Consider the following 1,083,908-nt stretch of genomic DNA (forward strand, 5'->3'; position numbering starts at 1 on the left):
CGCTCTCTCACTCACTTTATTCCCATGAAGTTTAACTAATACCATTTTTTGTATTTACTTTTTCATAAGTCCCTTTCTTATTATAGATAACATATTCAACAGTCATATTATTCTATCTGCTCTAAAAATAAAAACGAATTTCATTAAACAAGACAGAAAAGTGAAGTACTGTTGTGTCTCTTTTATTTAAGCAGATCCTAACTGGAATGGAGATTTATAAACAGATCTTTCGTACATCCCTTAATTTACTAAACATCCACTAATACATTATTTTCTGTATGTACACCGACATATAATCACTCTCCCTTAGTATTTAGAGTATACACAGACATCCTGTAGTTCCCATTTTATGCATACTAATTCTTACAAAATCTCGTCCCATGACCACCTAACAAATGTGACACCCATTTTTATTTTCTCATATCTTACTACTAACACAGAATACCAATTAACTGTGGCAATTAAAAATTTCTTAAAAAACTCTAATGATCGATGATTTATGTAACACGTGTAAATTATGTTTCAGGAATTGACTTATCCAATTCTAAACCCCTAACCCAGTTGCCCAATTGTGTGTGTATGCGTGTGTGACATAGCGTGGTGGATCCACCCCTGAACACTATTCCAAACCTAATTCACCTCTGAATACATCCCAGACCTAATGCTCGTAGAACCACCGCTGGACTCTATCCCAAACCAGCCAGTCAAAATACCTAGGCAGATCAACTTTTAATACGGTGGCTATCGTGATATTAACACCTTCTTAGAAAAAAGTGAAGACGATTTTAGTCAGAGAAGAACCTCCACAAAACCATCGTTTGTCGGTGCAGACATTCTTCCTAAGGTTAAAAAACATCATTTTATTCCCTGTAGAGCACTATCGTTAGACTTTTAGGTTACTACTACACAATTCCATAACATCACTTTTACAAGTGCTTTGCGATGTGAAAATACTACATTCAGGAATCAATACATTCAGGATTCAATAAAGCGTATCAATAAGAAGTAATTTTAACACTCTGCTTACCTCATTACGACTCGAGGCGGCAATAGGATAAAAACCATGGAAATTATCTGTTGTCACATGAATCCTCCATAACATAATAATTATTATTCGTTACATACACTCATATCACTGAAATCTTTACGACTCCAACTATAGAAATATTGCACTGACTTGCCGATATAAGTAATTTACAACAGAAACTGTTGGGCCTTAATGTAAGCGCTAGGTGTAAGGGGGAAGTGATGTCAAAAATATGTACTTTAATAGGGAAAAGACGAAACATTCTGAGTTATACGCGGAACTATATTGTGCACGCATCGAATAAATGATGTAAGCACATGCTGCCAAATAAGATTATCCTACAGTGTGGGAGAGAGGTGACACCACATATCTATACTATAATAAATAAAACACTAAAAATGTCCTCCTCTGTGTTTTGTAAAAATATTCGACAGATTTTAATAGCGACAAACTGTTAAGGTAACAGAATAATGTGCTAAGAAAATCTTTTTCAAAGGACCAAGCTCCTACAGGTAGCAAGTGCTCGCGAACAAGTTGTTAACATTCCTGTACAGAAAACAACATGATTCAATGTTCTTTTTCCTTTTTTCTCGCTGTCACCCTGTTTTTTGGAGCCACAATCCAGATTAATATTTTCCTCCTGCACCTGACTTAGTCAACCACTTCAGAGATAATTCGCTCTTTGTTAAATGACATGCCGGCAGCCTACAGCCACTACAGTAAAAATCCAATGAAAATCTATTAAATACTCGTATCTTCTGATGGGTATGGCTGTGTCATCTCTGTTTTTTTCCGATTTGTCATATTACGTCCGTCGAAGATTTACTTCTCTCAGAGACAGTTTATCATATTTTTTTGTCATCTTACACCTACAGATAATCAATAGGGACACTTTAATAATAACGTTCCTGTGCAGGAGAAATGGTAGTTTCGCCCTAACACCATGTCTCACAGAGATGAACTTGGAGAACTTATCACGTTGATAATCGTTGAATTCACCGCCTATTTTCCTATGTAACATTACGGAGCTGTCCTCTAATCTCGGTAAAAAAAAACCGTCTTACTTCTGCTAAAACCTAAATCACAGTGTCATCATAGCGACCCTCCATGTAAGGGTAACTTCCGACGTTGACAGTTCGTTGGAGTTATTTTACTTTTTCGTTATGTAATAATAACGTAGAGTTACATCTCATGTATATAAAGTTAATACAGGATGCAGTAATATGTATAATTGGAAATTAACCAAGTGTAACTTTTTAAAACAATATTTATTTTATTACTGTAATATATACAAGCTTATTATTATATGGTTTTTCTTTATTCATCATAACTTTTCGCCATATTGGAACATTTTCCAAATATTGTCCACTGAACAATTCGACAGGTATGTGTTCATGTTCACATGCAGCTATGCAGTCATCCAATTTGATGCCCACATGAACTTCATGTCCCATTATACATTCCACAATGTTATTGAAATCATTTTTGATACAACTGGTTAACTGATATATTCTGTCTATGACAAATTACACTGATTTGTATACACTATGCATGTTTGTAACACTTCGTTTTTTAACTATATGCTATACATAGTATCTCAGTCCAATGTCCGCAGCTCGTGGTTTTCCGGTAGCGTTCTCGCTTCCTGCGCACTGGGTCCTGGGTTCGATTCCCGGCGGGGCCAGGGATTTTCCCTGCCTCGAGACGACTGGGTGATGTGTTGTGTTCATCATCATACTTCATCCCCATTACGGTCGGCAAACCAGCTTGCCTAGTTGGTGGTGCTGGTCTCCCGCATCGTTCCCTATCCTCCTCGGAGTATGGGACCTCATAATCATCGTCATCAGTCTAGTAGTTTCCAAGCAGTACCTAAAAACACTGTTACTGTTTAGACAGTAACATGACAGCTGTTGGTGTTGGTGTCAACCCTGATGTAGTAAACTTTGTTGCTGGCCACTTGTGGCCTGAATTTGGTGATGAGTTGGCTTTTGATGTATATCAGATTTCCACAGAGCATCTGCACTCTATTAGACTGAACCGAACATTTTTACAGTGCTGTATATTCTCCGGTTCGATTAAAATGGTAAAATCGACATCTGGAGCTTTTCCAACATCTATGCTTTCCGGCCAGCCGGTGTGGCCGAGCGGTTCTAGGCGCTACAGCCTGGAACCGCGCGACCGCTACGGTCGCAGGTTCGAATCCTGCCTCGGGCATGGATGTGTGTGATGTCCTTAGGTTAGTTAGTTTTAAGTAGTTCTAAGTTCTAGGGGACTGGTGACCTCAGATGTTAAGTCCCATAGTGCTCAGAGCCATTTGAACCATTACTGCTTTTATAAGCGATAGAATCAGTGGCAGGTACAATGCTCTGCAGCTCTTGATTGCTTATTGGTATGGTGTTCTGTAATACAGAATTGTTAGATATGTAATGTTCATTAGATGTGTTGAGAAACGATGAATTTTAAGCCAGAACATCACTCATTGTATGGAGAGCATGACCACATATCCTCACCAGAGCCAGCATAACCCTCTGATCATTTCATAGTGACAATACCTATGGAAGCATCTCGTAATGCTTTACTGCAGGACTGGGGTTTCAAGTGTCAGCAGTCACTGACATGTATCTGTCCCTAGTGTAGGGTGGGTTCATTAACGCGCTTAATCACTGCATAACAGTGCTTGTAGCAAGCGTAGTTGGCCCACAATGAGATATATGCGTCTGCCCTTGACGAGCTGGCTTCACGGGGAGTGTATGAGAGGCCCTCCTGTGTTTTATTTTTTTTTGAAAGAATGATTTAGTTGTTGTTTCAAAGAAATATGTAGTTGTCCCCTTCCTTCTTACACTGAGGCGTCAAAGAAACTGGTATAGGCATGCGTATTCAAATACAGAGATATGTAAACAGGCAAAATATGGTGCTGCGGTCGACAACGCCTACATAAGACAACAACTGTCTGGCGCAGTTGTTAGATCGGTTACTGCTGCTACAATGGCAGGTTATCAAGATTTAAGCGTATTTGAACGTGGTGCTATAGTCGGCGCACGAGCCACGGTACATGCATCTTCGAGGAAACGATGAAGTGGGTGTTTTCCCGTACGACTATTTCACGAGTGTACCGTCAATATCAGGAACCCGGTAAAACAACATATCTCCGACATCGCTGCAGTCGGAAAAAGTTCCTGCAAGAACGGGACCAACGACGTGACAGAAGTGCAACCCTTCCGCAAATTGCTGTAGATTTCAATGCTGGGCCATCAACAAGTGTCAGCGTGAGAACCATTCAATGAAACGTCATCAATATGGGCTTTTGGAGCCCAAGGGCCACTCGTGTCCCCTTCATGACTGCATGACACAAAGCTTTACCCCTTGTCTGGGCCTGCCAACACCGACAGTGGAATTTTGTTGACTGGAAACATGGTGCCTGGTCGGACGAGTCTCGTTTAAAATTGTATCGAGCAGATGGACGTATACGGGTATAGAGACAACCTCATGAATCCGTGGACCCTGCATGTCAGTAGGGGACTTTTCAAGTTGGTAGAGGTTCTGTAATAGTGTGGGACGTGTGCATTGGTGTAATATGTGACCCCTGATACGTTTAGGTACGACTCTGAAGGGTGACAGATACGTAACAATCCTGTCTGATCACCTGCATCCATTCATGTCCATTGTGCGTTCCGACGGACGTGGGCAATTCCAGCAGGAAATGCGACACCCCATGCTTCCAGAATTGCTACAAAGTGGCTACAGGAACACTCTTCTGAGTTTAAACACTTCCGATGATCAGCAAACTCCCCGGACATGAACATTATTGAACATATTTGGTATGCCTTGCAACGCGCTGTTCAGAAGAGGTCTCCACCCCATCGTATTCTTACGGATTTATGGACTGCTCTGCACGATTCGTGGTGTCAGTTCCCTCTAGCACTACTTCAGACATTAGTCGAGTCCATGCCAAGTCGTGTTGCGGCACTTCTTCACGCTCGCGGGGGCCCTACACGATATTAGGCATGATATTAGGCCGGTATGCCACTCTCTTTGGCTCTCCAGCGTACTACACCAAGGGGTACAGTGTGACTACATAAAAAAAACCTGAAGTTCGTGGTAGACATGGATCCATGGGCTATCAGCGTAATTTGTTTATACACCTCTTCAATGTAATTTAGCGATATCTTCTGCAATATGCACCGTATTTTTAACGTAATACTATTAGATACATCTCTGGAGGCCTGGAGGGCAGTTCCTAAGTAAATAGATCAAGCAATATACATGCCATCTCATTCGATATTTTTTTCATATCCTACCATTTTTGCACTGGGTTATGTCCACTGGAATGTTATAATATCAGACTTACGTCGGGCAGCAAAGTTTGATAGTGACATCATAGTTGATGGTTGTATGGAGTCATCAGTTATATAAGATAAGGCTATCTTGGAAAGATATGTGGCATCCATATTGCGTCATAAATGGTAGCAATAAAGAAAAGTGTGGAGTAAATACACAAGCAGCGATCTTGGGTAATAAATTATAACAGTATGGGTGCCAGATGAGAAGGGGAAATTTGACAACAACGCAAACTGTCCTTGTATGCATCACTCAGTAGGAGAAAAGCCCATCTCATATTTTGAATTTGCTGCCGTTGGTATGTTAGCGATTTGACCTAGAAGAGAGGGGAAAGTTGGAGGAGGAAGAAGGAGTGGGAGAAGGCGATCTGGCAATGATGCAGACTGCTCAGAAACTCATATGTCTGCAGTGCACTAGTTCTGACTTAAAATGTCACTGAGTTTGGACAAAGGCCCATGCCGATCCCGCTGCTTGTCCATGCGGCTGTGAGTGATGTGTCACAGAACTGCTGTACCTGCCTGCAGGTGGTGCGATGGCATCTGCAGCTGGCGCAGGCGGAGCTGGAGAAGCTGCGTACGGCGTACGCCAACCAGGAGAGACACATAGCAGCGGCGCGCAGTCTGCTGCAGCAGAGGGAGCAGAGTCTGGTGGCGGGCACGGACGGGCAGTCGCCGCAGCAGTCTTTCATCACGCTGCACATTGACACCAAGCGTGGGACCTCGCGCCTCGACATCAAATACGACAGCTAGGGCCCTGTCTTGAAAAGTCTCACTCTCACATTCCTAGCTCTCTTATTTAATGTGTGTCGTGACGCATCGTCATCAATAATAAATTTTTTTGAAAACTGTATGCTTAGTGAAATTTTCTTTTGGTCTACTTCACAAACTACTGCACAGTGCATTGTGGTGCGTATGTTGTATCAGTATGTACAATTTGTTTTACTTCCTTTCGAATATTCAGAGAGGAGAAAATGACTATCAACATGACTCTGTGGGTGCGCTAAACAATCTTATAAAAATTTCATGTATCTTAGGCGAGATGTACAATGTTGGCATCAGAATGGTCACGAAACTGCCATGAAACTCCTTCTTGATCATGGTCATCATCATCATCATCATCATCTTCTTCTTCTTCTTCTTCTTCTTCTTCTTCTTCTTCTTCTTCTCGTCTTATTCTCATTGCATTGTAACCTTGTGTGCGTTTTAGCCTCTTGAACATCTTTCTCCCATTCTGGCCTCTTCAGTGCAGTTCTTCACCATCCGCATAATTCTAATAATTTCTTTACCTCCTTCCATGTTGTCCATTTATCTCTTTCATAGATTTTCTCTCTGTCGTCTTCCATTTGCAGTTCATTCACAAACATTTTTGTCCTCCTTCCAGCAACTGTCCGAAGAATTTGTCCAAGTTAATCTATTCTGCCATTTTTTATGATTCTCAAACTATCAGCGGTTTTTATAAGGCAGTCCATGTCAATTATTATTCTACATTTTCAGGTACTATCATTATTCTTTCTATTATCGTTATTACGAACTGCACCATAGCCAAAGCGCAGGACTGAGCGTTCAAATATTCTGACCTACCACTCAGACATACACTCCTGGAAATGGAAAAAAGAACACATTGACACCGGTGTGTCAGACCCACCATACTTGCTCCGGACACTGCGAGAGGGCTGTACAAGCAATGATCACACGCACGGCACAGCGGACACACCAGGAACCGCGGTGTTGGCCGTCGAATGGCGCTAGCTGCGCAGCATTTGTGCACCGCCGCCGTCAGTGTCAGCCAGTTTGCCGTGGCATACGGAGCTCCATCGCAGTCTTTAACACTGGTAGCACGCCGCGACAGCGTGGACGTGAACCGTATGTGCAGCTGACGGACTTTGAGCGAGGGCGTATAGTGGGCATGCGGGAGGCCGGGTGGACGTACCGCCGAATTGCTCAACACGTGGGGCGTGAGGTCTCCACAGTACATCGATGTTGTCGCCAGTGGTCGGCGGAAGGTGCACGTGCCCGTCGACCTGGGACCGGACCGCAGCGACGCACGGATGCACGCCAAGACCGTAGGATCCTACGCAGTGCCGTAGGAGACCGCACCGCCACTTCCCAGCAAATTAGGGACACTGTTGCTCCTGGGGTGTCGGCGAGGACCATTCGCAACCGTCTCCATGAAGCTGGGCTACGGTCCCGCACACCGTTAGGCCGTCTTCCGCTCACGCCCCAACATCGTGCAGCCCGCCTCCAGTGGTGTCGCGACAGGCGTGAATGGAGGGACGAATGGAGACGTGTCGTCTTCAGCGATGAGAGTCGCTTCTGCCTTGGTGCCAATGATGGTCGTATGCGTGTTTGGCGCCGTGCAGGTGAGCGCCACAATCAGGACTGCATAGACCGAGGCACACAGGGCCAACACCCGGCATCATGGTGTGGGGAGCGATCTCCTACACTGGCCGTACACCACTGGTGATCGTCGAGGGGACACTGAATAGTGCACGGTACATCCAAACCGTCATCGAACCCATCGTTCTACCATTCCTAGACCGGCAAGGGAACTTGCTGTTCCAACAGGACAATGCACGTCCGCATGAATCCCGTGCCACCCAACGTGCTCTAGAAGGTGTAAGTCAACTACCCTGGCCAGCAAGATCTCCGGATCTGTCCCCCATTGAGCATGTTTGGGACTGGATGAAGCGTCGTCTCACGCGGTCTGCACAGCCAGCACGAACGCTGGTCCAACTGAGGCGCCAGGTGGAAATGGCATGGCAAGCCGTTCCACAGGACTACATCCAGCATCTCTACGATCGTCTCCATGGGAGAATAGCAGCCTGCATTGCTGCGAAAGGTGGATATACACTGTACTAGTGCCGACATTGTGCATGCTCTGTTGCCTGTGTCTATGTGCCTGTGGTTCTGTCAGTGTCATCATGTGATGTATCTGACCCCAGGAATGTGTCAATAAAGTTTCCCCTTCCTGGGACAATGAATTCACGGTGTTCTTATTTCAATTTCCAGGAGTGTATTATTTAATGCCCATGCTTCAAACCGATAGTGTATGATAGCCCTAACTGTAATCTTACATTGAGTTTTTAAGGAGGAGTGGTAAATATTTTGGCAGGTTCAACTTTGATTGTTCAAAGAGATGCCGCTGTTAGAAGGTAATCCGAATAAATACCCACAGATTGTCTTAAGCAAAGACAAATGATTTAAGTTCAAAATTGATTTTCGTAAATTCCAATCTTCACTGCACTCTCGAATTCTGTTCACAAGACAACGTGCAGCTCTTCTGAGCTCTTGATTGCCATCTTCCATAAGGGGAGCACTATTCATGCGCTGAAAGGTCAATTTGTCTCTTAGATTTACTTTTTCTATGTAGACTTCGCTTTTCAGTTATCCTCACAGGCAAAACTCTGAGGGGGGGGGGGGGGGGGGGGGGGGGTAATATCTGAAAACATTAATGTCCAAGAAACAAAATTATTTCTGCTGATACACCTCGGATATGCAGCGTCTGTATTACGAGTCACCTGTCGAGAATGTGCAGATACACAGCCTTTCATTCAAACCAACCTTTTGCAGTGATGCTTTAAGACTCTTTTTCTAGAAAAACTGGATAACATATCGTTCAGATTATAAATAGTGCTGCCCTCATAAAATATCGCCAGGACGACTTCAGAAGAACCACACATGGTGGTATGAATGGAATTCGAAAGTACATCTGCGTGTAATTCGCCTTCTCCGTTCTTTTTTAATCTTTCTGATTATTTCGCCAGCCCGTGCAGTAATTTGGAAAATGGGTTTAATTATAAAGTCGCGTAATAATTCTCGCCGTGAAGCAGCGTTGCGACAATAGCAGTATACATAAATGGAAACTATGACACAGAATATTAATAAAATATAAGCAATATTTAACACCGGACTGGCTGCAACGACGAGAAAAGGCGCGTACATTCGCGAATGAGTGGGCTGTCTACTAATTACTGCCTTTGGGGATGATGGTACAAAATTGTAATTATTGTAAAAGTCATTCACATATAACGCATGCATGTTAGAGGTAGATTCACGTATTTTCTTACATTTACCTTTCCTTGTGGCCTGGTTGTAAAGAAAATCGGTTTTGGTGGAAATAAGAATCAGATAAAAATTGTAACAAAAGGAATCGGACATCGTTAGAAAAAGGGAAATGATGAATATTGCAGGTATTAGTGTCGTGGCAAATGACCACATTAAGAAAATGAAAATGGCAGCCACAGAGGAAGAAAAGGGCATGTCCACCTACCTCCATTTTTGTCGCGAATATCGCTGCTGTCATCTGTATCCATCTCGTAGAAATAATAACAATATTGCTAAAGGAAAATGTGTTATTAGGCTTCCATAAATAGTGGTAAATGCGTAGATTTAGTTTTGACTTAAACTGGCGATTATTCAAACAAACTATCATAAATGTAGTACCAGGTTTCACGTATACGTCTTACTTTATGACGAACAAGAACGGTACAGAAGACTGCTAATAAAGCTAATAATGGAAGAGCGTAATTATGTCATTCTCTCTCAGAGTCTATAAATGCGCTTACTTATCGATATCTGACAAATATTTTACATTTTGGTTTATCAAGAAATATTAAAGAAATATCTCCACAGGCGTCAGTGGTGTAATTAATGAGAATATAAACATTTAAGTTAATCATTGGCTTTTAAACATGGCTGCGTGGTCAGCGACCCCTTACAAAGTAAAATTAAAGCAATTACAGCCCTCGTTCTCAAAAATTAAGTCTTTTGATCTGGTTTCGGCACTATCGGAAGTAAAACATTCAAACTGGCCCATAACATAAGTACAAAATTAATCAGAAAATTTTTTTTATGTAGGTACTGAATAACAGTACGAGAAAGGAACAATACTTACATGCCACATATAAAACAAATATCAAGCAATAAAGCTTTAGTCCCAAAATTTTTGAAGTAGAATACATGGAAGGCAAGCCACTATGGGCTGCTCAAACATGTCAAGCCACAGGTAGCAGCAGATTTTTCTTTCTAGGGTTGGCTGGTATCCTTGCTGACATTTTCATTAACTCTCTAGAAGAAACGTTTTTCAACTGTTGCTCAGCTACAGCACTAGGCATTCTTTCCTATTTGAGATATGTCGATGATATTTTAGTCGTCTGTAAAGGACCAGCTGATGCCATTGACCGTATTTTCAGTCTCTTTAATGAACTTCACTATAAAATATCCTTCACCAGTGAACTCGAATCGAAAACGAGATTCGTCAATTGACCTTTCTGGGCTTGACGCTTGCAATGGAAGAAAATAAAATCTCATTCAATGTTTTTCGTAAAAAAATATATACCGATCAGATCGTACCTGCGTCTTTCATGCACCCACAATCTCATAAAAACGCTTCCTTTCACTCTTCTATTCATAAAGATACTTCTATTCCACTCTCGAGAGAAAAATCCGATGAGGAAATTAATGTAATGAAAATGGTAGCAGTTAATAACGACGTCCTTAAAAAGAAAACTCTTAAAACAGTCACTACACTCGGCACCTCTATCATTGAATCCAACCTAAGGAAGTTTTTTTCTGTTCATTTCTTGGGGTCCATCTGCTATCAGATTCAACAGCTTCTTCGTAATAAACACAACTGTAATATCAACTTTTCAAACAATAATAGTTTGAAAAAAAAATTATTCATAATTTAAAATGGACTCGTTTCCCTTTGGAAAATTCTGGTTTCTATAAGATTATTACATAGGATGTGCTTTTACAATCAGATACAAAGAACATCTTTTAAGAAAGAGTGGCACCTAGCATCTAAAATTCGTTTTTGGCCGACCACCCTCTGATTACAGGTCACGCGCCTAAAACTGTTCACCATATCAACATTTTGCACACCGAGAAAAAAAGGACGTACATTAGATGTTCTCAAAAAATTAGAAATTTTTAATCATCTGTCTCAAAATGATGGCCTCATTCTTAATGTGCAGTTACAATTACGTAATAAAAACTTCTTGAACGGTGTAAAGCCGCTACTTGATATTTGATTTCGTTTTCCATCTTGCAGCTGAGTGGCGCCGGCACGGTAGCTCAGCGTGTTCGGTCAGAGAGTTAGCTGCCCTCTGTAATAAAAAAACTGAGTTAATCGATCAACAATGAACTTAAACGGATGTCTTACGACGTCCGCCCCGAGCAGACACAACGAACAAAAGCGAACAAAATGAGATTTAAAAAAAAAAAAAAAAAAAAAAAAAGTGGTCAGCGTGACAGACTGTCAATCCTAAGGGCCCGGGTTCGATTCCCGGCTGGGTCGGAAATTTTCTCCGCTCAGGGACTGGGTGTTGTGTTGTCCTAATCATCATTTCATCCCCATCGACGCGCAGGTCGCCGAAGTGGCGTTAAATCGAAAGACCTGCACCAGGCGAACGGTCTACCCGACGGGAGGCCCTAGCCACACGACATTTCCATTTTATCTTGCAGTTACCGGAATGTTTTTTCGATCTAAGTCGACTCACAATTTTTTATTTATTAAATGGTTTATATTGGCTGCATTTCGTGTTATATCGTTTTTCTACACTCGTAGTCATTCAGCCCCCTTTGTATTTCTCTAGTGGCGTTTCCAGCCTTTAAACTGTACCTCTAAGCTCTCTTATGTAGACAAAATGTTACTATGTCTGCTGCTGTCAGATAAAATTGCCTTTTACTTCACGTCAGGGATTTTCTCTGCCTCGTGATGACTGGGTGTTGTCCTTAGGTTAGTTAGGTTTAAGTAGTTCTAGGGGACTGATGACCATAGATGTTAAGTCCCATAGTGCTCAGAGCCATTTTTTTTACTTCACGTACTAAATAATGTTCATCACAATATTCGTCTGTCTGTATTTTGAATGTTAAGTAGTCAGTTTGTATTTGCGGCTACTAGATGGCACTTTGATGTAATGTTCACCTGCCCGCAATTGCCAACGCGGGTGCCAAAGTCTGATTTTACCTGTAGCTCGTCATGTGTGAGCAGCCCATACCGGCTTGCCTTCCTCGTATTCTACTTCAAAAATTTTCTGACTAAAACTTAATTGCTTGATATTTGTTTTATTCGTGACATGTAAGTACTGTTTCTTTCTTGTACTGTTAGTAAGTACTTACGTTTGTATATAAAAAAAATTCCCGTAATTTTTGTACTTATGCTATAGGCCAGTTTGAAAGTTTTACCTCTAATGAAGGCACTCATAGTAGTGCCAAAATCAGGTCAAAAGACTTAATTTTTGCGACCGAGGTTTGTTATTATTTTAATTATTGGCATTTGATTAACACCTTCTGTGAGGGTTTCGGTTATATTGTAACATGCTTATCTAACAAATAAAAGTTGCACACATTATGTGAAAACTTCAAAATGTGTCAGCCTTGGATATGATTGATACATTTCATCTTTCGTTCCACCAATTAGTGGAAATCTGTGTGACTGAACGATTTGTAGAAATCTGTTTGTTAGTATAACGGATCATGATAATAGTTAAGATGATCGACCCGCTGACAATCACATCATTACATCTTATCTATGGACATCCACGTTTCTGTATTGCATGAACAGCACGCCTCTGCAGAAGAAATGGATGAGCCACGCAATAGGCGGTGTGGAAAGTCACCTGCGGATGACAGGCATGTTCCTGGAGATGGAGTGAGCGCTAAAGGGAGGCAACCTGAGGAGAGGGCAGTGTCCTGACAGTTTACGAACTGGTAGTGTCTGTCGTCCATGCCGCTTTCTCACGGTGGCATCAGGCGGTCGCCCATGGCTGCAGGTCCTTAAGACTAGTCCAACCGGAACAGTCTTGTCCACACTACAAGAGCCACTTTTGCTCGGAATGTCTCGAAAACTAACCTACGTAGGTATACCCATTTCGCTTTTACTTCTGACAAGAAAAAGGTCCATATTGTGACTTGAGAACAGAGTCGAAGTATTTTTTTTTTTCAATTGCAAGGTGTTCTTCAGCAGTGTTGTGCTTGATATAGCTGGTTCTTGGATGTGGGGTGACAAGGAAGAATTTGTGACGACCAACTCTTTAAATATACAACGCTGATCACATTTACTGCCTAAGTGATGTACGCCGTGTTACTGAAAATGTCTGTGGAATATGAGCCGCGAATTTCTCCTGTAGCTCTACATCCCTGTAAAGTGGTGACAGCCGTTGTAGCAAGTGCCTATTTGCATAACTTTTTTTTACGATGCCATTCAGAAACAACTTACATTCCACCTGGAAGTTTTGACTAGGGCCGGCCACTGCTGCCGAGCAGTTCTAAGCGCTTCAGTCCGGAACCACACTGCTGCTACTGTCGCAAGTTCGAACCTTGCCTCGGGCATGGATGTGTGTGATGTCCTTAGGTTAGTTCGGTTTAAGTAGTTCTAAGTCTAGGGGACTGATGACCTCAGATGTTAAGTCCCATAGTGCTCAGAGCCATTTTGACAAGGAAAATTCTGATAGGAACTTTATAAATGGAGCACGCAGATGAAAACTACAGGACTGACAGCTTCTAGGGCTAGAAACTATACCTATCAAATCTTCAAATGAAGTGCAGGAAATCAGAAATGAATTTATAGATTTTGTCCCATCTGATGGTTCCGTGCGTTGACAAGCGAAAAGATTTGAAAAAATATATGTGAGCTACTTTTTCCTATCGTTCTGTATTTTTAAAAAAGTTAAAGTGATTTTAAGTTCATAACAGTTATGAATTTTGTATTATCTTACCTTATAGTGTTCTACATCACTGCTACAACTTCCTCTTTGTTGACTGGAAGGTACAAAAACATGAGACGTTTATATCCGAAAGATGAACATTTTTAAGAGAAGTCTCACTCTTCCCACTTCCTATCCACTTCCTATTTTTTGTGTCCCCGATGAAACTATCTTTTCAAAGTGTGTATTTTTAAAAAAAAAATATTTCCGCTATTAAAAGGTCAAACTTCTCCGACAAACATTTTAATGCTTGGCGTCGTTTTTCGTGGTTTCTGCATTCGATATGGGCAATGTCCCTCAAGCAGTTGTTCATTAGAAGGTTTTAAATGAAATACAACTGCACTAGATGATTATAGTAACACATATCTACGTGAGACACTGAGGCAAACTTCAACTGAATACGTCCACATTTGTATGTTGTGAAACGTTGTTTCAAAAAAATGCCGTTTCTATGGAATTCAAATTCTGTATTACTTTAGACTCGCAATAAACTCCTGGGACATGGGAAACTGTTGTGAGTCTGAATCGTAGCAGAGCCGACTGAGGCTGGATTCAGCGGCCCAACAAAGACGCACACTAGGACTAGGCTTTAGAGATGCGAATGTCGTCCGTCAGGGGCGGCTTTCTTAAAAGCTCAGTTCGGCAACAACGTTTTGTGGCCGGCCAGTACAAAATAAATTACTCTACGAGCCGATATCCCACTTAAAAATAAACTCTTGGTGATTCGTTTTTAAAGTCAGACCTTCCGAGAAAGCTGGAGGAAGCCTTCCCGGTCAAAAGGTAGCAATTTCGCAGTTTTCACATGGTAAAGCTATGTTGCAGTTACTGTTAAACTTTTTCTCCAGTTTGTGTGAGAGGAATAGCGGGTACAAAACCACCCGAACAGCAATGTCGCAATGTTGGAAAGTACCTCAATGAGTGGTTTAAAATATATCTGACAGATGGGATATTGAAGTTCAGTTTCTAGAATCTCATTGAACAATCTTTGATCAAGCCCGCCCTATGGCATCGTAGAGTTTGTACAAACCATAGAAAGAGACTTGTAGCACAGAGGAATATAACATTTTTAAGATGTACTTGTTAGGAGGTCGCAGGTGAGAGGCGTGGATTTGCATTCGAGAATGAACTCGTCACGCCGTCTCTGGTAAGTTATTGCTACCAGCTGACCGCAGTAGACGCAGGTCTTTTCGCTGAGAACCGTCGATCCTGGAGAGAATAGCTTGCAGCGTGGCCTATCATGGATGCAGAATAGTTAGGTGCTTTCGATTCGTTTCTTTTACATTTGATTAGACGGAAATTTTGTCTTGTAGCTGAGGGCTGATCCATGACTAAGAAGGTTTAGAGATTTGCATGTGGAATCAATACCTTGTTTCCTGCTAGGATCGGAGCAATCATCATGTACCCAACAGCGATTTGCGTGTCAGGGGGCCAACCTACTGAGATGATCGTCACTCTTATACATTCCTTGAGGGCCTGTGAAGCTCACATAAGACTCAGTTAAATTGTTCCGATGGTTACTACTTGTATTACTTTCGTTTTTCTGTTAATCGAACGAATGTGTACATGCATTTTGCGTGTGTGCACACAAAGAGTAAATAGAATTGGGATTAATTTGGACCAGTTATATCAATTGAATTTAAGGCTATACTGTTAATAGACTGTGATATGATCTTAACGTTACGTATTTTAGGAATATTGAATTGAAATTCGTGAAGAAATGTGAATTCTCAAATTCTATCATTTAACTTAGGATCTCATTATTCTTCTGTTGGCGAAGGATGAATATTTCCATTTCCACCAAGTTGCTCATTTTATAGCCCTTTTGTAATGTATGCAGTACCTTAAGATCGTTGTCTATTGCTACACTGCGTTCAGTTTTATTTACATGTTCTGCAATAGCTGTGTTTCTAGCGTTATACAGTCTCAAACGGTCAATGTGTTCTTTAAAACAATTTTTAAAATTATTACCAGTTTTGCCAATTTAGTACTTGATGCGATGGCTGCATGGAACGAGCATGTGAGGATTGTGGTAGAGAAGGCGAATGGTCGACTTCGGTTTATTGGGAGGATTTTAGGAAAGTGTGGTTTATACGTAAAGGAGGCCGGCTATAGGTCACTACTGCTACCTATTCTCCAGTACTGCTCGAGTGTTTGGGATCCGCATCAGGTCGGATTCGTAGAAGACATCGAAGCTATTTAAGAGGTGAGCTGCTGGATTTGTTTCTGGTAGGTTCGATCAGCATGCAACTGTTGCGGATATGCTTGACGAGCTCAGGTGGGAATCTCTGGAGGGAAGAAGACATTCATTTCGAAGAACACTAATGAGAAAGTTCACTGGCATTTGAAGCTGACTGCAGAACGATCCTACTGCCGCCACATACATTTCGCGTAGGGACCGCGAAGACAAGGTAGCAGAAATTGTAGCTCATTCGGAGACATATAGAGTCGTTTCTCTCCCGCTCTATCTGCGAGTGGAACAAGAAACAATATGACCAGTTGTGGTGAAGGGTACCCTCCACCACGCACAGTATGGTAGCTAGCGGAGTAGGTGTGTAGGCTTAGGTGTATCTACACTGTTGATCCGCTGAGTTTCTACGTTAGTTGTGAGATATCATGAACCAGTTCCTTTCTTAAGTTGTGAAGAATAGTTACCAAGTAACTGAAGGCATCATGGAGTTTCAGATCCCACTCAATGGAAAGCTTATTTTCCTACACATAGTAAACTTACACAACAGCATATCCATCAAAAGATTCATATATATAATTTAATTAAATTTATTAAAATTTCAAACTATGCCTGCAGCTGAAATAGTACCATTAATAGAAATACTAGATCTTGTCCTTTACCACAACCATTTCATGTTCAGTGGCAAAATGTGCAAATAGGGTGTAGACCTTGCAGTGACCAGCCAGTCGGATCATTGCAGGAATTTTCATTAATCATTTCAAAATTAAAATTATGAACAACAGATGAAACATTCACGGTGTACAATGTAACTGCAGAAGAAGTAAAAATTTCGCTAAACAGATTCAGTAACTTACACAAATACACCGCCTTTACCATCGAACTCCAGAAAGATAACAAATTAATTTTCATAGTCATCACAATAACCAATATAAACCAGGCCCTGAATATCAGTATGCACAGAAAACTAAAAAATACAGACACTGTCAATAATAAACTCTCAAGGGACCGATGATTGTAGCAGTCTGGTCTCTTCAATCCCACAAACCACCCAACCAACCAACCAATAATAATAATAAAGCCTCAAGGGACCGATGACCGTAGCAGTCTGGTCCCTTCAATCGCACAAACCAACCAACCAACCAATAAACCCTCAACACAAACTCATGTAAACAAGCTACATTCAGATCCTACTTAAATAGAGCAGACAACTTTTCACTTAATGGGCAGATTACGAGACAGACATAATCAATATTAAGTAAAATGCATATAATGATGGCTCTTATGATCATGAAATAGACGCACTTTCTCAATACATAACTGAAACATAAGCAAACAAATTAACACATCCATCGCTCCCAACATACAAAAACTACGTCATATTAGGATTCATTTCTGACAAAATAGCCAAGCTGTTCAAAAACACAGACATGAGATTACTTTCACCACCATCAATAACTTAAAAGAAATGGTTCAAATGGCTCTAAGCACTATGGGACTTAACACCTGAGGCCATCAGTCCGCTAGAACTACTTAAACCTAACTAACCTAAGGACATCACACACATCCATGCCCGAGGCAGGAGTCGAACCTGCTTCCCTAGCAGCAGCGCGGCTCCGGATTGGAGTGCCTAGAACCGCTCGGCTACAACGGCCGGCACAACAACTTAACACAGAAACGGGTTCACGACGCAAGCGAGAAGAAATTTTAAAACCCGTTAAAAAACGCATTCACTGTTTCAGACGATAAAGCTAACAATCCAGAAATTGTGAAACATCTAAACGATAGAGGATACTGTGTGGCAATAGACAACGACCTTAAAGTACTACATACTTCAGAAAAAGAGCTAGAAAATGGACATCTTGGAAAAAATGGATATATTTGTTCATGCCCAAAAGTGGAAAAATGAGATCTTAAATGGAATTTCAGAATTTACTCTTTGTCATGTAATATCTCTTTATATTCGATGAATTCTTCTGATACAATTCTACCATTGAATGACGTTCACTAATTTTCTATCTTCATACTCGCAGAATCCATGCGCAAAATAGTTTCATACAATAGCTGTGCCATGAGCGCATAATTATTCTTTGTAGTACTCTCTCTGGTGGTTGTTAGAAAAAAAAAACCTTCCGAGATTGTCTTCGTACCGATTAGCCTGAGCTTGGTTTGAAGAATTGTAATCTGAATATTGAGATTTATGACAAAAGATAACTGAGACGAAACTGTACGATTAAAAGGGAAATATACATATATATTGCTCCTTCATACAAAAGGTGTGTATTTGACATTTGAGAATTATTGATATTCATCGATATATTGCGTAGTTGTTAATCAGAAGGGAACTTCCGAAGGACTGGATACGAACCTGCATTTAATAATCACTTCTTCGGTAGGTTAAACTTCATCAAAGCCAAATATCCGCTTGATCTGAGGTTTCCCGACTGATTACACAACACTCCCAAAATTACGAGGAATTTTATTTGTACAGATTAGCAGACTGCCACAAAGCACGAGCCTCCAGAGAAGAAGAATCATCGCCTGATTTCATTCTAACAAGTAAAATTTCTGAATCATTTTGAGTGACTGAGCTATGACTGTGTTTCATATTATGAATGATTGATTGCTCGAACGAACTGAGAACTACATAATTATATAGAAAGGAGGAAAAATTACAGTGGCGCCAGTGTGACAGGACTCTCTTGGATTGTTATATAATACACTCCTGGAAATTGAAATAAGAACACCGTGAATTCATTGTCCCAGGAAGGGGAAACTTTATTGACACATTCCTGGGGTCAGATACATCACATGATCACACTGACAGAACCACAGGCACATAGACACAGGCAACAGAGCATGCACAATGTCGGCACTAGTACAGTGTACATCCACCTTTCGCAGCAATGCAGGCTGCTATTCTCCCATGGAGACGATCGTAGAGATGCTGGATGTAGTCCTGTGGAACGGCTTGCCATGCCATTTCCACCTGGCGCCTCAGTTGGACCAGCGTTCGTGCTGGACGTGAAGACCGCGTGAGACGACGCTTCATCCAGTCCCAAACATGCTCAATGGGGGACAGATCTGGAGATCTTGCTGGCCAGGGTAGTTGACTTACACCTTCTAGAGCACGTTGGGTGGCACGGGATACATGCGGACGTGCATTGTCCTGTTGGAACAGCAAGTTCCCTTGCCGGTCTAGGAATGGTAGAACGATGGGTTCGATGACGGTTTGGATGTACCGTGCACTATTCAGTGTCCCCTCGACGATCACCAGTGGTGTACGGCCAGTGTAGGAGATCGCTCCCCACACCATGATGCCGGGTGTTGGCCCTGTGTGCCTCGGTTTTGTGCAGTCCTGATCGTGGCGCTCACCTGCACGGCGCCAAACACGCATACGACCATCATTGGCACCAAGACAGAAGCGACTCTCATCGCTGAAGACGACACGTCTCCATTCGTCCCTCCATTCACGCCTGTCGCGACACCACTGGAGGCGGGCTGCACGATGTTGGGGCGTGAGCGGAAGACGGCCTAACGGTGTGCGGGACTGTAGCCCAGCTTCATGGAGACGGTTGCGAATGGTCCTCGCCGATACCCCAGGAGCAACAGTGTCCCTAATTTGCTGGGAAGTGGCGGTGCGGTCCCCTACGGCACTGCGTAGGATCCTACGGTCTTGGCGTGCATCCGTGCGTCGCTGCGGTCCGGTCCCAGGTCGACGGGCACGTGCACCTTCCGCCGACCACTGGCGACAACATCGATGTACTGTGGAGACCTCACGCCCCACGTGTTGAGCAATTCGGCGGTACGTCCACCCGGCCTCCCGCATGCCCTCTATACGCCCTCGCTCGAAGTCCGTCAACTGCACATACGGTTCACGTCCACGCTGTCACGGCATGCTACCAGTGTTAAAGACTGCGATGGAGCTCCGTATGCCACGGCAAACTGGCTGACACTGACGGCGGCGGTGCACAAATGCTGCGCAGCTAGCGCCATTCGACGGCCAACACCGCGGTTCCTGGTGTGTCCGCTGTGCCGTGCGTGTGATCATTGCTTGTACAGCCCTCTCGCAGTGTCCGGAGCAAGTATGGGTGTCAATGTGTTCTTTTTTTCCATTTCCAGGAGTGTATATGTATTTTTTGTTTCATGAAAACCAACGGGAACGAGAGGTAACTAATCTGAAGAGAGATTCGGTGCCAATGGTATAAGATTGCTGATACCAAGAAACGATTTCAACTATTGGACAACACCGAGACTACAGAACAAGGCCAGAGAAATCTAATTTTTTTACCCTGTAGTTAATATAGTTTGAAATCAATTTAGGAAGAACTTTTTTCCAGATAGTAGTTAGATTGTAGAACTGTTATTGTGTGATTTTCGTATCTGGACATTGAACTTTATACCATCTGTGAAGTAATTTGAAAGTTAAGTGTGTCTACGACAGTAAATTTGAAACTGTATTTAGTGATTAGAACCTGATATTGACAGTTATTTAATGGTATTGACTAGAGCGGCATTTAAAATGTCACTCAATCAGCAACGAGACGTGCAACAGCCTTCAGCTGTTTGCGCAGAAGCACAGGCCACGGATAGCAATTCTGAGACTGTTGTGGCTAGCGGTAGCAATATAAATAATCCCGCTGGTTCAGAAAACATTCATACAACAGCTGATCAGAGTGTTGTTGACACATTAGTTGTTATTATGCAACAGTTGTCTCTATTAGCCGAAGGCCAAGCGGAGGTAAAACGAGACTTATCCCTTATACAAAATGAACTCCAAAATAAATTAACTGAAAATCAAACAGAATTACAAAATTAATTAAGAGCAACCTTTACCGAATTAGATCAGAGATTAAATACCCAGACACAGGAAATAAAAGAACAGGCAGTAAGGACCGAACAGAATCTTATTGCTCGAATTGAGCAGGTCCGCCAACAATGCCAAGAAAACAATAGTAAATTAAAAGCGGAACTAACCGAATATCTATCCGTCAAAAGTGACACGATACGAAAACAAGTAGAATTGTTTCCTCAAGTAATGCAAGCTCAAGAGGACATACAATGTTCCGTAGCTATGATACCAGAAATTATAGAATCCCAAGATAATCTAAAGAAGCAATTTGACGAAGTGAAGGAAAAACAGACGACAGTAGAACATAGAATGAATGTACTTGCGGGAAAGTTTTCAGAAATGACATTAGAGCGGCAAAATTTTCCTTCGGAAACGATAGAAAAAACTGTGAAAGTAGCTTTACAGTCAATTTCGGACAGTTCCGAGGAGAATTTTTTCAACAAAGGGTTAAAGGAAGTTCGTGAACAACTTGGCGAAGAATTCTCGCGTTGGAAAGAAAATATAGAAAGATCACTAAATCTCTCGCAGGAGGATTTAGAAACAGCGAGAAGTAGGAAACAAAGTTCTCAATCTGCGCGTGACATTCCGTCCACGTCAAGATCCGATGTAGACAGAACTGGAACGTCACACGTTAGATTCGATATAACGGATAGCCACAGGGAAAAGTACGAACAGGATGATTTCTGGAATCGTAGTACCGTTGAGGAGAAGATGATTAAACAGAGACAATTTCAAATCTTTAACCCTGACAAAAAGAATGTTCATCTTGTAGTCTTTTTTCGAAGTTTCAGAGGTCTATTTCCACGATCTTGGACAGAATGGCAAAAGATTAGTTTTGTATCTGGATATATACAAGGATCAGGAGCATTGTGGGCATCCGAACAAACATCTTCTTGTAAATGTTATAAAGAATTTGAGCAGGCTTTTCTAGCAAAATACTGGTCTGCTGGAATACAAGAAAGACTTAGGCAGGAAGTATTATATCCTGAGCCTTTCTCATTTTCTAGAGGATCTCTAAAGAGACATTTTGAGAAATACATTAATAAATCTTTGTATTGGGATGTACCGATTCGTTTGCGGATATACTTAGGATACTCAAGTCCAGACTACCCACCAGTATAAGGAATCAGCTGTTATATATAAATGATAAGGATATAGACTCGTTTATGACTACGCTTGATCATATTGATATAATTGAGGAGGACAATAAAAGGTCAAGAGAAATGTCATATCAAAGAAGAGCAATAGAAGCGAATCCGAGCTGCAACTCGAATGGGAATGGCAGTAATGGTAGCAGTAACAATAATCATAACCAACTACACTCTCCGAGGAGACTTAGAAATGGACAAAATGCGAACAATAATTATTACCATAATGGATACTTTAGTAATGGTGCAGCGAGGGGCTATTTTAGGAACAGTAGGAATTTTAATCGGTATAATCCAATGTATGGCAACACGGGACAGTTCTACCAACACCAGCAGAACAAAAACAATAATTACACGAATCAAGCAAGACAACATCGACAGAATTCACCACAACAACCGATAATCACTGAAGTAGCTGAAGAGACAAATACCAATCGGACCAACAATCAGTCAAACTAAACATGACCGCATCGTGCCCCAGAGGAGCGGTCAGGGGATGTGTTAGGGGCGAAACAGTAAAATTACAATTGTTAAGATGTAATGATGGTGAGCTGTTGACTGAAGAGTTAACAAAGGATTTAATAAAGTGTCATAATGACAGATCGATTGTTCCGGTATCGGAAGTATTTGTTGAAATAGAGGAAGTTCCAACGAATGTGATATTAGACACCGCCGCTTCCGCCAGTGTCAGGCGCTCTTTTTCGGAGAATTATTAGGAAGAAGAAGGTACCAATTTTGCCGGTACAGAACTGCAAAATCATCGGAGCTGTTGGAGCACGCTCTCCCAATGTCAAAATACAAAAACAATTAGAGATGAAAATGGGAAATGTAGCAATAAAATGTACGTTCCTTGTAGTGGAGAAGTTATTAGTGGACTGTATTCTTGGTATTGGGAGTATGCAGGAGTACGATTGTCAGATTGATTTTTTGGAAGGAATAGTTAAATTTAGATTAAATGGAGAAGAGATAGCACTGGATTTAAATAGAAAGGAAACGGTGAATGAGAAATATTGTCGCGGTGCCATAGTTCAATTAATTGACACTACAAACGGTCGTTGGAAGGAGCTTTCAAAGGATTTGATACAACAGGAGGACTTTAACCAAACAACAATGATAAAAGCTAGTGAATCAAATCAGCTTACCGGAGAACAAAGGCAGCAGCTTCATTATTTGTTAGAGGCATATGAAGAGATTTTTGATGAGAAACCAGGAATTATTAAAGGGTATATTTGTCACCTACAAGTGAAGCCACATCAGACTTACTGTTACACGCACTATCCGATCCCCTGGCGTTTAAAACAATGTGTTAAAATGGAGATAAATAGAATGTTAGAATGGAGCTTGATTGAGCCATCAATTAGTCCATATTGTTCTCCGCTCTTAGTCGTTCCAAAACCTGGAGGTAACGTAAGATTAGTTCTGGACGCGAGAGAGATTACTAAAATAATAGTACCTGTAAGAACTCATCCGGAAAATATAGATGAATTAATTCAAAACTTCCAGGATGTTTCGTACTTAACTAGTGTTGATTTGAGAAGTTCGTACTGGCAGGTCCAAATGGATGAAGAATCTAGGAAATATACCGCATTTATCTATGCTGGGAGAAGCTACCAATTTAGAGTTGTCCCATTCGGACTTAATATTAGTGCCGGAATATTTATTTCAGCGTTGGATTATGTTCTTGGACCAGAATTGCGTAGTCGTATAACTGTGTTTGTTGACGACTTATTAATAGCCACGAAAACATGGGAAGAGCATTTGCTTATTTTGGAAATGATTTTTGCTGTTTTCAAGAAAACCGGAATTACAGTAAACTTACAAAAGTCTCATTTTGCTTTACCACAAATTAAGTTCTTAGGACATATGATAGATGCGAAAGGTATCCTGCCTACCGAGAAGAAGATAAGTGCAATTCGAAATTTTCCATCACCACGGAACAAAAGACAGCTGAAGAGATTTATAGGTATGGCATCGTTCTTCCGTCGTTTCATAAAGACTCAAGCCATGAATTCTGAGGCATTAAACCGGCTTCTACGGAAGGATGTGCCACGGCAATGGACTGAAGAATGTGAACTAGCTTTTCGAGACATTAAAGACCAACTCGTTAACGCATCCTTATTATATCACCCTGATATGAATTGTGAGTTCTGTCTGTCCACGGATTCATCGGATGTTGGATTAGGTGCTTGTCTCTTCCAAATAAGGAAAATAAAAGGGGTACCAACATTCTGCCCGATAGCATTTGCTAGTCGAGTGTTATCGCCCTGTGAAAGAGCCTATACGACCACAGAACTTGAAGCACTTGGGGTTATCTGGGCATTCAAGAAGTTTAACTATTATTTATATGGTTCGAAAACGATTGTGTATTGTGACCATCAATCACTAACCTTTTTACAAACATGTAAATTATTACATCCCAGATTGTCACGTTGGACAATGACACTATAACAGTACCAATTTAAAATTATTCATGTGTTTGGCAAAGAAAATATTATTGCGGGTGCACTGTCAAGATCCCCAGAAGGTTTAACGCCGGAAATAGAATCAGTAAATACTTCGGATTTTCCAGTATTACTGTTGCAGGACAATATCTACAAGATTTATTATGTACATCTTTGTAGAGATATGGGAAATTTACAACGAAAAGACCCTCGATGGAAGAAGATAATTCAGCTAAAGGAACAACAAAATTCAAGGGCTAGTTTAGATCATTATAAATTAGTAAATGGAGTATTATTCTTCAGATGTGGGAAGGACAACAATCCACGGTGGTGTGTATGTATCCCGAAGGCATATGAGGAAAAATTAATTTGGTTTACCCACTTATCATGGGGACATTTTGGTGTAATTAAATGTGCCAATAAAATAGGAGCATACTGTTATTTTCCGAATATTCGGAGAAAAGTGCACCAAACAATACAAAACTGTTTACTCTGTCAAAAGGCAAAACCGGATAATAGAAGTAGTAATAAGCATGTCCTGCATTCAATTATTCCACGAGAGACAAGGGTGTTAATTTCGTGTGATATTTGCGGCCCTCTCCCACGATCAAGAGGAGGAGTCAAATTGATTGTTGGATTCTTTGACGTGTTTACAAAATATGTAAAACTATATCCATTAAAGTGTGCTACTGCCAGAGCTGTTGTAGTGAGATTGGTGCGTGACTATCTTCCGCATGTAGGTTTACCGAAATCCATAATTACAGATAATGCCAGAATTTTTACTGGATTTAAATGGAAGCAAACATTAACACAGCTTGGTATTCGACCAATTTTGACATCATGTTACCATCCACAAGGTAGTCCAATAGAACGAGTTTTCCGAGAATTAAACCGATTTATGCGTACATACTGTCATAGTAAACAAACATCATGGGCTGATTATTTGTCAGAATTTGAACAAATATTTGATAATCTGACACATACCTCAACTAACTTTACTCCAACAGAGCTTATGTTTAGTCAGATTGAAAAGAACTTCTGGATAAACCATCTGTCAAAGTATGAAGACCAGAATTTAAAATGGGAGGAAAAGATTCGACTAGCACTTGTCAATTTAACTAAAAAGGCAATGCAACGGAAATTGACATATGATAAACGGATTCACCGGATTCAGACGTTTCATCTTGGAGAAAAGGTTTTATTGAGGCGACACATCCATTCCTCCAAACTGATGAAGAACATAAAGAAATGGAATCTTATTTATACTGGACCATATGTTATTGTAAATATACCAAATCCTGGATCATACTTGTTGGCATATCCCGAATCGAAAAGAATAAAGGGATAATTCCCGCATAATGATTTTAAGAAATTTCTTGAAGGATCGTAGATCTGTGATACCAAATATGGAGAAGAATTTAGAGTGTAATTTGACTATGAGTCGAATGTGTATATAAATATCAAGAAGTTTATGTTGTCTAGAGGGTAAGAGACAGTGAGATTGCTCCTGTGATAGGCTAAGAGACAGTGAGATTACTCCTGTGATAGGTTAAGAGACAGTGAGATTACTCCTGTGATAGGTTAAGAGACAGTGAGATTACTCCTGTGATAATTTAGCACAAAAATTTTAAGATAGGTAGAAGAAATTGTTAAATACTAGTGTTTTTAAGTGTGGACTATGAGCAGAAGCCATAGTGATATACAATGAAAGTGCATCTACATTTCCTCAAGATACGGCACTTATGTGAGAATTGCGTGTGAAACTTGAACAGTGTGGGATATGTAGGTAAATACGCTGTGTGTATGCTGCGCGCTGTTCGCGCAAGAAAACAAATGAACTGTGAAATGAAGCAACAGTCGATAACGTCACTATTGCAAACAATTGAAGAAACTCTCTGGTTGCGCGAGAGAAAATTATTATAATTTTTAGATTTTTCATTATGCCTTCTTTACCAGGAGAATTAATTTAAGAACTTTAATTAACATTTTAAGAATAGCAGTTTGTGTGTTTCAGATTATGGAGATAATTGTTGAAATATATTTCCATAAATGTTCTTGAGAGAATGAAGAAGATTCTGCGAGTGGATGATTTGTTAAATGAACATACGTCACCATTAATGATATTTACTTGCAGGTGGATCTGTAAATCAATTAATTATAAGAATAATGAAAATTTTTCAGAGAATTTTTCTAGAAATTATTCCTTTTGTGGAGTCGGTGTCATATGCCTACGTTTAAAATTTTTCATCAGGTGGAAACTTAAACTTTATCAATAATTTCGTAATTGAAAGCAAACCTCGGACAGATTCAATGCTCTACTTCCACCTGCACTATAACAAATCGAAGATTAGATCTAAAAAATTTTTTGAGAGGAATACATTCGATATGTGCTACAACAAAATTTAAATGCCCACAGTCTATTTGGCAATGTTTTGGACAATTAGCAGTTGTAATGCATAACAACTTTGGTATTGAGGACTACAAAAAAAAAAAATCGCGATTGTCAGGACTGATGGATGTTCCAGTCTAGTACAGATGGAAGAATATAAGAATCCACTCCGATTTTGAGTTCAACGATGAAATATGGACTTCGTTGCCTTAATCCACTCTCTTCCAGGGATTTATTCAGTCAGAACCTTTTCTTATTCCACTTTAAACCTGTTCCATGTTCACGTCCCTGACCATCTGTTCCTGAGATCATATTGCTGTTTCTACGGCATATTACCAGCTTCTGTCCTGTACTTTAAGCCATCGCCTGTCCTCCATGCCGCCTCTACCAAACGCTGTACGTCGCCTACCCACTGTCCGTACCCAGTGTTCCTGTTCCATCGACTTCGCAATGAGATCGCCGGCTACATCGTCGAAAGAAGAATTTTAAAATTTTTTTTAGCAATATTGTAAATTTTTTTGGCTATGAGGCACTTTTCCTTTGATCTAATCTATGGAGCTTCTATATATTTCAAAATTACTAGATTTAGGCTTTCCTATCTTCTTTAATACCTGAGCTGGGGTCTATTCTTCCGGGTTTTCCAGGATTTCCCTGTGAAGGCCAGTTCCCAAATGGGTAGACCTTTTTCGTAATTACACCAATTCCCTGGTTATGTACTCAGGATGCGGGTATACCCCGGTAGATGTAAAAGCTACAGCTTAGGTATTCTCGTAACTTACTGTCTTAACATGACACCCATATTCTCTATAGTAAAATTCTATTAATTCAAAATATTCCTCTTTTGAATAAACAACTCAACAAATTTTTTTCTGTTAGCTCACAAAGTGTATTATCATTAACTTTGCTCGCTGCGAGGGGCAATTGTAATATCTCTTTATATTCGATGAATTATTCTGATACAATTCTACCTTTGAATGACGTTTACTAATTTTCTATCTTCATACTCGCAGAATCCATGCGAAAAGTAGTTCATACAATAGCTATGCCATGAGCGCATAATTATTCTTTGTAGTACCGTCTCTGGTAGTTGTTAGAAAAAAAAAGCTTCCGAGATTGTCTTCGTGCCGATTAGTCTGAGCTTGGTTTGAAGAATTGTAATCTGAATATTGAGATTTATGACAAAAGATAACTGAGACGAAATTGTACGATTAAAAGGGAAATATACATACACTCCTGGAAATGGAAAAAAGAACACATTGACACCGGTGTGTCAGACCCACCATACTTGCTCCGGACACTGCGAGAGGGCTGTACAAGCAATGATCACACGCACGGCACAGCGGACACACCAGGAACCGCGGCGTTGGCCGTCGAATGGCGCTAGCTGCGCAGCATTTGTGCACCGCCGCCGTCAGTGTCAGCCAGTTTGCCGTGGCATACGGACCTCCATCGCAGTCTTTAACACTGGTAGCATGCCGCGACAGCGTGGACGTGAACCGTATGTGCAGTTGATGGACTTTGAGCGAGGGCGTATAGTGGGCATGCGGGAGGCCGGGTGGACGTACCGCCGAATTGCTCAACACGTGGGGCGTGAGGTCTCCACAGTACATCGATGTTGTCGCCAGTGGTCGGCGGAAGGTGCACGTGCCCGTCGACCTGGGACCGGACCGCAGCGACGCACGGATGCACGCCAAGACCGTAGGATCCTACGCAGTGCCGTAGGGGACCGCACCGCCACTTCCCAGCAAATTAGGGACACTGTTGCTCCTGGGGTATCGGCGAGGACCATTCGCAACCGTCTCCATGAAGCTGGGCTACGGTCCCGCACACCGTTAGGCCGTCTTCCGCTCACGCCCCAACATCGTGCAGCCCGCCTCCAGTGGTGTCGCGACAGGCGTGAATGGAGGGACGAATGGAGACGTGTCGTCTTCAGCGATGAGAGTCGCTTCTGCCTTGGTGCCAATGATGGTCGTATGCGTGTTTGGCGCCGTGCAGGAGAGCGCCACAATCAGGACTGCATGCGACCAAGGCACACAGGGCCAACACCCGGCATCATGGTGTGGGGAGCGATCTCCTACACTGGCCGTACACCACTGGTGATCGTCGAGGGGACACTGAATAGTGCACGGTACATCCAAACCGTCATCGAACCCATCGTTCTACCATTCCTAGACCGGCAAGGGAACTTGCTGTTCCAACAGGACAATGCACGTCCGCATGTATCCCATGCCACCCAACGTGCTCTAGAAGGTGTACGTCAACTACCCTGGCCAGCAAGATCTCCGGATCTGTCCCCCATTGAGCAAGTTTGGGACTGGATGAAGCGTCGTCTCACGCGGTCTGCACGTCCAGCACGAACGCTGGTCCAACTGAGGCGCCAGGTGGAAATGGCATGGCAAGCCGTTCCACAGGACTACATCCAGCATCTCTACGATCGTCTCCATGGGAGAATAGCAGCCTGCATTGCTGCGAAAGGTGGATATACACTGTACTAGTGCCGACATTGTGCATGCTCTGTTGCCTGTGTCTATGTGCTTGTGGTTCTGTCAGTGTGATCATGTGATGTATCTGACCCCAGGAATGTGTCAATAAAGTTTCCCCTTCCTGGGACAATGAATTCACGGTGTTCTTATTTCAATTTCCAGGAGTGTATATATTGCTCCTTCATACAAAAGGTGTGTATTTGACATTTGAGAATTAATTATATTCATCGATATATTGCGTAGTTGTTAATCAGAAGGGAACTTCCGAAGGACTGGATACGAACCTGCATTTAATAATCCAAGAGCTCCATCACTTCTTCGGTAGGTTAAACTTCATCAAAGCCAAATATCCGCTTGATCTGAGGTTTCCCGACTGATTACACTGTAAGTAGGCTGTTTAGGTTTTTTTATTGGTAACGCCACCTCTGTATGAAAATCACTGGCTGTGCTGTGTGCAGTCTGTGGCTGCTTTGCATTGTTGTAATACTCGCCATTGTAGTGTTAGGCAGCTGGCTGTGAACAGCACGTAGCGTTGCGCAGTTGGAGGTGAGCCGCCAGCAGTGGTGGATGTGGGGAGAGAGATGGCGGAGTTTTGTAATTTGTCATGAACTGCTATATATATTATGACTATCAAGGTAAATACATTGTTTGTTCTCTATTAATATCTTTCATTTGCTAACTATCCCTATCAGTAGTTAGTGCCTTCCGTAGTTTGAATCTTTTATTTAGCTGGCAGTAGTGGCGCTCGCTGTATTGCAGTAGTTCGAGTAATGAAGATTTTTGTGAGGTAAGTGATTTCTGAAAGGTATAGTTTAATGTTACTCAGGGCCATTCTTTTGCAGGGATCTTTGATAGTCAGATTGCGTTGCGCTAAAAATATTGTATGCCAGTTTAAGCACAGTCATGTATAATTTTTCTAAGGGGACGTTTCATATGGCGACCCTGCCATACCTCACTGGAATCTTCTGATTTTTTCCTTGTAGTTTGTGTAATTAGCGTAGATTTTGTTTATTGCTAGTGCGTAATTGTAGAGAGAATCTCCTTTGTAGTTGCAGTCTTTCATTGTTGTACAGTAAAACAGTTGTGACATGCATGTAGATTTGCACCAAGTATTTAAGTAGACATTATTTCCATTTCTATGTTAATGTGATATCTTATTTTGCTCTTCAAATTGTGTTTTTCTGTGTTATCGTGTGAAATATTGTGACAATAATGGCGTGTGAAAAACGTAACACTAGGCTCCAAAGTAAACTGAGAAATAATAGTGACGACGAGTGTAGCTTATCAGCACCACTGTGTAATGAAGTAACAGACATTCAAAGTAGTAATTTGGTAACTGTGCACAGGGAAATGGAGCGGGCGTCAAATAATGGTGCAGACCGTGAAACAGGTAGTGAACAGGAAAGCGTTATCGATCGATCGGTCGGCAACAGCTCGTCTCAGGAATCGGGAATGACAGAACACAATATTGCAAATACTGCAGACTCAGGTTTTGGGTTCTCACCGTTTTCTCAAATGAGCCAAGACATATTTTCCGCTTGTCAAAATGTGAATGTTGCCGATGCAAATTCACTGCCGAAAAGCACTGAGGAACATGTTTCAGACACCAGTGCATTGTTATTACAATTAATGCAACAAATGGGACAAAAGCTTCAAAAGTTAGACACAATGGAACAAAATCTTCAAAAGTTAGACACAATGGAACAAAATCTTCAAAAGTTAGACACAGTGGAACAAAATCTTATAAAGTTAGACACAATGGAACAAAATCAGAGTCAAACACAGCAACAGTTAGACACACTGGAACAAAATCAGAGACAAACACAGCAACAGCTTCAAAAGTTAGACTCATTGGAACAAACTCTTGAACAAACGCGTGAAGATTTAACTACTGAGTTACATAACATTGAATCGAAATGTCAAAAAGTCTGTAATGACGTAAAAACTCAAATTTGTGAGCATTTTCAACCTATTTTTCGTGGCATGAAAATGCATTACAGAATCACGAAGCAGCCATAAAAGAACTGCAAATTATTGTTCATGAAAATCATGAGACCTTGCAAGCTAAAATTGACTCAGTTGCGTCTACCAATTCGGTTACGGAACTTGCAAAAACTCAGGAAAACTTAAAGGACACAGTAGAAAGACACATGGAGGAAATTAGTACTTTATCAGAGAAAGTAGTTGAACTTTCGGATCAGCTAAATAATTTATCTACGAAGGTAGATGATAATCTGAATGACACAAAACCGGTAGTCTTTAATGACACAGAAGAGTGCGAACAAATTAGGAAATTCAAACAAAATCAGAATCAAATTAATACGCAACACCAAAGAGAAATCCGCGAAGTATAAGATCAGCTGACACAGGTAGTACAAGAATTACGTATTTCAGAGGACACTCGCGCCCCAATACGGGAAGAGGGACATAGAAGTACGGAACAGCCACAAAATAATAACACAGCGCATTTCGGAAATTATGAAAGAAATTGGCAAGGTGCACCGAATTTTGAAATGGAACCGCCGAAACGACGTAACAATGACCGATATGCGACTCGCCGACACGATGATTTTGACTATAAGCTGTTCATTACTACACGTAAATTCAAAACATTTAAGAATTCTGGCAACGACATTCATCCACAAGCATGGCTCCATCAATTCTCTCATTGTTTTCCTCCCAACTGGTCGTTAGAACACAGATTAGAATTTATGTGTGGCTATTTAGAGAATGAACCAGCTGTAAGAATGCGATCTGTCATTCACGATTGTCACAGTGAAGGAGAATTTTACCATGCCTTCCTCTCAGCATATTGGTCTCAAGCTACACAAGACCGAGTAAAACATAGCATCATGATGATGAAACACTTTGAACAATCTGAATTTTCCAGTCTTGTCAAATATTTTGAAGACATGTTGCATAAGAATCAGTATCTTTCAAACCCATACAGCCCCTCAGAACTCATCCGCATTTGCTTAATCAAATTGCCTGAACATTTACGACATATTATTTTAGCAGGACGTTGCAAAGATGACATTGAAGCTTTTCAGGGTCTGTTACAAGAATTGGAAATCGACACTGACAATCGGGGAACGCGGAAACAGGAGCACAGTAATTACAGGTCACATCTGTCACAATTCCGCGATGAAAGAAATAATAACTGGACACGACAAGGCTATTCTCACAACACATATCGTGACCAAAACAGACACCACCCGTATGACAACTGTTGGCAGAGTAGTAATAATTACAGGGAAAGATCACCTCTCCGTGGTAGTGACTATCACAGAGACAATCAGAGAAACAGACAATTTGGGAACCAAAATAATTATTACCAAGGGAGACAGAATAACTTTAGACGCAACGGTCCAGCGCGCAGTTACGATTCAGGGAGAAATTCTCCACCACTTAACCGACAAGAAAGGAACTACAGGAACTACCGACATGACGACAGACGATGTGATCGTAACGACAGACCTGAATTGCATCAGAACTGGCAGGATTCAAACAGAGGAGGGCCCTCTCGACTAAGTGAATTTGTAGAAGTTAGGGCTCTAAATCCCAATAACGACGCGCGCCAACAAAGAGACAATAGGCAATGACTCACACCGCTGGCAGCCACAAAACGTACTTATGAAACTGACGACGCAGCTGCCGTAGCTAGTAATTACGTAAAAATGGAAGACATTAGGGACATCTTACTCCAGGAACACGACATAAAACATAACAACATTGCATATCCTGTGATTCACATTACAGTAAATGATGTAAAATTTACGGCAGTACTTGACTCTGGCAGTCCCATTTCAGTAATTAGTGAAACAGCCTTTAGCAAATGCAACAAATCGAACGATTGTCCCACACTTCCGTTACGTAAGATTAAATTACAAGGTGCAATCTTTGGAAAAAGTGTAGATGTACGCCAACAAACCAACTCAGCACTCTTTTGTCAAAGCCACAGCTTCTCTATGAGCTTTCTTATTGTTCCATTATTGTCGACGGAAATTATATTGGGAGTAGACTTTTTGAATGAATACAAAGCGATCTTAAACTTTCACGATGCGGAAATAAGTTTAGAGAAGGAAGGTAAGTCAATAGCTTTGAAATTTGAAGATTGGCTCTCAAACCATGACGAGGAAATTAACCGGCTTTACCTTCTGTTAGACAACAGTTCGGAATTTTCTACGGAACTAGACACTAACAATCACTCTGCAAGTACTGACAGGGATGATATCGACGGCATATTTGAAATTAATGAGTTAATTAAGAATAAAATTCAAACAATTTAGAATTGTAATGACACTGATAGGCAGGACCTTTTTGAGATTTTACAAGCACATTCCACAGTTTTTACTCATAAAACAGGAACAATCAAGGGATTTCAATACCAATTTCGTGTTCGTGAGCATACTAAATTTTGTGTTAGACCATATGTAATTCCAGCACATTATAGGGACCGTGTTAGAACAGAAATACAATCTATGCTTGACGAGGGCATTATTGAGCCTGCAGTAAGCTCATACAACAATCCATTACATGTTGTTGAGAAGAAAAATGGATCGATCAGACTTGTCTTAGATTCGAGACAGATCAATACTATCATCATTCCTGAAACAGACAGGCCGCAAACGATGGAAGAACTTCTTCAAAATTTTAATGGCGTAAAAGTGTTGTCTTCTATTGGTCTCAGATCCAGCTTTTATCAGATCGAACTTCATTCAGAATGTAGAAAATACACAGCTTTTCTTTGTTTCGGCGTTTGTTATCAGTTTCGGAAACTTCCTTTTGGTTTGAACATTTCTTCGGCAGCATTCATTTGCGGACTAAATTCCATATTACCTGAGTTCTTAAAACGTCACATCATCTTATATGTGGACGATATTTTGATAGCAGAAGCCTCATGGGAACAACATAATCGCATCCTCAACAGTTTGTTACGTACTTTTGCAGAATCTGGAATTACAGTTAACTTGGAAAAGTCTGAATTCGGTAGGACAAAGGTGAAGTTTTTGGGACATATTATTTCTTCTGAAGGCATTCAGCTGGATCCTGAAAAGTTAGAAGCAATCAGAGCCATTCCAGTTCCATCCACAAAAAAACAAGTCCGCAGTTTTATAGGTCTCGTAAATTTTTACCGTCGTTTTCTGAATATGCAAATTCTAGTTACACCAAAACTTTGTTCTCTCACTGGAAAAAATACTATTTGGAACTGGGACGAACAAGCACAGTTGGAATTCAATTCTTTGAAAGAATCGCTACTTAATGCGCCAATACTAGCTCATCCAGATCTATCATAAGATTTCTGCCTTAGCACGGATTCTTCTAAAGTCGGTCTTGGTGCCCATTTATTTCAAGAAGCCATAGAAAATGACATTACTGTTCAGAAAACCATTGCTTTTGCTAGCCGAGTGCTAACAAAATCTGAAAAAAGTTATTCCGTTACTGAATTAGAAGCTTTAGCAATCGTTTGGGCATTTAACAAATTCCGTTCCTTTCTTTCTGGTAAGCACGTAAAAGTATACAGTGATCATCGTGCATTACAATTTCTTATGTCTTCAAAATTAAATCATGACAGGTTAAAACGTTGGGCATTGTTTCTGCAAGAATTCCGCTTCACAATAGTCTACATTCCTGGCAAGGAGAACATTGTTGCGGACGCACTGTCACGCGCACCGGCTGGGCTTGAGAAAAATATTATCCGCAAGACTCTTCAATGGTGATTGTGCACCTGCACAGTCACAACAGATGGCTGCTGGCCATCTCAACAAGGACCACAGTGGGTCTGCATCTTTGATGACCCACCAGTACCATTATCTCTACAAGGACTACAGTGAGTCTACATCTTTGATGATCCATCAATACCATCATCTCTACAAGGACTACAGTGGTTCTGCATCTTTGATGACCCACCAGTACCATTATCTCTACAAGGACTTCAGTGGGTCTACATCTTTGATGATCCATCAATACCACTATTTCTACAAGGACTGCAGTGGGTCTGCACCTCTGGTGGCCCACCAATACCGTAATCTGTACCAGGACTACAGTGGGTCTGCTCTGTGATGACCTACCTACCAATACTCTTCAAAACTTCGACTGACTCTGCTGTGGGTTTGCTCTGTTGTGGCCCATTACCTGTCTGCATGTCGAGAGTCAGCACTGTCTTTCCGTTGGAAGGACAACACTACTTCTTCAAGACTGCATGGAAATCCATTACTTCTGTGTGCAATTTCTTTTACTAATGAGACTTTGTGAAAAAAACTGTAATTACTATTATGATGAATGATCAGGACTATCTTTATGGACTGTGAGAAAATTTTAGCTTTTGACCAACATTGTATCAATAAGTGTGTGCATTTGATATCTTTGTTATTGTAATTATGAAAAATTTTATCAAATCATTATTGGCCACTGTCCAAAACAATTTGTATAATTTTTTGGGGGAGCATGGGGGCTATGTAAGCAGGCTGTTTAGGTTTTTTTATTGGTAACGCCACCTCTGTATGAAAATCACTGGCTGTGCTGTGTGCAGTCTGTGGCTGCTTTGTATTGTTGTAATACTCGCCATTGTAGTGTTAGGCAGCTGGCTGTGAACAGCACGTAGCGTTGCGCAGTTGGAGGTGAGCCGCCAGCAGTGGTGGATGTGGGGAGAGAGATGGCGGAGTTTTGTAATTTGTCATGAACTGCTATATATATTATGACTACCAAGGTAAATACATTGTTTGTTCTCTATTAATATCTTTCATTTGCTAACTATCCCTATCAGTAGTTAGTGCCTTCCGTAGTTTGAATCTTTTATTTAGCTGGCAGTAGTGGCGCTCGCTGTATTGCAGTAGTTCGAGTAACGAAGATTTTTGTGAGGTAAGTGATTTCTGAAAGGTATAGTTTAATGTTACTCAGGGCCATTCTTTTGCAGGGATCTTTGATAGTCAGATTGCGTTGCGCTAAAAATATTGTATGCCAGTTTAAGCACAGTCATGTATAATTTTTCTAAGGGGACGTTTCAACACAGCACTCCCGAAATTACGAGGCATTTTATTTGTACATATTAGCAGACTGCCGCAAAGCACGAGCCTCCAGAGAAGAAGAATCATCGCCTGATTTCATTCTAACAAGAAAAATTTCTGAATCATTTTGAGTGACTGAGCTATGACTGTATTTCATATTATGAATGATTGATTGCTCGAACGAATTGAGAACTACATAATTATATATAAAGGAGGAAAAATTACATTCACCAATTTCAGTTCAGTACTCTTAGAACAGAAAATACATTGCATTAACATCACATACGACTTAGACATAGCAACATCTTTGTAAATCTCAAAAGAAAATTTTTATACTGTCATTTTTAATGTAAAATTGTCGCAGTCGCTGATACTGTAATATGTATCCCCGACCAACATCAGTAATGTGCCAGCAACATATGCAGAAGACATTGCAGGTGACTGACAACACAAGAATCGACGTAACTATAATTAAATTGAAACAAGCTTTGCTTCAGCAGCCATTTTCTGCACTATTGATCTGTTTGTGATAACGTGTTTCAAGTTACCATTAGAAGTTTGTAAACAATGGCTAACAAATTGAGACGAGCTGTAGAAAAAGAGGTCTTATCACACCATAAGAACACCACCACGCAGCGAGGACAAAGTGAGAAATTATGTTAAAAATTGCGTGTGAACGATAGACTGACATTCAATGAGACACCCCCTCTTATTACATTATCGTTCTCTTTCTCAGCAGAATGACCACAGTATATGCCAAGACTACACAAAAAATTTATTACCTGTGTGCACTTGTGTTAAATGTTTTTATCACTGCCACTGTTGCCTGATGATGAAGTCTTACTTCGAAACATGTTGCTAATTAATTAGGTTAAGTAATCAACAAATTTTGTGACTGATGGAGGTACCTGTATTTGGTGTGCGTACTGTAAGACCTTTGGTACACACACCATCAGATTATTTGACTCGTCGCTCTAACGAAGTAGGCGAGTGTCAGCAATATGTCTCCTGGTCTTATAGTGGTGTGTTTACCTTCTGCCGTTAGGTCAGATGACGGTGACCAACTTTAAACAGAACTTGATTAATTTTCACACACATTTATTAAAATAATAACAACCATAAACCTTACTTAACTTGATTCTGGATGCTATTTACAATTGACACTCTGAAGTTCCTTTGGTCTTGGTGCGTTAATCTTATTCTCACATATCTCTGATACTTGACAATGTGTCTATACAGTTCTCTTCATGGCTATGTGCAGGAATATGATAATCTTATTAGGCGCAGACTGAAACTTGACTATAGACTGGTACAGACTAATGCAGACTGGTACAGTCTAATGCAGAGTGACTAATTGGAGGTCAGTACACTCGTTATAATACCTCACGTGTTCAGGTATCACTGCGCGAGTGTGATCCGCAAGGAGAAAAGGTTCTACGTTAGCAGCAATCTAATTGGCTGCGTTACATATTAATACGCGGATTGGCGGAAGCAGAATTTGGTCTGTCTCTTAGGTAGCTGCGCTGTTGTGTTTAGCGGGGCACCCTCTATTGGGAAAGTTGTGTACGCGCTGACTATGCGGAACTATGTACACAACACTGTAAAACCTTTTTTATTTGTGATTACAGTTCTCAGATAATCGGCGCGATTTGTTAATGAGTGATTTTGTAAGAGCAGTCAGCGTGAACTCAGTTATGAGTGCCTTTCTTTTGACATTATGCTGTCCATTGCGCGACAATTATAGTTACGTGCCTCGATTCATAGGGATCCTATCAGACCCTCCTTCGGTCCAACCGGAACAGATCACAAAAGTGGCCGAATACTTTGTTAGCTCCAGTGGTCATGTTGGAAGTTTTATTTGAATTAGTCTATGCTGCTATCACCTAAATTATTTACTTATCCCACTGCAACACCCTAAATATATTGTGCCATAATTAATAGCAGAAGATGACATGGTGGAAAGTATAACATAACATATGAAGAAACGAAACTTCCTGGCAGATTAAAACTGTGCGCCGGGCCGAGACTCGAACTCAGGACCAGAAACGTTTCAGTAAACATGAGCCTGCAAACGGGCTGCTTACAGGGCAGCTGCGAATGTGCCATTGAGTTTAATATGGTGCATGGTTGGGGAATGTTGTAGATGCAGTATGGGGAATCGGAAGATTCTGCTACTCATGTAACGCGTCATCTGAAGCAGCAGTATAGACCAAGTTAGATAGGTGGAGTAGGAACTGCATCCTGTCCTCAAATATCACTTGAGCTCCGTCCTCACAGATCAAGCCTCTTAGAAATGGAAAATCGCGGGCGTGCAAAGCGAGGTGCAGAGGGTGTTTGCATGGTGCATCGATCCAATTCGTTTTAATTCGCTTCAACTCGGCTTCCATGCTGCGCTGCCGAGCACTGTGATAGACGAACTTATTTAGCACTGAAATAGATAAGCACAAGACGGTTCCTAGAATAATGGAACAACCTGCTCCGAAAAAAGCAAAAATTTCCTAAAATCCATTTATAACGGGGTGGTAATTGTCCTTTTTTTTAATTATGGCAATAAAGTCAAATGCCTAATCTGCGAGACAATAATATGTGTGTAAAAGAAACGTCTATTGAAAGACTCTACACGAATAGCATTCAGACAAGCATAGTGAAATCTTAGGGGACGCCAGGCAGGAAGCAACATGGAAGTTGGGAACTCCTGTGGAAGAGAATTCTTTATTCACAAATGAGGTTTGCACCAATACTTTAGCATGTTTATTTTGGTTTAAGGTCCTGCAAAGCGAACTGAAGTTTGTTTACATCGTTCTCAAATATGGATCCGTTTCTGTTTTCGCTTGAATCATTCCTGGCACAATGTTTTTGATATTCCTTAGAGTGAAGAAGGTGAAGGACGCTGCGAAAGGACTCTTAGAGCTAGTTATAAACTTGCTCTACGTTTGCCAAGAGCTGGGAAGCCGTTTCTGGAAGGGCCATTAATCTTTGTGTATAAAAGTCAATGTCCCGATTGAGTGACTCCCTGGCTCAACATCGTCCAGGGGAAATCACTAAGGATAGAACCTTGAAACTTGCAGAGGGTGTTGATCTTATACTGTAGGCATCATTTAAAAAGGGTTGTTTGAAAATTCTACACTTAAGGCGATAAAACAGGGAATGAAAGTGTTTTAGAAAATATGTCGCTATTAAGGCAATTTTGAGGCGAGAATTACGAAAATTGTTATTTTGTTTCTCGATGAGCATTAAACAAACACGGGTTCCAGCATTTTAGGAAATCTAATCCCTATGATGGTGAAATAGTCGGTGAAAGTTTTTTGAAATAAATAATTATTAAAGAACACTGAAGTATTTTTACAGCTGCACCTATGAAAAAGGGAGAAATAGAGAATGAAAGGTTTTGTGAAAAATTTCATTCTGAAAGCATTTTAAAAGCTACATCTATGAATATTAGTATTTGAAATCTCAGTTAGAAATTTAGAGAACAGGTGTTTCAATGTTTTTCGAAATACGGGTAACCTAATGGAGTGAAACAGGGGATGAGGAGTTTAATGAAAATATTTCATTTTGAAAGTATTTTCAAAGCTAAATCTGTGGTGATTCGTATTTGCCATCTCTGTCGGAAATTTAAAAAATATGTGTCTCATTGTTTTGGGAATCTGAACGCTAATGTGAGTGAAATAGTGGATGAAAGTTTTTATGGAAATATTTCCTTATGTCAGTAATTTTGAATCTAAATATATAAAAATTTGTATTTGGCTTCTCTCTTAGAAACAAAAAGAAATACACATTCCACTATTTTTGGATACCCAAGCCCTTAAGGGGGTGAACTGTTTTATGAAAATACTTTATTGTGAAAGCATTTTCAGAGCTTTATCTATGGCAATTGGTAGTTGGCTTCTCATTTACAAGTGAAGTCATACGTGTGTCACTATTTTTGGAAATTCAACTGCTAAGGAGAGCCAGACTGGTTTACAGATTCATCATCGCACATCCCAAACTGCTGAAAACAAGCTTGAAATTTGTAGAGGGTGTGGATCTTTCACTGTGGACGTCGTTGAAGAAGGGAATGTTCGAAATTACGCTCCTAAGAAGGTAAAATATGACATAAAAGACTTTTTTAAAATATTTTGCTATTATGGCAGTTTTGAAGCTAGAACTACGAAAATTCTTGGTCAGAAACAAAAAGATATGTGTGCCAGGATTTTTGGGAATTCAGCCAATAAGGGGTAAAACAGGGAAGGAAATTTTATTTAGAAAATATTTCATCACATTAAAACAATGATACAGATTAATCTGTGAAAACTTATCTTTCGCTTCTTGATTAGATGTTGTCGTCGTGTGGTCTTCAGTCCTGAGACTGGTTTATGCAGCTCTCCATGCTACTCTATCCTGTGCAAGCTGCTTCATCTCCCAGTACGTACTGCAGCCTACATCCTTCTGAACCTGCTTAGTGTATTCATCTCTAGGTCTTCCTCTACGATTTTTACGATTAGATATGAAGAAATATGTGTCAGAGGATTAATTTGCTATTGGAAAACCACCACAAAAACGCAAATGGCATGATTAAACAAAACCTTGGACTCCAAATACCAGAATCGCTTTTTCGTCAGAAGTACCTTCCGCAAAGACCAAGCTTCTATGACCTTATGTAGCGTGAAAAGTTTAGAGGGTGTTGCAATTTGTGAACAACATAAAAACTGGATTTAAAGAAATCTGTGCAGACCATATAGTCTACACGAGCGAAGCAGTGGGTGCTGAGCTAGAAAAGAATAATTTGTTCGACGTAGCAGATACAATGACTCCACTTCATCTCCCACGTACACCAGAATACCACATTCCGGTGTGCCAATATCTAGGCGAATTAGCGATATTTGAGGCAATTTTCATGAATAATTGGCAGCCGGATGTGAAAATCTTCTACCGTACTTCTCACGTGCTCATTCATCGTCAGCACAAAGAATTTTTGATTTCATTTGAAGAGAAGTATCCCGATATCCCCGACCATTCTGAAGTACCCTGGTTGACGATAGGAAAAGTGATTTTCCGAGATTTCGACTACTGTGGCTCAGTTTTTGGAGGACATACGACGTCCAGAATCACTTTTGCACGACTCTGAATGGGTAGCTGATTTAGGATTTTTAACAGACATGATGGCTTTCCTAAATGACTTAAGCCTGAAATTCTGGCAATAAAATATCAATGATAGGGTCAGCAAATAAAAGCTTTCCAACGAAAACTTAAGCTCCTCAGACACAATTTTTGAGAGAAAATTACTCTACACTTTATTGAGCTAGGTAAGCGATGTATAAATTTTATGTTTAATAAGGCACCCGGAGTTCTGAAAGTGTGTTATTCAAAACGGTACTATGGTTTTGTTTGAGAGCATCTGTACGGGTAGGAGAGCGCTTTGAAAAACACGTCGCGGAGCTAAAAATCCCTTGAAAATGAGTTTAGCGACCGATTCCAGGTCATGTACTGGTATATCACTAACAGGAAAATATTGTCGATTTTGTTAAACGTACAAGTGTAACATTACTTTAAAGACAATAGTTCTTAGTACCCGTTTCTTACAACATATTCTTCTAGTACTTCATAGCGATTTTATACATTACTTTCATTTATTAACGTTTAGTTTTGTTTTTGCTAGAGGAAATTACTGACTCACAGCCAATACTTGATGTGCCTGTAAAGCTCTTTTCGACAGCAACTGAAAGTGCGCCTTCCGATTTACATTTGGAACTAAACGATTTGCAAACTCATTATCACAGAAAAGATTCACTTCACAATACAAAAGATTTACTAGAATTCTAGCAGGATTTGTCGAAGGATGAATTTCCTTGGCTGCACAGAGATGAAGCGAAGCTTATGTTTGTGTTTTATTCTACGTGCGTACATGAAAGTTTTTTCCTGTTTTCTGTTTAACGAAAACTACTTCATGTGCAAGCATTTCTGATTGCAGTTTAAAAACGTGCTCTAAGAATTGCTGACAGCCGATCGCTTGATCCAGGTCTTAGTAAGAAAAGGAGGAAATAGAAGAAATAACTTTCTGTTGAAACCAAATTTAAAATTATTATTCTGGTATCCCGGTCCGAGAATTCTGACAGCGCGTCATAGGGTATGGAGGCGGACGACAGCCGCGGCCCTATAATCTCAGAGCGCTGCTGTCACCGTAGTGCTATGCGCGGGCCGCGACGTGCTATCGGCGCTCACGGTGGTTCTGTGGGGTCGGGGCGGTGCGGTGATTCAGGCCGCACGGTTCGGCGCTGGGGGGAGGGGGGGGGGGGCGGGGGTGGCTGGGGCCCCCTCCGGCCCCACCGATGAGGAACCAACAGATGATAACGGACCCCGACACAGTTACTGAGTTGCTCTCGAGAAGTACTTATGCGACCGCGGCTTCGGCTGCGGGAACGAATGGTGTGGTGGATCATCGTTCAGCAGATCTTGCTCTGTTGGAGGCCTCATCCTTCCCACTATCTACGATGGATCGGCGCATGGATCGGATCGTCGTTAGGCGTACACGGCCTCGGCTGTGGAGGCGAGTGGTCCGGCATTTTTCCCGCCATCAACGACGTTATGACCCAGAAAGAAATGTGCAACACAGCAGAGATGGCGAGAGCATTCCGCCGATGGGGCTTTCCCTTGAACGCTATAGCGCGTACACTGGATGTAGTAGGACCATCTGGCTCCTGCCCCATCACTACGAGCAGCGCAGTGGACGAAGTTTCGACTTCGCAAGCAACGACTTCTGCCCCCTGCGACGAGCACTGACACCACTACAGAGACAGATGAGTTGCCTGTCCTACTGCTAGATATCATCATTCCAACGGCAAAACAAGCTGAAGGAATAGAAGTGGAGCAATCTTCGCTGAAGCACCCAGCAGCTGCGAACGATGACACAAACGTCAAAAGAACCGCCGCCAGCGCAATCAGAGGCGTACCCACAGTGCGCACAATGCAGAAGGCGTCGCGCACAGGCACCAAGCTGCAGCAGCAGCCGCCAGACGAAGACGGCTTCGCCCAGCCAAGACGCAACCACACTGCCAAAGGCAGTCGTGCTTGTCGCCACAGCGGTTCTCCAACATCAACGACGAAGTCGGAGAGGCCCAGGTGCAGGAAGAAGATGAGACGTCCGTCGCCATCACCACCAGTAGTCATCAAGTGGACCGGCGCTTCCAAGAAAATCAAAACTGCTGTGAAATGTACATTAACAATTCGCATGTCTGGACGCAGATTGTGTCATACTGTCGAGGATTACCGAAGGGTCATGGACCACGTGAAAAACACTACTTCCACTACTTCACTTATCCCTTGTAACCTGTAAAGAAGCCGAACGCTGTCGTCCACAAGTTGCCCTCCAGTATGGATCCAGCATATCTGAAGGAGCTACTGGTCGAGCTGGGCTTCGCCATAAGAACCACGTCACGAAATGATCTAAATAAAACGCAGACGCATACTGGTCATACTAGACGATAACGTCAGGATTAGGAAGAAATTTCAAATCGAGTGGATCGCGAACGTTGGAATAACGGTGAAAAAGGTCCGCAAGAGAATAGGGCCACCGCCATGTTTCAACCGCCAGGGCTGGACCATGTCACCAGGTTCTGCCAGATGCCCCCATGCTGCATTGGGAGAAAACCTCAGTAAGGAGTGCATCATTCTCAAGACGGAACCGCCAAGACGCTGCATCCGTAGCGAGAAGCACGTGGCAAACTACGGTGGCTGCATCGTATTTAAACAAGACAACAGGGACGACCGGCGCCTTCCGCACCAGTGACCGCCAGAAGGGGCTTCGCAGACGTCGCGAATAGAAGAGCAAGCGCCACACAGACCGCCCAGCACCGCCGTGCCTCCCCCCACCCCCCTCCCCCGCACCACGGCGTCCATTGGAACGGACAGCAAACTGTATGTGCCTACAATCATCACACGCACAGGGGAGCAGACAACCGATGGAGTGCCCAGAGCCAGCCAGGGCTGGCCGACAGCGCGGACGACGGGGCCAGCGCTAAGTTCAAGAGCCTACCGTTTCACCGCCATCTGTTCAAACCCATATGACAGCAAACACACCATACCAGGAAGAAATACCTGGCTGCGAATGCGGAACTGAAGACGCTGATGCAGGATATCAAACTCCTCATCCAACAGATGATTGTGTCTGCTGTGCAGATGGCCGTCCAGGCCGCCAATACACCAGCACCATCCCCTCACGACAGATGATACACCAATACCGGAGATGGCACGGTCTGTGTCTGGAATATAAACAGCATCCACACCCAGGAAGGAGAGTTCTGGCTGTTTCTGCATGAAGTGGCAGTGAACGTATGCCTACTCACGGGTATTCATCTAAAGTCTGGCGTTAACGTGCGCGCGCCATATACTGTACCTACTGCACAGACCGAGAAACTGCATAGTGAGAGATAGCTGTGTATGTTAAGTCATCACTGGGACACACCCTGACAACTTCTGGAGACGGCGATTGTGGAGGCGACTTGTGTCGCCGTTAGTGTGGTACCGGGGAAGATAACGTTCATTGCTGGATATCAGCTGAGAAAATGGACACTACAACATGCAGGCTTCGAGGCATTGCTGACAATGGGTGGCAACCTGTTCATCGGCGGCGACTTTTTCGCAAAGCACTCGGCGTGGAAGTCCCGAGTATCGAACAATAGCGGATGGTGGCTACTCCGAGATGCCACGAATCACGATGCAGTTGTGGTACGGCTCTATGACCCTACCATATATCCACGACACGGGCTCCCTGACGCCCTCCATGGCCGGCCGCGGTGGTCTAGCGGTTCTAGGCGCTCAGGCCGGAACCGCGGGACTGCTACGGACGCAGGTTCCAATCCTGCCTCGGGCATGGACGTGTGTGATGTCCTTAGGTTAGTTAGGTTTAAGTAGTTCTAAGTTCTCGGGGACTGATGACCACAGATGTTAAGTCCCATAGTGCTCAGAGCCATTTGAACCATTTTTGAACGCCCTCCATGTCTCCATCATCAAGGGGACTGCCAACAATGCAGTCGCGTCCATCTTCTGTGCCATGTCGTCGGATCACTTGTCAGTGATATTCGACTTGGACACAGACCTGGCAGCACCACCAGACAGCCATTCGACGCTGCGCAACGTCGACTGGGAGCACTTCTTGGTACACTTTGCACATATAGTCGCCGCCACGCCAGATCAGGACGTCATGGGAGCTGATGCGACCATCTCGGTGTTCACGCGTTACACACTATATGCAGAAGACGCGACCGAGCTACATGGACCAAGAAAACCAAGCGACCAGCTGCCTCCTGGCTTTAAGGACGCCAACCTGGAGAAGAACTGGCTCTTTTATGACTAGCAAGTCACGAGAAACCCCGCCGCGAAACGAGAGCTTAACCGACGTCACCGTCACATTGCGACCACCGCAGCAGATCACCGAAATCGAGACTGGACAGGCCCGATAGAACCGCTCAGGATTGACGAAGACAGCGGGTGGAAAACGAAGAGATTCCAAAGACATAGGCAACGCATTCCGCTGCTACAGGGGGGATGTGACGCCTTCGCAGAGCCCGACGCCACAGCCAGGGCGTTAGCAGACATGTTTTGCAGCTAAATTCACGCCAGTGGAAGACGTCCTCGACGACGACAACGTCCGCCTGGTCCCTCAGAGCAGAAGAAGATGTGATTGAAGAGATCACACAAGGAGTCGTTCAACAACATCTCGCCCTCCTGCCAATCAGGAAGGTAGGGGACTGTGATGAAGTCAACAAAAAAATGGTTCAAATGGCTCTGAGCGCTATGGGACTCAACATCTTAGGTCATAAGTCCCCTAGAACTTAGAACTGCTTAGACCTAACTAACCTAAGAACATCACACACACCCATGCCCGAGGCAGGATTCGAACCTGCGAGCGTAGCAGTCCCGCGGTTCCGGACTGCAGCGCCAGAACCGCACGGCCACCGCGGCCGGCGATGATGTCAACAACGCGTTACTGAAACGACTGCTGCCTGACGCAGTGCGCGTCCTGACGGCAATTTTCAGCTCCATCCTGAAGAGCTGCAGCCATCCCTCGGCGTGGAAACATGCTGAAGTGGTAGCCATACCATAGGTAGGGAAGGACACCAAGCTGTATCAGAACTACAGACAGCTCAGCCTGCTGCCGTCCACATCGAAGATTTTCGAGCGTCTTTAGGTGAGAAGGCTACGCCACCACGTCAGGGAAGAATGTCTGCTTCCTGACGAGCAGTTCTTGTTCCGCACAGGGGACTCAATGCAACAGCAACTGCTGCGGCTTGTGGAGTGGGCAGTAGGGGCGCTGGATTGTTGCGAGGTCCTATGGGCGTTGCTACTGGAGGTCGCTGGTGTCTTCGACTGCATGTGGCACGACGGCCTTCTGTACAAGTTGCTTGTACATGGGGTGCCAGTGTCGCACTTCTGCCGGCTCCAGTCATGTCTAGAGGAACGCACGTTCCACGTGCGAGCCGACGACAGTTCGTCAACAGCAACGTCCCATCCGTGCGGGAGTACTACAGGAGTCCATTCTTCGTCCCCTACTATACTGCCAAAGTTGGTGAGGGTCAACCTGGCGCTTTACGCGGACGACACCGCGTTGTTTACGAAGAGCATGAACGCACAACTGCTGCGACGCCTCCCGCAACTCGCCTGCGACGAGCTGGGAGCTTGGGCCATCATATAGCGGCTCAAATTCGACACACTCAATAACCATTTGGTAATATTCATGCAAAAGAATGTGCTGGCAGACATACCGCCGGTGCAAATCATGGGAGGCCCCTTGCCATGGTCACATGCTGGTCGGTCCCTCAGCGTTACACTGGACGGGTACCTGACATGGTGTACACTCCTGGAAATGGAAAAAAGAACACATTGACACCGGTGTGTCAGACCCACCATACTTGCTCCGGACACTGCGAGAGGGCTGTACAAGCAATGATCACACGTACGGCACAGAGGACACACCAGGAACCGCGGTGTTGGCCGTCGAATGGCGCTAGCTGCGCAGCATTTGTGCACCGCCGCCGTCAGTGTCAGCCAGTTTGCCGTGGCATACGGAGCTCCATCGCAGTCTTTAACACTGGTAGCATGCCGCGACAGCGTGGACGTGAACCGTATGTGCAGTTGACGGACTTTGAGCGAGGGCGTATAGTGGGCATGCGGGAGGCCGGGTGGACGTACCGCCGAATTGCTCAACACGTGGGGCGTGAGATCTCCACAGAACATCGATGTTGTCGCCAGTGGTCGGCGGAAGGTGCACGTGCCCGTCAACCTGGGACCGGACCGCAGCGACGCACGGATGCACGCCAAGACCGTAGGATCCTACGCAGTGCCGTAGGGGACCGCACCGCCACTTCCCAGCAAATTAGGGACACTGTTGCTCCTGGGGTATCGGCGAGGACCATTCGCAACCGTCTCCATGAAGCTGTGCTACTGTCCCGCACACCGTTAGGCCGTCTTCCGCTCACGCCCCAACATCGTGCAGCCCGCCTCCAGTGGTGTCGCGACAGGCGTGAATGGAGGTACGAATGGAGACGTGTCGTCTTCAGCGATGAGAGTCGCTTCTGCCTTGGTGCCAATGACGGCCGTATGCGTGTTTGGCGCCGTGCAGGTGAGCGCCACAATCAGGACTGCATACGACCGAGGCACACAGGGCCAACACCTGGCATCATGGTGTGGGGAGCGATCTCCTACACTGGCCGTACACCACTGGTGATCGTCGAGGGGACACTGAATAGTGCACGGTACATCCAAACCGTCATCGAACCCATCGTTCTACCATTCCTAGACCGGCAAGGGAACTTGCTGTTCCAACAGGACAATGCACTTCCGCATGTATCCCGTGCCACCCAACGTGCTCTAGAAGGTGTACGTCAACTACCCTGGCCAGCAAGATCTCCGGATCTGTCCCCCATTGAGCATGTTTGGGACTGGATGAAGCGTCGTCTCACGCGGTCTGCACGTCCAGCACGAACGCTGGTCCAACTGAGGCGCCAGGTGGAAATTGAATGGCAAGCTGTTCCACAGGACTACATCCAGCATCTCTACGATCGTCTCCATGGGAGAATAGCAGCCTGCATTGCTGCGAAAGGTGGATATACACTGTACTAGTGCCGACATTGTGCATGCTCTGTTGCCTGTGTCTATGTGCCTGTGGTTCTGTCAGTGTGATCATGTGATGTATCTGACCCCAGGAATGTGTCAATAAAGTTTCCCCTTTCTGGGAAAATGAATTCACGGTGTTCTTATTTCAATTTCCAGGAGTGTAAGATGGCAAGAATTATGCCCCTTACATGAAGTCATTAAAGATCAACTAATTCACGCTGAGCGAACAGTAGGGCTGAACAAAAATGACTGACAAGGCACAATGCATCTTGTAGGGGGTATAGTATGGACGTATTGGAATAATTAATGTCGGGTGATGGTTTTAAAGTAATTCGCATGACATGAAAACTTTGTGGAAACGCGTCGATCTACTGGAGGCTAGTTCATCCCAGGGAAGTATTCGAGTGACCGTGACAGCACCACGAGGTCGGCCGACGTCCGCATAGCGACGTCGCCCCGCCACGCCGAATTCGATGATATTGCGCCTGCTCCGGCCACTGATTAATTTGTTGGATCACGTCGGCAAAGTTTCCATGAGGGTTTCATGGACCGTGTATTGTAGAATTCTTTTCGCACTTCGCATTACGCCTGGGTCAGTCGATAGGAATTACTTTTGATTTATCGCGCTTTACTCCACGCAAACGCAATTTATTACCACTGCCTGTTAGGAGAGTCATGTAATTTGATGATTGAAGGTCGTGAGTTAAAATAAATCTGTGCTAATCGACTGCATCTGTTTTCAATCAAGTAGTTGAATTCCCAAGTCACTTTGTTAATTAATTTTGTGTTCAGCTTTTGCATTTGGTGTTCAATAGCTGAATATAACATCTACGTGCACCCCTTTTTAATTAAAAGGGATCAATTCTGAATCAATTAATGTCAACACTGCCACCGCAGTTCAATCAGGAGTCACAGGGCCTTATTACTTTCTTTGCGTTATCTGACATTGCGGAAGTTTTGCACTCTCTGCTGATCTGTTAGTCAATTACCTGGGGTGAACACACACCAAAACCAGATAAGTGACGGGTGGGGTGTTACGATGGAAGAATCACATCTGAGAGGTGGGGGGCAAAGGCTCTGGGTACGATATGCCTACCGTACCCGCTGGCTAATCCAGAGACGACCAAACCCCCAAACTGCGGCAGCTCGCTGTATATAATACTCATCAGGTCTGTGTTGGAGTACGCCACTGTAATCTGAGGAAACACTTTACGACACACCACTGAAGATGTTTCAAACCATGCAGAGCAAAGCCCTCAGGCTGGCACTTCGCCTGCCACGAGATTTCCCCACGAGGTATCTGCACCAACTTGCTGGAATACCGCCACTGAAACAGCACATCCGGCAAACAGAAGTGCGATTGTACACGACAATGCGGGAGTCAGAAAATGAACTCGTCAGTGGCCTGGGCAACCGGATGCACTGGCGGCCGACAACACATTGACCAGATTTGCTGTCCGAGTAGAAACCACACACCTGCAGCAAAAGAAGTGAACAAGACCAAAACAGTGACACAGAGACGAAAATCGAACCAAGAAGAAACAGAAACCATAGGCAGCAGTAGGAAGAGCCTCACAGGCTCTTTAACCTAAGTTTCACCGAGGCAGGAAGCGTTGTGTGGTCACACACCCCAGTTGTGTTCCGAGAGCTCCCGTGATCGTTTATCCATTCTTCGTTGCTCTGCTCGCTACGTCTTGGTATCCGATTTGGTTTAACTCGCTGATCTTGGTATTTTGCCATTTCATATATGTTGTCAGTCGTCCCTGTTCTGTGTGTCTGCGTTGTACCGGCCATTCCTCATTAACGCTGTCGGACCAGCCATCAGTACGCTCCGGTTTCGCTCGGTTCCAGTTACTAGAATTATTGTATGATTATATTATTACTTAAATCCCTTTTTCACCGGTAATCTTGTCACACCAAAACAGGCTCTCCGCTTGCTGCATACAAAAAGTTGATAATGACGGAAAAAGAGAGGTAAAGTTTTATAAAAGGTCTAAACAGGCGGAGCGAACGAGACAAGCGTAAACAAAGAGGGAGACAGCGCTACTGCATACTCGAGGAGTGAGAGATTGCAGTGTCGCCAACATGGCGAAGCCACCTTCTGCACGATGCGCTGGTGCAGACGCCCTTGGAAGCCTTGTTCTAGATTTTCTTGCGTGGGCTCATATCAAAAGTGAAGAGATTGGTACTCTATTCGATAACTCATAAGAAATAAAGCGGCGAAATATACAGACTTGTCAAAATTTACGTGGTGATCAGATAGTGTGCATGAGATCTCCTAACTGATTGAGGAGATGAGTGCAGAACTGTGTCCAGATGCGAGAATTACACTAGGAAGACCTCCTTTAACAAATACGAGAAGTCAGTATTTTTTTATTTTTTTTTTTAAATTCTTTAATCACAATAATGTTTATCATACAACACAAACTCACCACCTAAATGATTAGTGGGTCCTTTACTACAACTTCACATGCAGCACGATATACAGTAGTGAGAACTTTTAACATTGCAGCGCGTCAGCAATCGTGAATAATTTAATGACTATAAAGAATCCGCCTCGCTTGCAAATCGAGGCGTATTCTTTATAATCATATACAGTGGTGTTTCTTGGATCTAAAGGGCTAGCTGACTATGTTACTGCTCCACCAGAAACTACAAATTATTTCTATTATCTACTGTACTACACACTAGTGCAGCATTACAAATATAAACCTGCTGTTTTGGCCATGCCCATCGAAGTAACACCAGTTGGCGTGCCTCTGGCACTGGGCTGGCCCAACAAAATGTATTATCGCTGTAGGCTCCTGAAATGTTGGTCTCAAAAAATCTGTATTTTCTAAAACTGCATCTATTAGTAACTATCTTAACCTAGTGGAGTATTTCTTGGTGTAAGATGTACCTCCTTCCTAGTCCATGTCATGACGGATTCTGACCATGACGGCGGTTGGCCGGTCTACGCTGCAACAGTGTAGGATGAGTGCGTGACTATTATTTTCATTGGTTGTCTCTCAGGTATTCCCTTATTATCTTGGTGGAAATCTCATTCGCCAAGGTGTCAAGCATCTCAGAAGTATTTTACTGTCTCAATAGGGAATAGGTGTCATTGTTCAGTAATTGTCGCCACAAGGCAGCTGCCACATAATCATAAGCAGGCACTCATATACCACGTGGTCTGGCGTGCCGTCCAAGGATCCACAGTCGCGCAATGGCACTGCCCGCCTCCCTAACCGACAGAGGTATGCCAGGTAGGGTCCATGTCCTGTGAGGAAGTGCAACAGACCTCAGCTTGGTTGAAAATACATGAGTTTCAGTCACTACGAGATACTTGATGTAAAGTGAAAAGTCCTGTGTCACGCCCCATAAGTCTCCCATGTCTATTACCATAATTCCCTCCCTCATCATCTAATCGAGATTTTATCCCCTAGCTGAACCCCCTATAATTTCCCCCCTCTTTACCTAGTACCTGTCCATCTGTTCCCATATCTTAATGTCGAGTGGACAGAGTCCAATTATCAGCAGCAGGGCCCACCTGGACTTGTTCTATATGCCCCAATGGATCTCATCAGCATATTCCGCTGCACTCTCCACACAAACATGGCAGGCACGACTCTCATGAGCCTGTGCACCCAGACTCCGGAAACCTATGATTGAGGTGAGGATACTGTTGTAGTGCAATTGGATCAGACTGGCTGGAAGGTGAAATCTTTTATGCCCATTTCCAATAAGTCTGTTTAGCACATCGATGGACCTCTGAGTTACAGTCTCTATACGTCTGGCAAAGTTCCATCGCTAGTCAATGATGATGCCCAGATATCGGGACTCTCAACGCCAAAGAACTGGTGATCCATCGATTCTGAGAGTCGGATTTCTGAGTAGCTGGCCTTTTAACAGTAGATATGTGGACTTGCTTGTAGCAATCTTCATCCTGGCTCTCCAACACCACTTAGCTAACAAAGATAATGCGTGTCTATCTTTAGAGCCTCGCGGCTACAGCTGCCTACCAACAGGAGGTCATCTGCGAAGGCTATCGCCTCTAGCACATCTTCACTACGTTTTAATTCGTCCAACAGAGGCTCCATATTTATATCCCAGAAGAGTGGCCCCAGGAAGGAGCCCTGCAGACACCCCATGGTTATTCTTTTGCTGGCCCGTCCACTAGGGGACAATAGCCAGACCTCCCTTTCTTCACAATAGCTCCAAAGACAGACATAAAGCAGCCCTGGGAACTTCTTCTCCTGCAAGCAGGAGAAGAGCGAAGGCCACCACAGTTAGTCAAAGGTGCCAATGATGTCCACCATGATGCTGACAATATACTTATCCAGAGATAAGACACAGACCTTGGCTGCCAGGGCAATAGCACCAGAGGCAGATCCCCCCAGCCGAAAGCCAAACTGCCCGTCACTCATCCCACATAGCGCTCTGTGTGCAGCCAGTCTGTCAGATAACAGCTTTTCAAAAAATTTCCTGAGTGCATCTAACACACATATAGGCCTGTATGATTTTGCTAGTGTTGGATCCTTGCTGGCATCTTTTTTTTTTATTATTACTACATTTGCACTCTTCCAAATAGTCGGGAATTTACGTAGTCTCAGCCATTCATTGTAAGGTCTTGTTAAGGGCGTGACAAGTTGCGGGGCGAGTGATTGTACTACCTCCGCTGTGATGCCATCTGGCTCTGGGGCTTTACCTTCTTTTAGGAGTGTAATTTGGTTCAAATGGCTATGAGCACTATGGGACTTAACTTCTGAGGTCATCAGTCCCCTAGAACTTAGAACTACTTAAACCTAACTAACCTAAGGACATCACACACATCCATGCCCGAGGCAGGATTCGAACCAGCGACCATAACAGTCACGCGATTCCAGACTGTAACGCCTAGGTGTAATTTGCGTGGCCACTTCTTTTTCTTCAGAAAACGGGTATACCACGCCGGAGTTGACATATTCCGTTTGATTTTCTTTTCTGATACGACGTTGTTCGTCAGTATCTACATCTGTCGTCATGAGACAACAGGGACGAGAGCAGAACCTCAGCAGCTTCATGTCAGAACTTCGTTATCCGATCCCCGTCCATGATGGTGGACAACATCATGGGTCATTTGCTTTTTTCCCTCGCTAATAATGTAGGACACCTCGTTGGTCAATTGCCAGGTGGCCCGGCACATACTGCTCCCAGCTGTGGAGTCTAACAGCACTTAGTTCCTTTTAAGAAGCTCCTTGGTTACCTGGTATTACTGAAGCCAGTACTGTTTGTCTTCCCAGACGTCACTTCGCTGGTAGTACCTCCTCGTCCTTCTGACAAACTGACGCATATGGCCCAGTTCAGCAGACCACAGTGATGGAGAGGCCACCATGGCCCTCCTCCAGGTTGGCACAGCTGTTTTCACTGCTGTGATAAGCGCTCTAACCAGTTCTTTGGCGTACTCCTTCACGTTTTCGTCACCCTTCGGCAACGGCAGGATGTCACACACGCCTGCCAGACACTTCCAATCAGTTCGATTACGTCCCTTTCGCATTCTCTATCAGATTATGCACTAGACAGTTTTTAAAATTGTCCGCTACCCCAAGTGACGCCAAAGTTATGTCAATATCCGTATCTTCACCGCCTCCACCGTTGTAGGTGGGAGGGGGGGGGGGTGATTCTTCCGCCGTACCTCCGTTGGCATTACGAGTCCCACTGAACCAGATGGGGACTTCGCATTGATTCTGCCGCCACAATGACTTTCCACCCCTGGAACGCCGTAAGCACACTAGTAAAATGATCCAGGTACTCCAAAAATTACCTCCGTACTGGAAGTACATATTAGCTATATATAGCGTTCCTAGCGCGCACTAAAGCTCTACGACACTGCAGTGGCTATTTGACAACTGTGAAATAATTGTAGCTCTTAACGCTCTGTTAGTGATAAATAGTGCAGCTTTTGGTTCATCACTGAACCTTATAACCTGCCATGTGGCGACCCGAAGGCGTTGTGTCCGGCATGGGCGTATGGCTCCTGCAGACGGAGCACATCCAGTCTCTCTCCTCCACCACTTTATGCAGCTCTTGCGTTTAGCTGCCCTGCATTTACGTCCATTGCACATTGGCAAGTACTGGCCGCGCGGAGATCTCATCCAGGTCGAAGGTTTCCTTACGCCTTTCAAATATTTGCTTAACAAGATCCCTCATGGCTCCAAAGTCATTCAGGAGATTCATCGACTTCAGCCATATTCTATCTACAGCCTCCATCGTCGAGACGGTGACTTTTCTTCCGTACTTGTCTACTAACCAGACCACACGCCTCAACGTAGTGGGCGGGACAGCCAGCTCCTGCAGTCGGTCGTGTTGGGATACACCCTTACTGGGTCGGTTAACATCCCAGGCAGGTGCGGCTCGTAATTAAAGGCTCTGAGGCGGAGCCGCCCCAAAATATATGTTAAAGTAAATCTCGCAAGAACGTATTACATTATTTAAATTATCAGGACGAATTTCGCATAATTCCCATTCCGATTAAAATAACGACGGTCAACGTTTTTGGAACTGTTTGTATCGATAGATGTTTTCCGAACGGTTATTAGTGTTTAGGCTGCGCCTTGGAACGTCCGTAAGCTGCATGTAGTAGCGGTTTGGGGGCGGGGCTTCTAAATAGTACTGCTCTTTATGGGCGACCCGAAGGCTCAGAGCTTGCAGCCTAAGGGTATCATACCAACCACCACACGTTTTTCACGTTCCACTATCTATGTAACAAAGGAATGTAGAGTGGCCGAAACTTTGCTATCCAATCTCTGTCTCTGCACATCTCTACTACGCTTCGATGCGTCATTAATCGACGTTTAGTATTATTGTTTTGATAAAGTTTTACATAGTTGTTTTGTTTCAGCCATCGGCTATTTTATCCACATTTAGAATAAGTTTGCAAATATCCCGCCAGAGTGCACTAGACTACAGTAACATAACAGTACTGCCATCTAGCGAGAGTTTCATAAGTGATTAGAGGACAAAGCGCGCGAAATTTGTCCCATTACTTTACTTTCCTTGCTTGCTGATGCTGACTGCTTTTGTTGATATCGTGTGATATTAGCAAGTTTCTTTTTCGGAGTGTATTTTGCAAGATTTTAGTGAGTTTTACTTGCACAAGACCTGTAACGTCACCAGAAAATCACAGTATCGTCATGCGAACTCGTAAACTTAGAGCTTTGGAGGTAAACCACAATAAACGCCTTAAGTTTAGAACTGAAAACACTTAAAATATTAAGCAGCCGCAAATTTAACATTCATCGCATTAAAGATCTCTCCGAAACGCGTCTTTTCAAATAATTTGCTGCAAAGTGTCAGAAAATGTAATGATGACGTTTAAAAACACTAACCAAAGATTTTAACTCGAAGTTAGCTTCTAATGATATTTAATACCTGATTATAGAAGATACAGTACGTAAAATTAAGGGTAGAGAGTGATATGCCCACCCCCCTCTCCCTGAATCCTTAGTTGTTTATGTCAGACTAATCTGTAGCGTAACCCTAGGTCTATGTTGGCTCCGATCGATAAATACCGCAGGCTTCCCCAGTATAGAAACCACGAGCCGCGCCTGATCCCGGGGGTAACTTGAACTGGGGTTTTCGGGGTTGAACTACGAATCGTAGTGTCTTGTAATTGTCTGTTCTGCATTTCACTCCTTTGCATAACCACTTGTCGGCCTACCACTACAAGACGCTCTATTTGCCATTCCCAATCGTCGGTCGGCCTGTATCCTCAGCTATGGGAGGAGAAAGCTGAATCCAGAGTTTAGGAGCAGGTTTGAATACAGACATCCACAGCTTCTGTTCTACGACTTCGAGCTTCCGCAGTAAATCTGCGAAACTCCTTGAACTTTCTAGCCTGTGCAGCATTTCTCCTCCTTTTGCTCGGGGACTGTCTTTTGGGCATCCTAGGCCAGTTAGGGTATTCTGCCGTAATATATCCTGGACATTAATCGCTGCTCCAGCATCTTGTACATGGGGCATGTCCTACTCGCAGCACCGTATGGCTTTTTATCGCTCCTCGTGTAGGGGATAGATGTTCCCGTTTTGCTACGACTTTTCCTTACATGATCCTCTGCTCAGCACTTGGAGCAAGCCGGGTTCCTACTGCAATGGTTGTGTACTGAAACGTCCCCTTTGAAAAATTTATACATGACTGTGCTGAAACCAGACACAATATTTTCAGCGCAACGCAATCTAACTTTAAAAAATCCCTACAAAAGAATGGCCCTGACTAACATTAACCTATACCTTTCACAAATCACTTACCTCACAAAAATCTTCGTTACTCGAACTACTGCAGTACAGCGAGCGCCACTACTGCCAGCTAAATAAAAGATTCAAACTACGGAAGGCACTAACTGCTGATATGCATAGTTAGCAAATGAAATATTTAGATAGAGAACAAACAATGTATTTACCTTACTAGTGTTCAAAGGTCATAATATATACAGCAGTTCATGACAACCAGTGTTACAAATTTCAGAACTCCGCCATCTCTCTCCCCACATCCACCACTGCTGGCGGCTCACCTCCAACTGCGCAACGCTACGCGCTGTTAACATCCAGCTGCCGCTGCCCAACACTACAATGGCAGACAACAATGCAGACTAGCCACAGACTGTACATAGCACAGCTACGTAAAGTTGCCAATAAGAAAACATAAACAGCCTTCTTACATAGCCCCCATGCTCCCCACAAAAAATTTTACAAATTGTTTTGGGCAGTGGCCAATAATGATTTGATAAAATTTTTCATAATTACAATAACAAAGAAATCAAATGCACACACTTATTGATACAATGTTGGTCAAAAACTAAAATTTTCTGACAGTCGATAAAGACAGTCCTGATCGTTCATCACAGTACAATAGCAGTGTTTTTCTCAAAGTCTGAGCAGTAGAAGAAAATGCACACGGAAGTAGTGGATTTCCATGCAGTCTTGAAGAAGTAGCGTTGTCCTTCCAACGAAAAGACAGTGCTGACTCTTGACATGCAGACAGGTAATGGGCCACAACAGAGCAAACCCACAGCAGAGTCATTCGACGTCTTTAAGAATATTGGTAGGTAGGTCATCACAGAGCAGACCTAATGTAGTCCTGGTAGAGACTACGGTATTGGTGGGCCACCAGAGGTGCAGACCCACTGCAGTCCTTGTAGAAATAATGGTATTGGTGAGTCAGCAAAGGTGTAGACGCACTGTAGTCCTTGTGGAAATAATGGTATTGGTGGGTCATCAAAGATGCAGATCCACTGTAGTCCTTGTAGAGATGGCCAGCAGCCATCTGTTATGACTGTGCAGGTGCACAATCACCATTGAAGAGTCTTGCGGATAATATAGCAAGTCCATAACCACCACTTATGCACTCACAAAGTTTTTGGAATTGTCCTTAGAACCAGCAATGCTGTTATCCAGTCCCTTGCTGAATTACTAACACATGTGCAAACACTAACAGTCCCTACTTCTCACATATTGTCCATATACTGTGACCAACAGAAACGTGTGCAGTGAAATGTAACTTACAAGTTAATAATATGATGAATGGTGACAATTACAATTTTATAACATGAGAATACAATTGCAAAGATACAGAAAACATCATTAAACACATAATAATACAGATAACATTTGTAATAATGCAGGCTTTGCAGAAGAATCGAAATAACATATACATCAATGTTACAGGAATTATGAGATAAGTACATACATAAAAGATCAGAATAGTTATTGAAACATCAACTTCACACATGGGCATTAAAACAAAACAGAATAAATAACGTCTAAGCATATTTACAAGGTACATAACATATTATTAATGCCAATTATATTTGAAGATAACAGTATTCCTCATCATAGTGAATGTAGCTTAGTATTAGAAAAATTCTACAACATAAATCTTATCAGATAAACATATAAATACAGGAAAAACATAAATACACAAGGGTACACAAACATATAGCGGAATAATACAAGGAAAGGACAGGGTTTGTTTTACTGCAGTATTTTGCAAACAAAACTTTCTTTACTTCTCGGAGATCTCCCTTCATTCCTCATTATCTGCAAAAGTCCTATCTATACCTGCTTTCTGTACTTTTCTCGTATAGCCTCTCAGTGCATTTCTTCAAATTCATCGCAACTCATTCTCTTATAGGCTACCCCCTCTTAAGCTAACTTAAATCTACTGAGCTCAGATGCTAAACTAAGGGATGAGGCAATGCAGCAGCACAAAACAATTAACACAAACAGCAATGACAAAATATTCAAATGGCAAAGCAAGCTACAGTAATTACAACTAATATAAGGCAATGAGCAGCAAACAAGAAAAATAAATCAGTAGTAAAACTGGCTTAAAAGAATAATACAAAGTGAAATTTAGTAGCACTATGCCTGGCAAACAGCAGCAGCTAATGCAAAAACTTATATCTAAACATGACATAGCTCAAGCAGAAAAAATATTACACTAAAAATGGCCATGTCTAATACCTATGTCATATCTTAACACTAGAGTGATGCATCACGAGAACTTACACTAGCAGATAAGTTACCAAATCATAAAGAAATTATTTATGCAATTCCTGTGAAGGGAAATGTCTATTTATGTGCCCTTGTTTTCTTGGAAGTAGATCATAAATTTCTTATTGACTGGATCTGTAGGCATAAAATAACTATATTAGTACAATTATTAAAATTTATTTTAACCAATGCTGCAGTGCAGCTAGAAACTAGATATTTAAAAAAATGAGCAAATATGTACAAAGGACGGCATGAAACATCATTCATTAGCCATATGGCATTTCATAAGGCAGTAAAAATTCTCTCAGTTCTCGAGAAAGACGCTTGTCATAATCAGGTGTGCAGATATAAGTATCTTTCCAAGTAATGAGCGTGTCGTATTTGCGGTGCTTTCTACAAAGGAATGTCAATAGCGAGGATAATGGCCTCCCTTTTTTTTTCTACCTCTGCCTCTGAAAAGGCACGCACTAATGGCTTTTTTTTCCCAGGCGTCTGACACAGCTGGGTGCCCACGACGCATTACATGCAGGTGATCACTTAACTTTCTTACGGAAATATTTACGACAGCAGTTTCCGCTACAGTGACAGTCTCATATAAAAAATTTCAGAGGTTGAGAATTTGCGTTGCAAATGTGTAGATACAAAATCTTATGAATATAACAGTGCCCAAAAAATTTTCGCCGGCATTGTGATACATTCATGCATTTACACACATTTCATAACTCTTAAAGTACGATTTTTGGTTTCCAACAACCTTTTTCACAAACCAGAGTCCCTAACCACTACTCATTATTCCTTACCTTATTACACATATACATATTCATAGACAGTTCTTCAATATTTCACCATAATAAATACATAGCATAATCAATTTGATCATAAGCATATCTCAACAGCATAATACACATCGTCGTCATAATAATATCATAACATCTCAGTCAATTCTCAAAATCGTCTTAGCTTCGCCCAATAATTTCAAAACCTAAGAAAAATTCTCTGCTTATTTCAATAGTGTCATCTACCTCAAATGTACTTTAAAAATCATGATCTCATACCAAATACATCATTCAAAGCTTTCATAGTATCACAATGGCTCTGAAAAAATATGAACAGTTCACAAAGTACAAACAACATACTATTTAAGTGTGAAGTTATCCAACGGTGTAATTACGTAAACGTCTGTCACTGATGTAGTAAAATAAATGTTTGTCTCTCTCAGGTAAATAATCAGATATCTGTATAATTCTGTGTTAGAGAAGTATGGTACCGATCTGTAAAGTTGTATAAGCAAATACCATATTAGCTAGGGCTCCTTGTGCTTGCCAAACACATGGTACACGAAGTAAGCGTGTACCCCCCTGAGGATTAATGTAATTATACCCTCAGGTGTTACAAATTACAGCAATGGAATGAAATGTATCACGGAAAACTTTCTTTGTAATTCAAAAATCTTTAAAAATAAATGTTTTAAGTATAAGATTAATCACTCAAATACGTGTACTGTAGCGCTAAACTGTGCGTCTTGTCGCAACATAATCTCTGTGGAAGTGTTGTAGTTATCGTCCTCCGAAAGCTAAGTTCTGCAGAAGTCAATGTACTTCTCTCATCATAAACGAATGTGAAAATCTTTGCGTATAGATATCGTAGTTATTACGTACCTGACAGTGATCAAGAAAGTACTATAATGTAACGCATTGTTGTGCTACAGAAAAGGCTGTCTCATTGTAGCTATACCACAAAAGTTACTACTAAAACATGTTTTACTTTCCATAATAATTCAGAAAAACTGTGCAGATACAAAACAGAAACACCGCAAAAGCAACATTGTAAATTGTCACTCATTAGTAGCGTCGTGATAAAATCGTGTAGCTGTCACATAAACTAACCACTGTATCATCTGGTACCTCACAGAAAGTACTTTAAATCCAGAATGTATTTTCAAGTAAACCAAAATGTTGCATTAAAATCTCATTAGCAGTACCAGTATATGTTCTAAGTATGTAAGCTTTATAGTCGTAACGTAATCGTGCAACTAACAAGCAAGAATGTACACACACAATAACACTGTGACGTCTGTTCACTATAATAATGCATTCGTAATTTCTGTTTCAATAAGTTCTCTTGGTTCTTGACTGGATGTTTAACTTCAAACATTGTTGCATGTTAACAGATTCTAAGTCTGACAAGCATACTAGTAATGTAAAGTGAAAAGTTTTATAGCAAAGACTAAGTTAAAAAACAGATTACTTTACAATAAACGGTTTTACATGTGAAGTGTGGTGCTATCCTTTACTCTTCATAGTACTCACAGTTTGATTTGAATGCAATTATCATGTTGTATACGTCGGTAAGGAATGCTAAAATTTTTCTCAAGGTTAGCGTGTATGCTATTTTTCCCTGAGCCAGCCGGCGCAGGCGGCTGCCTGCGGTGCGAGTCATTGTCTGTTCCTTTATTGGCGCGCGTCGTTATTGGGATTAGAAGACCTAGCTTCTACAAATTCACGTTGTCGAAAGTGCCCTGCTCTGTTTGAATCCCGCCAGTTCTGATGAAATTCAGGTCTGTCGTTATGATTATCTCGTCTGTCGTCATGTCGGTAGATTCCATAGTTTCTTTCTTGTCGGTCACAAGGTGGAGAATTTCTCCCTGAATCGTAACTGCGCGCTGGGCCTTTGCGTCTAAAGTTATTCTGTCTCCCGTGATAATAATAGTTCTGGTTGCCAAATTGTCTGTTTCTATGATTGTCTCTGTGAAAGTCATTACCGCAGAGAGGTGATCTTTCCCTGTAATTATTACTACTCTGCCAACGGTTGTCATACGGGTGGTGTCTGTTTTGGTCACGATTTGTGTTGTGAGAATAGCCTTGTCGTGTCCAGTTATTATTTCTTTCATCGCGGAATTGCGACGGATGTGACCTGTAATTGTTGTACTCCTGTTTTCGCGTTCCTCGATTGTCAGTGTCGATTTCCAGTTCTTGTAACAGTCCCTGAAAAGCTTCAATGTCGTCTTTGGAACGTCCTGCTAAAATAATATGTCGTAAATGTTCAGGCAATTTGATTAAGCAAATGCGGATGAGTTCTGAGGGGCTGTATGGGTTTGAAAGATACTGATTCTTATGCAACATGTTTTCAAAATATTTGACAAGACTGGAAAATTCAGATTGTTCAAAGTGTTTCATCATCATGATGCTATGTTTTACTCGGTCTTGTGTAGCTTGAGACCAATATGCTGAAAGGAAGGCATGGTAAAATTCTCCTTCACTGTGACAATCGTGAATGACCGATCACATTCTTACAGCTGGTTCATTCTCTAAATAGCCACACATAAATTCTAATCTGTGTTCTAACGACCAGTTGGGAGGAAAACAATGAGAGAATTGATGGAGCCATGCTTGTGGATGGATGTCGTTGCCAGAATTCTTAAATGTTTTGAATTTACGTGTAGTAATGAACAGCTTATAGTCAAAGTCATCATGTCAGCAAGTCGCATATCGGTCATTGTTACGTCGTTTCGGCGGTTCCATTTCAAAATTCGGTGCACCTTGCCAATTTCTTTCATAATTTCCGAAATACGCTGTGTTATTATTTTGTGGCTGTTCCGTATTTCTATGTCCCTCTTCCCGTATCGGGGCGCGAGTGTCCTCTGAAATACGTAATTCTTGTATTACCTGTGTCAGCTGATCTTGTACTTCGCGGATTTCTCTTTGGTGTTGCGTGTTAATTTGATTCTGATTTTGTTTGAATTTCCTAATTTGTTCGCACTCTTCTGTGTCATTAAAGACTACCGGTTTTGTGTCATTCAGATTATCATCTACCTTCGTTGATAAATTATTTAGCTGATCCGAAAGTTCAACTACTTTCTCTGATAATGAACTAATTTCCTCCATGTGTCTTTCTACTGTGTCCTTTAACTTTTCCTGACTTTCTGCAAGTTGCGTAACCGAATCGGTAGATGCAACTGAGTCAATTTTAGCTTGCAGGGTCTCATGATTTTCATGAACAATAGTTTGCAGTTCTTTTATGACTGCTTCATGACTCTGTAATGCATTTTCATGACGCGAAAAGATAGGTTGGAAATGCTGACAAATTTGTGTTTTTACGTCATTACAGACTTTCTGACATTTCGATTCTATTTTATGTAACTCAGTAGTTAAATCTTCACGTGTTTGTTCAAGCGTGGTGTGAAGATTTTGTTCCATTGTGTCTAACTTTTTAAGATTTTGTTCCACTGTGTCTAACTTTTTAAGATTTTGTTCCACTGTGTCTAACTGTTGCTGTGTTTGTCTCTTGTGTTGTTCCATTGTGTCTAACTTTTGAAGCCTTTGTCCCATTTGTCTCTGATGTTGTTCCATTTGTTGCATTAATTGCAATAATAATGTATTAGTGTCTGGAATCTGTTTCTCTATGCTTTTTGGCAGTGCATTTTCATCGGCAACATTCACATTTTGACAAGCAGAAAATGTGTCTTGACTCATTTGAGAAAATGGTGCGGACCCAAAACCTGAATCTACAGTATCTGCGAGATTGTTTCCTGTCATTTCGGATTCCTGAGGCGAGCTGTTGCCGACCAATCGATCGATAATGCTTCCCTGTTCACTAATTGTTTCACTGTGTACACCATTATTTGCAACCCGCTCCATTTCACTATGCACAATTACCAAATTACTACTTTGAACATTAGTTAATTCATTACACGGTGGCGCTAACACACTGCTTTCGTCTTCACTGTCATGTCTCAGTTTACTTTGGAGCCTGGTATTACGTTTTTCACACGCCATTATTGTCACAATATTTCACACGATAACACAGAAAAGCACAATTTGAAGAGCAAAATAAAATAACATAGCAATGGAAATAATGTCTACTTAATTACAAGCGCAGCTGCGAAATACTTGGTGCAAATCTACATGCATGCCACAACTGTTTTACTGTACAACAATGAAAAACTACAACTACAAAGGAAATTCTCTCTATAATTACGCGCTAGCAATAAACAAAAGCTACACTAATTACACAAACTACAAGAAAAAAATCAGAAGATTCCAGTGAGGTATCCTCGGCTAAGGGTCGACATATGAAACGTCCCCTTTGAAAAATTTATACACGACTGTGCTGAAACCTGACACACAATATTTTCAGCGCAACGCAGTCTGACTTTCAAAAATCCCTACAAAAGAATGGCCCTGACTAACATTAACCTATACCTTTCACAAATCACTTACCTCACAAAAATCTTCGTTACTCGAACTACTGCAGTACAGCGAGCGCCACTACTGCCAGCTAAATAAAAGATTCAAACTACGGAAGGCACTAACTACTGATGCATAGTTAGCAAATGAAAGATTTAGATAGAGAACAATCAATGTATTTACCTTACTAGTGTTCAAAGGTCATAATATATACAGCAGTTCATGACAACCAGTGTTACAAATTTCAGAACTCCGCCATCTCTCTCCCCACATCCACCACTGCTGGCGGCTCACCTCCAACTGCGCAACGCTACGCGCTGTTAACATCGACCTGCCGCTGCCCAACACTACAATGGCAGACAACAATGCAAACTAGCCACAGACTGTACACAGCACAGCTACGTAAAGTTGCCAATAAGAAAACATAAACAGCCTTCTTACAGTATGTGATGTCCGAACAGCAGTAGCAACGAGGTACCACCAAGTAATCACTGACATTTACTGCATGAAAGCCCATGTACAGTTTGTACATTGCAGTCAGCTTTCTCCACATCTTTCCCGAGTCTTCGGCAACGTGGTGTACAACATCTCGTTCCCAAAGCTCAGTCTTAAATCGATGTTTAAACTCTTTTTTAAATGTCTTTATACCCATTTCGACAAAGTTTTGTTGATGTACAATGTCATAAATTTCGTCTTCTTTCATTCGAAATGGAACGTCATACATGACTATTAAAGGATTTCTCTTTTTGCCGGCTCGCACTTGACCGCCTTACACAGTTTTTCGTTACTCAATACTTTATTTTTCTCCTCTTCGGTAGCCACATCTACAATAATTACATTTTTGGTTGCAGTGACTTTGTTGATTCTGATTTTATCTCTAGCAGGGTTTACCGCCGTGGCGAAAATCTCCTGCATTTTCTTGACATCCTGAGCGGGTAGGGGCTTAAGCAGACAACCGTGTCCAGCCGTTGCTATACTCAAGCTATCGCCTGTTTGGTCGTCTTGAGTTTTGGATGCCACTTGCGCAGCCAACCCCAACTCAGGTCTTCACTGGTTGCCTCCTCAGTCTGTCACTTCCTTTTTCAAGCTCTTCCAGTCTCCCCTCCAGTTTAGCGTGTGCAATGGCCCAGGCAACCAACTCGTTTTTGATAGACTGCACAGCAGCCTGGCTTATTTTTCCATGTTTAACATTTTGGTCCAAGATATGAGCAACCCTGGAATGCATTTCCACGAAAGACCCTATGTCTCCTGTCTCTGGAGCCCTCTTGCAGGAAGGATCAGTCAGCGTCGAAGCAGGGGTGTACTCGAATCGCTTGTCCCTGTATCGTGATCAAACAAGCGAGAAAAGGTCGGGATCCGTCTCTTGCGCCAGCCCGACTTATCTGGCATGGGGAAGGTACTACTGGTAGCTCACCCACCGGCCTCGCCCCTAGGCCAAGGGCACCATCAAGCTGCAGGGTTCAGCGCGCTTTTACCTGCACACTGGTCCCCTTCAACGCCCGAGTCACCGACGATTTCTTCCAGCACTCACCGGCAAGTGCACCCCGCACTCCGGAGAGGCGGATGAACCTCTCGCCCTTTGCTGCCTACTCGCTCCAGCTTCTGTCTCTCAGCCATGGACCTATTATTACTCAGGTGGTGGGCCATTCATTCAGTTGTTCAGTTGTTCAGCGGTCTGGACCCAGGTGATCTGGCCCAGGCGATGTCACCATCTCCTGAGTTTGGCAGAACACGCCCCGGATGTCCAGAGGCGCGGCAAAGCATCATTGCCGACTCGCACCGAGATCCTACGCCGGCAAAGAGGGTCGCAGGTAGTGACACTCGCAGTCGAGCAGTCGACTTGAGGAGAACGCTGCTCTCTGCACCTGGCATAACTGCCCACTGATAGCTCTTCAGAGTTGTCTCTATCAATCTGCAACAGACGTAGCTGCCGGTGACGCTCTTCTGAGCGCCGCGAACCAGCGCAAGCCGTTTAACATTTCCGAGCGCTAAGCGGCAAGAGCTTCGGCTCAACTACCGCAACCTCGTTTGCAAACCCCCCAGCGGGACTCTCCCTTTCTTCGATAGGATTTTTCAGTGTCAGCGGCCCGTTCACGTCACATAACCCTGCACACTGTAGGCCGCTCTCTTCTATCCGCGCTCTCTTACCGCCGCACATTTCACTTCGCGCAGATAGGTCGTAGGGACTCCCCTCTTCCGTAGGTACACAATACACTGCACTCTCGCCGAAAAAACAAAAGTTGTCGTTTCGAAAAAGAACAAAATTGTCATGCCCCCCCTTGAACCTATCCAAATAAAATGTCCCTATGCAGGAAGGATGTCCGATCCTTCCTGCATATCCCCTCCAATAACCCACAGCAAAGCTGCGGCGCAAGAGGCAGGAATGCCGGCTGTTCCCGCCGGCATCTCCGTCCCACTCTCTGCGTACCAAAAAGGAGGTGCCTCGAAGGACCAGCAGATCGCAGGCGAGCAACAGCTGATCGAGCTGCTGACTGGGAGCCAACACTCACAAACACAGACACACGCTCCACACACACAAGCGCCTGCAGCAAACACGAGAGATATGCCCTCGCTCTCACCTCTGGTGGCTCAGGCTCCATCGGAATCGGAGCCAGAGCCGACAGAAGACACTAACAACTCTGAAGACGGACCGTGGCAGCAGGTCAGTCCAAGCGCAAATAGCCTACATACACATCACCATGAGAGTCCACAAACTCACGAGGCAACCGCAGAGAGCTGCTGCCAACTCCGACAACATCACAAATGAGCAACACCAGCAACACAGAGAACAATACGAACAACCCTCTAACTGCAGCACATCCAAACAGACAAGCAGCTACGCAGAACCTCAACAAAGTCTCAACTGGCTTCCCACCAGTAATTACACACAACTATGGAGGCCTTAGTCTCCTAAAGAAAGGATTTAATAAGAAACGCAACCCCACAACATTCTACTCAAAACTCACTAGGGACCATAACACACTGTACGTGGCGAACAAATGAGATTACTCGAATTTGCTGGACTTTCTGAAAGAAAGAAAGGTAGAACATTTCACGTACAGGACAGTGCGCCGGCCGGTGTGGCCGAGCGGTTCTAGGTGTCTTATTATTCATGCCTCGGGCATGGTTGTGTATGATGTCCTTAGGTTAGTTATGTTAAAGTAGTTCTAAGTCCTAAGAGATTGATTACATCAGATGTTAAGTCCCATAGTGCTCAGAGCCAATTTTTGAACCAGGACAGTGCTGGAAAAAACACAGCAGTACATGATCAAGGAGATAGACTCACATACCCCGATCGAGACAGTACATGATGAACTCACCACCCTCGGATGGGAGTGCGTTCGTGTAGACCGAATGACAGAGTTCGGCACAGCGAGACCATCTCACAGCTACATGGCGTTTCGGGGCTGGTGTGGTGTATTATCCATGTAGTGGTGTAAATAGTGGCGTGATAGTGGCTTGGATGCTAGTCCAGTTGAGCGAGCCTGACATGAACTGCGTGAAGAGTTGTGTGACACACCCTATAATCTTCATGACTACTTCAGTGGTCGTGAGTCTGTGGAATATTGTCTCCATTATTCTTCAGAATGTTGAGTTAATGTTGGGTGTGTTTGCCTGCGAGTTGCAGGTTGTGTTGGCGGTCGCTGGTACATGTGTTGGCGTCTGGTGAGAGCTGGCTCGTGTGTCACCTGTTTGAGCGACGGTTGTGGGCGCCTGTGTAGTCTCTGGGGTGAGTGGGTGTGTTGTGTGGATCGTCGTGTTGGTGTCCGAATTGTGTTCATATGGATTGGTGTCCTGTTGTCTGTTTGCTTGTTATAGTGTGGTCGTGTTCCTCCTGTTCTGGTTGTTTCTCCTTTGCCTTCTCTGGCGTTGTGGTTGTCCCTGTGATGGCGCATCTTCTGTAGCCTGTGGTGGGCTGCAGTTCGGGATCTCAGGGGGTAGGCGGGTGTTGTTATTTGTGTTTTGTGGTGTATCCGGTGCGGGTGCGGTGTTGCGTGTTTTGTGTATTGGTTGTGTGTCTGTTGCTGGGGGTGTTTGTTGTGCATGTGCTGAGCTCTGAGGTTCCTCTGACTGTCCTTCACTACTGTGGCTGCCAGTGACAACTCCAATGAAGGATATTTTACTCCTTCCTGGGCGCAGGGGCGGTTTTGGAGCTGTGATGGAGATAGTTTTGGTGTGTTTCGCTATTTTGCTCCTCAAAGCTTCTTTGTATGAAGTGCACCCCCTGTGGTTGGCCAGATGGGCCACACCACAGTTGGCGCATTTGCGTGGTGCTGTGTTGGGGAGTTTGCACTGCTGTGTTGTGTGACCACCAGTGCATTTGCGGCAGCGGGGAGTGAGACCTACGGATACCCATGTGCATAAAGCGTGGCATTGTTGGGGAGTGTGCGGCAGGTTGTAGACTTCTACATTGACGACCATGTGAAGAAATAATTTTAACTTCAGCAGGTCGCGGGACTTAGCTATCTCAGCCAGCTCCAAAATGCAGATGCTAACACAAACTCACACATCTTGTTTTGGAACGCCAACAGAGATATCCGCATCACCCTAGTGAACGAAACACTGCTTACACCTCACAAACAGGCTATTGCGTTCGACCAAGCAGATGGCAGGAGGGGAGGCGGCAGAGCAATCATTATACACAAAGACATGGGACACAAAAACATGGAGCTCTCTGCGCTTGAGAGACTAGAGGCCATCAGGGACTAGTTCAACTGAGCCAACACCGCACTGGTATCGCTGTACAATCCTCCTAGAGACATAGTAACATGCGATATCAGCACAGTTCTCAACATAGCACTGCAGGCAGTTGCCACTGGAGATGGAAACACAAAACACCTTGATTGGAACTCACGAATACGTACCTCCAACAGCAAGAAACTGTAAGTATTGGGGTAACTTATGTTCAACCCCACTCCCCATTGTTGGCAGATGTATCCAAGATGGCGGCTATGACGTCATCCAAGATGGCGGCGTGTAGACTTGGCAACAGCTCATGACGTCATTCAAGATGGTGGATTTTCGGGGAAGTTTGAATTTTGGCAGGAAGATGGGGCAACTGGGCTACCTCCACTAACCTAACCCCCCCTCCCCTCCCCCAGAAAAATGGCACGAAGTTCAAATTCCAACAGGATAATGCATCACACCATGGTTATCTCTACTAACCTAAGAAAATCACGGGTAGATAGGTCTCTTGGGCTACCTCCACTAACCTAAGTCATCCGACCACCACCTCTTCCTAGTATTCACGGATCTCTACTAAGCTAAGAAAATGGCATGAAAGAAAGGACACTTGGACTACCTCCTCTAACCTACGTCACCTGACCGCCACCTCCTCCTAGGGATTCGTGGGAAAAGGACTCTGCCTGCACTGGGCTGCTGGAGAGAGGAATGAGTGTACTTTACTTATTTTGGAACAATTTATTTAGGAATGCAGTATATTTATCACAGTGATACAGAACATACACTTTGACGTGCCACACAGCATACAGATCTGCAAACTACTCCTAAATAACTCATTTATAATGCTCTACACATAAACCTGCTAATTGTAAACTGTCAAAATAACGCATTGCATAGCCTACAGACATGCAAACCACTCGTAAATAATGCACTACATTTACGTCCAGAGAGCCAAACAACTGGTAAATTGGCAAAATAATAATCCATCTAAAAGACTCTGCAAACATGCTTGCTAATCGTCAACTGTCGAAATGATGCACCAGTCTTTATCTAAACAATTAGAGGTAGCACCACCATCCAGTGTGTTTGCCATGAGGTCTGCACTACAACTGACCTAGTACACAGTACCACCACCAGAGGGCGCTGTCGTCCATTCTGTGATGTAATCCAAGATGGTAGCCATGATGTCAGCTGATGATGCAAGTTCCGTTATCCAAGATGGCGGCAAACAGTGTGTTCACCATGAGGTCTGGACCTAGTTCACAGTACCACCACCAGAGAGCGCTGTCATTCATTTCGTGATGTAATCCAAGATGGTTGGGGGAAATGGTGGGAAAACGACTCTGCCTGTGCAGGACATAAGTTTTTATTTTGCATGCAGTGTCTCCACCATGAGATCTAGAGTCCAACTGACCTAGTGCACAATACTGCCACCAAAGGGTGCTGTCGTCCCTCATGTGACATAATCCAAGATGGTGGTCTGGAGGGGGGAGGGGAAATGGCGCGAAAATGATTTAGCCTGCACTGGGCTGCTGGAGAGAGTAAGGATGGAGTGTACTTTACTTATTTTGGAACAATTTGATTTGGGGATGGAGTATATTTATCACACTGATACAAAACACATGCTTGGGGTTATGCCACACAACCCAAAGACCTGTAAACTACTCCTAAATAATGCTTTGCAGACACGCAAACAGCTCCTAATTTACCGAAATAATTTCAGTACAGACATGCAGACTCCTCCTAAATAATGCAGTACACCGATGTCTAGACACGCTCAGTACTTGTGAAACGTCCAAATTCCTCTCAAAATACATGTTCACCAAGGCACCATTGCTGACAAGACCGGACGGGAGTGCAAACGCTCCAGAGGCGTGCATGCCGACACCACTGCGAGCCTCTACCAGATGCAAGCCAGAATGACCCATCGCTCTCATGCAGATGAGGGTTTATTTTACACAGATCGCCATATTTCAGTGGCAATTAAATCTTACAAACTAACATATATATTGTTGAATGTGGAAAGACTCTAACTCATTTACACTGCTCTCCCACCAAGGACAGGAGCTTGAATATTAGAATGTGAAGCCAAGCTGCGACCCATCGATATATCACAATGTATCCTACACAATGTCAAATACGGAAAGACTCCTACTCAATTACACTGCTCTCCCACTGAGGACTGGAACTTGAATATTGAATATCAGCACGCGAAACCAATCTCCAACCGAGCAATATATCATCGTGTACCGTGTCCACGTAGTAAACATACAGTTCGTAGCCAAACAAAATCATCCCTTTTACATCATTCATACATACACCGTGAAGACGGACATTACCAATTACTCACAGCACTAGATACTTTTCCCATAGCCGGCGATCACAAATCACCCCAATGCGTGACCAGAGCACCCTCAGTGGACCGAAGTCTCTCTCAGAACTGTTCTACAAGCTCGCTCTCATTTCCCCTCTGTAGAAACACGTCACTGTTTCTGCTCTAAACCTGCTTCCTTGCTTGCTCGCTTTTCTACACACATCTCCAGCTCGGGGATTACAAGGACACATGTATTTTCGCATGGTTCGCCATAATACTATACCATTTTTACGGTACTTCTCGGTATCAAGCACTAGGCAGCATCCTACCGATCGATAACGCAACTTAATTCCGAAGCTATAGATTGGGAATTATTTCTCTACAAACCCGAAACTTAGCTAGTTGGGGTGTGCTGTAAACCACTTCCTAACTAGGAACTTGTTGCGTCTGCGAAGACATTTACTCGGCAACTCGAAACAAATAGAGGAAACTGATATTTCCACTCTTGAATACCGATGTCAGTGATGTAGTAGATTCCAAATCATCCCTATAATTTACAAGGTCAACTAAAGCATTTCTCATGTCTAGAGCACCAGCAAACGTATCTTCCACATGCGAGATGCACACACCACAATCGATCTTCTCTCAACTAAATAAAGGCGCAAAATGTGCAGAAGCAGTCAACCAAACAAATTACATGGGGGGGGGGGGGGGGGGGGGAATGTCGATCCAGCGCAAACGCAACTCCCTATTCAATCTTCTCAAATTTCCACGCAATCACGAAAGCTATCCAACACATACTAAGTATTAGTTCGCAATTCGGTCGTCTAGAGGATGGCAAAGTTAACTCAGATACACTCCTACACTCCAACAGGCCTCTGCATTCAGACGGATGGTGCCGTTAACATGAAACATGAATCACCCCAGTACAGGTCACTGGCGCTGCAGATCGAGCACGCACAGGTAGAATGTCTATTGTAAGAAATTGGTCACATTTATATTTTATTCCTGTACTTACAACTAAATGTTACAATCGTGGTCTCAGTTGAACGACTTTCGACATTCGACACTCTGTTGACAGCTGTGGCTCTGGAACTAGAAATATCAGTACCATTCTTATGACTTGACATACTCTTCCCATGCTATCACAGCACTCCATGTCAAATCCATACCTCCCTTATGACTGGACATAGTCATTTCCTTTGCACATGTCGGATCACAAACACATACTTTACAAGCCTGATGCTCAAATACCAGTGCTACCACTGATCCTAGAAAGAGTGACATAATCGGCCAGATGTTAAAAAAACTCGATCCCAACAACTACTGCATGTTATAGTCACAAGCGGTCATGGTTCTACAGGTGCACACAAGTATCAAATTAAAAGCTATACTGGCTCTATAAATCGAGGTACGACATTACCTCAGAATGAGGTGGTTTTTCTATCCAGACAAATACCGACACGGTGATTGCTGGAGTGTACATTATCAGACCGGCACACCAGTTACATGTAGTCCATGATGCAACCTCGTTATAAAATCGAAGAATTTTGAAACTGATTCGGCTACGGGACGTGGTATTTATGTGGTATTTGCGACTCACTCACACCACCCCAGCTACATATTTCTATAGTACTTTTAACATATTCTGACTCGATAGCATATCAGAGGTTCTGCGATATATCCACTGAGTTATAGGTATGACTGATTGAGAAGGAACACAAACAGTAGTAGTAGATCCAGAATGAGATTTTCAATCTCCAGCGGAGTGTGCACTGATATGAAACTTCCTGGCAGATTGAAACTGTGTGCTGGACCGAGACTAAACTCGGGACCTTTGCCTTTCGCGGGCAAGTGCTCTACCAACTGAGGTACCCAAGCACGACCTGCACCGCGTCCTCACAGCTTTACTTCTGCCAGTACCTCGTCTCCTAGCTTCCAAACTTTACAGAAGCTCTCTAGCGAACCTTGCAGAACTAACACTCCTGAAAGAAAGGATATTGTGGAGACATGGCTTAGCCACAGTCTGGGGTATGTTTCCAGAATGAGATTTTCACACTGCAGCGGAGTGTGCGCTGATATGAAAATTCCTGGCAGATTAAAACTGTGTGCCGGACCGAGACTCGAACTCGGGAGCTTTGCCTTTCGCCGGCAAGTGCTCTACCAACTGAGCTACCGAAGCACGACTCACACCCCGTCCTCACAGCTTTACTTCTGCCAGTACCTCGTCTCCTACCTTCCAAACTTTACAGAAGCTCTCCTGCGAACCTTGCAGAACTAACACTCCTGAAAGAAAGGATATTGTGGAGACATGGCTTAGCCACAGTCTGGAGTATGTTCCCAGAATGAGATTTTCACTCTGCAGCGGAGTGTGCGCTGATATGAAACTTCCTGGCAGATTAAAACTGTGTGCCGGACCGAGACTCGAACCCGGGAGCTTTGCCTTTCGCCGGCAAGTGCTCTACCATCTGAGCTCCCGAAGCACGACTCACACCCCGTCCTCACAGCTTTACTTCTGCCAGTACCTCGTCTCCTACCTTCCAAACTTTACAGAAGCTCTCCTGCGAACCTTGCAGAACTAACACTCCTGAAAGAAAGGATATTGTGGAGACATGGCTTAGCCACAGTCTGGGGTATGTTTCCAGAATGAGATTTTCACTCTGCAGCGGAGTGTGCGCTGATATGAAACTTCCTGGCAGATTAAAACTGTGTGTCGGACCGAGACTCGAACTCAGGAGCTTTGCCTTTCGCCGGCAAGTGCTCTACCATCTGAGCTACCGAAGCACGACTCACACCCCGTCCTCACAGCTTTACTTCTGCCAGTACCTCGTCTCCTACCTTCCAAACTTTACAGAAGCTCTCCTGCGAACCTTGCAGAACTAGCACTCCTGAAAGAAAGGATACTGCGGAGACATGGCTTAGCCACAGTCTGGAGGATGTTTCCAGAATGAGATTTTCACTCTACAGCGGAGCGTGCGCTGCACTCAGCACTTCATGTGAATAAAGAGCTAGTTGTGTTTCACAGGAACGATGTTTTCTAAACCCATGTTGACTGTGTGTCAATAGATCGTTTCCTTCAAGGTAATTCATAATGTTCGAACACAATATTTGTTCTAAAATCCTGCTGCATATCGATGTTAACGATATGGGCCTGTAATTTAGTGGAGTACTCCTAATACCTTTCTTGAATATTGGTGTGACCTGTGCAACTTTCCAGTCTTCGGGTACGGATCTTTCGTCGAGTGAACGGTTGTATATGATTGTTAAGTATGGAGCTAATGCATCAGCATACTCGGAAAGTATGTTTTCGGCAAGATGAAAGAGGATCTCGGTGGACGACGATTTAGAAACGATGAGGAGGTTGGGTTTATTTGTATGGATCCTGAAGCGAAAAGTGGGCTACTCGTTCCGGGAAATGTTTACAGTCTCTTGAGGACGATGTGGGAAAGTGAACTAAACATTCTGTGTTGCCAGAGCCATGTTGCCTGTGTGTATGTGGTTTAATAAATGACCATAACTTCGACGTGTAACTTATTCGCTCTCGTACTTCCTATGAAAAAATTGATCGTAAATTAAATTACATTGGTCGAACTTAAAAATCCAGCAACAGCAACAAAATGTTTCATTTCACCTAGTAAAGTGGCCTTAGTGACGCGAGATGAAAAATACACAGTGAAATGGTAGTGTGAAGTACATGTCAAAAATGTCAACTCACATCCCTTTCAGCAAAGGATCAAACAAATGTACATATCATAAGTGAGTAGTACACTAAAGAACCTGTTAACTGCAGTAAATCCAGCATCAGCCAAGTAAGAATGTGTTGGATCAGTAATTCCCATTTCAGACGCCAAGCACTAATCAGAGACATATAACTTTTTGCCATAAGATGCTATCAAGCAATAATGGACACACGAAATACGTATTCAAGTGGAGAAGACTCTGATGGAGCCCTCGCTTAACTCGAAGCAAAGAGCGAAATAAGTCACTAAGCTAAAATATTCCTCGATGTTTCCTAAGACATTAGACAACTCAGCATAAAACTGAAGTCAGTAAGTGAATAGTAGAGTACAGATTCATACATTTCGTTTGAAACGATGGCCCTAAACTTGCGTTTTACATGACAAATTCGTTACATTACAGGTTCAGGATTTCTGAATCGAGTTCACTAATATCATTTCACGTCATGACGTCTGACTGATTTCAGTCAACAATGCTACCACACATTTCTTTTCATTGAAAGTAACTCAAATGGTAAGCTATGATATTTAACGAATCCATTCCTCCAGTGCTATTCTCACATACCCCCCGGGAGAATCTGTGGTTGTCGGAATACGAGTAATGTAACAGGAGGCAAAATCGGGGGCAATGAAAATTCGAGTCAAATGTGGAGGCATTCTCAGAGAGCCAAAAAGTTACGGTAACTGCTCAAGATCAGTAGGAGATCCAAATACAAGTAAGAGATCAGTGCGCAAAAAATTTTCATTACATTTCAGGCTGAGCAATTGTGAGTGGATAACAATGATATCATTTTATGTCATTTCATTTCAATTATTCCATTTCAGTTTACTTCATATTATTCGAGCGAATTTCATTCAACTGTCCTATATTAATTACTATGCAAATTATATAAGTATGAATATATTCTGGAACCATTGTGACACTATCGCCAACAGGAGCAAGTATTGAAGGTGACAACAGTGAAATAACGGAGATGACCCCTTTTTGGTGTAAATCCACTGAGCTGTGTTTCTGTTTGCGTTAGTGCCACTAATGGAAAAAAGAGACATGTAGTCAGTACGAGTTATGGGATTAATAACTACAATCCGTCTTTAGAAAGAAATACAAATTATGTTTCTGGTAGACTTGCTTACCTTTGTTTGGATTTTACTCATAGTTTGCATACTTTCAATCACACTTGCAATAATAAATCGTACTATAAGGAAATTCAGCAGAAAGAACGTATATTTCAAATTGTAGGTTACAATAGTCAAATTTCTACTGGAACTATATTTTAGAACGTCATACAGAAATTACTTCAAATTACTGAACATTTTTAGCACTCCGTCTTCAGGCCACGAGTGACCTACCTGATCATCCGGCCGCCGTGTCATCCTCAGTGGAGAATGCAGATAGGAGGGGCGTGGGGTCAGCACACCGCTCTCCCGGTCGTTACGATGGTATTCTTGGCCGAAGCCGCTACAATTCGGTCGAGTAGCTCCTCAATTGGCATCAAGAGGCTGAGTGAACTCCGAAAAATGGCAACAGCGCATGGCGGCCCGAATGATCACCCATCCAAGTGCCGACCACGCCCGACAGCGCTTAACTTCGGTGATCTCACGGGAACCGGTAAATCACTGAACATAGTCTATATATTTATAAATATTTAATTCATGGAAACACAAAACGAGAGAAGTATCATCGAAATGTGGTATGTAACACCAGAAGAGGTAAATTACTGGATCTGTCATGTACAAGATGAAAGTACAGAGTATATACTAAGTCCAATGAAAAGGTAAAGGTGAAACTTCTATCAGACGAAAGATTGGTTTCAATGCTACTGTATTTTAGTAGCCATGGTCCTGTTTGAAGTGGTATGCAGTTGCTATCCACTGACCTTACCCAGACAATTCTAAAGGAGCCTTGTGATTTTATATAGACTCTGAACCGCAGTGAAATTCGGTATTTTTAGCATAAACAAACACAGTCAGAGGTGAAAGACTTGATAAATGACAGATAAACATCATAGCATTCGCCCAGGATAATACCTGAGACTTTCGAATGCGTAGACCGTCCATTATTCGCTAAGTCATGGAGCCATATATTGAACATCTTTTAACTAGATGTGTAAAAGTATTAGGTATACTATACTTGTAATATAAAATAATAAGCATGTTTAGTATATTTCTGTTCTTGTCACACAAGCAAATATTTGACTGCCGTTGACATACGGCCAAACTTTCAGGAAACATTCCTCACACACAAATAAAGAAAAGATGTTATGTGGACATGTGTCCGGAAACGCTTAACTTCCATGTTAGAGCTCATTTTAGTTTCATGAGTATGTACTGTACTTCCTCGATTCACCGCCAGTTGGCCCAATTGAAGGAAGGTAATGTTGACTTCGGTGCTTGTGTTGACATGCGACTCATTGCTCTACAGTACTAGCATCAAGCACATCAGTACGCAGCATCAACAGGTTAGTGTTCATCACGCACGTGGTTTTGCAATCAGTGCAGTGTTTACAAATGCGGAGTTCGCAGATGCCCATTTGATGTATGGAGTAGCACGGGGCAATAGCCGTGGCGCGGTACGTTTGTATCGAGACAGATTTCCAGAACGAAGGTGTCCAGACAGGAAGACGTTCGCCGCAATTGATCGGCGTCTTAGGGAGTACGGAACATTCCAGCCTATGACTCGCGGCTGGGGAAGACCTAGAACGACGAGGACACCTGCAATGGACGAGACAATTCCTCGTGCAGTTGACGATAACCCTAATGTCAGCGTCAGAGAAGTTGCTGCTGTACAAGGTAACGTTGACCACGTCACTATATGGAGAGTGCTACGGGAGAACCAGTTGTTTCCGTACCATGTACAGCGTGTGCAGGCACTATCAGCAGCTGATTGGCCTCCACGGGTACACTTCTGCGAATGGTTCGTCCAACAATGTGTCAATCCTTATTTCAGTGCAGATGTTCTCTTTACGGATGAGGCTTCATTCCAACGTGATCAAATTGTAAATTTTCACAATCGACATGTGTGAGCTGACGAGAATCCGCACGCAATTGTGCAATCACGTCATCAACACAGATTTTCTGTGAACGTTTTGGCAGGCATTGTTGGTGATGTCTTGATTGGGCCCCATGTTCTTCCACCTACGCTCAATGGAGTACGTTATTATGATTTCATACGGGATACTCTACCTGTGCTGCTTGAACATGTGCCTTTACAAGTACGACACAACATGTGGTTCATGCACGATGGAGCTCCTGCACATTTCAGTCGAAGTGTTCGTACGCTTCTCAACAACAGATTCGGTGACCGATGGATTGGTAGAGGCGGACCAATTCCATGGCCTCCACGCTCTCCTGACCTCAATCCTCTTGAGTCATTTATGGGGGCATTTGAAAGCTCTTGTCTACGCAACCCCGGTACCAAATGTAGAGACTCTTCGTGCTCGTATTGTGGACGGCTGTGATACAATACGCCGTTCTCCAGTGCTGTATCAGCGCATCAGGGATTCCATGCGACGGAGGGTGGATGCATGCATCCTCGCTAACGGAGGACATTTTGAACATTTCCTGTAACAAAGTGTTGGAAATCATGCTGGTACGTTCTGTTGCTTTGTCTTTCCATTCCATGATTAATGTGATTTGAAGAGAAGTAATAAAATGATCTCTAACATGGAAAGTAAGCGTTTCCGGACACATGTCCACATAACATATTTTCTTTCTTTGTGTGTGAGGAATGTTTCCTGAAAGTTTGGCTGTACCTTTCTGTAACACCCTGTTTACAATACCTATCCAGAAAAGAGTGGATTATCTGTTTCACTCATTCATTGGTTGGTTATCTGACATGGGATATTTAGCACAATGTAAGTTTAATTCTATTCCCTAAGTTAGACTCCAACTTGAACTCTTCTCCACCTCATTTGGTACCTGGTACATATTGTGTTTCACAAACAGAATGTTGAATGTTATGCAAAATTGTTCAGCTGAAGGAAGCAGAATAACATGTTACAACTGAGGTGAAACTACTATTTTAATTCAAAATATATTTGGTATTAGGATGACTTACACAGCTGGTCCCGGACGAGAAAATAGTACTGATGTTTGAATTGAACAAATGCTGCTAAACTATCATTTACTACCTGAATGAGACTCACCGACAGACTAGAGATAAGTCGAAACAGTGTTGCCCATGTAGTAAAACATTCGTCGATATATTCTCTAAAGAGCATTATAACTATTTCTAAGAGCAGGTTCATCAAACCGAACGGTTAGTATTTTGAATGATTTCTACTCGAAGAAATGGAATAGTGCCCTACCAACTAACGTCTGCCCTTGTAATTCGCAGAAGGGTTGTATACTGTAATCCCCAAATCCTCCAAAAATAAGTGAAAAACATACCTATTCAAAAAAGAAGATAAAAAGTCACTTCATGCTTTCCTGACAGACAATCTTCATTCCATCCAAATTAGCAATGTAAGTGTAGAACAGATGTGGATTGAATTCAAAGATGTAATATCGACAGCAGTTGAGAAATCTATACGAAATAAATTAACAAACGACGGAGCTGATTCCCCTTGGTACCCAAAACGGACTAGAAAACTGTATGCAGCAACAATGAATAAAAGCACACAAAATTTAAAGGAACGCAAAATCTCCAAGAGGCGATCTTTTACAGAATCTCGAAATTTTGCGTCTACATCAATGCGAGATGCTTATAATACACTACTGGCCATTAAAATTGCTACACCAAGAAGAATACAGATGATAAACGGGTATTCATTGGACAAATATATTTTACTAGATCTGACATGTGATTACATTTTCACGCAATTTGAGTGCATAGATCCTGAGAAATCAGTACCCAGAACAACCACCTCTGCCCGTAATACTGGCATTGATACGCCTGGGAATTGAGTCAAACAGAACTTGGATAGCGTGTACAGGTACAGCTGTCCATGCAGCTTCAACACGATACCACAGTTCATCAAGAGTAGTGACTGGCCTATTGTGACGAGCCAGTTGCTGGGCTACCATTGATCAGGCGTTTTCAGTTGGTGAGAGATCTGGACAATGTGCTGGGCAGGGCAGCAGTCGAACATTTTCTGTATCCAGAAAGGCCCGTACAGGACCTGCAACATGCGGTCGTGCATTATCCTGCTGAAATGTAGGGTTTCGCAGGGACCGAATGAAAGGTAGAGCCACGGGTCATAACATATCTTAAATGTAACGTCCACTGTCCAAAGTGCCGTCAATGCGAACAATAGGTGACCGAGACGTGTAACCAATGGCACCCCTTAGCATCACGCCGGGTGATACGCCAGTATGGCGATGACTAATACACGCTTCCAATGTGCGTTCACCGCGATGTCGCCAAACACGGATGCGACCATCATGATGCTGTAAACAGAACCTGAATTCATCCGGAAAAATGATGTTTTACCATTCGCGCACCCAGATTCGTCGTTGAGTACACCAGCGCAGGTGCTCCTGTCTGTGATGCAGCGTCAAAGGTAAGCGCAGCCATGGTCTCCGAGCTGACAGTCCATGCTGCTGCAAACTTCGCCGAACTGTTCGTGCAGATGGTTGTTGTCTTGCAAACGTCCCCATATGTAGACTCAGGGATCGAACGTGGCTGCACGATCCATTACAGCCATGCGGATAAGATGCCTATCATCTCGACAGCTAGTGATACGAGGCCGTTGGGATCCAGCACGGCGTTCCGTATTATTCTCCTGAACCCACCGATTCCATATTCTGCTAACAGTCATTGGATCTCGACCAACGGTAGCAGCAATGTCGCGATTCGATAAACCGCAATCGTGATAGGCTACAATGCGACCGTTATCAAAGTCGGAAACGTGATGGTTCGCAATTCTCCTCCTTACACAAGGCATCACAACAACGTTTCAGCAGGCAACGCCGGTCAACTGCTGTTTGTGTATGAGAAATCGGTAGGAAACTTTCCTCATGTCATCACGTGGTAGGTGTCGCCACCGGCGCCAACCTTGTGTGAATGCTCTGAAAAGCTAATCATTTCCATATCACAGCATCTTCTTCCTGTCGGTTAAATTTCGAGTCTGTAGCACGTCATCTTCGTGGTGTAGCAATTTTAATGGCCAGTAGTGTAGTTTTCACAACGAAACCGTCTTTCGAAACCTTGCAGAAAACCCAAAGAGATTCTGTTCGTATGTAAAGTATGCTAGCTGAAAGACATAGTCAATGCCTTCTCCGCGCGATAGCAATGGAAATACTGTCGACGACAGTGCTACCAAAGCAGAGTTTCTAAACACAACGTTCCGAAATTTCGTCACCTAAGAAGGCGAAGTAAATGATCCGCTATTCGAATCAAGAACAATTGCCAATACGAGTAAATTAGAGGTACATATCCTCTGAGTAGTGAAGCAAGATAAATCACTTAGTAAAAGTCTTCTGGTTCAGCCTGTAAACCAGTTAGGTTGCTTTCAGAGTATACTTAACAATCATCGACACGTGCCCAAAGACTGGAAACCTGCACAGGTCACATCAATTTTCAAGAAAGGTAATAGTACTAATCCACAAAACTGCAGGCCCATATCATTAACATCGAGATGCAGCATGATTCTGGAACATATACTGTGTTCAAACATATGAACTACCTCGGTGAGAACCGTTTATTGACACACAGGCGACACGGATTTAGAAAACACCGTTCTTGTGAAACACAACTAGCTCTTTCACACACGAATTGTTAAGTACTAATGACAAGGGATTTTAAAGTAATTATGTATTTCTAGATTTCCAGAAGGCTTTTAACACTGTACCACACAAGTGGCTTGTGGGGAAACTACGTGTTTATGGAATAGCGTCTCAGTTATGCGACTGGATTCGTGATTTCCTGTCACTGAGATCACAGTTCGTATTAAATGACGGCAAGTCATCGAGTAAAACAGAAGCGATTTCTGGCGTTCTCCAAGGTAGCGCTATAGACCGTCTGCTGTTTCTTATCTATATAAACGATTTAGGACACAATCTGAGCAGGCGTTGACAAATACCGGGACGGTGATTGCTGGAGTGTACATTATCAGACCGGCACACCAGTTACATGTAACCCATGATGCAACCTCGTTATAAAATCGATGAATTTTGAAAAAAAACGGTTCAAATGGCTCTGAGCCCTATGGGACTTAACATCTATGGTCATCAGTCCTCTAGAACTTAGACCTACTTAAACCTAACTAACCTAAGGACAACACACAACACCCAGCCATCACGAGGCAGAGAAAATCCCTGACCCCGCCGGGAATCGAACCCGGGAAGATGAATTTTGAAACTGATTCGGCTACTGGACGTGGTATTTAAGTGGTATTTGCGACTCACTCACACCACCCCAGCTACATATTCTATAGTACTTTTAACATATTCTGACTCGATACCATATCATAAGTTCTGCGATATATCCACTGAGTTATAGGTATGACTGATTGAGAAGGAACACTAACAGTAGTAGGAGATCCAGAATGAGATTTTCAATCTCCAGCGGAGTGTGCACTGATATGAAACTTCCTGGCAGATTAAAACTGTGTGCCGGACCGAGACTAAACTCGGGACCTTTGCCTTTCACGGGCAAGTGCTCTACCAACTGAGGTACCCAAGAACGACTCACGGCCCGTCCTCACAGCTTTACTTCTGCCAGTACCTCGTCTCCTACCTTCCAGACTTTACAGAAGCTCTCCTGCGAACCTTGCAGAACTAGCACTCCTGAAAGAAAGGATATTACGGAGACATGGCTTAGCCACAGCCTGGGGTATGTTTCCAGAATGAGATTTTCACTCTGCAGCGGATTGTGCGCTCATATGAAACTTCCTGTCAGATTAAAACTGTGTGCCGGACCGAGACTCGAACTCGGGAGCTTTGCCTTTCGCCGGCAAGTGCTCTACCAATTGAGCTACCGAAGCACGACTCACACCCCGTCCTCACAGCTTTACTTCTGCTAGTACCTCGTCTCCTACCTTCCAAACTTTACAGAAGCTCTCCTGCGAACCTTGCAGAACAAGCACTCCTGAAAGAAAGGATATTGCGGAGACATGGCTTAGCCACAGCCTGGGGGATGTTTCCAGAATGAGATTTTCACTCTGCAGCGGATTGTGCGCTCATATGAAACTTCCTGTCAGATTAAAACTGTGTGCCGGACCGAGACTCGAACTCGGGAGCTTTGCCTTTCGCCGGCAAGTGCTCTACCAATTGAGCTACCGAAGCACGACTCACACCCCGTCCTCACAGCTTTACTTCTGCTAGTACCTCGTCTCCTACCTTCCAAACTTTACAGAAGCTCTCCTGCGAACCTTGCAGAACAAGCACTCCTGAAAGAAAGGATATTGCGGAGACATGGGTTAGCCACAGCCTGGGGGATGTTTCCAGAATGAGATTTTCACTCTGCAGCGGATTGTACGCTCATATGAAACTTCCTGTCAGATTAAAACTGTGTGCCGGACCGAGACTCGAACTCGGGACCTTTGCCTTTCGCGTGCAAGTGCTCTACCATCTGAGCTACCGAAGCACGACTCACGCCCGGTACTCACAGCTTTACTTCTGCCAGTATCTCGTCTCCTACCTTCCAGACTTTACAGAAGCTCTCCTGCGAACCTTGCAGAACTAGCACTCCTGAAAGAAGGATACTGCGGAGACATGGCTTAGCCACAGTCTGGGGTATGTTTCCAGAATGAGATTTTCACTCTGCAGTGGAGTGTGCGCTGATATGAAACTTCGTGGCAGATTAAAACTGTGTGCCCGACCGAGACTCGAACTCGGGACCTTTGCCTTTCACGGGCAAGTGCTCTACCAACTGAGCTACCCAAGCACGACTCACGGCCCGTCCTCACAGCTTTTCGTCTGCCAGTTCCTCGTCTCCTACCTTCCAAACTTTACAGAAGCTCTCCTGCGAACCTTGCAGAACAAGCACTCCTGAAAGAAAGGATATTGCGGAGACATGGGTTAGCCACAGCCTGGGGGATGTTTCCAGAATGAGATTTTCACTCTGCAGCGGATTGTGCGCTCATATGAAACTTCCTGTCAGATTAAAACTGTGTGCCGGACCATGACTCGAACTCGGGACCTTTGCCTTTCGCGGGCAAGTGCTCTACCATCTGAGCTACCGAAGCACGACTCACGCCCGGTACTCACAGCTTTACTTCTGCCGGTATCTCGTCTTCTACCTTCCAATCTTTACAGAAGCTCTCCTGCGAACCTTGCAGAACTAGCACTCCAGAAAGAAAGGATACTGCGGAGACATGGCTTAGCCACAGCCTGGGGGAGGTTTCCAGAATGAGTTTTTCACTTTGCCAGCGGAAGGCAAAGGTCCCGAGTTCGAGTCTCGGTCGGGCACACAGTTTTAATCTGCCAGGAAGTTTCATATGAGCGCACACTCCGCTGCAGAGTGAAAATCTCATTCTGGAAACCTTCCCCAGGCTGTGGCTGAGCCATGTCTCCGCAGTATCCTTTCTTTCAGGAGTGCTAGTTCTGCAAGGTTCGCAGGAGAGCTTCTGTAAAGTCTGGAAGGTAGGAGACGAGATACTGGCAGAAGTAAAGCTGTGAGTACCGGGCGTGAGTCGTGCTTCGGTAGCTCAGATGGTAGAGCACTTGTCCGCGAAAGGCAAAGGTCCCGAGTTCGAGTCTCGGTCGGGCACACAGTTTTAATCTGCCAGGAAGTTTCAGTTCAGTGAGTAATAATAAAGGATGGTGGATGACTAATTAATTTCGCCAACTCCAAACACTCCACTCGTTGCTCTTCGTCCAGCGACCCTGCGAGCAGCAATGCGCGAACAAACGGCATGATCTCAAAATAGTGGAGGTTTCACTACTGAATTAATGTACACTCAACTCAAACGTCCTGGGTCTGGTGGAGAACGAGGTTGTCGCCCTTGTAACTACAGCCCCTCGATCCGGAAGTGCCTGCGTGTCGCCAGCGGTCTCGGTATTTCCCCGCATTGTCGGACCTCAATGCTGCTCCGTCCCAACCGAACTACCCGACACACTCCAACCCAGAAAACACTTGACGTCCTTCCACGGTGCTAGGAATCGATAACCTCTGCTGCTGCCACTCACTCGCGGACAGACAACACTAGCAAACGTAGAGGCGCCGGTAAACGGAAGAACAAAACGAGACGTCACTATCCCTTTTACACGCTGCCAACCTACCACCGGCACCAACGCAAGCCCCAACACGGCTCAGTATACGCACCAGTTGCATAGCCACAAATAAACAGAATACCATAGAGAGGCAACAACGCGATTAGAGACAAGAAAATTGAACAACCCACCGCCATGCTTTATGTGCTCAAAATAAAGTGGCGTTATACCTGATAATGCGTAAGAAAATTACGAAATAACTTCCAACAGTGATTACCTCTGAATACAGTGCTTTAACACGTCAAGTATGTCGTCTCTCGAGTGTGTCAGTAGCGTTTATATCAATACCGTAGCCCCAGGCGATCAGTAGCCTGGCATTTAAAAGAGAAGTCACGGTCTGGAATATTTAGTTTAGGATCCATCCTTGTGTGTTTCAGTACACCTTTTGTACACAAAAAAATATATATGAGACAGTAAAACTTCGAAATGTTTTATCCACGAATTCCAAAGAATAACCACTCGTTCCGGAGACGAATTTCCTACAGAAAGCCTATGTTAATTTCAAATGCATTTATTTCGTTGAAAACAAAAACTGTGTTGGACGGGAAAAATCTGTAAACACCACACCTCGCAGTAGGTATATTACGATCTTATTAGGCCTTCTAGTCAGTCGAATATACAATGAATACAATGAAGGCTTCGATTGATCGACAGTTTATTAAAATAATATCCGATATATCACTTTGTCTTTCTCATGGTCATATTACACGCTTATATGTAGAGCCACATTTTGCAAAATGACTACCCATACACGTTTCGATTCCAAGACTGAGTGTCAAAGCAATCTGTACTTGGCGCATTTTCCTTTACGTACTCAATTATCTCAAACTTTTATAAATCGGTAGCTTCTTGTTGTCGGAAATAACCTGTCTGTAACCCATATGTTTTGTGTGTATATTTGATGTCTACATTTACCAGTAAGTTGTAAGAAAAAATATTGCTGTACCAGTATCAGAGATTCGCAAATGTTGCAATGAACCACTAACAGTTCATTCGTCTGTTTGGGAGAGAATGGGCGTGGTACCGAAATTAAACGAAATACGGCGCGTAACAATGGATGAATGTAGTGTGAGGTAAAATGAAAAATAGACAAACCGAACAATTTCTTGAAAACAAGAAATTAACTGAAATGTGATACAACAACTGTCACTAAAGAATATTAGTTGATGTTGTACATCTACTTCCATAGTGCAGTTAAATACGGGCAGGCCGTTGTGGCCGTGCGGTTCTAGGCGCTTCAGTTTGGAACCGCGTGACCGCTACGGTCGCAGGTTCGAATCCTGCCTCGAGCATGGATGTTTGTGATGTCCTTAGGTTAATTAGGTTTAAGTAGTTCTAAGCTCTAGGGGACTGATGACCACAGATGTTAAGTCCCATAGTGTTCAGAGCCATTTGAACCATTTTTTTAGTTAAATCCAGGAAAAACTAAAAATGACAATATAATGGTAATGGTGTAGGACAACAGTAGTAAATCAAGTGAAAAAGAACAAAGCAGCAACCATCTGGGCAATGAAAGAGGTCTAGGTATTCAGAGGCTAGTGTTTCAGTAGTACAATCAAGCATATGCACCTACTTTATTAGACAAGTAAACCAGCATACCAGTGCACACGAAAAAAAAAATAAAATAAAAACAGCGCATAGCGCAATATTTTGACTAGTCATCGCTAACTAACATATGTATCTATTGCCTTTTAAACAGAACAAGTTTCGCAAAAGTTTGTGTTTTCTCTTTTTCCCTCTCCTATGCAGATTATTTTTCTTTTTTTTTTTTGCTTGCTTTCTCTCTCTCTCTCTCTTTTTTCCCCGGGAGTAATTAAACCTGCAGGTGAAATTGTGCTTCAAAATGTCTTTCACGAATAACACATAATGTGACTCTTCATTTACTTCAGTAGCTGTAAACATATGATTATTATCACAAAAACAACACGCTTTAACACTGAAAACACTTCCATTTGTAACCTAAGCTGCCTCTTTTTTTCTTTTGTAACAGACTAGAATTGTTTTGGAAAACTTTTTGTGCTACTTTTGATGACGTTACAACGTCGCTGGAAGACTTGATTAAACCACATTTGTCTTTAATTTGACGATGTCAAGTCATCTGCTCAACAGCTGCACGTCTATTCGCCCGTACACATCTCGGCAGTCATCATTCACTTGTGTCATCTATGGATCTATGACCACAGTTGTCTCAGCGCCGGTCTTCTGTAGCGTCGTTGGGCCACGCACGGAACATGGTGCCACGTGAACAGTTTACAGATTTAGTCATTTCGTAAATGTTTCCATCCTTGGCCCAAAAGCCGATGATCATACACTTTTGTATGTCAGATAAACCGCTCCGTTCCCGCATTACGACAACGACTACACTGTTTTCCCACATTTCCCACGACATACTTTATTTATGCTCCACTGCTAGTGCTGTTTGCTACCTGCCGTCTGTGCGTGGCTATCGTGCGTTGATGTCAAACACAGATGAAGGGCAGAATAAGATGAATGAACCGTATAATTAAACCGTTGTTTTCCAAATTTGAATATAACCTGTCTAAAGATACACACAAGATTATTTTTTAATAACTGTCTATAGCGGTCTAAGGCGCTGCAGTCATGGACTGTGCGGCTGGTCCCGGCGGAGGTTCGAGTCCTCCCTCGGGCATGGTTGTGTGTGTGTGTCCTTAGGATAATTTAGGTTAAGTAGTATGTAAGCATAGGGACTGATGACCTTAGCAGTTAAGTCCCATAAAATTTCACACATTTGAACAATAACTGTCTCACCACAATGCCTGGAATGTATTCTACAACATTTTCGCTATCCAACGACAATGCAAAAATTATACGTGTAGTTATCAACCATGTAAGTACATGGTTATTTACATCATGTACTTGTTCCTCATCAGCATCCAATAGCAATGGCTAACAGTTGCCATTAACAATAAGGTCGCTATCCAACGACAATGCAAAAATCATACGTGTAGTTATCAACCATGTAAGCACATGGTTATTTACATCAGATACTTGTTCCTCATCAGCATCCAATAGCAATGGCTAACAGTTGCCATTAACAATAGGGTCTTTTTACTCAATCAAACACTTCGCGTAGACAGTTATTATTTCTGTAACAACCTTTCCCACAAATAGACGAGAGAAACAATTCAAATGATCTTGTGCTTGTGTACCCCTCTCAGCACGGCATCATAAACGAGTGCTACGATCTGTTAAACGTTCTCATAGAATTCTTAATTGTGGTGCCTTGGGATCTTCCCTCAGCTCGACGCCCCAAGCAGCAGCTTGTGTCGTTTGTTGTTGAAATGAACCCTGCACAGATGCCTTCGTTCTCTTTCCTAGTGGATGGCACGAACTGAGTAAATCGAGTAAGACAATGAGTTTTCTGAGGTTTGCTGTACTCTCAGAATCCTCAAAGCCTGCATAACACCAATTTCTTTGCAAAACACCGTTGCGTTGTATAAGACAAAACACTGTTATGTTTACGAAATACATATTAATACAATTTTCGCTCAGAAAGGTATCTTTGAAATTCAGAAATTCAGAGGTGAGAGAGACGATTTTACTTTTCGCTGCTGATGTTTTAACTAAATTTACAGATATTTTGGGCTTTGTTTTCAGTTTTTCCAGCGTAGGCCTCCAAGTGAACTACGAGAGGTGGCACACCACCGTCTCACTTTGACAACGTTGTTAGATTAACATTCATAGTGTAAGTCATGATCACAGTGTTCCCCAGTACTGCATATGCTTTGTGTGGTTTATGACTGTTTTACATGAGGAAACTGTGGGGAGAATTTTCGTATAACTCTATGTGTAATACGTAGACAACTTGTACCCAAGGGGCTGCAGTGGAGACGATGGAGAACAGGGAGAGAGATGACTTGGGGGCCATAAATGCTGAGTGCAGTGAACTGGCCGTGTGAGTGATTCTGGGAAGCAGCACTCAGTTTATCTTACCTGCAGAGGGACTTGTGGCCAGAGCTCTCTCCCCCTTAGGGTCGGACAGAAGGGCGCCAGGTTGCGCAACATTTTACCTGGGCGAGGCTCTCATTATAGCAGCTGGATGGCTGGAAGTGGGTGGAGGAGAGACTGCTGTAAACTGAAATTTTGCGCGAATGATGGGGAGGTCATAAGACTCCGTGCATTGTCTTGTTAGAAGCTGGGCCGATACGTGCAGAGTGGATGGTGTACGTGTTTAGTGGAGGCAGGACTGTAGCTTCCCGTGACGCCAGTAACTCGCCAGGTTCTTATAGCGGACGGAAAAAACAGATATTTCATGGGCATGACTGTCTGCAAAGCTTAACAGCCTTCTTTCAGAAACTGGAAATGGTTGGCCCGAAAAGATTAGATTACTCCGTAAATGAGGGACTGTGGTCCCATCTAGGTATATGCTTTTCGTCAAAACGTGGCCATGCTTACTGCGAGAACAACGCCTCGCTAGTATAAAATCTCCTTTTTCCAGACAAGAGAGATTTGGAGTCACTGATTGGCTCCTCTCAGAATACACAAAGTAGAGGCTTGCTCCACCTGCATAGGATTCCTGCTGCTGTGCCTGGATTGGCTACCAGGCTAACGGAACAGTCAAGACGAGATATTCAATGAGTAGAGGATAGTTCGATTGATTTGTGAAATGTGAGGGCGGTTTGCTAATTCGGCTCCCATACCGAGACTTGGTAGAGATTGTTTGTGAGTCGTACGCTTCTTCGTCTTCTGGTCCTCCTCTGGTGGAGAACTCCAGGTCTTTCGCTACTGAATGCGACCTGTGGTTTGTATCTTGTGATGGACTAAGAGCCAGTGGCAGTTTCCAGCTAAACTGACAGTGGAACTACATATCATCTTGGACATATCGTATGTCATGAGCGTGAACTTATTCGTCCTGAGTCGGCTGTCTGACGTTTGACAATTTCAGCATATACTGTGTGCCTGTGAGGCAAATTGGTTTCGCCAGACCAGCAAATGGGTGCACCTCGCAGTGAAATTTGCTGAGATTTTAGAGCTCTGATAGTGAAGTTTCCCGCGTTCTGATAATCAGAACACCAGGCCACGCAGTTTGCGTATTTTCATGGACACGTCAGACCATATAGCTGCCGCATCCACCGTTTTTTGCTGCCATCTGAATAAAAGTGAAAGGGTAAAGTATTGGTGCACCGGCGAAGAGTTGTTTAACGGCACTCACAGCTGTCACTTCTCATGTGAACCATAGTTTGTGGTAAACTTTTTCGTAGCTGATGCCATTTGAATAGAACTGGGCCTCACAGTGGATTCATGTAAACAGAGTCAGGTTGCGTTGTAAAAGGGATTAATTCTTGCGCGAATTGTTATAGCTTCCACCCTAATGTATGCTTAACCTATCAAACAGCATTCCATATCTGATTTGTGTTTGTCATTTCTGTGTAAGATGTAACAGCTGGTTCCGCAGATAGACGGAGTTACTAAGGGGTCAATGAAATTTTTCATTATTTTGTAAGCTTAAATATGCGACTGTTCTAGTTCATAACCCTCAATTATTCACTGTTTTTATGTTATTGTGGTGGTACATGGGTACGCCAGCAATTTACGGTTCAATCTTATTAAATTAGTTATTTGATTATTAATATGAGTTCCGAAAGTGATTACAGGCGTAGGGCACCGAAAGTCCCATGAGTAAATCCACTGATTCATTTAAAAAAATTAATTTTGTGTGGCACACGATTCAAAGGTTTTTTGCCAAAATAATATTTTTCTTCTTCAAGTGACGGCTTGCAACTACACGCAATTATCGACTGCTCTGAGTGGTGGTTCAAATGGTTCAAATGGCTCTGAACACTATGGGACTTAACATCTATGGTCATCAGTCCCCTAGAACTTAGAACTACTTAAACCTAACTAACCTAAGGAGAGCACACAACACCCAGCCATCACGAGGCAGAGAAAATCCTTGACCCCGCCGGGAATCGAACCCGTCTGAGTGGTGCTTGTTCGTGCACAGGCACTTCCATAATCTGTTACGATAAAGAGCAACTGAAGCAAGAAATACTAAGAAACGAGATAAACCTAATGTTTCTTCTTCAGGTGTTCAAAATGGTTCAAATGGCTGTGAGCATGGTTTATGGTACATTCTTCTTTGTCGAGAACACTGTTACAGGAAGCACCTATATCGATATGCTTGAGAACTTTCTTTTCACACAGTTGGAGATTGTATCGAACGACTTCATTTACCAACAGGATGGGGCACCGCCACACTGGCATCTGGAAGCGCGGGAATTTTTAAATGGCTTGGTTCAAATGACTTGGACCACTATGGGACTCAACTGCTGTTGTCATAAGTCCCCTAGAACTTAGAACTACTTAAACCTAACTAACCTAAGGACATCACACACATCCATGCCCGAGGCAGGATTCGAGCCTGCGACCATAGCGGTCGTGCGGTTCCAGACTGTAGCGCCTTTAACCGCTCGGCCACTCCGGCCGGATCTTCAGGTGTAGATTGATGCAATAATAAATGCCCTTTTTGTGTTGTAGTGAGGTTAAACTTAATTAAAATACTAGCTCACAAACACTGCAGTGCTCGGGTATTCATTTTGCCTGTTTTCTATTAGAGAAGAAAAAAATGAACTGTGTTTATAGTGTAATATCAAAAAAATTTCCTTTCTATGTATTCTTGACAACATCTTTGAAATTATGAAGCAGTTTATGTACGTTTGGCGTCGCTGGTTCTCGTCTCTACAACGCGATTTTGTAAATGCCTCTACAGCGACGCCTCTTCGTAGCTGTGTAGATGGCTACTGCTTTCGACCTCAGTAGTTTGCGCTCCGCACTTGACAGCTGTCAAAAGCACTGCCAGGTGTCAGTTGACTCGACTGTATGAATGTCTTAATGGTAAAGAATAAATGTGTTAAAACTTCATGCACAATTCCGCATTTTTTCACACATCTCTGTGTTTATGGCGTCATATCTCTTTAACTATTTGATGTACAATGATATATTTGAGTAGGTACATTCAGCGCATTTGTAGATAACGTATGCAAAATATGTTGCCAATAGAATTAGTAGCAAATAAGTAATGTATTTCAAAATCATGCATGATGTAGCAGCCTTTCACTCATTTCATTGTTTATGACGTCATATCATCTGAACCATGATAGCCTCTCCACAACAACTGTTACCTGACGGTAATGAATACATTTGACAAATTTAGCTTAAATAGGTCCAGTGGATTAGGAGCAAATGTGGAACATGTAGACATTGACACACACATTCGTACAATTTTTGTAATATGTAGGTATTTGTAGATGTCTGTGTATGATGTTGCTGCGAGAGAAGTCACTGACATTAAAGAAACCGTACTTTTTGGTTCATTGACTTTTATTACTGCACCTCACGCTACCACTCGCCTAGTGTGCAGATCACTCTGGCTGTTAATGTTACTACCATTGCATGGTTTGTAAAATGTTCGATCGTATGGTACAAGCATGGGTCATGTCCATGGGACGGGCCGACGTCAGCCGTTCGTGGCAAGAACCGCACATGTCCTTTATTTGCCTTGTCATTGTACCAAACAATAGTCATATTTTAGCATATGAAAGAAGTAGGAACATTACTCAAGCATTTCTTCAGTGTCATCTAATAACGTGCGTACTTCTCATTTCACCCAAAAAAGGTGTTTCGGTTTGTCATTAAGACCGCAGCTAATGAGAAATTTACTGTTTCAAAGTACAGGGTCATTGAGCACTCCACTGACCACAAGCTAGTAGTCAGTTGTAATGCTGCATTATCACAACTTTCGAAAAGCCTCAACTGCATTTACTTTTTCTGAGGAAAAGCTCTATAAAGTGACTATATCAGTTAAGACTTATCGAGGAGTAAGTGCCTAACACAGACATCCAATCTCATAACAAAATAGTCTGTGACAGAACTGTTACAGACGCTACATCCAGTACATCACAAGGAGAAGCACAATGAACTTTTTGTTAATCTTCCACAGCTATAAATTTCATTAGGATATCCATTTATTTGTAATTCTCTAACTCCTCATAATATTAAGTATAATATGAAGTGCAAATAGTTGTTGTTTCCTTAGTTACTTGTTTATTGATTTGGCGTAACATTCATAAAACAAAGTTGCTTAGTGCGAGAGTGAAGAGAACCAAATTTTAAAAAAAATCCATAAATAACATAATACTTCTTTCTTTGGTTAGATAATAAGTGATTAGGGTTTACTGGTGGCCTATGGAAAGAGACAAGACCAACTACAATTTCTTTCCAATTTGCTTTTTTTTTGTTTTACTCGAAAGTGCGTGTACTTGACTTGCCTGGTTATTGCACCAATGCCTTCAATTGTTCCCAGCACGGACCGACGCATAACGGCCTGTTGACATACATCTCAGCAATGAGCAGATAACATACTGTCTTGCTTGAAGTCCAGTCTCACAATATTAGCTTATAAAAACTGCAGTACTCTGAAATTCTGAAGATAACATGGGGAAAACATAGAGAAGGAAGAGATATGTACAGCTTGTACAGAAACCAGACGACAGTTATAAGAGTCGAGGGGCTGGAATGGAAGCAGTATTTGAGAAGGGAGTGAGACAGGGTAGTAGCCCATACCTGATGCTATTCAGTCTGTACAATGAGCAAGCAGTAAAGGAAACCAAAGAAAAATTTGAGGGAGGAATTAAAGGGCAGGGACAATAAATAAATGCTTTGAGATTAGATGATGACATTGTAATTCTGTCAGAGACAGGACTTGGAAGAACAGCTTAAAAAAGTGGGCTGTGTCGTGAAAGAAAGGTACAGGATGAACATCAACAAAAGCAAAACAAGAATAATGAAATGTAGTCGAATTAAATCAGGTGATACAGAAGCAATTAGATTATGAAATGAGACACTTACAGTAGTATATGAGCTTCGCTTTTTGGGCACCAAAATAACTGATGATGACCCAAGTAGAGAGGATATAAAATGTAGACTGGCAATGTCAAGAAAAGCATTTCTGAAGAGAGGAATTTATTAACATCGAGTATAGATTTAAGTGTTGGGAAGCATTTTGGAAAGTATTTGTATGGGGTGTAGGCAGGTATGAAAGTTAAACATGGACGATAAACGGTTCAGACAATAGTATAGAAGTTTTTGGAATGTGGTGCTATTGACGAATGCTGAAGGTTAGATGAGTAGACACTTTAACTAAGAAATTTGTGGCACAACTGGACTAAAAGAAGCGATCGGTTGATAGGTCACATTCTGAGACATCAAGGGATCACCAATTTATTACTGGAGGGTAGTGTGGAGGAGGGGGAAGGGGGTAAAAATCGTAGAGGGAGACCAAGAGATGAATACAGTAGACAGATTTAGATGAATATAGGTTCCAGTAGTTACTCAGAGGTTAAGAGGCATGCACAGGATAGATTAGCGTGGAGAGATACACCAAACAAGTCTTCAGACTGAAGACCACAACAATAACAACAACAAAAACTCGAAATCCACTGATTCTAAAGGCAGCTATACTATAGCGGCGTATCGTGTGCTATATAAATATGAAAGTCTCAGCTCACTCCTAAAATAGTTGTACACTACAACTGCCGCCAAAGAAACAACTAAGCACACCGGACAAAAATAAGTTTATCCCCGATAATGGCCTCAAGTCAGTGAGGGAGAGAGTCCCCAAGTAACATCTGTCAAGTACCAAGTATCAAGTATGCCATATCCAGTTAAAGGCATTCACTTATACTTAGATGACATATGGGACTAGCAAAATTCAGGGATGTTGACTGCCGTTGCACCCGGTGTTACAATTACGTCCAGAAATTTCTGAGGGATAAGATGGGGTAATTAGAGGCGAGTCCATGTGTGATATGATGGCCTGAGAACACGTCAAACCAGGAATGAATGCGTGCAGCCTTATGTATACGATTACAGTTATCTTGGATTATGGCAGTGTCGACAGCGTACTCATCGTGTGGACGTAGCACAAAAGCTAACAGGCCGGCCGAAGTGGCCGTGCGGTTAAAGGCGCTGCAGTCTGGAACCGCAAGACCGCTACGGTCGCAGGTTCGAATCCTGCCTCGGGCATGGATGTTTGTGATGTCCTTAGGTTAGTTGGGTTTAACTAGTTCTGAGTTCTAGGGGACTAATGACCTCAGCAGTTGAGTCCCATAGTGCTCAGAGCCATTTTTTGAAAAGCTAACACTTTGTCGCCAAGAACGATGAAATAACCATCCTGGTTCATATTTACAGTAACCTGAATGAGTGGGTCCAATTGATGGTACAAAAACACCGCCAAAAGGTCATAGAACCGCATCTGACCTCAGTTACAAGGGACAGTAAAATGAGAATGAGGCAGATAGAAAAATCAGCAAGTAAACTATGAGTTATTTCAAAAGTAATCGCTATAAAGTTTAATACATTTACGCCACTATGAGAGAAGTTGGTCAGTGCCTTCATGGAAATATATTTGTCGTTGTCTTTGGAACCACGATTATACACAGCGAGCACTCCTTCGTCCGAAGCGTATGAACGGTCATGAATGTCTTCCTTCAGGACTCCAAAAATTTGGAAATCGTATGGGGCGAGATCGTGACTGCACGGAGGACGTTTAAGGACGTCCCAGCGAAATTTCTGCAGCGTAGTCGAAATCACTTGCCAAGAAAATGCCCTTCACATGTTGCCAAGGTACGGCTGGGTACAGCCATGGTTCCGTACGCAACCACAAACATAATTCCAGGAAGCCATTGACCACCCTATCTCTCATTGGGATAAATATACTAACCGATTTGGCGGTTACTTTTGAAATAAAAGTTTACTTCCTTTTCGTCCAATACAGATTTTTTCGGTTAGAGCGTAACACTGTGAGTACAAAACACATGCAGTTATTTCGCCGTAACACATAAGTGTGATTACAAACCTCCGATCAAATTAAAATTGTCTGTATTATTTATCAAATTACGTAACATTTCGAGTACAAAGCGTCTGGGACTACTTTCCTAAGTTAATTGTTATATAGAAGTAAAAAAATTGCAAATGTCACATATTTGCAGTATTGATTATCAAGATAGGTAAACTTTTCTTCTATGACGTTACAAAACACGAGTGGTGGTACGGCTGATATAATTTACAGCTTAACGTCAATTTGTTGATGAGCATGGTTTGGTTCAAAAATGGTTCAAATGGCTCTGAGCACTATGCGATTTAACTTCTGAGGTCATCAGTCGCCTAGAACTTAGACCTAATTAAACCTAACTAACCTAAGGACATCACACACATCCATGCCCGAGGCAGGATTCGAACCTGCGACCGTAGCGGTCACTCCGCTCCAGACTGTAGCGCCCAGAACCGCACGGCCACTCTGGCCGGCTCATGATTATGAAGTGGGGTAGTGTGTTAGCCTGCAGCCATGTTGTTTTGTAGGGCTGAGACAGGCCTATCAGTGGCGAGAGCGTGATACGTACTCTCTTGCCCCAGAGTGATGGGAACACCTGTAGCGAGCGGATGTGCTGCAAGGGATGGCCGACGCCTTTAGCGTTCGCTGCCTCATGTAACAAGCCGAGTCTTGCACGACCAAGGCTGCCAGCCTGCTTGTTTATACGAAGCATCGCTGCTTCAGTGATAATTAAGCAAGACTGTGACATACTACTACACACATTTCTCGGGCTGGAAGGGGGGGGGGGGGGGGGAGGGCATGATAATTGTTACATCGTTGTCCATTGTTTCTAATACATGGACTGAGTGGGCTATCAGTGCAGTTTGTTTAAAAAATGAATCCGACTCCCCAATCGTGTAATTGTTAAGTATCAAGAGTATACTTCGTTTAGAAACTGATTTCCGCATGTATACATTGTAATTGTTATGCAGCGAGAGCCTTGCTGTTTCAGAGCGTGTGTGTCTTAATGAAACCCTATCGTCCACAATCTGAATTCACTGTCATTTAATACTTAGCTGATTGGGATGTGAGGGATTTTTGTGTGTAGTAGAAACACCATAATTGTTTATAAGTAGCGCTCTTCCTTCCTACTACCGCTGTTGGCGTAGTGTGACCGCATAAAAACACCAGAATAACGCCTCCTACGACTGATTCCATAACAGTAAGGACTTCTCTGGGTTACAACCAATTCCGCTGTCAGCCAGTAGTGTCCCATTGGTCTTTAATGTGAGTGTAACTACGCAGGCTGTGCTTACATTTCGAGGTCTACCATCTTATATCATGATCTTGGATTGGTTGATCTATACAGTACTTTAGACTGGGATCACATCCCCACGTCCGCCATCTTGGGCCCACCATCTTGTATTGTGACGTCATAGAGGCTGCCCTCTTGAATTCTCCACCTTGAACTGTTCAGTGATTCTTTGACCTTGGTGGGAGGGGGCGATAGGTATAAAGTCCTGGGGTTAGATAGGGTCTTTGCTACGAATTAATTGAGTCAGGTCTGCAGCCAGTGCAGCTGGCCTCTGGATTTTAGTACACAAGAACTCATCTTGGGCCATAATTAATTATGCTGTCCGTAAGGGAGATACGGATTTAGTTACAGCAGGAATAAATATTCCTGGACCCCATTTTATACTTTGTACTCAGAGGATGATGGGGTTCATAAATCAAGGGAGCCGGCCATAAATCAGAGAGAAGGTTGGAGGAGGGGGGGGACATGACACGATGAAGATGGTCTCAAAAAAGTCCTGAAATTTCAGAACCCTTTGCTGGGCAATAGTATTTTTGGTGAACAAGACGGACTTGGCTAGCATTAATTAATACCAATAAACTTCATTTCTTCCCACCTGTAGCTGAGAGTGATTTTTATGTTCTTCTTTCCCTGCTGACTTTCAGCAATATCCCTGTTTTGCTGAGATGATTATCAGCAAGAATTCATAATAGCCAGTAGAATGTGATTTACTGAACTTTTAATGGTGAATCTCTCCAGTCCAGCGGTCTGATTTCAGAATCTTAGCTGAAAGTAGTCAGGTAGCAACAGGGCTTTTAAACTGAATTTTAACTTGTGAAGTTGTGCCGTACCTCGCAGGTTAATGCGAGGCTGGCGTCTATTGTTTATTGATATTAATTTAGTTATCTAACAGTGCAGACAGCTAATCCTGGTCTCCCGAAAAACATTTCCAATTAAATATTTGGAGCAGTATATTGCGTCTTCGGCTTCCTATGCAGCACATCACAAAAAGAACTTGGATTCAAATCAAGGCCGCGAATGTGACTTTGAATGATTTGATGGAAGCTGTGAAAAACGTACGAGAGGAATGTTGCACTTGGCGACGTCTCTGGGCAGAGGAGAGCAGAGCTACGGAGAGTGGCCGGCATAACACGCAGACGGGGGTACCCGTGCGACTTGCTCAACTTTTGGAGTGGCTACAACGTACGCGATAAACGAAATGGCGATCGTGGCTCAAATAGGTTGCGAAGCACAGATGAACGTTGGGGCAAAAATTTCCATCGGTATAGGATCGAATGAGTAATTCCACTACGCCAAACGCTGAGCCCTCATGATCTCCTCAGCGATCTTGCTAAGTGCTGAATGTGCGCTGAATATGCAGTGTTGACAGGAAAGTGATAAATATGTAGCAAACGTCAGTGGCAAATGTTTAGTCAACAGAAAAAAGGACGGTCCCCTTGTAGACAAAATGGCAGAAACATTGGACTATTTGGCAATAGAGCATAAAAACTTGGATAGGGTATGAGGTCAGACAGAGGAAGCGGGTCATGATTTGGGGTATGTGAGACATCCGACGCTCACTCTGTATTAAGCTATGCCCCATGTGCTAATGACGACACAGATTGCGGATCTGACTGAATGTTTGAATTGTAGCGACAGCATCTGGATATCAACCAATATGTGGCACAGAGCCTACAAAAGTTTGCCGAACGCGCTTATAATTGCCCCTATCTTCCGTTCAAGCTTAACGAACAATGAAACCACAGATTTGCCTATTGTTTCTTTTCCTAAAATCATTCATGCTCGTCTTTTGCAAGATGAAACGATAAACGATTTAGAACGAAGATGAAAGCCACAAAAGACACTGCTCTGACGTCTGTCTCTCGTCGTGTAATGCTTAGAAGAGTTGAGTGGCAATCTAAACATGCAGAGTTCAGTGCTACATTTTCGATTTTTTTTAATGAAACCACTATAATGAAAAAGACGGCGTAGTTTGGGACACTGTTTACCAAAATTATGAAATCGACCATCGGAGGAACGAAGTAGCTGGTCTTACAGCGTATAGGCTTCGCTACAATTCAATCATTTTTCTTCAAGTAGCTAAAGCCACGAAAGATATGGAACCTTATATCAGAGGAATTATCCAACCACAAAAGCAATCTTTGGTGAGCAATTGTCAGAATATAGAACCGAAAATGAAATGATTATTAGTCCAACGTAAGGAACGTTACAGATTCGTACAGCTACACTTAATAGTTATTATCCCTAAGCATTTAGTAGCAGTGATTACGTTTTCCCAACAAACTGACGATAGAGTACTTCGGTCAGCTGCGAGTGAGTAAGGATGCCATTAACACCGTCGCGAAGAGCCAGTTTGATCAAATTAAAAACATAGCGTTACCGGATCACCTACTTGTCAGAAAAATTAACTGTAACCTACGAAGTTTGTTACGGACTTCCAGAAATAAATTAGGCCCATAATTCAAATCTTGACAGAAGTGCTTGAGCTCAGATATTCGCATCTCGAGTAACGAGCTAAGTAAAAGACTTTTAATCCGGTATAGTCAATTAAATACAAACCAGTCATCACGGTAAATTAATGAGAACACTAAAGATCGTCCAGAATGAAATTTTCACTCTGCAGCGGAGTGTGCGCTGATATGAAACTTTCTGGCAGATTAAAACTGTGTGTCGGACCGAGACTAAAAACTTGGGACCTTTACTTTTTGCGGCCAAGTGCTCCACCATCTGAGCTATCCAAGGACGACTGACTAGGTACTGGCGGAAATAAAGCTGTGAGGACATGTCGTGAGTCGTGCTTGGGTAGCTCAGATGGTAGAGCACTTGCCCGCGAAAAGCAAAGGTCCTGAGTTCGAGTCTAGGTCCGGCACACAGTTTTAATCTGCCAGGAAGCTTCAGTAAATATCGTGATTCGCTGTATTTTTCTGTCAGTAGTCTAGTTAATCAAAACTTTCCAGCATAATGCACCATTACATACCTCTCACATGGGTCGAACTATTATTTAACTTGCCATTTGCATGACTAAAATGCTTGTATAGTATCCAGTGCGATGTCGACACTGTGAAATGCAGTTTCACCAGCCCTTCTAAGACAAAAAAGTGTCCAATTTCTTCATGAGATTTATTATGTTTTTCAGGTTTTCGTAAAATACGACTGACGTCTCGGATGTGAATTTTTGGGTGCGCAGTATATCGTATGGATGCACCTGCGATTATCTGCAAACAAGTTATGAACAATCCAACTGCACCTAAAGGAAAAAAGAGTAGACGGGGAAGACGAGGAAGAAGATAGGGAGATAAGTGCAACTCACGTGAACCACCATGGCAACAATAGCACCGTGGAAGAAATTGGGAGAGGTATTTGAAAAACCGAGGAACACTAATTGCTGGTAAGAAACATAGGAATCAAACATATACCAACAAACGAATATACTGCTGGATGACGTTACTAATGTCGTGGGTTAAACTCGAACCCTTTACATACAGTTAATTGTATTATGCTCCTGCTGCTGATTGTGGATGGATGATTGTGTTGATGACCCATGTCAGACGTAGCATATTGATCCGATATTTACTAATCGCCTTTGTCATGCTTATGATGTCTAAGTCCTGTAACGAAGTTTTTTTCGACCACGTGGCCTTTCGTTCAAAGTGAGCCTAGCTGCAGCCGCACATGCTTCAACAGACACCTGCAGTATGCAAATAAAGTAACTTGCCATTCACGTATGTCACATATCTGGCATATTTATGAGTTTTTAGGTTTTAGAGTTAATTGTTTAGAGTTAATTGTCAGTAACGTTTATTGTCAAATGCTAAACAAGTTCACTTCAAGGATGAGTATAGAAATGGAAGTTGCCTGTGTATTGCGAACTGTGGATTAAATATCGGCCTGTGCTACTGTTGGAGCCTCAGAGTTTCAATTGTGATTTGCTAGACTCGAGCTCTAGACTAAATAAGTGAATGTTATTCAGGACAAAGCAACAGCAGCCTGACATTCATTACACAAGTGTCTGCTGTAGATACTTCGAGTACACATGAGTCTTTCTCCTTTTGTTTAGGAATTCGACGTTGCACACATGCGTGTTGTAACCTCTCAACAGTAAAAATAATTGTAGCATTCACATTCAGTGTGACCTCCCAACAGTTTATTTTTCCTCAACCTCGTAATAATAACGTGACTAACCTGCCAATAAAAAACTGTGGCTCATATATACCCTTTCAATAATTAACTGTTAATCTAAACTGGTAAATGTGGAGTGCTGCGTCATGGTCCTGAAAGATCAATCTGAGTAAACTGAAAATTCTTACCTCAATGAAGTCGCCGGATAACGCGTATATATCTGCTCCCATAAGAAATTTTTTTGGCACATCCCAGTGCAATGCTGGCCGCTAGATTTGTCATGTATAAAAAGAAACAACTGATTTTTCTTTACGATAATCGGGATGGCCATGGATTGCAGAAATTAGTAAATTCTTTAAATTCAGATGAATGATTGTCAAAAAGTTAACTATATAAAAAATTATTATTAAAAGATTTTTTTGAAAATGTTGCATGGAACTTGATGTAACAATAGTACAAATTTTGTTGTAACAAACTACTGCTTTTACCTTATATTACATTGCTCAGGCACCGCTATCCCTCCCCACGACCGGCCCCGCCAACTCCATACACCAGACTGCTGTTACTACTTACTTACTCCTACTGACACTGCTCTTACTGCAGCCAACACTGCTCTCTGGTCTGTGATTCTCTTATAGCTTACATGTCGCAGGCAGCGCGTGAGCAATCCATCGAAATTACATCTGCTCGAGTACGCTAGCAATAAATTCCTTAGTCATGGACCTCTTACAGTGTTAACACTGGTTCATATTCACGAAATTGGCACTCTGGAAAAGGCCAAACAATCATTCACTATGTTTTATTGTCATCGTTATTACTCTCTGACATGAGTACATAAAAAGGCATCACAAACACTATACAAAAATCTCCGTTCCTTGGAAGGCGCTTGAACCAGCAGTCTCTGTCTTACTGTCTTAGTTGCATCCACAATAGGAGGTGGACCAAATGGAGTGCTCTTCTATATTTAGACATATATTTCTTAAAGAAATTGTCCTCGGACACATTCATGTTATAGAGGCTAATTATTGGCGTTTAGCGAGTTTACATTGCAGCTATCAGTTATTTGTTATAAATTAAGACAAGTTTCTTCAGAACTTGTTTACAAATGTTTATTCAGGGGGACACACAAACACTCATGGACCAGCACAAACTCAAGATAGAATCGTCAATTTCACGTACGGGTTTCGAATCCACGATCTCCAAAGAAGCATACTAGTTTCTTGGCCCACTTGGTCTCCACGACAGACCTAAATCAGCAAGAATTTTTGAATAGGTCTTCCTCAGTCTGACACAACTACACCTCCTTTTGACGGAGATGTAGACGTTTACTTCCTCCCCAGACACAGCACCAGAGCGGGAAGCAGAAATCCCATCTCAGGCAGTCAGTATCCATGGCTCAGTGCGAGAGTTCGGTTCGAGACAGAGTCGTCGCTCTTATTGAAGCAGACGGATTTTCAGCTAAGGATTCTGGAAGGAGGTATGGTGTCTAACCTGCTACTGCAGAGAGATGATGAAGGAATTATTTTGAAAGAGGAACTCCCAACAGAGTTTCTGCCTCAGGCAGGAGGAGAGTGAAAACGCACCAGGAGGACAGACAGCTTGTGCGTAAGAGTCGACAACTTCCCTTCCTAAACGTGAAGTAGTTGTGTCAAGAGATCAGCTTCCTGGGCAACAAGAAGGTGGAAGGAAACTCGACTGCACGCATAAAGACCAGCTGTGAAACAGGAACTCAGAGAGGCTGCGATTCGTGGAGATTTACCTGAAAGTGGCATTGGAAAACTTAATTTTCATTGACGAAAAGGTGTTTTCGAAGAATAACGATCGTCCTAGAATGATTTAAAGGCAGCGAGAATTAAGACCTTGAAGATAAAAATGAGAAATTCGAGGCTGTCTGCCGCCGCTGTGGCCGAGCGGCTCTAGGCGCCTCAGTCCGAAACCGCGCTGCTGCTACGGTCGCAGGTTCGAATCCTGCCTCGAGCATGGATGTGTGTGATAGGTTAGTTAGGTTTAAGCAGGGGATTGATGACCTCAGATGTTAAGTCCCATAGTGCTTAGAGGCATTTGAGCCATTCGAGTCTGTCGGTTTCCTGCTGGAGTTAAATTTCTGCAAGAGAAGCAGGCATACATCACAGACATGAGGTAACTCTTGATAGCGGCAATACGCCAGTAAACTGAAAGTGTGATGCTTCCTTCAGTGCGAATGCTGCACACTGAAAGAATAAATGAAATGAGTACACTATGTGATCAAAAGTATCCGGACACCCCCAGAAACATACGTTTTTCATATTAGGTGCATTGTGCTGCCACCTACTGTCAGGTACTCCATATCAGCAACCTCAGTAGTCATTAGACATCGTGAGAGAGCAGAAAGGGGCGCTCCGCGGAACCCACGGACTTCGAACGTGGTCAGGTGGTTGGGTGTCGCTTGTGTCACACGTCTCTGCACCAGATTTCCACACACCTAAACATCCCTAGGTCCACTGTTTCCGATGTGGTAGTGAAGTGGAAACCTGAAGCGATACATACAACACAAAGGCCTACAGGCCGACCTCGTCTCTTGACTGACAAAGACCGCCGACAGTTGGAGAGGGTCGTAATGTGTAATAGGCAGACATCTATTCAGGCCATCACACAGGAATTGCAAACTACATCAGGATCCACTGTGACAGTTAGGTGGGGGTGAGAAAAGATTGATTTCATGATGGAGCGGCTGCTCATAAGCCACACAAACCGGTAAATACCTCGCTTGGTGTAAGAAGCGCAAACATTGGGCGATTGAACAGTGTAAAAACGTTTTGTGGAGTGACGGATCACGGTACACAATGTTGCGATCCTATGGCAGTGTGTGGGTATGGCGAATGCCCGGTGAACGTCATCTGCCAGCGTGTGTAGTGCTAACAGTAAAATTCGGAGGTGATGATGTTATTGTGTGATCGTGTTTTACAGGGAGGGGGCTTGCACCCCTTGTTGTTTCGCGTGAAACCATCACAGCAAAAGCCTACATTGACGTTTTAAGCACCTTCTTGCTTCTCAATGTTGATAAGCAGTTCGGGGATGGTGATTGCATCTTTCAACACGATCGAGCACCTGTTCATAATGCACAGCTTGTGGTTCGACGATAATAACATCCCTGTAATGGACTGGCCTGCACACAATCTTGACCTTTGGGATGTTTTGGAACGCCGACTTCGTGCAAGACCTCACCGACCGACATCGATACCTCTCCTCAGCGCAGCACTCTGTGAAGAAAGGGCTACAATTTCCTAAGAAATCTTCCACGCCCATGATTGAACGCATGCCTGTGAGAGTGGAAGCTGTCGTAAAGGCTGAGAGTGGGCTAACACCGTACTGAATTCCAGCATTACCGAGCGCCACGAACTCGTGAGTCGTTTTCAGCCAGGTGTCCGGATACTTTTCATCACATAGTGTATGTTAGTTGTAGCTTACGGAATGTCTCTGTAGATCAGTCCTTGCTGCAATCAACGCTCTCTTACTGTTGTCTCATTTATGTTTCTTTTTTTTTGGGCAGTGCCAATAACAGTGTTGTCAAGAAATATCTTTTTAAAGTTTGTTTAGATCAAAAGAAGTGTTAAGTACGCATAATGCTTACACTATAACCACAGTATACGCTCCAAAAAATGAATCACGTTTTATGAATGAGCTTTTCAGTTTTCAGTACTCTTAAGAAAGACCAAAAGGTAGTCATTGTGACAGCTACTGATTTATGATCTTCAGCCTTGAGTCACTGCATCTGATAGTTGTTAGTATCTACTCTCTAGCCCCCAAACGTAGTTACGGAAATGAGAGTCAAACTCATTGGTTAATACTGTTGATATATGAGTCAAACTCATTGGTTAATACAGTTGATATTTCGGCCGTTCGTCATCTCGACATTCCTTCCTTGAGATGCGGGGTATGTACTGCATTTTCAGTCTCGTTCAGGGTCACCATCTGTTATACAAACGAGCTATTCGTGAGGCTAGTAAAACTGGCAACATAGCATAATACGTTAGAAGAACAAAGATGTACAATATTAATAACCTTTGTTTTATTGAAAAATATTTAAGAGTTCTCACATAAAAAATTCGGAGGCATTACTTTTAGCACGCCCTCATATCATAGCTCCATTTTTTTAAAAAATGTGGTGTGTGCATCTCTGAATTTGGAACAACTCATTGCTGTTTGTTCCACGATCTGTTGTCCACTGTTCGCCAAGGTTCAAACAGATTATAAATGTCTTTAGTGGACCAGAAGTACTGTAATTTGAGGTTAAAAAGTTGGGCGCGTTACCTTGGCTTGAGGTACCATGTCTTGAGTTACAACTTCCAAAGCTGTTGTCATGTGATGTCTCAGTTCTTTCATTGTTGTAGGTAAGGGAGGCACACAAACGGAGTCTTTTATGAAGCACCAAAAATAATCACATACAGTCAGTTACGGTGACCTTGGAGGCCAGTAATGTAAGGCTGAATCATTTGGTCCAGTGCGACTGATCCATCGTTCAGTAATACTTTGATTTAAAAATTCGGCCGGCCATAGTGGCCGAGCGGTTCTAGGCGCTTCAGTCTGGAACCGCGCGACCGCTACGGTCGCAGGTTCGAATCGTGCTTCGGGCATGGATGTGTGTGATGTCCTTAGGTTAGTTAGGTTTAAGTAGTTCTAAGTTCTAGGGGACTGATGACCTCAGATGTTAAGTCCCATAGTGGCCCGAGCCATTTGAACCAAGCCATCTAAAAATTCCCGCACTTCCAGATGCCAGTGTGGCGGTGCCCCATCCTGTTGGTAAATGAAGTCGTTCGATACAATCTCCAACTGCGTGAAAAGAAAGTTCTCAAGCATATCCATATATGTGCTTCCTGTAACAGTGTTCTCGACAAAGAAGACTGTACCATAAACCATGCACATAACACATTACATTTTGGAGAGTCCCTCTCATGTTGTACAAGTTCATGCTGCTGTTCCGTACCCCATATTCTCACATTATGACGGTTCACCTTTCCATATAAGTGGAATGTTGCCTCGTCACTAAACACTAAGAGTGTAAGAAAACTGTCATCCTTCATCTTGCCAATAACGAAATTACAGAAGTCGACACGTTATTGTTTGCCACCTTCACGAAGAGCTTCCAGTAGCTGAATTTTGTACGGTTTCATGTGCAAACGTCGACGCAACACACGCCAGACAGACATTGGGGGCATGTTGAGCTGACGAGCTGCATGGCGAAAGGATTTCTACGAACTCGATGTGAAACTATAGCGGACGCATTCGACGTCTGTGTCAGGCACTCGGGAGGCACTCGGGGACGGCCTGGCGATTTGCCTTTACGCAAACAACCGGTTTCTCTAAAATGTTCATGCCATCGTCTAATGCTCTATTCTGTAGGAGGATCCACATCATACCTAGTGCGAAAGTCACGCTGAATAGTTATTTCTGACCCGTACTGCGCAAAACGTAGAACACAGAACGCCTTCTGTTGTCCCGATACCGTTTTTAAAAGAACTGAGGTGGCGCACATTGCTACTACACAGCGGGAATCATGTAAAACTCGAGAGTTTGCTCTTTCCAACAGTACATTGTTCAGGGGCATATCTCAAATAACATAAAAGTTACAATTTTTTAAATTAGACGATTCATTTTGATGTATTCTTGGCTATGCAAATGATTTTTCATTTCAGCGCAGTCGTACATAGTAAGTAAGAATAACGCTATCTGCATTCTGTCTGTTGAATACCGCCTATTCGTCGAATACGGGGTGTCTAGGATACCTGCTTTCTCGGATCGCTAGACAACATTCAAACAATTCGTATTCATGGGTTTTATTACAAAATGAGCAATTATAATATTTAACTTTGTGTTAAACAGATGTGTCGCAAACAAAGGCTGACAGACAAAATAAGCAAGCTTCTTCAGTATATACAATTCCTAGGGCGCTGCTATACTAGCACGTAATCTTGAAGCTTCTTGGTCGCAAGGAGTGGCCGCGCAGTTTGAGGCGCCATGTCATGGGCTCTGCGGCCCCTCCTGCCGGAGGTTCAAGTCCTTCTTCGGGCATGGGTGTGAGTGTGTTCTTGTTAGTTTAAGTTAGGTTAAACAGTGTGTAAGTCTAGGGAGTGATGACCTGAGCAACTTGGCCCCTTAGGAATTAACACACGTTTGAACATTTGAAGCTTCTCTTGGAGTGGGCCGCGACCAGTTTTTTTTTTCTGTATTGTGATTCCATTCCCCTGCCCCATATGGGCAGGGGAGGGCTGTCAGCGGCACAATCCCCCGCTCTTCAGCCGAGTGACACGACAACCAAAACATGAAGAAAATGATACATTGTAAGAGGTCCGAGCAGATGTAATTTTATGTAAGAGGTTCGAGCACATGTAATGCAGATGTAATTTTATGTAAGAGGTCCGAGCAGATGTAATTTCGATGTATTGCTCATGCGCTGCCTGTGATATGCAAGGTATAAGAGAATCGCTGACCAGAGAGCAGTGTTGACTGAGTAGGAACTGTGTATCTGTAGCAGTAAGTTGTTGCTAGTCTGCGCTAGTCTGGAGTCTGCTCTGGTCTTGTATGGTGTATCATGTTGGCTGGCCAGTCGCGGTGCAGCGATGCCGGAGCCTGAGTATTATTGTATAAGGTAAAAAGCAGCCTTGCGCATATCTAGTAATGTTATCTGAACTCCCATGTAAATGTTTTAAAAATGTCCTAATAATAATCTTTGTCATATAAAGTAATTTTTTTAATAAGCATTCATTTCAATTTAAAGAATTTACTAATTTCTCCAATCCATGATCATTCCGATTGTTGCAAAAGAAAAATCAGTTGCTTCCTTTCATAAATGACAAATCTATCGGCCAGCATTGCACAGAGCTGTGCTGGAAAAACTTATTAAGAGCAGATATATTGGTCGAGTTTATTGAGGTAAGAACTTTTCCTTTTTTTATTCAGAATGATCTTACAGGGCCATGACGCAGCACTGCTGTCGTCCAAAATTTACCAGGTTACTGAATTTATTTTTTATTACGAGGTTTAGGAATTTTTCTGTTTCAAGCTTACATTAGATGAGAAAAGAATTTTGTGGGCACATTAAATGGGAAACAAATTTTGTGTGGAGGATAAATGTGAATGAATTTCTGTAGGGATGTTATAAATGGGAACCAATTTTGTTCTGGGGTTACACTAAAATTAGAATCATACTCATATTATTATTATTTATTCAATTTTGTGGGGAGGTTACACTTGGCGACAACCGGCCAGGATCGTATTTCTTTGTGAATCTCTGAGAAGTAGTCATATATCTGCTCTTATTTACGTAAATGTACTTTGCATCTGGCGCAACGCATTTACTAATTTGTCACTCTTTCTTTCACAGATCATCGGCAATTTATTGCTCTTTGTTGTAATTGTGTTTGTTCCATTTTTGCTTCGTCTTTGTTTCATTTTGTGCTTAATTTTGATGTGTGAAAAATTCTGCGAAAAACTGTTAACAGTACATCGCGATGTGCAATGAGTGAAATAGTCGACTCGAATAATTTGACCGATAATACTTGCGACACTCAGTGTAATAATGATAATCTTTCATTTACAGACAATCAGTGCGTACCAATCACTAATATTGATTTTGATCCTAATGATGAGCAAACAAATGCAATTATATCCAGAGTAAATGTAACAATTGATGACGCGGCACGTTCCGTTACAATGAGCGCTGTCCAGTTTGACGTGCCTAATTTGCAAAATTTACGTAGTGAACAGATAACTGTTTTTAACGAAGGTGAACAATATTCACAAAACACGTCAAGTTTATTTGATTACGGTGTAGCGACCAACAGTGCACATTCAATTGGCAAACCTTTTCAAGAATTACAGAATGACCAAATGGTTACAGAAAACGTGACAAATGCAGATACATCAACACACAACACTGAGAATAGAGTAGGTAATGTTGGCATGGATCAAGTTATGGCATTATTACTAGAAATTAATCAATCTAACAAACAACTTAATGACAAACAAGACAACCTTAATGAAACTTTCAAACAGTTGAATGAAAAACACGACAACCTAAATGAACAGAACAAACAACTTAGTGAACATATTATAGTCGTTGCCGCGCAATGTCATGATACTAAAGAACAATTACCTGAGGAAATTAAGGCTTGAGCTAGGAGTAGTAGTGAAGAAATTAGATCTGTGGCACAAGAATTAAGTAATACACATGCAGCGACAACTAAATTACTTAGAGATGAAATTAGCGCAATCGCTAAACAATGTTCTGAAAACGCAACACAGTTACGCGACGAGTTTAAATTAATGTCAGCAGAACTTTCACGCACACTGGATGCGAAAGTAGACGCGAAATTTGACCAACAGAACAGCCAAATTGACGAATGTTTTAATCACCACCTACAAAACAGTGAAACGCGTTACTGTAAATTTATACAGGAACAGAATAAAGTAAAGCAACAAGTCATGGAAACAATTACTGCACAGAGACAGGAAGATAAGCGTAAATTGTTTACGAAAGCAAAAACATACGTAGACAACAATATTGCTACAGTATCAGACGAAATTAATACTATCAAACAGTTTAACACAGAATTACATGATGAAATCTCTGATCTTAAAACAAAAACAGTCACACACACAGTAGACTTTCAGACAGTGACCGACAGACTTGAACAATTAGAACTAATACAGGATCCCGATGCCATCAAAGCAGACGTTAAGAAATTAAACAAAACCACACGTAAAATACAAGAACAAATTAATGCTTGCGATACTGAAAACGATGATCAGGTAAAAGTACTGACTGAAAAATATGATGAATTGGCCAGTCGTATTGATGTTATCGAAAGTAATAATGACACCAAATCAGACGATACGTCACCAGTTTCGTTTAATCAAACACCCGAATTCCAAAATTTACAGCAGACAACCAGTGAGATAGGTTCGTCCAATAATACATTACGTAGAAAATTGTCAACTTTACAGCAAGAAGTGACAGAGATGAAAAATGTTTCAGCCTCTAACACGGCACAGCATACGCCACATTCCGAACATTTCTCACTCACACAGCATATATAATTTAGGTAATTTACAGAGAGTACGTGAGTTAGATTCCGAACAGTCACAGACAAACAGATTATCATACAATCCTGAACCTGTTCAGACATACAGAGACGATAATTTTGATTACAAGCACTTTCTATCCGTGAGACAATGTAAAGTATTTAAAAATGACAGAACACAGATCCACCCATTGGATTGGATACAGCGTTTTACTTATGCATTTTCACCGGCATTGCCTGTAACGCAGAAACTAAAATTTATTTGCAGCGCGTAATTGACCTCAGGGGATTCATTACGCTTCGATGAATATGTGCCGTAGCGTGCACAGGGCCCCGAGCCTTAGTAGTGCTATTTCATCTTTAGTTTCCTGCACTGCTGCCTTCTCTTCTACTATCCCTTATATCTATCAAAACAGGTCTTCAACTATCGACCTATCTAGGATTAGAAATGAGTAAAGAAAATCTAATATGACGAGTTTTACCGAAAGTGACAGTTTTCATTAGACACTCCTGAAATGACAAGAACTACCAGCATAATTTTAATAACAAACAAAATTTTAATCATCAGTATGTACAAAATTTTCAGCAGTCGCAAACACATTTTGGTAACAATACAGGTTTTTCTCCGCAACAGCATCAAAGCCAGCCGGTTAGCATACCTAACCAACAATGTAGTCTGCAAGGTCAACCAAGCTTTAATGTTTCGCCGCCTACACGTATAGCATCGGCTCCACCAAATAGTTACGCACAGCAACAAGGAAATAACTACGTGCAGAAAACACATCATTTTAACTCGTATCGCAACGCGCCGTGTAGAAATGACTATCATGACAGACATAAAAGTAATGAGCACAATTTTCAGCGTACATTTAATAACAGTCGGTCTTACCAACAGCAGAATCATCCGCAACAACAGATTATCATGAATGGACCAGACAGTAGGTATCATCCCGAACGTAATACGTCAGGAAGAAATAACAGAACAGTACAAATAGTCGAAATGCCACAGCATCCTCCCGCAAATAATAGCACGTCAGATAGAATTTGACTAGATACAGTACAGGTTGCGTCTTCCAGCAACGCAAGCAATACTTTTGACGCACAGAATCTTGTTCTCGAAAATGTTATTAGTTTTGACGACATTCTTATTGCAGAAGCTAACTGGTCTGAACATAATCTGATTCTTGAACAACTGTTACGAACATTTCGTGCACAAGGACTCACAGTTAATCTCAGTAAATCGCACTTTGGCAAAACTTCTATAATATTTCTTGGACATGTAATTTCAGCAGAAGGCATTGCGCCCGACCCGGAAAAACTTCAAGCTTACGTGACATTACTGTTCCTACGACGAAGAAACACCTACGCAGCTTTCCGGGATTAATTAACATTTTCCGTAAATTTATTCATTACTCTGCTTTAGACACCCCTAGATTATGTCAACTGACGGGTAAAAACACTATTTGGTCCTGGGATAGCCAAGCACATTCTTAATTTGTCAATCTGAAACAAGCTTTGTTGAATGCACCTCTTTTATCACATCCAAATCTTACTAGAAATTTCTCCATTGCCACCAACAGTTCTAACACAGCTTTAGGCATACACATTTTTCAGAAAATTGAAGAAGACGGTAATACAGTTGTAACCTCCCCACAAAATAATTGAATAAATAATAATAATGAATATGATTCTAATTTTAGTGTAACCTCAGAACAAAATTGGTTCCCACATTTAACCTCCCTACAGAAATTCATTCACATTTAACCTCCACACAAAATTTGTTTCCCATTTAATGTGCCCACAAAATTCTTTTCTCATTTAATGTAACCTCAAAACAGAAAAATACCTAAACTTCATAATAAAAAATAAATTCAGTAACCTGGTAAATTGTGGACGACATCAGTGCTGCGTCATGGCCTTGTAAGATCATTCTGAATATAAAAAGGAAAAATTCTTACCTCAATAAACTCGACCAATATATCTGCTCTTATAACAAATTTTTCTGGCACAGCTCTATGCAATGCTGGCCGATAGATTTGTCATTTATGAAAGGAAGCAACTGATTTTTTTTTTTGCAACAATCGGAGTGATCATGGATTGGAGAAATTAGTAAATTCTTTAAATTGAAATGAATGCTTATTAAAAAAAATTACTTTATATGACAAAGATTATTATTAGGACATTTTTAAAACTTTTACATGGGAGTTTAGATAACATTACTAGATATGCGCGAGGCTGCTTTTTACCTTATACAATAATACTCAGGCTCCGGCATCGCTGCACCGCGACTGACCAGCCTACATGATACACCATACCAGACCAGAGCAGACTCCAGACCAGACTAGCAACAGCTTACTGCTACAGCTACATAGTACCTACTGCAGTCAACACTGCTCTCTGGTCAGCGATTCTATTATACCTTGCATATTGCAGGCAGCGCATGAGAAATACATCGAAATTACATATGCTCAGACCTCTTACATAAAATTACATCTGTTTGGACCTCTTACATAATCATCCACTGGGGGGGCAAAAATTTGTCAGCGATGGTGAGTCAATTGGACTTGCCATGAGCAACAAATTTTTCTTAATTAACTAAGTTTACAGTCACAGAGTATATACATATAGATAAGTGCAGAACATAAAAATGAAATAGAGTGCACATGCACTGAGTACAGAATATATCAAGCAATGACAAAATGTATACTCAATGAGTACAAAACATATTAACAAATTCCATGAAATGCATACACACTGTAGTACAGAACATATCAAGCAATGACAAAATGTATATTGCTTTGGTTTTTGACTTATTGCTGCAAATAGGGATTAGTAACGTCATTCGTCATGAGTCAGCTGTAGCAAGGTTATGAAACAAGTAGCGTATATGTGATCACATTCATTAATGACACACACAAATGGGTAAAAAAATGCAAGTACTAGAACAGGTTTAATGACTAACTGCTTATAGCACATTAATCTCATGAATAACTTCTCCTAGAAAAAATACAAAATGGATTATTAAGCTGAAAGAAGAAACGCATATAAGCTGAAAAATAGTGAACTTCGAACTAACTGGTGATGATACGTGTATTCAATATGTATGTACTCTAGCTGTCCTATCCAAAACATTCAGTCATTGTACCATGCGATATAAGACATACTGTCAAAACGAACTGCAACAAATACTTAAATAACTACATAGCATCTCTTAACTAATAGTAAATATATAAACTTCATCATTATTCTCATCTGCAAGGAAAAACTTCATTATTCATATTACCATAACTTCATTACTATAATCACCTGCAAAGAAAAACTTCATTATTCATTAGCATATTCTCCATATAACTATTCATCACCATTCATTACCATCTGCAAAAAAAAGACACTTCATTATTCATATTACCATTTACTTCACACAACTATTCATAGTATAGAGTTTCTTATTTCTAGCATACTTCATCACTAAAACTAAGATGCGTAGTTCTGTCTGACAGCCTGCATCAATTGCCTCGTATTCTGAAAGAAAAATAATTAGTTAAGACTGCTATCATACGATGTGTATAGTATATTCTTGTTAATGCTTGTTAATTCTGATCCATTTACTCTTCATGACGAGGTATTACATCTTCTTTCGTTTATTCCGAAGGTGAAATTCCCATTTCGTAGTAATCCATAGTAATCGGAATGATCATGGATTGGAGAAGCTTCAGTATATATCGTGATTCGCTGTATTTTTCTGTCAGTAGTCTAGTTAATCAAAACTTTCCAGCATAATGCACCATTACATACCTCTCACATGGGTCGAACTATTATTTAACTTGCCATTTGCATGACTAAAATGCTTGTATAGTATCCAGTGCGATGTCGACACTGTGAAATGCAGTTTCACCAGCCCTTCCAAGACAAAAAAGTGTCCAATTTCTTCATGAGATTTATCAAGTTTTTCAGGTTTTCGTAAAATACGACTGACGTCTCGGATGTGAATTTTGGGGTGCGCAGTATATCGTATGGATGCACCTGCGATTATCTGCAAACAAGTTATGAACAATCCAACTGCACCTAAAGGAAAAAAGAGTAGACGGGGAAGACGAGGAAGAAGATAGGGAGATAAGTGCAACTCACGTGAACCACCATGGCAACAATAGCACCGTGGAAGAAATTGGGAGAGGCATTTGAAAAACCGCGGAACACTAATTGCTGGTAAGAAACATAGGAATCAAACATATACCAACAAACGAATATACTGCTGGATGACGTTACTAATGTCGTGGGTTAAACTCGAACCCTTTACATACAGTTAATTGTATTATGCTCCTGCTGCTGATTGTGGATGGATGATTGTGTTGATGACCCATGTCAGACGTAGCATATTGATCCGATATTTACTAATCGCCTTTGTCATGCTTATGATGTCTAAGTCCTGTAACGAAGTTTTTTTCGACCACGTGGCCTTTCGTTCAAAGTGAGCCTAGCTGCAGCCGCACATGCTTCAACAGACACCTGCAGTATGCAAATAAAGTAACTTGCCATTCACGTATGTCACATATCTGGCATATTTATGAGTTTTTAGGTTTTAGAGTTAATTGTTTAGAGTTAATTGTCAGTAACGTTTATTGTCAAATGCTAAACAAGTTCACTTCAAGGATGAGTATATAAATGGAAGTTGCCTGTGTATTGCGAACTGTGGATTAAATATCGGCCTGTGCTACTGTTGGAGCCTCAGAGTTTCAATTGTGATTTGCTAGACTCGAGCTCTAGACTAAATAAGTGAATGTTATTCAGGACAAAGCAACAACAGCCTGAAATTCATTACACAAGTGTCTACTGTAGATACTTCGAGTACACATGAGTCTTTCTCCTTTTGTTTAGGAATTCGACGTTGCACACATGCGTGTTGTAACCTCTCAACAGTAAAAATAATTGTAGCATTCAAATTCAGTGTGACCTCCCAACAGTTTATTTTTCCTCAACCTCGTAATAATAACGCGACTAACCTGCCAATAAAAAACTGTATCTCATATATACCCTTTCAATAATTAACTGTTAATCTAAATTGGTAAATGTGGACGTCAGCAGTGCTGCGTCATGGCCCTGAAAGATCATTCTGAATAAATTGAAAATTCTTACCTCAATGAAGTCGCCGGATAGCGCGTATATATCTGCTCCCATAAGAAATTTTTTTGGCACATCCCAGTGCAATGCTGGCCGCTAGATTTGTCATGTATAAAAAGAAACAACTGATTTTTCTTTACGATAATCGGGATGACCATGGATTGCAGAAATTAGTAAATTCTTTAAATTCAGATGAATGATTGTCAAAAAGTTAACTATATAAAAAATTATTATTAAAAGATTTTTTTGAAAATTTTACATGGAACTTGATATAACAATAGTATAAATTTTGTTGTAACAAACTACTGCTTTTACCTTATATTACATTGCTCAGGCACCGCCATCGCTCCCCACGACCGGCCCCGCCAACTCCATACACCAGACTGCTGTTACTACTTACTTACTCCTACTGACACTGCTCTTACTGCAGCCAACACTGCTCTCTGGTCTGTGATTCTCTTATAGCTTACATGTCGCAGGCAGCGCGTGAGCAATCCATCGAAATTACATCTGCTCGAGTACGCTAGCAATAAATTCCTTAGTCATGGACCTCTTACAGTGTTAACACTGGTTCATATTCACGAAATTGGCACTCTGGAAAAGGCCAAACAATCATTCACTATGTTTTATTGTCATCGTTATTACTCTCTGACATGAGTACATAAAAAGGCATCACAAACACTATACAAAAATCTCCGTTCCTAGGAAGGCGCTTGAACCAGCAGTCTCTGTCTTACTGTCTTAGTTGCATCCACAATAGGAGGTGGACCAAATGGAGTGCTCTTCTATATTTAGACATATATTTCTTAAAGAAATTGCCCTCGGACACATTCATGTTATAGAGGCTAATTATTGGCGTTTAGCGAGTTTACATTGCAGCTATCAGTTATTTGTTATAAATTAAGACAAGTTTCTTCAGAACTTGTTTACAAATATTTATTCAGGGACACACACAAACACTCATGGACCAGCACAAACTCAAGATAGAATCGTCAATTTCACATACGGGATTCGAATTCACGATCTCCAAAGAAGCATCAGAGTGGGAAGCAGAAATCCCATCGCAGGCAGTCAGTATCCATGGCTCAGTGCGAGAGTTCGGTTCGAGACAGAGTCGTCGCTCTTATTGAAGCAGACGGATTTTCAGCTAGAGATTCTGGAAGGAGGTATGGTGTCTAACCTGCTACTGCAGAGAGATGATGAAGGAATTATTTTGAAAGAGGAACTCCCAACAGAGTTTCTGCCTCAGGCAGGAGGAGAGTGAAAACGCACCAGGAGGACAGACAGCTTGTGCGTAAGAGTCGACAACTTCCCTTCCTAAACGTGAAGTAGTTGTGTCAAGAGATCAGCTTCCTGGGCAACAAGAAGGTGGAAGGAAACTCGACTGCACGCATAAAGACCAGCTGTGAAACAGGAACTCAGAGAGGCTGCGATTCGTGGAGATTTACCTGAAAGTGGCATTGGAAAACTTAATTTTCATTGACTAAAAGGTGTTTTCGAAGAATAACGATGGTCCTAGAATGATTTAAAGGCAGCGAGAATTAAGACCTTGAAGATAAAAATGAGAAATTCGAGGCTGTCTGCCGCCGCTGTGGCCGAGCGGATCTAGGCGCCTCAGTCCGAAACCGCGCTGCTGCTACGGTCGCAGGTTCGAATCCTGCCTCGAGCATGGATGTGTGTGATAGGTTAGTTAGGTTTAAGCAGGGGATTGATGACCTCAGATGTAAAGTCCCATAGTGCTTAGAGGCATTTGAGCCATTCGAGGCTGTCGGTTTCCTGCTGGAGTTAAATTTCTGCAAGAGAAGCAGGCATACATCACAGACATGAGGTAACTCTTGATAGCGGCAATACGCCAGTAAACTGAAAGTGTGATGCTTCCTTCAGTGCGAATGCTGCACACTGAAAGAATAAATGAAATGTGTACACTATGTGATCAAAAGTATCCGGACACCCCTGAAACATACGTTTTTCATATTAGGTGCATTGTGCTGTCACCTACTGTCAGGTACTCCATATCAGCAACCTCAGTAGTCATTAGACATCGTAAGAGAGCAGAAAGGGGCGCTCCGCGGAACCCACGGACTTCGAACGTGGTCAGGTGGTTGGGTGTCGCTTGTGTCACACGTCTCTGCACCAGATTTCCACACACCTAAACATCCCTAGGTCCACTGTTTCCGACGTGATAGTGAAGTGGAAACCTGAAGCGATACATACAACACAAAGGCCTACAGGCCGACCTCGTCTCTTGACTGACAAAGACCGCCGACAGTTGGAGAATAAAATGGTTCAAATGGCTCTGAGCACTATGCGACTTAACATCTGTGGTCATCAGTCCCCTAGAACTTAGAACTACTTAAACCTAATTAACCTAAGGACATCACACACATCCATGCCCGAGGCAGGATTCGAACCTGCGACCGTAGCAGTCGCGCGGTTCCGGACTGCGCGCCTAGAACCGCTAGACCACCGCGGCCGGCACAGTTGGAGAGGGTCGTAATGTGTAATAGGTAGACATCTATCCAGACCATCACACAGGAATTGCAAACTACATCAGGATCCACTGCAAGTACTGTGACAGTTAGGTGTCGGTGAGAAAAGATTGATTTCATGATGGAGCGGCTGCTCATAAGCCACACAAACCGGTAAATGCCAAACGACGCCTCGCTTGGTGTAAGAAGCGCAAACACTGGGCGATTGAACAGTGTAAAAACGTTTTGTGGAGTGACGGATCACGGTACACAATGTTGCGATCCTATGGCAGGGTGCGGGTATGGCGAATGCCCGATGAACGTCATCTGCCAGCGTGTGTAGTGCTAACAGTAAAATTCGGAGGCGGTGCTGTTATAGTGTGATCGTGTTTTACAGGGAGGGGGCTTGCACCCCTTGTTGTTTCGCGTGAAACCATCACAGCACAGGCCTACATTGACGTTTTAAGCACCTTCTTGCTTCTCAATGTTGATAAGCAGTTCGGGGATGGTGATTGCATCTTTCAACACGATCGTGCACCTGTTCATAATGCACAGCTTGTGGTTCGACGATAATAACATCCCTGTAATGGACTGGCCTGCACACAATCTTGACCTAAATCCTATGGAAACCTTTGGGATATTTTGGAACGCCGACTTCGTGCAAGACCTCACCGACCGACATCGATACCTCTCCTCAGCGCAGCACTCCGTGAAGAAAGGGCTACCATTTCCTAAGAAATCTTCCACGCCCATGATTGAACGCATGCCTGTGAGAGTGGAAGCTGTCATAAAGGCTAAGAGTGGCCTGATACCATACTGAATTCCAGCATTACCGATGGAGAGCGCCACGAACTTGTGAGTCATTTTCAGCCAGGTGTCCGGATACTTTTGATCACATAGTGTATGTATAGGGAACTTCGAATTAACAGGTGATGATACGTGTATTCAATATGTATGTACTCTAGCTGTCCTTTCCAAAACATTCAGTCTTTGTACCATGCGATATAAGACATAGTGTCAAATCGAACTGCAACAAATACTTAAATAACAACATAGCATCTCTTAACTAATAGTAAATATATAAATTTCATTATTATTCTCATCTGCAAGGAAAAACTTCATTATTCATATTACCATAACTTCATTATTATAATCACCTGCAAAGAAAAACTTCATTATTCATTAGCATATTCTCCACATAACTATTCATCACCATTCATTACCATCTGCAAAAAAAAGACACTTCATTATTCATATTACCATTTACTTCATACAACTATTCATAGTATAGAGTTTCTTATTTCTAGCATATTTCATCACTAAAACTAAGATGTGTAGTTCTGTCTGACAGCCTGCATCAATCGCCTCGTATTCTGAAAGAAAAATAATTAGTTAAGACTGCTATCATACGATGTGTATAGTATATTCCTGTTAATGCTTGTTAATTCTGATCCATTTACTCTTCATGACGAGGTATTACATCTTATTTCGTTTATTCCGAAGGTGAAATTCCCATTTCATAGTAATCCATTGTAATCGGAATGATCATGGATTGGAGACATTAGTAAATTCTTTAAATTGAAATGAATGCTTATTAAAAAAAATTACTTTATATGACAAAGATTATTATTAGGACATTTTTAAAACATTTACATGGGAGTTTAGATAACATTACTAGATATGCGCGAGGCTGCTTTTTACCTTATGCAATAATACTCAGGCTCCGGCATCGCTGCACCGCGACCGACCAGCCAACACGATACACCATACCAGACCAGAGCAGACTCCAGACTAGCGCAGACTAGCAACAACTTACTGCTACAGCTACACAGTACCTACTGCAGTCAACACTGCTCTCTGGTCAGCGATTCTCTTATACCTTGCATATAGCAGGCAGCGCATGAGCTGTACATCGAAATTACATCTGCTCGGACCTCTTACATAAAATTACATCTGCTCGGACCTCTTACGCAGTAATTAAAAACATCGCCTTTGCGAGTCGCATTCTGTCACCTGCTGAACGCGATTATTCTGTCACAGAACTTGAAACAGTATGTGTTGTATGGGCATTTACGAGATTTCGGCATTTTCTTTATGGAAGACCGTTTACACAGATCATAGAGCTGTACAGTTTTTACTTTCCGCAAAATTTACACACGACAGGTTAAGCAGATGGAAACTTTATTTACAGGAATTTAATTTTACAATTGTTCACATTCCCGGTACACAAAATATTGTAGCAGACGCACTATCCCGTTCTCTCAGCAACAATCAGCAAGACATCGCAACCAACTTCTACAAAGCAAATTTCAGCGTCATGTATATCCAACAAGTTGCGTTTGAAAATTTCATTTCGTCGTCATTACGAGACATAGCACAAGAGCAGAGTAAAGACAACGTATGGAAAGAAATTAAACACCTTTGGCAAGATAGGAATAATGTTACCATTAGAAACCATTACACTGTACGCAATAATATTATGTTTCGCCGCTCTCACCCTGACAGCAACAATTGGTTACTATGTATTCCCGACGAGCTTGTTAACAAATAATTTGGTATACTCATTTAAGTTACGCACATTATGGAGCCAGAAAATGTTTTTTTATACTGAGACAGAACTGTTATTTTGCCAATATGGAGAAACGTTTTCGACGAGTTTTAGCGTCATGTAAAATTTGCCAGAAAGCTAAGTCAGACACGACTTCACATGTTCCTCCGTTACATCCCATTGTACCTGTTAAATTGAGACACATGGCCGCTGTAGATATTTTTGGTCCACTTCCCAGAACTAATAGAGGTTTTTCCTACATCTTTGTCGCTGTTGAACTCACTTCGAAATTTGTTACCTTCACTCCGTTACGCAAAGCTACTGCTAAATCGGTTTCGAATGCATTTGTAAAACATTTTTTATTCCATGTAGGACATGTATTGAAAGTAATTTCCGTCAATGGATCACAGTTTCGATCTGCTATATGGAGACGTATGTTACGAGCAAGAAACATTTCTCCGATTTATATATCCAAGCATCACGCTTCTTCGAACCCTTGTGAACGACTAATGAAAGAAATTGGTAAACTATGTAGAATATACTGCCATAGAAAACATATTGACTGGGATACACACATACTCTCATTCCAGGATGTAATTAATTCCATACCAAATGAATCTACTATGCTATCTCCGACTGTTATAATGAAAAATGTTGAACCACCTAACAAAATTAAAGAATTAGTATCCTTTCCTACATCTCGTCGACTACGACACCATGAAATAACTGACATTGCGCTGAACAACATCAAACGTGCCGCAGAGCGCCGGAGAAGACAGCAAAAACAGGTTTGCATAGGCCGTGACTTTCACATTGGACAGAAGATATTAGTACGCACACACTATTTACCCAACAGAGGAAAACGTAGATACAGTAAATTTGAGCTTCTATACTCAGGTCCATATCGAATTCGCAACATTCCTCACCCCAATGTAGTACATGTCGAAACTGTGAGAACTAGAAAAAGTAAAGGCAAGCACCATGTCTCCTATATTAAACCCTTTATTGAATGAATATACTTTATGGTTTATCACACTCTAATGCCATTTTCTGATTTTTATATGACCACTTATGCAATTATATTTATATGAACACTTACTGATGATTATCATATTTTTTCTTGGCAAGTGCCCAGAAAGGCAAGGTATGCAGATCGCTTTTGTTGTCGTTACACATCAGACCGTCCACATTTTTTCGGATAAACTTACATATTTTATGACCAATTATGCGATTCTATCTAGTGACATATTAATTACATCAAATTCTTTCTCCAGTAAAGTCTTCAACTCTCGCCTCTATCAACTACACAACATACAAGCTGAACACAAAGAAAGTCATTTCTTGTCGTTATATATCAGACCGTGCACATTTTCCATTTTTCGTGTATGTATGATTGTTTTCCCGCTTTGTTTGTACGCACTACGAAATCTTTAAGATATAACAAACACTAGTTGACTTTGACAATTTGCCTTATGATATCTCAACATCGTGACTATTTTACATTTTTTTTTGCTGCTACATTATGATACTCTGTGCACATTTTTGCACCTGAACACTGTCTATGTTTTTGACATAATACGTTTTCTGTCATGCTATGCTGTATGCTTAACTATATCTCTAGAAAGCAGTTTTTATTTAATGGGTATATGATTTAAATGCAAGATATTAATCCTTATTCATCATTTTCATAAAGCAATAACGTGTAAAGGAATAAATTAAACAAACCACAGTGGATTACTATGAAATGGGACTTTCACCTTCGGAATGAACGAAAGAAGATGCAATACCTCGTCACGAAGAGTAAATGGATCAGAATTAACAAACATTAACAAGAATGATAGCAGTCTTAACTAATTATTTTTCTTTCAGAATACGAGGCGATTGATGCAGGCTGTCATACAGAACCACACATCTTAGTTTTAGTGATGAAATATGCTAGAAATAAGAAACTCTATACCATGAATAGTTGTATGAAGTAAATGGTAATATGAATAATGAATAATGAAGTGTCTTTTTGGCAGATGATAATGAATGGTGATGTGTAGTTATATGGAGAATATGCTAATGAATAATGAAGTTTTTCTTTGCAGGTGATTATAGTAATGAAGTTATGGTAATATGAATAATGAAGTTTTTCCTTGCAGATGAGAATAATGATGAAGTTTATATATTTACTGTTAGTTAAGAAATGCTATGTAGTTATTTAAGTATCTGTTGCAGTTCGTTTTGACAGTATGTCTTACGTCGCATGGTACAATGACTGAATGTTTTGGAAAGGACAGCTAGAGTACATACATATTGAGTACACGTTTCATTACCTGTTAATTCGAAGTTCACTACTTTTCAGCATAATATGCATTTCTTCTTTCAGCTTAATAATCCATTTTGTATTTTTTCTAGGAGAAGTTATTCATGAGATTAATGTGCTATAAGCAGTTCGTCATTAAACCTGTTCTAGTACTTGCATTTTTTTACCCATTTGTGTGTGTCATTAATGAATGTGATCACATATACGCTACTTGTTTCATAACCTTGCTACAGCTGACTCATGACGAATGACGTTACTAATCCTTATTTCCAGCAATAAGTCAAAAGCAAATATTTTCATGCCCCAGCAATTAATTATCGATCCCAACGCAATGCATTGCTAGCACAAAAAAATTTATTACCAGTCCCAAATAATGCTACCAGTTTAAGAGAGTTGTGAGTAATACTGAATGATGTTTTCTAACCACAGACCTTGAGTAATAGTTACAGTGTGCTACATTTTTATGTCCTATGTCACTTGAATGATGAGTTCTGAGTAATACTGAATGATGTTTTGTAATAATGCATAAATACTATGCCAATAATTATGTAAATAATATTTTTGTTATACTCTATAAATGCTGTGCCAATAATTAACTCTCATTTTGAATTATGACTTCTGAATAATACTGAATAATGTTTTATAAAACGATATGAATACTTTGTAACTGGCCAATGAGTGCCAATAATTATTTTAAATATGTCGTATGTCACTTGAATGATGAAAAATGTTTTGTAATATTCAATACTTGCTATATGTTTAGTAACTGACCAACTGTTTCTTATATTTTAAATTTGTCTTATGTCACTTACATGAGATCATATATGAATACCAGTAGCTTGATGCTGCACTCATTAGCTCCTGTTTTGAATGATGACTTCTGAATAATGCATTAAAATGGTTTATAACTGGCAATGAGTGCCAATTATTACCACAATCAGATGAGTTATGAATAGTGTTTTGTAATATTCAATACTTGCTACATGTTTAGTAACTGGCCAATGAATGCCAATGATTACTATAACCAGATGAATTATGTAAATGGTATGCCATTAATTAACTCTTGCTTTGAATGATCACTTTTGAATAATGCATAAAAATGGTTTGTAACTGGTCAATGAGTGCCAATGTTCACTGTAATTAGATGACTTATGAATAATATTCTGTAATACTTCATATATAGTACAGAAATGTTTTAGTAACTAGGCAATGAGTGCCACCAATTACTCAAATCGGTTGAGAGACTAGTGTAATTCTCAATGATGACTAGCATAAGACTTAATGTCCTTCACCTTCTGACCTAATTACCAGAAATTACTGCAATATCCGTTTGTCCTGTCCATCCTCATGATCATGGAGCACTATACTTGGTTTTTGCACTAATTCTACCTTGGTGTACCTTACAAGAGTGTGGTGTTGACACATCATGCTGTCCACCACCTTGAACAATGGAGACGTTATTATGGTTCCACTGTTTGGTGTACTTAATGTACTACCAAAATGATAGCATTGAATATTAACACAACATTTCAGTGTCTTAGCTACACTGATTAATACTTCAGGGAAGAGAACTTCAGATTGTCTCACTTGGTGTTGTGCTTCTGTAGAAAGATATGGACTTTCAATGCAGCTACGTGCAACCTACTGTGCTACAACCGTGATACAATCCTTCCCTTTCTTATCCTAGTTCTTGTAAAATGGTAAAAAATGTATACAGTGCGTGTGCACTCTATGTCATTTGTTAATATGTTTTGTACTCATTGCGTATACTAGTTCTTATAAAATGGTAGAAATATATACAGTGCGTGTGCACTTTATGTCATTTGTTAATATGTTTTGTACTCATTGCGTATACTAGTTCTTGTAAAATGGTAGAAATATATACAGTGCATGTGCACTTTATGTCATTTGTTAATATGTTTTGTACTCATTGCGTATACATTTTGTAATTTCTTGATATGTTCTGTACTCAGTGCATGTGCACTCTATTTCATTTCATGTTCTGCACTTATATATATGTATATACTCTGTGACTCTAAACTTAGTTAATTAAGAAAAATTTGTTGCTCATGGCAAGTCCAATTGACTCACCATCGCTGCCAAATTTTTGCCCCCCAGTGGATGGTTATGTAAGAGGTCCGAGCAGATGCAATTTTATGTAAGAGGTCCAAGCAGATGTAATTTCGATGTATTGCTCATGCGCTGCCTGCTATATGCAAGCTATAAGAGAATCGCTGACCAGAGAGCAGTGTTGACTGAGTAGGAACTGTGCAGCTGTAGCAGTAAGTTGTTGCTAGTCTGGTCTGGAGTCTGCTCTGGTCTTGTATGGCGTATCGTGTTGGCTGGCTGGTCGCGGTGCAGCAATGCCGGAGCCTGAGTATTATTGTATAAGGTAAAAAGCAGCCTCGCGCATATCTAGTAATGTTATCTGAACTCCCATGTAAATGTTTTAAAAATGTCCTAATAATAGTCTTTGTCATATAAAGTAATTTTTTTAATAAGCATTCATTTCAATTTAAAGAATTTACTAATTTCTCCAATCCATGATCATTCAGATTGTTGCAAAAGAAAAATCAGTTGCTTCCTTTCATAAATGACAAATCTATCGGCCAGCATTGCACAGAGCTGTGAAGGAAAAATTTATTAAGAGCAGATATATTGGTCGAGTTTATTGAGGTAAGAATTTCTCCGTTTTTTATTCAGAATGATCTTAAAGGGCCATGACGCAGCACTGCTGTCGTCCAAAATTTACCAGGTTACTGAATTTATTTTTTATTACGAGGTTTAGGAATTTCTCTGTTTCAAGCTTACATTAGATGAGAAAAGAATATTCTGGGTACATTAAATGGGAAACAAATTTTGTGTGGAGCTTAAATGTGAATGAATTTCTGTAGGGACATTATAAATGGGAACCAATTTTGTTCTGAGGTTACACTAAAATAGAATCATATTATTATTATTATTTATTCAAATTTTGTGGGGAGGTTACAACATACATAAGGAGATAAAAAAGGGGAAAATAAAACAGAGTAAGGGGAGAAAATGGAGGTATAAAAATGGAAATGTCGTGTGGCTAGGGCCTCCCCTCGGGTTGACCATTCGCCTGGTGCAGGTCTTTCGATTTGACGCCACTTCGGCGACCTGCGCGTCGATGGGGATGAAATGATGATGATTAGGACAACACAACACCCAGTCACTGAGCGGAGAAAATTTCCGACCCAGCCGGGAATCGAACCCGGGCCCTTAGGATTGACAGTCTGTCACGCTGACCACTCAGCTACCGGGGGAGGTAAAAATACATTGACATGTAGACGTTCATGGGGGACAGTTAAAAAAGTCACCAGAAAGTTAAAAAATACAGTTGGTGATTCTTAAAACACAGAGAAGACACTGAATGCGCATGCACAGGTTAAAATTTTGCCACGGTATTAAAAACACTCCCAAAAAACACACTTAAAACCCACTTGGAGCATACACGACGAAGAATAAAACTACCAGGTGGGACCTGCCGAGGGGAAGGTCAGGGAGGATGGAAAAGGAGGGGAGAGCGTGGAGCAGCTGGGGAAGGGGCGGAATGAAGAGAGGAGGGGCAACCGTGGGTTCACGAAGAGGCAGGAGACCCGTGGGGTGGGAGACGAAAAGGGAAGACAGGGCAGGAGGGAGCGCAGAGACACTGAAAAGAGGCACAAGAGATGGAGGGGGAGTAGGAGGGGAAAGCCGGTCAGAAGGAGGGAGGGAGAGGAGAGGGAGCCCTGAGGAGGAGGCAGGAAGAGGGGGTTAGAGTTGGTAGGAAGGGTAGCTGTCAGGGCGAAGCTCATCATCCGGGAGGGGTAGACGGTGGAAGTTGTGTTGGGAAAGGAGATGGAGGGTGTGGAGATGGAGAGAGGGAGGGACACAACGGTAAAGGCGCGGACACTGGTTGGGGGTAGAGAGGAAGGGAGACATCAGGGGGTGAGGGGGATCAAGGCGGCGGACGATATATAGCGTGCGGATGTGTTCAAGGATAAGGAGAAGGTGGGGGAAGGGGATGAGGTCGTAGAGGATACACGTGGGGGACCCACGACCAGTCGGGCGCGGTGCTTATATTGTCTTTGCATAGAGGCCTCTGCTGTTGCGTTGTCGTCCTGGAGAGGGGTCAGTCAGCGTGCAGTTGGCTGACGTCTTGTCACAGCCCTCTCTGCTCTCTTGTTCCCGACTGGCGCGCCGGCGCTTGACTTTACGCCGTAACACTGTCTATAAGGAAAGATTCGCAGCACGTTTCTCAAAATGTGTGTGAATGTTCATTGTCTCTAGGACACACCACAGCTCCTCTACAGTACGGAGCCTGCTCGCTCAGTCACTTGACATTTGACTCATGTGGGGGTAATGTAAGCAATACACGAAAATCTACTAATTAACCACAACAACAATATATAGCTGTGCTTAAGGTTTGGCAGTTTGGTGAAATTCAGCTGGTGATAGTTTTAAATCCTACCACCCTATAAATTAATGTTCTGTATGAAGGAATTTAAAGTAAGGAATGTTACACAGTAGGCATGGATACATAAACTTTTGTGCTGACTTTTAATTAAAGCTAACTATCAAAAGCGAAAATGTTACCCTTCAAAAATTATTGCTTTATTCCGAACCCAGCACAATACTTTATTTGGTTATTAGGGACTAATTATCTATGAAGTGACTTGCAAATGAGCAATTCCATCTCCATTCACATAGTACACTAACGGATAAAAAGGTTATCAGGTTTTAATTAGCTTGAAATTATGGTAACATTCAGATCAAACAAGGAAGAAATTCAACCAAGAAAAAAATGCGTAGAAAACGAAAACAATCGTGTTAAACAGACTGTAACTGTGTTCGCGACAATACATTACAGCAGCAACAAGCGGGACGAGCAAAAGTTCTAGAGTTGTATACATCATGACTGCAAATGATTCAAATGGCTCTGAGCTCTATGGGACTTAACTTCTGAAGTCATCAGTCCCCTAGAACTTACAACTACTTAAACCTAGCTAACCTAAGGACATCACACACATCCATGCCCGAGGCAGGATTCGAACCTGCAACAGTAGCGGTCGCGCGGTTCCAGACTAAAGCGCCTAGAACCACTCGGCCACCACGGCCGGCTCATGATTGCAAACTTTTATTGATTTGTTAGTTACTGCTGTTACATTTCATCTGCACCCTAGAAGAAATTTCAGTTAGTGTTTCACGGACGTTTATTTTTTATTAAAATCCATGGTACATTAAAAACATAGCACCTCGTCGTGGACATCGTACCAACGGAAGTTGTTAGATCTCAGGACGATACAGTAATAATACTGAAGATTCCTCGAACTGTGAAGCAAACTGCTCGAGCCGTGCTCCAGCACAGAACTAGTGAAAAGATCGTGTTATTCCTCGTGTAAAGGAGGCCACAAGCCACGTAACCTGATGCTCAACAAACACACATGGGGGGGGGGGGGGGGGGGGGGGAACCCGATGTGTGGAGTAAAGTGCAGTTAAAGCAACGACAATATTATTCTAATATTAAGTATTTTTCGCTCCAGTATGTCCCACATTATACTTATTTTTCTTCTTTCCCTCCATACAGGTTGGTCCATTGATAGTGACCGGACCAAATATCTCACGAAATAAGCATCAAACGAAAAAGCTACGAAGAACGAAACTTGCCCAGCTTGAAGGGGGAAACCAGATGACGCTATGGCTCCCCGCTAGATGGCGCTGCCATTGGTCAAACGGATATCAACTGCGTTATTTTTTTAAATAGGAACCCCTCATCTTTTATTACATATCCGTGTAGTACGTAAAGAAACATGAATGTTTTAGTTGGACCACTTTTTTCGCTTTGTTATAGATGGCGCTGTAATAGTCACAAACGTGTAAGTACGTGGTATTACGTAACAATCCGCCAGTGCGGACGGTATTTGCTTCGTGATACGTTACCCATGTTAAAATGTACCGTTTACCAATTGCAGAAAAGATCGATATCGTGTTGATGTATGGCTATTGTGATCAAAATGCCCAACGGGCGTGTGCTATGTATGCTGCTCGGCATCCTGGACGACATCATCCAAGTGTCCTGACCGTTCGCCGGGTAGTTACGTTATTTACGGGAACGGGAAGTGTTAAGCCACGTGTGAAACGTCAACCACGACCTGCAACAAATGATGATGCCCAAGTAGTTGTTTTAGCTGCTGTCGCGGCTAATCCGCACATCAGTAGGAAACAAGTTGCGCGAGAATCGGGTATCTCAAAAACGTCGGTGTTGAGAATGCTACATCAACATCGATTGCACCTGTACCATATTTGTATGCACCAGGAATTGCATGGCGACGACTTTGATCGTCGTGTACAGTTCTGCCACTGCGCACAAGAGAAATTATGGACGATGACAGGTTTTTTGCACGTATTCTATTTAGCGACGAAGCGTCATTCACCAACGGCGGTAACGTAAGCCGGCATAATATGCACTATTAGGCCACGGAAAATCCACGATGGTTGCGACAAGTGGAACATCAGCGACCTTGGCGGGTTAATGTATGGTGCGGCATTATGGGAGGAAGGATTATTGGCCCCATTTTATCGATGGCAATCAAAATGGTGCAATGTATGCTGATTTACTACGTAACGTTCTACCGATGTTACTACAAGATGTTTCACTGCATGACAGAATGGCGATGTACTTCCAATATGATGGATGTGCGGCACATAGCTCGTGTGCGCTTGAAGCGGTATTGAATAGCATATTTCATGACAGGTGGATTGGTCGTCGAAGCACCATATCATGTCCCGCACGTTCACCGGATCTGACGTCCCCGGATTTCTTTCTGTGGGGAAAGTTGAAGGATATTTGCTATCGTGATCCACCGACAACGCCTGACTACGTGCGTCGGTGCATTGTCAATGCATGTGCGAACATTACGGAAGGCGAACTACTCGCTGTTGAGAGGAATGTCGTTACACGTATTGCCAAATGCATTGAGGTTGACGGACATCATTTTGAGCATTTATTGCATTAATGTGGTATTTACAGGTAATCACTCGGTAAAAGCATGCGTTCTCAGAAACGATAAGTTCGCAAAGGTGCATGTATCACATTGGAACAACCGAAATAAAATGTTCAAACGTACCTACGTTCTGTATTTTAATTTAAAAAGCCTACCTGTTACCAACTGTTCGTCTAAAATTGTGAACCATATGTTTGTGACTATTACACAGCGCCATTTATCACAAATCGAAAAGCCGGCCGCGGTGGTCTAGCGGTTCTAGGCGCTCAGTCAGGAACCACGAGACGGCTACGGTCGCAGGTTCGAATCCTGCCTCGGGCATGGATGTGTGTGATGTCCTTAGGTTAGTTAGGTTTAAGTCGTTCTAAGTTCTAGCGGACTGATGACCACAGATGTTAAGTCCCATAGTGCTCAGAGCCATTTTTTGAAGAAATCGAAAAATGTGGTTAAAACTAAAACATTCGTATTTCTTTACGTACTACACGAATATGTAATAAAAAATGGGGTTTCCTATTTTAAAAAAAAGCAGTTGATATCCGTTTGACCTATGGCAGTGCCATATAGCGGGCCAATCATAGCGCGATCTGGTTTCACCCTTCAAGCTAGACGAGTTTCGTTCTTTGGAGTTTTTTCGTTTGATGCTTATTTCGTCAGATATTTGGCCCGTCACGATCAATGGACCACCCTGTATAACATTGCATACGTTGACTTGTCCTGCCTAACAGTTCGACCTTCGTACAGAATTTAACAGTACGAAATCAAAATTAAATCAAATCAGATCGCTGACGAATGCTTACACACGCATTCAAGCCTTCACACGTTTGAGCGCTGGCACAAGCATGCATAATGGAAATCATGCTTGCGCAAATTTTTCCTACACGCGCTCAAGCACTCTTGTTCATGCATACTTGTGAAGCACTCAGTTAAGTGAGTGGCCGCTTAAGGGAAAAAAAAAAAAAAAAAAAAAAAAAAAAACAGAATGCTGCCGTGGCAACGTCAATATAAACAGCTGTTGGCAACGTCAACATACGGAGCTGCGTGCATCGACTTGAGCTGTTGCTCTTAATTTCGATTCTTTTTCGAATTGTTTTCGGCAGTTTACTTCCAACGTGTGTATCGGAAACGTCAAGGGAAATACATATCCAGTTCGATTCCGGTGTTGATAGAGTACGAAAGACGAGTGCTGGCTTAGGTCGAGCATCTTGCTGTAACCTTTACAGTGCATTCCACGCTTTCGGCGGTAGAGTGCCACAGTCTTCTCGTGACATTCAAGTTGCAGTTCATCACAGAGGAGTAACGCACCTCTGCTGCCATGGACGCTGGAGACACCTCTGCCATGGACGCCGGAGACTTTCACGCAAGAGCAGGAGACTGTTCTACGGAACACTTAGAATCTGCCAAGACATTGGTAAGTGTCTAATTTGGAACCAGTGGCGTACATACGTATTCCATGTAGCAATGTTGTCAGCGCTCCTCATGAGATATGGAGATATGGTCATAGAGCAGCAAGCAGACGATGTGCTCTGGACGTAAGAGACGAAACCATACTGTCATCTTCTTCTCTCAATATAGATACGAAATCGTATTCGAGAAAGAAAACTGTGCTATTAGATCCTAACCTAAACACAGCCTTGGAAATCGCTACATATTCGGGAGAAACAGCCAAATATTTGTGACAGCTAAGACTGTAATTTCATTGTTGCTGCTTTCAGTTGCAGCAATTTTACCTGGACTGTTAGGTACCAACCCAGCCACAATCTTGGAAATCTGACATATTCGGGAAAAATAGGTAAATATTTGTGACATCCAAGATTACAAGTTTCACTGCTGCTTGTAGAAATTCATTGCTTATTGTCGTCTTTCATCGGTGACGTGAAACCATTGTCCGGCGGCGGCCGTAGTGTGCTGACGTTGGCAACGTCCGTTGAATTCTAGGAATTGACGACGACCAATCGCGACACAGATGCAGGCAGAAAATCAGGTTTCAGCCGGTAATTGGAAATTTATCTCCACAATACACATACTTATTTGGTAACATCGATCGGGAATTCTAGTTCCACGACGAAGGACAAACACTTGTAGCTGGTTTCAATTCAGAACTTCTCTAGTGAGCAAATTGTAATACGTATGTCTTTCACGCAAGTTCTGGGAGCTCCTGATATTGTTTAACCGATGGGAAAACCTCTCGTAAACTGCTTGACTGAAGTGTTCACAAATTTCATGTCTTGGGTAGAATTTTTAGGATAAATTCTAGTGTCCGACTCCACTCGTCGGGTTTGACCAATGACGTCGTACCTAAGGCAAAGATGTTGCATAGAGGCAATCTTTGAAGGGAACGGATCATACTCGTAAACAAACGAGTATAGCATGCGATAAAATTATACTCACATTTAACGCGGTCATTATTTACTCACGATTTACATGTAAACGAGTTGAAGATAACCGAAATAAATAAGAACGGGAGTGTAAAAAATTTGTGTCTAGTTAGAGTTATTATCATAATTTATGCGAGTGGAGGGGCACCAAGAACCATTAAACTATGTTACAGTATAGTGCATTGTAAAATCGCACTTTATTTCCACAAACACTGCACTTGCAAAATTCTGCAATAATGCCCAATGATTACAAAAATATTATAGTGTACGGTAAGCCATTTCATCAAGGAGAATTTTATGGTTTTACATTCGTTGGATTCGCCAACACACAAACAAACATTTGCATTCCAACCTAACCTAGACCTTGGGCTACTCTACAGATCGGTCTTTCACCACAGCCAGGTTTTTAGCTCTCGTATTCGTTGGCTTTGTCAACTAACAACCAAACCGTTTCATTCTAACCTAACGTAGACCTCTGGTTATGGTACAGATTAGTCTGACACCAAAATCAAATTTTTTGTTTTCATATTCGTTGGCTTCGCCAACTCACAATCGAACTGTTGCAATCCAACCTAACCTAGACCTCTGGCTACGCTGTAGATCAGTCTGTCACTACAATGAGGTTTTTGCTTTCACATCCGTTCGCTTCGCCAACTAACAACGGAACTTTTGGATTTCAACCTAACCTAGACGTCTGACTACGCTACAGATCAGTCTGTTATCACCACCAGGTTTTTTGTTCTCGCATTTGTTGGCTTCGCCAAGTCACAACCAAACTGTTCCATTCCAATTTTACCTAGACCTCTGTCTAGGCTATAGATCAGTCTGTCATCCAACCAGATTTTCTCTGCCAATTCCAGCTGTGGTCTTATGTTCCAGACTAACAACACCACAGGAAATCACGATACATTCGAAAATACAGCCGAAAACAGCTTAGCCGTACTTCTGGAAATCGCGACATGTTACTAGAATAATAGTCGAGTATTTGTAACAACAAAGCATATAAAAGTCATTGATCCATTCCGAGGAATTTAACACCAGATCACTAACCATCCTAAATTTACGATTGCAGCTAGTAAAAATTCGTGGTTCCCGCCAACGTTTCGAGCAGTTCACTTGTCAATATAAATTAAAATGGGACATTTTGTATGTGACATACCACTGGAAACCTTTTAACTAACTAGTGAATAAACTATAAATTGTGAGTTCCTTTGAATAAAATATGGAGTAGTAAAATTTACGATGGTTTAGTAACAATGTCACAATGTCCTTCTCTTTAATTTTCTGGGATTACGTTCTGTTGTTATGTCCAATCATACCATACCCTCGGAAATTTCTAATAGGAAACCACGACATATTCTGAATGAAACAGCCATATATTTTTCTCAAACAAGAGCCCGATGCCATTGCCATTGCTTCATCCGCATCAGTTTAAGATCTCGTCTTATATCCCAGCCTAACCACATCTTTGACGAAGAATAAGCAGAACCAGAACTATATATGTAGCCATAGATCTACTTATTTATATACTGTATGTATGTTAATTTGTGCGCGCGCGCGACGAAATAGTCACGTTAACGTTGGCTAAATAGATCACGTCTGCTATTCCCACGGTAACTGGCTAACTAGATCACTTGTCCTGTGTTCACACTGCGTAACAAAAGCACATCGTACAGTGCAATTTCAATTTTACAGTTTCCGAAGCTGTCGTGCCGTATTTGGTGGATTTCGTATTTATGGCTCAAATGGCTCTGAGCACTCTGGGACTTTGCATCCGAGGTCATCAGTCCCCTAGAACTTAGAACTACTTAAACCTAACTAACCTAAGGCTATAGATCCTGCCCGAGGCAGGATTCGAACCTGTGACCGTAGCGGTCGCGCGGTTCCAGACTGAAGCGCCTGGAACCGTTCGACCACACTGGCCGGTTTCGTATTTATACTGGCTCATTTCCCAAATTTGTAGTTCTAGTGCTACATCGCATTGAAGATCTATCCAAGGGACGTCCTTCTCTTCTCTATTTATTGTGCTACAGTGCCTGAAAGTGCAATACCGATATAAAAAATTAATATCAGGCGTCACACGCATTAACTCCAAGTCGGTAAGCAGAATGCCTACAATGTTTTAGTCAGACACGTTAGATTTGCCACAAAAATGATGTCTTTAATGTAGAAAGGTCGAACGGACTGCCCGTGTGGAAATCATCTCTGGAAATCTAACTACACAGGATCACGAGAGTAATCTTGTCTGTTTTCCATCAATAAAAGCAGTATTACGATTCATGCTATATAGTTGTGTGTAGTTTTGTCGCGATACAGAAGTAATTGTTTTTCGTAACCCGGGAGACATTAAGAAAAAACAGCGAAACGTTTGTAACAAGCAACTATATAGTCAACAAAACGCTGGAAATTCATTCCAATATATCAATACTCTTTGAAAACCTAACTATATAGAATGAGGGCAGTAGTGTTGTGTACGTCGCCTGTTTCCGGTTTACCTGTTGGATAACGGTATAGTGGAGTGTATAATAGATATAGCATGCTTCGTCCAAGTGGTTTACTGTGTTGGAACGTCACATGAGGATAACACAGTAGAAATTAATGTTACTGACTTATGGTCTTTGTTCAATACATTTCCGAGACGTCACCACGTGAACAAAGTACAGAATGTCACGTGAGGTTTATGACTGATTTGAAGAGTTGCTAGCATATTCCATGTTGTTGTTAATTCTCACGTCACTGCATGGCGTTAGATACATGTACCTATTATGTTAGTGCTGTGTGTGAAACAGTTCCGCACTGCCGTCATGTGAATAGAATAGAGGGTGTAAAATTAGATTTGTGGTTGGGTTGGGGAGTTAGTAGCAAATAGATTGTTGTTCTTCACATAGAGGGAAGTTTGAGCTTAAAAGTAGTTACATCCGTTCCTTTAGGCGCATTTCCTACAAATCTGTGTAGTTCTGTCTGGGTGATACTTTAAAACAGGGATTAGGAGTACTGCATATTGTTAAACTATCGTCGCAGTTATATGTTTTGTAAACTTTCACATTAATGATCTGTGAAAGGGACGTCTCTATTTCTCCCATAAATGGAGTAAGGCTTGAAGGTGTGCCTTCATGTGGTCCTATTGTCCCCAAACGTCTGAGAATAACTTCGTGGCGGTACAGCTCCGAGTGAGAGCGGGTGGACAGGGGGCCGTCCCGGTAGTAGATGACATCTGGCACACAGCACAGTGTGATGCCTTACAGTTCTTAAGTCTGAAAAAATGTAGTCAGCTGTGGTAGCGGTACACTATCTACACAGTACAATAAATTACAAGCAACTGACAGCAACGTAACTGTTGTTGTGGTGGTGACTGGTCCAGAGCAGTAGGTATAAACATCCTCTCTGTAACAGTGCACTGTGTGCTAAGGGCAGTTTGACGATAGCGGTGGAGTGTGGTCTCACGTTGTGCAGACGAGATGCCTTACGGAGAGTGTTGGTGCGACTTTACAGCAGTCCGGAGGGGCGGTGACTGCAGAAGTCCAGCTCAGTGCTGCCCGGTGTGGTATTTGTGTAAATTATATGCAAGTGCGTTCATTTCCCATTCCTGTCTACATGTACATCTACGTGATTACTTTGCCATTCACAATAAAGTGCCTGGCAGAGGGTTCAATGAACCACCTTCCAGCTGTCTCTCTACCGTTCCACTCTCATACGGCACGTGGGAAAAACGAGCACTTAAATTTTTCTGTGTGAGCCCTGATTTCTCTTATTTTATCGTATGATCATTTCTCCCTATGTAGGTGGGTGCCAACAGAATGTTTTCGCAATCTGAGGAGAAAACTGGTGATTGAAATTTCATGAGAAGATTCAGTCGCAACGAAAAACGCCATTTTTTTAATGATTGCCACTCCAATTCACGTATCATGTATGTGGTACTATCTCCCCTATTTCGCGATAATACAAAACGAGATGCCCTTCTTTGTACTTTTTCGATGTCATCCGTCAGTCCCACCTGATCCGGATCCCACACCGCACAGCGGCACTCCAAAATAGGGCGGACATGCGTGGTGTAAGCAGTCTATTTAGTAGAGCTGTTACACCTTCTAAGTGTTCTGCCAATGAACCGCAGTCTTTGATTTGCTCTACCCACAACATTATCTATGTAATCGTTCCAATTTAGGTTATCTGTAATTGTAATCCCTAAGTATTTAGTTGAATTTCCAGCCTTTAGATTTGTGTGACTTATCGCGTAATCGAAATCTAGCTGATTTCTTTTAGTACTCATGTGAATAACTCCACACTTTTCCTTATTCAGGGTCAATTGCCACTTTTCGCACCATACAGATATCTTATCTGAATCATTTTGCAATTCGTTTTGATAACCTGATAACTTTAGAAGACGGTAAATGACAGCATCATCTGCAAACAATCTAAGACGGCTACTCAGATTGTCTCTTATGTCGTTAATGTAGATCAGGAACAATAGAGGGCCTATAACACTTCCTTGGGGAACCGTGGATATTACTACTGATTTACTTCATGAATTTCCGTCTATTACTACGAACTGTGACCTTTCTGACAGGAAATCACGAATCCAGTCGCACAAGTAAGGCGATACTCCGTTGGCACGCAGTTTGGTTAGAAGACGCTTGTGAGGAACGGTGTCGAAAGCCTTCTGGAAATCTAAAAATACGGAATCAATTTGACACCCTCTGTCGATAGCACGACAGTCGTATGAGACTGGGCAGTGACGAGTGTTCGCCAACCAGTACTAGTAAACTGCACAGTTTTAAGATCTGGAAAGGTGGTCTACTGCAAACAACAAGAGAGTTTTCAAGCATTTTAAACATAGACTAAGAGAATTTCTCACTATTCTAAATTTAGGATGAGTTTATTTTTTTACTATTCTCTCCCAGCAATTGTAGTAGTTGTTTAAACATAATTGCACTTAACCTTAGGACATGTCAGATCCAAAGATAGGGTGACAATTGCCTAAACTGTGACGGTAATGGGTGGGGGGGGGGGGGGGGGGGGCAGAGAATTGTTTACGCCTGTGAACTTACGATAAATAGTATGCAGGAATTCCAGAAATGGCCTCACTGTTTTAAAAAATACCGATAAGCCTCCCAGTGAATTATAGTCTGCAGAAAATACGTTAACTGGGTTTTCATGTCTCTGAAAATAGGTCAGGAGAGTGGATACTACCTGCAAGATGAAAGACATCTTCAGGCTCAGATTGACAAGCTTTGTCTAATAGACAGGCCTGAAACTGCGTGGGAAACAAACAAACACCTTTTGTCCAAGATCTGACATGTCTGGAGACTTCCCAGACTTCGATGGGATACGAACCTGACTGTCGCCCATCATACGGCCCGACAACCAGGGCTGATGCTCTGGGGTGCCATTCCTTTTCATAGCTGGACCCCTTTGGTTGTCACCTGCGTTATACTTAACGGCACAGCGGTATGTCAACGATATTCTACGCCCGTTCTGTTGTCCTTGAGGACAAACTATCCCGGGCTAAGATTTCAGCAAGATAATGCACTCCCACATACGGCAAGAATTTCTACTGCTTGTCTTTGTGCTTGCAAAATCGTACGTTGGCCAGCAAGGTCACCGGATCTCTCACCAACTGAGAACGTTTGGAGCATTTTGGGTAGCGTCCTCCAACCATCTCACGATTTTGACGATGTAATGCGGCAACCGAGCAGAATTCCTCTGGAGGACGTCCACACAACTCCATCGATCACTGATCTATATATATGCAAACTGTTGTTGTTGTTGTATTCTTCAGTCCTGAGACTGGTTTGATGCAGCTCTCCATGCTACTCTATCCTGTGCAAGTTTCTTCATCTCCCAGTACCTACTGCAACCTACATCCTTCTGAATCTGCTTAGTGTATTCATCTCTTGGTCTCCCTCTACGATTTTTACCCTCCATGCTGCCCTCCAATGCTAAATTTGTGATCCCTTGATGCCTCATAACATGTCCTACCAACCGATCCCTCCTTCTAGTCAAGTTGTGCCACAAACTTCTCTTCTCCCCAATCCTATTCAGTACCTCCTCATTAGTTACGTGATCTACCCACCTTATCTTCAGCATTCTTCTGTAGCACCACATTTCGAAAGCTTCTATTCTCTTCTTGTCCAAACTAGTTATCGTCCATGTTTCACTTCCATACATGGCTACACTCCATACAAATACTTTCAGAAACGACTTCCTGACACTTAAATCTATACTCGATGTTAACAAATTTCTCTTCTTCAGAAACGATTTGCTTGCCATTGTCAGTCTACATTTTATATCCTCTCTACTTCGACCATCATGTTATTTTGCTCCCTAAATAGCAAAACTCCTTTACTACTTTAAGTGTCTCATTTCCTAATATAATTCCCTCAGCATCACCCGATTTAATTTGACTACGTTCCATTATCCTCGTTTTGCTTTTGGTGATGTTCATCTTATATCCTCCTTTCAAGACACTGTCCATTCCATTCAACTGCTCTTCCAAGTCCTTTGCTGTCTCTGACAGAATTACAATGTCATCGGCGAACCTCAAAGTTTTTATTTCTTCTCCGTGGATTTTAATACCTACTCCGAATTTTTCGTTTGTTTCCTTTACTGCTTGCTCAATATACAGATTGAATAACATCGGGGAGAGGCTACAACCCTGTCTCACTCCTTTCCCAACCACTGCGTCCCTTTCATGCCCTTCGACTCTTATAACTGCCATCTGATTTCTGTACAAATTGTAAATAGCCTTTCGCTCCCTGTATCTTATACCTGCCACCTTCAGAATTTGAAAGAGAGTATTCCAGTTAACATTGTCAAAAGCTTTCTCTAAGTCTACAAATGCTAGAAACGTAGGTTTGCCTTTCCTTAATCTTTCTTCTAAGATAAGTCGTAAGGTTAGTATTGCCTCACGTGTTCCAACATTTCAACGGAATCCAAACTGATCTTCCCCGAGGTCCGCTTCTACCAGTTTTTCCATTCGTCTGTAAAGAATTCGCGTTAGTATTTTGCAGCTGTGACTTATTAAACTGATAGTTCGGTAATTTTCACATCTGTCAACACCTGCTTTCTTTGGGATTGGAATTATTATATTCTTCTTGAAGTCTGAGGGTATTTCGCCTGTCTCATACGTCTTGCTCACCAGATGGTAGAGTTTTGTCATGACTGGCTCTCCCAAGGCCATCAGTAGTTCTAATGGAATGTTGTCTAAAACTGAAGCTGCAAATAAAAAATTGTGCTAAAGCATCTGCAATGCTGTCCTAGTTTAGGCAGAGTACCAAGTGGGCTCAGGTGTGAATGGGAATTTGGATTGAGGCGTGCTAGGCTAGTTCGTGGAGTTGTGCAGAGCCTCCGTACTAGGGTGGCCAAGTGGTTACATTTGCCAAGTGAGCAGGATACCTGGGTTCGAATCCCGACCTAGGTAAAAATTTTCATTCGTTGCTTCAGTCCCCATATACATCACAGATGGCTGAGACTTGCCCTATAACTGGTACAAGTTGAAGGGAGGGGTGTATACCTTGCCCATTGTTTCAGAACAGCAGACTTGGACCTACAGGAGAAACAAACATCCTTTGTCGCAGGGAAGAAATTTGATAACAATACAGTCTGGCCTCATGTTCTAGGTCATCCATCTTGGATTCTGACATCACAGAGCTGCACCAGTATTCCAGGTCAGCCATGTTGAATATTTTACCTAGCACAAATGACCAACTTCTACCAACATGACAATGAGCCATCTTGAATTTTTCAGTTTTCTGCCAATTTATACTTAGGATAACTGTCCTACTTACACAGCGACGTCACAGAAGTGGGGAAAAAACGCGCTAGCGCAATTGGGCTATTGTTTGAATTTCCAGCCAATTTTCGATTTTCTTGCCATTTTTTAAAAATTTTGCACCAAATTTTGAATTTCCTGTTATTTTATACATAAAACAATTGGCCCTTGTAAGAATTCTGGCAACAGTGCATCACAACGTAGGGGGTGGGCACGAAATCTGGCAAAATTGCATGCTGAGCTACTTCTCTCCCAATCTAGCTACGTCTGTCCATCTTCTCCTGCCCCTCTCTCTGTCCATTTGCTGCTCCTTTCTCTCCCTGTCCATCTGCTCGTCCCCCATCTTTTTTTTCATGTCCTCCTCCCGTGTCTGTCCATCTCCTTCTCCCCCTCTAGCTCCCCCTACAGTTTCTGTCTTCTCTTCAGGCCATCTACCTTCGACTCCGCCCTCTCCTTTCCCTCATTTGGTTCTTACCTCCACAGTATTTCTTTCCAAATAGTAAGTAATATTTGAACCAAGTTTGGCTGTAAGTTGATCCAGGGGTTTAGAAGGAGCTTATTACCCACAACTTTACCGGAATATGTACATATACGTTTCACATGTATCGTATTTCACACATATTTATACACAATTTCTACACCTGTATCTCTAGCGAACGTCTCCCTGCAGTTTCATTTTCAAGCAGCACAGTGTTTATGACGCTGTGTGTCTTGAACGATGTGTCGTACAATAATATATTTTTGCAGATACATTCAATGGCATATGTGACTATGTCTGTAAAATGGGTTGCAACAACAGTTATTAGTAGAGAAGAAATAAATTTAAAGATAATGTCTGATGTGGCAGTTGTACTGCATGGACAGCGAAGATGTAGTGAACGATAAGCATTTTTGCTTTCATCATTTCGTGGTAGGTGTGAGCCAAAAAAAGTCTTGTTAAGGTTTGAAATTAGCTGCGATGTTGCTGCAAGTCACTAACTACTACCGTTCTGAGATACTGGATGAATTTATTCTGGCTATTTGCGCGTCGTGAACTATGCCTCTTTTTGACTCTCAGCCTCCATCCCTTCGACGGGTAGGTAGATCTTACCTCCATCGTGATTCTTTCCAGACAGTAATTAATTTGTGTACCAAGTTTGGCTGGTATCGATCAAGTGGATTACAAGGATATGTGGACCATACATGCATCCAGTCTTATGGTATATATACCGGGTGATCAAAAAGTCAGTATAAATTTGAAAACTGAATAAATCACGGAATAATGTAGATAGATAGGTACAAATTGACACACATGCTTGGAATGACATAGGGTTTTATTAGAACCAAATGAATACAAACGTTCAAAAAATGTCCGACAGATGGCGCTTAATCTGATCTGAATAATTAGCATAACAAACTAAGACAAAGCGAAGATGATGGCCTTTACAGGAAATGCTCAATATGTCCACGATCATCCCTCAACAATAGCTGTAGTCGAGGAATAATGTTCTGAACAGCACTGTAAAGCATGTCCGGAGTTGTGGTGAGGCATTGGCGTCGGATGTTGTCCTTCAGTATCCATAGAGATGTCGGTCGATCTCGATACACTTGCGACTTCAGGTAACCCCAAAGCCAATAATCGCACGGACTGAGGTCTGGGGACCTGGGAGGCCAAGCATGATGAAAGTATCGGCTGAGCACACCATGATCACCAAAAGCGCGAGCAAGAGATCTTTCATGCGTCTAGCAATACTTTGTTTCTTTTTTCTGGTTCTAATAAAACCTCATGTCATTCTAAGCATGTGTGTCAATTTTTACCTCTCTATCTACATTATTCCGTGGTTTATTAAGTTTTCAAATTTATACTGAGTTTTTGATCACCCTGTATATTATTATTATTATTATTATTATTATTATAACGATTGTTTCCCTTTAGGAGAGCGATTGAACTTGAATTTATAATTTCATCTTCGGATGTTTTTCTTCTTTGCTTCCCAAAACCTCCTTATCCTCTCGGAATGCTCCTTCTTCCGCTCCTCTGTCCATTTTTTACCAGGCTGACGCGATGTTCTTTCCCCAAACTTCACGCTTGTGATTTTATCCCGGCACTCGGTGCGATATTCGATATTTTTTATGTTGATCTGCTGTAGATCCCTCTGGACCTCTTTCAGCCATTCTGTGCCACATTTACTCCTTGTTATAATATTGAATAATTTCTTTGCTGTTCTGGAGTCTTACATCCTGTAGATATGTGTATAAAATTTGGCAGGGCGCTGTCTGATTTCATCTGTTACTATGCTGATCTTTCTATAGAGTTCGTTTTGTGGTCTCTTCATCCAAATGCCATTTTTGTTGATTGGACCGTGAATCTTCCTGAGAATTTTTCGTTCCTGCTTTTTTATTTCCTTAATTTTTAAATGATCATCAATCACGGTTGTTTCAGCTGCATAGATTGCTTCTGGAAGAATCACTGTTGTATAGTGCCTTAATTTTGCGTCTGTCGAAATGCTCTTCTTGTTGTAATGCGTCCATGTTAGCTTGTAGGCCTTCTGGAGCTTGGTGATTCTTTGTTCATTGGCAATTCGGTTTAATCCTGAGGTCTGTATAGTTTCACCGAGGTATTTAAAATGGCAGACTTGTGCAAGTTTACTATATTTTGCTATTAAAGGGGATTTATTTTCTGGCTGCCTTTCCATATATTGGGTTTTTTCATAGGATATCTGTAGTCCGGTTTTTTGTGAAATTTCATGTAGTTTTTCCACTGCGTGAATCGCTTGTGTTCTGTTATTGGTGATAATTGCAATATCGTCAGCGAAAGCAAGGCACTTGACTTTAATTCGGATCTCTTTCTTGATACCAATTTGGATACCCTTTACGTGAGATCCCCATTCCCTGATTATCTTTTCTAGAACAATATTGAAAAGGATTGGAGATAGTCCGTCCCCCTGTCGGACTCCAGATTTGATTTCGAAGGGTTCTGATACTTCGCCCATGAATTTCACTTTGGCCGTTGTTCCTATAAGTGTCTGTTCTGTGATTTTTCGTGTCTTTCGGTCGATCCCAAATTCTTCCATGATTTTAAACAGGGTTCCACGATCCACTGAATCATATGCTTTCCTGAAGTCGATGAATGTAACTACTGTGTTTCTGCATTTCCTCATTTGTAATATTGTCTTTAAGCACCAGATCTGTTCCGCACATGAGCGTCCTTTTCTGAATCTGGCCTGGTATTCAGCAATTAGTGTTTCTGCTTGGGATTCTATCTTGGACGGCAACAATGTCAAAATTAGGGTCTGCATTCGAGATATCCCTGTTACCTTCTGCACAATGAGAAAGACGGCATGGACCCTGCCAAAAAATCCGTCTTTAGTTTCTGCTAGGTTTCGACCTACAACTTCATGCTGACGTTTAGTGGTAACTCCTTGCTGACCATGACCCAACAACCTATCAGCAAATTCTAATATGCAAACAGTTGTTAATGAGGCTCCTGCCCAGATGCCTCCAACTTTATTGGTCCTGGGCCGCTACAAACCCATGTCTTCACAGTTTTTTTTCCATTCAGTACCTTAAACAACCAGAAATAATTGTTTCCCTGTACTGGTTCATTATCTGAAAACATTCACTTTATGATCTTTATCTGTTGGTGTAAGTTTTCTTGGGGGTTAAGAACGCCCTCTTTACGCTACAGCAATAATTTTGGAGTGGCTCGCTCTGTTGTTAGGAAGAGCCTGTGTCTCCTGAGGGGAGCTTGGTGGAGGAGGCGGCAGAAGAGGAGGAGGCGGAGCCGGCGCCGGCGAACACGTGGGAGGCGCGGGTCAGGCAGCAGCGGCTGCTGCATCAGTTCGATGCAGTGCACGACGAGGCGCAGCGGCTGCGCGTCATGAACTTGCTGCTGCAGGCCAAGATGAGGCGCTACTTAAAGCGGCGCGCCAAGTCCATGGGCAGCCCTTCGTCCTCATTTTCCGTAAGTCCAACTCGTCACCTCTTCCCACTACACTCCATTGAACAGCAGTGTCTCTCAAAACCTGACGACTCACTGCTGTCCATTACACTCCTCGACAGAATTAGTTCACATCTGTTACCTCTGGGAGACTGAACTCTCAGTGCTAACCTCCACTCTCCACTGCATGGCAGAACCACATCAACTTCCTCTGTAAGACTGCCCCTCATTCCTACTAGGGTTTCACCAAAAGTAAGATTCCCAATGAGCTACAGCCTCGAGGGAAGGTGCTAGTCTAAATCCGACAACAGTACCACGCGCAGTGGCTCCCCCACTCTCGAGCTCGCCCATCCGCCATAAGGTTCGTATGAGCAGTTGCCAGCGGGTTCGTGCGCATGCGCAGAGCTGAATTCGCGTATGAGCAGTGCCTTCCTCCCGCTTCTGGCTACTTGAAGCGTGGCTGTTTGCTGTATGAGCAGTAGCAGCAAGTAGCCAGAAGCTACCCGGAAAAATTTTTCTGGCGCGCCCAAGCTGCCAGATTCGCGCATGCGCAGAGCAAGCTGAGTTATAGTGGGGGGTGGAGGGGTCCTTCCCACGTGACCTGTGTATACGTTTCGTGTCTTCGTTTACAGCTCCCACGTCAAATGAAATCAAAACAGGCTGTTAATTTATTTGAAACGAAGTGTTTCATTTCTTACTATTGACTACTTTCAACCTCGTTCAATTTAAAGTGCAAATTTTCATTTTCTGGGACGAATGATGTTATACCATAATAAAGAACAAACATGAGAATACAGCACTGAACCTCCAAGAAAATTGGTATAACGAAAACCACATGAAAAGCTGAATATCAGGTACTTCAGAGGGCATCTAGACATAGAAATGTGCAATTAGAGCGGTATGAAGCATTTTAGTATGGTTTATGAAATTCCGATGCTGATGGAGTAGTCTCTGATGTCCTATTCCTTTTACGACACTGTAAGATCTCTTAATGCTATATACGTACGAACATATGTAAACATTGACTTGAAGCTGACTAAGTAGGCTAATTTGGTCAGAAGTTTTGAACTAAATATTTTGTTTCAAATATAATGACAGCTGTAGCAGAATCTTACAAATCTGCCTTTTGTGGAAATGTTTTTCGAACACAAGGCACTTGTCTAGTACTTCCTCTAGGCCTGAAGTTATTTCTTAATTTGTGTTTACATCTTAAATTTACAGAATGCCATTCTATGTTAAATTTGAGACTGGCAGCGTACCGTATCTTATCGTTTTAACTCCCCACATGGATTCATATTTATTCATAGAGTAGAATATAAACTGTCAGTTGTACAGTTTCTTTGCCTCACAGACAACAATGTTAATTTTTTCACATTCTGAAATAGTCATGAAATTTATTGTCCTTTATTCCGGTGTAAGCTACACAAGAAACTGTCTCATTTTTTTGCAAGAAATTTGTGTTCCATCCTACTAGCTTATTGTCGTGCTGTGTAGATGTAAATCTGTTGGAAATGCTACATAACAGTATTGAAGAGTGCGAATTAAAAAGAAAATCTGACAAAGTCACCCATTAGCAAAATTTTATTGTACTTCGAGCTGTGGAGTCCACCGTTGAAATGATATTTTGCCAAGAACTGTTTCCTTATTTGCATCCTTTATCTGAGTAGGATATGATAAATCAATTGCTCTAAGTACAACTCAGTATGTCCTCTCAACAACATGCCGCAGGGCTCCACATGTCACGTGATGCCCTACCACGAATGAAATTCCTCCAGAAATACGATGAAATGCGTATGAGCAGAGCAAGCACCAAGCACGGGCTGCCTACGTCATCGTAGCTGCGCATGCGCAGTACAGCCTGTTGTCTGGCGCTTTCTGGTAACTGCTCAAACGAACCTATACGCTACGCGCTACAGATGGGTAGTTCGCGAACGAACGGGTGCAAAGGAACGGTTCACCAAGATGAACGAAAGGACCGAGGAACGAATTTCAAGGAACGATCGGTTCATAGTTCGCTTCGGTCGCGGCGGCCTACTTATAGTTCCAGGGAACGAGGAACGATCGGTTCATAGTTCACTTCGGTTGCGGCGGTCTACTTATAGTGCCCGGGAACGAGGAACGATCGGTTCGTTTCAGCGGTTCTAGGCGCTGTAGTCTGGAACCGCGCGACCGCTACGGTCGCAGGTTCGAATCCTGCCTCGGGCATGGATGTGTGTGATGTCCTTAGGTTAGTTAGGTTTAAGTAGTTCTACGTTCTAGGGGACTGATGACCTTAGAAGTTGAGTCCCATAGTGCTCAGAGCCATTTGAACCATTTTTGATCGGTTCATAGTTCGCTAGTTCACTTCGGTCGCGGCGGTCACTTCGGCAGCTCTCGTTCCAGCCTCGGTCGCGTGCTCGTCTCAGTCTCGGTCTCCCTCGGCCACACTCGTCGTTCTTCGCAAGACCACCTGTCTCAGTTCCACTGCCGACTACTCCTAGTTAGTTCAGTATCCAGTTCGTTTCGCTCACTGCGCTCGCCCGTTTTACATGTGTTCCAAACTGTTCTTGTACTTGGGTTGGCTATTCAGCGTCCACGACCGGTAATCAAAAAGTATTTTATAGTTACGTAAATTACATAAAAATCACGTTGTATGTAATAGGTACGTCTTTTCAGGTAACAAACGGGCATATCAGCTCACTTCATTATATCGATGAATAGCAAAAGACATACTTTTAACAAGGCAAATTTCTTTTGTTATTCATATATTTTTTGGTTTCATCGACTTGATTTAGCAACTAACTTTCAATAATTTGCTTAATTTTTAGTGTAAGAAAATTCATATAAATCGATTTTCGTGTATCTTTCATATACAAAACATCACATTTAGGAAGGGTCTAATTATTTTTAAGTTTTGTTGTTTCTAATTTGCATTACCTGCTAGTTTGGTTTCTTTGGAAAAAAAAGTGGGTTGAGGGTCATTTTGGCTCAGTAGCAAAAGCGGTGTTTCTCCATTGGAAATGACATAGATTGCCATAAAACTGTATTTTCTTATTATCTCAAAAACATTTGTTCAGAAGGACCTTTCAAACCAAAAACTTTACTACTGCTAACTTAATTATTATTATTATTGCTCCATTAACTTGAATAATGCAGCATAAAAACCTAATTTTTACTAAGCATTTGACGCAAGTATGATGAGAAAACCACATTTTATTTTATGCTTCCATTAAGTCTACTTCGCCTACGAACTCAGAGACAACGTGAAGTATATATAGGGTGTAAACGATTATTGTTTACAACGTAGCACAGCTATGTAGTGGAAGTCGAAACGAAGAATTTTATAGAAGACACTTGTGGTCTATTAAGTTGGGAAACAGCCACCAACAGGCTTACAAGACTACATGTGCTATAGCCCACGCGCGTCTCGTGAGATTTTCATGTTCTCTTCTCCAGCTCAGTGTCGATTGTTTCGCAATTCTTGCTTGCATTAGCTTGTTATTTCTTCACTGCCTAATTATTACATGTTTGTCTGTTTGTTATATCTGCTCGTAACGGGCAACACATCGTCTGTAATTGGCGAGCAGCCTGTACTCGGGGCCGGTTTTCCGTGCGCCACCCTATATTATTTCCCTGCGATCAGCCACACAACGCTACAGTAGGCTAAACGAGAGATTCTGCAGAATCACAGAAATTACTTCTAAAAGTGTGTAAGAATTCTGTAATGAATAAAAACTATATACTCCAGTGGGGAGGCAAGTGCCCCCTCTTGGTGCCCTCCATCCTTCAATCACCTACACTACTAGTTTTCAGTTTTTCACAAGAACCATATACCAAGCACAAATGAACGGTGAACGAGTAGAAATGAACGGTTCCCAAAAAAGAACTATCAGCAGTGAACTAGTTCCCAAGGATGAACGAGTTTGCCCATCCCTACTACGCGCTCAGAGTTGGCTTGGCAGCCGTCTGAGACAGAAGTGTTGATCACCGCTCCCGCCATGTGCGAGGTTCGAGCAGTAATCCGGTTTCTTCACGTAAGGAAGTTATCATCTGTTGAGATTCATCGGCAGCGGACTGAGGTTGATGGTGAAGAGTGCATACCATGTTCATTCAGAACGTCCGCAAATGGTGCAGGGCTTTTGTTGAGGGTCACACAGAAGTTCACAATAAAGAACGGAGTGGAAGGCCGCATGTTTCGGATGCGATTGTCCCGAAGATCAACACTTAGCTGCTCAAAGACTGGAGGGTCATTGTCCGTGAACTTGTTGAACGCATTCCTCAAGTTTCGCACCCCACTATTGAAAGAACTTTAACAGAAACTTCCAGGCAGATTAAAACTGTGTGCCGGACCGAGACTTGAACTCGGGAACGTTGCATTTCACGGGCAAGTGCTCTACCATCTGAGCTACCCAAGCGCGACTCACGCCCCGTCCTCACAGCTTTACTTCTGCCAGTATCTCGTCTCCTACCTTCCAAACTTCACAGAAGCTCTTCTGCGAACCTTGCAGAATTAGCACTCCTGAAAGAAAGGATATTGCGCAGACATGGCTTAGCCACAGCCTGAGGGATATTTCCAGAATGAGATTTTCACTCTGCAGCGGAGTGTGTGCTGATATGAAACTTCCTGGCAGATTAAAACTGTGTGCCGGAACGAGACTCGAACTCGGTACCTTTTCTTTGAACCTTTCAGCAACTGTATCGTCTGAATTGGGAAGTCGGTAAAAGGATCCAATTATTATTTTATTCCGGTTGCCAACAATGACCTCTGCCCATACCAACTCAAGGCCTTATGGTGCACGGTGCCATAGTTTGTGCTTGTCCAGGGTACTGTGACCAGCGTGACCTACATGAATGACATCCAGCGACCTGTAGTCATACCCTTTCTGCATAGCACACCAGACGCCATTTTTCAGCAAGACAATGCACAACCACATGTTGCTACAATAACACGTGCCTTCTTGGTGTCACAGGACCCAACCTTTTGCTCTGGCCCACCAGATCGCCAGTCTTGTCGACAATCGAAAATGTGTGGAACGTGGTGAAATGACAGGTGGAGCACTGTGACCCAATGCCAACCACCACAGATGAGCTTTGGAACCAGGTGAATGCAGCATAGACGGTTATATACAGGACACCATTGGCACCTTATAATCATTGGTGCCATTATGCATGGAACAAGTTATTAGGGCCCATGGGGGCTCTTTTTGCGCCTACTAGGCCACAGGACACTTGCTGACCAAGATGCCTGAAATGCTAATTTGAATGTCCTATTTCTAGTCCTTCAAAGTGATTTTTTTTCTGAACATGAGTGTGTAAAAAAGTATGCAGTTATTGTACAAGAGAGTCATCCTCTTAAAGTGGGTAGAGCTCTTTGCTAAGGATTAGTATGTCAGGGTGTTGGAATATTAATAATAATGTCTCATTTCTGGTAATATTCCAGACGATCAAGAGTGCAGTTGTAAAGTTATTAGAACATGTTTAAGACTGCCAGCTGCCACCTCCTGTATTGGCCTGTGTGGTGACTTGAAGAAATATTTATCTGTTCCCAGTGTGCGAGGGTAACGTAATTGTCCACTTACCCAAGTGCCCGGCAGTAGCATTCAGCCACTCCCAATCTGGCACAATGCAGCCAGCCACGCACGTAAAACCGTTCCACACTCCATTCTTGCTCAACCGGATGTGGCACCATGGCCATGGCACTGTGTGGAAGTCCTTGCACTGGTTGGATGAAGAGGGTTTGGGTTGGGTTGTTTGGGGAGAGAGACCAAACAGCGAGGTCATCGGTCTCATCAGATTAGGGAAGGACGTGGAAGGAAGTCGGACGTGCCCTTTCAATGGAACCATCCAAGCATTTGCCTGGAGCGATTTAGGGAAATCATGGAAAACCTAAATCAGGTTGGCACTGGTTGGCAAAGCCTTTAGTGCAGGGCAGTCATAGCACATGTTGGTCAGGCATACATAAGGAACACATGGCGTGGGTCATGGAAGATGAGCTCCTGCAGTTTTCTTGTTTATAGTGGATGTCGCTATTGTTTCCATCCTACCCCAGTGTTGTTGGTAGTGGTAACAGCACAAGTGGGCTAGGAACTAGTGGGGGAAATGATGAAAGATGGAACCCTGGGATTTCAGTGTAATTTAGTGATGTCTTGCGTGTGACATACAATGTGTATTGTCTTGTGACAGCCAGAGCGAGAGCACCAGCAGCAGCGAGTACTGTTTGTATAAAGCGTTTATTTTGCATTTTGTTTACGACCTTCCACTAAGGAAGGGATTCTATTTGTGTTTATCTGCTCTGCATAGTAACTAACAGTTCTTGATAAAACTTTACGTAGTTTTCGTGTTAGATTTCTTAGTGTTTTCTTGATCGTTTAGAACAGAAAGCGCCCTAAAACCGTCTTTTGTTTGTTTCGCGGCCGTTAGCCACTAGTCACTTGAATCAGCAGTTGTCTTGTGACAGCCAGAGCGAGAGCACCAGCAGCAGCGAGTACTGTTTGTATAAAGCGTTTTTGTACTTATTTGCTGCGCTTAGCTTTTAAATAGTTTTTCTGGGAAAACCTAGCGTAGTTTTCGCGTCTCGTATTTCAGTGAGTGTTTCTTGATTATCAGAGTAGCTCATCAGAAGATTATCTTGGGAATTTGTCACCGTATAGAGTAGGGTAAACATAGTCATGTGTAGGGACTGTGGTTGTTGTGAGCGGACGCAAGGAGAATTGGCCACTCTTCGGGGGCAGGTGGAGGCTTTGTCTGTTAGGCTCATCGAGCTCGAGGCGCAGGCGTCGGCTCGTAGTGGCGTTGGGGCAACTGTGGTGAGACCTATGCCTACTTCGGTGGCCTTGGAATCACATGGAACCCCTGATGTCGCTGCGTCTTCCGGCAGTGAGCATCTTACCGGTCAGCCATCACTCCAGGGTGAATGGCGGACAGTGGTGGGCTCGCGCGTGCCTGGCCGAAAGGCGAAGGTGGGATCTGGCCGCGTGGCAGCTGCCTTACCCCTTTCCAACAAGTACGGGGTGCTTCCTAGTGGTGATGACATCGTTTCCGAGCCACCACAGGATGCCTCGCCTGTTGGGCCAGTGGCCGATTCTCCGGCAAGGTCCCGACAGTCACAGAGGGCGGGCCTATTAGTTATAGGGAGCTCCAACGTTAGGCGGGTTATGGAGCCCCTCAGGAAAATAGCGGGTAGGTCGGGGAAGAATGCCAGTGTGCACTCGGTGTGCTTGCCGGGGGGTCTCGTCCGTAATGTGGAGGAGGCCCTTCCGGCAGCTATTGAACGTACTGGGTGTGACCGGCTGCAGATAGTAGCACATGTGGGAACGAATGACGCCTGCCGCTTGGGTTCTGAGGCCATCCTTGGTTCCTTCCGGCGGCTGGCTGATTTGGTGAAGACAGCCAGCATCGTACGCGGAGTGCAAGCTGAGCTTAATATCTGCAGCATAGTGCCCAGAGTCGATCGCGGTCCTCTGGTTTGGAGCCGTGTGGAGGGTCTAAACCAGAGGCTCAGACGACTCTGCGACTATAATGGTTGCAAATTCATCGACCTCCGTTATTGGGTGGAGAACTTTAGGGCCCCCCTAGACAGGTCAGGCGTGCACTACACACCGGAAGCAGCTACTAGGGTAGCAGAGTACGTGTGGCGTGCACACGGGGGTTTTTTAGGTTAGAGGGACCCCCCCTTGGGCGAAACGATAAAATACCTGACGGCTTACCAGAGAGGACATTATCATCGTTGATAAAGAACGTCCGTCCTCAGAGACCAAAAACAGGAAAAGTTAACGTAATATTGGTAAACTGCAGGAGTATCCAGGGCAAGGTTCCTGAATTAGTATCTCTTATTGAAGGAAGTAGTGCGCATATAGTATTAGGAACGGAAAGTTGGTTAAAACCGGAAGTGAACAGTAACGAAATCCTAGACACAGAATGGAATATATACCGCAAGGATAGGATAAACGCCAATGGTGGAGGAGTATTTATAGCAGTAAAGAATTCAATAATATCCAGTGAAGTTATTAGCGAATGCGAATGTGAAATAATCTGGGTTAAGTTAAGTATATTGAGCAAGCAAGTATATTGAGCAAGCAGTAAAGGAAACAACAGAAAAATTCGGAGTAGGTATTAAAATTCATGGAGAAGAAATAAAAACTTTGAGGTTCGCCGATGACATTGTAATTCTGTCAGAGACAGCAAAGGACTTGGAAGAGCAGTTGAATGGAATGGACAGTGTCTTGAAAGGAGGATATAAGATGAACATCAACAAAAGCAAAACAAGGATAATGGAATGTAGTCTAATTAAGTCGGGTGATGCTGAGGGAATTAGATTAGGAAATGAGGCACTTAAAGTAGTAAAGGAGTTTTGCTATTTGGGGAGCAAAATAACTGATGATGGTCGAAGTAGAGAGGATATAAAATGTAGGCTGGCAATGGCAAGGAAAGTGTTTCTGAAGAAGAGAAATTTGTTAACATCCAGTATTGATTTAAGTGTCAGGAAGTCGTTTCTGAAAGTATTTGTATGGAGTGTAGCCATGTATGGAAGTGAAACATGGACGATAAATAGTTTGGACAAGAAGAGAATAGAAGCTTTCGAAATGTGGTGCTACAGAAGAATGCTGAAGATTAGATGGGTAGATCACATAACTAATGAGGAAGTATTGAATAGGATTGGGGAGAAGAGAAGTTTGTGGCACAATTTGACCAGAAGAAGGGATCGGTTGGTAGGACATGTTCTGAGGCATCAAGGGATCACCAACTTAGTATTGGAGTGCAGCGTGGAGGGTAAAAATCGTAGAGGGAGACCAAGAGATGAATACACTAAGCAGATTCAGAAGGATGTAGGTTGCAGTAGGTACTGGGAGATGAAAAAGCTTGCACAGGATAGAGTAGCATGGAGAGCTGCATCAAACCAGTCTCAGGACTGAAGACCACAACAACAACAACAAAGTTAAGTATCAAAGGTGGGTCAGATATGATAGTCGGATGCTTCTATAGACCACCTGCATCAGCAACCGTAGTAGTTGAGCGCCTCAGAGAGAACCTGCAGAACGTCGTGAAGAAGTTTCGTGATCATACTATTGTAATAGGGGGAGACTTCAATCTACCAGGTATAGAATGGGATAGTCACACAATCAGAACTGGAGCCAGGGACAGAGACTCTTGTGACATTATCCTGACTGCCTTGTCCGAGAATTACTTCGAGCAGATAGTTAGAGAACCAACTCGTGAAGCTAACGTTTTAGACCTCATAGCAACAAATAGACCGGAACTTTTCGACTCCGTGAATGTAGAAGAGGGTATCAGTGATCATAAGTCAGTGGTTGCATCAATGACTACAAGTGTAATAAGAAATGCCAAGAAAGGAAGGAAAATATATTTGCTTAACAAGAGTGATAGGGCACAAATCGCAGAATATCTGAGTGACCACCATCAAACGTTCATTTCTGAGGAAGAGGATGTGGAACAAAAATGGAAAAAATTCAGAAACATCGTCCAGTACGCCTTAGATAAGTTCGTACCGACTAAGGTCCAAAGCGAGGGGAAAGATCCACCGTGGTATAACAATCATGTACGAAAGGTACTACGGAAACAAAGAAAGCTTCATCATAGGTTTAAGAGTAGTCGAATCATAGCTGATAAGGAAAAGCTGAACGAAGCGAAAAAGAGCGTAAAGAGAGCAATGAGAGAAGCATTCAACGAATTCGAACATAAAACATTGGCAAACAATCTAAGCAAGAACCCTAAAAAGTTTTGGTCATATGTAAAATCGGTAAGCGGATCTAAATCCCCTATTCAGTCACTCGTTGACCACGATGGCACCGAAACAGAGGACGACCGAAGAAAGGCAGAAATACTGAATTCAGTGTTCCGAAACTGTTTCACTGCGGAAAATCGTAACACGGTCCCTGACTTCAGCCGTCGCACGGACGCCAAAATGGAAAATATTGAAATAAACGATATCGGAATTGAAAAACAACTGCTATCACTTAGTAGCGGAAAAGCATCCGGACCAGACGAGATATTCTTAAGATTCTACAGTGATTATGCTAAAGAACTTGCCCCCTTTCTATCAGCAATTTATCGTAGATCCCTGGAAGAACGTAAAGTACCTAGCGACTGGAAGAAAGCGCAGGTCGTTCCCATTTTCAAGAAGGGTCATAAATCAGATGCGAATAATTATAGGCCTATTTCGCTTACGTCAATCTGTTGTAGAATGATGGAACATGTTTTGTGTTCTCGTATTATGACGTTCTTAGATAATACAAATCTCCTTCATCATAACCAACATGGATTCCGCAAACAGAGATCATGTGAAACTCAGCTCGCCCTATTTGCCCAAGAAATTCACAGTGCCGTAGACACTGGCGAGCAGATTGATGCCGTATTCCTGGACTTCAGGAAGGCATTTGATACGGTTCCGCACTTACGTTTAGTGAAAAAAATACGAGCTTACGGAATATCGGACCAGGTTTGTGATTGGATTCAGGATTTCCTAGAAGAAAGAACACAACATGTCATTCTTAACGGTTCAAAATCTGCAGATGTAGAGGTAATTTCGGGAGTACCGCAGGGAAGCGTGATAGGACCTTTATTGTTTACAATATACATAAATGACTTAGTTGACAACATCGGTAGCTCCGTGAGGCTATTTGCAGATGACACGGTTGTCTACAAGAAAGTAGCAACATCAGAAGACTCGTACGTACTCCAGGAGGACCTGCAGAGGATTAATGCATGGTGCGACAGCTGGCAGCTTTCCCTAAACGTAGATAAATGTAATATAATGCGCATACATAGGGGCAGAAATCCATTCCAGTACGATTATGCCATAGGTGGTAAATCATTGGAAGCGGTAACGACCGTAAAATACTTAGGAGTTACTATCAGGAGCGATCTGAAGTGGAATGATCACATAAAACAAATAGTGGGAAAAGCAGGCGCCAGGTTGAGATTCATAGGAAGAATTCTAAGAAAATGTGACTCATCGACGAAAGAAGTAGCTTACAAAACGCTTGTTCGTCCGATTCTTGAGTATTGCTCATCAGTATGGGACCCTTACCAGGTTGGATTAATAGAAGAGATAGACATGATCCAGCGAAAAGCAGCGCGATTCGTCATGGGGACATTTAGTCAGCGCGAGAGCGTTACGGAGATGCTGAACAAGCTCCAGTGGCGGACACTTCAAGAAAGGCGTTACGCAATACGGAGAGGTTTATTATCGAAATTACGAGAGAGCACATTCCGGGAAGAGATGGGCAACATATTACTACCGCCCACATATATCTCGCGTAATGATCACAACGAAAAGATCCGAGAAATTAGAGCAAATACGGAGACTTACAAGCAGTCGTTCTTCCCACGCACAATTCGTGAATGGAACAGGGAAGGGGGGATCAGATAGTGGTACAATAAGTACCCTCCGCCACACACCGTAAGGTGGCTCGCGGAGTATAGATGTAGATGTAGATGTATATTTTTTAACATACCTAAGTGTCTGGAGAAAAGTTACTACTTGGTTTTTTTTATCCCTTGCCAATTTTTTTACACATCTGATACTATGACACGTATCTAATTTGCAGTGGGCAGTCTGATAGTGAAGTCACAGTGTCTAGGCGATTTTTGGGTCATAAATTATAGTAATCAAAATACAGGTAGCTCAGATAAACATCCAACAGCCATTTCGAATCACAAATTATAAAAGTTAAGATATTGGTGGTACAACTATGTTTGCAGTTTTGTATCATACATTATAGTAATGGACATTAGGTTAACTACACATGCAGCCATCTAGAAGCCATTTTGGCTTATAAATTACAGTAAGTAAGATGAGATAGTCAAACATTTGACCTAAATAAATACTGGGTAATAGCACAAATGAACTACTGGGCTGCAGTTTGTTTATATAAAGGTCAAAATTTATAGCCATTACGAAAACTTTCAAACGGCACATGTACGAAACTTCTCTGATATGATCTACTTCTATGAAAAATTCCTATAGCCACAGGGTTTTTTAGTAACTGTCTTTAATTTTGTTACCTGCTTCCAACTAAAGTGTATAGATAGTGGATGATGTAACACCAATTTTATTTCAGCAAATAACTAAAATTTAATCATGTGACATTAAAAGCAATTTAAACCCTGGAACTGAAACCTTTGGTCGCCTTCAGAATTCAATGTTAGGCAATTTTGAATTTTCCATCTCACTATGTCATGAACATTCTATGTGTCAATCTACATTAAATAATAGATAAACTGCTAAACGGATTTTTCTCAAATTTGATAAATATGATTCCCTACGCTCATGATAGACGTGTATGCTTCATCAAAATGCGTGTAGAATGTAGGTTTAAAGATATGTCCATCCAAAACTTAAGCAGTCCAGGTTGGAAATTCTAAGTTTTCTGGTCCTAAATATTTCGAATCTCTACAGTTTTTAATCCTAAATAGAACAAACGTGCTTTATTTTCGATCAGAAAAGAGTCTACGTGTAATTCTAGATCAAAACCAAAACTGGACTCATTACATAGCTACAATGTGCAAGAAGGCATCAGCATCTCTCCATGACCATTAAAAATACGGAAACCTCTTCCCGCTTGACCAGAGAAAGAATATTGGACAAACGGTTGTTGTTCCGGTTCTTGATTACATCGTCATTACTCTAACGGTCTCTATCAGGAAAACTCACTTCACTTGGAACTGGCGGTGAACGCATATGTCAGACATATCTGTGACGTTCGACTCTTTTGCCATGTTTCACCATCTCGAGCACAACAAGCACAATTATGCTGGCTATGTGCAGACCAGTGCAGAGATTTCCATGCATGCTGTTACCTCTACCGTCTTATCGTCGTATGCAACCCCTCATTTCTCTCCTCGTCTGCTCAAGGCCGGAGAGGTACGAATCGAATCACCCATTGTACGCCATGTGAGTAAAATGTACGTGAACAACACAGCAGAGAAAATCGTTCTCAACAGAGCAAAATCCTTTCTGTCCATTCCACTATTCTTTTCTTGGCAGTACTGGGATGGTGAATTTAGTATGATCACCCTCTCTATTACAGAAAACTGAATAGCATCTTCAGCTTCAAAGGATAGTTAATGACAGATCTACAGGGCGTTTCAAAAATGACCGGTATATTTGAAACGGCAATAAAAATTAAACAAGCAGCGATAGAAATACACCGTTTGTTGCAATATGCTTGGGACAACAGTACATTTTCAGGCGGACAAACTTTCGAAATTACAGTAGTTACAATTTTCAACAACAGATGGCGCTGCAAGTGATGTGAAAGATATAGAAGACAACGCAGTCTGTGGGTGCGCCATTCTGTACGTCGTCTTTCTGCTGTAAGCGTGTGCTGTTCACAACGTGCAAGTGTGCTGTAGACAACATGGTTTATTCCTTAGAACAGAGGATTTTTCTGGTGTTGGAATTCCACCGCCTAGAACACAGTGTTGTTGCAACAAGACGAAGTTTTCAATGGAGGTTTAATGTAACCAAAGGACCGAAAAGCGATACAATAAAGGATCTGTTTGAAAAATTTCAACGGACTGGGAATGTGACGGATGAACGTGCTGGAAAGGTAGGGCGACCGCGTACGGCAACCACAGAGGGCAACGCGCAGCTAGTGCAGCAGGTGATCCAACAGCGGCCTCGGGTTTCCGTTCGACGTGTTGCAGCTGCGGTCCAAATGACGCCAACGTCCACGTATCGTCTCATGCGCCAGAGTTTACACCTCTATCCATACAAAATTCAAACGCGGTAACCCCTCAGCGCTGCTACCATTGCTGCACGAGAGACATTCGCTAACGATATAGTGCACAGGATTGATGACGACGATATGCATGTGGGCAGCATTTGGTTTACTGACGAAGCTTATTTTTACCTGGACGGCTTCGTCAATAAACAGAACTGGCGCATATGGGGAACCGAAAAGCCCCATGTTGCAGTCCCATCATCCCTGCATCCTCAAAAAGTACTGGTCTGGGCCGCCATTTCTTCCAAAGGAATCATTGGCCCATTTTTCAGATCCGAAACGATTTCTGCATCACGCTATCTGGACATTCTTAGTGAATTTGCGGCGGTACAAACTGCCTTAGACGACACTGCGAACACCTCGTGGTTTATGCAAGATGGTGCCCGGCCACATCGAACGGCCGACGTCTTTAATTTCCTGAATGAATATTTCGATGATCGTGTGATTGCTTTGGGCTATCCGAAACATACAGGAGGCGGCGTGGATTGGCCTCCCTATTCGCCAGACGTGAACCCCTGTGACTTCTTTCTGTGGGGACACTTGAAAGACCAGGTGTACCGCCAGAATCCAGAAACAATTGAACAGCTGAAGCAGTACATCTCATCTGCATGTGAAGCCATTCCGCCAGACACGTTGTCAAAGGTTTCGGGTAATTTCATTCAGAGACTACGCCATATTATTGCTACGCATGGTGGATATGTGGAAAATATCGTACTATAGAGTTTCCCAGACCGCAGCGCCATCTGTTGTTGAAAATTGTAACTACTGTAATTTCAAAAGTTTGTCTGCCTGAAAATGTACTGTTGTCCCAAGCATATTGCAACAAACGGTGTATTTCTATCGCTGCTCGTTTAGTTTTTATTGCCGTTTCAAATTTACCGGCCATTTTTTAAACACCCTGTATCAAAACAATGATAAAGTCAGCCTTGCTCTGCATGCGTCCCATACCACATTTCTGCTAAATAACTTTCTTCCACTCCAGATCTTTGCCATTTCCTAAGGCCCCTATCCAAGGTCATCCATACCAGAACAAGGGGAGGGGGCGCACCCACCCCCCTTGCTTTCAGGGAAAGAAAGAAAATAGTATAGTCAGGCGTTTATCTTTCAACAAAATGATTTAAAAGTAGGTATTAACGCAGGTTTTTAACGGGGTCGAAATTGGAACTTTTTTATGCCCACTTACAAGTTGCCATTCGTCTTTCAAAATATTAAAAATACTCCAACCCCCAAGTCTAGCCCACGCCCCACTCAACAAACAGTAGTATGGGCGTCCTTGTCTTATTTGGCGCAATCTATCTAAATTTCTCTTCCTCCCAACTCATCGTGTCAGAAAATATCACTTTTGTCAATCCATAAGTATATTTTGTATCTACTATTGTCGCTGTTATTATTATTATTATTGTTTAGTAGTATTTGTCGCAATACTGTTGGTATTGATGCTATTAGCTCTTAGTACTGTTATTCACATTGTGATTCGATAAATTAAGTTTCATTTCTATTACCATTTACCATATTAGAATTAACATCATTTCCTTAAGTGTATGATATAAAAAATACTGCATGTGTAAAAAAACTGGTCCACTGTAAGAGAGGGGCTTCAGAGGCCCAAGTCTAATCAGTTTAAATAAAAAAATATAGATAACAAAAATAATGAAATCGGATCTTTCAACCTTCTTCTGTAATTTTTCTTCATCTTTAACAGGGAAAAGTGCTTTCATTATGTTTATCTTTTGCACGCTAGCATAGTATACGTATATTTCTTGTGCAGATATCGTCAAGTCCATCACTATCGGTTGGAGGAGAGACAGAGCAACTCGCTGAATATCTTGAAAAGGAACTGCTCAAGGCCGGAGAGGTACGAATTACCCATTGCACACCATGTGAGTAAAATGTAGCTTCCTATTCTTTACCTCTGCTACCTTCAGAATTTCGCAAAGTCTATCCCAGTCGACACTGTCTAAGGAGATAAAAAGTCCACTGTTAAGATCGGTTCAAGATTTATATCAGTGATCTAATTTATTTACTCGAGTCAGTAGCATACACGTAGGATTCTATAAATTCACAATTTAAGGTAAGGAAATTGAAGGAATTTATATGTATACAAACATAAAAGAAAATTGAAATCAGTCTTTTTCCCAGAAACGAGCAACTGACACAGCGCTTTCTTGTGCCATGAACACCTCTGCATCGATTTGAGAACCAGCACAGAATAAACAATGACCCGAATTTTCATTGTCTGTACTTCTCTACATCACATAGTGTTGGCCCTTGTAGGTATCCCCATTTCATTAGGTTGTCCTTAGATTTGCTTATGCCCGTTCGTAACCTGCTCAGCACTCTCCATGTGGTCCAGTCCAAGTTGTGAACTGTCGCGTCCCAGCACAGTTTTGTAGTACAATAGGAACGTTGACGACAATCTGAGGGTTGTTGGGGTCTCCACCTTTGTTGTCGGAGATGAAAGGGAGAAAGCTCACCGAAACGGAACTTGGTGGTTATTGGTTGCAGTGGTAATGTTTTAGAATTAATGGCAGGATGGGTATGCTGAAGAGTTCAGTATTTATTTAAATAGTTCATTTATTATCTCTTTGACAACTTATAAAAGATGTGCCAGTTCCTAACTCCTTCTTTAATAAATGTCAGAATCAATTTATTCTTATCAACAGGCCACACGCCTAAGCTTACAAGAGACAATTACTATTCCGTAAAATGTTCTTGTTAATTACGAAACTGCAAATGTTATCTATTCTAGACAAAGACAGATCGTCTATGTTCAAAGCTATTGCCCAGAATAGGTAATGATTACTTATCTTGCAGTTGATGTGTGTGTCACCAGATCTGATCACCGACTTCTCGCTGAGAATATTACTTCTGGATACTTCTGCTGCTGCTGCCTGGCATATATACTGTTCTAAGTCGCGGCTAACCTATAATATCTATTCGGTATATTTCCATTAGCTGGCTCCTTCGACGCGTAAACATTTTAATGTTCGATTTCTCTTATAGATTTCCACTCGATGTTACTACTTACGTATACTGGAAAGCTTCCTTTAGCGTCAGGGCTTGTGCCTCTTGGCGTAGTGTCAGATAGATCCATCACGTGTTTAATCCGTGATCCGACTTGCTACTTGATGTCCCTACTTTACGTAAAATATGGTAAACTTCTGTTGACGTCTCACTGCGGCTCAAATCGTGTCTTAATGTGCGTATATTTCTCTTAGGCGTCTTACCTCTCTTCCCTTCACAAATATCCTCCTCTATGGTTTCCCAATTCTTAAACTCTGATACTTCTAATTTCATGAAGTTACAACTGTTCTCCTTCCATCTGATGTGACAAGTATTGCTTATTAAATTTTTTCTTTTTTTTTCTTGGGACTGGACAGAACAGCTAGTGAGCATTCTACTGGCTTTACCCCTGCTTGCAGTAGACTTATTTTGGCTTACCTCAGTTTTCCTCTGGCTTTCTTGGCTGATGTATTTAGTGTAGCTGTTGACTGTAAAAAGCTCTTCCTAGTTTTCCGTCAACATCATGGCGAAGCATATCCATGCAGCGGGTGTAACTCATTTTCTTAGACTTCCTTTCTTTAGACATTTGCTTCTACTTCTCAAGTTATGTCAGCAGGGGAATTCTTGCCCTTCAGTATAGTTTACCAACAGGACTTGTTTTCAGACATACATTATTTACCCTTGTAGTTTAATTAAGGACATCAACTTCTTTCGTGTGTCCGGCCATATACCACGCTGGAGAGGCATATTCATCAGGCCAGAGAGAGACTGCTATGGCAAAAGTACGTACCACCTGGCGTGGGCACTCCCATCACAGCAACAAGCTTCCGGATGATGTAGTTTCGAGCTAACACCTCATATTTGGTATTAAGACAGTGGCGCCATTAATTGAGTGATCTCTCTACGGTAACTCTGTGGTATATGGGCGTAAAACAATGCTTAAGCTCGCCACCTTCCCAAACCAGTTTCACTTTTCATCCAGCCTGTCTGTTTCGTTGGTAGAAAGAGCAGACCTGAGTTTTATGTGGGTTTGGCTTCAGCTGGTCTTTGTCATAGTAATTAGAATTTGTTCCCAGAATTCTTGTCAGCACTAGTTTCTCTTCTTCAGAATCGCCTATCTGTACTGGCAAAGCAAAGTCGTCGGCAAATATGAAGCCTTTGCTTGGGTTAGGTCTTGGCTGATCATTTGTGTAAACGTGAAAGAGCACAGGTCACAATACACTTCCTCGTGGTAGACCTTATCTTTGAATACTCCAACGGCTGTGCTTTCCTTAGAACACAAGAGAGACTCTTCGATTGTTCAGTAAGGTGGCAATTATTCTGGTGAAACCACAGTCCTGCGTCAGAGCGTAGATCTAGTGGAGAATTATGTGGTGTCACCACTCCAGTGATCTTCCCCCTTTCAAAAACATCCTCTGTGTGCTGCGTTGGATTAGTTATTGTAGTAATCAGCAATTACATAAGGGGTGATCAAAGAGTTCCATTCGAAGACCACACAATCCACAATCGGTTTGCCAATCTGGCAAAATCGCCATGACCATTGCGGTAAACATACCACCGACGCACCAAGTTGAAGATACCCTCATATTAAAACACTGTGTCCTGCACTGTGAAGAAATCCGTAGCTGGCAGCGACAGATCCTTGTCCGAAAGGAATCGTCGACCCTTCGAGGAATTGGTGTTTGTCTATATGCAGCATCGTTGACAGAACCGACTGCGGACCTTTGGTGCAGAGCCGGGTGGAGGGTCTGAATCAGAGGCTCAGACGGTTTTGCGACCGTGTTGGCTGCAGATTCCTTGACTTGCGCCATAGTGTGGTGGGGTTTCGGGTTCCGCTGAATAGGTCAGGAGTTCATTACACTCAGCTGGCGGCTACACGGGTAGCGGAGGCTGTGTGGCGAGGACTGGGCGGTTTTTTAGGTTAGAAGGCTTCGGGAAAGTACGGGGTGGGCTGCAATCTCAAAGGGTGCATGGCGAATACAGGATGTGCTTGGATCAAGGAACAGTCGGAATTGTAGTTGTAAATTGTTGTAGTTGTGCTGGGAAAGTCTCTGAACTTCAAGCGCTAATAGAAAGCACAGAAGCTGAAATCGTTATAGATGCAGAAAGCTGGCTAAAGCCTGAAATAAGTCCTGCGGAATTTTTTACGAAGTCTCAGACGGTGTTCAGGAACGACATCTTAGGCAGAATTGGTGGTGGAGTGTTTATGTCTGTCAGTAGTGGTTTATCTTGTAGTGAAGTCGAAGTAGATACTCCGTGCGAATTGCTATGGGTGGAGGTTATACTTAACAGCCGAATTAAGTTAATAATTGGCTCCTTCTACCGACCCCCAGACTCCGATGATATAGTTGCTGAACAGTTCAGAGAAAATTTGAGTCTCGTAACAAATAAATACCCCACTCATACGGTTATAGTTGGTGGGGACTTCAACCTTCCCTCGATATGTTGGCAAAAATACTTGTTCAAAACCGGTGGTAGGCAGAAAACAACTTCCGAGATTGTCGTAAATGCTTTCTCCGAAAATTATTTCGAGCAGTTAGTCCACGAAGCCACCCGAATTGTAAATGGTTGCGAAAACACACTTGACCTCTTAGCCACAAACAATCCAGAGCTAATAGAGAGCATCATGACTGATACAGGGATTAGTGATCACAAGGTCGTTGTAGCTAGCCTCAATACCGTTTCTTCCAAATCCACCAGAAACAAACGCAAAATAATTTTATTTAAAAAAGCGCATAAAGTGTCACTAGAAGCCTTCCTAAGAGACAATCTCCATTCCTTCCGAACTAACTATGCAAATGTAGACGAGATGTGGCTCAAATTCAAAGATATAGTAGCAACAGCAATTGAGAGATTCACACCTCATAAATTCGTAAGAGGTGGAACTGATCCCCCATGGTACACAAAACAGGTCCGAACGCTGTTGCAGAGGCAACGGAAAAAGCATGCGAAGTTCAGAAGAACGCGAAATCCCGAAGATTGGCTAAAATTTACAGACGTGCGAAATTTGGCACGGACTTCAATGCGAGATGCCTTTAATAGGTTCCACAACGAAACATTGTCTCGAAATTTGGTAGAAAATCCGAAGAAATTCTGGTAGTATGTAAAGTACACAAGCGGCAAGACGCAGTCAATACCTTCGCTGCGCAGTGCCGATGGTACTGTTACCGACGACTGTGCCGCTAAAGCGGAGTTACTGAACGCAGTTTTCCGAAATTCCTTCACCAGGGAAGACGAATGGAATATTCCAGAATTTGAAACACGAACAGCTGCTGGCGTGAGTTTCTTAGAAGTAGATACCTTAGGGGTTGCGAAGCAACTCAAATCGCTTGATACGGGCAAGTCTTCAGGTCCAGATTGTATACCGATTAGGTTCCTTTCAGATTACGCTGATACAATAGCTCCCTACTTAGCAATCATATACAACCGCTCGCTCACCGATAGGTCTGTGCCTACAGATGGGAAAATTGCGCAGGTCGCACCAGTGTTTAAGAAGGGTAGTAGGAGTAATCCATCGAACTACGGACCTATATCATTGACGTCGGTTTGCAGTAGGGTTTTGGAGCATATACTGTATTCAAACATTATGAATGACCTCGAAGGGAACGATCTATTGATACGTAACCAGCATGGTTTCAGAAAACATCGTTCTTGTGCAACGCAGCTAGCTCTTTATTCGCACGAAGTAATGGCCGCTATCGACAGGGGATCTCAAGTTGATTCCGTATTTCTAGATTTCCAGAAAGCTTTTGACACCGTTCCTCACAAGCGACTTCTAATCAAGCTGCGGGCCTATGGGGTATCATCTCAATTGTGTTACAGGATTCGTGATTTCCTGTCAGGAAGGTCGCAGTTAGTAGTAATAGACGGCAAATCATCGAGTAAAACTGAAGTGATATCAGGTGTTCCCCAGGGAAGCGCCCTAGGACCTCTGCTGTTCCTGATCTATATAAATGACCTGGGTGACAGTCTGAGCAGTTCTCTTAGGTTGTTCGCAGATGATGCTGTAATATACCGTATAGTAAGGTCATCCGAAGACCAGTATCAGTTGTAAAGCCATTTAGAAAAGATTGCTGTATGGTGTGGCAGGTGGCAGTTGACGCTAAATAACGAAAAGTGTGAGGTGATCCACATGAGTTCCAAAAGAAATCCGTTGGAATTCGGTTACTCGATAAATAGTACAATTCTCAAGGCTGTAAATTCAACTAAGTACCTGGGTGTTAAAATTACGAACAACTTCAGCTGGAAAGACCACAAGATAATATTGTGGGGAAGGCGAGCCAAAGGTTGCGTTTCATTGGCAGGACACTTAGAAGATGCAACAAGTCCACTAAAGAGACAGCTTACACTACACTCGTTCGTCCTCTGTTAGAATATTGCTGCGCGGTGTGGGATCCTTACCAGGTGGGATTGACGGAGGACATCGAAAGGGTGCAAAAAAGGGCAGCTCGTTTTGTATTATCACGTAATAGGGGAGAGAGTGTGGCAGATATGATACGCGAGTTGGGATGGAAGTCATTAAAGCAAAGACGTTTTTCGTCGCAGCGGGATCTATTTACGAAATATCAGTCACCAACTTTCTCTTCCGAATGTGAACATATTTTGTTGAGCCCAACCTACATAGGTAGGAATGATCATCAAAATAAAATAAGAGAAATCAGAGCTCGAACAGAAAGGTTCAGGTGTTCGTTTTTCCCGCGCGCTGTTCGGGAGTGGAATGGTAGAGATATAGTATGATTGTGGTTCGATGAACCCTCTGCCAAGCACTTAAATGTGAATTGCAGAGTAATCATGTAGATGTAGATGTAGACGTATCGGCAGCCAAGAAAAGAACAACAGCAGTCATTTGGTAATAACGTCGCCATAGGTGACGCTCATCGAAAGTACGCGAATGCCACAATAATCCGTCGTCTACATGTCGATGCTTATACACCCGCATCGGGGTCGCGCTACGTTGCATGTACGCTGCAGCAACGTCCTCAAATGGAAATTTTTTGATCGTCTCTTATAATGGTCTGATAACTATGTGGTCATGGACAAAGCCTAGAACTCTTGAGCACCACAATGGTCCTTCATTGTGATTACTATTCCATGGCTGCCTCTACGGCATAAGATGTTGATGCTACGGGAAAGGGGAAAAAGGACTGAAACCGTGCGGTAAAATTACTGGTCTGCTCCGAGTCGCTGAGTGCCCTGCAAGCTACTCAGCACACGTTTCCAAGCACCTGAAAAATTTATAAACCTCCTGCAGTCCGCTGTTTACATCCAAATGCTACGCTACGACCTGGTTCACGTGGGACTTCAAAGGAAAGAGCTCGCAGATGCAGTATGAAAGGATATCCTTGCGTGCTGCGCTGTGGCATTCTCAACGTGCGCTTCCTTACATGCCGCTGTTCCTGTGTCCATTCATTTAATGATATAGTTTTTTATTCCATAGACCACAATGTATTAGTTTCTCTATATGCTGATTCTCCAGCTTGACTTGGATACCCGTCCAGTGCCGCTAGTTTACGCTTTCATTAAATCAAAGAAGCTTTTTTGTTGTTTTATTTCTATAACATACAATTTGTAACTTCCGAATGTGTTAAAACAGAAACCTTCTTAAACCTAAAGAATACTTATCTCAATATACAGGGTGATTATAATGAACGTTATACTTTGAAAACGCTGTAGAAATAACACCATTGATCAGACTGAGGTTGAAATTGCAACGGAGTATTGTCGGAGAAGGGGGAAAACGTGTGACAGAGCAAAAAAATAGTGTGAAAATTGATCAATAGATGGCGTTCTATGTGTCAGAATATGTAAGTGAAAACAGCTGGCCGCGCGGGATTAGCCGAGCGGTCTTAGGCGCTGCAGTCATGGACTGTGCGGCTGGTCTCGACGGAGGTTCGAGTCCTCCCTCGGGCTTGGGTGTGTGTGTTTGTCCTTAGGATAATTTAGGTTAAGTAGTGAGTAAGCTTAAGGACTGATGACCTTAGCAGTTAAGTCCCATAAGATTTCACACACATTTGAACTTTTTTTTTTAAAGCATCTGTCATGCGCACGACCTATTGAAGTTGGTGCACGGTTTTTCCTTCTTCCACGTCTGCGACGTTCGCCATGACTGTCTCAACGTAGGATCGCGCTCTGCTTGTAAAGCTGTGTTACGAAATGATGACTGTGCACTCGTTGTTCTGCAGAAGGTCCGGATATTGAAGGGTTTGAAAGAAGGTGTTGGTCCGATGACTGCTATGGGTCTGGAAAAAATGATTCGGAAATTCGATAAGACCGGTTCTTTTGGTGTGCAACTTGGTACAGGGAGGAAACGAATTGATTCGACATCAGTGAAAGCAGTGGCCACAGCAATGCAGGAGGAGACGAGTGGTGGCGTGCAAACGTATAGTGCACGGAGAATTGCCCGAACATTGGACATACCCGTGACCACAGTGGGTAAAATCCTACGAAACATCCTTCTCTGCTATCCATTCAAAATTACCCATATGCTCGAGTACCTTCATGTTGACCTGCCAGCAAGAGAGACCTTTGCTTTAGAATTTCTTGCTCGCCTGGAAGTGGACAATGATCGGCCATTTTGTGGACAGCCGAAGCCCACTTCCATGTGACGAGATATGTCAATACACAGAATTGCCTAATATGGTCAACGGAAAATCCACACACAAATCAACCGGTACCACTTCATCCTGAAAAGCTCACTGTGTGGTGCTTGTTTATGGCATGATTTATCACAGAGCCCTATTCTTTCTAAGAGACAGGTGCTTCCGGTCCTGTTCCCAGTACCGTCGCTGGTAAGCACTATGAGTGTCTTTTGCGCCACCACGTCATTCCAGCTCTTCGACAGTGTGGATGTGTGGATGGGATCACTTTTATGAGAGATGGCACACCTCCGCACATTGCAAATCCAGTTAAGCACCTGCTGAAGAGCCATTTCGGACTGCTAGAATTACCAGCCGCCATTTCCCTAGAGCCTGGCCGTCCCGACCACCTGATCATAATCCGTGTGACTTCTGGCTGTGGGGATATCTGAAAGACGTTGTGTTCAGTATTCCGATTGCAAACTTAGTCGCACTGAAGGCGCGCATTGCGCAACACATTCTGAACGTGACCCCAGATACACTTCGATCAGTTGTGGAACATGCGCTTTCTCGATTTCAACTTGTTGCAAAAAACGGTGGAGAGCGTATTGAACATGATTTGCGCCAGTCACATGGAAATTAATCTACATCTACATCTACATGGTTACTCTGCAATTCACACTTAAGTGCCTAGCAGAGCGTTCATCGAAGCATTTTCATACTACTTCTCTACCATTCCACTCTCGAATGGTGCGTGGGAAAAGGAAACACCTAAATCTTTCCGTTCGAGCTCTGATTTCTTTTCTTTTATTATGATGATCATTTCTCCTTGCGTAGGTGGACGTCGACAAAACATTTTCGCCTTCGGAAGAGAAAGTTGGTGATTGAAATTTCGTAAATAGATCTCGCCGCAAAGCAAACCGCCTTTGTTTCAGTGACTGCGACCCCAACTCGCGTATCATATCAGTGACACTACACGCTATTGCGCGATAACACGAAACGAGCTGCCCTTCTTTGCATTTTTTCGGTGTCCTACGTCAATCCTACCTGGTAAAGATCCCATACCTCGCAGCAATATTCCAGCAGAGGACGGACAAGTGTAAAGGCTAGGCGCAAATTGAGACGCGTATAGCACGTGTGACGTGACACGACCCTACAGCGCGACACGCACGTGCCGCACGAGTCGCGCGGGTCCAGCGCATATTGCGACGCGTACACCATACTTCGCACGCGCCGACTGGCGACGCTCTGCGCTGACAGAACCGAAGCGCGCGCAACCTGTTATCTTTCTCAAACGATTTTACAGAAACTATTCACAGAAAACATGATTTTTGCCTTACTTGTAGCGTTATATGTCAGCTTCGTGACGAAGTGCCCATCAACTCGCTAATGACCATTCTTATTGTGATGTACACATTTTAGTAAGACACTACGCAAAACTCAAAAGGTTTGCAACGAAAATTAGGGGTCGCTATGATTTTGCGTTTGGTGCGTATTACACCATATGTTGCTGCGTATGAAATTTAGCTAACATGCTGAATTTTTGTTTAGATTTGGGAGGAGGTCTCTAGCTGCCTCCGATCTCGAGAAAATGGATGGCATGTAGCGCGCTCACTTCGATCTCACGCCCGCGAGAATGAAATACTCGCAACATCTCTCATATCTCCTAAGCCGCTCGAGACATCAAAACGAAAGTTTGGCGAATGATAGTACACAAGGAGGAGAGTGTTTTGTCAATTCTTAAACAAACGGAACTTTCTTATCTACGGCGATATATCAGTACTTATACTTCCCTTTTATTTATTTCACTCCAGTGACTGTAATTTTTTAAGAGTTATCAACAGCTAGCGAAACAAGAACTTCCTAGTATGAAAATAAACATGAAATTTCTTCTTTTACGTTACTGCAAACCGACACTATGAGAATTTTCGTAAGCTATTGAACTCTGTGATTGCCAATTACTTGTTTAATGAGGCACTCCGTTTCGGAATTCTGTCTCAATAGCTGCTGTGAGATGAGTTTGGAAAATTACACTGTAACAAAGGAAGTACAATTAAACCATTCACCAAGAGAAATGTTGCCGTTACTCACAAACGGTAATGCTTCTTCGAATGAGAAAAGATTGACAACTCACACAAAAATAGATTGCCAATTCCGTTGGAATTTTGGTAGAATCCACGTAACCCATCGTATTTTTAACACTGAGCGACTGGAATGGAAACTTACCAAAGGATTTTATTCCTTCTCTTGATATGAACAGTATTAAAATAATGACGAGCGTTCCTTCAGGCGGAATGATAGGCACATGCCAGATACTGGTTACTCACCTACGGCTTGCCAAACTGACAATGTGTGATCGCGAATAAAATAGTTGTTATTGAGAAAAATAAACAACTGATCTGTCGCACAACACAATGGTCAGTGTACTGTCAGCAGCGGATGATAATGCGCGCGACAGGAATGCACAAGCTAGCCATTTGTGCCTTGTGAGTTGGACTTCGAAAAGCATTGTCATGAAAGTAGATCTGCCTTTGTCAGCGGTACATTTCACCAAATTAAGTATATCTAAACATAACACTTTCTTAGGATATTCCTACTTTCGTAATAATACCGACCATTTTCTTCAAAAAATGTTCAAATGTGTGTGAAATCTTATGGGACTTAACTGCTAAGGTCATCAGTCCCTAAGCTTACACACTACTTAACCTAAATTATCCTAAGGACAAACACACACACACACACACACACACACACACACACACCTATGCCCGACGGAGGACTCGAACCTCCGCCGGGACCAGCTGCACAGTTCATTTTCTTCATTTGTGTAGCCTGTTGTATAATTAGTTTATTACTGCTGATAATGTGCATGCAACAATTGAAATTCTTTTTCTCATCACGGCGAACCAATTAAAAAAACAAAACAAAACAAAACAGATATAAATAACAGAAAAGTATAATGTACTAACGAAGAAAGCTGGAGCGTTTAAATGGCGAAAAACGAAACACTACCCAAAGGCAATAAAATTTAGTACACAATAAGGCAAAATTTATCGTATGCGCAATACTACCACTGCTCATATGCGCCGTTCCGATGTGAGCATATGGCTGGGCTACTTTTCCGCTCCCCGCCTCAAATTTCCCACGGTGCTAGGGAGGCACGCGCGACACGCGGCGCGAGAAATTGTGCCTCAACCACAACGCCGCGCGACCTGGCACTGGCGCGTGTCCCGTCCCAGTCGCGTTGCGTCCCAGTCGCGTCGCGTCCCAGTCGCGTCGCGTCGCGTCGCAGTTTGCGCGGTCCCATTTGAACCCTGTGAAGTTACAAAAACGCGCGCTGCGCTCCGTCGCGCCACACGCGCTATACGCGTCTCAATTTGCGTCTAGCCTTTATGTTGGCTGTCTCTTTGGTGGGTTTGTCGCGTCTTCTAAGTGTTCTGCCAACAGAGCGCAGTCTTTGTTTCGCCTTCCCCACAATATTACCTATGTGGTCTTTCAAATTTAAGTTAGCTCGTAATTGTAATTCCTAGGCATTTAGTCGAATTGACAGCCATTAGATTTGTGCGATTTATCGTATACCCAACATTTATCGGATTTTTTGTAGTACCCGTGTGGATGACCTCGCACTTTTCTTTGTTTAGTGCTCATTGCCACTTTTCGCACCATACATAAATTCTCTCTAGATCATTTTGTAATTGGAATTGATGCTCTGAAGATTTCACTAGATGGTAAACTACAGCGTCATCTGCAAACAATCTAAGGGGGCTGCTCAGATTATCACCTAGATCATTTATATAAATCAGGAACAGCAGAGGGCCTATGACACTACCTTGCCGAACGCCAGATATCACTTCTGTTCTACTCGATGATTTACCGTCTATCACTACAAACTGTGACCTCTCAGAGAGGAAATCACGAATCCAGTCACACAACTGAGACGATACTCCATATGCAAGCAATCTGATTAATAGTCGCTTGTGAGGAACGGTATCAAAAGACTTCTGGAAATCTAGGAATATGAAATCGATTTGAGATCCCTTGTCGACAGCACGCATTACTTCATGGGAATAAAGAACGATATTTTCTGAATCCATGTTGGTTATGTGTCAATAAGTCATTTTCTTCAAGGTGATTCATAATGTTTGAGTACAGTATATTCTCCAAAATCCTACTGCTAATTGAGGTCAGTGATATGGGTCTGTAATTCAGTGGGTTACTCCTATTTCCTTTCTTGAAGATTGGTGTGACCTGTGCTACTTTACAGTCTATAGGAACAGACCTTTCGTGAAGTGAGCGGTTGTATATGATTGCTAAGAAAGGCGCTATTGTGTCTGCATATTCTGAAAGGACCCTGATTGGTATACCATCTGGACAGGAAGATTTGCCTGTCTTAAGTGATTTGAGTTGTTTCGCAACACCTAAGATATCTACTTATATGTCACTCATGCTAACAGCTGTTCTGGTTTCGAATTCTGGAATATTTACTTCGTCTTCTTTCGTGAAGGAATTACGGTAAACTGTATTTAGTAACTCCGCTTTAGTGGCACCATCATCGGTAACATTTCCATCGCTATCGCGCAGTGACGGTATTGACTGCTTTTTGCCACTGGTGTACTTCACATACGACCAGGGTATCTTTGGGTTTTCTACTATATTCTGAGACAATATTTCATTGTGGAAACTATTAAAAGCATCTCGCATTGACGTCAGCACTAAATTTCGAGCTTTCGTGAAACTTAGCCAGTGTTGGGGATTTTGCGTTCTTCTGACTCTGGCATGCTTTTTTCGTTGCTTCTGCAACAGTGTTCGGACGTGTTTTGTGTACCATGGTGGATAATCCGATTTGATTTTGATTGATGCTTTTTATGCGGTTTTTGGACTCAGGACAATTAAGAACCTATGTGATTGAAGGGTTTTATGCGGTTTTTGGCCTCAGGACAATGAAAAACCGATTTTTCACATCCGATGGGATACGACCCGTCCGTGGTGGATGCGCTTACGTAACTAACAGTGTCAAACGTACACCTTAGGCATTGCTGTATGATTCATTTGTCATTTGTAGTCGACTACTATTAAATAATGATGCTTACAGCTCCATCTGTTGCTACATTCTGTAACTATTTATTTTTCTTCTGCCATACATTTTCCTCCTCCTCCGATAATATTCCGTGCAGTTTGACAACATTCTGACGATATAACCAGACAGTGGTGTTAATTCTACAGCGATTTGAAAGTTTAACTTTAATTATAATCACCTTGCATATGAAGTTATGTTCCGTGCTCACTTCTGTTTGTATGTAGGGCTAGTCTCATAAACGACTGTAGGGATTTTGATCTGGTTTTGACTAATAGATAGACTAGTCTACAACGAAGATTTGTGTATATATAATAGGCAGTCAAAAAGTTTCCGCCTCCTTCCAACTATAACCTGGCCTTGCCCCCCCCCCCCTCCCCAGGGCCCCCTTTTTTCCTCTCCTCTCCCCTCCCTCTCCCAGAGCGGATTTTCCTCCTACCCCTCCCCCTGAGACCCTGCACCCCATCCTTTCCTCTTTCCCTCCCACATCCCTCCCTCCCTGCCCCTCTTCGGCGCGGCCCCCGCCCATCTCCCCCCCTCTTTTCCTCTCCCTCGCTTCTTCCGGTCTCCCTCATCTCCTTGCGCCTGGCAGATCCTCTGTTTTGATCATTGTCAGTGTGCCACGTCAGTGTTGTGTTTAGTGCTGTTCCTCCTGTACGTCGAGAGGTGTGATTTTAATTGTGTACTGGCCTTGTACTTAGTGTTACTGTCAGTGTTTGTTACGTGCAACACCAACCGTCGATACTTTTATGCTCCGGTCGTACTGTGCCTTGTGTTCTTTTAATTGTCCCAGTGTGTGGTTTTTTGTGTGCGCTACTTTTTACGGTTTTTATCTCCATTTTACAGTCGTCCCTTTTTTGTCTATTGTGTTCCATGATGTTTCCCCTTTTTTATACCTATGTTCACGATGTTTTCTCCTTTGTTCTTTTTTTAAATGTCTTCTATTGTTTGTTCTGTGTCTTTCGGCTGAAGAGCAGCGCATATGCTGCTGCCAGCCCACCCCGATGGGGAATTGAAATACAATAAAGAAAAAAAAAGTTTCCGTTTGAGAGTGTTGCTACAGCATATATGCACTGTAGTGCAACTCTGGTGCGAATGTTTAAGCACCAAGGTTTAGACTAGAGATTAGTGTGGCATTCGTGTCTTTTCGACGTGCATGCGGTAAATGTGGAAACTTCAACTGTGGCGGCGTTATCACCAGATGCGTCCAAACAGGATAAACACCTTGTTATTTGTTTCTTGACTGCCAAAGGACGAACACCAGAACACGTCCATAAGGGAATGAAGAATTTGTAATAGACAGCATGTCCGTCCAAAACCACTGTTGTACAATGGTGTGCCAAGTTCCGTGCTCGTCGCACTTCCTGAACAAGGGGCCCATGTCGAAAATGTCGTAACGCAGATGTTGCGCCGACTCAAATGGGAGACACTCGAGCAACCGCACAATAGCCCTGATTTTCAAGCCTTCGGTCCCTTAAATAAGGCCTTGAAGGGTCGACGAGTACGTCCAGCAGGCAGTTACGGACTTCTGCTCACAGCAGGACATGGTGTTTCACCAACAGGGTGTCTTCAACCAGGTGCATTGGTGGGATGGTTGCCTCAATGTTCACGGTGATTGTGCCTGACCGGCAGTCCGATTCTGGACTGTACGGCCAACGAACAAGGAACTTTTTGATCCCCCCTTATAATTTATAAATATTTCGTTGAAAACGGCTGTACTGTGATCCATTAAATAACGCAGCCGCTGTGAAAGTGATGCCATTGCCATTTAGCAGAACAGTAACCGCAACTCCAGACAGGAGTGAAACTTCGGCATAACCCAAGTCGAACCTGATGATCTCGCACGTCCGTCAAAACTGAAAGGTCGCGGTATGGAATCCCGGATGGATGACGTGCTTTTCACCTTCTTTTGACCGATCATTCACCTCTCAATGATGTTGACTTTCGCCAGAAGTGAAATGTAATTTAGATTCCATGTTAAACTCTAGATTTCTGCGTTAGGCAGACAAGTGATCCGGTCGTAATACGAAGCCAGGTGGGAGGAAGGGGGCCGGGGAGGTGTGGAGAGGAGTCGCTAATACTGTAATAGATTATACAGTCTTTATAAACTTGACTCACCCATGTTTCTCACTATGTCGTTGGGTTCGTAACACTTGAAATCCCGCTGGCTTGTACTTTGTTTTTCTACAGCTTAATGTAAGTTTTAAACACTACCTGTAATTATGTAATACTATAGCAATACGCCAGCGCTTCGCAACGGAAGTTAAAAAAAGGCCATTGCATACCTCAAAATTGTAACGCAAGGATCACTTTGTTGATAAATTCGTTTTTCCTAGTCAATAAGTGAATCATGAATGAAGTCTAACAAAAGAAGCGAAGCAATTTCGTGAAGTTTTAACACAGAAAGTGAAATCAGTAAATTCGTATATCTTAGCCAAGCACATTCGATGTTAGTTCGTACATGTGAAGTAAGGCTATGGCGCTTCATTCTGTCACTGACAGAAACTTGCGAAAATAGTTCAGCCACTGAAATAAAAAAAGTGACAGCACAATCTATTGGTTCTTTGGTGTTCTACGCCGTCATTAAGGTAAACATCCGATTCGGAAGGACGACGGTTCAATCCCGTCTCCGGCCATCCTGATTTAGGTTTTCCGTGATTTCCCTAAATCGTTTCAGGCGAATGCCGGGATGGTTCCTTTGAAAGGGCACGGCCGATTTCCTTCCCAACCCTTCCCTAACCCGAGCTTGCGCTCCGTCTCTAATGACCTCGTTGTCGACGGGACGTTAAACGCTAACCACCACCACCGGTAAACATCCGAACAACTAAGCTGAACAGACTTCTAAAACTTTAAGCTACGATATCTTTTTTTCCGTGTATCGATTTTGATGAAATGAAACCTATCTGTTACGCCAAGCTATACTCAAGTCACCTGTGAAAACACCATGAAAAGTTGTCATGCAGTTCCGAAGATTAGCGTTTCAAACAGTCAGATACGACAGTTTTACTGTTTTATTGTTGGTGTATGTAATCGCACCGCACCAAGTACACTGACACATTTCAAAAATAGATTACATGACAAAAACTCGACTTAAAGAAATAATTCTATTAAACTCATACTGAAATAATGTAATCTTCCTTCAAATTTCAATTAAGTATTGTTGGCAGTAAATTCATTGCACTTTTTGTGCACTTTGGGGAACTCCATGTGCATCCATCAGCGAAAAAAATAAAAATTGCCGTTTTTCGACTTGTGTCACTTTTCTTGCCGGAGTTCAATGTGTAAGTCATGTTTTCTTATCTTCTATTACGAGGACTTGATGAAAAATAATGCCCCAGAAATAATGTGAAAATTCCTAAAGCTTTTTAAACAAGACAACCGTTATTAACTTTCTACATCTTTATTCTTCATATGCACAGACCTATTTCTCGACATAACCACCCAGGCGATTAACATCTTTGCCCGTTAACAGACGGTACCATAACTGTAGAATGCTTGACTTTGTTGTTAGAGCCACAACCTCACCTCTGCTTTCACCAGTTCACCACCGTCAAACTGAAGTCCTCGAAGGTATTCTTTAAGTTTCGAAAACAGATGAAAACCGGGTGAGGCCATTTCGGTACTGTGTAGAGGATGATCGATGAGAATGAACTGAAGGCGTCGGATTTCTGGAGATGTCGCAGCGGCCGTGCGTGGTCTGGCACTGCTGAAGGAGAGTGTGCTCTATGTGTGGACGGATTCTTTGAACTCGAAAATCGATTACAGCGCGCCCTTCCTCGTTCACTGATATAGTTACGTAACGCGACGACGAGCTACACGCTACAGTTCGAAACATTATAGTGGGAGAGAGCTACAAATATGTATACATGAAGAATAAAGATGTAGAATGTCAATAAAGTTTGTTTTATTTGAATAGTCTTCCGAATTTTCACATAAAAAACTCGAAGACATTATCTTCCTGCACGCCCTCGTATGTACATTGTCCATATTCCTGTCATGTTTATCGCAGTTTTCAGAATCTCTTGAAAATGGATGCGTTCCCATCACCGCAATCAGTTTCTACACTGCAACTGGTGACAGAGTAGAAAATTGTTCTCTTGGTATACACAACACGTTTCAGCTTTACTAGATTTCTTCACAGTTCCTATGAAACACGAGTAGTAATGATCTCTAATAGGCACAGTGTTGGACGATAAACGTGTAAAATCTTTTAAGCGACACATAGCCACGCTGTAGCCAGATAATCTTCAGCACGGCTGCGTGCATCTACAGGATGGGCGTTCTTTCCGAAGTGTTTCGGTTACACGTAACGATAAGGGCGCCGTGGAGCCCCTAGAGTTTTCAAATAGCCTACAGTCTGTTAATGTAGCCTGCGCTATTACTCATTTCAGATGGTTCTTGTTGCTTTGAAATTTATTCACTCCCTTGACCAGGTATTTGTAAATGCAAATCCCTCGAGATACAGGTCTGGATAAAATGTGGTGCACTTGAGTATATTTTATGGCACACACCTATTGCCTTTTGCCTTGTGCACGATAAACACTCGAGTAATTTGGGGAATACTAAATATATCTACATCTACATTTATACTCCGCAAGCCACCCAACGGTGTGTGGCGGAGGGCACTTTACGTGCCACTGTCATTACCTCCTTTTTCTGTTCCAGTCGTGTATGGTTCGCAGGAAGAACGACTGCCGGAAAGCCTCCGTGCGCGCTCGAATCTCTCTAATTTTACATTCGTGATCTCCTCGGGATGTATAAGTAGGGGGAATCAAGATATTCGATACCTCATTCAGAAACGCACCTTCTCGAAACCTGGACAGCAAGCTACACCGCGATGCAGAGCGCCTCTCTTGCAGAGTCTGCCACTTGAGTTTGCTAAACATCTTCGTAACGCTATCACGCTTACCAAATAACCCTGTGACGAAACGCGCCGCTCTTCTTTGGATCTTCTCTATCTCCTCCGTCAACCCGATCTGGTACGGATCCCACACTGATGAGCAATACTCAAGTATAGGTCGAACGAGTGTTTTGTAAGCCACCTCCTTTGTTGATGGGCTCCATTTTCTAAGCACTCTCCCAATGAATCTCAACCTGGTACCCACCTTACCAAGAATTAATTTTATATGATCATTCCACTTCAAATCGTTCCGCACGCATACTCCCAGATATTTTACAGAAGTAACTGCTACCAGCGTTTGTTCCGGTGTCATGTAATCATACAATAAAGGATCCTTCTTTCTATGTATTCGCAATACATTACATTTGTCTATGTTAAGGGTCAGTTGCCACTCCCTGCACCAAGTGCCTATCCGCTGCAGATCTTCCTACATTTCGCTACAATTTTCTAATGCTGCAACTCCTCTGTATACTACAGCATCATCCGCGAAAAACCGCATGGAACTTCCGACACTATCTACTAGGTCATTTATACATATCGTGAAAAGCAATGGTCCCATAACACTCCCCTGTGGCACGCCAGAGGTTACTTTAAAGTCTGTAGGCGTCTCTCCATTGAGAACAACATGCTGTGTTCTGTTTGCTAAAAACTCTTCTATCCAGCCACACAGCTGGTCTGATATTCCGTAGGCTCTTACTTTGTTTGTCTGGCGACAGTTACACCCAGAATGAATTATCACTCTGCAGCGGAGTGTGAGCTGATATGAAAGTTCCTTCCAGATCAAAATTGTGTGCGACACTGGGCCTCGAACCTGGGACTGAGTCGGGTTCGGATAGCTCAGTTGGTAAAGCAGTTGCCCACGCAAGGCAAAGGTGTTGATATCGAGTCTCAGTGTGGCACACAGATTTAATCCATCAGGAGATTTCAACGTATTTCATTTCAAGAAAACGATTTTATCAACACCATTCGAATCACCATGTGTTTCAGTATACACCAACTGACAAAGAAGTGAAGAATGCAGAAGGAGAGGAGAAACCAAAATGAAGCTTCATGTTTTGAGAGAATATGTGCTGTTATTTCAGTGATAATAAAAAAGCACTCCGTCTGCAGGCCACAAGTGGCCCATCGGGACCGTCCGACCGCCGCGTCATCCTCAGATGAGGATGCGGATAGGCGTGTGGTCAGCACACCGCTCTCCCGGTAGTTATGATGGTTTTCTTTGACCGGGGCCGCTACTGTTCGGTAGAGTAGCTCCTCAATTGGCATCACGAGGCTGAGTGCAGCCCGAAAAATGGCAACAGTGCATGGTGGCCCGGATGGTCACACATTCAAGTACTGGCCATGCCCGACAGTGCTTAAGTTCGGTGCTCTGACGGGAACCGGAATATCCACTGCGGCAAGGCCGTTGCCTAGGTGATAATACAATCAATAGAGATTTACAAACATTTCAGCACTCTGAGCTCACTTATCAGTATGATGTGACACTCCCTCTGGGCTGGATGCATTCACTGATTCCTTTCGGAAAGTGGATCATAAAACCTTTGCGTAGTCTCGTGAGGAATCTTGCCCACTACTGTCATAAGTGGTTCTTGACATACTGAATACTGACAGGTGAGTGAGTTGATGTCCAACCTGGCCCACATATGTTATGTTGAGAGATCTGGGGCTGCTGGTGGCTACTGCAGAACCAGTTCATAGACATAAGTGGCATGTGCAGACCAACATTGTCATGCTGTAAATGGCACCACGATGCAGTCAGGATGTGAGGACGCGCTACCTCCGTGACATACCATTCTGTCGTTCGAGTTCCCCTAATCTCTACCAGCTCTCACCGGAAGTCATACCTGAGGGCTCCCCACATCGTGATCCTAGGAGTGAAACCGATGTGTCTCTTGAAAACATGGGAAGAATGCGACCTCTCCCACGTCGTCACCATACTTGCCAATGATAGTCATCGGGATACTGCAGAACCCCGATTCTTCACAGAAAATAACGTGACGCCATTTATCACAAGCCTATGCTTTCACTCACGGAACCAAACTAAATACAGATATTTGGGTTGTAGTGTTAACAACAGCCTACACATTGGATGGAAATTACCTAGTATGGCTGCTGCTAGTCTCTGACCAGTTGTGTGGGATGACAGAATGTTGATGGGGTTTCATTACTTGTTCCCGGATGGCAGACAAAGCTGGGGAGGGCGATCGTTCAAACCCGCGTCCAGTAATCCTGATTCAGGGTTTCTGTGATTTCCCTCAATCGCTTCAGGCAAACCCTAAGATGGTTCCTTTGAAACGATACGGCTGACTCCCTACCCCCCCATTCCATAATCCAATGGGACTGATGACCTCACTGTTTGGTCCCCTCTCCCAAATCAACAAACCAACCAATCTACCTCTTATAAAAAATTACAAATCTGTAGCCATTTACATACCCGCCACTAAGTTACATTGCCAACCGACGATGTCTTCTGAATGCCTGCCTCATGTTTTTTGTCAGGATGTGTGCGTGTGTATATATCATACTTGAAACAAAAAAAAGATAAAGCACCCAGAAAACATGATTGGTTGCCAATGTAACTTCATACATGTGTACAAAGTAAAGTTGCCATCTGGCCGTGGGTGCTTCAAGTATATAGTGGTACCAGCACCTGACAGAGTTCGAACTGTGTGTCTGTATATAGTTCTGTGTTTAGCCTCGACCGACCGACGTGTACTTCTCTGCCTTTGGGCTCATTAGATGTGGTATGGAGCAGCATGTTGTCAACAACCGCTCTCCCGCTAGTTGTCGGATTTCTTGACCTTGAAACTGCCGCTAATCTGTCAAGTAGTTTCTCAATTGGTCTTACGAGGCTTAACGCACGTTGTACCAGTCCTCCACCAAGGAAAAACCCCTGTCAGTACAGGGAATCGAAGCTGGGTCCTCCGCATGGCAGTCAGCCGTGCTGACCACTCTGCTGAGGCAGACGAGTTACGTACAGGTGAGCAAAAATTCGCGCTCGCGGCCACGAAACGCGATTCCTTGCTTCATTTCCGGATTTCGACAATGATTGCACTGTTATCCACATGTGTACGACACGCTTAATATATCCTCCCTGTTATTGCTGCCTTCAGCTGCCTGTGAGTGGCTATTGCACGTTGAATTTGAGAATAGTGGGTGGTTACATTAGGACTGTGTGTGCTTTGCGGTGGAGAGGGGTAGCTTTGACAATATGTTATGAAGATTATCTACGTTTTGTGGAAGATATGCTGTCACTCAAAATGTATGTAACGCGTTACAACTGGCTGCTCTTCTCGAATTTAGGGCATACAATTACTTTTAACATCTCCACATCGATACGTTTTCTAGTTATTTCTGTCCTATTACAGGTAATTTATTTTTAACTGATTATTACTTTTCATTAATATTTCTTGCCATGTCTGACTAATAATTGGTATGTCATCGTTAAAAAACTGTAGTTATACCATGCTTTTTGGTAAGAGACAGTGTACATTACAACTTTAGTGGGAAGATCAAAATTATAAAATGAAAATATTGATACCTATACCTGGAATCAAACATGAGTATTCCTTCTCAAAACGCTGTCCACTGCACTAACTGGGTATATTCCTTTTTTAACGGATTTGACGCAGTTAATTTGAGGCGTGTCTAGATGCTTCTCCTGTCGCCATTGTGTTATTCCTCGGGGCAGAGTGTGTGCGCTCCAACACTTAGCGTGTGTGCTATAGGTAAGTGAGAAAGTTTTGTAAATAGTCGCGAATCGTGTAAATGAGACTTTAATAGCCTATCAGTACCGTGTTCACCTGGTGGGGTGTGGAGAACCATGCCCAGGCTGTGCGACACACTGACCCTCGCCATTAACCCAACAGGCAGATTCTATCCTGGGCTACACGCCTCCCCATCGAAGAAGGTGTGCTTTAACATGCATGGCTATCTGGTTGGGTTCATGGGACATTCTGGTTACTTACATGCGTAATACCTTGACAGTTTCTGATCCTTGTTGTGGACATGTAGTACCAATATGCATGGTCTTCAGTAACCTGCTATCTACAACAAATGTGTATTGTGTATGTCACACAATGCGTTCCACCCTTTACTACGATTCCAGTGCATCAGTGTTTCCATGAGATTAGTCTTTTTCCGTATTTGATGAAGAATATTAGTTGAAGCAAAACCGTTTTAGCTAGATAAGTAGCAGAAGACTGAGCAAAGTGTTTCATTGAGATTGGCCATGTGTAAATAAGAAGGTTTGGTTAAATAAGTAGAAGAAAAGGAGTTTCATCTAGATAAATGGCAAAACAAAATTCTTTGATCAACAATCTGTGCATTAGATGTATATTACGTCAGTAATTCACTAAGTAATGTACGACATTTATTTTTTTCAAAACACATGTATTCTTATGAGTTTGAATTTGGTGAGACAATCAACCAAAACTTCATTTACACCGCTAAGGAAGGAATGAATGAAGGAAGGAAGGAAGGAAGGAAGGAAGATTAGGTTTAATGTCCTCTAGACATAGAAGTCATTAGAGTCGAAGCACAAGCACGGATTATGTCAAGGGTGGGAAGGAATTCGCTCATTCGGCCGCGCCCTTTCGAAAGGAACCAACCCGCTTTTGCCACAGTGATTTAGGGAAATCATAGAAACCCTATATCTGGATGGCTGGACGCGGATTTGAGCCGTTTTCCTCCTGAATGCGAGTCCATGGTGCTAGCCAGTGCGCCACCTCGCTCAGTCTTACAAGTACTGTTTCTCTAGATAATCACCATCGCGTCCTAATGCCTAACGCCAGCGTCCGTCGTTTAGGAGCAGGTACTCCCTGTTGGCAAAAGCTCTTGTCCTGTACTGTTAGCCATGTTTTTATTGCATAGATCAGGCTCTTATCATCTTCAAAGAGTGGCCAATTTGGAGTAATCTTAAGTGTCCCAAATAGATCGATTCACCATTCTGAGAGCAGTGGCTGTGACAAAGGTTTCCCTAACTTGGCGATCATGCAGCTCAGTTTCTGCACCTCATGACGCTTCACATCTTTTGACCCTTCGTCCAACTATACTCCTGTCAACTGCATCTACATCTACATCTACATCCATACTCCGCAAGCCACCTGATGATGTGTGGCGGAGGGTACTTTGAGTACCTCTATCGGTTCTCCCTTCTACTCCAGTCTCGTATTGTTCCTGGAAAGAAAGATTGTCTGTATGTCTCTGTGTGGGCTCTAATCTCTCTGATTTTATTCTCATGGTCTCTTCGCGAGATATACGTAGGAGGGAGCGATATACTGCTTGACTCCTCGGTGAAGGTATGTTCTCGAAACTTCAACAAAAGCCCACACCACCGGTGAGCAGTATTCAAGCAGTGAGCGAAGAAGTGTACTGTAACCTACTTCCTTTGTTTATGGACTGCATTTCCTTAGGATTCTTCCAATGAATTTCAGTCTGGCACCTGCTTTACCGACGATCAACTTTATATGGTCACTCCATTTTAAATCACTCCTAATGCCTACTCCCAGATAATTTATGGAATTAACTGCTTCCAGTTGCTGACCTGCTATATTGTAGCTAAATGATAAAGTATCTTTCTTTCTATGTATTCGCAGCACATTACACTTGTCTACATTGAGATTCAATTGCCATTCCCTGCACCATGCGTCAATTCGTTGCAGATCCTCCTGCATTTCGGTACAATTTTCCATTGTTACAACCTCTCGATATACTACAGCATCATCCGCAAAAAGCCTCAGTGAACTTCCGATGTTATCATCATTACAGCACACTGCTCACAAACATATAAGCATGTCCCCATGTTTTCCGCAACCAAGAATCCAAGTAGACCACGTGTCTTGCATAGCCATTTTGATGCGGATTTGCTCGAAAATTTGCCTTCGCACACACGCAAAAGAAACATCAAATTTGAAGTCCCTGAAATATTAAAATACCGACACCAAGAAGGAGTTGTGCGAGATCAGCGAAGGAGAGGGGAGGAGTGTATCTACATCTGAAAGATAACAACCGTTGAAATTTCGTGCCAATAACGCTGGTAGCAAATAATGTTTGCTTTAAATGCGATCTGTATTAGTCGTGAGCATCAGCTACCCTTGGGATTTGACGTAGTGAGCTGACGTTACTCAAGAATGCTTCTAAGACGAAGGAGACGCCACTATCAATAGCTCACTGTGTTTGAGCGAGGTCTTGTAATAGGGCTACGAGAAGCTGGATGTTGCTTCCATTATTCTTCAGAAAGGCTTGGCAGGAATGTAGCCACTGTGCATAACTACCGGCAACGGTAGTTACAAGAAGGTACGGTCGCAGGAAGACCGGGCTCCAGACTGCCATGTGGCACTACCGAGAGGGAAGGCCGTCGTGTTCGACATATGACTGTGTCGCATCATACTGCGTCTGTAACAGCAGTTCGAGCACCAGTTAGTGCCACAGTAACACAACGAGCTATTACAAATCGGTTATTCCAAGGACAGCACTGAGCTAGACGCTCTGTAGCGTGCATTCCACTGACCCCAAACTACCGCCATTTGTGATATTAGTGGTGTCAAGCGATAGCTCGTTGGAGGGCTGAGCTGAGGTGTTTCGTGGTTTCTGATGAAAGCCAACTGTACAAGAGTGTTACATCTGCAGTCTTGAGAGAAATGCAGGTTGTGAGTCATGGCCTGCTCATTACTGAATCTTGCAGTGAAATGTCTCAGTAGTTTTTTGTTTTTTGTTTTGTTTTTATATATGTGTGTGTGTGTGTGTGTGTGTGTGTGTGTGTGTGTGTGTGTGTGTGTGTTCAACCCTGAAGTTGGTTTGCAGCAGAGCGACATTCTTCTCTTCTGTTTGCTTTCCTCTTCATTTCCACATATGTGTTACATCCAATGTCATTCATGACCTGTTGCATGTATGATACCCTTAGTCGCCCCTGCCGATTCCTTCCCTCAATAGCTCCTTCTGCTATTGCTACAGTGATGTTGTTGTGTCATAGAATGTGGCCTACAAGTTTGTCTCTTCTTGTTTGGATGTGCCTCATCAGGTGTAGCTGCCTGTTATTCTTTAATGTGATGATGTCTGCCAATCGTATGCCTTACTCTCTGTGATCATTTCAGCATTTGTTGTGTTATGATCTGACTTTATATTCTAATATTATTTCTGAGAGTAGATTTCTAAGCTTTTCTAAGCATGATTGATTGATAGTCCAATAGCAGCTTTCTGTCCAAGCTGATTCCATTTAGTGCACAACATGTTACTGACTGACTCAACTATAATCTTGAAGTGCTATGAACTGTAGTCCCATGGTCACTTGTTCCTTAAATTATTTTGTATTTCATTATTTACACCTCCTAGCTCCAATAGGAATGGGGTCATGGGAAAAAATGTGCTTCTCAACCCCTGACTAGTCGGTTGCCTGCACAGCAGGTGTGTTGTGTTGGAGTAGTATCAGTCTGCTCTGTAGACCTATTTTACTAGGATCATAGATACAGATGGGTATGGCTGGTGGAAGGTTGAGACAGGTAGAGAAAGGGATGGACAGAGGGAGGGGGCAGGAGGGACTGGAAAGGGAGAGAGGGAGCAGGAAAGGATGGAGACAGAGAGGGGGGAGGAGAGGAAGCACAGAGAGAGGTGGAGCAGTATGAGATGGATAGGCAGAGTGGGGAGAAGGAGAGGGATAGGGAGAGGTGGCTGGAGGAGATGGATAGTGGATGTGGGGAGGAGGAGGTGGATGTGGAAATAGAGGTATGAGGAAATGGTCAGAGAGAGAGGGGGAGGAGGAGATGATTAGAGAGAGGCTGGAGCAGAAGATGGACAGAGAGAGGGGGAGGGGAGGGACATGCAGTGGAAGGTGTAAAAGGGTAGTGAATAGGTGGAAAAGGAAGAGGGGATGTGTGTGTGTGTGTGTGTGTGTGTGTGTGTGTGTGTGTGTGTGTGTGTGTGAAGCTGGCCAGAGTGGCCGAGCGGTTCTAGGTGCTACAATCTGGAACCTCGTGACCACTATGGTTGCAGGTTCGAATCCTGCCTCGGGCATGGATGTGTGTGATGTCCTTAGGTTAGTTAGGTTTAAGTAGTTCTAAGTTCTTGGGGACTGATGACCTCAGAAGTTAAGTCCCATAGTGCTCAGAGCCATTTGTGTGTGTGTGTGTGTGTATTTATGTGTGTGCTTGTGCACACGCATGCGTGTGCATATGCTTCTCCTCCGCCACTGGACTGATTTCAACCAAACATTGTACACATACTCCTTGCTATTGAAAATGAGCACCTTGGAGGTTAGAACCTCATAGCATACATAGGGGTAGAAATACGGGAAAATGTGTTTCCTACTGCTGACATGTAGTCTGCCACCATTATAAGCATATTATGTGGGTACTTTTGGCATTCCTTTCAGTGGCTATATGTGTAACTTGACATGGCAGAAAAGAGACAGGGAGGAGAGATGGAAAATGCGACAGAGAAAAGTGGGAGAGGAGATGGACAGAGAGAGGGAGGGCAGGGGATGTACAGAGAGAGGGGGAGTATGGAATGAAAAGAGAGAGAGTGGGGCAGAAAAAATGGATAGGGAGAGAGGTGAGAAGATGTACAGAGAGTGTGTGGAGGAGGGGATGGACATAGAGAGGAGGAGGAGGAGGAGGAGGAGTGGATGATCACAATGTGAGGAGGAGAATGAGATCAACAGGGAGAGTGGGGAGGAAGAGATGGACAGAGAGAGAAGGGCAGGGAAGATGTCTAGTGAGAGGGGAGAGAGAGATGGTGGAGAGAGGGGGAGGAGATGGACAGAGAGATGGGGGAGGTGGAGGAGATGCAAGAGACTGGTATAATGTGCCAAGTGGTAGTGGGCAGGTGGAAAAGGAAGAGGGGGTGGGTCTACATGGACAGAGAGAGGAGGATAAGAATATGGACAGAGGGAGGAAGAGGAAGATATTATCAGAGTGAGGGGTGGAGGATATGGTCTAAAGAGATGGGGTATGAGATAAAGAGACAGAGTGTCAGGGAGGAGGTGATCGACAAATAGAGGTGGAGGATGTGTTGGACAGAGAGATGGGAGGCGGGGAGCAGAAAGAGAGTTGGACACAGAGGGTGAACGAGGAGACTTTTCAATATATGTGTCAAATGCGTATGTGGGTGAAGCTGTGGGGAAAAGTTTACCACATAAATAAAATATTGGTAGAAATAAAAAAGCTGAGTTTAATTTGTTAATGTGTGGGGCTTTCGCAATCTGTAACAATTTCTGCATGAATGATATCAATGCAGATGGCACTGTAGAGGAGTGATCTGATAAAGAGGATGTGATAAGTAATGAGAAGGATCATTTAATGAGATTTAGGTGTCATGAGGTGGTTAGGATTGTATCATGAAGAGAAGGGGTAGACTGGAGCCTTGACTTGGAATAGAAGAGCCAGAGTAAGCCATAATTGCTAGGTTAGATCAATCTCAACAATTATTTCATGGTACTGAGCGAGGGGTGAGGAAGTTTGAAATTACTGTGGGTAAGGGTGTGTGGAGATGCAAACAGGCATGTGGAAACTCCAGAATAATGGAAGGTCAGAATTTCTCATGATAACAAGTACAAAGAGGTGTTGATATCTGACTTTGTATGAGACATAGGGCAGACAAAGGCATTGCTGGTGTGGAGACTTTAGCAGTTAGTATAAGATGTGGATGGGGGTGGACTAACATATAAGGGCAGCAAGACAGAGTTCAATGATTTGAAAGTACTGGCAAATTCGCAGATCTTTGTCATATTTTCATAGGTGGGTATTGCTTAAAATCCAGCCACGCTGATGTTGGGATCTGGTTGGAGTCCATGTAGTGAGAATACAGCAGACCACTGCACGAAGCAGCTAAAGCCCACTAGTAGTTGGTTCACGGAAATATTGTGATCTGAATGAAACCGTCAAGCCGACTGTAAACCAAAAAATATGCCACCGACAGGTTTCAGTGTCGACTGTAGACTGACAGTGCTGTCGGCACAGGTGCGGCACCAGCTGGAGGCCGAGATGAACCGTGCCGCCCTGGAGGAGGAGGAGCTGCAGCAGCGCCTGGACGCTGCACGCCAGCTGGTGGCACAGAGGGAGGCACAGCTGCAGCAGCTGCAGGAGAGGGCCATGTCCAGGTTGCGTGCACCGCCCGGACGCAGGCAGGTAGGCTCAGCAGTCCACGAGACCAAAAGTCAGGGCATCGACTCTCGCTACATTACGGCCAACATGATAAGCCGTTCCAATAATTTACACTACTGGCCATTAAAATTGCTACACCACGAAGATGACGTGCTACAGACACGAAATTTAACCGACAGGAAGAAGATGCTGTGATATGCAAATGATTAGATTTTCAGAGCATTCACACAAGGTTGGCACCGGTGGCGCCACCTACAACGTGCTGACTTGAGGAAAGTCTCCAACCAGTTTCTCATACACAAACAGCTGTTGACCGGCGTTGCCTGGTGAAACGTCGTTGTTTTGGTGCCTCGTGTAAGGAAGAGAAATGCGTCCCATCACGTTTCCGACTTTGATAAAAGTCGTATTGCAGCCTATCGCTATTGCGGTTTATCATATCGTATCGCGACATTGCTGCTCGCGTTGGTCGAGATCCAATGACTGTTAGCATAATATGGAATCGAAGGGTTCAGGAGGGTAATATAACGCCGTGCGGGATCCCAATGGCCTCGTATCACTAGCAGTCCTCGTATCACTAGCAGTCGAGATGACAGGCATCTTATCCGCATGGCTGTAACGGATAGTGCAGCCACGTCTCGATCCCTGAGTCAACAGATGGGGACGTTTGCAAGACAACAACCATCTGCACGAACAGTTCGACGACGTTTGCAGCAGCATGGACTATCAGCTCGGAGACCATGGCTGCCAGACTGGCGTATCACCCGGCGTGATGGTATGGGGTGCTATTGGTTACACGTCTCGGTCATCTCTTGTTCGCGTTGATGGCACTTTGAACAGTTGACGTTACATTGCAGATGTGTTACGACTCGTGGCTCTACCCTTCATTCGATCCCTGCGAAATTCTACATTTCAGCAGGATAATGCACGACCGCATGCTGCAGGTCCTGTACGGGCCTTTCTGGATACAGGAAATGTTCGACTGCTGCCCTGGCCAGCACATTCTCCAGATCTCTCACCAACTGAAAACGTCTGGTCGATGGTGACCGAGCAACTGGCTCGTCACAATACTCCAGTCACTACTCTTGATGAACTGTGGTATCGTGTTGAAGCTGCATGGGCAGCTGTACCTGTACACGCCATCCAAGCTCTGTTTGACTCAATCCCCAGGCGTACCAAGGCCGGTTTTACGTCCAGAGGTGGTTGTTCTGGGTACTGATTTCTCAGGATCTATGCACCCAAAGCGCTTGAAAATGTAATGACATGTCAGTTCTAGCATATTATATTTGTCAAATTAATACCCGTTTATCATCTGCATTTCTTCTTGATGTAGCAATTTTAATGGCCAGTTGTTATTAATCAGTTTCTTGAACTCCCTGAGTAATCTTCAGCGTTCTTCTGTAGCACCACACTTCACAAGCTTCTATTTGCTTGTTGTTTATTATGATTATCATGCACATTTCACTTCCTCAGAAGGTCGCACTCTACACAAATGCCTTAAGAAAAAGTATTCTAACACTTACATTTATATCTGATGTTAAAACCGTCCTCTCTTTCAGAAACGCTTTTCTTGCTATCGCCAATCTGCAGTTTATACCCTTTCTTCTCCTGCCATCATCAGTTATTCTGATGCGCATGTACAAAGACTCCTCTACTATTTTAACGTATCATTTCCTAATATAATTCTCTCAAGGTAAACTGACTTCATACGACCACACTCGAACACGTCTGTCTTACTTTTGTTTTGTTCAACTTGTAACATTTGTCAAGTCGTTCTATTGCTCTATGAAGTCTTTCTTCATCTCTGGTGAAGTTACAATGCAACAGGAAATATTTAATTTTTAAATATTCTACCGAATAGTTTACACACTTTCCAAATTTCTCCTCTGTTTTCTTCAGTGCTTGCTCTGTATGCATACCATTGACAGTGGTGTGCCCAAGAAGATCCCAGCAGCAACGCTACGCACAGGGGTGGCACCACGTGCTCTTTTTGGACGACTCCTGGCTCCATGTACAGCATCATTATGCATGTCTCCACGTGGGGAGACTCGAAGGAAAATAAACATTGCCAGATTGCATTCCTCATCGTCATACTGACCCAGCGTTTGCCTCGACTGTAGGGAATGCCATTCAGTGTGCAACATGATCACCGCTGGTTCTCACAGCTGATAATCTGTACAGCAGACATTACATTTGTGTTGTACTAAGGTCAGTAATTGTACCGTATCTTCACATGAAGTTATGTTTCAATAAGACAACACTAGGCTTCAGACTGCCTGTGCTGTCCTGGCCTAGCCAAGCATGAGACAGAGGTTGTTGAACTGTTGCACTGGCCGAAACGATCACCAGAGCTACCAACCACAGAAAATATCTAATCATAGGTTGGCGGGAGACTGGCTCCTCACCACTCACCGTCACGACGACTCGGGAGCTGCGGCATAGCGGTGAAGCAGCGCAGGACAACGACCCATGTCTCATAAGCTGCGACACACTCGCTAGTGTAGAACAAATTTCTTTTATTATTTTCGTCTACAATCAGAAAACAGTTAGGTCCTTAGACTACCGGTTTCAATCAGAGGTGACCATCTTCAGAATTGCAATAAAACTTGTGAAAAAAACAATAAAATAGGTGATGATGAAAATTATTACTAACATACATGTAGAAAAGGCCCTCTAAAATATAACAAAGCACACCTGTTTTAAAACATGTCTTAACATAATGAAGTCCTAATACAATGAATCCACAGTCATGTAGTCAAAAGATACACACAAAATCGACATATCGTCGTCGCACATATTTAAAATGTGGTATATGCTAGCCTTCAGTATAGGCGGAATCATCTTGTTAACAGTGCTATTGTTCATAACAAAATACGCTACAGTAGTCACGAAATTTTTGTCTCACAAGCTCATCAGATGTCGCTATGGCCCACATGTATTCGTCGATATATAATTGTACAAAGTGCAATGAAAACAAGAATACAATAGATAAAGTCTAAGGTCGGCTTACCAGATATAGAAGTTATTACAGTGGTAAAATGCAATAAATTAAAACCAAGACTAAAGTTAAATTTAGATTGTTAAAAGAAAATAAACAATTGTTTAAGTGATGACACGTAATTCCGGGACGCTCTTGTGGCGATGTAAGACAAAAATTTAATGAAGTACATAAGGACAAACATACGGAGCTAAAAGAATAATATAAAAATGATAAAATAAGTAGGGGAAGAAGCCCAGGGGTTGAAACAACAGACCATAGTAAGCAATCAGGGCACTGTTTTGGCATCGCCGCCAGAATGTCACATTGACGAGAAGTCCTTGCGACACGCCGTTTCAAGAAAGGAACGACCAAACACCGTATCAGTCACTTAATAACATTACCTAGTTAATAAACTGTATTAAAAACTGAGAAGGGCGAAATCAACACATGAGTGTAGACTGGGACACTCAGATGTTTAGGACGGGTTGTAGGGACAGAGCATCGAGTGACATTATACTGAGTGCACTATCCGAAAATTACCTCGAGCAATTAAACAGAGAACCGACTCGTGGAGATAACATCTTGGACCTACTGATAACAAACAGACCCGAACTTTTCGACTCTGTATGTACAGAACAGAGAATCAGTGATCATAAGGCCGTTGCAGCATCCCTGAATATGGAAGTTAGTAGGAATATAAAAAAAGGGAGGAAGGTTTATCTGTTTAGCAAGAGTAATAAAAGGCAGATTTCAGACTACCTAACAGATCAAAACGAAAATTTCTGTTCCGACACTGACAATGTTGAGCGTTTATGGAAAAAGTTCAAGGCAATCGTAAAATGCGTTTTAGACAGGTACGGGAAAAACCCACCGTGGTACAACAACAAAGTTAGCAAACTACTGCGAAAGCAAAGAGAACTTCACTCTAAGTTTAAACGCAGCCAAAACCTCTCAGACAAACAGAAGCTAAACGATGCCAAAGTTAGCGTAAGGAGGGCTATGCGTGAAGCGTTCAGTGAATTCGAAAGTAAAATTCTATGTACCGACTTGACAGAAAATCCTAGGAAGTTCTGGTCGTACGTTAAATCAGTAAGTGGCTCGAAACAGCATATCCGGACACTCCGGGATGATGAAGGCATTGAAACAGAGGATGACACGCGTAAAGCTGAAATACTAAACACCTTTTTCCAAAGCTGTTTCACAGAGGAAGACCGCACTGCAGTTCCTTCTCTAAATCCTCGCACAAACGAAAAAATGGCTGACATCGAAATAAGTGTCCAAGGAATAGAAAAGCAACTGAAATCACTCAATAGAGGGAAGTCCACTGGACCTGACGGGATACCAATTCGATTCTACACAGAGTACGCGAAAGAACTTGCCCCCCTTCTAGCAGCCGTGTACCGCAAGTCTCTAGAGGAACGGAAGATTCCAAATGATTGGAAAAGAGCACAGGTAGTCCCAGTCTTCAAGAAGGGTCGTCGAGCAGATGCGCAAAACTATAGACCTATATCTCTGACGTCGATCTGTTGTAGAATTTTAGAACATGTTTTTTGCTCGAGTATCATGTCGTTTTTGGAAACCCAGAATCTACTCTGTAGGAATCAACATGGATTCCGGAAACAGTGATCGTGTGAGACCCAACTCGCTTTATTTGCTCATGAGACCCAGAAAATATTAGATACAGGCTCCCAGGTAGATGCTATTTTTCTTGACTTCCGGAAGGCGTTCGATACAGTTTCGCACTGTCGCCTGATAAACAAAGTTAGAGCCTACGGAATATCAGACCAGCTGTGTGGCTGGATTGAAGAGTTTTTAGCAAACAGGACACAGCATGTTGTTATCAATGGAGAGACGTCTACAGACGTTAAGGTAACCTCTAGCGTGCCACAGGGGAGTGTTATGGGACCATTGCTTTTCACAATATATATAAATGACCTAGTAGATAGTGTCGGAAGTTCCATGCGGCTTTTCGCGGATGATGCTGTAGTATACAGAGAAGTTGCAGCATTAGAAAATTGTAGCGAAATGCAGGAAGATCTGCAGCGGATAGGCACTTGGTGCAGGGAGTGGCAACTGACCCTTAACATAGACAAATGTAATGTATTGCGAATACATAGAAAGAAGGATCCTTTATTGTATGATTATATGATAGCGTAACAAACACTGGTAGCAGTTACGTCTGTAAAATATCTGGGAGTATGCGTGCGGAACGATTTGAAGTGGAATGATCATATAAAATTGATTGTTGGTAAGGCGGGTACCAGGTTGAGATTCATTGGGAGAGTGCTTAGAAAATGTAGCCCATCAACAAAGGAGGTGGCTTACAAAACACTCGTTCGACCTATACTTGAGTATTGCTCATCAGTGTGGGATCCGTACCAGATCGGGTTGACGGAGGAGATAGAGAAGATCCAAAGAAGAGCGGCGCGTTTCGTCACAGGGTTATTTGGTAACCGTGATAGCGTTACGGAGATGTTTAACAAACTCAAGTGGCAGACTCTGCAAGAGAGGCGCTCTGCATCGCGGTGTAGCTTGCTGTCCAGGTTTCGAGAGGGTGCGTTTCTGGATGAGGTATCGAATATATTGCTTCCCCCTACTTATACCTCCCGAGGAGATCACGAATGTAAAATTAGAGAGCTTAGAGCGCGCACGGAGGCTTTCAGACAGTCGTCCTTCCCGCGAACCATACGCGACTGGAACAGGAAAGGGAGGTAGTGATAATGGCACGTAAAGTGCCCTCCGCCACACACCGTTGGGTGGCTTGCGGAGTACAAATGTAAATGTGAATGTAAATGTAAATGAGTAATACGCTTACTGTAAGAACTTAAAAGCAATTACACTACTGGCCATTAAAATTGCTACACCAGGAAGTGTGACGTGCTACAGACGCGAAATGAAACCGACAGGAAGAAGATGCTGTGATATGCAAATGATTAGCTTTTCAGAGCATTTACACAAGGTTGGCGCCGGTGGCGACACCTACAACGTGCTGACATGAGAAAAGTTTCCAACCGATTTCTCACGTACAAACAGCATTTGACCGGCGTTGCCCGGTTAAACGTTGTTGTGATGCCTCGTGCAAGGAGGACAAATGCGTACCATCACGTTTCCGTCTTTGATAAAGGTCAGATTGTAGCCTATCGCGATTGCGGTTTATCGTATCGCTACATTGCTACTCGCATTGGTCGAGATCCAATGACTGTTAGCAGACTATGGAATCGGTGGGTTCAGGAGGGTAACACGGAACGCCGTGCTGGACCCCAACGGCCTCGAATCACTAACAGTCGAGATGACAGGCATCCTATCCGCATGGCTGTAACGGATCGTGGAGCCACGTCTCGATCCCTGAGTCAACAGATGGGGACGTTTGCAAGACAACAACCATCTGCACGAACAGTTCGACGACAGTTTGCAGCAGCATGGACTATCAGCTCGGAGACCATGGCTGCGGTTACCCTTGACGCTGCATCACAGACAGGAGCGCCTGTGATGGTGTACTCAACGACGAAACTGGGTGCACGAATGGCAAAACATCATTTTTCGGATGAATCCAGGTTCTGTTTACAGCATCATGATGGTCGCATCCGTGTTTGGCGACATCGCGGTGAACGCACATTGGAAGCGTGTATCCGTCATCGCCATGCTGTCGTATCACCCGGCGTGATGGTATGGGGTGCCATTGGTTACACGTCTCGGCCACCTCTTGTTCCCATTGACGGCACTTTGAACAGTGTACGCTACATTTCAGATGTGTTACAACCCGTGGCCTTACCCTTCATTCGATCCCTGCGAAACCCTACATTTCAGCAGGATAGTGCACGACCGCATGTTGCAGGTTCTTTACGGGCCTTTCTGGATACAGAAAATGTTCGACTGCTGCCCTGGCCAGCACATACTCCAGATCTCTCACCAGTTCAAAACATCTGGTCAATGGTGGCCGATCAGCTGGCTTGTCACAATATGCCAGTCACTACTCTTGATGAACTGTCGTATAGTGTTGATGCTGCATGGGCAGCTGTACCTGTACACAGCGTCCAAGCTCTGTTTGACTCAATGCCCAGGCGTATCAAGGCCGTTATTACGGCCAGAGGTGGTTGTTCTGGATACTGATTTCTCAGGATCTACGCACCCAAATTTCGTGAAAATGTAATCACATGTCAGTTCTAGTATAATATATTTGTCCAGTGAATACCCGTTTATCATCTGCATTTCTTCTTGGTGTAGCAATTTTAATGGCCAGTAGTGTATATCTGGTCTTTGTCTCTACCTAGTATAGAGTGGATTACAGATTAGCTTTTATTTTCTTACATTGAACGTACACCTACCGATTGCGACTGACAGGGCTGTGACCATTCTCGACGCGTCATTTGGCAGGAGGCGGAGCGGATGCTGAAGCGCGTGTGGCCACAGCTGCAGCGACTGTGCAAGGAGCGCCTGTTGCACTCGCGCGCCAAGCACGAAGTGGAAAGTGCCAGACAGCAGGTGGCCGAGCTGGACGTGTTCGGGCCGCAACGCACTCTAGCGGCCTACGAAGAGATGGAGGCCAATGCCGCTAAGCTAGCGGAGCGCGAACAGGAGCGCGCGGAACAGCTGTACACTCTGGGCAGCGTCGCAGAGCGGGACCTGCAGCAGGCGGCTCACCTGGAAGACACGCTCCTGGGCACTCGCCAGGACATACTCGAAGCGCGTCGCAGGGACGTGCAGGCCTCCGTGGTCCTGAGAATGGTGCGTAGCATACAGCTATAGCAAATACAGAGGGGTCCAAAAAAGTGTATCCACTTCTTAAAAGTCCATAACTTGCAAACTAATTGACGGAGTTGTCTCATTTTTGGTGAAAGTGTAGCTCAAAGTCCAACTTAAAGATATCACTGTAGGTGTTCGAAATGGTCGCCATTAACATCTGAGAGGTGGCGTACCTTTAGATGCACACAGTGACTTGTCCCCTCTCATATTTATATCTTACTCTAATTCGATTTGGGGAAGTATGGCTGAGTATTGTCATCACAAGGCTAGTATTGAGAACTCAGAGGATATGAATATCTTCCTCTCTAATTGCATATGGTGATAAGTTGCTATTGCTTCACACGTGGACTTCCCACGCAGCGTCTCTCATCATCCAGGTGGTCTGCTGACAGGCGGGTTCTGCTGATCTTGAAATGGTTATGCTGATAGGTGTGAGGGAGTCGAGTGGATGCTTCCCAGTCGCCAACATTGTCATAAGAGCAGGGGTGACACGCCCACAGGGGCCTGAAGGAGCGGCTGGAGCTAGAGATTCCGTTACTTAGTGAAGACACTTTCCGACGGGCTACCAGCAAGGCGTGATAAGACTTGTGTTCCCAGGCAGTCTTGGCGGGAAAATTCCCGCGTTTTCTGCAAAATCACAACTGTAATTGACTTGCTCAGGGGATAGGTCCATGACGTAGCAAAATTGGCGCAGAAATTACAGCCAAGTATCTCCATTGGTGGAACAGTAGTGCTTCGGCAATAGAGTGGAATTTTCCACCGGTTTTCGAGTTACTGATTGGCACGTTTTAACCACGGCCACTGTTGTGGGTGCGGGATGTTCTGTGTTCGGCTTGTACAGGTGCTCTTGGTAGTGTCGAGTCTCTCCTTTTCGTTGGAGTAGGTTACAAGACTGAGCTCTCGCTCCTCTGGACAGCCTGCCTTCCGTTGGCTGTCTAATATACTTTCATTTAATTGTAACTGTTTGACGAAGTTGCTGAAATTTCGATTTTAACGTAACTTTCCGGGCACAGTTGGCAATTGAGCGTTCTGCACACAAGCGGCCTATGTTGTCTGTCTTGAGTAGTTTTGGCTAAAGTTGACTGTATCGGAGTTACTGTGTGACTTCGCTTGTTACAAATCAATCACTGTACCATCAGTGATTGTGGAGCGAGCCTTCTTCGTTTCCCTCAGAGGTGCATTTGTGTTGCTAGGAAGTCTTTAGTTTGGAACAACCAGACCAGGATAATTTGTTTTGGGCTATACTCGCGACATTATCATCACCACGATGGAACGTCGAAGCAATCAGCCATCGCCTCTGGTATGCCAGATCGTGTCCTTACAGTTAAGAACACAGCTTGGTAATGTATGTCCGCAGCACCGGCAGATTAGGGAATTTTGCTATGTGACAATCAGAGCTCAGCAGAGCGCGCCTGTTCCCAGCTTTTCTAACGTGATTCTGTCTTTGGTGTTCATTGTCTGAGTTCTCACTACTGTAGCAGCAATTAATGTTGGGTTGGCTTGGTTTTTCTCTTAAGATTTGAGTTGCAAGGAATTGGCTTCACATACCACTTGGTCATAAGGGTCACAATCTAGTTTATGGACAACTTTACCTTCACAGCATTTATTTGAGTATCCAATTTGATGTATTGTAAATGTTCCATGTGTTTTGTTTATTATTTCGAGTTTAGTCACAATAAATCAAATTGTTATTTTGAACATAACTTTGATTCTGTTGATCGGTAGAGCAACCCTTTCATTTTTCACTACGTTAATGAAACTTTCCTTTATCAAATTAATTTCTATGAAATTAAAATATTGCAGGCGTCAAACTCTTTTCTACTCCACTTGCAGGGTCGATTACAGTCAGTTCGCGTTTCTTCTTAATCCATGTGCAACAGCAAAAGTCGGAGTTAGGAAAGAGGGGGCTTAGAGCATCATTTCCAATGAAGATACTAGAAGAATTTAGTGTTAAATACACTGCTAGCCCCGGCACCTCGCACATCCACACACAAACGATGCCGCCGAACTGCAGCATTAACTACTGACTGCAACGTGTTCAGTTGGATATTTGCACATGAATGTACGATGGATTCTCGAAGTTCATCCAATGTGCGTGGCTTTTATCGATAAACGACGTCCTTTAGTGTTCCCCACAGGTAAAGGTCCAGAGGAGTTAGGTCTGGGGAACGTGGTGGATACTCCACAGCACCACTATTGCCTATCGACCTTCCTGGTAGATTTTCGTCGAGATACGCCCTAACACAATTTTGGTAGTGGGCTGGGGCGCCATCTTGTTGAAAGTAAACTCTTCCGTCTCCATACAAGTCTCGCATGGCAGGTAAAATGGATGTCTGGAGCTTCTGAAGGTACACCTCACCAGTAACTGTGCCGTCAAAGAAGAATGACCCAATCAAACCCCGGTAAGACAACCCACACCACACATGTACTCCTCGCAAATTCACGGCTTTGTCTACATGGACGTTCGGATTTTCGACGGCCCAGTAGATGCAATTGTGGCGATTTACTGTACCATTGAGTTTGAACTGTGCCTCATCAGACCACACAATCATCTCTGCAAACTCTTCATCATTGTGCACTACGTTAGTAAACCACTTGCAGTACTCCATTCTACGATCTGGGTCGTCCTCGTTCACTGCGTGTAGCAATCGTGGGATGTAGTGCATCCACTTTGCTGTCTTCAAAATTCGCCGAACACTTCAGCGACTCACTCCAGTTTCACGGGCACACTGTCTTACAGACGTCTGTGGTGAGCGAGTGAATTGTAACACACGACGAGAGTTAGCTGGACTTGTTACTGTTACAGTTCGTCCAGATCGTCGTTTGTGTACATCTTTAACACAGCCTTCGGCTTCAAATTTGTCTCGAATGCGACGAACCGTTAAATGTGTCGGTGGCTCTGTTTGATACTCATTTCGCCATTGCCGTTGAACCTCATTAATGTTTTAGTACTTAAAATACCACTTCAAAACTGACTTCCTTTCATCGAATGTAAGCCTTGCGCCAGCCATGTTTACTCGCGTAACTAGGTGCAACTAAGAACAGAAGACTGACTATCTGGCGACTGTCATCTGACAAAACAAAACAACGCAATACAACGCTTGTGTGGCTATTGCCGGAACTACAAACTATTACACTACCAAAGATGAGACAACTCCGTCAATTAGTTTGCCAGTTATGGGCTTTTAAACAGTGGATACATTTTTTTGGACCCCTCTGTATGTTTACCAAATATTTGACCATGTACGGTGTTGTTTGACGTGCTTGTCAAACAGAGCGTGTTTGACTGAAATTTTGATTGACAGAAAATTTGACATGATGGCGGATATTGTTTGTGTTGATGTTTCGCCGCAAATGATTGGTGCTAAATACTTTTGTTACAGTTTATCTCACTGTATCATGAGTTTCCACAACTATGGTAACTACAATCAAGGATAAAAAATACAGTGTCAATTAGCAAACTTTGAATTCTTTTGAGTTTGGTAATGAACTACAGTTTCAAATACTGAAATATATTTCTGAAGCTCAATTTAACTGCAGTAGTTACAGATGAACTATTTAAAGCAACATATGAAAATTTGTGCTGGACCTGGACTCAGGTCCGGATTTCTGCTCTTCACGAACAGTCGCTTGTCACTTTTTTGTTATTGTCCGAAAAAGAGGGGTCAGGTGCAAAGTGGACAATGGATGCACCATGTCCCGCTACCGATCTCAGATTAAGAAGAGTGGAGGGCATAGGATCCAAGAGGGCAAAAATGCATCAAGTAAAAGGTGGAAAGATTATTTTCGTACCAGTACCAACTTGTTGCAAAAGTTCGTGCTACAGCATGCCTCAAAGAGCCGATGGGAAGGCAAATGAAACCGAGTCCTTGGCGGCTGCCAAACAGGAAGAAAATCAAAAGAGGTCATCTTGTTATGATGTGAGGACTCTCCATGGGGCTACTTTCTGGAGATTAACGATTCATGACTTCTCTTTTGCAATGTGGTCGTTGTTAGTACTTTGTTCCTAACACGAAGGGTTCATGGTTCAACTTCTATTCTTGTAGATAATCCAGCTGCGAGGTAGGTTATGGGACGTCCTCCAGAGAAATTCTGAGAAATATTGCTGGCGCTGGCGTTGTGTGCAGTCGCACAGTGTCGATCATTTAAATAATGCCAAAAATCAAGGACTGTCTTCTCACCATCATCGAATATATACTCTGTGGCGTGGCCTCATATCTATGTTACAGAGTTCGTTTATGCTCTCAAAAAGTACCCCACATCCAATTATCTGGTTTGAAGTGATGCGTGTGAGGAAAGCTAAAATATGGCATACTAAATGCCAAACATCCTTCTCCGATCTGCAGAGAAGGTGATGGTCATCCGTATCCATCATTCCACAGTCGATACTTTACAGAGAGCCTGTGAAGATAATTGAATGTAAGCAAGACTGGATACCTCCTTTCTGTTACCTGCTATGTATCAAGTGGACTTCAGCGCATGAGTGGAGGCGCTCAGTACCTGTGACACAACACCCCACCCTATATAGGAGTAAATCCTTTTAATCACATTCGATGTCATGCCCAGTTGCAGATTAGTGTGTAAAGTCCTCGGCAGTGTCAAGTGTGTGGACAATAGTGAGACGTTGATGAAAGTTATTTCAAGGAAGAATTGGCCAATGTAGAAGAAAGGGACTGGAATGTCTGACGACAGCACTGGGGCAGAGGGAGCAATCGGCACAAAGGCCTCCAGCAGTAGCCTTCTAAGGCAAGTAAGACCACGTCGCCACATCTTCATGTGAGAGCTTACCAACAGGGCCTTTGCTCTCTTCTGAAGATGAAAAAGTTCGGAGCTCCCTCTGTCTCTCGGGAGAGTGAGGAACATCTTTCAGATCTTAAACAGTATACCTGTGCTGACAGAAGATCCCAAAGCCACCAGCATGCGACAGGCCAGTGATGGAGGGATCAGAACCGTCTACTTAACATAGGGAATGCATGACGCCAAAAAGTGGTTGACGTATTGCATCCGTTGAAGGATGTCTAGAGACTTACGACTGTGATCAGTTAGCCTTTTTTTTTTCTTTATTGTGATTTCATTCCCCTGCCCCATATGGGCAGGGAAGGGCTGTCAGCGGCACAGTCCGCCACTCTTCAGCCGAGTGACATGACAACTAAAATAAGAATAAAATGTTACATACATTGGGTGATAAAAGAAGGGGAACATAAAACAGAGTAATGGGAGAAAATGGAGGTAAAATTAGACTGACATGGAGACATTCATGGGGGACAGTTAAAAAAGTCACCAGAAAGTTAAAAAACACAGTTGGCGATTCTTAAGGCACATAGAAGTCACTGAATGGAAGCACAGGTTAAAAGTCGGCCACAGTATTAAACACGCTACAGAACAACACACTTAAAACCCATGTGACGAAGAATAAAACTGCCAGGTGGGACCTGCCGAGGGAAAGGTCAGAGAGGATGGAAAAGCACGGGAAGCGCAGGGATGAAGAGTGTAGGGGCATCAGCGGGTACACGAAGAGGCAGGAGACATGTGTAGTGGGAGATGAAGAGGGAAGACAGGGCAGGAGGGAGTGCAGAGACACTGAAAGAGGGCACAAGAGAAGGAGGGGGAGTAGGAGGGGGAAGCCGCTCAGGAGGAGGGAGGGGGAGGAGAGGGAGCCCTGAGGAGGAGGCAGGAAGATGGGGTTAGAGTTGGTAGGAAGGGTAGATGTCAGGGCGAAGCTTATCATCTGGGAGGGGTAGATGGTGGAAGTTGGGTTGGGAATGGAGATTGAGGGTGTGGAGATGGAGAGAGGGTGGGACACAACGGTAAAGGCGCGGCAACTGATTGGGGGTGGAGAGGAAGGGAGATACCAGGGGGCGAGGAGGATCAATGCGGCGGACAATATATAGTGTGCGGATGTGTTCAAGGAAAAGGAGAAGGTGGGGGAATGGGATGAGGTCGTAGAGGATGTGCGTGGGGGACGGAAGGCAGATGCGGAAGGCGAGGCAGAGCTCATGGCGTTCGAGGATTTTGGAGGGCTTTATAGAACTGGGGAGGGGCAGAAATCCAAGCTACGCTGGCATAACAGAGGATGGGGCAGATCAAGGATTTGTAGGTGTGAAGGATGGTGGAAGGATGCAGACCCCACGTCCGGCGGGACAGGAGTTTCAGGAGGCGGAGGGGGTTGTGAGCTTTGTTTTGGATGGTAAGGAGATGGGGAGTCCAGGTGAGGTGGCGGTCGAGTGTGAGGCAAAGGTATTTGAGGGTAGAAGTGAGGTGAGTAGGACAGCCATAAATGATGAGATAGAAATCATGGAGGCGGAAGGAGTGGATGGTGCGGCCTATGATGATCGCCTGGGTCTTGGAGGGACTGATATGGAGGAACCACTGGTTGCACCAAACGGTGAATTGGTGAAGGTGGGTTTGGAGGGTACGTTGGGACCGTTGAAGGGTAGGATCATTGGCTAGGAAGGCGGTGTCTTTCAGTTAGCCCTGCTCTGATCTTGGTTAATAGACACCTGCGGATGAAGGCTATCGAGCACCAATGTCAGTTGTGAAGTCAATTCCCAAGCAATTGTATAAGCTACTCATAGCAGACGGTGACGCACCCATCGCGCGGCCTCTTACCTACAGGGTGGTCCATTGATAGTGACCAGCCAAATATCTCACGAAATAAGCATCAAACGAAAATACTACAAAGAACGAAAGTTGTCTAACTTGAAAGGGGAAACCAGATGGCGCTATGTTTGGCCCGCTAGATTGCGCCGCCATAGGTCAAACGGATATCAACTGCGTTTTTTTTAAAAAATAGGAACCCCCCATTTTTATTACATATTCGTCTAGTACGTAAAGAAATATTAATGTGTAGTTGGACCACTTTTTTCGCTTTGTGACAGATGGCGCTGTAATAGTCACAAACGTATAAGTGCGTGGTATCACGTAACATTCCGCAAGTGCGGACGGTATTTGCTTCGAGATACATTACCCGTGTTAAAGTGGACCGTTTACCAATTGCGGAAAAGGTCGATATCGTGTTGATGTATGGCTATTGTGATCAAAATGCCCAACGGGCGTGTGCTATGTATGCTGCTCCGTATCCTGGACGACATCATCCAAGTGTCCGGAACGTTCGCCGGTTAGTTACGTTATTTAAGGAAACAGGAAGTGTCCAGCCACATGTGAAACGTCAACCACGACCTGCAACAAATGATGATGCCCGAGTAGGTGTTTTAGCTTCTGTCGCGGCTAATCCGTACATCAGGAGCAGACAAATTGCGCGAGAATCGGGAATCTCAAAAACGTCGGTGTTGAGAATGCTACATCAACATCGATTGCACCCGTACCATATTTCTATGCAACAGGAATTACATGGCGACGACTTTGAACGTCATGTACAGTTCTACCACTGGGCACAAGAGAAATTACGCGACGATGACAGCGGTAACGTAAACCGGCATAATATGCACTATTGGGCAACGTAAAATCCACGATGGCTGCGACAAGTGGAATACCTTGGCGGGTTAATGTATGGTGCGACATTATGGGAGGAAGGATAAATGGCCCCCATTTTATCGATGGCAATCTAAATGGTGCAGTGTATGCTGATTTTCGACGTAATGTTCTACCGATGTTACGACAATATGTTTCACTGCATGACAGAATGACGATGTACTTCCAATATGATGGATGTGCGGCACATAGCTCGTGTGCGCTTGAAGCGGTATTGAATAGCATATTTCATGACAGGTGGATTGGTCATCGAAGGATCATACCGTGGCCCGAACGTTCACCGGATGTGACGTCCCCGGATTTCTTTCTTTGGGGAAAGTTGAAGGATATTTGCTATCGTGATCCACCGACAACACCTGACAACATGCGTCAGCGCATTGTCAATACCTGTGCGAACATTACGGAAGGCGAACCACTCGCTGTTGAGAGGAATGTCGTTACACGTATTGCCAAATGCATTGAGGTTGACGGACATAATTTTGAGCATTTATTGCATCAATGTGGTATTTATAGGTAATCACGCTGTAACAACATGCGTTCTCAGAAATTAAGTTCGCAAAAAGGTACATTTATCACATTGGAACAACCGAAATAAAATGTTCAAACGTACCTAGGTTCTGTATTTTAATTTAAAAACCCTACCTGTTAGTAACTGTTCGTCTAAAATTGTGATCCATATGTTCGTGACTATTACAGCGCCATCTGTCACTAAGCGAGAAAAGTGGTCCAACTAAAACGTTCATTTTTCTTTACGTACTACACGAATATGTAATAAAAAATGGGGGTTTCTGTTTAAAAAAAACCAGTTGATATCGGTTTGATCTATGGCAGCGCCATCTAGCGGGCCAACCATAGCACCATCTGGTTTCCCCCTTCAAGCTAGACAAGTTTCGTTCCTTGTAGTTTTTTCGTTTGACACTTATTTCGTGGGATATTTGGCCCGGTCACGATCAATGAACCACCCTGTCTAGACAGAACATGCGATTTTTGGACGTTGAGACTACTGCCCTATGCTGCGCTATAGGTCGTCATCCACGCCAATGCTGCACAGACATCATCACCGCCACGAAGGAGAAGTACCAGATCACTGGCATATGCAGTGCAGCAAAAAGTATGTCCGCCGAGTGTCATCCTTCCTAGGCGTTGTCGGAGGGCCGGAGGTCACACAGCAGTGGTTCCACAGTGAAGACATACATTATCGCTAAGATAGGACAGCACTGACTCACTGATGGTCGGACCAGGATCAGCAGTGTGATACAGCCGTTGTACAACACCCAGGGCGTCACGCTGCAAGGAAGAGGCATCTCTACATCTACAATGGTGTCCAGGTACGCCATATGTCGAAATGCTGTCGTCAGAAATGCCTGGTCAACGCTATGAAAGGCTTGAATGAAGCCGAGGGAGGTCGAGACCCAAGGCATTTGGCTAACATAGTGAATAGGACTTCCGGTCAGGTGAACATGAAATCTAATAGAGGTAATGCAGGAGTAGGTTTAATAATGAATAAGAAAACTGGAATGCGAGTAAGCTACTATGAACAGCATACTGAACGCATTATCGTACCGAAGACAGACACAAAGGCAACCACCACCACAGTAGTATGAGTTCATGCGCCAACTAGCTTAGCGCATGATGAACGAATTAAAGAAACGCATAATGAGATAATAGAAATTATTCAGATAGTTGAGGGAGACGAAGATTTAATTGTGATGGGGGACTGGGATTCTACAGGAGGAAAAGGAAGCGAAGGAAAAATTGTAGGTGTGTGTTGACTTGGGTAAAGGAATGAAATAGGAATCCGCTTGGTAGAATTTTGCACAGGGCATAATTAAATCGTCTCTAATACGTGGTTTAAGAATCATGAAAGCAGGTTATATACGTGGAACAGACTTGGACTCACCGGAAAGTTTCAGAGTGATTATATAATGGTAATACAGAGATTTCGGAACCACATTCCAATCTGTAAAGACATTAGCAGGAGCAGATGTACACCCTGTCCACGATTTATTGGTTACGAACTGTATATTAAAACTAAATAAATTGCGAAAATGTAGAAAACTTAGGATATGGGATGTGGATAAGTTAAAAGAACAGCAGCCTGTGTTTCAGAAAGATTATTAGGCAACGATTGACAAAAACAGGAAACGGAATACAGTAGAAGTCGAGAGAAGTTTTGAGAGATGAAATGGTGAAGTCAGAAGAGCATAAAATAGGTAAAGAAGAAACAAGTTATAGTAGAAATCCTTGGATAACACAGGAGATACTGAGATACTGAATTTAACTGATGAAAGGAGCAAATATAAAAATGCAGCAAATGAAGCAGGTGAAAGGGAATACAAACGTTCAAAAAATGAGACTGACTGGAAATGCAAAATGGGTAAGCGGAAATGGCTAGAGGACAAATGTAAGGATTTAGAAGCTTATTTCACTAGGGGAAAGTCAGATACTGCCAACGGGAAAATTAAAGAGTCGTTTGGAGAAAAGAGAAGCAGCTGTATGAATATCATGAGCTGAGACTGAAAACCAATCCTAAACAAAGAAGGGAAAGATGAAAGGTGGAAGGAGTGTATAGAGGGAGATGAACTTGAAGGCAATATTATAAAAAGGGAAGTGAATGTACATAAAGATGAGATGGGAGATACGATACTGCGAGAAGAATTTGACAGAGCTCTGAAAGACCTAAGTCAAAACAAGGCCCTGGGGTAAACGATGTCCGTCAGAACTTCTGATACCCTTGGGTGAACCAGCAACGACAAAGCTCTTCGACCTGGTGTGCAAGATGTATGAGACAGGCGAAATACCGTCAGACTTCAAGCAGATTGTAGTAATTCCAAAACGAAAGAAAGAAGCTGCTAACAGGTGTGAACATTAGCGAACTATCAGTTTAATAAGTTGTGATTGCAAAATACTAACACGAGTTCTTTACATAAGAATGCAAGAACCTATGGAGATGGACCTCGGGGATAATCAGTTTCGATTACATAGAAATGTAACGACACGCGAGGCAATACTGACCCTGCGATTTATCTTAGAAGATACGTCAAGGGAAGACAAAGCTATCCTTATAGCATCTGTAGACTTACAGAAAGGTTTTGATGATGTTTAGTGGAATACTCTCTTTGAAATTTTGAAGGTAGCAGTGGTAAAATACAGGAAACAGGAGACATTTTACAACTTGTACAGAAACTAGATGGCAGTTATAGGAGTCTAGGAGCATGAAATGGGAGTAGTGGTTGAGTAGGGAGTGAAATAGGGTGGAAGCATGTCACCGATGGTATTCAATTTGAACAGTGAGCAAGCAGTAAAGGAAACCAAAGGAAAAACTGGAGAAGGGATTAAATTTCAGGGAGAGGAAACAAAAACTTTGAGGGTTGCCACAGACACAGTAATTGTGTCAGACACGGTAAAGGCCTTGGAAGTGCAGTTGAATGGAATGAATAGTAGGAAACAAAAACTTTGAGGGTTGCCACAGACACAGTAATTGTGTCAGACACGGTAAAGGCCTTGGAAGTGCAGTTGAATGGAATGGATAGTGTTTTGAAAGAAGTATGTAAGAGGAACATCAAGAAAAGCAAAACAAGGATAATAGAATGTAATCGAATTAAATCAGGCGATGATGAGGGAATTAGGATACAAAATGAAACACTGAATGTACTAGATGAGGTTTGCTACTTGCGCTTTAAAATAACCGCGATGACAGAAGTAGACAGAATATAAAATGTAGACGGGCAAAGGCGATAAATTGTTTTTTGAAGAAGAGAAATTTGTTAACATTGAATATAGATTTAAGCGTAAGGAAGTCGTCTGTGAAAGTATTTGTATGAAGTGAAGGCATGTACGGAAGTGAAAAATTGATGATAAACGGCTTAAACAAGAAGAGAATAGAGGCTCCTGAAATGTGGTGCTTTAGAAGAATTCTCAATATTAGACAGGTAGATCGTATTACTAATAAGGAGGTACTAAACAGAATTGGAGAGACAAGAATGTTGTGGCATAACTTGACTGAAACAAGGGATCGGTTGAGAGGACACACTCTGACACATAAAGGGATCGTCAAGTTAGTGTTAGAGGGAAGTGTAGAGTAAAAATTGCAGATGGAGACCACGAGATGAGCACAGAAAGCAGCTTCAAAAGGCTGTGGATTTCAGTTGTTATTCGAAGATGAAGGAGTTTTCCCAGGATAGAGTGGCCTGGAGAGCTACATCATACCAGCCTTCTGACTGGGGACCAAACCAGCAACAATATACCTCGATACTGCAGTATCGTAGCTTATCGATACTGCCGGAGCCAGCGTCTCGAAGATTCCTCCGGGCGCCGCGAGCGGCGCTCTGAATGTCTTGGCCAGTAATGAACCTCCAGGCTGCCGACCAACGAAGACCGACAGAACGGAGTTATAAGCGGCAGCCACATGGCACCACGCTCTATTTCTACATCTACTTCTACTTGTAGTTTCGTGCTTCTGGTAAAAGTTCCATGTTGCTAGTTGGTGCCGAACATTGTATTGTATGTGAACCGGAGACCTACAAACGACGGAGCCTCTCCGTCCAGGGGTATTGTGCGGTTCGGCTCCTGGTGCCCCCCCCCCCCCCTCTCTCTCCCGGGAATGTCACACCAGACGAGTGTGTTGCGTGGTAGAGTAATGGTGGTGTACGCGTACGTGGAGAACTTGTTTGCGCAACAATCGCCAACATAGTGTAACTGAGGCGGAATAAGGGGACCCAGCTTGCATTCGCGGAGGCAGATGGAAAACCGCCTAAAAACAATCCACAGACTGGCCGGCTCACCGGACTTCGACACAAGTCCATCGGGCGGATTCGTGCCGGAGACCAGCGCTCCTTCCCACTCCGGAAAGCCGTGCGTTAGACCGATCGGCTAACCGGTCGGGCGTTGCGAACATTACTCCAAGCTGTTGATAGCTCCATTTGCAAACATCCAGTACATAGCTGCACGCCCAGTGTCAGGCCTCTGATTATAGCTGGTCACAGCTAGAACAAGTTGTCAATAGTACAGCAATTTTTCAGGATAAGTTGAGTACGATATATTTATTCAACCTGCATTTGTGTGAACAAACGTTTTGCTTGACTGACCAAATACCCGCGGCGGCAGTTTCTTTGACCAGCTTCCACGCACTTTTCATTAGCAAAGAGGCAAAATAAGAGGTGCCAACGTGCAACACATGAGATTATATATAGAGTGTTCCAGGAGGAATGGTCAATATTCATGCAGATGACAGGAACTACCATTTGAAGTAAAAGCTTCATATTGACATACCTCCTACTCCGAGTGATTTTCGAGATGGAACACATTTAATGTACATTGTTATTTATTTTCCGTATTCAAATGGTTCAAATGTCTCTGACCGCTATGGGACTTAACTTCTGAGGTCATCAGTCCCGTAGAACTTAGAACTACTTAAACCTAACTAACCTAAGGACATCACACACATCCATGCCCGAGGCATGATTCGAACCTGCGACCGTAGCGGTCGCGCGGTTCCAGGCTGTAGCGACTAGAACCGCTCGGCCGCTCTGGCCGGCTTTTCAGTATTATGCAATACATTGTCACAGTTACACATGTGGAACAGTAAACATTACAACATGCGATTTATAAAGTATCAACTGAAAAGAAACCATATTTCAAACAAATTGTCCTTTAAGCATTATAGTACACGTCACATTAAAGTTTACAAAAAATATTCGAATATCCCATGTTCAACTTAAGTATTTTTGTATAGTCTCGGGAGAATATGTTGCGTTCTTTGCTGTGCGCCTCTGCACATTCTGCCACGAGGGCAGCGGTGTCTATAATGTTAGCAACCAGTTCATCTTGGGTATTCGTCTTTCGTTTCTACATCCTAGACTTCGTCCGATCCCCCAGACGAAAGTGTAGTGGCGTATGGTCTGCGACCTTCGTAGCCGTTCACTGTACAAAGGGGGTTCAATAAGTAATGCAACACTGTATTTTTGGAAGCATGTTGCTTTTATTCATGATTCCAATACGCTATTTTATTCCCTACTCTTTTGGCTACAAAAATATATTTTTCAACATAAACTCCGTTCAGGGACGGCCTGTGCGCCCACATGGTACTACTCTAGGCTAAGTCGGATTACTTGGCTTGTCGCCGGCCGCTTGTCACCTTTCCATAGATGACAAGCTTCCAACACATTGATTTTTGTGCGCTTAAATTTTCCGGAAAGCCTGTATTTTGCCGTATCACTCCACAAACACTAATTTTCTTTTCAAGTAAATTCTTTGCAAGTTCTACACTGTTATAATAGTTATCCATGTAAAGGTGATGCCACTTTCCATCAGAAGGTTTCAATAGTTCCGTCACTGTTTTTGCTAAAGGGTGTCCAGCGCCGGAATATATCTTGAATGAGGAAATGTGTACCGTACTCGGATCCCGTAGCATCCGAATCAGTATGCTGTATTTCGTAATTTTCGACGAATTGTAAACTTTAAAATTTCACCGTCGACGCCACAGTATCATTCTTTCATCAGTTGAGATGTTTTGACTTAAATAAAAAAAAACCACTCCGTCTACAGGCCACAACTGGCCCATCGGGACCATCCATCCCCCGTGCCATCCTCAGAGGAAGATGCAGATAGGAGGGGCGTGGGGTCAGCACACCGCTCTCCCGGTCGTCATGATGCTATTCTTGACCGAAGCCGCTACTATTCGGTCGAGTAGCTCCTCAATTGGCATCATGAGGCTGAGTGCACCCCAAAAAATGGCAACTGCGCGTGGCGGCCAGGATGGTCACCCACCCAACAGCTGACCACGCCCGATAGCGCTTAACTTCCGTGACCGCACGGCAACCGGTGTATCCACTGCGGCAAGGCCGTTGCCGACTTATATTTAACGTTTCTTTAAATTTTTTGGAAAAATAATCAATTACGAATTGCACTTTGACAAGCCGTTCGGCATTATCCGGTTTATTGTTGCTGTGGTAAAAATGTAAAAATGATAATATTTGTCTGAATCGGCTGCGGGACATGGTTTTGCGAAATATCGGTGTTTCTGTCAAGGGATTCGTTGACCAATAATAATCGATCCTCGCTTTTTTTACAGTTCCCATAAGGATAGCAAGCCCAAACCATTTACTAAGTTCGGGTCCCGTAACGCTGACAAATTTTGCATTTTTTTAAATCCAGTTTCCTTCTATTGCAATTTTGACTGTAGTAGTTGTTGGTTTCGTTGCTAATATATCCAGATAGATCGTTCCCAATACATAATTTACGATATCCCCAACGCTCTGTGTATCTTTGGGAAATATGTTTGGACCCGGGGATCCTTCAGATTTATTATTGGTTCTCGGTAAATCAAAGTCTGACCACTGTGCACTGTCTTCTTCCTCTGATTCAGCCGAATCAGTTGGCAACCGTAGCGCTCGCCGAATTCTTCTTGGACGTATTTCACTATCTTCCTACGATTCTGCTTCACTTTCATTTTTTTATATCCAGTGTCTTCTTCCTAATCGGCCAAGTTGTCCGGAAAGTCAGACACGGCGTCCACGCATTCATCGTAAATAATCCTATTGTCTATTTCGTCCGCCATGATGAAAGAGCACAAATATTTATATAAACAAAGCACTTGTTGACATGTGTAACTTATTGTTACCTAAACGAAACACCAACAGAATGCAAAAGATACTAAAGTGCTGTCACCGACCACCGCGCGATACTATGCTCACAACACCACAGTGATGTCGCCTGCCACTGAGCGATACTCTGCAGACGACACCACTGTGGTGTCACCGGCCGTTGACTGCTATTTCGCGCACGACACTAGTGTGGTGTCGCCGGACGGCATAGTGTTAAGTGCGGTTAAAATGTCCCCCACACGTCTGGTAAAATGTGCAGGGATCTGTCATGATGGAAGTACATTGCAGACCGTGTGGCCAAAGGAACATCCTCGAGGTGTTCAACAAACGAATTTTCCTAAAAATGCGAGTTCTTTATTTCATCATTTACTCTTCTATGATAACTGGACCTGTCAACATGTTACCGATCACGCCACACCAAACATTATCTCGTCTGTTGATTCCGTTCCGCGTAAAAGTCACTTAATGAGTGAATAGTATTAATGAAAGCAGTTGACGACTGTCATTTAACCAGTGGCAAAATTCAAGTCGTGTGGCATTGTCCCCAATGTGAAGATTGTGGAGATGCTGTATTTGAAAAGGGCACACGTTTCCTCATGTAGTGTTCGCCATATGCGTATTAGTGGTACACTGAAACGTGCAGAAAGTCGCCATCCTCTGGTAGTTGGACTATGCTATGCCATTTCAACAATGTGTTGCTGTTCCTGCACAGGTCGCTGAGCAATACATTCAGAAGGAAGAGTGAAGCTTTGAAGGATACCTGTTTCACACAATGTACTGAAAACTCTGGAAAACACTACAGCCAGGAATTCGACGTATAGGAAAGCTCCGGTGGTACACCTCGTCAGCAGCAGGAGTACTGGCATATCAGAAGTCGTAAACACACTGTCTACATATAATGCATTAGTGTAGATGAGTAGCATTTTAGCCAGCTTACGTACAAACAAAGTTAACCGAAGCTTCTGTCACATTCGCTCTGTATCCCACGCACTTCTAAACTCACAACACATCATACGAGGTGCGACAATAAAGTAACGAGACTGATTTTCTTTGCAAGATGTGGCAACCCTGCAGGCTTGCGTAGGCACAATAACTTTAATTTGGTCTACAACCTGCTTCTAGTCCAAGTGGAACATCGATGCAACTACTTAGTCGTGAGTTATTCTGTTATAAGTTAACACGACTTTGTGTCTTCCGTCACGGAAATGGAACCGCATAATATTGCGCAACGGTATGCCATTTTCTTTTTGCGTTAAATAGGGTGAAAACGCGACGACATCTTACGATAAGCTTCAGAAGGGTTTTGGAGAAGAGGTTATGTGAAGAGCTCAAGTTTTTCGTTGGTGTAAAATGTTTAGTGAAGGCAAACGAATGTTGAAGATGAAGACCGCAGTGGACGACCATCAACCTCACGGACGGATGTCAACTTGGCCAAGGTGCGTGAACTCGTACGATCTGATCGAATATTATGCGTGAAAATGATTGTAGAAGAACTGAACATCAATCGAGAAGCAGTTCATCTAATAACTGAAGATCTTGGTATTAGAAAGATTTGTGCAAAAATGGTACCCAAAAATCTCCAACCACAATAGCGAGCAACACGGAAAAATTGGTTTTTTCAGTACGATCCAGAGACAAAACGCCAGAGTTCGCAATGGTGCTCAGAGGGATCACCCAGACCAAAAAAAGCTCGCATGTCGAAGTCAAAAGTGAAATGCATGCTTGTGTGCTTCTTTGATTCCAAGGGAATTATTCATAAAGACTGGGTGCCTCCTGGAGAAACAGTTAACCAATATTAATACAAAGAAATTTTAGAAAGACTTCGTTAAAGAGTTCTTTTTGTCCGTGCCAACATTGCTGATAATTGGATTCTGCATCATGATAATGCGCCAACACATTCTGCTCTGTCAGTACAGCAATTTTAACCTCAAAACGAATTTCAGTACTACCACAGCCACCTTATTCACCAGATAGCGCTCCGTGTGACTTTTTTCTATTTCCAAGAATCAATACGGCGGGCAAGGGACACCATTTTCAAACAATACAAGATGTCCAAAAAGCTCTGACGAGGGTCTTGGAGGATATAACAGAAGATGAGTTCCAGAAATGTTACCATCAATGGCAGAAGCGCTGGAAAAAGTGTGTGCAATCAGAAGGGAACTACTTTGAAGGAGACAACACTAAACTTGAACAAAACGGTAAGCAACATTTTTTTTCACATCAGTCTTATTACTTTATTCTCGCACCTCGTATATCATTGTGCATTCAATAGAGTAGTTTACTGGCAGGGAGACAGCAATGTATCAGATTGGGCTATAATAAAAGGTGAAAGAGGCTGAGTGGGTAAGACACGTACATGCATGCCACAAGCCCAATAAATAATTTACGTTAAACGTGATGTATCTTGGAAACTATTATCGAAATAGGGCATATGTCTATATGAAGTGTTTTTGCTTCAAATGAACATTCCTGTCATATTCCTGAATACTGACCATTCCTCCTGGTGCACCCTGTATACAAATATACAGTCTCTTTCATAAAAATAGCTGCCCTTGAAGGACCCAACAGATGCACTGCAGTCTAGATGGGTGTGTTGCACTCCATCAGTCATACCATTCAGAACTTTTCAGTCGGTCACGCACTTGGGGAGTACAGATGGGTTCGTCATGTCATGCACATTGCTTGATATAAGAGTGCCCCAAAGACCGTACTGGCCAGTACAACAGTAGGCAGCGTCACTAGAGCATCGCCTGGACATGTACTGTGGCCAGGGATCACGTTTTACAGTAGGTTGCCCAGCTGGACGATTTCGAAAGGGGCTGCATAGTGAGGCTGTGGCAATATCATTTTATTGTGCGCCACACTTCTCATATGGACACCACTATTGCCCTTGTTCTCATAAATGGGTGCAGGAAAGCATGATGTGTAGAATCCGAGGCGCGACACCACAAGGAGAGAACTCCAAAGGACTGTCCATCACACATGAGCAGATTAGACAACAATGATAAGGATCATTCAGTGGGCTGATCGGTCTTCTATATAACTTCCTGTAAGTGCTAGTACCACTGGCAACTGGCTTCGTGATGCAGGGTTCATCACACACCAACTGCTATAATGCCTACCACTCATGCCCCTATAGCGTCATGCCCGACTCTTCCTGGTGTCGGAAAAGACCCACTTCTAACTTGGAGGCCACAACCACTGGGTCTGTGTCTAGAGGCATAGTGGAGAGCACCACAAAGGCGAAGATATCGTCTCTCATGACATGTCCTGCCAGTTTCGTGTGACAGTATAAGAAGTGTTATTCTTTGACCAATCTCTATCCAGTAAAGAATGTATTGGATGCCATGGAGTGTGTCATTGCGACTCCACCTAGATCCACCAATCTGTAGGAGCTGCTCATCAATATGCAAGTGGTGCTGTGTGGAGTATCACAGGACTCATCTGAGACCTGCACGTGTCCATGCTGCACTCCTATATGTTTTGATCATGTAGCACACAACACATGTTCTTTCCTCAGAGATGAAAGTATGAGGTACCATCTGTCTGCCTGTCACAAATGATCACAATCTGCCATGTCTTTCTGTGTGCAGCTCCTTTATGGAGTGTAAATTGATGTATATGTTTATGTTCCACATCTCCTAAACAACTGTCTCCATTTCAATTAAATTTGGTACATATACTACTTATCGCTTGGAAAGATATCTGGAAGGAATTACTGTGGGGATAAATGCCACCTGTCTCCCTTGAAGGTGGAGATGTGCATTGGGGTGAAAAAGTGTTGGAAATGACTGAATTCGTGGTCGCGCTGAATGACTGGCATACTGTGTTGGTAGTATTGGACTGTGTTCCAGAGGGTGTACTTACAGAACGACATGACTGAGATTGGCAGAGAGAGGTGGAATGAGGGAGGAAGAGAGAGAGGGGGAGACGGAAAAGAGGAGGAGCTGGTGGACAGAAAGAGGTGGCAGGAGGAGGCAGACAGAGGGGTGGCGAGAGATGGGCACAGAAATAGAAGAAGAGGGGATGGACGGAGAGAAAGGGCGGTAAGAGATGGAGTGAGTGAGTGGATTAGACAGAGTGATGAGGAGGAGATGGATAAATGATAGGAGGAGAAAGTCGAAGAGAGGGGGGAGAAGGGAACAGAGAGAGGAGGAGGAGGAGGAGGAGGAGGAGGAGATGAACAGAGAGAGGGCGATGAGGAGATGGAAAGAGATGGGGAAGGAGGAAGTGGACAGAGAGAAGGGAAGAAACAGATGTGTGCAATATATGCAGCCTGTATGTATGTAGGGAACTGGAGATGGCTATGTTGGAGGCAAGTGGAAGACAGCACAGGGTAGTGAGCAGGTAGAAAAGGAAAAGGGGGACGAGGAGATGGACAGAAAGAGGGGTGAGGAGGAAATGGAAAGAGAGAGGGAGACGGAGGAAATATGCATAATGAGAATATAGAGGAGATGTGTGCTATGTATATGCTGTATGTGTATGCAACTGAAGCTGCAGGTAAAATCAGGTAATATGCTAGTATTCACAGTGTGATATGTGATGTTACAAGCTTCCAGAGATGTTAGAGAAGGATGAATGTATCAATTTGAAGTAAGGGGCCCTGGTCTGGAAACAACCTAGTCGAAAGTTGCAAGCGAAAATCCCTTTGATACCTCTGACAGTGCACCTACTCTAGTGCAAGCCCTTTGCTTTCCATATTTTGAGAGGTGGTAATAGGGACAAAAACACAAAGAAAATGTCTAGTAAACAAGGACTCTTAAAGTGTATACCTTAAGACCTATGATCACTTGTCCATATCTGATACTGACGAGCATATCTTTTCTAATGAACAAGTGCTCTTAACTCTTAACGTATTATAGAGCCCATGTTTACTAGAAAATTTTTTCACGGTGTGGTCAATACTAGCACTTCCAAAATAAAGGAAAACAAAGAGGTCCACCGTCACAGGTATCACAATGATTTTTCACTGATTACTTTCGACTCAGTCGTTACCAGACCAGTGTCCCTTACCTCAAACTGATACCGTTACCCATTTCCAACATCCCTGAAACTAAGTAACATATTCACGGAATCACCCGCTACACAATCTCGAAGGCTCCCTGACTTGAAAGTTGGTTCAGTCTTATAACAGCGCAGTAGGCTTCCACCCTTGATATAATGAAGCTGTAGTGTGAGACTTCACACGTGTGCAGAGGGAGAGACAGAGAAAGAGACAGAGACAAGAGACAGAGAAAGAGACCGAGACAACCGAGACAGAGACAGGGAGAGAGAGAGAGAGAGAGAGAGAGAGAGAGAGAATGGAAGGTGGGTACGTCTTGGAAAATAAGTTGTGATGAAACTGATTTCCAGCATAGTACCGGGTGTAAAAATCGCCCGTTCAGTTGTGACTTGGCTTATGTCCACCATTTTGATAAAGTCATGGGTCAGTGTATATGGGTGATACTGGTAGGTTCAGTACTTCCTAACTTACAGGCATGACTGTAGACGCTGGACAGACCAATTACAGAACTACGTTTCTGCTCACAGGCCCGACAGGAAGTGGTGAAGGCGAAGATGCACCGTGACGATTTGTTCAAGGAGAGAAACGAACTCACACGAAAGATGGAACTCATGGCGTACCCGGAGCTACTCCGTGACCACGAGGTGAGTGAAATGGCTCTGAGCACTATGGGACTCAACATCTGAGGTCATCAGTCCCCTAGAAATTAGAACTACTTAAACCTAACTAACCTAAGGACATCACAAACATCCATGCCCGAGGCAGGATTCGAACCTGCGACCGTAGCAGTCACGCGGTTCCAGACTGAAGTGCCTAGAACCGCACGGCCACCAAGGCCGGCGAGGTGAGTGAAGGTGCTCGCCCTGTACACGGGTAAGATCTGCCTATCGCTGTTGTTTGGATCGTTGTTAGCTTTTGACGCTGGGATGTGACAAATTGCAGCATTCTGTTACACAAGTTTATGAGCAATGCCATTACACTAGCTCAATTATTGTAAGTGCTGATCAATAAGTTTCCGTTTGTGGGCGTTGCTGCAGCATATATGCAACTTAGAGCGACTCTGATACTGCTATATAACAACCAATATGTAGACAACGATTTAGTATGTTTTTCCTGTATTTTCATCGCGTGTGCGGGAAATACGCAAACTTGAATTTTGGCGTCGTATTACCAAATGTGTCCAAAGGGGACCAACGTGCTGTTATTCTTTTCTTGCCTGCCGAAGGACAAACACTGATATACATCCCTCGGACAATGAAGAATGTATGTGAAGCAGGATGTCTGTCGGAAACCATCGTTGTGGTTCATGATAACGCAAATGTGGTAACGCAGAAGTTACTACAACTCAAATGGGAGACGCTTCAGCACCCCCTTGTAGTTATGATCTCTCCCCACGCGAATATCAGGTTTCGGTACGTCAAAAAAAGAATGCCTTGAAAGGTCTACGATACCTATCGGATGAGGATTGCAATAGGCTGTTATCGAGTCATTATACTGTCTTAATTCTGGATTTCAGATCGACCTATTATGGAAACCATTGTTTTTTATGTAAACGCCAAAACATGGGTTAGTACCTTTAGCGCCATGGTCAGTGGGCAGTTTTATCCAGTCCTTTAAAACGTAAAAATATTGAAAGTAATAATCATTCTAACAAAATCAGTTCTAAAAACAGTTTTTTCTGTCTTATAATTACCCTATTGTTTGTACATTTTGGTTATGTGAAAATTTCTTTACATTACCATATGTTGGAAGCTTGTCATCTGCAATTACATGAAGTTATTGTGAGTTTGGTTGGCGAGTTAACGTAGCCCAACAATGTAGAAAAGACTGGGGTAATTACAACAAACAAAAACTATTTTGGGCCTGATTTCGTTACAAAATTATTACTTAAAGTATGTTTACATTTAACGGACCTAAATAAATCTATCCATTGACAGTAGCACAAAGCTGTTGAAACATTTTTGAATGTTTATATCAAAGCAGTTGTTTGCGTAGCAGGTGGACTTGAAACCCAGTAATTTTGTCGGCAAACGCGGCTATGCTACTGCTTCAAAACCAAGTGATGAGTAATTATACTGTCCGTCTGAAAGGCTACCATACTCAGGATGGGCAAGTAGCTGTACCTCGGAGCATCTGATTGCGTTTAGATTGCAGAGAAGTACATGCATGGAGCAGAGGTTGGGTCCAAATTTGTATCTCTCTCGATCTGCCAGTGAACAGTGCAATTCTATGCAGCAACATTGCATCACTAAATAGTTGATACTAAAGTTATAAATATAATTAGACAACAACTGTTCGCCAGAACAGTGTCAACATACGTGTAGTACAATGATGATAAATACACGAAAAGCTCGATATTGTTTGGTTACACCACTGCTAGGCAGACCCTTAAACTAGTAATAACCATTAGATTATATGAGCTATCTACTGGAAGAGAGTATAGGCGGTAATGCCACATAAATATACTGATACGGATGTTACATGACAGATCCAGATTCAAAGGAAGAATTCTAAGACACTGCATTTCATCCACAGAGATCACCTACAAAACTCTAACCACACCGGTGTTTTACTAATATGAGTCAGTCTGAGATTCATATCAAGTTCAACTAATAGAAGTGATCGAGTATAACGAGAAAAGATGGCGCGATTTATCACGGAGTTTAGTCAATGTGTGAGTGTCCTAGAAATGCTCAGCTACTCGTAATGGGAAACGAGATAGGATAAAGTATTGTGCAAAACATTAAGGTTTACTCTTAAGTACTTGACTCGCCTTGGAACATACAGTCTCGGAAAGATAATGCTTCCTCTTGCGTTCATCTCATATAATCATTTCCGACGTTGTGTACGTAATGCGCTTTGCATAGCCCGCCGTGCCGAAAGATCCCTCTGGAAGCTGTCACAATGAACAGATGTTCCTGGGGTACCGATTGATATTTGTGACTGAACTCAGGATTTATGGTGAGAAGGGCACAGAGTGTTATCTTGGATGGAGAGTTAGTGACAGATATAGAATTAACATTAGGTGTGCGCCAGGGAAATGTGTGAGATCCCTGTTGTTCATGTTACAGACCTTTCAGACAATATTAATAGTAACCACAGTCTTTTCGTCAATGATGTACTTATGTATAATGAAGTATTATCTGAATAAAGCTGCATAAATATTTAGTCAGGTCTTAATAATTGTGGCAATTTTTGGTTAGTTCCTATGGGACCAGACTGTTGAGGTCATCGGTCCCTAGGCTTACACGCTACTTAATCTAACTTAAACTAACTTACGCTCAGGACAATACACACACCCATGCCGGACGGGGAGAGGCGCATGAACCGTGTCAAGGCGCCTGAGACCGCGCGGCTACCTCGAGCGGCACCTTAATAAGCTTTCAAAGTGGTGCAATGATAGGCAACTTTTCTTAATGTTCAGAAATATCAAATTGTGCACATCTCAAAACGGAAAAGCGTAGTATCCTGTGACTACAGTATCAACGAGTCACAACTGCAACTAGTCAACTCATATGTATACTTGGATGTAACGCTTCGCCGGCCGAGGTGACCGAGCGATTCTAGGCGCTACAGTCTGAAACCGCGCGACCGCTACAGTCTCAGGTTCGAATCCTGCCTCAGGCATGGGTGTGAGTGATGTCCTTAGGTTAGTTAGGTTTAAGTAGTACTAAGTTCTAGGGGACTAATGACCTCAGAAGTTACGTCCGATAGTGCTCAGAGCCATTTGAACCATTTTTGTAACGCTTCGTACGGATATGATGTGGAAAGATCACACTGGATCAGACGTAGCCAAAGCAGATGGCACACTTTGGCTTACTGGTACAATACTTGGGAAATGCAATCAGTCTACAAAAGTGACTGCGTACAGATCACTCGCGGGACTCATCCTAGAATATCCCTGAAGTGTGTGCGCCTGTTGAACATATATTGCGAAGGATAATAAGAATGATCACAAGTTTGCTGAGCAGCGGGAGATTGTCGTAGAGATGCTGAAGAAACTGAATTGGCAGACGCTTGCAAATAGATGCAAACTATACAGAGAAAGCCTACCTACAAAGTTTTTAGAGGCGCCTTTAAATCGTAAGTGTAGACAGACGGTGGTTATAATTAAACTTTCGCTATTTGAGAGAGTGTAGACGAAAAACTATTTACCGTATGGCTACCCAAATTTATAAGATTGGTGTTCAGACTGTTCGCTGCAGGATTTGCGTGTTAGTGTCATGACTTCCTGTTAGACACCACTACTTGCATGGGGAGTAGAGTTGAAACACAAGAGCAGTGTGCATTACATTTACAGACAGTAAACATTGGTCTGGGCAATATGAGGAGGGCTTTTATAAAAAAAAAAATGTTCAAATGAGTGTGAAATCTTATGGGGCTTAACTGCTAAGGTTATCAGTCCCTGAGCTTACACACTATTTAATCTAAATTATCCTAAGGACAAACACACACAGCCATGCCCGAGGGAGGACTCGAACCTCTGCCGGGACCAGTCGCACAGTCCATGACTGCAGTGCCAGAGACCGCTCGGATAATCCCGCGCGGCTTTTATCAAAACAATATCAACTTTTCGTGACTGTCGACGCATGAAAGGAATACGGAGACGTCCTCTTTGAGCACCGGGGTTGAAAAACATGATTCGCGATTTGGGAATTGCTCCTAGGAGAGACTGGCGGTCAGTAGCGCCACAAATTGTAGAAGTTACTGTTGCTATGGCAGAGAATGCTGGACGCAATATGCGATATTCAAGCAGTGGACAAGCTGTGTCACGACAGCTGAACATTTCATGTTCCACAGTTAGAAGAGTGCGGCGAACAATTGTGAAATAATATCAATACAAATTACACATTACTCGCCAACTTTCTACACGTGACTTTGCTCTTACGTTTCTTGGAAGGGTTGAAGTTGATGATCTGTGGCCTTGGAATATTTTGTGTAGCGGTGAAACATACACTGAGATGACGAAAGTCATCAAATACCTCTTAATATCGTGTTGGACCTCCTTTTGCCTGGTGTAGTGCAGCACCTCGACGTGGCATGGACTCAACAAGTCGTTGTAAGTCTCCTGAAGAAATATTCGGCCATGCTGCCTCTATAGCAGACCGTAATGGCGAAAGTGTTGCTGGTGCAGGATTTTGGCATGAACTGACCTCTCGATTCATGTCGGGCGACCTGGGTGACCAAAGTATTCGCTCAAATTGTCCAGAATGTTCTTCAGATCAGCAGTAAACAACCGTGGCCTGGTGACATGGCGCATTGTGTCGCATAAAAGTTCCAACATTGTTAGGGAACATGACATCCATGAATGGCTCCAAATGGTCTGCAAGTAGCCAAACATGCAGAAGACCCAGTCCTTTCCATGTAAAAACAGACAACACCATTGGAATCACCACAAATCTCATGCAGCATTGTTTGTCTGTTAGCACTGACAACTCTAGGCAAACGCCGCGCAGCGAGTGGTAGCCACGCGGTCTCAGGGGCCTTGCCAAGGTTCACGCAGCTCCACCCGTCGGAGGTTGGAGTCCTCCTCCGGGCATGGGTGTCTGTGTGTTTTCCTTAGCGTACCGGTAAGATAGTTTAAGTTGGATTAAGTAGTGTGTAAGCCCAGGGACCGATGACCTCAGCAGCTTGATCCCATAGGAACACCACAAATTTCCAATTTGCAACGCCGCTGCTCTCGGTCGTTAAGTGAAGGCCATCAGCCACTGCATTGTCCGTGCTGCGAGGTAATGCCTGAAAATTGGCGTTCTGGGCACACTTTTGACACTCTGGATCTCGGAATACTGACTTCTCTATCGATTTCCGAAATGGAGAGTCCCAAGCGTCTAGCTCCAACTATTGTTCCGCATTCAGCATCTATTAATTCCAGTAGTGCGATCACAATCACGTCGAAACCTATTCACATGAATCACCTGAGTACAACTGACAGCTCCGCCAATACACTGCTGTTTTATACCTTGTGTACGCAATACCACTGCCATGTCGATATGTCCATGTCGCTATCCCATATCTTTTGTCACCTCACTGTATTTTACACTCACTGCGGTAGTGAACACACACTTGGGGATCGTCACCGCCAACGAACTTTCATGACGTTCCCCTGTATAGTGAACACGTCACTATGTGGCGTGGCTTCATGCACATTTCAGGAATTGTCCAATTTCCTTTGAGGAACTCGGACCCCAAGGACCAAGGACATTCAACATGAACGGCACAAGTTAATGTGATCTGCTTCGCTAAAATGCGATCCTAGCTCTACGGAAGACAGGTGCTTTGGACTCAGCTATTTCCATGGACGATGTAGCTCCACGTCACACTACTCCTGAGGTCACTAGACTATTCCGCAATACATCTGGCGAAAACCGAATCACTGACTGGTCGTTCCAAACTGCGTGGCCACCAAAATCACCAGATTTGACTCCATGTGATTTCTGGTTGTGGATTTACTTCAAAGAGAGGATGTACCGACGGGACGCTAACACACGTTGGAGGTTGAAGATCAGCACAGTCAAGGAGGTTGCCAACATCCGACCTCAGACGCTTCAGGCAGCAGTAGAGCAGTCTCTAGTGCGGTACCAGGCTGTCGTAGATGCAGATCATCATCACAGAGAAGCGGCGTTTGTAGCATGGGAAGTAAACATGATAAGCAACTAACAACTGATCTTTAACATTTCATCAGGCGTGCGTTTTTTGCCAGAACCTGTATGTCTCTTTACATTCCAAACCTTAATCGCTTTAACATCTGGTGGGTTCCCTTGAAATCCACACTGGAAATTTCGTTACACAGTGAAACATCCCCTTTGAAAAATTAATGAATTACTGTGCTGATAAACCTCTACGTTATTTGATTTTAAAACAGCTGAGCAAAACTGAACGTACTCAGACATTACTCTCTTTACTTACTCTGATCAACACTAAACTGACACACAATCTTTTTAGCGCAACACAATCTGAGTTTCAAAAATCCCTACAATTGAATGGCCCTGACTAATAATAACCTATACCTTTCATGAATCACTTACCTCACAAAAATCTTCGTTACTCGAACTACTGCAATACAGCGAGCGCCACTACTGCCAGCTAAATAAAAGATTCAAACTACTGAAGGCACTAACTACTGATAGGCATAGTCAGCAAATGAAAGATTTTGATACAGAACAAACAATGTATTTACCTTAATAATGTTCAAAAGTCATAATATATATATCAGTTCATGATATCCAGTATTACAAAGTTTCTCTTTCTGGCGACCACACGTCCAGATCGTCCGCTCTTAAAACTCTGCCATCTCTCTCCCAACATCCACCACTGCTGGCAGCTCACTTCCAACTGCGCAACGCTACGCGCTATTCACATCCAACTGCCCAACACTATAATAGCGAATATTCCAACAATGTAAAACAGCCACAGACTGCACACAGCACAGTCAGTGATTTTCATACAGAGCGCTACGTGGCGTTACCAACATAAAAACCTAAACGGCCTACTTACAACAGAAAATGATTATTTCATTTACGCACGCCTCTCATTGGGCACTCCCTTGAGATGCAGTCATTTCTGGTAATTATATAGCAACTGAAGCAAAGCAAAATGAGTTTTTTAGAAAGTAATCCACATTTGCTTTACATGATGCTGCAAACCACAAGTGTCGGCTTCTCATAGATATTTTAACTGCATTTGGATATCACTGAGTTTCATGTTGACAGCCTGTATTTGCCATTTCTATGGTCTCAGCAGCAGTCTTCAATATGACCTGGCTGTCTGACCGTTGAATGTTAGCATTTCAGCCCAGCATGCTTCCATCACTTCAGTCACAACGTGACTCTGTGAGACTCTATGTACAAGGACTCAAATTGTCCTCTGCTGCAGTACCACAAGACCACGCCCACTCTCTCTAGCTGTACCATGCTGCTAGCGCACTGTACCCACGTGACAAAGCTGAGTGAGCGACACCTGGTCCCCACTACTCCTTACCTCGCTGATGAGCTTCACTCACACTAAAGAAGCAAGACCTTTTGCTACGTCACAGCACAACACGAGACGCAGTGGAGAGCAAAGGAAGCGCATCGTAACTGCACACATTGCAATTTTGAAGTCTGTGCGTAAGCGAGTGACTTACGCATTATCGTACATGGCAGGCCGTTGTCATACATGGCAGGTATGCGGCTATGACTAGCATGGAGATATAACAAGGGAGACGGGGCTACAGACGTACGTTGCATGTTGCGCTGAAGCCTGCCGTGGCTTGTGGAAAATAATTTGATGCTAAATCACAGTAAGACTCAGTTTTTACAGTTTCCAACTCCCAATTCAACAAGAACCGATATTTTGATCAGATAGAATGGGCATGTTATAAGCGAGACGGAACAGTTCAAGTTCCTAGGCGTTCAGATAGATAGTAAGCTATTGTCGAAAGCCCATGTTCAGGATCTTGTTCAGAAATTAACTGCTGCTTTATTTCCCATTAGAACAGTACCTAAAATAAGTGACAGTTCAACATGAAAAGTAGTCTACTTCGCAAATTTTCATACGCTTATGTCATATGGTACTATTTTTTGGGGTAATTCTTCTGATTCAAAAAGGGTATTTTTGGCTCAAAAACGGGATGTTCGAGCTATATGTGGTGTAAGTTCGATAACCTCTTGTCGACCCCTATTCAATAGTCTGAGAATTCTGACATTGCCCTCACAGTATATATTTTCTTTAATGTCGTTTGTTGTTAGCAATATTAGCTTATTCCCAAGAGTTAGCAGCTTTCACTCAGTTAATACTAGTCAGAAACCTCTTCATCAGCTCCATAAAGCACATGTATACCTGGCAAGATTGATGTGCTAACACTTCCACTTACACTTCTCCAATTACACTAGCATCAAAGGAAAAGCTTCCTAAGTAGATTAAAAATGTATGTTCTGGGACACTAGGAAAATTTTATAAAAAATAAAAAAACCTCTTGCAACTGCATCACTCACGATTTTCTTATTTTTCACAAAATTGTCCTAATCTCCCAGAAGAAACATTTTTAATCTACTGTCCCTTTTACTTAATAATAATATAATAAAATAAAATAATACTACCTATAATAAAAACCATTTATTTTACATATATTCCCCATAGGTGAATGTAATGTTATTAAATATATTAGAGAATTTTTAAAAATTATATTAATGAATAAGTATATAAAATTATTTACTTTCTACTTTAGCAGCCATAAGATTATTATGAGCTAATGTTTGTGAATGTTTCTTGAATGAAGATTTATTTACAGTTCTACCACATTCACAAGTAACTTTAATTTTCTTAGTCTTTACATACATGACAACGTCCACCTCTTCGATATTTATCTTTATAAAATTCTTTAATACGTTTTTTAATCATACATTCACTACACTGTCTTAATTGTGCCTTAGTGTTGTCCATTTTAATTAATGAGAAAAATAATATTACATTGTGAATATAAGCAAAATAAATTAAAATAACTTAGGCAATAAAGGTAAATTACATTAACATTTTTAGTTTTCATTTTTTCTATCTCTCCTAAAATGTTTCAGAAATGTATATAAACATGAAGTGAACACTTTTATAATTTTTTAAAGTTTTTCATTCATTTATATACACTCCTGGAAATTGAAATAAGAACACCGTGAATTCATTGTCCCAGGAAGGGGAAACTTTATTGACACATTCCTGGGGTCAGATACATCACATGATCACACTGACAGAACCACAGGCACATAGACACAGGCAACAGAGCATGCACAATGTCGGCACTAGTACAGTGTATATCCACCTTTCGCAGCAATGCAGGCTGCTATTCTCCCATGGAGACGATCGTAGAGATGCTGGATGTAGTCCTGTGGAACGGCTTGCCATGCCATTTCCACCTGGCGCCTCAGTTGGACCAGCGTTCGTGCTGGACGTGCAGACCGCGTGAGACGACGCTTCATCCAGTCCCAAACATGCTCAATGGGGGACAGATCCGGAGATCTTGCTGGCCAGGGTAGTTGACTTACACCTTCTAGAGCACGTTGGGTGGCACGGGATACATGCGGACGTGCATTGTCCTGTTGGAACAGCAAGTTCCCTTGCCGGTCTAGGAATGGCAGAACGATGGGTTCGATGACGGTTTGGATGTACCGTGCACTATTCAGTGTCCCCTCGACGATCACCAGTGGTGTACGGCCAGTGTAGGAGATCGCTCCCCACACCATGATGCCGGGTGTTGGCCCTGTGTGCCTCGGTCGTATGCAGTCCTGATTGTGGCGCTCACCTGCACAGCGCCAAACACGCATACGACCATCATTGGCACCAAGGCAGAAGCGACTCTCATCGCTGAAGACGACACGTCTCCATTCGCCCCTCCATTCACGCCTGTCGCGACACCACTGGAGGCGGGCTGCACGATGTTGGGGCGTGAGCGGAAGACGGCCTAGCGGTGTGCGGGACCGTAGCCCAGCTTCATGGAGACGGTTGCGAATGGTCCTCGCCGATACCCCAGGAGCAACAGTGTCCCTAATTTGCTGGGAAGTGGCGGTGCGGTCCCCTACGGCACTGCGTAGGATCCTACGGTCTTGGCGTGCATCCGTGCGTCGCTGCGGTCCGGTCCCAGGTCGACGGGCACGTGCACCTTCCGCCGACCACTGGCGACAACATCGATGTACTGTGGAGACCTCACGCCCCACGTGTTGAGCAATTCGGCGGTACGTCCACCTGGCCTCCCGCATGCCCACTATACGCCCTCGCTCAAAGTCCGTCAACTGCACATACGGATCACGTCCACGCTGTCGCGGCATGCTTCCAGTGTTAAAGACTGCGATGGAGCTCCGTATGCCACGGCAAACTGGCTGACACTGACGGCGGCGGTGCACAAATGCTGCGCAGCTAGCGCCATTCGACGGCCAACACCGCGGTTCCTGGTGTGTCCGCTGTGCCGTGCGTGTGATCATTGCTTGTACAGCCCTCTCGCAGTGTCCGGAGCAAGTATGGTGGGTCTGACACACCGGTGTCAATGTGTTCTTTTTTCCATTTCCAGGAGTGTAGAATCAAATGTTAATAATTAAAAATTTTCAGTAAGGATTCCATGTTGTGCATCATATGTAAGATTCTTTTAACCATACATAATTACATAAGCAAGAGTATCATTTGGAACTTGTTCATTAAAAGTTGCACAAAGTTTCACAGTTGTTTTCTGTGCAGTTACAATATTCTTTCTACGTGTCATATTATAAATTGGATGATTATTTACAAAGCTAAATGGATTAATATCAATATCTGATTTAAGTAAAGCAATTCGTTTAAAATCTAAAAGTGCATCATATGCTTTTAGAAAATTATTTGGCGGATTAATATTCCATATTTCTCGAAGAAAAACTTCATTTCTACCATTTTTTAAATATATGTTCTGTAGTTTAAAATGATCAAATAATGATGAATCAACTAACTGATTATTTTTACGATTTGTTATACAACAAATACAAAATATGGCATATCAAATTCTGTAGAGTTATCGTAATTTGTAATATCTAGTTCAAAATTATTTGTACCTGATAATCCAGCAACATCTTCTGTTTGAAGTTCATAAAAATAAATGGGAATTTTAGGATTTTTCAGAATATTATCATGTTGTTCAAGTTCATAATTTGGTTCATATTATCAACATGCACACGAATTTCCATAGATTCTATAACAATTTTACCTTCTTTAGGAAGAGTATCTTTTATTTCAACTCCAGCATCATTTTTATCAACCCAACGAAGAATTACATCTCCAGAAGATGAACTATGTGTAAAAATTACAATTAAATCTCCTTCCCACATAATTTCTTTATAATCTTTCAAAAATCTGCAAAGTAATGATAATGGATAAATCACTTCATTTTTTCTATTTATTTTTCCTGTATTAATTATATGTCCCTCTAAACTTATTTTATCAGTAACAGATGGAGTTAGATGTAGTAAAACAGATGAAGAAATATAAGGGTATTCAATTCTAGATAAAATATTATTTCCCTTTTTTACAAAGTCAAACAATTTAGTTACATAATTATCAATTAATTTTTTAATTGATTTTCCATCATATGTTGGATAATCTGTTCCATCATTTCCAACAATACTAAAATTCATGTATAATTGTGCATGATTTGGATGAAGCCAACCATTACCATTATTTATTTCAATTTCTGTATCTTTGTTAGGAACATCTAAATTATTTTTTGTTTTCTCATTCACAGGGAATGAGTAGAATTGATAACTTTCAATTTTATTCATGATGCAGTCTAAGATTGCTTTAGCTATCACTGATTTATTAGGGAAAAAATTTATTAAGATATTTCTAAAACAACTGTTACAGTAGCACCCTTGAGGTCAATTACATTATCATTTTCATCAGTTATAGTAACTTCTAAATCTTGAATTGTACTAAAATTTGGTACATTTACAGGATATTTTGGCTCACCAAATTCTGCATTATGTTTGAATGAAGCAAGAATATTAGTTTCTTTATGAAAATGATCATTATGTTTTAAACACATTCCATCAGCAACATTAAAATTTATATTTATTAATTCAAAAGGAATAATTTTAGGAACATCTTTAGCTACAGCTTTTTCATTAGGTAAAATAATGTGATAATTGAAACCAAGTAAAGTACCAATACTATTTTCCATATCCATATACAATTTTACATCATTTTCAATAACAATTCTATTAAAAATTTCATTTGTTTTAATATGTATATTTGGTGTTTTAGAATAAAAAATTTAAAAAAGTTTTCAAACTATATTGATCTACAGGAATCTGTATTGTTTCACCACCACAATAAAGTTTATTATTTTTTGTTGTAATATTTGTTGTTAAAAAAAGTTGAATTAAAACCGACTAGTGAAACATTAGTATAACTATCATGTATTGGAAGAGTTAATCTTTTTCTAAGTCTTGAAGATTTATCACTAAGTTGAAAAAGGTGGCTCATTTATTAATGAAAAAATTATTAATAAATCAATAAAACAGATTGGGAAACTAAAGTAAGAATTCCAGAAAATAAATTAAAAAACAAACATGGTAATCTTTCACCATATTCTATAAGGTGTGCAATACTTGGACCAAGTGGTTGTGGAAAAACAACGTTAATGATTGCTAATTTTAGCTCCAGGTTGGTTAAATTGGAATGAAATTAAAAGTTTATATAATTATTCAAAAAGTTTAGATCAAGCAAGATATCAAGAATTTATAAAACAACATAAAAAATTGAAGGTAAAATTAATAAAAAATTGTAAGTTTTAATGAAAATAATGAAGAAATTATTCTATTAGATGATTGAGTAAATAATTCTGTTGTCATAGTCAATGATTTTATTTTAGAAAATCAAGAAATTGTAAGAGAAAATTTTACTAGAGGAAGACACAAATGTATAGATTGTTTTTATTTAGCTCAAACAAATTCAAAAATACCAAAGCAGTTAGTTAGAGATAATTTAATTTTTTAAAATATATTTAGCCAGCATGATACAAATTAAATAATATTCATCATACAAATTAAATAATATATATCATTAGTTTGTTGTTGGAGATTTAAAATTTGATAATTTTAAACAGATGTGTAGTAAATGTTGGAATGATGAATTTGGATTTTTCGCAATAGACATGACTAGAAAACCAAATGAAGGTAAGTTTAGAAATAAAATACAACATTTCTTAACATCATGGACATTAAACATAGATATAAACTTTAACATAAACGTAAATGTTAAACATAGATGTTAAACATAAACATAAAAGTTAAACATAACTAAAGTTTTTTCTTCCTTAATAAATGATTCAAAGTATGATGATGAAGTTGTTCAAAAAATTAAACAATATAAAAAGAAATCTGAAGAACTGAAAGAACAATTTAAGCTTTGGAAAAAGCAACCAAGAACAGAATATGAAAAATATAAAAAGGAAGATCAACCTGTTATTGATGCTATTGAAAAAGTAAAACAAGGTATTGAAGGTTTAGGTCACAATGTTTTAAAAGCAATCCATATGGTCATCATATAGAAGATTTTGGAGAATTATCACCAATTAAACCATTAAAAGATTGGTCTGATGATATTCCTGGTAAATTTGATCATACATTAAGTGAATCAGAAATTCAGGACTTATGAAATAAATACCAAAGAGGAAATGAAAATAAAAAGATAAATGAAAGTAAAAAAGATAAATTATCTGTTGAATTTAATGGTGTTAAACTAAAAATTGGTGCTAAAAATATGAAGTTACAGATGGATTAATGAAAATCATACCTGAAAAACAAATCACTATGGAAGATTTAAAATTTAAGTTTGATGCTGTAGATTTATCAAATTATGCAGATATATTATTTAATTCAGAAGCATTATATTCTGATAACAATCCAAATAAAATAAGATCAAGTAAAGGTAATAAATATAATTACTTAATAAAAAAATGTTGATGTTTACTTTCCAAATTTAAGAAGACAAACTATAGATAATGCAGAACCAAGTTCACGTGAAAAACAACAAAAAAATTGGAGATGGCTTAATTAAAAAATATACAGATAAAGGAATTGAATATGTTGGGATGAATGATGTTAGACAATTAATTGATAGTTTAGCAGTTATTCATGGTGATGAACTTGCTGGAAATAAGAATTTTCTAATGAAAAAGTTAGTATTACATAAATTATAACAAATTAATTTAGTGATTTTATAATTGATAATCTGAAAGGAATTCCATATTTAATTATATTTTTGAATAATCTTCCACATACATTTTGGAAAAGTGACAAATATGGAAAATGTATGTAAACAATTTAATTAATAAATTACCATTTGAAATGCATCTTCCAGGTTATAATAATTGTGGTCCAGGTACAAAATTAGAAGACAGATAAGCTAAAGGCGATAAAGGTATAAATCCATTATATGAAGGTTGTAAAAATCTAGGTATTGCTAATAGAGATATTAAAGATTAAAAAAATACATATAGCTGATAAAGAACTTCAATTAGCTGTAAAAGAAACACTGTATGCAGATGATGCTTCATTTGGTGAAAAAGCTGCAGCAACAGCAGTTAGACGAATGATGTTTGGAATACGAGAATTACGTATGGTAATTAATGTTGATGAAAATGGTTGGGATTATAAATATTAAAAAATCTTTATTAAATTTTTAACTATATAAATGAATACTAAAATGTAGACTTTCACGGCCGGAAATATCATGTCCATTATAATTATCCAGGCTGTTATGCCGTGGTCGGTTGATGAATTCCGTGTCGATTCCCAATGTGTCGTCTCCGACTGCGGGAGATATCTTCAAGGGGGTCCGTAGCTCAATGGAAGGTCCAACACACCCACTGGCTCGCTACTGACTGCCGCTAAATTCCGTGTCCGCGCGCTCCCACGCCGCAGCGTGACGTCACATGTTCTGAAAACGTCAGTGCAATTGCCGCTGTTCGTCGCCGTCGATCGCCGTTGCCACCACCCAGTAGTGGGCGGGTGGTACACATCTTCTTTAACACTGGCATCCATATGCCGTTTAATTTCACACATATAAAGAATTCGACACATTTGATCAGCAGATTGAATGGCATATTGGTCCAGCCGGAGGACATATTGGTCAGCTTTGATGTGGCATCGCTGTTTACCATGGTTCCATTTAATGATGTATTGGAACAACTGGATCATATTTTTCCTGCCAATATTTCAGAACTGTTTAAGTGTTGTTTGACGACCACATACTTCAAGTGGAATGAACAGTTTTATGAGCAAATGGATGGCGTGGCTATGGGAAGCCCGCTAATTCCTGTGATTGCAAACTTCTTTATGGAGAAATTCGAAGAACAGGCCTTAGGTACTGCCAGCAAAAAACCAAATGTATGGTTCCGATACGTGGATGACACGTTTGTGCTGTGGAGACATGGTAGGGAGGAACTAAGCCAGTTCCACGAACAGCTGAACAGTATAAACTCGAGAATTCAGTTTACAATGGAGGAGGAGGTAGACGGCAAGTTACATTTCCTCGATGTGCTTGTTTTTAGAAACGAAGATGGTAGTTTGGGCCACTCAGTATACCGCAAACCCACGCACACGAACCGTTATTTGCACCGGGATTCGAACCACCACCCACAACAGAAGCGGGGTGTTATCAAGACGTTAGCGGACAGAGCTAGAAATATTTGTGAACCTGAGTTGCTCGACGCTGAGATGGAACATCTCCACAATGCACTAATGAAGAACGGATATTCGTCCGCCGAAATAAAACGTGTGTTGAGGCACCCACGCAGAAATCATACTGACGTACAGGCTACTGCAAAATCTAAGGTTTTCCTGGCGTATGTTAAAAATCTAACGGAAAGAATAGGGAGGATCTTGACGAAGCGGAATATTACCGTAATTTACAAGGCCACCAGGAAGATACAGGAATACCTTAAGCCTGCCAAGGACGCTCGCAAACCACTGGAAAAAGCTGGAGTGTATAGGATCCCATCCAGCTGTGGTGATGTTTATGTGGGTACCACTAAAAGAACTGTTTCTAAACGTTTGGAAGAGCATAAGGGAAATTGCCGAAGAGGAGAAACGGAACGATCAGCTGTTGCGGAGCATGCTTTCCAGCCAGGGCACCACAATATTCGCTTCGAGGAGACGCAAGTACTAGCGGCCACAAGCGGATATTACGAAAGGCTCTACAGGGAGGCAATCGAAAACGCTAAACACCCTAATAATTTCAACCATAAGGAGGAGGGTGTGAAATTAAACGGCATATGGATGCTGGTGTTAAAGAAGATGTGTACCACCCGCCCACTACAGAGTGATGGCAACGGCGATCGACGGCGATGGACAGCAGCCAATTGCACTGAAGTTTTCAAAACACGTGACGTCACACCGCGGCGTGGGAGCGGGCGGCCACGGAATTTAGTGGCAGTCAGTAGCGAGCCAGTGGGTGTGTTGTAGCTTCCATTGAGCTACAGACCCCCTTGAAGATAACTCCCACAGACGGAGACGAAACGTTGGGAATCGACACAGAATTCATCAACCGACCACAGCACAACAGCCCGGATAATTATAATGGCTAAATAATTAATAACTTTACAATTGATTATACTTTACTACATAGTGGTAAAACGAAGCCTAAGTCAGTTAAATTAAAGTTAAACATTGAGCAATTAAATGGAATTGAACCATTTTTAACAGATGTTCAAAAAAGGAAAAAAGAAAAGGAAGTTGGTGGAAATTTACTTGTTACATTAGCTGTTCCTTTTGCAAAAAAATTATTGAATATTTAACAAATAAGAAAGGTGGTAAAGGGCTAACAAAACATGAAAGAAGATTTTTACCATTATCATTAGCTGCATTACCTTATTTAGCAACAATTGGTTCATTGGCTGGTGGATCTAAGCAATTGCAATGCAGTTATAAATAAAAAGAAAACTTCGAAATGTAAACAAAAGCTGGTAATGGAATAAAGAAAACAAAAAAAATCCAATAAGTAATTGATAAATATCCTAATGCATTAAGTAATTTTCATATAGAAGAACTTACTAAACAATTAAAAATTAAAAACTTTCGTGGTTTATATATGATTGATGAATTAGGAAATAAGCCATTTAAAGTTGAATGTGGTGTAGTTAATTTAGATACATCTGATAATTTTGGTACACACTGGATTTGTTATCATAGAACCAAGTAATTTGTTTTGGATTCTTTTGGTGATAGTATACCACAATATTTAGTTAATTACTCAGGAAAAGATGATACCTATTAATTTTGATGAAGTAATTTGTAGTCATTTGTGTTTATTCGTTTTGAAACTGTTATGTGTAAATTGCAACTTTAATGATAAATTAGATTTAATAAATGGACATTTTTGGAAATAACATACATTGATTTAAACAAAATGAACAAAAAGTTAATACATCTACAACTTATCTACAAAAAATTGAAAATATCATTAAGCAATTTGATCCAAAGGTCACTAATGCAATTAAACTATTTCAAAAAGAAATTAATTTTTAAAGTAATTAAAGGTGATTAAATCCAAATGATTAAAAGATGTAGTTAACAAACGATGCTTAGAAAAAGAATGTTACAAAGCCAGAATACACAAGCATTTAAACACAATTTAATAAATGTTACCAATACTCAATTAAATGAAAAAATTAATCAGATTTATCAAGATAACTACAACACTTTCAAGAATTTCTTTACAAAAAAGGAAATAGAAAAAGCTTTTTCAGATTATTTTTCAAAAACTGATTTAACACTGTACTTAGAATAGTTAAGTAATCTTAAAGAAAAAGCAAATGATAAACAAATAATTGAATTTACTTTTATGATGGGTGATGAACAAAAAATTTAAAATTTTGAATATGGTTTCATACTTAAAAGGATTATTTTTGTTGGTAAAATCATAGACAGAGACTTAAAGTTCATTGATTGTGATTTAACAATAAGTGTAGTTGATAAGATATTTGAAATAAATAATAATAGTCAATCAATAATGGTACATAAATCAATTTTTTTAACTGTAGTACTGAAAGATTCTGTTAAAACTCTTCCTGTAGTGTAAATATAATTGTATTTGGTGAAATAATTTAAATTTTAATAAACTTATTACCTATATAAAAGGAAAATCATAGTTCACATATTTACAATTTTTATTGTTTAAAGTGCAAAAAATTTGCTCATACACATAATCCACATAGAGTAACAAATGAAAATGAAAGACAAACAATTGATGGTCTTTGTACAATTTGTAAATCTAAAAAGAGTAAATTTGTTAAAAAAGTTTTGGAAAAGCTGATGAAGGTTAAAATAATATTCTTGAAGAAATAATTAATGAATTACATAAATCAATGAGAAAGAATTTTAAAATAATAAATGTTATTACTTTTAATGTAGATGATTTATGACAAGCTTATTTACTTGAAATGGATTCTGGAAATTTAAAAGGAATTTCTAAAATAAATAAAGGATATAAATATTTATTGACTGTTATTGATGTCTTTTCGAAATTTGCTTGGCCTGTTCCTATTAAAGATAAACCAAGTAAGAATTTCGGTGGCGCTTTTCAAAAAAATTTTATAGATAGACGACCAAATAATTTACGAGCAGATAATAGTATAAAATTTTATAATAAAGAATTTTAAGAATTATTGAAGAATTATAACATTAATCATTATTCAACTAATTCACAATTAAAAGCATCTGTTGTTGAATGAATTAACAGAACACATAAAGAAAAAATGTGGAAGAAATTTGTATTACAAGGAAATTACAAATGGTTAAATTTACTTAAAGATCTAATTGTTGAATATAATATTACAAAATATTTTACAATAAGAATGAAACCAATAGAAGTTAATGAAAAAATTTAAAAATAACTAATATTATATCTACTTGTAGACTTACATTTGCTTAGCTGACGCTAATGAGCAAGCTAAATTCAAAAAAGGTGATAAAGTTAGAACTAGTAAACTGAATGGTCTTATTGAAAATGGATATACAGCTAATTGGTCAACAGAAATATTTTAAATTGAAGATGTCATTTATTCCAATCCAATTACATATAAATTGAAAGATATAAAAGGAAATTTTTGTGAACAAGAACAATAGTAAACGAAATACGCAGATGTATATTTAGTTGAAAAGGATTCAAAAAATATGTTAAATGGTTAGGTTTTGATAATTCACATAACATGTGAGTAAATAAAGGGGAAGTAATTTTATGAAAGTTCAGTTTGGTAAAGCTTTTTAATATCATTAATCTATTGTTCTTTGTATAGTTGTTCAAAATATTAAAATAGTACATATGACTGATAATCCTTAAATTTTCTTTCATTCTTTGATACAGATTTTTTCGAATTAAGATTATAGTTGAATCTTAACATTTCTTCACAATTTGAATGTCTATCTTCGATTTATATAATTGGTTCTGTAAGTAGGCTGTTTATGTTTTCTCTATGTAAGTAGGCTGTTTATGTTTTCTTATTGGCAACGTTACATAGCGCTCAATATGAAAATCACTGGCTGTGCTGTGTGCAGTCTGTGGCTGCTTTGCATTGTTGTAATTCTCGCCATTGTAGTGTTAGGCAGCTGGCTGTGAACAGCGCGTAGCGTTGCACAGTTGGAGGTGAGCCGCCAGCAGTGGTGGATGTGGGGAGAGAGATGGCGGAGTTTTGTAATTTGTCATGAACTGCTATATTTATATATGATGATATCAAGGTAAATACATTGTTTGTTCTCTATTAATATCTTTCATTTGCTAACTATCCCTATCAGTAGTTAGTGCCTTCCATAGTTTGAATCTTTTATTTAGCTGGCAGTAGTGGCGCTCGCTGTATTGCAGTAGCTTGAGCAGCGAAGATTTTTGTGAGGTAAGTGATTTGTGAAAGGTATAGTTTAATGTTAGTCAGGGCCATTCTTTTGTAGGGAATTTTGAAAGTCAGATTGCGTTGCGCTAAAAAATATTGTGTGTCAGTTTAAGCACAGTCATATGTATAATTGTTGAAAGGGGACGTTTCATATGTTGACCCTTAGCCGAGGATACCTCACTGGAATCTTCTGATTTTTTTGTTGTAGTTTGTGTAATTAGTGTAGATTTTGTTTATTGCTAGCGCGTAATTGTAGAGAAAATCTCCTTTGTAGTTGCAGACTTTCATTGTTGTACAGTAAAACAGTTGTGGCATGCATGTAGATTTGCACCAAGTATTTCGCAGCTGCAATTAACTAGATATTATTTTCAGTGCTATGTTAATGTGTTCTCTTATTTTTGATCTTCAAATTGTGTTTTTCTGTGTTGTCGTGTGAAATATTGTGACAATAATGGCGTGTGAAAAACGTAATACTAGGCTCCAAAGTAAACTGAGAAATGACAGTGAAAATGAAAGCAGTGTGTTAGCGCCGCAGAGTAATGAATTAACTAATGTTCAAAGTAGTAATTTGGTAATTGCGCATAGGGAAATGGAGCGGGCGGCAAACAATGGTGTAGACAGTGAAACAGGTAGTGAACAGGGAAGCGTTATCGATCGATTGGTCGGCAACAGCTCGCCTCAGGAATCGCGAATGACAGAACACAATATCGCAAATACTGTAGATTCAGGTTTTGGGTCATCACCGTTTTCTCAAATAAGTCAAGACACATTTTCTGCTTGTCAAAATGTGAATGTTGCCGGTGCAAATGCACTGCCGAAAAGTGTAGAGAAACAGATTCCAGACACTAATACATTATTATTGCAATTAATGCAACAAATGGAACAAAATCAGAGACAAATGGGACAAAATCTTAAAAAGTTAGACACAATGGAACAACACCAGAGACAAACACAGCAACAGTTAGACGCAATGGAACAAAATCTTCACACCACGCTTGAACAAACACGTGAAGATTTAACTACTGAGTTACATAACATTGAATCGAAGTGTCAAAAAGTCTGTAATGACGTAAAAACACAAATTTGTGAGCATTTTCAACCTATTTTTTCGCGGCATGAAAATGTATTACAGAATCACGAAGCAGCCATAAAACAACTGCAAACCATTGTTCATGAAAATCACGACACCTTGCAAGCTAAAATTGACTCAGTTGCATCTACCGATTCGGTTACGCAACTTGCAAAAACTCAGGAAAACTTAAAGGACACAGTAGATACTCTGAAACTTGGTTCAGAAAAACATACAGAGGAAATAATTTCACTATCGGATAAAGTAGCTGAACTTTCAGATCAGTTCACTAACTTGTCTACAAAGGTAGATGATGATCTGAATGACACAAGACCTGTAGCCTTCACTGACACTGAAGAGTGCGAACAAATTAGGAAATTCAAACAAAATCAGAATCAGATTAATACGCAACACCAAAGAGAAATCCGGGAAGTACAAGATCAGCTGACACAGTTAATACAAGAATTACGTATTTCAGAGGCCACTCGCGCTCCAATATGTGAGAAGTAGGGACTGATAGTGTTTGCACGTGTGTTAATGATTCAGCAAGGGACTGGATAACAGCATTGCTGGATCTAAGGACAATTCCAAAAACTTTGTGAGTGCACAAGTGGTGGTTTATGGACTTGCTATATTCTCCGCAAGACTCTTCAATGGTGAATGTGCACCTGCACAATCGCAACAGATGGCTGCTGGCCATCTCTACAAGGACTACAGTGGGTCTGCACCTCTGGTGGCCCACCAATACCATTATCTCTACAAGGACTACAGTGGGTCTGCACCTCTGGTGGCCCACCAATACCATTATCTATACAAGGACTACAGTGGGTCTACATCTTTGATGATCCATCAATACCATTATTTCTACAAGGACTGCAGTGGGTATGCACCTCTGGTGGCCCACCAAAATCGTAATCTCTACCAGTACTACAATGGGTCTGCTCTGTGATGACCTAACTACCAATATTCCTCAAAACGTCGACTGACTCTGCTGTGGGTTTACTCTGTTGTGGCCCATTACCTGTCTGCATGTCGAGTCAGCACTGTCTTTCCGTTGGAAGGACAACACTACTTCTTCAAGACTGCATGGAAATCCACTACGTCTGTGTGCATTGTCTTTTACTGGTCAGACTTTGAGAAAAACATTGCAATTTTACTGTGACGAATGATGAGGACTGTCTTTATGGACTGTGAGAAAATTTTAGCTTTTGACCAACATTGTATCAATAAGTGTGTACATTTGATTTCTTTGTTATTGTAATTATGAAAAATTTTATCAAATCATTATTGGCCACTGCCCAAAAAAAATTTTGTAAAATTTTTTGTGGGGAGCATGGGGGCTATGTAAGTAGGCTGTTTATGTTTTCTCTATGTAAGTAGGCTGTTTATGTTTTCTTATTGGCAACGTTACATAGCGCTCAATATGAAAATCACTGGCTGTGCTGTGTGCAGTCTGTGGCTGCTTTGCATTGTTGTAATTCTCGCCATTGTAGTGTTAGGCAGCTGGCTGTGAACAGCGCGTAGCGTTGCGCAGTTGGAGGTGAGCCGCCAGCAGTGGTGGATGTGGGGAGAGAGATGGCGGAGTTTTGTAATTTGTCATGAACTGCTATATTTATATATGATGATATCAAGGTAAATACATTGTTTGTTCTCTATTAATATCTTTCATTTGCTAACTATCCCTATCAGTAGTTAGTGCCTTCCATAGTTTGAATCTTTTATTTAGCTGGCAGTAGTGGCGCTCGCTGTATTGCAGTAGCTTGAGCAGCGAAGATTTTTGTGAGGTAAGTGATTTGTGAAAGGTATAGTTTAATGTTAGTCAGGGCCATTCTTTTGTAGGGAATTTTGAAAGTCAGATTGCGTTGCGCTAAAAAATATTGTGTGTCAGTTTAAGCACAGTCATATATAAAATTGTTCAAAGGGGACGTTTCAGTTCTGTAAATTTTTTCCCTCTGTTCTAATGATATATCACTTATATTCACATTCAACATCAAATAATTTTTAAGAAATGAATGTTGGTCATAAACTGTCATCAATTGTTTTAGGAAGTACATGTGGTAATAACCACTTATTTCTTCATTTCTTTTACATATTACTTCTGAAGTAATATTAACTGTTTCTCTCAAATTTTGAATATGAACATAATTCATTTTAATTCTATCATCTTTCATTTTAATTCTACCATCTTTTAATTGAGCTATTTCTGAGTTCAATTTATTCAATAATTGTAATTGTTGTATACTATTATTGTGTTTTATTTGATATTAATAATCATCAATCATCTCTTTTCTACTTTTATGGTAAAACTTCATGAGTAACCCATTTTTAATTGTTTAGCTTCTTCCTTTTTTGATTTTAAAATTAAAGAATATAATTCAGGTTCATTAATAAATATTGAAGATTTTTATTACTTTTAAACACCTTGGTTTAGATAAACGTCCAAATTTTACTTTATCATCAATATCAAAATGTTTTCTTATTGCACCATCAGTATCTTTACAATCTACTATCAGTGCAACATCTTTTGCTTCAAACCCTGGATTATTTTCTTCATCAATAATCATGAAAACTTGTTTATTGTGTAGGTAAGCTTTTTGTTAAACATATCTACAATCGATTCCATTTAAGAGAAGTATATTTTATTAGTTTTACAGAAATAAATATTATGTGAAATTTGTAGTTTGTATTTATGATTAACAACAATTAGAGAATTTAACTTGTTCATAAATCTAATAAAAATTATTTCTTATAAATGGAGAACCAAAACGAAATGCAAACCAAACTAAGAGAACCTTCTGTACTTATTCAGGTTTGTGAAAAAGATAGTTATTATCCTATTTGTTTGAGTGATGAAAATAATAATGAATTTGTCAAAACAAATTGCAAACATATTTTTCATAAAGAATATATTGATGAACGGTTAAAGGAAAAAGAAAATTGTCCACTTTGTAGAAGTATTATTAATAATAAAGAACCAAAATCAGATGACATAATAACAACACTTGATTCTTTACCAGTAAAACATAATTAGATCTTTTCATTCTTTACCAATAACTACAAGCTTTTTTGATCATTTATTTGATAGAAATCGGCAATTTAGAAATGAGTACTATGAATCTAATGATGATTCTTAAGATTCTGATGATTCTTATTTTTAAAACAATTTATATGAATAACTTAAAATTAAAATTTAAAAACTTATAAAAATTAATTAAAATTTAAAACATTAAAACAATTATTAAAATTCACTTTTTTATAATTCTAATAAATTTTTTTCTATTTAAATGGAGTACAAGATTGTTCTGCGAAAACTAAATTTTGTAAATATTGTAATACAGAGAAATCAATTGATAATTTCACTTTACAAAAGTTTACAAAAGATGGTTATAGAACTATATGTAGACCATGTTTAAATAAATATCATGTAGAAAATTACATTAAAAATCGAATACCTTATGTACATGGAAAAAGTATTGCTAAATATTACTTTAAAGAACATTTATGATGAAATCGAAGTGAAGATCATACAGTAATGGAAAATGAAAATACAATGAATAATGAAGAAGTCGTAAGTGAAGAAAAAAAGAAATGTAAAATTTGTCAAGAAATTAAAGATTCAAGTTGATTTTATATAAATCCAAGAAAATGAACATAATAATAAATGTAATAAATGTACTTTAGAACCTATTAAGAATAAGAAAACTATATGTTTACATAATAATCCTTTATGATTTAATATTTATCCATCTATTAAATAATTATCATTTTGAATTGATAAACATAAGTTTTACAAACCTAATGAATTTTGTTGTAATAAATAGAAGAGCAAAATGGAAGGAACATTGCTGCTCAACTAGAACAACTTGCTAATCAACTACAACTATTTCTTGTTGTAAGTCTTCGTGAATTTTGTTGTATAATTAATTTACATAAAGCTGATTTATTTTATTATTAGTAATCGTTCAATTATAATTAGTAATCATCCAAATATTGTTAGAAGTAATACACCTGTAGTAAGCGAAAATAATACATCTGAAAATAATAATACATCAGAAGTAAGTGAAAATCATTAAAATTATATAACTGAAGTAAGTAAAAAATATAAAAATATTATTAATATTTATGTACTTGGAGAAGTAAGTGAAAATCAAACAAATGTTGTTAAAAATAATAAAGCTGAACCTAGTGAAAATCTTTGGAAAAAGTTACCTTTTTATTATGTTTATGATGTTTTTCTAACTAAAGAAGATTTACCATTAAAAGGAGTTTTTCCATTTTCTACAAATCCTTTTCAGAAGCGAAGAGATAGAAAAACGATTAAAGATTACTTAGTTGAAAAAGCATTTGCAGACAGATTACAAGCAATAAATTTAGAAAATAATATGGATATACTTGATCCTAATCATTTCTTAAATGCAGTAAAAACAAAATTTTTTTAGATTGTTAAAGACTATTTGAAAGTACATCATCGTGTGAAGATAAATTTTAATTTATATTGTGAATATAACTACAAACAGATGAAACAAAGTTCAAGAATTTGGACAACAAACACCAAACTATACAATTTTAACAGAAAAAGATTTTTAAAAAATCGAATGTGGTAAAAGACATATTTTAGAAAAAATTTCTAATTTTCAACCATAATGATCAGGATGGAGATTAAATAGAATAATTAGTTTACAACTAGCAATTAATAAATATGACCCACTCAGAGGATCATCTTATATTGATTTACCACATAATATTAAAAATTAAAAAATGTGTTAATGTGAAAAATCATGATCAAAAGAGTTTTTATGGTCTATAAAAGCAGCTTTCTTTCCTTTGGTGAACATCCAGAAGAAATAACAAAATATAAAAATATTGGTCTTGATCTTGATAAAAAAAACTTGAAAATATTGAATTTCCTGTATTAGTTGATCATATCCCAAAAATAGAAAATATAATTAATGTATCTATTATGTTTATTCACTTGATGATGAAGATGAAAATTGTCAAGTGTATCCATTCAAAATAACAAAATCTAAAAAGGAAAAACAGGTAAATCTTCTTTATTTCAAGAAAGATAACAATTCACATTATTGTTATACAAAAAATTTATCTACCCTTGTAACAAGTCAAATGACTAAACTTACTAAAGTAAAATCTATTTGTGATTTATGTTTACTATATTTTACTGTATGGTTAAATGATGATGCCGGCCGCTTTTGTAAAATATTCTGGAGGTAAAATAGTCCCCCATTCAGATCTCCCGGTGAGGACTACTCAAGAGGACATCGTTATAAGGAGAAAGAAAACTGGCATTCTATGGATCGGAGCATGGAATGTCAGATCCCTTAATTGGGCAGGTAGGTTAGAAAATTTAGAAAGGGAAATGGACAGGTTAAAGTTAGATATAGTGGGAATTAGTGACGTTCGGTGGCACGAGGAACAAGACTTTTGGTTAGGTGAATACAGGGTTATAAATACAAAATCAAATAGGGTTAATGCAGGAGTAGGTTTAATAATGAATAACAAATAGGAGTGCTGGTAAGCTACTACAAACAGCATAGTGAACGCATTATTGTGGCCAAGATAGACATGAAGCCCACACCTACTACAGTAGTACAAGTTTATATGCCAACTAGCTCTGCAGATGATGAAGAAATTGATGAAATGTATGACGAGATAAAAGAAATAATTGAGGTAGTGAAGGGAGAGAAAAATTTAATAGTCATGGGTGACTGGAATTCGAGAGTAGGAAAAGGGAGAGAAGGAAACATAGCAGGTGAATATGAATTGGGGGTAAGAAATGAAAGAGGAAGCCCTCTGGTGGAATTTTGCAGAGAGCACAACTTAATCATCGCTAACACTCGGTTCAAGAATCATAAAAGAAGGTTGTATACACGGAAGAATCCTGGAGATACTAGAAGGTATCAGATAGGTTATCTAATGGTAAGACAGAGATTTAGGAACCAGGTTTTAAATTGTAAGACATTCCCAGGGTCAGATGTGGACTCTGGCCACAGTCTATTGGTTATGAACTATAGATCAAAACTGAAGAAACTGCAAAAAGGTGGGAATTTAAGGAGATGGGACCTGGATAAACTGACTAAACCAGAGGTTGTACAGAGTTTCAGGGAGAGCATAAGGGAACAATTGAAAGGAATGGGGGCAAGAAATACAATAGAAGAAAAATGGGTAGCTCTGAGGGATGAAGTAGTGAAGGCAGCAGAGGATCAAGTTGGTAAAAAGACGAGGGCTAATAGAAATACTTGGGTAACAGAAGAAATAATGAATTTAATTGGTGAAAGGAGAAAATATAAAAATGCAGTAAATGAAGCAGGCAAAAAGGAATACAAACGTCTCAAAAATGAGATCGACAGGAAGTGCAAAATGGCTAAGCAGCGATGGCTAGAGGACAAATGTAAGGATGTAGAGGGTTATCTCATGATGGGTAAAATAGATACTGCTTACAGGAAAATTAAAGAGACCTTTGGGGAAAAGAGAGCCACTTGTATGAGTATCATGAGCACAGATAGAAACCCAGTTCTAAGCAAAGAAGGAAAAGCAGAAAGCTGGAAGGAGTATATAGAGGGTCTATACAAGGGCGATGTACTTGAGGACAATATTATGGAAATGGAAGATTACGTACATGAAGATGAAATGGGAGATACGATACTGCGTGAAGAATTTGAGATGGCACTGAAAGACCTGTGTCAAAACAAGACCCCGGGAGTAGACAACATTCCATTGGAACTACTGACGGCCTTGGGAGAGCCAGTCCTGACAAAACTCTACCATCTGGTGATCAAGATGTATGAGACAGGTGAAATACCATCAAATAATAATTCCAATCCCAAAGAAAGCAGGTGTTGTCAGATGTGAAAATTACCAAACTATCAGTTTAATAAGTCATGGCTGCCAAATACTAACGCGAATTCTTTACAGGCGAGTGGAAAAACTGAAAGAATCCGACGTCGGGGAAGATCAGTTTGGATTCTGTAGAAACACTGGAACACGTGAGGCAATACTGACCTTATGACTTAACTTAGAAGAAAGATTAAGGAAAGGCAAACCTGCATTTGTAGCATTTGTAGACTTAGAGAAAGCTTTTGACAATGTTGACTGGAATACTCTGTTTGAAATCCTAAAGGTGGCAGGGCTAAAATACAGAGAGTGAAAGGCTATTTACAATCTGTACAGAAACCAGATGGCAGTTATAAGAGTCGTGGACATGAAAGGGAAGCAGTGGTTGGGAAGGGAGTGACACAGGGCTGTAGCCTCTCCCTGATGTTATTCAATCTGTATATTGAGCAAGCAGTAAAGGAAACAAAAGAAAAGTTCGGAGTAGGTATTAAAATCCATGGACAACAAATAAAAACTTTGAGGTTCACCGATAACATTGTAATTCTGTCAGAGACAGCAAAGGACTTGGAAGAGCAGTTGAACAGAATAGACAGTGTCTTGAAAGGAGGATATAAGATGAACATCAACAAAAGCAAAATGAGGATAATGGAATGTAGTCGAATTAAGTTGGGTGATGCTGAGGGAATTAGATTAGGAAATGAGATGCTTAAAGTAGTAAATGAGTTTTGCTATTTGGGGAGCAAAGTAACTCATGATGGTCGAAGTAGAGAGGATACTAAATGTGGACTGGCAATGGCAAGGAAAGCATTTCTGAAGAAGAGAAATTTGTTAACATCGAGTATATATTTAAGTGTCAGGAAGTCGTTTCTGAAAGTATTTGTATGGGGTGTAGCCATGTATGGAAGTGAAACATGGACAATAAATAGTTTGGACAAGAAGAGAACAGAGGCTTTCGAAATGTGGTGCTACAGAAGAATGCTGAAGATTAGATGGGTTGATCACATAACTAATGAGGAGGCATTGAATAGAATTGGAGAGAAGAGGAGTTTGTGGCACAACTTGACAAGAAGAAGGGACCGGTTGGTAGGACATATTCTGAGGCATCAAGGGGGCACCAATTTAGTACTGGAGGGTAGCGTGGAGGGTAAAAAGCGTAAAGGGAGGCCAAGAGGTGAATACACTAAGCAGATTCAGAAGGATGTAGGTTGCAGTAGGTACTGGGAGATGAAGAAACTTGCACAGGATAGAGTAGTGTGGAGAGCTGCATCAAACCAGTCTCTGGACTGAAGACCACAACAACAACACATTTTAATAGTAAAGAAAAATTAGATGAACAACCAAAAAATTGTTTAACTAATAAACCATTAAAAGTTGAAATGCCAGGTGAAGGAGAATTTATATATTTTTAAATTGTCGATTTACACACAAAGTTCCATTTGTTATTTATGCTGATTTTGAAAGTTTACTTTTAAAAATGGATAATTGTGAACCAAATCAAGAAACACCATACACAATGAAATATCAAAAACATGAATCAAGTGGTTTTTTTATTAAATATATATATGAAAATTATAAAGATCCTGTTGTTTATAGAGGACCAAATTGTCATAAAAAATCTATAGAATGTATAAAACAAGAAGTTGAAGAAATTGGAAGAAAATATTCCGTAATTGAAGAAAGGACACCACTTGATCTTGATGAATATAAAATGAATCCAAATCTACAATTTGTACACTATGCAAATGTCCTTATACAAAAAAGAATAGAAAAGTATGTCCTCATGATCATTTAACTGGTAAATATATTGCTCCATTATGTAATATGTATAATTTAACACTACAACAACAACCCGATTTTGTACCTATATATTTACATAATTTATCTGGTTATGATTCACATCTTTTTGTAAAAGAACTTGGTTATGATAATAAAGATATAGAATTAATACCGATCCATGAAAATAAATATGTTAGTTTTGGTAGACATACAAAAACTTTAAAAATGAGATTTGTTGACATTTAGATTTATAACTTCTTCACTTGATAAACTTTCATCAAATTTAAAGGAAAAGCAATTTAAAATATTAAAAAGTATTTTTCTCCAGAATTATTTAACTTAGTAATCAGAAAAGGTGTTTATCCATCTGATTACTTGAATTATTGGAAAAAAATTTGTAGAAACACAATTATCAACAAAAGATAAATTTTATAGTGAATTAAATGATTGTGACATAAGTGATGAAGATTATGAACAGGCAAAATTAGTTTGGTTAAGTTCAATACAAAAACTCTTGGTGAATATCATGATTTATACCTTAAAACTGATGTATTATTGTTAAGTGATGTTTTTGAAAATTTTTGTAAAACATCTGTAAATACATATAATTTGGATCCTTCTTGTTATTTTACAGCACCAGGTTTATCTAGGGATGCAATGTTAAAAATTACTACTCTAAAACTTGAATTATTATATGATTATGATATGCTTCTAATGGTTGGAAAAGGAATAAGAGGTGGAATTTCACAATGTTGTAAAAGATATGTAAAAGCAAATAATTAATATTTAAAACATTTTAATAATAAAGAAAAATCAAATTATATAATGTATCTAGATGCAAATAATTTATATGGTTATGCTATGAACTAATGTTTACCATATTGGGGATTTAAATGGAAAGAACCAAATAATTTTAATTGTACAAAAATAAGTAAAATGTCAAACAATAGTCAAGATGGATATATATTTGAAGTAGATCTAGAATATCCAAAGGAATTATATGATTTACATAAAGATATACCACTAGCTCCTGAATCAAAACTTAATCCAGCTGCAAATGAAAGTAAATTAATAACTACTTTAGATGAAAAGTGTAATTATGTTGTACATTATAGAAATCTTAAGTAATATTTGTAATATTTATCTTTAGGAATGAAAGTACGAACATCTGTTGAGCCAAAGACCGTACTACAACACGCTTGTAACTCAAGTTGAACGACAATATTGATATCTTGATACAGCCTGACAAAGAGGGTATACATTTTTCTGGCAGACTCTGTACATCAGACTAGAGCTATGCATCGGAATGGGAATTTTTGTCATTATCTACTCACATATGAAAGCACCAAGGTTCTTCCATGTAGAGGTTACACCACTGCATAAAAAGGGGTAAATAATCTGTTTATTAATTGGAAATGTTTCTATTTGAGTGAGTTCTGCATCCTTTCCTCTATGTGTAGGACTTCTACATCTAGTCTTTAATCTCCAGCTTCTGTGGTGTTCTGTGAGAGTAGTATAGACTGACATCCCCATGTGTCCAATATAACAAGACTGAGACTCTTCATAGATAATCTCACGAACCCCTTTCATCACGATGACTGGTTGTTAATCTTCCGAAATGGAAAAAAAATTATCTAATGTCTGTGGGATGTCGGGAAACACAGAGAACCACTTTGCCTATAAAATATATTATCCTATTTTAAGTTTTACATATAAAATATAAACTGCACCATTTTCTTTTCCCTGTATGTACATTGTTCATTGAGGACAGTAGGAACTTGGCTTGCTCTCTGTTTTTTATTGAGAATTTTGTGAATAATGTTGGTTAAATTCTTTATTTTTAACTGTAGGATCTTGAGAGGTAGCTGTGGTGTGTCTATCGGAAGAGGAGTTTTCTCACTAAAATTTAAATTTATGGTGTATCTCCTGTCTGCATGCTGATGTACAGGAAATTAATGGTGACCACATAATTGCGTTCTGACGTTTATGATTCTTATCTTCTGGTGTTGTCTACTGGAACTTTTCACATGCAGTGAATATCATCGAAAAATCTATACCAATACACAACGTGTTCTGTCAGTGGTTCACTCTTAAAAATGTCAGCCTCCCACTTGACCATGAACATTTCTGTTAGCAAGGTTGATGAAAGCCCAGCTGCTTGATTTTAACACCTCCCTTGAAATCAGAAATAATTTTGGTTTATAAATATTCAACTGTATTAATTATCCTCCACTTTTCTTCCAGATTAATGTTATGTACATGCAATAATACTGCCAATACACATACAGTCTTCCACAGGAATGCTCGAGAAGCTGTATACATCAAAAGAAAGTCATTTTGCATTTTCTGGGATATTAACATTTGTTAACTGTTTACTAAATCTAAACTTTCCTTTATTTTATATTTCTCTGTGAAGTTCCGTTTTTTTTGCCCTTGAAGATGTTGTTGATTCTAGCGACTACATACTGCACTGTTGTCTGTATTGCAGATACTACTGGTTTGTGGAGTTTGGCTGTAGAGCCCTAGAATTAATTTGAAGAATACGTTTACAAATGTATTCAGAAAAAATGTTGGAACACTTGTATACTAACTGCTTAAGCTCATCAAAGCATTTCTGTGGTTTTTGTAGCTGCCCTATCTGTAAAAATTCATGTACTTTGCCTGTGTAACACGTTTTCTTTAATGGCACTAAAGTCCCTACCTTATCATCTTTGGCCAAAATCACTGTTTCCAGTCCTAGTTTTAAGTTACTTCATGACTACAGAGCAAGGTGGCGCAGTGGTTAACACACTGGGCTCACATTCGAAAGGGCAACAGTTCAAACATGCGTCCGGTTATCCTGTTTTAGGTTTTCCATGATTTCTCTAAATGGCTACAGGCAAATGCCAGGACGGTTCCTTTGAAAGGGGGCAGCCGACTTCCATCCCCATCCTTCCCTAATCCGATGGGACCGATGACCTCGCTGTTTGGTCTCCTCCTCCATAACAACCAACCAATCCTTCATGACTAAGAATTAGGTTTTTTTCCTTATGCTACAGTGGTTTTGACTGGTTTAATTTCTTCTGCACACTGTAATTTCGTAGCTATATCTTTATGTAGGACTAATTCTAGATCTGCTTATTTGGTCTAACACGTGGCCTTTTGTCATGATGTTGCAGGAGTTTCTTCTTGTGCTGACAGGGCTAATCATGTTCTGACTGGACTGGCTGTTTTGTCATATTCGACGACAATAACTGTTCTAATTTATTCTTCTGACTGGAAAACATATTATAAATGATATCTGAAACTGTTTCTCTAACTGTGTTGTCCAATAAGATAAATTCACGTAGATACAGCATGTGAGGAAGTACTATATATATTTAATTTGCAGTGCATGCTCACATTGCCAGATACCTGACAACCAGCTCAACTTCTCATGCTTTCTCCATAATTCTTCTACTGTCTTCTTCACATATAACGCAGAAACACGGTGACCTTTGATGTTGATGGTAATGTATCTTGGGATTAGCTCGTAATCTAGGTAATCTAGATAATATTTATTAGCCAAATGTGTTGAGATTCTTTCGCTTTCTTGGTTAGGATTCGCCTACAAAGCACAGTTAACTTTGCTCGGCTTCCATTCTTAATCATTTTAATTGATTCAACAGTGGGTTCTTGGTGAAACATTGCATATTATATCAGTTAAACAAAACACTTTTCCAGCCTTGGTTAACATACATATTACTGTATGACTTAGGTTTTTGGTTATAATTCCATTCTTTAGTACACAACTAATCCCAAATATTAGAATCAAGCCAAAATGAATATGTTAACTTCTTAATTTATCAATTCGTGGCTTAAACCACAAAGTCCATCATTTTGTCATCGTTACATTGGCTTATATAGAATTCTTAAGATAGCTTTTACAATAACTGTGAATAAACATACTTTGGAGTAGAGCTATGGACACAAAAGCGAATTTTTTTGTCATTATCTACTTATGTATGAAGGCGTCGAGGTACTTCTCTTATGTAACGGTGTCTAAGAGTGTGAATCACGAAACTGAGTCTCTTCATTCAATAATAAATGTTTCTAAATTCCTAATATTCCTAAGTGAGTGAAATTTTCATAGCCATCTTAGGTTTAAATATATGTTTCCATAAACAAGAAGAGTCATATAATATGACAAGGCTGCTTCCACAATCCAGCCTTTCCCTTAATATGGACTGACAAAACTGCTGTTCGCTTTAAGTCCTCTTCCTCAAAATACTAAGACTGTAGTTTACTATGTTTCTTCGGTTTTCAATGTCTTCTTCTCATACCCAGAGATTTTCGAGTTGGACAGACTGGAAATCTAAAGTCAATTGAGACAAATGAAACCATTATAGTTAAATTAGAAAGTGCAAATAAAATTCATGCAAATAAAAAAGATCTTGCTTACACGAGTCCAGTTGCGAATGAAATGTGATTCCTGTACATTTTAAACTCTAATCGGATTGATTAACATAACTGTAGGTGACTCAAGCTGGCATTTTTTTATCAAAACATTTCCACGAATCGACAGTCAAAGAACTAATCTAATGTTTGGAGCAACTGACATGGCGGACGTCGGCTTTAAGTTTGTCATGTCATGAGTACTCACCTTATTTAATATACGTTCCGGCAAAGTATAAAAAATATATTCGCCTTCTCTCTCACAAACTACAGCCCCGTAAAGACACGAGCAACTGAAATACGTATGCTGCAGTGTCCTTCAGCTGAAATCATTCTCATGGCATGGGGGCTTAATTATAAAATAAATGCAATAATTTTAGTAGCTGTGTGTCTGGTTATGAAGTCTTGTAACCGGTTGGCCCTGACTAGTATTAGTACGCAATCTGACTGCATAAAATAACAATAAAGAATTAAGGGAAATTTCCGTTAACACAATTGATTAATTAAGTCCCCAGCAACTATAAAAGCTACGAAACAACAAAGCACAAGTGTAACTGTTCTGTGTTTGGTAGTGTGACTCAATATACATGTATCTGGCACAGTTCTTCCGCAATACGACAAGAAATTTTAAACACCATTTACAATGAACTAATTGAAAAACCACAAATACTAAAATTGCACATAGAAACCAGAATTACAAGTCTAATTCATGAACACGAGCCAGATGCTTTGTTGACTGAACCTGTGACCAAGAGGCAATATTATTAAGGAAATTTGTAATTAAAAAAAATTGTTACCTCTATATATATTGGCGAAAAATACACTGTGATCATTGCAACATCCTCAATATATACATTACACCAACTGAACAGCATCTACTCTCTCGCCCAGCACAACAATAACTCCACACGACATGCTCTCAACTAGTACTGCTCTCGACATCATCTCAACAAGCACTGCCTACGACAACCTCTGAACTACAACTGCCAGTAAAGGGGGCGGAATAATACTCTTTGGCGCAATCTCTGGCGCTGTGACTCAGTGTAGCCACCTTTCAACATGATGTACTCGATCAAGGTGTGGTGCAATCTTTGTCTTGACTGCTGAATTTACGAAAACATCATTAAGGATTCAATACAGCTTAAAGTTTGACTCTTAGGTTGCTGCCCAACCACCCCTCAAAAATTACGACGTAGTTGGAAAAAACGGACAAATGTCATTGCCGATCGTTTCACTGTCAGCAGAAAATCTTCCGCTTTTCAGTAGACTTAAGTTAGAAAACCGAAAAAAACTGTTTCCTGAGAGAGTGTGTTCTTATATGTAAATAACACCGAATATTGCAGAAAAACTTCTCTTACATTAATAAGAAAGCCGCGGAATCTGTAACAAATGTGAGCCGGGCGGAGTGGCCCAGCGGTTCTAGGCGCTACAGTCCGGAACCGCGCGACCGCTACGGTCAGGTTCGAATCCTGCCTCGGGCATGGATGTGTGTGATGTCCTTAGCTTAGTTAGGTTTAAGTAGTTCTAAGTTCTAGGGGACTGATGTCCTCAGAAGTTAAGTCCGATAGTGCTCAGAGCCATTTGAACCATTTTGTAATAAATGTGAAGATGGAAAAAAATAGTAGCATACTGTAGGGTGCGAACCTACTTCCTTCGACTCCTTAACTACACGTTTAAAATCAAGAGCGCACAGTGAGCACAAACGACTTTCAACAACGTTATCTTACATCTTCGATTCGCCTGAAGACTTACCACCAGTGTGTCATTACCTGGCACCTGGCACTTAATTGTAAAAAAGAGGGACGTGTTTTTTTAACTGAACATTCAACGTTATAGTGTTATTACACGTAAGTGTCAACGAAATACGAGGAGTGTTCCATAAGTAATGCAACACATTTTGTCTCGGCCAATTTCAGTTTAAAAAACGCTGAATTTGCTGTGGGACACCGTGGAATGTTGCCTCTTCAGCCCCTATAATTTCATATGGTTCTGATGCGTGGCATCACTATGTCTAACCTAGATCTCAAAACGGCAATTGCAACGGAGGTGCGCTCCAAGCATAGATCTGTCTTTGAGTTTCGTTTAGCAGAAAACCAGACCATCGCAGATATTCATAGACGCTTGAACAATGGTTAAGAAGACCTCTCAGTCAACAAAAGCACAACGAATCGTTGGGCGGGGCGTCTGTCATCAACTAATCAAGGTTGCGCCAACCTGTCCGATTTCCCGTGTGCTGTCCAGTTGCACACAGCTGTGATTCCCGCAAGCTTTGAAGGTCTGAATATTCTCATTCAAAGTGATCGACGATCAACTCTGAAGTGTGGCCCGCCCATTTAGCTGTGCGGTCTAACGCACGGCTTTCCGGGCGGGAAGGAGCGCCTGGTCCCCCGGCACTAATCTGCCCGGCGGACTTGTGTCGAGGTCCAGTGAGCCGGCCAGTCTGTGGATGGCTTTTGGGAGGTTTTCCATCTGCCACGGCGAATGCGGGCTGGTTCCCCTTATTCCACCTCAGCTACACTATGTCGGCTATTGCTGCGCAAACACCTTCTCTACGTACGCGTACGCCACCATTACTCTACCACACAAACATAGGGGTTACACTCGTCTGGTGTGAGACGTTCCCTGGGTGGGTCCACCGGGGGGCCGAACCGCATAATAACCCTGGGTTTGGTGTGGGGCGGCGGAGGGGTGAAGTGGACTGCGGTAGTCGTCGTGCGGTTGTGGACCACTGTGGCTGCGGTGGGGATGGAGTCTCTCCGTCGTTTCTAGGCCCCTGGTTAACATACAATACAATACAATACAATACAACTCTGAAGTGTACTGAACTCCATCAGGTCACTGAAGAAACGACGTCAGCGCGTTCGTCGCCAGAAAAACGCAAACTAACATCTTCCTCTCCATGACAACGGAAGGCCGCACACAAGTCTGAGCAGCTCACAAAATTTCATTGAGCTGTTCTTCCTTATCTAACCTACAGCCCGGATCTCACACTTTCTGAGTTGCATGTGCCTGGCCCAATGTAGGATGCAGTCCGCGGAAGCAGTTCGTGGACCATGTGGATGTAATTGATGCCGGAAGATGTAGGTTCCGAAGTCGACTGTGCGGGCACACTGTTCTTCCATGTAAGGCAGCGTAAGGTCGTCGCACTGAACAGAGCTTATGCTGAAAACAGGGTTTTGTAGCCAAAAGGGCGGGGAATAACATCGCGTATTGGAAACCTGAATAAAACCAGCCTGCTTGCAGGGAAAAAAATGTATTGCGTTACTTATTGTCCGCCCCTCGTACGATGAAATACAGTATTATCTAAAGAGAGAGTAATTTCTGATTTCAGCCAAAGGACTAGTGGAGATATTGTAGTGAACTCCTTTAGCTGCTTGTCGTGAAGATCACGCCGATCGGCAAAGTGGACAAAGAACCCTTGCTACTCCAGATACCACCACCATTGTCCCTACCAGCTAAGACAACGATCCTGTAGTGTTGCCGGGAATATGTCACTGAACTGCTGTACTTGCTTACAGGAGGTGCGCCAGCAACTGCAGGTGGCGAAGGATGAGCTGGACAAGGTGCGCAAGGCATACTACATTCAAGAGAAGCGCATAGCGACGGCGCTCAGGCTGCTGCAGCAGAGAGAGCAGAGTCTGCGCGAGGTAACACATGGACCGTCGTCGTACCAGCCCTTCACTGTGCTGCGCGTGGATGCCAAATGTGGGCCCTCGCTACACGATCTCAAACGCGACCGCTAGGCGCCTGTGTCTGAAAAGGCCCACCCCTCACCGTGCTTTCTTATTTACTGTGTATGATGAAGTATAGTCTTCGGTAACACTTTTTACACATGTAAAGGGCAAACTGTAAAATTCGTGCAATGACAGCTAGATCCCTGTCTGCAAAAAGCCCCACTCTCACACTCCTAGCTGTGTTGTGCGTCATGACATGTCGTCACAGATAGTAGATTTTACGTATGCACTGGGCAAGGTGTAAAATTTGTGCAGTGATGGCTAGGTCCCTGTCTGTAAAAAGTCCCAATCCCACATTCCTAGCTGTCTTGCGCATCGTGACACTTCGTCACTGGTAGTAGATTTTACATATTTATTGGGAAAGCTGTAAAATTCGTGCAGTGATGACTAGGTCCCTATCTGTAAAAAGTCCCACTCTCACACTCCTAGCTGTCTTGTGCGTCATGACACGTTATCATTGGTGGTAGATTTTACATGTTTATTGGGTAAACTGTAAAATTCGTGCAATGACAGCTAGATCCCTGTCTGTAAAAAGTCAAACTCTCACACTCCTAGCTGTCTTGTGCGTCATGACATGTCGTCACAGATAGTAGATTTTACTTATGTATTGGGCAAGGTGTAAAATTTGTGCAGTGATGGCTAGGTCTCTGTCTGTAAAAAGTCCCAGTCCACATTCCTAGCTGTCTTGTGCATCATGACACGTCGTCACTGGTAGTAGATTTTAGATATTTATTGGGAAACCTGTAAAATTCGTGCATTGATGACTAGGTCCCTATATGTAAAAAGTCCCACTCTCACACTCCTAGCTGTCTTGTGCACCTTGACATGTCGTCACAGGTAGTAGATTTTACGTATTTATTGGTTAAGCTGTAAAATTCGTGCAATGACAGCTAGACCCCTGTCTGTAAAAAGTCCAATTCTCACATTCCTAGCTGTCTTGTGCATCATGACATGACATCATTGGTAATAAATTTTACGTGTCTTTATTGAGAAAACTATACAGTTATTGTAATGTTTTCAGGTGGACTTCGCAAGCTACTGCAAAATGCATGGTGGAAAGTATTTTGTACCAATATTTGCAAAGTTTTGTCCTATTTATTCGGAAGCAGTCTTCAGGAAAGCTACATCTTAGAAATAAGTGCATAATTATGTGAAACACAGATTAATAACACACACTTTTCTTATGGAAAAAAGTTATCACAGCTACACACACTACTTGAAAAATGTAATAAAATCGTAAATGACTTTGGACTCAATGTGATTTCAGGAAAAGCAAATACATAATTATTAGCAAAACTACAAAGATCCCATAAGGTATTAATATTAGCCTAAAACCATACCTTGGAAGTAAGACTCCAAATGACTGAATGTCGTAACGGATGATTCCGTTATGATGTTACAAACGTATCATATTGAGGTAAGGGACCTGGAATTGACCGAGTCCAAAGCTATAAGTGAAAATCTTTCTGTTACCACTGACGATGAACCTCTTCTATTGCAAGCTCTTTGCTTTCCATACTTTAAGAGGTGGTAGTTTTGACCAAAGTAAGAAAAAAAAGTCCAGTAAATATGGGCTCTAAAGTACACACCATAACAGTTATGAGCACTTGTTCAAATTTGTTACTGTGAAACACGTCTCCTCGTTACTGAAGAAAAGCTCACAGCTCTTAAGGAGGGCATTTTAGAGTCCGTATTTACTGGACTTTTTTTATTGTTTTTGTTAATACTACTATCGCTGAAAATTTTCTACCCTACAATCTTAGCAACAACAGTACAGGTTCATGTCTTCCACTGTCAAAGGTATGAGAATGATTTTCGCTTGTAACTTCCTGTCTTTTCCGAACCTAGGGTTTCTTACCTCAAATTGATACATTTACTCTCATCCATCATCCCTGAGAGTTTGTAACATCATCTATGAATCACGCTGTATAATCCCAGTATACTCGTTTGCAATGGAGGCATGGCCAGTTAATGAAGCGACGAGGAAGAAGATCGAGGCACTATAAATGTGGCTGTCTCGACTAATGTTAAAAATATCCAGGTTACAAATAATTATCGATGAAGACGCTCTAAGGCGAATCAATGAGGACAAGGAGTTGGGAAACACGACCAAAACTAGAAAACTATCTGGCGATATCACGAGAGGAGAAAGACTGATAATGGAAGGAAAAGTTTTGTGGGAAAGGAAGAAGACGTACATCGTGGCTGCAGAAACAGAGAGTGGTTCCAATGCACTTCCATACAATTATTTATGTCTGTGAAGTTGAAAATAAAAGTATCCATAATGATAACCTTCGCAGATAGATGCACATTAGGAAGTAGTAGTCCTATCCCATTAGAGTATTCAGCGATGAAAAATGGACTATCTGTATACCTCTGTCTCAGTAAGCACCCTAATCTAGTCTTATGTCATTTGCATGTATATTGCGCAAGATACACAACGGTGACAACAGAATGGTCACACAGTTTCCGTGACTATTATTTCTTGTTCTCTCTCTTTCTTTCTCCAGTGGAATTACAAGTCTATGAAGCTTTAAGCCTCTTCAAGAAGTTTTACCAGTCCTGATCTTGCCAGTGCGGCTATTCATCAAACCCCTCAACACTAACAGTTGCTATATCTTCTTACATATCGTCCATTAATTGCTTTCATCTTCCCTTCTGTCGTTTTGCAGTTGGTGACCATTCATGAACCATTTTTTCCTTTCTACCAACATCCACCCTAATAATGTGATCATGTCAGTCTGTTCTCTAATTTTTGTTAATCTTAAAGTCCCCGTAAATGGACAAACTTGTTTATCTAATTAGCTGTGATCTAGCCACAGATTTGTCAAACAAACCCGTACAAATACAAACAAAGCTTGTCAATGTAACCTTACTTTTGAAGCAGACGTTTTGCGTGTATGCTGTATTTTGACATAGTGGGAATGGCTAGAGAAGCAGATAAGGCATTTGAAGCATTGACTCTGGCACTTTCTTTTTTATTAAAAAAAAAAAAAAGTGAAAAGAAGAGGCTAGTCCAGGAAAAGGTTTAAAATGGGAGAAAAATATATACACGAAAACCTGTTAATGGAAATGTTACGCTCACAGCCTGATGATTACATCCATTTTCTGTGGATGCACAGTGAAACTTTTAATAACTAGTTTAGATTTACTTAGATTTACTTCATCCTCTCATTGAAAAATTATACTGTTCTACATGGTCCTCTAGCGACAGTTCATTAAAATACCAAACATGGGAACATGCAATCCACATCATCCATGGAAGAACCAGTGAGCTTTGATTTTTTTTTTCATTTTAATGCACTCTCGCCTGTATATTATGCATAGAATATTGATTTTGTCCAGAACCTCTTTCGGTGCAATATATGGTTGGAAATGATGTGACATCTCTACCATTCTGGCAACGCCAGTGCTATTTTGTTTTTATCCTTGATCGTAGTTTCCATAGTTATGAAAACTCACGACTCAATGAGATAAACTATAATAAAAGTATTTTTCACTAAACGTTTGCGGCGAAGCGTCGACACAAACAACGTCCGCCATCTTGTCAAACTCTCCATCAATCAAAATTTATCGCAAACATGGCAAACACTACCTGTGCTTGACAAACTCGTCAAACAATACCGTAAATGGCCAAATATTTGACAACCATAGTAAAGTTCAACAGATTGTTTGATGAAACTTCCTGGCAGATTAAAACTGTGTGCCCGACCGAGACTCGTACTCGGGACCTTTGCCTTTTGCGGGCAAGTGCTCTACCAACTGAGCTACCGAAGCACGACTCACGCGCGGTACTCACAGCTTTACTTCTGCCAGTACCTCGTCTCCTACCTTCCAAACTTTACAGAAGCTCTCCTGCGAACCTTGCAGAACTAGCACTCCTGAAAGAAAGGATATTGCGGAGACATGGCTTAGCCACAGCCTGTGGGATGTTTCCAGAATGATATTTTCACTCTGCTGCAGAGTGAAAATCTCCTTCATCATAACCAACATGGATTCCGCAAACAGAGATCATGTGAAACTCAGCTCGCCCTATTTGCCCAAGAAATTCACAGTGCCGTAGACACTGGCGAGCAGATTGATGCCGTATTCCTGGACTTCAGGAAGGCATTTGATACGGTTCCGCACTTACGTTTAGTGAAAAAAATACGAGCTTACGGAATATCGGACCAGGTTTGTGATTGGATTCAGGATTTCCTAGAAGAAAGAACACAACATGTCATTCTTAACGGTTCAAAATCTGCAGATGTAGAGGTAATTTCGGGAGTACCGCAGGGAAGCGTGATAGGACCTTTATTGTTTACAATATACATAAATGACTTAGTTGACAACATCGGTAGCTCCGTGAGGCTATTTGCAGATGACACGGTTGTCTACAAGAAAGTGGCAACATCAGAAGACTCGTACGTACTCCAGGAGGACCTGCAGAGGATTAATGCATGGTGCGACAGCTGGCAGCTTTCCCTAAACGTAGATAAATGTAATATAATGCGCATACATAGGGGCAGAAATCCATTCCAGTACGATTATGCCATAGGTGGTAAATCATTGGAAGCGGTAACGACCGTAAAATACTTAGGAGTTACTATCAGGAGCGATCTGAAGTGGAATGATCACATAAAACAAATAGTGGGAAAAGCAGGCGCCAGGTTGAGATTCATAGGAAGAATTCTAAGAAAATGTGACTCATCGACGAAAGAAGTAGCTTACAAAACGCTTGTTCGTCCGATTCTTGAGTATTGCTCATCAGTATGGGACCCTTACCAGGTTGGATTAATAGAAGAGATAGACATGATCCAGCGAAAAGCAGCGCGATTCGTCATGGGGACATTTAGTCAGCGCGAGAGCGTTACGGAGATGCTGAACAAGCTCCAGTGGCGGACACTTCAAGAAAGGCGTTACGCAATACGGAGAGGTTTATTATCGAAATTACGAGAGAGCACATTCCGGGAAGAGATGGGCAACATATTACTACCGCCCACATATATCTCGCGTAATGATCACAACGAAAAGATCCGAGAAATTAGAGCAAATACGGAGACTTACAAGCAGTCGTTCTTCCCACGCACAATTCGTGAATGGAACAGGGAAGGGGGGATCAGATAGTGGTACAATAAGTACCCTCCGCCACACACCGTAGGGTGGCTCGCGGAGTATAGATGTAGATGTAGATGTAGAGTTGATTACCATAAATTACGCCCCCGACTTCAATGCACTTTCGAATTCTCTTCACACGATGTTTCCTGAGAACAGCACTGTTCATCATCCAAATCATCAAATCGCCTCTTGCGTTGCTTTTTCTTTGCAGCTTTCACTTATCAACCACACCCACGGTTTGGTAACTTCCGCGGCCAAGAGATATGACTATTTCTACCAGTCCATCTCCTCAGGAACATAAGGTTTATGTGATGTGTCATCTGACGACTAAAATGTGCTACTGCCCCTTCGTGCTGGGGGGACATAACCCATCATTGTAACCAAGAATCCTCTTCCAATAATGCCAGAAGATAGTTTTCCAGGATGTGCTGACCTCATTCAAAATAAGAAATAAAATAAAATAAAGCACCAAGGCGTCCTCAGAACAGAACACGTGGTGCTGCCAAGAGACTTCGAAAATATAACTTTAAATGTAATGACTTGCATTTTCTTAATGTCTCCTTTGTGAATTTGTTTGGGTTATATTCTAATAGACGTATCCTTCTAATTAATAAAAATTGGGCATATGGAAAACGCTCCAATCGTAGAACAAAAATGCCAATATGTCCTTGGCAGAGTTAGAGATGTCAAAGAAGAGAACTAGCTTTTCACTTGTCTGGCAGTTCACAGACATTTAAATCAAAATATCTGGATATATTCGCGCTGTTTTACTTGTTAGTATTACTACCCATATCATGTAATACAATGCATCATGTGAAATAAAGTAACATGCTACATGATGACGTCAGGTCGTATAACATGACACAAGCCATCATATCATGTTTACTGTCGCAGGCGAACTTCTGGATTTTGGACACAGGATCAGTGTCTTTAGCTCATAAATTGCAATATGCCAGTGTTCCAACACCTTGCAGCTAATCGAGGTCAGTGTGCCGGAGAAGCAGGCTTAACTCGTAAAAAAGCGCGAATATTTCAAGATGTTTTGATTCAAATGGCTTTGAAACTGCCCGATAAGTCGAAAAGCTACTTTTCTTCTTTTACATGCTTACCTCTGCCCAAGACATATTTGTCTTTTTGTGCTATTATAGGAGCATGTTTCATTCTGGTTCCCAATTTTACTGTACCATAATTTTGAGAGTAGACCGCCATAACTTGGCCATCGATGTGGATTTTGTTGACTCTGCCGACAACTGATGCGATGTGGGTATTTTATTGTTTTGAGGACCATATTGCTTAAATAGTGGCAACGGATAAAGCTTTCACAAAACGACGAGGCGACTATTAATTACATGTATTTGCCTACCTTCTTACAAAATGTGAAGTCTGAAATTTTTTGCACGTAAAATCAGAATGAGGCTAGATTTTTGAAAGCGAGTTTTCAGTTTTATTGTAAGAACGAATTTTTTATTCATTTGATTCACTTTAAACCGTTTCTGCGCATTCAACTCACGTAAGAATAAATTTTACGTAGTACGTTTAAATCGAATTTAAACCAACGAATCTCGATTCCGGGGAATGTTTACTGGAGTAAAAAAAATTCGTTTTGACTTCCTCCATTTATCTTACTTCGTGCAAACTTTGAACCGATTCGTACAAGTTCAAAGTATAGAAATAGTGCCCTTCAAAAACCTAGAAAATCATGAATGGACACCAACTGCAAAACGACAGAAGGGAAGATTACGAAAGCAATGAATGGACGATATGTAAGAAGATATAGCAACTGTTAGTGTTGGGGGGTTTGATGAATAGCCGCACTTGGAAGATCATGACTGGTAAAACTTCTTGAAGAGGCTTAAAGCTCCATAGACTTGTAATTCCACTGGAAAAAGAAAGAGAGAGAACAAGAAACAATAGTCACGGAAACTGTGTGACCATTCTGTTGTCACCGTTGTGTATCTTGCGTAATATACATGCAAATGACATAAGACTAGATTAGGGTGCTTACTGAGGTAGAGGTATACAGATAGTCCATTTTTCATCGCTGAATACTCTAATGGAATACTACTTCCTAATGTGCATCTATCTGCGAAGGTTATCATTATGGATACTCTTATTTTCAACTTCACAGACGTAATTCATTGTATGGAAGTGCATCGGAACCACTCTCTGTTTCTGCAGCCACGATGTACGTCTTCTTCCTTTCCCCCAAAACTTTTCCTTCCATTATCAGTCTTAGAATTTTGCGTCTTTCTCCTCTCATGAGATCGCCAGAGAGTTTTCTAGTTTTGGTCGTGTTTCCCAACTCCTTATCCTCATTGATTCGCCATAGAGAGTCTTCATCGGTAATTATTTGTGTTCTGGATATTTTTAACATTAGTCGAGACAGCCACATTCATAGTGCCTCGATCTTCTACCTCGTCGCTTCATTAACCGGCCATGCCTCCATTGCAAACGAGTATACTGGGATTATACAGCGTGATTCAGAGACGATGTTACAAACTCTCAGGGATGATGGATGAGAGTAAATGTATCAATTTGAGGTAAGAAACCCTAGGTTCGGAAAAGACAGGAAGTTACAAGCGAAAATCATTCTCATACCTTTGACAGTGGAAGACATGAACCTGTACTGTTGTTGCTAAGATTGTAGGGTAGAAAATTTTCAGCGATAGTAGTATTAACAAAAACAATAAAAAAAGTCCAGTAAATACGGACTCTAAAATGCCCTCCTTAAGAGCTGTGAGCTTTTCTTCAGTATCGAGGAGACGTGTTTCACAGTAACAAATTTGAACAAGTGCTCATAGCTGTTAAGGTGTGTACTTTAGAGCCCGTATTTACCGGATGTAAAATCCAAAATAGGTAAGATTTTTATTTATGGGTGAATTTTTTTGCACGTAAAATCCGAACGGTGGACTTGAAAAAGGTGCTATTAGCTGAGCATTAATTTGAGTCCACATAAAATCTTTTTCAAAAGAAATTAATCGATTTGCCTGGGTGCCAGCCCCAGTACACCGTTCAAACTTTCCATAATACACTGTAACATAAGTACAGTAAGGCAGATGCTTGAATGGCTGTACAAATGGCTGTTTGTGCCGTCTCAACCAAAAACATTGCACCTCTAGGCCAAATAGGAACCGAGCACCAAGACCACTCCGAACCGTGATTCTGCGCTTCCGCTCTGTAAACATGAAACGTTTTATTCGAACTACTCTTTACTGCTATCTCATAATATACGAGTATTTACTATTCCTCCTGAAGCAGCCTGTGTACGTCGTTACATAAATAATAGCAAAGACTGATATGAAGGTATGCTGTAAAAGAAGCAGAAACGTTCCACTAAATACGAACCTGCAAACAAACCGTTTCCGAGGCAATTTCGAACTTGTAGTTAACAGCCGCCACCGACTTTAGTATGGAATGGTCTGTGGTTGGGAAATGTCTTTTCAGGGTTATTGTAACTGAATGCTACTATCAGCTCATCCCAAACATCCAGTGTAGCAGAGAAAGTATTTCTACTGTAGTTACATGAAAGTTGCCAGTATGCAGACTGGTATATGTGATTAAATGTGTACTCGAGTGTGCGGCACTGGAACAGAAATAAGGGATGCAATAAGAAATGATAGCAGTTAATGATAGCTATGGCACAAAATTGTACTTAATTTTGATAACAGGTTGATATGTGACACTTGATTTCCTGTACCTAATGCAATGAAATTTAATAATTTTGCTGTCTCATGGCACTCTATGGTATGGACACTATGACTGAAAATACTACACTTTTAGCTGACTGTATTTATTACTCTATAAACACTATCTGTCAAGTCAAGTCTTTTCTCTTCAGAACAGAACTAGTGGAACTGTGCTCCATAGCGAAACTGGAGGAAAGTGTGCCCATGGCGTGTCGACTTTTGTGCCTGTAGGCAAAAGACTCTCCAACTACGCCAATACTAGGTACGATCAAAGTGGTCTACTGTTGACAGAGCTCCCTCTGGCAGCTGTTAACACTATAAGCAGATGAATACCACGCACTGATGGACGTGGCACGGAAGAACAGTGGAATCCCAATTAGCGAGCGCCATCTGCAGCGACTGCTCAGAACTGAAAAGGCAGTGGGTGAGTGATTGTGCCTGTGTGCTGGTAACTTCTCATGGCATTGCTTTGTACCACTTCTACATCTACATCCATACTCCGCAAGCCACCTGATGGTGTGTGGCGGAGGGTACCTTGAGTACCTCTATAGGTTCTCCGCTCTATTCCAGTCTCGTATTGTTCGTGGAAAGAAGGATTGTCGGTATGCTTCTGTGTGGGCCCTAATCTCTCTGATTTTATCCTCATGGTCTCGTCGCGAGATATACGTAGGAGGGAGCAATATACTGCTTGACTCTTCGGTGAAGCTATGTTCTCGAAACTTTAACAAAAGCCCGTACCGAGCTACTGATCGTCTCTCCTGCAGAGTCTTCCACTGGAGTTTATCTATCATCTCCGTAACGCTTTCGCGATTCGGGCAGCTGCTTTACCAACAATCAACTGTATATGATCATTCCATTTTAAATCACTCCTAATGCGTACTCCCAGATAATTTATGGAATTAACTGCTTCCAGTTGCTGACCTGCTATTTTGTAGCTAAACGACAAGGGATCTATCTTTCTATGTATTCACAGCACATTACACTTGTCTACATTGAGATTCAATTGCCATTCCCTGCACCATGCATTAATTCGCTGCAGATCCTCCTGCATTTCAGTACAGTTTTCCATTGTTACAACCTCTCGAGACACCACAGCATCATCTGCAAAAAGCCTCAGTGAACTTCCCATGTCATCCACAAGGTCATTTATGTATATTGTGAATAGTAACGGTCCTATGACACTCCCCTGCGGCACACCTGAAATCACTCTTACTTCGGAAGACTTCTCTCCATTGAGAATGACATGCTGCGTTCTGTTATCTTGGAACTCTTCAATCCAATCACACAATTGGTCTGATAGTACATATGCTCTTACTTTGTTCATCAAACGACTGTGGGGAACTGTATCGAACGCCTTGCGGAAGTCAAGAAACAAGGCATCTACGTGAGAACCCGTGTCTATGGCCCTCTGAGTCTCGTGGACGAATAGCGCCAGCTGGGTTTCACACGACCATCTTTTTCGAAACCCATGCTGATTCCTACAGAGTAGATTTCTAGTCTCCAGAAAAGTCATTATACTCGAACATAATACGTGTTCCAAAATTCTACAACTGATCAACGTTAGAGATATGGGTCTATAGTTCTGCACATCTGTTCGACGTCCCTTCTTGAAAACGGGGATGACCTGTGCCCTTTTCCAATCCTTGGGAACGCTATGCTCTTCTAGAGACCTACGGTACACCGCTGCAAGAAGGGGGGCAAGTTCCTTCGCGTACTCTGTGTAAAATCGAACTGGTATCCCATCAGGTCCAGCGCCCTTTCCTCTTTAGAGCGATTTTAATTGTTTCTCTATCCCTCTGTCGTCTATTTCGATATCTACCATTTTGTCATCTTTACTACAATCTAGAGAATGAACTACAATGCAGTCTTCCTCTGTGAAACAGCTTTGGAAGAAGACATTTAGTATTTCGGCCTTTAGTCTGTCATCCTCTGTTTCAGTACCATTTTGGTCACAGAGTGTCTGGACATTTTGTTTTGATCCACATACCGCTTTGACATAAGACCAAAATTTCTTAGGATTTTCTGCCAAGTCAGTACATAGGACTTTACTTTCGAATTCATTGAACGATCTCGCATAGCCCTCATCACACTACATTTCGCTTCGCGTAATTTTTGTTTGTCTGCAAGGCTTTGGCTATGTTTATGTTTGCTGTGAAGTTCCCTTTGCTTCCGCAGCAGTTTTTTAACTCGGTTGTTGTACCACGGTGGCTCTTTTCCATCTCTTACGATCTTGCTTGGCACATACTCATCTAACGCATATTGTACGATGGTTTTGAACTTTGTCCGCTGATCCTCAACACTATCTGTACTTGAGACAAAACTTTTGTGTTGAGCCGTCAGGTATTCTGTAATCTGCTTTTTGTCACTTTTGCTAAACAAAAAAATCTTTCTACCTTTTTTAATATTTCTGTTTACGGCTGAAATCATCGATGCAGTAACCGCTTTATGATCGCTGATTCCCTGTTCTGCGTTAACTGTTTCACATAGTTCGGGTCTTTTTGTCACCAGAAGGTCTAATATATTTTCGCCACGAGTCGGTTCTCTGTTTAGCTGCTCAAGGTACTTTTCAGATAAACCACTTAAAAAAATTTCACTGGGTTCTTTGTCCCTGCCACACGTTATGAACGTTTGAGTCTCCCAGTCTATATCCGGCAAATTAAAATCTCCACCCAGAACTATAACATGGTTGGGAAATCTACTCGAAATATTTTCCAAATTATCCTTCGGGTGCTCTGGCACAGCAGCTGCTGAGCCAGGGGGCCTATAGAGACATCCAATTATCATGTCTGAGCCTGCTTTACCGTGACCTTCACCCAAATTATTTCACATTTCGGATCTCCATCAATTTCCTTCGATACTATTGCACTTCTTATCGCTATAAACACGCCTCCCCCTTCACTGTCCAGCCTGTCTCTACGTATACATTCCAATCCGAGTTTAGGATTTCATTACTGTTGACGTCTGGTTTCAGCCAACTTTCTGTCCCTAGTACCATATGGGCATTGTGATCGTTTATTAATGAGAGCAGCTCTTGGACCTTTCTATAGACGCTCCTGCAGTTTACTATTAGTACATTAATATTGTTATTCCCTGTTGCATTTTGCCTACTCCTAACTTGCCGCGTTTCAGGAGGCGTCTTGTCGGGCCTAGGGAGGGAATTCTCTAACCTAAAAACCCCCATGTGCACTCCACACGTACTCCGCTACCCTTGTAGCTGCTTCCGGCGTGTAGTGCACGCCTGACCTATTCAGGGGAACCCTACATTTCTCCACCCGATAGCGGAGGTAGAGAAATTTGCACCCCAGATCTCCGCAGAATCGTCTGAGCCTCTGGTTTAAGCCTCCCACTCGGCTCCAAACCAGAGGACCGCGATCGGTTCTGGGAACGATACTACAAATAGTTAGCTCAGATTCCACCCAGCGAGCGAGGCTTTCCGCCTTCACCAATTCCGCCAACCGCCTGTACGAACTGACGATGACCTCTGAACCCAGACGGCAGGAGTCATTGGTGCCGACATGAGCAACAATTTGCAGTCGGGTGCACCCAGTGCTCTCTATCGCCGCCGGCAGGGCCTCCTCCACATCTCGGATGAGTCCCTCCGGCAAGCAGACAGAGTGAACACTGGCCTTCTTCCCCGACCTTCCCGCTATTTCTGTAAGGGGCTCCATCACCCGCCTAACGTTGGAGCTCCCAATAACTAATAAACCCCTCCCCCCGTGTGCCTGCTCGGACCTTGCTGAAGGAGCAGCCACATGTCCACTCACAGGCAGAGTGGGCGATGCCACACGGCCAGCCTCCACATTGACCCTCCGCCTCGTGCGCCGCGAACGCCGCTGAACCCGCCACTCCCCTTGGGGAGAGGGTGGCCCAACCGCGCCCGGTACCCGCGAAGATGTCTCGGCAGCAGGGACAGTGGGCGAAGCATGTAACACCTGGGGTGTACCATGCGACGCACCAGACTCCCCACTGCCGCTACACTCCGAGGCAGCAGCCTGAAGACGGCTGACCGCGGCCATGAACACGTTCAGCTGTTCGCGAACAGTGGCCAGCTCCTCCTGCGTCCGTACACAGCAGTCACACATCCTATCCATCCTAAGAAATCAATTTACTGTAGAGAGTTAATCAACTTTTAACTAGACTGCTAATTCACTAAAGGCGGCGGATTGTTGACTAAACTGTGGTTGCTAGACACTTCTTGTAGAAAACAATGAAAATAGCACTACCTGTCTCTGGACTGTATTGAAAACAAACACTAGCACTACTGGCACTATGGTTGACTAAAGGGACTCTCTCTGACTGCATTCTAAACAAACACGAAATCTATGGAACACTATTACTAGCACTCGACAATTAAAGCTTCCTAAAAGCAAAAACACACGGAAGAAGAAGTAACAAGTAAGAAAAATACAGTTAACACTTAAATTAACGTAGCTCGATGCACAGCAGACGTCAAGCAGACGGCAGAGAAACACCACTTCTCATGCACACAGCAGTGGTAGCTGCAATATGGGGCATCGGCACATTTTGTTGATGATGTGAAACACTTGACACGCCAATATGTGTCAAGACAAATAGGTGGAGTAGGGACTGTATACTGTGCTCAAAGATCTCCTGAGCTCAATATTCCGGATCCTCGTGTGTAGGCTTATCTAAAAAGTGAATTGTGTAGCATTGCCATAGACAAGTTAGAAGCACCGGAGCAGTGAACTGTAGATACTTGTCAGAGTATGACTGTTTGAAAGATTTCGTAACTCACCGCAGAGACAAGAGAATAACGACGACCAATTGTGAGAATGACACGTTGAATACCATCCTTAACAAATATGGGGGGGTATAGTAAATTATAGCCTCTACCATACTGAGAGGTATTGCATTCCCTGTTAAGTAGACCATGCGGGAAATACACACACAAAAAAAAGTTTTGCATCACCTCTGTTCCCAGAACTCCTGAATGTAGACGTTGACTGTGGATACTGTATCACAGACACAGTCCCTTTGACTGTTCAGATATGTCACTAAACCCGCCTAAAGATGCAGACAACCATGTATGAGCAGCGCCTATTAGACGGAGGGGTCCGTCAGCCGATCAGTTCCAGTCATTGCATCAGGAAGGAGGTACGTGGCTTGTGTTGTCTGTAGTTCAACCATGCCTAGACGGTCAATAACGTGGTTCAAATGGTTCAAATGGCTCTGAGCACTATGGGACTCAACTGCTGTGGTCATAAGTCCCCTAGAACTTAGAACTACTTAAACCTAACTAACCTAAGGACAGCACACAACACCCAGCCATCACGAGGCAGAGAAAATCCCTGACCCCGCCGGGAATCGAACCCGGGAACCCGGGCGTGGGAAGCGAGAACGCTACCGCACGACCACGAGATGCGGGCAATAACGTGGTTCAATGACACGCCTCGCTCAGGCCGCCTAAGGGCTACTACTGCAGTGGATGACCGCTACCTACGGATTATGGCTCGGAGGAACCGTGACAAAAAGCTACAATGTTGAATAATGCTGCTCGTGCAGCCACAGGACGTCGTGAGCCGGCCGGGGTGGACGAGCGGTTCTAGGCGCTACAGTCTGGAACCACGCGACCGCTACGGTCGCAGTTTCGAATCCCGCCTCCGGCCGGCCAGGATTGGCAACACGTTCTCGTCGCCGATAAGTGTCGCATATGCCTTCAACCAGACAATGGTCAGAGACGTGTTTGGAGGCAACCTGGTCAGGCTGAACGCCTTAGGCACACTGTCCAGCGAGTACAGCAAGGTGGAGGTTCCCTTCTGTTTTGGGGTGGCATTATGTGGGGCCGACGTACGCCTCTGGTGATCATGGAAGGCGCCATAACGGCTGTACAATACGTGTATGCCATCCTCCGACCGATAGTGCAACCACATCGGCAGCATATTGACGAGGGATTCGTCTTCATGGGCGACAATTCGCGCCCCAGGTTACCCATCTTGTGAATTGCTTCCTGCAGGATAACGACATCGCTCGACTAGAGTGGCCAACATGTTCTCCAGACATGAACCCTATCGATCATGCCTGGGATAGATTGAAAAGGACTGTTTACGGACGACGTGACGCACCAACCACTCTGAGGGATCTACGCCGAATCGCCGTTGAGGAGTGGGACAATCTGAACCAACAGTGCCTTGATGAACTTGTGGATAGTATGCCACGACCACTACAGGCATGCATCAATGCAAGAGGACGTGCTACAGGGTATTAGAGGTACCGGTTTGACAGAAATTTGGACCACCACCTCTGAATGTCTCGCTGTATCTTGGTACAACATGCAATGTGTGGTTTTCATAAGCAATAAAAAGTGCGGAAATGATTTTTATGTTGACCTCTGTCCCAATTTTCTGTACAGATTCCGGAACTCTCGCAACCGAGGTGATGCAAAACCTTTTTTGATGTGTTTACATGCTTAATTAAATGGGGATCTAATGGGGAGGTCTACGTTTCAAATGCATTTGTACCAACTAAGACGATATTTCGTACTGCATTCAGCTTAAGTTTTAACCACTCATTCACAGTTATTATCTTACAAGCAGTTTGTTGTCAGATTAACGTCTGTTGGCACGCTTTTCTTCCATTATCACGTACTTTCACCTGTGTCTGCTTTCACTGTTAGATATTCTACACCCTAATTATTATACACCCTAAACATACTTCTCAAGTCAATGCACAGTGCTTGGTATCACCATTATTCCATTCATGTATTATGCGCGGAAAAAACGATTGTCTATGTCCGTATATACACTGCCTCAATCTCCTTGTCTTACTTTCGTGAACCCTGAACGAGATATATGATAGTGACGGCAGAATCATCGTACAGTAGTCCTCGACTACAGGTCTCTAAATTTTCACAAAAAGAGATTCTCGACAACTCCATCGCTACCGAGCGAGGTGGCACACTGTACTCGCATTTTGGAGGACGACAGTTCAAATTTTGGTCCGACCATCCGGATTTAAGTTTTCCGTAATTTCCCTAAATTACTCCAGGCAAATGCCAGTATGGTTCCTTTGAACAGGTACAGCTGGTTTCCTTCCCTTCCTTGATTCATTCCGAGGTTGTGCTCCATCTCTAATGATCTCGATGTCGACGGGACCGTAATCTTCCTTCCTTCCTTCCTTCCTTCCTTCCTTCCTTCCTCTTGCACCACCTCTCTTCAAGGATTCGCATTTACTTCCTCAAGTATTTGTGTTACACTTTCGTATAGACTATACCTACCTCCGAATTCATTTTCTTTGTGTTGCCATTTACATTTTACCAGAAGTCCAAATGCTGAAAAAATACTGGAGAATTAGTCACACTAACGTTTCTATGCAATTCTAGGAAGTTGGATTGGAAGAGGAGCAGCAGAAGATGAACTTCATCGTCGGTGGGCTCCCAGGTCACCAGACTTTACACATTGTGTCTTATATCTGTGGGGTTACGTAAAAGACCCCTTTCTCATCCTCCCTATGCCTGATACTCTTGAAAGGCTACGACATCGCATTGTTGAAGCTGTAAATTCTGCAAAGGAAGACCAGCTTCTTCGTGTGTGGCCACTCTTTGGATACTTGTCGTGTGACACATGATGCTCACATTGACTTCATAAAATTTGAAGTTCTCTCTTTCCAGCAACGTTAGAATTGTGTTTCTATCTTTTGTAGTTTGGTAGCAATAAATGTTTCAGATCTGCTCCTTCTTGAATAGCCATGTATTTAATTTTCAAAATGCTTTCTGAAGAGTGTCCTCACTGTCGGCTGAAGTTGGTCATCAGCGAAGAATGTTGTAAGTAGATAATATCGTTGGTTAAAGCTACGTCTGTAAAATTCTTTTTCATCTCGAGATGTCATCAAGACAAATATTAAGGAATATCAGAGACACACTGCATCCTTGTTTCAGGCATAAAATTGTTTTAACTTTTAAATTCGCTTTTCTGGCAACGGTAATTTTGGAGTTTTTGCACGTTTGTTGAATTACTCGTCACAAGTGCTTCTGTCCAGTATTTCCCACAACATCCCTTATTTTCATTGTCAAATGATTTCATGTAATCAGTAACATGTACACGTGTTGCTTTGTTACATTCTATAAGCTTTTCAGTTGTCTAATTGCAAATATGTTGTCCGAACAGGATCTAGATTAGATTAGATTAGATTAGATTAGTTTTTCGTTCCATAGATCCGTGTTGAGGAGATCCTCGTGGATGTGGAACATGTCAATTTTTTTTAAAGCTGAAATAACAATACTAATACTATGAATATATACATCATTTGTTTCTATGAAAAAATTCATCAATGGAGTAGAAGGAGTTGGCCACTAGTAAGTCTTTCAAGCTCCTTTTAAACTGATCTTTATTTATAACTGAATTTTTTATGTTTGCTGGCAAATTATTGAAGATGAGTGTTCCTGAGTAGTGGACCCCTTTTTGAACTAAAGTAAGTGCTTTTAAGTCCTTGTGCAGATCATTTTTGTTTCTGGTATTGTATGTATGAACTGAGCTGTTTGTTGGAAAAGAGATATATTATTTAGGACAAATTTCATTAAGGAGTAAATATACTGAGAGGCAGTAGTTAGTATACCCAGTTCTTTGAAGAGGTTTCTACAGGACGTCGATGAATTTACTCCACAAATAATACGTATTACACGCTTTTGGACTCTGAAAACTTTTGTTTGACTTGAAGAGTTACCCCAAAATATTATACCATATGACATGGAATGAAAGTAGGCAAAGTATGCAAGCTTTTTCATTTTTATGCCGCTTATGTCTGCCAACACTCTAATTGCAAATACAGATTTGTTAAGGCGTTTCTGCAGATCTGTGGTGTGCTCCTCCCAACTGAATTTATTATCAAGTTGTAATCCCAGGAATTTAAGACTGTCAACCTATCTGCTCTTCTTCAAACTTTATGTTTATGCATATGCTGGGTGGAAACCTCTTACAGGTTCTGACTTGCATATAGCGAGTCTTTTCGAAGTTTAATGTCAGTGATTTGGCTTTAAACCATTTATTAATATCCATGAAAATATCATTAGCAGATCTTTCTAGAACTACAAACGACATACTATTTATTGCAATACTTGTGTCATCTGCAAACAAAACGAACTCTGCTTCTGGCAGTGTAACTGATGAGATATCATTAATGTACACAAGAAAAAGCAATTGCCCTAAGATGGATCCTTGTGGGACACCACATGTAATTTCTTCCCATTCTGATGATGACGTCCTGAACCAATTTCTTTCCCCCAAAGAGATGTTACCTAAAATTACTAGAAGTTTTTGTGTTATCATCTATCACAGAAAATATTTTATGTCCATTGTCGAGAATGGAAATCCATACATATTATAAAAATGTGAGTATGTATGTATGTATGTATGTATGTTCCACATCTCCTTCTAAAGTACAGGATTGACTTCGACCAAACTTGGTACGCACATCACTCACTGTCTGGTAAGAAGCGCTCTGCGAGTAAAACGACCTGCCTATCAAGGCTATGGGAGTTGGAGTGAAAAAGAAGTTTAGCCCGAGACGCCCAAATACCCAGACTTATTCATCCATTATTTGAGAATGAGAGCACTTAGCGACTTGCAATAAATTTAATACATAATTTCAAACCTTCACGAAACTATTTCTCACTGGCTGCCCCACGAATACGATGAAAAAGTTTATTGCTTAGTATATTTTCGTTGTTCGCACTGTAAAACTGCCGCACCAGGAATGACGCTTAATTTGATTTCTTCGCTACTATTAAGTCTATTCGCGGCACGTTTTGCAGACAATATTCACATATACTACTGAATGTACCTGCAAAATCGTGTCATTGTGCAACACGTACTTCAGGAGATATGACGTCATAAACACTGAGCTGCGTGAAAACTAAACTGCAGGGCGAAATTCGCTAGCGAAAATGGTGAAGTATGTGTACAAATATGTGCGAAATGTGTTACATATATGTGAAGCCATTGGTAAAAAAACTCCTCCTAAATCCCTGGATCGATTTCGAACCAACTTCGAATACATGTTACTTGCTACCTGAAAAGAAATACTATGAGTGTAAGAAACGCCATCCTCCTATTCGGGTGGGGCCGGTGGACAGAGAAGGATGGAGGAAAATGAGATGAAAATGAGAGGGGAGAGGAGGAGATGAACAGAGAGGTGGGGGGGGGGGGGGGGAGTAGGAGAAGATGGACGAAGAGAATGGGGAGGAGGAGTGCAAATAGATGGACTACTAGAAGACTGGATTAAATTCATATGTGAGCAATGCCAGGTACCCAGCTAGTACCACTATAATTCCCACAAGGATTTTTTTATCTTCTTTATCAAACACAGGCGTTAGTATGGCTCCTCTGGAAATTTTTTTTCTTGTCCAACATTTGTTGAAGAAGACAAGGAACCCAGATTCCACAGGAGGAGACGTTTAGAGTGATGTGTATGTTGTCGCTTCGTGATGTCTTCCTGTTTTCCATTTTTCGTCATTTATATTCCGTCTATACTTCATTGTCTTCAGATGTTTCAACTTTTTCTTTACCCTTTTCATTTACTTCATAATCCTTTCGTCCAAACCTTCTCATAGTAACCTAACCATGTAACTAATCACTTGATGTCCATAGTATATTGTGTAACTCTATTCAAGTATTAGAATATTTCACATGTAGATTCCTGTCTTCCATGAATATCACTTTCTACTTGTGAAGTGAATGCCTCTCAACTCTCGCTGTTGAACTAACCTGCAGAGCTGCTCCATTACCATTGCTGGTCTCTTCTCTTCATCTTTACTTTCTGATGCCTTGTTTTGGAGTCACTTAAGGCATGCAGTCTTTTTCTCTTTAATCACCCGACTCCGTTAGTTTAATTCGAATTTTTTCTTTGACTTGTGTGTCTACAGTTTCTGTAGTTGCTTTTCGTATTACAGTCCTGACGTTGTCCCATTCTTACTGCGAATCTTTAAAATAGCAACTGGCTGTTATGTTTATTCATAGATCCTCTTATAAGTTCGTAACTGAGGTTTCTTTGAGAAGGCTGTTTTTCACTGCTTTTGTGACTACTTTTATTCGATTATTTTCACGCATCTGTCTTCAGTGTTTTCTGTTGTCATTAGCATGTGCTGATCTGTGATTAGTTCTTCATCCCTGTTTCTTCTTACTTTTGTAACTGTCGAAATTGTTTCCTTATTGGTCTTAAAGTAATCCACTGCACACGCGAAATGACTCGGGAGTTTCTCGTTGTTTATATCGTTTCTCAATCATTCGCCACAGCGTTACCTATTGGGATATTTGTTTATAGCGTTTATTGTTACTTGCAACGTTTAATAGATTTTTTTTTGTGTTTTTCTTCCTCCCTTCCCTCTTCTGGGTAGTAGGAGCAAACTTCACAGAATGTGGACAAAAATATGGAAACACCGCCAGAAATTAATGCAGATGCTACCCAAGCCTCCATGTTGCACTCTTGTACTTCACCACGAATTGTGCGTGACCACAAACGGCTTCTGTGTAATGTGTTCAATGCTTTGCAAGTGCCAGTCGTGATAAGAACAGTGTCCTGTGACGTTGTGGGTTCATTACGCCGGAGCTAAGTGCACGAGGACTCATAAAAATGGTTGGTACTCGTACGGTGCATGTGAGCCATGGTCGCCTCGCGCTGATGCCGTTTTCTTTTTTTGGCATTTTGTCACCATCAAGTGATGTCTTATTGCTCCCTCAGTTACCAGAACGAGTTGCTCACTTGCCTCTGTCAGTGGCTGCAGTAGCTTCTATCGATACTAGTACTGCTGTACCTTCTTTGGTGTGGCCGCTATATTTCCGTGTCGTGGTGTGTGTGAGGCAGTTGGTCGGTTGCAATGGTGCTGCGAGGAAGTCTCTGTGGCCTGAGGTTAGACCGGGGCCACTGGAGGCGTGCAAGTGCGGTTGCAGTTGTGTTTGACTACTGGTGCAGCCGTTCTTACTCGTTTGCTGGATAGTATCCTTGGGGACTTGAAATTAGTGTGTGTGTATAATTATCTGGCCGACTTAGTTATTTATAGCCGTTCGCGTTCAGGATCATTTGGAGCATATCCAGCAAGTTTTTTTGAGATTACAGGGAGCCGGAATAACTGTTAAATCCAGTAAATTGACGCTAGCCAGTCAGCAGGTATCCCTCTTAAGTCACCTAGTGTCCGGTCAGAGTATTTGCATCGACTAGGAGCGAACTAAAGCATTGCGAGCTCTGCCTCCGCCCACTGATAAACGTGGAATTGCTAGGTTCATAGGCATGGACAACTATTTTAGGCATTTTGTCCTAATGTTGCTCAGTTGGCAGCCCCCTTAAATGAAGTGCGCCGGAAAGGAGTGCGTTTTCAATGGGGACCTGCCCAAGAGGCCGCGTTTGAGCACATTAAGGCAGCTATAGCAAACCCTCCCGATCTCCGAGTACCGGACGTTAATAAGAAGTTTATTGTCCAAACTGATGCATCTAATGCCGGTATTTCAGCTGTGCGCCTCCAGGAGTTCGAGGGCCAGAGGCAGCCATTAGCCTACGCGTTTTGTCGGTTAACTAGTGCCGAACTTAAATATTCTGTCTAGGAGTGCGAGGCGTTGGCCATTTTGTTCGCACTGGAGAAGTGCCGCTTCTACCTTGAACATCGGGGTTTTCAGCAAGAAACCGACAATCAGGCGTTGAGCTGGGTGTCAGACAGGCCACGTAAAACTAGCCCTATTTCAAGGTGGGCAGTACGCATTTCTGCATTTCATTTTGAAGTTAAACGCTTGAAAGGCACTGAAAATGTCCTTTCGGAGTCCTCAGCCGCATCTTCACTGAATCTACACCTAGTGAGCACACCCAGGAGACGGAGGCATGCAGTCTTAGTTGTAGGGTGTTAGGTGAGATCCCCCTTCTATTTGGTGATGTTGCCCAGAATCAGGATCAGGACCCTACTTGGGCACCTGTTAAGCAACGCCTCTTGGCTGGGAACAGTCGGATGAGTATGTTATCAATCATGTCATCTTGTGTAAAAGAGTGGGACGTGCTAAGAAATTCAAGATCGGTTTGCCAGTAGCTCTGATGCGCCCGGTTTTCCGTTATTTTCATGATTCATTGGTGGATGGCCACTAAGGAACCTATAAGACCTTGCAAAAGATTAAAGAGCATCTGACTTGGCCCTCCATGGACCGTGAAGTGAGAGAGATGGTTTCTCGGTGTCGCATGTGTAATGTAGCCAAACCTAAGATTGCTCTTCAACAGGGTCTGTTGAGTTCTGAGCGCCAATTCTGCCCTATGCACAAACTATACCGATTACGTAGGGCCCTTACCTCGTACTAACAGAGGTAATCGGACGTATTGGTTATTATCGATGCGTTTTCTAAATTTAACTGACTCCTTCCGAGCCGTAACGTGACTCATACCACTACTACTACCCATTTAACTAATGTTTTCAGTGTTTTTGGACCCCCCAAACAAATAGATAGTGATAATGCGCCTGCCTTCCTTTCAGCTCCCTTCAAGGCCTTCTGTTTTCAGAATGGTGTTAAGCATATCACTACTATGCTGTACTATCCTCAGGGAACTTTTGCGGAGAGGGTCAATCGAAATCTTAAATCAGCTTTGATTATTTACCATCAGAAGACGCCTAATAAGTGGGACTCTAGTTTGCATTGGCCTACTTTTGCTCTCAATACCGCCAACCATGAGGCCTTAAAAGCCACTCCAGCTTCCTTGATTCTTGCCTATCCTATTAATTCCCCTCTTTCGAACTTGTGGGGAATGAAAGATTTGACTCCGGCGGATATCACCCATCAAGTCGTCAGGAAAAACTGGAACCGTGTCAGACATAATATACTCAAGGCCCATAATAAACAAGCTGAGCATTATAATCGTAATCGGCGAGCTTTTAGGAGAAGGTCGGGAGTTTAGGTCTATGTCCGAGGTAGGTGCGTGTCGGAAATCTTAGTAAATTCACTCCCTGTTTTTCTGGGCCTTGCACCATTGTGCATGTTTTGGGCCAGTGAATCTGCTGTTTAAGGATAACCGCACTGGTAAGCAGTACAAGGTCCATCTTAGCCAAGTTAAATTTGGTTAGTCCTATTGTCAAGTTATCTCCCCCGCCCCCTTCCCGGGGTTGGTGTTTGAGGGGGGAGGGGGGGGGGGAGGTGAGGTTGAGCCATGATCGGCTCACGCTGCCGTTTTCCTCTTTTGGCATTTGTCACCATTGAGTGGTGTCTTATTGCTCCCTCAGTTACTACCTGAACGACTTGCTCAGTTGCCTCCATCAGTGGCAGCAGCAGCGTTTATTGATACTAGTACTGCTGTTCCTTCTTTGGTGTGGCCGCTATATTTCCGTGTCGTGATGTGTGTGAGGCAGTTGGTCAATTGCGATGGAGCAGTGAGGAAGTCTCCACAGCGTGAGGTCAGGCCGGGGCCACTGGCGGCATGCACACGCTGTTGGAGTTGTGTGGCACTAGCTGTGAGAACTGCTAAGTTCGTTGCCCACCGAGCCTGCATACTGGAGTTGAGTAATCTGTGAACGTGTTATGAAACCTCAACTGCTCTGACATCTCTTCATTGATTGCTGGTTGTTGCTTCCTTGGCTGTTCCTGTGACCAGCAACGTGATGGTGCACTGGAGTCGGCAAAATTTTGCAGCCGTCTTCCTGTTTGATGTTTAACTTTTGAAATGATTCTAATTTATTAGTAAAGTGCACCAGTGGCATCTTCTGCCTTGTGGCTGTTAACGTTCCAGTTACCTGCCCTGGTCGTTAGCATAGTTTTTCAGCAGTGTTTTCCTCGCCATGATGATCTGTCCAGCGCGGCGTGTAGTTAGACAGCTTGGTGTTGTTCTCCCTTTTTCTTTGAGTGGTTATTGTGCCTCGACTGTGTTTAGACGCCAATTATTAAGACATAGTCCTGTTGTGATCCTCGTCCTTGTTGATATTTTTGGTTGTCGTACCGTTGGTCGAGTGGAAGGGAATTGATTAGGTTGTTGGTTGGTTCTTCAGCTGTCCCTAGTTCACGCTGCCACCTCATTATTTAGTGTTACGCTTGGCTGCCTGTCTCACCTAAACTGTTGTTAGAGTTTCCTTGGAACACTTCTGAGCACTGTTCTGTTCTTTGTGATTGTGATATTCTTTGTCACAAGTACTGTGCCAGGCCTTTAGCCATGTATTAATTTTGTCTGTTCTATATTCAGTATATGACCGTAAGCCGAATCTTACGAGAAGTGTTTTAAGATTAGGCCTTCAGCCGTTTTCTGTCTTTAATTATTCTGACTAACTGTTTGGTCCTCCAGCTGTAAAGATATTTCAGGTATTCTCAAGATGGTTTTCTGTTTTACTGTGTAAATGCTTGTCTTTAAAGGATGCCTTTTACTATGTTAAAGAAATTATTGGGCTTTCAGCTGAGGAATTAATTCAAATTTTCCTTAATATGGCTTTTACCCGAGATTTGTAGATGCTTGCCTTTTAAAGAATTTCCTTTGCTGATCTGAAATATTATTTGGGCCTTTAGCCAAGAATATATTTCAATTTTACTTAAGTAAGGCCTTCAGTCGTTTGTCTAAATTCCTGTGCCTTAAAAGGAATTATTTAAGGATATTTTAATTTTACTTAAGTTAGACCTTCAGCAGTTTGTCTCAGTCCTTGTGTTTCAAAAGGAATTATTTAAACTTTGTTATTGAGAGGGTACTTGGGCCCTCAGCCGTGAATTGATCCTCGTTGTTTTAAAGAGAAAACTGTGCATTGGTTTTCGAGGAATAATGTTGTGTGTTGTTGTGTAATTAACAGTAACTGTTCTTGGCCCCTTTCCACAACCTGATCCGCTCTGTGCTGCGAAACCAGATTTCAGCGTCCTTCTGTAACCACAGTGGGCGAAATGTTTGGTGTCTGAAGAGACACCTTATGGAAGATTTCTATCGCATTGAGGGAAAGCCGGAAACCATCATCCGCTACGTCACAACGCAGACGAAAGTGGGTGGCAAGTGATCGTCACAGGCGGCCATTGCAGAAGACTGTGACGAAAAATGAGGAGGCGATAGTTGCAAAAGTCACTGCGGAAGTGAATGCCGAACTCGCGAACACTGTGAGCACCAAAACAACCAGAAGAGAACTCCAGAAGCATGAAATTGCAGGGCAATCAGCAATTCCAAAACCACTCATCAATGATGCAACTGCCCGCAGTGGCGGCTACAGAAAAACCTCAAGGAGGGGGCGCTTAAGATATCTTGAGCTACCTTTACTTTTACCGTTATGGTTGAAATGGCTCTGAGCACTATGGGACTTAACAACTCTGGTCATCAGTCCCCTAAAACTTAGAACTACTTAAACCTAACCAACCTAAGGACATCACACACATCCATGCCCGAGCCAGGATTCGAACCTGCGACCGTAGCAGTCGCGCGGTTCGGGACTGAGCGCCTGAACCGCTAGACCTTCGCGGCCGGCTTTTACCGTTATAAAAAATAATCAACTCACATGCAAAGTTTAAGGAAGTTTAAATGAAACTTATTTTTACACATACACAAGACAATGTCATCTTCCTATATAAAAAAGTTACATTGTGATGATGATGATGATGATGTTTTGGTTTGTAGGGCGCTCAACGGCGCGGTTATCAGCGCCCGTACAATGTCCCAACCTTTGCTCAGCCCAATTTCGCCACTTTCCTGGATGATGATGAAATGATGAGGACAACAAAAACACCCAGTCATCTCGAGGCAGGTGAAAATTCCTGACCCCGCCGGGAATCGAACCCGGGACCCCTTGCTCGGGAAGCGAGAACGCAACCGTGAGACCACGAGCGGCGGACAGTTACATTGTGGTTCTCTTCCTTAAATGATTAATGCTATGCACCTATTCTTCCTTGGAAATTGGTTAATGACGTCGTCAATGGGACAATCAATGCCAGGGTGAGCTAAGATATTAAGTCGATCCTCTTTCACTATCGATCTCAGCCATGTCTTTGTACGGCGCAGTGTTGAAAAACTTATTTCTGCTGTAGCAGTAGATGTAGGCAGACAAGCAAATATTTTGTACAGCGTGTGCAAAGTAGAATCGTCAGATATAGGACAAACAGACAACACTTGCATAAAAGAATCACGATCATTAAGGGCGTTTATGCTCGTTTGCTTGTATTGAAGAATCTCTCCCACAAGTCTCTTTTCAGTCACAAAGAGTGATTCTTCTTCAAAGAATGGTAGTTCAGTTTGGCACTGATTCATTTTATGTGCCAGGTCATTACCGCCATGTTTCAGTAGTTGAGAGAGCAAAAGCATGCTGAATTTTACATGATAAATGTTTTCTTTGGCAAAACGTCCTCTCATGTCACTAGTAACATGGTCCAGTGTGGGAATAACAACAGCTCTTTTCCATAAATGATAATTGATTGAAACCCTCAGCTGCCGACAGGTGTTGTCGATATACCTCGATGTGGACAGTTGAAAATGTGTGCCCCGACCGGGACTTGAACCCGGGATCTCCTGCTTACATGGCAGACGCTCTATCCATGTGAGCCACCGAAGATAGAGACGAATAGCACGACTGCAGGGACTTATCCCTTGCACGCTTCCCGTGAGACCCACATTCCCAACTGTCCACAATCTACATGCGCAATGTACCTAATAGATATTTGTCCATGAACTCATTACTCGCTCCCACTAAGGTGATGATTCCCGTAGGAGTTCGGGCAACCTGTGCGCATTCGCACAAACGAAGTTCAATGGCCGGGTAGCCTTTAACTATGTATGAAGATAGTAACTGTTCTCGAAAGAACAGATACCATTGATGACCACGCAGCAGTTACTATTGTCATATATACCTCTTTTCCAATATGTCGTACGGGCTGACTGGCGGGGGCGGCGTGGGGGGTAATGCGGGCGCCCCCCGTATGTATCCGCCACAGATTGCCCGTAATACGAGAACGTGGTGACGCAGCTATAAAACCTGGACTATGGTACAGTGAAAGAATAGCATTTGGTTGGAAGATCAGTTACCCACTTTTTCGAACTTCGAATTTACGTCCCAGGATCGAAAAGTGGCGGGGAGTATGATGGCTTGCGGAGTAGGATGTAGATGTAGATTTGGAAAACTATGTCCGGTAATCCATGGACTGCATGGTTATTATGCAAGGTTGCGTTACTGCCGAAGATTATGTGACCATTTTGGATGACCAGGTCCATACCATGCTACAGTATTTGTCACCCAGTGGTGACGCTGTGTTTCAAGACTACGGCACCCTGTTCACACAGCTCACATTATCCATGATTGGTTTTGTGAGCATGAGGGTGAACTGTCCTATGTCCCGTGGCCACCACAGTCACCAGATCTCAATGTTATTGTGCCTTTGTTGTCTACTTTGGAGAAAAGGGTGATCGCTGCCCACCTTCGTCATAAATACCTGAACTCGCCAGTATTTTGCAGGAAAAAGAGAATATGATTCCCTTTAGCACCATACAGGACATGTATTTATCCATTCCGAGAGGAATCGAAGCTGTTTTTAATACCAACAGTTTTCATACACTGCATTAGGTGCGGAAAAGTGTTGACTCTCTGTCCGTCCTCTTTCTACTTTTAATCGTATGGATACTACCCTCTCATTGTGTACAAGTGTATCATATTTTTCCATGTTTTGTTTATTAAGATTGCTAACATCTGCTGAGGCACTAACATCATGTGGAAACCCGCTGTATTTGATGGAATATTCTTCTAGGCCCCATTAGCCGATCAAGGTAAAAATTTGTGTCAACATCTATGATGAAATTGGCCCTCAGCAGTTGAGCAGAGCTTGGGCTCCGAACATTGGAAGTTGAAGTCTTCTTGCAGAATAGAGAACATCCAGTTAGTTGCAAATTAACAAGGTTTATTGAAACCTGAGTTAACAATGCGCGCGCACACACACACACACACACACACACACACACACACACACGTAAAATCATATTTCGTTACGAATACAGAGAAACATATTCGGACTTACTGGATTACATGTTGTGGTGGAGGTTAAAATACAGGGTGGTCCATTGATAATGACCGGGCCAAATATCTCATGAAATAAGCATCAAACGAAAAAACTACAAGGATCGAAATTCGTCTAGCTTGAAGGGGGAAACCAGATGGCGCTATGGTTGGCCCGCTAGATGGCGCTGCCGTAGGTCAAACGGATATCAACTGCGTTTTTTTAAATAGGAACTCCCATTTTTTATTAAATATTCGTGTAGTACATAAAGAAATATGAATGTTTTAGTTGGACCGATTTTTTCGCTTTGTGACAGATGGCGCTGTAATAGTCACAAACGTAGAAGTACGTGATACCACGTAACATTCCACCAGTGCGGACGGTATTTGCTTCGTGATACACTACCCCTGTTGAAATGGACCGTTTACCAATTGCGGAAAAGGTCGATATCGTGTTGATGTATGGCTTTTGTGATCAAAATGCCCAACGGGCGTGTGCTATGTATGCCGCTCCGTATCCTGGACGACATCATCCAAGTGTCCATACCGTTCGCCGGATAGTTACGTTATTTAAGGAAACAGGAAGTGTTCAGCCACATGTGAAACGTCAACCACGACCTGAAACAAATGATGCCCAAGTAGGTGTTTTAGCTGCTGTCGCGGCTAATCCGCACATCAGTAGCAGACAAACTGCGCGAGAATCGGGAATCTCAAATACGTCGGTGTTGAGAATGCTACATCAACATCGATTGCATCCGTACCATATTTCTATGCACCAGGAATTGCATGGCGTCGACTTTGAACGTCGTGTACAGTTCTGCCACTGCGCACAAGAGAAATTACGGACGATGACAGGTTTTTTGCACGCATTCTATTTAGCGACGAAGCGTCATTCACCAACGGCGGTAACGTAAGCCGGCATAATATCCACTATTAGGCAACGGAAAATCCACGATGGTTGCGACAAGTGGAACATCAGCGACCTTGGCGGGTTAATGTATGGTGCGGCATTATGGGAGGAAGGATAATTGGCCCCCATTTTATCGATGGCAATCTAAATGGTGTAATGTATGCTGATTTACTACGTAACGTTCTACCGATGTTACTACAAGATGTTTCACTGCATGACAGAATGGCGATGTACTTCCAACATGATGGATGTCCGGCACATAGCTCGCGTGCGGTTGAAGCGGTACTGAATAGCATATTTCATGACAGGTGGATTGGTCGTCGAACCACCATACCATGGTCCTCACGTTCACCGGATGTGACGTCACCGGATTTCTTTCTGTGGGGAAAGTTGAAGGATATTTGCTATCATGATCCACCGACAACGCCTGACTACGTGCGTCGGTGCATTGTCAATGCATGTGCGAACATTACGGAAGGTGAACTACTCGCTGTTGAGAGGAATGTCGTTAAACGTATTGCCAAATGCATTGAGGTTGACGGTCATCATTTTCAGCATTTAGTGCATAGATGTGGTATTTCACAGGTAATCATGCTGTAACAGCATGCGTTCTCAGAAATGATAAGTTCACAAAGGTACATGCATCACATTCGAACAACCGAAATAAAATGTTCGAACGTACCTACGTTCTGTATTTTAATTTAAAAAACCTACCTGTTACCAACTGTTCGTCTCAAATTGTGAGCCATCTGTTTGTGACTATTACAGCGCCCTTATCAGAAAGCGAAAAAAAGTGGTCCAACTAAAACATTCATATTTCTTTACGTACTACACGAATATGTAATAAAAAATGGGGGTTCCTATTTTGAAAAAAACGCAGTTGATATCTGTTTGACCCATGGCAGCGCCATCTAGCGGGCCAACCATAGCGCCATCTGGTTTGCCCCTTCAATAGGCGGCCGGTGTGGCCAAGCTTGTTCTAGGCGCTTCAGTCTGGAACCGCACGGTCGCTGGTTCGAATGCTGCCTCGGGCATGGATGTGTGCGATGTCCTTAGGTTAGTTAGGTTTAAGTAGTTCTAAGTTCTAGGGGACTGATGACCTCAGATGTTAAGTTCCAGGCAATGTTCTGCTATTGCAGATTTAGTTAACTGTCGTAGCCTGGTATGTCTCTGATGTTCTTTACATCTTATTTCAACTGTTCTGGTAGTTTGACCGTTGTAAGATATTCACAGGCTATATGGTAGACAAAAGGTTTCCTTAACCCCAAACCAGAACAGTTGAAGTAAGATGTAAAGAACACCATAGACATACCAGGCTATGACAGGTAACTAAATCTGCAATAGCAGAACATTACCTGGAACTTAAACATACCATGGATTATGAGAAAACCAGGCTCCTTGCTCAGACCCCCGCCCTTCTGGGCTGGTGTCATTAATGAACCGATTGAAATCAAAATGACTGAGAAGTTGATCAACTGGGAAGCAGGATATCGGCTTAGTACTGCGTGGAATCCTCCAGGAATGAACTACAGACATCCAAGGGCGTTAGTAACGGAAAAGAACAGCATACGCGATCCAGGCGGCAGCTAGCTCCTTGGAGGATGGGCACCCTAACATGCAGCTCCAACAGCAGCCGGACGCCGCAGGAAGCGCACCTCACAGGCGCATACCGGGTTCAGAAGCCCAGGAGGATAGCTAGGCCGCGAGAGAAACTCACTGCGGTCGCGGACAGCATAAGGAACTTCAACAGAGCCATGATAGTGCTAGGATCGCGTCCATCGGGCGCGGACCCAGTACGGAGCGCCTTGGGATGTGCGCTACCTCAGAAGAGAGCCGCAGCGGGCGCGGACCGAAGAGGAAGCGCCTAGAGCCTGATATCACCACAAGAAATGGCCACAACGGGCGCGAACGGCATAGGGAGCGCCACACACCGCCCAGGCATAAATATGGCGCTACGTCAGCTCGTCAACAGTCGAGTTGTGGCAGCCGTAGCGCGCAGGTCACTGTAGCACGCGGCGCTCAGCTACTGCGGGAGAGTCAGCGAGGAGATCGTACTGCGCGCGGGTGGCAAATTGTCGTGTTGCTGTTTTAACGGCAAAAAAGCAAATTGTCAAACCCTAGCGCGCAGTATGGTTAAGATGAGCAGCGTGGGACGTGATGTCGCGAGAGGCGGCAATTCGGCGACAGAAGAAGCAGTTTCCCCCGCTTCCGACCTGTACATCAAGTGCAGGGAGGTCGAGTGGGTGGAACTCTATGATGAGATGGGGCAGAGCTGCGACAAGGAGGTCGTCGTCGAGTCCGTCGACTCCGACGCCACCATCAAGCTCCAGGCCGCTGACTGGAACGACTACAGGGCCCTGAAGGCCCTTGTGGCCGCTCACACGGTGGACGCCCCGGAAAGAGGTGCGATGGGTCCAAAGACTCGTCGCAAAGAAGTCACCAAGGCGCTCCTGAGGGAACTGGCTTGGATCCTCACGGAGCGGGCGGTGAAAGAAGGACTGCGCCGCCAAGGTTTTGCTGAGGAACCCGTCAGGTTGCACAACAAAACCAATAGGAAGAAACCGCCTCTGTTGTCGCCACACCAGCGGCGGACAACGGCGGGGGCATTCTCGACATCCGGAAGCTCTTGGGCTTCCACGTGCAGCCGGAGACTCTTTTCCTTCCCCCCTCCCCCACCTGGACACGAAGCCACAGTGCTTCAAGTGCCAGGAGGAAGGGCATGTGGCAAAGCACTGCCGCAACGCCGCCAGGTGCGTCAAGTGCGGACGTCACCATGACACCCGCACCTGTACCAGCACCAAAGACGTCAAACCGACGTGCGCCCGCTGCGGCGGTGAGCACGTCGCCAACTGGCGCGGATGTCAGGCCTTCAACGGCCGAAATCCCGCCACTGCAAAGGAGACGCCGCCCCAGGCAAAGAGGCGAAGCCGCAGGAGAAGGAGGCGACAACGTTCTGCAGCCGCGGCGAACAACGGAGGGACAGAGGAAACAGCGAGAGGAGGAGGCAACGCCGCGAGAACAACGGCGGCACCCGGAGGAGATTCGACGACGGCCACCGCTCACGTGCGGACGCCTTCCCCCGCCGCCTGTGGCAAGGGCGGAGGAGGGGGGCGGCGGCACGACGCAGCGAGTGGGAAGACGGCGGCGACAGCTGGTCCCGACATCGAGTCGGCCCTCCGGGAGGCGGAAACACGATTCCGCATGGTTCTCCATGCAGAGATGGAGGCCGCCTGCCTCACCCTCCGTGAATTCCTTCGCCGCGACACCACCAAGGAGACGCAGGCGCTGCAGACGGATGAGCTGCATAAAGACGACCAGGCCACACAAACGGCCTGGCCGAAGAAGATGACGATAAGTCGGGCCACACAGGCCACATTAGAAGGCAAGGGAGCACGCCAGGACTCATGTGTCCAAACCAAAGAGTTCGTGAATCACAGCCACAATCTTGTGGACAGAGAGATCCTGGACGTAACCAACCCGGACATTGACGAACGCAGTGAGCATCAGACGAGCTACTTGGTAAGCAAGGAGCTCATAAAAAGCTATGTGCGAGAAGAAAAATACAGAAGAGAGCGAGAGGCGGAACGCGAAAGACAACGAGAAGCCGCCCTTGCCAACCGTGAACGCCAGCGCCAACGACGCTGGCAACTCGGTAAATAAAGAGAAGGAGAACATAACAAGCAGTTCTGGCCGGGTTTTGCAGGTTTTCCTTGGCCGCTAAGGTGAATACCGGAACTGTCCCCTACAAACTCCTGCAAATCAATTCCCAATTGGGAGAAATCCCCCCCCCCCTTCCTTGCACCCCAGCAAAAAATAATAAACAGTGCCAAAACAGAACAACTTCAACCCCATGGCTGAAAAGAGCCCAACGCACGCTCTATAACAGCCCGCCCTTCTCCATCTGAGAAGGGAATGAAAAGTGCAAAAAAAAAGTTCGTCAACCAATCTCAGGGAACACCCGATGAAGACGCCGAGATACGACGTCGAAATATCGTGTTGGGAAGACACGGACCACCGGCAGTACACCCGATTCTACGAGATGACAACAAATCGCCGGGAAAGTCTTACAAATTATAATCTTTGGTCTTGTCGTGACACTGTCTTTCTCTCTGCGCAGTCTGATACATTCTTAGTTGGAGTGTGGTAGGTGATGGACGTATTCAGTAGTGCTGTTTTGACTTGTGATGGTGTCTGCTGGATGAAGAAGATTGTGAAGCACAGCAAGGATGAGTAAGACGAATACATTAGAAACCAAAGAGATGTATATTTTGAGTAATATTATTTCTGAAGAGAGGTAGTTTGAGGTAAGACTGTAGCACTGCGCAGCTAGGAATGATTATTGTCAGCTTGTTAACTTGCTCAGAGCAGAGAGAAAGGCCACCCTACTTCCCTGATTCGTGCATTAACATATTAACTGATTAATCTGTTTGCTTTTTATAGAAATTCTCCGTTAACATTGTACCCTCTTTAAATCATTGTTCACTTTGTAAGGCATAGTACTGTTCAGACCTGTGTTATGTGTGAAGATCACGTGAAGTATTACTCTGTAGTTTTGAATATATACTTCATTCTAAAATTGTTGTCTTGAAATATCTTTTCATAGCAACAGCTACTCGCCCCATCCCAGTGTCATCATTACGCGTTATCACATCTCACAGTTTGAATATAGTTTGGAAATTTTATTTACAAATAGAAATCTAGCTTAGCTGCTGTCTGCTTGCTGTTGTGTTTTCGAGAAATCTGCAACAAAGTTGTCAAGACGCGAGGTAAGTGGAAATTTTGATTAAGGTCAGATAATTGTTTTACTTCAGTCACGCCTGTAATATAAAGACAAGTTACATTCAGATCAGTTACAGCTCAGTTAACGTAAGGTTCTGTTTTAGCACACGGGTTTAAGTAGGATCACAGTTTATGGGACATAGTTTTTGGCAATACACAGATTTTATAGAGTGCGAGGTGAAGTTGGGCTGAATTTCATAAAGAAACAAATGTAGCGGGGAGGTTACAGCCTACAACCTTTATTTTCTTTGAGCAATAGTTCTAAGTCTTCTAATCTCCGTAATGTGTGTTCGAAAAGAATCAGATGTTCAACAAAAGTAGAACTGTACACATTCTCTCCACCTTTGTTTAGCAGGTGCTCTTTATTTCTGTCATTAACTTTCTCCCCGTCTGTCCTGTGTAATAGTTGCGGCAGTCATTACATGTAATTTTTTTTTACAGAGAAAGCAACCTTGGAGCCATATTTATTGTTGAAGTCTACTTATTTCATGCAATACATTTCCCAGTGGAGGTACAGAAATAAAATTAGTCTCACTTCCTGTCCTCAAGCTGTTGTTGCCCAAACTTGAACACTTAACAGCTGTTTTTTTTTTCTTTACGATATGATCAACCAAACTAGACGTCGTAACCGTTGTTAATTGTAATGGATTTAATTACGGGTGTTTCTTTTTGGAAACAATGGAATTCCAAAGGAGTGCGCACTACGCGAAGTATTGCAGAGTGGAAAAAAGCGGTTTAATGGGTTTGTGCATGACGTAAGTCAGTTGGAATGATCTTATCTGCTAAAGGAGATTTACGGAGAATGTTGAAACTGCTTTTGTTGTTAAGTAATCTTAGTTACAATTCCAAAATATTAAGTCCTCCATTATCGTTCTGTATTTCTTTTGTGAAATTGATTTTCTCATGAAAGCTGTTAAAAGCACGGAATATTAGTAGTAGATCTTGGGCACTGCCATTAAACACTGCGAGTATGTAGACTATGTAACGAGCACAGAAAGGAATCATACTCTTCAAAACAAGATTACTCTTGAAAAAATTTTCTTCTAACGCATTTACAATATTATCTCATGAATAAGTCCGTCGGAATTCACAATGGACATGAATGGATGCAGGTGATCAAACAAGGTTCTGGCGTACGTATCACTTGTCGCTGAAGTATCTAGATACATGAAGGGTCCCATATCACTCCAACTGCACACGACACGGACTATTACAGTGCCGTCCGCTCGATACTACTTGAAACGAGACTCGTCCGACCAGGTAATATGTTTCCAGTCATCAACAGTCCAATGTCGCTGTTGACGGGCCCAGGCGATGCGTAAAGCTATGTGTCGTACAGTCGTCAAGGGTACACGACTGGGCCTCCGACTCCGAAAGCCCACACAGATGATGTTTCGTTGAATGGTTCGCACGCTGACACTTTTTGATGGCCCAGCATCGAAATCTGGGGAAGGCTTGCACTTCTGTCACGTTGAACGATTCTCTTCAGTCGTCGTTGGTCCCATTCCTGCAAGATCTTTTTCCGGCCGCAGCGATGTCTTACCGGATTCCTGATATTCACGGTACATTCGTGATATGGTCTACGGGAAAATCCACATTTCATGGCTACCTCGGAGATGCTTTGTCCCATCACTCGTGCGCCGACTATAACACCACGTTGAAACCCACTTCGATCTCGATAACCTGCCACTGTAGCAGCAGTAACCGATCTAACAACTGCGCCAGACACTTGTTATCGTATATAGGCGTTGCTGACCGTAGCGCCGTATTCTGCCTGTTTGCGTATCTCTGTGTTTCGATGTGCACGCCTATACCTGTTTTCTTTGCACTATCAGTGCATATCTCAACATTCTTTCGAGGTCACTAGCGTAAGTCACCTATATTTCCTTCTCGTGAAGACGATTTTATAAACTCTGAAACCATTATAAAGAGGTTTTAATAAACCATCCAATTTGCAACTGATTAGCTCTTGTATTTCTACAAGAAGATTTCATTCTACTCTTGCTGCTCCAGCCACGTACAAAATTTTAAAAATTGAAGTTGAAGTGAAGCCAGCGGGAGCGCAACGATAACATTACCTTAAACGGCCCCAGACTGGCAACAGTGGCGTCAGACACGGTGGCAAGAATAAATAAGGATGGCAGATGCAACCACAGCTGAGTCATCGGTTGAAAATGACCGAGAACAACTCGGTTGAAAGGTCATGGATACGGAACTACTTGACGCAGCTGGAAGAGCGAGAAAATTTTACGAAATTTATATTGCAATGAAATTGTGCATTCAAGCGCAAGATTATATAATGATAGGACAAAGATTCCGAAATCAGATGTTGAGCTATAAAACATTTCAGTGGCAGATGTGAACGCTGCAATTAAACTGCTGGTTAAAACTGATGAAATTTCAGAAAGGTAGAAAATTTGGTAAGTTGAAAGACCCGTGGGGAGTTTCGTAAAGAACATTAGTTAACGACTGACTGAAACAAAAGAAAGGGATGCAAGAGAAGCCAAATGGGTAGATTGGAGAAATGAAACAAGGAAGAGTGCAGGGCATCAAACAGGCAAAAAGTCAAGACCTAGTAGAAAGCTTTGGATAACACACGAGAGACTGAATTTCATTGAAGAAACGGAGAACATTAAATCGCAGCTAATGAGATGGTTAAAAGGCAATATACTCATCTAAATACCGACAGGAAGTGCAAAATTACAAAGCAGAAGTGACAAGATCAGAAACGCAAGGCTTTAGAAGCATGCGTAGCTAGGGGAAATAGAAATGCCACCTATAGGTAAAATTAAGGTGACCTTTGGAGAAACGAGGAGCAGCCGTAACGTTATGAATATCAAGAGCTCGGATGACAAGCCAATATTAAGCCTGAATGGAAAGGTGGAAGGTGAAAGGAGTATATGTAAGGGATATGTACGTGGAGAGAACATTATAGAAAGGGAAGAGGAAGTGGATGAAGATGAGGTGGGAGACATGAAACTGCTAGATGAATTTCACAGTACACCAAAACATGTGAGTCGTAATAAGGCGCCTGGAGTAGACATCTCCCTAGAATTATTGAGACCCTTGAAAGAACTAACCATGACAAAAATATTCCACTTAATATACAAAATACAGAAACAGGCAAAATACCCTCACACTTCAAAAAGAGCGTAATAATTCCAATTTCGAAAAAATGAAATGATAATTAAATGGACACCCTAGCTGCAGACAGGCGTTTATGTACTTCATTGGGGACATGTTGAAAATGTGTGCCCCGACCGGGACTCGAACCCGGGATCTCTTGCTTACATGGCAGACGCTCTATCCATCTGAGCCACCGCGGGCACAGAGGATAGTGCGTCTGCAGGGACTTATCCCTTGCACGCTCCTCGTGAGATCCACATTCCCAACATGTCCACACCACTACATTCGTAGTGCGCGTGCAAGGGATAAGTCCCTGCAGACGCACTATCCTCTGTGCCCGCGGTGGCTCAGATGGATAGAGCGTCTGCCATGCAAGCAGGAGACCCCTGGTTCGAGTCCCGGTCGGGGCACATATTTTTAACATGTCCCCAATGAAGTACATAAACGCCTGTCTGCAGCTAGGGTGTCCATTTAATTATCATTTCATTTCTAGCAAAGCTGCATGGTCATCCACGGTAACTGTTCTTTCGGGAACAGATACTACCGTCATATACAATTTCGAAAAAGGCGGACGTGGGCACACCCCATTACGGAACTACAAATTTAGTAAGATAAGGGTGCGAAAGAGTAACACAAAAAATAGAAATATTGATAGAAGCCGAATCGTGGAAGAGCAGTTAGAGTTTCAGACAAACGTAGGAACGCGCAAGGCAATATTGACATTACCACTTACACAGATGACAGGCTGAAGAAAGAAAAACCTGCATTTAATCTACTAGCTAGTTCCCCACCAGCGCACACTGCACTGCAGAATGAAAACTCATTCTGGAATCAGTCCCCCAGGTGGTGGCTAAACACTGTTTCCACAATATGCTTTCTTCCAGGAGTGACAGTCCCGCAAGTTTTGTAGGAGAGCTTCTTTGAAGTTTCGAAGGTAGGAGATGAAGTACTGGAGAAAGTGAAGCTGTGAAGATGGATTGGGAGCTGTACTTGGGTAGCGCAGCTGAGCTCCAGTCTGGGACACAGTTTTAATCTGCCAGGAAGTTTCCTGAGTTTATAGCCTCTTTATATATAAAGAAAACTTTAAAAATGTTGACTGTAATATATTAGCGGGAACTCACTAGGTATCAGGGATAGAATGTAGTGAGTGATAGCGTGTCTACAGCATGTACAGAACCTGAAGTGCAGTTCTAAGGGTCAGAGGACATCCAAAGGACACATGAATACGGAAGAGGGTGAGACAGGGTTACAGACAATCCACCGTGTTATCCAGTCTGTTCATGGCACAAGTAGTAAAGGAAATCAGAAATTTGGAAAGTGAACTAAAATTGAGGTAGAAGAAATTAAATTTGAGGTTTGCAGTTGACAATATCACTCTCCGAAAGAAGGCAAATTATGTGAATGATCCAGAGGAACGGAATGTGGTGTGTCTAGTAAAGGGGGTATAAGTGGAACACCAGCTGTGGTGAGTGATACATCCCATTCCTTGAATGAGATGTATCACGTCCTTAAATACATATGTCATAGAAAAGATGTCCAAGACAGACCAGTCGATGAGTAGTGAGCACCCCACTGTTGGGAGGTGTTTTAAATCGTAGGTGCTGATACCAGAGCTAATGATCCACTCACTGGTATAGAAGTGGGTCAGACAACACTGTCTGCTAAGGTGGTGACAGAGCTTCCATGGACTGAGAGGTGCGGAAGAAAGAGCTCCATAAAATGGAAATGTCGTGTGGCTAGGGCCTCCCGTCGGGTAGACCGTTCGCCTGGTGCAGGTCTTTCGATTTGAAATCTAAGGACGCGGAATTTCGAGGATAATAAATATATTGTAATTGTTAATTATCAAGTTCAGTACCAGATCTGTTGTGTACATAGTAAAGAGAGCCAGTATATGCGTTGGCAGTTGCCCTCATTAATCATGTATTAAGTTTTAATTTTGAAGATAATATACACTACTGGCCATTAAAATTGCTACACCACGAAGATGACGTGCTACAGACGCGAAATTTAACCGCCAGCAAGAAGATGCTGTGATATGCAAATGATTAACTTTTCGGAACATTCACACAAGGTTGGCGCCGGTGGCGACACCTACGACGTGCTGACATGAGGAAAGTTCCCAACCGATTTCTCATACACAAACAGCAGTTGACAGGCGTTGCCTAGTGAAACATTGTGATGCCTCATGTAAGGAGGAGAAACGCGTACCAACACGTTTCCGACTTTGACAAGGGTCTGATTGTAGCCTATGGTGATTGCGGTTTATCGTATCGCGACATTGCTGCTCGCGTTGGTCGAGATCCAATGACTGTTAGCAGAATATGGAATCGGTGGGTTCAGGAGGGTAATACGGAGCGCCGTGCTGGATCCCAATGGCCTCGTATCACTAGCAGTCGAGATGACAGGCATCTTATCCGCATGGCTGTAACGGATCTTGCAGCCACGTCTCGATCCCTGAGTCAACAGATGGGGACGTTTGCAAGACAACAACCATCTGCACGAACAGTTCGACGACGTTTGCTATAGCATGGACTATCAGCTCGGAGACCATGGCTGCGGTTATCATTGACGCTGCATCACAGACAGGAGCGCCTGCGATGGTGTACTCAACGACGAACCTGGGTGCACGAATGGCAAATCCTCCTTTTTTCGGATGAATCCAGGTTCTGTGTACACTATCAGGATGGTCGCATCCGTGTTCGGCCACATCGTGGTGAACGCACATTGGAAGCACGTATTCGTCATCGCCATACTGGCGTATCACCCGGCGTGATGGCATGGGGTGCCATTGGTTACACGTCTCTGTCACCTCTTATTCGCATTGACGGCACTTTGAACAGTGGATGTTACATTTCAGATGTGTCACGACCCGTGGCTCTACCCTTCGTTCGATCCCTGCAAAACCCTACATTTCAGCAGGATAATGCACGATAATGTTGCAGGTCCTCTACGGGCCTTTCTAGACACGGAAAATGTTCGACTGCTGCCCTAGCCAGCACATTCTCCAGATCTCTCACCAACTGAAAACGTCTGGTCAATGGTGGCCGAGCAACAGGCTCGTCACAATACGACAGTCACTACTCTTGATGAACTGTGGTATCGTGTTGAAGCTGCATGTACCTCTACACGCCATCCAAGCTCTGTTTGAATCAATACCCAGGCGTATCAGGTCCGTTATTACGGCCAGAAGTGGTTGTTCTGGGTATTGATTTCTCAGGATCTATGCACCAAAATTGCGTGAAAATGTAATCACATGTCAAATCTAGTATAATATATTTGTCTAATGAATACCCGTTTATCATCTGCATTTCTTCTTGGTGTAGCATTTTTAATGGTCAATAGTGTAAGAAAATGAATTCAATCTCACTTCTTATTGATGTGGTGGAGTGAATGAGAACTTAATTTACAGCTGCTTTATCTGCAGCCTGTAAGGGTGAAGAAGGCACACAGATTCAGGGCACAGACTAGCTGGACCCTGATTAATAAAATACTTAACAGCGGCTGAATATTCAGTAAGCATATTCATTGTATATAACAGGAGTGTTCAGGTGTCAACTTACTTGTTTGCTGCATGAGGTGCAGTATAGTGATTCACCATGTAGGGCAAGACAACTTGAAACACTTAACACCAAAAGCAAAATATAGGTAGTGTAGGAGATGAGATTTTCTGATTGGGCAGCAGAAAAAGTAACTATGACAGAAGTAGAAATGATACAGAATAAATAGTGCAATAATAAGAAAAGTATATCTATAAAAGAGAAATTTTGTTAACAGCAAATTCAAATTCAAATGTTAGAGAATCTTTTCTTAACATATTTTTTTCTGGAAGATAGCTGTGTACAGAAGTGACATGAATGATACACAGCTCAGGTGAGAAGAGAACAGAAGCTTTTTAAATGTGGTGCTACAGAATAATCTTGAAGATTAGATGTGTAGATTTACTAACTAATTAGGTGGCACTTACTTGAATTGGGGAAAAAAATAAATGTATGGCACAACAACTTGACTAAGAGAAGGGATCAACTGACAGAATTCACTGTGAGGCATTGATGAATTTGATAATGTATGGAAGAGTGGAAGGGGGGGGGGGGGGGAGACTGTAGAGGGAGATCAAGGCTTGAATAAATTAAGCAGATTGAAACGGATGCAGGTTGCAGTTGTAAAGAAATGAAGAGGGTTGAATGTCAGACTAGCATCGAGTGCTTCATTAAAACCAGTCTTAAGAATGCAGTGGGTTTGCTGCTGTCAGCACAAGCAAAAGCAGGGTGTTGCATTGTAGAGCATCACTACTAGAGCTTTAATTGTTTGCTAATAGAGTATGTGACTGTTAATGATGTTTCCATGAGAAATCACCCTGATGTCAACCTACTGCGTCAACTCAATCCTAACACCGTAGAGGTCTCTACACTTTGGTGTCACAATCATCAACAGTCACAACAGAGACATGTGTCTGCAGCCAGAGCCAGCATCTTCTTGCAGCTGCAGCTGTCAATACCAAGGACTATGGTGGGATTAGTGAACTAACTGATTTGTTTCTCTTCTCCTAGTTTCTTGTGCAGGGAAGAGGAATTCAAAGTGGGATTGCCATTGTAATTTGAAAGTGATATTTATTAAACCAGAGGAACGGGGTGGCTTGTCATAATTTCGTGGTAACACTCGGGAGCACTATCTGTGGCTGGTACAGTGCTCACAGAGCAATCTGTTCTGTCACAATACACAATGTGCTGAACTGGTTTCAGTGGAATGGCAAACAGTACTATACACAGATATGCAGAATTAGCCTGGGTCAAGATCCAGAGACTGGATCTACCAGATAGGGGAAGTGTGCAGCATAATCACTATTTTTTTCACTATTGAGCAAAATAGCAGCACTGCCCCAGTTGTCACAAGAGGTGTGCTAAGTCAGAGGCACTAATACCAGTGGATGGTTTCTCCATGGTGGGCCAGTCCAGGAACTAGCAATGCAATAAAATAAATGCAATAGGAAAGCAGGAGGACTACAGGACTGGCAGACCAGTTACTACACCTCCAATCTGAAGGCTTCTTTTGGTGTAAGAGATTTTGGAAGCAGTTTGTTGGCAAAATAAATAGACAGTGTACCCATATACCCATCTTTTTAACCAAGGTGATCTCAGTCTGGCAGCACCAGCTATGGGGGGGAGGACTATGTTAGTTGCCAGACAGACATGCTACTGCAAGTAGCCACCCCAGGACTTGGCCTCCAACAAAAAGGGCTACTACTGGTTCTCAGTTCATCACCATGGACTTAGTGCCTTCTAGCTGGTGGTCCACCTCTACCCTCATTACAGTTGCAACCAGTTTTGTGCCCTGAGTGGTCACCATTAGAACCCAGGGCAGTACTAGCTATGCCTGGATGTGCATGCTGCTTCTGTAAGGCCTCAATCCACCCTTATGAGTGGAGGCAGTCTTCCACTACAAGAATTATAGCAGGTCTCCAAGCATATTGGCGCATCCTGCCCAAAGCTGCAGGGCCATGCAGACACACCATACATACACCACAGACTCTGCATGTTAGCAGTCCTGTCCCACCACTTATATCAAGCCACTGGCCACCTACTGCATCAATGCTGCTGTGCTCACTGCTGTCAGCACATGCCCGAGAGGGAATTCCTTTTTTTTTGGGTGGGGGGGGGGGGGGGGGGCATTACTGTCACAGACCATCACTACTAAGTTGACGTTATTTTCTAATAATATTTATGCTTATTAAAGATATTTTCTTGACCAATCACTTTTCGTCATCCTCACATCAACCCACTGGCTCAAGTCAACCCCACCACTGTGGAGGTCATCCACCTCAGGCATTGGCACTACAGTGTATACACTAAAAGAAACTAAATTTTTGCTTATCTTACAGGGCAATTCACTTGAAATTAACTTTTATTACCAGAATATCCTATCCAATTTGTTTGTTTGTCATGCACTGATATGCAGTTTGATACTGAAAATTCTGATTCCACATACATCTCCAGGGTCTCCACAAAGACATTTCACTATCCATTGCCACCCCTGATAAAAATCGTTCAGCTAAGCTTTTTCGATTGATTTCCAAGCTGAGGAAAACAACAAATCATTTGAAAGTTCTTTCTGATGTGTTTACAGTACAGGAGGTGGAGTGTGCTCTCAAACAACTAAACATAAAAAAGGAACTGGAGATGTTTTGAAAAACCCTGAGAACAGGAAGTAGGGTACCCCAATTGTTTAGTCATGACCTCAGACAAAACACTCCAAGAAATCAGTGGAAGGTCAGCCAACAGTTAAGATAGCGTTAAACTAGTGGGATCAATGATGCACAATATCTTCACAACATTATATGCAGTCCAAACTTTATGCAGCTGGACTTGGTTGTTCTGTAGTTGAATACTCTGTGTCCACTTGGCTTAACAGCTACTATGTAAAGAAGGTTCTTGTTCAGTTAAATGACATGATGAGGCTGATAACAAGAACCATCAGTTCCATTCCACTCAGCCAGTTAAATCTCTTGGGAATACCATCCATCACATCTCAGATGGTGAAATAAATACTGAAGATATTTTCCAACTCAGAATTACTTTTGATGCTGTTATTCAAGGAACAATTCGTTGGTTGGGTGTTAAGGGACTAAACAGTGAGATCATCAGTCCCATAGTGGAGAGACTGTTCTTCTGGAATTAGTGACTTCAGCCAGAAATTTCATTAAATTATGAAAGTATGTACAAATGATAAATGCAGTATTGATGTCACAGTCGGGAAATAATGCATTAGGCCAAAGCTAATTGGTGGCAACAGAAAATCCACTCCCTTCAAATGCATCTTATCACCCTCCCCTCTCCAGTTACAGAGTAAAGAATACATTCTATCTGGGAGATTCATAATACTAAAAATGAGAAGAAAAAATATACAGGGTGATTCAAAAATGCATGTAAATATTTCAAGGGTGTATTTGTGAGGTAAATATAAGACAAAAATGTTCTATACAATTTTTTCCATACTTGGCTTATTACAGAGTTATGAACAAAACAGGATAATACATTCAATACAACGTAAGGTATTTAATTCCCAGAGTTCACAGTTTAATTACAGTGCATTTGGACTAACAACGCAAACTGATAAATAAACGTGACGTAACAAACTGAAACAATTCCTCGCGAACACTGTATTAATTTAGGTCCTGTTGATTGAACTACAGCAATGCACAATAACTAAGGAAAATTGAAGCATTTTACAGACTGTACTGTATTTGCACAAATCTTAATGCAATGCATGTTCAAAATGCTGTCCCTGAACTTGCAGACAGACCCGTGCTCGTCGCATCAATGATCTCTGCACATTACACAGTCCGTTCAACTCTCCACGAATAATTTCACAACCACCTTCAATTCTTTGTTGTAGCACTTCTCTGTTCGGTACTGCAGAAGAATACACCAATGTCTTTAGTCGGCCCCATAAATAAAAGTCTAAAGGGTTCAGGTCAGGTGATCTGGCTGGCCAAGCAATTGGTCCTCCGCGACCTATCCATCGATGTGGATACGCAGAATTGAGGTACGCCCTTACGTTGCGGCTGTAATGGGCGGGAGCACCACCTTGCATAAACCACATGGTGGCTCGTGTTGCAAGAGGGACATCCTGTAACAATCCAGGCAATTCTCCCTCCAAAAATTCGCAGTACGCGTGCCCATTCAGCCTTGGAAGCAGAACATGAGGTCCGAGTAAGTAATTCCCCACAATACCACACCAAATGTTTATGGAGAATTGATGTTGATATCCACGCACAATTCTCGCGCCAGGATTCTCGACAGCCCACTGGTGCATATTATGCGAATTGATTACACCCGCACGAGTAAACATGGCCTCATCTGTGAATAATATCCGCCGAATGAACATTGGATCATTCAAATGACGCTCTTGTAACCACTGGCAGAATTGCTGACGGCGAGGATAGTCTTCAGGTGTCAATTCGTGCACTTTTTGCAGGTGAAATGGATGCAACTGTTGTCTCCGAAGCAGCCGCCATACAGTAGATTGTGGAAGTCGTACAGCTGCACTAATTTGTCTCGTACTGATAGATGGATCTTGGTCTACCAGGTCCAAAACATGTTCCTCGACGTTCACTGCATGCTCAAGTGGTCGACCTGAATGTGGCCCAGGACGAATGCCTTACTCCCGCATACGTCTGTCCACAGATACAAACGTCTGATGACTTGGTAACCGTCTTCCTGGAAACAGCTCACTGTACCTTCGTCTTGCTGCAAGTGCATTTCCATCTGCTGCACCATACACAAGGTGCATATCAGCATACTCACTGTTTGAGTACATCATGTGCACGAAACCTTTAGCCTTCCGACGATGAATGAACGACAGGACGTACTTTTCCGTTACCAACAACATCAGCGCCATCTTCCGTACAGTAGGAGTAAACATCACGTGCAAACAAAAACAAACACTATTCATGCAGTTTCGAATCAACTGTTGGGAGATACGTATGTGAATTACGTACCAGAATATGGCATCCTGCTACTTGCACTGCCGTCGTTCTGATACGGACATGACTTTCGTATTTAACGATAACTCTGGAATTAAACGTTTATGGAAAAACATTTATAGAACATTTTTGTCTTATATTTACCTCACAAATACACCCTTAAAATATTTACATGCATTTTTGAATCACCCTGTATAATAGACATAAGTTGAACCAATAATAACAAAATGAAGTGAGAGAAATAATTAGACCAGTAGGTGAGTGTGGCCAGGCAAATATCTCCAAGGGCTTTGCATACAACTGGGGCCAGCCTTCCCATAGCCATACCACCACAGTCTGTTGTAGTCAGAGTGCTGCAGAGGAGAACAGCACTCACTAAACATCAGAGCACTACTTCTAAAATGGAAAATGGAGTGCAGAAGATAAAAGAAGCTAACCACACCTAAGAGCAATTAAAATTAACTAATAGGGATGACCCAGGCAGCTAGCAGTGTAAGTAGAGTCAAGGGTACCCAGATCCAGAAATTGGTGGGAGACATTCAAACTCCAGTCACCCCACCCTTGCCATGAAAGTACTTTGAAAAGTTATACGTGAAAATAAAAACTATTTTCATGAGGAAAACAGAGAACCACTTCAGCTGTTAATGAATCATCAGCCAGTGTTACAGGCAAAAAAAAAGAATCCAGAAGACTATACATAGCACCACAACCACAACATTGGGGGGGGGGGGGGGGGGGTTTGTAACATAAAATAAAACTGTGGGTTAATCTGGCATGACCACTGCAAGGGCAGCATAGGACAGCACATACCTTCTTGGAGGAACGGAGGGCCAAGTACCATGCAACAAAAGTCTCCTTAACTGTGCAGAGTTTTATCAGTGGGGACAGTAGTCTTAATAGAATAAGACATGTACAGCCAAAGCATCTATGCTGTAGCATGTAATCAGAAAAGAAATTGCTCATTCCTGATGATTTGACCTCCACTACTTTGGCATAAACAGAGTCCATACAACTAAAGATGCTGTGCTGTCTCAGCATCCAACACTCACTTGTCTGTGATTCTGCTATTGAAAAAAAAAGTCCTTACACTAATTACACACATGTATACATGGTGGTTGTTTTAACGTGATACAATTAAATACCTCAAAAATGATGCATCATGTGAAAGAAATATTTTATGTGTAAAGTTAAAATTACTAAAGGGGACATCTGCCTGTCCTACTACTTATCAACCTGTAACCACCCCTCCTGCATGGGCAGGGTCAACTTTCTATTTTCAAATGAGAACACCCCCATTTGTATTGTGTATTCTGATTCTACAGCAGAAAATACATGCTGTTGACCCAGGCCATTGTTTCCCATTCAAGGTATATTGTGCTGTGATCAACAAATATCAAGTGCACCCATATTTGCAATTAAGAACTGATGTATATGATTCTACTTTACATTTATGATGTAAATGTAAACCTTCAGGTTCTGACAGTTAATACCAATGTTCAAATGTTACTTGAGTGTTGAAAATGTGATTGTACAATACACATAATACAACTAGACATTAACATTTCTGGAAAATAAGCTACTTGTATGGTAATGTAGTTTTCTGTTCCCTACAAGGTTGATTGTGATCAGTCCAAAATTCATCAGAATGTTTCTTTCTGGCCGTGAACCCTGCCACCAGGGTGACTGATCTCAGTGTGCATTTTCATCCAACTGCCATAACTCTAATGTTGCATGTTATATGTTATGTGGCTACTGGCTAACTACAAACCACAACCATTGTAATAAGGTAAAAGGTCCATGAAGTGATAGTGACAGGCACACCTGCCACGTATACTCACTGAAATCAAGCACCCCATTGATGAGAGGCAAGGTGACTCACCAAAATCAAGCATCTCGATAAAAACAGGAAACTATTACCTCCACGTCACGATCCCTGGATCATGCTAAACATAGTTCCTAACCAGGCACTGAAATTACTAACGTTAATGTGCTGTATAATGAAATTTGCAACCATAAAGTAAATTTTGAACATAAATATCGACTGTTAGAACACAAATGTTCACATTTACATCATAAAATAAAGGTAGAATCAAATGTGTGCCATCTATTATGAATGGGAGAGAGTGGTTTGTGTAAGACATGTGAACTTTTTTTTAATGTAGGATCTGAATATGCAATAAAGATGGGGGGGAGTTCCATTTGAAGATACAAAGTTGAAGCCATTCCGGCAGGAGGGTTGGGTAGGACATTGCCAGTTGCAGCAGACAGATGCCCTCTTTACTAATGTTAACTTTTGAGCTAGAACACTACTTCGATCATTTTTGTGATAGATAGTTAAAACAGACACCTAGTTTATACATCATGTAATCATATTACTACATGAATGTTATGAAATATTGTCTGTGGTGTATCACATTAATGACGGAAACACCAAAAACCAGTTTAGTAAAAGAAAATACTACCAACAAGCAGCTTCCGTTGAAGAATTACTTTCTACTATGACATATTTAGAAAAATCAAACAGTAAAGCACATTGCCTCTCCATCTCTATTAAGGATACATGCAGGAAAGGAAAACTGTATCATTCTTGTTGCACTTTATGTCAAAAAATCTTAAGTATCAAAAGTGCAAACTATCTCCTCTATAAAAAACAACATGGATTCTGCAAATAGAGATCCTGCAAAACTCAGCTTGCTCTGTTCCTCCACAAGATCCACAGTGCAGTGAACAATAGTGCTCTGGTTGATTTTGTGTTCCTTGACTTCAGTAAGGGATTTGGCACTGTCCTGCATTGCCATTTAATGAAAAAGTATGAGCTTATGGAGTGTCAGAGCCTGCGATTGGATTCGAGACTTTCTTGCAGATAGAACTCAACACATCGCTCTTAACGAAACTAAATCGACAGTTGTGAAGGTAGTATCTGGAGTACCACACGAAAGCTTGATCAGACCGTTGCCGTTTACAATGTATATAAATGATCTAGTAGAAAGTGTTGGAGGCCCTTTAAGGCTATTTGCAGATGATGCAGTTGTCTATACCAAAGTACCGATGCCAGAAGATAGTAAAAATTTGCAGAACAACCTGCAGAGAATTGATGAATGGTGCAGGCTCTAGCAGTTGACACTGAACATAAATTAATGTAACATATTGCGCATGTATAGGAAAAGAAATCCACTACTGTACACCTACACTATTGATGACAAACAGCTGAAGACAGCTTCTGCCATAAAATATCGAGGCCCAACTATCCGGAGCAACCTTAAGTGGAATGACCATTTAAAACGGATAGTGGGAAAAGAAGACAAGACTCAGATTCATTGGAAGAATCTTAAGGAAATGTAACTCATCCACAAAAAAGTGGCTTATAACATGCTTGTTCACCTGGTTCTTGAGTACTGTTCATCTATCTGGGACTCGTATCAGGTAGGACTGATAGAGGAGACAGAAGATCCAACGAAGAGAGGCGTGTTTCATCACGGGATCGTTTCTCTAGCAAGAGAGCATTACAAAAATGCTAAGCAAACTCCCCTGGAAGACATTATAAGAGGGCCATTGTACATCACAGAGAGAATTACTACTGCAATTTCAGGACAACACTTTTCAGGAGAAGTTGGGCAACATATTACTTCCCCCTCCACATACATCTCGCATATTGACTACGAGGAGAAAATTCAGGAAATTAGAGCCAGCACAGAAACTTACTGACAATCATTCTTCCTACAACTATTCGCAAGTGGAACAGGGTTGCAGGGATCTGATAGTGGTACCAAAGTACCCTCCGCCACACATCATTAGGTGGCTTGCAGAGTATGATGTAGATGTAGATGTAATGAAGACTCATTGCTGCTTTTTCATAATTTTTGATTGAGCTGTATTAATGTAAGAGGTAAGCTGCTTGCACTACGGCAGGTCCAATGTTTCCTTACAAGGGAACCTCCCCATCGCACCCCCCTCAGATTTAGTTATAAGTTGGCACAGTGGATAGGCCTTGAAAAACTGAACACAGATCAATCGAGAAAACAGGAAGAAGTTGTGTGGAACTATGAAAAAAATAAGCAAAATTTACAAACTGAGTAGTACATGAGCAAGATAGGCAACATCAACGATATTGGGAACTCAGGAGCGCCGTGGTCCCGTGGTTTGCGTGAACAACTGCGGACCGAGAGGTCCTTGGTTCAATTCTTCCCTCAAGTGAGAAGTTTAATTATTTATTTTCAGACAATTATTATCTGTCCGTCCGTCTGTGCGATGCGATCACTTTTTTGGGAGTGATTATCACGTCCACAAGAAAACCTAAATCTGGTAAGGTAGAAGAATCTTTTTACCCATTCGCCAAGTGTACAAGTTAGGTGGGTCGACAACATATTCCTGTCATGTGACGTACATGCCGTCACCAGTGTCGTATAGAATATATCAGACGTGTTTTCCTGTGGAGGAATCGGTTGACCTATGACCTTGCGATCAAATGTTTTCAGTTCCCATTGGAAAGGCACGTCCTTTCATCTACTAATCGCACGGTTTTGCGGTGCGGTAGCAAAACACAGACACTAAACTTATTACAGTGAACAGAGACGTCAATGAACGAATGCACAGATCATAACTTTGTGAAAATAAAGAAAGTAAACTGTTCACTCAAGGGAAGAATGGAACCAAGGACCTCTCGCTGTGCAGCTGCTCACGCTAACCACAGGACCATGGTGCTCCTGAGCTTACGCTATCCTTGATGTTGTATATCTTGTGCATGGACTACTCAGTTTGTACATTTTGGTTATTTTTTCATAGTTCCACACAACCTATTCCTGGTTTCTCGATTGATCAGTGTTCAGTTTTTCAAAGCCTATCCACTGTGCCAACTTATAACTAAATCTGAGGGGGGTGCGATGGGGAGGTTCCCTTGTTAGAAGTGTGTGCAATGGTCAGATATTAGATGCCTGTTAGTGAGAGCAGTGTGTCACTAATGTCATAAGAACATCTTTTTTCTATTTACAAAGTATGTTGATGTTATGGTCTTCAGTCCTGAGACTGGTTTGATGCAGCTCTCCATGCTACTCTATCCTGTGCAAGCTTCTTCATCTCCCAGTACGTACTGCACCTACATCCTTCTGAATCTGCTTAGTGTATTCATCTCTTGGTCTCCCTCTATGATTTTTACCCTCCACTCTGCCCTCCAATACTAAATTGGTGATCCCTTGATGCCTCAGAACATGTCCTACCAACCGATCCCTTCTTCTAGTCAAGTTGTGCCACAAACTCCTCTTCTCCCCAATTCTATTCAATACCTCCTCATTAGTTATGTGATCTATCCATCTAATCTTCAGGATTCTTCTGTAGCACCACATTTCGAAAGCTTCTATTCTCTTCTTGTCCAAACTATTTATCGTCCATGTTTCTCTTCCGTACATGGCTACACTCCATACAAATACTTTCAGAAATGACTTCCTGATACTTAAATCTATACTTGAATTTACAAAGTAAGATCATAGAAAATGAGAGCAGGAAAGCTTTCAGCACCTTATGAAAACTAATTTTTTGATTGCAAGATTGAAATTCATTGTAGAAAAGCCTTAATGGAAAGCAAAATGAGGGGCTGTGTACAAATTATCAGTAGACTGTCTTATTTCATATGGTTTTTTTTCACAGAACCCTTGAAAAACTGGAGGACATACAATTTGAGAATAACCAGATGATATTTATCTCCACTTCCGAAGATGGAGAGCAGTAATGTATATTTACATCTTGTAGGAAGTATCCCTTGTGTCATTGGATGATTAGACATACAATGTGCATGTATGTCTTTCTGAAATACAACATCTGTTATGTTAATTGTGTGGAGTGGATAACTCAATCCACTTTTACCACGTCACTGCATATCATCCTTCTTCCACCCCGTCCTGTTATAATGAATCCAAATTCCTTGCAAAAAGAAATTTGGGATTATTATTTATAAACCAATAGAGTCTTGCATATGTTATTGTCTGAGTTGTAGTGTTGTAGAGTAATTCAAGAACCATCAATCTTGCAATTCAGCAAGCTACAAGCAAATTTCTTCCGTAAATTAATCAAGTTATATTAGAAAGCAATGGCCCTTCAAATATAAACTGATTTAGAAATCATTTTCCCTAATTTGATTTCGCCACAGTACAGCACAAAATAGAACATTTGTTGCATTCAAAGACATTTATTTCAAAATTCCTCAAATTGCTTTGTTGTCAATATATCATACTTTCAAAGTTTTGGTACAAAGAAGAACACATATTTTTGTAAAGTGTAAAACTGAATAAAATCTTTATTCTAAAGTATAATACATTGTGTATTATTTACATAATCTTATGTTGCACCACAAATAAACCATTTTGGAGTTACATCAAAATACTTTATTAATACACAGTTTATGGTGCTACTCTAATTGCTGAAATGTACACATATAGCTAACCTTACAACACTTCAACTAAAATATTTTACCAAGAAAAGATTGCAGAAGAAAGTTGACTTTGCTGTAACAAAGTCTCTTGTGGTTGCATGACCAATAGGTAGAATACCAGATTCGTGTGTTGCCACTGAATCAGATGATGTGCATTCAACATTTACTAATAAGCGTTTAGATCCAGTTAACTATGAGCATCAACAGAATGACTTTTTCCAAGTTGTTACTTTTCCTTGTTGGTTGTTGGAAGAAATATATTTAGACAACAAATGTTATTCTGAATTATTAACAACTGCTGTGAAACTGACAGTTGGCAACACACATTCTGAGAGAAATATAATACTACAAAATTACTTAACAACACAACCTTAAAAATCTCACAAAGAGAATAAGTTAGAGTGTGATCACAGATAAGAAAGACACTATTTTTCTAAGGCCAAGGAATGCCATTGCTGACACAGTAAGACACTATACACTGCATATATACAGTAGTTTCACCTATCCTTGGATAAAATAAAAAGTTTCAATAGACAAGTCATTAAATACTGATTCTTTTTCACTTTTAGAGCAATACCATTTACTTATAATACAACTCTGAAGTCTTAAAATTTGGCACCTTCTTCCGTAATCATGTAAACACTTTGGGAAACCAGTGCCTTGATCTCATTCACCGACAACAGTAATATACATCAAAACCATACAAAATAGCCACATGCCTTATATAACACCTCATTTGGTAATATCAATAGCTCTAAAAACATTAAAAATTGTTCATTCTCATTACTAAATCAGTCATTCTGTTCTTGTAAGGAAGTACTGCATTTGGAGCACCAGTGAAACACTAGACAGCCAAGCACGCACATATACACACACTCAAACACATACATATCATGTAACAGTGTACAACATCTACAGCACATTTTTTGTGATGACTTGCACACAGAAAATATGTTGAATGAAACAAAGTAAGATACAGTAATGTTTTCTGTAAAATATTTAACAAAAATATAAATAAGGGATCGCTAGCTTGCACACAGAAAATACATTGAATGAAATGAAGGAAGATGCTGTAATGGTCTCTGGAAAGCATTTAACAAAAACATAAATAAGAGGTTGCTAGGTCCATGCCAATCTCCACCCTCTTTAAAAGCGGTGCTGAGTTTTATAAACAAAATATTTCATTTCAAATATTTTACGTTCTTGTTTCTGTCATTGTCATTTATATGTATTATATTATTTTATCATATCAATCAATTATACAATTTATACTTGCTATATTGTTATTTTCCCACAATCGTCACCAAAGGTGAAAAAATACATGTCAGCTGCAAAGAACCATCTGTAATCATCACCCTTCTCCACCAACCATCATCATCAATTTGAGAACTACTTGATATTCAAGAGCACACAATATATTAAATAACGCAACTGCAGTTGTTCACAACAAATTGTATATACTAGGTAAAGCTTTCATTCAAATTAACATTTTAAATTAACTGCTTTTAGACTTAAAAACATTCATTAACATAAGTAATAAATAGTGTAAAATGGCTTCACAAAATTGATGATGGTTACAGTGTGTACACTGCTTATGTTTCTGAAGGTAGATAATTAAACCATATTCTATAAACAAGCACCACGAATTTCAGTTGTATACAGATGAATTAATAATTTAAAATTATCATATTTGGTGATGTTTGACATATTTACAACTTCCCATATGTTCTTTCCCTGATTAAACTCTCATTGTATAGTGGTAAATATGTTGCAACCAATTTTATGTTGTGTCATACAATTGCGTCAAATGAAGGGGCTCAACAAAAGACAGTAAATGCATAATTAAACATTGGATACAAGGAAGTGAAGTTTTATGAGTAAAACACTAAAAACACTAGAGGGAGAGAGGGGGGAGAGGGGGGAGAGGGGGGAGAGGGGGGGGGGAGAGAGAGAGAGAGAGAGAGAGAGAGAGAATCCTATATAGTGAAAGAGAAGTAAAAATGCAGATTAAATTAAATTATTGCAGGAATTTAAAAAATGTTTTTGCTAACAAGGATACAAGCAATTTCATCAGTACATTTAACTGTATTAGACTTAACATTTTGTGAAGTTCTTTCACTTACACATGTAGTCTTGTCCTTAAAAATTTTAATAACAACTATATTTCAATTGAAAAATATACTGGTGCTTGTAAAATCAGCAATAAACAAATGAGAAATACTATTGTCTTTGTGACATTCTAAATCATGAACTATGATTGTAAATAGCTAACATTGATTATAGCAAATACAAACAAGTTTATTTACAAATCTGTGTTTGCCATCTCTTTATCATCTTATGTCAAATGGTGTAGCAGAACATTAATAACAATGATTAAAGTTTGATAATTTTCTTAAGGCTCAGTACTCAGCTTTTTCACAGTCTTTCCTGACAGAATTAAAATTAGAGCTTTTTTAAAATTGTATTTAAATTCTACATATGATAAAACACGGTAAATGAGACAAAAGGAGCAAAAACTGACACTGTTCTGTGCAATGCACTAACAAAACTCCACACAATTCTCATATAATTCTAGTATGATATAAATTACATTCTTTGAAAGGAATTGGAATGACTGTCAGAGATGAACGACAGGCAAAGGAACACAAAACCTCAGTTTCCAGAAGAGAGCAGAATTCAAGTCACCTCTGAGTGCATTCTGCAGCATAGAAGAAAACAGCTTATTTTGAGATGACACTTGCATAGGTTGACATTGGCAGTGGATGGATACTACAAAAATAGTACCTATATGGATCGACATATACTGCTGACTTCATAACTGGAAAGCCTAGTTGGTGTAGCTAACAGTGCTTTTGATTTGATTTATGCTGGAGGAATCCATATGTATTTCAGAAAATAATTCTCACTTCATGTATGGAGGACACACACAATTTTTGGTTCCTGAAACCACTACACTATGAGAATGTGAGGCTCAGCAGCACCATATTGTGAAGTATATTTAGCCTCATTACTCGCTTATTGGCAGCAATCATAACTATCGGCCAGATTGTGGACTGTAATGTGTTCTCACAATGTGTGTGGGTTTTCTCCAGATTTGAGAGTCCCTTATAGGATTACAGTGTTTGGGATAGTTATTAAGTAAACTAAATTAAAAAAATTATCTCAGCAAGGAAAACATGTGAACTACATGAATTTTATCATATTAGCACACATCACTGTTTGAAATGTCCACACTACACAAACAGCAACTTAGTTATTTATTTAAACCCTTCAGACATAGTGTAAACTCTGGAAAATACTTGCTTCTGTACTGCCATAATCTTTCTGGTATGGGAATTCAGGTTACAGAGAAGGTACATATATTTGATTCTCATGTTTGTAAAACAGCACTGGCATTTTCATTTTTATATCTTTGAGTGTCTTACTTTAGAGCTAGAAAGCCATTGTTAATTGTTTTCTTTTACATGTTTCTGTGAGCCATGCACCAATCCTCTGTAGGTAAGTTTCTTCATTACCCTTATGTTACATACTTTTTGATCTGTGGATTTCCATCATTGTTACACACATTATCTTGTGTACTGTCTATACCTGTTAAATTAGCTTTTTCTCCCTGAACATAAAATTTGCTTAAGCTGTGGAAGACGCCTGCCTATCACATATTATGGCTACGAGACCTGCTGTATGTCTTACCAATGCTTAGAGTTGTCTTCTTAATTTTTTAGTAGATATGAGGAAGGCAACATCTGCATAAGCAAATGTCCTCAGTGCATTGCAGGATACACAAATACAGCATAATACTATGGGTACTTAAAAGGCAACTGGAGGATAAGTTTAACCACACAATATTTGTCACCTGCTTTGAAACAAGTGAAAGCAGAATAATTTAAAGCAGCTTAATGTTGGTTTATTAAAAACGTATAGGCTAGAAAGGTTGTTGGGTTGTTGAGACACCGAGATAAAAATAGCCTTAGTTATTAGCTGTTACAAATCAAACATGTCTTTACACATTACTCAATCTGCTACATACACAAAGCTTCATTTTCAAATAATTATCTTTCATACTGATCAATAGGATGGTGAACTCAGTAAGACCACAGCTGAATATTTTTCGGTCCTTATTCAAGTTTCTATCTTGCCTTTAATGAACATTAAGAGGAAAGTAAACACTTAGAATGTGCGCAGAGAGGGACTTTGTCTTTTTACTTATACCAACACTTACGACCGGATGATTTACGTACTCTCTATAGAACCAAGTGCTAACAAGACGTTCACAAAATACCTACATTTTATCACCATTATTGTTAAACATGTCTGCTCCAGACATCCATGAAGCAAGGGGAGAGAGGAAGTCATTGGGTGGAATTCAACTGTGACCAGACAACATAACTTAAAAGAGGATTTTGCTGTGATAGTGACAAGAGTAAAAACAAAATTTCAAATATATCACTGCAAAAAATCAGTAAATATGGTAAATTTGACTAATAGTATTTGCAGAGGTGTGTGTCCAATATAATCAGAAAAACTATACGGAATTTTAAAAAGGTGGATGACCTCTGAGAAACAGGTACTAGAGGATTTTTAGATCCATTATTTTAGTCTTCATTGCGTGTTTTGCCCTCTGCCGACCTTCAGATGACCGTTTTAAATGTATGTTAAATATAACTTTGAAAAGTAGGTAAAAAACCATGACGTTAAAGAAGGTAGCAGCAGTAACAAGATACTATGACATAACACAAACTTGAGTTCGGTCATTGTATCGTGCTACTGCTACGTTGCTTAATTTCGTGGATTTCTTGATGATTTTTGACATATTTGTAAAAGAGATATTTAACACTTACTTTAATTAGTCATATAAAGATGGTCAGATCCCTAAATGTATAAAGAGGAATAAAATAAATGTCAGCGATCATTCAGCGTTTTTAAATTCCTTGTAGTTTTTACAATCAGTAAATCACTTCTAATGAAAATATATTAAAAAGATGAAATTTTTACCGGCAGAAAAATGAAAAAAAATAGAAAACATAGCTGATCAACCACAGAGAAATGCACAGTGCTCACAAAGAATCGCCGTTTCATGCCTTTTTTTTTTTTTTTTTTTTTAAGTTTTCGGTTCAAAGATCACTATGTGTTTGGTGACTGTCCTGATTAAGTGACATATTAAAAATTAAAAAATGCAGCGTTTAATTCCCAACTGTAACTAGGAATTTACTGACACTGAACAACACTAAAGGTAGCTGCAGAGGATAAAAACTAAGAGAAGAACAGAGATAGGAATATACCAAAAAGTAATTAAGGACTTTCGATGCAATCATTACTCTGAGATGAAGAGGCCAGAATGGCAGAGGAGTTCGTGATAGACTATATCAATCCAATCAGAAGAAAAGAAGTGGTAGGTCTTTCCCATTCCTCCTCCGACACTGCTATTTGGAACATTGTTCTGGCTGAGTGCACCAGTTCTCAGCTTTGAGAAGGAAAAGGGCATCCTACATCCAACAGGACCATGCCTTCTAAAGTGCAGTGTCACTGAAACCAATCTTAAAACTAGGAACAGTTTTATTTCACTTTTCAAAGAAAATATATTCTTTATGGTGAAGGTTTTAATCAATTTAATTGTTACTGTGAACTGTTTATTGTGTAATACTGAGTTTTGATAAAATTCACTATTATTCCGTTTGGTATTTTAAATATTTATCAGGAAAAAATTTAAAAATTCGCTGATCTTTTTCGTAATATTCAGCCAGTGCTTACATCGAAGAGGAACTCTCAGACCATCCTCAGAAATTGTGTACAACTTCATATCAACTACAGTACGTTGCCCTCCATAAATAAACTGCTGTTCATGTGATGTGGACCATAAAAATGTATATAAACATACGTGCATAAGATTCACAGATAGCGAGCACTGGGGTGTAGTCAACAACATTCAACTGTTATTTGTAAATTATTTTTCATTTACGACTAAACCATTTTCCTTCACGATGATTTGCTCTACTGTTCTGATGCTAAGCCTCAGTTCCGTAAGAACCTGCGTGACCATAACAAGATGCTGCTCAATACGGCCGGTAAACGTATCAGTCCGCCGTAGCCGCGGGTGTGTCATCTGCGGCGACAGTTCTCACAATCGGATCGAGTCTTTGCCCGGCAGACAGGCTGGCGGCATCCGCCGGCCGCTACTCGCCGCCCCCGCCCCCGGCGTCGACCCCGCCTCCAGCACCCGCGCTCTCGCCACTGCCGCTGCCGCCCCCGGCGCCGCCTCCGCCCCTGGTGCAGCAGCAGAGCCGCCTCCAGAGCGGCCGCTGGCGGGGCTTCGGGGGCGTGGCCGGCCTCAGTAGCCCTCGCCGCCGCAGCGCACACACGATTGCCTGGTCGAACGCCTCCTTCAGGTCCCGCTGCGTCAGCGCCGAAGTCTCCACGTACGAGGCCGCACCGATTGTCCGCGCCGCCTGCAGAACGCGGGAGACAAACACAATCAGGAACACGTGTGGGACCTCTCCCTCTCTCACTCATTATACTACGTTCAGAATTACTTTAGGAGTGATAGTTAAGCAGGAGCATGTGGAGGAGTGGACGCAGATGACATATGCCCCAAGGAATGCCTATAAAATCTTACACTTCATTAAACTCGTTAAAACGTGAAAACTATAGTATAGTGCACCAAGATGGAACCGTGCAACTGGCACGAGTATTTTCTGGAAGAGAGCCACTATCAGGCACAGATCCAGGGTGAAGGGAAAGGGGGCAGAAGAGGTCATGGCGGTCATGACCACCAAAGAAAACTTTTTGGTAGGTTATATTTTATACATGTCATGTTCTAAATTTCACACCTAATTTTTGAAGAATAAAGAAGGACGAAAACTGAAGCGTTTCGAAAACCTCAAGAAATTACAATCTACGTTTAGGACGTGATACTTTTCACTTGCTTGCCCGAGGGCTTCCCCTTGGGGATGAGCTTGCAGCAAGATTGGCATCAAGTAAAGGTGCAAATTCACAGGATAATGGTATCTCCAAATTAAAAGTCCAACACTATTCCCGAGTCCATAGACAGAACCGGCAAGCCACAGCAACCTGACTAATTTAAGACAGAAAGGGCAATACCCTCAATTAAAATAATAATAATAATAATAATAATAATAATAATAATAATAATAATTGTTGTTCCCCGTGGAGGCCCGGGAAAAGAATAGGCCTCCGGTATGTTCTGCCAGTTGTAAAAGGCGACGAAAAGAACAAACCACTAATAGGGCTAACCCCCCTTTTAGTGTGATTAGTTGGTTCAGGACAGAACTAAAGAAGCCTCGGACAAGCGCCGTCACGGTCGGGGACGACGCTTGAACCCTATGCCCGCCCACAATGGTAACGACACTGCTAGCCAACTGGAACATGATTTAAATCCAAATAGAGGTGTTTTGCAGGATATGCTTCCTGCAACCACCCTAGAAGGAAAACAAAGACAGAGGATGAGATGGTCAGATGAAGTTAATCGACACCTCATGTTCTGTTATTACCAAGCAACAAACCTAGGAACCAACACAACTGGATACAGATCACAAGTATACACAACATTTATTACCAGATACCCAGAATTAAAATTTTTAACAGAGCAACGACTAGCTGATCAGATCCGTGTAATAATAAAAAATAACAGGATACCCCAGTCAGAATTAGAAAACATCAAACAACAAGTACAACAAATACTGGAACAAAATAATGTGCAATCAGAAGAAGAAGAAAACACAGTAATGGACTCAAACATCCCAGAGCAAACAAACAAAGAACAACACGCACCAATTAAACAATCAGAGGAAAACGAAATCTTAAGACAGCCACCAGAACAAGCACAAATAGAACACGAAGTGACACAGATGTTAGATATAGAAGAAAAATTTCAGCTAACATATATAGAATACAAAGACACAAATACAGACATTAGACCATTCTTGCATAGACCACCAAATAACCCACAAGTCGAAACAACAATAAAAACTATCAACACAATCATACACAACAAAATAAATGAAAACACAACTATGGAAGAGTTACAACTACTGGTTTATATAGGAGCACTCACTACACTAAATATACACACTAGGCAGAGATCAGAACCAACCAATACACAGAAGAAATCCACAAAATCAGCATGGCAACACAGGCTACAGATCCAAATAGAAAAACTGAGAAAAGACATCAGACAGCTAACACAATTTATAAGAAATGAAATCTCGGAAAAAAACGAAAAAGGTTAGGTAAAATCTCACAACAAGAAGCGACAGAGGAATTAGACGAAAAGAAGCAGAAATTACAAGCATTAGCCAAACGACTCAGAAGATACAAAAAAAGTGAAAATAGAAGGAAACAAAACCAAACATTCAACACAAACCAAAAGAAATTTTACCAGACAATAGATAACACACACATTAAAATAAACAATCTACCAAACATAACAGACATGGAACACTTCTGGAGCAACATATGGTCAAACCCGGTACAACATAACAGGCATGCACGGTGGATACAAGCAGAAACAGACACATACAAGATGATACCACAAATGACTGAAGTGATAATTTTGCAACATGAAGCCACCCAAGCAATTAATTCTACTCACAATTGGAAAGTCCCTGGAAATGATAAAATAGCAAATTTCTGGTTAAAGAAGTTCACCTCAACACATTCACATCTAACTAAATTATTTAACAGTTACATTGCAGACCCATACACATTCCCTGATAAACTTACACACGGAATAACATATCTGAAACCTAAAGATCAAGCAGACACAGCGAACCCAGCTAAATATCGCCCCATAACATGCCTACCAACAATATAAAAAATATTAACTTCAGTCATTAAACAGAAATTAATGACACATACAACACAGAACAAAATTATAAATGAAGAACAAAAAGGCTGTTGCAAAGAAGAACGAGGATGTAAAGAGCAACTGATAATAGATGCAGAAGTGACATATCAAGCTAAAACTAAACAAAGGTCGCTACACTACGCATACATTGATTACCAAAAAGCTTTTGATAGTGTACCCCACTCATGGTTACTACAAATATTGGAAATATACAAAGTAGATCCTAAATTGATACAGTTCCTAAACATAGTAATAAAAAATTGGAAAACCACACTTAATATCCAAACAAATTCAAATAATATCACATCACAGCCAATACAGATTAAGCGTGGAATATACCAAGGAGACTCATTAAGTCCTTTCTGGTTCTGCCTTGCTCTGAACCCACTATCCAACATGCTAAATAATACAAATTATGGATACAACATTACTGGAACATACCCACACAAAATCACACATTTGCTATACATGGATGATCTAAAACTACTGGCAGCAACAAATCAACAACTCAACCAATTACTAAAGATAACAGGAGGATTCAGCAATGATATAAGTATGGCTGTTGGAACAGACAAATGTAAGAAAAATAGCATAGTCAAGGGAAAACACACTAAACAAGAAGATTACATATTGAATAACCACAGCGACTGCATAGAAGCGATGGAAAAAACGGATGCCTATAAATATCTAGGATACAGACAAAAAATAGGAATAGATAATACAAATATTAAAGAAGAACTAAAAGAAAAATATAGACAAAGACTAACAAAAATACTGAAAACAGCATTGACAGCAAGAAACAAGACAAAAGCTATAAATACTTATGCCATACCAATATTGACCTACTCATTTGGAGTAGTGAAATGGAGTAACACAGACCTAGAAGCACTCAATACACTTACACGATCACAATGCCACAAATATAGAATACATCACATACATTCAGCAACAGAAAGATTCACATTAAGCAGAAAGGAAGGAGGAAGGGGATTTATCGACATAAAAAACCTACATTATGGACAGGTAGACAATTTAAGAAAATTCTTTCTAGAACGAGCAGAAACTAGCAAAATACACAAGGCAATCACTCATATAAATACATCGGCTACACCACTGCAATTTCATAACCACTTCTACAACCCTTTAGATCACGTAACATCAACAAATATGAAGAAAGTAAATTGGAAAAAGAAAACACTTCATGGCAAGCACCCGTATCATCTAACACAGCCACACATCGATCAAGACGCATCCAACACATGGCTAAGAAAAGGCAATGTATACAGTGAGACACAAGGATTCATGATTGCAATACAGGATCAAACAATAAACACCAGGTATTACAGCAAGCATATTATTAAAGATCCCAATACCACAACGGATAAATGCAGACTTTGTAAACAACAAATAGAAACAGTAGATCACATCACAAGCGGATGTACAATACTAGCAAATACAGAATACCCCAGAAGACATGACAATGTCGCAAAAATAATACATCAACAGCTTGCCTTACAACATAAACTTTTAAAACAACACGTTCCTACATACAAGTATACACCACAAAATGTACTGGAGAATGATGAATACAAATTATACTGGAACAGAACCATTACAACAGATAAAACAACGCCACATAACAAACCTGACATCATACTTACCAATAAAAAGAAGAAATTAACGCAACTAATCGAAATATCCATACCCAATACAACAAATATACAAAAGAAAACAGGAGAAAAAATTGAAAAAATACATCCAACTGGCTGAGGAAGTCGAAGACATGTGGCATCAGGATAAAGTTGACATCATACCAATTATGCTATCAACTACAGGAGTCATACCACACAATATCCACCAGTACATCAATGCAATACAGCTACATCCAAACATATATATACAACTACAGAAATCCGTAATTATTGATACATGTTCAATTACCCGAAAGTTCCTAAATGCAATATAACACATACCGTACAGTTAAAAGGAAGTGACGCTTGATCAAGGTCCGCGTCGCTCCATTTTTAACCGGACTTAACGTCTGAGAAAGTGAAGGAAATAATAATAATAATAATAATTGTTGTTGTTGTTGTTGTTGTGGTCTTTAGTCCTGAGACTGGTTTGATGCAGCTCTCCATGCTAATCTATCCTGTGCGAGCTCCTTTATCTCCCAGTACCTACTGCAATCTACATCCTTCTGAATCTGCTTAGTGTATTCATCTCTTGGTCTCCCTCTACGATTTTTACCTTCCACGCTGCCCTCCAATGCAAAATTTGTGATCCCTTGATGCCTCAGGACATGCCCTACCCACCGATCTCTTCTTCTAGTCAAGTTGTGCCACAAACTTCTCTTATCCCCAATCCTATTCAATACCTCCTCATTAGTTACGTGATCTACCCATCTAATCTTCAGCATTCTTCTGTAGCACCACATTTCGAAAGCTTCTATTCTCTTCTTGTCCAAACTATTTATTGTCCATGTTTCACTTCCATACATGGCTACACTCCATACAAATACTTTCAGGAACGACTTCCTGACATTGAAATCTATACTCGATGTTAACAAATTTCTCTTCTTCAGAAACGCTTTCCTTGCCATTGCCAGTCTACATTTTATATCCTCTCTACTTCGACCACCGTCAGTTATTTTGCTCCCCAAATAGCAAAACTCCTTTACTACTTTAAGTGTCTCATTTCCTAATCTAATTCCCTCAGCATCACCCAACTTAATTCGACTACATTCCATTATCCTCGTTTTGCTTTTGTTGTTGTTCATCTTATACCCTCCTTTCAGGACACTGTCCATTCCGTTCGACTGCTCTTCCAAGTCCTTTGCTGTCTCTGACAGAATTACAATGTCATCGGCGAACCTCAAAGTTTTTATTTCTTCTCCATGGATTTTAATACCTACTCCAAATTTTTCTTTTGTTTCCTTTACTGCTTGCTCAATATACAGATTGAATAACATCGGGGAGAGGCTAATACCCTATCTCACTCCCTTCCCAACCACTGTTTCCCTTTCATGCCCCTCGACTCTTCTAACTGCCATCTGGTTTCTGTAGAAATTATAAATAGCCTTTCGCTCCTTGTATTTTACCCCTGCCACCTTTAGAATTTGAAAGAGAGTATTCCAGTCAACATTCTCAAAAGCTTTCTCTAAGTCTACAAATGCTAGAAACGTAGGTTTTCCTTTCCTTAATCTTTCTTCTAAGATAAGTCGTAAGGTCAGTATTGCCTCACGTGTTCCAACATTTCTACGGAATCCAATAATAATAATAATAATAATAAATAAATAAATAAATAAGACTGACTTCTGAGTTATGCGCAGATGACAAAGTATTTAAGCACACTGAATTTCTCTCGTTTACACGCTCACGCAGACCTGTGTTCGTAACTGCAAAGCTTAGCGAAATGATAGATGGGGTACTGTGTGCTGACTTAAGCGGTCCTACTGTACAATGTCTGTACTGTAGTAGACTGCTGTCTGTGTTTCCAAGATGATGGTTGTGAGACCTGAGAAGCATTCAAACCTCGTAATTTTTCCTGCTAATCTTCCACCGAACAATCGTATGACAATTCTTTAATCGTCGTTGAAAGTCTTGGTAATGGCTCCATTTCTAGAAACACACTAAACGTATCTTTTGCACACTCCTGTAAGAAACAAGCTTCCTGAGTGGTCTGAGCTCTGTCACTTATGGTATTGTAACTAAGCTATCTGCAACTCAGCAGGTAACCCCATTTTACGAATAGGAGACGCAAGACAAATAACAGGGGTTGCAGTGCCTGAGAAGGCGGTAGAGCAAAGATAGGGTGCGATGGTCTCAACGCTAATTGGCACGTAACATGATAATTGTCTGTAGGCTGGTGTGATATGGACGAGAAAGCATACTTCGTAAATCCATCGTAAGTAAACATTCATCGCCAATTCTTTCGTATGAAAGTCCTTGGAGAACGGCATCGCCATAGTCAAGTACGGGGAGTACTAATGTCCCTACGAGCTTCTCTTCAAGCTAGAAAGGAATTACTGTTTTATATACCTATAGTGAGTAAAGTAACGCTCACACTTTTTTTCACAGACTGCGATTGTATTATCGGTACAGTCTAAATGATGGTCCGCAATTATCCCCAACTTTTTGCCGAAGAAGAAGAGGTTATTTCTGTGCTGTTTAGGGTTAATGGTGCCAGTCCTGTTTCAATCTTGGGACGTAAACTCTGCCAGAAGTTGGAAAAAGTTCGAAACAAGACTTACCCTATACATAACGCTCTTCCTTTGCTCCATAACCTAGGTTTTATGCCTCCGGCACTACATTTACTGTGAGGTGCACTTGCACTACTGATGAGTGTTTTTGAAATTATAGCTTGACCTTCAATTCCCTGCTTATGGAGTTCCCTTCGTGTCGTTTTGATGCTGACAGAGATCCCGAGTTCAACATGCAGTTCTGCGGTGACTTTTGCAGCTGTTTGCCTCTAATTTTTTGTGATAATCCTCTTCAATGAACGTCCGTCACGATAACTCTACCCTCTTTCGCCCGCGTTGGGACTTAGCGGATGAAGTTTTTCCACTTTTCCTGTATACGGTATAGATCTTCGATACGGTTTCTCTTGAAACTGTAAACACTTCAGACACCTTGTGTTACGTAGGCACGCACCATACGACTACAAAAATCTGCTCCTGTTAGGATTAAACGTACCTCAGACAAAATGCACTCAGAAGTACAAGGGACACTATTTTGGCCACGATTGATACTTACAACGTAATGAGGACGTTTCACATGTGCCGTTAGTGTTCAAATACAAGAGCGCAACCAGCAGGCGTGGCTAGCACATTCATGTATGTTCAAACATGCATTTCTCCCGGAGTTTCCACATCTTTGTCGAATCCTTTACTGGATGGTTATAGTTAAAGTTCACTTACCCACGGAGGTCCGGTTTGGACTGTAATTATCATACAGCAAAACTTGCTAAATATGGTAATGAGTTAACGCACAACCGATTTACGCTGAACAAAAAAAATAGTTCCAATTTTGACCACCACGTGCTGTGACACCATCTTGTCAAAGTCTCTGGTGCTCTTATCGACAATTTGTGTAAGCGGCCGTTAATAATAAAACCAACATTATACCTTTCTCAGTCGTCTAACCTTTTCTCCCCGCGTTCAGATCCTAAGCCATTACATATGGAAACACTTGCATTACGTCTTTCTTGCATTCACAGCGCCAGTTTTGCTCCTGGTGGCCGACACTACAACTATTTTTTTTCCCAGCGTAAACCGATTCCGCGTTAGCATACCTATCAAGTTTCGCTGCCCTACGATTACTAAAGCTAACATTGGACTTCTGTAAGCAAAAAGCACTCCGTCATCAGGCCACAAGTGGCCCACCGGGACCATCCGACCGCCATGTCATCCTCAGATGAGGATGAGAATAGGAGGGGCGTGTGGTCAGCACACCACTCTCCCGGTCGTTACGATGGTTTTCTTTGTCCGGAGCCGCTACTATTTGGTTGAGTAGCTCCTCAATCGGCATCACGAGGCTGAATGCACCCCGAAAAATGGCAACAACAATGGCGGCCCTGATGGTCACCCATGCAAGTGTCGGCCACGCCCGACAGCGCTTAACTTGGGTGATCTGACGGGAACCGGTGTATCCAACTTCTGTAAGTAGCTGCACTTTAATTATAACCACCTGCAATTATTGTTATATTGTGGGTAGCAGACGGCGCGCGCTTGTGTGTGTGTGTGTGTGTGTGTGTGTGTGTGTGTGTGTGTGTGTGTGTTACCTGGGCGGCGCGGGCGGCGGAGACGGGCGCCTGGCCCGCAGCGGCGAGTGTGGCCAGCAGGCGGGCGTCGCGACGCCGGTCCGCCTGGGCGCCGACCAGCACCAGCGGCGCGTCCGGGCAGTGGCGGCGCACCTCGGGAGCCCAGCGCCTCTCCACGGAGCGCAGCGTCGCCGGCGCCACCACGCTGAACACCACCAGGAAGACGTCCGCGTCGGGGTAGCACAGCGCCCGCAGCGGGTCCAGCGCGTCCTGCACACACAACACACCAGAGACCTTGTAGCCGGCGCGTACTTCCTCTCTACCCTCGAAAGCAAACTACACTACTCGCCATTAAAATTGCTACACCAACAAGAAATGCAGATGATAAACGGGTATTCATTGGACAAATATATTATACTAGAACTGACATGTGATTACATTTTCACGCAATTTCGGCGTATAGATCCTGAGCAATCAGTACCCAGAACAACCACCTCGATAAGCCTAGGCATTGAGTCAAACAGAGCTTGGCTGGCATGTACAGGTACTGCTGCCCGTGCAGCTTCAACACGATACCACAGTTCATCAAGAGTAGTGACTGGCGTATTGTGATGAGCCAGTTGTTCGGCCACCATTGACCAGACGTTTTTAATTGGTGAGAGATCTGGAGAATGTGCGGGTCAGAGCAGCAGTCGAACATTTTCTGTATCCAGAAAGGCCCGTACAGGACCTGCAACATGCGGTCGTGCATTATCCTGCTGAAACGTACGGTTTCGCAGGGATCGAATGAAGGGTAGAACCACGGGTCGTAACACATTTGAAATGTAACGTCCACTGTTCAAAGTGCCGTCAATGCGAACAAGAGGTGACGGAGACGTGTAACCAATGGCACACCATACCATCACGCCGGGTGATACACCAGTATGGCGATGACGAATACACGCTTCCCAAGTGAGTTCACCGCGATGTCGCCAAACACGGATGCGACCATCATGATGCTGTAAACAGAACCTGGAGTCATCTGGAAAACTGAAGTTTTGCCATTCGTGAACCCAGGTTCGTCGTTGAGTACACCATCGCAGGCGTTCCTGCCTGTGATGCAGCGTCGAGGGTAATCGCAGCCATGGTCTCCGAGCTGATACGCCATGCTGCTGCAAACGTCGTCTAATTGTTCGTGCAGATGGTTGTTGTCTTGCAAACGTCCCCATCTGTTGACTCAGGGATCAAGACGTGGTTGCACGATCCGTTACAGCCATGCGGATAAGATGCCTGTCATCTCGACTGCTAGTGATACGAGGCCGTTAGGATCCAGCACGGCGTTCCCTATTACCCTCCTGAACCCACCGATTCCATATTCTGCCAACAGTCATTGCATCTCGACCAACGCGAGCAGCAATGTCGCGATACGATAAACCGCAATCGCGATGGGCTACAATCCGATCTTTATCAAAGTCGGAAACGTGATGGTACGCATTTCTTCTCCTTACACGAGGCATCACAACAACGTTTCACCAGGCAACGCCGGTCAACTGCTGTTTGTGTATGAGAAATCGGGTGGAAACTTTCCTCATGTCAGCACGTTGTAGGTGTCGCCACCGGCGCCAACTTTGTTTGAATACTCCTAATAGCTAATCCTTTGCATATGACTGCGTCTTCTTCCTGTCGTTTAAATGTCGCGTCTGTAGCACGTCATCTTCGTGGTGTAGCAATTTTAATGGCCATTAGTGTAGATCCTGGCGAAACAAATTCTCATTCTCGCGACAGTCTTACAAATCCTGAGCAGAAGAATGCTGACCACCGTTGTAGACTCCAAAAAAAAAAGCATATGATTCAGTTGATAGATTTACCCTGTTTAATATACTGAAGGAGTTTGAAGAGGATAGAAAGGCAAAACATTTTCTTAAATAAGCGTTAACTGATTCAAGTTCAAAAGTTTAAATTCCAAACTGAGATGTCTGATCAGTTTGATATAAAAACGAGGGTCCACCAGGGAGACAGCCTACCCCATTTAATGTTCAGTCTAGTACTGAAAAAAGTAATTAAGAGTTGGCAAAAAGAAGTAAAAGGAATAACCATTGGCAGACAACGCGAAACTAAAGTTCACGTAAGACGTAGAGGATCTAGTGAGTAAAGAAAAGACAGAAAATAGGCGATGAGCTCCCTTGAAAAACTTCATGCATGCATGTCCGAACGGTTTTGTGTAGTACTATTCAGACACTGCGAAAAACAGGTATTCCAAACCTGTAAAACATACCCGACAAGGGAAACACCACGAGAATAACATTGTCTCTCCCTGTGCGGGAATTACAGGAAATGTGTGGGAGCATAGGACGTGACCACTGTGACATACAGAGGTTAGGGTCGGTGTGGGATGCGTGTGCGGCTAGCCGAATGGTTAAGGAGACCGCTCGTGACATGCGGAAAGTTGTGGTTCGCCTTTCGGTCCGCACGAAATTTCACATGTCACTAATCATTTGTAAAGCTGATGTATGAATTATTCGCAGATTGCAAATACCTTTCCCCAAAGGGAGAGTTATTACATTACAAAACGTTTATAGAATTACATGGAGTAGTTACAATCAAAAATCAATATCTCGTAAAGCAAATTTAAAATATTACATTACAGCAGTCAAACCTAAAAAGTTGTAAGCATCAGTGAATGTAATCGTTAGAGGTAGAGCACCGACTACAGACAGAGAAAAAGAAAAAAAAGGAAAATTTTTGTCCTGTTTGTGTTGAGGCAACCTGCATGAAACTTTAAGATATAGCGAGTTTATCAAAATTTGTAGAAAATCTTGGACACTTTCAGAAAAATAAAACTGAAATGATGTGTTCAAATGCTGAGAATGAATGATAGAGACTGACTAAAAAAATTCTCTGCCTTGCCCTGTCCTGGATACTTCAAATTGAAAAAAACGAGTTCAAGAAATTGGCATTACAAACTAAATTCTGAAGGGCAGAGCTGCATTCAAAACTTTAATTCACAAGATTGAGCTTAAAGCTAAACCAAGTGTCACCGCTAAGAGAACTTGGACAGAAGAACGTAAGAAAAGCTACAGAGAGAAAATGAAATTTTGGGAGAAGTAGAAAGTACACACATCAACGAAATAATTTCAACTGCACTCTATAGCTGGGCATAGCGATGTAAAAAAAAAAACCATGCAACTGGAACATTTAATTCGTATTTCAATGAAATAAGGAAATTAAACAGTTTCCAGGGCACCTCAGAGTAAGTTTGCTTGGGTGGCAGGTAGATACACATCCAAACTCTGCAAGCCGCGTTACTGTTGCAACAGTCCTAATGTTACTGCTCTACATGTAGTTTTATTTTTTTTCCAATGTTCCCCTTTTAAAGCAGTGGTGCTAGGTCGACGCCGTAAAGATACAGGCGGAGGAATGGAATCATAGTTGCACGAGACGGACAATCGGTGAATTAATTGCAGGACAGCGACGAAGTAACCAGTTCAGTATAGAGACAGCCAAAGCTGGAAGGTTCACTTTTTATTTAATTGATTGCTAGCTTCGGGTTACCTGAACCCATTTCCAAATCATCCAGATGGACAGACGGAACAGTATTGTCTGATATAGCATATAGACCATAGCAAGATTATATACATAAACATAACAGTCAAGTTTAACCATGAACAGTGACAGAACAAACAAGTCATGAATTAAATAAAAAATGAATCTTGCAACACTGATTAATATTTCTGGAAAAGTGTTTCATGTTGAACAACGAGCCATCATGCAGATTTTCAAGCCGCCAGGGGACGCACTATCTGGTCGGAAGCAGCGTCAGCGGTGACGCCAATACATGGCTCGTGTTGCACACAATTTGCAAAAGCCGTGTACGAGAAGAGCAAAAACTCAAACTCTCTAGCAACTTGCTACCGCCAGTCATTGTCTTACATTCATGTCTGACTGACGTAGTGTTTTTAATTGCGCCAGACAAAGATAACTGGTTGAATCATATTAATCGGGTCTCAGTTAAAGAAAGGATACCCAGATATTACGAGGAAGGCGCAATGAGTTCAGATGTGTTGTTCAAAACAGACAAGGTTTTTATTGCTCAGCAATTCACTGTTTTACATGTGAGCCGTATTTCAGTGACTCTAGTGTTGTATCCGCCTGATAGTCCTTTTCTCCAAATACCAGGCGGGCCGTGCGGGTAGCCACCCCGCCAGGCGGACGTGTGTAAACGGCCTCCGCCACACCGAGCTACCAGGTGTGACAATAAAGTAACGAGACGGATGTGAAAAAAATGTTGCTTACCGTTTTAGTCAAGTTCAGTGTTGTCTCCTTCAAAGTAGTTCCCTTCTGATTACACACACTATTTCCAGCGCTTCTGCCATTGATGGTAACATTTCTGGAACTCATCTTCTGTAACGTCCTCCAAGACCCTCGTCACAGCTTTTTGGACATGTTGTGTTGTTTGAAAATGGTGTCCCTTGACCGCCGTTTTGACTCTTGGAAATAGAAAAAAGTCGCACGGAGCGATATCTGGTGAATGAGGTGGCTGTGGTGGTTCTGAAATTTGTTTTGAGGTTAAAAATTGCGGTACTGACAGAAGTATGGGATGGAGCATTATCATGATGCAGAATACAAGTATCAGCAATGTTGGTACGGACAAAAAGAACTCTCTTACGATGTCTATCTAAAATTTCTTTGTAGTAATATTGGTTAATTGTTTGTGCAGGAGACACCCACTCTTTATGAACAATTCCCTAGCATACAAGCATGCATTTCACTTTTGACTTCGACATGCGAGCTTTTTTTGGTCTGGGTGATTCCTCTGAGCACCATTGCGAACTTTGGAGTTTTGTCTCAGGAACGTACTAAAAAAACCAACTTTCATCACCAGTGATAACACGGCTCAATAATTCTGGATTGATTTCCGTTTGCTCTAACAGATCGGCTGTCACATTTTTCCGTGTTTCTCGCTATTGTGGTGGGAGATTTTTGGGTACCATTTTTGCACAAATCTTTCTCATACCAATATCTTCAGTTATTAGATGAACTGCTTCTCGATTGATGTTCAGTTCTTCTGCAATCATTTTCACACATAATATTCGATCAGATCGTACGAGTTCACGCACCTTGGCCAAGTTGACATCCGTCCGTGAGGTTGATGGTCGTCCACTGCGGCCTTCATCTTCAACATTCGTTTGCCTTCACTAAACATTTTATACCAACGAAAAACTTGAGCTCTTCACATAACCTCTTCTCCAAAAGCCTTCTGAAGCTTATCGTGAGATGTCGTCGCGTTTTCACCCTATTTAACGCAAAAAGAAAATGGCATACCGTTGCGCAATATTATGCGGTTCCATTTCCGTGACGAGAGACACAAACATGTGTTAACTTATTACACGACTGAGCAGTTGCATTGATGAGCCGCTTGGACTAGAAGCAGCTTATACACCAAGGTCAAAGATATTGTGCCTACACAAGCCTGCAGGGTTGCCACATCTTGCAAAGAAAATCTCATTACTTCATTGTCGCACCTCGTATATTCTAGTGTGGCCGGTGTGTTTACTATGGAGTTATAAGTTGCCTCCACAACATCTGGTGGTACCAACCTCACTGACAGGCAGTGTGCCCGTTGCGGCAGAGAGCGCTGTCGGCAGGCACTGTTTTGCTATGCCAGGTCACGTGCTCCATAGCGCCACGCTGATACCCATTCGCTCCAGACTATTTAGGCGACCGTGCTACGCCCACGCCTCAAGTCGGCAGTATCAGCAGCTATGTCCAGCCCCATAAGCTATTCAGCTCCAGTGCTGCCAGTTGGCAGTACCGGAAATACCGGCAGTACCAGCATTTCGTCTCAGCTCTCCACGCCTGCAGATCCGACTCCGTTCGTTCAGGTCTGCACCAGCAGCACGTCAGCCGTCATACGCCTGACGACAACGAGAAAGACAGGCCGTGGCACTTAACGTAACAGCACGTGACACTGCAAGTCTCAGGAATGCCAGCGGCCGTCTCTGGCGGGGAGCGAGTAACTATTTCAGACGAGTTTAATAAATGCACGCACGTGACAAAGTTAACCCCTTCAATGGGTAAATTTTCAGTTACAGATTTATTTCCCGTGGACCCTGCACGGCCAAGCCGGCAAGTTCGTTGCGAAGCTCGTATTTCTCGTCGGCCCCGTCGTACACCGGCAGAGCCAGCCTAGTAATGTCCCAGGTTTTCACACCGGCAACTACCACAACTCTGGGGTTCATCATGTATGCACATCACAGACAATTTCGAGGGAGAGAGATTTCTGTTGTATCTAGTTGCGTGAACATTAATCCAAGGACATAAAACTGAGTTTCGCTTCCTTCATAAAGTTATTCTTTTAAAGTGTTTACGATCACTTCTCAATACGAGGATACGTTAGACAGGGATTTAATTTTGAATGTATTATATTACAATTTAATTCTTGGAGTGAGATTTGTTACACGGAGAAATAGTTATTCCTTTGAAATTCATATTCGCCTGAAGTATCGGAACTTTATTGTAGGAATTACGCGTCTGTAGGTCGCCAGATGCAAATTTAGGACCCTTAGAACACTTTAAACAATTGTCTTTTGCCCAATACCGAGAATTTGTGTGTTAGGCTCCTTTCTGAGGGACGCTACCTCCGAGCTACAGCTAGAAGGACTACCAAGGTGCTTCTGAAAAGTTCGGTCAGTGGTAACGGAAAATAAAGGAAACGAAAGTTAACGAACAAAGTACCTATAATGGCCTACAAAGAAATCACCACTCACTGCAACACACTTCTGACATCGGGTGTAAATCTGCTGGAAACTGTCAACTAATGCTTCTGTGGAATCGCCCCAAGCACAAATGACGCGCGCTGTTGGATACCAGCGCATCATTACAGGAGATGATATCTGGTGCTACTAACACGATCCGGAGACCAAGTAACAGTCCATGGCTCAGTGTTCACCGTTTCCCCTGCCTCCTGAAAAAACGTCGGCTGACTAAATCCAAGATTAATACATTGTTGGTAGTCTTTCGACAGCAAGGGCTTGATCCATCATTATTTTCTAGCCGAGGGAGCCTGGGAAGTCGATGAACAACATGCTGTTGATTGTCACTCCGTCTCTGCATCTTATCTGTAGCACCGGGTCTCCTCTCCTGTAATAATTCGGGCATCCAACAACGTGTGACCACAGTGCGTGGAGCGGCTCCACAAGATACCGCACTACTCGTAGCGGTGGGCGTGGAAGCTGAGAACAAGTAACATGTAAGTTCCAAAATGAGCTATTGGAACGTCTTCCCTGTATTTAGTTGACTTCTAAGCATTGGGAATGGGAAGCACAATGTGTCTAATTTTATTCAGGGAGTCAGTCGTGTTACGAGGAAGACCAGTGCAATGAGGCAATTAATTTAACATTGTATCTCTGTTCTAAAGATCATGCCACAATTCTAAATACAGTACTCCCGCTACATTAAACGTTCTATTATGTCTGACATCTGCGTACACTGGCAGAGATATGCAGGACGATTTCGCTGCCCCTGCCGATGTCATTTTATGCAACTCATTAGGTTACATGTGGCCTTCATAAAACACGAGCGAGATTTCCATATTTTCTCGCTTGTTACAGGCGCATTATTAGTCCCATGGGAAAAATGAACAGCACATTTTCTAGAAAATCTAATGTAAGTAAATTTTGTATTGTGATACGTTTTTGCTAGAGGCGACCATTTTTGTTTTCGTTTTTCTACCGCCTTAGTTGAGCAATAACAAATTGTAAAATTTGTCTTTCTAAATTTTACCAAACAATTTTGCGAATTTTAATAGCATAAAACAAACAGTTACATCGTTGCATTCGTCAGGTCTTTTGATTACGAAGGTGTTCTGTCCTTGTGCGGTTGAGTCTGGATCGAATGCTCAACGGAATTCGTTTTAGCGTAACGGTTACAAAAGTTTTCCTTTCATTGCCCTCACGGGCACGTTTAAATGAACAATGTGTGGGTGAAATCTTATGGGACCTAACTGCTAAGGTCATCAGTCCCTAAGCTTACACACTACTTAACCTAAATTATCCTAAGGACAAACACACACACCCATGCCCGAGGGAGGACTCGAACCTCCGCCGGGACCAGCCGCACAGTCCATGACTGCAGCGCCTAAGACCGCTCGGCAAATACCGCACGGCAAATAAACAATGTTAACCGAACAACTTTGTGCTGGTGACGTAACAACCTAATCGAGAGAGAATAAGACTGAATATCGAGAATAGTAGTTGTAGCCGCAAATTTTTGCACAGTGGTAGGAGGGAATGTCACGATAAACATACTAGAAATCTTGACTGGTGACGCATGAGTATGAGGCTGGAGGTGCATTTCAAGGTCACTTTTGAAACCGTGGCCTCCAGCGAAAACATACCCCAGTACAAAATTTAATTACATTATATTTTCTACAAATGGGTCCAATTAACTTTATATGTAGGACTAATAGTTTGTGCGTAGCGAGCGAGAGAATATGAAAGTCTCACACGTGGTTTGTGAAGGCCAGGTGCAGCATTCCAGGTTGCATAAAACGACAGCGGTAGGGGCCGCTGAATCACCCTCGCTCACAGTAGGCTCTGTCAGTTACTTTGAGATCCGAATTAGTGTCGGATGCGCAGCTGTGTTGCATAAGCGCCGACAGCCAGGGGGCTTCGCGTCAAGTGCGAGATGAGTGGAAGCCAGTTAACCACTCGGCTAAGGAGCCACAGGCTTCGCTACTGCGCCTTGGGTTGCCCTCCGTCATTTATAGCTCTGACACCCCAACACACAACGAGCGGCATTTATGTAGCAAACGCAACGAGCGAATGTTTCCATGTTCTATGTATCCGCCCAAGAAAGCAGTTCCCGTTTCGTGGAACATTGTCAGAATTCTTGATGTCGCTTCCAGTTATTCATTCGAGCACGTTGCAGGGATACAGTTACGCCGCAAACTAATATCACCAAAACAGGATGTGATCAGGTAGGGCGTTATCAGCTCAGTGAATGTAACAGGTGTAATTTGTTATCAACATGACGGCCTTGATCCATGCAAAACCAACTTTCATTGAAGTGTTGACTATTCTGAACTAAGAAAGCTGCAAAAATTTCAACATATAGAGCATCGCACGATACTTTTTTTTTTTTTTTTGTTAAAATTGACATATCCGTAACTACGCAGAAAAAGCGCAAAAAGCTTATTTGCTAGTTAATTAGAAATTACATTGCGCTGATAACATGTTGGATATGTAACACATTTACAACATTTTTTAACTCAAATTCACGTGCTATCTATTCAAATGGTTCAAATGGCTCTGAGCACTATGGGACTTAGCTTCTAAGGTCAGCAGTCCCCTAGAACTTAGAACTACTTAAACCTAACTAACCGAAGGACACCACACACACCCATGCCCGAGGGAGGATTCGAACCTGCGACCGTAGCGGTCGCGCGGTTCCAGACTGTAGCACCTAGAACCGCTCGGTCTTCCGGCCGGCTCTGTCTATTAAAAAACAAGGTAAAGAAGTGGTAGTCGACCACAATATTATTGCACTTGAGAGTCAGGTTGCTTCAGTCTCCTTATCGTGAGTTTCTGCCGTGGAACCTGACGAGCACAGTGTGAACCACTTGACAGTATATGCATACCTGTCTTTAAGTCATTCACACTACGATGTGTTTTGCTTAGTCAATACTGTACTTCTTTACTGCGACGTCACCGTGTGTTTCTAGAAACGGCCTCTGGAGGCCAAGTGCAACAATGTAGTGATCAGGTAGTACATATTTCATACAGAAACCAAATATCATTAAATAATACGTGTTGATTTACAACCTAATTTGTTGAGTATTACTTTTCAATGTCTGTTGTCACCTACTAATTTTATCAACAGCGCCATTTTATGAAGATAAAAGTACAAGTTGAGCTCTAAAATGCTGTTAGAAATTTCTAAGGGGCCACATCTGTGTCAGGAGAATAGTTATGAATCATTAAAAACGAACAATACCATTATGTGCTTCTCTGAGCTGCCATTAACGAACTGAAGTGGTGGTCCGTGTATCACGACACTTTTACTTTAACCGCATAAAAACGTACTCCAGAAGATAACATAGCATCGATAGATCTAGGTAAAATGTGTGTGTTTAATCATCATACATTTGAATTTGTTTTAAATTTCGTGAAACCCATGTGTTACAACCCACCCTCTCCCCCCTGTTAGTCTCCATCTGGGATCAATTAATGACTCGGGGCACCACTGGACTTGTTCGGCTAGCTGAAATTATTACATACAAAACAGTCGCCAGACTGATGTAGCTCTACAAGTACTCTGAAAGAGTAAACGCTCACATAAATAGAAATGAAATGCTCAGTGTCAAAGGCATTTGTTCGATTCTACTTGCAGGGTTGGAGAACAATATGTGACCGTGGATAGAGTGCAGAGCTTCAACACGTTGTCTGCTATTTGGACTGGTGATGTGAAAGACTCTATGGACATTAATCCTTGTAAAGAGCGCATTTATTCTTCAAGCATTTGAGTGCACTAACTGTAATGATAAATACGCATAGAAATTCGATGTGCATAGCAGCAAATAGGGACAACAGCGCGTGGGTTTGCAACGAATTGACTGTGTGCAGGCAGTGACCTAAGTGCCGCAGAAAACTGACGTTGGAAACAGATACCCACCCATCATGGATTCTCACAAAGAAGTATCCTCACTAACACTGTTCGTGTACTAATGGGTTCTTGTCCCACCTCGAAAAGCGTTGGCCTTCCTTTTCCGGCTGACTTCTGAGAATCTGCTGTACTGTCTGTTCTCAAGGTTGCCAACCTAAATGCTGCAGCAAGCACGCTCCTCGCACAACAAAAACAGAAGAAACTGTCTCTATTAAGTTTCCTCGTAAGACTGATTTTGCATGAGACCTGGGACTGGCGATACTTCTGTCTTCTTCGCCGAGTTTGAAATAAACTGCGTAGCTCCCACGTCCTCCCCAACAAGCAGCCGCAGTACAAAATTCCTCCCAGTACGCAACCAAGAGCCATCTATCGCCAAATATGCGCCATGTCGTTCGTATGACATCTCCCTCAGTCACGTCATTGACAGTATAAAGAAGATATCTGTAAGTACCTCAACGCACCAATATCGCATGCCCATTAACCGAGAAAGAAATAGACCAGCAGTCCTATGGAAAAACGTGCTTCGTCTTCGTGCAGGCAAAGTAAAATCTGCAGTTGATCCAGTCTTCACAGCTGAAGAACTGAACCGATACTTCACAGATACTGAGTCACAAACGAAAGAGACTTTTCTGCCTAACTCATGTTACTTGCAATACGGTCAAAAAAGCCATCGTGTGTATCAGATCAGCATCGACTGGACACGGTGACATCACAGTACGAATTATTAAACATATTTTTACCCACTACTGTGCACTATAAAAGATGTCTTCAACCACTCCTTAACCGCAAGTCTTTTCCCTGAGACCTGGAAAAAAGGACTTGGTAAGCCACTACCTAAAAAAGACGTTTTCACAGCACCCTCTAATTACCGATTTACTTGTATTCTCCCTGCATTGTCTAAGGCCTTAGAATATATAGTTCACGACCAGCTAACAAATACTGAAGTTTTATTCTTGTTTTGTTTTAGGGTTTTATGTAGCTACTCCTTCACTATCAAACTACAAACAACCTACTAAAAGAATATCAACCAGGTTCCCGTAAACATTGCAGAACAACATCTACCTTAATAAAGGTAACAGAAGACCTGAAGCTTGCCACGGATGTGCAAGTGGCGTCTGTCATGTGCTTCTTAGATTTCAGTAAAATATTTCAAATTTTCAACTTCGACATTTTACTTGCTAACCTTAGCGGCCTAATTTTCACACAAAGTGCAGTGCAAGGGTTTCGCTCACACCTGACGTCTCGCCAGCAATACGTCACGTCCAACATCATAAACTCACAATGGAGCCAATTAGTATTAGGCGTCCTGGTTTAGCTATTTGGTCCTACAGTCTTTTCATTTCACATAAATTATGTGTCGTCAGTTATGTCCTACTGCAAATAGCACATGTGCACTGATGACTTGCAGTTGTATCTAAGGGCAAAACCTACAAACCAAAGACAGCTATCGAGAATCTTAATACTGACCTGTGTATCCTATCAAAATGGGCGCTTGATGTAAGGTTAAAAACCCAACCTATTCAATACCTGAGAGAAACTAGTTGGCCGTTCTGGACTGATTATCCCCAAATACCGGGATTTCTTACGATCTTCATCCCTAAATGGGACAAATATCAACTTCTTTTCTCCAACAAAGAGTGTAGGAGCAGTAATAGATGAAAATCTAAATTGGACCGAGCACATTACTGCAGTGTGCAGGAAGGCATCAGCGTCTCTTCATACCCTACAAAAATGTAGAAAGCCATTCCCTCTTGAATTGAAAGAAACTTAAACACATATAGTTGCAATTACTGATTACAGCGATCTTATCCTGCAAGGCCATTCTCAGGCGATGTTCGACTCTTTGGTCACATTTCACCATCATATGCGTAGCTATCCTGGCTGCGTGCAGACAGGTGCACAGGTTTCCATACCGTATGTCTTCTCTGCTGTATTATCAACATATACTGTGCCTCACATCACACCTCGACGTTAACGCTGTTGTCTGAACAACAGGGCAGAAACACTCGTTCCTATTAGCGCAAAATCCTTTCTGGCCCACTCCATCCTTCAGCCACTTTCTCGAAATCCTTCTGAGTAGCAGGAACCCGATTCTGCTATATCCTCGAGCATTATATTAAAGAACTGAATAACATCTCCAGCTTCAAAATACAGTTAATAACGTATCTACTAAAGGAACAGCAATGATTACCATTGTCCCTGTATGCAATCATGACCCCTGTATATCCTTCTTCCCAACTAAAACCTCATTTCCTCCTATTCTTAGCTGGTGCAGTTTTCTTAAATTTCCTTCCCCAGAGATCGCTATGTCAGAAAACATCTATTTCGTACACTTATATTTTCTTTTTTTATTAGCCACTGTAATTTTGGTCACCACCATCACCACCACCACCACCACCACCACCACCACCACCACCACCATTAGCGCCGCACGGGGGTAGCCACGTGATCTGCAGCGCCTTGTACGGTTCGCGCGGCTCTCCTCATCGGAGGTTTGAGTCCTCCCTCGGGCATGGGTGGGTGTGTTGTCCTTAGCGTAAGTTAGTTTAAATTAGGTTAAGTAGTGACCGATGACCTCGGCAGTTTGGTCTCATAGGAACTTACCACAAATATCCATCACCACCATCGTTTTATTGGGTTTTTGCCCCACTTCAACGCGGGGACTGCCCTGTTACTATGGATTTGGAAATGTTAGCGTCAGAGGGTGGCCGGATGCCCTTCCAGTCGCCCCCCAGGGACGGAAGTAGTGTACCCCAGCTGTCTGCGTGTAAGCCATGAAATAGTGCTAACGTTTTTCAAATGTCTGCGAGTTGTGTAACTGAAGCGGGACATGGCGACCAGCCCAGTATTCACCTAGTGGGATGTGGAAAACGGCCTAAAAACCACATTCAGGCTGGCCGTACACCGGCCCTCGTTCGATCCGGGGCCGGCGCGCTTACCCGACTCCAGGAGGCAGCGCATTAGCGTTCTCGGCTAACCTGGCAGGTAACTTACCACAAATTTATAATCACTGTTATCATCATTAGGCGTGGCAGCAGCAGCAACAACAAGAGCAGATGTACTGTCAGTATTAACTTCGTTAGTTCATAGTCAGTACTATTTACTCTCATTATCTCTATAGACACTCAAATTCTTTTAATACTGTTAGTAATTTTAAAATTGTTATTTCTTATGTAATTACGATGCAGTAAAGGTACTGTATGTATGACACCCTGGTATGATTTAAGAGTGGGCCTGATGTCCCAGATTAGATGAGGTTAAATAAATATATAAAGAAATTTATGCTGATGAATCAGAGTATATTCATATCACTACAAGCAAGCTTGACTGCATCAACTGATTAAATATTTTTACTTCATTTTATTGCAATTTCATTCCGACAGTTGTACAATATGAAGTTTTTCAAGCCTAATAACATACAGAATTAAAACAAATGTAACAGAAATTAAAAAACAAATATTATTAGATGCGATTTAATTTCTGTGGAAATTTCAATGTAGCAAGCATGGAGGTTATGGACGTGGACTACGGACAGGCGACACTGAGTGGTATCGTGGGTCGGCCTGGGGGAAGGAGCGGCACACCGAGATAGTACTTGTAATTACGATAAATGCTATGTCCGGTTGGCGCAGTGGGTTCAAATCCTGGTCCAGGACGTATTTTCACATGACGCCACTCACTCTGTGTAAATTCGCGATGCAGCCAATATAACGAATTTCTTCCCTTTCCTTTCTACCCCCTCCGCCTTCAATTTACGTAACACTTAGCTTTATGCTTGACCTGGACGTAACATCTACTGGAACTTTTTAGAGTTGCATTATAACTTAACAGCTACTTCTAACTTTTCATTGGTAAAGAAGCAGTTCAAATTTTTGTAACCTGTCAAAATACAATTCATTTTAATGATAAAGTGTATCAATACTTTTTACGTATCAAAATGTGCTGTACTTATAATAATGACATTCCATTTTTTCCTACAGTATTACTGGGCGTATCACTTTAAAATATACCCGACAGTTTCGTAATTATTTTACGTTCCCCACCAGTCCACAACGTAAGCTATGTTTTCCGTTTTTTGTACTATGCCGAAACTCATATTCCTATCACGTAAAATATTTATTATACCACGCATTTACAATCTCAGTTTCAGATTCTACCAAAAAATAGTTTCGACATGAAAGCCAAAACCGAACGAGGAGTAAAACTTTTTTGCATATGAAGCGGTTATTAATTAGTAAAAAGAAAATTTAGTCCCCGTTCAGCGCTTAGAACGGAAACAGCCCAGGACGGGATTGTCAGGAGGAGAACCGGTAAGGGCAACGTCCTAAGATTCGAAGCGTGGACGCTTGTAAAAGACCTCGCATCAAACCAGTCGAGAGACTTACTTACAGCTTATTTCATTTTCAAGCCACGATGTCTTCGCTGTGAAGAAACAGCGGTCGCGATATTGGGGTGTTAGCTTGCATCAAATGGCATCACCGTCCAAGATCACTGTTCTGCTCTTTTGATCGCATTTGGCGGCCCGTGCGTATCGGCTGGAGTCTACGCGCAGGGTCGTTCGCGGCCACCGCCGCGAGATGGCAACACGTGTCTGACCGGCAGAGCAGTACTCGTCCCGCACCCCTGACCTTTCGGCGGCAGTTCGCAGAGTACAGATGATTGCTCGCACAGACGAATGAGAGACATGCGTGGCCTTGCCGGCGCCGATACTAAACGCAGGCCGGCGTTCTACAGTCTCGCATCAGCTATCGGTAGACGGCAGCTTTATGGTTTAACAGCTCCCACCTGCAGCTGTTGCCATCACTGGCCCATCCCTGTGGTCCGATTCTGTTATTTTTATTCCGCTGGACATCTGTGTCAATGACACACTATAACATTACCTATTTTAAGAAACTGAAATCTAGCATCAACCATTCGCCTTTTTAAAAGAAATTCATTCGTATATGTAAATGAACTTTTATGACAGTAAAGTGGACATTATCTTGTTGCCTTTTTGTAAAACAAGCTGAACTGTAAAAACAAAATAATGAGTTAGTTGTAGCCAAACACTGTAATTTATTCATAAATAAAGACAAACTATCAATTTTTTATCAACAGAACTGTCTCTTGCATTGACTGACTATTCCCTTGGTTCTTGGTAGAATATTTTACACATCCTGAATGAAACGCATCCAGAGCTGGTGTAATATTCTGAGATATTTATTAATTTTACACGATCCGGTTTTCGGCTGTTACGGTTTCATTTGGTACAAAGATAAACATCTGGCGCATTGAAATTTTATTTGATCAAAGATTTTATACTAGTGCATCTACAAAGTATCTGTGTTTCCAGAAAAGAAATCTGTCAGGAAGTTTCAAATTTCGTATTGCTAAGAACGTCCAGTTTGGAAATTAACTAGCTAGGCATTTTATAGTAAATGAGAATGTCTCTCAGAGTTAAACCATGACATAATGTGCATAAAAGCAATATCAACTACGATGTATATACCGACCGTCAAACCATGGACTTTACGAAGTGCATTCAAGTTCTAAGGCCTCCGATTTTTTTTCTCCGGACTGGAAAGAGATAGAAACATGCGCATTGTTTTAAAATGAGGCCGCGTTCATTGTCAATATGCCCCAGAGATGGCTGCACCGTACGGCAGATGGAATTTTGCCGCCAGCGGCGAGAATGAGAACTGTTTTAAATACTTAAAACAGCGACGTTTTCCTTACTTGAACAGCGTGCAATCATTCGTTTTCTGAATATGCGTGGTGTGAAACCAATTGAAATTCATCGACAGTTGAAGGAGACATGTGGTGATGGAGTTACGGATGTGTCGAAAGTGCGTTCGTGGGTGCGACAGTTTAATGAAGGCAGAACATCGTGTGACAACAAACCGAAACAACCTCGGGCTCGCACAAGCCGGTCTGACGATATGATCGAGAAAGTGGAGAGAATTGTTTTGGGGGATCGCCGAATGACTGTTGAACAGATCGCCTCCAGAGTTGGCATTTCTGTGGGTTCTGTGCACACAATCCTGCATGACGATCTGAAAATGCGAAAAGTGTCATCCAGGTGGGTGCCACGAATGCTGACGGACAACCACATGGCTGCCCCTGTGGCATGTTGCCAAGCAATGTTGACGCGCAACGACAGCATGAATGGGACTTTCTTTTCGTCGGTTGTGAAATGAGTGAGACGTGGATGCCATTTTTCAATCCAGAAACAAAGCGCCAGTCAGCTCAATGGAAGCACACAGATTCACCGCCACCAAAAAAATTTCTGGTAACCGCCAGTGCTGAAAAAATGATGGTGTCCATGTTCTGGGACAGCGAGGGCGTAATCCTTACCCATTGCGTTCCAAAGGGCACTACGGTAACAGGTGCATCCTACAAAAATGTTTTGAAGAACAAATTCCTTCCTGCACTGCAACAAAAACGCCCGGGAAGGGCTGCGCGTGTGCTGTTTCACCAAGACAATGCACCCGCATATCGAGCTAACGTTACGCAACAGTTTCTTCGGTTTCTTCGTGATAACAACTTTCAAGTGATTCCTCATGCTGCCTACTCACCTGACCTGGCTCCTAGTGACTTTTCGCTTTTTCCAACGATGAAAGACACTCTCCGTGGCCGCACATTCACCAGCCGTGCTGCTATTGCCTCAGCGATTTTCCAGTGGTCAAAACAGACTCCTAAAGAAGCCTTCGCCGCTGCCATGGAATCATGGCGTCCGCATTGTGAAAAATGTGTACGGCTGCAGGGCGATTACGTCGAGAAGTAACGCCAGTTTCATCGATTTCGGGTGAGTAGTTAATTAGAAAAAAAAATCTGAGGCCTTAGAACTTGAATGCACCTCGTAATAGCGCAAGTTTCGAAGTAGACCTGAAAATCAGGTACAATAAGTGTAAAATAATGTAAAATGACATAATCAAAAAGAAAATAGCACAAATTTAACAAAAAGTCATAGAACCAGTTGATGAAGTTTAGTATTTTGGCTGATGGAGATAACGATGGGATACATAGCTAAACGAAGGACGCTTACAGTTTAAAACGGGAAGCAGAAGTAGTAAAGTAAGCTTCCGATATGTATGAAAGAAGTTTACAATGCGGGTTTACTATGTTTTGACTTGTGTACTGAAACACAGAAGTTAATTGTAACACCATTATGGAACTGTAGCTTGTGTAGCGGCGAACGGAGCTGTAGCTTTTTGTAAGAAATTTTAGGTCAAACGTTCAATGAAATGATTTGTCTAAAATTAAGGTATAAAATACATTAGAGAAACATTTGACGCACATCATTTACTGTATGCTTTCGAGGCTCTTCTAATGTTTTTTGGATGTACAATCTGTTAAGTAAGGTCGTGGTCGGGTTAATCAGTAGACAAATTTATTTTACAACAAACGAAAACATATACATACATCATGATTGAACAAAAAATGCAATTACAATAAGACACCCGACCACCGGTAGCGTAAGTAATTGCTTGGCATCTCTGAGGCATGCTTGAAACAATTTTCTTGAAACAATTTTCCTCGTATTCACTCCGAAGAGACCTCCAAATGCGTCGAATTTGCGCATCACTTGGCACTTTGTGGCCTGGTCAGCAAGTGGCTGAAAGTGGATCGGAACTGGACTGCTGGAATTGCAGCACTGTCAACCGAAAAGTTCTGCTGCAGCGCTTGGAGACTATGAGGGTCGCTGCGATACACCTTAAACATAAGGGCTCCCTACACAAGGCAATCTGACACTGACGGATGAGGTGACATGGGTGGCCAGCCAGGGCCGCAATGAGAATGACCTCTGCAAACAACTGTCAGGAGTGAAGATTGTCAAAATGTGCTCCAAGATTCGGTCGACTCTACAGGCAGTTGCTGCATCCTGTTGGATGTAACTGTAGGTCTTTTCCCCCGCCGTTAACGCTGACACAAATTCAAGTCCACTCGTAACCACCCAGCATTTTCAACAGGATTAGCGTCAGGCGACTGTGAGGGGCAGTCCAGTATTCGTAATCAACTACCTGAACACCTTTCTCCTTTTTCCACTCGCTGCAAATCCTGTGAGGGTACTTCGGATCATTGTCGTCTTGCAGTATCCAGTCTTAGTTTTTGGCGATGAATCGACGTTTGATAGTTCAAAATGGTTCAAATGAGTCTGAGCACTATGGGACTTAACTTCTGAGGTCATCACTCCCCTAGAACTCAGAACTACTTAAACCTAACCAATCTTAGGACATCATACACATCCACGCCCGAGGCAGGATTCCAACCTGCGACCGTAGCGGTCGTGCGGTTCCAGACTGTAGCGCCTAGAACCGCTCTGCCACCTTCGTTTGATAGTCGGTGCCATGCATCTCCCATAAATTTGTAACATCTTCCGTGCATTTAAATTGTCAGTAAACACGTGAAAATCCCAGTCAAGGATTTAAAGGAAACTAATGTTTTATGGACATCACATGAAGGACGAAGGTTGGTTGGCCCTAGTGAGCTGTGAATGAACTAAGGAGATATCGTTCACCATTGTGTGTAATGCCAACCACACTCTTATTTAACGAACTATTTTATTTCTTACTTTTAGACGAATCGTTTCATAAAATATTTGACAGATTTTTTCAGTTTTTCTTATGTATAGTTTCGTTCAGGAAGCATTCCCATACTCACACCTCATTTGATTTCCTAGAGTCTTCCGTTCTCTAAGTGTCCTAAATTTAGTACTTGAGTTGACGGCAACCTTTTTGAAATTAAATATGACACCAATATAACTTTGAATACGCAAAATTGCTAGGCAATGAAGCTATGAACTTCCTGACACTTTATTTACATAGATAGCAGCAGATGTTCGTGAAGCATGTCAGTTTTCCCTCAAATCACTAATTAAGCTTTTTAAATAACCTGATTACTTTCATGCAGATGAACCCTTTATTTTGGAAAACTAGACGTAACGCTGGTCAGTTTGATACACGATTTGTCCATTCCCGACTTTTCGTTTTGGCTATGAAACTTCGCACAAATAACCGTTGGAGTAATGACGAGTGGGTCCTGTAGGCAGGCGTGGAAGAAGTAATTATGAAGAATAATTGAAGGTAAATAATCGACGGACGGCACTTTGTCCACTAGAATGGATCATACATGGACCAATGAAGATCTTTGGAGGATTTTATAATACAAGATCAACACGAGTGCCTTCAACGAAGCAGAGTACGTGACATTAGAAAACATGCACGACCAACATGTTCACGTGTTGCCGTAAACCGTGAAGCATGGAAAAGTCGTCTTCTTGCGTTGAATGTCAAACGGATGACAGGGTACCGTTGGTTTCCAAAGGAGTGAAGCATACCTAATGATTGGGGAAAAAGCACAGGTCATTCCCGTTTTCAAGCAGGAACGTCGAAGAAAGGCACAAAACCATAAGTCTACATATCTGACATCGGTCTGTTGTCAATTTTAGAACATGTTTCATGCTCGTGTGTTAGGACACTCCTGGAGACCAAAAATCTCTGTAAGAACCAACATGGATACGGCAAACAGCGATAGTGGGAAACCAGGCTCGCTCTGGTCACCAATGAGACCCAGGAGGCGGCAGAGACAGGCTCGCAGCAGACGCCGTGGTATTCGGCATCCAGAAGGCGTTCAACACAGTTCCACACTGTCGCCTAATGAGCAAAATATGAGCTTATGGAATATCGGACCAACTGTGTGACTGGACTAAATTTCTAGCGAACAGAAGAGAGCATGTCATTCTGAACGTAGAGAAGTCTTCAGGCATGAAAGTAATTTCTGGTGTGTCCCATTGGAGTGTTAAAGGACCATTACTTCTCAAGAACATACAATAGTAGATAACGTCGTAAGTTTCTTCAGGCTGAGACGTGGTACTTAGGGCAAGGCAGGATTCAGTGTGGGCGGGGCCGTATCCAGTTACCTTTGGTTGCTCCGGTTTTTTTTTTATTTTTTTTAATCACGTACACTTTATTTGAAAACAATTGCAAATAAGGTTGACAATAAGGAACAATTTTCAAATTCGACTGTTGAGACACAACGTCTAATAAATTTCTTAAGCAAATTGCATTCATGGCTGAAGGCCTTATTGACAATCGTCACAATCTGATCAAATCAAGAGAGAAGTGGGCCTCAGACAGTGCTCCAAGGATCGACCTGGGAAAGTCGCTCAACTTCGTAAACGATGAGGCAGGTAGCCAAGAGTTGTATTCACTCAACCGGATGGCAACTCAAACTAGTGACAGTTTAACACTCTTGCAATATCTACCTAACGTCTGATAACCAACACAACGATGGAATAACCCAGGCATGGCGGAACCGGCGGACAGCACTGCGTCTTCTGAATCCGATGTTTAGAACATCCAGAAGCAGAAGGACCCACTACGACCAATGTAGTCCAAAAGAAATATCAAAACCACAATCAAGGAGGCTGTCGAATTACACGCCTTACCGGACAACAGCAGCAAGGCGAGGAAAGGAACACTGCCGCGAGAATAAGCTAACCTCCAGCGCAGGTAACTTGGGCGTTAGCTGCCACTAGACAGAAAAATACAGCTGGTTGAACTTCATCAATAAACACAAAGAATTCAATGATTAATATTAGAAGGTGGATGATGGCTAATTAATTTCGCCAACTCCGAACACTCCACTCGTTGCTCTTCGTCTTAGTGACCCTGCGAGCAGCAACGCGTGAATAAACGGCGTCATCTCAAAATAGTGAAGGCTTCACTACTGTGTTAATGTTCATTCAACTCAAATATCCTGCGTCCGGTGGAGAACGAGGTTGTGGCCCTCGCAACTACAGCCCCTCGATCCGGCAGTGCCTGCGTGCCGCCAACGGTCCCGGCATGTCCACGCGCTGCCAGACCTCACTGCTGCTCAATCCCAACCTAGCTACCAGACACACTCCGACCCGGAAAACCCTTGACGCGCTTCCAAAGATAGTACTAGGGTACTAGATATCGATAACCGCTGCTGCTGCCGCCACACGCGAACGGACAACGCTAGCAAACGTAGTGGACCAGTAAACACAAGAAGAAAAGGAGACGCCACTATCCCTACTACACGATGCCACCTACCAACGGAACCTACGCGAGCCGCGACACGGCTCACGGCTTTTCACAGATCATTGTCAGGTATACAGAGAAAAACAGTAGCGAAATGACGGAAGACCTGCAGAGTATCGAGGCTTGGTGAAGGAAGCGGCAACTTGCTCTCAGCATAAACAAATGTGACGTATTGCGAATATGTGGACAGAAAGGCCCTTCATTGTATGGTTACACGATTGCAGAACGATCAATGGATGCAGTTACTTCCGTAACACATAGGAGTATGCGTGCGTACAGATGCGAAGTAGAACGACCACATGAAATCAGTCGCGGGGAAAGCAGATTTCAGATCCAGATTCATTGGAAGAATCCTCCAGAACCGTAGTCCAGGAGGTATCTTACAAAACACTCGTTCGACCAATACTCTAATATTGCTCCGCAGTCTGGAATCTACACCAGATACTGTAACCTCCCCACACGAAATTTTGTTAAATGAATAATGTGAAATGGAACCAAACGTAAACTCCCCACAGAATTAAAAGGAATGGTAATTGACCATGAACCACACAATAATATTAATTAAATAATGAACCATGAACGAAATGTAACCTCCTAACAGAAATAATAATATCTGGTAAATTTTATAAGGACAGCAGCGCTGACCTTCGGACCTGTATTCTGAATAACAAAAGCAAAATTCTTACCTCAATAAAAACTGCAACTATATCTGCTCTTATTTATCGACACAGCTTCGTGCAATGCTGGCGTATATATTTTTTTTTTTTGATTCTTGGAAGGAATGCATAGGAAATATTCTTTAAATTGAAATGAATGCTTTTTCTTCAAAAGAGTGGAAAAATTCTTTAAATTGAAATGAATACTTTTCTTTAAAAGAGTTACTTTATACAAAAATTATTATTGGGGCATTTTTTCTGAACAAATTAAATTACAATTAACATACATTATTAAATGTGCGCAATGCTGCTTCTTTACCTTCTACAACCATACTCATCGTCCAGAATCCTGACCAGAGTCGCGACCAGAGCACACAGCCGACGCATGCCGGCTCCCGCAGACTACTACCGTCCACTCGCTACTGTATCCGACTGACTACTACTGCAGACTCGCGCAGACTCGTGACAAGCAACAACTAACGATAAACTACTCTCTGGTCAGAGATTCTGTCATGCCTCGCCCATCGCCGGCGAAGCATACACCTTACAATACGATTGACAGAGGAAACAGAGAAGATCCAAGGAAGAGCAGCGCGTTTCGTTACAGGTTCATTTAATTAGCGCGAAAGCGTCACAGAAATCCTCGTCCATCTCCAATGGTAGGCGCTGCAAGAGAGGCGTTCTGCATGACTGTACGGTCTACTGTTAAAGTTCCGAGAGGACGCGTTCCTACACTGAAGCGCCAAAGAAACTCCAATAGGCATGCGTATTCAAATGCAGAGATATTTATAAACAGGTAACATACGCCGCTGTGGTCGACAACGCCTATATAATGCAACCAGTGGCTGGCATAGTTGTTAGAGCGTTTACTCCTGCTACAACGGCAGGTTGTCAAGATTTAAGTGAGTTTGGAGGTGGTGTTACAGTCGGTGCACGAGCGATGGGACACAGCATCTCTGAGGTAGCAATGAAGTGGGGATTTTCCGTGCGACTATTTCACACACGTAACGTGAATACTAGGAGTCCAATAAAACACCAAATCTCCGTCATCGCTGCGGCCGGAAAAAGATCGTGCAGGAACGGGACCAACGACGATTGAAAAGGATTATTTGACGTGACAAAGTGCAACCCTTCCGCATATCGCTGTAGATTTCAATGCTGGCCCATCAACAAGTGTCAGCGTGCGAACTATTCAACGAAACATCAACGATGTGGGCTTTCGGAGCCGAAGGCTCACTCATGTACCCTTTATGAATGCACGACGCAAAGCTTTACGCCTCACCTGGGTCCTTCAACACCGACATTGGACTGTTGATGACTGGAAACATGTTGCCTGGTCGGACGAGTCTCGTTTCACATTGTATCGAGCGGATGGACGTGTACGGGTATGGAGACAACCTCATGAATCTATGGTCCCTGCATGTCAGCAGGGGACCGTTCCAGCTGGTGGAGACATTGTAATCGTCCGGGGAGTGTGCACTTGGAGTATTGTGGGACCCCTGATACGTCTAGATACGGCTCGGACAGGTGACGTGTACTTAAGCATCTGGCCGCCTGCATCCGTTCATGTACTTTGTGCATTCCGACGGACTTGGGCAATCCCAGCAGGACAATGCAACAACCCACACGTCCAGAATTACTACAGAGTGGCTCCAGGAACGCTCTTCTGAGTTTAAGCTCCTCCAATGCCAACCTAACTCGCCAGACATGGTCATTATTGAGCGTATCTAGGATGCCTTGCAATGTGCTGTTCAGAAGAGATCTCCATCCCCTCGTACTCTTTCGGATTTACGGACAGCCGTGAAGGATTTATGGTGTCATTTCCCTCCAGCACTACTTCAGCCATTTGTCGAGTCATGCCACATCATGTTGCGGCACTTCTGTGTGCTCGTGGGGGCCCTAAACGATGTTAGGCAGGTGTACCAGTTTCTTTGACTCTTCAGTGCAGAATAGTGAAACAGTTCGTTGCTTCCTCGTTCGTACACTCGTGAAAAGACCAAAATGATAGAGGTTTACCAGCGTCCGTTCTTCCCGCGAACCGTAAGCTACTGGAACAAGAAAAGTGAGAAATAAAAATGTTCAAATGTGTGTGAAATCTTATGGGGCTTAACTGCGAAGGTCATCAGTCCCTAAGCTTACACACTACTTAACCTAAATTATCCTAAGGACAAACACACACACCCATGCCGGAGGGAGGACTCTAACCTGCTCCGGGACCAGCCGCACAGTCCAAGACTGCAGCACCGTAGACCGCTCGGCAGTGAGACATAACATTGGTACACAAACTTCTAGTTATTTAATTATTTCCCGTGCGCGCAGTTTATTCCCAACGTTTGGTATCGTCAGGAGCATCATCCCAAAATGGCCGTTTCGGACGAAATTGGTCATTACAACCGTGGTCTTTAGTGTGCCTTGATCACATAATCACTAGTACTTACAAAGCATTGGGGGAGAATCAGCTGTATATGGGTTATATGAAGTTATTCAACCACACCAACTCGCTGCTGATAATCAGGTTTCAATAAACGCCTTCGCTAACCGCTAGAAAGAGAGACACGTTCACTTCTGCACATCGGCCATGGCTTTCCTCCTCCTCCTCCTCCTCCTCCTCCTCCTCCTCCTCTACCAGGCCACACCCGAAGTGTGACGTTAATTTGGACGTGCCTCAGGCTGTGACCAGTACCGGATCCAATCGAAGAAACGTGACAGGCGCTGACGAAACTTTCCTTCGTCACACCATCACGTTGGTCAATGATTCGCGACTTTTATTGCCATCTGCAGGAGTTAAACATGGCGCTCTGCCGTTTCACTGTTGCGATAATTGTGATAGTTCCACACGCGGTACTTCTGCCTATACTTAACCACGGCTAAGCTGCAATATTCGTCATGTAACATGTTCGGTCCGTTAATTTAGAGACCAGTTTCCACTGTGTGCAGAATGCAATGGCAGTCTTTTCATGCAGTTTCATGTTGTAATTTCAGCGCATTTTAGAAACACTCCATTATTTTATCATTACTGGATCCATGCTATGGTGAATGGCAAAAGATGACTATTTAGAAAATTAGTAGTGTACGCCATCGAAACTATGTCATGGTTTTGGACGTAATGTCTGTGGAACATTGCAGCGACCGTCTCTCGATTGAAAGGAGGAAAACGATCTTCCTCAGTGAAACAATATCTGAAGATCAAATTCCATATTTTGACCCCTGTGCCATCCACCATCTGCTAACCAGTATGGCCACTGAGAGTATGTATTAGTGATTTTACCATTTTGCTGATATTACGTACTAATAAGACCCGCTAAGTTTTTCATCTGATAGGCAAAAATACGAACTCACTAAACGCTTCTCGCACTGCTCTCCTTATTGGTTTCGTTTAGCATGTATTTGTCAACAAGGCTTTTATTACCTATAAATCGGCGATGGAATTATCTTTGCTTTTGTAAACTTCCCAAGACGATTATGACGAAACTCAAATACTATTCGCTACATGCATATCTGCAGTGTGTTGTACAGTATATTAATTTGATCCATTGACACTCCGCATCTTCGATCCAGGGATAGTTACTTGATGTTGATTGCTCACATACCTCATAATGATTCCTGTCACTTACTAGTCACAAATATTTTGCCGCCTTTCCTCACATTCACGTCAAACCTAAGCGTCATGTTCACCGAGTCCTTCTGTGTCTTCAGAAACAAAAAGTTTGGGTCCCTTAATCATCAAAGTATGTAAGACGTTGCCCTCATTATTCGGCTTTCTGACAGTTTGAAGAAATTTTCAAGAAAAAGATTCAGAATTATCTCACTCGAACATCTATTCCTGGCACATGTTTTAAACAAGTAAGCCTCTCGTTCCACAGCTGGAACATTGGTATTTCCCTGTGTTACAAAAGCATAATTACGAAGTTTACTCACGGCAGTTTCCAAGTTTTCTCTGACACGTTCTCCTGCTACAGCTCTTTAGGCAGGCTGTACACAAAGGTATGCGATTACAGTGCTTGAGCCACGTTCTGACGCTTACCGTCGCCCAGAGTACTCATATTTAGCATTCGGAATCTGGAATAACGTTACTATCCATTACAGAGATTTTTCTCGGGAGTAAGTTCGGCACCACCATTGACTTGCTTGGTTGGTTTGTCCAAGCGATGGTGGAGCAGGGATGGGGGGTGGGGAGTGGGGGGAAAGGTAGCGATAGAAAGGTCATCTGGCCACTGCTTAAACCAACCTTGCCAAACCCATTAATAACTATGGCAATCAAGCGCTGATGCGGAACAAAGGCGTAAGAAGAAGAAGGGAAGAAGAACAAGAAGAAGAAACCCAACTTCACAATATTAACTTCAAAACAAAAAAAATGACAGCACGTATGTAAATCCTCAGTAGCAGAAATACCAACACGTGAAATAAAATGTTAGTTTTGTTACCAGCTGTATCCCTGTAACAAATACAAGCGGGTCTCACGCCATATGGAACAATTCAGATTAGTCTAGACTACCATTCCTAAAATATTTACAGCTAGCTGAGAGTCTGTCTTTGGCCGGGTATGTATTTCAGTCCTATTAGTCTATTTCTTCCTTCCACCTGTCCTCCTCCCTCCCCCCCCCATCCCCCGCCCGACGCTCTCTGTCCATATCCTCCTACACTTACACCTGGTATCTCCTCCGCACAGCGCTCTCTATCTCCTTCTGTCCTATCTGTCCATCTATTCCTCAACCTGTCTGAATTCGTCTCCTCACTCCCTCTAAATCGATCTTCTCCTCAACACTCTCTCTATCCATCCCCTCCTCCGCACTCCCTCCGCCTATCTCATTCTCTTTCCTTTCTCTATCCATTTCCTCCTCACCCTCCCCGAATGTGTATCTGTCTCCTGCTTCCCCCTCTCTATACATCTCTTCCTCTCCACCTCCCAAGTTACCACTCCCACCACAACAGCAGGCTGGTGGTTCTTATTCCACAGTATTTCTTTCCAGATTGTAAGTAACATCTGAACCAAATTTTGGTTGAAATCGATCCAGTAGTTTAGGAGGAACTTTTTACCCTCGACTGTACCACAGTATGCACACACGACGTACATTTAACATACACTTTACCTATTTCACGCTTATTTGTACACATATTTCACCTGTATCTGTGGCGAATTTGGCCCTGCAGTTTCGTTTTCACGCGCAGTGTAACAGTTCTTTATGACGTCATACCTTCGGAACAATGTGTCACACGAAGATATAATTTTGCAAGTACGTTCAGTGGTATATTTGGATATTGTCTGCGAAATGTATTGCGAATAGAGTTCGTAGTAAAGACGAAATAAAGTAGAAAGTTATACATGTTGCCGCAGTTTTTCACGCACTTCAGTAGTTATGAAGTCGCATCTCCTAAACTACGTGTCGTACAATGATACACTTTTCTACGTACTTTCAGCAGTATACTTATATAGTCTGCGAATTTTTTTTTTTTACAAATACAGTTATCAGCAAAGAAGTAATAAATTTAAACGTCATACCAGATGCGACAGTTATACTGCGTGAACAGTGAAAATGTGATGTTGTTGTTGTGGTCTTCAGTCCTGAGACTGGTTTGATGCAGCTCTCCATGCTACTCTATCCTGTGCAAGCTTCTTCATCTCCCAGTACCTACTGCAACCTACATCCTTCTGAATCTGCTTAGTGTATTCATCTCTTGGTCTCCCTCTACGATTTTTACCGTCCATGCTGCCCTCCAGTGCTAAATTTGTGATCCCTTGATGCCTCAAAACATGTCCTACCAACCGATCCCTTCTTCTAGTCAAGTTGTGCCACAAACTTCTCTTCTCCCCAATCCTATTCAATACCTCCTCATTAGTTACGTGATCTACTCACGTTATCTTCAGCATTCTTCTGTAGCAACACATTTCGAAAGCTTCTATTCTCTTCTTGTCCAAACTATTTATCGTCCATGTTTCACTTCCATACATGACTATACTCCATACAAATACTTTCAGAAACGACTTCCTGACACATAAATCTATACTCGATGTTAACAAATTTCTCTTCTTCAGAAACGATTTCCTTGCCATTGCCAGTCTACATTTTATATCCTCTCTACTTCGACCATCATCAGTTATTTTGCCCCCCAAATAGGAAAACTACTTTAAGTGTCTCATTTCCTAATCTAATTCCCTCAGCGTCACCCGACTTAATTTGACTACATTCCATTATCCTCGTTTTGCTTTTGTTGTGATAAGCGTTAAAAAGTTTTTCCTTTCAGCGTTTTGTGGTGGTAGTGAGCGAGAAATAGTTAACATAAAACTTGCAGACATCCCTGCAGAACCAATAAAGAATGCTCATGACAGCACGAAAATGATGCTGCTTGAACTTATCAGGTCCATCTAGAACACAAGAGAGATACCGACAGACTTCCAGGTATGCATCTTTGTCCCTACACCAAAGGAGGCACCAGCTACAAAATGTGAACATACCTTACTTTAAGCCTATTATGGCACACAACAATAATTCTCATAAAAGTAATTCTGAAGAGAATTAAAGAAAAGGTGGAGGATATGTTAAGCGAAGGTCACTTTGGTTTCACAAGGGTATTGGAAACAAGCGATTCTGGCACTGAGACTCCTTATCGAAAAGCAATTTCACAAAAATAAACCAACTTATATTGCCTTTGTAGGCATTTGATAACGGTATATGGCAAGAGATGTTCAGACTGCTGAGGGAAAGTGGAATGAAGAACAAAGACATCTATGTGATACTCAGTTTCTATCAGAATGAGGTAGCAATGATTAGGAGCTATCGTCAGGAACAAGAAGTAAATATCAGACAAGGGGTAAGACAAGGATGTGTTCTCTCTCCTTTCATATTTAACGCTTATATCCAGGAAGGTATAGACCAAGTTCGAGAAACTATTGAGGTGGGGATCAAAATTAATGGACAGAAGATAGACATGCTACGTTATGCAAATGATATTGCTATAGTCACGGAGACAAAAGAAGATCTAGAGGAAGTCCTCACTACAATGGAAAGGATTCTGTGGAATCCATACGGAATGAGATTAGACAAGAAAAAGACTAAAGTGATGGTATGGAAGTGATAGAGGAATTTACCTATCTGGGAAGCAAAATCACAAGGGATGGTAGAAGCCGGAAGAAATTCTGAGTAGAACATAACAGGCCAAACTTGAATTTAATATGAGGACGAGCTTATCAATAAAAACATCAGTCTGAAAATAAGGAAACATATGAAAGTTTTCGTTTGAAGCGTGGAAATTTTGACAATGGCAAGAGAAGACAGAAGATGGCTAGAGGCCCTGGAAACGTGATGCTATAGAAGGATGGTGAAGATCAGCTGGAGAGACAAAGGAACAAATGAAGAGGTGCTTAGGAGAGCACAGGAAACCAGATCTCTATGGAGACACAACCAAACAAGAAGAGAAAAACTTACTAAAAACACAACAACATCTAGTAGCAGAAGGAGCTATCGGGGGAAGGAATCAGCAGAGGCGACCAAGGATTTCATACATGCAATGGATCATGAATGATGTTGGGTGTAACACGTACGTGGAAATGAAGAGGAAAGCAGACTGAAGAGAGGAATGGTACTCTGCTGCTAACCAACCTCAGGGTAAAGAAGAAAGTTTTGAATTTATGTGTGAAGTTTTTGCAAGACACTACGTGCTCTGATTCTCAAATTCTGGATGAATAAATAATGGATATCCGCACGTTGTTGGTTACACTTCTTTTTCAGCTCTCTCTCCCCCCCCCCCCTCCCTCTTTTTGGAAGTTAAGGGTTCTTATACCCAAAGCGATTCTTTCCAGACAGTAAGCGCTATGCGTATCAAGTTCGTTTGAAATCGGTTCAGTGTTTAGAAGGTGATGTGGAAAATACATTAAAAAAAAGAAACTCTCTTGTACCCCGTACAAAACTGCGTGAGTGCGGTTTATTTGCGGTGTAACATCATAATATTGTGCTATGAAGTTGCGTCCTAAGCGAAACAATCTTGCAAGAATTAGTGAATCGAATACAACTCGTAGCATATCGATTTCTTGTTTCAGACTTGAGAAGTCTATGTTTTGAATGCCCGCTAGTTGCTGCGAACAAACAAATTACAAGATAAGGATGATAAGGACACGATGCTTGAAATGTAATATTTATCTGTGCTTGTCGAAAGATAGTAACTGCTTTCGTGAATATCATTGTAAAAAATGATTACAGTATTTATGAAATGACTGAAATATAGTATGTAATATAGTCCTGACCACACGACTGTGAGAGTCCTTAATTTTCGTGAAAATAAGAAAACAAAAAATTACCAATGAATATTCTATTCTATGAATATTATTGTTGCAAGAGGATATTGATTTCGTAGTTTACATTCTAAGTTTAAGCAGGTATTTGAGGGTTAATATGGATGGGTTGCTCTTGAAACATGCTGTATATGGTGCAATCAAAACTGTCTTCTGGTCACGCTCTTGCCAGTGATTCATAGAGTTCGAATGTAGACGTTCTAACAACCCTACCACAACAATGGTCAAAAATTACTTATGATTATAGTGTTGCTCACGCTGCTAAATATTGCATTTTCGGGCAACAACAAAGTTATATTATGTGGCAGGTGTCATTAAAGCACAGTTATTAAAGTCATTTCATGAAATAATGGATAAACTAGGCACTCATCTTTTCGTGTTTTCCACGCTGGTCTCGTTGTGAACTCATGGCTCAATCGTCGAAAATCTAGGTATTGATGATTCCAAGTTCGGATGCAAAGAGGCCTAGGTGTTATTCTGCGATATTCAAAAGTTTTATAGATGTGTTTCATAAACCATTCTTGAAGATTAAACTTCTGCAAGTTAGCACAATGGTGATGTAAAAAAGTAATCAGCAATCCGAATTTAAGTTACACTTCTTTTTTTATTACTTTTGTTGTAACATCACTTCACAATATAAAACATACTTGAAAATATCTTCCTCACTGTTAAAACTCACATTTCATAAACTGACTACAATTTGCGTCTTTTCAACATGACGACCAAGACTTGACTCTCTAATAACCGCTTACGCGCCCAAAATTCAGAGTTACGAGTACGTCGAAGATCATAGTGACAAAAGAAAGAATACACATAAGAATAATATCATTACAATATAAAAATATCTATGTATCAAAGTACCTCTACATTAATGAAATCAAATCTAAATGTTGTCACAGAAATATGTTAACTATTTTACAGAAACACAGTACAATATTGCTGGTATCGAGAGGTTGAGGTGAGGTGCCGTAATGGTTACGTAATTCAAGTATCATTGCAACGTCTAGGACAGAGGTCAGGCAGTTCTAAATTAAGTAACGGATAAGCGTGCGGGGTCTGAATATACGAGGGCTGTCCAGAAAGTAAGTTACGATCGGTCGCGAAATGGAAACGACTATGAAAATCCGCTTTGCAAAGATGTGTTGGGCAGTGTCTCTAGTATGACTCTAGGTAGAATTATGTCGCTTTTTTCATTCCTGAGCTCTTAGTGAGCGCGTTAAGATGCTATAGAAAATAGTGTCTCCCGCCAAGTAAGAGGGCCTGGTGAGAATTTTCCCCTGAAGCTATGCAACCAACATTACATAACTGTCGTGCGGTTTCTTCTTCAAGACAATTCTCAGCCTCATTCTGCAAGGGGCAATGAAGATGTTACTGCATCGTTTCAATTGCAAATGTATGGTTACCCACAATACAGGACGTAATTGTCTCCCACTGAGTTTCATCTCTGCTCAAACGAACCGCTGGCTATGGAGACAACATTTTGGCACAGACAACGAGCTCTAGGCCAGCGTAGAGAATTGGCGGAAAGCACTGGCGGCTGCCTTCTATGATGAGGGTTTGGAAAGTTGGTACAACGCTACGACGTATGTCTGAGTCAGAACGGCGACTACGTAGAGAAGTAGCTGAAAGGTGTAGCTAACTGTTACAAATGAAACATTTCTGATTTTCACTGTGATTTTCATTTCGCGATCAATCGTAACTTACTTTCTGGACAGTCCTCGTACGTCAGGAGGCGCTGCGGCGGGCAGAAGCGTGCACCTGGGAGATAGGAGCGGCCAGGACAGGCGGGAGTAGCCGCGGCGGCTTTTAAAGCCGCGGTGCAGCCATCGGCCCGGCACCTGGCGGCTGTCCTTGAACCCTGCAGCCGCAGAGGACGGCGGACCATCTCTTTGTTACAGCGCCAGGCCTCACCGTGGCTCGCCGCAAACAGCGCATCACTCGTGCCACGCAATTAACTCGGCTGTGACACCGATCTTACTAAGCCAAAGAAACTGGTACAGGCATGCGTATTCAAATACGGAGATATGTGAACAGGCAGGATACAGCGCTTCGGTTGGCAACGCCTATACAGGGTGTTACAAAAAGGTACGCCCAAACTTTCAGGAAACATTCCTCACACACAAATAAAGAAAATATGTTATGTCGACATGAGTCCGGAAACGCTTCATTTCCATGTTAGAGCTCATTTTAGTTTCGCCAGTATGTACTGTACTTCGTCGATTCACCGCCAGTTGGCCCAATTGAAGGAAGGTAATGTTGACTTCGGTGCTTGTGTTGACATGCGACTCATTACTCTACAGTACTAGCATCAAGCACATCAGTACGTAGTATCAACAGGTTAATGTTCATCACGAACATGGTTTTGCAGTCAGTGCAATGTTTACAAATGCGGAGTTGGCAGATGCCCATTTGACGTATGGATTAGCACTGGGCAGTAGCCGTGGCGCGGTACGTTTGTATCGAGACAGATTTCCACAACGAAGGTGTCCCGACAGGAAGACGTTCGAAGCAATTGATCGGAGTCTTGGGGAGCACGGAACATTCCACCCTATGACTCGCGACTGGGGAAGACCTAGAACGACGAGGATACCTGCAATGGACGAGGCAATGCTGTTGACGATAACCCTAATATCAGCGTCAGAGAAGTTGCTGCTGTACAAGGTAACGTTGACCACGTCACTGTATGGAGAGTGCTACGGGAGAACCAGTTGTTTCCGTACCATGTACAGAGTGTGCAGGCACTATCAGCATCTGATTGGCCTCCACAGGTACACTACTGCGGATGGTTCATCCAACAATGTGTCAATCCTCATTTCAGTGCAAACGTTCTCTTTACGGATGAGGCTTCATTCCAACGTGATCAAATTGTAAATTTTCACAATCAACATGTGTGGGCTGACGAGCATCCGCACGCAATTGTGCAATCACGTCATCAACACAGATTTTCTGTGAACGTTTGGGCAGCCATAGTTGGTCATGTCTTGACTGGGCCCCATGTTCTTCCACCTACGCTCAATGGAGCACGTTATCATGAATTCATACGGGATACTCTACCTGTGCTGCTAGAACATGTGCCTTTACAAGTACGACACAACATGTGGTTCATGCACGATGGAGCTCCTGCACATTTCAGTCGAATGTTCGTACGCTTTTCAACAACAGATTCGGTGACCGATGGATTGGTAGAGGCGGACCAATTCCATGGCCTCCACGCTCTCCTGACCTCAACCCTCTTGACTTTCATTTATGGGGGCATTTGAAAGCTCTTGTCTACGCAACCCCGGTACCAAATGTAGAGACTCTTCGTGCTCGTATTGTGGACGGCTGTGATACAATACGCCATTCTCCAGGGCTGCATCAGCGCATCAGGGATTCCATGCGACGGAGGGTGGATGCATGTATCCTCGCTAACGGAGGACATTTTGAACATTTCCTGTAACAAAGTGTTTGAAGTCACACTGGCACGTTCTGTTGCTGCGTGTTTCCATTCCATGATTAATGTGATTTGAAGAGAAGTAATAAAATGAGCTCTAACATGGAAAGTAAGCGTTTCCGGACACATGTCCACATAACATATTTTCTTTATTTGTGTGTGAGGAATCTTTCCTGAAAGTTTGGCCATACGTTTTTGTAGCACCCTGTATAAGATGAGTGGCGCATTTATTAGACAAGTTACTGCTGCTACAAAAGCAGGCTATCAAGCTCTAAGTGAGTTTAAAAGTGATGTTATAGTCGGCGCACGAGCGATGGGACACAGCATCTCCGAGGTAGTGATAAAGTGGGGATTTTCCCGTACCACCATTTCACCAGTGTACCATTGTATTCTGTCAGAGACAGCAAAGGACTTGGAAGAGCAGTTAAACGGAATGGTCAGTGTCTTGAAAGGAGGATATAAGATGAACATCAACAAAAGCAAAACAATAATACTGGAATGTAGTTTAATCAAATCAGGTGATGCTGAGGGACTTAGATTAGGAAATGAGATGCTGAAAGTAGTAAAGGAGTTTTGCAGTTTGAGGGGCAAAATAACTGATGATGGTCGAAGTAGAGAGGATATAAAATGTGGACTGGCAATGGCAAGGATAGCGTTACTGAAGGAGATAAGTTTATTAACAGCGAGTATGGATTTATATGGCAGGAAGTCGTTTCTGAAAGTATTTGTAAGGAGTGTAGCCATGTATGGAAGGGAAACATGGACGATAAATGGTTTAGACAAGAAGAGAATAGAAGCTTTCTAAATGTGTGATACAGAAGAATGCTGAAGATTAGATGTGTAGATCACATAACTAATGAGGAGGTATTGAACAGGATTGGGGAGGAGTTTGTGGCACAATTTGACTAGAAGAAGGTATCAGTTGGTAGGACACGTTCTGAGGAATCAAGGGATCACAAATTTAGCATTGGAGGGCAGCGTGGAGGGTACAAATCGTAGAGGGAGATCAAGAGATGAATACACTAAGCAGATTCAGAAGGATGTAGGTTGCAGTAGGTACTGAGAGATGAAGAAGCTTGCACAGGATAGAGTAGCATCGAGAGCTGCATCAAACCAGTCTCAGGAGTGAAGACCACAGCAACAACAACAACAACAACAAAACAACAACAACAACCATGAATATCATGAATCCGGTAAAACATCAAAATCTCCGACACCGCTGCGGCTGGAAAAAGATCCTGCATGAACGGGACCAACGACGACTGAAAAGAATTGTCCAAAGTGACAGAAGTGCAACCCTTCTACAGATTGCTGCAGATTTCAATCCTGGACCTTCAACAAGTGTCAGCGTGTGAACCATTCAACAAACCATCATCGATATGAGCTTTCCGAGCCGAAGGCTCACTCGTTTATCTTTGATGAGTGCACGACACGAAGCTTTACGCTTTGCTTGGGCCCGTCAACAACGATATTGGACTGTTGATGACTGGAAACATGTTGCCTGATCGTACGAGTCTCGTTTCAAATCGTTTCGAGGGGATGGACGTGTACTGGTATGGAGAGACAAGCTGATTTATCCATGGATTCTGCATGTCAGCAGGGGAATGTTCAAACTGGTGGAGGCTCTGTAATGGTCTGGGGCGTGTGCAGTTTGAGTATTATGGGACCTCTGATACGTCTAGATACGACTCTGACAGTTGACGTGTACGTAAGCGTCGTGTCTGGTCACCTGCATAGATTCATGTACATTGTGCATTCCGACGGACTTGGACAATTCCATCAGGACAATGCGATACCCCACACGTCCAGAATTGCTGCAGAGTGGCACCTGAAATACTCTTACGAGTTTAAACACTTCCGCTGCCACTTCCCCAGATATGAACACTATTGAGCATATCTGTGATGTCTTGCGCCGGTCGGAGTGGCCGTGAGGTTCTAGGCGCTCGAGTCTGGAACCGAGCGACCGCTACGTTCGCAGGTTCGAATCCTGTCTCGAGCATGGATGTGTGTGATGTCCTTAGGCTAGTTAGGTTTAATTAGTTCTAAGTTCTAGGCGACTGATGACCTCAGAAGTTACGTCCCATAGTGCTCAGAGCCGTTTGAACCATTCTTTTGTGATGTCTTGCAACGTGCTATTCAATAGAGATCTCTGCCCCCGCGTACTCTTACTTATGGACAGTCCTGCTGAATTCATGGTGTCAATTCCCTCCATCACTACTTCAGACATTAGTCGAGTCCATTCCACGTCGTGTTGCGGCACTTCTGTGTGCTCTAGGGGGCTCTACACGATATTAGGCTGGTCTGCAAGGTTCTTTTGCTCTTCAGTATATTTATGCCACACAGTAAATATTTATGTCCTCATTTCTCGGATCAGTCTTCCGACTTAGTGGAAGCTATGGATCAAGGCTGTCATGTAGATGCAGCATTTCTTGATTTCCGTAAAGCTTTTTACTTAGCATCACACCTATGCTTATCAACAAAAGTACGATCGTACGGAATCTGTAGTGAAATTTGTGACTGAACTGAGGATTTTGTGGTAGGCGGGACGCAGCAAGTTCTCTTGAATGGAAAGTCATCGACAAACGTATAAGTAAATTTGGGTGTACCTCAGGGAAGCGTATTTGATCCATTGCTGTTCATGTTGTCTAATAATGACCTTGAAACAATTTTATTAGTAACGTCAGATTTCTTTCCAGATAATGCAGTAATGTACGAGGGCCGACGAGAAAGTAAGTTACGATTGATCGCGAAATGAAAATCACAGTGAAAATCAGAAATGTTTCATTTGTAACAGTTAGCTACACCTTTCAGCTACTTCTCTACGTAGTCGCCGTTCTGACTCAGACATACGTCGTAGCGTTGTACCAACTTTCCAAACCCTCATCATAGAAGGCAGCTGCCAGTGCTTTCCGCGAATTCTCTACGCTGGCCTAAAGCTCGTTGTCTGTGCCAAAATGTTGTCTCCATAGCCAGCGGTTCGTTTGAGCAGAGATGAAACTCAGTGGGAGACAATTACGGGCTGTATTGTGGGTAACCATACATTTGCAATTGAAACGATGCCGGAACATCTTCATTGCCCCTGCAGAATGAGGCAGAGAATTGTCTTGAAGAAACCGCACGACAGTTATGTAATGTTGGTTGCATAGCTTCAGGGGAAAATTCTTACCAGGCCCTCTTACTTGGCGAGAGAGACTATTTTCTATAGCATCTTAACGCGCTCACTAAGAGCTCAGGAATGAAAAAAGCGACATAATTCTACCTAGAGGCATACTAGAGACACTGCCCAACACATCTTTGCAAAACTTTATCGGATTTTCATAGTCGTTTCCATTTCGCGACCGATCGTAATTTACTTTCTGGACAGCCCTCGTACAATGAAGTTCAGTCTGCTCGTGGTGCAGAGATTTACAACGTGCTTTAAATGTTCAAAAATGTAAAACTGTGCCCTTCAAAAAAGAATGTAACATCCTATGACTATAATATCACTGAGTCACAGCTGAAATCGGTAAACCAATACAATGTCCTGGGTGTAGCACTTTTTAGCGACATGAAACGGAACAATCACATATGCTCAGCCGTGGGCAAAGCAGGTAACGCACCTCAGTTTACTGGTAGAATACTAAGGAAATGCAACCAGTCTACAAATGATGTTGCTTAAAAATCACTGGTGTGCTACACCCTGGAATATTGCTCAAGTCTGGGAGACCCTCATCAGGTATGACTAACACGGGATATGGAACGTATAAAGAGAAGGGTAGCACGAACGGTCAGAGGTTTGTTTGACCCACTGGAGTATGTCACACACATGTGGAAGGAACTGAAGTGGTAGACACTTCAAGACGTAAACTACCCTGAGAAAGACTGCAAAGTTTCTGGAGCTGGCTTTAAATGATGACTCTAGAGGTACACTACAACCCCCCACGTATCGCTCCCATAATGACAGTGAGGATGAGATTAGATTAATTCCAGTTCTTTCCGCGATCCATACGTTAATGGAACGGCAAGAAGTCCTGTCACAATGGGCCGTAGTCAATGCACTTCACGGTGGTTTGCAGTGTATAGATGTAGAAGCAAACGGTGGTAAGGGGAGAGAGAGAGAGAGAGAGAGAGAGAGAGAGAGAGAGAGAGAGAGAGAGAGAGTATATTTAGGGGCGCTCAACGTCCCGATTACGAGCGCCCATACTAAGGTTTGTAGAAACGAACGTGACTGCAGAATCGTGCGACGTAACGCATGTATGTGGGACACGCGTGTTCTCACTGGGACGGTACAGTATATTGTACGTTACGCGATTCGACATCACCAGCAGCAAGGCAGCACGAACACGTATCCGCCGCATTGGCAATCACGAGCTCTCTTCTGAAAAGTTATTGTGACTTACCATTATTTAAAGCTCAGAAAACTGAAGTATTTCGTACACTGGTACAACGCTATAAATATTCAACATAGATCGGCTGTGCTCTCTCGTGAGCTCTCTCAACACGATCACAAAATGCTGGCAAGTCTATCCAATGAGCCCAGACAGTTTCTACCTTTTTGGAGCTACTAGCTGCTTTACCAAATCACGACACAATTTTCGACTTCCTGTTTCTCTTACTGAGGGGCTACTAGTTGCAGTAAGGCAGGTTGGGCCAAGTGTTCGAGTGACGTTCAAAATTCCTCTGTGAAAAGTTTGCTTTTAGTAAGACCACTTAGCATTACACTCCTTTAAATTAATTTTATACATGGTGTATTCGGAAAGTAAGTTCCGATCGGCCGCGAAATGGAAAGCACTGTAATGATCAAAAATGTTTTATTTGCAACAGTTAGCTACAGCTTCCAGCTACATAGGCGTCCTTCCGACTTAGATATTTGTCGTAGCGTTGCACCAACTTTCCAATACCCTTGTAATAGAAGGCAGCCGCCAGTGCTTTCCGCCAATTCTCTCCGCTGGTCTACAGCTTGTTGTGTGTGCCAATGTGTTATCTTCATAGCCAGCGGTTCTTGTGAGCAGAGATGAAACTCAGAGGAAGCCAATTACAGGCTGTATTGTGGGTGATCAAACACTCCCCATCGGAAACGCTGCAGGAGCACCTTCATCGACCTTGCAGTATGCGTATGAGAATTGTCCGGAAAAAGGAAACGCATGACGGTTATGTTATGTGCGCTGCGTAGGTTCAGGTGAAATTTCTCTCCAGGTCCTTGTACTTGGCGAGAGATACTATTTTCTAGACATCTTTACGTGCTCTCTGTGCGCTCAGAAGTGAACAGAACGGCGTGACGTGGTCGGCGGGCGTACCAGAAAAACCGCCCAAGACATCTGAGCAAAGCTTCGTCAGATTTTCACAGTGGTTTCAATGTCGTAACCTATCGGAACTTACTTTCCGAACAGCCCCAATGATCGTATTTCTACAATATTTGAATTTCACAAAGTAGTACACGATTCAGCTTGAGCAATATTCAGAAGGAACGCTGCTGGATTTCAAGTGAGAGCTACCACTCATGGCGTAGCGATGTGTGGTGAGCCCTGCTTATAGCTAGACGACGTGTCTGAGAAAACGGGCCGCGCAGGGTAGCCGTGTAGTCTCGGGGTAGCGTAAGTTAAAGTTAGATTAAGTAGTGTGTAAGTTTAGGAACCGATGACCTCAGTAGTTTGATCCCACAGGCTCTCACCACCACTACCGAGGAAACGAAAGCACCCCTTGATAAAGAATTTCCCAATATATCCCCCGCGAATTCGTCCAGCTGCTCATTCAGAAATAACAGGAAATTATCTTTCGGATCTCTTTCACTCCTGTCACAAAGTTTCCTGAAATCGGGGAGTGGAGACTGAAAAAAAAAAAATATGCGGTCAGTATCATCAGCAATGAATCTCGGTGTCCTTTGATTTCTATACACTTTTCATTCCCAGCTCCGATTTGCGTCGGCAGAAATCGAAGAAGAGAAACACGAAGCAGCTCCACTCCCCTCACATCAGGTCACAGCAGGTGGCAGTGGCCTCGCTTGTTGTGCTTGGTTGCCAACCTCGTCACCAACAATCACTAACGTAGCTTCCTAGCAGATTAGAACTGTGTGCTGGATCGAGACTCTAACTCGAGACCTTTGCCTTTCGCGAGCAAGTGCTCTACCGACCGAGCTTTAGTTCTGCCAGTACCTCGTCTCCTACTTTCCAAACTACTCAGAAGCTTTCCTGCGAACATTTCAGAACTAGCAATGCTTGAATGAAAGATATTGCGGAGACATGGTTTAGCTGCAACTGCGACGACGGGCCGCGAGTCGTACTTGGATAGTCGGTAGAGCACTTCCCCGCGAAAGGCAAAGGTACCGAGTTTGAGTGTCAGTCCGGCACAGTTTTAATTTCATATAAGCGCACACTCTGCTGCAGAGTAAAAATTTCGTTCTGGAATCTCTAATGTATCTCATGTTTTTTCTCAAGAGTGGAAAGATGTATGGCTGACCTTCCACAGTTAAAGGCGATAACGTTTAGTCACTTAAAAATGGAAGCTTTACGTATATTGTCCATATAGTTTAATTAGACGATAAACTTTGTCTCAGTTCAATGGTGATTGTCTCAGAACGGTTAGGAATGTCTGACGTTAGAGCTGCTGGATGTCTTACTTATTACTGGGTAACTAATATTAACATTTCGTTACTCTCATGTTTTACCGGTTCCCGGGAGATCACCGAAGTTGAGCGCTGTTGGGCGTGGCCGGCACTTGGGTGGTTGACCATACAGCAGCCATGCGCTGTTGCCATTTTTCTGGGTGCACTCAGCCTCGTGATGTCAATTGAGGATCTACTCGACCGAATAGTAGCGGCTTCGGTCAAGAATACCATCATAACGACCATAACGACCGGGAGAGCGGTGTGCTGACCCCACGCCCCTCCTATCCGCATCCTCCTCTGAGGATGACACGGCGGTCGGATGGTCCTGGTAGGCCACTCGTGGCCTGAAGACGGAGTGCTTTACTCTCATGTTTTGTTCTTTGCATGCAGTTCCCGTCCAACGCGGACCGAGTCGGTAGTTTCCGCCTTCCCCCAACTCATTAACTAAGCGCACTCTGAGTGTTGGAAACGTTTCGTAACTCCCACGTCTTTTTCCCTGCATGCAGTTGTGCCGAGTCGATGCTTTTAGTATTCTTCCAAAATCTCATTCTGAGGGGGCAAGTAGCTTAGTAACAGCGGAGTACCGAAAAAAAATTTTGCCACTCGCCATGTATCCTTTCCCGCATGCAGTTCATGTCTGTCTTGGGTCGGGTCGTCAGTATTCGTAACCTTACAATTCCTTCAAAAATGGTTCAAACGGCTCTGAGCACTATGGGACTTAACTGCTGAGGTCATCAGTCCCCTAGACTTAGAAGTACTTAAACCTAACTAACCTAAGGACATCACACATATCCATGCCCGAGGCAGGATTCCAACCTGCGACTGTAGCAATCGTGCGGCTACAGACTGTAGCGCCTAGAACCGCTCGGCCACTTACAGTTCCTTCCTCAATGCTATTTTACTCGCTATGGTTCCCACCGTACTGCAAATCGACGGCTTTTCGACTGCCCATGCCTTTAATTGGGGGTTATCTCACACTACGCAAGCGACCGGAACACAGCAACAAGTGTCTGGCGACAATACGCTATCTGATAGAAGGTATCCAGACATGCCTGCGTAATGTGTGTTTGATCGCTTGACATCTCGAGACACGGACCCAGCAGTATAAAAGGAGGCGGAGAGTATTGTCTTGCCAGTATAGAAGCAATAACAACACGATAAGTGTATCAGGAGGACTCAGAGACTTCAAAGTGGATTAGTCATCTGACATCTGAGTAACAAATCCATAAGGGACATTTAAGTCCTAAAGCTACACAAGTCAACTGTTGGTGATGTCATTGTTAAGTGTATACGTGGAGGAACAACCACAGCTAAATCAAGACCAGGCAGACCTCATCTAATGGGCGGTCGAGCATTGCGAAGGGCAATTGTGAAAAGTCTCCTGAACTTGGCGGAAGAAATCACTCGTGAGTACCAAAGTGCTACCAGCAGTTCAGCTATCCCAATGACGTGGCTGTCCGACGGAAGGATTTGGGTTTGGCGAATGTCTGGAGAATGCTTACGGTGTGTTTTTCGTGGTTGGCGTTTGGTCCCCTTATTACGTTTAAGAAAATGGTAAATGCAGCAGAATACGAACACATTTTACAACACTGTGTTCTGCGTACAGTAGAGGAACTGTTCGGAGACAGTGATCGTATCTCCTACCACAATGCTCCCTGTCATAAGGCAGCATTTGTGAGGGAATGGTTCGTGAACAACAACATACGTGGCCAGAGAGTAGACTTGAGCTCGATGGAACATCTTTGGAACGAGTTAGAACGTCGACTTCACTCCAGGCGCCAGCATCTAACTACCTTCTCTGGTTTCGGCTTTTGAGACAGAATGGGCTACCACTCCTTCACAGATATTGAGAAACTTCAGCGAAAGTGTCCCCAGCAGAAATCAAGCCGTCATAAAAGCGAACGACGGGCACACCCGATATTAACGTCTACTAACACGAGCCCAGATACATGTGGTGAGCTAGTGTTTGTGGCTGATCCTTGAAATGAACACACATGAAAAAAAGTTTTGCGTCACATCGGTTCCGAGAGCTCCGGAACCGGTACAGCAAAATGGAATAGAAATCAACATAACCATCACATCAGCCCCTTTTATTGCTCATTAAAACCACACATTGCGTGTTGTACCACCATACAGCGAGGCCTTCAGAGGTGGTGGTCCATACTGATGTACACACTGGTTATACCCAGTAGCAAAACCTCTTGCATTGATGCCTGTATTCGTCGTAGCATACTATCCACAGGTTCATCAAGTCACTGTTGGTCCAGATTGTCCCACTCCTCATCGACGACAAAAATGGTTCAAATAGCTCTGAGCACTATGGGACTTAACAGCTATGGTCATCAGTCCCCTAGAACTTAGAACTACTTAAACCTAACTAACCTAAGGACAGCACACAACACCCAGCCATCACGAGGCAGAGAAAATCCCTGACCCCGCCGGGAATCGAACCCGGGAACCAGGGCGTGGGATGCGAGAACGCTACCGCACGACCACGAGATGCGGGCCTCATCGACGATTCGGCGTAAATCCCTCAGAGTAGTTGGTGGGTCACGTCGTCCATAAACAGCCCTTTTCAATCTATCCCAGGCATGTTCGATAGTGTTCATGTCTGGAGAACATGTTGGCCACCATAGTCGAGCGATGTCGTTATCCTGAAGGAAGTCATTCACAAGATGTGCACGATGGGGGTGCGAATTGTCGCCCATGAAGACGAATGCCTCGCCAATATGCTGCCGATGTGGTTGCACTATCGGTCGGAGGATGACATTCACGTATCGCACGCCGTTACCACCAGCGTCGTACGTCGGCCGCACATAATGTCACCCCAAAACAGAAGGGAACCTCCACCTTGGTGCACTCGCTGAACAGTGTGTCTAAGGCACTGCCTCACTGGGTTGCTTCCAAACACGGGTCCGACGAGTGTCTGGTTGAAGGCATGTACGACACTCAAAGGTGAAGAGAACGTGATGCCAATCCTGAGCCGTCCATTCGGCATGTAGTAGGGCCCGTCTGTACCGCGGTGCATGGTGTCGTGGTTGCAAAGATGGACCTTATGATGGAGGACGGGAGAGAAGTTGCGCATCATGCAGCCTACTGCGCACAGTTTGAGTCTTAACACGACGTCCTGTGGCATTATTAAACATTTGTATGTTGGGTTCCATTAAGTTCCCTTTCTGTGGAGCGACCGTGGAATATAAAACTATGAAGAATGTAGCAACCAGTCGTGGAAACATAATTTATTTATCTTGTTGCAAATCGATTTCGGCTATCAGTCATCATCGGTGCATTTTTCTAACCGATGCATGCCGTAAGTAGAAGTACTGTCCTTAGCAGATTTCTTTCATGAAGTCACACGGCATAGGTCAACATGGTCTTGTTGTAGTGTTGACCTATGAAGTGTCACTTCTTGATAGAAATCTGCCAAGGGCAGTACTTCCACTTATGGCATGTATCGGTTAGAAAAATGCACCAATGATGACTGATATCAATCGAAATCAATTTGCAACAAGATAAATACACTCCTGGAAATGGAAAAAAGAACACATTGACACCGGTGTGTCAGACCCACCATACTTGCTCCGGACACTGCGAGAGGGCTGTACAAGCAATGATCACACGCACGGCACAGCGGACACACCAGGAACCGCGGTGTTGGCCTTCGAATGGCGCTAGCTGCGCAGCATTTGTGCACCGCCGCCGTCAGTGTCAGCCAGTTTGCCGTGGCATACGGAGCTCCATCGCAGTCTTTAACACTGGTAGCATGCCGCGACAGCGTGGACGTGAACCGTATGTGCAGTTGACGGACTTTGAGCGAGGGCGTATAGTGGGCATGCGGGAGGCCGGGTGGACGTACCGCCGAATTGCTCAACACGTGGGGCGTGAGGTCTCCACAGTACATGGATGTTGTCGCCAGTGGTCGGCGGAAGGTGCACGCACGTGCCCGTCGACCTGGGACCGGACCGCAGCGACGCACGGATGCACGCCAAGACCGTAGGATCCTACGCAGTGCCGTAGGGGACCGCACCGCCACTTCCCAGCAAATTAAGGACACTGTTGCTCCTGGGGTATCGGCGAGGACCATTCGCAACCGTCTCCATGAAGCTGGGCTACGGTCCCGCACACCGTTAGGCCGTCTTCCGCTCACGCCCCAACATCGTGCAGCCCGCCTCCAGTGGTGTCGCGACAGGCGTGAATGGAGGGACGAATGGAGACGTGTCGTCTTCAGCGATGAGAGTCGCTTCTGCCTTGGTGCCAATGATGGTCGTATGCGTGTTTGGCGCCGTGCAGGTGAGCGCCACAATCAGGACTGCATACGACCGAGGCACACAGGACCAACACCCGGCATCATGGTGTGGGTAGCGATCTCCTACACTGGCCGTACACCACTGGTGATCGTCGAGGGGACACTGAATAGTGCACGGTACATCCAAACCGTCATCGAACCCATCGTTCTACCATTCCTAGACCGGCAAGGGAACTTGCTGTTCCAACAGGACAATGCACGTCCGCATGTATCCCGTGCCACCCAACGTGCTCTAGAAGGTGTAAGTCAACTACCCTGGCCAGCAAGATCTCCGGATCTGTCCCCCATTGAGCATGTTTGGGACTGGATGAAGCGTCGTCTCACGCGGTCTGCAAGTCCTGCACGAACGCTGGTCCAACTGAGGCGCCAGGTGGAACTGGCATGGCAAGCCGTTCCACAGGACTACATCCAGCATCTCTACGATCGTCTCCATGGGAGAATAGCAGCCTGCATTGCTGCGAAAGGTGGATATACACTGTACTAGTGCCGACATTGTGCATGCTCTGTTGCCTGTGTCTATGTGCCTGTGATTCTGTCAGTGTGATCATGTGATGTATCTGACCCCAGGAATGTGTCAATAAAGTTTCCCCTTCCTGGGACAATGAATTCACGGTGTTCTTATTTCAATTTCCAGGAGTGTAAATTATGTTTCCGCGACTGATTGCTACATTCTTTATAATTTTATTATTCAACATGGTGACGTTGCTGTCAGGGTTCATCCGAGCCATAATCCTAGGTATCTGTCATCTCCATCCCTTGGGCGGCCTAAGCGACGCATGTTATCTAAATTCCTGTCTCTCTGTATCTCCTCCATTTCCGAACAACGTCGCTTTGGTTCACTCTGCGACGCCTGGACACTTCCCTTGTTGAGAGCCCTTCCTGAAACGAAGTAGGCTAACAATGCGGACGCGATCGAACCGCGGTATTGAACTTATAGGCAAGGTTGAACTACAGACAACACGAGGCGTGTATCTGCGTCCTGGTGGAATAACTGGAACTGATGTTGTCGGAGCCCCTCCGTCTAATAGGCGTTGCTCATGCAAGTTTGGTTACATCTTTGGACGGGTTTAGTGACATCTCTGAACAGTCAAAGGGACTGTATCTGTGATACAATATCCATAGTCAACGTCTATCTTCAGGAGTTCTGGGAACCGGGGTAATGCAAAACTTTTTTTTGAAGCGTGTATTTTTTCTTTCTGTAGTGCAATCATCGTGCCGCGAAGCAGAAGAAAGGGATCCATTATTTCCAGAGAAGAGGCGAGGCGAGGTACAAAGCAAAGTGTGCTATGCGATAATAATCACTTTCAGTGAGAGGAGAGTGCACAACAGAATTCATAAAATGTTTATACGTCCTGTCGTTCAGTTGAGTACCGAATACGATCGTGTAACTCAACAATACCTTATCCATACAGTACAATATGTAATCGTTGCTTTTACGACCTAACTGGCATATGAACTCGGTAAGGGAGGAAGGAACGAACGAAAGAAAGAAAATAATTACCGGTTTTTACCTCAAGTGACCTAACGAAAATACGGAGAATTGAAGTCTACGTGGCCGGTCGGATTTGATTGACAGTCGTCCGCCACCTCGGTAGGTACGAACAACACGACACGGATGCACAGGCGTGGCAGCAGCCGCGGTTCCAATTACCTTCCCAATAACGGCGAGTGGCTTACTGGCGCGCCGCCGCCTGCGCTGTTGTGAGACGGTTCGCCGTAATCACAGAGATGCCGGGCCGCGCACTTGATTGCCTAACTGTTCTCATCGGGGCCCGGCCAGGCCTGGCCGCGAACAGCTGGGCTTGCGATGTACACCGTGAACGGCCTCATGGTCACCTTACATGGTCAACCCAGGATCGCTATGGCTTCAAGTAACTCTGTTGATGATGTTTGGTTTGTGGAGCACTCAACTGCGCTGTCATCAGCACCCGTACATAGTCCCAATTTTTACACAATCCAGTCTGGCCACTGTCACGAATTATGATTATGATGAAATGATGAGGACAATACAAACCCGGCCTCCTGGCAGAGAACATGCTCAACCCAGCCGGGAATCGTTCCGGGAACCCCGTGATCTATAGACAGCAACGCTAGCCACTAGACCACGAGAGCTACGGCGAAGAAATTATACCTGGTGATTGACAATCGAGCTTGGGAGGGGACGGTGATGTCGATCCATATTTGCCTGCGCACACAATACGGCTGCGGCAGCAAGAGCTTGATGTTTCCCTTCTGGATACATTCACACGCTGCCCGTTAGAGTGAAATATTCTGTTTGCCTAGCGAGCTGGTAACAGTCTTATCGCTTTCCTGGGCATTATCGCAATAATTTTAGGAGGTTTTACCGCGTTAAACAAACACGCTGCATAGAGAAACAATAGAAACACCAGAAACGAATTACGATTTTTACTTTACCGGGCGCTCATTCTCTGCTAGGGTACCTATTCTGTAAATAAGTATTGTCAGTCACTCTGTTATTCTGACCTAGGTTTAATATGTAGGACCTTCACTTACTGTACTTACACTGATGAACCAAATGGCTATGACCGTTGTTCTCGGCTAAACTGGATCCTGCATCGTGGCGTTGCGGGTATGAGACGCGTCAAGCAAATTACACTGCCCAACAGAATTAAAGGCTTAGTTTTTTGAATATTGTCTTCCATTCCAAGACGTAAGTTTCAAATTTGGCTCAAAGGTGCCTACAGCCTTCCTCTGTGGTGGTACAAAAGCGTGCTGCTATGCGATGTCACCCTCGGGCTTGACGGCGATTCAGACAGCAAGGTTCAAATGGCTCTAAGCATTATGGGACTTAACATTTGAGGTCATCAGTCTCCTTGACTTAGAACTACTTAAACCTAACTAACCTAAGGACATCACAAACATCCATGCCGGAGGCAGTAGCAGTCCCGCGGTTCCGGACTGCAGCGCCTAGAACCGCACGGCCACCGCGGCCGGCTAATGATGTCCAACTCGCACTAAATTTCACCACAATTCCACCCATCGCCGCCATGACGTGTCAGAGGATGGGAAGGTTACACCCCCTCTTACCCACATCTCGCCCGTTCTTTTCACGTCTCTGCGATGGAGGTCACAACCGCAACATTCAGTTTAGAAATCACGCGGTTTTCTTATGAGTGGCCGAGGAAAGCACTTCAGACACACCGCTACTAAGTATAGAAACGAAAAGGCATCATGGGGTGTTTTTAAGGGCATCAATGAAACCACCACTTTCCTTGCGACGTTGCTTCACAAACACTTCGCGAACGAAGTCGACACCCTGCTGTGCTACGAGCGAAAATACGACGTTCTTGAAAACCTTTAGCACTTTTGACACCTACTGGGCGATTCCATCCTCCTTCACAGACATGGCGGGCCTTTAACCTCACTGGACATGATCTCACCCCTTTGGAGTGCAGTGCGATTGCAATTATTGTCCTGGTGTAGAGGGTGGAACCACTAGGCACCGTTCAAAACCGTTCGACGATATTTGAACGTGTCTTTATGCTTTGTCATTGCTCTTCTTTCACGCCCTCCTGTATCGTGATCACAGAGGCGTATGACACTGACAAATGCACGAATAAAAGGGCAAAGCATCCCTCGAAGACACCCCAGTTCGGCAAACCTCTCAGTGACGCCCGCCCACCTTTATTGAGCATTTTAAAAATGTGCCTCTAAAGAGAAGACCTAATCGGCGCTTGCATACAGGCAACTGCTGTGACACGTGTGTCAAATGGTTGCCTACCTGCAGGCACCTCAGGCTACTTCGCTTTTTTTCTCACCAAGCCTGTCGCATATATGAAGCTGTTTACAACGCTCTTAAGTCGATCACCCCTCGCGAGCGCTTTCGGAATAAGGCCCAACAGTTGACAAAATTTTCAGAATCCGTGTAATTTTTTCTTCTTTCTTTTCTTTTGCTTCAGGTACTCTCTACATACATCTTTTATAATTTGTTCTGTAGTATGAAATACGACTTTTGTTTTATTTATATTGCTACACGAATTTCTTATTAACTGAGTATGTAAAATATCAATAAACATTTGATCTTCGTACTGCTTTTGTGAAATGTGCTGTGTAAAACGAAATATAATATGCAGTAGTTTTGTACTAACTATGATGCGAGAGCGATATCGATAGCTGTAGGTGAAATGTGTGCAGTGCCGTGTTGTGGCGTACGCGTGTTTATGTTGTATTGATGCTAGACAGAAACACGCACAAAATGTAGCTTTGTTCCTATTTTACCGTCACAGTTTGAACCACATTTCGACGTCGACGTTGTGAAACGGTTAGATTGCGTGCATACTGTGTACTTTGTGGAGAACTATAAACAGCTGAAACAACCTATACATAATAAGACAGTGATAGTTGGAATAAAAGAAGTTTGCATCCAACTGCGTTCCGCCATCTGATGTACTTTACAATATTTATTTCGACTGTGACTTACTGAAATAGCACGAGCGTTAAAACGTTAGGGACTAACAGTCGTCGTGGAGACTTTGAAACTGATTATTACGTGTTTTCGCGATCGTAATTGCTAAATGCAGACGGGCTATAGTTTCACAATCGCCGAGTCAAAGTGAATTTTACATTATTTCAAAAATGTTACCGGGAATTTGATGACAGAATCCCGTGTGTAGGAAACGCCGTAATCGCACATACACGAACTTCGATATGAACAGCAAAAATTATGTCCCACCGGAGTGTGACGTAATGGAATGTCACGGAAGATAATATGATCGCCTGGAGAAGCGCGTACTAAGCAAAACGATGTATCCATGGCAATCACGTGACTGGTGGAGCTACTTCAATTATGCTGCAACCTCGACGTCACATGGTAACGACCCCATACACAGTTAAGTTGCGATGCCAAGCGCTTTTAGCATAAAAGAAGTAAAGTTATTCTCATTCAGCAGCCAGCAAAATACCCTGAAGGGGGTCATTTTCAACAGTGGTCGAACTGATGGGCAATTTTATATGCTGACTATTTGGTTACATACCCTGAACAGTTTTAGTGATAGTGGCAACGGCCGCAGAAGCCTACGCTTATATTTATCAAGGACTTGGGAATCCACGTCAGGCAGAATTGCCAGAGTACCGCTTACGAAATATGGGCTGGCTTGCTGTTAAGCAGGTAGTCCATGTTTTGATTCATCAGTGTTTACGAAGGAACGCTTGCAAGTAAGTTCTTATACGCGGAAGGCACAATTTGTTTCTAAGCTTTCTGAAGAACAGAAATAAGTTTTCGCAGACAAATTAATCTAGTTCACAGCAGAACTTCTTGTTCACCAGAAAATGATAGATGGAGGTGAAGTTCTAGTGAAAAAAAATCCACTTGACATTCTTGCAACGATATTGCAATTGTCATTGATATTTCTGGACAGGACCATCAGATATGTCGTAAGTAAAATACTGGGTGGTTACAATTAAAGTGAAACTACCCACGGAGGTCGAGTATGGGCTGTAATTATCGTACAGCAGCGGAACTTTGTAGATATGCTAATGCATTACGGCGCAACTGATTTACGCTGGAAAAAGTTAGTTCCAGTTTTATCCACCAGGTGCAAATCTGGCGCTGTACATCATTAGTCGACGTCTCTAGTGCTCGTATTAAAAACATTATGTAGTCTGCAGCTAACAATAAATTCAGCATAATGTCTTTCTTTCTTGTTTGACCTTTTCTGCCCACGATCCGTTCCTAACACATTTCATATAGAAACATTTCCAAACGTACCAGACTTCGTGCATTGCCGAAAACCGTAGACACTGTATGCCATTTTCAATTAACAACCAAGTACACTCACACGAGTGTCTTGAGAAGTACGTAATTAGCATAACTAAAGCATACATGGTGCCTAAAATCTTTTTCTCACTTGATTGTTTGTGATGTGTGTTCCTATCGTAATAGGAAAGAACCCTGACCAACGGATGTGTTGTTACTCTTACAGTTCACTTTCATTCACCTTTTCAATCAAGTACCTCTGCAAAACTTCGAACCATGCACTAATCTTTTTTTCGCCTTGTCCTAGATAGAGCTACAGGTTATCTCAAAGCCTTTAACCCAAAACATACACGTCGTATTAATTCACATAAAGCCTTGTGATGATGGAGGTTTAATTACCTGAAAATCGTGGTGGAAATGAAACATATTGTGACTGATTGAAATTAATTTGCCTTCATAGTCCAAATAATCTTAGAATGCGCGCTCCACAGCAGTCAGCATCTGATCACCAACTCTATCGTGTGAGAACACACCTCCCTCTCTTGTTTTCTCGTTTAGTAGAGTTACTACATCACTCGCCACTTGGCTAAATTATGGGCCTGGTGTGTGTCATTCTTAACCGAGAGGTAATTAAGGAAGTCTAAAGTCTGATTTTATCTTTGTACATAAAATGTTTTAAGAGAAAGCAATTCGCATCGTGCGTTATACTCCTTAAGTGATTAATAAAAGCCCCAGTGATTATGGCTCGTGTGATACGTCACCTCGTTGTATATCTCGTAGGAGTAGATCCTCAACTGATGGCCAGCTGGTACGGTCAGCCCTACTACACCATGCTACTACGCTCTGTTTCCGGCCTGCCCCTCGGCCATCCACGGACCGTCATCAGCGTGCATGCTTCGCGAGTTTACTGGGACACCGTGACGGCCGGCTGGACAACGCTGCAGGCTGTGCCTTCCTTACGGCAGCCATCTTGATCTCTGAAAGCACAGACGCCCAGCAAAGGACCCGTTTCACGTTACCGCCCCTGGCTACATACAATGGCAGTATCCCGCTATGTTACGAGTAGGTTATATGCTGCGCACATCCTCAGCAGTGCCAGAGTCGAAATCAGAGTTTCTCGTCAATGAGGTGCTTCGCGTCTCAGACTTGTCTCGATGGCTGGACTGGGGTCAAGACAGAGTGATGGAAAGTTACATTATCCTTCAGTTCCACATAATTACAGGACAGAAAACAATTGAGTGTTCTATATGGGGATTTGTCGGTTATCTTAAAGTTACTTGGATCATGGGTGTATTAATTTATTGTACCAATACAAGTACTTATCATTTCTTAAACATTATTACCTTGTGACAATTTATGTGAGCACCCTTTTCAAACTACAACGTATTTATAATATGGAAGCACACGTCTGTAGCCAACCCTTAATACACAAGTTGAACTTGCATCATAAATACTGGAAAAATGGAAAGTGCTATTGATGTGTGGTTTTCACAGAATAGATTGGTAGTCAGGAGCTCATATTGTTATCCTATCAACAGATGTAAAAAAAATGGTTCAAATGACTGAGCACTATGGAACTTACCTTCTGAGGTCATCAGTCCCCTAGAACTTAGAACTACTTAAACCTAACTAACCTAAGGACATCACACAGATCTATGCCCGAGGCAGGATTCGAACCTGCGACCGTAGCGGTCGCGCAGTTCCAGACTGAAGCGCGTAGAAGCGCTCGGCCGCAACGGCCGGCTTGGTAATAATTACTTAGAAATTGTGTCTTTTGAGCAAACATACACTTTTTCACATGGAACAATGCTTGTTAACATTAACAAACTAAAAGTAGGGTAAAGTAGAATGTTAGTGGTCTTTATTGCAGGACTCTACTGCGAATCATTTACGAGATATTGTATTTTGAGGAATTCCCGCTCCAGCACTCTTGCGATACTTATGGTAGCAGACACTAAAGAGCAACAAGTGCGTACATTAGTTACGTGGGTTCTGACCTATAACGAGACAGAATGAGATTTTCACTCTGCAGCGGAGTGTGCGCTGATATGAAACTTCCTGGCAGATTAAAACTGTGTGCCGGACCGAGACTCGAACTCGAGTCCTTTGCCTTTCGCGGGCAAGTGCTCTACCAACTGAGCTACCCTAGCACGACTCACGACCCGCCCTCACAGCTCCAATTCTCCCAGTACCTCGTCTCCTACTTTCCAAACTTCACAGAAGCTCTTCTGCGAAAATAACAGAACTAGCACTCCTGGAAGAAAGGATATAGTGGAGACATGTCTTAGCCACAGCCATTCTGGAAACATCCCCCAGGCTATGGCTAAGCCATGTCTCCGCTACAACCTTTCTTCCAGGAGTGCTAGTTCTGCTAGGTACGCAGAAGAGCTTCTGTGAAGTTTGGAGACGATGTACTGGCAGAACTGGAGCTGTGAGGGCGGGTCGTGCTTGGGTAGCTCAGATGGTAGAGCACTTGCCCATGAAAGGCAAAGAAGTTAGAGTCTCGGTCCGGCACACAGTCTTAATCTGCCAGGAAGTTTCAATAACGAGACAATTGAACATCATAGGTTGTATTCAAAGTGATCCCAGCAGCGTAATACACGCTTCCGGCTTGATATTGAATGACTGCTGCACATGGGCTAGCATTCCAGCGGAGATATCTGAGGAGGATGCAGTAATATGTGGTGATGTAGCTGATACGTCTTTGAAGACAACGCCTTTCGGCTTTGGTAACTAGCCGGGTGTTTGCTGTCATGAGACCCTAAGCTGATATGCAAGTGAAGGGGGCAGAATCACACCCTGGTGGGTTTATATGGAATCTACACAAGCTGTGTAACGCAATCTTATAATGACTCTGATGTAACTCCTCCTTGGGGGCTAGCCTCTCACATATTTTTTTCATTAAATTAATTGATCAAAGTTCCCCTCCAGAAATTATGATGGAAATGGGTTCTGGTGAGTCTCGCTCTTTAACAGTTAAATTCCGTCCTAAAAATTTTACAATTACATTTATTTTCTTTAAATCGAACACAAAATTGGACAAGAATTTGTACAAGGAACAACCACGTATGTAAAGGTAGACCAAAGATATAAATAGCCCTCACTTGACAGAGGTGTTGGCAAGGCACTAGTACAAATGAAACCGCGTGGAATCTGGTGTGTTTATCACGAAAGGAGAGAGCAGAGCGAACAGGTGAAATGTGAGAGATCGATAAACAAGTGGCTAATCGGATGCAGCACCACGGTATCACTGAAGTAGGAAAAATGGTTTTATCGATGCTCCCACTGAGAAAGCTCAATTCGAATTTTGGGCGTGGTCCGACAAACGAAACCAAGTACTCTTCCACCCCGCAGCGCTGCGCGAGAACCCGGCCAATCGTCGCCAATAAACAAAGCTGTCGTCAGTTATGGCCTTACAACAAATTCATACAACTCCCATTACCGCGCTCCATCAGCCTAGGCGCCAATACCGTTCGTTCCCTCCAATTCTCGACCGTGACTGCGAATGTGTACTGACGTAACACTCGAGTGGTCTATCATTGATACTGCCAGTACTTCGTGCAGGAAGCTTTTTGGCTATAGGCGCCAATGGAATATGACAATGAGGCGTTCTCTCTAACAAAGACTTAATACGTCGTATTGTTGCTTCAAAATAAATGACGCGATAGTGTACTATGTACGACTTAGATTCTGATTTGAACTGATAATACAGTACCACACTTAAGGCCGGCCGCGGTGGTCTAGTGGTTCTAGGCGCGCAGTCCGGAACCGCGGGACTGCTACGGTCGCAGGTTCGAATCCTGCCTCGGGCATGGATGTGTGTGATGTCCTTAGGTTAGTTAGGTTTAAGTAGTTCTAAGTTCTAGGGGACTGATGACCACAGAAGTTAAGTCCCATAGTGCTCAGAGCCATTTGACCCAACCACACTTAAGTTTTTTTCCGTAGATCACTGTGCAACACGAACAGGAAAACGACATTTTCTACATTTGACTACTAAACAATGGTTAAATCTAAAAGTAGCGGACTCAGACCGTAAAGCAACAAAATATATTTTTACTCGCAAACATAATTAGTTTTCAAAGCAAACAGTAATGATGTTCTCGAAGGCATTATATATGCACAACGAACACAACACATAATAGTCCTCTTTAAAAACGTAGTATTAACAGAATCATCCACAAAGTAAAAGAAATGCATTAATTCAATTGCAGACATACATAGGATACAACACTGTCCTCAACAATGATCTGCAACAACCTATGCGTGGTTACTACCGACCATGCGTCTGTTTCGCATCCTGAACAAATGAGCAGTATTTGTTTGGGGTGACTCCAGATACTCGTCGCAAAAACGTAATTGCTGATGTCTACCTGTCTGTCTGTGTGTGTGTGTGTGTGTGTGTGTGTGTGTGTGTGTGTGTGTGTGAGAGAGAGAGAGAGAGAGAGAGAGAGAGAGAGAGAGAGAGAGAGAGAGAGACCAACACATTGAGGTTGGGAGTTCTTGGAAATGCTATTCAATGACATCGCACGGCGCTGAATTTACGATGGAAACGTCTGTCACTAGCACATCCCTCAGATAGTGACACGTGATACTTGGGTTGTGTACTCTACAAAATAATTACTACTCTACAAAATAATTACCACAAGAAAAATTACTGAAAACAGCTAAATTCCACGGCGCGTGTAGGTAACATTCTATCTGAAATTTTCTGACAGATTAAAACGGTATGCCGGACCGAGACTCAAATTCGAGACCGCATAATGCAAAGGTTCCGAGATTGAGTCTCAGGCCACCTTTCACATTAGCGCACACTCCGCTTCATAGCGGAAATTACATTCTGGAAACATTCGATCCGTCGTCTTGCTATCTTACACTTTTGATCGATGTGTGCTTCATAGATCGAGGGAGTGGTAGCTGTAATGCAGGGACCAGTTGAAACTCTGGTATGGAATTTGTTTAAGCCCCACTCGTGAGGACGGAACATATAATGCAAAAATTTAAAAATTTTAAAACCACTGATGCACAGTTGTACCACATTCGAAATATCCCTGTCCGAACAACGCCCATGACGACGGAGTGTGTTTACCAACGCCTTCATTATTCCTGCGGTTTACTGCAATAAACTTTACGTGAATTCTGGTCACCAAAACTAACTTCATGAGTTTGATATTCGCATTTTAGTTAGATTGTTTACAGAACCCGTCGTAACTGAAGAAATGCTATAAAACTACGTGTAAAAATATTTGCCAGCCTGCTACCGTGCAGGAATAAAGTAACGGCTACAGCGAGTTTCACTCACGCCAATAACAGTCTAAAAGTTAACGTTATTGCATATAATTCGGAACAAGTTTTTCGATAAGTAACAGGATAATATTGGACGCAATGTGCTCGAGTATAATACAGGATTTGAAAACGGCGTCTAATGCTGCTTATCTGTTGTCCGCAATTATGTTTAGTACAAAGCAACTTCATCAAAAGAAACATTAAGCAATCGAGTGAAAGCAGTTCAGCTGCAGCTGCATGTGACTTAATAACTTAATTCCTTGAAATTTCAACATGAAGTACGTGGTAAATGGAACATGTAACCGCCGATACTGCCACGCAACATGTTAGCTGACACGCCGTGTTAATACCGCAGTTTCTCACATCGCCCGTCCAACACAGTCAACTGTCGATAACTATCCAAATGAGTTTGCGCAGGGGGAAGGCGGGGGGGGGGGGGGGGAAGAAGAGAGGGAAGGGGTTAAAAGAGACAACATCACTTCCACTGAGCTGCGAGCTTCCAGCCACCGACAGGTTATTTGTGGTTCCTCAAAATTACGTGGAATAAATACTGAGGTGATTCCTCAAATTGCTCATGGCCGCCGCCGCCGCCTCTTCCCATATTTTTAAAATGCATTCGTGCTTTGACTATTTCGAAACTTACGTATGAGGCTACACTCTAGATGAATACCTGTAGAAAAGACGTCCTACACCTAAGCATCTTTGAAAAATGAGTCTCCTACCATCCGACATAATTTTCTATTCCTACTGCGGCCTCCATTTCACGTCCTTTACTTACCATGCATTGCCCAGGTATGAACTAATTCCAGCTTTCTATTGTTCGATCTCCTCCTTCCCCCTCTCTCTGCCTATCTCTTCCTCCATCCCTCCCCATCTAATTCGTCCAGCTCCTCTCCCTGTCCACATCATGTAGCCCCTCTCACTGTTCATCTCCTCTTTCCTTTCTCAGTTCATCTTCCCCTCTTTCCTTTTTCTGCCCAGCTCCTCCCCTCCATGTAAGTCCATCTCCTCCTCCCACCTTCTGAGTCAATGGCTCTGAGCACTATGGGACTCAACTGCTGAGTTCATTAGTCCCCTAGAACTTAGAACTAGTTAAACCTAACTAACCTAAGGACATCACAAACATCCAGGCCCGAGGCAGGATTCGAACCTGCGACCGTAGCGGTCTTGCGGTTCCAGACTGCAGCGCCTTTAACCGCACGGCCACTTCGGCCGGCCCACCTTCTGAGTCCACTATATGACACGGTCACCCCAGTGGGTGACAGGTGGTTCTTACACACCATTCTTCTTAGCCAATACTCGTATGTGTACCAAATTTCGTCGAACTAGATCCCGGGGGTTTGGGTGAGCTTTTTACCACTGGCGTTGCACGCGGACGCACATTCAGATGTGTTTCACATAAATTTAATATATTTCACACATACCTCCAGCGAATTTTCCCCTAAGTTCCGTTTCCACGCAGCTCAATGTACATGACGTTGCATCTCCTGAACTATGTCCTGTATAACGATATAATTTTGCAGGTACGTCCATTGGTAATGTGGATAATGTCTGAGAAGTGTGTTTTGAAGAGAGTTGATAGTAGAGAGGTAATAATTTAAAACGTCATGCTTCATACTGTTGTTTACTAAAGGAACAGCGCAAATCTAGTAAGTGATCAACTCTCTTCCCTTTGTTTGTTCTTTTTTTGCGGGGGGTGGGGGGGAGGGGGGCTGGGGTTCAGGGAGAAAAAGTTACGTAGATGTTTGAAATTGTTTGTTAAGTTTCTTCCAAGTCACTAAGTGCTCTCCTCAAACAATGGATGACTGAAGTATGGGATTTCGCGTGTCGTGAGCTAAACTGCTTTTTCATCGGCACCCCCACCCCTTTGATAGGTAAGTGGTTCCTGTCCTAAAAGTGACTATTTCCAGATAAGCAGTAATATTTGTACCAAATTTGTTTGAAGTCGGCCAAGTGGTTTAGGAGAAGATGTGCAACACACATATGTACCTAATGGGTAGTTATAAGTGCAGCTACTGACGGACGTTCAGTGAGGGCTGTAGTTATCGTATGGTACCCAAATTTGGTAGATATCTTAATGCGTTAATGTGGAACCGATTTACGCTGGAAAAAAAAAAATAGTTCCAATTTGGCCACCAGGTGCAAATCTGGCGCTGTACAGCATTTCGTCGACGTCTCCAGCGCCCACATTAAACAAACTGTGTAAGCGGTGGTTAATAACAAAATAAAAATTATACCCTTTACACTTGTTCGACATTTTATTGTCACCTGCCATTCCTAACCGTTAAGTGTGGAAACATTTCTATATGTCTTTCTTGCACTTGATAGCGAAAACTGGAACTATTTTATCTCTCGTCAATCGGTTCCGCATTGCCAAATTTCGCTGCCGTACGATAATTACATCCAACACTGGACCTCTGTAAGTAACTGCACTTTAATTATAACCACCTGGTGTGTGATCCATTATGTATGGCTGTATGGATTCCTATCATAGTCACTTATTCTGCTATCCAAATAGCGCCTCATTCAGTAGTTCAATTCTCTAAGGATCCACTGCTCTCTACTACCGCTGTATTAATGATGGTTTTCACCTTTGTCTTCCTTTTAGAACATTAGCCATTCCGCTCATTTTTCAACTTCTTTGCCATCTCTGACACAGTAACAAGGCATCAGCAACTCTCAAAGATTTTGTTTCTTTTCTCTGAACTGCAATTCCCTTTTCAAAATTCTCTTTGGTGTCGCTGATCAGCTCACATGGGGAATTTTCTATCACCGTCACACGTCTCTAAAATTACTAATTACCTTCATGTTTTCTGACTCTTAACTACAAAATGATTCGCCCGCATCTCGTGGTCGTGCGGTAGCGTTCTCGCTTCCCACGCCCGGGTCCCCGGGTTCGATTCCCGGCGGGGTCAGGGATTTTCTCTGCCTCGTGATGGCTGGGTGTTGTGTGATGTCCTTAGGTTAGTTAGGTTTAAGTGGTTCTGAGTTCTAGGGGACTGATGACCTAAGATGTTAAGTCCCATAGTGCTCAGAGCCATTTTTTTACAAAATGATTCAAATGGCTCTGAGCACTATGGGACTTAACTTCTGAGGTCGTCAGTCCCTTAAAACTTAGAACTAATTAAACCTAACAAACGTAAGGGCATCACACACATCCATGCCGGAGGCAGGATTCGAAACTGCGACCGTAACGGTCGCGCGGTTCCAGACTGTAGCGCCTAGAACAGCTCGGCCACCTCGGCCGGCTCTTAACTACAGTCTGGTTCCTGTACATAGTGTACATAATCTTTCGCTCCCTGTATTTCATTCCTGCTGACTCCGTAATTGGAAGAGATGTATTCAAACATCACCAAAGAATTGTGTAAAGTCTATAAATGCTTTAAATCTGAGTTTATCTTTATTCTCCATCTACCAAGGTAAGTCATAAGGTCAGCATTGCTTCGCTTGATGTAGCATTTACCTGGAGCCATAGCTGAAATTTACCTCCACTCGGTCTCTAGTAGCCGTGACATAGATGATCTGTGTGAATCTTTCACAATCGTGACTAACTAAACTGACGGTTCAATGACGCCCACATCTGTCAGAATTGCCAACTTTGATACAGGGAGTGTTACATTCATCTAGGATTATGAGGGTATTTCGCATATCTCTTATAATTTGAGTGTCAGGTGGAACAGTTTTTCTAAGACACTTAAGAGGCAAGGTCGTCCACACACGATGTCTTGCTGGGACCTACGACTGGCATTGTCTTCAAATTATTCTCGCAGTATCGCATCACCATTCAAAGTTTCGAGCTACGGACAAGTATTTAAAGACGAATCTCCTAGCTTAAAAAGACAGTCATGTTATCATGAAGTGTAAGTAGAGAGTGAGACATTTTCATATTCTATTGTTCGTAAGCGCCAACTTGAGCCACACCCAAAAATTTCGATAGTGCAATAGATGTAAACATCAGAACAGAATACTCTGAACTATAATAACTCAGGTTGGCACATGAAACTGGTTTCTGAAATGCTGCCAATAAGTGACCTCGTTACAACCAATGTCAGTTTCTGTTGTGTACCACCTGACACTTCTCTGATGCTCTTGAGTTTGAGAAAATTTTTGAAAGTTTGTGACTCATATCTCAACATTCGTCTTAGCCTAGCCTCACTTGTTTTCATCTACATCTACGTGATTACTCTGTTATTCAGAATGAAGTGCCTGGCGGAGGGTTCAATGAACCACCTTCAAGCTGTCTCTCTACCGTTCCACTCTCGAACGGCACGCGGGAAAAACGAGCACTTAAATTTTTCTGTGCGAGCCCTGATTTCTCTTATTTTATCGTATGATCATTTCTCCCTATGTAGGTGGGTGCCAACAGAATGTTTTCGCAATCTGACGAGAAAACTGGTGATTGAAATTTCATGAGAACATCCCGTCGCAACGAAAAACGCCTTTGTTTTAATGACCGCCACTCTAATTTACGTATCATGTCTGTGACACTATCTCCCCTATTTCGCGATAATACAAAACGAGCTGCCCTTCTTTGTACTTTTTCGATATCATCCGTCAGTCCCACGTGATGCGGATCCCACACCGCACAGCAATACTCCTGAATAGGGCGGACAAGCGTGGTGTGAGCAGTCTCTTTAGTAGAGCTGTTGCACCATCTAAGTATTCTGCCAATGAATCGCAGTCTTTGGTTTGCTCTACCCACAATATTATCTATGTGATCGTTCCAATTTAGGTTATTTGTAATTGTAATCCCTAAGTATTTAGTTGAATTTACGTCCTTCAGATTTTTGTGACTTATCGCGTAATCGAAGTTTAGCTGATTTCTTTTAGTACTCATGTGAATAACTTCACCCTTTGCTTTATTCAGGGTCAATTACCACTTTTCGCACCATACAGGTATCTTATCTAAATCATTTTGCAAGTCGTTTTGATCATCTGATGACTTTAGAAGACTTTGAAGACGGTAAATGACAGTATCATCTGCAAATAATCTAAGACGGCTACTCAGATCGTCTCCTGTGTCATTAATATAGATCAGGAACAATAGACGGCCTATAACACTTCCTTGGGAAACGCCGGATTTACTTCTGTTTTACTCGATGACTTTCCGTCTATTACTACGAACCATGACCTTTCTGACAGGTAATCACGAATCCAGTCGCACAACTGAGGCGATACTTCGTAGGCACGAAGTTTGGTTACAAGATGCTTGTGAGGAACGGTGTCGAAAGCCTTTTGGAAATCTAAAAATATGTAATCGATTTGACATCCCTTGTCGATAGTACTTATTGCTTCATCAGTATAAAGAGCTAGTTGTGTTTCACAAGAACGGTGTTTTCTGAAACCGTGCTGACTATGTATCAATAAATGGTTTTCTTCGAGATACTTCATAATGTTCGAATACAGTATATGTTCCAAAACCCTACTGCAAGTCTACGTTAGTGATATAGACCTGTAGTTCAGCGGATTGCTCCTACTTCACTTTTTGGGTATTGGTGGGACTTGAGCAATTTTCTAGTCTTTAGGTACGGATCTTTCTGTGAGGGAGTGGTTGTATATAACTGCTATATATGGAGCTATTTTATCAGCATACTCTGAGAGGAACCTGGTATACAATGTTCCCTAACATTCTGACGTCTTTTCAAGGTCGCTACGTGGTTATCGCACGGCTCCGCTTGTGGGATTATTCCTATTGGAGGGCCCGCGCACGCCAACACATGCCGTAAACCCTACTTCCTGTTGCAACGCCAGCTAAAAAAGCTAATTACAAGTTTGGATAGAACGAAAACGTAATTTCGTACTCACTCGTTTCTTTTTATGTATAATTTTTTTGTGACAGGGGAGACAAGTAAAGCGAACCCCACCCCCCCACCCCCCACCCCCCGTTGCATAATTAATTCGCGGCGCGGATTTCGGCGGACGTTTCCATTACGAGGCGTGCTACGGCACGGCGATGACGCTCTGCAGACGAGCTGCAGACGCCGCCGGCAACGCTGTGTTTTTCTCCGCCTCGGGACCGGTCGCGTTTTTGTTGGCCTTTCTACACCCGGTACTTCCTCCACACGAACAAAATTTTGTCTGCGACCCTCCTCAGCGGATCCGAGTATCTGAACTTCGTTCGATGGCAGTCACCGTACTGAGGTGTACTGTTGTCTCCACTAGCGTGGTATGAACACAGCTATTACTTCTACTTGTCACCGACGTCTTGATGATGGGCACTAAACGTGATGTGCAGCAGAAGTCCACGACTTGTATAAGATTCAGCATCTCTTCTAAGAGGCGAGATGTTGTGAAAGGTGTGAGCTCAGTCCTGGATTACAGATGTCTGCTTCGACGGGTGATAACATGAGATTGTGCACTGTGATGTCTTAATACCGCTAACAGCGCTTACCGTTGAAACTTGCTAACTGTCGGGGTTTGCTTTAAACTCACTCACTCACTCACTCACTCACTCACTCACTCACTCACTCACTCACTCTCTTGACTGATTAACTCATCATCGCCCAGCCCAAACCGCTAAGCATAGATTCAAATGGCTCTGAGCACTATGGGACTGAACTTCTAAGGTCATCAGTCCCCTAGAACTGAGAACTACTTAAACCTAACTAACCTAAGGACATCACAAACATCCATGCCCGAGGCAGGATTCGAACCTGCGACCGTAGAGGACGCACGGTTCCAGACTGTAGAGCCTAGAACCGCTCGGCCATCCCGGCCGACACTAACGATAGAAACTTGAAGTTTGGACAGGTTGTTGATCTTATACTGTAGGCCACGTTTACGAAGGGATTTCTCGCAATTTGATCCCAAAGGGAATGACCTAGGGATGAAAGGTTTCTTGAAAATATTTCGCTATTAAAGCAGTTTTGAAGCTAGAAGTACGCAAATTGGTATTTCGTTTCTTGGTCAGAAAGGAAAAAAAAATGTGGTTCAGCATTTTTGGAAATTCAACATCTGAGGGAGTGAAACATGGGATTAACGTTTTTATGGAAAAATTTCATTATGAATGCATTTTTGAGGCAAATCTCTGAAAATATGTATTGCTTCTCGGTTAGAAATTAAAAAATTACGTGTTTCAGTGTTTTTGAAATTAAACCACTAAGGGGATGAAATAAGCGATGAAACTTTTTACGAAAATATTTCGATATATTAAAACATTTTTGAAGCTAAATCTATGAAAATGTGTACTTGATTTCACGGTTAAAAATAAAGAAATATATGTTAGGGGTTGAACGGTTATATTGTAATGTCTCCACAAGAATTCGACAGGCAGGATTTACAAAAACCTCCGACTCCAGCTACCAGAATCGCTTTTCAGTCAGAAGTACATTCGGAGAACACGGTGCTTCCGTGGACTTAATTTTCTTGAAAAGTCTGTAAGGTGTCGCAATTTGTGAATTAAATCAAAGCTATTTAACACTCCCCACGACAAATCAGGTTTGTCAGAATTGCATAGAAAAAGAAACGGATTTATAACACATTAATTTTTCAGTAGGCAAAATACATGTTTATAAAATTATGTTCGTTGTAGTTACTACCCAAACTAGTCATCGCTGATCACAACAGGGATAGAACGTTTAAATACGATTCCACGTAGAGGAATATTCGTTTGAGATGTAAAATTACAATGTTTCCAGATTGTTAATCTGTACACGAACAATACAGTATGTGTAAGAATATATAAACTAAATTAATTTGTTTTACAAAATACGTAACAACGTACAAATTCGATAAAAATGTTTTGCGAGTGAATCTGTAGACTCTAAGCTAGCGTAATATAATTATGGATATAGAGTTCTGAATTGAGCAAAAATGACTTTTGTCTTTGACTCCCATATACCGATCAATACGATTACATAAACCTAGCGAACAATAGTTAATTATTTTATCGACAAGTCAGTGTTGGCAGCCTAATATAGCGCAAATAATTGCAGTAATGCAGGGTGTATCACTAAGAACCATCCGATTAAAAAAAAAATCAAAGCTATTATGTTATTTGAAGTATATGCGTGAACAACGTACTGTTGGCAAGAGCAAACTCTCTAGTTTTACATGGTTCCTACTACGTAGCAGCAGTGTGCTCCCACTTCACTTCTAGTAAAAACGGTGTCGAGACAACAAAAAGAGTTTTGTGTTCTACATTTTGCGCGGTGTGAGTCAGTAATAACTGTTCAGCGTGACTTTCGTACTAGGTATGGTGTGGATCCTCCTGCAACACCGAGTATTAGAGGATGGCACTATCAATTCCTAGAAACGGGTTGTTTGTGTAGAGGCAAATCGCCGGGCCGTCCCCCAGTGCCTGACACAGACGTCAAATGCATCCGCCATAGTTTCACAAGGAGTCGTCAAAATCCGTACGCCATGCAGCTCGACAGCTCAACATCCCCCCGATGTCCGTCTGTCGCGTGTGTTGCGTCGACGTTTGCGGTGGCATCTGGAAGTGTGGGAATTTTTAAATCAGAGGATCGGTTGCGCTGGACTGAATGATTCAACCTTACATTACTGGCCTCCAAGGTCACCGGACCTCACTGTATGTGATTATTTCTTGTTGGGTTTTATGTAAGACTGTTTATGTGCCTCCGTTACCAAAAACAATGAACGAACTGAGACATCGCATAACAGCGGCTGTGGAAGCTTAACTCAAGATATGCTCACTGCAGTGTGGGAACACTGAATACCGCATTGACATATGCCGTGCATCTAAAGCGGGAGATATTGAACACCTATGAAAAGGTATGAAAAATTTTGTTTTGAGTTTTCCGTTCATCAAAAAACAAATCTGATTGCATAAATTTATCAATTTCAAAAATACAGACGTGTCAAATCACATTTTTTTTATATACACCCTGTATATTGTAACATCTTCAAATGGCTCTGAGTACTATGTGACTTAACATCTGAAGTCATCAATCCTTTAGAACTTAGAACAGACTGAAGCGCCTAGAACCTCTCGGCCACACCGGCCGGCCTAACATCTTCAAACTGCCTAAATTTTCACTTCAGGTCTAACATTTCGCTAAACATACATTGTCTGGCAAAAGAACTAAATAACCCAGAAGTCATGATCAGATGTCAATGAAACTTTGTACAGGCAGAGCAGCATCGGTAGGTAAGTAAATGATTATAATTGCAATTCTCTCTGACAGGCAGAATGAGGACATTGTTGTTATTGGTGTTTTGTGATGTTACCGAGCCTGGTTGGGTAAATACAGGACGTGTGACGCCATCCACTCCTGGGAGATTGCGTTATCAACACCTGGCAGAGTGGAGCCTCATTGTGGGTCCCCACTTGGCCGGCTGGTAGAATCGTGCCGTATCCAGATTTGTGGGGGATTAGGATGTTGGATTGCATGGGAACGTGAAAGCAAGCGTACTCGTCGACATCTGAGAAGAAATAACAAACTCCCTGCAAGATCTGCGACATCCTGCACTATCGGGTCGGACGCTAGGAGCAGTTGTACTAGGGAATTACCCACCCGTGAATATGCTGCCGTTAACACCACAACGCAGACGACTGCGTCTGGAATGGTGTCGTGATCGATACGCATGGACTGTTGATAAAAGGTGTCGCATGGTGGTTAGCAATGAATTGCGTTTCTGCACGACCTAGATGACTCTGGCGGCGAGATGGTGAGGGGTCAAAACCTTCCAATATTTTGAAAAGGCCCAGCGGTGTTATACGTGACGTCGTCATGTGGGGAACCACTGGTTGTGGATTCAGTTGGAGGCTTGTTGACAGAATTCTGATTACACAACAGTACTTCACTGACGTCCTGCGTCTTCATGTGTTACCTCTCATGAGACAGTATCGTGTTGCCATTTTCCTACAGGATAATTCTCGTCCACACACGGCACGTCTCTCTACGAACTGTCTGCGTGTTAGTGAGGCTCTCCCGTGACCAGTAAGAGACCAAGAGCTGTCACCGATACAAGATGTTTGCCAGCAGATCGACGTCAACTCGGTCCAAAAATGGTTCAAATGGCTCTGAGCATTATGGGACTTAACATCTGAGGTCATCAGTCCCATAGACTTAGAACTACTGAAACGTAAATAACCTAAGGACATCACACACATCCATGCCCGAGGCAGGATTCGAACCTGCGACCGTAGCAGCAGCGCGGTTCCGAACTGAAGCGCCTAGAACCGCTCGGCCACACCGGCCGGCACACGAAAACAGGTAAAGGCAATCTTTCCCTGCTTCATATCTTGGGAGCACTAATTTAACGATCATGTACCTTACTCTCCTTGTTATTGTGCGTTATCCTTGTTAGTTCAGTGAATAACTACACTCCTGGAAATGGAAAAAAGAACACATTGACACCGGTGTGTCAGACCCACCATACTTGCTCCGGACACTGCGAGAGGGCTGTACAAGCAATGATCACACGTACGGCACAGCGGACACACCAGGAACCGCGGTGTTGGCCGTCGAATGGCGCTAGCTGCGCAGCATTTGTGCACCGCCGCCGTCAGTGTCAGCCAGTTTGCCGTGGCATACGGAGCTCCATCGCAGTCTTTAACACTGGTAGCATGCCGCGACAGCGTGGACGTGAACCGTATGTGCAGTTGACGGACTTTGAGCGAGGGCGTATAGTGGGCATGCGGGAGGCCGGGTGGACGTACCGCCGAATTGCTCAACACGTGGGGCGTGAGGTCTCCACAGTACATCGATGTTGTCGCCAGTGGTCGGCGGAAGGTGCACGTGCCCGTCGACCTGGGACCGGACCGCAGCGACGCACGGATGCACGCCAAGACCGTAGGATCCTACGCAGTGCCGTAGGGGACCGCACCGCCACTTCCCAGCAAATTAGGGACACTGTTGCTCCTGGGGTATCGGCGAGGACCATTCGCAACCGTCTCCATGAAGCTGGGCTACGGTCCCGCACACCGTTAGGCCGTCTTCCGCTCACGCCCCAACATCGTGCAGCCCGCCTCCAGTGGTGTCGCGACAGGCGTGAATGGAGGGACGAATGGAGACGTGTCGTCTTCAGCGATGAGAATCGCTTCTGCCTTGGTGCCAATGATGGTCGTATGCGTGTTTGGCGCCGTGCAGGTGAGCGCCACAATCAGGACTGCATACGACCGAGGCACACAGGGCCAACACCCGGCAACATGGTGTGGGGAGCGATCTCCTACACTGGCCGTACACCACTGGTGATCGTCGAGGGGACACTGAATAGTGCACGGTGCATCCAAACCGTCATCGAACCCATCGTTCTACCATTCCTAGACCGGCAAGGGAACTTGCTGTTCCAACAGGACAATGCACGTCCGCATGTATCCCGTGCCACCCAACGTGCTCTAGAAGGTGTAAGTCAACTACCCTGGCCAGCAGTATCTCCGGATCTGTCCCCCATTGAGCATGTTTGGGACTGGATGAAGCGTCGTCTCACGCGGGCTGCACGTCCAGCACGAACGCTGGTCCAACTGAGGCGCCAGGTGGAAATGGCATGGCAAGCCGTTCCACAGGACTACATCCAGCATCTCTACGATCGTCTCCATGGGAGAAAAGCAGCCTGCATTGCTGCGAAAGGTGGATATACACTGTACTAGTGCCGACATTGTGCATGCTCTGTTGCCTGTGTCTATGTGCCTGTGGTTCTGTCAGTGTGATCATGTGATGTATCTGGCCCCAGGAATGTGTCAATAAAGTTTCCCCTTCCTGGGACAATGAATTCACGGTGTTCTTATTTCAATTTCCAGGAGTGTATAATCATTGTGATTTCAGAGCATTTTATTTTGAGTGTCCCCTGGTCCATACGCACCAAGGACGAAATGGGACAGAGATTAGTTTCATGTACTCTCAGTGATCTAAAGCTGCGAAGATTGTTCGTAGACTGTTGCTGCAGTGTTGTGAGTAATGTCACAATGAACGAAACATTTACATCAAAGAGCGATCGTGTAGCCTTCAGCTAACAGGAACACTGAGACTGTTGAGTGAATGATTCGGTGATGGTATCGCACATGACTGTTAACCACGGTTCAGTCGACCACGAATCTGTAAACTATCGCAGCGTGTGTGTTCGCTGGGTATCACGTCAGATGACAAAAACAAAGAAGAAAGTCGGAGCCGCAGAGTATTGTGAAAAACCTCTATTTCTATTACAGCAAAGAGTTCAAAAGCCAAGACGGCCGGCGTCAACTCGGAGCTAGTGCCTGTATCCAGTGCCTGGACCAGTTACACAACTGTTGTGAGCTGGCTTGACTGAAGAGCGGACGCAACAGCTGGCTGATACTCATAGTAAATGAATCAGTGCGTGTATCGTGGTCAGAGGACACGCAGATCATACTGATAAGTGGCCTCAAATTGCCAAGTTCTTTCTAAATTTGTCTCGCTTTTGCAATTACTCCTATCGAGTGGAGTTTCATTTCGTTTTCACCTCTCCTTGTTTCAGATATAAATGACAAACAGGAGCAAAACATCAGCTGTACTGCAGACACCAGACACCTACACGATCATCATTACGTGATACTAATGTACAATGAAGTGACGAAAGTCATGAGGTACCTTCTAATATCGTGTCGGACATCCTTTTGCCTGGCGTACTGTTGCAGCTTGACACGGTATGGTCTCAACAAGTCGTTGGAAGCCCCTTCTGAAATACTGCGCCGTGCTGCCTGTACAGCCGTCCATAATAGCGAAAGCGTTGCCGGTGCAGTGTTCTTCAAACCAATCGCAAATTATTTAGTGGCCCGCTGACAGTCCCATCGTAGTTTGGGAACATTAAGTCCATTAATGGCTTAACATTGCGGCGGCGCGGTTCTTTCCGTCCCTTTACGACGAACCTGCACCTACCTGCGAACATTGTCTCAGTAGATCACCAGTAGGAAAGCAGAGCGAAACCTACCGTACTTCGACGTGAACCAGACTGCAGTTTCAGTCACTAATCTACGTTTCGGGAGAAACACGAAATGAAAGTTTGGAAATTTTGTCCTCAACATATTATGAAACTTAGGTGAACAAGTATCACTGTCAAGCCCGAGCTAGTCTTAACACAGTCACGTCTTATCTCGCCACAAAATTCACTTAAAAATTCCGAAATTTCTACACACACATCGGAATAATTATGCCGTCACTTTCCAACACTTTTGATGTATGAAACACTGCGAGACCGGGCAACTTATCATTTCCATCGGAACTACTACTACACACGTCCTATCTGTTTCACGGCTAGGTTCCCACTCTTCTCTAGAACACTAATAAATGTCCTCTACCAGCAGAGAAAGGCGCGCGAAGAATATTGCTTTACCATTGGTCAGTTTACTTAACAGCCAATAGCAAAACAACATTCTCCCGCGTCAGTCCGCGCTTTTCATCTATGACCAATCGCAAAATAGTAAACCTCACGACTGCACTTTTTACCGTCGTAATTATCTAATATACTGAAGTTTTGTTTATGCATAACGTTGTGTACTATTGTTATTTATGCCCGAATTAACTTTCCCTTTACCATAAACTTGCTTTACAAAACTATTCTACAAAAATACCCTTCGTCCATATCCATGTTTCTTCGAAATGTTCCCACATTAAATCCTACTACATAAGTCGTTAAACAATTATCTTCATATTAACCTTAAACCACACTCACGCATCATTCATACTGCTAACACACATTTACAGCATTTTACATACATAAAAAGACATATAACACTTTATGAAAATACTAGAATAGTTTATGAAAAACATTCAATTACTTTAGTGCACTCTACTGGGCACAATCGAAACTAAAATCACAGTCCCCTATCCAATACTGTCCTCTATCGGCTGATACATGAACTACGTGCGCGTCCAGTCTCGCGTCACCATCTGTCACTATCCAGCTCTGAGACACATCTCCCACTTAACCGCCTCCAAGGCAGGATCGTTATACGCCGCTACGCCTCAACATGGTCTGCAAGTTTTCCTTGCACACCCACGATCTCTTAGTTCTTGCTATTCCCTCGATATCGCACAGTTTCTTCCTGTATTCAGGCCTGATCTGCGTTCAGCTTTTGATGGGGGTATCCGCTGGGCAATTTTACCACTCAATCTGAAGGGGGTGAGATGTGGAGCTCCCCGTGTAAGTTATTCAAGTGCGCCGTACCCGCGTGCCGGGCGGCACGTGTTGGGCAGGAAGCAGCTCGTGCTTCGCTGGGAAGAAGTGCCCGCAGCTAGTCTAGCAGCCGGCCAGCCTGCCTATCCGGAACCACAGCGCCGTTACAGAACGGTGCTGTGAGCGGGAACAGGTCCCGGCGTCATTTGCCACAGCTGCGGGCGATGCTACACTCAGCTGCCGCGTGCCGGCCTCTCGTTCCCAACACCTCTCGCAGCACCACAACGCGGCCGACCGCCTGAAATACACAGCAGATCCTCTGCCCGTCTACTTTGTCACGTAACACCACACTGGGCGTGGTCATTAAAGACGTAACATCGGCTCCTATCTGATAAGACGGAGACGGTTAACTACCTTTTTTCCTCATCAATAACCCATTCATAGTACCAAAATTCTTTGTAAGCGACGATGTAGTGTAGTTGCGACTAAGATTGATACTTTATTATTCCTCCTGATCGCTGCGAACTGCGCAAGAACATTGAGATACTTATGCTAAAAATACGTCACGATTTATTCCGATGGCACTGTACTTCTACAACAGACAGCAAAAAACTTGCAAGATTACATGAACAGAATGGACCGTGCCTGGAAATATTGTCAAGGTAAACAACGAAAGTAGAAGACGAGTGAAGTCGAATTAAATCGGACGATGCTAGAATTATGAAATCACACCTGTAGTGGTAGATTATTTTGCTGTTTGGACAGTAAAGTAACTAATGACGGCAGAAGCAGGGAAGATACAAAATGCAAGTGCGAAAAGAGGAAAACAACTTTTCAAGGTAATACATTTGTTTCAATTTATTACGAATATAAGGGTCTCTTCTCAAAGTATTCGTATGGCATGTAGCTTTACCAGAAAGTGAAACGTGAACGACAAGTAGCACAGACAGAGAAGCGTTTGAAATGTAGTGGTAAGAAGAATGATGGAGGTTAAGCGGGTATATGGTGTAACTAACGCGGAGGTACTGAGTCGAATCATGGCGACAAGAAATTTGAGGCACAACTTGACTAACAAAAGGGATCAGTTTATACGAGGGTAATCCCAAAGGTAAGGTCTCCTATTTTTTTTTTTATAAGTACATATACCTGGTTATTTTTACAATGGTTTGTCCGCAGCTCGTGGTCGTGCGGTAGCGTTCTCGCTTCCCGCGCCCGGGTTCCCGGGTTCGATTCCTGGCGGGGTCAGGGATTTTCTCTGCTCCGTGATGACTGGGTGTTGGGTGATGTCCTTAGGTTAGTTAGGTTTAAGTAGTTCTAAGTTCTAGGGGACTGATGACCATAGATGTTAAGTCCCATAGTGCTCATAGCCATTTGAACCATTTTTTACAATGGTTTACATTAGTTTACAGCTTGAACATTTAGCTACTTTTCGACATAATCACCATTTCTGTCGAAACATTTTTGTAGACGCTGTGGCAGTTTTGTTTGCCCGTGTCATACCAGCTCGCCGCCATGGTGTTCAGAAATTTATGAACCTCTGCTTTCACCTGGTCGTCGGAGATGAATAGATGGGACTACAATTAACGCTGACAGGTACTGTGGGACTCTGAAAAAACTCAAACGGGCAATTCAGAACCGGCGAAGAGGAATTTTTAGCAAGGACGGACACATTCTCCATGACAACGCTCGCCCACACATCGCTCGGCAAACCGTTGCTCTCCTGCAACAGTTTCAGTGGAACATAATCACCTACCCACCCTATAGTATACACTTGGCGCCCAGTGACTATTACCTGTTCCTTAAGTTAAAAGAACATTTGGCTGGAAAGCGATTCAGCTCCGACGACGAGGTGAAAGAGGAGGTTCATAACTTTCTGAGCAGCATGGCGGCTAGCTGGTATGCCATGGGCAAACAAAAACTGCCACAGCGTCTACAAAAATGCATCGACAGAAATGGTGATTATGTCGAAAAATAGCTAAATGTTCCAGCTGTAAACTGATGTAAAACATTGTAGAAATAAACAGGTATATGTACTTATATAAAAATAGGAGACGTTACTTTTGGAACTATCCTCGTAGCACACGTCCTGAGAGATCGACGAACAGTGAAGGGTTTCACAACCGGATGACACCGCTGCTGGTAAAGCTACTTGATGAACACTTCGGGAATGGGCATTGCGTTGGAATATTGCAAATTTTCTGGCTCGGGGATGGATTGTCCTTAATATTCGCCAGATGTGACTCCTTGTGACGACTCTCTTCTGTCGCTAACGTTTCGTCCAGAACTGCGCTGTACATCTTCAGAGGCGCTGCTCCTCCCCGTAAGGTTTTTATGAACGGAAGTGTGGGGGCTAGAAACTGTACAGGGAGACGAAGGCCTCACTGTAATAAGTATATTCATGGGAGTGTAGGCTGCAATAGTTATGCATAGATGAAAAGGCTGACACAGGATACACCGACTGTAGAGCAGCACCAAACCAATAATCGAACTGAACAGCACAACAACGACGACAACGACGACAAAGGCATGTTGCACGAGCACTTTAGCAATGCTGTATGGGCTCGGCCTATAAAATCTGTGGTTCTCTCGCCCACACAGCGCGCGCGGTTAATATGTTTTAGTAATAATTTGATATTAATGTCGTGACGTGCTGCCGAATTAGAGCACTTGGTTTTAAAAAAATGGTTCAAATGGCTCTGAGCACTATGGGGCTCAACATCTGGGGTCATCAGTCCCCTAGAACTTAGAACTACTTAAACCTAACTAACCTAAGGACATCACACACATCCATGCCCAAGGCAGGATTCGAACCTGCTACCGTAGCAGCAGCGCGGTTCCGGACTGAAGTGCCTAGAACCGCACGGCCACCGCGGCCGACACTTGGTTTTACAATGTTAATTACACACCTATCTGCACTGGAAAGTACAAAGCTATAGATAAAATTTATACACGGTGTCAAGAGAAAGAATTCCTAATTTTAAAATATAATATGTGGCAGCTAAGATAGACGATTGCAACAAAGGTAGATTTGTTCTGGAAACTGTAAGAATTTTATACAGAAGTTCCGATATAGTTCGAAAAGCTGCTAACAGATGGCACTGTACGCTGTGCAGCTCTTGCAGTATCAGCGTGTGTAATTAAATTCGTCCTCTGCATCAGTCTTTGCAAACGCAGCACTATGTCTAACACTACTCGCAGTAGGGACGTGGCGCAAAGGAACTATGAAATCTAATACCACATCCGTTAATGTCTTAACGGATACGGATTCAGACGCCGTACAGATCGCCGATTCAAGCCCGGCCAGAGCGGTGGGACTGTTCCTGTAAACAATGTCTTTTAGTGTGCCCCACAAAAAGTCGTCACGAGGAGTCCGATCGGGTGAGTATTTAGGCCATCCATCCCCGAGACAGGAAAATTTGCAATATTCCACCACAATGATTATTCCCGAAGTGTTCATGAAGAAAGCGAAATACCTGTTCGATACGATGTGGTTTGGTCTGCGTTGCATGAACCACTCTGTGGCTGGACTACCCTCCAGCGCCAGCTGTGTGGCGCTAAATGTTTCAAAATTGCAAATGAATGTTCACTAGTAACCATTTCTCGCAAGAAAAATGGCCAATTACACCTCTGCTGAATAACGCAGGTCAAACATCAACTTCGAGCGAATACAGTGGTTTCTTTTCACACAAATTGGAATTTCCAGCTTTGTTTATTTATGACTACATTCACGTGTAAATGTGCTTCATCTGTGGAACATATGCAGCTATCGTCAAATCGTTCTTTATCAGTCTGGTTCGCAAGGTCAGCCCTACGTCGCACGGCCTCTACAAGTCTGACTGGCGGCTTTGGATTTTGAATGGAGACAAGTGTAGGCTTGTCTCAGTATTTCCTGCGTGCTGAAACTTCAAAAAAGTTTCAGCAGCAATACTTTGGACGAATTTCCTTGGATTTTGCTGAATAATTCCAGAAGTCGTGGCGATATTTTCAGTAGTAAGTGATGTTTGCCGGGGGACAACGTTCCAGGCTTCCTTCCAGTCGGAATTTTTCAAAAAGCTTGTAAATGTTCTTCTGGGACATTTAATTGTGTTTGAAAACTGCATCTCGATGCCGTACGACTGTGTTCTAACCTAGACCAGAAAAAACACCTTGCTCAATGGAATACATGGTTTTTTCAGTCTATTTCTTCGATTCGCTACTCTCCTTTCACGTTTCAACGGAAAATCGGTCTGAACTGCAGCGCACTAGCAACAGGCAGTATGAACTGCGATTACAGGGCTGTCCCTTATCTGCTCCTGATCTATTTCGAAATTTCTGCTTAAAATTAGTACGGCTTTCACAATAACCACACCGTTTGTTGCTCTACCCTGTCGATATTTTGTCGAGGTCTTTAATTTTGAAATCAGCTTGACACCCACTGTATAACGCATGCGAAAAGTCGGCATTGCTACATTGGCATCATAAACGTTGTTGATTGGCGACTCCATGGCGTGTTGTGTGCACCACGACCAAATAGTGGATAGAATTGGAAGGAAAATCAGCATTGGCCGTATTTTGTTGTTTTATTGTCAGCAAAATCGATTTTCGGTCACTTAGTGACCATCCTCAGTGCTGTAATATACAATTAAAATTGGAAGGCACAGGTATCAAGCTATAACCACAAGCTTAGAGCACTGAGGATGGTCACTAAGTGACCGAAAATCGATTTTGCTGACAATAAAACAACAAAATACGGCCAATGCCGATTTTCCTTCCGATTCTATAAACGTTGTTGGTAACTCAGTTGACATACACTGAAGAGCCAAAGGAACTGGTACACCTGCCTAATATGTAGGGCCCGCACGAGCACGCAGAAGCGCCGCAACACGACGTGGCATGGACTCGACTAATGTCTGAAGTAGTGCTGGAGGGAACAGACACCAAGAATCCTGCAGGGCTGTCCACAAATCCGTAGGAGTACGTTGGGTGGAGATATCTTCTGAACAGCACGTTGCAAGCCATCCGGGATATGCTGAATAATTTTCATGTCTGGTGAGTATGGTGGACATCAGAATTGTTTAAACTCAGTAGTGTGTTCCTGGAGCCACTCTGTAGCAATTTTGGAAGTGTTGGGTGTCATGTTGTCCTACTGGAATTTTCCAAGCGCGTCGAAGTGCACAACGGACATGAATGGATGCAGGTGATCAGACAAGACGCTTACGTACGTGTCACCTGTCGTATCTAGTCGTATCAGGGGTCCCATATCACTCCAACTGCAGATGTCCCACAGCATTGCAGAGCCTACACCAGCTTGAACAGTCCCCTGCTGACATGCAGGGTCCATGGATTCGTGAGGTTGTCTTCATACCCGTTCACGTCCATCTGCTCGATATAATTTGAAGAGAGACTCGTCCGACTACGCAACATGTTTCCAGTCATGAACAACCCACTGTCGGTGTTGACGGGTTGGCTCAAATTGTAAAGCTTTGTGTCGTGCAGTCATCAAGTGTACACGAGTGAGCCTTCGCCTCCAAAAGCCCATATCGATGATGTTTCGTTGAATGTTTCGCACGCTGACACTTCTCGATGGCCCAGCATTGAAATCTGCAACAAATTGTGGAAGGGTTGCACTTGTGTCACGCTGAACTATTCTCTTCAGTCGTCGTTGGTCCCGTTCTTGCAATATCTTTTTCCGGCCGCAGTGACGTCGGAAATTCGATGTTTTACGGGGTTCCTGATGTTCACGGTACATTCGTGAAATTGTCGTACGGGAAAATCCCCACTTCATCGCTATCTCGGAGATGCTGTGTCCCATCGCTCGTGCGCCGACTGAAACAGCACTTTCAAACTCACTTAAATGTTGATAATCTGCCATTGTAGCAGCAGTAATCGATCTAGCAACCTCGCCAAACACTTGTCTTATATAGGCGTTGTCGACCGCAGCGCCGTATTCTGCCTGTTCACATATCTCTGTATTTGAATACGCATGCCTATACCAGTTTCTTTGAGGCTTAAATGTATTTATTTAGGTACTTGAAAATTGTACGGCACTATGGGAAGTAAAGCAAAAACTGACAGCTGCACGAGTTATGTAACTACTTTATCTTCTCTACATGTACTATTCCAATGATCAATTACCAATGATCAACACATTATTATTCTCCACGTCCCTGTCGAGTTACAACTCACAGAAAAACTGCAGCTACTAGGTCGCCCTGTCCAAGATTTCACTGCGAGTATAATGCGAGGGGGGATAAATGATATTCTTACTACAAGTATATCGCTTACAGTACACTGGAAATGGAGACATAAACGTGGATTCTGGAAGGATTTGTTCTCTGAAGTTTGCAAAGACGACAGCAATGTGGACCAATATTGGTCTGCAACAAAAGAGTGCATCAGACAATGGAAACCTGTCGATTCCGCGTCACCGAACAATAAAGACTGCAAGCGGAACATTGAAACACATCGATTGTCTGGAAGCTGGGACGGGTTGTCGCTGTTTTTCCCCTCATGGAAACAACGGCTGTAGTCTTGGTGGCACGCTACACATCGACAAAGGAAAGCTTCCGCACGTATCTCATTCTTGCGCTCTGAAGAAGGTTGCAATAACTGCGATAAAGTTTGGGTAGACGAGAAATGACTTTACGTGTTTATTAACAGCGATGGAACAAGTCGCTTGCGGATTACGACAGCATCGGTGCTCTTGAATGAGAGCTACTATATCATACAAAATATGAGAATTCTCCTTGTTTTGGTGAAATGAGTAACGAGAGTCCAGTGATTTGTTTTGCAGCCGTAAAACCCAATGTCTAACACACAACTTATTTTTCCGTTTTTATTACATTCTGTAGTGACAGACATTCAGCACATCTAGGAAAAAAGCAAATTTAGAAACTATTTCAAGAAAATGTAGCACATTTTCTTTAGTGAAGTTCGGGGTCACTGCAATACGGTATTGTGTTTTCATGTTAGTATAGTGCTTTTCACCTCGTTTCAGTTCGACCTTCTCTGACAGTTTAATACGGGACCTGTGCGGACGCTAATACGCGTTCGCCATGGTAGAGTTGTACTCCAACTCGCAAATCCTGACACAGTTTTACGCTTGCTGTTTATTATTTGTCGTATGAGTGTTCTTGTGTAGTCATAAGCTTAGCCTTATTGCGATTGGTTTTAGTTTCGCTGTTCTTTTATACGTGATGTCTGTATTTCGCCACTGAATCCGGTAATTTCTATTCCTATGATCAAGACGGAAACGTAAGAAGTTCAAGTAATATAATAGCTTCACCATGCCGTCATGTGCTGAAATCTGAAGGTACTCCACAAAGATTTTTACACTGATCAGCCAGAACATTACGACCACCGACCAACTATCAATATAAACCAGCCATTCGATAGCAGCGTTACCTGGCGAGGTACGACTTGCTAACCAGGCATAAGCTATCCGTGTGTAGAAAGGGAAAGGCGCGCGATCTGAGTTTCACACCGAGGGCAGACTGTGATGGCCCAGCGGCTCGGCACGAGCATCTGGGAAACCGCACAACCTGTCGGTTGTTCGAGAAATGCTGTGGTGAATGTCTTCAACACGTGGCGGAACCGTGGTGAAACCACGTCCAGACGGCATAGTATTGGGCAGCCACTTCTCATTAAAGATGTCGGACATCATGGGCTGGGCAGACTGGTAGACCAGAACAGGTGGTGACGGTGGTGGAACTAACGTCAGACCTTAGTACTGGACAGAGTACGACTGTGACTCAACACGCAGAGCACCGAAAACTCCTAACGTTGGGACTCTGCAGCCGACGAGCCATGCATGTGTCAACGTTAGCACCAAGACATCGCCAACTACGACTGAAATGACACCTGACCATCGGCACTGGACCTTGGCGCAGTGGCAGAGCGTTGCATGGTCTTAATCATGCCGATGGCAGGGCGCGAATCCGCCGTCTTCCAGGGGAACAGCTCCTTGGCACCTGTACTGCGAGACAGGGCGCGAATCCGCCGTCTTCCAGGGGAACAGCTCCTTGGCACCTGTACTGCGAGACGGAGACAAGCTAGCGGTTGCTCCATTACGCTCTGGAGAACATTCACGTGGACATCCATGGGTCCGGTGAAGGTCGTGCAAGGCACCATGTCGGCCAAGGAGAAGTATCGTACTCTGTTGACTGGTTGCAAACCGCGTACACCCCTTCATGACGATCATGTTTCCTGACTGCAGTGGCATTTTTCAACAAGATAGTGCGCCATGTCACAAGGCCAGGAATATGATGGAGGGGTTCGAAGATCACAGTGGAGAGTTTCAATTGATGTGCTGGCCTCCCAAATCAGCAAATCTGAGACTTATCGAACACAACTGGGATATGATTGAACGTGGCGCCAGAGATCATTTTCCCCCTCTCCGGAATTTACGGGAATTAGGTGACTTTTGCTTGCAGATGTGGTGTCAGCTCCCTCCAGCGACCTACCAAGGCCTCACTGCTTCAATGTCACGACGTGTCGCCGCTGTTATGCGAGGCAAAGGTGGACATGCCGGCTATTAGGTTGGTCATAATGTTCTGGCTGATCCGTGTCAATTGAGCGACCAGTAACAGTCTTCATCGGCCTTAGGTTATCTCAGATTCATTGGAATTCTACTCAACTGATGGCTCTTCGTTCACTGTGGATCATATACTCATTTCTGCGACTGGATGCTCTTCTTGACGTCACGCTGCCATGGCCAAAGAATAGATATGATAAGATATGCCGATGACATAGCTGTCATAGCTGAAAGTGAAGAAGATCTCGTAGTCCTACTGAATAGAATGGATAAAGTTATGGGGGAAGAATATAATATGAGAATTAATAAAGCAAAAACAAAAGTAACGGCATGCGAGAAAAAAGATCAAGTGAAAGTCCAATTTCATGTAGGTAATGAACTGCTCGAATAAGTTGATAAATATACTTATCTGGGCAGTAATATTACCAGGGATGGAAGGAGCAAGGCAGAAGTGAGAAGTATAATTGCTCAAGCAAAGGCTACTTTTAACAAGAAGAAAAACATCTTAACATCTAAGTGCATCAGCCTTGAAATCAGGAAAAGATTTTTGAAGTCATATGTGTGGAGTGTGGCATGCTATGGGCGTGAAACATGGACTCTCGGGACAAAGGAAGACCAGAAGTTAAATTCTTTTGAAATGTGGTGCTATAGACGCATGCCCAAAATAAAATGTGTCGACAAGGTCACAAACGAGGTGGTTCTGGAAAGAGCAAGTGAGAAGAGAAGCTTCTGGAGTTTTATTGTTAAAAGAAGAGTGCAATTTACAGGCCATCTATTAAGACATAAAGGACTCCTGAACACAATCATAGAGGGATACGTCAAGGGAAAAAGACCAAAAGGAAGACCACGACTGAGGTACATGGATCAAATCGTGAAAGATGTGGGATGTAACACCTATAAAGAAATGAAGAGAAAAGCTGAAAGACCCACAGAATGGAGACAAGCCGCCATTGTAGCTGTTGCAAACCAATCCTTGGACTGACCACTACAGAGGAAAAGAGGATTACTGAGAGGTCTTCTATCCCCGCCAGAATTGAAGAACATGATTCATAGGGTCAAATTAACTGGGATATGGGAATCGCTCCTGAGATAGGCCGGCGGCCAATTGAGCACAAGTTGTTCAAGAAGTTGTCATGGCAGAGAGAGCTCGACGCAATGTGGGATCTTGAAGCAGTGCAGGAGCTGCGTCACAAAAGGTGAACATTCCACGGTCTACCGCTCAGGAAGTGCAGCGAGGAGGTGTGGAATGATGTCTCTAGAGCGATTACAGGCTGTCGTGGGTGCAGATGCTCGTCACACAGAGAAACGTTTGTAACCTGGAACGTAAACCTTGTAAGCAGTTAACCAAATGGTACCGCCCAAGTGGAAATTATTATTTTTTCCATTTTTTATTTTTTCAACGGTTTATTCATCATTTCTCTTCCGCACATCATTATAAATATTTTCACACTTTCACTGTCCTACGAACACTCGTTTTTGGCTCTGAGCACTATGGGACTCAACTGCTGAGGTCATTAGCCCCCTAGAACTTAGAACTAGTTAAACCTAACTAACCTAAGGACATCACATACATCCATGCCCGAGGCAGGATTCGAACCTGCGACCGTAGCGGTCTTGCGGTTCCAGACTGCAGCGCCTTTAACCGCACGGCCACTTCGACCGGCCCACTCGTTTTTCATGGGGTCCCTCTCAAGTAGGAAAGTTTAATTGCAACCACCCTGAATTAGACTGGTGTCTTAGACACTCTCCTCTGAATAGCGTCGGAAATTTCTTCCACTTTCTCGATGATTTCACTAACGTTTTTTTATGTGATGTATATATTTGCCCTGGTAAAAATACCCTTTGTGTAGAAAAATATCTTCTAAAACTCACCAAGATTAATCGTACAGTGAGCGTTTCAGTCCCTGCCTTCCCTTCAATCATACCGCTCATCTCCACGGCTGGGGCTACAGTACGTACAAGATACTAAATAAAGGAGTGACTTAGACCGAGCGAGGTGGCGCAGTGGCTAGCACACTGGACTCGCATTCGGGAGGATGACGGTTCAATCCCGCGTCCGGCCATCCTGATTTCGGTTTTCCGTGATTTCCCTAAATCGCTCTAGGCAAATGCCGGGATGGTTCCTTTGAAAGGGCACGGCCAACTTCCTTCCCCGTCCATCCCTAATCCGATGAGACCGATGACCTCGCTGTCTGGTCTTCTCCCAGAGACAACCCAACCCCAAAGGAGTGACCTAGTATATGAAGCCTCTACCTACCCTAATTAGGTACAATTTCGTTTCTGATTATAATTAAACGTTCACTACTTGAACCAATGTAGGCGTAAATTATATACCGTTTGTGTACTAAACTTTCTACGAATCATTTTTATATTGTGCACTTCAGGATTTGCGTTATTAGTGTCATGGCTTGCGTTAGACGCTGGTTATTTCAGACGTTATCTACTACTACATTAGAACGCGTGCGCCTTTGTTTTGACTAAATTAAATTCGTCCACTACAGTGGCAGTGTGGTCCTTCCACGTATTCCGTATGTCCGATGACACGCAGACCAAATTGTAGAAAGCTGTTCTTGGAAATATGAGCCACGAAAGGATGTTGCTAGGAGTACATGTAAGCAGGGGAAGTGTACCAAGGAAGAAGAGACTGAGAAGCGAGGAAACTGCCGAGGGAGGCTCCACCTCTTTCTGGACACCGACTCCAGTTCAGCATTCCTTGAGCGGTATTCACGCCGTCGGGCAGACGTGCTAGCGCACTTCCCGGAAGCGGTTTGTCAGTGGCTTCTTCCGCGAGGCGTAACACAACTCTGCGGGGGAGGTGGGCCGCGTAACAGAACCCCACAGAGGCGTAACCAGCGTGGGAGGTGCCTCCAGAAGGGAACACACCACCGCGGTAGGCGTCAGGACTACAGCTCAGCAGTTCCTCGTAAACAAACAAACATAGAGAAGAGTGACAAACGTCCACAACAGGACACTGGAAGTACATTGCCTGACAACAATAGTGAAGCACCCAGAAGATATGGACTGGTGTCAATGCACCTTAATACACGTACACGACATCGGCAGATACGTAATTGTTTAGTGTTGCGATTGTCCGTGACATGTAGAACGACCATTGAGTGCATTACTGTTGTTACAATACCTGGTAGGGCATACAGGGTATCTTAAACCATCTTGGTCAAACTGAAATAAGTGATAGTGGGTCCGCAACCAATGGTCCGAAATGCGTTTTCGTTTTATGAGCCTACACAGTATACATAAGGACAGCAAAGTTCATTGTAATTGTTCAAAGTGACGACCGCCAATCTCAGTGCATGCATGGAAACGGTGCATGAAGTTCTGCCGCACTATCTCAAAGATCCCTGTGCCTGTTACACCTGGAGAAGGCAGATCGGACCATAGTAAGCAGGTCTTGATCCGTTTCCACAGGGGTTACAAACACCAACGTCTTGACGTAACCCCATAAGAAGTAGTCCGGAGGTGAGAGATCCGGCGATCGTTCTGGCCATCGGACAGGACCTTCACTTCCAATCCAAAGATAAGGGTACGTCTTGTTCAGGTGCTCGCGGATATTAACATGGAAGTGGGGTGGTGCACCGTCGTGTTGAAGCCATATCCCTTGGCGGACAACAAGGGATACACTCTCCGAGAACTGTGGCAGCACATCTCGCAGGAACCACCAGGAAACGTAAATCAGCCAAATGGGAGGCAGAAAATCACCAAATTCATATTCTTGAAGAAAAAAAAAAAACCTCGTTTCACAAAGTGCTCAGCATCCAGCGCATGTTGGTCTATCTATTATTCATATGATTTTGAAGAGCATCCATGTTGGTTTTTGAACAATTTCTGAACGAATCATAGGTAGATTTTTAGATGCGTGCATAGTGTACGTAATGTCTTTGCCAAGGTAATCCCCATCGCATCAAGAAATAAAAAACTTTCCTGCAAAAGGGACGGGCCTGCACGAGCTGAGCCAAATAAACCCGAACAGGTGAATAACAACTGCTGTTTGTTTATGTGGTTGACTGGGTGTGGAAATGTTAAACGTTGTTATAATTATTAGCGAAATCCTTAAATTGTCACTACCAGAGTGGAAGAAAAGACCAACAGGTAACAAAGCTGGCATGTTATCTTGTATCCAGGAAAATTAAATTTAGACAGATAATTTTTGCCCGATCGCTACACTATTAAGGACCAGCTGCACAGTCCCCTGTTAGCAGCCGCGTAAGTTCTATTCTCAGAATAGCGTGGAAAACGCGTTGCACGACCACGTAATAACGCCTAAGCGTAGAATAAACGCAGGATAACTGAAACGGTAATTGTGACAGGGTTAGCGAAATTAACCTGAAATAAGTTTAGACAATGACTGGAATAGCTGCAGAATTAGTGATGACAAGACGTTTGTTAGAGCGAAGAAGGAAAGGAACGCAGACATCACACAAATTATATGGAAGAATGTGAAGTTTCCAAATTTATACTACTACTACTTCTTTTCGATGCCATGCTTCAGAATCTGGAACGTATGAACCAAATGTGAAACTACTTCTTAACATAAAACTTTTTGCTTGTAGTAGGCGTAATAGGCTTTTGATAATAGTACTTTTTCTACTATATTTTGTCGTGTTATTTGTGTACGTGAGGTGATAAAAATGACAATTTGTGCCAAACCAGTCTCGCTTAATTGGTGTATGTTACACCTGCTACAATGTTGGAAAGGTCTATTTCGTTTTATCTAGCAGACAGTGAGAAAAGAGACATAACCAAACCGAGAAACCACATAAGTCTTGCGTACTATTCGTATTAAAGCTTTTTCATTATTAGACATCGATATTTTGATTTTTTTCATGAAGCAAAACGTCTGACGAACTTTGATGAGGTAATAGATTCTTTCGCAGAAAGGGAAGCACGCTGTGTAAAGCTGTAGCAAGATTAGAGAGGAAAAAATGCTGGTACGTAAGGATTGAGGAAATGTCTTGTTTGTCTCTCGTCTTTACTGGTTTTGTGTTTCCTATGTTTAATTTTTATGTTACACAAAAGAGGAAGTTATTAGCTAATAGGCAATAAGGAGTGCAAATTTTCTGAAGAGTTCTTACTCTCCTGGTCACAAACAATCGCTCCCAATATTAGTTGCGGAGGTCGGATGTGAAACCGGCCGATTGGGAAGCAGGAGCACCGCAGGACATTTTAATTTCGACTGTCTAGAATACGGGTTTGATGGCTTCCAACAAAATATACACAGTTGACTCCCACAGAGCGAAATACTATGATGTTCGATAGAAGAATGCTGTGTGAAGAGAGGTGGCACTGCACTTTGGTACACTTAAGACCAAATAACATGTCTTATATTTCCTCGAAAATGAATGTTTTATATATCAACCTGTTCAGAAAGATGTGCCAACAAAATGAACATATTTGTGAAAAATCTATTTTTCTTAAATTTTTGATGTCCCCCATCTCAGTCGCTGGAGAGGGAGAGAGAGGGTGGGGGGGGGGGGCGCCACTATCTAGTTTTTGCCCCAGTTCGGAAATATCGTAGATCCAGGGCTTCCAAAAGGTTTGAGAAGCCCTGTGTAAGGGGGCATGAACGGTGTCAGACATTGAGTGACCACTGTGAACGGCACTGAGATGCCGCGCACTCGTGCGCGACCGCCTTATCAGCACATGACATAGTTAGACGGGGACCTCATTATATTTCACTGTTCCACCATGACCAGCCAAAGTGATGATCCCTGTATTTTGCAGCTAGCATATTGCAACGCCTTCACGTCTGCGCCTACCATCCGATAACAAGAAATGGACTCCAAGCAACATTCTCCAACATTCTCCACCATTGACCGGCCGCGGTGGTATAGCCGTTCTAGGCGCTCAGTCCGGAACCGCGCGACTGCTACGGTCGCAGGTTCGAATCCTGCCTCGGGCATGGATGTGTGTGATGTCCTTAGGTTAGTTATGTTTAAGTAGTTCTAAGTGACTGATGACCACAGATGTTAAGTCCCATAGTGCTCAGAGCCATTTGAACCATCTGACATGAGTCATACTCGACGCCAGGAGTAACACTGAGCCGTGCGCGGCTCGTGTTCATGCCGTTTCTTGCTTGACAGTTTTTCTTTACGGAATTGTCACCTCGTTTCTTATTCGATTTACTGGCGTCACTAAGTTGCTGGCTTGCCTGCCCGTGAGTGGCAGCAGCAGCAGCGCGTATCGATAAAAGCACTGTTTTATTATCTTTGAAGCGACTGCTAGTATTTCCGGCTCGTCGTGTGTCGGGGGTTCAGTCGGGACGCAGCGCCAGTGAGGTTCGGACAGCCAGTACTCGCCGACCACTGTCGTCACACATGCACTGTCCGACGGAAGGAGACGGGAGCGAGAACGACCGTTGGTTGGTCGTTCGGTCGGTCGTCTCACGGGCGACCTGTATTTGGTCGCCGACCGCTTATCGAAACTCTGCGTGTGTCGACTTGTGATTCGCCCTTTTTGTTCCACAGTTCTTTAGAAATTCGACTTGATGTATTGACCGAAGTAACATCGCGTACCACTCATCTTCTGAAGTTTCATTTTGTTTTCTCCTCCTCTTTTCGTTGCTCCACTGTTTTTATTTGGCAAATTATTTTGAAGCTAACTTGCAAAATTTTCAAATATTCATTTTTTCTCTTTGTTCATATATACTTCACAACGATTGACCATTGCATACTTTTTAAGAATAAACTCCGATACAGTTTTTATTTTCCGAAATAACTCTGCTCCGGCACACAGTTTCAATCTGCCAGAAAGTTTCGTATCGGCGCACACTACGCTGCAGAGTGAAAAATACCTTCTGGGAACATCCTCCAGCCTAAGCCTTCTCTCCGCAATATCCTTTGTTTCACGAGTGCTAGTCCCGGCCGGCCGCGGTGGTCTCGCGGTTCTAGGCGCGCAGTCCGGAACCGCGCGACTGATACGGTCGCAGGTTCTAATCCTGCCTCGGGCATGGATGTGTCTGATGTCCTTAGGTTAGTTAGGTTTAAGTAGTTCTCAGTTCTAGGGGACTGATGGCCACAGCTGTTAAGTCCCATAGTGCTCAGAGCCATTTGAACCATTTTGCTAGTCCCGGAAGTCTGGCAGTTTCGCAGAACTTCTGTGAAGTCCGGAAGGTAGTAGACGAGGTACAGGAGAAAGTAAAGCTGTGAGAGCGGGTCGTGAGTCGTGCTTGGGTACTCAGTCGGTAGAGCACTTCCCTGCGAAAAGCGAAGGTCCGGTTTCGTATCTCGATCCGCCACACAGTTTAAATCCGGTAAATCTGAATAGGTTGAAAAATCCGCAAATCAGTTGCAAATAAGGGTTTAGTAGCCTTTGACCACGGTTTCGATATTTGTAAAAATATCTTCTTTCGAGGTAGCGGCCCTTATGCAAGAGACTAAGGCCAATTGCTGGTCATGGTCAGGGGCTTATAAACCTTTATTTGCAACTGGTTGGCTGATTTGTCAACCTCTTTGTAACTATTTCTATGGCTGCACTATCAGATTTACGTAACGTTCACGGAAAACCACGTTTATTTCATTATCAGAAGAACATGACTTTCTCCATATTGTAATGCCTGTCGTATTTGCTTGTACAACATTGTTAAGTCCAGACTAACACATCGCGCTGCTTTATTCAAGAATAAGAAGAAGATGTAGAACAGTAACTGCTTGTAAGTACGGTGTTACTAAGCGCGTTTCTAAATGTTTCTAGCGTATGAAAACAAGCGACCGAGCGAAGTGGCGCAGTTGTTAGCACACTGGATTCGAATTCGGGAGCACGACAGTTCAAAACCGTGTCCGGCGATCCCGATTTAGGTTTTCCGGGATTTCCCTAAATCGCTTTAGGCAAATGCCGGGATGGTTCCTTTGAAAGGGCACAGCCGACTTCCTACCCACCCTTCCCTAACCCGATGGGACCAGTGAACTCGCTGTTTGGTCCCCTCCTCCAGATTAACCAATCAACCAACAACAGCGTTGTACGTCGGACTTTAGAAACGCTGTCACACGCTAGGACTATCACAGTGTGGGAATGAAATGGTGCACCATGTGACCACTTACTCCAAAGCTGAAGTACGCCGGCCAGGAGGATTCTTGCGGAGAAAACATCTAAATTGCACGAAATTCCGACGCATATGAACAAAACGCAATGTTGCGCCTAACTGTATTGAAATGGTGCCAGCAATTTCACCGAGGCCGCACAGTAGTGAATGATGCAGACCGGGAAGTCCAGACGTTGCACCATGCTATTTCCATCTTTTCGGCATGCTGAAAGAATATCTGGCGGGAAAAGACGTTCGCACATGGCTCTCGAGTGGCCCCGTGATCCCAGAGTGGATCTCTGTCGTTGTGAAACTGAAGGATTAGCACAACGTTCAGACCGTTGTTTACAGATATATGGTGACTACATTAAGCAAATAATGACATGCACAGCACCTGCGTGCTTCTCTTATTTCAACAATAAATCAGCCTCCTCTTTGGGGTAATAGCTTTCGACGAATGGAAAGATTACAATCCGGTCCGTGTGTAGAATGGCCGTGCATACTAGAGCAGTAGTTCGCCCGCCGTTACAACCTATATATTTGCAGACCTAGATATTGAACGCTAACCGGTCGACTAGTTCGCCGTACTTATACACGTCTTTATTTATTTCCTTATTAGCCTCCTGATACACAAAAACAGACAGTTCAGACTTCGAGAGCTGCCTCTCCACCGAGTAATTTGAAACATAAACATTAATAACAACGTAGCAGTGGCCAATGAGGTTCTCCCTCTTAGGTTAACAAACTAGATTCTGTATTAACTTTTAACAATAGTTCGTCGGGAAATTTTATAAAATTTGGATTCCATGTTGTCAAGAGTTTCAACACATTGAAGGAAATCCTTGTTTTATTTTAACCAGCTCCGTAAGCAGCCAGTTTGATGACTTTCTTTCTGAGACTAGGACAGCCAGAGCATGTGTCGTACATAATTAACTTTTCATAACTGGGATACACAGTCATGTGAAATTTCTTTGAAGACATCATGTTTACGCCACTATTGGAACTTCGGCCTTAAACCATTATCAAGTGCAGCTGAAATACAAAATGTTTATAAAATATATTACAAAAATCATTGTGTATTTTGACATTCGGCCGATTACACAAAATGAAAAATGCAGCTATGTAACTATGTTTACTTACATGTTTTGGCTTGAAGCCATATCTACTTTATACAAGCTGACGCATTTATATGTCGTTGCAATTTGCTGTTATATACATTCGTAACGCTGCGAGCACAAATGTCCATATATCGTAAACCACCACTGTCTCTACATACATATGTTCGTTCCACCACCACTAATTGTATGACTAATTTAGTTACGTAACGATTGTCTTTAATACGTCTTACATGTACCTGAATTTATGCGTATATGTAGATGATCAATCTGTGTGCTTAAAATATGTGTAAAGTTGGCAGAATGTCACGCCAGCTGTGTTTTAACTAAACGATGTAAATCCTTCTCGTATTTAACTACGAAGTTTTTAAGAAACCTATGACGAAATAAATTATGTCCTGTTCCTACACCCATCTAACATTAAGAGTAGGTTTTCTAAGAAATTATAGTATGTTCCATAATTGTAGAACGAGTGCGTAACTCCATGCTTGCTAGTACAGTTGCCGGACTGCAATGGCGCTGTACTCAGAACAAAAATAATATCTGTAATCCGTTTACGTGCCATAACGGCTACCAGTAGCCGGTAAACAGTAGGTCTCTGCTGTGGTTTAGAGCAAAAGTTTCGGTGATGGTGCGTTCGCACTACGTAGCAGCGTTACAAATGTATTTAACAGCAAATGACAACGACTTATAAATGTGTCAGCTTGTAAAAAGTAGACATGGCTTAAAGCCAGAACATGTATGTAAATGTGGTTTCATAGCTGCATTTTTCATTTTGTGTAGTCGGCCGAATGTCAAAATACACGATTTATGTAAAATATTTTATAAACATTTTGTATTTCAGCTGCACTTGATAATGGCCTAAGGCTGAAATTGCAATAGTGTAAATAAAAAGTTTATCAGTCACTGGCGTAAACATGATGTCTTTCAATGTGTCGTAGAGGTCCTGGATCTCCACACAGTCCCACAGTGCTCATTGTTTAAGGAGGTGTTGTCGGTAGCAGCTTTGATTTCATGTCTTTCTGGCTATGGTCACTGTGAACCGGCTCTTCTTCCACACCATTCCAGTGAGTCTCAGGTGATAGTGCTATACCTACGTACTGTTTAACACGTCCGGTACCCCACCGTGTCAGGCGTAATAGCTCAGGGAACGGCAGGTTGCCGACTTCACGCCTACTCACTATCGGCGCCATCTAGCCGATGTTTTGTTTACTCTTTGGGTCGGATTTACCTCAGTCCGTGCCTGGGCACTCTGCAGTGAACTTCGGTTGGAATTTAGCTGATGGGTTTTTCTCTGTACCATTATAATTTCCAATTTCCAATTTATAGTTCTTTATCAATAAAATATTTATTTTCAGCGTAACTACACGCAAATTTTATTTTTATACAGGCGTGAACGTAAGAGGAAATTATTCCCTGTTGAAGGTAACTTTTGTAATTTAGCTCAAAGTAATTGCACTACAGATAAAAACGATAAATTGAAAATGCGCTTATATACGTGTACAAGTTTCACCACAGAATGGTAGAAAGATAAAGCAGCGGCAAAATCGTGACCGATGATCACTGCAGAGAGCCCGTGCACGGAGTGGAGGCAAACCCAACCCGCAAAGTAAACGAAACATAAGACGGCGCCGATAGCTAGAAAACGCTAGGCGTGGCGTCGGCCACTTGCCGTTCTCCGAGATACCACGCCTGGCGGGCCGTGGGCACCGAAATTGTTAATATTTACCTTTTAGAAATGGTCGTATAACTAGCAGCTACCATATGGTCTATATGTTCTTACATATTTTTTAAAAAATATTAGGTATACAGCTTATGAAATATGGTGGCTGTTTAGTGTGTACACAATGAATCGATCAAAATACATACTTCATGCCTGTTTTGCTGTGTGGAACGTGTCTCGTTTGAAATGTCTGCCATCCACAAAGCTATATCTTTCCATCGAAATGAAAAATGCTTCTCTCAAAAACCTCTCGAGCCCTCGTGATTCTGGAGGCAATGACAGTCTTAACACCCGCCATGTTCCTCGTCCACTTGCAACTGTGTTTAGTCTAAGTAGCTATCAGAACACCAGAATCTGTAGTGCAAGTAAATGGTTCAAATCGCTCTGAGCACATCTGAGGTCATCAGTCCCCTATAACTTAGAACTACGTAAACCTAAATAACCGAAGGACATCACACACATCCATGCCCGAGGCAGGATTCGAACCTGCGACCGTAACGGTCGCGCGGTTCCAGACAGAAGGGCCTAGAGCCGCTCGGCCACAACGACCGGTCATGTACGCTTGTTGTCAAGCAGTACGACTTTCTTCGTTTAGCAGTTATATTAGGCGAACGTGTAACTTTCCACCTAATGAAGTTGTGTGCTTTTCTTCAATGAAATTAAGTAAATGTATACTGCCTGTTCAGTGCAGTAGTACTACTTTCCCTACAGCCAATATAAAATCCGTGTCTCCACACGAACCAAAACCTTTAAAAAACAAACACCAACAGGACAAGTACTCACAACTTCAATACCATAGGGCATTTACCTGGAGTGAAACTCGATTGCGAGAGCTGAAATATGTCGGCCAAGTCCACTATTCCACAGTCGATTTTGGACTGTTCATATGACGAACCAGAAGAGATGTCGAGACTTCGGTTTATGGAAGACGTGATTCGGGAGCCCATGTTAACAGTATGCACAAATAAATGTGCGCATCCGAACCCGAATGTACTGTGTACGTTTCACTTCTAGAGAACACAGCTCCGCCTCGAAACATGAGAAATTGGGAGCTAGGTTCCATTACGCTAATTTATTCTGTGTTCGCTTTCCAACATGGCGTGTAAAAAACGACACACCGCCTCAGAGATTTTTTGAACTTTATAAATCGGATCCTCGTTTGTCGAAAATAACAAGCAAAGAGTAGCATGTTCGAGGATGCAAGAAGCTGCTTACACGCTATTGACTACATTGTAGTATGTATGCTATTTTACCATGAAAAAAAAAAGACCTGTGTGTGATAACTCGTTATATTGTTCCTGGCACGATCAATAAATCAACTTAAATATGACATTTAGTTCATCATAATCGATGCTTTTGAAAAAAAGCCTGCACCTGTTTCATTCATAATTTAAGTAATGGAAAACTGCACCAGTTACTTATTTTCTCATGCTTAGCACGAAGCGTTTCGACAATTTATTCTCATTCTCAGGTACATTTGTTTATATAATTCTTTTTTGACGTTTGATTGTGTGATTGTTCGCCTTTCTCGCATTGTCATTGTCTTTTTTAGGTTAAACTTTAATCGGAATTTATGACAAAATGTATCTTGGAATGTTTTTATAAATCGGACAAAATGAATCTCTGAATGTTGTGTGTGCTAATGTTGACATTCCAACATTCATCTTGTCCAATTTTCCGATTGCATTATAACCTCAGAAAAACAAGAGGGCAGAAAATCACACATGAAAAGGTCATAAAAATGTTTATGTAAATAAATGCACTTGAAAATGAGAATAAATTTTCGAAACGCGTTGTGCTAAGTATGAAAAAAATAAGTAAATTGTGGAATTCATCATTTCTTGAATCATAAAATATGTCAATTGAAAGTGCTGGTGATGGTCTAGCATGGGTGACCGAGCGAGGTAGCGCAGTGGTTAGAAAACTGGACTCGCACTCGGGAGGATGACAGTTCAAACCCGAGTCCGGCCATTCAGATTTAACTTTTCCGTAATTTTCCTAAATCGCTCCAGGCAGATGCCGAGATGGTTCTTTTGAAAGGGCACGGCCGATTTCCTTCCCTATCCTTGACACACAAGGATCTGGTGTTCAGTCTGTAATGACCCTGATGTCGACGGGACCTTAAGCCCAATCTTCCTTCCTTAATCCTCTCTCCCTTCCTTCCTTCCTTCCTTCCTTCCAGCATGTACAGCAGTGGACTCCTGCCTTGCGGTCAAAAGAATACTGAGGATCTGTCGCGGGGGTAGAAGGCGGCCGCTGCCATGGCCTCTCCATCGTCTCCCTCCTAGTGCACCCTGTCTGCAATAAGGTCAATAGCAATGTCACGGGCTTGCGCTGCATACTTTACCCATTTTGTCAACGGAATGACAGGAAACTATACTTCATCTTGAGCAAACGAAGGGACCAGACCTGCACACGAAAATAGCAGACCGTGTAACTACACGTTTTCATCTTTGGAGAATATGAGAAGTGAATACTACCGTTTTATTTCAGCTGCTCAGATAGGACTGCTACAGAGGTATCTAGTAGCTCTGTATCGTCCAGGTAGGTACGTGCGGGCAGCCTCATGGCAGCTACATTTCTGTCACCCAAGTGCATACAGGCGTTAGCGCCTTGCAATGCGTTTCGCTATCTCCCTGTACTAGACGTAGCAGTGCGCGCGTCCCCTTGCGCCCTTCCCCCTGCAGGTGTGCAGACTCCAGCAGCCAGCCCCTCGTGCCGTAATGAAGCTCTCACTACAGTCCCGGAGCCTCCCTCCGAGGCAGGGCCGTCACGCGCTGTCTGTTTCCTGCTTCTGCTCTTCCCACTGACGACCTTTGTTTCATTTATCCACTATTTCTCCGTCACTCTCGTCTTCTTTTTGTGATTCTGTCTGTCGCATACAATACTATAATCGGTGTAATAAAGGCTAAGCTTAAACCGATTTATCCGATTAAATGATCCCTACCCCCACCCCCAAAAGCCGAATCCTAAATTTGCTCCTGAATTCTGCCCCGCAGGCCAGTCTGGCCGAGCGGTTCTAGGCGCTACAGTCTGGAACCGCGCGACCGCTACGGTCGCAGGTTCGAATCCCGCCTCGGGCATGGATGTGAGTGATGTCCTTGGGTTAGTTAAGTTTACGTAGCTCTAAGTTCTAGAGGCTGGTGACCTCAGACGTTAAGTCCCATAGTGCTCAGAGCCACTTTAACCATTTGAACAATTCTGGCCCTATTGTGCCGTCCTTTGCACTGTGTACAGCTCCTAGAAATCTTCCCCCAGCTTTAATTCTTGTTACTGTCTCTTGTTCTATAGAACAAGAGATGGTAATAAGAATTAAAAGCTGTGGAAGATTTTTAGGAGCTATGCACAACTTCATAAGATCGAAGTTACTATCTAGCTAGGAAAAAATAAAAATTATCAGACCATCATCAAGCCAATAGTGCACTGTGCAAATGAGGCCAGGACGCTGACAAATCGTTGGGCTAACCATCCAACACTGTAAAAAAAATAAAAAATAAAAATAAAAAAAATAAAAAAGAATAGGGCAGAGCGTTTACCGACTCTGGAGCACGCCACGTACAAATGCCCATGGGAAAAACACGGCAACTCAAGGTTTTTCCCAATACTTCCAACGATTTATTATTCCTCATAGCGAATGCGAGGCGAATCGGGAACTGGACACGCGTAAACTGAAGCAGCAAGTCGATTCGAATCTGTGGTATTCATGGAATCAGAACATCTTGGTATTTGAACTTTCCTATCCTTAACGTTGCTTGAGTCACGTTGCTCATAAGCTTCTTAACAGCGAGTCTTCCTCCACTGCATAGTTTCGGTCAGTTCAGATTGCAAACCATGATCATCACCATGCCGACCTTAACCTGCAAACTGTGCAGTAGCATTCTTGGCAAATCGAATGAATTCAGGATGCACCTGGATAATTGACGACTTCATATGGATCGATAATGGAATCGATCGTATCAAATGAATGCAATTGGCCAGAGATTTTACTTCGAATTTTATATTCAGATCGTCTACGTCCATACTTTAGGTTGCCAAAAGGGCTCTTTCCCTTAATCAAATATGACTTTTGTACAGAATGAGATTTTCACTCTGCAGCGGAGTGTGCGCTGATATGAAACTTCCTGGCAGATTAAAACTGTGGGCCGGACCGAGACTCAAACTGTGGACCTCTGCCTTTCGCGAGCAAGTGGTCTTCCAACTGAGCTACCCAAGCACTGCTCACGACCCGTCCCCACAGCTTCAATTCTGCGAGTACCTCGTCTTCTACTTTCCAAACTTCACAGACGGTCTTCTGCGAAACTTGCAGAACTAGCACTCCTGGAAGAAAGGATATTGCGAAGACATGGCTTAGCCAGAGCCTGGGGGATGTTTCCAGAATGAAATTTTCACTCTGCAGCGGAGTGTGCGCTGATATGATGGTAGAGTACTCGCCCGCGAAAGGCAAAGGTCCCGAGTTCGAGTCTCGTTCTGGATCACAGTTTTAATCTGCCAGGAAGGTTCATATCAGCGTACGCTCCACTACAGAGCGAAAATCTCATCCTGGAAACATCCCCCAGACTGTGGCTAAACCATGTCTCCGCAATATCCTTTCTTCCAAGACTGCTAGTTCAGCAAGGTTCGCTGGAGGGCTTCTGTGAAGTTTGGAAAGCAGGACACGAGAGAATGGCTGAATTTAAACTGTGAGCACGGGTCGTGAGTCGTGCTCGGGTAGCTCAGATGGTAGAGCACTTGCCCGCGAAAGGTAAAGGTCTCGAGTTCGAGTCCCGGTCCGGCACACAGTTTTAATATGCCAGGAAGTTTCAAACTGACGGGTTCCTATACACTCACAACCAGCCTCGATCAGAGATTGGGGGGAAAAAATAACCCTAGTACATACGATACGCAACAGCCATAGCCACAACAGTAAAGCCGCCACGGCAGTTAAACGGTGCGGAATTCTGCAGCAGAGGGACCCTCGCCGGGACGCGCGCACCGACGCGGCGTATGCACGGGGGAGGCGAGCGACAAGTGTGACAGAGCGCGCTGGCGGCGGCTCGCCGCTGCATTGTGCGCCGCGCTATTCAGGCCGCAGGCGGCGGCGCGGAGGTGGGGCGTTCTCACGCGGGAGAACGGAAGGGTCCGCCCGCCAGACCGCCAGCGTGCGATTGCCTGGCGCACCGGCTCTTGTACCCGACCCGACATTTCGCCACATGGTGCGGAATAACCAAAGCTGTTTAAAAAGCGGGTGAAAATTCGCTTGGCGCCTTCCTAAGAGTCACTCTCCTAACCTTCCACTCTGATTATGTAAGCGTATACCAAATATGGTTCAAATGCGAAGAAATACACTACTGGCCATTAAAATTCCTACACCACGAAGGTGACGTGCTACAGACGCTAAACTTAACCGACAGGAAGAAGATGCTGTGATACGCAAATGATTAGCTTTTCAGTCCATTCACACAAGTTAGGCGCCGGTGGCAACACCTACAACGTGCTGACGTGAGGAAAGTTTCCAACCGATTTCTCATACACAAACACCAGTTGACCGGCGTTGCCTGGTGACACGTTGTGATGCCTCGTGTAAGGAGGAGAAATGCGTACCATCACGTTTCAAACTTTGATAAAGATCGGATTGTAGCCTATCGCGATTGCGGTTTATCGTCTCGCGACATTGCTGCTCGCGTTGGTCGAGATCCAACGACTGTTAGCAGAATATGGAATCGGTGGGTTCAGGATGGTAATACAGAACGCCGTGCTGAATCCCAACGGCCTCAAATCACTAGCAGCCGAGATGACAGGCATCTTATCCGCATGGCTGTAACGGATCGTGCATCCACGTCTCGATCCCTGAGTCACCAGATGGGGACGTTTCCAAGACAACAACCATCTACGCGAACAGTTCGACGACGTTTGTAGCAACATGGACTATTAAGTTCGGAGACCATGACTGCTGTTACCATTGACGCTGCATCACAGACAGGAGCGCCTGCGATGGTGTACTCAACAACAAACCTGGGTGCACGAATGGCAAAACGTCATTTTTTCGGATGAATCCAGGGTCTTTTTCAGCATCATGATGGTCGCATCCGTGTTTGGCGACATCGCGGTGAACGCACATTGGGAGCGTATACTCGTCATCGCCATACTAGCGTATCACCCGGCGTGATGGTATGAGGTGCCATTGGTTACACGTCTCGGTCACCTTTTGTTCGCATTGACGGCACTTTGAACAGTGGACGTTACATTCCAGATGTGTTACGACCTGTGGCTCTACCCTTCATTCGATCCCTGCGAAACCCTACATTTCAGCAGGATAATGCATGACCGCATGTTGCAGGTCCTGTAGGGGCGTTTCTGGATACAGAAAATGTTCGACTGATGCCCTGGCCAGCACATTCTCCAGATCTCTCACCAACTGAAGACGTCTGGTCAATAGTAGTCGAGCAACTGGCTCGTCACAATACGCCAGTCACTACTCTCGATGAACTGTGGTATCGTGTTGAAGCTGCATGGGCAGCTGTACCTGTAAACGCCATCCATGCTCTGTTTGACTCAATGCCCAGGCATACCAAGGCCGTTATTACGGCCAGAGGTGGTTGTTCTGGGTACTGATTTCTCAGGATCTATGCACCCAAACTGCGTGAAAATATCATCACATGTCAGTTCTAGTATAATATATTTGTCCAATGAATAGCCGTTTATCATCTGCATTTATTCTTGGTGTAGCAATTTTAATCGTCAGTAGTGCATAATGACCATCATCTAGAGCCACTTTGGCGTTAAATTTCATGGGAATGGTTTTCACTCCATCTTTACCGGTTCTATTTTGTGTGTGTGTGTGTGTGTGTGTGTGTGTGTGTGTGTGTGTGTGTCTGTGTGTGTGTGTCTGTGTGTGTGTGCCTGCTGTGTTTTTTACGTTTCTTTAGCCTACTGTAGAGGCGCGTGACGTCATTTACACAAATGCCGTTAGCTACCGCAATCTGCTTTAAAATGCTAAGTTCTTTACGTATTTCGTTTTCGTCCAAAGGTAGACGAAGGAGGCGGTGAACCATGGAGGTGAAGGAACCTTTTTTGTATAGGGGAGGTTGGCATGAACTGGCATTGATGACACTATCTGTGTTACGCTGTTCAATTAATCATTGAAAACTAGTGTATGCCTAAATTAGCGACATCTGGTGAACTTGAGACAACACAAACACCTTGTGGCTACTGTACGGCAGCTTGTTTTGAACAGCAATGCTACTGACAACATGACTCGTCCATATGATGTTATTTATATATATTTCACGATGCCGGTGCTGCATTTAACATTTGACGATGCCACTATGGCTACAATACATTAGGACTTTGATTTTATAGAACAAGTAAGCCTCTTCATACTTAAAAAGGCATGAACGCATATATGTCATTAGTACTTTTCATTATGGTCTATTTATTGTTTTTACGCTGTAGACAATCTGCGAGTGTATGTTTTTTCCCATTATTTGCTGCAGATCTGATGATGGTCATTATAGACAGAAACCGGTAATCTGTTAATAAAAAGTTTGTGACCATAGACGTAAATTAAAGAAAACTTACCAAATAAATTACTAAGACATGCTACAGATCCCCCTTGGCACGCAAAACAGGTCAGAACACCGTTTCAGAAGCAACGAAAAAAAGCATGCCATATTTAAGAGAACGCAAAATCTCTAAGATTGTCGAAGTTGTACAGAAGCTCGAAATTTAGCGTGAACTTCAACGCGAGACGCATTTAATAGTTTCCACAACGAAACTGTCTCGAAATCTCGCAAAAAACCCAAGGGATTCTGGTCAAATGTAATGCACACCAGCGGCATGATGCAATCATTACCTTCACTGTGCAATAACAATGTTGATGTTACTAATGGCAGTGTGACTAACGCAGAATTCCTATACACGGTTTTCCGAAATTCCTTCGCAAAAGAAGACGAAGTCAGTAACCCAGAATCCGGATCAACCGCCAATACGACTAACTTAGACGTAGATATCCTCGGTGTAACTAAACAGCCTAAACCACTTAACAATGGCAAGGCCATCGATCCACAGAGTATATCAGTCAGTTTCCTTTTAGAGTATGCTGAAACAATAGACCCATACTTAGCAATCATATACAACCACTCGTTCGTAGAAAGATCTATACCCAACTACTGGAAAGTAGGACAAGTCACACCAATACCCAAGAAAGGAAATTTTAATAATCTGCTGAATTAGAGACCTACATCATTAACGTCGATTTACAATAGGATATCTGGCAAGTTTCTTGCAGCTTTCTTTATTGTTTACAGCCATTTATCGATTTTCTTTCCTGAAGCAGAGATTTTTCTGTTGATATCCTGTTAGCTTAGTTTCGAAGTTCTTATAGAAATTTCGTATGTTGATTCATTTAATATTTCCCTGTGGTCTTTCTGATTAATTTGGCTCTCTTTTTCCATGATGTCACGAATGTTTTGTTGTTGTCCTCTGTTTTATTGCTGTTCCAACTGTGTATGCAATACGCCCTCTCTCGACTGAATTGTATACTCACATTTCTCGTTCCAGTAAGTGTACTTTTTCCTCTTTCACAGCTTGTTTAATCTTGCTGTCTTTTCGAATTCTTTATACACGGCGATTAAGCTGCACCTACCGATTCGTTTTGTGCAACCCGTACTACGTCTCTATCAGGAATGATAGCCAGACGGGCGACAGCCGTTTAATCGATATGAGTTTCGCTCCCACAGTTTTGGGCTACTTTTAGCGAATGGAATCAAACTGCAAAAAAATACAAGTGAGGACTGACCATGTGTTACAGTTTTTTTGGAACAAGATATACTTTACTTCTGTCATACATATGCAAGTGCCTCCGATCTTTCTTTGTATAATTAACTGTGTAGTCACACAGGTTTTAGATGGCTCTGTAAGTTTATTCCATTTATACTGCTTAATCAGCCGGCCGCTGTGACCGAGCGGTTCTAGGCCCTTCAGTCCGGAAGAGCGCTGCTGCTACGGTTGCATGTTTGAAACTTGCCTTGGGCATGGATGTGTGTGATGTCCTTAGGTTGGTTAGGTTTAAGTAGTTCTAAGTCTAGCGGACTGATGACCTCTGATGTTAAGGCCCATAGTGCTTGGAGCCATTTGATTTAGCACATAATCGTTCGTAAATGATTCAGAAACATTGTCTTAGAAAGTGTGTTTCACCACTACAAACAAGGAGAGTAACAGAATATATCAGAATGGGAAGTGTGAAAGTAACAACTCTCTAGTAGCCTATATAACCTCTGAACTGTTTACGAGATTCTAAGGACTGTAAAAGGAATGAGCTTACAGGGAAATCAAACATCTGTATGACTACACCGCCAATTATACAATGAAACATTGGAGACACTTTGTTAATTACGACAGAAGTAAGATATATCTTGGTACAAATATATCGTGTACATTTACATCTACATCCATACTCCGCAAGCCACCCGGCGTTGTGTGGCGGAGGGTACTTTGAGTACGTCTATCGGTTCTCCCTTCTATTCCAGTCTCGTATTGTTCGCGGAAAGGAAAATTGTCGGTATGCCTCTGTGTGGGCTCTGATCTCACTGATTTTATCCTCATGGTCTCTTCGCGAGATATACGTAGGGGGGAGCAATATACTGCGTAATTCCTCGGTGGAGGTATGTTCTCGAAACTTCAACAAAAGCCCGTACCGAGCTACTGAGCGTCTATCCTGCACAGTCTTCCACTGGAGTTTATCTGTCATCTCCGTAACACTTTCGCGATTACTAAATGATCCTGTAACGAAACGCACTGCTCTCCGTTGGATCTTCTCTATCTCTTCTATCAACCCTATCTGGTACGGATCCCACACTGGTGAGCGGTATTCAAGCAGTGGCCAAACATGTGTACTGTAACCAACTTCCTTTGTTTTTGTAAGGCATTTCCTTAGTATTCTTCCAATGAATCTCAGTCTGGCATCTGCTTTACCGACAATTAATTTTATATGGTCATTCCATTTTAAATCACTCCTAATGCCTATTCCCACATAATTTATGGAATTAACTGCTTCTAGTTGTTGACCTGCTATATTGTAGTTAAATGATAAAGGATCTTTCTTTCTGTGTATTCACAGCACATTACACTTGTGTACATTGAGATTCAATTGGCATTCCCTGCACCATGCGTCAATTCGTTGCAGATCCTCCTGCATTTCGACCGAGCGAGGTGGCGCAGTAGTTAGCACAGTGGACTCGCATTCGGGAGGACGACGGTTCAATCCCGCGTCCAGCCATCCTGATTTAGGTTTTCCGTGATTTCCCTAAATCGCTCCAGGCAATCCGATGAGACCGATGACCTCGCTGTTTGGTCTCTTCCCCCAAACAACCCAACCCAACCTCTCCTGCATTTCAGTACAATTTTCCATTGTTACAACCTGTACAGCATCATCCGCAAAAAGCCTGAGTGAACTTCCGATGTTATCCACAAGGTCATTTATGTATATTGTGAATAACAACGGTCCTACGACACACCCTGCGGCACACCTGAAATCACTCTTACTGCGGAAGACTTCTCTCCATTGAGAATGACACGCTGCGTTCTGTTATCTAGGAACACTTCAATCCAGTCACACAATTGGTTGGTTCAAATGGCTCTGAGCACTATGGGACTTAACTTCTAAGGTCATCAGTCCCCTAGAACTTAGAACTACTTAAACCTAACTAACCTAAGGACATCACACACATCCATGCCCGAGGCAGGATTCGAACCTGCGACCGTAGCGGTCACGCGGTTCCAGACTGTAGCGCTTTTAACCGCTTGGCCACCCCGGCCGGCACACAATGGGTCTGGTAGTCCATATGCTCTTACTTTGTTCATTAAACAACTGTGGGGAACTGTATCGAACGACTAGCGGAAGAAACACGGCATGGCCAATCCTAACTTGTATTTTTTTTACAATACGGCTCCGTTTGCTAACAATCGTCCAAATTTCTGAGAGGGAATTTATATCGAATGCGTGGCTGTCACCTGTGTGGATGCAGTTTTTCGTACAGCCATAGTGCAGGTTGCATAAAATGAATCGGTAGGGCAGCTGAGTTACCCCGCATATTCAAAGGTTTAGAGGAATTTTATGAACAGTGGATTTTTTAAGCGTCAGAATTATTCTACATAGATAGACTTGTTGTGCGAACATGTTCACAGTATTCTGTCCAACTTGTGTTCGACGGATATTGCTTGCGCTAGCACGTCCTCGAATTTTTCCTCATCGCACTGAAGAGAGTTCAGGCTTTACGAGGGCACTGGCAGGGAACTAAAGCTGCTCCGGTGTGACGAAAATCACGACGGGATGATGTAAACACAAACACTGAGTTCAGCCGAGGTCAAGGGCGCGCTTTGTAGCCGTCGCCGGCAGGCTTTCAAGGAAGACACGAGGCGTGGCGCGGCGGCCATAAGCGCTCCGGGATAAGACCGTTTTACACTCGATGAATCCTCACGAGCGCTCTTAAATGTAAATGGCCGCCCTGAAAGGGCCGTCCGTTACAAGGGCGCCGGCCGGCCGGGGGCTTCAATTACACGAGGACGACGCCGTCGCTCGGTGTGACGCGACGTGACGCGGCGTCGGTGCTCGCCAGCTACTGTGCCGCGCTGAAAGCACGCCGGCTACTGTGCCGCGGAAGGCGGACGGCGGGCGCGGAGCCATTGTTACGGCAGCGCGGGTCAAAGGGCCTATTGAAATGCTGGCGATCTCGCCGCGGACAGTTCGCAGTTAGGCTCAAAAGGAAGCCATTAAGCCAGAAAGAAGGCGCTCAAAGGCTTGTGGCGCGCGGAAAGTGCGGCGTGGAATTACACCGCCTGACGAGCTACCCAGTACAGCGGCGTGTGTTCGTGCGGCTTGTCGTTCCCACACGTCCTCGGCCTTGCTCCTTCTCCCGAGCGCACCTGCGCTTCCTCGAAGAGGAATGTTCGCCAGCAGTGGCCGTGCGTCGGAAAATGATTTTGTGACCGATGGAGAAAGTTATCTGATGCGACCACGTATGCATTGCCGGTGTAAGAATGTACGAAGGGAACCAGCAGAAAAATGCTGCTGCCGGAGCACAGAAATGGCGAATATGGTCCTTATAAAAAGACTTTGACAAAAGTGGGGAATCAGCTGCCTCAATCTTCGTGTTGTCTTCTTCGTCAAAATACTATCGTTTTTTTGTGCTGATAGGAGTAGCATAGAGACAGTGACGGTGTAAGAGAGAGGAGACAGTGCAAGTGCGAAACAAAGGAAAGAAAGGCAAAAGTAGACAGTGTAAGAGAGAGAGAGAGAGAGAGAGAGAGAGAGAGAGAGAGAAGACAGTGGCAGTGTGATATACTGTAAATTGTAAATCAGTGAGAGGAAAAGGAGGTAGTGAGTGAGAGGCATGGAAGTGGCAGTGAGAGGGAGATGTTCAGTATGAAGGCTTAACTACAAAGAGAGACTGGGTAAAAGGCTTAAAACGTTTGTGTTAAAAGAGCGCGAATATATTTTGGTGAGGAGGCGGGTATGGATATTGAGGCAGCTGGTTTCCCATTTTCCTGCGAGAGTTATCTAAGAGTTCTGGTCCGACAGCAGCACTCGAACCTCCGGCGGGAGGGGCCGCGCAGTCCGTGACATGACGCCTCAAACCGCGCGGCCACTCCGCGCGGCTGTTTTATAAACAGCTAGCTCCATCTTCTTCGGTAGCGATCCTGACAATCATGGCGAGCTTGGCAGTCAGTCGTGATGACTGATTAACAATCAACATTGCGAGACGTTCCACCTACGGTTCATATGCGTATACTGTCACGTTTACTACCAAAGGGGTGCGCTCGGGAGAAGGAGCAAGGCCGAGGACGTAACTTGGTCACTCTGCTGCGTCGTTGGACGACGTTTCCGGTTCAAATGGCTCTGAGCACTATGGAACTTAACATCTATGGTCATCAGTCCCCTAGAACTTAGAACTACTTATACCTAACTAACCTAAGGACATCACACAACACCCAGTCATCACGAGGCAGAGAAAATCCCTGACCCCGCCGGGAATCGAACCCGGGCGTGGGAAGCGAGAACGCTACCGCACGACCACGAGCTGCTGACGACGTTTCCGGATACCGGCTCCTATCCTCAATTTGTTCCTGAAGACAGCTGCTACAACTCATCGAGGTTTGTCGCTACATTTCTGAGACTCCCAGCACAATTCTGTTACGTATTTGCGGCATTCACCCGTCCCATACTCTTGATCTTCATATGGTTGAAACAGATGCTGTACGTTTTATCTTCGATACTGCCACTGTCAATGAGAGAGAATATTTTAATTATGCTAAATGTTATCTAGAGACAGGGAAACAGGTTCAATTAATTATCTGATTATCACTTTCAGCCACGCAACTGAGACTCACCACAGCTCGTTTGACACGCATGCCCTAGGCTGCTGGCTCAGTGACCCGGTATGAGGCCTCTGCCTACCGACCATATGCTCCTTCAACGAACTGCACTACTCGCCCATTTCGAAACAACTCCGCTCTCACAGGGCACAAGAATTGCACCTGTATCACTCGAGGGCTGTCTGTCGACTGCTAAGTTTTTCAGTTCGAAGTAGCTCCATAGAATTCGTTTTAATTCTCAACCCTTTCACCTAATCTGTCACAAAAATAGAAGTCAGGCATTTCCACTGGCAATTTCCTGCAACAGCAAAGAGCTGCCTCGCTGCGAAGGCATTTCAAACCACCTCATCTCCACTCATTCCACCCCCCCCCCTTCCTCCCCCCCCCCCCTCCCCGACCGGAAACCGAAAGATGGCTCTGGCCTCCGACATACACAGCAGCCAAGAACGCAACCCGCCGTCGTGACCAGGAAACCTCACACTACCTGTTTACGTTTCCGAAAATTTAATTAAATGTTCTTCCAGCATCTGTTAGTCTCAGTTTGAGACAGGGATCAGTGATCATGGTGTGTTAGCGGCGATGGTTACTGAAGTTAATAAATCAATCAAGACGGCTAGGCGTGTTTTTATGGTTGAAACAACAGTTGTTAGCATCCTACTTACACAAAGCATGGAGATCATTCAGTTCCGATAAGATATACGTAAAGGATTACTGGCGAAGTTTGAAGTGAGTTACTAAACTGTGAGATGTGCCGACTAAGTGGGTAAGCACAGAGAAGACAAATCGTGGTTTAATTTGGAAAATTACGGTAAAATAGATATGCTTTCACTCTCGGTTACAAAAAGAACGCGGGAATATCAACAGGCGAAAATTAGTAGAAATTCTTACGTCTTTCGAAGGATGATGCACGAAGCATACAACTTTCACCGTCATACGTTAGCATCGTCGAGTACCGGAGAAAATTCTGGTCCTACCTAAATTCACTAAATCGATCGAAGGCTTTTATTTTATCACTCTTCGACCATGGAGGACATAGAAATAGGCATCCCTTAGCGTTGAGTAGCAACTGAGAAAGTTGACAACAAATAAGTCGCCAGATCCGGGAGGAATCCCAATTCGGCTCTACGGAAAGTACTCCACGGCTCTGGCCCCTTACTTAACTTGGGACTTATCGCGAAGCTGTCACGCAGCGCAAAGTCCAGAGCGACAGAAAAAAAAACTGCAGGTGACTCCTGTAGGAAGGGAACGGAAGAGAAGGGAAGGGAAGGGAAGGGAAGGGAATGGATTTCCGATGTCAGCTGCGTCGGAACATTACGCGGAATCAGCGGAGACGAGAGAAAATGTGTACCGAACCGGGATTCGAACCCAGGATCTCCTGCTTACTATGCAGGTGGGTTAACCACTGCACCATCCGTGACACAGCGTTATCGCAACTGTGCGGATTATCTCGGCAACCCTAACAGCCGATTCACATTCCCACCAGAGACCGTCTATCGGCAGTCTCTGTCCTTTCCCTCCATGCTCGCTTCTCAGATTCCCGCAGGAGGTCGAACGCACTTGTGCACCCGCACTGAAGAAGGTGGATCCAGTGCTCATCCAGGAGATTTAGTTATATGAATGTGTGGTGTGTGTTCTTTCGGATACATCCGAAAGAACAGGCACCATGCATTCATATAACGACTCCAGTACATAAGCAGGATAAAAGGGCGGACCCAAAAAATTGCACACCCATATCTTTAACAACAGTAAGCTGTATGCAACATTCAGAGTTCGAATACGATACATTTTATTGAGACAGATTTAGAAAGCATCACTCGTACGCAACTCAGCTTGCCGTTTCGTCGCATTATAACCTGCGAACCATGGATGAAGGGCAATAGACAGATTCTATATTCATAGATTTAAAGAAAGAAATATGTCAAAATTCCACCTCAGTTGCGAAAGTACGTACTAGCTGAGGAACAGCCCCGGCCCCACTTCGTGGTAAACGGGCGGTTAGCCGCGGACGCTACGTTAGAACTCAACGCAGCGTCCGCGGATAACTGACCGCTTTCCACGAAGTGGGGCCGGAGCTGTCCCTCAGCTAATCAACGTAGCTTGACATGGTACCTCGGTACTTTAGCTTTTTATGTTTGACCTTGCCTTTTTCTGGCATGTATTTGTTTATGTTTCTGAAGAAGGCTAGATTACTCTAGCTGAAACCTCGGTAAAGACTAGTAACGTTTCGCAACTGAGGCGTATTTTTGACATATTAATTTGTCACAGCTGCTGACAGGGCTGCAACATATTAAAAATTCTTAAATTTAAAGAAAGCGTTGATACGGTACCCCAGTGCAGACTTAACGAAGGTCCGAGCATACACACTACTTCATCATATACAGGGTGTACATAAATTCTGGGAAGACTTTCAATTATTTACTGCACAAGAACTAAACATTGTACAGATATCATACATACTGCATTTTGAAGAGAAACTCTGAAAGCTTTTTTACAAACATTCGATATGTGAACCATGAGCGACCCGGCAGTCGTCAATACCGTAACCGAATTCTTGCCATATCCGTCTCAGCATGCCTCTCGTACGCGCTCCACATTCACTTCACTCACAATGGGACGTCCGCTTCCCTTTGCCGGGCAAAAGCAACCCGTCGTAACGAATTTGTTGTGCCAGTGGTAAATGGCCTTCCTTGTTAGTGGCTTCTTACCCTACTTGGTTCCAAACATCCGTTGAATAGCTGTAGCACACTCGTTTTTGTCGAACTCCAACACACAGAAAGTTCGCTCCGCACCAGAACTCGCCATGCTTGCGACTAGCGCTGACTATCGGCAAATTACCAAACTACGTTGTGGGGGTATGCGTGAAAAACTTTCAGGGTTTCTCTTCAAAATGACATATGTTTAAATCTGTACAATATCTAGTTCTTGAGCAATAAATAATTGAAAGTGTTCTGGGACTTTATGTACACCCTGTCTTTGAGTAGCTCTAAGACTTCTTAAGTAATAGAATCCGATACATTGTCCTGGACAATCAAAGACAAGGGTGTTGTCAGAAGTGCCCCACGGAAGTGTTGATGGGCCCGCTCTTATACTTTACACGGATAATCAATCTGACGAATAGCCTGAGCACCTGTCTGCGGCTGTTTGATGATTACGCTGTAGTGTGTGAGAAAGCGTTGTAGACTGGCAGCAGGAGGCTACACGACGACTGAAAGAGAGCCTTGCATTTGGTATCACGAATATCAATTTGCTTTAAAGGTGGTTGGATGGTTGGGGGAAGAGACCAAACAGCGAGGTCATCGGTCTCATCGGATTATGTAAGGACGGGAATGGGAGTCGGCCGTGCCCTTTCAAAAGAACCATCCCGTCATTTGCCTGTAGCGATTTAGGGGAATCACGGAAAACCTAAATCAGAATGGCCGGACGCGGGATTGAACTGGCGTCCTCTCGAATGCGAGTCCAGCGTTTAAATGTGGTGAAATGTAACCTAATGATGATGTTTGGTTTGCGGAGCGCTCAACTGCGCGCTTATCAGTGCCCGTACAAATTCCCAACCTTTGCTGAGCCCAATCTCACCACTTTAATGAATGATGATGAAATGATGAGGACAACACAAACACCCAGTCATCTCGAGGTAGTAAGAACACCAATCCTGTAATGTTCGAATACATTATTGGTGATGTGCCACGTGACACACTAACGTCGAACAAATAGACAGGCGTAGCGATGCAAAGGGACACGAAATGGAAGGAGCACATAGGATCGGTGGCAGAGATAAATCAATGGCCAACGTTCGTTTATCCGAATTCTAGGAAATTACACCTCCTCTTTAAAGAACATCACATCGAGAATACTAGTGCGAACTAGTCTTTAATATTGCTCGAGTGTTTGGGACCAGCGCCAAGTAGCATTAAGAGGCTCCGGAAAGGCTCAAAATCATGAAAAGTTCAATTTTTACTTTTTGCGTTTTCTGAATCTGCAGACTATTACCTTTTAATAGATATATAATTTATTCAATTCCGAAGACTACAACTATTTTTAAATTTTTTTTGAAATGTGTTCTACATGGGCGTGACTCATTGTGGCGCTGTTAAACTGCTGTCAAATGGTGTTATTATTAACGTCCGTGTTCATCAGGTACATTTTAGTGATGTGAGATAAAGTATGTGTTGTGGCTAACCTGTGATGGTTCAATATATATAGCTGGTGTGATTGTCGATTGTTTCATGTTTATTTACTCTGTTGTTACCTCGAAAATATTCGTAATTAATTCTGTTTCTTGAGTCCCTGTTTTGTTGAAGTATAATAATGAGTAAAAGTAAAGTTATTAGAAATCCTCTGAAGGCTTTTAAGAAAAGGAGAAATGTTGGAAAGCCAAAGGTATGTGTTATTACTGTAAACAATAAAGACGATAACCAAGTGAGTGAACCTAACCTCTCAAGTACACCTGCCCATAGCAGTCAAAGTGGGAAAGAAAATACTTCACAGAAGCAGCTTGGTTCAATGAGTGAAAACTATGAATGTTTTATGGGCGAATCGGATGTGAATGAAATATTTGATATGTCGGTTCTCAAAGGAATTTTTTCAAACTGTATAAGATGTATTCATTGTAGTGAAGTTGGTCTGGAACTCTCCATAATAAAGCACGTAGGACTTGCTAGTGAAATACAACTGAAATGTGATAAGTGTTCATACATGACCACCTTTTGGAACAGTGTTGCAGTAACTGCAACTGAAGAAAATGGTAGCAAAATCTACGAACACAACAACGAGCGATGCTTGCTTTAGACAAGGAACCCCTTCGGGCTGCAGACAGGGCTGTAAAGAGTCTAGAAATACAAGCAAGAATAAACAGGAGGAGGAACAAGAGGAAGCTGGAGGAGGAGTTTGCAGAGGATGAAGATAATCCATCCTATGGACCTGGAATGCACTAAAAAGTTAATCCAATCTTTGTCGCTCGATTCCCAAAACTTTTATTTTCTCATACTAATTACATGTTTTCTAAGGATCTTCCAAACATATTTGTTTCAAACTTTCAGTAAATGTTACACAGTACCTTCTGCATAATTTAACACAGCCTTTTTCCAAAAAACTGTATATTTTTGAATATATAAATAAAAAGTTGCAAAAAAAGTTGTGAATTTTCATTACAATTGAAAAAAAAATCATCTTTAATAACTGAACTAAAATTTTGTAAAATCCCTGTGTTAAGTTGTGGCCCATATTCCAATAAATAATCTGTAAAAAGTTCAACTTCCTACCTCAAATACTTTGTGAGGAAAGATGTAATTTATAAGCGTTATTTTAACATTGCAAGTATAGGGCGTTCCGGAGCCCCTTAAAGGAAAACAGCGAAGCAATTCTAAGACGCGCTGCTAGAATCGCAATGAGTAGGTTCGATTATCACGCGTGTATTACGGAAATGCTCCGTGAAGTCAAATGGGAATCCCTGGAACTTGGACGACGTTCGTTTCGTGAAACACAGTTGAGGAAAATGAAAGAGCCGTGATAATTAATTGAAGTCTGCCATGTAAGCAGGAGATCCCGGGTTCGAGTCCCGGTCGGGGCACACATTTTCAGCTGTTCCCATCGAGGTATATCAACAACGCCTGTCGGCAGCTGAGGGTTTCAATTAATTATCATTTATACTAGAGAAGCTTCACGATCATCAATGGTATCTGTTCATTCGAGAACAGTTACTATCTTCATATATATGAAAGAACCGTTATTATCGGCTGACTGCGGAACGACTGTACTGCCGCCGACGTACATTTTACGTGAGGACCGCGCAAAATGTCGAGATACGAAAAATCACGGCTTGTAAGGCATCCAGTTTCGCCTGGAACTGGGAAGGTAATGACTATTAGTGGTAGAAGGTACACCCCATCACGCACCGTAAGGTGAACTGCGGTGTATGTTGTGACGGTTCGCTTATCACAACCGTTTTGTTTTACTTTATTAGTCAACCAGGTGAGCTAGTTTCCTGGCGATGTTGAATAAACAACAAGACTGCCGAGAGAACAACAACCATCCGGCTTGCGGAATTTTCTATGTATTAACTGAGATAAAAGAAAAAGTTTCAGAATAATGTTCACTAACTGGGCGGCGCTGCCGACAGCACAGCGCTGTAATAACGCGGCGGGAGTCTAACAGAGAGAAGTTCTCAGCGGTGGGATAAACTTCTTGAAACCATCTATATGGAGGTGCAGATTAAGATCGCAGGTGAGGTATTACACCCTGCAATAATTCACGCTTCCAGGTCCTCGTTTGCGAGTATTCGACGAAAAATTTCTTTTCGGAATTTCGAGCGTCGCTTTACAGCTTAGAGAAACGAATGTTATACAGACCTATTGCGTAGCATAATGGTCGAGGCACAATCTTCACGTCTGTAAGGATGTTGGTTCAAATTTCTTCAGGAGCGTTGGAATATTTTACTTTTAAAACTGCATCAAAATTATTTATTATTTTCATTTAATTAATTAGTTCAAATGCGATTTTTTTTATTTCTGTTCCTTTTTGAGTTTTAGTCACCACATTCTCTTTTTCAACTACTCTCATTTTTTTTCTTCCTATCATTCCTTTTCGACCTGAATCTTTGTGCAAGTGAATTTAATTACTTTTGTTTATCTATCATTATATTTACACATCTGCAACCTACGATCCAATGGTTAAGAAACAAGATGAAATAATTTATTTATGTTGACTGCGCAATGGTGACCTGAAATATACATTGACAAGATTTTTTTTTCTATGGCAATCATCATACAAGCATTTAAAACATAAATTCTTCTTGAACTATGTACAAAATAACGCAGTTATAGATTTAAACGAAAGAATGGATTATAAGTGAAACGAAATTGAAGCAATATGAGGAACAGAAGGAATGAATGTAGTAACATGCACGAAAACAAAGATGATAAATCGGAGTCGCGCTTCTAGAGGCACCATGCCACTGATTGCGCGGCCTCTCCCGCCGGAGGTTCGAGTCCTCCCTCGGGCGTGGGTGCGTGCGTTGTTCTTAGCATAGGTTAGTGTAAGTAGTGTGTAAGACTAGGGACCCATGACCTCAGCAGTTTGGTCCCTTAGGAATTCACTCATATTTGAACATTTTTGATAAAACGGAAGAAATTAAATCGAAGTTAGTACATAAACATAATTTAAAAAAGGGGAAGAATCTTTCCAAGTGAAAGAAGAGGGATAGGTACGAAAATAAGGGCAAATGAAGCAGTCAATAAGATGATTAAAATGACGCGACAAAGGAATATAAGCAGAAAAATTACATTTAAACCGAGTAACTGAACAAAAATAATGATTAAAGTCATTTCGATAAAGATTACAAAAAAACTTTCGTGGTACCTGATGAGAGTCGAATCCACAACCTTTTGCATGTGTGGACTGCACGTTAACTATTACACTACGCAACCAACCAGCATAAATACCTTACTTAAAGCTGTAGAGCATCACTCGAAATTTTTTTTCGTCGATTACTCGCAACGACGGTCCACCACGGTGGTTGGCCGCCTGCGTCAACGTGTAATTGATTTCTAAAGGCCTAATACTGGGGACCTCTCTCCGCCAGACCGGCTGAGAATTCAGATTATGAAAGTGCAGGGCTATTCAAAAAGAAGGAACAGATTTCAAACATGTATTGCTTCTACACTACGAAAGATAGAAACTCAATTGCAACGTTCCTCGAAGGAGAGAAGTTCAAATTGCTGTACACTTACAAGACAAATATCAAAATGGTGGCTCATTTCCTGCCACGTACGAAGCAGCTGGTCTCTCTCTATCGGATTCACAGCTTCAACAATGCGATGTCGCAGACTTTCAAGAGTGTCAGGCATGGTGGGGGGGGGGGGGGGGGGGGGGTGTTAAAAGCGCGGTCTTTCACATAACCCCACAGATAAAAATCACAAGGTGTGAGGTCTGGACACCTGGGAGGCCACCGGCCACCTGCTTCTCCTCTTCCAATCCAACGTCCCAGACATCACACCTTGTGATTTATCTGTGGGGTTACGAAAAAGACCGTGTTTTTATTCCCCCTATGCATGACACTCTTGGAAGTCTGCTACATCGCATTGTTGAAACTGTGAATCCGATAACTAGAGACCAGCTGCTTCGTACGTGGCAGGAAATTAGCCACCGTTTTGATATTTTTCACGGAACACACAGTGCTGACATCGAGTGCATAGAAATTTGAACTTTTCTCTTTCCAGGAACGTTGTAATCGTGTTTCTATCTTTAGTAGTGTGGTAGCAATATATATTTGAAATCTGGCCATTCTTACTGAATAGTCCTGTATTGTTCAGAGAATGTCATTTCCTTTCATCTGCTGCTTCTATGCTGATCAGTGTAAGCATCTTAGTGCCAGGACAAGATAGGACTCCTCTTATTCTCTACAAACATACGCGAAATTACTTTGAATTATGTAACTGCTGTTCTTAGAGAAATAAGGAACATTATATGTGTGTGTGTTTTTCAGAATGTATGAATGACTTCATTACAGCATTCACACTTTTGATTGGTGATTTCGTGCACTGAAATTACAGGGTTGAATTGTTTTGGGAAGGAGACCAGACAGCAAGGTCATCGGTCTCATCGGATTAGGGAAGGATGGGGAAGGAAGTTGGCCGTGCTCTTTCATAGGAACCATCCCAGCATTTGCCTGGAGCGATTTAGGGAAATCACGGAAAACCTAAATCAGGATGGCCGGACGCGGGATTGAACCGTCGTCCTCTCTAATGCGAGTCCAGTGTGCTAGCCACTGCGCCACCTCGCTCGGTTGAAATTACAGCATTTGCTGTTGTTATTGATTTTTAGTTTAGTATTGGACAGTTTTATTCAATTCAACGTGGAGAATTAATTACGAACAATACATAACGTATATCCCTTCGAAGTGATTTATTTTGTAGGAATTGTGAATTTACAGTAAGAGGAAGCTGGGATTTTCTCTCCCTGCCGATCTTCTTGGTCAGATAGATTTAATTAGATCAAATATTGATATCAGATTTAAGATAGCAAATAGCAGGGGATTTATTCAGGCCCCTATGTGTGGCTGGATCAATATCACGAACGCGATGCCGTCACGTTCTGATGGCCAATTGACGAACTCAGTAACAGCAACCCAAGGCTAGTTAATACCCTGCACTCATGCTCATAAATTAAGGATAACTGCAGAATGTGGAGCCACACAACGTGGCACTACACAAAATAGGCGCTAATAGCATAGGCACACAGGGAACACCTGCTACACAGATCTGCTAGTCCACGGTATTGGTGATAAGTTGAGAAAACCGTCCCGAAAAACATGTGCTATAAAACGCCACTGTTTCCTGCGCATGTATACCGAGATCAATATGGGATATGATCACCATGCAGACGTATGCAGGCCGCACAACGGATTGGCATACTCTGGATCAGGTGATCGAGCAGCTGCGCCAGTGCCAGTCGGAGCTCCTCAGGTGTCGTAGGTGTTCGAAGACGTGCAGCGATACGTCGACCGAAAGCATCCCAGACGTGCTCGATAGGGTTTAGGTCTGGAGAAGAGGCAGGCTACTCCATTCGCCTGATATCTTCTGTTTCAAGGTACTCCTCCACGATGGCAGCTCGGTGGGGCCGTGCGTTATCATCCATCAGGAGGAAGGTGGGACCCACTGCACCCCCTGGAAAGGCGGACATACTGGGGAAAAATGGCATCCCGATACACCTGTCCTCTTACGGTTCCTCTGCCAAAGACATGCAGGGGTGTACGTGCAGCAATCATAATACCACACCACACCATCAAACCATGACCTCCATACAGGATCCTTTCAAGAACATTAAGGGGTTGGTATCTGGTTCCTGGTTCACGCCAGATGAAAACCCGGTCAGAATTACTGTTCAGACTATACCTGGACTCGTCCGTGAACTTAATCTGGGACCACTGTTCCAATGACCATTTACTGTGTTCTTGACACTAGACTTTACGGGCTCTCTTGTGTCCATGGGTCAGTGGAATGCACTTTGCAGGTCTCCGGCCGAATAAATCATGTCTGTTCAGTCGTCTGTAGACTGTGTGCCTGGAGACATCTGTTCCAGTGGCTGTGGGTAGGTCCCGAGCAAGGCTACCTGGAGTACTCCGTGGTCGTCTGCGGGCACTGATGGTGAGATATCGATCTTCTTGTGGTGTTTTACACTGTGGGCGTCCCGTACTGTAGCGCCTGGACACGTTCCGGCCTCTGGAATCGTTGTCATAATCTTCAGACCACTCTTTGTGACACAGAGAGGGCCCGTGCTACGACCTGCTGTGTTTGACCAGCCTCCAGTCGCCCTAGTATCCTACCCCCATAACGTCATCAATATGTGTTCGTTGAGTCACTTTCAACACACATTCACCATCGACACGTCTGAAAACGTCTGCACACTTACTCGCTGCACTCTGACATGCACTCTTTGCGTATGTGGACTGCTGCCAGCGCCACCGTGCGATGACCGCAGGTCAAATGCACCGCATGGTCATACCCCGAGGTGATTTAAATCGGCAAACCACGTATAAGCATGTTGTTGTTGTTGTTGTTGTTGTTGTTGTCGTTTTGGTCTTCAGTCCTGAGACTGGTTTGATGCAGCTCTCCATGCTACTCTATCCTGTGCAAGCTCCATCATCTCCCAGTACCTACTGCAGCCTACATCCCTCTGAATCTGCTTAGAGTATTCATCTCTTGGTCTCCCTCTACGATTTTTACCCTCCACGCTGGCCTCCAATACTAAACTGGTGATCCCTTGATGCCTCAGAACATGTCCTACCAACCGATCCCTTCTTCTAGTCAAGTTGAGCCACAAACTCCTCTTCTTCCCAATTCTATTCAATACCTCCTCATTAGTTATGTGATCTACCCATCTTACCTTCAGCATTCTTTTGTAGCACCACATTTCGGAAGCTTCTATTCTCTTCTTGTCTAAACTATTCATCGTCCACGTTTCACTTCCATACATGGCTACACTCCGTACAAATACTTTCAGAAAAGACTACCTAACGCTTAAATCAATACTCGATGTTAACAAATTTCTCTTCTTCAGAAACGCTTTCCTTGCCATTACCAGTCTACATTTTATATCCTCTCTACTTCGACCATCATCAGTTATTTTGCTCCCCAAATAGAAAAACCCCTTTACTACTTTAAGTGTCTCATTTCCTAATCTGATTCCCTCAGCATCACCCGATTTAATTAGACTACATTCCATTATCCTCGTTTTCCTTTTGTTAATGTTCATCTTATACCCTCCTTTCAAGACACTGTCCATTCCGTTCAACTGCTCTTCCAAGTTCTTTGCTGTCTCTGACAGAATTTCAATGTCACCTCCATTGATTTTAATACCTACTCCGAACTTTCCTTTTGTTTCCTTCACTGCTTGCTCAATGTACAGATTGAATAGCATCGGGGAGAAGCTACAACCCTGTCTCTCTCCCTTCCCAACCCCTGCTTCCCTTTAATGTCCTTCGACTCTTATAACTGCCATCTGGTTTCTGTACAAATTATAAATAGCCTTTCGCTCCCTGTATTTTACCCCTGCAACCTTTATGAGCATGAGTGTAGATAGGAGAACAGCCACAATGTATGACGATGTAGATGTGCGTATTTGTATTGCCGTGTAACAGTAGGAGTGGAAGTTTAACGCTTTGCTTTTTGTCGACCTGAGCCAATCTGGCGGTTAAAATGCAAGGCAGGCGTGTTTTACAGCGCCGATACTGGCCGACCCAATCCCTGTCGAATTCTGTTTTCCTGCGGGGGCGTAACACAGGGTGCCGCGCTGGCTCGCACCTGGTCCCGCGAAACTGGCCGATAAAGGGAAACAAAGGCGGCGGCGCTTGACGGGCAGCTCGCGCCGCCGCCACACGCGACGTCACAGCTGAGGCGGCACCTGCTGTCGAACGGCCCATAAACAAGCGGTCGCGCGAACAAAAAATTTATGGCCGCAGAGCGGAATCGATACCGGCGCGGTCCAGGTCGACAGCGCGTTGCTACGGCGCTTCGGCCGACGCGCGGCACTGGAAGAGGTCTGCTGATACCCGGCGTACTTTGCTCTGCTCCTTCGTTTCTGCCCTGCACACATACCCATTACTTCTGTTGCCTTTATGTGACAGATCTACCACCGATTGTCTACACCATGCTTGTATGTCCCATTAAGGGTAATTTCCAAGTAGGGTTGCCCACCGACAGAGCGGGCCCCCAAACGATATACACTGAAGCGCCAAAGAAACAGCGAATTCAAATATGGATATATGTAAACACGCAGAATACGGCGCTGCTGTCAGCAACGCCTATATAAGACAACAAGTGCCTGGCGCAGTCGATAGATCGGTTACTGCAGCTTCGATGGCAGGTTATCTAGATATAAGAGAGTTTGAACGTGGTGCTATAGTCGGCGCATGAGCGATGCGACACAGCGTCTCCGAGGTAGCGATGAAGCGGGGAAGCGGGGAATTTCGCTTGCGACCTTCTCACGAGTGCTGTGAATATCAGGAATCCGGTAAAACATTAAATCTCCTACGTCGCTGAGGCCGTCAACGAAACGTCATCGACATGGGCTTCCGGAGAAGAAGGCCCACTCGTGTACCCTTGATGACTGCACAACACCAAGCTTTACTCCCCACCTGGGCCCGTCAACATCGACATTGGACTGTTGATGACTGGAAACGTGTTGCCTGGTTGGACGAGTCTCGTTTAAAATTGCATCGCGTGCATAGACGTGCGTGGGTATGGAAACAACCTCATGAATCCTACACTCTCCCGATATTTACGACTCACTTAGCAAGAGAGTACTCTTCGTTTGTGGGAAAAAGCATCACTGCCGGAAGGTTATACAACATGAGAAATAGTGCATAAAGAAGAAGTGGGTGACAAAGTAATTGGTGTTACTAGTTTCACTTGTAATTAACAGCAAAGTAGTAACCGTTCGTCTTTGTCGTTACTGTAGTGAACGTTGTAAACAGTTTCCAAAATTCGCGTCACCAGAGTCGTGTGGTCGACAGAGTCGTACGTTCGAGATTATATGTATAGCCCAGAACAGTGTATTTTCCAAGAATGATTGCCTGTCGAATGCACGAGCCCCTAACGATATATATATATATATATATATATATATATATATATATATATATATATATACAGGGTGTTACAAAAAGATACGGCCAAATTTTGTCGGGAAACGCTTACTTTCCATGTTGGAGCTCAGTTTATTACTTCTCTTCAAATCACATTAATCATGGAATGGAAACACACAGCAACAGAACGTACCAGCGTGACTTCCAACACTTTGTTACAGGAAATGTTCAAAATGTCCTCCGTTAGCGAGGATACATGCATCCACCCTCTGTCGCATGGAATCCCTGATGCACTGATACAGCCATGGAGAATGGCGTATTGTATCACAGCCGTCCACAATACGAGCACGAAGAGTCTCTACATTTGGTACCAGGGTTGCGTAGACAAGAGCTGTCAAATGCCCCCAAAAATGAAAGTCAAGAGGGTTGAGGTCAGGAGAGCGTGGAGGCCATGGAATTGGTCCGCCTCTACCAATCCATCGGTTACCGAATCTGTTGTTGAGAAGCGTACGAACACTTCGACTGAGATGTGCAGGAGCTCCATCGTGCATGAACCACATGTTGTGTCGTACTTGTAAAGGCACATGTTCTAGCAGCACAGGTAGAGTATCCCGTATGAAATCATGGCGGTGAATCGAGGAAGTACAGTACACACTGATGAAACTAAAATGAGCTCTAACATGGAAATTAAGCGTTTCCGGACACATGTCCACATAACATCTTTTCTTTATTTGTGTGTGAGGAATGTTTCCCGAAAGTTTGGCCGTACCTTTTTGTAACACCCTGTATATGCAAACATTCTTGGAAATTACGCTATTCTGGACTGTTGCTGAGTGCTATAGCACCCTTACCAGGTAGGATTGACAGGGGACGTCGAAAAAGTTGAACGAAGAGCAGCTCGTTTTGTATTATCACGAAATACGAGAGAAAAGACACGGATATGACAAGCGAGTAGGATGGATATCAATTAAACAAACGCGTTTTCCGTTGGTACGAGATCATTTCAAGAAATTCCTATTACCAACTCTCTCTACTAAAGACCAATACATTTTGTTGACTCCCATCTACATAGGAAAAAAACGACCATCGTAATAAAATAAATCTAGTTCGCGCGGAAAGGTTTACGTGTTCGTTTTCCTCCCGCGCGCTCTGCGTGAGTGAAGAGGTAGAGAAATGCGCTGAAGGTGGTTCGATAAACCCTCTGCCAGGAAATTACATGTGAACTGTAGGGTAATCATGTGGATGCAGACTGCTACAGCCTTAAGATAATTTAAATTACAGTCAAGCTGTCATCAACTCGGAGGTTGCTATAAATGTAAAGGTGCTTTACTTGGTAAGTATGTATTCAAGGTGGCAATTCAATAGCAGTTTTAGGTCGACCTATACTTTAACATCGCTTTCTAATAGTTCGCAGCTTCCGTAGTTCAAGTGTTATTACAGTCCAAAAGTCTCCTCGCAAGTCTATCATGTGCAACTATATTCATCTCTGCAAGCGTACTGCAACCCACAATCCATTCGGACTGGTTTACTGTACTTATATGTTGTAAATTTCCTCTCTATAATTCTCACTCACTCCACTCCCCCTCCACACACACACACACACACACACACACACACACACACACTTCCCGACGTACAAAATTAACGATTCCATGATGCTTCAGCATGCATCGTACCAGCCGATCCCTTCCTTTGGTCAAGCTGAACCATACAGATTTTTTCTTGACAAATCGATTCTTGACCAGCTAACCGACTCGACCATCTAATCTTTAGCATTCTTCTGTAGCACCAAATTTCCAAAGCTTTCACTCTTTTCGTGCCTGAAATGTTTTTCATCCCTGCTCCACTTCTTCCAGGTCTGGCTAGAGTTCAAATTATTTCAAAGAAAAACTTCATAACACATTTATTTGGATGGTAAAATATTTGCTTGCTAATGATGATCTGCTTCTACGCCTGTCAGATATTTTACTTCTCAAACTCTCCATCCCTGGTAGCTGAGTGGTGAGCGCAACGGAATGTCATACCTAACGGCCCGGGTTCGATTCCCGGTTGGGTCGGACATTTTCTCCGCTTAGGGACTGGGTGTTGTCCTTATCATCATCATTTCATCGACACGCAAGTCGCCGAAGTGGCGTCAACTCTGAAGACTTGCACCACGCGACCGGTGTACCCGACGGGAGGCTCTAGCCACACATATCCATTCCACTTCTCAAACTGCTAAACTTTTATATTATTCTCAGCGTCTCATTCCTTCAGTATCGCCTGAACTACATAAATAATTCGAATTGGTAGTTTCTAATCAAACCTGTAATTTGTAAAATGTCACTCGGACCATTATCAGAATAAAAATGAGTTACTTACTCGTAGAAGCGAGATAAGTAAGGCAGAATGTCATGTTCGAAAATCCTAAGTAGTGTGGTGTCAGTTTAATAAAGGAAAGTAGTTTTGTAAAAAAATCATTTACTGATTGTAACAGAATGTATGATTATTGATTATTTATCACAACAACCTATCTGTGTTCCTTTCAGAAACAAACTCCCACCAGAAGAAGATGCACATTTTTAATACTTGTTATTTACAGCTAATCGTGGTAACCTGAGAAGTGTCTTCTGAAGTTTATTTACAATGAGCAAATTAAGCATAATAGATGTTGCAACACATATTTCTCTTCATGATATTTTTTTCAGAAAAATTATTGTAAAACCCGCCTACTCTCCTTTTAACAGCGTTTTTACTGTACTTTTGTGTATTTCGAAGACAAAGCTTCACCATCAAGACTTCACAGTCCTTACGTGAGGACGTTCATTGTGATATCAACATGCCAGAAACGCTTAACTGCGAATTTTGTTGCTTTTTTTGTGGACCTATATTACATCATAGCCGAGCCCCTCCCATATGTTGATTTCTTTGTTACATCGAAGTACACCGTAAACTACCGGATCAAGAGTATCGGGACACCCTTAGGTAATGCATAATTGACCACTAGAGTGTCACGACACGCGGACGCGACAATATTAAGAGGAGGCGGCAAGTGTTGTGTCGTCAGTAGAGAAGCAGAACAGCAGAACGGGTCGGTCAGGCGAGCTCAGTGACTCCGAACGTGGGTTAGTCCTTGGTTGTTACCTGAGTAACAAATCCATCAGGGACATTTCAGTCCTTCTATAACGCTGCCCACGTCTTTGGTTGGTTAAGTGTGTGTGAAGTAGAAACATGAAGGAGCAATCACAGCTAAACCAAGGCCAGGCAGAGTTCACCTACTGACAGATAGGGACCATCGAGCATTGTGCAGGGTGACAGTTTTTTTTAAAAAAAAGAAAAGAAAAAAAACAATATAATCAGTCACTTGTGAGTTGCAAAGTTCCACCAGCAGCCCAGCCAGAACAACGTGCATAGGGAGTTAAAAAGAATGGGGTACACTTGTGTGTACTATGTATCGAACCGGGGACCTAGAAACGACAGAGAGGCTTCGTCCCCATCGTAGCCCTCAGTGGTTCACAACGACACAACACGCCACAGCAGTCCACCCACTCCACCGCCGCCCCACACCGAACACAGGGTTATTGTGCGGTTCGATCCCCAGTGGACCCCCAGGGGAACGTCTCATGCCAGACGAGTGTACCCCAAATGTTTGCGTGGTAGAGTAATTATGGTGTACACGTACGTAGAGAAAGTGTTTGCGCAGCAATCGCCGACATGGCGTAACTGAGGCGGAATAAGGGAGACCAGCCCGCATTCGCCGAGGCAGATGGAAAAGCGCCTTAAAAACCGTCCAAAGACCGGCCGGCACACCGGACCTCGACACTAATCCGCCGGGCAGATTCGTGCCAGGGACCGGCACGCCTTCCCGCTCAGCGCGTTAAGCCGTCGACACACGGACCGTGCAACCGAACGTTGAGCGCCGAGTTTATGACGTCATAGGGTGGAATATCACGTTCAGGAGTCTTTCCGAACGTGCAGAGGAACATCTAGCATGTCAGATATCCTGAGCGTGCGTCTGAGCGTTGACTAATGAGATGGCACAACGCCACGTACGTCACATGCACGCCGTCTTCCTTCAGTACAGAGTTGTGAGGCGCCATACTAGCATTCATTTCCAGCCTATACGTATATATGCCGTTTCTAAGCACCAGCAAACTGAGAATCACCGGAAAACCCGTTTTTAACTGTGTGATTCGTTCCAATAAAATAATGAGAAACATCATATTCTTGGCAAAAGAATTATTGTAACTTGCGTATTATGAGAATAGGCTATTTGAAGGCAGCGACACACGGAAGGTCCACCAAAAACGCATTGTTCTTGGTACAATTTGTTATAATTAAATTTCAATTAGTAACATATCTACGATTAAGGTTTTCAGCAAGTACTAATATGCTATGATTGAGGGTTAAAAGAATGTTGTTGCTTTAGCTCAGTGAGTAGCGTCACTGATCCGTATATAGTTTCAAATTTCGGCAGTGGTTTGCGACTCAACACTTCCAAATTTTTTTCCTAACATTTGCGTTTTTATTAGGTTCTGATACTTTATTATTAATTTAATATATGTATACACTATAATATTTGATGTTATGTAAATAGTTCACCTTTTTTTCAAGGGTGACTTTGTTCGATTGGCTTAGTCTATAGGACAACTTGCGCTACTTGTATAAACATATTTTGCTTATTTATCGTTTACCCTTCGTAATTCACATGTTGCAAACATTTTGCTACTGGGTAGGAACAGTGACCAAGTCAGGTTGACCTTAGGGTTTTACTAAATTGTGGGAATGATGAAATAAACATTATTTCATATAAAGACAAACATTATCTTATGTGGAGAAGTATTGCAAATTTGTATCGCAGTGTTTGTAATGGTACTTTTATAAGCCTGTTTCCTTATTGATTGGACATGATACTTTCCTTCTCGTGGACGATGGAGGAAATGTGCGTTTTAATAGAGCTGACGTGGGAATTTTATGCGCGCCCGTCTCGTAAACAGTGTGATTTACGAACTAGAAGCATCCCTCAACTGCCACTGGAGTGCGTTGCGATCGCGTATATCACGTTGGGGCCCACTACCGTATGCACAAGTCGCGTCATTTCTGAGCGTTCAGCAGCACGTTGAACTTAGCACGCTCAACGTTGACGTTCGACAGCACGGACCGTGTGACGACGGCTTTAGACCGCGCGTCTAGCCGGGCGAGCATGGGGTACAATGGTCAAGCAGCTTCTCGTAAGCCGAAGACTTCTGGAGTCCCTGATAAGCGACGCTTGTTGTGATGTGAAGAGCGACACCAGAGGAAAGTGGATGAGGGAAAACGAGTTATTTGCAGTGATAAATCACGCTATACTCTGTGGTACCCTGAAGGATGTGGATTTGGCGAATGCCTGGAGAACGTTACCTACCATCATGTGCAGCGCCAACGGTGAAGTACAGGAGATGTGATGCTACGGTAGGAGGACTTTTTTGTGGTTACGATGTGATTCAGCTGGTGTCCTTGAGGAAAAGCTAGATATGACCACAGTTTTACAGCATTGCTTGCTGCGTACAGGAACAGTAGAGATAAGATGACTGTACCAGTGTGATACTGCACACTGCCCTAAGGCTGCTTCTGTGAGGCAATGCTTTGCGGACAACATGCCTCGAATGGAACGGCCTACCAAGAGTCCCAAACTCAACCCAACGGAATACCTTTAGGATGAGTTTTAGAACGTAGAAATGGCTCCCCACCCCATCTCTGGTTTCGGCTCTTGAAGAAGAGTGAGCTACCGTTCCTGGACAAACATTAAGATATCTCATCGAAAGTGTCCCAGCAGACTTCAAGCCGTCAGTAACGTCAAAGGATGGAGACATTCCGTATTAATATCCTGTAATAGATTTGGGGTCCACCTCTGTAACTGGTCAGCGTGACTGTCTCCTATACAGAAAAAATGGGTTGGGCTCCCAGTGCAGTCAACCTCATGATGCAAGCTAAGGAGTTACTTGATTTGGAAAGCGACCCAAAGGTCAAGAATGCCAACAACGGTAGGGAGAGCAGCCTGCTGAGCCCATGCCCCTTGACACGGCATCCAATGACGCTGCTGGTAAAGGATGACACGGTGGTCGGTTGGTCCCTACCGGCCCATCAGGGCCACAAAAGAGTTTTGCTGCTTTCACTAATAGGTGTCCAAATACTTATTATCGGACAGTTTGCTCTTCACACTATATCACTGTACACAATGCCATTTTTTTCATATAACTGTGTAAACAGGAGTGTGGCATTTCATTGTCATGTCGAATACAAAAGAAACAACAAAATTCGGTGTATGCGTTTATAGTGTGTTGACATCGTAATGAAGATTCTTACATTAGAACTTTAAATCCTGATGATGTTGCCGTGACTTCTGGAAGTACTTCGGTAAAGTGTGTGAGTAGGAGCCGCGCACGCACCGTGGATTCCGTACATACTTAATTATATGGCGAGAATAGTGAATTTCGGCGATGTCGATAATGGCAAGATATCAATATATATGATATATGGCTTATCTTTTGACTGCATCGACTTAGTAACCTAAATGTTTTACGCCGCAAAGGGATCGTACCACAGTATCTGACATGAATTTTCTACCATGGAATTATGTCTTCGTTTCATTTGTAAAACTGTCCGCCCCCAGTATCTGAGTGGTCAGCGCTACAGTATGTCAATTCTAAGGACCCACGTTCGATTCCCGGCTGGGTCGGAGATTTACTCCGCTCGGGGACTGGGTGTTGTGTTGTCCTAATCATCATCATGGCGTCAAATCGAAAGACTTGCACCCGGCTAACGGTCTACCCGACGAGAGGCCCTAGTCACAAAACTGGGTAAAGCAAAACACGAGTCTTTGCTCTGACCCCCATGTCAGCCAACACGAAATTTCTCCTCTGGTGGCGGAGATAGCACCGTAATCTGAGGATAGGGAGAAGTGGGAGCTAATTGTAATTTGCGCCCGGAGGATAACGAGCGACGGCTCCGGCAGCTCTCTTGCAGTGTCGCGTCGCCCGGCTTTCTCGGGGCTAGGAAAGCCGGAGCCGGACCACAAAGGCCGCCGCACTTTCCCCTGGCCCTGGACGGGCCCCAGCGGCGCGCCGCGCTTCCCACCTGACATCAGCCGGCTCGGGGACTGGTTCCTGGACTCCCCCCCCCCACTCCTTCCCTTACCCCTTACCCGTCTCACGGGTAACAGGTGCGAGGCCCGTGTGCGTCCGCCACCTTCCATACAGCCCGGCGAGGTTCTTATGCCACGCACTCTGCCCCAGCGCCGCCGGAATGTCTACAAGCGATTCTGTGGTCGAAACAGATTACGCTCGTGGCGGGTCCACATCACCTGCTTGCGTGTCAATCGATCGCCAAAAACGTCGCTAGTAGGAAGAGACTCACGTATCTGTTGCATGTCTCAAGTGATTGAGAAGTCGCATTTTGCACAGTTATAACTTTTCAATATATAGTTGTGACTTCCGTCACACCTAGAAGTCGCAAGTAACAACTAAAAGTACCATTTAATGCTCTGCAGCATATGTTGGCCGAAGTTCGTATTTCTTTCTTAGAGCTGAGTCTCACGCTATCGATGTTTTGCTTGTCTACAGTGGTCAAAATAAATGTTCCTATCAGCTTTACTGTCAATACTGGACATGAAGGGCACAAAACTGACTTCATCCTGTCAGGCACGCTCGTAAGAAAACAAAAGTAAGGAAGAGAAACACAATTACAGTTGATAAAAAAGAAAATGTAACCTTACATAAGATCCAATTGTAAACACTGCCGTTTCTTCTCACTGCTATCTCGAATAACACGTTGCTTACGAACCAATTGGCCCTCTTCGTACTTGGAGTCGCTTTTGAATGTCGTTAGCAAACTGTCCTGATAAGCCTATGAGATACTGTCCTAGTCCTCCACAGCTTCCTCAAAGTCACTAGTAGGGCTGTTGATAAAATATCGATATTTACTCAAAAAGAATATTGATTTATGTCAGCGACATTCTAATACACCGATGTATCGATATCAAAATGGCAATATCGACTGTCGATATTTTTATATTATAAATTATGTAAGGCAACGGGTGAAGCAGGCAAGCGATCGTTTACCCTCCAGCGCGGTACACATGTTTCTATCACAGCTGATTCCGCATTGCCGGGTCGCTGCCCGCAGGAGTCAGCTAGCAACGCAGAATAAAAGTGGGTCTTTCTGTTGGCCGGGCGGCTGTCGTCAACAGACGCCCTGCTGCGTCGTCAGACACTGGGCTTCCGCGTGGCGTTCGGGTCGGTAGGCTGCGAGGACACTGACCGCTTCTGAGTGTGTATGTAAGGAGTTTTTAATAAAAGTTAAAGTAAATTATTCGACCGTGTTCAAATTCTGATCACCGGCTCGCCCCGAGACCCTCACGCTCACCCGCCAGTCAAATACCTTACAATTATTTAATTCACAAGTTTCGGTAAATATTAGTTGTTTTGGAACTGAAATAGAACATAATTTTTCTTTCACTGTGTGAAGGAGTCTTACTACTTTTTGAGCTTTCATCACACCCAATCCTTCTGTTTGACTATGTGAAGCAAGTACAGGTGGCACAAAGAAAAAGTCCGATTGCATTGAGGGGAGGGGGGCGGAGGCGGTGTGAATGGAGTAACAAGATTTCCGATGTGAACAAATAGCACACCAGTTGCGTCAAAAAACAATTTCTAAAGCAGATAGTGTGCTATTTGTTCACATCATCATCCTTCAAAAATAGTTTCTGAAAATCGTGAATAAAACTGTGAATGAGGAGATTGGTCTTTGCGGTGGGCGGAGATGTGTGAGAGGAAAATGCTGACGTAATCGGCGCTATCAACAGAAACTGCAACGTTTAACTTCTCCACACAATCTTGACAGTACAACTGCTAGGTCGCTGGCGTTGGCAGAAATGAAGAAACAGGGAAGTCGACATGAAGTGTTCCCGATAAATTTACTTCAATATTCAGCGATGACGCAGTCTGCACATATTGCCCTCTCACGCGAGAAACATGAACTTTTTACGCTAAAATTACATTACAATCAAACCCATTTATTCATAACGTAACGTAGTTCTGGATCACAACATTCAGTATTAAAGTTTTGGCAATATTCAACATTTAGTTTGTCCACTGTATGATCGAAGAAATCAACCGAGAAGCTAAATTTCTCAGAGAACAATTTTAATACTTTGTGTTTTAATGGACCAGCCCCCGGAAATCTTGTGTGTGATGAGAGATTAATCTATAGCATAGATCAAGGTCTAGATTAGGTTGCAAGGTGATAATGATGTTCTGAGTTCGTGAAGCAACGAATGTGTATGTCAAAGGTTGTGCTAACAGACTGAACTGTAGCGTAGCCTAATGTCTACGTTCGCGCTATATTTAAACACTTTTCACCAGAAAAACTAAACTTGAAAGATAAATTCTCAAAACTTGTTTTGGATGGTGTAGAAGGCTTAGACGAGTTCTTATCCGCGTATAGTACGTGGATTACCGGAACTATAAGGGGGAAGGAGGGATCCACTACGTAACTTTTCGTAAAAGTTTAAGCAGTAGTGTATTCACGAAATGGATTTTTTTTCAACACTGGAATACGTAGAGAAAATTCTACTAGTTTTTTTTAAGTATTAGACTTTACCTATTCCTGATGCCAGCTTTTAACTGAACCATCCTTACTTTCCACTCTTTTCACGTACATATCGTCGATCTTAAACACGCAACTAAGAACATATAAATAAGTACGTGACAGAAATTTTGGCGTATGGGCGTGCTTTAAAAGGGAGAACGGAGATTTCACAGTTTGTTACCGTTACTCCTTTTTCCCCGCAGCCCGGAAAGACCACGGGAGCACCAGTACTTTTAAAGTGCCACAGATGCCAACGATTAGTAATAACAATAATGATAAACATTAGTCTACTGAATTTTCCGTATTTGCATGTCAGAACTTAATATTAAATAGGAAGAACCACTTTCCTAGTGTTCGTGATCAAATAAATATTATGTAATTTTGTAAAATAAAGACATGATTGGAGACCGTGACTATTACGTGATACAAATTGTTGATTGTAACCGATTGAAAACGGCAACGATAGTTTTTAATAAAACAAACCAAATCCCGTTTGTGGGTGGTTACTACTGTACACCATCAGCAGTTTTGCAGAATGTTTTAACAATAATAATGACCAAAATGAATGTGCACTTTGCAAAGGAATTGTGTGTCTCCTTGAGACCTCTTTCTTGTTCACAGATGCCAGAGGTTACTTGTGCACAGCTTAGACATAATGGGATACGACGAAAGTTTGGCCCTCTACTAAAGATAACCGTGAAGTACATGAAACTTCTCAGACCACTGTATCATCAGACAGCCTTAACCCTTACCGACTTGTTCCTCAGACGACTCTGAAGTCGGCCAAAGCCTTTCCTAATTCCATTTCCTATGACTTACGCAGCTGACGTTCCCCTGTTGCCACATGACACCCGTCGATTCAAAGGATTACCATCTTGGCTCCCCTTCCTCTTCACCGCCAGCAGTGTAAATGAAGTCTGACGGTGCGTGGAAATCCTTGACTTAGCCTGCCTTTTATTCCTCATGGCCTCGAGTGTGATTTCCTTCTTCATACAGTCCGCTGGATTCTGTGCAGTTAATGCGGTCTCCATTCTAGCTACGATTCATGACAGATCTAAAAACTACTGATCGCCTCATGTGAATAGAAAAAATTAAAATTGTGGAAGTTCGTACAACGGCTACAGAGAACAGATGCACAGAACTGGAGAATGGGCGAGAAGTCCCAGTACCCCCTGGTACCGAACGCTAATTGATTCCGTTTGTTTCAGCACACGTACGTACTTAACATATTAAGTGTCCAATATATCGGTATGTTCCTCGTCATGCTGTAACATGTTTCCATTCGTCCTCATGTTGCTCTTTACATGTTTTCGATCCTGTCCGGTGTTACAGTGCGAAAAGCATCCTCTACAGCATTGCGCAATTCATTTGTAGCACAACGACGATGCGCATGCGTTAATGACGCCCCATGACGAATTGTCAGGTGTGGTGAGGTCAGGTATGCTTGGTGACCATTTCTAGTGAGTTGGTGATGCTGATCAATCACTGCGTATCCACCATCCTAGGAAGTGTTTATTTACGAACTTCCGCACAGTGTACTTCAACCACCGCGGCATGCGAACACTCTTACAAACTTCATTTCGGAAATGATACTGAGCCGCGGCTGGCTCATGCTTTGTGTTGGATTCAACCTTGGTTGCTATTCTGTGTTTAGTCTCCCGCACTCATCGCGATTATGCTGCTGTTCTCTTTTTCCACGGGTGGCAGTAGTGGTGTGTATCGCTATTCGTACCTTAGACTATCTTTGGCCTCGCGTTTATAGTTTCCCGCTGGACTGTATGCGGGCAGTTAGTCGGGTGGCATGGAGCAGCGAGAAGAAATCTCCGTGGCGCGTAGTTTGGCCGGGCCCGCTGTCGGAGTGTGTGGTGCTGTTCCCATTGCTACGAGGTTCGTGGCTCACCGATCCTGAACATGAAAATTGAGTTTTGACTTAATCTATTAGCAAGTCACAACTGCTCACATTGTGTCGTTGGAGTTCGTTGTTGCCTGTTGGGATATTCCTGCGAGCAGCAACGTGTGTTTTCAAGTGACAAATTTTAGCCAATCTCCGGTGTAGTTTAACTGTACTTGGTTATTTGAATTGAAGTGGATCAGCGAAATCTTCTGCCTTGTGGCCGTTAACGTTCCGGTTACCTGCCTTGGCCGTTGAAGTAAATTCAGGCAGTGCATTTTCCTCATTGTGTTGTCGCTGTCCAGCACGGTGTGTAGTTTGACAGCTCAATGTATAATTGGTTGTGGGCGCCATTCTACGTTGTTCCATTGAATTCCCTGTTGTGTGCTGGTAGGGTCAAGCGGAGTTTATGTTGTCGGTGTGTTCGTTGACTGTGTGTCGGTTGGGTTGTCATCGGATCGACAATGGTTGAGCCGACTGCCTGTCTCACCTAAGCGAGCGCTAGTGTTTGAATTTCAGGCCGACGCTCGGAACGTCTGAGCGCCCTTGGGTGTACTGCCTTTTCTTGTTTGTTCTTGTTGTTTGTATTTGTATGGCTTCTGACCGATTTTTAGATTAAGCTTGTTTTGCCCTTAAGGCGTCAGATGGTTTAGATCTGCAGTCTAATTTAACAACTGTTTGACGTAAAGCTCAAATGGCTCTGAGCACTATGGGACTTAACAGCTGTGGTCATCAGTCCCCTAGAACTTAGAACTACTTAAACCTAACTAACCTAAGGACATCACACACATCCATGCCAGAGGCAGGATTCGAACGTGCGACCGTAGCAGTCGCACGGTTCCGGACTGCGCGCCTAGAACCGCGAGACAACCGCGGCCGGCTGACGTAAAGCCTTTGACATTTTTAAAATTAGTGTTATTGAGTCTTAAGAGTTGAATTTAAGTTGTTTGCTCTTAAAGAGTCAGATTCTTTGGGCCTTCAGCCTAATTAAGGAACTGTTTTCAGATAAGGCTTTCCCTTTTAAATTTCAGTTGGTTTAGCTTTAAGTTATTTGGTTTCAGCCGTTTTCAAATTTAAGTGGTCTTGTCCTTAAGGCATGAGATTGTACGGCGCATTCATCCGCTAATTAAGTTCCAAAACTAGAGCTGTGTTATTTTTTTAAAAAGAAATTCTTGGCTCTTGTAATGTTTGATCAAATAAAAGGTTGTATGTTCGAGTGTAAACGACAGCCGCTTATTTTGGCCCCTTTGCACTACCTGTCCTATCCTGCGGGCATCTCAGGTACCACCCTTAGCCCGTAAGCTATCGACCGTGCTCTTGTTGACATCAGATAAAACGGTGTTTCCGCTTTACGACTACGACTGCAATCTTTCTCGGCGTCGCAGTTGCAAACATGAATAGCCTTTCCTTAGTCTGACTGCGGCGCATGTTGAAGGAACACACAGAAAATGTTGTGGGGAAGGCTAACCAAAGACTGCGTTTTATTGGCAGGACACTTATAAAATGTAACAGATCTACTAAGGAGATTGCCTACACTACTCTTGTCCGTCCTCTTCTAGAATACTGCTGCGGAGGGTGGGATCCTTACCAGATAGGACTGACGGAGTACATTGAAAAAGTTAAAGAAAGGCAACACGTTCTGTATTATCGCGAAATAGGGGAGAGAGTGTCACAGCAATGATACAGGATTTGGGCTGGAAATCATTAAAATAAAGGCGTATTTCGTTGCGACGGAATCTTCTCACGAAATTCCGATCACCAACATTCTCCCCCGAATGCGAAAATATTTTGTTGACGCCGACCGACATAGAGAGAAACGATCACCACAATGAAATAAGGAAAATCAGAGCTTGTACGGAAAGATATAGGTGTTCATTCTTTCCGCGCGCTATAAGAGATTGGAGTAATAGAGAATTGTGAAGGTGGTTCGATGAACCCTCTGCCAGACACTTAAATGTGATTTGCAGAGTATCCATGTAGATGTAGAACACTTCATACGCTGTTCCTGCAGTACTTCTTTTTGATGGTGATGGTACGCCTCTTCTTATGGATTTCTCACTGGTGTGGCTGGCATCTATGTCATCCTCTGTGCGCTACAGGAGCTGTTTACTCCCGCAGCAGCTCAGGCCAGACCATAATCGCCCTGTGGCGTAGTTGTTGGCCCAGGTCCCGGATGAGCCTGTAGTTGGAAAGTTCCGCCTTCTCGTAGAAGCGACGCGCCGTCTGCTTCAATCTCTCCCGCAGCAGCGGGATGGCGGCGTGCTGGTGCAGCAGTTCTGGTACCGTATCTGGTCGGCAGGCGCAGGGCGAGCCTCACCGCTCGGTTCTGCGGCCTCTGCAGCGTTCAGACGTGGGTGTCGGCCGCGTTGCCCTGCGCCACTGCTGCAAACACTCATCTGATCAGTGCCAAGTACAGTATGATGCCGCGGCGTGGAGGCAGCGAGGACGACGGGTTGAGGAGGAGAGTACAGGGCGCCAAGTTGCTCTATTGCTGTCCCCTTGAGGTTTCTGATGTGCGGAAGCTCTGTCAACCGTCGATCCAAGGGAGCCCCGAGGTGTCAGCCAGTCTTGCTCCGTGGGATGGGGCCTCCCGTGGCGGTGATAGGCGACTGGTGCAGAGGCAGCAGCATCTACATCTACATCCATACTCCGCAAGCCACCTGACGGTGTGTGGCGGAGGGTACCTTGAGTACCTCTATCGGTTCTCCCTTTTATTCCAGTCTCGTATTGTTCGTGGAAAGAAGGATTGTCGGTATGCTTCTGTGTGGGCTCTAATCTCTCTGATTTTATCCTCATGGTCTCTTCGCGAGATATACGTAGGAGGGAGCAATATACTGCGTAACTCCTCGGTGAAGGTATGTTCTCGAAACTTCAACAAAAGCCCGGACCGAGCTACTGAGCGTCTCTCTTGCAGAGTCTTCCACTGGAGTTTATCTATCATCTCCGTAACGCTTTCGCGATTACTAAATGATCCTGTAACGAAGCGCGCTGCTCTCCGTTGGATTTTCTCTCTCTCTTCTATCAACCCTATCTGGTACGGATCCCACACTGTTGAGCAGCATTCAAGCAGTGGGCGAACAAGCGTACTGTAACCTACTTCCTTTGTTTTCGGATTGCATTTCCTTAGGATTCTTGCAATGAATCTCAGTCTGGCATCCGCTTTACCGACGATCAACTTTATATGCTCATTCCAGTTTAAATCGCTCCTAATGCGTACTCCCAGATAATTTATGGAATTAACTGCTTCCAGTTGCTGACATGCTATATCGTAGCTAAATGATAAGGGACCTTTCTTTCTATGTATTCGCAGCACATTACACTTGTCTACGTTGAGATTCAATTGCCATTCCCTGCACCATTCGTCAATTCGTTGCAGATCCTCGTGCATTTCAGTACAATTTTCCATTGTTACAACCTCTCGATATACTACAGCATCATCTGCAAAAAGCCTCAGTGAACTTCCGATGTCGTCCACAAGGTCATTTATGTATATTGTGAATAGCAACGGTCCTATGACACTCCCCTGCGGCACACCTGAAATCACTCTTACTTCGGAGGACTTCTCTCCATCGAGAATGACATGCTGCGGTCTGTTGTCTAGAAACTCTTCAATCCAATCACACAATTGGTCTGATAGTCCATATGCTCTTCGTGAATACCACCGCCTGGCTCTTGGCGGCGTTGTACTTCAACCGCCATTTGGTTGACCACGCGCCGAGAGCGTCGCAGTCAAGTTGAAGGAGTCTCCTCATTTCTGCCGCGTTCCTGCTGCGCACAAGCAGCGGGATGTCACCAGCATAGAGTACCAACTTCGCGCGCGCCACTCGCAGAGTGCCGGCAGCGTAGAGGGCGCACAGCAAGGAGCCGAGCACCGACCCCTGCGCGGCAGTTTCTTCGCGTCCCTTCGACTCGCTTTATACACCCACCACTAGCAGTGCTACCACCTGCTGTCCGTGAGTGGTTACTGCACGTTGACATCGAGCATAGGAGATGGTCGCATTAATGTGACTGTACCGTGCACATCATCCACCTCAGGTGGAATAGTTTTTGTCATGGTTGATTCGCCCAAGGATCTCAATAATTGTAAAGGAATGTCGTCCACTCCTGGCGCGTTGTTTGGATTGAAGTCTTCCATAATAATTTTGCTCGCAGTGTCGTGTCTTCTATCTCATCTGCACATTATAGTAATTGCTTACGATCAGTATACTGTCATACTCGGATAGCCGCAAAGCAAAATCTAATGAAATGTAGTGCCAAAATTGATAGACATTAAGTTTTAATTTCATCATCATGTTAATTTTGGTATGTATCACAACGTAATTACAATAAACTGCCCATAGACAGGGCTTCCAAATTCTGAAGGTTGCAGGGATAAAATACAGGGAGCGAAAGGCTATTTACAATTAGTACAGAAACCAGATGGCACTTATAAGAGTCGAGGGGCACGGAAGGGAAGCAGGGGTTGGGAAGGGAGAGAGACAGGGTTCTAGCCTATCCCCGATGTTATTCAATCTCTATATTGAGCAAGCAGTAAAGGAAACAAAAGAAAAGTTCGGAGTAGGTATTAAAGTCCATGGAGAAGAAATAAAAACTTTAAGGTTCCCCGATGACATTTTAATTCTGTCAGAGACAGCAAAGGACTTGGAAGAGCAGTTGAACGGAATGGGCAGTGTCTTGAAAGGAGGATATAAGATGAACATCAACAAAAGCAAAACAAGGATAATGGAATGTAGTCTAATTAAGTCGGGTGATGCTGAGGGAATTAGGTTAGGAAATGAGGCACTTAAAGTAGTACAGGAGTTTTGCTATTTGGGAAGCAAAATAACTGATGATGGTCGAAGTAGAGAGGATATCAAATGTACACTGGCAATGGCAAGGACAGCGTTTCTGAAGAAGAAAAATTTGTTAACATCGAGTATAGATTTAAGTGCCAGGAATTCGTTTCCGAAAGTATTAGTATGGAGCGTAGCCATGTATGGAAGTGAAACATGGACGATAACTAGTTTGGACAAGAAGAGAATAGAAGCTTTCGAAATTTGGTGCTACACAAGAATGCTGAAGATTAGATGGGTAGATCATATAACTAATGAGGTGGTATTGAATAGGATTGGGGAGCAGAGAAGTTTGTGGCACAACTTGAGCAGAAGAAGGGATCGGTTGGTAGGACGTCTTCTGAGGCATCAAGGGATCACCAATTTAGTATTGGAGGGCAGCGTGGAGGGTAAAAACCGTACAGGGAGAACAAGAGATGAATACACTAAACAGATTCAGAAGGATGTAGGCTGCAGTAGGTACTGGGAGATGAAGAAGCTTGCACAGGATGGAGTAGCATGGAGAGCTGCATCAAACCAGTCTCAGGACTGAAGACCACAACAACAACAACAACAACAACAACAACAACTGTCAGGGCTAATGCTTATCAAACTGCAGGCATAACCGAGAAACTTGCATAATTCGAAATGAACAAGTTTTTTTTCGGGACTTATTCACTACATGCCATATCAGAAAGCACAAGCATTACTAACGCGTTACTCATCTGATGCTAACAACTTAATACAAAATTACACTTAAAACGCACTGTCTTTCTTATTACTTATTTTCAGTTCTCGTTCAGGAAACAATTGTCCAATTCCTATCTATCACTCACTTTTCTCCTGACGATGATTCTCATTTTCGGGAGTGCCAAAAGGTATGTCGATTTGTATGTCTATCCCATTATCCCATCGGCCGGAGTGGCCGAGCGGTTCTAAGCGCTACAGTCTGGAACCGCGCGACCGTTACGGTCGCAGGTTCGAATCCTGCCTCGGGCATGGATGTGTGTGATGTCCTTAGGTTAGTTAGCTTTTAGTAGTTCTAAGTTCTAGGGGACTCATGACCTCAGAAGTTAAGTCCTATAGTGCTCAGAGCCATTTGAACCATTTTGAACCCATTATCCCGAAAAAACTTTACAGCAGATCCGCCCTGATCTGTAACATCTAATTTGTCTTACATCGTTACAATAACGTGTTTGGGTTTTTCTGTTATCTTCCTAGCACATGTAAACATTTAACAACCGTGATTAACACTCAATTCTGAGTGATTTTTATAAGCTACAATGTTATGGAGTTGCCGGCCGCTGTGGGCGAGCGGTTCTAGGCACGTCAGTCCGGAACTGTGCTGCTGCTACTGTCGCAGGTTCGAGTCCTGCCTCGGGCATGGATGTATGTGATGTCCTTAGCTTAGTTAGGTTTAAAAATGGCTCTGAGCACTATGGGACTTAACGTCTATGGTCATCAGTCCCCTAGAACTTAGAACTACTTAAAGCTAACTAACCTAAGGACATCTCACAACAGCCAGTCATCACGAGGCAGAGAAAGTCCCTGACCCCGTCGGGAATCGAACCCGGGAACCCGGGCGCGGGAAGCGAGAACGCTACCGCACGACCGCGAGCTGCAGACAGTTAGGTTTAAGTAGTTCTAAGTCTACGGGACTGATGACCTAATATGTGAAGTCCCGTGGTGCTCAGAGCCATTTGATTTGTTATCGAGACCTTTCGATGTGTAGAGAAGTAGAGATAACAATACAATTACGGTGGAGATGTTTAACAGTATGCCTTCGTTTCGTATTAAGATTGAGCAAAAATTTTGAAGCGACCATCCCAGTAGAAAACTTAAATCACCATGTGAGTTGGGAATTGCTGTAAATAACTTTTAGCTCGTAGGTGTAAGTTCGTATGTTCCAAGTAAGACACCCCGCATATACCTGAAGTTGAATTAGGAAGAAATGCAAAAAGGTTTCAGAGATGAATGCAGACAGGACTAGGGCCCACATCGTCTTCAGTTAGCTACACGTTAATCACATTTGTAACAGCGTTGTCTAAACTAAAGCATATGCTCTAGTTAAAACAAAATACTTCAGGCATAGTTTTCTATTTTTTCAAAAATTGCCGAGCTACCCATCGATAATCCGTAAACCGAACATTTCGCGCCCTGATAATCGCTAAAATGGAGTACTCAACGTACAGAAGTAAACAATTTTCGTGTATTATAATTTTGGAATTATGTTGTTTTGGGCCCCCCGGGGTGGCCGAGCGGTTCTAGGCGCTACAGTCTGGAGCCGCGCGATCGCTACGGTCGCAGTTTCGAATCCTGCCTTGGGCATGGATGTGTGTGATGTCCTTACGTTAGTTAGGTTTAAGTGGTTCTAAATTCTAGGGGACTTATTACCTCAGATGTTAAGTCCCATAGTGCTTAGAGCCATTTCAACCATTTTTGTTCTTTTGGTACACTATGTGTTTAATTGGATGTAACTAAATTGGTCTGGAAAATATACACTGATGAGCCAGAAGGTAATGACGACCTGCTTTAGCGGATGTTCCCGTAGAGACCGATGAAAAAAATGATTTCTTTTGTAACAATCTGCATCCCGGAGGTATGTAGATTGTACCTGGCAAAGGCTTTTTTTTTATTCTGTAAAGTCTTAAGTTACAGCGCAGTGCGCCGAGCGAAATATAGGCAACAGTAGGCACTCTATGAATTAGCTCAAGAAAAGATTCGACCATTATATGAACTTCTGTCCTGTCTTGCTTAACATCTGCGCAGGTTCAATACGCAAAATAGTGAGAGCTTCAACGCGTGCATTTGGAAACTGGTAATGGTACATCTTCATTGTGAGAGAAAAACTGCTGAAACAGTGGAATGTATATTCGCCGAAGGTTATTCATCTATTTTGAAGACCATAAACACGTCAGAAATTGTCGTAAGGACGAACGGCAAAAACTTCAGAGAGTTATCAGAAAAAGCGAGGTCGCTGTGGAGCAATGAATGTCTGTTTGCTAAAGGAGCCGGGAGCGAAAAAATACAGTACCATATTTAGAACCAGATCATGTTTGAGGAAGAGGAAGAATGCGTCTATGATCCTGGGATCGCAGATTAACCGTAAGGTTCGAAACAACTTTTCTTTTGTTGCTCCAAATTATAAACGATTTTTTCTAGAAACAATATTTTTCAGCCCACGAAGCGCTCCAGTGCCTCCACAGCTTAACTGATTCATTTGATTTTTTAAAAAATGTAAGATAATTAAATTTGGAGTACCTTACCGAAGGCTTGTTTGTACTCAAATTTTAAGTATTTTTTAATCATTTGTACTTAGAAAAACAAGGCAAGATATTGACATGTTTTTCAAATAGCTGCCATACTTTTGTTTCGAGGTATTTTTCAAAAATCTCATCGTGATGATCTCCCAAATTCATTCCATTTAAGTGTTTTCTACTTTTATGGGTTTCGGCAAAGTACGACGCTTCCAGCAAGCCAGGACGTGCCGCCAAGTGAATACTTTGACAAGGGCTGTAGCCGACGTTTTTAATTTGCTGCGAGAGAAAAACATTTTCTCATGCATGAATGTAAATATAATAAAGTGGTAAAACCCCAACTTTAATTAAAATAATCCTTGTAAGAATAAATTAATTCCAAATTTCACCCATTTTTCGTGCCTTTCGACCAGAACCTCCCGTCAAAAGCGTATTGGTCCACCACTGGAACGCAACAGAGCAGTCATTCAGCGTAGCATCGTTCCGTCACGTCCTCTGTACGTTTCCGGAAGTATGCGGCACCAGACGTCTTCCCACAGATCACGCAGTTCCCATGTAATACGAGCCGGTGGTCTGTGAGCGCGAAGCTGTCATCCGATGCCGTCCCATGTGTTCCAACCGGATTCTGATCAGAGGAATTTGGTGACCAAGACATCAACGTAAGCCCTCCAAGTTCCTCAGCCCACTGTACTACGATTATGGTCCTGTGGTACGAACAGTTATCCTGCTGGAAGTAGGTGATGACATCAAGCATAATGTGCTACAGATTGTCAACAATAATAGGCCACGTATTCTAGTAGGTCGAAGCTGCCATGGTTTGCTTCGATTACTTCCGAAGGTCCCATGGAAGCTCAGGTGAATGTGTGACTTAACACTTTTTTGTATATTTTCATACGAATTCTGTTAGCTAACCGAACCATACTTCCCCCTCTTCTTCACTTTAATATCTTCAATCTTAAAACACACAATTTTTTATCACCAACTATGTAGCAGAAAATACAGGGTTAAAGAATGGCTTTAACATGGGAAGATTGGAATTTTCAGTATTCGCTCACAGTGTATTCACCTTTGTCACCCGTTTCAAGTAGCATAATGACTTCAATGACACACTGTCGACATAGTTTGCACACTTTCCACTTCCTTTGCGTTGGCACAGATATACAAGTATCTCTCTACAACATTAAAACGCGATTTCTCCGATTTATCACTGCATTTGCTGCTTCCGACTAATCACAATGTAAGATCTACGGTGATAAATCGCATGTTAACTTCGCTGTAGGATACAACCTGTGAATTTGTTAATGGCGATTGTAAACTGCGACAAATCGGAACTAAAATCGCAGTTACTGAAAAGTCACATTCACAGTTCTCTGATATCGTAGGGTCGCAGTTTGGCCCACCTCTATGCCATAACGTTTCGGCTTATCGGTGTAAATGGTGGCCGCAACAAATCGCCCATAGATACCCAAATATTTGTGACACGTTGTTTAGATGATGGTTCACACCTTGCTTTGACGTGTGACATTACAACCGCTTCATACAACAAGCTTGCGCCCTCGGTTGTGTGACGTGGTGTCGGATGCGGTGGGTAGGTGTAGGTCCGTGGGCCGCGGAAACGGAACCGCTCCAAATAACGCGCCTCGGCGCTCAGTGCGAAAGTTCAGCGACTGTCCTTGCTGCAGCCGTACCTGCCGCGGGTTTCGCAACCGTGCCTACATTCACCTCTGCACGGGTGCCGGCGCGATCGCCTTCCCACTTTGCTACGGTTTCCGCGCTCGCTCCAGCCCACTAGCGGTAGTACCGGAGCGAAGTGGCAGATCTTATCACTCATTACGGCCAATCACCTGTCTTGGCTGTCGCCGTTCCTGGACGTCGTACAGTGAAAGTCTTCAGTGTGTGTGTGTGTGTGTGTGTGTGTGTGTGTGTGTGTTTTTCCTTTCCTGCACCGACGTACAAAGTCACTAGCCCTACTGTAGAAGTGCATTATCGATATCCCGATATGTACCATTACTGTTCTACATCTACTAGGTTATTATAAATGAGTTTGCTGTAGCTGTATTGACATGTTTAACAATTCACGAATATCATTATGGTAGCGGGGTGGACCACCATCCTATAGGTAGATGAAATCCACACTGTTGGTCTCGAGTTCCCCTGTTTGTCAAGTTCTGTGGTCTATGTGCGAAATTCGCGCAAACGCGTCAACCCTTCTGCATTCAACTGCAAGCAGACCCGTTGCAGGCATCCTGAAGCTTTAAACTGTGCATATCATCGCCGAATGGAGTTGGCAATTTCGTTCTGAAGTATCGTCGCATTGTTACGGCAAACTGATATGGATGCAAAAATATACTTTCTTAACGCCTGCCGACATATTGTCTAACTGCTCACTGCTGCGCTCTCGTGGCAGAAATCTCAAGTGCGACTGCAACTGTTTGAGCCTTTTTTATGGGTGCTGAGTTTCGTTGCAACATGGCAGTGTAACGACAGTGAATTTATGAAATCGTTTCAATCATTTATAATCGCGCGGGGCGCCCCCCCCCCCCCCAACACACACACACACACACACACACACACACACACACACACATCCTTGCGTGGCCGACCGCATTGCCACCCGCGCCGCTCCCAGCGTTCAGCCCTCACGCTATTCGTTCGTTTCTTTCATCAGTCGACTCGACTGAATCGAGTTATCGAGTAGTTGAACTTTCCTGTGTAGCAAAAATGGCTCTGAGCACTATGGGACTTAACATCTGTTGTCATCAGTCCCCTAGAACTTAGAACTACTTAAACCTAACTAACCTAAGGACATCATACACATCGATGCCCGAGGCAGGATTCGAACCTGCGACCGTAGCAGTCCCGCGGTCCCGGACTGCGCGCCTAGAACCACTAGACCACCGCGGCCGGCTATGTGTCATTGTTGTTGTTGTTGTGGTCTTCAGTCCTGAGACTGGTTTGATGCAGCTCTCCATGCTACTCTATCCTGTGCAAGCTTTTTCATCTCCCCGTACCTACTGCAACCTACATCCTTCTGAATCTGCTTAGTGTATTCATCTCTTGGTCTCCCTCTACGATTTTTACCCTCCACGCTTCCCTCCAATACTAAATTGGTGATCCCTTGATGCCTCAGAACATGTCCTACCAATCGATCCCTTCTTCTGGTCAAGTTGTGCCACAAACTTCTCTTCTCCCCAATCCTATTCAATACTTCCTCATTAGTTATGTGATCTACCCATCTAATCTTCAGCATTCTTCTGTAGCACCACATTTCGAAAGCTTCTATTCTCTTCTTGTCCAAACTAGTTATCGTCCATGTTTCACTTCCATACATGGCTACACTCCATACGAATACTTTCAGAAATGACTTCCTGACACTTAAATCAATACTGGATGTTAACAAATTTCTCTTCTTCAGAAACGCTTTCCTTGCCATTGCCAGCCTACATTTTATATCCTCTCTACTTCGACCATCATCAGTTATTTTGCTCCCCAAATAGCAAAACTCCTTTACTACTTTAAGTGCCTCATTTCCTAACCTAATTCCCTCAGCATCACCCGACTTAATTCGACTACATTCCATTATCCTTGTTTTGCTTTTGTTGATGTTCATCTTATATCCTCCTTTCAAGACACTGTCCATTCCATTCAACTGCTCTTCCAAGTCCTTTGCTGTCTCTGACAGAATTAAAATGTCATCGGCGAACCTCAAAGTTTTTATTTCTTCTCCATGAATTTTAATACCTACTCCGAATTTTTCTTTTGTTTCCTTTACTGCTTGCTCAATATACAGATTGAACAACATCGGGGAGAGGCTACAACCCTGTCTTACTCCCTTCCCAACCACTGCTTCCCTTTCATGTCCTTCGACTCTTTTAACTACCATCTGGTTTCTGTACAAATTGTAAATAGCCTTTCGCTCCCTGTATTTTACCCCTGCCACCTTTAGAATTTGAAAGAGAGTATTAAAGTCAACATTGTCAAAAGCTTTCTCTAAATCTACAAATGCTAGAAACGTAGGTTTGCCTTTCCTTAATCTTTCTTCTAAGATAAGTCGTAAGGTCAGTATTGCCTCACGTGTTCCAGTGTTTCTACGGAATCCAAACTGATCTTCCCCGAGGTTGGCTTCTACTAGTTTTTCCATTCGTCTGTAAAGAATTCGTGTTAGTATTTTGCAGCTGTGACTTATTAAGCTGATAGTTCGGTAATTTTCACATCTGTCAACACCTGCTTTCTTTGGGATTGGAATTATTATATTCTTCTTGAAGTCTGAGGGTATTTCGCCTATTTCATACATCTTGCTCACCAGATGGTAGAGTTTTGTCAGGACTGGCTCTCCCACGGCTGTCAGTAGTTCCAATGGAATATTGTCTACTCCGGGGGCCTTGTTTCGACTCAGGTCTTTCAGTGCTCTGTCAAACTCTTCACGCAGTATCATATCTCCCATTTCATCTTCATCTACATCCTCTTCCATTTCCATAATATTGTCCTCAAGTACATCGCCCTTGTATAGACCCTCTATATACTCCTTCCACCTTTCTGCTTTCCCTTCTTTGCTTAGAACTGCGTTTCCATCTCAGCTCTTGATATTCATACAAGTCGTTCTCTTATCTCCAAAGGTCTCTTTAATTTTCCTGTAGGCGGTATCTATCTTACCCCTAGTGAGATAGGCCTCTACATCCTTACATTTGTCCTCTAGCCATCCCTGCTTAGCCATTTTGCACTTCCTGTCGATCTCATTTTTGAGACGTTTGTATTCCTTTTTGCCTGTTTCACTTACTGCATTTTTATATTTTCTCCTTTCATCAATTAAATTCAATATTTCTTCTGTTACCCAAGGATTTCTACTAGCCCTCGTCTTTTTACCTACTTCATCCTCTGCTGCCTTCACTACTTCATCCCTCAAAGCTACCCATTCTTCTTCTACTGTATTTATTTCCCCCAGTCCTGTCAATTGCTCCCTTATGCTCTCCCTGAATCTCTGTACAACCTCTGGTTCTTTTAGTTTATCCAGGTCCCATCTCCTTAAATTCCCACCTTTTTGCAGTTTCTTCAGTTTTAATCTACAGGTCATAACCAATAGATTGTGGTCAGAGTCCACATCTGCCCCTGGAAATGTCTTACAATTTAAAACCTGGTTCCTAAATCTCTGTCTTACCATTATATAATCTATCTGATACCTTTTAGTATCTCCAGGGTTCTTCCATGTATACAACCTTCTTTCATGATTCTTAAACCAAGTGTTAGTTATGATTATGTTGTGCTCTGTGCAAAATTCTACCAGGCGGCTTCCTCTTTCATTTCTGTCCCCCAATCCATATTCACCTACTATGTTTCCTTCTCTCCCTTTTCCTACTGACGAATTCCAGTCACCCATGACTATTGAATTTTCGTCTCCCTTCACAATCTGAATTATTTCTTTTATTTCATCATACATTTCTTTAATTTCTTCGGCATCTGCAGAGCTAGTTGGCATATAAACTTGTACTACTGTAGTAGGTGTGGGCTTCGTATCTATCTTGGCCACAATAATGCGTTCACTATGCTGTTTGTAGTAGCTTACCCGCATTCCTATTTTCCTATTCATTATTAAACCTACTCCTGCATTACCCCTATTTGATTTTGTGTTTATAACCCTGTAGTCACCTGACCAGAAGTCTTGTTCCTCCTGCCACCGAACTTCACTAATTCCCACTATATCTAACTTCAACCTATCCATTTCCCTTTTTAAATTTTCTAACCTACCTGCCCGATTAAGGGATCTGACATTCCACGCTCCGATCCGTAGAACGCCAGTTTTCATTCTCCTGATAACGACATCCTCTTGAGTAGTCCCCGCCCGGAGATCCGAATGGGGGACTATTTTACCTCCGGAATATTTTACCCAAGAGGACGCCATCATCATGTAATCATACAGTAAAGCTGCATGCCCTCGGGAAAAATTACGGCTGTAGTTTCCCCTTGCTTTCAGCCGTCTATGTATCATTATCATTTAAAATTGTATCATTATCATTTAAAATTCAAAACTACTTGAACATGGACAGTAATGATCTGCATATAAATTGAATCAGTGCTTAACTGAACTACCGTTCTTTGAAGAAGAATCACTCTTTGTGATTAAAAAGAGAGCAATGGGAGAGATTCTTCAATACAAGCAAACAAACAAACATCCTTAATGATCGTGATTCTGTTATGCAAGCGTTGTCTGTCTGTCCTAGACCTGACTATCCTACTTTGCACACGCTGTACAAAATATTTGCTTGTCTACCTGCATCTATTGCTACAATAGAAAGACGTTTTTCAACACTGCGGCGAACAAAGACATGGCTGAGGTCGACAATGAAGGAGAATGGACTTAATGGCTGAACCCTGTTCATCACCCTGACATTGATTGTCCTATTGACAATGTAATTAACCAGTTTGCCAGGAAGAGTAGGTTCAAAATGGCTCTGAGCGCTGTGGGACTTAACACCTGACGACATCAGTCCCCTAGAACTTAGAACTACCTAAACCTAGCTAAGCTAAGGACATCACACACATCCATGCCCGAGGCAGGATTCGAACCTGCGACCGTAGCAGCAGCGCCGTTCCGGACTGAAGCGCCTAGAACCGCTCCGTCACAGCGGCCGGCCAGGAAGAGTAGGCGCATAGAATTCATCATTTAAGGAAGAAAACCACAATTGTAACTTTTTTATACCATAAGATGGCAATGTCTTGTATATGCGTATAATAAGTTCAAAAAAAAAAAAAAAATTCTTGAGCTTTGCATGTGACTTGATTAATTTTTATTACGGTAAAAGTAAAGGTAGCTCAAGGTATCTTTGGCTCCTCCTCACTGAGATTTTTCTGTATCCGGCCCGGTATGATGTATGATGGAGGGTACTTTCAGCACTATTGTCGCTTCTCCCTTTCTTGTTCCACTCACGAATAGTTAGTGGGCTGAATGATTGTTGGTAAGCCTCCGTCTGAGCTAGAATCTCTTTAATTTTATCTTCGTTGTCTTTTTGTGAGATATACTTACGAGAAAGCAATATTATAGGAATGTAAAATCTGAATTTTAACAAGAATGGCTCTCTTGTAATGTGTGCTACTGGAATTGGAGAAGCATATCCGCCAGGCTATTGCGCTTATCATACGCACCAGTAATGTAATTCGCTGCATTTCTGTGTCTCTTCTAGATTTCCTACATCATTCTTCTCTGATATAAATCCACGCCGCCGAGCAGTACTGAAATACTGGTCGAACTAGCGTCTTGTAAGCTACCTCCTTTGCGGACTGTACTTCCTGAGGGCATCTGCTTTAGCTGCCATTAGTTTTACGTAGCCGTCTCATCTTAAGTAGCTCTGTGTGCGTACTTACAGATATTTGATGGGCATCACCGCTTTCTGTGACTGTTCTGCTGTCGTGTAATCACACAATACCGGGTCATTTGACATATTTACACGCAGTGCGTTACATTTGTTTACGGTGAGGGTCAACTTCCAAACCTCACACGAAGAGCCGACCCTCTACAGGTCTTCTGGAAATCGTTAAAATATTCTAGCGTTGAGACTTCTTTGTATATAAGAGCTTCATCACCGAAAAGTGTCATGGAACTTCCGACGTTATTTATTAGCTCATTATTCAATATAGAGCACAGTAGTGGTCTTTTTACACTCCCTTCAAATACGCCCAATGACTTAAGTCTCACGATTACAGTATTAGCGATAAACCAGTGGAACAGTAATAGCCGTGAAACATCTGGAGTGAGTTCAAATGGAATAGCCACACGCAACTACCTGTTGCAAAAGCAAATGTCAGGCTGAGATTCACTGCACCATTTGCGAACGAAAATGTGAAGGGGTGAACTGGCACGGGTAGGACTAATGCCCTCCACCGCACGCCCTAAGATGGCTTGCCGAGTACAGCTATATATAGAAGCGCCAAAGAAGCTGGTATAGGCAAGCGTATTCAAATACAGAAATCTGTGAACAGGCACAATACGGCGCTGTGGTCGTAAACACCTGTATAAGACAAGAAGTGGCTGGAGCAGTTGTAAGATCGGTTAGTGCTGTTACAATGGCAGGTTATCAAGAGTTTCAACGTGGTTTTATGGTCGGCGCACGAGCGACAGGACACAGAATCCCCAAGGTAGCGATGAAGTGGGGATTTTCCCGTACGACCATTTCAAGGGTGTACCGTGAATATCAGGAATATGATAAAACATCAAATCTCTGACATCGTTGCGGACGGAAAAAGAGCCTGCAAGAACGGAACCAACGACGCCTGAAGAGAATCGTTCAACGTGACAGAAGTGCAACCCTTCCGAAAACTGCTCAGTTTTCAATGTTGGGCCATCAGCAAGTGTTAGCGTGCGAACCATTCAACAAAATATAATCGATATGGGCTTTCGCAGCCGAAGGTCCACTCGTGTGCCCCTGATGACTGCACGACACAAAGCTTTACTTATATGGATATGGTGTCTGCTCTTTCGGACATGTCCGAAAGAACAGATACCATTGATGACCTGCAGCCGTCTAGAACGAAATTAAAATTCTATATTTATACCTTCAGCTGCTGATATATATCAACGGGATGGACGTGTACGGTAATGGAGACAACCTCATGAGTCCGTGAACCTTGCGTGTCAGTAGGGGACTGTCCAAGCATGTGGAAGCTGTGTAATGATGTGGGGCGTGTGCAGTTCGAGTGATATGAGACCCCTGCTGCGCCTAGATACGACTCCGACAGGTGACACGTACGTAAACACCTGCACCGATTCATGTCCATTGTGCATTCCGACGGGATTGGCCAAATTCTAGCAGGACAGTGCGACACTCTACACGTCCAGAACTGCTACAGAGAGACTCCAGGAACACACTTCTGCGTTTAAACACTTCCGCTGGTCGTCAAACTCCCCAGACATTAACAATATGAGCACATTTCGGATGCCTTGCAACGTCCTATTCAGAAGAGCTCTCCACCCCCTCGTACTCTGACGGATTTATAGACAGACCTGCAGGACGTATGGTGTCAGTTCCCTCCAGTACTACTTCAGACATTAGTAGAGTTCATGCCACGTCGTGTTGCGGCACTTCTGTGTGTTCGCCAGAGCCCTACACGGTATTAGGCAGGTGTGTCTGTTTCTTTGGTTTTCCAGCGTATTTACCACCGCTTGCCCTACATCGTTTCCATCTGGAGTGAAGCAAAAAGATTGTTTGCGTGTATTTGTACAGGCCATGAGTCACGTTATCTGATTACCACAGGTATTGTGTGACATATAGGATGGAGGCAGTAGAATTGCTGCGCTGCTACTTCGTAAGTCGGCTCTCTAAAATTAGCCAACAGCTTAATGCGGGGCAGCTTCTTCTTTTAGTGTTTTCCATTAATGTTCGCTGAATAATTATTTCGAACGTGCAGTGTCGACGTTTATCTGAATACATTCTGTCCGAGGTTCATTTCTAAAGCAGCCACTTTACCAGCAGTACTGTAGAAGACAGAGCAACAAATTTTCCGTACTAATCGCATAGATCAGTTGGGAGAATCTGTAAATGTGCGGAATACCTACGAGGGATAATAAAAATTTAAATTATCACATAGAAAAAAAAATAAAAAGTAAAATAAAAAGTTACGCAATTACTTTTGACTTTTCCGCAATCTGCGACATTTTTTGCCGCCTCTAGCAGCGTGCTACAGAACTGTGGTGCTGGGAGTACCAGGGGTACCAAGACAGCAGGCAAGCAAAAGAGTAAGATGTTACTTTATTTTTTTTTTAGTTAATTGTTAAAACTTCATCAGTATATCTCGTGATTCCAAGTTCACGCATTCGTTCCATTTCTTGTCTCCTTGTAGTATAGTCCGTTGCTGTTTAATCGACGTAGCCTACACTATAAGGGAGCCGACACTGCGGTTAAGGCACCGCACTATAGTCTGGACGATCGTGGTTTAATAAATTCAGCCGTCATCCATGGTTATGTTCTATATGATTTCCTTTAATCGACTAGGTTGAATACCCGGAGGTGGAGAGGGATCGTTCAGTGCACCAAGTCAAAACTCAGTTGCGTTCCCAAGTCAATACGCGGTTACAGCTGCCGTTTTACGTGGAAAGATGTCTCCCTCAGTCGGAGGCGAAACTTCAGGGAATAATTTTACATATCGATAAATTCCTGTCAGCCTGTTAATTTCAAATGAAATAAATGCTGGCCTTGAAATCTTACACCACACGATTATATTCTACACTACTGGACATTAACATTGCTACACCAAGAATAAATGCAGATGATAAACGGGTATTCATTGGACAAATTTATTATACTAGAACTGACATGTAATTACGTTTTCACGCAACTTGGGTGCATAGATACTGAGAAATCAGTACCCAGAACAACCACCTCTGGCGGTAATAACGGCCTTGATACGCCTGGGCATCGAGTCCAACAGAGCTTGGATGGCGTGTACAGGCACAGCTGCCCATGCAGCTTCAACACGATACCACAGTTCATCAAAAGTAGTGACTGGCGTATTGTGACGAGCCAGTTGCTCGGCCACCATTGACCAGACGTTTTCAATTGGTGAGAGGTCTGAAGAACTTGCTGGCCAGGGCAGCAGTCGAACATTTTCTGTATCCAGAAAGGCCCGTACAGGCCCTGCAACATGCGGTCGTGCATTATCCTGCTGAAATGTAGGGTTTCGCAGGGATCGAATGATGGGTAGAGCCACTGGTCGTAACACATCTGAAATGTAGCGTCCACCGTTCAAAGCGCCGTCAATGGGAACAAGAGGTGACCGAGACGTGTAACCAATGGCACCCCATACCATCACGCCGAGTGATAGGCCAGTATGGCGATGACGATGTGCGTTCACCGCGATGTCGCCAACCGCCGATGCAACCATCATGATGCTGTAAACAGAACCTGGATTCATCCGAAAAAATGACGTTTTGCCATTCGTGCACCCAGGTTCGTCGTTGAATACACCACCGCAGGAGCTCCTGTCTGTGACGCAGCGTCCAGGGTAACCGCAGCCATGGTCTCCGAGCTGATAGTCCATGCTCCTGCAAACGTCGTCCAACTTTTCGTGCAGATGGTTGTTGTCTTCCAAACGTCCCCATCTGCTGACTCAGGGATCGAGACGTGGCTGCACGATCCGTTACAGCTATGCGGATAAGATGCCTGTCATCTCGACTGCTAGTTGGGATCCAGTATGGCGTTCCGTATTACCCTCCTGAACCCACTGATTCCATATTCTGCTAACAGTCATTGGATCTCGACCAACGCAAGCAGCAATGTAGCGATAGGATAACCCGCAATCGCGATAGGGTACAATCCAACCTTTATCAAAGTCGGAAACGCGAAGGTACGCGTTTATCCTCCTTACAAGAGGCATCACAACAACATTTCACCAGGCAACGCCGGTCAACTGCTGTTTGTGTATGAGAAATTAGTTGGAAACTCTCCTCGTGTCAGCACGTTGTAGGTGTCGCCACCGGCGCCAACCTTGTGTGAATGCTCTGAAAAGCTAATCATTTGCATATCACAGCATCTTCTTTCTGTCGGTTAAATTTCGCGTCTGTAGCACGTCATCTTCGTGGTGTAGCAATTTTAATGGCCAGTAGTGTAGGTTGAGAAATTTCTCTTTCCCAGGAACGCTTTTCTTGCTATTTCCAGTCTACATATATCTACAGAGGCCTTCTCAGTTATTTTGCTGTCTAAATAGCAGAACTGAACTACTCATTTCCTAAACGAATTCGCTCGACATAGCCTGATTTAATTTAACTACATGCCATTACCCTTGTTTTACCTTCGTTCCTATTCGTCTTACACCCTCTTTTCAAGACACTATCCATTCTATTCACCTGATCATTCAAGTCCTTTGCCGTTTCTGCAGATTTAGAGCATATGGACTATCAGACCAATTGTGTGATTGGATTGAGAAGTTCCTAGATAACAGAACGCAGCATGTCATTCTCAATGGAGAGGCCTTCCGAAGTAAGAGTGATTTCAGGTGTGCCGCAGAAAAATGTCATAGGACCGTTGCTATTCACAATATACTTAAATGACCTTGTGGATGACATCGGAAGATCACGGAGACTTTTTGCAGATGATGCTGTGGTGTATCGAGAGGTTGTAACAATGGAAATGCAAGTACTGAAATGCAAGAGGATCTGCAGCGAATTGACGCATGGTGCAGGGAATGGCAATTGAATCTCAATGTAGACAAGTGTAATGTGCTGCGAATACATAGAAAGATAGATCCCGTATCATTTAGCTACAAAATAGCAGGTCAGCAACTGGAAGCAGTTAATTCCATAAATTATCTGGGAGAACGCATTAGGAGTGATTTAAAATGCAATGATCATATAAAGTTGATCGTCGGTAAAGCAGATGCCAGACTGAGATTCATTGGAAGGATCCTAAGGAAATGCAATCCGAAAACAAAGGAAGTAGGTTACAGTACGCTTGTTCGCCCACTGCTTGAATACTGTTCACCAGTGTGGGATCCGTACCAGATAGGGTTGATAGAAGAGAGAGAGTAAATCCAACGGAGAGCAGCGCGCTTGGTTACAGGATCATTTAGTAATCGCGAAAGCGTTACGGAGATGATAGATAAACTCCAGTGGAAGACTCTGCAGGAGAGACGCTCAGCAGCTCGGTACGGGCTTTTGTTAAAGTTTGGAGAACATACCTTCTCCGAAGAGTCAAGCAGTATATTGCTCCCTCCTACGTATATCTCGCGAAGAGACCATGAGGATAAAATCAGAGAGATTAGGGCCCACACAGAAGCATACCGACAATCCTCCTTTCCGCGAACAATACGAGACTGGAATAGAAGGGAGAACCGATAGAGGTACTCAGGGTACCCTCCGTCACACACCGTCAGGTGGCTTGCGGAGTATGGATGTAGATGTAGATGTAGAATGTCATTGGAAAACCGCAAAGATTTTATTTCTTCTTCCCTTTCCTAATTTCTTCGTAGTCTTCTTCACATTTTGCTCAATGTACAGATTGAGTAACATCGCGGATAGGCTGCAATCCAGTCTCACTCCGTTCTCCATTACTGTTTCCCTTTCATATCCTCCGCCAGTACTACAAATTAAATACGAAAGATGACGACACACAACCTTGCCTTACACATTTAGTAATTTCACCATTTTGCATGACTGTCGACCTTAGCTGCCCCAGTCCGATTCGAACACTGTCGGGATAGAATTTCTTATGGACATGGAAATATGCAGACGCGCTTTCCACGGCGCCTACCGAAGCGAACCCAGCGGTATATAAATGTAGCTTTCGGAAGAAATGCATCTTCCGTCCAACTGCGAAGCCGCAAGATCCTTTTGGAACAATGCGGCTGTCGCAGAGAAGCCGCTGGAGATCGGCGCCGTTGAATGCACCCATTGCGAGGATTAAACTTTCGGATGATAGGCGAGACGAAGTGCGGTAAGGCTAGGTTTTCTGTCCGGGACTGGGGGTATCGGAGAGCCGGCAGGTGGGGAAACCGCGCGCCGTTGCGTGGCGTGCCTTTGGCCAGGCGGGCTGCAGCCTGCCGCCTTTGTGGCGGATCGCTTCCTTTGTTGGCGGAAGCGGCGGTTTTGCAGCCGGCGTCGCACTGCAGACCTCAGAGGCTGCAGGCTAGCGCTCGCGGGGGCCTCATTGTTCTGCCCGCAACGCCTGCCGCGCTAAAGAATCCCGCGCTCATTAACGCAAACCTCAATTCCTCTTTAGAGACTATCGCTAATAACGACAGCAGATCGTGTCCTTGTATAATGACTCCCTGGCCGCAAGTGTAGGCGGCGTCAGCGAAGGCAGCGTTCCATATTTCGTTCGTGAAAACTGAATTTATGCACAAAAATGAGCTCACTGGCCACAGCACTGGAAGTGCGAGAACGGGGAAGTCAAACAGAGAAGTTTAAATATCTAGAAGAGGAAAACAGCCAACCACCTCTGAGAAAGATATCTTTCGCATCACCGATCAGCAAAATGGAAATAACTCATCACGTAATTAAACGTGTCTACAAGGACAAAATCAGTGCCATGCCAAGATTCAATATTTCACAGTTATACGACCAGAACAGAAAAGATTTGATCTGAAAATCAGAAATAAGCGAAAGACATCAAGACATATTAAGGAAAATCCTTGGGCTCATCAAAGAAAATGATGACTTCAGGAGGGTCACAACCATGAACTCTACACACACACACACACACACACACACACACACACAGTTCAAGACTGCAAAGCAAGCTTCTCAGATTTAGTAACATATATGCAACGTAGCTCTACTCTGAAGCGGATGTGTAAGTTTCGACATGTAAGCAAGGGATTGGTGTGCAATTCGCGTCTTCCCGACTTGTGTGCGGTAAATGCGGAAACGTGAACTATATTGACTTTATGGGCAAAAGCGTCCAGACGGAAACCAACGTGCTGTTATTATTTTCTTGGCTGTCTAAGAATAAAAGCCGGTGGATCCATCAGAGAACGAAGAATGTGCACTGGGCAGCACGTACGTCATTAAGGCAAACATCTGGAAAATCTGCACAAGGGATGCTGCTCCTTCATGACACTGCACATCCCCATATCGCAAACGCAACGTAGAAGCTACGCCAACTCAAATGTAAGACATTCGAGCATCCACACTATAGTCATGATCTAACCCCCCCCCCCACCCCCCTCCCCTCTCTATGCGATTATTAGTTCTTCGCTCCCTTCAACAAACCTTCAAAGATCGGCGATTCCTGTCGATGAGGATGTGTATCAGGCAGTTACGGAATTATTCACGCAGCAGGACACTGGATTTTACCAAACTGGTATATTTAAGCTGGTGCATTGGTGGGATAATTGCCTCGATGCTCATGGCGATTTTTGCCTATTCTGGACTGTACGGTCTTCGAACGGTAACTTTTTGATCGTTCCTTACAAGTTTCTGCCCGTCCAGAGAAGAGGTCTGAGACAACAGCATAACGTACGGCAGCTGCTGCTTACAAGATCAGCTTTTGAAGAAAAGACAAGCAGATGTATACACATCAAGAGCTCAGATGTCAAGCCATTACTGATAAAGGAAGAGAAGGCTGAAGGGTGGAAAGTATGCTGTGTAGAAAAGGAAGGAAGTGGTAAGGCGAGAGTGCGAGAAGAATTTGAATAGCAGTATAAGTCTAAACACGACACTTTGAGAGATGACATTCCTATGGAATTATTAAGAACCTCGGAAGATCTAAACAGGACAAAATTGGGACATCTGGCATCCAGGACACAAGCGCCAGGCTCAATACCTTCAAACGTCAATAAAAATTTAATAATGCCTGTACCAAAGCAGGTGGATACTGACATCTGTGAATATTACCAAACAAGATTAGCAAGTCCTCGCTGGAGCCGGCCAGGTGGCCGCGCGGTTCTAGGCGCTACAGTCTGGAACCGAGCGACCGCTACGGTCGCAGGTTCGAATCCTGCCTCGGGCATGGATGTGTGTGATGTCATTAGGTTAGTTAGATTTAATTAGTTCTAAGTTATAGGTGGCTGATGACCTCAAAAGTTAAGTCGCATAGTGCTCAGAGCCATTTGAACCAATCCTCGCTGGAAAACACTAACACGAATTGCTTATATATGATGGAGTGAGTGATAAAAACAAACCTGGGAGAAGATCAGTTTGAGTTCGAGAGAAATGAATGAACACGTAAAGCAGGAGTAATGTTATTACCATTAGCAGGTAGGTTGAAGAAAGGTAACCCCAAAATTGCATCATAGATAAAGCTGTTTACGACACGGACTAAGATACACTCTGCGAAATTCCGAGCTTGCAGGGATAAAATACAGAGAGCAAAAGGTTAGGCTGCAACTTACCTAGGAAGCAGTCTGCAGTTGTAAGAGTCGAAGGACATAAAAGGTAGAGCGTACTCGAGAAAGGAGAGAGAAGGATTGTTGCCTTTTCCTCATTTTAATCTGTACTTTGAGCAAGCTCCTAAGGAAACCGCACAAAAATCGGGAAGACGCGAATGCCACACTAATCCCTCACATGTCGTTACTTACTTACCCGCTTCAGAGCAGAGCTACGTTACATGCACGCTGCAGCAACGCCCTCAAATGGAAACTTTTTCATCACCCCTTTATACTTCCAGCATGGCAGGCTCATCACCAAGGCTTGTGGACGTGTCCACACCAAGCTAAGAACACCTTTTCTTCTTCAGCGTAAAAATGCAGGTTCTACAATATCTTCTGACCAGTGTACTAAACCTGACAAGCTTGCTTTGCTGTCACGAACGGTGTGGAGGAGTGAGAGAGAGAGAGAGAGAGAGAGAGAGAGAGAGAGAGAGAGAGAGAGAGAGAATTAAAGCTCAGGGACAAGAAATAAAAACTTTGACAGAATTACAAATTCATTGACAAACCTCAGGGGAACCTCTGCTGACCGGATTGGCCTGTGCATGTAAGAGGAATTATAAGACGTAGAACAACAAAAGTAAAGTTAAGGGTAGCGCAATGTAGTGGATTTAACTACAAAAATTTGAGGGATTAGTTTAGAAAATGAGATACCAAAAATTGTAAATAATTTGGTATTTGGGACAGCAAAGCACGTGACGATGACTATAGTACGGAGGATCTAAAACATAGACTATCAGTAACAAGAAAAGCATTTCTATAAGATAGGAATTTTCCAATAACGAATATAAAATTCAGTTTGAATAGCGTAATTCTGGTTGTTACGCTGCGCCATTACAGAACACGAAAGTTCCTTTACTACCGAGGTTCTACCGTTTTTTTTGCATCGGTCCTATTCCGGCTGATTAGCTAGTACACTGTGGGTGTGAGCTCCCTCATAAGCAGTCTTATTTCGGTTGTCTGGTGACTACCGACGTTACATTATGTAATGCTATAAAGTAAGAGTCTACTGAAAGAATTAAACGCGCCAATGGCATTACGAGGAACGACTGCTACAAGTCACCCGTAGTCTCACTGTCAGCGAACCTAATGGAACGGGGCGCATGTGTTTTGGCAGCCAGCAGATCAACATGATCAGAGTTCATCAGTATAAACAAATGGCCACAGGAGAACTGCCATGCGGCATCAGCGCCTCGCTGTTGCAAAACCTACCCCCCCCCCCCCCCCCCCCACCTCCATTCCACCACCCACAGGTACAGACTGCCGATTCTCTCCTGTCTACCAGTAACTTACAGAGTAGAACGGGCAACACACCTCCGCACAGCCACCCCTTCATACGAATTTTTACATCGAGTTGTGTAATGGCATCCGACTATGCATCATGGGTAGTCGCCTGAATGAGAGTATAGGATTCAGTGTAATTATAGTCGGGAATTTTTTCATGAACAATAGAGGTGGGAAATATTCTATGTCATCGTTGTCAACAAATTAACAACCATCTGTACAACTAACTTTACTATAATACGACATGAGAAGTCCAAAGAAGAAAACTCAGTTATACGAAGATGATATCCTATGTGTGTTCTAACATTTGTTTTGTATTTTTGTTATTTGTTTGAAGAGTTCCTTGCGCGTCGTGCAGCGGATAAAGTTCGACAGCACAAATCCCTACAGCCATAGCAGGTGTTGCATGGAGCTACCAGTACGGAGTGCGAAGCAGGACCTCAAAGTACTCTATTCTCATCTGCTTCAATGACTATGCAAGATAACAATGTAAATACAAAAGAAAGTCTTACAGGAGTCTCAGTTTAGCATGAGCTTGGCTGTTGCGGAAGCCAGATATTTGTTCTTGCTTATACGTAATAAACGTTGATCGATATTTACAAATGGAAGACCACAGCAGAAGAAATGGAACATACTAAATTTAAATTTACTATTCAAGATGTTGGAAAGTGAAACTGTAATAACCTGGCAATGAAAGGAAGCGGTAGCTCGTCTTTGGTGAATATTGCAGTATTGTTGGTTTCGACAGTTCCGAAAGGGGGGGGGGGGGGGGGGGGAAGAGAGATATTGAAACGCAAATATTCATTATTTTAATTTTGACTCTGATGCTCAAAATTCCACCTCACCTGACAAACTAAATACGATAGGTCATGTGGTCCCCAGAATCTAGCAGTCAGTCGCTCTGAAGAGGACCGCTCCAAAGACAGTCGAAACATCGGTGGTTTAGTTGTTTTGGCGTGGTATAAGGAGGCAGCCTAATATTTAAAATCATTTTATTCAAATTGGCACTAGCAGTGCAAGACTCCGAAGAGATACAAACTGGCAGTGAACAAATATAAAGTTAAATATTAGGAACGTTTCTTCTGAAGGTATTTGTCTTGAGTGTAGTCTTGTACGGAAGAGGTCGATAAGAAATTCGGGAAAGCGAAGATGAGCTTGTGAACTGTGGTGCTGCAGAATAATGGTGAAATTATATACCTAGATCGGATAACTAATGATTTCTATTACTGAATGGCTAATCCAGTTCATAGTTCATGGACCCAGTTACAGGTTGCCTACAGAACGGCTTCCAGGTGCAACAAATATTTGATTTTCGATATTTCATGTAATTATGGATAGAGTTCAAGAATTTAAAAAGCTGTCACTACCTACTCGCTAATAGCTGTAATCTTACGTTAAAGTTTTAACGCAGTAAGTCCAGTATCACATTTAAAAGCAGCGTATATGTCAGTTGGAACAGAACTCATGGCAAGAAAACTACCCAGAACTACCCAGACTACGTTCATTCAGTACCGTATTTGAGAATGAAAGCACTTCTTGACTTGGAACAAACTGTACACACGATTTCAAACCTTTGCGTAACTTTTTCTCGCTGACGTCACAAAAGGATGAAGCGAAAATGATTTATCATTAATTTTATCACTAAAACTACTGCATCAGGCATGACGTTTTATTTATTAATTCCTTACAAGGGAACCTCCCCATCGCACCCCCCTCAGATTTAGTTATAACTTGGCACAGTGGATAGGCCTTGATAAACTGACCACAGATCAATTGAGAAAACAGGAAGAAGTTGTGTGGAACTGTCAAAAAATAAGCAAAATATACAAACTGAGTAGTCCATGGGCTGCATAGGCAACATCAAGGAAAATGTGATGTCAGAAGTGCCGTGGTCTCGTGGTAGCGTTAGCAGCTGCAGAAGGAGATGTCCTTGGTTCAAGTCTTCCTACGAGTGAAAATTTTACTTTATTTTTGCATAGTTATTATCTGTCTGCTCGTTCATTGACGTCTCTGTTCATTGTAATAAGTTTAGTGTCTGTGTTTTGCGACCGCATCGCAAAACCGTGCGATTAGTAGACGAAAGGACGTGCCTCTTCAATCGGAACCGAAAACATTTTATCGCAAGGTCATAGGTCAACCGATTCCTCCACAGGAAAACACATCTGATATATTCTATACGACACTGGTGACGGCATGTGCGTCACATGACAGGAATATGTTGTCGACCCACCTAACTTGTACACTTGGCGAATGGGTAAAAAGATTCTTCTACCTTGCCCGATTTAGGTTTTCTTGTGGATGTGATAATCACTCCCAAAAAAGTGATGAAAACATAAGAGTTTGTCACATAAACTGAAAATAAAAAATTAAAGTTTTCAGTCGATGGAAGATTTGAACCAAGGACTCTTCGTTTCGGAGCTGCGCACGTTACCACGAGACCACGGCGCTCCTCCGGTCCTTGTGTCCTTCGAGTTGCCTATGAACCCATGAACTAATCAGTTTGTATATTTTGCTTATTTTTTCACAGTTCCACACAAATTCTTCCTGTTTTCTCAATTGATCTGTGTTCAGTTTTTCAAGGCCTATCCACTGTGCCAACTTATAACTAAATCTGAGTGGGGTGCGATGGGGAGGTTCCCTTGTTAGTTCCAACTACTCGCAACACATTTCGCAGACAGCATACACATATACTTCTGAATGCACCTGCAGAATAATATTATTGTACGACACATAGTTCAGAATAAATGACGTCGAAAACGTTGTGGCGGCTGAAAAATTACATTTTACTTAACACTTTACTGCCTGATTGATCTTTAAACTCCCGTCCACCTCCTAGAATCATAAAACGACACAAGAACTGAATGCATGCAAAGGCATCCTGTCAGGACGTTTATGTACCTCTGCTGTAGCATAGAAAGCTCTTTGACTGTCATATCAATACATCTGTCCACAGATGCCAGAAAAAAGCGACAGAGCTACGTACTGCTGTACTGTTCATTTCGTCATAAGTGTTTGCAGACGCTGCTGACGTGAAAGGACATTACTGTGAGTGTCTTTACGATTATTATCTGGTTTCGTATTGTTTGTTAACTTAAGTTGGTATTGCTAATACAAGTAAATAATTCTATCATATACGATGAAAATGTTCTGACGGAACTCAAAGATCACTGGTGCCTTGTACATAAATTAAAGCACACAGCAAATTATATACAAACACAGCTCACACGTCTTTCAAGCGTCCATTTGATTCCCGTTACGAACTAAATTATTTTGAAAGTTGAATTTGACGTGCTCATTCGAGAAGGCGGTCTCAGTTTAGTGCGATATTAATTTTATCAATTTGTATTAACAGGAACAGTAAAACATGAACAATAACCAGTACTCCAGTAGCAATTAAGTACCGCTGCAGGCGTGGCGGTAGCAGTCGGCGCAGTCCAGGGCGATGCTGCCTCTGCTGGGAATGCTGGTTACTCTTATTTTAGTGTCCCTGTTAATACATAGCGATAAAATGAATATCAGAGACTAAGTTGGGATTTCGCTGTAGAATAAGCACGTTAAATTCCATTTTGAGGTCATATTGTCTGTAACGGGAATCAGACTGACGCTTTCCGTCGATATTGGACGTCGCTTTAAAGACACGATTCCAGTTAGACGTTGCAAAACCGAGGTTGCCAATATCTGCTGAAACACCAGAGAAAGACACCCTTATAAAGAATGTGACAATACACTACTCTGTTTCGTAGTTTGGACAAAAACGGTTAAAACGGAGGGCTAATTAACCAGTATTTGATAACGAGAGCATTTAGCTACTTCCAACAATGTTTGAACATAGTTTCAAACCTTTTCTAGACATTTCCCGCTTACGTGCTTAACGTCAAATATTTAAAATAAGTATCCGGACACCTCGCTGAAAATGATTTACAAGTTCGTGGCGCCCTCCATTGGTAATGCTGGAATTCAATATGGTGTTGACCCACCGTTAGCCTTTATGACGGCTCCCACTCTGGTAGGCATACGTTCAGTCAGGTGCCGGAAGGTTTCTTGGGGAATGGCAGCCCATTCTTCACCAAGTGCTGCACTGAGGAGAGGTATGAATGTCGGTCAGTGAGACCTGGTATGAAGTCGTCCTTCCAAAACATCCCAAAGGATTCAGGTCAGGACACTGTGCAGGCCAGTCCATTACAGGTATGTTATTGTCATGTAACCACTCCGCCACAGGCCATGCATTATGAAACGCGTTCGATCGTTTTGAAAGATGAATCGCCATCCCCGAATTGCTCTTCAACAAGAAGGTGCATAAAACATCCATGTAGGCCTGTGCTGTGATAGTGGCATGCAAAACAACAAGGAGTGCAAGCATCCTCTATGAAAATACGACCACACCATAACACCACCGCCTCCGAATTTTACTGTTGGCACTAACCACGCCGTCAGATGACGTTCACTGGGCATTTGCCATACCCACACCCTGCCATCGGATCGCCACATTGTGTTCCGTGATTCGGCTCTCCACACAACGTTTTTCCATTGTTCGATCGTCCAATGTTTACGCTCCTTACACCAAACGAGGCGTGAGGTATGGCTTATAAGCGGCTACTCGACCATGAAATCCACGTTTTCTCACCTCTCGCCTAACTGTCGTAGTACTTGCAGTGGATCTTGATGCAGTTTGGAATTACTGTGTGATGGTCTGGATAGATGTCTGCGTATTACACATTACGACCCTCTTCAACTTTCGGCGGTCTGTCAGTCAATAGACGAGGTCGGCCTATACGCTTTTGTGCTGTGTCTCTTCACGTTTCCACTTCACTATCACAGTGGACCTAGAGATGTTTAGAAGAGTGGAAATCTCGCGTACAGACGTATGACACAAGTGACAACCAGTCACCTGACCGCGCGTTCTAAGTCCGTGAGTTCCCCGGAGCGCCCAATTCTGCTGTCTCACGATGACTAATGACTACTGAGGTCGCTGATATGGTTTAGCTGGCAGCACAATGCAACTAATATGAAAAGTGTATGTTTTATGTTTTTGGGGGGTGTCCGGATACTTTTGATCACATAGTTTATTATTATATACATGGGAGTTTGCTTCTTGAAGTATCAGGCTGTAGTGGTGTGGTGCTGAAGCGAAGAAGGCAGCAAACGAGGTTCAAGTGAACGAAGGTGTGTGTGTGTGTGTGTGTGTGTGTGTGTGTGAGAGAGAGAGAGAGAGAGAGAGAGAGAGAGAGAGAGAGAGAGAGAGAGATTGGGGGAGGAGGAGGAGATTAGCGTTTAACGTCCTGTCGACAACGACGTCATTAGAGACGGAGCCCAAGTTCGGATTAGGGCAGGATGCGGAAGGAAATCGGCCGTGCCCTTTCAAAGGAATTATTCCGGCATTTGCCTGAATCGATTTAGGGAAATCACGGAAAACCTAAATCTGGATGGCCGAACCCGGGTTTGATCCGTCGTCCTCCCGAATGCGACTCGAGTATGCTAGCCACTACGCCACCTCGCTCGGTTGGGGGGGGGGGGGGGGGGGGCTAGGGTGTACAAAATTGTGGAGAGAGGCCACGGGCTAAATACCGTGAACATGAAATGAAGTGAAAGCAGCAACTTTTCTTCTTCCGTTCTAGTATGGTAATCGACGCCGGGCTCTGCTAAAGAGATGAAGACAGTTTTCGCGGCGGGCAGATCGGATGCTGTTCTAAGCCGGCTGAACTTACGGCGGCGATTCCCAGTCTTGGCCGGCGTTCCTTGTCGAGTGCAGCCACCATTTTGTTGCTCTCGCGCTGCGCTTTAGAAGCAATTCCATCTCGGCCTGGCCACGTGACTTGCGCCGGGGTAATGGCCAATTACAGAGGAGCCGAGCGCTCTTCGGGAACTACTTTCCTTCGCTACTCCCCGCTCCCCGTCTCTCTTCCGGCGGTTGCCGGCAGGAGGCTGGCAGCTTTTCCGGTGAACTGAAGGGAGCACCGCGAAGGGGCACTCAAAAATACCTGCGTCATTAGACGTAGCCAAGCGATTAAGTAATCGCCATATTAGGCAGGCGCCAGGAGTTCTGTCCAGAGGTGGAGAACGACCGCTCTCTGCCGTGCTACACCAGAAATTTGACCCTCAGCCGTCTTTTCTCGGAAAGCGATTACCTCCTCGAGAACTCGCAGCAGAAAGGTCTCACACTGGAGCACGAGGCTCCGAGCGACATGGTACGAGAAGACGAAAGAGTCGAATTTTAACGTCGATGACGCCATAGTCGTTAGAGGAAGAGTGCCTCCTCAAACGTACAGCACCTGCGAAGGAATTATGCCGCAGACTCTTCGAATGAACCGTAAGCGGCATCTAACTGTGCTGATATAGCAAAGCCACGGAAAGTAAGAATAGGAGAGGAGTTGACAGAACAAGCTGGAGCAGGCTTTGACATGTCTATAACTTTATTATTGTTATTATTGTTATTATTATTATTATTATTATTATTATTATTAATCACGTATGGGCCCAATAGAACCACACAAGGTACAATCCATCAATGTCACTTTTTTATGGTTGGCCTTTCTTTGTGTCCAGATTCTTTCATCAGACTACGGTGTTCCAGTCCGTTTTCTAATTTCCCTCTGACCAACTATCCAAGCAAATATCGTTTGCCTAAATGTTTTTCTATCTGTAACGTCTGCCTGAGTTATAACGGCTACTCTATGATCCTGCTTAATCGGAGCGATCCATTTCATTGGCTCAGTGTTGGCGTTACTTCTGTTCACGTAGAATTCTGCTATTTGTTTTGTCAACCTAGTGGTTGCCATTCCTTTAATGTGCCCATAAAATTTTCGTTTTCTCATGTCACCATGTATGCCTGTGTATTCCTGTATTTCTTTGTTACTTCTCAACCTTTAAGTTACTCCATCAGTAATTTTGGGGTCTAATATTTTCCCAATAATCTTTCTTTCTTTCTTTTCAATTTCCTCAATATCCCTCTTTACATTTAAAATTACAGTTTCTGTTCCATGAAGACACCTATAATATACTACAACATTTATCTACTATTCAGATGATCTACTATTCAGATGATTTAGTTAAAATTCCTTCCAACAATAGATTGGTATGGCATTAGGAGGAAGTATAATGAAATTTACTTTATAATTTATCTTATAGATTTTTTTCTTAAATTGTGCTTGGAATCGTACTCTCTCTTTAGTCAAGAGTTAATTCTACTTGCTCGCCCGAATACAATCGATAACTTCTGGCTGTGTCGTGTGAGCGTTGTCCATGCAGTGTTATGGTTCTTGGACGGCGTAACCTTCCCCAACGAAGGTTTAAGTTTTTTAGCACAGCGTTCTCTCGTTACTTTTGTGTTTTGAAAATGACTGCATATTCACCTGTCGAAACATCGGCAATTGTCGAAGGGATAATTGCGAACATTCCCGTAAATTTCTTTGAACATTTTTTATACGTCGAGGCAAAGTATCACATTCAATTAAGACATGGCGTCACTCAGCAGAAACGAAAAGGTAATTAAGAATACGCTAAAAGAACTGAACACCAGCTCTGAGTAATATGAAATTAGGAAAACTGTGAAGGCAAACAACAAAAATAAAATTTTTTGATGAGATAGCGTTAGAAGTCGGTAACTTTATGTACGTATAATTCAAAGTAATCAGCAACATGACTTTTGAACAAGGACAGCTATTGCAACAGAATTGTTTCCAAGAGCTGTATAATTTTCGAGCTCCCATTAATTAAGGGAAATGTTAACGAAGGTATGGAGTCTTGCCCTGCATGCTCCCAAAACGTAGGACTTCGATGGAAAGGCGGAAAATGCTTTAGAGGTTTTTAAATGTTGATTTAGAAAAAAAATGGGAGGGTTTGGAAATAGCGTATAAAATTAATTAATTAATGGGATCGTGCTACAGAGGATGAATGAGACGACACAAATAATAGAAAAAATTAAGAAGAGGGAAAGAAATAGGCTAGGACACTGAAGGAGTTTGCATAATAAGGGCTGCTTTGGATGGAATGGTAACTGATGATGCCGCTAATTGACAATATCGGGATAAACACATCACGTGTAGTTACGAAACGGATGACGGAAAACAGGGAGAACTGGAGACTGCTGAAATTGTAACGACGGGTCATTCTAACGGCAGAACTCGTCGTCGTCGTCGTCGTCGTCGTCGTCGTCGTCGTCGTCGTCAGCGTCAGCAACATCATGAAGATAAAGCTCAACAGTGGATGACTGGACTGGAATCTGAATCCAAATTCATCCGAATACGAGTCCAGATTATTAATCCCTGCTCCATCTTGTTAGGTGTGATGGGGACAGTACGATAGACATCTTGTGTACGTTGAGAAGATTCCCTTTCTCTCATAGAAAACGCTCGAGGAACTGGAAGATGTAAAAAGGCAAAAACATTTTAAACGTATTGCACTTAAGATCTTCTGACATCTCTTGAGTACTTTTACGCCTCAGAAACAAATTAAGTAGAAAGCAACTTCTGAAAAGCAACGAATTTGCAAAGTGCACATAAACCAAAGCGAAAATTCCCAGTCGATAAAGCACTTCTAGGTGAGTGACAAATCATAACCCCCAATGGAAAAATGCCCGGATTGCCATTCGTTGTGAAGAACAAAACATATCTACATCCAGAGTCTGAACTCTACGTACGAGTGCATGGTATAGGGTGCTTGTCACAGTACCAGTTATTAGGACTTCGTCCCGTTCCACCGATGTATGGAGCCCGAGGATAACGCCTGAACGTCTCTGCGCGCGCTGCAATTAGTGTAATCTCGTATGCGTGATCCGTATGGAGGAAGAAACCTAAAACGTTGTTAACGACACTGTGGTGTGTGTGTTTTGCGATTCGAGTGTCAATTTCCTATCTACCGGGTAACCGTGGTGCCTGTCGAGTGATATTTTAGCCTGTGTTCATTATTCGATGTAGAGCATAAAGTCTGTAAATCGATGGTATCCGTGAGTGTCTTTGAAGTCTCAACCCTGTCAAAATTTTATTATTTTTCGAACGGTTGGCAAATAGTGTTTCGTCCGATTTGATATAATTAATGCAGGGAGACTAAAACAATAGTGGTCTCAGCCCGCTGTTACTCGCACCGAAACTGAGTTTTTTGTGCTCTCACTCTCTCTCTCCCACTCACTCACTCACTCTCTCTCTCCCACTCACTCACTCACTCACTCTCTCTCTCCCACTCACTCACTCACTCACTCTCTCTCTCCCACTCACTCACTCACTCACTCTCTCTCTCCCACTCACTCACTCACTCACTCTCTCTCTCCCACTCACTCACTCACTCACTCTCTCTCTCCCACTCACTCACTCACTCACTCTCTCTCTCCCACTCACTCACTCACTCACTCTCTCTCTCCCACTCACTCACTCACTCACTCTCTCTCTCCCACTCACTCACTCACTCACTCTCTCTCTCCCACTCACTCACTCACTCACTCTCTCTCTCCCACTCACTCACTCACTCACTCTCTCTCTCCCACTCACTCACTCACTCACTCTCTCTCTCCCACTCACTCACTCACTCTCTCTAACACTCACTCACTCACCCTCCCTGTCACTCACTCACCCTCCCTGTCACTCACTCACCCTCCCTGTCACTCACTCACCCTCCCTGTCACTCACCCACCCTCCCTGTCACTCACCCACCCTCCCTGTCACTCACCCACCCTCCCTGTCACTCACCCACCCTCCCTGTCACTCACCCACCCTCCCTGTCACTCACCCACCCTCCCTGTCACTCACCCACCCTCCCTGTCACTCACCCACCCTCCCTGTCACTCACCCACCCTCCCTGTCACTCACCCACCCTCCCTGTCACTCACCCACCCTCCCTGTCACTCACCCACCCTCCCTGTCACTCACCCACCCTCCCTGTCACTCACCCACCCTCCCTGTCACTCACCCACCCTCCCTGTCACTCACCCACCCTCCCTGTCACTCACCCACCCTCCCTGTCACTCACCCACCCTCCCTGTCACTCACCCACCCTCCCTGTCACTCACCCACCCTCCCTGTCACTCACCCACCCTCCCTGTCACTCACCCACCCTCCCTGTCACTCACCCACCCTCCCTGTCACTCACCCACCCTCCCTGTCACTCACCCACCCTCCCTGTCACTCACCCACCCTCCCTGTCACTCACCCACCCTCCCTGTCACTCACCCACCCTCCCTGTCACTCACCCACCCTCCCTGTCACTCACTCACCCTCCCTGTCACTCACTCACCCTCCCTGTCACTCACTCACCCTCCCTGTCACTCACTCACCCTCCCTGTCACTCACTCACCCTCCCTGTCACTCACTCACCCTCCCTGTCACTCACTCACCCTCCCTGTCACTCACTCACCCTCCCTGTCACTCACTCACCCTCCCTGTCACTCACTCACCCTCCCTGTCACTCACTCACCCTCCCTGTCACTCACTCACCCTCCCTGTCACTCACTCACCCTCCCTGTCACTCACTCACCCTCCCTGTCACTCACTCACCCTCCCTGTCACTCACTCACCCTCCCTGTCACTCACTCACCCTCCCTGTCACTCACTCACCCTCCCTGTCACTCACTCACCCTCCCTGTCACTCACTCACCCTCCCTGTCACTCACTCACCCTCCCTGTCACTCACTCACCCTCCCTGTCACTCACTCACCCTCTCTGTCACTCACTCACCCTCTCTGTCACTCACTCACCCTCTCTGTCACTCACTCACCCTCTCTGTCACTCACTCACCCTCTCTGTCACTCACTCACCCTCTCTGTCACTCACTCACCCTCTCGATCACTCACCCTCTCGATCACTCACCCTCTCGATCACTCACCCTCTCGATCACTCACCCTCTCGATCACTCACCCTCTCGATCACTCACCCTCTCGATCACTCACCCTCTCGATCACTCACCCTCTCGATCACTCACTCTCTCGATCACTCACTCTCTCGATCACTCACTCTCTCGATCACTCACTCTCTCGATCACTCACTCTCTCGATCACTCACTCTCATCCTAGTAAAGCAAACCGGTACCCTCAAGAAATATTAGCAGACCTTTTGCTAGTTCATTACTAGTAACGATTTCTTCAGGCTCTATCGAATCTCAAAATTGTAGATTATTTATCAAGTTCTTCAAATTATCCATGTGGTGTCTTGTTGTGTTCAGTTCATCGTGTCTGTGAAGTTAAGTTTGTTTTACACTGTCGTGTGCTTTTGTTTTTAAACTGTAATTATTTCATAGTCATTATACTTACAAAAACTCTATTTAATCAGGAACATTAGACGGTTACTAAGTATTTATAAAATATAAGACGGTAGAGATTTGGTTGAACAATAGTGTGCTTTTGTTTCGTTTTCATAAACTCTGCACTTGGGATAAGACCGGGAACGTTGAGCGGTATCCGTCTTGCACCACCATACAATATTGCGTTTCATACAGTTGTGAAGGTAATTGTTTTGAACACACCTGCTTAATGAGCGGTGAACAACATTCCCCCCTCGTTACCGCACCTTCATCTCTCATCTCAGATTGAAAATAATGACTGTAGAATGAAAATGAACTCTGACAGATAGCAGTGCGAACTTAACAATTATTGTAACAACTCACCACTGCTGACCGAGACATAAATCTCCTTTCACGGCAACATACCTGAAAGAGAACAGAAAAGAAACTGTCAAAAACTTTGCAATGGAAGTACAGCATCACATTTTGATATTTCCACCAAAGAACAGGTCAGGTTACAAGTAGAGATGGACTCCACTGTTAATTACAAATAATAGGCTATGACTATACAGTTAAAACCAGGTAATAGTATAACGTTTATAGCTCAGTAGTACCGAGTAAACCGAAATGTTGTGCAATACGCCACAAGCTCTACTGCGCAAGTACAATATTGTGATGTTGTGGCGCCTTTATCGTGAGTTAAGCTGTCACAATCCACTTGGAGACAGCGTCTTCGCTTGCCATTGGCTGAGCGAAGAATAGCCCTAGAACGTACCGTGGATTTTTAAATATTTATAGTTTTCTGCTACGAGTCAGAATTATTTATTTTATGTTTAACTTAACATTTTGCAACTCCTTTCAAGGATGTTTCGAACATCAGGCGTTTATATACACAGATGCTACTTAAACATAAGCTGTCCTCATGTAAACTGACATATAACTGTTTTCTTCACTGTTTTGCTGATGGAGTGGCTACAGAGGTATATGGGAGGAAGGGGTGGATACAGGGTGGCCAGAAATCGATTTCCAGTCTTGTCTGCTGCTGGAGTGAGCTGTGCCTCGTTGTTGATGATCGACATTATAGGGATGCAGATCTTTTTGTATCATTTGTTACATTTTGTATAATTGTGCGATACACGTTTTGTATGTCGATTATTCACCTACAATTTTGACGTCAAAGCTTCATCTGCATCGTTGGTGCACGAAGTGTTGTTTAACATTATTCTAGTACAATGTTTATTCTAACACTGTTTCTGACGTACTTTCACTGGCAAAAATTTCTCTACATTGTAGACAGTATACGATATGGCGGCGTTGCAGCGTGTGATGAGTCTCAACTATTTTGTCTTGCCAGCGAAATTCATGATAGTCCACAGCTCGTGGTCGTGCGGTAGCGTTCTCGCTTCCCGCGCCCTGCTTCCCGGGTTCGATTCCCGGCGGGGTCAGGGATTTTCTCTGCCTCGTGATGACTGGGTGTTGTGTGATGTCCTTAGGTTAGTTAGGTTTAAGTAGTTCTAATTTCTAGGGGACTGATGACCATAGATGTTAAGTCCCATAGTGCTAAGAGCCATTTTTTGAAATTCATGATACTGACAGTCTAGCGGTAGTTTGTTTTACACTGGCAAACCTTAAATGACTGGTGTAAAGCTACTGAAGAATTTTGAGTTTCCAAATTCATTTATCTCATTTTTAATGGCCGTGAATGGTCAAAACGTTCAAAGTAGAAGCTGCATTGTCATAGCTGACGTCTGTTGTTCGCGGTCTGGACAGAAATCCGTTCAGAGGTCCGAAGTTTAATATTGATAGTCATTGTTGATAAAATGTTGTTAATTGCATTATTAGGGGTTGGTTGGCGGCAGTTAACGATTGTGGTCGCCCGTTTTAACGATTGTGGTTACGCGTATGTGAAGTCACAGTTGACAAGCGTGTAAAAGTTTGTTGATCTCTCTGAGATTTTATATTAATGTGAAGAACAGTTATATTAGACGTTGGTATTTATAACGTTATTGTAAACTGTGAATACATTATTATTCACGAGTGTCAAATACTTACTTACAGGAGTGAAACGTGGTGTAACATTTTGTGTATTAACAGTGCTATGGCAAGAAAAACAACATGGCGTCTCTTGAATCAAACTGAAGTGCTCTTCCTCTCACTAAACCGTGCCCATCACTTTCCCCACTGACGCAGCCTTGGGAGTTGGCACCAGTGCCGCGCGGGATTAGCCGAGCAGTCTGAGGCGCTGCAGTCATGGACTGTGAGGCTGGTCCCGGAGGAGGTTCGAGTCCTCCCTCGGGCATGGGTGTGCGTCTTTGTCCTTAGGATAAGTTAGGTTAAGTAGTGTGTAAGCTTAGGAGCTGATGACCTTAGTAGTTAAGTCCCATAAGATTTCACACACATTTGAACATTTTTTTGAGTTGCTACCAGTATAGCCTACCCCCACGAAACATGGACCTTGCCTTTGGTGGGGAGGCTTGCGTGCCTCACCGATACAGATGGCCGTACCGTAGGTGCAAACACAACGGAGGGGTATCTGTTGAGAGGCCAGACAAACGTGTGGTTCCTGAAGAGGGGCAGCAGCCTTTTCAGTAGTTGCAGGGGCAACACTGCGGATGATTGACTGATGTGGCCTTCCAACACTAACCAAAACGGCCTTGCTGTGCTGGTACTGCGAACGGCTGAAAGCAAGGGGAAATTACAGCCGTAATTTTTCCCGAGGGCATGCAGCTTTACTGTATGGTTAAATGATGATGGCGTCCTCTTGGGTAAAACATTCCGGAGGTAAAATAGTCCCCCATTCGGATCTCCGGGCTGACTACTCAAGAGGACGTCGTTATCAGGAGAAAGAAAACTGGTGTTCTACGGATCGGAGCGAGGAATGTCAGATCCCTTAATCGGGCAAGTAGGTTAGAAAATTTAAAAAGGGAATGGATAGGTTGAAGTTAGGTATAGCGGGAATTAGTGAAGTTCGGTGGCAGGAGGAACAAGACTTGTGGTCAGGTGGATACAGGGTTATAACTACAAAATCAAATAGGGGTAATGCAGGAGTAGGTTTAATAATGAATAAAAAAATAGGAGTGCGGGTAAGCTACTACCAACAGCATAGTGAACGCATTATTGTGTCCAAGATAGACACGAAGCCTACGCCTATTACAGTAGTACAAGTTTATATGCCAACTAGCTCTGCAGATGATGAAGAAACTGAAGAAATGTATGATGAGATAAAAGAAATTATTCAGGTAGTGAAGTGAGACGAAAATTTAATAGTGATGGGAGACTGGAATTTGAAAGTAGGAAAAGGGAGAGAAGGAAACGTAGTGGGAGAGAGTGGAGGAGAGAAATGAAAGAGGAAGCCGTCTGGTAGAATTTTGCACAGAGCATAACTTAATCATAGCTAACACTTGGTTCAAGAATCATAAAAGAAGGTTGTACACATGGAAGAATCCTGGAGATACTAGAAGGTATCAGATAGATTATATAATGGTAAGACAGAGATTTATAAAACAGGTTTTAAATTGTAAGACATTTCCAGGGGCAGATGTGGACCACAATCTATTAGTTATGAACTGTAGATTAAAACTGAAGAAACTGCAAAAAGGTGGGAATTTAAGGAGATGGGACCTGGATAAACTGAAACAACTGACAGGAATGGGGGAAAGAAATACAGTAGAAGAAGAATGGGTAGCTCTGAGGGATGAAGTAGTGAAGGCAGCAGAGGATCAAGTAGGTAAAAAGACAAGGGCTAGTAGAAATCCTTGGGTAACAGAAGAAATATTGAATTTAATTGATGAAAGGAGAAAATATAAAAACGCAGTAAATGAAGCAGGCAAAAGGGAATACAAACGTCTCAAAAATTAGATCGACAGGAAGTGCAAAATGACTAAGCAGGGATGGCTAGAGGACAAATGTAAGGATGTAGAGGTTCATCTCACTAGGGGTAAGATAGATGCTGCCTACAGGAAAATTAAAGAGACCTTTGGAGAAAAGAGAGCCACTTGAATGAATATCAAGAGCTCACATGGAAACCCAGTTTTAAGCAAAGAAGGGAAACCAGAAAGGTGGCAGGAGTATATAGAGGGTCTATACAAGAGCGATGTACTTGAGGACAACATTATGGAAATGGAGGAGGATGTAGATGAAGATGAAATGGGAGATACGATACTGCGTGAAGAGTTTGACAGAGCACTGAAAGGCCCAGGGAGTAGACAACATTCCATTGGAACTACTGACGGCCTTGGGAGAGCCAGTCCTCACAAAACTCTACCATCTGGTGAGCAAGATGTATGAGACAGGCGAAATACCCTCAGACTTCAAGAAGAATATAATAATTCCAATCCCAAAGAAAGCAGGTGTTGACAGATGTGAAAAGTACCGAACTATCAGTTTAATAAGTCATAGATGCAAAATACTAACGTGAATTCTTTATAGACGAATGGAAAAACTGGTAGAAGCCGACCTCGGCGAAGATCAGTTTGGATTCCGCAGAAATGTTGGAACACGTGAGGCATTACTGACCCTCCGACTTATCTTAGAAAATAGATTAAGGAAAGGCAAAACTACATTTCTAGCATTTGTGGACTTTGAGAAAGCTTTTGACAATGTTGACTGGAATACTCTCTTTCAAATTCTAAAGGTGGCGGGGGTAAAATACAGGGAGCGAAAGGCTGTTTACAATTTGTACAGAAACCAGGTGGCAGTTGTAAGAGTCGGGGACATGAAAGGGAAGCAGCGGTTGGGAAGGGAGTGAGACAGGGTTGTAGCCTGCCCCCGGTGTTATTCAATCTGTATATTGAGCAAGCAGTAAAGGAAACAAAAGGAAAATTCGGAGTAGGTATTAAAGTCCATGGAGAAGAAATAGAAATGTTGACGTTCGCCGATGACATTGTAATTCTGTCAGAGACAGCAAAGGACTTGGAAGAGCAGTTGAACGGAATGGGCAGTGTCTTGAAAGGAGGATATAAGATGAACATCAACAAAAGCAAAACGAGGATAATGGAATGTAGTCGAATTAAGTCGGGTGATGCTGAGGGAATTAGATTAGGAAGTGAGACACTTAAAGTAGTAAAGGGGTTTTTCTATTTGGGGAGCAAAATAACTGATGATGGTCGAAGTAGAGAGGATATAAAATGTAGACTGGCAATGGCAAGGAAAGTGTTTCTGAAGAAGAGACATTTGTTAACATCGAGTATAGATTTAAGTGCCAGGAAGACGTTTCTGAAAGTATTTGTATGGAGTGTAGCCATGTATGGAAGCGAAACATGGACTATAAATACACTCCCGGAAATTGAAATAAGAACACCGTGAATTCATTGTCCCAGGAAGGGGAAACTTTATTGACACATTCCTGGGGTCAGATACATCACATGATCACACTGACAGAACCACAGGCACATAGACACAGGCAACAGAGCATGCACAATGTCGGCACTAGTACAGTGTATATCCACCTTTCGCAGCAATGCAGGCTGCTATTCTCCCATGGAGACGATCGTAGAGATGCTGGATGTAGTCCTGTGGAACGGCTTGCCATGCCATTTCCACCTGGCGCCTCAGTTGGACCAGCGTTCGTGCTGGACGTGCAGACCGCGTGAGACGACGCTTCATCCAGTCCCAAACATGCTCAATGGGGGACAGATCCGGAGATCTTGCTGGCCAGGGTAGTTGACTTACACCTTCTAGAGCACGTTGGGTGGCACGGGATACATGCGGACGTGCATTGTCCTGTTGGAACAGCAAGTTCCCTTGCCGGTCTAGGAATGGTAGAACGATGGGTTCGATGACGGTTTGGATGTACCGTGCACTATTCAGTGTCCCGTCGACGATCACCAGTGGTGTACGGCCAGTGTAGAAGATCGCTCCCCACACCATGATGCCGGGTGTTGGCCCTGTGTGCCTCGGTCGTATGCAGTCCTGATTGTGGCGCTCACCTGCACGGCGCCAAACACGCATACGACCATCATTGGCACCAAGGCAGAAGCGACTCTCATCGCTGAAGACGACACGTCTCCATTCGTCCCTCCATTCACGCCTGTCGCGACACCACTGGAGGCGGGCTGCACGATGTTGGGGCGTGAGCGGAAGACGGCCTAACGGTGTGCGGGACCGTAGCCCAGCTTCATGGAGACGGTTGCGAATGGTCCTCGTCGATACCCCAGGAGCAACAGTGTCCTTAATTTGCTGGGAAGTGGCGGTGCGGTCCCCTACGGCACTGCGTAGGATCCTACGGTCTTGGCGTGCATCCGTGCGTCGCTGCGGTCCGGTCCCAGGTCGACGGGCACGTGCACCTTCCGCCGACCACTGGCGACAACATCGATGTACTGTGGAGACCTCACGCCCCACGTGTTGAGCAATTCGGCGGTACGTCCACCCGGCCTCCCGCATGCCCACTATACGCCCTCGCTCAAAGTCCGTCAACTGCACTTACGGTTCACGTCCACGCTGTCGCGGCATGCTACCAGTGTTAAAGACTGCGATGGAGCTCCGTATGCCACGGCAAACTGGCTGACACTGACGGCGGCGGTGCACAAATGCTGCGCAGCTAGCGCCATTCGACGGCCAACACCGCGGTTCCTGGTGTGTCCGCTGTGCCGTGCGTGTGATCATTGCTTGTACAGCCCTCTCGCAGTGTCCGGAGCAAGTATGGTGGGTCTGACACACCGGTGTCAATGTGTTCTTTTTTCCATTTCCAGGAGTGTAGTTTGGATAAGAAGATAATAGAAGCTTTTGAAATGTGGTGCTACAGAAGAATGCTGAAGATTAGATGGGTAGATCACATAACTAATGAGGAGGTATTGAATAGAATTGGGGAGGAGTTTGTGGCACAACTAGACTAGAAGAAGGGACCGGTTGGTAGGACATGTTCTGAGGGATCAAGGGATCACAAATTTAGCATTGGAGGGCAGCATGGAGGGTAAAAATCGTAGAGGGAGACCAAGAGATGAATACACTAAGCAGATTCCGAAGGATGTAGGCTGCAGTAGGTACCGGGAGATGAAGCTTGCACAGGATAGAGTAGTATGGAGAGCTGCATCAAACCAGTCTCAGGACTGAAGACAACAACAACCAGTATAGATAAAATATTTCTTGCATTGACTTTATCACTATATATATATATATATATATATATATATATATATATATATATATATATATATATATATATGGTAAAGAAAACCATCCGCTGGTCGGAGGAAGAGTTAAAAGAGAGAGAAAAATATGGCTACGAGACTCAGATAAAGAAAATATTAGTCTCAACTTTGTCCGAACGGGCAGTTGAACATTGAGTAACTTGTTGGAATGATTTTCTCCCGTACCCAAAAAGGAGTCAGTTATCCGGGAGCCAGTTGCTCAACGGCAACGCGTTGGTTTTCTTACTTTGTTGCATCCTCGCCAGTATGTCGAGCGCAGAATCTTTATTTTTTTGTTTAAGTATACTGCGTACATGGCATGAGGAAGTCTTAAAACCTCTAACGTTTCCGTAGTGGCCTGTGATCCGTTGTTCTTCCCATATATTCCACTGATCTTAGTTTCCACAACTGTGAAAACTCACGATACAATGAGATAAGCTGCAACACAAATTCTTTTTCTTTTAAAATGCGTGGCGAAACATCAACAGGTGTACGGTGCGCCATCTCAGAAGTCTGGCAAGCAAGTAACTTTTGAACGACAGACTCAATCGTAAGAGGTCGAATTTGTTTGTTACTTCGACTCTCAATCCTAATTTTTCTCAGAAACGACAAACATAGTCTCTGCTTAACAAACGTGCCAAACAAAACAGAATATTGCCAAATAATTTGACCAACACACGAAATTTGACATATTGTGTGACAGTCTCCAGGGATCTTTACACGTGTTCGCAAGGAGCTAATAATGTGTCACGGCAGCGATTTATCAGTTAACTGCTCTACTGTTCACACCCTCAAATAAGATTAACATACGAAAGAATAGTACATAGCGAGACGGAATTCTGAGGGTATGTGCTATACTGACAAGGCACGAATGCTTTTATTGCTTTCAGTTACTGAAATCGTAACGGCGAAATAAAGAATAAAAAAAGAAAATTGTAATAAAAGTGCATCAGTTTTCTCACTGCTATCCAAAACGACGTGAATGATGAAAGCCTGCTTTTCGATTGGTGAATCCAACACTATGAAAAATTTAATGCGTTCCTCGATAGGTACGACTCATTAGTATTATTTTCATGGTAGCGTTAAATATTCCTCGCATTACACAATTCAACATGTGGTCCTCGAGAACTGATGGGTAGCATGAACCGTTCACATGCAAAATCTCTGCATCACGGATCCCAAAGGTTCCCCGTGCATTCTCTCTATGCCCCATAAAGCTATGCGGTTCAGGTCAGCAGAACACGTAGGCCACTATATCAGCGCAACCTCCGCCCATTCCAGTGTCTCATTTATTTGTAAGTGGTACATCGAGGACTGAAAACAAAATGTGTAACGATACACACACAAAAAAACATGAAAGCTTATGCATGCAGCTCATAACAAAAGAAAAGTAGTTGGAAAACTTTATTCGCAAACGATAGAGCAATGCATGGGCTATTTTTCGACATAATCCAGAGTCGAAAAAGTCTGCCGCCTCGGAATATAAAGCAGGGTGTGACAGTCTTCTTCAGCTCTTCGTAATTGTAAAAATGCTGACCAGAGGACAGGAGTGGCAGAAAAGATGGAAGTCGTTGCAGCAAGGCGAAGATCGTCTGGTAAGATAATAAAACTGGTCCCAGCCAAAGGCCTTCATTAACAATTGTGGCGCGCCGTGCCGTATGCGGGCGAGCATTGTAATGGCTCAGTTCAACACCTGCACTGGGCATTCCACGCCTCTTACTTTGCAGGGCAATGCCCGCAGTGCTTCGCAGTTTCGGGGCGCAAAAACAACAAGGGTCATACGTGCTCATGTCAGAAACGTAGAACACGAAGAGGAGAAATGACTACTCGTTAAGCCCAATTGACGGAAGGAAAGACAGCTAAAAACAGGGACTTGAGAAAGGACCATAAAGTACACTGTTGTGGCGTAACAAGCTTGCTACGCCACACTGGGAAGGGAGCCGAAAGAAAGGCACGCGTACACACACGCCGACTGGCGGCAAGTCTGGAACAGGATAACTATTGAATGGTAGCAAGAAAAGTACGTAACTGCTTTATACTTAACTTTTAATCTTTGTTGGTGTACAAAGTTCTTCTTGAGACATTTATACTATAACTCTCAAACTAGGTAAGGCTAATGGCGCCTTGCTAGGTCGTAGCCATGGACTTAGCAGAAGGCTATTCTAACTGTCTCTCGGCAAATGAGAGGAAGGCTTCGTCCGTATTGTCGCTAGCAATGTCGTCCGTACAACTGGGGGAGTGCTCTATAGTATCTCGAGACCTGCCTTGTGGTGGCGCTAGGTCTGCGATCACACAGTGGCGACACGCGGGTCCGACATGTACTAAATGGACCGCGGCCGATTTAAGCTACCACCTAGCAAGTGTGGTGTCTGGCGGTGACACTACATACACCATAGAGAAACGGAGGCCCTGAACTAAGGATTAAATGTCCTTAGCCATTATGTGCGACGGATAAAAAGTAAAACGCGGTCGACAGCCCACGCGTCGTTCGATAAAACGGCCGGTAATTTCGACGGCAAACATAAATGAGAACAAAAGTGGTTAAGAAAAGGGTATTCCGTCAGGAAATGGCGAACCGTCGGAGGTTGATGGCAATGAGCACATAGTGGCTCGGGAGCACCACTTAACAAATGGCAATGGCTAAAAAAGACAGTGCCCAAGTGTTTGACGGTAACTGTCAGCGTTCACTGTTTTACCACTGGGCAGGAAGTCACTGAGCAAAATGCCCTTTCTCTCAAACAACAAACCGTACCCGTAACTTTCTGCGCTGACACAATCTGTTTGAACTTTGCTTTTACTTGCAAATTTACTGCAACCACTATGCATCCACTGCTGCCGGATTTCTGGAATAATGTGAACAACCCACGTCTCGCCTCCCGTGATGACCCTGTCGAGGAACGCGTCTCCGTCATTACAGTAGCTCTGCAGAAATATTCGTGCTGCTCCTAGCCCATTAATTTTGAGTTGAGGTGTTAGCTATTTAAGCATCCCGGCGCCTAGTCACAATTTCATGCTACAGTAACTGCAGTATCTGCGGGGGAAAGCCGTTGAGTTCCATAATAGAGGAGCGGCGGTTTTTCTTAATGCATTGCCGTTCCAGCTCCACAAGGAGATGAGTGGAGGTTGTCCACGACCCTCTAGGATACGGACACTTTGACGACCTTCAGAAATTGCCCGTACCAGCGACGCACCATCTGTTCGCTCATGACCTTCGGTCCTTCACCTGACACAGCTGACGATGTACTTCGATCGTCGCTACATTTGAGCATCAAGGAATTTTATCACAGACCGAACCTCACAGTCGGCAGAAGAAAAAATAAGAACCGCGGTTTCCAGCTACTGACAACAGTCGAGACTTGCCCGTCCGTCATCTGAGTGTTAACGTCATGCTCTGTTTCCGGCTAAAAACGATTAGATGGTTTTTTTTTTGGAATGATATTATTATGTTAACTTCTGGTTATACGATTGATTGCACAAGTTAAATGTCAAACCATATCGTCTACATCTACATCTATACTTCACAACCCACCTGTGGGGTGCAATGGAGGGTACCTGTCGCGGAGCTGTTAGTTTACCCCTCATTCGCAAATGGTCCGTGGGAAAAACGACAGTGGGGAAACCTTCGTAAGAGGTCCAAAGTTTCTGATTTCCTCATCGTGGCCATTTCGAGAGACATATGTATATATACTGTCCGACTCTTCTTTGAAAGGATGCCGTCTGAATTTAATCAATGAATACTTCCGTGAGAACAGGACCCTACCGAGGGTATTTTGAAATCGGCACACGTCGGAGGCGTAAGCGGAGAGGCGGTACAAAACAACCGGAAAAAAGACAGAATTAACAGAGAGAGGTATGCATTATCTCCTAACCTTCGTGTCATTTTCTCCCCAAGATAAAAAATCTTTCCCTTGGACCGCGAATGTAAATGCAGGCTTTTTTGCAGCATCATTTCTGCACTGTCATTTCGTCCAAGCAAAATTATGAAGAAACTATTACTTTCACATAGATTTCTCTCGCTAACACAGTTTTCTGTCGCAACAGCACATTTGCTCCACGCAGTAGCCTTCTACAAAGCTCGCTGGTGTTAAACATTGGCGTTCTTGCTGCCGAGTCGCTACAGTATAGAAGGATCTCAAAAATCACGAACGGGTACAGAAGCAAATATCCTATTTAACGGAAGGCTACGGATGTTTCCCAACGGACATCTGGAACGACACTTCTTGAGCTAGACCTTAACTGTTTCAAAGTATCTGATAGAATAATTAGTGGAATGGAAATTAGGTCTCCAGTGTCACACACAATTTCATCCGAATTCATTTTCCCGCCCGGAAGCGCCTTAGACGAAAAGTCCGTATCTGATCCTGTAAATATGCAGCTGGTTTTGGTGCCACGTGATACAGCGGAGTTATTTAGCAAAATAGCTGCTTTTAAGATCGAAGTGACAGAGCTGACGAAGGGCATTGACACGGCTCCCAATGTGGTATTTCAAACGTTTTTCCGAAGTACTAGTTAAAGAGATGCTTATCCCGACCTCGAAATTGCTTTGAGGATACCTCAATGTCAGCGACTGCACCAGTTCGTGAAAGCAGTTTCAGCAAATTAAACACAATAAGAACTACTTAAGGTCGATTATGGATGAAAATAAACTGAAATTTACCTGTTTTATCGATAGAATACAACAGAGGTGCTTACCATGACCTAAACGATACAATCGGTGAGTTTGCTCCGCACAAAAGCAGACAAACACAGTGAAATTGCAAAAAATATACAGTTCTTGAAAAAGGATGTTTACTCAGCTCTCAATTTACCACTTTAACTTTTATTACTAATTAAAAATCTATGCACAATTAACAAATTATGAAGAACAGTTAAAAGCTTTATTACGTTGTACTTGCGGTCTTCAGTCCGAATACTGTTTTGATACTGCTCTCAACTGTACACTATCCTGTGTTAGCCTCTTTGTCTCCGAATAATAACTGCCACCAACTTTCTTTTGAACCCGCTCATTGTATTCATCTCTTGATCTCCCTATACAGTTTTCACACCCCACAATTCCTTCCAGTACTAAGTAGGTGATCTCTTGACGTCTTAGAATGTGTCCTATAAACCGATCCCTTTTCTACTCAACTCCACCTCACTAGGCCCCAGTTTTCCAACCTTCTAGGGTCCAACCGCTATGGTCACGAGCCAAGGAGGGGCGCTGCAGGCGATGTGCTGGCGCCGGTCATCTGCTACCATAGCCCAGTAATGCCAAATTTCGCCGCACCGTCCTAACGGATACTCTATGCAAACGCTGCTGCTCTCAGTCGTTACGTGAAGGCCATCGCCCAATGAGCTGTTCGTGGTGAGAGGGAGTGCCTGAAATTTGGAATTCGCGGCACGCTCTTGAAGTTGTGGATCTCTGAGTATTGAATTCACAAACCATTTCCGAGATGGAATGTCTCATACGTCTAATTCCAATGACCATTCAGCGTTCATAGTCTGTTAATTCCTGTCGTGCAGCCATAATCACTCTGAAACCTTTTCGTGTGAGTACAAATGGAAGTTCCCACAATGTGCTGCCCTTTCATACCTTGTGTACGCGATATTACCTCCATTTGTGTATGTGCAAAATGCTATACCAATACTTGTCACCTCGTTGTATTGTTGCATCGAATTAGTGAGCGCCTGCCGATAGGCAACCCAATTAACGGATTTGCCACGCGGGCTGCTGTTGCACATTCCTGGAAAATTCGTGTCAGTGAAGTGCACGCACGTATTGACATTCGTCGAGTCACAAATGGTGCCCATACTGGGCACCTGTAATTCGAGACTTAAAAAGCATGGAGACATGTTCTATCCACAGATGTATGTCTGTTTTCTGTATGTCTCTTAGTTTTTGCGCAGTCGACTCCTGAAACCCTCGTGTTGGAAAAATTGACGGCGGTAAATTTTTTTTTCCTATTGCTATTTCTGATTACGATATTAAATAAAATATCCGTACGCTGATGTCTTTCACTCTGAATATTATTTGGTAGTGAAAAGGTTGAGAGTGTGCCGGTTTTGTTTTGCTTTCTTTGCTAAGAGGTCCACGTGCTCACTTTGTTGATGTCTTCGTACGCTGTTATCCAGAGAGTGTTTACCAAAGTTTCACACCGCTTAACTCATCTTCCTTCTGCATTTATATCTACATCTTCAATCCACAATTAAGTGACCGGCAGAGGGTTCAGCGAACCACCTTCAAGGTATTTCTTTCCCGTTCCACTCTCTAACAGCGCGCGGGAGAAACGAACATATAATTTTTTCTGCGCGCGTTCTGATTTCTCTTATTTTATTGTGATGATAATTTCTCCCTATGTAGGCGGGCCCCAATGAAATATTTTCACACTCTAAGGAGAAAGTTGGTGACTGAAATTTGATGAGAAAGTACTGCCGCAACGAAAAACGCTTTTGTTTTAATGATTACCACTCCAATTCATCATATCCATAGCACTCTCTCCCCTAGTTCGCTGTGATACAAAACGAGTTGGCCTTCTTTGTATTTTTTCGATGTCCTACGTGAATCCTATGTGATGCGAATCCCACAACGCACAGCAATACTTCTGAAGAGATTGGACAAGCGTAATGTAAGTGGGTTCTTAATAGACTTGATACGTTTTCTAAGTGTTCTGCCAATAAGCCGCAGTCTTTGGTTTGCGTTCCCCCACATCATCATCTATGTGATCATTACACGTTAAGTTATTCGCAACTGTGAAACCTAAGTAATTAGTTGAATTTGCAGCCTTTAGATTTGTGCGTTTTATCCTGTAACCGAAATTTAGAGGATCCTTTTGCACTCATTTGGATGATTCAACCCTTCTCACTATCTCGAGTCAATTCCCATGTTTCGCACCATACAGATATCTGAAAATAAATGTTGCTGTCTTCCCATAGAGCTGACAGCTGATGGTACAACTGACGAATCAGATATGAGAAGTTCTCTACTACCTTAATATTTTGATCTCTGTTACACTATAAAGAAAGAAAGAATGAAAACAGGACCGTAATGTATAAAATATGGGAACGTAGTAACATTTTCATCTTTAGTCTACCCGTAACCACATAATGTTGTTGTTGAAGCTTTCTTGCTAAGGCAGGAAGGTTATAAAAGTAACGTCATAGTCAGGGTGTGATCGTAGAAGGGCTTACAATCCTTTATAATTTGTTTCTGTCGCCTTCCGTCGGCGGACAAAAGAAGTAGCTTCCTTCGTCCGACCGGTTACTACACAACGCTGTCAATTTGAAATAACGCAGGCGTTCGAAAATATTCGGAAAACATTAGTAGTTAAGTAAAATCAGCGCGAAGCGAAACTGCCACAGAAATGTTTCACAGAGTGAAATAGGAAGCGCTACAAGAAAAGACATTAAGTATACCGAAATGTTAATAACTTAGGAACATTCAGAAACAAAAGCACAGGAATATAGTAAAACGAATAGGTTGCAGACAGTCGGGCATCTTACCAAATATTCACGTATGGAATGGAGGACGGTGATAAATCTTTCTGGTATACTGTATGCAACTGTTCACTTATAGGTCTCTGATTCCTGCATCAGTCCACGAAAGTTAAGAATGTGTAAAGCGAAAGTCCTCACTCACTTTCGTCTCTACCACTCAAATGATACACCAGAACACACGGTATCTGATGTAAAAGTTCTCTACTATAATAAATGGCGAGATGCAATGCCTTCCGCTCACTGAGAAGCTATTCAGGTTATGACATACATCGGCTTACTGCAGGCTCTCCAAAGCAAAAGGGCCAGATGCTCCAGCTAGGCGCAACCAACACAGTTACTGCGTTAAAAACAGTCTCGATCGCTTTTTCAGATTATCACTTTCAGTGCTACCATATTCGAAACTACCAGTGAGTTGGGGTGGGTTTGAGTATCTCGTAGTTTGCCTAAAGCTTTAAAGCCTGTTCAGTTACCTCCGGAACTGAATCTTTGCTAGAGAAGCATGTGGCACTATTCCAGAACGAACTGCATCCTGCAACTGAATGTACGCTGGTTGGAAACTTTCTGCCAGACTAAAACTGTATGCCAGACGATGACTCAAACCTGGGACCTTTCCTTTTCGTGGGGTAGTCGTCTACCGATCGAGGCATCCAACCCATGTCCAATGAGTTCAGGCCATAATACTTTGGGAAGTGGTAATACTCAACGGAACAAGAAAAATATGTCCAATAAACAGGGGTCCAGAAAAGCATACTTCCAGAGATTAACACGTCTTTATAGCAAGGGCTGCTCGGCGCTTGGTTGCGGATATTAGAACAGTCGTTGCATTGGCGATCCGTCGAATGTGTAGGCAGGGTATTATGTCTTACACACAGCACTCTTCCTACTGTGGTCTGCAGTCAGTTTAGTGGTTCGAGTAGCGTTGTAGATTACGTTAGTTTTCGTCGTGTTTGTGTACCTGATTGTACAGTACTGCTAACATTGGCAAGGTGCTTTACCTTCTTCCAAACGCGGATTCACTGGTGTATGTGTTGTTATTGCGCTGTTTGTGCGTGCAAATGGTATAGTACATTTACACTTTCTCTCTTCTACCATTTGTTAGCAATGGAAGCCTACTACTAGACACGTAAAATGGCGGATCTGGTATTTTCCTATGATTTGAGAGGTGGCATGCCTTTACGATGCACGCAGTGACTTGCCCCCTCTCATATTTATATCTTACTCTAATTCGATTTGGGGAAGTATAGCCGAGTATGGTCATTACAAGGCTAGTATTGAGAACACTCAAGATATGAATATTTTTCCTCTCAAATTGCATGCGGTGAAAGGTTGCTATTCCTTCACACGCGGACTTCCCGCGCAACGTCTTTCGTCACCCGGGTGGTCCGGTGACAGGCGGGTTCTGCTGATCTTGAAAGGGTTATGCCGACGGGTGTGAGGGAGCCGAGTGGATGCTTTCCAGACGCCGTCATTGTCATAAGAGCGAGGCCGACACGCCCACAGGGGCCTGAAGGAGTGGTTGGGGCTAGAGACTCCGTTACTACGCAGAAACTTAGTGAAAACACTTTCTGGCGGGCTACGAGCGAGGCGTGGGAATGACTTGTGTTCCCAGGCAGTTTTGGCGGACAAATTACCACGTTTTCTGCAAAATCATAACTGTGATTGGCTTGATCAGGGGATAGCTCCGTGACGTAGCAAAATCGGCGCAGAAATTGGTGTCAAGTATCTCCATTGGTGGAACAGTAATGCTTCGGCAATTAGAATTTTCCACCGGTTTTCAAGTTACTGATTGGCACGTTTAACCATGGCCGCTGTGGTGGGGGCGGTAATGTTCTGTGTCCGACTTGTACGGGTACTCTTGGTAGAGTCGGCTCTCGCCTTTCGGTCGGAGTCGGTTACAAGAATGAGCTCTCGCTGCTCTGGACAGCCTGCCTTCCGTTGGATGTCTAATATACCTTCATTTAATTGTTACTGTTTGACGAACATGCTGAAGTTTCAACTTCAAAGTAACTTTTCGAGTACAGTTGGCAATTGAGCGTTCTGCGTACAAGCGGCCTATGTTGTCCGTCTTGAGCAGTTTTGGCTAAGTGATCGGAGTTACTGTGTGACTTCGCTTGTTAAAATCAATCACTGTACCGTCAGTGATTGTGTGCCGAGCCTTCTTCGGCTCCCTGTGAGGCGCATTTGAATTGCTAGGAAGTCTTTAGTCTGGAACAACCAGACGAGGATAATTTATTTCGAGCTACACTCGCGACATTATCATCACCACGACGGGACGTCGAAGCGACCAGCCATCACGTCCGGTATGCCAGATCGTGTCCTTTCAGTTAAGAAGACAGCTTGGTAATGTATGTCCGCTGCACCGGCAAATTAGGGAATTTTGCTATGTGATAATCAGAGCTCAGCAGAGCGCACCTGTTCCCGTCTTTTCTATCGTGGTTCTGTCTTGGGTGTTCCTGTCTGACTTCTCACTACTGTAGCAGCAATTAATGTTGGGTTGGCTGGGTGTTTCTCTTAAGATTTGAGTTGCATGGATTTGGCTACACATACCACTTGGTCATAAATGTCGCAAGCTAGTTTACGGACAATTTCACCTTCACAGCGTTTATTTGAGTATCCGATTTAAAGTATTGTAAATGTTTCATGTGTTTTTTTTATTTTGAGTTTAGTCGTAATAAATCAAATTATTATTTTGAACAGAGCTTTCATTCTATAGATCGGTAGAGCAACCCTTTCATCTCTCACTACGTCGATGAAGTTTTCTCTTATCAAATTAATTTCTATCAAATTAAATTTTTGCAGGTGCCAAACTCTTTTCTACTCCACTTGCAGGGTCGATTACAGTCAGTTCGTGTTTCTTCTTAATCCATGTGCAACAGCAAAAGTCGGAGTTAGAAAAGGGGGGGGGGGGCTTAGAGCATCATTTCCGTATGAAGGTTCTAGAAGATTTTAGTGTTAAAAACACTGCCAGCCCTGGCGCCTCGCGGGTTTAGCAAGTGGACATTGCCTGCGAGCCCGTGCCCTCTACGCTGGAAAATATCCACAGCGCAGAGTGTCCTGTGATAAGCTGTTAGGCAAATTTTTCCAGCGTCTAAGTGACACAGTTACCCTTGGGCCTCGGTAGACTGACAGTTCAAAATGTTCAAATGTGTGTGAACTCTTATGGGACTTAACTGCTAAGGTCATCAGTCCCTAAGCTTACACACTACTTCACCTAAGTTATCCTAAGGACAAACACCCACACAACCACGTCGGAGGGAGGACTCGAACCTCCGCCGGGACCAGCCGCACAGTCCGTGACTCCAGCGCACTAGACCGCTCGGCTAATCCCGCGCGGCAGACTGACAGTGGAAAGCGCCGCACGGTCAGCACGCCTGACATGGAGGAGCGTGTGCTACTTGTGGTGGAAGAAACCTCTGGGACCAGTGTGCGACGACTAACAGCACACAAGGAGTCTCTCACTCTCTTTCTTGGGGGTACTTCATGGACAGTTGCGTTACCCATATCATCCACAGCGCTTTCAGGCCCTAAGGCCACACAGGATCATCTGCCCTAAGGCCACACAGGATCATCATGGCAGACGGCGTTTCTGCCAATGACTAATGTAGAAGTGTGCCGCAGATATACTGTTCACATCCACGATTCTATTTAGCTATGAGGCAGGGTTCACAAGAGATGGTGTTGCGAATTTCCATAACCAGAATGTATGGGCAGATCTAAATCCCCAAGCAGTTCAGCAAAGAGGTTATTACCGCTGATTCTCTATTGACGTATGGCGATACATTAAGAGGGTCATACATGCTACGGAAAAGGTCAACTGGAGTGCATTATCTGCACTTTCTCATTAATGTATTGCGTACCTTGCTGGAGGCTGTGCCACTGAGCAGCGAGTGCAAATGTGGTTCATGCACAATGGCGCACCTGCACACTTTTGTCACAATATGCGCGAACATCTGACGCAGACATTTCAGGACCGCTGGATTGGGCCACGTGTTCAGTGCATGCCAGCAGGTACAAGAACAGCCGGGTATACTTGAAAGGCTGCATCATTCCTTACGCCGAAGGGTGGGGGGTCCATTGTCATGAAGGAACGGCCGCCACGTTGAACACCACTTGTAAACACATGTTCATCGCAGGAAGAACGCATTTCCGGAACCATGTTTATGTGACCCCTTTTTTTTGTTCAAAAATGGCTCTGAGCACTATGGGACTCAACATCTTAGGTCATAAGTCCCCTAGAACTTAGAACTACTTAAACCTAACTAACCTAAGGACATCACACACACCCATGCCCGAGGCAGGATTCGAACCTGCGACCGTAGTAGTCCCGCGGTTCCGGACTGCAGCGCCAGAACCGCTAGACCACCGCGGCCGGCCCTTTTTTTTGTGTCGATGAGCACTACCACCTCTAGAAGTATTTAGCACTTTTATGAACACCCTATATAATTTCTTCCAGGAGTGCTGGTCTCGTAAGATACGCAAAAGGATTTCTGTGAAGTTTGAAAGCGGGAGACGAAGTAATGGTGGAAATAGGGCTGTGAGGGCAGGTCGTGAATCGTGCTTGGATAGCTTAGTCATTATGACACTTGCCCGTGAAGGGCAAACGTCCCAGTTTCGAGTCATGTCCGGCACACAGTTTTAATCAGAAACGAAGTTTAGAGTGGTGCTATTACTAGAATAGATATGGAACAATGTAGTCTGTAGTTTCCTCCACCAATAGTACTTTTCTTCACAGCGCTTGACGAAAGTCATTCAGGGGTGCACGAGATCTTCGCTGGTGAATGTTTATTCTTTGTCGCTGCTTCTGGCCCACAGTAGCGTTCTTGCACGTCACTTTGTGGCTAAGAGGAGGATAACAGTACTTGGACCCCTTCTCATATTCGTCCGATTTGTATCCACTGGACCTCTTCAAACTCAGGTTTCTCCACATGGGATAGCACTTTGGGGACGTTGAGTCGATTCAACGAAAGTAATGGCGAATCTGGACATATCTAGTCAGGGCTATATGTATCCCATCAAATGAATGCATGTGTAATGAAATGATTGAACTTATATCTTTCGAAAGATAATTGTTCAGAAGTGGGATACACCACCACAAGTTCAAAATGGTTCAAATGGCTCTAAGCACTATGGGATTAAATATCCGATGCCATTAGTCCCCTAGAACTTAGAACTACTTAAACCTAACTAACCTACGGACATCACACACATCCATGCCCGACGCAGGATTCGAACCTGCGACCGTAGCAGCAGCGCGGTTCCGGACTGAAGCGCCTAGAACCACTCGGGCACAGCGATCGGCTCCACAAGTTAAGCAGCAGCACATTATAGAAAAGGAATAATTAGAATTTGTGACTTCATTGGGGAGCAGAAAAGGTTGGTGACGTCGGATCGTGCTAATATGGAATATAATGAACTATATGATTTGCGTATCACGAAAGCAGTAATCGGACTTCGTCATGAGAAAATCTGATAGCAAGGTTCGACTTATAGAAACGACAACATGCGATGATGGCGCGAAATCGAAACGTCACCAAATCAATCGCTTCCCAACATCGTTATCTAGGTCAAAGACAAGCAAATTCTGAAATCATTAGTAAAGATATCTCAGCAAATACCTTCTAAATAAAAGCATAAGTGAACTTAATAACATCATTATTATTATTACTAAAGTCACAAGTAAGAAGGAAATGTGTTTTTAAATGAAGATCGTTGCGAGACAAAAGGCAATAATGAGGAGACTTTGGTTCAAAATGGTTCTGAGCACTATGGGACTTAACATCTGAGGTCATCAGTCCCCTAGAACTTAGAACTACTTAAACGTAACTAATCTAAGGACATCACACACATCCATGCCCGAGGCAGGATTCTAACCTGCGCCCGTAGCGGTCGCGCAGTTCAGACATTTGGTGCCTTTATCGTTTTTACATAACTGAAAAGCAACATTGCTTAACCGACTGCTAAATATTAGTAGAAATACTGAGTATAATTTGACCTCCGACACACTGACTGATTAATTATATTACAGAGCTTTTGCCCGAGTGCTGAAGAGCCTTTACCTTCACTGATGGCAGTATATGCCAAATGTTGTAAATCAATGGGATAATTATTTGTGTAAATGCCATTTTGTTTTTAATTTAGAGGTAATCTCGGAAGTTTGAGCTTACCATGTCTTAGGTTTCAGTGGTTTTTCTAAAATCAGAGGGAGAGTATGGGGCTATTGAACACTGTAAACACATCGCTGGCCGTACCACAAACACACGTTCTGGTATTTAGTATGCAGTGTTCATGTGCAGTGGACTGGCACACCTTGCAGCAAATTACGACAGGCACTTAGATCCTAGACAAGATTCTGTGCTGCCCACGTTATGTCCCGCGACGTGGGTTCACAGCGGTGCGCCAGAAACCGTCGAGGTCGTGCTCGATATCGACCTGGCCGCAGAGACAGCCGCCACGTCCAGCTCCAGGGACACGAACACGGCGCGCCGCGCCTGGAGCCTCCAGCACTTTTGGCAAGGTGTCAAATTCTCTCCGGGACGCCTCGCGCCACACACAGCTATCCAGTATCGACCTATCCATGCAGGCCCAGGGCAAAACAGGCAGCTGATGCCTGTGCCTATTCCTTACAGGAAGTCGATCATATATGGACACTTTAACAATTATAACTTCTGAAATTAATGGCCTCTGATTTCAACTGCATCCTGGGGGGGACGGCGGGAGGGGGGGGGGGGCAGTTACAGACGAATGACAAACATCATACATATTCAACACATACGTAAAAAGGACGAAAGGAAAAAAGTACTCAATCTACAGAGGAGGAAGCGTAACAAATTCATTCTGTTGATTATATGGGAAAATTATAAAGGCGAGAATCGGATCACAGATAATGGACGAAGAACAAAATTGGTTCCTAGTCGGATGACTATCTACAGACAATATGAAACTTCCTGGCAGATTAAAACTGTGTGCCGGACCGAGACTCGAACTCGGAACCTTTGCCTTTCGCGGGCAAGTGCTCTACCAACTGAGCTACCCAAGCACGACTCACGCCCAGTCCTCACAGCCTTACTTCTGCCAGTACCTCGTCTCCTACCTTCCAAACAGACAATATGTTTTGCCTAGAACATCTAGTGGAAGAAAAGAAACTGACGAGGAATTTTGAGACGAGTACCGTTTTCATTGAAATTAAGGAAGCTTATGACGGCTTTCCGCTCAGTAAATTGTGGACTGCAATGTCAGAGAATGGAGTGAGCCGTTTATAGGCTCATTTAATTATACAGTGGCAGAACTTGTAGAATTAAATTAAGTGCAAAAATACACTCCTGGAAATTGAAATAAGAACACCGTGAATTCATTGTCCCAGGAAGGGGAAACTTTATTGACACATTCCTGGGGTCAGATACATCACATGATCACACTGACAGAACCACAGGCACATAGACACAGGCAACAGAGCATGCACAATGTCGGCACTAGTACAGTGTATATCCACCTTTCGCAGCAATGCAGGCTGCTATTCTCCCGTGGAGACGATCGTAGAGATGCTGGATGTAGTCCTGTGGAACGGCTTGCCATGCCATTTCCACCTGGCGCCTCAGTTGGACCAGCGTTCGTGCTGGACGTGCAGACCGCGTGAGACGACGCTTCATCCAGTCCCAAACATGCTCAATGGGGGACAGATCCGGAGATCTTGCTGGCCAGGGTAGTTGACTTACACCTTCTAGAGCACGTTGGGTGGCACGGGATACATGCGGACGTGCATTGTCCTGTTGGAACAGCAAGTTCCCTTGCCGGTCTAGGAATGGTAGAACGATGGGTTCGATGACGGTTTGGATGTACCGTGCACTATTCAGTGTCCCCTCGACGATCACCAGTGGTGTACGGCCAGTGTAGGAGATCGCTCCCCACACCATGATGCCGGGTGTTGGCCCTGTGTGCCTCGGTCGTATGCAGTCCTGATTGTGGCGCTCTCCTGCACGGCGCCAAACACGCATACGACCATCATTGGCACCAAGGCAGAAGCGACTCTCATCGCTGAAGACGACACGTCTCCATTCGTCCCTCCATTCACGTCTGTCGCGACACCACTGGAGGCGGGCTGCACGATGTTGGGGCGTGAGCGGAAGACGGCATAACGGTGTGCGGGACCGTAGCCCAGCTTCATGGAGACGGTTGCGAATGGTCCTCGCCGATACCCCAGGAGCAACAGTGTCCCTAATTTGCTGGGAAGTGGCGGTGCGGTCCCCTACGGCACTGCGTAGGGTCCTACGGTCTTGGCGTGCATCCGTGCGTCGCTGCGGTCCGGTCCCAGGTCGACGGGCACGTGCACCTTCCGCCGACCACTGGCGACAACATCGATGTACTGTGGAGACCTCACGCCCCACGTGTTGAGCAATTCGGTGGTACGTCCACCCGGCCTCCCGCATGCCCACTATACGCCCTCGCTCAAAGTCTATCAACTGCACATATGGTTCACGTCCACGCTGTCGTGGCATGCTACCAGTGTTAAAGACTGCGATGGAGCTCCGTATGCCACGGCAAACTGGTTGACACTGACGGCGGCGGTGCACAAATGCTGCGCAGCTAGCGCCATTCGACGGCCAACACCGCGGTTCCTGGTGTGTCAGCTGTGCCGTGCGTGTGATCATTGCTTGTACAGCCCTCTCGCAGTGTCCGGAGCAAGTATGGTGGGTCTGACACACCGGTGTCAATGTGTTCTTTTTTCCATTTCCAGGAGTGTATCTCGAGAAGCAAGTATGGTGGGTCTGACACACCGGTGTCAATGTGTTCTTTTTTCCATTTCCAGGAGTGTATCTCGAGAGATTCCAGTGACCAAAAAGTTACGACAAGCATGCGCGTTAATTTAAAACCAACTTCCTGACGTAGGATGGATGTCTCTATAAATCACGAAAAGGCCTTCTTGACATTTTGCTGATGACCATGTCATTTTTAAAGCGAATGAAGATGAAATGAACCACGTGGTTAGAAAGTTGCACAGATAACATCAGAATTGGATTCAACCATTTACTTAGAGCAAACGAAATATTTGTATCTAAAGGAGTTAGTCAAGACTTGGCATAAGGTCTGTGGACTCTTACAAATATTCGTGAGTCATTAACAACAAAATGCATCCATAAAAGGAAAATTGAGATCAACACTGGCCAAGGTAGACAAGCAATCAAACACGCTTCTGTCTATAAAAGGAAAATTGAGATCAACACTGGCCAAGGTAGACAAGCAATCAAACACGCTTCTGTCTATAGCCTTTCCGGATTTTGAAAAGAAGTTTCATTCAGGTAGCCACCCAGGTGTTCCACATGCCTTTGCTGAGCAAGGGTTGGAAGTGGCCTATATTATGTTTCTTTGACTTCTGCAGCCTTTGTTAGTTTCAGGGAACCATCTCAAGAGTTTTGAATAGGCAGAGGAGTGAAACAAGGTGACCTCATGTCTCCAAAGCTGTTCCCTGTCGGCCTGGTAACGACAATATCAAAATCGAACTGAGAAGAAAAAGGAATTAGAATCGGTTGCAAGAGACTCAACAACCTGAGATTTCCAGATGGCATTGTACAAATGACAAATGCTTTTGGAGAAGTGTGGAAGACGGCCTCTGATCTCGCCTCGAATGTCAGGCATTTTCAATAAACATAAACCTACGCAAAACTTAAGTTATCTCTAACGAATGTAGCACGGTAGGAAACGTACCACTCAAACACGCACTACTGGACACTGCCATCGAATACATACACACACATCAAAAAAATATTTGCATCACCCCGGTACCCAGAACTCCTGAAGATAGATGTTGACTGTGGATATTCCTCTGACTGTTCAGAGGTGTCACTAAACCCGCCCAAAGATGTAAACAACCATGCATGAGCAGCGCCTGTTAGACGAAGGGGGTCCGACAGCCGGTCACTTCTATTCATTCCACTAGGAAGGAGGTACACGACTTGCGTTGTCTGTAGTTCAACCATGCCTAGACGGTCAACACCGCGGTTCGATCGCGTCCGCATTGTTTCTTTCTGCCAGGAAGGACTCTCAACAAGGGAATTGTCCACGCGTCTTGGAGTGAACCAAAGCGATGTTGTTCGGACATGGAGGAGATACAGAGAGACAGGAACTGTCAATGACATGCCTCGCTCAGGTTACCCAAGGGCTACTACTGCGGTGGATGACCGCTACCTGCAGATTATGGCTCTGAGGAACCCTGACAGCAACTCCATCATGTTGAATAATGCTTTTCGTGCAGCCACAGGACATCGTGTTACGACTCAAACTGTGCGCAATAGGCTGCATGACGAGAAACTTCACTCCCAACGTCCATGATGAGGTCAATCTTTGCAACGACACTACCATCAGCGCGGTAAAGATGGGCTCAAAAACATGCCGACTGAACAGCTCAGGATTGGCATCAAGTTCTCTCCACCGATGTGTGTCGCATATGCCTTCAACCACACAATCGTCGGAAACGTGTTTGGAGGCAACCCGGTGAGGCTGAACGAACGCCTTAGACACACTGTTCAGCGAGTGCAGCAAGGTGGAGGTTACCTTCTGTTTTGGGGTGGCATTATGTGGGGCCGACGTACGCCGCTGGTGGTCATGGAAGGCGCCCTAACAGCTGTACGATACGTAAATGCCATCCTCCGGCCGATGGCGCAACCATATCGGCAGCATATTGGCAAGACATTCGTCTTCATGGACGACAATTCGCGCCCCCATCGTGCACATCTTGTGAATGACTTCATTCAGGATAACGACATCGCTCTACAAGGGTAAAGCATGTTCTCCAGACATGGACCCTATCGAACATGCCTGGGATAGATTGAAAAGGGCTTTTTATGGACGACGTGACCCAGCAACCACTCTGAGGGATCTACGCCGAATCGCCGTTGAGATGTGGGACAATCTGGACCAAAAGTGCTTTGATGAACTTGTGGATAGTATGCCACGACGAATACAGACATGCATCAATGCAAGAGAACGTCCTACAGGGTATTAATTTCGTGTCAGTATGATAGACTCAATGTGAAGGAAAAATTTATAGATGTTAGATTTTTTCCTTTAGTTACATGAGAATAATTTAATTTGTAACGATACATCAATCTTTGATTTAATACATTTGTGCTAACGAGGAATTTTTATGCATTTTTCTTTTACATCCGGAAGCACGGATGTGTATTATCAAGGCAAGTGAAATCCTATACGCATCTTAACTATTAATTAGGAATATTACAAAGACTTTTACGTTTTTTTTTCGGGTCGATTTGGCAGAGTACACTTTTGAAGATGATAAACGTTTCACGAGTTCGATAACTTAATTGGTTTTCAGTGCTGAAGCCGTGACATTCACAGCTTTTATATTACAGTATTGACAACTCGGGGTGATAGGCAACAGTCATTTGATGGAACGTCTGTTAGAAGAACTTAGCTTTTGTCTTGATCGCTAATGCAGCCATAAATATACGCATGAAGCGCGCTAATAAGGACTGTATCGACTTGCTTTATGTGTCTAGCTTCAAGTATCGACATCATCTATTAACGCTGTCGGCAAGGACGGTGATGTCCCGGCGCTTTAGGTAACCTCGGTAACTCTTCCCATTTTCTGACGTTTAAGTAGAGACATGTACCGAAAAATATTTATCTAGATTGACGGACGGTTTGAACCCCTGTCCTAATAAATGCGTGTCGGACGACACCTTGGTTGGTAGTACGTAAGTATTTCAGGATTCTAAGAACGCAGTCTGCTACGGAAAATCAAGTGGGGGGGGGGGGGGCCTCTCGGGCAAGAATCATCGTGTTAGCTGTTAGCATGACTCACAGGCCGCTTGTATTGTTCCTGCCTCTACTGTGTACACAAAATAGTTGGAACTGTTTCCCGTGTACCTCGGCACCAGCGATAAGGAGCCGCGTTTCCCACGGACAGTGAGGCGTCTCTCGCCGCCGACTGACAGCGAACATGTGTCCAACAAGGCTGCCTATGTTTGCGGCTTCCACCACACAGTGCTACAGTTGGCGAGGATTCTCTCAGTTCAGAGCGTACCCTGGACTTCAAACTGTCTTAAGGTGCGCTCACTCTACGCTAGATTTGCCTCCCGAAACAATTGTGGGAGGCTGTTTCACAAGTCTGATGTTTCGATAATCATTTAGGGCCCTTTTATACGAGCGACTTTCTTATCTCTTTCTTATGGCCAGTGAGTCTACTACATCGCCTGAGGATTTCTCCCGTGCTGTGTGTCTCCTGTAGAAAATGGTCAGTGTCAAAATTGTCTCTTTCGAGAGAGCTTCCTTCTATGTAGTTTGGCACCTGATAGGTGAAAATAATGTTTTGAGTGATCACACTTTTCTCAAAAAAATCGTAATGTAGTAACAATTAAAGAACTAGCAACGAGAATGGTCAAAGCAAATTTCGTAGTGGACGTCTTGACCACGTTCTTACGGTAAATCCTCAACGCTTCTGAGAAATGAAAAAAAAAAGTGTCGACCAAAAATTTCAAAACATTTGCTCGAGAAAATATACGGCGCGTGTCAATAGCAAAAGGTATATATAATTTTAAATGAACACTCCGCCGTTTGTATTGTTCTTTATTTAATTACGACCCAGTTTTCGGCCTTTTATGCCATTTTCAAGTGACTGAGTTTATGTCATTTTTACAAACTGCAGCACATCAAGCTCAAATTTGGCCTTAGATTAAGAATATTGGCTTCCCACGAAATGCCAGATATAAAACAATCATCATCTAAAAAGATCAGTAAATAATAGTGGGAGCACGTCTAATTCTACTTTGGTATATAAAAGATGAACACATGTCCTTGAGTCGTAATGCTTTAAGGGGTGACAGTATCAGTGATTCTGAAAAAAAATAAATAAATAAATAAACAAACATATAGGCATGTACTCTGCTTCGGATGGTTTCCGAGATAGAACAGATTTAATACTACTTTCGTACGCTTTCCGTAATTAACACGGGCACTGCACTCTCCAGTGAAAATGTGTCTCGGTAAGAGTTAAATTACATTAAGTTTCTTACAAAGAAGGTCCAAATTTATTTCTTCCCTTGGACTAATAGTTCCGTGAAGAGAGCAGGAGCAGCGAGGTGTCTGTGATTTCTGGATCACCTCGAGTGAGTGTGTCCGCACGTTCCAACATTGCAGGAGTCACAGTTGTGTCCAGCCGGCAAGCAGGAGATCGGACAGATTTGCGCTGACTTCTTGTGATGATGACAGACGCCTCACCCGACGCCTCACCGTGCTTTTATTCACTGCCCGATCTTCATGTACATCTACGGTGCTCTTGTTTTCCGCCAAAAGAAACTCAATGTCAGCTCTGCTTGGAATGCACCTCCCTTACAGACGCCATTTTGAGGGCGAAGTATAGCGCCGCCACCTATCGGAACTTCATGAAACTATAGGGGCTAAAGCTGGAATATTCCACGATGTCCCACAACAAATTCAGAATTTTGCAACCGAACTTGGACGAGAAAAAGAATGTGTTGCAATACTTATTGAGCGCTCCACGTACATGAAATATGTTCTGTCTCGGAAACCATCTGGAATATGACATATATCAATATAAAGGTTTTTTTGTTCAGTGTCGCTAATACGGTCATCCCTGAAAGCATGTACTTTCCACCTGACACAGCCTGTATACTCACGAACACGTCAAACACTATGTAGAAAAGAGTAAACGAAACCTTTCTACATCATCTTTTGCATCATGTTTTATTTCTAAGTGTCATCAAAGAAAATCATTTGTCTCGTGAAGTTGATCTGACTTCCTATGTTGAAACCATTTTCATTAAAAATATTTATCTATTAACGATTTTATTTTGGGAACTAGTTGATGTCGTAAAAGGCGAATGCCTTTTTGCCTACAAATATTTCATCTCTCTAGTAGGAGAACAGTTGCAGCAAAAATGGTAGCACCTCGTGCAACCTATGCTGTGTGTCACGAAAGTAAAACAAACAATAAAACAGAGATCAAAAAAAATCACAAAAACCTTTGCTATGTCATGACTCGGTAAGGTGAGAATAAGTTTACTTCCATGCTGGCGGACGATGCCACACTCCCTCTTTCTGAGCACGCGCCATCCAACGTACTCAATATTTTAGGACTCTACACTCGGAACAGTTGATCGTTGACGTCACTTCTCCACTCGTGAGGTGGTTGGAGCTTGATTACAAGCAACCACGTGTTGCCCAGCCATAACAAGTAGTCGGTTTTAGCCTGAAAGCAGACTGTGTAGAACCGGCTTGACACAGAGCGAAACATTGCTCGAAACATGCGAAAACGGTGTGTCGTCAATTTGGGGGAGAGAACCACATCGGCGCACTCCGCGTCACCTCCGGCTGCTCCAGCCGCCTTCCCTCTCATGACGAAAAAGAAAACTGAACGCGGTAGCCTCTGGTGCAGTAAGGAAATATTCCGTCGGCAATGCCAATATGGGAATCAGTTTATGAGGGAAACTGCAGTGGAATCCATAGAGCATACCATCAGGAACTTTATCTGTATGACTGGAGAACGTTCTGTTTGTCTTGCATCACTGATCCACCAGAAAATCGGAGAGAAATACAAGAAAGAGAGAGAAGCAGTAAGTCTTTGACAGGGGCTGACTGTGACATTGTGATCACTGCAGCAAATGATTCACACACAAGTTTACAGTATCTGTTTATAATTTCAACCTCACGCATGCCCTTGAAGATCTATCCAAATACCACAATGCAAACCAGCTTAAACCATTCATTTGAGAAACAAGGAAGCCACTCGCAAGTTGAAAATAGTATGGTTGGGGGTTGAGCTGCAACACTTCAAAATACGTAGGAATGACACTTGATAGATCTCTCACTTTCAAAAAGCACTGCATGAAATGCAAGTCTAAAGTCTCCACCAGGAACTATCTCCTATGGAAACTGGCCGGATCACAGTGGGGTCGTCAACCTGAAACAATACGAACATCTGCAATGGCACTATGTTATTCTGCGGAAGTGTATGGCTGTCCTGTCTGGTGTAATTCAACTTATGCGAAACAGGCGGATGTAGCTCTGAAAGAAACCTGCAGGATTATAACAGGTTGATTGAAACCCACTCCAGACGAATGGTTTTACCACATCGCAGGAATAGCACCACCACTTGTTCGAAGAGAGGTAGCTGCAAACAAGGAAAGAACGGCAGTGGATCAGTAAATTACCCATCCTCTGTATGGGCATGAACCGCATCCGCAACGACTGAAGTCAAGGAAGAGTTTCCTTAGGACATCAAGGGAACTTAGAACCTGCTGAAAAAAGCTAGGTTACAACTATGGAGGGCTACGACCTACCTTCTCCCTGGCTGGAAAAGAGTTGTTGAAGCTTTACCCCCAGGCCATGACAGGGAATGGACAACTTGGAATTCCCTGATTAGACTGAGATCCGGAGTTGGAAGATCAAAAGTTAACCTGCCAAAATGGGGTTCACTCATCCAAATGATATTCGGTGTGACTGTGGAGAAGAGCAGACAGTCCGTAACATGCTTCGGTGTCGATTGTGTCCAGTCTCCTGTACAGAAGATGACCTTCAACAAGCAACAGAAAAAGCACTGGAAGTGGCCAAGTTTTGGTCAAAAGTAATTAAATCATAACTTTGTAAAATGTATGTACATGTACCTGTATGTTTCAGACACGAGAATAAAAAATTTCAAGGAATACTGTATCAAGAATTATCCCAGCAGTTTGTGATGCGTTGCGTAGTGAAAGTGTGAAACCTACTGAAATTCATTGACGAATGAAGGTTCAGTACGGTGATGCATATTTGTCACAGCAGCAAGTCTACGAATGAAGTAGGAAGTTCGCAAATGGTGTGGCTTCAGTGGAAGATGCTCCTCCTCCATGTCAGGCACAACTATTTGTGACTCCACAGAACATTGCAGCAGTTGAAACCATAGTGAAGGAAAACCTCCGAGTGACACTGAATGACATAGCAGCATGTTTACAGATTAGTCATGGGTCGGCACACCACATTGTGCATGATGTGCTCCAGTTGTGTCTGCAAGATGGGTGCCACGGTAGCTGACTCCTGAAATGAGAGGACGTGTTGATGCTTGTGAAGAAATTCGTCGATGCTTTGAACGAGAAGGTGATGGCTTCCTTGCAAGAATCGTTACTGGGGCCGAAACCTGGGTTCACTTCCACCAACCTGCATTTTGAGTGTCTTCCTCATCGACCATACTCACCAGACCTTGCCCCCAAGTGATTTCTATATGTTTAGACCACTCAAAGACGGAATGGGAGGAAAGACGTTCCGTTGTGATGAAGAGGTACGCCACGCGGTGCATGAGTGGTTTCGCGGACTACCAAAACAATTTTTTTCTAAAAGAATTTATGCACTTTGTAAGCGTTGAAGGACTTCCATTGAGTGTGGGGAAGATTATGTTGAAAAGTGATACTGTTTTGTACCACTTCTACACAACAAATAATATTTTTAAAAAAACGTAAGGTTTTTGTTTGACTCACCCTCGTAGATGAGTGCTTTTCTCCTGCTTCTGCGAACCAGCAGAAGCGAGGCACACTGTTTCGCGCCCAAAATTCAGGGCCTAATCTCCGCGAAAGCCTCGTGCAACGCGTATTACAGTGGGGACCACATTCGCACCACGTGAGGCTTGCCTTGCAAAAGTGTTGCGGGAGTGACAGTCTTGTCGTCTAAACGCAGCTTTAAATTCAGTTCAGTATGAAACCGTCATACCGTGAAGTCTATCCGTATCCTTCCCATAGCTTTTAGATAATCCGTTATCTGTTGTTTTTCCACCTCTTTCATTCGTTCTTCATGAGAGCTGGAGGGGCTATTTTAGACCATCAGCGAGATATCCTAATAGGCTGGTAGTATGGCAGAGGGGTGCTTAATCGGGTTTATTTGGGAAGGTAGTTCCATTTGCGGCATTATTTAAATCGACAGCTGATTAAAGATTGATCTGGATCGAAACCCTCAGTTGAAACCAAGATTTTTGGCAGATTTGCGTCTTCAGTGACGCAAATCTGCCAAAAATCTTGGTTTCAACTGAGGGTTTCGATCCAGATTTGCGTCTTCAGTGACGCAAATCTGCCAAAAATCTTGGTTTCAACTGAGGGTTTCGATCCAGATCAATCTTTAATCAGCTGTCGATTTAAATAACTGCGATGCGACGAGGGCGAACGCGAGAAGAAACCAAGAAATGAAGAACTGCAAAACGTGGGACGAACTTCCGAAATCTGTCTTTTAAATACCAAGCAGCAGCACACAGAAGCTGTACAAAATGGCACGGACGTGCGAAATTACTAGAAGGCAACCAATTACGATACCTGCTCCTATTGGCAGAAATCTGGAAGTGTGTCGTACGAGTGTTAGACTGCATGCAGAACTAGTGACATATTCTAGGATGCTGTTCGAGTGTTTGTCATCAATATTAGGCGTGCCTTCTAGAAGGCGCCGAAGAAATTGAGACACATGCTATCAGGGTCGAAACATGCCGCAAACGCTAAAAAGGTATTGCTTTTCTTCAGTTTCAACATTTCGTTGACAGGGGACAGCAACTTTATTTAAATTCCTTACAGCTGGAGCAACTGTTGACACAATTAATAAACGCTTTAAGGAACGTATTGCTTTCAGAGGAATAATATTTATTGCTGGAGAACTACACTATCTGATCAAAAGTATGCGGACATCACTGCGTAATGCATCAGTAGCATATCCGCCAGGGGCATTTCAACCCATCTAAAACCACCTAAGTCGAGTGTTGGTGATGTGATCAGGACCATGCAAACCTGATGCACTGATGAACAGGGACAATCGAGCATTTCGGAAGGTGGAATAGCACGTCACTGGCGGAAGAAGTCTCTCGTGAGCTCCAAAGCGTTACTAGCAGTTCAGCTAGCACAGTAACTGTGTAAAAGGAGTGAAGATGTATGGTGTACAATGGTGGATGAGCTCATTGTGAGCTACATGTTTCTGTAGTCAACGTTAAGTGGCGCTTGAGGTGGTCTAAAGAGGCACGCCACTGGACGGTGGATGACTGCAAACCAGTGATCCATCACGCTTTATTCAACCTGTGGGAAATTACTCCCCGAGGAATAAACTGACATTTTCTGAGGGGTAAACACCAAATGATTCAGGTCTATTTCAATTACGAAAGTAAATTATTTTCAAAAAGATCATTACTATTATCACAATTTGGTAAGACTCTAATACTGATTACATAACTTGAATACCAGCCATGTTGAAAAGCTGTAAGCTATCAATAATTACTTTTTCTCAATTAGTAGCACTAATGGAGTGGAGATTACAGGTTCCTCAAATAGTCCACCCGCTACATACACATGTTGTGCTTTGTCCTGTACATCACTGATGATAAAAGTGAGACATGTACGTAGCAAATGTTAAATATCTCAAGAAAATGTCTTCTCCAAGTTGTTCAGTAACTACGTAAGGGCTACTATGGTGCTGTAAACATTATTATTATTTCTTCACTTTCTCAGACGTTAAGTCTGGTTAAAAACGGAAAGTGACGTGGACCTTGATCAAGCGTCACTTCCTTTTAACTGTATGGTATGTGTTATATTGCATTTAGGAACTTTCGGGTAATTGAACATGTATCAATAATTACAGATTTCTGTAGTTGTATATATAGGTTTGGATGTAGCTGTATTGCATTGATGTACTGGTGGATATTGTGTGGTAGGACTCCTGTAGTTGATAGTATAATTGGTATAATATCAACTTTATCCTGATGCCACATGTCCTTGACTTCCTCAGCCAGTTGGATGTATTTTTCAATTTTTTCTCCTATTTTCTTTTGTATATTTGTTGTATTGGGTATGGATATTTCGATTAGTTGTGTTAATTTCTTCTTTTTATTGGTGAGTATGATGTCAGGTTTGTTATGTGGTGTTGTTTTATCTGTTATAATGGTTCTGTTCCAGTATAATTTGAATTCATCATTCTCCAGTACACTTTGTGGTGCATACTTGTATGTGGGAACGTGTTGTTTTATAAGTTTATGTCGTAAGGCCAGCTTTTGATGTGTTATTTTTACTACATTGTCATATTATTATTATTATTATTATTATTATTATTAGTGACTGTGATCAGACTCAAAGAATTAAAACCCCTAAGTCTTCCAATTTAAACCATTCAGAAGTGATTTATGAACAGTAAGTATAGTGCACACATCTTAACCTGGTTAATTTTAAATGGGGTTGCAGCAGGTCAATCAAGTGCCGCAATGGAGAGGAGTAATGCAGAGGAAGTATGTTTTATTCGAAGAGTCTACCCTTACTGTGGATAGTTAGTTTCCTTATCAGAGGAGGAGTTGTGGGTAGCACTTGTGATGCATCACTAATTCCTTCGTCATTCATTCTAAAACACACACACACACACACACACACACACACACACACACACACACACATTAAATATCATTCATCTTTCATTTTAAAATTGAAAGTGTTCCAAGAAAAGTGTTTCCTTCTACTGTTAAGTTAGGTGCGAAAGTTGGTGATAATGTGGGCGAGCGAGGGAAGGCAACAGACGGCAGGGAGGGGGGAAGAGGTCAGGGGGTGCTACTTAATGTCCAATTGACTGAGGGGAATGGTCTAAGGTGGGGAACCACAGATCTACGGCCTTCGTCAATTCGATGGATGGGCTTGGCCTTGGCCTTGACGAATGCCTCGAGAACGTTAGCTGCCATCACGTATCGTGTAAACAGGAGGTTGTGTTGCGGTGTGGAGAGGTTTATCATGGTATGGGTGTGGTCCTCTTACGATTTAGGAAAACGCTAAATGCGGAAGGATACGGACACTTTTTGCACCATTGTGTGCTGCTTGAGATAGAGCTTTGGGATCATGACTGACTACCACCATAACAATGCATGCTGCCATAAAACACCATCTGTTACGCAAGGGTTTGGGGACACTAACATTCCTTAAAAGGACAGGGCTGCCCCGAAACCCTTCCTGAATAATATGAACCATCTCTGGGATGAATTAGAATTTCACCTTCGCTCCAGACCACAGTGTCCACCATCACTATCCTCTCTGATTTCGGCTGCTGAGGGATGGGCTGTTATTCATCCACAGACATTGGAACACCTCACTAAATGTTTTGCAAGTAGAGTTCAATTTTTCATGGAGGTGAAGGGTCGACACACCTTATGTTAATGTAGGAATCCGGAGTCTTTTCATCACATTGTTTACATGCCCAAAATCTGTGATGGATAATATTAACCTCATTTTCTTTTTCTGAGCGTAACGCCTCCTCTATTGCAACAGCATATTTACGCGGGTTTTCAGACAAAAGTGGACAGTATTTAGTTTGTGAGAAAATTTCGCGTGCTCTCTCTCTCTCATTCTCTCTGTGTGTGTGTGTGTGTGTGTGTGTGTGTGTGTGTGTGTGTGTGTGTGTGTGTGTGTGTGTGTGTGGTGTAACATTCGTTTTGATGTTTTAAGTTATTTTGTTTGCATGTTTGCAGGAACAAGGCCGCACTATATACTGTGTACAGATTATTATGAAAATCGGCCCGTAAGTAATTTAGTGAATTTCAGCATTATATCACGCCTTACGATGATGCTCCACCATCTCAAGCACAAGATTTTGATTGCACTGAATTGCTCTGAAAACTGTATGTTTTTAGAAGTTCTCTCTGCCATTTTGATTTTGGGTTCAGATCTCTAAGTAGCTGTCATTATACAGTGATCACTGTCCGACTTTTAGAGGAGTAAGGACTCAGCAGTGGACTTTTCATACTCGAGAACTCTTTTCTGTAGGATAAATCAAGGTTTTACACAATACTCTGCGGTTCCGACTTTCTTTTTTTGTTTTAATCATCTGATGTGATAGCCAGCGAACATACACTCTGCGATAGTTTACAGATTGGTGGACGACTGCAATCGCTGAACCGTGGCTAACAGTCATGTGCGATACCATGACCGAATCATTCACTCAGCAGTCTCAATGTTCCCGTTCGCTGAAGGCAATACGATCGCTCTTTGGTGTAAATGTTTCGTTGATTGTGACATTACTCACAATACTGCAGCAAAAGTCTACGAACAATCTTCGCAGCTTTAGATCACTTAGAGTACATGAAACTAATCTCTTTCCCATTTCGTTCTTGGTGCGTATGGACCAGGGGCACTCAAAATAAAATGCTCTGAAATCACAGTGATTATAGTTATTCACTGAACTAACAAGGATAACGCACAATAACAATGAGACTAAGGTACATGATCATTAAATTAGTGCTCCCAAGATATGAAGCAGGGAAAGAGTGCCTTTACCTGTTTTCATGTGCCGGCCGGTGTGGCCGAGCGGTTCTAGGCGCTTCAGTCTGGAACCGCGCGACCGCTACGGTCGCAGGTTCGAATCCTGCCTCGGCCATGGATGTGTGTAATGTCCTTAGTTTAGTTAGGTTTAAGCAGTTCTAAGTCTAGGGGACTGAAGACCTCAGATGTTAAGTCCCATAGTGCTCAAAGCCATTTGAACCATTTGTTTTCATGTACCGGTTTGTTTACTTAGAAACACAAGGAGGTAATGTATGTGTTAACAAAAATGTAGTAGTCACCTCGAAAAAAAAGACCGTATGAAGTGAATATGCAACAGTGTACTAAAGCCATTCAAGGATGCAAATGTTCACAACACAGCGAAAACGCGTTCATGGTAATGAAAAAAGCGATACTCCAGAATGAATTCTGTCGTATATCGACAGTTCATGAAGTTACATTAAAAACTGTTGCCGACCAATCAAACGCACGCAGCACAATTTCAGTGGAGTGCCTTTTCATAAAGTCGATACAATAGCTTCGCACGTGTGGGCGGTGCGTTTGATACATTTGGTGCTGTGCGAATCCGCGTCTGCTCTGTTGTTTTTGTGTAGTTTCCGTACGCACTGTTTGGTAGCAAGGTGGGGAACACACGCTTTAATGACGCTGGCTGCTGCCTCAAAGCCCACGGAAACATTTCCGGGTAAAAACAGCGTTCGTTTTTAAGCAGCGACCATACGGTACACACACTGCATTATTCCAGTGAGAAAAATAGAGAGTGCTTAACAACGCTAAATCGCTCATAATGACTACCTTTACAACAGAGCCTGAAATTATAACTTCTTTCGTTCTTTAATTTCCTACCTAGGGTCACCAGGGAACTATTGACCAACACTAATTAAGCCCAGTTGCTTCGATGGGCGGAAGGTTAGAGCTGTAGAAAAGGGAGGCTCGGCAATCGCGCATGGACACAGAAAACAGTCGCAGCATTCGTCTGAAGTGGTTTGGTGCGTGCGAGGGAAACCTAAATCAGGAGGGCCGGACGAGAATTCTAACCTGCCATATGCACATCCGAGTGAAGCGTCTGTACCACTGTACCACTTTGCTACGCAAATTGCTTCGACTTCTGCAACGGTTTCCGCGAATGAAGCTCACATTGCATACTGAATAGTAGGGCTCAAAGGACATGTACAGATTTGAATAGGTAATCATTTGTTACTTGTCATATACCTAACTTGTGGTATTAAATTAATTGAATTCATGCGTTTCCTTCTTGGTGTTGCAATTTCCACAAACGGTAGTGTGTATCATACAAAACATATTTGTCAATTGTTATCTGACTTCGGACTTGAAATTAAAAGATTCTCGAAAGTCTTGGAATCCCTGAGATCAATATCTTGCTGATATCAATGTCGATAACAGATAAAAATGGTCAGTATCCTCGATTCCTGGAAGGGATAAACTGTCTATAAAGATAATGAGTTTGCGTGGCCATCTTCTGCAGGAAGCACAGAAATATTTATTTTGTAAATAATAACAGCTTTTTCTTGATGCACTGTACTTCAGTGCTCCCACATGCCGTTTCGCCTTTCTCACTTTAAGGCGTCATCAGTGGGTCCTAGAATGATACAGTTTTCTTTTGATATATCTTATTTGTAGATTATAAAGCAGTTCGCGTCTCGTTTTTTATGTAAGGCGAAGAACTGTAAGTTATCACTTACTTACTTAGAAAACGAGACGAGAACTTCTTTATAACCTACAAATAACACACATCAAAACAAAACTGGATCGTTCTAGATTTCACAGATGACGCCTTAAAGTGGGAAAGGCGAAACGTTCCTGGGTGAAATGAAATACAGTGCAGCAAATATCTCTATAACATAATTAAGTTTGGAAAGAACCCACTGTACATAAGCCCTACTCGGACATGGTCAATTTTTTGCCGTTCCCTCGTAATTATTTTTCTCCGGAGGCGGCGACGATCGTAACAGAAATTGAGAACTCACTGTGCAGAGTGAACGGGCCGGCTATCGTTGACAGTCAGTAGATGGCAACACATTTCTCGTGAATTTTAACTGTGACTAACATTATTATGAAATCTCTTAATGTAACGGAAATATTCACCTGAAATTCCGGATGGGGCCCCAAAACTATAAATATAATAGTCCATCCAAGAAGCAGAAGTAACAGATTTTGGAGTTTCTGTCCTCATATCATTCGCGAAAGGATGAGAATATGAGAAATAATTGTGTTGCCCATAGCGAGGTGACTTGTGTAGATGTAGTTACAATTAGCCACAATCAAAATAGTGAAATCTGAATTCTTGTAGTTTTTACATTCAGTTCGATATTACCGAGAAAAAGCTTGAGGTAGTGGAAGCAGCCGTAAGCAGTAGAACCCTTTTACTGTGGCACATTACAATCAGGCCACCTTTCCGACAGTATCTCCGCACTGTACAGTAATCTACGCAGCTCCTGTCGTGAATGTCAGCAGGGCCAGCGCCTGTCACAACGCGGTGTATGCAACACGCGCGACGCACGCCAGGCGCGGTAATCGCACACGTCAGGCGCACGGATTACTCTTCTGGGCGATAAATCGTGAGCTAAGGTAAACGTCCTCACAGACGTCAACACGGCGTTTCCCTTCTTGTCACGCACAGCAGCTGTGGCGCGTAGCATCTCACTGTTTACAAGAGGCCGCGCGTCACTGCTGACACACATCATTGGAGAATTAGAAACGTAACTTAGCAGGAAAAAAAGAAAATGAGAGCTGCTTAAGAGAGAAAAGTTTCGTTACGTCAGAGTCACCACAACAAGAGCGCGGGCACAGCTGGAGAAAAAGGCAAAAGGAATCGGCAGTAAAATATACAAAAGGGAACGAGGCCGAGAATTACCACATATCCTATTTGTGAATTTCTTGCTTGTATAGCGTGGCGACTGTTCCATCAAAAATTTCCCGAGGAATTTGCAGACTGAAATTTGAAATTTTACCGAATTTTTTTTCCGTATGTCAGAGTAAGTTTTACTTTACAGTTTTCATAGTCTCGTGTGAAATTTTTTTGAGTTGCCTCGTCGTTTATCAGTGACTAGTTTAGCACTTGCTGCTCCACTCACTAGTCTGTATGGTCTCCAAAGATTTAATTTTTTGTTTTTCTTTAGCAGAATTTTTATTTTGTTCACAAACTGCAACACCTTCTAAAGTTTTTACGTTAATTAAAGCCAAGGAAGCATGGTCATTGGCAAATGTACTTCTGCAGCTGCAGCGTTCTTATGGCAATTTCCATACAAACTTTCATCTTCCTAACACATATTCCTTTACATCTAATGGAGAAGTGCAGTACCAGTTTTCATATATTTAACTTTAAATTTTTTATATAATGAAATGTTTTCTTGAAAATTTGCCGGCCGGAGTGGCCGTGCGGTTCTAGGCGCTACAGTCTGGAGCCGAGCGACCGCTACGGTCGCAGGATCGAATCCTGCCTCGGGCATGGATGTGTGTGATGTCCATAGGTTAATTGGGTTTATTTAGTTCAAAGTTACAGGCGACTGATGACCTCAGCAGTTAAGTCGCATAGTGCTCAGAGCCATTTGAACCATTTTCTTAAAAATTTTCCTCACCTATTTAACCCCCTAAGGAACTGAATTTCCAAAAACACTGAAACACACATTTTTTATTTGTAACCGAGAAGTCAAATACCACTTTTCATATATGTTAGTTGAAGAATACTTTAGTAATTCTTTAATAATGATTTATTTCCAAAACAATTTCACCCAGTATTTCTCCCCCATGTAAGTTAATTTTCGAAAATGCCGAAATACGTACTTCTTTAATTCTTACCGAAAAGCTAAGTACGACTTTTCGTAGCTCTAGTCTCAAAATTGCATTAATAGCGACATATTTTCAAAAGGCGCTTCATATCCATTTCGCCCCCTTAGAGAGGAAATTTTGATAAATCCCTTCTTAAATGACGCCTACAGTATAAGATTCAGATCCTCTCCGAACTACAAGTTTTTATCCGCAGCGGTTTGGGCTGGAAGATGATGAGTCAGTCAGTCAACTTTAGCCAGGATTGGAAAAAAAGGTTATTTTGCTGTTCAAGAAATGATGTTCAATCTTAATACACTGTGATCCAGTTATTGCAGATAATAAAACTTCTTGTTCTAAACTTCATTCACACTGAGCAGACCCACGCCATATACACAATCAGCGTTAATTTTATCATTCAGACTTGTCAAAAACGAAATGGCTCACAGACTGGTGCTGTTGGACTTTCTTCATACCACTTCATAATTCAATGTCAGTTCCCGGATATCAATTTCTTAATGAGTCCAACTAAGTTCTCAAAACCACGAAAAAATCGCTTTTGAAGATTAGAAGCGCTGTTGAATATAAAACACTTTTAGCTGATTAACGTATTCACCGGCAGGTCAATGTGCGGCGTAAAAGGATTGTAATCGTAAAATCACTAACTCGAATCTCACTAGTAACCATTTTTTTCATTTTTCCTTTTATTTAATATACATGTTCATTACTGCACAAATATTGAATCACACTTTTTTTAATAAACACAAAATTTTGTTTTTAATAATTTTTTGCATGCCAGTTCTCAGATGAATCAAAATATACATTTAAATCCATACTCTAGAAAACCACTGTCATTTCTGGCAGTTAGTATGTCTCAGAGTAAGAGTTATTAGGGCTGCTTCTCGTTCTATTCAAGTATAAAACACAGGAAAAGTGATTGCTTAAATGCCTCTGTACGGGCTGTTGTAAGTATGATCTTGGCTTCACGATTTCTAACGAGCGCTACGTAGGGCATCGTAATATATTCCTGGATTCTTCATTTAAAGTTAGTTCTAGAAATTTTCTAAGTAGGTTTAACGTGATATTTGCATCTATCTTCAACCTCCAGCCAGTTCAGTTTTTTTTTTTTTTTTTTTTTTTTTTTTTTGTTTTTTGTTTAGCATCTCTGTGACAGTCTTCCGTTGGTTGAACGAAGCTGTGATCATTCGTGCAGCTCCTCTTTGTATCCGTTTAATATTCACGGTCAGACCCATTTGGTAAGGGTCCCACACACTTTAGCAATATTGTGCCATTTATCGAGTGTCCTTTGTAGACTGATTACGTTCTATTCTACCAATGAAACAATGTTTTATCTGCTTTACCTACGACTGAGACTGTGAGATCGTTCCTGGGATATATGGCCGAAATGCAAGAGATGGAGAAATATTTAGCGTCACGTACAGGTATACTTAAGGTGCTGGACGTAGCCAAGCTTGTATTGCTGTTATGGGATGATGTGAAGAGAGGTGTTGAGGATAGCAGCGATTAAGAAACTGATGACGAAACAGAGTGCTTGAAGACCACGTCGCATGTCTGGTTGTATCCAGCCTAACGCATAGCAACGAATGAAGTGTTCATAAAACCAATATTAGACAGACAGATCTTACGCAAATATTCATACTCGTAGTTAGCTGGAGTCGTCCAGAGTTTTCCTTACCTGTGGCTGGTTGAACTATATGACCGTAGGACTAATGACAAAAGTACTGCACGCGAATAACAAGAGGATGCAGCTATGACGACTAACAACATTTATAGACTTTTGGCAAGGTGAAACATTCGCTAAACATTATGGCGACTTTCTTGCACACTTACGCCTTAAACTAATTTACACCTCCAACGATAGCGAAATAGTATAGATTGTAGCATTTAACGGTTCAGGGACAAAGTGAAGAAACGGGTCCAACAGAAATGCTGCGTAAGAGTCCAACGCACTAAACTGGCAACCAATCAAGGTCGCTGCTTATGATGAAACTGAGGGACGCGAATGACTTGCAACACTACTGCCCGATGGGAAATCCCCGGCTGCATTGGACGTGTCGTATGAGCTGCGGTTGCCGACGTGTGTTTGTTTTGTTTGTAGGTGGTTAGGTAGCAAGGACAGGGAAGATAAACAGTTCTCGTACAGGAGAGCGACAAGGTGGAGGTTGTAGGCTACTCAGACACTTTCTCACGATCTATCGAGTTAGGAAGGAAATTTACACTCGTACTTTGGGTAACACTGTAACTTGCCCCATTTCCTATTCCAGTCGCGTAAGATTCGCGGGAAGAACGACTGTTGTTAAGTCTCTGTTCAAACGGTTCAAATGGCTCTAAGCACTGTGGGACATAACATCTGCGGTCATCAGCCCCCTACAACGTAGAACTGCTTAAACCTAACTAACCTAAAGACATCACACACATCCATGCCCGAGGGAGGATTCGAACCTGCGGTCGCGCGGTTCCAGACTGAAGCACCTAGAACCGCTCGACCACAAAGCCGGCTACGTTACCGTGTGAGCTCTAATCCCCGTAATTTTACCTTCACGGTCTTTTCGCGAGATACACATAGTAGGGAATAGTACACACTAGGAATCTGAACAGTAAACCACAAAATGACGCAGACCACCTCTCCGTAGCATCTGACACTGAAGTTGGACTTCCACTCCCATGACGCACTCGCAATCGCAAGCTGTTACGAAACGTGCTGCTCTTCTTCGGTGCTTCTCTATATCCTCTAGCAAACCTATCTGGTACAGATTCCAGACAGAGATATTCATTGAACGACGTTTCTGTAAACTAGCTCCTTTGTGCGTGGACTGCACTTCCTGAGCATTCTTCCAGTGAATGTCAGTGCGGCATCTGACTTACATGGGGCTAGCTTCATGTAACAGTTGCACTTTAATTCCCTACGTACGCATACTTCTAGATATTTAATGAAAGTGCTTGCTTCCGATGACTGTTTTGTAATCATGTATAAGAATACGACAATGGATTTTTCCGCTTGTTTATACGCAATGTGTTACGTTTGTTTATTTTTGGGGTCAACTGTCAGTCTCTCTACAAATCTGACATTTCGGTAAAGCTTTCTAGCAGTGCGACTTTTCCATCATCCGCGGAAAACCTCATGGAAGTTGTGTCCTAATCTACTAGGTCATCTGTGTACATCGTGAAAAGTAACTATTGTATAAGACTCCCTTTGCGAGCGCCCGAAGTTAGGATTTGATCTCCTTTATGACTGAATAGATGAGTTTTAGACATGAGTGGTGTGTTTTGTTGTACATGTTCGACAGAACTGGCACCACTCAGATCTACAATCCTATGGGCGCGACGGCAGTCTGATTAAAAAGATTCAGTGCGGATAAACAACTAACGTCCGAACTCCTACAGGAATCGGCAATCTGCGAGTGTGGGGTTAATGTGGGAAGGGGTCGTTGGGAGTGGGCGGTTAGAAATTTTAATCCGACGAAAATCGCGTCCGGATGGCCGAGGCGGTGTTATGGTAATCGCTCTAGAGAAGCGGAGCATCGAGTTTCGAGTCCCAATTTTCAACTTCCGCAGGTGCATAGCAGTTACGCGGCTGGGAATAACTACTTCCCTCCTATCTGCCGCGCGGGGTAGCCGCGCAGTCTAAGGCGCCTGTTCGCGCGGCTCCCAGCCGTCGGAGGCTCGAGTCATTATTTTCACCCTAATTATTCGTAATGGTGTGTTCTGTTTGCTAGGAGCTCTTGAATTCACACAGCTGGTCTGATATTCAGTACTGTCGTATTCTGTTCTTTACACGGCAGTGAGGAACTCTATATAACGCCTCGTAGATGTCAAGGAACACGGCACCCACCTGGGCGACGATATCTGCTGATTTCTGCGCCTCATGACGAACAAAGCGAGAGGCTTTCATAAATCGTCGTTTGATTTCTAGACAGGATTTTCGGTTTCAAAAAAAATGGTTCAAATGGCTCTGAGCACTATGGGACTCAACTGCTGAGGTCATTAGTCCCCTAGAACTTAGAACTAGTTAAACCTAACTAACCTAAGGACATCACAAACATCCATGCCCGAGGCAGGATTCGAACCTGCGACCGGAGCGGTCTTGCGGTTCCAGACTGCAGCGCCTTTAACCGCACGGCCACTTCGGCCGGCGATTTTCGGTTTCCAGAAGGATGATTATACGCACATCTCTAATCGCTGCAAAATAGAAGATTGACTCATAATAGTGTAGCTTTACACAATGTTCGGAAATTCCGTCTAAAAATAGTTTCGGTTCTGTAACAGTTCTGGATCAGGTTTTTGGGTCTAGTACTTCTGCTGAGGGAAAGACGAATATCGCGGATTTGCCTGTTATTCAGCAAGGTAGGTAGGTGCGTCTCATGGATTTAAGTTGTAGCTGTTCTGTCGGACATGTGCAACGGAAGAAGTACCACTAGCAATGAAGCAGTTGGGATATACCCACGAATGACTGGGGTTAAAGGAAACGAAATAGGAAAGAGATACGAAGGAAGTAATGATTTTCAGTCGTACAGGGCATTGCTGCACTGCAGATAAACATTTGTGACGGACTGGGGCTCGAACCTGATGCTCCGCTTAGCTAGAACGGTTGCCTTAACCGCCTCGGCCATTCGGAAACTCTTTCCATCAGACCCAAATTCCCAACTTCCCGCTCGCTGCATAGCAACGTCCCCGCCAATGACCACTCTACTCGCAGATTTCTGATTCCCGTACGAGTTCGGGCGTTGGTTGTGCATCCGCACTGAAACCTTTTCATCAAACAGCCGTCGCGCCCACAGAATTATGGAGCGGGAAGTTGGGAATTTGGATGTGACGGAAAATGTGTCCATCAGATGGCCGAAGCAGTTAAGCCAACCGTTGTAGAGACGCGGAGCATCCAGGTGCGACCCCCAGTTTGGCACAAATTTTCAACTCTCGCCGTCGCATTGCCGCAATGCCCTGTGCCGCTGGAAGTATTACACGACTGGACGTTAAAACTGCTACACCAAGAAGAAATCCAGATGATAAACGAGCATTCACTGGACAATTTATTATACTACAACTCACATGTGATTACATTTTCACCCAATTTGGGTGCATAGATCCTGAGAAATCAGTACCCAGAATAACGGCCTTGATACGCCTGGGCATTGAGTCAAACGGATCTTGGATGGCGTGTACAGGTACAGTTGCCCATGCAGCTTCAACATGATACCACAGATCATCAAGAGTAGTGACTGGCCTATTGTGACGAGCCAATTGCTCTGCCGCCATTGACCAGACGTTTTCAATAGGTGAGAGATCTGGAGAATGTGCCGGCCAGGGCAGCAGTCGAACATTTTCTGTATCCAGAAAGGGCCGTACAGGTCCTGCAACATGCGGTCGTGAATTATCCTGCTGAAATGTAGGGTTTCGCAGGGATCGAATGAAGGGTAGAGCCACGGTCGTAACACATCTGAAATGCAACTTCCACTGTTCAAAGTGCCGTCAATGTGAACAAGAGGTGACCGAGACGTGTAATCAATGGCACCCCTTGCCATCACGCCGGGTGATACGCCAGTACGGCGATGACGAATACACGCTTCCAATATGCGTTCACCACGATGTCGCCAAACACGGATGCGACCATCATGATGCTATAAACAGAACCTGCATTCTCCCGAAAAAATGACGTTTTGCCATTCGTGCACCCAGGTTCGTCGTTGAGTACACCATCGTAGACGCTCCTGTCTGTGACGCAGCGTCAAGGGTAACCGCAACCACGGTCTCCAAGCTGATAGTCCGTGCTGCTGCAAACGTCATCGAATAGTTCGTGCAGATGGTTGTCGTCTTGCAAACGTCCCCATCTGTTGACTCAGGGAGCGAGACGTGGATGCACGATCCGTTACAGGCATGCGGATAAGATGCCTGTCATCTCGACAGCTAGTGATACGAGGCCGTTGGGATCCAGCACGGCGTTCCGTATTACCCTCCTGAACCCACCGATTCCATATTCTGCCAACAGTCATTGTATCTCGACCAACGCAAGCAACAATGTCGCGATACAATAAACCGCACTCACGATAGGCTACAATCCGACCTTTATCAAAGTCGAAAACGTGATGGTACGCATTTCTCCTCCTTACACGAGGCATCACAACAACGTTTCACCAGGCAACGCCGGTCAACTGCTATTTGTGTATGAGAAATCGGTTTGAAACTTTCCTCATGTCAGCACGTTTTAGGTGTCGCCAACCTTGTGTGAATGCTCTGAAAAGCTAATCATTTGCATATCACAGCATCTTCTTCCTATCGGTTAAATTTCGCGTCTGTAGCACGTCATCATCGTGGTGTAGTAATTTTAATGCCCAATAGTGTAATTCCTTCTTATCTCTTTCCCATCCGGTTTCCTGTCCGTTTGTTTCTTCCTATTATTCATGACGCATTCGTACTGTTGTGGCATTCAGGCAGAAGACTACTCTGAAGCGTCTCTCCACGACAGTCTACCGGTGCAAGTCTCTTCACCTCTGCAGAACGTCTGCGAACTGAAGTCAAGACTTGGCCTTCCTGTCCCACTTCCACATCATTACCTAGCTGATAACCCCCTTCTGTCTCACGATTTCTCTCACAACTGTCATTTGCATGACCTGCTCCGAGTATAATGGTAGCGCTGTATTTGTATTGCAGTAAGATTTAAGCGTTCGCCCGAGATCTCTCAAGTAATCGGAGGGGTATCTTAGCGAGGCGTCCTAAGTCTCACGGCCCAGGGCTTTGTATCCATCGGTCTCCGGGGGAGCTGACTATCGGAAGCCAGTCGGTGTTGGCTGTATGTTGATCCCGGATGACCCCGACTGTGGAGAGGCGGTGGTTTGGGGCCGGCAAAGCGGCGCGGCTGTGCGGCGAGCACCGGCAGCCGTAATAGAGAGGGCCGGGTCTGCGGGGCGTCCTTGGGCAGCGCCGTTGCCACGTCTGCGGCAGGTGCTGTTGCTGGCTGCTGCCCGCTGCCCCTCATCTCGCGCCGCACCTGGCCGCCAGAGGCACTGCGAGCGCCGCCCGCCGTCAGCTGCAGACCGGTCCACGAGGCGCACAGCCGACCATTACCGAACGTCGTGCGCTCACTACATATGGCAGGACCACTCTCCTCTTTCTGCACCACACGCCTGTAGTAGCACGGAGTGCGCGCCCTATTTGGGTTCGTCACTATTTTTCTTGCCACGCTAAAAACACATGCTGCCTTTGCTCAATCATGTACGTAAAAGAACTGTTCTCCGTATCCACCTCTACGTGTACACTCCACAAGCCAGTGTATGGTGCATTGGTGCATGGTGCAGAATGCGTTCTACCACTATAGTCATTTACTTCTAGGCCCCACTTGTACATAGTGCGTGGTGAGTTAGAGAAATAGAATTAACAATGTAGAGTAGAGGTCCTCACAGTAGAGGAAAGAAGAAACCAGATCTTTGTGGAGGTACATCCAAAAAAGAAGAAAATCTCGTAGGACACATTTATGATACTATAAAGCCACTGAAACGATAGCAGAAGGAGCTATTAATCCCAGGAATCCCCTGTGGACGACCAAAGATGTCATGCATGTATTAAATTATGAGTAAGGTGGGATCGGCTACGTTTGTGGAAGTGAAAAGGAAGGCAGAGAGAGGAGTGGATGACGTGCTGCTGCAAACCAGTCTCAGGGCTGAATAATAAAGAACAAATAAGAAGAAACGTCGCAATAGTTATCCAGAAATGAAGATATTGGTATAAGAGATTCTGGAGTTGAGAGGTTGATCAAAGCAGTCTTCGAGGTAAAGACAGCAACAGAATACAGGCCGCGCAGAGTGGCCGCGCGGTTAGAGGTGCCATGTCACTGATTGTGCGGCCCCTCCCGCCGGAGGTTTGAGTCCTTCCTCGGGCGTGTGTGTGTGTGTGTGTGTGTGTGTGTGTGTGTGTGTGTGTGTGTGTGTGTGGTTCTTAGCGTAAGTTAGATTAAGTTAGTTTAAGTAGTGTGAGTCTAGGGACCGATGACATCAGCAGTTTGGTCCTTTAGGAATACTCACACACACACACACACACACACACACACACACACACACACACACACACACACACAACAGAATACAGAATAGGTTCCCAGATATGTTAGTGGCTGGTTGGCCTCGACGGCGAGAGTTCATCAGAGATACGGGTATCGCCAGGAGTGTCCAAGAGTGGTGTGGTAAGTCCTCTCTTATTCTCTACATACATGTATGATGTCACGGACAGTGTCTGCTGGAATTTGCAGACGTTTGCAAATGTGCTGTGGTGTACGGGAAGGTATCGAGATGGAGTGACAGTAAGGAAATACAGGACGACCCAGACAAAACTTCTAGTTGGTGCGATAAATACCAGCTAGCTCTAAATGCAGAAAAATGTAAGTCAGTGGAGCTGAGTAGGGAAAACAATCCCATGATGTTGGAGTACGCCATTAGGATTTCAGGTGTGCCGCAGGGGAGTGTCGTAGGACCGTTGCTATTCACAATATACATAAATGAACCTGTGGATGACATCGGAAGTTCACTGAGGCTTTTTGCGGATGATGCTGTGGTATATCGAGAGGTTGCAACAATGGAAAATTGTACTGAAATGCAGGAGGATCTGCAGCGAATTGACACATGGTGCAGGGAATGACAACTGAATCACAATGTAGACAAGTGTAATGTGCTGCGAATACATAGAAAGAAAGATCCCTTATCATTTAGCTACAATATAGCAGGTCAGCAACTGGAAGCAGTTAATTCCATAAATTATCTGGGAGAACACATTAGGAATGATTTAAAATGGAATGATCATATAAATTTGATCGTCGGTAAAGCGGATGCCAGACTGAGATTCACTGGAAGAATCCTAAGGAAATGCAATCCGAAAACAAAGGAAATAGGTTACAGTACGCTTGTTCGCCCACTGCTTGAATACTGCTCAGCAGTGCAGGATCCGTACCAGATAGGGTTGATAGAAGAGATAGAGAAGATCCAACGGAGAGCAGCGCGCTTCGTTACAGGATCATTTAGTAATCGCGAAAGCGTTACGGAGATGACAGATAAACTCCAGTGGAAGACTCTGCAGAAGAGTCGCTCAGTAGCTCGGTACGGGCTTTTGTTGAAGTTTCGAGAACATACCTTCACCGAGGAGTCAAGCACACGGACCGTGCTGTCGAGCGTTAACGTTGAGCGTGCCAAGTTAAACGTGCTGCTGAACGCTCAGGAACGATGCGACTTGTGCATATGGTACGTGGGACCCAATGTGGTATACGCGATCGCAACGCACTCCAGCGGCAGTTGAGGGATGTTTCTAGTTCGTAAATCACACTGTTTACTCAACGGGCGTGAGTAAAATTCCCAAGTTAGCTCTATTAAAACGGACATTTCCTCCATCGTCCACGAAAAGGAAAGTACCATATCCAATCAAGAAGGACACGGGCTTATAAAAGTTCCATTACAAACAGTGTGGTACAAATTTTGAATACTTCTCCGCATAAGATAAACATTATTTCATCATTCCCACATTTTAGTAAAATCCCAAGGTCAGTCTTACTTTATCACTGTTCCTACCCAATAGCAGAATCTTTGCAACATGCGAATTACGAAGCCTAAAACAAAAAGGAGCAAAATATCTTTGCCAAGTAGCGCAAGCTGTCCTGTAGATTACGCCAATCGAAGAAAGTCACCCATCAAAAAAAAAAAAAAAAAAAAGGTGAACTTATATTTACGTAACATCAAATATTATAGTATATACTTATATTAAACTAATAAAGTATCAGAACTTAATAAAAACGCGAATATTAGGAAAAAAAATTGGAAATGTCAAGACGCGAATCACCGCCCTATCTAAGGCGCTGCATACTATGTAGTAACGCTACTCATTACACTACACCAACAACATACGCCTCGCATCTAAACATGTTATTTAACCCTTGCAGAAAACTTTAATCGCAGATATGTTACTAATTGAAATTTAATTATAATAAATTGTACCAAGAACATTGCATTTTGGGTGGATCTTCAGTGTGTCGCTGCCATAAAATAGTCTACTTTCATAATACGCAAGCTACAATAATTCTTTTGCCACGAATATGATGTTTCTCATTATTTTATTGGAACGAATGACACAGTTAACAACGGATTTTCCAGTGATTCTCAATTTGGTGGTGCTCACAAACGGCATATACAGGGTGTTACAAAAAGGTACGGCCAAACTTTCAGGAAACATTCCTCACACACAAATAAAGAAAATATGTTTTGTGGACATGTGTCCGGAAACGCTTACTTTCCATGTTAGTGCTCATTTTATTACTTCTCTTCAAATCACATTATAATCATGGAATGGAAACACACAGCAACAGAACGTACCAGCGTGACTTCAAACACTTTGTTACAGGAAATGTTCAAAATGTCCTCCGTTAGCGAGGATACATGCATCCACCCTCCGTCGCATGGAATCCCTGATGCGCTGATGCAGCCCTGGAGAATGGCGTATTTTATCACAGCCGTCCACAATACGAGCACAAAGAGTCTCTACATTTGATACCGGGGTTGCGTAGACAAGAGCTTTCAAACGCCCCCATAAATGAAAGTCAAGAGGGTTGAGGTCAGGAGAGCGTGGAGGCCATGGAATTGGTCCACCTCTACCAGTCCATCGGTCACCGAATCTGTTGTTGAGAAGCGTACGAACACTTCGACTGAAATGTGCAGGAGCTCCATCGTGCATGAACCACATATTGTGTCGTACTTGTAAAGGCACATGTTCTAGCAGCACAGGTAGAGTATCCCGTATGAATTCATGATAACGTGCTCCATTGAGCGTATGTGGAGGAACACGGGGCTCAATCAAGACATCACCAACAATGCCTGCCCAAACGTTCACAGAAAATCTGTGTTGATGACGTGATTGCACAATTGCGTGCGGATTCTCGTCAGCCCACACATGTTGATTGTGAAAATTTACAATTTGATCACGTTGGAATGAAGCCTCATCCGTAAAGAGAACACTTGACATATTGTTGCGATGAACCATTCGCAGAAGTGTACCCGCGAAGGCCAATCAGCTGCTGATAGTGCCTGCACGCGCTGTACATGGCACGGAAACAACTGGTTCTCCCGTAGCGCTCTCCATACAGTGACGTGGTCAACGTTACCTTGTACAGCAGCAACTTCTCTGACGCTGATATTAGGGTTATCGTCAACAGCATTGCCTCGTCCATTGCAGGTGTCCTCGTCGTTCTAGGTCTTCCCCAGTCGCGAGTCATAGGGTGGAATGTTCCGTGCTCCCTAAGACTCCGATCAATTGCTTCGAACGTCTTCCTGTCGGGACACCTTCGTTCTGGAAATCTGCCTCGATACAAACGTACCGCGCCACGGCTACTGCCCCGTGCTAATCCATACATCAAATGGGCATCTGCCAACTCCGCATTTGTAAACATTGCACTGACTGCAAAACCAAGTTCGTGATGAACACGAACCTGTTGATGCTACGTACTGATGTGCTTGATGCTAGCACTGCAGAGCAATGAGTCGCATGTCAACACAAGCACCGAAGTCAACATTACCTTCCTTCAATTGGGCCAACTGGTGGTGAATCGAGGAAATACAGTACATACTGGCGAAACTAAAATGAGCTCTAACTTGGAAATGAAGCGTTTCCGGACACATATCCACATAACATCTTTTCTTTATTTGTGTGTGAGGAATGTTTCCTGAAAGTTTGGTCGTACCTTTTTGTAACACCCTGTATAAATATAGGCTTGAAATGAAAGCCAATATGGCGCCTTACAATTCTGTACTGAAGGGAGACGGCGTGCGTGTGACGTAGTTGGCGTTGTGCCATGTCATTGGTCAACGCTCAGAATATTCCTCTGCACGTTCGGAACGACTCCCGAACGTGCTATTGCACGCTATGACGTCGGAAACTCCGCACGCTCAACGCTCAACGTTGGGATGCTCGGTCCGTGTGCCGACGGCTTTACGAAGTTTTGAAATCTCATGAGACGGAAGGTGAAGACCTCTGGGAACACCTATAGATAACCGGAAGTCACGTCCGATCGAAATAGGTTGCCTGAAAGCGCTGGTGCGTAAAGAAACTTTTGTGTAGGGACACGTGTGCCGGCCGATGCGAAGCAGGCGGATAAAAACGGGGGAGCCACAGGCAGCGACGTGATAGCGGGTAGCGGCGGTTCAGCCGGAGCGTGCCGTAGCACTGCTGGCCCACCCAGCCAGGGGGACCCAAGGGAGAGGAAGAGGATGGCGCAGCACGGCAGCGGGGCCCGCTGCTGGCTGGGGTAGTTACATAATAACCCCGCATTAGGCCCGCCAGGCCGCACAAAAACGGCAACTGTTGTCATTACGGTGGCCAGTCGTTACGCTGCCGCATCTACCTGCTCCTCGCCTCCCCGACAGACAATGGTCGCAGTCTGCGGGCTCCTACACACACACACACACACACACACACACACACACACACACACACACACATACAGCCGCGGGGCTGCTCTTTTGTCAACACGAACACACGTGACAGCAGCTACTTTCGAGCGCTTTTCAGTTCATGAAATTTTCAGTTGCGACCAGTCTCCAGGAAAATCGTGACACTCTTTATTTTTTGTCTCAGTAGTAACGACACTAAAGCAGTCTTCTCCGTGCTGACAATACGTCTGCGCCAGAGAAATGACCATCTGTTTCGCGTTTGCGGTCAGAAATCACTTTACGCGACAAAGGCGACATAAGAGGGTCACCCGCCCCGCGATTAATTTACACCGCAACGTTGGCGCACATGTACTTTGCTACAGCCATAGAGTCCATAAAGGGCGGCAACAGGTGAAACGTCCCCTTAGAAAAATTGTGAATGACTGTGCCTAACCTGACACACAATATTTTTTTAGCGCAACGCAGTATGACTTTCAATAATCCCTACGAAAGAATGGCCCTGACTAACATTAACCTATACCTTTCACAAATCACCTACCTCACAAAAATCTTCGTTACTCGAACTACTGCAATACAGCGAGCTCCACTACTGCCAGCTAAATAAATGATTCAAACTACTGAAGGCACTAACTACTGATAGGCGTAGTTAGCAAATGAAAGATTTTCATAGAGAACAAAGAATCTATTTACCCTAATAGTGTTCAAAAGTCATAATATATATAGTAGTTCATGATATCCAGTCTTACAAATTTACTGTCTCTGATGGACACACGTCCAGATCATCCGCTCTCAAAACTACGCCATTTCTCTCCCCACATCCACCACTGCTGGCGGCTCACCTCCAACTGCGCAACGCTACGAGCTGTTAACAGCCAACTGCCCAACACTACAATATCAAATTCCAACAATGCATACCAGCCCCAGACTGCACACAGCACAGCCAGTGATTTTCGTACAGAGCGCTACGTGGCGTTACCAATATAAAAACCTGAACAGCTTACTTACACAGGGTCTCTTAGTGCCCCCTCCCAGGTAAATTTCTACGGATGCTCATGGCCGTACCACAGGAGATAAATCATGTAGAACCGATGCAAAAAAAAGTATTGCGAAGGACAGCAGGTTCATGGTTTTTACACTATCTGAATGGCAGAAAGCAATTTGACAACGCATGAACCTGTGTTCAGTGTATGCCGCCGTTAGCATCTGAAGATGGTCATTGTATGGCCGAAACCGGTTATGACTGTCATAAACATGTGACTGTGTCTATAAATAAACAAAAAAAAATTTACAAGAAAATCAATCACGGACTCCATAGACAAAACGTCGTTTTTCCAGAAAGCAATATGTATCAGTTGCAAGTGAATCACATAATGATAGGCACTCAGTATTTGAAGCAATTAAACATGGTGTACCACAAGGTTCGATTTTAGGACCTCTGTTGTTTGATACACAAATGATCTTCCATTTGCAGTTATGAACAGGCATATTTTGTATTTGTTCAAATGATAGAAGTATAGGAATCAAAAATATGACGAGCCCACTTACTAAAATAGTAGCAATGAAATAATCGAAAAAAATCAACAGGTGCTTCAAGGCAAATAGATAACCATTGAATTTCGGCAAAACACAGTAAATAAAATTTAGTACTTCTCACGGAACTCCACAAGCTATAAAAGCAAGTCTCTCAAACAATGAAATACGGGAAGTGAGAAGTGTTAAGTTTTGGGCAATACAGATGTATCACATCCTTGATTGTAGAACCCACAGCTTACTATTAACGAAGTGTCTTAGTTAAGCTACGTTTGCATTATCTATGATTACCGCTATAGGCGATTCAAAAATAAAGAAACTAGCTTCCCACTCACTAAGGAGCTACAGAATCATTTTCTGAGGAAACAAAATGCGGGGCGTACAGTACAGGAATTACATGTGGCGTTAATTCTACATCATCCTGGAGAGACTTCTTCAAGAAATGGAATATTTTGACGACTACCTCACAATATGCATTTATTAATGTCTTTTGTAATCGCCAAAAATTTCTCTTTTCAGAAACAGTGAAAACCCTGAAATAACGTCAACCTCTGCAAAGACTTGAAAGAGCCAATATTAGTAAAGACAGGAGTCAGACACGTGGAACATACCTGTTCGGTACGGAATATCAGACAGACAGTGTGACTGAAGAGTTTCTTGTAAATGTAACATAGCGTGTCTTTCTTAACAGATAGAAATCTTCATAGTTACAAGTAACTTCGGTCGTAACCCAAAGGAGCCATTTGAACCAACCCCTCTTCAAGTCCCAACCTCGCAACTTTTTCTGTACTTGAAACAATGGCCTGCTATATCAAGTGAATTCCTTCGCTGGAGGTAGAAGAAACTTGTGCTAAGTTACGGAAAGTGAAGTAGGTTTGTAGGAAACTGAAACCACCGTTAAATGCTTTTCTACAGAACATACTTTTTCACAGCAGGCTGGACCTTACTTTTGGAATACGCCCCGTGTAACCACAGGAACCCAGCAGGTGGCGCCGGCACGTGAAAGTCGAAGAAAATTGAGTTGATGAGGACAGCGACGTTCCCCGGCCGGGCACTTCACAAAGGAAGTCCACGGCGGCCGCCTCTCTGCCTCTGGGGTTCTTTAAAGGACGGGAACAAAGGAATTGCCGCAGTCAAGGCCGAGGTCATTAATTATAAGTGAGAAACTTCCCTGGGGCGCCCGTCTGAAAGCGTGCGAAGCGAGCGCGTCTGCGTCGCACAAGTGGAGATCGTCATTACCACCGTCATCTACCGCGCTGAGGCGCCACCGTCCGAAAAGTTGTCGACTCGGGCAGCCTACGACAGTCAGACTGTGGTGTACAGCGAGGGGTTGACAGTGGATCGGAGCGCCAGGTTGGATGAGGAGCACGTGCTGACAGTACGGAGCAGCTGAGAACACAAGGATTGGCAGCCGAGCAACACGTCCCTGATGGTCAGCCGCCTCGCACTCCAAAGGCTGGACTGGACCAGCTGAAGTCCAAGTGACCAGCTCCACGCTACTATGGAGTGTGTAGGAATGAGGAGAAATGATTAGCGTCATCAGAGAAAAAGGAAAAAATGATGGTCTTGGATTACTGGCTCGAAGACCCCACTTGCGGTTGTTCGCCCGCCTTTTGCATTCGGCGATTTCCACGATCAAGATGATGTGAAATCAAGCAGATAAGACCTCCGCCCAAGCAAGGATCCCACGTTGTAGAGGCAGTGATACTAAAACACTAGACGCCGAGGTGTGGACGGGGAGAAGAGCAATGGTATAAAATGGAGGGAAGGTTGCGGTAGCCCTACAGGTAAAGTTGTCAACAATCGGAATATCGTTTTCAACACCAGAGTACCTTACCGGAGATGAATCCGTCGGAAGTGATACGCCTATGCCTTTCTCTGACCTCTGAACTGAATTATCCAGGCTGTCTCAGAGGGACATATCATGTAATGTTTGCTCAAAACCACAGTGCAGCTCAGTATTTTTCACATAAACAACTCTGCCGCAGGTGAAAGAAGAGGCAAGTTACAGATAAAAATCTTAAAGCTGACCGAGGATAGAAACCTTTGGATCCATCATCTCGCTCTTTACCACGCAGCCACCGAGCTACACTAATCGCTGCTAAATCCCTTCGCTCACATTCGCAAAGATCCTTTAATTTTTTTGGTTACTTATTGAAAGAATTTCAGCAGCAATTAGTCACACTTAATAACTAGTTTCGATCATATCTAATGATTATTTTCAGATATAATAATAAAATAAAAGGTTAACAAATAACTATTTGACCAGATAAAACATTGACAACTTTTAAAATTTAAGAGTCTTAAATCGCTCCTCATTAATTACAAATTGTAAAAAGTCAGTATTCTTTAAAAAGAACATGCTCACAAGTTGTAAAATAAAAGGAAAGGGAATATGGTACAAAATTCCATCAAACGCAGCGTTTAATTAAACCCGCTTAGCATTAGACTCATGCGTCATAGATAACGGACAGGGGAGAGTGGAAGGTGGGAAGGAAGACGAATTGCATTATATTGTCTAAAATACGAAATACCATTAATTTAATACCAGGAAGTAATTCAGATGACGCACCTGACATAGGTATAAAAAGACTAGTTATGAAGCATGACTAGTAGCAACTGAGGCTGTTACAATAAATATATATTTTTAATTTATATAGTTACGGCATCTCTCGTGACAATATGTCGTCCTTTATTATGACCTTTAGTTTGCTTGGTACAAGACGTTACTGGGCCTAGTACGCAATTGTTGTCTGGGTAAATGCTGTCGGTACACTTACCAATCACCTACACAAGGCGCAAAATTGAGTTCGCTCAAACCCGCTCTCCACCTACTTCCAACATTTCCGACGGCGGATCGCCGTCAGGCTGCCGGAATAACTTAACTCCGGGAGACGTTTAGGCAATCGGCTGTTAACTGTGAGAAATGCAGTACGTCATAAAACCGATGCACCTGTAACCTATGCATCATATGCGGCGTCACAACGCCACCAGGTGGCCGCACATGCTGGCGGAATAACACTTTCTTGTAGCACACTAACGTAATTTTTTTCGTGTGTTCCAGATCGACATCAGAAAGGACAGCCCTGAGGAAACGAAAATAACGGACATTCGACCATCTGGAGGAATAGCCCGCAGGGCTAAGCCTTCACCGAAGATCGGGAGAAGACTGTGGAGGCTATGAAGAGAGTGAGCAGAAGCTCGAAATGGGAAATGTTGGGGAAAAACCCTGATAGCGTCGTTTTCAAAGGAACAATGCAGGCTTTGGTCTTTAACAGATTCTGGGGTATTATGGAAAACTTCAAACTGGATGGCCGAACGGGAATTTGAAATTTAGTCCTCAAAAACGTATTTAGTACCTTAAGTACTGCTCCAGCTCGCTCGGTGGAATTCGGTAAGACCAGTACGCTTAACCGACGCCGACACGAACTCTGAGACAAGCAGCTGTCAGCTAGAGAAGAGGATTTTGGCTGAAACCTTTCGCAGACTCCAATTACGAGAGCAAAGTAACAAGTTCTTGATATGGTACAGATATCTACATCTATACTTCGCAAGCCACCTGACGGTGTGTGGTGGAGGGTACCTTGAGTACCCCTATCGGTTCTCCCTCCTATTCCAGTCTCGTATTTTTCGTGGAAAGGAAGATTGTTGGTATGCCTCTGTGTGGGCTCTAATCTCTCAGATTTTATCCTCATGGTCTCTTCACGAGATATACGTAAGAGGGAACAATATACTGCTTGACTCCTCGGTGAAGGTATGCTCCCGAAACTTTAACAAAAGCCGGTACCGAGCTGCTGAGCTTCTCTCATTCGCAGAGTCTTCCACTGGAGTTTAACTATTGATATCCATGAGATTTTTTTCTTGTTACATTGGTATTCACAGTGCAATAACGATAGTCATCTGTCAACTAAATCTGTAGAATAGTTTTATTATTATTATTATTATTATTATTATTATTAACATGCTCTAATGCATAGAGTAATACTGTGCGTGATTCGAGGACGTTTTGAAGAGATCGAAGGCGTGATAATCGCGTGGGGAGAGATCAGGACTGTAGAGTGGACGCTTGCATGCTCGACTGTCTATCGTTACAATATTTGAGATATGCGGACGTGCTTTATCACCAAGCAGCAGTATCCGAAACTTAGCGAACGATTCCGCAAGGGAGGTTTCCGACAGGCATGATGCTCGTTACATATTCTTCTTTCTCCGATGGTAGTCTACCGCTGTTTGTTCTTCGGCAATCAAGAAAAGAATAAGAGGCCTTGGTTTCTGTTTGGACGCATTTGGTAATAACATCGCCGTAGTTCACGTTTCCGCATTTACCGCACGCACGTCGGAAAGACACGAATATCCCACTAATTCCATGCCTACATGTCGGCGCTTGTACACCTATACTATGTGACCAAAGGTATCCGGACACACGCAAAAACGTAAGTTTTTCGTATTACGTGCATTGTGCTGCCACCTACTGCCAGGTACTCCATACCAGCGACCTCAGTAGTCATTAGATATCGTGAGAGAGCAGAATGGGGCGCTTCGCGGAACTCACGGACTTCGAACGCGGTCAGGTGATTGGATGTCACTTGTGTCATACGTCTGTACGCCAGATTTCCACACTCCTACACATCCCTAGGTCCACTGTCTCCGATGTGACAGTGAAGCGCCGGCCGCTGTGGCCAAGCGATTCTATGCGCTTCAGTCCGGAACTGCGCTGCTGCTACGATCGCAGTTCGAATATTGCCTCGGGCATGGATGTGTGTGGTGTGTGATGTCCTTAGGTTAGTTACGTTTAAGTAGTTCTAAGACTAGGGGACTGATGACCTCAGATGTTATATCCCACAGTGCTTAGAGCCATTTGAACCATTTGACAGTGAAGCGGGAACGTGAAGGGACATGTTCAGAGCCAAAATGTAAGACCGACCTCGTCTGTTTGACTCACAGAGACAGCAGAGAGTTGGGTTGGGTTGTTTGGGGAAGGAGACCAGACAGCGAGGTCATCGGTCTCATCGGATTAGGGAAGAATGGGGAAGGAAGTCGGCCGTGCCCTTTCAAAGGAACCATCCCGGCATTTGCCTGGAGTGATTTAGGGAAAGCACGGAAAACCTAAATCAGGATGGCCGGACGCGGGATTGAACCGTCGTCTTCCCGAATGCGAGTCCAGTGTCTAACCACTGAGCCACATCGCTCGGTGCGCAGAGAGTTGAAGAGGGTCGTAATGTGTAACAGGTAGACATCTATCCAGACCATCATCATACAGGTATTCCAATCTGCAACAGGATCCACTGCAAGTACTATGGCAGTCGGTGGCGGAGGTGAGAAAACTTGGATTTCATAGTCGAGCGGCTGCTCATAAGCCACACATCACGCCGGAAAATGCCAAACGACGCCTCGCTTGGTATAACGAGCGTAAACATTGGACGATTGAGAAGTGGAAAAATATTGTTTGGAGTGACGAATCACGGTACAAAATGTGGTGATCCGATGGCAGGGTGTGGGTAAGGCGAATGCCTGGTGAACGTCAACTGCCAGCGTGAGTAGTGCCAACAGTGAAATTCGAAGGCGGTGCTGTTATGGTGTGGTAGTGTTTTTCATGGAGGGGGCTTGCGCTCCTTGTTGTTTTGCGTGGCACTATCACAGCACAGGAGTACACTGATGTTTTAAGCACCTTTTTGCTTCCCACTGTTCAAGAGCAATTCGGGGAAGGCGATTGCATCTTTCAGCACGATCGAGCACCTGTTCATAATGCACGGCCTGTGGCGGAGTGGTTACACGACAATAACATCCCTGTAATGGACTGACCTGAATCCTATAGAACACCTTTGGGATGGTTTGGAACGCCGACTTCGTGCGAGGCCTCGTCGACCGACATCGATATCTCTCCACAGCGCAGTACTCCGTGAAGAATTGGCTGCCATTCCCCAAGAAACGTTCCAGCACCTGATTGAACGTATGCCTTCGAGAGTGGAAGCTGTAACCAAGACTAAAGGTGGGCCAACACTATATTGAATTCCAGACTTACCGATGGAGGGTGACACGAAATTTGAAGTCATTTTCAGCCAGGTGTCCGGATACTTTTGATGACACAGTGTTCGTCGGAATCTCACTACGTAGCATCTACGCAGCAGCAAAGCTCTCAAACGGAAAATTTTTTTACGTCCCTTTATATTTCATGACGAGAGTGTTATCTAATAAAGAATGTAATATTTGGAAACAACTGTGGTATGAACAGTATTGAAACAGTAGTAATTAGCAGAGGAAAAGCAACATGCATTCATTAAAGCCAAACAACAAACACAAATAACAAGTGGGTAGATTTAAACTATGAACGCTGGCAGCAACGTCTACGAGAGGAAGGGACGAAAAGCGAGGGGAAGAAAGCGCCCAAGCTCTTAAGATATGCATTTTAGAGCCTATATTTACTGGTCGTTTTTCTCTTGTTTTGTCCCATACTACCACCTCTGAAAGTTTTTCTGTGGAGTTTTGGTTCACTCTGTATGTTGTTATCACTTGTGTCATACGTCTGTACGCGAGATTTCCACACTCCTACACATCCCTAGGTCCACTGTGTCCGATGTTATAGTGAAGCGCTCGCTCTCTCTCTCTCTCTCTCTCTCTCTCTCTCTCTCTCTCTCTCTCTCTCTCTCTCTCTGTGTGTGTGTGTGTGTGTGTGTGTGTGTGTGTGTGTGTGTGTGTGTGTGTGTGTGTGTGTGTGTGGCCAAATTTATATTTTTTTGCGATATTTAATACTACCATGTGCACAATTATTCAACTTCAAAGTAAGTTAGCTTATTCAGTGGACGTGCTGTAATTTACAGTTTACGGTTTTACAAAGAAAATATTAGCAGATTTGAAAAAAAAAATTTTTTTCGTGTATAGACAAACAATCCATGAAGTTATTTTTCAATTCTGATGACCTGGCTTGTTTCCTGATGTGGAATTTCTGTTCGTTCCCCTCTACACGAGCGTACGTTGAAACTCGCGCTCCATTTCCGGGCGTTTTTTCGCACATTAAGGCAATTTTAACTTTAATGTGCGGAAAATGCAATTGCCCGCCGTCAAAATTAGCCATCAACGATAATCGTTAACGCCCTCACCCGTGAAATCAGCCGTGCACATGAATAGTGTGAATGCAAGTAATCGGCAATTACTTAGCGACGAAATTCCGCGACAGTGCTGCATCCAGCGCGCGAACGTGATGCAGCAGCTGATGCTGAACCTGATAGAAGTCACGAGAGCGTAATGACCGCCACAGTATTGCACATTGAGATGACGAAAGTCATAGGATAGCGATGTGCGCGCGCGCGCGCAGAGACACACACACACACACACACACACACACACACACACACACACACACACACACACAGATGGCGGTACGACCGCGTACAAAAACTATAAAAGTGCAATGCATTGGCGAAACTGTCATTTGTACTCACATGATTAATGTGAAAAGTCTTACGACGGTATCATGCCCTCACGGGGGGAATTAACAGCCTTTGAACGCGGAATGGTAGGTGGAGCTAGACGCATGGGGGATATTCAAATGGTTCAAATGGCTCTGCGCACTATGGGACTTAACATCTGAGGTCATCAGTCCCCTAGAACTACTTAAACTTAAGGACATCACACACATCGATGCCTGAAGCAGGTTTCGAACCTGCGACCGTAGCAGTCGCGCGGTTCCAGACTGAAGCGCCTAGAACCGCTCGGCCAAGCCGGCCGGCTCATGGGATATTCAGTTTCGGATATCGTTAGGGAATTCAATATTGCGAGATCCACAGTGTCACAGCAATTACACCTCACCACGAACAATGCAGTGTCTTTCACTGCCAACTATTGGCAGTGCTAACAGACGATCAACAGTGCGTGAAATAAATGCAGAAATCGATGTGGGACGTACGACGAACGTATCTGATAGGGCAGTGCGGCGCCAAGGACTTGGAAGATCAGTTGAATGGAATGGCAGTCTCTTGAAAGGTGGATATAAGATGAGCATCAACAAAGGTGAAAAATGATAACGGAATGCAGCTGAACTGAATCAGGTGGTGCTCAGGGAACTAGATTAGGAAAGGAGACAGAGCAGTAGGTGAGTTTTGCTATATGGGAGTAGAATAACTCATAATGGCCGAATAAGAGAGGACATGCAACGTCGATTGGCTATGGAAAAAAAAAAAAAAAAAAAAAAAAAAAAAAAAAAAAAAAAAAAAAGCGTTCATGAAGAAGAGTAACTTGCTGACAGCGAATATAGATTTAAGTGTTAGGAAGTCTTTCCAGAAGGTATTTGTCTGGAGTGTAGCCATGTATGGAAACGAAACAAGGACGATAAACAGTTTAGACAAGAAGAGAATAGAAGCAATTCAAATGTGGCGCTGCAGTAGGATGCTGGAGACTGGATGGGTAGAGCGCGTAATTAACGAGGAGGTACTGAATAGAACTGCACAGACAAGAGATTTGTGGCACAACCTGACTAAAAGAAGGCATCGGTTGAAATGACACATTCTGAGACGCCAAGGGATCGCCAGTTTAGTACTGGAGTGAGGTGAGAAATTGTTTGTGTGTGTGTGTGGGGGGGGGGGGGGAGGGGGAGGGGGAGGGGGGGGGAGGGAGGGAGGGAGGGAGAGAGGGAGAGAGAGAGAGAGAGAGAGAGAGAGCAGATTCGGAACGTTGTGGGTCGCAGGACGAAAGGGTTTGCACAGGATAGAGTAGCGTGGAGAACTGCATCAAATCAGTCTTAAGATTGAAGACAACACCAGCGACTGCAAAACAACTTTTACTTCACCCACATTGTATTTCGTTGAAGGTTAGAAGAAATGTGCATACTGGAGACTGTACCAGTCTCATGAAATTGGCTGAAAACACAAAAAAAAAGCACAAGTGATTCTGGAAGCAGTGGTAGCAGTAGTGCCAAGTGTGTAACAACGCTATGCACTACACTGTGTTCTTAGTTGTCTGTAACACATTTTAATTATACAACGTTATCATAATATGTCTCAAAGAACAACTGACCTTTTGCTTGTCTTTCGTTATAGATGTCCAGATTCCTGTGACACATGTGGTTCAACCATGATTAAATGGGAGGTACCTTCGGCCACACAAATAAAGTGGCTGACAGACTACAAATTCTGAACTGGGCAAGTAATTTTATTCTCAATAACTAAAAATACTGTTATAGTGTATTCACAGATGAATGATTTATTTAGGGTGTAATGGGTGTAAGTGCAATTCTTTTTATTTGTGGTAACTTAATACGTACACACATCAGCGGCTTTGGTGCTTTTTCTCTGCGTTGAACAGTCTTCCCCCAGTCACATCACACACTTTACGAGACGATGTTTTCTGCATGGTCATAACTATTCCGCTAAGTGGACTACGCCTGTCAGTACAGACTGATCATTTTGTGTCCACGCATCCACTCTTCAACACCTGACCCGCTGCCCACGAAAAAAAAAAAAAACATTAATGGCTTTCTCTTGTCACCCGTACTTGGGGGTACTAACCAACCTAAAAATGTAGAACTTGTGATAGATATGATAATTATTAGTCTGCAAATGACGTAAATACTAAATTAAGGTGTTCAGCACACCGTCCTCAGATGCCAATAGAAATACCTGCACTTAAAACCGGTACAACCTGTATATTTGGAAATTACAAAGGCCAACGCGTGTTCAGGCTGGGTTTAGCTTACTCAAGTACTGTTTGATTTTTACGTCTAAGGCGCCTTTAAGCAAGTGAAAAAATTTAGACGATCAGTGTAAGTTCAACAGAAACAAACATCCTCTCTACGTCTTGCATTTGACATAATAATGGAAATGTCGTGTGGCTAGGGCCTCCCGTCGGGTAGACCGTTCGCCTGGTGCAGGTCTTTCGATTTGACGCCACTTCGGCGACCTGCGTGTCGATGGGGATGAAATGATGATGATTAGGACAACACAACACCCAGTCCCTGAGCGGAGAAAATTTCCGACCCAGCCGGGAATCGAACCCGGGCCCTTAGGATTGACAGTCTGTCACGCTGACCACTCAGCTACCGGGGCGGACGCATTTGACATGACCCTACGGCTGTAAATAACCAACATTTAGACGATCTGAGGAACTTGATGGACAGTATACGTTTCACAGATTACGCCATCAGTATGAAGTTGGTTGGCTCTGAGCACTATGGGACTTAACTGCTGCGGTCATCAGTCCCCTAGAACTTAGAACTACTTAAACCTAACTAGTCTAAGAACATCACACACATCCATGCCCGAGAGAATTAAGTTGGAACGGATTTGATGAGGAATACTAGAAAGAAGAAAAACGGTTGGCTGAACAGTACAAGTCGATAATACAGCAACTTCCTAGGAACAAGTATTGCACTAAACGGCCAAATTAACGGAGGTGAAGACGAAAAAAGATTTCCTCCGTAAAAGACCACTACTGACATTGGTAGGGACTTGAACAAGTATTTCCCGTAAGTGTACGCCTCGAACTCGAAATCATATTGAGACGAAACGTGGAAGCGAGAAATCCTATGAATTAACGCGAGAAGTGTTGAAAATTGAATGCGTCGAAATGTGCGACAAAGAGGATACAGAAAATTTAGAATATACCAAACAGATTTTCTTGCACACTGGATGAGACAGGTACATAGAGATACAAATAAAAATTCAGAAGAGATTGAGGCGGGCAACAAATTAACAGCGTGACTTAACTTTGAAAATAGTACGTATGAAATCACGAAACTTCCCTTGTTATATGGTACACGGAGCTACGGGACCTCTGACATGGCCTTCGTCGGCATAGTGGAGATTATCGTCCATCTGAGCTGCGGTCCATCAATCGCCGCGACCGCTCTACCGCCCTGGTTGAAGTGAGCCACGGGCACCGCCGCAGAGAAGTACCGCAGCTTCAGAAGTCAGTCTGCACTTTCTCGCTCTGAGAAACCGAAAACTTTGTGCATTTCGGCTGATCCGATTTCCGATCGTCCTCCAGTGCTTTCATCGCTAAGAGACCCGTACAAGCATCTTCTTGTGAAGCTTTTCCTTTTACGTGCTTGAATATTCGAGTCGCGTTACAGAGTAACGAATCGGCAGTAGTGTTTTCCAAGCAACTATTAGCAATGTAAAAATTCCGATTGATGCTTCCACTGGCCTCACTTCGTTTCCCCCTAATTTTTCTCAATTCACAACTTCGAAAGAAGAACTGATCACGAAAGTGTTCCGGAATATTGCTGCAAATTACAAAAATCACGAAACTTCCTGGCAGATTATAACTGAGTGCCGGAGCGAGACTAACTGGGGACCTTTGCCTTTCGCGGGCAAGTGCTCTGCCATCATATCAGCGCACACTCCGCTGCAGAGTGAAAATTTCATTCTGGAAACATCCCCCAGGCTGCGGCCAAGCCGTATCTTCGCAATATCCTTTCTTCCAGGAGTGCTAGTTCTGCAAGTTTCGCAGAAGAGCTTCTGTGAAGTTTGGAAAGCAGAAGACGAGGTACTGGCAGAATTGAAGCTGTGGGGATGGGCCGTGAGTCGGATACCTCAGTTGGTAGAGCACTTGCCCGCGAAAGGCAGATGTCCCTAGTTCGAGTCTCGGTCTGGCACACAGCTTTAAACTGCCAGGAAGTTTCATATCAGCGCACACTCCACAGTAGAGTGAAAATTTCATTCTGTACAAAAATCATATTTGATTAAGGGAAAGAGCCAATGTGGCAACCAAAAGTAAGGACGTAGACGACTTTAATATAAAATTCAAAGTAAAATCACTTGCCAATTGCATTCATTTAATGCGATCGATTCTATTTTCGATCCAGATGAAGTCGTCAATTATCCAGGTGCATCCTGAATTCATTCGATTTGCTAAGAATGCTACTGCACAGTTTGCAGCTTAAGATCAGCACCGAGCGTGGTGGCGCAGTGGTTAGCACACTGGACTCGCATTCGGGAGGACGACGGTTCAATCCCGTCTCCGGCCATCCTGACTTACGTTTTCCGTGATTTCCCTAAATCGCTTCAGGCAAATGCCGGGATGGTTCCTTTGAAAGGGCACGGCCGATTTCCTTCCCCTTCCTTCCCTCACCCGAGCTTGTGCTCCGTCTCTAATGACCTCGTTGTCGACGGGACGTTAAACACTAACCTCCTCCTCCTCCTTAAGATCAGCTCGGTGATGATCATGTTATGCAATCTGAAGCAACCGAAACTATGTAGTGGAAGAAAACTCGCTGTTAAGAAGCTTATCAGCAACGTGACTGAAGAACGATACCCACAGGAAAGTTCAAGTACAGATTCCATGAATACCACTGATTGGAACCGACTTGCCGTTTCAGTTTACGCGTGACCAGTTCCCGACTCGCCTCGCATTCGCTATGAGGAACAATGAATCGCAAACGTAGTATTAAGAAAACAGTCTCAATCGCGTTTTCTATTTATCTGGCGCCAACCGGTTTCAGTCCATCACAGGGGCCATCTTCAGGGCGAACATATGGTCGACTGCTAGTGGCGTGGTGTGGCAGGAGAGACCTGGGTATACGTGACGCCACCAGCAGTTGACCAGTAGTATGTTCGCCCTGAAAATGGCCACTGCGATGGCCTGAAACCGGTCCACACTAAATAAATAAAAAACGCGATTGAGACTGTTTTCTTAATACTAAGTTAATTTATACTAATTGCTGTTAATCCATGTTGTCCAAACATCTAATAAATCGCAAAGCCAATCGTTGGAAGTATGTGTGACAAACCTTGAATTGCTGTGTTTTTCCCATGGGCATTTGTACGTGGCATGCTCCAGAGTCGGTAAACGCTCTGCGCTATTCGTTTTCTCTCCAGACGCAAAGACAAAAAGTGTCGTTTATCACCAAGCTTGGTTCAAATGGCTCTGAGCACTATGGGACAACATCTGAGGTCATCAGTCCCCTAGAACTTAGAACTACTAAATCTAACTAACCTAAGGACATCACACACATCCATGCCCGAGGCAGGAACGAACCTGCGACCGCAGCAGGAGCGCGGTTCCGTACTGAAGCGCCTAGAACTGCTCGGCCACAGCGGCCGACAATTTTGATTTATTTCATTTCAATAAATTTATCATCTCACTGAAATTGTTTTGTTTCAGTTTACACAAATTCAAGGAAATATTCGACGGGGGGAATCGTTTCTCGACCAGTTGACTGACAGACAACGCACAGAATGAAGCACTGGAGATATAGACCTGTTATACAATAAACAGTTTCTGTTAAACTGGTTACAAAATGAACATGGTAAGTTGTGCTGTGAAAATGGGTGGTTTTGTTTTGCTTTTCGCAGTCATTTTTAACAGAAAAGTCGTGTTTACGCCTAATTTTATAATGCTACCTGTTCGTAGATCAAAACCATGCGAAATGCTATCATTAAGCTACTATCCTCACAGACTCTGCAGGTGCAGAGGTGTCTCTCATACACCGTGCAGTAACGTACCCATTCATTTTGACTTCTATTCACAATCAAGGTTTCGTTTGCAATAACAGTAAATAATGTCAGAGGGAGGAGGAGGAGATAGACAGAAAAAAAGGGAAGGGGAGGAAATGGAATAAAGGAGGCGGAGGAAGAGGAGGAGGAGGAGGAGCAGGAGGATGTGGGTAGAGACGTGAGGGAGGAAGAGATTGGTAGAGATAAGAGCTGTACAGGGCGCGGGAAAGGTTATGGACAGGGAGAGCTGGTGATGGACAAAGGGTGGGAGGGAGGGAGGGAGGTAGGAGAAGGAAATCAGGACGTGTATCACCAATTCCCAAAAATATTTAGCAACTGCGAAGCAGTCTGGTCTAATATTAGTTTCATCGGTACGTAGTTACAGGGATAGTAAAATACCGAGAATAACCAGCAATCCACCAGCGACTCGGTAGCGCTGCATGCTTTGGAGTAGCAGACAGCGCGGGCCACGGCGGGGTTGTTGCTGCTGGAAAACTCGTCACTCTTCGTGTTTTACTGTCCTTTCTAACACAGCGACAGAACAGGCTAATTTGGAAGAGTTCTATCGAATGGGCTCGTAAAATTCCGGTTTAAGTATAGTTTTGTTTGTAACTGGAAACAAACCCATGCCTTCCGTCGTCACTGGACGTCGCATGAAAGACTTCAAATGGTTCAAATGGCTCTGAGCACTATGGGACTTAATACTTGAGGTCATCAGTTCCCTACAACTTAGAACTACTTACACCTAACTAACCTACGGACATCACACACATCCATGCCCAAGGCAGGATTCGAACCTGCGACCGTAGCAGTTGCGAGGGTTCCGGACTGAAGCGCTTAGAACAGCTCGGCCACCGCGGCCGGCATGATAAACTTTATGAGCAGTACTTGTTTGGGGGATCTATTATCGATCTAGTGGATAAGATTGGAGGATCCGTCGGGCCACCCGCGGAGAGTTTTTTGGTTACAGGATGGTTGTGTCTACAGAGTACTGTACCTAAAAGCAATAAGACCTAAGAAGATTGGAGATTAATGCAGGGTCTTTTATTTAACCCCGAACGCAATTACAAGTAACGTACTGCGCTGAAACAGGCGAAGTGATCCAATGCTGCAAGATTAAACCATTGGCGATAAAATAATGGAAACAATAATTTTCGTAAAATGCCTAGTGGTAACCATTTGCAGCCCCCTAACGTGGAATGACCACATACAATAAATAATAGGACAAGCATATGTCAGATTGAGATTCAGTGTTGGAATGTTAAGGAAATGTAATTCATCCACGAAAAAAAATGTCTCACGAAATGCTCGTTCGACCGATTGTTGAGTACTGTTCATCAGTCCGGGAACCTTAGCAAGTAAGATTAATAGAAGACATATCCAACGAACAACGGCGGTTTTCGTCATGGGATCGGTTAGTCGGAGCGAGAGTGTTGCGGAGATACTCAACGAACTCCAGGGACAGACGTTACAAGAAACGCGTCGTGCATCACGGACAAGGCTACTGCTGTAATTCTGAGGGAGTACGTTTCAAGAAGAGTCGACAAACATGTTCGTTGCTCTCCGGTGGGGCTCTTGAAATGCTCATGACGAGAACAATCGGAGAAATTAGGTTTATGGAGCTTCACCGAAGATCGTTGTTTCCACGTCTAATTCGTGAATTGAATAGGAAAACGTGCGGCGGGGCGGGGAGAAGAATCAAGTATTCTTTACCACATACCGTAAAGCGGCTACTGGAGAGCGAGATGGCGCAGTGGCTAGCACACTGCACTTGCATTCGGAAGGGCGACGGTTCAAACCTGCGTCCGTCCATCCAGATTTAGGTTTTCCGTGATTTCCCTAAATAGTTCCACGCAAACTCCGGTTGATCCTTTAAATGGACACGGCCGATTTCCTTCCCCATCCCTGACACAATCCTTGACACAACTTGTGCTCCGTCTCTAATGACATCGATGTCGACGGGACGTTAAATCCAATTCCTTCTTGCAGATACTGCAGTATAGATGTAGATGCATAAGACAGCGAGAAGAAACGTCCATATCAGTGGCATACGAACTACTGGCGTATTCCGCCATGACATCTGACCGAGCTCAGACGATGACTAACTTATTCCCAAATTCTTAACTACAGACAAGGTGACAGTTGTTCCCGAAGCCACATGATCACCAGATTTAGTTCCGCGTGACCTCTTCGTCTTCCCCAAGATGAAAAACAAGTTGCTGGCGGCAGGGGTGGGGGACGGAAGATTTGATACGATGGAGGAAATTCCAGCAGAATCGCAGAGGGTGGAAAAACAGCAAAATAGACTTCATATCACTGGTGGCAGAAATTTTGATATTTGTGAATTAGCTTTCAAATGGATTATATCGAAGGTGATAATGTGAAAGAAGATATAGGTAGGACATAACAAATTTGATTAACACATTTCGGAACTCTCTGGACACCACTTTGTATTATGCTCTTGAGACGTGTTGTTCAGCTAGTGAAACGCACTCCCGTGCGCTCGTGCCCACTGGACGTGACGTCACGAACAAGAGGCCGGGCGTCGTTTGTGTGTAGAGCCGCAGCAGCTGGTCGCAAAGCTGCTTCTGGCCCGGCAGGTGCGAGCCTGCGGCATGCGGGCGCAACGCTTGTCTGTCCCGAGAACCGGCCGAGGCTGAAGAAGCAGCCGGCACGCGAGGCAGCCGACGCCTTCCCAACGCGTTCACGTTTCCTCCTCCGGCAAGCTGCTGTGGAGCGCACGGTATTTCCAACGGCTGCCTGCCTGTTCTTCTAGCTTTCCCGTTAGAGGTGTTCGATACGGCACACTGACGCTGTGACCTGCGAACGCCTGAAAAAGATTCTTCCTAGTAGAAGGCGGTAAATCCGCTTCTTAGTTCAGAGATGCAAACTACAGGGTGGCTCCTGTGATAAAGTAACCCGTAGTTGTACGACCCTAAGCCCAGTATGCCGATAAAATGTAATGCACGGCAATCAATGTTCAGTGCAACATGCCCTTTACGTACTCATTCCCTCCTCTAATGGTTCAAATGGCCCTGAGCACTATGGGACTTAACATCTGAGGCCATCAGTCCCCTAGAACTTACAACTACTTAAACCTAACTAACCTAAGGACATCACACACATCCATGCCCGAGGCAGGATTCGAACCTGCGACCGTAGCAGTCGCACGGTTCCGGACTGCGCGCCTAGAACCTCGAGACCACCGCGGCCGGCTGCTTTCATGTTGCCACAGGGCTGATGAGTAGTTCTTTTGAACGACGTTCCATTCGTCGACCAGCGCGGCTGACAAATACTGCATCGTCGGTGGTGCAGTAATCCTCCGCAACGCGCCCGACACGTGCTCGATCATGTTTCAGTTGGGGGAATACGTGTGACAGTTCATTCCCCAAGCATCCTCTCGTTCCACGAGTTTCTCCAGCTGAGTTGTTCGATGCGGTCGCGCATTGAAATTCATAAAAATGAAGTTATTATCGAATGCACCCATGAAAAGACACACGGGGAAGGATTACTTTGTCCGAATAACGCTGGCTAGTGAGTGTACAACGATTTGCATGTCAGAACGACTATTTAACATTTTGCCTCCCCACATCATAACATTTGGATAATCAAAACGGCCACGTTCGACAATGTTCCTCTGTGCCCTACGTGTTCTCACCTCTCGCCAGATGCAGGTAGGCCCAGAATCACTACTGAGACCGAATCTACTCTCACTCGAGAGCCTGGGACGTCAATCCTCGTTGGTCCAGTCCCTATGCTCTTGGCGCCATCTCAAACATTGCTGTCAAATGAGCGCGTGTCAAATGAACGTGTGTCAAATGAACGAGTGTCAAATGAACGAGTGTCAAATGAACGCGTGTCAAATGAACGCGTGTCAAATGAACGCGTGTCAAATGAACGCGTGTCAAATGAACGCGTGTCAAATGAACGCGTGTCAAATGAACACAACGTACTGGACGTCGCGCCATTGTGCTGGGTGAGATTTCGTGACTTTTACTCCTCTTAAATGTGGTCGCAAACGCACTCGCTGTTTGACGTGCCTTTGTGCCTGTTGCAAAATGTAGCGGTAACGTGCTGCTTTAGTTAACCGTGGTAGACAACCTCCTCTCCTGCAGACAGCTGTAGCTGTACTTCGGAACGTTCCCCATCCTTCAGTAAGCTGCGAGCAATACCATCTTCTGGTTTCCCAATGATTTTTCCCCGAGTGATCTCATGCAAATGTCTCGGAGTGACTTTATAATGAAGAACATCACTACACTGCAACGTAACAGCTCGCTCATTTGCTTTCACTGTCTTGAGTTGTGTGGCCAGCCCCAATTGGCATTATATTCATTCTGAACTCACGCCATTTGATGTCAACTGCTGTGCACGATTGGCAGATCTCTGGCGACATACTCCCGCACTTTCATTCATTTCCACCGAGTTGTGAATATATTGTATTACTTCGTTTTGCAGATTAGTGTCCTATAACAGTCATAAACGTTGTAGAGGATATTGAGTCTTGCAGTTATGCGGGTATGGAAAGATTAGCACCAGATGTGAAAGGATGAATGACAGCACTAAACCAATCGGGGCTTTGATAACTTTAAATACACTGACGAAAGAAAGAAAGAAAGAAAGAAAAAAAGAAAAAAAACACCGCAGCACCAAGCAGGAGTAGTGCCACATAAACGGAAGTTCGTGGGCGTGTTTCTGCATCCGAAAGATGTCTAATCAAATTTCGCGCCAGTCGCATGACACTTGCGGCGCCACTATGAGGAGGCATATCGGTTTTGCTTTAAATACACGCCGTAACGGTCATGAGCGCTAGCTACCTTTGAGATTGGATGTGGTGATTTGATGTTACTCAAGATCGCCTTTAAGGCGACAAAGACGCCATTATCATCACCTCACTGAATTTGAACGAGGTCGTGTAATAGAGCTACGAGAATCTGGATGTTCCTTTGCGATACTGCAAAAAGACTTGGCAGGAATGTAGACACTGAACATGACTGCTGATGGTGGTGGTGGTGGTCACGATAACGTACAATCACAAGAAGACCGGGCTGTGGATGGCCACGTGGCACTGCCGAAAGGGAGGACCATCGTCTTTGGCATACGGCTCTGAGCCATCGTACTGCGTCTGCAGCAGCAATTTGAGCAGCAACAAACTGTTACAAATCAGTTACTTGAAGGACAGCTCCAAGTCATACGCCCTGTAAAGTGCATTCCACTGACCCTAAACCTGCGCCATTTGCTACTACAGTGGTGTCAAGCGAGAGCTCATTGGAGGGCAGGGTCGAGGTCTGTGGTGTGTTGTGATGAAGACTGATTCTGCCTCGGTGCCAGTGATGGCCGTGTGTTGGTTAGGAGAAGGCCGGTTGAGTGCCTCCAACCAACCTGCATGTGTACTGGTAACATTAGACCTAAACCTGGAGTCCTGGCCTGGGACGCGGTTTCGTATGCTAGCAGCACCACTCTCGTGGTTGTCCCACACCACCCTGACTGCAAATTTTTACGTCAATCTCGTGATTCGACCTGTTGTGCTGCTACTCATGAACAGAATCACATGGTGTGTTTTCCAACAAGATAACCCTCGCACGCATACCGCTGTTGTAACCCAACATACTCTACAGACTTTCGACATGTTGCCTTGGCTTCCTCGACCGCCAGATCTGTGTCCAATAGAGCACACATGGGTTATCACCGGACGATAACTCGAGCGTCATCCACAACCAGCATTAACTGGCCCGTGAGAAACTCAACCCATGCACGTTTGCACGCCTGCGTTCAACATTCTGTCAGTTACATCGGTTATTACTGTAGCAGCACATCACATTTACAATGGCTTAACTCGCGCTTACCTTACACTCTGAGCTTATAATGTTAATCACTTCAATTTGTCACCTAGACATTTCCCGAAATTTCATTGTCATATACACTACTGGCCACTAAAACTGCTGCACCACGAAGATGACGTGATACAGAGGCGAAATTTAACCGACAGGAAGAAGATGCTGTGATATGCAAATGATTAGCTTTTCAGAGCATTCGCACAAGGTTGTCGCCGGTGGCGACACCTACAACGTGCTGACATGAGCAAAGTTTCCAACCGATTTCTCGTACACAAACAGCAGTTGACCGGCGTTGCCTGGTGAAACGTTGTTATGATGCCTCGTGGAAGGAGGAGAAATGCGTACCATCACGTTTCCGACTTTGATAAAGGTCGGCTTGTAGCCTATCGCGATTGCGGTTTATCGTATCGCAACATTGCTGTTCGCGTTGGTCGAGATCCAATGACTGTTAGCAGAATATGGAATCGGTGGGTTCAGGAGGGTAAGACGGAACGCCGTACTGGATCCCAACGGCCTCGTGTCACTATCAGTCGACATGACAGGCATCTTATCCGCATGGCAGCCACGTTTCGATCCCTGAGTCAACAGATGGGGACGTTTGCAAGACAACAACCATCTGCACGAACAGTTCGAAGACGTTTGCAGCAGCTTGGACTATCAGCTCGGAGACTATGGCTGTGGTTACCCTTGACGCTGCATCACACACAGGAGTGCCTGCGATGGTGTATTCAACGACGAACCTGGGTGCACGAATGCCAAGACATTTTTTGGGATGAATCAAGGTTCTATTTACAGAATCATGATGGTCGCATCCGTGCTTGGCGACATCGCGGTGGACGCACATTGGAAGCGCGTATTCGTCATCGCCATACTGGCGTATCACCCGGCGTCATGGTATTTGGTGCCATTGGTTAAACGTCACGGTCACCTCTTGTTCGCACTGACGGCGCTTTGAACAGTGGACGTTACATTTCAGATGTGTTACGACCCGTGGCTCTACCCTTCATTCGATCCCTGCGAAAGCCTACATTTCAGTAGGATAATGTACGACCGCATGTTGTAGGTCCTGCACGGGCCTTTCTGGATACAGAAAATGTTCGACTGCTGCCCTGGCCAGCACATTCTCCAGATCTCTCACCAATTGAAAACGTCTGGTCAATGATAGCCGACCAACTGGCTTGTCACAATACGCCAGTCTGAACTCTTGATGAACTGTGGTACCGTGCTGCATGGGCAGCTGTAACTGTACACGTTATCCAAGCTCTGTTTGACTCCATGCCCAGGCGTATCAAGGCCGTTATTACGGACAGAGGTGGTTGTTCTGGGTACTGATTTCTCAGGATCTATGCACCCAAGTTGGATGAAAATGTAATCACATGTTAGTTCTAGTATAATATATTTGTCCAATGAATACCCGTTTATCATCTGCATTTCTTCTTGGTGTAGAAATTTCAATGGCCAGTAGTGTATTATTATTATTTGGTGCTGGATTTCTTTTTCCATCGGTGTCATATTTGCTGTTGCGAATACATAGTACATGAGGGGTGTAGGGTGGAGGCGGCAGTGAGAGCGAGGTGGCCAGCAGAGTCGCTGCCGCGTCGCCTGCTGCGGCGGCCCACGGCGCCAATCTCGCCGGCTCTGCCTGTTTGCGCTGCGGCCTAGTGGTGCTGGCAGCCGGCGGCGGGAAGCGAGCACACCTCCGTAGCCAACCTCACGCCTTGGAAGCGCCGCAAACGACTTCTCGGCACGCACTCGACTAGGGACGAGGCAGGTGGAGGGAAGCGGCCGCCGCTATTGCCCTACGCACAACCTGGATTATGAGCAGTCAGGCAGCCAGCCAGCCAAACACTCCACCAAGTAGTGATGACGTGGGTGATCGTAGCGTTTACATACGTGCACCGATGACCCACCCAATACCGGTGTTAGTTTGGTGGACCCAGCAAGGAATCTCAGGACGAAACGAGCACATGAAAACACTATAAACTTTAACTACCTCCTCCAAAAATTAATGTGTCGTAATTAATTTTCCTCTTTCGTTGCAGATTGCGGTTCAAAAATGGTTCAAATGGCTCTGAGCACTATGGGACTTAACATCTGAGGTCATCATTCCCCTAGAATTTAGAACTACTTAAACCTAACTAACCTAAGGACAACACACACACATCCATGCCCGAGGCAGGATTCAAACCTGCGACCGCAGCGGTCTCGCGGTTCCAGACTGAAGCGGCTAGAACCGCTCGGCCACTCCAGCCGGCGCAGATTGCGAGGGGTGGCGTATTGCGCCCGTTAAAATTTGCTTCAGTTCGCCAGAACGTAGAGGATGAACAAATTCTCAAAAAGCATTGCTGCTGAGAGGTCAAACGGCTTACAGGCAGTTGAGGGTCGGGCAGAGTGGCCAGACTAGCGTATACCTATTTTTTAAGCTGAGTAGCAATAGACGGAAATGCTTAGAAATGTGTGATTATAATCCACAGTGATGTAAGTATAACAGGGACCGGTTGGTAGAACATGTTCCGAGGCATCAAGGGATCACAAATTTAGCATTGGAGGGCAGCGTGGAGGGTAAAAATCGTAGAGGAAGACCAAGAGATGAATTTCACTAAGCAGATTCAGAAGGATGTATATTGCAGTAAGTCCTGGGAGATGAAAAAGTGTGCACAGGATAGAGTAGCATGGAGAGCTTCATCAAACCAGTCTCAGGACTGAAGACCACAACAACAACAACGGCCGGTGTGGCCTTGCGGTTCTAGGCGCTTCAGTCTGGAACCGCGTGACCGCTACGGTCGCAGGTTCGAATCCTGTCTCGGGCATGGATGTGTGTGATGTCCTTAGGTTTAAGTAGTTCTAAGTTCTAGGGGACTGATGACCTCAGAAGTTGAGTCCCATAGTGCTCAGAGCCATTTGAACCATTTGAACAACAACAACAACAACAACAACTGAATAGTTTGGCTACCTTAGAATCAAATTAATTGCATTAAACAACTCAATTTTCACAAAGTGGCAAAATGGCCACACACAAATTTAAACTCTAAAATAAGTGAGAAAAACTATTTCAACAAATAAATATAAATTATTGTGTAACGTGATTCGAATTACACTTATCACAAATAAAACTTTGTTCTCCGAGTATCGTACAAATTTCATGGGCCCAGAAGGAACGCAATTCGCACTAAATTCACTGCTCCTCTGGCCTAGAATTTGGAAATTTTTCTCCGCAGTATATGAGCTCTTTGTCTTCATCGTTGTGGTCAAAAAGGGGTCTCCTAGGCTTCTATTTCCTGCTCTTCGCGCTCTTCTTTTTACTGCCTTTCTTCTCTTCGAATGTTTTCCGTTTCTCGTCCTTTCTACTTTCTTTTTCTTCTCTTTATTTACTTGCCCCTTCTAGATCACTATTATACGGACTAACTAAGTATCACCGCGGAACCTTCTTTCGGCCGTTGTTTTTTCGCTTTCTCCCTACACAAAGTGGCCAGAAGCCACCACCGAAATGGCCACTTCGCCTGCTTAAGGTCTTCACACAAAATCTGTACACCCAGTAACAGCATGCCCGAAGTTTCAATAAATAAAGTGACGTTAGGGAGTGAAAGTTTGACGCTTTCAACAGAATATCATTGAAAAGATTTAAGTCACATTCCCTCTCCACAACAAAAACACAAACTGACCGCTTACTTTACATCAGCATAACTAAAATCCACAAAATACTTTGAGGAGCTGCACAGCGAACAACCTAAATTTCGTAGTGTGCCGGGGCCCTCCAGGTAGAACAAGTTAAAACATTTCCACCGCCTTACAGCCCCCCAGACCCCAATGGCCACTTTGCCCGCCGCGGAAACTTTGCCCGTCTCTCCCCACACTGAGAATTTTATGTATTTTAATATTGTTGAAAATATTACAGAAGTCTGTCACTTGTACGAGCCACGCTATCCTAGATGCGGCCGCAGACTCACAGCAGCTACGCATTTACAGTTGCGCTACGGTAACGCGACTGTAATACGACGGCAGCCAAGGAGAGTCTCTGGAAAAGACTCAGAAGTTGAGTCCCATAGTGCTCAGAGCCACTTGAACCATTTGATACACCACCTCCTGATGACCATGTGTATAAATAGCGAATTTGACCGATATCAATTCGGAAGATTCTGCGCACTTTCGGAATTAGAAAATTCAATATATTTACATTACTCGAACCTCTTCATGTTGTTCTTACGACGTCCCTGTAACTACATTCACAAAAACGTTTTTAGAATCTCTGTCTAGAGCGTGTCAAAATCAACACAGACTCGCTGCCACATTCCAACAGCGCGAATTTTCGCGGGTGCTGACATTACGTGTCTGCACTCCTGATACACACTGATATTCCCCCGCCACTACCGTGGCGCGGCGCTTCAGCTGCCAAACCAAAATGGCGCAACTCATTCATAAAGTGGAGTATCGAGCGTTGAACAGGTTCCTGCAAAAGCCTAAGACGAGTGTGGTTGAAATAATTAAAATTAAAAACGCGTACATATAATATCACTTAAAATTATGACACACTCTCCAATTTTCACTGACATTCACCTAGCCGTTCATACCCAGCCAAGAAGAACTCAAAATTCTTAACTTAGTCCATGTCAGCATGAGTTATTTGTGTTACTAAACCGTTAAACCGGTGCACGCAGCGAGATCCCAGTAACATTGTCTGTCTGACGCCATTTATAAAATCATTTGCCAAATTTAAATATTTAAAACTCTTTCGTAATCGACTCATAAACAGGAATAATCTTATATTAAAGGTTTAACACTGTGAGACAAGTATTACAGTAAGAATTACTATTTTATTCACAGATGTAATTTTCAGCAACTGCAACTATATTTCAGAATGAAATTCAGTCGTCAGTTTTTTATTTCGATAAATTAATTTGAAGTCTTCAGAAACTTAGTATTGATTTAGCAGATGTCAGTATCTTCTTCGCAGAAACATAACACTATGATATATCCAAAAACGTACAAATTGTATATGATTATTGTAAACACAGATTCATAGACTGATAATTTACATTAACGAAATCACATCTATGTACAATTCAAGCTGTTGTGCCAGAAACAAGTAACATACAAGCTCGACATCCACATAGAAGTGACTCAGTTACCGTAAATTGTCAATCTGTGTTTCCAATAATCACGTACAACATGTACTTTTCGGACATACCATGCCATTATGCTTCTACGAAGAAGATATTGACATCATCTAAACCAATGCTAAGCTTCTGCAGATGGCAGAATAACTTGTCGAAACAGTAAAGCGAAATAAAAATATATTTGCAACATTTGCAACTGACGACTGAACTTTATCCGGGAATTATAGTTAGAAACTGCGTATATGTCTTGTGGCTGCGCCAACTCATGGCGCACAGTGTTCATTCGGTATTTGTGAATGAATGCATTTAGAGACTTCCAGCCAACTTTTCACACAATTTCAAATGTTTACGGAACGTGTTTTCGCTGAGCACCATCCACAGAATAATGGATGGAAAAAAGTTCAACGCTTGCTACATTTTCGCTGTTCATACAGTGAAACTTCAGCATACGCATGACGTTTCAACAATGTAATACTTTTTTACTACTAACTCTATTCGCAATATGTTTCGCAGACAGCATCCATGTATATCGCTGAATGCGATATGACGTCATAAACATTGAAGTGCATGACAAATTAGCTTTTGTTTAAAACGGAGCTGAAATTACACTGATTACACTCATCCAGTGTTTAATATAAGAGCACTTAACTACTTCCAAAAAACTTTAGACATAATTTCAAACATTTTCTGAACTTCGATTTCTTCCGTCAGTTCTATATGGTACGGATGCCACACCGCGCAGCAATATTCCAAAAGAGGCTGAACATGCGTACTGTAAGCAGCCTCTTTAGTAAACCTGTTGCTTTTCCTAAGTATTTGGCCAAAAATGGGCAGTTTTTGGTTCACTTTCCCCGCAACATTATCTATGTGACCTTCAAATTTACGTTATGAATAACTGTCGTCCCTAAGTACTCAGCTGAATTTACAGCCTTTAGAGTTGTGTAATTTATCATGCAACTAAAATTTTGTTGATTCTTTTTATTACTCATGTGGATGACCTCACAACTTTCATTATTTAGAGTCAATTGTAGCTTTTCCCATTATACGAGTTTCTTGTATAAACCATTTTGCAATTGTTTGGATCATCTGATCGCTTTGCAAGACGGTAAGTTACGGAACCATCCACAAACAAACTAAAAGGGCTGCTCAGATTGTGTCCTAAGTTATTTGTACAGATCCTTAATAGGAAAGTGCCCGTAACATTTCATTAGGGAACGCCAGATATTTTTTGCGTTTTATTTGATGACTTTTCACCCATTACTACGAGCTGTGGCCTTTCTGAAACGAAAGTACTAATCCAGTCGCACAACTGAGACGATAAGCCGTAGGCACCCAATTTGATTAGAAGACACTCGTGAGGAAGTTTCCAAAACCATGGCACTCATAACTTCGTGCGAATAAACAGCCAGTTGTTTTTCTGAATTCGTGTAAGCTATTTGTCAATAAATCTTTTTCTGAGACGTGATTTGTAATGTCCGAGCACAGTACACGAGCCAAAATCCTATTGCAAATCTACGTCAGTTATTTGGGCCTGTAATTCAGCGGATTACTCTTAGTTGCTTTCTTGAATATTGCTGTGACCTTTTCAACTTTCCGGTTTTTTCGTTCGGATCTTTCGTCCGGCAAGTGCCTGTACGAATACGACTGGTAAGTATGAAGCTATTTTGTCAGCGTACTCTGAAAGAAACCTAACTGTTATAAAATGTGCCGCGGAGGCCTTCCTTCATTAAGTGATTCAAGTAGCTTCGCTACACCGTGGATATCTTGGTTCAAATGGCTCTGAACACTATGGGACTTAACATCTGAGATGACCATTCCCCTAGAACTTAGAAGTACTTAAACCTAACTAACCTAAGGACATCACGCACATCCACGACCGAGGCAGGATTCGAACCTGGGACCGTAGTAGCAGCGCGGTTCCGGACTAAAGTGTCTAGAACCGCTCGGCCACAACGGCCGGCAAGAGGATATCTGTGTCTAACTTATGCACGTTGGCATTTGTTCTTGATTTACATTACTGAATATTTACTACGTCCTCCTTCATGAAGGAAAACCGTGTTAAGCAACTCTGCCTTATTGGAACTGTCATCATTAACATTACCTTTGCTACCACGCAGTGAAGACATAGATTGTGTCTGGCCGCACATGCGACCAGAATCTCTTTGGGTTTTCTGCCAGATTTCGAGACAGAGTTGCGTTTGTGGATAATATTAAAAGCATCTCGCACTGAAGTTCACACTAAATTACGAGCTTCTGTAAAACTTCAGCAATCTTGAGGAATTTGCGTTCCTTCAAATTAAGCATGTTTTTTGTTGCATCTGCAATAATATTCTGACGCTTTCTGTGTACAATCGAGGGAGTGGTTGAGTTACGATTGTTATTAATTTATTTATTTTATATAAATATATCGACTGCTGTCGATACTATTCTTTGAATGTATGGCGCATCTGATCTACACTTTCATGACGTTGTCCTTGCGCAATCTACTCAGAAAATATGTAAACAACACTTTGAAGTATTGTTAAGAAAATTTAGCAGCAGCACAAAGAGATATAGCAAACATTCTGTAGCGACCCAACGCAACAATGACTGTTCCATTGGGATAATGCGATGTTAGTTCAGGTTGACCAAGTATGAACGAGCTCTGACCCGTATTATCTCAATGTCAACTTCCCTTCATTTTGTACACTCTGCACACATAGTGCAGATTTTCAGATTTCTTCCAATAAAAATCTTCCATTCCCCCCTCCCCCCCTCACAACAACAATCTGACTGTTCCGATACACGTCGTATTATTTAACAATATTTAATCGATATCCATCTATCTCTAGACAGATCTTAAACTCTGTATTATGGATAATTCAACATGCTTGCGGGGACTGATGACCTAAGATGTTAAGTCCCATAGTGCTCAGAGCCATTTCAACATGCTTGCGTTGCGCTCATTGAGCGCCAGTTATTTCTCAGGCGATCAGCTGGCCGCTAACGACACACACACACACACACACACACACACACACACACACACACACACACACCATCCAAGGACGGCGTCCAGCCTTTCGAATAGCACGAATTAAATACAAGTGAGCCACGGTGGCCTTGTAGAAACGTGCGCTCATTACGTAACACCACGGTTCTGTCAATTCAACACCGTTACATGAAGTCCCTTCATACTGAGGAGGATGCGTTTCTTACGCCAGCCTTCTAGTAAGCTAGAAATGAAATACCGCCAACTTGACAGCATATTTTCATGAAAGAAACCACATATTCAAGGTATCAGACGCAGTAGTCGATCCAGTGTGGAAATTTGGGCCGTAATTCTGATAGTACGCTGTTATAAGCTTCTAAAGTACAGCCTTTAAACGTTCGCGTGCACCGGCCGTCACTCGCTCGGTCCTCCTGCAGCCATGTAAGGTTTGACCGCGAAGTACTGTACGGCAGAGTGGGTAAGAGGTTCGTGTTCACCACGTCGCTGAACCAACAAGCAATAGTGCTTTCTTCATTGTGTTACAGTGAACGGTTTCTAACATGCAGCTGTGCCACAGATCTTGCAGCACTCTTATTATTCACAAATGCAGTGTACTATAATGAAATGAGTGTGTTGTTAAAGAAGTAGTGAATACTATTTATGTATTAACATCAGTGCTGTGCATTATTTTGAAGGCTCAGAAACATTTTGATAAGCTTGTAAGAGAGCTGCAGGAGAGGTTGCGTTGAGAAGTAATTGTTAAAAAATCAATTAGTTGCGCCGTTTACGGGTTGATTAGCCTAAAGTTAGACACTCGGACGGTTGCGCGCGAAAAATCAAGCCGCGCGCAGAGACGGTGTCGCCAACCGTGTTCTTTGTTTGGTTCTAAAAAAGTGATACAAAAATTGGACGTGGTATACGGTATTAATAAGGATCGAATCCGAGCAAAGTCTGAGCTGTCTCATGCCCTATAACACACACTATGAGAACAACTGACACTAACTGTTTCTGGCATGCCGCTCGAATTTGGGCTCTGATTGGCTAACTTCAATGCTAATTAATTCAGAAACGTCGCGATGTATCGAATTTTTTACTTAACAATTATTTCTCAGCACAGCCTCCACTAGAACACTCTTGGAAGCTTTCTTACCACCCTGTATATGCGTGCGGCTGGCATATATTTGCTACCCCTTTCGCTTAAATCAACGTGCTCTCGAACAAGACTTTGAAACACTGTCAGCAGATGTGTCCACCGCCTCTGATGTTCCGTCATCTTCAACATCCAGCGACTTCGGTACAGGAAGAGAACGAAAACGAGGATATCATGAAATTTGCTATTTTTCACACCGAGACGCTGAAATGCGACGATCAGTTATTGTAGTACGAAGGACAAAATTTGCTTGCTGCACCGATGTTTAGAGTCTTCGGAAAATGAGGACCGTCGATAGGCGAAAATAAATGATAATCAGAAAAAGAAAAATTGGAACGATTATTTGATGAAAACAAGTGATACGAAATATAGCGTGTAGAAAAGTCTTCAGTTTCCACCGCCTTTGACACACAGCATGTTTTATTATAAACAAAAGTTTTCGGTAAAAATACGTGTATACGGGATTATGCAGGTTTTCCGGTTACCCGTGCAGTCTCGGGTTCTCTCAAAACAAACAGAAAATCGAGAACTACTTGTGGTCATAATATGCACGTATTACGATTAATTCTCTGTCTCCGTAGTCGAGTGGTCTGTGCGACTGACTGGCTCGCGGTGGACCCAGGTTCGATTCCCGGTACTGCAAGGGATTTTTCCCTGGTGGGAAGATTGTAACGGGGAGCATTCAGCCTCGTTAGGTCAACTGAGGAGGTACTTGATCGAATATGCGGCAGGTCACGAAAACAACGGCCTGGAGAACGACGTCCTCACCCCACGGCCCCCTATACTGCATCCAGTGACACCACTGGCAGAGGATGACACGGCGGTCGGTCGATACCGATGAACACGCCAAAGCCTGTGGACGAGGTTTCTACTGTACTGTTGTCAGGAGCTCTCATCTGCCAGTCATGGAAGTGGATTTTTGTTTTAAACATTACTGTTTTTAAGGTCATTGTAATATAGTACCAAAGTGTCTAGAATGGTCACAGAGTGATTGAGCGGGGTGAAGACAGCAGCGGTAGAGGGAGTGAGCCGCTAGTGGAGTGCGGCGCCGACCGGCTGCCCTGTTGTACAGCGGCAGGTGAGGCGCCGCTAGTGTATCGAGCGGCCACACAGCCGCCTGGGCGCCTGCCTTCGGCAACCCGCTGACTTTGGCTGCTGATCGGCTAGCGAAAACTCGGTCCGCAGGGGCGGCACTGCCCGGACCAAACAGACCCGGGCACCGCGTTGCGTCCAGGGAAGATCACTGTGCCTATCAGAAAGACACCTCCAGATTGTGCCGGTTCTCTCCGTTTTAAACGCTCCCATTCGTCTCCTGGTACGTATTCCTATGTAAAAATTGACACACAATATTTCGGAGTAAATCAGCGATAAATTATTATATAACAGCTTTAACGCTCAATCTAGATCAGTGGTTTACAAGCTTCGGAGGTACAAACGAAAATGGTTCGATGAAGTTTTAGTGACCCGCCCGGTTGGCCGTGCGGTCTAACGCACGGCTTTCCGGGCGGGGAGGCGGATTTGTTGGTTCGTTGGTTGGGGTTGAAGGGACCCAACAGCTAACAGGGACGAAACAGGTCCTCAGTCCCTTCTTTCAAATGTGGTCCATTCCGATAATGCGACATCTCAGAAAAGTCAGAACGATAAAAGGGAAAATGCTAACAACTGTAAAAGGGCAGTCATGTTGTCAATGGTAAAAACAAAATGAGGTAAGTCAGCAAGTGAGCGAACCCAACGCTATGCTAGAGGCAGGAAATATCCCACCTCTGAAGCAGCAGAGGCAAGACCATCTGCGACTTAAAAGGTGCAACCGCGAGAATAGCGTATGGGAAAAGTAACCAAACCTATAAAGAAAATGATAAAAACAGAGTAGAATGGGAAGAAAAGAGGATCTGGGCAAGGGAGGGGAATCGGGAATCTCCAAACACGGCTGACAGTGGGAGATACCCCAACACTCACCGCCCTGCCCCAACACCAGAGAGAGATTAAAAACCTTAAAACTGAGAATAAAAACCACTTTCCCGGAGGAAACCGAGAACCAGATCGATCATCCGGGAATCGTCAGCCAACATCAAAGGTAAAGTGCGGGGGAGTCTGTACTTAGCACGCAAAGCCAAAAGAAGGGGGCATTCAACCAAAATGTGGGCTCCACAACAACAAAGTGGGGGGTGGCTCATCACGCAAAAGAAAACCATGGGTCAGCCTGGTATGGCCAATGCGGAGACGACACCGTGTGGTTGAGTCCTTTCGGGAGAGCCGAAAGGAAGGACGCCACGGGCCTGGTGCCGCCTTAACCGTACGAAGTTTATTAGACAGGGACGGCGGATTTGTGTCGAGGTCCGGTGAACCGGCCAGTCTGTGGATGGTTTTTAGGCGGTTTTCCATCTGCCTCAGCGAATGCGGGCTGGTTCCCCTTCTCCACCTCAGATACACTATTTCGGCGATTGCTGCGCAAACAAGTTCTCCACGTACGCGTACACCACAATTAGTCTACCACGTAAACGTAAGGGGTTACACTCGTCTGGTTGGTGTGAGACGTTCCCTTGGGGTCCACCGGGGGCCGAATCGCACAATAACCCTGGGTTCGGTGTGGGGGGGTGAAGTGGACTGCGGTAGTCGTCGTGGGGTTGTGGACCACTGTGGCTGCGGCGGGGACGGAGCCTCTCTGTCGTTTCTAGGTCCCCGGTTAACATAGAACACAATACAGGGTTTAGTGACCACTGAAAATTTTTTTAATGGTCATTATTATCACCATTACAGTAGATTTGTATGTAACAGATCATTATCATCAGCCATTCGACAAGCACTCATGGATAAAAGCCTCCTCTACAGATTTCCATGGATTGGTGTCTTTAGTGGTAGTCTGTTGCTCCTGCATATTTTCTAGGTTAATCTGCTGGGTGGTTACCTGGTATAATCAAAGTGCAGCTACTCACAGAGGACCAGAGGGGGCTGTAATTATCGTATGGCAGCTAAACTTGGTAGATAGGCCAATGCGTTAATGCGGAACCGATTGACGCTGACAAAATGCAGTTCCATTTTTGGCCACCAGGTGTAAATCTATCGATATATGCTGTTTATATGACAGTAAGACATCCATGCTGTCATTTGACAAGTCGTAACGTGAGTGATCAGTGTCGCTGTGGAGAAAAGAGACCGTGCGCTGTTAGTGAAACTGCTTCACGTGAGCGGCAGCAATTAAAGTGCTGCGCTGAGAGAGCATCGCCAACTGAAAGATCTTAAGGAGACGCGCGATGTCATTCAACGTTAATGATAATGAAATTCGAAAACGCGGGTGAGCTTGGTGTGGCACCTGGAGGAGGAAGGCATCCTATACTTGAGAAGTTACTGATGAGGTTGCTGTTGCTGCAACTGACCATGCAGCACGTAGTGATACTGCTCGTGCAATCTCATGAGAATTGTCCATCCCCTGGTCAACAGCACCGTAAGTTGTGCTGTCTGTTTTGCACTGGTATCCATACGAGATCCAGTCGGTGCAGCAACTGAAACCTCATGACCTGCAGAAACAATGTGAGTTTGCTTCTCAGTTTCTGGAACCGACCGAAACTGACGTGTGGTCAGGTAATATTCTACTGAGTCACGAAGCACATTTTACACTACAGGGTTCAGAGAATACACGGAACTTAGAATCTGAGGGAGTGTTAAACCGTGTGCTGTGCACCAAGACCTGTAGGTGTAGGTGTCTCTGGGGCATGGAACCACATTATTCTTTGAAGAGAATACACACACAGAGGGCCCGCCTGGTGTGTACCGCGAAGTCTGCACGTTACCGAGATTTCCTTGTACAGCTTACGATCCCTGTTTTGGAAGAACACAGCTGTGTGGAAACCACTGTTTTCATGTACAAAAAAAGCCAGTAAACGGCAATTCGTCTCTCACATTCCACTGGAGCTGCTGCGAACAACTGTTGATCACGTCGTTTTAAAGATGTAGCATTTCGTAGACGTCTCCCATGCTTTTATTGATAAATTGTGTAAGCGGCAGTTAACAATAAGATCAACATTATGCCTTTTTTACTTGTTTGACCTTTCTTGCCCATGCCCCATTTCTAACACATTACATATGGAAACATTTCTGGTATGTCTTTCTTGCATTCACAGCGTTACAAGAGGATTGGAACTTTAGTAGTGGCAACTACTTATTTACAGCTCGTACAAAATAGATACGTGTTTCAAAGTATAACTGACCTTCAAAGTCGTCACCAGCATAGTGTACAACCCGTTGCCAGCGATGTTGAGGTCGTAGGATACCTCGAAGTACCTGCACTTTAATTATAACCACACGGAACGTACCATGGTATAGCTTCTCAGTTTTCTGTTATTTCTTTCAATCCAGAGAGGAACTTCCTTTGGCTATCTACCATCAATCTTCCTGGCTACTTTCCAGCCCACCTCCCTAATCCACGTATTCGCATTCCTATCTCTCCCAGTCATTCGCAACATGCATGTCTCCGTTGGCCAGTAAGACACCCTCAGATTTTGAATGTCTCACTGTCATCAATAAAAACTGATCGTACAAACTCTTTGTAAACGTTGCTTCATACACATTGAAAACTTAATTTTGAAAACTTATTAAGTTTACCAACAGCGCTGTAGGCCATTTTTACTCTTTTATTTATATCTTTTGCTGCCCATCCAGAGGTAGTAGTTACCACTCATCGGTATCACGTCCTGACAGGGCTTTTTCTGAATTACAAAACTGACTTAAGTATATATGACGGTAGTATCTGTTCCCGAAAGAACAGTTACCGTGGATGACCATGCAGCTTTGCTAGAAATGAAATGATAATTAAATGGACACCCTAGCTGCAAACAGGCGTTGATGTACTTCATTGGGGACATGTTGAAAATGTGTGCCCCGACCGGGACTCGAACCCGGGATCTCCTGCTTACATGGCAGACACTCTATCCATCTGAGCCACCGCGGGCACAGAGGATAGTGCGTCTGCAGGGACGTATCCCTTGCACGCTCCCCGTGAGATCCACATTCCCAACATGTCCACACCACTACGTTCGTAGTGCGCGTAAGTAACATATAAGTAACTGAATGCAAAAAAGAGTTACTGTGACTGAAGAAATATTTTCTGAAAGGGAAATTCTAGGAGGAATACAATACATTTTAGAAATTGGCAACGCCGGACTCTATAAATAGATTCTCATGAAACATAACTGGTACTATTTTAATGGAATTTGTGTGTTTTAACAGCTATTAGTATTGAAGATTTTCAACATTAAGTAATTATTATAAACGATCTGCCACTTCAAAAATAGTACGTCTTCATTTTTTAAAATTTAATGTTTAATTAGGCTTCAAACTTTATTCAAGGTATTGGATGACATTTGATCTCGTTCATATGTGATGATCTCAACAGCGTTGGGAACAAATGGTCTTGCTTATTTTCATTCTGAAAATTGCGGCCGTTTAGATTTCACAAGAACAAAGAATCACATTCAGATAAAGATTTATCGCTCATAGAACTAACCCGTCCAACTAATCGCCAGACTTACACATTACATTACAGGAAAATAAACCTGTATTCTTTTGAGGCGTAACATTTAAATTTGCTGATAAACTGAACCGCGTTAACTGGTGCATGCTACGGTACGGTGGTGCGGGGTTTTCTGTGCGCTAGGACTGCAAAAAGTACCTGGAGGCAGACGAAAATTTTACTGCGTGTTACAATTAAAAGTTAATGATTATCCCTCGTACAGAGAAACACGGCCAATGTTGCGCGACCTTTGTTGCATTCACGCGCATCCACGCGCCACGCTAAAGAGTTTGGGTCACGAGCGAATTACGTTTCTTGGGTGAGATTATCTATGCAAGGCATCGAAAGATACGCTCCGGTAGCGGTGTTTCGAGCCGTGACAGCCAATCAAGTGACAGGACGCCCTAAGCTCGGGTACGCACGACACGGTTTGAGGTCAAAGCAGCATTCTGCATTCCGGTGCTAGCAGCTACAGAAACTGCGTCGTCGGAATTCACATTCTCCCCCATATCAGCTCATAGATTAATAGGTTTCCATGTAGTGCATCTCACAACAATCAAGTTCATTTGTTCTGCATAAGTCGAGTCTACAATGTTTAAGCTGACTGTCTCGTTTCAAATTTGTATTACATGCGAGTGTATATCCTCAAATATTCTCTGTATGAAAAGACATCCTCTGACCTGTAAAATTTAGACCCATGAAATCATATGATAACGCTATCTCACTATACCCGCTAAGAATTATGACACAAGACTAGCCGAAGCTAAGTAAACACGGGAATAAAATAAAAACTTGAGTGGTTTCCATGAACGTATTAAGTAGTAATAAGTCCTAGCCAAACATTAAAAATGTATAAGTGTTTCAGGCTAAAGCCAAGTCATGTGCCACACAAACCATGAGGACACGCCTAGCCACGAACGTACTGTCTCAATATAGAAAGTACTCACTGAAGTCCTATATACACTAGAAAAACGTCACACCAAGCTTTGCAGCGTGAATCAGTAATGAGGCACACATTTACAGCAGTATGTCCGTGAATGTACGATTGCCTCTGACGTCAGTGCTACATAAATATTACTCAACTATAAGAGCGTCTTACCACACCTGAATCTCTCGAGCATCAGCCACCGACTAGATATGTTGTGCCCATTCAAACCCAAGAGTTCTCTGTCTGTCGCGTTCCGGGTTCGATTCTGGTTATCTCGCGTGACTCGGCCCCTCAAAGGACATCTTACAAGCATCCTATTGAGAGTGGTCAAAGACAGTTATGCTTTCAGAGATCGATAACTTCATAAGGAATATATGTTTAAGAAGTATCTCCGATTTAAGAACGCGCGAAAGAAAACCAATACTGAAAGTTTTGAATTCGACAGACAACTTTTATTGGCATGGATTAATACAGGACGAAGGTTCATTGCCCCGATTAGGTAATCAGAAATCAAATCAAAATTATTCTCAATCACTTCACATTAATCCTCTTAGCTGCGTTTTGAAAAGTTCTGCCATCTCCAAAGTACCATTGCTTCAGTCACGTTGTGTGACTGTCTTATTCAATATTTTGGGGTAAATTTCCACGGATCTTATTCAATACACCGGGATAAGTTTCAGGGCGAAATCAGATTCATAGTTATTCTCGAGTTCCCAGATTTATACTTACAAGGAGTAGCAGCTAACAGTATGTACACTATCTGATCAATAGTGTCCGGACATCTATTAATATAGATTGCAGTGCGGTGTATTTATCCTTCATGTACGAAAGCTTGAACTCTCCTGGGGAAATTGCAGTCTCAACATAGTTGAATGGCTGCCATCTGTCATCAAGAGTCGAAACCAGAGAATTTAGTGATGATGTATGCTGGGGTCGAAGTCGAGATTTTAACTGATCCCAAAGGTGTTCCATTGGGTTCAGGCCGGGACTCTGGAAGAGCAGTCCATTTCAGTCAGGTTTCTGTCCACTCACCATCGCTGCACAGATGATGTTTCATGACTGTGTGCATTGTCACGCTTCGAACAAACAACCAACATCTCCTAGATGTTCGTCCATTCCACGCAGTACACAGTGATGTGAACTGCGTTCATATCCTTTCGCATTTTCTTGCGTGCTATAACGGGGCCTCATTCTAGCCACGAAAAGCACCCCAATACTATAACACTGCCTCCTCCGTACTTCACTACTCGCACTACAAATGATGGCAGATAACGTTCCACTCGACAAACCCGAACCCTTTCATCGGATTTTCGTAGGGTACACCGTGATTCATCACTAAAAATCACTTTTCCAGTCATCCACTGTCCTGTGTCGCCTGTTTTCACAACACTTCAGTCCTCGCTTAGCACTGACTACAGAAATTTATGAATAGCCTCCTCGCCTCCGATTTTACTGGCGAGTCCGGCTCTGGTGACATCTAGTGGTCAATTCCGCGTTTCATGGGAACGTCCGGATATTTATGATCAGATAGTATTTCTTGTCGGACAACCTCTGGTAGGACTGTTTTAGTGTGGCCAAACGGTGCCATCTGGGTTCAGCTTCCAGTCTGGCATAAATTTTCAGTTGCCAAGACACTCCGACTGAAACGGTACCCCATCTCCTCTTGATAAATCGCCCCTTGACCAGCATTGGTTCCCAGTGTAACACAGAGGTGTTGCCGTAGCGAAGGCAATGGTCTTTCCACTCTTGTATTCTCAGGAGGTGTGGCGTGGTGTCGTGCGGTGAAGTGAAACGGAAGGGCCGGCCATAAAACGAGCACCTGTGTGAGGCGTGAGCACGCCTCCGCAGTAGTGGGAGGGTACGAACTGACAGCAGCGTCAACACGTGACTTTGAGGGCGCGGCTTTCACAGGTCGCAAAATGATACGACGAGTGCGACGACGCTTCGCGATGTTGATAAGCACAGCCAGCTGCCAAGCTTCGCGCCTGTTTCTTACCGGAGTGGCCGAGCGGTTCTAGGCGCTACAGTCTGGAACCACGCGACCACTACGGTCGCAGGTTCGAATCCTGCCTCGGGCATGGATGTGTGTGATGTCCCTAGGTTAGTTAGGTTTAAGTAGTTCTAAGTTCTAGGGGACCGATGACCTCAGAAGTTAAGTCCCGTAGTGCTCAGAGCCATTTGAACCATTTTTGTCTCTCACCAATCGCCCATAACACCAACGAACTCAACTTCAGAGCCCTATTTTTTTCCCCTTATTGGCCATTAGTTGCGCCATTCAGTCAGCTTATTATTAGCGACAACTTACACTGCTGGCCATCGACATTGTTACTTCACTTATGTACTCCTGTGGGACCAGGATAACGTGAGGTGGGAGTAGGTTCTTTATGATTTCATTTTGTGTGCGAATGCATGCTCTCGCGGCCATATCCATTAATAAAATATTCTTGGGTTTCAAGACGAATCAAGTGGTTAACTGCCTACGAGCTTGCGGCAGAGATCTCCTCTGCCAATCTCAAGTCGTTGACTGTCGTCTGAATGCCGCTGCCGTTCTTTCGTAGCCGCGCCGCCGCCTGTGACGTCACTGGTGCCTAGTCCCAATGTCTTGGTGGCACGACCGCCGCGGCCGCTTAAACTCTCCAATCACAGGATCCCAGGCAGTACTTAGCTGCGATCCACCGTCCTTATTCAGGGTGTCGCCGCTTCACGTATTACGCTATTGCAGAAGCCGTTGGTGCGTTTAATAGTAGAAGTATCGTCCAATGCAATTCGGTGTCCGTTTTCCAGTGCATGCTACGCCAGAGCTGACTTTTTAGGATATCGTAGACAGAAAAACAAATAACATGAAAGTGCTTCCACCTACGCAATCCCGAAAAATCTGCTGGGATAGCGCAATATATGAAGCAATAGAAATCAAAATTGCAGCAGTACCTGGAATAAAGGCGGTGGATTGCAGCTAAGTGCGGCCTGGAACCCTGTGATTGGGAGTTTAAGTGGGCGTGGTGGTCGCGCCATCAAAACATTGCCATACATGGGGTGGGACTAGGCACGACGTGACGAAGATAGGCCTGCGCTCTCTCGCTCAACTCAGCAGACAAACTACGTTTCTACACCTGTTAACTCGTAACTAGGTATGTACGTACAAACGAGAATTGCATCTTCTACTGGAACCCACTTTTACGGACTCTTACTGTTATTAGTCCTGATCGGAAGTCCATAGGCCTACTTACAATTTGTTACGGCTGTATTGGGGTACAATAATATTAAAATCATGCCAAATGATTATCAGTTGAATAAGGTACCACTACTCGTATGAAATGAGGACTGTTAAGCAGAAGAGACTAAATGCTATGAGCAAGCCGTTATTCCATTTGTATCGAGTATTGCTCTTAAATTAAATTTTGTTGTAATACTGTACTGGGACTAGGCATTTCATGGTAGCAGATTCCAGTAGAAGATTATTCTCGTTAGTACGTACACGCCCAGCTGCGACTTAATACACTCCTGGAAATTGAAATAAGAACACCGTGAATTCATTGTCCCAGGAAGGGGAAACTTTATTGACACATTCCTGGGGTCAGATACATCACATGATCACACTGACAGAACCACAGGTACATAGACACAGGCAACAGAGCATGCACAATGTCGGCACTAGTACAGTGTATATCCACCTTTCGCAGCAATGCAGGCTGCTATTCTCCCATGGAGACGATCGTAGAGATGCTGGATGTAGTCCTGTGGAACGGCTTGCCATGCCATTTCCACCTGGCGCCTCAGTTGGACCAGCGTTCGTGCTGGACGTGCAGACCGCGTGAGACGACGCTTCATCCAGTCCCAAACATGCTCAATGGGGGACAGATCCGGAGATCTTGCTGGCCAGGGTAGTTGACTTACACCTTCTAGAGCACGTTGGGTGGCACGGGATACATGCGGACGTGCATTGTCCTGTTGGAACAGCAAGTTCCCTTGCCGGCCTAGGAATGGTAGAACGATGGGTTCGATGACGGTTTGGATGTACCGTGCACTATTCAGTGTTCCCTCGACGATCACCAGTGGTATACGGCCAGTGTAGGAGATCGCTCCCCACACCATGATGCCGGGTGTTGGCCCTGTGTGCCTCGGTCGTATGCAGTCCTGATTGTGGCGCTCACCTGCACAGCGCCAAACACGCATACGACCATCATTGGCACCAAGGCAGAAGCGACTCTCATCGCTGAAGACGACACGTCTCCATTCGTCCCTCCATTCACGCCTGTCGCGACACCACTGGAGGCGGGCTGCACGATGTTGGGGCGTGAGAGGAAGACGGCCTAACGGTGTGCAGGACCGTAGCCCAGCTTCATGGAGACGGTTGCGAATGGTCCTCGCCGATACCCCAGGAGCAACAGTGTCCCTAATTTGCTGGGAAGTGGCGGTGCGGTCCCCTACGGCACTGCGTAGGATCCTACGGTCTTGGCGTGCATCCGTGCGTCGCTGCGGTCCGGTCCCAGGTCGACGGGCACGTGCACCTTCCGCCGACCACTGGCGACAACATCGATGTACTGTGGAGACCTCACGCCCCCACGTGTTGAGCAATTCGGCGGTACGTCCACCCGGCCTCCCGCATGCCCACTATACGCCCTCGCTCAAAGTCCGTCAACTGCACATACGGTTCACGTCCACGCTGTCGCGGCATGCTACCAGTGTTAAAGACTGCGATGGAGCTCCGTATGCCACGGCAAACTGGCTGACACTGACGGCGGCGGTGCACAAATGCTGCGCAGCTAGCGCCATTCGACGGCCAACACCGCGGTTCCTGGTGTGTCCGCTGTGCCGTGCGTGTGATCATTGCTTGTACAGCCCTCTCGCAGTGTCCGGAGCAAGTATGGTGGGTCTGACACACCGGTGTCAATGTGTTCTTTTTTCCATTTCCAGGAGTGTAGTTGCAGACTGGAAGTTATGGTCAATATGTTCTCCATCGCTTTCTGCCTGACTGCAAAAGTAGTTTTCAGGCTCTTGTAAATGGAGAAGGTAGGTGTGAAGCACGCACCGATAAACTGAATGTCTTCACACAATAACGACATAGCAAAAATAAAATACCCGTAAGATCATTCACCCACGGCCCAACAACCCACGATCCCTAATAACTGTCCCGTAAAGTTTCCGCTGAACCAGTCGCTTCCTGGAACCTATGTTAACACAAATGGCTCACATGCCTCACGCAACCCGTGCCAGAAACGCTATTTTTTTAAACCATCTGGAGCTCTAATTTCTATCACTTCCATTTCTGACCGAGTCCTGTATGTACAACAAATTTGGACGAAATACGTGATGAAGATCATGCGCGGTCTCCATGTGACTCAGGAAATGGGCTTCTTTGCAGCAAGTCAAGTATCCACACGGACTGGGGGCACGGAAACGTAGCAGTACCAACCAAACGAGAGAGAGAGAGAGAGAGAGAGAGAGAGAGAGAGAGAGAGAGAGAGAGACGCGTCTACACTGGTGCATCTAACGATAATCCTTAACAGAGGAGGACTGTCACGTTGACTCTCTAGATGACTCCGGGTTCTGCATAGCCACAATGCATTCCTGATCATCATACGGCACAGTACTTGGAATAAGTACCACTAAGTACATAACACTGTCACCTATTGACGAAAGAAATTGCCGGCTTTTGCTCAATTGGGCATTAAAATAATTCAATGGCGACCAATTAAAAGTTTTGCCGGACCCGTGTTCGAATCGATTTCCCGATTTACGCGAGCGGTCGCCTTAATCGCTTCGGCTATCCGAGCACGTCTCTCGTCCGACCAAAATCTGCCTGCGCTGCACGTAGCAAAATAGCGTCCCCTTTCCTTTATTCCTCTTCCCTTGCTGCCGTATTGTTGTCCCCCGAGATGTCAGACATTGTGCCTCTACAATGAAAGATCGATGCGCATACATTATACATATATATGGTGTATATTCTTTCGGACACGCACGTCTGGCTGGCATTTGGAGATATCGGACGGGAGACGTGCTCGGGTAGCCGAAGGTATTAAGGGGATCGCTCGGGTAAAGCGCAAAATCTGGGGTTCGAATCGCATAGCTGATAATTTGGACAGCAGCCGTTACACTTCTGATTGGTTGGTTGGTTGTTTGGGGAAGGAGACCAGACAGCGTGGTCATCGGTCTCATCAGATTAGGGAAGGAAGTCGGCCGTGCCCCTTCAGAGGAACCATCCCGGCATTTGCCTGGAATGATTTAGGGAAATCACGGAAAACCTAAATCAGGATGGCCGGACGCGGGATTGAACCGTCGTCCTCCCGAATGCGAGTCCAGTGTCTAACCACTGCGCCACCTCGCTCGGTGTTACACTTCTGATGTGCTTTGACCAGGTCAGTGCTCTGCCTTCGAGCTCTACCTGAAATTGTCTTTCAACAAGATAACGCAAGGCCGTACGTTTACCCCAGTGCCCTGGTCTGTTTCGATACAGAAGGTGTTCAATTATCACCAGGGCCATCACGTTTTCCAGATCACCCACTGAAAGTATCTGATCATGGGTTACCGAGACTGGCACACCACCACAGCCATTTTGATTGATGAAGTCTGACACAGAGCTGAAGCAGTATGGAATGAAGTACCATCATCTCTCATCCAAACTCAGTTCGTCTCGATACTCGCATAGCGTAGATACGTTGTTTCTGCTGCCTCCACCAGTGGCGGCAATTCTGCGTGGTACTCTACATACTTTCAAATAGCCTAAAATTTAATAATTTTTTTCCTACTAAGCTGTGAATGCACATGAAGTAGAATTTCATTATTTTCTATCCTTCTGGCTTTGACGTTTTAATGGCCAGTAGTGTACTACTGACGTTAGGTATCATGCTGCAATTACTTCCTTAGGTCGAAATCACTTTGCTGGAGAGAACAGGGTTTTGAGAGTGAATTGGCTTTTACCACAGACATTAATCTTCGTAACGTTGCAAGGAGCGGCATTTGTCTTTGAGTCCCCTCGAGGAGCTCGCGAGGCCGAATGAATCTGACTTACAACCCCCGCCACCACCCCCTCCATTGATCATTCGTCATCCGCGAGCGCCCTCTCGCACCAGTGGGGTGTGTTAGACAAGAAAATATCAAAGATAGGAAAAATACCCACTGCTGGTTGTAATATTCGCACGGAAACTGGGGAGAAGCTTTTCCTCCATATAGCCTAATATGCTACTAAGCTCTGTGGAGTGCAGCAATCTTTCCCAAGCCGGGGTGTCAAAGCAGGGACCCTTTGTGACAGAAAATGCAACATTATATTATATATCTTACGAAAACATGTTTGTGGACTTATGTTAATACACCTACATACCATTTAACACGCGATCATGAATTTTTATTTCGTTATTCAGTGAGAAATAATGTTGCTTGAATACCAAGTCTGTGAAAAACCTACTGAGACTACAATTATGTTTTGTTTAATAGTAATGTTTCCTCCGGCAGCGCTTGGATTATGCGTACGCAAAAAGCAAGTGAGCCCGGTAATAACACAGATTGTCTGCTGCATAAGAGCAGAGAAGGGAATACTAAACTCCGATATTATATTTCAGGCAGGTGTGGAATTACACACAGTTCGTTGAGACAAGGGTTTCCAGTCTTATTTCAGGCGAAGTGGCTCGCTTATTGTACAGTTGTCTGCAACATGGGAAGGGAAGGAAGAAAGACTAGGATTTTGATTCCTGCTGCACATATAAATTTTCAAAATTATTACTTGACGCAAACGATAGACAACGAAGTCTGGCACATACCGTGTGTAATAATCGGAATCTAGAACATGCAAAGGATGCCGATGTTGTAGAAGGCAGGGGGCCTTCGACAAAGTGATCAATAGAGATGGAGCTTTAGCTCAGACCAGTTAAGGATGGGGAAGGATATTGGCCATGCACTTTCAAAGGAAACCTCAGGGCATTTGCCTGGAGCGATTTAGGGAAATAAAGGAAAACCTAAACCTGAGTGGTTGGACGCGGGTTTGAACCGTCGTCCTTCCGAATGCGAGATCAGTGGGCTAAGTAAGCATCGTTCGCTAACGTGGGAAGGATGCTTACCGTTATATATAGACAGATCGCAACGTAAGCTGATCATGATCGTTAGCAGACGTGGGACACGCTGTAGCACTGGACGACTGTTGAGGAGGCAGCGAAACCGAACGTCAAAATGACGCGGCACATTTCTGTTTTTCGCTCAGTATAGGCTGTGAGGAACACTTGGGGTAAGTTAAAACTATATGCCGGATCTGGAATTGGACTCGGGCCTCGACTTTTCTCTGTCAAGGCACCACCAGTTGTGCCCATTTAGCAAACCGTGGAGACCCGTTAGACTGAAGTATTATCGCAAATAGTTACAAAAGCTAGTGAGATGGAAATGGCGATACGTCGCATTTAATGTACAGTAATCAGCTTACGTTCGCACAGTTAAACACGAATATCTTAAACTAATGATGTATTCTTTGTTGTTTCTACGTACATCGTCGTGTGTAGAAGAGCTCAGAAAAAAATCTTAAATAATCTTCGATAGCGTGAAATGCAAAAGATTAGAATATTAATTTATCTGATTCGAAAGAAACAACAAAAAACACAAAACTCACTATTTAACTAAGGAAAAATGGCGAGTATAAATGATAGACAGTTACAGGCCAGACTATCAAGTACCACACTTCGGTCTTTTGTTATGTATTCAGTGTTGCACGAGCCCGGAGACTTTGGAAATGTGAAAGGTGGAACGAGTTCAGCTGAGAGAGGCATAACTTAAGTAACTATCGAAATCCATTTAAGTACGAGATTCACAGAGGCATTTGCAAGTAGAATACTAGAAGCAAATAACGATCTGCGTTAGCCTTTAATGGACCTAAATTTGTCGAAGGATTTAAAAGCTGCACATTTTCCCCTTTTCTGTGCCAATGTACCCATGGAAATAAAATGACTGACAGACAGCAGAATGTGACTAAAGACTTTTTTCCTTACCGACTCTTCCTGTACCACAGAGGAAATAATGAATACAAATAATTCGTCACTTTTGCAGAAAAATCCTGTAAATGGTGAGATATAGCTGGGTAGCTGGTGGTTACTATTAAACTGCCGGAGTACATAGTGCTGAACAGACAGGCTGATATACGTCGCACGACGATGAAACATCGTAGGTAAGTTTGTCAATTGTGCGCTCGCAGGTTACGCTGAAAACAACAACAATAACGGTTCTACTTTCTCCCACCAGGAGAAAATATGACGCTATAAGGAGTCAGAATGTAGTGTGGATGCAGAAAAAGGGGAGGAACGATAAAACATTTGATAACGGTGGTTCCAGGGAGGTTATTAGGACATGGTCACAAGTTAAACATGTGTTCAATACAGTCTACCGACGCAGCAACATATCCAGTGTAATCAGCAAGATATGTCGTGGTATTTTATCCTTCAGATCAGGAAGAGTATGGATACATCCCTGATAGACACGATCTTTCAGTTATCGCCACAATCAGAGGATACATGAATTTAGGTCGGTGGATCAGGAAGTTCACATATTTTGACATGTCCTGGAGACGATGCGGTCGTCACCGAAGGTTACTCGAAGCAAATCTTTCACGTGGCAGGCAATATATAGTGTGAAATCACGTTTTCAGGAAGAGGTCCTGCAAGCCTCACAGCCTCGTGAGGTGTCATTCCCTAGAAAAAAAAAAAACCGGGCCGAAAATGAAGGAGCTTGTGAAACACCACCACGCAGTCACGTAATCTCGACGCAGCTGATGATTCTGCACTATATGTGGTGGAGTAGAGCTCAATATGCGACACACTTGTACATTCACGGCACGGCGCAGAGCAAAATATGTCTTGCCCGTCCAAAGAATATTTCCTGGCCACATGTCGTCCATTTCTATGCGTGCCGAAAAACGAAGGGTAAGTCACGGCGCTGTAGCCTATATTGTGGCTTCATTCTCAATCTTGTAAGGATACCAGTGTAAAATGCCCCGCAAAACCTTTTCAACTGTTGACCGGGGGAGAGAGAGAGTTCCCGTGACACAGCTCGAGCACTGGCTGTAGAATTTGGGGCATGAAATGCAACTTCATCAGCAGCTGCCTTGGGAATGGATCACTTCCCTCTCCCTGCTGCACCACATAATTCACCTGTGCCTTCAAAATTCTTGATTATATTCTTTAGCCTATCCATCGACATGGTGCCTTTTCACAGCTGTTTCTGTCGGCGGTATTTCCACAATACAACGCTGCCATTGCTGCCGTTCTGATAAATCACCTTTACCAGCAGCGAACGGTCTTTGTCAATACTCACTGCGTTTCGTACAGAAAACGAGGACCTTCTTAAGCCTTAACACCAATAGTCACTTCACAAAAGAAATCAACCCCGGTCGTCAAGCGACAAGTAGCATACCAAGGTCAAAACAAGAAACGTTTTACATTCAGACTGCTTACAGCGCCACATTTTCACCTGCTAGCAGAAATTAGAATTATTATTTTTTCAGCATACCGCACGGACGCATCGATTAATGAACGTAACTACGACGTTTCAGCGTCCTGCTCTATATATATATATATATATATATATATATATATATACATATATATATATATATATTGCGGCACTCTAAACACAGCCAGTTTAATTATAATCACCCGGTATACAAGCTGAAGTGTCTCAACATGACGCCTATACAGTAGGGTGTGGAGAGCGACTGTAACAGCAACCAAAATGTGTCTTGATAGCGTAACAACTTGGGTCCCAGCGAGACAGAATTCTTACTGTGGGAGTCATTTAAAACATCGGTATCCGAAGAAAACAGCCGACGGCGCAAATAGTTCCACTTCTGACAGCCTAATTTGCATAGTTTTAGACAGGCTGCTTAGTTACATTCTTCTGAGGGCCAGAACCATTTCTTTGGCGCCTATCTGTTGTACTCACGTGAGGAGGATAGTTCAAACTCCGAGCGCCGTTACAATGGAGAACGTCATCTTCACGAAAATTACTAATTTTTGAATTAACTAATCTACAGCCAGAAAAACTGTTGGAAACAACTCTGTATGGAGATTCATTAGTGTCTTTTTGGAATCTCTCGTCCGCCCTCACAAAGACACTTGAAACGATGAATCAAATTGTAGTTCATATTAACTTCAAAAAATGGTTCAAATGGCTCTGAGCACTATGGGACTTAAGGGGCTCCGGAACGCCCTATACTTGCAATGTTAAAATAACGCTTATAAATTACATCTTTCCTCACAAAGTATTTGAGGTAGGATGTTGAACTTTTTACAGATTATTTATTGGAATATGGACTACAACTTAACACAGGGATTTTACAAAATTTTGGTTCAGTTATTAAAGATGATTTTTTTTCAATTGTAATGAAAATTCACATTTTTTTGCAATTTTTTATTTATATATTCAAAAATATACACTTTTTTGGAAAAAGGGCTGTGTTAAATTATGCAGAAGGTACTGTGTAACATTTACTGAAAGTTTGAAACAAATATGTTTGGAAGATCCTTAGAAAACATGTAATTAGTATGAGAAAATAAAAGTTTTGGGAATCGAGCGACAAAGATTGGATTAACTTTTTAGTGCATTCCAGGTCCATAGGATGGATTATCTTCATCCTCTGCAAACTCCTCCTCCAGCTTCCTCTTGTTCCTCCTCCTGTTTACTCTTGCTTGTATTTCTAGACTCTTTACAGCCCTGTCTGCAGCCCGAAGGCGTTCCTTGTCTAAAGCAAGCATCGCTCGTTGCTGTGTTCGTAGATTTTGCTACCATTTTCTTCAGTTGCAGTTACTGCAACACTGTTCCAAAAGGTGGTCATGTATGAACATTTATCACATTTCAGTTGTATTTCACTAGCAAGTCCTACGTGCTTTATTATGGAGAGTTCCAGACCAACTTCACTACAATGAATACATCTTACACAGTTTGAAAAAATTCCTTTGAGAACCGACATATCAAATATTTCATTCACATCCGATTCGCCCATAAAACATTCATAGTTTTCACTCATTGAACCAAGCTTCTTCTGTGAAGTATTTTCTTTCCCACTTTGACTGCTATGGGCAGGTGTACTTGAGAGGTTAGGTTCACTCACTTGGTTATCGTCTTTATTGTTTACAGTAATAACACATACCTTTGGCTTTCCAACATTTCTCCTTTTCTTAAAAGCCTTCAGAGGATTTCTAATAATTACTCATTATTAGACTTCAACAAAACAGAGACTCAAGAAACAGAATTAATTACGAATATTTTCGAGATAACGACAGAGTAAATAAACATGAAACAATCGACAGTCACACCAGCGATATATATTGAACCATCACAGATTAGCCACAACACATACTTTATCTCACATCATTAAAATGTACCTGATGAACACGGACGTTAATAATAACACAATTTGACAGCAGTTTAACAGCGCCACAGTGGGTCACGCCCATGTAGAACATTTCAAAAAAAATTTAAAAATAGTTGTAGTCTTCGGAATTGAATAAATTATATATCTATTAAAAGTTAAAAGTCTGCAGATTCAGAAAACGCAAAAAAGTAAAAATTGAACTTTTCATGATTTTGAGCCTTTCCGGAGCCCCTTAACAGCTGAGGTAATCAATCCCCTAGAACTTAGAACTAATTAAACCTAACTAACCTAAGAATATCACATACATCCATGCCTGAGGCAGGATTCGAACCTGCGACAGTAGCGGTCGCGCGGTTCCACACTGAAGCGCCTAGAACCGCTCGGCCACACCGGTCGGCTTATATTAACTCGTAAAAATATTATTGCTAGTGTGAAATACTTGCCAACTTCTAATTAACTTAATTCTCAAATGGCTACAGTGATTTGCCCCCGAGCCAAGAGAGTGCTGCCGCACAAAATGTGATTGATTCCAAGTTAATGCTACCTTCATCTCTAATTTTTGCTGCATCGATGACACATCAAAGCAAGCTTGCTTACTTCTAACATGGCCGTAATGCAACCGTTAACGATATGGGTTTTTGCAGTTTTCATATCTTCGTAAAATCAAACTAACCTTCATTCCGCAAACGGTACGTCTTTACGACTAATGCAGATTCCCGACAGCCAAGTAAACTGTAGAGTGGAGCCGTCTCCACAAAGCGCGGACACGTCAGCAGAGGTGCGAAAGTGATTAGGAGCCGCGAGATACCGCGGTTTCATCACGGTATCAGAGCAACGCCCTTGTTGTTAATTAGTTGGAGAGTTTCAGAAACTCGGCGCGAAGGGCGACTTTTTATTCGCGGGCGCATTACAAACTCTGCCGGCGCGGTGCAGCGGTGTGGCCAGGTGAAAGTGGACAAGCAGACCGACGCACACTAACGAGGGGTTCTGGAGAGACGGATGCGTCAGCGCGGCGCGGGGCTGGCTGGCCGCGAGATTAAACTACCGGCTTCTCTCGGCCTTTCTCCAGACAGCTGAATATCTGACGCGCGCGTGCAAAGCACTTCTCACCTCGGGACTAGTCGCAACGCTCAACACAAAGTCATTAGCCGTAATTACTGCGGACCGAAAATAGGTACGGGACGCTAGAAAGCCGCAAGTACCTGGCGATGTTTGCTACACGCTGAAACCGTGGTTGTTAGTGGTTCCGAAAGGGTCATCTCCACCAAGCACTCGTTTGTCTTACAGGAGTCTATTTATTTTTGCATTCGTTTTACCTGACATCGTTATGGCCCTCGAGCATCTAACCAGAGATAGTTAAGTCTCTGTACGTCCATCTTTTCAAAGATGGTTGCGGGACTCTGCTGTTCGATACACGATATCAAATTAAACACCTTTCAGCCGGCTAGTTTCCAGACATATTTTATTTGGCTACCAGTTTCGGCGATTTGCTACGCCATCTTCAGGAACCTGGCCGATGTTTAGGAAGATTCCACCTCGGTTCCGATCAAAACAGGGCCAGTAATACTGGCATTAGCAGATTTCTGCTTGCTATAGCGATACTAGTATTACTGGCCCCCGATTCGATCACGACCGAGGTGGAATCTTGCTACAAGTCGGTCAGCGGCCTGACAATGGAGTAGTAAATCGCCGGAACTTGTAGCCAAATAAAACAAGTTTGGAAATTATGCGGCGGAAAGGTGTTTCATTTGTCATCCTTAGATGACTAACGCTATAATCTATATTTAGGGTGAAAAAACCAAATCACTGCAAGTACAAAAAATGCACCAAAATAACACTGAAACACAATTAAGTAAAACAGAATGAGTTAGTAAATTTAAACATCTTGAAGAATTCATACTGCAGAATGGGCAACAAAAATTTGCAGTAGCCGTAAGAGTTAATAAAATGGGAAGAGTATATTTCATGACCACATACATCCACAGCACGAAATGCATATCTAAAAATACGCCACTAGAACAATACATGCGTGTGAAGACATGACGAAGTGTAAGCTGCACAGAGTAGAGATAAATGAAAGACGAATTATTAGACAAATAATGGTTGCAATATTAACTGGAGTGGTTGGAATGTGACAATTAGGATATTTACCGAAGTATCAGGAGTAATGGCAAAGTTAAGGCTAATTTTCTTTGGACACCAATGAATGAGTGATAATGTACTAACGAATCAAATATTTCTGTGTTATTGGAAAAAGAAGTGACCAACAACAAGGATTACAGAAAGAAAAAAACTTCGAAGATTAGTAAAGAGTAGAAATGAAACTTTTAAAAGTAAAATACTTAATTTACAAACCTTTAACAGCAAAAATAATAAACCAGAAACAACGTGGCGAAAAAAATGAAAAGACAAAATGGGGAGAATGTAGGGTCGTGGAAAAACGCGAAAATGGAGAAAGCACAGCTGTTTCGTAGTTCCTGTTGGTCAAGAGAAACGTAAAATAATAATAAATCTGGATAACGTAATGTCAGACTCTTTAACAATTCTTCGTACATCCATATTTAAATTGGATGAAGTTGGGACACAGCTGGTATAATTTTTGTTAAAAATGAAACTCCTCCAGCTGTACTTAAAATTTTATCTTTATTTGGCTACTAGTTACGACGTTGCGTCAACGCCATCTTAAGGCCCGTACACTTTGATGAAATCAATTGTGTGTGGCTTAGTACTACAAAGCAAGCTACTGTACCTGCAATAACATCAGCTGTCCTCGTGTGTCTGCCTGTTCTGTAAGCATAGCTCGTCATGTGTACGCCGCTGCGCCGCTGTCCCCACCTCTTAAGCCGTCCCAACACACGATGTGCTGTGTAATGATATAATTTTGCAGGTGCATTGAATGGTGTATATGAACAGCATCTGCAAAATATGTCACGAATACGGCTATGGTAGTAAAGAAGTAGTTGTTGTCTTCAGTCCTGAGACTGGTTTGATGCAGCTCTCCATACTACTCTATCCTGTGCAAGCTTCATCTCCCGGTACCTACTGCAGCCTACATCCTTCGGAATCTGCTTAATGCATTCATCTCTTGGTCTCCCTCTACGATTTTTCCCCTCCCGCTGCCCTCCAGTACTAAATTGGTGATCCTTTGATGACTGAGAAAATGTCCTACCAACCGATCCCTTCTTCTACTCAAGTTGTGCCACAAACTCCTCTTCTCCCCAATTCTACTCAATACCTCCTCATTAGTTATGTGATCCCCATCTAATCTTCAGCATTCTTCTGTAGCACCACATTTCGAAAGCTTCTATTCTCTATTTATCGTGCATGTTTCACTTCCATACATGGCTACACTCCATACAAATACTTACAGAAACGACTTCCTGACACTTAAATCAATACTCGATGTTTACAAATTTCTCTTCTTCAGAAACGCTTTCCTTGCCATTGCCAGTCTACATTTTATATCCCCTCTGCTTCGACCATCACCAGTTATTTTGTTCCCCAAATAGCAAAACTCCTTTACTACTTTAAGTGGCACATTTCCCAATCTAATTCCCTCGGCATCACCCGACTTAATTTGACTACATTCCATTATCCTCGTTTTGCTTTTGTTTATGTTCATCTTATACACTCCTTTCAAGACATTGCCCATTCCGTTCAACTGCTCTTCCAAGTCCTTTGCTGTCTCTGATAGAATTACAATGTCGTCGGCGAACCTCAAAGATTTTATTTCTTCTCCACGGATTTTAATACCTACTCCGAATTTTTCTTTTGTTTCCTTTACTCCTTGCTCAATATACAGATTAAATAGCATCGGGGAGAGGCTACACCCCTGCCTCACTCCCTTCCCAACCACTGCTTCCCTTTCATGTCCCTCGACTCTAATAACTGCCATCTGGTTTCTGTACAAATTGTAAATAGCCTTTCGCTCCCTGTATTTTACCCTGCCACCTTCAGAATTTGAAAGAGAGTATTCCAGTCAACATTGTCAAAAGCTTTCTCTAAGTCTACAAATGCTAGAAACGTACGTTTGTCTTTCCTTAATCTATTTTCTAAGATAAGTCGTAGGGTCAGTATTGCCTCACGTGTTCCAATATTTCTACCGAATCCAAACTGATCTTCCCCGAGGTCAGCTTCGACCAGTTTTTCCATTCGTCTGTAAAGAATTCGCGTTAGTATTTTGCAGCTGTGACTTATTTAATTGATAGTTCGGTAATTTTCACATCTGTCAACACCTATTTTCTTTGGGATTGGAATTATTATATTCTTCTTGAAGTCTGAGGGAATTTAATACATTAAAACGTCATGCCTGATGCGCAAATACACAGCGTAAATGTAGTAAATGATAATCTTTCTTCCTTTCATCATTATTTGATGAGTGTCAGCGAGAAGTTGTTCCGTAAAGGTTTGAAATTATATGTCAAATTTGTTGCAAGTCTCTAAGTGCTCTCATTCTGATGTACTCTTGCTCCTTTGAATGGTATGTGGTTCTTATCCAAACAAAGGTTATTTCCAGACTGATATGTGTAGTAAATTTGGTTGAAATGAGTCCAGTGGTTACGGAGGAGACATGAAACGAACCTAGATACATTTTTACAGTATGTATGAATATATTTTTTCAGCTAGCCCCAAACTATGCTGAAGTTACCTGCGAAAACCTTGTGAAAATTTGTCTAGTGGTCTTTAGTGCGTTCAGGGACAAAGAAACAGACACGACATGAAGGATTTACGGATTTACTATTAATATAGGCGAGTTAATTTTCTCATAAACATAACACTCCTTTCGAGAATGAAAGTTTCACTCTACATCAGAGTGAGTGAAGTTTCTTAAGTGCCCGGTACAGCAGAACCGTGTGATAAGAGCAAATCCTGTGAAAGGCACGGATTTGGGAAGGAGTCCCAGTCAGGAGCACAGTTGAACAGGAAGTATAACCAGCTCACACACAGCGACTGACAAGGGAACATCCCCATCGCACCCCCCTCAGATTTAGTTATAAGTTGGCACAGTGGATAGGCCTTGAAAAACTGAACACAGATCAATTGAGAAAACAGGCAGAAGTTGTGTGGAACTGTGAAAAAATAAGCAAAATATACAAACTGAGTAGTTCTTGGGAAGATGTGTAATATCAAGGAGATTAGGAACGCAGGAGCGCTGTGGTCTCGTGGTAACGGGAGCACCTGCGGAACGAAAGGTCCTTGGTTCAAATCTTCCATCGAGTGAAAAGTTTAATGTTTTATTTTCAGTTTATGTGACAAACTCTTATGTTTTCATCACTTTTTTGGGAGTGATTATCACATCCACAAGAAAACCTAAATCGGGCAAGGTAGAAGAATCTTTTTACCCATTCGCCAAGTGCACAAGTTAGGTGGGTCGACAACATATTCCTGTCATGTGACGCACATGCTGTCACCAGTGTCGTATAGAATATATCAGACATGTTTTCCTGTGGAGGAATCGGTTGACCTGTCACCTTGCGATCAAATGTTTTCGGTTCCCATTGGAGAGGCACGTCCTTTCGTCTACTAATCGCACGGTTTTGCGATGCGGTCGCAAAACAAAGACACTAAACTTATTACAGTGAACAGAGACGTCAGTGAACGAACGGACAGATAATAACTATGCAAAAATAAAGAAAGTAAAATTTTCACTTGAGGGAAGACTTGAACCAAGGACCTCTCGTTCTGCGGCTGCTCACTCTACCACTGGACCACGCCGCTCCTGAACTCACATTGTCATGATGTTGTCTATGTGGTCCATGGACTACTCAGTTTGTATATTTTGCTTATTTTTTCACAGTTCCACACAACGTCTTCCTGTTTTCTCAATTCATCTGTGTTCAGTTTACCAAGGCCTATCCACTGTGCCAACTTATAACTAAATCTGAGGGGGGTGCGATGGGGAGGTTCCCTTGTGAGTAGCAGAGAGCATGGTGCGGGCCGGCACAAGGCATGTAAGGAAGGCGCGACCTGGCCAACAACTGGTTGCCGATCTTCCGGTGTCTGTTGTCATGCACTACAGAGCAAGCAACGTGGCCAAAGTACTAATACAGCCCTGTAGGATCCACTTTCCAAACATTTTCGCACAACAGCCTAGGTTTTCACATTCAAAATACCTAACCAGATAGTATCTACTTCACGTTAGTGCGCTTTGTAATTAAAATAATAGCCAGCTCCAGTGTTCAGCTCCACTTGTCAGGTCTTTTAAGCGTTGCTCGCCACTCCCTCCTCTCCCGGCTCGCCGCGTGCGTTCGTTCCAGCCGCGCCGCGCTGCCTGCTGCCGCCATACGGCACCAACAGACGCCGGGACTCTGGCCGTTGCACCAAACACGTGCTCAGCAGTATCCGTTCGAGGAACCAATACGCAAATATCTTTCTTAATACCAGAACGAAGACATACTGAAAGGGAAAGTCAAGATAGGAAGGGAGACAGGGAATCGTGCTTGGATAGCTCAGTCGGTGAAACTTTGCCTGTGAATGCAGAAGTTTGGGATCCAGTCCGGCGCACAGTTTGAAACTGCTAGGAAGATCGAAATCTTCCGTAAAATTAGGCGAGTGCGGATGGAGATACTTGGGCTAGGCACTCGGTATAAACTAGGAATGGCCTGAACTGTAATTGGTATTGCCAAGTTTCGTACAGTTACTGAAGGTAAATGCGTTCTTGCATATAACTGATACCTGTGGAGTAAACTACATTTCATTTGTTCTTAGTTTCTAGAGCGATGCATCTCCTGTCAGATTGTAAATGATGAACGAAAAATAGAAATAAACGCTAACACAAATTTCAGTGCATATGCACCAATTGTTACACTGTCTGACAACTCACCACTGCTAGCAGAGACATGGATAAATCTAGTTTCACTGCAACGTACCTGAAAGAGAGCAGAAAATAAATTGTCAGAAAGTGTCAAAGGTCAGAATACAACAATTACATGTACCAAGCTGTACCTTCCAGCTGAAACAAAGTGATGGATTGAAATGGCTCAGTCCCCTAGACTTAGAACTGCTTAAACCTAAGTAGCCTAAGGACATGACACACATCGATGCCCGAGGCATGTTTCGAACCTGCGCCCGTAGCGGTCGCGCAGTTCAGACATTTGGTGCCTTTATCGTTTTTACACTTTTTTTTTTTGTGGTTTTAGGGCGCAAAACTTCTATGGTCATTAGCGCCCAGCCCGTGACGTAGAAAACAGGAAAAAAACGAAATTTAAAATCAGCAGCAATGGGAACAAAGTCATAAAATTTGAGAAACTAAAGGCAGAAGGAATGCTCAAAAATCCACTATAGAAAGGGGTTTGTTGTCCCCCAAAAAAAAGGCTTCAAATGACTGACATCATTTCACTGTCACTAATAAACTGTAGAACGCGGTCAGCTGAGCGCGTGTCATCTGCTAAAATCGACGATAGATCAGGCGATAGCTGTAGACGGGAGCGTAACGGATGAAAATAGGGGCATTCAATTAAAAGGTGTCTGACCGTCCACGGCTGAGAGCAGTGGGGACAGAGTGGGGGAGGATCACCGCTTAAAAGATGTCGATGACTAAAAAGACAGTGCCCTATCCGGAGTCGAGCTAAAATTACCTCCTCCCGACGACGCGATCGGGAGGAAGAGGTCCATGCGCAAGGAAGGGCTTTCACTTCCCGCAATTTATTATGGGGAAGTGTTGACCAATGCGCATGCCATAAATGAGCAACTTGGCGACATAAACCGCTCCGTAGATCGGTAAACGGAAGAGACTGAATAGCTGCCCGAGGAAGAGAGACTGCAGCCTTGGCCGCTATATCGGCCGCCTCATTTCCACAGATACCAGCGTGTCCTGGGAGCCAGAGGAACGCCACTGAGACGCCCCCCAGGTGGAGCAAGCGCAGACAGTCCTGAATCCGGTGGACCAGAGGGTGCACAGCGTAAAGAGCTTGGAGACTTAGGAGAGAGCTGAGAGAATCTGAGCAGATTACGTACTGTATCCGCTGATGGCGGCGGATGTAGTGGACAGCCTGGAGAATAGCGTGAAGCTCCGCAGTATAAACCGAACACTGGTCGGGAAGCCGAAAGTGATTTGGGGTGTCGCCAACAATATAGGCACTCCCTACACCTAACGATGTTTTCGAGCCATCGGTGTAAATAAAAGTGGCTTCCGTCATTTGTGCACATAGAGCAGCAAATGCCCGACGGTAAACAAGTGTAGGGGTACCATCCTTGGGAAATTGACATAGGTCTCTGAGCAAGTCGATCCGGGGACGGAGCCAAGGCGGTGCTGTACCCCAAGTTGTCAAGAAGGTTTTAGGAAAGCGGAAGGAAAGAGAATGGAGCAGTTGACGGAAGCGGACTCCCGGGGGTAGTAGGGAGGAGGAGCGGCCTGCATACCCGACATCAAGGGAGGCGTCGAAAAAAAGGTCATGGGCTGGAATAGCAGGCATGGAAGACAAATGGCTAGCATAACGACTCAGAACGACTGCCCGCCGATTGGATAGCGGAGGTTCAGCAGTCTCAGCATAAAGGCTTTCCACAGGGCTGGTGTAAAAAGCTCCAGACACTAAACGTAATCCACGGTGGTGGATAGAGTCGAGACGCCGAAGAATAGACGGCCGAGCAGAGGAGTAGACTATGCTTCCATAATCCAATTTCGAGCGCACTAAGGCGCGATAGAGGCGGAGAAGGACCACTCGGTCCGCTCCCCAAGAGGTGCCATTCAGGACACGGAGGGTGTTAAGGGAACGCAGACAGCGAGCCGAAAGATAGGAAACGTGGGAGGACCAGCACAGTTTTCTGTCAAACATAAGACCCAAGAATTTAGCGACGTCGGAAAACGGAAGGTTGACAGGACCTAAATGTAAGGAGGGCGGAAGAAACTCCTTACGTCGCCAAAAATTAACACAAACGGTCTTACTGGGTGAGAAACGGGAGCCGGTTTCGATGCTCCACGAGTGGAGGCGATCGAGACATCCTTGAAGACGTCTTTCAAGAAGGCTGGTCCGTTGAGAGCTGTAGTAGATCGCAAAATCGTCCACAAAGAGGGAGCCCGAGACATCAGGAAGGAGACAATCCATAATTGGATTAATGGCAATGGCAAACAGTACAACACTCAGCACGGAGCCCTGGGGTACCCCGTTTTCTTGGGAGAAAGTATGGGATAGAGTAGTGTTCACCCGCACCCTAAATGTGCGCTCTGCCATAAATTCGCGAAGAAAAAGGGGCAGCCGGCCTCGAAAGCCCCAAGAGAACAGTGTGCGGAGGATGCCTGTCCTCCAACAGGTATCGTATGCTCTCTCCAGATCAAAAAATATTGCTACCGTTTGGCGTTTCCGGAGGAAATTGTTCATGATATAAGTGGAGAGAGCAACAAGATGGTCAACGGCAGAACGATGTTGTCGGAATCCGCATTGGGCTGGTGTTAAAAGACTGCGGGATTCCAGCCACCAAGCTAAACGGTAATTCACCATACGCTCCAAAACCTTACAGACACTACTCGTGAGAGAAATGGGGCGATAGCTAGAGGGGAGATGTTTGTCCTTTCCAGGTTTCGGAACGGGAACGACAATAGCTTCCCGCCATCGCCTGGGAAAGGTACTGTCGGTCCAAATACGATTATAAAGGCGAAGGAGGTAGCGCAGGCTATGGGTTGATAAATGCAGCAACATTTGGACATGGATACCATCCGGTCCTGGGGCGGAGGAGCGAGAAGAAGAGAGTGCATGTTGGAGTTCGCGCATGGAGAAAACAGTATTGTAGCTTTCGCGATTTTGAGAGGAGAAAGCAAGATGTCGCACTTCCGCTGCACGTTTCTTTGGGAGAAACGCTGGTGGGTAATTTGAAGAGCTCGAAATCTCAGCAAAGTGCTGACCCAATGAGTTAGAAATTGCGACGGGGTCCACTAAGGTATCATGCGCGACAGTGAGCCCAGAGACCGGGGAGAAACTAGGCGCGCCTGAGAACCGTCGAAGCCGACTCTAAACTTCCGAGGAGGGAGTGAAGGTGTTAAATGAGCTAATAAAGAATTGCCAGCTTGCCTTCTTGCTATCGCGAATGACGCGACGGCATCGCGCACGGAGCTGCTTATATCGGATACAGTTGGCCAAAGTTGGATGGTGGCGGAAAATGCGAAGAGCACGTCGCCGCTCACGTATTGCGTCACGGCATGCCTCGTTCCACCAAGGAACTGGGGGGCGCCGGGGCAATTCGGAGGTGCGTGGTATTGAACGTTCCACAGCTGTGAGAATAACGTCGGTAAAATGTGTGACCTCATCGTCGACGCTGGGAAAGCGACGGTCATCGAATGTCGCTAGAGACGAAAAGTGTCCAATCGGCTTGGGCAAACTTCCAGCGTCGCGAGCGCATATATGGCAGTTGAGGCTGCAGTCGAAGGACACATGGAAAGTGGTCACTCGAGTGTGTATCATCAAGGGCGAACCATTCGAAGCGCCGGGCCAGTGGAACAGTACCGACCGCAAGGTCCAAATGAGATAAATTTGCCGTGGAGGCAGACAAAAATGTGGGGACCCCAGTGTTGAGGCAGACTAGATCCGCTTGGTGGAAGACGTCTAGCAATAGTGAGCCACGTGGACAAGGATGTGGAGATCCCCAAAGCGGGTGGTGGGCATTGAAGTCCCCAACCAGCAAATAGGGGGGTGGAAGCTGACCAAGAAGATGAAGGAGATCAGCTCGTGCCAGTGGTGTAGACGATGGAATGTATACCGTACAAAGAGAGAACGTGTATCCAGAAAGGGAAATACGGACGGCGACAGCTTGGAAGGAACTGTTTAAGGGGATTGGGTGATAATGGAGAGTATCATGGAGCAGAATCATGAGTCCTCCATGGGCTGGAGTGCCTTCAACAGAGGGAAGGTCATATCGGACGGACTGAAAATGAGGGAGAACAAAGCGGTCATGGGGACGCAGCTTTGTTTCCTGAAGACAGAAGATGACCGGCGAGTAGGATCGTAAGAGGATCGACAATTCATCCCGATTGGCGCGAATGCCGCGGATATTCCAGTGGATAATGGACATAGGGTGAGCAGAAAATGGAGAAACGTGACCAAGGGTGCTGTCAACTCAACGACTGCTCAGAGCTTGCGACCGACAGCATGGAATGGCATTCAGTCGAAGGCAGAAGATCCTGATCCATAGGTTGGTCAGGAGCAGCTCCTGCCACCAACGATCGGCCAGTTGACCAGCCACCAGCAGTGCGCCTCGGCGACACGGAAGATGGCCGAGGGCGATTTCCGCCAGGAGGTGCTGTAGTTGGGACACGCCTTGGCGGAGAAGGAGAGGAACTGTGTTTCTTCGTAGCCTTCTTGGAGGTATGATGTTTAGATGAAGGAGGAACCGATGGTTGTGAAGTTGCAGTACGTAAAAACTCTTCACGAGAATGCTCTTTTTTCGAAGACTTGGCGTCTGACTTTTGGGCTCGAGATTTAGCAGAACCCGACGAAGGGTGAGCCATAGAGTGGGCAGGCGAAAGTGGTGAGGTTGAACGGGCGATCTTTGCGCTGGCCGATCTGACGACCGTGGTACTAAATGTGAGGTCGCAAGTCTGCGTGGCCGCCTCCTTGGTTGGCCGAGGAGAAGCAAGGACAGTGCTGTATTTTCCTTTCTGAGGCACGGTGGGCTGTCGACTGGCGAGTAACTTTCGAGCAGCAAAGGTCGACACCTTTTCCTTCACTCTTATTTCCTGGATGAGCTTTTCATCCTTAAAAACGGGGCAATCTCGAGAGGAAGCAGCGTGGTCACCCATACAGTTGATGCAGTGAGGGGATGGAGGTGGACAAGCACCCTCATGGGCATCCCTGCCACACGTAACACATTTGGCCGGATTGGAACAGGACTGGCTCGTGTGATTGAACCGCTGACATCGATAGCAACGCGTAGGGTTTGGGACATAAGGGCGAACGGAAATTATCTCATAGCCTGCTTTGATTTTTGATGGGAGTTGAACTTTGTCAAATGTCAAGAAGACAGTGCGGGTTGGAATGATGTTCGAGTCAACCCTTTTCATAACCCGATGAACAGCGGTGACGCCCTGGTCAGACAGGTAGTGCTGAATTTCTTCGTCAGACAATCCATCGAGGGAGCGTGTATAAACGACTCCACGCGAGGAATTTAAGGTACGGTGCGGTTCCACCCGGACAGGGAAGGTGTGGAGCAGAGAAGTACGCAGCAATTTTTGAGCCTGGAGGGCACTGTGTGTTTCTAACAACAGGGTACCATTCCGTAATCTGGAACAAGACTTTACAGGACCCGCAATTGCGTCGACACCTTTCTGAATAATGAAAGGGTTGACCGTGGAAAAGTCGTGACCTTCATCAGACCGAGAAACAATAAGGAACTGTGGCAACGATGGAAGAACCGTCTGTGGCTGAGACTCAGTGAACTTACGTTTGTGAGCAGACATAGTGGAAGGTGAGGAAACCATTGCGGAAGAATCCCCCATGATTACCGGCGTCTCCGATGGCGCGCTCCTCCCTTGTGGGGGCCCTCGCCGAGGGCACACCCGCCTTAGGTGATTGTTCACACCTCAGGTCACACCTCCCGACAAACGGACGGAGGGACCAATCGGCACTTTCGGAAGGTATCAGCTCGGGTAATCACCCCTCCCTGGGCCTGGCCTTTACCAGGGGGTACGTACGTGTCCTACCTGTCTACCCGGGGCGGGGAATTACGCGTTACCCCGTCACCGGCTACGCATGGAAGTGCGTGGGTCGGCCTTCAGACACGCACAGGGAGGAAGAAAGAGAAAGGGAAAGGAAAGAAGAGGGGGTCTCAAACGCCGCAGCGGAGAAAAGGGTAAAGAGAAGAGGTAAGGAAAAGAGAAGGACAAAGGAAGGAAGAAGACATACAAGCAAGGAAGAAGAAGAATGCGGTACATTTACAAGCGTCCGTCTCCGGACGTAGGCGCAAACCATACTCCCAGAGGGGGAGAAAGTGAAGGAAAGAGCCAGTGGTGAGGGGGGGGGGGGGTGAAGACAGGGGATGGGGAAGGATGCGGAAAGGGAAGGTATGCAGCCCAGAAAGGAAGGAAGGCCACATTACCTCGGGGCCCCGTGCTCGCTACGCACGTATCCACAAAAGAGTTGTGGATCCCCTGGGGGGATCGTTTTTACACTGTACACTGTACGTGCGAACAATGCCCTGACCGCACAGAGCTATCTCTGCGAAATAGGTTACGAGAACCAACCCTGAGGCTGCCTTTGCAGTGGTAGGGCACGGGTGGTACTGATATTTGACTTGTAAATAATAGATTTCAGCTATCAGTGGTCCTTTGGAATTATTGGCAGGTCTATATTTCAGCTAGAAACTAGCCATTCTCATGCATTCACCAAAAATCATAGTGCATTGAGAATGGCTAGTTTCTAGCTGAAATCTGGATCTGCCAATAAAAATTCCAAAGGACCACTGATAGCTTAAGTCTATTATTTACAAGTCAAGATAATGGTCACTGCGTGCACCAGCCTCTGATTGGAGGGTAACCTGATGGCTTGCAATGACTGAAATTTCAGTGTAAGAAGGAAAGCACGATAACACAAACTGACCAGTTTTGTCATTCCTATCTGAAAAAATACAGATGAATAGTGAAAACTGGTTTTTACATAGGCGAATCCTATCCTAACTAAAATTTAAAATGGTGCAAGACAGGATGTATATATAATCTGTTTAACGAGTTCGAGTCAGTAACGGAATTATCATCGTCCATTAAATGTCACGTATGCCTAGCAGTAAGATGCTCGTAAACGATCCATATAGCACTTCGACTCATGACACTGATGCATCCCATTCCACTCATCCCTGCAACGATAATCCCCTGCTGAGGATGAGACCGGGCTCAGCGACAAGACAGACACGCTGACCTTTGAGCGACGGGGGCGGGCAGCACGTGGGCGCGTGGCAGCTCCGCGGAGAGCGTGCGTGACCCGGCGCCTGCCATGCCGGCTGCTGGACGCCGGACGCTGGCTGAGGGCCAGCCTCCAGCCGCCAGCCTCCAGCCGCGACCCGTGCGCCGCGGCCCACGCCCGCCGTGCATAATTTAGCACGCGGCGCACCGCCTCCTGTATTGAGCGTCCCCCTACTAGGCCACCAGCCTCCTCTGCGACACGGAGTCGCCGTCTCTCCGTACCACACTGCGATCATCATGTTCAGTTAATGAATTTCAAAGAAGGTATACTCTTTCAAACAATTGAACCGTGGTAGGCTCGCGCAAATGCCATTTTTCCTTTTGGGCATTTTGTCACCATCGAGTGGCGTCTTATTCCTCCCTCAGTTAATATCTGAACGAATTCACTTGCCTCCGTCAGTGGCAGCAGCAGCGTTCATCGATACTGGTACTTCCGTAACTTCTTTGGTGTTGCAGCTATATTTCCGGGTCGTGGTGTGTGGGTGGTATTTGGTCGGTTGCGTCGGAGCAGGAAGGAAGTTTCTGCAGGTGTTATCAGGCCGGGATTGCTGGCTGCGTGCACGCGCGCTCGGAGTCGTGTGGCACTAGCTGCGAGAACTGCTAAGTCCGTCGCCCACCGCACCTCCATACTAGAGTTGAGTAATCAATGAACCTGTCATGAAACCTCAACCGTTGTGACACCTCTTCGTTGATTGCTGGTTGTTGCACCCTGGGCTGTCCCCTCAAGCAGCAACGTGATGGTGTGTTGGAGTCAGCAAAATTTTGCAGCCGTCTCCCTGTATGGTGTTTAACCTTTGAAATAATTACAATTTATTAGTGAAGTGCACCAGCGGTATCTTCTGCCTTGTGGCCGTTAACGTTCCGGTTACCTGCCCTGGTCGTTAGCGCAGTTTTCCGGCAGTGTGTTTCCCTCGCCATGTTGATGCTGTCCGGCACGGCTGTAGTTCAACAGCTTGGTGGTGTTCTCTTTTTCTCTTTCAGTGTTTATTGTGCCTTGACTGTGTTTATAAGTCAATTATTAAGACATAATCCTGCTGCAATCCTCGTCTTTGCTGATACCTTTGGTTGTCTTGCTGTTGGTCAGGTGGTAGTGTTGATTAGGCGGTTGGTTGGTACCTCAACCGTCTGTAGGTCGTGCTGCAACAAAATTCTTTAGTGTTACGCTTGGCTGTTTGTGTCACCTAAACTGTGGTTAGAGTTTCCTCCCCAGGCCAACCACTGAAACACTTCTCAGCACCACTGTTTGTTGTTTGTGATTGTCACTTTATTTGGTCGCAGGTACTGTGCCAGGCCTTCAGCTGGGTATTATTATTGTCTGTTTCATGTTTAGTATCTGGCCTTCAGCCGAACTTCATAACAATTTTAAGATTAGGCCTTCAGCCATGTTTCATTTAAAATTCTTGTTGCTCTGCATTTAGGCCTCCAGGCGCGTTTGCTTCAGAATCTGTGCCTTTAATATGTAAATCCTTGTCTGTAAGGTTTCCTCTTTAATTATCTTGAATTCTTGAAACGCCCTTCAGTCATGTTGTGTATATGTTTACCTTAAGGTTACATTTAACTATTTTTGAGTAATTGTTTGGGCCTTTAGCCCGACAAGATGCTTCAAGTTTTCTTAAAATTATCTTTCTGTTATACTGTGTAAAAGCTTATCTTTAAAGCCTCTCCTTTATTATGTAAAGAAATTTTTTGTATTGGGCTTTCAGCCGAAGAATTAATTTGAATTTTCCTTAGTATGCCCTTTAGCTGGAATTTGTAAATGCTTGGCTTTTGAAGAATTTCCTTAGCTGATCTGAAATATTATTTCGTCGTTTAGCCGAGAAGATATTGTAATTTAGCTTAAGTAAGGCCCTCAGCCGTTACTCTAAATCCTGGTGTTTTAAAAGCAACCATTCAAACTTACTCTGGAGAAGTTACTTGGGCCCTCAGCCGTGAATTGATCTTTGTTGTTTTAAAGAGAAAACGGTGCATTGGTTTGAGCAATGAAGTTGCGTGTGCACTTGTATAAGTAACAGCAATTGACCTTGCCTCCTTTCCACAACCTGATCCGCTCTGTCCTGCGAAACCAGATTTCAACAATATCATGTTAATGGGAGGAAGGGTACAATATACACTCCTGGAAATTGAAATAAGAACACCGTGAATTCATTGTCCCAGGAAGGGGAAACTTTATTGACACATTCCTGGGGTCAGATACATCACATGATCACACTGACAGAACCACAGGCACATAGACACAGGCAACAGAGCATGCACAGTGTCGGCACTAGTACAGTGTATATCCACCTTTCGCAGCAATTCAGGCTGCTATTCTCCCATGGAGACGATCGTAGAGATGCTGGATGTAGTCCTGTGGAACGGCTTGCCATGCCATTTCCACCTGGCGCCTCAGTTGGACCAGCGTTCGTGCTGGACGTGCAGACCGCGTGAGACGACGCTTCATCCAGTCCCAAACATGCTCAATGGGGGACAGATCCGGAGATCTTGCTGGCCAGGGTAGTTGACTTACACCTTCTAGAGCACGTTGGGTGGCACGGGATACATGCGGACGTGCATTGTCCTGTTGGAACAGCAAGTTCCCTTGCCGGTCTAGGAATGGTAGAACGATGGGTTCGATGACGGTTTGGATGTACCGTGCACTATTCAGTGTCCCCTCGACGATCACCAGTGGTGTACGGCCAGTGTAGGAGATCGCTCCCCACACCATGATGCCGGGTGTTGGCCCTGTGTGCCTCGGTCGTATGCAGTCCTGATTGTGGCGCTCACCAAGGCAGAAGCGACTCTCATCGCTGAAGACGACACGTCTCCATTCGTCCCTCCATTCACGCCTGTCGCGACACCACTGGAGGCGGGCTGCACGATGTTGGGGCGTGAGCGGAAGACGGCCTAACGGTGTGCGGGACCGTAGCCCAGCTTCATGGAGACGGTTGCGAATGGTCCTCGCCGATACCCCAGGAGCAACAGTGTCCCTAATTTGCTGGGAAGTGGCGGTGCGGTCCCCTACGGCACTGCGTAGGATCCTACGGTCTTGGCGTGCATCCGTGCGTCGCTGCGGTCCGGTCCCAGGTCGACGGGCACGTGCACCTTCCGCCGACCACTGGCGACAACATCGATGTACTGTGGAGACCTCACGCCCCACGTGTTGAGCAATTCGGCGGTACGTCCACCCGGCCTCCCGCATGCCCACTATACGCCCTCGCTCAAAGTCCGTCAACTGCACATACGGTTCACGTCCACGCTGTCGCGGCATGCTACCAGTGTTAAAGACTGCGATGGAGCTCCGTATGCCACGGCAAACTGGCTGACACTGACGGCGGCGGTGCACAAATGCTGCGCAGCTAGCGCCATTCGACGGCCAACACCGCGGTTCCTGGTGTGTCCGCTGTGCCGTGCGTGTGATCATTGCTTGTACAGCCCTCTCGCAGTGTCCGGAGCAAGTATGGTGGGTCTGACACACCGGTGTCAATGTGTTCTTTTTTCCATTTCCAGGAGTGTACTTCTGATTGGGGGGAGGGGCGAGATAATTTTGATGGTGGGAGGGGCAAAGATCACCTTGACTGGGATTGGCGCAGAGGCACCTTTATGGGGAGCAAATGGCGATCTCCAGACTACCCAGACGTACATCTTTCTTCTCCAACCATGAAGCCTCATTGTGGCTGCTGATTCTGGTCATCTGCATAGTTTGGCATGTTGTATCTAGACCAAAAATCTTTCACCAGTCTGTATGTGATGAAGAGTTTTTTGCCTATTTCTGGTTTTGAATTTTATATCAGTATGTGATGTAGTAGTCTGATGTGGGAGCAGAAGAAAGAAGTATTTTGATTTTGCATTCTCGTTACATTTCGTGGCAGCCATGCTATAATTAGGCAAGAAAGCAAATACTAGCACTTTCGGCCGATAGGTTCAGACAGCTGGTGTTCGACATCTAGATAGGATACAGATCGCTGGGAGCAAATATCGTCTTGATGGGTAATATTAGCTCAAGATACACAATATGAATGTATTTGTATACAGCTTTGCCAAACTCGTTGTGACCATTACATTCAGTTTTAGCACAATCTATTCCCACCGCGTAAAACTGCGATCATACGGACACGCAACATTTGTGTTTTATGATTTTCCATCAGCAATACACAGAGACGTTGCAAAGTAACAAACACAATCATAGTACGGTAAGAGAGCTTTTGAATATACAGAACTTTTTTATTGCGCAATACTGTTTCTGAGTAAGTGCACTTCCGATACATTTTTGATGGAGTGTCATGGAACAGTAGGTTTCAAGCATTATTATTGTAAGACCAACATAGTGTACAACCAAAATTCCCATAGCATAACAGTTACTGATGAGGTTATAGAAACAGTTGACAATATGTGTAGTAATCGCTGAAAACAGCATGCGGATGGAAATTTGTAGAAAAACAGGAGAATAAAAGTGGCTTTTGGAGTTAATTTGGGTAACAGTGCTGTATTCAGAAGTAAATTCACGATGTACCTTAAATAGAAAGTCTACAGCAGTGTACGAGTATAATCACTACACTAACTGATAAAAGTGACTCTTGAACGTTAAATTTTCAAACAGTACAAAACATGAAGGTTGCCCGATGAGCAATGTAAAGCTACACTTTGGGTACAACAAGACAGAAAAACAACAAACGGATAAGAGAAAAGACAAGTGTTGAAGAAGTGGCAGCGATTTACGAAACTGAAATGGAGATTAGGATCGACCAGATACCGAAACGAAATGATGAGAGATGGGCTAAGTAGACTGTGTTGGTTTCCCCGCGATAAGGAAAGATGCAGATGACTACCCATGATGATGGAAAGAAAAAAAGCAATCCAAACTTGGGTATGAAAAGTTGTAGACTGGTATTTGAGGAGAGGCCTGGAAGAAGGAATGTTTTTAATGAAGCCACTGAAGGTTGGACACCCAGTTTCAGTTCAGAATGGGTGTATGTAAATATTCATATTAAGCAGCTTCAGTCGATACTGTCGTATCACAAATGACCATTTTTAAAATACTGATAATTAAAGTGCGACATTGTTCTAGTGGTTCCTCGATATTCTTCTCTGAACTTGTGCCGCGTTGTACTCTTAGTTAGTCCAGTCTTGCGCTGCTCTTTTCTTCTCTACATGTCTACAACATTCAGGATCCTCAAATCTCTATTACACCTATGACAACAATATGTATATGGCAAGTATGCAAAGTTGCACGCAATGTCGGAAGCCAGTTTTTTCCCTTCCATTAATATTCATATGCACTGAAGAATCAAAGAAACTGGTACATCTTCCCAATATCATGTAGGGCCCCCGCGAGCACGCAGAAGTGCCGCAACACGATGTGGCATGGACTCGATTAATGTCTGACGTAGTGCTGGAGGAAAATGACACCATGAATCTTGCAAAGCTGTCCATAAATCCGTGAGAATAGGATGGGGTGAAGATCTCTTCTGAACAGTAAGTTACAAGGCATCCCAGACATGCTCAATAATATTCTTCTCTGGGGAGGTTGGTGGTCAGCGGAAGTGTCTAAACTCACAAAAGTGTTCCTGGAGCCACTCTGTAGCAATTCTGGACGTGTGGTGTGTCGCTTTGTCATGCTGGAATTGCCCAAGTGTGTCGGATTGCACAATGGACATGGATGGATGCAGTTGATCACATAGGATGCCTACATACATGTCACCCGTCACTGTCGTATCTATCAGGGGTACCGTATTACCCCAAATGAACACGTCACACACCATTACAGATCCTCCACCACCTTGAACATTCCCCTGCTGACATGCAGGGTCCGTGGATTCATGAGGTTGTCTCCATACCAGCTCGATACAATTTGAAACGAGGCTTGTCCGACCAGGCAACATGATTCTAGTCATCAGCAGTCCAACGTCGGTGTTGATTGGCCCAAGCGAGACGTCAATGATGATGATGATGATGATGATGTTTGCTTTGTAGGGCGCTCAACCGCGCGGTTTTCAGCGCCCGTACAAATTCCCAACCTTTGGTCAGTCCAGTCTCATCACTTCCATGAAGTATTATGAAATGATGAGGACAACACAAACACCCAGTCATCTCGAGGCAGGTGAAAATCCCTGACTAAAAGTTTTGTGTCGTTCAGTCACCATGGCTGCACGAGTGGGCCTTCGGCTCCGAAAGCCCATATCAATGATTTTTCGTTGAATAGTTCGCACGCTGACACTTGTTGATGGCCCAGCGTTGTAATCGGCTGCAATTTGCTGAAGGGTTGCACTTCTGTCATGCTGAACGATTCTCTTCACTCGTCGTTGCTCCCGGTTCTTGCAGGATCTTCTTCCGGAGGCAGCGATATCCGAGATTTGATGTTTTACCGGATTCGTGATGTTCACGGTACACTCGTGAAATGGTCGTATGGGAAAATCCCCACCTACCTCGGAGATGCTGTGCGCCGTCACTCGTGCGCTGACTATAACACTACGCTGAAACTTAAATCTTGATAGCCTGCCATTGTAACAGCAGTGACCGACCTAACAACTGCGGCAGACACTTGTTGCCTGATACAGGCGTTGCCGACCGTAGCGCCGTATTCTGCCTGTTTACATATCTCTGTATTTGATTACTCATGCCTGTACCAGTTTCTTTGGAGCTTCAGTGTATTGTTAGCAGGTCGCCAGGAGTGTGAACGCGCCAATAAAACACGCGATTAAGTGCATTTATATTTCTTGATCAAAAATTATTAAGGTTTTTAACGTAACATTATAATCTGCACTTTAATACGCTGCTGGTAACGATACATGTATCTCACACACTGTCCAGTCACGTTAACGTGACCACCTGTCAGGAGCCTGAGAAACAACCTTTTGCAACGCGGACAGCTGCAGGAAGTCCAGGGAGAGTGTCAGCGTTGTGCTGGAAGATACAGATAGGGATGTACAGCCATGCCGACTTCAGTGATGTGGCCAGCTGCGCTAGGTTTCTCGACTGATGATTCAGGGCGCTAACAATCCGATCGAGGTGGTCCCATAGATTCTCAATTTGGTTTAAATCCGGGGAATTTGGTGACCAGAGGAGCACGGTAAATTCATCTTGGTGTTACTCGAACTACGCATGTAGACTAAGAATTCCGTGCATCGTTGCATTCTCCTGCTGGTGGATGCCACCGCGTCGCCGAGGAAAGAAACCGAATGTAGGGGCGGACGTGGACCCCAAACAGTGGGGGCTCGTGAGTATACATTCTGGGTGTTCACAAATTTTTAGGTTCAGATAAATTTGAGAGTGTGAAATTAATAGTTTCTGCTGTATAACAGTTATGCTTATCAGCAAATTTATACAACTACAGCCACTGCCAATACTATTAACAACATTAATAATAAGAAGAAGGTGTGTAACTTTGCCGAAGGAAATAATTGTTTTGTGGAATTTTGTACAGTTTATGGCAATAACGAAATTATATGTAAGCTTTTGCAACTGTCCATTCCGTATGTTCGTGTAAGTGGGAATCTTCGTGCTTTCCCATTTTTTTAGGACAAATGTACGGGATCACTGACAGTTGTATTAGTTCACGAATTTACTTCCGAGCTGAAAATCACATATTCTTACGCTGCACCTACACAACAACTTGTCCCAGCTGTACACTTCCTTCTAAAACTTTTCGCTTCTAGTCGCTCTTATTTGATTTCATCACTCTCTCAATCGAACGATCTGCTCTCAGAGGCACTTGTTCCTTTGCGCCTAACTTTTCCTGGCACTTTACTTTTATGGTCCCAGAATGACGTTTTCACTCTCCAGCGGAGTGTGTCCTGATGCAAAACTTCCTAGCAGATAAAAATTTTGTGCCAGACAGACGCTCGAACTGGGGACCTTCGCCTTTCGTAGGCAAGTGCCCTAACTACTTTTTTCTTGTTTAACGATTATTTTTTCGTTATTGTTCGTTGTATTTGTTCGGGGATAACGTCCCTTGACACCCGTTGAAATTCATCGTTGATCCATTTACACAGGTTTTTATTATTACAGAAGGAGCTACCCCTCTGACCGAACGCGCTGAGCTACCGTGCCGCCGCCCCCCCCCCTCCCCCCACTGAGCTACCACCCTAGCGCCATTCACGACCCGTCCTCCGTCCTCACAGCTATACTTTTAGTATTTGAAATGGATTCAACGTAGTTCATGTTTACACTGCACACGAAATTCTATTCCCGCGTAGTAAACAACCAACTACAAACACAAAGTGCTATTTCTGGAAATGATTAAACTTAAGTATTAATGTCTACCAACATTCTCACTTGACTGGAATGCAAATGAGGCGCTGAGATTCGTAAGGGCCTAAAGCCTACCACAGTCGATCCCCCATTTAAGTGAATATTAGAGAAACAAGTGATACAGCTTTTCGTGAATTTTCATATATACAATATGGACCTACAGTACAGACAAACTTGACTCATCGTAAGATCACTAGCTTTCAGAAGCGTGAACAAATGCTACAATCTCAGAATCGACCGTGATATGCTGTAGGCCCTTTCACTCCCAGCGCCTCAAGTGGATTACTGTATGATAAAATTCATAACTTAATATACCATATAAGTCATTCAGAAACTCACTAAATATGTTTACTGTCACTACAACTTTAACATATACTGACGCCCGATATAATTTTACTACGCATTATAGTGATTGAATTACCATATCTGAGGAGAGAGCTATCATCTTGCAGGATTTATGCCGAGCGAACAGCGATAAAAGTTCGCCGCAGTGTGCTACCACCTGGTGGCAGTGACATAAACTTCTAGTTGAGTGCAAAGGGCTGGCTGTGCACATCATGAACCGTGCACGTCGTTTATCAAATCTGTATGTATTTGGCCCATAAGGGAATTACGTCACGGGAGTTGCGCATGCGCAGATGCGCCGTGAAACGTGCAGAACTGAAGGTGTGTTCGCGACCCTGATGCCAAGTTTTACGCAGTCTAGAGGAGGAGTCGCGCGGTAGATTTCAGTGCCATGTCTTTCAGATTGCAGCATCAATGTTACGTTGAACAACATTCAAAGAAAAATAACCAATAAATCGGCAAGTTTAGGACGTTCACGAGTCTTACACAGCAGCCGTCACTGACCCCAAGTGTAGACGCATACTTGTATTTATCCATTGCGCTTTCCAGAATGACGAGATTACCAAAGGAGCATGAAACGTAATTCGCCTGAAAAGCCCACCTGTCACCACTCAGTGGACGTCAAGTTGCGCTAGTGGTGTGCCAATTCCTGCCTTCGTAGCCGATGAGCGGCAGTTAGCGTGGGTGCATGAAACAGGCGCCTGCTACAGAGGCCGATACACAGCTACTTTCGCTGAACGGTCGTTGAGAAAACTCTGTCGGTAGCCCCTTGGCTTATCTGGGCGTTCAACTGCTCAGCAGTTACACGTCTGTTCGCCCGTCCACATCTCCGCAGCCGTCTTTCACCTCTGTAATGTGTGGTGAACGACAGATTCCTCGGTGCCAGTTTTGGATAGCGCCTTTTCGCCGTATACGGTATAGTTTAATCACTGTGATACGGGAACAGTCTACAAACTTAGCCGTTTTGGAAATGCTTCCATCCTTGGCCTAGAAGCCAATGATAATGCCCTTTTTGACGTCAGACAAATCGCTCCTATTTCTGCACTACGATATCGACTGCACTGGTTTCCGTGTCTCTCAGACACTCATTAATAACCTTCCACTGATAGTGCCGTCCGAAAGAAGTTGGACGATGGTCACAGTAATATGACTGGACCTAACAGTAGGTGTGTATGGACATCTCATAACCGTAGCTAAAATACAAATTCGGTAACGAAGTCTAACACTGCTAGTAGTTACCAGGACAGTATGCCGCTCTGGCTACTGATTTCCAGTCCATCAGGTCTCCATTAGAAGTGAATGCCATCAAGTTTGCACGGCTTTACTGGACATGAGAGTGGCAACCATGGTCAGATGGCACGTTTTGCCAGGTAAACATTTATGAAGATACAGCCCATTACAGACTGGCTATCCCTCTTGCTATTACTTTTTAGGTCGTGCTAGTATTAAAATCCTTCTTTCTAGTTTTACCCACCCGTCAGGATATTAATACTCTCCTATGGACTTTAATTCTAATTGTCAGCGTATCACTCTGCCCATCTCAGTTTTCGGCACTGTACTTGGCACGCACTGTTGCATTCGCGTCGCAAAACCAAAGCTACTCACTTTGTCTTCGGTGCTTAGAACTTTAAACAATCACAAGCTATTTCTTCTTCCGACTTTCTGCAAAATCTTAGAGTTGTTTGTGGAACTTGCAGCTGTGGCCGAGCGGTTCTAGGCGCTTCAGTCCGGAACCACGCTGCTGCAACGGTCGCAGGTTCGAATCCTGCCTCGGGCATGGACGTGTGTGATTTCCTTACGTTAGTTAGGTTTAAGCAGTTCTAAGTCTAGGGGACTCATGACCTCAGATGTTAAGTCCCATAGTTCTTACAGCCATTTGAACCATTTAAAACTTGCAGTATTTTACTCACTGACGGAACTACAGGTTTTTGTTCTCGTTGCTCGCAGAAGCCAATCTGCATTGATGTTCTAAATCCCGATAATCTGCGGTGTCTGATCTGCAAGCGGTACCGTTCGCTTGTAGCTTCAGCTTCCGTCCTTCACAATGCACATTGCTTGGGTCATTATTCCCGGAGGGCTTAGTGTAAGTACCACTAACCTTGTAATATTGCTCCTTTTTCCACGAAGTTTTTTTAACAGTAATGCACGCCGTGCGAAAATTGGACACGCTACGTATTCATCCCTCAGTCGGTGAACTGAATATGTTTCTATGAGTTCCGAATTATTTCACCTTTTCCATCTATATATTTATAAAAACGATTACACAGTCCGAAAAACTTGGAATGGTGTTCCAGGATAGGTTGTGCTGAGAAATAATTGTTAAGAAAGAAATGTTGCACAGTTTCCGATTTACAATGTAAATGTCGTGTGACTAGGGCCTCCCGTCGGATAGACACTTCACCGGGTGCAAGTCTTTCAAATTTGACGCCACTTCGACGACTTGCGCGTCGATGGGGATCAAATAATGATGATTAGGGCAACACAATACCCAGTGCCTGAGCGGAGAATATCTCCGACCCAGCCGGACCCTCAAAATTGACGTTCTGTCGCGCTGACCACTCAGCTACCGAGGGCGGGCAGTTTCCGAGTTAATTAACATTGAAGCTAACCAATCAGTCCTTTGGGTTCGCAAAGTCAAGCAGCCTAACAGATACAATCAGTATCAGCTGTTCTCATCACGTACATGACAGGGCGCAATACTGCTCAGCCTTTGGTACGGGATCGATCCTTACTACCGTCACATATCCTATTTTTGTATCGCTCTCTAGTTCTGTTTTAGGAAACTAAAGGAATTACTCGTTTGGCAATACTGCATCTGGCGGGCCGCTTGAATTTGCCCGCGTGGCGGTCTGATTAGCTAACTTCAATGCTAATTAACTCGGGAAAGGCGCAAAATTTTTGTACTTAAAAGTTATTTCTCAGCACAACCTACCCTGGAACACCCTTACATGCTTTCCAGACTGTTTCTGGCCATCCCGTGTATACGTACTTACGTTCCACACTTCCTCCTTAGTCACAGGATCTATTTCAGCCAAACATACTACACTTACCACTATCTGAAAAGAGAGACTGCGAGGGAAAGAACCACCTACTGCACATATTAGTGGGATGTGTGCACTTATGTGGGAACACAGAAGGGTATCTTAGAAGCACTTGGAGCAATTCCAACCCAATCTGGTATATACGTGACATTACTGTATAAAAGTACTGTGGGGTTAAGATACACTGACTACCTCCATAGGTACGCGTGTGGTGACATGTGATCACGTTCGAAAACGACCTGTTGACATTTCTTTCCTGTCCATAGTTAACATGGAATACTATAAAAGCACACAGATGACTGTATGTACAGTGTGATTCACTACCTATGGATTTTATGCAATCCGCAACGCCTTGAAAAACCGCAAACGAGACTTTCATATTCTCGCACTCACTATGTGCAAACCGTTTGTTCTACAGAAAAAAGGAATAAGACCTTTTCTCGGAAATTTAATGTAGTTAAATTTTGTACTGGGATAAGTTTTCACTGGAGGTCAAGGTTTTTCGAATTATTCAAGGAAAACGCATTTGAAACTGATTTTTTTAATAATTCGAAACTACAGCCTCTAGAAACAACGTATCTCAGTACAAAATTTAATTAAATTAAATTTCCTACAAAAAGACACTTCTTTTTTTATTGTATGACTATACTTCATGCGGAGCGAAGGAGAGAATACGAAAATCTTGCGCATGGTACTTCAAGGCATTGTTGGTTGCATAAAAGCCTCAGGTAGGGCACTGAATCACCCTCTCTTTGTGTGTGTGTGTGTGTGTGTGTGTGTGTGTGTGTGTGTGTGTGTGTGTCATGCGTACACGGGGCAAGCTGCGCGCAAAAAGATATATCTTAATAAATTACTTCGTTGTGAATCGCTAGAGGATGCTAATTACTGAATCTGAAGACGTCCGCGAAGTGTCGATGCATAAAATCCTCTCTGATTATTAATCCCGTGAATCCGCTGACCACCAGTGACGTTTGAGGAAACGCACTCCCATTTTCCATCTGGCGAAAACAGAAGATGGCAGAGGATAGAATACTTTCCGAAATGCCGAGGGCACTCTGCTGATTTAGTCGGTTTTAACTTTTCTGTTAGCTCTAATAGGGTAACTAGGCTCGACAGATTTCAGTGGCTGGAGGCACTGTTGCCTGTGTGTAGCCAGCCACGCGTGATAAGGCTCAGCACGTACCTAGAGAACAGAACAAAATATGTAATTGAGTGAGCACGTGAAATCCGAGAAATAACTACGATTGGGTAGTGGCCGACTTCTATTAATGAACGAATTGATACATGAATTACAAAGTTTATTCAGTCAGTATAGTATACCTAGATTATATTCCAAGGTAATTACGGATTACATTTCCAGTTCAACCTAGGCAGTTTTCGTATTTAATTGCACTGAGATAACCACCCGACTCATTTACTGCATCGGTGATTGTTTTAGTAGGTTAGTTATCTCTTTTTTAAACGGCGTTTGCGTCACAAAAAAGGAAGCAACTAAGACACAGGACACGGCAAAAACGGCTGTGATAGTGACTTGGAGTCTCTCGAGAAAGAAGTGTCAACGCCGAAGATAATAGAGTTTGCAAATGTTGAGCCAACTAATTATACTAGCACCTAAATTGTCGACACGTAGCGAAGATAGTTGTTTTGCTAAGATGTGATGATGTTGAGAGAGGAACCCCACAGACCTGCCGCAACTATACATACGTGTACCACCAGGTGCAGCCGCTGTGAGGCACCATGTTCATTATTTTACAAAATGACGCCACTGCAACGGAGATATGGAAGTACTTAGTGGCCGTTCCGGCCTCTTTTTTACCTGTATTCAGGTATCGGTCGTCATATTGACTACGGGCCGACACTACACAAGACCTATGTTATGTCTCTCAGGATATGGCTTGGAAACTAGAATGGCGTCAGCGTCGTGTAAGCCGATTTGGTGGGCAACTTGCCAAGCTGACAAGCTCTCGTTCCTTAAAGGGAAGACTAAATTTGAAACATACGTTCCGGGCATTTGGACGAACTTCCAGGGTACAAAAGGCGCATATTCCTGTTCAGTACGGAGATGTGGATTCACTTTATTCTTCGGTACACAGGAAAGTGCTATCTTAGGTGGTCTATATACCATTGAGAATGAAGTTCTCGACTTTCTTTTTAAAAAAGCAAAAAATCCATGTACCTCACAAGGTTGGTATAGAATTATTTTTGAGAAAGCAGTACTTCCTTTCATAGGTTAATCTTTTTATTTGTATTAATTATGACCAAAGCCATAGCTATTCTGAACTACTTCCACCAAGCTTTGGACACACACAGCTTATTAACTGGAAAAAATACTGCCAGGTAAGACAGTACTAACTATGGGTTTAATCGAGACCAGTAAGCAACACTATTGGACCCACTGCATGCAACACCAACTGCACTGCTGATTACGGAAGAATGCAAACTCGGGCGTATAGTTCTCCTTTATTATTCCACCATACGCAACACGTAGCAGGCAGTCGTCAATTACGGCTCTCGTATTGTTAACGAACGTCATAATCCAATCTCAAGTATATCCTCATAGTCCGTTTAGAAATAAACTTAAGTCGTCTGTGTTGGGCTGCGGTTTGCAAACAGCTACTGTTTTCGAGGTGCAAGGTACCTCAAAACAATTTTATTTGTTACATTTTATTTTCCTTCACGAAGCGTTTCTAGGGGTTGCACAATGTTCAGAGGGGTAGATGAATTACATTACATTTTTGTTTTGTGGGTGCAGCCAGTTCTCTGTTTTGAGTTTCACTTAGAGTATGTTCGAACAGACTGAACCCATACAATGCCCCATAAACATAAATGTTCATCTTTAGGCAGCACACAGACATAAATGGTCGAGTTATTTTATACTGTTGTTTCGTGTTTTTGCGCTACCCTCAGGGTTCATTCTGCTGGGACATATACACAATGAAACTCAGAACAGACAACTGGCTGCATTCCAACGAACGAATACGTAATACAACCATCTGATGTACTTGAACATTAGGGTGTATGCTCTCCAGTCGCGTAATAGGAGAAAGCAGAAAATCTCTGACGCAAATAATTGCTTTAATTATCTTTTACGCCTTTGAGAAATCCTCTTGGGTCTACAGTGGAACCTGGTTTACATAGCCCTCGTCTCCGGACTGCTTCTTTCAATGCGGTAGCTGTACACTATTTGATACTCCGGAAATAGCAACAATTGACAAGAACAATCATTATATTTAAATTCATCCAACCGCCACACACGGATACTGACGCGCTGCCCGGTAACAACTTGACACTGAGCTGTGCAGTAATCTACTGACCATTTTGTAGGGAGGGTGAAATGTCATGAAAGAAAATTAAGGTGGTTGTTCCCATGGACAAAAAGATGCACTGTATAGGATGGATAAAGAAGGTAAATATTACTGCCGAACTTGGTGTTGGAATTTCAACGGTGATAGTTATTAAGAATTATCAGAAAATGGCTCTGAGCACTATAGGACTTAACATCTGAGGTCATCAGTCCCCTAACCTAAGAACTACTTAAACCTAAACAACCTAAGGACCTCACACACATCCAGGCCCGAGGCAGGATTCGAACCTGCGACCGTAGCAGCAGCGCGGTTCCGGACTCAAGCGCCTAGAACCGCTCGGCCACAACGGCCGGCAACGGTGACACAGCAAGAGTTTATGAAGTGGGAAAGTTTCACACTAATGGTCAAATTAATCGACACAATGTTCGAATGAGGGAACAGAAAACACCCGTTTCTCCATCGAACATGAACGAGGTTCACCAAAGGTCAATGTATTCTGTGCAATGTCGTTGGAGGAGATTTAGATGACCTTGTTCGTAGAGGAAACTGTCACAGTCATTTGTTATCTCGTGATGCTTTCTTTGTGGCTTCTGCATAAACTGAGAGAAAACTCCAATAACTTCCTGTGTCAATAAGACAGTGAACATCCTCTTTCCCACTTGGCTGTACGGGAACACCTAAACATACATATCGCTGGACGACGACACGCCCGTGCATGTGCTGCTGATGACGTGTAGGGCAGATGGGCGCCACGATCACTATACTTAACCCCTTGTCTTATTTTATAGTGTTATATGAAAGACAAAGTCTTTGTCCAGCCTGCCACGATCTTTGCCGCAGCTACCACAGCGAATAGCAGCTGCTGTAGAGTCCGTCAACGTCGATATGTCACATAAGGTTTGGGAAGACTAGGAGTAATATATCGACGCATGCTGTGAGACTATGAGCATTTATGGGGTTCCTCTAACATGTAAAAACATAAAAAAATAAAAATATTCCGGAGATACTGTATTAACGGGGTAAAGTATGAAGCGAATAAGTTGTACCGTTTCGTTTGTATGAATTTTTTTATATGTAAAGTTCTTTTGTGCTCAACCTGTAACGATATTTTCAAAAAAGCTTACGTGTCCGATACTAGCCAACTATCCCCCACTGAAACTTCCTGGCAGATTAGAACTGTGTGCCGGACGGGAGTCGAACTCGGGACCTTCTAGTCTCGATTCGGCACACAGTTTTAATCTGTCAGGAAGTTTCATATCAGCCACACTCCGCTACAGAGTGGAAATCTCACTCTGGAAATATCAATCACTGACTACACACAAATGGTCGTCGAGTTGGTTTATCTTTCGTGTGATTGTAATACATACTTAGATGTAACAAACATTTTTTAGTTTGATACGTTTCTCGAGTGTTTCCGGAAAACCTAGAGCTTTAGCACGACGAACTAAGGCGGTATCTGTGACGAACAGAATCGGTGACTCATCGATGTGTGCTTCCTTGCAACGTTGAAATACGGGATGGAGGCTGGCTCGCTGGCTCGCTGGTTCGTGGCGGCAGGCGCTGTTGGAGGCAGCAGGGACAGCCGCGGCCCTCCTCGTTTCGGTCTGTGCTCTCGCGAGGCCAGCGGAAACGGCCTCCGGAAGTTCTTCAGTCAACAAGAAAAACGCGACAGCTCTTCGTTCTACTCGAAGACAGTCTGCCACAACTGTCAGATGTCTTAACTCTTCCTGTAAAGCTACGAATCTCGTGGTGTTGTGTAAGAGATATCAGGAAACCTGGGTGACCGAGAGGTCCGTAATGGAGCACAGCGTCGCTCTGTGGCGCTGTGGATGCTGCAGAAAGGTAACGTAGCGCTCATGTAACCCTCTACGCTGAAGTACGTCATGGAAGCAAAGTGGTGCATATGTGCCAGTCTGTTACATAAAATCGCTTGAGTACAAATGAAAGCTCCGACAATTCACTGCCAGTAAGACCTTACAGTACAGGCTGTACCGGAAGTCCCATTACCCCCATCTAACTATGTACTAATTGCTTTTTCTTGTTGCAGGTGGTATTGATTTACGAGAAGAATGGGTGATGAATCCAATTACACCTTGAAACAACAAATCATCGTGAGCATCTGGATTCATGACCGACCTCACACTGGGAAAACACAGAGAGAGATTCGAAATGATTACACTATTAGATTTAATATGACTACACCACCGAAACCAACATATTACACTGGGACAATAAGCTGTTTGAAACTGGGTCCGTAAAAGACAGACCACGCCCTGGAAGATTGAGAAGAAGAGTAGAATTTGCAGCATCAGTGGAACGTTCGCTGAAAAAGTCGCTACGCAAGCGCTCACGGGAAATGAACATCCCATTTACGGTGGCATATGCGAACAGACTTAAACCTCAAATGGTTCTGGGACTCGCTTGGGAATGAATTCAGTGATGAAGACGGAAAATCGATGTGACGCCCGTGCGCGGTTACAGGAGGTGTTCGATACAATTCCATGAAAATGATGGCACAGATGCAGGTGGTAATCTGACGGTATACTCCCTCTCATCAGATGGATGCTGTTTAAAGAACATGTAGAGGTGAGGGAGAAGCGGGGAGAAATAGGACTTTCGGAACAGATCTGTTTCATAGTATCGAAGATGAAGGAGTGCCCATATCTCTTTAGAGCTCATGTTTACTAGACATGTCCCTAAAATTTGCTTCCGACGCTTTCTACTAGATCATTTACACACATTGTAAACAGTAACGGTCCTGTCACACTACCTTGGGGTACTACGAAAATTACCTTTACATCTGTCTATTTTGTTCCTTGAAGTGTGGCGTGTTCAGTCCTACCCACAAAGAAATCTTTATTCCATCGCAAATCCGGTCCGACACTCGGTAACCTCTTTTTTTTTCAATTAACGGTAATGGAGGACTACGAGATGCCTTCCTGAACTCAAGGCAGGCGGCATCAGCCTGAAACCCGATGACTACGGCGCTCTGGAAATCGTGCACGGATGGAGCGAATTGACTTTCGTTGGTTCTCTCTTTGAGGAATCCATGGTGATTTTTGTAGAAGAAATTTTCCTTCTCCAAAAAATTATATTACGTGTGCATAAAATATGTCCCAAAATTATAAAATAGAATGACGTCATCGATATAAGCTTGTAATTATGTCTATCTGTTCTACGACGCACCTTGTAAACGGGAATGACCGCCTTTTTCCAGTCGCTAGGTTCTCTTCGTTGCTCCAGCGACCTACCATAAACAGCTGCTAGAAGGTGAGCGAGTTCTTTTCTCTATAAAATCTTACAGATACCTGATCTCGTCCAGATCCCTTTCCAGTACTAATCGACTACATTTGCTTTTGTATTCCGCGACCTCTTACGCCACTATTACATTCGTGCGTTTTACCATAGCTAAGCGCAATGTTTCCTTAGCCGTGTCGGAGGGACCTCGAGTTTATTGAGTCGCAAGCAGCGAGTGCTCACTCACATGAAAGCGAATCGCGTGGCTAAGGCAGTAGGAGTGAGCAAAAACTCACGGATCTGTTACAGATTAAAGTGACTGAGAATTTGCAGTTTTTCCAACTACTATACACTACCTGGCTGCAATTTCGGTCACAAGTAGAAGTCACAAGTAGCAAGCAGCATTTAACATTCAACGTCTTGTGCTTTCTGTTGGCTGAAGGTAGTACTTATTTCTAAGAACTCTGCGTCACGCTGTGGAGTCTGGCTGCAGCTTCAGAGGCAAGCCGCAGTCAAGAACCCGCAGGAATCGTGTGTCTCACAGTCCGTATGTACTGTCCAACTATGGTCGAAGAAATGAACCAAGAACCTTATTTGCTCAGAGAAACATTTTACATGGCATCGGCACTGATATGTTTGGCTAGACTAAGATATTGGACTCCTTCCCCCCCTCCCCCCCCCCCCCCTGCTCCCTTCCTAAAATCTTGGTTGTGTCGCGTAGCCCGAGGACTAGGGTGGTTTGAAAGTAGATAATTGGGTAGAGAGCTGGTGAAGCCAAAGGATGAAAATGCCAAATAAAGGTTGTGGTGGCAGACTAACCTAAAGTCTAGGTTAATGCTTACGTTTGCGCCATATTTACGGACACAACACACATTTCATCCTAAGAACTAAAACTGCAACGTAAATTCAGAAAATGTATATTACAATGGAGAATGCCTCAACGAGTATTTTGACCCGTATTATCCTCATGTATAGTACATAAACTATGAAAAATGAAAAGAGGGGGGGGGGGGGGTCCGCTGCATAGCTTTTGCCAAATGCCTAATAGTAGTCTGTTTAGCAGACGAATGTTTTCTTCAACACTGTAACACACAGATAAACTTGTGTGTTTCTCCAGGCGTTGCACTCTTAACTATGAGAGGACTTTAAGTAATGGAGAATGGAGCTTTCACTCGCAGTGTACTTAACATTTATTTATCATCGTTTTCAAAACCTCATGTCGACGTCAATGACACACTGTTGAAATACTCAGCTAGCAGACTTTACAGACGAGGTCAAGTCACTACCGTTGTACTGACAATGTTTACCTGGCCAGAAACACCAGCTGGCAGTTATATTCGGCAGCGCTTGTTAAATGCTACTCGCGAATCATCACAGTTCAGCATCTACTTTGATAAATCGCTGAAATTGCGTTTTAGCGCTTCGGAGAGATAAAAGTTGCAAATTCGTGAACTACGATTTTAAATAAATACAAATCGCAACTAAAAATCGCAGTTAAGGAAAGTAGCATTCACATAAATTAATGTTATCGGGAAGTCAGAGTTTAGACCACGGCCTACTTTGCTTCGTCACGCAGATGCAGTGCTGTACAGGCTAGCCTGCCAGCCGAGACGTGCAGCTGTGCTCGGTGTGGCTGATTGGACCGCTAACCGGTTCCAGGAGCCGGCAGGAAGCGCAGGGGCCGCCGCTCGTGCTCACACCGGAACTGCCGGCGCTCCGCTCCCAGCCACTCATTATCTCCTCCAACACATCTCCCTGCATCTCACATTTCTTTCACTTCCTCCCTCATATCTCTCTCCGTTACACGTGTCTGAGAACGATTAAGTACAGTTACAAATCCTACATTTGTACTTTGTAGCGAAGCGTTAGCTGCGATTTGTAGTTGCCAATTGTCACAGTTTAGAATCGTAGTTCACGAATTTACGAAGTACTGGGATGCTATTGGGAATATTATAGAAACCCTTTGAGCCGTGCTGCGGCTCGCGTTGGTGCTGTTGTAGGTCTCTGTCCTCTCTTGGAAGCCAGACTGTATCGTTAACATGGTTGCGGTTGTTTGTATTCTTCGTGTGTTGACTGGCACCACTTGGTTGTGCAAGCGTTGCCTGTCCGCTAGTGGCAGCAGCGGCGTTATCGATATGTAGTAACTGTGGCCCTATCTTTGGGGTGACGTCGTCGTTCTTCCGGGTCGTGTGAGTGAGCATTTCGGTTGGGGACTCCGGAGGAGCCAAGAGGGCAGTGCGGGAACACGCTGGGACCTCTGGCGGCACGCATGCACTGCCTGATGGAAGGGCTATTGTCGCGAGGGTACACGACCTAGTCGTCAACCGGATCGAACAAGCTTTGAGTTGAGTGGATTTTAATCCTAGTAGTGAAATCTCCACCACTGTGAGATCTAGTGATTATCCAGTAATTTGGGTTCGTGTTGCTGCTCTCAGTGTCGCTGAGACAAAGAGCAACGAGTGGAGTGCTTGGGGAAGGCGGATCTAATTAGCTTTCCTCGACTTCTTGTTACTAATTGCTGCATTCTATGTGCAACTGTTCAAGAAATGTGTGTGAAATCTTATGGGACTTAACTGCTAAGGTATCAGTCCCTACGCTTATACACTACTTAACCTAAATTATCCTAAGGACAAACACACACACACCCATACCCGACGGAAGACTCGAACCTCCGCCGGGACCAGCCGCACAGTCCATGACTGCAGCGCCTTAGATCGCTCGGCTAATCCTGCGTGGCTCTGTGTGTTACAATTTGTTAAGTTCAACCAGTGGTATTTTTCCTGCCTGGTTGTCGCTAACGCCCCAGTTACCTGCCCTGGAGGTTAGTGTATGTAACGGCAGTGTTTGTTTCTTCGCCTTGCCGCTGCTGTCCGGTACGGCGTGTAGTTTTTCCTTGATTTGTAGATCGGTTGGTGTTCCTACTACTCTGGTAGTAGAGGTTCCTTTCTCCTTTCGGGCGCTCTAAACACAGCATTCTGACGTCGTAGTGCTGGGAGCCGGTTCCGGCTTTGGCGTGGTGTTCCATCGTTGCATTGGTTATCGAACGTTAGGTAGCGTCAGCAGCTTATCATTAGTGATGCATTAGACTGCCACTAGTCTGAGTTACCATCTTGTGAACTGAATGCGACTCTTGGCTGCCTTTCTCATCGCTCGTGAAAGTGTTTTTGGCCTGACCTACTCAGATGTCGATTCCTGGAGCACCGTCTGTGACTACCCCTTGTGTTTTGTTATTGTGTTATTATTTTATTATTTCATTACCAAGTTACTATCATTTGTCTCACCTATTTGGTGATCAGTTGCTTGTCCTTTTGAATAAACCTTGTTATTATATTTACTGTTTTATTGTAAGTTTCTAATTTTTTTTTTAATATAATTGCCATTCTTACTGTTACAGCAGGTTTAAACGGTTGTGCTACCAGGTTTACTATCATTTTGTCTCACCTGTTTGGTGATCATTTGCCTGTCTTTAAAATTAACTTTTGCTATTGCCTTGTTGTTTGATAGTATGTTTCTTAATTATTTTAATAATTGCCATTCTTGGGATTAAAGGCCTTCAGCCGTGACTGTCGCTACTTGTCTTAAAATTCTAATGTGCCAGTTATATCTTACCAGTTACCCTTTATGACCTTGGTGATTTGTTTTGCCGGCCGGAGTGGCTGTGCTGTTCTAGGCGCTACAGTCTGGAATCGAGCAACCGCTACCGTCGCAGGTTCGAATCCTGCCTCGGGCATGGATGTGTGTGATGTCCTTAGGTTAGTTAGGTTTAATTAGTTCTAAGTTCTAGGCGACTGATGGCCTCAGAAGTTAAGTCGCGTAGTGCTCGGAGCCATTTGATTTGTTTTCAATATTTTAATAACTGTAGTTTGTAATTTGCAACAAGTTAAACAATTCTTAAATTATTGCCGTTAAGGCCTTCAGCTGTGAGTGTCGTTACTTTTCTTAAAATTTTAATTTTCCAACAATATTTTTTTTTGCAGCGCGCTTTAAGACTTTGGTCACTTGTATTTTATATTTTAATAACTGTAATTGTCAGTTGCAGGAAGTTTAATTAATCCTTAATTTATTGCCATTAAGGCCTTTAGCCGTGAAACAATTCTTAAATTATTGCCATTATTTTAATTTATTGTTGATTTTAAATAAATTGCGTGTCATTAAAAGACAAGCAAACCAATAGTAACTGATTACGGCCCCGCCCACAATCGTAACCGAATCGTGCCTGCCTTTACCACCACATCTCACCCTTCACCTGCCACAGGAAATAATGCCCTAATTGCATTAGTGGTAAGGAAATTAAACTTACCCAGAAAAATGAAGTGATCGATTCTTGTTTATCGCTCATCAGTCTTGGACCCTCACCATGTTGGATTAATAAGAGAGAGAAACGAAGTCGCACGAAGAGCATCACGTTTCGTCAAGACATTGTTTGGTCGGCGCGAGAGCGTTACGGGGGAGCTACAGATACCTCAGAGGCAGACACAACAGAAGAGGCGGTGTGAGTTACCAAGAGGTTTGCTACTGAAATTCAGTGAGTACCGTCTGGGAAGAGTAGGGCAACGTACTACTTCCTCTCATACACATCTCACAAACTGGCCACCACGAGAAATTAGAACTACTACGAAGGACTACCTAAATTCGTCCTCGCTTCTCGGTATTCGCGAATGCAACATAGGAGGAGGAAAGGAGCTCGGGTAGCAGAAGCACTGTGCGCGACGCATTACACGGTGGCTTACGAAGCATGTATGTAGATGCAGACAAAGCGTGTCCGCCCGGTTAGCCGTGCGGTCTAACGCACGGCTTTCCGGAGCGGGAAGGAGCGCCTGGTCCCCGGCACAAATCCTCCCGGCGCACTTGTGTCTAGGTCTTTTGAGCCGGCCAGTCTGTGGATGGTTTTTAGGCGGTTTTCCATCTGCCTCGGCGAATGCGAGCTGGATCCCCTTATTCCGCCTCAACTACACTATGCCGGCGATCGCTGCGCAGACAAGTTCTCCACGTACGCCAGGGGCGGGCAAACGTTGCACGCGGCTCATGAGCGCACAGCGCTGCACGTGTGCTGCTCACGTGCAGGCGTCGACTGGCGCAGTGGCGACAGCCGGCAGGTTGCGGCAGTGTAGTGCCAGGCTAAGCTGCGGACGTTGATGCGAAGCGAGCACTATGTAGTGAACGTTGTATTTCAAGGAACGGACAAGTGGAGATTTGCTGTCTTTTAAAAAGTAATGGGAGAATCATTTTTTCTCTGTGCAAAAACGTGAAAATTCGAAATGTTTAATATGTGGCAGTATTCTCGCTGGTCAACGGAAGTTTAGTATTGGAGGCCATTATAATGAATTTCACAAGGACGAGTACAATTTATTGTCGGATTCTGAGCGGATGGGGAATGGACTGAGCTTAAGAAGAGCGATCTCACGATACCAGATGAATCTGTCGTAGTTGGCCGGCCGGAGTGGCCGAGCGGTTCTAGGCACTACAGTCTGGAACCGCGCGACTTCTATGGTCGCAGGTCCGAATCCTGCCTCGGGCATGGATGGGTGTGATGTCCTTAGGTTAGTTAGGTTTAAGTAGTTCTAAGTTCTAGGGGACTGATGACCACAGCAGTTAAGTCCCATAGCGCTCAGAGCCATTTGAATTTGTCGTAGTTGCTGTTATCACGAGAGATCTGCGACTTTCTCTCGTCATGTCTCTCATCTAACTGATTTAACATTTCATGGAGCACTGTTTTCAAGTTTTCAGGACGACAATAATAGCCCAGCGGTATGTGCAAGTTATAAGACTGCGCTTAATATAGCGAGAGCTGGAAAACCATTCGCTGAATTAATAAGTCTCGGTTAAGAGTAATTAAATAAAACGTATCGTAGGTAATAGGTACTCTTTCAAACCATGATTTCTTTCAAGTACTCCTACTAACCTTATTCATACACTCAATAAAGCAAGCTAGGAAACAAAACGCATTACAGAGGAAGGAGCGGACAGAAGGTATGGTGGGGGTGGGAGAGAAGCGGGTGGCCAGCTTGCCCCTGTGTGCTCGCGGAACACCTGTTAACTGCACGCGTGCAAGTGCACCGCACATGTGCAGGATTCCTGCCCGCCCCTGACGTACGCAAACACCACTATCACTCTACCACGCAAACTACTCGTCTGGTGTGAGACGTTCCCTGGGGGAGGTCCACCGGGGGCCAAACCGCACAATAACCCTGAAAGAGTGGTTCGGTGTGGGGCGGCGGAGGGGTGAAGTGGACTGTGGTAGTCGTCGTGGGGTTGCGGACCACTGCGGCTGCGGCGGGGACGGAGCCTCTCCGTCGTTTCTAGGCCCCCGGTTGACATACAATACAAACAGACAAAGCGTGAAGAATCCTGGTGACGCAGGACGAGGGGTTCTCAGAAACGCAAATGAACTGAAATATACTGAAATCAGAAACAGAGCATCAGACATTTTAAACAGCTTTTTATTCACTTAAAACTCTCGTACATAGACTTCATTTCGGTCAAATACAAATGAAATACTGTGATTCCATAATGCATTGCAGGGAAAAAAATGAGTACACCTGGAAAGACGATGTCGATTTTGATGTGATCACGACAGATGTCCCCCGGGAGACAGATGTACAGGTAATGGTTTCAACGTCGTCTGCCAACAAACAGCGTAGCGGCATAGCTACCAGAGCGCCATCTGTGTCTACCCTTTGATACGGCATGTTCATAGCCAGAAGGCTGTGTGTGGTGCAGATGTATGAAGCAAGCAGGAAAACATGCCATAGGCGCATTTGTCCTTACTACATCCATCTGAGCGAGTTTGAATGGAGTTAAATTGTGACCTCCCGATTGGCGAGGTGGTCGTTTTGGAGAATTGGCACACAAGTTGGACGTGCTGAGTTAGTTGTGCAGTGATGCTGTACCAGTGGTCACATGGAGATTCCCACACCTACAGACGAGTTCCTGGACGTACATGCAGCACAGGATCGTGGTATTGTAAGGGCAACAGTGCGAGATTGTACAGCTGCCACAGCATAGACAAGAGGCTTCTGAGTACAGACGTGTCAACAAGAACTATCGCGAACCGGTTATCAGCAGTGTGACTACGAGCACGCACGCCCTTAGCCCGTCTTCCACTCATGGCTCGACTGATGCAGTTAGAGGATCTCTTGGAATAGCGCTGTGGTATTCAGCGATGAAAGCAGATTCTGCCTTCGCGCAAGTGACGGTCGTTTGCGTGTACGACGTAGACTTGGTGAGCGCTGCCTTGCAGAGTGCGTTCGACCAACACACACTAGTCCCACCACATGCCTTAACGTCCAGGGTGTGATACACTACAACTATTATTCATCTTCGGTGTTTCTGGAGGGGTCGATAACCAGCGGGCGGCACGCGCAAAATGTCGTTAGACCCGTTGTTTTACCATTCTTGCAGCAGGAGAGTGATGCGTTGTTTCAACAAGATAATGCTCGACCACACAGTGCCCGTGAAACTCAACGTGCTCCGCAAGACGTGTAGCAACTTCCTGGCCAGCACTATCTCCGGACTTGTCTCCAATCGAGACAATCAACCAACAACGAACGCTTAATGAACACATGAACGGGGCGAGCAGGTGTGGCATAACGGATCCCAGGACAGCATTCGCCATCTCTATGATCGACTGGATGCCAGAATTGTACACAAAAACAAAGTTCACAATAGAAGAACAACAAGAAAACGCTCAATTTTTTAGACATAACCATAAGAAAAGACAATAATAAACACACATTTGACATACACATAAAATCCATAACAAGTGACATTGTCTTAAATTGAACTACAAATAACCCACAGAAGAACAAACAAGCAGCAATCAAATACATGTTAAACAGGCTCAACGTGATCCCCCTAAACACTTCTAATTACCAGAAACAGTTTGCCATTTTAATGATGATGAGGTCCATGCTCCGAAGAGCGTAGGGGACAATGCGGGAGACCCGCACCGGCGTACTAGGCAAGGTCCTAGCGGAAATGGTTTGCCATTGCCTTCCTCCAACCGTAATGGGGAACAATTACGATGACAAAGACGACAACAACACCCAAGTCATCTCGAGGCAGGAAAAATCCCTGATCCCGCCGGAAACCGAACCGGGGATCCCGTGCGCGAGAAGCGAGAACGCTACCGCAATACCACGAGCTGCAGACAGCCATTATAAAAAAATAGCATTAAATATAGACACAAAAAACAATGGTAGACAAGCTAAACAAAAAAATAGACAAATAATGAAAAAATAACCAAACCACACTAACTCGTACAACTTGCACTACAACAAAAAAATGGCGTACAATGACCTACCACAATAAATTCACTCATAAAATAGGAAACATATTCAAAAAACAAGGCATAAACATTGCTTACAAAACAAACAATTCCATACAAAAGCACATCCCAAAACTAAAATCAAAACCAGACAGATAGCAACAATGTGTTATCTATCAGCTCAGTTGCAGAGATAGTGAGAAGATAAACACTGGAATGACTGGCAGGACATGCGACACAAGATATAAAGAACACGTCAGGGCATTCAAATAAGGTACAAATCATTCAACATTTGCGGATCATCTAAAAGAGGAAGAGTACAGACCAAGCAATATTGAAAACGATATGAATATCATAAAAATCGGTAAAGACAGACACCTCCTCCCTTTCCAAGAAAATTTCCACATACAAAAAGCCTTAACACAAACTAAACAGTTGCTCAATAATCAGATAAATATTGGAAACCAAACTCCATACAGAATAATTGATGACATTAAATGAAAAAGGAAAGAGCCCTTTCCATCCTTCACCCTCTTCCACTCTCTTACAACCAACCTCCTCCTCCCAATCACGGTTTCATTTCACTTCTCGCTCCTCACCTTCTCCTCTAACCCACACTCCATCACACTGCTATACACTTAAGTCCACTCATCATCGTTTCCGCCTCTCATTATAAAAAATAAAAAAATAAATTCTCTCCATCGCTATTCCTTCTCTGCTCTTACACAGTGCTTAAGTACACAGAAACATACGTAAATGGAATTACACACATACAATAATCTGAAGTTTAAAAAAAATAGTAGGTTGAAGACAAAGTTGTGGAAATGTTATGTTGGCAGCACTACAAAACAGGAACAGCATCACATACTTGAAGTACAAAAACAAACAGAATACGGTGGTGTGCATTAAAGTGTGCTGTGGAAATGCATAGTGCTACAGAACATCTAAAAATTAGACCAAAATTATCAGTGTAACACAGAAAAACAACGATGTGCTAGCAGACGGCATTTCCCGATGTAAGGGAGAAATCAGCCGAAAAATCACCGTAAGTACAAATCAAACTATTCTTAATGAACTGTTGTTCGATGTAAAAAGTAAATAAAAATGTAACTAACTTAATTATAGACCACTGATGATGCTTTATCTCAATAAAGCATAACGCTTCTGGTGAAAAAAATCAAATTTTTGTAGTTGCAACGACGGATCAAAAATAGCTTCATGAATTATAAAGAAACTACTGACACTATCGTCACACAAAAGAAGAATTTATTTTATTGGTAAACGTTCGTTGAGCATTGATTCCGCAAAGGATGACGTCACATGTATGTCATATTCTGTATCTTCCGCTATTTCCTTAAACATTTGAACGCTCTCTGGAGACAGCAATTGCTGGTTTCGCCACTTTCCACAAACTGACGCAGGGCACATTCTAGAGTCTTCACTCTCGACAGCTGATTCTGCCAGAAAAATTATGATATCAAAGCATTTTACTCCTGACGGGGAGGATAAACTGACACAGCTGGCGCAAAGGGGTGATTAATTAAAGCACAAAAGGACTTGCTTCTGCGTGACATTTTTTTCCCTTCCTGCATTCGGACGCCTTCAGCAAGTTCACCTACAGCTGGCGTCCTTGTGACGTGGTCATACTACATTAATTAAAAAGCGCCGTGACATTTATTAAAATAAATATCACCTTTCTGTTTGCATGAGGCGTAATTACGCAAATGACAGTTGCTCAAAGCTGTGTAAAATGCATGAAAAAAGAAAAAGAAAAAAAAAGAGTCGTTCAGAGCATGAAGAGTGTTTGTTTCACAACGGGTATGATGGTTACGATGCAGCAATGGGAAATGCGCAGGCGGCAGTAGCGATCATGTAGAAAAAGGGCAGCAGCTTAGAGATATACATAAAACTAATATTAAAAATTACGTGCTTTCAAAATGCATTGTACGTTTTACTTTCCTGGTAACTCTTGTAATACGAGTAACAGGATCACTAACATTGTCATTTGTACAGTAAGGATAACTTCGATATGTGAGACCTCTTACTAACAGACTGTTTGGAAGAAAACGGGAAAGAATGAAGAAGATTAACAGGAGAAATCCCAGCTATAAAGAAAAATTCGATCAGTAACTGAAAAGAATTGAAGATTGAAGAAATGAAACGAGAAAGAGAGAGGAGGTAAGGACTGATCATAGAATCACTGCTGGGTGGCATGTATAGGTAACTACCTTAGAGGTATTGGTGACATAATACAACAAATTGTTTCAAACTCTCCTGATGGATTCTACGTTAAAACGGTAACGCAGAAGGACACCTAGTTAGACAGCAGCAATGGAGGAGATGAACATTTTAAGTGGATTTTAATATGTGGACTGCAACTTGTACCAAAGTTATTATGTGACTGGAGGTATTTGGTATACGAATTAATGGCCTCTGTGAGGGAATTACAGACGCAGAAAATGGCGTGTGCTACTCAAAGTCGCTTGACTGAATACAACCAAACCAGTTGATCGTGTGAGCGAGTTGCTGCTGCAGGGACACCCCTATAGCGGCACAGAGACGAGCTGAAGTTTATTCTCTAACCTGTCAAATACATTGGTCAGGAAGGCAGCCGTGACAGGCATTTTCCTAGGCGTTGGCTGTGTCTGGAAGAAGTCGATTTCTGTCAGCGTTTAGCGTGTCAGCGCGGAAGCAAGGGCGCCAAATTTCCTTGTGTGGCGATGTAAATCCAAGTGAAAAGTCACCGTCCGAGGTAAAGCGTTAACGTATTGGCTGGATGGCTAGTGGCCAGATCAGTGGTTCTTCTCAGTTACTAAGTAGGCTACGAGGTTCGGACTACACTTTATCCTCTTGGTTGTGGGCTCGCTACAGGTCATCCAGGTAATGTGGTGGTCGAACTCAGTTTGATGATGGTTTGCAGCAGCACCTGGTCGCCATATATATTGAAACTCATCGATTGGTAACAACGTCTTCCATGTACAACATGGTCGCTCTTCATTGCATGCTCGAACATGAGTGCAGATGCAAGCCGTGACTGCAGGTGGCGCTGTTGCATTTGATCACGAGTGGCACCTGTGCAGTGTCCTCAAAATGCTGCGTCAGCTTTGGTCAGAACAAACGGTTCAAATGGCTCTGAGCACTACGGGACTTAACATCCATGGTCATCAGTCCCCTAGAACTTAGAACTACTTAAACCTAACTAACCTAAGGACAGCACACAACACCCAGTCACCATGTGGTCAGAACAGTGTTATGTGCAGTTGAGAGGGCATCATGTCAGAGGTAAGTGTATTCGAACGTGGGAAACTTTTGGTGCTCGTACAGTGGGTGCTTCCGTAATCAAGGTAGACCGAGTGTTTCTTCTTTCACGAGACACCGTACCGAAGATTTATGCCACATACAGGAAAAGCGGAAAATCGTCAACTGGTAAATCACAACGCGGATGAAACCGTGTGTTGAGTGAACGTGACAGACGGTAACTGAAGGACTGTGACGAAAAATAAGAAGACGGCAGATGGAAAAATCACTGCAGAACTGAGTGTTGCAATCGCGGACGCTGCCAGCACCAAAACAAAACGGAAGGTGCTCCAGAATTAGGAAACTGTAGGGCAGTCTTGAATTCCAATACCGTTCATCATGATGCAAATGCCCTTAAACAGTAAAGATTGGTGCTAGAGCCATAAAACCTGCACTACGGAAAAATGGAAGAAGTTACATCATCTGATGATTCTTGTTTCACAACGTTTCCAACTTTCATATCAAAAATTTATATTAAAAATAAAGAAATTTCTCCAGCTGTATTCAAGGGCGTCGATTTTATTTTGGCAACTAGTTTCAACGTTGTAACAACGTCATCTTCAGGCCCATACACTTGTACAATTGCGTGCGGCCGATACTGGAAGTCAGTGGTGAGATATGGTCATGCTCCGTGTGGAAGGTGGGTAGTTACTAGTATTTCCAAGTTTGATACTAGTTACTACCCACCTTCCACACGGAGCACCTCAATATCTCACCACTGACATCTAGTATCGGCCGCACGCAATTGTACAAGTGTATGGGCCTGAAGATGACGTTGTTACAACGTTGAAACTAGTTGCCAAAATAAAATCGACACCTTAAATACAGCTGGAGGAATTCCTTCATTTTTAATATAAATTTATACCAGCTGACGTCCCACTGTCTTTCATTTCAACTATGGATGTACGAAGATTTCCAACTTTTGGCCGGGTTAACGTCCCAACAGTGAAACATGTCAGTGTTCCGTGAGAATTTGTACAGCCGAATCGTAGTATTCCGCGGCCGCAGAGGTTACTCTGCAGGATCCCATTACTGCTAAGGATTGTGTGGCGGTTTTGGCCTTGCAGGTCCACCTCACAACATAGTGCTTACTCCCCAATGGCGACGCTGCTTCTAAGACGACAGGACACTTCTTCACACACCTCGCATCATCCAGGAGTGGTTTTGTGACCACGAGGATGAATTACCACGTCTCCCCTGGCCAGAAGTCACCAGGTCTCAGCATTATTCTGCCTTTGTGGTCTAGTTTCGAGAGTAGGTTACGTGATCATTATACACCCCTCTATTATCATTACCTGAAACTACCACTATTTTGCAGGAAGAATGGTGTAATTTTCCGCTGAAAACCGTATGGGACCTGTATATCAATTCAGAGGTGAGTGGAAGCCGCTTAGAATACAGAACGGGTTTTCTAAGCTGTATTAGGCATGGTAGCGCGTTGTTTTTCTAGTTTTCCACATTTTCGTCCAACCACTGCGTAAGGGATGTGATGTACGTTGCACATGTAAAATCAACGGACAATGAATGTATGCAGCGCCTGAAATCCTGACAGCAATCTGTGCCAGAGCTAACAACTTTATATCCTCTTAACAGACTGCCGGATGTGGTAAAAAAAAAAAAAAAAAAAGTTCGAATGGCTCTAAGCACTATAGGACGTAACATCTGACGTGATCAGTCCCCTACACTTAGAACTACTTAAACCTAACCAACCTAGGGACACCACAGACATCCATACCCGAGGCAGGATTCGAAGCTGCGACCGTAGCAACCGCGCGGGATGTGGCAACACTTAACTCTTGGTCGCAACACTTCGTGGATCCCATGCATTTCTTCACAGTACGTCCTCGTAGAAAACTCGTCGCTTTACGCACCCGCACGACATTCTAAGGACTGTCCTTTTTCTTAGGCAGTCGGCTACACAGTAGAGGCCAGAAACTGCTTCTGTCGCAGGATGTATTTACTGAACAGCAATGCTATCTATAGCGTGGTTAAGAGCGCTCGTTTAAGCGCCGGCTTTCCACGGTATTGTACCGGGAGCCGTGTTGCAGCTTATCTGACCGCACAGAGAGCATGTTTGCCTGGCAGCTTTCTTAGTGGATAACGTGTAAGCTCCAGTTCTCTGCCGATTTCACTTTACCGTTACCCACCTCTGCACGCACGGTAGAGAACATCAAAGCAAATATTTCTCCGTTTTCGTTCTCTGTGGCGTCCTACATCACAATGTATCCTACAACCAACTGTATATGGGTATCAAAATTAAGGAAAGTGTTATTAATTATGGTGCCAGAAGCGAATTAAACCCCCTACACTAAAATAAATGTCCATTTATTGCATTGGTTCTTTCACAGCATCATTAGCAGTCTACCGAAACGCAGTCTTCACGCCTCTATCTGTACAATTATTTTCTGCCTTTCCTGCAACGGTTCTACAATTTTAGCCATTCCTTGGCTTTACTCTTGCCAGTCTCCATGTGGTCTCCACAATACTGACCTCGATGCACTGTCAAAATGGGCACAGGACATAGATCTAAAACTAAACCCATCTAAAACCCAAGCGGTACTTGTTGGTCACTCTAAGCTCATTAGCCCAAAACATCGGTAATCCGTACCACCTCTTATCCTAAATGGAACAAATATTAACTTCTCGCCCTCAGCAAAGAGTTTGGGAGTAATAATAGATGAAAATCTAAATTGGACAGAGCACGTAACTGCAGTGTGCAGCCCGCATCTCGTGGTCGTGCGGTAGCGTTCTCGCTTCCCACGCCCGGGTTCCCGGGTTCGATTCCCGGCGGGGTCAGGGATTTTCTCTGCCTCGTGATGGCTGGGTGTTGTGTGATGTCCTTAGGTTAGTTAGGTTTAAGTAGTTCTAAGTTCTAGGGGACTGATGACCATGGATGTTGAGTCCCATAGTGCTCAGAGACATTTGAACATTTTTTTTGCAGTGTGCAAAAAAGCATCGGCATCCCTTCATGTCCTACAAAAATATAAAAAACTCTTCCCTTTCGATCTGAAAAAGAAATTAGTACAAACGCTTATACTCCCAATCATTGACTACAGCGATATTATCCTGCAAGGCCTCTCTCAGGAAAATTCCCGACGTCTAGAACTGGTCACGAATGCCTGCGTCCGATATGTCTGTGACGTTCGACTCTTTGATCACATTTCACCAGCATATGCAAAATTGTCCTGGCTGCGTGCAGACAAACGCAGAGATTTCCATACACTCTCTCTCATCTACTGCCTTATAAATGTACACTGTCCCTCATATCTCTCCTCGTCCCTAACACTCATGTCGGAACAACATGACAGAAACACACGTTCCCATCATAATAAAATCCTCTCCGTTCCACTGCATCGCTCAGTCACCTTCTCCAAGTCCTTTACAGTAGCGGGAACCCGACTCTGGAATAACCTCCCTCGTTATGTTAGAGAACTTAAAAACATGACCGGCTTCAAAAAACAGTTAATGACGTATCTACCTAAGCAACAGTAATGCCTTCCTCTGTACATGAGTGCACTTCACTTCATTACTTCCCTCTCTCCCCCTCCTTAAACCTCCCTTATCCAAAGCTCGCTATACTAGTAAACATCTACTTTACACACCAAAATATTAATGTACATCTGCACAAACCTTCATTAATATTGCCAATCTTTCTCATGTTTGTCATTATTATTTGATTCTTTTTTACTGTTATTATTATTGCTTTCACCATAATCTGTATGTATAGCACCTGATGTAAAAATACTGCCAGCATTTACTTTATTAGGTCTTAGTCATGTTTATCATTATTATTTGATTTTTTGTTTTACTGTTATTATTATTGCTTTTATCATAATCTGTATGTATAGCAACTGTTGTAAAAATACTTCCGCATTTACTTTATTAGGTCTTAGTCACTACTCTTTATTCATATTGTCACTAGAGTAAGCTAATTTTCTCATTTAAACTATGTTCATGATGTAACTCTGATGTGTGAAATGCTGCATGTGTGGAACACTGGTCCGATGTAAGAGAGGGCCTGATGGCCCTAATCTGATCAGGTTAAATAAATAAAATACAAGGGCGTGCTGAAAAGTAATGCCTCCGAATTTTTTATGTCTAAACTCTTTACGATTTTGAAATAAAACAAATGTTATTAACTTTCTAAAAACTTTATTCTTCATGTCTACATATTTGCAGCCCTCTGTCGCTAGGGGGCCCCAAGTTGCAGCGTGTAACATAGTAGAGTGTAATGTAAGCATGGTGCTGCGTGAGAAACAGCGTACTGTTATAGAGTTCGGAATTCAAAAAGTTCGTTCACACATGAAGCACCTCTTCCTTCAGTACGACAAAGCCACACCACATACGAGCATTGCAGCTCCTGGAACAATCCTTTGGCTCTCTGACACCGATTATTTTCTATACGGGTCCAACCTGACTGCATCCAATTTTCATCTGTCCCCAAAACTTAAAGAACACCTTGGAGGAATTCACTCTGATAGTGAAGAAGCAGCGCCATCAGGTGTGAGTGTGTGGCTCCGTCAAAGATGCCAAATATTCAACACTGATAGCATCAACAAAATGGTCTCTCGTTGGGACAAATGACTTCGTTGCCAGAATGACTATGTTGAGAAATAAATGCGTGGACATGAAGAATAAAATGTGAAATGCTGATAACGTTCTTTCTTTATTTTAAAAGCTTTAAGAGATTTCACATAATAAAGACGGATTTATTAGTTTTCAGCACTCCCTCGAATAATGTTTAACGTTATACGATACATGACTACAAATAGCAAAACACTTCATTTCGAAACAATTTTATCTTGTAACTCTTCAATTTGGTCCGTGTTGCATAGAAAACAACAGTATCAGAAATTGAGTTCGCCTTGATGCAAAACAACTTGTTATTCGTTTATTTCTTTATTTTCCCAAACTAGTTTCGGCGATGAATATCACCATCATCAGTGGTTTTTTTTTTAATCTTATTTATTGTATGTTACAGCAAGTTTCTGAGAATTATTGTCGCTGTTTGCGAAATTTTCTGTGAGGTTTTTTGTTGCCGTTTTTATTCAGCGAACATAAAGTCATCTTGCAGATGACGGCGCAGTCACATCTGCCAGCGCTTCCCCACGCCACTGCAGATACTCGTCTACCTACGGCTGAGCAGAGGAACTCTCCGTATAGTTCGCAGTCAGCGATCAAGACGTCAGCACTCTCTTAGATAGCCCGCCAGTGTACTAAATGCCTTAGGCCGTACATTAATGCAGACATATATCAGTTATTCTTCATGTAAAGAGTGTTGTAAAGCTGTCTCGAGTAATATTTTAATATCCAGAAATACACTGAAGCGCCAAAGAAACTGGTATAAGCATGTGTATTCAAGTACAAAGATATGTAAACAGGCAGAATACGAAGCTGTGGTCGGCAGCGCCTATATAACAAAACAAGTGTCTGGCGCAGTTGTTAGAACGGTTATTGCTGCTACAATCGGAGGTTATCGAGATTTAAGTGAGTTTGAACGTGGTGTTATAGTCGGCGCAAGAGCGATGAGACACACCATCTCCGAGGTAGCCATGACGTGGGATTTTCCCGTGCGACCATTTCACCAGTGTACCATGAATATCAGGAATCCGAAAACATCAAATCTCCAAGATCGCTGCGGTCGGAAAAAAGTTCTGCGAGAACGGGACCAACGACGACCGAAGAGAATCATTCAACGTGACAGAAGTGCAACCCTTCCGCAAATCGCTGCAGATTTCAGTGCTGGGCTATCAACAACTATCAGTGTGCGAACCATTCAAAGAAACCACTTATATGGGCTTTCGGAGCCGAAGCCCCAGTCGTGTACCCTAGACGACTGCAGGATACAAAGCTTTACACCTCGCCCTGGGCCCGTCAGCACCGACACTGGACTGTTGATGACTGCAAACATATTGCCTGGTCGTACGAGTCCCGTTTCAAATTGTATCGAGCGGATGACCGTGAACGGTTATGGAGACTACGTCGTGAATCCATGGACCCTGCATGTCAGTAGGGAGACTGTTCAAGCTGGTGGAGGCTCTGTAATGGTGTGAGTCGTTTGACCTTCGAGTGATGTGGGACCCCTAATACGTCTAGATAAGACTGACATGTGAAACGTACGTATGCATCCTGCCTGATCACCTGCATCCATACATGTCCATTGTACATTCCGACGGACTTGGGCAATTCCAGCAGGACAATGCTACACCCCAAACGTCCAAAATTGGCACAGAGTGGCTCCAGGAACACTCTTATGTGTTTAAATACCTCCGCTGGTCACCAGACTCCCCAGACATGAACATTATTGAAATTTTAAACAATTTTATTGGCTGAAGTCCAGTAATCGTGCGGTAACTTAATTACAGGATGTATGTACAGCCACCTCGGCCGCATAAAATTGGTGCCAAACTGACCATGGTTTCGACAGCACTAAGGTGATCTTTATCAGAATAAAAATTACAAAGAATTACATGTGCTCACACCATAGGTGAGAAACATCTGAGCTAAACAGTATAAGATTTTCACTCTGCAGCGGACTGTGCGCTAATATGAAACTTCCTGGCAGATTAAAACTGTGTGTCGGACTCGAACTCGGGACCTTTGCCTGTCGCGAACAAGTGCTCTACCATCTGAGCTACCCAAGAAGACTCACAACCCATCCTCACAGCTCAGATGGTAGAGCACTTGCCAGTGAAAGGCAAAGGTCCCCAGTTCGAGTCTCGGTCCGGCATACAGTTTTAATCTGCCAGAAAGTTTCATCTGAGCAAAAATGCTCTTGTCAAATTCAAATTATCACAAAAACATTATTGAGCATAGCTGGGATGCCTTGCAACGTCCTGCTCAGAAGAAATCTCCACCCCCCTAGTACTCGTACGGGTTTATGGGCAACCCTGCAGGATTCATGGTGTCAATTCCCTCCAGCATTACTTCAGACGTTAGTCGAGTCCATGCCACGTCGTGTTGCGGCACTTGTGCAGGCTCGCGGAGGCCCTACACGATATTAGGCGTGTGTACCAGTTCCTTTGGCTCTTCCGTGTACATCAAAATGGCTCTGAGCACTATGGGACTCAACTGCTGAGGTCATTAGTCCCCTAGAACTTAGAACTAGTTAAACCTAACTAACCTAAGGACATCACAAACATCCATGCCCGAGGCAGGATTCGAACCTGCGACCGTAGCGGTCTTGCGGTTCCAGACTGCAGCGCCTTTAACCGCACGGCCACTTCGGCCGGCTCCGTGTACATCTGAATAGTCACAACATTGCTATGGAAATTGATTGTAGAATGTTGAGAAAATCTTCATATCTATATCGTAATAAAATGAACTTGTTTTATTTGTTATATATAATTCCGCTTGGTCTCCTCCCAGAGAAAAACAAAGAACTCACCATTGTGCCGTCCAGTGTAATTTCCTGTGGCACAATAGTAAATGCGAAGAAAAAAGACTTAGGACATTAATAACGCTTGTTGTATTTAAAATCTTTAAGAGTTTTCACACGAAAATTTCGGAGGCATTATGTTTCAGCACGATCTCTTAGAACAACATGCTCTGAAGAGAGAAAGAAAGCCCTGTAGAAGATATCAGAAATATGGGCACAAAGGAAGGGAAATGCGAATATGTAACCACTTTACGTAGTCTTAATGCTGTAATTCGCAAATAATAATAATGTTTTATGCAAGTGAATGTTTAGTTCTGATCTACAAATTACAAAAACTGTAAGTCCTAGAAAGAAAAATCATTCGAAAAATACTTGAATCACCAAAAAATACAGAGGTATGGAAATTAAGAATCAATTAAGAAGTTTATCGCAACATAGAAAACATAAATGAAACACTACGAAAGAGGCGACTTCTGGTTTTTGGACACTTATACAGAATGAAGAGCAACAGGTTAACCAAACAGATTTTTAAATATTTTTGGGACAAGAAGACAACAATAGCCTGGATACAAGAAGTTAGGAAAGATTTGGAAAGAAACAACATAAGTGAAAAAGATGCAACAGAAAGAGAGCGTTTCAAGAGGAAAGTCTTGAAAATGGAAGGATTCCACAGCAAGAAGGAGAAGAAGACGGGCTCAAAATGGTCTGAGGAGAGAAAAAGGATACATAGTGAAAAGGTGAAATACTGGAGGAGAAAGAAAGAAAGAAAGAAAGAACAGCAAAGAAGGAAGCATTGAAATTGGTGCGTGGTTCTTAGATGACCCAAACAAAAAATGGTTCAAATGGCTCTGAGCACTATGGGACTTAAAATCTGAGGTCATCGGTCCCTAGAACTTAGAACTACTTAAACCTAACTAACCTAAGGACATCACACGCATCAATGCCCGAGGCAGGATTCGAACCTGCGACAGTAGCAGATGACTCAAACGAAGAAAGAATAATAATAATAATAATAATAATGATAATATCATCTAACACAGCCACACATCGATCAAAACGCATCCAACACATGGCCAAGAAAAGGCAGTGTATACACAGAGACGGAAGGATTCATGATTGCAATACATGATCAAACAATAAACACCAGATATTACAGCAAGCATATTATTAAAGATCCCAGTACCACAACAGATAAATGCAGACTTTGCAAACAACAAATAGAAACAGTAGATCACATCACAAGCGGATGTCAATACTAGCAAATACAGAATACCCCAGAAGACATGGCAATGTAGCAAAAATAATACATCAACAGCTTGCCTTACAACATAAACTAATAAATCAACACGTTCCCACATACAAGTATGCACTACAAAATGTACTGGAGAATGATGAATACAAATTATACTGGAACAGAACCATTATAGCAGATAAAACACCACCACATAACAAACCTGACATCATACTCACCAATAAAAAGAAGAAATTAACACAACTAATCGAAATATCCATACCCAAAACAACAAATATACAAAAGAAAACAGGAGAAAAAATTGAAAAATACATCCAACTGGCTGAGGAAGTCAAGGACATGTGGCATCAGGATAAAGTTGACATTATACCAATTATACTATCAACTACAGGAGTCATACCACACAATATCCACCAGTACATCAACGCAATACAGCTACATCCAAACTTATATATATACAACTATAGAAATCTGCAATTATTGATACATGTTCAATTACCCGAAAGTTCGTAAATGCAATGTAACATATACCGTACAGTTAAAAGGAAGTCACGCTTGATCAAGGTCCGCGTCATTTTCCATTTTTAACCAGACATAACGTCTGAGAAAGGAAAGAAATAATAATAATAATAATAATAATAATAATAGTAAAGACTAAGAAGACGCAAAAGCACTTACTCTACTACTACAACGTGACCAAGTGAGGCGAAAATAGATTAAATTTCAGTGGTAACAAACAATGAAGTTGTCTCCCACCGCCCTCCCCCTCCATCAACGTCAATGTCAAACCTTCTTTCCCCAAAAAACTTTGACACTGACAACGAGACGGCACGACCGTGGGGTCGGGGATTTGTCCGAAATTGTGTGTGGTGAAAGAGGACCTCTAACACCTCACGTGGTTAAAATATTAGGACGCACTATCCCGAAAATGCCGGGAAAAATCGATCCAAAGTTTCTAAGGTGCTTTATGGGTATAAATTGTTAGCCCAATGCCGTGCCGGTGTCAGGCGTAGATGTTTAGGCCACGGAGTCTTACGCCAGAGGTCTCGGGTTCGATTCCTCCTCTGGCACTTTTTTTTCATCTCTTTCATTTTCTTTTGTTATTCCACCAATTATTCAGAACGTTTTGCAAACCTACATTATCTTTAACAAATTAGTTACATTATTGAATAAAAATTATTTTCTTTTTGTCCAACAACACAATTCAAGCGGTGGGTTTTCCATTTGTAAATTATATGAGGGGAAACATTGGGTTTTTGATCAAAATAACAAGGTCGATTGAGAAACATTTAGTTTTTATACATATAATAACTATAAACAAGAACCGCAGTGGTAATTATCGTAAAAACAAACACAGCAATAATTTTTGCGATATCTTGCGCAACGTATAAAGGCGGATATTTTTCAATCACAGGGCGTTTCCAATAAATCTGTACAAAAACATGCCCCATTAACATTTACGAAAATGTTTTGAGTTTCTGATAATTTTGAGGCAAAACAGGCATATTGAATCATGTCTCGGAATATTGGTGACGATAATTAACGGTGAATTATAGAATGAATTTTTATACAATCTTCCCAGTAATTAATGTCACGATTCTTCTGTAACAATGCGCTGCAATTTTGCAAGCAACAGAAGAAAAAAAAGTGCCGCTGGAGGAATCGAACCCAAGACCTCTGGCATAAGGGTCCGAGTGCTAACCTTTTTTTTTTTGTTCATTGTTGATCGTTGTGTTCGGTCGTTGCGGACGTCGCAAGACATCCTGTTCAAGTTCGGTGGTTGATCCTTCCACTCAGTTTTTTATTACAGAGGCCAACCGGCTTCCTGACCGAACACGCTGAGCTACCGTGCCGGCTGTTTTATGCTCATAAGGCACCTAAGAAACTTGGGATTGATTTTTCCTGGGATTTTCCGAGTAGTGCGTTCTAATATTTTAACCACTTGAGGTGTTAGGGGGACCTCTTTCACCACACAAAATTTCGGACAATTCCCCGACCCCACGGTCGTGCCGTCTCCTTGTGAAATCCCATTTCGTCCCGCCCAGTGTGAATCGACCCGTAGAAGTATGGAGCTCCAGGAGGAACGGGTATTGATGCAAAAGTTGCCGCCACAGTGTATTAGGCGGGTGTTTGTTCAGTCCAGTCCAGCTCCTGCGCAGAGGCAATGCAATGCAAGTTTGTGTACCGTTGGAGCTAGCAGAGATAAGGGCGAGTGGCTGGCTGGCTGGCGTACGGAAGCGGGCGACAAAGCCGTGCAGGCCGGCTGCCTGCGGATAGCGATAGCTGCTGCCGGCAGCGAGCAGTGGGGGCAGGTCGGGGCGGGGCCAGCAGACAAGCCAGGCTGGCTGGCTGGACACGAGCCGCAGCTATCGCCAGTCCCAGCTCACAGCGCGGGCGAGCTATCCGTATCGCCCTTCCTGTGCTCCGTGTCCGATCGTCTCAACACGCCGCGCACAGAGGTGTGGTGTGTGTGTGTGTGTGTGTGTGTGTGTGTGTGTGTGTCTGTTCGCTGCCGGCTGTCGTAAGTTCCAGTTTTCATATTTTTGTTCGACTGACTTACTGGCGTGACAAAGACCTTGTGCTTGAATCTATGCCAGCCCGTTAATGGGGAAATCCAGAGATTCCCCGCTCTAAATGATTGTTTGCAATCAACCTAAATGCGACGTAATGAAATCTACGCTAAAAGTGACACTAGACGCCCCCGTTAATGTACGATTCTTTTTTAATAGAGAGGGACATGTGAAAATTGCAGTGTCGGTGTAACGTTACCGTTCCCGGATGGTGAGACTCTAAAGTAAGTCACATCTGTAGCGAAATGGATAATGACCTGCTCAGGATGGCTGCTGGGACTATCAATTACTGCTCGAGGTAAATAAATTTATTAGGGGGCGGAGGGACAACTGTTATCTGTGTTTGAGAGTGGTTTTTTGCATCCCGGTACAACTACCGGGTGATCAAAGAGTCAGTATAAATTTGAAAACTGAATAAATCACGGAATAATGTAGATAAAGAGGTACAAATTGACACACATGTTTGGAATGACATGCCAAAAAAATACAAAAGGTCAAAAAATTTCCGACAGATGGCGCTTCATCTGATCAGAATAGCAATAATTAGCATAACAAAGTAAGACAAAGCAAAGGTGACGTTCTTTACGGGAAATGCTCAATATGTCCACCATCATTCCTCAACAATAGCTGTAGTCGAGGAATGATGTTGTGAACTGCACTGTAAAGCATGTCCGGAGTTATGGTGAGGCATTGGCGTCGGATGTTGTCTTTCAGCATCCCTAGAGATGTCGGTCGATCACGATACACTTGCGAATTCAGATAACCCCAAAGCCAATAATCGCACGGGCTGAGGTCTGGGGACCTGGGAGGCCAAGCATGACGAAAGTGGCGGCTGAGCACACGATCACCACCAAAAGACGCGCATCTGTAGGACATTTTGTGAACTTTTTCTTTTTTTTGGTTGTAATAAAACCTCATATCATTCCAAGCATGTGTGTCAATTTTTACCTCTCTATCTACATTATTCCGTGGTTTATTAAGTTTTCAAATTTATACTGACTTTTTGATCACCCGGTACTTCACCGGTGCCAGTTGCTTAATCTCAGAGCAGCACCTACAGGCTCTGGACAAAAATACGGAAATACGACGCTTGAACATAAATGCAGATGATAGCCAAGCCTAGAAGTAGAGCTGTTGTATCCGACGAAGAACGGTACCTGTACAACGTCCTCAGTACATTGCCCGTGTCAGCACAGTGTTATGCGCAGATGTGAGTGCGTTATGTCGGAGCTAAGTGAATTTGAACGTTGGAAAAGTGTTTGTTTTTAGGGCGCAAAAACAACTAGGGTCATAGGCGTCCACGTCAAAACTGTGAAACACGGAAACAAAGAGAGGAGCTAGGAAGGACTACACGTCAATCCCAACGGACGGAGGATAAGGGAGTTGAAAACAGGAATGTGGAGAAAGGTCTATAAAATACGCTGTAGAGAAACGGAGGTCCAGAACTAAAAGTTAAATGGCCTTCTCGATATTGCTACGACGCATAAAAAGTAAAACGCAGCCAACAGTCCGTGCGTCGTTTGCTGAAACGGCCGATAGCTCAAACGGGAACGTAAGCGGTTAAAAAAGGGCATTCCGTCAGAAAATGGCGAACAGTTAAAAGTTGGGCGCAATGTGCACAAAGTAGTGTGGAAGCACCACTTAACAAATGGCGATGGATAAAAAGACACTGCCAAAAACGCAAACAAGTTAAAATGATCTCCTCGGGGCGAGAGGGACGTGAGGAGATCGTCCACGTCGTCAGACTAGGCTTAATAACACGGAGCTTGTTCCCATGAAGAGAGAGTCAATGGTGATGCCAAAGTGACGCCACGCGCTTACAGGCGGCAACACAGAGACCAACCGAGGGAATGTAAGAACTAGCAGGCTGAGGCAAGACGACTGCAGCCTTGGCAGCAGCGTCAACAGCCTCGTTTGCTGTCAGACCGACGTGACCAGGAACCCACAAACATCACAGTGGCTCAATCAAAAGAGCGCAAAGTGACAGCTTTCCTGGACCCGATACACTAAGGAACGGACGGTGTACAGCACACACAAGCTTTGAGGGATGCTGAGAGAGTCTGAGCAGAGGACACAATTGAAAAGCCTGTGTCGCTGGGTGTACTGCGTGGCCTGATAGAAGGTGAGGAGCTCTGCTTTGTATACTGAGCAGAGTTCCGGAAACCGATACAGAAAAGCGTCGGTGCCAATGACGAAGGCACACCGGACACCACGGTCAGTCTGAGAGCCGTGAGTGTACACAAAGGTACTCTCGTGAATTTCTATGCGAAGGTCGTGAAACTGAAGGCGATAGAGCGAGGCTGGAGTAGTGTCCTCAGGAAGCGAATTAAGGCCAAGGTGAACACAGGTCGCTGCACGTTCAACGTGGTGAAGGGTTCACACCCACTGGGAAAGTTGCAGGTAGAGTGAAGTTAAGCTGCCAGAGCACGAGTCGAAAGCGAACTCGTGGAGGTAACAGAGAAGAGGTGGCGATCAAAGCAGTCATCGAAGAATGAAGCATAGGGTGGGTGGCTATACATGGCAGACAAATGGCATATCTGCTGAGGGTGAAGTCACGGCGGTAGACAGAAAGTTAGGCAGCTTCTGCATACAGATGCTCTACTGGGTTAGTGTAAAAGTCGCCAGTGGCCAAACGGATGCCACGATGGTGGATAGTACTGACAAGGGGAGGCCGCCAATTGTGAAATTCAGATTCGATTCATACTGCGCATAATAAAAGCTCATGGCCAGAGGTGTAATGTGGCAAAGTACCAAGATGCACTTCTCAGCAGTTGTCAGAAAATCGACAGTTAAAAGTAACCGTTGCGGTGAAATACTCTCTACGACTAATAATTCTCTACAGCGTCGTGGCGCAGCGGTAGGCGCTCTGGCTCGTAATCCGAAGGTCGCCGGATCGAATCTCACGCTATGCAACCTTTTTTTTTAGTATTTGTTTCTTATAATTAATTATATATATAGTATTAATGAATTGCTTATGCATGTTGGTGAAGGCGGATCGCTCTCCAATTGTACCGCCTCCATTTTTCCGTTTTTTTTTTTTTTTAACAGGGTGTACCAAAGCTCTCCCGTCCGCACTGATTTTCGACAATGTTATAAGTTGCGCTAGGGACCGCATCTACCTTCTTTCGAAGTTAGCAGGCAACTACGCTGTTATGCGGCGGCTCGTTTCGGCTCATTCAACATGTCATTCAAGTGTAACGAGCGAGTAACGGAGTTTATATTTCATACCTGCCACAGCAAATTTGTGTTCGTGGGGTCTCTATTCTAATTCGAACGTTTGACTTACGCTATACGTATTCGTTTCAGAATATCGTTTCTACGTCTTCCGTTAACTATGCGTGGTTAACATTATGAAGACAATTAATAACATTTGTGAAATACAACTTTGCTTGCGGAAAACATAATGATGTTCGAAGTCGCCAGTTTTTCCATTTTTCCACGACAAACGACTTTCAGCAACTTATTATATGCATAATTGTTGCAACTGATCGCCGGGAATTATATATATATATATATATATATATATATATATATGACCCAACTTGACAAACATTCTGGCCGGACGTGCAATACCTAGTATGACTAGTATGCGCGTCCGGGATAACGGCCAGAATTGAAAAATCAATATATTAATAAATGACAATATCATTACAACCCTTGAGCACCCCATAATATAATTCACAAATATATATATATATATATATATATATATATATATATATATATATATATATATTTGAATTATAAAAAACAAATACTAAAAAAAAGGTTGCATAGCGTGAGATTCGATCCGGCGACCTTCGGATTGCGAATCAGAGCGCTTACCACTGCGCCACGACGCTGTAGAGAATTATTAATCGTAGAGAGTATTTCACCGCAACGGTTTCTTTTAACTGTCGATTTTCTCGACAACGGCTGAGAAGTGCATCTTGGTGCTTTGCCACATTACACCTCTGGCCATGAGCTTTTATTACGCGCAGTACGAATCGAATCTGAATTTCGCAATTGGCGGCCACCCCTTGTGAGACGGGTTAAGAGGGACTGATGTACAGATGCATAAACGAAACACCCATAGTCTAGTTTTGAACGGACAAGGGACCGGTACAAACGGAGCAGGTTGGTTTGATCTGCACCCCAGGAAGTGCCGTAGAGGACACGTAGGACATTGAGGGACCCCATACAGCGTGCTGCCAGGTAAGAGACATGAGAGGATCAAGAAAGTTTTCTGTCAGGCATGAGCACCAGGAATTTCGTAGATCCAACGAACGGAAGAGCAACAGGCCCAAGTTGAAAAGGCGGTGGAAGAAACAAATTGTACCGCCAGAAACTCATAAAAACGGTTTTGTCAATGGAAAAACTAAAGCCCTTGTCGATGCTCCATGAGTAAAAATGATCGGGACACCGCTCAAGACGCCTCACAATGAGACAAGTCCATGGAGAACTGCAATAGATGACAAAATTGTCAAAGAAAAGATACGCAGCGGGAGACAGGCCATTATAGGGTTAATGGCTATAGCAAAGAGGACGGCACCCTGAGGCACACCAGGTTCCTGGATAAAGGTGTCCGACAAGGCGGAATCTACACGTACCTTGAAAACTCCGTCTTTTAAAAATTCCCGAAGGAAATGAGGCAGGCGGCCACGGAAGCCTCACGTGTAGATAGTATAGAGGATACCAGTCCTCCAGCAAGTGTCACAGGCTTTGTCCAAATCGAAAAACACCGCCACAGTCTGAAATTTCCACAGAAACCAATTCATGACACGTGTGGACAAAGTGACGAGATGGTCAATTGCAGAACGGCGCGATCGAAATCCACACTGTGTAGTGGTAAATTGCGAGACTCGAGCCACCATACCAGCTGGGCATGAATCATGCATTCCATCACCTTGCAAACACAGCTGGTGAGATAAATGAGCGGTAGCTAGAAAGAAAGCGTTTGTCCTCATCGGGCTTAGGTATAGGTACGACAGTGGCTTCACGCCAGCGTTTGGGAAACGTGGCCTCTGTCCAGATGCAGTTCTACATATTAAGCAGAAAGTGCTTGACCATAAGAGAAAGATGCTGCAACATCTGAATGTTAGCAGCGTCTGTCCCTGGAGCAGATTGAGATGGAGTATGATCTAGCTCCATCATAGTAAAGGTGGCATTGTAGCACACACGTTTCTGAGAGGAGAAGGGTATCGCCCAAGCCTCCTCCAGTCGTTTCCGACTGTCGTACCGATACCTAGGCCCGGTAAGGAGATAGTAGCAGGGTCCATGACGACATCGTCTGCTACTGTCAGGGTGGAAATTGGGGAATGGATCTTGGTCCCAGAGAGCCGTGGAGATTGGCCCACACGATGTAAGAGGGAGTGGAACTATTGAAAGAAATAGTGAACCAAATCCAGCTAGCGTTTTTGCTGTTCTGAAGAACGCGATGACACTGTGCACGTATCTGTTTAAAATGGATGCAGTTTGCCGCCGTAGGATGACGATTAAAAACACGGAGGGCACGTCTCCGCGTGAATTGCGTCGCGACCCGCTTCAGTCCACTAAGGGACCGGGACACGGCGTGGAAGTTCGGGGAGTGGAACACTCTACAACGATAAGGATTACGTTTGTAAGATATTCCACGTGATCTACGACTCAGGAAATCTTGTTCGTAGGAGGTTGCCTAGGAGGATTAAAGCCTCCAGTGGTCCTTAGTAAATTGCCATTTGAGTGTGCACGGAGATTTTCGCACATATGAAAAAATATTAATGAGCATTTAGCATCCCAGAGTGCCCCAGAGAGCTACAACACCAAGAAGAATCGCTTCTCGGCTTTTCGCAAGATCAATGTGTATTTTTTTATAATAGATAATGATTAAGGATAAGGAAGGGAACTTTATTTAATTTCTATAATAATGAGTCAGATCACCAACGAGTGCGATCTTTTTACAGTTGTCAACATCTTTCACCCACTCTGAGACAGATTCAGAGTCATTTATTTTACGACGATCCTTGGTCCTGAGAACCAAAGGTATAGTTGACATGTAATACGATGAAGCCTTATCTCTGTTGTAAACTTCACAAATCTGAAATGTTCGATAAGCGATGACATCACATGAATTGAAATTATCTAGCCCTTTTACTTTATCGACTTTTGGTCCACGTACCGTGTTCATTCGTATCCTTGTTAGCGAGAGTTAAGTTCAAAACTCCACCGCAAAACACCGATGGACCATGCAAGATGACTTGGGCGCCAACGAAATCCTTGGTAGTAATAGCAATGTTGTCTATTGCTTTAAAAACTGTAAGACGCGAACGCCTACTCCTCCTAAAATAATTCTATAATAGTTCTATAACGGAGGTGAGGTAGCAAACAGAGAACTCACATGAAATGGTCGCTCGAGTATGTGTCAAGAGAAAGGACCACTCGAGACAATGGGCGAAATTGGACAGTGCAGAAGGATAGGTCCAAATGGGAATAGGTGTGCGAGGGGTCTGAATGGACTCCTGTGTTAAGCAGAAGAGGTCACGTTTATTAATCAGGTCAGCCAAGATGGCCTCTCGGGCAGGTTCTGGGAGAACCCCAAAGAGGATGGTGCACATTGACATTACTGAGCAGCAGAAAAGGGTGGAGGAAGACTGCCCTGTTGACACTGAACGACGGAGGGACAAACGGTACAAAGAGACAAGGTCGCATGAGGAAGGATAAGGCGAACTGCAGCAGCTTGACGGCGTGCAGATAGGGAGCTTACCGTTCCAAGACGGCAGATCCCCCGTTCAGACAGCTCGCATTGCCCAGGATTGGTTTTTTGAGCACGTGGATGAACTGTCTAATCACCGCTGGCCACCACAGCCATCAGATCTCAATTTTATTGAGCCTTCGTGGTCTACTTCGTTGAAAAGCGTCTTCTTTTACCGTTACTTGAACGTGCCACTATTTTGTAGGAACAATGGCGTAAGATTCTCTTCAAAACCATACAAGATCTGTATTTATGTATTCCGAGACTACTGGAAGCTGTTATAAGTGCCAACGGTTTTCCTATACTTCATTAAGCACGCTAACGTGTTGTGCTTTGCGTGTTTCCGTATCATTGCCCACCCCTGTACATCTAACGTCATTTATTGTTTGGTTGATGAATTCAAAGCTCCGTCTTCCCCTACAGCTTTTGCCTTTTACGGAATCTCACTAGTATGACAGAAATGATTTCCTGGCGTCTCAACACGTGTCATGACATCCTCTCGTTTCTTCTACTCGGCGTGTCCTCACATGTTCCTTTCATAGTATTCCTGTAGAGGAACTTCTGTCTTGGGTGTTCACTAAATTCTCAACATCCTTTCGTGAATTCGTATTTCTTTTTTCTTTGTGTCTTCCTGCACTTGTATTCACTATTGCTCTCTAAACGTACATTCTCAGAAATGTTTTCCTCAATTTAAGTTTGGCACTAGTAGACTTCTTTTGGCGAGGAATACCTTCTTTGCCTGTGATAGTCTGTTATTTCATCCCTACTTTGTACTCTATTAGCCTGCTTCCAAAGTAGCAAAATTCCTTAACTTATTCTAGTTTCTGAACCCCAACCTTGATATTAAGTTTATCACTAATTTCAGTTGTGTTACTCCTCACTAATTTCACCTTAACTTTTCTCGAAATTCATATTATTTGTCAATTAGACTGTTCATTCCGTTCAATTGCCCCTTTATTTCTTCCTCATTTTCGCTATATATGGATAGCAATGTCGTCAGCGAAACTTATGACATATCCTTTCACCGTGAATTTTAATCCTACTAAGGAACCTTTCCTTTACTTCCGTCATTGCTTCTTTAATGTAGAGGTTGAATAGTAGGGAAAAAGACTGCGTGCTTGCGTTACAGCCTTTTTATCCAGAGCACGACTTGGCAGGAACGTAGCTACTGTAAACGATTGCTGCCCCGGTGGTCCAGACACGTGAGTTAGGCGACCTGGGGTCACCTCGGCCGATCCATCGATTCCGGTCGGTCACTGTCACACCAATGCTGCAACGCGCTGACGCCCCACCGTGGTGGAAGTACAGCCTTTGTCTAGCACTCAGAGGTACATCCAAGCAGTTAAGCCTGAGGAGTTTTGAATGTCAGAACCCAATCCCTGTCAGTGATACCAACACAACAGCTTACGTCAGCACCTCTGTCAAAATGTTCCCTAACATAACAAGTCGACTTCAGGGAGCGTATGTTCCTTGTCGAAACACATTTGTTTTGATGTTCTCTAGCTCCTGTATCAATTTGAACGATTAGGGGAGGTAAGAGAACGGCGAAATTAGTGAAAATGTTTTAAATACCTTACCCGAAAATTACTATGAGTAAATAATCAGAAATCCGATTCGTGAAGGTAACATATTAGACCTGCTGGTGAAAAACAAAACCGAACTTTTCGACGCATTCAGCTAGAACAGGGAAACAGTGATCGTCACAGCTTCGCTGAATACGGCTGATACTGGAATACAAACAAAGGTACGAACATCTTTCTGCTTGACAAGAAACACATTTCAGATGACTTGAGTACTGAACTGAAAATTTCATCTCCCGTGCTAACAACATTCTGTATCAGTAGACAAAGATCACGAGCATTATACAATACGATTTACACATGCATGTGCAGAGTAAAGTTTTGAGGAATGGTAAAGACCCGTCGTGGTTCGACACCCATATTTAAAAAAGCATAAGAAGAGCCGCGTGTGAATCATTCAACGAATTCGAAAGTAAAATTCTGTCTACCGACTTTATAGGAAATCCTAAGAAGTTTTGGTCTTATGTTAAATCAGTACACTGCTCAAGACACTTTGTAACCATGGTGTCTTTGAAATGGAGGACGACACAGAATAGACAAAAATACCAAACGTCCTGTTTCACATAGGAATATCGCACAATAGTGCCTTCATTAATCGCCGCACGAACGGAAAAACGGCTGACACCAAAAAAAGTGACCATAGGGTGGAAGAGCAACAGAAGTCGCTCACCAGGGGGAAGCTCCTGGACTTGACGGGATACCAGTACGAATCTACATAGAGTACGCGAAAGAATTGGCCGTCGGTCTTTGGAAGAACGAAGTGTTTGTTCCTGATGATTGGACAAAAGCACAACTCATTCCCATTTTCAAGGAAGCATCACTGAAAAGAGGCACAAAACTGTTAGCCTACATCTCTGACGTAGGTCTGTTGCAGAATGTTCGCGTGTTATGCCGTTTCTACAGACCGAAAATCTCCACTGTAGGAATTGACACGGGTTCCAGAAATAACGATCGTGTCGAACACACCTTGGTTTCTTCGTCCACGAGAGGCGCGCAGGTAGATGCCATGTTTCTTGACTTGCGCAAGGCATTCCGTACAGTTCCGCACTGTCGCCTAATGAAGGAAATACGAGCGTGGGGAATATCAGACCAACTGTGTGCAGGAACTGAGGAGTTTCTAGCGAACAGAACACACAATGATGTTACGAAGAACTTCGCTAACAGCTGTTAAAATTGTTGTTTATTAAAAAAAAAAAAAACGGATTCGCTGCTTAAAGCCTCATCAGGTGCAACAACGTAAAAAGATTACAGGCATACCTATCGCTCCTAGGGTGAATTTATTATTCAGAGAATACCGTCAATACCACGGCGAGCGGAAGGTAAAGCAGACGTGCTCCAGTCTTTAAAATTTGCCTGCACCAGTGTGACAGCAGGGCAGCTCGGTGCAGGGCCAGGTCGAAGCGGCCCACACGGACGACAAAGAGAGACTAACGATGCTGCTTAACCCGCGAAACCGGATGTGTTGTAATAGACAACACTTTTACCAGCTGTTAGCGGAGTTCTTCCTAACATCATGCCTTTAAGCAGCTGCGGTTTCCCAGAATATAAAAAAGTTTGTAAGAACACAGAATGTCACTCTCAATGGAGAGAAATCTCCGAACGTAAAAGTGACTTAGGGTGAACCCGAAGGAAGTGTCATAGGTCCATTCTTTTTCACAATACACGTAATTCATATAGCAGTTAACATGGGGTTTCTCGCTGTTAGTGTTGGATAAGGTGAAGTCGCAACGCTTGAAAATTGTAGCGAAATGGAGGAAGACCTCCAGAGACTCTATACTTGGTTTAGGGACTGCCAACTGAACCTCAACATAAACAAATGTAACTTATTGTGTATATATAGACGGAAAGTTCCATTATTGTATGACTACACGATTGCAAAACGATCACTGGAAGCAGTTATTTTCATAAAATACGGAAGAGTATTCATACGGAGTGATTAACCTGGAACAACCACATAGAATCAATCGCACGAAAGGCAGCTGCCAGACAGATTCACTGGAAGAATCCTCAGGAAATTTAGTCCATCAGAAAAGTGAGGTAGCTTACAAAAGTCTCGTTCGACCAATACATTAATATTGCTCGCCAGTATAGGATCCATACCAGACAGGATTGGTAGAGGAAATAGAGAAATCCGAAGAACACCAGGGGAGTATCGTTACAGGTTTATTTAGTAAACATAAAAGCATCACAGCGACGATCAACCAACTTCAGTGGCAGACACAATAAGACAGGTTTTCTACATCACAGTATGGTCTACTGTTAAAATTTGGAGAGAGTGCGTTCCTTGAAGAGTCAACCAGTATACTGTTGTTTCCTCCTCTGTATATCCCGCGTGAATACCATGAAAAGAAACCAGCAATCGTTCTTCCCGCGAACTATTCGCGACTGGAACAGGAAAGTGGGGCATGACAGTGGCCTACAAACACTCCGCTACACACCGCAAGGTGGCTTTAAGGCTGCAGATGTAGGTGCTGATGGAGAGAAAAAAAAAGAAGAGGACATATAAATTGAAAATATGAATTACTGTAATGCGGCTGATTTATTATCCTTCCCACTACACATTTCAGAGTATTATCCTTCCATTATCAGGTCGATTATGTACTCGAAACATTTCATAATGCGTGAGCAAAAAGTATGTTAATATGTCCCATAATTCATCAGACTGACGTCAGCGATATAGGCCTATAATTATGCATGTCTGTGCGATGACGTCCTTATAAACTGGAACGACCTGCGCTCATGTTCCAATCGGTGGGTACCCTTCGATTTATATGACCACGCCTTATTAATCGGCCGCAGTCTACTTGATGGAGGGATAACGACACGCGAGATGCGAAGAGTAGTAAATGTGACTAGTTACAGTAATTCACATTTTCAGTTGATATACATAACGTACATGGTCAAGCGTCACCTAAGGTATTGTAAAGAGGGATGTAAAATCCCATCAACAAGGCCATTAGCGTCGTAGCGCAGTCTCTCATGTTAATGGACGAGTAAGCCAACCGACTGTTTTACTTTCAAAGGAATCATATCGTTATCTTTAGGCGATTAAGGACAAGCCCTACATATTCGAAGGGCCATTTCCGCAAACCATATTTACGACTTTTCGTGCCAGCCTTGGATATCTATACCTCACCTTCCCTATAGCAGCTTCAGTTCTCCAGTTTGCTTCCTGCCACAAGGGGGACAAGAAAGTAGGAGCAAACAAATATAAATCTCAGGACCACCTAGGCCCATTTGCTCCGACCTCCACCATAGCCGGCTGCCGTTACCTTCGGCTTTGTATATCTACACTACTGGCCATTAAAATTGCTACACCAAGATGAAATGCAGATGATAAACGAGTATTCATTTGACAAATATATTATACTAGAACCGACATGTGATTACATTTTCACGCAATTTGGGTGCACAGATCCTGAGAAATCAATACCAAGAACAACCACCTCTGGGCCGTAATAACGGCCTTGATACGCCTGGGCATTGAGTCAAACACAGCTTGGATGGCGCGTACAGGTACAGCTACCCGAGCAGCTTCAACACGATACCGCAGTTCATCAAGAGTAGTGACTGACGTATTGTGACGAGCAAGTTACTCCGCCACCATTGATCAGACGTTTTAAATTGGTGAGAGATCTGGAGAATGTGCTGGCTAGGGCAGCAGTCGAACATTTTCTGTATCCAGAAAGGCCCGTACAGGACATGCAACATGCGGTCGTGCATTATCCTGCTGAAATGTAGGGTTTCGCAGGGATCGAATGAAGGGTAGAGCCACGGGTCGTAACATATCTGAAATGTAACGTCCACTGTTCAAAGTACCGTCAATGCGAACAAGAGGTGACCGAGACGTGTAACCAATAGCACCTCATACCATCACGCCGGGTGATACGCCAGTATGGCGATGACGAATACACGCTTCCAATGTGCGTTCACCGCGATGTCACCAAACAGGGATGCACCCATCATGATGCTATTAACAGAACCTGGATTCATCCGAAAAAATGACGTCTTGCCATTCGCGCACAGGTTCGTCGTTGAGTACACCATCGCAGGCGCTCCTGTCTGTGATGCAGCGTCAAGGGTAACCGCAGCCATCGTCTCCGAGCTGATAACCCATGCTGCTGCAAACGACGTCGAACTGTTCGTGCAGATGGTTGTTGTCTAGCAGACGTCTCAATCTGTTGACTCAGGGATCGAGACGTGGCTGCACGATTCGTTACAGCCATGCGGATAAGATGCCTGTCATCTCGACTGCTAGTGACATGTTACCCTCCCGAACCCACCGATTCCATATTCTGCTAACAGTCATTGGATCTCGACCAACGCGAGCAGTAATTTCGCGATACGATAAACCGCAATCGCGATAGGCTACAATTCGACCCTTTATCAAATTCGGAAATGTGATGGTACGCATTTCTCCTCCTTACACGAGGTATCACAAGAACGTTTCACCAGTCAACGCCGGTCAGCTGTTGTTTGTGTATGAGAAATGGGTTAGAACATTTCCTCATGTCAGCACCTTATAGGTATCGCCACCGGCGCCAACCTTGTGTGAATGCTCTGAAAAGCTAATCATTTGCATATCACAGCATCTTCTTCCTGTCGGTTAAATTTCGCATCTGTAGCACTTCATCTTCGCGGTGTAGCAATTTGAATGGCCAGTAGTGCAACTACATCACGTCATAGCTGCCGCAGCGTTCGGAGACTACTAAAGCAAGCCCTTTGGCTCACTTAAAACCTGGTCCTCGCCTCGTGTTTTTAGCAACTATTAACGAGTGTAGTGCACTTTACAGCGTGTTAGTGGCCACACGGCTGTGAAGCGTGACGTCAGCTAGTTCGCCAGAAGAGCTTTCCACATGGCGATCAGCTCAAACGACTTCCTTTCTGACGTCAAACATGTGCACGGACGCCGCACGAGCCATGTCTGCCATCGTGCGGAGCCGCATGCAGCTCGTCTCAAGCCATTACCGAGAAAAAGAGTTAAAAACCTTCCTTAAACAACCATCAAACTTTTCTTTACGATTTTCACTGAATCACGAAGCGAAAGTTATATTTCAATAACATTCTTTGGGCATTACGTTGCGTCATTTTTAAAATAAGACGACCATTAAAATCGACAGTACGATCGGCTTCGCAGCGATCCTCTTCAAGGTAATGAAACTGCTGGTTCCTGGAGTTGTCTATTGACACGCGACGGTCTACACACCCGAGCAAGCGACTTGGAATCATCACGTTGTAATACTTAAACCAAGTCATACTATGTTTTCTTGTAGTGGCAACCAAACCTTGCTTCATATTGGAAGATCCATCGTATGGTATTACTCTGACTTTCAGCTTCAGTCGTCCGATTTCGAGGTAAATAATACAGGATTTCTAGGTTCCTTACGAAGCAAACACGCTCTTATTCCTCTTAATTATGGTTTCACCAAATTTTTACGAATTTGGTGGGCATTTGAAGTGAAGTGTAAAGCAAAATAAGGCTTTCCACATGCTTGAGAAACAATGTTCTCGTAATCTAGGTAGTTAATATGGATCAATAAATTTGACGGTTGTTTGGGCACCAACTTTGCAGAGCGCGCGTTTTACTATCAATTAAAAACTATTAGAGCAAGAAAAACATATTAAGGTAAAAATCTGCGTAATATTTAACAAACACACACCAACTGAAATCACGATATTCTGATCGTATTTTTTTTTCTTCCTACTTTTCTCTTTCTATGACGTCAAAGATCTGCCGAAATATTTTGGGATAATACAAATAACACAGCGTTATATTCAAAACTAATTTACGTTCGGTCCTCCCCTCCCCTCCCCACCCCTCCCTACCCGCCGCCTCTACCCTTCATCTCTCTCAACACTCCAAGTGTTTCCGCCAAATCCGTATCTATTCCCAGAAAAGAGAACGCAAAAACGTTTGCAGATTGCGTTGCAGGACTAGTTTATGAAAAGCACTCTCTTAACGTTGTTATTCAAAGTCTAAGATAAGTTTCAGCTTCTTATCATCTTCCTCTTTTTCTTCCAGTTGCCCTATCGTAAGTGCTGATTTAGTACTACAGTTTGTTTTAACCTGTATAACAAAATTAACTGACACACCTACTACCTTACAACTTACATGAACCAAGATACACCTGGAGCTGGAGCTTGGTCCTCGGGCCTTAGCTGACTATTGAAGATCACCAATGAAGTGTGAGGCGTTATAATGAACAAGGACGTCTAAATGGCGTTGGAAAATACATAGAATACGTAAATCATCATATACATATGAAAGTTGCTGCCTCCTTAGGAAGTACCAGTTTACTTTCCTCGGAATATTATTTACACTACGAACTTCCTGTTTTACGAAGTCTTTTCCAATATCAGACTATAAGCCACAGTAACAGCGACATGCAAATAGAAATAAGTATGTAAGTTGCATTCTAATATTTATCAATCTGTCGATCAAACCCGTTCTGTACTCTTTCACTTCCGCTGACAGCCGTGTGAAAGCTGCACCAACATAAATAGCTCAAGCCGTTCCGACCAGCGCCACAAATGCTAATTTTTTTTTTTATATGAACACTTGGGCATCTAGACTTCCCACTTACCTCACTTCCATTTCAGGCCAAGCGCTGCATAAGTATACCATAAATTTGGACGAAACCTATGATGACGACTAAGCGCAGTACCTTTGTTAGTGAACTATTTCTTCTTCCTGCTCCTCCTTCACCCTTACTTTTCCCATTTTCTTTCGCCACTCATCTTTTTTTCCACCCGTCACAGAACGGCAACGCCACGGAGACGACCTGCAGAGCGTGCGCCCCTGATGCCACGTTCTGGTTATACCAGTGGTCTTGGCGCTAATTTAAAGTGACGGTAAAGCCGTCGGCACACGGACCGTGCATCCGAACGTTGAGCGTGCCGCGTTTCTGACGTCATAGTGTGGAATAGCACGTTCGGGAGTCTTTCCGAACGTGCAGAGCAATATCTGGCATGTCAGATATTCTGAGCGTGCGTCTGAGCGTTGACCAATGAGATGGCACAACGCCACCTACGTCACACACAGGCCGTCTCCCTTCAGTACAGAGTTGTGAGGCGCCATGTTGGCATTGATTTCAAGCTTATATGTATATATGCCGTTTCTGAGCACCAGCAAATTGAGAATCACTGGAAAACCCGTTGTAAACTGTGCGATTCGTTCCAATAAAATAACGAGAAACATCATATTCGTGGCATAAGAATTATTGTAACTTGCGTATTATGAGACTATGCTATTTGAAGGCAGCGACACATGGAAGATCCACCCAAAACGCATTGTTCTTGGTACAATTTGTTATAATTAAATTTCAATTAGTGACATATCTACGATAAGGTTTTCTGTAACGGGTAACATACTTTGATTACTTGCTGTCTGTTGTGTTGTTGGATTAGCCTATTGATCAGTCTGCCTTCGGCAGGGCAACAGAGCGGACGCGTACGTGTTGACTTCGTGCGGAGCGCGAGCTCGCCTTGTTTACATTCTGACGGCCGTTGCTTAAGTGCCGGCTTACCTTGTACGATCCATGGCGAACCGTTACCGTAAATCAACACTCCAATTTACTTTCTGCAACGATTATGCCCGACCCAAAGCACTCGAGGTGGAGCGTTTTCTGCGAGAGGAAGTGAAGATCGCGGCAACCGATATTATCGGCATACATTTGTCCATCGTGAGCAGCACGGTCTATGTGAAAATCATTAACGACGCGGCGTGCGAAAGCATACTACGTGAGACCAGACAGGGGCTCTGCTTCTGTCACGCTGATGGCAATGTGGGGGAGGTAACCGTCGACCACGCAGGCTTAGGTATGCGAACGATACGCATTTTCGAATTGCCATTCGACCTTCCAGCTGAGGAAGTCGTCGCGGCACTACGCCCATACGGCACAGTCCACGGCCACACTGCGGAGAAGTGGACACAGTTTCGGACGTATCCTGTCCTAAACGGGGTCCGACAGGTCACCATTGATCTCCGAAGCCACGTCCCGTCCTACTTGCAGATCGGCGGATGCAGTGCAATAATTATATACGACGGCCAGCCTCAGACCTGTTCCGGGTGCGGCAAAGAAGGCCACCTTAGATCCGAAAGCCTACAACGGCGTATTACGCAACTTCCAGCTGCCGAAGAACCACCCACGTCGCAACCTACAGTGCTACCGGTGACCTATGTCGCTGCTCTAGCTTCTCCTACCGCTTTGCAACGTCGCCCGGTCACCACAAACGACGCCACCAACGAGCCCGACCAGACACCGACGGAGAGCGCCACGGCCGGCCCGCCGCCTCGGACGGCCCGCCGCCTCGGCCGGCCATCGACGCCGCTCCGAAGATGCCGGCGCAACCAGACGCTGACCCTGACATCGGAAACACGATGGAGATCGACTCGCTCATCGTTCCTACAGCGGCCTTTCTGCCAGAACGACGCGACTCCCTTCCGTCGTCGGACACGGAGGGTCGCACAAGGAAACAACGTTCCCCGAAACGTCGCAAGCGAAGACATCGCACCGTTTCCGGCAAAGAGGAGACGTTACAAGTTGAGGACGACGTAACCGTCGGCCAGCACGAGGCCTCAGAACTCGCTATTGCTGACGAAGACGTAATGAGCGTGGAGACATCTATCGGTGTGCCTGCGCCCCGTGCTGACGCTGAACTAAATGACGAACGTATCACAGGCGACACTACACCACGCACAATTACAACATCTTCTGCGGACAAAATGGAAGATACACCAGTTTCCGCATCCACGGCGTGGCACGAGGAGGAGGTCAAGGAGCAGCACCCGTTACGGGACCCTGCGCCGTCACGGCCGCACCACTAATCACACACTCCCCAGACTCCCCTGCGGGCCAGCGGGATAACGTTCCGCTGCGACGCCCACACCCCTGCGCGGACGGCGGAGTGGACCAGCCTCCAGCGATCCGACACCAGGCCTACCGGATAGCTACCATCAACACCAACAACATCCGTTCCAGGGTGAAAATCCGCCTTATGCAGGAGATGTTCTGGGCTTCGGATACTGATTTCACCCTTCTGCAGGAATTTCACTTGGCTAGTCTCCCGGATATCAATGGCTATACCGCCCACGCCTCCGTGAGTGATCCTATGGGCCGCGGGGTGGCCATCTACGTTCGCCACGGGATTTCTGTGACCGATGTCGCCTTCCTTCCATCAGCTCGGGGCATGGCACTCACTGCCATGGGGACACGCATCATTAATGTCTACGCTCCCTCAGGCACCGACCGACGGCATGACAGAGCCCAGTTTTATTCCGAAGAAATCGCTCCCCTGTTTTTAGAGCGTTATGACCATTGCCTACTAGGAGGTGATTTTAACTGTGTTCTGCATCCTAAAGATCAGATTCCCCACTATACTACATACCAGGAGCTACGTATAGTGGTGCGAGACCTCTTGCTTCACGATACCTGGAAGTTCAACACTGCGACCTTTCTGGCCATACCTTTCTTACAAGTCATTCCGCAAGCCGACTAGACAGGCTATATGTCTCACAAACTCTTAGATCTGCGATACGGGGCGCCGAACGCTGGCGCTGGCCTTTTCCGACCATTGCGCTTACATCTGTACGGTCCTCCTTCCGCCGCAATCAGTATGGCGCAGCCGTGCGCCATGGAAACTCAATACTTCACACTTGCATGACCTGGCGTGTCGCCAACAAGTCACTGAAAAGTGGACAGCCTGCGAACGACGCCTTCCCCGCTACCACTCGACGTTGACATGGTTGTTGGACTGCGCCAAGCCGCCGATCCGGAGGACACTGATGAGATACGGGAAGGACATGGCCGACTGGCATCGCACCACTGTTGACTTCTATTACGCGATTCTCCGAGATCTGGACGCTCAACCGCCAACCCCGGACAACCAGTTGGAACGGCAAAGAACTAAGGCGAAGATAATTGCTCTGGCACGCCGGAAACTGCAAGGGGTCGTGATACGGACGCGGCGCCACGATCACGCGGATTTAGAAATTCCATCCATGCATGATATAGTGTCCGACGAACAAAGGCGTCGTCGGCAGATCATCAGCACTCTGACCACGCCTCATGGAACGCAGGTGACCACTCATAATGACATCGTCCACGCTTTCGTCGAGCACTACCGTCGTACTTATAGTGAAGAAGACGCTGAAACTGTTGCAGACGACTCCATTTTGCATTACGTCACGCGCACCCTCCCCCACACGGAGACGGATGCTTTGACAGTGGCGGTCACGCTAGACGAAGTCAATAACGCAATCGCCAAGGGTGCAGTCAACAGATCTCCCGGCATTGACGGCTTACCGATTGAGTTTTACCGTACCTTTCGGGACCTCATGGCACCACGGTGGACGACTATGTATCAAGAACTGATGACATCTGACCAAGCAATCCCACCCGCCTTTGCTGAGGGCATCATTATACCAGTCCAGAAACCAGCCCGTGGTTCGATGTCACGAGTTACAGACCGCTCACCCTACTCAATGCCGATTACAAGATTTTCGCGCGTTTACTGACAATGCGGCTCCGAACAACACTCCCTCATATCCTCTCGCCAGAGCAAACGACGCCTGGCGGACAGGTTAACATCCAGACTGCCACAGGGGAATGCCGCGACTTAATTGCGATAGCGGCGGCCTGCAGGCTCCGAGCAGCGGTCGTCGCTATAGACTTCGACAGCGCCTTCGATAAAGTGCGTCATCGTTTCCTGTTTTCGGTGGCAGCCCGAATGGGCATCCCCCCTCCGTTTCTCGACGTCATCCGGCGTCTTTACGACAGTGCCAGTTCACGTGTCCAAGTCAATGGACGTTTAGCAGGGCCGGTACCTATCTGCCGTTCGATACGGCAGGGGTGCCCCCTCTCTACCCTCCTGTATGCCATTGCCCTTGAGCCCCTTATCGGTGGCTTGACGACCAAGCTCTCTGGCCTCACCCTACGCCAACACACTTTTCGCTGTCGGGCATATGCTGATGACCTCCTCCTCCTCATTCGCTCCGACTCTGAGATTCGGGAAGTCCTCGAATTGATTACCCGTTATGGGGCTGCCGCTGGCAGTGCCATGAATGTCGCCAAATCTTCTGCAATGCACATTGTACGAGGCCTCCAGGAGGGCGAAGTGGCACCCCTGCCGCTTGTGCGGACTTTCCGGTACGTGGGCATTATCTTTACCCCCACGGTCACACGCACAGCGACAACGAATTTCCGTCGCCTGTTACACGTCATCCGCAACGACGTCCGCCAGAACCTCTTGTCCCGCCAGGACACACTTCAACGGGTTGAGTTTCTTAATCTTTATGTGGCATCAAAATTGGTTCACATCGTGCAAGTTCTCCCTCTGCCAACTGCAATTGGGCGCAGCCTTCAGGCGGCTTTTGGCTATTATCTCACGGCTGGTTCAATGTTTAAAGTCCGTTATGAGACACTTACCCTGCCCTCACGGTATGGTGGCGTCGGGCTCGTCTATGTCCGTGTGCGAGCTGCAGCCTTGTACATGAGTACCATGAGAAAACAGTGGATGGGCCAGGGTACATCTCTAACACGCAGCTTGCTTGAGGTCCTCCTACCTGCTTCCACCTCACCACCGGTGTCTGTCGGCCATATCGTGCCTTATTAGTCCCATATTTCGACCTATTTCGTCGACTACTGTTACATACATACCAGTCTCCCAGATACACGCCGACCTAGGACTAAGGATTTTTACAGCCTGTTGCTCCGCTGTGTTCCCCGGAATGTGATGGAGACCAAACATCCCTCCATCCAGTGGCCCGTAGTGTGGACTACCGTCCACCAGCCCTTCCTCCATACGAACGTCCGGGTATCACATAGTCAACAGGAAATTTACCACGAAGCAGCGCCTGCACAACATTGCCTTGTCAGAATCCCCTCTTTGTCTCCTTTGCCAGCAACTGGACACTGATGAACACCGTCTGACATGCGCCTCAACGCAAGATGTATGGCGCTTCATGCAGCAAATCATTGCCTGCTATCTCCGGGTGCCACCAGACACAATCGAACCTCGAATGTTTCTATACCCGGAGGACCGACATTTTCCCGCCGCCAAATGTCATGCTATTACGTGGGTCAAAGGGTGGGCGGTCGCTTATCTCTCTCACGAGGGACCTAAATCCCGCCTCGGCTTCTGGACCTATTTACGAACAGCCCATGCACCTCTCGAAAACACGCCACGTTACCGAACATTATTTGCTAACTATCTTCGAGCGGTCTTTGTTAGACCTCCACTGAGTTGGGGGGTGCCTGGCTGAGAGGGCACCTACCCCTCCTCCCCCGGCGGTGTCTGAGTTTCAACCGCCTACGGTCTATTAAAACGCACATTTCCTCCATCGTCCACGAAAAGGAAAGTACCATGTCCAATCAATAAGGACACAGTCTTATAAAAGTTCCATTACAAACAGTGCGGTACAAATTTGGAATACTTCTCCGCATAAGGTAAACATTTCATCATTCCCACATTTTAATGAAACCCCAAGGTCAGTTTTACTTGATCACTGTTCCTACCCAGTAGCAGAATCTTTGCAAATGTGAATTACGAAGCGTAGAAGAAAAACGAGCAAAACATCCTTATACAAGTAGCGCAATCTGTCCTGTTGATTAAGCCAATCGAACAAAGTCACCCCTCAAAAAATGGTGAACTTATATTCACACAACATCAAATATTATAGCATATACATATATTAAACTAACAATAAAGTATCAGAACCTAATAAAAACACGAATGTTAGGAAAAAAATTTGCAATTACTAAGACGCGAATCACCGCCCCAAGAAAGAGCGAATTACTGGCCTGTGACGCTACTCATTACGCTTTTTTTTATTCCTTTTTTTCGATATTGTTCGTTGCATCTGCTCGGGGCGGACGTCGTAAGACATCCGTTTAGTTCGTTGTTGATCTATTAACTCTGTTTTTTTTTTTTTTATTACAGAGGGCAGCTAACCCTCTGTCCGAACACGCTGAGCTACCGTGCCGGCGTTGCGCTAAACCAACAACACAGTTGTGGAGAGTGACGCCAGTCATTACACTAAAAACAACAACACGGTCCTTGTACTTAATCATATTGTGTTAGCCCTTGCTGAAAACGTTAATCGTAGATAACTATGTTACTAACTGCAATTTAATTATAACAAATTGTACCTAGACCAATACGTTTTGGGTGGATCTTCAGTGTGTCGCTGCCTTCAAATAGCCTACTCTCATAATACGCAATTTACAATAAATCTTTTGCCACGAATATGATGTTTCTCATTATTTTATTGGAACGAATCACACAGTTAACAACGGGTTTTGCAGTGATTCTCAATTTGCCGGTGCTCAGAAACGGCATATATACATATGGGCTTGAAATGAATGTCAATATGGCGCCTTAAAACTCTGTACTGAAGGGAGACGGCGTGCGTGTGACGTAGGTGGCGTTGTGCCATCTCATTGGTCAACGCTCAGACCGCACGCTCAGAATATCTGACATGCCAGATATTGCTCTGCACGTTCGAAATGACTCCCAAACGTGCTATTTCACGCTATGGCGTCAGAAACTCGGCACCCCTCAACGCTCAACGTTCGACAGCACGGTCCGTGTGCCGACGGCTTAAGCAACCAGAAGTGTAGGATGACAAAACGTCTTGAACAGTATTTTGACACCAAGACAGACTCGCAGATATTGCGCTTCGAATGGCAGAGGAGGAAGCCGCAAACAAGTCGTTTAAGAAGTATTCTAATTGATGACGTCGAATCCGAATTCATTACAGTTGAGTGGAATCTTCAGAATGCATCGGGCAGATCTGTCGTGTAACATTTCCACGGTGAGCCGTTCTTTCCTTGGCGCGGTGTGGAAGCTCGGCTACCGTTAGCTGACGGGAAGGGAACCAGGCCATTTGTTCAGCAATTAGACGCGGCGCCACAGAGCCAGGGCAGGCGCCGCCGTTCCGTGGCGTTACGTCTGGGAAACGGGACACCGGAAGGGGAACCGCTGCGCTGCGGGGTTAAGCGTGTCCCACCCCTGTCTGCTATGGTCCCACGGCGAGCCGCCGCCGGGCCCGGTCCAAGCTCTCAGCTGCGTCACGCGAACCGGGGAGGGGCGTGGCGTGACGCGGCGCTGTTTGGAGTGCCGGCCTCCGGTCACAAAATGTGCTGCTTTTCTCTGGAGGCCCAGGGAGGCAGCCCAGTCGAGTGCTGCACGCCAGCCGGCGCGTGCTCCATGGCAGTAGCGACAGAAATGTGTTTTGCTCTTAACCCGCCGTGATCTGTGACGGTTTTGAACAAGATGATCATCCTGACTATTACAGCGCTTTTTGCTACATCTAAAGACACACTATCCCTAGTTGAGGCGTGGTACAAATTGCTGATTTGAAGAGCGCGCTGCAGCGGGTAGTGTGAAGCTGTCGCCCTCCGTTTCTGGCGGTGGCGCCGCTGTGGCAATCGCAGCTTTGGTGTCTCCCTCTGGTGGGAAAGGGGAAAGGTTGCCTGTTGACGTGCATTTAAGGGGCGCTATGAGCTCGCCAGTCGGTCAGTCTCTCGTCCCCAGCTTGCTAGTCAGTCCGTCTCTTGTCCGCATTTGTTAGTGCCTGTCGTTCGGAGTGCTAGTATGTCCGTCGTTCGGATCAACCTTTAAAGCTGGCAAAATGAGAGTCTTTCCGCTCGGCCAGTAAGAGAACTCAGCGAGTGGTCGCCCGGTCGGCGCTTAGTTCCTGCATCTGAGTCTGCGCGTTAGGCTGCCAGTCTGCTCGAGTTTGTTCAGTCAGTGATCATTGGCGGTTGGATCGATCGGTTGGTCGGTCGCGCACTGAGACACAAGATGACTTGTCCGTCTTGAGCGTCGGCGCATGTGAGGTCGCCACGTCAGTCCAGTGGGCCGCGGTGTATAGAGAGGGGTAGTGACTTCGCGGTCGACAGGAGAGCAACAGGAGGCAACCCACGACATCAGTCTGGCCGGTGCGAGCTGCGACGCCGTGAGACGGGAGATCGGCGCGCCTTCCTGCGTCCGTTGAAGCGGCTGGCAGCGGACGGTTCGGGAGAGCGATTTGGGGGTGTTGCGTCAGGCCTTCTCGAGAAATCGCAGTTTATTAGAAGTTAAGTGGTTCGTGATATGTTGTTTCACTTACTTGTTAAATCCTACTTGTTCTCTTGGTGACGTCACCAGCCATTTTGCTTTGGGTTCGTCCCACCATTCTTCTCAGTTTGCCCACCCGCGGGAAGGTAGTTGTTTATAAATTGGGTGGTCAGTTTTTCTCTTGTGCAGTAGTGGCGGGTTAGAGCAACTTGCGGTTCGGGTTGTTCGGTAATCTCCCTATCACTCTACCGTATGTTAGTAGCTGCCTCTGTCATGTTTGTCGAATTTTGTGTGTTAACGAAATTATTGCTTGGAGTGTAACGGCCTAATACCTGAAATATATTTTGATCTTTGGAAACTTTGATATTATTGCCTATGATCTTGAGAGGTGGTATCTGTGTACTGTAGAGAATCTTAACCATTGTTTGGCCAACCTTGTAGTATTTTATATTAGATTGAAATTCATGAGCTTTTATTTAAATGATCATTTTAGTATCTAAAGTTGCCACCCTTTCATCGTAAGAAATTTCTTAGAAGTTAAAATCACGTTGCACCTTTGGTGGCAAGGTTAATATTTTTGTTAGTGTTTTGTACCATTTCCATCCCTCCTACAGGGGGTGCGTAGTTTGTGTGCTTGTGTAAATTGTTAAAACTCTTAGTTTAAAGTTATCTGGTGTGTTGCAGATATGCACCAGTGTGGTCTTTCAGAGGCTGTTGTGAGCGGTCGTAACTACGGCCGTGTCAAAAGAGAGCGGCAACGTTCTCTGCCCGAAAGCTCATACAGTCAAAACTTGTTTCTTTCTGCTTCTGAATAAATTGTAACTTTGATATTTAGAGGGTGCTTTCTGATTATATTTTTAAATCCGTTTCTTTTAAAAAATGCTTTTAGGCACTAGTAAAGGGAATAAAAATCCCATTTGTTAAAAGTAATTTGGTTATGATTTCATCAGTTACTCCCTGGCATCTACTTCCATGCTTACATAGTGTGATTAAATGTGTTTATGTTCTTGATGAATCGCTAGTAAATAAAATAAATTCCTAAGAATATTCTTTGAAAATGAATCACGGTTCACTAGTATTGTGGCTATCGCCTTTGATGCTAAAAATGAAACTTAGAAACTAACGTCCGACATATTACAGGGATTTATGATGCGACCATTATTTTTTTAGAATTTAAATGAACTGCCTAACAGAGGAACATTGTTTTTGAAACAACCTGAGTTCATCATTTCAGGTATGTCCGAGGAGTGTTTTGATATTAAAAAAAAAAAAAAAAAAAAAAGATGTGCTAAGATATCTCAATTTTATTTTTACATGAAAGCCAGTACCTTAATCTACGCACTGACGCCATTACAGTCTGATTCTTCCTTTTTTACGTTGTGTACTGAGTGTTTAAGATGCTTCCGATAATCGTGAGACCCGCCGACTGTGAAGTCCGGCTGTTATAAGATTTATTAGTGCTAAAGGCCTAAAAGCGATCGATATTCATCGTGAGATCTGTGCAGTTTACGGAGAAAACATTATGAGTGATGGAATGGTAAGAAAGTGGGTGAGAGCATTTAAAGATGGCCGCACAAATGTGCATGATGAACAACGGAGTGAGCGGCCTTCGGTCGTTAATGAAAGTTTGGTGCAGGAAGTGGACAATAAGGTGAGAGAAAACAGACGCTTTACGATTTCCTCCTTGCGGGATGACTTTCCTAATGTTTCTCGTAGTGTTTTGTATGGCATTGTGACCGAGCACTTGAATTACCGAAAATTGTGCGCGCGTTGGGTATCGTACCGAAAATGTTGACGGATGTCCACGAAACCAAACGTTTAGACAGTGCATTGACTTTCCTTGAGCGGTACCACAACGACGGTGATGATTTCTTAAGTCTAATTGTTACGGGAGATGAAACATGGGTGGCCTGCGTCACACCAGAATCAAAGCAACAGTCCATGGAAGTTGAGCAAGGCCATCGTTTTGCTGCAAGACAATGCCTGTCCACATGTGGCGAATCAGACCAAAGATCTCATCACATCTTTTCGATGGGAAACTCAATCATCCTCTGTACAGCCCCGATCTTGCGCCCAGTGACCACCATCTGTTCCTGCACCTTAAGAAACACCTGGGCGGTCAGCGTCTTCAAGACGATGACGAAGTCAAAACAATGGTGATGCAGTGGTTAATAAGTCAGGCGGCAGACTTCTATGAGGAGGGTATTCAAAAACTGGTACAACGTTATGACAAGTGCCTCAATATTGACGGAAATTATATAGAAAAGTAGATTAAGGTACAGGCTTTCACGTAAAAATAAAATTGAGATATCTTAGCACGTCTTTTTTTAATTTCAAAACAGTACTTACTTAAAAACACGCCTCTTATTACCTATACATATAAGCAATAAAAAAGTGTTCCTTAGAAGAGTGTTTCCGAGTTACGTCCTTCAAAATAGTAATACTGATTCGACCGTTTTTCTTCCGAAAAGTAGTTGTTGTTGGAGGAAAGCTTGAGACAGTTCACTTCCTGTTTGAATACAGGCCACACATCGGTATCTCGTAGCATGCGAACACGATCCCAAATTCCAAGAGTACTGCGTTTTTCCCCACAATATGCCGTAACTCGTGGAGGGTAACCTCCATATGACAGGGCCTGTACACATTCCAAATGATGCAGGTCCGACTGTTGCTCTCACAGCCGCCTCCAGATATTCATTCGCAACGCTAACCGTCGTTTGCTGATAAAAGGGGTCGTGTGCACTGAATCCAGAATTTCCTGCTCTACATCTGGAGGTTTAGGTATTAGTCGTCACCTCTCCAAACCAATAAATGTAGCCTTCCCGTGATCGCACAGTCGGCGAGGGAGACTTCGAACGTCTTCCGATCTGGACATCTCAACTGCGGGTAGCTCTTTTGTTACAAAATACGTGTCATTGCAACGTAAACATACATTCAGTTCACTTCAGCCGGCTTCCGAAGTGAAAACGCGTCGAACGCAAACAGAACACTGTGTCCTTCGTCTCTGAACTAACTTCCCAAGACTAGTTTGCTACTGTTCCCAACGCTAGTCTATCCCGTGCCAAGTACTTCATCTCTGCATAACTATTGTATAGCACGCCCATTTGAACCAGTTCATTATCTTCATCCCTTGCGTCTCCCTGTACAACTTTTACCATCCATACTTCTGTCTCTCATCAAACTGACGATTCCTTGACGCCTCCCAATGTGAGTTTTCAACAGATCCCACCTTTTGGTCAAGTTGTGCCATTAATTACTGTTCTTCCCAGATCGACTCTGTATTACTTCATTAGTGACCGCCTTACCCATCGTATCTTCAGCATTCTTCTGAAGCTCAAGATTTCATGAGCATCTATTCTCTTTTTTTCTGAAATGTTTATCGTCCACGTTCAAATTCCACACGAGACAACGCTCGACGGCTTCATTGTTGGACAAACATTATTAAGTCAAATGGAAGCCCATGGAAGTATCTACCCATGTAAAAATTCACACACACTCTTGTTTGTCAGCACAGCCGATGAGTCAGCAACTACCTGCTTGCGGCGGCTCAAAGGAACAGCCACGGCACGTGCGAGGCTTTATTTCGACACTTCGGTTATCTCAGTCTGCGCGCGCGCGCGCACACACAAACTGCTTTCATGTTTCAGAGCTGACAGGAGTGTGACACAGAGGTTCAGGCGGTGAGACGACTGTGTTGACAAACAGTGCGTTTCAAGGTTAGCTGTTGCCGCGCTACGGCAGAGCACGCCACACACTACGGTTGTCTACTCACCTGTCCGGCAGTGTCGCACAGTTGCACGCTGTACGGCCGTCCATCCACTCGCACCAGAACTGCAACACAAAAGACGAAAGACGCTTCAGGTACGTAACTAACAGCAAATAAAGCAGGTGTGTCCAGATAGAAACTGGACACCAGAATTTAGTCAGAGGGGTCACGCACGCTTCACGAGATTGACAGAATACATGCGTCATTATGGTTGGTTGGTTGTTTGGGGAAGAAGACGAGACAGCGTGGTCATCGGTCTCATCGAATTAGGGAAGGATTGGGAAGGAAGTCGGCCGTGCCCGTTCAGAGAAACCATCCCGGCATTTGCCTGGAGTGATTTAGGGAAATCACGGAAAACCTAAATCAGGATGGCCGGACGCGGGATTGAACCGTCGTCCTCCCGAATGCGAGTCCAGTGTCTAACCACTGCGCCACCTTGCTCGGTTGCGTCATTATGTAGTTAATATACAGCTTAACACTATGCCGTCCGGCGGCACCACAGTGGATTAGATAACAATAAGTTACACATGTCAACAACTTTTTTTTTATAAGGACTTGTGCCCTTTCATCATGGCGGACGAAAGAGACAATAGGATTATTTACGATGAATGCGCGGACGTCTTGACTGACGTTCCGGATGACTTGGCCGATTGGGAAGAAGACATTGGATATCAAAAAAATGAAAGTGAAGCAGAATCGTAGGAAGATAGTGAAATACATCCAAGAAGAATTCGGCGAACGCTATCGGTTGCCAACTGATTCGGCTGAATCAGACGAAGGAGACAGTGCACAGTGGTCAGACTGTAATTTGCAGAGGACCAATAACAAATCTGAAGGATCCCCGGGTCCAAACATATTTCCCAAAGATACACAGAGCGTCGATCGTACAATTATATATTGGGAACGATCTATTTGAATATATAAGCAACGAAACCAACAAGTACTATAGTCAAAGTTGCAATAGAAGGAAACTGGATTTAAAAAATGGCAAATTTGTCTACGTCACGGGACCCGAACTTAGAAAATGGTTTGGGCTTGCTATCCTTGTGGGAATTGTAAGAAAAGCAAGGATCAATGATTATTGGTCAACGAATCCGTTGATAGACACGCCGATATTTCGCAAAACGATGTCCCGCGACCGATTCAGACATATTATCATTTTTACATTTTTCCAACATAAACAATAAACTGGATAATGCTGACCAGCTTGTCAAAGTGCAATTCGTAATTGATTATTTTTCCAAAAAGTTTAAAGAAACGTTTATTGCAGAGCATCTCAATTGATGAAGAAATGATACCGTGGCGTGGATGGTTAAATTCTTAAGTTTACAATCCGTCGAAAATTACGAAATGCGGCATACTCATTCGGATGCTGTGTGATTCGAGTACGGGATACATTTCCTCATTCAAGATATATTCCGGCGCTGGGCAGCCTTTAGCAAAATCAGTGATGGAACTATCGACGCCTTCTGATGGAAATTATTGTAACAGTGTAGAACTTGCAGAGAAGTTACTTGAAAAGAAAATTCGAGTTTGTGGAACGATACGGCAAAATAGAGGATTTCCGGAAAATTAAAGCGCGCAAAAGTCAATGTGTTTGGAGCTTGTCATCAACGGAAATGTGACAAGCGGCCGGCGACAAACCAAGTAATCCGACTTAGCGCTGCCGGCTCCAAGCGAATAAATTTGTACGAGACGTGCGGACGGCAAAGTGTTAATAAATCACAGGACTGATTGTCACTATTGTCTCAACAATAGTGGGACATACGGCATTGGAACAGCACAGCCGACGAGTTGCAAGTCGCCAGCAAAATCTTTGCAGGGAGTATTAAGGATGAATTATCACCTTTCTTATAATTCATCTACATGACATCTTAATCTTCGAGACTATTCTGCAATTCACACTGAAGGATCCGGCAGAGGGCACATCGAACCACCTTTAGACTCTTTTTCTACGTTTTCACTCTCTAACAGCGCGAGGGAAAAACAAAACTTGTTTCCTTACGAGCTTCGATTTCCCTTATTTTATTATGATGATGATGGTGATGGTGATTTCATCGTTGGTATCAACAGAATATTTTCACATTCGGAGATACCTGTATACTATAATTTCCTGAAAAGATCTTGACGCAATGAAAAACGCCCTTTTAGCACACTCGACTCGCATTCGTGAGGACGACGGTTCAAACCCTCGTCCGGCCATCCTGATTTAGGTTTTCGTCATTTCCCTTAACGGTTAATCGCTTCAGCTAAATACCAGTATGGTTCCCTTGAAAGGCACGGCCGACTTCCTTCCCCATCCTTCCCTAATCTGACCGATGTCCTCGTTGTTTGGCCCCCTCCTCCCAAATCAACCAACCAACCAACCAACCAACCAACCAAACAAACAAACAAACGAACAAACAAACGAACAAAAACACCTTTGTTCTAATGATTACCAGGCGAAACCGCGTATCATAATCGTGACGCTCTCCAACCTATTTCAGAACAGCACAAAACGATTAGCCCTTTTTTAATGTCCTCCGTCACTCCTGTCTGGTGCGAGTCCCATACCGCACAGCAGTAGTCCAGCAAAGCACGCACAACTGTAGTGTAGGCAGTCTCTCTTCTAACAAGGGAACCTTCCCATCGCACCACCCTCAGATTTAGTTATAAGTTGGCACAGTAGATAGGCCTTGAAAAACTGAACACAAATCAATCGAGAAAACAGGAAGAAGTTGTGTGGAGCCGCTTGGGTTCAGATCCGGAGAAAGTGACGGCCAATCGAGGCCCTTGCCAGTGGGTTCTGGGTACCCCATAGCCAGAATACGGTCCCTGAAGTGCTCCTGCAGGACATCAAAAACTCTCCTGCTTCGATGTGGTCAAGCTCCGTCTTCCATGAACCATATCTTGTCAAAATCGGGGTCACTTGAATAATGGGAGTGAAATCACCTTCCAAAACCTTCACGTACCGTTCGGCAGTCAACTTGCCATCGAGGAATATCGCACCGTTTATTCCGTGACTGGACAATGCACACTACAGAGTCACCCGTTGAGGATGAAGAGACTTCTCGATCGCGAAATGCGGATTCTCAGCCCGCCAAATGTGCCAATTTTGCTAATTGACGAACCCATTCAAATGAAAGTGGGCTTCGTCGCTATAGCAAACCACACATGCACGTACTAATTCCCATGCCCCGCGGCCAACCGTGCAGTTTGTATGTCGTAACGCAAACCGTTCGCAGGTTATGACGATTTTATTTCATGTAGTTCATTAATTTGTCACCCTATACATTAAGCGATCGATTCTTACAAAATTTCGAGGCATTCCACTAGTTTACAACAAAACATCTATGAACAGACGTAGAAAAACAGACAGGAAGAAAGAGCAAGCGTTTCAAGACCCGTCAACAGCGCGGTCGTTAGAGACGAAGCACCAGGTCAGATTACGAAAGGCTGGGGAAGGAAATCCACTGTGGCCTCTTCAAACGTAACATCCCGGCATTTTGCTGGAGGGATTTAGGGAAGTCGCGAGAAGCCTAAAGCTGGAAGGCCGAATTCTTGAACTGTCATCCTTCCGAATGCGACACCAGTGTGCTACCCACTGCACCCGCTCTCTCGGTTTAATAAACAGTATGATGATATAGTGAATCCTACACTCGCGAACGCTGCAACTTTTATTGGACTCCACAAGGATAGTGAGAAACTTAAAAATGAAAGAGGCGTCAGGCTGTGAGACTTTTTATCACCAAAGCAGACCCACAGGAAGTTTTCACATCGTTAAAATTGGAAAGTTTATGAGAAATACTTGGTGATGCAACATCTCTCAAAGACCTGAGTTTCGGTGATGACACTGCATTGTTTGTCTACACTGCAGATAAATTTAGCGATGAATGGATGCTCTTAGTTAACGCAAGTCTGAAAGTAGTCTAGAAAATCAATTTTAATGAAAATAATTTACAGTGCACTCATAGAAAAATACGCATGTTAACAACGAAGTCATAAATCCAGCCGGCCGGAATGGCCTGCGGTTCTGGGCGCTACAGTCTGGAGCCGAGCGACCGCTACGGTCGCAGGTTCGAATCCTGCCTCGGGAATGGATGTGTGTTATGTCCTTAGGTTGGTTAGGTTTAATTAGTTATAAGTTTTAGGCGACTGATGACCTCAGAAGTTAAGTCACATAGTGCTCAGAGCCATCATAAATCCATTGGATTAATTTTTGTAAATGAAGAAGGAGGCGCTAAACAGACACCAATTCGTCCGAAAAGGAAGGCCTAGAATCACCTTGTATTATAAAGAGTGTGGCAAAAAGTCACGGTAAGGATGACTCCCGAACGTTGTTGTTGTTGTTGTTAGAATCTGCGTGCGGCTCGAGTGTAGGAACGATATCTGAAAGGTCTGTTACAGACAGCTGTGTAGTCGACATAGCAGAAAGTCGAGAGTTAGCCGAATTTGAATTTGGGATGAAAATGGCTCGCAAGGCACTTGTACTGAGTATTTTTCATCAGTCTGGGACCCTTAGCAGGTAGGACTGATTTTTTTATACAAACTTCGGTGGCAGACACTGCAAGAGAGGCGTTGTGCATCAGAGAGGGTTTCTTATTGAAATTCCGAGAGAATACTTTTCCAGAAAAGTTGAACATCATATTACTTTCTAACTCCTACATCTCGCGAAGTGGCCACGAGGAGAAAATTCGAGAAATTACAGCTAATACAGAGGCTTGACGACCATCATTCTGCCCCACACGACACCCTGGAGGGGAAAGGGAGGGGGCAGGGGAACAAGTTAGTTGCTCTGCCACACACCGTAAGGTGGCTTGAGGATTATTGATGTGTACGTAGATAATCGGTGCAAGATCTATGAGACCTAACTATAATTTGGGTTTCGCGGAGGCTAGGCTTCCACGTTCGAGAACAACCGAACAGGAAGATCGCGATATGGGTGCATAACGCATATCGACGTCTGAAAGAGGCCTTTCTCCAGCAGTGGACGACTCGTAATAATAGTGGCAGAGACGCTGCATCCCTTGTATTACGCCCCTATTGATTGTAACTGGTTTTATACCTTATAAGCCAGCCTCAGTAGCTTAGTAACGACCTCAAATGGCTCTTGGTTTGTCGAATTAACTGAAACGTCCGATATCGCTTCGTCAACTCATCAACTTAACTGTCACCTCCCAATATAATCTAGACCTCGGGCTATGCTACAGATCAATTTGTCACCACAACTTACATTGAAAAAACTAGTGTATGAGAAAAACAAGTATTGTCAGTGTTCTGTTCTCTTTTTGTTTACACGTGTCTGACCTCTCACACCACATCATTACATTAAGGGACGAAGGCGACGCCTCGTATCGGTAGGTTCAACTGACCTAATGTGAAATAATTCTCTATTTATGGTAACCTAAAAATTAGGCAGGTGGTGGTGGAGGAGGAGGGAGAGAAAGGAGATGGGAGAGGAAGAAGAGGAGGAGGAGATGGGAGAGGAAAAAGAAGAGGAGGAGGAGATGGGAGAGGAAAAAGAAGAGGAGGAGGAGGAGATGGGAGAGGAAAAAGAAGAGGAGGACGAGATGGGAGAGGAAAAAGAAGAGGAGGAGGAGATGGGAGAGGAAAAAGAAGAGGAGGAGGAGATGGGAGAGGAAAAAGAAGAGGAGGAGGAGATGGGAGAGGAAAAAGAAGAGGAGGAGGAGGACATAGTAGGGGAAGAAGAGGGGGAGGAGGAGATGGGGAGGAGGAGGATGTGGGAGAGGAGGGAGAATGTGGGGAAGGAGGAGGAAGCGGGGTGGGGGAGTGCCGGCAACGTCCGATTTTGCTGCTAGCTCAGCGAGCCGACTGGTAGAATATACAAAGTCAGTATCTGCACTGGGTGCACGCTGTCATTTATTGCGTAACAAGCTGAATGGAATGGGACTCCGCCTGCATTCATTGCATAACGCCAGCCAGCGGTGTAAACGCAGCCACAGATAACCGGCAGCAACGTATATCTTGTTTAGCAGCTGACGCCCGAGCCGCGGCGATGCAGACAAGACATAATCCATGAGCCGAATGTTGATCGATAAGCTTATCTTTTTACGCCTGGTTTCGTAAGTGTTCCAGACCCTGAGAACGAGGTGCAGCGGTCCTGGCTGGGACGCAAATGGTCATGGAAAGCACGTTGAGCTCGGAGTCGCGAAAAGCGTGTCAGAATTGCATTGCAACTATCCTTGATTGCACTGAGACACGTGCCAGTACTCTGTTTTGGAATAGCACGCATTTCCTGCCTTTCTTATCTCTGAAATTACCGGCGTACCTCGTGCTTCTTGTGTGTTCCGCTGCCTGTGTCTTTTTTGTGAATATCCGAGGAAGTTTAGTTTTTTATTATAGGTAAGGGTTGATGTGTCTTTGAAATTTTGTCTTATGTGATAAGTAATTACTACGTTTCAGATTTCGCACTGAACAAGATAGGCGTGTACGGTTTCATTCTATAACCAGTATACGAGTTCTCCCCTGTTCTAAGTAGCGTAATTATGGGATCTGCGTGCTGCTGGCATTACTAATCACATGTTTTAGTCGATGTCAGCACAATTGTCAGCGAAATTAATGCAGAAGGTATAAAGGGTTTGAAGAATTTAGAGTTACAGTCATGCCAGAGCTTGTGCTAGTCAACAACAAAAGTAAGTAACTACGCATGAGCTATTATGCATCATTCGTTCCTGAGCTGAACGAGCGGGCAAATGATGTGCCTGCAGAGGGAACGTAAAGGTATGCATTGTGTAGCACAGTGGGACACCACCGTGGTTCCAAATGACTGCGGCCTGCTTGTCGTATTTTACCTTACTTGAGTAATAGTAAGACCAGTTTTGCAGAATGCTACAGACAGTAAACAATCCCTACTTTACCAGTGATTTTGCTGTGAAAGTACAATAAAAACCACTTTTCATAAAATAGTCGTACTTATTATACTCGACTTATTATGTATTATACTCGGCTTATTATACTCGACGTATACTTCGTTTACCTATGTTAAGAACACAGTTCTGACAAAGGTTTTATTGCTGGCAAACAAAGAATTAACCATGAGTAAGGTGACTCACTCAAACAAAAAATAATTATCTTCAGGTTATCATGAAATCAGCATACACTTGCAAGTAATTATTCCTAGACATGTAGTCCTGACGAAGGCAAATGGTTAACTATCTGCATTTATCAACAACACAGTTATTAATACGGCGTAATATTTGACAACAGCAAGTCAACAAGTCAACTTTTATTAACGGCAAGAAGAAAACAAAAGGAAACAAAACTTTCTAGTATCAGGGCCACAGTAAGATCATCTCTGTGTACCATTATTATAAAAAGCAAAGGAACCTAGATCGAACGATATGATGCGTCGTAACTGGTTGCTTCAAATTCAAGGTGACAAAGAATTGATACATACTGCTTTTCTACTGTAGAGATGCAAGTCATGAACCGCTGTGTCTTGCGCTACACATTATCTACAGCTCACTTCTCATTACTATACGAATGTTATAGGAGTCATGAAAAGTGGAAACACGTGGCTTTTTAAATTTCTTTTTCCGTTTTTTTCCCACATAGACGAAGCTTGACAGCAAGGAAAAGTGACGTCATGAAACAATAGGCCAAAACTAATCCATAACTTCAATTACTGCCCTAATATTTAAACTAAGCTGCCAAGTTAGACACGTTCCACCAATGTACGCGTAGTTCAAACCAGTCCACAACGGAGTGGTGGCCACGGTGTTAACTCGAAATTGAAGCCTCCCCATCGCTAAGGTGGCTGTTTATCCTTCCTTCTAGGACTTTTTTTAAATCTGCCGCTACTAAATGGGGTCACGGAATCCGCGACGCGGCAATGAGCGGCTGTTTGTTTTCACGCCGACGGCGACATCCGCCTCGGACGCTGAGGTCGCTAAATCACGATTACACGGAGTCTTCGATCCAGTAGCGGTGGCTATCCACCATATTTGATGCCAGAAGAAATTTTCGCTTGCGGAAGGAACTTCGTTAGTAAGATCGAGACGTTTACACTAATGAGCGACAGAAGTCAGCTGCTGCGCTGGGGAAAAGAGCGCTTACGTAGACACAGCGAAGGGAATAGTTTGGCGCGGCAGCGATTAGGATGACGTCACACACTGCCCCGGTAACCGAGCGATATAGCGCAGTCGTTAGCACATTGGGCTCGCTTTCTGGGGGACTGCGATTCGAATTTCCATTCGACCATCCTGATTTACAGATTCCGTGGTTTCCCTAAATAGCTTAAAACAAATAAAGAGACGATTCCTTCAAAAGGGCCATGTCCCTTTCTTCCCTGTTTCGAGCTTATGCTGTATATCTAACGAACATGTCATCGAAGAATCGTTAAAAAATTATTTCCTTTCTTTCTTCCTTTTGCACACGCTGTCGAAGTGAGTTTTATACACGCTGGTCATATTTAGGCTCTCTCAACGGTATCTCGAGTCTGTTAAAGCGACGTCTCGCTCTCAGAATGTCTAATCTTCTTCAGATTGAGCACTTGTCGAGAAATTCTGAAGTGCAGGGTGTTTCAAAAAGAACTTTACAACTGTAAAAATGTATATAAGTTTATTGGAAGAAGATATGGATCTGTGTTGAATGTTATTTTGTAGGGAAACCCATCAAGTTTTTGTACCTTAAACTGAAGATGTTGTATGTGGCTTTCTCTGGTTATCCTACACACATCCCATCGGAAGTTAATGTCTTCCCAAGCTCGCTGTTGCATTGCAGGTGTGACTTGCTCAGTGGCGGCGTAAATTCTTGCTCGTAAGTTCAGGTAGAGAAACCGGCACGGGAGGTACGAACACGATACCGTTGATGAATCCCCATTAAAAAATCGAGTGGTGTCAGATGTGGGGAACGCGAGGGCCATGCAACTAGCCCATCATGGCCAATACATTGATCTGGAGAGCTGTCACTGAGAAAATTCCGGACGTCAGCCAGGTAATGGGGTGGTGCACCATCTTGCATGAAGTAAACATTTCGTTCTTCGTCATCCTCATCCTCACCGATCTGTAGTATCAAAAATTGTTGTGACATATCCACGTACACTATCCCACTGATGGGTCTCTCACGTAAAAAAAGGGGCCGTACACTTTGTTCTTGCTCAATGGACAAAAAAACGTTCAATTTTGGGCTATCACGAACATGTTGCAACGTTTGATGTGGATTTTCACTGCCCCAAGTCCTACAGTTGTGTGTGTTAACCTTGCCACTTCAGTGAAAATTCGACTGGTGAGAAAAGATGGTTTTGTCCTAGAAATGTTCATACTCATGTAATCTATTTAAATATCCGCACAGAAGTAATTGTGAGCAATTTTATCAGTGTCTTTTATTGCTTGTACTATCGTCAATATGGTACGGTTTCAAATGCAAACGGTTTCTCAACACAAGCCAAACAGTCGTATGTGGGATTTGTAGTTCGCGAGATGCACCCCAGGCCGATTTCGTTGGCCTGTTGACAAAATGTTTACTCACTCGCTCAAAGACGTCGTCAGATGTGCTTGGACGAACTGATGATTTCCTATATCTTACCGAGCACCCTGTTTCTATAAAACATTTATGCCACTCATAAACTGTAGGCCTCGTACTAGGATCTTGAACATACTTGATACGGCAGTTACGCTTAACTGTTGTCGCTGACTTCGATTCTTCAAAGCAAAACAAACAGCTAGCGCGCTCGAGTCCAGTGAAGGCAGCCATCTTTAACGCAACTACCGTTAGCGTTCCTTACGGCTATCATCATCATAATCATCATCATCATCATCATCATCATCATCATCATCGCTTTCTTCTTATTCATGAATATATGTGACACATAGGGGACGTACGAGTGAAAACAGCTTTTTCTGAAGCCAAGAAATCGCTGCTTATTCCAAAAACGTATAATTGGTTTGCGGGACCGTATCAAAGACTTCAAATTTAAATGCAGACATTTCGCTTATTCTGGAATGACATAATTTCTCTTTCTGCATCCACACAAAATATTCCACGAGCCACCGCACCGTGCATGGCGGAGGTACTTTGTACCACTATTATTCAGTTCCTCTCATGTTCCACTCGCAGATAGAGCGATGGAAAAACGAGTGTCGATAAGCTTCCATACCAACTCTAATTTCTCGCATCTTATCTTCATGGTCTCTACGTGAAACAGTAGAACGGTTCCGCTGTCGACCTCAATGTCGGGTCTGGAAATTTGCGTTACAGTGCCGTGCGTAAAGAGCATCGTCTTCCCTCCAGGGATTCCCATTAAGATCACGAAGCATCTCCGTAACACTTACGTGCTTTTCGAGCGTACTAGTTTCACTGACTTGTCGACATAAATGTGAGAAGCTGCTTACATGGAAAATTAGTTGTACTGTATTTTATTCACTAATAAGCAAAAGAAATGAAGAGGAAAACATTTACTCAGAAGGAAATATGAATTCACCTACAGATATGTAAAGGTGTCAGCAAATAGTTAGGATAAACTGGGCAGAACCAACGAGTAAACCTGTCGGAACAGTCACAAAAAACTACTTTCCTCTGAATTAGTTTTTCAAAGACTGAACCAGTATAGTAACGATAGAAAGGATGAGAAAAGTAATTCTCTGTGGACAGCTAAGAGAGAATTCCACCCCTCCTCATGACGTATGCTGGTATAGGATTGCTAGTCTCTTAATTGCACTTGGGTGGAAAGGCACTTGTAAGTGAAACTTGTTGTCATATTTCCTGTTTCTTTAGAGCCTCGTTGGAGTGAAATCGAAGAGTATACAAAGGAAAGTTCATTGCGCTGTTGATTATTGCCAGTAAGCTATACGTGGAATGCCAACATGTCAGTGTGCTATCAAAACTAGAAGAATGGTGACGGCAGGTCTTCGAGGCTCGATGATGTAGGAAGTGGGTCTTCCGCGTAGCACCGCTTTGATGGTCACGTACGATCCCAGGAAAACAGGCCAGTGGGAACGATGCATTAGCCGGAGGCCATTAGTGGATAACAAGAGCGGTACGGCGCAGCTGTTTACTCAGAGCGGCTCACCAGATCCAGCGCAAGGCTTCAGCGCACCTGTTAAAATGTGGCACTATAAGCAGACTTCCACAACACTGCGTAGAGCACACGATAAATTCTAAGACTTGGTCATAGCAGTGGAGCAATTCTAAAACGAACATCGCGTTAGGAAATGCCTCCGATCACTTAGGTCACGCCTGAACTCCTGTATATTGGGTATGTAACACAACGTGAAGGATTACCTAAATTTAAATAGTGTGTTTGACCGTGCAGTTAAGTGGGGACCAATCTCACTGTGATACACTGAATGAGCTGACGTGTGTTAGTCAAGAGTGACTATTTACACGTGTGGGTTTCTGATGTATGGATAGTGAAATCAAATTTACTCGCGTAACGCTTTAAACAGCGCCAAACAAGCGTGCGGCAACTCTCAGATTTGAGTGCAGCGCCTATTAATGTTCTCCAAATACCAGAACAAAGCAAAGTTATGATACAAGGAGCAGTCAAATGAAAACGAGGCAGATGGGAAAAATATACTGTTTATTATTTCAAAAGTAATTGCCGTAATTGTTAATGCATTTATTCCACTGCGAGACAAGATGGTCAGTGACTTCTTGGAAAAATGTTTCCAGTTGCCTAAGGATCCATGATTGTACCCAGGCATGCACCTCTTCATCCGAACAAAATCGACGGGCACCAATATTTTCCAAACACATGTAAAGCGCATGGTGACATATCGGGACTGTAAAGAGGTGGGCCAACATGTTTCCAAGGTTATATCGACTGCTCTGCAAAAGTTTCGCTAGGAAGCCCTTGTACATCTTCCATTGAGTACCGATCTCTCTCCATGGGATTTCCATATTTAAGAGCCTGAAGAAATTCGTGGCCATCAATTTGCTTCGGACGAATTTGTGTATGACTGTGTACGTGTGCGCAACCGCAAACATTTTTTCGTGAAAATACTGACCGTGTCCTCATCTCACAATGTATATTAACAGTTATGGTGACTACTTTTGAAATAATAAAGTTTAATTTTTTTTCATCTGTCTCGATTTCATTTGACTGCCCTTTTATACTGTAGATACGCGCGCATATCTGTTCACAGTTTAAATTTTTTCACTTTACAACCGTAAAATACAGGAAAATGCCCTTTTAGATGTTACAAATCTGATGTTTCTTATGCACGTGTACGAAGTTTCGAAGAATTCTAGAATACGAAGACCAATCGTTACAAGCAACGTGAGGAATTCTTGGCTGCGGGAAGAGAAAGCGTGGTGAACATTCATGAATGAATGTGTGCAATGTATGATGTAGAGGCCTCCCCTCCCATATCAGCCTCCTTATCGGAATGTCAGAAGTGGTTTGACATTTGACTAAGCTTGATCGCCGGTTAACAAAATTTTCTTGGAGTTTCCGCTTTCATAAGAAGGCTACCTACTGGGATCCTTCGGAAAGCTGCAGTTGTCAAATGGACTCCATTGTGGTGTACAAGGTGTAACGTTTCTAGGACGGATGTTGCTGCAGACCCATAAAAAATGCTTCCATAGTCTGAACGGCATAAAATGTGCTTTTTGGATTTCGGCAAAGCTTTCGACACTGTCAAATTTGACTATTTACTGAACACACACTTCAAAATTTTTCTTGAAGTGTTGTACGATGGTTCCATTAATATGTTACACCCCGTTAACAGTGTCTAATGATCGGAACAAATATGTCACTATCGAAGAACGTATTATGAAGGCAAATTCTGACTTATATGCCTTATTGTCATAAGCTTAACCCATCTGAAACACGAGCAATCTTAGTCGCTCCAGAAAGATTTATTACCCCTTAGTTCAGAGTACCTCTCCCATCATTAATCTAAACCGGCACAGTAATAGCTTCTTCTTCTTCTTCGTCTTCTTCTGGATAAATCTGGACCATCGGTTAGACTAGATCGAACACACAAGCGCAGTACGTAAGAATATAAATATTCCCTCTCGAGCGTGACAAGAAACTCTTAGTGTACTAATGCTCCCCACCCTTTATTACGGTGATACTATTCTCCAAGGGGTTTCGTATGAGAAACTGGCTATCAGTGCTTTTACGCGATAAATGTGTGACGTTCTGTATTTCTGCCATATCATGACTGTCTACGAGCACTTATCGTGGCTACATCCTGATAAGCGTAAAGACTACGATACTCTCCAATGTATCGTCTTCTCAATCATCGCACTCTGTTTTTCTGATCAACAAATCTTACAATACTCAACAGAGCAGCAGAAGTAGTAGTTCTCAAAAAGTAAAATCCTCTGTGCCACTACATAACACAACACCTTAAAATCATTTTCTGTATCAGGAACGAGTATTTGGGACAATCCTCCTCAAGATATTGTAGGAATTAAATTTCTTCCCTATACTTGTCTGTAGTTGGATCTCGTCAACTCTCCGTCCACCATCACTATTTGTTCCCTCTCTGTACAGAGCACTTAAATTTTCTCAATTCCTTATAGCCATCGTCTCTATTACTTCAGTCTTCTCCTTTGGCTTCTGATGTAAGCTCTGCTTGAAAAAAAATGCGTTAAATTATTATTATTATTATTGTTATTATTATTATTAGTTATTAAATGTTGTTCTTGCCCCAATGTAAGACATGGCTTTAAATCCTAATCTGATTAGGCTAGATTGACTACAAAAATAAACGAGCTCAATACACAACATAAAAATAACTAAATGTATTGCTTACGCTACAGATAAGATCTTTGGCCGATGCAACCAGCTCATTCGTAGAATCGTAGTCGTCAGATGTGACATCTGGTGCATGTACAGTGTAATTCAAGCGCGGGAATGCCATGAATTCAGTAATTCAATAGTGGTTACTACAGTGACTAATGTGTTTGCCAAGACTCGATTTAGTTAAGATCTACACTCTGTTACGTAACTGACGAGTCTTATTATGGATATGGGATATGTAAATTTGTTTAAGACGAGGACAGTGCCCTCTTAAAGGGAACGATAGGGCACTGAGGCACTTCCAAGTGCGATCCCCCAATTTTTAATAAATCTGTGTTGATAAAACATCATGAAAACTGATAGTATTCTTGAAGCCGAGCTGGTCTTCACGAAGTTTATGTTGTCCCAGCTGTAACTTGAGAATGACAAAACCGATCGAAATGGTGATCTTTAATAAAAACATTATAAAATAGTCCATGAAGAAGGTGCTGTCATTTTTATAGGACTTCTTGTCCGGTATGCTTGCTCTCGGTGTATCCACGAGGTCACAGCAGTAGCACAGGACCTGACAACAGGTAATGGCTCAGCTGGAGATTAGCGCGAAGCAGATTGGGGGGGGGGGGGGCAAAGCTGAGGAGCCCGGGGCCGCAATCGGGGGATACGGTCGGTTGGGCGCAGAGCGGGGAAAACGAGGCCGCCTGGGAACCTTGTGAGCTGGAGGGAGAGGGGGGGGGGGCCTCGCTTGGCTACGCCGACTGAACGTAATTAGGTGGCGCTTGCAGTGGCAATTAGCGGCGCTGAGCGGCTGGGACGAGCGCACGCAGGGCCTGCGGTCTGGTGGTCGTGGGACGCCGTAAGCCAGTGCTGCACAGACAGAGAGAGAGAGAGAGAGAGAGAGAGAGAGAGAGAGAGAGAGAGAGAGAGAGTCATGACTAGTCTGAGAATTCTGGGAATGTACAGATGTATTAGGTTTATTATGAGAAAAACGCTGTCAATTCAATCAATTTCTTCAGACCGACAATTTATCAGGGCATTGATTCTACATCTACATCCATACTCCGCAAGCCACCTGACGATGTGTGGCGGAGCGTACCTTGAGTACCTCTATCGGTTCTCCCTTCTATTCCAGTCTCGTATTCTTCGTGGAAAGAAGGATTGTCGGTATGCCTCTGTGTGGGCTCTAATCTCTCTGATTTTATCCTCATGGTCTCTTCGCGAGATATACGTAGGAGGGAGCAATATACTGCTTGACTCTTCGGAGAAGGTATGTTCTCGAAACTTTAACAAAAGCCCGTACCGAGCTACTGAGCGTCTCTCCTGCAGAGTCTTCCACTGGAGTTTATCTATCATCTCCGTAACGCTTTCGCGATTACTAAATGATCCTGTAACGAAGCGCGCTGCTCTCCGTTGGATTTTCTCTCTCTCTCTCCTATCAACCCTATCTGGTACGGATCCCACACTGGTGAACAGTATTCAAGCAGTGGGCGAACAAGCGTACTGTAACCTACTTCCTTTGTTTTCGGATTGCATTTCCTTAGGATTCTTCCAATGAATCTCAGTCTGGCATCTGCTTTACCGATGATCAACTTTATATGATCATTCCATTTTAAATCACTCCTAATGCGTACTCCCAGATAATTTATGGAATTAACTGCTCCCAGTTGCTGACATGCTATATCGTAGCTAAATGATAAGGGATCTTTCTTTCTATATATTCGCAGCACATTACACTTGCCTACATTGAGATTCAATTGCCATTCCCTGCACCATACGTCAATGCGCTGCAGATCCTCCTGCATTTCAGTACAATTTTCCATTGTTACAACCTCTCGATATACCATAGCATCATCCGCAAAATGCCTCAGTGAACTTCCGATGTCATCCACAAGGTCATTTATGTATATTGTTAATAGCAACGGTCCTACGACACTCCCCTGCGGCACACCTGAAATCACTCTTACTTCAGAAGACTTCTCTCCACTGAGAATGACATGCTGCGTTCTGTTATCTAAGGAATCTTCAATCCAATCACACAATTGGTCTGATAGTCCATATGCTCTTACTTTGTTCATCAAACGACTATGGGGAACTGTATCGAACGCCTTGCGGAAGTCAAGAAACACGGCATCTACCTGTGAACCCGCGTCTATGGCCCTCTGAGTCTCGTGGACGATTCCGTGAAAACTGCGATATGCCGAGCGATTTAGCTCAAGTATTTGCTTGTTTCTTTAAACAAATGGCTCTCAGCACTATGGGACTTAACATCTGAGGTCATCAGCCCCCAGAACTTAGAACTACTTAAACCTAACTAACCTAAGGACATCACACACATCCATGCCCGAGGCAGGATTCGAACCTGCGACCGTAGCCGTCACGCGGTTCCGGACAAGCGCCTAGAACCGCTCGGTCACAGCGGCCGGCTCGTTAAACAATAAATAATCTCCAGTTACCAACTAAGTCGTAGTGATATTTTATGTCCTTTTAATTCCTTTACGAATCATTTTAAAGCGTCTCTCAAATAAAGTTGTGTGTTTCAATCAGTAGTAGTCGAATGTGAATACTGCTACGTCTCATAGTAATGAATGAGGGGAGAGCCGGGCAAAGTGGCCAGGCTAAGGTATTTCTACTTTTTTTTGAGCTGATAGCAAAAGTCGGAAATGCATGGATGTGAGTCATTACAATCTGCTGCTGCTGCTGAAGTATATCGAATACGTTAACTACTTTAGAATCATGTACATCGAACAATTCTATTTTCACAAGTGCCAAAATGGCCAATTCCCCTGACATGAGAATGCGAAGCTACCACATAATTTTAAACTCAAAAATAAGAGGTAAAAACTGTTTTAACAAGGAACTAAATACATTTTACTGTAAAACACGATTAGAAACCGAGTGAGGTGGAGCAGGTGTTAGCACACTGGACTCGCTTTCAGACCCGCTACCGACCATCCTGACTTAGGTTTTGGATGATTTCACTAAATCGCTTCAGGAAAATGCCGGGACGGTTTCTTTGAAAGAGTACGGCCGATTTCCTTCCCCATTCTTCCCTCACCCGATGGGGCCGATGACCTCACCATTTGGTCCCCTCCCTCAAATCAGCCAACCATGATTCGAATGAAATTATTTACATTTTACACAAATAAAAATTCAACTGTGTTCCTCAGTTCCTGTGCAGTGCTCGCGGGTCCAGAGGGAGCACAACTGGCTCGAAATCCCCTGATCTTCTGGCCTTGGAATTGAAAATTTTCTTTGCACTATATGCACTGTCTTCATGGTTGTCGCTAAAAAGGGCTCTTCTACGATTGCTACTCTTCGCACTCTTCTTTTTGGAGCCTTTCTTCTCCTTAGCTGTTTACATTTATCCGTCTTTTTACTTTCTTTTTCTCCTCCTCCTTTATTAGCTTCCTCTAGATCACTTTTATAAACAGTTGCTGTAAGTATCGCCTCTCTTTCGGCAGCTGCTTTTATGTTTTCCCCGAGCACAAAGCGACCAGAAGTCACCGACGAGAGGCCAACATTGCCGATATGTCATGTTTGTCGTTTTAATATTTAAGATAAAGGTTAATCAGTCACACGTATCTATAGTTTTGAAAGGTTGACATTTTTTATTCCGTACTTTACTCCCTTTACAAGTACAACACACGGTCCCGTCACATTCACGTAACCACCGACAAAGTGCAGTAAGTACTCACAGAAAGCAGGTCGCACCAATAGCAGTGTAGGGTATACAAAGCGTTGGGGGGAACACGGAAAACACTATAGCCATTGTCGCAATGCGGAACTGAGCGATGTATCCGACGTCCAAAACACTGTTCGCGTGCCGTCGTGGTTATAATGAACCGTGCATGGCGAAATAGCGCTATCCACCCCGGCGCTGAGGCAATCGTGGTCCACCAACGGCCATAGATGACAGGAGCGAATGACAGGTACAGAGGTGTGTACTAGAGATGGGAAAACTCGTTCATCCTTGGAAACTAGTTCGCTGCTGACCGCTGTTTTTTGGGAACTGTTCGTTTTTACTCGTTCACCGTTCATTTGTGCTTGATATATGATTCTTATGAAAAATTAGTATCGTAAGGGACTGATGATGGAAGACGCCAAGAGGGGACACTTGCCTGCTCCCTAGAGTACAGAGTTCTTATTCGTAACAGAATTCGCACACACTTGTAATTTTCGTGATTCTGCAAAACCCCTCATCTAGCCAACTGTAGCGTTATGTGGCTGATCACAGTGAAATAATGTAAGGTGGTGCGCGGAAAACCGGCCCCAAGTACAGACTGCACGCCAGTTACGCACGATTTGCTGACCGCTACGAGCAGAATATATAAACATGTAATAATTAGGCAGTGAAGAAGTTAAAAAAAAAGCTAATGCAAACAACAACTTCGAAACAATAGATGATGATTGGTGGGCGACAATGAGCAGTCTAATACTCGGGGCAGATTTTTCGTACGCCACCCTGTACCACTGAAATAATATTGTAGAAGTTGTTCATTCTCTTTACAAAATTTGACACCAGACACTCGATTGTGGGGCGTGGGCTTCATTCGGTTGTAAATCGGTCTGCCTTCCATAACAAGGAACATGCCCTTTTACCCTGGATCAAAAAAAGACGGAAAATGGCCACACGTGTGTGCCGTGCCGACTTCCTTTGCATGTGTAATAACAAAACAATCTTGCCTTTTTAGAAGTATTTCTTCTGCTATTTATCGAAATAGTGAAGTAAGCTGATATGCCGTTATGTTGCCTGAAAAAATGTATTTATTAAATACCAAGTAATTTTTATGTAATTTACGTAATTATAAAGAACTGGAAGAGAGGTGTAGCAAAGCTAATGCAGTGAGCGCTCAGCTACGATCTACTCTTCTGCAAGAAGGAAGTCAGTACCAAGATCTTTCGACCAACTTTGTTGTATGGGAGCGAAAGCTGGGTGGATTCAGGTTACCTTATCAATAAGGTTGAGGTTACGGATATGAAAGTAGCTAGGATGATTGCAGGTACTAGGAGATGGGAACAATGGCAGCGGGGGTGTCCACAATGAGGAAATCAAAGAAAAACTGGGAATGAACTCTATAGATGTAGCAGTCAGGACGAACAGGCTTAGATGGTGGGGTCATGTTACACGCATGGGAGAAGCAAGGTTACCCAAGAGACTCATGGGTTCAGCAGTAGAGCGTAGGAGGAGTCGGGGTAGACCAAGGAGAAGGTACCTGGATTCGGTTAAGAATGATTTTGAAGTAATAGGCTTAACATCAGAAGAGGAACCAATGTTAGCACTGAATAGGAGATCATGGAGGAATTTTATAAGGGGGACTATGCTCCAGACTGAACGCTGAAAGGCATAATCAGTCTTAAATGGTGATGACGACGACGACGACGACGACGACGACGACGACGACGACGACGACGACGACGACGACGACGACGTAATGATGAAATACGTTGTAACTACCGCTCATGGACACTGAATAAAAACGAAAAGAACCATTTCAGAATTCAAAAAAAGCTTTGAAACTGATCTAGAATGGGCGTGCGCAGCGAACAAAACGGACAACAACTCGATACTGAATTAACTATGAGCAGTTGGCAGTAGAACTGCGATGGGTGGCCACGCGAAGAAGGACGAGTCCGGCTGACTGTGACCGAGACCGACGGGAACGGGACCCTGGCTGGAACGAGACCGGCCGACGTGCTGTTGCGGGAACGAGACCGAACGTTTCCCGTTCCCGGGAACTATAAGAAAAAAGCCGCGACCGAGACCGATACAGACGGGAACGGGACCGAGGCTGGAACGAGACCGGCCGTGAACTGTGAAAGACCGTTCCTTAGAATCCGTTCCTCACTCATTCCGCTCATCTTGGTGAGCCGTTCCTTTGGACCTATTAGTTCGCGAACGACCCATCTCTAATGAGTGAGCGCGAATAGACGTGCAACTGTTGATCAGCTGACGGCCTATAAGGACCAGTGGGCTACTAACAACGCCTCCTCAAAGACCGCTGGGCCTCCACAAGAGACACCTGGATCAGGCACCCATTCTGACTGCTGTTCGTCGGCAACGAAGGCTGGAACTTTCACGCCAGTGCCGCAACTCGACGTCAACTGAGCAGCGACAGTTGGCCTTTTCAGATGTATCAGGTCTAATGCTCCATTGGCCAGATGGCCGTAGGCGTATAAGGCATGAAACGTCTGGAAGCGAACGCACTGCAACGATCGTCGGAAGGGTCCAAGCCGGAGGACGGAGCGTTATGGTCTATGGAACGTCTTCATGGCACTCCCTGGGCGATCTCCTCATGGTGAAAGACCTCATCATGGGGTGTTGTCCACCTCTACATGCAGTTTGATTTTCCTGTACACGGTGGTATCTACCAACAGGACAATAGAATGTCTCACTCAGTTCGCCGTGTACGTACGTTATTCTAATACCACCAGGATGATTTTATCGTACTCCCTTGGCTGCAGGCTCTCGGATCTGAATCAAATGAAGAATCTATGGGATCACCGCGATCGGGCTGTTGGCGCTATGGATGCTCAACGGAGGAACCTAACGCTGCTGGCCACGGCACTGGAATCGGCGTGGCTCCAGATCCCTTTCGGTATTTTCCAGAACTTCACTGACTAGCTTCCTGCGCATCTTGCAACGGTCCACGATGCCAAGGTGGTTATCGAGACTTTTCATAGGTGGTCACATTAACGTGAGTGGATAGTGTAGTGGTAGGGTACGCAAATATCGTTTACACGATAACGTAATTTTTTGTTGACTCTTCACTCTTGAAAGTCTTTTAGTAGGACGGTCAACTCTGACGGTGATGACAGAGCAAGCTGTTGAAAGCCTGAATACAAAAAGAAATCTGACTCGTCAAGCATACCGAAGAACATTTACCCAATATTCTTTAAATTTTAATGATATCCCTTCAATATATTTGAGTAACTCGTTTTGTAATTTAAATCGCTGCTTCTTCCCGTACTTTGATCTTCGTGCGCCTGGCTGGCGGTCGTAGGCAGAACCCGAGTACTCTTGGCAAAGTGCGGCGCGGGGGAGGAACACCGCTCCGTCGATCAACTACGAAGAGTTTCGCGGCCGACACGAATTAATTTTCAGCACTGCTACACTTCACGAAAGTCTCTTAATAAGGGTCACGAACCACTGATTGACCAACGATACACCATTGAAGTTGTCAATCCTTTTATACGGCTCAAACCCCTGCACAATCCACCTACTTTCAGGATGAACATCGCACCCGACCTCTAGACTAGGAAACTTACACCGACTGTCAACCTACCGTAAGCACACTGCCTTCTACCAACTTTCACAGATTCCCTCCACAAAGATGAAAAACCAGGCAACATTTCAAAACCAACAGTCGCAACTCACTATAGTACTTCATTTCCTCGGAAACAAAGAGCGTTTACTGGCTTTAATTACTCCTCATCAAATCTGTCTCTTCTATAAAATAGCATCTCCAGCTGGTTGATGACTATGGTCTCGCACGAGCAAATTCTTAAGAATCGTCTGCTCATACTCTTAGTCGCATGTTTGCCTGCAGATAACGGGACAGGTGTTTACTACCCCACAGCAGAGCACAAGAAACGCACTTTCAAACCCTTCTAATTTTCCCGCACTGGAAGAAATATTTTGGGCTTCTCGGTTACATCATTAAATCCATAACTTATAAATTTGTAATACAGGGTGTCTACATTGAATCTCCCTGATGTCCAAATGCAATGGAGAAAAAAGTACGAGGTATAGATACATCCGGTTTGCACTATCAAGAAAAGCAGCTCGACGAGTTTTGAGCAGATTTTCCCCAACGACTCCTTTTGTTTTGTCTCAGTTGTTAAATGATTACCACAGATGGCTGCACCTTATGAGATAACTCAATGTGTGGTGTGGTATGCAGAAAACTAATTTCCAACGTGAGTTTCAGAGCGAGCCACCAGACGTTGAGACGGTTAAGACTTCGTATGACAAGTTTCTAGCCAGTGGGAGAGTAAACAGAGAGATTCTGGCAGAAAACGCCCATCTGATGAAATTTTAGGTGATATTAGAGAGACATTCCAAAGAAATCAAATTCAGTTTCCAGACCATCATGAGACCTAAACTTCTCTTTGTTCAACAGTTAAGAAAGTACTGCATGAAGACTACGCTTGCACACTTACGACACGAATTTACTGTTGAGATTCGACCGGATCGCTCAAAACCTCAAGTATCTGGGGAATATCTTTCTCTGACGAAGCAACCTTCCAGACATGTGGTAACGTTAAATGGCACAACATTTTCATTTTCCGGAACATCTGAGACAGCGGAAAGGTTAATGTGTGTGGTGTGTTGACGAATGCAACGTAGAGGGTCAATTTTCTTCATCGAGCATACAGTAACAGGAACCGTTTACTGGATATCCTTTAAACAATTTACTATCCGTCAGTTTCTTCCACTTCAGTGCAGTGTCATCTTCCAGCAGGATGACGCACCACGCACGAGAGTTCAGATGTTCGTGGCATCCTGAACCGATATTTCCACAGCGATAGATAGGGCGTGTTGGAGCAACCAAGCTGCCATCGTGCCTCCGGACATAACCGCTTCCTTCCTATGGCTTTACGTGAAAGATAGTATGCCTCGCCGTATGTGACCTTGGTGAGCTGCGCAGAAGAAATGTCGATGCACTAGCTACCATCATCTCAGGCATATTTGTTCGCTTATGGATTCAACGAGTATCGTCCAGACATGTTATAGTTTATGAAAGGCTCTAAAGTGAATGTATCCAAGTTTTTGTAGAGCACGTCTTACTTGGTTTGCACTATGCTGCGGACCATATCAGCTTTTCTTTTTTAATTGTGTTTCAAAATAATGGAGGTTTCATGTGGACACGCTGCAGTATCGAAACAGCGCCTCTGCACCGGAAGGCCCACGACTCCATTATGACTGCCGATTTACTTCCCAATTTCGCGAGCTACAAGACATTCAGTCGAATGGTTTTACCACTCAGGCCTCTCAACCATTCAACGCCACCGACAGTGTGGAGGCATTTACATACGTCCTCTGCAGCTTCCGCTAATAGTACTCCTCAGTAATGTGACGATTCATACCAGCGCTTTTCGTTACGAGAAAGTCACGGGGCCTTAAGCCAGTCGAGGGGATCCTACCACACACAACGTTAGATGGGCTGTGATAATTCCAATACATCAGCTCCAGGCTGGAGGAAGATCCCTTTCAGCATATGACAGCTGTGAGCTCCCTAACAGCTTGGAGAACCGCCCCACGTCGCGGACCCAGGAATAATATGTAACTCGTAGATTTACAATTTATTTTAGATAATAGTAGTGTCGGTCGTAAATATTGAAATCCTTTATTTGACAGATCGATTTCGGTCATTGTGAGCATCTTCAGTGCAAATTATTCGAATCTTGTAGGTCCATACCAAATTAGCACATTTGCTATGAGGTATACATTTACTGTGATAACTTCCAACAGATACCCTCACTTTTACTGCACAAAATTTTTAAATTTACAGAAGAGCCTATCTTGCAACCTTAGCAGCTACCGACCCAAAGTAATCATCACAGTACATGTTACTCCTCATAGAAAATGTTCTGTTATTATGATATGCGCCTACAAGATTCGAATAATTTGTACTGATGAAAAACTCAGAGAGAAAAAGAGACTGCAACAGATTACTGAGAAACTGAGGAATACTGATCTGTAAAATAAAGAATTTCAATACACGACCGCTGCTGCCAATTATCCAACATATATTGACAATAATCTGTCGTGGTGCACACGGTTCCCAATGGAATTAGACATCAAGTAGGTTTACGACGCCACGACTACATATCACGGCGAATTTCGGACCCAATCTTAATGACTGACCTACTGATGAACTTGTTATGGAGATAACAATTTTACTTTGGTCTTTTCTGAACATTAAAGGCCAGTTTCCCATTAATGAAAAATTCTGAGAGAAAAAGAGACTGTAACAGATTCCTGAGAAACTGAGGAGCTGAGGAACAACATGACAGAATCAAATTCGACTGCGATCATTTTGAGAGGATTTAATTATTTGCTCATGGTAGCTGCAGCCATTAAAGCCAGAGAACAATTCCAATGACCCCTCTTTCTCGAAGAGCTGCAGTGGTACAAAAACTATAGTTTGGACGGTTGGAATCGAGGCAGGATGCGAAACCTCTGCGCACAAACGACGTTGTCTGCTCTGTAAATCCCAGCAGGCAGTCACTGACCACTGCCCCCTCCCAGCGGTTGGTTTTTTTGAGTCATCAGTCTTCCGGCTAGTCTTATGCGCTCCGCCATGAATTCCTCTCCTGTGCGAACCTTTTCATTTCAGAGTCTCACTTGCAACGTACGTCCTCAGTTGTTAGCTGGACGTATTTCAATCTCTGTTTTTCCACTACAGTTTTTACCTTCTACCGCTCCCTCTAGTACAACGGATTTTATTCCCTGCTGTCTTAACAGATGTCCTATCATCCTGTCCCTCAGTCTTGTCAGCGTTTTCCATCTCTGTCTTTCCTGCACGATTCTGCGGAGAAATTCCTCATTCCTTACCGTGTAAGTCCACATGATTTTCAACGTTCTTCTGTAGTACCACATATTAAGTGCTTCGATTCCCTTCAGTTCCGGCTTCCAAACAGTCCACGTTTCACTACCATATAATTCTGTACTGCAAACGGACATTCTCAGAAATTTCTTTCTGACATTAAGGCTTATATTTGATACTAGCAGACTTCTTTTGGCCAGGAATGTCTCTTTCCCCAGTGCCACTCTGTTTTCCGTGTCATCCTTGTTCCGTCCGTCGTGGGGTATTTTGCTGCCTAGGTAGCAGAATTCCTGAACTTCCTCTACTTCGTGATTAATTCTAAAGTTACGTTTCTCGCTGTTCTCATTTTTGATACTTCTCATTACGTTCATCTTTCATCAGTTTACTGTCCGTCCATATTTTGTGCTCGTTAGCCTGCTCATTCCATTCGACAGATCCTATTATTCTTCTTTATTTCACAGAAGATAACGATGTCATCAGTGAATCTGATCACAGAATCCTTATACCCGGAATTTTAATCACACTCTTGAAACTTCCTTTCATTTCTGTCATTGCTTCTTCGATGGATAGATTGAACAGTAGAGGCGAAACATTAAAGCCCTCTCTTACAAACTTTTTAATTCAAGCACTTTGTTCTTGGTCTTCCACTCTTACTGGTCGCCGTTGCTTCTCTTACAAGTTGTGCATCATCCGTCTTTCCCTACGGCTTACCTTATTTTCCTCAGAATTTTCACATCTTGCACCACTTTACACTGCGGAATGCTTTATCCAGGTCGACAAGTCCTATGAACATGTCTTTATTTTTCCTTCAGTCCTGGTTCTGTTATCGACCGCTACGGTCGCAGGTTCGAAACCTGCCTCTGGCATGGATGTGTATGATGTCCTTAGTAGTTAGGTTTAAGTAGTTCTAAGTTGTAGGGGACTGATGACCACAGCAGTTAAGTCCCATAGTGCTCAGAGCCATTTTTTTGCTTCTGTTATCGTTGGCAATGTCAGAACTGCCTCTTTGGTACACTTACCTTTTCTAAAACCAAACTGATCGTCTTCTAATAACAGAGTTTGAATTTTTTTCCATTTCTGCCCCAGCCCCAGTTTCCCAGCTTCTCTTTGTACTAACAGATGCAGCAAGAAGACTAACGTGTACGCGATATACGTTAGGCACTTGTCGCATTGAGACAGGTTTCAGTTTGCCTACTCATTAGCTTAAGCAGAAGACAAATTTCACCCGCTTATAGGCACCGCTGGACTGCCGGCGTAAGACGACACCTTCCACAACGTGGTTAGCCATCATCACAACTGCCCGATTACGTCACCTCGATCATGTACTTTATTATAAGCTTGCGCACATGGAGCGCCTTACAAGTGAGTACTTCATCATACGACTTGTCTCTGTGGCTAGGCTCCGCATGTAAATAGCCGATTTTTCTTTTTTAAGTGACGGTGAAATTATTGCGATACTTCATTAAAGAACAATAAAATCCACTTTCTATGGGATTAAAAAAAACCTTAAGTGGAAGGAGGATACGGTATGTAACTTTTTTATGCAAATGAAATGTTATTTGTCAAGGATAACAAATTCGCTACCTCATGGATCTGCCACAGATTAGATTTCTTGCATGAATCAAGCACCCTCCAGCACTCCAGAATCCAAGTGTCATGTAAGTTCTCTTGTTAATTATGTATGTAGATTACTGCCTAGGTAAATTACTATCTCTCTCTGCCAGCATTTTATCTTGTTATTTAAGGCTGCTCTCCACTATTATTCTGTAAATATTGTAGACTATGACCTGTTGTAGACTATGACCTATTGTTAAACTTTAACCTGAGTCGTAACTATGTTGGCATAAGCTGGCGCCAGCACACCACGCCACAAAAAGGTTGAGAGACGAGGACTTGCAGGAATCGAGCCGCCAACGCCCTCTCAGCCGCCAGTATTTGAGATCGCCGGCGCGCACCGAAGGGCGAGTCTGTCGCAGTGCGTGGGTTCCAATGTCATCAGTCGCAGCTCAGCGGGAAACGCAGTAGCAAGTAGCTCCACCACTAACACAGGGACAGGCAGCACATATCAACCATAGTCGTGAATATAGCAGACCTTCACCAGCAGTCAGGCTAACGTGGACTATACAGAAAAGCTTGTACCACAACGAACATCTTGAGTTCTATTCTTATGAATAAAGAACCCAATTAATCTGTGCGTGCAATTTGTGTTACAGAAAGAGGATATCGGCCACTAACCAACATCCTCTCCTTGCTTCCCATGGTACAGCTGTACAAAGAGAACGAGACGACATAAAAGCAATACCTGTCCTTTATCATCAGTCTACTAATTAATTGGGATCCTCTGAAGTATGTTGGTTGCCTTTCACAGTAGAGTTTATCTCTATTACATTCCTGGCTGCTTGCAAATTACCATCCCAGAAAGGACAGATAGTGTTACAGCTGGTCAAGTCTGTGGCGAGCAGTTTACTACTGCGTTCCTGGTGCTTAAAGAGACAGCGGGGAGAGGGGGAGGGGTTTACAGAACATATTAATTCACATTTTTTTCATTCAGTAATGGTTCTCCAATCTGCATGTTGTATATCTGGAAAAAACTATGCTGTCAGATGCTTGAGCCGGCCGTTGTGGCCGAGCGGTTCTAGGCGCTTCAGTCCGGAACCGCGCTGCTGCTTCGGTCGCAGGTTCGAATCCTGCCTCGGGCATGGATGTGTGTGATGTCCTTAGGTTAGTTAGGTTTAAGTAGTTCTGAGTCTAGGGGACTGATGACCTCAGATGTTAAGTCCCATAGCGCTTAGAGCCATTTTTCAGATGCTTGAAGAGAATCAGCTATCCGGTGAAAGCCTACTTTCAAAGTTTCAAGAATGATCATAGAGGAAGGAATTTATCAATATAGACAAGAATATGGAAGCACCACGACAAATGTATGCTTGAACATAAATACAGATGCTAGCCAAGTTCTCTGGTGGAGCTGTCGTATTTGACCACGAACAACACCGGTACAACGTCCTCAATACGTCTGAAGCCATGGTCAGAACAGTGTTCTGTGCAGTTGTGAGGGCGTTCTATCGGTGCGAAGTGAATTCGAACGTGTGTAAATTGTTTGTGCTCGTATAGTGCCTGATCCCGTATCGAAGATTTGTACCACAGACAGGGAAAGGGAAGAAACGTCATCTGGTAAGTAACAACGCGGACAAAATCGTGTGTTAAGCTGTCGTGGCAGACTGTCACTGAAGACAATGGTGGCGAAAACAGAGGGGACGACTTATGCAAAAGTCACTGTAGAACGGAATCTCAACAAGCGAACCCTGCCAGCACCATAACACGAAGAGAGATGTATAAACAGGGAATTGGGAGGCTGGGAATTCCAAAACCGCTCTAGAAGAATACGTCGTGCCGAAGCATTAAAACCTAGACAATGGAGCAATGGAAAGAAAGTCATTTGATCGAATCAATCTTGTTGCACGATGTTTCTAGATTTTCGCCGTGTTTACGTCTGAAGAGAGAAACATACTGGGGTTTGGTGATGATCTGGGAGCCATATAGTCGTATACCATGGGCCCCATGGGCACTCTGAAAGGTGATATTACTGCTGAGGACTATGTGACAATATTGGCTGATCGCACCTATCTCGTGGTAACAATGAATGTTCGCTTAGTGGTGATTGTGTGTTCCATGACGACTGGACGCTTGTTCGCATACCTCGTATTGTCCAGGACTAGTTTTGTGAGCAAGAGGATGAAAAGTATCATAACCACAGGCACCAGATCTCAATATTACTGGCGCTTTGTGATCTACTATGAAGAGAAGAAAGCATGATCTGTGTCCGCCTCCTTCATGGTTAGCTGGACTTGCCACTATTTTGCGGGTAGAATGGTACAAGATTCCATTGTTAACGGTAAGGACCTGTATTTAGTCCTTCCAAGACGGCTGAGGGCTGTTTTGAAAGGATTTTTGCTGTTCAAAATGGCTCTAAGCAAAAAAATGTTCAAATGAGTGTGAAATCTTATGGAACTTAACTGCTAAGGACATCAGTCCCTAAGCTTACACACTACTTAACCTAAATTATCCTAAGGACAAACACACACACACCCATGCCCGAGGGAGGACTCTAACCTCCGCCGGGACCAGCCGCACAGTTCATGACTGCAGCGCCGAAGACCGCTCGGCTAATCCCGCGCGGCTGGCTCTAAGCACTATGGGACTTAACATCTGAGGTCATCAGTCCCCTGGAGTTAGAACTACTTAAATCTAACCAACCTAAGGACATCACACACATCCATGCCCGAGGCAGGACTCGAACCTGCGACCGTAGCAGCAGCGCGGTTCCGTACTGAAGCGCCTAGAACGGCTCGGCCATTGTGGCCGGCACTTTTGGTGTCTCCGTAGTTTTTCCTCCCCGGTACTTGAGCTCCTCTACCTATCGCTCCCATAGGAAGCCTTAAGTCAAAATAGTCCAACACAGCAGGCACATGGGAATATAAGTATTCGTTCTTCCCGTACAGAATATGCAATTCTAACGGAAATAATCCCTAAAATGTAGTATTATGCTAAATATCCTCTGTCTTGCACTTCACAGCGGATGTGATCGTAGATAACGTATAATCGATGTGTAGAGATCTGGAGCCTGATCTTAGCGTTACGGGGCTATAACTTTCGTGACGTAGTTCGTGCTCCACCCTAGCACAGTGCTGTATCCCTGTGACGTCAGCGAGGAACACGGGATAAACAAGTTGAGCTGCAGTATTGCTGGTATTAGCGATGTTAACCACACTCTTTGTAGATCCCAGCTAAACAGATAGCGCAGTACGTACTGAGGCGCTGCAGGGGTGAAGGCATCGGAAGAGCCGTTTACGATCCCCACCAATAGGGTGGAAAACAAGATTCTCCAGCACGAGAGCAGATGAACAGGTTGATTCAGTTTTCATTTATTTCCGAAAGCTGTTCAACACTACACTTCACTGTCGACTACTAACCTTGAAAAAATAATAAGTAGTGTCTTCGTAGATACGTAATTGGCTGGTTAAGTATTTGACTAACAGAGTTAGAGTACGTTATACAGGACGGCGAATATAACAAAAAATAAAGTAACATCGGGTGAACTTTAAGATAATGTAAAATGATTTTTAATGTTCCCACTATGCATAGACGATATACCAGTTGGGCTCAGCAGTACTATTACATAGTTCATTGACAACGCTACTCTCTGTAGTAGACAAAATTTCCGCCTGATTTACTGAATGACAGCTCTCATGACAAATCGATAAATGCCAGATACTGCCTCTACCAAAGAGAAATAACTTAATCATATCCGTTTACAAGATCAGCAGAAAGAAATGTTGTATGCAAGGGTGGACAGAAAGATGAAAACATCACTAAAATGACATTACCATGTCTAATACTGTGTAGAAAAACGTTGGCATTCAAAACAAATTCTAGTCGTCTCGTAAAGGATGAATACAAGTCCTGCATGATTTTCAGGAAAATCTGATACCATTTCTCCTATAAAATAGTGTCAAATTCGTGTAACACAATCCCGCGTCCGGCCATCCTGATTTAGGTTTTCCGTGATTTCTCTAAATCGCTCCAGGTAAATGACGGGATGGTTCCTCTGAAAGGGCACGGCCGACTTCCTTCCCCTTCCTTCCCTAATCCGATGAGACTGATGACCTCGCTGTCTGGTCTCTTCCCCCAACCAACCCAAACCCATAAAATCGTGTAAAAATGTAGAAGGATAGCGATTCTCTCCAAAGTAGATCACAAAGGCTCAGTAACCTTGAGATCTGGTGACTGTGGAGCGAGGGAAGATGCGACAATTCATCCTCGTCCTCAGAAAATCAGTTCTGGACGACGCGGGCACTGCCGTCTAGGAACACACCGTCGCCACTGGGGAACAAGCATTATATAAAATTGTCAAATAATCCTACGCAGTAGTGCGATCTTACTGATTATCCATGGGGTCCATCGAATATCACGATATGGCTGCCCAAATCACCAGCGAAGCCCACCACATTTCCCTAGCAGAAGTAGTAAACAGTGCGAAACAAGGCTCATCCGACCAAATTAACTTCTTCCATTGCTCCATAATCCACGTTTCATCGCTTCGACATAACTTTTCCTGTTACATGCATTTACGTCACTTATGAGTGGATACGGAATCCAGCTTGTCACCCAGATCCCTTCTTCTGGAGCTCGCTTCCTATTGTTTTGCTGCTGAGAGGGGCTGCGAGTCGACATTCCATTCTGCAATGGCTTTTGCAACTGTCGTCCTTTTATTTTGCCTCACAATCGCCTTCGACGACGGTCCGTCCCGATCACTCAACACACACTTTCCTTCTGCGTTGTGACTTACCGGATGACATTCTCCGTTTTACTTGTCTGTTCTAGAAAACTTCGATACAGTGCCTCTTAAAACACGAAACACTTCTGTTCACATGGTTACGAAAGTATCGACCATACAAGCACCAAAAATTACCCACGTGAGAATACATTTCGCTCCGACATCGTTGCGCATGTGACACTCGTGCATACTTCGCTGGTATTCGTATTGATTTTTGAGCATGTAATTCTCACAGTGATCCATATTTTTGTCCAGCCCCCGTACCCCCCCCCCCCCCCCTCTCTCTCTCTCTCTCTCTCTCTCTCTCTCTCTCTCTCTCTCTCTCTCTCTCTCTCTCTCTCTCTCTCTCTCTGTGTGTGTGTGTGTGTGTGTGTGTGTGTGTGTGTGTGTGTGTGTGTGTGTGTGTGTGTGTGTGTGTGTGTAAGGGGTGGGGTGGTGGTGGTGGTGGTGGTGGTGGTGGTGGGAAAGTGTGTGTTGAGTGATTCGTAGAAAACCACGGAACCACTGAAAACTGGAAGTGGAGTTCGCGAAAGCTTTGACATACCAACAAAAAACCTATGGCCCCTTTTCAGAAAATTGTCATGAGATACAGAAGACCTGAAGATTTTCCTTCTGTCTTCTTCGCTCATAATGAAGGTAAATTAACACCCAACTTCCATTATACGCTTTTAATTTATTTCTTATGACAAACGTCATAGAAGAATGCTGAAGATTAGATGGGTAGATCACATAACTAACGAGGAGGTATTGAATAGAATTGGGGAGAGGAGAAACTTGTGGCACAACTTGACTAGAAGGGATCGCTTGGTTGTACATATTCTGAGGCATCAAGGGGTCACCAATTTAGTATTGGAGGGCAGCGTGAAGGGTAAAAATCGTAGAGGGAGGCCAAGAGATGAATACACTAAGCAGATTCAGAAGAATGTAGGTTGCAGTAGGTACTGGGAGATGAAGAAGCTTGCACAGGATAGAGTAGCATGGAGAGCTGCATAAAACCAGTCTCTGGACTGAAAACCACAACAACAGACCACAATAGGAAGACATTCTTTCGTCTGCAGCCTGGCTTCTCAGCATCTGATTACCTAGTCCGCAGAAATATCAATCCATTGAAACAGAATTATCTCAGAATATGTCGGAAAGGTCTAGATGATATCGAAATATTCTCCCCCAAATGTTGTAACTTGAAATTAACCAACGTGCAGAGGAACTAAATCACCACACACCAAGGGTTTTATTCCAAAAAACAGCAAACCGTTGCTTTATGTAAGACATTCATTTCGTTTTGTCGCGCTTCAAGAATCACATTGTAAATGTCATTAAGTAATTTCTGTAAATTTAAAAATGTAAAGCACACTAAGTACAAACTTAGTTTTTGAAGCGGTTAGCTTTCGAACACGGGCTAATTCAACACCTCATAATACGACTAACATATTTATAGCTTTTTCAGGAAGAGTACACCAGAAATACAATACAAAACATAATTTTTCAAAGAAATACTGTTTTTTGGTCAAACTATACTGCGTTTACGAATACTGCGTTTACGAATACATCGTTTCGGCCTCTACTGGCGGTGACATCTTCAATCCGACAGCGGTCACCAGCCTGTCATGACATGTCATTCTCGCTGAAGAACGTTATTCTGAATGAGGCCGGCAGCTAAAGTACTTTCGGCAAAATCACTCAGAGTTAGGACCGTGCATTCGTATTCTACAAGTAAAAGAGATAAAGCTATCGTAATTCTGAAGAGTGGTTTCGACAACAGTGTTTTGCAAGCTATGATCCTATTGGAGGTTATACAGTTACTCGCTCACTCTTTCCTTGACCCTTTATCGCGGAAGGGGGGAGGGGGGGAGAAACTGTAATGTTGGAATGCTGATTGACACAGCCACGGTGATTAAATATGCAGTCGTAACGTTGCAAAGTGACATGAAATAGAACGATCGAATGAAGTCCGTTGTAGGGGCGTCGAAAGCTCTACTTTCGTTTATTAAGAGAGTTCTAGGAAAGTACTGCTAGCCTATAAGGGATACCGTGTATAAAACACTAGTGCGACCCAGTCTTGAGTACCGCTAGAGTGTTTGGGATCCGTTCCAGGACGGATTCAATGAAGACATTCAACTAATTCCGAAGCGTGTTGTTGGATTTGTTACCGATAGGTTCGATCACAACGCTATTTCTACGGAGATGGTCCGCGAGCACAAATGGGAATTCCTAGAGGGAACGAAACTACTACTCGCGAAACACTATTGAGAAAATTTAGAGAACCGCCATCTGCAACAGACTACAGAACTACCCTACCGCCACCAAGGCGTATCTCGCTCAAGGACCGCAAAGACAAGATACAAGATATCGGCCTTCACATTAGAGCGTATTAGCAGTCGCTTTTTCGTCGCTCCATTAGCGAGTGAAAGGGAACTACTAGCAGTGACATAGGGAACCCTCCACCATGCACCCCGTGGTGGCTTCTGGAGCAAGCATGAAATGTCTGTATACACCATTGTTCCTCCTAAGCACTGTCAGGTGTATTTTCTCTCATGTTTCGGCAGATATTTGCAAATTTTTTTGTCATATGTAACTGGAACAATTCCAAACAAACACTGTTCATCAAGTTTTTCATACGACGCCCAGTTTCGACGGAAAGTGTCAGTTTGTTTCCCAATACAAAAAAAAAATGGCTTTTAAAGCAGGATTTTAGGTGCCCATTCGATAGAGCGGTCCCATATTAGTCTAATGCGATATTTGTTTTAGCGATATGTATTAACAGGGACAGTAAAACACGAAGATTATCCAGTACTCCAACAGCGACTTAGCAGCACTGCTGCAAAAGGACTCAACCAGCGCTGCAAAGTCGCTATTGCAGTACTGGTTAATCTGTGTGTTTTACAGGCCGCTGTGAATACATATCGCTAAGACAAATATCGCACAAGACTAATATGGGACCGCTCTATCGAATGGGCACCTAAAATCCCGCTTTAAAAGCCTTTTTTTTTTGTAATGGGAAACAACCTGACGCTTTCCGTCGAGAATGGGCGTCGCATGAAAAACGTGATGGGCAGTATTTGTTTGGGCTGACCCCAGTTACACATGACAAAGAAAAAATTAAAAATATCTGCCGAAACATCAAAGGAAATACACCTGACGACTCTTAGGAGAGACACCCCGTATATAAACGTATGTATGCAAATTAGCTAAGCCGAATGCCAGTACGACTCGTTCAAACACTTCCCAGCCAATTTCCTTCCCCCTTAATGCTCATTTGCTGCTTGATATTCATCTCTAATGACCTAACCAGAAAATTAAGTTTTAAGCATCCTTTCTTCCTTCCTTTCCGTCTTCAGATCTTCCGACGGCGCCCAACAGTAGAGTAGGTACCTCGCCTGCGCCAACCCACTCGGAAACACAACCGTAACTTCAGTGGCAGACGTGATAAAATTCTTCCAGTCTGCCGAGTGCACTCACGGGAATTCTCCGGTCGATACTGACGCACGACCTTCGCTTTACCTGCGCAAAGAATAACTCCCACTTTTTGCACCCTAATGGTAAAATCTGTGTCTCTAACTCCCCTGGGATCTCTCTGACCTCTCACGAAATGGGCTCAGTTATGGGATGTGATTATCTATTTACCTAGCCGTGAAGGTCACTCTTGTGTGTGTGTGTGTGTGTGTGTGTGTGTGTGTGTGTGTTCGCTACCGGATCAACCAAATGAACCAACCTCCCACTCTCCCTCCTCATTAGTGAAGAGCAGAGGAGACGAGGGAAACAAAATTAAAACGCTTTATTTCTCTGTTTATCGCTTCTCTACTGCATTACATTTTCTTATGATGGGTTCCGTGCAATCCGCGATAGCACATCATGTATAGTTTGGTACTTTAGCTTAAGATCGTGTAGTTTTGGAACACGTTAACGTCATCTAATACTGTCAGTTCTTAACATTTAACTTTTTAACAAACAGTGTATTACAACAACTATTGGCGCTTTAGACGCTGCAAAGATTTCCTAACGAACTTTTAACTGGCTTAGGGAATATCATTAACGAATGATGCTTGAATCCATTTTACGAGCAATATAAAGGCTTTTTCTTACTGTACCTTTCCACCGTATCTCTGTATCTCTGACACTCATGCACCTTGTAACTAATATGTATTTGTTTTCATCTTACAACAGACTCAAAACACGTGGAGCGTCCAGATAATTTGCGTAGTCGCCCAATGAGCGTGAATAATAATGGACACCACTGTGACTGTACGCAAAAAGAACAACGTGAGTGTTAACCGTTGGAGAAAAACGATGAAATGTCCCAAGCGCTCATTTCATGTATGTCGCACACCTTTGAAAATTAATTTCTTTTCATCCTAGGGTAATTTGCCTATAAACCAACGAACCATGTGTATTGAGTAAGATATGCGTGCTGTTTAGTGACTACTGTCAACTTCGAAACTGGTAACGGTGCTTTTTCGCTATAGTAAATCACATTGTACATATCTGCCATTCTAGTCTATGAACGTTCTGTACCACGTGACAGCCACGGTCCTACAATAACGGCATTATTTCAACAAATTGCATTGATGATTAAATTTCCTGAACGATCTTAAATTTAGTTTCCTTATTCAGCGCACTTATGGAACGTAACCACATTTTAATATTGAAGTACAATACGTTATTTCTAACAACTCTATATATAATGACAAACATATCATTCTATATGTATTTCATGGAATTTAGTGTTTCCATAAGAAATTCCTCATAACCCTCTCTATATGTGCTGACATGCAATTTTCTCTGTCATATTGGATGGTCTGCCTCGGTGCACCGCAGTCACAAGTTGGCGAGTATCGTGTTCTCCGTTTAAAAGATGAATCAGAACATCTTCCATGTCCCCTCCTCAGTTGGTTCAGAGCTGACGATATCCTGAGGAGTTAATCAAACCCATGGACTCATCAATACCTGGGAGTAACTGACATGTTGCTGCGGTATTTTGAAGCCATAGCTTTGTGTAGAAGAGGCCATTGCCGTGGTCAGCTGTTTTACATCTCCCAGTTGACGGTCAAAGAACCCAGTCGAGATGGTTCCACAGATTCTCGTCTGGGTTTAAATCCGGGGCGTTTGGTGTCCAGAGGGTTACGATAAACTCATCCTGGTGCCCTCTGAACCACATATGTACAGTGAGAGCTGTGTGACACGTTGCATTGTCCTGCTGGTTGGTTGATGATTTTGGGAAGGGGACCAAATAGTGAGGTCATCGGTCCCATCGGATTAGGGAAGGATTGGGAAGGTAGACGGCCGTGCCCTTCAAAGGAACCATCTCTGCATTTGCCACAATCGAATTACGGAAATTATGGGAAACCTAATTCAAGATGGCAGGACGCGGGTTTGAACCGTCGTCCTGCCGAATGCGAGTCCATTGTGCTAATCTTGTTCTGACGATAGATGCCGCTGTGTCGACAAAAAACAGATTGCATGTAGCGTGGACATGGCACCCAAAGATAAATGGCACTTGTGTTGATTCACTGTGGTCTTCTAGAATGACGAGTACACCCAAGGAATGCTCTCTGGCCTGGACCCTCCTGACGACTGCTGCAGGTTGCTTGCTTTCATGGTTTCACGCCGTACACGACAACGGACATCTGTCCGATTGAGCCTAAGGCCACCTGTCACTCACCACTCAGTGCTAATACACTTGCGGTAATGGCGTGCAAATTCCAGCCTTCGTCGACGATGAAAAGCAACCATGGCTGCATGAACCAGGGGCCTGCTACTGAGGGCCACACGCAGCAGTTTTCGCTGAGTGGTCGTTAAGGACGGCCTGTTGGTAGCCCCTTGGTTGATCTGGAACTCAAGGGTTGCAGATATACTCGCCTGCACACATCACCGCACCCGTCGTTCACCCCTGTCATGTATGGCCCGTGGTGCACCACAGTTGCCTGTGAGCTGGTTTTGGATAGCATTATTGTGCCATGTACAATATGATTTGCGACGGCACGCCATCTGTTTACGAACTTAGCTATTTCGGAAATGCTTCAATCCTTGGTCCAAAAGCCAATGATCATCTCCTTTTTCCCGTAGGAGACACAGCTCAGCTCCTTTTCCACTTTACAACAACGACTGCACTATTTTACGCCTCCCCCCCCCCCCCCCCCCCCCCATTCCCACACGCTAGCTAGTGCTGCAACCTGCTATCTGCGAGTAGTTATTGCACGTTGACGTCTAACATAGGCGATGGTCACAATGTCACTCGATCGTGTAAAAGCAAAATATCTTTAATTACTGAGTCAAATTTCAACTCCTTCCTTTATGACATGGCCCTTTCTGTTCGCCGACCCACGATAACAAAATTGACTGTCAGGAAGTAGGATTGAAACAGATGCTTCCAAGCCCATAATCTCATTTGAGTTTACTTATTAGAGGAAGTGGTGGGCGGGCGAACTTCCTGCTCTGAAAGACAAAACGGGCACCTTCTGCAGAACATCTGACGGACTACAGTATCGTGGGAGCCTGCTGTTTCAGAGGAAAGCGCTCATGGCGTAGATGCGCAGCGACGATTTCATTTGTACATGCTCCGTTGTTCACGTCTGCCTTTGTCAATTACGACAGCAAAGGGTACGGTAATACCGTGATTAAACCAAGGACAATGGGGAAGTTGCATACACAGGTGACTCAGCTTCCTGTTGCATCACGTTGGAATATAGAGTTCGCAGCAAAATGCTCGCTAAACAGTTGCACGAAGCAGCACGTGGACAGGGCTCTACGCCGCTGGAGAAAATAAATAAAAACGATAAATTCAGACCAAATGAAACTCACGTCACGCTGCAGGATGCCCAAACAGCAGCATCAATGCACACTTAACCCTATCTCCCGCCACTCCCTGGCAGCAACGCAGGTGTGATCTCGCAGCAAATGATCATTAAGGTGCTGCATAAATATTGGCTGTAGCATCTGCCGTCTTTTGGTACAATTCGCCAATGCTCCTCGCAGGCCCTAGAGTACGAGTAAACCCTTGCTTCACCACGTTCCATGTGTGTTCAATTGGTGAGAGATATGGTGATCTTGCTGATCGAGGCATTGCATTTCAGCAGCAGTACTTGGACGTGCGTTGTCCTGCTGAAGAGGCACATCACCTTCCTGTCGAGTAAGCGGCAGTAGCACAGGAATAACAGTTTGTGCACTGCAGTGGGCACCGGTTACTTTACCCTTCAGAAACACCAAATGTGACCATGATGGCCCCTTGCACTATGAAGCCAAGGATGGGACCTGTGTGTTGTGGGTAAATGCACTCTAGAACAGGCAGTTCATCAGGTCTGTTCCACACACGTGCACGTCCATCACTCGCTTACGAACACAACCTACTCTCATCGCTGAAGACCACAGAGTACCATTCCACACTTTCACGACACCAGAGTAGTCATGCCTGGTAATGTCGTGTAAGCAGACCGTTCCCAATGGTCCATGATGACACAGTAGGTGCAACATGGCCGGATTTCGGCCCTAGATGATGTTCGTTGTCCACCGCTGATCACAAAACACATCGATCTCGTCGTGCGTCTGTACGACGCAGGCGTCCATAACCTGGTCTACAGGTGTGGGGGCGTCTCACAGAGCACTGTTGAAAGCAGCGACACACCAGCGTTACATATAGTGGCCCCAGCATGTGCAGCTCTCAGTCGATACGTCCATCCAGCTCCATGCAGGCCTACAATGCGACAACATCCAAATGGCTGAAGTTGTTCAATAGAAAGACGTACTCGTCAGTGGGACATGGTCGTACCCTAGAATTAATGTCGCAAAAACTGTTCACCTCTGAACTCGGGATAGCTACTGTCAGAAGAGTCAACACAGGGGAGTGCACAGACAGACCCGAGCGCCATCTGATCACCGTTGAATTGAGAAATTAATCACCAACACCAAAACCGTTCATTGTTGTTGTTGTTGTTGTTGTTGTTGTTGTGGTCTTCAGTCCTGAGACTGGTTTGATGCAGCTCTCCATGCTACTATATCCTGTGCAAGCTGCATCATCTCCCAGTACGCACTGCAGCCTACATCCTTCTGAATCTGCTTAGTGTTTTCATCTCTTGGTCTCCCTCTTCGATTTTCACCCTCCACGCCGCCTTCCAATACTAAGGTGGTGATCCCTTGATGCCTCAGACCATGTCCTACCAACCGATCCCTTCTTCTTGTCGTGCCACAAACTGCTCGTCTCCCCAATCCTACTCAATACGTTTTCATTAGTTATGTGGTCTACCCATCTAATCTTCAGCATTCTTCTGTAGCATCACATTTCGAAAGCTTCTACTCTCTTCTTGTCCAAACTATTTATCGTCCATGTTTCACTTCCATACATGGCTACACTCCATACAAAGACTTTCAGAAAGGAGTTCCTGACATTTAAATCTACACTCGATGTTAACAAATTTTTCTTCTCCAGAAACGCTTTCCTTGCCGTTGCCAGTCTACATTTTATATCCTCTCTACTTCGACCATCATCAGTTACTTTGCTCCCCAAATAGCAAAACTCCTTTACTACTTTAAGCGTCTCATTTCCTAATCTAATTCCTGCAGCATCACCCGATTTAATTCGAATACATTCCATTATCCTCGTTTTGATTTTGTTGATGTTCATCTTAGATCCTCCTTTCAAGACACTGTCCATTCCATTCAACTGCTCTTCCAGGTCCTTTGCTGTCTCTGACAGATTTACAATGTCATCGGCGAACCTCAAAGTTTTTATTTCTTTTCCATGGATTTCAATACCTACTCCGAATTTTTCTTTTGTTTCCTTTACTGCTTGCTCAATATACAGATTGAATAACATCGGGGAGAGGCTACAACCCTGTCTTACTTCATTCCCAACCACTGCTTCCCTTTCATACCCCTCGACTCTTATAACTGCCATCTGGTTTCTGTACAAACTGTAAATAGCCTTTCACTCCCTGTATTTTACCCCTGCCACCTCATTATGTACCGATATTCTGGTGGCACTGAACACAGTCTTTTTTCTTCTTCGACAATGTAGATACCTCTTCTGCAGTCACATAAGGAGCATATGGATGCATTTCAGTTCATGTGCTAGTCTTGTACTCAAGCGGATAACGAACTGTATTTCACCAACCTTCTGAGAAGGTGATACCACCGGGATTTGTAGCTGCTTTTGCATGCTTTAAATGTTTAAAAACACCTCTCGTGGATGTTCGCAATTTTCTAGCTGAGCAGTCTATACTTAACATTGCAAATGTTAATTATCTCTTCATGGGGACGGCTATTTTCTTAATGGCCATCGAAGTTGGCGGGCAGAGCACTAGACTCCTACCCCAGAAGTCAGGGGTTCAAACGCGGATAGGAGAAGGGACTTTTCCTCGCTCTATTCCCTCGAGGACGATCCAGGTTCCCATTCAGCCAGCTGTCATATTTATTACCGTGGATTTATCCAGGGAGAGGAGGGGCAGGGGGGTGAAATGGTGGCCGGGACGAGGGCCTCGCCCTCCCTCCCACTGCTAGTGCCTCGGCGGATATAAAAACTACATTCTACCTGCAGTCAGGCTGATAGTGCGGTCTCGAGCTTGCCCCAAACACTCTGAGTGGCCGAGCGGTTCTAGGCGCTACAGTCTGGAACCGCGCGACCGCTACGGTCGCAGGTTCGAATCCTGCCTCGGGCAGGATGTGTGTGATGTCCTTAGGTTAGTTAGGTTTAATTAGTTCCAACATCTAGGCGACTGATGACCTCAGAAGTTAAGTCGCATAGTGCTCAGAGCCAATTTTTTTTTAGTTTCCCGCATAAGACTGCATTATCCCAACGTGCGTGTTCACCATGGATTCGAATAAGCGTCCTCCCAACCTGAAATAATAAACTCTGGTGTGACACGCACCTCGATCTCTTACAGCCGCTGATGTCGAAACTGACGCGAAGCCTCGCTACATTGAGCAGTCTCTTTGTTTTCATTTTCCCCGCACAGACTCCGGTTCGTTATACGCTGCATTCTTCACTGTTTTACTGTAGATACGCACCGGATGTACAAAGCGTTTATAACAGAGCCAATAAAAGAAACGATAGTGTTCTATGTTTTTAAGGTATCCAAGTATTTATTCCGTCCATATAGGACTGCATAATGATGACTGCGGCTGGTAATTAAAGATAAATGAAATAGTTTTATGCGGCATTACGTCGTTTATTATACCATTAAGCGTTTTGATTACTCACACCATTATCTTCTGTAGATAATTAGGCAATTATGTTTTTGGTGTTGGATGATGTGAAAAACCTTCTGCCCTCTTCACTAAAAAACACAGAAAACTTTATGTAAGTACCTCAAATTTTATGGTCTTATTTTTTCCGTAGATTTCTGTACAAACAGGTCAAACATCTACTTTTAATCACTTGGTACCACCATTCAAAATTGGAAGTGGAATCTGTCAAGATGATTCAGTTGCTCCTGAGCCGTGTTAACTTGGGGAAATGTGCGTTCCACGGCATGGGACATGTAATGAAATATTACACCAGCTTCAGTGATTGCCGGCCACGGTGGCCACGCGGTTCTAGGCGCTGCAGTCCGGAACCGCGCGACTGCTAGGTCGCAGGTTCGAATCCTGCCTCGGGCATGGATGTGTGTGATGTCCTTAGGTTAGTTAGGTATCAGTAGTTCTAAGTTCTTGGGGACTGATGGTCTCAGATGTTAAGTCCCATAGGGCTCAGAGCCATTTTGAGCTTCAGTGATTGATATATAGCTCTCAATTCACGCACGGCAAATTACAGTAAAAAAAAAAAATTTAGCCAGGTAGCAAGTAAGAATGTGATTAATCCTCACAGAGAATTCATTTGTTTCACTTTTTATTTTCTTATTTATTTATTTATTTATTATAGCCGGCCGGAGTGGCCGAGCGGTTCTAGGCGCTACAGTCTGGAACCGCGCGACCGCTACGCTCGCAGGTTCGAATCCTGCCTCGGGGTGTGTGTGTGTGTGTGTGTGTGTGTGTGTGTGTGTGTGTGTGTGTGTGTGTGTGTGTTAGGTTAAAGTAGTTCTAAGTTCTAGTGGACTGATGACCTCAGAAGTTGAGTCCCATAGGGCTCAGAGCCATTTTATTTATTGTAGTACGTCCTGTTACCTATAACTTAAACACAAGCTTTATTTATTCTGGCGCAAATTACTATCACCGTCAAGAAGAACGTTTCTCTCTATACGTAGACAACTAAATATATCACACGCATTATTAAATCCAACACACTACAACTTCTCACCAAGACTATTTTTACTATTAATAGAAACTACATGTCACCATGACCATAGGGGAAAAAAAGTATTATGTGGCAGGACTCGCGCTCGGAGTGTTCCGTACAAATTTAATTATTTATATAGACAGTTCATCCGTTTCTGAAATCGAGAATCTCGACGATCTTCGCCTGTTAGCCATATGGACACTGACAAGATGTTGGTCCCAGGAATTGTAAGACTTTCTCGACAGTTTTAAATTTGAAGTCTGGTAACAAATAAGGAAAGAAATACTTTTTGTATGATATTATTAAAAGTTAATGATTTTCTGATTTTTTCCTTTACCTGTCCTTGATCCTTAGTTTCTACCAAATGTCATAATTCCTAATACTCTATGAATTTTAAGGAGTGAGTCTGCGAATACCGAAACACAGGAGATAAATCGCATCTTTTGATTGGACTGAGTTAGAAGCTTCACATTTTACACCGCCAAGCGACCGTAGAGCTCAATATGTGCCACAAATTTCAACTTGATACGTCTACCCGTTCCGGCGAAAAATGGTTCTTAACAGGCGGACGGACAGATGGACAAACAGGTGGACAACAAAGTGATCCCGGAAGAGTTCCGTTTTGACCAGCTGAAGTACGGAACCCTGAAAACGAAATTAGTTTAGCGTAGAGAGAAGCAACACTAACAGGCCATAATGGCTACGTTTTTGAACAGTGACTGTGTGGGATAACTATTTATTTGTAATTTCTGCTACCAGTCCCTTTTTTGTTTTATGTTTAATCTAATACTACGCGTTTCGAGCAAGTTCTGTTCATCTTCAGGCGCTTATACATACATACATACATACATACAGAGAAATGTTACTCAAAAATAAACAGTCTTAAACTAGATTAATCTAGAACTCTTTGTCCATTATTTGTTACTGTAGCGGCTTGAATGGTATTTGAGGGGGTGGGGAGGAGAAGGAGGAGGAGGAGGAGGAGGAGGAGGAGGGAGGGGGGCAGTGGATGGCTAGAAACCGAGATCAGTGATGTCTCCTGCTGGTTTTCTTCCTTGTGGTAGACTACGTATGATATCACAGCGGTTTCATCATTTAGCAAGACTGTTTATTTTTAAGTAACACTTCTCTGTATGTATGTACGTATAAACGCCTCAAGATGAAAAGAGCATGTTCTAAACGCGTTGTTTTATGTTAGATGAAACATAATATAAAAAAGTGACTGGTAGCAGAAATTAGAAATAAATAACTAACAGCACTGCTGGAGGACGTAAAGCTGCACTCAAACATATGCTGCGACTGCGAAATCACTCGCGCTTGGAGACTACTGATAAGGCTCGCATGCTACCTGTCACCAAGGAAGTGCGGAATTACTCTTCTGGTATTGTATGAGCGTCAAGTGTAACCTCGGGCTGTACGTAAAGCAACAAAGGAGCTTTTAACAGCAAAGATGGAATCAAAGAAGTATTCCTTACGTCAAGTCTGCACGGGTATGGCACCTAAATTTGAAAACAATTGTAAACTGTAGAAAACAAAATCTGAAAATGCAAAGTGCCAAAATGTATGAAACCTGGGAAAAAACCATGACAAACTCTGTATACAAATGATTTTATTCAAAAAAATGCAAATTATGATTGTTTCATGTAATTTGTAACGTCTGATTGAAAAACTGTTACGTAAGTGTAAAAACTTCAGAATTTAAAATACACTCATTGAAATTGAAATAAGAACACCGTGAATTCATTGTCCCAGGAAGGGGAAACTTTATTGACACATTCCTGGGGTCAGATACATCACATGATCACACTGACAGAACCACAGGCACATAGACACAGGCAACAGAGCATGCACAATGTCGGCACTAGTACAGTGTATATCCACCTTTCGCAGCAATGCAGGCTGCTATTCTCCCATGGAGACGATCGCAGAGATGCTGGATGTAGTCCTGTGGAACGGCTTGCCATGCCATTTCCACCTGGCGCCTCAGTTGGACCAGCGTTCGTGCAGGACGCGCAGACCGCGTGAGACGACGCTTCATCCAGTCCCAAACATGCTCAATTGGGGGACAGATCCGGAGATCTTGCTGGCCAGGGTAGTTGACTTACACCTTCTAGAGCACGTTGGGTGGCACGGGATACATGCGGACGTGCATTGTCCTGTTGGAACAGCAAGTTCCCTTGCCGGTCTAGGAATGGTAGAACGATGGGTTCGATGACGGTTTGGATGTACCGTGCACTATTCAGTGTCCCCTCGACGATCACCAGTGGTGTACGGCCAGTGTAGGAGATCGCTCCCCACACCATGATGCCGGGTGTTGGCCCTGTGTGCCTCGGTCGTATGCAGTCCTGATTGTGGCGCTCACCTGCACGGCGCCAAACACCCATACGACCATCATTGGCACCAAGGCAGAAGCGACTCTCATCGCTGAAGACGACACGTCTCCGTTCGTCCCTCCATTCACGCCTGTCGCGACACCACTGGAGGCGGGCTGCACGATGTTGGGGCGTGAGCGGAAGACGGCCTAACGGTGTGCGGGACCGTAACCCAGCTTCATGGAGACGGTTGCGAATGGTCCTCGCCGATACCCCAGGAGCAACAGTGTCCCTAATTTGCTGGGAAGTGGCGGTGCGGTCCCCTACGGCACTGCGTAGGATCCTACGGTCTTGGCATGCATCCGTGCGTCGCTGCGGTCCGGTCCCTGGTCGACGGGCACGTGCACCTTCCGCCGACCACTGGCGACAACGTCGATGTACTGTGGAGACCTCACGCCCCACGTGTTGAGCAATTCGGCGGTACGGCCACCCGGCCTCCCGCATGCCCACTATACGCCCTCGCTCAAAGTCCGTCAACTGCACATACGGTTCACGTCCACGCTGTCGCGGCATGCTACCAGTGTTAAAGACTGCGATGGAGCTCCGTATGCCACGGCAAACTGGCTGACACTGACGGCGGCGGTGCACAAATGCTGCGCAGCTAGCGCCATTCGACGGCCAACACCGCGGTTCCTGGTGTGTCCGCTGTGCCGTGCGTGTGATCATTGCTTGTACAGCCCTCTCGCAGTGTCCGGGGCAAGTATGGTGGGTCTGACACACCGGTGTCAATGTGTTCTTTTTTCCATTTCCAGGAGTGTATATATACACATGAAAGTTTATGTACATATGTAAGTGTCGTGCTTCACTTCGAAGGACTCACTGGATGTGCACATCACCACCTCATTTATTTCTGAGCAGTAACAAGGGATACTATATTGACATTACTGACAACGAAAAATAATTCAAATCAAGAAAATCGAACAGGGCTAATAGGTCTCTCACTTTTTCTGCACTTAATTTGTTGGTCAATGGAAGGAGAGGAATATTTCGCAGAATGGGGAGATCATGTACTTTGAACCCCAAATTTAGGTCATCGCTTCAATATGCCGTAGAACTCATAAAAAACAAGTTCCTGTTACTCATAAAAAAAACTTCCGCATTTATAAATAATAACGGGAAATTTTTGTCCATTATCATGATAAAGAACGTTCTGTTGAGATGTACATCTTTCATGTTTGTGCGTGTAAACTGTACTTGAATCTAAAGTAACTGCTTTGGTTACATAAAAATAAAGAAGATACGCGATCAACTAATTTTTTTTTTTACTGATAAATGGCAATTTATGTTCTGCAAGGATATAAACTACACAATGGGCTAACACTGAATGATGTGCGGTTCTAATTATGTGCAAAAGAGAGAAAGAGAGAGAGAGAGAGAGAGAGAGAGAGAGAGAGAGAGAAAAGTAGTTGCTTCCCATTCATTTATGTTTGTTTCCGTACCAGTACTGTCAATACTACCGGTAATCTCACTTAACTATCTCGTTTACACTGAGGTGACAAAAGTCATAAACCGAGCGAGATGGAGCAGTGGTTATCACACTGGACTCGCATTCGGGAGGACGGCGGTACAATTCCGCGTCCGGAAATCCTCGTTTAGGTTTCCCGTGATTTCCCTAAATCGCTTCGGGCAAATCCCGGGAGGGTTCCTTCGAAAGGGCATTGCCAACCTCCTTCCCCATCTTTCCTTAATCCGATGGGACCGACAAACTCGCTGTTTGGTCCCTTCCCCCAAATCAACCAATCAACAAAAGTCATGGGGTACCTCCTGATATCGGGTCGGGCCTCCTTTTGCTCGGAGTAGTCACTATCTCGATGTGGCGTGTACTCAGCAAGTCGCTGAAACTCTCCCGCAGGGATACTAAGCCATGCTGCCTCTACAGCCGTCCATAAATGCGAAAGTGTTGCCGGTGCAGGTTTTTGTGCACAAACTGACTTCTCGATTATGGCCCATGTAAGTTCCATGGAATCATGTCAAAAGATCTGGGTGGCCAAATCATTCGCTCCAATTATCCACGAAGTTCTTCAATCAATCACGAACAACTGTGGCCCGATAAAATGACGCATTGTCATCCATACAAATTCCATCGTTATTTGGTAACATGAAGCCCATGAATGGCTGCAGGTGGTCTCCATTTGCACTCAATAATCGCTACAGTGGACCAGAGGGCCCAGGCTAGGCCATGCCAACACTGGCCATACAGTTATGGAGCCACGACCAGCTTGCACAGTGCTCTGTTGACAGACTTCGGTCCACGGTTTCGTGAGGAGTGCGCCACACACTAACCCTACCATCAGCTCATACCAACTGAAATCTGGGCTTATCCATTCCTCTAATGGCCAACCCATATGATCACGAGCCCAGGAGAAGCCCTGCAGGCAATGTCGTCTGTTAGCAAAGGCACTCACATCAGTCGCCTCCTGCCAAATCCCATTAACGGCAGATTTCACCGCACTGTCCCAAAGGATACGTTCGTCGTACGCCCCACATTGATTTCTACGGTTATTTCACGCAGTGTTGCTCGTCTGTTAGCAATGACAACTGCACGCAAAACCCACTGCTCTCGGTTATTGAATGAAGCCCCACGGTCGCTGCCTTGTCCATGGTGAGAGGTAATGCCTGGCATACTCTTGTCACTGTTGATCTCGGAATACTGAAGTCCTTAACTTCCGAAATGGAGTTTCCCATGCGTTTAGCTCCAACTACTATTCCGCGTTTTACGTCCGTTAATTCCGTCGTGCGGCCATAGCCACGTAGGAAACCTTTTGACATAAAATCACCTGAGTACAAACGACAGGTACGCCAATCCGCTGTCCTTTTATACCTTTTGTACGCAATACTTTGCCTATCTGTGTTTGTGTATATCGCTGTCCTACGACTTTTGTCACTTCAGTGCATGTGGTAACAGTGATTTTGGTAGAGCTCATCTCTAAATACAACACCACATGAAGCGAGGTAACCTACACTACTGGCCATTAAAATTGCTACACCATGAAGATGACATGCTACAGACGGGAAAGGAAGAAGATGCTGTGATATGCAAATGATTAGCTTTTCAGAGCATTCACACAAGGTTGGCGCCGGTGGCGACACCTACAACGTGCTGACATGAGGAAAGTTTCCAACCGATTTCTCATACACAAACGGCAGTTGGCCGGCGTTGCCTGGTGAAACGTTGTTGTGACGCCTCGTGTAAGGAGGAGAAATGCGTACCATGTTTCCGACTTTGATAGAGGTCGGATTGTAGCCTATCGTGACTGCGGTTTATCGTATCGCGACATTGCTGCTCGCGTTGGTCGAGATCCAATGACTGTTAGCAGAATATGGAATCGGTGGGTTCAGGAGGGTGATACGGAACACCGTGCTCGATCCCAACGGTCTCTTATCACTAGCAGTCGAGATGACAGGCATCTTACCCGCATGGCTGTAACGGATCGTGCAGCCACGTCTCGATCCCTGAGTCAACAGATGGGGACGTTTGCAAGACAACAACTATCTGCACCAACAGTTCGAAGTCGTTTGCAGCAGTATGGACTATCAGCTCGGAAACCATGGCTGAGGTTACCCTGCGATGGTGTACTCAACGACGAACCTGGGTGAACGAATGGCAAAACGTCATTTTTTTCGGTTGAATCCAGGTTCTGTTTACAGCATCATGATGGTCGCATCCGCTTTTGGCGACTTCGCGCACATTGGAAGCGTGTATTCATCATCGCCATACTGGCGTATCATCCGGTGTGATGATATGGGGTGCCATTGGTTACACGTCTCGGTCACCTCTTGTTCGCATTTACGGCGCTTTGAACAGAGGACGTTACATTTCAGATGTGTTAGGACCCGTGGCTCTACCCTTCATTCGATCCCTGCGAAACCCTACATTTCAGCAGGATACTGCACGACCGCATGTTGCAGGTCCCGTACGGGGCTTCCTGGATACAGAAAATGTTGGACTGCTGCCCTGGCCAGCACATTCTCCAGACCTCTCACCAATTGAAAACGTCTGATCAATGGTGGTCGGGCAACTGGCTCGTCACAATACGCCAGTCACTACTCTTGATGAACTGTGGTATCGTGTTGAAGCTGCATGGGCAGCTGTACCTGTACACGCCATCCAAGCTCTGTTTGACTCAATGCCCAGGCGTATCAAGGCCGTTATTACGGCCAGAGGTGGTTGTTCTGGATACTGTTTTTCAGGATCTATGCACCCACATTGCGTGAAAATGTAATCACATGTCAGTTCTAGTATAATATATTTGTCCAATGAATATCCGTTTGTCATCTGCATTTCATCTTGGTGTAGCAATTTTAATGGCCAGTAGTGTAAAACACCACACGAAGCGAGGTAGTGTATTTCGCTGACGTGTGCGTCAGTTTACGCGAGACGTGTGCGGCAAGGTGACGGCGTGTTTCGCATTGCGGTGAATAGCGCCAGATAAGAGAGGCACGCGGAAGATAAACGGCGAGCAGATTACAGAGCGTCGATCGCCGGCTGCCCGTCGCCATCGCCGGCGCTCCAGCTGACCCACATCCGGGGCCACGTGCGGCGCAGACCCGCCTACTGGCGGTCGGCCAGCCATCGCTTTACTCACCGCCGATCCAGACTCAGATACCCCCCTCGCGAACTGTTTCTTATGTCAATTATTAAACAAGTGCGTTGTGCATCGTCATGGTCCATACTGAATCAGAACTTATTCGTAAGCGTAATGCTGTTACAACTTGGCTTTTTGTTATAAACCGTTCACCCTTTCCTGGTACGGAAAGTGAAGTACAGGGTGTTCGAAGATCTATGCATCAAATGTAGAGCTGTAAAACTACCTTAGGCTATCGCAAATAAGCGTGGGCTACGGTAGTTTACTTGTAGCTCTCTTCAGATAAGATCGTAACCCCTTTACTTGTACTTACGTGTGTTGGATACGTATCGGACATTACCTAACTTCGATCGCATTGTTTGCATGTGCGATTAGTGTCTTAGTAGATTCCCCTAGAAACCGGAAGCTGTGAAATGTCTAGAAACTAAGTGTGCATATACAGAATGTCCCAAGAAACACCGCCAAGTACAGGCACACAAAGAAAGAAAAAGAAGAATAGTAAATATGGACTCTAGAATGCATACCTTAAGAGCTATGGACACTTGTCCAGTAGAACACACTAGTGAACATTAGTAAGTGCTCATAGCTCTTAAGGCGTGGATTTTAGAGCCGATGTGTACTGGTTTTTTTTATTTTGGTGCAAGGAACCTGTCCCTGTATTTGTCGCGGTTTTTGGGACATCCTATATAAAGTGCAGTGTAGCCTACGGATCATTTTTGTTCTACATAGGTGCTACAGTCTGGAACCGCGCGACCGCTACGGTCGCAGGTTCGAATCCTGCCTCGGACATGGATGTGTGTGGTGTCCTTAGGTTAGTTAGGTTTAAGTAGTTCTAAGTTCTAGGGGACTGACGACCTCAAAAGTTAAGTCCCATAGTGCTCAGAGCCATTTGAACCATTTTGTTCTACATAGTTATCCTCCTGGATGTACCTAAAAATAGACAGTATTTATTGCATAATTCGAATTTTCATTGTTTAATTCAGGATTTATTCGAAAACTGTTGATTCGCAACTTGACACAGAGGGATGTTGTTGTAAAAATAGAGAAAATAATACAGATTTATCATATAGCGCTAGAAAGTGCAATTTACTAAAAAAAGTTAACAAAGAAAACACAAAACCAGAATGTATTAAACATCGCTTCAATACTTCGTCAAACTCATATGAGTATAACATGTTTCTCTTATTCATAAACAACTTTCCCATGTACCACTAGGAACAGGAAATTCTTGACTTCGATCATGATGATGAATGTTGTGTAGTTCACAAGGTACATATAAAATAATTGCAATTTACATATTTGTAAGAATATAAAATACACAATTAACTAACACTGAACGATGTGCAGTTCTCCTCTCCTTTCCCACCCGCAAATTGATTTATGTTTCTCTCCCTGTCAGTGCTATCAATATTGCCATTTACTACGTCATTTATGAACTGTACCAGAACTAGCAAACCGTAGTTTTCGTTGAGCGAAAGTCTAATCAAACGTCTAGGTGTGATGTATGACGTCATGGGGAACGACTTTTGCTAGACACAAATTGTTCACTGATACTTCCCGGTGACAATAGGTGTCTGTTTATTGATTTCCCAGGTCCTGCGACGAGGAGATTTCATAGAGCTAAGGGCGGGGTTGGGTGGGGGTTACTAACCTACTAACCAATACCCTGAGTTCCAACAAGAAAACCTTAAGAATGAATGTGTGTAACTGGAGAAAGATACTTTGGAAGCGAATCGCAGAAGTTAATTTTGCTCGGGCGCCTCTTTCACGGCTGCATTAGAGGCAAAACACATTTCACACGCATATTGCAGATTGCCTACGCCCTACCGTCTCTGAAGGGCACAACCAATGATGAAAATCTCCTAGCGTCGAAAGAAAGCGTCAGCGAACATCTGGACACGAACAAAAGTTGTCCCCCCATGTGTCTTATGTCACTCCTGCACGTCGGATGGAAAAATTTTAAAACATCCTGTATAACGTGCATGCTTCTGAGTTTAATGTTTTTTTTTAATTTTTAAGTGCTTATCTTTAAACGTTTATCTGCGTAAGGTATATAAATATCCATTCATATTATGTGACCTGACTGCTACTGAATGTTCGTGGAAGAATCTGCTACATGCAAACTTTAATTTGTATTACTAAAATTCCTGAGTGTTTATCTTGAAACAATGTTCTGCTACACATGCATAAAAAGCATTCTCAAAGACAATTTAAGAACACTTTATTTTTCAACAGTTCATCCTCATTCAGAGAGGTGTCTAACAGTGGCTTTTTATCCATCAATGATTACACTCCAACACAATAGCAAACCCCCACGCGGATGTTCCTCGGACATGACTGTTCGCACTAGCACAGATTGATATGGCATTATATGTCCCGTAACCCTATTCGCAACTTGCGCTGTAGCAACCTAGTGTTCAGTACTCTTTATGTAGCAACGTTTTGAAAAGCTTCAGTTCTCTTCTTTTTTTAAATCGTTCCTCATTCAAGTTACACTTTCATATGAGGCTACATTCCCTAAAAATCTTTCAGAAAATGCATTCTAGCATACATTTCTCTTTTTTTTCAGAAAAGCTTTTCCTTCTTTTTCGATTCTACATTTTACGGCCCCTTTCCATCAGTCATCTGTGATTTTGCTGCCCAAAACATATGTTTCTTTTAGTTTCTCGCTTCATAATCTTATTACTTCAGTTCCCTCCTAATTTAATTTATCAAATCCAGTGCCCATGTTTTCCTGCTGTTGAATTCATGTTGTAATCTCTTTATAATCTAATTTCGAGACACTATCCACTCTCCTGAAGAGTTCTTACAAGCCCTTTACACTTTCTGACTCAACTACAGTGTCATCAACAATCCTCGAGGCTTTTCTTTTTTTGTCAGTCAGTAGGGTCTACAGCATGAACTAAGTCGAAATACAACATGTTGAAAGAAGTCAATTCCAGGAGCTGCAAATTAATCTTTATTTGCTCCAATTTGGAGATTTCTGCGTTAGAAGCTTGCCTAATTCGGCTTACAATCTCATTTTCAAGTACACCTGTTGGTGTTGTGAATAGGACATGTGTCTCTGTGTCGACGAATTAGTGTTGTGGGGCGAAATATCATTAAATCTTCGAAAAGTAATTGCTATGGCTCATGAGAAGAGAGTGATGTTTTACTCTCGGTACAGGGACTCCTAGTGTTGGAAAGCCGATGCTTTCTCAGCAACTGCAGTAACGCACTGGTTTTGAATGGTTGGTCATACTGAAAGATTTAAGTGCACATTTTTCCCCCACACATTGTTAGAGAGTGGAACAGTAGAGAAATAGTCTGAAAGCGGTTCGAAGAACTCTCTGACAGGCACTTGAGTGTGAAATGCAGAGTAGTCATGTAGATGTAGATGAATATTTCGTTTACCTTTAGTGCTTGCTCATTGTATGGATTTAATGACACCAGGATAGGCTACAACAGTGTCTCGCCCACTTCTGAATCACTGCTTTCCCTCTCAAGTCCTTGGAATCTTAACTGCAGTTATCATCAAGTATTTCAAGAGTACGAAGTGGCATGAAATGAGATGATAATGGGAAATCAGTATCGCGGAAGGCGATTGAAAGAATTTGTTGAAACCATTCTGGGGAAATTCTCTCCATTCTTCTTTAAGCAACTGGTCTCAGCATTTTGTAATCATGACTTACTAAAGTGGTGAACTGTTAATGTTCAGACGCATAAGCACCTACCTTCCTTGGGACAGGAATTATTGTCATTTACTATATGCATCTGTGTCTGAATACGTACTCAAATTGCTTCCTGTGAACAGCTTAATTCACATATTTGTCCTTTTTTTTAAATATGTCCTTTGCGTTAGAGAATAGCATAAAAGTACACAGGAAGTAATGAATATCCTGAGTAATATCGGTATCGATGCTTTTGCTTCGATATTTCGGAGGTATCGACTCAATCACTGCGTTTACACGTGGCTCCCAAAACAGGATTTCGCTAACCGATTTCCCAGTACAGCTTTTGGCTGGTCATGCGAACACCCTAATGTCGATTTCAGAAATACGGTTATAGTTGCCGGATTTCCTCTTCCACAATGGATCCTCTATCCCAAGCAAACGCCCAACGGTTTTTGGAAAGTGCCTGGGTTATCACGACACATCTGGTTTTTAAACATTATCGTCTAATCTGGACGGACTGATATTTCGTTCAGCGAAGGAAATGTAGAAATATTAGCCTAAACACGAATTTATCTCCCACATTCATTGAAGAGAAGCAGCCATTGTGCTGACTAGATCAGAAACCAGAACATCTTATTTCCAGACGCCATTCGTATTAAACAACTGACGATCGGCTAACCGGTATTCGACGGATCTAGCAAAACTGCCTCTGTACTTCTAAGGTATCAGTGGGATCTATAACGATACAGTTTTGTTAGTTGTAGATTATCAAGCAGTTCACTTCCTGATTTTTTGTAAAAAAATTAATTACTTAAGATTTGCTGATCTGCGTTTCCTTACATCTGGTCTGGAGATCGCACTATCACTTTTATCACTGCCACATAACCACACCTTTGTGTTCTCGCCTTCCACACACTGTTCATAATGTTTCTCACTCTTTTTTGCGGTTGAGTATTTTTCTTTTGTCACTCGATACAACTATTTCGTCGTACGCTGCTTTTCACAGCGTATATATTGCGACTCCATTACGTGTTTCATCTTCTTTGGTATGTTTACCTATTTTTTGCCAACCTAACGAAGTATATGTTCGATACCAACTTCTATTTATGATGTTTATACCGTGTGTGTGTGTGTGTGTGTGTGTGTGTGTGTGTGTGTGTGTGTGTGTGTGTGTGTGTGTGTGTGAGAGAGAGAGAGAGAGAGAGAGAGAGAGAGAGAGAGAGAGAGAGAGAGAGAGGGAGGGCCGACCTTTTTTTGGGAGGGGGGGGGGCGGTGGCGGGTGTACTAGCTGATATCGAGTGCCTGAAACTTTGGTGACAGCTGTTTTGACTTTTCGTTTCAATATTCTGTGGAGGGGTTCATGGATGAGTGAGTGTAAAGATGTTGGGTTCTATTATTATTACATTGGACAGTATTATATTAATACTTCTTGCGAACGTTATTCTATTATTTTACCTATTAGTGTAAATAATGAATTGCTTGGCAGTCGTACTTGGTCATTGAACAAGATTTTCCCTTCTGCTTTGGTTATATGTAAGTGGTAATTTTCTTGCATGGTCAGGAGGTGTTTTTTATTGTTGATTCCAATTATTTTCATGTCATTTTCTCTTAGGTGTTCTGCAAATGTGGAGTGGTGGCTCAGTGTTCTCCCTGTTTACCTTATGTACTGGGTGATCAACAAGTGAGTATAAATTTGAAAACTGAATAAATCAAGGAATGATGTGGAGAGAGAGGTTCTAATTGACACACATGCTTGGAATGACATTGGGTTTAATTAGAACCAAAAAAATACAAAAGATCAAAAAATGTCCGACAGATGGTGCTTCATCTGATCAGAATAGCAATAATTAGGATAAAAAAGTAAGACAAAGCAAAGACGATGTTCTTTACAGGAAATGCTCAATATGTCCACCATCATTCCTGAACAATAACGTTGTGGACAGCACTATAAAGCACGTCCGGATTTATGGTGAGGCATTGGCGTCGGATGTTGTCTTTCAGCATCCCTAGAGGTGTCGGTCGATCACGATACACTTGCGGCTTCAGGTAACCCCAAAGCCAATAATCTCACCGACTGAGGTCTGGGGACCTGGGAGGCCAAGCATGACGAAAGCGGCGGCTGAACACACGATCATCACCAAACGACGCGCGGAAGAGATCTTTCACGCGTCTAGTAAGATGGGGTGGAGCGCCATCCTGCATAAACGTCGCACGTTCCAGCACGTGATTCTCTCTCTCATTACAGCTCCTTTTATACACGATTATCATGCGCAATCACTGACGTTTTGCTGTCCAGCGCCATCTGTCGGAAATTTTGAACTTTTTTTTTTGTTCTAATAAAACCCCATGTCATTCCAAACATGTGTCAATTTTTACGTCTCTATCTACATTATTCCGTGGTTTATTAAGTTTTCAAATTTATACTGACTTTTTGATCACCCGGTATGTGCCTTCACAAGTGCTAAGTAAGTAATTACTTTTTTTTACAAAACATCGCGGAGTGAACTGTTTGATGATCTATAACTAAAAAAACTGTACCGTTATAGATCCCACTGCCGATGCCTTAGAATAGGAGAAGACGAAACGCGTATGGGATAAATAACGTAACTAGCAGCGGGAAAAGGCAGTTTTATTTACAAAACAAATATTTATATGCTTACTGCGGAGGATGGCCCCACAAACAAACTTGTGATCTTATAAGAGTTTCGCTTTTACCAAGTGAGTTGAAAAAAAAAATAATTGTGCTTAGCTTCGCGTTCCTGATGGGCCAATCGGACCGAACGACCGCCATGTCACCCTCCGATAAAGGCGTCGTTAAAAGCGGTGTCGAGAAGAGCGGGGTCAGCACACCGCTCTGCCGGCCGTTGTGAGTTTTCGTGACGTGGAGCCGCTAGTATTCGGTCAGGTAGCGCCTCAACAAGCACCACGAGGCTGAGTGCACCCCGTTACCAGCCCTCCCACAGAGGAAGAGAGAAACGGTTTCCGTCTTTCGGAAGTTGTGTCTCGTGTAAGCGCAGCAACTTCTGGGTACCAAATGTCGTGGAGCGCCTGTTTTTCCACCACGAACGACGAGGAAGTCGCCGTCTGGGAGGTGAAGCTGTGCCTGGAACTCACGCCGCAGCGCGCTACTGCCGCCGCATTCTGAGCGGCGCACGCCGGCTGCGTTTCCTGTGGCCGGCCGCTAGCTGCCCGCCAGCCGTCGCGTCGCCTATTGTTAGCCGCGCCCGTACGTGACGTCGGCTGCGGACACGCCGGCTCGGCGCTGCGCTGGTGCATTCTGCAGCGCGGCTCCGCGACCTTCCTGGAGTGCACGGCCGACGCCGTCGCTGGACAAGATGGCGACAGTCTGCGAGACGAATGGCTGCTGTCTACGGTTTAGGCGAAGAAGTGTCGATGTTTTCGGATGTACTAACCGCATAACAGACGCTACCCGTCGCGTAACCTAGCGTCAAAAATAAAAAATAAGCGACAACATGCAGACCTTTTCTGTATGCGTATCCCGAATGCTCCCACCCTCTCATCGATTCTTAAAACGATCTAACGCATGTGTATAAAACAGCTTCAAAAATTACTTTGTAAATGAGTTTGTGTGTTATATATTCAAACACTATCCGACAAACAAAAAAAAGGAGCATCAGAAGAAATCGTTGGATATACTAAAAACCTAACACACACACACACACACACACACACACACACACACACGGGCGCGCGCGCGACAGGCGGTCACCAAATGAGGCGTAGCGCCGTATACCGATCTTGCCTTGGAGGCGGTTAAGTGGGAGATTGTCTCAGAGCTGGATAGTGACAGATGGTGACGCGAGACTGGACGCGCACGTAGTTTATGTATCAGCCGATAGAGGACAATATTGGATAGGGGACTGATTTAGTTTCGATTGTGCCCACTAGAGTGCACGAAAGTAATAGAATGTTCTTCATAAACTATTCTAGTATTTTCATAAAGTGTTATGATGTTTTTTTGTGTATGTAAAATGTTATAAATGTATTTTAGCAGTATGAATGATGCGTGAGTGAGATTTGAGGTTAATATGAAGATAATTGTTTAACGAGTTATGTAGTGGGATTCAGTGTGGGAACATTTCGTAGAAGTATGGATGTGGGCAAAGGGGATTTTTGTAGAATAGATTTGTAAAGTAAGTTTGTGGCAAAGGGAAAGTTAATTCAGGTATAAATAACAATAGTAAATAACTTTCTGACTAAACAAAACTTCAGCATATTACATAATTACGTCGGTAAAAAGTGCAGTCGTTAGGTTTACTATTTTGCGATTGGTTATTGACGAAAAGCGCGGACTGACGCGGGAGAATGTTCTTTTCCTATCGGCTGTTGAGCAAACTGACCAATGGTAAGGCAATATTCTTCGCGCGCCTTTCTCTGCTGGTACAGAAGACTTAGAGTATTCTAGGGAGGAATCGGAGCCTAGCCATGAAACAGTTCGGACGTGTGCAGTAGTAGTTCCGATGGAAATGATAAGTTGCCGGATCTAGCACTGTTTCATACATCAAAAGTGTTGTAAAGTCACGGCATAATTATTCCGATGTGTGTAGAAATTTCGGAATTTTTAAGTAAATTTTGTGACGAGAAAAGACAAATTTCGCGTGGCGTATTGAGCAGGCCGGTGGCTAAAAACTGTGACTGCATTAGGTACCGACAGACTTAATATTTGGCGAGCATTCTCAACCAAAAACAATGCGCATTTTTGTAGCTATTACTATTTCGGGAAATGCAACACCATAAACTTGCTAACGTGAGTGAAAGGTATTGTGAGTGACTGTGTTAAGACTAGCACGTCTTGGCAGTGATACTTTTTCACCTAAATTTCAGAATATATTAAGTAAGGACAAAATTTCCAACCTCTCATTTCGTGTGAAAACTTTCTCCAGAAACTTAGATTAGTGACTTTAATTGCAGCCTGGTTCACGTCGAAGTACAGTAGGTTTCGCTCGGCTTCCCTACTGATGATATGCTGAGACAATGTTCACAGGTAGCTCTGCAGGTCCGTCGTAAAGGGACGGAAAGGACCGCGCCGGCGCACAAGGTGTGTTTGGCCGTCGGCACACGGACCGTGCTGTCCAACGTCAACGTTGAGCGTGCTGCTGAACGCCCATAAATGTGCATACCTTACGTGGGCCCTACGTATAGGTGATCACAACGCACAGCAGCGGCAGTTGCGGGATGTTTCTAGTTCGTAAATCACACTGTTTACTAAACGGGCGCGCGTAAATTTCCCACGTTAGCTCTATTAAAACGCACATTTCCTCCACCGTCCACGAAAAGGAAAGTACCATGTCCAATCAGTAAGGACACAGGCTTATAAAAGTTCCATTACAAACAGTGTGATACAATTTTGAAATACTCCTCCACATAAGGTAAACATTATTTCATCATTCCCACATTTTAGTAAAACCCGTAGGTCAGTCTTACTTGATAACTGTTCCTATTCAGTAGCAGAATCTTTGCAACATGTGACTTACGAAGCGTAAAAGAAAAAGGAACAAAGTATCTTTATACAAATAGCGCAAGCTCTTCTGCAGATTAAGCCAATCGAACAAACTCACCCCCCGAAAAAAACATCAAATATTATAGTATATACTTATATTAAACTAATAAAGTACCAGAACCTAATAAAAACGCAAATATTAAGAAAACAAATTGTAAGTTCCGGGACGCAAACCACCGGCCTAGGTTACAATTTTTATACAGATCAGTGACGCTACTCACTACGCTATACCATCAACACACTACTGTTAATAAAACATAGCATGTTACCAAACTTTAATCGTAGATATGTTACTGATTGAAATTTAATTATAACAAATTTTACCAAGAACAATCGGTTTTGGGTGGATCTTCAGTGTGTCGCTGCCTGCAAATAACACACAGTCATAATACGCAAATTACAATAATTCTTTTGCCACGAATATGATGTTTCTCATTTTTTTTGGAAAGAATCAGTTAACGACGGATTTTCCAGTGATTCTTAGTTTGCTGGTGCTCAGAAACGGCATATATACGTATAGGCTTGAAATGAATGCCAATATGGCGCCTCACAACTCTGTTGTGAAGGGAGGTGCCGTGCACGTGACGTATGTGGCGTTGTGCCATCTCATTGGTCAACGCTCATACGCACGCTCAGAATATCTGACATGCTAGATATTGGTCTGCTCGTTCGGAAAGACTCCCGAACGTGCTATTCCACGCTATGACGGCAGAAAGTCGGCACGCTCAACGTTCTGATGCATGGTCCGTGTGTCGACGGCTTTAGTGTTGTTCCTCTTCGGTGCTGTTGTTATCGGCCCTGTTAGGGTATATAATGGGTTTTAACAGCGTCAGATGATGTTGAGAGATCACTGTAAAGCACACGGAGATGAACCATACGCGTGTAAAATAGTATTAAGAGGGTGGTTTGAAAAGATCTCCGAATCACCAGGAGAGGTCAACGCCGCGTTGAGTGGCTGCGCGATTCGAGACGCCGTCACGTATTGCGCGGCCCCTCCTGCCAGAGGTTTGAGTCCTCCGTCGGGTATGGGTATGTGTGTCGTTCTTAGCGTAAGTTAGTTTGAGTAGTGTGTAAGTCTAGGGACCGATGACCTCAGCAGTTTGGTCCCTTAGGAATTCACACAAAGAAAGAGATGTCAGCGCTGACGCAACGATTTGTTCACGTGATATTCATTGGACTGTTGACTGTAAACACGGGCCACGCCAGTGCTCTTGGAAGAGAGCTGTGGCGATGATGTGGCTCTGTTGTTGTTCCCGCGTAGTGATTTGCGAATATGGGGGGGGGGGGGGGGGGCGGGAATCGAGATTCGAGCAGTGATTATGTACTTCGTAAATAATGGTATGAAAGCAAAGAATATTCCTGCCGATTTCCAGAATACACTGGGGGACTCTGCTCCTTCGTATTCAACTGTTGCCAAGTGGACAAAAAAATGGCTCTGAGCACTATGGGACTTAACTTCTAAGGTCATCAGTCCCCTAGAACTTAGAACTACTTAAACCTAACTAACCTAAGGACATCACACACATCCATGCCCGAGGCAGGATTCGAAACTGCGGCCGTAGCGGTCGCGCGGTTCCAGACTGTAGCGCCTTTAACCGCTTGGCCACCACGGCCCCAAGTGGACAAATGAATTTAAATTTGACCGGGAGAGCTAAGATGATGAACCGCGCAGTGGCGTGCCAAGATGTGTCACCACTCCAGAAATCATTGCAAAAGTGCACAAAATGGTGATGAGGGATCGCCGATTGAAAGTGCGTGAAATTGGTCACACTTCCCAGATGATATCTGAAAGGGTATATCACATTTTAAATGAAGGATTAGAGATGAAAAAAGTTATCTGCAAGATGGGTGCCGCGACTCTTTAGGCTGGATCAAAAACGCATGAGAATGGACACATCGGAACAAGATTTTCACCGTTTTAGGAAAAACTAATAAGATCTTTTGTACCGGTTTGTGGCCACATACGAAACTTGGGTGCACTACTATATACCAGAGACAGCAGTGGAAACATGGAGATTCTCCTCCACCAAAGAAAGCAAAGACAATTTCTTCGGCGGGAAAGGCCATAGCATCAGTATTCTGGGATGCGAAAGGGATTCTGTTTGTAGATTATCTCCCCACTGGGTAATAATTACTGGAGAATACTATGCTAACCTCCTGGACAAATTGCAACAAAAGATGTGAGAAAATGCCCGGTTTAACAAGGAAGAAAGTCATCTTCCATCAAGACAGTGCGCGCCCGCACACATGTGCTGGCGCCGTGGCAAAATTACACGAACTAAGCTGTGAATTGTTGCCACAGCCGCCTTATTCACCTGATATGGCTCCGTCCGACTTCCATGTCTTCCCAAACCTGAAAATTTTTCTTGGTGTCCAAGAAGTCTCTTCAGACGAAGAACTGATAGCCGGAGTTGACAACTGTTTTGCAAGCCCGGAGGAAACTCATTTTCGAGATGGGATCAAGCCACTGGAACATCGTTGGAACATTAATCTAAAAAGAGACTATTTTGAAAAACAAAAAGTTTCAATGATGTAAGTACTGTTTTTCTATTCCGTTCCGAGAACTTTTCAAGCCACCCTCGTATCAGCACCTACAGAGTTTAAAAGGGGGCCTCCCTATGAACCTTCAACTGGCCAGTTGGTCGAATTGTGCAAAATTCGGATTTATTGGCATTCGGATGTGACAGGGGCCCGATGTTCGACTGAACAACGGTGTGTCACAGATATCCTGCAATCTCATGCGGCCGTAACGCGTTGCTATTTTTCAGTAGGATAATGCTCGTGCACACACAGCGCTGCCTCTACTAACTGCATGCGTGATGTTAAGGTACTCCCAATTTATCCCTGATAGAACGCGTGTGGGACAAGTTTGGAAGTCAATTCCGTCCTAGCGCCAGACCACAGGATATCTAGGACCGTTTAGAACAGTTGTGGGCCGGCTTCCCTCACGAGAGGTTACAAAAGCTTTAGGAGACCCTTCCCAACAAATCAGCGCTTGCATCCAGCCCACGGAGTGTGCATCATCATACTGATACCTGAGCTCATACTGCCAAATCCTTCATCAATTTGGCTCTATTTTTTGACATACTCTCTAAACCTGTGAAATTTCGTTTCCCCCTCCCTTTCTGGGTACTTCACCTTTTTTTTCAGACGGTGTAGTGAAGACCAAAAAATCATAATTATATTGGTTTTATTGGATTCGGATTGTTCACCCAAAGACTAATGAAAAAAAACCAAAACCAGAAATTGTAATACTTCTTGTGTTAGATTCTTTAACATAAAATCACGTGTTTCAATGAACAGATTACGATAGCTATTCAAATTCTTGAACTCTGTAAAAAATTTATATGAAATGATAAACATGAAATTTTCTTGCTCCTGGAAGCCGTTTTCTAATACAGACGAACTCTAAGAACTGAAACTAACTAACTATTCAGTGTGTACAATGCTGACACTTTCCAATGGAAACGCAAATTATTTTCGTTGAATTCCAAACCGCACTTTGTTTTCATAATTAAATATTTATATTGTTAATAAAGTACAAACGAGCGATAGAAGTATCAGTCAGCATATTAACGCTTGTAATCCGACAAAAGTAATCAAAATGTGATGACCAGTCGCGGGTGCCCCTTCATTTTAAACTCCTGTCTGCGTTGCATTTATGGTAGTGGTGGTAGTAGTAGTAGAGTAGCTTTATTCATCCGTAGATCTCTTTTTACAAGGATATAGGACATGTCAAAGTATTTACAAATTTAGATCAATTTAAAATAAGCTAATTCGTATACACATATATTTACAACTTCTTGTTAGGGAATCATATTTACTCCTGGTACACAATACTTTTTTTTTACAAATAACTTACTAAATAATGTAATGCCACATTGTTCACTCATATCACACTATCAGTCACTATACACACATTGTTTCATAACTACACACAGGTGATCTCTGGGCCATTTTCTGTACCGCAACTTCCCATTTGCTGTCCTGAAAAACTGAGTCAGCATCCCTCCAAAATGAGTGAAATGTAATAAAAACACACTATTTACGTCGTTGTTAGCATACGACTGCGAGCAGTTTTGTTCGACACTGTCCCATCCATCGCTGCTCGCCTTTAAAAAGTTCATCATTGAGAAGAGACTCTGGTAGTTTACGAAGTACGCGATGTTCATTCCTCTGGTTACAGCTGTGTGTACGACGAGTTGTATCTTACCGAGGAAATCGTCAAAAGTTTTCACGCGCTCCCTACTTGGCCTCTACCTCCCCCCCCCCCCCTCCCCCACGTCTACCCCCTGGCATCTGCAACTCAGTTGTCCCTGCAGTCTCGACAGAGTTGACATTATGCTCTTCTTTACATATCATTACTGGAGTGTTCTCACTGCTTTTCAAAACTGTTGCAGTCGTCTGTACAAAGTGAGCAACAGGAAAAAAAACCTATGGAAGTACTCCCTCGTTGAACACACAGATTTGCAGATCTCGCTGTGGAGAACGCTTTTCTTCCTGTGGTTGGTCTTGCGGCACGTCTTCCCTGACGTCATGCTACAGCGCTGATTCAAACATTTTTGAAGCCGCGTAGTGTGCGTGATGCAGGGGGGGGGGGGGGGGGGGGGGGGAAGGTTGTAGGGCTGGTGGATGGCCTATTGCGCAACGTCAAGCACAAGCGAACACGACACACCAATTCCCTCCGGATCAAAGAGAGCGGTTCCCTCACGCTCGTGGTATTCTGCCTTTTTTAAAATAATAATAATAATAATAATATCGCTCGCTGGAGGACAGAGATCTCGCTGAAAGCATGCAGTTGCAATTTACCCAATGCACGTCATAAAAAATCTTCCTGAGAAGAATGATGCAAACAGCTTCTCCTTCTTTGCAACTGGATATACTTTTCCTTAATGTAGTAGTCGCTTTTGTTTCAGTTTTACCGTTGCTGTTAGTGTTTATTGTTTAGTTTATCATCTATTGTATCCATATTTAAGTATTTTGAGTATAATTTTACAACAAACAGCGAAGACAAATTTAACTAATATGTTTCCAAATGTCTGTCGTCAATTTGTTGCATGAAGCTCGCAAAGAAATCTGTTGCCAGAAAGTACACCGTTGTTACGTACTTGTTTGCAGTATGCGATGTTCCCACTCGACAGCCATTTGCGAGGATACCGCTCCTTTGAAAAGCAAATGGACGATTTCCTTCCAATTCTATCGCCAATATGTGATTGTGCCCCGACCCTGAAATCCCATCGATGACGAGGTCATTAAACACGATTCTTCTTTCGTATAATTTATATCCTTTTATCATTACTGCAGACTCATCAGAGTTAACCAATGTTCAAAGTTTCCGAATTACATCCGAAAAAATTTTCATATTTTGGCGTCAGCTATGTTCAGAGACGGTAAAAAAACTGCACGTGATGATGATTGGTTTAGAGATGGTACTGAAAATGTTGTCTGTTTACAACAATGGACAACTGGCACTTGCGAGCTATTGATTGTCTAACACGCTCAATACAACCAGGTGTCGCACAGGTAATGGCTGCAGCTTCAGCCAAACTGGAACAATTTTCTTCTGGAGTGTGTATCGGTGTGACGAACAGCATTAGCTTGCAGATGACAGCTGTGCATTAACGTTAATGGACGAAATTTTCAGAAATCTCTCAAACTATATTCATCGCTCGGCGGTTTGAACACAGTCCGTGAACATCACTAGGGTCAGAACCTTCATCGATCCTATGATACACCTTTTTACAAAAGTAATTGGATAACCGGCCGCTCCACGGATGTAATCCACGACATAGTAAGAAAATTACGTACACGTAATCTATAACTCTTCCAATGTGAACTTATGTCAGTAGTAACAAATGATTCCACTTTCTCTAGCGAGGGAACTTGTCTTCCTGTCTCTCCTACCTTAGCTTCCGATATGGACGAACGCTTTGAAAGGAGGTGGGCTACCAAACTGTGTGCATATTTTAAAAATCTGAAATGTTCTTATTTAAAGTGAATCACTGCCTCGACGTTGTCCTAACCTTCATTTATCTGTTTCAGCATTAATTTGAGAAGAGGCGACGAGGAAGTCTTGATAAGGTGATGCAACTGATCGACCGTCATTGTAGCAGCCTATATGCAAATTAGCTTGATCAATCATAGAAACTGCCTTCATTATCTTTTCATGATTTACAAAGTCCGATTACAATTTGTTGGGCGTATTTTTATGCCCGCCAAAACTGCTGATTCAAACATTTAATACCGATATATGGGTCCGGCATCGCCCTACGAAATACAGCTACGCCTATTTTAAAGGAAAACTTTAATTCATTTCATTTTCTTTATCAGAAAGTCTCATCTTCCCTTATAATATTGCTGTTCTCATCAATTCCATTAGTAAACAATTTTAATGATCAACTCTGAACCAAAGCAGAAATATTGTAACTCCTAGCAGGGAAACAATGCACCTATGACATTGTCATACAAAAAGTTTTTCATTTCATGTCCTCTAAACACTCTAAAATTCTGTACATATAGTTTTTTCACGTTCTTTACTTCGCAAAGCACTGAAAAGTGCGTGGGAAGGTAGTTTTTACCAGTATTAGAGATTTCCAATCTTATTCCGTTCGCGTATTCATTGAGGGGAGAAATGACTGTGTATATGTAGCTCACAACGACGCGCCCCTGAATTCTTTCCACACCCGTTGCCCGGTCTACTTCCTAAGGACTCGAAACGCTGGAAGTGTACTCCAACACTTGTCGCACTAGCGTCGCACCACGTTTTACCACAATCCTTCCAAGAATCAGTCTTCTTGCCACCTTCCTTAAAATGAATTTTACTTGTTCGCTTCACTTCGTATCACTTTTTAGTGTTACTCCTAAGTAATTACATGATGCGCCGCGCTAAGGATGCTCTCCACTAACATTTTAAATGAATTGTTTCGGGTCTCTCCCCCTCTCCCCCCCCTCTCTCCCCCCCCTCTCTCTCTCGCCCTCCTCCCCCCCCTCCCCCCAACCGTCTGTTTGTCTGTCTGTCTGTCTGCCTCGCTCCCATCTAGGCTTTTTCAAACCCTCTTTCTGTCCACTGTCGACGAATTTTTCTTTTAAATCAAGGTACAGCATTTTGAATGCAGCGCTCGCACTTTTCTCTCGCTAATTTTAGACAGCGCGCAAACTACACCTGAAATCTAATGTGAGCCTCTAGTCCTCTTTCGAGCGATTCTGCGCCGTTCTGTTCGGCGCCTTTGCTATGGTTTGTGCACTGGACTTCCATTCTGAAAGAGCGAAGTTCGAATACATTCACTCATTGAAACGTTCCCAGGCGACTGTCTCCTGTTATCAGTAACTTTTAGTGTATATTGGTCAAAGACGTAAATGAAGAGAGTTTCAGTTGCCATAATAATATCTGCAAAGAAGCATTAGCTAACATATTAGTTATCTCGTTTAGAAGCAAATGAAAGATTTAGGCAAATGTTATATTGTCTTCTTCCCTAATGCAATTATACAAGGCAGACGTAAGTACTCCCGCGCTACGGTGTATTCATACAGGTAGTTAGCTGAAACTGTACGATTCAATATTGCTTTAATTCACTTATCAAAAAAAAGAAAAAAAGTGTTCTCCAAATATTTGAGTAACCACGATGCCGTCGCATTCGTTGAATCAGAGGCAAGTACGTGCAGAGGACAGATTGCCGCCCTGTAGGCTACAATTCAAGACAGGTCGCAGCCCCCCGCCCCCTGTCCAAACACACACACACACACACACACACACACACACACACACACACGAGAGAGAGAGAGAGAGAGAAATTGTTATTGTGGCTCAAAACACGGCTTTCTAGCAGCTACTTACAACAGAAGAATGAACTCCTTTCTGCGTAGCCCCAGAGACGTGGAAATGACAAAGCTACTAACTGAGCTATAGAACGAGTAAGAAAGACCAGAAACGCAGCTGAACATCTACTTCGCTACTCAAGTGCGCCACGTTATTTCATGATCATAAGACTGTAAACCTTCTGGAGTCCCTTAACGGTGTCGAGCTCATTAAAGTTAACTACGGCGAATGAATACAAATTTACGGTAGAGTGCAAGGTTTTGCAAAAAAATGTTTCAAATTTTTGGCCCTCGACTGAAGAAAGGTAAGAAACAATGACGACGAAGTCCGCTTCGTGAAGACGGTTCTTTTATATAAGGTTCTTCTGAGGTCGGTTGCCCTTTGCATTCTTTCAGTCTGATTATCCAGCCAGTACAAGAGATGCTACAATTTAAAGCCACTCCTGGAATACTGACGTCATTACTTTTCGGATACGGAAGCACTTTCGTAGTCGAAAGATACACCTACTAAGGAGACTGCCCACACTACGCTTGTCCGTCCTCTTTTAGAATACTGCTGCGCGGTGTGGGATCCTTACCAGATAGGACTGATAGAGTACATCGAAAATGTTCAAAGAAAGGCAGCACGTTTTGTATTATCGCGAAATATGGGAGAGAGTGTCACAGAAATGATACAGGATTTTGGGTGGACATCATTAAAAGAAAGGAGTTTTTCGTTGCGACGGAATCTTCTCACGAAATTCCGATCACCAACTTTCTCCTTCTAATACGAAAATATTTTGTTGACACCGACTTACATAGGGAGGAACGATCACCACGATAAAATAAGGGAAATCAGAGCTCGTAAGGAAAGATGTAGGTGTTCATTCTATCCGTGCGCTATACGAGATTGGAATAATAGAGAAATGCGAAGGTGGTTCGACGAACCCTCTGCCAGGCACTTGAATGTGATTTGCAGAGTATCCATGTGGACTTTAACTGTCAGCAAAAAAGAAAAAAGAAAATTGAAAGCCATCGACAAACTGAACCTTAAACATAATGCTACCAACTTTGCAGACAAACAATGAGTAAAATTTCGAGATGGGTGAAAAATAAATACAATATGGGTATTACCAATTTATCGCACATTTCAGCTGCAATCGTGTGCTACCTCCCGCTAGTCCGTTTTCCTTGCACGAAATCTATCCGATGATACATCAGACTTATCAAAAATTCGGTCAATGAAACGCAGCATTCCGGCGTCCTGCTTTGAAGACAAGCGAACAAACTTTTCAGCTGTTATCACTAACAGCTGTCGCGCAAATGTGCATCTCAGTTACTTTATTGTCAGTACGGTACGCACTTCAAGCTTTGCATGTACTTACACTAACTTCATTGACTTAACTCCGTGAGAACCATGAAATGTTGTCGGCCTATTGTACAATATCGTTGGCGGCCCTATCCAAGCATGTGATACACGTTTCTGAAATTTACGTCCACGTTTAACGAACGGTTGTTCAGTGACTGAGGAAAATTATGTAGTGGTACTTCTGCAGCGGTATTCCGTATTCTTCCCCACACAAGCCTCACTCGCACTATTTGCACAGTCCGCCCCGCATAGTGGTACTGAAATTTTTGCTAGCAGCCTTCCACAGGTCGTATTAATGTCTCTCCGCCCGTATTTGCCCTCACAATACCACTAAAAACTGCCGTGAAATTTTCTGCGACACACACACACACACACACACACACACACACACACACACACACACTACCTTAGGATGACCAGGTTTCCAAAATAAAAACGCGGAATACAGATTAAAAGTTGAAACAAATCGACATTTTGTAGGAAACTTTCGTTAATACTATGAGAACAAGAGACCGAACGGTGAAGTGCATTGTTCGTTCTTTGGACGAGTAGCTGTTTTGTATGGTTTTAAACCATAGGGCGCATTGTCCAGCGATGGCGGACGCTTTCGCCGAAGTGTACATCCCAGATGGTACAGCAGAAATTTGCCCTGGAATTGGCCACTGACAGTGAAACCGTCCGTAACAGGGTGACTCTCCAGAACACCGTGGATATCATACGCCAGAAGGAGCATCAACTGCGTGGCTGATGGCCTCTCATCCTCTGCTGCTCGTAGTTCCGCGTGACACTGAATAGCGTTTCTGCCAGCGAGAAAGGCAATTTTCACGCATTTCTCGCTGCTCTACTCTGCTTACATCCATCTTGTAGAAAGATCAAGCTCACACTGAATGTTTCAGGCGCTCGTACCGAGGCATCCTCCCATTCGGTCGCCGTCTATCAGGTGATTTCGGCACTGCTTGCCGCGGGCTTTCGAATGTATTCTCACGACACAGCATAGCTGCCATGACATATGGAATGACTCTGGTAACATTTTATTAATATAAATTCTCGTGATGCGTTTAGGTTACAGTTGTATGTGTAGCGCCTCATCTTTTGTTCCCTGGCATTACATGAGTGAAAGTTACTTTCGAAAGCAATCGTTTAATTTCAACTTTACATCATGCCTTCTCTCGCTAATATGTGAACAATTTTAAAACTAGCCAAATGAGTAGTTTCCCCACGAAATCTAGTATCGTATTATGATATTTAGTAGTTATGTAGTAGATATTTAGTAGTTATACGTCCTCAGTTCACGGAAGTAAAATATGGGATGGAGAATTACTGACAGAAATCCTGTAATACAATTTCAGAAGGATTGTATGGTATCCATGGAATCTGTAAGCAATCAGTGGTGCTGTACTGTCATTATAAACAAGTTTTACGTACAGAAATATAATTTAGGTAACATCAGTTTAGGTTGGAGTAGAAGGGTTTGTTTCTAGCAGTCACGATTTACATCTGCACCTACGTGGTTACTCTGCTATTAAGTGCCTGGCATAGGGTTCAATAAATCACCTTCAAGCTGTCTCTCTACCCTTCCATTCTCGCACTGCGCGCGGGAAAAACGAGCACTTCAATTTTTTGTGCGACCCCTGATTTCTTTTATTTTATCGTGATGATCAAAAATGTTCAAATGTGTGTGAAATCTTATGGGACTTAACTGCTAACGTCATTAGTCCCTAAGCTTACACACTACTTAACCTAAATTATCCTAAGGACAAACACACACACACACACACACACACCCATGCCCGAGGGAGGACTCGAACCTCCGCCGAGACCAGCCGCACAGTCCATGACTGTAGCGCCTTGGACCGCTCGGCTAATCCCGCGCAGCTATCGTGATGACCATTTCCCCCTATGTAGGCGGGTTCTAACAGAATGTTTTCGCAATCGGAGGAGAAAACTGGTGACTGAAATTTCATGAGAAGATCCCGTCGCAAAGAAAAATACCTTTGTTTTAATGATTACCACTCCAATTTACGTATCATGTCTGTGGCACTACCTCGCCTATTTCGCTGTAACATAGAACGAGCCGCCCTTCTTTGAACTTTTTCGATGTCATCCGTCAGTCCCACCTGATGTGGATCCCATACCACTCAGCAATACTCCAGGAATAGGACGGCCAAGTGTAGCGTAAGCAGTCTCTTTAGTAGACCTAAGCGTTCTGCCAATGAATCGCAGTCTTTGATTTGCTCTGCCCACAACATTATCTACGCGGTCGTTCGAATTTAGGTTATTTGTAATTGTAATCCCTATGTATTTAGTTGAATGTACGGCCTTCAGATTTGTGAGACTTATCGCGTAATTGAAATTTATGGGATTTCTTTTAGTACTCATGTGAATAACTTCACACTTTTATTTATTCAGGGTCCATTGCCAGTTTTCGCACCACATCGATATCTTATCTAAATCATTTTGCAATTCGTTTTGGTCATCTGATGACTTTACAAGATGGTAAATGATAGCATCATCTGCAAACAATCTAAGAAAGAGAGTGTGCTATGTCGTTAGTACAGACCAGGGACAAAACAGGGCCTATAACACTTCCTTGGCGAACACCGGATATTACTTCTGTTTTAATCGATGGCTTTTCGTCTATTACACTACGAACTGTGACCTTTCTGACAGGAAATCACGAATCCACTCACACAGCTGAGGCGATATTCCATATGCAGCAGTTTAGTTAGAAGACGCTTGTTAGGAACGGTGTCTAAAGCCTTCTGGAAATCTAAAAGTATGGAATCCATCATCATAAAGAGCTACTTATGTTTGACAAGAACGATGTTTTCTGTATCCGTGCTTACTATGTGTCAATAAATCGTTTTCTTCGAGGTAATTCATAATGTTCGAATACAGTATATGATCCAAAACCCTACTGCAAATCGACGTTAGTGAGATGGGCCTGGGATTACTCCTATTTCCCTTTTTGGGTATTGGTGTGACTTGAGCATTTTCCATTCTTTAGGTATGTAACTTTCTGTAAGCGAGCGGTTGTATGTAACTGCTAAATATGGAGCTATTGTATGTGAGCATACCCTGAAAGAAACCTTACTGGTATACAATCTAGCCCGGAGGCCTTGCCTTTATTAACTGGTTTAAGCTGCTTTGTTACACCGAGGATATCTACTTCTACGTTTCTCATCTTGGCAGTTGTTCCCTGGGTGTTGTGTGATGTTCTTAGGTTAGTTAGGTTTAAGTAGTTCTAAGTTCTAGGGGACTGATGACCATAGATGTTAAGTCCCATCGTGCTCAGAGCCATTTGAACCATTTTTTTTGCAGTTGTTCCTGATTGGAATTCACGAATATTTACTTCGCCTTCGCCTTCTTTGGCGAAGGAGTTCCGGAAAACCGTGTGTAGTAATTCTACTGTAGTGGCACTGTCATCAGTGACTTCACCATTGTTATCGCGCAATGAAGGTATTGATTGCGTCTTGCCACTGGTGTACTTTATGTATGACCAGAATCTCTCTGGGTTTCCTGCAAGATTCCGGAACAGAGTTTCGTTGTGGAAATTATTAAAAGCATCTCGCATTGAAATACGCGCTCTATTTCAAACTTCTGCAAAACGTTGCCAATCTTGGGGATTTTGCGGTTTTTAAATTTTGCATGCTTTTTTCGTTGCTTCTGCAACAGCAATCTGGCCTGTTGTGTGTACCTTGTGGGAAGAGTACCCTCACTTATTACTTTATGTGGTATATATCTCTCAATTGCCGTCGATACTATCTCTCTGGATTCATTCCACATCTTTTCTACGCTTACGTGATCAGATCGGAAGGAGCGGAGACTGTCTGTTAAAAAAGCGTTAAGAGCATTTTTATCAGCTTTTTTAAATAGATAAACTTTTCCTTTCTTTTTGATGGTTGTGGGTGATACGGTATTCAGCCTATCTGCAACTGACTTGTGGTCGCTAATCCCTGTATTCGTCATGATACTGCCTATTTGTCCAGTATTATTTGTTGCTAAGAGGTCAAGTATGCTTTCGCAACCATTTACGTTTCGAGTGGTCTCATGAACTAATTGTTCAAAATATTTTTCTGAGAAAGCATTCAGTACAATTTCGAGTGACGTTTTAGGCCTGCCGCTGGCTTTAAACGTATAATTTTTCCAGCATATCAAGGGTAGATCGAAGTCGGCACCGACTATAATTGTAGGAGTGGGGTACCTATTTGAAATGAGGTTCAAGTTTTCTTCGAACTGTTCAGCAATTATATCTTCTGAGTCGGGGGTCGGTAAAACGATCCAATTAATAGTTTAGTCTATCATGTATAACCTCTACTCATACTATTTCGCAGTAACAATCTAATTCAATTTCACTACAAGGTAAACTACTTCTGACAGCAATAAATACTCCACCATCAACTGTATTTAATCTATCCTTTCTGAACACTGTTAGGTCGTTTGAAAAAAATTCAGCTGAACTTATTTCCGGCTGTAGCTATGAAGCTTTGCTTCGTTAATCGATAGTCGATTATGGAATTATATCATCAGTCCCATGTATTGAGCAGGGAAGTTGGTCACTTACTTTTTGGCTAGTATCAAGAACGGATGTCCGGGGGCACCTAATCGCTGTCAAGCGGAAGTTGAGGGTGTGCATTATCGGGACAGGATGCTCCGATCTATTGTCCAGCCCTAGAGACATTTCGGCAACTGTTTCGTCCCTGAAGACAACAACACACGTGGACACTGCACCTCCTGGTGGACAGCTTCTTCCAGGAGGCGGAAATCAATCAGTTGTCTGGTCTGCGATATTTGTTGTCATGAACCCATTGGGAGCAGTTGAAACATGCAGTGCGTCGTCACTGGAATCTCCGTCAGACACTAGATGACCCTAGGCTGGATGTCATCGAAGAATAAACCCATGCGATATCCAGTGTTACCCAGCAACATATTTTGATTTGACAGATGAACAGAGATGTGGTCTTGCGAACAAACTACCTTATTTTGGATTTCTTTTTGTTTTTATTTCGCAGTTAAGTTATTTTCCAGTTTCGTAAGGCTTATGCCTTCGTTCGTTGCTCCCTATAAATCAATGCTCGCAAAAATGTAACAGCAGTTTACCAGCTGAAAGTCACGGTTGTAAGACAACAGTGAGTATCTTTTCTCAGTGTACTGCAGCAGGGCGAACGTGTTGCGATGTCACACACACCGTAATATTTCAGAATTACCCTGTGTTTTGTAGCACAGTCACTTACAGACCTAAATCCCAATGGCTACAAATTGAAATGAAATTGTGCCTAACTCTGAACGAAAAACCAGTTTTCTGCGATTTAATTCCGATGCGAGAGAAAAAAACTGAGTACCTTGCCACAACATACGAAAGAGTGCAGCAGTAGACCGTAATACAGTTATCTGTAATCACCTCAATTCACATTCGGGCACACTGTGGAGTTATCAGATAGTGCAGGCTGACGAACGCAGTAAGTGGAAGAGGATGATTTGTCAGTTCACGAGGAACGCGCCAATTCTGCGAACAAGCGTTGCAAAATATGTCAGAATACACTCATCATCAATGAATTTGGCTCTAGGAGTAACAACCACATGAACGAGCGACGTGTCGTAAGTGGGAGGGGGGGGGGGGGTATGGGGGGAGGTGAGGGGTCGCCGCCGTGACCCACCTTTCCTTCGTTTCCCTAAATAGCTTAGCCCAAATGAGGAGATGACCCCTTTAACAAGAGCCGCCCCTTCAATCCTTGTTCAGTGCAGCTAGCAATCCGTCTTCAGTAAATTATGTGGAAAAAGTTAACTGTAACCTTCCAGTTCCTCGCCAATGTCAAAATCTATACACCGACAGCCAATTTTCGGTGCGTTGCACTGAACACGTATAGTATACCACAATGATTACTTCCCTTCCCTGTCCCTCTGCGAACGGTACGCAGGAAGAAAGACTCCCATCAAGCCCCCATTTTAGTTATGATTCCTCAGATTTTCTCGTTGTACTAGCTACGCGAGAAGTACGTGGGAAGAAGTAGTATGTTACTTGGCTTTCACTGATACGTGCGCTGTAGCAGTTTCAACAGAAAATCTCTCCCTGATACACGACGCGTCTGTTTAGCCCTTTTTAGAGGAGCTGGGACGTAGTACACCACAAGCCCACTTTTCGTTAATCTTAGGTATGTAACCGGAGGAAATCGTGTCTTTGGCGTCATCCCTCACGACTTCGATAGTACCACTATCGTTAAAGCCAGTCGCATCACACTGGAAACGTCAGTCGTCCTACGGCAGCCGTCCACAGTCGACTTGGGTTACCTAAACCCCCGTGTGTCAAGTAATATCGAGTGTGTGAAATTTAAGTGCATTTAATTTGAATTATATTTTGGCATCAGAGTGAAAAATAAAGTGGGTATACCATGTTGTATCGCGCCTGATTTTTTTTTTCGTGAGACAGGTAATATTTTATTCAAATAATTAGATGGTGTATGATCTTCGAATTCGATGTACATGCGAGGAGTTGCTTGAAGTGGACCGTAATCTTCATCTGCGAAGATTCCCTACGTTAAAGATATGTAAATTTGATTGAAATTCTACATTTCGTTATGATGAACACGTTTCTCCTATTCTTTAATCAAAATAGTATGAATAGTGTTTAAGCAATAAAACTTACTTAATTTGATAACAGAACTTTCACTTTTTCCCTACATGCCCCCTTTTTATTGTCCAAAGTAAATGCCAATTTTCGATAGCTCATAATGTATTATTTTTTCTTGTAATACTATATACTGACTGAACTCGATTAAATTTTTAGCCGTTTATATGAAAAAAGTTAATTGAAAACACAGTAATAGTTTTCAATTTTCCGGTATTTGAATTATTTATCCTTATTTTTTGGTTACTTGATCTATGTAACTACAAAAAAATAAGCTTTTGAGAAGTTACAAAAATATTTTGAAGTAGAAATATATAAGAGAATATTTGTTACAACAATTGTTGTGGCTGGGATCCGATTCACCCCAGTATATCTAGCAGGTGACTACAACAGAAGTGCGTCATTTAGGGGTTAGAATCTCCGTTACGCTCCCGCTCGTCTTAAATGCCGTGGCGCAGCTCTTCGCTGTTTCTTCTCTATCTCCTCTATTAATCCAACATGGTGGAGGCCCCAGACTGGTGAGGAATCTTCAATGATCGACCGAAGGAGGATTTTTAAGCCTCTCATGTAATGGCTCTGATTGACCTCTAACAAGTTTTACAGGGTCCATCCACTTTCGATAGCTCCAGACGACTGGTCCATGCTATCTTACGGTTGTTCCTTCTGGGGTGATTTTTCGCCAATAGCGTAATTGAACAGCAATGGAGCTCTTCGCTTATTAATATATACAGACGTTCATGCTCAACTGCCAGTCCGTGCACAAGTCGTCTTACGCAAGTTAATCACTTTCTTTACAAGTAGATAATAACTGCGCAGATGAGCCATTTTCGACGTTCGGAGACTTATCTGGTTACTGTTGGCGCAGGAGTGTTTGTATCCGGTCCAGTCAAACTGGTAACGTTACCTGAGGATAAATAAAGAAGCTGGTGTCGTGTTTCGTGTCCGATGGCGAGGCTGAAGGCAGGCACGTCCAGATCACGTGTCAAAAACGCAGCGCCCCCACAGAGTACTCGATCAGGCTTACCACATCACGTCAGGGAGGAGCAACCTTTAAGCGAGCCTTCAGAATATGTACACCAATACACGTGCTCGTCGACAGCAAGAATGCGAACACACAGCGGTGACATCAGAATGCAATAAGAAGAACAAAAAACAATTCAATAAGAACCATTGCAACGTTACCTGCGGGCGATTGCACAACCATTTAGATGGCTCGTCTGGACAGGGGTTTCGTTTACACCGTTTCTTTGACCACTTTATTAAACCAATAAATTATATACCACCCTATGAACATTCATTGAATAATTTAAAACACATTTCACTAGGATAGCGTCAAGTAACCTGCGAACGGTCCGTTTGTACTTTGATGTTTACTGATACAGGTTCAGATTCAACCTCAGTTTTTATTTCACTCAATACACGTTCCCCCAGTTGGCGGCCGTAGAGCATGTTAGTGCAAACAAACAATTCCCACACGTTCAGTGTTTCACTTTTGCAAAAGGGATTCTAATGTCAATTAATTCTCCACAGCTATCGTGTTCACACAGTCTAATATAAAGATCAGCAACATTTGTTGAAGACAACTCAACGAATAAACGCATCTTTACAAGTTCAAACTGTTGCATCAAGACTGAATTAGCCCAATCTGCCGACCATGTTATGACGCACTAACATCGAGAGCCTGCCCTGCTTTCTCCCTCAACAACTTTGTCATGTGACCGCTACTTCAGTCATATCACCGTTTGACTATTAGATCACAAACTGGAATTATTTACAATTTGTTAAACATTTTACATTAAATACACGAAACAGATCTCTACGCTACTTCTGCACTTCAGTATTATACAGATTCACAGATTAATTCTGCACCCAGCTTACAGTCTTTTATATACTTCTTTTCATACTGTGAACCGGAGCTGCAGGTTACTATCGGAACTGCAGAAAACTAGTCATATTCACAGTTCAATTCTTAATGCTCGTAGGTTGCTGCTGTAGTCAAATGACAATTGCAGAATATTACTTTACTAGAATATCTTACTAACACACACAAACAACAAATTGTTTAACTATTTATGCAGAGTCTAACCATTGAGTGTAATTGTGCATTGGCGCAACGTATGTATCACGATTTTTTTTCTTTTGTTTCATGAAAAGTATGTAGACCTAAGTAATTTCACTAGAAACAAGGTATATGAACTTTGTATAGTATTGTATTGTATTGGGGACCTAGAAACGACGGAGAGGCTTCGTCCCCGCCGTAGCCCTCAGTGGTTCACAACCACACAACAGATTACGGCGGTCCACTCACCCCACCACTGCCCCACACCGAACGCGGGGTTAGTGAGCGGTTCGGCCCCCAGTGGACCCCCCGGGAACGTCTGACACCAGACGAGTGTAATTCCAACGTTCGTGGTGGAGTAATTATGATGTACGTGGAGAAAGTGTTTGCACAGCAATCGCCGACCTAGGTTCACCGAGGAGGCAGATGGAAAACCGCCTTAAAAGCCATCCACAGGCTGGCCGGCAAACCGGAACCGGACCTCGACACTAATCTGCCGTGCGGATTCGTGCCGGGGACCGGAACGCCTTCCCGCCCGAAAGGCAGAGCGTTAGACCGCACGGGTAACTGGGCGGGCATATAAACTTTACATATCTACATTACATGGTTGGTAGAGACGTTACTGGACCTTTTATTTTCTGTGGTTATTTGTCTTCTTTAGTAATATATAATTTAGCTCCAGATGCACTCAGACTCTCACATTGTTAGTATGTCATCGATGGCTAACGCTTAGCCATGCGGTGCATTTAATGATGCGGTATTTCCAGGAAGCGGGTTGCAAAGCCAGCTGCGGCTCTGTCATAGCCTTCTCGCTCACCAGCTATACGTCACTCAACCTGGCCTTCACATTTCACGCTTGATATATGCATGTAAACCCACAGTCTGTAGCGTTACACCATCATAGCACTCTGCAAAAACGTTGTCGCCTAGTATGTGACCTTCGAGCAACACGAAACTACGTAGCCAGGTACGTTTCGGGAACGTCACACGCAAAGATAGTACGAGTATAGAAGTGGAATGAAGACGAACTGGGAATCATTCCAGAATAACGAACGCCAATGGGGAAATTCACAAATATAACCGACTCTGACAAAGTTGTGGCCCAGCGCCTGACGACAAAGTAGGCCTACAATGGTGTTGCTGGTACGAGTGTTTCGGGGCACGCCGCTCAGTGTTTCCGCAGCTAAGACCACTACGTGTTCCGTATTGACCACAGAGACATCGTCAGTTACGACTCTATCGGGCACATGATCCGAGACTGGGCCGTGGTGCAATGGAAACTTATCATCTGGTCTGACGGATGACTCTTATTGTTACGCGACGTCGATGGTCGTGTCCGGATTCGTTTCATCCAAGCGAAGGCTGGTCTAAATATGCACCGCGCCACAGTCGCAGGCTGTGGGTACATTCATCTGGGCTTCGATGGGAACTGTGGTGGTGGTGGTGGTGGTGGTGGTGGTGGTGGTGGTGATGGTGGTGGTCGAAGGCACAATGACTGCTGTCGATGTTACTGCTTACTACCTGTATCCCTTCGTCTACATCTATACTCTGCAAACCTCCGTTAAGTGCACGGCAGAGGGTAAATTCCATTTTACCAGTTACTAGGGTCTCCCCTTGTCCCATGCATTTATGGAGCGAGGGAAGAATGGCTGTTTCAATGCCTCTGTGCGTGCAGTAATTATTCTAATCTTATCCTCACAATCCCTTTGTGAGCGATACGTAGAAGGTAGTTAGTACATATGTCTGGTGTTTTCCCCCGGACGACCGCTGTATCTTCCAGCAGGATAACAATTCCTGTCACAAGCCCAGAATGGTGCTGCATAGATGTCTCGCCCACCAAATTCATTTCGTGTGAAGTCGATGGAAGACAGCTGGGAAGCTATCGGGCGCTACCTTTCGCGCTCGCAAGTCACTGTAATTTGCAGGAGTTACGTGCGTATACATCTGGTGTCACAGTCTTCCGACAACTTACTAAGGTCTTGTGGGATACAAGGCACGGAGAATCGCTGCAGCATTTCGTTCCAAAGGTGGACCAAAGCATTGTTATGCATGTGGTCACAAAGTTCCGGCTCCTCAATGTATGCAGAATTACATAGGGGTGAAAAAATTTGAAGTGCATTCTCTAGTGTTTTTCGGTACTACAGAGACGAATGAACTACTGACAATATAAGAATCTTTAAAGTCCTTCGAAGTTCCTTAGTTGTGGCTCACACAAAGGATCATTCTCTATCATCAAGGGACAAATTACGGCTATTTACATTCAATAAATGCCAGCGGAATAATAACGAATGTATAAGGCACGATCAAAAAGTTTTCGTCTCAGGGCGTTCCAGCATCGTATGTGCAACAAAGCGCGACGCCGATGCAGTATGTAGGCATGGGATTCAAATGGTTCTGAGCACTATTGGACTTAACTTCTGAGGTCATCAGTCTCCTAGAACTTAGAACTACTTAAACCTAACTAACCTAAGGACATCACACACGTCCATACCCGGGGCAGGATTCGAACCTGCGACCGTAGCGGTCGCGCGGTTCCAGACTGTAGCGCCTAGAACCGCTCGGCCATGGCAAGGGATTACTGCGGCATTTGTGTCTTTGTGCAAATGTGATCTATGGCGACATTATTACCAAATGCGACCAAACAGGACCAATGTGTGTGTGAAATCTTATGGGACTTAGCTGCTAAGGTCATCAGTCCCTAAGCTTACACAATACTTAACCTAAATTATCCTAAGGACAAACACGCACACCCATGCCCGAGGGAGGACTCGAACCTCCTCCGGGATCAGCCCCACAGTCCATGACTGCAGCGCCCTAGACTGCTCGGCTAATCCTGCGCGGCAGGACCAACGTGCCGTTATTCTTTTGTCGGCTGCCGAAAGGCAAACACCGAGACACTCGATACCGCCCCTGTAGTCCAGATCCCTCCCCACGCTATTATCACGCCTTCGGTTCTTTAAAAAAGGCATCGAAGGGTCGGCGATTTCCGTCGGACGAGGATGTGCAGCAGGCAGATACGCACTTCCTCACGCACCAAACACGCATCTTCAACGTGGTGCATCGGTGGGATCATTGCCTCAACACTCACGGCGATTTTGCCTGATTGGCTTCTGGCTGTTGCGGCCTCCAAACGTGATCTTTTAAATCGTCCCCTTATATTTCTTTTCCGGAAAATGAAACAGTTCGAAAACGCATGTGTCATTAAAACATCTCCAGTGGCAGAGTTCTATCTTCACATCTCTCTATTCGTCTCAAAAACTGCCAGCCCTTCCCACGAAGAAATATTATTGTAAGACACCTGTTAATCAGCTAGAATATTACGATCAACTATCTAACAGCCTCCTTTGGTACGGATAACAGCGGCGAGGCGTCGTGGCATGGAAGCAATAAGGCCTTGGTAGGTCGCTGAAGGAAGCTGGCACCACTTCTGCACACACAAGTTGCGCAATTCCCGTATATTTCGGGGAGGGGCGGTGAGCTTTGATGCCACGTTCAGTCACATCCCAGATGGGTTCAGATCTAGCTAGTTGGGGGGAGGAAGGGGGTCGACACATCAATTGAAACTAGCCACTGTGTTCCTCGAATCACTCCATCACACTCTCAAACTCGTGACATGACACCTTATCTCATTGAAAAATGCCTCTGCCGTTGGGAAACATGATAGTCATGCAGGAGTGTATGTGGTCTGTGACCAGTTTACGATACTCCTTGGCCGTCATGGTAATTTTCACGAGCTCTGCTCGATCCATGGATGCTCATGTTAATGTTCCCCAGAGTGTTATGGAGCCGCCGCCACGTTGCCTCCGTCTAGCAAGAAAGGTGTCAATGAGCTGTTTCCCTGGAAGACGATGGATTCGCGCTCTGCTATCGGCATGATGAAGAAGGTGTAGGGATTCATCAGACCACGCAACTCTCTGCCATTGCGCTAACGTCCAGTGCCGATCACGTGACTATTTCAGTCGTAGTTGCCGATGTTGTGTCAACAACGGCACGTGAATGGATCGTCGGCTGCGAAGACCCGCCGTTAGGAGTGTTCGGTGCACTGTGTGTTCGGACACATTTGTTCCCTGCCCAGCATTGAAAGGCTGATGTTAGTTCGTCCACAGTTCGCGGCTGTCCTGTTTTACCAGTCTGCCCAGCCTACGACGTCCGACTTCTGTAATGAGAGGTGGCCGCCCAAACCCACGACGTCTGGGCGTGGTTTCACCTTGGTTTCGCCACGTTTTGCATACACTTAGCACACCACTCCTCGAACGTCCGTTAAGTCGTACAGTTTTTGTCGAGCCTCCGGGCCATCACAATCTGCCCTCGGTCAAACTTAGATTGATCGCGAGCCTTTCCCCACTCTACACACGGACAACATGCTCACTGATACCACAGGCACCGTGCATGTCTGGCCAGTAGTCACTGCTTGCCAGGTGACGCTGCTATCGCCTGGACTGGTTTATATATCGATAGCAGGGCGGTGGTCATAATTTTCTGTGTGATCAGTGTACAGTGTAGTGTTTATGAGTAATATTGCCAACGGGGACTCGAAGGAAGCAGGTAAATCGAATTTAACGTTCCGTTAGTATCGATGTCACTACAACACAGTCTACCTTGTTAGCCCCGGAGTGATTACAAGTGACAGTGAAAGCGGGAAGCTGTTCTTCTAGAGAAGGTGTAGCCACAGAGTTTTAATTACCACCTCGAAACATTGAGGCAGCCACCATGACACTTTGCGATGCTGTTATTCCTTCTTTATATGTTCACCTTAGTTGTACGTGTCTGCATATTGGCTGTTCAGAAAATGTACCAAGTCGATTATCAAACCGTAGCGTTTCTGAAATGCCTGCCATGTAAAGGTTTCTTCATCCGAGGAAAGAGTTGGAGAGGTGAGACTAATTTTGACAGCCCAAACAAGCAGCACGAGTAATAGTATTCTGTGGAGAATGAGGTTATTTGTTGGTTAGTAGTTAAGAGAATAAACATGAGGGTCGTCATTCCGCCGTTCCGTAGCGTTTCTGAAATGCCTGCCATGTAAACGTTTCTTCATCCGAGGAAAGAGTTGGAGAGGTGAGACTAATTTTGACAGCCCAAACAAGCAGCACGAGTAATAGTATTCTGTGGAGAATGAGGTTATTTGTTGGTTAGTAGTTAAGAGAATAAACATGAGGGTCGTCATTCCGCCGTTCCAGGGGCAGTCCATCCATAGTTAGTGAGCGTTCTGATGATGAAAGTACGTAAGAGGAGTAAAATCGAGTCACTAAAGGCAACACTGATCCCCGACAGGAGAGCTGAGAAAAAATTTACAGAGAAGTATATGGGTTGGGCCGATACGTGGGTCAAAGTAGACGTGGGGTCTGCAAGGACTCATCCACGACGAAAGAAACCGCCAAAGCGGTGAAAGGTAGAGAAAATTACAATGGAAAGAATTCCTTCTAATCGGCAGACTGAGAACTGTAAAAGCGTAGACAATAAGCTGAAGCGTAGTCGTGGAGCATGAACAACCCTTGTACAGCTTCCAACGAGGGTTTGGATTGAGAGTGTCCCGTAACCTCACCAGGAGATTTCGATAGTAGGGTACGGTGCCCTGTTTTCGGATAGCTAAGGAAATCTAAGGATATGGTTGCTTAAAAAAAAAATCAGCTGATAGCTCCCGAAAATGACTGACGCATGTAAAACATAACAGCTTTTAATTTTATATAATCTTTTATAGTGAAAGTCAAATTTATCTCGAAGAAACTTGTGCATTTTTGGAGTGTGTTCTGAAAGAGCGCACAATGTCAGAGTTGTACTAAATTTCGGATATGGTTATTTCATAAGGGAAATTGAAGATGGCCTACCTATAGGAACATCGCTTTATCACAGGAAGTAATACTGAGACAATCCAGTTTGAGTAGAGTTCATGTACCCCAACGCAAACATCCTAAACGCCTCATCCAGCCTTCTCCAGATTTGTCTTCCCGGTATGCTACAGAACAATAGATGGATCCCTCATCTGAGGTGCATTCATCACCTGTCGTGACGAGGGAAACAGAACTTACGAAACAATTTGGACCCATTTATGAATCCCATTTCTGTAGTTCTAATGGCTTCCATTCCCTTCCTCATATTTTTCTCTGGTTAACACTTTTCTTCCGAACCATCTCCAAAAAGAAATAAAAATCGAAATTATAAAAGGGAGCATTAGTCAGGTGGTCGAAATTGGGCGCCCTATCAGTAATCAACATTGTCACCTGTACCGCTTGACAAAGGTGGCTGCGCTGCAGGAATATGTAATGAATCATTGAGATAAAAAGTTTCACTAAATACGATGCATTAGTATATGAGTCTCAAGTATCAAACTACTTACCATGTAGCTGTGATGCTTACGTCCCGTCTATAAAATACTGCAGTCAAATAAGACATCAAGGAAAAAAACAACTGCGAGCACAGAACGCGACTGATGCATTTGACAGCAGTACACTGAAAAGGTGGAATCATGAGGATTTCGGCTAATTTCCGCAACGGCAACACTCTCCAGGGAGCAAATTCCACCTACCTGGGATTAGGTCACCATCTGAAAATAGAGCACCTTACCCTACGCTCCTGTGACAGGAGTGTTGTGTTAGCACCATAGCCCTGCAGTCGTAAAACCTGCTCAAAATCACCCTGCCCAATGAAGATTGGGTCTTCACCTTTGGCAGCGTCGGCGAATCCAAAATTTTCAACTACTTGCTTTGCTCATTTGTGTCCGAATCATAGTGACACACCCAAGCACTCATCCATGCTGATCAAGGCGCTAGAGACGTCAACCGAATTGACCTGGCACAGCTGCACCATTTCTGTTTCTGCCTCCCATTCCACTTCTTCCACCATCTCCTCGTTGTGACACGCCGATCTTGGAGCACTAGGGTCGCCACTTCTCTTGCGATAGCCCGATGTTCACACAGCAATGGTCAGCCACTTCGCTCTGTGTAATTCAGACCCCTTCGACCACACTGAAAGCGTCTTTGCTACCTGACCCCTGTGCTGTATGGCGGTGCGCTACTGCCATAAATTTGCATCAACGCTGTTTGGATTGTTGCAATGTTCTCTCTCAAAATTATAAAAAGGATTACCGTGCGATATTCCACTTTATCGACGGCCTGTGTGATATCATCTGGAGATCGCGGTGCCTCACCGAAGTCAGCAACACGCATCGATACCACACACATAAGCGGTGTCTCGCTGCTATCCGCAACGACGAATGGGAGGCGCTCCTGGAGGGACGGTCTCAGCAGCACAGCGTTATCACATTGAGATCGCTATAGAGCCGGTCATGGACTCGCTCATTGCTCAGCCCCAGTTCGCGACCTCCTATGAAGCAGTGAACATCGTCTAGCTACGACGCCGATGCTGTTCAAGTCTCAGTTGGAACAGCAGTTTTCTGAACGTTGACCTTATACTTCAAAAGAAGATTTTGTAATTGTGTGCAACAAGGAATGCGTTACTGAAAGAAAGTTTCGGATCATTCCTGTGGCAATGGATTGTACAAAGTTAAGTAAATCTTTTTTATCATTCTTATGTTAACGTGTACCAGTGTTTCATACGCTGTAGTTCCGATCAGCGATGTCCAATGAACCTACACTTACGACCGGAAGACAGAGAATTCGCCAAGTCATATCAGTATCGGCCATTATGTTTAGGCTCATCTACTGGTTTGCTATGATACTACGGTGTGTGCCAGGGCTGCAGACATATGCTCGTATAGTATCCGATCGGAAGTATCAAGACACCTGTGAGTGGACATATATGGGGTTTGTCCCCCTATACCCTTATGATGAGTTCAACTCTGCTGGGAACCCTTTCAGTGAGGTGTCTGTGGAGGAATGCCAGCCTATGCTTTCCCAAGCTCCGAAACAAAAGAAGCTGGTGTACACTGGGGTCCCGAGAAGAGTCTACGTTATAACCCATCTCAGTGGTGTTCCATTGGGCTCAGGTAGGGTCGGACAGGCTAAAAAAAAAAGCATTTCAGCATTTCGTATAAAAATGTGTGGGTTATGAAGAGCTGCTCGATCACTGTACGCCATTCTTTTTGACTTCCTGCACACAGTTTCTGTGCTAGATTGACTTTCGACATTCAACAAGTGATTCCTTCCGCTGATTTCAAGCGATTTTTGATAACCAACCTCTGCAACGTTGAATAGTCCCTGTCTTGGTATAGTTATGGTGGTTCCCTCGCGTTTTTACTCCACACTCACATCACAAACAGTCGACTTGGGAACCTTTAGAAGGGTTGAAAGGTCGCTGGTGGACCTGCTATTCATCTGGCCTGCTGTTATCGCTATTCTATTGATCGTATAACACCCCCAACTCCTTTTACTTTGGTGGATTCGCCTATCGTGACCTGTAGTGGTAAATTCCGCAATACACAGGGATGTCCGGTTACTTTTTATCAGCTATGGTACCAGCAAACAAGAAATTAAACACGTCAATTTCTCGAAGTGATTAGATTTTATGACTACCCTACGACAGCGTCCGTTGGCAACTTCAACAGAAGTTCTTAGACTCACAAGCGGTTAAGGGAGGTTTACTATCTTTGGCCAGAAAAAAAAGCATGGTCATTGAAATTTCTTTTCTCGGTATGTGTATAGATATCAATGTCAAATTTGGTCAAAATGTTTATTGATATTTCCTCTACAAACTGGGATTTTTTCGACCGGAAATGTCGAAGAGCAAAGGCGGAAGTGCCGTCGGAACGAAACAAAATGTAGATGTAGACCTCCACGCGCGGTACGTCACAGGTCAGCCGGCTCGTCTGAAATCAAAATTGAGTTGACGTTAGCGAAGTATATAAGATTCTTTAGGAGTTGTACCTCGCTTAAGTTATTTGGACCTTAGGAATCAAAATGGCGGCCATTTGAAAAAATAGGTTTTTTTCATCTATTTTTCGACTTCGTCGGCCAAGTAAAAATATTTATAGTTGATGGATCGGAATAAAAGTGGTGTAACTCCTAGACAATTTAGTTAGCTTCGTCGGAAACAAAGAATCATGCCAATCGGTTCAGTAGATTTGACGTTACCATACCGAGCGATGAAAAAAACGTCATTTCGAGAAAAACGCGTTTGAAGTTTTGACAACATATCAGTGCAATATTATGCAACGTACGTTCAATCTCCTATTCCGGGTCCATAAACTAGTCCTTCCTCTTCCTCACAGAGGGCGTTCTGCTCGATCTGGGCCGTCCTACGCTGCTCCAGAGCCGCTCGTACGGCCGGTGACAAGCGGTTTACGGCAGCTCGTCCGAATGCTTGGCGAACTGCGTCGACGTCCATCGTTGTCATGGTCTTCAGAATTGCTGAATACCCTTCGTTGAAGCTGCTCACTGCCAGGAAAGTCGCAATCTCTACTGCCTTCGCACCAGAATGCAAATGCTTGGGGGCAAACTTCCAAACACACGCGTTCAAACTTTCATTTGAATTTTGTGGTTTCCTCCCAAGCACCGGTACAGTAACTCGTCCTCCGAAAGAAAACAACTGGTGCCCGAAAAAGGCCGATTTGAGGCAGGTGCATTTTTTTGTTCAACAGCGAATAACAAACATTTCCGTTCCGTATTCGGAAAAACCGTTTCAGGGGTGGATTCTAAACACTTTCATGGGTCTAAAAAGGCAATTTTTTTTAAAAATCGATTTTTTTTTAACCAGACCTCCCCTTAATAATTCTTAGTGGGGATTGCTAGTGCGACGGAGTTTTGAAGATAGCCTTAAAAAAAAGTATTTTGCATCTGTTCAGAATGTGCGAGCAGTCACTACGGTTGTGAAATAAATCGAAAAAGACGAAGATTGCAGCGTATGTCTATTTTTGAGGCGTATGGTTTCCACGCTGGGGCCATTAGCGATTACTCAACTGGCGTGTTGGAGAATCGCTGCTCGCACGCAGCAGTAGCCGGTGGCGGCGGACCGTCGCCGTAAACACGTCGGCTGGCTTCCTGTTGTAACGGGGGCACGTGTTCCTTCACTCTCCACAACTACCCGACACCCACATATTCTGCAGTCGGATTTGAAACACTTCCAGAACTGTTAAAAGGTAATACTCTAATAAAGCACATGTTGAAGAGGTGATTAATTACTGCACGCGTACAAGGGCAAACTGTAAAAGGGACTTATGACCTAAGATGTTGAGTCCCATAGTGCTCAGAGCCATTTTTTTGTAAAAAGGAGGACCAGCAAACTTTCAACGAATTCAGAGTTTTTTGGTCTTCGTTTATTGAACAAAATGCCATCAGCTTTGTACAAGTAAAAATCGTGTATACAGAGGGATCACAATGTAAATAGTGTGAACAATTATTTAATATTTTGGTGTGTCCACAGAGAGAATTCTCGGGCTCTATACGCTTCGACTTAAGAAAGATTATGCAACCAGAGGTAGACATAATTTTATGTAACTGAGTATCTTCATGAAACGAAAATAAATACTTATTGGAAGAAACACCTGCTACTGTACAAGGTTTTGCAGTGCTTCTGAGAAACTGCAGGAAACAGCAAATGTTTTACATCTCCTTTTCTGACAGTTGTAGGAAGAGTTATCATCCACGCCTATCCGATGGCAGAGCGAAGGAGTTGAACCATGGTCAGTACGCATTCGTCCCACTACAGCTCTCGGCTTCCTGCTCTTCGGAAATTTTCAAAGGCAGACAGCCAGCTACGGTTGGATCGCAGCGTAGTATTGAGCTATGAGGCAGACAAAGGCGCGAATCCTCTGCCCTTTCTTCCTTTCCTAGTGTTCGTATTGATAACGTGACACCGGAATATGGCAGACTGACGTTGATTACAGGGCTTGAGCAATGGCTTCCTCCGTCAACTTGTCGACCACGTCATTGAGAACCAATTCTATGAGTTGTGCCGCAAGAGAAAGATTCTCATACCTCCTCGCTTATTTTTGAATAGTTCTCTTATAATTTCCAGTATTTGAATATTCATTTTACAGTTCCGCTTTGGTTTATCAACAGACTGCAACACGCTTTTGCGTCTGATACTATCAGCACATGCTGGAATCACGCATGACGATTAAATGTGTGAGCCTTTCTAATAGCTATAGTTTTCGCAATAAAAACTGAACAATAAGGGGCATACGAAATTGCTTGGGAACAAGAAATTCATATTTTACTGCTGAAGTCTGCTAATATCGAGAACTATCAGTACACACGTGAAGAAAGTAGGGAAAATAAGGATTGATATAAGAACTGAAATTTGAATTGAGTGTGATGTTTTCTTATTTCTGTAAAACTGTACTAGTGAACGTAGGAAGAGTTATCATCCACGCCTATCCGATGGCAGAGCGAAGGAGTTGAACCATGGTCAGTACGCATTCGTACCATTACAGTTCTCGGCTTCCTGCTCTTCGGAAATTTTCAAAGCCAGACAGCCGACTACTGAATGGAGATCCAAATAAGCCAACGTAGGTATCGGATCCACACACCAGTAAAAGTCGGCAGATTTGAAGACAAGCTGCATGGAAAGAAAGCAAGATAAACAGTGACCAACCTTTCAAGGATATTAAGGAGAGAAAGTTGAGCTCAGCTAAGCAGTTACCGCCTCTACGTGAGTAGGAAGAAAGGTAGGAGAGCATATACGATGGGAAGAAACTAGTGTCTGTAAAACAGTTTTATTTTCTTTTTGTTTTTGTTATTTTGAGAATACCGACAGACCTTTTAGCGTTGTGAACACTTGGTAGGTCTGAAGTCGAACAAACAATGCGCCACCGTTTATCTACAACAAATTTACGGTACGTCGATTGCTCAGAAATTCGATGGGAAGAGCTGGAGGTTCCGCGTGAATTACCCCCATGCATGATTTCGACTAATATACAGGATAGTAGGTAACCTGATCAGAAACCACGCTGAATAAAGTAGGAATAATTTTACGAAGGCCCTTGTCTTTCGGCTCCAGATCTTTCTATCTTCCGCCTAGTCACTTCACTATCCGCCTGATCACTTCATGTACCGGCAGAACATTTCACGTCCCAATTGATGATTTCACATTTCTGTGTCTGCCGCATCTAATTCCATCGATGAAAGTGACTCGCACGTTGTAATGTCTGCCGTCTGTTCTAACTTTTTTAATATACAGCTCTTACTTCCATCAACGAACCTATATAGCCACTTACCACAACTTATGTTTAACTATCCTCTACTTCTCGTGACGGCTTCCACAGAACGCTCCCTTTTATGTATTTTCTATCACTGCATCTATTTCGTATTTCACCTGTCCCATCCACATGTGTTCTGTAGCACCACAATAGGAATGCTGAAAAGTCTTATGTCTCACGGAGGAAAATAGATATCTTTCATTAATCGTTTTTCTCTCTCTTCTTTATACGTTTACCTGTGTTGTTTGCTTTCAAGGTTATATGCTACCTGTTTCAGAACCTAACTTCTTTCAGACTCGTGCATACCAATAAAAATTTAGCTGCATTTGCAGGAAGACTGAGCTGTTTGATTCTCAAATGTCTAGCACCTAAAGTTGAAAATAATAAACTGAGTGAATAACGAAAAAGAGAAGTGTGTCTCTTCAAGTCGTTATCAAGGAACGCTCCCACCGTGCTCCATCAGCACACGAAGCACATTGTTCTGATCATTCTCTCAACGGTGGCGCACTGTTATACGATTCTGTGCTCCACACGGACAGTATTACGAACATCTTCCTCAAATTCAAATCAGTTTTTGACCTCCCTCATTGAAAATTACAATTTTCTACATCTACATCTACATTGATACTCCGCAAGCCACCCAACGGTGTGTGGCGGAGGGCACTTTACGTGCCACTGTCATTACCTCCCTTTCCTGTTCCAGTCGCGTATGGTTCGCGGGAAGAACGACTGTCTGAAAGCCTCCGTGCGCGCTCTAATCTCTCTAATTTTACATTCGTGATCTCCTCGGGAAGTATAAGTAGGGGGAAGCAATATATTCGATACCTCATCCAGAAACGCACCCTCTCGAAACCTGGCGAGCAAGCTACACCGCGATGCAGAGCGCCTCTCTTGCAGAGTCTGCCACTTGAGTTTATTAAACATCTCCGTAACGCTATCACGGTTACCAAATAACCCAGTGACGAAACGCACCGCTCTTCTTTGGATCTTCTCTATCTCCTCCGTCAACCCGACCTGGTACGGATCCCACACTGATGAGCAATACTCAAGTATAGGTCGAACGAGTGTTTTGTAAGCCACCTCCTTTGTTGATGGACTACATTTTCTAAGCACTCTCCCAATGAATCTCAACCTGGTACCCGCCTTACCAACAATTAGTTTTATATGATCATTCCACTTCAAATCGTTCCGTACGCATACTCCCAGATATTTTACAGAAGTAACTGCTACCAGTGTTTGTTCCGCTATCATATAATCATACACTAAAGGATCCTTCTTTCTATGTATTCGCAATACATTACATTGTCTATGTTAAGGGTCAGTTGCCACTCCCTGCACCAAGTGCCTATCCGCTGCAGATCTTCCTGTATTTCGCTACAATTTTCTAATGCAGCAACTTCTCTGTATACTACAGCATCATCCGCGAAAAGCCGCATGGAACTTCCGACACTATCTACTAAGTCATTTATATATATTGTGAAAAGCAATGGTCCCATAACACTCCCCTGTGGCACGCCAGAGGTTACTTTAACGTCTGTAGACGTCTCTCCATTGATAACAACATGCTGTGTTCTGTTTGCTAAAAACTCTTCAATCCAGCCACACAGCTGGTCTGATATTCCGTAGGCTCTTACTTTGTTTATCAGGCGACAGTGCGGAACTGTATCGAACGCCTTCCGGAAGTCAAGAAAAATAGCATCTACCTGGGAGCCTGTATCTAATATTTTCTGGGTCTCATGAACAAATAAGGCGAGTTGGGTCTCACACGATCGCTGTTTCCGGAATCCATGTTGATTCCTACATAGTAGATTCTGGGTTTCCAGAAATGACATGATACGCGAGCAAAAAACATGTTCTAAAATTCTACAAGAGATCGACGTAAGAGATATAGGTCTATAGTTTTGCGCATCTGCTCGACGACCCTTCTTGAAGACTGGGACTATCTGTGCTCTTTTCCAATCATTTGGAACCCTCCGTTCCTCTAGAGACTTGCGGTACACGGCTGTTAGAAGGGGGGCAAGTTCTTTCGCGTACTCTGTGTACTCTGGTGTATCCCTATTGTACTCGTGCGTCTTGAATAGCTGATTATTTCACTACTGTTAGTGTAACTTCTCAAATATTTACGCTTGGAAGACGTATATTTCCTTTCCACTATTGTCAGTTTCGTCTGCTTTGTTTGTTCTTAATTATACTCTCGTTTTAAGTTGTTTGACTGTACCATACAGCCATCGATATGTACGCAATAATAAAAACCACCTTCATGTCGCTTGTTCCTAAGCGTTGATAAAATTCGCAACATCAATGCGTACAGTATTTTCCACGATAAAGAGGAGCAGGACACCGAATTTAAGTGCACCGTCAGTTACAGGAAGAAAGATTACCTCTCGGCCACATAGATAGCTGTTTGCTACGCTGTTTTGACAAGACAGAACGTGACGTTGTCACAGACCAATCAGCTCCGCTGCTGGCGAAGTTATCGCACAGGACATAACGGCTGTGCAAATTCAATTACTGTGCAATTGGATTTGCCGCTTGTTGTTTCTGGGGCAAATGTGTGTTGACATCATTAGGCTATGACTGGATTAGCAACCAGCCTTGTTACGCGTCCTGGTGCTAACGACCGACAGTTCGCCGCAACACACACACACACACACACACACACACACACCTTGGCAAGTTGCAGAGGGAAATGGTACTCCACAGCGTAAGCGTACTAATAACATGGGCTTAGGCGCCGAGCTTCGGAATTGCCACAGCCTATAGTCAGCTGCAGAAATGTCAGTTCAGATTACTCAACTGGGACAACGTTGGCTAAGATCTAGTACCGCGTTCCGATACCCACTGCTATTTATCAAGTGAGTTCATGGCAGGTAAAACTGGATAGCTGAATGTGTGGATACAGTCAGGACGGAACGACGTGAGGGGGTTAGAATTTAACATACCGAAAACATGGAGATCACTGAACAGTGATTAAAGGTTCATACTGGATAAAATAGAGAAGCCGTGGCATTGTTGTAGCAGTATATCTCAGACTTCGCCTGAACCGATTTCGGAACACCGAAGGAAACTGGATATGGATGGGTATCTGGGACCAGGCACGAAACATTTGTTTGTTTCCATAAACAGTTTTCGGGTCTTTTCAATAGTATTTTCATTAGGTCGTGCAGCCTGAAAGTCTCGAAACTCAATCTTTAGAAATAAGCTAACCCTTAGGGCTGGTCGCAGTTATGTGTATTTGTATTCAATTTATACAGTCACCACATCATCCATAAAGGACAAGTTTAATAAATCTAGATGGCAGGACGGTGATTTGAACTCTGTCCTCCCGAATAAAAGTTCAGCAGGCAAAGCGTCTCTTCGATCAATGCTCAAACTGCACTAAAAACGGTTCCCTCTCTCAAAAAACGACACTTCGATATTACTTCTCGTACAGCACTACTTTATTTCATCTGTAGTTTTTTCCTGCTCACTGTCCATAATTCCCACAAATTACATCAGTAAAAGGTATTATATTACGGGGATGCGTCGAGTAAGAATTTAACCTGCAGTTTGAAATAAAAGGATAAATAATCCACAAGGACCGTCGTTGAGTAACTGTAAAAGAATACAGGGTGACTTTAACAGTGTTTCTATTTGGTGTGATGATTGAGGAAGAATGTAAGTTAATACCTGAGACTAGCAAAAACAATCCTATAATGGTCGAATACACTATTAGTGGTTCTAGGCGCTACGGTCGCAGGTTAGAATCCTGCCTCGGGCGTGGATGTGTGTGATGTCCTTAGGTTAGTTAGGTTTAAGTAGTTTTAAGTTCTAGGGGACTGATGACTTCAGAAGTTAAGTGCCATAGTGCTCAGAGCCATTTGAACCGTTTTAAACATTAAATGGAATGCACAATTAAATTATGTTGTAGGGAAGATGAATGGCCCACTTCGGCTCATCGGGAAAATTCTACGAAAGTGCTAGTCAGCTATAAATGAGACAGCGCACTGAATACTTAAGTACTGTTCGAGTGTTTAGGATCGCCACCATTTGTCAGATTAAGAGAAGATATCGAACCAATTCAGAGACGTTCTGCTAGAGTTGTTACAGTACGTTCGATCAACGCCTGATTATTGCAGAATTACTCCATGAACTAAAATGGAAATCCCTGGTCGAATATAGACATTCTTTTCACGAAAAGCTATTAAGAAAGTTTAGAGAACCGACATTTGCGACTGACTGCAAAACTATTCTACTGCATCCGGCGTACATTTCTCGTAAGGATCACGAAGCTAAAAGACGTAAGGGCTAGTACGGAGTCATATAGATAGTCTTTTTTCCATTGCTCCATTTTCGACTGGAAGAAGAAAGCGAATGTACTAGCAGCTGTACACAGTAACCCCCCCTCCCCCCATGTACAGTAAGGTGGCTTTCTGAGTGCGTGTGTAGATGTAGAACTAGCCTTAACTGGCCTTTCCAACTTAGGATTTCCCTCGACAGTTGTAGGCAGTACTGATGGTTGTGTCTACTCTACTCTATTTGTCGATATCCCGTAACAGATTTCACTGAAATACGTGATCACATAGTAAAGGTCCCGTCTGTACAGACATCAAATTCATATCGTTCCAAATAGAAAGTTATACGTCACAAAAATTCTGGACGGACTGTGCTCCTTAAATATTCAGTAAATTTTTTCACCACAGACTGTTGCACAAAATAGTTTAAAAACTTACATATGAGATGTCTGTTCTTTCCACCACGTCCGAAAGCATAGACATCGCTTTGATTCTGCAGGCCTTATTAATGATGACACAGAGGAATTTAAGGAATTAGCTGCCAGCGGGCATTGATTTATATCAATGGGACAAGCTGAAAATTTAGGTCAGACCGAGATTCAATATCTTTAATTCTTTTGAGTCTTAAAAAATTATAGTTGGTCTCAGAATTTGGACTATTTGCCCTTCTGAACTACTGAACAACGCTTTGCATGTAATTATATTGCTCGATGTCATTGTTAGTGCGTTTACAGCTTCTAGTACTCCAAATGCATTATAATTTATTTCTGGCTATTTGAAGTGATTTAATGCTGAAGACATGCTTACATGATCTACAACAAGCTAAGAAATTTTTTCCTTCTCCTTGGTCTACGTTGATGCTTTAAGACTACATGTAACAAAATGCGAACGTTTCACCATACTGTATCTAACGAAAACTCACCAGAATATGCCTTCTTCAAGGACTAGTGCTGTGAATAGAATTCTTCAGTGTATGTGACCGAATTATCAATACGTAAAATTCTCCGACATTTCGGCCACTATTGCAAATAGCTTTCGTCAGTGACAAGCGAATGCTTCCGACTGATACTATCGTTTCTTTCCTTGACTCATCGCGAGTACCATCTAATAAATCCGACACACAGTTTCACTGCTAAAATTCCACGAACACTGAAAGAGCAGCATAGCCACCCAAACAGACGCACACTCACAATGCCCACGAGGCAGACTGTTGCTGCAGAAACGAAGGACAAAATAACAACGCGTTGCAGTGAAGTCAAATGGGATTGTTTGCTGGACTTCACAGATTTTTGAAGTTTTCAAGAAACCCTTTCGAAATATTCTTACACGGTTTTCGTGCTGTTTTCTCCTTCTTCCTTAGCACTAATTCAAACTAAGTGTCTTTAAAATGGTCCCTGATGTGTTGGGCGATAATCACACCCGGTAAAGTTTTTCGAAACTGAGCTTCAAGAACTTACGTTGTAAGTTAATGCATATCGATTTGATCCTTTTGCGAAATTCTTCGTAAACTTCAAGCAGTCAAAAGGCATTATTCCAATTTTTTGTTCAGCCCCCACATTTTTCTTTACAAAATTGTCTACTAAACATTATATTCAAGCAAATTTCATTTCACTGCAAGTATCTAAGAAGTTAACAGCATTGTGAACTCATTTAAAAGAGATTCTCGCACATGTACGTTAATAGTAGAGTACCTGCTCGAAGTATTTCACAGCACAGTTTTCATAGATCACATACAGAGGCGCCAAAACACGACTCAGGTACTGAAAACTCTTATCTGGGCCCTACTGGTCAAGTGACGGACACGTGCAAGCCATGAACCGGATCACGCAATTATACCATGCTGCGAGAATCGCGACCTGCCCGGACACTGTTGTCAACCGCTTATAAACTGGAGTCCAGTATTTAATGAAAGAAGCATAATTGCAAGTAACGGCTGCACTTCGAATAGGAGAGCTTATAGGCAAATGTTGATATCAGTTTAAAATCAACTTGACATCAAATGAACAATATTAAATTCAATTCATTTTCGCAACCATTTGTGTGTTGAATAGTGTTATAAAAGTCTAAACTGAAATAAATGTCCACAGAACGCAAAATCAACAAGTGCGAATATTTTTAAAAATGTACAGTAACTCTAGTCATTTTTACAATTTTAAATTGTAACACGTATACAGTGTGGCACAAAAGTTGCTTAACACTAGGCACTGATATAACAAAATATTGAATTTATGTTTCATTACAAAAGCAAACAATACATAAAATTAATTTTATGATCAAACTGTCTCCTGTCACTGTTCGTTAAAAAAAAATTGGTCGAAGTACCCCAAATGATGATATTGCCCCCTGAACACTGACATCTGGTTGATACGTTGATTAAATGGTGGTTGTAACAGAAGATCTTGATTCTCAGAATACCTGTAAATGCAGTCACGTCTGGTAACTTATTTTATTAACTTAAAATTGGCCTCGTCAGACCACACAATTTTATTAAATAGGTTACGATCTTGTTTCTATTAGTCAAGCATCAATTCCCGAAACTGAAGACATTGATCTGGATCATCCTCCAGTAACTCATGTTGTAAATGTGGAATGTGAGCTTTAAAGTTCTGTTTGTGTAACATTTCTTGCACTGACCTTATTAAATCCAGCTCAGTTGCTAATCATCTGGTTGGTATTCGTGGACTTTTGCTCACAGCTAAACATACCTGCAATTCGTTTTCCTCGGCTGTGACTGCTGTTACACGGCCAGACCTTGGTGCATCCCTAACAAATCCAAGTTCTCCAAATTTGTCTCGTATGTCTTACACTGTTTGTCTGGACGGTGGTTTTGATCTACAGCGTCTTTCCCGTTCACGAACAACCGCAGTAGCACCACTTTTGTGAAATGTTTTTAACGCGAAAATTATTTCTTCTTTCGTTAACGTCGTGGCAATTCGGAAAACTACAGTTGTAAAGACATCCCATATATCACGCTTTCAACAATTCACTAGTTTGATTATTTTGTTTGTTCTGTTTGTCATTGCATTATATACCAACCTGATAAGGCGTAATTACCACCGTTTGGAAATAACTCAACGGTTTAAAACTTCCTACAGTACTACGTCTTTATGTTACTTTTGTTTGCTTAAAATCACCCTGTATACGTATTTTACGAAATTCCGAAAACACAAGGCAGAATGCACAAACTTATTAAGGCAGGTACGTCAGTAAGAACGCATTCTTTCTTTTACATGTGGAAGTAGCTGACGGCATCTGGAATACTACTACGATACTGAGTAAGGAGTTAATCAATTCGGACATCAATGGTCTGACTCTCTCCAGTGCAGAAATGAATATTTCCCCTGTTACCTCCTACCGAATGGGCTGCGCAGGTCATTAGCTTTTTTAGGCAGTACAAGAATAATTATGCTTTTTGTTGCCAACCCTCACTTAAATATCAATGAATTTATTTTAATTAGTTTTGATCATGACAATACCAAGTAAAAACAATTTCATTGCCGTAGGTGACTTATCACAATTTTCATTTCAACAGTTTCAGACTGTTACACACTGAAATGTTGCAAATATTTCTGTGGCTGACTGTATGGGTGATTTCAAAAAGCTAATAACAAAACATTTAAAAAATGAACTGCAGAGTGCCCTGGACTGAGGCTTTGATTCCTAGAGTCATCTTTCTAGAATGAATCATTCACGCTGCTTATTGTAGTGTGGAGTCCCCTTGGATACCGCTGCGCAGTAAAGACTCACTCTCAATAGAACAAAAAACGCTCTGGTTGTGTGTGTGTGTGTGTGTGTGTGTGTGTGTATGTGTGTGTGTGTCCAGCATCCTATCACCACCGCCCGCCACCAAAACCCAATATTCTTTCTCCTGGGAGTGGCGGTCCAGCAAAGTTTGCAGAAGAGATTGTGCGAAGTTTGAAAAGTAACAGAGAGGAACTGCCTGATCTGAGGTTGGAGGAGTGGGTAGGGATGGACGATATTTACCGGAACTATTAAATAACATTGCTAATGAGTTGTCTATTTAGCAAGTAATATGCTTCACAACGGACACTAATAAATTTTTAACAGGGTAAGACTCACTAACTTCGAACGAAATTTTCACAATCCATCACTTTCTGGGTAGCAAACCTAAAATGGGAGTTTTCTCGGTCTGTTTCGGTTGGACAAATGCGGAATCTGTTGTGGAACATCGTGAAGTATTCCCGCTTCAGCCACTACAGATTCACGCAGTTAGGATACGTTGTGGCAGTATACATAACCTTGAAAATGACGTCTGTAACGGAAGTGCGTTCAAAGCAAACAGCTGTCACTGCGTTTCTTTCGGCGGAAAATCAGAGCATTGCCGATATTCGTAGGCTCCTGCAGAACGTCTACGGAGACCTGGCAGTGAAGAGAAGCACGGTGAGTCGCTCGGCGAGGCGTGTGTCATCATCGCAATAAGGTCACACAACCTGTCCGATCTCCCGCTTGCTGTCTGCACATAGCTGTGACTCCTGCAATGTTGGAACGTGCGGACACACTCATTCGAGGAGATCGACCGATCACAACCAAACACCTCGGCGCTCAACTGGATGTCTTTGTTGCTACTGCTGATACACTCGTCCACCAGGTGGGGCACTCAAAAGACTGTTCATCTACGCTACAGCCCGGGTCTCGTACCTTCAGACTTCCATCTATATGGCCTAGTGGAGGATTCACTCCGCGGGAAGCAGTACATGGATGATAGGGAGTTTATTTGTAAAAGAAGACGTTGGCTCCGACATCGAATAGTGCACCAGCACGATGTGGGCAATCCGGGCATACAAGCCCTTCGAATAATGTGGCGGAAGGCAGTCACGTTAAACGGAGATTATGTTGCAAAACAGAGTAGGGAATAATATGGTGTATTGGACTTCTGAATAAAACCAGCCTGCTTTCAGAAAAAAAGCTGCATTACTTACTGAACACACCTCGTAACACTATTCAGGTTCAATGACAAACGTTTCCCTCTTGCTGTTAAAAATTCAGTAATTTCAGACAAATCAATACTGTTTCTACCTTGTCATCTGTCACAATCAGTCACAGAAATCAATCTCGCAACTCATTACATGTAGATACACTTGAACCAAAGCAAACCACTGCCCTCCGGTAGGTTCAGTACCGCCTAGTGGCGTTACAGGTGCGTGACGGTGTAAAGAAAGTGTATATAAGGGAAACAGAGAAATTGTGAATCATTATAGCGACCATACTAGCTGCAAATGTGAAAATCAACTGCGATATCTGACTCTGATATAAGTGCAGATTGTTATAGCCTGGCATCTGGTAACGACCATCGCAGAAATGAAGGTGAATAGTGTTACAAGCTACCGTCGTGAGCATTTAGAGAAAGAAAAGTTCGTTTGAATTTTTGTGCCGACGAACACGGTGAAGTTCGTTTCTTCAGATTCTCGAGGGTAGTACAATACACTTCAGAGTTAAGCTGGATGAAACCAATATTAGCTGATAAGGTGTTGGACGTCCACGTGTCATCACAGAACGTAGCGGTCGGTAGTTCGACAGTCCTGTAAAACAGGATAGGCGGCGTGTTGTGGCCTGTCTGAAGACGGAATGCAATGGCTGTGCAGGAACAAGTGGTGGTGGGGGGGGGGGGGGGGCACTCCGTTCAGAGCACACCAGACGATTCCCAGGTGTCCCCATGTCGACAACGTCATGGTGAATTATGACTACAGTGAGCACTACATCATTCACATGGGATCGCGAATCAATAGAAACAATTAATCACATTTCTTGTTACACTAAGTCGATGGCTGCGTCCGGATATGCAGTCATCGATATGGACGGCTGATGCAAACGCTCCACGCCATGGAGTCAGGTCACTGGGAGCAATGTTATCCTATGGGGGATTCCGCATGAGCTTCTGTGGGACCTGTGGTAGTAATCGAGGGCAGCAAAGGACCACGTTAACATTATGCCAACCACCTGCTTCGCTTCATACTTTATATCCTCGCCGACGGTGTCTTCCATCAAATAAAGGTCCGTATCATACGTCCAGAATTGTGCTATACTGGTTGGAACAGCGTGACAGCTAACTCGCGTTAATGTTCTGGCCACCAAATTAACCTGTTAAGAACCTGGTATAACACATCATCAGGGACGCTATCGGGTGCAACCTGTGTGCCCAGAAGTCATCTGTCAGAAATTTACGAAAATTATGTGATTTGTGTAGGCATATGGTGCCGCATACCTCAGGGCAATGTGACAAGACAGCTGTTATGTCCTATACACATACATGACCAGACGTACAGGATGGGCAGCAATCTGAGGCTGTTTGCTAATGATGCTGCGGTGTAAAGAAAGCCGAGACAAGATGATTTGGATGAAATTTCTATTTGGTATGATGAATGGTAGCTGGTTCGAAGCGCAGAAAAATGTACGTTATTGCGGACGAGTAGGAAAAACAAATGTAATGAGCATGTGAGAACTGTGGTAAGGAAGGTGAATGGTCGACTTCGGTTTATTGGGAGAATATTAGGAAACAGTGGTTCATCTGTAAACAAGTCCGCGCATGGGACGCTAGAGTGGCCTATGCCTGAGTACTGCACGAGTGTCTGGGATCCACACCAGGTCAGATTAAAAGGAGACATTGAGCCAATTCAGAGGCGGGCTGCTATATTTGTCTCCGATAGTTTCGAACAACATGCAAGTATTACGGAGATGCTTCGGTAACTCAAATGGGAACTTCTGAAGCGAGGCCGACGTCCCTTTCGAGGAACACCACTGAAAAAATTGAAAATAGAGGAGTGGCATTTGAAGCTGACTGCAGAACGTTGCTATTGCCGCCGACATAGATCTCGCGTAAGGACCATGACAATAAGATACTAGAAATCAGGGCTCATACGGATGTATGTAGACAGTCGCTTTTCCCTCATTGTATCTGCGAATTGAACAGGAAAAAGTAACGACTAGTTGTGGTAGAGCATACCATCCGCCACGCACCATACGGTAGATTGCGGAGTAAGCATGTAGATGTAAATCTACCAAAGATTGGTCGAGACAGTACCACCCACATGTGCTGCTGTATAGAGTTCCACAGGTGGACGAACATGCCATTATTTATTTTTGCACTCTTCATTCTCTACTCCATGGAGTAGAGCTGCGTGTTTATACCCTGCTCATTATAGAGTTGCTGTTCTTTCCATCCAATACCAGGCCGTCTACTGGCGGGAGAGAGAGCGTTCTGAACTGCAAATAAATGGGAGGAAGTTTCTAGTTCCAGTAGTTATCTGAAAACCAAGAAAAACCTCCCGGAAAGCTTGGTCGGAACGTGGGGACCGCAGCTAATTTAATTTATTTCTAGGGACGCTGCGACTCGTGTCGCTAAGTATAGATTTGTGTGCACGTACCTTGTGCGCGTCGCAGAGGTATGGGATGGGAGAGAAGAGCGTGGCAACGGTAATGGCGTTCGGTCACGGTCGGGATTGTGCGCCGAGAATGAACAAAACTTAAAGACCTTAAAAATCAAGTCAGGCAAAAAAAAAAAAAAAAAAAAAAGTGTGCGAGCATGACCAGTGAATAATAGGCGAAGTAATGCCAAGATACAAACACATAACAGAGTACTCCCTACAAGTTACTTTTGTTACTGCACGTCGCAACTAATGTTGGTGGGTTAGGTGCCAAGTGGCCTGCGTTCAAATTTCAACTTTCTCAAGAGAGCAAATCTAAAGTTTTCAGGTAATAATTATTCATTTATTGCGTACATTAAGGATGCAGCAACGTTGCTTGCAATGTTTTCTAAAGTATCTAAAGGGTTTGACAAAGATGATGTAATCGGGTCTAGTAGTTCTGTACATCAAGCCGTGTCGAGAATCTAAGTGAATAATAATTCGTAACTGAAAGTAGAATACGGTTGTGGGCTTCTCATTTAACACAATCATCCTCCCACGAATATCACGATCAGAATTTACACCACGATAGGTGCGACGCACTCCACCATGTCTCGCCGCCAGGATACAGGCGAAACAGATCACATTACTGGCATGCTCCGTGAGTCATCGCAACGGGCCCAGATGACAGATTAAGACACGCTTGCTAAAAGAGAACAATGGGATTCAGTGTTCAAGAACAGACTTAGTATAATGTAGGTTGTATTAATAGTATTACACAGTCACTTTCCTACAAATAAAAGACTGTGACCAACAAAGGATTGGATCACAAATGCTATAAAAAAATAAAAAAGGTAGTTTTATACTGGAGACTAAATACTCAACATAAATGCAGTTAATTTACAGTTGGCTCTCGGCACAAGAGTAAAATCAATAACTTTCTTTCAGTACTATTATACGAGAGGCGTTCAATAAGTAATGCAACACTTTTTTCTTGGCCAGGTGAGACTGAAAAACGAGAAATTTGTTTTGGAAAGTCGTAGAATATTACGGTTTCAGACCTGATAGTTTCGATAAGTGGCGACGCTATACATAGCCTTCAAAATGGTGCCTGTAACGTTCCAAACAGAGAGCTGTCATTGAGTTTCTTTTGGTGGAGAACCAGAGAATCGCAGATACAGGCGCTTGCAGAATGTCTACGGAGACCTGGCCGTAGACAAAAGCACGAAGAGTCGTTGAGCGAGGAACCTGTCATCATCGCGAAAGTTCGCACCAACCTGTCCTACCTCCCACGTGCCTGGGCAGCCGCACACAGTTGTGACCCCTGAAATTCTGGAACGTGCGGACACTCATTCGAGTTGATCCACGTATCACAATCAAATACATCGCTGCTCAACTGTACGTCCGTTGGTAGTGCTGGCACCCTCGTCCGCTTTGTCTAACACAAGACCACACCCAGCAACGAAAGACCATCTGTGTGGAATTGCTTGCGCATTACGAGGCTGCCCGTGGCAGTTTTTTGTCAAACATCGTTACAAGCGATGAAACATGGGTTCATCTCTTCGAACCGGGAACAAAACCGCAATCTGTGGAGTGGCGCCACAGCATCTCTCCTTCGAATGAAAAGTCCAAAGCCGCACTCTCAGGTGGTACATCCATGGCAACGGTCGTCTAGGACTCTGAAGGGGTTATTCTGTTTGATGTTCTCCCTCAAGGTGCGAAGATCAACTCTGTAGTGTATTGTACTACCCTTGATAGTCTGAAGAAAACTTCACCGTGTTCGTCGCCACAAAAATTCAGACGAACTTCTCTTTCTAGCCCACAACACTGCAAGGCCCCAAACAAGTCAGTGCCACCTAGGGGAGCTCAGAGAACTTCATTGGACTGTCCATCCTCATCTGCTCTAAAGCCCGGATCTCTCACCTTCCGACTTCCATCTGTTTGGTCCAAAGAAGGATGCACTCCATGGGCAGCAGCACTTGGCTGACTGGGAGGTTACTGATGCACTAAGACGTTTGTTCCGACGTCGACCAATAGAGTGGTGCCATGTGGGCAAAGAGGCCCTCCCGGTAAGGTGCCGTAAGGCCTTCGCATTGAACGGAGATTATGTTTAAAAATAGGGCTATGTAGCCAAAGTGGTAGGGCACAACATGGTGTATTGGTATGCTGAATAAAACCAATCTACTTCCAGAAAAAAAATTTGTTGCATTACTTACTGAACGCCCCTTGTACATGGTTTTCAGTGCCATCTTTACATTCAGTAGTTCAAGTGCGACTATAATCTATTATTGTAATGGTAGTGCATCGATTGAACAATTGAGATGCTGTTGCTAGACGTGAGTATCGGAGTTGACTATTTCCGTCTGTGCATGATGGGGAGGTTGATCGTACGTCGCCCTATTTTCCAAATTCTCCTATTATCAAAAAAAACCCTCTTAATATTGATAGTACAGATGCTTTGGCTGTGAGTGTTTTTGCGTTATCTTGCTTGGTGTTGTCGTTAACTCTTAGTTCAGTGATAGAGGGTTGCTGTATATTTCTCACATTCCGATTTGCTTGGCGCAGAAAAATTGGTCCAGTGACTCGTGTTGGAAAACTGCGCACCATACCCCTGTTTACACGTCGTGCAGAGACTCTTTAGTTAACTGATTAGCATTCTCAGCGCTCCAACGTTTTTTGGTCTGACAGTTCACGTACGTGGATACATGCAGCCATATTTCATCACATAAAAAGAGTATTTCAGAATAAACCGCTCCATCAGAAACATACTGCAATAGCTCGTTGAGTACTGTGGCCGACCGAACAAATGTAGCTGAATAGGTCAGTCGATGCGCTGGAGCTACTTTTGCACGCCTTCAGTCTGAATTTGTACGTTGCTGTGTAAGTATATACTACTGACGAAACTGTATCAAGCGCTAAATGGCACAATTGGTTTATCTGATTTCCTTACTAGGCCACTGCTGACTCGTCTAGTTAATTCTCAGTTAAAACACTAGCTTTCCCGCATCTTTGTTTACCTAACACGGATGCAGTCTTTTGAAATTCTACATATCGTCGAATCACTGGAAACGCGTACACAGGCAAAGTTTTATTTGGCGGCAAGCCGACATTCCACATACAAATCTGTTCTTGCAGTAGTTCAGCACAAGGAGCACATTTTGATCCTTCGAGCACAGCACAGTGAAGTGCAACGCCTCAGATACAACTTGGGTCGTACGTGAGGAACCCCGTACGTTCCACTTCAGAGGTGACATTAATTATGCAACTAAAGGCCTTAAGTGCGCTCACGGACCGAGAACTGAAGGATGATACCGTGCATGGAATTGCAGTGGTGTTATCGGAGGTCGAGCTTTCTGACAGCGGTAGACGCTAAGAGAACGTGTAGCGTAGAATTTCTCCTAACTACCAGCTTACGCTTTCTTTGGTAGGCGAGAACTAGATCGAACAGATCCGCTTTCCCTGCACCAAACGTGGAGACAAGCAGAGAGAAGGGCGTTTCGTAGAGCTCTGGGCGTGGGCGAGGAGGTATCGAATTCAAGTGTCCAAACAAGGGCTTTAGCCACCATCGTATCCCTGTATCCGTCACAGTCTGTCGAAAGTACAAGTTGGTCAACCGGTCAAGAAAATCTGCATCATGTACGACACACACACACACACACACACACACACACACACACACACACACAGAGAGAGAGAGAGAGAGAGAGAGAGAGAGAGAGAGAGAGAGAGAGAGAGAGAGCGCTTAGACGCGAAGGTGATGAGAATTCAACTCTGGCTACTTCATTGACGCCAGTATAGGCACAGAGACTGTTCATCCGCGTGAAAAAGAGAAAAATTTGTTCCGGGAAGAGGTCCGATTCCAATGACGTTTTCAAGAGCACAGTTTTACTCACAATTTGACAGTGTAGCAAAAAGGTATTTATGTGTAATCGAAAAAATGGTTCAAATGGCTCTGAGCACTATGGGACTTAACATCTGAGGTCATCAGTCCCCTAGAACTTGGAACTACTTAAACCGAACTAACCTAAGGACATCACACACATCCATGCCCGAGGCAGGATTCGAACCTGCGACCGTAGCGGTCGCGCAGTTCCAGACTGAAGCGCCTAGAACCGCTCGGCCACAGCGGTCGGCTATGTGTAATCGCATGGCGGCCAAGTGGTGTACATCACGAAAATTGAAAAATGTGCTGACGGCAGTAAACATGAAGTGTCCTAATACGATACTTCGCCCACATTCGACGAAATAGCTGAGCACTCTGCCAGTCTATCGGTGTACGTCCAAAAATCTCACTACAGTCACGTCTGCAACCACCAACTGATAGCAAGTAAGTCCGTGGTTTATGAAATGTAACGTTCAGATTTTGTGATAAAGGACTTAAAGAGCATGCATAAAAGAAAATGAATGCTGCTGGAAATAAAAGCGACTGGATGAAAATGAAAATACGATTAAGCACACGAAACATTTTTTTATGCGAACACATATATATTGAATGACAAGGTTGAATCCCAGGAACTTGATTTCTCAAAAAGACGTGTTTCTGGAAACATGGCTGGGCGCCTGCCAACGAGCTTTGCTCGTCGTAAATTGCAGGCAGCCTCTGCTGACAGAAGATTCGTCTAAAAAAAAAAGGTGGGCCTACTGAAGTTTGTATTCCCTGGCGTGCTTACAATATGGTAGTGGCAACGTTTCAAACAGTGTCGAACGATTTGATAAAACCGTAACGCCAAAATAATGATTGAATTCTCATTGTTTGTTTTTCAGTTTTCATTTTGTTAGTATATCTTAACAATGAATAACAGTTCTGTCTTTTTTTCTTAGTGGATTGTCAACTTTTGTATCAGCATATTCCATTTCCCAAATAATTTGTTTAAAATAATGATTCTGAACGTTTTAATTTTGAGGCATTTAAGACCTGTCGGTTATAGACCCATATACTGTGGTAGAAAGTTCGCGTTTACAAGCTGTTGCTGCATGCTAATGTACGCAGTAAATGAATACTTACTAGCTGAAAACTTTAGATTTGCCGTCCTGACAAATTTGTACGCACGCCACTTGGGAGCTAACCCACCCATATTAGTTACGACGTGCAATGACAAAAGTAACATGTAACGAGTACGTGTTTGTGTATGTGTCTTGGCAATACCGAATACATCGCTCTGAAATTAATTATTTTCTTTTACAGCTCTGATTGTGGCAAACGGAGCTATTGGTAATAAACTGTAGACGGGAAAGATATCCGACAGATAGTGCAAAGACCGAGGTGACGTCACCAGCGATAAATTCGGTGCGGGCTATAACTCTGGTGCGGCGAAACTAGCAGATTGAAGCTCCCGCAATCTGTCTCCCCGGGTTAATGAAGACAGAACGGCTGCTTCGCGGATTAGGGCTCTGAGGGTGGGGGGTGTCTTGAAGGGATGCGGGAGGGGAAGGGGAATCAACTGGTGGGGACACGGACAGCGTGCGGCGCGGTGTCCAATCACCTAAAACCCCACACTCCCACGGGAACATGCAAAATGCATGCCCACTTTCCGCAGTCATCCACAGACGTTGTTTAGCACTCCGCCAGCTGCGAGTGTATCAAATGATGCCAGTTTCGAAATTCCGGCGAAATTACATTCGAATTTTTTTTCTATCATTCGTAAGTAATCATTTGCCCAGCAGACGCCATCCTAAAATCAGTTCTCAGTATTGAAGGAGCTTAGCGAAATTACGCGAGATACAACGAGCGTTTAAAGCACTGATTTACATTGGGCTCCACTGTACATCAGGTCATCTTGATTAGCACCGTTTTCCAGTTGCAACTCCGGCGAACGAAAATGAAGGGTAGAAATTAAAGAAACGGCGACTGAAACAGTTGCCGTATGAGTTATCCACATTTATTATTTACAATTAACGTTTTCCAACTGTCTTACAGTTGAGCTAATAGTGAGTTTTGAAGTCTTTTTGTACGAACACTTAACTATGTAATGCTTTTTAAGATTTATATTACCGTGCGGATACACATGCAGTTCACACATGACCTGACCGATAATGTGTAGGAGCCCCTAACACTTTTGCAATCGCGTCAACCAGTTACTAGCTGCACAAAGGAAAATTACGTGATTCCTACGTCAAATATAGACGGTCCAGTCACAACGGGACCATCGCCTATGTTCGATAAGTTTCCTTTAATTTACGTCTATGGTCACAAACTTTTTGTTAACAGATTACCAGTTTGGATCTGTAATGACCATCATCAGATCTGTTTTATAAAAACGAAGTCCTAATGTACTGCTACCACTATGGCTGCAGTACATTAGGACTATGTTTTTATAAGATCAGATGATGGTCATTATAGACCGAAACCGGTAATCTGTTAACGATAATTTTGTGACCATAGACGTAAATTAAAGGAAACTTATTGTATATAAGGGTCACTGTTTTATTCGCGACATGTCGCAGCTTTTGAGCCTATGTTCGAGTCAGCGTGCAATAACCACTCACAAACGGCAGGAGGGCAGAACGGCAGTGAAGGGTGTTTTAAAGCTGGTCAGGGGGACGAGGAAAACAGTGGAGCCGTTGTCATTATTCAGCTTCCCCGGCGTTCTTCATGTTGAAGTAGCTGACTGGTGAACGTTGCCATCATCAGGTGCGCTGAGGATTCATCAGCACACCCGATGATGGCAACGTGGTCGTCTGCCGAAATATTGTGTCCGTTGGATACTGAGACCCGGCAGTTTATCCGTGATATATTGCGGCAGTGTAGTCATTGTAATACGGTAAATAGATGTCGTGTGACTAGAACCTCCGGTCGGATAGACCGTTCGGCGAGTGCAAGTCTTTCGATTTGACACCACTTCGGCGACTTGCGCGCCGATGGGGATGAAATGATGATGATGATTAGGACAACAGAACACCCAGTCCCTGAGCGGAAAAATCTCGGACCCAGCCGGGAATCGAACCCGGGACCTTAGGATGGACATTCTGTCGCGCTGACCACTCAGCTACCCGGGGGCGGACTGTAATACGGTAACGGAGCGATTAATGTGAAGTCCAAAATGGCAAAATCATTAGCTATAGGGCTGAGGATGGAAGCCTTTCCTAACTGGCTAGTCTGTAAGCTGTTCGCATGCCGCCGTTGGTTGAAGTATACCGTGGATGATATACGGGACATAACATCCCATCTGAGGCCTGCGATCATTTTTATGTTAATAATTGGCAACCAATGCTGCACAAACGCAATAAAGTCATGAGATGTTTAATTGACTCTTTTATTAGAACATGTTACGGCGTTTCGGGATTACACCCGTCTTCAGACATCACAAACTTGCTCCAAACTTCTAGTTTGTGATGTCTGAAGACGGGTGTAATCCCGAAACGCCGTAACATGTTCTGATAAAAGAGTCAATTGAATATCTTATGACTTTATTGCAATTGTTTAGTACTAGTTGCCAAATATTATACCGTGAATGACAAAATATTGCTATCTAAAATCGACGCCGAGGCAACCATGGGCCACAGAGGTGAACGACGGCTGTGGAGATGTGTGTGGGGGAACAGACGTGAAACTGTCGAGCAACTTACCGCCCCGATGGACCAAGGAGCTGCCAACAGGGTATCCTCAACGACTGTTCAGCGAATGTTGTCACTTATGGACCTCCGCACCCTGCGCCTGGTGCATGCATCCATGCTGACTGCTGTTAATCGGCGACGAAGTCTGGAACGGACGTCCACTTAGTGGCGCCAAGTGTCCTTTCCTGACGAACCACGCCTTACGCTCCATCGAACAGGTGGCCATTTGGGTGTACGATGCGAAACGTCTAAAAGCAAAAAGTCCACGCCGGAGGATGGTCCTTTAAGGTCTCGGGAATGCTTTCGTGGCATTCCCTGGGTGACCTAGCCGATCTGGGAAGGAAAACTGGATCAGCAGAAGTATCCATACTTGGAGACCACCCCTACAAGGAATTTGTCCTTCCTCGGCACGATGGCACGTCCCAGCAGGTCAACAAAACGTATAACACAGCTGGCAGGATACGAGCGTGTTGTACGAACGTATTTCGAAGAGCACCGGGTAGAGTTTACCGCTCCCCATGGCCACCAGACTTCCCGGATTTACACCCAATCGGGAATCTGTGAGGCCACCTCAGTCGGTCTGTTTGGGCCACGGGTCCTCATCCGAGAAACGTGGCGCAGCTGCCCACGACACTGGAGTCGGCTTGACTCCACAACCCTGTCGGTATCTTGCAGGATCTTACAGGCTCTCTCTTCCTACACGTGCCGCAGGGAGCCGCGCCGAAAAAGATGTCCATTCAGGCTTTTGGTACGTGGTCGCATTAATTTGCCTAAAGAGTGCATACACATCAATTCTACGGAGTCCGTATGGCCATCCTGATGCAGGGCTTCCGTCCCTTCCCTAAACCATTCCAGGCAGCTACTGCTAAAATGTGCCACGACCTATGTTGTTCGTGCCGCAGCAGCCATAAGCGCGAAGCCACATTGCTGAACTGTACGCTGTCTGAATACGCTACCAGCAACGTGCCTTCAGAATAAATTTCGGCGCAATGTGATGCTTTAAAGTTTTGGCGTTTTTTTTTCCTTGCCCCATCAATTCACATGTATCGGCTATCATGAACTCCCAGGAACGCACATTTACAACAGTTTTTCAACAGCCATAAAACATTCAGCTTCAAAGTAACTGCAATTTAAGAGCAATCTACACGGTTTACGGGTAGCCCCAGTCCTATTACCACCAGTACCACTAGTATTGTATTGTATGTTAATCGGGGACCTAGAAACGACAGAGAGGCTCCGTCCCCGCCGCAGTGGTCCACAACCCCACGACGACTACCGCAGTCCACTTCACCCCTCCGCCGCCCCACACCGAACCCAGGGTGGTTGTGAGGTTCGGCTCCCGGTGGATCCCCCCCCCCCCCCACCCTCACCCCAGGGAACGTCTCACACCAGACGAGTGTATCCCCTATGTTTGCGTGGTAGAGTAATTATGGTGTTCGCGTACGTGGAGAAAGTGTTTGCGCAGCAATCGCCGACATAGTGTAACTGAGGCGGAATGAGGGGTACCAGCCCGCATTCGCCGAAGCAGATGGAAAACTGCCTAAAAACCATCCGCAGACTGGCCGGCTCACCAGACCTTGACCCAAGTCCGCCGGGCGGAATCGTGCCGGGGACCAGGCGCTCCTTCCCGCCAGGAATGCCGTGCCTTAGACCGCACGGCCAACAGGGCGGGCACACCACTAGTATTACTACTGTTACTACACCGACGAATTTCTCTGTAGTGCCAGTAGATGAACGATGTGTTCAAAAAGTCTCTCCGCTGTGCCGTATGATTGTCAGCCGTGTGTGCCGTATGATTGTTTGCCTCCCTGGGTTACTTCCCTTCAAGTGGACTCTCCCAACATTCCACTGTTTCGTTTTTCTCCGCCAGCGTCAGTATTATCGTTAGAGTGTGTCGTTATGTGTTGACGTGAACGTTTAAGTTTAGTTCCTTTGTTCATTTGTTTCTTTTTTGTCAGTGTTAAATTGCTAACCATTGAAGAACGTGTGTTTTTAGTCGAGCAAGTGTTCAAAGCTGGCGGTAAATTCACAGTTTCAGTTCGTCAAACTTTTAATTCAGTTTTCCCGGAGACAACACTCCCACATCGCGATACTGTGCGAGATTCGATAAACCAATATGGAAGTACGGGTTTAGAGACAGATGCACCGAGAAGTGGTCGTCCTAGCGTTTAGTCTGAGGATAACCCACTCGATATTTCCGATAAAATTTCCACGAGTCCGAACAAGTCAGTAAGAAAACTCGCCCAGGAAATCGATGTTAGTGTCGGAAGGGCCCATACAGGTGTAAGGAAAAAATTAGAACTTTTCCAATACAAAGTGACAGCCGTGCAAGAACTGAAAAATACTGATCATGGCAAGAAACTGCACTATCGTCAATAGTTCAAAAATTTCGTTCAACAAAATGGAAGGGATATTCTTAATGAAACGTTTTTCACTGTTGAGGCGTGGTTTCATTTGTCCGGGTACATCAACTCGCAAAAATCTCTTATGTCGAGTACTGCAAGTCCATTGTGTATTCATGAGGAACCACTTCATTCTGTGAAAACAGGAGTTTGGATTGCAATTTCTAGACGTCGGATCTTGGTCCCAAATTTTTTAACGAAACAATAAACGCACAACGATACTGCAGTGAGTTTCATTTCCGTATATTCACTGCGGCATACGGCACGCGCGGCTAACAATCACACAGCACTGCGGAGAGACTTTTTGAACACCCCTTATATCTATACCAATAATAAATCTGTAGAACTGTCGTGTCTGTCTGTTTCTATGATAGAGTACGCGCCGGCCGGAGTGGCCGTGCGGTTCTAGGCGCTACAGTCTGGAACCGAACGACCGCTACGGTCGCAGGTTCGAATCCTGCCTCGGGCATGGATGTGTGTGATGTCTTTAGGTTAGTTAGGTTTAATTCGTTCTAAGTTCTAGGTGACTGATGACCTCAGAAGTTAAGTCGCATAGTGCTCAGAGCCATTTGAACCATTTTGATAGAGTACGCTAACCTCCCAAACTACTAGACCATTTTTCATGCGACTTTCACAGATAACTTGAGCATAGCTTCGGGCACCGTACAGGCTCTATGTCATCAAAATCAAATCACGTAAAAAAAAAAAATATCATAGAATTATTGAAAGTTTATGCACACTGATACTGTACATGCGAAAGTGAGTGACTGTTGCGTCTTCACAATCCGCTGAACCGGTTTCTATGGAATTTGGTATAGAGGTAGCTTGAAACCTGAGGAAGAACATGAATTACTTTAGAGTGTGTAATTGGAGATACCTATTGATTTGAAGAATATAAGGCGAATTATGGAAAAGCTATTTACTCTGACTTTTGATCTTTATCGTATCTGTGAAAATGCTTTTATTGGTTGATGTGTCGTACTTGATACGATTCAAAGTAATGAATACAATGCTTATACAATCTTCAGTCTGTTTAATCCATACTTCCACACTACTTGCTGCATATTGTACACATTGTATGATGTATAGCTACTTCAGTAGCATAGATGCGCCCTTCTACCCATGCCTCTGTACGCACTTGTCGTTAGTGACGCTGGTCATGCCGACACATCGTGAGGCGGGGAAGCTTGGGAGGGGGGCAGAGCAGGGCGCACATCACGAGCTATGCCTGCCCGAACACGTGAGGGCAGGGCATATTATTGATATGCAAGCGCAATCGTGGGTAGCGGCTACCATTGTTGATAATAGTAATTTGTTAGTCAAAATCTGAGTTCTGCCTGTCTTTATTGTAAACTGATAGTGGTTACATTAGTTCAAGAATAATCTTATGGAATTAATACATTGCATATTTGCATGTTTGTGGCAATTAATTGTTAAATTATTTAATATTCCACATCTTTGAATTTAAAATCTATCTAAGGAACGTTAGCATATCTGTTAATTTGTAAACGCTGCATGTATAATGCTTTTGCTTCTACGTCATGTTCTGCTTCCTTGTGGAGCTTCTCACTAACCGGTTAACATGGTTACTAAATATAGTAACCATGTTTTCTGTCTCCTCGCAGAGTGTTTGTCTTCCGAAACGTTGCCTTAACATTGCGATTTGAAATCCCAAAAGCTTTTTTTCTTGCAGCCCCATATCATTCTTGTGTTACAACACTAAAAGGTTAAAAAAAAAGCACGGTATTGTTTACGTATTGTGTATTAAACCGGGCACCTAGAAACGACGGACACACTTCGTCCCGCCGTACCCCTCGGTGGTTCACAACCGAAGAAAATGCCACAGCAGTCCACTCACCCCACCGCCGCCCCACACCGAACCCAGTATTATGATAATTGCCGTATTTGAATAAAACTTTAACGAGGTTACTTTTTTATGAGTGATGTCGTCGTCGAAATTACGTGTGAATTTCATCGTCGTTTCACGGTATAACAACGACCTGTAGCTGCACTGACAGCCAATGTGATGTGATGGGCGTTACTTTGCTTTGCTTTGCAGGCTGCTTACGTAGGCCGCAGTTCAGCTCTGAAAGCTGTTCTACCAGCCACCATTGCCCGTGGCTGGCCGCAAGACTGCCGTATTAATACAACTTCTCTCGCGGCTTCCGACCGGAGACTATGAGTGGAAACACCTTCCGCGCGATATTCAACGCGGTTGACGAGGAATTTCATTAATCGAAAATGCGCTTTTCCTACTGCGGGCAATCTTATTTGGTCATAGGCATCGCTGGAGACTAAGGAAAATACTGCTCCCATTGGATATAAGAAAAACCCCGGATATTAGAAAAGTGTTAAAGGAAATGAACATTTATGGGCCTTCCTATCAAAGTTATACTAAATTCACATGTATTGGCCTATATGCGGCCCCACAGTCACAATGGTCTCTTTTTGAGTGTTCTGCATGACATCGACGTTTTGATGTCTTTTTTTTTGCCGCTAAGTATTCTTAATGATTCCAAAAATTGGTTGAGTAACTGAACTCAACTAACCGAAACCAAACTCTGAGTGTGGTGGAGCGGTTGTCGGCACACTGGACTTTCATTCCGAAGGAATGGCTCCAGTTAATGCTTCCCCATCCTTGAAACACTCCGAGCCCGTGCTCCGTTTCTGATGAACTCATTGTCGAAGAGAGACTCCCTTCCTTTCTTCAAGGCAAAGAGGCACATTTCACAGTAAATAGAAATATTTTTCGACATCTCACTGGACCTTAGAGTGGATATTTGAGACGCAAAGACACACTCTTTCATCAAATAACTGGGTATGTGCTCAGCGCTGCACAGCTGAGTGGAAAGTTATGTCATAGGAATATATAGATGTACATACATCATAGTATATTACAAGAAAGCTATGAGGCGACAAATCTGGGAAAGGTGAACAAGCCTACCCTATTCCTAACCTTAGATTGGTGTGTAACGCGAGTAGCTGACGCTGCACATTGATTCCAAAGTAAGCTGCAGCACTTTACTGCTGAAGTCACCTTTCCTGACAGGGGTTAGTGGCGCCTTTCTGAAAGCATGATAAAAGCTTCTAAAAAAGTTAGGTAGTCGTGTGATGGTGTTTTTACCAACTGAAACTACACAACGACCTGCTAACAGACCGCCATAGCCCACTAACAACACTATCTCGTAACATGAGTGACATTTGGAGGACGGGAAAGAAGGGAACATAAGGGTTTATTGTTCCGCCTACATTGAGGTTTATATCTACGTCCATACTACGCGAAACCACTCAAGTGCAAGGCAAAGAGTACGTTCCACTGTACTAGTTGTTAGGGCTTTTTCCTGATCCCTTCACGTATGGAGCCCGTAGAAATTAATTGTGCTGTAATTAAACTGATCTTATCCTTACAGTACTTATGGCAGCGATATGTAGAGAATTGCGACGGTTGTAGTATATCCGTACAGCCATCATTTAAAGCCGGTTTTTAAATTTTGTCAGTAGACTTTCTAGGGATAGTTTCTGCCTATCTTCAAGAGCCTATCAGTTCAGTTCATTCAGCATCTCAGCGAACTACTACTGCAGACCAAAAAAGTTATGACCGTTCATGCTGTCTTCCTTGTATGCATCCCCAGCCTATTTCGTGCAGGTACCAAACACGAGAGTATTATTATAATATGTCTGGCATGGGTGATTTATAAGCAATCTCCGTATTAGATTGAGTTTCCCTAATATTCTACCACTAAACCGAAGTCTAGCTACCTGCTCGTTAGAGACGGAGCGCAAGCTCGGAATGGTTCAAAGGTGGGAAAGGAAATCGGCCGCCCCATCCAACCAGTTGCCTGAAGCGATTTAGGGAAATCACGGAAAAACTATATTCGGATGGTCGGATGCGGATTTGGACCGTCGCGATTATTGTCAGAAGTGTCCCAGGGAAGTGTAGTAGGACTACGCTTGTTGACGATGTACATAAACTATCTGGCAGATGGACTGAGGAGCTATCAGTGACTGATGATGCAGTTGTAGTGTTCGGGCTAGTACCGACGTTGTGATTGTGGGAGGATACTGGATGACTTAGAATTTCTCCTTGGTGTAGTGAATGGCAGCTTGCTTTAAATGTAGCAATTAAATTAATGCACATGGGTACGAAATTAATACTGTAACGTTCGAATACATTATTAGTTGTGTGCTGTTCTAATTGAGACGTCGGTTTAGTATATAGGTATATAGGAGTAACGTTGCAAAGCGATATGAAATGAAAAGAGGCGTAAGGCAACGCGATTGGCCGACGTCGGTTTATTGGGAGAATTTCAGTAAAGTGTAGCTCGTGCGTAAAGGACGTCGCGACCCATTCTTGAATACTGCTCGAGTCTCTGGGACCCCCACCATGTGGGACTGAAGGAAAACGTTGAAATTCAGAGGCGAGCCACTAGATTTGTGACCGATAGGTTCGATCAACACGAAATTGTTACGGAATGCATGGTGATCTGAAATGCGAATTCCTAGAGGAAAGACCACGTTATTTTCGCGAAACGCTACTGAGAAAATGTAAGAACTGACATCTGCAGTTGACTGCAGAACGATTCTACTGCCACCGACGTAATTTTCGCACAAGAAGCACGAAGACAATGTAAGAGAAATGAGGGCAGTTCTCCCTTACTCCAAGTGGAACAGGGAAGGCAATGTCCCGGTTGGCTGGTTGGTTGATTTTGGGGAGGGAATCAAACAACGAGGTCATCGGTCCTATCGGATTAGGGAAGGATGGGGAAGAAAGTCGGCCATGCCCTTGCAGAAAAATCATCCCGGTATTTGCCTGGAGCGATTTACGGAAATCACGAAAAATTTAAACCTGGATGGCCGAACGCGAGTTTAAACCGTCATCCTCGCCAATACGAGTCCAGTGTGCTAACCACTGCGCCGTCTCGCTGAGTAGTAAGGGTACAAAGTACCCTCCTCCCTGCACCGTTTGGTGGCTTGAGGAGTTTGTACGTTGTGGTAGATGTAGATGTGTGCTAACGACTTGGCAGCCAAATTGTACAGTTGGTCACGGCAGGCGCATCAGGCACAGTACATAGTAGGTTTCCGGAACGTACAGACTAACAACAACGCCTCCGCGAACTGTTGTGCAGTTACCGGTATTACCCGAGAGGAGAGAACCTATTCCGACTTCAGGTCCCGCAGCTCGAGAGCCAGAGTATTGGTTTTCTCCGGCGGCGGCTGAGTTGCCAGACCAGAGCCACAGGTGCACGTCTCCTGCGGGACGGCTCCCGGCTAGGCAGGTGCACACACTTTCCAAGGGCGAGCGGCTTCTCCAGCCCAGAGGTATAACGGCGCTCCACCAGCCGCCGTGTGGCCCCTCCTCAACACACTGCCGATTGCCTGCGTGGTCTTGCGGACGCACAGGTCCAGTCGCTGTCGCTTTCAAATTATCCACCGTCCGCAGAACAGCTATTTTATACACAACCCGCCTTCGCGGAGTGATGGAAGAATACAATATGTGACACGCCCTTGCCTTCGCTCGACGCTGAATCTTCAGGTTAGATCAATATACGTCCAACTGAAACCAGTTTTATCAAGCTATAGGCGTTTCACCGCTATTTTTATTTTCTTGAAGTTACCATCAGTGACATGAAATATATTTCTTTATTTGAACTGATACGATTAGGATCTTCAGTCTCTCTTACATCGGACCAGGGTTTCACAAATACAGTACCATTTTTACATCACAGTTACCTACGAAATAACACTTTTAATATTACAAATAGTACTAAAACGATTTGAGCGTCTGAAGTTGTGATGTGAGTAAAAAGTACTGACTATGAAATATTCAGGTTAATACTAGTAATACTTGTACTACTGCGGCTACCAACACTAGTAGTGATAATAGTAATATTAATAGTACTAGTAGTAATAGTAGACGCAGGTATAAAAAGAATTTGTGGGTGAACAAAATAGATTTTTTCTGACATAACGAGTTCTGGGAAGATGAATTTAAAGATACTGCATCAGCTAAGAGTACTGAGAAATGAGGAAAATCTGGCTGGATAGAAGGATGTACAAGGGTAACGAGTGAGTACAAATGGTTCTGAGCACTATGGTACTTTACATCTGAGGTCATCAGTCCCCTAGAACTTAGAACTACGTAAAACTAACTAACCTAAGGACATCGCACACATCCATGCCCGAGGCGGGATTCGAACCAGCGACCGTAGCACTCGCGCTGTTCCGGACTGAAGCGTCTAGAACCGCTCGGCCACTGAGGCCGGCCAAGTGCGTACAGGGACAATGGTAGTTATTATTGTTGCTTGGGTAGGTATGTCATTAACTGTCCTTTGAAACTTAAGAGGTTATTCGATTCTATAATATAAAGCGGGAAGTTATTTCAGAGTCGGGTTCCAGCTACTGAGGACTTCGAGAAATTGGCTGAACGATAGATTGGGACAAAAAGCATTCGGCTCTGATGGGAACAGGTGTTTCTGCCATGTTGTTCACACGAGAGTATTAAGGTAAAGAAGGAATGCAGCTGACCGCGTACGTTCATAGCACAATATGAAAGAGCGTATGGAAAATTCTGCGCTTGTCTGCACGCAGCCACGGTATCTGTGTATATGTTAGTGAAATAACATCGCCGTAATCAATAATTGGTAGAAGAAGTGTTTGTACAAGTTCCTTTTTCAGGTCAGGAGGGAAGAGTTTTTTATATTTTTGTACGACATGGAGAGATACTGATGCCGTCTTGTACGTTACAGTTACGTGCTCAGTCCAATTTATATTTTCATCTGTTATTACTCCTAGACTCTTCGCCGGAGGAGATAAATTGATATTTGTCCATTTAGGTTTAAATACGGTTGTAATTCCAGAAATTTCGGGCTAATGAGCCTGGAATGACCAACCAGAACCTTTTGTGTTTCGGATGAGTTGAGCTTTAATCCTATGCATTTTGACAGTGTACGCATGTCGGTACTGAATTCTCGATAGCTGTCTTCAGATTTATTAGTTTTGCACTTAAATTCAACTGGAGGTCGTTACCGTAGATGTGGTATTTGCAGTAGGATGAAACTGGTGACAAGTCATTGCTAACAATGAAAAAGTATAGGACCTGACACAGAGCCATTGGGGTGCTTAATACTCACTCCCTCCCTCCGCTGTGACTTTATGGTGCTGGACACGACGTTTATGTATTTACTTGTACAGTATTTTGATTTACACGCTAAACACGGCTCTTACACGTTAAAAGAGGTTGTGGGACATTCTCACTTCCTGAAACATAATAATCGTCCAAATTTTTCGTTTCATTGTTTTTAGATACTGATCTACACGCGTGCTTGTTTTGCTACTCTTAAAGCTGTTCGCCTGCTTCCTTTATATCGAATTGTCACTAGCGCAGCTATTAGGATATGAACACGTTTTCTCTGTGTCCTGCTTTGAAAGTTGTGGCGGCTATCAGTGTGCGTAAGTGCTGCTAGGATACGTCTGCACTGAATTTTTGTTTATAATCCAACATTTGAAGTTTTTATTCCGGTAAAATTCGTGGCTTATGCCTCTTTTGGACGTTACTATTGCTGTATTTGGCTTTTATTTGCATGCCAAATGTGTTTTTTTTTATATATAGTTGAACTGATCTGTGACGGACGTCGGTAAGAGTTTCGCTAATCTTTGGCAGGGAGAACTGTTTGGTGTTATTTGTTATTCATTGAATTATGTTTCGTGTTTTAACAGTGTTGAATGGCGTTTTTCCCTGTTCATTTGTGAATACTGCGTTTTGTTATGTTGCTGTATCTTACCCACGCGTTTCACTGCACAAAATGTTTCTGGTGCGGTTTCGACTGTCGTTTGTCTCGTTCTTTTGTTTTCGTTTGGCGACCGGGAACTTTGAATTTGATCCGTTTTCATTGTGTGTGTGTGTGTGTGTGTGTGTGTGTGTGTGTGTAATTTTTTTATTTTGTGATAGCTCGTTTGCAGTGCTGAAAATTGTTTTGTTGAAGAGTACTGTTTGGTAATGATTTTTTTGCCCTCTGTGGAAGCTTTTTGGATGTGGTAATTTCCTTCTATTGTTAAAAATGGTATAGATGATTACCGTGGCGTCGATCTGTTTATATGCTACTGGGCTTATGATTTAATGTGGAATTTGTGCTGTCACTTTTCACTGCTCTTAAATGCTTAGAGTATCTTCTACTGAAATTACTACATGACTGCCCAATGTATGCTGAATGTCACAGTCTTTACATAATCCAGTGAATAAGAAACCACTCCCAATAGTTCTCCATATCAAAGAGTTAGAAATTTTTAGCGATGTCCACACGTCTATCTAGCTCCACAAAAACAATAAAAATGGACGTGCCTTTTAATTGCGTTGATTTACAAGCTTTTTCTTTCTTTTTTTTTACCTACAAAGAACCTTATACCTTATTATGTGACAAATTTCAATTTTAGACCTCTACGGGTTTCCGAGGAAAAGGTTAGAGGTCTGACTAGAAGGTGATCCTTTAAGCGTTCCATTCTTACCGACTGAGGTACGGAACTCTAAAAACAACAAAAACACTTTCGGCACACAAATACAAACCAGCAGCATCTCAGGACATGGTAAATACAGCAATGGTAAGGCCCAAAAGGGGCATTTTAAAGATGGGATTAGACGCAAAAATGCAAAGCAAACGACATCCTGACGTCCCTCATGTTTGCGGACGACATGGTGCACTAATTTAGACCTGTGACTGATTTCAGCTGCAGCCAAACAACATCACACAATGTAAAATAAAAGGTAAAGTACATACAAGTTAACAATTATTGAACTACATGAAATAAAGTCTTCATAACTTCTGAGCAGTTTGCGTTAGGACGTTCAAACTGCACGGTTCGCCGCGGGGGAAATGATGGCGATTAGTATGCGCATTTTGGTTTAGCGACGAAGCCCGCTTTCATTTGGATGGGTTCGTCATTAAGCAAAATTGGGGGACTGGGAATCAGCATTTCGCGACCGAGAAGTCTCTTTACCCTCAAGGGATGATTGTGTTGTGTGCAATGTCCAATCGCGGAATGATACGTGCGACATTCCTCGATAGCACGGTGATTATGCAAACTGACTTTGATTAAGACAAGGTATGGTTCATGGAAGACGGAGCTCGACCTCATCGAAGCACTGGAGTGTTTGATGTCCTGGAGCAGCACTCTGGATGCCGCAATTTGGTTCTGGGGTACCCAGAGTCAACTTGCATGGGCCTCGATTGGTCGACGCATTCTCCAGAATGAACCAATTCGACTCCTTTTTATTGGGGTATATTGAAAACAAGGTGTACAGCAATAACCGAGAAACCATTATTAAGCTGAAAGTAGCCATTCAGGATGTCATCGACAGCATCTGTGTTTTGACACTTCACTTCAGCAGGTTATGCAGAATTTCGCTATTCGTCTGCGCCATACCAACACCAATAATGGCAGGCATATCGAAAATGTCATAACCTAAATGTGAATGTCTGTAGTGACGTTTACATGTTGAATAATGTGTGTGCACGCCGTAGTTTGTAACTAATTTACTTTTTTTTCATATAGCTAAATAATTGTCACCCTGTATGTGACTTAAATAACAAAAACCGAAATCCCACTGAGGATGTCAAAACTGTGATGAAACGCGTTTGGGTGTTAAACCGAAAGAACAATTGTGCACTTGCAAAAAGCCGGAGCCATCCTTAATTCAAGCACGGCAACTGAACTCTAAACTGCAACATGAGAAAGTGGTTTCACTGCCGGCCTGAGACACGTTGGCGTCGCCCCTTCCGTGGACAGAGAGGCAAGTAGCTGCAGCTCGCGTGACTACACCACCGGCCTTTGTCCGGACAGCCGGTTGCAACCCGCTGCCCTCCACGTCCGTGCGCAACAAAAGGCAGGTGGCTGTTCTCGACAGGCAGGCCGAGTACAGACGTGCAGCCGTAGCCACAGTTCTCTTAGTTTATAAGGTGTTATATACCACAAACCCAGACATTCTACTGCTTCTTTTGTACCGCGTTCAATATTCAAAATTATGTATGCTTGCTTGTCCATCCTTAACTCTTCTCTCTTTATTATATTTCTTAATATACCTCATAGTGTCCTTTCTTACATCAGCATCCTGTTTCTCTTTCTTCTCCTTTCTCCTTCTTCCTGCTCCTCCTCCTCCCCGCCACATAACACAAAAGCTTTCAACTAAATTGTCGCCAGGTATCCGTATTTGCATACGTTTTAGAGAAGCGTAATTCAAGTGCAAAATGCAGATATGTCCTGTCTGGACTAGGTGACCTATACGTCGCATGAGGTTTCTCTGTGAGTGATGTTTCAGGTAGTATAGCGATACGGGTCAGACATCAACCAACAGCAGTTCTTCCTAGGGATCCAGGTGCTCGCTGTGGCCGGCCGAAGTGGCCGAGCGGTTCTAGGCGCTACAGTCTGGAACCGCGCGGCCGCTACGGTCGCAGGTTCGAATCCTGCCTCGGGCATGGACGTGTGTGATGTCCTCAGATTAGTTAGGTTTAAGTAGTTCTAGGGGACTGATGAAAGTCCCATAGTGCTCAGAGCCATTTTTTGCTCGCTGTGTTGCCTGTTATATACATACATGCAGAACTTTGTCATGTGCCGCCGCTCATATAAAGTGGGGAGTCAACAATGGAGTGGTTTATATCGACCGCGTGAGCACGTGTCATAATCCTACCAGATAGCAACACCTCCACCTCCACCTACACCTACGTCTATACCTACACCTACGTCTATACCTACACCTACGTCTATACCTACACCTACGTCTATACCTACACCTACGTCTATACCTACACCTACGTCTATACCTACACCTACGTCTATACCTACACCTACGTCTATACCTACACCTACGTCTATACCTACACCTACGTCTATACCTACACCTACGTCTATACGAACCGCTGTGAAGTGCATGGCAGAGGATACCTTCCACTGTACCAGTTATTAAGGCTTTTTCCTGTTCCACTCACATATGGAGCGTAGGAAAAATGATTCCCAAAATATTACGCTCGAACTTCAAAAAGTAACGATTCTGTGAGTGAAGCCGAGCGTGCAAGGCACGCTTCGGCCTTAGAGAACCGGTTGCCACAACTCGTTATCGTTGCCATCACCCCAATTTATACCCATTTGACTAAACCTGATTCGCTGGAGCGTTGTTTAGGCGGTTTTTCTCAAAATATAAACGAAAATTTCAATCATTTGGAGATACGCTGCAAAAATAACATTCTACCGAAGCGAAATTGTCAACATTGGCCGTTTGTCTATTCAATGTAGGGCATGCTGCATTAAAGGCTTCAGATCAAAATCGGAGATGAAATGTGCCTATTCTGTGACGACAGAGACCCAAGCGGCGATGCGCTCAGCGACAGAAAAGGCTTTGAGGACGAAAATGAGGGCTTATCAGGTAGCAGAAAGCTGCCATCCACTTGCCGGGGCGATAGTTTTTATTGACCAGGCATATATGATATCCCCTAAGTTTCAAGTTTTTTTCCTTTTTTTATAAGACACATTCTTGTCGAACTTCAAACGCATTTTTCTAAATACCATGTTTTCCGGTATGGTTGCCGTCGCCTACTCTACAATTTTTATCCGATTTTAATGATTTTTTGTTGTCCCTTGAAGCAAACTGAATTCTCTTCAGTTCATCGTAGCCGATTTTTTTTTTATATATTTCGTTTTTTTTCGCTCAAAAAACAACGGTCCAAAATGGCCATTTTTTCAAATCTTTGTAATTTCTCCATTTTTTGTGCAAATCCCTACGATGAACGAAAATTACATCTAAGGATCAGGGTAATGTTAATTTCATGTTCCAAATAACCACAACCGAAGTTACAGCGACAACCGTCCACCTAACACCTCTCATAGTTACATCGGGAAAATTCCAGTTACACAAGGACGATATTAATAATTAAAAAAGAATACCAATAAAAACTTCAATGTATGGTTTATTCATTGCAGCAAACCCTATATGTCTGCTACATTCCAGTACAGAGAAAAAAGTCCTGAATTTAGGCAATAATTTCGTCCGTTGCCCTGTCGTCTCCTCTTAAGTGCCTCTGTGTGTGGTGTAATTAATTTAATCATATTATCACGATCCCTATGGCAGCTGTATGTTAAAAGTGCAGCTCATTCCCGTTTCCAAGAAGAGCAGTAGGAAAGATGCACACAATTGTAGACCTATATCGTTTGACTTCAATCTGTTGTAGAATTTTGGAATATATTTTACGCTGAAGAGTTACGACGTTCTCGCAGAACGAAAATCTCCTCTATAAAAATCAACATGGATTCCGCAAATAGAGCTCCTTACAGATGTAATTTTCGTTCATCGTTGGGATTTGCAAAAAAAAAGTAAATAAAAAATGGAGAAATTACAGAGATCTCGCGATACTCAACTCGCTCTGTTTCTACACGAGATCCACTGCGCTTTAGACAACAGCACTTAGGTTGACGCAGTGTCCCTTGTTTTCAGAAAGGCGTTTGACACGGTCCCGCACCGCCATTAGGTGGAAAAAAAAACACGAGCTTATCGAGTCTCTGAAGACATTTGCGACTGGATTCAAGACTTCCTTGGCGATAGAACTCAAGAAGTTGATTATAAGCGAACAAAATTGACAGACGGGAAGGTGATTTCAGGAGTACCACAAGGAAGTGTTATACGACCATTATTGTTTGCAGTGTTTATGAATGATCTAGTAGAAAGCGTCGGAAGCTCTTTAAGACTATTCGCAGATGATGCCGTTGTCTATAACAAAGTAGTAGTGCCAGATGACAGCATCAATTACAGAATCAACTGTAGTGGATTGGTGAATGGTGTAGGCTCTGGCAGTTGACTCTGAACGTAAATAAATGTAACATATTGCACGTACATAAGAAAAAAAACAAATACTATACAACTACATTATTGGTGAGAAACTGCTGGAAACAGTATCTACCGTAAATTATCTAGGAGTAACTATTCAGAGCCACCTTAAGTGGATTGACCACATAAATGGTGGGAAAAGCAGGTGACAGACAGATTTACAGATCTTAAGGAAATGTAACTCGTTCACTAAGGAAGTGGCTTGTAAGACGATTGTTCAACGAGTTCTTGAGCACTATTAATCTATACTGATTAATATCACTACCGATTCCCGGCGGGATCAGGGATTTTCTCTGCCTCGTGATGGCTGGGTGTTGTGTGATGTCCTTAGGTTAGTTAGGTTTAAGTAGTTCTGGGTTCTAGGGGACTGATGACCATTGATAAGTCCCATAGTGCTCAGAGCCAGCCAATATCACTACCACGAAGCAGTAATAGAAGCGATAGAAGATACAACGTAGAGCGGCGTGTCTCGTCACAGGATCGTTTAGTCGGCACGAGAGCGTTACCGAGATGGTCGAAAATCTCTATTGGCAGTCGTTACAAGAAAAGCGTTTTTACAGAGAGGTTTTCTATTGAAACTTGGAGGGAACACTTTCCAGAAAGGGCCGTGCAACACATTACTTCCTCCCACATGCATCTCGCGTTATGGTCACGAGAGAAAATTCAAGGAATTAGAACCAATACAGAGGTTTACCGACAGTTCTATCCACGCGTTATTCGCGAGTGGAACAGGATAGAGGGCGGGGGAGGGGGGGGGGGGGGGGGGGAGATCCGCTACTTGTACCGAACGTACCCGCCGCCATATAACATTAGGTGGCTTGCTGAGTATCATGTAGATAGTTAGGAGTACGTTTTGTCAATGACGAAGTTACTTTATTCGAGCTATGGGTGATTGTAAATCCTGAAATTATTCTGAAAAATGTGAAACGCTTACAGAATACACGTGACAGTAAGTTATAAGATCTACAGCTTCCTTCCTTATACACTACGTGATCAAAAGTATACGGACACATGGCTGAGAATGACTTGCAAGTTAGTGGCGGCTTCCATCGGTAATGCTGGAATTCAGTATGGTGTTGCCCCACCCTTAGCCTTGATGATACCTTCCACTCTTGCAGCCATACGTTCAATCAGGTGCTGGAAACTTTCTTTTGGAAAGGCAGCCCATTCTTCACGGAGTGCAGCACTGAGGAGAGGCATCGATATCGGTCGGTGAGGCCTGGCACGAAGTCGGCGTTCCAAAAAATTCTAAAGGAGTCCTGTAGGATCCAGGCTAGGAGTCTGTGTAGGCCAGTCCATTACAGGGATGATATTGTCGTGTAACCCCTCAGCCACAGGCAGTACATTATGAACAAGGGGTGTAAGCCCCTCCATGAAAAACACGACCACACCATAACACTACCGCCTCCGAATTTTAGTTGGCACTACACGCGCTGGCAGATGACGTTCACCGGACATTCGCCATACCCACAACCTGCCATTAGATCGCCACATTGTGTACCGTGATTCGTAACTCAACACAACGTCTTTCCACTGTTCAATCGTTCAATGTTTACGCTTCTTACACCAGGCGAGGCGTCGTTTGGCACTTACCGGCGTGATGTGTGGCTTATGGCCAGCCGCTCGTCCATGAAATCCGTTTTCTCACCTCCCGCTTAACTGTCGTAGTACTTGCAGTGGATCCTGATGCAGTTTGGAATTCCTGTGTGATGATCTGGATAGATGTCTGCCTATTACACTTTACAACCCTCTTCAATTGGCGGAGGTCTCTGTCAGTCAACAGACGAGGGCGGCTTGTACGCTTTTGCGCTGCACGTGTCCCTTCACGTTTTCACTTCACTACTACATCGGAAACAGTGGATCTAAGAATGTTTAGGAGTGTGGAAATCTCGCATACAGTCGCATGACTATCACCTGACCAAGTTCGAAGTCCGTGAGTTCCCCGGAGCGCCCTATTCTGCTATCTCACGATGTCTAATGACTACTTGAGGTTGCTGATATGGAGTACTTGGCAGCACAATACACCTAATTTGACAAACTCATGTTTTTGGGGTTGCCCGGATACTTTTGGTAACAAAGTGTATCTAAAAATCACCGCTACTTCTGTGCAGACAATAATGCAAAACAAACGCGGTTTACATTGCCACATTATACTTCCAATCTTAGTTTTATTTTTCCTTCCTCATTGATGTACTTCCAATCTTAGTTTTATTTTTCCTTCCTCACTGATGTAGGCAGTAGTGGTCCACATGCATAACGACAGAAAGCACTTGGTTTAAGAAACTTTTGAGTCCGTTCGATTTCTAAGTTAGCTCAATGCTCACATGTCGGTCAATACCAGTTACGCTGCACTGGATGAACTGTTCTGTCGATGAACATTGTATGTTAATAATTGAATAGTTACTTCTAAAAGCTTACTTCCTATCGCCATACGTCTGTACCGGTGCCATACCCCTCAATGTCCAATGAGCTTGCTGTGGCAGGCACTATTAAGTTTTCTGAGCTATATGTCGGTAAATGTAACTGCAATCAGTTCCTTGGTGAGATATTTTCTTCTTTTCATTGATTGTTTCGAGCCATTTCAGGCTCGTCTTCAGAGAGCATACATACCTACTATATTTAACTATTTCATATTATTTATATCTGACTATCGGTTATTGTGACGCAAATATGAATAAGTATAATAGAGTGCTTTGCGTGGCAGCAATTCAGTGAGTTATGTTGATTGTAGTAATTATTTACTCAGTGAAGCAGCATGTATGGTAATGATCCTCAAATCTTACTGACAGGTTTCTGTGCTGCTTCTGTAAGCTTAGCAAACAACATTCGACAAAAGAGGAACAAATATCATTCTTGGTGCTATATCAAACATTTTTTATTCGTCACAGCGAAATAACCACCTGTCTACAACACGCTGCCTCAAGGATAATCGTATAAACCTTCTACAAGCCTCACCTAAAGTTAGACATGAAATGGGTAGAAAATAGTCGAGAAAGTTCTCATTAAAAGACTTGTTACTGCTGCATATATCCATAATTGGTTCAATACACAGTTAAAATCTTCAAAAGTTTTGACAGTGGATAAGCTCAATTTTGCTTCCTTGTCTCTTCTACATAAGGAGTTCGTTCTCATTCAGAGTATGCCCAGTTCGAGTTCTTAGCGAATCAGTAGACTCAGTCCGCTAGTTTACTTTTTTCGTCCCGGTCTTTTACAGAGCACTTGCCACATTCAGTTCTCCTTTGTTCTTTGCTCTTCGTCCCACATTATGCATTCTTTTTATCATGTCTTTTGTTTATTTATGTGAATTAACTCCCATTCCACTATTGTTTCTGAATTTTGATCACCCTGCTATTTACGCATTCATTTTCAAACATTTTTCTCTATTGCTTCTTTTATGCTGTATGCTTACAGATACTATTTAACAGTTTCCTATGCAGCTTTCCATTGATATCATCTTTCAGAGATAGACGAAGATGGTTTTGTTACTGATTTGTCATTCGTTTTGTACAAACGTCCAAAAACGTAAACATACCGTCACTGTATCTTAACAGCAAGAATTTCTGATTAGTGCATTGTACCTCTACTACAATCTGAAGAGATCAAAATACCCAGAGATATATGTGTGGTCCAGTTTTCCTTCCTTCCTTCCTTCCTTCCTTCCTTCCTTCCTCTGACTGCAAGTGTAAGACCAATTCTGTGCTAAATCGCCTGTTCACTGGGTCCAGAGATTAGTCGCTTTCCGCCACGAGGCAACGTCAGACTGCCTGAGAACGTGGTAATTTTATGGTCACCGAGTAGTAGAGGCGACGCCGCGGTGAGGTGGGACGATAGCGGTGGGTGGCGCCCGGGGGCCTCGTTCGATTCCCGCGGAGGGCAGCGTTCGTGACTCAGGTGGTGACGTCAGCAGGCGAGGGACGCGTCCGGGGCTAGAACCGGTCAGCGATCGGCGCTAGAGCGGCGGCGAGGAGAGCAGAGCAGAGCAGAGCAGAGCAAGGCCACGCCGCGGGCGCAGCGCGGTTGACTCACGCCGGCGCCGTAGCGAGCATGCGGATGCTGCCAGGCGGCGTAGGCAGCGGGCGAGAGGGAAACAACGGCGTTCTCAGGCGACCGTCCGGCCCAAGCCGTTCACCTCTAGAAACGCACAGCTAAAGTCTGCAGTGGCTTCCTCCAGATACATTGCAAGCAGGTACACTGGTCACTAGGCATAAATAAAACTATGCGAGGGGCGTTTGAAAAGTCCGTGTTTGGGGTAAACCTTTTTTATTTTGCGACAGTCTGCTTTCAGACTTATACACTTCGTCCAACGCTGTTCTAATTTGTTGACCCCTTCCGAATAATAGGAATTGTCCAAATCTGCAAAATAGCTAGTAGTTGATACAATCACCTCCTCATTTGACTAAAATCTTTGCCCCGCCAGCCGTTTCTTCAAATTGGGAAACAAATAGTAGTCCGAGGGAGCCAAGTCTGGAGAATAGGGGGGGGGGGGGGGTTTGCAACGAGTTGAAATCCTATTTCCATTAATTTTACGATCACAACTGCTGAGGTGTGTGCTGGTGCATTGTCGTGATGGAAAAGGACATTTTTGCGGTCCAATCGCCGGCGTTTTTCCTGCAGCTCTGTTTTCAAACGGTCCAATAACGATGAATAATATGCACCTGTAATAGTGTTACCCTTCTGCAGATAGTCGATAAGGATCATCCCTTGTGAATCCCAAAAGGGAGTCGCCATAACCTTTCCGACCGAAGAAATGGTCTTCGCCCTTTTTGTTACAGATTCTCCATTGGTAACCCATTGTTTAGATTGTTCTTTGGTATAAGGAGTATAGTAATGTATCAGTCTTTCATCCACAGTGACGAAACGACGCTGAAAGTCCTGCGGATTTTTCCTGAACAGCTGCAAACAACTCTAGGAACACTTCACACGATTTCGTTTTTGGTCCAGCGTCAGCAATCGAGGAACCCATCTTGCGGAAAGCTTTCTTGTGTCCAAATGTTTATGCAGAATATTATGCACCCGTTCATTCGAGATGCCCACAGCACTAGCAATCTCACGCACCTTAACTCTTCTGTCATCCATCACCATATCAAGGATTTTATCAATTATGTCTGGAGTCTTAACTTCCACAGGGCGTCCAAAACGTTCAGCATCATTTGTGCCTATATGGCCACTCCGAAAATTTTGAAACTACTTATAAATTGTTCCAATCGAAAGTGCAGAGTCACCGTAATATTTATCAAGCTTTTCTTTAGTCTCCTGAGGAGTTTTGCCTTTCCTAAAGTAATGTTTAATCACCGAACGAAACTCCTTTTCGTTCATTTTTTGACAATCACTCGACTTCCTTGATTCGAATGCCAAACTCAAAGAAATAGACCAATATGGCTTAAACTTGGTGTGCGTTCTCTCCAAAGATGGTACCAACTAAATATGACCTCGATACGCGCCGGTGGTGCCATCTCTCGGACTTGGCACGGACTTTTCAAACGCCCCTCCTAAGATAGGGGACTAGATGCTGTAGTTCTTCAAGATGCTTTTTCGGAATTTCATTCTTCAATTGCCTTAATGTACTTCTGTCTTCATCATTACGATGTATTTGTCGACTGCATTTCGACCGCTGCTGTTGCTGCCCCCTTTTCTGTAACTCTTAGCTGCCTCCTTTGCCATTTCTGTCCATAGCAGTGATTATGGGAGCACGGCAGTAGTGTCGCTCCAGCGCAGAGCTAACACCCTCTGTGACAGCATTACGTAATTACCGACCAATCACAAGCCGCTGTGGCCTATAAACGGGGATTCAGCTGCCCCTAACTATGGATTTTATGGTACCCGCAACGCCTCACAACAACCACAGCGAGATTTTCATACTCTCTCGCTCGCTACGCGCTGTTACTCCTACAGAAAAAATGAACATAACTTTTTTGTAGAAAATCAAACACAGTTAAATTTTGTTCTGGGATACGTTTTTGCCAGAGGACATAGTTTTCGAATTATTAAAAAAAAAACGTACAACAGTGATCTTCAAATACGTTTTTCTCGAGTTAATCTAAAACAGTTGCTTGAGCGAAAACTCACTCCACTACGAAATTTAACTACGTACATTAAATTTCGTAGAAAAAGGTCCCGTTCACTGTTTTCTGCAGGACTAACAGTTTGTGCACAAAGAGCAAAAGAATATAAAAGTCTGGCTAGTGTGTTTGCATTAAATTCATCCGTAGAGGAAGCTGAATCACTTGAAGGCACAGTGTCGTTGATTAAACCAAATTTTAGTTACCAGTACTTACGGTTCAGTTGGTTGCTTGCCTCTTGTATACGAAATGGTACTCACCTGGAACAAAATAAACACAAATGAGCCTTTCACAATTACCCGCTAGAAATGAGCAAGTAGTGTCTACAAAAAAAAAATAATGATCTGGGAACTTCGACTATAGACTAGAGGTTAAGCCTGTGGCTCCTAGAAACCAAATAAGCAATCCAATTTAGTGGATATAATAACCAGTATGCTTTATTTAGTGTACGGTGTGGTTCGTGGGCTTCTTTTCAGTCTTCAGATAAACTGTCCGAAGTACAGTATTGAAATGTAAGCAATGAAGACTAACAGCATGTGGTGCATATTTCTTATAAAAATCAAATAATACTACAAATAACTGCCGTTTTCTAACATCCATTTTACATACACATTAGGAGTAAAGAAATTTGTTGCTTACTTAAAACATGTCAACCCTACCGTCAATCCACAAGCTACCATAGTATAGTAGGCTATTACAATATAGGAGTGTGATAATACCATTAATCATCACAGGGAACGATCAGACTGATTTCAAAGATAAATGAACTGGGCCAGCTGCAAATACTTTTTAAGCTAAGTTTTCATATCCACTTCTGAATGAGTATCTGTAGTTACATTGATATTTGACCGTCGCTAATATGTTTACACACATTTTATATTTTATGTACCGTCAGTTCCACAAGAAAGTGAACGCCATAATTTTAAATCTAACGTTCGCAGCGACATCTCTGGTAGTCATCTCGAATCTGTAATCAATGTGCTTTTGCGCAGTGTACAGATAAACAGTTTGAGAGTTGAATGTTTTGCTGGTTTAAGTTTAAAATGAGTGCAAAGTATCTGAAGCACACGAGGCAGTTTTCCTGGTAAATCATCCGAAGGACCATATTTCGTGTGGGATAGCGTCGGCAGATTTGACCGGAAAAAAATAGTAATAACAATTTGGATTTCACTGGCTGTCAGCCGAAGTCTATATGTTCTGGTGATGAGATCGTTTGCATTTTTACCACGCACGTACTGCAGTACTGATTTCAGACTACCGGCCGTTTTTGGACGATATCGATCGTCTTCGGCCGACATGGTCGGTGGCAGTATTTACCGATGTCTGCGCGACTGTGACCGCAGGCTTACACCACACACCAGTTGGCCAGTAGCAAAGTAAGGCGCGCCTGTGTGTGTGTGTGTGTGTGTGTGTGTGTGTGTGTGTGTGTGTGTGTGATGGGCCACAGCTGACTGTGCGAGAGGAGACGTCAGAGCTGCTGGTCTTTGTACCGAGACCTGCCCCTTCCAGGTGGTGGAGTGAGATGAAAGCCATTGTAGAGCACCAGCATACCTGTGCTGCACTGTGCCTTAACAGTGCGAGGCCAGCGCGCCGGCAACGGTTCTGCCGGCCAGACAGGCTGTGATGGGACTGGCAACAGCGCCGCGGCACGCCACGCTACCACAGCAAAGGTACGACCGCCGACTCCCAGAGTGTTCCACGATGTAAACAGAACACAGGTAGCGGTATGGACTGCCAGACAGCCAGCCTGTCAGTAATTCTTCCACACCCCGACGTCGTCAGCTGCAGGATTTTGAACGACGAAAACAAACTGTTCAGGGAATCCGCATACGCTATAAACCACCACCAGTTCATTTCACACACTAACAGTAACACGTCGTCTTCGTCTTCTGCCTCAGATCGAAGACGCATTAGTCGCAGCTGTGCATTTCAGTCTACGCTGTAGAAATCACGTCAACTACTGCGACCTTCGTGCACTTCAACAGCTTTGTAATCAGCCCTAGATCTCCCTCTCAAATTTCGACCTCTTCTCCACATCTACAGTTATATGCCGCAAGTCACATATAGTGTGTGGGGGAGACGACACTTCGTGGCCACTGTCACTTCCCCTCTTTCCAGTTCTACGTGCCCCATGGGCGCGCTTCCGGTTTTGGCGTTTGAAAGTAAGAAAGAATTTTTTTAACAAATTTTTCCGCCAATTTTCTGACTGATCTGATGTAGCCCTCCACAAATTTCCTCTTCTGACTGGGTTGATGCGACCCGCCGCAAATTCCGTCCATCTCGGAGTAGCACTTTCACCTCGCATCCCTCAATTATTATATAAAGAGGTCCGTGATTTCTCCTCATCACCTATTTCGCCCAAATTTATGGCACATGCAGCGCTTCGCCATAAGTAAAAGTGACGGAAGTGGGAGCTCCAAATGGCTGGGTGTTTAGCAATAAATAGCCTTTTTGTTGAGGTCCGGGCGAGACGTGAGCCATTTATGTTAGCGTGGTGTCTAGACAGCGGTTGGCGCAGTGGAAAGAGCAGCGAACGGAAAAGAAAGGATAGCGGATTCTGGTCTCTCTAGGGAACTGCTTACTTATCCTGCAAATAAACCGAAATAATGCTCAATTTATTGTATTTATTAATATTTTTACAGAAAGCATATAAAGGAGAAACAAAGGGAACTCTGGAATCGCAGATAAATTTCTAAGGAAGGATTGTTCTTACAGAGTCCACAAGGACTCTGCAGGTATAAAAACACCTGTCGGCAGCTGTGGGTTTCAATTACTTATCATTTATTCTAGAGAAGCTGCACGGTCATCAATAGTATCTGGTCTTTCGAGAACAGTTCTATCTTCATATACTCTGCAGATAACTTTCCAAGAGGGAATTTTAATTTTAACGTCCGATGAAACAGGTAAGTCGGGAACTGTCATTCATCGACGTCAGTGGAAACACTATTTTTAACGTCACGTATAATAAAATATTTGCATTCGTACGTTCTGTTTCCAGCTTGACAGTACGAACAGACATATAACCGAACCTATGAGTATCGAAGGGAAAAAACAGTTCTCGCGAGGCAATGTGGACCAAGTAAACCACACTTATGCGGTGCAATATGCTATAACCCTGTCTAGAAAATTATTGCTACAGGAGAACACAAACTTCTGGGACAGACAATTCAAAATACGGTAGAATGGTACACGGCAAAAAGCAGGAGTGTTGTCATTGCTCGATTAAAATCTGGGAAACTTACATGAGCCTTATACACTCCTGGAAATGGAAAAAAGAACACATTGACACCGGTGTGTCAGACCCACCATACTTGCTCCGGACACTGCGAGAGGGCTGTACAAGCAATGATCACACGCACGGCACAGCGGACACACCAGGAACCGCGGTGTTGGCCGTCGAATGGCGCTAGCTGCGCAGCATTTGTGCACCGCCGCCGTCAGTGTCAGCCAGTTTGCCGTGGCATACGGAGCTCCATCGCAGTCTTTAACACTGGTAGCATGCCGCGACAGCGTGGACGTGAACCGCATGTGCGGTTGACGAACTTTGAGCGAGGGCGTTTAGTGGGCATGCGGGAGGCCGGGTGGACGTACCGCCGAATTGCTCAACACGTGGGGCGTGAGGTCTCCACAGTACATTGATGTTGTCGCCAGTGGTCGGCGGAAGGTGCACGTGCCCGTCGACCTGGGACCGGACCGCAGCGACGCACGGATGCACGCCAAGACCGTAGGATCCTACGCAGTGCCGTAGGGGACCGCACCGCCACTTCCCAGCAAATTAGGGACACTGTTGCTCCTGGGGTATCGGCGAGGACCATTCGCAACCGTCTCCATGAAGCTGGGCTACGGTCCCGCACACCGTTAGGCCGTCTTCCGCTCACGCCCCAACATCGTGCAGCCCGCCTCCAGCGGTGTCGCGACAGGCGTGAATGGAGGGACGAATGGGGACGTGTCGTCTTCAGCGATGAGAGTCGCTTCTGCCTTGGTGCCAATGATGGTCGTATGCGTGTTTGGCGCCGTGCAGGTGAGCGCCACAATCAGGACTGCATACGACCGAGGCACACAGGGCCAACACCCGGCATCATGGTGTGTGGAGCGATCTCCTACACTGGCCGTACACCACTGGTGATCGTCGAGGGGACACTGAATAGTGCACGGTACATCCAAACCGTCATCGAACCCATCGTTCTACCATTCCTAGACCGGCAAGGGAACTTGCTGTTCCAACAGGACAATGCACGTCCGCATGTATCCCGTGCCACCCAACGTGCTCTAGAAGGTGTAAGTCAACTACCCTGGCCAGCAAGATCTCCGGATCTGTCCCCCATTGAGCATGTTTGGGACTGGATGAAGCGTCGTCTCACGCGGTCTGCACGTCCAGCACGAACGCTGGTCCAACTGAGGCGCCAGGTGGAAATGGCATGGCAAGCCGTTCCACAGGACTACATCCAGCATCTCTACGATCGTCTCCATGGGAGAATAGCAGCCTGCATTGCTGCGAAAGGTGGATATACACTGTACTAGTGCCGACATTGTGCATGCTCTGTTGCCTGTGTCTATGTACTGTGGTTCTGTCAGTGTGATCATGCAATGTATCTGACCCCAGGAATGTGTCAATAAAGTTTCCCCTTCCTGGGACAATGAATTCACGGTGTTCTTATTTCAATTTCCAGGAGTGTATGATATATGTTATGAGACCCTATGTGCACGAGAACCCAATTGCTTTTGTTAACTGACTCGTCGGGAGGACAAACAAATTCTCAATTATACTACGAAATTTTTCGAGATGAGGGATTCCCACCGTGCAATATTAATTCTAAATCCCCCAAATGCATTCCACTAGTGGATCCCTGCTATGTATATTTTTATGCTCTTATGTAAAGAATTCGATCAAAAAGATCGTAAACTGCTCGTATTCCATAGAGAGAAACAAAGAGAAACCATATCCCGAGAAGGTTGCATCAAAATGCATTCCATTGTTCAACACCAGCTATCCTCGCCAATATTTGACGCTGTCTGCTGCCAAACTATGCTATGAGGGGGAGCCTTTTGTGAATGTAAACCAAGTAAATTTTTCTATAGAAACTTTAAAACAACCAGGTAATTGTAAAAATGCGGCGTTCACAACGTCTGCAAGACTGCGAGAGCATTACTGCCCTTCCGTTTTTACTATAGGTATCACTCCAGCACTTGCAAATAATCAACTGTACTACAAGGAAAGACATTTTATGTACGAAGTTCGCGTGAACGCCTTACAATCCCTTCCTGGAATTTTGCTTGCAATGACACATTTTCCTATGCTTGGGGCTGCCACTTTTGTCCCTTTCAGTTCTAGGTAAGTTCTGTATACACCATAAATTTGGACGAAATCAGTGGTGGCGAGCAGGTGAGACCCCCAGTTAGACATGTTCCTGTCTCCTCGTGCCCCTTCACTTTTTATGTCCTCCACCATCCTGGAGTGCCATGGCTGCTATTCCTTGATGTCTTGGCACTTGGCCTATCACCCGTCCCTTCTGTCAATATTTTCCACGTGTTGCTCTCCTCACCGATTCCACGGAGACCCCATCATTTCTTCTCAGTCCATCCGAGTTTCTACATCTCTAAGGCATCAGTTCTTTTCTCTTTCGGTTTTCCCAGTGTCCATAGTTCTCTGCCATCTGGTGCCGTTCTCCGAAAGTACCTTCCCAGAAATATCTTTTCCAAAGTTAGGTCGATTTTTTACACTAGTAGTCTTCTTTTGTCCAAGAATGTTATCTTTCCCTGCGCCAGCCTGCTTTTTATGTCCTTGCTTCGTCCGTTGTGTGTTATTTTGTTTGCAAGCTGGCAGAATCCCTTCATTTAGTAGTGAGACACTTTTCAGAATTAGGCACTTATTTCTGCTACTCCTCGTTATTTCCGTCTTGCTTTGTTTTACTCTCGATCAGTACTCTTTATTCATGAGGCTGTCCATTCCATTCAACAGGTCTTACAGTCATACACTTTCACTGAAAATAGAAATGTCATCAGCGATCAGCGAATGCCATCACTGATATTTTTTCACCCTGATTTTTAATCCCGCTCTTGAGCTTTTCGTTTATTTCCGTAGCTGCTTGCGCGATGAAGAGATTGAACAGTAGGAGAGAAAGATTACATCACTGTGTTGTAGCCTTTGTACTCTGAGCACTTTGATTATTATTTCTCCCTCTTGCTTTTAGTACATATTGTGCATTACTTTTACCTTTATCCTACTTTACGCAGGATTTCGAACGCTTTGCATGATTTTACAATGTACAGAGCTTTTTCGAGGTACAAAAATCCTGTGAACGTGCCTTGATTTTTCTTCAATCTTGCTTCCATTATCAAACGCAATGTCTGAACTCCCTCTATGGCGCATTTACTTTTTCCTAAAGGCAAAGTGACCGTTATCTAACAGATTATAAATTTTCTTTTCCATTCTTCTCTATATTATTCTTGTCAGCAACTAGAATGCGTGAGGTGCTAAGCTGATTTTGTGATAGTTTTACCTGTCCTTGCTGTCTTCGGAATCGCGTGGGCGATATGCTTCAGGAAACTTGTTATAACTGCAGTCTCACGGATACTTCACACTAACTTCAACAGTCGTTTGGCTGCCAACTCCCTCAGTGTTGGCCGGCCGCGGTGGTCTAACGGTTCTAGGCGCTCAGTCCGGAACCGCGGGACTGCTACGGTCGCAGGTTCGAATCCTGCCTCGGGCATGGATGTGTGTGATGTCCTTAGGTTAGTTAGGTTTAAGTAGTTCTAAGTTCTAGGGGACTGATGACCACAGATGTTACGTCCCATAGTGCTCAGAGCCATTTTTTGAACCCTCAGTGTTTTTAGAAATTCCCAAGGAATGTTATCTACGCCTGACGTCTTATTTGATTTCAAGTCTCTCAAAATTCTGTTGAACTATGATTGTAACATTACATACCCTATGCCTTCTTTATCGACAATTATCTCTCTCTTCGTTGTGACAGCTAGATCCATCTCCTTGTAGAGGTCCTCAGTGTACTCTTGACCCACTACCAACTGGGGTTGACGGAACCATCCGCCATGCACTGGAAAGTGGATGCGGCAGTGTTGCACATGTTGATTACATTGCTGTGTACCTTCTTCTACAGTAGATTTATTATGTGTAAATATGAGAGCTAATGATGGATATTGGTCGAGGCGTAGTGCCTTGTGTCGAACATTAGCGAGCAGACAGCTTCACACGTGATTCCAGCATGACAGACGTGAGAACCGGTCCAGCAGCTAAGTGAAAGTACTTACGGCTGTGGCCGAAAGGTATTAGCATCTTATGGACTGTGAAATATTTAGTTTAAACTGTATATTTTGGAAACAAAAATGTATTTTTCGTGATTACGTCTTCGGTAACCAATTTCAATTCGTTTATTGTTAGTGTGAATAATGGCATGAATGGAAACTAATGTAATAAATGAATATTATTATGTCTATTAGCTGAGTATCGTTAGCATGCGAACTGTGGGTATATAGACTGTATCATAATCGCATGGGAATTTGTTAAAATATGCAACGCGCCAGTTTATGGAATTGCAAAAAGTTTGCAATAATTGTATTATTTAAAGAGGCATTTATTTTAATAAGTGTGGATTTTCTAAATTTGTTCATTTAATAAATTGCCCATAAGAGTTGTGCTTGGCCAGATGTAAAAGACGCGAGATTGCGCGGTTTCATACTAATATCGGACAGGCTACTGTTGTTGTTGTGGTCTTCAGTCCTGAGACTGGTTTGATGCAGCTCTCCATGCTACTCTATCCTGTGCAAGCTTCTTCATCTCCCAGTACCTACTGCAACCTACATCCTTCTGAATCTGCTTAGTGTATTGATCTCTTGGTCTCCCTCTACGATTTTTACCCTCCACGCTGCCCTCCAATGCTAAATTTGTGATCCCTTGATGCCTCAAAACATGTCCTACCAACCGATCCCTTCTTCTAGTCAAGTTGTGCCACAAACTTCTCTTCTCCCCAATCCTATTCAATACCTCCTCATTAGTTACGCGATCTACCCATCTAATCTTCAACATTCTTCTGTAGCACCACATTTCAAAAGCTTCTATTCTCTTCTTGTCCAAACTATTTATCGTCCATGTTTCACTTCCATCCATGGCTACACTCCATACAAATACTTTCAGAAACGACTTCCTGACACTTAAATCAATATTCGATGTTAACAAATTTCTCTTCTTCAGAAACGCTTTCCTTCCCATTGCCAGTCTACATTTTATATCCTCTCTACTTCGACCATCATCAGTTATTTTGCTCCCCAAATAGCAGAACTCCTTTACTACTTTAAGTGTCTCATTTCCTAATCTAATTCCCTCAGCATCACCCGACTTAATTCGACTACAGTCCATTATCCTCGTTTTGCTTTTGTTGATGTTCATCTTATATCCTCCTTTCAAGACACTGTCCATTCCGTTCAACTGCTCTTCCAAACCGTCTCTGACAGAATTACAATGTCATCGGCGAACCTCAGTAAAGCTGCATGCCCTCGGGAAAAATTACGGCTGTAGTTTCCCCTTGCTTTCAGCCGTTCGCACTACCAGCACAGCAAGGCCGTTTTGGTTAGTGCTACAAGGCCAGATCAATCAATCATCCAGACTGTTGCCCCTGCAACTACTGAAAAGGCTGCTGCCCCTCTTTAGGAACCACACGTTTGTCTGGCCTCTCCACAGATACCCCACCGTTGTGGTTGCACCTACGGTACGGCTATCTGTATCGTTGAGGCACGCAAGCCTCCCCACCAACGGCACGGTCCATGGTTCATGGGGGGGCTACTGTGTGTATAAGCAAATAAGGAGTATGTTCGCTAGTATTTTGTAGACTAAAGAATTGTTTTCTAAAGTCTGACAAGAGTTCGGAGCTCAGCCATCATCGTGTTCGGACTCGTACATTAGGAGCTCTGAACAGATCGAATAATTTCGAGGAATAATGAGTGAAACTTGACCGTGAGGTGCCGCAAAGTGCGAGAAAGACTAGCGCGCGAAATTCCGCTTTTGTGTGCAAACTGTAACTTTAGAACTAACGGAAGTTCACGTGCATATTGTGCAAATCAATATTGTGCAAATCAGGACTGAAAACTGAACGTTCGAAGAATCGAGTTGTGTAGTAGTTGAGCGTGCATTCTGTCACAGATAATCCTTTATGTAATCGCTTGGTAAAGGGTTCGGTTATATGCTGTGAACGGGCTATTATGAGTGAGTGACTGACTGTGCACGAGTGTCGAACTTGTACAGACTAACACGGATATGTTTTTTATCAAGTTAAGACACAATATAATTTTTACACAAAACTACTCAAAAATGGTTCTAATGGCTCTGATCACTATTGGACTTAACTTCTGAGGTCATCAGTCCCCTAGAATGTAGAACTACTTAAACCTAACTAACCTAAGGACGTCACGCACATCCATGCCCGAAGCAGGATTCGAACCTGCGACCGTAGCAGTCGCGCGGTTCCAGACTGTAGCGCCTAAAACCTCTCGGCCATCCCGGCCGGTCACAAAACGATTCATTTTTTAGTAGATCTGTTAACCTGGTACTAAAACACATGTGATGACGATGATTTGAGGTGAGGGGCGGTCAACGTCATGCTCGTCAACGTCATGCTCGTCAACGTCATGCTCGTCAACGTCATGCTCGTCAACGTCATGCTCGTCAACGTCATGCTCGTCAACGTCATGCTCGTCAACGTCATGCTCGTCAACGTCATGCTCGTCAACGTCATGCTCGTCAACGTCATGCTCGTCAACGTCATGCTCGTCAACGTCATGCTCGTCAACGTCATGCTCGTCAACGTCATGCTCGTCAACGTCATGCTCGTCAACGTCATGCTCGTCAACGTCATGCTCGTCAACGTCATGCTCGTCAACGTCATGCTCGTCAACGTCATGCTCGTCAACGTCATGCTCGTCAACGTCATTCTCGTCAACGTCATTCTCGTCAACGTCATGCTCGTCAACGTCATGCTCGTCAACGTCATGCTCGTCAACGTCATGCTCGTCAACGTCATTCTCGTCAACGTCATGCTCGTCAACGTCATGCTCGTCAACGTCATGCTCGTCAACGTCATGCTCGTCAACGTCATGCTCGTCAACGTCATGCTCGTCAACGTCATGCTCGTCAACGTCATGCTCGTCTCATGGGTGGTGACGAAGACTGTCCCCACACATGGAGCAGTTGATTATGCATTTAAGTCTGCCCCCATTCCCACCAATTTAGGGATTAGGCCTGATAGCTCACAAAGTTTAATCACTCTTCTAACACAGTAACGGCGAGAATGGTGGGCAGATCTCCATGGAGACTGAGGGCTGCTCTAATATCATTACATAGGACACAAGCTGCCAAAATATGCTGAACTGAAAGTGGCCCACCATAGAGCTCACAGAGTGGTGGATCCTCCCGCCGGCAGAAGAAGCCGCGCGTTAAAGGGCTATGTCCGATACGCAGCATGATAGCAAGAACCTTCTTCCAGCGGTGAGGCTGTGTGCTCGGTTTGAGCGACTGCAGTTTGTTTTTTGTCACCTTGCAGCCATTCAGTCTCCCACTGACGCATGATGCGTCTGTCAGAAAATGAGATGATGGCGTGCTAAAGCACATTTCATGCACCTGTTGGGCTCGCGTAATGCTACTGGTTCTTCTACAGTTTTCCAGGACGGAAACATTATTCGTTATTAACAGGGCAGCCCTGTGTTCGAGCTGCAGAAGATGGTCACTACAAGGTGAGTGGACATTTCTGTGAGGAGGAAAAATTTAACCGCGTTGTTGCACGGTCGGAAAAGAAAAGAGTTACGTGCAATGCAGTATATTACTGAAATTGCATTGCTTATGTATTAGTATTAATGAGATGGGTATGATTAAAACTGAGATACGATTAACATTTAATCCTTCAAAAGCATAACTCATTCAAGAACGGCAATGAAAAACTTTACATCTAATGGTTCGGTTTCTTGCATTACTTCTTTTTCGTATGAACCGTCGCCAACAGAAAAATAGGGAGGAATTCGGTAAGAAATTCTCGTGGGGATGCACGGAGGGGCGACACTGCAAAGGATTGATGGATTTGGTGCGACAGGGGAGCGGCCCGAGCAGATGATTAAGCTAGTGCCGCAGGGGTTGGAGGGAGCATCGAAATGACTCGGTTTGATGACAGCGGACGCGGTGAGGGGACGTCGAGTTGACAGGGCGTCTCCGGGCGCAAAGCCTCCGTGCTAGTGCTTTTCACACTTCACTGGTGCATTTCAGGGTGCACGCAGTCACGCGAACAAATATTTGAGTTAAGCCCGTATCACACTGGAGTAACTGAACGGAAGGCCACGTAACCGACAAATCGAGTATTCACATAAGACGTCACGTCAATTCGTCAATTCGTCAATTCGCTTAGCCCAGTCCCTAACGGTGAAAGTAAAGCTTAAGAGACACTTAATATCAGAGATAAAGTCTGAAGATGGTATCTGCATTAAGGAACTAGCGGAGACAGTGTTTATAAATGGTAATAGCAAACTGCATTCCGGATGTTGTAGAGAAATTTTGTATGGTAAACTACTGAGAAGTTACACAAAAAGAAAAATTTCGTCGAAACATTTCAAAACATGGTTTCCTGGAGTATGAGGTGTGAGAGTAAAGTAGTGACACAGATTTTTTATCAACCAAAGTTTTTATGTTTTTCAGACAACTATATTGTCCCTTCAAAGTAGTTCCCTTTGGTAACCATACACAGGTAGAGTCGTTGTTCCCAGTCTTGGTAGCAGCGCTGAAAGGCTTCAACTGGTAGGGCCTTCAACGTGTCGATCACATTCTTTTGATTGTTTTACAAATTCCCTAAATGACGTCCTTCTAACACATTTTTCAATTTTGGGAAAATAAAAAGTTTCGTAAAGACTCAGAAAAGCTGAATAGGGCGTTGTGACGGAACTAGCCGTGTGACATGGGGCGTTGTCACGATGCAGCATCTACATCTACTTACCTGTAGTGTCCGGTCTCAGTCGATTAATCCACTTCCTAAGTCTCTCAAGGACATCTTTGTAAAACACTTGGTTGTCAACTTGTCATGGAGGAACTAAATCGATCTGGTTTCTTGTCGGCTAACCGAAAATGACTTGCGAAAAAAAAAGGCGGGGAGGTGGGAAGGGGGGGGGGGCGGGAGAAAGAACTAGTGCACTTGAGAAGAAATGTTCCCATAGACCTGTTTCATCTTTCATCATTTCGAAAGTCACACTTGCGGATTCTCCAACACAAAACTTGATGGCAAACCGTTGCTCTAAATTTCGCTCTTCCATTTTCGTAACACATAAGAAGCACACACCTTCACTAATGGCGCTCTCAGATATCACTGAAACTAGGACTCAGCATCTGGAAGGGGTGAATACACCGATCTACGAAATAGATCGTTCGCAATGTTGTCAGTCTCTCTACTTTTCACACAGATCTCGTAAATGTACAGGGAATTTTAAACAAAAAAGGTCATTCCCACATGAGGTAGTATTGGTCAAACCTAGCAGAAAAGTTCTGACAATGATATGTCCTTCACGGTAAATGAAAACAACCAAACAGTTGCAGGATAAAGATTAATTAAAAACCTTGACCACGGTTTCGGTACATCTAAATATACCTTCATCAGAAGTAAAATACACTAAAATCACATCCTGCAGTCGAGATACATAAAACAATTGTGTGAAAGGCGTCGTTGGTAGTTAAAACATCTCCATTTATACATTGTATAAATGGATATGAAGCTTTAACTACTTCTGATGAAGGTATATTTAGAAATAACGAAACCGTGGTCAAGGTTTTTAATAAATCTTTATCCTGGAACTGTTTGGCTGTTATCATTTGCCGTGAAGAATTTCAACAATTGCTGTTTCAGCCATGTTTAAAATCTTGAAATGATATGTCAAGAAATGAGTCCCTGTTGAGATATGGGCCAATCTGTCCTCTCCTTACCATCTGCCTGTTACGTAGAAGTAGACGCTTTATGTGGTTACCGCCGGCCGTTGTGGCCGAGCGGTTCTAGGCGCTTAAGTCCGGAGCCGCGCGACCGCTACGGTCACAGGTTCGAATCCTGCCTCGGGCTTGGATGTGTGTGATGTCCTTAGGTTGGTTAGGTTTAAGTAGTTCTAGGTTCTAGGGGACTGATGACCTCAGATGTTAAGTCCCATAGTGCTCAGAGCCATTTGAACCATGTGGTTACCACCCATCCTGGCACATCCACTCTTCCAAACGATTGTGGGTTGTGCACGATGGGCTATATCCCATTTTCTGCGGACCGTGCGCCAGCACTTCACCATTACGTTTCATGGGTGTCGGATTGGTCAAGGAGGGCCGTTAGCATGTCTTCCCCGTTCACCAGACCTGAATCCATTGGATTTCTGGCTGCGCGGACCTTTAAAGACGGTGGTGTGTGCTATACCCATCGATAACACACACATATTGCAGGAGTCTGTGACACATGCATGTAATCAGAAAGAAACCATTTTATATTGAAAGAGGGCGTGATTCACTGAGAAAAAGGGATGAAGGATGCAGCATTGTCTACAGTCTGTATATCTACGTAGCACAGAGGTGGCAATGAGGGAACAGACTGTCTCATATCCCAACAGGTACTGTTTTTCGTCATCATGGAAACTTTTCTTCTAGTTTTTACCAACACTACCTCCCGTAAGAGTAAGTGACATTTTTCAAACACTTTATGTACACACGCACACACGCACAGTATATCATTATTTATAAGGCAATACATAGTGCCATCCTTACTTATCTTCTTTCCAAGAGCCCAATAACGTCAAAGACACGTAATTTAATGAAAACTGTTTCATTAATTGATGTTCTTATTTACGAAATGTAAACACCCTCTTTGTCCAGGTATTTTGAACAAGGCCTTTTCGCTTTCAGACATCTGGCCTCTTTAGTGGCAGAATATTCGTAGGAAATCAATATCTACGTCGTCATGGAACCTTTGCAAATAAACTGTAAAATAACGAATAAGATGACAAGACCAGAAAACCCACTACTGCAACATGAGCGAATGCTTCAAATGTAGGTTAGCCTCTACTGTCAACAGATGACGTCACAGATCTGACGTTCCGTTCCATCAAGTGCGAACCGAAGTATTCACATCAAATGAGACCTTGGATATAGACGGTAACGTACCACAGAAATGAACAGAAACGAGAGCTACTGTTATTCGTAAAACGGAAAGAGGAAATGAAGAGCAAGACAGAGCTGTTCTCAAGTTGTTAAATACGTAGTGCGGAGGTTACCTCTGCTTCAACAGTAAGTCCGTGCAAGGATTTCAGCGCGAGTAAACAAAGAAGCACTGCGTCTGCGATTCTGGGATCGGCCGCTTGTGACTCAACGCTTAAGCATGACATCAGATGCAATGACTACGTAGTTCTCTTCTGCAAAAGTCAAACATACCACTTGGAGACACTCATGAAGGTGCCACAGCTCGTAAAAGGCAACAAAATCTGAGACGCGTCGGAGGGACTGTACCACAGCCTTTCCGCAAGATATTTCATGTAATAAAATAAGAACGGCAGAACCAGCTCCACAATGGATGTGTGCAGTGCAGCATTTTATCTGCTAGTACTTGCGGAAATTCAGCGACATAGATCTTGCGATGGACACAATGAAGAAAAGAGAAGAAGATGAGTCAATTGCTTTCCTATGATTATTTTTGTGAGTCCTTAAAACAGTACTCTCCGCCTCAGGCACTTACTTTACACTAAAGAAGGAGGGAAAGCGTTCCCGCTATTTTCATGCGCTTGCATAATCTTATTTTTATTATATAATGCCCACTCACACATTTTGGTTTAAGAGAGATTATTTCATTCCAAGGGCAATAAAGGCCGTGTCGAGAAACATTTAGAAACTTTGGCTGGACTGTGGGTTTTTACACTGAAACAAAAGTCTTAAATCTAGGTCATAAAACACGTCTTGGTTTAAAACAAAGAAGACTAAGATAACACTGAAGCAAACATGTAAACCTGTTACATTCAGGTTGTTATCTTAGGCTACCCGTTTATTTCCTCCGGGAATTGGCTACGGCTTAACGTAAGTTAACTGCTATTGTTTCTCGACAGAGGTCGCAGTAAACGGATAAATATGTTATCCTATATAAAATAACTACATGACGAAATTTACGCTACTGAAAAGATGACGTTCTGCGGAGCTACTGTTAAATATAACTGCACTACATATTTCCTTCTTTATGCCAAATAAATGGAGAAACCGAAGTAAAAACTCTCTCAAATGAATGACGTTTCTCTAACATTAAAGCACTAATTTTTAAAGTTTTTCCCTGCCACACTCTCCCTAGAAAAAAATGCAATAAAAACAACAATCAATTGCAAATAGCCGGTATCTAACTCATGTTCAGAGCCTTGTATACACTACGATCGCACTTGTATCGCAAAGCAAGCTTTGCGTGAAAACTGCCATCTAAACCACCGTCGATTCTCAACAAAACTGCCTGGGCGTACGACAAGCACGCTGTTAGTACCAGTAATAACTAGAAGCACTGAATTGCTTTAATCCAACTGAACAGAATTTGATAAACTGTTCCGAGAGAATGCTTCCACACTCAGGTCAACAGTTCGCGCTTATCGTTGAAGGTCTAAAAACTACCAGTAAGTTCATAAAATACAACAACGTTAGTATGATGTTTATTTTTTATTAATGCTTGAGCTGATAACCTGATGAGAGCATTCTCTCTCAGAAAGGCATTTTTAAATTGCGTTACGTTGTAGAATACTATCAGTTGCTACTAACGAATTTTAACAGCTACTACTTCACGTACGGAAAATGGTTAACGTTGTACACGATTGGTGAGTAAGGCTTTTATCTTAGGACTATAATAGTGTAAAGTCCGCCCCGATAGCTGAACGGTCAGCGTGACGGACTGCCATCCTAAGGGGCCCAGGTTCGATTCTCAGCTGGGTCGGGGATTTTCTCCGCTCAGGGAGTGGGTGTTGTCTTCATCATCATTTCCTCCCCATCCGGCGCGCAGGTCGCCCAGTGTGGCGTCGAATGTAATAGGACCTGCACCAAGGCGGCCGGACCTGCCCTTACCGTATGGGGCCTCCCGGCGAATGACGCCAAACGCTCATTTCCATTTCCAGTAGTGTAAAATACACTGAAGCGCTAAAGAAACTGGTATAGGCCATGTGTATTCAAATACAGAGATATGTAAACAGGCAGAATACGGCGCTGCGGTGGGCAATGCCTATGTGTGTGGCGCAGTTGTTAGTTCAGTTACTGCTGCTACGATGGCATGTTATTAAGATTTAAGTACGTTTGAACGCGGTGTTATAGTCGGCGCACGTGCGATGGGACACAGCATCTTCGAGGTAGCGATGAACCGGGGATCTTCCCATACGACCATTTCACGAGTGTACCATGAATATCAGAAATCAGGTAAAACATCAAATCTCCGACATCGCTGCAGTCTGAAAGATATCCTGCAAGAATAGGACAAACGATTACTGAAGAAAATCATTCAACGTGACAGAAATGCAACCCTTTCGCAAACTGCATCAGATTTCAGTTCTGGGCCAACAACAAGTGTCAGCATGCGAACCGTTCAGCGAATCGTCATAAATATGGGCTTTCGGAGCCGAAGGCCCACTCGCGTACCCTTCATAACTGCACGACAAAACTTTACGCCTCGCCAAGGCCCGTCAACACCTACATTAGACTACTGATGACAGGAAACATGTTGTCTCGTCGGAAGAGTCTCGTTTCAAATTACGTAGAGCCGGTGGACATGTACGTGTATGGAGACTACGTCATGAACCCATGGACCCTGAATGTCAGCAGGGGACTGTTCAAGCTGTTGGAAGCTCTGTAATGGTATGGGGCATGTGCAGTTGGAGTGATATGGGACGCCTGATACGTCTAGATATGACTGACAAGTGACGCATACCTGAGTATCCTGCGTGATCACCTACATCCATTCATGTCCATTGTGCATTCCGACCGACATGATTAATTCCAGCACGATAATGCGACACACCACACGTCCAGAATTGCTACAGAGTGGCTCCAGGAACACTCTTCTGTGTTTAAACACTTCCAATGGCCACCAAACCCCCCAGACATGAACATTATTGAGCATATCTGGAATGCCCCAACGTGCTGTTAAGAAGATATCTCCACCCCCCCCCCCCTCGTGCTCTTCGGATTTATGGACAGACCTACGCGATTCATGGTGCCACTTCCCTCCAACACTACTTCAGACATAAGTCGAGTCCATGTCACGTCGTGTTGCGGCTCTTCTCCGTGCTCTCGTGTATTAGGAATGGTAAAATAGGAGGTGGCACAGTTAAGCATTATTGTTACCTGCAAGCCTTCTGAATCTGACAGTGTTACAGGATTGTCATGGAACCAAACCATAGCATCCGGAAATGCAAAGTATTTGCGGATTTAAAAGTCACATTCAGCGCATAAACTTTTAAGACGACAGTTAAACTAACATGCTGCTGATTGTGTTACCTACTCACTTGACTGCTTACTTAGATTATAAATTGGCACTGAAGAAAATACGCTCTTTCAATTATATTTTGCGTCGCACCTGTTGTAGGGCCTGCCAATCCGACGTAGGTAAACTGTCAGCTAGGGCCCAGCTCCGAATCCGGTACTGACAGATTTTTTTTCTGTGGCGGAAGGACTGAAGCGGGTTGCGGTCAGGATCATGGTTAATTGAGGAGCTGTTGGTAGGGAAAGTAGCAGCTCGGAAAGGTCGGAAGCTAAGCAGAGGCCGTGGAAGCAGTGTGATGGCCCCATGGTCCGACGAACCACGGCCAAGTGATGGCGTTGGCAGAGAACGGCATGGCGGCCAGTAAGCATAGCGTGAACTTCAGAATCTGACAGGAGTTTCGTCTTTAACCTCATGCACTAGGCAGTGTGTTCTACGCATAGTGACCACACTTACGGTTTTTTCTCGCAGTTTTGGAGAAAAATATTTTAGGAAAAAAATTTCGGTACTGGGGAAATCGGGGGATTATTTGCCTAGCCTTCCTAGTAATATCATCTCTGATATTTTAGTTCAAACAACACATACTTAGTTTTCTAGATATCCAGTAGATGTCACCACATACACCTAAGTATTTCAAGTGGTATTTCTTGCAGGAGAGACGGTAGCGCTTCAGTGGGACATTCTACCTGTGTTTTACCCATTAAGGTTTATTGCATTAACATAAGTATGTCACCCTTCAGATCAATAGATACACATTTCCTTTTCTGGAAAACTTTAGGCTCACCGTGGTGATACCTCTCCGTGACATCATTATGACATGTACATGCCCCGTTTCGACAGTTCCGGAAGTCTATCGATTTTCTGATCGTATCGAGTTTAGAGAGACGATTTCGTCCTTTCAGTTGAAGCTTGTATATTATGTATTTATATTATAACTTATGTCCAATGAATCTATGTAGTTTCAGATATGGAGAGTCTCTTTGAAACCTTCGGTACTTGTACGATATGTTAATTAAATGAAAGGTAATGACGGATCGGCGGTTAAGAGCCTTCAGGAGGTTTAAGTAAAAAACACAGGCACGGATTTTGTGTGTTCACAGTAGCCTAGTGGGTGGAGGTGTCGAGCTGCGAAGTGACATAGGTGGCGAGCTAATGATTAATCAATGTAACAATGGAAACAGCATACCGAAAGCAAATGTGGCGCCCCTAGAAGGCGTTTTATGTTCTTCTGGTCGGGCTATTGTTTTTATTTACAGCTTAAAAATTTTCTGACATTAATTATACTTTAGGGCACTGAACACACAATTCGACCTCTTCAGGCTGTCAATACTGATAACAAATAAAAACTTAAAGGAATGGGTAGGTTTAAGATTTTGGGTGAAATTTGCCTAAACAGTATCACGGTGGACAATTTTTTTGCCTGCTATGGGTAAGTACGAAAACCCATCTGGAAACGCTATCCACGCACGAAATAATTCTTCCGAGGCAGCTATCGCAGCCGCGTTGAAAGTATTAGAGTAGTCTTGATGCACAATGGCGAGCTCTCAATGAAAGTAGGAAAATACCAGGCAGGACAGCTCGCAAGAATTTTGAATATGGACCAGTTCACCAACTTACCTGTGTGTGGAGTTCTTACTTCCCCGAAGGTTTTTCCATTGTTTGAACTCCACGGGGATACGAGAAGTGATATCAGTATCAGCAACGAGACCTGCATGTTTTTCATATACTCTGCAGGTGCTGAAATTTGAGAACCACTTTTACCCTGCTCGGTAAGACAAAGTATTCGACTTCCTAAAAAAATCTTACGATAAAGGTTCAACACAATAATACTGCCAAATAACTTAAACCACGGTTTTAAACCTTTTTGAAAGTTGTTCTGGTAACACCGCCCACGAGATGATAAAAGGAAAAGAAGTTTATCGCTTACTACATTTTCACTGTTCATGCAGTAAAATTTCAGCATCAGACACGAGGTTTTAATTTATAACTTCTTTTCTATTTATTCGCCTCAGTTTTTGAAGACACTATCCACATATACTAATTGTTCGTGCAAAATAATGATGATATTGTATGTCACATAGGTCTTGAGATGTGACGTCGTAAACATTTAGATGCGTGAAAAACTAGTTTATCTTAAAATGTAGCTGTTTCATACGTGGGAGTTCGATTCTTCAGAGGCTCTTGCGTGGGGGGTTACTGGTTTTCTTAACTCTACTATCATGTTTTAACTACCAGGCTGAAGTTTGGTGTGGAAATAAAAATTTTTGCACGTACAACAAGCGACTGTATGCCTGATTATTTTCTTGTCACTAGAGACGGTACAAAATTTCCAACTAGTTGTCGACAACAATTTCCTTTAAGAAAGTAAGCGGGAATTGCTCTTTCTCTACTTCAAACGAAAAAAATCTGTACTGTTAATTTCATCGAAGCACTCTCAATAACGTTTCCAATAACGCACCCTTTAGCAGGCGACTCATGCGGTACAAAGCTTTGACGAAGTTGAAAATTCATAACGCGTACAAGGCAATTACCCAGCAGAAACGCGCTTTCGCAGAGTGCACAGAAATAATGGTCACTTTGAAAACAAACGCAGAAAAATGCTTGTAAAGAGTTTCTGACTAGGTCAAGGACGGGAGCGACTTTTCCCCGAAATTACGCCTTTCAATCCCAACAACACCTGCAGACTGTACGACTTCAGCTAGCAGTGCCGCTTCATTCAGTAGTGTACATCGTCCGTATGTAAGCGAAGGTCGTGTAATAATACTGACACCATCCACGTTTAACAAATAATGTGCATTGTTATTTGCAATATCCGCAAACACACCAATGGATTTATGCCTGCTCGCTGATTTCTTTCCCCACGAGGTGTTTGACTTAGCACGTCTTTTCTTTGGTAGGGACTACACTGAAATAATTATCAGACTATCGTGGGTAGTATTGCGTGACGAATCGGCTGTTTGACGACGTATGTGTACCAAGTAATTTATCAACAAAGGAAAAATTGGAAATTTGTGGTAAGTTCCTACGGGACAAAACTGCTGAGGTGATCGGGCCCTAGGCTCACACACTACTTATCCTAACTTACGCTAAAGACATCACACACATCCATGCCCGAGGGAGGACTCGAACTTCCGACGGGGGGGGGGGGGGGGGGGGGGCGCCCCTGACCGCGCGGCTACCCAGCGCGGCCTCAACAAAGGGATAATTAATGTTATTTTGTCGGTAGCAACAGTGGAAAAAAAATCGCTTTGCAAAGGTTGAACTCCAGATGGCTAATTCATCATTTTTGATAAGCATGATTAAATTTCCTGCGTCTAAGTAGACTTACAAAACTGTGCATCAACTATGCTTTTGTGTTCCTGAAATATGCATCATTCATGATTTTTTTGGGGGGGTGGGGGGAGGGAATAACTACATACTGCTTCTTCCCTTTTTTCGGCGTAGAAACTAAGTCGTATTCGAATCCGAAAGCAAAAAGTATGTACGAAAATGAAGTACCTGCAGTGCTTGTTAGACCTGGTAACACGGCGTGGGGTATAAATCGACCACTAGAGAGAGAAATATAATGATGTTCTAAAGAAACGAGACTAGCCAGCAATGTACCATTTGGTTTTCGCTGCTAATATCCGCGTCCGCGTAGGGCTTACTTACGAAAGAACCGCACCTACTCGTCATAATCGATTACGTCCCATTTCATGGTATATGCAGTGCTTGGTTGGAAATGAAGGTGACTGAAGTGCGACCTCCAGATGGCCAAGCATTTAGGGAAAAAAATAATGTTATTTTGGAGCGAGTTTGCGAGGCACTGCCGTTTATGCAAGCGTAGTTACCAGACAGTGGTTGGCGCAGCGGCAATGCTTAGGTCGTGGGATCCAATGTTTCTGTGGAATTTTTTTTTATTTTCAAATTTTACATTACTTACACTGCAAATTAACCGCAATGATGCTCAATACGTTGTATTTATTAATATTATAAAAGGCATGAAAAGAAAAGGCAAAGGAAATTTCGGGACTGCAAATAAATTTCAGAGAAATCACTGCATCAAGATACATGTCATTGTAAATCACCAGCTATTCTCGGCAATATTGGGCAATATGATGAGTTACGCGAGGTTTTCTGGGCAGCTGTGCGATGAGAGAGAACCTTTTATGAATTAAACCAAATTAGTTTTTGTGCAGTAACTTTAAAACAAACATGTAAAACTGCGGCGTTTTTAATGTGTGAAAGTTTGCGAGAAAATTATTGCTTCCACTGCTTTTACGATGAATATCAGCTCAGCTCATGTAAACCATCAATTGTAAAAATGATAGAAGTAGCTAATTTTATATACGAAGCTCTCATGTAGTCTACACTTCACAATCCCTTCCAGGAAATTTATTTGCAGTCCTAAGTTTCCCTTTGCCTTTCCTGTTCACATCTTTTATGAAAATATTAATAATTACAATTTACTGAGCATCACTGTAAGTAATGTAAAAACCCACAACCCTCGGATTATTGGATTACCGACCGCTGCCTGCAAACTACGCTAAATATATGACTCAGGCTTCGCCGGACCCGCGCCAAAAATGCTATTTCCTCTAAATGCTTGGCGGCAGGAGTTCCTTGTTATGTCACTTTCATTTATGACCAAATCATGCAAGCACCATAAATTTGGACGAAATTTGTGATTTCAATTTTTTTTATGGTTGGCAGTCTGTTTCCAGTACACAAAATCTGGGATTATCTGTTTATTTTTTTGTCATTGATTTCGAAATGGAGCAAAATGCCGCATTTAACTTTTGATTTAAAAGTGGGAACCAACCACTGAATCACATGACACAAAAATGATGAAAGAAGCAATGTAGTGGCTAGAAGCCGATCCTCGTGCCGGTAGCTCGGTAGCCAGCCATAATGATGAAAATGTGAACCACGCACGGGAGCTTGTTCACACTAATCTAAGAACTAGAATCGACAATATCACAAGTGAACTCGGCCTGCCGGGGTGGCTGAGCGGTTCTAGGCGCTACAGTCTGGAACCGCGCGACCGCTACGGTCGCAGATTCGAATCCTGCCTCGGGCATGGGGGTGTGTGATGTCCTTAGGTTAGTTAGGTTTAAGTAGTTCTAACAAGGGAACCTCCCCATCGCACCCCCCTCAGATTTAGTCATAAGTTGGCACAGTGGATAGGCCTTGATAAACTGAACACAGATCAATTGAGAAAACAGGAAGAAGTTGTGTGGAACTGTGAAAAAAATAAAATATACAAACTGAGTAGTCCATGGGCTACATAAGCAACATAGTGGACCATATGAGAATAGGAGCGCCGTGGTCCCGTGGTAGCGTGAGCAGCTGCAGAACGAGAGGTCCTTGGTTCAAGTCTTCCCTCGACTGAAAATTTTACTTACTTTATATTTGTATAGTTATTATCTGTCCGTTCGTTCATTGACATCTCTGTTCACTGTAATAAGTTTAGTGTCTGTGTTTTGCGACCGCATCGCAAAACCGTGCGATTAGTAGACGAAAGGACGTGCCTTCCCAATGGGAACAGAAAACATTTGATCGCAAGGTCATAGGTCAACCGATTCCTCCACAGGAAAACACATCTGATATATTCTATACGACACTGGTGACGGCATGTGCCTAACTTGGACACTTGGCGAATGGGTAAAAAGATTCTTCTACCTTGCCCGATTTAGGTTTTCTTGTGGATGTCATAATCACTCCCAAAAAAGTGATGAAAACATAAGAGTGTCACATAAACTGAAAATAAAAAATTAAACTTTTCATTCGATGGAAGATTTGAACCAAGGACCTTTCGTTCCGCAGCTGCTCACGTTACCACGAGACGACGGCGCTCTTGCATTTCTCTTGTCCTCAATGTTGCCTATCTTCCCATGAACTACTCAGTTTGTATATTTTGCTTATTTTTTCACAGTTCCACACAACTTCTTCCTGTTTTCTCAATTGATCTGTGTTCAGTTTTTCAAGGCCTGTCCACTGTGCCAACTTATAACTAAATCTGAGGGCGGTGCTATGGGGATGTTCCCTTGTAAGTTCTAGGGGACTGATAACCTCAGAAGCTAAGTCCCACAGTTCTCGGAGTCATTTGAACCATTTTGAACCAAGTGAACTCGATATTGCTGTACGCATTATCATGACAATAGTAAATGGCAGTTTAGATGAGCGTTGTGTGTACTGTTAGATCTAATCGCAAATATTACGTTTTTCTATGAGCCGTCTGAAGTCTCTGTCCTACGTGTGACAGGTGTCACTCGCTTCTTCAAGTCTTTACTGCGTCTCCTCGAACGATTGCTTCCTGAAGCCGCTGCCCTACCGCCAATGCAGACACGGTCTACTGAGTGTTTCGACGTAAACGTCAGTAAAGTTTAGGAGCGAACGAGTGGTCAGGCGGAGCTAGCCGCCTGCGTGTGTTGCAGGTGCGGCGGCTGGACTCGCACTAGCCGGCCTACTTTCCTTTGCCGGCGGACGCTGCTTGCTCGCCTGCTAGCTCTCCCGCCGCGCGCGCACTCCACACCAGGCCGCTCACCGCACTAGTGACGTCACCAGGCACTGCCACCAGCAACAGCAGCAGCTCCGGAAAGTGCAGCGGCCCAAGGAAGAGGATGAGAGCGCGCTACCGCAGGTCACGCTAGGCTGTTCACGCTGCCGTCTTTTTTTCTTTTACTAACCCCCCCGCCCCCCAACTTATGTAACACAATTAACAGGCGTAACTACTTCTATACATTTAATAATCATCTCCTCCTCCTCCATCAACTTAACTACCTCCTCCACTGTCAACTTATATACTTTCTCCAGTTACCCTCCTCCTCCTCCTCCAGTGTCAACTTATCCACTTCCACTTCTCCTCCTCCTCCACCTCCTGTGACACTATAAACCATCCGCCCCCTCCGTCAACTCATCCACCCCCTCCGTCAACTCATCCACCACCACCACCACCACCACCACCACCACCACCACCACCACCACCACCACCACCACCACTCCTCCTCCTCCCCCCCCCCCCCCTCTGTCAGCTCAACCACACCCTCCTTCTACTCCTCCATCATCAATTTATCCACCTCCTCCTGTAGTATTGCAAATGCTGTGGTTCCTTGGCGTGATGTAAACGAGATGAACTGCCTGCCTCTGTTTCCCCCGTCACCAGATAAAGCAGTCTCACCAGCTAACGTATTCTCTGCACCGCGGATACGTCCATCTTCTTCACTTACTGCAGGAAATTCTATTGTCTACATAAAAGACTTAAATGATGACGGGAGCACAGGGAAACTGCAGGCTAGTAACAAACAGTGAATTTAAATTAAAGCAAATGTATTCATCAAAACATGACTAAGGGACAGTTATCACAAGAAAATGGGATTTAGAAAACCCACAATTCAGGGCTATATGACGAGGCACTAGTTTGCTGTAAGACAAGCTCAATGTACATGAAAAATTTGAAGAATTGAACGAGAAACAACGACTGCTCGTCCAGTTCCCCGAATTTTTGGAGTTTATAATCACGAACGAAAGCGACGAGCCACAAGGAGTCACGTAATACGAGCACGCAGACTGGTGCAGCGCAACAAAGGCTACCGGTCTAACGTCGGTGGAAACGTAATGCTGGTTGTTTGCGGTGGAAATCGTGTATCTCCATCTTACTCACAAAGTTATCACGGGCATTCTACCGCGAAACATCAACATGGATGTCAACACATGCATCGCAAAATGGCAGTAACTACTGCTAATCACGAAGTGAATCCGCCAGGAGAGCATGTCTTCGTAGTTTTGTAACCTTGGGTGCATCAGGGATGTGTGTCTCCCCTGACAGAAAGCGGCCCCTGTAGCCAACCTGACTGGGGGATGGTACAGCAAACGGTTCCTGCTGCTGTGGGCTGATGGGACAGAGAGCTCAGCCTGATGGCGCCCAGACTGGCGGCCCTGTAATGGCGCCAGTTCCCCGGACGCGAGCGGGGCCCCTGTCCTTTCTCATCAGCTAGGCTGCGATTTGAATTTGAAAGCAACGACCCAGAACTTCTAACGACTTTCGCCATCTTGCGTATTTTTTAATTAATGGTGCATCATCAAAACTGCTCCGCCACCATTCGATGATCTGCTACTCAGGCGAACCATCGATGGTTTCAGCTGGCCAGGGAAACTGATCTTAACGCATAAGATGACTGATTAATTTAATCAACTTTTTAATTAATTGATTCAAATACTTGTAATTAGTATCACTGAACTTCCGGTCTCTTAATCAGTATGATTGCATGACTGTAAGTATGATTTTAATTTAGTTCAGTCTCTTTCTTTGCAAAGTGGAGTGGACCGAACAGCTGGTGACACTTTTTCACGTCCTTCATTCGTCTCACGAAAGACCCCAAGTTATGCCATCACTTTAAACTACTCTACCTCATCTACCACCATAACTTCACCACCTGTTCCATCATCATCATCATCATCATCATTACTACTTAACCACGGGTCACGCTGGCAGACTGTAATACATCACAATTCCCCTGGCTGTAACGTACGTATTTCCGATTCATTTTGTGGTTTTATGTACCGTTTATTATTCTTCTCGTCATGTACTGTCTATTATCGATTAGGCATTCACTTGAGCAATTTTGTGCCTCCCTTCGTCTCATTTTCAGTCGTCTTGAAATAACGAAAAGAGTGAGAGGCAGGTGGTCTTCTTTTGGGAGGTGAAAAGCTGGACGGACACACAGAGATGCGCTCAGGTTTTTGTAACATATTAGCTCAAATAAATGATGAGTCGCAAAATTCGTTGGTGTGGACTACGTTATTAATTTTTCCTACTGAGTTATGCATCTGATTTGATCCATTATAAATGGTTCTGAAAGCCTGCGACTGTGAAAACAATAGGTTTGTTTATAAGTAACTCATCTGCTACCAGTCACGACTTTATTTTTCGCACGACGCGTTTCGGGAAATGATCCCATTTTCAAGGGCGTTTTTTGTGTTTGTTGTATCATTTCTGTGTGATGTTGTCGATGTGTGAGATTCTGCTTGATTTCGTTGACTTTGCTGCAATATATAAGAAAACACGCGATTTTTAGTTGGTTGTCGATCTTCTTGTGAAGTTAGTGGCAAAATTAAGAAGAATTTGTACTTACAGTTTCCTTATGGTCCATTTGTGCAGAGTCTGTTTGTGAGACTCTGTTCTTAGACTTCGGAATCCATACTTGCATGGCAGGCAGACAAGTCGGGACTGCCATTGTCTCGAATTGCATCCGGGTCTATTTGTGCAGTGTTCTCCCGATTTCTCCGTCGTATTCATACAACATATTGCAGCCTACGTAGTTAAAAGTTCGATATTTACTGGAGACCAGTGCCACGTAAATACATTTTTCAGTTTTTCCTTTCGGTCAGAACCGATAATTTTGTTATCGTCTTTTGAAATTTCAGATCTGGACTGCTTTCTTTACGCTATAATTCGGGTGAGACTATAACTACCTGATCATCGGCAAACCGTAAAGCATTAATAGCCTTATTTTATTGGATCTGAATATATGCTGAAGAAATTTATTTTCCATGTCGTCTAAGTATGGGGTGAGTAGGATGTGAGACAGACAGCAATCTTGAGTTCCACCTCGAGTGGTTGTTAGAGGGCTTCTGACATCATTGGAACCCGCTTAACTTACCCAGAAAGTGCAACAATTTTCATTGTTTCTACTGAAACTACATAGATCATGGGAATCGGAGAACAGCAACAACACGAGGCAATGTTGACACCGATATTATTCAGAGACGTATCTATGTAGCTACACCATCAGCTGTTCTCGGTCTCAGAAACTCCATCAGTCGAAGCTTTGAGTTCATGAGCGAAACGACAAGCACCACAGTGCCGCTTTGGTCTATAATGAATAGTCTGCATCAAACTGTGTGTTAAAACAAGTGTAACCGAGATGGCTACGAGATAACACATGAGAATCGGTTAGTTAATAATCCATTAAATTTCGGGCATGCAGCCGCGCAAATAAAATTTTATTTGCGCGGCTGCATGCCCGAAATTTAATGGATTATTCATTACGCCGCGAGAAGTTGAAAATGCACACGGTTAGTTAATGTTTGTGTACTTTTCAGTTTGTTTATTTTCTCTTTGTCTGTATGGTCCTCCTCCAGTATAATTTGAACCTAACATTTTCCTGATCACGTTTCGTTCTCTTTTTTTGTTTCTCTTTCATGTCAGTCTTTCTGCTTCAGATGAGTGATTCAGGCCTATAAAGATACTCTAGTTTGATGACTGTTGTAGTGCCTTGGTTTTGTGTATTTTATGTTGCGTTTTTTGCTGCACATATCTTTTCTAAATCTGGCATGTTTCGATTTTGTGGAAACGATTTTCGCAAACCAATCTTTTCGCGGCCATTACTTGGGTGGTTTCGCGTAAACATTTAAACTATGAAACAGTCTCTATTTCCCGGTATTGATTTTTTTATAATTTTGGGTGACAGGTTCTTGATAAATACTTTGTGATTAATGTTGTTACAAGTTCATGACTTCCTTCTGGTGGGGTTGGACACGTAAGCGCCGGCCGAAGTGGCCGTGCGGTTAAAGGCGCTGGAGTCTGGAACCGCAAGACCGCTATGGTCGCAGGTTCGAATCCTGCCTCGGGCATGGATGTTTGTAATGTCCTTGGGTTTAACTAGTTCTAAGTTCTAGGGGACTAATGACCTCAGCAGTTGAGTCCCATAGTGCTCAGAGCCATTTGAACCATTTGACACGTAAGCCGCAAGGAAAGGAATACTGATCATCTTCGCAGAGTACAGCTGTTCCCTTCCTCTTCCTCCTGCCTCCCCAATGTCTGCGGTTCGCAGAGCAGATAGCACCCTGACCTATAACGGGATCTTCCCTGGCCAGGCTCCTGAACTATTCTCCTCCGTGTTGCGGTCTGCGCGCCACCTCAGTTTTTATCTGCTTTTATTTCCTGTTTACGCCATCGTAAAGAATCCTACTGCTCGGGGCTTAGCTGGAAATGCTACACGAATATCCTCGCTATCGTATTCGGCGAACCGTGGCGACGCGACGTCGTTCCGGGCCCAAAATGGCACAACGGCGTCGCGACGGGCGGCCCCGCAGCTTACACACACACACACACACACACACACACACACACACACACACACACACACAACACGTTGTCCACAGGGCTGCCGGCAGATGGCTTTTTCTGAGGTCCGTAACAAGTGGAATGCCGTCGCCTCTCAAAAGTCGTCCGTACCTAAATTGCAAACACAGTGTCCCGAATCTTTAGGATAAAACTAACACAGATGGTAAGAAAACCCTAAAGAAAATAAAGAACCAGTAGTAGAAAATATAATTTTCTTATTGACATACACAATTTACTTTCTAATGCCATCATAGTCGTCAAACGATTTGAAAGCCCAGTTGAACGGACTGAATAGTGTTTCGAAAACAGGTTGTGAGACGAACGACGAAAAACAAGTTTACTCGTAGGGAGTCAAATCATGTCATACTGAGATGATCTGCGTGGGGAAATGGGCATTATATTAAATGATTTTGGCTATTTGAGCAGCAAAATAAAAAAAACTTATGGCTGAGGTAAAGAAGATATAAAATTCAGACACAATAGCAAGAAAAGTTTATATGAAGAATAATAATATATCAACGTAAAGTATGAATTTAAGTGCCGAGAAATGTATTTTGGAAGTACAGAAGAATGCGGGGAGAACTGTGTTGCCTGTAGAGAGGAGAGAATTGGTCAGGTGAGCTCCCTAACTTCGAACGTGGTCTAGTCATTGGATGTCAGCTGAGCGACGAATCCATCACGGCAGTTTCAATCACTGTAAAGGTGCCCAAGTTGACTGTTGACGAGGCGACTGTGAAATGGAAATGCAAAGGAACAAACAGAGCTAAACCAAGACCAGACGAACCTTATCCTCATATAATGACAGGAACTGTGGAGCATTACGAAGAGTGATTCTAAAAAAAGTAGGGAAACTTATGGAATCACTCGCGAGTCCCAAAGTGCTGCCAGCATTCCATCACACTAGTGATTGTGCGTAGCGACTTAAAAAGAATGGTGTGCAACGGTTGGGCAGTCAGTGCCAAGCGACGTTTGAGGTGGTGTGAAGAGCTACTGGACAGTGGATGACTGGAGTGATGAACCAAGCTGTACCCTGTGGCCACCGGACAGAAAGGTGTGGGTTTGGTGAATGCCTGGGAGACGTTAGCTGCAGTGAAGTGTGGTGCCAATAGTGAAGTGCGGAGAAGGTGGTGTTTACAGTACTTTTTACTACTTACAGTAGAGGAATAGTTCGGAGAAGATGACTAACTTATCACCATGACAATGGAGCCTGTCAAAAGCAATACACTTGAGGCAATATTTTGCGGACAGCGGCATTTCTGAAATGGACTGGTCTTCCCGGCGACCCGACGGAACGCGACGGAACACCATTGGGATGACTTACACTGTCGACTTCGTTCCAGAATCCAGCATCATCTGTGCTTCAGGGTATTGAGCAAGAACGGTATGCCATTCCTCCAGACATTCAGGAACCTCATTGGAAGCGTCCTCGGCAGGGTTCAAACCGTCAATTAGGCGACGGATGGACACAACGATATTAATGATCCCTAATAGGGGACCCGATATCTTTAATCAGACAGTGTATTTATCTCTGATACTATTGTACAGATGTGAAAGGTGGACTGGAAACGGTGCAAGTAAAAAGAGAACAGTCGTTTTTCAAAGGTGGTGCTGCAGAATGATTTGGCCTTTACATCGGGTATGTAATGATAACGTACTGGGCAGGAATGAGCTGTATGACAACTTGGCTGAAAGAAGGATTTTGTTCATGGAAGACATGCCGAGGCATGAAGAGCTACTTAATTTTCTAATCGAGGGGAGTGTGGGGGTAAAACCGTAAAGGGAGATGAAGCTCTGACTGCACTGAGCTCGTTCAATAGTCCTGCATATATCAAGATGTTTGCTCAGAGTAAACTAATGTGCAACGAAACAGTCTTCGGACTGACTACCCCCGAAACAACAACAACAACAACAAAACCAACCTACTTCTCCTAGCAAAATATCATTTATAATGCGACAAACGCTATTCACAATGTATGTATTATACAATGGCACATTCTTCAAAAGTCACACGTAATGAACGGATAGTGGAAATTAAGTGCTCAAATGACATATTCGACAGTAATTATTACGACATGAGTCATTCGTCTATATAAATAACAAAGAACATGCTTGTGATAAAGAGTGTGTCTTTTTAAAAGTAATGACTATTCAGCGACGCATTTCATAGGTATTGCTGTCACCTGAGAGTGGCGAAAATCGCTATCGTGGTGAATAAGCACTTCTATCAACAGTACAGGTGGAAACGTTGTCCTTTCTAAAACATGCACAGACTATGGATACAAGAAATCCACAAATAAACCTCAGTTAATGTTGTTTAACATTTTAATTTCATGGACTGGCCGACTGCTCAGTTCATAGCTGAACTGTATCAAACAATGTCTAAAATGGCTCAAATGGTTCAAATGGCTCTGAGCACTATGGGACTTAACTTCTAGGGTCATCAGTCCCCTAGAACTTAGAACTACTGAAACCTAACTAACCTAAGGACATCACACACATCCATGGCCGAGGCAGGATTCGATCCCCCGACCGTAGGGGTCGCGCGGTTCCAGACTGTAGCGCCTAGAACCGCTTGGCCATTCCGGCCGGCAAACAATGTCTATGTTGACTCCAAATGTCCTACGTACGCGATCCAAAGTAGCTATTACAGCCTCTTCTACTGATATATAAAACAATCTTATTTATTTGGAGTCCAGTTTCGGACCTGTGTTATTTCGTAAGTGAACGACAAGTGTAAAATTAAATTTACATTTTTGCATGATCCTTCTAACTCGAGAAAGAACGTAGTTTCGAAACCAGTGGTGATAAAGATAGTCCAGGTATCAACCGAAACAGCCAGCTGCAAGCAACGCTGACAGGCTATGTGATCTAATCCGGTTTTCATATGCGCAGCTTTCCAGTGCATCAAATTAAAGTGTTTAACAATATCAACCTTTCATAACTATTTACACTGCCTATGTAATTTATCATGGGATAGCTGTCATGGACAGACGGCCATTTAATAATGGCGGTAAGAGCTGAAACTTTCAATGTTGTGCAAACAAAAGAAATAACCGTATTGTGAACGATATATAAAAGTGAACGTAGTCCACATCAGATCACGTTCATGCGGATACTACAACGTTTATTTGGCTATCTACGTCTTGATTCTTGACTTTAGAAGTCACCATGGTAGTGCAGAAACTGAAGCGCTTCGATGAAGTAACCGCACAGAAAACCAGAAGGAACCTGAAGGTTGTAACAAAAGATCATAGAAGAAAAGAAGAAACTTAGTACTGTTGATGGAAGTGGGCTCTGCAGAGAGAGAGAGAGAGAGAGAGAGAGAGAGAAGAAAAACGAAGTCAAGTTCTCTATTAAAGGCTTGAACAGCAGGTATATTCCGGTTTCTGGTCTATTGTTAATACAGAGACAATATGCTATATTCATTACTGGAACACGTTATAACTTACGCTCGAATCCGGATTTAAAGCTCTTGTCACCAAGTAAAGTAGTAGCTTCTAGAATTGAGACGTAATAAGACTTCCTGGCGCTGGCGCGAACCCAAGTTTTGCTGAATCCTTTTGCAAGGCGAGGGTTTTGCTCCCACGTTTCCGTGCGCCTTCAGTTATCAAGTTGCACAACAAGAATAATACGACCAAACAGGAATTTTAATTAATTCAAAAAGGTTAGAGGGCACGCAAAGCGTGGTTTGTCGATACAGGTACGACCAACACTAGATCCGCCAGAGGTATACAAACCCGTCCAGTAAAGACCCCGGCATGTGCACAAATTTCGCTCCCCTCCACGTAATATTCGTTCCACACGACAGTAATGGTTCCGCTCAGTGTCAGCATCGTAGCCGAGCAACAACATTATCCAAAAACGAAGTGCACCTCAAACTGATCATCAGAGAAATCATTAAACCGCGGAAGAAAAGGGAAGGAAAAAATACTGTGCACTTCTTTTAAGGATACCAGTGGTTCATAACCTACGCCAAGGCACTCTCGGCACCCCATGTAATGCTGAGAAGAGCAGCTTCGGGTACTTAAAACGTTAGGCTGCTTTATTACTTTTAGTCTGAGATAGAATCGACCATTTCATGTCCCTCCGAGCAGTTCATGCTTGAAACTTGTTGTGGACTGGCAAGACAGCCAATCCACTAGGAGGAAGCCGAAAGGCACGCGTTTAAACTCACGCAGGCTGGCGTGAGGTCTGGAACAGGTAAAGTAATTGAGACTAGCAAGTAAAGTACGTAGCTTCTTGAATACTTAAATTTAATCCATAATTGGTGAACATCGGTCTGACGGTACATGCATCACAAGATAAATAGCAAATGATAATGGCGCCTTGCTAGGTCGTAGCAAATGACGTAGCTGAAGGCTATGCTAACTATCGTCTCGGTAAATGAGAGCGTAATTTGTCAGTGAACCATCGCTAGCAAAGTCGGCTGTACAATTGGGGCAATTGCTAGGAAGTCTCTCTAGGCCTGCCGTGTTGCGGCGCTCGGTCTGCAATCACTGACAGTGGCGACACGCAGGTCAGAAGTATACTACCGGACCGCGGCCGATTTAAAGGCTACCACCTAGCAAGTGTGGTGTCTGGCGGTGACACCACAAAACTTTTGTGCGTTCTTCAAAGCTAGATATTTTAAAGGTCGAAACCTCGCCGAAAGGCGTACTGCGATTGAAAAGTTTGAATAAGGGGTTTAAACTGAAATGGCTCCGCCGTTTCAACAGTCCGATGTGTATTGTCTGGAGGACGTGATACGCCGTCTCCACTGTGAGATGAAGTTAATAAGCTACGTTAGGAGGATACATGACGGCTGTATCCTCCGTAACACACTGATTACAGGCATACATAGAAGAGCACCAAGCTGCGTAGGACGCACGTGCATCTGATCCGCAACGCTGGCTCATCTGTCACAGCTCACACTGTCTGCGACAATCGACGGTAACCCCGGTGATCACGACATTGTTGCCTACCACAATTGACAGTTGGAACCTGTCTTCGCAGAATCAAGCCACCAAGGGCACACTTCGGTCATTGCATCACATGGGATGTTCGGTATCTGCGCAACTTCGCATATGGAGTGCGGTAAGTATCCAAATGCTGAAATCTGGCGCCATGAAATGCAGTGATACCGCGTCTCGGCCAGCTCATGCTGGACTGTAACTGACGTCTTCGTGAAACCATTGACCTGGCTGTAACTTCAGTGACGTCACGAGAGCGGGGGTTTTGGTATATAAAGCCTAAGAAAAGCACGACTCAATTTTCACTCACCAAAAGCGTTTGAAATTGACACCGAAAAATACTACCCGAACGAAAAGTGAACTACGGTGTAATCTTTTATTTCCTACCACAACGACGTCTTTTCAGAATTTGTGATCATTTAACGTCTATGGCTGCGTTTAAACAGTAGTTCTGATTTACCAAACGCGTTTATAAAAACCACTCCTCGATTATTCAACCTACGAGCTAATTCAGTTCTTTTTTCGTTATTTCTCCTAATCTGCTTAATGGGAGAGGCGCCCACCTTAGTTACACGTGATGATTGAGGTGGTATATGCGAATTCGGAGTAATTCTGGCGTTCTAACTGCGTAGACACTGATGCATGCCATACACGCTCAACAAGTCAAAAACAAGACTAAAGTCAATTTCCTCATGAAGTCCTTCCCAGTAACAGGCCATCGTTATTGAGAGAATTAACAGTCAAGTTATATAGTTACCTCAAATCTACATTTTATAAAATATTTTCTTATCTCACCGACTGACATTTATTTCTCCCCATTTTCACGGTATGGTCTTCAAATATTGAGACTGACGCAAGAATTCTTGGTATTCATTCCACGAAAACTCATTTTACATAATGCGAAGGTCACATTTTTCCGACTTTTAGAAACTACTTACAACCCTGGCCCTCAAATCTGTTAATTCGGCATTAATGCAACACTACCTATACTGCAATTCTTCCCGATGTATATATATGAAGATGGTATCTGTTCTTTCGGACATGTCCGTTAGAACAGGTAACATCGGTGACCATGCACCTCGTTAGAATGAAATTACATCGAAATGTATACCCTTACCTGCATACAGACGTTGATATAACTCAACGGGGACAGTTGAAAATGTGTGCTCCGACCGGGACTCGAACCCGGGATCTCCTGCTTACATGGCAGACGATCTATCCATCTTTTTTTTGTTCGGTATTGTTCGTTGCGTTTGGTCTGGGCGGACGTCGCAAGACATCCGTTCAAGTTCATCGTTGATTCCTTTATTCAGTTTTTATTACAGAGGGCGAGCAGCCCTCTGACCGAACACGTTGAGCTACCGTGCCGGAATTCATCTGAGCCACCGAGGACGCAGAGGATAGTGCGACTGCAGGGACTTATCTCTGGCACGCCTCCCGTGAGAGCCACATCCGCAACTTATTGCCCCGCATTATATTCATAGTGCCCCTGCCAATCACTCTCATTATTCGTTCGGGAATCGGCAGTAAAGCCACGAGTAATGAGTATGATGGGCAGGGGCACCATGAATATAGTGCGCGACAATAAGTTGCGGATGTGGGTCTCACGAGAGGCATGACAGAGTTAAGTCCCTGTAGTCGTACTATCCTCTGTGTCCTCGGTGGCTCACATGGATAGACGACACGGTAGCTCAGCGTGTTCGGTCAGAGGGCTGCGTGTTCTCTGTAATAAAAAAACTGAGTCAAGGAATCAACGATCAAATTGAACGGGTGTCTTGACGTCCGCCCAGACCAAACGCAACGAACTATATCGGAAAAAAAGATCGATAGAGCGTCTGCCGTTAAGCAGGAGATCCCGGGTTCGAGTCCCGGTCGGGGCACACATTTTCAACTGCCCCCGTTGACTTATATCAACGCCTCTATGCAGCTAACAGTATTCGTTTCATTGTAACTTCTTTCCTATGTTCTAATTTCTATCCACCCACAACAGGGATTTTTTTTTTTTTTTTTTTTTTTGTCAGCTTGACAGAATGACTGGTCTGGGAAGACTACAGTAAAGGCATCAGATGGTAATAACAGAGATTTTCGAACTAATAAGTTCGCTACCGTCGTCTCTCTTCAGTGTTATCGAGTATCGCCATTTTGTATTAAAGGAACATATTCATTTAGCAGTTTGGGTACTCTCTGTAGAAACTAAACAAAGTGACACACTTTTTGTTCGAATCATACAGGCATTGAACAAAAATATGGAAACACCGCGAGAAACGCGTGCTTGGACGTAAAGGCAGATGTCTGCCAAGCCTACAGGTGGTGCTGCTTTATTTTACCACGAATGGCACCTGTGCAATGTCCTCGATACTTTCGCAATTGCCAGTCGTGATCGTGGTCATAACGTTCGAACGTGGGCAAGGTGTTGGTGCTCGAATGTTACGTGCTTCCGTAACCAAGGCAGCCGAAGTGTTTGGTGCTTCAAGAGGGACCGTACCGGACACCTATACCGCAGACGGGGGAAACGGACGAACATCGTCCTCTAAGTCACAACGCGGACGAAAGTGTGGGTTGAGTGATAGAGAAAGACGGTCACTGAAGAGGATTGTGACGAAAAATAAGAGGACACAAGCTGCAAAACTGAAGCCCTCTGGAAACACGCCAGCGCCAAAACAACACTAAGGGAGCTCCATAATCTGAGAGCTACAGCGAGGGCTGGGATTTCAAAAACTACTCATCAATGATGAAACGACGTAATAGGAAACCGTTGGTGCCGAAACCATGAAACCTAGCCTGTGGAGCACTGAAAGAAACTCATTTGTTGCTATGAGTCATGGTGCACACTGCTTCCAGCTTCCGGCTGACTTTGCGTCCGAGATGTGCCGTCCCAAGCCTAGGTACAGTCTTCTTGCTGCCACGAGTGAAACATGGCAGCCGTTTGGTGGTGATTCGGGGAGCCTTATCGTAGTATTCCGTGAGCCTCAGAATTCCCCTACAAGGTCGCATTACTGCAACTGCATTTTGGCTGATCAGGTCCACCCCATGGTACTATGCTTCCTCCCCAATGGTAACACTGTGTTTCAAGACGTTCACACAGCTCGTATCATCCAGGACTGGTTCTGTTATCAGAAGAATGAATTGTCTCATATCCCCTGGTCACCACAGTCATCAGATCTCAGTATTATTGAGCCCTCGTGGTCTAAGTTGAAGAGAAGGGTGCGTGATCGCTGTAGATATCCATCACCGCTACCACCACTTGGCACTATTTTGGAGGAAGAATGGTGTAACATTCCCTTTACGTCCGGCTGCCATGTTATCCATTTCAAGACTACTAGAAGCTATTTTGAATGCAAACGGGTTTCCTACACTGTATTAGGCGTAGTAATGTGTTGGGGTTTTGGTTTTCTTATTTTTGTCCACTGCGTGTAGGCTGAAGTGCAACAAAGCACATATTATTTCCTTGTCATCTTAATTTCGTAACAAAACAGTTCATGTGTTTTGCAGATACGTGCAAATGTGTTATATACCACTTTGCACTCGGCAGTAAGAAGAGGTGGGCTACCGAGTGTTGCAAAAACTATTACAGTAGGAAATTTGGACATTAACACTGCAAACAGAGGATTCACTCGACTTTTCTTTCTCGAAGTGTAAGAAGACTGGTTACAAATATTGCAGCAAGAAACATAGTCCAGCTATCACAATAATGATGTATGGTTTGTGAAGCGCTCAACTCCGCAGTCATCAGCGCCCATACGACATCCCAGTTTGTTCTACACAGATCAGCGTTTTTTTTCCACACAGTCCAGCGTTTTTTTTCCACACAGTCCAGCGTTTTTTTTCCACACAGTCCATTTTACGCAGTCCAGCGTGTTTTTACACAGTCCAGCGTGTTTTTACACAGTCCAGCGTGTTTTTACACAGTCCAGCGTGTTTTTACACAGTCCAGCGTGTTTTTACACAGTCCAGCGTGTTTTTACACAGTCCAGCGTGTTTTTACACAGTCCAGCGTGTTTTTACACAGTCCAGCGTGTTTTTACACAGTCCAGTGTAGTCACTGTCACAAATCATCATCATGATAATTAAATGATGAGGACAACCCAGCTGGGGATCGTACCTGGGACCACGTGATCCAGAGGCAGCAATGCTAGCCACTAGACCACTAGTTGCAGACAGCTATCACAATGTCAATCAGGAAGAGGCTCGCTGTACTAAGCATGAATGATGGTGTCGCAGTGGAGAGCCTCGACGTGGGCAAGTGGCTGCTATCGGCCGTCCTATATAGCAGCTGCAGAGGGCGCTCTTAGCCCAGAACCCCTGGAACCGCGGCTCAGTGGACGCACACCATTGGCTCTGCCGAATACCGCATAACTCCTACCAACGTCTAACGGAAACCTGCAATTCTGTTGCTGACATTGATGTCCATGGGATGGTATCGATACTTGATACCACATAACGTATGCTGTTGCTTCAATAACAGCTGCACAGATTCTATGTGGAAACTAATTTGTTGAAGAAAGTACTTTCTTACCTTTTGTATATTAAACAGCAAAAATTATTTTGTGATGCACTGTACAGCATACAATGATACTCAATAATGACTCATTAAATACAATAATCGACAAATGAGAGGCAGCTAATTGTTCTCAACTACGTAAGCAGCCTCTGACCGGCCCTCCGGCTCTGACGTTACGTCCATTCTCAGCACAAACAGCCAGGACAGGAGTTCTACGAAGGTCTCGCTATCCTAGACAGGTGATAAGCTCAACTACTCTATACGACGTGGCGACACGAGCGAGTACTCCCCAACACAGCAGCAGTCGTAAGTTCAGAGGGGAAAGATTGTCCAAGGGCGGCGGTGGAACTGGCCCGATACTTTCGCCGGGAGAGAAACCACAGCGCGCCGCCGCGTCATCTGCTTTGTAGAGGCGGCCGGTTCCGCGAAAACAAAGCCGCGGTGCAGCCGGCGATACAGCCGGGCTGGTGAGTAGGTCGCGGTTTCCGCTGCGTCAGTCCGGCCGCGCAAACATCTGAGAACAACGGCGGACTGGTGGTGGTGGCCGGAGACTGAGGTGCCGTGGGCCACGCCGAGGTCTTCGTGGAAAGATTCGAGAGGGTGTCAGCTGCACGAGACAGGCGTTCGGCTGGAGTTCGGCTGAAATCGGTAACTGGTCACGTGACGTCCACCACTCGCTACATTTGAGACGCCATATTGGATTCATCGTATTTCGTTGTTTCCGTATTACAACATGCGTCTTATGACAGCATACTGTTTGAAGGCAATGGTGCAATGAAGGTTTATCACCAACATGTCCCCGGCCGCTGTGACCGAGCCGTTCTAGGCGCTTCAGTCCGGGACCGCGCTGGTGCTACGGTCGCAGGTTCGAATCCTGTCTCGAGCATGGATATGTGTCATGTCCTTGAGTTAGTGAGGTTTAAGTAGTTGTAAGTCTAGGGGACTGATGACCTCTGATGTTAAGTCCCATAGTGCTTAGCGCCATTTGAACAAACATGTCACTCTAGATTCCATTTGTTGTGATTCAATGTCACTTAATGAGACATCAGATGTTAGTGTCCTTACGAGGTTTTAGAGCAGTAATAGTGCTCAAAATTGTATTTGTTCGCAGTGGACGTGTGATAAGAGGTATGAAATTTACGAACTGCCTGTTGGCTATGTCTCTGATTCTTCGGCCGACATTTGAGTGCGGAGAAGCCATTGCACGTTGGCACGTCAGGTACACGTAGTCTGCCGCCTCGAACTCGGCTCCAGTCCACACCAGCGATGGAGGGTGGAGCCTTGACAATGCCAGTCACTCGTGCTAGCGAAACGTCAGAAAAATCGTCAGACAAACGTCGGCCGAAGAACGAGAGACAAAAGCCAACAGGCAGTTTGTCAACAGTGCCCATGAAAGCCTTAACACTTTATATATGCAATCACTAATTTGAAGGAAGTAGGTTTACATCCTGGTATATGTTAAATTTTTTTTCCTCTTCATCTTCACATTTGTAACACATTCTGGGACCCTCTTATTCACGTAACAGGCGTATGTTCTGCAATACCCCATGTTATTTATATCTAAGAGCGTGCTCTTACCAGTAATGGATTTCTTCGATATTGCGACTTCGGTCTGATTGAAGGACGAAAGTGAACCTACCAGCAATGATATTTATATTCTTCCTTGTCACAGATACCTGACAGTTTTTGTTTTTGTTTTTGTTTCTTTGTTTTAACATATCGCGATTTTCCTGTGTGTGATTCTAAGAGCACAGGCCGGCCAGAGTGGCCGAGTGGTTCTAGGCGCTACAGTTTGGAATCGCACGACCGCTACGGTCGCAGGTTCGAATCGTGCCTCGGGCATGGATGTGTGTGATGTCCTTAGGTTTAGGTTTAAGTAGTTCTAAGTGCTAGGCAACTGATGACCACAGCAGTTGAGTCCCATAGTGCTCAGAGCCATTTGAACCAGCTAAATTGCTGTTAATAAAACGTGCGCCCATCATATTTAGTCTTTCTTGTCAAAAATAATTATCTGTGATAATTCTTAACTACGCTTTCGTAAATTTGGCAGTCAGCGTGTTGTCCGCACCACACAGCAAGCGAAAGGCGTCACGTAACAGATTTCTCTGTTTGGGCCGAACGAAGAAACGTGATGTGACCGATTTCAGATTTCATTGGACCGCTAACAGCACGCCGTGCTACTTGTTGTTTTTAGTCACTCGTCCCGAGACGCTACGTCCACCGCCAGGCTGTCGCTCTCACGGCGCTCTTGACTAGATTAGACAGAGCCTAGTAATGCTGTGAGTAGGTGAAGCCTATTGAGGGTCCCACACATTTAGCGTCAAAATTATTCTCAAATTGGAGGAAACAAGCTGAGCATTTTGAGCCGATCCACCAGCGGTCAGAAACGAATGTTGCAGGCGGTAGAGGCCTTGAACGAGCAATGTGTGCCCGTCACGCGTAGGCCTATATAAAATGCTTCTGTTTCATAGGATCAACTGTAAGCCGCACTTCCCTTAGTGGCGCTATTTGTGCTGTATCCACAGTCCATGACTGGTTGTTGAAGGCTATTACACGACACAGACTTGCAGGCATGCATTTAACGCATGGTGCATCATCTCCAGTACTACCATAAGTTAACTGATTGTTCTGGACTTGCTTGGTAAAACAATTTCGTAACTGCAAATGAAAAATCTTACTAAATGGTTAAAATTTTCACCCGACACCAGTCGCATGTTGGCTACCTAATGACTTCTAGAGACAAAAATAATTTGATTTTAAATATTTCATGTAATTATTGACAGCATTTAAAAATTTACAATGCTGTCAATCTACTCATTAAGAGACATAATATCACATAAAAGGTTTAACATAATACGTCAACAATTGCAGTTAGATATGTTGAAGCCCTTGGGGCAAGCAAATTGCCTAGAGTATATTCATCCAATATTTGAGAATGAACTCACTTAGAGCCAAACTTCACACGCGATCTCAAACCTTTTCGAATTATTTCTAGCTACCACTCCGCGCAAAATAATTAAAAAGTTTATCCATTACTAAATTTTCGCTGTTCATACTGTAAAACTTCAGCACAAACTACAACGTTTTAATTTAGTACTTCTTTATATTAACTATTCCTTATCCATTTTGCGGGCAGTACCACCATTCTACACCTCAAGATCCTACAAAGTTGTATCTCTGTAGGCCATAATTTACGAGAAAAAATTGCTTTTCAGAAAACTGTAAATACTTCTCAATGTCGGTTATATAAATATTCACAGAATTTTAAAAAAGAAGCTATGTTGGAAGGTAGTTCTGATATTAGTACCATATATGGCAGACGATCACCGAATAAAAAGAAATAATAAAACAACGGGGACTCTCCGGCGTCGTCATCGACTAAAACGCTTTATATATAAACTATGAAAACGACGTTACCCCTGTGTTACAACGGCCTTACTCAGGGTAAGATTGTTTTTGGAGGGGGAAATGTGCCTCTTTATTGCAGACGATCGGTGTCAATACGTCACATTTGTAAAACTTTATTGGTCCTAGAATGTAATAGGCTACTCATAACTACACGGAAAGGGTAGGAAAGAAGCTACCCGTAGACTAACCAGCTTTTTGCAGCCCTATCAAGTGTTCGTGCGGCCCGCGGTTCCCAGCTCTATTTTATAATAGTACGCTTCTAGCAATCAGTAGCAGAATCCGAAACTGTCAACTAACGTTAACAACTTCTTAATAGTGTATTTTCCTTATTCAGGCCGGCATGGTAGCCGAGCAGTTCTAGGCGCTCAGTCCGGAACCGCGCGACTGCTACGGTCGCAGTTCAGAATCCTGCCTCGGGCATGAATGTGTGTGATGTCCTTAGGCTAGTTAGATTGAAGTAGTTCTAAGTTCAAGGGAACTCGTGACCTCAGATGTTAAGTCCCATAGTGCTCAGAGCCATTTGAACCATTTGTTGAGATCCGGTGAATGAGCAGACCACGCAACTGGACTCCTTCGTCCGATCCATCGACCTGCGAAGACAGGAGTGAGATGCGTCCGGACGTTAACAGTGAAGTGGGCTGGAGCACCGTCATGTAACAGCCACATAATCCTTCGATTCATCAATGGTACCTCTTCCAGCAGGGGAGGCGAAGTCAGCCGCTAAAAACGCCGATAGGTCCGGCCTTCTGAGCGACGAGGAAGGAAGACTGGTCCCAAAATACGATCGCCAATTATCCCAGCCCACACATTTCAGTGCACCATTGCTGATGATTCGCTGTCTGCATACTATACCACAGATGACTGTTACGAAAGCCTCGTCTGTGAATAGCATGGATGACAAATCCCGGAATCGTGCTTGCCTGGTGCAGAAACCTGAGACAAAACCGCTCCAGATGTGGAAAGTCTGTCGCTAGTAACCCCTGCACACACGGTAAGTGATAAGGGTAGTAACAATTGTCATGGAGAATGTTCCACTTGGTCGTTTGGCTTACCCTGTACTGACGGGCCAACTGCTTGGTACTGACACGGCGGTCGCCCTCCACAGTGTTAATCACATTTTCCGCCAAGTTTGGTGTCCGAACATTTCGGGTAGATCCTTCATGTGAGATCTGATGAATGATGTGTGATGTATGAGGAACAGTACCACCCTCTAGGAGGGAAGCATGCATACTGTAACTGTGGTTGCATGGTACAGCGCGTATTCGACCGCAGTCCCCGGAAAAGAAAAAGGAAGAAGAAGGTTCAAATGGCTGAGTACTAAAACTTAACTAACCTAAGGACTTCACACACATCCGTGAGAGTTTGAGAAGGGCCGTTTCGAACGGCAGGAACGATGACTTGGGTTACTAATGTGGAAGAGAACGTTTTTCTTCGGACTGACAACAAAACTGTGAAATATAGACTGACAGCCATTTCTGGCAGTCAAAGCTCACGGTCAGTCATGCTGATCAATGTTTTCGTTACACCACTTACAAAGTGGCCACGCGACTATAGGATTTTTGTAATTTTTATATTTGTGGTACATGACGTTCAGAACACTAATGTACCTCTCCCAAAGCAATTCAAATCTCAAAAATTCTAGGTTTCGAACTTTTCCGACCACATTTAATATGGTGAAATGAGATAGATATTTTTCGACAAGCAGTGTGCCTCTGCGGTAGCGTGCTCGTTCACTACATGGGGGTCTAGGTTCGAATCATGGCGGAAACAAACTTTTAACAGAGGATGCCATTTCTATGAGCATTTACTTGAAGCGTGAAATAAAAAAGATAGAAAAATAAATCTGTATTTTTTAAAGCATGCATTATTGATTACGGTGACAGTTTTCACACAGGATCGGTGATTAACAATTTTTTTGTAATGGAACCTGAATATTGTGTGCAGTATATAATCAGAAGTAAAAAGTGCATTCTTCAGTAAACTGACTATTAGATACGTTATTGCCATATATTTGATTAATTTTATATTTAAGTGACGTAGGTATTCGAACTGAATGAAAAAAACGGGAAAGTAATGACTGAAATGGAACTCATTCTATTAATAGATTAATCGAGTTGTTTAAGAGCTTTTTCTCGTAGCACCGTACCTTCCCTTCCATAAAGCATCCAAAGACTCCCCACCGCAAGATATCATGTTCTACATTACTAATTTATTGCGTTAACCCCCTTTCGTCTTATATGGTCATCAGACTGATTATCGTCATCAGAAAGGATTCAGTGCTGGTGAACAACACTGAAATTTGATATTAAACATGGAGACTTACGTGCAAACATGCAGTGACGTCATCTTTGATGCGCTATAGCAATGTACTTTAAAAATGTTGAAGCTAGACAGTAAATAAATGTACTTGGCGTGTTAATGAGCGAACCAGTAGCCAGTTACTCACAACATGAAAGCTATTCTTTGCACTCTTCTGGTGAAATATGGCGTACAATACGAACAGAATCTCTGTGCGTGACATTCATTGAGAACCTTGCATTTTTCCTCACATGAGGTATCGCGTTACGAGACTTTTTACCTCAGAAGGCAGCGACTTCTCCAGAACAAGAAATGCCGCCGTCGACGCTGTATGTTGGTTGAGCACAGGAGGAACTAATCGAGCGCTCCTAACCACATCCTCTTCGTGACTCCCAAATCCCTGGGCATCGCGTGTGAATGGCCCTCAGCCGCTGTGATGCGCGTCTGTAAGGAGCTGGAAGTGAGTGCTTCGCATGCGAACTGTGTTCGCGACGTGTGCCCTTGCGCGACGACTGTTCGCATACAGGACAGGTTCGCCATTGGGAGTAGACAGGTAAGCCACTCTGTCCGCCGCTTTCCATTCGTCTGATCTCACTTGTCTCACCCACAATGTTACAGTTTAAATTTAAAAAGCCGGCGGTACATCTTTGCACCATATCCCAGTGCCTACAGGGCTATGTCTTTCGTGGCGATGGGACCATGACGTGATGGATACAGATTACTTGACAGTATGTGAAATGCATTTGCATTTGCAAATATATATGCACAACGATCAGCTGTATAATGGAATGACAATGAAAATTTGTGCTAGACCGGACTCGAACCCGGGTTTCCCGCTTATCTCTAGCGGTAGCCTTACCATTTGGCTACCCGAGCAGGACTCACGACCAAACGCAAACTTCCATATATCTTCAACCACGTGTCACAACAACCCGCACTCGTACATTCATTATGCATATTCCCGTACTGGTGAGACATTTTAATTGAAAGTCACTTGCCAGGTGTTTGCCGATTGATTCGATATTGGGGTGCCTGTGTAGTTCGAAAGTACAATGCAAAGTTTCTTCGGACATGCACGCACTTATCTGCCGTTACCGGGCAAGGAAGGTAAATCGTTAATTTACTTAGGGTACTCCTAACCTTTGCTAAAAAGACCTCAGCCTGATTGAGCTACGTTCACAGAGGTCGACTCCTTCCAACTCTTCCATCGACACTCTTCTTATATATTTGTTCCGTTTGTGTCCTTTGGTTCATCTTCTCTTTATGTCCAAACTATCTCAACATACCTTTCTCAATACTCGACACATCATCATCTTTTACTCCGCAACGCTCCCTAGAAGTAATAACTTTTCCTTAAAGTGTTAAGTCTTAGTTAAACTATAACTATACTGAATAAAACTTGACACGCACCAAAGATATTGTTTATTGATAAAATTAAATTGTAAGGTATCCATAAAATAAAATGATGACAACGGCTGACAAACACTAATGTCAACAATGGCCTTGCTAATGTCAGTATGAAAATTATTTTGTTGGCGATGTTTCAACAGGTTTCGAAACTGAATCAACGTCTCTAGTATTTTATCCGTCTTCAGAAACTGTAGCAGTATATAATGAAATAATAAGAAACGAGTTGCATAAAAGAAATTTAATTTCTTTACCGGTTTGCGACGCTTGGTGCCGTTCTTCAGAAAGTTATGCCTATCGTATTATTTGTATCAATAGTAAAGTGCATACAGCAGAACGCCATCGTCCTAAAAAAAATATATGCACGAGCAATGAGTAATACATACTGAATCCATGAATACAATAACAGCTCTTATATATATGTAGTTCACAGTGTCTGCATCAAAATTGTACAAAGAAGGTACTTTGTACTAGTTTTATGCAGTCACTGTGAAGAATCTTCTTTCTGTTAGTTTTATGCAGACACTGAACTAATGGTAGGCTTCTAAGAGCTATTACTGTATTCATGGTTTCAGTATTGTATTACTTATTTCTCCTGCATGTATTTTTAGGGCCATGGCATTGTGCTGCATGTACTTTATTATTGACACTCGCACAGCGTTCTCAAGGAGGGCACTAAGTGCCGCAAACCGGTAAAGAAATTACATTTCTTTTATGCAACTGGTTCCTTATTATTTCATTATATCAACGACTCTGTACCAAAATCTTAGGCAAAGTGATATAATTTGTTTTGGAATGAAACTTCTACTCCTAACATCGAAAAAAATGAGTGTCTTTTCCCTGCACCATAAAATGAAATTTTTAGATCCATTGATCCTTCGTTATTTGTGGATAGTGACATAGTTCTCAAGGAGAAATACTGTATTTCCATTACTGTGGAAGGGAAACATTCCAAAACGTTTGCTATTGATAACCAACGAACTCTTGTTATGCAGCAGAAGATCTGAGTATTCACTGTCCGTTAGAAGTAAAAATTCTTCTAATTGGCGATGAGTAAGAGCTGTAGCGCTGTTGATGTGCGGCCGCAAGCAGTACTTAGTGCAAGAGCCACACCCAAGTGATCGAAGAGGCGCATGTGGCTCGCAAGCCGTTGTTTGCCGACCACTGGCCTATGTCAACCGCTCGTTCGTTCGCTATGATCAAATGTTACGTAACGACATGTTGGCGGATACAGCCTTCAGGACAGCGTAACAGTATAGAGAAACACTCAAATAACATGGATCGACAGCTAAACTAGTGGATACCGATGCCGGTTACAACGTCAAAACTTGTCAGTTCGAATCCTGCTGTCTGCAAATATTTTTTTTTTTTAGTTCACCTTCATGTTTTCCAAAGGGTTCTGGGAAATAAGTCCTGGAGTCTCCGATGCTACATATAAATAAGAGTGATCTCCGTTCAGGAGGGAGGTCGTCCGTTTTTATGAACGTGAGATGGAATGTGGGTCAATGAGCTGAAAGATAGCTATCGAAGTCATTGACAGGCTGCATCGGAACTCAGTACAGTATATACTGCAGACAGCACAACATGCCTAGCATCCGGATAAAGCAGGAAATGTGCGTTTAATACACACGGTGAAAGAGGAAATGTCTTCGTATAACGTTGAAAATAACGGAAACCATAATAAAAGATGCTGAGTCGAGGCGCTCTCCTATTTTAAATCGTAAATCGCGTTAGTCGGTAGTTAGTGGTTCCAAAGAAAAGATACAGCATTTTTTACATGGTGTGCATCAATATGCGGTCGCATGTCACACTGAAGAGCACGGTCCGTGTGATGTACCAGCTCGTTCCTGAGCATTACCGTCCACGGGTTGAGAGAAACACGCCCCTCGTGAGGTGAGGACGACAGAAGCCAGTCGCTCGCTGACAGATCGGCAGCTACTGTGAACGCGGGACGGCTTCCTGCTGGAAACTGCCGTCCACACGCGCGTCGAAGCCTGATACCGGGAAGAGAGAGGCGAATCCGGTAACTCTGCCTGACGCACAGACTGCGTGGCGTGCCGTGCCGTGCCGCTGCAGTGCGTCGCTTGCGTGCGTGAGTGCGTATGTGTGGCGGAGGAGTGGGGAGGGCAGCAGAGGACGGCGTGATGCGGGCGGCGTGGGACTGACCCAGGCGTGAGCTTGCGCTGAGGTACACAGGCAGTGTCGCTGCGGGTTCACAAATTACAGGGACGGGTTTTAAGGGTAGCGTTCTACTGCATCCTACTGAGTGCTGTGTCAGTACCGCTAAAGGACTAGCAATGTATCTTGTGGCGTTTCTGCTTTCGGGAGTTGTGCCTGAATGTAGTTAATACTGTTTGCTGTCACTTCACACACTCCCGAGCCTGAGCGTCATGGATGTGTAATAAAGGGAGAAGGCGCTACAGACTTACGCTGTACTTTGGTTTGAAACCGGCACCGCCATGTTAGATGTCGCGAAATATTAAGATACTATTGTTTACGATGGCTTCTTCTTAATTTCTATCACGTGCAAATAACAGTTTTTTTAAAATAGTTGATGCTAGTGTGCTTTCGTTAATAGTACAGTGTCAGTCATTTTCAGACGTTTTCCTGATCTTACATGCACATTTCATCCATTAACACGACGCATTTGACCTCATTAACGTAACCTTATCTTCGTTATACGTTTCGAATAACCAAGAAGAGAACTACGTAATGTCAAAAGACTTCTTTCATTAATCCAGCATTTTTCTTAATACGGACTGACGAAACTGATGTTCGGCCTATGTTATTTTCCGAAGATAGGGATAACATGGGAGAACATTTTGGCATATTGGGTCGATTTGCAATCTTTCCATCTCACAGCGGTCACCTACAGAGATTTTCGAAAGTGTAAATGACACAAATAAATTCGCTACAGTGAAAGCAGTCATTGCAAGGAAACTCCATGTGTGTAAAAGTAAATACCCCTTGAACAAATCCACTTACGAATGAAATGTAATAACTTTATACTTTCGATCAGCATTTCTCAACCGCCGTGTCGCAAATACATGTTAGATGTGTCACGAGATTTTTTGCTAATCTTTCGTAGATAAAATATCTAAAACACAAAAAAATTGTCATATCATTTCTTGGAGTAATGTATTTGTAAAATTTGTATGTTGTAGTTGTTCTCTAATAAAATACACCTATTGTATGTACTTTGTGTTTGCTTTTTAGCATTTAGGGGTGTCGCGAAGGTTTGAAAAGTACTTTGATGTGCCCAAAAGAGAAAAGCTAATGAACTAGGTTTTAGACTACAATCAGAACGAAAGCTGGCATTTTTTCATCAAAACGCTTCCACCAGAAGCTAATCTTTGGGTCAACTGACAAGGCGGATGTCGGTTTCAGATACGTGACGACGTGACTACTTCCCGTATTATATATCCACGTTGAGCGCTCACGGAATTGTTGGATTCTTTCGTTCCGTGGAAGTACACGCAATAGCGGCCTAATATTTAAATCTCCTGGATAAGCACAACGAAATATTAAATTAAAATGTTCAAAAATATGCCAATCTAAAGTTAAACTTCCTCTCAGAGATTTAAGCCCACTCAAGGAATAAAGATTTCTCTGTGCTCGTAATTTATTTTTCCTTATTAAATGAAACTGTTCAACAAATTAAACATCAAATTATTAAGAGCAGTTCTTCATAATCTGACAACTAATCTTGGTCTTCGAGTAACAACAGAGAATTGCCGTAACACACTAAATATCTGCACAGAAAAACATAACGTGCGCTGAACCATTCCGCGTTCAGGGTCTGTTAATTCTCGTCGTGTGGCCACAATCACGTAGCAAACTTTCTCATATGAATCACGTGAGTGCAAACGATAGCTCCCCAATGCACTGCCCTTCTAGATCTTGCGTACGCCATACTACTTGCATCAGTATATGTGCATGTCGCTGCGCATTACTTTAGCCACTTCAGTGTATTTTTAATCGGGACTCACTTGAAATAAGAAATATTCGTAGTTTTATTGCATCCGTGTGTGCAGTTATACGCTGCGTAAACGTTGGACGTGATTTCCAAAAGAAATTCGACAACTGCGTATGTTAAAAGTTTGCGGACGTACTGGCTCGACTTATCTCACAAGCTAGATTAAGGAAAGACAAACCTACGCTTCTAGCATTTGTAGACTTGGAGAAAGCTTTTGCAATGTTGACTGGAATACGCTCTTTCAAATTCTAAAGGTGGCAGGGGTAAAATACAGGGAGCGAAAGGCTATTTACAATTTGTACAGAAACCAGATGGCAGTTATAAGAGTCGAGGGACATGAAAGGGAAGCAGTGGTTGGGAAGGGAGTAAGACAGGGTTGTAGCCTCTCCCCGATGTTATTCAATCTGTATATTCAGCAATCACTAAAGGAAACAAAAGAAAAATTCGGAGTAGGTATTAAAATCCATGGAGAAGAAACAAAAACTTTGAGGTTCGCCGATGACATTGTAATTCTGTCAGAGACAGCAAAGGACTTGGACGAGCAGCTGAATGGAATGGATAGCGTCTTGAAAGGAGGACATAAGATGAACATCCATCAAGAAAAGCAAAACGAGGATAATGGAATGTAGTCGAATTAAGTCAGGTGATGCTGAGGGAATTAGATTAGGAAATGAGACACTTAAGTAGTAAAGGAGTTTTGCTATTTGGGGAGCAAAATAACTGATGATGGTCGAAGTAGAGAGGATCTAAAATGTAGACTGGCAATGGCAAGGAAAGCATTTCTGAATAAGAGAAATTTGTTTACATCGAGTATAGATTTGTCATGAAGTCATTTCTGAAAGTATTTGTATGGAGTGTAGCCATGTATGGAAGTGAAACATGGACGATAAAGAAGAGAATAGAAGCTTTCGAAATGTGGTGCTACAGAAGAATGCTGAAGATTAGATGGGTAGATCACATAACTAATGAGGAAGTATTGAGTAGGATTGGGGAGAAGAGAAGTTTGTGGCACAACTTGACCAGAAGAAGGGATCGGTTGGTAGGACATGTTCTGAGGCATCAAGCGATCACCAATTTAGTATTGGAGGGCAGCGTGGAGGGTAAAAATCATAGAGGGAGACCAAGAGATGAACACGCTAAGCAGATTCAGAAGGATGTAGGTTGCAGTAGGTACTGAGAGATGATGAAGCTTGCACAGGATAGAGTAGCGTGGAGAGCTGCATCAAACCAGTCTCAGGACTGAAGATCACAACAACAACAACTGACTTGGCCTGGTCGCTCATCAATATTTTTAGTCACATTCTTCTGGATTTAATTATTAATTGGATGAACGAGCGGTTTTGGTAAGTCTTCAGTGTACTGGCGTCTATAAAGCATGCTTTGGTAGCACGAAATTTACAATACGAAAAGCCCTAAATATGCAAACCGTTTAACCACAAAATGTAGTTTCCTGTCATTTTTTCTAACAAAAATCGTGCAAAAACGACGCTTTTTCGAAGGACCCTGTATGTGACATTGTTTGGTAACACATAGCACCTACGTTACAACATAAAAACCAAAAAATATCGCTTCAATTGCAAATTACATAATCCTTTATGACGTCTCCGAAGTTACGAGGTAGAAACTTGTTTCGTCTCATTGACAACGTTACTCTCCACATTACAACAATCTGATGTGACTCTGACAAACGCTTGTAAATGGCCCGCAGTGTCACATTCCCCATTATCTTACTTGGATTACCACCACAGGGTTTTCAAGGAGATTACCGTTGAATACGTTTGTCACCTGGAAACCTTGTGATGGGAACCCAAGCAAAGTTGCCAGCGATTGGGATCGTATGACGCATGGAAGTTTGGGTCAGTCCTGGAACTGTGCTCAATTAGTCCAAATGGTTAAGGCCACGCTCGCGACAAGCGGGAAACCCGGGTTCGAGTCCGAGAGCGGCAAACATTTTCATTTGTCACCAACAGACTATATCGCATCTAATGTAACCAATGTCAGAAAGATTCCGCAGTTACGACTAAATTTCGTAAACTATTATGTGTACACTGATACCACTAAAAGTAAGTGATTGTGGTAAATACAAGAAACAGCATTTGAGACCAGCGACATATACATTTACCTGTCAAACTTAAAAAATTAATGCAGTTTAGGCTAGTGTATGTCGTATCTTCAAGAACCACAGAGCACTTCCCGCAGAACACGTCCCATTTTAAGTAATGATGTGGGCGCTTAGTACCTCAGCTGCTTGCGCTTTAACTCCCCTCCTCCTCCCTCTGTCACGTTAGCGCTCGATCCGTATTTCATTAGAGGCCTGACCGGAAAGAACTGAGGTGATTTCGGCTGTCATAGACGACTTTGAGCAAGTGAGAGTTGATTGATGCGAATGAGAAAGCAGATATTCATCAAAAAATGTCTGCTACCTTACAAGAGAGGCCTTCATCAAGTCGTTAAACTGTTATGAAGATGGAATACGCACAAACAGCTCATCTCTCAATCACCTTTGTTCTTGAAATGGCGCTCCATTCGCTTTGGATACGGAACAAATAAAAGGACAGATGAACTCTAGAGAAGAAGTACGACTTAAACAACAAAATAATGAGCGGATGTACACTCTAAGAAATAAACAGCCAGTTAAAAATGGCTTGGGATTCATTAGGGATTTGAATGCTGTATTCAAAAGTAAATTCTCAAAGTGTCTTAAAGTAGAGTGTATAACCTGTTATAAGGCCATTACAAGCTTATGGAACAGTATTTGGAGTTGACAAGAAGTGCACAGTTCCTAATCACCACATCCTGCGCCAACGTGTTTGTTTAAATCCCTAACATCGAAGCCGTCTTGTTTCATCCTCTGCGTTATTTCGATTCCTGAATCAATCCGTAGCAGTGTAAACATGCTAATAACACACATTGGCATAGACCTACCATTCTACATCGACATCATTAAAAGAGTCGTCCAGAGCGACGATGGAAGATATAAATAAGCCGCTTTCTGAAGATCTCCTGAAAACAAATGCCAATTCGACCAGACTACATGTAGAAGTCAGTTGTGAAGACACCGATATATACTTCGAAACAGCGGCGGTTTCAATGCCTGTCCAAAGATCATGGCCCATTTGGTTATTTATCGTTGTTACATTGAATTAATCCAACTTTAATGACACAGATGCTAACGATCCTTCAGATTCTACACCTTCATTTTTTTCGATTAGAAGAAAACATTAGCAGTTTTTGCACTTACTAGTGTACTAAATTCCCTTCTACGTGACATTGTTCTATTCAGATAAATTTCGTTTCCAAAATGTTATCTTGCGAAATGAACACGAGACCGATTTGCCCTCTATTTTCACTGGCAGTCAAACGAATGTCGTGCAAGTTACGGTGTTCTGAAGTGCCCGGTTGGTTCCCCAAATTTTTAGCGCTACGCTTTTAATGCGCTATCAGAGTGGCTGGCTCATCCATATTTTTTGTGTAAGTGACCAGCCACCCGCATATTCCTGTGAATCGATTTTAGTTTTACTCCTGTCTTAGATTTACAGTTTACAGCATCTGAACAATTTTAACGCTATCTTCCATGAAGTTAGCTAGTGTGACTGCGCAAGTAATCGTAACTGAGACGGGGGTAGAGTTAGTGCGATTTAATCTCAGATTGCTTTCTATCGCTTTTCTCACATTTTGTCCGTTTTATCCACATTAGTTTCTATTAATTGCGTGTGGTGCTGATAACCTCGTCGGTGAGCGCCCCTAAACCAAACAAACAAACGCGCGCACACTGATTCCATGATATCTTAGCGTTGGCGGTGTTCAATATCTTTCTACTTCGCTGCACGACTAGCTGTACTGGTCCCTCTCCCGAAAGCAGAAACAACCCCACAGTTTAACCCCTCCCCCTCTTACTATAGTAGAAATAATTTCCATTGAGAAAGCTGAGTAAACAAAAAGTTCTTGTTATATTTCAGACGAAACGGAGTCTAACTATCGTTGAAAACTGCTGCAGCAGTTCACAGGATGGAAAACAGAGCATCACTTGTAGTATCTTTCATTCAAGCGTTTAAGGCTGTAGCTAAACAACTTAGTGTCACAGCATATCTCTGGCTGACATCAAATATCAGAGCGCCATACGGAGACACCGGTGGAGTATGCACCATATGCATATGTGGAAGTTAGGGCAAGAAGACAGTTTGGAGGCATTATCGGTAGGCTCACTGTGCACCAGACAAATAGTCCACACTTACTCGACCGCAGGGGTTCAAATACCCAATTACCAATGCACATGTGGGTTTTTGTCTTGGTTCCCTTCCAATACACCGAAGCCTACTTCCTGCATGGGTCTTCCTAAGAGACAGTACTCCTTTCTCCAGCTCGAGTTCAACCTCAGTCACTAATGACAACGACGTATGTGAGACAGTGCGAGTGCTCTCCCCCCCCCCCCCCCCCCCCAACAAACCGTCTCACCACCTCAGCTGTTGTAGGCACAAGCCTCCGCTAGACCCCTGATGAACCCAACAGTTGCTCCTCTCCCTCTCCTGTGTGTTTGCGTAGGCGTGTTTGCTTAACCAGCGGCTGCTCCCTCGTACGGGCAAACAGTGTACGCACGCAGATAAAGCGAGCGCACAAGGAGTTTCAAGAACACAAACACAATAAACACCGTATCGCCCTAGTGACTCCGGCGTCTGAGCGTGTCTTTTCCTCTTGGCATAACACGTGACCGCTGGCCGCTTCTTGCAGTTTCTCTGTGTCTTGTGGTCGTTATAAATATCTGATGAAAAATATCCGGGCATATTAGACGTCACTAATAAGCGGTGTGCCCACCCTTCGCCATGGACTCTGCTGGGGACACTACAAAGAGGTGCGTGAATGTCTGTGGAGGAATGGCATCCAATTCTTCCTCAGGAGCCGAAACCGGGGATGGTAGTGGTTTTGGACGCTGGGGTTTGGAAGTAAGTCAACGTTCTAACTCACTAACTGAAGCCAGAACTCTGGGTAGGCGAGTCCATTTCAAGAATGTTATTGCTCACAAACCATTCTTTCACAAATGCTGATTATGACAGGCTGCAACGAATGCTGGTACAGTCATCGTCTCCGTCCTGTTACTCTACCGTATCCAGTACACTATAATATAAAATATATTAATATCCTTCAGTATTTGTCCTTTCCCTAAGCGCAATGCGGGGACCACACGTTAGCCATGAAAAACATCCCATACTATGTATTTCACTTTTGGCATTTCAACTGACGGCAAGTAACGCTCTTTAGGCTTTCGCCAGACCCAAACCTTTCCACTGCGATGCCACAGGGTCTTCACACCAAATCACTCGTTTCCAGTCCTCCACTGTTCAGTGGCGTAGCTCTTTAGCCCACCTCAAGCATCGCTTAGCACTGGCGACGGAAATGTGCGGCTAGAAGCTGCTCGACCTTTGTACATTCTTTTTAACTCCCTATGAACACTCATTGTTCTAGGTGGTTCTCTGCCTCGTGATGACTGGATGTTGTGTGATGTCCTTAGGTTAGTTAGGTTTAAGTAGTTCTAAGTTCTAGGGGACTGATGACCATAGATGTTAAGTCCCATAGTGCTCAGAGCCATTTGAACCATTTGTTCTAGGTGGACTGCTAGTAGCATTTTGGAATTCACGAGTGGGATCTTCCGCTCATTTCAAGCCGTTATTTTAAAACCATCGTCTGCGATGCTCTGGACTCCGTCAGCAAATTGGGTCTGTCTGGTGTTGACTTAGCTGTGGTTTTTCCTTCGTATTTCCCCTTTACAACAGCACTGAAAGTCGACTTGTGCAGCTTAAGAATGCTTGAGATGACGCTGATGGATTCGTCACTCACGTGACATCCAATGACTTGTCCGTCTGAAAAATTACTGAGCCCTCCTGACAGTCTCAGTCTGCTGTTACTGCTTCTCTAACGACACCACAATACTCCCCGACATCTTTTATAGTGCCGAGTCCGCCTCTCGTCACATCTAGCGGTAAATTCCGCATTACATGACGGTATCCCCATACTTCGTAACAGACTGTGCGTACCACGAAGTGGGTAGTCGGCACGGTACTGAAAAAAAAAAAAAAAAAAAACGTTTTGGGAACGTGACAAAACCAGAATACACTGAGATCCGCATCTGAACATAAATTTCCGGAAGGTGTTTATCGTGTACGTGTTGTTGTAGCCTTCTATCGGAAGACTGTTTTCATGCCGCTCTCCAGACTATCTACCCTGTGGAATTCTCTTCACACTCTTATCTGCATACATACTTCAACCTGACTTGAGTATTCAAAACACACTACAGTTCCTTCCTTAACCAAAATAACTACTCTCTGGTGTCTCAGGAATGTCTTAACCTTCCGCCTTTCTGTCACGTTGTGCCATCAAATACGGGGGCGTTCAGCAACTAACGCAACACATTTCTTTTCTGAAAGGATGTTGGATTTATTCAGGATTCCAATACACCGTATTATTCCCCACTGATTTCACTACGAAACCCTATTTTTCAACACAATTTCCGTTCAATGCGGGCCTTACGCCACCTTACTGGGAGGCCCTGTATGCCCGCATAGTACCACTCCACAGGTCAACGTTGGAGCGAACGTCTTGCTGTATCAATAACCTGCCATCACCCATGTACTGCTGCCTGTGGAGTGCGTCCGTCATTGGGCCAAACAGATGAAAGTCTGAAGGTCCGATAGCCGGGCTGTATGGTGGACGTGGAAGAAAAGTCTGAGGAAGTTTTGTAAGCTACTCTAGGGTACTCAAACTTTTGTGAGGCTTTGCGTTTTCTTGGGGAAGGAGAAATTAGTTTGCAGTTTTGTGGAGATGAACACGCTGAAGTCGTTTCTTAAGTTTCCTGAGAGTAGCACAATACACTTCAGACTTCGTCGTTGCACCTGAGGGAGGACATCAAGCAGCCCCTTCAGAATCCCAGAAATCCGTCTCCACGACTTTACCGGCCGACTGTGCGGCTTTGGACTTTCCTTCGGAGGAGAGGTGGTGTGGCGCCACTAACTGAATTCCCATTTTATGATGTTGCATCGATCGTGACGATGTTCGACAAAAAATTGTCACAATCAGCCTCATAACAAGAAGATGTTACTCTAAGATAGTCTGTATGGTCTTCAGTTAGGCGCCGGGAACTCAGCAGGCAGTTGTGATCCGTCGATCACCTCGAATGAGAGTGTCCACATGTTCGCTCATTGCAGGAGTCACAGCTGTGTGCGGCTGGTCGGCACGCGGGAGATCGGAGAAGTTTGCGCGATCTTGTTGCGGTGATGACAGACGCCTCGCCCAACGAATCTCCGTGCTTTTGTCCAAGCTCTCTGCTTGGAACGCAACTCCATTACAGGCGCCATTTTGAAGACATACGAATAGCGCCACCACCTATCGGAACTGCTGAAACTATAAAGGCTGAAGCGGGAATAGTCCACGATGTCCCAGAAGAAATTCCGTATTTTGTCAACCGCAAATTGGCCGAGAAAAAACAATGTGTCGCATTACTTTTTGAACGCTCCTCGTATTTTTTTCAAAGCCTCGATTTACTCATATGACCTACAGCGTTATTCTGTAACACTACATTTCGAAGGCTTCTATTATCTTCTTCTCTGTACTGTTGATTGCTCAAGCTCCACTTCGACATAAGGCAATACCGCAAATAAACGCGCTAAGGAAGAATTTCCTAACACTTAAATTTATTGTTGAGATTTTTCTTTTGTGGAATTGCTTTCCTCACCGTGTTGATCTACAATCTTTATCCTCTTTAGTTCTGCTGGTGTTCATCATCGGGATGCTCGGATGACAAACGCACATTAGAGCGTAAGACTTGAAAGCAAGTGACACTGGGATATAAAATGATGCAGCGTCAGTGGTTCTTTACAGTGAGAGCAAAGTGGTAGTGGTATTGGGCCGGCGTTTAACAGATTGTGCATAAGAAGACAGTATCCAGTACAAAATCTAGTCATTATTATCTCCTCAGGCGACGAGAGACGAGAGAGAATCGTCCAAGGAGGGAGGGGTTTAATTTTCTTCATCTTCCTCCCTTATAAGAGACGTACAGCTTTCGTGCCAGAGGGTAGAATGTTCTTACGCAACGCGAGTAGTTGAGTCACAGCCTTGATGGAAGCATCAGCAGCTTCATTTAGAGATGCGCCGGTATGTCCAGGAACCCATACGAACGTCACAGTTGTGTCAGGTTGAGCTAGTGACAGAAGGAATTCCTGGACCCGTTGTACTTGAGAGCGGCACATACACATCAGACAGAGGCTACGGAGAGCGCTGAGGAAACCAGAGCAGACGGCAGATTCAGAGATTCTAAGTACGTACAAGGCGGCCTGGCACCTCACGTGAACGACTTCGGCGCCCCTTCAGCAGTTTACAACTCGGCAGAATGCTGCTTCGCGCACGCAGCCCGGTCCCGCTCACGTCCTTCCAGCAGCCTTTTTCCCGCGCCCGGACGGGTGTTTGTTTATTTTCGTGAGCCGCGTGTCGCCGCACACGAGAAGAATGCAGCGAGGCGGTGCGAGGGACAGCGCCGGTCGTGGGAAGCCGCCCCGCCCCCTGCAGCGGTTCTGGGAAATTGCCACGCGTTCCTCCAGGGGCAGGGACAGCCGCCGTGTGTGTGTGTGTGTGTGTGTGTGTGTGGCGCCGCGCCTCACCCACCTGCGACCCCGTTCTTCACACCGCACCACGTGCTCTGGCTGACAACGCCGTCCCTGAAGGCCTGCAAGGACACGCCGACCGAATCTGAAGAGGGACAACCAAGCCGCTGCGGTCCGACACGCTCCTAGCCGGTGCGCTTGCAAGACAGGAGAAGAGTAACGGCATTTTGTTTTTATTTAGCGTGTGGCAGGGTACATCTCCCCCCCCCCCCCTCCACAATGATCCATTGACCTTGCCGTTGGTGAGGCGGCTGGCGTGCCTCAACGATACAGCTAAATAGTTCAGACAAGAAGAGAATAGAAGCTTTCGAAATGTGGTGCTACAGAAGAATGCTGAAGATTAGATGGGTAGATCACATAACTAATGAGGAGGTATTGAATAGAATTGGGGAGAAGAGTAGCTTGTGGCACAACTTGACTAGAAGAAGGGATCGGTTGGTAGGACATGTTCTGAGACATCGAGGGATCACCAATTTAGTATTGGAGGGCAGCGTGGAGGGTAAATATCGTAGAGGGAGACCAAGAGATGAATACACTAAGCAGATTCAGAAGGATGTAGGCTGCAGTAGGTACTGGGAGATGAAGAAGCTTGCACAGGATAGAGTAGGATGGAGAGCTCCATCAAACCAGTCTCAGGACAGACGACCACAACAACAACATGGTACATTACGTGAATTACTTTCACATACCATTACTAGACAGTCCATCCATGATAGCTTCATGCGTCCTCCTACCAAAAATTCCTCAATCCAGTCACAAATTGTGATTCTTCAATTTCTCCCGGCGTACTTCATGACTGTAGACTTCACCGGTAAACAACCGGGTGTTAGTGTCCGCCGGCCACTGTGACCGAGCGGTTCTAGGCGCTTCAGTCTGGAACCGCGCGACCGCTACGGTCGCAGTTTCGAATCCTGCCTCGGGCATGGATGTGTGTGATGTCCTTAGATTAGTTATGTTTAAGTAATTCTAAGTTATAGGGGACTTATGACCTCATATGTCAAGCCTGTAAGTAGGCTCTTTAGGGTTTTATGTTGGTAACGCCACGTAGCGCTCTGTATGAAAATCACTGACTGTGCTGTGTGCAGTCTGTCGCTGGTTGGCATTGTTGGAATATTCACTATTGTAGTGTTGGGCAGTTGGATGTGAACAGCGCGTAGCGTTGCGCAGTTGGTGAGCCGCCAGCAGTGGTGGATGTGGGAAGAGAGATGGCAGAGTTTTGGAAGCGGACGATCTGGACGCGTGTCCATCAGAAAAAGGATATATATCAGTTCATGACATCCGGTCTTACAAATTTACTTTTTCTGATGGACACACGTCCAGATCGTCCGCTTTTAAAACTCTGCCATCTCTACATATTATGACTTTTGAACACTATTTAGTGCTTTCAGTACTTAGTATCTTTTATTTAGCTTGCAGTATTGTCGCGCGCTGTATTGCAGTAGTTTGAGTAACGAAGATTTTCGTGAGATAAGTCATTCATGAAAGGTATAGGTTATTGTTAGTCAGGGCCCTACTTCTGTAGGGATATATATATATATATATATATATATATATATATATATAGTTATTACAAATGATTGAAGCGATTTCACAGCTCTACAATAACTTTATTATTTGAGATATTTTCACAATGCTTTGCACACAAACACAAAAACTCAAAAAGTTTTTTTAGGCATTCACAAATGTTCGATATGTGCCCCTTTAGTGATTCGGCAGACATCAAGCCGATAATCAAGTTCCTCCCACACTCGGCGCAGCACGTCACCATCAATGAGTTCGAAAGCATCGTTGATGCGAGCTCGCAGTTCTGGCACGTTTCTTGGTAGAGGAGGTTTAAACACTGAATCTTTCACATAACCCCACAGAAAGAAATCGCATGGGGTTAAGTTGGAAGAGCGTGGAGGCCATGACATGAATAGCTGATCATGATCTCCACCACGACCGATCCATCGGTTTTCCAATCTCCTGTTTAAGAAATGCCGAACATCATGATGGAAGTGCGGTGGAGCACCATCCTGTTGAAAGATGAAGTCGGCGCTGTCGGTCTCCAGTTGTGGCATGAGCCAGTTTTCCAGCATGAACAGATACACGTGTCCTGTAACGTTTTCTTCGCAGAAGAAAAAGGGGCCGTAAACTTTAAACCGTGAGATTGCACAAAACACGTTAACTTTTGGTGAATTGCGAATTTGCTGCACGAATGCGTGAGGATTCTCTACCGCGCAGATTCGCACATTGTGTCTGTTCACTTTACCATTAAGAAAAAATGTTGCTTCATCACTGAAAACAAGTTTCTTCCATGAGCTGTTGCAACCGCGCCGAAAATTCAAAGCGTTTGACTTTGTCATCGGGTGTCAGGGCATGTAGCCTTTTCCATAAGATTTTCCAAACCGTCGGCTGTGGTATGTTTAGCTCCCTGCTTGCTTTATTCGTCGACTTCCGCGGGCTACGCGTGAAACTTGCCCGCACGCGTTCAACCGTTTCTTCGCTAACTGCAGGCCGACCCGTTGATTTCCCCTTACAGAGGTATCCAGAAGCTTTAAACTGCGCATACCATCGCCGAATGGAGTTAGCAGTTGGTGGATCTTTGTTGAACTTCGTCCTGAAGTGTCGTTGCACTGTTATGACTGACTGATGTGAGTGCATTTCAAGCACGACATACGCTTTCTCGGCTCCTGTCGCCATTTTGACTCACTGCGCTCTCGAGCGCTCTGGCGGCAGAAACCTGAAGTGCGGCTTCAGCCGAACAAAACTTTATGAGTTTTTCTACGTATCTGTAGTGTGTCGTGACCATATGTCAATGAATGGAGCTACAGTGAATTTATGAAATCGCTTCAATCATTTGCAATAGCCATATATATATATATATATATATATATATATATATATATATATATATATATGTTGTGTGTCAGTTTACTGTTGATCAGAATAAGTAAAGAGAGAAATGTCTGAGTACGTTCAGTTTTCTCAGCTGTTTGAAAATCAAATAACGTAAGAGGTTTACCAGCACAGTCATTCTTAATTTTTCTAAGGGGATGTTTCAAGTCCCATAGTGCTCACAGCCATTTGAACCATTTGTTAGTGTCCATCATCAACTGATGATGACAACGTGGTCGCTTGCCGGAATATTGTGCCCGTTGGAGTCTAACACCCGGCTGTTTGCCCGTGAACTCTTTCGTCAGTCACAAATTTCTCTTGGTACTCTATACGATCGTCCTTCTGATAACAAGCGCATTGTGTCAAATGCTTTTCGCAAATCACGAAAAAATGCATTTACTTGACTGCCTTGATCGATCGCATTCACCACGTCGTGTGAGGAAAGTTCGAGTTGAGCTTCACATGATCGACGTTTTCGGTTGGTTGATTTGGGGAAGTGGACCGAACAGCGAGGTCATCGGTCCCATTGGATTAGGGAAGGATGGGGAAGAACGTCGGCCGTGCCGTTTCAAGGGAACCATACCGGCATTTGCCTGAAGCGATTTAGGAAAATCACGGAAAACCTAAATCAGGATGACCGGTCGCGTGTTTGAGCCGTCGTCCTCCCGAATCCGAGTCCAGTGTGCTAACCACTGCGCCACCTCACTCGGTGACGTTTTCGGAATCCGTACTGCTTGACATGGAGGTCATTCTGTGTGAGATATCTCATTATGTTTGAGCTCAGATTATGTTCCAAGATTATACAACAAATCGATGTCAAGTACATTTAACGGTGGTATTGTGAATCATTACCCTTCTTGCAAACGGGTGTGACGTATGTTTTCTTCCTACTATTGGGCCTGATTTCTAGTTCGAGGCATCTAAGATAGATTGTGATCGAAAGAGGGGCTAATTCAGTCGCAAATTCAGTACGCAATGCTAGCGATACCGTCGCACCCAGGAGCTTTAACCAATTTTAAGGAGTTGAGCTTTATCTCAACACCACTGACGCTAACACTCATTTCACTAGTCTTTCCAGTAGAACGAGAATCGAACTGCGGCAATTCTCCAATGCTTTTCTTTGCAAACGAAGATTTGGAAACGTTCACCATTCGCGTTTTGCTTCGCTATCCTCAATTTTAGTTCCTGTCTCATCCTCCAGTGGAATGGACACTAACTTTGATCCCACCACCAGCCTCTACATGCGACCATAATTTCTTTGTGTTTTGTGAACGATGATTCGACAAACTTCTACTGCGGTAGTCATTGAAGGCTTCACCCATTTCCTCCAGACACGAACGTTCACTCACAGAGTCGTTACGCACCGACCTATGTCAGTGAGGGTGCAGACGCGAAAGCGGACAGGTCGGCTGGAGACACCAAAGGGTACAATTCGGATGCAGACGCGGAAGTGGACGGTCGGTCTCTAGGCAATTAGGAAGTGAAACGACTTAGAAAATTCCGCGTCGTGTGGTATCGCGGGACTTTGTTACTGAGCTATGAGCAGCTGCGCGCCTGGTGTGAACTCCAACTTTCGCGGAGATAACTTCTATTCCACGATGAGACTGAATGATCGAACTGTGTCAAATGGATATGCGCTTGAGTGTAGCTGTAACTCTAAATACAACCACTTTCGCTATTAGTTTGCTTTTTGAATAAACATTATTCTAACTAAATGGAAACTGTGTGGCCTACATCATTTATGAGTCGTTAATTTAGTTCCCGATATTATTATTACTATTATTGTATGTTATGTTAACTTTGTATTTCGGAAACTTGCCATCAGCCAGATAATTTAACCAAAGGGTCACAAGTGTCTAATTTAGAGCGTGTAATGCGACACGTGTGGTTCAACCCCTAGACGACTTTGAGCCATGACGTTTTCGACGAAGAGAAACCGCACGTGAGCCCGAACATCTTTGGGATGTTAGCTCGCAGGGTCAATCACTGCTTTTCGCACCATACAGATATCTTTTATAAACCATTTTGCAATCAATTGCGGTCATTTGATGACTTTACAAGACAGTAAACGACAGCATCATCTCCAAACAATCCGAGTGGGCTGCTCAGATTGTCTCCCAAATCTTAAAGTTTTGAACATGGCTGCGTGGTCAGCGAACGTTTACAAAGTAAAATTAAAGCAATAACAGCTCCCGGTCGCAAAGAAGAAGTCTTTTGACTTAGGTTTCGGCACTGCTATGAGGGCCTTCATCAGAAGGCCTACAACTATTTCAAAATTATAGGAAATTGTTTTTTAAGTCTAAGTATTGGCTAGGAGTACAAAAAAGAGACGTAGTTACATGTCACGTATAAAACTGAATATCAAGCGATAAATTTTTAGTCACTTTTTTGTGAGTAAAGATTTATCGCTTGATATTTAGTTTTATACGTGACATGTAAGTAATGTCTTTTTTGCACTCCTAGTCAGTACTTACATTTAAAAAAATGTTTCCTATAATTTTGTAGTTATAGGCCAGATTGAGAGTGTTACTTCTGATGAAAGCACTCATAGCAGTGCCGAAACCTGAGTCAAAAAGACTTATTTTTCGCGACCGAGGGCGGCTATTGCTTTAGTTTTATTTTGTCTCCCAAATCGTTTACATAGATTTGGAACAGCAGAGGGCCTATAACACTTCCTTGGGGAACGCCAAACTTCATTTTTGTTTTATGCGATGACTTTCCGTCAGTTACTACGAACTGTGACGTTTCTGACAGGAAACCACGAATCTAGTCGCACAACTGAGACGATACTCCATAGGCATGCAGTATGATTAGAAGCCGCTTCTGAGTAACCGCATCGAAAGCCTTTTCCAAATCTAGAAATATGCAATCAATTTGTAATCTCCTGTCAACAGCACCCATTACTTTGTGAGAATAATGAGCAGGTTGTGTTTCACAAGGTCGGGATTTTATGAATCCGCGCTGTCAGCAGATCTTTTCCTAAAGGTAATTCATAATGTTCGAACACAGTAAATGTTCGAATATCCTACTGCAAATTGACTTCAGTGATATGCGCCTGTAATTCATCGGATTACTCTCGCATCCTTTCTGAGATATCGGGAAGTTAGTTTAAAACCAATGGCAAAATTTGTACTGAACAGACGAAAAGGCACACAAGAGAGCGAGCTAATGAAACCGTGGTAAAATTAGTAGTGTATACACCAAATTTCGTTGAAATAAATGCAGGTGTTCCTGAGTTATACTCTTGAATCACCCATTTCCACCCTCAACATCAGTCGCAGTGAGTGCTCAGTGGTTCCCGCCATGGGGTTAATTACCACCTGAAGGGTAAAATGAAACTTTCTTAGGAGTAAAAAAAGTTCCATTATGTTTCGATCAATAAACTGAAAAACTTTTAAGAGGTCTTATTGTAATCACCATTTAATAAGATTGTAACACAGATCACGTAAGTTACCAGTAACTATTTTTTCCCAAATAGCTACTACCGTTAGCGTTATTGTATAACGCAATGTGTTGGATGTCATAGCTTGTGAAACGAACGGATGAGAAACACCTTTCTCACGTAGTCCATGCAATACACACATACTTTGCACTTTACACCATCCACCTATGGCAGTAATATATATATATATATATATATATATATATATATGTGTGTGTGTGTGTGTGTGTGTGTGTGTGTGTGTGTGTGTGTGTGTGTGTGTGTGTGTGTGTACACACACATACCTACCTTCAACTCGGTGAAAATAGTTCCATGGAACATTTAAGCGCATATATATATATATATATATATATATATATATATATATATATATGCTTCGTTACTCATTTCTCAGCAGATGAACTATTTAATAGCATAACACAACAGTAAGCATCTTATGCCTTTAACTGTAGGGCCTGAATTCAGTTCTATTTTCTGCATCGTTTACTGTTATGTTTGGTTGTCTGAGGTCCTCTTCAACTTCTTTTATCCATTTTGTTTTTCCCCTGCCTGAGTCGATGACTAAGAATTCGCTTTGAAATTCTGTTTGCATTCATCCTGTGGATATGTCCGTAGAACTGCATTCTTCTTACACTTATTTTATCCGTAATCTTATCTGTGCATTTATATAATTCTGATGTTGGTCTCTTCTTCCAGATTCCCTGCTCTTGTATAGGGCCAAAAATTTTCCTGGGAATTTTCCTTTCTTGTTTCTCTATTTCTTTGATTTTAGTGGTCAGACACAAAGAATTAGCGGCTTGAAGTCTTCCAATTTGAGTCAGTTCAGAAATAGGAGTCCATCAATCAATAAGTTTAGAAACGATGAGTATAGCGCAAACATTTTAACGTAGTTGTTGTAGTGGGGGTGCAGGGTATGGGTGAAACAAATGCCGCTAGGGAGGGCAGTGGTGCAAAGGAAGAATGTTTTGTAACAAGTGTCTGCCCTCAATGTGGACAGCTTTCTGTTCTGAGAAGCAGTTGTGGGTAGAACTCGATATGCCCTGAGAATTACTTGATCATTCTATAAAAAAAAAAACGTTGCTGGAAACAAACAATACCAATTGTCTTAGGGACTCATTGGTTCGTGATTTGATAGAACACCTACAAAATAGGGTTTACCTTTCGTTAGTTTAAAACTACGTCTGCAGACAAAATTACTTTCTTTTAAAATAGTTAGGCTGTAATGTTGACAGTAGCGGTGCCGTGGGGGTGAGAAGGAGGGCGGTGGATTACTAGCTAATATCTATTTGTACTCAGGGGCAGTGGTCCCAGAAAGATTAGGAACCTCTGCGCTAGAGGGTGTGTTGCTACTATACTGCAAGCTTAATTTTTTTTCAGGTGGCAAGTGGCACGTGTGCACATTATGGTAGAAATTGTAGAAATTGCTTCATTAAATTGCTACAATAACTAATAAGCTGTCACAGACTTTCTGCAGCATATAATTATTTCTGCACATTGCACCTGCAGGGGCTGTGACGCAATCTGCTAAGCACAGCCATTGCGCAACAACTCCAACCCGACAGGCAGTGCTGTGTGCTATGCTCCTTTCTCACACCATTTCATCGCCACCGCCTCCCCTATTGGACGTAGGTGGTTCTGACCCCCATAGTATTGCAATGTCATCTAGTTATGATCTATGTTGAAAATGTCAAGTCCTTAGCTCAACGGGAAAATTAGTTTAAAATCAATTGCAAAAAGTAGCAATTCTGCTTGTCGAATGTTAAGTGGAAGGTCATTCACATGGCTGGCTCTGAGCACTATGTGACTTAACTTCTGAGGTCATCAGTCGCCTAGAACTTAGAACTAATTAAACCTAACTACCCTAAGGACATCACACTCATCCATGCCCGAGGCAGGATTCTAACCTGCGACCGGAGCGGTCGTTCGGTTCCAGACTGTAGCGCCTAGAACCGCACGGCCACTCCGGCCGGCGGTCATTCACATGTGTACGGAATAGTAGGGGAACCGAAAGTGAGCCATTTGGGGTTTCTTCGTGATTTTTCCGCATTCACAAAAATTTTCTGTCCTCCTGACATCATTAGAATTATTCGGCACAACCTTTAGCATTCTGTTTGGTAAGTATGATTCAAAGCAGCTGTGTCAGTAGCCAACAGTTCCTTAAACATCGAGTCTAAGATCTAGTGTTTAACGTCCCATCGCATCTTTCTAAGGGAGTAAAATATTCTACACAATCGAACGCCTTGGGAAGTTCTCAAAAATAACAACTGGTGATATTTTATTATTTAAAGCTTCTACTCTTTGACGAGTAAACATACAAACAGCATCTTACGCAGTCCAAACTGTGGTATTCCGAGTAAACTATTTCCCCTTGCATGTGAATCTAATCTTGAGTACATCACTTTTTCGAATATTTTGGGAAAAGATGTCAGTAATGAAACTGGACGAATATTAAGTCTGTCTTGTCACCTTTCTTTTCAGGAGAATCAACAATTGCGTAATTTAACTTGGCTGGAAAAATCCCTGTGCCAGTAATCCATTTGATATAGCACTAAGGCCGTTACTTATTGAGTTGGAACAACTTCTCAGAATTTTGTTTGAAATACCATTAACACTATGAGCTGCATTTTTTCAGAATTTTCATAATTACATTAATTTCAGTGAAGGATGTTGATCCTACTTCTAGTTGCTTAACGTTTTCTGGAATAACATTTTAATATACTAAAGCGCCAAAGAAACTGTTATAGGCATGAAGTACAGAGATATGTAAACAGGCAGAATACGACGCTGCGGTCGGCAACGCCTATATAATAGAAGTGTCTGGCGCAGTTGTTAGATCGGTTACTGCTGCTAGAATGGCAGGTTATCAAGATTTAAGTGAGTTTGAACGTGGTCTTATAGTCGGTGCACGAGCGATGGAGCACAGCATCTCCAAGATATGTTATCCCGTACAACCATTTCAGAGCGTAGCATGAATACCAGGAATCCGGTAGAATATCAAATCTTCAATATCGCTGCGACTGAAAAAAGATCCTGCGAGAACGGGACCAGCAACGATTGAAGAGAAACATTCAGCGTGATACAAGTGCAACCCTTCCGCAGATTGCTGCACATTTCGATGCTGGGCCGTCAACAAGTGTCAACGTGCGAACCATTCGACGAAACATCATCGATGTGTGCTTTTGGAGCAGAAAGCCCACTAGCGTACGCTTGATGACTGCACAACACAAAGCTCTACGCCTCACCTGGGTCCGTCAACACCGACATTGGGCTGTTGATGACTAGAATCATGTTGCTTGGTCGGATGAGTCTCGTTTCAAATTGTATCGAGCGGATGGATGTGTACGTTTATGGAGACAACTTCACGAATGCATAGACCCTACATGTCAGCAGGGGACTGTTCAACTTGGTGTAGGCTCTGTAATGTTGTGCAGTTGGAGTAGTATGTGACCCCTGAGAAGTCTAGATACGACGCAGGTCACACGTGTGTAAGCATCCAGTCTGATCTCCTGCATCCATTCATGTCCATTGTGCATTCAGACAGACTTGGGCAATTACAGCATGATAATGCAGCACCCTACACGTACAGAATTCCTATAGAGTGGCTCCAGGAAGTTTAAATGCCTCCGCTGGCCACGAAAGTCCCCAGACGTGGACATTATTGAGCATACCTGCGATGCCTTGCGACGTGCTGCTCAGAAGAGAACTCCACCCCTTGTACTCTTACAGATTTATGGACAGTCCTGCAGTATTCATTCCCTCCAGCACTACTTCAGACATTTGGGCAAGTCCATGCCACGTCGTGTTGCTCCACTTCTGCGTGCTCGCACGATATTACGCAGGTGTACCAGTTTCTCTGGCTCTTCAGTGTGTATTCTTTTGCTTCTTTAACAGTACCGTTTGATGCTGCTTTTGCTGCTACGTTTAGAAAGCGAATGTTAACAGTAAATGTAACTTGTAAATTATCAGTCACAATATTGTCGTTCAATGTCATTGTTACTGTATACGTCGTGAGAAGTTTCACGAGTTCTCGCTCTAGTGTGGTCCACAGCATTCGTACTCCCACGTTGTAAGCATATTGTCATATCGCTGGCTTAGTTGTGGAGTATCTTTTGCGGGCAGTCGCGTCTGTAGAGTCGAGCATGGGACAAGGGAACTATTATGTTGTGTAGTGTGTAGCTTTGCATGTGAGAGGCATTGTTAGCATGGAAGTTGAAGTGTTGTCACAGGTTTTATTACAGTAAAGTAATAAAATAAGTAAATGATTCAGAGGAAAGTGCGTCAAGAAGTAATTTAAAAATGAGCAGTGGTGCTGATAACGTATTTGTGTATCCTCTCGTTGCGTGTCGTACCGTACAGTATCAATCATCCGCGCCGTGTTCGGTCTCTCAGAATGAACTAATGTGAATCAGCAAAAATTAGTTACCACAAAAGAGTGCAAACAAGTGCCAGTGTCTTGCAGCGAGCGTGAGGACGTGCGTTCGATCATCGCGTTTCCGCATTATCAACAATCAGCTGCGCCGCGACGGTTACGCGCACGCTCGTACAACTGACAAGGGAACCTCCCCATCGCACCCCCCTCAGATTTAGTTATAAGTTGGCACAGTGGATAGGCCTTGAAAAACTGAACACAGATCAATCGAGAAAACAGGAAGAAGTTGTGTGGAACTATGAAAAAAATAAGCAAAATGTACAAACTGAGTATTCCATGCGCAAGATAGGCAATATCAAGGATAAAGTGAGCTCAGGAGCGCCGTGGTCCCGTGGTTAGCGTGAGCAGCTGTGGAACGAGAAGTCCTTGGTTCAAGTCTTCCCTCGAGCGAAAAGTTTAATTTTTTATTTTCAGACAGTTATCGAAGTTCAGGCACTCACACATAATCAACTTCGCTCTCCAAAATTCCAGGACATGTTCAGATATGCTTGGACATATGCAGGATTTGACGGTCTACACACGGAAAAATTTGAAAACGTTAAAAACATGTTTTGACAGAGCACAGGGAAAACTGTGCGACTGTGAAACTGTTGCATTCATTTGTTGCCGTTTATGTGACAAACTCTTATGTTTTCATCACTTTTTTGGGAGTGTATCACATCCCCAAGAAAACCTAAATCGGGCAAGGTAGAAAGCTTTTTACCCATTCGCCAAGTGTACAAGTTAGGTGGGTCGACAACATATTCCTGTCGTGTGACGCACATGCCGTCACCAGTGTCGTATAGAGTATATCAGACGTGTTTTCCTGTGGAGGAATCTGTTGACCTATGACCTTGCGATCAAATGTTTTCGGTTCCCATTGGAGAGGTACGTCCTTTCGTCTACTAATCGCACGGTTTTGCGGTGCGGTCGCAAAACACAGACACTGAACTTATTACAGTGAACAGGGACGTCAATGAACGAACGGACAAATCATAACTTCGCGAAAATGAAGAAAGTAAACTTTTCACTCGACGGAATACTTGAACCAAGGACCTTTCGTTCCGTAGCTGCTCACGCTAACCACTGGACCACGGCGCTCCTGAGCTCACTTTATCCTTGATGTTGCCTATCTTGCGCATGGACTACTCAGTTTGTATATTTTGCTTATTTTTTGATAGTTCCACGCAACTTCTTCCTGTTTTCTCTATTGATCTGTGTTCAGTTTTTCATGGCCTATCTACTGTGCCAACTTATAACTAAATCTGAGGGGGGTGCGATGGGGAGGTTCCCTTGTGAGAACTGCTAACTATAAATTAAACTTTGTGAACAGTGTTAAAATATCATTACTAGTGTCAAGGAGGACTGATACCAAATATCTGTGTATGCGTCACGAGCGTAAGAACTTTCGTGCGATCATTCGGCTTCCGCATCATGAACAATCACCCGCGTCGTGTCGGATACGCGTACGCTCGTCCGAATGATTTTGTGGACTGTTAATCATCCATTAGTTGGGATAACACTTCTGAATTAGAATGTAAACAGTGCAACCTGCGACTTTCTTTTATCGACTCAAAAAATACAGGGTGTTACAAAAAGGTGCGGCCAAACTTTCAGGAAACATTCCTCACACACAAAGAAAGAAAATATGTTATGTGGACATTTGTCCGGAAACGCTTACATTCCATGTTAGAGCTCATTTTATTACTTCTCTTCAAATCACATTAATCATGGAATGGAAACACACAGCAACAGAACGTACCAGCGTGACTTCAAACACTTTGTTACAGGAAATGTACAAAATGTCCTCCGTTAGCGACGATACATGCATCCACCCTCCGTCGCATGGAATCCCTGATGCGCTGATGCAGCCCTGGAGAATGGCGTATTGTATCACAGCCGTCCACAATACGAGCACGAAGAGTCTCTACATTTGGTACCGGGGTTGCGTAGACAAGAGCTTTCAAATGCCCCCGTAAATGAAAGTCAAGAAGATTGAGGTCAGGAGAGCGTGGAGGCCATGGAATTGGTCCGCCTCTACCAATCCATCGGTCACCGAATCCGTTGTTGAAAAGCGTACGAACACTTCGACTGAAATGTGCAGAAGCTCCATCGTGCACGAACCACATGTTGTGTCGTACTTGTAAAGGCACATGTTCGAGCAGCACAGGTAGAGTATCCCGTATGAAATCATGATAACGTGCTCCATTGAGCGTAGGTGGAAGAACATGGGGCCCAATCAAGACATCACCAACAATGCCTGCCCAAACGTTCACAGAAAATCTGTTTTGATGACGTGATTGCAAAACTGCGTGCGGATTCTCGTCAGCCCACACATGTTGATTGTGAAAATTTAAAATTTGATCACGTTGGAATGAAGCCTCATCCGTAAAGAGAACATTTGCACTGAAATGAGGATTATTGACACATTGTTGGATGAACCATTCGCAGAAGTGTACCCGTGGAGGCGAATCAACTGCTGATAGTGCCTGCACACGCTGTACATGGTACGGAAACAACTGGTTCTCCTGTAGCACTCTCCATACAGTGACGTGTGTGTGTGTGTGTGTGTGTGTGTGTGTGTGTGTGTGTGTAATCCTATGGGACTTTTAAGGTCATCAGTCCTTAAGCTTACACACTACTTAACCTAAATTATCCGAAGGACAAACACACACACACACACACACACACACACACACACACACACACACACACACACACACCCATGCCCGAGGGACGACTCGAACTTCCGCCGGGACCAGCCGCACAGTCCATGACTGCAGCGCCTCAGACCGCTCTGCTAATCCCGTGCGGCCCCCAAGTGACGTGGTCAACGTTACCTTGTACAGCGGCAACTTCTCTGACTCTGACATTAGGGTTATCGTCAACTGCACGGAGAATTGCCTCGTCCATTGCAGGTGTCCTCGTCGTTCTAGGTCTTCCCCAGTCTCGAGTCGTAGGCTGGAATGTTCCGTGCTCCCTAAGACGCCGATCAATTGCTTCGAACGTCTTCCTGTCGGGACTCCCATGTTCTGGAAATCTGTCTCGATACAAACGTACCGCGCCACGGCTATTGCCCCGTGCTAATCGATACATCAAATGGACATCCGCCAACTCCGCATATGTTAACATTGCACTGACTGCAAAACCACGTTCGTGATGAACACTAACCTGTTGATGCTACGTACTGATGTGCTTGATGATAGTACTGTAGAGCAATGAGTCACATGTCAACACAAGCGCCGGAGTCAACATTACCTTCCTTCAACTGGCGGTGAATCGAGGAAGTACACTACACACTGACGAAACTAAAATGAGCTCTAACATGGAAATTAAGCGTTTCCGGACACATGTCCACATAACATCTTTGCTTTATTTGTGTGTGAGGAATGTTTCCTGAAAGTTTGGCCGTACCTTTTTGTAACATCCTGTAGTTGTTCACAGCAGAGGTCGAACAGTGTTGTGTCTTGACGTTGAGCGGCTCCCCTAAACCCGCTTGCATAATTCGAGAGATAATTTCAGGCAAACCAGCAGCAGTGTGGAGTAGAACAGTACGACCGCGCGGGATTACCAGGGACGTGGTGTGGACAGGGCGCACGGTCAAGCAACAGTCCGAAACGACCAACAGGTTAAGGTACGAACCCCACCCATTTGTACTCCCGGGCGTGTTACGACGTGCAGCAGTGAGCTGTAGCGGCCCATGTTTAGGCCGCTACTGGCGTGGAGCAATGCAGCGGGGCGACAGACGGTGCGCCCGCCGCCTACCGCCTCGGCTGGCACCGCACCCGCCTGAGTCAGCGGCCGGGAGCGGGCGGCCTGCCAGACTGACGCCCACCGACAATGGCCGCGATAAACCAGGGGACAGCCGGCTCCTTATCTAGCCGCCGCCGGCCGCGCTGAAAGCAACCGCGCACACACACCGGCCCTGCAAGTGCACCACGTTTAACAAGCCCACCGCCTCGCGACAGTCTCTCGCACGGAGTCTGCACCACTGTAAATCGGTAATTCTAGGTAGAGTGTGTAATGGTACTTGAATTACGTAACCATTACGGCATCTCACCTGAACCTCTCGATACCAGTAATATTCTACTGTGTTTCTGTAAAGTAGTTGACGTATTTCTGAGACAACATTCAGATTTGATTTAATTAATGTAGAAGTACTTTGATTCATCGATATGTTTATATTGCAATGATATTATTCTTATGTGTATTCTTTCTTTTGTCACTATGATCTTAGACGTACTTGTAACTCTAATTTTTGGGCGCGTAAGCGATTCTTAGTTGTTAGAGAGTCGGACCTTGGAAAAGTCAAGTCTTGGACGTCATGTTGGAAAGACGCATATTGTAGTCAGCTTATAAAATGTGAACTTTAACAGTGAGGAAGATGTTTTAAAGTATGTTTTGTATTGTGAAGTGATGTTTTGTGTGTTACGTGATAATGCAACAAAAGCAACAAAAGCAATAAAAATACGTGTAACTTAAATTAGGACTGCTGATTATTTTTTTACATCACCATTGTGCTAACTTTCAAAGGTTTAATCTTCAAGAATGGTTTGTGAAACATCTATCAAACTTTTGAATATAGCAGAATAAAAACTAGGCCTCTGCATCCGAGCTTGGAATCGTCACCACCTAGATTTTCGACGATTGAACCATGATTTTACAACGAGATCAGCGTGCGAAACACGAAAAGATTAGTGCCTAGTTTATTCATTACTACATCAAATGACTTTATTAACTGTGCTTTAATGACACCTGCCACATAATAATTTTGTTGTTGCCCGAAAATGCAGTACTTAGCAGCGTGAGCGACACCACAAGCATCATTCAATTTTGACCTTTGTTGTGGTAGGGTTGTTACAAGTGCAATGTCCAAATTCCTATAATGTGTAACGATACAGTACGGACAGACATCCAAAAAGTACAAAGAAGGGCAGCTCGTTTTGTATTATCGCGAAACAGGGGAGATAGCGTCATAGACATGACACGTGGAGTAGCAATCATTAAAACAAAGGCGTTTTTCGTTGCGACTGAATCTTCTCATTAAATTTCAATCACTAGTTTTCTCCTCAGATTGCGAAAACATTCTGTTGACACCCACCTACTTAGGGATAGGTATGGCTCTGAGCACTATGGGACTTAACTGCTGTGGTCATCAGTCCCCTAGAACTTAGAACTACTTAAACCTAACTAACCTAAGGACATCACACACACCCATGCCCGAGGCAGGATTCGAACCTGCGACCGTAGCGGTCGCGCGGTTCCAGACTGTAGTGCATAGAACCGCTCGGCCACTCCGACCTACATAGGGAGAGATGATCATCACAATAAGAGAAATCAGGGCTCGCACAGAAAATTTTAAGTGCTCGTTTTTCCCGCGTGCCGTTCGAGAGTGGAACGGTAGAGAGACAGCATGAAGGTGGTTCATTCAACCCTCTGCCAGGCACTTTATTGTGAATAGAAAATCACATAGATGTAGATGTAGTTCGCCGCAATACTTAAAAAGTAACAAAAGTCGGAATGACATTCCTGTTGTTGCTGATATTTGTTTTATGCGCATTAGGCCATGCCCTAAAGCATACTTCTCTGCGTAACGTTTAGTCTTAAAATGCTGGAGTATTCATCAAAGGCTTTAACGAATTAGAAAGCAGTCATAATCTCAAATAGGCTCAGGAAGCCAAAATGCTTACACAGTGAAAAGCCAAAGAAACTGTTACATCTGCATAATATCGTGTAGGGCCCCGCGAGCGCGCAGAAGTGTCGCAACACGACGTGGCATGGACCCGATTAATGTCTGAAGTAGTGCTGGAGGGAACTGACACCATGAATCCAGCAGGACTGTCCTTAAATCCGTAAGACGACGAGAGGGTCGAGATTTTTTCTAAACAGCACGTTGCAAGGCATTCCGGGTATGCTCAATAATATTCATGTCTGGGAAGTTTGATGGCCGGCGGACATGTTTAAACGCAGAAGAGTAGCTATTCTGGACGTGTGGGGTGTCACATTGTTCTGCTCGAATTGCCCGAGTATGTCGGAATAGACAATGGACATGAATGGATCAGGTGATCAGACAGGAGGCTTAGCTATGAGTCACCTGTCAGAGTTGTATCTAGACGTATCAGGGATCCCATATCACTCCAACTGCACACGCCCCACACATTACGGAGCCTCTACCAGCTTGAACAGACTCCTGCTGACATGTAGGTTCATGGATTCATGAGGTTGTCTCCATACCCGTCCTTGTCCAACCGCTCGATACAATTTGAAACGAGACTCGTCCGACCAGGCAACATGTTTCCAGTCATCAACAGTCCAATGCCGGAATTGACGAGCCCAGGCGAGGCATAAAGTTTTGTGTCGTGCAGTCATCAGGGATGCACCAATGGGCCTTCGGCTTCGAAATCGCGCATCGATGGTGTTTCGCTGAATGGTTCGCACGTTTGACACTTCTTGATGGCCCAGCATTGACAACTGCAGCAATTTGTGGAAGGATTGCATTTCTGTCAAGTTGAACGATTCTCTTCAGTCGTTGTTGGTCCCGTTCTTGCAGTATCTTTCTCCGGCCGCAGCGATGTCGCAGATTTGATGTTTTGCGGGTTCCTGATATTCATGGTACACTCGTGAAATAGTCGTAGAGGAAAATCCCCACTTCATTGTTACCTAAGAGATGCTGTGTCCCATCGCCATAGCACCACGTTCAAACTCAAATCTTGATAACCTGTCATTGTAGCAGCAGTAACCTATCTAACAACTGTGCCAGACACTTGTTGCTGACGGCACCACCATATCCTGCCTGTTTACATACATCTATGTTTGAATACGCATGCCTATAACAGATTTTTGGTGCTTCAGTAGATATATCCAGACTGCTGCTAAGATCGCGGAGTCGCGGCGAGTGCGTTATGCGGGGAACAGTTTGCGGTGTTCGTTCCATCTAGCGCTAAGTCCGACAAGTGGGACCAAGGAATTGCCAAATCCGTTCCTGTCACACTGTGATTTTAGCAAGATCTAATAAGTACTACGCTACGATGTAAAGAGAACCAACACAAATTCAAAAGCACAGTGAAGAAGTGTTGAAATTAAACAAGTTGCGTGCCTTAGCACTAAATAAAAAATAGAACCAACTCTTCCCCACAATCGCCATAACAGGTGACGGCGTGACTCCGCTATTTTAGGCGACGGTATGACGTCACAAACCGACCGTCGAGTGGATATACAGTGTAAATAGTGCTGATCAAATCTTGTCGGGCTCCCATCCGGGTAGCCGCGTCGAAAATACGCGACGTTTCTGATTTCGCCAGAAGATGAGAATGACATTCATCGAAACGTCGCGGATTTTCGACACAGCTACCCGGATGGAAGCCCGACAAGATTTCATCAGCAGTATACACCAGGAAAGCCTACATTCACAGTATAAATAGTTCTGAGCAACAACAAGTTATGAGTATTTTATTTCATACAGTTAAATAATTGTCATCCTGTATATGTGCATACCGCTATCTCATTACTTTTGCCATTTCAGTGTGCACAATAGGTTGTAATGACTGTCTTTGCGATGTGAAAATATGTGACGGAATAGGCCGTATGTTTTTATTTTATTGACTTAGATGCTTCACTTTTTTACATCATGAGGGAACCGTAGGTGACATTTCAAGTCGATACATCCATCCGTTCCTGAGAAAAAAGGTTTGAAGGGACAAACTGACAAACTAACCGAAAAAGTGGCCCTAAAAAAGTTCCGTTTTACCATTCGGGGTATGGAATCCTAAAAACGGAATGAGAAACTGCCTATAACCGGTAGTAATAACTAATGGCCATTAAAATTGCTACACCACGAAGATGACGTGCTATAGACACGAAATATAACCGACAGGAGGAAGATGCTGTGATATGCAAATGATTAGCTTTTCATAGCATTCACACAAGGTTGGCGCCGGTGGCGACACCTACGACGTGCTGACATAAGGAAAGTTTTCAACCGATTTCTCATACACAAACAGCAGTTGACCGGCGTTGCCTGGTGAAATGTTGGTGTGATGCCTCGTGTAAGGAGGAGAAATGCGTACCATCATGTTTCCGACTTTGTTAAAGATCGGATTGTAGCCTATAGCGATTGCGGTTTATCGTATCGCGACATCACTGCTCGCGTTGGTCGAGAGCCAATGACTGTTAGCAGAATATGAAAACGGTGGTTTCAGGGGGGTAATGCGGAACGCCGTGCTGGATCCCAACGGCCTCGTACCACTAGCAGTCGAGATGACAGGCATCTTATCCGCATGGCTGTAACGGATCGTGCAGCCACGTCTCGATCCCTGAGTCAACAGATGGGGACGTCTGCAAGACAACAACCATCTGCACGAACAGTTCGACGACGTTTGCAGCAGCATGGACTATCAGCTCAGAGACCATGGCTGCGGTTACCCTTGACGCTGCATCACAGACAGGAGCGCCTGCGATAGTGTACTCAATGACGAAACTGGGTGCACGAATGGCAAAACGTCATTTTTTAGGATGGATCAAGGTTCTGTTTACAGCATCATGATGGTCGCATCCGTGTTGGGCGACATCGCGGTGAAAGCGCATTGGAAGCGTGTATTCGTCATCGCCATACTGGCGTATCACCCGGCGTGATCGTATGGGGTGACATTGGTTACACGTCTCGGTCACCTCTTGTTCGCATTAACGGCACTTTGAACAGTGGACGTTAAATTTCAAATGTGTTACGAACCGTGGCTGTACCCTTCATTCGATCCCTGCGAAACCCTACGTTGGAGCAGGATAATGCGCGACCGCTTGTTGCAGGTCCTGTACGGGCCTTTCTGGATACAGAAAATGTTCGACTGCTGCTCTGACCCCGCACATTCTCCAGATCTCGCACCAATTGAAAACGTCTGGTCAATGGTGGCCGAACAACTGGCTCATCACAATACGCCAGTCACTACTGTTGATGAACTGTGGTATCGTGTTGAAGCTGCATAGGCAGCTGTACCTGTAGACGCCATCCATGCTCTGTTTGACTCGATGCCCAGGCGTATCAAGGCCGTTATTACGGCCAGAGGTGGTGGTTCTGTTTACTGATTTCTGAGGATCTATGCACCCAAATTGCGTGAAAATGCAATCACATGTCAGTTCTGGTATAATATATTTGTCCAATGAATACCCATTTATCATCTGCGTTTCTTCTTGGTGTAGCAATTTTAATGGCCAGTAGTGTATTTGTGGCTCTTTGCGTTCTCGCAAAAAATGCTTGGTGTTTTTGTCGGCGAAGTTGGTGGGATTTCTTGCGGGAGAGTTAGGTGTCAACAGAGGCCCGCGCTGCTTGGCGCCGTGTGCCCATGCTTGGCGCCGTGTGCCCAGCGTCGCTGCGCGCGGCAGTTTCCCTACTGTGGGAGGGGGTGTGGCGCGACAGGAAATCGAACGGCGTCCGCCAGGAAGCGGGCCCAGCACGGCTCCCCCCCGCCAGCTGGGCCTGCCCGGCCGCCCGCTGCCTACGTCGCTTATCTCGGCGCTCGCTGACGGGCCGTTTGTTTCCGCCGTCTCCTGTGTTCCCGTGCAACGCAACAGACGCGCCGCAACAGCCCAGCTCGCTTTCCGCGCCTCGAGTGATTAACTCTGCCTGCGGCGCGAGGAACAGCTCCGGCTCGTCTTACACGCTCATCTCACCAGCGGGGCTCGGGCGAGTCACCTGCGCAGGCGCACCCGCGAGATTCTCTCGGAAACGTCTGGCGCGACAACTAAGTCTGAAATACACTCCTGTGCCAGCCGGCGGGCGACCGCCTCTTGCATCGAGAAATTCTTTTTTTTTTGTGGGGTTTTAGGGCGCTCAACTAGTGAGGTCATTAGCGCCCAGTAACAAATGTAATGCCCATTGTTGTTGTCTTCAGTCCTGAGACTGGTTTGATGCAGCTCTCCATGCTACTCTATCCTCTGCAAGCTTCTTCATCTCCCAGTACCTACTGCAACCTACATCCTCCTGTATCTGCTTAGTGTATTCATCTCTTGGTCTCCCTCTACGATTTTTACCCTCCACGCTGCCCTCCAATACTAAATTGGTAATCTCTTGATGCCTCAGAACATGTCCTACCAACTGGTCCCTTCTTCTTGTCAAGTTGTGCCACAAACTCCTCCCCAATTCTATTCAATACCTCCTCATTAGTTATGTGATCTACCCATCTAATCTTCAGCATTCTTCTGTAGCACCACATTTCGAAAGCTTCTATTCTCTTCTTGTCCAAACTATTTATCGTCCATGTTTCACTTCCATACATGGCTACACTCCAAATACTTTCAGAAACGACTTCCCGACACTTAAATCTATACTCGATGTTAACAAATTTCTCTTATTCAGAAACGCTTTCCTTGCCATTTCCAGTCTACATTTGATATCCTCTCTACTTCGACAACCATTAGTTATTCTGCTCCCCAAATAGCAAAACTCATTTACTACTTTAAGTGTCTCATTTCCTAATCAATTCCCTCAGCATCACCCGACTTAATTCGACTACATTCCATTATCCTCGTTTCGCTTTTGTTGATGTTCATCTTATATCCTCCTTTCAAGACACTATCCATTCCGTTCAACTGCTCTTCCAAGTCCTTTGATGTCTCTGACAGAACGTTTTTATTTCTTCTCCATAGATTTTAATACCTACTCTGAATTTTTCTTTTGTTTCCTTTACTGCTTGCTGAATATACAGATTGAATAACATCGGAGAGAGGCTACAACCCTGTCTCACTCCCTTCCCAACCACTGCTTTCCTTTCATGCCCCTCTACTCTAATAACTGCCATCTGCTTTCTGTACAAATTGTAAATAGCCTTTTGCTCCCTGTATTTTACCCCTGCCACCTTTAGAATTTGAAAGAGAGTATTCCAGTCAACATTGTCAAAAGCTTTCTCTAAGTCTACAAATGCTAGAAATGTAGGTTTACCTTTCCTTAATCTACCTTCTAAGATAAGTCGTAGGGTGAGTATTGCCTCACGTGTTCCAACATTTCTGCGGAATCCAAACTGATCGTCGCCGAGGTCGGCTTCTACCAGTTTTTCCATTCGCCTGTAAAGAATTCGCGTTAGTATTTTGCAGTTGTGACTTGTTAAACTGATAGTTCGGTAATTTTCACATCTGTCAACACCTGCTTTCTTTGGGATTGGAATTATTATATTCTTCTTGAAGTCTGAGGGTATATTATCTGGTAAAACTCAAGGGGGGGGGGGGGGGGGGTAGACACCAGAAAGTTCTTACAAAGACGCAGATAAAATAATTAAAAGAGTTAGATGTCTTTGGACAAGTCCGTCAAAGTACTAAAACGAAGAACACGAGCAGCTGCTAGAGCGTCATCAGCTAAAATTTCCTGTAAAGTAGATGGTAGAGACAGGACAACACGAGATTGATTAAAACGGGGACACGACAGTAAAACATGGCGCACTGTCAATGCATGACCACAAGGGCACTGCGGGGCGGGGTCACCGGATAGCAGGTAGCGGTGGCAAACCGGCAATGCCCAGTCCGCAATCTGGCCAAAAGGACCTCCTCTCGCAGAAATGGTCGGGTGGAGGTTGTCCAAGCTGTTAGGAACGGTTTTATGGCCCAGAGCTCATTTTCTTGAAGTGACGACCAAGTATCCCACCATAATGACACAAGCCTCTTACAACCAACCCCACTAATGTCAGACGATGGGACACAAAGGGAGGCTGGCCGAGGCAGGACGACGGGAGCCTTGCATCGAGAGAGCACACACACCGCCGTGATGTTGAAGACGTGAAACTGGTCCTGCGTTTACTTCAGGAACCGTATTTTCTTTCCCTCATGTATCGCACTGCAGTATGTTCTCTGAAGAGCCTGAAAGTAGTTCTATGTAAAGATGCCCATATTATGTTCTGGTAATTAGTCTCTTAGGTAAGATTGACTACTACGGTATGAGCTCGCATTTCGCGAATATGGACTGACTTCAGTTGTTTGCGACACATGATAGTTTGTACCAGACAGGCGCTCGAAACCGAATTTCCCGCTTATTGCGAGCCATCGCCTTAATGGCTTCGGCTATCCGAGCACCCTTCCAGGGTCGATTCAAACTTCCACATTTCGTGACTCGTGTACAGGGAGTGAGAAATATTTTACCTCATTTTAGTTCGTCGAGAAATAAATACATCATGGCTGATTACATTGTCTGTGTTTTATATAATATACAATGTCTGAAGGACATTGTGAAGATATAAATACTATACAAACACTAACATCATAACGACCCATGATCTAGATATACTGTAAGCTCAAATCTCGCAGGAAGTTGTACAGAAACAATATCTAGGATAAGGCGTCACACATGAATACATCCATGGCGTGGACCAAAACCTATATAAATTTACTTCCACATCTGTAAACATTGTAAAAAATTCACAGAATAAAGCGAGGAATGGTACCCAGATGAAGTTTAGCTATGGGCGACAACAAGACACCAAGAAAGTGGAATGACACCTCAAGAAGACTGGAACGGTGTAGAAAAGAAGACCGTGAAACAATGAGGACGTAAGAAAATTTTTAGGGATATATAACCTAAACTGAACACAATAGGAGAAAATAGAAGGAACGTGTAGATGGTGTGTGTGTAAAATATTCCCGGACAAGGCTCTCATTTATAAATGCAGTGGTAGAAGAAATGTAGGAAAGCCGTAGAAAAGATGAAGTTCGGTAATAGGCGATTTCCCTAATACGTAACATGAAGAAGAAGATGATGATGATGTGCTCTAGATACCTACGCCTCGTTAAGTATCAAAAAATGGTTCAAATGGCTCTGAGGACTATGGGACAACATCTGAGGTCATCAGTTCCCTAGACTTAGAACTTAAACTACGGACATTACACACATCCATGCCGGACGCAGGATTGGAACCTGCGATAGTAGCAGCAGCGCGGTTCCGGAATGAAGCGCCTAGAACAGCTCGGCCACAATCACAAAGACAGTTCATATAGAGATGTGCCATGTGTGAACGAGCGTTGTGCTCATGAAAAGTGTACCCACGATATTGTAGCACATATCTGTGCTTCTACAGAAGATTGGAAGAGTAACTCAACGACCCCGCTATACTCGCCAACAATGGGTATCCGGTGTAATGCAGTACAGTGGCGCACGTACGACAGCTGGGAAGGGTGGGCGGGTTTCTACACCTGGGGTCTGGAGTATTTTTAATATTCTGGAAACAAATGGCGCTTCCAAATAGCGATAAAAAAGTTCCAATTCCGACTATTACAAAGCTACGTAGTACCGACTATTAAATCATTTTCTTGAAAGAAAACACCTCACTATACTACATTTTTCCTTTTTTTGAGAGCCAGGCGGAGTGAATGGGGGCGCGGGTGGGGGCGAAATATCACTTCCATTCGTAGTAGGATGGTTGAAATGGCTCTGAGCACTATGGGAATTAACATCAGAGGTCATCAGTCCCATATAACTTAGAACTACTCAAACCTAACTAACCTAAGGACATCACACACATACATACTTGAGGCAGGATTCGAACCTGCGACCGTAGCAGACGCGCTGTTCCGGACTGAAGCACCCATAACCGCTCGGCCACCGCGCCGGCGTTAATTTATTACTGCTACACAAGGCAAGTCGTCTGGCCATAGACAATCAGTGCTACCTGTGCTAAGCTGGACCGAGTGGCTAGAACGTTATCTCCGAAACTGTTACACCGCCCTCACTTCCATTCTTTGCCCAACGTTAAATTTTGTCACATTTTCCGTCTCATGTACACAAACTAACTGCCAATACACGAAGAACAGCTAAATTTGTTAATCAAAGCGAACGGAGAAACATATTATGAACATACTGCCATTTTCATACGTATGACACCTACTTCTAGGTAACTGCCTTTCCGTTAATTTACGTTCACATTGCTTCTAGTTTCGTTGCGTTACCGTAGTGTGCTTTTCTATATAGTTAAACTCAGGATGATGGCTTAAAAAGTCAAAGTAACTGTGAAACTAGGTTTGAGTAAGTAACAGCCTAAATCGAAAATACCAGCATTCAGTTTTTAAATTTATAACTATGGTACCCATTTTCCTGAAGATTTATGCCGTATATGTAAGATTTCCGATTCTTTCTGGATTTCGTTAATGTTTGCAAAAAGGCCAGTCTCTAGTACACATGTTTTTTCTGTAATAGTCTCTGTGTACAGTAGTATTCTGTGACACCGTAATATAGATTTAAGTAAGATCGTGATACTGAAATGGCCTGGTGCTAAATCATAGTAGAGTAGGGAGAAATATTCTCTTGTTTTTGAAAAAGAATGCGAGTGCATCTCTCTGAACATTTCCGTTCCGTATTCGGAAAAACCGTTCAGGGGTGGATTCTAAACACTTTTATGGATCCAAAAAAGCAATTTTAAAAAATCGTGTTTTTTAACCAAAAGATAATAAACCTCCCCTTAAGTGCCACTTTGAGCGCATATGTTACTTCTATTGGAACAAATAAAAATCTTCAGTTCTCAAGCCCTTGGTGTGCCTGAGGCAACAGAGTATATATCCCGTGATCTGCAGGCTGCGACTGAATTAGCAGCGATGTGCCACCGTGTCCCATTGAGATATCCGTGGCGGTAAAGGTCGCCCTGACCGGAGCTAGCTCTAAATATTTTAGGTGCGGCGGCGTTTCATTAACTCGTTCAAATAGCCCGACTGACGCAACGCAGGCCGTACAAAGCCCGTGCCATCTCTGCGCTTCGGCGGACATCAAAGCCCCACCGCCAGAGCAGTCTGAGTCGCTCCGGCCGCGTTAAAGCCGAACGCGCGCTCTACGCATACGAATCGCCACCAGTGGGCTGTGGCGGCCGCACGGCACACCCAAGTCACGGCACATACAAAGGCAAAGGACCCTCCCACCTCCTTTCTGCGTTACGACATGTGGGAGGAACACACACTGTAGTTTCCAGCACGTAGCAAAAAAGAGAAACAGAGAGGGAGTATATATATATATATATATATATATATATATATATATATATATATGTGCGTTTTTTTAAATAGGAACCCCCAGTTTTACTACATATTCGTGTAGTACGTAAAGAAATATGAATGTTTTAGTTGGACCACTTTTTTCGCTTTGTGATAGATGGCGCTGCAATAGTCACAAAAGTATAATTACTTGGTATCACGTAACATTCCGCCAGTGCGGACGGTATTTGCTTCGTGATACGAGGTGCAATCAAGTTCTAAGGCCTCTGATTTTTTTTCTAATTAGCTACTCACCCGAAATCGAGGAAACTGGCATTACTTCTCGACGTAATCGCCCTGCAGACGTACACATTTTTCACAACGCTGACGCCATGATTCCATGGCAGCGGCGAAGGCTTCTTTAGGAGTCAGTTTTGACCACTGGAAAATCGCTGAGGCAACAGCAGCACGGCTGGTGAATGTGCGGCCACGGAGAGTGTCTTTCATTGTTGGAAAAAGCCAAAAGTCACTAGGAGCCAGGTCAGGTGAGTAGGGAGCATGAGGAATCACTTCAAAGTTATCACGAAGAAACTGTTGCGTAACGTTAGCTCGATGTGCCGGTGCGTTGTCTTGGTGAAACAGCACACGCGCAGCCCTTCCTGGACGTTTTTGTTGCAGTGCAGGAAGGAATTTGTTCTCCAAAACATTTTCGTAGGATGCACCTGTTACCGTAGTGCCCTCTGGAACGCAATGGGTAAGGATTACGCCCTGGCTGTCCCAGAACATGGACACCATTTTTTCAGCACTGGCGGTTACCCGAAATTTTTTTGGTGGCGGTGAATCTGTGCGCTTCCATTGAGCTGACTGGCGCTTTGTTTCTGGATTGAAAAATGGCATCCACGTCTCATCCATTGTCACAACCGACGAAAAGAAGTCCCATTCATGCTGTCGTTGCGCGTCAACATTGCTTGGCAACATGCCACAGGGGCAGCCATGTGGTCGTCCATCAGCATTCGTGGCACCCACCTGGATGACACTTTTCGCATTTTCAGATCGTCATGCAGGATTGTGTGCACAGAACCCACAGAAATGCCAACTCTGGAGGCGATTTGTTCAACAGTCATTTGGCGATCCCCCAAAACAATTCTCTCCACTTTCTCGATCATGTCGTCAGACCGGCTTGTGCAAGCCCGAGGTTGTTTCGGTTTATTGTCACACGATGTTCTGCCTTCATTAAACTGTCGCACCCACGAATGCACTTTCGACACATCCACAACTCCATCACCACATGTCTCCTTCACCTGCCGATGAATTTCAATTGGTTTCACACCACGCAAATTCAGAAAACGAATGATTGCACGCTGTTCAAGTAAGGTAAACGTCGCCATTTTAAGTATTTAAAACAGTTCTCATTCTCGCCGTTGGCGGTAAAATTCCACCTGCCGTACGGTGCTGCCACCTCTGGGACGTATTGACAATGAACGTGGCCTCATTTTAAAACAATGCACATGTTTCTATCTCTTTCCAGTCCGGAGAAAAAAAATCGGAGGCCTTAGAACTTGAATGCACCTCGTACATTGCCCGTGTTAAAATGGACCGTTTACCAATTGCGGGAAAGGTCGATATGTATTGATGTATGGCTATTGTGATCAAAATGCCCAACGGGCGTGTGCTATGTATGCTGCTCGGTATCCTGGACGACATCATCCAAGTGTCCCGACCGTTCGCCGGATAGTTACGTTATTTAAGGAAACAGGAAGTGTTTAGACACATGTGAAACGTCAACCACGACCTGCAATAAATGATGATGCCCAAGTAGGTGTTTTAGCTACTGTCGCGGCTAATCCGCATATCAGTAGCAGACAAATTGCGCGAGAATCGGGAATCTCAAAAACTTCGGTGTTTGGGATGCTACTACAACATCGATTGCACCCGTGCCATATTTCTATGCACCAGGAATTGCATGGCAACGACTTTGCACGTCGTGTACAGTTCTGCGACTGGGCGCAAGAAAAATTACGGGACGATAACAGATTTTTTGCACGCGTTCTGTTTAGCGACGAAGCGTCATACACCAACAGCGGTAACGTAAACCGGCATAATATGCACTATTGGGCAACGGAAAATCCACGATGGTTGCGACAAGTGGAACATCAGCGACCTTGGCGGGTTAATGTATGGTGCGGCATTATGGGAGGAATGAAAATTGGCCCCCATTTTATCGATGGCAATCTAAATGGTACAATGTATGCTGATTTCCTACGTAATGTTCTACCGATGTTACTACAAGATGTTTCACTGCATGACAGAATGGCGATGTACTTCCAACATGACTTCCACTTCCGGCACATAGCTCGCGTGCGGTTGAAGCGGTATTGAATAGCATATTTCATGACAGGTGGATTGGTCGTCGAAGCACCATACCATATCGCCCGCACGCTCACCGGATCTGACGTCCCCGGATTTCTTTCTGTGGGGAAAGTTGAAGGATATTTGCTATCGTGATCCACCGACAATGCCTGAAAACATGCGTCAGCGCATTGTCAATGCATGTGCGAACATTACGGTAGGCGAACTACTCGCTGTTGAGAGGAATGTCGTTACACGTATTGCCAAATGCATTGAGGCTGATGGACATCATTTTGCGCATTTATTGCATTAATCTGGTATTTACAGGTAATCACGCTGTAACAGCATGCGCTCTCAGAAATGGTAACTTCACAAAGGTACATGTATCGCATTGGAACAACCGAAATAAAATGTTCCAACATACCTACCTTCTGTATTTTAATTTATAAAACCTACCTGTTACCAACTGTTCGTCTAAAATTGTGAGCCATATGATTGTGACTATTACTGCGCCATCTGTCACAAAGCGAAAAAAGTGGTCCAACTAAAACATTCATATTTCTTTACGTACTACACGAATATGTAAGGAAAAAGGGGGGTTCCTATTAAAAAAAGCAGTTGATATCTGTTTGACCTATGGCAGCGCCATCTAGCGGACCAACCGTAGCGCCATCTGGTTTCCCCCTTCAAGCTAGTTTCGTTGTTTGTAGTTTTTTCGTTTGACGCTCATTTCGTGAGATAATTGGCCCAGTTACGATCAATGGACCACCCTGTATATATGACCATTGACTGACAAGGAAGGATTTCCTGAAAACCAGCAGCTGTTTGGCAGTTTCTACACCTTGGATGGCACGGCAGCAGAGCCCCTGTGAATGTGGAATTACGTCTCAGTGGGCCAAACAAAATTAGGAAAACAGGTTCTGCTTCCGAAACCGAATACATTAGTGTACTTATCTGCCAAAACTCTCGATAAATAAAATGACAAAACTACGCACCACGAATGAATTATCCTGAGGGACCGAAATGGGTAGATTTGATGTGATGTGCATGTGCAGACAAACAAATGGTTACCATTTCAGACAAACTGGATAATTTATTTGACAGAAAGAGCTGCACAAACTGATCAAGTCAATAATGCAGGCCCTCATGCAAACAGTTAAGACAGTGCGATAATTAGAGACGGAGCACAGGCTCTGATTACGAATTGGTAAAGAAAGAAGTCGGCCGTGCCCGTTCAAAGGAACCGCCCTGGCATTTGTATGGAGCGATTTTGGAAAATCGGGGAACATGTAAATCTGAATGGGAGGACGGAGATTTGAACCGTCGCCCTCGCGTTGGCGAGGCAAACGTATTAACCATTGCGCATCTCTCTCGTTCTGATTAAATGAGTATCTAAACTAGAGCTCCAGTGATATGGAACAGCAGTGGTATCAATTAATTTTCCAATAAAGGTCGCAATTACTCTCTTTACGATTCAATAAAAATTCAATATCCTGTTCAGGATGATTTTGACGCAGGAAGTAATTAAGGGGGTTGTGCGAGACCGACGGGGAATTAGCTGTGACCGGGAATCACAAAATAGAGGAGGGTTGCGCAAGGTGGTGGCGACACCGGAGCGGCCGAAATGTCCGCAGATTGGCAGCGCGAATGTGTAGGGGCGATGTTCGCACGGACTGCTGAGGTCGATACGCGAGAAGGCGGCGGAAGGAAAGGCACCGAAGACAGCGTAACGAAAAATTAAGTAATACCATGCAACGTTTCCATCAGTTATACACTACAGACATGCTGCATACACAGAGTGACTCGAATGAATGGGGAATTTTGGAACGTATTGCGGCAACGCTACTAGGTAGATGGAGCCGAATGGCATGTATAATGCTACTAGCATTGTCTTGCCTTTTAGTAAACAGCAAACGTGAAGCAATGAAATGGTGTGCAGCATGCCTTTGTGGTAGGACTTTTGATAAAATATCAGTATATATTGTTCGTATAATTTCCCTCAATATATCGATATCAAAATGGCAATATCGATAACATGTTATTTTATACTATATTTTTTCACAATTTTCGGTAAATATTTGGTTGTTTTTATGAAATTGTTGCAGAATATAATTTTAATTTCGCTGATTTCACTGTGTGAAGGAGTCTTACTACTTTTAGAGTTTTCATCACATCCAGTCTCTCTTTTTGACTGTGTGAAGCAAGTATAAGTGGCTCAAACGAAGTTGTCCAATTGAACTTGGGGGACGGAGATGGGGGAGTGAATGGAATAACAAAGTTTCCGATGTGAAGAAATAGCACACCAGTTGCCTTAAAAACCAACTTTTAACGCAACGAATATGCTATTTCTCCACATCGGCGTTCTCCAAAAATTATGAACAAAAATATAAATTACGAGATTGGTATTGCGATGAAGGGAAAATGCTGACGTTAGTGGCGCTCGGTGGTACCAACAGAAACGGCAACATTTAGCTTCACCACGCAATTTTGATACAACTGCTAGGTCGCTGGTCTAGGGAGGGGAAAAAAAAAACAAGCCAGGGAAGTCGACATGAAGCGTTCCGGACGATTCCGATATGTGACGAAACCGAGCGACGGACCCATCTCAGAATGAGTGGGTCAGGAGAGCTCAGTGACTTGGAACGTGGACTAGGTATTCAATGTCACCTGATTCTCTTCCTGTTTCCTGTGGGGTTTCTGCAATTGTAGTTGTTGATAATTCTTCCGGGTTATATGGCCGTGGTCCATGGAATGCTTCTATTCCTGACGTTTCGTCCAATACTACGTTGGACATCCTCAGAGGTATGGCTGGTCCTGTTGAGTCCTGCCGACTCAACAGGACCAGCCATACCTCTGAGGATGTCCAACGTAGTATTGGACGAAACGTTAGGTATTGAAGTATTCCATGGACCACGGCCATATAACCCGGAAGAATTATCAATAATAGTACCATCCGGTCGTGAAAGCCTTCATCGTCTGAAATTGTTGCCGCATCCCACATATCTGTCGCCTCTTCCCATGCTTCTTCTATTTCTCTCTTCCTCGAGTCCTTTACATGATCTCATAAGACAGCCCTGGGTCTTCTCGATCTTCCTTGAACTGGCACATCAAGATCTTTCTGTGGCCTTCATTCGCATTGTATGTCCATATCAGTTGAACTGCCATTCCATCTGTATTGATCATTTCTTGAGTCCGAGCCATTTTCCTAATCGTTATAAGTGAACTACAAATAAAAAATGGCAATCGATAAATAAACCCATTGCAACCGGAATACCAACATGCAAAACTAGAAAGCTACGAACTTAAGCACAAACCTAATAGATACGATGAATATCCCCGGCTGCATACAAGCGTTGATATAAATCAACGGGGACAGTTGAAAATGTGTACCCCGACCGGGACTCGAATCCGGGATCTCCTCGCAGACGCTCTATTTTTTCTTTTTTTTTGCATTTTGTTCGTTTTTGATCGTTGTGTTTGGTCGTTAAGGACGTCACATGACATCCGGCCAAGTTCGTATGTTAATCCTTCCACTCAGTTTTTTATTACAGAGGCCAACCAACACACTGGCCGAACACGCTGAGCTACCGTGCCGGCTCCATCTGGGCCACCGAGTACACAGAGGATAGTGCGACTGCAGGGACTTATCTCTGGCACGCCTCCCGTGAGACCCACATAAGCAACTTATTGACCCTCACTATATTCATAGTGCCCTTGCCCATTATACTCATTACTCGCGGCTTTACTGCCGATTCCCGTAAGAGTTAGGGCACACTCTGTGCAACTGCACAGAGGAAGATGGTCAAATGGCCGGTGAGCCTTAACTATGAAGATGGCATCTGTTCTTTTGGATTTGTAATAGGAATTTAAAAATTATGCTGTTTTCAAGTAATACTTAATTATGACGTAATGTTTTGAAAAATATGCGGAATCTGATACATCGGTATTTTAAAGAATATCATAATCGGCCATCGATATATCGAAGAAAGTACCGACTTACGGAAATATCTACGTATTGCCCTATAAAAATATCGGTTGCACATTGGAAATATAGCCTACTGCCGGTTTTAAAGCTGTATATTTAAGTAGTTATTTAGTATTATACAGTCTGTACATCAACAACCTACATGCCTTCTTATCATGCCTTCAAGAATTGATGATAACCACTTTGCTAACAATGGTAACTGGTCGTAAGTGGCACAGTGAAATCTGTCCGATGGGTCCGTCGTTCGATTTCGTCTCATGTCGGATTTCTCCTGAACACTTGATGCCGGCTTCGCTGTTTTTATTATTATTTCTGCAAACACCAGTTAAAGTGTGGAAACTGCGTGTTGAAGTTAAACGTTGCAGTTTCTATTGGTAGCGCTGAACGCCGATTATGTCAGCATTTCCCCCTCACAAGCCTCCACCCACTGAAAAGACTAATCTTGTCATTTAGATTTTTGTTCATCTTCAGCAACCGTTTTTTGAAGAATGGCGATGTGTAGAAGAAGCACACTACTTGCGTTAAAAATTGTGTTTCTCCGCAACTGGTGTGCTCTTTCTTCACATCGGAAATCTTGTTATCGTATTCACCCCCCCCCCCCCCCCCAATTAAGTTATGCTTTAAAATTGGGAAAAAAATAAATATATCGGATTTCGGTATTGTATTTCAATGTCGATGTATCAATGAAAAAAGTGCCGCGGATGTATCGGTATTTCAACAACAGCTCTAGTAATTATGACTTATTCAGTTACAGTAGTACGGGGCGTGTTTTTTTTAGGTAAGTACCGTTTTGAAATTAAAAAAGACGTGCTAAGATATCTCAGTAATTTTATTTTTACATGAAAGCCAGTACCTTAATCTACGCACTGACGCCATTAGTGTCTGATTATTCCTTGTTTACGTTGTGTACTGAGTGTTTAAGATGCCTCCGATAATCATGAGTCCCGCCGACTGTGAAGTACAGGCTGTTATAAGATTTCTTAGTGCTAAAGGCCTAAAAGCGATAGATATTCATCGTGAGACCTGTGCAGTTTACAGAGAAAACAAGAGTGATGGAATGGTAAGAAAGTGGGTGAGAGCATTTAAAGATGGCCTCACAAATGTGCATGATGAACAACAGAGCGGGCGTCCTTCGGTCGTTAATGAATGAATGGTGCAGGAAGTGGACAATAAGGTGAGAGAAAACAGACGCTTTACGATTTCCTCCTTGCGGGACGACTTTCCTAACGTTTCTCGTAGTGTTTTGCATGGCACTGTGACCGAGTACTTGAAATACCGAAAATTGTGCGCACGTTGGGTACCGTACCGAAAATATCGACGGATATGCGCGAAACCAAACGTTTAAACAGTGAATTGACTATGCTTGAAGGGTACCACGACGACGGTGATGCTTTCTTAAGCCAAATCGTTACGGGCGATGAAACATGGATGGCCTACGTCTCACCAAAATCAAAGCAGCAGTCCATGGAAGTTGAGCAAGGGCATCGTTTTGCTTCAAGACAATGCCCGTCCGCATGTGGCGAATCAGACCAAAGATCATCACATCTTTTCGATGGGGAACTCTAGATCATCCTCCGTACAGCCACCATCTTGCGCCCAGGGACTACCACCTGTTCTGCACTTGAAGAAACACCTCGGCGGTCAGCGTCTTCAAGACTATGACGAAGTCAAAACAGTGGTGATGCAGTGGTTAACAAGTCAGGCGGCAGACTTCTGTTGTTGTTGTGGTCTTCAGTCCTGAGACTGGTTTGATGCAGCTCTACATGCTACTCTATCCTGTGCAAGTTTCTTCGTTTCCCAGTACTTACTGCAACCTACCCTTCTGAATCTGCTTAGTGTATTCATCTCTTGGTGTCTCTCTACGATTTTTACCCTCCACGCTGCCCTCCAACGCTAAATCCCCTCGATGCCTCAGAACATGAACTACCAACTGGTCCCTTCTTCTTGTCAAGTTGTGCCACAAACTCCTTTTCTCCCCAATTCTATTCAATACCTCCTCATTAGTTATGTGCTCCACCCATCTAATCTTCAGCATTCTTCTGTTGCACCACATTTCGAAAGCTTTTATTCTCTTCTTGTTCAAAAAATGGTTCAAATGACTGAGCACTATGGGACTTAACATCTGAGGTCATCAGTCCCCTAGAAATTAGAACTACTTAAACCTAACTAACCTAAGGACATCACACACATCCATGCCCGAGGCACGATTCGAACCTGCGACCTTAGCTGTCGCGCGGTTCCAGACTGAAGCGCCTAGAACCGTTCGGCCACACCGGCCGGCTCTCTTCTTGTCCAAACTATTTACCGTCCATGTTTCACTTCCATACATGGCTACACTCGATACAAAGACTTTCAGAAACGACTTCCTGACAAATCTATTCTCGATGTTAAATTTCTCTTCTTCAGAAACGCTTTCCTTGCCATTGCCAGTCTACATTTTATATCCTCTCTACTTCGACCATCATCAGTTATTTTGCTCCCCAAATAGCAATACTCCTTTACTACTTTAAGTGTCTCACTTCCTAATCTAATTCCCTCAACATCACCCGACTTCATTCGACTACATTCCATTATCCTCGTTTCGCTTTTGTTGATGTTCATCTTATATCCTCCTTTCAAGACACTGTCCATTCCGTTCAACTGCTCAGCCACGTCCTTTGCTGTCTGACAGAATTACAATGTCATCGGCGGACCCCAAAGTTTTTATTTCTTCTCCGTGGATTTTAATACCTACTCCGAATTTTTCTTTTGTTTCCTTTACTGCTTGCTCAATATACAGATTGAATAACATCGGGGAGAAGCTCACTCCCTTCCCAACCACTGCTTCCCTTTCAAGCCCCTCGACTCTTGTAACTGCCATCTGCTTTCTGTACAAATTGTAAATAGCCTTTCGCTACCTGTATTTTACCCCTGCCACCTTCAGAATTTGAAAGAGTATTCCAGTGAACATTGTCAAAATCTTTCTCTAAGTCTACAAATGCTAGAAAAGTGGGTTTGCCTTTCCTTAATCTAGCTTCTAAGATAAGTCGTAGGGTCAGTATTGCCTCACGTGTTCAAATATTTCTACGGAATCCAAACTGATCTTCTTCGAGGTCGGCTTCTACCAGTTCTTCCATTCGTCTGTAAAGAATTCGCGTTAGTATTTTGCAGCTGTGACTTATTAAACTGATAGTTCGGTAATTTTGACATCTGTCAACACCTGCTTTCTTTGAGATTGGAATTATTATATTCTTCTTGAAGTCTGAGAGTATTTCTCCTGTCTCATACATCTTGCTCACCAGATGGTAGAGTTTTGTTAGGCCTCGCTCTCCCGTCAGTAATTCTAATGAAATGTTGTCTACTCCCGGGGTCTTGTTTGGACTTAGGTCTTTCGATCTTCATCTACATCTTCTTCCATTTCCATAATATTGTCCTCAAGTACATCGGCCTTATATAGACCCTCTATATACTCCTTCCACCTTTCTGCTTTCCCTTCTTTGCTTAGAGCTGGGTTCCCATCTGAGCTCTTGACATTCATACAAGTGGTTCTGTTTTCTCCAAAGGTCTCTTTAATTTCCCTGTAGGCAGTATCTATTTTACCCCTAGTGAGATAAGCCTATGAGGAGAGTATTCAAAAACTGGTACAACGTTATGACAAGTGCCTCAGTGTTGACGGAAATTATGTAGAAAATTAGGCTAAGGTACAGCCTTTGATATAAAAATAAAATTATTGAGATATCTTAGCACGTATTTTTTTAATTTCAAAACGGTGCTTACTTAAAAAAAACACCTCGTAGAATTACGTGTAGGAAGTTTCATGTCTGACGAATGGGATAACCTACGTAGAGCCAGAGTGCAGGACTCGCTGCGACTGGGTTAAGTCTCCAGAATTGGCGGTGGGCGTCCGGGCAGCCTGGGGTCACGGAGGCGGTCGCTCGGCGAGCAACAGGTCGCGGGTCCCGTCTGGCCGCTGCCGCTGCCGCCGCCGCCGCCGCGGCCTTGAAACGGTGCCGCAGGCGCAGCGGAGAACTCCGGGCCCGCTGCAGTGTGTGTACCTGGCTGAACCCGGCGGACGGACGCGGGTCAAGGGCAGCCGCGTACCAGGTGCTGCGGCGCTTGCATGCTGCCGATGCGGTCGCAGTGTAGCTCTGAGGTGGATTCACGCTTGTCGGAACGTCACCGTCACGTAAGCGTCAAGTTTTTGAGCGTCAACGGTCTAAGGAATTCCTGAACACTCACACTGCACTGCACGTCAACGTCGAAAGAACGTCATTACCTTACAGCTGGTTCATAAAACACCCACTAGAGGCGCTATTTCATAGTTCATTGTAGAGATCCTGTATACAGAGAGAGTGGCCATAGGTGAAGTTGCCGGTGATTGGTTGATTAGCTTTGGCAGAAAAATGGCACCAAACGTCTCTCGCGCTTCCTATGTTCGCCGTGCTTTTGAGTTGAAGTTCGGAGGACTTTTGGAAACGATTAAAAGGTATTTGAATTATTGAGAGACTTGTTATGCGTTGTGCACGCATGTTCGATTTAGTTGTATATCGTTTTTAGTACGTAATTAGCGTTTGCGATCTTAAATACGAGTTGAAATAATGAAGCGTTTTGTGATGAAGTCGGTAGGCCTACATGTTTGAAGTAAACACGTTACTAATTGTACAGTACTGTTTTTGACATCTGTAATTCGTTCTGCAGACGTTCGTAAAAGATGCCAGGTTGTGCTGCATTTGGTTGTTCCAATAGAGGCGAATGTGGATTTCGCATGTTAGCATTTCCACGCAATGAAAAAAAGACGAAAGCAGTGGGCAATCGCAGTCAACAGGGCTGACATAAATCAAACAGGAGCCCTGTGGAAACCAACCAAGTACTCTTATCTATGCGAAGTAAGTCGTTTTTGCTTTTTACTACATATAAAACAACTTGCAATATACATAGTTAAATTTGAAATCAGATCTGTAAATTGGCTGTGTGAAAATTATTGTAACACATTATTCTTATACACAAAGGCATTTAACGAATGATTCCGCCATATTGTCTTGCGCTTTTGATTCGGTGAGTGTGTACTCCACTACTCCACTATTGGCCATTCAAAAGTCCAGTCCGCAGTTTTGCAGAAAAATGGCCGCCGTATCGTCCGGTTGGCCACTCTCTCCCTGTACAGGCTCTCTAGTTCATGGTATATCGTCATAAAATAGCGAAACTTTGTTTCAAGCAGCTTGCAATGATTGCTGTTGCGCTTGATGATGAACAGCGAACAAAAAGGTGTGTGCAAGAAAAAATGTTAAAAAATTGATAATGAAAGAGGTTCAAATGGTTCAAATGGCTCTGAGCTCTATGGGACTTAACATCTGTGGTCATCAGTCCCCTAGAACTTAGAACTACTTAAACCTAAGGACATCACACACATCCATGCCCGAGGCAGGATTCGAACATGCGACCGTAGTGGTCACGCGGTTCCAGACTGAAGCGCCTAGAACCGCACGGCCACAACGGCCGGCAGCTGAAAGAGGAGTAGTCATTCTATACACATTTCAGAAAGTCTAAACTTTTTTTTCGCAGGAGAGCTTCTGTAAAGTTTGGAAGGTAGGAGACGAGGTACTGGCAGAAGTAAAGCTGTGAGGACGGGGCGTGAGTCGTGCTTGGGTAGCTCAGTTGATAGAGCACTTGACCGCTAAAGGCAAAGGTCCCGACTTCGAGTCTCGGTCCGGCACACAGTTTTAATCTGCCAGGAAGTTTCATATTTTTTACCTGTCAAGCAAGATATAAATAAAAATTACGAAGATAAATTCAAGATTTAGGCGTCCAATATCACCATGACACAAGTTGATAGTTTGCCTAACGTATGTCTACATGGGCCGTTTTGCTGAACTAAACAAAACAAATATGGAAGTGCTACTTGATGGCAGCAGCAGGGAAATATTACGCGACTCCGTCAATGGCCCGTCGAAACATTCTTCCCGAGAAACACTGCCTGAAGCTGACGATGACTGCCTGAAGCTGACGATGATGATGATTAGGATTGGTTTGTGGGGCGCTCAACTGCGCGGTTATCAGCGCCCGTACAAATGTCCAACCTTTGCTCAGTCCGAAGTCGCCACTTTCATTAATGATGATGAAATAATGATGATGATGAGGTGAAAATCTCTGACCCCGCCGGGAATCGAACGCGGGACCCCGTGCTCGGGAAGCGAGAACGCTACCGCGAGACCACGAGCTGCGGACGTGAAGCTGACGAGTTGTGTCGTTTCTATGACGTTCCGTTGACGGCGTATGTGAATGCCACCATTTCAACTACAGAGCAGTCTTCTGACTTGGCTGACGTGACGGTGATTTTGCGTCAAGTGTGAATCCACCTTTATACCACCGCGGACTGCCCAAGTAATCAGCTTATTAGGATTCGTGAAAACCATCCTGCTGTAGTGATTCTATTGACGCCGCGGCTCCTTTCATAAACCTGAGATGGATTACCACAACTCGAACCATTCCAAATTATTTCTTCAGATAGAAACTTCTTAGTAAACTGTAACCCAAAATTCTACGTAATAGAAGTTGGTTGTCATGAAACATAACATATGGTTTCGCCCACTACATAAAATTTGTGAACTTATGCGTCCCTTTCAACGTCGACCTTTTTACTTTTATTGAGAGAATTACATTTCTTCGTGTCGCTCAAGTTTTCGTATTTGGTTTATCTTTTAGAAATTATCTCTAGCTGTACTACCATATACCGGAAGTCAGAACCACTTGTATTCACAGTGACGCAATATGTTTAGTGGCGGACAACCTGGTATTTGAACACAGACGATGTCAAATTATTATTATTATTTTTTTTTTTAAAGAAAAGTCTTTGAAGCAGTGCAGATATTTCGTTCTAAGCACGAGGCCAAAATACCGCGACCCGTAACTATTTAAAAAACAAAGTTTTAATTATTATTTATTTATTAAAACTTCGATAAAGAGAAATCGATAACCCTCTTACTACTTCGCCTACACCAAATCCAATGTTACATCAGAAGAACTCTGTTTTTTATATGTTTTTAGTATCTTCACCTCCTTAGAAACCAGTTTAATCAGCACGTTATGTAAATGACAAAAATTTCGTTATGGGCTGTTCAATTTTCAAATTTAATTCTTATTGACCGATTTCGAAATTTGATTACGGAGCAATATTCACGTTACTTGTATGTAACGTAACGCATTAGGCTGCTACACATCACTAGCAGGGATGATTTGGGTTTGGGATTGATTACTGCCCATGACGCAATCTAAAGCTTTATTTCCGTTGCTATACTCATGTTCATAGATCAGTATTAAATTACCTTCTATCATAAAAGATAAGTCGCCTATAAAACTGAACATATTGATAGCACCTCCTAAAAACGGTACACTATGTGATCAAAGGTATCCGGACACCCCAGAAACACATATTTTTCATACAAGGTGCATTGTGCTGCCACCGACCGCCAGGTACTCCATATCAGCGACCTCGGTGATCATTAGACACCGTGAGAGAACAGAATGGGGCGCTCCGCGGAACTCTGACTTCGAACATGGTCAGGTGATAGTATGTCACTTGTATCAAACGTCTGTACGCGAGGTTTCCACACTCTTAAACATCCCTAGGTCCACAGTTTCCGATGTGCTAGTGAAGTGGAAACGTGAAGGGCCACGTACAGCACCAAAGCGTACAAGCCGACCTCGTCTGTTGACCGACAGCGACCGCCGGCAGTTGAAGAGGGTCGTAATGTGTAATAAAATGGCTCTGAGCACTATGGGACTCAACATCTTAGGTCGTAAGTCCCCTAGAACTTAGAACTACTTAAACCTAACTAACCTAAGGACATCACACACACCCATGCCCGAGGCAGGATTCGAACCTGCGACCGTAGCAGCCCCGCGGTTCCGGACTGCAGCGCCAGAACCGCACGGCCACCGCGGCCGGCAATGTGTAATAGGCAGACATCTATACAGACCATCACACAGCAATTCCAGACAGCACGAGGATCCACAGAAAGTACTATGACAGTTAGGCGGAAGGTGAGAAAACTTGGATTTCATGGTCGAGCGGCTGCTCATAAGCCACATATCACACCGGTAAATGCCAAACGACGCCTCGACTGGTGTAAGGAGCGTAAACATTGGACGATTGAACAGTGGAAAAACGTTGTTTAGAGTGACGAATCACGGTACGCAATGTGGCGATCCGATAGCAGGGTGTGAGTATGGCTAGTGCCCGGTGAACGTCATCTGCCAGCGTGTGTAGTGTCAGCAGTAAAATTAGGAGACGGTGGTGTTATGGTGTGGTCGTGTTTTTCATGGAGGAGGCTTGCACCCCTTGTTTTGCGTGGCACTATCACAGCACAGGCCTACATTGACGTTTTAAGCACCTTCTTGCTTCCCGCTGTTGAAGCAGTGGTTACACGACAATGGGCTGCCATTCCCCAAGAAACCTTCCAGCACGTGATTGAACATATGCTTGCCAGAGTGGAAGCTGTCATGAAGGCTAAGGGTGCACCAACACCATACTGAATTCCAGCATTGCCAATGGAGGGCGACACGAACTTTTAAGTCATTTTCAGCCAGGTGTCCGGATACTTTTGATCACAATGTATCATCTTTAGACAATTTCCACATAAGCAAGTAGGCAGACACATTGGTTTAACCACAAAAATATTATGCCCGAAGAAACATGGCAACGTAATCCGGAATAACAAAGGCACTGCAATATCGTATTTATCAAAAAAAAAATGTTCAAATGTGTGTGAAATCTTATGGGACGTAACTGCTAAGGTCATCAGTCCCTAAGCTTACACACTACTTATCCTAAATTATCTTAAGGACAAACACACACACCCATGCCCGAGGAAGGACTCGAACCTTCGCCAGGACTAGCCGCCCAGTCGTATTTATCCCCCGACACGGGGTAAGCGGCTTCTTCCCTGTACGGAAATAAGGTAACGAATGAGGAGGTTCTGCGCAGAATCGGAGAGGAAAGGAGCATGTGGAAAAAACTTATAAGAAGGAGGGACACGATGTTAGGACATCTGTTAAGAAACGAGAGAATGGCTTCCATGGTACAGCTGTAGAGGGCGAAAATTGTAGAGGAAGACAGAGACTGGAATACATGCAGCAAATAATTGGGAACGTAGTTTGCAAGCGCTACTCTGAGATGAAGAGGTTAGCAAAGGAGAGGAATTCGTGGTGGGCCCCATCAAACCAGTCAGAAGACTGATGACAAAAAACTACCGTAACATAATAAGCGACTTTGACAAAGGACAGATTATCATTACACAGAGCTTGTGAACGAGTTTTTCGAAAACGGCGAAGCTGGTGGAAAGTTCACGTGCTACTATCGTGAGCATCTACGGAAAGAGGTAGCACAGTGTAACTACCAATAGGCGCTAAATGGTTGGACGTCCACAACTCTTCACAGAACGGGGGCCACTTGCACTGCTCTTGCAGTGCAATACAGGTACAAAGCTAAATGACGAAAGAAACCAAACTAAATGTAGTAACCCTGCCTTGTAGCAAAATATTCAGAAGATATTCCCGAACAACCTTTGAAAATTTGACGGCGGAATTCTACGTCACATGTATGAATGAGTTAGTGGATAACGTCGGAAATTCCATGAGGTTTTTCGCGGACGATTCTGTTGTATACAGAGAAGTTGCAAAGTTGCAAAGCTACAGAACTGTAGAGGAATGCAGGAAGACCCGCGGAGGGTCGACGCTTGGTGCACTGATTAGTAGCTGACTCTAAAGTTAAGAACATATTGCACATAAACAAGCAGAAAGACCCATTACTGTATCACTACACTTTTGCACAATTGTCACTCGAAGCAGTCGCATTGATTATAAACGTACAGAGCAATCTGAAGCGTAACGTCCACATAAAATTTATCGCAAGAAAGCCATAAACCAGACAGAAACATTGGAAGAGTACACAGCAAGGATAGGTCACGCATGAAGGAGGTAGTTTAAAATAACCCTATTATATTGATACTTGAATACTGCTCGGCAGTCTGGGACCCGTACTACACTGAAGAACGAAAGAGATTGGTACACCTGCCTAATATCGTGTAGAGCCCACACGAGCACGCAAAAGTCCCGCAACACGACGTGTCGTGGACTTGAATAATGTCTCTAGTAGTGCTGGAGGGAAATGAAACCGTGAATTCTGCAGGGCTGTACATAAATCCGTAGGAATACGACAGGGTGGAGATTATTCTGAATAGCACGATGCAAGGCATCCCAGATATGCTCAATACTGCTCGTGTCTGGAGAGTTTGGTGGACATCGGAAGCGTTTCAATTCAGAGGAGTGTTCCTGCAGACACACTGTAGCAATTCTTCACGTGTGGGGTGTCTAATTGTCCTGCTGGAATTGCCCAAGTCCGTGGAACGCACAATTGACATGAATGGATGCAGGTGATGGGACAGGATGCATACGTACGTGTCACCTGCCAGAGTTGTATCTACATGTATCAGGGGTCCCATATCGCTCCAATTGCACACGCCCCACACCATTACAGAGTCTCCACCAGCTTGAACAGCCCCCTGCTGACATGCAGGGTCCATGGATTCATGAGGTTGTCTTCATACCCGTACACGTCCGTCCGCTCGATACGATTCGAAACGAGACTCATCCGATCAGTCAACATCTTTGCAGTCATCAGCAGTCTAATGTCGGTGTTGACGGACCCAGGTGAGGCGTAGAGCTTGGTGTTGTGCAGTCATCAAGAATACACCAGTGGGCATTCAGTTCCGAAACCGCATATCAATGTTGTTTCGTCGAATGATTTGCAAGCTGACACTTGATGGTCCAGCACTGAAATCTGCAGCAGTTTGCAGAAGGGTTGCAGTCCTGTCACGATGATCGATTCTCTTCAGTCGTCGTTAGTCCCGTTCTTGCAGGATCTTTTTCTGGCCTCAGCGATGTCGGTGATTAGATGTTTCACCGGATTCCTGATATTCACGGTACACTCGTGAAATGGTCGTAAGGCAAAATCCCCTCTTCATCATTACCTTGGAGTTGCTATGTCCATCTTTCGTCCGCCGACTAATAATACTGCGTTCAGACTCACTCACATCTTGATAACCTGCCATTGTAGCAGCAATAACCGACCCAACAACTTCTCCAGACACTTGTCTTACATAAGCGTTGCCGACCGCAGCGCCGTATTCTGCCTGTTTACGTATCTCTGTATTTGGATACGCATGCCTATAGCGGTTTCTTTGGTGCGTCAGCGTAGAATGGACTGATAGAGGAAACGGGGGACATCCAAAGAAGAGCACCGCGATTCATTACCTTTTCATTCAGTAAGCATGAAAGCGTGACGGAGATTCTAACTCCAGTGGCAGAAGATCCAGCTGGATAGGCGTTCTACATCATGGTGAAGTTTACTGTTAAAATTTCCGAGATCGTGCGTTCCTGGAAGAGTGATGTAATATTTTTTTCCTCCTACTTATATCTCGCGAAAAGATCATGAAGGCAAAAATCAGTCAGATTAGAGATCACGCGTAGGCTTACCAACAATATTTCTTCCCGAGCACCATTCGCGACTCCAATATGAAAGGGAGGAAGCGAAAGTGGTACACACAGTACCCTCAGTCATACACCGTAACGTGGCTTGCGGAGAACAAATGTATATGTAGTTTATGAATAAATCTGAAAATTCATTAGCATTGTCACCGAGAAGAATTAAGCCATAATTACAAAAATTAGTCAATCCCTGGAGTAGACGACATTGTCAGAACTACTGATATTCTTGGGTCAGTCATGACAAAACTATTCCATATGGTGTACAAGATGTACGAAATAGGCAAAATACTCACAGACTTCAAGACGAATGTAATAATACCAATTCCAAAGAAAATAGGTGCTGACTGGAGCGAATACTACCGACATCTCAGTTTAATAAGTCAAGGTTGCAAAATATTAACGCGAATTCCTTACAGAAGAATGGAAAAACTACTAGAAGCCAACATCAGGGAAGATCAGTTTGGATTCTGTTGAAATTCAGGATCATGCGAGGCAATACTGACCCTACGACTTCTTACAGAAGAGGTTAAGGAAAGGCAAACTTACGTTTATAGCATTTGTAGAACTATAGAAAGCTTTTTGGCACTGTTGACTGGAATACCCGCTTTGAAATTCTGGAGGTAGCCGGGGTAAAATACAGGTACTGAAAGGCTACTTACAATTTGTGAAGAAACCAGATGACCTAAGAGTCAAGGATTATGAAAGGAAAGCAGTGGTTGCGAACTTTGAGACAGGGTTGTAACCTACCTCTGAAGTTATTTAATCTGTACATTGACCAATCAGTAAAGGAAACCAAAGAACAATCAAAGTTCAGGAAAAAGAAAAGTTTGTGGTTTTTCGATGACTGTCAGACAGCGGAGGACCTGGAAGAGCAGCTGAACAGAATGAACAATGTTCTAAAACGAAAATATAGGATGAACATCAACAAAACATCAACAAAACCAAGACAACGATAATGGAATGTAGTCGAATTAAATCAGGCGATGCTCAGGGAATTAGATAGAAAACGAGGCACTAAAAGTAATAGCTGAATTTTGCTATTTGTGCAACAAAATAACAGATGGCCGAAAGAGCGAGGATATGAAATTTAGACTGGGAATGACAAGAAAAGCGTTTCTGAGGAAGACAGATTTGCTAACGTCGAATGTGGCTTTAAGTGTTAAGAAGTCTTTTGTAAGGATATTTGTCTGGATAGTAGCTTTGTATGGAAGTGAAACGGAACGATAAACAATTCACTCAAGGAGAGAACACAATTTTGGTGCTACAGAAGAATGCTGAAAATTAGATGAGTAGATCGTGTAACTAATGAGGACGTACTGAATAGGTTTGGAGAGACAAGAAACTTGTGGCACATCGTGACGAAAAGGCAAGACATTCTGAGACATGAAGGGATCACCACTTTAGTTTTGGAGGGAAGTGTGTGGGTTAAAAATCGTAGGAGACCAAGAGATGAAAACAGTAAAAAAGATTGAGAAGGATGTAGGTTTGCAGTAGTTACTCGGAGACGATGAGGCTTGCACAGGATAGAGTCGCATGAAGAACTGCATCAGTCTTGTCTTCGGGCTGAAGACCACAACAACAGTGAATCTAGCTCCTGAATAAACAATTGTAGAAGTAATTTTCCAAACGCTTAGTAACACGCTCTAACTCACAACAGATTTTAAAAATACGGTGAGACTTCTTTTCCCCTCAAATGTTTCCGTGACAAACACTTCCTGATGAAAGGTCTCTCTCTCTCTCTCTCTCTCTCTCTCTCTCTCTCTCTCTCTCCCCCCCCCCCCCCCCACACACACACACACACACACACACACACGCACACGCACACGCAGAAGCGCACCATGTCCGAAAGGTCTGGAACGCCTGTAGGGGAAAGCTCTAGCTATGCGCGTCGTTTCACTGAACGTGCTTGTATTTATTCTCTCTTATAAAACACCGACCGGCTAACTTTCATTCCGGTCGTCCTTCTACCAAAGGCTGCCTCGCGTTCATGAAACGCTCCGCTCCGGGCGGGCTGGCTCTCCGTCTTCAATGTCACCTCAATTTTTAAACCGACGACCGGTTTCAGCAGCCCATGGCAGTAACATTCCACTACTTAAAAAAAAACTCCCAGGTTAAAACGAGGCCTGCTGTTACGGGGAAGTACGTCCCCTCCTCCTCCACGCAGTAGAATTTTTTACGACCTGCAAACTCAAATGTTAATTTCCCTTAATTCCTAATCTCATGGAGACGACTACCGTCTGTGTCACAATAATTCCTTCCTTTTTCAGTCTGGTTATGTGCACGGTGTATTTGGCCACTTAATTACCTGTCCCTTGCATCGAAACAACGAAGTGTGATGCACATATGCAGAGTACATCAGAACAAAATTTCGGAGGCTGTTCAGCTGTATTTTCTGAATATTTTGTTAAGGGGTCTCGTGGTCTCTAGTGGCTAATTGCAGAGTCACGATGTAGTTACGATTTTTCGTTTAATTACGCCATTTACCTTCATTTCTTTGGAAAAAATTCGTATTGTAATCGTACAGCACAAAATGCAGAGAAATGGAAGAACCCTCAGAGGAAACATGCAAGCAACTTACAACAGTGTGCTAAATCTGTAGCGTCAGTGTACAGTACAGCAGGTAACAAGTACCTTACAGGTATTGTTGGAAACCTCCTGTAACATGACGCTGCCAGTCACCCTTGGCACGTCTGAAAACGTCTGCACACTTACTCGCTGAACAGTACTCTGGCATGCACCAACACACCTCTGCGTATGTGGACTGCTGCCAGCGCCACCGTGCGACGACCGCAGCTCAAATGCACCGCATCGTCATACCCCGAGGTGTTTTAAACGCGCAAACCGCCCACCAGAGCGTTCTTTCACCATGTATCAGCATTATCCTTAATTTATGAGCATGAGTTTACTTTACAGAGCAGACAAGCCTCGGAACTCCACGTCCTGTGAAGAGTCGTGGACTTCCAATCATTTAGGTCCTAGTGGTAGTTTCATGGTCCTCCTACCTCTTTCCGTAGATGCTCACGACAGTAGCACGTGAACATTCCACCAGCTTTCCCATTTTTCGAGATACACACAGGCTCTACGCAATAATAGTCTGCCCGCTGTCAAAGTCGCTTATCTCAATAGATTTCCCTATCTGTCACCTGTACCTTCGCTAGAGTGATCCCCCGTCAGTGTGTGCTCCGCTTACATACTTTTGTTACCGCGTCACGTGACCGCAACACCGCCAGGCGGCATCCAACGTCGCAGTGAGCAGTGGTCATAATGTTTTTGCTTATCAGTGTGTGTATGTATGTACCGCATTTTTTCCTAAACCGCTGGACCGATTTCGAACAAGCTTGGTAGACACATCACTTACTGCCTGGAAAGAATCAGTATGGAGGTAAGAACCACCTAGCGATCAACTCGCAAATACCCATATTCATCCAGTATTCGAGAATGAGAACACTCAGTGACTTCAACAAACTTTACACACAATTTCAAATCTTTACAAAAACTTTTGACAACTGTGGCAAAATGATGAAAGGTAAAAAGTTTATCGCTTACTACATTTTCGCTGTGCATGTAGTAAACTACCACATCAGGAATAACGTGTAAATTTATTACTTCGTTGCTACTAACTCTATTCGCGACACATTTCGCAGACAGTACCCGCACAAGCCGCTGAATGTACCTACAAAATTATGTCACTGTGCGGCACACAGCTCCAGAGGTATGACGTTATAAACACGCAGCTGGCGTGAGGAGACTGCTGGGCGAAATCCGCTGGATATACAGGTGAACAAATGTGTGTGAAGTACATTAAATATATACGACATGTGGGTATGCAGGATAAGCCATGGGTAAAAGAAATCGTTCTAAAGCCCTTGATAGATTTCAGTCAGACTTGGTACACGTGCTGATTACTATCCGGAAAGAAATACTGATTACTGTGAAAGTAAGAATCAGCAACCTCCTATTGGAATAGGGGTCATAACGCGGAGACAGAAGGGGATACGAGGAGATGGATACAGGTGGGTGGGGGGGGGGGGAGGTGGTACACAGAGAAGGGGAATGGGAAATGGACAGCTAGAGGGCAGCACATACATAAATAAGGTAAGAAATCAAACGAAACCCCAGCATCCCACACATTAATTATCAATCCTGGTACCCTGCTGCGCCGCTTCATCCATATTCCATGAGAGATACCCCTCTTCCCAACCCTAATCAGAACGATGAACTTCACAGTAACCTTCCATCCTACCACCCCCCCTCCCCCACGAACTTTGTCACTACCTGTAGTTCCACAGGGCCTCAGCCATACTCATCACTGCATGTTTATCACGGGCATTATAATTTTCATGCACCGCCAGCATCACTATTGCACCGTAGCACTACTAATATTATCGTGGTGTCGTCCGAAGAGTGACGTCCTATAGTAAAGTTGGTACTGCATGACGAAACCACAAGCTAAAGACAGTGTGTGTCAGACGCAACCACGAACGAGAGACGCAACTGAAGACGCGACCTCAAGAGGTTCGGTACGCCAAAGCCGCTGCTGCAAGTCTACTTACGTCAGAGAGCAGCGCTACTCGCCCACCATTTGACAGCCAGCCTGATAGCAGCAGCATCGTATCTCATATCCAGGCAGTTAACTGAAATCACTAATCAGAACTGTGTACCAAAATTTATAGTTAAATTAAGGTGATAATTGTTATTTAGCACTCATCATAGTAACAAACAGTTATCGTTGTGTTCTGTGTCCGCCCCCGGTAGCTGAGCGGCCAGCGCGACAGAATGTCAATGCCAAGGGCCCGGGTTCGATTCCCGGCTGGGTCTGAGCTTTTCTCCGCTCAGGGACTGGGTGTTGTGTTGTCCTAATCATCATCATTTCATCCCGATCGACGCCCAAGTCGACGAAGTGGGTTCAAATCGAAAGACTTGCACCTGGCGAACGGTCTACCCGACGGGTGGCCCTAGTCACACGACGTTGTGTTCAGCGACAGTACTAAATGTACACAGCCCTGTCAGATTACCATGACCACGACGTATGTTCGACGTCAACGTGCAATAACCTCTTACAGACAGGTGGCGGCACTATCAATGGAGGTTATATAAAGCGTATTGGGAAGAAGAGGGGGTGGGAGGGGGGCGCTTGGAAACAATGCAACTGTTGTGACGAGGAATCGGTGAGATTTATCTGACGTCTGGCCAAGAGTTGAACCATTTCCGAAACGCCTAAGTTTCGTAACTGTTCGCGTGTCGCTGTGGTTGAATTACAACATGCATGGCAAAATGGTGCTATCCAAAACCAGCGCCGAAGCACCTGTGGTGAACCACGGGGTGGACGACTGTTGCCGAGATGAGCACGGGCGAATAGACGCGCTACTGTGGATCAACTGACTGTCCTGATGACCCAAGGGGCTGGGCTACCAACTGTGTCTTCTCAGCGACCGCTCAGCGAAAGATTCCGCGGCAGGCGCCTGGCTCGTGTAGCTATGCTGACTGCTGTTCATCAGCGACTGAGGCTGGAGTTCGCTCACCAAAACCGCAACATTACGTCCACTGAGAGACGATAGGTCGCCTTTTCTGATGAACCGCGTTTTTTGCTCAATGGGACTCACGCCCGTTGGCGTGTACAGCGCGAAACGTCTGAAAGCAAACACCCTGCAATTATCTCGAAGGACCCAGGACAGCCGAGAGTGTGTTATCGTCTGTGGAATGTTTTCGTGGCATTCCCTGGGTGATCTCATTCTAGAAGGCACTGTGCATAAACACAGGTATGCATCTTTCATTGGGGACATGTACATCCCTACATGCAGTTTGTTTTTTTCTCCGCAAGATGGCATCTACCAGCAGGACAATGCAACGTGTCACGTGGTTGGGAGAGCACCTGGATGAGTTTACCGTACTACCCTGGCCACCGAAATTCCCGGATTTAAACCCAGTCGAGAATCCGTCGGACGACCTCGACCGGACTGTTAGTACTGTGGATCATCAACCGAGAGAACTCGCGCAGCTGGCCACAGCTCTGGAGTCGCCATGGCTCCACTACCCTATCGGTACCTTGCAGAATGTCACTGACACTCTTCCCGCACGTCTCACACCGGCCCACACCGTAGAAGGCGGTTGTTCACGGTTTTGACAATGTATACTGTCATTCTTGTTGTCATGGATTTAATTCGAGTTAGGTATTCGTGTATTAAAGAGTTTTACTAAACTGAACTAACGTTCTTTGTATGTGTTGTAGTAACCACTCGATCTCCTCCAGAAGTTCATTAGTTGAACTGTCATCTAGGTTCCTACGACTTATATAAAAACATTACCGTCAATTACTGCGTTGAAACTGTAATATAAAATCACTTAAAACATTTTAAAACTGAAGTATTGGCCACCAATGTATTATCTACCTCTTTTCTATTTTAAGACATTTCAAATATGCATAACCTCTGGCTGAATAGAGATTTTATCGGCTGCACCTTCTTGGTGAATTGATATTTCAATTTAAAAAAAAATTACACTAACGAGCTACTAGAGAACAAATGTACCTTACTTCAAAATTCTCACGAAACATCCCTGAACAACCTCAGAAATTTTGTAGTCCATCGTATGATCTAGTTTCTTTGTCACGTCCCTCGCATAAACTATTACTTCCCTACGCCATCACCACTTAAAAATTCTGCAGGTCAGCCTTGTGGTGCCTGAACAGGTTCTCTCCTCCTACCTACACTTAATAGTAGACATTCGGCAGTTACTAAAATGTTAGGATGAGGGCAGGGTGTGTGTGGCAAGGAAGGTAGAGATGTCTAACCAATCCATAATATATTCAGAACAGCAATAAGAGTTTCCTAGATAACCAACCGCCCCCTCATTTTTCACAACTGACATATGATGTACACTGATGAGCTGAAACATTATGACCACTCCCCACCGCTTACCTCGTGGTGTTGTGGGCACGCGACGTAGCAAGGTTGGTTGGTTGGTTTGGGGAAGGAGACCAGACAGCGTGGTCATCGGTCTCATCGGAGTAGGGAAGGATGGGGAAGGAAGACGGCCGTGCCCTTTAAGAGGAAACATCCCGGCATTTGCCTGGAGTGATTTAGGGAAATCACGGAAAACCTAAATCAGGATGGCCGGACGCGGGATTGAACCGTCGTCCTCCCGAATGCGAGTCCAGTGTCTAACCACTGCGCCACCCCGCTCGGTGCGACGTAGCAAGGATAGAACGTAAGTGGAAGAGAGACAAATGGGCAGTCATTATAGCGAAGATACCGGCGGCAAATGTGGAAATCCACTGATATGAGTGGTTTTCGCAAAGTGCATATTGTTGTGGCACTGCTGCTGAAAACGACAATCTCTGAAAGGGCGAAGCGGATCGCCTCTTGACGTACTACTGTCGCGAGCACCTACGGGAAGTGGTTGAAGGGCTATGAAATAACGAGTAGGACGTATGCTACTGGACGACCATGTCTCACCACAAAACGTAGGGGTCGAGGGTCTCCCATTGTGTAATCCGGGATAAGCAGCGATCTGCGGCAGATATGACGACAGAGTACAATGCTTACTTAACAGTGAAATTCGCCAAACAGCCATACAATTGAGGTGTTATTTTACTTTATTTTCGCTACCAGTTTCGGCAATTCATTATGTCATCTCCAGGCACCACATGCACCTTTAAAAAGTAATCGATGTAAGCATACTGGGGCCATATGTTTCTGGATGTCGTGCTTTCGTAGCTCAATTGCTTCCTTGGAAGACTTTACTGCCTGGAGATGTCATAGTGAATTCCCGAAACTGGTAGCGGAAAAATAAAATAGAATAACATCTCAATTGCACGTCTGTTTCGCGAATTTATTCTACATGTACATGAACACTCTGAAAATCACATTTACGTGCTTGGCAGAGGGTCCATCGAACCACCTTCACAATTCTCTATTATTCCAATCTCGTATAGTGCGCGGATATCTTACCGTACAAGCTTTGATTTCCCTTATTTTATCTTGGTGATCGTTTCTCTCTATGTATGTCGGTGTCAAACAAATATTTTCGCATTCGGAGGAGAAAGTTGGTGACTGAAATTTCGTGAGAAGATTAAGTCGCAACGAAAGACGCCTTTCTTTTAATATCTGGTAAGGATCCCACACCGCGCAGCACTATTCTAAAAGAGGAAGGACAAGCATAGTGTACGCCGTCTCCTTAGTAGATCTCTTACATTTTCTAAATGTCCTGCCAATGAAGCGCACTCTTGTTAGCCTTCCCCACAACAGTTTCTGTATGTTCCTTCCAATCTAAGTTATTCGTAATTGCAATTCCTAGGTATTTAGTTGAATTTACCGACTTTAGATTTGAGTGATTTATGTGTAACTGAAGTGTAAGGAATTTCTTTTAGCACTCATGTGGATGACCTCACACTTTTCGTTACTTAGAGTCAGCTGCCAATTTGCGCACCATTCAGGCATCTTTTCTAAATCGTCTTGCAGTTTTTTTTAACTTCTGATGACTTAATTAGTCGATAAACGACAGCATCATTTGCGAACAACTTAAGACGGCTGCTCAGATTGTCTCCCAAATCGTTTATATAGGTAAGGAACAGCAAAGGGCCTATAACACTACCTTGGGAAACGCCAGAAATCACTTTTGTTTTACTCGATGACTTTCCGGCAGTTACTACGAACTGTGACCTCTGACAGGAAATCACAAATCCACTCACATAACTGAGACGATATTCCATAAGCACGCAATTTCACTGTAAGCCACTTGTGTAGTACAGTGTCAAAGGCCTTCTGGAAATCCAGAAATACGGAATCGATCCGAAATCCCTTGTCAATAGCACTCAGCAATAAAGAGCTAGTTGTGTTTCACAGGAACGATGTTATCTAAACCCACGTTGAATGTGTGTCAATAGATCGTTTTCTTCGAGGTAATTCATAATGTTCGAACACAATATATGTTCCAAAATCCTGCTGCATATCGACGTTAGTGATATGGGCCTGTACTCCATCGCCAAATCTGCTGCAGATCGCTGCCTATCCTGGGTTACACAGTGTCCGACCTCTGTGTGTTTTGACGAGACGTGGTCGCCCAGTATCATACGACCTGCTCGTTATTTTACCCTCTTCGCAACAGATAACCCCTACGTGTTGACCCTACGACATCTTCAATTACAATTGCTGTGGGCACGGGACCATTGGGATTCGACCACCGATCAATGGAAACGTGTGGGCCCTTCGGGTTAATCACATTTTTGCTACACTTGGTCGAGGGTCGTATCCACAAAAACCGCCATCGGGGTGAACGGCAGCTCGGAACGTCCAACGCACCACGGACGCAGGCTGGTGGAAGCAGTATTATGCTATGGGAGACATTCTCCTACGCTTGCATGGGATCTGTGGTAGTAATCGAAAACACGCTGACAGCTGCGGACCACCTACATCCCTTCATGGTTGATTTGATCCCAGACGACGTCATCTATCAGCAGTATAGTTGCCAAAGTCTCAGAGCCGGTAGCGAGCTGCAGTGGTTCGAAGAGCATCATAGTGAATTTATGTTGATGTCCTGGCCACCAATTTCGCCTGATGTAAATCCTGTGGAACCCATCTGGGTCGCTATCGGATGCTACCACCGCGTACGCAAATCGGCGGCCTTTTATTTACAGCAATTGCATGACCTGTACGTAGACATGAATGCCATATACCTCCACAAACCTACCAACAAACTGTCATGTCTCTGATGGCAGAATCAGTGATGTATTTCATACCAAAGACGGACAAATTATATTTGGCTGGAAGGTGAACCGCAGAACGGCAGGTATCAATCGCGGCGTGGCCAAACAGCTGTTCAAATAACGAGCTTATCGCTGAACAGCTGAAACGCACGGGTCATGTCGCACTGCCTGGAATGGTTCTTAAATTCCGCTTACAGTTATGTCATCTGAGTAGGCGCATTCGTTCAGATTATACGGGATCTGTGATATCGGCGGTACTTAACTTTGAGGAAGGAACGCTGTTGACAACAGCCTAAAACTACTCTCGAAAATCATTTGAAATGACAGTGGCATTTCCAGAGCAGCGCATTCAAGAAATACTGAAATTTCATAAATATTTACCACACGTGTAAAGAAAGGCCAACATGTCATGATATAGCTTGTCTTGTTTAGGTCCGGGGAGAAATTTGCACTAGGGTAAGTTACATTCATAATTTCGCCAATCTTATTTCTACTGCTACTACGTTTTAGCGTTGTCTACAAATCTACACAAGCATGCGACACCACTTCATTCAAAATTGTAAATAGGAACTACTTACAGCCCTACGTCTCCTCCATGCGCATGAGCGCTTCTGTCTCCTACAGCTGTTTATGTCGTTTCATGGCCTGATATCAGCTAACCGAAGACGCCATACAAAAACACGCAGACACTTCCAACTGCTTCTTTCGAGGTGCCAAAATACGCTAGCATTAGAATGTTCTTGCTATACGTGGGCCGACAATCGAAACTGCGTTGACCTTCAGTGTACCAGGCATTGCGCAGACAAATCCGAAAATCCTGTCACGGTGAAGCAAGTCGCCTAAATTGAAAGTCTTCTTTTAACTTCGGTCACTGAACCTCCCAATATGGTCGTTTGTCGCGCAGTGATATCGGCCACGGCCTTTTGTTCTAGAAGTACTAGGTTCGAGTTCACAGGTAGAAATTATGTATCGGACCCCCTTGTATATTTGTAGTATACGTGCAGTTTAAGCACTTAATATTCATGAAAATAGTCATCGGACTTGTTCATCGTGTAACATAGGTTTTCTAAATTTACCTTGCATTTTCGGTTTTATGATGAAAAGTGAGTTAAATATGCCAAATTTTATTCAAAATATGTCGAGAAAGTAAACACTAGGTTACGCTGGAGATCTGTTTGCAGCCGTAAGCTCTATTTGGCGTTGATATTCGTTGACTTCGCTAACCTACAAGCAGATTTCAAACTAACGTAATCTAGGCCTCGAGCTACGCTACAGATCAGTCTGACAACGCAAGCAAGCAAGGGGGCGATCCAGTGTAAACCTCGAGTGAAACTGAGGTTTTTAAATCAGTCCACACGAATGCCGAATTCATTCCCATAGTACAGATGCTACCTTTTTTTACCGAGTTAAACAGTCTTTTGCACAGAACGTGGACTTTCATAAATAAAACCTTTCACCCTGATTTTCGGCGTGGGTACTGTATCACACATATTGTGAGTTTCCAAAGCTGACATTATTTACGCGGTGAAAAATGTAAACACAGCTGTTGGCCACCGTCTCCAGCCGGGGAAATACATCCTGATCGTACTGTTGGTGCACTCGAGGAATGATAATTCGTGAGTGTACATTCACAGTATGTAGTTGGGCTGTTTTGACACTCGGAGACAAGAGGCATCGTTATGTCAACACAAACACAAAACTACGGACTGGAAAAGTCATCGTCACGCCCACGATATCGACGGTGAGCACGCGTCGCTTCTAGCTCCACTTGGCAGCAATGACAGACCAGCGTTCCCTCAGGAGTAAACGCGCAGAGTGACAACTCACCGTTGTAGTTGTCGAACGCGGTGGGCACGTACTCGCTGGGGAAGCCGTTGGTCGAGTAGCTGACGACGAGCGAGGTCTTTCCGACGGCGCCGTCACCGACGAGCACGCACTTGATGCGGCGCGCCGGGTCGGGGTTCTTCTTGTCGGCCGGCGCCTCCTGTGCGGGCGCGGGGCCGGAGTCCTGCTGCTGCTTGAGGAGCGGACTCGTGCAGCCCATGGCCGAGGGCGGCATCCTAACCCGACAGCGGAGCACTCACTTCTGCCCGCCGCGGCCCGTCTGAAGAGTGGCCGCGCACCGCTGGCCCTTAGTTACGTCGGCCACCGCCCTGCGGCGCGGTAGGCGGCGGGCGTCTCGCGCGCTACCTGTCGGCAGGGCTGTGCACTACGGTCACGTAAACCGCTGCACGAATCAGATTCAAAGCAAAGCAATCGCGCGTAATTTTGAAGCCTTCTTCGAAAATTTCAAATGGGAGGCAGACCGTCTGCCTTCTGAATGTTGTGGTCTGATGCCCGAAGAACATCATAGGCACAGACATTCCACGCTAGTAAATTTTTTTATACTAAAGTGCAGAGAAGACTGAAATCCAAAGGGAGAGTCAGGAGGTTTATGATCCCGTCGCCAAAGGGCATTTTATGCGTAACCTAGCTGAGTACCCGACTTTGCCCGGGCAACCTTCTACTAGTCCGTCTCCTCCTTCTCCCTCTCTCTGTCCACATCTTCCTTTCCTCTCTCTTGATCGCCTCCTCCACCACCTCTGTTGTTTGTCTGCTCTTCCCCCTTTCTCCGTCCATCTGACCCTCTCCTCTCTGTCCATCTTCTGCTTCTGTCTCTGTCCATCTCCTTCTCCCCTTCTTTCATCCATCTCCTCCTCTCCCTCCCATTTTCCAACGCCTCCTTCCCATTCTCTCTATCCTTCGCCTCCTCCCTCTGATCCTGTCCATCTCCTCCTCCTTACCTGGTTTCACTCTCCTCCCTCCTCTGTCTCCCTGTTCCCTTCTCTTTCATTTCTCTGTCAATCTCTTCCTCTGCTCTCTCTTTGTCCATTTTCAACTCCACCTCTCTTTATGCAACTCGTCCTCCTCTTGTGTCTATCTGCTCCTCGCCCCTTCCCTCCTTACCTTCACAGTATTTCTTTCCAGATCGTAACTAACATTTGTACCACATTTGATTCTATTTTTTCCAGTGGTTTAGGATGAGATTTTTACCTGTGGCTTTGCCCGTATACACGTACACGCATATCAGATATGTTTCACATTTAGTTAGCATATTTGACACATATTTCCACACATATTTCACCTCTATCTCTAGCGAATTTTGCACAGCAGTCAATGTTCATGATGTTGTATCCTTTGAACTATGTGTCATGCAATGATATAATTCCGCAAGAACATCTAGTAATGTGTGTCGCTAGTGTCTACGAAATGTGATGTGAATAGACTCAGTAGTAAGTAACTAATTAATCGAAACGTCAGTGCCCCGTGGTCTGAGGTTGAGGTGTCTTCTCACGGCCCGTGCGGCTCCCCCCGTCGGAGGCCAGAGTGCTTCCTCAGGCATGGCTGTGTGTGTGTGTGTGTGTTGTCCACAGTGTAAGTTTCTTTAAGTGTGTTGGCTTAGGAACCTCTGACCTCTACAGCTTGGTCACATAAGACCTTACCACAAATTTCCAATTTCTGAAACTGACATGTCAGTGTTTATAATGTCATAGTTCCTGAACTATGTGCTGTACAATGACATAATTTTGCTAGTACAATCAGTGGTACATGTGAATGCTGTCTGCGAAATGAGTCATGAATACAATTGATAGTAAAGAAATAATAAACTGAACGTCATATTTCATGTGGGAGTTTTACTGCAGTTTTAGTAAGCGATGAACTTTTTTCCTTTTTGCTCAGTGGTCTTATTCTCAAATATTGGATGATTAAAGTATGGATATTCGTTAATCGTGCACCATACTACTTTTTAATTCCCACCCCCACCCTTTCGGTTGACAGGTAGTTTATACCTCTGCAGCGATTACTTCTAGACAATAAGTGATAAATGTACCAACGTTGGCTGAAATCGGTCTGGTGGTTTAGGAGATGAAGAACATACATACATATACGAGGGCAGTTCAATAAGTAATGCAACACATTTTTTTTCTGAAACAGGGGTTGTTTTATTCAGCATTGAAATACACCAGGTTATTCCCCAATCTTTTAGCTACACAACACTATTTTTCAACGTAATCTCCATTCAATGCTACGGCCTTACGCCACCTTGAAATAGGGCCTGTATGCCTGCACGGTACCATTCCACTGGTCGATGTCGGAGCCAACGTCGTACTGCATCAATAACTTCTTCAGCATCCGCGTAGTGCATCCCACGGATTGCGTCCTTCATTGGGCCAAACATATGGATATCCGACGGTGCGAGATCGGGGCTGTAGGGTGCATGAGGAAGAACAGTCCACTGTAGTTTTGTGAGCTCCTCTCGGGTGCGAAGACTTGTGTGAGGTCTTGCGTTGTCATGAAGAAGGAGAAGTTCGTTCAGATTTTTGTGCCTACGAACACGCTGAAGTCGTTTCTTCAATTTCTGAAGAGCAGCACAATACGCTTCAGAGTTGATCGTTTGACCATGGGGAAGGACATCGAACAGAATAACCTCTTCAGCGTCCCAGAAGACTGTAACCATGACTTTACCGGCTGAGGGTATGGCTTTAAACTTTTTCTTGGTAGGGGAGTGGGTGTGGCGCCACTCCATTGATTGCCGTTTTGTTTCAGGTTCGAAGTGATGAACCCATGTTTCATCGCCTGTAACAATCTTTGACAAGAAGTTGTCACCCTCAGCCACATGACGAGCAAGCATTCCGCACAGATGGTTCTCCTTTGCTCTTTATGGTGTTCGGTTAGACAACGAGGGACCCAGCGGGAACAAACCTTTGAATATCCCAACTGGTGAACAATTGTGACAGCACTACCAACAGAGATGTCAAGTTGAGCACTGAGTTGTTTGATGGTGATCCGTCGATCATCTCGAACGAGTGTGTTCGCACGCTCCGCCATTGCAGGAGTCACAGCTGTGCACGGCCGGCCCGCACGCGGGAGATCAGACAGTCTTGCTTGACCTTGCGGCGATGATGACACACGCTTTGCCCAACGACTCACCGTGCTTTTGTCCACTGCCAGATCACCGTAGACATTCTGCAAGCGCCTATGAATATCTGAGATGCCCTGGTTTTCCGCCAAAAGAAACTCGATCACTGCCCGTTGTTTACAATGCACATCCGTTACAGACGCCATTTTAACAGCTCCCTACGGCGCTGCCACCTGTCGGAAGTCAATGAAACTATACGAGACGAAGCGGGAATGTTTGAAAATATTCCACAAGAAATTTCCGGTTTTTTCAACCAAAATTGGCCGAGAAAAAAAATGTGTTGCATTACTTATTGAACTGCCCTCGTATATAGACACATGTACATTCATAGAGATTGCAGCATGGAGTTCCACCTTTCATTTTTGACGGGACCAACGAGATATACGGGCCCTGCAACAAACTTGCGACATCACCCTACTAGGCTTGTCCGACACACTTCGCTGACTTGGTGACCTTACCACAGTGGCCACAGGCACACACAGCAAATAATACACATATGGATGAACAGTTCAGTGCATCTGGTAATTTCAGGTACATCATGTATCTGGATGTAAACAACTTATACGAGCGTCTCATGAAACAATCCCCTCGTACTGAAGAGTTTCGATGGCAGTCTGTTAGGGAAATCACCAGACTGCGTAAGAAAACCAAAGACACGCAGCTTGCGTAATGGGGTGCGTTTTAGAAGTAGATACAATTAATCCTAGTAGTCTGCATGACGCACACAGCGATTTTCTGCTGTATCCAGAGCACTGAGTTCCGGAAAACGGTCTCCACACCAAGCTGATGATAACGCTGATGGGAAAAACAAAGTACATAATACAGCATCATAATCATCAGCGAAATGTCAAGTTGGGGTTGCAACTGGAAGGTGTCACCCACACTATTTCCTTCAAACAGCGTCGTGGTTAAGGAATACATTGATTTAAATACCAAAAGAAGACATGTGACGTGCACATTTGAGAAACATTTTAAAAGACTTTCTAATAATGTATTTTTCTCCAAAAATACCAAAATATTATACAAACTTGCAAAATTCACTTAGTTACCCATTGAGAGAGGCGTTGTGGACACCAGGCAAAATTTTAAATAGGCCACAATCTTCAATAAAGATTTCATCACCCTAGAGATGGCTAACGTCTCGCTAGAACTCATGAAACGTGTTTATGCAGGAATGTGTATATTAGACCTTTCTCAACTCCACATGTACCAGTACCAACATGTGAAACTCATTTCGCTGTTACAGACTTCCCATATGTATACGTGGAGAGCTTCATCTACTAGGTGAAGGGTTGCAATTTATATGAAGTAATAAGGTGCCACCACCGCACATTTGACACATCTGAATAGGTAGCTGATAATCCTTGTCGCATAATACCTGCAAACGGAGGGCCGCTGTGGCCGAGCGGTTCTAGGCGCTTCGGTCTGGAACCGCGCTGCTGCTACGGCCGCAGGTTCGAATCCTGCCTCGGGCATAGCTGTGTGTGATGTCCTTAGGTTAGTTAGGTTTTAGTATTTCTAAGTCTAGGGGACTGATGACCTCAGATGTTAAGTCTCATAGTGCTCAGAGCCATTTGAACGATTTGAATACCTGCAAACAATGAGAATGTATGAAACGGGAGGTGAGTCGGTCGCCGATTACGAAATTTATAGGACTGTGTTTGAAAATGCATACTTACTGTGCACACATGGAAGCTACCTTTAAGCAGGCAAACTGCGTGCAGTGTGTGTCATTAATAGCTCTCATAACTGATGACTTCTTGAAATGCCTGTATGGCGATTTTCGCACTGCTCCATCTCCTTCTCTGTATATGGTGCAACAATTCAGTATTCAATAACGAAGACATGAGATGCACACTGCATCACAATTGAGAAATGGCTTTTCGTGACATGATGATAAGTTGGTTATTTGTGCAGACAGGATTGAAGCCCTACTAGAGACACACCATTCCCTTGAGTGGTACAGTGTCTCCATGTGTGTTGTGTATATGGTAAAAATGCGTGTGTGTATATGACCCCCTTATCATAGCATATTTGTGTAGGTGGTGTATCTGTGAGTGCATGTGTGAGTGATTACATACTATGTACGCAGATTAATGTGTTGTGCACACTGTGTGTCTGAGTGCATACTGCAAGTTAGTTTGGTTTTTGTGTACTACGCGTGTGAGTTATGTTGTTTTGTATACTATGTGTGTATTGTATATATTTTCTGCGCGGTTGGTTAAGTTTCGCTGCTGGTAGCTATATTAAATTAGCTTGTATTTAATTTAATCTTATACTCACAGGAGAACTGTAACAATATTCCGTGTCATCTTAGTTAAAGTGGAGAGTGTTAAAAAAAAAAAAAAAAAAAAAAAAAGAGACGTACCACGGAACTGTCTCCATGAAGAATTGTACTCTCTTTCCCACGACAGGTCCGTGGGTCATTGAAGTCACTGTCACCAAGCAAGAGGTGTTTCAGTATGCAGGTAAACTCTGCGTGCATAAAAAATCATGGCCAGCTTGTTCCTCTGTTTTCTCCCACGATCATCGGCTTTTTTGTGTTTTTATTATCGTGCATTTAAAGGCATTTAGATTGTATACGGGTTCAACCTGAATTCCTGTGTTTGTTAATACTTTTCTATTATCTGCCACATTAGTAGATATGTGTGTTGCTATCCCCACTCATTTTGCAGCTACAGAATCAATCCACAGTCGAAATATTGCTGCCTAGTCCTGCAAGTAGGATGGGAGCAATGTCTTTTTATCCAGAGTATTTCTGTTCCGATTTATGTGGGTATTTACTCTTGCAGAGGACTCATAGAGTTGCATTAATCTGGCGCCTGTATATGATTCACTAATTTTAGGTAGCTATACAGACATATTGCATTCCATGAGTAAAGAATCAATCGCAGGCAGGTGTGAATTACCATTATAGTAAAAACAGTTGAGGCTTTCGTAGTAAACAATGGGGAGAAGCAAGTTCGAAATTACTAGGCGCGGCGGTACGACACATATTGGCCAGGGAACAGACTAGACTGTGATACGTAACTGTGACTGCATTGAAAGTGAAACGGAGGTGGACAGACATCTAGCCAGGAGAATGAATGGTGGGTGGGCTATGGAAACTAGAAGCTGAGAACTGACCGAGACGACGACGTAATACATGGACAAAAACAGATACACCACGGAGCACCTATTCGATATTTATCAAACGTTGTGGAGATGTTCATCATGTAACGGGTATTAAATGATTAAACTTTCATTCCATTCGGAACTGCTATCTACCCATTGTCAGGGATATGCTCTTGTATTCGTTATGGCTTGGAAGCAAACAACCTCAAAATGTCATCTTCAGGATTTTTCTTCTTGCTTGACACACCTGATGTGCCAGTTCATAAAGTCTGCTGGCTAAAAACTGTTCTGGAAGCACACTATTCATCTTCCCATCACATTCCAGAAATTCTCTATGAGTGAAAAATCAGGGAACCTGGAAAGCCAGCCAAGGATCAGTTCATTCCTCAAGACTTTTATGCTGTAAACTGTGCAGTTTCCAATTGCTTTATGCTGCTGGAGTGTGCCATTAGGAACTCTGGTCATCAAGGATATGGCAAAAGTTTTACCATTGTTGTCACATACTAGCGAACATTGATCCTGCTTCCAACTGTTATCTAACGTCCTCCCCATATCACGATGCCAAGATGTGGAGAGGTTCTGTTTTCGAAAATCACTGCTTCGGCCGGCCACTGTGGTCGACCGGTTCCAGGCGCTTCAGTCTAGAACCACGCGACCGCTACGGCCGCAGGTTCGAATCCTGCCTCGGGCATGGATGTGATGTCCTTAGGTTAGTTAAGTTTAAGTAGTTCTAAGTTCTAGGGGACTGATGACCTCAGATGTTAAGTCCCATAGTGCTCAGAGCCACTTGAATCAATTTTTCGCTGCTTCGTGCGACCTCTCACCAAGTCCTCGGGCATGTTGGTGTCGATCTGACATAAGCGAGAATGCCGGATATCACATAACGCCACTCAGTGTCCCGGTTGATTCTGGCGTTACACTACGCAAATCCCTGTTATCTGTGCTATGGTGTCCATACAGAATCCGCATGGCAACCAGCTTCCACCTGATCCCAGTGGTTCGTGGTGACACTCTGCCTGTAATCTCCATCTGGACTTCAACTGTTGTCCTCCATTTGTTCCACGTTCTTCTTGTAGTGTAGTTGTTGTGGGTGCACTCACGCTTCTCTTCTTGCCACGCTGTTGTGCTGAGACCATCTCGCCACCACCAGTCTTGCAGTCATCTTACAAGAAACAACTGTCTGTCCGATCTGCAGGTTTGACGCTCTCATGTCGGCCATGTTAATGATGTGTCTTTTCTTAAAGTCCGTAAAACAGCAGTAATGTTCAAGTGATCGTTCTCTGGGCATGCTGTGTTGTAATCTCCAGAACTGTTAGACACAACCATCTGCCAAGACTTACACCATCATTCATCATGTATAGGAATGGATTTTTTCTGTACTGAAAATACAGAACATTCTGGTGCACTGGACACGTATAGTACGCAGGAGCGATGTAAAAGTGTGGAGGAGGCATTTATCCAGCAATAGATGTTAAAGCGGTGTTAACTGAGCATCTGACTAGTTGCAGCTTCTATCAGCAGTTGTGAGTAGACTAGCTGTTACTGGCAGCTGTGCTCGCATGTCAATAGTCTTGTTATTGTGAGTGATGGTGGGTAAGTAGGCTGTTGTACACGTAATAATGTCAGCTGCCCTCATTTATCTGCCTGTTCTGGTGGTAAGGACAGCACGTGATGTACTGCCCCCTCCCCCCCCCCCCCCCACTCCTGCTCCGCAGCAGCAACGACGGTGCCACTGCTGACCTCTGACCACTGCATGCAGAGGAGCACGGTCAGGAGTGCACATCAATCCATCGTGCTACTGAATTAAGTCAGGATCGTACAGTATGGACATTATGCAAGAGACGTAATAATGTTCACTGCTGTACCACCTACTTCACATTCGTAGCAGTTGACTTTTTTATTTTTTTACTTTTCAAAGTAGGCTATGTTCTTTCTCAAGTTAAAGCTATCTCTATATCAAATTTCATCGAAATCGATTCAGTATTTTAGTCGTGAAAACGTAACAGAGCTCATTCGCATTTCATAATATTAGTTCACAAGTGCAGATTAGGTTCAAACGGTTCAAATGGCTCTAAGCACTATGGGACTTGACATCTGAGGTCATCAGTCCCCTAGATCTAGAACTACTTAAACCTAAGTAACCTAAGGAAATCACACACATTCATGCCTGAGGCAGGATTCGAAACTGCGACCGTAGCAGCAGCGCGGTTCCGGACTGAAGCGCCTAGAACCGCTCAGCCACAGCGCCCGGCACAGATTAGGCACGTTGAGGGTTGTATAAGCATTGTATTCACTGTATCGAATCATATCGCATTGTATATATCAACAAATAAAAGCACTTTCAAAAATGTGATAAGCTGAAGCGTCACAGAGTAAAAAACTTTTTCAAAGAGTAAAATTTATGTGTGTCTCTATGTCACGTTATATTCTTCAAACGAGATAAAACTTTAAATCATGTTATCTCTTTTTTTTTTTTAATCCGATTTTAATGAAGTTCCCGTGAGATCATCAGATTGCTGACGCTCTGAAACAGCTTATATTCATATCATGTACTCTACGAGAAAGAAAATCCACTAAATACTAACCTATGTTCTGCGTGTAACGTAAAGCGATGTCGCATCTGATTGGCCACGTTCCCCTGCACGAGGCAAAAACTAAACTTGCCATATTCTTTATTTTATGCTGGATAACCTCATCCCGTGACGCCTGGGGGCTGAGGATGACACGGCGGCCGGTCGGTACCGTTGGGCCTTCCAAGACCTGTCTGGACGGAGTTTGGTTTTAGTGTAGTTGAACGTGGAATTCCACACTGTACATTTTGTCGTCCCCTGAGAGAACGTCTGTACGTCAGTTAACTTTCCCATTTGTAGCTCGAACTGTGGCTTGAATTAGTTCTCATTCGTCTTCGCTCCGCTTTTATGCTTTCTTTATAGGTGGGTTTCACACACTTTCACATTAGTGTACAGAATGATGAAAAAAATTAATGTAACTTTCTTGATAACAGTGAATGCAATGAATGTTTTAAATTTTGTCCTATAGTAGACGATCTTGCTAATAAAATAATAAGTCTGCTTCATTCGTAACGATTACGCTTTGTGATTTAGGAATTCGTGTAGTTTTCTGTATTGGATAGCGATGCACTAAAGATCATTCATGCGTCGCTGAACTGCAACTTGAGTTGCTCCGGTGTACAGAGCGTGTTAGCGACCGCTTCGGTAAACAGTCGAGCAATAAAGTAGTTGACTTCAGCTGTCGCTACCGAGTCGAGCCGCAAGTGGAAGGCTGCCTCTGTCTCCCCATATGTTCCACCCATCCTGCCCCACGGTGTTTCTTGCAGGCGGAGCCACACTGAGGACGAGGAACACGTGCCGGCTACGGCTGGGGGGAGTCTCAACGCAAGAACTCCACTTATCACTCGGATTTACTTTACAAAACACCAGTAGCGAAGAAGCACATCGGTGGCAGCAACTTACTTCTTTCTGTTGGTAAAAAGTTGTCGAACTACTGTGACCAAGCAAACGAGACGGTACAGTTATAGAGCTTCCACACTGAATTCTATACATTGAACAAGTAATATTAGTCACCAGATTCCTATGGTAATTTATATGTTCTATAGGAAAAATAAAACGGTTTGAACACGCTAATCTCCAAAACTACAGTACCATTTTTCAGGGGTTTTTCGTAGATAACTTAAGCGTAGTTTGGAGCAAGATACAGGTAGTGTTTTACCAAAAGCATATCACGGAAAGAAAAGATATCCAATACAGATAATTACACGAATTCCTAAATCACAAAGCGTAATCGTTACGAATGAAGCAGACTTATTATTTTATTAGCAAGATCGTCTACTATAGGACAAAATTTAAAACATTCATTTCATTCACTGTTATCAAGAAAGTTACATTAATTTTTTTCATCATTCTGTACACTAATGTGAAAGTGTGTGAAACCCACCTATAAAGAATGCATAAAAGCGGAGCGAAGACGAATGAGAGCTAATTCAAGCCACAGTTCGAGATACAATTGGGAAAGTTAACTGACGTACAGACGTTCTCTCAGGGGACGACAAAATGTACAGTGTGGAATTCCACGTTCAACTACACTAAAACCAAACTCCGTCCAGACAGGTCTTGGAAGGCCCAACGGTACCGACCGGCCCCCGTGTCATCCTCAGCCCCCAGGCGTCACGGGATGAGGTTATCCAGCATAAAATATCGTGATTTCCAGTTTTATCTGGAACCACCATGTGTGTTTGAACACACCGATCTCCAAAACTACTAAATGAATTTTCATGGTGTTTTAAAAGGTAACTTGAGCATAGCATGAGCCAACATGCTGGCTTCACTTCATCAAAATCGGATTAAGAAAAAAAGAGATACCATGATATAAAGTTTTATCTAATTTGAAGAATATAACGTGACATAGGGACACTTAAAATTTTCTCTTTGAAGAAGCTGTTTACTCTTTGATGCTTGAGCTTTATCATATTATTGAAATTGCTTTTATTGGTTGATATGCTTCATGGAATACGACTCGATATAGTAAATAAAATGTTTATACAGTCCTCAACCTGCCTAATCTGTACTTGTGTACTAATATTATTAAATGTGAAAATAAGCGACGCTGGGTAGCCGCGCGGTCTGATACGTCTTCTCACGGTCCGCGCGGCTTCCCCCGTCGGAGGTTCGAGTCCTCCTTCGAGCTTGGGTGTGTGTTTCGTCCTTGGTGTAAGTTAGTTTAAGTTAGATGAAGTAGTGTGTAAGCTTAGGGACGGATGACCAAGGCAGTTTGGTCCCATAAGACCTTACCACAAATTTCCGGTTTATGAAAATAGCTCTTGTTAGTTCAAATATGTGTGAATTCCTAAGGGACCAAACTCCTTAGGTCATCGGTCCCAAGACTTACACACTATATATAAGGTAGTATCTGTTCCCGAAAGAACAGTTACCGTCAATGCCCATGCAGCTTTCGCTAGAATGAAATGATAATTAAATGGATGTGTGTGAAGTCCTTAGGTTGGTTAGGTTTAAGTAGTTCTAAGTCCGGGGGACTGATGACCTCAGATGTTAAGTCCCATAGTGCTCAGAGCCATTTGAACCATTTTTGAGTCTCCACAACGCGACGGCTCAAGCGGCAGCACAGAGTCCGTGGCAACAGGCAGTCAGCCGAATCGACTCATTCGCCTCTCCGAACGCAGCAGCGCAGCTTCTTTGAAACATATTTCTTCGAGCTGCTGTGAGATACGTTTTCGTGGAATTAATCGCTTAAAAAACCGAACGAGTCCTGTGATATCGTGGCCAAAGACACTAATAGCTAGGTCATAACCACCCGTGGCAAGCTAACTTACACCAACAAGCGACAAACGTCGGCAACCCCTGCAATCAGCAATGTTGACTAGATATGCCAGCTGCTATTAAAGCCGACCAACAGGCTAAAGCAGGGAAACCGACGAACTCGCACACTGACGCACAAACAAATCGCCAACATTACGCTACTCTGTGCATCTGATGTATGACGTCAGCCAGCGGAAGCCGCGAGTAACAGCACCGCATAACGTTAAAGGTACCGACATGCATGATACCCACTACTAACGAAGCCTACGCTTGCATGACCTGTCGCAGGCAACAAGACCCGACCTAACTATCGTAGAAGATTTTTCCCCTTGGCTCTTGCCTTGGCACTTTTTTTCCTCTGCCCTTCAAACCGCTACCCATCGTTCTCGACTTTCGACCCAATCTATCTCCAGATGAGCGAGTATTAATGGTTAACCTTAACCAGACGTACGCAAACATCGCAGTATCCACATCACTTCACTTTAGTGAGGAGGAGGAGGAGATTAGTGTTTAACGTCCCGTCGACAACGAGGTCATTAGAGACGGAGCGCAAGCTCGGGTGAGGGAAGGATGGGGAAGGAAATCGGCCGTGCCCTTTCAAAGAAACCATCCCGGCATTTGCCTGAAACGACTTAGGGAAATCACGGAAAACCTAAATCAGGATGGCCGGAGACGGGATTGAACCGTCGTCCTCCCGAATGCGAGTCCAGTGTTCTAACCACTGCGCCACCTCGCTCGGTCACTTTAGTGAAAACTATCCCTTATACAGAGATGGCAGTAGACTTTTTGAGTTGGGCATCACGCCGGTGTGGGCGTGGAGGGGCTCCACCTCTATTAAAACAAAAAACTGTGATATCGGAGCCGCACAGAACCGGAACGTAACCTGGACAAATAATTAGCGAACACCGAGGGCTTCTCACTAAATGCGCTCAACACTGCCTCTACCCTTCATGACGGCCTCAGTCCGATGTTGAAGAGAGCCCTCATGTTTCTTCAGGCGTTTCTATACGTATTTATTTATTACTGCTTACCATCTCGACACTCACCACGTGGAATCTAATGCCCGACGTATTTGAACATAGCTACAGAAAGATATATAGCACTGAGACCAAACATCAACTTTCTGATTTGCAATGTAGCTGATGCATTTACAAATGGTTCAAATGGCTCTAAGCGCTATGGGACTTAACACCTAAGGTCATTAATCCCCTTAGACTTAGAACTGCTTAAACCTAACTAACCTAAGGACATCATACACATCCATGCCCGAGGCAGGATTCGAACCTGCGACCGTAGCGGACTGAAGCCCATAGAACCGCTCGGCCACAGCGGCCAGCGATGCATTTACAATAACTGGTGAAACCTTTTTAAGGTTCAACATCTGTGATGTATATATGCAGACTGAAGCATCTGATGAAAATTTGTAGCAAGGCCACGACTCGAACCCAGGTCACCCGCTCACTAGGCAGATGCGCTAAGCCGTACGCCACCCTGGCACAGAGGCTTTGCACAACTGCCACTGACTACCCAAGCTTGCCTCCTTCCTCAGTCCAAATAACCATTCACGTCTCTGGCCACTTGAGCTGTGGTGCTATTCCAGCCCAGCTGGAGAGCCCCTGCAATGCTGTTTGAGATTAGGGGGAGTACGTGTGAATGGCTGACGTGTGAATGGGAATTTAGATTAGGAGAGAGGTGTGCTAGGGCAGATCGCGCAGTTGTGCAACGTTACTGTGCCAGGGTGGCGTACTGGTTAGCACATCTGCCTAGTGAGCTGGAGACCTGGGTTCGAGTCCTGGCCTTGGTATAAATTTTCATTTGACACTTCAGTCTGCATATACAAATAAATTTAGGCAAAAATAAATACATAAATATAACTTATAAAGGGCTTGTAAACAAAGTATCCTATAGTACTGATTAAAACTAGAAGAAAAGCTCCCATAACGCCGGCCGAAGTGGCCGTGCGGTTAAGGGCGCTGCAGTCTGGAACCGCAAGACCGCTACGGTCGCAGGTTCGAATCCTGCCTCGGGCATGGATGTTTGTGATGTCCTTAGGTTAGTTAGGTTTAACTAGTTCTAAGTTCTAGGGGACTAATGACCTCAGCAGTTGAGTCCCATAGTGCTCAGAGCCATTTGAGCTCCCATAATGATATACCTGGAAACCAATACCTGTGGAAATATGAGGCACTTTACCTGTGACGAGTAACGTGTATTACTTACTGGTGTAGGTCGTCTTACTGTTGCAGTACTCTGTGCATGCCCTGGCACATGTGTAGACTAAACTCCTCCCGAAGAGGCCATGAAGGCCCAACGGTACCGACCGTTAGCCGTGTTATTCTAAGCCCATAGGCGTCGCTGGATCCCGATATGGAGGGGCATGTGGTCAGCCACTCCTCTCTCGGCTGTATGTCAGTTGCCGAGACCGCAGCCGATACTTCTCAATCAAGTAGCTCTTCAGTTTGCCTCACAAGGCTTGAGTGCACCCCGCTTTGCCGCAACAGCGCTCGGCAGACTGGATGGTGGTCACCCATCCAGCCCGACAGCGCTTGACTTCGGTGCTCTGACGGGAACCGGTGTTACCACTGCGGCAAGGCCTGGCAAATGTCGGCAGATGCAAACCCTCGACTAGTCATGGAGGCCATGGATTAGGATCGATTCAGTATCAATGTACTGGCAGCAATAGTCAGTAATAGACTCATGGGTCCATACACTTTACCAAAGAGATTAATAGGTCCTGTGTATCACAGATTTCTGCGTGATGAATTACAGCACGACTAGAGAACGTTACCCTTGCGGAAGGCCAACTACTGCAGTTTACACGGAATGAGGTTCTACCTCATTTTCTACAGACCGCGCGACAGTGCTTCACTGTAACATTCTGTGGGCGATTGATTGGCTGAGGAGGTCCTGTAGGATGGTTTCGCCATTCACTGGAGCTGAATCCATTCAACTTATTGCTATGAAAACACTGAAAGGTACTGGTTTTCGCCAGCACTTCGAGAATATGCAGACATTACTGGTGGATGTGACCAATGCATGTGATGCTTTCCAAATGGAGCCAGGTGTATTTGATAGAGAGTGTGTGTGATTCAGTGCAAAGAAGAGCTGAAGGATGTGTCAGGATGGGTGGTAACAACATGCAGAACTGCCTAGTGTCTTCTTCTATGTAACAGACAAATGGGAATGATAGGACAGTTTGGCTCATGTCTTAAAATGTATTGCTTTCCAGATATACCATAACAAGAAATAGTTATGAGCAATATTACCTCCTGTAGGAATATCTGACACATTTTTTGAACAGCGTTTATGTAAAAGAAAACCTTTAACCATCACATTAAATATTATGATTACGTACACTACGATAACATGAATTGGCTTACTGGCAGCTTCTAATCTTAACCACTGGCTCCCTCACGGTTGAGGACGTATACCCTCAAAGAAGCCCCAATTACAGACTTCCATGCCTATGATTTATTCTAGCATTCCGTGTGCCTATAAGAGTGACTGCTCATTTGCAGTGTCCAGACTTGCTAGCCATCAAATGGACTCAGCACTCATCCTCTGTGTACCATAGTGAAAGGTAGATCGTAACAGAGATCTGCCACATCTATATAGAATAAAAAACTGATTTTCAGAGTCAAACGTAAGTACACTGTCGGATAAAATTATTAACCCCTTTTAGAGATTTCCAGTTCACTCAGGATTTATTGTTGCAACAGTGTATAATGAATACTTGAAATGATTACATTTACAGATCAATCCCATAAGCGGTTCTTGGGTACCAGTTATCGATACATACTAAAACGCCCTTCATAGTATTTGATAAAGCCACCATAGAAGAGAATGCAGGCGCCGACTCTGGCGTCCAGTCGAACACACTGATGGTGAAAGCATAATTCCACGTCTGCACGACCTGTTCATGTAGTTCTCTAAGAGTTGTAGTTGACGAGTTGCACAAGTGATTTCATATTCCATTACATTCCACACATACTCGAATGGAGACAAGTCCAGAGATCGTGCTGGCCAGGGAATTTGCTGCATACCTTGCGGAGCACATTGAATTTTACGAACGCGTGTGGGCGAGCATTATCCTGTTGGGACAACACATCACCTTTCTGTTGCAAGAACGGCAAAAGAACAGGTCTAACAACATTCTTTACATACCGAGGGTGGCTAGCGTCCCCTCCATAAACACCAAAGGTGAACGAGAGCTGTAGCTTATTGCATCCGAGACCGTAAGGCCTGCTGTGGGACCAGTGTGTCTTAGATGAACGCACTCTACGAGACAGTGCTCTCTAGGTCTATGTCACATGCGTAAACGTCCATCACCTGCCTGCAGCCAGAATCATCATTCATAATGCACGCGCACGGAGGCTTTCCGGCAGTCGTTCTTCCCGCGAACCATACGCGACTGGAACAAGAAATGACAGTGGCACGTAAAGTGCCCTCCGCCACACACCGTTGTGTGGCTTGCGGAGTATAAATGTAGATGCAACCATACACTGAAGACCACAGCGAGCCATTTCATCTCCCAAGTGATTCTCTGACAGCACCAGTCGACCTGTGCATGTTAGTGCTGTGGCGTGATTGGAAGATGGGCTAGAGTTGTCCATGTCTGTAGTCCCACTGCTGATAACCTGTTCGCAGCAGTCCATATTGGCACGTCTGGGCTCACAAGCCTTCTTATCTGCGCTGTGGTAGTTGTGTGACCTGCCGCTGCCTCCATCATAATACGACAGTTCTGATGCAATGGAGCAGAAATCAGCAGACAGACTGCCTGATACATCAGAGCATGTCAAACAATTATTTCCAAAGACTAAGTTTCCCCTATCTCCAACGTCTGCACCATCACTCATCAAGATGCCGCTAATTGCTTCCAGAATACATCTTTTTACCACTATCCGTCATTTGATAGCCATCAGTTGTAAATGTGTAAATGTAGTTGTAGCATCTTATAGTGACAGCAAAATAGTAATAGATATCGAGAATGTTAAATACATTGCTAAAGTGCAGTTTACTGATATGGACTGGGACCATCTATGTAGCATGAAGGAAAACGTTGAACATCTGATGACGATGAACTGTGTGATCCATCTCATCTTCCTTCACACATCTACTTGTTCTCTACCTCCACACACATACTTTCTTTTTCAAGTGTAAACTTATATTCTGGCGTTCTTTGTTGATTTCAAAGTGGAGTTCATTTATTTTTTTCATTTGTCTGTATAACTGTACCAATATACGGCTTTAAACATTTCGTCAGTGGCTTTGTTTTCATATATCTGATTTTCTAAATGACTGATAAAAATGTTGGCTAGCGTTGCTAATGTTTTGTATCTCATGGATGTTACTTTGCAGATAACTTTCGACCTCAAATTGGAAGTAGTTTTGTGTAGAAATCAGTTTGAGTACAATTGTTATTTCTGTTATTGAGATTGCTGTACGATGTGAGATTTTGTTCTATGAATTCTATTGGTTCTCTGATAGGAATGGAAGAGTACATGTTTTCCATGTCGCTGTGTATGGTACCTCCATGTTCTTTATGTGTTCTGTTAGGTCTGCTGTGTTTATCTCTGTTCTGTTGTCTTCTGTTTTATAGTGTTTTGTAATTATTTTTGGGAGATGTTTCCTCATATAACATATTGGGGTTTTCCAGAAATTGGTAACTACTCGCTTTGGTGTACCGTGTTTGTGTATTACTGACTGGCTGCAGCAGGAGTGTTGGTGCTAGCCAGTACCATACAAAAACGGAAAACAAACATAGCTACACTATTTCAGACAAACCTGAAGAGAACACACAGAAACACTGACATGTATTCACCAATAAACCGTAGTAGTACATAACACACAAGAACCCACAAGCACTGACACTCCATAACCAACCAATTACATACAAACACAACTAGCCAGTGAGAGCAATTATCAATTTCAGAGAAGACCAATCATATCGCTAGGTCAAACATTTCCAAAAAATAGTCACAAAACGCTGTGAAACAGAAAACAACACAACAGTGACAAACACAGGAGACATCATAGAACACATACAGATCATAGAAACCCCGCTCACTGCTTCACTGATCTCGTTCAACATAGAAAACATTTAGATTTTGAAATCATAGAGCAAAATCTCACGTCCCACAGCTGGCTCTCCACAGAAGCAATAACAGAAACAACAAATGCGCTCAAATTGTACAGGAAATCTAGCCAACATTTTTATCAGCCATTTGGAAAACCAGACATCTGAAAATACAGCTATCATATATTTGTACAGATCTCTAGGTGACATTATTTGTCTTATAGATGAGCCAAATGCCAAATAGACGAACTTCACTCTGAAATCAACAAAGAACGTCAGAACATAATGTCCACACTTGAAAAAGAAAAAGAAAATCCAATAAATTCTCTTGATATAACAATAATAAAAGCAAATGGTAAACATTCCTTTGACATTTTCAAAAAACCAATAGCCACAAACACAGTAACACATTCCACAACCAGTTATCCTTGCAATCAGAAGCCTTTGGCACTAACACACATACTGCACAGTATAAACAGGATTCCACTCAACAAGAGAAACTACGGAAAAGAAATGAGTACAATCATACAAATAGTTAGGAACAATCAGTATAACACACATGTACTATAAGACATAATAAAAAAATACAAACACAAATACAACTGTCCCACTCTCGCCATGCTCAAAAATGGACAATGTAGGTCCTCCTTTCTTTTGTTTTACTTTCATCAGTCTGCACAGTATAAACAGGATTCCACTCAACAAGAGAAACTATGGAAAAGAAATTAGTACAATCATACAAATAGTTAGGAACAATCAGTATAACACACATGAAGTATTAGACATAATCAAAAAATAAAACCCAAATACAACTGTCTCACTCTCACCAAGCTCGAAAATGGAGTATGTAGGTTCTTTGTTTTTTTACTTTCATCAGTCTGCTTCGCTCACTGACGTGGTTCACAGCTGCCGAGATAACTGCATGTTAAAGCAGTGTTGGGGTCGGATCTGGGCAGCTGTACACCTGAAGTGGTAGTACACAATACGTATTATTATTACTATGGTGCAAGCAGCTGATGTGTAAGTTCCTGTGGTAAGACGTCTGTGGTGATGTTTAGTCCAATATTTTTTTATATGGGTGAGCAGGTGTTATATCGTTACACGACCATTTAGTGTGGCCATCATCTAATCCAGTGAAGCAAGAAGGATCTCGAAGGGTATATCTGGCAGATAGCCTACCGAGTAGTTGGTGTTTAGAGCTGTTGTTCCATTGATGGTGGCAGGTAATTAGAAAGCATTCCTGAAATGTCGCACGGTGTACTGTTTGTTCAAAAATGGTTCAAATGGCTCTGAGCACCATGGGACTTAACTTCTGAGGTCACCAGTCCCCTAGAACTTAGAACTACTTAAACCTAACTAACCTAAGGACATCACACACACATCCATGCCCAAGGCAGGATTCGAACCTGCGACCGTAGCGGTTGCGCGGTTCCAGACTGTAGCGCCTAGAACCGCTCAGCCACCTCGGCCGGCTGTACCATTTGTCAACAACCTTTGTCCTTGTAGTTCTGTTTTCTGTGTTCCACCAAAGTACCCTTGTTCACAGAAGGTGCAAATGATGACTTCTGGTTTTGTTACTGAGTATGGCCAATGTGGCCCTATCTTTCAAAAGAATTCGGTTTCACTTGTAATGACCTCCTTGGGGCAGTTGGCTGCAGACTTATTGGACCGAAATGACACAATGTCTTCGTGTACCCGTTTAGTGGAGCATAGTGCCTTGTCCAGGCCAGCATTGCACTAAGTCTTTTGTGGAGAGTAAAGCTAGTGACTTTCTATTGGGTAATACCAATAGTATTTTGTTTACTTATAAGCAGACAAATTTCTACAAGATTTCCCCTGGTGTTGGGTAGGTGTGGATGGTGAAACACTCAAACCAGCAATTCTTCCACGTCAGTGGTATCTGTACTTGAACCCACAGTCTTATTCCTTCTTGCATACTAGTTGGTTGGTTGGTTGGTTGATTTGGGGAAGGAGACCAGACTGCGTGGTCATCGGTCTCATCGGATTAGGGAAGGATGGGGAAGGAAGTCGGCCGTGCCCTTTCAGAGGAACCATCCCGGTATTTGCTTGGACTGATTTAGGGACATCACGGAAAACCTAAATCGGGATGGCCGGACGCGGGATTGAACCGTCGTCCTCCCGAATGCGAGTCCAGTGTCTAACCACTGCGCCACCTCGCTCGGTTGCATACTAGTGATGATGGTTATATAGAGTGCAGTTTTAAAGATTCTTCCCCTACTGCTGCTAATAATACTGATGGTGTTGTTAATTCGGCTCAGTATTCAAGTAGCCCTTCTAAAAACTGTTGTGGTGATAAGAGTATTGTGGTATTTACAGCATGGTGGAGTGTTCCTTCACCTCTGTGGTGATACTTTCTGCAGTAATGCGTAAGTGCCCTATGGTGGTTAACTGGACGTTAACTTTAGCTAGACAGTCCTTGAAAATGCCCAAGTCGTGATGTACTGTTTCTACCGATTTATACCTACCAAGAAGGCTTAAGAATACCACTCCAATGATCCCCCCTGTTCTCACAGTCCCCTTTTGCCTTGCATTCCACGACCAGAGCAGGAGCTGCTACCATCTATTCTCTGTGGACTGGTTCTGGGTTAGGTCTGGATCACGCCCTATGGGATAAGGAAATTCTTTGTTAGTTTGCCTGTACTTTTTGCATCCTAGGTACATAGGTTCAAATGGTTCAAATGGCTCTGAGTACTATGGGACTTAACATCTGAGGTCATCAGTCCCCTAAACTACTTAAACCTAACTAAGGACATCACACACGTCTATGCCCGAGGCAGGATTCGAACCTGCGACCGTAGCAGTCGCGCGGTTCTGGACTACAGCGCCTAGAACCGCATGGTCACCGCGGCCGGCTGGTACATAGGGATGAGTCGGATAACGTCAGGTACATTTTACTTCTCTTACCTAGTTTTACCTTTGTTCCTCCTATTTCCTCCAACTACTTCCCTTCCCCCTTCAGAAACAGCTCCTGGCAATTGAGGTTCACCCTGAAATGGAAAAATTCTTTTGACATGCACCACTGTGCCTTATATCAAAAGCTGTAGTTTCACATGAAAGAGAGACATCAACTCGACCACCTTGGTAACATGAATTTCTTTCATTTTCCTTTCTACATGTTATGGTTAGATAACATTACCCATTACCTGATATGGAACTTTGGAAATTTTGCATTTCTGATATTGTGCCTCCATGCCATTCTGGAGCCATTGCGTTCATCTTTTTAGCGTGGCACGAGAAAGTTTTTAACGCCTCAGCAATATTTCGAATGCAGGATATATTTAATCCAGTGGTGGGTTTGCACAATTCGAAAGGGGAGGGCATTTTTCGGCCAAAAGCAACATCATAGTGTGTAAACTAAGAATTTCGATGATCTTTGAATTACTTGCTGCCACTACATATGGCGGTATAGTGTTCCAATCATTATAGCTGTTGTTTACACAATAATGTAGCATTTTTCCTATCGTTCAGTGCACACTTTCAGTCCTACTGTTTGACTATGGCTTTAGTGCACTACTTCATAACTTCTTTATGTGTGAATAGCTGACATGACTGCATCTATAACTTGGACATATAGTTTAGTGCCATCGTCCCTTACTATGGTCTCTGGTGTTCCAAATTTCAATATCCTCAGGTTAATCATAACCGTTTGAGCTTATTGATTTGGTGTGGAGCTCATGGCCAATAAATGTTAGAAATGTTCAAAATGTTCAATAATAGGTCGTATCTAGGAAGTTTGGCTAGGCGGATGACTTGGCCCTAGCTGCACAATACAAATCGTTTGAGGCCAGTGAAGACTTCCTGTGCTCTGATCTGAAGTTGCAAATGGAGATTGCAACCCAACCTGAACAAGATTGAGGTATCGTGCTTCCATCTTTGAAACCACTCAGCAAGAAGAGAGCTCAATGTTATCTTCGCAGGGAAACGCCTTAACAATAACAATTGCCCCAAATATCTAGGAGTTACACTGGACAGGATGCTATCTTACAAGGGGCACCTGACAAAGACTACAGGCAAAATGAGGACAGGAAACAACATCATCCATAAATTGTGCAGCACTTCTTGGGGCTCCAAGGAAACACATTCTGCACATCAACAATTGGGCTTGTCAATTCAGTGACAGAATAACTTCAATGTCTTCTAGTCGTCATTGCCACTACTCTGCTTATGGCAACGTTTCACTCCGATAGACTCTGCCAAATTCGTCATCTTACCCTGATGCGCTGCCAAAATGCTGACTGTCAGTAATGCTCGATAGACATTTAAACATTTTCACAGGATATCTGTGCTGCTGTGTCCTATGCCACGAGGAAAATTCTGATCTTATATGTGTTATTTTCAAGTGTCGTTTATTGCATCTTTTGACAGATGCTGAACTTTTGGAATGTCCAGTGTCAGTTCCCTCTACACCGACGGAAAAAAGCGCAGCACCAAAAAATAGCTAGTGTAGAGTAATGAAATGTCTGGAATACATTGCAAGCACATAGGTTAATCTAGGAGCGAGATAAGTCATTGCAGGCATGATATGCTAGTACATTTATAACCGGTGTAACCGCCAGATTGTTGAATCCAAGCGTGCAAACGTGCATGTATTGTGTTGTACAGGTGCCAATTGTCAGTCTGTGGGATGGATCTCCATGCCTGTAGCACTTGGTCGATCAACATAGGAATGGTTAATGCTGTTTGTGAATGATGCTGGTGTTCTCGTCCGATGATGTCCCCTATGTGCTCGATTGGTGAAAGTTGTGGTGATCAGACGGCCCAGGGCAACATGTCGACACTGTATGTCGGCGAGCGTTATCCTGCTGGAAAACACCCACTGGAATGAAGTTCATGAACGGCAGCACAACTGGTCGAATTAGCAGCTTGACGTACAATTTTGCAGTCAGAATGCGTGGAATCACCAGGAGAGAGCTCCTGCTGTCGTACGAAAAATCTCATCCTAGACCATAACTCCTGGCGTAGATCTAGTGCGTCTAGTTCGCAGACAGGTTGGTAGCAGGCGCTCGACAGGCCTCCTCCTAATACCTATCACTGGCACCGAGACAGAATCATCTTTCATCAGAAAATACAACAGACCTCGACCCTGTCTTCCACTGAGAGCTCGCTTGACACCACTGAAGTCACAAATGGCAGTAGTTTGGAGTCAGTGGAATGCACAGTACAGGGCGTCTGGCTCGGAGCTGTCCTTGAAGGTACACTTCACTGTGTCACTGTGGTGTCAACTGCTGCTCAAATTGGTGCTGCAGATGCAGTACGATGCATCAGAACCATATGCCGATCACGATGGTCTTCCCTCTCGGTAGTGCCAAGTGGCTGTCTGGAGCATGGTCACTCTTGCGACCGTACATTCTCATGACTACTGCTGCCAGCAACGATGTATATAGCTGCCAAGTCTTCCTGCAGTAACGCAGAAGGAATGTCCAGCTTCTCAGAGCCCTATCACACTACCTCGTTAAATCTCAAGTGAGATGTTGATACTGTCGCCTTAAAAGCATTCTTGATTAACATCAACTCGTCGCTCCCAATCCCAAAGATTGTGGCATTACTAGCACCGCTGTTACGCGACTTGTGTAAAATCTGGATCTTTCAGATGCAGAAACACGCCCACCAACTTCCGTTTGTGTCGCACAACTCGTTCTCGGTGTTATGATTTTTTTTTATTTCTCATCAGTGTATTTTGATTGTTTTCATGTGGATTTTAAATTTTGCTTGGCTACATGGATCCAGTGATTCAAGACATATTAGTATCGGATGACCAGTAAAGACTGTATCTGTAAAACTGGTTTCTATTTACTGTAGGTTACAGTCATAACATTAAAACACAGGGATAATATTGTAAGAGCTGGTGGACAGGATTTCTGATTAGTGTAAAGAATGGCAGCTAACCCAAAACATAGATAAATGTAACATAATGCAGATGAATAGGAAAAAGAATGCCGTAATGTTTGAATACTCCGTTAGTAGTGTAGCGCTTGACACAGTCACGTCGATTAAATATTTGGGCGTAACATTGCAGAGCGATGTGAAGTGGGACAAGCATGTAATGGCAGTTGTGGGGAAGACGGATAGTCGTCTTCGGTTCATTGGTAGAATTTTGGGAAGATGTGGTTAATATGTAAAGGAGACCGCTTATAAAACACTAATACGACCTATTCTTGAGTACTGCTTGAGCGTTTGGGATCCCTATCAGGTCGGATTGAGGGAGGACATAGAAGCAATTCAGAGGCGGGTTGCTAGATTTGTTACTGGTAGGTATGATCATCAAGCGAGTGTAACGGAAATGCTTCAGGAACTCGGGTGGGAGTCTCTAGAGGAAAGGAGGCATTCTTTTCGTGAATCGCTACTGAGGAAATTCAGAGAACCAGCATTTGAGACTGACTGCAGTACAATTTTACTGCCGCCAACTTATATTAAGCGGAAAGACCACAAAGATAAGATAAGAGAGAAGGGCTCACACAGAGGCATATAGGCAGTCGTTTTTCCCTCGTTCTGTTTGGGGAGTGGAACAGGCAGAAAAGATGCTAGTTGTGGTGCGAGGTATCCTCCGCCGTCCACCGTATGTAGAGGTAGATGTAGATATGGGGTGCAGTGCCAATCAAGCAGGCTGAAATTCTAAATTGCTTTATTATGGTTCCCGGCTGCGGCTCAGTTCGGGAAGCGGCAGCATGGCTTAGGCATCCTGCAGCTACTTGTGTATTATTGCCCTGCAAAGCTAACAGAGCCCAGTTCGGCCAGGTTGTCACTTGTGACACAACTGACCTTATCAACGGGGACTTCAGGGCCGGGCAGTCTCGGCTGGCGGCGGCTGCGTGTGTTGTGGCGCGGCTCACGCACCCTGTGTTGTCCGGCAGACGGCAGGCAGGTGACATAACGGCAGCGACCCACTGTCCCACGTAGATGGCTGAAAAGCGGTTTCCCAGGGCTGGTGCTCGCTCAGGCGAATCTAGGTCCCAAGGTTTCGGGATTCACTGCCATGAAGCAAAGTCGAGCTTCGGTCAACGAATGCATGAACAGTATTCCGAACGGCACCCAAGTGTCACAACCCTGCCGCGATAGGCCGCGCGGGGTAGCCGAGCGGTCTCGGGCGTCTTGTCGCGGTTCGCGCGACTTCCCCGTCGGTGGTTCGAGTCCTCCCTCGGGCATGGGTGTGTGTGTGTTGTCCTTAGTGTAAGTTACTTTAAGTTACATTAAGTAGTGCGTAAGCTGAGGGCCCGATGACCTCAGCAGTTTGGTCCCATAAGACCTTACAACAAATTTCCAAATTTTTCATGTCGCGGTAGAGCAGTATTGCTAATAGAAACGACTTTAGTTTAAGATGGCTAGGTATTTATACGCTTCGGCTTTGCTAGGTCTTGTGGCACATATACTAAACTTTTTAGTGGTCGCCAGTGCAGAAAGGCTACTTCCTCTTCTGCTTAGGTACAGCTGTGTCAATTGCGCAGGCAACACGGTCTGGGACACTTCATCGTTGGGAGGGAGACAGACCTCAGATGGTAAACTCCAGAGATGTCTTCACACGAACAGCTACAGCCTCAAAAATGATACTGATTTTAGCTGTAGACAGAGACCAGAACATACGTGCAAACACTAAATGACACTCTTTCCATAGTCAATGTAATTCTTAAAATAGTCCCAGTAGCCACAGGGGATACGGGTCCATATTGATGGGAATCAATTTTCCTGCAGGAGGATGCAGAAAGCAGGGGAAAGTACACATAACATGTTGTACTCAGCCAAGTGGCGGGAAAACTCTACAGTTCCACTGGAAGATCACAGTGTCAGTATCCTGTGGGGGCATGAAGAGACTAAATGAGAGGTTATGCCTCAAGGCCGCCTGCTCCCAATGGTTGTGATGTTACACCATCAATACACATTTGTTCCAAATCAGGGTATGTATGTGGGTGGAGGGTGGGAATTGAGATCTGGGGCCTTAGGGGCCATCAGGAATGCTGCCTCGGATACAGAGGTGGAACATACATGCTTTGGCAGCATGAGGGCTGCCAAAATCTTCTTCTTTTTGGAGGACTTCTTCTTGTCCTTAGATGATTGAGACTTCTGCCAGGGCTTGTCTGCCCCAGATTCTGAAACAGAGAAGGAACATTAAGTCCCACGACCTGCAACCTGTGGCTCCTTCAGCCACTGATTGGCCTCTGGTTGCAGGTCAGCAGAGTCCTGGGAATGAGCATCCTGAGGGCCCCTGAGGGGTATCGGAGGAAGGCATCACTTCTTCTGCTTGCTGTTGGAAACTGACGTCGCTGGTGGATATGGAGGTGATGCTCCAAAGGGGTTCTGGGGGAACCAGGAGGAGGAGGACCCACAACTACCAGGGGAGCAGGTGCAGTTGAACAGCCCCAAGAGTCAGACATAGAAGACGTGGAAGGCGATGGCACATTAATTAAAGAGGTTGACGTCATCAGTGCAGCAGCAATCGCCATCAGCATACAAGTAGGATGTAGGTGATCGTATTTCTTCTTGGCTTCTTGATATGTGAGATGGACAAGAGTGTTGTATTGCTAGATTCTCTTTCCTCATCTGGGAATGGTGCAGTCTGGTTAACAGGGGGAGCTATGCTCCGCACAGTTGACAAAGATGGGAGGAAGGGCACAAGGAGAATTCGTGTGCAACTGATGACCACTGTTCCTACAGTTGGGGTTGGCATTGCAACATGAAGACATCTGTCCAAATCGCATGGATTTGTAGCATTGCATGAGGGGAGGAATATATGGTCTCCACTGGTCATGACAGACTAAATGCACATCTCTTCGCTTCAAATGAGCACGCACCTCTTCGGTCTGTAAAAGGAGATCTCGTTGGAAATTTGTACCCCACGCCATATTCGGACTTACGGGGGGTTATAGTGACAGGAATGTTGCCCACCTTGCTGCAGTTAAGTAGCGCTCATACTAAGCAGGGCAGGCCGTTTCAAGCAGATCAGAACACGTTTTCATTTTTGAAATCGCTACCACTTGCACAAACCTGTCCTCTAGGTGGTCAGTGAAGAACAATGGCTTTGAACTTAGACTCAAAAAGGAATCCCATCTACCCTAGAACAAACCAAAAATTGGGGAGGAGGAGTATTTCTCGCCTTGACTCAGAGTCCTGTGTGCCTCCCATGGTGTAGTGATGGAATGGAACATCTTGAGATGATACCGCTGCAAAATGTAACAAGTCTTCAGAAGAGACTGCTGGAGCCATGCGGCCACCAGTGGAAGAAAGTGTAATTAATTTTATGTGTGAATCTTCTGCTATGGTAGCACTCTCTTCGAATGGGGGCTCTCTCCATGGACGCTACACAGCCACAGCAGAAAATACCCTGCCAGTGAACCATTACCCAGTCCGCATGCCCCAGCTACAATCGGCACATATTCTTTGGCTTGTGTGGCATGTTTATGGTTTGATCACTGGCATGGTGCAGATACTTGACGTAACCCCAAACAGTGAAATGGCTGCCATGCTGGGTTTTGGGTGTAGTACTATTGCAAAAAGGAAGGGTACATACACTAAATAATGAAAAGTTGCGAAGATTGGAATGTAAGAAAACGACTGTCCAAAACACATGCTGGATACAAGCACAATCAGCACCAAGAAGATCGTCAAACGGGAAAGTAGGAAGGAAGAAAATAATAGGTGAAAGATAGACTTCCAGCTCGGAAAGAAAGGTAATGCTGCCTCGCGGTGGCCAAAGTCATACAAAGAGATATGAGCCACCTTTGGGGCCTGTTTATTGTTACAGCAGCATGAGACATACTTATAATTACTAGAAAAATTTCAATAATTGACTTTTCTGTTGGTTCTTGATGGAGTATTTTATACAGTACGAATAAATTGAAAACACACTACGCTTTTTGTAATGTTACGCCCGTGTCATGTGTTTCGCATTCATAACGGCAAAATTTAATTCGAAGGCAACAAAAAACCCTTAGATGACTGTCATGATTGCTTGTATTGTGTGTAATGTGCTGTGATGGGTAAGTATGGAATGAAGGGAGGGAGAAATAGAAGGCAAGTCGCAGCACATAATCGACTTCCAACAAACAGCAAAGAAGGGACCACAAAACATAATATCCTCAGCTGATGTTTCATTATATTCGAGGCCCTTTCTTTATGACAAATGTCAGAGATTTAGAATGTAACACATGATGTCTACACAAGTCTGCCCATCATAGCTTTACCCAACAAGCTTCTCCATCTGATGGCCAAATTCTAAAGATGAAAGTTTTTTTTTACTCTATCATCAAGATTTGTATCACCCACATACAGGTGAAGCAGACGTATCCTATTGTAAGTTGTTCCAGATATAGAACCAGATAATGTTGGCAACACAATTATAGTTGAATAATTAAATATAAGAAACAAAATTTAATATCTTCTTATTTTACTGTGACTGCAATCACTAGTAATGAATCTGATTGGACCCCAGAATAAATATTTAGCCGTATTCATCAAAATACTTGAAACTGTATGACTGGGAAGCTCTTCTTGGTCGTGATATGTTACGATAACTTTCATATTGTAGTACACCAAACATATGTGGGCATAAACGCACAAAGTTGGAAGTGATTTGAAGTAGCGACAGCTGCAGGCAAGTATGGGTGTTATATCGAACAGACAAGTGCTGATGTTACACCTTACAAAATGTAACACAGCTGTCACAACACTGCAAGGTGACCCGGACTGGTGAGGTGTGTTGCCTGCACTGTTTTCTCAGCTCGCACAACCTTTCCTACTGGCCATTAACATTGCTGCACCACGAAGATGACGTGCTACAGACGCGAAATTTAATCGACAGGAAGAAGATGCTGTGATATGCAAATGATTAGCTTTTCAGAGCATTCACACAAGGTTGGCGCCGGTGGCGACACCTACAACGTGCTGACATGAGGAAAGTTTCCAACAGATTTCTCATACACAAACAGCAGTTGACCGGCGTTGCCTGGTGAAACGTTGTTGTGATGCCTCGTGTAAGGAGGAGAAATGCGAACAATCACGTTTCCGACTTTGATAAAGGTCGGATTGTAGCCTATCACGATTGTGGTTTATCGTACCGCGACATTGCTGCTCGCGTTGGTCGAGATCCAATGACTGCTAGCAGAATATGGAATCGGTGGGTTCAGGAGGGTACTACGGAACGCCGTGCTGGACCCCAGCGGCGTCGTATCACTAACAGTCGACAGTCATCTTAACCACATGGCTGTAACGGATCGTGCAGCCACGTCTCGATCCCTGAGTCAACAGATGGGGACGTTTGCAAGAGAACAACCATCTCCACGAACAGTTCGACGACGGTTGCATCAGCACGGACTACCAGCTCGGAGACCATGGCTGCGGTTATCCTTGACGCTGCATCACAGACAGGAGCGCCTGCTATGGTGTGCTCAACGACGAACCTGGGTGCACGAATGGCAAAACGTCATTTTTTTGGATGAATCCAGGTTCTGTTTACATCATCGTGATGGTCGCATCCGTGTTTGGCAACATCGCGGTGAACGCACATTGGAAGCGTGTATTCGTCATCGCCATAATGGCGTATCACCCGGCGTGATGGTATGGGGTGCCATTACACGTCTCGGTCACCTCTTGTTCGCACTGACGGCACTCTGAACAGTGGAAGCTACATTTCAGATGTGTTACGACCCGTGGCTCTACCCTTCATTCGATCCCTGCGAAACCCTACATTTCAGCAGGATAATGCACGACAGCATGTTGCAGAACCTGTACGGGCCTTTCTGGATACAGAAAATGTTCGACTGCTGCCCTGTCCAGCACATTCTCCAGATCTCTCACCAATTGAAAACTTGACAATGACGGCCGAGCAAGTGGCTCGTCACAATACGCCAGTCACTACTGTTGATGAACTGTGGTATCGTGTTGAAGCTGAATGGGCAGCCGTACCTGCACACGCCATCCCCCTTCACACCCCACCACAAAGTGGTATCAACGCGGTTGTCCAGAGCACAACTGCAGCCATTCATTTTTCACTTGACTCAGTGATCCACTTTTCTTTGGGAACCCCTTTGGAAGACAATACCTTTGTGGACCTCGAAATCACTGTGGTCATTAGAAATTGCAGGCAGGCTCCCCAGAGCCATCAGTTAATGGAGCATCTCATTCAGTTAACTGGCTCTTTGTCAGGGTCTGTCACCTCTTAAAAAGACAGAAACGAGAATACTGGGAGCGGTATGTTGCTACCTTTGAACCAGATACCCCTCCTTTACAAGTTTGGGCTAAGATTCGATGCCTCTATAGACACCAGTACTCAGCGGCTGTACCTGACATATCGATGGTGAAGTCTACACTGATCCAGATACTGTTGCTGAACATGTTTCTTTTATTTACGCTCCAGCCCCTGCGTCTTATAATATTACTGATATTTAAAAAAATAATGAAAGTATTATGTTTATCACTTCTGCTGGTGGCAAAACTTGTGAAATGGTAAAATGATGCATAGAAAATTTGTACTTGCTTAGTAATGAATTTTCATTCCGCCATCCAGCATCAGATTTCCATCAGACGACGAGGATGTTGACCCACTGCATTGTCTAGAGGCCAGTGACCGATCTCAAAATTACGCAGTGTGTGTAGTTACTCTTCCCGCATACTGATAGAAAATAACGGTAAAAGTTTGAAGTAAATGCCGATTGAACACCAGTAGCGTTCGGCTGTGGCTACCAAACAATTCGTCGGAAACTGTCCTCCGCTGCAGCTTAAAAAAGTTCTAAAATGTAACATAATAAACTGAGAGATGACATTAATGGAAGAGGGAAGTAGGTTCTTAAATCAAACACGGCTTTTATAATAAAACTAACGTAATTATTTAACCAAAAATTACAGTAACGAAAGCAACACTTACATATTATGAAACAGCCATCGAAAACAAACGAGAGAGAGAGAGAGAGAGAGAGAGAGAGAGAGAGAGAGACCTCACAGCTCCTGCTTTTGTATTGCCCAAAACAAATTACGGCGAGTGCCATCAACTTCCCTTACAGAGCGTAAAGCTTCGATATATAAACATATATAGACATTTCTCTGGAACATTCTTTACGGAACAGCAAAAAAAAAAAGTTCCCTATATTAAATCATGGCCTTTTTCTCCTTACTTTACAGATTTATTTGCACAGAGAAAATTTAGCCTTAATTAAACGTATGGCGCATATTGTATTTACTATGTAAAAATCAATTTCCGATCTGTGAATTATCAGCCTGTATTTAATGTCCTCAGGTAGAACGATCTCCTGTACCATTTACTACAAATCGCCTGGAAAATTGTAACGCTCTTTTCAGTGAATGGGACTTCCTCAGTACCCTAGCCCTTTGCCCTGACCGCCCCCAGGACCAGGTCACACCCACAGTCAAATACTCAGACACTTATCAGTGGACTGCCAACTTCACATCATTGCCGTTTGAAGTCATATCTGGAGCGGTGGTGAGTTTCCATTAACAATGACGAGACACGGTGATCATCTCAATACTGAAACTGGGAATATATCCCCTTGAGGCGGACAGCTATCGCCCAGTTAGACTCAATAATGACCTCTGCAAGTTGCTCGAATGTATGATGATTCAACAGTTGTGTTTGTACCTTGAGTCTCGAGGTCTTTTAGCCCTGTCCCTGGGTGGTTTTCGCTAAGACAGTACTACTGCTGCAATTTGGTCGGCCTGCACTCTACTATTCAGTCAGCTTTTGTTTCAACATCTTATCACTGTCTTCTTCGATTTGACCAGGGCTTATGACATCACATGGCGTCACCACATCCTCGTTACGCTCCATAAGCGGGGCCTCTGGGACCAAAGCCCAATTTTTGCCTGGAACTTCTTGTCCGCCGTACTTTCTGCGTTCAAGTTGGTATTTCCCACAGTACTCCCCATATACAAGATAATGGTGTCCCACAGGGCTCTGTACCCCTTTTTCTAGTGGTTTTCAAAGGTCGAGCTGTAGCTGTGGGGTCTACAGTGTCTCTCCTTGTGTTTTGACGAGTTCTGCATCTGCTACTGCTTCTCAACTGTGGGTGTCGCTGAACGCCAACTGCTGGGTGCCATACAAATGCTGTAGTTCTGGTCTCTCACTCATGGCTTCCGGTTTTCTGTCGCCAAGACATGTGCCTGACATTTCTGTTGCATCGTACTGTCCATCCCCCACCAGAACTCTACCTCGGTGATCAAATTCTCAACGTGCACGTTTTCATTGATGGGCCAAGATAAAACATTAATGAATTTTATAATGGAATTGTTGTCAAATACTTGTTCTATAATCTTCATTTATGTCATGCTGCTAAAGAAACACTAGAAAAATTGTGAACATGGTTATTATACGGTTATAAATACAGGCCTAATCCAAGAAATACTGTAGCTAATAATAAAGTATATACAGAAGTGGATTTAACAATTTTTATTATGAGTTTGTAATATTACAAGTGGCTGATGTTTGTCTAATCGCTTGATTTCTAGCTCTTGTTCCATACTCGGTAAATCAAAGGCCATTTTTAGCAAACAGTCTACTTTATTCATTTTAAAATCACTGTAACGATATTAGAGTTCCAACTACATAGCTGCAGAATATGGAATACCTCTGAGAGATTGCACTATTTGCTGTTCCGACATTTCCCGTTGAGGAATGGTAGTGAGGTGCGGAAATGATAGGGGGGAGGAATGCAGTAAGGATCGTGACAACGGCTACAGGTAGATCAAATGGGTGCATTAAGTAACGCGAGTGAAAAGCAGGGCTAGAGGTAACTCAGGACTTCGTGAAATAGTCCCCTGCCAAGAAGGGAAGGAGAGCAAAAGGTGACCATTTAAAAAAACGGGAAACGAGATTTAAGAAATAACCAGAAGACGCACGTGAGTTGTTGTTGTAAATATAGTGAAGTATCCCTTCTCCTGGCACGAGATTGGAAACACACGCTGTTGTCAATGAGCCATTTCGTCCAAGTACCACATAAAGGAATGATTTCTACAGGACTTCAATTACTTGGATAATGTGTCAGTTGTGAGATACATACAGCTGTTGCCTATATTTCTGTATGTTCAACAATGGAGCATTTGCTAGTCCTTCGCCATAATACTATAGGATCTGATGGGTGATGAAAAATGTTTAAACGAAGATTTTTTTCTATTTTTGCCAGTTTCTGCGAACCGAGGATTGGAGTGAAACCGTTTAACCTGGACTGTTTCAAAATAATTCATAGAATAACAAGTGAATGCGATACAGGATTCACATATATAATTCCATTTCATCTCACTTTAATTTCCCATAGGGAAATCGTTATATGAGGAGTCTGTACCTGATTTTGAAAAACATGCAGTAGATTTTTGTGCCATATATAGCACAAATATCGATGGCACAGGAAACCTAGTTAACGAAATTGCTGCTTTTGAAATTTCAGTAAAAGAGCTGATGAAGAACACTAATACAGATTCGTATTTGGATATTTTGAACATTTTGTTCGATGTATGGTTCATGAGATGCTTATCCAAACAGTAAAATAGCCTTGAGAATATTTATGATAATTTCAACATAGTTTCGATAAATTTAATTTGCTATAAAGCTATTTAAGGTTGACTATAAGTGAAGCAGACTGTCCAATTCAGCTATCTTGTCGATATTATAGGATGCAGCTCCTAAATTTGACATGAGTGAAATAATCAGTGAGTATTCTGTGCTCCTAAGCCAGAAAATAAAAAGTAAAATTATAATAAGAACACGGTTGTTGCGCTCCAGAACAGTAACCCACGCGAAAACTAAAATTGCATTAAATTTCTTCACTGATGACGCCACAAGCCAAGCTGCGTGAGTCAGTGACAGGCAGTCTGCTAGCTAGGGTGAAACGCTGAGCAGGTTGAGATGAACGTGAAAGCGATTGTGAGCCGCCGGACCAGCCTGGTGCCCAAGTCCATGAACGAAGCAATCAGTAACTATTCAGCCACTGAGGCAAAAGAAAAAAAAAAAAAAAAAGTTTGAAAGACGAAATTACGGAAGTCTGAAGCTACCAGGAGAGATGACCAAATGGGAATACTAGTACACATGATGTCATTGCTGCCTCCACCGCAGCAGTACACACAGGAGGCGTCAGCATAAATACTACACCTTCCTTAATCAATGATCTCAGTTGCAGCTATTCTGTGGAGGGGGCTATGCTATGTCAGATGACCCTCTGCACACGTTGTTATCTATCAACATCTGTGGAGCCACGAGTCTCGATGGAGCGACTCTGCTACTGCACACTGCAGTACCAGCTTCTAGGTCATTATTGATGGGGTGCAGAGACCGCCAGCTACCTGCTGGCCTGCTGAAGGCTTGGCCAGCGGGTCCAAGAAGCTGTTCGCCAAATACAGTAGTGAGGGGCAGCCACTGTTGCTGCTCGCCCCGTTCCTGCAGCCAACAGTGATGTTGTCAGCCTCTGTCTCCTAACCGGAGGCCATGGATCAAGTTCTGCACAGCAACAAATACTTCAGGCCGGGCTGGGCGGTGAGTCTTCTAGGTGCATGTCTTCAGTGGCACCGAGAGTGATTCGGAGATCATCTTGAAGAGCTGCTGTCCACTGTCCTCTAGCGTGAACCACGTCACTTATGACTCCAGTGGACACTGGCCGGCTGCTTCGTATCATCTTTCACATGGACCGTCCATTACACAGCAGTACTGCTGCCACTGCTGTTGGGATCCACACACCATTGGTGCCAACGTCCTGGGAAGACAATTTTGTATTTATGAATACGTCACTGTGAATGACGTTTTGTTGACGCTTCCGAGCGTAAACAGATCATCATCACCGCATCCTGCTCGACACAATCCTGAAGACTGTAGGTGTCGTGGACTGAACCTGTATATCTGATGTCAGCTCTGCTGTAAGGTCAATGGCATTCGATTGAACTACACTTCGATGCCGTGTGGTGAGTAATTGATGTTTGTTGGCCTTCTTCCTGTGTTTCTTGTAGTAGCCACGTTTTGCTCTAGCGACCTCCATAGTGCATTAAAAATGGCTTTTCTTATGCTGCCTCTAGCTATAGCATTTTCTTTGTTCTGTGGGAATACTGGGATGGTTAACTTGCAGCCAGTGAGATGTCCATATCGTAATTTGTTGAGGCATAACTATCCGTCTCTTCAGGTTGTATCAGTTGCATGTATCATGTGTAGAAGGTTTGGCGAGAGGCTGAGCAGGGCTCTGAGCCCCGTTGGACCATGATACCGTGCAAAGATTAAGTGCACTTTTGTTCTTGTTTGAGTATTGGACACACTGTTTGCTTATTTTCCGTATGTAACGGTAGATAGGGATTACACAAACGCCATATACATGAACAGTGACTTTGAACGAAGTGGTTGAAGCCCTGAAGGGGCAAACAGCTGTACTGTAAGAGACTACAGCCCAACATAATCAGGACAACAAGGCACTGTGTAAGAGGGTAGAGGAATGGAAAGCCACTGGTGCACAAGTACATTCTGATTCACACAGCAGCAGCTAACCTTGCAGCGCCGTTTTCGAGGAAAGCTACCAAGGATGTATATGCTTTTATTGCTGACATAAAGCCTGCCATCGAATTGGGAAAATGGTCGGAGGAAACGGCCTTCAATATGGCTAAACTGCGGATAGTAGGTGACTCGAAAATGTACGTTGTATACCACAAGAGTCTTAGTAAGGCCTCGACGCGTTTGATGAGCTGGCTAATAGTCTCATCCAGCGCTATTATCAGCAGAAATGCGCAAGGTTTTTCAGATAGAAACTCAGTGGACTGTCGCAGAACCACAGCGAATCTTTGTCTTACAGAATTAGGAAACTGAATGTGCAAATGTACGAGCTAACAGGCAATGTGGAGGCTGACAGAATCATCATGTGTGAGGCAGAAAATAGGTCTTTTGGTGTGTTTATGATTGTGTGATGAACAGGCAGCATAATGTTGGTTTTTGCATGCTTCAAATAATGAAAAAAAAGCTGTTATGTATGTTTGATGCAGCTCATATACTTCGAGTTATGTCAACAAAATTGAATTGATCGTAGTGAAGGATGTAAAAAGCAGCTTAATCAAACCGGCTAGAGATGTTATGAAGCTTTTTCAAATCGGTGAGATGTTTTTCAGTAGTTATGAAGATTCAATGCTTAAATATGATAGGAATATTCAACAGGAATGTTACAACTATTGTTGACAGATTCTTTGTTAAAGTTTGGACATCTGTTTACAGCAACTGAACTTGAGGAACAAACTCATTATTTTAAACTTTTAAAACTTTTCCTCAAGTAATATTTTATCTGTAGGTTAAACCATTTGTGCAAGTTGAGACCTTCTGAGCAGAGAGGAGAAGTCATAAGGCGACTATGTACCAAATTCATTCTGTTTAAAGGACAATGAAAAACTGTAAAAAGGAAACGTTAAAAAATTTATTATTCGTAATCAATTACTATGTTATTTATTGCTAACATACATTTAAAAAAAGGCTCAAGTGAGTTTTTTTCAAATTATTTTATTTATTTATCACCTGTAAACATTATGCATAAAACTCCTACACATATTTCTCAAATGTTGCAGTTGTTGTTGTCGTCTTCAGTGCAGAGACAGGTTTGATGCAGCTCTCCATACTATTCTATCCTGTGCAAGCTTCTTCATCTCCAAGTACCTGCTGCAACCTACATTCTTCTGAATCTGCTTAGTATATTAATCTCTTGGTCTCCATCTACGATTTTTACCCTCCACGCTTCCCTCCAATACTAAACTGGTGATCGCTTGATGGCTCAGAACGTGTCCGACCAACCAATCCCTTTTTCTAGTCAAGTTGTGCCACAAATTCTCTTCTCCCCAATTCTATTCAGTATCTCCTCATTAGTTACGTGATCTACTGGAAGATCCACGGTGGTTCTCATTTTTGCTGTAAAAAAACTGCAGGAACAGCATTATGAATGTGGAATAGATCTACTAATGACCTACCTGGACACTGATAAAGCGTATGATAGTGTACATAGAAGCAAAGTGTGGAAAGCCCTGGAGAACAGAGGAGTAGTAAAACAGATTATTTGGAGGATAAGGGAAGTGTGAGCTGTGTGAAAGTGGGAGGAGAGAGAGAGAGATCAGCTTGGATTGAACAGAAGAATGATTGAGGCAAGGAAGTGCACTTTCACAATTACTTTTCATTGTAGTGATCGATGATATAATGAGTACAGTAAAACAAGTAATTGGTGAAGGAAAGCTGAAAGTTATGGTGTCTGCAGATGATATGATGATTTGGGGGAATAGGGAGTAGGAAGTATTAGAACAGTTGGACGTATGGGAACGAACAGTACAAGAATATGCGATAAAATTTAGTATAAGTAAGAGTGAAATGATTATCACAACAAGAAGGGAGGAGAGAGGAACAACTGGAATAGCCATTGGTGGGTAACGATTGAGGAGAGTGGAGAGTTTCAACTACCTACGAAGCCTGATACAGGAAGATGGAAAAAAGGACAGAGAAATAAACGAGCGGAAGGGAATAGCAGAAGCATTTCGGAAGAATGTCAGAAGCCTGATATGGAGCAAGGATGTACCCCAAATCAGTAAAATGGTTATATACTGGTCATACTATGTCCCGATCCTGACATACGCATCCGAAACCTGGGTTATGGAAGGAAGAGAGAAAACAAAGTACAAGTTAGTGAGATGAAATTCTTGAGGAACGATATTGGAGTGACAAAGATAGACAGGTTAAGAAATGAGAGGATCAGAGAGTTAATGAAGGTGGAACCATTACAGAAGGAGATAAAGAAATCAAGACTGAGGTGGTATGGTCATGTTAAGCGAATGGATGAGAAGAGGATACCCAGGAGGATACACGAGATGGTGGCAAGACAGAACACGATGGAGAGGCTTATGTTCCAAATAGACCCGGCCAGAGGCTGAAAACTGTCTAAGATGATGATGACGATCTCGAGTTCCTAAGACATACTGCTGCCGCAGTTACGGGAAGACATAAGGCAATCAGTGTGGTAGCAACATGAGGGATGAACCTCCCATTCCGCGAATTTAATGATACACCCTTTTAAGAGAACATTTGGAGAGCGCTGGAACGGTCGTTCAGGTAACGGCAAATGGTCAGCACACTCACTAAATTTAAACTTCTGTACTTTTATCTAAGGCGAAAATTAAAAATAGACGTCTATTAGGAAACACTGAAGACTCCAGAAGGCTTGAAAATACGGGTCTCTGCTGCCGTTAACTACGGATCGATTTCAACGTGCGGTATTCTTTCCCCAGAATCACTTTATACTCGTAGGTTGTAGCAATCCTCAAAATCAACATTTTGAGCAATTGGCATGACAACTGTGATCATAAACACAAGAGCCATACCTGAGTTACGTGTTTTCTTACATTTGTTATAACGGGGTAGACGTTTGTGGAACCCCTTCTCCCGGAGGTGGGACAATGGTTTGCGGCGCTGTTATCTTGATACTACATACATGTTATGTCGTTGAAGTTCTCTTAGGAGTTTTTTCAAATACCACAGAAAAAGTATAGACTTCTATTAGAAAAAAATTAAGTCGGTGTCGACATTCGGCGACTGTAAACGATAAAAATCACTTGCTAATGCAAATGCCGCATTAGAAAAAAAACTAAGATGGCCCGTAATTAGGCGACTATAAACGATAAAAATTACTTGCGACGTCAGGAAATTCGCCATACTATCCGCTATAGCTTGGCGAAAGATGCACTAGATCTGTTTAATCATTCTGGATATGTTTGAGGAGGCCTGTGGGATCGTGTGTGACAGTTATTTGACCCAGAAACAATAAAGTAGCGTTCATAAGTTAACCTCGTTATCTCGTGTTCTGTTTCCAGTAGTGCAAAGGCTTGTTCCACAGGTAAAAGTGAATGGAAGCGAACACTAGCGAACTCTCCACGAACGCTCGACCGCTTCCATTCCTTCGGTGTAAACCAATTTCAGGAGGCTGAATGTCTAGAGAAGTTCCAGAACGGAAACTTTGCCACAGATCATGACGAGGCCCATTAAATACCAGCAGTCATTGGAGGTCTCCACTACGAAGAAGCCACTGATCCTCGACGAAGTTTTCGACAGCAAATAATGAGCATAATTAGAGGAAAAGGGCTGCTTCAGTTGCCGCGATCCGATCGAAAATGTGTGTTGACAAACGTGAACCACTGACCGGAGAGTTAAATGTGAAGCTCTAGGAACAGTGATGGCTTGATTGTCACTTGCAAGATTTCCTGCATGACGACAAAAAAAACTTAGTGGATATTGTTGTTAAACAGTGACAGGATATGACGTCACCATCAGCTTTTCAGTAAGGATATATTGTTGATATTGTATACAGGTTGCCCACAGAATGCAGATCAGTGGCATTTCTACTTATTAATACAATTATCTCAAATTTTTACTCAAATTATAACAACGTATGCTAGTCTAAAAAAATGGAAGATCATGATTAAATTCGTATGTTTCCACTGTGTGTGAAAGCTATCAAACGATTTCTGTTATAAGTCAAAGCTCATAGTGATTTACTGCAGGAAATTTTTTTATAATTAAATTTATATGTACAGTATTTTTTTCGTTTCGTTTCTCCTGTAATATACCCTGAAGAGCCAAAGAAACTGGTTCACCCGCCTAATATCGTGTGGGGCTCCCGCGAGCACGCAGAAGTGCCTAGACAAGATGTGGGATGGACTCGACTAATGTCTGAAGTAGTGCTGGATGGAAATGACACCATGTATTCCGCAGGGCTGTCCATAAAGCCGTAAGAGTACGAGGGTGGAGACCTCTTCTGAACAGCACGTTGCAAGGCATCCCAGATACACTCAATGTTCATGTCTGGGCAGTTTGGTGGCCAGCGGAAGTGTTTAAACTCAAAAGAGTGTTCCTGGAGCTACTCTCTGTAAAAATTCTGGACGTGTGGGGTGTCACATTGTCCTGCCGGAATTTCCCAAGTCCCTCGGAATGCACAATGGACATGAACGGATGCAGGTGATCAGACAAGATGATCACGTACGTGTCACCTGTCAGAATCGTATCTAGAGTGTACTACATCACTCCAACTGCACACGCCCCACACCATTACAGAGCCTCCACCAGCTTGAGCAGTCCTCAGCTGAAATAGAGGATCCATGGATTTATGAGATTGTCTCCATTGCCACATCCATCCGCTTGATTCAATTTGAAACGAGACTCGTCCGACCAAGCAACATGTTTCCAGTCATCAACAGTCCAATGTCGGTGTTGACTGCCCCAGACGAGGCGTAAAGCTTTATGTCGTGCAGTGATCAAGGGTGCACGACTGGTCCTTCGGCTACGAAAGCCCACACCGATGACCTTTCGCTGAATGGTTCGCACGCTGACGCTTGTTGATGGTCCAGCATCGAAATCTGTAGGAATTTACCGAAGAGTTGGGCTTCAGTCACGCTGAACGATTCTCTTCAGTCGTCGTTGGTCCTGTTCTTGAAGGATCTTTTTCCAGCAGCAGCGATGTCGGAGATTTGATGTTTTACCGGATTTCTGATACTAGCGCTACAATCTTGAAACGGTCGTGCGGACAAATGCCCGCTTCATAGCTACATCGGAGATTCTGTGTCCCATCGCTCGTGCACCGACTATAACACCACGTTTAAACTCGCTTAAATCTTGATAACTTGCCATTGTAGCAGCAGTAACCGATCTAACAACTGCACCAGATGCTTGTTGTCTTATAAAGGCGATGCCGATTGCAGCGCCTTATTCTGCCTGTTTACATATCTCTGTACTTGAATACCCATGATTATGCCAGTTTCTTTGGCGCTTCAGTGTATAAGCCACCTAAGGTCCACCGCAGGTCACATCTAATGCAAAAGAACTAACTGATTTGCTTAATTTACCTGGGCTGGAGGAATTGTGCAATATTTAAATTCCAGCCCTTTACCGTAGGACAGCTATAATATGACCGTTCTTTCGATAGGTATACAAGTGGTCGATAGGCCAAGGGCTATCTAAAACGCTTGACCCCTTATCTCTGTGATCAATAGAATCCGGAATATGACCCCATGAAAAATCGAATTTTCGTGTCTGGCTTTGTGGAATATATTGGTACCTCATGCGATAGCCGTAGATGGTTACTGTGTAAGTTGGCAGAATAAATATAGGTCAATTTTGCACCTTACATAAGAGTTTTATGCAACGTAACGGGAAGGTGAGTATGACAAATGGTTCAAATGGCCCTGAGCACTATGGGACTTAACTTCTGAGGTCATCAGTCCCCTAGAACTTAGAACTACTTAAACCTAACTAACCTAAGGACATCACACACATCCATGCCCGGGGCAGGATTCGAACTTGCGACCGTAGCGGTCGCGCGGTTCCAGAATGAAGCGCCTAGAACCGCTCGGCCACACCGGTCGGCGGTGAGTATGACACCTAACTTACTTCGGCAGTAATGAGCAGATTTGCCTATAAGTGTGTAATGCAAAAGGCATGACACTCAATCAACGGTATTAACACACCGCTCCTATATAATGCATGTCAATAAGCAAAATGTGAAACAAGCAGCGAGAGGAAACGTTTTGTTTGGAAGCAGGCGCGGGAAGAAGCAGAGGCCGCAACACGGGAGCCTCCACGAAAAGTTACGGGGCGTCCTGTGCCAGGAGTCAGCGACCGAACAGGTGACGCATACTGGAGAGCAAGTAACGGGTCACCAGAAGTAGGACAGAAAGAAGCTTTAGAAAACTGTGTTTCGGAATTCCAAATTGATGCAAACAAAACCAGTGATTCAGTTGATAACATGAACAGCGAATGGTACACATGTGATGTACGCATGTAACTTTTATGCGTCTGGAGTGGGCACAAAACCTCCGATTGGTGGAAACGAACTAGGAACGACTGAAGTGCCGAGATTTCGACGCCGTTCAATGATAGGGACCCTGCGATTGGCATAGAAAGTTTCCATAAAATAAGAGGAACGGTCCTATTAGTCGAAAAAAGCCGTGATGTGGAGAACGAAAGAACCCAGATGGTAAGACTTTAAAAATGGCTCTAAGCAGTATGGGACTTAACATCTGAGGTCATCAGACCCATAGACTTAGAACTACTTAAACCTAACCAACCTAAGGGCATCACACACATCCATGCCTGAGGCAGGATTCAAACCTGCGACCGTAGTAGCAGAACGAAATTTTCGAGGACTCTTCTCTGCACTGGCATCAAGTACAGAACGGGGCGCATAATGCTCTATACGACGCAGAGGAGAAATTTGTGTAAACACTGCACTCACTGCGGCTGACATTGAGCTAGATATTAGCTGAAGCGTAATTGAGCTCCAACTGTGGGGAAACGAACCAGCGAGTTAGTTAATTGTTCTTGACAGGACAGAAAGGGTATTTTAATATGCATGCTGCTCCAGCCATGCCCGTGCATATCACCATATTCCAAAACTGGGGATGAGTACATGTTTTCTCGCATCACGAGAAACAAAGGAAGAGTTTCTGCTGAAAAAAATCAGCAAAGGCTTAATTAGATCTTATAGATTGAATAATCAACGAAAGGATAACGTTCTACGAGTCGGGGCGTGGAATGTCAGAAGCTTGAACGTGGTAGGGAAACTAGAAAATCTGGAAAGGGAAATGCAAAGGCTCAATCTAGATATAGTAGGGGTCAGTGAAGTGAAGTGGAAGGAAGACAAGGATTTCTGGTCAGATGAGTATCGGGTAATATCAACAGCAGCAGAAAATGGTATAATAGGTGTAGGATTCGTTATGAATAGGAAGGTAGGGCAGAGGGTGTGTTACTGTGAACAGTTCAATGACCGGGTTGTTCTAATCAGAATCGACAGCAGACCAACACCGACAACGATAGTTCAGGTATACATGCCGACGTCGCAAGCTGAAGACGAACAAGATAGAGAAAGTGTGTGAGGATATTGAAAGGGTAATGCAGTATGTAAAGGGGGACGAAAATCTAATAGTCATGGACGACTGGAATGCAGTTGTAGGGGAAGGAGTAGAAGAAAAAGTTACAGGAGAATATGGGCTTGGGACAAGGAATGAAAGAGGAGAAAGACAAATTGAGTTGTGTAACAAGTTTCAGCTAGTAATAGCGAATACCCTGTTCAAGAATCACAAGAGGAGGAGGTATACTTGGAAAAGGCCGGGAGATACGGGAAGATTTCAATTAGATTATATCATGGTCAGACAGAGATTCCGAAATCAGATACTGGATTGTAAGACGTACCCAGGAGCAGATACAGACTCAGATCACAATATAGTAGTGATGAAGAGTAGGCTGCAGTTCAAGACATTAGTCAGGAAGAATCAATACACAAAGAAGTGGGATACGGAAGTACTAAGGAATGACGAGATACGTTTGAAGTTCTCTGACGCTATAGATACAGCAATAACGAATAGCTCAGTAGGCAGTACAGTTGAAGAGGTATGGACATCTCTAAAAAAGGCCATCACAGAAGTTGGGAACGAAAACATAGGTACAAAGAAGGTAGCTGCGAAGAAACCATGGGTAACAGAAGAAATACTTCAGTTGATTGATGAAAGGAGGAAGTACAAACACGTTCCGGGAAAATCAGGAATACAGAAATACAAGTCGCTGAGGAATGAAATAAATAGGAAGTGCAGGGAAGCTGAGACGAAATGGCTGCAGGAAAAATTTGAAGACATCGAAAAAGATATGATTGTCGGGAGGACAGACTCAGCATACAGTAAAGTCAAAACAACCTTTGGTGATATTAAAAGCAACGGTGGTAACATTAAGAGTGCTACGGGAATTCCACTGTTAAATGCAGAGGAGAGAGCAGATAGGTGGAAAGAATACATTGAAAGCCACTATGAGGGTGAAGATTTGTCTGATGTGATAGAAGAAGAAACAGGAGTCGATTTAGAAGAGATAGGGGATCCAGTATTAGAATCGGAATTTAAAAGAGCTTTGGGGGACTTACGGTCAAATAAGGCAAATGGTTCAAATGGCTCTGAGCACTATGGGACTTAACATCTTAGGTCATCAGTCCACTAGAACTTAGAACTACTTAAACCTAACTAACCTAAGGACATCACACACATCCACGCCCGAGGCAGGATTCGAACCTGCGACCGTAGCAGTCCCGCGGTTCCGGACTGAAGCGCCTAGAACCGCACGGCCACCGCGGCCGGCCAAATAAGGCAGAAGGGATAGATAACATTCCATCAGAATTTCTAAAATCATTGGGGGAAGTAGCAACAAAACGACTATTCACGTTGGTGTGTAGAATATATGAGTCTGGCGATATACCACCTGACTTTCGGAAAAACATCATCCACACAATTCCGAAGACGGCAAGAGCTGACAAGTGCGAGAACTATCGCACAATCAGCGTAACAGCTCATGTATCGAAGCTGCTTACAAGAATAATATACAGAAGAATGGAAAAGAAAATTGAGAATGCGCTAGGTGACGATCAGTTTGGCTTTAGGAAAAGTAAAGGGACGAGAGAGACAATTCTGACGTTACGGCTAATAATGGAAGCAAGGCTAAAGAAAAATCAAGACACTTTCATAGGATTTGTCGACCTGGAAAAAGCGTTCGACAATATAAAATGGTGCAAGCTGTTCGAGATTCTGAAAAAAGTAGGGGTAAGCTATAGGGAGAGACGGGTCATATACAATATGTACAACAACCAAGAGGGAATAATAAGAGTGGACGATCAAGAACGAAGTGCTCGTATTAAGAAGGGTGTAAGGCCCCTACTCTTCAATCTGTACATCGAGGTAGCAATGATGGAAATAAAAGAAAGGTTCAGGAGTGGAATAAAAATACAAGGTGAAAGGATATCAATGATACGATTCGCTGATGACATTGCTATCCTGAGTGAAAGTGAAGAAGAATTAAATGATCTGCTGAACGGAATGAACAGTCTAATGAGTACACAGTATGGTTTGAGAGTAAATCGGAGAAAGACGAAGGTAATGAGAAGTAGTAGAAATGAGAACAGCGAGAAACTTAACGTCAGGATTAATGGTCAGGAAGTCAATGAAGTTAAGGAATTCTGCTACGTAGGCAGTAAAATAACCAATGACGGACGGAGCAAGGAGGACATCAAAAGTAGACTCGATATGGCAAAAAAGGCATTTCTGGCCAAGGGAAGTCTACTAATATCAAATGCCGGCCTTAATTTGAGGAAGAAATTTCTGAGGATGTACGTCTGGAGTACAGCATTGTATGGTAGTGAAACATGGACTGTGGGAAAACCGGAACAGAAGAGAATCGCAGCATTTGAGATGTGGTGCTATAGACGAATGTTGAAAATTAGGTGGACTGATAAGGTAAGGAATGAGGAGGTTCTACGCAGAATCGGAGAGGAAAGGAATATGTGGAAAACACTGATAAGGAGAAGGGACAGGATGATAGTACATCTGCTAAGACATGACGGAATGACTTCCATGGTACTAGAGGGAGCTGTAGAGGGCAAAAACTGTAGAGGAAGACAGAGATTGGAATACGTCAAGCAAATAATTGAGGACGTAGGTTGCAAGTGCTACTCTGAGATGAAGAGGTTAGCACAGGAAAGGAAATCAGAGGTGTAAACTTGTTGGTTCACCAGCTTGCATCCACTGTAAACTCGAACGACCTTGGGTAATCTTTTGCTCAACTTGTCACAAGACTAACAAGCGTCCCTAGACTTGATTGTCACCCTAAATAGTAACGAACTATGAATCGGAATCGGATGATTTATCGTAGTACTGACCAACATCATGACATAGTTGTAAGAATAATTTTGGAAAGAAACTTCTAGTTATAATTTACCATTGTTGTGTTTAGGCTTATTTCACTTTCTGGGGACGAGATGCGTTCGTTTGACAACTGTCGTAACATTGCCACATTGTAAACTGTGTAAATGCGTGTATTTCTGTGATAAGATTTCAACATTAAACCAAAAATATTTACAGCTTACACAGTTGTTGTTCTGACCTCAAAACCCTACAACTGGTACCCCTGGGAAGCTGAGGCGGATCGCTAGTAACTAGACATTGGTGGCGCTGCCTCGACAAGAAATACACACTCGTCTGTAATGAGTAAACGTCGAACTCTTTCATAATGGCGTTACATGAAGTCGTTGGTGTAGCAACCCTCGGTTGTATTTTAATTGGTTGGGAGCCAAACAGCGTCGTCATCATCGCTTTTTCACAAGATCGTAGTACTGGTGAATGCGTAGTACTCTTCTTAAACCGGAAAGCAAAAGCGATATAACTATAGCCACAGCAAAAGAAAATGTCACGTACAATTTCCCGAAAATCTAGCCATACCGTTGCTACATATTAAAAGAATTAAGAAAACGGCTGAAGTCAGGAAGCAGGATGACTAATCGTGGAACTAAAAGGTGAAGAGAAACAATTAATAATAATATAAAAAAATAGAACACACTGCCCAATTACACTGGACAGGAGCCCTGACGCCGCACAAAATGTCAACCATTTTCGTACTGCTGTTTCGTCATACCCTAAAATGGAGGGTAAGTCCCTTGGTATGCCAAAGACTTCTCTTCTATCAGCATGGAACACATAGGACGTTAAAACATGACACACCGTGAATGTGACATCGCAAACTCTGGATGCCTGTGGTCTTTTTCCCGGAAAAGATATGCATGCGTCATTGGGCACTGTCGGATACCAAGGAGAGAGAGAACCACTTGGTCCCTTTGAGGAGTTCGAAAGGAAGAGCGTCACGGGCGAATAGACGGTTTGACCATCCGCAGCTCGTTGTTAGCCAGTGCCAGTCTTTCCAATTCAGGCAACGCTCTCTTTGTCACCCACGACACGACAGGCTGTAGGGTGACTTGTAGTGTGGTAGTAATTTCCCAGCAAGCTGCTTTCGCCGGTCTGTCGGAGAAAGTGAAAAGGAATGGGCTGCTAGGTTCAAATGGCTCTGAGCACTATGGGACTCAACTTCTCAGGTCATTAGTCCCCTAGAACTTAGAACTAGTAAAACCTTACTAACCTAAGGACATCACACACATCCATGCCCGAGGCAGGATTCGAACCTGCGACCGTAGCGGTCTCGCGGTTCCAGACTGCAGCGCCTAGAACCGCACGGCGGGCTGCTAGGCATGTATGTATTGTCGGCTTATAGCGAAAACCTCGTTTCCCAGAAAACACCAGTTTTACAGGACGCGAAATAAACTGATTTTGAATTACGAGTTTTTCCTTCTATCTGACCTAATCTTTATACTTGGTTGTCACATCTAACTGTAGCATTTTAGAGGTGAAATTATCGGAATGTTGATTAACATCTTAACTTACACATAAATAGAAGTGTACTTACTTAGCGGTGATAAGTGTATGCTTTGGCCGTTGAAAACTGCTGAAAACCTTTAAAACACGTACAACAGACTTCACAAGCTATGCGTGGTTTTCTCACTTCACATGGTTACCTAGCAATATACAAGGGATTCTTGTTTCTCACTAGAGAGCACCACAAGGTGATTGGCTTACGAATAGTTGAGATACGTGGTTCTTTTTAACTAATCAACTTTTCGGAAAGTAAGGACTATTCGCTCGCGAGATGGAAACGACAGTGAAAATCAAAAATGATTTACTTCCAACAGTTTGCTGCACCTTCCAGCTATTTATTTCTTTATTATTCTTCATAATTACAGCATACTACCTAAAAAGCTAAAATATGTCACGCAAATTACATTTCCTTGGATAGTTGTAAGTTATGTATTGATTATTTATTTCCGATGCTTAACTCTTTTTAAGAAAAAGAGAGATTAAAAAAGAAAAAAAACTGAAACTACTTCTGCTGATACAAAACTACATTAAAACCTTAACCACTTACCCAGCTACTAATCTACTGCCGGCCAATGTGGCCGAGCGGTTCTAGGCGCTTCAGTCTGGAACCGCGCGACCGCTACGGTCGCAGGTTCGAATCCTGCCTTGGGCACGGATGTGTGTGATATCCTTAGGTTGGTTAGGTTTAATTAGTTCTAAGTTCTAGGGGACTGATGACCTCAGATGTTAAGTCCCATAGTGCTCAGAGCCATCATCCAACTGTCATGAAGAAGGACATACATGATGGTTGCATTGTGCGCGCTGAATGAATCAGGAGAAATTTCTCAGGCGGCACCCATGATTATCGGGAGAGGCTATTGTTCTACGCATCTCCTCGTGTTCACTGTGCGCTCAGAACTGAAGAGCAAGGTGACGCGTTCGAGGGCATGCTAGATAGGTACTGCCCAACACATTTGTGCAGAGCTTTATTGGATTTTCGCTGTCGTTTCCATTCCGCGACCTACTGGACCTTACTTTCCGAATAGCCGTCGTATATATACAGGTATATACACTGATGAGCCAGAACACTATACCCAACTGTTTAACAGCTTGTTTGTCCGTCTTTGGGACGAAATACACTACTGGCCATTAAAATTGCTACACCAAGAAGAAATGTAGATGATAAACGGGTATTCATTGGACAGATATATTATACTAGAACTGACATGTGATTACATTTTCACGCAATTTGGGTGCATAGATCCGGAGAAATCAGTACCTGGAACAACCACCTCTGGCCGTAATAACATCCTTGATACGCCTGGGCATTGAGTCAAACAGAGCTTGGATGGCGTGTACACGTACAGCTGCCCATGCAGCTTCAACACGATACCACACTTCATCAAGAGTAGTGACTGGCGTATTGTGACGAGCCCGTTGCTCGGGCACCATTGACCAGACGTTTTCAATTGGTGAGAGAACTGGAGGATGTGCTGACCAGAGCAGCAGTCGAACATTTTCTGTATCCAGAAAGGCCCATACAGGATCAGCAACATGCGGTCGTGCATTATCCTGCTGAAATGTAGGGTCTCGCAGGGATCGAATGAAGGGTAGAGCCACGGATCGTAACACATCTGAAATGTAACGTCCATTGTTCAAAGTGCCGTCAATACGAACAAGAGGTGACCGAGACGTGTAACCAGTAGCACCCCATACCATCACGCCAGGTGATACGCCAGTATGGCGATGACGAATACACGCTTCCAATGTGCGTTCACCGCGATGTCGCCAAACACGGATGCGACCATCATGATGCTGTAAACATAACCTGGATTCATCCGAAAAAATGACGTTTTGTCATTCGTGCTCCCAGGTTCGTTGTTGCGTACACCATCGCAGGCGCTCCTGTCTATGATGCAGCGTCAAGGATAACCGCAGCCATGGTCTCCGAGCTGATAGTCCATGCTGCTGCAAACGTCGTCGAACTGTTCGTGCAGATGGTTGTTCCCTTGCAAACGTCCCCATCTGTTGACTCAGGGATCGAGACGTGGCTGCACGATCCGTTACAGCCATGTGGTTAAGATGACTGTCGACTGTTAGTGATACGACGCCGTTGGGATCCAGCACGGCGTTCCGTAGTACCCTCCTGAACCCACCGATTCCATATTCTGCTAGCAGTCATTGGATCTCGACCAACGCGAGCAGCAATGTCGCGGTACGATAAACCACAATCGTGATAGGCTACAATCCGACCTTTATCAAAGTCGGAAACGTGATTGTTCGCATTTCTCCTCCTTACACGAGGCATCACAACAACGTTTCACCAGGCAACGCCGGTCAACTGCTGTTTGTGTATGAGAAATCTGTTGGAAACTTTCCTCATGTCAGCACGTTGTAGGTGTCACCACCGGCGCCAACCTTGTGTGAATGCTCTGAAAAGCTAATCATTTGCATATCACAGCATCTTCTTCCTGTCGGTTAAATTTCGCGTCTGTAGCACGTCATCTTCGTGGTGTAGCAATTTTAGTGGCCAGTAGTGTATATCTGTGAATCACTGGATAAACCAAAGTCTTCGATACCAGCCCTCGACTTTGACTGACGACATCACAAGACCCGAAATACAACACAAGAATGATTTCAAAATGGTGAACGTGATTTTATTTTAATGCTGATAATTATTTCATAGGCATATGGCAATGGTCCAAGGCGTAGTTCTTTATGTAATGTTTGTTCTTCCCATTAAGGAGACATCATTAGACGCTTTAATTACTCAGAAACCTGTTGAAGGATAAAAGAGACTTCTTCTTCCGCCTGCTTTCGAAAAGTTTAACTTTTCTTGACACGTCCACCAATAAAGACGTTTAAACGTAGAATGCAAACTTTCACAGACAGTATTGCATTATTACTGATATTGTTTTTAAGGGCATATGGGAAGACAAAACGTTTTTCAGACAATACTGTCATATAGAACAAATATCAGCAGTAATGCAAATACCGGCCGTGAACGCCAGCATTCAACAATGGTATCACCCGCAAAAAAAAAAAAAAAAAAAAAAGAAAAAAAAATTTTGCTCGTATGAACTATAACTGGTATCCAAAACATTACTTTATCTTTAGGTCAATTGAAAAGCCCTGTACCAACACAGAAAGTGAAGATATGATACCGTGTCGGCCGCTGTGGTCGAGCGGTTCTAGGCCCTTCAGTCTGGAACCGCGCGACCGCTACGGTGGCAGGTTCGAATCCTGCCTCAGGCATGGATGAGTGTGATGTCCTTATATTAGTTAGTTTGAAGTAGTTCTAAGTTCTAGGGGACTGGTAACCTCAGATGTTAAGTCCCATGGTGCTCAGAGCCATTTGAACCATTTGAGCCAACCACCAGAGCTGTTTATAACCTATAGGTAGAGTGACCAAAACGTAAATTAAATAGCAAACATATTTACATTTTCCAAGCCACTGATGATGGCTTGCAGAAAATAAAGGCGAAATGTACCTATTCCAGGCCACTAATGATGCCTTGCAGAATAGAAAGGCGAAACGCGTATGGCACTAAAATTGCGTTTTATTCAGTTGCTGTCAGACGGTCCATAGATGTAGATGTACAACGATGCAATACTACCTAGCTCCCATCACGCCCGTAGTACCACGACTTCGATTTATTACGGAAAATTATGGCACCATCTCTATCGCCTCAGCATTATGCCCCCTTCTTCAAGTGAATGCGGCGGTGAGGAAGACGTAAACTATATTTTCTTAGACTTCGACAGAAGATATCAAGAAACCACAATACTAATGCAACGTGTAATGTCCTCCGGCAATGCATTAACAATAGAAATTCAACCTCTTTTATATAAAGTTCATAAGTTCCTATAGGATTTTATAGCAGAAGGACAAAATTATAAGAATACAGCAAAATTTTTTTTCTATTTGTTATTTTTTACATTATGATGCATTATAAACTCTCCTTCCGTATTGATGAATGCATTTTAATGTTCTTAGATCATAGACTTAACGCCACATTAAATGAATGTAATTGGTAACTGGTGTTTTTAACAATTTCAGGCTGTTACACGTTTAAATGATAAAAGTCACTCTGAGAGTGGTTGTATGAATGATGTCCAAAAGCTATTAAGAAATTTAAAAAAGTTTGAATCTTAGACTATAGATGCATCTATGGTCTAATAACTGAATGCTCCCTCCTTAGATATTTCTACTCTGTGAAGGTGAGCAAAGATAACTGCCCTCCACGTCAAAGAGATTTTATAAATAGTACGTCTATATAGACGCAGCAGTTTATTTTTGCTATATACCACTGTACCAGTACAAAACCCGTGGCCCATCATGCCTACAATTGAATTAGATGAGAGTCTTTGTGGTCTTAGCTTGAAGATGGGATGTATAGTCGCATCAGTTGTGTACATCGTAAGTAACATCTCACTTCTCAACTGAGCGTCACTCAAGTAATCTGACCTTCGTCGATTGCATGAGATTATTTTTACAGTCCTATGGTAGCGTATTCTTGACGGCAGAAATTGTGTCGCCCGTATACGTCGACGAGAATCCCGACGTCAACGAAGGTAAGCCCGACTATATATCGTGGATCCTAATTGATCAAAATTTTGCTTTTGACTGTTTCAATATCACTCAGTTTTTAGGTTGCACCTAAACTTAAGAAAGCTGGTCCATTACACCGAAATTGAAACCGAACTCACCAAAACTTTTTCCAATCCCTCATTATTAAATTTGTTGCATTAGGTGTCAAAGTTGCCCATTTTGTATAAATATAGGCGGTAACATTGTAATTTCTTTGTAGCTGTGGATGAAAACTTATCTATCTCCTAATAATAAAGCAAGTTCTTTAACAACAGTTTCAGTAGATACGTTTTCCACGATATGTTACGATCGATATTCTGTGTGATTTGCTTTCATAAATTATTTAGTACTTCTATTACGTGCTTAATTCTACACATGTTTTTAACGCAGTCAAGGCCTGTGTATTTCATGGCATCATTGTGTCACAGTACAACTAAAACGCTGATGTTATTTAAAAATAATAATGATAATTTCAGTCTAATAATGTTTCTCTAATTAGAAATACTAGAGAAAATCATATTACATGCAAATAATCAGTGACTTAAATCTTTAACATTCAAATTACTTTTGCTAACTTGTCCCATTCCGTTACAGATTAAGAGGCCAGTTTGAAGATACTCTGAACAAGATTAATTATTCTCTACTTTTAACGATTTTCAGGTTTCTATTTTAATAAATTTAGAAACAAACTTTCATAAAATTGAGAAATTCAAAAATGTTGTGTCTTAAGTAAATTTGGATATTTATTAGGCTGTGCGTTTTTATTAATATTTCTTCCATTAGGAGTAGCTGTAGTTTCGTTAAAGTAGTAACATTCTGCATAATGTTGGCCTAATTCATCACAGATTTAATTCATGGCGATGAACTCAAACGAATGGCACAACATGAGATTTTGGTCGGAAAATATCTGGTTATGAAGGCAGTAACGTTTTATGAGATTGCCAGAAATATGTGAAGAATAACAAAGTTGGTGATATTTTTTTCTAACGATCAAGCTGAACAGCTTAAGTCTGATATCCACTTAATATCTGACACTCATTCTGCACACTGTGGGAGAGCCCATATCCCTCTATACAATAATTTATAAAATGCAGTCGATCTCCAAAAATGCTTTTGATGTTAACTTAGAATCAGAATAAACTACAACAGTGATCCATGAGCACACTTTAAATAATGAAACCAATAGTGAAATGCGTTCCTTTCGTGTTGTAAAATTTGCAAGCAGAAAATCAGTTAAGCACGATGTAGGGTAAGTTCTAAAAGTAGACGCTGATGAGCAAAAGGTAACCTCTTTTAGAAAGAACAGTGTAGACAATAGATTTGCATTTAAAGTTTATAGTGCCGGCTGGGTATCAAGAACTGATGTTCTTCAAATTCTTTATGTGCCTGATACTGCCTATCGTCAAAGGCTTGAATTCCGTGACTTGGACATCAATAGTATTACATAGTCTGGGGTATTTTCGTTAAAATGTAGAATTTGTGGACTTGCTGATGTTGGAAACTACATTTTAAAAATAAACGTTTTACAATAAATTGTTTTGCACTTGTCCCACTTTATCACTTGGAGAAATAATTTTATTCGTTAAGCAAATAAATATCAGAGCCCAGTTGGGAGTAATTTGACAGAATTTTTATATAATGTTACCAAAGATGGATTTCATATTCTGTCTAAGCTTTATTCCGTCACATGTCCGTTTTTACTTATTTACACAACATTAAATGGCACTTGTACAATTTTATTTTACTAAAATTATATGTAGGCCTACAATATTTTATGACCACAGAAGGAAAGTTCCTGTTGCAACAGAAATTTAATTTTGGAACATGAAACATGTTAAGATTTTATGGAAATGGTACATCCGTCACAAGAAATGGCCCAGTTGCCAAAATGGAGAAGGTACCTACGGTGCCTCGATGCAAGAGTTCTCATAGTTTATAGGTTTTGTTACATTTTCGGTTAAAAGTTACTAAAAGTTGTCTATAATTTCGGACCGTTGTTCGGTATACAGTAGATAACAGCAGGGCGTACTCATCTCCAGAGCGGTTATACAGGCTGTTTTAAAAAAGTATCCCTCATTCTAACAGGAAACAGTTCTAGCCAAAACTGTAAAAAAGAACCCCTGTAAACGTATGGCCGGAAACAGTTGTTGAGATACGAGACATTTTACTTGTATTGAAAACGGCCAGTGACCAATGGTGTAGGCTGCTTTTCTGTTTTCGCTCGTTTCTCTCTGCTTAGGCCTTTGAATGTTCAGTTGTTGTCAGACACATTACTTAGAACTGTCTCAGGCGTATCAGCCACTGTGCATGATGCTGGCGGCAGAACAAGACCTGCATCTACATCTATACTCTGTGAACCTCTTTGAAGAGCATGGCAGGGGGGTACTTCTCACTGTACCAGTTATTAGGGCTTTTCCTGTTCCGTTCACGCGCTGAGCACGGGGAAAATGATTGTTGAAATTCCTCTGTGCGTGCTGTAATTAATCCAATATTTTCTTCACAAGCCCTATGGAAGCGACATTTAGTGTTGTAGTATATTTAGAGTCGTCATTTAAAGCAAGATCTTGAAACTTTGTTAGTAGACTTTCTTGGGACAGTTTCCGTCAATCTTTAAGAGTCTGCCAGTTCAGTTTCTTCCTAACCTCTGTGACACTGTCCCGCGGGTCAGACAAACCGGTGACCATTCGTGCTGCCATTCTCTGTACACGTTCAATATCCCCTGCTAGCCGTATCTGCTACGGGTACCACGCACTTGAACAATATTCTAGCATTGTATGTTGTATGTTAACCAGGGACCGAGAAACGACAGAGAGGCTCCGTCCCCGCCGCAGCCGCATGGTCCACTTCACCCCTCCGCCGCCCCCAGGGTTATTGTGCGGTTCGGCCCCCGGTGCCCCCCCCCCCTCCCCCCAAGGAACGCCTCATATTAGACGAGTGTAACCCTCTATGTTTGCGTGGTAGAGTAATGGTGTGGTGTACGCATACGTGGAGAACTTGTCTGCGCAGCAATCGCCAAAACCAACCACAGACTGGCCAGCTCACCCGACCTCGACACAAAGCCGCCGGGCGGATTCGTGCCGGGGACCAGGCGCTCCTTCCCGCTCCGGAAAGCCTTGCGTTAGACCGCTCGGCTAACCGGGCGGGCATTCTAGGATTAGTCGTACGAGTGACTCGTAAGCTATCTCCTTTGCAGACTGACTATTTGCCTAGTATCATGTTGATAAACCGAAGTCTGCTACCTGCTTTACTCATGCCTGTACGCATGTGACCATTCGATTTCATGTCCCTAGTTAGCGTTACATCCAGGTGTTTGTAAGCGCTTACAGATTCCAACTGTCAATAACTGATAATATATTCGTAAGATATGTTTTTTTCGTTTTGTGAAACGTACAATTTTACATTTCTGAACATTTAAAGCAGTTGTACTACTCCGAAATCTTATCAAGGTCTGACTGAAGGACTATACCTTTGTTGTAGAAAACTGCATCATCTGCGAAAAGTCTGAGATTAGAATTAATATTGTCCGCAAGATCAATGGTATACAAAATGAGCAGCAAGGAATCCAACTCACTTCCCAGGGGTACAGTCGAATTTACTTTTACACATTTCTTTCACACTCCATCCTCAGTCCAGTCAGATTTCCCTTGATATTCCATACAATGGTACTTTTGATAAGCGAAGACGGGGTGCTGAGTCAAATGTTTTTCGCATCTGCCTTATTCCATAGCTTTCAGTATGTCACGTGAGAAAAGAGCAAATTCAGTTTAACATGATCTATGTTTTCGAAATCCGTGGTTTTGTGGATCACTTCTGCTACCCTTCTTGTAGACAGGTGTGGCCTGTGTTTTTTTCCTGCTACTGAGCACAGTTCTTTGCTCGAGGGATCTACACTAGATTATAGTAAACAGACTAGTTATACCATGGAGTGTGAACAACTTAAATTGTGATCAAAATTGTTAAGGCATTCGTGGCCATTTGTCGATATATTGCCGGCTAGTCTACGCCTCGGGTTCATCGGCCGATGTTTGTTTCACGGTTTTTTTTAACCTTTTTTCAGCACGAGTTGCTGACATTGTCAAACTTCACCCTCCAATACTGGTGGCCGACTGGAGCCGGGCTCGTAACCGGATATTATACGATATTTTATACGTATACATATTTGAAATGTATTCGCAGTTACGAAGACGGACAACCGTCAGTTGTATAATGGGATGACGACAATGAAAATTTATACCGAAGATGGGTTTGCCGCTTACCGCGAGCGATTTACATCAACATCTACATGGATACTCTGCAAATCACATGTAAGTGCCTGGCAGAGGGTTAATCGAACCACCTTCACAATTCTCTATTATTCGAATCTCGTATAGCGTGCGGAAAGAACGAACACCTATATCTTTCCGTGCGAGCCTTGATTTCCCTTATTTTATCGTGGTGATCGTTTCTCCCTCTGTAGGCCGGTGTCAACAAAATATTTTCTCATTCGGAGGAGAAAGTTGGTGATTGGAATTTCGTGAGAAGATTCCGTCGCAACGAAAAACGCCTTTCTTTTAATGATGTCCAGCCCAAATTCGGTATCATTTCTGTGACACTCTCTCCATATTTCGCGATAATACAAAATGTGCTGCCCTTCTTTGAACTTTTTCGATGTACTCCGTCAGTCCTACCTGGTAAGGATCCCACACCGCGCAGCGGTATTATAAAAGAGGACGGACAAGCGTAGTGTAGGCAGTCTCCTTAGTAGATCTGTTACATTTTCTAAGTGCCCTGCCAATAAAACGCCGTCTTTGGTTTGCCTTCCCCACAACATTTTCTGTGTGTCACCTTACCATTAGGCTATCCGAGGACGACTCACGGCTAGACCCAAACTCCAATATGTCGTCAACCATGTGTCTGCAATCTGCATTCCTAGATCCGGTACAAATTTTCGTTTTCGTCATTCCATTATGCAGCTGGTGATTGTCCATATTCGCAACTACAAATTCAATTTTTGTATTTCTTAACTCTTTGAGGGGCAGGTAAACACCACTAAAATTTACCCTAGTGGGGCAAGAAAAATTATATGCAAATTTCAAATTTCTTTTACTTGTAGCACATTTGTTTTATTGTCTTGACATGTTTTATACATTGAGTTTGTAAAAATTCGTTTAAACAACAACAAAATATTAACATTAAATGTGGCCACTACAGGTAACCATCACCCCATTACAGTATAGAAATTCGATATTTGGTGGTTGAACTTTGAAATAACTAGTTTTTATTTTTCGTGGTATCTCTTGAAACAGTTCTTGCCTGCTCTCAGACACAAAGATACTTTGCACACTGAACACATCCACACTGTTCGCACTGGGTTTTTCTTTGAACTGCAAAGTGTGCATCTTCTAGATGATGAGTGAATTGGTTGATGTTTACTGCTTTCGTGGCGAATACTTTCGTCTACATATGGTTTGTGCGATCTGATCTGGGATGCTATACTACTTTGGAATACAGAAGCAAAATTAGCTGCCACTGAAACTATTTTTGGAGCCTACAAGATTTTGTACACCTCTTGACGAAAGTCTTTATTAGAGAACTGCTTCATTTTGATTTCTTTGTGCATAATGAAAGCATTTGTCACATTGCAGTCTAAAAAATGAAAAAACAATCTCATACACCATTTCTTGCTTTTTCTGTCAGTAGCTTAGTCTGACTTTAGTCGATCAAAATTATCCACATAATTCATACTGGAATTGTAGTCTTTCAATACAATTGGACAAGTGATATTTATTATTGTTCCATCTTCCATTTTTCGAATTACTGTGGACACATCTGATGGTGAACGACATGTTGAAATCAAGTCGACTGCCCTGTTATCTTTCCATCTATAGATTACTATGTCATCATTGCGTATTTTGTAATCGAATTCCCCCCTTTCCAGTTCCTTTTCCTCCTTGAGTTTTGGTATGTTTTTCCTTCTGGGATTTATTGTTCCACAAGCGTACACACCATTGGATTTTAGGTCCTTGAACAGATCACATGATGTACAATAATTGTCCATGAAAATAATATGATTCTTTGCATGAAGAACGCTGGTTAAATTTAGAACCACACGACCGCACACAAGACTAGAACTTGAACAGCTTGTCGTGAATGTGGGGTCATTTCTATCACTGCCATCACTGTCAACACTGCTGACACTAGAAGGTATTTCTTCAAATAAAGTTCGGTAACATTCATGAACAGTTATTCCTTTTTGGCTAGACATGTTGATTCTTTGCATGAAGACCGCTGGTTAAATTTAGAACCACACGACCGCACACAAGACTAGAACTTGAACAGCTTGTCGTGAATGTGGGGTCATTTCTATCACTGCCATCACTGTCAACACTGCTGTCACTAGAAGGTATTTCTTCAAATAAAGTTCGGTAACATTCATGAACAGTTATTCCTTTTTGGCTAGACATGTTGATGGAGACGAAGAAAATATACTGGGTGGAGCAGAAGGGCAGTGGTTAGCAGCACTAACCACACAGAAATTTGTCAGTAAAACATGGAACATTCTATTTCAGTTTAATGTTACATTACACATAGACTTATATGTGTCAACACATTACTTACCAAAAACAGTCGTATAAAGAAGAGCTACAGATAACACTGAACGCCGCTTCCAAGAACAGTGCTAACAATGAAGTACCAACTATTGTTCTGAATACGCGGCAAAAATTCGCGCAGAAGACCTGCACTGCCATCTAGCGGCATTTTAGGCAACAACTAGCTGGTTGGCAGAGAGACTACTGGCCCCTGAGCGGTAAAGGGAGAAAATTTGTGGTTAGCCACAGTGACCACCGCCCATTGAAACCGTCTACGTATGTGGTTAGTTACAGTTTTGCCTGCCCTTCAAAGAGTTAATGGCTGTAGCTGCCGCAGTGGTGCGTGTATGTCCGAAGGAACATATGCATGGTACTTCTGAACAACACAGGCATTGCAGTTCGTAATTATACAGGGTGTTACAAAAAGGCACGGCCAAACTTTCAGGAAACATTCCTCACACACAAATAAAGAAAAGATGTTATGTGGATATGTGTCCGGAAACGCTTAATTTCCATGTTAGAGCTCATTTTAGTTTCGTCAGTATGTACTGTACTTCCTCGATTCACCGCCATGATTTCATACGGGATATTCTACCTGTGCTGCTAGAACATGTGCCTTTACAAGTACGACACAACATGTGGTTCATGCGCGATGGAGCTCCTGCACATTTCAGTCGAAGTGTTCGTACGCTTCTCAACAACAGATTCGGTGACCGATGGATTGATAGAGGCGGACCAATTCCATGGCCTCCACGCTCTCCCGACCTCAACCCTCTTGGCTTTCATTTATGGGGGCATTTGAAAGCTCTTGTCTACGTAACCCCGGTACCAAATGTAGAGACTCTTCGTGCTCGTATTGTGGACGGCTGTGATAAAATACGCCATTCTCCAGGGCTGCATCAGCGCATCAGGGATTCCATGCGACGGAGGGTGGATGCAAGTATCCTCTCTAACGGAGGACATTTTGAACATTTCCTGTAACAAAGTGTTTCAAGTCACGTTGGTACGTTCTGTTGCTGTGTGTTTCCATTCCATGATTAATGTGATTTGAAGAGAAGTAATAAAATGAGCTCTAACATGGAAAGTAAGCGTTTCCGGACACATGTCCACGTAACATATTTTCATTCTTTGTTTGTGAGGAATGTTTCCTGAAAGTTTGGCCATACCTTCTTGTAACACCCTGTATATACCTGTCGCGCCGTCGTCTGAAGGGCTTAACCTCGGGCATTATCGCTGTGGTTCTCCCCTCGCTGTCTTGAACGGTCGTTCGCTGCGGCACGGGAATCCAGGATCCACGTAACGTGAGGTTTTTCCTCTTTTTTTGTTGTTGAAGCTGTTGTCATGTTTGTGGATTTCTGTGGATTGCGTGAAACAAGCGGGCTTGGTAGTTGTGCTGCAGAGCGAGAACTTACGCGTCGACGAATTTTATAATGTGATCCATCACAACCAGTGAATGTGCCGCCGCAGCGGCAGCGGCAGTCGGCAGTACCGTTTACGCTCAGTGATCGTCGTGTCATTCTCACGTAGTCCTTTACACATACAGGGAATGCGGTGTATTTCCGACATTACAAATGAGTCCTTTTGTCATTTGCCGATCTCGCGGATGGTGCACTATTTACAGCGAAATATCAAAAATTTTCAGGAATATTTTCTTAAAAATCAAAAAATTTACCTCGAATCTTAATTTCCATCGTCAACTTTAGAGTAGTCTCCTCGCGCTTATATGCAACGTTCCCAGCGATTCTTCCATTATTGGACGCAATATTGTAAATCTGCTGGATGAATCGTGTTCCAAATTATTTGCGATTCCGCTTGAGTCTGTACTATGGGGTCGATACTCCCCCTTTCTTAATTTCATTTCCTGCAACAGGAAGAAATCACAAGAGACTAGATCAGGTGAGTGTGGTGGGTAGCTTGTGCTTCTCATGGTTCTTTTTTTTCGTTCAGGAATTCCCTCATATGTCTGTGTAGACGCAATGTCATGATGCAGCAACAAGCTTTTATTCTCCCATCTCTAAGGCCACTCGCGTCTAACATCTTACCTCATTCCCCTCGAAACGACGCAGCTGGACTTCCCTGTGACTTTCTGACGACAATGAACAGATTCGTTACGGACAGTTCCATGAATATAAAAAATATCGTTGGCATTTCTTGGTATTTCTGCGACCTTGGTTCGCTTTTTTGGGCCGCGGTGAGGATTGTGTCTTCCGCTGTGAAGACTGCCGGTTTGTTTCAAGGTAACAGCCGTCTCATCGGCTATTATGACCTTGGAGAGGAAATCTGGGTCACCTCGAACCGCTGTTTGCTGTTCAGTGAACATCTGAACCCAGTGGTCTCGCTGGTCTGCATTCAAAAGACGAGGAACGAACTTTGCGGCAATTTGGCTCATGTTCACTGCATCAGCTAGAATGAGTCGCCATGTCCCACATGAACTTCCAGCGAGTTCGGAGACATCATCGATCGTTTGTCTTTTGTCCTTGTGGACGACTTCAAGCATTTTCACGATCGTTTCCGAAGTTAAGCACGATAACGGTCGGCCCTAGTGTTTGTCATCCCCTACCGACTTCCGGCCATCTTTAAGTCACCTAAAACACTCAAATGTTCCAGCTCAACGTTCTTATCGATGCACTCACAATGACACCATTTGGCAGACTATCAGTTGAAATACGCAACTAGTGGCACAAAGGAATTACTACACGTAGCTGCTAGTAAGCGTTCATTCACATCAATGGGGAAAGTTGAAAATTCGTGCAGGACTGGGATTGAAACCTGTGTCTCCAGCTTACTAGTCACATGCTCTTACCACTGAGCCATCCAGACGCAACTGCACGTGCTACCAGCTCCGCACGCGTTCGCTGTACTCTCCAGTATTTGAGCACGAACTTAAGCATTTCTAGGAAGAATTTGTGAGTGAACTCCGTCGTCAAATTCTTGAGGACTAGATTATATAGCAATGCAGCAATCCAGTCAATCTTCTCAAAAGCAGTGTTGTGAACGTCTCTGACTTGGTACTAAATCCAACGAACGACAGGCCATAAAAGTTTTCAGCGGGAATAGGTATGAAGGTATCAGCAGTGAAAAGCGTCAAAGAGTAGCTCTGACCAGTCTAACACACTAGCTGAAGGTATGCAGAGAAATTGTTCTGGAAAACCTTAACATGAAACAACACTCGATTCACACTTAGTACAAAATCGGACGAACATAATACGCACAGGAGATTGCATTTCAGTGTTAAAAGTTTCCGCCAGGTATAGATATGAGGGAGGAATGTAGGCATCGGCAGAGAGCAGCTTTGACCAGCGTAATATTTTTCCTACATAAGCCTGATATTAGCCTAGGACCCCTTTCAGACGGTGCCGGCATATCCAGAATCTTTTAAAGCACACCACTGTTTACCGTTCAGTGACGAATAGTCAGGTATTTCACAACTTTCCGATAAATATGCTTAACGACTTGCAGGGAGCGTCCTGTTCTTGAGTCTTTTGTTCATCCGTGACTGATTTCTGCAAACTGGAAACAGAAGCCTTTTGTTCAACTGCGAGGTATACTGCCACTCTATACATTTTCCATCTTTTTTTTGTTTGAGAGAACATCGATTGTGATATGTTGTTTCCATAGAGACGGTGAAACACCAGTGGAGAAGACATTTGCTGTGTCTCTAGAGATGAGAAACAAATATGATTATCAGTATTAAAATATTAATTGGCTTCATAAAGTCCAAGGATGATCTGGAATGTGTTATATCACGGACATTGATATTTGTTAAAAAAAATACGAGTGGAACCAGTAGTTTCGTCTATTTTCGAGTTTTCCCCTAACAAATCTTAGCAGACGAGATAACTTTCTAGTTAGTCAATGGTTTGCAGCATGTGCCACGCTGAAGTTTCGGTTCTGTAAAGATATAATTTCCACTCTTTATCTTCAGAAGTACACTGTGCAGACGATCGGCAGCATAGTGCTATGCAGTTGATATCGAGAACAGTCAAGCAAATGGCAAGATATTCCGGAAATCCATGTGAAAACAGATGAACTCAACAAGAACACCGTACGAACAGTCCTTGAAGGCCCAACGGCACCGACCGGCCGCCGTGTCATCCTCAGCCATGAGGTGTCACTGGATGCCGATATGGAGGGGCGTGTGGTCAGCATGCCGCTCTCCCGACCGTTGTCAGTTTTCGTGACCGGTGCCTCTACTTCTCAATCAAGTAGCTCTTCGATTGGCCTCACAAGGACTTAGTGCACTTTGCTTGCCAACAGCACTCGGCGGACGTGTACAGTCATCCATCCAATTGACCCTTAACATAGACAAATGTAATGTATTGCGAATACATAGAAAGAAGGATCATTTATTGTATGATTATGTGATAGCGGAAAAACGCTGGTAGCAGTTACTTCTGTAAAATATCTGGGAGTACGCGTGCGGAACGATTTGAAGTGGAATGATCATATAAAATTAATTGTTGGTAAGGCGGGTACCAGGTTGAGATTCATTGGGAGAGTTCTTAGAAAATGTAGTCCATCAACAAAGGAGGTGGCTTGCAAAACACTCGTTCAACCTATACTTGAATATTGCTCATCAGTGTGGGATCCGTTCCAGATCGGGTTGACGGAGGAGATAGAAAAGATCCAAAGAAGAGCGGCGCGTTTCGTCACAGGGTTATTTGGTAAGCATGATAGCGTTACGGAGATGTTTAGCAAACTCAAGTGGCAGACTCTGGAAGAGAGGCGCTCTGCATCGCGGTGTAGCTTGCTGTCCAGGTTTCGAGAGGGCGCGTGTCTGGATGAGGTATCGAATATATTGCTTCCACCTACTTATACCTCCCGAGGAGACCACGAATGTAAAATAAGAGAGATTAGAGCGCGCACGGAGGCTTTCAGACAGTCGTTCTTCCCGCGAACCATACGCGACTGGAACAGAAAAGGGAGGTAATGACAGTGGCACGTAAAGTGCCCTCCGCCACACACCGTTTGGTGGCTTGCGGAGTATAAATGTAGATGTAGATGTAGATGAAGTGCTAGGCGAGCCCAACAGCGCTTAATCTCGATGATCGTATGGGAACCGATGTTACCACTGTGGCAAGGCCGTTGGCAGGTGAAAACGGATGAAATCCTGGAAATTTTAACATGCTACTCGATGATTTCAGCATAGAAGTGTTGCAAATATCATCGTTTTTTGGCGTGTAAAATCGGATATTGCAGTTGATATCGGTTTCGAGAACGGTGACTTAATTCGCGATTGACGAAGAATTTCTCATCGACAGAGCTCAGAAATCAAATATTCTTGGAGATGGTCGCAACTAGTTGCAGTAACCACAGTAGCATGCAGGCCCAGGCGGGAACAGTACAGTTAGCTGACGGAGGAACCAACCCAGTCTTTGTACACTACTCTGAAGTGTGACTGCTGTGCGCAGAGGACGCTCCGATCCTCATCGGACCAGCATGTGTGGGGGACAATTGCCTCGCCTCGGTGGATGACCGACAGACCTCGCAGGGGACTTCTAGCACTTCGAGTTTATACGGTGCATATGCTTCTGCTTTTGGCATCGGTGTGTCTCCATGGTATATGTAGGAGTGCCTGGCGGTCGATAGCTATATGCAGAATGCGATTTTGTATGTTGCAGCATATGAATTGTGTTTACTACAGCGATGTAGTGATATGGCGTGGTGGTACAATCGTTTGTGGTGATATAGCCTGGCTGGAGATCGGTTTCACGTCGAAAATTCCAATCTTTCCATGACAGCAGCAGAGCAGTGAAATTGGCTAAGTGTCTTTGGCAGTAGTTTCCGTATTTCACGATCTATCGACCACTTTTGCAAGGTTTAACTGTCAGTGCAATGTGACTGTTGTATTTTTTTTTTTTTTTTCGTTCTGTAAAAAAACAGTTTTCCGCTGAAATTCTCGTAATTTGTCCATCTGCCGTAAGTGGCGGAACGTGCTCCCACACCAGCAGCACCATTTTGGCGGATAAATTCAATAACAATATTTATTAAATTTCGTTCGTGTTTTCTGTTTAAGAGCTTTAATCTCGTGTGTTTGTAAGCGTAAATTCATTCAGTTTGTAGCGCACTAGTTGCTCATTTGTTTCGTTTTGAAGACAAGCGTCCGTTCGTTTTCTAACCTGGTCAGTGAGGTTTCAACTCTCGGCTGATACATATTTACAGAGCAGTAAGCTAAGCGTTCATCATTTCCAGTCTTTTCCTCATAGTATATTTCTAAAATTTTCTGCGTGTTTCCGTTTAAGAGGTGTAAGCTCGCGTTTTGTAAGTGTAAATTCAGGTAGTCTGTAGCACAGTTTTCATTTCTTCTCAACAGCCAGCTACATAGCTCATTGAGGCATCAGTGTCTATTGGTGACACTTCAGGAGGGTAGAAAGTTCCTTATCTAGGGTTTGTCTGCTTTCCTAGTTTACTTCTTTAGTTAGTCTTGCTAGGATGAATAGGATGTGACAAAGAATCTGGCGTGTCCTTTGGGAGACTTCAGGTGCCGCTTGTTTCGCCTATTGGCTCTGCTACCAAGGCACTTCCTAGTGCACTCGATGCTGTGGATCTACACGCACAGCAAAGCAACACTCGAGGTGGAGGACGAATGTTGTGGAAACCAGTCGTCTGGCCCATTCAACCTGTGAGTGATCAAGTGGCCGCTTCGTCAGCAGGCTTCAAGCAGGTACGGGACTGTGGGAGAGGGGGAGGGGGGGGGGGTTACTAGTTATCGGGAGCTCCAACGTTAGGCGCGTTATGGACCCCCTTAGGCAGATAGCGGTCAGGGCTGGGATGGTTCTGAGGCCATCATTGTTCCCAGAGTTGATCGCAGTCCTTTGTTTTGGAGCCGAGTGGGGGTTCTCAGCCAAAGGATTCGTCGACTCTGTGACGGTCTTGGCTGCAGATTTCTAGACCTGCGTTATCGGCTGGGGATTTGCAGGACTCCCCTTGATAGATCAGGGGTGCACTACACAAAGGAAGCAGCTACTCCACTGCTTGTGGAGTACACATGAGGTTTCTTAGGCTAGGCAGTAGTTTGAGGTTCTCTGATGAACGCGCGTAAGTTGATTCGTAGCAAGGGAAGTCAGACCGCGTTCAGTGTAAGACACTTTGACTGCCAAAATTTTATCAGTAAATTGTCGAAGTATAAGTAACAAAAGTTCCCGAATTTACTGCCCTCCAGGAAAATTCTTGCCGGCAAATTACTCTCGGGACAGGGAACTGGCTGAAAGCCGATATGCAAAGCTCTGAGATATTTAGCGAGTCATGGAATGTGTATCGGAAAACAGATTAGGGTCCATAAAAGGGGGAGTGTTCATTGTAGTTGGCAAAAGTATTGTCTCTTCTGTGGTCGAAGTTGAGTGCGGTAATGGAGTTATCTAGTCGCATATAGTACGTCTAGGTGAAACCATGTTAATTTCTAGATGTTTTTACCGATCACCCAATTCTGCTGTGACAGTCCTAGAGCCATCCAAAGAATTATGTGGCCAGTAGCGCGTAAATACCGAGATCATGCTTTACTAGTTGGAGGCGACCTTAACATACTGGAATGTCTATGGATTCATTGCAGGGGGTACAGACAGACAGTCATACGAGGTACTTTTGAACACGTTTTTTTAAAACTGTCTTGAGCCGCTAGTTCGGCAGCCCACACGCACTGGAAATATTTTAGACCTTGTAACCACAAACAGGCCGGAACTTATCGATAACAGCAGTATAGAAACAGGTATTAGCGATCACGATGTCACTATACACACACAAAAAAAAGTTTTACAACACCTCGGTTCCGAGAGTTCCAGAACTTGTACAGAAAATTGGAATAGAGGTCAACATAAACATCATTTCCGCCCTTTTTATTGCTCATGAAAACCACACATTGCATGTTGTACCACCATACAGCGAGACCTTCAGAACTTGTGGTACCTGTAAACCCAGTAGCACGTCCTCTTGCATTGATACATGCCTGTATTTGTCGTGGCATACTACCCACAAATTCATCAAGGCACTGTGGGTCCAGATTGTCTCACTCCTCAACGGCGATTCGGCGTGGATCCCTCAGAGTGGTTGGTGGGTCACGTCGTCCATAAACAGCCCTTAACGATCTATCGTTCGATAGGATTCATGTCTGGAGAAAATGCTGACCACTCTAGTCGAGCGATGTCGTTACCCTGAAGGAAGTCATTCACAAGATGTGCATGATGGGGATGCGAATTGTCGTCCATGAAGACGAATGCCTCGCCAATGTGCTCCCGATACGGTTGCACTATTGGTCGGGGGATGGCATTCACGTATCGTACAGCCGTTACGGCGCCTTCCATGATCACGAGTGGCGTACGTCGGCCCAGCATAAGGCTACCCCAAAAAAGCAGGAAACTTCCACCTTGCTGTACTCGCTGGGCATTTTGTCTAAGGCGTTCAGCCTGACCAGGTTGCTCCAAACACGTCTCCGCCGATTGTCTGGTTGAAGACATATGCGACACTTATCGGTGAAGAGAACGTGATACCAATCCTGAGTGGTCCATTCGGCATGTTTTTGGACCCACTGTACCGCACTGCATGGTGTCGTGGTTGCAAAGATGGACTTCGCCACGGATGTCGGTAGTGAAGCCGCGCAACATGCAGCCTATTGCGCACAGCTTGAGTCGTAACACGACGTGATGTGGCTGCACGAAATGCTTTATTCAACATGGTGGCGTTGCTGCCAGTGTTCCTCCGAGTCATAATCCGTAGGTAGTGGTCATTCATTGCAGTAGTAGCCCTTGGGCGGCCTGAGCGAGGCATGCCATCGACAGTTCCTATCTCTCTGTATCTCCTACACAACCGAACAACATCGCTTTGGTTCACTCCGAGACGCCTGGACACTTCCGTTGTTGAGAGCCCTTCCTGGCACGAAGTAACAATGCGGACGCGATCGAACCGTGGTATTGACCATCTAGGCATGGTTGAACTACAGACAACACTAGCCGCGTACCTGCTTCCTGGTGGAATGGCTGGAACTGATCGGCTGTCGAACCCTCTCCGTCTAATAGGCGCTGCTCATGCGTGGTTGTTTACGTCTTTGGGCGGGTTTAGTGACATCTGTGAACAGTCAAAGGGACTGTGTCTGTGATACAATATGCACAGTCAACGTCTATCTTCAGGAGTTCTGGAAACCGGGGTGATGCAAAAAAATTTTTGATGTCTGTATTAACTGTGGTTACGAAAGTTAATAGATGAGTTAAGAAGGCTAGGACGGTTTTTCTGCTAGAAAGAGCAGATAAGTAGTTGTTAGCATCTCATTTAGATGGTGAAATGACATCTTTTAGTTTCACTAAGATAGACATAGAGGAATTATGGGCAAAGCTTAAGCAGATTGTAAATCGTGGTCTGGAAAATTATGTGCCTAGTAAGTGGATTAAGGAAGGAAAAGACCCACCATGGTTTCATAACGAGATTCGGAAACTGCCGAGGAAGCAGACGCTCGTGCCCTCTCGGTTCAAAAGAGAACGCGTACATGACGACAAGCAGAAGTTAGTAGAGTTCAAATGGTTCAAATGGCTCTGAGCACTATGGGACTTAACATCTGAGGTCATTAGCCCCCTAGAACTTAGAACTACTTAAACCTAACTAACCTAAGGACATCACACACATCCATGCCCGAGGCAGGATTCGAACCTGCGACCGTAGTGGTCGCGCGGTTCCAGACTGAAGCGCCTAGAACCGCTTGGCCACTCCGGCCGGCAGTTAGTAGGGATTCATGCGTCTGTGAAAATATTTATGCGCAAAGCGGACAACTACTGCCACTGTTATACCTTAAGAAAAGATCTGGCAGAGACCCCGAGAAAATTCTGGTCCTATGTAAAATTTCTAGGTGGATCTAAGGTTTCCTTTCTGTCACTTGTTGAACGATCTGGTGTGGCAGTTGAAGATTGTAAAGCGAAAGCCGAAGTTTTAAATTACACGTTCAAGGAACCGTTCACGCAGGAGAATCGTACAACCATACCATCGCTTGACCGTCGAACAGACTCCCGTATGGACGACATAGTAGAAGCATAGCGTAGAAAACAACTGGAGTTAAAAACGAATATGCCACCAAGTCCGGATGTTTCCCAGTTCGGTTTTCCAAAGAGTACTCTATGGCATTAGCCTCTTACTTAACTTGCATTCATCACGAATCTCTCGTCCAGTATAAAGTCCCAAGCGACTCCTGTGTATAAGGAGGACAAAAGAACGGACCCTCTAAATTACAGACCAATATCCCTAACATCGATTCGCTGCAGAGCCCTTTATCATATTCTCAGTTCGAATATAATAAATTTTCTTGAGACCGAGAGGCTTATGTTCACGAAATGGTTTCAGAAAGCTTCGCTCGTACGAAACTCAGTTTGCCCCTTCTCACATGATGTACTGCGAACTGTGAACGAAGGGCAACAGGCAGATTCCATATTTCTAAATTTCCGGAAAGCGTTTCACAGGGTGCACCAATGCAGGCTGTTAAAAGAGGTTCACTGATGGAATAGGTTCACAGATACACGAGTGGCTCGAAGATTTCTTAAGTTATAGACACTCGACGGCGAGTGTTCATCAGAAACAAGGGTATTGTCAGCAGTGCCCAAGGTAAATGTGATAGGACCGTTGTTGTTCTCTACATACGCATATGGTTTGGTGAACAGGGTGGGCAGCAGTCTTAGGTTCTTTGCTGACGATGCTATGGTGTATGGGAAGGTGTCGGAGTTGAGCGACTGTAGGAGCATACAAGACGACTTAGACAAAACTTCTTGTTGATGTGATGAATGGCAGCTAGCCCTAAATGTTGCATAACGTAAGTTAATGCAGATGAATAGGGGGAAAAAAACGGAACGTTCGGATACAGCAATAGCAGTGACCTGCTGGACACAGCCTCGTCGTTTATATACCTGGGAGTAACGTGGCAAAGTATCACGAAAGGGAACGAACATGCGAGGATTGTGGTAGGAAAGGCGAATGGTCGATTTCGTTTGACTGAGGGAATTCTATGATGGCGTGGTTCACCTGTGAAGGAGACTGCATATAGGACGCTAGTGCGACGTATTCGTGATAACTGCTCGAGTGTTTGCGATCCGTACGAGGTCGGACTAAAGGAAGATGTAACAGCAATCCAGAGGCGAACTGCTAGTTTCGTTAAGTTTCGAACAACGCGCAGGGATTTCGGAGGTGCTTCGGAAACTCAAATGGGAATCCCTGGAGGGAAGGCGACATTCTTTTCAAGAAACAACATTGTTAAGAGAACCGGCGTTTGTGCTGACTGCAGAACGTTCTGTCACTTTGAAAATACTTTGGGCGTAAGAACCAGGAAGATGTTGTTGTTGTGGTCTTTACTCCAGAGTCTGGTTTGATGGAGCTCTCCATGCTACTCTATCCTGTTAAAGCTTCTTCATCTCCCAGTACCTACTGCAGCCTACATCCTTCTGAATCTGCTTAATGTATTCATCTCTTGGTCTCCCTCTACGATTTTTACGCTCCACGCTGCCCTCCAGTACTCAACTGGTGATCACTTGATGCCCCAGTACATGTCCTACCAACCGATCCCTTCTCCTAGTCAAATTGTACCACAAACTCCTCTTCTTCCCAATTCTATTCAATGCCTCGTCATTAGTTATGTGATCTACCCATCTAATCTACAGCATTCTTCTGTAGCAGCACATTTAGAAAGCTCTATTCTCTTCTTGTCCAAACTACTTATCGTCCACGTTTCTCTTCCATACATGGCTACACTCCATACAAATACTTTCTGAAGAGACTTCCTGACACGTAAATCTATACTCGATGTTAACAAATTTCTCTTCTTCAGAAACGCTGTCCTTGCCATTGCCAGTCTACATCTAATATCCTCTCTACTTCGACCATCATCAGTTATTTTGCTCCCCAAATAGCAAAACACCTTTACTACTTTAAGTGTCTCATTTCCTAATCCAATTCCCTTAGCATCACCCGACATAATTCGACTACATTCCATTATCCTCGATTTCCTTTTGTTGATGTTCATCTTATACCCTCCTTTCAAGACACTGTCCATTCCATTCAGCTGCTCTTCCAAGTCCTTTGCTGTCTCTTACAGTATTACAATGTCATCGGCGAACCTCAAAGTTTTAATTTCTTCTCCATGGATTTTAATACCTACTCCGAATTTTTCTTTTGCTTCCTTTACTGCTTGCTCAATATACAGATTGAATAACATCGGGGAGAGGCTACAGCCCTATCTCACTCCCTTCCCAACCACTGCTTCCCTTTCATGCCCCTCTAGTCTAATAACTGCCATCTGCTTTCTGCTTTCTGTACAAATTGTAAATAGCCTTTCGCTCCCTGTATTTTACCCCTGTCACCTTTAGAATTTGAAAGAGAGTATTCCAGTCAACATTGACAAAAGCTTTCTCTAAGTCTACAAATGCTAGAAACGTAGGTTTGCCTTTCCTTAATCTACCGTCTAAGATAAGTCGTAGGGTCAGTATTGCCTCACGCGTTCCAACATTTCTGCGGAATCCAAACTGATCTTCGCCGAGGTCGGCTTCTACCAGTTTTTCCATTCGCCTGTAAAGAATTCGCGTTAGTATTTTGCAGTTGTGACTTATTAAACTGATAGTTCAGTAATTTTCACATCTGTCAACACCTGCTTTCTTTGGGATTGGAATTATTATATTCTTCTTGAAGTCTGAGGGTATTTCGCCTGTTTCATACATCTTGCTCACCAGATGGTAGAGTTTTGTCAGGACTGGCTCTCCCAAGGCTGTCAGTAGTTCTAATGGAATGTTGTCTACTCCCGGGGCCTTGTTTCGACTTAGGTCTTCCAGTGCTCGGTCAAACTCTTCACCAGGAAGATAAGATACGAGAAATTATGGCTGGTTCAGAGGCATATAGTAGTTTTCCCTCGTTCTGTTTGAGAGTGGAACAGGAAACCAAATGACTGGTAGTGGTACGGGGTACCCTCCGGAACGCGGTGTAAGCTGGACTGTGGAATATCGATGTACATGAAGATATCGGTGTAGATGTAGAGAACCTGCATTTGCAGCTGACTGCTGCCACTGAACATTTCGCGTAAGAACAGTGAAGACGAGATAGAAGAAATTGAGGCTCGTATGGAGGGATGTACAGGGTGGTCCATTGATTGTGACCGGGCCAAATATCTCACGAAATAAGCGTCAAACGAAAAAACTGCAAAGAACGAAACTTCTCTTGCTTGAAAGGGAAACCAGATGGCGCTAAGGTTGACCCGCTAGAGGGCGCTGCCATAGGTCAAACGGATATTAACTGCGTTTTTTTTAAAAATAGGAACCCCCATTTTTATTACATATTCGTGTAGTACGTAAAGAAATATGAATGTTTTAGTTGGACCACATTTTTCGCTTTGTCATAGATGGCGCTGTAATAGTCACAAACGTATAAGTACGTGGTATCAAGTAACATTCCGCCAGTGCGGACGGTATTTGCTTCGTGACATTACCGGTTTTAAAATGGACCGTTTATCAATTGCTGAAAATTTCTATATCGTGTTGATGTATGGCTATTGTGATCAAAATGCCCAACGGGCGTGTGCTATGTATACTGCTCGGTATCCTGGACGACGTCATCCAAGTGTCCGGACCGTTCGCCGGATAGTTACGTTATTTAAGGAAACAGGAAGTGTTCAGCCACAGGTGAAACGTCAACCACGACCTGCAACAAATGATGATGCCCAAGTAGGTGATTTAGCTGCTGTCGCGGCTAATCCGCACATCAGTAGCAGACGAACTGCGCGAGAATCGGGAATCTCGAAAACTTCGGTGTTGAGAATGCTACATCAATATCGATTGCAGCCGTACCATATTTCTATGCACCAGGAATTGCATGGCGACGACTTTGAACGTCGTGTACAGTTCTGCCACTGGGCACAACAGAAATTACGGGACGATGACAGATTTTTTGCACGCGTTCTATTTGGCGACGAACGTCATTCACCAACAGCGGTAACGTAAACCGGCATAGTATGCACTACTGGGCAACGGAAAATCCACGGTGGCTGCGACAAGTGGAACATCAGCGACCTTGGCAGGTTAATGTATGGTGCGGCATTATGGGAAGAAGGATAATTGGCCCCCATTTTATTGATGGCAATCTCAATGGTGCAATGTATGCTGATTCCCTACGTAATGTTCTACCGATGTTACTACAAGATGTTTCACTGCATGACAGAATGGCGATGTACTTCCAACATGATGCATGTCCGGCACATCGCTCGCGTGCGGTTGAAGCGGTATTGAATAGCATATTTCATGGCAGGTGGATTGGTCGTCGAAGCACCATACCATGGCCTGCACGTTCACCAGATCTGATGTCCGCGGGTTTCTTTCTGTAGGGAAAGTTGAAGGATATTTGCTACCGTGATCCACCGACAACGCCTGACAACATGCGTCAGCGGATTGTCAGTGCATGTGGGAACATTACGGAAGGCCAACTACTCGCTGTTGAGAGGAATGTCGTTACACGTATTGCCAAATGCAGTGAGGTTGACGGACATCATTTTGAGCATTTATTGCATTAATGTGGTATTTACAGGTAATCACGCTGTAACAGCGTGCGTTCTCAGAAATGATAAGTTCACAAAGGTATATGTATCTCATTGGAACAAGCGAAATAAAATGTTCAAACGTACCTACGTTCTGTATTTTAATTTAAAAAATCTACCTGTTACCAACTGTTCGTCTAAAATTGTGAGTCATACGGTTGTGACTGTTACAGCGCCATCTGTCACAAAGCGAAAAAAGTGGTCCAACTGAAACGTTCATATTTCTTTACGTACTACACGAATATGTAATAAAAATGAGGGTTCCTATTTTAGAAAAACGCAGTTGATAATCGTTTGACCTATGGGAGCGCCGTCTATCGGGCCAACCATAGCGCCATCTGGTTTCCCATTCATACTAGACAAGTTTCGTTCTCTGTAGTTTTTCGTTTGATGCTTATTTCGTGAGATATTTGGCCCGGTCAGGATCAATGGACCACCCTGTATGCCGTCGTCTTTCCCTCGCTGTATTTGCAAGTGGAACTGGAAGGGGAATGGCTAGTATTGATGCAAGATACCCTCTGCCTGGCTTATGAAGTATGTATTGTAACGTGACGCCTAGGATGGCATGGTGTGGGCAGTGATGCACTGCCGGTGATGCATGAGGGTGCAGCAGAAGTAGGCAGCTCATGGATACAAGAAATCCTTTATTGCTATTTATTTACGTTCTTCAGTTTCGATGCTGTTGGTGCTGATCCCTGGTGAGCGTGGCAATCACACCGACGTGGCATCTCCGGTATGTTGACCTCTCAGCCCAACCCTGTCGGCGGAGGCATAAGTCATGCACCGCAGCGGCTGCTGCTGCTGTTGCTGTTGTGTCAGAGGAAGTCTCGCGTTACCAGTCCGTAGCTGTAGTCCACGGCGTCAGCTGCTGTCGCCGCAAATACGGCAGACTGTCTCTCGCCCTGGTGCCATCGGATGAAGGCGTCCTGCCTTAGGAAACCAGTCCAGGGACTGTATATCCGTATGTCCGAACAACTATCAGGCTGAAATGTGAGACAGACAAAATGACCACAAATCCTGTGCACATGTCTCAGCCTTGTCAAGTCGCAATTTTCTTCTATAAATACGGTCTTTATTTCGATTGGAAGACACCGCAAGGTGTCCAAATATTTTTGATTAGGAAGCGTATGCATAATGTGGATCACACAGTGCACTATCAGGTAACCAAAAGATACGAGCTCACGCATGCGCAGTGTCCATGTGGGATGAGATACACTCTAACCTAGTCGAAATCCTATGTCATGGTGACACTATAGTAATCGTAGTTTAACCTAACCTATCGTAATCCTATGTCGTGGTGATACTATAGTATCACAAATTAATTAAAGGTGCAGCAGCCAGGCTTATTTCGAAGCTGCTCTGGAGAACTAACAATCTGCCTCCCCTGTGTTCTTACGATTAAAAACGTATTGCCTTCAACATATGCAGCAAATTTCATCTTCCCGATTTTGAAATGAAATTATCTTATTGTCCTCATCGTCCTGTTTCTGTAACTGTTACACCACAAAACAGTGAACTTATCCTGTACATGTTGTGACATACTTGCTACACCAAAACTCCACACAACACGCTTAAAACCACAACATTCGAGTAACTACATCACGAAACACCTTCAAGGGATGTAGGGGGTTGCTATACAAGGTGGATCGGATTGAGATGCTTTAACATTTGTTAATGGCAAAAATATATGGAAAACCAGTATTGTCACTTAAGTTTCTACACAGATGACTAGAGCACGTACTCCTAATGAAGTGGATGGCTTCCCTATTACATAAATTATCTAATTTGTTATTTAGCTGGCATGTATAGATTATTGATATGTTGCGCTTTTCTTTGCTGGATTACAAGCTTTTCTTAGTCCTTTAATATCTGTGATAATATATTTCAGTTAAATGGATATCAAACTAGACTACTTAGTATGATTTTGGAGTTCCTGTGTTATTCTGATCACGATGGAAGGTTCCTTTGGACATGCATGCAAGGCCGGCCGGTGTGGCTGAGAGGTTCTAGGCGCTTCAGTCTGGAACCGCGCGACCGCTACGGTCGCAGGTTCGAACCCTGCCTCGGGCATGGATGTGTGTGATGTCCTTAGGTTAGTTAGGTTTAATTAGTTCTAAGTTCTAGGCGACTGATGACCTTAGAAGTTAAGTCGCATAGTGCTCAGAGCCATTTGAACCATTTGAACCATGCATGCAGGCATACAGGCACAGCGGCGAATACAGCTGTTATTAAGTAAATTAAATGTATTCGCAATTGCGAGTAAGAACAACCATCAACTGTAGAATGGAATAACGACAAAGAATATTTGTGCCGCACTGGGACTCGAACTCTGATATCCCACTTGTCGTGAACTGTCACCTTACCATTTGGCTACCTTTTATTTATTTTTTAAATTGTTCTCATTTTTTTTGTCGATTTTGTTCGTTGCATTTGTTCGGTGCGGATGTCCGCTGACACCCTTTCAAGTTCAGTGTTTAGCCGTTGACACGGTTTTTTTTAATTATTATTATTACAGAGGGCAGCTAACCTTCTGATCGAACACGCTGAGCTACCGTGCCGGCGTCTATCTGTACATGACTCACAGCCACGCCCTAACTGCCCTATGTCGTCAGCCATGCGACTATGCATTTTTCTGTTGATACCGGGCAAGCGACTTTCAAGTTCAACGTCTGACCTGCACAGGAATATACATAATGGATGTACAAATACAGGTCATAGACGCATGGCTGACGACATATGGAAGTTTGGGTGTGGCCGTGAGTCTTGCACGGATAGCTGAATGGTAGACGGACTGCTCGCTATAGCGGGCAATCCAGGTTTGTTTTCCATTCCAGCAAGAATTTTCATTCTCGTCATTCCATTCTACAGCTGATGGTTGTCCTTACTGACAACTGTGAATACATTTAATGTACAGACTAATTTTAGTTCGCTATATTGAGCGACCAATCCTGTTTCTCTGAGCGCTATGATAGTGCAATTTCAACTAAGAAAAATTAATTTTAGCACCAACAAAAGTTATTGGGCCCGTAAGTAGCTCTTCTTGTGATACGTTATTTGGAGTCATCGAAAAAGTGTCCACGGTCTTATACACAGGCATTCTTGATCTTCTTGTATATCTTCTCCTCCTGTACGGCATGGCTGTGTGCTTCGTGGGGCGGCCTCGAGTGAAATGAGCGTGCTGCTGCCTGCATAGCAGATGTACGTCAGAGATAAGGTGGGCGCGGCAGGAAGTCGCGCGGTGAAAAACCGCAATGGCGGCGCTGGAAGTGCCTTTTTCGTGCGGATCGCCCTTAGTTAAAACTAGAGGGCGATCCCCCGAGCTCTAGCGGTGGCCAAGCGAAACTCGTTCAAGGTCACCCACCAATATGGCGGCGCACACAGCCATGAACTGTACAGTGAAAGTAATCTCAATTTGTTTTTTCTGTGTGTAATTTTCTCCTTTTTACAATGATGTACATGTGTCTTTTGGATTGTGATGTTGCAAAGTAGTGAAATATGGACAGTTGGAACGTCAGTCCCAGAGTCAAGTGCAAGTGGGTTGGATGCCATAAGTTCAATGGTGTGGTAAAAATACCATTTCTCCTACGTGAAAATCACCATGTGGCACCAAAATGAATATTGGGAAATATTTCGATGTGAAACAATTGTCGTTATGATACAATATACACTGGCGAATCCAATGTGGCAACGGCAGTGGCTGTGGCAGCATCAGGTTAATATCTCATAGCATAAGTGTCAGTAAGTCGGGGTGAGCAGTGTGGAGGTCATGTGCTCTTATAGAACATATCATGGAAGATATTTTTTGCTCGTTTTAAATAAATGGTTCAAATGGCTCTGAGCACTATGGGACTCAACTGCTGAGGTCATTAGTCCCCTAGAACTTAGAACTAGTTAAACCTAACTAACCTAAGGACGTCACACACATCCATGCCCGAGGCAGGATTCGAACCTGCGACCGTAGCGGTCTCGCGGTTCCAGACTGCAGCGCCAGAACCGCGCGGCCACTTCGGCCGGTTTTAAATAAAGTACATACATTTACCATTCCTATCCCATGCTGATGGTGGCGTTGGCAACATGGGTATGAATGTAAGTGTAATTTAATGATGCCTCACATATGTACATACATGTCTGTAGAAATGTACCTGTATGGAATTTTTTTAAAATTCTCCACTGTTCTTATGTACTCACACTAAAGTCATGATGTTACACACCACTTAGGTAACCTAATAGCTACACCATAACGTGTCACCCATTGTTTTTAACAAGCTAACAAATCAAGGACAAGTTCCTTACAGTGAATAGGTGTATAGCAAGACTCTATTTCGTTAAATAATGCACAGTGCTAATTTTTAAACATTAAACTAGTGGAATATCAATGTATTTGTTTAACTAATGCAGTGCAGTAATTTATAACATTTACTCTCTTGTATTTACAATAATATATGTGCGTCTTTGGAAGACAATCTTGGAAAGTGGGTATCTGGAACCCTCTGGCAGAAAATTGCCCCAAAACTGTAAATATCAATGGTAAGTGGTCATGCGCTGGAGTTCTTGAAGAAAATGTCATTGAGCACAATACTCTGCTCCTTATGCGAAATCTGATTGCAAATGTCACTTAAGCTCCACACAGGTACTGTCTGCAGCTGCTGTTTGATGGTGATCAACATATGTACATTTGTGCGTATAACGATTCAATCTGATGGTAATGGCTACTATACCCCTAAGAGTGGTGGGGAGGAGTGATGGTGAGAGTTAAATTTGACCAACTGGATTACACTCCCAGGTAAGAAGAGTGGTAGAGGGGAGGTACCCATTATTACGGAAATAAATTATTGTAATTAAGATTAAGCTAAAAGCATCCTTCATGTGCATAAACATGAGTGGACTAATTGGTCAGCGGTGGCTGCCATTTTGGATAATTAAAATTAGGGTAAAAGCATTTGCTCATATGTTAGTTTCCATAAACGTAATTAAGAGCATAAGTGAGCAGTTTATTTACATTTGGTCATAAATTACACCTTCAAAAACATAACAAGTGATTGGTTTATTTACATAAGCAGTCTAGGCCAAGTGGTCAGTCTATTTACATAATGAGAACAATGGGCCTTTTGACCCAGAACTTGTACTGCTCCACTCCTTTTGTCTACTTTGCTCTCCAACAAAGAAAAAAGTGCTAGCCTTATTTTTTTTGTTTCATCAGAGATCGCGCAACAACAGCCTGAAAATGTTACATTCAGATTTTTATGATTTGTGACACCAAAGAAAGCCAGTGACAACTATTTTTGTGGATAAAATTACGTTGATGACTAACCGATCCTAAATAATAACTAAGAAATCCTGCTACAGAATAAAAAAGTAAAAATAATAAACGGTCGATTTATAGCGATTATGAGGGGGCATATTACAGAGTTACATACTATCGCATAGGGTAGTAAGCTACTATGTTGAAGTGTTTCAGATATAACCGTGTGATGGAGAAGTGAGACATAGACTTTCACATAGTATATTTCCCACATTTTCTAACTCCATTGTCTATGCAGAGCTACCCTTTTGATGTTAACCATTTTTGTTTCAGCCTGCCATTATCTCAACTTAGTCAACAATGGACTCTCCATGCTGCTGGGAGTCCTGTTGCTGGTGGCGGCACTGGTGGTAATACATTAAGCACGTAGTTGCTAAAAAGCTTTGAGCTAAAGTGCTATGATAAGTCTACAAGAGTGGCATCTCGTAATTAAAGGGTCTCAGACAGAACTGTCCCAAAATATATACACCACCTACCAAAAAATATGAATTTCCTAGAAGACATGATCAGATGTAAATATCATTTCGTACGTGTACACAGGATCAGTGGCTATGCAGATGATTAGAACTGTAATACTGTGTGGCAGGTAGAATGCCCACCAAGAGTATTAGTGATGTATGTGTTTAGTGTTATTACCAGACCTGGTAGGGTATATAAGGCGTGTGAATAACGTCAGACATTAGGTGATCATTGTGAAGGAAACAGAAATACCACGTGCTCGTGTAAGATACCGTCGTTAGCATCTCACAGAGTTAGAAAAAGCCTCATTGAGGGTCTCGATTTGTCCAGCTAGTCGAACTGTGCAATATCCAAATTTGTCGAGCTTTTGGACGAAGCAGTGGCACAATGTTGCACTTTAGAGGGACGAGAAGACAGGCATACTCGTCATTAATTTCTGGTGAACCACATCTGACCACAGCCAGGAAAGAGCACTGTATTGTACACCAAGTACATCGTAACCCCTTCACATTTATGCCTGACATTTGAGAGCAAGTAATGGACTCCCTACAGCACTCTGTATTAACCCACACTGTTAGTCAGAAGCTAGCAGAAGCCAGGCTAGAGAGTTACCATTCCATACATAGGCTCCTATTAACACTATAACACAGATGGCGGCATTTGGAATAGTATTATAACTGGGAAGCATGGACTGCTGATGAATGGTGTCACACTGTGTTCTGTTATAAATTATAATTCTGCACTATCCTGGATGACAGCCATCAGTGAGTATGGTGGCGATCTGGAGAGAGGTCCCATTTTCCCAATGTTTTAGAGAGAGACAGGGGTGTTACTCTTGGTGTCATAGTGTGGGGAGCCGTTAGGTATTTCAGGTCACAGCTGGTAGTGACTGAGGGAACTCTATGAGCAAACAGTACATCACGAACGTCCTGAGTCTTCATGTGATAGTATCATGGTGTCATTTTTCAATAGGACAATGCTCATACACATACGGCATGTGTGCCTCCCAACTGTCTATGTGATGTTGAAGTACTTCCGTAGCCAGCAAGCACCGCAGGTCTGTTTTGATAGAATGTATGTGGGACCTGCTTGTTATGTCAACTCCATCCCAGTGCCAGTATTCCACAGCACCAGGGATCAATTACAACAGTTGTTGCCACCTAGCTTCAGGAGAGGATATAAGAACTATATGGAATTAGATTATGAAATGAGACACTTAAAGCAGTAAAGGAGTTTTGCTATTTGGGGAGCAAAATAACTGATGATGGTTGAAGTAGAGAGGATATAAAATGTAGACTGGCAATGGCAAGGAAATGTAGCCATGTATGGAAGTGAAATGTGGACGATAAATAGTTTAGACAAGAAGAGAATAGAAGCTTTCGAAATGTGGTGCTACAGAAGAATGCTGAAGATTAAATGGGTAGATCACATAACTAATGAGGAGGTATTGAATAGAATTGGGGAGAAGAGGAACTTGTGGCACAACTTGACTAGAAGAAGGGATCGGTTGGTAGGACATGTTCTGAGACATCGAGGGATCACCATTTTAGTGTTGGAGGGCAGTGTGGAGGGTAAAAATCGTAGAGGGAGACCAAGAGATGAATACACTAAGCAGATTCAGAAGGATGTAGGCTGCAGTAGGTACTAGGAGATGAAGAAGCTTGCACAGGATAGAGTAGCATGGAGAGCTGCATCAAACCAGTCTCAGGACTGAAGACCACAACAACAACAATGGAACCCTTCCCAACTGAATCACAGCATGTATCCATACTGATGAGTGGATTCATGCTGCCATGTTCTTTGTAAATTTGAATCCATTTTGTGTAATTAAAATGTCACATACCCTCTCCTTCCATTTGGACGCTTCATCTTTTCCACCAGACAGTGTATTAAAATACAGAGTATAACGGGCATAACTGCAGATATTTTTATATCTGGTACCTCAATGTGTGTTGGTTGTTTTTCCTCTGCACCTAACAGTTTTACCAAAACACGTCACAAAGTTTGCAACCTGATCTTTCCTGCGCAGTCTTAACTGCACCACTAAGTGAATAACGTCTGTCAGTATAGGCCCCTTTTGCATCTATTCGTCCACACTCCAGGATCTGACCTGCTGCCTAGCCGAAAATAAGCCTACTGGCTTGCTCTTGCCACAAGTACTTGGAGCTACTACACAAGCTAAAAACATATGACTTGCAACAGCTAAAATTATTAGTCTGCAAATGATGCAAATACTGATGTTACGTTCTTCAGTATACCATCCTTAGTCACCAACAGAAATATCTACACTTGTACCTGCTACACCCCATATTTTTTCAGTTACGTATTTTAATTATCAGGAAATGTTACAAGTATTTATCAGAAAGATTTAGGTAAAAACTGTAAATTTTTTCACAACTTTTAATATCGAGTACTGTCTTTCAAACTCCTTGAAATGCCCATTACGTCCATTAACAGAATGTTGTTTTCAAACAGATGGTTGCCAATATTAAAGCTGCACCTTGAAATGCCCATTAGTTCCATGTAGCAGAGGTTTGGGTGACTACAGCACTTATAGGCTTCTAGATGACTCAGGGAGATGACCCTAGAAGAGTCGTACGAACCTCCAAAAAATTTTCGCGTTCCACAGCTTACAACGAAGGGGAATCAACACAATAGCTGCACCTTCACTCTCAGATCCTTGTCTCCATATTTCCCTATAAGGCTTTGGTGCATCATTAATCGATGTTTAATATTAATGGACAAGCAATTTCTACAGAGGTGTGTTCCTACAGTATACGGCACAAGGCAACTTATGGTGCGTGGCAAAGAGTACTTTACATTTAAAGTAATTCCCCCTCCCCTCCATTTCCTGTTCCAGATGCGAACAATCTATGGGGAGAACGGTTGTTGGTAAGCCTCCATATGTGCGCGAATGTGTCAGTTTATATGTTCATGGTCTCTTCACAAAACCTCTGTAAGAGGAAACAATATACATGGTTATTCTAAATGAGGGACCCATTTTCAAAACTTCGTATTTGTTGAAGTACAAATCCAAAATGAACAAGTTTTATACCAACAAACAGTAGAAGTTTCAAAGTGTTTTTCACAATGTTTGGTAACAATTTAATAAACTTAATAATTTGTAATTAATTAGTTCTTAATAGTTATTTAATAATTAGAAATGTAATAAATGTTCAATGTGGCCACTGTTGGCTGCACGGCAAACATCAATGCAGTAGCCAAACTTGTCCCACACACGTGAAAGCACATCTGCTGTTACTGAGTGCATGGCAGCAGTGATCCAGTTCCGCAGATCATACAGAGTGGTTGGTAGAGGTGGTACGTAAACAGCTTCCTTCACATAACCCCATAAGAAATAGTCGCAGGGTGTGAGAACAAGAGATCTCGGTGGCCAGAAGTGCAGAGCCAGGTCCTCACGTCCCCTCGACCAATCCTGCACTGAGGAAGGGAGCCATTCAGAAAGCCTTGTACATCACGGTGCCAACGGGGTGGAGCTCCATCCTATTGGAAAATGAAGTCCTGGGAATCTTCCACAACTTGAGGGAACAGCCATTGTTCCAACATACCAAGGTTCATTATTCCCATTACAGTTCTCTCCACAAAGAAAAATGGTCCATAAACCATTGTACGGGATACGGCACACAACACGTTGATCTTCGGTGAGTCGCTTTCGTGTTGCAATAGTGGATGTGGATGTTCCAAACCCCATAGGCGAAAATCGTATATGTTGACTTTTCCACTAAGGTGGAACGTCGCTTGATCGCTAAAAATTACACGCTGTAGAAATGCGTCATCCTCCATCTTTGCTAGCACATAACCACAAAATGCGAGACGCTTCACTTTGCAATTAGGGTTGAGAGCCTGCACAAGCTCTAATTGGTAGTGCTTGTACAGCTAACGCCATGTCAGAACTTTCCATACAGTTAACTGGAGTATTAAAAATTCTCAACTGGCTCCAATGGTAGACTTACTGGGACTGCACACAAAACTTTCTTGAATCGTCGGGCATCCTCTGACACGCAGTCGGCCTGTGCATTTTCCTTTGCACACACTCCCAGTCTATTTAAGTTGCTTACACCAATGGCTAATGCTTTTGCAAACTGGTGGTTGAATACCGAATTTGATACGAAATGCCCACTGCACTGCAATTTGCGACTCACTTTTCGCAAACTCAAGAACACAGAAAACCTTGTGTTCCACAATCGACATCTGACCCACAACTGACAGCGGAACGGAATGACGACACTATTGCCGCACGAACTCTACCGGCCACTTCTGAAACCACAACAACCGCCGGCCGCCACCCAACAAAAATTTTGAAATTTCCTCTTTTCATTGGTATAAAGCTTGTTCATTTTGGATTTGTAGTTGAATACGTACAAATTTTTTAAAATGCGTCCATCATTTAGAATAGCACTGTGTTAGCTGATTCCAGGAAAGTATGCTCACAGAATGTTTACGGTAAGCCACGCCATGACACACAACGCCTCTGTTGTAACGTCTGTAATTGGAATTGGGTGAACATCTCCATGACACTTTCACATTTGCTAAACGAGCCTCTAATGAAATGCGTGACTCTACTATGGATCTTCACTGCTTCTTCTGTTACATTTATCAGTCCAATCTGGAGCTGCCCTGACTACTGAGCAAAACGAAGGTTTTGTAAGCCACCTCCTAGATGGGTGGTCTGCACTTCCTGAGGATTCCTCCAATGAATCCATCTGCATCAGACATTGTGTTAAGGGTCAGCTGCCAACTCGTGCACCAAGTGTTGATCCTCTTCAAGTCTTCTCGCGTTTCGCTATATATTTCTATCGTTGTGACTTCTCTGTATATCAGAACCATCTGCAAAGAGTCGCATGGTGCTTCCGACGTAACTCGCTAGAACATCTATTTATATACAGAGTGAATCACCGAAAATCTTCACCGCAAATATACGGGAATGGCAAGTGCTATTGCTGTGCAGCATTCACAGAATGGATTGGTAGTCAGGGGCTCGTACTGTTAGCCAATCAACAGATAGTAATAATACTAGAAAGTGTATTTTTTGTGCAAACATACACTGCCTATTGACATTAACAAACTTAAAGAACGGTAAATTAGAAAGTCAGTGGTGTCTGTTGCAAGATTCTAGAGGACTCGTTTACGAAATATCGTATTTTGAAAAGTTCTCACATCGACACTTTTACAGTAGTTGTGGTAGAAGGTACTAAAGAACAACGCCAAGTGCGGACACCAGTTATGTAGATTCTGACCAGCAGTGAGAAAACTGACAATCACAGGTTGTGTTTAAAGTGATCACCGGCAGCGATAATACACGCTTCCAGTATTGCATGGAACGACCGCTGGACACTTGCTAGCATTTCAGCGGAGATGTCCTAGCAGGCCACAGTAATATTTCGTTGTTTATCATCGGGTATAGCTGATATATCCTTGGAGACAGCGTCTTTCAGCTTTCCCCACAGAAAAAATTGCACGGGCGTCAAATCAGGGGAACGAGCCGGCCAAGGTACTGGTCCTTTGCGTCCAGTCCAACGGTTGTAAAAAATTCGTGAAGACACACTGTACTACTTCGTGCACTTTGGGCAAGACAGCCATCATGCTGGTACCACAGGTTCCTAGAAACCTGCAGAGGAACGTCTTCTAACGTCAATGGAAGATGGTCTGTTAGGGAGACTGCGATTTATGCACGTAGAGTCTTGCGTCTATGAAAAGCGGGCCTATGAGCTGATGATTAACTATCCCACACCACACGTTTACACTCCATGGACGCTGGCGTCCCACCTGACGAAATCAACGAGGATTGTCAACAGACCAACAGTGCACGCTTCGATGGTTTACCTGGGTATGATTGGTAAATGTGACTTCACCACTATACAAGATACACCAGAAGTACCCTGTCTTAATGCCCATGTAGAGGCAGAAGTTAGCACGATTCTCGTAATCGTTTCCATGCAGCTCTCGATGGAGAGAGGTGTGATAGGAATGGAACCTATGTCGATGGGGAATGCGTAAGACACTTGTCTGGCATGTCACTTTCTCATTCAATAGTGCGGGAGCTAACGTGCAGATCAACTGCAACAGCAGCAACAACATTAATTTCCCCCTCTTCTGTCGTCAGTCGTTTCTTCTGTTGCTTTGTCTAGGTGCTACATTACCACTTTCACGTAACTGGTTAAAGAGTGTGGTGTGCGTACTGTAAGACCTTCAGTACACACACCAACAGATTATTTGACTTGTCGCTCTAACAAAGTAGGCGAGTGAGCAATATGTCTTGTGGTCTTATCGTGGCGTGTTTATCTTCTGCCGTTAGGTCAGACGATAGAAATGCCACTTGCATGCTTAGAGTAGCAGATTGACGGTGACCAACTTGATTAATTTTCACACACATTTATTAAAATAATAACAAGCATAAAAATAACTTAACTTGGTTCTGGATGCTATTTACAATTGACAATCTGATGTTCCTTTGGTATTGGTACGTTAATCTTATTCTCACATATATCTCTGATACTTGACAAAAGTGTCTATACATTTATCTTCATGGCTATGTACAGGAATATGGTAATCTTATTAGGCGCAGACTGAAACTTGACTATAGACTGGTACAGACAAAGGTAGAACTCGTACAGACTGGTACAGACTAATGCAGACTGGTACAGACTGGTGCAGACATATGCAGACTGACTAATCGGAGGTCTGTACACTCGTTATAATACCTCGCGCACTCGTGTATCACTGCACAAGTGTGATCCGCGAGGAGAAAAGGTTCTACATTAGCAGCAATCTCATTGGCTGCGTTACATATTAATACGCGGATCGGTGGAAGCAGAATTTGGTCCGTCTCTATGGCAGCGCCATCTCTTAGTGCAGAGACGAACGAGTGCTGCGCCTGCGCTGTCGTGCTTAGCGGGGCGCGCTCTAGTGGGAAAGTTGTGTACGCACTGACTACGCGGAACTATGTACACAACAAAGAGATTGATAAATGATTGCCGAGATGGTTGATGTCTGTTGGGATATCTTCCTGGATACACCGTACAGGAACAAATCGCATTCTTGCTACACTCTGCATAAATCATGAGCATTGCTATATTGCATCGTCCACTCTCGACCTTTACGTTGGACTGTCACACACTAAGTGACTAGCAAGCCACAATGCACTCCAGAATGACAGAAGCATGCTGTAAGCAAAATAGCAACATCTTACCTGGCAACTACGCATGTTCAATGACACAGACAAGTTCGGTGTGCAAAATTTTCAAAATACAACTTCTTGTAAACAGCTCAAACTAAAATCCTGCAACAAATATCACAGACATTCTAATTTTCCCTTATTTTATTTTGTTGATGTAAATAGGCATTGTTCTGTTTAAAAAGTATATGTTTGCACAAAAAATACACTTTGTAAGTATTATTACATTCCGTTTATTGATTAACATTTCCAACCTCTGATACCATTTCATTATGTAAAAACCACACATAAGTGCCACTTTCAACTTCCACAATATTTTCGGTGCAGGTTTTAAGTGACTCAGCCTTTATACACAGGATGTTTATCTTAACTTGAGACAACTAAATATCTCGAAAACGATGAACCAGCTTACGAAAAAAATGTTCTAGGTGTAAAGCTAATATTAGTAAAGGGGAAATCTGTCTGAGCTACAACTGACCCTTCCTAATCACCCCTCCTGCGTACGTGGAGTCAACAAATTTATTTTCAAATGGGAACCCTCCATTTTTATTGCATATTCGAATTCTACTTAAAAAAAATACTCTCGATTTACTCAAAGCACTGTTTTTCATTCCTGGCATATGGCGCGGTAAGCAACAAATATCAAGTGTGCCTGTTCTTGCAATTAAAAACTGACGCATTTGAGTCTACATTTCATTTACGACGTAGATTTCAATCTTTGGGTTCTAACGATTGATAATGATGTTCGAACGTTACTTGAGTGCTGAAAAAGTGATGGCAACGTAGGTTTTTGTTCCCTACGGAGGTCATTGTGGTGAGTCCCTAAGCCAACAGAACGCTTGATTTCGGTGACCACCATAGAACTGATCTCGGTCTGTGTTTCCATTCAACCTCCGCAACTCTAGCACTGGCTGATAACAGGTAGAATACAGACCACGACCATCGTGATGGGGTGGAATGGTCATGAAGTGATAGTGACAGGCGAACCTACCATGGATACTCATCGAAATCAAGCCCACCAATGGGAACAGAAAACTATTACATCCACGTCGTTGTTCCTAATCCCGCTAAACGTAGTTTCTAACCAGAAGCTGAAACGACTAAGCTTATTGTACTGTACAGTGAAATATGCAACATTAAAGTAAATTTCGAACATAAATATCAATTGTTATAGTACAAAGGCTTACATTTACATGGTAAATGAAATGTAGAATCAAATACTTCGTTTCTTAATTGTAAAAACAGGCACACTTGATATTTCACCAGTTCAGCACCAACTACCACGAATGGAAAACAATGACCTGATTAAAACATGCTTATTCTTTGGTATAGAACCCGAATATACAATAAAATGGGTAGTTCCAATTTGAAAGCACGAAGTTGAGCCTACGTAGAAAAGATATGTACGAGGTGGCTAGCTGTAGTACATACAGATGTCCCCTTTACTGCTATTACTTCATCTCCTAGAATATTTTTTTCGTACGATGTGTCGTTTTCGAGATATTTACTTGTCTCAGATTAAAACAGTCACCCTCTATACACAGGGTGTTTCTAAAATGGATGTAAAAATTGTGAGGGGTCATAACAATCAGCTTTCACATAGCAATGCATGTCCGCATCCCTTAGCGCACAGCGCTAGGGGTCATTTAAGAGAATCGCGCACCGATGGAAAGAGACATACGTAGAACCCGACATCCGCCACCTGAGTCGACTTACTATCAAGTCCGCAACGCAACGTCAGTTTTCTTTGCGAAATTGTGGAGTTGACGTTTCGTGACCTTCATTTGCAAACAGTTACAAAATCTGCTCGAAATTACGCCCTTCTGCCTGAATGCATGTCGTGCAATGACGCCTGATTGATAATAGCACCCTTTCAAACACCTCTGGCAAATTGGGGATTGCATCAGAGGCCGCCATAATCCACGATCAATTTTTTGAAATCCATTCATGTTCTCTCATTGCGAAGCAGAAATGAGAAATTTAGCTCACATATACCTACAAACTTCCTCTGTAGTGATGCAAAACCATGATGTCCCATGACGTCACCTCGGGCCTGGCACGCTCCAAACGGATAGGTGTTGACAGATGTGAAAAAAAGACCAGAGTTCAGACGTTCTTGCGAAGTGTAAGGTCCGTTAATGACGTCACATTGGCACAAAATATCACCAGACTGTGGACGTAACCGATTACTAGGCGCCTGTGTGCATGCAACCCTTTCGACACTCCTCAGATTCTGTATGCCCGCAAACAGTCGTTAGAGCAGCAGATCAGCACCACTCAGAAGAGAGTGTTGAAAGCTTGCATGTCCTACAGGCACCTAGAAATCGGTGAATGATTTCCCCCACATATATACGTTTTCAAAGGGTTCAGCAAAGGAACATGGGTGGCACCGAGCAGGTTGCCAAACTAGTGAGTTCTTAGAGCGACCCTTTGTCGTTTTATTCAAGTTTGTGTCAACTTCGAAAGCCCCAATGATCAGGCCACAGAAGGGTGCAAAACAGGAAGAGTGGAAAACATAAATATCCTTTGCTGTTTCGGATCAAATTTCATTAGATCGTTTTGGAAGGTCCCCGTATGCCACGGAATAATTGCGCTAGCACTACACTTAGGGGTCAGGTCATGGAACGTAGTGCTGCAACCCCACGATGTCTTTGGAGAAGAGCTGAATCGTCCGAATGGTGTCATCAGTGTCAAAAGTTGTCAAGAACCTCCTTCTGCTGTACATCGCGCTGCAAATTGTCGTTTTCCATTACACAATTGGCTTCTACATTCATAGTTTATGGACTGTAAATTACAAGGTCCGACATCAGCAGACAAAAATTGGGGCTTAAAGTAATACTACTGTCAAAGGTTCAGCGCACCTAATCGCTTAAAGTGCTTTACAAAATTTTAATATCCGCATATGTGGATAAAAGGCTTCTCGATGTGAAGCTCATGAGTGCAGACAGCATTTCCCTTATTCATGCAGATCCCATTGTGATCAGCAGTCAACCGCCTTGGTGATCATCAGATACACTGAGGTCATTGTGGATAATACTGTAAGCAGATCTGTGAATCTTCTTGCATTCCATGGTAGTTCCATCGGAAATAGTACACCTGTTGGTACTGCAATGGGATTGGGATGTGGACAGCCAGATGCCAGGATAGTAGTTTCTGGCCCTGGATGGCTGTGCAGGGTGGTGGGGTGCAGACCATCAGCACCACGGCGAGCACACAAACAGAAGAACTCAATTATCAACAACATTCTCGTGCGGTCTAAGGCATCTTTTCACGGTTCGCGTGGCTGGCCCCATCAGAGGTTCGAGTTCTCCCTCAGGCATGGATGTGTGTGTTGTCCTTAGTTTAAGTTAGATTAAACAGTGTGTAAGCCTAGGGACCGCGGACCTCAGCAGTTTGGTCCCATAGTACTTACCACAATTTTCCAACATTCTTTACTCTGCAAGAAGTCTATATGGATATTAGTGTGGGCATCTTGGTGGTGCGCAAAGCCCTCCAGGTAGCAGTTGATATCTCAGAACAATCCTGATGGCGTGCTTATGGCAGTGCAAGCACACAGAGACTGCTGAATGCTGCCACAGCAAAATAGCAGCAGCTAGTGTAACCTTGCAGCCGCAATGCTGTCGTCATACATCCGGCAGGTGGCAGCCATATGCTGGTTGGATGGCCACTCCCAGCTGTTGGTCAGGTGCACACGCATGCAGGTGCACAGACACCAAACTCAGGATCCTTTGAAGATGTCCAGGGGGCTAAATAAAGACACCACACAAGAGGTCCTTTGTTGGAGGCACCAGCTTGAGATCTGGAACCACCAGGTTATGAGTGGCTTGTAAACCATAAGTCAGCTGAGGATGCTGCTAAACGAAGCTGAAGGTGCTTGACCTGATTGGAACCGACGGTTGGTATGCAGAATGACACAGCGTCAGTGGTAGTCGAAGACAAAGTGCTGATGGGTGCTGAGCAGGGGGTATCTATAGTTCCTCTACCCAGATTTGTTATGAGAGAGCCCTGCCTCTGGTCATGAGGGACGTAGTTGACCATGGCAGTGCAATGTAGGGCCACAGTTAGTGGAAATCCAGCTCACCACTGCAGCAGGCTAGGGACTTGCGCCATGCTGTGCCAGCAATATTCCATCACCCAGCAGCTCAGCAGCCCCTCACTTCAACGGGTTTTGAAGTCTGGCCAGACGCTGTTGCCATAACAATACAGATCAGATGGTTGATCTCCTATTTTATTGCTTTAACGTTTTCGGAGATTAGTCTTCCATTCTAGTGTTCATGGCTGACATTTTACCTTACAGTTTTGAACGTCTCTCTTTACTAAACCAATTGGCTCTGTATTGCACATTCACGTCTCCACTGTTTAATTAGCTCACGCAGTAGTCTTCTACTCTGTTCTTCATCACTGAAATTGCGTCTTGCTTTATTTAATCTCTCATTTTACTTAAACAAATGCCTGCGTATTGCGTAAAACACACGTCATATTTCAATAATCTCATTCAGTGCTTGCAACAGTAGCGCAATGTCACCACGTTGAATACAGTAATGTGGAAGAGAGTACTGCTTGATCACGATTATTTATAAATAAGAAAAATCTAATAATGAGCAAGAAAATATTGTTACAGCTAGATGGCACCAGTGTCGCAATGTGGCCACTTCTGACAGAAATGTTACGTATGCAGAAAGCTATGGAATTGATTCTCCACTATCATGACGAGTGCAAAGAAAAGAATGATTTCCCAACAGGGACGTTCTTCATTTTTAGCTGCCTTTCATACAGCACTGCACTGGTAGCGTCCCAGCTGCCAGATGAGGCTAGCACGAAGTGAGAGACATGTACTGAGGCAGCAGTATGCTACAGTAGCAGAACGGCAGCTGGCAACAGAAGTGCCCTTTCTGTCTCAAGTCAGTTGTCAGCTCTGCAGCGCAAAGAGGCTGGCAATTGTGCTGTCGTACACTGCACGTGACCTTAGGTTCCCCGAGCTGAACTCGCTTGCAGACTGGCTGGAGCGTTGGAACACCTGGACTGACCTCACCTCAGTGGACCATTTCGAAGAATCCCAGGACCACCAGAGCTAGCTGATGGCTCATAGATAATCGAATTTAGTTTGTGATGCTGATAATGAAGCAGTACTATCTTGGTCCCACGTTCGGATGTTGACTGGTGAGAAGACTGTACCAGTTGAATACATAGTGCGGAAAGAATGCTGCTACCAGCTGAGCTGGGAGCATTTATACTTGCTCCAGGCAGGGTCCCATCACATAGCTGGCTGTGAAATACCACACTGTGTTACACCATGTAGCAAGAAGTTCACCACTGACTGTAGAAGAATGTGTTGCTTCTATAATCCAGGCTATATAAGTGTGGTGTCTGTTCTGTTGGACATACCCCCCTCGAAATATTGAATTCCAGACTAGTGCTTACCCTGTGAACAACTAAAACAACACGGTACTACCGTGTCTACATTTTTCCCTCTGCCCCTGTAGTGCACTCTCTCGTCCTACTACTTTACACATTGCCTGTTCTTCTCCACATATCTCATCATACGGTGTATGGCGGCTGGTATATCATGAATGTTCTGTCGCTTTGGTCAAACCTTGTGGTCAGTGCATTGGGTTTGTAGGAAATGGACTGGGAGATCGGATGGGTGGATGGCTTTGTGCCAATGATGAACATAGGCCACAGAAGCAATGACCAAGATAAAGAAAGTGTTTAAGAACGGAAGTCTGGTTACCATGACTTGATGCTATTGCCAGCAGTGATGTTATCAATAGTCTGGAACAACTGTGCTACACGAATGTGGGCGTCCTGTGATACTAACTGCATGTCGAGGGAACTAAGTATACTGTAATCAGTAGTAGCATTCAGGTACGTTAGGTCCTTCACTGGCAGGATTTCAAGAGGATTATCAGGTACATAAGGCAGAGGATAAGATAGATTTCAGAGCTGTAGTCCCTATATGGCCTCTGGGAACCTTGAAGCCAGTCCCAAAATTTCACACTGAGCCTCGTTTAGCAGTATCCCACTGTTCTGTAATTCCGGTCATTCTCTTCCCCTTGAGCATCCCAGCAGGTCGTGATAGCTACGCTTCAGTAGTACACTGAGAATACCGAATGATGTCCTACTTTCTGAAAATATGGGTGCATTGTAATGTTATTCCGTGAAGATCCTCCCATGTATGTTCCTCCAAGGAATATATCCATTTTGCATGCCACTGGAACAGTTGGGACTACCAGCCAGGGTCATATTGGTACCTGTGAACGTCACAATGAGTGACCAACATGATGCGATGGGCAGGAGCATGCGTCGAAGTGCTGTGTGCGTGTGGTGTGTGTGTGTGTGTGTGTGTGTGTGTGTGTGTGTGTGTGCGTGTGTGTGTGTGTGTGAGAGAGAGAGAGAGAGAGAGAGAGAGAGAGAGATCACATCTTGTCTTTTTTTCCCTAACTCTTCATGAAATCGGAATCGTACGTGACCCTGATGGGCCAGAAATATTTTCATCGTCATTAATCACTAAATCCTTTATTAATTAATAGTGGACACACTTTCACTGAGCAGCTACAATGTATTTGTTAGAATGCTGCGGCTGGTACCAATTGAAAACATGACGTTGTAGCCATGAAGACTACCGATTCGTGTTGATATATTTCGAGCAGAACTATGTGTTACACTGGGCAGAAATACAGCCGTCGGTACAATGGTGGATTCTTTGCTTTCGTTTGGGAGGAGCCCAAGTAAATATTATAACAAATGGTTCAAATGGCTCTGAGCACTATGGGACTTAACAGCTGTGGTCATCAGTCCCCTAGAACTTAGAACTACTTAAACCTAACTAACCTAAGGACATCACACACATCCATGCCCGAGGCAGGATTCGAACCTGCGACCGTAGCAGTCGCACGGTTCCGGACTGCGCGCCTAGAACCGCGAGACCACCGCGGCCGGCAAATAAAATATTATAACACATGAAATAGTTCACTTTATTATAACATAGATAGAAGAATTACGTAACTTTCTACCATAAATTCCCACAGGAATGAGTATTTACAGCTGTCTCTGTACATTAACGTATCGCTTGATATGGACACAACACAAATCTTTCACTCAGAGGAAATTAAACAATAACTTTGATGTAGGGTTCTGCCTAATACGTTGATCACACAGCTGGCCTACTAGAAGATAATGCTGTTATCTTAGCCGATGATTGCGGACTGGGATAAGTGGTACTATGCTCGGCCGTAAGTAGAAGAGAGATTGTGGCGGCACTGCGAAACGTTTCTGTTCATTGCTATGCCGGTGTCGGTGATTCGTTGATGTGGCTTACAGAGTTATCTTCTCTTGTTGTTGCGCTGCGAAGCCGCCAACCTCGCTTTGTTCCCTCAGTGTTCGGACCACACCACACTGTGGAGCAAAGTGACGCTGCTACGGGGACAGATGGTAGCACCTGTTGTTTCTATTAAATCTTGTGATTTTATTGTTTTGATTATAAGAAATTGTGCTCCAGCAACCTGAATTTCAGAACAGTATTTTGTAAAACCTGATTTCTCATTGTAAGTTTTATCCTACGTTATCAAAAATAGTAAAGTGCCATATTTACGGCTAGAAGGCGGGAGCTGTATGGTCTAAGAGGTGCATTCGAGCGCCCAAAATTTTAGAAGTTAAGCACTGCTGTTCTGTAATCTATCAAACAGTTTACACTTCATAGAAGTGATTGGCACAGATTACAGTACTGTTTGTTACCATTTAATACTCCGTAGTTATAAATGGTAGCTCCCAGTCTAGTAATGCCATTACTTTAGCCAAAAAGAAAACATAAAATTTTCTCATAGATGGTTTTTAGGACATTTTATAAAATCTATAAGATGGTTACCAATATCTTTCTTCAATTCTAGGCTTGTTATTTTACATATAAATTTGTTATACATAGTTAGTGTACAGCTGGGGCTCATACACGTTAAACTGCTTATTTCGACGGTCTTATCATTGTTCACAGCCATCGATGTTTCCTTGGTAGTCTTCTTGTACACAGAAACAAACGCCTTCTCTGAAAGCTACCTAGAAAAGATAGTTCAGAACCCTATTCAGGATGAAGATGTATCAAATATGATGGAAACAAGCAGAACCGACCTCTTTGAGGATGTCCACATCAAAAGTGGTATCAGTTAGTACACTCCTGGAAATGGAAAAAAGAACACATTGACACCGGTGTGTCAGACCCACCATACTTGCTCCGGACACTGCGAGAGGGCTGTACAAGCAATGATCACACGCACGGCACAGCGGACACACCAGGAACCGCGGTGTTGGCCGTCGAATGGCGCTAGCTGCGCAGCATTTGTGCACCGCCGCCGTCAGTGTCAGCCAGTTTGCCGTGGCATACGGAGCTCCATCGCAGTCTTTAACACTGGTAGCATGCCGCGACAGCGTGGACGTGAACCGTATGTGCAGTTGACGGACTTTGAGCGAGGGCGTATAGTGGGCATGCGGGAGGCCGGGTGGACGTACCGCCGAATTGCTCAACACATGGGGCGTGAGGTCTCCACAGTACATCGATGTTGTCGCCAGTGGTCGGCGGAAGGTGCACGTGCTCGTCGACCTGGGACCGGACCGCAGCGACGCACGGATGCACGCCAAGACCGTAGGATCCTACGCAGTGCCGTAGGGGACCGCACCGCCACTTCCCAGCAAATTAGGGACACTGTTGCTCCTGGGGTATCGGCGAGGACCATTCGCAACCGTCTCCATGAAGCTGGGCTACGGTCCCGCACACCGTTAGGCCGTCTTCCGTTCACGCCCCAACATCGTGCAGCCCGCCTCCAGTGGTGTCGCGACAGGCGTGAATGGAGGGACGAATGGAGACGTGTCGTCTTCAGCGATGAGAGTCGCTTCTGCCTTGGTGCCAATGATGGTCGTATGCGTGTTTGGCGCCGTGCAGGTGAGCGCCACAATCAGGACTGCATACGACCGAGGCACACAGGGCCAACACCCGGCATCATGGTGTGGGGAGCGATCTCCTACACTGGCCGTACACCACTGGTGATCGTCGAGGGGACACTGAATAGTGCACGGTACATCCAAACCGTCATCGAACCCATCGTTCTACCATTCCTAGACCGGCGAGGGAACTTGCTGTTCCAACAGGACAATGCACGTCCGCATGTATCCCGTGCCACCCAACGTGCTCTAGAAGGTGTAAGTCAACTACCCTGGCCAGCAAGATCTCCGGATCTGTCCCCCATTGAGCATGTTTGGGACTGGATGAAGCGTCGTCTCACGCGGTCTGCACGTCCAGCACGAACGCTGGTCCAACTGAGGCGCCAGGTGGAAATGGCATGGCAAGCCGTTCCACAGGACTACATCCAGCATCTCTACGATCGTCTCCATGGGAGAATAGCAGCCTGCATTGCTGCGAAAGGTGGATATGCACAGTACTAGTGCCGACATTGTGCATGCTCTGTTGCCTGTGTCTATGTGCCTGTGGTTCTGTCAGTGTGATCATGTGATGTATCTGACCCCAGGAACGTGTCAATAAAGTTTCCCCTTCCTGGGACAATGAATTCACGGTGTTCTTATTTCAATTTCCAGGAGTGTATGAAGCAGTTTTAACAGCATTAATTACTAAAGTACAAAGTGCAGAAAAAACAAATAGAAATATTTATATGTCCAGTAAACTAGATAAAGAAGCAATAGCGTCTTATCTCAGTGAGGAACTTGAAACTTTTAGCTCAGGACTGGAGCATGTACAGGAGATGAGCACGCGCTGGATAACAATCTTTTTATGTGAGAAAATGCATCCTTGTACTCCTCTAGCCAATGAAACTTTACTCCTTTCTTCAATAGATGATTGAGCGACCATTATATTTCTGCAAATTTTGGAATAAACTGCCAGTAATAATTCACAGGCCCATGAAAGACTCAACTCTTTTTCTATACTCGGTGTCTAGAAATTATGTATGGCTTCTTTTCATAGTGAAATCCATCCAGACCCAGATGCCCTAAATGTTGCTTTTCTTCCAGTACAAAAGACTCTTTTCTGAACTGATCGTTCGATGCACTGCACACAACCACTAAAATACTTCCCTTGGCCGCAGTACATATTCTTCATAAGGACAGTTGTGTCATGTAAGTACCACACATTGTCTAGGTTTCAGTCCCCATAATACTTCATCTAAGAAACGTCGAAATGTGACAGGTACATTTTTCAATCCAAACAGCATGCACCGATACTCAAAGTAACTTCATGAAACTGCAGGTGCTGTCTTTGGTCGATCCTCTGGTGCTACTTCTAACTGATGACAACCACTCTACTGATCCATGGCACAAAAATATCTCCTTTGCGCTGGATTATCCAAATTTCTGTTATATTCGGGACTGGACATGCATTTGTAACAACACACGTGTGAAGGTAATGACAGTCACAAGAAAAGTGATACGCTTTAGTCGCATTTCAACTTTTATTTGGAAAAATTATCACTGGTGTTTTGCAGGGCCTGATACTTTTCTTAGCAATACCGTCTCTTAGCTGCTGTTGGTTAATAAATTCTTTCATAATTGGCTACAGGTGATGTGATATACATCACGGTTATACAATACACAGGCAGTTCATTCACAGTTGTGGTTCTATGCTGTATCACGGGGTCAACAGAGCCTCATACTCTAACAATAACTATTCTGTTACTATTGCTCCTTCCAAGTGCCCTACCTCCCCTCATAATGCGGCTAAACTAGCGACATGTTTAAGCTTAAGCTTCGCATTTGCTCTGTTTAAATATTCTTCCTACAAAATATTCAAATTTACGACTGTCGATTCCTTGGACAATTTCTCATCAGTAATTCAAAAATTAACTATCCTGGCAGACACCAACTGCTCGCTGTCCAACTCCTGTATCTGCACAACACTCCACTACATACATACAATGCTTTTATGGCAAATTAGTTCCCACACATACCTACAGTAATTTTTCACGCGCTGTATACACTATCACATAAACTGATGCTGAGTGACCGTGCACACAGCCTAAATGGATCGCCGGCCGGAATGGCCGTGCGGTTCTAGGCGCTACAGTCTGGAGCCGAGCTACCGCTACGGTCGCAGGTTCGAATCCTGCCTGGGGCATGGATGTGTGTGATGTCCTTAGGTTAGTTAGGTTTAAGTAGTTCTAAGTTCTAGCCGACTGATGACCTCAGAAGTTAAGTCGCATAGTGCTCAGAGCCATTTGAACCATTTTTGAACCTAAATGGATCGCCTTACGCCAGGAATGAACCTCGTGGCAGTCTTGCACTGTCGGCAGTTTCTCCAGATGGAATAATGCCCCATTAACATCTACCATTCGCCTTTTAAGTATTTCTGTGTAAATCTTAGTTCATATATGTGTGAGGCGATTTGCCATCTGAAGAACCACATCACGTGACTGCACTTAAAGCTAATCTTATAATGCAGCTTATAGTTCAGATCAGTGGCTTAGTGTTAGCGTATTTATTTCCTGCAGTAGCTTTCGCGTAAGCAGAATTGCTAATAAGAAGTAATCGTTGATACACCCATTTTCAGTAGAGACATTTACTTTTGTTTTAGGAGCTAGCGGATCTTTCCATCTTAGACTATAATGAGAGCTCTGCATAGCAGATTTTAGTGTTTGTTTATTCTCTCGTTTATATTTAGCCAATTGCAACCCAGTACCGCCATAGTCGGGTAATTTTCTCTTTTCCCGAGGTCTTTTCGTACTTTCCCAGCCGCGCCTCACTGCTTTGTTTGTATTTTTGAGATCGTGTTCAGCTTTTTTTTACATAGTGCAATATGGATAAGAGCTGTGCTTGCTGTGGGTGGAGACAAGGAGAAGTGGCTGCAATCGGTAAACCAGCTGGAGGCTGCTTTGGCTCCAGTCGTCTGGCTTCCGGCTACTGCTCGAGGCAGCAGCGGCATCACTGCGCTAGTGACCGAATCCTCGACACCCTTGGTACCGTTGCAGTACCCTGGTGACCAGGTGGCCTCTGTGTCTCCTGATGCACATCTGACTGGTTCTTCTTTGCTCGAGAGTGAATGGCGGACAGTGGTGGCTTGATTTGTCACTGGGCGGAAGGTGAAAGAGGGAAGACGCCCCACATCTAGCTCCTTACACCTTAGCAACACGCACGCTGTGCTACACTGTGTTGACAATACTTCTGATCTAGTATGGGATGCCTCTCCTGTTGGGCCAGTAGGTGACTTTCCTCCTCAGTCAAGACAAGTGAAGAGGGAGGATTTGCTAGCAAATGGGAGCACCATCGTTAGGTGGGTAATAGAGTCCATCAGGGAAATAGTGTGCAGAGCGGGAAAAAATACCAGCCGGCCGCTGTGGCCGAGCGGTTCTAGGCGCTTCAGTCCGGAACCGCGCTGCTGCTACGGTCGCAGGTTCGAACCCTGTCTCGGGCATGGATGTGTGTGATGCCCTTAGGTCAGTTAGGTTTAAGTAGTTCTAAGTCTAGGGGACTGATGATCTCAGGTGTTAAGTCCCATAGTGCTTAGAGCCACTTTTTTGAAATGTCAGGGCGCACTCAGCATGTTTGCCAGGGGCGTCTCGACCGTGACATGGAAGGGCACACGCAGGCAGGGAGCTATCAAGCACACTCGTTGCAACCGGCTACAATTAGTGACACATGTCAGCAAGAATGACGCCTGCTGGTTGGGTTCTGGATCCATCATCAGTTTCTTTTAGCAAATGGCTGATTTGGCGAAGACAACTATCATCAGACATGGGGTACAAGCTAAGCTGACGGTCTCTAGCATCGTATCCATGGTCGATCGCGGTTCTCTGTTTTGGAGCAGAGGGCAAGGACTAAAACACAGACTCGGGCAACTCTGTGATGTTATTGGACGCGAATTTCTCGGCCTCCGCTATAGGGTGCAAAATTGTAGGGTCCCCCTCAATAGGCCAAGAGTGCACTGGCCACAGGAAGCGACTGCTAGGGTCGCGGTATACGTGCGGTGTGCACATGGGGTCTTTTAATTAGAGAACCCTCCCATTCCCCTCCACTTTGCGATCAGAGATGAATTGCCCGCCAAAACCAACGTTAGATCAGTCACAATGTTATCAGAGAATGCCCGTCATTGCAATTCGGATATAGAAAAGGTTAATATGATATTACTGAAGTGCAGGAACATCAAAGAAAAGATTCCAGAATTAGTATCGCATATTGAATTTTATAATGCCAAGATAGTATGAGGCAAACAAATTTAGTTGTAGCCGGAAGTGAATAGCAACGAAATCCTAATTTCAGATTTGAATATATGTCGTAAGGATAGGTTAGTCGCCAATGGAGACGGCGAATTTACTGCAGTAAAAAATTTGACAGTGTCTTGCGAGGTTATCATGGATTCCGAATGTGAATTAATCTGCTTGAAATTAAGCATCAAAGGTCGGTCAAAAATGGTAATCGGATACTTTCTTACACTGCCTGGGTCAGGAGCTGTAGTGGTATAGTTGTTTGGAGTGAACTTGCAGAATATTATTAATGATTCCCGTATCACTCCCCTGTAATTGGGAGTGGCTTCAGCTTGCCAGGCATATGTTTAGAGAGTCGTGCTATCAAAACTGGAGCCACAGGCAGTGATTCATGTGACATTAATTATGAATGTCTTGTCCTAGATTTTCTTCGAGTAAATAATTAGAGAACCAAGTCGTGAAGGTAGCTACTTAGACCTAGCAACAAAAAAGCTGAACTTATCGAATCTGTTAACATAGAGGTAGGTCTCAGTGATCGTAAGGCTGTGACAGCAACTATCACTACAAGCTTTGAAAGGAATGTTAAGAAAGGTAGGAAAACGTATTTGCTTAGCAAGGGTGACAGGATACAAATTGCAGAGTATCTGAATAATCAGCGTTCAGTGCTGAAGACGAAGATATAGAGCACAAATTGAAAAAATTCTTCAAGCGCTGTATAAGTATGTTCCGAGCAAAGTCTTAAGGAATGGGAAAGACCTATCATTGTTTAACAGCCATTTTAGAAAACTGCAACATAAACAAAGAGACCTTCATCACTATTCAAAGAAAAGTCAAAACCGAACTGAAAAACAAAAACTAAGTGCGGCAAAAATGAGCATAATAAGAGCAGTGAGAGAGGCATTGTAATGAATCTGAAAGTACAATTTCATCAACCGATCAGAGGAAAAACGATAAGAGGTTTTGGTCTCATGTAAGATCAGTAAGCGGTTCGAAATCCTCTCTTGATTCACTCGATGATCACACTGGCACCGAAAAGGAAGATAACAGAAAGAAGGTTGAAATACTGAATTCGCTTTTCCGAAATTGTTCACGGAAGATCTTGAAACGGTGCCTCCTTTCAACCGTCGTCCGAACAGCTACATGGCAGATACTGATACAACCAGTCGCGGAATAGGAAAGCAATTAAAATCGCTTAGTAGTCGAAGGCATAAGGACCAGATGAGATACCTGTAAGATTCTACAACGATCGTGCGAAGGAATTTGCTCACATACTAGTAGCAGTTTATCGTAGATCACTGGAGCAACGAAAGGTACCTAGCGACTGGAAAAAAGCGCTGGTCATTCCCGTTTACAGGAAGGGTTGTTGGACAGACGCACATAATTACAGGCCTATATCGATGACGTCAATCTGTTGTAGAATTATGGAACACATTTTTTGCTCAAGAATTAAGACGTGTATGGAGAATGAAAATCTCCTCTATAAAAACCAACATGTATTCCGCAAACAGTGCTCTGCTTCTCCATGAGATCCTTAGCGCAGTAGACGGCGCTCAGTTAATGCCGTGTACCTTGACTTCGGGAAAGCATTTGACAGCGTCCCTCACAGCCGCTTAGCAAAGAAAAAAATGGAGGTTACCGAGTATAGGACCATATTTGCGACTGGATGCAAGACTTCCTTGCAGACAGAACTCAACACCTCGCTCATAACCGAACAAAATCGACAGATGCAAAGTTAATATCCGGAATATCCCAAGGAAGTGTTTGTATACAAATGATCTAGCAGATGGCCACGGAAGCTCTTTGAGACAGTTCGCGGATGATGCGGTTGTGTATAAGAAAGTAGCAACGCCAGAAGACAGTATCGATTTTAAGATTGACATGCAGAGGTTTAATGAATGGCAGGATCTGGAAGATGACCCTGAATGTAACATATTGAACTTACACAGCAAAAATCATTACTGCGCAAGTGCAACACTATTGATGACAAATTGTTGCAAACAGTATCTACCGTAAAATATCCAGGATTAATTATACAAAGCGACCTTAAGTGGAATGACCACATAAAGCAAATAGTAGGAAAAGCAGATACCAGATAGAGGTTTATAGGAAGAATTTTAAGGAAATGTAACTCTTCTATGGAAGAAGTGGCTTACAAGGCGTTTATTCGACCGATGCTTCAGTATTGTTCATCAATCTGGAATCCTTACGAGGAAGGAATGATAGAAGAGATAGAGAAGATCCAACGAAGAGCGGCGCGTTTCCTCAGGGGCTTGTCGGCGCGAAATTGTCACACATGTTCTCAACAAACTCCAGTGCAGACGATACAAGAGAGGCGTTGTGCATCACAAAGAGGTTTACTACTGACGTTTCTTGTTATCACATTCCAGCAACAGCGGACAAAATAATATTTCTTCATACATCTCGCGAAATGACCACAATGAGAGAATTTGAAAACCTGAAAGTAATAAAGAGGCTTACCGATTATTACAGCATAAGTGAATATCTCTGGGCAACTGTATAATTATATATGTTTAAATTAATGTGACAAATGAAATTACATCAATGAATATGTCTGTCTAGCACATAAGAAGATTAAGAACCACATGCTTAACGAATGTCACTACAGATAAGTGAATAGCTCTGCTCAACTGTATAAGAACATATGATATCATAAATGTGACAAATGAAATCACAACATCAAGGAATAGGGCTGTCAAGCATATAAGAAATTATGTTATAAAAACACTTATTATTTGTATATTGTATTAAACATAAGATAGATTCATATGAATTCAGCATAGAATAAAATTTTTTAAAGGTATTATATAGTTGTTGAAATGTATCCTGACAAATTGTATATCACAAATGTGATCATTGGGATGATAATAAATAAATAAATAAATAAATTATTCGTCCCATCCGCCATTTGCAAGCGGAACAGGGTAGGGGAGGTCGGGCAGTGGTACCAGAAGCATCCTCTGCCACACACCGTTAGGTGGCTTACAAAGTATGATGAAGATGTAAAAAGATCAGTTGTATAGCGACGTTCAAGCAAGAAGTCTAACCCTAAGAATGAGAAGCAATCGTCACATTTATAAAACAAAACTTCCATACAAAAGAAGAAATGTTTTACCTCAACCCGAAAACTAATCAATGCTAAACCCAGGAAACGTACATCATTTTTACCCACTCCACTTAACCTACATCATGATGGGACCAACCTCTTATTCCCATGAGGTCCAATCTTGGTACAGACCCCTACAAACCACTGTTCAACAAAAGTAATGCTTCTTTCCCTCTACTAGGTTACCTAAGCAAAATTTCATGATTGGCCACGTTTTCGCTGTGCTCATATTTACTGGGAGTAGCTTTCCCATCCTATGTCCACTTATCACGCCTCTTGCCCCCCCCCCTCCCTCCCCCCCCCCCCCCCCCCCCCCACTTTCCTGTTAGAGTCTGCAATACAATTTTAGATGTCCTATTTTCCCGCATTTCTTACATTGTCGTTTGTGGCATTCCCACAGTACCTATGTGGCCCGTTTATCCACATCTGTAACATCTAATACCCATAATGAAAATTTCTTTTCTATCCTGAATTCAGGTCACCATGTCTCTCTCTTCTAATGTGATTGCAGTCACTATGGCTTCAGGTAATTTTTAGGGAATCCCCTCCCCCTATACTTTCTTGATATACGAGGGTATTTCGAAAAGTAAAGATACACCGTACGCCAGAGGAACAGAAGAGTTTCGTCGTTCGGCAGTTGGACGTTGCTTCTGATTGGAGTACGTCGAGTTTAAAATGGCTGCGCCGATTCAGAATCCCGCCAAATGCAAAGTGCGCTCTGTAATACGTTTTCTTCATGCAAAAGGTCAGCGACCAGGGGATATTTTCAAAGCAATTGTTTCTGTTTATGGGAACATTATGAATTGACAAAATGTAATGAATTGGTGTCGTCATTTCTCTGAAGGCAGGACCGATGTTCATGATGAACAAAGAACAGGTCGATCATCTGTGATCTTTGATGCCTTCTTCAGAGAATGGAGGAAGCAATTCATGCGAATAGACGTCTCACATTGAAAGAATTGCATCAGATCATACCGGACGTGTCAGTGACAACTCTTTATCACATTGCGACTTGTCAAGTTAGGGTACAGGAAATTGTGTGTGCGCTGGGTTCCAAAACTGTTAACGGAAGAACACAAAAAGAAAAGGATGGGCTTTGCACTCGACTTCCTCACACGCTATGCTGAAGCAGTGATGAGTTCCTTGATCACATTGTGACAGGTGACGAGACGCGGGTTTATCACCATACACCTGAATCCAAGCAACAATCAATGCAATGGCACCATTGAAATTCACCAAAAGCCAATAAATGCAAAACGTTGATTTCAGCGAAGAAAATCATGCCTTCTGTTTTTTTGGGACAGATAAGGCATTCTTCTGTTGGAATTTACGCCTCTTGGAACGACAATTAATGCTGCTGCATATTGCCAGACTTTGAAATGTCTTCGAAGGGCAATTCAAAACAAACGCAGGGGAATGCTGACAAGTGCAGTCCGCTTGCTTCATGACAATGCTCAGCCTCACACAGCACTCGTAAACAAAGCACTACTCAAACAATTCAAATGGGACGTATTGGACCATCTGCTATACAGCCTGGGCCTTGTGCCCACCAACTTCCATGTGCTTCTGTTACCTGAAGTCACATATTGGTGGAAAATCATTTCACGACGATGAAGAGATCAAAGATGAAGTTGAAATGTTCCGACAACAGATGGCAACCTATTGTGACTGTGGGATACAAAAGCTTGTGCACCGACTTAATAAATGTTTGGATAATGGGGGTGATTATGTCAAAAAATAACAAATAATACAGTTAATAAGATTTAACTGACGTTTTCTAAATAAACGTTCTATTTAAGGACTGTGAGCCGTTGTATCTTTAATTTTCGAAATGCCCTCGTATATGGTTGCATCCTCCACAAAAACGTGCCTAATGCCCTCTGTTACATCTCTTGCAGAGGAATGCTGTTGCTATCATCACTGTCTGTCAGCTCACGTGTGCTGATATTTAGCTTTTTAAACCTGCCCATAAAGGTTTCAATGGATTCTCTGTTTTTCCAACCTATTGTTCAACTGTTCCCTATAATACCTACAGCTATTTTTAGGACAGATGGGATCGGTCATTGCCCAGTATGTTGGTATCCATGTAGTCACTCCTCTTTTGGGCTAGGCAGGTGAGAACAAGCCCTAAAACCATAACAAAACAAAAAAAAGCCAAAATCGGTAGATAAACTGCTCACAGCTGGGACGTTGGTCAGAGAACAGCATTTATGTATGGCCAGTTTAAGTTTGGTGGAAGACACTAAAACATACACAACATATCACAATGTGGGAAGGACTATACAGAGTATTTGAAATTCTAAGGGCAGTCTTAGAGCAGCTAGTAACAACTCACATATCTACTCAGTATCATAACAAGGCTTGGTGTCTGGGTTAGTGTACATCACACATGACCCAAAGCAGCTGACAGGAATGTGCAGACAGACCGACTTGAACCCAGGGGCCTTGGAGACTGGACAGAGAGCAGGAATGGCATCCTGGGGCAGTGTCACCTTGGCAGATCCAGTTCAAAGCCCGAAACCGTCATGGCTAGGTAACAGTTCATATATCAGTGGCTTCATCTAGCTGGTGATGTTGCTCAGTGAGGGCTGTAGTAGCTTAGCTGCATATTAGACTGATGACTGGTGCAGACAGTGCACAGTTCAAATGCATGATGCTGATGGAATGCTTCTACCATCTGAGCTGAGAGCATTTATACTCACTTCAATTGGGCATGTGGAAATATTGTGTTGTGCTTCGCAATGTAGCAACCCAGTCCACTATTGTAACCCAGTCAATGAAGATGAAAACAGGCCGATTAGGGGTAAAAATTCATATAGTCACAAATTTTTGCAATGTGTTAGGAGGAAATGCCATGAACAACATAACTAACTTGATATAAATCCTTATCAGTGAGTTGTCATGGCATGTGAAGGAGGGTGGGCAGTGAGGGAGATGTTTTCTCGTTTTTGTAGAACAACCCAAAAACTGCAGCTGCTACTGAAAATGTTTCTCAATGAAAATTGAAAATTTCCTACGAAAAAGATCCTGTTCAGTTTTTCTCTAGAGCTAATAGTTTCCACATTGCAGGAGATGTAAGAACCTCAGATTATTAAAAATAGTGTTTTAATGGCATAAAATTAATGTTTATTGTTAAATGAAGTGGGTTAATAACAAATATTAAATGTGTGTACCACATCTAAGGGCTGTAGAGCTGTATTAAGGGATAAATTGTGTTCTGGGTGTGTAACAAAGCAGGTGGGGGGGGGGGGGGGGGAGGGAGTCCTGGACTGTAGCAACACACTTCCCTCCTTCATAGGTATGCAGAGAGAAGAGCGAGCAGGTGAGTCCCTGCTCTCTCTACCCCACTACATCGTAAGAAGTAGCTACAGGGTGTTTCACAAAGTTGTACTGACTCTTCCCACAGTGTCTTTGTGAATCACTGGCAGTGCAGTGAGTAGACATGCCTGGAGGGATGTTTCTTTCCCACAAAGTGTGTTAACACTACACTGAATACAGATATGAGTTGCTAATAATACTAATGCAAGAAAAACAAATGGACAGATTCTACTTACATCTCTGCCTACTGTTATGCACTGCTAGAGGGGAAGCTGATTCTTAGTCATCCTGTACAGGAGTTGTGGCATTCTTCTGGGAAAGATGACTCTCCCATGATGAGGACTGCTCACATGTCAGTTTACAAACAGACTATACATTCTCAGCATTTCCAGTCCAGTGAGTAGACAAAAAAACCTTCACTGAGCTCTTGTTTGCATAGTGAAGTTACTTCCTGTTTATTAAGTTTTTTTATAATATTGTACTGACCTTTCCATAGCGAGTTACATGAATCACTGACAATGCAGTGTGTAGCTATGCCCAGGGGATGTTTATTTTCTGAAACGATATAGGATAAGGAGATCTGGCTCTGGTAAATGAGAGAGCCCACTCTTAATATAAATTTCACAACTTTATTTAATACAAACAATTTATATAAGACACACACTGGTACATGGAGCACATTTAGTTATTCAGTTTAGAAAATATGAATTATTACCAAACTGTCTACCAAGTATCTAATGCAACTCAGATTCAAGCATCAAGCTAACACCAAAATTTATTTAAAACTCCAAGTCTTTAAGTATACAATTAACATCAAAACTACTTGCAGAGGCACCAATAATTGGTTCACAAGTCTCTATTATCAACATATTTTACAGACACCGATAAAAGGATAGTTTGGCATCAAAAATGCTTAAAAGCACCAAGACCAAATTAAACAATATAACATCAAAAATTTATTTAAAAAGGCATCAACCATAATATAATTTAACACCAAAAACTCTCAAAGACCAAATTAACCAATATAATATCAAAATCTATTTTTTACAGGTGCCAATAATCAGAAGAGATACTGTACCATTCAATGGATTTACACTTAGTACAAACAGACTACAAATTACACAGGTTAAAGTACAACACAGGCTTAATGGCCAGAAAATGGCTGTTACATTCAACACTGGTCCGATTGGTCTTACCACTAGTTTTAAAACAGCTGGAATAAAAACTGTTATGTCTTAGGGCTATAAAACAGAAGCAATATTACCACACACACACACACACACACACACACACACACAGCAGCAGCAGCATCACCTTGAAAAGAGTTATCATTTAAGATAAAGAAACTGTTTTGCATCTTTATGATCCCTCAGTGGCATAAATAAATTCAGCAATAGATAATCCATTAGTGCACAGCTTATATGGCTGAACAGTGTACATTTATGCAAGTGCCAAATGCCCTTTATGGTAAGGTACTGCCCAGGTGGTGTAATGTGTATGCACACATTCAAATCCTGCAAAAAACAGAAGTTACCACTGACTCTCCACTATAAGTTTGAATTAATGAAACATATGAATGATGGAGCAACTGAACTCACACAAGAGGAAACTAGTTCACTCACCTTTTGCACAATTCAATAGCCATAGACAGCAGCTCACCATTATCTTCCATTATGTGATAGTGATAACTGACATAAAGCGTCACCATAGGTAAACCTCAATGAAGCACTTTTATGGCGGAATGGAAACATGGTTCCACACAGTGAATGTTCCACATCAGTAATGGAGACGATTCAAAAGACGCAATATCTTTACATATTGCTACCCATTACTTAGCTGCCTCCAAACAGGTAAACCTGCCGCCTTCCAAAATCAACACTCTCCACTGTCTTGGCCCACCTTCAGTGTATTGCTGGCAGCTAGCAAAGTGGTCCCCTATGTACTACCAAAGCACTTTTCTTCCTTCAGTGGATGCATGGTATCCCCTCACTGACTATCCAAAAGCAGCATGCTCTTGTGGCACTCCAAAGAGCTCCAAGTCGAAGCACCACTGCCAGCTTACCTAAAATATGTTGATAGACACACGGGACTCTCACTTTCCACAAAGTACTGGAGTGTGGTATGGGACCGTAGGAGAGACAAAGGGTAGAACCATTGGCTAAGTCCAGTGACATATATACAATTCACCTTTACTACACACCATTTCATATAACATCATGTTTCAAAGCAGCATCATACAGACAGTAAACCATTACAAAACAATTGTTTTACAGGAAGCAATGATACATAGTTAGAAATCAGTACAATAGAAAAACTAATTTAAATCTGAATAACACATGACTCTTATACCATGGATTCCACTGAGGCAAGAAGTGGTTACCACACTTGGAAATGCCTTAAAAATATGTACAATAATGACTAATGAGATTAAATTTGAAAAACAGGTGAGAAGTCACTTAATCAAAAACCAAGACATCGTACCAAAGTTTCACCTTCAAGTTATTTAATCTTGACAGTTCTCTAATCTGTTTTATTTAAAATACTTAATATTGGTCTCTTGGCAATTCTACCAAATTTAAAAAGTAAATAGCCTAACTGAAGCATTATCTCTCTCTCTCTCTCTCTCTCTCTCTCTCTCTCTCTCTCTCTCTATCTGGAGTCACATAGATTTGAAAAAAAGACAGACAACACATGCCACCTAGAAAAATCTTCCGTCTTTTCTTAAAAGCAAATGTGAAAATTATTACTTTTAACCAGAACAAAACCACATATAAAGCAATAAATCCTTGCTTGCAGTTTTAGGCTAACATGTACTCAGATGACCCTCAAAAGGCAATATTTAACAGGGAGGCCACAACCAGTGCCTCTATACGAATTATCAATTTCAATTCCGGTTTTTTCAACCAGTCCTTTGGCACCTGAGTTGGAGTTCCATCAATATACAGAATATAACAACATCTCTGATCGCACCTGAAACAGGCCGGTGTTAGGCACAAGCAACACACAATATACTGGCACAGGCACTGCCAAGAAGAAATAATGAGCCTTAAAACCAAGTCAGTCAGCACAGAGTACATCAATGATGAAACACAACATCACCATAACAGACAGGGTAGTAAACCAGGATAACAATAGTCAAACAAGCACATTATACCCTCAAAATGAGACCACAGAACCAGTGTAATCACTTGGAATTTGTTTTATATGAGGGCTATCCAGAAAGTAACAGATGTTTTGAAATAAAAAATTAACAATATTGAAAAATCAGATTTTAATATTTACATTTTAGAGGTACACTCTTAAACTTTTTTTCTACCTAACCACCATTCAAATTGAGGCACTTATCATACCATGGCACAAATTTTCCAATACCATCTCTGAAGAAATCTGTCACCTGCAGTTGGAACCACTGATTTATACAGGCCTGTAGTTCAACATCAGTTTCAAAGAGTTGTATAGCAATCCATGTCTTCATTGCTGGTAAGAGGCGGTAGTCACCCAGTGCCAAATTCAGGTTATATGGTGGATTATGAAACACCTCCCATCCAAAACAATGTAGGAGCTCTTGGGTACGATTCTTTGTGTGTCAACAAAAAAATAGCATTTGCACTATGTTTTCCCCATTGCCTGTTTTGTATCACCCAGATGAACTTTGTAAGTGCTTGACAATACCTCTCTGAGTTAATTGTGCCACATTCAAGAAAATCAATGATACACTTACTTACAGTCCCAAAATGCAATAACCATGATTCTTCTTGCTCACAGCATTTGTAAACACTTTCTTGGTTTCTTAGAAAAATCTGTGTGTCCCCATTCCATTGATTGCCTTTTTGTTTCAAAACTGATGTACTTCACCCAAGTTTCATCCCCATTTATGATACAATCAATACTTTGTTACCATTTATCTCATAATCTTCGAGGAATGTCAGTGTTGTGGCCAGTGTCTGTTTTTTGTGGTCTTCCATTAGGATTGTAGGAACACATCTAACGCAAAATTTGTGGTAACCTTGCTTCTCCACCACAATTTCATGCACCAAGCTCTTTGAAATTTGTGGGAAATGTTGGAAAAGTTCCATAATCAGGAATAGATGATTTTCATGAGTTTTGTAGTCGATTTTCATCATCAGTTCATTAGTCAGAAGGCTAGGCCTAGCATTGTGGTCCTCATCATGAACACTAGTACAGTCGTTTTTAAAATCAATGCACCACTGCCTCACTCAACTTTCACTCATTATTCTTTTTCCTTAAACATCACAAATGCCACAACAAATTTCAATTCATTTCCAGTTTTTTACCAACAGAAACATAATCACAGGACACACCTCCCAAGTGACAGAATAGTTTATTGCATTGCACATTTTAAGACTTCACAGAAAGCAAAGTAGCAGAGACATGGTCCATATGCTACCATTGCTGGATGCATATTGAGTGTAGGCTCATTATGGCACCAGCATGGTGCCTGTATCCCTGTCCACTGCCACGATACCCCAAAATGTCTGTTACTTTCTGGGTAGCCCTTGCATGAAAGCACAAACAGGTCAGTCATCAATTAGTGCCACACTGTAGGTGAATGAAAGACAGAAATCATGATGTTGCCACCTCTACACTGTACCAGAACAATACTGCACAATTCATATGCAGTAAGGATGCTGGTTTCCTGTCTGGCAAGATCTTTCATGTGCAATATATTTTCACACATAGTCTGCTCATGCCCCGACTATCCACCACCATGCAGCATGCAGCAGCTTACTTTCTCTTTGCATGGGCACTACAAGAAAACAGACAGCCAATTTGCAACACTGACAACATTTCAATGGCCAGCAACAACTTCCACCTCCTGGCACACACTGACATCACACTCCCGGTGCTCGTTTCACTTTCCAAGCCCCACGCTTGACCAGATAAGCCACTCCTAGCCACTCCTTGCAAACTGAGTGGGTAGAAAGTATGAATAACCTATATTTTCTGAACTGAAACAGTGCAGATAAACAATGCCACACTGTGGCTGCCCTGCAAAAGTGTTGTGCATGGCCTGATCATATGTTCACTGGGGTTGAACAAAGGGCAGTTGAGGTGCCTCAACAGCAGGGTGCTTAGCATGTGTAACACTTTGGAAATGAGGAACAAAAGGAGGATAAAATCTGTAATTATGGACACAATTATGTACTCATTCTTTCCTCCCCCTGTGACACAGGTGCTTTTGTTGGATCTGGAGAAAGAAAAATACAACAAATAAACAAAACTATTCACCAGTAATTTTATTGGGTTAGCTCTTTGTTTTGTTATTAGCACAGGCAGAACTATCATCCATCTCAGGAGTCAGATGAGCTGCTGCTACTAATATAGACACTAATAACTAAACTCTATTTATAATGTTCCACAATGTTATCCACTTCCCACATTGATTTTTCAGTTTTTTTTAATGTGCTGCACACGTTTCTGCCACACACCCAGCATTATTTCTGTGACTCTTCAGCCAGAAGTGCTTTCACATCCTCCAGTTTAAAGGTTTTGTTCCTTGCTGCAACATAACTCTTAATCTGTGCCCTGTCAAGTCCAGTGGCGTTCAGTTCACAGTGGTACAGCGGCATTCTGGAAACAGTTTTGTTTACTGAACTTGCCTTAGTGTCTACAACATATGCATTATAAGCTGCTTTATTTTCCTCAATGACTGCCAGCAGTTCTCACTTCAACATATCATTTTCAAATTGAATGTTTTGGATGAAAGCCAGTCTACAATATTTTGTTTGTTGAAGCCTGTGTTCTGAGATTTTTTCCAATTTGTGGGAGTGGTATGGTGCATTATCTCCTCAAGGTGAGGAAGAACTTTGGAAAACCAAGATTTGGAAGACTTGGCATTGATATCTTCATGATAGTCACTGCTCTTTTTCGACTCAAAAGTCCACAAACACTTGTCCACTAAACCTGCCTCACTCACAATATATTTTTTTCCTTTTGCATATGGTGCTTTCTATCCTGTAGACAACCCAGACAGAAAGGCTTCCTTAGCTGATGATACTGAATCATCTATCTAGATTTCATTCTGTGTATGGCCTGCATTTAGCCATGTCTCATTCAAGTAATAAATTTTCCTATCTTCCTGGCATGCTGGCTTTATTGTCCTTAAATAACACCTTCTCTATAGACAGATCCCTTCTTTGTTGATCAGCATGCTGCTACATCCACGATTAACATAACTGAACTTTATCTCCTTCAATAAAGAATGAAATGTTCTTCTTGAGCACATCAGATCAGGATCCTCGTTAATGGAAGCAAGGACTTATCAATGGAACATAACTCATTGTGAAAGAAAAACTGGTGCACATTCCTTCTTATAGCATTTCTGTAGAACTCATTAACATTTTGAATTATTTTTTTGAGATGCCTGTCTTTCTTTGGCAATTTCAAGATGAGATTAGCATTATGTTCAAGAACCACTCTATATATGAATGAGCCACTGACCCCACTGGAATGTGCAATTTTAGCAACAGTTTCTGATGTTATTGTTGGATGTAAATCACATTCTGTCTTGGACAGATGCAGGATCATTTTCTTCTCCAAACTGCTCAATAGTGATCTTTTCACCCATTTCTTAGGTGAACTAAGAATGCCATAACATTCTGCAGCATTGTTAGAACTTGTCATTTTGATGTTTAACACTGAAGGAAACAGTTAATATCAGAAAAGAAGTAGAAGACAAAACTCATTAACAAAAATCTGTGTTAAACAAAAATAATAATACCTACTTTTCCGTAATTACAGTGTACAAATTCCACTTACACAATGTTTTTCAGCACGTTTAACAGTAGAGAGCAAGATGACAATGACCTGTACTGAAAGAATCATGCACTTGTGGCCTCCCTGGCAACAGCTGCTCATGGGCGATGTCATGTGACCAGGGTAGGCCTGAGCCAGCTGGCTCAACTCAGCAGACAAATGATGTTTCTAAATCATTTGATTCATAATTGGCTGATTACGTACAAATGAGAAATGCATCTTCTACTAGATTCTGCTATTTTGGACTCTTGGTGCTTATTAGTACTGCAATGGGACATAACTTTGCAGTATAGTGTAATTTAAGGTACACACTTAACATACATGATGTAATGGCATGTTCTTAGTTTTAATCTCTTCTACTGAACAGTTATTTCATACTACACATAGTGCCTCATGCAACTGATAATCCTTTCCTATGTTTCTTTTTTGCTTTATTGTAGATAGCATACACACGAGAAATTTCTAATGGGTCTCTGGAAGTCTGAATTTTCCCTGCATAAGAACGTAAGATAAATTAAAACTTATGCACATCACTGAAAGGATTCTCACAGAGAATGTCATTTGTCTATCTTACATTAAAGATTAGCTACATGATGTAAATATGTATAAAATTGCATTTCTCATCAGGCGTATGAACTTCATTTAACATTATCTGTAAATACAACAATTACAGAAAAGACTGGTCACTATATATCAGAATATATAAATCAGCAAGGGAGGAGCCACCAATTCCGATAAAGGAAATATTATACCAATCATCAAAGAAGTAGGTCAGTACTGTAATACATGCATTTTTCTACAGCTACATAGATACTCCACAAGCCACCATACGGTGTGCAGTGGAGTGTACCTGTACTACTACCAGTCATTTTCTTTCCTGTCCCAGTTGCAAACAGAGTGAGGGAAAAATGACTATCTATGTGCCTCCATCTGAGCCTTCATTTCTCATATTTTATCTTTGTGGTCCTTACACACAATGTATGTTGGCAGCAGTAGAATAGTTTGACAAGTCAGCTTCAGATCCCAGTTCTCTAAATCATTCATTTGCAGCTTCAGGCACATGAACCGTAGCTACTGAAATTAAGCAAGATATCATCTCTCTGAGGCCACATTTGTCATTCAGAGATTATTAATCTGAAAAGAAACTGGCTTACAAAAATTGTATAATTTGTTATGTAAATCTGGAGCGTCAGGTTACTTTCATGATTTACAAAACTAAACAACAAGCAACTAAAATTCTGTGGTACCCTGCATTTTTAACACTTCAGCCCTGTGTATAAAAGATCAAACTGTGGTCAAGATTGGTAGTTAACTCCCTTTACAGTAATTAACTGGGGGAAATCTCTAACAAAGTTACTGATTGTTCACAAATTCCACAAGAGAAATGCAATAAACATACTATCACTTTAGGATATCAGCTATCCACTCACCTTGGTAAAAAAAGAACCACTTGAAGACTCTTGATGTGTAATCATGTAAACTGGCAAGACAAAACACTTACAATAGCTCACTGACATGTACACCTGAGTGAAAGTATAACTGTAATTAATGAATAAACTTTCAAAATCAACAACAGGAATATTAACCAACTGTCTACATGAGTTTTAACTCGCAGGAAATGTCAAATTATTTTAAATCAAGTCACATAGTACTGAACTTTCTTAGAGTAATAAGCTGTACCAGAGGTTATTCCAGTGTACCATATTTGTAATGAATTTATTCATCACTAAAGGAGTTCATAGGGTTTTAGGAGTTGTTCTATGTTATTTCACCAACTGTGACATAGTTGTGTATACAAACAGTAACCCAATACTGTCAAACGTTTTTTATTCCAGTCTTTGATCACAATATCGATTCTTTAGAAGATGACAGGTTTCAGTCCATAATGACCATCCTCAGATCTTTTTTTACACCATGTCATAATGTGATAAGGCCATAATGGTGCCATCAAAATATATAAATATAATCGGCACAGCATCATCAAATAGATCTAAAATAAGTTGTAGAAAAGGCCACATCGTCCACAGTCATTATTGCAATGTGATGGAGGTCAGAACTGTGGCACCAAGCACTGCAGTCACACTGTTCTCCTAAAGGTGGCTGAGGAAACCATTTCAGACACATCACCATTCAAAATCAACATGAAAAGGCCTTGGAGTGGTAGTATAAAGGCATCAATAAAACCACTCCTTTCCCTGCAACATTGATTCCCACATGTTTCACAGTTGAAAACGGCATCATGAGCAACAAGGAGATGTTCTTGAGAACCTTTGACTCTGCTGACACTTTGGACATTTCAACCCTTCTTTAAGCATACAGTGGTGCAGCATCCCCATTGAACATGGATACAACCCATTGGAGTGCAGCACAACTGTAATTTTTGCTCTTGTGTTCATGTTGGAACCACTAGGAACCAGTCTAACTCATTTGATGAAATTTTAACATGATCCAAAGCAGCCCTACTATGGCTTGATCACAGGGTAGTGCAACACTAACATGTACCTGAATAAGAGCCCCCAGTTCGGTGACACCTCTGTGCCACCCATGTACCTTGTTGAGCACATTATAAATGAATTTGTAAGAAACTTAAACACCACTTCAGCCTGGCAGCTGCTCCAGCACTCTAAGGCAGACAAAACCTACAAAAGGAACGTTGAGCTGCTAGAGCAGCCACGAGGCTGAATTGGTGTTGAAGTTTCTGACAGCTCAACAAAGGTGTGCAGTTAGCATTGAGAGCATTGTTCACATAAGGTATGGTCAGCCTGTGAATGTGTACTCTTACCTGGCTGATTGTTACTGGTTAGGCTATAAGCACATCAAGGTGGGCAAGCACTCCTGCAAGCAACTGAAAATTATCTTGTTTTAATCATAGGTTGTAATTTCTAGAATTCCTTGTTATTTTCAAGATTTCTAGCTTTGATGTTACTTTGTTCTCTAAAAGTCAGCTGTGAAATTTCGAAATTAATGTGAATTTTTACAATTCTTAGTCTAGTAACTTGGCATGCAGTCTACTGTAAAACACTTACTGAATGATTTTTTCTGTGGCAGGAGAACAAAATCGCACTGTTCGTCTGCTTGATCCTATGGGGAATCCACATACTCACCAGAATGGTTGTTGCACTGCTCATCACAATGCACATGGGCTTTTTTGTAGGGATACATGTCATCGTCGGCTTCGTGGCAATCATTAGTAAGTACTGATATGACGCTTAAGTGGAAACAAAAGTTTCTCTGCTTCTCGCAATGGCAGCACATCCCTTTACATGGCTCTAATAATTACACATATCAATTATGATTATGATTGTGATCTTCTAAAAAAATTTCTAAGTGGTTAATCCACAGAGAAATACGCTATTCAAATCTAAAAGTGTTTTGACTGAGAAACTTCTGTCAATACTATTTGTAACTATGAGTGTGTTACATTATTACTCTGATACACAAATAATCAGAGATTGAAATCAAATCTAGAAGAACTATTGTCAAAAACCAGTAACATGTTAAAAAAATTCTTGAAGTAGAAGCTATTGGCAACTGGCACAAATTTCCATTTTATAGATGGGGAAAATTGTGTTGCAAATATCATGTTTTCTGTGGTATAAGACTATCTTCCACTTTTTGGTTCATGGTACAATATGGTTCACAACCAATGAAATATGGCTACACCATTCATATATCACATAACTACTGTAGTTTAAAAAATATACAGAATTTTACTCATCATAAATTTCTGTAACTGAAGAATTAACAGTACTCTCCAAATGGCTTTAATATATCATATCACAGCACTTAAAGATACAGGACTCATCATACACTGTTCAGTCATGTTAATGTGACCACCTGTCAAAACCCTGAATAACCCCCTTTGCCCCGCAGACCAATGTGAGATGTGCAGGAAGAATCAGTGACATTCTGGAAAGTACCAACAGGTATGTGGAACTATGTTGACTCCAGTGTCATGGCTAGCTGTGCTAGGTTTCTCATCTGAAGATCAACAGGGCTTACAGTCCAATCTAGGGGGTCTCACAGATTCTCACCTGGGTTTAAATCCAGTAATTTTGTTGGGGGTATGGCAAACTTATCCTGCTGCTCATCAAAACCCATACACTTATACTTTGAGCTGTGTGACACATTGCATTGTCCTGCAGATAGATGCCATACCAAGCAAAATCAAACTGCAGATAAGGGTGCACATGGTCCCCAAGGATAGATACATTGTGCCATTCAGAATGACAAGATCAACCATGGAATGTCACAAAAACAGTCCCCAGATCATAATGCCCCCCTCAAGCCTGGATTTTTCCAACAGTTGTTGCAGGATATTTGCTTTCAGGTGTTTCATGTGGTATATGCCAACAGCAATCTGTCCAATAGAAGATAAAATGTGACTCACTTGAAAAGGCCATCTGTTACCATTCAGTGGAAATCCAGTTGTGGTAGTGGCATGCAAGTTCCAATCTTCATTGCTAATAAACAGCAATCAGCATGGGAGTATGAATCTGGAACCTGTTGTGGTGGTCCACACTCAGAAACGTTTGCTGAATGGTAGTTGAGGAGACAGTGTTGCAAATCCCTTGGTTTATATGGGTGGTCATTTGCTCAAAAGTTGCTCATCTATTCACCTGTGCATAACACCACATCCATTGTTCACCCTTGTTATCTACAGCCATTGTGCACCACTGCTGACTTGGCAGCAGTTTTGGATAGTGTCCCATTTTTGCATGCACGGTATACTGTAGTCAAGATGACAAGTGAACAGTTTATAAACTTTGCCAATTCAGAAATGCTTCCACCCTTGGCCCAAAAGCCAATAATCATGCCCTTTGGGATGTCAGATGGATCACTTTGTTTCTACATTATGAGAATGATTGCACTGTTTTCAGTGTCCCCCAAATATGTTTAATATACTCTCCTCTGCTAATGCTGCCATCTGCTGTCTGGGAGTGGTTATTGCATATAGATGTCCAAGTTATGCAGCAGTCACATTAATGTGACTGGATCATGTATTTACAAATGTTACCTTTATGTGATTCTAAATCGGTCAGTAAACTGAGACACTGACCATGAAACTTCATGTTTCCTAGGGACACTATCCTCCAGATATATATCCTCCCCAACTATCAAAATATTCTCTCATTTATTTTGTTAAAGGTCAAGCAAACTTACATGTACAAAGTGTTGAAGAAGTCCTCACACCTCTCTTCACTTTGTACAATTGGGGAGATAAATAGTTATTTTATTGGTATTGCTGCTTTTAAGCTTACAAAGAGCATTGTTATCAGTAGTAAATTTTTTCCATTGCAGTATTGTGTGTTACACTGTAGAGGCATGGCAGAAGTAAGCAGGCACAGTTACACTATTGAGAAGCAATTGGTGGTTTGTGTGTGCATATGCAAACATACACAGGCAGGACAAACAGTAACAGAGATAATGACTACATTCAGAAGTCACTTTGGCAAGGAAGCACCTCATAAAACAAACCTATGTGACTGTAAACAATGCACTTTCATTTCAAGCAGTCTCACTGAGAGGCCATGTGGATGTAAAAAAAATGAGGAAATGTGCACTATCTTTGCTCGATTAACTGAGCAATCTCCAATGAAATCCATTTGCAAAAGATCAGTTAGTGAATGACCAGATTTAAAACAAAACATTAAAATGAAAGGATTTAGCATATTTGTGAATGAATTATCTACCAACAACAGAGACAGGCAAATTTCTGCCTTTGTGCTTTGTTGATACAATTTTTAAATGTTGTGCTTCACTAAATAATGACGTTATCTGATGAAAGTTGAATATCACAGGTGACACAAGAGGAATGTGGATTTCTACCCTAAGGCAAACACTATTACATGCAAGAGTTGGAAAACATGGGATGGCGTGAGCTAGGATATCATAACACTACCTGTTCGCACCTTCTTTATTGAAGCTTGAATGAATGGGAATTCTTATTTGGTTACGCTGCAAATTCAGTTAATACCTCCACTCAAAGGTGATGTAAGCATGGATCGTGTGTTCACAGCAAGAGGGAGCTCCAGTATACTTTGCTATTTAGGTGAGGAAGTTTGTGGTTATCACGTATGGTTGGTCAGTAATAATACACACTAAGTATCAAATATGCATTTATTAATCACTGAGACACAATGAACAAACATGGAAGAAGTACAAGTTACATGACGAGAACAAGCCAGAACAAAGCACTCCAAAGAATTAAAAGTCAAAGTTAGCGTGCTCTGCGTCAGAGATGCCACAGAGGCCCCCGCTCCCCCCTGGTAGTGCGGAGCATGGCGGAGGGAAACTTTATCACCCAAACTCATAAAATTCATGCCAGCACGGTAGTTGTAGGTGGTGGCTGGTTCCAGAAGTAGGAACACTGGAATTTGTGGTGCAAGGGTCCCATGGTTCCAATAACTGCGCAGGTGGAGAGGTGTCAGCCGAAGGCAGGTCGGCAGCATCGGGAGGCAGGTCAGTGAGTGACCATGCCAGTTTCAGCTGATTAACAGACACAGTCTGTGGCCATCCATGTATGTGGATGATGAATGTGTTTGTACTGCAATGTAGCATGTGGTGAAGGCCCGAATAAGGCAGCTGAAAGGCTGCTCACACAGTGTTGTTCCGCAGCATCACAAAGTCGCATGAAGCGAGGTCCTTGTGGATGAACACAGGTGAGGTGGAGTGAGGGCATGAAAGGGGCGTGCGGAGGTGTGTGACATGCCTATGAACACATTCAAATAGAGCGGGAAGATCCACGGTAGTGGCTGACAGTGAATCCTCGATTAACTTAGTGGGCAGGAGAATCCTCAATGAACTCGGTGGGCAGGAGGGGGGGTTCACCATATATAATCTCAGCAAGCAAGGCTTTCAAGTCTTCTTTATGGGCCGAGGGATTCCATTGCATTATATCAAAAATTTAATGTGAGTATTGTCTTCTATGGTACATGAAAGAGATAGGAGCACTGACAATTTTCATTATAGGGTTGCTGCAGGAGAAAAGAATGGCTTTGTTTTAACAGTATTTATTTATTTTTGCAGTTAATAAGGTACAAAAGACTGCATATTAATGATGCAGAAAAAATGTATCAAAATATGTATAATAAAAAATAACTTTTTACTATTTGCAGTATGTTTTATACAGTCTACAATGTTGGAGAGGTAATAACATCTGTTAAGATGTTGCAATGTTGGGGATAGAAACTTAATAGTTCAGTTTTTGCTATTTCATAGAGATTTTGATTTGCAAAATCAGCAGTAGGAAAAATAAAAACTAAGCTAATATATTCAAAGTAATAAATCAAAACAGTAATTCACACATTGTGTGTGAAACTAGTCAATAATTCACAGAGCATGAAAAGAGTTAATAATTCACACACATATACATAGCACAGAAAAAATCAAAGACTGTGCATATATCACAATATTATGAAAAAGAGAGATGCTACTCACCATACTGGGTAGATGCCAGAGTTGCAAATAGGCACAATAAAAAAACTGTCAAATAAGTAAGCTTCAGCCAAAAGGCCTTCTTCTTCCAAATCACACACACACACACACACACACACACACACACACACACACACACACACACACACGCAAATGCTGTTCACACACATGACCACGCATATCAAATACATCCTCCCACCACCACCTACTCCAGTCCAGTCACAAGCATCACCTATCCCATCAAATGCACGACTACCTGTGAAACCAGTCATATGATCTACAAGCTAAGCTACAACCACTGTGCTGCATTCTACATAGGCATGATAACCAACAAGTTGTCTGTCTGCATGAATGACCACTGGCAAATGGTGGGCAAGAAACAGCTGGATGACCAAGTTGGTGAGCACACTGCCCATCACAACATTCTTCATTTTAATGACTGCTTCACAGCCTGTGCCATCTGGATCCTTCCTACCAACACCAGATTTTCTTAATTGCACAGATGGATAGCCACCCTGCTATATAAACTATGTTCCCATAACTGTCTGGGCCTCAACCTTCATTAGTCATTGTTCGTCACCCACCTATCCCCTTCCTTGTTCCCGTTCCAGCACTACACAGCCCTCTATTCCACCAGTGCAACCACAGTCTTTTTACTTGCCTCCTTTCCCACTCTGCTTCCACTTCCCTCCCTCACCTCTGCTCTCTGTCTAACGTCTTCACTGTACTTATCCGCCCTACACTTCCTCCACCTTGTCCCTGTATGCTCCTGGAAGCTGTCCTCCACTCCTACCTTCTAGCCCCCCCCCCCCCTCCCTGCCCCAGACTCCGCCTTACCCCCACCACCCAAATTATTGCTTCACCTGTCACGCACAGCTGTTCACTGCCTAGCCTTGCCAGTCAAAGACAGTAGTTTGTGTGTGTGAGTTGCATTTTCAAGAGAGAGAGAGAGAGAGAGAGAGAGAGAGAGAGAGAGAGAGAGAGAGAGTTTGTGTATGTATTTCAGAAGAAGGCATTTTGTCCAAGCTTACTTGTTTGACAGTCCTTTTGTTATGCCTATCTGTGGCCCAACATCTCTATTATATGGTGAGTAAGTGGCTTCCAGAGGCAACAAAAATCTGATTTTCAATATTTCATATCATTATTGACCAAATTTAAAATGATGTCATAATGTGGTCATTAAGAGGAATAATATTATATTAAAGGTATAACACAGTAAGACAAGTATTAAAGTAAAAAAATGTGTACATGTCTTTAGGCAGTGTAGCTTGCTGCATGCAATTTACACCAAATATATTCAACCAGTATGTGATAATAAGAGCACTTAGTGATTTTCAACACACTTTAAATTTAATTTCAAACCTTTTTTGAAAATTTTTCTTCTTGAAACACCCACAAAATGATGAAAGGGAAAAAGTTTAGCAGTTACGATTTTTTCACTGTTCTTGAAGTAAAACTTCAGCATCAGGTGTGCCATTTTAATTTATAACAGCACTTCTTTATTAGTAACACATTTTGTAGATGGCAGCCACATACACCACTGATTGTAGCCGCAAAATGGTATCATTTTACTAACACATAGTTCAGGAGATATGCCATCACAAACATTTCGCTGCATCAAAAACCAGCTTTTACTTAAAATGGAGCACAGTAAAATTTCACTATCAGGAATGATATTTCAATGTAGTACATCTTTACTACTAACTTTGTTTGCAACACACTTTGCAGACAGTATTCAAATATATCACTGAATTTATCTGGAAAATTATATCATTGTATAATACAAATTTCATGAGATTTGATGTCATATACATCGAGACGCATGAAAAACTAGCTTTTGCTTAAAACAGAGAACAAATTACCCAGGCTACATACATCCAGTTTTTTATAATGAGAGCACTTAGTGACTATCAACAAATTTAAGCATAATTTCAAACATTTTCTAAACTTTTCCTTGATTACATGTTTAACATCAAATATTTAAGACATCAACACATTTGTAAAGTAATAAGAATTTGAAGCTGTTATATGTATGGAAGCTAGATTCTTTAAAGAATCAGGACTTTAGTGGTTAAGACTAATTTACATTTCATATATTTTAAATATTGCAAGTAAATGCAGTGTTTAAGTACTGATTCTAGTTATATGACTAACAACTTTGCTTAATTTCATACATATTAAACTTTACTTGTATCTTCCCGATGCATGGATTCAGCAAGTTTCTGAAGAGCTGCTTCATGAGTCTTAATGAATCCAAAAAGTGCAGTGTAAAATTCTTGGTGGCTCTATTACAAAAACAAAATATATTTTTCTGTGCTCTCAGTTAGGACACTAAAGAAATCATTGCCCAGAACAATTTGACCAATAGCTCAGTAACAGCAAGGCTTCTAACAGACTCACAAGATGGGCACTAATACTAAGCAAGTGCAAAGCCTGGTAAGAAATGTGGAAATGTTGATTGTTTAAGCAGAAAGATAATGGTAATATAGACACTGGATCACAGCCTTACCCAGTGGCAAGCAACACAGCATGCTGTTGCTTACTGCAAGCTGTATGCTGCACAGCTGCAGTTCACTGTACATGATGGCCTGTATGTAAGATAACTAGGTTGGGGCCACATGTGGTATTGCCAGCTAAGTTAAAGGAAAAAGTTTGAAGGGAAACACTCAATCACATGTTGTCTGTGCATGAAGGCAATAAGACAAGGAATAGGAAAGTAGCAGAGCACTACTGGTGGAAGACAAGGAAGGGAGAGATGGACCAATATGTAAGAAATGGTATACAATGTGTGTAGTGAGCAGATATAAAGGATAAGCTTGTACCACTGAAGTTGTGGAAAAAGATGGATAAGTGATATGGGGGTTTATAATTCAGGTTGCATGAGCTGTGTGCTGCACTGCAAAATTTGCCATTAGATGGAATGATGTGTAACTTTTTTGCTAGCATTTCATAATGGTAGCCTACAAACATAGCAGTCAACTGCTTTATCGTACAATAATTCAACTTCCTGCATGATAGAGGAATTTGGGCGCAACAGATCTCATCAACATCCTCTGCAAATACTTGAAGCTGAGAGAGCAATGATCTTGCAAAATCTTCCATGTCAAATGACGTAAAGTAATTATGACTTGAGTCGTATAACCATACAACTTGATACATTATGCATGTAAGGGCTGTATTTGAGGCAGTAGGGTCAACATTACAGGCTTCAACAGGAATGACATGGTGTTCAAAGTCAGCAAACATTATAAAAATTGATTGCTCTTTGTGTAGAAAATTCTTGAAGTTTATCATGTTTTTTACCTTGGTAGGCATCTCTACATGTACTGAGTCCTGGGTAAATCAATGCCTCTGGTGCTCTATCATTTGTTTGCTCAAACAAAATGAATTCAGACACCTTGAAAAGACATGCTGTGCATGACTGTCTGTAGACCATTGGAAGGGAATTAAGCAGGACATGTTTTTGATCCAACAATAATGTTGCTTAGTGCCCACATATATTAGAAACAAATCTGCATGTTTCTCACACTGATCTACAAATTGGGAAAAGTGGAGGGATCCTACGAGTTTGTGTTCGAGCTTCTTCTGTTTATCATATTACCAGGCTTTGTCCAGGCTTTATACTTGAATCACTATATGAGTATTCTGCCTCTGGAATTTTGTGATGTTCTGTAGTTCAATGGGGAATTCAATACCATCATCTTTTTAATACTCATGAATATATACATGTGATACTGACCTAGCAGTTGTGTATGTTTCTCCATTTTTTTTCTCAAAAGCCAGCAGTGACCATGTAAGCCAAAATTGTCAGAATTAATAATAACATTATCCAATTAACATTGGAATTACAGAACTTTCAAAACAGAAAAGTAAAACAAAAAATGGCTCTTTTACTTTAACTTATTGAATCAAACAGTATCCTGCCTAAACCATTATAATCTCCAGGTACCAGTGCCATATGATTCCTCCCATTGCAGTAAAGGTGTCCTGCCCATTCACTGTGTTGACACTGGGATCAGCATTCTTGAAGACAAATAGTCGACCATTTGATTTCATCTTCTCAGCAAAAAAAGAGGATCATTTACACCTAGCAAGTTCCCTGTAAGTAATTGCAAATACTGAAGTGGTTAGACGATTCAAAAAATTGGATGTGTCCTTTTTGTATATGAATGCAGTTATTGCAATCATAACAGAAGATTAAAAATATTTTGATCACACTGCTATAATTATGGCAAGTGCCACAACAAGGCATTTCTTCTAATATGGATCTAGTGGACCTTAATTTGTTTGTCAAAGTAATAGGGTGAAATAAGAGAAACAGTGTTCCGAGAAAGCTATAAACATCAGGAGAAACAGTGTTTGAGGGAAGACAGGCTCCAAGACACCCAAACAATTATCGACTTAAGGTAAGCATCAGTACTGAAAATTTGAGTGTGAATATTCTGAAACTGAGCTTTACGGCAGTTTCAACAACTCCAATCTTTTCTTCTTGAAGATTTCTTATCTTTTCATTCAGCCATACAGAGCTTTTTTGTTTGTGTTCTTGAATCAGATGATACATTCTTTGAATAAATCAGAGACAATTAAATCCTCTCTCTCACATCAACATCAACATCTACATCTATACTCTGCAAACCACCATGAAGTGCATGACTGTGATTACATCTCATTGTACCAGTTACTAGGGTTTCTTCCCATTCCATTCACATACAGCATGCATGAAGAATGATTGTTTGAATGTCTCTGTGCCTGCTGTAATTATTCTAATCTTATCCTCATGCTCCCTTTGTGAGCAATGCATAGGGGGTTGTAGTATATTCCTAGAGTCATCATTTAAAGCCAGTTCTTGAAACTTCATCAGTAGACTTTCTTGGGATAGTTTACATCTCTTATCAAGAGCCTCCCAGTTCAGTTTCTTTAGCATCTCTATAATACTCTCCCATGGATCAAAGAAACCTGTCGCCATTCAGACTGCCTCTCTCTGTATACGTTCAGTACCTCCTGTTAGTCCTTTTTGGTATGGGTCTCACACACATGAGCAATTTTCTAGAACTGGTCGCACGAGTGATTTATAAGCAGTCTCCTTCGAAGACTGATTGTCCTTTCCCAGTATTCTACCAAACTCAAGTCCACCATCTGCTTTACCCATAACTGAGCCTATCTGATCAATTCATCTCATATACTAACAAAGTGTTAAACCCAAGTATTTGTATGAATTGGTCAATTCAAATAGTGACTTATTGATAGTATAGTCATAGGATACAACGCTTTTTAATTTTCTGAAGTGCACAATTTTACATTTTTGAACATTTAAAACAAGTTTCCAGTCTTAGCACCAGTTCAAAATCTTATCAAGATCTGACTGAATATTTATGCTGCTTCTTTCAAAAAGTACGTCATTGTGAACTCAAGAACATCCTGCAGAAGCCTGTTTAGGGAACTAGGGATACTAACTACAGCTTCCCAGTATATTTATTCCTTAATGAAATTTGTCATTAAAAATATATCACTTTTTCAAACCAACAGCTCAATTCATGGAATCAATACTAGAAATAAGAATAATCTTCACAAGAATTTAAAGTCACTTAGTCTTGTACAAAAAGGTGTGCATTATTCAGGAACACACATTTTCAATAACTTGCCAGCAGCCATAAAAAGCTTAACAACCAATGAAATTCAGTTTAAGAGAAGCCTAAAGGATTTATTGGTGGCCAACTCCTTCTACTCCATTGATGAATTTCTTAGTAAAACCAACTGATTTGTATATAAGTACAACATAACTTCTGCACAATTTCAGTGCAGTAATGTGTTCACTGAAAATTTGTGTGTGTGTGTGTGTGTGTGTGTAAGTATAATCTAACTTCTGCACCATTTCAGTGCAGTAATGTGTTCATTGTAAATAAGTATTACAGTAGTTGTATTACATGTTTATTACCTTATAAATAAATAAAAAACGTTTTTTATTTTAAATTCAGTGCATTAGTATTTGTAAAATGACTCTTAGTGTTCATTAAAAATGACGATCATTCCACTTGGGACCTGTGGAATGGTACATTAGCTTATTTGTTTTAGTTGTAAATATTTGTCATGTATTGTTGTTTTTCTGACATGTTCCACATCCAGGAGGACCTCCTCACTACGGATCAATTGGAATGAAAGTAAATCTAATCTAATCTAATCTGTGGATAACTGCTTCATCTTAAAAAAAGTCTCAGGTTCATGAACAGCATACAACATGAACAGCAAGGGTCACAACACATGTCCCTGAAGCATACCTGGAAAAGCTACTTATACATCCCATGATGACTCTCCAGCCAAGATTACATGCTGTGTCCTCACTACCAAAAGGTCCTCAATCCAGTCACAAATTTCAGTTGATACCCAATAGGATTGTACTTTTGATAATAAGCAGAGGTATAGGTACTGAGTCAAATGGAAATCAAGAAATATCACATCTACATAACTCCATTGATTCAAAGTTTTCAGTATGTCATATGAGAAAAGTGTGAGGTGGGTTTCACATGATTGATGTTTTCAGAATCCATGCTGGTTGGCAAGCAGGAGGTCATTCTGTTTGAGATGCCTCATTATGTTTGAGCTCAGAATATGTTCTAAAAATTCTACTATAAATTGATGTTAGGATATTAGATGGTAGTTTTGTGGATCATTTCTACTACCCTTTTTGTAGATGGGTGTGACCTGTGCTTTTTTCCAAGGACTGAGTAGGTTTTTTGTCTGAGGGATCTACGAGTGATTATAGTTAAAAGACAGGCTAACTCAGCCACAAATTCAGTATAGAATCTGATAGGGATTCAATTGGGCCCTAGAGCTTTGCTCAGTTTTAACAATTTCGGCTGTTTCTCAACACTGACAATAACACTCATTTCACTCATTTTCTCAGTGGCTCAGTAGCACGAGGATTACATTGGGGCAGTTCTTCATTTTCCTTTGTGAAAGAATATTTGAAAATGGTGTTAAGCATTTCATCTTTTTCTTTACTGCCCTCAATTTCAGTTCCTGTCTCATTCACTAGGGACTGGGCACTATCTTTTATGCCACTAACAGCATCTACATGTGACCAGAATTTCTCTGGGCTTTGTAAAAGATCATTTGTCACTACACTGCTATGGTAGTAACTGAATGCCTCACATATTGCTCTTGATAGCCAAATGTGTTTTCATTCAGCATTTAGTCTCCTATTTCAACATGTTAGGAGTGGAATTTCAGACAATCCTTTCTTAAACAATGCCTACAGTATAAGATCCACACATTCTCAAAACTTCAATTTTCTATTCTTAGCAGTTTTGGCTGGGCAATGATGACTCAGTGAATCAGTTTCACCCTGTTTCACCTCCTTTAAAGGTTGAATTTCCAAAAACAGTGGAACACATATTTTTTACTCTAACTGAGAAGCCAAACACCATTTTTTACAGATTTAGCTTCACAATGAAATCTATTCCACCGCCTTAGGGATTGAATATTCAAAAACAGTAACAGGTGTATGTCTTGTTTTTAACAGAGAAGCCATATACAAATTTTCATCGATTTAGGTACAAAAATGCTTGCACAATGAAATATTTCCAGAAAAAGTTTCACCCCCAAAGAGGTTCAGTTTCTAAAAATGGTAAAACATGTATTTTTTTTAATTTCTAACTGAGAAGCCAAATTCAAATCTTCATGTATTTAGCTTTAAAAACTGTTTCATAATAAAATATTTTCATAAAAAATCTTATCCCCTATTTCACCCCACAGGGGTTCAGTTTTCAAAAATGCTGAAATACATATTTTTTTTATATGTAACCGAGAAGTCAAATACCAATGTTCATAGATGTAGCTTTAAAAATACTTAAGTAGTTCTTTAATAATGATATATTTTTTTTAAAAAAAAAGGTTTCACCCACTGTTTCGCCTCCATAGGATTCAATTTTCATTTTGAAAAATGCCTGAACATGTTTTTTTATTTACCAAATACCAATTTTTTAAAAAACTTCATCCCCTATTTCACCACCTTATGCTTGGAATTTCGAAAAAAAACCTCTTAAACAACGCCCACAGCACCTTCTCCAAATTTCAAGTTTCTACCCTTAGGGGCTTGGACTGGGTTGTGATGAGTCAGTCAATCAGTCAGAACATTGCCTTTTATATATAGAGACTGCTTTATCAATAATAGTAGTTGGATGATGTCCACTTTTTGGGTGAGTTGAAGTGGTTTGGTAAAATGCTTGAAGATACTTTCCATGGTAATCTCCATTAACTGCAACTAAACAAGTGTCCAAATCATCCAAATAGCTAAAGTGTCACTGTATTTTATTGTCCCTATCCAGCACCTGGTTTTCCAACCAGTGTAAAAAAGTGTTTTTTGTCACCTCATAAAGTGTTCACATTATCAGATTATAGCATCTTGTCTTAGAATTTCTGGCTTTCCCTGTTTTTCTTCAGGTGCTTGAGTAGTCATTACCTCACATAAAAAGTCCTTCCTGTTAAAATCAGATTGTGGCATTTATGATCTGGTTGGTGTATGTGTGTGTCTGAGAGCATTGTAACAATGCTGCACATAACTCAGAATCAATTTCTCATTATTGTACCTTTCTTGACAAACACTACTCTCAACAACTGTTCACCAGCAGATGTTTTTCCGCTTCAAGATTCAGGAAGCCCGGCAGTTCCTCTTGTCTTAACAACAATCACTTCACCTTCTGCCAGATTTTCTTACCACATGAAACACAGCCCTCATGGAAGATCCAATTGAAGCACTACTTTATTGTGAGTAATATATAAATAAAATGTGTTGTGGCTATTCTATAGCAACATCATCCCACCAAGGAACTAATGAACACAGGGGCCTTCAAATGCTGCCAAGCGACTGAGAAATACGTAGTTACAGAAAAAACCTTTCTTTTATTATGCTGCTTCCCTCCATTCTTGATCAATGGCAACAAAAAGGAGACCCATTTTTAACAACAGCCGAGGCAGAGATGGAGGACAGCACACAAAGTGTTAAAAGTTCTGACCACTTCCAGTCTCCATGTGACACTGACCTACCTGGCTTCTCAGCTTTTAAACCCATACAGAAGTTAACATTCCAGTGAAACGGGGGGGGGGGGGGGGGGGGGGGGGGGGCTCCTTGGGGTTAATAGACATTGATCTTTAGAGGATACATTTTTTAAAATGTTACACTATAACTGACTCTGAGCAGCTTTTTGATGAACTGAGAAATTTGTTGTTTCTTTGAAGTTCTGTATCTTGGTAAGAATGTGCCATTAAAATACATTTAACCAAAGTAAATTATAGAAAATTTAATGCTCTACAGAAAAGTCCAAAGAAGTTTTTGTAATGACTGCAAGGGAAAAAAAGTTTAAAAGGGACAATTGAAAAAAGTGCCAACATTTTATGGTTCTTCACCTTCCCTCAAGTTAGCATAAGTCAAGAACATGAATTCTATGCTACACGCCTCCTAAATACAACATGCTATCTCCCCCTCTTTTTCAGTAGAAGCCGAGTGAATTGCATACAATAATAGCAAGTCTATGCAATACATACATTACTTACTTTTGGTATTTTTCTTCACCTGAAGTGAATTTTAATTTCCATTTATAACTGTTCTGATGTGAGATTCTTCTCTTTAATCAAGTAAGTTGAACACCGAGATGTCAAAATTATCTAGTATTCCCGATCACATGAAACAGATTGTATTAAAATCAATTTTAATCCTTTTACCAAGAGATTGTCTTCTTCTCTTGTTTGTTGCAGGTGTTTTCCTCTACTTTGGCTTAATTATATACAGTTACTACAAGAAGCTGTAAGGGAGCTATTGTATATGCTACTACCAACTGCAAGGAAATTTTATTACTTTATCTTTTGAATTTTTTTTTCTTTTTTTTTTTTGTATTTGTATTATGTTTGTAACAAATAAAAATATTTGCTCTTGAAATTCTTTGACATGTTCTCAAATCATTCACAGTGCAATGGAAAATCTGGTTCACGGTAGTTATCACCAAAGTGTAAATATTTTCCTTTCTGTGTATTTTTGTATATGGCACACTGTAGCAATATATTTCATCTATGTATTAAACAAGACATATTACCCCCTGCCTATACAGGGTATCCCATTTTAATCTATACTGGCCATTATCTCTGGAGCGACACAATTCTGCAAGAATTGACCTTGAACTCTGTCTTCAAGGTCAAACCAAGGTCAAGATCATTTTTCCAAATGTTAACCCTTTTTTTCCATATTCGTATTGTATGTGAAAAAAGGCATTGTTTGTAGCGAACATTTTTTTCAAAAAACCATTGGTTTGTTGGCAGGGGGCTCTCCATTGTAGCTTTCCCAGGTTACCAGTATCTTGAGAATGAAGTGAGATCGGGAAAAATTTTCAGTGAAAATATAGTATGGTTTCTGAACTCTGTCCACTGGCGAAATTCTCGTAAACTTGAAATGGCCTTGAAATTCTTCAGTAGGGATTAACCTGAAAGCAAATACCATCGGCATTAGCGGAACTCAATGTGCACCACTTGCAAGGTGTCAAATCAGAGACCAGCTTTGTGCTTATGTCAGCACAATCAGAGAAGAAAAGGGTGGAGCTTTGAGACTAACTAATGAGTGTTACTGTCGGGGAATTTGAAATCATGACTGGGGATTCTGAGAAATTTTACCTTTGGGGACTGAGAATTTCTCGGCTGTACTCACTTAGAATGATTCTTGATTGACATGACTCTCATAAATTTTTCTCTAATGGACATAGAAGAAAATGTGTGTTAAGGGATTTAGAAAAATTTTGCCTCATCGAACTCTGATGAATTTGACCTCGTGGGACTCAGAACAATTTTTTCTCACAAGACTCTAATGAGTTCGCGCAAAGTGAAATTTTTCCAAATACATACAAGCAAAATTATTCTCAACATGAATGTTTCAAGCCCATAAGATAAAAATTTATATGAGTCACCTTGTCTTACAATCAATTTTCTCAGGTCCCTCTTTCACTTCTGTCTTCTCTCCATAGTTGAAAAGACAGATTACCATGGGTATTTCATTATTTTACTATTTACATCAATATTGAGATATGTAAAGGTGCCCTCTTGAAAGACACACATCCATTAGGTATATAAGTAATTTTATGAAAGAGCACTCTTGAATACTATATGTTTTGGTTTCATGTTGTGGTGTAAACAACAGTGTGAAAATGTAAACAAACATGTCATGTACACTGCAACAAGTCAGTAGTCCTGCAACACACTTGTCATATGTTTCATTGAAGGAAAAACCTAAGAAAACCAATAATAGTAAACATGATCAGTACAATTTATTTTTTGACTCCAACTGCTCTGAAATGGCTGAGTACATGCTGTTAGAATTAATGAGACTGATACAAATTGTTGGCAAGTGTCACAATAATTATGCAGCCACACAAAGATTTATGCTGAAAGGTATCCTGACTCCCATTATCCTACGAAGGTTAGAATTAACTCTCTGGTAAGACAAGCTGAAAGAGGGACTTCAAAAAGACAGAGACGAAAGATGGGCCTGAGAGAGATGATTGCACAGGGAGTTCGTGCTATTGTCGCTGAAGATCCACACCTTTTGACTCATCAGATTCAGCCATATCACTTACATATCACCCGAACAATTGAGCCTGGGGATCCTGAGAGATACCTGGCATTTCTTCAAGGGGCCGATACGAAAATACATCACAATCCCTTTTTCTTCACATGCACTCTCTTTACAGATGAGGCAAACTTCGACAAAGTGGGAGGAGTCAATCTCCATAACGCACATTACTGGGTGGAAGCAAATCATTGCTGGCAATGAGATCACTGAATACAGAGGTGGTGGTCAATCAATGTCTGGGCAGGCATAGTTGGAGATTACATGACAGGTCCTGTTTTTTATGACGAAACTTTCAATGGCTTGTGCTGTCTTCATATTCTCCAGAATCTGGTGCTTCCTTTACTAGAAAATATCTCCCTAGACGTACAAGCATGCATGTGGTTTCAACATCATGACAGCCCTGCACATCAGGCCTTATTTTAATGCAATGGTATCAGTAATGTAATTCGTGAATTCCTGCCAAGATCACCAAGCTTAACACCATTGGACTTCTTCTTATGGGTAGCAGAAGGTGTACTGCCTCCCCTAATGATGCCAGAAGGTATGAGAGAAAGGATTTTGGCAACTTTCCAGGCAATCACCCATCAGACATTGAATGATGTTGAGACCAGTTTCCAACAGAGAGCACAAATGTGCATTAGGCAAAATGGGCAGTTGATCTACCATCTGAGATCTTAAATTTCCAGTGAGAACCATGTTAATCAGCCCTTTTCAGAGCTAATGATGTGCAAAGTACGCTAGGCAACCTCCACTAGGTGCACATTGGGTTCCACTAATGCCGATGGTATTTGCTTTCAGGTTAATCCCTACTGAAGAATTTCAAGGCCATTTCAAGTTCACGAAAATTTCATCAGTGGACAGAGTTCAGAAACTATACATGACTTTCACTGAAAATTTTTTCCAATACCACTTCATTCTCAAGATACTGATAACCTGGGAAAGTTACAATGAAGTGCCCCCTGGCAACAAACCATGGTTTTCGAAAAAATGTTCCCAACAAACAACACTTTTTTTTCATGTAGAATATGAATATGGAATAAAAAATAGGGGTTACCATTTGCAAAAATGAACTTGACCTTGTTATGACCTTGAAAACAGGGTTTAAGGTCATTTCAAGGTAGCCATTTCATGACCCCCTTCAAACCTTACAACTTTTACCAGAGACCTTTTTGCAGAATTGTGTTGCTCTAGAGGTATCAGTTGGTACAAATTAAAAGGGGACACCCTGTATATCACATACATAGTGGATTCAAACACACTTGGTAAATGAAATAGGGTAATGTCATTACTGATATCAAATTCTCGAGCTTCAAATCATGTGATATTCATTTTTAGAAAAATTTTTCATGATGTGGGACAATACAAAGTTGGTTTGTTTTAGGTACTTAGATAATTTCATATATCAATTCCATAGTGATATGTACTGAAAAATTTGCACTAAATTGTGCTGTGATAGCAATTATGATCTAATTGACAATCATGTACAAAAGAAATTCTGAAAGTTAATGAAATTGCATGTACATGCCTATCCAATTGATAAATGTGAGGTACTATAGAAGTCACTATAAAATACAGGTGACATAAAGCACCCAGTTCAACAAAATAACTCACACTCTGCTCATGACGTTATACAAATTAGCAAGCCATTTTTGCAGGAAGGAAACAAGACATGGCGGTGTTTGCATTTATGTAAAACCTGGAGTAAAGGTTAAAAATATGACTGTAACTGAATCCTTGAATGAAGAAAAACATTTTGAGGCTGCAGCAATACAGTTGAATATGCAAAAGAGTAAATTAATAATAATGTCAGCGTACAGATCACCATGTGGTGATCCTGAAATTTTTAGAAATAAGTTAGAGGCATTGCTCAAAATATTACATCATAAAAAATCAACAATAATTATAAGTGGAGATTTTAATGTCAACTTATTGACTGAAGGTGCATCCAAAGATCAGTTCCTGAATGTTTTACATAGCTTCAATTTGTATCCACATATAACTAACCCTACAAGAATAACAAACTCTTCAAAAAGTCTCATAGATAATATCTTCACAAATATAGATGCCATAGATACAGATGTAACAAATGTTGACCTAGGAATATCTGATCACAACGCACTTATCCTTAAATTTCCCATAGCCCCTGTGACCAAAAATAGTTCATACCAAATGTACAAAAGAACCTTCTCCACAAATAGTTGCAGTCACTTCATAAATACACTGACTAACCAATCATGGGCAGATGTACTGTTACAAACTAGCACAAACACTGCATATAATGTTTTTTCTTCCCTGTTTATGTTGAATTTTGAAATGTGTTTTCCTAAGAAACTTGTCAAAACAAACACATATGGGCATACACATGCTAACTCCTGGATCACAACAGGTATTAGAAATTCCTCCAGGACCATGAAAATGCTTAACTATAGACTGAAAAGTTGGACTGACCCCAAGTTTAAAGAATATGTAACAAATTACAAAAAAATATATAGAAAAGTAATTACAAAAGCAAAATTACTAAGTAATGATAAATTAATAAGAAAATCAGGCAATAAATCAAAAACTATTTGGGAAATTGTGAAAAGGGAAACAGGTAAGGGCCTCAAGGATCAGGAAATAGTACTCAAAAATAGTGAAAATATTGAATTAAAAGATGAAACTCTGGCAAATTACATTAATAATTACTTTTTAAGTGTACCAGTGTCATTAAGTAAAAACTTTACTAAACATGAAAATTAACAGCCCCAAAAGTAGACAGTAGTATGTTGTTAATTCCCACAAATGATAATGAAATATTAAAGGTGATAAAGAGTCTGAAATCAAAAATGTCTGTAGGTGTGGATGAAGTGCCTGTGTCAACAATAAAAAAAGTTGCCCAACATTATAAAGCCCCTGGTACATATTGCCAATTTGTCTTTCAGCGAAGGTGTGTTTCCTGAGAGGTTGAAAATCTCTAAGGTTAGACCTCTGTTTAAAAAAGGAGATCCATACAAGGTAGAAAATTATAGACCAATATCCCTCCTCCAATCATTTTCAAAAATTCTAGAGAAATTAATGAAAACGAGACTCATAGATTACTTAGATGCTCACAAACTTCTAAACTGCAATCAACATGGCTTTCGCTCAGGCCACAGCACAGAATCAGCTATCCATGCCTATACCAAAGAGATTGTCAGGAGTCTCGACACTAAAAAATGTGTAGTGAGAATTAACTTAGATTTATCTAAAGCTTTTGATACAGTAAATCACAAAATTCTGTTAAACAAGATGGAGGCAATCGGTGTAAGGGGAGTTGTGAAGCAGTGGTTTGAATCTTACCTTCAAGATAGAACTCAGGTGGTAGAAATCATCGCAGAGCATAAAAATTAGAAAATCAAGTGGGTCTCAGACGCAAAGAAATTGGAAATAGGTGTCCCACAGGGCAGTGTTCTCGGTCCTTTATTATTCTTGCTTTATATAAATGACATAAAAAATCTAAAAACAAAGATGATGTGACTTACCAAATGAAAGTGCTGGCAGGTCGACAGACACACAAACAAACACAAACACACACACAAAATTCAAGCTTTCGCAACAAACTGTTGCCTCATCAGGAAAGAGGGAAGGAGAGGGAAAGACGAAAGGATGTGGGTTTTAAGGGAGAGGGTAAGGAGTCATTCCAATCCCGGGAGCGGAAAGACTTACCTTAGGGGGAAAAAAGGACGGGTACACACACACACACACACACACACACACACACACACACACACACACACACACACACACACACACAAGCAGACATATTTGAAGATCCTCAAATATGTCTGCTTGTGTCTGTATATGTATGGATGGATATGTGTGTGTGTGCGAGTGTATACCCGTCTTTTTTTCCCCCTAAGGTAAGTCTTTCCGCTCCCGGGATTGGAATGACTCCTTACCCTCTCCCTTAAAACCCACATCCTTTCGTCTTTCCCTCTCCTTCCCTCTTTCCTGATGAGGCAACAGTTTGTTGCGAAAGCTTGAATTTTGTGTGTATGTTTGTGTTTGTTTGTGTGTCTGTCGACCTGCCAGCACTTTCATTTGGTAAGTCACATCATCTTTGTTTTTAGATATATTTTTCCTATGTGGAATGTTTCCCTCTATTATTGACATAAAAAATCCTAATATTTCTACCAAAATAATGTTGTTCGCAGATGACACTAGCATAATTGTAAGTTATGATAAAAAATCATTAACCACCACAACTGATATAGTCCTGAAATATATTCAACATTGGTTTAATGCTAATGAGTTAACACTTAATCCAAGTAAAACAAATTATATACAGTATGGCAAAGCAACTCAAGCTATGGACCTCCAGTTAAAACTAATGGATAAGAAGATAGAGAGTGTACAATCCACAAAGTTTTTGGGCATGCACATTGATCAAAACTTAAGCTGGAAAGACCATCTCAAGTACTTATCCCACAGGCTCAATTCGGCATGTTTTGCATTGAGGATATTATCTAGAGTATGCAGCACAGACTGTACTAGACTAGTGTATTTTGCTTACTTTCAGTCCATCGTGTCTTATGGCATAGTGTTCTGGGGTAAAACTAAATCAAGCTTAACAGGTATCTTCAAATTTCAGAAAAGAGCTGTACGAATCATAACACATAACTCTCCAAGAACTCATTGTAGGCCCCTTTTCAAAGAACTGCAAATACTCACAATACCATCACTGTATATTTTTAAAAGCATTCTGTGTACAAGAGCACATATGAAAAATCTATGTACAAATGAGGACTGCCATAATTATAATACTAGAACTCGTAAGAATTTGTATGTAGAAAGGGTAAGGACAACACAAACCCAAAAGCATGTAAGTTATTTTGGAATAAAACTCTACAATGCTCTGCCACTGTACATGAATGCAATAATAGATGAAGTAAAATTTAAGACTGAACTTAAAAATTACCTTTTAAGCAAAACTTTCTATGATGTAGATGAGTACTTTGATTGTGTGTAAATTTATTGCCAAAAATTTTAATTTGTATGTCTAAACTTGTACTTTTAAAAATGTCTTGAAAGTGATATTTCATTATTATGTCTGTAGTACTTGTACTAGTATGATAACTTTGTTGTGACAATTCCTACATCATGTAAATGATATACAGGAAGATAATAAAATGAAATGAAATGAAATACACTCCTGGAAATGGAAAAAAGAACACATTGACACCGGTGTGTCAGACCCACCATACTTGCTCCGGACACTGCGAGAGGGCTGTACAAGCAATGATCACACGCACGGCACAGCGGACACACCAGGAACCGCGGTGTTGGCCGTCGAATGGCGCTAGCTGCGCAGCATTTGTGCACCGCCGCCGTCAGTGTCAGCCAGTTTGCCGTGGCATACGGAGCTCCATCGCAGTCTTTAACACTGGTAGCATGCCGCGACAGCGTAGACGTGAACCGTATGTGCAGTTGACGGACTTTGAGCGAGGGCGTATAGTGGGCATGCGGGAGGCCGGGTGGACGTACCGCCGAATTGCTCAACACGTGGGGCGTGAGGTCTCCACAGCACATCGATGTTGTCGCCAGTGGTCGGCGGAAGGTGCACGTGCCCCTCGACCTGGGACCAGACCGCAGCGACGCACGGATGCACGCCAAGACCGTAGGATCCTACGCAGTGCCGTAGGGGACCGCACCGCCACTTCCCAGCAAATTAGGGACACTGTTGCTCCTGGGGTATCGGCGAGGACCATTCGCAACCGTCTCCATGAAGCTGGGCTACGGTCCCGCACACCGTTAGGCCGTCTTCCGCTCATGCCCCAACATCGTGCAGCCCGCCTCCAGTGGTGTCGCGACAGGGACGAATGGAGACGTGTCGTCTTCAGCGATGAGAGTCGCTTCTGCCTTGGTGCCAATGATGGTCGTATGCGTGTTTGGCGCCGTGCAGGTGAGCACCACAATCAGGACTGCATACGACCGAGGCACACAGGGCCAACACCCGGCATCATGGTGTGGGGAGCGATCTCCTACACTGGCCGTACACCACTGGTGATCGTCGAGGGGACACTGAATAGTGCACGGTACATCCAAACCGTCATCCAACCCATCGTTCTACCATTCCTAGACCAGCAAGGGAACTTGCTGTTCCAACAGGACAATGCACGTCCGCATGTATCCCGTGCCACCCAACGTGCTCTAGAAGGTGTAAGTCAACTACCCTGGCCAGCAAGATCTCCGGATCTGTCCCCCATTGAGCATGTTTGGGACTGGATGAAGCGTCGTCTCACGCGGTCTGCACGTCCAGCACGAACGCTGGTCCAACTGAGGCACCAGGTGGAAATGGCATGGCAAGCCGTTCCACAGGACTACATCCAGCATCTCTACGATCGTCTCCATGGGAGAATAGCAGCCTGCATTGCTGCGAAAGGTGGATATACACTGTACTAGTGCCGACATTGTGCATGCTCTGTTGCCTGTGTCTATGTGCCTGTGGTTCTGTCAGTGTGATCATGTGATGTATCTGACCCCAGGAATGTGTCAATAAAGTTTCCCGTTCCTGGGACAATGAATTCACGGTGTTCTTATTTCAATTTCCAGGAGTGTATAATACTTGAATTACATTTTGGAAAAAAATACTTTGAAATGCCTTTTTGCTGTAGCTATCTTTGGTAACAGTTTTATTGCAAGTGAATTAGCATATGATATACATCCACTAAGTTCCAAAGTGTTTAGGGATTGTTGGATAGTACTCCCATGAAGATTAGTCAGTAATGGCTAGATATGACACATCAAATTCTTTTAGCTAGGGACTGGTGAATACCTCCACGTTTTAACAATGTACAAACTATGCAGGGTTAGTTACGTTAAATGTTGTAGGAAGCATTTGGACAAAATATCATAAATAGACAAAACAAATTAGTTCACAATCACTTTTATATGGAAGATTTTGATGCATACTGACCATTTAAATTTTAGTATATGTACCAGTGGAAAATATTAAGTTAAAATATACGCATATAAAGTATGCAAATACTCTACATTACATAAGTTAGAAGTGTCAAAGCTCATTTGCAACAGAAGATGCTGCTTCAGATATGGGACAACTCCTAGGGTCTTTCCCTTCCATTTATTTTCAGGCATAGTCAACCTTTTTCACAAGGTCACTCACCCATAATGTCATTATGTCTTATTTTTACATAATACACTTACTCACATGTTTTGAGTCCCAAAACATGAAAAAAATATAATTTTAAAATTTTTCACATAATTAATTGTTATCGTAGTACGAAAAGAATACAAGAAGAAATTGTTTTAAAGTTGTGGTTGCCCTATTATCGCAATAAGCAGTGAATTTAAGAAGAAATTGGCAAAAAGTAAACAATTAGTTGTTTTAACAAGGTGATTGCACTTTGGAACCACTGGGACATACAATTTTCAACCATCCATCATTTCACATGATATATTTGAAGCTAATCCGCATTCTTCCTGGAAAAAATCCAACGTCTTGGAACGTCCGTGAACTCATAATGCATAAAACAAATTATAGTCCTAAGTAACATGTAAAAATGATCCAAAAGTATAATAAATGTTGTATGAAAACTACATACTGTTCCAGTGGTTTCAGTTTGAGGGGAGAGGGGGGGCAAGAGTGAGAAAGAGAGGGAGGGGGAGGGGGAGGGGGAGGGGGAGGGGGAGGGTGAGAGTGAGAGTGAGAGTGAGAGTGAGAGTGAGAGTGAGAGTGAGAGTGAGAGTGAGAGTGAGAGTGAGAGGGAGAGGGAGAGGGAGAGGGAGAGGGAGAGGGAGAGGGAGAGGGAGAGGGAGAGGGAGAGGGAGAGGGAGAGGGAGAGGGAGAGGGAGAGGGAGAGGGAGAGAGTCAGTGCAGAGATTGTGTTACATGATTGTAGAAGATTTTGCATTCATTATTCTCATTACATATATCATGGAAGGATCTCCTACAATCATGCAGCACAGCATCTGCACTGACTGCTGCTTTGCACACTATAAGTGACTACAATAGTGTACTACATTCATAGAAGTACCTCAGCATACCACAAGAGTTCTCCGTCTTACAGTAGCACTAGTGGTTTCATTTCATGCAAAAGGCACTGGTACTTCATACAAAAAGGTGATTTCAGTCAGAAACCACTGGCACACAAAGGATTAAGAGAGAGCCAAGTAAGGGGCAGCAGTCAAACTGAAGTGAAACATTTACAGCTTATTTAATTCCCTGACCAGATGAGAGCTTGTGATGAAGAGGGAGAAGTACCATTAACACCAGATGGAGAGTCACTAACAGGCAGTAGAGGTGAGTAGATTTCTCCCAGTACTTCTATTGGTCACAGTTTGCACATCATACTGATTGCTTGCTGCAGTGAATGTGACATGCAGGAGAGACAGCTTTTGTGAAAGCATGTACATTTACCTTCACATGCGATATATATTCATAGCACATCACAAATACAAAGAAAAAAGCACACACCTGTCCACTGTACACTGTACAGCTGTTCACTGCAGTGCTAAACAATTGTAGATTGCATACTTTGGTAGAAGTTGCAAAATACATGAAATGTTTCAGATTATGTCAATGTGTTGTGAGCGTAACTATGGGTCTCAGTGAACAAGGAAAAGTAAACAAAGTATATTATGTGAAATAGCACCTGCAACAATTGGTTTGCACAGGCAGTTTACATTTGGCAATCAATTTCACCATTAGACAAAACAAATGTAGGCCAGCCATAAAACAAATCTTCATTAAGTAAACGAATGGAAAATCATGACAACATCAACAAATCAAAACTAAAATTAATGGTAAATCTATGTTTACATACTTGCCTTATATTACATGCCTTTCAGGGCAAGCTGTCTGTGTGTCATATTTAATAAAATGTGGTTCAGGGGCTGGCAGGAGCTTAGAGTTGGGAACAACTGCAAACAATGAAGACGCGGTTGTAAGAATTTCCGTAAAAGTCTCCACGCAGATGTCATTCGCACAGCTAATTCCTGACTAGCCTTCTGAATTGACTTCTTGGGACCAAGTGTGAAAGACTCTCTCTCATTCAATACGTACTTCAGTCACTCTTGGTCATCCAATACCCTTCCCTTTGCAAAGACAGCTGGTGTCTTCAAACTGGTGATATCATCAATAGGTGTTATTATCACTCTGAGGATTCCAAAGTAACTTAATATGGACTACACATTGCATTGCAACAACAGACACAGTCCTTACGAAGTGTAAAATTAAAAAAAATTCTGTTCACTAGACACTATCTTCGCCACTAGCGCACAGGTGTACAAACAAAACTTAATGGATCTTTAACTCCAGAGTCAGCTATCTGTTGATGAGTATTTGCAAAAGTATTGGTGTTTTCAATGTTGCTATATATATGCATATTAGTGTAATGGCTGTCTATGACAGGCCAGAAGAACCAATCTTGCTAAATGGACCAAGGCTAAATCAAAAGCAAGGAAATGGCTAATTCTATTGCTTGACACTAAGACTTTACTTCATGTTGGAGAATACAAGATTGCTAAATAGATTTGGAGTAAGCTACATAAAATTTATGATGTCCACTCAGCTGAAAACATCGATCTGCTTTGACACAGATTTCATAACATTTTGTGGGAAGCATCTGGTGGTGTAGAAGGCCATTTAGCCAAATTTGATGAAGTGCGCACTCGTCTTTCATTTTTAGACAAGCTGATTGGTGACAGTTCCCTCTGTGCATGATTTTCGCAAACTTTACCAAAAGTGTCTGATTACATTTATATTACATGGCACAATGTACCTGCTGAAGAGAAGATGTAGAATAAGTTACAAAAATGGTGTTTAAATTATGAAGTGAGAACAACAGTTTGGGATGATGAAAGTGTTGCTAAAACAATGACATCAAATATGAAGATTAACAAACAGCAACCAAGACACAATCTATCTTTATCTGAAGCTGATATATTAAAAAAAAAGTCTCATTATAAAAGGAATGAAGACAGAAAATTCTTTTCATGTGGTAAACAGATCATTTATCAAAACATTGTAAAACAGGGTTGGTTTGTTTCAAATGTAAGAAAAAAGGCAATCAGTTAAATGCATGTACTACCACAGACAAAAGAGAAAGTGTAACATCAGTGGAACATTCAGGAAGTTGTAGTTGCACAGATAGGCCTACTTCAGAAACTGAGAAAAAGTTTGAATGGTGGGATGCAACAATTTTTCTGCAGATGTAAATTCATTAGACTGTGATGAATGGTATATTGACAGTGGTGCAATACATCACATAACAAATCAGAATGATTGGTACACTATGTATGAACTGATGAATAGTGCCAACAAGGGTGTCAAAACTGAAGCATCTGGTACAGGTTGAATTGATGTACAGGTATTCAGTGGTCAAAGATGGACAGAACAATATTCTAAAAATGTTTGGTTTTGTGACCTATTTTCTGTTTGAAAAGATGCACAAAAAGAGAGAAATCAAATGGTCAGAAAAGGTGGCATATTGCGAGTATTTTTCAGAGACGATATTCCAATTGCTGTTTGCTACGTCTAGTGGCAAAAATGAGCTGTATCATCCAGCTGTGAAGATTATTCATCCAGAAAAGTCTTACGTTGTTGCTGAAACTGATGACACTGAGGAGGATTACCGGGTTGGTTGCACCAATAACCACATCCATTTAGCAATAGTTCGTTTATTAACCTCAACACATACAAGGATCACAAAGAACTGAACTGAACATGGCGGAACAGCCAAAGATAATGCTTTAGAGTCCAAAGATGAATGCATATCGATGTTGGTGTCGATTTCATCGGCGCCACATAGCACCCCCCTCCCCCCAACCCTGCAGTACGGAGTACTCTTGAGAGGCCAGGGGAGGGGGGGGGGGGGTGACTATGGCGTCGGCAGGGGTGGTCTGCGGGAGCTGGACCACGGTCAGTATGACAGTGTCGTCAGGGAGCTGTGTGGGTAGATGTCGTGAAGGAAGGTTCGGCCACCAAACCTGGAAGTCGTTGAAGCGAGCCAGGCGTCGTACTGGGTATGCTGGTCATGCAGCAACAGGTAGGCCAGCGGTTTGTGGGTGGAACAGAGCGACGACGACAATGTCTATGGTGGGAGTGGCGAACACACAAAGCATGTCCAGGTCGACATCAGGCGGGAGGGGAACACATTGCACCAGGTGGCAGGGAATGGCGGAGGTTGTGTCATGAGCACTGGATGAAGAGAAACACATGACAAACAGTGTATAATGACGCGATATTATTGAGATGTCATGGATTATGTCCAGGGGGCAGGCACAAACACCTCGAGTGAGGGCATGTTCAAGACGGGGGCCATGAGAAACCTCAACAGGGCGAGGCAGGCGATAGTGGAGAGGTTGAAGGGACCGGCAAAGGGCCCGGCGGCAAGGGCGTGATCGTAGGTAAGCTCGAATTGGGGAGCATGTGGTCACTCGACGGAGTGTGTGAGACCGGAGTAGAGGGCGAGGTTGGAGGAGAGCTCGACGACTGGAGCTGGAAGTCACTTGATGGAGTGTGTAGGTTTGATGTGGAGGGAGTGGTCAGAGCGTCATGGCGAGCTGCGACAGTGAGTGGCATGGTCGTGGCCTGAAGGGTGGTAGAAGAACGCTTGATATGAGCAGGCTTAAGTCTGTTGAGAGAGACTGTAACAGCTGAATCTTTTTAAAAAAAAATGGCTCTGAGCACTATGGGACTTAACTTCTGAGGTCATCAGTCCCCTAGAACTTAGAACTACTTAAACCTAACTAACCTAAGGACATCAGACACATCTATGCCCGAGACAGGTTTCGAACCTGAGACCATAGCGGTCGCGCGGTTCCAGACTGTAACACCTAGAACCACTCGGCCACAGCGGCTGGCAGCTGAATCTTTCATCTGGATGTCATAGGTGTTGGCTGAGTGCTGGAGAACTCGGTACGGGCCGGTATATGGAGGTTGGAGGGGAGCACAGACAGTGTCATCTCGTAACACGACGTACTCGCAATTGTCCAGAGATTTCGGGACGTGAACCTTATGGCGGGAATGGCTGGCGGGCAGAGGGATATGGAGGTTGATGAAATGGCGTCCACGAAGGAAGGTAAGTCAGACTGAGAGAGAGAAGCGGAAGGGCTCACAAGTTCACCAGGGAGAACAATGTTCTGGCCCTATACGAACTCAGCTATTGTGCCTTTGAGGTCTTCCTTATAAATTGCATGAATGCTGAGTAGCACAAGGGGAAGGGCCTCCGTCCATAGAGAGTCATGGCATAGAAGAGCTGCCTTGAAAGAGAGGTGCCAGTGCTCGACTAGCTCATTACTTTGCGGATGATATGCTGTGGTACAGATGTGCCGGATTCCGCAAATGTTACAAATCCCATTGAACAGGGCCGACTCAGTCTGCCCCGGTCAGTTGTGATGATAGCTGGACATCCGAAACACGATACCCATGACTCGATGAAAGCTCGAGCAACAGTTTCTGCCATAATATTGGGGAGGTGGACAGCCTCGACATAGCGAGTTGTTCGGTCGATAGACGAGAGAACATAACAAAAGCGTTTAGAGGGGGAGAGAGGGCTGACAATGTCAATATGAATATGCTGGAAACGCCCAGGAGGGATCGAAAAGGCGCTGAGTGGGGGTTGAAGTGTGCTTGTGTACTTTGCAGCGTTGGCACGTGGCACAGGAGTGTGCCCCTTGCTTACAGTCCTTGTTGACATTTCTCCACACAAAGCGCTCTGTTACGAGGTGGGCAGATGCATGAACACCAGGGTGGGCTAAATTATGCAAAGTGTTGAAGACAGCTCGATGGAGCATGGTTGGGATGAGGGGGCGTAACGTGCACGTACTGTCATCGCACCAGATCTCACCAGAAATGTCAGGGAAGGTGGTGCGGATGAAGTGTAGTGAAGAAGTAGAGTCTGAAATCAGGTTTTGTGTTTCCTCGTCGGTGGGTTGGAGGTTAGGCAGTTCAGATAAGTCTAACAGTGAATGGATGGCATTGACTCATGAAAGGAAATCAGCAACTTTATTGTCAGCACCCTTTATGTGTCTGACATCGGTGGTGAACTGAGATATGAAGTCCATGTATCTGAAGCAGAGAGGAGGCGGGTCAGCTGGCAGGTTTGCAATGGTCGCAGCCAGGGGCTTGTGGTCCATTAAAACATAGAAAGGGCATCCCTCAACGTCAGTCTTAAAATGCTTAATTGCTTTGTAGACCATGAGCAACCCCCTGTCAAACGCAGAATATTTCCGCTGTGCATTGGTGAGCTTGTGCAAGAAGAACTTCAGAGGCGAAGTTTGGCCATCGGTTGTCTGGCTAAGTACAGAGTATCACTTGCGTCTGTGGTGATGAAAAGCTGCGCATTGGGATGAGGATGCGCGATGGTGCAGGCCTCGGCAAGAAGATTTTTGAGGGCAGTGAAAGAGTCAGTCATAGCAGTGGTCCATGGAACGGGCCGAGATCCAGAAGTGTTGGTGCCTGCCAAGGGCTCCGTCAGTGGAGCCTGAATCTCCACAGCCCGAGGTAGATGTCAGTGATAATAGTTAACTGTCCCCAGAAAGCACTAGAGCTCTTTGAATGACGAAGGTGTGGGTAGGTTTAGTAATGTTTGTAATTTCTCAGGGGGCACTGCTCAACGGAGCACAGGGGCAGTGAGTCTTGGACGGATGATGAAACACGGTGTTTTGCACTAGGTCTGTTGAAAGTTTGTGTTGTCGCAAGAAGTCAATGCCTAGTATAGGTTCGTCGATTTCGCACACTAAAAAAGTCCACTCAAGTTTGCAGTTTGCGGAGAGTGAGACAACGTGGAAAGTTGAACCGAACATTGTAGTTTAGTTGAATACACGGCGTGCAGTGAAGTATGATGAGGGCGGATGTTTGATGACGCTAAGGACATAGGCAGCAGCGAAACATTGGCACCTGTGTCCCCTAGGAAATGGTATCCCGATGAAAGGTCTTTAATGTAAAGTCGTCCGCAATTATCCGGTCATTCCCAGACAGAATGGAGCACTGGGGGGTGCCTGTCATGTACTGTGCAGGAGGCGGCACCCAGGCCTACCTGCGATTGGCATTTGGGAAGTAGCAGGGTGATCTGCAGTTCTGTGCCGCCTCACCAACCCGTGTGTGGAAGTAACAGTATGGGTAGTGTGGTTGCATATCCTGCATAAAGTTCATTGGCTGTGGTTCGGTGGACGCAGCAGGTTTGGTTGCAGGAGGAGGTGCGACCATGGGCGAAGCCGGTGACGTCCCAGTTGCTTGTTTACTGCTTCCCGAAGCGAGCGGAGCGGTTGGCACAGTACAACCCTGGCCGCGTCCAGCAGCAGGGCCATGAGCCTGAACCTGAGACTTGTCAGGTAGGCAGTGGCTGGCGAAATAGAGCGGTGATGCATCGTGTAGCTTTGCAATTGTCATTCTTTGCTCGACAGGTTCAGGAGACCTTTGAGACAGAGCAAAGCGGATGTGAGGAGATAGTTTATCTGACCAGATGGCGATGAGGGCTGTGTCAGAGAATAGATCAGCGCTGACCAGGGCCTGTAGCCGTCTCCAGAGCTGGGAAGATTTGTCATTGCCTAGTTGCTTGACGTGGAGCACTTGCCGTATTGCTGCCTCAGTTGAGCGTGCAAGCCGACGTAGAACATTCCTTTTGGCTAGAGTGTACCAGGTAGATGAGTCCGGGGTGTCGACCAGGTCAGCAGTCAAGTCCTCCTGGTCATGCAGGTGGGTGATGAGGCACAAAAATCTGGTTGACTCATCAAGTTTGTAATGGTCGAACACTTCATCCACAATTTTGAACCTGGTTGTTGCTCTGTCGGGATTAAACAGCGGCAGCGTCGGTAAGCATTGTAGAATGTTCGGAAGAACAGGTTGAGTTGAGATCGTCGGGGCACTGCCTGAATCGAGCTGTTGTTGCTGTAGTATTCCAGGAGAGTGTGCCTCCAGGGGATGTAGAAATGATGGCTGTTTGGGTGGCAGTGTGAAGGTGACACATTGTGGTTGAGTGCGATCCGTCGCGACGCGGAAGGCCGACACGGGTGAGACACCGTAATGTGTCAATTGCGGTTGTGGAAGCTCAACATGTTCCAGGTGTGTTTGGATTGATGGGTCGTGGAATACTGATGCGGATGAGGCACCAAGATGTAGCAGAATGGTAGCAGAAGCTCGACTGGAGCTGGTGCGTGGGCGACAGGTGAGAAAAAGTTCAAAGTTTGAGAACACGTGTTAGTCCATGGAAAGCTCGACATATGATCAGAGCCGGGGCCACCTGTGTTGCAGGGAGGCTGTGGAGGTGTGGGCTGCCCAGAAGCACAGTGTGGGAATGGAATCAGGGTAGTCGCAAATCGATGTGGCCCAATTTCTTAATGTGAATAGTTCTGTTGTTTTTCAGATGTGGCAACAGTTTGTAGATACCTAAACTGTATCCTGATGAGCAGGGCTGTTGATTTGTGACTTCAGAAAGAGAGGTCCATTATTTGACTGTAAGGGCACAACAGTACCACCATAATACTGCACGGCAACTGACATCTGACCCAGCAGCATCCACTGGACATGTTGTATTGAGGCTTCAGCAGAGTGGCCTTTCTTGCTGGAGACCTGCTGCATGTGTACCTCTGACGCATCTTCACAGAAGGGAACGTCTAGACTGGAGTCATCAGCATGCTAACCAGATAGTCGAATAGTAAGCCAATGTTTTTTCCACAGATGAGTCCCAGTTTGGTCTGGAGATTGATTCTTGATGGATTCGCATTTGGAGGTAATATGGAACTCGATTTTGGAAACCAGACACTGTGGAAAGAGACTGATATTGAGGAGGATCCCTAAGGGTGTGGGCAGGGTTTATGTTAACCACCTTTCACGAAATTGTACGGGTGAATCAGTAGGGTTTAACCTCTATCACATATCACGATGAACTCTTGGGATCTCATGCACAATTGTTATGAGGTGCTGTGGGCTCAGACATCATATTGGTGGATGATAATGCTCAAACTTGTAGAGCACAGTTGGTTGATGTTTTCTTGGAAACAGAAGGTATTGCACCCATGGCATGGCCTGCTTGCTCTCATGATTTTAATCCCATAGAGAATATTTGGTATGCATGGGGAGATGGGCTGCATCACATCAGCTACCGCCAACCACTCTCTAAGGCTGGTGAGCAGCTCTGCAGTAGGAATGGGCGTTATTGCCTCAACATGAGATTGACGACATCATTTTCAGCACACCCTGCCATTGTCATGCTTGTATTGATGCCAGAAATGGTCCCATCCCATACTGAGCACATTAACCAGTTGTCAGAATGTGTGTGCAAATCCGTTAAGGACATGTTTATCTACCGTTAGGCATGCTGCAGTTGTTTGTGCTCTACATGCTTTACATTGTTTCTACTTTACTATCACCTGTGTAGACTGTTTGGTGGCAAAATAAATACAACCTTGCAGAATTTGCTGCTTTAATTTTATACACCAGTGTACATGTATCATCCAGAGGGCTTTGACAATGGTACAGGATGCGTATGTAAATTATTGAAGAGCAAGCCTCAAAATGCTGATATGAATGTCTTATTAAATTTCTTAATGAATGCAGTTTATGGATAGCTGTTCACATCCACATATGTTCTGTGGTGAAAACCTTTTACTGCTGTTTTATTTTGGTGATGGATTGGCCATAGGCTCTAATGATGCAACAACTAATTTTATTGAACAATTGTATATACATTTTCAGATCACTGTAGAAATGATTGATTCCTTCTTGGGGTTACAAATCAAGAAATTTGACAACTGTGATCAAATAAATCAGTCTGTGTATGAAGAGAATTTTACGGAAATATGGTATGACTGATGCAAAACCATTGTCTTTACCCATTGAATCAGGATGGAAACTGGGTAAACACCTCCTTTTAATAATACTAAACTATATCAAGAAGTGGTTGGAAGTCTGATGTATTTAACACAAGATACAAGACCAGATTTATCATATACTGTTAATGTTGTATCAAGAGTTCAAGACTCACCAACACAGGCACATTTTGCATTGTCAAAGCAAATATTCAGGTACTGTAAATCAATGATTACAGCTGACATTATGTTTGAAAAGAATACTGAAGCTTATAGTGATGCTGATCATGGTGGGGACAGAAGGACAAGATGATGAACAAGTGGCACCCTACTCAAGTTCCATAGAGGGCCAGTTGTGTGGAAAAGTGAATTACAGTAGTGTGTTGCTCTTTGTTCAATGGAGGCAGAATATATGGCTGCAAGCAAAGCTTGATAATCACTTGTGTGGTTAGATCAACTTCTGAAGGAAATTGCAGGTTGGTGAGGCCTCAGTTCCTATTTTATAAATAGGTAACCAAAGTACTATCAGATTTATTAATGGATCAGGATGATACGATGTATTGAAACACAGAGAAAAGGTATCATTACATTCATCAACTAGTTAAAGCGAAGAAGGGTGAATTCACTTATGGTATTGTGGTAGTGTCATAATTTTTGGGGTTTTTTGAATGAATGTTTTGTTTCAAAACATCATTTGGTATTTTGTCAACAGTATCTCATAAACCATTGTTTGAGAAATTCCTGATAAAATTTTTGTGCGAGCAAGTATTACTTGCTTTTGTACATTGAGAACTGGCCTCTGTCATAAACAAATAAATAATTTTCTTTCAGAGGTTATTTTATTTTTGCTCGTCACCTTATTACTCCTGGATCATAGTTCCCTAGAAGTTCACATAGAAACACGAATTTGAAGCTAAAAAATTCATATAGTAATATATTTTGTTTGGCATGGTATCCAAGATTGAACACATTTCATTTAAATTTTGTAAGTTAATAAATTTATCAGTAATTAAAAACCAAAAGAAGGGAAAAGAAAGAAAGATAAGGTAAATGTAGAAGGATGAAGAATCCACTACCATTTATAGCTAAGGGGTGGTACCTTGAGATAACTTTCAGCCTGCCACCCCGAGGTGCAATCTCCATTTTAGTACTATGCACAGACAACTTCCTCTGTTTTGTGGCATCTCTTGTTACACTACAGCATGTAACAGTTAATAACAGTATTTGTTTCTCAGCAATCTCCAGTGCTGCAATGGCTTTAAAATAATTTGGAAGTATCTGCTCCACAAAAATTTGCTGCAACTTGCTGAGTTCTTGACAGTGTAGCTAATGATTTGGTAGTGCCAAGAGAAATTTCAAGAAATTAATGTTGACATGATGTTTATCTTTCAGAACTATATTTCATAATATGGTTACAGAATTGCAACAAAATTCGCTTACAAAAACTGTCAGAAAACCGAGACCCTGATGGCTGATTTGATACTGCTTATTTATTAACAATCACAGGTTACATCATCCTTTATTACAAAGAGGAAATTTATGGACTGACATTACAGAACTATATGTTGATTCATTACTCTCAAACTGCAACAAAGTTTTACATGACTTTTAGCTTTTAGTATTGAAATTTGTAAAATCAGTTCATTTATAAAGTTGCTTTTATCATTTAATTGGAGAATGTTCCTAACATGCACACACATTCTTTTCATAAATACTAACTAAAAGCCAGCTTCAATTCTTGTGAAAGGTATTCTGGAAACACAAAATGAGACTTGTTTATGTTTTACATTTAAGTATCAATAAGTAGCAGTCAAACTAGAGCAGAGATGCAATGAAATTAATGACAGTACAATGAACTGAGCTTAAAAATAATCAGGAAAATGAAATACAAATGTTACAAAATTTATATAAGCCTGTAAATATGGCTGCCTGATATTTGAGGTCAATATATTTTGTCATATTTATTCTAAAGATCATAATTATATTGGTATGTTCCACTTCGAAATAATAGAATCGCCACACTCCAAAAGGATGGAGTAACCATATCTTTGAAATCATTAGAGTTGCCATTGTGAAACCTAACAACTCAAGGATGTGCAACTTGGCTTCCTTTACCTCATCCCTTGCCAATCACTATTGTGATGTCGGGCACTGGCAGGATAGTTGACACAGTTCACTACTTGTGAGTGTTTGCAAGGCAATTAATAGGCTATTTTATATTAACTTGTCTAATTTTGTGGTGAACATTATAGATGTTTGACGAGGTTTTGGGGTTGCAACTGGATCATGTTGACTTCTTGCTACAGTATTTCAGCTGGCGATTTTCCAGCCATCTTCAGGCGAGTGTCTGCCACTGGAGACTGCAAGTTCCCGGCGTCGGCTTTATAGCTAAAATTGGTGTGAAAACACATGCATATTGGTGGCCATCACAGAAGCATTCTCTATTGAAATCTGTACCCTCTACAAATATTGTTCTGTCTGTGGCATGCAGGTGCATGCAAAAGGTGAAACTACTTGTCCGCTCTGTCGGAATGTGCATTCGCGTCACTAAAAGCCAGACATCAGATGTCACCAGACATGTCATTATGAATAAACTGTCTTCTCTCAGAAGAAATTAGAGAGATCTTTGGATCTCAGTCCTTGTCCAGTTGAAAGCTGCCATCATGATTTATAAGATTTTCTGCTAGATGTATTTCCACAGATTTTTAAATTACTGAATCCCAAATGGGGCCAAGATTTTTGTGGCAAAAAGTCCATAGAGTGGCTTGTGGTAATACAATGCTCGGCTATGGCCAACTTACTGGGCTGTGATAGGTGAGTGTGGCACTCATGTTCAATGCACCTTTGATGTCTGTCCATATCATCTGACCCATGTAAGCTTTGCCACACTAGCAAGGAATTTTGTAGATCCCGGCCTACTGCAGACCTAAATCATCTTTTACTGATCTGAGAAGGGGGAAGGGCACTAATCTGTGCTGGTGGCCGGAAGATTAACTTGATGTTTCTTTAGGATCCTGCCTACTTTAGATGAAAGGTTGCCAATGTATGGAAGGAATACCCTCGACTTTAACAACTCCTTATCCTCTTGATGTTGTGGATGGTCATGTTTCTTCCTTCTTTGCACTGTTCTATTCTGATGAGGAGAGTAACCATTATCTTTTAACACCAAACTGCAGATGCTCTAGCTCCTTTGTAAGGCTGTCTCCATCTGAAACAACATGAGCCCAGTGTACCAACATTCTAAGGATGCCAGTGGTTTGTGGAGTGTGGTGGCAATTTGACAATTTCAGGTAAAGATCTGTATGTGTGGGTTTACAGCAGACAGAATGCCCTAATGAGCCATCTACTCTCCCAGTAACCAGGATGTCCAAAAAGACACGCAGCAACCATCCTTCTCTGTTTCCATCATAAACTGGATGTTGTTGTGGATTGCATTCAGATGTCACAAGAAAAGTGACTGGGCCACACTGCAAAAGTGTCATCTACAAATTGCCAGAAGACTCTCAATTTAAGTTCTGCTGAATCGAGTGCCATCACCTTTCACAAACCACTGGCATCCTCAGAATGTTTGTGCACCAGGCTCACGTTTTGGATGGAGTTGTCAGCTGTAAATGGTGGACTAACTTTGTCATAATCTGAACTGGTATAGCTTGTGCCAATATTAAGTGAACAATACTAGATTGATCCTTACCTAATTACACTTTAAAAGTGGCATTCATTCAATGATAACCAGACACAACTTATTCTGCTACTTACTTATATTTCCATACTAAGCACAACTACCTAGCTACAATGGCAGGGCCTGACTATGTCTGTAAATGATCTTGCTTCACCATCAGTCTCAATATGTTAGTTTAGTTAGGTATTTTTGTTTGTGATCTGTACTGTCTTTAATATTTGTATTCCCTGCTTAGTTCATTTAGTGTGAGATCTACTGTTCCTTTTATTGCAGTTCACTGTCCTGATTAGCACAGAGCTATTAATAAATAGTCTCTCATCATATGGTCATGCTGCCACATATGCCTGCAATGCCTACAGTACAGCAGTACAGCACTGTGTGTTCTGTGGAACCTATTGCCCCCCAGAAGCATATAACCTCGCAACAGATTCACATGACATAGGATAACTGCAATGTTGAGCAAGGAAGTGAAACATCTTCAGCTCAGGCAATATGCTTCATTCTCATTGCTCCTGTACATTGAAGAAGGATGTGTATAATCTACATACCTCAACAGTTACCTTCCAGTCCATCTCACAAATGTTCATCTGCCAGTACTGTAACTGACAGTTTTTCTCTACTGGTTCTCCAATTATTTTTCTGACCCTTCCATTTGTACCCTTCTTCAGCTGTTAGGTCACACCTTGATATCCAATAGCTGTCTGCATATCATGGCACAGTGGTTAGCATCACTGCCGCTTTATATAAGGTCACAGCTTTGAGTCCTATCTGGATCAAAGATTTTCTTCACGCAGGGTCTGGTTGTTTGTGTTGTCTTAATAATTTCATCTTACCTTCATCAATGCACATGTTGCCAATTTTGTGTCAGATATAAAGACTTGCACCAGGCAACTGAACAATCCCAGATGGGGTCTCATGGTCAATAATGCATATGATCATTTCATTTCATCTAACAATTGTAGTGATAAGGGATGTTCCCAGCACCACACAGCGATGTAGTGCCAAACAGGTCTCTCAATTTAAACAGAAAGCTCCTCAGACCTCACCTTCCACCAATCTTCCTCATTTTGAGAGCATCTCTACATGTCTTGGCTCTAGCTTCAAAACAAATAGTTGACTCAGGAAATGAAATGTCACGTGATGTGGGCCTCCCAACAAGTAGACCCGATTGCCTGGTGCAAGTCTTGAGGTGATGCCACTTAGGCGACTTGCACGTCAATAAGGATGAAATAATGATGATGAAGATGACACAAACAGCCAGTCCCTTAATAGAGTAAATCTCCAACCCAACCAGGAATCAAACTTGGGCCCCCTGGCATGGCAAGCTGGCGTGCTATCCACTATAGTGCACACATAGGTATGTCTCAAATAACTGAAGATCATTTGTGGTTTCTTGTGTATATTCATGACAGTTTGTTTGTCATTTTCTTCACCTAATTGGTTGGCAGTTGAATGTGCTCATTAAGTGCTAGCATTACTCTCCTCATTTCATTTAGCTAGAGCACCTTCAAGAATGTTTTTCCATGAACGCGTGAACACAACACTGTTTTCTCAGAATAAAAGTGCACACAGAATTATTTGTAGACTTGATCTTTATGTATTTTTTCATAATAAGATCACTCTGATCTCCATGGACCTGTCTTTCTTAGTAAGCACAGTACATGTGTCTCAGTTGACAAGTTTCAAGTCATTGGAAACAATTGATCTGTCTGCATGATTTAATTTCTTGGTTGTTGTTGTTGTTGTGGTCTTCAGTCCTGAGACTGGTTTGATGCAGCTCTCCATGCTACTCTATCCTGTGCAAGCTTTTTCATCTCCCAGTACCTACTGCAACCTACATCCTTCTGAATCTGCTTAGTGTATTCATCTCTTGGTCTCCCTCTACGATTTTTACCCTCCACGCTGCCCTCCAATACTAAATTGGTGATCCCTTGATGCCTCAGAACATGTCCTACCAACCGATCCCTTCTTCTGGTCAAGTTGTGCCACAAACTTCTCTTCTCCCCAATCCTATTCAATACTTCCTCATTAGTTATGTGATCTACCCATCTAATCTTCAGCATTCTTCTGTAGCACCACATTTCGAAAGCTTCTATTCTCTTCTTGTCCAAACTATTTATCGTCCATGTTTCACTTCCATACATGGCTACACTCCATACGAATACTTTCAGAAATGACTTCCTGACACTTAAATCTATACTGGATGTTAACAAATTTCTCTTCTTCAGAAACGCTTTCCTTGCCATTGCCAGCCTACATTTTATATCCTCTCTACTTCGACCATCATCAGTTATTTTGCTCCCCAAATAGCAAAACTCCTTTACTACTTTAAGTGCCTCATTTCCTAATCTAATTCCCTCAGCATCACCCGACTTAATTCGACTACATTCCATTATCCTTGTTTTGCTTTTGTTGATGTTCATCTTATATCCTCCTTTCAAGACACTGTCCATTCCATTCAACTGCTCTTCCAAGTCCTTTGCTGTCTCTGACAGAATTACAATGTCATCGGCGAACCTCAAAGTTTTTATTTCTTCTCCATGAATTTTAATACCTACTCCGAATTTTTCTTTTTTTTCCTTTACTGCTTGCTCAATATACAGATTGAACAACATCGGGGAGAGGCTACAACCCTGTCTTACTCCCTTCCCAACCACTGCTTCCTTTTCATGTCCCTCGACTCTTATAACTGCCATCTGGTTTCTGTACAAATTGTAAATAGCCTTTCGCTCCCTGTATTTTACCCCTGACACCTTTAGAATTTGAAAGAGAGTATTCCAGTCAACATTGTCAAAAGCTTTCTCTAAGTCTACAAATGCTATAAACGTAGGTTTGCCTTTCCTTAATCTTTCTTCTAAGATAAGTCGTAAGGTCAGTATTGCCTCACGTGTTCCAGTGTTTCTACGGAATCCAAACTGATCTTCCCTGAGGTTGGCTTCTACTAGTTTTTCCATTCGTCTGTAAAGAATTCGTGTTAGTATTTTGCAGCTGTGACTTATTAAGCTGATAGTTCGGTAATTTTCACATCTGTCAACACCTGCTTTCTTTGGGATTGGAATTATTATATTCTTCTTGAAGTCTGAGGGTATTTCGCCTGTTTCATACATCTTGCTCACCAGATGGTAGAGTTTTGTCAGGACTGGCTCTCCCACGGCCGTCAGTAGTTCCAATGGAATATTGTCTACTCCGGGGGCCTTGTGTCGACTCAGGTCTTTCAGTGCTCTGTCAAACTCTTCACGCAGTATCATATCTCCCATTTCATCTTCATCTACATCCTCTTCCATTTCCATAATATTGTCCTCAAGTACATCGCCCTTGTATAGACCCTCTATATACTCCTTCCACCTTTCTGCTTTCCCTTCTTTGCTTAGAACTGGGTTTCCATCTGAGGTCTTGATATTCATACAAGTCGTTCTCTTATCTCCAAAGGTCTCTTTAATTTTCCTGTAGGCGGTATCTATCTTACCCCTAGTGAGATAGGCCTCTACATCCTTACATTTGTCCTCTAGCCATCCCTGCTTAGCCATTTTGCACTTCCTGTCGATCTCATTTTTGAGACGTTTGTATTCCTTTTTGCCTGTTTCACTTACTGCATTTTTATATTTTCTCCTTTCATCAATTAAATTCAATATTTCTTCTGTTACCCAAGGATTTCTACTAGCCCTCGTCTTTTTACCTACTTGATCCTCTGCTGCCTTCACTACTTCATCCCTCAAAGCTACCCATTCTTCTTCTACTGTATTTATTTCCCCCATTCCTGTCAATTGCTCCCTTGTGCTCTCCCTGAATCTCTGTACAACCTCTGGTTCTTTTAGTTTATCCAGGTCCCATCTCCTTAAATTCCCACCTTTTTGCAGTTTCTTCAGTTTTAATCTACAGGTCATAACCAATAGATTGTGGTCAGAGTCCACATCTGCCCCTGGAAATGTCTTACAATTTAAAACCTGGTTCCTAAATCTCTGTCTTACCATTATATAATCTATCTGATACCTTTTAGTATCGCCAGGGTTCTTCCATGTATACAACCTTCTTTCATGATTCTTAAACCAAGTGTTAGTTATGATTATGTTGTGCTCTGTGCAAAATTCGACCAGGCGGCTTCCTCTTTCATTTCTGTCCCCCAATCCATATTCACCTACTATGTTTCCTTCTCTCCCTTTTCCTACACTCGAATTCCAGTCACCCATGACTATTAAATTTTCGTCTCCCTTCACAATCTGAATAATTTCTTTTATTTCATCATACATTTCTTCAATTTCTTCGTCATCTGCAGAGCTAGTTGGCATATAAACTTGTACTACTGTAGTAGGCGTGGGCTTCGTATCTATCTTGGCCACAATAATGCGTTCACTATGCTGTTTGTAGTAGCTTATCTGCATTCCTATTTTCCTATTCATTATTAAACCTACTCCTGCATTACCCCTATTTGATTTTGTGTTTATAACCCAGTAGTCACCTGACCAGAAGTCTTGTTCCTCCTGCCACCGAACTTCACTAATTCCCACTATATCTAACTTCAACCTATCCATTTCCCTTTTTAAATTTTCTAACCTACCTGCCCGATTAAGGGATCTGACATTCCACGCTCCGATCCGTAGAACGCCAGTTTTCTTTCTCCTGATAACGACATCCTCTTGAGTAGTCCCCGCCCGGAGATCCGAATGGGGGACTATTTTACCTCCGGAATATTTTACCCAAGAGGACGCCATCATCATGTAATCGTACAGTAAAGCTGCATGCCCTCGGGAAAAATTACGGCTGTAGTTTCCCCTTGCTTTCAGCCGTTCGCAGTACCAGCACAGCAAGGCCGTTTTGGTTATTGTTACAAGGCCAGATCAATCAATCATCCAGACTGTTGCCCTTGCAACTACTGAAAAGGCTGCTGCCCCTCTTCAGGAACCACATGTTTGTCTGGCCTCTCAACAGATACCCCTCCATTGTGGTTGCACCTACGGTACGGCTATCTGTATCGCTGAGGCACGCAAGCCTCCCCACCAACGGCAAGGTCCATGGTTCATGGGGGGGGACAAGCCTAATTGTCGTTCTTTGCACTGGCTGAGGCATTTTATTTTGTTCTAATATACACATATGAAGAGCTCTCATATTTTACTATAATCAGTGTTGTTCTATTTTGATGGTGTTGGTGTGTCACCTGTAGAAGTTCTTTTGCAACTGCTGCTATTTTGCTTATAGGAATTTCTCCACTTTAGCTGTTGCTGCTTTTATCAAGCTGTTCACTACTCTATTTTAGTCAGATGATTGGCACACTGGGTGCCACCAACACAGAATGCACATACATGTTTTGATGTATGTGTTGTGGATGGTTGTCAGTTGTTCATCCATTAATTCAGATTTGCTTACTTAATGTACTGTTTGTTTCCCATCCAGTGAACAGTCTTGTCCAACCACCTTCTCCTTAAGCTTCTCCATCCCGAGTACACCCATCACCTCAAATATGGCCCACTGAAGTAGTCAACCATTTAGCATGCCTCACTACAGTGGAGCAAAATATCTGGTGATACAAATGTCATCTATGTACTCACATTGGGTCTCTAGACAGAACATCTCAACATCTGGACACAATATTTTGGATAGAGACCCGATATGAATACAACGAATTATTACGCCAGGAAAGTTTACAGAGCCACAGATGTCATCTAGATAGCTCGTTGTGTCCAGATAACTTTGTGCTGTTTATGAATGCTGGAGAGAAAGCATTGAAACCTAAGAGATGATGCTGGAGCAGGAGTAGCACTAGTTGTGTCCCTTGTGCTATCACCCTGCATGAGCTTCAAATCCTGGTTGAGGATGATTTGTACTTCTGTCTAGAAATATTAGCTTGTGAATTTACATATTTTTCATCCTCAAAATTTCCATTACTATTGGATTTTGTGATGGTGTTTGCTCTTAAAACAAAATGGACTGTGTTGTGCTGTTTGACTAGGGCAGGGGGCCCAAACTACAGCCCATGGGCTAACACTAGCCCATGAACACCATCAATATGGTCCATGGTACACGGTAACAGGCCAGACATGCAAGTTATCCAGCCCATCATAATTTTGTTTATTACAGTCAAACCTTGCTTATCAAGCACCTCCCATAACGAGTGATTCACACACTGAATAGAAGAAAATGTAAGAAACTGACTCAATGAGTGATGTTTCACATAAAGAATTTGCTTACTTTTTTTTTTAGTAACCATCTCAAAAACCACTTTCTCACCTTGATCAGTCCCTTTGGCTTCTATAAATGAACACTAAGTCATGTGTTCTGTTATAAACTACCACTCTGTAAAGCAGAAGTTCTGACAATGCTGTAGTCAGTCTGATGTACTAATAGTTTTTATCACTTGTACCACTTATCAGGCTTCTGTGACAATGCTGCAAATTTTCTGCATTGATGTTGCAAGATCTTTTCTTCTCCAGTGCATGGCAACTCTTTTGGTTGCAGTACTTGTTTACAAATTCCAAATATGATTTGTTGTTATTAACTAGCATGAATTCATTAAAGATGCCCATAAGGCAGTAGCTATGCATGCTATGAATTTGATTAATGATAATGCTGTCTCTTTTGCAATAAATTTTGAAGCACATGCATAAACAAATATCTTTATATAACTTTCTTCTAAAATGGCATGTACTGTACTATAAATGAAATTATAATACTGTATTATAAATCTGTTTAAGCACCTATTTTTTGGAATGGAACACACTGACCTATTCTACATGGATTCCCATGGAAATAAGTGTTTCACTTAACAACTGTCAATTACAAATAAGATTCAGGAATAAATCTTGCTCATTATGCAAACTAACGCTGTACATTGTAAAAATTTACAATGCAGGTAAGTCATACAAGATATTTACAATAATCAGTTGTTTTTATTTTATGACCAAGTAAGGTACTCATTACGTAACATATATAAAGAACCTGAACTTTTTATTTGTAATTATGTACTGAACTAACATACATAGGCAATTCACAAAATGGAATTAAGTGTTCTAATTATGATTAATGAGAGTCATTGTAACTTCCCATTTATAAGTGTTTGCAGTTTTGGATCATTAATTAGTGGAAATTATCAGCAGTGACTTCAAATGCTCATTAGTTAGTTTAGATCTGTCAATATTTTTTGTATAATCCATTTTGGAGTTTTTTCACATAGGTAAGTAGTGCTGAAAGTGGAAAAAAGCCATGAACAAACTTGTGCAACTGATCAAACTGTGTAACAATTCCAGTAATGATGAATTTAAATATTTATCTTTACAAAAATTGCTAGATTGCAAATCAATCATTTTCATTTGAAGTTCTGGCACAATAGTTTCTATATCAGTGTTAAAAGGATTTTGAAAAATGCTGATATCATTTACAGCTCAAAGTTAATTTTTAAAGCACACAAACATCAAACATTCAGTTGTGGAACCTGCTGGAAATAGAGTCTATAACTGCTGATTGACTGTCTGAAATGTGTTAAAATGTGTGAAATATTTTTAGTTCAGCTGAGACTGAAACAAAACAATTTTTGTTGAAAGGATTTAATAGGAGTGTACAAATCAGGCAGTAGATGGTTTTTTTCCTTGTATTTTAAATTTAAAGTCTTTCACATGTTTGGTTAAACCCGTATAAAATGATAACTTTTCATAACTACTCATTGTTTTGTAACTCAGCCAGAAGACAGTTCCTTTCATTCAAGAAAACTTTGATTGTTGTTCAGAGCTCAAAAAATTGTGTCAGATATTTTCCACAGCCAAGCCAGCACATGGAGGTATAACATGGTAAGTAATTTCTTTCTTTTTTATCAATCTCTTTAATAAACTTGCAGAACTGATGATGCTTAACAGCATGTAGTCTTATATAGTTAATAACTGACATTATTGGCTTTAAAACTTCTGACATATCCAAGCATTTTCTGCACGAAGATTGTTGATGAGATGCAATATACAATTAATGGCTTTGATTCAATGTCATTTCCTACCGCCGTTGACATGAGAGGAATGACACTTATTTTCTCCACACATTTTTGCACCATCAGTTTTGTACAACTCAAGTTTTTTGCACTGAAGTTGGAAAACACTCCTTTAATAGTCTTTTCTCATGTAGCCATGCATTGAATGCTATGAACATAAAGAGGCTCCTCTTCATCTACTTCATAATTTTTTATTTCCCCTGCAATTATTAAATTAAAATTAACACCTGTGGATAGTCAGAAACATCTGTTGACCATCCAAAGCCCAAGAGAATCACTCTAAGTGTGCAGTTTCTTCAGACAATTCAATTAATACATTTTCAGTAATATAATTTACTCTTCAGGTCAGTTCATTGATGACCTGGCACTCTTAAATAAATTAACTTTTTCTGGGCACATTTCTTTAACTACAGCAGTCATGTAATCCTTTATTAATTCATCATCAGTAAATGGTTTTCCACATTTTGCTATTAAGTAACCCACATGGAAACTAGTGCACATTGCTGAGATTTCAAACCTATTTCTATGGTGCATACATACCTCATCCTTGGCTTCCGGTAAATTTTGAAGAACTCTGAGAATGTTTAGTCTCACTTTGAGAACTGATATCATTTTGTTGCAAATTATACACAGTGCCTTGTTACTTGACTCTATCATGAAATATTGATGTCCCCATTGCCCTATAAAATTTCTGCACTCACTATCTGTCTTCATTTCTTTTTTATACTTCCATAAACCTGCACAATATGGATGTAACTGGAAATCAAAACAATGCCAATTAACAGCACTAAGAGCAAGGGTTCCAACTTAATAACTGCACTAGATTTATCTTTAAGACAATTTTAATTAAATTAAATACACACTGTTAAACACACTGCAGCTTCACTAAGAAACTTATCACATAACACACCATTCCCACTCTATTTTGTTTTCCTCACTGTTAAATACACTGTATATTCATTAAGAAACTGTAGTCTGAAAACATAGTAGTCCCATTATACTTTGCTTTTCACATCACACTCGTTGCCACTACCCACAAGACAGTGATGTACTATTGCACTTTACTTCTCTACTCTCCACAAAAGTCACTTCTATACATTCATCATTGTCAGCAGTAGTCATCACAAAACATAAAGCTCAGCACATGGCAGTGGCAGTGAAATGACCTGGACACTAATTGTCCGTAAGTGTCACCAGCAACTGCAGAGTGGAGTCCACCCCCCGCTCCCTGTACCATGAACACCTCAATCACTGTCTATCCCTGAAACAAAAATCTGCACTTAATGGAGCATTACAGTATGTTGATATCATGAATTACAGTCTGTCCAACTCTCCTTGGCTCATGCTAGCAGTGACTGCATGGAATGAAAAGGCAACAACTACTGCTGCTGTGTGGCAAGGAATGTTGTGGCTGGAAGATGTCCCACAGTGCTGGTACCATATGCAGCTCACGCTATGTCGTAACAACTTGTTGCAATTTTAATGATCCACAGAAGCAACAAGGTTTCATGAAAGCATGTTACAATGATGCTCATGAGTGGTATTTATTTGTAGCAATATTTACAAAATGCAATTAAGGGCACCACTCAAGGTCAAACAATATGCAGTTCATTCTGTAATGGCTACTACGGAGCAACCCAGTGTCATTTCTTAATTAATGGCAGCAGTGGTAAGTTTTATGAAAACTTATGAATTGTACTGAGGAGTTCCATGCTGTGCTAGAGTATCAGGCCTCAAGAAAATATAGCTATGTATTGACCCCAGTAGGCCAGTATGGCTATTAGGCTAAAATGTTTGGAGATCCCTGGTTTGGGGTATACTCTTGATATCTAACTGCACTCCAGTTTCTTGTGACCGTTGCTACCACATTTCTAGAGCTCTATTTCCGGTCTCCCTATAATATTTAGTTGGGTAGGCAACATCACAGCACTTAAAACTGATGTATGTTGACTATGTAATACTTGATAGCAAGAATCTGAAATCTCACAAATACCCTAATTTTATCTTGAAGGAGATACTTGGTAATAGGGTAGTCTTTCTTCCACCTCCTCTTAAGGTGTAGGCTGTGTCTTGTCAACCCCCATATCCTAAAAGCAGAAACTGGCACATCATCAGTGTGAGCCCCACCCAAAGTCAGCTACAGTCTTATTCAACTTTCCTGGTAGCTTTATTCATCCTGGCTTGATCATGCCACTGCAGAACTTGACAAGTAATAGCTTTACCTTTCCCCTTCTTTCAAATTTTGTTTCCAGCAATTTCACACTCTCATTAATTAATTGAAAAGCTAATAATATGTCAACAGCAATTCTAAGCAGAGCCAAACATGAGCAATATTAGTAATACTATACTTTGGGGACTGTTGTCATGTAATAAACATCTCAGTGTTTTCCATCTGCCTGAAGTAGACACTGTAATTGATGAGAATGTTTAAAATCATTCTGTCTCTTATAATTTATATATTTTTGCTACCATCATTGTTGATTAATGTAATTAAAATAACAAAAAATCTAGTTGTAATCAGTATTCATGGTACATAATTTCAAACTAATGTAATTTAAAAAAAGAAAAAACAAGAACAGAATCCAATTAAAATAGATGTTTAACTATGAAATTACGAAACATATCCTGTCTGCCAGATTCAATTTTGAAAATATTGTTTTATTAAAATGAAGTGCATTTTTATTAAAGCTAGGAAATTTGTTAGAAGAATTTACAAATAATCCACAAAAATGTAATATGTATTGTTATAATTGTGTATCTGACTATTTTTACTTTTAATGGGACTGATTTATAATGAATTTCATATATTATGTAATGTAATTTTATTTTACAATTTATTCAGTGTTATGTAATGTGCCATTAACTGTCAAAATACATTGCAATTCTATAAAATTCTGTTTTTAACAATTATGTCATTGTTGAAAAACCTGTACAAGGCCCATGTGGAGCCATTGTGATATGCACAGTCTTGCTTGAAGTATTGTTGACAAGGCACCTGTGCCAGTCAGTTAACATGCAATCAATTCTAAATGGCATACACTGTGCCAACTTTGTACAGTTTTACTCTGAAATAATCAAAACTGAAGCAAAAAACATAGCTTTGAATGAATTACTGTGGGCATTACAACCCACTTGCTCAGTATTTGTACCTCCAGGACGTTGATTTATTCTTGCTTTCCATAGCAACTGCAGGAAGATCAAAATCAGCTCTTTGAAGATGAGAATACAGAATAAGTATTTGATCCCATCCAAAGAACACCTCTTCTTTATTTGGAAACTTCTCAAACTTCAAAAGAGCCCCCACTTATCTCCTAGGTTCCTGTACCTAGCTGCTCCAGGTCACATCCAGTGCCATAATTTCCCTTCTTGGCCAGACTTGCCTGCTCCCCAACTATCAATATTTTGTCCTCTTCACTCAAATTTCTTGGCAGAATCTAAGTCTCCTCTATTACCTGGCAAAGTGATACAATAGTTGTGACTCCATACCCTGATACTAGCTTTTCCTGCATTTGTTGGCGTACAACCATCCCATGACTGCTACTTAGCAGCCAGATATTTCTCTTCCCACTGAACTTAGTTCCAACCTGTCTTTTACATTCTTATTCACTGTGTATCACACCCTACTTTTATTTTACAGTTGAATGAAACTCCCCTTCAACAGAGAAGACACCATATCTGTTCAATACCTCAACATTAACAAGAATCTTGAAACTACACCCTCCCCTTCATCTTTTCCCATGAATATTCGCTGCCTGAAAAAAAGTGAAATACCCAGAAGCCATGGTCAGACGTAAATGCGACTTCGTCTACATACGCATCATCAATGACAGGTATGTAGATCATTAGAGTCTCAGTTCTTTGTCATTACTTTGTTTATGTTCAGTGTTGTTATTGGGCCTGGTAGGGTATATAAGGAATATAAACAACAACATATGTTGAGTGACAACTGAAGAACACAAGTATGCCACATACTTCTGTAAGACAATGTTATCAGCACCTGACAGTGAAAGGGATCTCATCAAGGGTCACAATTGGCCAGCTCATCAAAATTTGCAATATGCACATTTGGGGAGCATTTAGATGTGCCAGTGGCCCAATATTGGACTGCATGGGAATGAGAGGGCAGGGATACCCATCATCAGGGTCTTAGTCAATCCCTTTGACTGTATTTTGTACCACACACATCGTAATCCCTTCATGTCTTGGCCTGCCATCTGAGAACAAGTAATGGAGTCCCTGCAACATTCTGTCAACCTGCACCATTGGACAGGTACTAGCAGCAGCTGACTGAGGAATTATCATCCCATGTGTATGTTGCCATTAACACCATAAAACAAACTGCTGTATTTGTAGTGTTGTCATGACTGGGAAGCACAGACTGCTGACGAATGGCACTGCACCATGTTCAGCAATGAACTGCAGTTCTGCACTACCCACATGACCATCATAAACAACTATGGCAGTGGCCTGAGGGGACATACTGCTCTTCCAGTTTTTTGGAAAGGCACAGCAGTGTTATCTATGTCGTGATGCGGGGAGCTATTGCATGTGCCTTCAGGTCAATGCCAGCAGTGATCAAGAGAATTCCACTGCAACAACATGTCATAGACATCCTACATCCTCACATGACAATAACGTAGTGTCATTTTTCGCCAGGACAGTGCTGGTCCACACATGGTGCATGTCTCTATGAACTATGTGATGTCAAGGTATTCCTGTGGCCAGATCCACAGGTTTGTCCCAAGTATAGGATGTGAGGGGACCAGTTCGATGTCACCTCCAAACTAGTGCCAGTATACAGGACATCAAGGAGAAGTTCCAACAGCTGTGGGTCAGCTTGCATCAGGAGAAGGTACAACTTTATGATCTCCTTCCCAATGTAATCAGTGTGTGTATCCAGGTCAGAGAGAGTGCATCATCATACTTATAATTGCCAAGTTCTTCATAAATTTGACTCAATTTTGTAATCACTGAAATAGCATCACATACACTCTCAAACCATGAAGTTTCATTTTCTTTAATCCTCACTTTTCAGGCACTTCACTTTTTTTTGTCAGACACTGTATGTATGGTGGGCAATATATGCAGGATGTTCATACCGATTTCACCACACACAAACATCTTCACAATGCAAACTGTGCAGTGCAACTTGAATTTTATCACCGGTTCAGTACCAATTATGAAGTGCTTACATTAATTCTATGATTGATGAAATATCTGAGTTGGAATTAATACCATATGTAACAATCACATATGGTTGCAGTAATACCTACTTGGCAGGAAAATATCCATGTCTGTTTCTCTATCAATATATGGAGCAACACAGTCTGCAATATGTTCATAGATCCTGTTAGTTTAGAGCACAAAATAAAATGGAACTTTTAGTTTTTTTTTAAGCATAATAGTTTAACAATGAGAGCATCACAGAACATAATGTACTCCCAGCATCATGGAGCCACTCTACATTCTACCAAATATGTGGATCACATTCTCAAAAGGGAATGTACGGATTCAACTAGACAGGCACTGCAAGAGCATTCTCTGTTTACAACTGTAAATTTTTAGAATTTACAAATTTTTAAATTGTTTCACATACTACAATGGTTCCTAAGCTGACTTACGTTGTTCATCAAATCAGCATTAGTAATTTAATAAAACTCTACTCTATTGTAAATTTTTAGAGAACCCATTGATCTTCATAAACAGCTGTGTTGATAATTTTCAATTTCCTTGATCTGTACCAAAGATAGACAGTGATGCATGGTACCAAGTGGGAGTGTAACTATTTACTACTGCTACAACTACTGTTACTGTTGCTGTTGCCACTGCCGCTGCTGCTGCTGCTACTGCGGATGAAGTGCTCTTCATTTTTCCATCCATAGCTGTCTTCAGCTATTTTTGTTATTACTGCATGTTTTATAATGTCATCTACACATCCCCCATTTGTTCATCACAGTCTTTCCCTATCTCTTGAAACCCAGCAAAGAACTTTGATTCATCTATCATCCATTTTCCTGGCCCCATGTCCTAACCCCTTTAGTTAATTTTGATTTTGTAGTAATAATTATGACAACTCCAGTATGTTCCTTGGTCCATTACTTTGTTTGTTTTCCTGTCACTTAAATTCATGCAACTTTCCATTTGTTGCTGAAGTAAATCTCACTTTTTTGCATGTTTTTCACATTCAGAGTTCGTCTTTCACTGGTACACACTTTCCTCTCAGACAGATCTGGAGCTTACTTTTGAGCCTACTTTCAAGAACCCTACATTCCAAGACATTCTAACTGTTCACTCTTTTTCTTGTCAATTCTGCTTTGTCTTCAGTTTCCATGAATATGAAAACTATTCCACTGGTTTTATGTCTCCTTAGTTAATTTACAAAATTTTAATTTTGATTTGTTGGTCACGCATCATTTTAGTTTTATTGCAACTGATTTCCAGGCTTACTTTCAAACTCACTCTATTAAATTTGTAATCCATTTGCAAGGAATAGGTTTGGTCACATAATACAGTGTGCATCAAAAAGAATCATCCAATTTAGCATGTCTATATTTCTGAAACTAATACATATTTACAATAAATTTTTGTTTTTTGATGAACAGAAAACTCAACAAGTTTTTTCATACCTTCTTATAAGTGTTCAATATGTGCGTATGTCAATGTGGTATTCAAATTGTTCTCACATTGCAGTAATCATTTCTTGAGTTACAGCTTCCACCTCTGCTGTTAAGCAATGTCTTAGTTCATTCATTGTTGTTGATAGAGGAGGCACAAAGTCTTTCACAAACCTCCACAAGAAATAATCATATACAGTCATGTCTGGTGTCCCTGGAGGCCAATAATTTAAGGCTGAATAATTTGGTCCAGTGCAACTCATTGTTCAGTAATCCTTTGATTTAAAAATTCCCACACTTCCAGATGCCAGTGTGGTGGTGCCCCATCCTGTCGGTAAATGAAGTTGTTCAAATCAGTATCCAACTGTGGGGAAAGTAAGTTCTTCGGCATATTGAGATATGTGCTTGTGCTTTCGGTAACAGTGTTCTCGGCAAAGAAAAATGGATCACACAACTTTTCCCATGAGACTGCACAAACCCATTAAATTTTGGAGAGTCTTTCTCGTGTTGTACAGTTTCATGTGGTTCTTTCATACCCCATATTCTCACATTATGATGATTCACCTTCCCACTTAAATGGAATGTTGCATCACCACCAAATACTATACATGGAAGAAAACTGTCATCCTCCATCTTGCCAAGAATAAAATTATAGAATTCCACATGTAGTTGTTTGTCACATTCATGAAGAGCTTGCTGTAGCTGAATTTTGTCTTGTTTCATGTGTAAATGCCGACACAACACATGCCAGATGGACACTGGGGGCATGTTGAGCCTTCGAGCTGCATGGCAAACAGGTTTCCGCAGACACCTTGTGAAACTATGGCAGATGCATTCAGTGTTTGTATCACACACTTGGGAATGACCCTGCAATTTGAGTTTAGATGAATAGCCTGTTGCTCACAATTGTTCATGCCATCACCTAACGCTCTGTGCTGTAGGAGGATCCACACATACCTAGTAAAAAGTCACACTGAACAAAATGTAGAACACAAAACACATCGCGTTGTCCTAAAACTATTTGCATTAGAACTGAATTGAGCACACACTGCTGCTACCAAATGAGAACTATGTAAAACTCCAGTTTGCTCTTTCCATATCTCAAATAACATAATAGTTATGATTGTTTCAAATCTGATTATTCTTTTTGATACATCCTGTATTTTGATTCAGTTTTGGTCAAAAATTTACAACAACCAATTTTGAATCTGTCACTTGTGGTATTATGAACGGGATATCTCACCAAATGCTTAAAAATATATAACCACATTTGTTGCACGTATAAGAACACAAACAACCTATGAAGTTTATAGAAAAATAAATTGTTTGCCCATACAAGAGACTTATCTAGTTGATTTATTGTTAACTTACGAGGTGCATTCAAGTTCTAAGGCCTCTGATTTTTTTTCTCCGGGCTGGAAAGAGATAGAAACATGCACATTGTTTTAAAATGAGGCCACGTTCATTGTCAATACGTCCCAGAGATGGCAGCACCGTATGGCAGATGGAATTTTACTGCCAGCGGCAAGAATGAGAACCGTTTTAAATACTTAAAATGGCAATGTTTTCCTTACTTGAACAGCGTGCAATCATTCGTTTTCTGAATTTGCGTGGTGTGAAACCAATTGAAATTCATCGACAGTTGAAGGAGACATGTGGTAATGGAGTTATGGATGTGTCGAAAGTGCGTTCATGGGTGCGACAGTTTAATGAAGGCAGAACATTGTGTGACAACAAACCGAAACAATCTCGGGCTCGCACAAGCTGGTCTGATGACATGATCGAGAAAGTGGAGAGAATTATTTTGGGGGATCGCCAAATTACTGTTGAACAGATCGCCTCCAGAGTTGGCATTTCTGTGGGTTCTGTGCACACAATCCTGCATGACGACCTGAAAATGCGAAAAGTGTCATCCAGGTGGGTGCCACGAATGCTGACGGACGACCACATGGCTGCCCGTGTGGTACGTTGCCAAGCAATGTTGACGCGCAACAACACCATGAATGGGACTTCCTTTTCGTCGGTTGTGACAATGGATGAGACGTGGATGCCATTTTTCAATCCCGAAAGAAAGTGCCAGTCAGCTCAATGGAAGCACACAGATTCACCGCCACCAAAAAAATTTCGGGTAACCGCCAGTGCTGAAAAACTGATGGTGTACATTTTCTGGGACAGCAAGGGCGTAATCCTTACCCATTGCATTCCAAAGGGCACTACGGTAACAGGTGCATCCTACGAAAATGTTTTGAAGAACAAATTCCTTCCTGCACTGCAACAAAAACGTTCGGGAAGGGCTGCGTGTGTGCTGTTTCACCAAGACAACGCACCTGCACATCAAGCTAACGTTACGCAACAGTTTCTTGGTGATAATAACTTTGAAATGATTCCTCATGCTCCCTACTCACCTGACCTGGCTCCTAGTGACTTTTGGCTTTTTCCAACAATGAAAGACACACTCCGTGGCCACACATTCACCAGCCGTGCTGCTATTGCCTCAGCGATTTTCCAGTAAACAGACTCCTAAAGAAGCCTTCGCCGCTGCCATGGAATCATGGCGTCAGCATTGTGAAAAATGTGTACGTCTGCAGGGCGATATGTCGAGAAGTAACGCCAGTTTCATCGATTTTGGGTGAGTAGTTAATTAGAAAAAAAATCGGAGGCCTTAGAACTTGAATGCACCTTGTAGCTGTGCATCTAAGTCACCTAGTTTGTGTGAGAAGTCAGCAGGGTTAAAATATGGCAGTACCTTAGAGCCCATGTTGAACATTCAGTTGTTGTAGGTGTACTGGTGGTTTCATCATGCTCCAGTGGAACAATAACTGCCCATCAATGTATTTGGCATACAGCTGGGTGATGGCTGTGGAACAGTTGCAAATGGTGACACACAGCTATATTTGATTGATCATTGTGGAACTGCTGGTCCACAAGACCAGACGTGACTTTCACTGTACATCAGCAGAGAAATCAGCAGAAATAATAGGTCAGTTAAGACATCATCAAGCATCTGTAAAGCAAAGAAGCTGATAATATCAACCAGTAAGAAAGCCAGTCCATCTTTGGTGAGTTTCAGCCCTTTTGAAACCTTGTATCACCCCATACAAGGCTTATTCTGCAGTTTTGAGGTCTAGTTCACTGGATGGGCAATGTGTAGTATTTTCTCCCCAATTACAGACCTCTTTACATATCTCAGGTTTGTTGCAGCCCTCTTGCTTTCCTCTTCACATTGGTTCTTCTACTACCACCATTCTCTGATAATTTTTGAATGTCTGCCCTTATACAACCTGCATGTGGCACATCAAGTTGGTTGGTATCCCACTTGTCATACATTCCAGTGGTCTACTGTACCTGCTTCTCCTTTCCAAACAGGTGCAATCTCAAACACGTTGGCTGTCCATTGATCTCAGACAATGAATGGCACCACAGATTAGGTTAAAACTCATTTAGAGGAAAACAATTTTTGCTGAATGTGCCTTTCCTTGCTGAGCTCAGAGTTTACAATGGGCCACCAAGTGTGTACACTAGCACAACTGAACCTCTCCTTGTGAAATTGGTTTTTGCTTCTGATGGCAGTTATTCTTGTTTGTTATTAAGTTAGTGTCCTTATTTCAGTTTTAATTTCTGGTAATGTTGACCACAGGCAGATAAAAGATATAGGCAACAATTAATTGTCTATGTAAATGGGAGCCCTAATAAGGAACAATGTTTGCTTGTTGAAAAAGGCAAAGAATACATCAATTTTGTGCAGTATGGTCATTTTCTGTTTTCCATTTCTTGTTGTTTATCTTCCATAATGGCAGAAGTACAGTGTCATCCACAAAATGAAGGTAGTCCATTAACACTAATTTCTTTTTCATTTTTGCAGTTAAAAGAAATTTAAACTTTCTCTAGGACTGTTGGGAAAAGTTTTAGTGGCATTAAATTTCATGGCTTAATTTTTGTTTCAATCTCAATTTCTCACTAACCTCATGAAGGAAAAGGAAGGTTAGGGTTTAATGTCCTGTTGACAACAAGGTCATTAGGCACAGGTCTTTATGAATTCACATGGAAACACTAATGTGCACATTTTCAGTATACTAATGTTGGTTGAATCACTCTTGCCTCTGGCAGTCTGCCAGGGCAGAGAGTGTTGAAACAAAGTCAAAACTTTTCCCAAATCTATTACTCCCAAACAAACTGATACTTCATACTCTTAGCACTGTTCTGTTAATGTGTTCACAACTTGCAATTGGCCCCTCAATACTATGGAGATGACGGCGAGGTCCCAGGCTCCAAGGAGCACAGAGGACGATGCGGAAGACCCACACCACCTACCAGGCAAGGTCCTAATGGAGGTGGTATGCCATTGTCCTCATACTATATCCATTTCTGAAGCCCGCTTCTACTTTTACTCAGTTTAAATGTTTTTTCTGTCTGGTTGCCAATAGTTTCAGTAAATATGGTGCACATTATGGAGAATTAGTCATATCATGACAATCTCCTGTGAAGGAGAATAATTAGTGTTTTGCCAGTTTGGAATTTTGTCTTATTTTGCAAGCACTGAAAATAATTTTGTAGTTCCTTTTGTACAACTCTTTGCACCTTTACTTATTTGGATTGAAACAATCCCCAAGTACCTTCCCATTTTTTGTACTCTGATACACACTATACACCTGATCCAATATTAAATCCAGAATATAACAATGAAAATAGTTAATTTTTGACAGTATGATGCAAGTGGACATATAAAAAAAATTTACTCACCAAGTGGTGGCAAAGCAAAACATATACAAAAACGGTTTTAGATATGCAAGCTTTTCCTGCCAGTGGCTCCTCCTTCCAGCAGAAGTATCGAAGGCAAAGGAAGAGGGGTGAGGGGAAAAGGACTGGAGAGGTTTAGGAATAGGGGTAGAAATTGGAAAAGTCACCCAGAACCCTAGGTCAGTCTTTCCTTCTCATTCCGTCTGTTAAGTCTCCCATGATCTGGGGTTCTGGGTGACTTTTCCAAACTCTACCCCTTTCCCTAAACCTCTCCAGTCTTTTCCTTCATTCCTCTTAAACCCTTCTGCTGGAAGAAGTAGCCACTGGCTCCAAAAGCTTTGTATGTGTATTCTCCAACCATTGCTTGGTGAATGGACTTCTTATTTATCCAATTACATTAAATCCAGAATGTTACTTTCATTATTATTTACACTTGCATTTGATTCATGCTTTAAATTATACAACACTCAAGAAAATTGTGCAATTCCAGCATCCTGTTGGCATAAAGGACCAGCAAATATATTTTATTTATTTAGCTTTCTGTCACAGCTGCATACATATGCCTTAATGATGACTAGTTTTGAATTAGTCCACTCATTTTCTAGTGATTGTATGCATCTTTATCAAGTAAGTGTGAAATGATTCCAGTGTATTAGATGAAAGTTTTGTTTTCTTGTCACAGTACACATTCGACTTGTCTGTCCTTGACAAAATTGTACATGGAAGTTAATTGTGCCAAGGACAGACAGTCAAAGTATATGTAAGAAAACAACAATTTTCTTACATATTTCTCTTGAATTATTCTACAATCACATGGAAAGACACAGGCAATAGATCAATAATGAATGAACTTGTTCTAAAATAGTCACCATCAATGAACATACATGCAACTGTGACAAGAAACTAAATAATAATATAGGAAACTCTTTGAATGTTTGTACAATTTTATATCTGTTATTTACTTACAGTGTTGACTGCCACCAGGATGGGGAGGGGGGTGGAGGGGGGGGGGGGCAGGGAAGGGGAATGATTTAATGTGGTGTCTACACCATGTAAATTTTGTTTCCTTAATACTTTCAATGGTTTCACTTGTTTCTCTTAATGAGTTTTCATTGCATCTTCATACAACATCTTTAAGAAATTTACAAATAGTATTCTTTAATTCAACATGGGGTTGTTATTGTCTACTTTGTGAATAAAATTATCTGCATTGCTTATTAAAATTTCTTTAATCATGATATTTCAGTTTTCCCACTGTCATAACTGCAATTAAGATGAAAGAAATGTAAAGAGAAACAGATGTTTATTGTACAACAAGCTAACAAAATATAATAAATTAAAAAGTTAAAAAATATTTTCAAAGGTATGCTCACAAAAAAGCTTTGCACTTATACAATTCTGTGTCAGTACTAAAACCTGTGCCTAATCAGGGACAGCTTGGTTTAAAAAATTTCACAGAGAAGTAAGGGGTAGTGCTGACAACTTCTGGAGCTGGTGCTCTCTTTCAACTCCTTCAAGTTCAGCAACCATTTGTATCAGCATATGAATACATTACCAATGGGCAATAGTCTGTCCAGAAGAATAGCCGAGATTTTTATAAATGACATAGAGAAAAAATTCTTTGAAGTGAACAAGGACATAGTGTATAATCTGTGATTTTCTGTTCTGAGATGACAAAAGGCATGGGATACCTCCTAGTATTATGTTGGACTTTCTTGTGCCCAGTACTGTGCAGCAGCCCAACATGACATGGATTCGACAAGTCCTTAGAAGTCCCTAGCAGAAATATTGAGCCATGCTGTCTCTGCAACTGACCATAATTGCATAAAATGTTGCCCGTGCAGGATGTTTTTCACGAACTCACCTCTTGATTACACTCCATTGTTTCAAGTTGGTCTGTTTTTTCTTCACACTTCTGATAACCTTAGTGTATCCGTACTCCTCCTCCAGCTCCAACCACCTGTATTTACATGCTACAGTTTTGCAATGTTGGTCCTTAAATAAAAAGTAGGTGGTGGTTTGTCTTTACTTCTTATTCAGTCAAACTTCGTGTAGCAAAGTGTACTCAAGACCGCTGCACATATTTCCTCAACCAACTTTTTCGAACAGTTTTTCAGTTGGACCATAATTTTAACTCAAGTGTCCCTCAGTGGGGACACTCCAACTAGAACACAACTATCGAGAGCAAAACACATTTTATTAATAAAGTTCATTTCTGAATGGTTGAGGCACAAATTGGTTTATCAATGCATGAAAAACAAAGATGACTAAAATGGATCTGACAGCACTTCCTCTTCTGCAAATCTGTGAACAAAATAAAATAGTCTCTTCCCATTATTGCAGTTAATTAATTCTTGGATCACCACTGTCAAGCTGAATCACTTTCTGGTGGACATTCTATTAGTAAAGACATACAATGAAATAATTAAGTCTGTTTAATGAAATATTGCCTTCCTCAGCATACAAGGATACCTCTGAATAACACTGGCATAAACTTAAGTCTACACTTAAAGCAACTTTGTGTACTCAAAGCTCACTATGAAAGCCCGAGACAAACCCACAGTTCAGTCAGAATCAGACACCAGTGAGATACCACACTTCCAGCAGAAAAGCCCCGTGGCAGAGTCGGCTGATGACGAGCGAGCGGCACGGCATCTGGCTGTGATCAGATATGAAGTCAGGAGGCATCCAGAAGCTGATTTTGATGAAGCTGCATGCAGAATCACTAGCGTAGCCCTGAATACACTGGTGGCGTATAGATACAGGATTTCTATTGGCAGTGCAATGTGTTTGTGAAAGCATAATGTGGTGCAGAATTGTCTGCCAATGAAGCTGATGGTGTGGACATGTCCTCACCACGTGACCTCTGCACCAAACACGCCATCTGGCACCAGACATTTAACTTTTACAAATACTTACCTGCAGCCACTGGCCTACTGAGAGATTCAAGTAGTATGCCATCCGCCATGCTATTTCAGCAGCGTGGCGTCAGCACATAGTCATGACATGCCACTATCATTCCAGAAAGACATGGTAGTAAGGCCTTTGACAACCCTAGCCATGGTACAAAAGCCTCTCAAGCTCTAAAGAGCTTAGTGAAATGTGTGAACCAGTCCTAAACCTGACTGTTCCCAAATCCTGCAGTCCAGAGCCAACACAACCATTTCACACACAGATCGGATGGCAGCAGTTCTAAAGTCATGAGTTAATAATACCATTTAACAGTCAGTTAGTCAATGTGTCACGTACTTCTGCAGTGTTTGTGAGCAGCACTTCCATATTTGTTCCCCCATAAAGTGAGCCATGAAAACTTATTCTAATATATTGCTCAAAAGAATCAGAGGAACATAATCTTAGGCATCTGCCATACTCCATTGAGCAATAATTGAGGACTAGGTATCTTACAAAATTATACTTTTATCTTTCACAAATTAAGAACACTACAAAGAATCATTACATTCTCATTCATTTACAGGATAAAACTGAAATTTCCAGCAGGTGCCAAAGGTGGAAATCATCATTCATCCTAGCATCTTGGGTGTTTTTCATTGGACTATGAGAGCTTCAGTAACTTATATGCCTTGTATGAGTGTTTATTGTGACATGGTGCCTATGTGGAGTGCTCCTTGTAAGTTTACAGACGTTACACTGTGGTATCAGTTCCCACTCTTCAATGAGAGTCTTTTAGAGTTCTTTGAGAGTTTCAGCTGTAACAGAATGAACACAAACACATCTGTCAAGCATGTCCCACACATGCTCAGGGATTTACGTCGGGACTCTCAGCTGGCCATTCCATTATTACAACGCCCAGGCTTTGCTAGATATCCCTGGTGACATCCATCACACAGGGATTTGCATTATCATGCATGAGAAGAAATTTGGGGCCACTACCATATGTAGCAGCCTCCACATGGTCCAACAGAATCTGTTCTATGTACTGCTTGGCGATGGGGTGACCACAGACAACAAGTCTCAATCAGTTGTCAACACTGATGCCTCCCCACACAATCACAGAACCTAGGCCAAATCCGTTTACAACATTTGGCAGGTGCTGCTCACCACATCATCTCCGCAGATGAATGTGGCCATCATCTGGTGTCAGAGGAAACCTGGGCTCATCTGCGATGAAATTGCCAGTTGACATGTGAGCAGAAGAACTGACAGTGAGTTGTGAGATGTCATTGCAAGTGGTGTACTTGAACCAGACATCTGGGCCATGAGGTCCTTTCTCAAAATGCATTCCTTATTGTCCTACCAGAGACAGTGACTCCAGTGGGCCTTACCACCATTCAGTGCTCTGGTGGTTAACACAACAACACAAAGATGGCTGGAAATCAGTTTTCACATCAGACTGTAATGTGTTCACAATCTTGTCCAATTTGCCTTCTGTACCGAACTGTCTCCCTGTAGCGTGTCCACAACCTATGGATGACAAATGGAGACACACTGGCATTTGCAGCAGCACAACAGATGGAAAGTCCATCCTTCTTGGATCCAACAGCTTGCCCTAGCAACCTGAAATGGATTAAGATGTTGCACTGCATGTGACTGGTTGAATACCATGTTCACAAACAACAACTGTCATCTGTCTACTTTACTAGATAACACCGGTACTCACTTCCTTCTGATGAAACACTCCCGGGTAGCTAAGCGTATTAACACAACCGCTTCAGGGATGGGAAAGTATGTCAGCCTCGGATAAAAAATGGCTCTGAGCACTATGGGACTCAACTGCTGTGGTCATAAGTCCCCTAGAACTTAGAACTAATTAAACCTAACTAACCTAAGGACATCACACACATCCATGCCCGAGGCAGGATTCGAACCTGCGACCGTAGCAGCCCCGCGGTTCCGGACTGCGCGCCTAGAACCACTAGACCACCGCGGCCGGCAGCCTCGGATCAAATCTGCTTGGTGGATTAACATTGAGGGATCAATGTGCTGGCCAGCCTGGATGCAGTTTCCAGGCAGTTTCTCACATACCACTCGGTCTGCAGTTGTCAAATGTTTTTGCTTAAGAGCCTGTACCAGTATTATGGGCCAGTTCCTTGGGCCACATATTTATTGATCATACTACAGGGAGAGCCCAAAATTTTCCATACAAAAGCCATACAATCCAGAATTGTTATCACAGCCAGACAAAATTGCCATGAACATTGAGGCCATCATTCCACCAATACGATTGCCTGAAGATACCAGTTTGGTAAAACATGGTATCGTTCTGCATGAGGAAGTCTGTAACTACCTGCTGCACATCCTCGTCTGATACAAATCATCAACCCTTCAAGGCCTTTTTTAAGGGACTGAAGGGGTGCTAATCACATGGGGACAGATGAGGACTATTGAACAGGTGCTTAAGTGTCTCCCACTTGAGTTGGCATAACTTCTGCATTACAACATTTGCAATATGGGAATGTGCATCATCATCAAGCAGCAGTACCCCTTAGTGCACACTTCCAGAGCAGCGGTTTCCAACAGTCTTGCTGCCCCATACGTATTCTTCATTCTTCGCTCAATCTTGACCAGTGTATGCCATACAGTGGCCATGAAAAGAATAACAACACACTGGTCCTGCTTGGACACGTTTGATAATAATGTCACCATAGTTCACTGCACACACATTGAAAAGATGTGAATGGCACACTAATCCTTTACCTACATGTCAGCACTTGTATACCCACATCAGAGATGCATTATACTGCATATACACCACATCAACCCCACCAAATGAAAAGTTTTTGACTGTCCTTATATTAATATTGGTAACCTATATAAATTTGTATTTTACGAGCCCACAATAGACTAGCTCTAGTAAGGGCATGATAATGTGGCTATGCCGCCCCCCCCCTCCCCCCTGCCCCAGTACTGATCATTGAAAGTTGGCACAATTTGGAACACTTAATGCAGACTACGGTCTGTTTCGGATTGCTGCCAATCTAATTGCTAACAGTTTTGATGCTATAGTTGTG

At 43.3% G+C, this 1,083,908-nt stretch overlaps 2 protein-coding genes, 2 non-coding genes and 1 pseudogene across 4 annotated transcripts; 1 reads left to right on the plus strand and 4 right to left on the minus strand.

Annotated features, from left to right (window-relative positions):
• The first annotated feature begins 43,520 nt into the window (after positions 1–43,520).
• LOC126419632 (uncharacterized) lies at positions 43,521–195,182 on the plus strand. Its single transcript, XM_050086821.1, has 4 exons — positions 43,521–43,841; positions 143,868–144,110; positions 187,316–187,483; positions 194,811–195,182. The coding sequence occupies exons 1-4, from the start codon at positions 43,521–43,523 to the stop codon at positions 195,180–195,182; spliced, it is 1,104 nt and encodes a 367-aa protein (XP_049942778.1).
• Positions 178,655–178,772, minus strand: LOC126420252 (5S ribosomal RNA; annotated as a pseudogene).
• Positions 195,183–290,116: 94,934 nt separating the features above from the next.
• On the minus strand, positions 290,117–290,191 carry Trnat-ugu (transfer RNA threonine (anticodon UGU)). The gene has a single exon. It is a non-coding gene; the product is annotated as a tRNA-Thr (tRNA).
• Positions 290,192–306,815: 16,624 nt separating this feature from the next.
• Positions 306,816–907,432, minus strand: LOC126418684 (cell division control protein 42 homolog). The gene is made up of 4 exons (XM_050085577.1): positions 907,189–907,432; positions 666,011–666,069; positions 319,529–319,777; positions 306,816–311,333 (listed from the first exon to the last, which is right to left on the minus strand). Exons 1-4 carry the CDS (start codon positions 907,418–907,420, stop codon positions 311,061–311,063), a joined length of 813 nt encoding a protein of 270 aa, XP_049941534.1. The 5' UTR covers positions 907,421–907,432; the 3' UTR covers positions 306,816–311,060.
• Positions 570,185–570,259, minus strand: Trnat-ugu (transfer RNA threonine (anticodon UGU)). The gene has a single exon. It is a non-coding gene; the product is annotated as a tRNA-Thr (tRNA).
• Positions 907,433–1,083,908: the final 176,476 nt, after the last annotated feature.

This window comes from Schistocerca serialis, chromosome 9 (assembly GCF_023864345.2).
Source record: "Schistocerca serialis cubense isolate TAMUIC-IGC-003099 chromosome 9, iqSchSeri2.2, whole genome shotgun sequence".
NCBI lineage: Eukaryota > Metazoa > Arthropoda > Insecta > Orthoptera > Acrididae > Schistocerca > Schistocerca serialis.

What these genes read in the sequence shown, in the direction of transcription:
- LOC126419632 (XM_050086821.1), top strand. Translation starts at nt 43,521, where the DNA reads ATGCAGAAGGCGTCGCGCACAGGCACCAAGCTGCAGCAGCAGCCGCCA. An exon ending in ACCGAAGGGTCATGGACCAC is followed by an intron (nt 43,842 to 143,867) that starts GTGAAAAACACT and finishes CTCTGTTGTTAG; the next exon opens with GAAGAGCCTGTGTCTCCTGA. An exon ending in CACCGCCCGGACGCAGGCAG is followed by an intron (nt 187,484 to 194,810) that starts GTAGGCTCAGCA and finishes GTCATTTGGCAG; the next exon opens with GAGGCGGAGCGGATGCTGAA.
- LOC126418684 (XM_050085577.1), bottom strand. Translation starts at nt 907,420, where the DNA reads ATGCCGCCCTCGGCCATGGGCTGCACGAGTCCGCTCCTCAAGCAGCAG. An exon ending in CGCGTTCGACAACTACAACG is followed by an intron (nt 666,070 to 907,188) that starts GTGAGTTGTCAC and finishes TTTGTGTTGCAG; the next exon opens with TTCTGGTGCGAGTGGATGGA. An exon ending in CCGCCGCCCGCGCCGCCCAG is followed by an intron (nt 311,334 to 319,528) that starts GTAACACACACA and finishes CGCGTTCTGCAG; the next exon opens with GCGGCGCGGACAATCGGTGC.